Source organism: Lissotriton vulgaris, chromosome 1_1 (assembly GCF_964263255.1).
Source record: "Lissotriton vulgaris chromosome 1_1, aLisVul1.2, whole genome shotgun sequence".
NCBI lineage: Eukaryota > Metazoa > Chordata > Amphibia > Caudata > Salamandridae > Lissotriton > Lissotriton vulgaris.
Window position 1 is genome coordinate 962524043 of NC_141685.1, and position 1153433 is coordinate 963677475.

The window sequence follows — 1153433 nt, forward strand, 5'->3', positions numbered from 1 at the left end:
CTGAACGCATAACGAAAATTTCAGTTTTGTCCTGGAATGTGAGGAGATTAAATGATGCCAGAAAGGGCAGGAAGGTTGTGGCTTATCTGGAGCAGCATAATGTACAAATCGCATTACTGCAGGAAACGCATCTGAGCCCGCGCTCTACTTATGCATTTGCTAGCAGGTGGGCAGCGGTCAGAAGTTTCTCTTCATACTCCGCATATGCCAGGGGCACTGCAATATTGATTAGAAAAACTGTGCCTTTTATGAAACTTGGTTAGCATCTGGATAAAGAGGGGAGATTTGTCGTATTGTGGGGCAGGCTTGGTACTGATACAGTCTCAATAGTAAATTGTTATGGGCCTAACGTAGATTCGCCCGACTTCTTCACGCAGCTATGGGGTAAAATACTAGACACTGGTTCAATGCATATTCTTTGGGGAGGAGATTTTAATGTTGAGATGGCCCCTGGGTTAGACAGGTCTGATGGAAGCCCTCAATATAACAGATGCACCAGGGATGCATTAGAGGGTATAATGAGTGAAGGAGGACTTATAGATAGCTGGACGTTTGTGCATGCTGGGCTTCGAGAGGGAACACACTTTACCACACACGCCAACACATGGGCTAGACTGGACTACTGTCTTATGTCTCGAAGATTGGTAGTTAATTTGGGCAGAGTAACTCACTTACCTAGGTCCTACTCGGACCATTGCCCGGTTCTGGTGCAGATATCGATCCCGGGATATGATAGGGCTGCACCAACGTGGCGTATGCAACCCACAGCACCTCTAGATGCACAGTTTAAAAAGGAGTTGGGGGAGGAAATTGCAGACTTTTTTCCTCACAATCATGGATCGGTGGATAGCGTAGAAACCATCTTGGAGGCATTTAAGGTGACAGTAAGAGGCTATTACATATCAAAGAGCTTTGGGGTATTGAGGGACATTCGAAGAACGCTTGAGAAACTTGAAAAAGAATTGAAGGCGTTGGAATCGAGGATGACTCGGGAACCAATGGGCTCCATACATAAGGAATTTAGAGATAGACTCACGCAGTACGAGGAAGAAGCAGATAGAGAAGCTAAGTTCAGAGGCAAACATTGGCAGGCACGGCGATACTGTGAGGGAGAAAGGCCGGTCGAGCACCGGCAGAAGTCACTAGACAACCACGATGCAACACACACGTACTGGAAATACGCACACCGGAGGGTGGAATGTGCCGGGATTCGAAGGGTATTCTAGGCCTCTTCACAGCTAACTATGAGGAGTTATACGCCACGCAACAGGATGGGGAGGTCCAATTTGGGAGCTTCCTGGACTATGTAGCATTATGTTGGCTGAGTGACACAGATAGGCAGTTCCTTGGGGCCCCATTCGAGCTTGATGAAATACTTGATGCAATTATGTCCTTTAATAATGGCAAGGCGACTGGATCGGATGGACTGCCGGCGAATTTTATAAATGTTATATTGATATAATGGCCCCGGTCTTAAGAGAGGTCCTTGAGGAGTCCTTGGACGTAGGCATATTGCCGAGATCGATGAGGGAGGTGGTAATCACTTCTCTATTGAAGCAAAGTAAAGAGCCCGCTGAATGCGACTCGTATAGACCACTTTCTTTAATAAAACTGTGACGCCAAGATACTGGCGAAAGTGCTGGCAACTGTGCTCTCCTTGCTTATGACCAGGATAGTTCTTCCGGATCAGGCTGGGTTTGTCCCAGGAAGATCCACGGCTTGTAACTTGCGTACTCTTTTTTCTCTGGTCCAAACGATAGCATCAGACCTCCCTGCAGCTGCCATATTTCTTGATGCGACAAAAGCATTTGATTCGGTTGAATGGAGCTACCTTTTTGCCGTTTTAAAAGGATGGGGTTCCCTAAAATATTTGTGGCATGGATCAAACTACTTTATACGGATCCAAAGGCAAGAGTGCTCATTAATGGTGAGCTTTCAGGCCCGATCACCCTCACCAGAGGCACCAGACAGGGGTGTCCGTTGTCCCCGCTACTATTCGCGATCGCGATTGAACCCTTAACATGTCGTATCCGACAGCTGCACAAACAAAGCACTTTTAAGTGTTTCCAACGACAAATAGATGTATCATTCTATGCTGACGATTTAACGCTATATGTGGTAGTTCCACAGACTAACCTCAACCCATTGCTTAGGGAATTTTTGGTATTCGGTCGACTGTCTGGCATACAAATAAACTGGAGGAAGTCACAGTTTTTTCCCCTGACCCCTGCAGTGGCCCGGTTCGCATTGGATTATCCACTGGAATGGTGTGACTCTGACCTACGTTATTTAGGGATTCAGATATCGACTGTAAAGGAGGAGACGTTGCGACTAAATTATGGCACTGCCATCACTAAACTGACGGAGGATGTTACACGGTGGATATCTTTACCTTTCACCATGGCTGGTAGGGCTTTAGTAATTAAAATGGTGGTTTTACCTCGATTTCTATACTTGTTTCAGAATATCCCGTATTATCCAGGAACATTTATTTTTTAAAACACTATGTTCTGAACTGTTGCGACTGTTCTTGGCTGGCAAGCATCCGAGGTTGGCATGGTCGATCATCACCCGGCCTTCTATCAGCGGGGGGTTTGATGTCCCTGATTTTCTGGTCTACTACCTGAGCGCTCAAGCACATTTTGCCTACCATTGGTTTACACCTACACCATTCATGCCGCAGCTGGCTGTGGAGGAATGGATAGCCCGACCTCTCCCATTGAATGGCATTATTCATGGCCCAGTAAGTATAATTGAGACACCGGCTACCACGGTGACATGCACGGTTGATGCGTGGCGACGAATACTATACCAGCTACCAGTTACTTTCCTGTATGCCCCGGCTATGCCACTGGTCTATCATCCAGGTTTATCACAATTGCAGGAAAGGGGATTCTAAGCGATGTGTACAAAGTTGAAAATTTTCACCTGGGGCAACTTGTTTGAGAATGGGCAGTTCAAAACACGTGAACAATTGCTTCACGGCTGCCAGCCTACACCGCTGGAAATATTCTACTATGTCCGGCTGCGGCAGGGACTAAGAACTGTTATACCGCATTTCCCGAAGGAACCTGACACGGTATTTCCATTGCAAGTTCTGCTTCCATCTGCGGATGGAAGGCATCTGGTTTCTTACCTATACCGTAGCATCCGAGGGCAATGTGAGAGAGGAGAGTGTAGAGCGCTCAGGCACTGGAGTACTGATATCGGCAGGGATATCACTGAGGCACAGTGGACATATTGCTGTGATCTCACTTCCAAGATATCGGCCAGCTGCAGACTGCGGATTATCCATCATAAGTTTTTGCAGAGAATGTACTATACGCCCGAAAAGAAGATGAGGTTCAACCTATCGGATAATGACAGATGTGAGAGGTGCAACTCGTAGGGCGCAGGCTTCCTACACTTGGCATGGGCATGTCCAGGGGTATTTGACTACTGGACTCAGGTTCACACAGCACTACAGGCTATGGTGGGTGATACGATTGAGAGATCCCCTTACTATGCTACTGGGATATACTATGCAGATACCCAAATCGAACAGGAAGTTTGTAAACGTTGCGCTTTTGTTAGCAAAACGGAGGCTTGCATGTAGGTGGGGAAGGGGCCGCGCCCCGAAATTTAAGGAATGGCTGACTGATTTATTATACTGTCAGGAGCAGAACACGGTATATGCTGATACACAACCACTGAGCAGCAGGGCCAGGGACATATGGGATCCACTGAGAGAGTACTTGATAGCCACTACAAATTCATCTGATGATGGGAGTCAGGGAGGAGCGGATACAGCATTGGATATGGGAGAGACGAATGCTTAGTAGGGATTTACGAGGGTTTGACTTGTTAATGAGTTCGTAAGGAAGGGTTTACAGTACTTTTGCTAAGATGCTTCTCCATGTTGGTTTCTTATGGCTATGGATGTGTTGAAGATTTCAGGCAGTAGAAGGGCCTAACTGCACAGGGTAGGTCTGTCATAGGGACTATGAATAAGTGTAGACCTTCTAGAAAGGTCCCAGCGTGCAACATGGATGCTGGACCAAGCAATTTAGGGTTGAGTTCTGGAGTGCTCTTGTGCTTGAGTTTCCCCTGGATCTGTCGTCCTTATTGATATAACGTTGCTAGGACAGGTCAGACGAAGATCTGTTCTGTTCGAGGGAGCTGCTATTTCAATGGCCCTTATATGTATGTAATTACATTTATATAAATGGCAAGATTACATCAACCCCATACTTCTGTTTAGCATGCTTATTGTGGGAAAATCATACCCCAAGTTTACGCTCATCGTTACTACGAAAAAAACAAAACACTTCATGGACCTTGGCCTAAAGTGTACCACGCTACAGTGGATAGAAGAATCGGCTATTGAATTCTGCTGCAGAGCCTCTGGGTTTTCTGCACATTGGCTGTGTATATATACAAGAGAAACTGATATGTTTCAATGAAAGTCGCCGGCCCGTGAGGTTGTAGGCATTGCGCTGTGGAAATTTGTGTTGGTACAATAAAGGTCTTTGAAATAAAAAATAAAAAAGTATTTCTTGAACAGTCTTCTGTCTCATGTAGTAGAAAGGAACTGCTACAATCGTAATACTGGTTGCAAAGTACAATGCGTACAGTACGAAGAGTATTATAAAATAATACTGTAAAAGCATGGTATGATTTCTAAGCTATATAAAATAACATAGAATACATACATTAATAAATAATGACTAAAAGTTCTCAAGTGGTGCTTCTAAAATACGCCTACCCCGGTGTACCTAACCTAGGTTTAGTACGAGGGAAGAAATAAGTGAGGTGTAGCTTAAGTTTAGTATTCTTTTGCCAAGAATCTATTCCAAGAATTCTCTTTGGGTCTAATCAACTCCGTACCTTGGTTTAGAATGAAGGAGGTCTTGTATCTCTCTCTCAGGACTCTATTTATCAGCAACCTGCAAGGGTAGCCTGGAAATACTGAAGCTGGATTTCTCGGCAAGAGAAAAGACATCGTCTGTCTCTCAGTGCGTCAGCTGGAGGGTCTGCTTCCTTCGGCACTTGCTGTAGCAGGGATTCAGCAAAGGAGATAGTCGAACTGCTCCAAACCACCGTGTGTTTGCCTGGGCAAATGTGGGCATATTTATACCTTGAAGGTGCAGAGTTTGACGTAAGATTGAACATAATAACGTCATCAAAGACTCAGTTCTTTGGAAACTCGAGTTCTTGGATGAATCAATATTCAAGCAAGGGGAAGTCCCTGACTGCTGAAGGCGGGTTTTTCCAAGAAATCGTTGTGGATTCTCAGAACTAGTGGAAGTAGCCATGCCATATTTGGACTGCATAGGCTAAGTATTGTTATGATTTCCATGCCTATATAAGGATAGGGTGATTTATACCTATATATGGGCATGAATCGGGAAAATTACACTAGGGTCCTAGATTCATATACAACACACACTCCACTTTAATATGTTCAACTTTACTAAATTATAGGCATCTAAACATATCTAAAGCATGTGTTTACAATCCCAACCAAAATACATGAAAAATGCATATGTCTATAATACGCATTTAAAGGAAATTATGTCATTCTAAGCATAAAGTATGATATCGGTAATGCAAACTGAATGAATCATAAAATTACATTTATGAAAAACGGCTCTTGAATACAGAAGAAAAAGTAGAGACCATTCCATAGCAGAATATATAAAACTGTTTTGGTGTCGAGGACAAGGCCAAATATTGTCTCTAGGAAGTGTTTAAAAGAATTCCTGTTCTCTAAGAATAGTTCTACTTTAAGCAGATTATTCTGTGCGATAATTAGTTCTAATGTGGAAAAAGTTCAAATTGAATCGTAGAAAAATAGAGTTCCCAATTTAGAATGTTTGTTTTGAAAAAGCGAAGGTCGGATTTCAGAGTTCATGGAATGCTGTGTAGAAGATTCAAAAATGATTCTTGTTGTCAGGAGAAAACATCAGATCGTGTAGGCTGGCAAAGAAACCGTCTACCATAGTAGGCGAAAGTGGAACTACTTCATCAAGTAGATCAAATGTGCACAGATGAGAAACATCGCCGTCAGCGCCAGGTGCCGCGTTAGCAATGTTCATATCATATTGTACATGTGTGCCTGTTGTTCCTCGTATCTCAGCATCAGTTAGACCTGCTGGCGAGGCCTCAATGAATGCAGTCATCAAGATTGGTAGCCGTTGGGGGCAACACGATGCAGGAGTCGTTACCGGACCTAGCAAGGCGTCAACATCCGATGGCAGTACTGACGTAAGTGTAAGACAGATGTCCAACACACATTCTTCTCCGCAAAACAGGCATCGTAGAACAGGTAAGATGCAATCTTGCCAGATTGGTCTGAATGAAATAAACCAAGTGGTATTCAGATCTCTTAAACGAGCCAAGCCAAGAATCTCTGTAATCCTTTCACGATACCGCATGGCTAGGAAGGCTTATTTCATGGTAGTCTGGGTATCGTCGGTGACTGGACTTGCCATATCGGAGCAGAAGGAATAAAAATAGAATTCCTGCTACGAGTCCCAAAATGAGAGGCAGGCCGCCGAACACAAAGTGCATGAAATTTGGAAAAATGCAGAGGACTGCTGCAAATGGTGCTAACAGTCCCGAAAAATCGTCTTAAATGCATGTGCAATGCCGCTGGTATCAGACATGTTTAAAATTTGACCTAAAATTTCTGCGAAATGTACTGGGCAGTTTGTTGATAATAATGCATGTATCTCTGCAGAAGTCCTTGCAACTTGTAGATCATACGTTTCTCTAGACTAGGTCAGTGGCACAGTTTTTTGCAAAAGAATGGCTTTCATTCTGATTAAAGTATCAATTCATATAGAAGAGATATTCGGTGAAGGCCATAACGCCGACTCCCTGTCTGTCTTGCTTTTTGGATACAATACTTGCATACAAATGAACCTGGCTGACACCAACTAGATTCCTGGCAACACGCCACAACAGCTGTGATCATTGAGCATAAGGTAGCTGCCATTGGAGAGCTGCCTGAAAATTGGTTCTATCACTGCTGCTGTGAACCGTGCTGGTGGCAAGAGAGGTTATTTGAAGAACCTTCGCAGGCTCCGTGTAAATTCATACCTTGACACAAAAGTGTACCGCTTAGTGAGTCCTTACAATTTTTACCCAACCTTTCATACAGGCCCACTGGTATGTGTCTTAAGCAATACTGAAACTGGAAAATCGTCACTGGTATCGTGAGGGTGCCATGTATTATCCATTCTACGACTGGTTTCTCAGAAACAGTTAATGGTAATCTTTCTAGTTTTTCAATGCTCAGCACCGTATAGTCTGCTCCTTTTTGTGCCAAAGAGATTTGTTTATCTGTAAGGTTAAATACAGAAAACAATGACATGGTGTTGATTATACGCCAAGGCACATAGCCTGAATGCAGATTTTGTAACGTCCAGCATAGCAGCATTATAGAACGTGACTAAGACTGGCCATGTTGTAACATTAGCAAGTCCTGCTCTATTAAGTCGATGGCAGAGGATACAATGCTGTCCAAAGAATAAATTCTGGAGGACAGAGTTGTTAACCCATTGTCCACTACAGAAAGAGCTTTCTCCAAATGAATACGATCAATTTCTCCTATTTTTTCAGCAGTTTCCATTTGCATGAATTTCCATGCTTCATTATAAAGAAGTCTCGTAAATCAACACCTTCTTCAAGTAAAGGTAAGTGTTGTTTAATTTCTGGAAGTGTGGATTTCTGTAGCCACTCAAGGTATAGCTTTCCTACACTATAAGTTGTTACTATCGCTGAATGTTGTCTCTGGGAATATCTTGGATCTGGCCTATTCACTGTGAACCCTTGTGTTTTGTTCCGGAATCTATCTTTGACAGTTATTCGTGTCTGTGGGCCAGATTAACCATTTTCTCTATTCAGGATTAGTTCTGTTCTGTTGTAAAATCTGTTTTACGTCTACCTCCTCATCTGCAGTGCTATTACTGTCAAGTGTGGGCTTAGGTATGGACGGTTTGTTTAAATTCTTTATCTTAGCTAAGCCAAGACCTGCTGTTTGTTGAACAGTGTCATTTAAAAACATTATTTGTTCTGGGATAATGCAGGCTCTATATAAGGCTTTTAAACCTTGCACCTGCCAATCTTTTGTGCCCCAGACAGTTTTTGTCTCAATGTTGTCTTTCCAAAAGTAAAAATCTACTGTAGACAGCAGAGCAAAAAAGTTCGCAGAATAAATTTGTTTAGTATTAGTCAACATGTTTTCATTCCTGTCTTAGTTATATTTTTTAAATGAAACGTTTCTGGATGTGTGACATTAAAACCTGGGAAGTATGGAAACTTTTCATAAAATGTTTTTGAGCTGCCCTTTGGCGGCGTCGGACAATGTTCCTATTGGTTGTAAGTAAAAACATTTCTAGAGTTGTCAGATTTATGCAAATAATGGTGACCATAATGATTAAAACAATACATTTGTGCATAATCTGATGAACCTTCTAAGTATTCATGTTCTGTAAATTTAGCTGACATTTCTAAATCTGTCATCATATTATTAACAGTTTCAAAGTACCACTCATCTGAAAATGTGCTGGGTGAGACAAAGTCACTCAAAGAAACCTTAAACTGGAGTAGAATCTTCAACAGTTCCACCAGGCCATAAATGTCATAATCAGTTGTGTCCCATGCTATATCACCAGGTATAGGAACTGCTGTGATGTTCACTGATGAGAGGTCTCTTCGTTCACGATGAGATGATTTGTGAAGTTTCAGGAGCAAGCTCGTGCTCTTACTTGCCATGTCCATTGTACTATATTTTCCATCTATCAACTTTCCCAGACTTGAAACAAGAATGAGCCAAAGTAGGAGAAAAAGTACACCTAACACAATCCAAAATTCCACCCATGGTAAAACCAGATATGTATTCTCAAGTTGATGAAAGAGTTCCGTAATTTTTTCTTTGAAAGTTTTATTTACTGGCGTATTTTCAGGTTCACTGGCATCCTCAGAAAATGTATCAAAGTTGATGAAATAGCCAGAGGCAGTTCTGTCAATTTTTGTTATTGCATCAGGATTGTTTGGAATCGCTGTGGCTGCTTCTTCCTTTTTCATATTGGTATAGTCCGAGGCTATATCATTGTAGACAGGAGTTTCTTGACAAACTTATTTGGGTTTCAAAAGGCACAAGTTCCATGGCTTTGTTGCATAGTCCTCCTTTTCTTACTGCAGGCTTATCAAAGGTGATGAGTCTTTCAGTTTGAACCTCTTGGATTGTAGCAAGATTTGGTCGTCTGCTACATCTTGGGAGATCGCTGGGCCTACTACTTATTATCGGCCTCATAATGTGGTTCTACCAGGTCGATGGACACGACTCGGTTCTCCTTTTTACCAGCAAGGGGCGGTAGTAACACAGATCTTGTTCCGTGATAGCTAAGACAGGTACCACTTTTCTGTAAGAAGGCCCAAATTCCTTCTTTACCGCAATCTTTTCCCTGACCAGATCCCCAATCTCTGGAATCCAGACAGGTCTTGCTGGGACAGTGGTTTTTCTTCAGTGGTTGTTGGCTTTTGCGTTGTGTTACTCACACTTCTTCTTGTTTCATTTAAGTCCTGTAAAACAGCCAAACGATCTTTGATATCAAAGGGTTTCTGTTCTACCACTGAAGTTTGACAATCGAGATCTTCGATAATCATTCTAGTACCAAACAGTAATTCATATGGAGTGATTCCACCCAGAGAATTTCTTGGCAGATTGTTAAGACTACGTTGGACACTTATTAGATGTTTGACCCACCCATCACCTGAACCTAATACCCTAGCTGTTATAGATTGCTTTATGTCACAATTTTTTCTTTCCACTACCGCATTTCCCTCAGGATGGAATGGACTCGAGTACCGCAATGCAACGCCCAAACTGGCCATGGCCTCCTTGTAAGCCCGAGAGCTAAACCCAGGACCCTGGTCAGAATGTAGCTTGCCGATTGCGTATGTGCCGATAAAGACTGGCAAATCTTTTATAACAGTTCGAGCATCAGCCGAGCTCTGGGGCCACATCCAAATGAATCTTGTACAGGAATACACTGTGACCATGATATATTTATAGTTGCCATCCCTTTGTAAGGGACCACAGTAGTTCAGGTATCACATGCTAATGGTTTATCGGAAATCAGAAGGGGCGTTTGTGCAGGACGTTTCACTGTTGAAACTTTCATTTTTTGGCAGATTTCACATTCTAGAACATAGTTTCTAGTTTGTTTCCTCATGCGTGGCCACCAATATCTCTGTTTAAATAATGATACTGTGGCGGAAATTCCTGCGTGTGCAGAGGCTAGCCCTTCATGTGCTGCTAAGATCAGTCCTAACCTATGTTCCATGTTTGGAATTGCCCTATCCCCCACTCCAGGGATTCGAGCAAAAGGAACATTATTTGCATCAGTTATATACGAGTACTTTACTGGAAAACCTTTTGGGAGTGTTTTACCACTGTTTTTTACTGAAGCGGTGACAGCCTGCATCATTTCGCTGTCTATTTTCGTTTTTGAACGAGTGATTGCAGTTACGGAAGACGTTTCCACAGCTGCCTTCATCAGCCAATGAATTCCCTGCAACGTGAACGCTATCACGCTGATGACTCAGTGTATGAATCACGTGAGTCTATTGTAGTTCTTTCTGTAATAGAACTACTTGTTCCCAAAGCGTTTTATGCTTGATTGTGCCACCTTTTGCGTCTTTGAAACCGTTTTGAACCCAGTTCTGCAGATATTCATTGTAAGATTGGAAGCAGTAATACGAATCGCACACTAGGAGTGTGAGGAATTCGCGATCGGTATTTTCAAGCGCCATCTTAAAAGCCTGAAGTTCAGGTCACTGAGCTGTACAGTCTCCGAGTGATTGTGATTGTGTTTTAGTGACCATAGGTCTGAATTTACCTTCGTGCCAGCGACCTTTAACAATCGTGCACGTAGCACTATAGGCTTGTTCACCCCCAATTGCGGGCTGTGCTGAACCGTCTGTATAGATCAGGGGTCTCCAAACCGGTCCAGGAGGGCCAGATCCATGCCAGATTTTTTAATGAACTACATGTATCTCAATGGAGATATCCAAAAAATCTGGCATGGATCCGGCCATCCCGGACCGGTTTGGGGACCCCTGGTATAGATTATACAGCTGTAATGTTCTAGAGGCAGAATCTCAATCGGCAGAGGACATTCGTGTTTGTATTGTAGAAATTCTTGTGTTTTCAAGTAGGGGTCAAAAACGTATTCAACGTCTGTTGCAGCAAGAGAATTAACCCATTGTATCCATCTCAGATGTAGGGCTTTTACATTTGGAATGCTCGCTTTTGTCACTGCCTCTAAGGCAGGTACAGGTGTAACGATCATTATGCGTGTTCCCTGCGCGAGGGCTCTCTTTTGCTACTGCAGTTTGAACCGCTGTCAGAATCTTTTCAGTAGAAGTGAATTTCATTTCAGCTTATGTGTACAAGTGTGATTTGTACCCTATTGGTACCTTTTCACCTTCATTAAAGATTAGGTATGTGAATCTGTTGTGTTCTATCTAGGACCCCGATCAATATTGTGACCTTATACCCCTATACGGCTATAATCAATAGATATCCCTATAATGGCATAAATGATCAGAGCCATATTTCAGCAACTCGTCTCTGCAGCTCATTACAGTACATGACACAGCAGAAGCCACTTCCGTAGATTCCTAGATAACACACCGAGTTCTTTCGACAGCTCAAACCCCCCAGCAACCTGGGAAAGTCCTGCTTGCTTTGTTTTGATTTGTAATAGAACTCCTAACGAGCACTGTAAGAACGACCAGTTCTTAGTGACATCTTTATTGACGTCTTATGTCCAAAAACGTACGTCAAACTCCGCACCTTTCAGGTATAAATAATACCAACGTTGCCTTAAACAAACGCGATGGTGGTGGTGAATACAGGAGCAGAACAGCTGTCCCTTGCAGAGCCCAGCAGATGCGAGAAGCCCACGGACGCTGCCCCTCCTCCTCCTTGACGCGCTGAGAAAGACGCTGTCTTTCTCCTGCCGAGAAAATCCAGCTCCGGCGTTTCCAGCCTACCCTTGCGGGTGACTGTAATATCGAGTCCTGAGAGGAGATACCAGACCTCTAACATTCTATTTCAGAGGTACGGTGCTGACTAAACCCTTAGAGAGAATTATTGAAGCAAACCCTTGGCAAAACCAACTTAACATAAATTGCTACTTACTTACTCCCTCCCAAGTATTAGGCTTAGGTCAGGTACACCGGGGTAGGCGTAGTTAGAAGCACCAGTTGAGGACTGTAGCCAAATGTATATATGAATGTATATATTTTACTCATTTTATGGCTAAGAAACCATATCAATGCTTTTACAGTATTATTTCGCAATACTCCTTTTACTGTACGCACTTTTTATAATAACAAGTCTTGCAATTGTGGCAATTCATTTCTCTTGCATGAGAAGGAAGACTTTTCAATAAATATTACCTTTTATTGAAAACGCCCGTCTCTCTATTCTCTGCATCCAGGTGAAAGTAATTCTGCACAACTGACTGAGTGAAATAGCGGTCTATTGTTTCACACGACTCTAGAGATTGACTCTTATTCTGAGGAGCAAAGTTGTCATGTTAATGCGGTTGTTGGAAAACTGAATCCCTTCTTGTCTGAGCCATGGAAGCTGATCACTTCCTATTCAGTCAAGAAAGTTTCCAGTGACCTCTGAGCTAGCTGGTACAAACCCAATTAAGTCTAACAGTCAGTAGAGACCGAGAAGACCGCACTTCTACGTCTACACTGCTGTTTATGTTATTCCAATGCGCAGGGCCTATAGGGAAAATAGGAACTACACTACATGGCGCCCAACGTTTGGTAAGGAGATAAAACTAACGCAAGACATTCGAGTAACTCAGTCGTGCTTTTTCACACAGACCCTTTCTCCCGTAAATACTCCAATAGACGTCTGGAGTGGGTGAAAGGTTAAAATCCGCCCGAACTTAGTAAGAAGAGATTCCTATGTAGAGTTTCTGGTTTATTCAACGTTGAAGGATACAGTGTTCCAAAATATTGTGCACCTAATCTTTGTCTCCTTGGAGACCTGCTCTGCAAAACTTTCATTTATACAATGTCAGTAGAAGACAACGGAACCGCTGAAGCCGCAGTAAATGAGACTCAGCAGGGTCCCGATGTTACAGGGATTAATGAACCGGGTGCAATAATCATCCCGGTCAACATAAGAAAAACTATAACTTTAAAACTTATAGAAAACGGACTGACCACACAAGGTGGCACAGTCGTCTTCGTGGTAGAGGCACATGAATATCGGCAGACAGAGGTATTCTTTCTTGGATAACATTTCCAGCGGCAAACGCTACAACACACGAGTTCCACTATTACAAAATAGAGGATCCACCGGATGAGTACGCTCCTTTCGAGGAGATTGAAATCCCATTAAAATACCAAGAGCACCTGCTCTGGTTTAAAGGCGCCCTAAAACACAATGATCATATTACCAGGCTCGGTCTACTAGGTAGACCAGGAGCAACGTGGCCGGTTCTAGCCAGCTACACACCACATCCTGACATTGAAAAAATGTCTCGTGAAGAGCTGTTAGCACAGCTAAAAACATTAATTAAAATACATAGACAGTTAGTGCAATATGTAATGCGGACTGCAACAGTCCAAACAGCTGTTAATGTTCCACAGCTGACCCCTCATCAGGGGAACACAAATAAAATTACACCACCGAACATACAATCATGTCTTGGTAAAACACCCATAAAATGGGAACAAATTCCTTTCTGGTTAGCGCAGAAAATTACTCAAATAGAGGCAGTATTTCTGAATACTACCACTATTGAGAAACACAGAATTCTGACCATCTGCCTTCCAATGGGGGTGGCACCACAACTCGGACATAACGGAAGTCCTCATCCTGGGGTCCTCACCCTCCGCCTGGGACGACTCCTGGTGGCCCCCCGCCCTAGGCAGCGCACCCAAACCAACAGACCACGCACGCAACCTGGGCTTCATCCTGGACTCCTCCCTCTCCATGACCAGACAAGTCAACGCCGTCTCCTCGTCGTGCTTCAATATCCTGCGCATGCTACGTAAGATCTTCCGGTGGATCCCCACCGAGACCAGGAAGACGGTCACCCAGGCCCTCGTCACCAGCCGTCTGGACTACGGCAACACCCTCTACGCCGGAACCACCGCCAAACTCCAGAAGAGACTCCAGCGGATCCAGAACGCCTCAGCACGACTCATCCTGGACATCCCCCGTCGCAGCCACATCTCCGGACACCTGAGAGATCTGCATTGGCTCCCGGTCAACAAGAGAATCACCTTCCGTCTCCTCACCCACGCACACAAAGCCCTACACAGCCAAGGCCCAGGATACCTCAACGGCCGCCTCAACTTCTACGCTCCCAAACGCCAGCTCCGTTCAACCAGCCACGCCCTCGCCGCCGTCCCCCGCATCCGCAGAGCCACCACAGGGGGACGGTCCTTCTCCTACCTCGCCGCCAAGACATGGAACTCCCTCCCCACCCACCTCCGCCTGACCCAGGACCACCTCGCCTTCAGGAGGCAACTCAAGACCTGGCTGTTCGAGCAGTAGCGGACCCCCCCCCAGCGCCTTGAGACCCTCTGGGTAAGTAGCGCGCTATATAAATACGATGATTGATTGATTGGAGGACTGTGACACTTGGGTTACAGTTTTTGCTTCCATTTACACAAAAACACATGGTGTTCCGTCAATGGCGGTAATACCAGATGTGCTAAAACAGATTCAGAATGAATACGGTCCAGAACCTGCTTTAACTCTTGGTATGAAATTACTGAAAGACTTCAAGCAGGTCTCAGCTATATTACTAGCCAATATAAAAGGAGAAGCAGCATCTGTGGCGATCCGCCAGAAATTGAAGGAAACAGATATAACAGATCAACCAATTGAGCTTGCCAGAATTATAGGAAAATGCTATGAATAATTAGGTAGAGACAGCTTGGGTGGGAAACCAGTAAAACCCCAACTACTCAAAAATACTGAAAAATTATTTATTAAAAATAATCTAAACACTCCTAAAAAGAGCTGGGATGGAAATAAACAATCCACTCCCAAGGAAAAAGTTTTCCAGTCCAGAGGAAGGTCTCCTCGACGGAGGGAAAGAACTCCGACTCGAGAACACCAGTCTCCCCAGAGGGAGCACTCTGAGAAAAGATATAACCTTAGAAATAGGGATAACTTGAAAAAGCCTGATAGATATCAAAGTATTGATACACGTCCCTCTTGATCTTTTTCGCAGAAATCGGAAAGAAGAGGACGGTCAGACCCAGGAAAGCACACCAAGTCCAAAGACAAGGAACCTGCTCAAAGTAAAAAATTACAATTTCCAAGAAAGAAGGTAGCCAGTATTAGAGTAATCGAACATGCCGAGAATACTGAGGACACAGCTGAAAAACGGGGAGTGGGCACAGACAATGCTAGACAGTGCAGCAGAAATCACCATAGCTCGCAAGATCCTGATGAGTCATCTGGAGACAGTGGACACGAATGAATACATTCAAGTAGAAACTGCCGACACCAGAGTTAGCGAACCTCATAAGATATACGAAATACCACAGCGTATAGAGGGAGATAAGACTAGGAAAATAAGGGGTCTATTTTGGGATAACCTCTTAAAAGGCTATGACATCCTGTTAGCTGAGAAAGATTGGCCCCCAGAGTTTGGCAGGGAGTGCCCTCATGGCGAAGAAATGATTATGCCTACCTTCTCGAATCACATTCAGATTCACACTAAATATATATATGCAAGGAAATGGGCAGTAGCCTGTAGTGTAGTTCCTAGTTTCCCACTAGGCCCTGCGCATTGGAATAACATAAACAGTAGTATCGACGTGGAACTGCGGATATTCCAGGCCTCCACTGACTATGCTAAACTTAATTGGGTTGTGTTACCAACTAGCTCAGAGGTCACTGGAAACTTTCTTCTCTGCATAGGAAGTGATCAGCTTCCTTGGCACAGACAAGAAGGGATTCAGCTTTCCAACAACCGTGCAACATGACAACTTTGCTCCTCAGATCAAGAGTCAATCTCTAGGGTCGTGTGAAACAATAGACATGTATTTCACTCAGTCAGTCTAGTCCAGTTTACTTTCACGAGGTGTAGAGAATAGAGAGACGGGCGTTTGTCAATAAAGGGTTAACATTTATTGAACAGTCTTTCTTCTCGTACAAGAGAAATGTATTGCCACAATTGCAATAATTGTTATTATAAAAAGTACGTACAGTAAGATAAGTATTGCGAAATAGAACTGTAAAAGCATTGATATGGTTTCTTAGCCATACAATGGTTTAAAAGTAATAAAACATATATACAGTCATATATACATTAGGCTAACATACTCAACTGGTGCTTCTAACTAAGCCTACCCCAGTGTGCCTGACCTAAGCCTAACACGTGAAAGGGGAGTAAGTAAGTAGCTTTAAGTTAAGTTGGTTTTGCCAAGGTTTGTTTCAAGAATTCTCGTCTAAGGGTTTAGTCAACACCATACCTCTGAATAGAATGATGGAGGATTGGTATCTCCTTCAGGGGTCTCTCTCGATATCCCAGTCACCCGCGAGGGTAGACCGGAAACGCCGGAGCTGGATTTCTCTGCACGAGAAAGGCAGCGGGTCTCTTCAGCGCGTCGAGGAAGGAGGGGGGACAGCGTCCGCGGGCAGCTGGAATCTGCTGGATGTCTTCGCAGATGACGGCTGTTCAGCTCCTTAAGCGTACTGCACCATAGTTCGCGCTTTAGCAGCGATAATGGTATCAGCAGCTTCACCACCACAGGGACAGCAGGCTGCAGCGACAGAGTGCTAGATTTACCAACACGGGGTCTTGCAGGCAGCTGGCATCAGCAACAGTAGCTCGCATTGCTTAAGGCAACGTTGGTAATATTTATACCTGACAGGTGCCGGGTTTGACGCAAGTTTGCTGGACATAAGACGTCAATTAAAGATGTCACTAGGAAGTGATAGTTATCAGTTGCTCATTAGAGTTCCATTACTAATCAAAACATAGCAAGCGGGGATTTCCAGGTTTGCTGAGTTTTCATCTTGTTGAAGAACTCGGAGTGTTATCTAGGAATATCAGATAGTGACTACTGCTCTGTCATTGCACTAATTGGTCGCAAAGGAAGTGGCAGAGAGAACTATGCTGGAATGTGGCTCTGTTCGTGTGAGGCCAGAGATGACTTTTCAGAAAATCGCACTTGAACGGTTATGCCAATATAGGGAATAAATGGATTTATAGCCGAATAGGGGCATAAGGTCACAGTATCGATCAGGAACACGCAACACCCACTCCACGGGTTAATGTCCATCAAAATTACGAAAACTAAAGCAATTAGATGCATGTGTAACATTGCCCACCCCAAAATACATAAATGCATTCGAAATAGGCGTACTTGTAATACATGAATTTAGGTACTGTACGTTTTTTGAAGCATAGAAATCATTCAAAAAATTATTGCATATGAAATCATTGAACGATTATGCAAAAGGAATTACACATGAAGTATCTCTGACAGAAGAAAGGCGAGATAAATCATCACATAAAAATGCATTGTAATAACATGTGTGCTAGAGGCTGGTGTAATGTTGTTATGTCTCTAGATGTGTTTAGAAATAGAAGTGTGAAGCTTCTGTTCTCTAAGAATAGTTTTTACGTTAAGCAAAGAATTGTTCGTGCCAAAAAAGGCCAATATTAGAAAAATTGTCCAATTCAAAGAAAATAGATTTCCAAAGCTCTTGGCAGTTTTTGTTGATCAAAACTGAAGGCCGAATTCAGAGTTCATGGGAACGCTGTGTGTCGGAAAGCTTCTAAAAGTTATTGTTTCTGTACGGGTGAGAACATCGTATCAGACAGGCTCTCAAAGAATTGGTCTACAAATTCAGGTGATAGTTCAACCAAATTAGATAGCGCTGTAACTTGGCAGGTGTGAGAATGATTGCTGTCATCGAAGGCAGGACCAGCAATGCTCACAGAACGTTGTACCTGGATGATGTTGCTTTTGTCACTCGCTCCACTGTTACCACTTGGTTGTAGTACAGGAGTCTCCATGAATGCCGTCATCAGGATTGGTAGCCGCTGGGGACAACACAATGCGTGAGCCGTTATTGGACTGAGCAAAGTATCGACGTCCATTGGTACTGCTGATGGAAGTGAAAGACAGATGTCCAACACGCATTCATCGCCGCAAAGCATACACCGTAGCACAGGTAAAATGCAATTTTGCCATATCGGTCTGAATGAAAGGAACCAGGTCATGTTTAGATCTCTTAGCCTGGCCAATCCAAGGACGTTAGTTATCCTGTCCCGGTAGCGCATTGCTAGGATTGTCTCTTCCATTCCCATGGGAGCTATGTTTGAGCCGAGGCTTGCCATAACGTAGCAGGAGGGTCAAAAATAGAATCCCTGCGACGAGTCCCAAAAATAATGGTATGCCGCCAAAAATGGAGTGCACAAAATTAGGAAAGATTCCCAAAATTGCCTGGAAGGGTGTTAGCAGTCCCGTAAAGACTGTCTTAAATATGCCTGGGATGCTTGTTGCACTAGACATGTTAAGGAGTTGGCTGAACATTTCTACGAAATGCACGGGGCAATTTGTTGATAAAAGGTCATGAACTTCAGTAGCTGTCCTTGCAACTAGAAGATCATACGTCTCTTTAGATGACGTTATAGGCACTGTTGTCTGTAAAAGTACAGATTTCATTTTGCTTAATGTATCAATTCGTATAGAATAGAGATTCAGACAAGGCCAGATGGGAGTCACTATGTCTGGAGGCCCACTCGGAAACAATGCTTGCATACAGCATTTGACCATGGATGTTACTTCTACTAGATAACTTTTCCCTGGCACGAGGCCACAACATCTGTGATCCGTTCTAAGAATGTAACTCCCGTTCGAAAGTTGCATAAAGAAGGGCTCTATCTGAGTTGCAGGTGTGACTAGCTGGTGGCATGAAAGGTTGTTTGAATTTCCATCACATGCTCCGTGTAAATTAATACCCTGACACAAAAGTATACCGCTTAGTGAATGTTTACAATTTTCACCACTAAGAAATACATTTTTGTCACTGTCACTATAGCAAGAATGAGTGTATGGTAATTTCCATTCGGATTTTACATATCCTTTACCCAATTGTTCATACTGGCCAGCAGGTATGTATTCAAGGCACTTTTTAAATCGGAAAGTTGTTATCGGAATTGTGATAATTCCGTGTATTATCCATTCAATGACAGGACTCTCTGACATTGTCAATGGTAATCTCTCGAGGTTTTCGATGCTCAGGATTGTATAGTCTGCTCCTTTCTGTGCCAAACTGATCTGTTTATCAGTAAGGTTAAAACTGGAAAATAATGACGTCGTGTTGATTAAACGCCAAGGCACATAGCCTGAACGAAGATTTTGCAGCGTCCAGCCTAGTTCTATAATAGAGCGTAATTGAGACTGGCCATGTTGTAACATTAGCAAATCTCTGTCTATCACATCAAAGGCAGAGGATACAATATTGTCCAACGAATATATTCTGGAAGACAGAGTCATTAACCCATTGTCTACCACAGAAAGTGATTTCTCCAAATTAATACGATCAATTTCTCGTATTTTTTCAGCAGTTTCAATTTGCTTTACTTTCCAAGCCTCGTTGTAAGCAGCATAGATACTGGTCGCTATGAAACGCTTTTGACGCTGTTTGCGTGGTCCAAGAATGAAATCGCGCAAATCAGCACCATCTTTTAGCAAAGACAAGTGTTGCTTAATTTCAGCCAGTGTGGACGTAGTTAGCCATTCAAGGCAGAGTTTCCCTACACTGTATGTTGTTATAATCCCTGGATGTTGTCTCTGGGAGTATCTAGGGTCTAATCTGGTCATTTTTAACCCCTGTGTTTTATTCAGGAATCTATCTTGACAGCTATTTGTGTCTGTAGGCCAGATTAACCACTTTTTCCAATCAGGATGTGTTCTGTTGTAATTCAAAATGTTTGACACGTCTAACTTAATATCTGTGGTTGTATTCTCAGGTATTGGCTTCGGAATAGACGGTGTTTTAAGGTCTTTGATCTTAGCTAGGCCAAGACAAGATGTTTGGTGTATTGTGTCATTTAAAAATAACATTTGTTCAGGTATCATGCAGGTTCTAAATAGTGCTTCAATGCCTTGCACCTGCCAATCTTTTGTACCCCAAATTGTTTTCGTTTCAATATTATTTTCCCAATAATCAAAACCAAATGTCATCATTTTGTCATAAAATGCTTCTGAATATATCAATTTAGAATTTGTCAGCATTGTTTTCATTCCTGTTTTATCTAACAGTTTGTAATAAAACGTTTCTGCATCACTGGTGTTAAACCCTGAGAAGTATTTGAATTTCTCAAAACATGCTTTAGAACTGCTTTTAGGTGGTGTAGAACAATGTTCCCATTGATTATACATAAAAACATTTCTAGGCTGTGCAGATTTATGCAAGTAATGATCCCCATAGTGGGTGTAACAGAATAACTGCTCATAACTAGATGAACCTTGTAAATAATCATGATCTGTGAATCTAGCTGACATTACTAAATCAGACATCATGTCATTAATACTGTTAAAGTCCCAATCACCAGAGAATGTACTTGGTGTCACAAAGTCACTTAAGGAAACCTTTAGTTGATGAGGATACTTCAGGATTTCGACCGGACCATAGATCTCATAGTCTGTTTTCTCCCATACTACCCCACCAGGTATTGGAATTGCTATGACATTTACTGTTGACAGTTCTCTTTTCTTCACGTGGGATGATCTGTGTGGTTTCAGGACTAAGTTGATGTTCTGACTTGCTGTGTCCATTCAATTGTAATAAACATTCCTAAAATTAAAACTAAAATTAGGCATAGTAGGAGTATGAATACCCCTGAGATAATCCAATGCTCAATCACCGGTGAATCCAGATATAGTTCTTTGATTTGTTGAAGGAGTCCTGTTGTATTTTCTTTAGAATACTTTTTTGTTTCTGGCATCACTTCGGGGTCGTTTTGATCTTCAGAGAAGTTGTCGAAGTTGATGAAATAACCAGAGGCAGTTCTGTCAATTGATGGGATTGTTCTTTCAATCTGTCTCTCCGTAGCACTTTCTGATGCCACATTAGTGTAGACTGGTGTTGTTTCTTGACGAACTGTTTCAATCTGTGTTTCAAGAGGCACAAGTTCCATGGCATTATTGCATAGTCCTTCATTGTGCACTGCAGGCTGATCGAATGTGATTAATCCTTTCAGTTTGAACCTCTTGGATTGTTGCAAGTTTGGGTATTCTGTTGTTTCTTGGGAGTCCACTGGGCCTACTGTTGATTATAGGCCACATGCTTGTAGTTTTACCAGATCGATAGACGCGACTCTGTTCTCCTTTTTACCAGCAAGGGGCAGTAGCACAACTGATCTTGTTCCGGTGACTGCTAAGACAGGTACTGCTTTTCTGTAAGAAGGCCCAAATTCCTTCTTAACCGCGATCTTTTCTCGGACTAGATCCCCAATCTTTGGAATCCAGACAGGCCTTGCTGGGGCTGTTGCGGGTGGTGCCTCGTCAGTGGTACTTGGCTGTTGCTTTAACTTTATGTTGCTTAATGATTTTCTTGTTTCATTCAGTTCCTGTAAAACAGCCAAACGATCTTTTACATCAAAGTGCGTTGTTTTTTCTTGTACCACTGACATCTGACTATCGAGGTCCTGAACTCGCATTCTAATTCCGAACAATAGTTCGTATGGGCTGAAACCTTTTAGAGAATTTCTTGGCATGTTGTTAAGACTAGTCTGGACACTTATTAAATGTTTGACCCACCCAGCGCCTGAACCTAATACCTTCGCTGTTATAGATTGCTTTATGTCACGGTTTTTTCTTTCTACCACACTATTCCCTTCGGGGTGCGACGGACAAGAATACCGCAACCCAATTCCCATGCTGGCCATGGCCTCCTTATAGGCTCGAGAGCTGAAAGCAGGACCCTGGTCAGAATGGAACGTGGTAATTGCGTATGTGCCGATAAAGACTCGCAAATCTTTTATAACCGTTCTAGCGTCAGCCGAGCGCTGGGGCCACATCCATATGAACCTCGTACAGGAATCCACTGCTACCATGATATATCTATAGTTACCGTCCCTTTGTAGGGGACCACAGTGGTCCAGGTAAACGCATGCAAATGGTTTATCCGAGATGAGAAGGGGTGTCTGCGCTGGTCGTTTTACTGTTGATACTTTTATCCTTTGGCATATGTCGCATTCTAATACATACTTTTTAGTTTGTATTCTCAAGCGAGGCCACCAATATCTCTGTTTTAATAGTGATATTGTTGCGGAAACGCCAGCATGTGCAGAAGCAATCCCTTCGTGTGCCGCTTTGATTAGTCCTAGTCTGTGTTCCCTGTTTGGAATTACTCTATCCCCCACTCCAGGGATTCGAGCAAAAGGAACATTATTTGTATCCGTTAAGTACAAGTACTTTTCAGGAAAGCCTTTTGGGAGTGTTTTCTTATTATTTACTGACGCACTGACAGCTTGTAGAATATCGCTGTCTATTTTTGTTTGTGACCGAGTTATCGCAGCTACGGAAGCCGTTTGCACAGCTGCCTTCGCGGCTTCATCAGCCAATGAATTCCCTGCAACGTGAACGCCATCACGTTGATGACTCAGTGTATGTATCACGTGAGTCTTTTGTAGTTCTTTCTGTAAAAGAACTACCTGTTCCCAAAGCATTTTATGCTTTATTGTGCCACCTTTTGCATCTTTGAAACCATTTTCCACCCAATTCTGCAAGTATTCATTATAAGACTGTACGCAATAAAAAGAATCGCACACTATTAGTGTGGGGAATTCGCGATCGGTATTTTCTAGCGCCATCTTAAATGCTACTAATTCAGCTCGTTGAGCCGAGCAATCTCCTAGAGATTGAGTTTTAGTGACCAGTGGCCTGAATTTTCCTTTGTGCCAGCGACCTTTTACAATCGCGCAGGCAGCACTGTAAGCTTGCTTACCCCCAACTGCGGGTTGTGCTGATCCGTCAGTATATATAATACTTCCGTATTCTTCGAGAGGCAGGATTTCAATTGGCAGAGGACATTCATATTCATATTGTAAAAATTCCTGTGTTTTTAAGTTAGGATCACATTCGTAAACTACGTCTGTTGCAGCAAGAGAATTAACCCACTGAATCCATCTCGGATGCAAAGCTTTAGCATTAGGAATGCTTGCTTTAGTTACCGCTTCTAAAGCCGGTATAGGAGTTACGATTATTATTCGTTTACCTTGTGCTAGGGGCCTTTCTTTCGCTACAGCAGTCTGAACCGCAGTTAGAATTTTCTCAGTTGAACTGAATTTTATTTCAGCCTTTGTGTACAAATGTGATTTGTAAGCTATTGGTACCTTTTCTCCCTCATTAGAGGTTAGGTATGTGAATCCGCATCTTCCTGGGATGACTCGGATTACAAGATCACGTGTGTTGTCACGTGTATCTAATTTAGTTTTTGCTAACATGTCTGTTTGCAGTGATCTCAAAATTTCTGTGTGTTTTTGAGTCCAATTGATTTGTTTAAAATCAGGTTTAATTAGTTCGTAGAGAGGTTTAACCCTCTCTGCGTACTTTAGTATGTAAGTTCTTCCGAAATTCAGAAAACCTAGAATGGATTGTAAATTCTTCAGCGTTTTTGGAGCTTGGAGTACAGCGCACTTCTCTAAGAAGTTGTCCGCTAGGCTTTTCCCTTCACTTGATAATTCGTACCCTAAAAATAGTACTGTCAGATGGGCAATTCGGGACTTTTTAAAGTTGAATTTGTAACCCTCTGCTGCGAACCCAAGTATAATGGTGTTCACTCTTTTCAAGTGAGTATCCAAGTCGTCGTCTGTGAGATAAATATCATCTACGTAAGACAATGCTTCATCATCATAGATTTGTAGTAACTCTGTTACCCTAGCTGAGAATAGTCCTGGGCTGTTCTTGAACCCCTGTGGGAGTCGACAGAATTTTTTCTGTGACCCAAATGCGGAGAAAGCGGTCAAATATCTGCTTTCTGGTGCAATGTTTTGACAAAAGAAACCATTAGAAATGTCTAATGTCGTTTTATATTTTTTCCTAACTATGTTATTCATTAGGGCTGCACTATGCGAGTTTTGTACTGCAAAAGTTTTGCAACATGTATTAAGATGTCTGTAGTCCAAAACTAGACGATATGAATTGTCTGGCTTGGAGACAGGAAACAAAGGATTGTTCATTTGAGAGGTGCATGTTTCAATCACCCCCTGGGGTACTCAAGTTGATCTAAGATCTCCCTGACTTGTTTTTTAGCTTCTTGCTTTATGGGATACTGCCGTTGGGCAGTTGGTTCACTTTTTAGTTGGATTTTGTGAGGAGGTGAATCCTCATCCCATCCTACATGATTTTTATATAATGCAGGTGCCTGGGCTACTGCCCATTTCCTTGCATATGTATATTTTTTGTGAATCGGTATGTGATTCGAGAAGGCAGGCATAATCACTTCTTCGCCACGAGGGCACTCCCTGACAAACTCTGGGGGCCAATCTTTTTCAGCTAACAGAATATCATAGCCTTTTGAGAGCTTATCCCAAAATAGACCCTTAATTTTCCTAGTCTTATCACCCTCTATACGCAATGTTATTTCGTATATTCTATGGGGCTCGCTAAGTCTGGCGTCGGCAGTTTCAACCTGAATGTATTCATTCGTGTCCACTGTCTCCAGATGACTCATCAAGATCTTGCGCGCTATACTGATTTCTGCTGCACTGTCCAACATTATCAATGCCCACTCCCCGTTTTTCAACTGTGTCCTCAGTATTCTCGGCATGTTCGATTACTCTAATACTGGCTACTTTCTTTTTCTGAAATTGAGATTTTTTACTCTGAGCAGGTTCCTTGTCTTTGGACTTGGTGTGCTCTCCTGGGTCTGACAGTCCTCTTCTTTCCGAATTCTGTGGAGAAGATCGAGAGGGACGTGTATCAATACTTTGATATCTATCAGGTTTTTTCAGATTATCCCTATTTCTAAGGTTATATCTTTTCTCAGAGGGCTCCCTCTGGGGAGACTGGCGTTCTCGAGTCGGAGTTCTTTCCCTCCGTCGAGGAGACCTTCCTCTGGACTGGAAAAATTTTCCTTGGGAGTGGATTGTTTATTTCCATCCCAGCTCTTTTTAGGAGTGTTTGAATTATTTTTAATAAATAATTTTTCAGGATTTTCGAGCAGTAGGGGCTTTACTGGTTTCTCACCCAAGCTGTCTCTACCTAATTCTTCATGGCATTTTTCTATGATTTTTGCAAGCTCAACATGATCTTTTATATCTGTTTCCTTCAACTTCTGGCGGATCGCCACAGATGCTGCTTCTCCTTTAATGTTGGCTAATAATATAGCCGTGACCTGCTTGAAGTCTTTCAGTAATTTCATACCTAGATTTAAAGCGGGCTCTGGACCGAATTCATTTTGAATCTGTTTTAGCACTTCTGGTATTACCGCCATAGACGGAACACCGTGTGTTTTTGTGTAAATGGAAGCAAAGACTGTACCCCAAGTGTCGCAGTCCTCCACGTGTGGTGCGATTCCCATAGGAAGGCAGATGGTCAAGATTCTGTGTTTCTCAATGGGGGTAGTATCAGGAAATACTGCCTCTATTTGAGTGATTTTCTGTGCTAACCAGAAAGGAATTTGTTCCCGTTTTACGGGTGTTTTACCAAGACATGACTGTATGTTCTGTGGTGTAATTTTATTTGTGTTCCCCTGATGAGGGGTCAGCTGTGGTGTATTAACAGCTGGTTGGACTGTTGCAGTCCGCATTACATATTGGACTAATTGCCTATGTATTTTTATTTATGTGTTTAGCTGTACTAACAGCTCTTCTCTAGACATTTTTACAATGTCAGGATGTGGTGTGTAGCTGGCTAGAACCAGCCACGTGGCTCCTGGTCTACCTAGTGGACCGAGCCTAGTTATGTGATCAGTATGTTTTAGGGCGCCATTAAACCAGAGCAGGTGCTCTTGAAATTTAAGTGGAATTTCAATCTCCTCGAAAGGAGCGTACTCTTCCGGAGGTTTCTCTATTTTGTAATAGTGAAACTCTTTTGTTCTAGCGTTTACCGCTTGAAAGTTTATCCATGAATAGAATACCTCTGTCTGCCGATACTCGTGAGCCTCAATCACGAAAATTACTGTACCACCTTGTGGTGTCAGTCCGTTATCTATAAGTTTTAACGTTATAGATCTTCTTAAGTCGAACGGGATGATAATAGCATCCGGGTCTGTGTATTCGGGACCTTGCTGAGTCGCATCTGCTGCGGCCCCAGGGGTTCCGTTTTCTTCTGGCATTGTAAAAATGCGAGGTTTGCAGAGTAGGTCTCCAAGGAGACAAAGATTAGGTGCACAATATTTTGGAACACTGTATCCTTCAACGTTGAATAAACCAGAGCTTTACATAGGAATCTCTTCCTACTGAGTTCGGGCGGATTTTAACCTTTCACCCACTCCAGACGTCTATTGGAGTATTTACGGGAGAAAGGGGTGTGAAATATGCACGACTGAGTTACTCTAAAAGTCTTGCGTTAGTTTATCGCCTTACCAAACGTTTGGGCGCCATGTAGTGTAGTTCCTAGTTTCCCACTAGGCCCTGCGCATTGGAATAACATAAACAGTAGTATCGACGTGGAACTGCGGATATTCCAGGCCTCCACTGACTATGCTAAACTTAATTGGGTTGTGTTACCAACTAGCTCAGAGGTCACTGGAAACTTTCTTCTCTGCATAGGAAGTGATCAGCTTCCTTGGCACAGACAAGAATGGATTCAGCTTTCCAACAACCGTGCAACATGGCAACTTTGCTCCTCAGATCAAGAGTCAATCTCTAGGGTCGTGTGAAACAATAGACATGTATTTCACTCAGTCAGTCTAGTGCAGTTTACTTTCACGAGGTGTAGAGAATAGAGAGACGGGCGTTTGTCAATAAAGGGTTAACATTTATTGAACAGTCTTTCTTCTCGTACAAGAGAAATGTATTGCCACAATTGCAATAATTGTTATTATAAAAAGTACGTACAGTAAGATAAGTATTGCGAAATAGAACTGTAAAAGCATTGATATGGTTTCTTAGCCATACAATGGTTTAAAAGTAATAAAACATATATACAGTCATATATACATTAGGCTAACATACTCAACTGGTGCTTCTAACTAAGCATACCCCAGTGTGCCTGACCTAAGCCTAACACGTGAAAGGGGAGTAAGTAAGTAGCTTTAAGTTAAGTTGGTTTTGCCAAGGTTTGTTTCAAGAATTCTCGTCTAAGGGTTTAGTCAACACCATACCTCTGAATAGAATGATGGAGGATTGGTATCTCCTTCAGGGGTCTCTCTCGATATCCCAGTCACCCGCGAGGGTAGACCGGAAACGCCGGAGCTGGATTTCTCTGCACGAGAAAGGCAGCGGGTCTCTTCAGCGCGTCGAGGAAGGAGGGGGGACAGCGTCCGCGGGCAGCTGGAATCTGCTGGATGTCTTCGCAGAGGACGGCTGTTCAGCTCCTTAAGCGTACTGCACCATAGTTCGCGCTTTAGCAGCGATAATGGTATCAGCAGCTTCACCACCACAGGGACAGCAGGCTGCAGCGACAGAGTGCTAGATTTACCAACACGGGGTCTTGCAGGCAGCTGGCATCAGCAACAGTAGCTTGCATTGCTTAAGGCAACGTTGGTAATATTTATACCTGACAGGTGCCGGGTTTGACGCAAGTTTGCTGGACATAAGACGTCAATTAAAGATGTCACTAGGAAGTGATAGTTATCAGTTGCTCATTAGAGTTCCATTACTAATCAAAACATAGCAAGCGGGGATTTCCAGGTTTGCTGAGTTTTTATCTTGTTGAAGAACTCGGAGTGTTATCTAGGAATATCAGATAGTGACTACTGCTCTGTCATTGCACTAATTGGTCGCAAAGGAAGTGGCAGAGAGAACTATGCTGGAATGTGGCTCTGTTCGTGTGAGGCCAGAGATGACTTTTCAGAAAATCGCACTTGAACGGTTATGCCAATATAGGGAATAAATGGATTTATAGCCGAATAGGGGCATAAGGTCACAGTATCGATCAGGAACCTAGATAAACACGCAACAAGCCCAGGCACCAGCATTTTATAAAAATCATGTAGGATGGGATGAGGACTCTCCTCCTCACAAAATCCAGTTAAAATGTCAACCGACTGCACAAAGGCAGTACCCAGTTAAGCAAGAAGCTAAAAAACAGGTCAGGGAGATTTTAGATCAACTTGAATACCAGGGGGTGATTGAAACATGCACCTCTCAAATGAACAATCCTTTGTTTCCTGTCTCCAAACCGGACAATTCATATCGTCTAGTCTTGGACTACAGACACCTTAACTCATGTTGCAAAACATTTGCAGTACAAAATTTGCATAGTGCTGCACTAATGATACATAACATAGTTCCCAAAAATTATAAAACGACATTAGACATATTGTGCTGCATTTGCCATTTTACACGTGCTAAATCATATGTTGACCTCGATTCCATGCAATGCTCTGATCTTCCATTTTGTTGCATCGCACTTCCATTTTGAGCTGCCTTGACCTGGAGTTACACTTCAGCAGTAACATAAACATGTTATTCACGTAAACCAGTACAAGCAGGTGCGAGGCATCTCATGAGGATGCCTCGTGAGGTTATGTTGTACCTTCAGAGTGTTTTCATGCATTCCATACTTATCGCTAGGACAGAGGGAGGATGGCCGTGCCAGTCTCCAAGGCCAGAGATTGGGAAAGGAATGTCTTTTGCCTCGACACCGCCTAAACAGAATCTGGCCAGGTCTGTCTGGGTGGGTCTGATGCAGAGATGGGGGCCAGCACTTGTGAATAGATGGGCGAGAGCGCCTGCTAGAGGCTTCTCGAACAGGTTGATTTAAGCTATAAAAAGCGGTGTCTGTGGGGTGGAGCTCAGGAACTCAGTCTTGGAGTGGACGCACTCGCTGGACAACTTTGGTGCCGAAGATAGTACTCCCTGAGCCCCGGTCTGCAGGGTTCCCGACTTGGTGCTCAGTGCTTGGCCCAGGGATGTTGAAGTCTCCGGTGCTGCAAATGAATCTGGTGAGGTGCTTTGTACATTAACTGTTTATATACCTGTATGCACAGTTTCATATTTATGTATATAGTGTGGTGTATTCATTGTTTATTGCCTTTCACTCGGTGCCTAAGACTTTCTTAGTTGCAGTGACTTATTGCCTTTGCCTACGATATTAATAAAGCTCATTTTTACCTCCAGTGGAGTGTTGGAGTTTCTCTGTGAGTAAGTGGTGTGCGTAAGTTCAGATTACGCAAGTGGGCAAAGCAATACATTTTGGCGTAGTCGGTTGCAGGATATGAACGTTGATTTAAAAGGGGAAAATATTGTTTTTTTTAGTAATTGAAAGCAGACTCTCAGATATCAGTTGATTTATTTGCATGGGGGTAGCCCATATGGTGTTCTGGCTCATGAGTGAGCTAATTGTGTTTGGTTGAACGAGAATTGCTTTGTGTTTAAATGTGTTTTGTATAAAGGGCTTGTGAATAGTTTTTTTACGTTAGGCAGAAAGGGCTGGATCCCTTTAAAAGTGTTCAGTAAAAGATGCATTTAAAATGTGCGCAGCTGCAACGCGAATGTAACATCTCAGAATATAATCCTGAACGGTGGGATGACATTTCAGATAGAGATAGTGGGGTTATTCTTAATGTGTTGTTTAATATGCATCCACAATTGTGTGAGGATATACCTTTGCAAACAGAATTAAACGTGCATGATTTACATGTGAAAAATGTTTCAGATTGCCAATTGCACAGGCTGTTTTAATTAATTCTTCCGAAGAGGGTTTTCAGTCAGAAAGGAAAGATAAGAAGACCCGTGTTTTAGAATTAACGACAACCAGTGGTGGAAATAAATCAGACCCAACAGTGTATGATGAACTGTGCTTTAAAGGAGAAATGTACCCATATGTTTTTGAAAGTGTACAACAGCAGAGTGTGTATGACTGGTTAATTAAAAGGTTTAAACATTTATTTTGTGATATTACCCAAAAGCAATGTGCCCATTGTAGCTAAAGTGAAGTGCAGGGACTTTTCAATTTAGATGCAGAACAAATGCCCATGAATCTGTACTTGTGCACACTAAAAGATACTGGACAGAACAGTATGAGAGAAAATGTGATTTGCTTATGCGAGATTGCATTGGTTATAAAATGGCCCATTTAGACAGGGAAGGTTGTCTGTGCAGATCAGAATTAAACAGAAACAGATATGGTAACATCAATCACAAGAATAAAATGTTTTCGTAAATGTGAGAATTCCTAGATTATGACAATAAACTGATGCTGCCCCAGATATTGTTACAGAAGTACCATGAGACTTTGTATGTGACTTTTTATTATTGCCAATGCTTTGCTTTTTACTCACCAATAGTCTCATAGATAAATGACAGTTTAAAATTTGCTTGAATTAGTTAGAAGTGTGGAGCTTTAAAAACAGAATGCAGGGTGTTGCTGGAGGTCAGGAGATGTTAAAGCTGTTTTTGTCTGCAACAAGAGAAGAGTTTTTAAACTGTGTAACAATTCTTCCTTAAAAGAAAAGGTGCATGCATTTAAACTTGAGCTGCTGAGTAGGCTGTTTTGATGTATTCCATCTAAGAACGGAAAGTTCCACAGTGTTGAGCTGTGAGCATTTAATTGGGAAGGATATACACGTTAGGAAAAGAATATTGCATGCGAACTAGTGTGTTTGGGCCTTGAGGAGATAACATGCATTCCACAGAGCCTCCTCTTCCCTGGAGCTCTTTGTAAGGGAGGGGGGACCGCAGGAGCAGTCTCCTCTCTGCTTGTTTATAGTTGGCAATCAACCAGTTTTGTGCCCAGTGGATTTGGGTAAGGGAGGGGTAATTCCACTCCTCAGGCTACAAAGCTTCCATCCATTGGAAGCATAGGGAGGCTTGCAGAGGTGCTACCTCCTTATGAGGAGAGAGAGACAGGGCGGACAGAAATTGGCAGGCGCTTCGCTCTTGGAATGTGAGCTCCTCGAAGGGAGGGGTGCGAGGCAGAGAGCAGGCTCGGTTAGGGTTGAAATTGAGCCAGCCCTGGGACGCGGACATCTCCAAAGGGAGGGGGTCTGCTAGCTAGGAGTGCAAAGGGATTGAAGCTGAATTCCCCAGCCCCTCTGGCTATGAAAGAAAAATCAGATTTTGCCCAAATGAATTTAGAGGATATAGTGCAGGTAGTATTCTTGAACTATTCCCCAGATCTAGAGGAGAGCTTTGCAGACAGAAATAAAATATGGGACCTTGAGAGATGTAAAAAGAACATTATGTGTTTTTGCATTGAAGTTTTTTGCAAGACATGTGATACTTGTTTATCGTTTCAGATTGCGGTGCCGGGGTGCAAGTGATGCCCTCCCTGTATGCATGGGCCCTCACCCCCCCCCCTTTTTATTATTTTATTTTATTATTTTAGTTTGTTATTTTTTGGAGAGTGGACTTCCAAACCCCCCCAAGCCTGGAGCCAGACTAGACGGTGGTGATGTCCTGGGGCTGATGGCAGACGGGAGCTGATGATCTATGGAGAACCAGATCAGATGGGGTTCTTCCTTGTCAAGGGGATACTGATGAAGATGGATGCCAGAGAGCTGTCATCTACATAGATGGACTGCTTCTTTCTAAGCGAAGAAGGGATCAGCAGAGTGTGCTACAATTGGAACTGTCCCCTTCAAGTGAGGCTGACTTTGAAAGCATGAGAGCTGTGTGTCTTTCGCACAGGAGAACTGCTTGTGCACCCTGACAAGAGACAGCGGTGTTTTGTGGTTTTATATTTTCGGAGTTACAGTTGGCTGCCTTGGCAGTATAATTTGCAGTTTCATTATTAGAGGTTCAAATGACACAAGCTGCATTATTTTTAGATATTTCACCTGAGTTCTTGTTTTAAGTAATACAGTAAGTTTAAAAAGAACAAAAAGAGAAAACCAGTTCATTATGATCTGCTTTGAATTCAATGTTTTTGAGTAGTCACTTTAACACGAGAGTTATTGATTATGTTTTTGATTCTGTAATGCAGTTTTTCCTCTTTCAAATATGGCCTACAGTCTTGAATCCTTCACTCTGACAATTTAGTTTTTAAGGTTTTGCCTTTAAATGAGACATGCAATGTTTTAATGACAATAAGATCTTCAGTTAGATTTTATTTAGTTGCTGGTTATTATGCATTGATACTGCTTTTACAGTTACCAGATACAGTGCCCCAATGATAGTTTTGTTTTTAAATCATGATATTCAGTTGCTAGTTACTTTGCAATAATTCCAATTTTGCAGTTAAAAGATGCGGTCATAGCTGTGCCTTTAGTTCAGTGATTTTATTTTTGATATATGTGAATGGTGATGTTCAAGGGTCAATCATATGTTGACCTCGATTCCATGCAATGCTCTGATCTTCCATTTTGTTGCATCGCACTTCCATTTTGAGCTGCCTTGACCTGGACTTACACTTCAGCAGTAACAAACATGTTATTCACGTAAACCAGTACAAGCAGGTGCGAGGAATGTCGTGAGGATGCCTCGTGAGGTTATGTTGTACCTTCAGAGTGTTTTCATGCATTCCATACTTATCGCTAGGACAGAGGGAGGATGGCCGTGCCAGTCTCCAAGGCCGGAGATTGGGAAAGGAATGTCTTTTGCCTCAACACCGCCTAAACAGAATCTGGCCAGGTCTGTCTGGGTGGGTCTGATGCAGAGATGGGGGCCAGCACTTGTGAATAGATGGGCGAGAGCGCCTGCTAGAGGCTTCTCGAACAGGTTGATTTAAGCTATAAAAAGCGGTGTCTGTGGGGTGGAGCTCAGGAACTCAGTCTTGGAGTGGACGCACTCGCGGGACAACTTTGGTGCCGAAGATAGTACTCCCTGAGCCCCGGTCTGCAGGGTTCCCGACTTGGCGTTCAGTGCTTGGCCCAGGGATGTTGAAGTCTCCGGTGCTGCAAATGAATCTGGTGAGGTGCTTTGTACATTAACTGTTTATATACCTGTATGCACAGTTTCATATTTATGTATATAGTGTGGTGTATTCATTGTTTATTGGCTTTCACTCGGTGCCTAAGACTTTCTTAGTTGCAGTGACTTATTGCCTTTGCCTACAATATTAATAAAGCTCATTTTTACCTCCAGTGGAGTGTTGGGCTTTCTCTGTGAGTAAGTGGAGTGCGTAAGTTCAGATTACGCAAGTGGGCAAAGCAATACACATATCTAATGGATTCTTTTGTCAAAATATTGCACCAGAAAGCAGGTACTTGACCGCTTTCTCAATAATGGGGTCACAGAAAAATTTCTGTAGGCTCCCACAGGGATTCAAGAACAGCCCAGGACTATTCTCAGGCAGAGTAACAGAGTTACTACAAATATATGATGATGAGGCATTATCTTATGTCGATGACATCTAACAGACGACGACTTGGATACTCACTTGAAAAGGGTGAACACCATAATACTTGGGTTCGCTGCAGAGGGTTACAAATTCAACTTTAAAAAGTCAAGAATTGCCCATCAGACAGTATTATTTTTAGGATACGAATTATCAAGTGAAGGAAAAAGCCTAGCGGACAACTTCTTAGAGAAGTGTGCTGTACTCCAAGCACCAAAAACGCTGAAGAACTTACAATCGATTCTAGGCTTCCTGAATTTCGGAAGAACTTACATTCTAAATTATGCGGAGAGGGTTAAACCTCTCTACGACTTAATTAAACCTGATTTTAAACCAATCAACTGGACTCAAAAACACACAGAAATTTTGAGATCACTGCAAACAGACATGTTAGCAAAAACAAAATTAGAAACACGCGAAAATACACGCAACCTTGTAATCCGAGTCATCCCAGGAAGATGCGGATTCACGTACCTGACCTCTAATGAGGGAGAAACGGTACCAATAGCTTACAAATTTCACTTGTACACACAGGCAGAAAAAATATTCAGTCTCACAGAAAATACTGTGAAGGCAGTGCAAACTGCTATAGCTAAAGAACGAGAACTAGCACAAGGCAATAGGATCACTGTTCTCACAGCAGAATCCGCCTTCGAGGCACTATTCAGCCCAGTAAACCTGCCTACAGTGTCACTGGATCCGAAATGGATACAGTGGGAAAATTCTCTTACTGCAGAAGACGTGAAATACTATTTCGCCCCGCACATGAAAAAACTGAATGATTTAAATTATGAAAAAGAATATCCTCTGCCAATCGAAATCCTTCCTCTATAACAATACTCCTGTATAATCTATACAGACAGATTTGTACAGCATTACAACGTAGAAAATATATCCTACGATGCAGCCTGTGCGATTGTTAAAGGTCGCTGGCTCTGCGGTAAATTCAGACCGAAAATAACAAAAACTGAATCACTGAGAAAATGTTCGGCTCAGCGGGCTGAAATTAGATCTTTAAAGATGGCGCTTGAAAATGCCGAACGTGAATTCCCGACACTAATTGTGTGCGATTCGCATTTTTGCGTCAACTCCTACAATAATGATTTGCAGAGCTGGATTCAAAATGATTACAAAGATGACACAGGTGCCACAATCAAGCATAAAATGCTTTGGAAGCAAGTAGTTCTTTAAAGAAAGAACTACAAAAGACTCACGTGATACACACTCTGAGTCATCAACGTGATGGCGTTCACGTTGCAGGGAATTCATGGGCTAAAACAGCCATAGCGGAAGCAAATAAACCGGCTTCCGTAGCCACAAAAAAGCGTTCAGAAAAATATATAGACGGGGAAACCATGCTGGCAGCAAAAACGTCCTTAAAAGGCGACTGTGCAGCACTACCCGTGAACTATCCACTCAATTATGCATACGTAATTGATGCAAACTCCGTTCCTTTTGCTCGAATCCCTGGAGTGGGGGATAGGGTAATTCCAAACATGAACCGGAGAAAGTTACTAATAGCAGACGCACACTTGGGTGAAGGTCCAAGGCACAAACAGATGAAGGAATCTCTGACCGAATTACAATCAGTATACTGGTGGCCGGAGATGAGCCTGCACCACTATAAATATGTAAAGAACTGTCCCGACTGCGACAGAGATCGCAGCAGCGAATCAAGGAGAGTAATGCCATGGCCTTGTATGTAGGTAGCGTAATAATAATAATAATACAGATGCTTGTAGAGCGCGAACAGCTACCTCAGGTGAGGTGTCCCGGCGCTAGCGAGTCCTGCAGCAAAGAGCGAATAGTCAGGAGGAAGATCAGGATTATTGCATAAAGAGCCAAGTTTTTAGGAGCTTCCTAAAGCTAGCTTCTGTCGTTGCAGATTGGATGGCAGGGGGCAAGGTATTCCAAAGTTTCGCCGTGCCGGCCGAGAAGGACCTGCCTCCAAGTCTAGCTTTCCTCACGCGCGGAATAGTTAGCTTGAGCAATGAGTTTGAGCGCAGCTCTCGATTTTGGTTGTAGCGGGGAAGTCGAAGTTTTAGATAATTGGGACACGTGCCTTTTAGCGCTCTGAAAGCCAAGGTAAGCACCTTGAACTTGATTCTGCTTGCTACTGGCAACCAATGCAGCTCGTGCAGATGCGGAGAGATATGCTGCCTGAAAGGGACATGTTTTATCAATCTCGCAGCCGCATTCTGCACGATCTGTAAGCGTTGCACCGCATATTTGGGCAGACCAAGAAAGAGGCCATTTGAATAGTCAAGTCGAGATGTGATTGTTGCGTGAACAACCTTTTTTCGACACTCGACTGGTAGCAGGGGCAGAAATTTACGCACATTTCTGAGTTTGTGCAGGCAGCCAGCGGTAAGCTGTTGTATATGCGGCAAGAAGGACAGATTCTCATCCCATCTTACTCCTAGATTTTTTGCATGGGTTCCGGGAGATGGGGCAGGGCCCATTTCCGTTGGCCACCACAGGTCCGGAGGGGGGTGTTTGAGTTTTCCAAAGAATAACACCTCTGTTTTGCTCGCATTCATTTTGAGTTTATTAGTGTTCATCCATTTGGCCACGTCTCGAAGACAGCCCCTGATTTTACTAAAAGCTGCCTCTGACGTGTCTGTATAGGGGAAGACCAATTGAGTGTCATCCGCATATGATATTGCCTTGACCCCCCATTTAGCAATCAAGGTGAAAATCGGGGCCAGCTATACATTGAACAGCAGAGGGCTGAGTGACGACCCCTGTGGGACACCACACCAGAGGCCTTTAGGTCCAGAAGAGAAGGGGCCCAGGGCCACTTTCTGGGACCGATCTGTGAGGTAGTATAGCCAGTTAAGTGCTTTGTCTCCAAGGCTGATGTCCTTGAGCCGAATCAGCAGTCTGCTATGATCTACCGTATCAAAAGCAGCGGATAGATCCAGGAGCACCAGCATAGCTGATGCCCCTGAATCTAAGGACCACCTGATTGACTCGGCAACCTCAATGAGGGCCGTCTCGGTGCTAAAGCCGGCCCTAAAGCCAGACTGAGTTTCATGTAGGGCACCGCTTTCTTCAATAAAGCTGTTATGCTGCTGTTGGATCAGTTTTTCGAGCATTTTGCCAGGGGCAGCTAGAAGGGAGATGGGTCGGAGATTGCTCAGATCATCCGGCGCGCCTTGGGGTTTTTTTTTCAGCGGGAGAAGAGTGGCCTGTTTCCAGCAGTCCGGAAACGTGCCTGTTGTAATGGACGTGTTCCATATGTGTAAGAGGGGGACTGCGATTGCGTCAGACATTAATTTCCACAGCTTAGGTGGGCATGGATCATCAGGTGCCCCAGATTTACATTTTTGTATTTCTTTCAATGCCTCAGAGAGGGTGATGGGCTGAAATTGATTTAAGGAGGAAGCGGGTGGCTCAAAAACTCCCAACTCATCCATAAGTGTCGGCTCGGGGTCCGTAAAAGTATCATACACTTTTAATATTTTGGTGTCAAAGAAATCTGAGATGGTTTCACAGAGTCTTGCGGATGGGATGATATCCGTCTCGATGGCTCTAGGTTTGAAGAAAGATTGAACAATCTTAAAAACTTCTTTACTTGATTGTTCCGCCTGCTGGATGGAGGTCGCAAAGAAGATTTTTTTGGCTTTTTTATGGACAAATGTAAGGCATGGAGGGCTTTTTTATAGCTGGTTTTGGCTGATTCGCGATAATTTGCTCGCCAAAGGCGCTCCAGCTTTTTGCATTTACTTTTTTCGGCCATCAGCTCAGGGGAGAACCACGGAGCAGAGGGAGATTCTCTGCGCGATGTAGCGATTCTGGCCGGAGCGATAGAGTCCACAACATTGCCAATCCACAAGTTCAGTGATATGGCATCGGAGTTTACATCCGAGGTAGGGGGTTTGCTCGAAGTGCCGGGCATAAAGTGTCCGCTGTTAAATTATCCCATTTTCTCCGTACATAGGAGCATTTCCCTGTGATCTGAGACTGGGAGGAGATTGAGATGGACATAGTGATTAGGTAGTGATCCGTCCAGAGCAGTGGTAACGGAGAATTGGCTTTTGTGTTCAATATGTTGGAAAAGAAAAGATCCAGCATGTGCCCCGCCCGATGCGTGGGGCCTGCAATAGCTTGAGTTAGATTGGCCGATTGCAGGGTTGAGATGAGGTGAGTAGCCTGTGGACAATCAGGATTGTCGGCGTGAAGATTAAAATCACCGGCTACGATATAATGCGGGTGGGCTAAAGAGTTTAGGACTATAAAGTCCATAAGCTCATTCAAAGATGATGCCGGGCAGTCCGGGGGTCTGTAAATAACTAGGCCTGTAAGAGACAGTTGGGGGGTAATTTGGAGGCAAAAGTGTAACCCCTCTGTACCTGGGAATGCAGTAGGAGTGGAGGACTAATGCTGTCTATATGCAATCCAGTGTCCTAATAATTGATTAAGACTACATTCACTTTAAAAATGTGGCCCCCGCGCTCGACTGACGCCAAAACTGTTATAAAAGATCTGCGAGTCTTTATCGGCACATACGCAATTGCCATGTTTCTTTCTGACCAGGGTCCTGCTTTCAGCTCTCGAGCTTATAAGGAGGCCATGGCCAGTATGGGCATTGGGTTGCGATTCTCTTGTCCATTTCACCCGGAGGGAAACAGTGTAGTGGAAAGAAAAAACCGAGACAAAGCAATCTATAACAGCGAAGGTATTAGGTTCGGGTGATCGTCAAACATTTAATAAGTGTCCAACGAAGTCTTAATAATTTGCCAAGAAATTCTCTAAAAGGTTTCAGCCTGTACGAACTATTGTTCGGAACTAGAATGCATGTTCAGGATCTTGATAGATGTAAATGTATGTAAATGTATAGGCATTTATATAGCGCACTACTTACCCGTAGGGTCCCAAGGCGCTTCGACCGCTGCAAAACCTTCCTGGCTTCCCTGAGAGATGGTCCCTTAATGGGTATCTCCAAGGTGAGAACAGGCATCCCCGGCGGTCTGGTGGGGCCGTTAGTGAAGATGAGGCAAGCTAATGCCCAGAGTTGCCGAGTGTGATCGCTGATCAGAGTGGGCACCGAGGCGAGAGAATTATCGAGTCCGCTGACCCTGGTCCAGAAACCTGCCGCGCCGGGAATCGAACCCTGGCCCCGGGCCGTCCTCTGCTCTCTGGTCTGCCGCCTCTAACCAGTGAGCCACACTACTTCACTGTAGTGGTAAAAGATAAGAATAAAGACTTTGACATCAAAGATTGTTTGGCTGTTTTACAGGACTTGAATGAAACAAGAAAATCCTTAAGCAACATAAAAATAAAGCAACAGCCAACTACCACTGAAGACACACCACCTGTCCCAGCAAGACCTGTCTGGATTCCAAAGATTGGGGATCTGGTCAGAGAAAAAATAGCGGTGAAGAAGGAATTTGGGCATTCTTACAGAAAAGCAGTACCTGTCTTAGCAATCAACGGAACAAGATCAGTAGTACTACCGCCCCTTGCTTGTAAAAAGGAGAACCGAGTTGTATCAATCGACCTGGTAAAACCACAAGCATGTGGCCTATAATCAACAGTAGGCCATGTGGACTCCCACGAAATAACAGAATACCCAAATTTGCAACAATCCAAGAGGTTCAAACTGAAAGACTAATCACATTTGATAAACCTGCAGTGCACAGAGAAGGACTGTGCAATAATGCCATGGAACTTGTGCCTCTTGAAACACAGATTGAAACAGTTCGTCAAGAAACAACACCAGTCTACCCTAATGTGGCATCAGAAAGTGCTAATGAAAAGCAAATGGAGAAAACAATTCCAAAAATTGACAGAACTGCCTCTGGTTATTTCATCAATTTCAATAACTTTTCTGAAGATCAAAGCGACCCTGAAGTGACGCCAGAAAGAAAGACTTTTAAAGAAAGAGCAACAGAACTCTTTCATCAACTCAAGGAAACTTACCTTATTTCTCCATGGTTAGAGTTTTGGTTTGGGCTAGGTGTATTTTTCCTCCTGCTTTGGCTCATCATGGTACTTTGTTTGGGAAAATTCATTGAAGGAAAATACAGTTCAATGGACACAGCAAGTCAGAACATCAACTTAGTTCTAAAACCTCACAAATCATCCCACGTCAAGAAAAAAGGACTATCATCAGTAAATGTCACAGCCATTCCAATACCCGGCAGGGTAGTGTGGGACAAGACTGACCATGAAGTATATGGCCCGATCGAGATCTTGAAATATCCTCACCAGTTCAAGGTTTCATTAAGTGACTTTGTAAAACCAAGTACATTCTCTGATGATTGGGATTTTGAAAGTATAAATAATATGATGTCGGATTTAGTGTTGTCAGCAAAATTTACAGAACATGATTATTTACAAGGTTCATCTAATTATGAACAGATGTACTGTTTTTCACATTACGCAAACCACTATTTACATAAATCTGCTCAACCTAGAAATGTTTTTAAATATAACCAATGGGAACATTGTGCTACTCCACCTAAAAGCAGTTCAAAAACATTCTATGAGAAATTCCAATACTTCTCAGGGTTTAACACGCGTAATGCAGAAACATTTTATTATAAACTGTTGGATAAAACAGGGACGAAAACAATACTGACAAATACTAAATTGATATATTCAGAAGCATTTTATGAAAAAATGATGACATTTGGTTTTGATTTCTGGAAAAACAACATTGAAAGAAAAACCATCTGGGGTACAAAAGATTGGCAGGTACAAGGCCTAGAAGCATTATTTCGAGCCTGCATGATCCCAGAACAAATAATGTTCTTAAATGACACAATTCACCAAAGAACCTCAAGAAGCATTCCTGTCTAGTTAACCTCTATAATACACTACCTGTCGTCCTATAGCCGGCAAAGCGCGGAGATACCCTTACGGGATTGAGTCCTGCGCTATAGAAGAAATTAAAATAAAAATAAATAAAAGTGGCCTAGCTAAGATTAAAGACCTTAACAAACCGTCTATTCCAAAGCCAATACCTGATAATGCAACCACAGATATTGAAAGACGTATCAAAAATTTTACATCTAAACAGAACACATCCTGATTGGAAAAAGTGGTTAATCTGGCCTACTGACACGAATAACTGTCAAGATAGATTCCTGAACAAAACACAGGGGTTAAAAATGACCACACCAGACCCTAGATACTCCCAGAGACAACATCCAGGGATAGTAACAACATACAGTGTAGGGAAACTGTGCCTTGAATGGCTAGAATCATCCACACTGGCAGAAATTAAGCAACACTTATCTTTACTTAAAGATGGTGCTGATTTGCGCGATTTCATTATGGGGCCACGCAAACAGCGTCAGAAACGTTTCATAGCGGCAAGTGTATATGCGGCATACAACGAGGCATGGAAAGTAACACAAATTGAAACAGCAGAAAAAATACGAGAAATTGATCGTATTAATTTGGAAAAATCACTTTCTGTTGTGGACAATGGGTTAATGACTCTGTCCTCCAGAATATATTCACTGGACAGTATTGTATCATCTGCCATCGATATAATAGATAAAGACTTGCTAATGTTACAACATAGCCAGTCGCAATTACGTTCTATTGTACAGTTAGGCTGGACGCTGCAAAATCTTCGTTCAGGCTATGTGCCATGGCGTTTAATCAACATAACGTCATTGTTTTCCATCTTTAACCTTACTGATAAACAAATCAGTTTGGCACAGAAAGGAGCAGACTATACAATTCTGAGCATCGAAAAACTTGAGAGATTACCATTGACAATGTCAGAAAGACCTGTCATTGAATGGATAATACACTGGATTATCACAATTCCGATAACTTTCCGATTTAAAAATTGCCTTGAGTATATACCGACTGGCCAGTATGAACGATTAGGTAAAGGGTACATTAAGTCATCATGGAAATTACCATATACACACACAAATGCTACAGTGACAACAACAAATGTATTTCTTAGTGGTGAAAATTGCAAACATTCACTAGGCAGTATACTTTTCTGCCAGGGTATTAATTTACATGGGGCCTGTGAAGGGACTTCAAACAACCTTTCATGCCACCAGCACGTCACACCTGCAACACAGATAGAGCCCTTCTTTAGGCAACTTTCTAACGGGAGTTACATTCTAATAACGGATCACAGCTGTTGTGGCTTGGTGCCAGGGAAAGCATATCTCGTAAGCGTGACTTCCATGGTCACTTGCTGTATGCAAGCATTGTTTCCAAACGGCCCTGGAGATTCCGAGACGCCGATTTGGCCTCCTTTGAATGTCTCTTCTATACGAATTGATACTTTAAGCAGAATGAAGTCTGTGCTTTTACAGACAACAGTACCCATCACGTCATCAAAAGAGACGTATGATCTCCAAGTTGCAAGGACAGCATCGGAGATACATGACCATTTATCAACAAATTGCCCCGTGCATTTCACAGAAATGCTAAGCCAAATCCTAAATATGTCGGATGCCATTGGTATCTCAAACGTATTTAAGACGATTTTTTTGGGACTGTTAACACCATTCAAAGCAATTCTGGGCATTATTCCCAATTTTGTCCATTCAGTCTTTGGCGGCATACCCCTAATTTTGGGACTTGTAGCAGGCATTTTATTTTTGACCCTCCTGCTCCGATATGGCAAGCCAAAACACAGACATGACTCCGGCAAGGATGGAAGAAACGATCCTAGCAGTACGCTACCGGGACCGCATAACTCGAGTCCTTGGATTGGCCCGGCTGAGAGATCTGAACATGACCTGGTTTCTTTCATTCAGACCTATATGGCAGACCTGCATCTTACCTGTGCTTCGATGTATGCTATGCGGATAAGAATGCGTGTTAGACACCTGTCTTGCACTACCATCAGCAGTACCAATGGATATCGATACTTTGCTAAGTCCTATAACGGCTCATGCATCGTGTTGTCCCCAGCGGCTACCAATCCTGATGACGGCATTTGTTGAAACTCCTGCGCTACGACTAGGTGGCGGCAGTGAAGCAGTAAATGAAAGCAACATCACCCAGTTATGGCCTTCTGTGAGCATTGCTGATCCAAACATCGATGATAGCAATCATTCTCACAACTGCCAGGTTACTGCACTATCGAACCTGGTAGAACTGTCACTTGAATATGTAGACCTATTCTTTAAGAGCCTGTCTGATATGATGTTCTCCCCTGAACAGCAACAATGATTTTTTGGAAAAAACATTCCGGCGCACAGCGTTCCCATTAACTCTGAATATGGCCTTCAGTTTTGATCAACAAAAACTACTGAAAAGCGTTTGGAACTCTATTCCCCCGTTCACCATGAAAATTTTTTTGTTTTTTGAATCAGACAATTTTTCTAAATATTTACCTTTTTCTGGCACAAATACTTTTGCTTAAAGTAGAACTATTCATAAAGAACAGAACTTCTATTTTTAGTAAATCTAGAGACAATATATTACCACGGCCTCTAGCACATTTTACAGCAATTGTATTTATATGTGATGAAATAGTCTCGCCCTTCTTTTCTGTATTAAGAGACATTTCATGTGTAATTTTTTCGCAATATCGTTCAACTGATTACATATGCAATAATTTTTTGAATGATTACTATGCTTAAAGACGTACAGTACCTATATTTTCATGTATTTCAAATACGCCATTTCGAATGCAATATGTATTTTGGGGTGGGTAGGAATACACGCGCATCTTATTGCTTTAGTTTTTAGTAATTTGATGGACATAAATTCGTGGAGTGGGTGTTGTGTTCTATCTAGGACCCCGATCAATATTGTGACCTTATGCCCCTATACGGCTATAATCAATAGATATCCCTATAATGGCATAAACGATCAGAGCCATATTTCAGCAACTCGTCTCTGCAGCTCATTACAGTACATGACACAGCAGAAGCCACTTCCTTAGATTCCTAGATAACACATCGAGTTCTTTCGACAGCTCAAACCCCCCAGCAACCTGGGAAAGTCCTGCTTGCTTTGTTTTGATTTGTAATAGAACTCCTAACGAGCACTGTAAGAACGACCAGTTCTTAGTGACATCTTTATTGACGTCTTATGTCCAAAAACTTACGTCAAACTCGGCACCTTTCAGGTATAAATAATAACAACGTTGCCTTAAGCAAACGCGATGGTGGTGGTGATTACAGGAGCAGAACAGCTGTCCCTTGCAGAGCCCAGCAGATGCGAGAAGCCCACGGACGCTGCCCCTCCTCCTCCTTGACGCGCTGAGAAAAACGCTGTCTTTTCTCCTGCTGAGAAAATCCAGTTCCGGCGTTTCCAGCCTACCCTTGCGGGTGACTGGAATATCGAGTCCTGAGAGGAGATACCAGACCTCCAACATTCTATTTCAGAGGTACGGTGCTGACTAAAACCTTAGAGAGAATTCTTGAAGCAACAAGACCAGCAACAGACAGCGGAGCACAGCGCAAAGACCGTGAGCACTACCTGTGGAGACGCCATACCACCGCCCAGGATGAAACAGCACCGAAGACCGCGAGCACCAGGCACGCCACCGCCGCCTCGGGACTACAGGTCCCGGCAGCCTTTGCGGTGGAGGCGCGTTCCCTGACGCCGATCCAAGGCGTCAGGAGGGGCTACATAAACATCCAGCCCTCGGTGAAGCGGGGGGAGCTCTATCGAGCAACAGACAGCGGAGCACAGCGCAAAGACCGCGAGCACTACCTGTGGAGACGCCATACCACCGCCCAGGAGGAAACAGCACCGAAGACCGCGAGCACCAGGCACGCCACCGCCGCCTCGGGACTACAGGTCCCGGCAGCCTTTGCGGCGGAGGCGCGTTCCCTGACGCCGATCCAAGGCGTCAGGAGGGGCTACATAAACATCCAGCCCTCGGTGAAGCGGGGGGAGCTCTATCGAGCAACAGACAGCGGAGCACAGCGCAAAGACCGCGAGCACTACCTGTGGAGACGCCATACCACCGCCCAGGAGGAAACAGCACAGTAGACCGCGAGCACCAGGCACGCCACCGCCGCCTCGGGACTACAGGTCCCGGCAGCCTTTGCGGCGGAGGCGCGTTCCCTGACGCCGATCCAAGGCGTCAGGAGGGGCTACATAAACATCCAGCCCTCAGCTCAGCGGGACGCCCGGGGCTAAGCCCGGGCAAAGGGCGGGCCCTCTGTGGCCCTCAGAGGCACGAAAAGGCCAGGCTAAGCCATTCCCCTGAAAACCATCGGCTGATCATTAAGGTACTCCTCCCAATTTGATACTTTGGTCAACATACTGCATTGTCAATATTTGTCCGCAACTGTATTGTCACTGACTGCCAGTTACATCACCGTTTGCAGTGCATCTCTATCTAAATCCATCAGACCTGAGTTGTTTTGTAGGTCGCCTACAGTTACAGTCCCAACAATGGGGAAAAAACGGGTTCCTGTCTCGGATGAGTCTGTGAACACTTTAGACTCATATCTCGTGCAAGTAGTCAATGACATCAACAACAAGCGAAGGCAATCTCTAGGGTTGAGCCAATCACCCATCTTGCCTTCAGTAAGTCCCTCGACAAGCACTTTAAGTACTGAGACATTAGAATCACCGCCAGAAAACCCTCCAGTAACCCCAGTAAATTTGAACTCTCAAGACTTGGGATCTGTGGACGAAGTTGATTCTGACCCTCGATTAGACAGACAAGATCTAATAGACCTATCAGATAATACCATCAATGATCCAAACCAACAGATAGCTGCTACGGACGTAGCCTCAAAATCCCCGCAGCCCGTTACACGGGCTGTTAGAGCTTGTCGAAAATCTGCAGCAAAACGGGGGGGAAAACATCTAGGTAGGAAAAAGGCCACTTCCCCACCCCCTAGTCGGGTAAGGAAACACGTTGATCCCGACATTGATACTGAGTCAAGAAGCACCATTGATGAGGACCTTTTTAACAGGATCCAAGATATGATTGATATCAAAATAAGGACTATAATTAAACCCATGATAGGGAAATTGGACAAGCTAACATCTGAGGTAAAAAAGTTGGGTGCGGCACATAGCAAGTTGGCAGACGAGGTTGAAAATTTATCTTCCCTCGTTACTAATCTAATACCCACAAACGTGGAGGTTACTCCGAATGAGAGTAACTCGCAACCCACCCAGCAAGGGTCGCCACCCCCGCTTCCACCACCATCATTACCTGTAGTGGGTCAGGATGTAGACGCTGTAGACCCCCGCATCAGTACATCCGCTGCTATAGCGGGAACACATCAAGAGGATGTTTCAGCTCAATTTATCTTGGAAGCCTCACCGGTAGTTCTGGTGTTGGCAAACGTCCCTGCTCTAACACAAGACAAAGTAGAGTCCAACCAGGATCTAAAAGACAAAGCGTTACATTGGCTCACTAATAACATGCATATGACGGAACAAGGATTTGACAAGCTGGCAGGGGATATCGTTATGTCAAGGAGGGTACCATGGATCGGCAGCAAGCCCAAAAAGTTCCAAGGGGACTGCGTTATTCTTAACTTTGCTAATGCTGAGGTTCTTCCAGACATTTTAAATAACATTTTTCCACCCCAACGTCGCAGTGGCTCCATAATCCCTCTCACCCTCAAGTTCTTCTTTGATGAAAATAGGTTCACCATCTTACCTAAATTCCCCAGTTACAAAAGATATACCAATACTAGTAGATGGGGAGGGGGCCCCAGATTTCGACATCATAATGACTGGTCTCAGCCCATAGCATATCGGGAGCCAGGAAGACTTCATCGCCCAAATGAGTTAAACATCAGACCAGCCTTGGCACAAGAGCCAAGAGGAAATGTTTGGGGTTCTGGCTTACGGGCTTATGATTATAGCACCCGGGGCGTTAGGCCAACACAATGGTTGAGAAACGATCAGTTCCTGGCACACCCAATAACCCCACAACCCATGTGGAACTTAGCGCCATATGGTCAGGGCCAGGTAGCCACTCCCTTTGAGTGGGGATTTGGTACTGGCAACAGATTTGCTCCCTTGTCTGATCTAAATACCTGCGACTGACTTGATCCAGGAGTAGTTCAAGAACGGGAGGAGTTGAACGATACATCACCAATAAGCGGTGGCCCGGCATCGCAACCAACAGTTGAAGGAGTAGTTGAGGGTGTAAATGATGAAATAAGGCCACCCACTGACTCCTGCAAGATTATAAGTTGGAACGTGGCGGGTCTAAACGCCAAACGTCAGGACCAAGCATGGCTAAGCTTCATTTCTAAATACCATATCATCGCCCTGCAAGAAACCTGGGACACATCTAACAACCTCTGGTGGGACGGGTTCAACAGTTTTACGAAACCTGCAGTCCCTAGCAGAGCGGGCAGAGCTAAAGGGGGCTTGGTGACTTTGTTTTCATTGGCTCTAAAAGGCAGCTATAGGCAGATCAGTTCTGATTCCGATAATATCTTAATGGTCGAAAGGGTGATCAGCAAAGACTGCAGGACACTATATGTCAATTTTTATAATTCTGGGAATAGCGAATACAATGGCCGTAATATCGCTAGTCTAGATAACATTTTAAACACAGTATCACAGGATATCAACTCAGTTTTTGAGCTGATCTTATTAGGCGATTTTAATATTCATTTATGCGAATTAGCTTGCAAGGGTAGTGATGTAAATGAGGCCGACGACGTAGCCCTACAGGGACCTCACTTCGAACATTCTGCAGAGGGGCAGGAGCTTGAGGAACTCCTGGCCAACTTTGATTTAAATGAACCTGATTGCGGCCTGAGAAACCCAACTTTTACTGGCGCCCAACATGGTACAGTGATCGACTACATTTTTGTCTCATTAGGCATTCTAAGCCGGTTTATGGCCTATCGCACTGTATCAACACACTTCAGTGACCATAATCCAGTACTTCTTGAAGTGGCCTGGGGAGCCTATATGGGGGCACCACCAGCAATCGAAAAAGTGGCACATCCCCTGAGGACCTCTGATCAAGATAGACGAGTAAAGTGGGCTAAAGTGATCCCGGAAAACTTCTATAAAAAATGCTTCCCTAAAATCGAAGCTCAAGTTGAGCTTTGTAGAAACCCGGGCACTCAAGGGCACACTATAGTAGCTGCTTATGAGGCAATATGCGATCAGGTCTCCAAGGATCTCCTGGCCAAACCCACCCTGGGAGCCCAAGGTTATAAGCGTTGGTTTGACCCGGCATGCTCGAAAGCACACAGAGAACTGCTGGCGGCACTAAAATCTGTTCCTAGGGCTAAAGTTGACATTTCAAGAAAAAGGAAGATTTATAAAGCGGCCATAAAAAAACGCAAAGACACCATTAAACGCGAAACATGGGACAATCTCCTTTCAGCGGCAGTACTGAAGGACAGTAGGAGATTTTGGGAGATTATCAAACAGCCCCTATTCTCGGAAGATAGTAATGCACCCTTGGATTGTGTGATTACCGACGATACATGGCTGTCTTTTTTCAAAAACGTATATGGGGGCGCCGATGATGAAGGTTCTAATAGGGGTCAATTGCCCAACAATCACGTACATCCTATTATCTTTAATTCGCAAGAAGTGGAAAAAGCACTCCTGGCAACCACTAAACACAAGGCACCTGGTCCGGACGGAGTCCCCGCTGACTTTATGTTTTCACCTAAACTATGGGCCGAGGTTATGTCAAATGTGTTTAATGCAGTCAACGGCAATTCAGCCCCCGCCTCATGGGCCATATCCACGATCGTCCCCATTTTTAAAAATAAAGGACGGCGGGACGATCCCGCATTTTATAGGCCCATATCCCTCCTGGACTCGACCATAAAAATATTGGGCAGAGTTCTCTTATCCAGACTGAGGGAGAACATTGAGGGTTGTGGTGGGCTATCTGACCTGCAATATGGTTTTAGAGAGAGAAAAGGAACTATTGAACAATGTATTAATCTGCACTTACTCATCTCTAAGTATACGGTGGCCAAGGAGGGTTCTGTGTTTCTTGCATTTATGGACCTTTCATCGGCGTTCGACCTTGTTAATAGGTCAAAACTGTGGGCGATCCTGCTGGAGCTGGGCATCGATGAGGCCTTGGTCACGTTTATGGCCACTATGCATCAGGAGCTGTTTGCAGCCGTACGAGTGTCAAACAATGGTAGATGCACTCCACTGTTTAAATCCCTAAAGGGGGTACGGCAAGGCTGCATCTTAGCCCCCTCGCTTTTTACCATCTATATTAACGGCCTGGGGGCACACCTGCGTGGCCAGGACGCGGACGTTCCACGCGCAGGAGATGTACAAATTCCGGCACTCCTGTACGCGGATGACGCCGTGTTGATCGCCCGCACTGGTGTTGGTCTTCAGATTCTTTTGGATGCCTTTGGCACTTTTATGGATAATTTAGATTTGAAGGTAAATGTTTCCAAATCTCACACGATGGTAATGGGGCGTGAGTGTACCAAAAAAAGGCATAAATCATTCTTCTGCAGAGGGGTCCCTGTCTCAAAGGTAACCACATTCCCCTATTTGGGTGTTCTGTTTGACCAAAAGGGAACATGGGGGCCACAGATAAGAGCTAAAAAGTTGGCGGTAACTAGATCTTCTTCAGCGATCTTGGGTTTTGCAGGAAAGCTGGGAGCTAGGCCCATGGAAGCCCTTCTAAAGATCTATAAGTGCAAGCCAGTGGCCATTGCACTATATGGTTCACCTCTGTGGGGCTATGTTAACCTTGACCCTATCCAGAGAGCAGAAAATAGATTTATTAGATCTCTTCTCTCTGTACCACAGTCAACCCCAACCTATTCGATCCATCAAGAGGTGGGTTTACCGTATTTGTCAGATTTATTGAGCTTAGCGCCCCTGATCCTATGGCTGAAAATGTGGTTGAATGAAGACCTCCCACTGAATCACAAAATACTGAAAGATGTTCTATCTTTAGATAAATATAGCAGTATTCCATGGATGGCCTATCTAATCAAATCATTCACTGACTTGGGTCGCCCTGAACTCTTTTCATGCCCAGATAAAATCAGGGCTTTGGACATAGGTTACATAAAAAAGGCATTTAGGGAAAGTAAGGAAGCGCGACGAGAGGATGTTGAACTACTGAAGCCATCAGTTAGGTCACATAACCTTTTGGTTAGTGCCCCCTCCCTCGCACCTTATCTTAGCTTTGTTACTTTCCCTTATCATAGGTTCCTATTAACCAAGTTTAGGTTTAACCTGATACATTACCACTTAGGCTCATTCAAGGGTTGGCAGAGGCCAGACCAAGCCCCACCTTGTAGTTGTGATGACTTTTCGGTGCAGGACACAATGCACTTCGTCATGTTTTGCAGCTTCTTTCATGAGCAGAGGAAAAAATACTTGCTCCCTATCCTAAAAGAAGCGGGTTTTACACAGGTACGTCCAGCATTGCTTCATTTACAGCTTCTGATAAATCCTCGCACAACCTTCTGCATTGCTAATTTTTTAGTGGCTGCAGCTAGGGTGAAAGCTGCTGGTCAAATTTCGCCTTAGCAATTTTTAAGGGTTATCATGGTTTTTCTGAAATGAATTGTATTTGTATCGTCTTAATTTTGTATATAGTACTTTTTAAATGCGTATGCAGTTTGATGTTTTTAGGATAACGCTGGGTTATGTATGTATCCTACGTCATGTTTTATTGTCTTTTTGTTTCTTTGTATGACTTGTAATAAGTCGAATAAAGATATCCTGACTGACTGTCCTGCTTGCTTTGTTTTGATTTGTAATAGAACTCCTAACGAGCACTGTAAGAACGACCAGTTCTTAGTGACATCTTTATTGACGTCTTATGTCCAAAAACTTACGTCAAACTCGGCACCTTTCAGGTATAAATAATAACAACGTTGCCTTAAGCAAACGCGATGGTGGTGGTGAATACAGGAGCAGAACAGCTGTCCCTTGCAGAGCCCAACAGATGCGAGAAGCCCACGGACGCTGCCCCTCCTCCTCCTTGACGCGCTGAGAAAAACGCTGTCTTTTCTCCTGCTGAGAAAATCCAGTTCCGGCGTTTTCAGCCTACCCTTGCGGGTGACTGGAATATCGAGTCCTGAGAGGAGATACCAGACCTCCAACATTCTATTTCAGAGGTACGGTGCTGACTAAAACCTTAGAGAGAATTCTTGAAGCAAACCCTTGGCAAAACCAACTTAACTTAAACTGCTACTTACTTACTCCCTCCCAAGTATTAGGCTTAGGTCAGGTACACCGGGGTAGGCGTAGTTAGAAGCACCAGTTGAGGACGTTAGCCAAATGTATATATGAAGGTATATATTTTACTCATTTTAACTATCATATGGCTAAGAAACCATATCAATGCTTTTACAGTATTATTTCGCAATACTCCTTTTACTGTACGCACTTTTTAGAATAACAAGTCTTGCAATTGTGGCAATTCATTTCTCTTGCATGAGAAGGAAGACTGTTCAATAAATAATACCTTTTATTGAAAACGCCCGTCTCTCTATTATCTGCATCCAGGTGAAAGTAATTCTGCACAACTGACTGAGTGAAATAGCGGTCTATTGTTTCACACGACTCTAGAGATTGACTCTTATTCTGAGGAGCAAAGTTGTCATGTTAATGCGGTTGTTGGAAAACTGAATCCCTTCTTGTCTGAGCCAGGGAAGCTGATCACTTCCTATTCAGTCAAGAAAGTTTCCAGTGACCTCTGAGCTAGCTGGTACAAACCCAATTAAGTCTAACATAGTCAGTAGAGACCGAGAAGACCGCACTTCTACGTCTACACTGCTGTTTATGTTATTCCAATGCGCAGGGCCTATAGGGAAAATAGGAACTACACTACAAATCCACATCTTCCTGGAATGATTCGGATCACAAGATTGCGCACGTTGTCGCGTGTCTGTAATTGGGTTTTTGCTAACATGTCTGTTTGCACTGAACGCAAAATTTGTGTGTTTTTGAGTCCAATTTGTTGGTTTGAAATCAGGTTTGATTAGTTCGTAGAGAGATTTAACCCTTTGTGCATAATTCAGAACATAAGTTGTGCTTCAGTCCACAGAAACCATCCGCAGACAGGGTGATGAAGAACAGACGGTGGCACTGATTCTGTTGGACCTCAGCGCCGCATTCGACAACGTTGCCCATCCCATACTCTTACTGCGCCATAAGGAAGGAGGACTGACCAATCGGCCCTGAAACGGTTAAGGTCTTTCCTAAGGACAGGAGTTTTCAAATATCTCACGGGCAGCAGTACTCCAAGAACATGAGGTTAGATCAAGGGGTTCCCCAGGGCTCTATAATGAGCCCCACACTTTTTAATCAGTATATGGCCCCTCTGCCAAACATCATTGAAAAATATGGCATTAGTTTTGTGTCATATGCGGATGACACGCAACTAGTGGTATCTTTGTCCCAATCTCAGGAAGAAGCAGCCACTATTTTCTCCACATTCCTAAAAGAGGGGGCAGTCTGCATGTCTAACAACTGCTTAAAGTTGAACGGCGGCAAGACCGAGGTCCTTACTGTGGGTAAGGCTCCCTCGATATGGTCACCAAAGTGGTGGCCGCAGACTCTGGGGACCACCCTCACTCCTAATGAACAGGTAAAGAACCTGGGGATGAGGCTAGACTCAAAGCTCTCTTTTGACCACCACACCAGGACTGTGGCTGGGAAGTGCTTTGGAATAATGAAAGGCCTTCAGACGACCCTAGACATGCTCCCGGTAGCTGGCAGCAAAACCTTAGTCCACGCACATGTCACCTCCCGCTTGGACTACGGTAATGCGCTCTACATAGGCACCAGTAGCAAGAGCGTTTAAAGACTGCAATACAGTCACAGCGTGACCGCCCGCCTAGTCCTGATGCTCCCTTTGAAGAGCCTCGTCAAAAAATGCCCGAGCTACTTTACATTGGCTCCAGGTAAAGGAAAGAGTTTTTTTAAAGCCCTATGCATTAGTCAACGGATCCTGATGGGTAAAGGTCAGAACTACCTACACAACCTACTGTCCCCCTACACTCCTACCAGGCCCTTAGGATCCTGGGGCTCGGGACAGGTTCAAATCCCAGTATTAAAAAGAATGAGAATGGAGGGGGTCGATCCTTTTGCTACCTTGCCGCTAAACAGTGGAACGCTCCTCCACAGGATCTTCGGAGGGAATAATCTGAAATCATTTTCCGGAAACAATTGAAGACATGGCTCTTCCAGATATAGAACCATTTATTTTTCGGCCTGTTTCTTAGCACTTCCTTTAGCATCGTTGTCCGCAGCACAGGGAATCACTGGCTAGTGTAACCAGGTGCTTTACAAGCTCTTTATTATTATTACTTATATGAAGATGTGCAATATCTGGGGTATGGAAACTTTAGACTAATATTTGTAGCTGTAAATTTTGGAAAGGCTTGGAAAACTATGACCAAGATGCCCTAGATATATTTTCATTGTGCATACTGCTACAGTCCCAATAAGAAGAGGAGGTTATTGCACCTTTTATGGCGTGGGCAGCACAGGGAAAACCAGATTCATAATAGAGATGAGCTGCTTCAGGAAGGAGGCCTGGATCTAGATTATTACCTGTGTGAGATCAGAATACGTTAGGCCATCCTTCCGCTAATTGCCTGAGGGCTGGTACCGGGAACACCAGGGACATCACGAAGCACGCTTCTGAGGGTTGGAATCATACAGGGGTATGATTACAACATGCTTGACACCAATTACAATAGGGTTTGTTTCAGCCATTTTAGACTTGGTCATCATGCAGTCGCGTAATACCCCTCTATATATTGTATATGGATGTTTCACCGACAACCCGGGAGAATGGACTCCGTAAGCTGCAGGGGTGTTCTGCTTGTGCAGGGGCACCCTCTCACTTCGGGCCAGATGTAGGAGACCAAATACAGGTCGGTAACGGCCGATTTCGGCCATTACCGACCGGTATTTGGGTTTTGACATGTAGGGGGCCTTAAAGTTACAGAATTGGTAAATTTACCGATTCGGTAAATTTACCGAATCGGTAAAATACCGATTCTGTAAATCCAGATGTAGGTGGCACTTAAAACAGTGCCACAGGCACTTTAGAATTCGTTATTTACCACCTAATACTATTGGTGGTAAATAACGAATTCCTGTGTACATGCACATATGTGCATGTACACCTGTGCCATGTGGCACACAAGCTAGAAACAGGGGTGCAACAGGGTGTCAAAGTGACACCCTGTCCCCCTTGGCAATTCGGTAATTTTAGCGATTCCGTAATTACAGAATCGGTATTTGCCATTGATTCCTATGGGCTTCAAGGCCCATAGGAATACATGGCAAATACCGATTCGGTAATTACCGAATCGGTAAATACCGAATCCTACCGATTCAGTATTTTTTACCAAATAATTACCTACATCAGATTTACCGATTCATAAATACCGAATCGGTAAAATTCGGTTTATGAATCGGTAAATCTATTTTACCTACATCTAGCCCCTAGTGTGGTATAGTTCCTATATTCCCAATAGGCTCTGCGCATTGGAATAACATATACTATAGTTTAGACGTAGAAACTTTCTCAAATAAACAAGAAGGGATTAGTTTCTGACAAACGCATAAACATGACAACTTTGTTTCCCAAGAATAAGAAATGTATCTCTAGAGTCGCGGAAACAATAGACAACTATTTCACTCAGTCAATCGTGCATGCTTCGTTTCACCAGAGGTGCAGAGAAATAGAGACGGGCGTTTTCAATAAAAATTATTTCTTGAACAGTCTTCTGTCTCATGTAGGGGAAATGAACTGCTACAATCGTGATACTGGTTGCAAAGTACAATGCGTACAGTACGAAGAGTATTATAAAATAATACTGTAAAAGCATGGTATGGTTTCTGAGCCATATAAAATAACATAGAATACATACATTAATAAATAATGACTAAAAGTACTCAACAGGTGCTTCTAAAATACGCCTACCCCGGTGTACCTAACCTAGGTCTAGTAAGAGGGAAGAAGTAAGTGAGGTGTAGCTTAAGTTTAGTATTCTTTTGCCAAGAATCTACTCCAAGAATTCTCTAAGGGTCTAATCAACTCCGTTCCTTGCTTTAGAATGAAGGCGGTCTTGTATCTCTCTCTCAGGACTCGATTTCCCAGCAATCTGCAAGGGTAGCCTGGAAACACTGGAGCTGGATTTCTCGGCAAGAGAAAAGACATCGTCTCACTCAGTGCGTCAGCTGGAGGGTCGGCTTCCTTCGGTACTTGCTGTAGCAGGGCGTCGGGCAAGTAGATAGTCGAACTGCTCCAAACCACCGTGTGTTTGCCTGGGCAAATGTGGGCATATTTATACCTTGAAGGTGCTGAGTTTGACATAAGGTTGAACATAATAACGTCATCAAAGACTCAGTTCTTTGAAAACTCGAGTTCTTGGATAAATCAATATTCAAGCAAGGGGAAGTCCCTGACTGCTGAAAGCGGGGTTTTCAAAGAAATCGTTGTGGATTCTCAGAACTAGTGGAAGTAGCCATGCCGTATTTGGACTGCATAGGCTAAGTATGGTTATGATTTCTATGCCTATATAAGGATAGGGTGATTTATTCCTATATATGGGCATGAATCGGGAAAATTACACTAGGGTCCTAGATTCATATACAACACACACACTCCACTTTAATATGTTCAACTTTACTAAATTATAAGCATCTAAACATATCTAAAGCATGTGTTTACAATCCCAACCAAAATACATGAATAATGTTTATAGTACGCATTTAAAGGAAATTATGTCATTCTAAGCATAAAGTATGATATCGGTAATGCAAACAGAATGAATCATAACATTACATTTATGAAAAACGGCTCTTGAATACAGAAGAAAAAGTAGAGACCATTCCATAGCAGAATATATAAAACTGTTTTGGTGTTGAGGACAAGGCCAAATATTGTCTCTAGGAAGTGTTTAAAAGAATTCCTGTTCTCTAAGAATAGTTCTACTTTAAGCAGATTATTCTGTGCCATAATTAGTTCTAATGTGGAAAAAGTTCAAATTGAATCGTAGAAAAATAGAGTTCCCAATTTAGAATGTTTGTTTTGAAAAAGCGAAGGTCGGATTTCAGAGTTCATGGAATGCTGTGTAGAAGATTCAAAAATGATTCTTGTTGTCAGGAGAAAACATCAGATCGTCTAGGCTGGCAAAGAAACCGTCTACCATAGTAGGCGGAAGTGGAACTACTTCATCAAGTAGATCAAATGTGCACAGATGAGAAACATCGCCGTCAGCGCTAGGTGCCGCGTTAGCAATGTTCATATCAGATGGTACATGTGTGCCTGTTCCTCGTATCTCACCATCAGTTAGATTTGCTGGTGAGACCTCAATGAATGCAGCCATCAAGATTGGTAGCCGTTGGGGGCAACACGATGCAGGAGCCGTTACCGGACCTAGCAAGGCAACAACATCCGATGGCGGTACTGATGTAAATGTAAGACAGATGTCCAACACGCATTCTTCTCCGCAAAGCAGGCATCGTAGAACAGGTAAGACACAATCTTGCCAGATTAGTCTGAATGAAAGAAACCAAGTAGTATTCATATCTCTTAAACGAGCCAAGCCAAGAATCTATGTAATCCTTTCACGATACCGCATGGCTAGGAGAGCTTGTTTCATGGTAGTCTGGGTATAGTCGGTGACTGGACTTGCCATATCGGAGCAGAAGGAATAAAAATAGAATTCCTGCTACGAGTCCCAAAATGAGAGGCAGGCCGCCGAACACAGAGTGCATAACTGAGAGGCCTAGGTTAATGAATGTTACGTAATTATAGTTGTTTAATTTTGCAAAGGGCTAAAATTTTAATAATAGAATGTTATTAGATAATAGTATTTATACAGTATTTTTTGTAGGCCAAAATAGGTGAAAATGATAGTTTTGTATTATATATTACGAAAAGTGATAAAATGAACTGTTTATATTTTTATACAAGGAGCAAGAACATAAAGGAAAAATTATGGAAAGAGAACAGCCTCATACTCTTTCGGATATTACTTTGAGTATAATTGAAGAACTAATCGTATCTGTCACAGGCAATTAGAGTGAAGAAGGAGAAATTAGTGCTGCAGACATGAATTGTGATTTTGAAAACGAAAGCTTTGATGGAGATTTTCTGGAAGTTTTAAATTATGTTGACATTTTAGTACAAATTAAATCAGAAACTGCTGACGAGGAAATTGATCTGAATGACATATCTGATGAAGTTGCATTGGAATGTCTGTTAAATTATGAGATGTTACAAGAATACATTTATTGTTGAAAAATAATAAAGGTTTGAGCACTATCTACTAATGTATTTATTGTACTAAAATTGAAGCAGTTATAGATTCAGTTAAATATTCTTAAAATGTTTGTATTGATTTAAAATGTGCAAAGTGGGTTTGAGGGTATCGATTGCTTAAAATCCATATTGAGTATACATGCAGTCTTGTATGCAGCTGCAAACTTGTGTTTTATGCTTTCAATTGCCCAGTCTGTATCCTTAGACGTCCTGCAAACACTGTGACACTGCTGTTTTAGTATTGCTGTGAGCCAGTCAGCAGTATGTTCTTTTTCACTGTACCGTGGTAAAACTGAAGCTGTAATAAATTTAATGAGGAACTTTTTTTGCAGAAGTGTAATGATCCAGTCAGTATTTAGATACTCATGGATTAAAAGAGGTCTTAGTGCATAGGCTGTTTCAAACCTTTATAGACTGTGCATGCACTGTTCTATACACCAGCAAACTTATGTTTTATACATTCAATTCCTCAATGTGTATCCTAATACTTCTAGCAAACATTCTCACACTACTGTTTCAATATTGTAGTGAGCCATTCAGCAGTATGTGTTTATCTGTATACTGTGGTACAACTGAGGCTGTTATAAATTCAATCAGGTTCTTTCCCTGCAGTCTTGTAATCATCCACTCACTATCTAAGTACTCATGCATTAAAATAGGCCTTAGGGCATAGACTGCTTCAAAACCCTTACAGACGATGTATGCAGTATTCTATGTACTTGCAAATTTGTGTTTTATACGTTCAATTTACTAGTTTGTATCGTTACACTTCCAGCAAACACTCTGTCACTGTTGTTTTAGTTTTGTAGTCACTCATTCATCCGTATGTAGTAAGCCTATCACTACATACTACATGTAGGAAAGTCTTCTTCTGGTACAGGGATTTACAATGTGTTGCACCTTCGAGATAGGTCACATTTTAAATACCACATACCATGGCGCATCTTTTGCACCACAGCTTCATCAGAAAAGTGATGCAACGGCGGTGTAAAAGAGGAACAAGGGTGTTGTAAATCTGCCTCTAACAAACACTTACAAATTCACCCAGGCAGTTTCACTAGCAGTGTATTCTGTTTGAATTTACTTTTGTTATTATTTTACATTAAAAATATGAAATGTAACTTTAAAAATAAAATACATATAAGTATTTATAATAAAAATGTAGGAAATTACTATAAAAAGAAAGAAATATAATAACTAGTACATTTTAAAATTATCATTTAAAAAACCTTAGAAATTCACTGAAAAAACCATAGGTTTCACCCATGTTCTAGTTAGTAGGACATTTCTCTCATACAAAACCATTGAAATTCCTCTGTTCTAGTTAGTTCAGCTATGGTCAATGGTTTTGTATGAGAGAAATGTCCAGCTAACTATAACATGGGCGAAACCTATGGCTTTTTCAGTGAATATATATATATAAAATTCACTTTTAATATAGAGGTTAGAATTCCTGGACACGTTTTTATAGAATGCCTGAAGGTGGTTTGGACCTGTTACTGCCACCGAAAAGCGTTGCCTTTAGTCGTCTTTTGTATCAGATTGATGTATATTTCTCTGTGATGCTATTTGAAGAAATATTTTTTATGCATACAATATGTGAATTAAATAGTAATGTCGACTGATTAAATTGTGCAAATTTTGATACACTAACTTGCTTAATGTGCATTGTGGAACAATTTTTTAAATGTTAGATTTTATTTTTACTTATGATTTTGTATTAATCCTTGTTTTGTGCATCTAATCGATTTATTAAAAAACAAAAGTTTAACGTTTTGCATTCACCTGGTGAATAAAGCATTTATATTCTGTCCTTTGGCGATTGCAATAGTTTCTATATGAATGAGGTGTGATTGAGAACCGACTGTCCGGGTATGCAATTGTGCGGTCCCACAGGGAGTTTTTTCTGACTTACTGGGTACATGTGTACTATATACTAGGGACTGACAAGTGTACCCAGTATCCAATCTGGAGTGTACCTAGGCACATAACAGTTTAGGGAGAGAGCAGTTCGACTGGGGTCCTGATTAGCAGGATCCCAGTCAAACTAGTCAAAAACAATGTTACATCAAGCAAAAAGTGTGGGTACTTTCCTACATCCTGCCTATGGATTGTCTACATAAATGATTCCCTTTGTTTGGAAAAAAATAAGCCGTAAAGAGCTGGACCGTTTAATAGAAGTATTTGTCTTTTTTGTAACTAGTATTATAAGATTATAGATAAGCACATTTTGACTTTAAAGAATTTTAAGCATGGTTCCTTACAAGAAAGTGCTTGCATTTCACTTACTCTCCTTATTGAGGTGAAAATTAATTTAAAAAAACAAAAACATTTTCCATAAGAGATATAGTATGGACGCCCAACGAATTGGCCCAAATGGGGTTCTATAAACAGCCTTGCTGAAAACAGGTATGCTTACCTTGTCCCTAAGGTATCCTGAGATGCTGCCACCAGGAGGACCTTTACTGAAGTAGATGCAAGACTTGATTTTGCCAATGGTAGCAGATCTGGTTTGCATTACATCAATCAAAGAGGAAAGGGGTTAGGTCCCTATTGCATTGACATCAAAACATGGTACAGGCTTTCCATTTACACACACATTACAAAGCATTACCACTTTTGGTTTGAACTCAGGGATATTTAGTTTTAGCTCTCATCTCTGACTAACACTTTATGCTAGACCTTTTACACTTTTAAGTTGTTTCTACTGCACAATCACGTTTCCATTTTTTCTCCTGTTTCCCTCCGCACTGACGAAACAAGTGTGCTAAAAGGCGTGCTGATTGGTTGGGACTCGTCCACTCAGCAGGGAGCTGAGCGGATCCGGTTAGAGGTTCGGACCTCAAATGTGTTGGGCAGAGCGGCTGTGCTATCATTTGGTTCGAACTCAGGGATTTGGTTTTAGCTCTCAACTGTGACTAACATTTTATGCTGGATCTTTTAAACTTTTGATTTGTTTCTACTGCACGAGCACTTTTACATTTTTGCGCCCGTTTCCCACTGCACTGCTGAAACAAACTTGCTATTGGTTGGGGCTTCTCCAATCAGCATTGAGCCGGGCGAAGCCTGTAAGAGCTTCAGAGACCAAATGTGTTTGGCTGAGCAGCTGCCCAGACATGGGGTTGCTGCCCATATTTACCTGAGAGGCCTCGATTGTACCACTCCTGAAACCTGACTAACCGGCTAATGACAAAAGGGTCTACCGCCCATTGTCGATGCTGAACATGGAGTATGATAGGAAGCATATTAGCGCCCCGCCTATTGCAACACATGCCATCACTTCTACATAAGCATCAGGCAGGGTTTATTCAGGGCCGCAAACACAGCCCTGACTACTCAGATTTCTCCAATTGCAGGAGGCACATACATATGACAAAGAGGTCTTGATTTTTGTAGTTGATTTCAAGAAGGTGCTTGATATCCTAGAATGGGCCTTCCTCCATCAGGTGATGAACTTTGGGCTTGTTCAGGAGCTGGTGGCCTGGACCTGCCTATTGTACACAGATCCATTGGCCAGGGTCAAAACGGGCAGTCGCATTTTGGCCAGTTACCACGTAAAATGCGGCACACAGCAAGGGCCCCCTTTTTCTTATGGTAGTGCCACCCTCTGCGGGCTACCGAGATACAGATTAGCCACCCTCAGAGAATCTCTGAATGTGGCGGCTAGGCTTATCACTGGCTCCAAGAAATCTGACCGCATTTCTCCTGATCTGAAATCGCTCAACTGGCTTACGTTTGAGGCAAGGATTCAATTAAAAATTGCATGTATGACTCATAAAGCACAACATTTCAACACCCTTTGTACCTGGCAAATAAGCTCGAACTTTCGGGTGGTGCCCATTTCTCAAGGAGCTCCAGCACCTTGCTTCTCAAGCCGAAGAAATATAAAAAGAATTGCCCCGAGGATCTGGAACTCCTTTTCCCCAGAAACTAGACTGATTCCTTCTACTCTCGCCTTCAAAAGGAAAGTGAAAACTTTACTGATGAACACCGCACTGAGCTAGAAACTCTTGCCCTTTCGTCTCCATTCATGTAACACTGATCATGGCCTACTTGGCAATCGTAGTACCCCATTGCCTGCCTCTTTTTTGTCTTTTTGTTGTCCTTTTTACCGGCTGTTATGGTTTTTATCTTTGCCTTATATCATTATATTGTTTGTTATTGCTTTATATCATTGCCTTTTGGGTTTCTCAACTCTTATGTAAAGTGCTCCGTTACCCACTGGGGTCATGTTCGCACTATATAAAACTTGGAAAATAAATAAATACATTTTCTTCTTCCCCTGGGTATGCTGCTACCGCTAGACCGCCAGGGAGCCATTTGGGAAGGAGACGTGGGGATCCCCATTACAGAGATCGGGAGCAGATTGTTGCCCACATGCCCAAAGTATCAAGGAATGTGAGATTTAAGATTATTTATTTCTGTGTGTGCTCCATAGAGTGTACCCCACTCCAGGGAGGATTAATAGGTATTTTGCGATACACTACCCAAAATGTCCCAATGTGGGGAGGTTGGAGCCGAGTTTTTTGCACCAAGCCGCACCGGGACACACCCATGGACTCTTCACTTGCCACTCCTGCAAATTCGACTGCATCAAGACCCACACCAAATCCACAAACACCACACAGAGATCCGACACTAACCACCTAAAATGCATCCTTCTCAACACCCGCTCAGTTCACAAACACGCCATCGACCTTTGGAATCTACTCGACACCATTTCTCCGGACGTCGCCTTCCTAACAGAAACCTGGATGAATGCCTCATCAGCTCCAGACATCACCATAGCCATCCCGGAAGGCTACAAGATCATCCGAAAAGACCGCACCAACCAAACAGGAGGAGGCATCGCCATCGTCCATAAGAACTCCATCCGCATCTCAACCAGCTCAGACGTCAACCTCGCTATCGCCGAACACCTTCACTTCCAGATCCACACCGACCCCAAGACCACACTCAGAGGCACACTTCTCTACAGGCCACCAAGACCCCGTACACAACTCAGTGAAGACATCACTGACTTCATCACCCCACACGCCCTCCCCTTCGAGGAATACATTCTCCTGGGAGACCTCAATTTCCACCTGGAAAAGAGCAACAACATTAACACCACCACCCTTCTGGACAATCTCGCCAATCTCGGACTCAAACAACTTGTAAACACCCCCACCCACTACGCACGACACACACTCGACCCTATCTTCACCTCCAGCAAGCACATCTCCTTCAATCACACCACAGCTCTCCATTGGACGGACCACAGCTGCGTCCACTTCTACTACAAAAAGACCATGATCCACAACCACCCTCAACCAACCCTGCGAAGAAACTAAAACAAAATCACCATCGACCAGATCTCCACATCGCTTCTGCAAAACCCTCCTGCATATTTGTCGAACCCTAACCAAGCAGCCATCAACCTCACACAATGGCTTACCCACAGTGCCGACAACCTAGCACCCCTGAAAAAACATCAAATCAAGCTAGGCAGCAAAAACGCCCCCTAGTTCAACGATGACCTTAAGAAATCCAAGAAACTCTGTCGTTCCCTTGAGAAAGCCTGGAAAAAAGACCCACACTATCACCAGAGACGCCTTCAAAAACGCCACCCGTAAACACCACCAACTTATCCGGACAACCAAGAAATCAGCTTTCAAAGACCGAAAAGACAACGCCCACAACAGCAAGGAACTATTTAACATCGTCAAAGAGTTCACCAACCCCACCGCCAACACCAACGACATCACTCCCTCTCAAGTCCTTTGCGACTCCCTAGCTTCATTCTTCCACGACAAAATCACCGACATCCATAACAGCTTCACAACCAACCCGGAGACCAACCCACCCAATCCACCGCCGAACCTAAACCCCCCTCGAACATCCTTTATGACTGGAACCCAATCACCACTGATGACACCATTCGCCTGATGAACTCCATCCACTCAGGATCCCCAACAGACCCATGTCCCCACCACATCTTCAACAAAGCAGACTCCATCATCGCACTCCACCTCCGAGACGTCATCAACTGTTCCCTCAACTCCGCCACCTTCCCGGAAAGCTGGAAACACGCCGAACTCAGCGCCCTTCTGAAAAAACCCACAGCAGACCCCACCGAACTCAAAAACTACCGCCCCATCTCGCTCCTCCCATTCCCGGCCAAAGTCATTGAGAAAGCCGTCAACAATCATCTCGCCGCCTTCCTCGAAACCAACAAATCCCTCGACTCCTCACAGTCCGGCTTCCGAGCCAAACACAGCACTGAAACCGCCCTCATCGCAGCAACAGACAACATTTGAACACTGCTGGACAACGGAGACACAGTCGCCCTCATCCTCCTTGACCTCTCTGCAGCCTTCGACTGAGTCTGTCATAACACCCTTATACAACGCCTCAACAACATCGGAATTCAAGGAAAAGCACTGGATTGGATCATCTCGTTCCTTGCCGGAAGAACCCAGAGAGTCCGCCTCCCACCTTTTAAGTCTGAGGCCACCGAAGACATCTGCGGCGTGCCACAAGGATCTTCTCTCAGCCCTACCCTCTTCAACGTATACATGAGCCCCCTCGCAACCATCGCACGTCAACACAACCTCAACATCATCTCCTACGCTGATGACACTCAACTGATCCTCTCACTCACCAAAGACCCAAACACCGCCAAAACCAACCTACACGAAGGGATGAAAGAAGTAGCCGAATGGATGAAGCACAGCCGTCTTAAACTGAACTCAGACAAAACGGAAGTTCTCATCCTAGGTACTTCCCCTTCCGCCTGGGACGACTCTTGGTGGCCAGCGGCCCTAGGAAAAGCACCCATACCGACGGACCACGCACGGAACCTGGGCGTCATCCTAGACTCCTCACTCTCGATGACCAGACAAGTCAACGCCGTTTCATCATCATGCTTCAACATCCTACGCATGCTCCAAAAAACATTTCGCTGGATCCCCACCGAAACTAGAAAAACGGTCACCCACGCACTGATCACAAGCCGAATGGACTACGGAAACACCCTGTACGCCGGTACCACCGCAAAACTTCAGAAAAAACTCCAACGCATCCAAAACGCTTCAGCCAGACTCATACTAGACATCCCTCGCAAAGACCACATTTCCGGTCACCTGAAAGACCTCCACTGGCTCCCCGTCAATAAGAGGATAACGTTCCGTCTCTTCACCCACGCACACAAAGCCCTCTACGAACTTGGAACCGAATGCCTCAACACGCGTCTATCCTTCTACACCCCCACCCGCCAGCTGCGTTCGTCCAATCAAGCCCTTGCCGCTGTTCCGCGCATCCACAAAACCACCATGGGGGGTAGATCCTTCTACTTAGCGGCAAAAACCTGGAACTCCCTTCCCATCCACCTCCGCCTTACTCAAAACCACCTAGCCTTCAGAAAACAGCTTAAAACCTGGATTTTCGATAAGTAATTCTCCCCCCTTCCTCAAGCGCCTTGAGACCCTCTGGGTATGTAGTGCGCTATATAAATATCTACTTGACTTGACTTGAGTTTCTCCACATGTTCTGGGGATGCCCAAAGATGGTGGATTACCAGGAGACTATTGCACGGTTGTCACACACAGCCAACACTAAGACCACAAGCAAGTATCAAGATCTAGGCCTGGTTCTAGCGAAAAGAGAGATGGCTAGGAATTGGAAGACCCCAGAGGCCAGGGGAAACAGTTTGGAGGAAAGAACTGGTAAGGTGGGCTCGGTATGAAGGGGCAGTGCGCCTCCGGGAGGCCAGGAGAAGACAGGGCTCACTAGATGTAGCCAGAGGCTGGGAATCCTTAGTAGAAGCAGTACAGCACCCAGGCTCTACGTCACCAGACGAGATACCGAGGACCCCCTGAACAAGCAGAATACTGCAGCTGTGATAAGGGCGGCACCTACACTCAGATATGTAAGGGAAAGGGGAGGGGGGTTAGTAACTAGCCATCTTGAGGCCAGAGATAACATGCGGACTGCTCTTACGATATAAGCACAACAATGATGCAGCACACCACACACCCAACTACACGCTTAAACGAGGCACCGCACAGGGAGGGGGATGGGATATCAGGGGTAAAGAAGAAATGTTTGAGTTGGGGGATGCTTGCAATCCATACCCATTGAGAGCACTGTCCCGATTACACCACAAGTGCATTATGCTCTGTTCTTTATTAGTAAATATGTGTATGTATGTTCACATGTGAATACTATATGTGTATGCTAACCATGATCATTAACATAACAATGAAATGCCACGTTTTAAGAAATGCATATGGCTGTATGGAATGTTTTGAATATGCAATAAAAATCTGTTTATACAAAAAAAAAGTGAGCGTTGCAATGTGCTGGGCCCGTGGCTGGCAGTGTGAATGGTCTTGTGTGTGTCATATATGAAAGGTGTATGAATGACCTGTAAAGCAGTTGGTGCCTTGTCACCGCTTTACAGCTCACAAACTGTCTCATTGGTTCAGTTTATTGACCTTTAAATTATTAACCATGCATTTAATTTTTGTGAAATCTCTTGATAATAAAATATAAATTTTGAACCTTTTACTTACCAGTGTACTAAATCCAACCAGTATGTGTGTGTACTTAAAGAATAGATGGCTGTGCAGTAATATTAGTCATTTCTGTCTTTCTCTGCCAGGGTGTACACGGTCTCTAGGTTAAATTTACCAACTCTAGATATTTTCTTAAACTCGACACCTAGTGGAGTACAGGGTGGTGTGCCTCTCGTGGATCCCAACAAGTTTTCTATTCCATAATCACACATTTTCTTTGCATTACTGTGCCATATTCTTCCAGAATCAGAAAGAAACCACAAATTTCCTACCACCCAGCGCTCCCCCAGGTCTCCCAATAAACATGCTGCCTCACTTGTGTGGGTGGACCAAGTGCCCGCGACAGGGAATGCAAATGCTACTTACCAGTATGCATCTGTTCTTGGCATGTAGGGCTGCTGACATTCATATCTGTGCATAGTCCGCCACCTAGTGTTGGGTCCGGATGATTGCACATTGTTGTCCTGGAAGAGTCTTCGAAGTATCACGAGATAGGTGGCTCCTCCCCTGGACTACAGTGCGCATGGGCATCGCCTCCATCCCCAGATTGTTTTTAGCCATTGGCAGAGATGGAGTGAAGAAGTGAGTGATGACCATGCTATGAGCATATGTGTGTATATGAATACATACTGCAGCTGCTACAGGCGCCGGGGAGGAGGGTGGGCGATATGAATGTCAGCAGCCCTACATGCCAAGAACAGATGCATACTGGTAAGTAGCATTTGCAGTTCGAGGCATGTGGGCTGCTGAATTCATATCTGTGCATAGAATACATAGCAGTCCCTCCATTAGCGGCGGCCGCCCGTGCCAGCTGCAGCAGTCTGAAAAAGTGTTTTTAGAACAGCCTGACCAACAGCTGCCTGTTGTTTTGAATGCACGTCTACACAGTAGTGCTTAGTGAAAGTATGAGTGGTAGACCATGTGGCTGCTCTACAGATGTCTTCTAAGGGAATGTTACCTAAGAAAGCCATAGAGGCCCCCAACTTCCTAGTGGAGTGGGCCCTTGGTGGGATAGTGAGAGTGCGCTTAGCTTTAGCGTAGCAGATCTGAATGCACTTTACTATCCATCTAGCGATTCCTGCTTTGGAGATTGCATTTCCCTTGTGTTGTGTGGCAAAAGCAACAAAAAGTTGTTTGGTTTTGCGGAAATCCCTTGTCCTGTCTACATAGTACATTAAGGCCCTCTTCACATCGAGGGTGTGGAGCATGCGCTCCGCCAGCGTCTCTGGGTTTTGGAAAAACACCGGCAATTCAATTGTCTGGTTTATGTGAAACTGTGAGACCACTTTGGGTAAGAACTTAGGGTTAGTGCGGAGCACCACCCTGTTAGCATGTACCTGGAAGAAAGGTTCTTGGAAGGTGAGCGCCTGCAGTTCGCTAACCCTCCGTAGCGATGTGATTGCTACTAAGAACGCAACCTTCCAAGTTAAAAACTGGAGCTCACAAGAGTGCAGTGGCTCAAAGGGAGGCCCCATCAGCCTTGTAAGAACCACATTGAGGTTCCATTCTGGAGCTGGTGGAGTCCTTGGTGGAATGACCCTTTTGAGTCCTTCCAGAAAAGCCTTGATAGCAGGGACCTTAAAGAGTGACAGGTGCTGCCTATTCTGGAGGTATGCTGCCATAGCCGACAGGTGAATGCGGATAGAAGAGTAAGCTAGATTACAACGATACAGGTGAAAGAGGTAACATATGATGTTTTGGATGGAAGCGTCTAGCGGGTCAATGCTGTGCTCCACGCAGTAGACGACAAACCTCTTCCATTTAGCCGCATAACACGCTCTAGTAGTGGGCTTTCTTGCCTCCCGAATGATGTCCATGCAATCGGGAGGGAGATTGAGGTAGCCAAACTCTAGGACTTCAGGAGCCAGATCGCCAGGTTGAGCTGTTGCGGATCTGGGTGCTGAATGTCGCCATGGCTCTGCGTCAGAAGGCTGGGAGTGAGATGAAGCCTTTGATGCGGTACCACGGAGAGTTCCAGAAACGTGGTGTACCATGGTTGGCGAGCCCACGTTGGAGCAACCAGGATGAGCGTCATCGAGTGTTGCCTGAGCTTGCGTGCCACCAGCGGTATCAGAGGTGCTGGGGGAAAAGCGTACGCAAATCTGCCTGACCAGTTCATCCACATCGCATTGCCCTGTGATTGGGGGTGTGGGAATCTGGCGGCGAAGCTTTGGCATTTTGCGTTCTCCTTTGTGGCGAACAGGTCTATCTCTGGATGACCCCACTTTTGGAAGTACGGTTGGAGTACTGATGGATGTATCTCCCACTCGTGCATCTGATGGCTGTGTCTGCTGAGCAGATCCGCCATTTGATTGTCCTTGCCCGGGAGATGCTCCGCCATGAGGAAGATGTTCCTCTGAATGGCCCACTTCCACATGCTCTGAGCCAGATGAGACAGCTGTGGAGAGTGTGTACCTCCCTGCTTCTGGATGTAGTACATTGCCGTCATGTTGTCCGTCCGGATCAACACGACCTTGTTGCACAGATGTACTTTGAACGCCTTTAAGGCCATGAAGATTGCCATCAGTTCCAACACATTGATGTGCAACTTCCTTTGCTGAAGTGTCCATAGTCCCTGCACAGTGTAGTGGAGTACATGCGCTCCCCATCCCTGGAGAGAGGCGTCCGTTGTCAGGATGATCTGTGGGACAGGCTCTTGGAATGGTCGGCCCTTGCAAAGGTTTTGTGGATTCCACCAATGCAGAGAGTTGTATGCCCGACCGCTCACCAACACTAGGTCTGTCAGTTGCCCATGAGCCTGAGTCCACTGACGTGCCAGGCACTCCTGAAGCGGACGCATATGTAGTCTCGCGTGCGGGACAATGGAGATGCAGGAGGCCATCATGCCTATCAACTGCATGAACACCTTCGCTGGAAGCGATTGTTGGGGTCTGAATCTTTGGATCAGCGCTTGGATACTGGCGATTCTCACTGAACTCGGCTGCGCTGTGGCTGCCAGAGTGTCGATTGTCGCGCCCAGATACTGTCGCACGTGGGCGGGCTGGAGATGGGATTTTGGGTAGTTCAGAGAGAATCCCAGATCGTGCAGGAGGTGAATGGTGCGTGACACGTGGTCTACGCACTGCTGTTCCGTTTTTGCCTGAATAAGCCAGTCGTCTAGGTATGGAAAGACATGGACGTGCTGGCGACGGAGATGCGCCGCCACAGTCGCTAGGCATTTGGTAAAAACTCTCGGTGCCGTGGTGACCCCGAACGGCAGGACTCTGAACTGGTAATGCTGGTCTAAGATCGTGAATCTGAGATACTTTCTGTGGGAAGGATGCAGGGGAATATGGAAATAGGCATCCTTCAGATCCAGCGTTGCTAGGAAGTCCCCCTGTTGAAGCAGGGGAAGCACCTGCTGCAATGTGAGCATATGGAAGTGCTCCGAGTTGATGTACCAGTTCAGGGGCCTGAGGTCCAGGACCGGCCTGAGTGATCCGTCCTTTTTGGGGATCAGAAAATACAGGGAGTAAACCCCCGTTCCCCGTTCTTGCAATGGAACGAGCTCTATCGCCCCTTTTTGCAGCATGACCAGTACTTCTTGCTGCAACAAGGTCAAGTGCTCGTCGGACATAGCACGGCTTCTTGGCGGTATGTCCGGTGGAATGGACGTAAGTTCTAGACAGTACCCGTACTGGATAAGAGACCTCACCCACCTGTCCGTGGTGATGGACCTCCACGCCGGCAGGAACTGCTGGAGTCTCCCCCCGACAGGTGTCGTGTGATCGGGGGGAAGTGACAAGACGTCACTGCTTGTTGGAGGTGGTGGACCTGGAGGCATTGTTTCCACGTCCCCTGCCTTTTATATTATTGCCTCTGTAGCCACCCCTGCCCTTGTTGTTGTTATACGAGGACTGGGTGTTACCCTTGTAGTATTGCGTGGACTGGGATGCCTGGCCTCTTGAGGTGCCTCTCGAATTGGAGCGGCGAAAGGAACCACCCCGAAACTGCTGACTTTGTAAAGCCCCCATAGACTTGGCAGTTTCGGTATCTTTTTTCATCTTTTCTAGGGAGGCATCCACCTCAGGTCCGAACAGATGGTCTGGATTCACTGTTTGACCCAATATCGTGGTTTGTATATCGGGTTTGAACCCCGAAATGCGAAGCCAGGCATGGCGTCTAAGTAACACACTTGTATTGATAGCCCTGGAGGCAGTGTCTGCTACATCTAGGGCACACTTGATGGATGCATTTGTAATGAGTTTACCCTCCTGAATGAGCATCTCCCCCGCCTCCTTGTATTGGTCAGGCAAGTGTTGCAGGATGGCCTCTAATGTGTCGTAATGGGCCCTATCATAACGTGCAAGCAGGGCTTGAGTGTTAGAGATCCTCCAGATGTTCGCTGCCTGTGCAGCAATGCGTTTGCCTGATACCTCAAAGATCTTGGACTCTTTGTCCGGGGGAGGAGCGTCACCAGTAGTCTGCGAATTCGCCCTCTTTCGAGCGTTGGAAACCACCAGGGAGTCCAATGGCAAGTGTCCCTTAATATACGTGGGATCCGTGGGCGCCGCTTTATATTTCCTATCGATGCGAGGATTGACCACCCGCGCCCGGGTGGGTTCCTTGAACACCTCTTGTGCATGCTTCAGCACCCCTTTCAGCATCGGTAGTGTCTTGACTTGTTTTTCGGCTACCGAGAAGGTGTCGACCAAGAAGTCTGCATCCACGGGGTCTGAGTGCAGTTCGACGTCATGGTTCGCTGCAGCTCTCTCTATTAATGCGTTGAATGCCGCCGAGTCCTCTGTCGGGGACGTCTTTGCGGCGAAAAGTTGAGTGTCCTGCCCCGACTGCGGGTCGTCTGTGTCGCCTCCTGCTGTCCAGGGCACCTGCTCCTCCTCCGGATCCGAGTACGCAGGATAGGTGTACTCGGCCTCTTCCTCGTCCACATCAGGCACGGGGGAATGGGCCGGCGAGTGTTCCAGGGCTTGTGGAGACAGAGGTTCCATCAGAGCCGAAGAGTCCGCAGAGTATCTTTTGTTCTTGAGTGGAATCCTAAAAGGTTCCAATGCCGGCTCCGATGTAATTTTTCGTTTGAGGAGCGACAATTTTCCGGTGTTGGCGTCGATCACCTCACGACGTTCCTCCACCGCAAGCGGCTGGAGCCGAAGCTTCGACACCACCAAGGCAGCCTTCGGCGTCAATACTTCCTGAGAGTGTCCGCTCTGCTTAGGCGCGAAGGCCTTCGGCGCTGACTTGGGAGGAAGGGTAAAACGAACGGGCGTTTGTTCCTTGGCAGGCTTCGGCGTGGGCCTAGGCACAACAGTGTCCTGGCTGGGAACCACAGTGGACTGTTGGATCCGCTTTAAGGATTCTCCCACCTTCTTTGTAAGGGATGCTGAGGGCTGAACCGTCTCGAGCGACTCTTCGTCTCCGAGAGCCCGGTCGCCGGCAGGCCTCTTCTTCGGTGCCGACGCCCCATGGCCTGGCGCACCGCCGGCGTGACGCTTCTTCGAAGCCGTCTTCGGGTCCGCGACCCCTTTCGGTGCCGACGCAGCCGCGTCGGATGCCTTCACCTTCGGCGCCGACCCAGAGGGCTTCGGGTCGGCCATTTTGGCGCGGCTCTTCTGGTCGGCCATTTTGGCGTGGCTCTTCAAGTCGGCCATTTTGGGTTTCGTGGAAGTTGACGCCTCCAGAACCTTCTTCACCAACGCCACTTTCGGTTTCGGTTTCGCATCCGAGGGTGCGAGACCAGTTGGCTTCACTTTCGGTTTTTTGTTAGAAATGTCCGTGACCGGGCCCGGAGGCGGGGACGTAGGACTCATAGTTAGATCTTGGGTAAGGCCCGAAGGCGATCCCTCGACCTGGGCCGTATGACGGGGAGTAACCCCGGAGTCTGGTTGGGGATGCTCTTCCTCTGAGCTATCTCCCATTGTGGCACAAGCCAGTTCGTCGTCCCCTACCTCGCCGGAGACTTCGTCGTAGGCCTCCTCATCCGCGTCGTAGGTTTCTTCCTCGGACGCGGGGCCAGAGTCCGACCCTTGTACGTCGTCTTCTTCCTCGACAGATTCCTGGAAGATGTCATCAGGTGGGGGTGCCGAAGCCGACAATTGAGCCTGGAGCCGATTAGCCCGGCGAATCTTCAAAGTTTTCTTACTTCTAAATTTTGAACACGCCATGCAGGTGTCTTCACGGTGATCCGGTGACAAGCATGTATTGCACACGGGGTGCACATCGAGGTGCGAATATTTAGAGTGACACAGCGGACACTTCTTGAATGGAGTCCGCTCCATAGCAAAGGGTGTAGTGTAGGCCCGTCCGCGCCGAAAGCACGTGGAAGGGCAGTAGGAGATCGGAGCTGAGAGTCAGTAAGAAAACCGAACGCAACTATACCGACGCCCAGCCTAAAGACCTTTTGGTCTCGAGTAAAAGTAGAACAACTATCGGTTCCGATAGAGAGAACCGAAAACACATCCGAACCCGATGGCGGAAAAAAACAATCTGGGGATGGAGGCGATGCCCATGCGCACTGTAGTCCAGGGGAGGAGCCACCTATCTCGTGATACTTCGAAGACTCTTCCAGGACAACAATGTGCAATCATCCGGACCCAACACTAGGTGGCGGACTATGCACAGATATGAATTCAGCAGCCCACATGCCTCGAACTGGCCAAAACATATTGTGGAGGCATCAAAATTATCTATCACAAAACAACCTGGTTTTACAAGGGGTCACCTGCCTTTTTGGTCCCAAGCTTGGCATTCATCTAGGGAAAACTATCAAACCAGGACATTTCTGAAAACAAGACACTTGGGGGGGGGAGTCCAGGGATGTGTTGTTTGCGTTGATTCCTCAATGTTTTCTTACCCAGAATCCCCTGAAAAACCTCAAATGTAGCTAAACAAATCACATTCTCCTCACATTTCTGTGTGAGATCACCTCAACAGAATAAGCTTCCTACCACCCAGGGTTCCCCTTGGTCTGCCCATAAAAATGATACCTCATTTTGGTGCGTACCCAAAGCAGAGTAAACCTAAAGCATATAAAACAAATTTCACTTATAAACACTCTGTGATACCTCCTCAATCTCTACACATTTTTGGCTCTTCTCAGTCGCAGGCACTAGGCCCAACCAGAAAACGGAGGCCTCCTGTTTCTCGTGAGACCATGGTGAACGCTGGGTGGCAAGTTATGGAACTCTCTCCCTCTCCATCTTAGGCAATCAAAGACAGAGGCTCTGTACCGGAAACATCTGAAAGCATGGCTTTTAAAACAGGCTGTCGGCCTTGTTGGGCTTTCTGTAAACCTTCCTTGGGAGTTCTGATCACTCAGGACACTTCTTTTGAAGTAACTATTGCGCTTTACAAGTTCCATTATTGTTATCTGGGCATAAGGTTTCACAGTAGATGGGAATTTTATAGCTCTAGAATTTGTCTGTCCAGTTTTCAGGACATCTGGGTGACCGAACCGGATGTCCTGATGATCCAAGACATCAAATTATCCGACTGCAGGCTGTGTTGAAGTATTTGTCCTGGGATTCAGCTTGAATGGAGATTGTGTTTTGACTGAAATGTCACATAATTGTGTATACTAATGCAGACGTATTCATGCCAGAGCAATACATCTGCAACCTTTTTTCTGATCACATGTAGTTCCCTGGGCATGAGGGGGAATTGGCTGAAATGCATAGAGGAACTTTGCAAACCAGCTCATTTCAAGGATTCTCTCTGGGATCTCAGCCAGGGCCACTTGCTCACAAGTATACATTTAGTGTTTTTTTTTTTTAACATGTTGGTTTTGAGACAGGAACACTGCCAATAAAACACAAATTTAAACAAAATGCAAATCCCAGCACGTAGACCTCTCCTCGCCACCCCACAGCGATCTGCACGTGTGACAACTGTAGGAGAGTAGGGTCTGCAATCCTATGATCACTCAGATTTTTTGCTTTTGTTTCACTGGTTTACGACTTTCTCTGGCTGTGGGCCTGCTAATCAGACCCACAGCCTTGCTGTTCTCTCACTAAATTGACACGTGTACCTTAGGTGCATTATCCAATTGGTACTGGGCCACCTTATCAGACCCTGTAACTCAGGGCATAGGTGTACCCAGGGCCTACCAGGGGCTGAAGCATGTATTATGCCACCCCTGGATGGCCATCTAAATCTGACACAACTGGCTGCACGACAGCTGGGGCAAGGTGGTGTAATCACCCTTTGCTTTAGATATAGTATACCTATATCTAACCCTAAAATGGACACACAGATTCCTATCAGTCACTCCTATGGCAGGCCTTGACAATACTGAAGGCAGAGTGCTTGGAAACGTGTGAGATGGTGCTCTGGCATGAGCTGAGCCCGTTCGCAGCTTGCGGAACCAAGTCCTAATAGCTGTTCCATGATAACGCATACCATATACTCTTAAGTGCATTATAATCCTCGCGGTTAAATGCTATCTTTGGTATCGCTTTATAAAAACATGTCGAGTAAGGTGTCATACGAATTGGAATACTAACCCCTCGCCAATTCTGGCGACGGGGTTAGCATTCCACCCTTCTAGAGGGACACGAGATGTATGTAACTGTGAACCCCGGTTAAAGTTAACTCGAGCCTCAGCATCACAAAATGGATGCCGCCACCACAGACACAAGTCTGACCCCCTGCAGCTGGGAGTCCTTCCAGCGAGGGGAGCTTGGACAAAGGGTTTCCAGTCAGGGGTGGTGCTAGCACCCTCCCAGACAGGGTTTTGTGTATCCTGGGTAGGCAGGGCTTTACAGGAAGGTGACTGCAATTGGCACCCCGGTGCTCACTACGCATCTGCCGGCTAGAACCAGTTCCAGGGGCAACCAAGCCCCTGAGCTGGGGAAAGTCCGGCATGGGAGAGGGGTGTAACCACCCCCCTTCCTGGACCCACCCCTAGGGCAGGACCTAGTCGCGTACCCACCCCTTTCTTTAGGATAAAGGCAGGAGCGGGGACCCTTCCAAATTAGATCATCTTTGAATCAAGATACTACTTTCTACGAAAGGAACTCTCGACTTCTTCTCAAGATTTCTCCCTTGTGGCTAGGGAGTAGTCACCCTGCACCCGCAGGCACCATCAAGAACACTGCGGTTTGCTGCACGTCCTTCCTCCGGAATCCGACTGACCAGCTCGACGAGACCCGGCTTCCCTGGCACCTCTGACCTCTACCTGCCTCTACAGCTAAGCTGAGAACCGTAGGTGCGACGAGACCTCGAGGGACCGGCCATCATCAGAACTGCACGACTTCTTTCCAGCACGACCGCCGAGGGATCCTCTGGTGAGTGCTTTTGGGTACGAGAAGCCCCGACCCTGAGCAGCTCCAGCACCGAAGTCCAGCCCCCCAGCATCCACGAGATCTGCGTGGGGCCCTTCTGCTTTTTGGCTGCTCACAGCGTTGTCTGGGTACTAGCCCGTTGGCTTGTGGCCTTCCCGACGACGACCGACGACATCACCACTGCTAGTCTGGTTGCTCCAGACTGGCCCTTGCTCCCTTCCAAAAGAGGAGCACCCCGGACCCTCCTGGTCCACTCCAGACGCCATTTTAGGTCCACCGCGTGGGCTTGAATTAGCCAAGACTTGTTGCCCCAATCCTGGGTCCAGCGACGTCGACAGCATCAACCATCGCGGGACAGCTCGCACCTCCATCCTGGTCGCCGACAACGCCTCCTGGTCCGTGAGACTGCAGAGCCCAGCGTCGCCCACTCACCTGGTCGAGGTGACTCCATCCGGTGCCATCCTGGTGCCCATCTGATCACTGGCTAGTGATAAAGGACTTGGTCCCCTCTGCTTACAGGTGTCATCCATCTTCGATCCAGGCTTGGGTCCATCGAACAATCTTCACTGGTCGCCTGCCAGCAACTCCTTCTTTCAGGCTCCTGGTTCGTCAACGAAGGCTCCCAACGTCTTTTCAGACCTATGCAGCCGCAGCCCCTGGGCTAGGTAACTTCGGCATTTCGGTGCCCCAGCATAGCCTCACTATCCAAGGGTCCAAATCCACTCTCGTTTTCAGCCTACCTTATCGGGTTCGCCCGAGAACACTAACTTTGCTTTTACTAGCCTCCATAGACTTTGTTCCGCATCCCGCGTGAGAGTGCACACTCTGCACCCGAGTCCCCTAGGCCTCCTACTAGTAATCTGAAGGTTCAGTAATGTAGTCCTAGCGATTCCAAAGCCTATTAGTCCAGTACTTACCTGCTAGTAATTTCGCATTCCACTTCCATAGTATATGGTTTTCCGTGCCCCTCGGGCATTTGTGTAAATTGTGCAACTTAAAGTATTTTCGTAAGAGTTTTGTTGTGTGCTTAGTACCCTGTCCTCATAAAGAGTACAGGGCTGTTGTGATCTAAATAAATACACTGTTTATTTTCATAACACTTGTGTGGTGTCCTTTCACTTGGTGTTCAAGGGGTATATGTGATGGTATAACAGCTGGCTTAACACGCCCTCTAGAGTTTAGCCCGAAGACTGCTCGTATCCATGCTACTAGGATAGCTGGTCTATAAGGTTGACTTACAACCAATCATCAATAAGGGTTGTTTGGACTGATACAAAGTGCTCACTAGAATAGTGAACATTATATATCAGGCCAACTTCTCACAACAACAATGAAACCAGCCACAATCACCTTAACCCATCCCATATACATCAACCCATGAAGGTTTGAATTTCGTGTCCAGTGTTTGTTGCATAGGACGGGCAGACTCAAACACAATATCCTGGTATTCCACCCACACCTCATCATGCTTCTGCAGGAAGACATTTAGTCTTTTGATGTGTTGTAAATATGTCTTATGGTGGTTCCCCCATCTTTTAAATACTAACTTCCATTGGGGGGAGCTAGGTGTCGCGCGACCAAGATCGCCGCACACCAGTAAGGCTCCTGCCGCGCAGGGTGAAAAAATATCTGATACACCCATCCTGATGTGAAATTAGGTCCTAAAGTTACATAAACCGCTGCCGGAACTTCTGCTGATCCTAGCGGTGAGGTCGTATTGCAGCTGGAGCCGAGAATCGAGCAGTGGTAGACTGCGTGACCCTGCGCCTGCTGCTGAGTCTGGAGCCCGGTGCAGGAAGACGGCGACGAGAGGCAGGCAAGGCCGCAGTCGGGTGTGAGACCGTGGGCCTGAACCTTGAGACAGCCGTGAGATGGAGTGCCGCTGGCGGAGCTGCCGCAGTCAGATGACCTGCGAAGGCGCGTCACCACACACCTGAGGTGAGCCATTGCGGAGGGGGGGGGCGCGGCGAGCACTACCTATCCGTGCTGGTGTTGGGGATGGCCTGCAGGGGGGCCTCTGAGTCGGGCTGAGACGTTCAGCAGCCGGGAGGCGCTGCCTATTGAGGCCCGGCTACCGGCTGACAACGAGGCAAAGGCTGGAGGAGAGCTCGCCGTTCTGGGAGCTGACAGCCTGAAGTAAAGGGACAACATACAGCCACATAGCGTCCAGAAGCCCAATGACGCTCAACCTTGCACACTACTGCAGCCAGTACAACGGAGTGGCGGGGGCACCATTTTCCCAGGCTAGCCACACCAGCAACATTTATAAGGCCTGGGAGGGATGACGGAAGCCTGGTAAACCACCCTCTCATGACTGTACCTCTGGGTTGAGCGACACAACTACCACCTCTGGTGCAGAAATCAAGATTCGCTACAGGGCCCTTGTTGAACATCACGGAGGGATCGCGTGGGTGACGCCAGTGACAGCCATTTTACAACACATCGGGGAGGAACAAAATTGATGACATACCCTTCTCAGAAGAACCCTGCATACAGTTAGTTGACATAATGGGGCGTACTAATGCAAAGCAGACAAAAATATCTTTTGAATTGTGCAAGGTGCTCAAAACTGGATCCTTAGGGCAGGCAGACTCTGACACCTCGGACAACCAGGAGGAGTACTGGCAGACGCTGCTGCTCAGCATGAAACATAGCCTGACGTCTATAGACACGAAATGGATACCATGAATGCCAGATTGGACTCTGGTACACAAACTAAACCAACATGATCAAAGAGACGGAAACAAGAATCGTGGACCTGGAGGATGGAGCCACGGCGAATAAGGAGCACGTCTCACAAATAGATAAACTACTTAAGATTATAGTAGATAAAAATGAGCATTTGGAAGCCCGCTCAAGAAGGAACAACGTCCGCATTCTTGGCCCGTCTGAGACGACCAACACGGGCCGCATAGTTGAGCGGCTCATTATTGACTTGTTTGGGAGAGACTCCTTTTCTACTCGCCTGAAAGGGTGCATAGATCCCTAGTCATGCGCCCGCCTCCTGGAGCGCCATCGCGCCCGGTGATAGTTCGCGTCCTCAACTATTGGGATTGGGATACTGTCCTACGCCTAACCCGGGAGAAGAAGCGGGCCCCTATGAAAAAAACACTTTAGCATTTTTCCCGGACTTCACACAAACAGTGCAAGAGGCGAGACGCAAGTATGCAGCCGTCAAGTAAAAGCTCCAAGCTCAAGAGATCCCATACGCAATGATGTACCCATCGAAACTACGCATCATGCATCGAGGCAGGCAGCACCTTTTCCAAAATCCACAGCAAGCAGAAGAGTATTTCAAGCATTGCCACTGGACATCCTCCGCGAGGTCCCGACAGCGTTCTAGGTCCCAATCACCGACGTCAAATCCGGACTGACGAATGTGGCTCCAACCTGTATCGTCATGACTGCTCCTAACTGACCTTCTACCGCAAACTGTTGAAAAACTGTTAAGTATTGCATTTTACATAACACTGATTGCTGGTCCGCCCGGACACTCTCCTCCATCCCACACATGCTGCTAGTCTGCTGAAGGCTTGGTGGCGAGTGGGTGAAAAGGAGGAGGGGAGAGGGCAAGTCGTGGCCTCCTAGTGACTTTCCCAGAGAGGGCGAAACCCCATATCTTTTCTATGGAGATTTATTGTTAATTTGACCTGTGGTTAGTTTGTCTGGGAGGGTAATGATGCTCGACGAATTGGGGATGTCGGAGTGGGAGGCAGGAGGTTGTTCTAGCCCGGAAATGTTTTATTTATTTCAGCACACCAGCGAATGCGACTTACACTTCAATCTACTTCATATGAGATGGGGAAATGACAGACACTACAAACAATAATAACAAACCACACATATTATAATGAAATGTCCAAGGCCTGAATAACCCGGGGAAGAAACGGCAGGTAATAGGGTACTTAGAAAGACAACACATCAACATAGCCCTATTGCGGGAAACTCATCTGGAGCCAATGACCAAACCCCAATTCGCTACACGATGGGCATTGCATCACTACTTTCCGTCATACTCTGGATATTCTAGGGGAGTGGCCATACTCATTAGGCGCAATGTGGCCTTGGTGCTTGGGGGGTCAAAAACCGATTCACAGGGGAAGTATTGCCTAATCTGGGGGCGACTGGCCTCACATGATGTTATGATTGCTAATTACTATGGCCCAAACGTTGATGATCCACAAACCCTTCACATGTTGTGGCGCAAGATCCAGACACTTGGTACCACTAACTTAATCTGGGGAGGGGACTTTAATACGGCAATGTGCCTACAGATGGATAGATCCTGGGCCACCCCTCTACACTACATGAACACACAAAGACTATTAACAGGCCTAGTAAACACCAATTACTTTCTTTGACACATGGCACTACAAACGCCCTACACCGAGAGATGGTACACATTACTCTGCCGTCCACTTAACATGGTCCAGGCTAGACTACTTGTTCGTATCTGTGGGAATGGCGCACTGGATGGAAACAGTGACACACCTGGCCTGCACATATTCGGACCATTCTCCAGTTTTATTAGTTATGCAAGCCCTGGTGGACGAGGCCCCCTATGCCGGGTGGCATCTCAACCCCACGCACCTCCATGACACAGTCTTTAGGACTGAGATTGAGCAAGAAATCCAAGATTTCTTTGCGCGCAACGTTGGGTCGGTATCTAGTCTCACAACTGTATGGGAGGCTTTCAAAGTCACAGCTAGCGTATGGTGTATTTCCAAAGGCTGGGGTATACTCAGGGACATTCGGAGGGACCTACACAGACTGGAACACGACAATAAATCTCTTGAGAGAGACCTCGCCTCTGAAGGGGAGGGGGGAGAGACCAGGGCCAAATTACGAGAAAAGATGACAGAGTATAGGGACACCGCAGAACGAGAATGCAAATATCGAGGGAAGTATCACACAGCGAGAGTATATGGGGAAGGAGACCGCCCGGGGAATGTCTTGGCAAATCTGGTGCGTCCACCCAAGTTCTCCAATTACATAGCTGAGATCCAAGACTCACATGGCGAGACCTATAGAAACCTTCCAGAACAGTTGCAGACCTTTGTGGACTATTATAACACACTATATACTTCCAAAGGGGCCTCCCATTTGACCTCCCACAGTACTTTGACACAGCCCTGGCCTGGCTTGGAGACACTCAGCGCAAATTTCTGAGTGCGGACTTAGAGGTGGATGAAATTACTGAGGCAATAATGCAAATGAAATCCGGACACACGCGGGGTCGGATGGAATCCCCATAGAATTTTATAAGACCTATGTACAGTAGTTGGCCCCTATACTGAAAGAGGTATTTTAAGAGGTGAAAGACGAGGATTGCCTTCCGAGAACCATGAGAGAGGCAGATAGTTGCCCTATTGAAACCTGACAAATCCCTGCTTCACTGCGACTCTTATAGACCCCTCTCATTGTTAAATTGTGACACTAAGACCCTCGCTAAGGTCCTATCTAATCGCCTCAGCCTCCTGATGGAGCGATTGGTCCTACCGGATCAAGCAGGGGTCATCCCAAACCGTGCTACATCACATAATCTCAGAACTTTTTGGCAGTCATGCAGGACACAGACCCTAATAGTTCAGCGTTGGCAGTGTTCCTCTATGCCACTAAGGCATTTGATTCGGTAAAGTGGGACTATCTGATGGGTACCTTGGGATACATGGGGATGCCCCCCGTTTTTCTAAGCTGGGTGCAACTGCTGTACAGGCAGCCGATAGCCACTGAATTGCTGAATGGAGCCAGATCCAACAACTTTGCTATCTGTAGAGGTACAAGGAAGGGCTGCCCCCTGTCCCCAATTTCGTTTGCTTTAGCAATTGAGCCCTTGGCTGCAAAGATATGGCAACATCATAAAGACAGAACATTAGTATACCCATCCCGGCAGTTGATCATTTCACTATATGCAGATGATATTATATTATACATTAAAAAGCCCCAAGAAAATCTTAATCCGGTTTTACGGGAAATAACTAAATTTAAGCCACCTCCAGGATACAAATAAATTGGGTTAAGTCCGCAATCTTTCCCTTAACGGACAAGACTATACCACACCATCTTGACTACCCCTTGGTCTAGAAGACTGACAAAGTTAAATATCTGGGTATACGTATAACCAGGGACAAGGAGGCACTAATGCGCACTAATTACGGGACCGCAATCGACAAAGTGACGGACAACATTTCTCGGTGGGTAAATTTACCTCTCTCGATGGCTGGGAGGGTCCCACTTATTAAGATGGTCCTTTTACCGAAAATGTTATACCCGTTTATAAATATTTCTTATAATCCTGGGAGGTTCTGCTTTAAAATGCTCAAAACACAATTAACGCAACTCATTTGGGGAAGGAGACAGGCATGAAAAAGACTTGCAATACTAAGGGGGAGGGGATTTTGTTAAGGTTTCCTTGTAATATGCGTTACTTTTCTGGGACAGAACTGGATGTTGTAACTCGATAACTCATTATTGCTGAATGATCCTGCTATGATGTAACATGCAGACATACAATAAAGGTTTTCGAAACATAAAAAAAAAATACTAACTTCAATTGTCTGCTTAGTCCCATTAGGGATTGTCAGAGTTCTCCTTGATGGGAATATCCACCAAGTTCTTCCGCATCCCATGTACATATTCTGCTGAAAACGGTACATTGTTTTGGTTAGCCCACAACTAACGTTTCTGAGCCTCCTAAGTTAATAGGAGAGATGAACAAGTTACTTCCCGTCGGTAAAGATGTATCTGTAAGAGCCATTAGTAGTTATAGATATCTTACCTTAGAATGACCCCCAAGCGTCAGACTAGATCCGGAGAAATGTTTTCTTAACAGTTCCCCGGCACGTCGGTAGGTGGCATTGGTCGACTCCGCTTTCGTCGTCTGCATCACGGGCATCGGGATGGCGTTGCGGTGTCTACTTAGACGCCACCCCTGCGCGATGACATCAGTTCTGACACGACCGTCCACGGCAGAAGCGCAGAGCCATGCAAGACACGGACCATTGGTGCACATAACTTGAGCCCTGTAAGGGAGTCCCTATCCCCAGAAGTCAGTTTGCATAACGGGGAGGTTAGGTGGGGTAGTTAGGAATCTTTAACTACTGATGTCTCTTACAGATACATCGTTACTGAAGGTAAGTAACTTGTTCATCGGAAAGAGCCAAAGTTCTAGATAACTTACCTTAGAATAGATACTGCAGCAATGCCAACTCCGGAGGAGGGTCTGGGAACTAAGTTCACACCAGGAAGTCCTGGAGAACAGAACGGCTGAAAAACCAGTCTCTCTGAACTTGACTGTCCAAGCAGTAATGCTTGGTGAATATTTGCAAAGATGCCTGGCAGATGTCAAGTAAGGGAACTCAGAGTCGCAAAGCAGTAGTGGCTGCCATCGCCCTGGTAGAGTGGGCACACAGTCCCACTGAAGGTTCCTTTATAGCCAAAGAATAACAGATTTTGATACATAGGCCAACCCACCGAGAGATGGTATGTTTGTGCATTGCCATCTTTCTTACCATCCACATAACCCAAGAAGAGTTGATAGTCCACCTGGAAGTCTTTTGTACTGTCAAGGTAGAAAGACAGCGCACGCTTTGGGTACAGACGGTGGAGTCTCTCCTCCTCTTTGGAAGGGTGTGGAGGAAATGAATTAGTCTGACCTATGTGGAAGGAAATAACCACTTTGGGCAGAAAAGAGGGCCTAGTATGGAGTACCACTTTGCTTGGATAGACAGCAAGAAAGGGATGTTTAGAAAATAAAGCCTGAAGCTCACTCACCCTGCAAGCAGAGGTGATGGCAAGCAAGAAAGCAGTCTTCAAAGTGAGGAGACTAAGAGGACAATTATGTAGTGGCTCAAAGTAAGCACACATAAGATAAGTGAGCACAAGGTTCAAGTCCCACTGGGGCATTACGATAGAGAAGGAGGAAAGAAATTAGCAGTGCCCTTCAGGAATATGTTAATCGGGGTCTTAATAAGAGACGGCTGATCAGGAGGGTGTAGAAAGGCCGAAATGACCAAAAAATAGCCTTTAAGAGTGCCCAGAGGAGAGCCCTGCTGGGCCAAGGAAAGAATGATGAGAAGAACCTCTGAAAGAGGGGCAGAAAGGTGATCCACAGCCTTTGCTGTGCACCATGCCACAAATTTGTTCCATCTACAGGCGTATACCGTTTTGGTGAAGGGATGGCTGGCTGCCAAGATAACATTACAGACTTTGGGAGGGAAGCCGAAAACTGTCAACTGACGCCGTTCAATCTCCAAGCATGGAGGTGGAGGCTGGACAGGTTCGGTAGAGGACCAGCCCTGCTGCGGCACAGAAGATACTCCCGCAGAGGCAGTCTGCTCGGAGAATCGAAGGCTATGCTTAAGAGCTCGGGGTACTAGACTCTTCATGCCCAGTCCGGAGCCACAAGAATGACTTGGGCCCAGTCACGCTTGAACTTCTTCAGGAGTCTGGGCAGAAGGGCTACAGGCAGAAAGGCGTACAGGAGGCCTCAATTCCACTGATGACTAAAGGCTCAGCCGAGCAAGTGCTGCCTTGGAAACCCCAACACGCAGAACTGCTGACATTGCACGTTCTCTTCGGTGGCGAACAGATCTAATCAAAGCTCTCCCCACTGCTGAAAGAGACCTTGCACCACCTCTGAGTGAAGACGCATTCGTAATGCATCATGCACCCGCGGCTGAGCTCGTCCGCCCTGGCGTTCAGGGAACCTGCCAGGTGTTGAACCACCAGGGATATGCCCTGATGTTCCAGCCATTTCCAAAGGCGAAGAGCCTCTTGGCATAGGGTCCACAACCCCACCCTGCCCTGATTGTTGCAGTACCACATGGCGGTGGTGTTGTCCATGAACACCTGCATTACTCTTCCTTTGACCGAGGGAAGGAATACCTTCAGTGCAAGATGAATCACTCCAGAAGGTTGATGTGGTGCTTGGACTCCACTGGAGACCAGAGGCCTCTGTCTCTACTCTCTCTCTCTCCCATGTGGCCCCCACCCCAATCTCAGAAAAGACGCATCTTTCACTACTGTGAACTCTGGTTGGGCATCTGCTGCCTACTCAAGCCTGGTTTGTGAGCCACTACTGCAACTGACTTGGTCTCCTCCGAGATCTGGACGACATCAGAAAGATTCCCCTGATGCTGGGCCCACTGGAACGTCAGGTCCCACTACAGAGCCTGCATATTCCATCTGTCATGATCTACCAGCAGGATGCAGGAGGCCATGAAGCCCAGCACCCTCAGGGTCATTCTCACAGAAATCCGGGATAGAAGCTAAAACATCGGAGACCCGAAACTGTGCTGTCTCCAAAACCGCTCCGATAAAAAGGACCTTCTGAGAGGGAATCCGGTACGACTTTAGCACGTTCATAGTGAACCCCAGCAAATGCAGGAGATCTGCCGTAGTCTGGAGGTGGGAAACGACAGCCTGGGGCGAGCCTGCCTTCAACAGCCAGTCCTCGAGATAAGGGAAGACTGGAACCCCTGATCTGTGCAGATGAGCTGTGGCCACTGCCATCACTTTCAAGAACACCCGAGGAGCGCTAGTAAGGCCAAAAGGGAGCACGGTGAACTGAAAATGCTTGTGGCCTACTGTGGACCGTTGGTAACGCCGATGAGCAGGCAAGACTGGGATGTGAAAGTAAGCGTCCTGCAAGTCCAACGCTACCATCCAGTGTCAAGGGCAGACAAGACCTGAGCCAAAGTTAACATCTTTAACTTCTCCTTCCGGAGGAAGCGGTTGACGTCCCCGAGGTCAAATATAGGACTTTGTCCTTCCTGGGCACCAGGTAGTAATGGAAGTAGAAACCACAACCTACTAATGGCACAGGGACACGTTCTAAAGCTCCAGTGGCCAAGAGAGCTGTAACTTCCTGGCGGAGAAGGACCAAATGATCCTCCGAAATGCGATGGAGTGTAGGTGGCATGGAGAGAGGGGTAGTCTTGAAGGGGAGGGAGTAGCCCCTTCGGACTATCAGCAAAACCCACTTGTCTGACGTGATGTTGCGCCAGTGGAGGAGGTGATGGCGGATCCTGCCACCCACTGGCAAGTGGTGGCCCTGAAAAGTCAGACTAGGAAGGGTTGGATGCTGCTGCAGGTGGGGGGCATTGGTTGACTGGCCCACCTACTGGCCCCCAGACACACGTCCCCAGCCACGCAGAGACTGGGTAGCTTGTGCAGTCTTGTGGCTCTGGGTGGATCGGTGAGGTACCCCTTCCATAGCCAGGGAAGAGGGGAACGGCAGACTGCATGGGGGCGAGTGGTGGCAGCTAGGCCGAAGGATCTGGCCGTAGCCCTAGAGTACTTGAAAGGCTAGAGTGTGTTGTCTGCCTTTTCGCCTGTTAGACTTGGCATCTTTTGGAGTATTTCCCCTGAGTTTTTCCTCTCTTACCTCCCGTTTTTTTAATCTTTTTTTTTCTGGCGTAGTGTTTCTGCGCACTTTTCTCACTGCTCACCAGTGGTAAAGTGCAAGTGCTCCTGTGGTAAAATGTGTTATGGATTGGTGCTTCCGTGATTGGTCTGTTTGATTTATGTCAGTCCCTAGTAACGTGCACCGAGTGTGCCAGGGCCTGTGAATCAAACGCTGTTAGTGGGCTGCAGAGCTGGATTGTGCCACCCACACAAACAGCCCGTAAAGTGCAACTCTGGCCTGCCATTGCTGAGGCTGTGTGCAGTAAGCGACTGCCATGTTGACTTGGTAAGTGCACCCACTTGTCAGTCCCTAAACCCACCCTTTTCTACATGTTAGTCACCCCTAAGGTAGGCCCAAGGTACCTCTGTGGGTAGGGTGCATTGTATGTGAAAGGTAGGACATGCACTGGTGTGTGTGTGGCATGTCTTGATAGTGAATTACAGACAATTTCGTTTTTCACTATTGCAAGGCTACCTGTTCCCATAGGCCAGAATGGGCAGTTTGCTTATAACATCTTATAATCCTAACTGACCCAGGGAACAAGATTGAGATTGGTATGCCTGAACTCAGAATGTTAAAATATATCTTTTAGTGAAGGTGATTTTTACATTCTGTGTTTGAAAATACTCCTTGTAGAGAGTAGGTATTTTCTTGCCTAACCATCCAGTTATCTTTGCTACATTTGTGTATTCTATGTCTGGTTTGTGAGTGACAGGGGGCTGGAGATGGCCTTGGCTCCAGCTGTATGATGGGTCAGGCCTGGGCTGAATAGGGCCAGCATTGAATGGAGAGTAGGGGGGGAAGATTTCCTTTCACTGATCTGAGAACTCATAAAATAAGGAGTAGGGGGAGGAGATTTTCTTTCAGCAACCTGGGCCCGGTCAGCTCTCAAACAATGCTGTCTCCCACCTCCGGCCAGGATACTGCACCCTAGGACGACAGAGCTGGTGTTAACTAGGTACAGACACTCTCTGACTTCAGAGAACAAAGGTTTGGTGGTATAAATATTGGCGGCCAAACCCCAGAACTTTAGAACTCTTTTGGGCCAAGAAGACTGCCAAGAAGAAGAGCTGGAGAAGCTGTGAGGAGGAACTACCACTTTACTGTGTGCTTTGGTGTGCATGCCTGCACTGGCTGCTTCTGTCTTGGGCAGTGAAAGGACTGGACTGAACTTTCTGCAATCTACTTTTGTGAGTTTCTCCAAGGGCTTGAGGTAGAGTTTGCCCCTGTTCAATAGGTCTCAGGAACAGCAAAGACTTCAAGTTCTTCTGCCCTCAGCAAGGGGGACTGTGTGTTTTGTGCTGCAAAGAAGAAAAAGCAACCACAACGCCCCTGCAGACTCTGTGTCTTCACGGCACCACAGAGGGCACCGCCGCAATGCCGCACCCCGACCCTGGTCTGAGCGTCGACGCCTGCTGACGCCACCACCGAGCCGCTGCTCGCATCGTGACTTGTGGGAACCACACTCTGCACCGCTTCAAGATGACGCCTTGGTATCCCGGACGACGACGCTCCACGGCAGAGTCGGTGCTGCTGCTTGCACCGTGGTTTGAGGGTACCGCTTGTAAAGTTACATGATGCATCGCCCACATCCTGCACCGCAGCCTTGGCCTACCGACACCAGCATCATCGACTCCAGTTTGTCAGCCGACGACAGCGCTTCAGCAACGACGATCCTGCTGCTCGCACCGCGACCTTGGTCTCACCGCCACTGAGCCGCTGCTCGCACCGCGAGCTGAGTGCACTGCATGCCGCACTGCATGTCGCACCGCTGCACTTCACACCGCAGCACCAGACACCTGCCAACGCCAGCGCTACTGACTTCAACAGAGGAGTTCGATCTGCAACGCGTGTGACTAAGAGGGCCCCGACGATTCCTGCACCTCCCTCCGGAACTGGTGCCTGCGGATGCAGTGCTCTCGGAAGCTCAACTAACAGGTCACCAACGCCCTGCATTTCTAAAAGGTACTGTTTGCGGGTCTTCCAGACACCGTAGCTGGCCTGCGACACCGCGGTCAGTCAGAACTGTTTGGATTTGTTTGCTCATGACGCTGTGATAGCCCCGGACGGAGATATTGACATCAAGGAACTGTTTTTCAAGCAGATATTGATAACTGAAGAATTTTGAGTACTGTATTGTGGATTTTTATCGTTTTTGGTCTTGTCTTAAGTATATAGAAATATTGGATTTTTTTCTAAACTGGTGTGGTGTCCTTTTGTAGTGCTTAAACTGTATTACTGTTGGTTATGTGCAAATGCTTCACACACTGCCTCTAAGATAAGCGTGACTGCTCGTGCCAAGCTACCAAGGGGGTGAGCAGGGGTTATTTTAGGAGTGTTACTCTCTTATCCCGACTAGGAAGAAGGGTCCCTATTTGGACAAAGGTGCAAACCCTTGCCAACTAGAGACCCCCATTTCTAACATCGCCAAACAGGCGATGGCCATCAAATGGCATGTCCAAAAGGGTCGATTGAACATCCCCAGAGAAGCCAGTGGACCTCAGCCAGGCGTAGCGCCTCAGGGCTACAGACGTTAAAATCGTTCTACCCAGCGAGTCAGCGGTATCCAGCCCACAAGGGATGGCAAACTTTGCTGCATCTCTACCCTCTGCAACAGAGCAGGTGGGGCCTCCGCCGGGCACTCCGGCAGCAGTTGCTCAACCGTGTCCCAAACAGAGTGTGAGTAATGGCCCAAAAGACATGCGATGTTGACCGACCGCAGTCCTAAGCTGGTGGAAGAAAACATCTTCTTCCCAAGATGGTCCAGCTTCTTGGATTCCCTTTCTGGGGGAGCAGTGGGGAATGCGCCTTTTGTTGTTGCAGCTTGAACCACCAACCTCTCTGGGTAGGGTGTTAGGAGAGGAAAAGTGGGTTGCTCGGGCCAGGCGGTGGCCTCGGGCAATCACCCTACCCACAGGAGCCGCTATGCTGTGCTTGGACCAAGTGCCCAGAAGGATGTCAGTGAGGGCCTCATTAAAAGGCAGTAGGGGCTCCGAAGAGGCCACTGCCGGCTGAAGCACCTCAGTCAGGAAGTTAATCCTGAATGGCACCAACGGAAGCTCAAGGCCCATGTCACAGCCGCCCTAAGCAACACCAGAGTGTAGGAGGCCCCCTTCTCCGTAGACATGGTAGGGGGAGAAAGCATACCAAGGTCTGGTGAAGTATCTAGATCACTACCCTCACCCTACCCCTCTCGCCAGTCCAGCTCCTCAAGTTGGTCTGCTAGAGGGTCACTAGACCCCTCCCAGTGCTCCTCACCCTCCTCTGGCTGCCAGTCAGGGCAGTAGGGAAAGCCAGGAAAGAACAGTGGTACAAAGGTACCGGTCGGTGCCGGTACTGACGTCTGTCAGCGCCGGTATGGCTCCGTGGCCGGGGTTGGCGCTGGTTGGGGCACAGCCGGCATCGCCACTGGAATTTGCGCCTGGAAAGGTACTGTGAGGTCGACCGGCAACGATCCTGATCCAGGTCTGGATCCTCCGGTGCTGGCGCAGAAGCTGCCGGCCTTGAAGGGTCACGCCCCCAGCCAAGTCCACGGGGCCTGAAGGTGTGCCCGCGGAGTCGGGCTGCTAATGATACTATGCATGGCTTTGTAGAAATTTCGAACGTGGGTAGGGGACACTCCAGCCCGCGGAGGGGATCCAGCCTCCGGAGGGAGGGAAGCGTGGAGTCGTCCCAGAAGCAGACTTCGAAGGCAGAGCCGGAGAGCGACGACGCTCCGGTTCCTGCGTCGGCCGACTGACGGGGAGAAGGCAAAGAGCGACAATGCTTCTTCACCTTCTTCTTGTGCTTCGACTTACCCGAGGAGTGCAAAGACTTCGATGAAGAGTGGTGATGGCTCCGAGACATTCCTTTCAACCAGGACCTCGAGTGGCACGGAGCCGACTGCCGGATCTCCAGAAGCTTTCGGTACCACTCACACAAAAACTTCAAGTTCATGACCAAACAGTTGGAGCACAACTTTGGGTCGTGGTCGCGCTCCAGGCACCAGGAGCACATGAGGTGCAGAACCGTGACAGACATCAGCTTGTGACAGGAGTCACAAGGCTTGAAGCCGGTCAGACGATGGGACAACCCTACAGGCACCAGGAGACTAAGGACTCAAAAAAGATGTTGACAGAAGTCAAAAAAGCTTTAGTCAATAAGTGACCAAGGGGCACGCTCTCTCCGGATCTGCGCTGGCTGGCACGGAAAAAGAAATAACTGACATCAGCGCGCAGGAGCGGCGTGTAAGTAAACACCGCGACGTCATCCCGGCAACCACGACGCCTACCACTGAGTCGTCCGACACCACCTGACGCGCAGGGGTACTGCTATGAATAACAAGCATTGGCATAGCCAATAGTTCTTGCTTTTGGGACATTTTAATTATTTAGTTTTGCAGCACAATATCCTTGGTGCAACAACATTAAGTGTTGCAGGGCTAAACTCTTACAAGGTACAAGGTTTAGCCATGCAACAGCTGATGTTGTTGCACCAAGAACATAGTGCTGCAAAACTAAATACTTATAAGGTCCCAAAAGCAAGACTTATTGGCTATGCCAATGCTTGTTAAAAATGTTGTCTTTTACACATGTTTTGCTCATTGTCCACCTACTTTCCACTCCTTTGTATGCAAAACTATTTAAGTGAAGGTGAGTGAAGAAAGGAATGGGCAAGGCTACGAAAGATGTGGTGAGGTGGTAAAGGAGGAGACCAGGAATGAGGGAGGCGAAGTATCATGGTGAGGTTGGGGCGAGTAGTGAAAGGAGGGCATGAATGCACAAGGGAAGGAGCGTATGAGGGGCGTGGAAGTGAGTTGGAGACCCACTGAGGGCTGTGGAGGCAAGATAGGAAAGAATTTTGGTGTCGGAGACAAATGAGTACGGGAGGGCAGCGAAAGGGGGTGTGGGAGGGAAGATATGGAAGAGGGTTAGAATACATTTTAAGGGAGCGGTTTCAGGGAAGTTAAGGATTGTTAAGTGAGCGAGGAAAGAATCTATGGCTGTGGGGGTGAGAGAGACCATAGCGGTTGTAGGAAAGCAGAGATGGGTCAATAAAGTAAAGACAGGGCTGAGGTAGGAATTTGTGGGCGGAAGAGAAGACTAAGTTAACATGAGTGGGGAGGAGTGAGGGTGCGTGGAAGGCGTATGGGGGCATTAATTAAAGATGTAAAGGGAAATCAAACCGAGAAAAAAGGTGCAAGTGAGAGAATAAGGATGTGAAACTGCTGGAGAAGGTTTGCGAGAAAGGAACAGAGAGAATGTAGGCAAAGTTGGAAGTGCGACAAGAGGAAACCGGACAGGTGTAGGCTGTAAAAAAGGAGGAGCATGATGGGGCGTAAGGGGTGTTGGTGTGAAGAGCAGGGCACACAGGCGGAGAAGGCTAGAGAGCGAGAAAGAAATAAAGTGGGATAAACACAGAGGAGGTGGTTTCAGAATGGGTGGTGGAGGGAGAGCCACAGAGCTAAAGAATAGAGGGGGGTATAGAGGAGGGTACAGCAATATAGAAAAGAGCTGCGACTCTGAGTGAGGAAGCAAAATAATGTGGGTGGGGGAACTCAAGGATAGACGCAAATAAAGGCATAGATTGAGGAGGGAATGGTACAAAATGTGGAGGAGTGAGAGGGGAAGGTACAACAGGAGATGAAGGAAGTGGGGACGGTAAGGGGTCGGAGGAGTGAGTTAAGAGACAATGGAGACAATATTGAAAGAGGGGAAGAATGGTAAAAATCGAGAAGAGAAGAAAAGTGAGAGGAGCCAAGGAACAGATAACAAAAGACAGGTGCATGTAAAGAAATCAGGAGGGCGCTAAATTGGTGAAGGAGACAGATGGGAGGGAGAGAAAAAGGGAAGAATGAAAATAAAATGGGACCGAAAATATCTGTGGAATCCACCCCCGAATGTGAGTGTCCAAAAGAGAGGGCTGAAGATATGGAGTGGAGGAGGTAATGACAGGTGTCAAAGAGGCTAGGGGTAAAGAGGGCCACAGGGGTCTGGTGGAGGAGACCAGGGGAGACTACTGGCAAAGCGATGAAAATGAACACCTGGGTATAGAGTGAAGGGGCATGAAGGTAAGGGCATGTTGAGGTGGGCGGAGTTAGTGAATAGATGGTTCTACCACGGGGAACGTGACGGAGGCTAGGGGGAGGGGGCACATGAGAGAGCAGGTGGAGGGCAGGAGGCCCTAATGAACTTTGTGAAGGAGAGCGGTTTGAGGCGAGAGATAAAGATGGGTACTGACACGGTCTCGTCAGGAGGGTTGCTAGGGTGAGCCACAAAGGGGAGAGTGCACAAGAGGTGGGGTGGAGGTTAAAGTAGACGGCTGGGGAGGGGGAGATACGGGGTGGTCTGGGTTGGTGCAAAAGGAGGGATCCGGGAAGAGGCTACTGAAGAAAACCAGTGGACAAGGTAACTGGAAAAGGAGCAGCTAGTGAGGGAGAGCAGTGGGAGAAAAGAGTACGACATGGGAGAGAATGGTGTGAGCGGGGTGGTTGCATAGGAGGAGGCTACCGAGACGCGGGGGAGTGAGCGCTGGGGAAAGGAGGAGGCTGGTAGAGAGGACACTGCGGGGCAAAGACTTGTGACAGAGCATTGGGACGGAGAGGAGGCATTTCAAGCAGCTACAGAGAGTGCGGGGTAGAGGGCACAGGAGGAGGCAGGTGAGGGAGAGCTCTTGAGGGCAGAGGAAGGCGGAGGCTGGCAAGAGAAGAAAGGGGCAAATAAGGAGGCTTTGGGGAGAGAAGAGATCAAAGCACAAGAGGGGGCTGACTAGGGAGGGTACATGAGTGGGTGGTGTTGAAGAGCAACATGGGAGGGTGCAAACGAGGTGGCACTGAGGGACAGCAAGAAGATTAAGGTACAGGAGCGAGCTTGGGACAGACGGCAGAGAGGAGAGCACATGAGGCGGCTGGTGTGAAAGAGCAGCAGAGAAGGGGGCGGAGAGGAGGCTCTGAGGGACAGCGACGGCTAAATGGAGATCAGCGCACAAGAGGGGGCTGATGAGGGAGGGCACGTGAGTGGGTGGTGTGGAAGAGCAACATGGGAGGGTGCAAACAAGGTGGCACTGAGGGACAGCAAGAAGATTAAGGTACAGGAGTGAGCTTGGGACGGAGGGCAGAGCACGTGAGGTGGCTGGTGTGAAAGAGCAGCAGGGGAGGGGGCGGAGAGGAGGCTATGAAGGAGAGTGACGGCTAAAGGCCGAGAGAAAAGCCAGAGCCATGACGAGAGTTAATGAGCCAAGACGAGGAAAGCCAGATTGCACATGATGCTTAATGAGGAAGAGATAGGAAAGGCGGCTGTGCGTGTGCCCGCGCCCGTAACCGCAAGCTTTAGGCCACAAGTAGATTTCTAAAGCCCCCTCACTAAATGTCTCGCCAGGCCAGCGCATGCGCTGGCTCAGGCGAGACCTACAAATTCCCTGGATCCAGTCTGACGCCTGTGGGTAATTTTAAGGTACGGAATCTATAACTACAGTCTCTTTACGATACAAATGCTCCGTGACTGCCTCTACAATAATTAGCATTGGCATGGTCTTCTCTTCCGGAAGGAAGGCTTTTAGAGCAAGCCAGACTGCTTTAATCTTTAGTAAGCGGATTTGACACAATTACTCTTCCTATGACCACAGACCATTGTCAAGCATTGTTTTTGAGATGTGCTTAACATCCCGATGGAGAGGTGTCTGTGGTGATGAACAGTTGCGGAGTGCTTTGACACAAGCTGTTTCACATAAATGGGGCGATATCACGCCGCAACTGGTGAGTGCACCACGCTACAACAGCAGATACATTAACTGTGTTCGCTGCCAAAACACTGACATGTTTCCACAGAGACCTCACTTTTAAGAGAAGTAAAGGGGGCAGAGGCATTCATGGACCTGTGTGGGCGGATGTTGATAGTACTGAATATATTTTTACTTGATTTAGCAAACACAAAGATGGACGGAGCGCTGAAACTTTTCAGACACTCACTCCCAGTCACAGATCTGGGTTAAATCCATCATCCTTCTTTAGCTCACTTCGCCACCTCAGTTCAGACACAGCCATATGCAAATCAGTCTTGACCCTGTGCCTCCTGGGAAAAGTCTGTCCCGAACTGCCAAGCCAGGTCTCCCTGAACTGGAAACAAAGCATCCTGGGACCGGTTTCAGGGTAACATCCCTCATCAACCAGGCTAGCTTGAATCAAGTAGCAAAGTGATCAAGGGACCCACGTCTGGGAATACCCTGCCAACTTATGATGAACAAAGCAAACAGTAAGAGATGATGGACGGAGTGCTGAAACTTTTCAGACACTCATCCCCAGTCACAGATCTGGGTTGAATCCATCATAGTTCTTTAGCTCACTTTCGTCAACGTTAAGCCTCCCTCCCAGATTTGGTCCACAACTCTAATTGCTCAATCTTAACTATGTGCCTCTTCTTTACAGATGAACAGAAAACACACCTCTTCTGCAGTAAAAACAGGAAGGCTAAATCGTGGTTTAAAAAAAATATATCAAACCAACAAGTGAATTTTCCCCATGTCTTCTGGGGAACACCTGGGCACCGGCTCTGAGCTCACATCATTTGACGTAATAAAATGATCTAATTCAGAATCCAAGTTAATGAGTGCACACTCCAAATTGTTGAAATTTGTATCATTACTGTGAACGTCATCTTCCTCATCATTATCTTTCATCAGTGCGGTATCCAGATTGGCACTTCATTGATTTGATCTTAATCATAGTCTCCATTATTCACCCACCTGTTGGGGGGAGCAAGAGCTGGAATTGGGGGCTAAATTATAGGCTCCAAAAATGAGCAGGTATGCAGGATGTTCCCAAGTTTAAGAAACAGGATGCAGAATGGGATGATTCAGAGTGGTCATCTCGGTCTGTGCTTTGATAATTATTTATTTATTATTTATTTTTATTGTTTTCTATAGCTCGAATTGACCTTGCACAGGGTATCAGAGCGCTTTACAGAAGAATATAAAACATCATTTTTTACATATTACTAGCCAGTGGTGAATGAGATATAAGCAATTCCGTAATGGCAGCACCATTAAAAGTTCACAGAAAGATAACCCATCCGAAAGTTCACAGATAGATTTCCATAGTCTCTTTAGAACTTAACTGAGATAAAAACTAGTGTAACATTCCAAACTTAGTACCATGGCTGCTTGTGTGAAAATTCTGCCCGCCCTGTATAATGAAATACTTGAAGTACAGTTGTAAGGATTAAGGGAGAAATTTCCTCATATAAAAAGATTTTGCTTCCTTTTTAAATTTTGCGATGGTTGGAATTCTTCTCAAGTTTGGGGGGAGGGCGTTCCAAATTCTCGGTGCAGCTCCTGAGAATGCTCGGTCATACGTTCTTTTCTTACAGAAGCGCGCCGGTTTCAATAGTAGTTCCGCATTGCTCCTAGAGGAACGTGACCCTCCCGACAGCGTAAGTTTCTTGGCGAGGTTTACTGGAGATTTATTATGTATTGCTTTGTGGGTGATGCATGCCAGCTTGAACTGGATACGTGCTTCAAACGGTAGCCAGTTGAGAGCTTTCAAGTGTGGAGAGATATGGTCAACTTTTCTGGATCCCGCTATGAGTCTTGTGGCTGCATTAAGATATGCTTTCAATGGTGCTGTTGAGATTTTTGGCAGCCCAGCTAGGGTTGTGCAACCGTATTCAATCCTTGAGATGACCAGTGCCTGAATGTTAGGGATATGTGGTCAGTCCTGTTTCTGTGACCATGGGCCACCATCACATGACCTGGGGCTGGGTATATATTGGTGTCCTTTTTCCATGCTCATTGCTTGATATCGCCAACGTTGTGGCCTTGTATCCAGCTTGAGGTTCTGCAGTATAGGTGTTCTGTTGCTTTTACTCCATTTAGTTTCCCACGGGCTCGTGGGGACTTCCAGTTCGCTTTTGTGATTCCCTTTTTTTCATCCTGTGTTTTTGCTGTTCCTGAAACCCTCGTCCTTGAATAGATAGTAAGTTAGTTCCTCCCCCTCCCCCTTTCTTCGTTTCATCCCGTTTTTTCCTCTACTCGGTTTTCTAGTCCTTACCCCTTTAGTCTTTTTTGTTTTTGGTTCCTTCCTTCCTGTGCCGGTATAATTTTTATTGTCACATTCCCAGAAGCGGGGGCTCCCGTTTTATGTTTCCGGCGATATTGCGCGCTGTTTACCTTTCATTCTGCAGCTGCGCAGGAAGACGTCTAGGCTTAGGCGTCTGTCCACATCGTTGTGTTCCCGGGAAGTGACGTTTTGGGTTATTCCGTTGTACACAGGACGCTGTGTAAACACGGAACGCGGGCGCTCGGAAGGAAGAGCATTTAGGCATTCCCTTGGACCCGTTTTTAAACTGAAAACTCATAGAAGGGGTTTTTTGTAGCTGGCATTTTGTACCCTGTCCCCAGCTTTCTTTTTCCCCTTTATTTAGCACGGTGCTGTGTAGGCGCCTTCAGTGCTTGCAGGACATCTTTTGTTTTGTTGCCCCTGACTGGGTTTATATCTCCCTGGAGCATTGTATTAGAGGAGAACCCAGTGCCTGCACGAAGCTAAACCTGCACTTACCACTGGTAAGGAGAAAACAGGGGGTTGGTGTATGATGTTTTGGTGGATCATGGCCATGATAGAATAGACTGTATTATACTGTTCTTGAGAGACATTCTCTCCCTTTACCACAGGTGCAGAAGCGTGGAGGAGGGAGCCGTGTCCTGTATATTACAGGGTGGGAGACTTGGTGTCTCAAACCAAACCACCCTCTTTTCGGGTTCACTGGAGGGCTCACTGTGTATTCTAATCAGTGGGCTTCCTGTGGATACGGGAAGGGGACTGGTGCATGCTTCGCTCCTGCAGTGCTCGGGCGGGCTGAGTCGGGCCCAACAGAATATCAAGCCCACGTATTTTAGCACTGCCTGAGCGAACATGGATGTGGATGGGAACGCGGTGGGTGAGGGCCCAGGAGGCCCCTCATTACAAGACATTATGGGGGCCTTGCAGACTTTGCAGTCGCAGGTCCAGGATCTGCAGCAGGAAAATGCGGGATTAAAACAGGAATTAGTGGCCGTTAGGGCGAGGGAGCAGTTACATCAGAGGGGAACCTCTTCCTTTATTCACCCAGCGACCTTTCAGTATGGCGGGGGGGCTAGCCAGGGGGTAACGGGAGGTAGCAGTTCCAGCAACCCCATTAACGTTACAGTGTCTTCCCCGGTCGCCGTGCCACTAGCTGCTCCCGAGAGATTTACGGGAGATAGTGAGAAATTTGGGATGTTTATGACCCAGTGCCAGCTACATTTCATGTGTAGACCAAGTGCCTTCCCTGATGATTCCGCAAAAGTGGCCTTTACAATCTCCTACTTGGCTGGCAATGCTGCACAATGGGCTATACCCCTGGTAGATAACGATGATCGGGTATTATATAATTATGACGCATTTAAGGAACTAATGCGGGCACTGTTTGCCAAGCATGCGTTCATGCAGGCAAGTGATGCAGAATTGATGAAGCTTCGGCAGGGCAGACAGGATTTGTTGTCCTATATTGCATCCTTTAACAGACTGATTTCTGAGACTCATTGGCCCACTGAAAAGAGAACATCAATATTCTACCAAGGTCTCTGTGAAGAACTAAAGGACATTGTGTCACAAGTGGTGGATCCACCGGAGGATTGTTCAGCATTTATCGATCTGGTGGTTAAATTGAACCATAGGGTCTCTGAGAGGCGGGGTGAGAGGAGCAGGTTTCAGGCGATCAGAGGTAGTTACGCAAAGGCCGAGGTAAAGAGTACAGGGGACCACAAGGTGGCTCCGGAACCTATGGAATTGGGTGGGGTACGGGGTCCTTTGGCGCCTGAAGAGAAGAAGAGAAGGAGGGAGAATAACCTGTGCTTGTATTGTGGACAAGGGGGCCATTTCGCCAGGGAATGTCCGGTGAAGCCCTCTGGTGTGGGATTCGGCAAGAAGGTGGCTTGTGTTCAGATAGACCATAGGACACTTGAAAGTGGTGGTCAACAGTATGAGGTGGTCGGATCGGTAGATCAAGCACCTAGACATTTCGTTATTAATGCTCAATTACTGTTGAGGACTCAGGAATGTGTTGCAGTGTCGGTGTTGTTGGATTCAGGTGCCACTGGCAATTTTATGGACATCACTATGGCAGATAAGTTGGGGGTTCCCTGGCAGTTGAAAGAACGACCTGAGCCAGTAAGGGCTATTGATGGAACCGAGCTGACATCAGGGTGTATCACTCGCCGGACTGCACCTTTGGGTCTGTCATGTGAGAATGGGCATTCTGAGATGGTGGTTTTCGACTTAATTGATGCCCCTTCTTTTGGTCTGGTGTTGGGTGTGCCATGGCTGCAGAAGCACAATCCTAGGATAGATTGGGTGAGGAGGTTGGTAACGCTAGATTCAGTACACTGTTTGAAGCATTGTTATGCTGTAGCAGGGGCTCAGATCGATCCATTGGTTTGTGCGGTAATGGATGTGGGAACTGTCCCTCCCCAGTACTCGGAGTTTAAAGATGTTTTCGATAAAACTAATGCTCAGGAACTTCCCCCGAACAGGGCTTATGATTGTAAGATCGATTTGGTACCGGGGGTCTCCTTGCCTTGTAGCCGGGTGTACGCGTTGTCGGAGCCCGAGGAGGAACATTTGAAGGAATACATCGATGAGATGTTGAGACTTGGGTTTATTCGTCCTTCTTCATCCCCTTGTTCCTCGGCTATTTTCTTCATTCCTAAGAAGGAAGGGACCCTCAGGGCGTGTGTAGATTATAGGATCTTGAATGCTGCCACAGTGAAGAATAGGTACCCTCTTCCGCTCATCTCCGTGTTGTTAGACCAGCTCCGCAAGGCTACCGTGTTCACTAAGCTGGACCTGCGGGGAGCCTATCATTTGATAAGGATGAGACCCGGAGATGAGTGGAAGACGGCTTTTAGGACCAAGTATGGTCTTTATGAATATACTGTAATGCCGTTCGGCCTGTGCAATGCGCCGGCGGCATTCCAGTTCTTCATTAATGAGGTGCTCAGTGAATTCCTGGATCGCACGGTTATCGTCTATTTGGATGATATATTGGTGTTTTCGGAGACGAGAGCTGAGCATTCAGAACATGTTATTCAGGTGTTGCGGACCCTTCGGGAGCACCATCTATACGCCAAGCTCGAGAAGTGCCAGTTTGACACTCATGAGGTAGAGTTCCTTGGGTTTATCATTTCGGCGCAGGGAATACGAATGGATCCTGGGAAGATAAAGGCCATTATGACCTGGCCTGTGCCTACCTCTGTGAAACAGATCCAGGTACTCCTGGGTTTCGCCAATTTCTATCGGCGTTTCATTTCGCACTTCTCTGAGGTGGTATCACCAATGACTCGCCTGTTACGGAAGGGTGTTCCTTTTGAGTGGACCACTGAGACGCAGACTGCTTTTCGCTCATTATTGGAGCATTTTACATCAGCCCCCGTGTTAGTACATCCCGATCCTGCCCTGCCGTTCTTCGTGGAGACCGATGCATCCATGTGTGCAGTGGGTGGGGTGTTGTCTCAGCGCGACGAATCCACCGGTCATATGCACCCAATAGCTTTCTTTTCAAAGACCTTGTTGCCAGCTGAAAGGAACTATACAGTGGCCGAACGAGAACTGCTAGCGGTCAAGTTGGCTTTCGAGGAATGGCGACACTATTTGTGGGGGGCCAGACATGTCATTACCATCTATACAGATCACAAAAACCTCGAATTCTTTCGTTCCGCTAGGGCACTGACACCTCGCCAGATGCGGTGGGTACTATTCTTCAATGAGTACGACTTTGTCATCACCTATAGACCAGCGGCCCAGCAGGTGAAGTCTGACGCTCTTTCCCGAATACATAATGACCCAAGAGGGGAAGAACCTGTGACAGAGAATAGAGCTATGATAGACGGTACACGCATTGTAGGGGCCACAGAGATGGATGAATTTCCTCGTTTGGTAGGGGAGCGACTGAAGCTTCTTGATCTAAGCTCCTTGCGGTCTGTGCCCGGGATAACAGAGAAGGAAGGGTTGTTATATCATGGAGACAGAATGGTAATCCCTCCCTCCTTAAAGGATGAGGTTTTGGAATGGTGCCATTCATCGGCCCTGGTGGCTCACCCTGGGATGAGAAAGACGAGAGAGCTGTGTGAACGGTGGTTTTGGTGGGACTCCATGATAAAGGACATCCAGGGATATGTGACATCTTGCCCTGTATGTGCTATTAATAAGCCATCGCACTGTAAGCCTTTTGGGCTCTTGTGTCCTTTGGAGGTACCGCCATCCCCCTGGCATACCATAAGTATGGATTTTGTAACGGAATTACCATTGACATCAGGATATACAGCCATATTGGTAGTAGTGGATTTATTTACCAAAATGGCACATTTCATACCGCTGCGCAAGATTCCAACGGCGAAGGAAATGTCAATAGTCTTTATGACCTCTGTAGTACGTTTACATGGATTGCCGGAGGTGATAATATCAGACCGAGGGGCGCAATTCATATCTCATTTCTGGTCCGAATTATGTCTGGTTTTGAAAACAGAAATACGCTTGTCATCGGCATACCATCCTCAGTCCGATGGACAGACTGAGAGAACTAACCAGACGATGGAACAGTACTTGAGATGTTTGATTACCTCTTTATCATGTGACTGGGTGACAGCTCTGCCCATCGCTGAGTTTGCATATAATAACAGCTTACACTCGGCTTTGGGCATGACCCCGTTCTATTGTTCACTTGGGTATCACCCTAGGGCAGTGGCCATTCAACCTACGGGACGCATGCCAGCTATAGATGGGATTTGTAAGCAATTGAGTGACATTTGGGGTTTGGCCCGGGAGAGTCTGGTGGAGGCCAAGGCTACCATGAAGGCACAAGCGGATAAACATCGAGTCCCCGCGCCCCCATATCAGGTGGGTGATTTGGTTTGGTTGGCATCCCGTAATCTGAGGCTGCAAGGGTCCCGTAAATTACAGCCTAGATACGTAGGTCCCTTTCCAATAATCCAGGTCATCAACCCGGTAGCAATGAAGTTAGAGTTACCACAAGATTATGGGGTCCATCCAGTGTTCCATGCCTCCTTGTTGAAACCATATACACCTTCCACGCAGGAGCTGCCCCCCCCTCCTCCTTTGACAATCAATGGTCAGGAGGAATTTGAGGTAAATGCCATCTGCGACTCCAAGCGAGTTAAAGGACGTCTGTATTATTTGATTGACTGGAAGGGATATAAACAGGAAGACAGGACCTGGGAGCCAGCTGGAGGTGTTCATGCCCCTCGATTGGTCCGGTTGTTCCATAGACAGCACCCCTTGAAGCCCCGTCCCGTGGGAAGGGTTGTAAAGGGGGGGTACTGTTAGGGATATGTGGTCAGTCCTGTTTCTGTGACCATGGGCCACCATCACATGACCTGGGGCTGGGTATATATTGGTGTCCTTTTTCCATGCTCATTGCTTGATATCGCCAACGTTGTGGCCTTGTATCCAGCTTGAGGTTCTGCAGTATAGGTGTTCTGTTGCTTTTACTCCATTTAGTTTCCCACGGGCTCGTGGGGACTTCCAGTTCGCTTTTGTGATTCCCTTTTTTTCATCCTGTGTTTTTGCTGTTCCTGAAACCCTCGTCCTTGAATAGATAGTAAGTTAGTTCCTCCCCCTCCCCCTTTCTTCGTTTCATCCCGTTTTTTCCTCTACTCGGTTTTCTAGTCCTTACCCCTTTAGTCTTTTTTGTTTTTGGTTCCTTCCTTCCTGTGCCGGTATAATTTTTATTGTCACATTCCCAGAAGCGGGGGCTCCCGTTTTATGTTTCCGGCGATATTGCGCGCTGTTTACCTTTCATTCTGCAGCTGCGCAGGAAGACGTCTAGGCTTAGGCGTCTGTCCACATCGTTGTGTTCCCGGGAAGTGACGTTTTGGGTTATTCCGTTGTACACAGGACGCTGTGTAAACACGGAACGCGGGCGCTCGGAAGGAAGAGCATTTAGGCATTCCCTTGGACCCGTTTTTAAACTGAAAACTCATAGAAGGGGTTTTTTGTAGCTGGCATTTTGTACCCTGTCCCCAGCTTTCTTTTTCCCCTTTATTTAGCACGGTGCTGTGTAGGCGCCTTCAGTGCTTGCAGGACATCTTTTGTTTTGTTGCCCCTGACTGGGTTTATATCTCCCTGGAGCATTGTATTAGAGGAGAACCCAGTGCCTGCACGAAGCTAAACCTGCACTTACCACTGGTAAGGAGAAAACAGGGGGTTGGTGTATGATGTTTTGGTGGATCATGGCCATGATAGAATAGACTGTATTATACTGTTCTTGAGAGACATTCTCTCCCTTTACCACAGGTGCAGAAGCGTGGAGGAGGGAGCCGTGTCCTGTATATTACAGGGTGGGAGACTTGGTGTCTCAAACCAAACCACCCTCTTTTCGGGTTCACTGGAGGGCTCACTGTGTATTCTAATCAGTGGGCTTCCTGTGGATACGGGAAGGGGACTGGTGCATGCTTCGCTCCTGCAGTGCTCGGGCGGGCTGAGTCGGGCCCAACACTGAACTGCTGTTTTGAGGTCTGCTTTGTTTAGGAAAGGTTTTAGTTTTCGTAAGTAGCTTAAGTGGAACCTGGCGTTTTTTGCCATTGTGTTGATATGTGCAGACATATTAAGGTTTTTGTCCAGAGTTATACTCAGAGATTTAGTTGATTCAACAATCTTTGGAGTGCACTTTAGTGCAGTGATGAGGTTGGACCATTCAGCAATCAATGTTTTGCTTTTTTTGGAGTAATCAGGAGGAATTCAGTTTTCTGAGAATCTAGTTTTAGGTGGTTCTTGGCTAGCCATAAAAGTGTTCTTGTTAGAGCAAGATTCATTGTCTTTAAATCATCAGTCGACGCCACCTTAATGTACAGCTGAGTGTCATCAGCATACATATGATAAGCAATGTTGGCTTTTTGGAGTATTTTCGTAAGAGGTTCTACGTATAGATTGAAGAGTGATGGAGATAGCGTGGATCCTTGAGGCACTTCTATAGTATTGTCAGTTGCGTTTGAGAGGGTTTGGTTGACCATTACTTTTTGCGATCTATTCTCCAGAAAGGAGCTGAACCAGGATAGCACTGTACCCTCCAATCCCATCCTGTTCTTCAGTCGATCAAGTATATAGGCATGGTTCACCGTGTCAAAAGCTGACGACAGGTCCAATAAGATTAGGAGGCATGTTTCATTCTGGTCCAGGGCCAGTAACACATCATCTACTATGTGCAGAATCGCAGTTTCTGTACTGTGATTTGGGCGGAACCCGGATTGGCAGTCGTTTAGGAGCTTGAATTCCGAGATGTGTAGGCTCAATTGATGAAACTGGAGGAAACTGGAGGATTACTCAAATCCTTTCAAATTTGTCGAAACTGTTTCTTTAAGATGAAACGGATAGAGCTCTCTAGAGGAATGGGCAGAAGAAAACCTGGCAGCTGAAAGCTTCTGCCGTGGCTAGAGCGCTAGATTCCTGTCAGCTAATTGGTCAAAGATCAGATCACACAAGAAAACAGCTAGTTAGCAGTAACTTCACCACTGTCTTCACAGGTCACCTTGCTCGAATTATTTCTCATTCAGAAGCTGAAAATTCCCCAATACTTTTAGAAGAGCAATAAACATTGTTAAAATGGCCATAGCCACCATAATTGCTTGTTAAGCAAATCATCGACTTAGTTTGGAACAACCCAAACTTAAGCCAATGACATGGAAGTGCTGAGCTCCATACTCTTCTAAAGGCCCCCATAGTTCAGATTTCATAGACAATGTGAAGGACAATTAGTGAGCCTCTGACTGTGAGGAGGAAAGGTCACATATGAATCTCTGAAAGATACCAAGGCTGGAGAACTGGATTTAGAGGCAAATAACACATTGCTTCATAAACAGTGGATGATTGATAGGTTTGAATTTGAACAGCAAGTGGTATCAGAAGCAACCAATAAGCATGAAGTAGGCTCATCCTCTAATGAAACAAGTTCCAAATTACTCTTTGGCACAATGAATAATCTGCTGCGGTATAGGTAGCATTGGTGGAACCTGCACATGATTTTCCACGTAACAGCTCTGGTAAATCCCAGAAATAGAACGTGTGTGCAGTGCAGTTGTCGTCAACAGGATTCTGTTGGAATGTGCCATCCCAGTACTCCACACTGGACACTTGGATTTCCTGTGAGTGTGAGGTGAGTAAGCAATACCTTGTTTAGACAGAGGTCAACCCTGTTTGGGTATCCAAACAAAACAAAACAAACAGCTTGATGTTCTTGAATATGGATGTCAAGCAAGTGTAGTGTTCTCCTAGCCAATGCTGAAGAATTTAACGGAAGAAACAGAGAATCACAGGTTTGTTTAGGTGGAAATCTGGGTGTCCTGTCAGTTGATGTGCAAGGTAACTGTCTTTTGTGAAGTGCATGAGTGGCTTCTTACAGTGAAAGCCTGAAGTTCGCCAACTCTTCTTGCATAAGTTAATGCAAGAAGTGTGGTTTTCCACAATAGATATTTCAGGTCCGTCCTATTGATGGGCTCAAAGAGTAGAAGCATTTAGCTAAGTGATGTGTTCAGATCCAGGGACCGGTTGTTTATTCAGAGAAAGGCCCTGAATAATGGCAGCACATGCAAAGGCTGAAGAGATGGTACTCAGACCAGCAACTGCATACCATGCAGAAAAATTATTTCAATTATGTTGTAAGTTGTTAGGTCTTGCCTGAAACAGCACATGCGGTGCTCTGCAAGACATTTAGTGAGTGGGCTTTCAAAAGTCCGACCACAGCTTTTGGGGTGAAATAGAGCGTGCGGTTACACGCACAATGACGAGCAGATACTCCAAGGAGAGAAGAGGTAGCTTTGCAAGTTCCTGGGGTTATCTTGGCCAATATCGCAGCGATCGCGATCGGACGTGCTGCTCGCTTTGATCTACTAGGGGTTGACCTATTGGCTGCCCTCCAGGCTGTGATAATTCCACCTGCTCCGCCTGTTCCCAATACCTTCCCCTGTCTTGATAAAGACCCGCCGCGACCACCAACTGAGGCGCCTTAGGGTCGAAACGTCGACGCTCAATATTGGCCAAGATAACTCCAGGAACTTGCAAAGCTACCTCTTGTCTCCTTGGAGTATTTACTCAACACTCTGGCCTTTCTTAATTCCCCTTGTATAATTTGTATATATGTGTCACTGAATTCAAAGCACTGATCACTTTGTTCACCAACAGTCACGCTTATCACGTTTTCGTAACAATCTACCATCTATTGAAACTTGTATAATCACGGAATGAAGTAATTCCTGTGTATCGAAATTGTTTTTACTGATATAAAAACTTGAATTTCAGTTGTTTTCAGAGAGGTTTATTTCAATGTGTAATGAGCTGCTATAGCCTTCTTTAAAGCAATTTTTCGTTACCCAACAGAACCACTTTGTTCTTAACCACGCTTACCCAGGTTCTGAGGGACACAAAGTTACCCCATTTATGTTAAACAGTCACCAAAACCTGGTCAACGGTTGCCACTCCACCTCGAGCTCCTGTTGAGGTGGTCTAATCTGTGGTCATAAAAAAGGAATTATTCCCATGCAGGATGATGATGAGGCCTAGTAGTGACTTGTAAAATCTGACCGGGCCCGACTTTCGCTGTCCGTGATTAGCTGCCTATGTTTGAAAGATTATCACTGACTCTGCCAATGGAAATGTCATGTCAAGTTGGAAATTTAGGATTGCCCCTAGAAAGTGAATCTATGTAGACAGAGAAGTGTAGGACGTTTGGGCATCGAAGACCAGGTCCAGATGAAAAAGATAAGATACATGTTCTTGTGGAGGTCTATGCTTTTTCTTCCTAGGGTGCCTTCACCAGCCAGATGCCCAAGTATGGCAATATCTGGTGACTATTTTCAGAGAAAACCAGCCACAGGGGCCTGATGTTTTGTCAATACCCAGGTTATATTTCAATCCAGAAATGAGGTCCTTGAAGTGTTAATGATGCCCAGCCACAGAACCAAAGTTAACTTGTGATTAGCTAGTAAGAGGACATGGAAGTAAGTGTCCTATAAATTTAGTGAGGTTAGTAAGGTTCCTATCTGCAACAGAAGCACCTCTTGCAAAGTGATGACTGCATCTTTATGAACTTCAGTTCTCAGAGGTCCAAGATTGGCTTTAATTTACCCACTGTCTTACTCAATAGAAAGACTCTTGAGTAAATGACTGGGTTTTGTTGGGTCCTTGTGAACTTCACAGTTGCTCCCTTGACCAGAAGAAAAAAAATGCTGCTGGAGTCCCCTGAGACTTTTGTGGTGTAACCCTTCTGAGTAGGTAAAAGGGTGGCTTTATAGGAATTTCAGAGTATGCCTGGACTGCACAAACTGAAGTACAATCAGTGGTGACATTGCCCAGTTTGGAGGAAAGACATGCACCCCTACCCCACCCTCCACAAATTAAATGCAGGTGTTAGAGAGCAGGGAAGCATTGGGAATTTAAGTTTGTTTTATAACTTGGGAGTGCAAACGGAAGGAGCCAAGATGGTGGACTGTTGCCGACAGCGAAGGCAGCGGTGTTGAGAGGCTCTCGACTCCTCTGATTTTCCAATGTGGAGAAGGAGCCTTTTCGGGATTTCGAAAGCTGAAATCGTGTACTGAGAGACTGTTGAGCTGAGCCGTGGATTACGGAGGGTTGACAAGTAGAGCCGATGAGCTGACCTGATATCGCGTGGACATCCCGGACGCAACCCTGCCCTCGACCCGAGATATCGGGTAGCCTGGTGGTGCGGTGCGGGGACTTGTCCGGGTGGCAGGTGCTATCTACCACGGATACTTAATATCATCTAATATCTTACCAGTGGATCGTGCATACGCCCAAGACGCTGACAAATGATGCGACTGTTGGATCTCCGCTGGAGGGGGCAGACGCTACCTGCTTGGAGGCTCGCCCTGAACCGGCTGGCTGCGGGACGCTGGGCTAGGTGGGCGGTTCTAGCGTTACTCACAGGTAGCGAGGAGCGGAAGCAGAACGAAGAGGCAGGAGCCGGGTTCACGAACAAGGAAATAGCCCCTAAGAATGCCCGTTCTACCCAACATCAGCCCTAAAGGTAACAGCGGGGGTTATGTCTGGTGTAAGCTCTGAGCAGAAAACAACGGGAGCATCAACAGGGGCTCTACCAATTGTGAAATCTACTCTTAAACAACTAATCAGACCTCCGGTATTTGTTACAGAAGAAAAAGGGAATAACATGCACGAAAGCAACAATGTATCAAGGGGGCAAGGGGATGCAGGGCTTATTGACGTCGAGATTTCCCTAGCAGACCAGATCAACGTGCAAAAGAGCGGGCAAGATATAGCCTCATTAGCAGTAGCAGTAAAAGTGGCAAATTCCAGCAAAGAAAGTGAATATTTCTTACCGGCTTCTCCAGGCTCCTCTAGCTCTGCGGTGGAAAATAATGAGGGGGACAAAACAACTGGGGTGAGCCTGCAACTGGAAGGAAATCTGAAAATATATCGCAACAACCGGCGGAGGCTGATGTAGGGGAAGCTGAATGTGCAGAAAGTGCAGTTAATAACTTGCCCAATGACGGGAAAAATAAGCACTCTGAAGCGGCAGGAGATATGTTAAGGGACTGTTCCTCGAGTTCAGCCGAACAGAGTGAGAACTCTCCCGGCACGCGAGAAGACATTCCAATCGCATATCCAATAGTAGATCTAAATACTATGGATAACATTATAATAGGAGGTGAAATTATCGAGACACCTGAAAATGAAGGTGCAACTGTGATAGATCTAGAGACGGCTGAAGAGGGACCAAATTTGGAGTATAAAGAAATCCCTGACGAAGAGGAGAAAGGAACCGGTGATAACCGGATAAAAGTATCTACAGCACCAGAGCTAAAAAGGCGAAAATGCAAGCCAAGACTAAATTGAAGAAAATTATTGGCAGCCCTTTGGCTAGAGATTTATCTGCAAATTGTGTAGGAGGGAGAAAAATGACCAGGGATGAGAGCCCCTTAAGAAAGTGGATGCAGGCGAAGGGAGGAGTCAAGAGCATGGCTCTGAGACTTTCAGGGGCAAGCCCTGAAGATGATTTAAATTTGAGGACTGGTGTGAATATTTCCATACGTTCTTACGATTTAAGCTCTCCTGTGTCGGGGGTAAACGCAATCCTCTTGGATATTCCTGATACTGTAGCTAGTGAATTAATTACTGAGACAATAATTACAAGTACAAGTACAAGGCCTATCAGCAGTACTAATGCTTTGGATACTACCCATCGTGGGGATGCCACCCAGGTACAGACTTTTAAATCAACCACTCAATTGTCTGCAGTAAAGGACTTTGGATGTAAGAACGACTAATGGGACATCTGAAATACCTGGAGGATTCAACACCACCTGTATTGGTACTGCTAAGAGCACTGTCGGGGGTCTCCCGTCGCCCTTTCTGGACTCAGACACAGAATTCAACGCACCTACTGAGCAACCCGGGGGAACGAGCGAATGTTCATATAATGAAGAAAATATGGGGGCCGGTAATTTGAACACTTCTTCTATGGATCTGATTATGCGGCCACTTATGGCTCAGCGACAAGAGGGGCAGTTACACTTTTTACAACTATGAGAGGATAATACCAAACTCCAGACTTTTATGTTAGAAGTATCCAGCAAGTTAGGTGGTGTCACAGGATATAGAGGAACTGAAACAAAGAGTTGTGGGGGGTGGAAGAAGGGGCTGCTAGATCCGAATCTTTACCGCAATCACACAATGGAAGAATTGCCAAGCTAGAGGCAAAGGTTGAGGATCTGGAGAAAAGGGCGGGAAGACACAACCTTAGATTATTTGGGGTACCCAAAGGGGCAGAAGGGGCTGATCCCCGGACCTTTGTTGTGAAACTTTTTCAGAAAGCCTTCCTCGACCTGTCAGATTGGGACTGGGATTCCTAACTACAACGAGTCCACCGGTTGCAACTATTCCAAAGAAATAAGGTCAACAAACACCCAAGACCGCTATTGATTAATTTTGGGAATTTTTTGTTACAGTGGATAATCTTACTTTTTTTGTCCGATCGGATTTAAGTAAAGAAAAGATGGACAGGCGATGGCAACTACGTAAGATGATTGACCCATTCAAAGCAATTCGATGCACGGTATACCTATAGGAGCCGGCCAGGCTCAAGGTTATTAAAAATGGTCAGGTGCACTTCTTCACTGAAGAGAAGGAGGCTGAGCAATTACTGATTAAACTAAGCACCTAAAATCAGCAAGAGAATTTGATACGGGTTATTTAATAATGGACTAGTAAATATATGGACATGTTACTGCCCATCTGAATTATTTTTGGTGTTAGATCTTTGTCCTTCTTATCCCCTTTCTTTTTGTTTTACTCATGGGCTGGATGGAAACATTAGATTACTTGTCAAACACATATACAGCAGCCACAATCTATACGGGAGGGGAGAGCAGGGGTAAGGGAAACAATTTAGTTAGATTTTGGCATGTGTTTCTTTAAGAGCGTATTTTGGCTCTTTCTTTTCTCCTATAAGGAAATGTTTGAAGTCTTCATTCAGAGGTAGTTGATTGTAGTCTCTCCACGCTACTTCGTGATGCTGCCACTCCATCAGCAGCAAGGTATAGAGGGGAGCCCTCCCTTTGGGCACTTCTGGGTGGGTTGGGTCTGGGGTGGGTTCAAAAGGGGAAAAATCTTATTGCAAGAAAGAAAGATTAACAGCTATAGAGTTAAAGTTTTTGTGTTTCTTTTTCTAAACAATATATAATACAGAGGAGATCGAAAAGTATAGTTACAAGATATGCTTTTTCTTAGATGTTTGGTATGGAGTGTCGCTGGTCTCAATAGTAAATATAAGAGGAGTCTGGTACAAGAAGAAATGAATATGTATAAACCTCATATAGCATGTATTTCGGAAACTCATATTGGGTTTCAAGACCGCAAACATTTGTCTCAAATGGGATATGATCTTGTTGTCTGTTCAACGTTAGGGGCATCAATCCGGGGGGTAGCTATTTTGAAACAGAAGCACATAAGGATGAATATTCTTAAAACTGCAACCGATGTCAGGGGGAGGTGGGCCATTGCATTGGTGCAATTTGATAAAAAATGCTATGTATTCTGTCTGGTATACAGTCCTAACGATGATGAACCTAAACTTTATGAACAACTAAATATAGAGCTACTCGAGTGGGAGGGCTAATTGCTGATAATGGGGGATTTCAATTGTGTTATGAATTACAAAATCGATTCCACAAGTAAAGCACTACAACTAGGATGCGCAAAGTTAGGGCAGCCATAGGTGAACTCGGTAGGATACATAACTTGAAAGATGCTTGGCGTACTAAACACCCTATCATAGCAGGGTTCACGTACTATTTGGCCCCTCAAAGCTTGCTCCCGAATCGATATGGTATGGGCATCGGACAATATTCTGGAGAACTGTAATATAGAACTCTGCCGTAGAATTACATCTGACCATAATCCTATATTGTTAGAATTTAAAATCCTTGATAAAGAACAAACCCCCAGACAGTTTACATACCCTAGATATTTATTTATGGATTCTGTATTTATTTCAGGTATTAAGGCACATATAAAAGAATTTATAACATTTAATATTAATTCTACAACAGCCAATTTTGCATGGGATGCGTGCAAATGCAGCATAAGAGGCTTTGCTCAACAATATATTCTAAGGAAGAATGCTGAAAACCGGAGAGTAGCTAAGCTGACTACATCTAGTATTTTATTAACTGAACATCATTTGGTAGAGGCTCTCACACAGGGCAAATCTAACATTGAAGAATTAAGAATGGGACTAGTGTCACTAAGATCGGCACTGAAAAATACTCAGGGAAAAATACAGTTCTAAAATCCACAAATATAATCTTGCACAATATGAAGGGGGTGACAGAATTGGCAAAGTACTGGCCTACAAGGTAGCAGATAAAAAAACTAAAACTACTATCAAATTAATAAAAGGTCCAGACTCTATTGAATACAAAAAACCGGATCAAATCTTAGATCAGTTTGCTAAATATTACTGTCATTTATATACTCCAGAAAATGTACCCCCCCCCCCCCAAGAGAAAATGATGCATTATTTAGAGAAATATTTGTCCGTGCGACCAGATAATGAAGCAATCCAGCATCTTAGCTCTAAAGTTACAACCACTGAAATAGAAATAGCCATACAAGCACTACCCTCAGGCAAGGCTGCGGGAGAGGACTGCTTACCTATAGAGCTTTACAAGATTTGCGATAAGGAACTTCTTCTGCTTTTCCAAATTGTAATAGACTCTATGGGGCAAACAGGAAGTGCCCCTCTATCTTGGAAAACTGCAAAAATAGTGTTTTTTAAAAAAAAGATAAACCGCCAGAAGATCGTGGGTCATATAGGCCCATTTAATTAATTAATACAGACACGAAAGTGTTCGCTAAAATCCTGGCTAATCGCCTAGCTCCCATCATGCTGGATCTGGTGAACAATCAACAACATGGGTTTGTGGTGGGGAGAGACACCACTACCCACATAAATACGGCCGTGACCGCATTCGATGTAGCTTCAACTACTCTCACCCCACTCGGAATGGTTATGTTAGATGCAGAAAAAGCATTTGACTGAGTGGGGTGGGAGTATCTGTGGGCGGTACTGAGGGCATTCGGTATACAGGGCCAATATCTTGGATGGGATCGGTCTCTATACGATAATCCAACGGCAATAGTAAGCTATGCAGGAGCCAATTCGGCTAACTTTCCAATCAAAAGGGGAACTAGGCAGGGTTACCCTCTATCTCCTTTGCTCTCTGCCCTATCTTTGGAGCCATTCTTAAACGCGCTGACGGCTCAAGATAATATTATACCAGTGCAACATGGAGGAAAGAGTTTAAAAATAACCGATTTCGCGGATGATATAGCTATATTCACCACTGACTTAGTTTTGGCTATCCCTGAGATATTGGACGAAGCAAGTAAATTTGGAGAGATATCAGGATATAAATTAAATGGGAGTAAAACTCAATTGCTAATTACAAACCTGCTCAACCGATACCAGGACTTTGTCCGAACGCTCTTTATTTAGGAATTAGGCTTGCCGCCGAGGTAGAGAAAATCATAGCCTTGGATTATGAGCCACTGTTTAAGGAGATAACTGCATCTTTAAAAAACTGGCACAAAATACCACTTAGTTTGGTAGGACGAATACATTTAATAAAAATGAAGATCGTACCAAAGCTTTTGTATCTATTTAGATCTATCCCACTGCAATTTAACAATCTATATTTGTAAAAACTGGAGGGCATTTGTATTAGCTACATCTGGGGCTATAAAAAAGCCCGCAGATCAATTGCGATCTTGAAACTATCTATTGAAAAAAAGGAGGTTTAAACTTCCCGGATTTTAAAATATATTTCTTTGCAACCTTTTTTCGGCGCATACGCAGTCTCTTGATAAATGAAAACTCCCTATTTTACCATCAATGTATGTTGGGATCAGATAGCAACCAATTTTTGTTCCGTGTGCATGACCCTAATTATTTCAAGAGAGTCAAATTTAAGACTGCGAGACATATTAAAAAAAATTGGGATCAAATTATGATCTCAGATAAGATCCCTTTAATGCTGAATTGCAAATCTGGGGGAACCCAGGAATACCAGGTATATTTTTTGATGGCGCTGGGGCTCAGTGGACAGGGCATGGCATAACCACTCTAGGGGACTTATATGGCCCGGATGGTTTCCTAAGTTTCAACACATTAAAATTACTATATAAAATTAGCGATGGTATGTATTTTAAATACCTTCAGATTAAAGATTACTTGGTTAATAAAATGAAAATCGAGAGAGTTGAACATTCAGATACTTTAAAATGCCTTTATTCAGGGCGAACTAAATCGCTTATTAGCGAGAACTATGCCTGTCTAAATTGTAGCAGGATAGGAGACTGAGAAAATGGCGGACAAATGATCCAATAGATTAGGAGCTAATATTAGCCCCAACAAGATTACAGGGTCACTCAGACAAATAAATCAAGTAGTTCAATCTTCTAATCTAAGGCTGCAATTCTATAGAACGGTGAGTCAAATCTATTATACACCTCAGAGAATTGCTCGATGGGTATCTGGAAATGTCTCTAGTGAGCAAACTAAATGTCCGAAATGCAATCTGGAAGCCGCAGGTATTGAACATATGCTTTATCAGTGCCCGGAACTTGGTCTGTTCTGGAAAGGAATAACAGCGGTTTTAAACAGTAGGTAAATAATATCTCCACCACTCTCGGCTCATTTAATATTGCTTGACATACAGGATATCATTAGTTGCCATAAAGATTTGTTAACTATAGTTTTCGCTTGCGCCAGGCTAGTTATAGCTAGGACTTGGATATCTAAGGAACCTCCATGTGTTATGGAGTGGTGGAGCCTTATTAATGAAATTCATACAATGGAGCTAGCTTTGGCAAAACTTAGGGATCCCAAGGCACTGAAAGGGAGGGAAAAAATGTGGGGATCATTTGTTTGATATGTTTTGTAACTACTCAAGGGGATCAGCTCACTTTATATCGGCATCGCTGTGATGACTTAAACATTTTTGAATGTTTGTATTGTATTCCTCTGCTCGAATTCAAAGGTGAAAACCTATGTTTTGTTGTTTTTGCTTTCTGTATATATATATATATATATATATATATATATGCAAAGTAACGCCGTTTTCTTGAAATAAATAAAAATATTTAAAAAAAAAAAAGGGAGTGCAAACAAGTTGTGTCCCTCAGCCATGGTTGTTGATCAAGGAAGAACCCAGTCATATCCTAAATGTCAGAATGGCTAGCACTAATGACCTTGTCCTCCATATTGGTAGCAGGTGCATCAGTGGGTAAAGTCCTTTAGGACGAAGCCGGAATCACGCTGTGCTTTCACAGTTCCTGAAATATAAGAACGCGTCTTTAGTACGCATTCCTTCAGCATGCAGGCTGGCTTTAGAGGTGTGTGGGAGTGAGGGGGGTGCATTGGTGGAATGGTGTTGGATTCAAAGTCCAACACCTTCCCTTCTGTTGCGCAGACTGGAGTTGGAATAGTAAATTAAACTATTCCAAAATCCAGTGTCACCCTAAGGCAAGTGTGCGATAAAGACTTGTTCATTCTAATGGCGGCATACCAAATGCATACGTGCTAAACTCATGCGGAATACCGTCATACATTCACCTCAGTGTGCCTAGGATTGCCTTCAACGACAAAAGGAAGTTGCACTGGAGGGAGTCTGTGGAGGATGGCATATCCTTGTCCGTTTTAATATGCTGTAAAACATCACCACAAGCTTTCCAAATAGCATTTGTCAATCAAAGTGCAAGGCTCTTTAACTTCAGGATGGAAAGAGCTGGAATTAAACCAGCCTCGCCCCCACCCCCCTCCAAGCAGCGCAACAACTGCAAGTTGCAGAAAGCATGCCCTCGAGACGCCAATGGCAGTGTTTCTAATAGCTACAGATGTGCTGCCATCCTCTCTTGGCCAAGGCTCCTCTCACATATCCTCCAGGATAAAGTCAAGAAGTGTTGTAACGCCACATTTGACAGTTGACAGTCATACCATCTGAGGGGGGCCATGGCATTTGTTGCTTTTACTGAGGTCAATGACATGGACCCAGATTGTCGATTAATCTTCTATCATTATGAGGAGAAGCAGATCTAGGTCTAAATGGCTGATAGAGTCCAGATTGGGGTGACATGTCAAACAGGATGGTGTTGACTCAGGTGCCCTTTGTTTTCCCTTGAAATGTGGCCAGGCATGGTCAGATTTAGCCCTTCTTTATACACCTGGTTGGGGGGGGCGCTCAACATAAGTCTCTCTCAATTGTTCGTTCAAAGGAAGCAAAGCTGTTCTCCTGTGACCATCAGCAATCATGGCACAGCTGTGCTCTCCATTAAGCAGGGGGTACTGGGGGGTGACGGCAGGTAAAGAATTTGATTGTGGTGGTGGTTTAGCTCCCTTCTTGGGTATTACTATATCTTTCAAACCCTCTGTGTTAATGTTGGTCGTCTTGAACATAGCCATCTTTCTCCTCGGATCACTATCCCGATTGTTATACTGGTGGTCAACATTCCCCATGTCCGCAGGAGTAGGAAAGACAGTACACAATGCCTCAGGTGGCTCTTAAGGAGGCAGCAGCGGAGGTTGTTGCTGAGACGGTGGCAAGGGGCACCCTGCAGAATGTGGGAAGGGTGTGCAACTAATTTCTGAAAAGTATATTATCTGTTGCAGTGTATTCAGAAGGGCATCAGAGGCCGGAATACAATGCAGCTATGATGATACCTAGGTTCATAGAGGTGATCTGGTCTTCCATATTCTTCCTTGCCACACTCCAGAACGTAGGGTACATCCATTTAGGTTGGGATGCAAATGTATTCTTGGTCACTGAAGTAAGCTTTGTCTTCTTAATCCAGGATGTGGATCGGTGGGTGTATTGACACCTTCAGTGGTGACTGTGCTTAGGACACTGTGGGTACCAATAGCAATAGAAACACACCCATGACCTCAGGTGTCTGAAGGGATAGTCAACGGACCTTTCCTGGCACTGTGTATAATGGTTATCATCTACGAGGTACTGAGCATCTGTGGGTTACTGAACAGGTTCTCCTTGCTAGACTACAGGATGGCCACCACCGATGTATCTGTGTACTGTAAATGTTTCTGCAAGAATGTTTAAATAATAAATAAAATGGTTTAGATATGGGATTCACTAACCTTTTCTCAGCTTACTCCTTGGGTAAGACTACTATACCACAAATATGTGCATATCTTGAAGCATACCAGAGTAATCATTGAGTACATCAATACTGGGAATATCCCACAAGAAGAGATGACCACACACAATGTTGTCATTCGCACTTGATCCATGTGTTCGTAGGTATTCAGGAAGATTTTCTGTATTCACCAAAGCAGTTATGCCCTTGATTTAGGGGTCCCAGTGATTACTTTTTATAATTTTACTTCACTTATGGGCAAGATGGATGAATCATGGTAGACGGGTTTCAGTTCAACCAGTGGTAAATAGGAAGTCGTTACAAGACGCACAAACTCAGTGATGAAACAAAACAAATTGTTACAAAATGAGATCTTTTTATTAAAAATGTACACCAGTTTACACGTTTTTTGCAATATACAAATAAGAAATATTGTGCATCATGTATTTTGAGAGGGCTTCATTTCTCCTGACCGAAAAAGGCACTTTCTGAACGAAAGTCAATACTTTAATATTAAAAGAAATAACATTGTGTCACCAATGCTGGGTACACGCTCAAGAAACAATAAAGCAAAGCTGCACGCTTTCTTTACAGGACATTTATTGCACAATGAGATTGCACGTTGGGGACCAAAAGCTAAATTCCGAAGGAATCAACTTACTTCAGTGCAAAAACTTTAACAGTCAAACAAGAAACACTGGTTGATCGGTTTTAATTCATAGTGTAGAAAGGTACGCTGTTCTTCTTGGATATGGCTTTGTTACTTTCAATTGAATGGACAAAAGAAGCCAAGAAAATGGTGCACAGCAACCACTACCTTCTGGTAGAGAGACAATGGGCACAGTACTGGATTTACATGACAACAAAAAATATCATTAAAAAACATTTTACAAATCAAATTACATTTTGTTTCATATTCTGAGGAACTTTGCATGACCGAAGCTATCACTAGATTTAAAACTATCCACTGGGGGATCCTGGCATCGTGAAATCTTAATTCCCCAAGGTCCTATATTGCTTTACTTTGCACAGCATGAAGCATGTACCCGATCACTGTGCACGAAAAACAATTTCGGCTGAATGTCTAATGTCAGTGCACATATGTAGTACTTCAGGGAACACATGTTATTAGTATTAGCATTAGGATGCATTCAAACTCCAATTTAGATCAACATTATAGATACTTTAGAAAGTAATACAAACAATACAGTGCAGGGTAGCAGTTATACATACACAGCTCATTAATCCAGCCTGAATCTCTTAAAAACCAGCACAAGTCACTATTTACATAAAAATAATATGTTTATTTCGGCTGCATTGTCTCAACAAGCATGGACAGCAGCCTGGGCTACCTATCAATTCAATCAAGTGCTGTGTAAAAATCAAGGTATCTGAAAGGAATGAATACAAAAGTAACACTAATACACGAGATTCAGAAAGAGACTAATTCAGTGTCAGACAAACCCACCCTAACTCCTTTGATGCTGCGGACGGCCCCCGGCTGTCCCTTGTAACGCTGGACGTGTGCAGAGGACGGCCAGGGGCCATCCGAACCCCGCCCACTAATTAGAATGCCAGCACCTCGGCGGAATTCGTGTTGCGGTAAGGTGTTAAGCACCCTGCAGAAGCTGTATACCCCTGAAAAGTATGATGCTGAATATAAGATGGCACTGTATTGATATTATAGTGGTTTAGTAAAGTAGTAGAACAAAGGTTGATACTATTACCATTGATCTCCCAACCCTAATTGCATTACAAACATGACCACAATGGGTCTCGACCTTCATATGCTTTCTCTTCTTCAACCTAACCCCAAAACATGCATCACACAGAAGAACATATATTTCAGGACATTACCTTGGTAGGACATTACACCCTCAGGGAATAACTTATTTCTAGCCCTTAACTTTGGAAGAAGGTTCTTGAAAACAAGGAATACTGGTGTAAACAGAAGACTCCAGCTTGGAAAGTGGAGGTTTTATTTCACAGCGCCTCCTAGGTAATGGCAGCTATGTTCTCTAAGCCAACTTTGAATTCAGTTATGTGGGCTCAGTAACACAAACTCTCCTGAAATTAACACGGATCACGGAATTAGTTGTCACACTCTAATCTCAAAGACTCATTTTTGACACCTTGAAAATGCTAACCAAGGCTTGTTTTCACAGAGAAAGCTCATCCTAAACAAACTGTGTGGGTGAAAAACAACCAGCCAATTCAAAGTCAGTGTGATTCTGTAGAATGTGGTTTGTTAACGGATTTCCTTTAACCCCTTCCCCGCGGGGCTAATCGCTGCTGTGCTGGGGGGCGCGCGCAGCCCCGCGGTGCTCGTGAATAGCTCAGTTCGTCACGCAGCACGGTGGCGCTGTGCTCATGACGAGCTGAGCTCGTCATGAGCACGGAAGGGGTTAAAACCAGTTTGTTTACAAATGAGACTGTGGCTGCACACTCATCCACCCACTCTGTGGACAATTCAAACTCTGATAATTCTCTTCAGTCTAATCCTGCTATCATGACAACCTACTGCATGCAGCTATGAAGATTGTTGCTAGGCAGTTCTTGCTCCTACTGTAGAGAAATATGTAAGGGCCCCTTAATTGAGATTTGGTGAAAAGGGGCAGTGAATCAATATATATTATTTGCTGAAAGTAACATCCTGGAAGCCATATTTACATGCACCGGTTGTCTATGAGGGATTGTGTAAATAAAGTTGCATGCCGAAGTACTTATAATATTGATTACAGATTGTCTTGGCTTAGGATATCAATACTCCATACAGATTTCAGTTTAAGGCTTCTAAGCAGCTTCATGGTTTAAAAATAAATACTATACGGGCAGTGCAGGAACTGCGCTTATAAAAAGAGAAAGCTGGCCTACTCCAAACAGTAATAGGAACGCACAATAGAAATGATGAAAGATCATGGTCAGAGGCAATTCATTTGTGCAACAAAATGCCACATTGGAGGAAATCACCATTACTACTAGATTCAAACAAAACCATAAATCCAATCAGCAAATACCATTAAAATAAAAAAAAGCCTAGTCGGACTTAATAGGACTTCCATTCAGCATTTCCTTGTGCCACAACACTAAAACATAAAATGCTCCAACGTAGCATCATACCCTTTTATTATTTTTTTTTAACTCCAGGGATCCAAGGACCAGAAGAAGAAGTAACTTAAAAAAAAAACTCTGCCTGAAGGGTGTTGCACTGAATGAGTAAGAGTAGATGAGGAATGGACAATAGCTCATTTGTGGCTGCAACACCTTTGCATCAAATATAGCTTAAGAGAAACAAAGGTAGTACAGGGCATGCAAGCCCTAATACAACATTGTATGAATAAGTTACAGTTGATCCTATCCTTAAATCAATCATATTCTTCCACATGTGTTCTTATACTGGGATCTCTAAATTTTTATTCACAGAATCTATTTAGACGTTGTTCCGGATCGTTAAGCAAGCCTAAGACGTGGTAGGTGTTGCTAAATTAGGTCTGACTTCAGATAGGGTTGATAATCAATACAAGGTATACCAAAGCTTAATGGTCACCAAAAGCAATTTTGAAAACTTTTTTTTTTTTAAAACACACCCAACACTGTCCTGCTTGTTCACAGTTTACAAAAAAAATCCCTAAAAAGTGCTCGAGGAACAGATTTTCAACTAAACGACAGGACTTCATTTAAAAAACACAGCAGTTATCTGTTTAAGCAATGCTTGCTACCAATATAGGTGAAAGTATTTTAGCCAAATCACTGAAAAAATGCAGTGTGCTATACCTCCATACAAACATTCAGAATTTATGATATGCATGCACTTAGCAGCTATATTCGGAGTACCCATATTCTACTGCAGCAGCCAGATACAAATAAATCGAGGTCAGGAAGTTGTTGCACCGTTCATATTTTTTGTGCAGCAATATAGATCACAGAGGTTGACCAGAACGGTGTTAAAAGATGGTCTGTCCTAGCTGGTTAAACGACATTTAAGACTGATGCCCGGCAAAAATGAATACTAATTTTCCAGATGGAAGATGGTTGGTAATTAGTAAAAGATTAACAGATGTGCCCTACAATCTCAATGCAGCGAGTGAACTTTGAATTTTGCTTAGGATGAAAAGGATAACGTTTATGTTAAGTGATACTGATGAGTGCAGATATGACCAATGAACACAATTTCGGATCCAGGTGGACATTGCCCAGGCTGAAAGGCCAGAAGTATACTATAATCTGGCATGTAACCTTTAGGACACTTTCCAGCATGTTTGTTTATTATTAACAGCTTGCACAGTTATATAGCGCCATAAAAAGCAACAAGTTCCCATTTCGATGAAAGGATGGATGTGTTCAAGATCCAAGGTCAAATAAGTAACGAGGCAGATTCAGCCTTTGTATCACTCCCTGACTGAATTCTGTGGACGGACCTTCCAATAGTTCCGCAAGATAATGTCGAATCAAAGGCATGAAAAGCATGTCACTAAATGTGAAACACAGGTTGTCTCGGAACTTCAATTACAATGCAGAGGATGTTTTAGAATTGGGAAGTGGCTACGTGTAATCACGCTGTCTGTCAATGACATGAGGAGTCCCAAAGAAATACAGCCTAAATTAAGCAAATTCACAGCCTGCAATTATTTGCCACTCCCACTTTTGGGAAGCCACAATTCAAATAGTGTATAGCTGCCAGCCACGTGAGACCTAAAAATGGGAAATCCCAAATACTGACGCATGATAAGTTTTAGATGAAAAATATTGCAGCTCACTGAAATAAACTAAACAATTCGAGTGTCATCAGAATGCCAAATGTTCTTGTATAACCTCCTTTGTGGTAGGCGAGACTTTATTCTGTCGCATAATTTCCGATCTTCATAACTCCTACACTAACTGCTACAATACAATTGGATGAGTCCATATCCAACCCCACTAAACTCCTCACAATCATAGTAAAAAACGAGGTTAAATATCTTACAGTTTCTAACAGCTTTGAATTCCTGAGCCTTTCCTGCTCTTCCTTTGGTCCATGGTCTAACAAATACAAAACAAAGTTAAGATGTTAAGGTCACTTAGTATTGATTTTATCCACTCATCCCAGAGGGCAGGTGCTTGGGCAGGATTTACATTTTACTTTTCTCAGCCCAGCCTACTGAGATTACACTTTTCAAAAGATTGCACAGGGTTTTACGAAAATAAATGTGCAACGGCTTAATATCAGTCACTATCCTCTGTTAAACTGAATTAACAGATGACACAACAACCCTCAGCGATCGTCGTTACTGGTAACTCAGACGCTAGGGTGGGGTACACATTTTTAACACCTGTTCCCACCCACAGCCCTCCCACCCACCCCCTCCTGCTAACACATTCTGTCTGCAGTCATTTCATTTCTAAAAAGTGCCCTTACATAACACCTGGTTTAGATTATGTATCACAACAGAGGTCTTCAGATAGAAGGATGTAATGCACGAAAAGGTGAAACCAAAGAGTTTTAAAAGAACAGCTTGGGGCGATTCTTAATCAGCATACTCCATCATCACCTCTGGAAAAAAGTTGCTAATCAATTACAACTAGAAATGTCCACTTCGTGCCAGTGTAAACAAGAAATGTTATGTGGAAGAACCCAATGAAGATGTGAGCCAATAATCTAAGAATTTTGTGAGCAACAAGGAAAAATCCAAAATGCGTGTTAGGTTGGGCTAAAGTGAGGTAGGGCTCGAAACAAATATTTATGGCCCCGAAAGGGAGCACGTAATTTACTCACAAACCTCAGCCAACAGCTAAAGATAAAACAGTAAGCGACGTGGCTCCAGCCTTCTATTGTACACTAACAGCATCTTGAGAAGGCAACCGTGCCACTCTTACTCGAGTACGTCAGCATACCAAAAGGCAATACATAAAGCAGGCCGGTCAAAGATGCTCTAAACCAAACTGCGGGGAACCAATTTGTTTTCTTGAGAGAAATTATAATGAAACATGATTTTCATATGTACACGATAGGCTCAAGTTTTCCTCATCATCGTTTTCACTTTCTCCAAAAAGTTGATCTTCGATGAAGGTCCCTCCTAGGCCATATTCCTGCTCGTGGAAAGATACTTCATTTGGAGTAAGGTGGGACGCGCCTTCCACAAAGTCAGCAAACCTGGGGTGAAAGAACACCATAATTTTGAAAGCTCTGAAGACACAGTGCACGCTCAGGTATTAGACTGTAATTCTTGCAACCATGATTTTTTCTCGCAGGGTCCGTATTTGAGACGGCAACAAATCTAGGTTATCTGAGAGGAGAGTTAGTTACTTTACACTGACTGCACTCCTCCACTCAATGAGTGTTCTCTTTTAGATGAACAAGTTACTTACCTTCGATAACGCTGGTAGAGCCAATATTTAGCTGCAGATTCCTTACCTTTGAAATACCCAAGTCAGGCTGGATCCAAAAACTTGTGTGTGAGCAGTACCCCTGCGTGCACTTGGGTGGCTCAGTGCGAAGTCTTCATTAGCATCAGTTATGACGTCATGGGGCCCTATAAAGGCGCTACCCAGGCACCGGGACATCATTTCCTTTTCACTTTTTTCGAGCCAGAAGCACAGAGCAAGAAGTGAACTGACTTACTTGTGTCAGAAGTAGAGACCTAAACAGGGAGCAACCCTAGCTCACAAAGAGTTGGTCGTCCAGCGGATTTCTTTTGTGCGGTCAAGGTAGAATGACAACACTCTTGTTGGGTTCAGATAGCAGAGACGCTCCTCCTCCTTAGAGGCACGTGGGGAGCAAAACAGATGGGCAGCGTGACCGATTGACCCAGGTGGAACGGGGTCACCACATGTGGTAGGAATGAGGTAAAGGTGAGAAGCACCAACGTATCCAAAACGGTCATCATGTAGGGAGGCTTTCATGACAAAACCTGCAATTCACTCACCCTCCGGGCAGATGTTATCACCACTAGGAAGACTGTCTTTATTGTAAGCAGCTGGAGGGCAGAATTGTGCAACGGCTCAAAGGGAGCACAAATAAGGTACGTGTGAACTAAATTAAGGTCCCACTGCAGCATGATAAAAGGGCATAGGTGGAAACATTTACAAACTGCCCATCTAAGAATCTATTTACAATAGGGGATTTGAACAAGGAGGGTTGATCCGACCGCCGCAAGAATGCAGAGCGGAAAGATAACTTTTAAGAGTACCCAAAGCAGAGCCCAGCTGGGCAAGTGTAAGAATAAAGAGAAGAATATTAGATAGAGAAGTAAAAAAAAGGGTCAATAGACAATTTGGTGCAACATTTTACACATTTATGCCAACGGACGGCATATAGGCATAGATTCATCAAGCGAAATAGTGATCGCAATAGCTGCGAATCAGCGTTTGCGATTGCGATTTCCGCTCCCGCAATTCATCAACTACAAATTCAGTAAATAGCGAATTCGCAAAACAAATAATCGCAAATCCATTAGTCAACCCATATTGCAATTCCTTAACAACGATTACCCACATGTTCTGCGAAGATTATTGCGAACTCACAAATATATTGCGAACTCGCAAATATATCGCGAACTCGCAAATGCATTGCAAATCCGCAAATCAAATCGCAAATCAAATTCATCAAAAATCGTAATTTGTGAAAATACCCAAATTCGCAAAACAGAGTCAATTTAAGAAGCAAAATCAGGTGGCAACCATGAAGTTCTATTAAGAAAAAAAAAATTACAAACAAGGCACAGATGTAGGCTAAACCAAACACACTTAAGGTGACTCAGTAAGAGCATGAGGAAAGTCACAATGCCATGTCTCTACATCGTGGCAAGGCGGCTGAGGCTCCAGGCTGCAGCCCAGAACCGATGCAGGATCCAGGAGCGCATCTTCCGGCTGCGAATTACACTCCTGGGCCAGACTGAAGAGGAGATCTACTCCAAATACAGGCTCAATGGGGCTATGATAAAGATGCTCGTCAGAGACCTTGATCCCCTGATGCAGCACCCAACAAGGAGGACCAATGCCGTGCCCAACCATGTCCAGGTCCTGTGCTGCCTGCACCTCCTGGCCTCCGGCAGCTTCCAGGGAATAGTCGCAGTTGCAGGGGGCATATCACAGAGTACCCTGTCACGTTGCCTACAGAGTTTCCTGGACGCCATGCTGAGCCGGATCCATCACTACATCACCTTCCCAACAACCCAACAGGACTTAACACAAACTAAACTGGACTTCTATCACATCGCCCCTTTCCCCCATGTAATTGGCTGCATTGACTGCACCCACATTCACATCTGTCCACCTGCTGAGACGGAATACATGTACCGGAACCGCAAGTCATACCACTCCCTCAACATCCGGATGGTCTGCAATGCGAAGACCATCATTACAGACATTGTGGCACAATACCCAGGGAGCACGCATGATTCCTTTACCTTCCGGCACAGCGGCATACACACCCGCTTGGCCAGGGGTGACTTTGGCGAAGGACATCTCCTTGGTAAGTACACATGCCCACATACAGTATGTCAGGACCATGTAGCTGCGCATAACAGGCACTGACCCTCCGCTCCTATCCTTCAGGTGACAGCGCCTACGGCCTCCGTGAATACCTCCTCACCCCATACCTCAACCCTGCTACACCACATGAAAGGTGGTAAAATGCTGCGCACATACACAAGAAATGTAATTGAGCGGACATTTGGCATGTTAAAGAGTCGATTCCGCATCCTCCACAAGACTGGCGGGCCCTCAAATACCAGCCTGAGGTCTGCTGCCGCATCGTGGCCGTGTGTGCCATACTCCACAATATTGCCACCAAGCAGAGGATACCTGTGGAGGTGTCTGGTAGTACGTCGGAGGGGGACGACCTGCCACCTGCACATGTGCATCATGCACGCTGGGAGAATCCTGCTGAAGGACACAGGTGCTGTAAGAACATCACACTGAAGAACAATTGTTACTTACCTGTAAACAGGTGGTTCTCCAGTATTGGTGTCTTTCATAGATTCACATGCTTGAATATTCCCCGTCGTCGAAGTGGGAGTCCCACAGTACATAAAATAGCAATAATGCTAATATATAAATATATGTAATAACATAATACATAATAAAACAGAGATAATATACACTGAGAAACCTCAACAATGGTTCCTCCATAGGAATGCATTATAGAAAGAAAACTCATTTGCAACATATCAGTGTCATTATGTTAGTCCAAACTGCAGCCAATCAGGCTCAAGCACCCTCTAGAACCTTCTCCTCAGAAGCTCAAGCCCTCAGATTTTCGTAGCACAAGTAATAAGAGCGTATGAGGAGAAAAGAGCCTGAGGGGAGGAGGGAGAGTCGCATGTGAATCTATGAAAGACACCAATACTGGAGAACCACCTGTTTACAGGTAAGTAACAATTGTTCTTCTCCAGTATTAGGGGTGTCTTTCATAGATTCACATGCTTGAATAGATTAGATAGCAGTAACCTCCTTAGAAGCTGAGATTGCAATACATTCTCAAAACTTGAAAACATATAGCTTAAAAGCATATAGCAATCTCAAAAAGAAATGGAGGGAACAGAGGCTCACCTTATTTGAAAAGACGACTAAGCACTGCTTGCCCCACTGCGGTATCCGCTTCGTAGATGGCTTCCAAACAGTAATGTCTGGTAAAGGTGTGCCTGCTGGACCATGTCGCTGCCCGACAAATCTGGTGTAGAGGCACCCCAGCAAACAAAGCGGTGGATGACGCCATCGCTCTCGTTGAATGTGCCTTCACTGGACGTTGTAAAGGCTTGCCAGCTTGCTGGTGACAAAAGGATATGGCTGCTTAGAGCCATCTTGCAACTGTCTGTTTTGTCACTGAATGTCCCTTCCGCATCCGTCCATATGCTACAAACAGTATATCGGATTTACGGAAAGGGGTGGTCCTTGAAATGTAAAGTTTCAGACAACGTTTGATGTCTAAAGAATGTAGTCGTTGTTCTGCCGGAGATTTTGGATCCGGGAAAAAAGTCTTTAAGAAGACAGGTTCGTTCAAATGGAAATCAGTAGGTACTTTCGGCAAAAAAGAAGGATTGGTACGAAGTGACACTCCATCGGGCTTAAATTGTAAATACGGAGGCTTGATCGTGAAAGCGTGAAGATCACTTACACGACGAGACGATGTTAAGGCCAAAAGTAAAGCAACCTTCCAGGTAAGATACTTGATGTCTGCTCTGTGGATCGGTTCAAATGGAGGCTTCATAAGCTGTGACAATACCACGTTGAGGTGCCATGCCGGAGGAGGGCGCCTAATCGGAGGAAACTTCCTGAAGAGACCTTTAAAGAATTGTCGGATGATTCTGGATGAACAGAGAGACGTTGAGCCATCGTGCCGAAAGCGTGAAATAGCCGCTAGAAAAACTCTCAAGGTGGCATGAGAGAGACCAGACTGAGCGAGGCTCAGAAAGAAAGGCAAAAGCTGCTCCGGAGTTGAGTTGATTGGGTGGACATTGGATGCAGCACACCAATGACAGAAACGCTTATATGTCTTGATGGTTGATGGAGCTCTAGCAGACGCTAGAATGTCTCTGCATTCTTGGGGCATATTTAAGGTCGCAAATTCAACGTATTCAGGTTCCATGCCGATAATTGAAGCGTGGATGGGTCTGGATGGCAAATATGACCGTCGTCCATTGTCAGGAGGTCTGGACGTGGATGCAGATGAATGGGTGTGCATTGTGATAGCAGAAGCAGTTCCGAGAACCAGGCCTGTCTGGGCCAACGCGGGGCGATCCGTATTAAGTGGCAGGGTTGCCTGCGCATCTTCCACAGCGCCCTCGGCACCAACGGGATCGGTGGAAATGCATAAGCAAACAGTCCGCTCCAATCCATGAGAAGGGCATTTCCGCTGGACTCTGGATGGGGATGCCAACTTGCGAAAGATTGGCACTTCCGATTCACTGGGGTTGCAAAGAGGTCTATGATGTGACGACCCCAACGGCGGAACACCAGGTCTAGAGTCGGTTGATGTATCTCCCACTCGTGAGTGGATGACGCGGACCTGCTCAGGGAATCCGCAAGGCTGTTGGATACCCCCGGCAAATGGACAGCCGTCAAAGAAATTTGGTGATGAAGAGCCCAATCCCAAATCCTTTGAGCTAGACGAGACAGTGGCTGAGATCTTGTGCCGCCCTGTTTGTTCATGTAATGCATGCTGGTGGTGTTGTCTGTCTGAACCAACACCGACTCCCCCTGCACTACGGGCAAGAATGATTTGAGCGCTAGGAAGATTGCCATCAACTCCAGCCGATTGATATGCCAGGTTCGTTGTGTCGCCGTCCATTTGCCTTTGATGGAAAGGTCCAGGAGATGAGCGCCCCAACCCTCCATGGACGCATCTGTAGTCAACGTCCGATCCGGAGACTGGGACAGGAAAGAAATCCCTTCGTCTAGATTGGCTGGTTGTTCCCACCAGAGCAAACTGTTCTTCATGCGGGATGTGACCGTCACCTGATCGTTGAACGACCCCGACGCTTCACGCCATTGCAGGTCCAATTCCTCCTGTATAGGACGTGTGCGTAACCTGCAATTTGGGATCAGTGCGATACAAGATGATGCCATCCCCAGAAACGACTTTAACGTTCGCACAGAAACTGACTGCTTTGACCTGATGAGTGAGACCAGACAAATTATCTTCTGATGTCGTTCGAGAGAGATGAAGGCTTTTGACAGGTTTGTGTCTAGAATTGCTCCCAGGAAGTTTCTTCTTCGCAGCGGTGTAAAGTGTGACTTCTCCACATTGATGGTTAACCCTAGAGCCTTGAACATTTGTTGGCATAGACGTGTGTCGTGAGACAGCTGTTGAGGAGATTGGGATTTTAGAAGACAATCGTCCAGATAAGGAAAGATCTGAACTCCCTGAAGACGCAGATGAGCCATGACCGGAGCCAGAACTTTCGTGAAAACACGAGGTGCCGATCGAAGGCCAAAAGGCAGGACTCTGAACTGATAGTGATCGTGACCCACCTTGAACCTCAAGTATTGCCAATGTCGATGGATAATTGGCACATGAAAATAGCCGTCTTGCAGGTCTATTGTTGTTAAGAAATCTCCGCTGCAGAGAAATCGTAAGACTTCCGATAACGTCAGCATGCGGAAAGATTGTTGTTTGAAGAACAGATTGAGAGCTCTCAAGTCCATAATGGGTCGCCACTCCCCCTTCTTTTTGAGAATGAGGAAAAACCTTGAGTAGAAACCTTTCCCTCGCTGAGATACAGGAACCACTTCGACTGCACCCTTTTCTATCAGAAGATGAACCTGATGTTGTTGTTCCTCTAGATGGGGAGGTGGCGGGCCTGAAGGTGGAGAATGTGGAGGAATCTCTGAACTCGAAGGCATGACCCTTGTGCACAATGTCTAAAACCCATTAGTCCGATGTTATCAAAGACCACTGGGAGTAAAACTGCGAGATTCGCCCTCCAACTCTCTGCTGAACTTGAAAGTCATTGACGTTTGTTGTTGGAGCCTCTATAGTTAGATTTTCCTCTATAGGGCTTGGACTGCTGCTGACGAGTCGATTGTTGGTTGGAGTAACGCTGGTTCCCTTGATTGTACTGGCGGTACTGGGACTGCCCTCCTCGAGAAATGCCGGACGAGGTGCCTCGTCCACGCGCACCACGAAAAGGCTGTTTCTTGAATTGCAAGGAACCAAGCGACTTTGCCGTATCTGTATCTTTCTTTATTGATTGCAACGCCTCATCGATGTGAGAGCCAAAAAGAGACTCTCCGTCATACGGCATGTCGAGAATCTTTGACTGGATCTCTTGTCGGAACGATGTGGATTTCAGCCAACCTGGCGCCGGAGAGCTGCAGCACTGGCAAGGATACGGAAAGCAGTACCCGCAACGTCCACAGCATAGTCAATTATTTCTTCTGAAGCCCTCTTGCCATCTTGAAGAATCTGGTGTGCTTCCGCTCTGGATGTTTCCGGAATCAACTAAACCAGCGCAGAAATGTCTGACCACATTTGTCGGTCGAAACGACCTAGAATGGCCAAAGCATTAGCGGCACGGACTGAAGTAGATGCCATGGTTGAAATTTTTTTCCCAATCGCATCCAAACGTCGACCCTCTCTATCAGGAGGAGAAGTGATAGGAGTTGCAGGGTTACGCGCCCGACGTTGTGCTGCCTGGGTCACCACGGAATCTGGCTTAGGATGCGAGAGCAAGCAAGCAGGCGAGCCAGTCTGGGCCTTGTATTTCTTTTCCAATCGAGGGAGTTGAGCAGGTAAGGAGTTAGGAGCCTGCATGATCTTCATTCCCTCTTTCCACACAAATTCGATAATTGGTATGGTGTGGACCTGTTTATAAGGCTGGTTTTTAGAGTCAGAGAAAGCAGTCTTCCTCTCGCTGCACTCTTGGCAATTTGAAGCAGTCTGCCGCCTTATCCATCAAATTATGGAAGCCAACGATGTCAACCAGAGGTGAATCACCGGAATCGCCCTGTTGTGGAGAGGGCGTTTGTATTCGATAGTCATCGAATGCTGCCATATCCGGGTCTTGGTCATCATCTGTTTCCTGAGGAACTTCTCCTTCCTCTCTTTCCGGCTCTGACTCATCTTCCACATCTCGTTGAGAATTAGTGGGGATAGCCGGACGTGGCCCTTCTGATGGAGCAGTCTGCCTCGGAGGAGTTTGCTGAGGTTGAGTAGGCTCTGTGGTCTCAGAGGTAGTATGGCCCAGGGTACCATGAGGCGTAGGAGGAAATCTCCTATTGTAATCATCCAGCATATGTTGGAGGTTGGAAAACAGTGATACCGGCAAAGTCGCCATAGGAACCTGTACATATTGTTCCTCCTGTTGGTCTTCAACCTCCTCCTCGTCATCTTCGGAACTAGTGTCCTGACACTTGATAATCAAATCCGATGGACTGTGAGCATCACCAAAAACATTGTCGTCTGCAATGGATTCCGTTTCATGGTCAGTTACCAACAATGGTGAAGGTGGCTGAAGAGTAGGAGGCGGCAACTGGAGTGCAGAGTCCTGGATATTGCTCAAAGAAGTCTCCGTAACGATTGTAGGAGCTGAAGTGTCCAAAGGCACTAAGGGCATATTGGCGAAAGACAGTGATCCTGAAGTGGATGCTGCGTCTTCTTGCTGTGTTCCAGAAGGTAAAGGCAAAGCTGTCGTCGACGCAGCCGTCGACGTAGATGTTTGAACTGGAGCAACCGTCGACGACGATGATTTAGAGACAGCTGTCGGAGACGGTGATGACTTGGATGTATTCGTCGACGACGAGTGCTTTGACACAGCCGTCGACGGAGTCTTCGTTGACGGGAACGTCGTCAAATCCTTGGATGTTATCTTCGTCGTCGACGAAGCCTTCGTCGACGGGATATAAGTCGTCGACTAGCTGGTCGACGGGATCTTCGCCGTCGACGGGATCTTCGCCGTCGACGGGATCTTCGCAGTTGACGGGATCTTCGCCGTTGACGGGATCTTCGCCGTCGACGGGATCTTCGCCGTCGACGATGACTTCTTAGTCGACAGAAGCTTTTTCGTCGACGATAAAATCGGAATCGTCGACGAGACTGAGGTAGAGGCTTTCGTAGTCGTGAAAGCCGTAGACGAACCCCTCGATGACGACGAAGCCGTTGTCGTCGTCACAGTAATTGTCGACGAAGCCACAGCAGCCAATTTCGTCGATGGAATGGTCGTCGACGAGCCCGTCGATGACCGCGCTGACTGAAGTGTAAAAACACTTGTAGAGGCTGGAAAAGACACCTGAGAGCCAGGTCTCGTGGGCGTAGTCACAGAAGTGACAGTAGCAGTAGGTTTCACTGGGGCTACTGTTAAGGCCAGCTTTTTCTTCTTCAGGAAAGGAGAAGGCAACTCCTGAACACTGCCTCGCTTTGAAGGGGCAGTTGAAGGACCTGACTGGAAACTCTCTGCATCAGACAAGACTCCTTCCTTGTCCTGAAGGCGCTTCAACCACAAAAGAAGACGACCTTCCCTGTCCCTGAGAGTCTAAGCAGGAAAAGTTCTACAGAACTTGCAGTCAGCCACCTTATGTTCAGGATAAAGGCAGTAAATACAGTTTTGGTGGGGGTCCTTCTCAAACAGACGCAGTTTCTCACAGGAAGAGCAAGGCCTAAACAAAGACTTCTTACTTGACATCCATAGAACTACAGAAGTAGAAGACAAGAATGAAGAAAACTGAGCAGAGCTCAGGGAGACTCCCTTCACACAACGTGCGGTAGAAAATCTGAGGGCTTGAGCTTCTGAGGAGAAGGTTCTAGAGGGTGCTTGAGCCGGATTGGCTGCAGTTTGGACTAACATAATGACACTGATATGTTGCAAATGAGTTTTCTTTCTATAATGCATTCCTATGGAGGAACCATTGTTGAGGTTTCTCCGTGTATATTATCTCGGTTTTATTATGTATTATGTTATTACATATATTTATATATTAGCATTATTTCGATTTTATGTACCGTGGGACTCCCACTTCGACGACGGGGAATATTCAAGCATGTGAATCTATGAAAGACACCCCTAATACTGGAGAACTATTTCTAGTGCACCCATACCCCTCACACAACACTGCACTCATGCATGCCACATGAATTAATGACATGAGGAAGATTTGTGTTCAAAATAAAATCTTATTTTTATGTTCAACAAGCTCTAGATGTGCTTTAAATGATCAAAAAATATTACAAATGTATTGTGTCATACAGGCTCTTGTATTCAAAGCAGGCGTGCGTGGATCCATCACCATGGTACTGCTGGTAATGTTCAGTCAGTCACTGGCGCTCCAGCTAGACGCACCCTGTCTCCTCTCCAACTCCACGTCAAGAGTGTCTGGCCGCGATGCAGCACTGGGCCTGGCACTGCGGCGCCTTTCTGGTAGCACCGGCACAGACAGGCTGTTCAGGCTCCAAGTGCCTTCATTGGCATCATCACCCCCCACCCTTGCATGGCCATGGCCGCACACCTGTTTATTTTCAATTGCAGTGGTAACCTGCTCCAAGGCCCTTGCTACATCTTGGCAGCATTGCACCATTTGTAGCTGCATGGCCAATGACCTGCGCGACAGTTGTGATGTTGCATTCCCAATCAGGTGGTTCGACCAGGTATATGCAGATAGCCGGGTCAGCAGGTGGCGTCGGCAGGTGATGTCCAGCTGCGCCACCATCAGTTGGTTGTTTTTCTTCACTGCAGCGTTAGCTCCTGCCCACTTTCTGTCAGCTGGTTGATATTGCGTGCAGTTTTGTGCAGCTGCATGGCTGCCATGTGCTGTGCCTGCTTGCGATGCACAGCTAGCTTCCGGGCTTCAATTCACAGGCCTAGATTTTGGGCCTGTTGCTCCCTGTCTGGTCGTGTGGCCAAGGTGCGCTGCTGCCTCAACCGGCCGCTTGCCTGGGACCGCACAGTGGCTGTGTGGCATGTCTGCCTCCTGGGTGGTGGTGGGGTCTGATCCACTGCCATGCGAGACACCTGGGGTGGCTTCACTCCTCCTGTGGCTGCAGAGGTGGCCCTGTGCTTTTGGGATGGTGCTGGTACTGGTGCAGGTGCATGTGACCGTCCTGGTGCTGGGGCAAGATGGCTCTCTCCCTCCGTCTCATCCAGAGTCTCCGCCATATGGAGTGCCTCGCTATCTAAGGTCTCAGCATCTGCAGCACCTGTGATGTGAATAAGTGCACAATTAATTATATGATTCTGGCACCTGGGATGTAGCAACATGCATGCAGGCTTGCATTCCCTGACTGGCTTTAGGGGTATGTTTCACTTGACTGTTCTGGCTGTGTGTGGCTATCAGGGCACATTGTCAGACTACAGGTCCCACAATGCAATTGGGAGTTTATTACTGGGGTCACCAAATGGCTAGCTCTGGGGGCATGGGCATTGATAGGGGACGGGGTTACAGTTGCATGGCTCTTACCTTGTGATTGGTCTGTGGCTCGGGAGGTGTCCAGCTGAGTGACCCCCACGCAGGCTGCAGGGTTGATGGTGTCCTCAACCAAGTCCTCCAGTGGTGTGTTTGCGGGAACTGTGGAGTCTCCTCCTCCCGTGGCCATTCTCTCCCCCAGCCTCTCCGCGATGCGCTCCTTGGCACGGCCTCGGAGGTCGTACCACCCCTTCTTGAGGTCATCGATTGACCGCTGTGTCACTCCTACGGCGTTGACCTTTGCCCTTATGCGCTGCTAGATGCGCCTTTTGTCAGCCTCAGGCACCTTCCTGGAAAGCTTTCCAAAAAGCTTGTCATGGTCTCTGCTGACTCCCTCAATCAAGTACTCCAGGTTCAGAGAACTTGATTTTCCTCTTCCTGCCAGTTTCACTGGATCCTGCTGCATCCTGGGACATTGTGGTTTCAATGCGTGTACTGTCTTGGGAATGCAGGATGTGTCTCCTGGAGCTCAGTGTTGTGCCTCCTCCTCTATCCAGCTCTGTGTTCCAAACGAGTCATGGAGCTGCCTACTTCCTGGTTTGATGTCATCATTGTGTTCAAAATGCGACATCCCGTTTTTGCGATCTCGCAATCTGCAAGATCGCTATTTGCGATTTCGGTATTTGCGAAATCGCAATTTGGGGTTGGGAAACAGCAGATTCTGCGATTTAATTGCGATTTTGGGGAATTCACAAACGGCGATTGCGGGCGATTCGCACATTATTAGAGATTTCGATGATGCATCCCATTCTGTGAATTCTAGTTAGCGATTCGGTATTTTTCGCTATTTAGAATTCGCAGAGTGGGTGCTTGATGCATCTGGGGGATAGTGTCTTAGTGAGGGCTGCCGGTTTGACAAAATAACATTACATACTTTGGGAGGAAGGTTGAAAGCTATTAAGTGTCACAGCTCAATCTCCATGGAAGGAGCCAGAGAGTTGACAGGTTCGGGTGGAGGACCCTCCCTGCTGCTGCGACAGAAGATCCTCCGTGAGGAGCAGACTGATCAGAGGATTGATGCTCATTCGAAGAAACTCTGAATACCAGGCACTCCACAAGAATGACTTGGGCCCGGTCATTCGTGATAACTCTGGGCAGAAGTGGTATGGGCGGAAAGGCATGCTCTTCGGAGGCAAACAGAACTAACCAAGACTCTTTCCACTGCTGAAAGAGACCTTGGGCCACCCCAACTAGAGACACCATTCGTGATCCGCTAGACAGCAATCGTCCAACCTGGCAATCAGAGAATCTACCAGGTGTTGAACCACCAGGGTTACGCACTGCTGTTCAAGCCAGTTTAGAGACGCAGGGCCTCCTGACAAAGAGTTCACAACCCCACCACACCTGTTGCCGAACCATATAGCGGTGGTGTTATCCATTAACACTTGCACCAACTTTCCCTTGATAGAGGGAAGAAAAGCTTTCAATGGCAAGCGAATCGCTCGATGCACCAACAAATTGATGTGGAGCCTAGACTCTGCCGGAGACCAGTGACTCCTGATCGCCACCTTTCCCAGATGGCCACCCCAGCCCAGGATTTACACATCTGTCACTAATGTGAGATCTGGTTGGGGAAGGGAAAGGAGACGGACTCTGACCCAATCACGGTTTGTTACCACCACTGCAGGTCCTTTGTAGTTTCCTCTGAGATCTGGACCATGTCAGAGAGATTTCCCTGATGCTGCGCCCTCTGGAACTTCGGGTCCTACTACAGAGTCTGGAGACATTATCTAGCATGATTTACCAACAGGATGCAGGAAGCCACGAATCCCAGCTGCCTCAGTCATTCTTACTGAAATCCAGGATAAAGGCTGGAATATCGATATCATAGCCTGAATAACCCAGGTTCGCGGCTCGGGAGGATAGGCCCGAAACTACACTATGTCCAGAACAGTTCTGATGAAACAGAGTATCTAAGGAGTCAGGTGTGACTTTGGCACATTTATAGAGAACCCCAGCGAAGCAGGAGATCCGTCGTAGTCTGAAGTTGAAGGAGACTTCGCCCGAGGCAGTAGTCTCCCAACAGCCAGTTAATGAGATAGGGGAACACTGACATCCAAGGGGCGCTGGTAAGACCAAATGAAAGCACAGTGAATTGAAAGTGCTCGTGGTCTACCTTGAACAATAGTTAACTCCTGTAAGCAGGTAGGTTGGACATGTGAAAATACGCATCCTGCAAGTCCAATGCTACCAGCCAGTCCCCTTGGTCAGAACCAAAGTGAGCATCTTGAATGTCTCCTTTTTGAGGAAGAGAGGATTGTCCGAAGGTCCAAAATGGTCCACAACCATTTGTTCTTTTTCGGTATCAGAAAATAGCAGGAGTAGCAACGACTGCCTACTTCTGAAATCGGAACCTTTTCTATAGCTCCCTTGCCCAGGAGAGCTGGAACTTGATCTCGGCGTAATACTAGATGATACTCCGCCAGCCAGTTTTGGGTTAGCAGTAAAGGAGGAGGAAATAAAGAAAGGGAAGAGAATAGCCTTTCTGAATGATCTGCCAGACCCATTTGTCCGATGTTATGGACCTCCAGCAGAGGAGATGGTGTTGAATTCTCCTTCCAAGTTGGGTAAGATTGCCTTGCAGAACCAAACTAGGAATGCTTGGAGGCCGTAGCTGCCGGGGGCTGGGTGGCAGACTACTCCTGGCTACCATCCCCAAGAGGTCGAAATGAACTGCGTCCTCGTCCTTGCACAACTTGGGGAGTTGGCGCAAGGCAGAGCCTGGGATATGGCGGACACAGTTGAAAACCTCTTCCATTGCCATGAAAGGGGCAAAAGCTAGACTGGCCACGAGGTGTAACCGAGAGGCCAGAGGATCTGGCGGTAGCACGAGATTCCTTAAAGCGCTACCCAGCTAGACAGTCCGATCTAAACCACACATGATGGTAAATTTTGCTGCATCTCTCCCATCCTTCACTGCCTGGGAGAGCACTGCCTGGTACTCCTCCAGGACCTTTGGCAGCAATTGCACAACCGTTTACCAAAGGGTGTTCGAGAAACAGCAGAAAAAGCATGCTATATTCACCAACTGCAATGCCAGGCTGGTAGAAAAAAAACAACTTCACAAGTGCGTCCAGCATCTTGGATTTCCTATCCAGGGGAGTGGAAGGGAATATGCCAGTGGACGTTGAAGCCTGAACCACCAAGCTCTCAGGGGGGAGGTGTTGACTGAGGAACCTTGGATTGACCGTTGCTGGGCAATGGCAGCGTGCAAATATCCTGTTCACAGGAGCCCCTGTGCTAGGCTTGGACCACATGCCTAGAAGGACATCTGTCAGTGCTTCATCAAAGGGCAAAAGGGGCTCAGACGAGAAAACCCCAAGCTTAAGCACCTTGGTCAAGTGATCAGCCCTGACCTGCACCAAGAGCAGCTCAAGACCAATGACCCCTGCTGCCCTCGTCCCCACCATGGCATAAGTTGCCCCCTCCTCCATAGCCGCACTAGATGCTGGTTTGCTCTTTCTACCTAGAGATGTGTCCAGTTCACTGGCTTCTCCAAGAACCTCATCCAAGTCCAATTGTTCGACAGGAACATCTAGCTGTTGTTCCAAAGGGTTTATGGACCCCTTCCAATCCTCACCCATGCCTGAAACCTCGTCAAAATACTAGAAAACAATAAGAGAGAGAGGGCAAGAGACACTCTGTCCCCCAGGTTAAATGTATCAAACAATACCCCACTGTAAGTGGAAAATTCCATCATAATTTATGGTAGTTCTCCCACACATATCTTTTAACCAGGTCTAACTGACCAGTGAATGCATTTTTTGTTTGGTACAGTTTCAGACATTTTTAAATCACACTTTTTCTTTTTCACATCATTGTCACACAACCCAGCTCCGCAGTAATCTGGCGTTGTAGCACACCAGGGAGGCATTCGGCTTCTCCTGGTGGGCCCGATGATGAAGCATGTCACCAACCAGGTTGGCGAGTGAGGGCTTCCCAAAAATCCCTAAAAGATTTCCAGTTTGTTGTTGGCAGGGAGTTTTTTACAGTCTTTGCCTCGGTGCTCACGCACAGATCCTTTTGTGCATGACACTCTCCTGTTTGTTTGATACACCTCGTCAAAGTATACATGCAACAATGTAGAACCTCTGGGCTTCGTCGGTGCTTGAGTCAACGTCGATCTGACTCCTAGTCATCGGGTATAAGAATGGGGCTGGCGCTGCCAGAGGCAACGACTTCGGGACGGACGCACAGGTAGGATGAGTTGGCACGACTGGTGTCAACCTTGATCCAGATTCTGATCCATGAGACACCGCTGGAGTCACTGGTGTAGAACCTGGTGGGTCCTCTTGCAACCCTGTGAGGCCTGAAGGCTCACTGGAGAGGTCAGCCCACTCAGAATTCCTTAACTTGAGCTGGGGTCGCTCCGGCTTCCGGAAATTGGAGGGAGTGCTGAATCGAATCTGGCTTGGACGCCGCGGAACTGTGCCTAGAGCTTTGATGCTCCTTACCGGTCTTGTCAATGGACAACCGACTAGGTGAAGCCGAAGTCTGTTTGGAATTTTATTAATGGCTCTTTTGAGTGTCCAGAGGACCTTGAGTGTGAAGAAGACTTGTGGCCCCTGGAGGGTCCCGCGACCTTCTCTTCCTCGGATGGGAGCAGAATCTTCGAGGACTTGCGCTCAACTACGTTAACTGCCGGGCGCAAGAAGCTTCAAAGATCGCACCCACAAGGCCTTCAGTGCCATTGCCTGGCAATCCGAGCATGACTGTCATAGTCGCGCTCAAGGCACCCCAAGCTGACGAGATGGAGGGCAGTTACTGACATGAAGCAGTGACAGGGGCCACCTGGCTTGAACCCTGCATGCCTAGAAGACATCTTCGAAACAAGAAAAAGTTTGTCGACAAAATGTTGAAAGTAATTTGACAAATAGAGTAAGAGGGGTGGCTCTTCTCCAGATCAACGCTTAACTGGCGCAGAAAGAAAAGAACTGATGCTCGTGCACCTAGGTGGCGTCTATATAGGTGACCTCAACGTCCTAACCGGCGCGGAGGCAGACATCACAAGGAGCTGAACGGAGCCCCCCACATGCGTGCATCGATACTGCTTTTCCAAAAGTTTCCAGATCACCTGGGAAATTTAAAGGTAAGGGATCTGCAGTTGGAAGTTTATCAGATGCATACAGATGCAGAACTTACTTGGAAAGAGATAGACTGCTGGTGTCAGAAGCTCTGCTCAGAAGACAGTTGCCGGTGAAATTAAAAGTGGGCACACAGAATACCAAGACTGAGTACTCTTAAATCCACCTCATTCCTGGAATCCACTACCATACACTCCCTGCCCCTGTAGCTCACTATTGGTGGTTCCTGCTTGTGAGAAGTTGGCCTGATATGTAGTGCTCACTATTCTAGTGATCACTGTGTATCATTCCAAACGACCCTTATTGATGATTGGTTGTAAGTCAACCGTTAGACCAGCTATCCTAGTAGCATGGACAAGAGCAGTCTTTTGGATAAACTCTAGAGGGCGTGTTAAGCCAGCTGTTATACCATCACATATACCCCTTGAACACCAAGTGAAAGGACACCACACAAGTTGTTATGAAAATAAAGTATATTTATTTAGAACACAACAGCCCTGGACTCTTTATGAGGACAGGGCGCTAAGCACAATACAAAGCTCTTAAAGAAATACTGAAAGTCGCACAATTTACACAAATGCCCGAGGGGCACGAAAAACCATATACTCTAAAAGTGGAATGCGAAATTACTAGCAGGTAACTACTACTCTAATAGGCTTAAGGATCGCTAGGACTGGACTACTGAACCTTCAGATTACTAGCAGGAGGCCTAGGGAGATCGGGTGCAGAGTGTGCACTCTCACGCGGGATGCGGGACAAAGTCTATGGATGCTAGATTTCATAAAGTTAGTGTTATCGGACGAATCCGACTAGATAGAGCTGAAACGAAAAAGGATCTGGACCTTTGGATAGTTAAGCTATGCTGGAGCACCGAAATGCTGAGTTTACCTAGCCCAGGGGCTGCGGATGCCTAGGTCTGAAAAGACGTCGGGAATCCTCGTTGCAGTCTATGGAGCCTGAAAGAAGAAGTTGCTGGCAGGTGACCAGTGATTAAGTGCGAAGTGATCCAAGCCTGGATCGAAGATGGAAGACACCTGTAAGCAGAGGGGACCAAGTTCTGAATCACTAGCCAGTGATTAAGTGGGCACCAGGATGGCACCGGACGAAGTCACCTCGACCAGGTGAGTGGGCGACGCTGGGCTCTGCAGTCTCACGGACCTGGAGGCGTTGTCGGTGACCAGGATGGAGGTGCGAGCTGTCCCACGATGGTATCTGCTGTCGACGTTGCTGGACCCAGGATTGGGGCAACAAGTCTTGGCAAATGCAAGCCCACGCGGTGGACTCAAAATGGCGTCTGGAGTGGACCAGGAGGGTCCGGGGTGCTCCTCTGTTGGAGGGGAGCAAGGGCCAGTCTGGAGCAACCAGACCAGCGGTGTTGTCGTCGTGGTGCGTCGACAAGAGGGCTACAAGCCAGCAGGCAAGTAGCCGGACAACGCGGTGAGCAGCAAAGAGCAGAAGGGCCCCACACAGATCTGGTGGATGCTGGGGGGCTAGACTTCGGTGCTGGAGCTGCTCAGGGTTAGGGCTTCTCAAACCCCAAAGCACTCACTCGAGGGTCCCTCGGTGGTCGTGCTGGATAAGAGCCGTGCAGTTCTGAAGATGGCCGGTCCCTCGAGGTCTCGTCACACCCACGGATCTCAGCTGAGCTGACGATGTAGGTAGAGGTCAGAGATGCCAGGGAAGCCGGGTCTCGTCGCGCTGGTCGGTCGGATTCCTGAGGAAGGACGTGCAGCAAACCGCAGTGTTCTTAGTTGGTGCCCGCAGATGCAGGGTGACTACTCCTTAGTCACAAAGGAGAAATCTTGAGAAGAAGTCTTGAGTTCCTTTCGTAGAAAGTAGTTTCAGGATTCAAAGATGATCTAATTTGGAAGTGTCCCCGCTCCCACCTTTATACTAAAGAAAGGGGCTGGTACGGGACTAGGTCCTGCCCATGGGTGGGACCAGGAAGGGGGGTGGTTACACCCCTCTCCCGTGCCGGACTTTCCCCAGCTCAGGGGCTGGTGTGCCCCTGGAACCGGTTCAAACTGGCAGATGCACAGTGAGCACCGGGGTGCCACTTGCAGTCACCTTCCTATTCAGCCCTGCCTACCTAGGATACACAAAACCCTGTCTGGGTCAGTGCTAGCACCGCCCCCGACAGGAAACCCTTTGTCCAAGCTCCCCTCGCTAGAAGGACTCCCAGCTGCAGAGGGTCAGACTTGTGTCTGTGGTAGCAGCATCCATTTTGTGATGCTGAGGCTCGAGTTAACTTTAACCGGGGTTCACAGTTACATACATGTCGTGTCCCTCTAGAAGGGTGGAATGCTAACCCCGTCGCCAGAATTGGCGAGAGGTTAGTATTCCAATTCGTATGACACCTTACTCGACATCTTTTGATAAAGCGATACCAAAGATAGCAAATAACCGCGAGGATTATAATGCACTTAAGAGTATATGGTACGCTTTATCATAGAACAGCTATTAGGACTTGGTTCCGCAAGCTGCAGACGGGCTCAGCTCATGCCAGAGCACCATCTCAGATGATTCCATGCACTCTGCCTTCAGGATTGTTAAGGCCTGCCATAGGAGTGACTGATAGGAATCCATGTGTCCATTTTAGGGTTAGATATAGGTATACTATATCTACAGCAAAGGGTGATTACACCACTTTGCCCCAGCTGTCGTGCAGCCAGTTGTGTCAGATTTAGATGGCCAGCCAGGGGTGGCATAATACATGCTGCAGCCCCTGGTAGGCCCTGGGTACACCTATGCCCTGAGTTACAGGGTCTGATAAGGTGGCCCAGTACCAATTGGTAAATGCACCTAAGGTACACGTGTCAATTTAGTGAGAGAACAGCAAGGCTGTGGGTCTGATTAGCAGGCCCACAGCCAGAGAAGTCGTAAACCAGTGAAGCAAAAAGCAAAAATCTGGGGTGATCATAGGATTGCAGACCCTACTCTCCTACACTGCTTTCTCAGTTTGTGGCAGTTTTTCTGTCCTTCAGCTTTGCATGTTTTCCCCTCTCTTGCTCCAGGAAATATCTGATGCGGAAAAATAAGTGCTGGTCCCCAACCCTAACTGTAGGTCCCCAAATATAAGTGCCAGTGGTCCCCACCGGCTCAAATTAAGCACTGTATGGATGGCACGCAGTTCATAGTCAGCTTCTCTACCATTCAATAATTTTAACGGGCCAGGCTTGCCTAAGAACTCTGTTTCGTGCTCTTACCACGTCTACCCTTATATATCCGCATAAAAGTTAAAATGCAATAGGTCTAAAACTGAGCTTCTCTTTTCAAAAACAATAGATGAGTAAAGGAAATCCTTACAGTTGGGCACAATTGATGGGAACTTCTCCAACCCCTTTCAAGGCGGCACACAATCAGAGTATACCACTATTGAAGAATGTCCTCCTCTAACATCGACACAGTTCACAATGCTCGTTGGCTTTAGTACAATCTGGCCTTGATTACAGTAATTCCTGTTACTTGGCTCACTCAGATAGACTAATCAGCAGATAACGGGTATAAAAAAAAAACAGCAGCACGTCACAATATAAGCACTCATCGACAAGACCATATCGAAACCTTTTCTTACCATTTCAACTGGCTGCCCATCAATGAAAGATCTTTTTCAAAGCTTTAGTAATTGTGCCCCATGCCATTCACTGCAACGCCCCCTATTTTGTTACCTCTAAATTCCATTTCCATTACCCTCAATGTTCCTTTCATTGAACAGGCCAGTTTGTTAGCTATTTCCATAACCTGGTCAGTACAGTTTGGGGATAGAGAATTCTCTGTAGTCAATGCCAGGGAATGGAATAACCCCCCAATCTCTTTGCATTCCATTCCCTTATTACATTTTTCGTAAAAAACAAAACCCTCTTTTTTACTAAATTTTTTTAACCTGTGATTATTTTAGGCACCTCATATCCCACTACAGCACCAAGAAACAAACTCTACAAATAGCGCAAGTTTTAACAAGGGTACTTCATGGTAGAGGTGACAAGAATAACAGTGTCCAAAATGACCTCCTCATAAGTCTTCCTCACCACATGAATAACAAAGTGAGCTTCAGCTCCACACCAGAACCCTCCAAAGCAAAAAAAAGTTAGCCTCCCACCCCTTCTCAAAATGGCCCACCCATAACACCCTTGCACTCTATAAGAGGCATGGTGGCACAACCCGTCAGCCTCCGTTTTGGTTCTGGGCGCTTGAACTCTCCAGTTGCGCTTCTCAGGTGAGTGGTTCCTGCTGTAGCAGGAGCGTGGGTCAAGGGTTAGTGGTCCTGCTCTAGCGGACCCGTGGGACCTTCATTCCCCTGGTGTCCTGCAGGCCGGTTAGGCTTTGCCTTAGTGGGACAAGGGTTTACAGGGGGGCGGCAGGGGCTCTGCCTGGTGGCTCCTTCTGACCTCTGTCCATGTGGCCCCTGGTTTTGGTTTAGCCTGCACTCTATGGGCAGGGGTAGGGGCATTGGGGGTGTGTGACCAGACGGGAGTAGTGCCTGTGATTGTGGAGGGCCGGCTTCGATGTTGTGGTAGTGGGTTTATGTCTCAGCTGGATGCTCATCTCCCAGTGTTGGTGGGCACATCTATTCGTCTCCCATTCCTTTTGTGGGCTACTGGTGCTCGTTCTCCCTCCCTGGGGTAGTGCTCTGTTCCCTTCATGGTTGGGACCGTGCTATCGGCATTGGGGTTGGGTGGGGGTCCCGGCAGACCTTTATCCAGTCTGCGGCCGCGCCCCCGGTTTTCTGTTGTGTTGCTTCGGGTCCGGCCTCCTCAGTGCTCATTGGCTTACCTTTTGGTTCCCAGCCTGGCGCTGGCTTGTTCCTCAGACCTCTGCTGCAAAAGTGTCTCCAGTGGCAGTTTTCCTGGTCTGGCATCCGTGGGGTTGGGGTCCCGCGCAGCTGCTTCTCTCCCCATCTCGGGGTTGGCGGCCGCCTCGCTCGGTCCTCGAGTTGAGGCTCTACCTCGGCAGTTCTTCCTGCAGCCGTGTGGTGCATTTCAGAGGTCGGGTCTTGGGTCAAATTCACAGGATCATGCTGTTTTTCGTCCGTGGGTGTACAGCTTGTAAATTGCACTTTGTCTGTTGTGAGATGCCATGCCTTCTGGGTTTTTTCTTTCTGTGGCCTTTAGTAGGAACGTGTTGGTGTGCTGTCCCCTTACATACGCGTGGCTTTTTTGTGGTTTCCTTTGGCCTGGGTGCTATAGCTCCTTGGTGGGTCTCGTGCCCCTGGGGCGCAGGCTCGCGCTGGCCTAGGGTTCAGCTCCTGTGAATGATAGGTCTTGCGCAAGCACTTGGTTGTGCTGGTTTACAGCTGGCTGTGCTGTGTGCATGTTCTGTTGGACTGTCAGGGTAGTTGAGTGGTCTACTGCGCCGGACTCAGGGGGACTTGCTCTTCATTATACCTCCCTGTGGAGGCGTTGGTTCTGTCCCCTCTTCTGCTGGGTTTCCGTCGCATGTTGCGGCGGTAAGTCAGGTTTTGTCTAGCGGCTGTCTTGGGGTCCTGGGTGTCGCTGTGGCTTGGTGGTTCCGGTCTCTGCCTCTTACTCCAATGGGAAGGTGTACACATCCTGGTGTTTCAGGGGTTGTGCTTTCTCAGTCGTTCAGGGACGCGTCCTTCCTGTCAAGTGCAGATAGGTCTTTGCTTTCCCCCAGCTAGAGCTGGTTTTGTCGCCCTACTTCGGTGCATGGTATGACTGTTTGGTGCCCAGTTCTGTGCTCTTCGTGGCACAGCATTGGTCCCTTTCGGGTCGTTCGTTCTTCTTTGGTTGCCTTTAGCGGGTTCTGTTGGGTTGACATTCGATCTTCGAGCGATGGCTGTGTGTTTTGCTATTCAGGTCCGTCCTGTTGGTAGCACGTATGTTAACCATTTGCCCTTTGAGTTGGAGGTGTCTCGCGGGGCCGAGGCTTCGGGTTGTTTTGTCGTGTTGTCCCCGACTCCTCCTCCCCTTCCAGGATTGCGGTCCTTCCGTCCTGTCTCCTCCTGTTCCCGCCTGCTCTCTGTTTTTGTGCGGGGGCTGGCCTGGTTGGTCCCTGGTGAGGCGTCCGCCTGGGGACTCCGGGGCCTGTTGTCTGCTGCGGGTCTGGGTGGCGCCTGTTCGTCCTCCTCTGGGCTGCTTCAGTGGTCGCCGTGTGGGCTTTTTGCTTTGGCTTCTGGGGGCTTGCTTTTTCCGGTCCAGGGCAACGGTCTTGGCGCCCCCTCCTCTGGCTCCGTGTGCTGCTCCTACACCGCCTTCCTGGTTGTGCTTCTCCTCGCTTCCTTGGGGGTCTCTACTCTTGCCCCGGTGGCTTCCTCCCGCCCTGTTTTTCGGTGGTCTTCTAAGGTGCTGGGGTTCGCCCCTTTGGCTTTTTGGCGCGGTTGAGTTTTCCTGGCCGGAGTCGCTTTTGTTCTGGTTTCGGTCTGTGTCCCCGGTGTTGGCTCGGACTCCATTCTTGTCTGGATTCCCAGCTTGGCGCTTTCTCTGGTCCTTTTTCCTTATGTGGGTTAGGGGCTGTAGGAGAGTAGGGTCTGCAATCCTATGATCACCCTAGATTTTTGCTTTTGCTTCACTGGTTTACGACTTCTCTGGCTGTGGGCCTGCTAATCAGACCCACAGCCTTGCTGTTCTCTCACTAAATTGACACGTGTACCTTAGGTGCATTAACCAATTCGTACTGAGCCAACTTATCAGACCCTGTAACTCAGGGCATAGGTGTACTCAGGGCCTACCAGGGGCTGCAGCATGTATTATGCCACCCCTGGCTGGCCATCTAAATCTGACACAACTGGCTGCACGACAGCTGGGGCAAAGTGGTGTAATCACCTTTTGCTGTAGATATAGTATACCTATATCTAACCCTAAAATAGACACATATATTCCTATCACTCCTTAGCAATCCTGAAGGCAGAGTGCTTGGAATTATGTGAGATGGTGCTCTGGCATGAGCTGAGCCCGTCTGCAGCTTGCGGAACCAAGTCCTAATAGCTGTTCTATGATAACGCGTACCATATACTCTTAAGTGCATTATAATCCTCGCGGTTATTTGCTATCTTTGGTATCGCTTTATCAAAACATGTCGAGTAAGGTGTCATACGAATTGGAATACTAACCCCTCGCCAATTCTGGCGACGGGGTTAGCATTCCATCCTTCTAGAGGGACACGACATGTATGTAACTGTGAACCCCGGTTAAAGTTAACTCGAGCCTCAGCATCACAATATGGATGCTGCCACCACAGACAAGTCTGACCCCCTGCAGCTGGGAGTCCTTCCAGCGAGGGGAGCTTGGACAAAGGGTTTCCTGTCAGGGGCGGTGCTAGCACCATCCCAGACAGGGTTTTGTGTATCCTAGGTAGGCAGGGCTGAATAGGAAGGTGATTGCAAGTGGCACCCCGGTGCTCACTGTGTATCTGCCAGTTTGAACCAGTTCCAGGGGCACACCAGCGTTGTCCGGCTACTTGCCTGCAGGCTTGTAGCCCTCTTGACGACGAACTACGACATTTCCACCGCTGGTCTGGTTGCTCCAGACTGGCCCTTGCTCCCCTCCCACAGAGGAGCACCCCGGACTCTCCTGGTCCACTCCAGACGCCATTTTGAGTCCACCGCGTGGGCTTGCATTTGCCAAGAGTTTTTGCCCCAATCCTGGGTCCAGCGACGTCGACAGCAGATACCATCGTGGGACAGCTCGCACCTCCATCCTGGTCGCCGACAACGCCTCCTGGTCCAAGAGACTGCAGAGCCCAGCGTCGCCCACTCACTTGGTCGAGGTGACTTCGTCCGGTGCCATCCTTATGCCCATCTAATCACTGGCTAGTGATTCAGAACTTGGTCCCCTCTGCTTACAGGTATCCATCATCACCGATCCAGGCTTGGATCACATCGAACTTCATCACTGGTCGCCTGCCAGCAACTTCTTCTTTCAGGCTCCATAGACTGCAACTAGGATTCCCGACGTCTTTTCAGCCCTATGCAGCCGCAGCCCCTGGGCTAGGTAACCTGAGCATTTCGGTGCTCCAGCATAGCTTAACTATCTAAGTGTCCAGATCCTTTTTCGTTTCAGCTCTACCTAGTCGGATTCGTCCGATAACACTAAATTCTTTGTCCCGCATCCCGCGTGAGAGTGCACACTCTGCACCCGATCTCCCTAGGCCTCCTGCTCGTAATCTGAAGGTTCAGTAGTCCAGTCCTAGCGATCCTAAAGCCTTTGAGACTAGTTACGTACCTGCTAGTATTTCGCATTCCACTTTTGTAGTATATGGTTTTCCGTGCCCCTCGGGCATTTGTGTAAATTGTGCGACTTTCAGAAATTCTTTAAGAGCTTTGTATTGTGCTTAGCGCCCTGTCCTCATAAAGAGTCCAGGGCTGTTGTGTTCTAAATAAATATACTTTTATTTTCATAACAACTTGTGTGGTGTCCTTTCACTTGGTGTTCAAGGGGTATATGTGATGGTATAACAGCTTGATTAACACACCCTCTAGAGTTTAGGCTAAAGACTGCTCTTGTCCATGCTACTAGGATAGCTGGTCTAAAAGGTTGACTTACAACCAATCATCAATAAGGGTCGTTTGGACTGATACATAGTGATCACTAGAATAGTGAGCACTGCATATCAGGCCAACTTCTCACAGGGGCTTGTTGGCCAGGCCGGGCCTTTTTGCCTTGTTGGTGGTGCTCGTCTGGGTGCTTCTGCCTTGGTTTCTGCTATGGCAGTTTTTGGTCCTTGGAGCGGTTGCTCTTTAGGTCCTTTTTGTGCTTTGGGGGCACGGGCTCGAGCATGGCAAGGGTTTGTGCCCTGCTGCTTTCTGCTTTTTCCGGGGTGGTATTGGTTCGTTTGGGACTTTTCTTTGTCCAGGGGTGCCGGACTGCCCCGGTTCTCCATCCCCAGGCTGGACTCTGCGCTTCCTATGGGAATTTTATGTCCTCTTCTTCGTCCCTGGTTTTCGGGTGCTGAGGCCTGCTGGCTCAGCTTTGTCCCCTGGAGGTCTGGACAGTGCTCGGGCTCGTTTCGCCCAGCTCTTCTATCTTTCACGCCTTGGGAATGTTCTGCCTGTGGCCTTACCTACTTGTGCGCTCTTGTTCCTGTCGGCTCTGTTGTTCGGCTGGGTTGGGCCTGTTCGTTGGTTGTATAAATGCCCTTCTGGGTGTTTGCTTCGGCAGCTCCTTTGCTGCTTGTGGTCCCTTGTGGGGCCGGTGTACATGGCCACTGCGCGGAGCGGTCTCGCTCGTTCAGGGTGCGTTCCCCTTCCTTCCGGGTTCTTTGGGCATTCTTCTGCGTGGTGGCCCCTGGTGGGTGTTCACATTCCTATCTGGACATGGCCTCGCGCCTGGTCCCTTCTGTTCTTCGGCCTCCGTGGGATGCCTTGTGTATTTCCGCTTTTCCCTGTTGGCCAGTTAGGTTCCCTTGGTGGCCAGGTCGCTTCGGTGTCGTTTGTGACCTCATGATCCCGTTTTGCCTTGTGCCTGTCTGGGTTCTCTCTGTGGTTTTGCGGTCCCTTCCGGGGGGTCCTTGGTGCGGCTGGGGTCCTTGTCCCGCTTGTTTCTCTCCTTTCTGGTGGGGTTTTGGTGGTCTACTTTTCATTGTTCAGTTGGAGTTACCCCTGACCGTTCTTGCGGCTGTGCCATGTTCCTTTGCTGGGGTACCTGCTGTGTGGTGTCCGGGAGGGGTCCCGGGGTCTTCTCGCTGCGGCGGTTCCTGCCGGTCTGGTTCCTCTGCTTCTTCCCTCCATTGCTGCCGGCCTGGAGGGTTTTGTCTCCTTCTTCCCCTCTGGTCGTTGATTTTAGGGTGGTTCAGCTCTCTCGCGGTTGGTGGTCCACAACGTTCTCCATCTCTTTGTTGCTGTGGCCTCTTTTTTTATGTCACTGTGGTGGGGGTGCTCTTTGTTCTTCGGGTTCAGAGTCTGGGCTTTTTTGCTTCCATCTTGCTTTGGTATGTCCGTTGGTCGTTCTTGCTGTCTTGGTCTGGCTTCCTGCTTCTGTTCTGAGGACTCTTTGCTGTTGCTTTGGCTCAGTGTGGTTTCAGCCTGCTCCTTCTCTGTCCACATTCGGCTGTTATTTTGGGTTTGCTCTGGCCGGCCTACGAGTCTCGGAGCTTCAGGTTTCGGCCCTTCTGGTGTTTCTCTGTCCCGGGCTGGTTCTTCCTGCTCGTGGTTGCCTCTCTTGAGTGGTTCCTCCACTGATCTGTGTTTCGGGGTTTGCCCTGCTTCGTTGGCATCCCCTCATGGTCCGTTAGTTTCTTGTGTGTTTCCATGAATCCGATGGCTTGGGTATGTGCTCACTTTGCTATTCATGTGGCAAGGAAGACTTACAAGGAGGTAATGCCCCGATTATTTACAGGTAATCTTCATAACTCCAAGTATAGACTTCCTCGCCACAAGAGTTCCCATCCCTCCCTCCCTGTCCGGCTATCGGCTTCATGTTTCTGCTTGGTAGTTTCAGGCTGATGGGTTGGGCAAGCCCGCCTCCCTTAGAGGTCAAGGATGTTATGGGTCGGCCATATTGGGAAGGGATGGGAGACTAACTTTTTTTGCTTTGGAGGGTTCTGGTGTGGAGCTGAAACTCAATCGTGGTAATGAAGTTTACCTGTAAGTAATCAAGCCATTTTTAGACTTCTGAAAAATATTTACGTGAACCTTTACGATTCCAGTGTTAAGAAGGTGGACGAGGCCATAAAGCTTTACTTTAATGCACAATCTAATTCCTTTGTTCGAAAACCCATGAGATTTCCTGACCTAGCACACTGCTATCTTAAACAAGCCACTAAGCGGTTATAATTTTGAATTTATCGGGCTTATGCAGTGCGTGCAGATTTTACTGTAGCTTTCCCCCCACATTTTTATTGCAGACTTCCAACGAAAAGTCCCCAAAAAACACACAAACCCCAAAAAACAGCCCCTCTCCGCAAAGCTTTCCCATTTCGTCCCTAAATACATAGCAATATGTGACCTTCCCGTGTACACTGTAGTGCATGTTTAGTCACAATGTGAGTCATGAAACCACCAAACACACGAAAGGGTACCCCGTGATATTCAGGGCTGCCATATCTTATACCACTTTTTTGAGACTTAATACTGTATCCTAATCATTGTTTTGTACTTGGTGTATTTTAAATGGGGCACTAAATTGTTTTATTTTTTTTTTAGCTTAAATTATTGTAATCACTGATTAATACAATAAAACTTATTTGAAAAAGAAAAAATCTGTGATCTTACAACAGTACAGCTCCTAAATGAGAGCTGGATGTCTGACTGGACTGAGCATTCTTTTTAGGACATTCAGCTATAAACAAATTATACCGCAAAGAAATTAAAAAAGACCTGGCAAAGGCACCTTTAGAACTTCCTGCTATTTTGATGGAAAATCTAAAATGAATAATTGTTGCAAAAGGAAAAAAAGTTGACTACTTGTAATCCTAGTTCTCCGTCAAGGGTAATCTCTCTAAATCCAGAAACAGTTTGAATATCCTTGTACATGTGTGGAATCCTTGGAATAACAGTGACAATCAATTAAAGCCAGCATTTTTTACTACAGCTCATTTTTCAGGTTAACCGCTTCGCCGCGGAGCACATTTCCCCCGGGGAGCGGGCGAATTCCACACGTGTGCAGATTGGACGGCCCCTGGACGTAAATGTAAATTTACAGGAATTTATATATCGCAAATCACCAACCGGTCTCTAAGCGCTTGCTTAGGGAATCCGTCCTGGTATTCCCCTGTGAGATAACCCCAGCAGGGTATCCGCAAGGTGAAAGCCAGGCCTCCCGCCGCGAGGGGCTGTTGTGGAGATTAAGCAAGCTATTGCCCAGAGTCGCAGTGTGAACCCGTGAATTGAGTAGGCACCGGAGCGAGAATTGTCGAGTCCATGGACATTTTAGGACTCAAGACCCCGCCGAGCCGGGAATTGAACCCTGGTCCCGGGCTAACCTCTGCTTCCAGGTCTGCCTCCTCTAACCAGTGAGCCACACTTCTCCACGAAGTCCGACGCTTACGCCCTCCGTGACGTCGGGCCGGCCGGGGGCCGTCCTACGCATGGAAGAGGTTAAAGAGTAGACCCAAGTTGCCAATGCTAACGCATTCTACATTTCGCTGAAAACACTAATTAGCTACCCCTTTTTTAAGCCCCTAAACTATGGAAAAAGAACTTTCAACTAGGCTGAGCACATACAGTGACAAATTAAGACAATGTACATTTAATATTCCAGAGCTACGGAATCATCACATCATGCAGTTATTACCATTTTTCATATCAGACCACTAATAATGGCCAATACATTTAACAACAATACACAGGTAGTAGTGATCCCTTAAAGGGAAAATAAATGCACCTTCAATATACACAAAGTAGTAAATGATTAATTTTGTGTGAAAAGTCAAAAAAACATATGTTTTCCATACACGGGTGCTAGCTCAACCTCAAACATCAACCACCTAAATGTGTTATTAGCACAAACCAATGTGCACCAAGTTGTACGAAAAACTGAGGCTCTGTCAGCACTCCAATAAGTCAAATATTGATCCCTGAGCAGTAGAGATCAAACTTCTGAGAATCTTCAATTATGATCCCTATGCTAAGGGCGAACAAGGCACAAAAACATTGATCAAAATCAGATATCCAGACAGAACATTACTCTTGCTGTTCAGCAGTCTTTCTTCATATTGTGAAAAAAGTTTCTTTAAAACATTCCCAGCACACGGTAGCAGACACGTGTTTCCTCTTTTGCTAAGACTTTTTCAAGGCATAAGCATCAGAATCAATCCGGCAAGTGCCGAAAGCAGTGAGTGTCCGATCTTGCGTACCAAAATATGTAAAAGAGCCTAAGTCCGGAGATAAATATAACCAGCTCGATTCCCAGTATCCAAAAAAGAAGTCTTCAGCACGATCCTACTATCCGGAAGTGGATCTGGTGGGTCACAATGTTTCTTAGAGCTGCATGTATGCACCTCTCGGGCCCATAGAAAGGATCACCATTGTGTCTCTAAGTCCTGAAAGCACAGCCTGTTCCCATAAAACCACTCTTCCACATCCGACTTCCCACATTAGCCTGGTTCAAACAAATTGGTGAACCATCAGTCACGAAGAAAACCAGTTACTTACCTGTAACTTTGGTTCCCCGGTATTGGTAACTTTCATAGATTCCCATGCTTTGTATCATTCCCCGTCGTCGGAATGGGAGCCACGGTAAATAAAAAATACCATAGTAGTAAGCACAAAGTGAAACAAGCACTGGCATTGCCAATAGGTTTCGCATTTGGAAAGTTGGAGCTATTGGTTTTGTAAATGACATTTTATATTGATATATCGTTATTGGCATTGTCAATAACAATATATAAATATAAAATGTCATTTACAAAACCAATAGCTCCAACTTTCCAAATGCGAAACCTATTGGCAACGCCAGTGCTTGTTTAGGAGAGTTGAGCTTTTAAGAGACAAACTGTTATGTGAATCTGATGTCTCTATTTTATGTACTTTACGTTGTTAATGGGTAGATTACATTAATACAATATTTTCTCTATAGGGTCTTTAATGTTATGTTATGTTATGTTAGTGCTATTTGTATTGCGCACGGCTGCTCCAGCTTAATGTGACGTTTTCATTTCTCTGAGTTGATTAATTTTTTTCTATCTTTCAGAAACAATAATTAAAAAATCTTGATTGAAATTTCCTTTCAAAAGCAAATCAATATTATTTTGATCCGTTGTCACAGGGCCCCTAAAAGGATTGGGGCCCATAGACCGTGCCTACTTTGCATATTTGCTAGTTCTGCACTGTCGGCAAGCCCTGACTCAGCAGACCGTCCATTGATGGCGACGTGCCACTGACGGTTGCTGTGGCCGACTCAGGGCAGCGTCCCAAAGAACACCCGACCCGAGGAGCTACAGATTCAAGAGATTTTTTTTTAAATGCAGTAACTTGTCGAGAAATAACTTCCTGGGGTTTCAACCTTTCTTTTATAAATTGTAGCTAGTCAGTGCCATGGCACTACGGTTTTCCTGGATGACAGGCGACCTGCACTTCTCTCAGCGTGAACAATTTCTAATTCCACTGTTGCCCAACGCGCTGCGCTCTGACGCTGTTTGTCGAGGGCTCCTATTGAATTAACGGCCCTGGAGCGAGGCCCTGTGGCCACAGCCAGTCAGCGATGCGGTGTTCGGTGTACGCCAATTCTCTAAGATGCCCGCAACGTAGGAGAAGTAGACCTACTTCCATACATTATTCGCGGATCTATAATGTAGAGCGGAACCATGCTATGTCTAAGATCACTAACCACAGACATTATTACCGAAGAATAATTGTAAACGCGGTATTGACCTCGAAAGGATAAGCAGCCGAGTAGTCCCCTCCAGGCAGAGAGGTTGCCTAAACGGATTGTGAGAACGGGTGGCGGGAAATGGGGTCAGTGCCTGGCAGAGATGTACCGCACCAGGCGCTATACCCGTCCTTGGGCTTGTAAACGATGAACAGCTGGCAGAAAGGCAGCACTGAAGGTCGAGAGGGCACAAGAGAGCTATGTCCACGAAGCCAACTGGTTATCCAATCACAATGCAAAGATCTGCATAAAATACTCATATCGTGCAGTAACAAAATTGTGGTCACTAACACAGCAGACATAATACGTTTCATGTGCAAGAATACAAAGTACAAAACGTGTGTCCTGCTGACATTGGTGTATACTGCACACTTGATGACACGCCGAGGCCATGCTCTTTGCACCAGTTAGGGGCAGGGGTGCAGTCACATACAGCGCCTCGAAAGGAGAGGGAGTGGCGACATGCTGCGCATAAAGCGCCTCGAAAGGAAGGGGGCACAAAAAAGACCTGCTGACACATGCAGCGCCTCAGAAGGAAGGCGAGAGCAGGAGAGAGAGGGGTGAAAGGAAGGAGAGAGGAAGAGGAAGAGAGGGGCAGTCACATACAGTGCCTCGAAAGGAGAGGGAGCAGCGACATGCTGCGCATAAAGCGCCTCGAAAGGAAGGGGGCACAAGAAAGTGACCTGCTGACACATGCAGCGCCTCAGAAGGAAGGCGAGAGCAGGAGAGAGAGGGGTGGAAAGAAAGCTGGTGACCACAGACAGAAAGTGGTGTAAGAGTGCTGTACGGGTCAGCACAACGGACTGTAGGGGGTGTTTGAATTCTCCACTGGTTAGCACAGGCTGCACAAACTGCGGGGCTACCACCGAGGCTGATGAACGCCGGCTAAAAGGGTGAAGCACAGTAAACTCTGTGTGCATCACGTACTGTAGTGTTTGTAAGAGTGTTGATATGCTAGCAAATGGCCGGAGGGAAGCCGGATGGGGGCGGGGGAGCCTGGTGGGGGGTGGGCGGGAATGCGAGGGAGGGGAGGAGAATTGTGGCAGGCGGATTAGGGAGATGCGCGTGCTTGTGTGGTCACGTGACCCGCTTTTGTGGTCACGTGACTCACATGCACTGTGAAAAAACCGCATTGGTTTGACGAGTCGATGGAGCACTTGAATTCTCGCCTATTACATTCGCAAGTGAATGATAATAGGCGAAACCTAAAAATAGGCCTAGGCCTCATCTCATTTTGTAGCTTATCCACCTCTTTTTGTAAAAGAGACCAAATTACTGCAATAGCCAATCAGAGCAGCCTCACCCCATAGAACCTTCCTGAGAGAGATTTTCGTAGCCGTTGTGAACAGCAACATCATTGAACAATAAGGCTGAGCTTTCCCAGGGGAGGAGGGTGGGCGCATGGGAATCTATGAAAGTTACCAATACTGGGGAACCAAAGTTACAGGTATTGGAACTTTCATAGATTCCCATGCTTTGTATCAGAATAGCTAGCAGTAAAGAGAAAGCATATTTTGTCATTTGTATATCTGTAAATGTCATACATAATCCTGATAAGAAAAACAGATACACATTGGCATTACAAAGCAGAACAAACACAAGTAATACAAAATATGCAATACAGGAAGGCGGGATCGAAAGGAAAGGTCACCGACTTATTGAAAAAGATTCCTCAAGACCGCTTGGCCCACTGCCGCATCCTCTTGCACAGAAGAATCCAAGCAGTAGTGGCGAGTGAAGGTGTGGACACTGCTCCACGTCGCCGCTCTACATATGTCCTTGATCGGGACACCAGAGAATAGAGCCACCGATGAAGCCATTGACCTCGTAGAATAAGCACAAACTGCTAGCTGAAGTGGCTTGCCCGCTTCTCGATGGCAAAACTGGATTGCACTTGATATCCAGCGGGAAATGCAGGGTTTAGAAATTGGACAACCCTTTCGCGGAGCACTGTATGAAACAAAAAGCTGGGAAGACTTCCTGAACAGTTTCGTCCGCTCCAAGTAGAATTTGAGACATCTATGAATGTCCAAAGAATGTAACGCCCTCTCTGCTGGCGTGGAGGGCCGCAGGAAGAAAGACTTTAAGATCACCGGCTCATTCAGATGAAATTCTGAGGGGACCTTTGGAATAAATTTAGGATTTGTCCGCAGGATGAGAACATCATTCTTGAATTGTAGAAAGGGTTCCTCAATTGTGAATGCCTGGAGCTCACTAACTCTTCTTGCCGATGTCAGGGCTAAGAGAAGAGCCAGTTTCCATGATACAAACTTCATATCGGCCCTGTGAATAGGCTCAAACGGAGCCTTCATCAGATGTGACAGGACAAAATTAAGATGCCAGGCTGGTGGTGGAGGCCGGACTGGAGGAAAAACCCTGAATAAGCCCTTCAGGAACTGTTCAACAATCCTCGCCGACCAAAGGGAAGGACCTGATGATGATCGTCTAAATCTAGAAATGGCCGCCAGATGTACCTTCACAGAAGAATGAGCCAATCCAGATTTTGCAGGAGAAAGGATGCAAGGCAAGAGTTGGTGCGGTGCAGAAGTATATGGATGTAGACCTTGTCTCTACCACCAAAGGCAGAACCTCTTCCACTTCGCCCGATAGGTTTTATTCGTACTCGGCGCTCGGGCCTGGGCTAAAATGTCTCTACATTCTCCTGGAAGATTCAAACCCTGGAACTCTCTGAACTCAGGAGCCATGCTGTCAATTGGAGTGACTTCAGATCCGGATGCAGAACCTGCCCGTGAGCCATTGTTAATAGTGATGGAACAGGCCCCAGAAGAATTGGTTGATCTTGAGAGAGAAGAAGAAGTTCTGTGTACCAAAACTGCCTGGTCCATTTTGGTGCAATCAAAATCATTCTGCACGGCTCCGCCTTGAGCTTGCGGATCAATCTCGGGATCAGCGGAATTGGTGGAAAGGCGTAAACAAATGCGCTGTACCAGGATATCGATAGCGCATTCCCCAAGGATCCCTGATGGTGATCCCTGCTTGCGTAGCACTGGCATTTGGCGTTCTGACGAGTTGCAAACAGATCGATGGTTGGGGACCCCCCAACGTGAAAACAGTTCCTCCAGAACGGTCTGATCCAATTCCCATTCGTGGCTGATCGTCTTTTGGCGACTCAGATTGTCCGCTGTGGCATTGAGTGTGCCTGCAAGATGTTCCCCTGAAAGAGTGATATTGTGTTGGATCGCCCAATTCCAAAGTCTCTGTTGGATCGCCCAATTCCAAAGTCTCTGTGCTTCCTTCGAAAGGGTGCAGGATCTCGTCCCGCCCTGCTTGTTTATGTAGTGCATGGCCGTGGTGTTGTCTGTACGAACCAGCACTGAACGGTTGCAGATCCTTGGAAGGAAAGCCTGTAAGGCTAGACGGATGGCCATAAGTTCCAGCAGATTGATGTGGAACTTGCCTTGGACTGTGCTCCAATGACCACTGACTTTCAGTTCTTGGAGGACCGCTCCCCACCCCTCCATGGAAGCATCTGTTGTCAACACCATGGGAGATGGTGGAAGTTGGAATGGCAAACCTCCTGAAAGATTCTCTTTTAGCAACCACCAGCTGCTTGCTTTTCGCATTCCCCGTGTGATCATGATCTTGTCGAAGGACGCTGTCACCTGACGCCATTGCTTGTCCAGCTGTTCCTGCAGTGAACGAATTCGAATCCTGCAGTGCGGTATCAATGGTATGCAGGAAGATATCAATCCGAGAAGCGATTTGTATTGACGGACTGACAGACTTACTGTTTGCAGGAGGCGAGCTGAGAGAATCAGTTTGGTCTGGCGCTCTTCCGAAGGGAAAGCCATGCAGCAATCCGTGTACAGGATAATACCCAAAAACTTTGCTGTTTTGGAGGGGCACAAAATCGATTTCTCCTTGTTGAGCCGAAGGCCCAGCTGCTCGAACAGTGGACTGCAGCTCGTGACTGCCCTGGACGCTTCTTGGAACGAAGGAGCCTTTACCAGCCAATCGTCCAGATATGGGAAGACTTCGAAAGACTGTTTCTTGAGAAAAGCTGCCACAGGAGCCAGTACCTTTGTAAAGATCCTCGGTGCGGACCGGAGAACAAAAGGTAGTACCCAAGAAAGAGCCACCTGGCCGCTATTGTCTCTTAGAATCGTCTCTCCTCTGTTGACCCTGACGTCCTTTCGGCGGCTGGCGAGAGAAAGACCCAACAGATTCTGCCTCTGCGAATATTGGGGTTTGTATGACTGACCAGGTTGAGAGTAAGAAGAGTAGCGTTGCGGATTGCCGCCTCTGTAGGATGAGAAACCTCTTCCTCTTGCCCCCTTAAAAGGAACTTTGCGGTATTATAATGTTCCCAAGGATTTAGCCGTGTCCGTATCTTTCTTTATGCCCTGTAGGGCGTCATCCACGTGTTTCCCGAATAACATCTCTTCGTCATAAGGTAGGTCCAGAATTTTGTTCTGTACTTCTTGTCTAAACAACGTGGCTCGCAGCCAACCCTGGCGTCTTAAAACAGCCGAGCCTGCTAGCACTCAGAAGGCCATAGTTGTTATATCCATAGCGCAGTCGATTACCTCCGAAGAGGCGCGCTCCCCTTCCATCAAGATTTTCCTGACCTCCTCCTTAGACCCATCTTGAAGTTCTTCCACAAACGGAGAGAGGTCACACCACATCTGGCGATCATATCTCCCCAGAATTGCCAGAGCATTAGCCGCTCTAACGAGGAGACTGGCCATTGCGGAGAATCTTTTTCCTACATTGTCCAGACGCCTCCCCTCAGGTGGTGTCGTTAGCGGTGTAGATGGATTCTTGGATCTACTCTGTGCGGCCTGGGAGATAACAGAGTCTTGTTTTGGTTGACCTGTAAGGCATGCGGGGCTGCCCTCCGGCGCCTTATATTTTTTCTCCAGTCTGGGAAGCACTGGGAGGACCTGGCTGGATTTTGCATAGACTTTATTCCCTCTGACCAAACATGCTCAATGATGGGGATTGAACGAACTGACTTCCGGAATGGTTCTTTGAAGTCGTATAAAAAACAGATTGAACTGTAGTAATATGAAGACCAAATCTCTTGGACGCTCGTTCCATTAGGTTGTGAAAACCTCCAATATCTGCTGGAGGAGAGGTTGGGGTATCAGGCCCTGTTAAATCTGGATCCTGAAGGCCATCCTGATTCCAGTCCACATTCTGATCTTGGTCAGGATCCCCCTGCTGATCCACATCTGATGAGGCATCATCATCATCATCATCCCGAGTGGCAACCACCTCCTGAGGATGTTCTACGGGCTCTGGGTCATGCACCCTTAAGGGCAAAGAGGCGTCTGCCACTGTTTGCTGTACTAGAGGCAGAGGTGTGGGAGGACGTATTTGTTGAACCTCCTGTTGAGCAGGAAACCGCCTCCGATAGTCCTGTAACATTAATTGCAGGTCTGAGATGAGTGAGGACGGCATCGCTACCATCTCCTGTTGAGACCCTCGTGGAGATCTCTGCGAATGATCATGCATGCAAGGCCTCTCTCTTGCTGGTCATAACAGTCTTGCGGAGCATAGTGGTGTTGCTCCGTCTCGCCTTCTTCAGAACTGACCTCCTGTAATTTGACTTGCAAGTCAGATGGGCTATAAGCTGGCCCATAATTGCTATCATTTTCCTCCTCAGAGTCGTCATCAAGTAATAAGGAAGGAGGCAACAGCGTAAACCGTTGTGGAGATGTCATTTCTGGAGTTATACGCCTCTTCGTTTGAGAAATGCATAAGCGCCGACGAAGAGACTGTGCTCGTCGTCGAAGGCTGAGTCGTCGACGGTGAGATGGCTTTCGTCGACAATGGTTGGATCGTTGACGGAGTCGACGACGAGCTCGTCGTCACAATCATGGTAGCAGTCGTCGTCGTCGTCATCGCCGTCGACGCTACTCTCGTTGTCATCGTCGTTGACGTAGAAAATGTCAGCTTCGTCGACGACTAACAGGAATCAGGCGTCTTAAACTTCGACGACGGTGCAGATGCAGTCGACGTAGCCATCGTCGACGAACCCGTCGACGAGGCCATTTTCAAAGACAAGTCTTTTTTGACAGGAATCGTCGACGTACCTGTAGTTTTCACCGTCGACGGACGCGGTTTCTTGTCAGAAGCAATGTCCTGAGGCGAAGATGAAGGCTTTTTCACCCCTCTTTCTATCTCTGAAGTTGGTGAAGTCACAGAGATGATTTTCTTAGCCTTCTTTGTAGGTTGCAACTCCTCAGGCTGTCCCTGCCTCTCCTTTTCACCGTGGTGAGGAGATTTTAGGGAAGCAGGCCTATCAGACATATCAGAGGTCCCAGGCAAGGCCTTCACATGGGGCTCATTAGATGTTGAAGGGGAAGGCCTACCCCTCTTCTTTGATCTTCTTGATGACACAGCAGAAGAGTCCTCACTGTCCGAAGACAGAACTTCCTTGCGATCCTTCATCTTTTGCAACCAAGTCAGCAGGCGGCCTTCTCTGTCCCTCAAGGTCTTAGTGGAGAAGGGCCTGCAAATCTTGCAGTCAGTGGCCTTATGGTCTGGGTATAAGCAGTATAAGCAGTCTTCGTGTTTGTCTTCAACAAACAGCCTCTTTTTTGAGCAGGTAGCACAGGCTCTAAAAAGTGCTTTCTTCTCCTTGTCAGACATGACGAAAAAACAGGCAAAAAGTAGTAGATAAGTACTCAGAAGTGAAGAAAAATGAGCAGAGCTCAATGGAGACTCCCTTGCACAACGTGCGGTAGAAAATCTGAGGCTCTCTCAGGAAGGTTCTATGGGGTGAGGCTGCTCTGATTGGCTATTGCAGGAATTTGGTCTCTTTAAATAAATTTAAAAAAAAGGTGGATAAGCTACAAAATGAGATGAGGCCTAGGCCTATTTTTTCACTTTGTGCTTACTACTATGGTATTTTTTATTTACCGAGGCTCCCATTCAGACGACGGGGAATGATACAAAGCATGGGAATCTATGAAAGTTCAAATACTGGGGCAATCTCCTATAAGTGATCCGTCACCTCATATACACTCAACTCTTTTACTGTCCTTTCTTGAGCTTTCCATCTATCACGGTCGTCGATAAGCAACCATAATACGTTGCACCCATACGAGTTGAGGTGTAACCGCCGATCCGCGTGTTCTCATTACCACTAATAATGGCCACATCGGTTGCAACATATGTTCTTGTTTAGTGAGAAGACTTCTATAATGATTTGGCTAAACTTTGCCCCAGTTTGCTAAAGAAAGGCAACTCCTCCATCCTGTAGTGGCTAATTTCTTATTTTGAATTTGAGGCAAAGTTGTATTCCACAACAGCCATCAATGGCAATGGAGTGGACTTAATGGTGGTACAAGCTATGGAAATGGGGCATTCTATCACTCTTGCTGAGAGCTATTTAAATTCTTCATACTGATACATGGGCGCAAATAAATTTAGGTCTGAACTCTGGTCTCATCAATCAATTTATCAGGGTAATTATAAGCGCAATACTTACCCGGGAGGCACTCAAGGAGCAGGGAGGGAGTGGGTGCGGGGGGAGCAGCTCCGGTCAGTCAAAGAGCCAGGTCTTGAGGGTCTTCCTGAAAATGTGTAGGGTGAGGGTGCATCTGATGTTGGTCGGCAGCCCGTTCCAGGTCTAGGCTGCGTTGTAAGAGAAGGTTCTTCCACCAATTCTTGCTTTACGGATGCGTGGGGGTTCAGCAAGGTCTGGGGATCGGAGGTTCCTCTTGGGTACGTGAAAGAAGATTCGGTCGTTGAGGTATTGGGGTCCAGTGTTGTGGAGGCATTTGTAGGTGTGGGTGAGTATCTTGAAAGGTACTCTTTTCTCAATGGGAAACCAGTGGAGGTTACGCAGGTGCTGGGTGATGGGCTTGTATCGAGGGATGTCGAGACGAGTCTGGCTGCAGTGTTTTGTATGGTTTGGAGTTTGCTGAGAAGAGACTAGTTGATCCTGGCGTAGAGGGAGTTTCCGTAGTCCAGTCTGCTGATTATGAGTGTGTGGGTGATGGTCTTCCTTGATTCAGGGGGGTTCCATTTGAAGGTCTTTTGGAGGATGCAGAGGGTGTTGAAGCAGGGGGAGGTGACTGTGTTGACCTCTTGGGTCATGGAGAGAGTGGAGTCTAGTACGATGCAGAGGTTTTGGGTGTGGTCCTTTTGCCTTCAATTCAAACGATCGCTAACTCCTATGTTCATGTGTTACACCAGTCTTTTTAGGGCAACATCTTAGATAGGGAGATACGTGAGCCAATGTCTCAAGATTGAATCCCGCAAAGCTTCCTTCTCCCGGCCAAAGTCCTGACTGGCTTCACATCAAAGGAACCATCACGCGATATGGAAGGAAGCTTTGCTTTCGTAATTCCGGATATATTTTTAAATATTTGACACTTGACAAAAAAACCTCTAACTGTAGTAAGAGAAAGAAAAATAAACCATTTTCCAAGCAGCCATTAGTAAAAAGACAAAGGGCATTTGTCCTCTATCTTTGAACAGGAAGCAAATGTGTCAAGAAAAGACAAGATTTAAAGCCATCTTTATTGCTCCTTCACTTTCTGAATGAACAGAACACCTGTTCCTTTCCAGGTTATATGCACTGGCCAGAATGGACCATTGGGTGCTAAAAATAGCTCAACCTTATAAAATCTGGCTCTCCATTGCGAGTAGATCGTCGAGGCCTGTGAAAGAGCAGGTGGAGGACTCAAACTACACAGGTCAAACTCAAGGTGGCAGTGGTAGAAGCAGACTCGCGTATTAAGGCCCTGCAGGAGGAAGTTGAAGATCAAGCATTTCGCTCTCGCCTCAATAAAGGGAGGATCATGGGCTTACCGGAACACACAGATGGGCCTGGTACGGAGCTCTTCCTCAAGGAGTGGCTCGCACAGGCTGCGTGGGGAGGTTAGCCATCTTTCTTCAGGACCAGTGGCTGCACAAGGGTGTGCACTTGCTACTGTGCACCCATCCCTGTGTCAAATCAACTGCAAACATATGGTTAAACTCTCAGCGTTATCGGAGGATACCGGGAACATACCAGGTGCCAGAAGCAGGCGTTCGGTCTTGGCATAAGTGTGACTACAGACTAGGATCCATGGGGGTAGGAACTAACTACTTCCCATAATATAAATGTGTTTTCTTCCAGACAACGATGAGAGTTTAACCGTAAGTTTACGGTTGATTTGACACAGGGATGGGTGCACATTAGCGAGTGCACACCCTTGTGCCACCACTGATCCTGAAGAAAGCCTCACAATTTTGCACGCAGAGGCTGAAACATGTAGACCTGCCCTTGTCACTTAATACACTTGTGAATGTCAATGGCCAATTAAACCAGACAGGACATCCCCTCTTGTTTTTAATCTTGCCTTACTATTCCAGCATAAAATGTTCAGGACTAGTAAAGGCAATTTAATATCACTGTCCCACTGATGACTCACCCTGGACCTCAAAAAAACCCTTTTGCTGTAATCAGGTGTTGCAGCACACCCGAGAGGCATTCGCCCTCTTGGGTGGGGACCCTATGATAAAGCATGCCACCAACTAGGTTGGTGAATGAGGGTTTTTAAAAAAAACTGTTACTCCTCCTTCAATGCAGTAACTTGGAATTACTCCTTTTGTTGTTGAGATTCATACTTTAAGGGGACCGGGAGTGGTTCCGTTAGACCCTTTCTCTCTTTGTGTTTAATTAGGATTGGGCAAAGACATTAGGCACCGACACCCGGGTCGCCGCTCTAGATATAGAGAAGGCGTTTGATACACTGGAGTGGAATTACCTCATTGAGGTCCTTAACAGACTTGGAGTGGGACCCATGTTTTTTAAATAGATAACCCTGCTATATAATACGCCACTGGCATGGGCAAAGATGGGTTACGTTATCACTGACCCGCTCCACACAGAGGTGTGGCAGGCAACAGGGTTGTCCCCTATCCCAGATTATTTTCACTCTGGCCATGGAACCCCTTACATGAGCGCTCCATGCGAAAATGCTGGACTGGAGCAACTATGGGAAGAAGAGGAGAACACTTATGGAACTACTACGCCGAATCACACATGCCTCCGGGCCCGAAGGTAAACTTGGACAAGTCTGGTCTTTTTTCCTCATCACAGCTCATGGGTGAACAAAGGCGAAGGCTCCGAAGTGTTCCTCTCCCCTGTAGCTGCAAACATCATCCCCTACAAGAAGCTGGGTGTAGCTCTCTCTGCATTGAACACGGTTACATACTGCAAAATGAAGCCACACATAAAGGTGTTGTGTAGTCTAGATCCCTTGAAAGACCCCAACAAAACAATATTCCCCTCAAGTAACCCTAACATTTGAACAATTTACCTCTTTGGAGACTTAATCCGTGAAACTGCTTTCCAAACCGAGAACTCTGGACTGCTGCAGTAGCCCCGAAGATCTTCTAGGGCCCTTCTCGTCTCAATTTCTCCTTGCTTCCGATATTCCTCTTCTGTAAGGAGCCGAGGGGGGCTTGGTTTTGCTGTAACTTTCTTTACTGCCCTGGAACACCCCCAACATTTTTGCACAGTGTAAAGGTAAATTGTTTTGAACTAAAGCAATGCAATTCCAAAATAAGCCTTTAATCTCAAACACAAATTTGTAAACACCCTTGCTTACATCCAAGACAAAATAAAAAGTTTACCAGACTTTACTTTCTATTTCAGAATAATTCTAAATGAAACCAGTGCTATACACATACAGACCAATCCCTACTTTTAGCAGCGTACCATTAACAGATTAAAATGTTATTATACCTTCAATGGCCTAGTGTGCTAACCACCTAATGCCATCCAATAAACTTAATTTGTCACTGATTATAAGCTCAGATATGCATTTGTCATTCTGACAAGAGATTCTGTCAAAGAAACCAATTCGCATGTTACAAGTCTTTTATAGTCATTATATACTGGAGTCAAGACACATCACAGATGTAGTCTTCATGTAAAAAACGAAATCGCATTAATTAATGAACTGTAAGGATCTTTTTAGTGATAGACTAATTGTCATGTGACTCCTACACCTTGTAGTCCTTTGTCTTATGTATCATTTCCTATACAGAGATTTACACACATAAGAATAATTGTCTCTGTGTAATGATTGTGATGTAAAGTGTTCTGACACCCTACACTGTTATCAGTGGTGCTGTAAATAAAGTTAAATTTATTGGAGCGAGAGTATTGTTATGGAGACTGGAGGGGCACTGTTAAAGGGTGGTAGTGTGGGAATCAGTGGCGGAAGGAGTCATTGGGGGGGGGGCACCACAAACATTGTCGCACAGGGATCCACCAGCGCTAAAGCCGGCCCTGCCCTTGAGGCCAGGCTGCCTCACCCATTGGTCCCTCCGTTGGCCTTATTTCAGCAGTAGTAGCTGTAACTCACCAGGGGTCAGAAATGCAGGATTTGCACGCACACCAAATTAAGTTCACAAACCTTACAGTCTCTACTTCATGCACAAGCACTTTTAACATGTGCTGCCTGCTTTGGGGGCACTGGAATTATGCAGCAATAGAGGAAAAATTATACCACAGTGTTGCCTAATTATGCAGCAAAAAGAAGGCTGCAGCGTAATGCAGTATATTTTCTGATACTTTAATATTTTTACAGATGGTAACAGTCTCTGGGAAAATGTTGCCTTATTAGTACTATGTACAGGCATGTCAATTCTAGATGCGCAAAGATGTTGAGAATTTGTTGTATTGATTGTTGAATTCAAACATTTTGTTGCCCCCATCATTATTGTACAGCAATCCAAACTTAAAAGTTCTTTTTTAAGTGCTGGTCCCATATTTTCTTGTCAGTGGAAAAGGCCAAAAAATTTCTGCTTTCAGTCAAGGAGGGAGAGGCAGCAATCTTTCAAGATAAGCCTTTCCGGTACATGATATTATTTGTTGTATTAAGCAAAAGTTGGCCAAATTAAATTTTCTAGAATTCAAAGGGTACAGTTTTGTATACAGGGTAAAATAGGTTTTTGTAATGTTTCAAGGCTGTTGTGCTGTACCTCCCAGGAAAGAGTTCAGCGAGTACCATACCAAGGTACTCACCTAGGGGAAAGGGGGAGTAGCCCGGATGGAGGGACAGGGTGAGAGTGGGGTGTGAGCTTGAGACAGGGACAGCTCCGGGTGTAGGGGAAGAGGGCTCCGGGTGTTGGGGGAGGTAGGGTTGGGGAGCACGAGGTGTAGATGGGTCATAGAGGAAAAAACAAATCACAGGAAGAATTATGGTTTCTTGAGATACAAGTTTGCACATGTGTTGAGACTTAGCCTGAAATCATGTGTGTAAAGGTTGACTGGCTTGCAAAGTTTGAAAAAAAGGGCAGCTATGGAGAAGGAGCAATTCGAAGTCTGATGACAGAAAACCAAGTTGTTTGAATAGCTTCTTGTAATAACAACGGGGTCAAGAACCAAAATACGCTCAAATCCACACTCCAGTGGCTCATGTCAGCCCAAGTACAAATAATTCTGTCATAATAGAGCGCAGCTGTGGGGTGATTGTGCGCCTCTGTTAACGTTTTAATCTTAATAACAGCGCCCTTCATGGGCTGCAATTAAAATGAAAACTTTAAAAAAGGCACTCTATCAACCCGCAGCCCAGCTCTATTTAGATAAGAAATGCAGCAAGCTTAAAAACACAGCGTGTGCTTTTAAGTGATTCTAAAAGCACAAGCTGTGTTTGGTGCTGCATTTCTTTTGTTTTCTAGAGTGTGGCTGCGAGCAGATTTGTGCTTTTGTTTAAAGCAGTGTTAATCGCAGCTTGTGACGGGCTCTGCAAATAACAAATATGTAAACAAAAGCACACAACGAACCCCACAGCTGCACTCTAGAAAACAAAAGACATTTAGCAAGAGTGAGCACTTGCTAAATGCAGCGGCGGCGCGAATGCTCTCGGGGATGTGTGCGCACCACAGACAGCATTACGCGCTTTGGGGCATGGAGGTGCGCAGGCACGCGGCTTCAAGGGAACACTGGTCACAAGTACCTATATTAACCTTCATTAGTTCATGGCGACACGGGGAATACGCTTGCATATTTCATGTTTTCTTACAGTTATGTGGTGTTTTTAACGAGAAATACATAAAAGAATTTTGTTTCCCACATTGACTAGTGATGTGCGTAGTTACACGAAGAGGGGCTTCACGGGATGTGACTGACACTGGTGTCTGTGAAATGGGTGGTGTCACAATAAATTCAGACTTACGAGACAGAGAAAGCAGGCTGGCGTCATCCAAAACGAATGATGATTGGGGTGTGACTGGGCTGCTGTTCACGGCAAGCCCCCTCCAGACCTTACGTCGTCACCCAGAGCAGAAAATTTTCAAAGATGCACCTGAGCACTCCAGCTAGAAGTGATGCAGAGTAGACATAATTGTTCCTCACCCAAAAACGGGATCTCTCTCTTCACATATTGACTATTGCTGCTTTATTTCGGGGCACAAGAGCCGCAGCCGGCAGAGTCGGAGAAGTGCTACGCATTAGGTGCATTAGCATACAAATGCATTGTGCATGCTCCATCTTCATACAATGTGTGATCATTTCAAATTCATTAAAAACCATTATGAACAAGACGGATGGCCGCGAGACGCGCTCTGTGGTGGGGAGATGGAGGAGCGTTGAAGCGCGAGCAAGCAAGACGGAGAAGCAGAGTGAGGAGCACGCGCTTGTGCGCGTAACCGCACGCTCTATGCCTCAGAAAAAGCTGTGGTCGGCTTTTTTGAAGCCCACTAACTAAAAGTCTTGCCACAGCAACGCATGCGCTGGCTCAGGCGAGACCTAAAAAGGGCATCAGACTGCAATAAATGATTGAGAACCTGTAAGAAAAAAAAAACCAAGCATTTACAATGCAATGGTCTCGGCATTAATAAAGGTAGAGCTATTGGCATTACTCATGACTTTTTTTTTAAACATAAATAAATGGTATTGTGATTTACAATGGCAATAGGTGAGCATTAGAGAGTAGTAGAGAGTATTCACGAACACAGAGCCACACACACACAGAGCCCCCCCCACACACACACAGAGCCCCCCCACACACACACAGAGCCCCCCCACACACACACACACAGAGCTCCCCCCCCCACACACACACAGAGCTCCCCCCACACACACACAGAGCCCCTCCCCACACACAGAGCCCCTCCCCACACACACACAGAACCCCCCCACACACACAGCCCCACACACACACACATACAGAGCCCCCCCACACACACAGACCCCCCCCCCACAGACCCCCACACGGAGCCCCCCACACACACACAGCCCCCCACACACACAGAGCCCCGCACACACACAGAGCCCCCCCCACACACACAGAGCCCCCCCCCCACACACACAGAGCCCCACACACACAGAGCCCCACACACACAGAGCCCCCCCCCCACACACACACACAGACAGAGCCCCCCCACACACACACACAGACAGAGCCACACACACACACACACAGACACACAGCAAGCCCCCCCACACACACAGCGAGCCCCACACACACACACAACGAGCCCCCCCACACACACACAGCGAGCCCCACACACACACACACACACACACACACACACAGCGAGCCCCACACACACACAGCGAGCCCCACACACACACAGCGAGCCCCACACACACACACACACAGCGAGCCCCACACACACAGCGAGCCCCACACACACACACAGCGAGCCCCACACACACACACACAGCGAGCCACACACACACAGCGAGCCCCCCACACACACACACAGCGAGCCCCCCACACACACACACAGCGAGCCCCACACACACACACAGCGAGCCCCCCACACACACACAGCGAGCCCCGCACACACACACAGCGAGCCCCGCACACACACACAGCGAGCCCCACACACACACACAGCGAGCCACACACACACAGCGAGCCCCCCCCCACACACACAGCGAGCCACCCCCCACACACACAGCGAGCCCCGCACACACACACAGCGAGCTCCCCACACACACACACAGCGAGCCCCCCCCCCCACACACACACAGCGAGCCCCCCACACACACACAGCGAGCCCCACACACACACACACACAGAGCCCCCCCACACACACAGAGCCCCCCACACACACAGAGCCCCCCCACACACACACAGAGCCCTCCACACACACAGCGAGCCCCCCCCCACACACACACACACAGCGAGCCCCCCCCACACACACACACAGTGAGACACACACACACAGCGAGCCACACACACACAGAGCCCCCCACACACACACAGAGCCCCCCACACACACAGAGCCCCCCACACACACAGAGCCCCACACAAACACACAGCAAGCCCCCCCACACACACAGCGAGCCCCCCCCACACACACAGCGAGCCCCACACACACACACACAGCGAGCCCCACACACACACACAGCGAGCCCCACACACACACAGCGAGCCCCCCCCCACACACACACACACAGCGAGCCACACACACACACACACAGCGAGCCCCCCACACACACACAGAGCCCCCCCCACACACACACAGAGCCCCCCACACACACACACAGAGCCCCCCCACACACACAGAGCCCCTCCATACACACACACACACAGAGCCCCCCCCCACACACACACACACACACAGAGCCCTCCACACACACAGCGAGCCCCCCCATACACACACACAGCGAGACCCCCACACACACACACACAGCGAGCCCCCCACACACACACACAGAGAACCCCCCCACACGGAGCCCCCCACACACACACACACAGAGCCCCACACGGAGCCCCCCACACACACAGAGCCCCCCACACACACACACACAAAGCCCCCCCCACACACAGACCCCCACACAGAGCCCCCCACACACACAGAGCCCCCCCACACACACAGCCCCACACACACACACAGAGCCCCACACACACAGAGCCCCACACACACACACACAGACAGAGCCCCCCCACACACACAGAGCCCCACACACACACACAGAGAGCCCCACACAAACACACAGCAAGCCGCCCCCACACACACAGCGAGCCCCACACACAGACACAGCGAGCCCCACACACAGACACAGCGAGCCACACACACACACACACACACACAGCGAGCCACACACACACACACACACACACACACACACAGCGAGCCACACACACACACACACACACAGCGAGCCACACACACACACACACACAGCGAGCCCCACACACAGCGAGCCCCACACACACACACACAGCGAGACACACACACACACACAGCGAGCCCCACACACACACACACAGCGAGCCCCACACACACACACACAGCGAGCCCCACACACACACACAGCGAGCCCCGCACACACACAGCGAGCCCCGCACACACACACACAGCGAGCCCCGCACACACAGCGAGCCCCCTCCCACACACACACAGCGAGTCCCGCACACACACACAGCGAGTCCCTCACACACACACAGCGAGCTCCCCCACACACACCCACACAGCGAGCCCCCCCACACACACCCACACAGCGAGCCCCCCACACACCCACACAGCGAGCCCCCCACACACACAGAGCCCCCCACACACACAGAGCCCCCCACACACACAGAGCCCCACACACACACACAGCGAGCCCCACACACACACACACACACACACACACACAGCGAGCCACACACACACACACAGCGAGCCCCACACACACACACACAGCGAGCCACACACACACACACAGCGAGCCACACACACACACACACACAGCGAGCCACACACACACACACACACAGCGAGCCCCACACACACACACACACAGCGAGCCCCACACACACACACACAGCGAGCCCCACACACACACACACAGCGAGCCCCACACACACACACACAGCGAGCCCCACACACACACACAGAGCCCCACACACACAGAGTCCTCCCCACACACACACACAGAGCCCCACACACACAGAGCCCCCCCCACACACACAGCGAGCCCCCCCACACACACACAGCGAGCCCCCCACACACACACACAGCGAGCCCCACACACACACACACAGCGAGCCCCACACACACACACACACAGCGAGCCCCACACACACACACACAGCGAGCCCCACACACACACACACAGCGAGCCCCACACACACACACAGCGAGCCCCACACACACACACAGCGAGCCCCACACACACACACAGCGAGCCCCACACACACACACAGCGAGCCCCACACACACACACACACAGAGCGAGCCCCACACACACACACAGCGAGCCCCACACACACACACAGCGAGCCCCACACACACACACACAGCGAGCCCCACACACACACACACACAGCGAGCCCCACACACACACACAGCGAGCCCCACACACACAGTGAGCCCCCCCCCCACACACACACACAGCGAGCCCCCCACACACACACAGCGAGCCCCCCACACACACACACAGCCCCCCACACACACACACAGCCCCCCCCACACACACACAGCCCCCCCCCACACATACAGAGCCCCCCACACACACATACAGAGCCCCCCACACACACATACAGAGCCCCCCACACACACACACAGCGAGACCCCCACACACACACAGCGAGACCCACACACACACAGCGAGACCCACACACACACACACACAGCGAGACCCACACACACAGAGCCCCACACACACAGAGCGCCACACACACACAGAGCCCCACACACACAGAGCCCCACACACACACAGAGCCCCACACACACACACAGAGCCCCACACACACAGAGCCACACACACACACACACACACAGCAAGCCCCATACACACACAGCAAGCCCCACACACAGCGAGCCCCACACACACAGCGAGCCCCCCACACACAGCCCCCCCCCACACACACAGCCCCCCCCACAAACACAGAGCCCCACACACACACAGAGCCCCACACACACACAGAGCCCCACACACACACAAATCCCACACACACACAGAGCCCCACACACACACACACAGAGCCCCACACACACACACAGAGCCCCCCACACACACACAGAGCCCCACACACACACAGAGCCCCACACACACACAGAGCCCCACACACACACAGAGCCCCACACCGAGCCCCCCACACACACAGAGCCCCACACCGAGCCCCCCACAGAGCCACACACACACACACACACCGAGCCCCACACAGAGCCCCCCACACACACAGAGCCCCCCACACACACAGCGAGCCCCACACACACACACACAGTGAGCCCCACACACACACACACAGCGAGCCCCCCACACACACACACACACAGAGCCACACACACACACACAGAGCCCCACACACACACACACACAGAGCCACACACACACACACAGAGCCACACACACACACACACACAGAGCCCCACACACAAACACAGAGCCACACACACACACACAGAGCCACACACACACACACACACAGAGCCACACACACAGAGCCCCACACATACACACAGAGCCACACACACAGAGCCCCACACACAGCGAGCCACACACACACACACCGAGCCCCACACACACACACACACCGAGCCCCACACACACACACACACACCGAGCCCCACACACACACACACACCGAGCCCCACACACACACACCGAGCCCCCCACACACACACACACACCGAGCCCCACACACACACACCGAGCCCCACACACACACACCGAGCCCCACACACACACACACACCGAGCCCCACACACACACACACACACCGAGCCACACACACACACACACACACCGAGCCCCACACACACACACACACCGAGCCCCACACACACACACACAGAGCGAGCCCCACACACACACACAGCGAGCCCCACACACACACACAGCGAGCCCCACACACACACACAGCGAGCCCCACACACACACACACAGCGAGCCCCACACACACACACAGCGAGCCCCACACACACAGTGAGCCCCCCCCCCCACACACACACACAGCGAGCCCCCCACACACACACAGCGAGCCCCCCCACACACACACACAGCCCCCCACACACACACCGAGCCCCCCACACACACCGAGCCCCCCACACACACACCGAGCCCCACACACACACACCGAGCCCCACACACACACACACACCGAGCCCCCCACACACACACACCGAGCCCCCCACACACACACCGAGCCCCCCACACACACACCGAGCCCCACACACACACACCGAGCCCCACACACACCGAGCCCCACACACACACACACAGCGAGCCCCACACACACAGTGAGCCCCCCCCCCCACACACACACACAGCGAGCCCCCCACACACACACAGCGAGCCCCCCACACACACACACAGCCCCCCACACACACACCGAGCCCCCCACACACACACCGAGCCCCCCACACACACACCGAGCCCCACACACACACACCGAGCCCCACACACACACACACACCGAGCCCCCCACACACACACACCGAGCCCCCCACACACACACCGAGCCCCCCACACACACACCGAGCCCCCCACACACACACCGAGCCCCACACACACCGAGCCCCACACACACACATCGAGCCCCACACACACACACACCGAGCCCCACACACACACAGCGCCCCACACACACACACACAGCGCCCCACACACACACACCGAGCCCCCCACACACACACACCGAGCCCCCCACACACACACACACCGAGCCCCCCACACACACACACCGAGCCCCCCACACACACACCGAGCCCCACACACACACACCGAGCCCCACACACACATACCGAGCCCCACACACACACCGAGCCCCCCACACACACACCGAGCCCCCCACACACACACCGAGCCCCCCACACACACACCGAGCCCCCCACACACACACCGAGCCCCACACACACACACCGAGCCCCACACACACACCGAGCCCCCCACACACACACACACCGAGCCCCACACACACACACACCGAGCCCCACACACACACACACCGAGCCCCACACACACACACCGAGCCACACACACACACACACACACACACACACACACACCGAGCCCCCCACACACACACACCGAGCCCCACACACACACACACAGCGAGCCCCACACACACACACACACAGCGAGCCCCACACACACACACACAGCGAGCCCCACACACACACACACAGCGAGCCCCACACACACACACACAGCGAGCCCCACACACACACACACACAGCGAGCCCACACACACACACACACAGCGAGCCCCACACACACACACACACAGCGAGCCCCACACACACACAGCGAGCCCCACACACACACAGCGAGCCCCCCACACACACACACACACACCGAGCCCCCCACACACACACACACACCGAGCCCCCCACACACACACACCGAGCCCCACACACACACACACCGAGCCCCCCACACACACACCGAGCCCCACACACACACACACACACACCGAGCCCCACACACACACACACCGAGCCCCACACACACACACACCGAGCCCCCCACACACACACACACCAAGCCCCCACACACACCAAGCCCCCAACACACACACCGAGCCCCCCACACACACACCGAGCCCCCACACACACACACCGAGCCCCACACACACCGAGCCCCACACACACAGAGCCCCACACACACAGAGCCCCACACACACAGAGCCCCCCACACACACACACAGAGCCCCCCACACACACACACAGAGCCCCCCACACACACACACAGAGCCCCCCACACACACACACAGAGCCCCCCACACACACACACAGAGCCCCCCACACACACACACAGAGCCCCACACACACACACACACAGCGAGCCCCACACACACACACACACAGCGAGCCCCACACACACACACACACAGCGAGCCCCACACACACACACACACAGCGAGCCCCACACACACACACACACAGCGAGCCCCACACACACACACACACAGCGAGCCCCACACACACACACACACAGCGAGCCCCACACACACACACAGCGAGCCCCCCACACACACAGCGAGCCCCCCACACACACAGCGAGCCCCCCACACACACAGCGAGCCCCCCACACACACAGCGAGCCCCCCACACACACAGCGAGCCCCCCACACACACAGCGAGCCCCCCACACACAGCGAGCCCCACACACACACAGCGAGCCCCACACACACACACACACAGCGAGCCCCACACACACACACACAGCGAGCCCCACACACACACACAGCGAGCCCCACACACACACACACAGCGAGCCTCCCACACACACAGCGAGCCCCCCACACACACAGCGAGCCCCCCACACACACAGCGAGCCCCACACACACACAGCGAGCCCCACACACACACACACAGCGAGCCCCACACACACACACACACACAGCGAGCCCCACACACACACACACACAGCGAGCCCCACACACACACACACAGCGAGCCCCACACACACACACACAGCGAGCCCCACACACACACACACAGCGAGCCCCACACACACACACACAGCGAGCCCCACGCACACAGAGCCCCACGCACACACAGAGCCCCACGCACACACAGAGCCCCACGCACACACAGAGCCCCACGCACACACAGAGCCCCACGCACACACAGAGCCCCACGCACACACAGAGCCCCACGCACACACAGAGCCCCACGCACACACAGAGCCCCACGCACACACAGAGCCCCACGCACACACAGAGCCCCACGCACACAGAGCCCCACGCACACAGAGCCCCACACACACACACAGCCCCACACACACAGCCCCACACACACACACAGCCCCACACACACACACAGCCCCACACACACACACAGAGCCCCACACACACACACAGAGCCCCACACACAGAGAGCCCCACACACACACACACACACACACAGCAAGCCCCACACACACACACAGCAAGCCCCACACACACACACAGCAAGCCCCACACACACACACAGCAAGCCCCACACACACACACAGCGAGCCCCACACACACACACAGCGAGCCCCACACACACACATAGCGAGCCCCACACACACACATAGCGAGCCCCACACACACACAGCGAGCCCCACACACACACAGCGAGCCCCACATACACACCGCGAGCCCCACACACACACAGCGAGCCCCACACACACACACAGCGAGCCTCCCACACACACACAGAGCCCCCCACACACACACAGAGCCCCCCCACACACACACAGAGCCCCCCCCACACACACAGAGCCCCCCCACACACACAGAGCCCCCCCACACACAGAGCCCCCCACACACAGAGCCCCCCCCCATACACACACAGCCCCACACACACACACAGCCCCACACACACACACAGAGCCCCCCCCCACACACACACACAGAGCCACACACACGCAGAGCCACACATACGCACACAGAAACCCACACAGAGAGCACCACACATACACACACGTTTCTTCAGCCATAACGGCTTCCTAGGAGCTGCTTGTCGAGAAAAAAAAAGTATATTTTGGTGAGATCAAAAGCCCGTTTTGCCACCATTACGTATTGGACTAGATTAAAAATAAAAGAGGGGCTCCAAGCCCGGGCCCTCGGCAGCTACAAGGGTGTCTTTACAAGTTCAAAACTGCCCATTTTGTAAACATGGGTCACATTTGTACCTAATTCACTAACATTTGGGACATAGACGTTTTTCTGTTCCACTCCGACTCTGCAAAAGTGGCAACATTAATTCCACCCTGAATGACTGACATTGGCTTCCACATCATTTATTCCATCCGAATGAGTGACACGGAGTGCCACAAAAACTTCAAAAGCTTCTGTGTCACAAACAAATCAGTTATGACCACTCGCCCCATCCCCGCCTGGCAGAAAAATGCTTCACCTCCGAAATTACAAACTACCTCCAAAGCATCAATTGATACAGAGTTGACAAAAAGGAAAAACCTCTAAAAAGCTACCTATATTTTACAGCCTAGAAAACAGAGCAACAAACAGTCAGCCATAAACATGGACCCTGCTTAACGTTCAATTACTGTGTATAGCAGTACACAGACAGCGTGTGGGACGCGCTGCTCTTTAGGCGTTTACGGTGCATAAGTTCATGACTTTGCCAGGTTCCAGGTGGGGCGCGGGAACTGGTCTAAAAAGTCAGCCAGACTTGGAAAGTGCATGAAGTGGTGGAGCTCGGGTGGTGAGGGTAATGGAGCAGCATCTTTCCCTGCACCTCGAGTAACAACACCCCTCGAAGCTGGGCATGGGGTGCAAGGGCAGCAAAAGGAGAGGCGACCTGCGACCCGGGAGGAAGGTAACGGGCAGGAAATCTGCATCTTTTTTGTTTGTTTTTAGTTTCCTTTTTAAAAGTTTGGAACAAGTTGAGGAAGTGGCTGTGAATGGGGGCGGCTACGGAGGTGAGGAAATATAAATTTTATGGTCAAATTGTGTTCCCTAGCGCGTACCCCACCATCTCCATGTACTAGCTTAAAGTGCATGTAACTTCCCTCCTGTGCCAGCTATGAAGACGCAAATACATTTGCGTCCAACGTTAACATGTCCTCTTTCAGACCCACCCTGAATGGGTTGAATAGTCCGTTCCTAAGTATGCTATGCCAACGTCTTTTTGTAGTACACTTTACACGTTTTTCCAGCTCTGGCAAAGTAGGCCCTGAATTTCTGCCATTGAGCCTTTTTTCTGGCTTCTGACTCTGAAATCCTCAGCCCAGGCTGCCTCTGTACCCGTGAACTCTGACTTACTCCCAGCGCGGCCCACCGCGTTTACCTCAGCCTGCTGCCTGCCAAGACTGACTACAACCTTCGAATTATCTGTTCCGCTCCTCGAAAATACATTCCTGCCTACTAGTTCAAGTAAACATTCCCCAGCTGCAGAGCCAAAGGGCCGGCCTGTCTCCATGCAAGTAATTCATAGCCTCTGTTACCATGCTCCCCTGGAAGGCCCATGCCCCCACGCTTCTCATGCAGACACTCAGGCGCTTATACACGCATTCATAGTCAGTATAGAATAGCTTCTGCCCCAGAGACCTTTTCCGTTCAGATAATATGGTTCTCAAACATCAGATATCAGATATGATAGAAGTACAAGTTGATCTGACATGCCAGACTTCTGTCTCTTTCCGTCAGTGTAAATGTCAAGCCCCTGCACCCTCCAGTTTCACGTCAATCACACGTCATGCAGCTGCGCGCGCATCCAAGCTTCCGATTTCTGCTGACATTGCAACATTTCTGTTTAGTGCCACCCCTTTGTGACACCTACCGGTGACGTTTCTAGCACACACCTCTAGTTCACGCCTAGTCCACGCCTTCTGATTACGTACTAGTAACACGTGGATACTGTTATCTTGTCTTCTCTCAGCTGTTACGCCTACTATATTGCTTTCTATGGTGTAAATTAAGTATATAAGCTATGTATTGTCAATAAAATATTGCTCTATCCCTTCTTCCACCCCTGTGGTGGGAAGAACATGATATCCAGGTCTTGACCATTCCTTTTTAAGGAATAAAACCCCTAAGAACTCTAACACCACGGACTCTGTTTTTTTCTTTCCGATTTGAGTTATTATTGATTAAGTACTTACCTGCATAGAAATTAAGACGGTAAATTATATATTTACAACATTTTGGCGCCCGAACAGGGACCCCTCCCCCACCTCACGCGCCGGTTGGTGCGTTGCAAGCTCTGTCCCCTGCCATCAGTTAGAAGGAAACTACGCGTACCGGCAGGATTTCCTGCATCTCCCTCTGGCCCACGGAGGTGACGAAGACTGCGATCAGTACCCAGACGAGGCGGTGAGGAGTGCGGAGGATCCCGACCAGAGCCTAGCCGAAAGAAGCAAGGTCCGAGGTGTCAAGAGGCCCACCAGTTTTCCGAAGTTTTCCGAAGTATCCACGTGTCGAGTCGAGTCCAGTCCAGTCGAGTTTTCCGAGGCCTTCTGTTTCCGTGCTTCCCGGTGAGTACCATTGCTGGGACGTATCTAGACGGGTTTGGGTACACAAGTCCGGTCTGCACTGTTTTTAGACAGTGTATCTGTGCTGTTTAGCAGTACATCCGTTATTTCAAGTTTCTGCACTGTTTTAGCAGTGTATCTGTGCTGTTTAGCAGTAATTCCGGTATAGAGGGTAGTCATATATGTCTCAAATGTCTTCTTCATGTGATTAATGTCGTGGTATGAGTGTGACTGTTTTTAATGTGCATTATTGTGTTCTTGTATAACTAGCTGTATCCAGTATTAAATAGCAAGGATTGATCATTCAGTATTAAGTAAACAAGATGCCGTTTTTCAACAAGTTAAAGCAGATAGGAACTAGGAAAGGGATGCTAGAGGAAGAAATTCCTATCCCCCCTAGGGACACTCCAGGAAACTTTATGTACCACAAGCATGGCATAGATGCCATATTATATCTAGATTTATGGGCCGAGTATACTAAACATCTAGACGAAAGACACAGATGGCCCGTTACCGGAACATGGGATGCCGAGTGCATCATGAAGGTAGAGGAAGCACTATGGAAAAAGAAAGCCAGACAATCTCAGAAAGACGCCATAGAGTTTTGGCGTAAGGAATCACATAAGCGTGCTGAAAAAGAATTACGTAGAGAAGATAGACTTAGAGAATCCGATAAGGCCCAAGAAAATGAATTAATTACTGAGGGGATCCGAGTAAAATCAGAGCAAGTAGACCGCGCACGAAACAATCTCGTGAACGGTATGTATCTCGCGGCTGAGGGTTCACCTGAGGCCATTTCAGAAATACCGAAAAATCTGCCGCCACCATTGGTTCCAACTAAAGTAACTCATAGGACCACTAAAGACATATTCCTGAATTCCTATCTAGAGGATGTAGCACCCGCTTACACCAATCTGCCTGTCCGCGCCCTGCCTAACGACAGGGACGGGGGTGGTAACCCGCCCCAAGATCATATTCCGCCAGTACCACAACAGAATCCTCCTGTTCCACCACCTCCACCACTTCCCGTACCTAAAGTTGATTTACCGAAACCACGTCTACCTGACCCTACTAAAAGACAAATTCAAGTTCAGATACAGACTCCACAGAGAGATAATGTTCAAGCTTCCGCCTCAGGGGGTGCGACCGGGGGTCTACACACCCCGCCATTAACGCGCAGGTTACAGCTCGGGGACTTGCAGAGTCCTTTCACGTTCAAGTCACCCAGCCTTGACATACTCAAAGAAAACCTTTCAGTTTGCCGATATGATCCAGTGCCCGGCAAAGACAATAGAATGATGATGGCATCACTACGGTTAAGATCTGCTACTGATTTTCTGCTGTACTATGCAGGAATGAAGGAGCGCCTAGATAGAATATATGAGTTTGTTCAGACTGGGAAAGACCCTGACAGTATTAAGGATGCCATGGAGCATCAGAAAGTTGACGTTCAAGCACAGATACTACGTTTTTTCATAAATTGCCTAATAAGAGAACGAGACTGGCCTGGGACAGATCAGAGTGAATTAGATGCACTAAACAAGTGGGGTCAAAATATATCTGAAGGAAAACACGACAAGGGGACTTGCATAGCCAGTATGTACAAGAAAATTAGAAAGACAGTGATAGAAATACACGAAAAAGAGAAAGAAAAGGCTTCCTCCGAGGAGGAAGAAGGACCTGAAGAATCAGAAAAGACTACAGACACTATAGCGTATGTAGGTAAGGGAACTTACCTTAGGAAAGGCACTCGTCCAGAAAGCAAGAGAGTATTCCTCTCTGCCTTAACAAACCCGAATTCTTCTGAACATCAGTTCCAGGAGACTGATAAAAGACTCCGAGAGAGAATGGGGTACCATGTACTAAATTCTATGGACGAACAAGAACTAGCCCGGTCAGCCATATTATGGACTGAAAATCCGGATATATATAATGATGACACCGTAGCGCAGACATTCCTGAACCTTTCCCCGGACGAGCAGAAATTAGCAGGTGTATACATGATTCAGCACCTCCTCACGAAATACAGAAACCAACATTCTGATCCAGGTCCCTTACATGAAACATTAGAAGCACTACTCATGGATAGATGGAGAGGTCTCAGTACCAAGTTAATACAAATAATTCTAGAACAACGACATAGATATAACACTTTTTTAAGCTCTGAATATGTTCCCGCTCCGCACCCAGAAAGAAAAATGTATCATATGGAACGCCTGAGTGGCATTGAAAGTCAGAACCCCTTACGAGAAGTACACCCAGTTATGGGTGAGGATCGTACCTTGAAACGTGTGTATGTACACACGCCTCTGACTAAGTTGGAACTGTTAGAAATGAAGAAACTAGTCCCGTGTCATGATAAAGACCCTGCAGGTTTTCACAGAGAACTTAAAGACATGTTACTGATGGGGGATTACACATATGAAGATATCATGAAAATGTTAAAGGTACTGTTGCCCACGGGCATCTACGAGAAATTAAAGGAAAAAGAATGGGAGGTGGGAGACAAAAAGATTGCATGGGCAGAAATAGAAGACGAAGAGAACAAACGTGTCCCAGGGCTAGGCCTTGGGGAGAAAACTAAAGCATTACCAGGTTTGATAGTACAGGTTCTGCCAAGATTATTGACAACTAGAAAAGAAGACTGGGATGCAATCTCAGCATGTAAACAGAAACCCGACGAAGATACTAGTGACTTTTATTCAAGATTCGAGAAATGTTTTATTATTAATAGTGGTCTTAAACCAAGTAGCGAGTCGTACCCGCATCTTTTTGTATCCAAGTTAGTTGAGAATTCCCTGTTAGCAGTCAAGAATCGTGTATACAAGGTTGAGAGTACATGGCAAGCAAATACGCCATCACAGATGTTACAAATGTTACAATACCATCAGAACAGAATTAGAGAAGAACAGGATCAGGAACAGAAACGTATGAAAGACACGAAAATGAAAATGTTAGTAGCCCAGTCGGTCCATACCGACGGAAATAGAAAGGGTACGACCCAGACAGGTCACACCGCAGCTCCCGTTAAAGGGACATGCAATTATTGCAAGCAGCCAGGTCACTACGTACATGAATGTCCAGTTCTGAAACATAACATATCAACAGGTAAAACTAAAGAGAGACCGCATCCACCAAGACAAGATCAGGTCCAGCAACAGACCTCACAGAATGTACAGCCCATGCAGAACACACAGCCTATGCATGTTTCACCTCATACAGCACAGACAGTAGCGGTATCACAGCCACAGCCCATTGCCGCGACCCAACAAGTTTCTCAGCAGATGTACCAGTATGCCCAAGGTACTTACCCCGATTACCAACGATACGCATGAAACAGCCTAGAGAGGGAGATGGGTTTGCCTCTTATTGAAATTCCTGTAGATCAAGAAGGTCCTTATGTACACAGTCAAGTATTGGGAAAAGACAGAAAGTTTTTAATTGACACAGGGGCAAGCCGCACCACTATAAGCCATGACGAAGTCCCAGGGGCACCCCTCTCAGGCTCACAGAATGTTTCCCTTGGTTTTTCAGGACAGCCCATTGTAAATGAAGTATCAGAACCAGTCCCCCTGGCTGTGGGTCCATTATCACGAGTTACAGACTTGTTACTTACGAAATCATGCCCAGAAAATCTGTTAGGAATAAAAACATTGAAGGCTCTAGGAGCCATAATCTGCTGTTCCCCGGAGGGAGTTAGACTCTTTCTGCGGGATTTCAAGGGTCATTATGTGTTGCGAGAATTCGATGTCAGATTGAAAAATGTACCAGATCACTTGTGGGCAAAAGGCCCAACTGATGTAGGTTGTATGCATATCACACCATACCGTGTTACACTCAAGACAGGAGTTGTTCTACCACGAATCAGACAATACAAGTTACCACCCGATGCTGTAGTGGCTTTACTGGAAATCATTGAAGAGCTCACTGCCCAAGGAGTGGTCGTAGAGACAGACTCCAATATCTGTAATTTACCCATCATTCCAATTCTTAAACGTACTGATCCCAATGCACCGCCAGTATATCGGTTGGTGATTGATCTGCGAGAGCTGAATAAATGCATTGTACCACAGTACCCTGTGGTCCCTGATATCTCTTCCCTATTGACTGCTATTGATTCAGAAGCAACGTTCTTTACTGTAATTGATCTCAAGAACGCTTTCTTCAGTGTACCTATTGATCCAGAGAGCCAATATCTCTTCGGATTCAGTTTAAATGGACGAAGCTTCAAATTTTCCCGCGCACCTCAAGGATTCACAGAAAGCCCCAGCATCTATAGTCAAGCACTGAAAAGACAACTAGATTGTATTCAAATGCCAGTTAACACCTCTTTACTGCAATACGTCGATGATCTGCTGATCACCGCACGAAGTGAGCCCGAATGTGAACAAGCATCACTGACAGTTTTGCATTTCCTGGCAGACAAGGGACACAAGGTGTCTCCTTCGAAGCTACAATTCTGTGTTCAGCAAGTTGTGTACTTGGGTCACTTGCTGTCCAAAGTGGGGAGACCGCTCACCCCCGATCGCATTCAGTTAATTGTAAATATGCCACAACCCCAGACACAAAAGGAAGTACAGGCCTTTATAGGCCTCACCTCGTACTGCAGACAATGGATTCCTCAATATGCATTTCTAGCTAAACCACTCATCCAGTTAACGACACAGGAGGCAGCGACTTCGACTGTCCTCCCTTGGACTCAGGAACACACACAAGCCTTTGAGGAATTAAAGAAAGCATTATGTCAAGCACCAGTTTTAGCGACACCATGTTACAGCAAACCGTTTACACTTTTTGTTACAGAACGTGATGGTACAGCATTGTCTGTCCTCACTCAAGACCAAGCAGGTTCACATAAGCCTTGCGCTTATTTTTCAAGTACATTGGATTCAGTAGCCCAGGCACTCCCTGCGTGCTTAAAGTCAGTAGCAGCAACAGCACTAGCAATTAGACAGAGCGATTCAATTGTTTTAGGCCATCAGTTAACAGTACAAGTTCCACATTCTGTAGAGGTTCTTTTAAACAGAACCCAGACTCAGCACTGGACCATAGCACGACTGACAGGTTACGAATTAACGCTATTCCAGCCACACATAGAAATCAGACGCTGCAGCATTCTGAACCCAGCAACACTGTTACCTTCAATTAGGACAGATCCAGCCCCGCATGATTGTATAGAAATCATTAATGCAGTAACAAAGCCTCGACGAGACTTAACAGATGTTCCACTGACAAATCCAGACCTGACACTTTATGTGGATGGTTCATGTATGCGAACAAGTACAGGAGAATTAGTGGCCGCATATGCAGTGACCACTGAAACCGAAGTAAAAGAAACACATCGTATTGACACACTGTCTGCTCAAGCGGCAGAGCTTATTGCTCTGACCCGAGCCTGTATTCTAGCCAAGAACAGAAATGTCAACATATACACTGATTCCCGTTATGCGTTCGGAGTTGTACACGACTTCGGCATGTTATGGCAAGAACGAGGTTTTCTGACCTCTCATGGTGCCAAGATCCAACACGGCCCCCTCATTCAAGCACTGTTAGAAGCAATACATCTGCCTTCAGGCATATCCGTCATGAAGTGTAAAGCACATACTAAAGTTACAGATTCTGTTTCCCAGGGTAACGACCTGGCAGACCAGACAGCAAAACATACAGCATTGACTCACACTCAGACAACTGACATGACAAAGACAATAGGACCGACAAATTGTATGACAGTCAGGGATCCCACACTAGATGTTATCGATATTCAGACACATGCTACCCCAGATGAAATAAAGAAATGGATTGAACTAGGAGGGATCCAGACAGATCAAGGTTGGATGACGAAGGGAAAATCTACATGGTTTCTCCCTGATTCTATGGTTCAAGTCATGATCAATACAGCACATAGTCCAGCACATCTAGGAGAAAAAGCGATGTTAGACAGTTTACAAAATCTTTGGAGCAATAAACACTTACGAGCAGCAGCAAAACAGAAAGTGCGTACTTGCATGATCTGTTGTCAGTTCAATCCAGGTAAAAGCGTCCCTGTAGAGCAAGGTGGATTTCATCCTCCCGATCACCCTTTTGAGGTCCTCCAGATGGATTATATCCAGATGGACCGTTGTCGAGGATTCAAATATGTCCTCGTAATTGTTTGTGCACTGTCCCGTTGGACCGAAGCATACCCAGTCCCAGATTACACTGCTCCGACCACTGCCAGGCAGTTGGCTCGTGAATTCTTCCCACGGTACGGCATGCCTCGTGTCGTGTACTCAGATAACGGTCAGCCATTCTCATCCGAATTAATGAAGCAGGTTTCCTTGCTGCTAGGATATCAATGGAAATTCCATTGTGTCCGACATCCCGAAGCCGCAGGCCTTGTAGAGAGGCATAATCAGACATTAAAGACCCGCCTTGGAAAAATATGTCAAGAGAAAGGGGTCGACTGGATAGTCGCTCTGCCAGTGGCACTGTTCTATATGAGAATGGTGGCCCATTCAAGATCAGGACTATCCCCGTACGAAGTGGTCTTTGGTAGACCACCGAATATGTGGGGGACGCCCATTCCTAAGAAAATTACTGATGTTGATTGCAATATGTTGACAGATTACCTTGCCTCCTTGATGTCTGCACTCCAATCATGTCGTTCACAGGTTGCCGCAGCCTTCCCTGACAACACTGATGTAAAGCCGCATGATGTCCGTCCAGGCGACCTGATTCTAATAAGGAACTTTGACAGGAAAAGTCCGCTGGAGCCCCGCTGGAAAGAGCCGAAGACCGTTCTACTTACTACGAGGACAGCGGTGAAAGTGGAGGGCCGAAAGGGGTGGATCCACACGAGCCATGTTAAACTATGCAATGAACTGAAATCCGACCCAGGCTCGTCCACCCCTTCCAAAGACTGTATCGAGCCCAGTGACTTTAAAGTTTCCGAACGAGAGAAAACTACACAAGAAGAATACAGATCAAAGCTCCGATCTAGCAAGTCAGACAGTTTAATTGTTTAAGTCCTCCCCTAGGTGAATCGGTTAAATAGTTTCTGACATGTATCCCCTAGATCGAGATAGAGAGAGAGAGAGAGACAATTCAAGAAACGTACATACTGCAAATCACTGCGTAGTCACTGTATAGTGACATTGTTAATAATGTTTTTTCTGAGTCTTCTGATTATTGTTGCCAGTATACTCCTTCCTATCGTCCTATTTTCAAGCGTGAACAATCTGCTTACAATGTTTCTGCCGAACATACTTTCAGCGAGTTACCTCCACATGAACTATCTTACAGACTTGCGCTGCGCAACAACACTTTCATTAGTATGCTTCATCATTCCCATCAGACTAATAATGCTACCAACTGCTGGATATGTGGCCGACTCCCTCCCTACCAGAATTACAAGGGAGCTCTGCCCCTCTTTCCGTATCCGTTCACTCACAACGGCTCCTGTGGTGCATGGTTTAAAATAATTAATTCCTTAGATCCTGATATTGCTGTTCTCGACGGGAGCTGGGTTTGGGGAAACCTGAACTTGGTCCTGCTCGACGTCTGTTACCCTGATAAGGAGGGACTCCCCATTAGAATAGGAACTGATCTAGAAAATGAAGTATATGGATTAAGCAATTACACAATTAACCTTATGATTCTTACTGTTGAATCCGAAACTGCACCCGTTCTGCCCGCTATGTCAGTATTACCCGTCACTGGTGAATTATGTGTCAGGAAGAAAGGTTCAGTACACTTGGGTCATAGTAAATGTACTACTGTGGTCGAATTCAGTGATCATGGTAAATCGTCCTTCAAAGCTATCCGTCATTCCTATTTTGTTTGTGGTCATACCGCATACATACGCTTACCTCCAGATTGGGATGGTACCTGTTATATTGCATTCCTTCTGCCACCTGTCTTTCTAGCCCCTCCTGATTATCACAGAAATACAAATCTAGTAAAGAATAGATTCAGAAGAGATATCCCACTTGTCGACTACACAGAAACGGCATGGGAACAGTACACCGATTTTAATAAAGGATTCTTTTTCTTTTTAGGCCCTGTCCAAAATAGTAAACTAATACGCAGATTAACTAGAACACTTGAAGCAGTAGTGAATGAAACTGCCTCCGCCTTAGGTAACTTAACAGAAGAGCAGTCCGCCATGCGGGTTGTTGTCCTTCAGAATCGTCTTGTTATTGACGTCATCTTGGCAGATAGAGGTGGAGCCTGTAAGGTCATCGGGTCAAGTTGCTGTGTTTTCATTCCAGAAAACGCGCCGTCTGTATACAAAGCTATTACACGTCTTCATAAAATTGCTAATCTGATACATCAGAATCCAGGCACCTGGACTTGGTCCGGTTGGTTCTGGACAACGTTAACCGCTTGGGGATGGAAGATCCTATCCTTCCTAGGCATTGGCCTAGTCCTAGTATTCAGTTGCTGCCTGTGCTTACAGTGTGGGCCAGCGATTTGTGGACTGTGTGCCACTTCATGCATTGAACATTCCAGTTTCCTTTCAAGACGTAAAAGAAAGAAAGAAGAGCAAATGATGTTACAAGAACAAACTGATCGATTCATGAGGATCGATATATCATGAAGGGTCCGTAGGGAACAAGGAGGGAATGAGGAAATATAAATTTTATGGTCAAATTGTGTTCCCTAGCGCGTACCCCACCGTCTCCATGTACTAGCTTAAAGTGCATGTAACTTCCCTCCTGTGCCAGCTATGAAGACGCAAATACATTTGCGTCCAACGTTAACATGTCCTCTTTCAGACCCACCCTGAATGGGTTGAATAGTCCGTTCCTAAGTATGCTATGCCAACGTCTTTTTGTAGTACACTTTACACGTTTTTCCAGCTCTGGCAAAGTAGGCCCTGAATTTCTGCCATCGAGCCTTTTTTCTGGCTTCTGACTCTGAAATCCTCAGCCCAGGCTGCCTCTGTACCCGTGAACTCTGACTTACTCCCAGCGCGGCCCACCGCGTTTACCTCAGCCTGCTGCCTGCCAAGACTGACTACAACCTTCAAATTATCTGTTCCGCTCCTCGAAAATACATTCCTGCCTACTAGTTCAAGTAAACATTCCCCAGCTGCAGAGCCAAAGGGCCGGCCTGTCTCCATGCAAGTAATTCATAGCCTCTGTTACCATGCTCCCCTGGAAGGCCCATGCCCCCACGCTTCTCATGCAGACACTCAGGCGCTTATACACGCATTCATAGTCAGTATAGAATAGCTTCTGCCCCAGAGACCTTTTCCGTTCAGATAATATGGTTCCCAAACATCAGATATCAGATATGATAGAAGTACAAGTTGATCTGACATGCCAGACTTCTGTCTCTTTCCGTCAGTGTAAATGTCAAGCCCCTGCACCCTCCAGTTTCACGTCAATCACACGTCATGCAGCTGCGCGCGCATCCAAGCTTCCGATTTCTGCTGACATTGCAACATTTCTGTTTAGTGCCACCCCTTTGTGACACCTACCGGTGACGTTTCTAGCACACACCTCTAGTTCACGCCTAGTCCACGCCTTCTGATTACGTACTAGTAACACGTGGATACTGTTATCTTGTCTTCTCTCAGCTGTTACGCCTACTATATTGCTTTCTATGGTGTAAATTAAGTATATAAGCTATGTATTGTCAATAAAATATTGCTCTATCCCTTCTTCCACCCCTGTGGTGGGAAGAACATGATATCCAGGTCTTGACCATTCCTTTTTAAGGAATAAAACCCCTAAGAACTCTAACACCACGGACTCTGTTTTTTTCTTTCCGATTTGAGTTATTATTGATTAAGTACTTACCTGCATAGAAATTAAGACGGTAAATTATATATTTACAACAGAGGGGGCAACGGTAGCTCCACGGAGGTAGTGGGGGGGCAAAGGACCGGGGAGAGGAGAGTAGGGCGCGGAGCCGTGCTTGTGGGGAAGGGGTATCTAGTGGAGAGGTTTCAGTTATGCAGAGTAGGGGGTCGACGAATAGGGGCTCAGCAAAGATCCGATGTTAGACAGCAGAATGGACTTTTCGTGTAGTTTATTTGTCTCCCATAAAAAGACATTTTACTCGATTAATTTAACGGGAGAAGTTTGAATCGGTGCCTCTTCCAAAACACACGATCCTCCCCCACACTCTGCTGCAGTGCGAGGGCACGCACTGGCGTGGTTTCTGATAACCCTGCCTCCTCCACGCCCCCAAATCCTATCTCCTGTCCATGATGTCAGGATCTGTCAAGCCTCCCTTTCTGTCTCCCATCCTTAAAATAGCCTGAGGGGTCCTTTCTTCCGTCAAGCGCGCAGCTTTCTTCAGAACATCACAGCGACCGAGGGGGGGACGAAGACTTTCCCCTTAAAAGCACAACAATAGGCACGGACCTCATGTCTTGTTTCTGGCCCAGAGAGGCAACATTTTTAATATTTACTGCATCAAAACAATAGCTGGAGGCCCCCAGACTTCTCCTGGGAGTGTTGCAATAACACCCGGGTAGTGCATAACTGTAGTGCCTGTAGTATGTGAACACAACAGCACGTGAAGGGGGACTTTTCAGTAATGTAGACAACAGTTGCTGAGGGCCCCTACCATTTAGTATAAGTCAGCAGTATCTGTAATATCCATTTTTTGGTGTCTTCAGTGGATGATATAAGACTCCCACGGTGAAGGCCTGCTTGCATCCAAAAACAAGCGGATGGATGCAAGGGCCGGATGCGGTCGGGCAGAAATGGCTGCCGCAAAGCTCCGACATTTTCGGAATCAGGGGCGTGTTTTTTGCTGAGTGACGGATGACGTCACGGTGAGAAAACGCAAAAAACACGCCCGAATCCGGAAAAGACGGGCTTGAATCGTGTGACGCCCCTCTCCTCCAATGGCTGGCCTCCGTTTAGGAAGCCAGCCAATGGAGAAGAGGGGCGGGTTCAAGCCCCCTAACTAAGAAACATAAAATCTCGGAGCTCTGCCCAAACTGCTACGCAGTGCGACGGAGTCCTCGACCTAAAAAAGAAAGGTGCCTTCATTATTCCCAATGTCAATGTATAATGGCATCTTTAATGTTAAGGTTGAGGGCCTCCGCAGGGGGCGGAAGGTACTCCGCGACATCATCAGTCCTCATCGTAGACACACTCTAGGTCAGTCTCGCCCTCAAGATATCATTGCCATTCTCCTTCAATGAAGAAATCTGCAGCAACCAGAATATCCCTTTCAACAGTGCCTTGTCCACCAATGTTCAAGCTGTCTGGTTCAATGGCAAGCCAACACCTGAAAGACACCGTTTAGCAATAACTACTCCACTAGTGCCGTTAAACAGGCAAACTACATCACTATGTCCTCCTAATACCACCACAGTTTGGTTCATATCACTGTCCTCCACGATTTAGAATATCAGCACTCAAATTCTCCTGGTAGACAATTCACTTCAAGAGAAAGTGAGAGAGAGGATACTATTATTCCTCACCATTCCATAACAGCTACATCTCCAGACATGAATCATTTGCCTTATCGCCCTCTTCAAACAACCCTACCATTAGAGGATCCAGTCTCAACTCCTTTAACACATTAAAATGTTATCCTCCAAGAGAGTAATCTAAAGCAACATTCATCACCCCATTAAGGAAATTGGGACCTCCTCCACAAGAATCTCTAAAAAAACAAATCAAAAACTCATCCAAGTACTCTGGCTACAAGCAAAAGATTTTGCATCAAATCTCGACACCCTGACATGGACTCGGATGTTACTCACCCTAAGGTGTGGCAGGGTATACTCAGACATGAGTCCCTTTCTCACTGCACCATCAGGATTCAAGCAAGCCGGGCTGAAGATGGCTGAAATGCCAGAAACCGGTCCCCAGTAGCTTGTCTCCTTTCTGGTGAACCCCTGTTCCCATGATGCACTGGGCCAGGGACAGACTGATTTGCATATAGCCAGGTTCTGAGCTGGGATGGTGCAGTGAGATAAATAACGGTGATGGATCAAGCCCTGATCTTTGGACTGGGTAAGAGTGGTCTGCTTAATTCAGACACTCTGTTCATCACCACCCCCTTTTCTGAATCGCACCCTAATTATACAGCAGCAACTTCTCCCCCTCAGTACCAGAGTAGAGCATTTCCAGTGGATGACACATTAACATTTCAAGAAGTGCTTGTAAGAGGGGCTGCTAAACAAAATGTTCCATTAGAGACCCATCAGTCTCTAATTCTTGAGACTAACACCAAGAGCAACCCAAAACCACTTATACCTCTTGTGCCAGGCCTCCTTGAAATAGCGGAGGAGAAATTCCTCACACATGACTCCACAACGGGACCCCGAATTTGTAATGACTGACTCATCATTGCAACAGCAGTCCAGAGAAAGCATCCTTCAGCACCAGAAACGTCAGCTCCTCCTGAAAGTGAGCAAACAAACAGATGCTACAAGGGAAAAAGATGGTAAGCATGCCATCAGCTCAGCTAAAAAAATGCTACTGCTGTTGCACTTCTTGGAAGAGACTATTGCGAAGTAGGGGATGGCATGCAGACATTCCTATTATATATTCCCAAACACCAGCAACAAGACTATATTGAGATGATAAAGTAAGGCTCCTTAAGTGCAGCAGTGGACTTTGCAGAACTGGCAGCCACAGGATTCTGTCACGGGATCACAGTTAAAAGAACCTTATGCCTGGAACTTTCTTCCTTTAAGCCAGATGTATAACAGATGGTAGCAAATCTTCCTTTTTTCTGGACCTACTCTTTTTGGCCAACATACCCAACAGAAAATGTTGTGCATGAAATAGGAGGCAGAGACACTAGACATTGGAAGAACAAACTAAAGTATTTAACCAACAATTAGGGCTAAGCGATAATCAATAATTCGATCAGAGGGTTCAATCACAGAGATGGTCGTACCAATCCCAAAGGTACAAAAAATATGGTCAAACACAGCCTTAACAAAAAAAACCCAAGACCACGCATCCTAAAACAAATTCCGGAGGAAGTAACTTATTCTGAAATCGGCTGTGGAAATCTGCCGCCCCTCTTACAGTTACCCAATTCTGCTGGAGGAGCGGTGATGTCTCATGGGGAAGAGTGGAAATTGATCACAACAAACAAATGGGTGATAAATATTGTATCATAGGTATACTGGATACACTCCATTACACATCCACCTCGCATCCCTCTCATACCTTCACTATCTCACCAACAGTCAATATAAAAGGAGGAAACATGTATCCTATTATCAACATGTGCAGTAAAAAAGGTTGTACTACATGTACAAAGCCGAGGAGTTAACTCCAGGTTCTTTGCCATACTAAGGTAAAACAAACCTCAACAATTTAGACTTATCCTTGCTTTGAGGAATGTTAAACCGATTTGCCCCGGAGGAAAAATTGAGAATGCCATCACATCAACCCTTTCCTTGTATTAAAAAAGAAATGTGCACTTCCACAATCCAAACACTTGTCACTAAACAGCATTTCTAAAATGCTTAGTGGGAGACAATCATTACCAATATACGGTCTTTCCCTTTGGTCGGAAACCTGCTCCGCTCTCCTTCTCCAAGTGCATAGCATTGGTTGAAGCTCATTTATGAAAGAGCAAAACATTAATTTACTCATATCTCAACACAAAAAAAGACCAATTAAAAGCAAAACAAGACTTCCAAGAAACCGTATATCTCCTATAAAAACTGGAGTTTCAGATAAACATGAACAAATATATTATGCACCCGGTACAAAGAATAATACATTTGGCAGTCAAAGTAGATACATGAATCAAAAGGGAACTGAAGGAGCGTTTGTCACCTATCTATTCAACAGAAGTGCCATCTGTTGAAGACCTACCAAAGTCAGTCTGCACTCCAGATTGCACCCTTTAAGATCTATTGCATTCTGTATCTACATAGTTCTAAATGCCTGTCTTTTATGAGACCCTTGCAACAGAAGACTAAAGGTCTCAGCTGATGGACAATTGGGAGAACGCTTTTTGAAAATTAAAGTCAATAGGCAATGCCCTTTTTATGTAATGGTTAGGTCCATTTGTTTAACGATATTTCTCTAACACCTCCAATATCAACGGTACTTTTCAGGCTACGCAATTCACATATGAAGATGATTCAAATAGCACACGACTGGCCAAGACAAGTGTGGTATCCAGATGATCAAGAATACTCGCTCACTCAAAGCAGATTGCCATGCAGACTGAACACCTGACCAGATTTCAGGGCCAGATCCAACATCCAACCTTTTAATCTTTGAATTTGGCTGCATGGCTCCGGGAAGCAGACAATCTGGACATATGAATCTCCCGCCAGAATGTATGGAAATTCTAAAGAAACCGAAACATTCCTCAACAAGATCTTGCTATTCTTTGAAATGGAAAATATTCTGTATGAGTATGCTTCCATAAAGATAACTATACCAATTGTAACACAGAAGCACTTGATTAAGTGCCCTTGCGACCTTATGTCCGTGGGCATGACGACCCGTAGGTCAAAACCAGAATGATTGGTGTTGGATTAATTCTGCTTAATGGAACTCCTGTGTTCAAACTAACACACCATTTTCTGGATGTAAGACACATAGGATATCAGATGCATGGTCCTAGACAAGCCACACTACCACATGGCCATGGGCCCCTTAGACAAAATACTGTTTCATAGAGAGCAGCAATGGTTGTTCAGACTAGGTAGCCATCGCACTGGTCTGAACGGTGATATACCGTGGTGTACTATCTAACTTTTTGTCGCCTTAGGTAGCGTCTATCTTGGTCTGTCCACTGCTAAAACACCATATCTTGTGGATCATTGTTAGTTTAGGCCAATATATCGTACTTGCTGATTCAGTACATTAATATATGCAAGCTTTGATCACATATTGAGGTCTCCTTATCACATACCGACTAATATGTCCCTTCAGTTAGTAATGATGATGCTATAAAGCCTTACATGTTAGCTAATTTCTCTACCTGGTAGGCACATCCATGACATTCAAATTAATTGAGTAGCTATTTTTAGCGTTATACACATTAGCTGTTTACTATCTACAGAGCGGCTGACTATCAACATGTTAGACATATCCATAAGACCACAACCTCCTTAGTACTATTCTTATTGCTAGCCAAGTTGCAATATCGTCCCTTACTTTGGAGTGTTTACGCCTTATGACGCTTCCGTTGGTTGCCATAGGAATCACGACAGGGGCAACTGCTAATGCGCACGTTATTGCCCGCACGTCAGCTCGTTGCAGTATGGTCTATCACATATGCTGTAGATGCACATGCGCGGTGTTCAGCTGCCCAGCGTACACGATACGCGAAGGCGTGTCTTCTCATCAGTGCTTTATAAGGCAGTAGATCCTAGTACCACTTACTCCCACCAGGGTCACGGACGGTGCAGGCCCGCTGCACGTAAGGTGAGACAGTAGCGCTAGGTTTGCTTGTATCGCTGCTTGTACTTCCGTTTCTTTGCTTGGTATGCTCGAGTCTTGATTGGTGGACTGAAGTAGCAGTCTGTTACTGTGACTACGTTCACATGCACTTTCTTTACATGAACTGTAAGGCATGGATTCATCGATCTACATGACACGGATTTAACTTTAACTTTCTGATACTAAACACTGAGGCTCTGTTAACATGACTGCCTGCACTTGGTGTGAGTTTGTTATGACCGATATACGCTCAGAGGTTGAAAGTGTCCAACTCAGTTTTTTTTACTTTTGGGCTTCCTTCCCCATACGGCAGACCCTGCATTTTTATGCTGTTCTTGGGCCAATGTATAGGCGACATTGTTGGTGGTCGTTAGTAACAAAAATCTCACAGAAGCAGTCTGATATTGGATATATCTGCTAGCCATAACTGTTCTAGACAACAAACGCTGGGATTAAAAAGCCATTCCTTCAGTATCTCGATGTTGGCACAGTTCAGGTCTCTCTGGAGGTATGTGCATCTCCTCTTTTACCAAATACACAGAATGACCCTACATTGCTTTCCATATACATCAAACATTAGCACTTTCTGCTACAGCAATATGGATGCCATGTGCGTTGAGATGCATTCCATTTGCCCTTGACTGACAGTCCGTTGAGGTGTGCCCCCCCCAACCCTCCAAGTAAGCATCCGTTATGAGGGTAAGCGTAGGGGTTGTTTCCCGGAAGGGCTGACCTGCGGTGATATTTGGAAGGTGAGCCCACCAGTCCAAAGCTGTTTGAATGCGGGGTGTTCAGGCAGAGTTTGTCGTTGAACGACCCCGAGACTTGCTTCCATTGTTTGTCCACCTCCTTCTGTATGACTCATGTGGAGTCTGCAGTGCGAAATCAGATGAATGCACGAGGAGGCCATGCCCAGAAAAGATTTCACGATCCGGACAGAAACTGACTTTTTTGATTTTAGCAAAGCGACCATCTTGAGAATGCGGAGTTGTTGCTCCTGTGATACAAACACCTGTGCCAGACGAGAATCGACTAAGGCTCCTAGAAAAATTCTCTGTTGTGAGGGGCGAAGATGAGACTTTTCCTGATTGACAGAAAGGCCCAAGGTGCGGAAAAGCGACAGGCAAGTTTGTGTATGCTGTATTGCTGTTTGATGGGACTGTGTTTTTATTAGACAATCGTCCAAATAAGGGTAAAATTGAATGCCTTGCAGGCGAAGGAAAGCTGCGACCGGAGCCATGATTTTTGTGAAGACTCTCGGCGCTGATCGATAGGCCGAAAGGCAGTACCTTGAACTGGAAGTGCTTCGATCCAACAGTGAAGCGAAGATATTTCCTGTGTTTGTGATGTATTGGCACGTGACAATATTCGTCTTGGAGGTCGATAGTGGAGAGGAACTCTCCGGGATTGAGGTATTGTAAAATTTCCAGTAGAGTCAACATTCGGAAAGTTTGTGATTTGATGAATTTGTTGAGGGCTTTTAAGTCCAGAATGGGGCGCCACTCTCCCGATTTTTTCTTGATTAAAAAGAAGCGGGAATAAAAGCCCCTGCCCTGTTGTGCTCGAGGAACCACTTCGACAGCCCCTTTTTGTATCATGATCTTGACTTGAGCCAACAGATCCTTGAAATGTGGTGGAGGGGACCGGAAGGTGGACGGGTGGGCGGAAATTTTGCAAACTCGAGAACATGTCCCTTCGAGATGACGTCTAGGACCAATGATCCGAGGTGATATGAGACCAATTTAAGAAGTTGTGGGAGATTCGACCTTCAATCTTCAGAGTCTGAGAACACTTGTTGCTGGGAAAGTCACTGCTTTTTGGAGGTGTTTCTCCCCCTGTAACTATTTTTTCTCCGATAGGGTCTTGAATCGGTTTGACGATTTTGGGATTGGTAGCTGTACCTTTGCTTATTGTCGGCATAGGAGCGATCTTGGGAGGAGCCACGAAAATTGGAAGAATTGCCTCTGCCACGTGCTCCTCGAAAATGCCGCTTCCTGTACTGAAGGTTCCCTAAGGCACGAGCAGTATCTGTGTCCTTTTAAATGGCTTCCAGAGCCTCGTCGACATGCTTGCCAAACAGAGAATCACCATCATATGGCAAGTCAAGAATTCTCGCCTGCACCTCAGGGCGAAAAGCTGTAGATTTGAGCCAGCCCTGGCGTCGTAAAACAGCAGCTCCAGCAAGCTGCCTGAACCCTATCGAAGAGATGTCAACAGCGCAGTCAATAATCTCAGAAGAGATTTTCTGTCCTTCTTGAACTATGGTTTGGGCCTCGGTGCGGACGGAATCCGGGAGCTGGTCAATCAGGGCTGAGATTTCAGACCACATTTGGCGGTCATATCTCCCAAGGATGGCCAGGGAGTTGGCCGCTCTGACTGTTGTGGCAGCCATGGTGGTGAATTTTTTGCCAATAGAGTCCAATCGGCGCCCTTCCTGGTCCGGAGGAGAGGTTAGTGGAGTGGCTGGATTTTTCGAACGTTTCTGGGCAGGGTGTAAGAAACAAGGCATGCTGGAGAGTCTGCAGGCGCTTTGTATTTTTTGTCCACACGTGGCAAGACAGCAGGGATGGAATTTGGTCGTGCCATAAGTTTGAGACCTTCTTCCCAAATAAAATCAATAATGAGGATGGTATGGGTTTGCTTAAGGGGTTGATCTTTGAAATCATAGAGGAAGCAATCCGTTTGCTGCATCTCCAAGGTTAAATGGAAACGTTCGGCAGCACGCACCATTAAGTTATGAAAGCTACCAATGTCCACCGGCGGGGAAGGCAAAGGCGATGTCGGTGGCGTAGTTGGTGTTTGTGCTCTATAATCACCCCAATCTGTGAGGACGTTATCTACGTCCTGATCAGTGTCCTGGTTCACATCCGCATCATCATCAGTATCCTGCTGTGGACGGACCGGCGAACGCGGTGTCTCTGTATGGACGGATGCTGGCGGTACAGGTTGAGCAGTTGGAGAAATTGGCGCAGATGGAGGAAATCTGCAATTATAATCGTCCAACATATGCTGTAAGTTGGACACCAAAGAAGACGGTATCTGAATCATTTGTTCCTCAGAAGGAGCAGTATAGCGAGCCTCATGAACAGGAAAGAGAGCACACCCCTCCTCCTCATAGTCGTCATCATCTTCTTGGCACTTTATATTGAGTTCGGATGGACTCGACGCCTGACGAAAGACGTCATTCACATAGGAACCGTCATCAGAATCATCTCCTGCCGATTCAAATAATTGTGTCGGAAGAGTAGAAGCATCAGTAATAGGGCTCAGTGGAACTGGGCGTTTGACCACTGAAGCTGTGACCACTATTAAAGTAGTTGCGGTAGCAAGTGAATGGTGTGCCGTCGACGAGGCGGTAGAGTCCTTCGATTTCAACGACGTAGTCTTGCGTGCCGTCGATGGAGCCATCGACGAGAAGGAAGACGTCGACACGGATTTCGCCGTCGACGAAGCTTGAATCGTCAGCGTATACGGCACCGTTAACGAGGATGTAGCCTTCGAAGGGCTGGTAACCGTTGACGAGAATGCAGCCGTCGACGAAGATCTGGTCGTCGACGAAGTCTTGGCCGCCACCGACGAGGTCTTGGCCGCCGACGAGGTCTTGGCCGCCGACGAGGTCTTGGCCGCCGACGAGGTCTTGGCCGTAGACGAGGTCTTGGCCGTCGACGGACGCGTCGACGAGGCCTTCGGAGACGAAAGCTTCTGAGCCACAGGCGTCGACGAGGCCGGTTTAACGGCCGTCAAAGAAATCTTGAGAATGGAAGAAATAGGCCTCACCTCTGGAAGCGTAGACGCCGAGGTAGACGTCGTCGAAGTCCCCGTTGACAATGAACACTTTGTCGTCAACGATGGAACAGCGTCGACGGATCTCGTGGTCGTCGACGGACGCGTCGACGGTCCAGTCGATGAGCTGGCGCCCGTTTTAGATGACTAGGGAACCAGGTCCCGTAGGCGTGGAGGCAGGCAAATCCCTTGGGGAGACAGATTTAGAAGCATAGACGAGCTTCTTCTTTTCAGGAAAGGTGAAGGCACCTCAGTCTCTGACCCACGCTTAAGAGAGGCTTTAGAGTGGAAAGAAGACACGCTTTCCATGTCAGAAACAGGATCTTCGGAAGTCTTCAACTTCTTTAGCCACAGAAGGAGACGGGCCTCTCTATCTTTTAAAGTCTTTGAAGAGAAGGTACTGCAAAACTTGCAGTATTTTACTTCATGGTCAGGGTAAAGACAGTAAATACACTTACTGTGAGGATCTTCATGAAAAAGGCGAAGCTTTCCACAGGATGAGCAAGGTCTAAACAATGATTTTTTAGTAGAAGACATCTTACAGAGTAAAAGAGCAAAAGAGTTGAAGAAACAATGCAGAGCTCAGGGAGACTCCCTTCACACGACGTGCAATAAAAAATCTGAAGGCTTGAGATTCTGAGGAGAAGGTTCTAGAGGGTGCTGTTGCCTGATTGGCTGAAATGTGGACTATTATAATGACTATATGTTACTAAAGTGAATTCTCCCTTTAAGGCCTCTATGGGCCTTATTTCAGTTCTATGGTACTTTTAACTTTCCGTATATATTTTATATGTATTACATTTCTTATGTATATGTAAAATTATATAATTTGATATATATATATATGAAGAAATCGCCTCCTCTCAATGAAAGAAGCAGAAGCCTCGAAGGGGATTTGCAAGACAATACCTTTTATTCTTTAAAAACGGCGAATGCATTTCGGCCGGATTGGCCTTCGTCAGCGCCTGCGGTGAGTGTGTAGGAAGTCCCAAATGTCCTGCAGAGGAAATACACCCAACCGCACTCTGATAGGTGCAAAATGTTAGCTCCGCCCCTCACAGGTGAAGTTTCAGCCGGTCCGAGAAAGTCAGCGGACTTCGTGACCCAGGATGCACTGGTTGCTCCCAGGTAAGTGTGGCTGAGGGACGTTGATGAAAATGCAGGAAAATAGCGGGGGTTGGGGTCAATGCAGGACATAACCAGCAAAAGAAGTTGAAGGTGCTGCCTCGAGTCCCCACCTCACAAACCGAGAGTCCAAGTAGCAAAGTCGCAGGGGCGGGAGAACAATGCAACCCGCCCGGCCGAGGCAAATGTCTCAATTAGCCGCTCCAAATCGCTGGGACTGCCGGCGAGCTCGGAGATATTCACAAAAATGAAGAAACAGGCATAGCCGAGGCTAGGTCCAGATTCTCCAAGCCACAGGTAGTGAGTGAGCTCCTGAACGCGCTTCTGGCACACGCGTGGAATTAATGAAGAAATCGCCTCCTCTCAATGAAAGAAGCAGAAGCCTCGAAGGGGATTTGCAAGACAACACCCTTTATTCTTTAAAAATGGCGAATGCATTTCGGCCAGATTGGCCTTCGTCAGCGCCTGCGGTGAGTGTGTAGGAAGTCCCAAATGTCCTGCAGAGGAAATACACCCAACCGCACTCTGATAGGTGCAAAATGTTAGCTCCGCCCCTCACAGGTGAAGTTTCAGCCGGTCCGAGAAAGTCAGCGGACTTCGTGACCCAGGATGCACTGGTTGCTCCCAGGTAAGTGTGGCTGAGGGACGTTGATGAAAATGCAGGAAAATAGCGGGGGTTGGGGTCAATGCAGGACATGACCCGCAAAAGAAGTTGAAGGTGCTGCCTCAAGTCCCCACCTCACAAACCGAGAGTCCAAGTAGCAAAGTCGCAGGGGCGGGAGAACATATATTGTACCGTGGGGCTCCCACTTCGACGACGGGGAACATTCAAGCATGTGAATCTATGAAAGACACCCCTAATACTGGAGTAACACTTTTCCGATGAAAAGACAACTGCGTGAACAAGGCATAGACTACGCAATGCTCTACCCAGCAAAATTGAAAGTTAACAGAGACGGTTACACGCACATTTTCACCGAGCCCAAGGCATTGCAGAAGGCGCTAAAAAATTGGGCTAAAGAATGGAGAAGAGCACGGGAGCAAGATCTGCAGGACGAGGCATCAGGAGGCGGGTTGGAGGACCAGGACTGATGCTTGACACATTATGTGCTCTTTCAGGATGACAACAATGTTCGAGGGACACATAGCTGTCAACTGGCGAGGCAGGGATGAGAGTCGGACACAGTGTTTGCATTTGACTTTTTTTAATGGTTCGCAGCCACCTCCGCCCACATGTGGTAACACCTTGCTTGTTGTTGTTTTCTTTATTTATTTGGGGTGGGTGGAGGGAAGGTCCAAAAGTCAATTGCTCCGCGACCTAGTTGGGGGAGGTCCGCTGTGGGTGGAAGGGGCGGGCAAAAGGGGGTTGGGTAGTTTATGGTTTATTGCCAAGAGGTGTGGTCCACCATATTTTGTACATCTGATACCATGCAACTGTTTACTGTGTGCAGAATAGCGATTTGCTCGGCTAGCTATGAGTGATATGCCTGATGAGACGGTTAGGAAGAATGATATGGGTGGTCTGAATGCTTTGACGTGGAATGTACGCGGCCTGAATGATCACCGAAAGCTACGAAAGGTTTTGAACTATCTGACTAGAAACCATGCTGATCTGGCCTTGATCCAAGGGACATTTACCTGAGAACTGCCCTAGGTTACAGGCCAGGGGGCTACAAGGACAGATTAATGCGGCTGGTTTTACGTTCCATGCGCGGGGGTGCTCACTTGGGTTAGCCCAAAATCGGACTATTCCCGGAGTAAGATGATACTTATTAGTGAAGACCTGGCAGATGTTTGACGAACCCTGCACCGAGCACGAGGAGGGTACACTCATTACTCGGCCTTTCATAATATACATACACGTATTGATTATTGGCTAGTATCGTCAGGACTGCTCTTACAGGTCAAGTGTCAGGTACTGCCCTGTACTCTTTCAGACCACTCCCCTATATTGTTGGCTTTTTCGTTGCCACGGAGGGTCCTTCCCCATTTACATGGAGATTTCCGCCGTACTCACTGCTTGACCCTATTTTCAGGGAAAAACTGCATGGAGCGATAGAGACATACTTTGAAACAAATATAGGTTCGGTGGAGAGTCTGGGAGGCGTTTAAAGTTTATGTTAGGGGCGTGGCCATGAGTAAACATTCAGGCATACTTCGCTCGATCCGCCAAAGGCTGTCACTGCTTGAGCAACGTCTGGCGGACTGCGAGGACCGTTTTTTGACGGGGGAAGCTGAAGCCACCCGCGAGGAAATGAAGGGGCTACTGGCAGAATATCAGGAGGAGGAGGAGGCGGATGTCAGGCACTTGGGTAAGTACGCTATAGCTAGAACATATGGGGAACAGGACAGGGGGTCTTTCCTGAGAGCTGTGCTCGCGAGACTTGCGCTAGGTCCAATGTTCCTGCAGATGGTGTCGGTACTTTACAATGCCCTGACTGCACGTATTAAACTCGGTAGCAACAGCACCGAACCCATCAAGATCCAAAGGGCACCCTGCAGGGTTGTCCTTTGTCTCCTACGCTGTATGCTTTGGTTGCAGAGCCACTGGCATGTTCTATGCATGAATACCACTCTCACGGGGACTTAATTTCCCCACTTACCAACTGGTCTTAACTACGTATGCAGATGACACCCTGCTGTATGTTAGGGAGCCTGAGCTGAACCTAGCACCGCTCCTGCAGGAAGTGGTGCGGTTTGGCGCACTCTCGGGATTAACGGTGAATTGAGACAAGTCAATTGCGTTCCCCCTCACTGCAGCTACAGAACAATTTGAGATGGAATACCCATTGAGGTGGACCACTGATCCCGTACGGTACTTAGGGATACGCCTACACACAGACTCTGAGACGGTATTCCGTGAGAACCATGGTAGGGCTATGGACCCATTGGAAGATCGCGTTGAAATTTGGATCGGGTTGCCTCTCTCCCTGCTAGGAAGGATCTCGATAATGAAGATGGTGATCTTACCTAGACTGCTGTATTTGTTCACAAATGTCCCGATGGTGCTTCCAAAGTGCTTCTTTACGCGGCTCACGTCGCTGATGATTAAACTGGCTTGGGCCGGCAAACAAGCACGAGTGCAGTGGAAAATTCTGGTCCTCCCGTATCAGTTGGGCGGCCTAGGAGCCCCCGATTTCGAATTATACTATCGTGTTGCGCAGGGAGCACACTTGCACAAGTGGATACATGATAGGGAGAATGTGCCATTCGTCAAGCTTGAAAGACGTTTTGCTGCCCCACTACCACTTCCGGCAGTTGTCTTTGACACAGACGCAAAGGCTTGCTTGACTCTTTAAATGCGCCTAGACATGCCTGGCACGCGCTCTTGCAGTACCACGCTGGAGCGACTTTATACGCTCCGCTTATGCCCATTGAGTGGATAACCTGGTTGGCCCCGTGTAGGGACAAAGGCGTGATTACGGCTTTGAAGGCCCAAGGTATACATACGGCTGGAGACACGTTTAAAGACGGGACTCTTAAAAAACTGACCGATATAGCAACACAGGAGGTGCGACCTTCCGGGTTGCAGCGTTTTCAATTTCATAGAATCAGAGAGGCTTGGCGGGAACAGTTGGGGGACGATTTTCAGGAACCCCCAGAGCTCATGGAACTCTTGTAGGTTATTAAAACGGAAGAGTCGAGAGCACTGGTCTCAACTCTGTATAAGATGACCATCGCTGAATGAGTGACTGGGTACAACAAGGCACGCCTAGCCTGGTAACGCGACTTGGATACAATTATTGCGGATGACATGTCCGTCTCCCTGAATGGCAGACATAGGTTAGTGCATTTCAAGTATATTAACAGTTTATCACACCCCGGAAAGGCTACATCGGTTTGGGTTGCACGAATGTGCGGCATGTGATAGATTTAATTTGCTAGACGCAGGGTTCATGCACTTGGCTTGGGAGTGTCCGGGGGTGCGACACTATTGGGGAGCGGTGTTTCAGGAACTGAGTAATATCCTCCAGGTGGAGATAGCCCCGTCCCCGGTGCTTGCGCTGCTGGGTTATTCCAGGTCACTGCCTAAGGCGCAGCGTAAGATTGTAGATATGGGTTTGCTGATGGCGAAAAGGAGGCTAGCGATGTGTTGGATGAGAGGCCCCCTCCCCAAGACTGAGCGGTGGATTAGTGACCTTTCATACTGTTGCACACAATCAGAGAACTACAGTGATCTCATGCCCCCCAAAAGCAGACCCAAGTACTTCTGGGGATTATACTTTGACTACATGAGGAGACAAGATGCGGAGTCTGCGGGTGGAGAGGTGATCGGGTCTGAGAGCGCCCCAGGAGGGGGGGGGGTTGCGGATGGGGACGCATTGGGTGGTTGAGATGGTATTCCTCTTCGTATGCTCTATGCTCTGAAGCACCACAAGTCTGGGTGGGTTGGACCTGCCCTTGGCTAGCTGGGTTCTATAAGACTTGTTATAAGTTATGAACCACAGGGAAGCAAGGTTGTAGTTGATGGGTTGGCACCTCTGGTATGTTAACGTTCTTTTCATAAAAAGTGGTATTTCAATACTGGTTGATGTATGATGCAAGCCTTCGCACTGTGTGATCGATGGAGTCCATTAGTTGAACGCCGCCCGACCCTCGGGTTGTGGGCTGAACGGCTGTGTATAGCTACTTGGGATATGGACTTATTCTCCTGACTATGCTTGCTTGAATACATTTTCTCCTGAATGTATTGTTGTTCTCACCGCTATAAATAAATAATAATAAAAAAACAAAAAAATAAAAAAAGATGTGGATGACTGAGCAGTAAGGAGCTCGTGGTTCAGTCACTATGTTTACTATGATTGTACTCAAGTGTGTCGAGGGGTGCTTGAAGTTGCACTTTGCGCTGGAAGGACCTATTGTGTGAATTTGTGTTGAGTAGGCCCAGTGGGTTCGGGAGTGGTGCGTCCAGTGTTTGTTGAGGATGGCGCCTGCTGTGCCATGTAAGTGTAAGAACGCCAGACATATGTGGATGACATTGCTGGGTAGCGAATTATTACGTGTGGAGAGCCGGGGTGTTGTTATAATGTACTGTACCCCAACATGTTTCTCAGGTGGGCACAGGCTTTCCATCTTATGTCCTATAATATGCCTTTCCATATGTGACTGAAGAGTTAGCTTTTGGTAGTGTGGCACGTTGATACATCGGTGGCCCCCTCCCTACTAGATCTGGGAGCGGATTTCGCCGCTATGACCCCCAATGGGTATTCCCCACCCGATACATGGTTTCCTGCTTTTTTCGTTGGGTTGGGAGTTACATGAGGGTCAAGCCTTTGACAAATTGGGGCTGCTGAAGTGGGTGGGGGGGGGGTGAGAGGGACTGTTTTAAACCGACGGTACTATGATTGGGGCCACAATGACAACTATGATTTATGTGGATATGTGTACATGTGCTCTGGAATGGTAAGCTATACCCACTGTTCTGCCGCTATAAATGAAAGGAGAGATGCTTAAATGTATAATTTGGAATGTCCGTGGTTTAAATACACCTAAGAAGACCAGGCAAGTGTTAGCACCGCTTGATAGACATAATGTGAAAATTGGGCTGATCGGATTACGGATTGCGGTGAAGGTGTAGGCTCTGCGGACAAACCCTACTACAGGACGATTTACTACGATCGACCTACTGGCTATCAGTGCCTACATCCCTGCTCTAGTGGTTTACAAAATTGGACATCCCGAGGACATTAGAAACCGAGACAGATTACCCTGATTATTTATCAACTCCATCCCAATTCGTGGCAGAGCTTACATACAACCACATGACACCCGTATCAATTACAGTTTGCATCAATACCAGACATAGAAAAGTCTTGTTAGAGGATTCAGTCCAGTTCTCATCATTTAAGATTTATCAATATTGTGAAAGGAGCCGTACGGAATTTCTCCTTTGAGGATTAACTTGGAAGCATTCTCTTCCAATTTACAAGCCCTGAAGAAGTCCCATTGGGACGAAACGCGTCGGCTGTATGGTGTTAATGATTGAAAATAAAGAACTTTGAAAAACAAGAAAACATTATCTTTTCGCAACTCATTATATTAACAATATTGTTGCTTGAAGAACTTTGTGGTGCACCTTTGCGGTTGTTTACTTGAATTTAGTTCCCTAGGGAATAGGCACAGTAACGGTGGGGGCCAGTCAGTGTGCACACAAACCCCAATTGTAATTTGAGGGAAAGATACATTTTTACGGGGAGAAGGGAGGTCAGGTGCTGTTAGTAGGAAGCGTCCATCGTCAGGCTTTCGTTTTCAATAATGTGAAAATTGCTCTGCTGCAAGGGACCCACCTGAGTAAACCTACAGAAGGAATAGTGGCATGCAGATGGACGGCCTACCGGCTAGCCTAGTCGTACTCCACTTATGCAAGGGAGGTTCTTATTCTCATTATAAAGGGTGTGCCGTTCAAGGTTGTACAGACTTGCGTGGACACGGAGGGCTGCTGGGCTATGGTGCAGGGCAAAATGGGGATGGTGCTGGTAACAATTGTAAATATGTACGGCCCTGTGGTGGACGATACGTTGTCATTTTTGCATATGCTGAACGTATTACACACTTGGCCACAAGCTGCAATCATATGAGGAGGTGATTTTAACACCCATCTCAATCCATTGGGGGATAAATCCAACCCAGCGGGAGCACGCACAATTAAAGTTGCACAGTACATAAGGGATGTCATGTTGGAGATGGGCTTAGTGGATGCCTGGCGCCTGCGGAATGCCGGACTTTCCCCAGCTCAGGGGCTGGTGTGCCCCTGGAACTGGTTCAAAACGGCAGATGCACAGTGAGCACCGGGGTGCCACTTGCAGTCACCTTCCTCTAAAGCCCTGCCTACCCAGGATACACAAAACCCTGTCTGGGATGGTGCTAGCACCGCCCCTGACAGGAAACCCTTTGTCCAAGCCTCCCTCTCTGGAAGGACTCCCAGCAGCAGGAGGTCAGACTTGTGTCTGTGGTGGCAGCATCCATTTTGTGATGCTGAGGCTCGAGTTAACTTTAACCGGGGTTCACAGTTACATACATGTCGTGTCCCTCTAGAAGGGTGGAATGCTAACCCCGTCGCCAGAATTGGCGAGGGGTTAGTATTCCAATTCATATGACACCTTACTCGACATGTTTTGATAAAGCGATACCAGAGTTGGCATATAACTGCGAGGATTATAATGCATTTAAGAGTATATGGTATGCGTTATCATGGAACAGCTATTAGGACTTGGTTACGTAAGCTGCAAACGGGCTCAGCTCATGCCAGAGCACCATCTCACATAATTCCAAGCACTCTGCCTTCAGGATTGTTAAGGCCTGCCATAGGAGTGACTGATAGGAATACATGTGTCCATTTTAGGGTTAGATATAGGTATACTACATCTACAGCAAAGGGATGCTGCCACCACAGACACAAGTATGACCCCCTGCAGCTGGGAGTCCTTCCAGCGAGGGGAGCTTGGACAAAGGGTTTCCTGTCAGGGGCGGTGCTAGCACCATCCCAGACAGGGTTTTGTGTATCCTAGGTAGGCAGGGCTGAATAGGAAGGTGACTGCAAGTGGCACCCCGGTGCTCACTGTGCATCTGCCGGCTAGAACCAGTTCCAGGGGCACACCAGCCCCTGAGCTGGGGAAAGTCAGGCATTGGAGAGTGGTGTAACCACCCCCTTCCTGGTCCCACCCATGGGCAGGACCTAGTCGCGTGCCAGCCCCTTTTCCTAGTATAAAGATAGGAGCGGGCCCCCTTCCAAATTAGATCTTTGAATCCTGAAACTACTTTCTACGAAAGGAACTCAAGACTTCTTCTCAAGATTTCTCCCTTGTGACTAAGGAGTAGTCACCCTGCATCCGCACGCACCATCTAAGAACACTGCGGTTTGCTGCACGTCCTTCCTCCGGAATACGACCGACCAGCACGACGAGACCCGGCTTCCCTGGCACCTCTGACCTCTACCTACATCGTCAGCTCAGCTGAGATCCGTGGGTGTGACGAGACCTCGAGGGACCGGCCATCTTCAGAACTGCACGACGCTTATCCAGCACGACCGCCGAGGGATCCTCGAGTGAGTGCTTCGAGGTTCGAGAAGCCCTAACCCTGAGCAGCTCCAGCACCGAAGTCCAGCCCCCCAGCATCCTCCAGATCTGCGTGGGGCCCTTCTGCTCTTTGCTGCTCACCGCGTTGTCCGGTTACTTGCCTGCTGGCTTGTGGCCCTCTTGACGACGCACCACGACGACAACACCGCTGGTCTGGTTGCTCCAGACTGGCCCTTGCTCCCCTCCAACAGAGGAGCACCCCGGACCCTCCTGGTCCACTCCAGATGCCATTTTAAGTCCACCGCGTGGGCTTGCATTTGCCAAGACTTGTTGCCCCAATCCTGGGTCCAGCGACGTCGACAGCAGATACCTTCGTGGGACAGCTCGCACCTCCATCCTGGTCGCCGACAACGCCTCATGGTCCGTGAGACTGCAGAGCCCAGCGTCGCCCACTCACCTGGTCGAGGTAACTCCATCCGGTGCCATCCTGGTGCCCATCTAATCACTGGCTAGTGATTCAGAACTTGGTCCTCTCTGCTTACAGGTATCCTCCATCACCGATCCAGGCTTGGATCCCTCCGAATCTCTTCACTGGTCGCCTGCCAACAACTTCTTCTTTCAGGCTCCATAGACTGCAACGAGGATTACCGACGTCTTTCCAGACCTATGCAGCCGCAGCCCCTGGGCTAGGTAACCTCAGCATTTCGGTGCTCCAGCATAGCCTCACTATCCAAGGGTCCAGATACTTTTTCGTTTCAGCTCTACCTAGTCTGATTCATCCGATAACACTAACTTTACGAAATCTAGCATCCATAGACTTTGTCCCGCGTGAGAGTGCACACTCTGCACCCGATCCCCCTAGGCCTCCTGCTAGTAATCTGAAGGTTCAGTAGTCAAGTCCTAGCGATCCTAAAGTCTATTAGAGTAGTACTTACCTGCTAGTAATTTCGCATTCCACTTTTAGAGTATATGGTTTTTCGTGCCCCTCGGGCATTTGTGTAAATTGTGCGACTTTGAGTATTTTCCTAAGAGCTTTGTATTGTGCTTAGCATCCTGTCCTCATAAAGAGTCCAGGGCTGTTGTGTTCTAAATAAATATACTTATATTTTCATAACAACTTGTGTGGTGTCCTTTCACTTGGTGTTCAAGGGGTATATGTGATGGTATAACAGCTGGCTTAACACGCCCTCTAGAGTCTAGCCTAAAGACTGCTCTTGTCCATGCTACTAGGATAGCTGGTCTACGGTTGACTTACAACCAATCATCAATAAGGGTTGTTTGGACTGATACATAGTGATCACTAGAATAGTGAGCACTGCATATCAGGCCAACTTCTCACACTGGGCTTGCTGTAAAGCTTGACCTCTAGAGGCTCCTCTATTACTGGAGCGACGAAAGGAACTGCCCCTAAACTGCTGTGACTGCAGAGCCCCCATGGATTTTGCCGTCTCAGTGTCTTTTTTAATTTTTTCAAGGGTCAACTGGCTGGTTGAGCAAAGTTGTTTGAATCTCCGGTTTAAAACCAGAGATACGGAGCCAGGCGTGACGTTGTAGCATTACACTAGTGTTAATGGCCCTAGTTGCCGTGTCTGCTGCATCCAGTGCACACTTCATTGATGCATTTGAAATTAACTTTTCTTCCTGTATTATCATTTCTGCTCCCTCTTTGTAAACATCAGGCAGGTGTTGCATTTGCTGTTCTAATGTGTCGTAGTGAGCCCTATCGTATCTAGCTAATAGGGCCTGTGTATTGGAGATCCTCCAAATATTAGCTGCCTGAGCTGCCACACGCTTTCCCGAAGCCTCCAAGATTTTTGATTCTTTGTCCGGAGGAGGAGCATCACCACTAGTTTGCTAGTTCGCCCTTTTGCGAGCATTAGCCACTACTAGGGACTCCAATGGGAGTTGGCCCTTGATGTAGGTAGGGTCCACAGGCGCAGGCCTATATTTTTTTTCAATCCGTGGGTTTACAACCCTTGCCCTTGTGGGCTTTTTGGAAATGTCCGTAGCATGTTCGAGGACTCCTTTCAGCATAGGCAATGTTTTTGCCGATTTTTCAGAGGTGGAGAAAGTATTGAATAGGAAATCTTTTTCCACTGGTTCTGCGTGCATTTCAACAGCATGGTTGAGGGCTGCCCTTTCTATTAAAGCGTTAAACGCCGCCGTGTCTTCAGTAGGCGTAGTTTTGACATTGTAAGACTGAACGTCTGGCGCAGCATGTGGATCATCAGGGTCAACAGCGTCAGTCCATTGCTGATGTTCCTCTTGGTCAGTGTCAGCATGATAAATGAAGCCCATATGACTGTAATCATCAGCCACATCCTCCTCGCTGCGTGTTGGAGAATATGCAACTTGCTGTGGATAACTCTCAACATGTTCAAATAGAACTGGTGAGGTGGCTGAGTCCTTCCTTTTAAGAGGGATTTTGTATGCCTCTAAGGGATGTTCTGGTGCGATTTTCCGTTTATGGACGGTGAGTTTGCCAGATTCCGAGTCGATGAAGAGCTTCGACTGGTTTTCATACGAGGGTGCTGGGAACATTACCCCCTCCGGAATGGACTGAGACTTTGGAGGTGCGGACACTTTTTTGGATGTGTCGGCGCTCCTCTGCGGCTCGATATATTTGGATCGAGCGGTCGGTGGCAGACCATACTTAATTGGTGGAGGTGGCCCAGCAGACGAACCGACTTTTTTAGAACTTGCAGTAGTCTTCGATCCGAGTTGCTTCGGTGGCTCACCAGCATGCTTGCCTCCTTGCGTCGACTCAAGCTCATGGTGCGTAGCGTGTACGCCCTTGGGTGTCGACGCGATATGCTGTTTCGGGTCGGGTTTGGTCTTCGACTCGAGAGCCTTGCTTAATAGCGGCTTAAATGCTGCAATTGTTTCGACAGTCTTTTTAGCTTGGAGACTCTTGGTCTTGTCGCCATGCTTGGACGTCGACGTCGACTGCGTCGGAGTGACGTGTTTGACTGTAGAGACTGGCGGCTTCGGCGCCCCGCTTTTTGAGGCGGCGCCACCTTGTGACCCCGAAGGGTCGACGACACTCTTCGACTTGACTGGCGTTGAGGAGTCTGATGGCGTCGATCCGATGACTGTCTTCAGCAGTTTCGGTTTTGATAGATCGACCGATGGCTCCTTTGAAGTATTCTTAGCCGGGCCTGGACGCGGGGCTATAGAATGTGGAGTAAGATCTTGGCTAAGGCCTTCCGGCGATGTCTCGACCTGAGCCTTAGAGAGCATAGTGTCAACAGTAGGCCCCGCGACTGCGGTTGGGCCTGGCTCATCGCTCGAGTCATCATAGACGGCTCCGATGGCCTTTGCGTAGTTTCCTACCTAGACAACGTCTTCTTCATGGACGTAGTCTTCTTCTTCGTCCACATCGAAGTTGGAGTCATGCTCCGACGCTGGGCTCGACTGTTGGTCCGGATCCTCTTCGTCGGCGCCTTCGTCACCGGCCTCGAAGATGTTGTCCGGCTCGGGTGCCGATTTTTGCGCTGACTGTCTTGCTGCGCGTCGAACTCGAAGCGTCTTCTTCAACCGGAACTTGGAGCAGGCCATACAGCTGGCCTCGTCGTGGTCCGGGGATAAACATTTATTGTACGCTGGGTGCACATCAATGTGAGGGTATTTAGAGTTGCAGACGGGGCATCTTTTGAACGGGCTCCGTTCCATTTTCGTCGTAGTTTGGGCCTTTGGTGTCGAAAGTCAAAAAGGCTTTCGATTACTGCTCGAAGAACTGGAAGAAAGATAGGCACCGAACGAGACAATACCGACGCCCTGAAGGCCTTTTGGCCTTGCGCAAAGAGTATTATATTGATTCCGAACTTGAGACGAGAAAGTACATCCGAACCCAATGGCGGAAAAAAACAATCTGGGGATGGAGAGGCTGCCCATGCGCTCTGTAGTCCAGGGGAGGAGCCACCTATCTCGTGATACTTCGAAGACTCTTCCAGGACAACAATGTGCAATCATCCGGACCCAACACTAGGCGGCGATCTATGCACAGATATGAATTCAGCAGCCCACATGCCTCAAACGTAACTTATCCTTCTCTTCCAGGGGATCCTCATCAATAGTCATAAGCACTGAATAGAAAAGCAAGCCCATCACCCACCTGCAGGCAAATGAGAGTAAAATTACCAAGCATAAGAACCGCCGCAATCAGCTGTTGAACAGATTCCTCAAGGAGGCCTGGCCTACTTGGGTGTCTGTTCTGGTGTCTAAATCCAGACAGTAGTACCTTGTAAATGTATGGAAAGACCTCCAAGTTGCCGCCTTTGAGACTTCAGACATGAGCACGTTATGGAGAAAAGCCGTAGTAACCGCTTTTCCTCTGGGAGAGTGCACCTTGGGAGTAAACCCAAGGGGCCTCTGCGCTAATTGATAGGCAAGTTTGATGCATGAAACTATCCATCTAGAGATAGACCGCTTTAAAGCTGCAAAACCAGTTCTGATCGACCCATAGTTAACATAGTTGATCAGATTTTCTCATGGACCTGGACCTATCCAGATAGAATTTTAAAACTATTTCAGGTCCAGAGAGTTTAAAGCCCTCTCAGCTGGAGCGGAAAGATTGGGAAAAGGAAAATGCTACTTACCAGTATGCATCTGTTCTTGGCATGTAGAGCTGCAGATTATTACACTGTGCATTAGATCGCTCTGATGATTGCATGTTGTCGTCGTCTTGGAAAAGGTCTTTGTAGTCACGAGATAGGCAATTCCTCCCTTGGACGATAGTGCGCATGGGCATCAGCTCCATCCTTAGATTGTTTTTTTGCCATGATGGGAAATGATGGAGTTAGTAGAAAAAAGGAAGGATGTCCATGCGTGTGTATCTAATTAAGATAGAACTGAACAGATACAGGCCCCGGGGATGCGTGTAAGAATCTGCAGCTCTCCATGCCAAGAACAAATGCATACTGGTAATTAGCATTTTCCGTTCGAGGTATATGAGCTGCAGATCTTACACTGTGCATCGATTGTACAGCAGTGTCTCCTCTTAGAGGTGGTCACCTCTATCTGTTGCAGTAGTTTGAAAGAGGGTTTTGAGGACAACTTGGCCTACTGCAGCTTGCTGCTTTGCTTGCACATCAACACAATAGTGTTTAGTGAAGGTGTGTGTTGTAGACCATGTTGCTGCCTTGCAGAGGTCTTCTAGGGGAATGTTCCCTAAGAAAGCCATGGAGGCTCCTAGTTTGCGTGTGGAGTGCGCCCTAGGAGGAACTGTTAATGTACGTTTTGCTTTTTGATAACCTATTTGTATACATTTTACAATCCACCTTGCAATTCCCGCTTTAGAAATGGGGTTGCCCTTATGTGGTGGAGAGAAAGCTACAAACAAGCATTTGCAATGCAATAGGTCTCGCATTAATTAAGTTTGAGCTATTGGCATTGCTAAATATAGCAACACCAATTGCAACAAAAGTCTATAAATTGTAGGCCAAAAAAATGTATTTATTTTTGTAGCAATGGTGGCATGCTGTGCTTTAAATGAATATGTTTAAAAGTAAAGTGAGCCATACTGCGATTGCTACAATAGTTAATTGTGTATGTGTTAACAATTGATGTGTGCACTGATGGCTGGTGGTGTGTGTGCCTGTAGAAATTGTGCACTGATGGCTGCTGAGGTGTGTGCCTGGTAAAAGTTTGCACTGACGGCTGGTGGTGTGTGCCTGATGAAAGCGTGCACTGACGGCCGGTGGTGTGTGTGCCTGGTAAAAGCGTGCACTGACGTCTGGTGGTGTGTGCCTGGTGGAAGTGTGCACTGACAGCTGGTGTTTGTGCCCGGTGAAAGCGTGCACTGACGACTGATGGTTTCTGTGCCTGGTGAAAGTGTGCACTGACGGTGCGGTTGTGTGTTGTTGTGTGTTTTTGTGTGTGTGGTTGTGTGTGTGGCTGGTTGTGTGTGTGTGGTTGTGTGTGTGGTTGTGTGTGTGTGTGTGTGTGTGCGTGTGTGTGCGTGTGTGTGTGTGTGTGTGTGTGTGTGTGTGTGTGTGTGTGTGTGTGGGTGTATGTTTGTGTTAATTCTGTGCTGAGGTTGCTTTGGAGTCAAGTTAAAATGGAGACTCCGCCCTCCTACTTGAAAGAACAGAATATTACGATGCATTTCTCATAACATGTATCCCAGAGTTCTGCTTCGTCGACATGAACCTGCCAGGCAGTTAAAGAAAAAAATATTTCAGCAGTTACACCGGACACCAGGGTTGGGGGAGATTCACTTCTATTAAAAGGAGCTAGGATCACCTAGACAGTATTTGTTTCTTCCTGTGACCCTCTGTTTACAAACAAAGGTCCGTGCTGCAGTGAGAACACAGGGCAGCACATAGTGTTATACCTAGGCGATGTACACTTTAGAACGTCACATTAGATGACGCCAGGCCTTTAAATTCATACCAGTTTCTGTATATATTGCCCAGCAAGTAAGGCAAGAAAATGCCCAAATATGGGAATTTTGAAAGGCTGGTTTGATTAAAAATGCATAACGTTTAAGTAATACTCTGAAAACAAGGATGGAACTTGGAAATATGGAAAAAACGCATGTCAACCATGAAAAAAAACGAATGCACAAGTTGAAATAGTTTTATCATCTAAGACTGGCCAAAGGACAGTCATCCGACAGATCTCCAGAGATATCTGCTTTAGGATGCCGCAAACACAGCACAGGAGCGAGGTGTAAAAATGTGCAAGTTGACTGTGAGACTCTGTTCCTCAAGTCTCGTCCCTTGTGACTCTGCCCCTTTTCTGCGGTCACTGTTTGGCAAGGGTTGTTTCATTTTTTTTTAATGCAAAATTACATTTCCTAGCTAAATGTGCTTTAGCATATTTTGTGTAACATTTATTACCCATGCGCATGCGACAGAAAAACAAGATGCTTATTCCATCAAGGGTAGCAGTACATCTGTATCCAAAGTGAGAATCGGTAGGAAACCTTCCCAAATTGGTGAGGGTGTAGTGGATGCGATTCTCCATGGAAATGGTGATCCTATCTATATAATAGAGGAGAGCTCTTTTAACGTCTAGTGTGTGTAGAGCTCTTTCTGCTACAGAGTCTGCGTTTTGGAAAAACACTGGTAACTCTGATTGGTTTAAACGAAACGAAGTAATGACTTTTGGAAGGAATTTAGGATTTGTCCTGAGAACCACTTTATTACGGTGTAATTGTAAAAATGGTTCTTGTATAGTCAAAGCTTGGATCTCACTCTCCTAAGAGATGTAATAGCTACTAGAAAAGCTGTTTTCCATGTGAGGAATTGCAGTTCACATTTGTGTAAGGGTTCAAAAGGTGGTCCCATGAGCCTTGTTAGAACAATGTTTAGGTTCCACACTGGAGAGGGTGGTAACCTGGGAGGAATGATTCTTTTTAATCCTTCCATAAATGCTTTAATAGCAGGCACTCTAAATAGAGACAGATGCAAATCTTTTCAATTTAGCAGCATAGCAAGCTCTAGTAGTAGGTCTTCTGGCTTCTTTAATGATATTCATACAGTCTGGTGGTAGGTTAAGATAACCAAACTCTAAGACCTCAGGAGCCACATCGTGGACTTGGGTCTGGATGTCTGATGTCTCCATTGTTCTGCGTTAGCAGGGATGGTGTCAGGCGTAGCTTTTGGTGTGGAACTAGGGATAGTTCTAGCAGAGTTGGCGTGCCCATGTGGGAGCTACTAAAATCAGTTTGAGCGACTTTTGTCGTAGCTTGCTCACTATTAGTGGTATTAGTGGTAGTGGCGGAAAAGCGTAAGCAAATCTGCCTGACCAGTTCATCCATATCGCATTCCCACTGGACATCGGGTGTGGAAGCCTGGCGGCAAAGGTTGGGCATTTTGCGTTTTTGTGTGGATGACCCCACTTGGGAAAGAATGGTTGAAGAACTTGCGGATGTAGTTCCCATTTGTGAATTTGTTGTATCCGTCGACTCAACAGATCTGCTATCTGATTGTGAACTCCTGGAACGTGTTCTGCTAACAGATCCATGTTTTGTGGAATGGCCCATCTCCAAATGTTCTCTGCAAGCTGGGACATCTGTAGAGAGTGTGTGTCCCCTGTTTTTGTATATGGTACATTGCTGTCATGTTGCCCGTTAAGACAGCTTTGTTTTGTACTTTTACTTGGAATGTTTTGAGTGCTAAGAATATTGCTAGCAGCTCTAGGTGATTGATATGGATCGATCTTTGTTGAATGGTCCATTGCCCTTGAGTTGTATGATGTTGTAGGAGATGGGCTCCCCATCCCATGAGTCTGCTGTAAGTACTATTTGTAGAACAGATTTGAGGAACGGCCGCCCTTTTGTCAAGTTTTGGGTGTTCCACCACTGCAGAGAGCGAGATGTGCGGCTGTCTACCAACACCAGGTCTGTTAGTTGCCCTTGAGCCTCATTCCACTGTCGTGCTAGACATTCCTGTAACTGACACATTTGCAGTCTTGCATATGGCACAATGAAGATGCAAGATGTCATAATGCCTATTAGTCTCATGAACACTATGGCTGGGAGAGAGTGTTGATGTTGGAACTTTGTGACTAAGGCTTGAATGCTCTGTATCCTTGCTGGACTGAGATACTCTAGAGCTGTAGACGGGTTTATTGTAGGCCCTAAATATTGATGTACATGAGAGGGCTGTAGGTGTGACTTGGTGTAGTTGATCATGAACCCTAAGTCGTGCAATGTTTGAATTGTCTGATGTGTGTGTTGGATACACTGATTGAATGACTTGGCTTTTATGAGCCAATCGTCTAGATAGGGGAAGATCTGTATCTGTTGTCTTCTGAGATGTGCTGCTACTAATGCTAGGCACTTTGTGAACACTCTTGGTGCAGTTTTTACCACAAATGGAAGAACATTGAATAGATAATGCTGTCCTTCCAGTATAAACCTTAGATACTTCCTGTAAAAAGAATGTATAGGAATGTGGAAGTACCGTAGGCGTCCTTTAGATCTAATGTTGTAAGGAAGTCGCCCTGTTGCAGCAATGGGAGCACTTGTTGTAAAGTGATCATATAAAAATGATCTGAGTGTATATAGTGATTGAGGGGCCTGAGGTCGAGAATTGGTCTTAGTGTCCCATCCTTTTCGGGTATTAGAAAATACAGCGAGTAAACCCCTGTCCCTGGATGTTGTAAAGGAACTATTTCTCTTGCGTCCTTTTGAAGAAGTGATAGGACTTCTTGTTTGAGCAGCGTAAGGTGTTCCGCAGACATTGGACGCTGCCTGGGTGGTATGTGAGGAGGGGTAGCTGTAAGTTATAGCAGTAGCCATACTGGATAATTTGTCTTACCCACCTGTCTGTTGTGATGGAATTCCAGACAGGAAGGAACTGTGTTAATCTGCCCCCCACAGGAGTGGAATGCTGTTGGGGGAGCAGAGGGAAGTCACTGTTTTGTGCTGGAAAAGGTTAGATTATTGTTGTTACCGCGACCTCTTCTCTTGTTGTTGTTAACTCTGCATCCTCCTCTAAAATATCCTTTACTGGAGGATGTCTGTGTATTGGACTTGAAGGAAGCTGTATTGTCTGCTCCAGTTTGTTTGGAGACTCCTCTATAGAAGGAACGTTGAAAGGAGCCTCTAGCATGTGTGGATTGCAAAGCTCCCATAGGTTTGGCTGTATCTGTATCTTTTTTCATTTTCTCAAGTGCTGTGTCTACCTCTGGTCCAAACAATTGATGGAGGTTGAAAGGCTGATTTAAGATGGTAGTTTGCACTTCCTGCTTAAATTCTGAAATGCGTAGCCACGCATGACGTCTAAGTAGGACACTAGTGTTTACAGCTCTAGATGCAGTGTCTGCTACATCACGTGCGCACTTGATTGAGGCATTAGAATAACTTGCCTTCTTGTATAAGGTTGTTTGCCTGCACCTTACATTGGTCAGGTAGATGTGGTAGTAATGTCTCTAACTGATCATAATGAGCCCTATCGTATCTTGCAAGGAGGGCTTGTGTATTAGCTATATGCCATGTATTGCTTGTGCAGCTTTTCTGTTGCCTGAAGCATCTATCACCTTAGATTATTTATCAGAGGGTGGTGCTTCACCTGATGTCTGTGAGTTTGCCCTTTTCTAGCATTTGAGACAACTAGTGAATCTAAGGGTAGCTGTCCTTTAATGTAGGCTGGATCCCCAGGTGCAGGCCTGTACTTTTTCTCAATTCTAGGGTTTAGGATCCTAGCACGTACAGGATCTTTAAATACTTCTGGAGCATGTTTGATGACCCCTTTAATCATAGGAAGAATTTGAACAGACCTTTGCGATTGTTCAAATGTATCTGTATATAATAAAAAATCTTCCTCTGCCTCATCTCAATGCATGGTGACCCCATGGTAAATGGCAGCCCTATTCAGCAAGTGCCCAAAACTAATATCTTCTGGGGCAGAAGGTTTTGATGGATAGGACTGTGGGTCAGGAATATCGGGCACATCTTGTGGGTTTGGGTACTCCCAATCTGGATCATCAATAGGGTGTGGAAAATGCTCATCTGCGTCTAATCCTCCCCCTATGCTATACTCATCATTTTGAGGGTTATGTGAAGAATGAGGAGGAGAGTGTTCAGGAGAATTTTGAGGTGAATTGTTAGGAGGAACAGGAGATGAAGGAGTAGGAAGTATAGGAGAAGAAGGGGTGCATAGGAGATGTGGCAGAGTACTTCTTGACAGGCACTGCAGATGTAGGTGCTGTGTCTAATTTCCTCTTCATGTGTGGTGTAGTGGATACAGCACCTGTTTTTGGGTCAATGTAGATCTTTTGTAGAGGATCAGGTTGCAAATGTTCTTCTGATTGCGGAACCATTGCCGGCGCCGATTTTATCGGTTCCGGGCGTGGTTGCTGCTTGTCTTTAGCCTTAGGAGTTGTTACTGTGTCCTTTGGCGTAGATTTCGGCACCGAAGGTGTTGCTTTCGGAGTCGTAGGCTGTTTCGAGGGCTTGAGCGCATCGGAATCAGGCCTTGTGGGTTTCGGTACCGAAGATGTTGGCTTCGGAGTGGAAGCTGGTCTCGTCGGCCTCGAGGCATCAGACGCTGGCTTCATAGTTTTGTCTTTAGAAGTCGATGGTTTCGGAGTCGGGACTTGTTTCGGTGCCGAGGGAGGTAGTGGGATCGGCACATGCGGCTTGCTCGGTAAGGAGCTACCGGAAGGCTTGAGTATTTTTTTCGGAGCAGGGTTCGATGGCGGGGCTGTCGAAGTGTTTTTTACGGTCACGACTGAGCCCCATAGGCGGAGTGTTGCCCTTTGCCTTCGATTTGGGTGGTGGGTACGGGGCCGGGGCAGTAGTACTCACGCGCTGACCCGATGGTATGGAGTCATCTGAATGGTATCGAGTCATCTGAGTGGTCTGCCTCTGATACGATTTGGAGATCGTTTGAATCTTCTTCGGGAACAAGCGGAACTTCTTCATCGAAGATATCCACCGGTTCCGGGGCCGATCTCTGCATGTCGTGTCGACAGGCCCTCCGATCTCGAATGGTTTTCTTGGATTGAAAGGACGCACAGGCTGTGCAGCTGGATTTGTCGTGTTCTGGCAATAAGCACAGGTTACACACCTCGTGATGGTCACTGTGTGGGAACTTTGCTCCACACTTGGGGCATCTTTTGAATGGCGTCCTTTCCATGAGGTGTAGGCCTCACAGTGTGGACAGGCCCAACGACCCGCGTCGACGACCGGAATCGAGCTGATGGAGTCGAGACTATGTCTGTCGAAATCGAAAGTAGTTGGTGAAGTTTGAATACGTTTTTTACGCGTCGAAGTACTTGAATAGTAGATTTCGAACCGGAGCGGAAAAGTTTCATCCGAACCCAGTGGCGGAAAAAAACTATCTAAGGATGGAGCCGATGCCCATGCGCACTTTCGTCCAAGGGAGGAGTCACCTATCTCGTGACTACAAAGACTTCTTCCAAGACGACAACAACATGCAATCATATGAGCGATCTAATACACAGTGTAAGATCTGCAGCTCATATGCCTCGAACAAGGTGGTTAGAGAGATGGTCTGATTCACAAGAAAATCTGACACCACCTTCGGGAGGAAAGAGGAACGAGTCCTCAACACAAACCTGTTGAGATGGAAATGTATAGGGTTGTTTAGAGCAGAGGGCCTGTATTTCGCTCACTCTGCGAGCTGACGTGATCGCTACCAAGAAAGCCGCCTTCCAAGAAAGATGTTGTAAGGTTGCTTTGTGTATGGGTTCAAAAGACGGACCCATCAATTTTGATAGCATTAGGTTTAGCTCCCAGGGTGGTAAAGGAGGCCAGACAGGAGTAGACCTACTTTAAACCCTGCAAAAAGTCCTTAAAGGGCTGTAACTGAAAGAAGGAAGGTTGAGAAGGTGAACGTCTATATGCAATTATAGCTGCTAAGTGCACCTTAATGCAAGGGAATTCAATCCTGCATTCGCAGAATAAAGCAGGTAAGGAAGGAAGACCTCTTCAAGTCCTTTGGTTGGGTTACAATTATTTTGCACACACCACATATAAAACCACTTCCACTTGCACGCATACGAATGCCTCGTGGACGTTTTTCTTGCTTCTTTCAAGATGGACATGCAGACCTGTGGTAGTCCTAGGTGGCCATACTGGAGGACCTCAGGGGCTATGCTGCCAAGTTCAGTGAGGGAAGGTAGGGGTGATGAATACTCCCGTTCATCTTGGACAGCAGGTCCGGTCTGCACAGCAGCTTCCTGTGAGGGCATTCAGATAGATGCAGAAGGTGCGGGTACCACCATTGTCTTGGCCTGTCCGGGGCAATCAGTATAATTCTCGCGTACGAATGAGACAGCTTGGTCACCACTTTCGGGCTTAGCGGCAGGGGTGGAAAGGCATACACAAATGCCCCTGACCAGTTTATCAAAAGGGCATTCCCTTTTTTATCCTGGTCGGTAAAACATTGAGGCGAAGTCTCGGCATTTTGATTTTCATCATCCACGAAGAGGTCGATGGTGGGACGCCCCATGACTGGAAGATGTCTTCGACGACCTTGTTATTGAGAACCCAGTCTTCTCTGTCCGGCTGAGGGCATCCGCTCTCACGTTCTGTTCTGCCGGCAGGTGGACTGCTGTGACTGACATTCTGCGCCAGGAGCCAATGCCAGAGGTTTTGAGCTTCCAGTGAAAGTGTGCGTGAGTGAATTCCCCCCCGTTTGTTCAGGTAGTACATGTTGATGGTATAGTCTGTCTGTACTAATATTGAACTTGCCTGAATAGAGGGGAGGAAAGCTTTGAGGGCTAGGTGAACTGTTCTCCGCTCTAGCATATTTATGTGGTAGGATCGCTCTTTTGGAGACCATAGACCTAGAGTCTGGAGAGTTCACATGTGGGCTCCCCAGCCATGCAGTGAGGCATCCGTGATCAGTGTTTGATCAGGCGGAGTTTGATGAAAAGGAACTCCGACTTGCATATTTACCATTTTCATCCACTATGGGATGGATGCTTGTGCTGCATTTGATAGGCTTATTTTGTCCTCCCATCGAGCTGTCTGTTGGTCCCACTTGTCCTCCAGATCCTGCTGAAGAGGACGCATTCATAGTCTGGCATCGGGAACCAGGAAGATGCATGATGCCATCGACCCTAACAGGGGGTTAATACGACGCAAAGGCAGTTTTCTGTTGTGCAGAACCAGCAGGCATTTCTGTATTATGGCATTTTCCTATCTCGGAGTCTAGCAGAGCCCCTAAGAAATGTATTCTCTGTGTTGGTTGTGTAGTCGATTTGACGAAATTCACATGCAGGACCAGCCGGTGACACAGATCGAGACAGTCCAGAAAATGACTCCTCAAACATTTAAAATCAGCTTTTGACCTAGTGCCACGTCATAAGTTATGGACCTCACTAAAGGAGGCTGGGATGTCGCCTGAAATCGTAGGTTTTATTAACAAACTGCATGAGGTGAATTACGCCCAGGTAAGGTGGGGACAGCAGGGCGAACTAACTGATCGTTTCCCGGTTAACAAGAGAGTGTGGCAAGGGTGTGTCCTTGCCCCTACCCTATTCTGCCTGTTCATAAACAAGGTAGTCAGTTATTACACTAATTTTCCAACCGATGCACAATCTCTAGCCAGTTCAATGTTTGCAGCACTTTAATCTCATCTAAAACTCAATCAGGTCTGCAATGTGCGCTAGACAGATTTAATGATTTTTGCAACGACCACGACCTAATAGTAAATGTTGACAAAACAAAGTTCATGGTGTTGCATAAACATAAATCTGTTAAAGGTAGAGTAGTATTGAACAAAGCACCTTTGGAACAAACTGATACCTGTACATACTTAGGTGTGACTATGGGTAGGAGGATGAACTGGTCACCACAGTTGGACGTTCTAGTTTTAAAGCATAACCAGTTAGCAGGTGCCCTATTAAAAGAAAACAGACTTTCAACTACTAAACCAGTGGGGCCAGCTATATCAATTTTTAATGGGAAAATCAGAGCTTCTACAATATATGGTGCCAAACTCTAGGGGTTTGAAAATGTATCACCCCTAGTTTGGGCACACAATAAGTTTCTGAGATCATTGACCGCCCTCCCACAATCCACCCCTATAAAAACTCTGCTATTAGATTTAGGCTGTACTTCTTTTGATGAGGTGGCGGAATTCAGACCCCTAGCTTACTGGAGGAGGCTATGGCCCACACCAGAATTGGTAACTTATGCACAGGCTCTAATGCACATTAGGAAGGCTGATTTGTCTTCAAAAATTAAATGGCTCCAGATGCTTAAGTGTAATTTGCATGACATGGGGCTTAGACATCTGTGGGATGACCCTATAGGGAATTCATTTCCCAGTAAAAATGATTACAAAGCACTTTATTGGGATATGATCTCTAAGCAGACCCGGTCAGTGGTGGACAGTAACACGCTCACAGATATCTTTATGGAACATAAGTTTGTAGTAGAAGCAGAGGCCTATTGGAATCGGATTACGAAAATTGGTGACAGGAAACTATATCACCAATTCAGAGTGGGCACCCTTCCGCTAAGATCGTTTATGGCAAACTGGAACAATGCTCCAGACACTAACTGTCCCCTGTGTTTATCACAGGAAGAGTTGATTAGTCATGTATTGTTTTTGTGTCCGGCCTACAGTAGTCCCAGTCACAAGTGGCTCAAGCCGCTTTGCTCCAACCTAGGTACGAGATCGGGTACAGTAGCATTGCGTATCTTGGCAACAAATACCCGACCCGACATTGTATAGCCATTGCGAAATTTCTTAGCTGGGCATGGGCACTGAGAAGGGAAAATCTCCCCCCTCCAGGAACTATTACATTAAAATAAGATTGGACAGCGGTTCCTCTCTTGTAGCTTTCTGATGAAATATACTTAGTTATTTTATGAAACATTCTTAGGGTCTTTCGATAATCTATCTTTTACATTATGTAAGTTTGTATGTTTTTACGGTGTTCATATCGTGTCTTTCATGATTGAAAAATGATCGAATAAAGACTGTTTGATTGATTGATTGACTCCTCACACTGTATGGGGAATGACCTTTCAACAGCCAGGACTCCAAGTACGGGTACAGGAAGATGCCCCTGCAAAGAAGTGCGGCTGCCACCAACACCATGCACTTCGTGAACACTTGCGGGGCTGACTTCAACCCGAAGGGCAGTACTTTTAACTGGTAATGAGAGGATTCCACCAGGAATCATATGTATTGTCTGTGATGCTGATTGATCGGGACGTGAAAGTATGCATCTTGCAGATCCAGCGAACACATCCAATCTCCCTGTCCGAGACGTGGATATATTTGATGGAGAGCCAACATGCGAAACTTCTCCTTTCTGATTGATTGGTTGAGTGTCTGCAGGTCCAGAATGGGTCTGTATTCTGCCTTTTGGACCTTTTTCTATACCAAGAAGTATCTTGAGTAAACCTCTTTCCCTCTTTGAGATACTGGCACCTTCTCAATGGCTGACTTTTTGAGAAGGGTGTCAACTTCTCTCTGCAAGAGCTTGAACTGGTTACACGAAGATGGAACTGGAGGGATTGAGAGGGGACAGTGTCGAAAACATAGAAAGTACCCATTCTGCAGCGTAGCTAGCAACCGTCGATCCTTTGTAATAGCACGCCACTCTTCAAGATGATTTGCGATACTTCCCCCCCACTGGAGTGGTGAACGGCCACGGGGGAAGTGAGTACTCATTGCTTTGTCTGCGTCTTGGCTAAGCGGTTACCTTGATGCTGATTTCCTCCTCCTCTGGAGGAACATCTGCCCCGATACGGAGACCTTTGCTAATCCTGATTTTTCTGCCAATGAGGGGTTTGGACCCTCTGTTGGGAGGATCCCCGATTGTAAGGTCGGAATCTCTTGCGGAATTCCTCCTTTTCAAGGCCCACTGCCTTCAGCGTGTCCAATTCTGTTTTCATCCGGGACATCTCTTCATCCGTGTGAGTACCGAACAGAGAAGAGCCGGAGAAAGGAAGATTTAGGATGCGTGACTGCGCTTCTGGATTGAGCGCTGTAAGTCAGAGCCAAGATGTTCTTCATGCACAAACCCCATGTGCATACGCATGAGCGGAAAGGGTAGCCCCATCCGCCGCAGCGCTGATAACCTGGTTAGACACTAGACTGCCCTCAAGATTTCCTCAAAATGTTGCGATCTTCCTGCGGCAACTTTTCAGTGAATCTCTGTAGCGAGTCTCACAGAGACCTGTTGTAGGGCCCAGGAGAGCCGATGCGTTGGAGGCCGAAGTGTCACAAAACTTCCTACCGCATGAATCCTGTGTTTTACTCTCCTTATCTGGTGGAACAGTAGAGGAGGATGTGACAGCATAGGTTTTCTTTGCCGCAACAATTAGGACAGAATCCGTGGGAGGATCAGCTCTAAGGAAGAGTGGATCGTCCTCTGGTGAACGGTACTTTGTTAAGATTCTCGCTGGAGCGGTATTAACACTCGCCGGTGTAAGAAAGATGTCCATCACTGGCTCTATGAGGCCTGGTACCAATGTGAACAGAGGTTTAGATGCTGCTCTTTGGTGTAGTCTCTCAAAAATCACAAAGGACTTTCTTTGACTAGTCGGCATAGGGATACCTAGCTTCGTCCCCTCTACCAAGAATGTCCTGAAAAGTGTAGACATCGTTCATCGGACAGACCCTCGACAGCGGACTGTTGGCCAAGTAGGCGAGTAGTCTCTATGGAACGTACAAGTGGAAGAAGAGGACAGAGTTGGGGATCTGTGAGCTCTTCTCCTGCTTCTTGATCTAGATCACCTTCTGTGCGTGTGCTCAGGGGTGCGGCTGCGAGCTCCGGCCCTTGAAAGAGAACATTCTCTATCCACCGCCTGTACTAGACGAGCTAACAGATCTGTTGAGAGGGCTCGAGTAATGCTGCTCCGCTGGGACAGAGGCATGGACCAGTGATGCAAAGGCCTGTTCCATCACGGTGACAGATGGATGGAAGGCGACCTGTTCCTCTCTCGCCCCTCTGTAGATTGTGCAGGGGGGGAGGGAGGGGGAGGGGGAGGAGTTCACCTCTTCATGTGCAGGCCTGGTTGGGGAATCTTGGTGTCCCCGGACGCTGGACTGCTGGACGTAGAGATCACCACCTCCGGAGATCTTGACGTTGATCCCCGGTGAGAACTGGGGGAACCTGTCCCAGACGTCGGTGACTGTGACGATGACAGGCTTACTGGAGGTGACGCTTCTTCGGAAGGGTGCCTAAATGCTGATCTGGAGCATCTGCTCACAGCCTGTCGTCTCAACGGAGAGGATTGCCTCGATGTTGACTTTCTCTCTTGTAAGGTGGACTTGACCTTGTAGCAGGACGTCGAACGTCTACCAGAAGCCGACGGAGTGTCATGTTTCAAAGTCCGTTGCCCCCTCGCAGAAGACTGGTGCCTAGACGTCGACCGGCATTGGGCTGCCGGCGATGGAGATCTGTCGGAACACCAAAGATCTCTGCACTGATCTCGGAGTTTTCTGTTTCGACGTCGATGATGGAGTGTGCAGAATTGACGTCGAAGAGCCTTGCCCTGACTTCGACTGAGACTTCTGCCTCAACGCCAAAGGAGGTGTCCTGTGCCTCAACGTCGAAGATCCTTGGACTGATCTAGAAGGAGACCTGTGCCTCGACGTCGATGAGGTGATGACTGAGTGATGTGCCTAGACATCGATCGCAGATGCGATGACTAAGTGATGTGCCTCGAATTTGTCGACAAATATCTTTCTCTCAACGCTGAGTTCCGCCTGGTTGATGCCAACAGAGGACTTGTTATCTTAGTCGACGATGATTTCACTGTCGATCGATGATGCGCCAGCATCACCGAAGTCTTCAACGCCGATTTGTTCGTCGTCGGCAGCTTTGACGTCGATCCCGACGGAGAACAGGTTGGGACTTTTCCTCTCGATGTCGACCGGGTTCTCTTCTTCTGCTGCCTCACAGGAGACCTACCTCTTTCAGAGAGGCCATTAAGTTGAATCCTCTCCCTGATGGTCCTTTTCGACAACTTCTTACAATGATGGCAATTGCTAGAAGAGTGAGACTCAGGGAGTGCGAGAATACACAATCTGATCTGGCCTTCTTGCCACAGGAAGGGCAAGGTTCAATAAAAGAAGGCATTTCTAAAGAAAATAAACCTTTTTTGGAATAAAAAAAAGGTGTCACTTGCACTCTAAGACAAAAAGGCGTAGAGTGAAAGCAGAAAAACTAGAATTTTATAAGATATTTTTGACAGAAAGTCAAAAAAGGAAGAGCTGAAAGTCCAGGGTCCTGACTGAAGGAGCCGGAAAGAACAACTGACCTGTAACCCCCCGAGGCATGATGGGAAGCTAGGGATCATGGCTGCCTTAAAGGCACAGTGCCAGTTTATTTCTATGTTGCTATGAGTTAGCTTGTCAGTTTTTCTATGATATGTTTCTACAATGCAGCCTGCGAGCTGTCAATGCTTTCAGTCCTTTTGCAGGATTGCACTAAGTGCTAAGCATTAAAACAGTGTTTCAAACATACTTTGCTGTTTGTTTTTTCCCTGTTTTTAATGTATTGTTTGTGATGTACAAGCTCTTAGTGTTTGGAAGGCTGCATTTAGGTTTTATTATATATGTATATATATGTGTGTATATATATATATATATATATATATATATATATATATATATATATATATATATATATATATCAAACTCTTCTTCACTAGGAAAGGAATTGGATCGCACAACAAAACCTTCTTGTGTTGCAATATTAACGTTTATTCCAGATTAAGCTCCCAAACGCTTCAAACACCAACGCGTTTCGATCTCCCACTGAGATCTTGTTCACGGTGTCGACCTTCACAAACTCCATAGGTTATAAAGCATATGTTTGTCATAATGCCCTCCCCCTTCCCTCCAGGCAAGGCATTCAGGTCATTGTGGTGCTTTTAACAAAAAGAGTGAGTATTTACAAAACGTGAATTATTTAACCTGGTTTGCATTAAAAACCAAAATGATATACTATTGTGAAACATTAATTGTAAAAATGTCAGTTTATGCTCTAATGTTGATTTCACATTAATTTAAACAAGATTTAGCTGACTTAGCTCAAAAGTAATTAGCAAGTTACATTTCCTTAATGCCTCCAGTGGCAAAAGAACGTATTCAGCTCTTAATAAAAATATAGTTTTCTTGTGTGCTTATAGCCATGTTTCTTGTTATCTATTTGAACTCCAAACACTTTAGTTATTAATTAGAAACATTACTTTGGCCTATTTATCACCAACTTGCTTTGATGAGTTACACATGTAAAGTGCTTTGTAATATCTCTCTTCTATTTATGTCCATGCATAAACTGATAGTGCACCCCAACTGAAAAATTAAAACTAAACATTGAAAAAACTGTTTACGAAGATGCAGCGATCTAGACCTGATAGATAATAATCTTCCAGGTTATTGTGAGTTCAATCCAGATGTATGTACATCTCCTCACTCTGGTTCAGACCAAACGGACTCATGGTTTCCCTGTTTTTAATGTATTGTTTGTGATGTACAAGCTCTTAGTGTTTGGAAGGCTGCATTTAGGTTTTATTATATATATATATATATATATATATATATATATATATATATATATATATATATATATATATATATATATATATATATATATATATATATATATATATATATATATATCCGACACGTTCAAACCCAGCGCAATCCTTCCTTAGGTATCAGACAAGGAATCACACAGGAGCCGTGGCCTCTATTCAAGTGCAGGTTTATTCCAGACACAACGTCCATATATATATATAGAGAGAGAGATGCTATTGGTTTACAACGCAGCCTGTAGGTTAACAAGATCTACTTTATTTGCAGTTTTTACTCTTCATGAGTGCTTTACTCATTAAAAATCAGAGTTCCAGTGCTACTTGACCTCTTGTGTTTTTATATATTGGCAAATACAGTCTATGCGTGTAATTACATTGTTTAGCCTCCTATTGGGAGCCGCATTGGTATGAGAAAAAATTATATATATATATATATATATATATATACACACACACACACACACACACACACATACTAGCAGCCTGCCCCGGCGTTGCCCGGGGCAGAAGGGGGCTGGGGGCAGCATTTCAGGCTTGCGTGCACTCCCACCCCGGCCCCCGCCCGCCACGACATTGTCTAATTGTCTAAGTCACGGACAATGTCGTGGCGGGAGGGGGCCGGGGCGGGAGTGCACGCAAGCCTGAAATGCTGCCCCCAGACCCTGAGCCTTACCGCAGTTGTTCCGCGCCAACCTCCCGCACCGGCTCCCTCCCGTCCTGTGTCCCAGAGCCTTACCTGAGCCGCCGCTCCTCCCCAAGCTCCTCACTTCACCGCCGCTCCTCCTCGCAAGCCTGAAATGCTGCCCCCAGACCCTGAGCCTTACCGCAGTTGTTCCGGGCCAACCTCCCGCACCGGCTCCCTTCCGTCCCGCGTCCCAGAGCCTTACCTGAGCCGCCGCTCCTCCCCGAGCTCCTCACTTCACCGGCGCTCCTCCTCGTCATCACGTACGTTGCGGCCAGCGCTACGTCGTTGCCGTCAGCGTCACGGCCAGCGCTACTTTCAGGGCACTACTTTTTTTTTAAATTATATATTTTTTTAAATTTTCTATAGCCTATGTCCATCTGCACACCCTGAGGATTACAACAATGTATTGGGTGTGTGAAATGGCGCTTTGGTTCCCGAGTTTACCTTGCCCAAAGGTTTGTGTTCTCTCTTTATATATATATATATATATATATATATATATATATATATATATATATATATATATATATATATATATATAATGTTTATATTATTTCCGGGGTCCCCGCACATGGGCGGGAATATTCAGTACTTATGACTATTGATGAGGATCCCCTGTAAGAGAATCTATGGTTATTTTTTACTTCTAGTATTTGTATTGGAATACTGCTGTGGTAACATTCACGGAGTCCTTGGTAGGAAGGGGGCTAGGAGATGACAATTTAAGCATGTGAATCTATGAATTATCCAGTGCTAGAGAAGACCAGCAAAAAGGGAAAAGAGGAACTCTGAGTGCTTTGCTGAAAGCCCAGAAATAATCCATGGTGTGGAAGGAGACAGGAAGCGCATTCCAATGTTGGGAGTCCAACGCTTCGATAGACCCATTACTTCTGTGAACCCTTCTAAAAAGAGGCCTCCATACAGGGAGGAGATGTCGGTCGTAAAGGGTGTGCAGGCACATGTGGCTCAATTAAGTATAAAAGAAATTTGGGGCACAACACTGATGGCCTGTTGTGTAAGGCATACCAATTTGTAACACACTCACTCCTTGATGGGGAGTTAATAAATGGCTCTGTGAGCCTCACAGATGTGCCAACTTTGAGGACACCCATAATCCGATGTACAGTTGTGTTCTGAATAGGCCGAAGTTTTTTTTCTCTGCTGGTTTTTGGTTAAACCATGATATACGGTGTTCACGTAGCCCAGTTCTCTGCTGCACTGGCTTCTCAGAAACACAATGGAATACAAGCCAAGCAAAGGTTATGCACTAAGGATGTGCCTCTGCCTAGTACACAGCCATTGCTGGACTTTTATTGCTGAAAATCTATCAAAAGATGATAATGTCAGACATGTTTCCTAAATATTTCCTAACTCGTCGAGCTGTAGAGGTGCATGGCTAGCCTCTAATGGTGGTTTCCTGCTTAAGAATGAACCATGGGAAGGAATCTCTGAAGCAGGAGATTGTGGCTGCATGCAATCAACCCTTCCTGTGATCTCTCAGAAAGAACCAAGGCAGGGGGTGGTGGGAGGGAAAATGCTGAGAGATGTCAAATAGGGTAGTCACGGGGTAGCAAGAATTTGCAGGGAAGGGTGGTGACTAATCAAGATGAACAAAAGTTACTTACTGTAAACTGTGGTTCTCCAGTATTAGTGTCTTTCATAGATTCACATGCTTGAATATTCCCCGTTGTCGAAGTGGGAGTCCCACGGTAAATAACATAGCAATGTAGCCATAACACAGGCCTATATACATAGAGAAAGCAAAAACCATAAGAGTTTTTCCTAGATAGACAACATATCACTTCTATGATATGTCTTAGTCATTATGTTTTGGTCCAAATTCCGGCCAATCAGGTGCCAGCACCCTCTTAGAATGATCTCCCCAGAGGCTCAGGCCCTCAGATTTTCCAGGCACCGAGTAATATAGAGCCGGTAGATAAAGAGAGCCTCTGAGAGGAGGAGGGTGGGTTACATGTGATTCTATGAAAGACACCAATACTGGAGAACCACAGTATACAGGTAAGTAACTTTTCTTCTTCTCTAGTATTGGGGTGTCTTTCATAGATTCACATGCTTGAATAAGAGTAGTGAGCAGTAGAATTAGAATAATACAAGGTACTGATCAATCATCTTGATAATAATAATATAATAATAACCACAATCATGCACAGTACCAAAGACTAAAGTACATAACAAAGAAAAAGAAAGTACCTTGTATATAGGAGGAGGGAAGCAACAGAGGCTCACCTTATTTAAAGAGATTTCGAAGTACTGCTTGTCCCACAGCTGAATCAGCGTTGTCCGCAGCATCTAGACAGTAGTGCTTCGTAAAGGTGTGCCTGCTGGGCCATGTTGCAGCTCTGCAAATGTGATAAAGCGGCAAACCAGCAAACAGCGCCCTAGAAGTGGAAACTTTTCTAGTAGAATGCGCTCTGACCGATGCAGGAAGTGGTTTTCCCTCTTGTTGATGGTAAAAGGTAATAGCAGAAGATATCCAGCGTGCAATTGTTTGGTGACTGGATGTCCTTTCCGAATCATCCCATAGGCCACAAAAAGCTGGTCAGACTTATGTATAGTTGTTGTCTTTTGAAGATAGAATTTTAGACACCTTTTAATAACCAAAGAATGAGGTGCTCTCTCTGCTGGTGTCTGAGGATTAGGGAAAAATGACTTTAAAAACAACTGGTTCATTGAGGTGGAAGTCAGACGGCACCTTAGGGATGAAAACTGGATTGGTGCATAGTAAGACTGAGTCCTTAGTAAACTGAAGAAAAGGCGGTTTAGTAGTAAACGCCTGAATGTCACTGACTCGACGTGAGGAAGTGAGAGCCAGAAGCAGAGAAGTCTTCCAGGTAATGTATTTAAGATCAGCTGTATGAATCGGCTCAAAAGGGTGTCTCATTAGTTGCGCCAAGACAATGTTTAAATGCCAAGGAGGAGGTGGTCTACGAATTGGTGGGAACATCCGGAAAAGACCTTTCAAAAATTGTTGGATGATTCTGGAAGAGGAAAGAGAGCTAGAGCCATCCTGAAGGAAACGTGAGATTGCTGGTAGAAAAACTTTTAAGGAGGCAAACAAGAGGCCTGATTGGGCCAATTCCAAAAAGAAAGGCAAAAGTTGCTCAGGAGTGGAATGTATAGGGTGCACTTGGACACCACTGCACCATAGACAGAATCTTTTCCATTTAAGTTTGTATGTTTTTACAGTTGAAGGTGCTCTTGCCTTTGCTAGGACCTCCCTAAAATCCTTAGGAATGTCTAAATTCTAAAATTTATAGTGCTCAGGTTCCAAGCCGCTAAGCATAGAGATGCTGGGTCGGGATGGCAAACATGGCCCTGATCCATGGTCCGGAGATTTGGAAAAGGGCGAAGGATGATCGGGTCGCACAGGGACAGAAGCAGGAGTTCCGTGAACCATATCTGTCTCGGCCATCTGGGAGCAATTAGAATAATGTGGCAGGGTTCTTTCCTCATTTTCCAAAGAACTCTGGGAACCAGAGGTATTGGTGGAAAAGCATAGGCATTTATTGTTGACCAATTCATCAAAAAGGCATTTCCGCATGACTCTGGTTGGGGAAGCCAACTTGCGTAGGACAGGCATTTGCGGTTCAGATGTGCTGCAAAAAGATCTAGATTCAGGTGACCCCATACCCGAAAAATGTGATCCAGAGTGGGTTGATGCAACTCCCATTCGTGATTCATTGTAGAAGACCTGCTCAGAGAATCCGCAAGATCGTTTGATGCTCCCGGAACATGCACTGCTGAAAGGGCGACCTGATGCTGAATAGCCCACTCCCAAATCTGTTGAGCCGGACGGGATAGTTGGATGGATCTTCTGCTCCCCTGCTTGTTTATGTAGTGCATGCACGTTGTGTTGTCCGTTCGAACCAACACCGATGCTCCCTGAATGATAGGACGGAAAGCCTTTAGTGCTAAATAGATGGCCAGTCACTCCAATTGATTGATGTGCCAGGTCTTTAGCTGAAAATTACACTTTCCTTTTACTCTTAATCCTTGAAGGTGGGTACCCCAGCCCTCTAGAGATGCGACTGTTGTGAGAGTGAAGCTCGGAGCGTCCACCAGGAATGAACGGCCTGACAAGACGTTCCTTTCGAGAGTCCACCACTTGAGACCTTCTTTCATTTGAGAGGTGATGTTGACTAGATCGTTGAAGGTTCCCGAAACGTAAGCCAATTTTTTGGTCCAACTCTTCCTGAATGGATCTCATCTTTAACCGGCAGTGAGGGACAAGAGGGATGCAAGAGGATAACATCCCTAGGAAGGATTTCAACTGTCGGACAGAAGCTGACCTTTTTAACAGGAGGGAGGATGCTAATTTGTGGAGACGCAAACGTCTTTCTTGCGACACAAAAACCTTTGCTTGCTTGGTGTCCAGAATGGCTCCCAAGAATATTCTGTTTGAGCAGGGAGAAATTTAGATGTTTCCATGTTGAATGTGAGGCCCAGGGACTGAAAGAGGGACTTGCAGATTTGAGTGTGTTCGTAAGTCTGCTTGAATGATCGTGCCTTTAGCAGACAGTCGTCTAGGTACGGAAAAATGTGTACTCCTTGCAGGCGAAGGTAAGCTGCCACCGGTGCGAGAACCTTTATGAACACACAGGGAGAAGAACGAAGCCCGAAAGGGAGAACTTTTAATTGAAAGTCTTTCTCGGCTACCCTGAATCTGAGAAATTTCCTGTGCCTTTGAAGAATGGGAAGATGAAAATAGGCATCTTGGAGATCTAATGTGGTCATATATTCTCCTTGGGCGAGTAACAGGAGTACTTCCTGAAGGGACAACATGCAAAACGTCTGTTTTTTGATGTATTTGTTTAGGGCACGCAGGTCTAGAATAGACGCCAACCTAACGATTTTTTCTGAATGAGGAAAAACCTTGAATAAAAACCCTGCCTCTTTGGAGTTTCGGTACCATTTCGATCGCACCTTTTCTTAATAGAACTGAGAGCTTGTTTAAAAGTTCCTTGAGATGCGCAGGAGGAGGACATCTTGGTGGAGAGTTGGGAGGAATCTTTAGGAATTCTAATGCATGCCCTTTTCGTACAATATCCAAGACCCACTGGTCTGTAGTTATTTGTGACCATTTTGAATAAAAGTGTGAGATTCGACCTCCAACCCGTGGACACCAGGATGGGGTGATAAAGGGTTGAAGATAAAAGTCATGTTTTCTTGGAGGAATCCTTTCCTCTGTACTGCCTGTATGATGAAGAGTGCTGCCTGTACGATTGTTGAGTCTGGGAGGAGTATCGTTGCTGACCTTGCTTATATTGATTGGACGAGCCTCGAAAAGAGGACGAGGAACCACAACTTCTGGCGCCTCCAAAAGTTTGCCTTTTAAATTGTAGAGTCCCAAGAGCACGAGCAGTGTCTGTGTCTTTTTTAGGTTTCGCCTGGCCGAAGGCTGCGCACTGCGCAGCTTTTCGGCGCAGGCGAAATCTTATGTTAGAACAGAGTGGGCTTGGGATTACGCCCTCTGTTCCATTGGCTAGCTCCATAAATGGAGGCTAGCCATTGGAACAGAGATCTGTCCGTCATGGCCGGACGCCCCCCTCCCGCTGTCCGTCTCGGTTTCCGCCCTCCTCCCGCTGATTAAGTCGGCCGTTGTATTCTTTCCCTGCCGTGGTCTTTTTCCCGCCCCCCTCCCGCTGTCCGTGTTTGTTCCCGCCCTCCTCCCGCTGATTAGGTCGGCCGCTGTGCTGTTGTATTCTTTTCCCCACCCCCCTCCCGCTGTCCGTCTTTCTTCCCGCCCCCCTCCAGCTAAATAAATCATTCAGTGGTGATAGTAAGTTTGCAATCTTGCGGAACTGCGAGCTAAAGGAATTAATATGACAACGAGGTACTGATGAAAAGCATGGTCAGATTCAGGTTATGCTTCCTCAAGAAATTCAGCTGAGAAGCAAAACATTACTTCACTTTCTCGTACTGTATGTGTTTATTGTTTTTCTTTTATTTGAAAAACTGAGACCGCGGGACACTGCTTCAATTCCTCTGTGTCCCTTTATTCATATACAAGCTCTAGCTGAACCACAGCCATATATCTACCCCCCCACACTATAGTTTCAATCTTCAGATTATGGGGTGTGAAAAGAGGTGAAGTCAGCTGTATTGGGCGCCATGTTTTTCTTTATTTGGAATTGGCTTTTGCAGGAGTCGGCTGGAGCGCCGGAGGAAGTCCAGGTGAGTGCTTGCTGTTTAGAGCTCTGCCCTGCCGATCCTACACCCACCCGAGCTCTGCCCTGCCGATCCTACACCCACCCCGAGCTCTGCCCTGCCGATCCTACAACCACCCCGAGCTCTGCCCTGCCGATCCTACACCCATCGCTGAGTTCTGTTCACTAATGAGCCATCGCTAAGTTATATTAGAGGCAGACTGTACTAGTGAGAACAGCCTCGCTGCACTGCTCAACCACTTGAGTTAACAAAGCACGTTCTAGACCCACTGACTCACCCAGAGCCCCAAACTACCCGATAATCCCTGCACGGATGAATCTTCGGCGTTCGCTGGAGCATTTCGGAAGTACCAAGCCCAGCTGCACGGTGAGCCCCAGATAACATGAAACGTCCACCGCTCAAAGTAGAGCCGTGCTGCACTAGTGCATACCCGAGTGAGACAGGTGACACTTTACTAGTGATCACTGTAGTGAGACACCCGGCCACTACAAACATCAGACCTACTCAGCTACACCGATCGGCCACCAGCCGAGGCACAGTAATGCTGCAATAGCGCACCAGCAATTACCTTAAGGCACTGCGCTACCGAGCACCGGCTGACTTGGGCGCCCGCAACTCTAATTTGCCCCAGATAAACGCGCAGTTTCAGCATTACTGTGCTGTTGTATTCTTTTTCCCATCCCCTCCCACTGTCCGTCTTTCTTCCCGCCCCCCTCCCGCTAAATAAATCATTCAGTGGTGATAGTAAGTTTGCAATCTTGCGGAACTGCAAGCTATTTTTTCCGGTGATGGCGCCTCCCCCTCCCGCTGTCCGTCTCAGTTTCCGCCCTCCACCCGCTCATTAAGTCGCCCGTTGTATTCTTTCCCTGCCGTTGTCTTTTTCCCGCCCCCCCTTCCGCTGTCCGTGTTTGTTCCCACCCTTCTCCCGCTGATTAGGTCGGCCGCTGTGCTGTTGTATTCTTTTTCCCACCCCCCTCCCGCTGTCCGTCTTTCTTCCCGCCCCCCTCCCGCTAAAAAAATCATTCAGTGGTCATAGTAAGTTTGCAATCTTGCGGAACTGCGAGCTAAAGGAATTAATATGACAACAAGGTACTGATGAAAAGCATGGTCAGATTCAGGTTACGCTTCCTCAAAAATTCAGCTGAGAAGCAAAACATTACTTCACTTTCTCGTACTGTATGTGATTATTGTTTTTCTTTCATTTGAAAAACGGAGAGGGTGGGACACTGCTTCAATTCCTCTGTGTCCCTTTATTCATATACAAGCTCTAGCTGAACCACAGCCATATATCTGCCCCCCCCCACACTATAGTTTCAATCTTCAGATTATGGGGTGTGAAAAGTGGTGAAGTCAGCTGTATTGTCACATATGTCACTTGGACACTGGCGATCAATATGACACCACAGATGCACTGTGTAAATGCTGTTGCAGTCTCTTGTACGCCAGACATTGAGGAAATGATGTTATAGCTGGGACTTCGGACTTGTTCCTGAGGCAGGCCATCACAACAGTAAGGATAGGAGGTGACTCCACAACAGCCAGTGGTGCAGGCAAAGCGTCCCAAACAACATAATTAAGAGGCACCACAACAGTCACAGCAGACGGTAGGACACCAAGGGGCGTCAGAGCAATCACAGGAACAGGATTTGACTGTCGCAGTGGCACAAAATTTCGCAGCGTTCACCCAGACTAGAAACGACTTTACAGTTGTTAGTGTGCAGGCTGTAGTCAGTCAGAAGATTAATGCGACCACAGTCGGTCAGTTTAGCAAAAGGCATGTGATAGCACGCTACGGGGCAGGGGATGGTGCGACACACCGTGAGCATACATACCAACCCTCGCCATTGAGGCCTTACCTAACGCCACCTGACAGCAGATTGTAAACATTCAGTCAGCAACCCCCGTGCCAAGCCAGGGAGAAAACTACAGTGATGGACAGGCTAAGGGGCGGTACGAGGAAAGGCTCACAACCTTACAAGCCCTGCGATTGGTTACAAGAACAACCCACCCGGAAAAGACTTCCCGTGTGTGCGTGGCTCTGTCTGTGTGTGTGTGTGTGTGTGTGTGTCTGTCTGTGTGTGTGTGGCTGTGTGTGTGTGTGTGTGTGTGTGTCTGTGTGTCTCTGTGTGTGTGTGTCTCTGTGTGTGTGTGTGTCTCTCTGTGTGGCTGTGTGTGCGAGGCTCTGTCTGTGCGTGGCTCTGTCTCTGCCTGTGCGTGGCTTTGTCTGCGTGTGTGTGTGTGGCTCTGTCTGTGTGTGTGTGTGTGTGTGTGGCTCTGTCTGTGTGTGAGTGTGTGTGTGGCTCTGTCTGTGTGTGAGTGTGTGTGTGGCTCTGTCTGTGTGTGTGTGTGTGTGTGTGTGTGTGTGTGTGCGTGGCTCTGTGTGTGTGTGCGTGCGTGGCTCTGTGTGTGTGTGCGTGGCTCTGTGTGTGTGTGCGTGGCTCTGTGTGTGTGCGTGGCTCTGTGTGTGTGTGCGTGGCTCTGTGTGTGTGTGCGTGGCTCTGTGTGTGTGTGCGTGGCTCTGTCTGTGTGTGTCCATGGCTCTGTGTGTGTGTGCGTAGCTCTGTGTGTGTGTGGCTCTGTCTGTGTGTGTCCGTGGCTCTGTCTGTGTGTGTCCGTTGCTCTGTGTGTGTGTGCGTGGCTCTGTCTGTGTGTTTGTGTGTGTGGCTCTGTGTGTGTGTGTCTCTGTCTGTGTGTGTGTGCGCGGCTGTGTGTGTGTGTGTGTGTGTGTGTGTGCGCGCGGCTCTGTCTGTGTGTGTGCGCGGCTGTGTGTGTGTGTGTGCGCGGCTGTGTGTGTGTGTGTGTGCGCGGCTGTGTGTGTGTGTGCGGCTCTGTGTGTGTGTGTGCGGCTCTGTGTGTGTGTGTGCGTGCGTGGCTCTGTCTGTGTGTGCGTGGCTCTGTCCGTGTGTGCGTGGCTCTGTCCGTGTGTGCGTGGCTCTGTCCGTGTGTGCGTGGCTCTGTCCTTGTGTGCGTGGCTCTGTCCGTGTGTGCGTGGCTGTGTGTGTGCGTGGCTCTGTCTGTGTGTGTGTGTGCGCGGCTGTGTGTGTGTGTGCGCAGCTCTGTGTGTGTGTGTGCGCGGCTCTGTCTGTGTGTGTGTGTGTGTGTGTGTGCGCGTCTCTGTGTGTGTGCGCGGCTCTGTGTGTGTGCGCGGCTCTGTGTGTGTGCGCTGCTCTGTGTGTGTGTGTGTGTGCGCAGCTCTGCCTGTGTGTGTGGGTGGCTTTGTGTGTGTGACTGTGTGTGGGTGCTAATGCAATAGGTCTTGCATATGCAATCGATTAAGCTATTGGCAATGTAAATGACAATGCCATTTATTTATGATTAAAAAAAAAAATAAGAAGCAATGCCAGTAGCTCTACCTTTAATAATGCCAAGACCATTGCATTGTAAATGCTTGTTTTCCTTGCCTTCCCGCCCCCCTCCCGCTGTCCGTGTGCCTGCCCGCCCCCCTTCCGCTGTCAGTGTGCCTGCTCGCCCCCCTCCCGCTGTCCCTGTGCCTGCCCGCCCTCCTTGCCGTTTCCTCCCCCCTCCCGCTGTCCGTGTGCCTGCCCGCCCCCCTTCCGCTGTCAGTGTGCCTGCTGGCCCCCCTCCCGCTGTCCGTGTGCCTGCCCGCCCCCCTTCCGCTGTCAGTGTGCCTGCTCGCCCCCCTCCAGCTGTCCGTGTGCCTGCCCGCCCCCCTCCCGCTGTCCATGTGCCTGCCCGCCCCCTCCCGCTGTCCATGTGCCTTTCCCGCCCCCCCTCCCACTTTGTGCATTTTGCATAAGGTACTGCAGTGCATTTTGTATCTTGTGATGCCGGAAGTTGAGTGTATGTTATGCCTTGTGAAGTGGGTGACTGCTGTGTATCTGTGTGCCTTGTAAGACAGGCATTGTGAGACTTCAACCTTCATTGAGGTTGGCAATGTAAATAACAATGCGATTTATTTATAAGTAAAAAAAAAAAAAGTCATGAGCAATGCCAATAGCTCTAACTTTTCCAAAGGCGAAACCATTGCATTGTAAATGCTTGTTTATTGTTTGGAGGGCATCATCTATATGTTGACCAAACAAAGATTCCCAGTCATAAGGCATATCTAATATCTTTGCTTGAACTTACTGAGGGAAAGATGTCGCTTTGAGCCAGCCCTGCCTTCTGAGAACTGCAGCACCAGCCATAAGGCGGAAACCAGTAAAAGAGATATCGATGCAACAGTCAATCATCTCAGAAGAAATATTTTCTCCCTCATGCAGGATCTTTAATGCCTCTGGTTTTGAAGACTCCGGTATCAATTGCACTAGAGCAGAAATGTCCGACCACATTTGTCGATCGTACCTGGCAAGTATGGCCATTGAATTGGCTGCACGGACTGTTGTTGCAGCCATTGTTGAGAATTTTTTGCATATGGCATCGAGACGTCTACCTTCACGGTCAGGTGGTGAAGATATTGGAGACGAAGGGTTTCTTGATCGCCGTTGTGCCGCCTGAGTAACTATGGAATCAGGCTTTGTTTGAGAAATCAAACATGCAGCTGTATTTGTTGGAGCCTTATACTTCTTGTCCAGTCTCGGTAAAACGGCTGGAATAGAATTAGGATTTTGCATAATTTTGAATCCTTCAATGATTGGAATAGAGCGAACTTGCTTTTGGGGCTGCTCTTTAAAATCATATAAGAAGCACTCTTCTTCAGTTACTGTCATGGGAAGTTGAAATCTTTTACTGCTCTTTCCATGAGCGCATGAAAAGTGCCTATGTCAACTGGTGGGGAATCTACAGGAGCTGGAGGAGGGGATGGCGTTTGAATTTGATAGTTGTCCCATTCTGAAAGTATGGATCATCCAGCTCCACTTCCTCCTGCCCACTGTCATCATCATTATTGTCATCATCGTTATGTTCAATTACCACTTTAGGGGTCTGCTGTTGTGACCTTGTCACAGAATCCGAAGGTAACACTACTGGGTCCTTAGCGACTTGACTAGGTGGTTGAGGTGCTGGAGAGGCTTGTACCGATCTTGGAAACCGGCGATTATAGTCATCTAGCATACATTGTAGATTGGAGTCAGGGGAATTTGTGTCATGAGAGGTTCAGGCTGTGTCCCACAAGTAGAGTAATCTTCGTTTTCTTCCTCTTCTTCCTTCTCTAGGTCCTCTTCATCTGAGTCATGACATTTTATCAGTAATTCGGAAGAACTTCGAGCCGCTCTGAATCGCTCGTCATCATCAGAATCTTCATCATCTGAAGAAAATAATACTGCTGGAGGTTGAGAAGATGTTTGAATCGGCAGTAAATCTTCTAAAGAAGAATGGCGCAGTTGAAGCAGAGAACTTGATGACTTCAGGGGAACTAAAGCCACCACCGACGCAGCCACCGCCGACGGAGCCGAGGCCGCCGTCGACGAGGCCGCCGTCGATGAGGCCGCCGACGAAGCTCCGACAAGGCCACCACCGTCGTCGAAGCCATCGCCGACGAGGTCGCCGTTGATGACTAGGTAAGCGTCGACGAAGCCTTTTTTCTTCTGCTTGGATGGTATCGTTGACGATGTCAAAGGTATCGTCGACGAGATAGGTCTCACCTTTACTGATACCACCGTCAACGGCGTACATACAGACGACAGGATCATAGCCGTCCTCATAGATGATGATGTCATCGATGTAAACTCGACGACGGCCGCTCTCGTCGGCGGGGGAAGAGATAATGGAATCATCGACCAGGATAGCAGTTTCTGAGGTAAAAAGTGCGTAGATGGAGTGTTAGACGCCCGAGAGTCAGATCTTGAGGGCGTAACAAGAGTAGTAAGACGCAGAGAGGGAGAACTCACCCCTCGAAGTAGAAGGATGGTCTTTGTGATGTTTCTTCACCACTTTAAGCTTAGGAGATGTCTTCTGATGTTCCCTGCTTCTCTTCAGAGATGAAGTTTTGATGGAAGACACACTCTCCACATTAGAGACAGGGTTCTCTGAAGTCTTCAACTTCTGTAGCCACAGAAGGAGACGGCCTTCTCTATCTTTCAAGGTCTTCTGTGAGAAGGTCCTATATATCTGGCAATCCTTGACTTGATGTTCTTGATACAGAAAATAAATACATTTTTATGAGGGTCTTCAATATGAAGTCTCTGCTTTCCACAGCTACCACAAGGCCTGAAATAGGACTTCTTGGCGGTAGACATTTCAAAACGAGGTTCCTGAGAGATTTGAGAAGAAAGAAACTGAGCAGAGCTCAGGGAGACTCCCTTCACACGACATGCGGTAGAAAATCTGAGGGCCTGAGCCTCTGGGGAGAACATTCTAAGAAGGTGCTGTCGCCTGATTGGCCGGAATTTGGACCGTAACATAATGACTAAGACATATCATATAAGTGATATGTTGTCTATCTAGGAAAAACTCTATGGTTTTTGCTTTCTCTATGCAGGCCTGTGTTATGGCTATATTGCTATGTTATTTACCGTGGGACTCCCACTTCGACGACGGGGAATATTCAAGCAAGTGAATCTATGAAAACACCTGAATACTGGAGATCAGACAACTTTGTTGACAAGGGATCTTACGAAGTAGAGAAGGAAAAGGCTACAAAAGAGGCAGCAGTACACCTATTGCCATGAAACGCCCATAAGGGGTGATGCAATGGTTATCTATGGTCCCATGACTACACCCCAGCTCTGCTTTTTTTTATTATAAGTTATTTTGTGAAGCTTGCTAAATTAAAAAAAAATCCATGAAACTGTACTATTTGACTATGCCCTTTCACAAACCTTCAACATCAATCTTTTTCCTTCAGTAGATGCAACTCCACAAAAGAAAATACCATTTTAAAACGAAGAAAAGAAGGAGAACACCTTTCTGACTGACAACTATGCAGAATGCTGTGAAAGGTAGCCATCCAGTGTCTCCGGATTTGTAGGGCGCTTGGTTGGGGGCGGCAAGGAGAGAAGGACTTACTTTATAATAGCATCTGCCAGAAAAAAAAGAAGTAGCTAAAGAATCACATCAGAAAAATAATTCATTGGAGGAAAAAACAAAAAAAAAGGGCAATGCAGCTCAGAGTTCAGCGATTATACTCTAAGTGGATGATCAACTCAGGGACCAACTGCCATGGTTCTGCTTTTTTTTTTTTTAAATGGGAAAAATATCATCATAGAATTAATGACATGTATAACTATCACATACTGAATATGTAATCAAGAGTGTATTTGTTCGACTAGCTCTATGTATCAATATGCTTGACCCTCTTACAAATGGGAAATGTACCACTTGAAATCATTTTGTATTTTATTTTCATTGTTAAAATGCTTAATAAAAATTATTTGAAATAAAAAAAAATGGGAAAATGGCAAGGATTCATTTGCTTAGTGTTACTTCTCCAGAACCTTTCCCCTTATTTGTTTTGCAAAACATAAGTATAAAAAAATATATACTGATTACAATACAAATTTAAAAACATTTACTTCTTAATCAACATCAAAGTGTACTGCTGCAAGTATGTTTGTTGATTTAATGTTAATGATCTTAATAACGATACACATGATGGATAATGTTGCATGTAAGTAACTACACATCATACATCAATTATCTAAAAATGGTTACCTGAATGTGGTTAGCACCCACTGGACTGGATACTCCAAATGCTTTGTGCAGAATGCAATGATCATTAAGGTAAGTGCAACATGTCGGACCTGTATGCCCAAGAACATCATCAGCATGCCGATTAGCTGCAGTGTCCAGCTGAGAAGGTTGATGCTGCGCTCATTCTCTAGTGGACCATACTTATAGCAGATGGCAAAGCTGATGAACCCAACCAAGATCATGTAACCTGACAAAGAAGCAGAGGGGATAATCTAAGGAACAGTGTTCATGTAAAAACAATGTATTTTAAGTAATACAGATGAACTACTTTACATTAAATAATACATGAAAGGAGCTCAAGAGGTAGCAGAATGAGATTTAAAGGGTTGGTGGTCATGTAAACAAACCACCCCGATATAGGCGCCAGCTCTGGACACTTGAAAAAACACAAGACTTATTAACTTGTCTAACCACTAAAAACACACACTTTCACGTTTTGGAAAGGGGAATTCCTGCCAGGACAATTTAACAAAAAATAAAAAAAACACACTCATGGGTGATTCTACCAATACAAAAAAGAACCACCCTTCTCAACGTGGAATAGTTACTTACCTATATACATAGTTTACCATTATAGGTATCATCTTTCTCTGCATTCCTGGGGGAGGTTCATGATTGTTTAAACAGTAAACCACAGGTATTCTTCCTTGTGCAAACTTTGAGACAAACTGAAAGCTAACAACCACACCTTCGACCTCTTCCACAAACTGGGGAAAAAAGGGTATTTAAAGACGATTGCATTCTTTTCCTACGCGAATCTCTATAGCCAACAAGCCTATTTGCACAGTTTTCTTTCCTAATAACTTTTTTTCCTAAAAAAAAAGTAAAGTTAGAATATTGAGGTTTTCCTGCCAACACTTGTCAACTTTGAACATTTTTGTTAAAGATGTCCTATTAAAACTCAAAGATCAGGCAGGTATATTTAAAACATTTAAAAAAAGATTGCCTTGGAGCATGGATTTTGGGGAGTGCAGACTGGCGGGGCGGGGTGTGTTTGTGGGATTTGGGGGTGAACAATATCTGGATCCCACCCATAGGAGGTATTCAATGCTTGGACTTTTAGTTACTATCACTTAAAGCAGAAATCCGTCTTCCATTAAAAGAAAGAGCAAGTTACTTACATTCTGTAACATTCTTTCTAACCACAGATTCCTGACCTTTAGAATATCCCCAGGTGCCAAACTGAATGCAGAAGATTTTTCAGGATAGCATAGACGCAGCTCTGCACCGAAGTGATGTCTGGTGCGGCTTAGAAGCACAGCCAAAGCGTGATGACGTCAGTTATTTCTGGCCACTGTCCCCACCATCTGACACGGAGCACAAAGAACCAATTAATTGTGCCTGCATGCAGATCTCTCGAGTTTGGGCTTTTTAGATGATAAAGAGTCTATTTTACAAAATGGGGAGACGGGAGGGTACTGAGGAATCTGTAGGTGGTGTTAATGTGGAATGACTTGCATCAAAAAGTCCTGCAGGATCTAACAGCCAAAATGCCATTCTGTGTGGACCTGGCTGTCACAGCAGTAATGCTTCCTGAATATCTGCATTGATGCCCAAGTAACAGCTGCATACTTGGACGTCACCTGAACAGCATGTGGATCTCACCCATATGTGGCACCGGAACACCATGCTAGTTCCGATCCCTCTCATTCAGTCGATCATATCCAGGCTTGACCAAATTGCACAGGTGGTTGTGTCCTAGCCATCCGGAACAGTACACACCAAGTTGGCAGGGAATTCCTGTGGGGCTGCTGGGATGATCCCTGTGACAATATCCCACACTGCATGGGAGTACCTACCCAGCAAAGAGTTGCCGTTTACTTATGTCAGCTGAAGAGAACATCTTTTTTACGTAATGCTTTAGTTCTTTTTTACTCTGACTGGGGGAAGGGGGCATAGAAAAATAATGGGATTAAACCTGCTAGTGGATGCCTTAACTACTGGCCGCTAAGCAGTACGATGTTGCATAAGGAAGGCACGGTCACCTGGAGGGAATCTGTGGCGTCTTGCCACATGTCTGTTCTAAGGAGGACCGGAGCAGGGTTTAGCCAGATACCCATGAAGGGGTCAGTCAGGGCTTCATTGATCATCAGCAATATTCTGATATTGTCTGTTCGGGTTGAAAGACCACTGTGAGGACGTTGGTTTTCCCCTCAGGATTGCTGCAAGTCCAGAACTTCAGTCGGTCAACTGATGTCTGTGGCGAACACAGTTGACTTTTCTGTGGAAAGGTCCGGGGGAGAATAGCTCCTTGCCTAGGGAAGTGTCCAATCCCATGGCATCTTGTAGAACCAAATAACAATTTATCTTCTTCATATTGTGGAGGAAATTTAAAACCATCCCCAAAAGCTGGTTGCCTCTGGTCAGAGGCCACAAAACGCTGGAGCCTGGAGAATGGCTCCTATGCAAAAGCAATGTTCTATCAGTTAAAAGGTACTAGGGCCTGGCAACTCAAAACTATTTCAGAGTGATATTTCGGCAGAGGTTGAGATAAATTTGTTTCGGATTTGGATAGAATGATGGGATCGGCGTCCTACATCAGCGTAAAGACCGGCAACAATGAGGAAGGAAACAGTATTTGGAGTTTACTCCAGGGTTTGAAGCTCTACCTAAAAACAGGTTCAGAAGACAGACCGTACAGAGGCTTGACTCACTGGCGGGAACCAGACTGGAGGCCTCTGCAATTAGTGGAGCTCAAAGACACACCAGAAGAGCCAGTAGGGTGTCAAAGATGTGAATCCTGGCTTACTCAAATGCCTAAATCTGTTGTGGCATCGTTGATGGTCCCAGGAATTCAGTCTGCACCAAGATCAGCTGCAAAATGTTTTTCTCAGTAGGGAATCTAGGGTGACACTGAGGGTAACATTGGCATCATTGCGACTTCGCAGAAAGTGAGTGCAAGCCTGGGATGAAGCCAGTTTCGATTTAAATTTTGTCTTCGATTTCAACCCACCCATAGATTTGAACCATAACAACAATCTATCTCAGGAGCTGCTAGCTGGTTGACATCATCGACTTAGAGTGGGAGCTGGTCTTTCGAGTCTTCTGGCAATGCTTGGCGACGTACAGAATGTCTTTGCACTCAAGGATCACCTTCAGGTAAATCTGGGCACTCTCCTGGCATTACTTGAGTCATGGCCCCAATAAAAGACACCTCGTGGGGATCAGTCACATACATTTGTCTCTGCCAAAGTCCCGACATGCATTAAACAATGTAGTTTTAAGAGGGAATATGTTCCTTTGCTTACAGAGACATTTTGTGAGAAACTCGTCAGCCAATGAGACAAATTTAGGAGGTAGCTCCTGTTACCCTCACAGAGACACAGAAAGACACAAAGACTTCAGCACATTAATTTCAGGGGCTGAGAATAATCGACGCAAAGTTGCAGAATGCAAACTACTGGCATGCAGAGGATATACATAGAAAATCCTCTAGATCTAGTCAGGCACCTGGGGACATTCTAAAAGGGGATTTCTTCAGGTATACGAGGTGTAAATGAGGTATAAAAGAAGCATATACTATAAATAGGAGTCAAAGACATAAAAAAATATATATATATATTCACTAAAAAGAACGAAAGGTTGCAAGGAGGATATAGTTTGGCTCAGATTTCACTTGTGCAAAACCACAGAAATTCAGCAGTTCTAGTTACCAGAGCTAACTATAACCTGTGCCCCCCACAGTGCACGTATTCTGACCTTACATATTACATCACTCATGACATCACCCAGCATGAGTGTTTCTTAAATATTTGAAACTTAAAGATATATACTAAGCTACAGCATAAGTTATATTACTATTCTTTCTGTACTAGTATTTAGTCATACTATTTCTAGCAGCGGTGGGCGTGTGTGTGCAAGTGACTGAATGGGTGTGCTAGTGGTTATGTGAGTAGCTGTATGGGTAAGTGAGTTGCTGTGTGAGTCGCTGTATTGCAGAGTGAGGGGGTGTGTGAGTAGCCTGGTGGGTGAGCGAGTGGGCGTAGGAGTGGCTGTATGGGTGAGTGAGTAGCCGTGAGTGTGTGTATAGGTATGTGAGTGGGTCTGAGTGGCAGCATTGGAGAGGGAATGTCTGTGTGAATGGCTGTAACAATGAGTGAGTGGTTGTATGGATGTGTGAATTGTTATGCAAGTGGTTTTCTGGGTGTATGAGTGGTTGTATGGGTGAGTGAGAGGTGGCTGTGTTAGTGGCTCTATGGGTAGGTGAGTGGGTGTGTGAATGGCTGTCAAAGTTAATAAGTGGATGTGTGAGTAGCTGTATTGATGTGTGAGTGGCTGCATGCAGGAGCATGTGGGTGTAAGAGTACTTGTATGGGTAAGTGACTGACTGAAGTAGGTTCTCTGTGTCTGCATGACTGGATGTGTGAGTGGCTGTATTATCAAGTGAGTGGGTGCACGAGTGGCTGCATGGTTGAATTAGTGGGTGTGAGTTAGTGGGTGTATGAGTGGATCTATGAATGAGTGATTGGTTGTGAGTACAGGTATGGGTCTGAACGAGTGTGATGGGTTGTGTGGGAGTGGGTGCATGAGAAGTTCTATGGAGGTGGGTCTGTGCAGGTCAGTAATGTGATCGGTGTTATCAGTGAGGTCACGGACCATGTGGAGCCCCGGCAGCTAAGATGGCGATGGAGACTAGGACCTCAGTAGGGATATTCTCTCACCTACTGGACACCCTTACTGACTGTTGTTGTGCCCGGAGAATCTAGCGGAGCTCTGGTCTTTGCTGCTGTTTGTTTGCAGTACCGCAGCACCTCACCGCACCCGCTTCGCGGGTGCCGCTTCGCGGGATTAAGAAGGCGCTATCTGATCCAGGCGCAGGAGGGGAAAAGCCAAAGGAATCAGGTGCGGAGCGTCCCAGGGACTCTGAAGACCAAGAGTCCCTGCGTGACCGTACAAACTGGTCAACGCCCCCTGACAGCCACGCCCCCCCTGCCGACATTCGCCCTATTTTATCAGTGTGTAACACCGCTACGCAGGACGCTGGGCGAAGCCCGGGCAAAGGGCGGGCCGTCTGTGGCCGTCCGAGGCCGATTGAAGCGGGGCTGGGCCCACTCTCTTGCATCTAATTCTGAACCCCTTCTGAAACGACATGTCTGCTGCTGCTGCTACAGGTATGAGTCGAGAAAAGACTACAACTGACAAAGTGGAAGGTTTACCACTCAGGGGCACCCTTGACAATTACTTTACTAAAGTTCTTAATGACTTAGAAAAGGAGACCATGCTAGCAGAACGGAGGGCGGAGCGTCGTCGCTCGGTCGAAAACTTGAAACATAAAACAGTCATAGATCCTACGCAGAATGGAACTGAAGACCTCACCCTGCCAGAGAGCGTTCCGCTCTTGCTGCGAGACTATACCCCTACACCGTGTGTCTCTTCAGGGCAGCCCCTGAGTCCTATTCCCCCTACTAGTCCTACTAGCCAATCAAAGGATCCAGTTATAACAAATCTTACATCAGACAAAATAAAACGTAGTAAGAAAAAAAAAAAAAGATCTATCATGCCTTTAGTCCAAGGTCCACCCCCCAGACAAACGAAGACAAAAAGAAGGTGTAAAGCAAAAACCCAGGATTAGCCATTCAGATTTTGGTAAATCTCATAAACCAGGAATCTTAGTCGGGCAGGCCCCAGTAGCTGTAGAAGACTGCCCAATAAATCTGGTAACCCAGCAATCACCTTTACATACTGGAATGGACATTAATAGTGCACCCAACAATGCTCCCACAGAATCCATATTGAAACCAGCCTACACTAGTGTTTCACTAGATAGTATGGAACATTTAATTAGATCGTTCATTTTACCTATTATAAAAAGACTAAAAATAGTGGAGAAGCGTCTAGAAGAGATGGAGTTGGGAGCTATGGGGAAGGTTAGCTCATCTGTAGTTTCAGTGAGTGAGGTAGTGCCGCCTTCTGTCCCGGCTACACTAGCTATGTCTAATGCCCCCAAAGTTTCGTCTAAATCCACCAGTGCTAAACCTAATCCTTCCAAAACAATAAGTTCTAGTCAAAATAAGTTAACTCCCCCAAAACAGACAAAAAAAAAAAAATCGGTCACTATTCCTACGAGTAACATCATGAGAGTTCAGGAAAAGGTCTCCGAAGGGAAAACTCACGAAGAAAGGAGAGGTATTAGACATTTAGGTGGTTCAATGAACAGGGGTCCACCAGCATAGCTCCCCCCAGAAGCTGTGCCATATGTGGTTGTCTTAACAGGGGTTCCTACACTGGCTGATAATAAAAGGGAAGGATATGCCCAGCTTAAGAACAAAATCATGCACTGGTTAAGACTGTACAGACCAATTACAAGTAACATCAATGGTGAAATAGTCCATGTTCGCTGATTATCATGGCTGGGCAGCTGAAGTAAGGATACTGAAGGAGATGTAGTTGTAGTCAACTTCAGAGACTCACGTGTGGTTGACTACATACTAAACTGGCCAGCAGGGAGAGGTAATAATAGTATTATAATTCGCCCCCCTGACTTACTTCTACCCCAGATCCTTAGTGTTTGCCCCGAATCATATAAGCAGACAAACAAATATCCATACACTCATCCCAACTCCATTTAATACTGGGTACATGTCACATACACAACATCAAATGCCGGTCCCAGATCCCTATGGGTGGAATACTGTACCATTTAAACGCCAATACAAATTTTAGTAGACGCATGGACCATTTGAGGCCTTTTACTCCCCCTGGAGACATACAACAGATTTGATGTCTTCAATGGAATGGACGAATGCGATTGAAAGTTACAGACCAGGATGGGCATGGGCGGCCAATCCTGTGTTACTAATTCAGTTAACGTAGCCATTGGGGTCTCAGAAGATACCATCTTGTATCCTACATCAAATCTGCTCATGGGGCAGGGAAATGCAGCTAGTGGCACCCAGTCAGTGGAGGTAGATAGAGAGTTAAAGGACAGTTTACAAAGTAACATCCCCAATGAAACCAGTAACATAATACGGAATCTAAACTCTGGAAGTGATGTTGAAGCACAGCCTGACCTGGCTTTCAGAGACTTGGGAAATGACCAGGTCGGTCATTATTTAGTGTCCTGGAATATAGCAGGCCTTAGGAATAAGATAAATTCTCAAGATTGGCTAGATTTTATTGACAATTATGTCATAATAATTATGCAGGAAACCTGGGCAATGGAATCTTACCACCTCTTGGGCTATCTAAACTTCTCTATATCCGCAACTCAAACGAAGAGGGGAAGGCCTATGGGGGGTCTGAACACTTGGGTTAAACAGGATGCCAGGTATACTACGGTGTACGTAGACTCCAATTCGAAGGATATACTAATTGTGAAGCTCCATTCGCCTGAGTTTGGAGACCTATTAATTTTCAATGTATATGCAAGGGGTAATCCGTGAAGTAAACCCTCTGAGACAGTTAAACAATTGGGACAGTGCCTAAAACAATACAGAGGAAAAGCGATGTAATAATAGGAGGAGACTTTAATTGCTCTTTGGAGCCGCTGGATCACTTTGATATTGACCTTACAGAGGCAGAGGATGATAGCTGGCAAATCCCTTCGTTAAATATACCACCCATTAAGAAGTGGACCCAATCAGCTATCCAGCTCAAAACCTTTAGCCTAGAACATGGGTTAAGAGCAGTTAATGGTAGAACCAAAGGGGATAGGGATGGAAGTCCAACTTTTAATAATGGCATACGCTCAAGTAGGATTGACTACATTTTTGTCAATCTGGAATTTTGGGCAGCTATCCGGGATATGACTATTATTAATAGAATCGAGAGCGACCATAACCCTCTTAGTTTAGAGTTCCATTTTCTTACAAAAATGGGAGTCCCTGACACAGATACATCCAACGATAGTCCTTGCAAAGGATACTAGAAGGATAAAATGGACGGAATGCTAGGATAACTGCCAAAGCATTCCAGAAATGGAAGAAATGGTCTCAAGCGTAACTAGTGAGTTACAATGTTGCATGCTTAGTAACGATTTTGAGACTGGGTTGGTCTCTATTCACACAACCTTATTTTTAAATCTTAGCAAATTTTTTATAAAGGAAAAAAGTAACCGTCCACGTAAAGGTAGAAAGAAACAGGAATCTTGGTATGACAAAAGCCGTAGAACCGCATATAAATCTCTAGCAATGGCTGTGAGATCAAAGGATAGGCTCTCTATACGTGATGCGAGGCGTCACTATAAAGCGACCCAGCAGGAAGCAAAAAAAAGCTGTGATAACAAATACTGGGAAGAGTTATATGACGCATGTAAGGCTAGAAACATGATAGGATTCTGGAACCTAGTGAAATGGCGCAAAGGATCTAGTAGGACACAGCCCGAAAACTCAGTTCCACCCGAAAGATGGGTATCACACTTTAAATCCCAGTTTGCAAATACCGAACGGGTGAGCTGGGAATGCATGGATCCTATAACAAACAGTGTAGCAACTACCCCGTTAGTATTCAGTCGCAGCGAAGTGGAGCATGCCCTAAACACTATTCCGAGAGGAAAAGCCCCGGGTCCGGACAAAATTCCGGCACATCTTTTTCTCCATTGTAGAGAGGTATGGGTGCCATACATAGAGCTGTTGGCAAACGCAATCTCCAGGGGCTCCCCGATTCCAGATGTCTGGAGGGGGGCTGAAATTATCCCAATTTTTAAAAAAGGGGATCGCGTAGACCCTGCAAACTACAGGCCAATTAGCCTAATTGCATGCATCCAGAAGGTGGTGGCAAGGCTGGTTCTGCACAGGATCCAGAATTGTGTTGACGATTCCGGGGTTATGTCAGCCCTACAGGCCGGCTTTCGTCCCTTTACCAGCACCGTGGACCAAGTTTTTAGATTTTCTAACATATATTGGAAGTGGGTTATCCTAGATGGGGGCACTCTTTACGCAGCATTTGTCGATTTGAAATCGGCCTTCGATTTAGTCCCACGCTCAAGGTTGTGGCAAGTGCTTTACGATCAAGGTATGCCACAAGAACTTCTCACTCTCCTAATTAAATTCCACCACAATAATTACGCACAGGTTAGGTGGGATAACCAGACCCAGGTCACTGATAAATTCAACACTGAAAGGGGTGTCAGACAAGGGTGCGTTTTAGCACCAACTCTGTTTACATTATATATAAATAGGGTTATTGAATACTTTAAGGATGCCCACACAGATGCACCCAAACAAAATGGCATCCCAATACCCCTGCTAATGTTTGCAGACGACACCCTTTTAATCTCCAAAACACAGGAAGGGCTACAAAAAGCAATTGGCTGTTTTGAGGGCTTTTGCATAGACCACAGGTTAATCATAAATGTGTCTAAAACTAAATTTATGGTAATGCACAGACACAAGAAAGTGAGGGGTACAGTTTTTATGAATGGTGAGCTTTTAGAACAGATAGTTTCAGTTACCTGGGCATTACATTGGGATCTAGGTTGGAATGGAAGCCACATATGATCTACCTGAAAGCAAAACATGCACAGTTAGCAGGTGTCCTTTTGAGAGAATTGAGATCATCAGTCACCCAACCATTAGCCCCAGCTTTAAAAATATATGACACGAAAGTAAGGGCTTCGATGTTATATGGGGCAGAACTATGGGGGGTCACTGATGTTTCTGCTTTGACTAATGCCCAAAACAAATTTTTGCGGTGCATAACAAAACTTCCCAAATCAACTCCATTACTACCGTTGTACATGGATTTGGGATGTCAGAAAATCAAGGACATAGCGAGTTTTCGACCAATGGCATACTGGAGGAGGCTTCGGGTTACGCCTGTATTAACACATTATGCTTTGGCACTCCTTGAAACCAGAAATATGGACACAGGGGGGAAAATACCATGGTTTAAATAGGTCAGGTTGCAATACAAAGCCCTGGGAATGTAGCAACTGTGGGACAACCCAGCCGAAAACATCTTCCCATCACGAAAGGCTCCTAAAGAGATGTATTGGACCAATATTACCCAAAGGGAATTTCAAACTCACACGGATGCATCACTAACCAGGGCTTTTCTGGATCTTAAACATATCCCTGAATATGAGCGATATTGGGACCTCATTACCATCCCCAATGATAGAAAGCTATTTCACCAATATAGGGTAGGAACTCTCCCCATTAATACATTTACAAGTAAATGGTCAAGTAGTAAAGATCAATATCAGTGTCCGTTCTGTCCAGCCCAATCAGAAACCTTAGCACATGTTTTGTTCATATGTCCAGTTTATAGAGCTCCACGTCATAAATGGATTAAACCTATATGTTTACAAAAAGGCATCCATAGCGGTACTGAGGCACTCAGGATTGTTAGAACGGACTGCTCCGATAGTATGGTTATTGCACTTGCTAAGTTTTTAAAATGGATGTTGACTATACGATGAGACAAACTGAAGCAAAAATAGACTGTAGTGTCCTAACCCGTCCTTTTTAATTGAAAGCATCAGCTTTTTAATTTTCTTAACTTCATAATAATTTTTAAATGGTTTATTTAACCTTTTTAAGATATATTATATTTATATTTTTTAAGAAAACTGTGTCTAGACCACCCTGTTTAAAGCATGATCAAATAGCTAACCCATGTTTTATTACTGATCCTAAGGACATCTGGATCTAATGAGTATGAAGTGTTCTATATTTTAATTGATTGTTATTTTATTGTATTGTCTTTTATGACTTCGGTCGCAATAAAGACTTATTGACTGACTGACTGACTGACTAGGACCTCACCCTGAGAGAAGGGGGAGTGGAGCAGCCTGCATTCCTAGGACATATGCGCTAGGGGCTGGTGCCCCCCCGATCTGAGAAATAGTTCTGTGCTGCCCCCCGTGGCAGAGGTGAGGACGTGTGAAAGCCTGGGGGGGGTGCAGGAGCGGGGTTAGAGACCTCAGGGGTCTCTGCTGAGGACTCTGGCTTAAGAGTTGGGGCCGGATATGGACCTAGCGCAAACAGGTACGTACTGAACAGGGCGGGCAGGGAAAGGACCGAATCATGCTAGAAGAGCCAGGGGTGCTCCTGACTGGCGGTCTCTCAGTGTGGGACTGAGATACCATGATGTGCTGCGTGGACTTTGCCTCCCTCACATTTGTAGTACACAAGTGGAGCCCTGCAACTGGTGGGCATTGCCTCTCTGCATAGACTCTGGGTGATTTGTGCTGGCCTGCAGGGGAAGGCACCCACCGCCATATGAGGTGCGAACAGGGGTGGAGAAGTAACGCTTGGCTAGGACTGTAGAGTGGCTCATTCTGCAGTCTAACCTCGGCAGAGGGACCAACTGCAAGGTATACTGAGAGCAGAATAGGAGGACTACCTGCTTTAGACTCCTCTTCCGAGCACAGAGGTCTTTACTGAGCCCATTACTGCAATGGGGAAACCAAAGGAGAGGCCCCGGGTACCAAGTTAGAGTAGGGGGCGGGGGGGGGGAGGGAGTGTTAGCCCAGCCGCCAAGGCAGAGGAGTTGAAACCCACGATGCACCCTATACAGCTCCAATTTGATAGGATCCTCAACGCTATTGCGGACATCAAGTCTACTCTTCAAAGATACATCAGTACTGGTTCTGTTGGTCTGGGGCTCCTGTGGGCTGACCATCACAAGGTGAAGGGTGTGGAGACCGTGTTGGGAGAGCTGCAACCGTGAGAGTGCCAATGACAGAGCTGTCCATTAAGGTGTGCATTCTGCAACCCCATGCCGAAGACTATGAAGGGAGCAACCGTCAGAACAGTATACACATTGTGGGCATCCCCGAGGGGACTGAGAGAGTAGACATGGTGTTGGACCTAGATGTACTGGCTTTACATCGGAATATGCCCACAGGGTACCGGCACGACTGCTGGCACAGGGACACCCTGCCTGGCGACTGGTGGTTAAATTACTTCATTACAGGGACAGAGATGTAATATTGCAAAAAGCTCAGTCGGGAGACCTATTCACTCTGGGAAATGGCAAAATATCACTGTTCCAGATTTCACTGCCGCTGTGCAGGCCAAGAGGGCCTCCTTAGCCGTGAAGAGACCACTCCAAAAGGAGGGACTGCAAAACTTGCTAAAGTTTACAGCCAAACTGAAAATCATGCTTGATGGCTCTACACACTTATGTGCAGACCTGCACGTGGGAATGGTTTGAGGCATCTAGATCGTCATCCAACTCCGACTCAGAGACATGTGTCCCGTCAGGCTGCCGTTTGGTGCTATTGAGGGCTCGGTGGTGGATAGTGGTGATCACCTGACTGTAGCCCATAGACTACAGAGGATTTAATGTAGAGGGGAGAAGCCCGGCAAAGTTTATTTTACAAGGGAGGGGGGCGTGGCTTGGCCGGCTTCAGGATGGCCGCACTCTCAGTGGGCTCTGCCGGCCAAGCTTCAGAATCCGCCATTATCCTGTTGACATCTTCATCCTACCTGCACTTTGATTTCTTTTTCCGGCTCCCCGTTGCTAGAGGCGCAGATTGATTCCGCCGCTGCACCCGTGTGCTGCTGCCGAGAAACACCAACTGCTGAAGGCGCCGGGCCAGCGCATAGGGCGCTGTGGGGGCTGGCCCTTCTCCCTCCGGGGCCGCGCTGGGCTCCTGGTGCTTCCCACTGCCTGGAGGTTATACGAGGATGACGTACTCCGGGATCCGATGAGTACGCGTCGCCTCTGTGGTGTTTTCTGGATGGTAGGGGGTCTGTGATCTGCACCACTTGGCCCGGTGCACTACTTGGCCCGGTGCACCGCGGCTTGGGCACCATTGTCTTCTCCCTTGGGGTCGCATCCCACGGCGGCCGCAGGAGCCTGGTGACGGGAGCGGCGGACCCCCCGTGTCACCCTGCTGGTGTGGCCCCAGCTTGGCGCGTGCCCCCCGCCTTCCTTCTTGCTCCGCTGAGTGGGCAACCTCCGCCGCTACACAGCCTTGTACTCTGCTCCCCTTGAGGCCTGTTGTGCCCGGACCTCACCGCGTTCGATTTTGGACCCCCTGCATGTTGTATAGCAGGAGCTGGACCCTGGGCCCACACCGGTGCCGCCTGCTACACAGCTTGGCGGGTGCTTGCTATTGAAGATCAGTGCTGCGGCTTCGCGGGCCGACTCTTACACTGGAACTGTGTCCTGCCCCTCATTGCCCTTCCGGATCAATTGGGCTTTATTCCTGGCAGAGCCACCTTGCACAAACTCCGAACCATATTTTCAGTTCTACACCATATCAACCTCCGCCTCCCCGCAGTGGCTGCTCTCTTGGAAGCCACGAAGGCGTTCGACATGCTGGAATGGCCCTTCTTATTCTTTCTTCTACCGCGCAATATATTTATACGCAAGATATCGCTCCTCTACACTAGCCCTTCGTCTCGTCTCCGAATTAATGGACAGACCTCTGATCCCATCAGTATTGAACGCGATACTTGGCAAGGGTGCCCTCTATCACATTTGCTTTTCGCCATTGCGATCGAACCTCTTGTGGCCAGACTTCGGCAGAACCACACTCAGAGGAGTATAGGTTTCTCAACTCGTTACCTCCTTGTCTCCATGTATGCGGACGACACAACCTTGTATGTACGCCACCCCCAAGAAAATCTTAGCCCTCTTGTACGCGAGATCATACGATTCGGCGGACTGTCTGACATACAGGTGAATTGGAGCAAGTCTGTGCTATTTCCTCTCACTGATGCCCACATGCCATTCACGCCTGACTTTCCCTTTGTATGGGCCTCCAGTCCCACCCGCTACCTGGGCATCTTGCAGAGTAGGGACTTAGACGAACTCTGGATATCCAACTTCGGGCATGCAGTGGATTGGCTGGAATCCAAGATTCCGAATTGGTGTCAGCTTCAGTTATCTCTTGCCGGCCGGATTGCCTTTGCTAAGTGGAGAAGTGTGGCTCAGGGGTTAGAGGCGGCAGACCTGGAAGCTGAGATCGGCCCTGGACCAGGGTTCAATTCCCCGCCTCGGCGGGTCTTGGGCTAAAAAATTCCACAGACTCGATAATTCTCGCTCCGGTGCCTTCTCGACTCACGGGTTCACACTCTGCGACTCTGGGCAATAGCTTGCTTAATCTCCACAACGGCCCCTCGCGGCGGGATGCCTGGCTTTTACCTTGTGGATACCCTGCCGGGGTGATCTCACAGGGGAATACCAGGACGGGTTCCCTAAGCAAGCGCCGGGAAACCCACTGCGGGTAGCTGTGCGCTATAGAAGCTCAAATACAAGATGGTGGTTCTGCTGAAATTCCTTTATCTGTTTTTGAACATCCCTATCCTCCTCACTGATCATTTTTTCCACAAACTGCGTTCCTTAATCATTTCACTCGTCTGGGCCGGTAAACAACCAAGAGTCGCGTAGAATATCCTCATTCTCCCTATGTCGGTCGGCGGTATGGGCGCTCCTAACTTCAAGCTTTACGCCTTATGCGCTTAAGCCAGCTTTCTGCATTTCTGGATCCATCCCTCTCCCCATCAACCACACGTAGCTGTGGGCCCTGATATTGCATCTCCCTGGCCGTTGGCCACGGCATTATTTGCTCTGTCAAGGCACCCGCGTGCAGAGGTGGACATGGTTGAGACATTGCGTTGGGCCTGGACTGGTCTGCGCCGACTCTCCAATTTCTTGATGCTCTCGGCTAACACCAAGCCAATTGCGAGTCATCCTGCTTCTCCCCCCTCCAGCCATCCGGCATGTCCAAACAAGCATCACGCCTGGGCCTGCTGACAGTGGCAGACTTATATCCAGGGAACACGTTTTATTCTCTTCCCGCTTCTTCTGGCCCATTGGCCACACTCTTGTTTCATCAGTTGCGTGCTATCTGCCGGGAGCTGCATCCTACATTCCCCAGCCCCCGTCTACGATGTCTGCTCTTGATTTTATATACACATCCCCAACCCCAGATTGTCACTAAATTATATGCCATTACGTTGTTGTCCACTTCCATCTCTACAGATCGGGGGCGCGTGGAGTGGGGCACGGACCTGGGCATGGACATCGCGCAGGCTGACTGGCTCTACTGTTGCAATCAGACGAATAAACTGTTACCCAACTACCGGCTTCGTCTTAAACACTTCAAGTATCTGCACAGTCTATACCGCACTCCTGTCTAGCTCTACAAACTAGGACTCATACCCAGGGCCATTTGCATGCGCTGCGCTGCGCTGCGCTGCCCCTGCCGCAGACTTTGCTCATCTAGCATGGCTATGCCCCAAGGTGTCAGAATTTTGGCAGGCAGTATGCATCGCCATCTCTGAAATTACCTCAGCGAAGGTGCCGCCTGACCCTTCACTGTGTCTGCTAGGCTTTGTAAAATTCTGTCCAGATGCCCCTCCCCGCTCAGTTGCAATGCTGCTAGTCCTTGCCAGGCGTAGGGTAGCCATGAGCTGTGGTTGCAGACCGGCGCCTAAATTTGATCACTGGCTGGAGGACGCCTCGAGGTGCCAGACTTTGCTGTCGGAATTTTGGGACCTGTTACGCGCACGGTCTCGTCCTATAGACATATGGGGCCCCTTAGTGGCATATCTTCACTCCCAAGCTCCTTCAAGCTGCAAGCCTCTCCAACGCTCCACGCTGGCACCCTGCCCGCCGCGGCCACCGGTGAGTAACTGCTTCCCTTTATCCCTTTGCCTCCCTAGTCCGCTGCACTGATCACCATCGCTGTAGCTGTGTACACACCTCCCTTTGGGGAGGGACAAACTGGGTAACTTTGCTCTCATAACAGTATCACAGAGAATTTGTTTTGTGCAGGTGGGAATGTCTTTTCAATTTTGACGCTTGACTTGGAACTTACTGTGTCTCTTTTACAAGGGCTGTGGGCTTGTCTACTTCCCCGGCAGTTGGCGGGGCATTGATGCCTCCATCCTAACTATCATCCGATTTCTGACCGCATCTGTCACAGGCCTAAGTGGGTCTCCGTGGCACAGGGGCAGAGAGTTCTCCCTGGGGGCCCCTGAGCAGCTGTGCATGACCTTGTTTATTTCGGAGCTGCACTATATACCAGGGCTAGTGCCAAACTGGATGAGACTGCTCGCATTTTCCTGCCCCTAAAAACTTGGAGGAGCAATGCCCAGGACACTATACAACGTGGGAGAAACGAGGAAGGCTTAGTTCTTAATGGAGCAAGAAAGTTGTGTGCCAATTCATACAAAGGGTTGACTTGTGTTGTGGGGGATGCAAAGTTAGAGTGGGTGGCAAAACTGTAATTTGATTATAATGTGGGTTGGGTGCTACTGAATAATGTACATCAAATAGGGCAGGTAGTTCGCAAGTTACACCCAGTGAAAATACATCAGGTTTCATGGTGCTGTATAGAGGTGGGCAGTATTACAAGTGTAAGGGAATTCATATATTGATAACTTTAGCATTGTATGAAAAATCTGCACACTATTTGACAGAGACTTAGCATGATTTAGCCTTCTCTTTGTATTTTCACAATCATATAGATCTATTGGAAGGGAGAACTAAGACAAAAACTTGGCAAAAGCATGAAATAATTGATTTTATTTGTAGATCAAGTTTTGTGCCAATCTGACAAGGTGGGCGAAGTTAAAATGGGGTGGGGGTTGGGAGGGCAGAAGGCTATGCACTTGAGATAAAACACATGAAAGTCATGGGGAAAAAAGCACAAGAAAAAGACTAGTCATGATTCAGCAAACAAAACCCAAAACCCCCTGAAATTCACCAGCGATGCTAAGCAAACCACAGTGCACACCAGAACTCTCACCCACTGTCATCTTCAGTGAACACTGTAGAAGTTGGCATGGAAAACAAAATATTCTGCAAAGAGCAACACATGAAGTTGTGAGTTATAGTGATTAATTTCAGGACACTTTTGGTTTTGTGTTTGCAGAAACGAATCTTTAACTATGTATTTTTCACTGAATACATACATATTTACATGCATACACACACACCTATTATATATATATATATATATATATATATATATATATATATATACACATACAAATATATACATACATACACACACACACACATTTTTTCATTGAAGGGATGTTATAGTTAGGTGAGAAGGTCAGTTAAAACATACCATTTAAATGAACAAATGACTGAAATTCATCAGTTGTAGGGATCATCCACTCTCCACTCCAATTTACCCTCATCCACTCTCCGCCCCCATCTACTCTCCATTCCTGTGCGATGGAAGTTTAATAGAAACCTGAATGTGTAGAATGGAAGTGGAAGTGACAAACAAAAAAATGAAAAAATAAGTACCATGAATCGCAGGACTAATCAAATAAAATTAATCAGTGCTTGGTCCATGCTCTAGAGAAATAAAGGAAGAGAAGGGAGGAATATGGTGGCCAGTTGGGAGGCAGCTTAAAAGAATTACATCATCGACAAATGATAAGTAATGGGTGGGCTTCAAGCCCTTAACTGTACACAATATTTCTCACATCTAGACCTTACACGTAAAAACCTTAGAAATTCTCCGGTAAAAAAGACAAAGGGAAAAGTTTTGTTGTATTTGGGTGAAAAGGTCAGTTAAAACATGCTGTTTTAAATTACCAAAACAGAAATTCACAGGTTCCAGTTATCTCATGTAAATATTACTCATAACCTAAAGCCATTATAAGCCACTCCCTTGCCATGTGCGGTTACATTCCTCCCATATTTTATGACTGGTTTTATGATATCATTGATGACAACACTGTGCATGGTGGGGGTCAGGAGTAAGTTACCTTATATGAGATTACTACAACTGGTGAATTTCAGTCGCTTGTTCGTTTAAACTCTCATTTTAACCTAGCTATAATATCCCTTTAACATTGATTTCTTCAGTGAAAATATATATATATATATAAAATCTGTGTGTGGATATGTGTATGTACGTGTGTGTGTCTAGCTGTGTGTGTGTGTCCTGAAATTAATCACCATAACTCACAACTTCATGTTTTGCTCTTTGCAGATTTTGTTTTGCATGCCAACTGCTACAGTGTATACTGAAGAGGGCAGTGGGTGAGAGTTATGGTGTGCATTGTTTTTTGCTTAGCATCACTGGTGAATTTTAGGGGGTTTGGGGTTTTGTTTGGTGAATCATGGCTAACCTTTTACCTGTGCTTTTTTTCAATGATTTTCATGTTTTTTATTTCACGAGCATAGCCTTCTGCCCTTCCAACCCCTCCCCCTTTTAACTGCGCCTACCTTGTCAGATTTGCACAAAAGTACGAGTTACTTACCTTCGGTAACAATGTTTCTGGTAGAGACGATTCTAGACGCAGATTCCTTAACCTAGAATTATCCCCAGGCGTGAGACCAGATTTTTTTTTGCACTGCATTCCTGCGTGCCGGGGGGACAGCACCAGGTGGCTCCGCCCAGGCGGCATCTGCGTACGTGACATCACATAAGTCCCAACCCGGCACGCCTACGTAAGTTTTCTTCAGATAACTTTTCCGCGACACAATGCGGAGGAATCAGACAAAACTGTGGGATTATGGGAACAGTGTGCGAAAAAGATGAAAAAATGGAAAAAGAATGGTGACACCACCACCATAAGAAGCAGTGTCAACACTGCAGCAGCCAAAGACAGGGAAAGAAAGAGAACAGAGTACAGCCACCCTGCCAGGATGTAGATAGCCCCCTCTGGAGACAAGGAACACATGCAAAATCGTCACGACAACATACAGCAGGACTACAACCCCAACCAGGAAAAACAAAGGGAAAACTGGTCTCAAGACAAACAGGAACAACAAATCTCCAGGGGAACCCCAGCACCGAGTGCAACAATGCCGAACCCAGAAGGTAGCAGAGGGACCAGAAACCTTAGGAACCAAGGAAGAGGGAGGGGAGGGAATAAGGGAAGACAAGCCCCTAACCTGGACCAGAGCAGAGGGACTCAGGTGAACATAGAACTCCATCCTCCAAAGAGTCAAGAGGAGAAAGAAACAAGAACAGAACAAATCATCCTGTTAATAGAGCGTAAAAAATGCACACTCAGAAGAAACAGCCACCACCGGAAGGCGAGTGCAGAAGACCAAGCCAAAGGCCCTCACAGAACGGGGAGGAAGGGCGGGCCGTGAAGGAATCTGCGGCTAGAATTGTCTCTACCAAATATGGTAGAGACTCTTACAGAAGGTAAGTAACTCGTACATCTGATGGAGACTACTAGCCGCAGATTCCTTAATGTAGAATAGATACCCTAGCCATACCCACGGGGAAGGAGGTTCTGCGAAAGGGCCCCCTGGCATGGACAACAGAGGGCACCACAGGGAACCATGCCAACGAACAAGGCGAGGAGCCTCGCCCCTGCAGGCAAGGGGAATTCCCATGCAGCACGCCACTGATCCCAAGGGGGCGGGGGGGGGGGGGGGGGGGGGAGAAGAAAAGGAGATAAAAGGAGAAAAAATGAAGCCCATTCCACTCAACAGAGGAAACAAGGCAAGGAGAGGCTGAAGCGCCCCACATCCTTACAGGGCTACAGAATCGCCATCCAAGGCCTAGGCAAGGAAGAGGAAGAAGAACAATCCAGAGGCTCCAAGGAGACAGGGAGAAAGAAGGAAGAGCAACCTGGGCATCCCGGAAGATCAGCAGGCTGCGCCCCAAAAGAGAGAGGAACACAAGAACCTTCCCAACCCTCAGGCCAGCGAACAGGAAGGCGAAGGCGGCCCGGACACACCACAGAGAGGGGTACGCACACATGACCCAAAAGGAGCAGAACCAGAGTCCCGACACCAGGCTGCAGACAGTAGGTCAGACCTGACAAACAGTGCAGCAACCCCGGAGAAGGACACCTTGGGGTGCCACCCAGGCATTCTCATTCAACACAAGGAAATTGCACCTGCAAGTACATAAGTGCCACGGAGGGCAGAGGCCCGAAGGGGACCACAACTCCCCAGCACATAACGAGCTATACAACAGCTACCAGTACCCCACATAGAGTATGTTAGTCCCAAACATGGGAATCCTCCTAAGAAAAAACTTCTGCAGCAGAGGACAACTGAAAGAGCTACGGGAAAAAACCCTCACAGAAGTCTTGTCAAGCAGTCAAGATAAGAACAGGAGGCCTAGACTCCGTGCCAACCTGGTGTGAGCAACCGTCAATAAAACACTTACATAAGAAGGGCCGGCCAGCAGCCAACAAAGCCACAGTCCCAACTCGTCCCAACCAAGGGAGGGAGGAGGGAGGGAGGGAGGGAGGGAGGGGAGGGAGGGAGGGAGGGAGGGAGGGAGGAGGCGGCTGCAAACTAAGATGGCCGTCCCCCAGACCAAGCGGAGAAGGAAAGGGCCAGGCCTGAAAAGGAGAAAGAAGTGCCTAAGAGTGATAGTGATGTGGTTCCTCCGGGGAAAACTGCGGCTGCGGCAAAGAGCAGTCTTTCGATGATGTCGGGGAGAAAGCTACGACGCGGCGGCCTGTCTCCGGCCAGGACGACACCAGCAGGCACCCAACCTCTGGGAAAGAGGAGACATCCGAGGATTAATCCACTACCTGACGCCTGTCCGGTGTGGTAGAGTCTGCAACCTGGAGCAGGGCGTCATCGTCATCCAACATCACAGAAGACGCCGGACAGGCCTTTGTCCCGTCACACGGCGCCGGGGATCGGGGCTGGAGCCGAGGTGGTTAGGGGGCGGCGCCGGAACGACGCCAGCTCGACATCAGATGGGGCAACCGCCTGTGAGGAGGAACGAGAAGCACCTGGAAAGCGACAAGGAGTTCCCCGCCAGCCCCGACCCATGGGGGGACGAGAGAGGTCTGCCGAACCCCACGACGGCGCCAAAGCTGACTCGACCGCCGGCGAGGCAGCCGCCTGCACGGAGGGACGAGAGGGACCCAGGGACTGACAAGGAGCCATCCGCTAACCTCGACCCATAAGGGGACGAGAGGGGCTCGCCGAACCCTGGGGAGCCGCCAAGGCTGACTCGACCTCCGACAAGGCAGCCGCCTGCGTGGAGGGACGAGAAGGGCCCAGGGAGGGATGAGGGGTTCCCTTCCAGTCACGACCCATGACGGGACGAGAGGGGCCCGCCGACCACTGTGGCGCCGCCCGGGCCAGCAGCTGCTGGTGCCGTAGTGGCATCACCTCGCCCTCAGACAGAATAGCCACCTGTCGACAAGGCAGAGTGGGGCTCGGGGATGCGACCAGAGCCCCGGCAACCTCCCGCGACACCACAGGGACTCTCGCAGGAGTTTGCGGCGAGGCAGAGGCGAACAGCACCACATCCTCCAAACCTGGAGCAGAACCAGTCGGCGCCGGGGTCGAAGCCGCCAGCAACGCCGCAGAGGGCCACGCATGGCGCAAGGGATCCGCCGACGTCTCAGGAGGCGAAGGAGAAGCCAGCGAGGCCTGCAAAGCCACCACATAGGTCTCCATCAGGGCTGTCAACGCCCCCTCACTGGGGAACGGTGGACGATGCACGGGCCGCATCACCCGCGGAGAGCCCACGCATCCAACAGGCCGGACATCAGCCCTCGGGGACAAACTGCGACGCTTCCCCACAGGGGAGCGACGCACTTGCAGCACAGGAGATGGAGGAGGACGACTGACTAGGACGGCAGCTCCGAAAACTCTCCGCAGAAGCTGAGCGAGGAGACAAAGCCGATCTGGACATGCGAGCTGAGAGAAGTTTCATGTGGCGTTCCCGCCGCGACTTCCGCTTCAACCGCTGACATGCCTGGCAGTCAGTGAAGCCGTGATCCTCCCCAAAGCACCACATGCAAATGAGGTGAGGGTCCGTCGCCGACATCAAGCGCCCACAAGACGAACACATCTTGAAGCCCCAAGGCATCCGCGCACTGTTCCCACAACACACGAAAGATCGAAGGAAAAGGCCTAAACATGCTCAGAGCAAGAACCGGATCCGTGTGGCACGCGGAAAAGGAAAAAACTGATGTAGGCGCGCGAGGGATGGGACTTGTGTGACCTCGCTGACGTCACGTACGAGGACGACGTCTGGGCGGAGGCGCGTGATACCTTTCCCCCGTTGAACAGGAATCCTGGGCAAAATTTTTTTTTTCCGGATACAGTCTCACGCCTGGGGGTAATTTTACGTTAAGGAATCTGCGGCTAGTAGTCTCTATCAGATCTTGATATACAAATAAAATCAATCATTTGGCCAATTTTTGTCTTAGTTCTCTCTTCCGATAGATCTATATGATAGTGAAAATACAAAGAGTAGTCTAAAACATGGCAAGTCTCTGTCAAATAGTGCGCATATTTTTCATACAATTTTAAAATTTTCGATAAATTAACCACATTCCCTTCCACTTGTAATACTCCCCCCCCCCCCCTCCATACAGCAATATTAAACCTGATGTACTTGCACTGGGTGTAACTTGCTAAATGCTTGCCATATTTGATGTACGTTACTCAAATAGCACCCAACTCACATTTTAAACAAATTACAGTTTTGGCACCCACTCTAAATTTGCCCCCTTTCCCATAGACACAACTCAACCCATTGCATGAATTGATACATAACTTGACGCTCCATTAGAGAACTAAGCCTTCCTCGTTTCTCCCACATTGTGTGAAGATTCATTGTACAATCACAAAGTTATTGGTAAATCAACATCTTTTACCCCCCCCCCCCCCCCCCCCCCTTCTCCCCCCTTTTAGGTCTCGCCTTTTCCATTCCGAAGGAATGGGAAATGGAGAGAATTCAAGTGCTCAAAATACTCGTGAAACAAAGGGTTTTTTGGTGCGGTTTTCTTCGAGTTCACTTGATTCATGTGACCAAACAAGCACGCGCATCAGCATCCCTCCTAATTGCATTTTTTCACGGCCGCCACCACATCAAAGGGCTTCTCTCAGCGTGTCCTCTGCGGCTTCTCCTCCCCTAATTATTCGTGGCTGGCCGGCCGTACTTTCAGTTTCCCGGCCGCTCTTGTTATGTTAAGTCACTCCCACACTGGGTCACCTTTCAAGTTACGTGACTAGCACGATTTGCACAACCACTCATTGTCTTCATTTCAACAGGTACACCAGAATTAACGACGTCACCGTAGCCCATTCAATGGTGTCATGTTTGTATCTAACCCAATGCGAGTCTTTACTTTATGCCGATATTTGCACCAACTAGGTAGGAGCTTACCAAGGACTCCCTACAGACTTTTTAAACTGTTTACTTATTCTTGTTGCTTTTTAGCAAGCACTCTACAAGAGCATGTGTTCAAGCTGTCTTCTCCCCTTCTGCCATACCTGCCTAATTTATTTTATTATTTGTTTCCTGTGAGAAGTTGGCCGGATATGTAGTGCTCACTATTCTAGTGATCACTGTGTATCATTCCAAACGACCCTTATTGATGATTGGTTGCAAGTCAACCGTTAGACCAGCTATCCTAGTAGCATGGACAAGAGCAGTCTTTAGGCTAAACTCTAGAGGGTGTGTTAAGCCAGCTGTTATACCATCACATATACCCCTTGAACACCAAGTGAAAGGACACCACACAAGTTGTTATGAAAATAAAGTATATTTATTTGGAACACAACAGCCCTGGACTCTTTATGAGGACAGGGAGCTAAGCACAATACAAAGGTCTTAAGAAAATACTGAAAGTCGCACAATTTACACAAATGCCCGAGGGGCACGGAAAACCATATACTACTAAAGTGGAATGCGAAATTACTAGCAGGTAAGTACTACTCTAATAGGCTTTAGGATCGCTAGGACTGGACTACTGAACCTTCAGATTACTAGCAGGAGGCCTAGGGAGATCGGGTGCAGAGTGTGCACTCTCACGCGGGATGCGGGACAAAGTCTATGGTTGCTAGATTTCGTAAAGTTAGTGTTATCGGACAAATCTGACTAGGTAGAGCTGAAACGAAAAAGGATCTGGACACTTGGATAGTTAAGCTATGCTGGAGCACCGAAATGCTCAGGTTACCTAGCCCAGGGGCTGCAGATGCATAGGTCTGGAAAGACGTCGGGAATCCTCATTGCAGTCTATGGAGCCTGAAAGAAGAAGTTGCTGGCAGGCGACCAGTGATTAAGTTCGAAGTGATCCAAGCCTGGATCGAAGATGGAAGACACCTGTAAGCAGAGGGGACCAAGTTCTGAATCACTAGCCAGTGATTAGGTGGGCACCAGGATGGCACCGGACAAAGTCACCTCGACCAGGTGAGTGGGCGACGCTGGGCTCTGCAGTCTCACGGACCAGGAGGCGTTGTCGGCGACAAGGATGTGTTAAAATCTAGTTTGCAGTGTCAACATTATCGGCGCCATCTTGCCCCCTTTTTGGGCCCATTTGTGCGCGGCAGCCATTTTAAATGCCATGACCTCTCTGCCCATCGCCGATAGCCAGCGCGTCTGTCTGTCTGTCTGTCTCTGTGTCTGTGTCTGTGTCTGTGTCTGTGTCTGTGTCACCTGTTGTGACCGGGGTGGGGACTCCTACTGTAAATGTTTGTGGGAACGGGCTTGAAGCGGGGATTCCGAGGATGCCTTTCCGTACTTCAAAGTATTTGCAAGAATGTGCCACATGCAATAAACTGTAATAAAGATCATAAACCTGTGTATAAGAGGCCAGGCCTCAGAGATGAGATTAGAGCACCTCGTGAAGATACCCAGTTGTCTGAATTGATGTGTTCTGCTCCGTCGGAATAAAACTTCTGTTTCCTGCCTTCCAGTCTCCAGCGCCTGCCTCTTTGTTTGGTAACTTGAGTGGTATTAGAGGCGGTTAGCGCCGGGCAACTCTGAAAAAGGTCATCGGCCCGTACCTTTTTCCACAATTGGCGTCCCAATTGTAGGGCCCATCAGCGACTCGTGGATCCAGTGGGAGAGGTCCTGACGACAGAGTGAACGACTGCAACGATCGGGAGAGCTCCTGTCCGATAGACCCTCGTCTGACAGCCGATCATCCGAACTTCACTGGTTCCGAACAGACCTCTCTCGAGTGATCTACGGTCCTGACTGGGAACCATCAGGAGTGCTGCGACAGTCACGAAGAATAGAGGACGATCGGGCGCTGGATTCGGAAGACAAGAAACTGTCCATGCGGTCCGGGTAAGGTCGTGTAACACGACAGATTGCGAAATGATTGCTTGATTGTTTAGAAAATACTAGTATTACTCTTTGAAATGTTGGTTCTTTTTGGAGATTCGCTGTCTGCAAACGGAGAAGTACAGGTTCTCTCTTTGCAGGTAGTGAAGGATAGGTAACGCAGACTTTTGTCCCCGTTGTAACCCGTCGTGCCTACTTATTCTCCCCATTGATGGTTTGATTGACCGAACATTGACTGTTCGATATTGGTTCTTTTGAGGTATTCACTGCCTGCAAATAACGAAGAATAGAAATATCCTGTCTAGTCTTTGCACGCAGTGATAAGATAGGTAGTGCAGACTTTTGTCCCCGTTGTAATCCGTCATGCCTATCTTCTCCCCACTGATTGGTAGCCTGTTTAGCCCGGACCGCTTATTAGAGATGAACCACCCGGCTCCACTGGAAGGCACCCCTAATAAGGACATGTTTATGAAGCATGGATTGATCGCCATAGCCTATAGCAAGCTGTGGCATAAATATACGAAGAAGGATCAGAGAAGTCAGTGGCCACTGATAGGATCCTTCGATGAGGATAAAATAAGCGCGCTAGAAACAGCCCTTGGGAACCACAAGACAACACCCACTATGCTTGATAGTCTCGGCATGTGGCGCAAAGAAACAGAACGTAAAAAGAGAAATGAAATTAGGTTGGAGAAAGAGCTGCGGAAGGCAGCCCACCTAGCTGCTAGGAAATTAGAAGAAGAGATTAAGGAGAGAGAAGAAGCCAAACAGAAACAAGAGTTAGCGACATCAAGTCAGTGTCCGGTTAGAACACCCTCTACGCTCTACCCTGAATTACCCTCGAAACAGCATGCCAACGATGATCTCTTGTTAGGTCCTCCGATCATCTACATGCCCCCTCCATATGCCCCTTCCCAACCCTTAGCACAGCACCCACTACCCCCAAACACAGGCAAGAGTAGTACCAGAGCTTCGGTCCCCATGGCCTCTGCGCCGGCCGAACCCCTTGTACTAGATACAGCACAAGCGACTGTGTTAGATGACCCAGAGGCCCGAAAGACAGATTCCACAAGAACGAACAGGCTAAGCAAAGATGAGCGAGCAGGGATCGACAAGATAGTGAGGACACTGGTAGAAAGAAAGGAGAGTGAGGAGCACATCACAGATATGTTCAACTCATATGCAGGGAGCCACAGACAGCAATTTGCCGTACAATTGCGTTATCATGCCCTGAATGCGTATGAGGACCGATATCGAGACAAAGGTCCCGAAAGCCTAACGACTCTGTATAGAAAGGTCGATATCGGGGATGAGGGCGAGTGTGACGTGATGGACCTCCTTATGTGTACGCTTGAGGTTTTCCGCCACCTCACTGAACAAGAATCGGAAGCTAAACCTACAACACCCGTAGCGACCGAATAACGAACTGAGCAACCTAGCACCATGATGCCAATAAGAGAGGCTGCCCCCTACTGGGTTCCCCCACGAGGTCTGGGAACACACGATGACGTTAACCACCAAGATGCAAGAGGGAGGGTAGTGTACAACTGGGACTACCAACCATGGGATCGGCAAGATATTCGGACGTTCCGGAAGTCTCTGCCCGATTTACGTAAAAACCCCACTGCCTTCTACACTGAATTAGGTACAGCCCTAGGTTCAACGATTATGACCCTGGCTGACATACTTATTTTTCGGGTTATGTCTGCCAGCTGATGTGTGGAAGCAAATCCGGAAAGTCAACCACATTGAGCTGTTTGGACATACCTGGTCACAACTCGATGGCATAGATAAGCAACGAGAACCTGGACAGAAGCCTTTGAAATCCATTTTAGAACTCCCAGACAAAATTGTACAGAAATTGAAAACCCTGATCCCAGAAAAGAAAGTGGACTGGTCGATAGTAACGGCCTGCCGTCAGAAACCCCAGGAAGACGTATCGGAATACTTCTCCCGATTTGAAACGGTGTTCTCCGATTACAGCGGCCAGGACATGACCACTGCAACCGGACACCATCTGTTTGTCCAGAATTATGTAAAAAGTTTGTCGCAGGAGGTCTCTCAGAAACTGCAGGCCAGCGAGAGTAGTTGGGCAGACTCCAAACCCGCGGCTATCCTCCAGATATCCCAATACTACGAGCACCAGAAAAATGAAAACGATAGAGTGACAGAGAAAAAGAAGAAAGACTTAAAGGAAAGGGTGATGATTGCTCAGTTGCAAGCGGCGACTATAGGACGAGAGCAATACAAAGGGAACTTTCAGACAAATGTCCCTAGGAACGCACCCCCTAAAGACCGTACCCCAACACCCCATGTTGGACGTAGAGACATTAGCGGGGACCAGTGTGCATTCTGCAAGGGATTCGGCCACTGGAAATACCAGTGTCCGGTTCTGTTGGAGATAAACAGAAATAGGGACCCCAAAGACGTAGCGGGTGGACCGAGAAATAGAGGACAGCAACGGGGGTCCACGAATGACACGAATAACGATAGATCAAACAGACCGAATACATTTGACCGTCCCCGACAAAACCAGTACTAGCAGTCTGACTGCGACGATGCCCGCGACTTCGCATAGGACTGCCTAGGGCAAGGGAGGGATCCAGTCGAGCTCTATGTTGACCAACAAGGTCCTTATGTCACCGCTAAGGTCCTAGGTACGAAGTCCCCATTTCTGGTAGACACTTGCGCGACACGTAGTGCGTTATCTAAATGACTGATTCCAAGGGCACCCTTGTCTGGCTCGCTTGTAACATCGATAGGTTTCGATGGAACGCCCTCCAATAACCCTTTGTCCACACCGATCTCCTTCGACTTAGAGAACACCACTGACACGACGTTTTTGCTTTCCTCCAATACTCCTGACGCCATTATGGGACTTGACTTACTGAAACATTTCCGAGCTACTATTAGATGTTCACAAGACGGAGTTCGAGTTTTTCTGTTCGACAACCCAACTCTGCTCAGACAGTGCCCTTCCCGACGCATGTTTTCTATCACGGACACTGACTCGTCCCTACTTGACACTCTGCCTCCGTATCTGTGGGCCAAGACAGATTCGGACGTAGGCAGTTGACACCCTCCTGAACCAAACTAAGACGCAACACCTGACGAGTGCACGACTGTCTGGATACGAACTGACTCTGCTTGCACCCCACATCACCCTGAAAAGATGCACCACACTGAACCCGGCAACCTTGTTGCCCCTACCGGAAAACAATCCCAATGTGCCCCCTGTACATGACTGTGTGACCCTCACGACGAACAGACTAGGAGTAGGGTTGACCTCAGGGACACGTCTTTTCCTGACCCTGATGGAGAACTGTGGGTGGACGGCTCTTGCATCAAACTCCCTGATGGCACCACCTCAGCTGCTTATGCGGTCACCACAGCCCGGACTGTAGTAGAGACAGCCCGCATCACACAACGATCTGCACAGGCAGCAGAACTGATTGCCCTGACACGAGCATGCATCCTAGCAGCAGGAACCACAGCAAACATTTACACCGACAGCCAGTATGCCTTCGGGGTGGTTCACCATTTTGGACTCCTTTGGAAGGAGGGGATTCTTGACCTCACACGGCACCCCCATCTTACACGGAGATCTAGTCTCCGCCTTGATCGAAGCCATCCTCCTCCCCAAACGACTTGCAGTCATCAAATGCCAGGCACACAAGAAAGTGACAGACATTATTGGACAGGGAAATGCACTAGCCGACATCACTGCTCGGACCACAGCGGAGAATAGGACGACGACACGCATGTACGTGACCAGGTCACAAGCAGAGAAATGGACAGACGCCAGGGACACTATTAGGGACATTCAAATGGCTAGCTCGCAACACGAATTGACTGAATGGGCACGGGTGGGACTGAAAGACGATGAAGGCTGCTGGCGAACAAAAGACACGAACAAATGGTTGCTACCGGACTCCTACCCGATTCCCATATTGACTATGGCACACTCCCCTGCACACATAGGATCAGCCCCATGATCGAACTTGTCTCCAGAGTTTGGCACAACGACAAAATCACAGACTGCGCCAAACGTCTGGTCCAACAATGCTTGATATGTTTGCAACATAACCCTGGGAAAGGAACTGTAGTACCCCGGGGAGGGTTTGGGGTTCCCAATCACCCATTTGAAGTCCTGCAGATGGACTACATCCAACTAGAAAGATGCCAAGGCCTGAAATACGCACTTGTTGTGGTGTGTGCATTTAGCAAATGGGTGGAAGCCTATCCAACCCGCGACAACACTGCTATGGCCACTGCAAAGGTACTATTAAAGAAATTGTTCCCTCGCTACGGCCTTTGCCGAATTTTATGGAGCGACAATGGCCCCCACTTCGTAGCCGAAGTTATCCAGCTCATCTTGAAGGGGCTGGGAGTTAAACAGAAGTTCCACGCAGTCTTCCACCCCCAATCTGCTGGACTTGTTGAGCGACAATGCCGCACTAAAACTAAAACTAGCTAAGATAGTGGCTACCACAGGACTTAAGTGGCCAGACGCTCTCCCACTGGCATTGCTATCGATGCGTTCCACCCCCACCAAACACCACTTGACGCCTTACGAGGTCGTTTTCGGCCGGCCCATGAGCTTCTGGTCTGCACCAAAACCAACTTCCATTCATGACGTCCCGGACGTCCTAATGTCTGATTACTTGTATAAATTGACTGAAACCCTGTCTGTTATTCACCAACAGGTGCTGCATGCCATCCCTGACGTTTCCAGGGGTCCCGGACACAACCTGCAACCCGGGGACTATGTGTTAATAAAAAACTTCCAGCGTGCCAAGTGTCCGGAACCCCGGTGGACGGGCCCCTGGCAAGTCCTCCTCACCACCCGAACAGCTCTTCGAGTGGAGGGAAAACGCAACTGGGTGCATGCGCACCACTGTAAACGGATCTCCTCGGCTCTGATGACGACCGAAAGCGTGACCACCCAGGAAGAGCTCCTGAACAAAGACCGACCATCACTGAACTGCTATCCGAACACAAAGACACTCGAACTGGCAAAGATTCCTGACCCCACTGTGCCATCCAGAGAAGGGTATAACCTGCGACGAAAGGAGGGAGTTTCGGCTAAGCAGACCATTAACTAAGTCATAATTCTCAGATCGGTGGCCTAAATACTACAAAGGCTGTCAGGAGAGAAAGCCAGACGAAGTTTTTTGGTTCTGCCCGCTACCGAGCTCCCTTGAAGGTGATGGAAGCGCCCGATAAGAAGATGATGGAAGCAACCGGACATCCGAAGATTCACTACAAAAACGCAAAGACTGACAAAATCCACAGTTCAATCAATCAAAGACATTTATAGAGCGCACTACTTACCCGTAGGGTCTCAAGGCGCTGGGGGGAGGGGAGGTGCCGTTACTGCTCGAACAGCCAGGTCTTCAGCTTCTTCCTGAAGGAGAGGTGGTCTTGGGTCAGGCGCAGGTCGGTCGGGAGGGAGTTCCAGGTCTTGGCGGCCAGGTAGGAGAAGGACCTTCCTCCTGTTGTCGCTCTTCGAATGCGGGGGACGGCGGCGAGGGCGTGGTTGGCTGATCGGAGGTGGCGTTTGGGAGCGTAGAAGTTGATTCGGTTGTTGAGGTAGCTCGGGCCTTGGTCGTGTAGGGCTTTGTGTGCGTGGGTGAGGAGGCGGAAGGTGATTCTTTTGTTGACGGGGAGCCAATGCAGGTCTCTGAGATGTCCGGAGATGTGGCTGGTTAAGGAGATGATCCATTCCAGAGCCTTCTCCTGGATTCCAACGTTGCTGAGGCGCTGTACTAGGGTACGGTGGCAGACAGTGTCGAATGCCGCGGAGAGGTCTTGGAGGATGAGGGCCGCTGTTTCTCCGTTGTCCATCAGGGCTCGGATGTCATCGGTGGCGGCGATGAGGGCGGTCTCGGTGCTGTGGTTGGCTCAGAAGCCAGACTGTGAGGGGTCGAGGGATCCATTAGTCTCAAGGAAGGCGGCCAGCTGCTTGTTGACGGTCTTCTCGATGACTTTGGCTGGAAAAGGGAGGAGCGAGATGGGGCGGTAATTCTTGAGTTCGGTGGGGTCCGCTGTGGGTTTCTTGAGTAGAGCGCTGAGTTCGGCGTGCTTCCAGCTCTCAGGGAAGGTGGCGGTGTTAAAGGAGGTGTTGATGATGTCTCGCAGGTGGGGTGCGATGACAGCGTCGGCCTTGTTGAAGACGTGGTGGGGGCAGGGGTCGGTCGGAGATCCTGAGTGGATGGAGTTCATCGTGCGGACGGTGTCTTCGGTGCTGATCGGGGTCCAGGCGCGGAGGGTGGTGGTGGGGGCTGGTGGTTCGGTCGTGGTGTGCGTTGGTTGGTTGTTGAAGCTGTTGTGTATGTCCGCGATCTTGTTGTGGAAGTATGAGGCGAGGGAGTTGCAGAGGTCTTGTGATGGGGTGATGTCGTTGTTTCCTGCGCTGGGGTTGGAAAGCTCTTTCACGATGTTGAAGAGTTCCTTGCAGTTGTGTGCGTTGTTGTCCAGCCGGTCCTTGAATGCAGTTTTCTTGGCGGCGCGGATCAGCTGGTGGTGCTTCCGGGTGGCAAGCTTGAAGGTGGTCCTGTTGTCCGGTGTTGGTTCCCTTCTCTAGACTTTCTCGAGGGCTCTGCAGTTCTTCTTGGAGCTCTTGAGTTCGTCGGTGAACCATGGGGATTTCTTGCTGCCGGGTCTGCTGGGCGGGGTCCTCAGCGGGGCGAGTTCGTCCGCGCAGTTGCTGATCCACTTCGTGAGGTTGTCGGCGGCCTGGCTGGGGTTCGCTGAGCTGGCAGGAGGGTGCTGGCTCAAGGAGGTGGCGAGCTGGTCGGCTGTGATCTTGTTCCAGCTTCTGCGGGCAACCTGTTGCTGGTGGTGGTGGGTCGTCGTTCTTTTGAAGGTGAAGTGGACACAGCTGTGGTCCGTCCAATGAAGCTCTGTGGAGTGGCTGAAGGCGATGTCTGTGCTGGATGAGAAGACTGCGTCGAGTGTGTGTCCGGCGAGGTGGGTGGGGGTGGACACCAGCTGCTTGAGTCCAAGATTGGCGAGGTTGTCGAGCAGGGTGCTGGTGTTGCGGTCGTTGTTGTTCTCCAGGTGGAAGTTGAGGTCCCCCAGGAGGATGTAGTCAGTGGAGGGGAGGGCGTGCGGGCTGACGAAGTCGGCGATGTCCTCGCTGAATTGGGTGCGTGGTCCCGGAGGTCGGTAGATCAGGGTGCCTCTGAGGGTGGTCTTCGGGTCGGTGTGGATCTGGAAATGCAGGTGTTCGGCGGTGGTAAGGGTGTTGTCGGTGCTGGTCGTGATGCGTATGGTGTTCCTGTGGATGATGGCGATGCCTCCTCCCATCTGGTTGGCGGTGCGATCCCTCCGGGTGATCTTGTAGCCCTCTGGGATGGCGATGGCGATGTCGGGTGCTGAAGAGGCGTTCATCCAGGTCTCCGTGAGGAAGGCAACGTCAGGGGCTGTGGTGTCGAGGAGGTTCCAGAGTTCGATGGCGTGTCTGTGGACGGAGCGGGTGTTGAGCAGGATGCACTTGAGGTGGGTGCTGCTGGTGTTCGACTTGGCGGGTGCTGGTGCGAGGCAGGTCCGGATGCAGGTGAACTTGCAGGCGTGGCAGCTGAAGGGTCCGTGGGAGCGTCGTGGTGTGGCTTGGTAGCATCCTGGGAGTCGACCGGTGTTGAGTGCGTTGAGGTTGGCGGCGGTGTACGTCAGGCGGGTCGGCCGGGGTCTTCGAGAGCCAGGGGTCCTGGCACTGGGCGCGGTCCAGGTGCAGACAGGCTTACCTTTGGCGCGCCTTCGGCGCACAATCGGCGCGCCCGCTGCGCGTGACCGCTGCGCGTTCGCACGGTCGCCATATATGGCGAAGTGCGCGGGGGGGCGGAGCAGCTGGGAGGCGGGAGCGGGGAGGGTACAGAGTTCAAAGACAATTGCACTCTTTATTGCGATCCTCTTTTGCCTCCTCCTCATGACCACCCTCTGGATTGTGGAAGAAAGCACACCCGCTCATGAGACATTCCTGACCACTGCACAGCCTACCACCATGAAGGAACATTATCTGATTTCTCTTTCACCCCAACTCAGAGAAAGGCGAAAGGAGTTTTGGAACAACTCCTTTGTGCAACTGCTGCACCAGCACAATCTTGCTACCAATGCCACCAACTGCTGGATCTGTGGGTTGCTACCCCACGCCACTGGACATTCAATACCCTTCATCCCTTCCCCCTTCTCAGTTCACGGCTCCTGCCTTGCTGGCTGATCCTCTTGCAAGAGAGCTATAGGGATAATGCCACCTCCAGCAAAACTATGACGCATTTCTTTCATGAGGTCTCGCGAAACAAAACGAAGACACACTTCTGCCCGCAGACCTGCAACGACTCCATCCACATGGACATCCCTGTCAAAGAACGAATCGAAATGCAGGCGTTTAACAATCCGACCAGACCCACCTTCTCCTACCTCCGGAAACGAACAGCTGCCACCCTGACTGTGGCCCTATCTGTCATCAACGTCACAGGCCTTATGTGCATAGAAGGGCTTGGGACACAGCTGGTGGGCCGCAGTGCCTGCCGCATCACCAGAACTTTGGACTCCACCGATCCACCTTCCTTTGTATCCTCTCCAAACATGTACTTTGTTTGCGGCACAAAAGCCTACACCTGGCTCCCCAAAGGCTGGGGGGGCACCTGTTTCATCTCCTTCATCCTTCCTCCGACCTATGTGGCTCCAGCGAATCACCATAGACAAAAACGAGCCAAGGACATTGAACAAGCCGACTCCACAGGAGCACAGTTCCTCGATGCAATGAAGGGACTTGTTCCACTCTGGGGCCCGATGGCGAACAACTAGCCATCCGACATTTGACTCAGGCAGTCGAGACAACAATGAACATCACAGCTGGCATCCTTGCAAACAATACAGCCGAGCTTCAAGCGGTCCGCCTGGTGGCTCTCCAGAACCGCCTTGTTCTAGATGTGGTTCTAGCGGATCATGGTGGAGCATGCCGCATTATTGGGTCCAGCTGCTGTACATATATACCGGACAATTCACCCTCGGTGTACAAAGCCATCGAACATCTCCACAGACTCTCCTCAGAAGTTCACCAGGAGCAAGAAGAATGGTCGCTTGGTGGATGGTTCTGGAGTACTGTTAAGAACTGGGGCTGGAGACTGTTTACTATTATCCAAATTCCTGTGTTTGTAATATGTGGGTTCTGCTTAGGAATTCAATGCCTGCCGCCTCTGTGTTCACTATGTGCAAATTGTATCTGCCCTAAGACTGTGGACTTTGAAAAAGAACGCATGAGAGCACTGTATGATGTCGAGGTTAGGAATCTGATGCAGATCGACATAGAGTAGACAAGCTGGCTAGATAGTTTGCAGTGTCAACATTAACTGCGCCATCTTGCCCCCTTTTTGGGCCCATTCGTGCGCGTAAGCCGCAGCCATTTTAAATGCCATGACCTCTCTGCCCATCGCCGATAGCCAGCCCGTCTCTCTCTCTCTCCTGACCTCGCAGGCATCCCCCGCGTGCTGACAGCCCCCGCTCTCACATGCTTGGGCCATAAACCCCTCTTCAGCGCAACCCTGCCTCGGAACCCCATCCTGTTCCCAGCTCAACACCTCCCTCCATTCCTTTCATGATCCCGGGTCCTTTGATAAAACCCCCTTTCCTCTGTGCCCGATTGTCCTGCTCGTTCCCAGGCCGCCACCTGGCCCTGCGGATGCTGTTTATTGCCCCCCCATACAGTAGGAAGCTTCTCCCATCAAAGGATCCATGAGTTGATCAAAAGCCCCCACCCCATGAGATCCGATCGACCACATGCATTCCGTGAACCGGCGGAATGTCCAGCTGCGCGACAATCGTCACCTGTTGTGACCGGGGTGGGGACTCCTACTGTAAATGTTTGTGGGAACGGGCTTGAAGCGGGGATTCCGAGGATGCCTTTCCGTACTTCAAAGTATTTGCAAGAATGTGCCACATGCAATAAACTGTAATAAAGATCATAAACCTGTGTATAAGAGGCCAGGCCTCAGAGATGAGATTAGAGCACCTCGTGAAGATACCCTGTTGTCTGAATTGATGTGTTCTGCTCCGTCGGAATAAAACTTCTGTTTCCTGCCTTCCAGTCTCCAGCGCCTGCCTCTTTGTTTGGTAACTTGAGTGGTATTAGAGGCGGTTAGCGCCGGGCAACTCTAAAAAAGGTCATCGGCCCGTACCTTTTTCCACAGATGGAGGTGCGAGCTGTCCCACAATGGTATCTGCGGTCGACGTCGCTGGACCCAGGATTGGGGCAACAAGTCTTGGCAAATGCAAGTCCACGCGGTGGACTTAAAATGGCGTCTGGAGTGGACCAGGAGAGTACCGGGTTCTCCTCTGTTGGAGAGGAGCAAGGGCCAGTCTGGAGCAACCAGACCAGCGGTGTTGTCGTCGTGGTGCGTCGTCAGAAGGGCCACGGGCCAGCAGGCAAGTAGCCGGACAACGCGGTGAGCAGCAAAGAGCAGAAGGGCCCCACGCAGATCTCGTGGATGCTGGGGGGCTGGACTTCGGTGCTGGAGCTGCTCAGGGATAGGGCTTCTCACACCCCAAAGCACTCACTCGAGGATCCCTCGGCGGTCGTGCTGCATAAGCATCGTGCAGTTCTGAAGATGGCCGGTCCCTCGAGGTCTCGTCACACCCACGGATCTCAGCTGAGCTGACGATGTAGGTAGAGGTCAGAGGTGTCAGGGAAGCCGGGTCTTGTTGTGCTGGTCGGTCGGATTCCTGAGGAAGGAGGTGCAGCAAACCGCAGTGTTCTTAGTTGGTGCCCGCAGATGCAGGGTGACTAGTCCTTAGTCACAAGGGAGAAATCTTAGGAAGAAGTCTTGAGTTCCTTTCGTAGAAAGTAGTTTCAGGATTCAAAGATGATCTAACTTGGAAGGGTCCCCGCTTCCACCTTTATACTAAAGAAAGGGGCTGGTACGGGACTAGGTCCTGCCCATTGGTGGGACCAGGAAGGGGGGTGGTTACACCACTCTCCCATGCCGGACTTTCCCCAGCTCAGGGGCTGGTGTGCCCCTGGAACTGGTTCAAACTGGCAGATGCACAGTGAGCACCGGGGTGCCACTTGCAGTCACCTTCCTATTCAGCCCTGCCTACCTAGGATACACAAAACCCTGTCTGGGTCGGTGCTAGCACCGCCCCCAAAAGGAAACCCTTTGTCCAAGCTCTCCTCGCTGGAAGGACTCCCAGCAGCAGGAGGTCAGACTTGTGTCTGTGGTGGCAGCATCCATTTTGTGATGCTGAGGCTCGAGTTAACTTTAACCGGGGTTCACAGTTACATACATGTCGTGTCCCTCTAGAAGGGTGGAATGCTAAACCCGGCGCCAGAATTGGCGAGGGGTTAGTATTCCAATTCGTATGACACCTTACTCGACATGTTTTGATAAAGCGATACCAGAGTTTGCATATAACCGCGAGGATTAGAATGCACTTAAGAGTATATGGTATGCGTTATCATGGAACAGCTATTAGGACTTGGTTCCGCAAGCTGCAAACGGGCTCAGCTCATGCCAGAACACCATCTCACACGATTCCAAGCACTCTGCCTTCAGGATTGTCAAGGCCTGCCATAGGAGTGACTGATAGGAATAAGAGTCTCCATTTTAGGGTTGGATATAGGTATACTATATCTACAGCAAAGGGTGATTACACCACTTTGCCCCAGCTGTCGTGCAGCCAGTTGTGTCAGATTTAGATGGCCAGCCAGGGGTGGCATAATACATGCTGCAGCCCCTGGTAGGCCCTCGGTACAGCTATGCCCTGAGTTACAGGGTCTGATAAGGTGGCCCAGTACCAATTGGTAAATGCACCTAAGGTACACGTGTCAATTTAGTGAGAGAACAGCAAGGCTGTGGGTCTGATTAGCAGGCCCACAGCCAGAGAAGTCTTAAACCAGTGAAGCAAAAGCAAAAATCTGGGGTGATCATAGGATTGCAGACCCTACTCTCCTACATTTCCTGCAAAAGGTTTTCAGTGTTGGTGTCCGTCACCGCTTGCAGTCCACTTAATCACCCGTGCCGTGTCGACCCACCCCCACCTCCCACCCATGGCTGGTTGTTGTTATGTGTTTCCTGCTTGTGTTTTCGGTGCGCCCCTTTCACCGTCTGTGCTTCCTGTGCAGCCTGTTGAAAGCAGGACCGGAGCGCCCAGCCCCCCTACGCACGTGTGCATTGTTAGGTCTTAGTTTGTCTCCAGTCACTTTTAAATGCCACTTCGGACCGTTGTGGCTTTGCCAATAGAGGACGTGGGTTTTGCAACAAGGACTCAGGCGTAGTCTATATTTGGTGCTTTGCTGAGAAACATGAGCGCGTGGCCCGGTTAACTTCCCTCCTCCCCAGACAGACCAGAGTGCAGCTTTCTGTAGACAACTTCAGTCGTACTAGATGGTTCGAATATATCGTTCAACGACTTCATTTAAAACTGTTTTTTTTCTCTCCTAACATTGCAGAAAGGTTTCTATTTTAACACGTTCACATGTGTTAACGCGCACATTACATGTACTGGCAGACATTTGAATTCAGTTCTGACAACGTACTTTGCTTTATTGGTGTCGGCAGCGGTCCTTACGTTGTTAGGAAAAGCCAGTTACTTGCTGAGAGGGGCGCTCATTGCACTTCCTTCAAAATGCTGTGTGTGCGCGGGCTGCCAATGGCGTCGTCTTGGTGGGCACTCATCTGCAGACTTGGCGGCCAGATTGAAACCGGGCGTTGAAGTACTTGCGCATTGTACTGAAAACAGTACGGTAAGTTCCTTGTGTACAAGTCGCGATTACGGTAAAGGGTTATTATACCAATATGTACGTTTATAACGCTTGCCCCAGCCGTAGTTACTTGTGTGTGGGCTTTACCTACTCAGAAGAAAGAACGGGCGGTGTTCCTGTTATTTCTATTGCTTGTGAAGTGAACAGATGCAACTCCCCTTTGGCTGTGATTATGAAATGAGGCACGCGCGATGTGTAGGGGGCAGCCGAATTAAATGGCGAATGGGATTGTTACTTAGAATGCGTACTAAGTTGGATTTTGACGTGTTTTTGTAAGATGTAAGTTTATCACCACGGGCAATTTGAATTGTTTATGTTTTGTAATTACTTTAAGTAGATCCGCCTCTATTTAGTGTTTTTTTTATGTTTTCCCCGTCCTCGGTAGACTGGTGCACCATTTTAAGATGGCTGCCGACGCGGGCATCGCTTTTCCTTACGAGTTATCCCCAACATTGTGGATGTGCAGCGCTGTATTAGACGCAGCTCCATCTGGTGGCGGCTGTTCCGCCAGCCGGACTCAAAATGGAGGCGGTGCCGTCACTGTGAAGTGAATCTGGCTGACAGGCAGCAGCTCTCAGCACAGAGAAGGGTTCCAGCATTTCACTGCACCGTGCGGTCATGACAGCTGTCAAAAGAAAAGGGTGCGACTTAAAAAACAACCCAAAAAAGTCATAGGTTATTTCATAGCATTCTTGCTTACTTCTCTCACAATATTTCTTGATTCTGTGTAAGTCACTGGGCGCCGCAGTTCTCCCGCCTTTCATTAGTAAATGCCTTTCTTCAGTATTAACAAAGAATTCTTGCGTCTAACATTAAATTACAAAAGATAGTAGTTACCGTAAAAAAAAAATACTTGACCAACGAGCGGACGCGTCATCGGCTTACTTTATAGTTATGATTCCAGAGATCATCTTGTTTCAGTCCTCAACGTTTCCTGGAAAAAATATGCACATAACGTGAGCTTCAGGCTTTGGCACTTAATTGGCTGCCTGGATTAGAAAATATCCTGGGTATTTTTTAAGCAGTACTACCAAGGGAGCCTTCTTTCCAGCTATATATTCTACAGACCCTTTCCCATCTTATATTCCACACACTGAATATATGACAATATTTACTGTGGCAGCTCTACGTGAATCGACTCCAGATCGTTTCCATAAAGTAAAGATTTTTTTTCTCCTAGAAACGTGTGCTCCGCTGCCCTCACCACCCCATTTCTTATTTCCCACTGACCATTAATCAAGGCGAGAAATAAGATCAACCATGCTAGCCAAACAGTAAAAGGAAACAAGGTGATGGTTGGGATGCTTATACTTTTCTCAACCACTAGCGACCGTGGCCGCATCCAGTGCCCACCCATACCACTCAGTGCCACATAATTACACGCCACACAATTACACTCTACTGAATACAACATGCACTCCACACAATGCCACTCAGTGCCAAATAATTATATGCAACAAAAGGACACTGCGCTCAACGCAACATACACTCCAAATACCACTCAGTGCCACATAATTATATGCTACATATTTACACTGTGCTCAACGCAACATACACTCCAAATGCCACTCTGGGCCACATAATTACACTGCGCTCAACGCAACATACACTCCAAATACCACTCAGTGCCACATATTTACACGCCTCATAATTACACTGCACTCAATGCAACATACACTCCAAATACAACTTAGTGCCACATAATTACACGGCACATAATTACACTCTACTGAATGCAACACACACTCCACACAATACCACATAATTATATGCTACATAATTACATACACTCAATGCAACATACACTCCAAACAATACCACTCAGTGCCTCATAATTATATGCTACATAATTACACTGCGCTCAACGCAACATACACTCCAAATACCACTCAGTGCCACATAATTACACTGCACTCAATGCAACATACACTCCAAATACCACTCAGTGCCACTTAGTTACATGCCACATAATTACACTATTGCATCACCACAGCATCACTCAGCGCCACCACAGCATCTGTGCAACCATTCAACAACAACTGGTTCAAATATGTTCTCTCAATGTTTCAAGCTTTATTACAAATGTCACATAAAGATGTTAATATTTCACTTCTGTTCTTGGATTTTTGTCACAATAAAATACACAACATAATCTTCACAAAAGTGATTTACAAAAGTTTAATCTATTGCCATTATAAATTACAATAACTTTTATTAATTAAAAAAATTAAAATCAATGGTTATTCGTAATATCAATACATCCAAGTCACGTAAATACAACACATATTGCATTACAAATGCTATAGGTGTCCCATTTGCGAAACTGAAAAGTATTGTCTTTGTAAATGACAAAGCTATTAATTTTGCTATTTTCAAAACCAACACATAAATAAAAAATGTCATTTACAATACCAATAGCTCAAACTTTCCTAATGCGAGACCTATTGGCAACGCCAGTGCTTGTTTTTTTACTGTCCTTACTTGATGGATTTGCCGATTTTCAAAATCTTGAATAACCTTTATATGTGTGCTAAATTTCATGTATATTTGACAAATGGTGCAAAAGTTGTAAACAAATTATTTTCCCCATTTTAAATGGTAAACGTACCAAAATCAAATTGGTATATCCTCATTCCCAACCCCGTAATAACTTTCATACAAGTACATCTTGACAATGTTTTGGCAGATTGGTAATTGCAGTACATACATAAATGCAGGGCCTATGCAGGACCTATGCAGGAGGGTATGCTAAGAGGCCGATCCCTGAACCCACTTCGCCACTCCGCAGATCTCACTTGGCTATACCACTGTCCTGTATGGAACAGGCTACAGGGTTCTTTCATGAATATGTGGCCCGGTCCCCACCCCATTTCTCAATTCTAGCTCCATACGGATCCAACTATTGAAGACGTCCTTCCACACCCTTCGCTCGTTATCGAATATGCTACTTACCAGTATGCATCTGTTCTTGGCATGTAGGGCTGCTGACATTCATATTTGTGCATAGATCGCCGCCTAGTGTTGGGTCCGGATGATTGCAAATTGTTGTCCTGGAAGAGTCTTCGAAGTATCACGAGATAGGTGGCTCCTCCCCTGGACTACAGAGCGCATGGGCATCGACTCCTTCCTCAGATTGTTTTTAGCCACTGTGGCCAAGATGGAGTGAAACTAAGTGAAAGATGACCATGCTAGAAGTATATGTGAATTCTGCAGCTGCTACAGGCGCCGGGGAGGAGGGTGGGCGATATGAATGTCAGCAGCCCTACATGCCAAGAACAGATGCATACTGGTAAGTAGCATATTCGGTTCGAGGCATGTGGGCTGCTGAATTCATATCTGTGCATAGAATACATAGCAGTCCCTCCATTAACGGCGGCCGCCTGTGCCAGCTGCAGCAGTTTGGAACAGTGTTTTTAGAACAGCCTGCCCTACAGCTGCCTGCTGTTTGGAGTGCACATCAACACAATAATGCTTTGTAAATGTGTGTGTGGTAGACCATGTGGTTGCTCTACATAGGTCTTCCAAAGGAATATTTCCAAGGAAAGCCATGGAGGCCCCCAACTTTCTGGTGGAGTGGGCCCTCGGTGGAATGGTGAGAGTACGCTTGGCTTTCAGATAGCAGATCGGAATACATTTAACGATCCACCTAGCTATACCAGCTTTGGAAATGGGGTTACCTTTGTGTTGTGGCGCAAAGGCAACAAAGAGTGGTTTAGTTTTCCTAAAATCCTTGGTCCTATCGATGTAATACATTAGGGCCCTCTTGACGTCAAGGGTGTGGAGCATTCTCTCCGCCAATGACTCAGGATTTTGGAAGAAAACAGGCAATTCAATAGTTTGGTTAATATGGAATTGAGACACTACCTTAGGAAGGAATTTAGGGTTAGTGCGAAGCACCACCCTGTTAGAATGAATTTGAATAAATGGCTCTTGGATAGTTAGTGCTTGGAGCTCACTAACTCGTCGCATCGATGTAATCGCTATGAGGAAAGCCACTTTCCATGTCAAGAATTGAATCTCGCAGGAATGCAGTAGTTCAAAGGGAGGAGCCACCTATCTCGTGATACTTCGAAGACTCTTCCAGGACAACAATGTGCAATCATACGGACCCAACACTAGGCGGCGATCTATGCACAGATATGAATTCAGCAGCCCACATGCCTCGAACTGATCAGACTGGCAGGGGCTGGCAAACAATCCCAAGACCAATGGGCCACATTGGTAAAGCCCTATTCTGCAGGCGGACTAAATGCCCTAGACTTCAAAGCATACTACAGCACAGCAAATCCATGCATATTATTTGGTACACGGCCGGAAGGAACTACCTCATTTGTATTTGGAGAGAGACTAGGTGAGCCCTCTTCCTCTACTGCGTCCCTACTAAGTCAATCACAATGGCGATTTTGCAATATTGAGCCTACCGGGGTTACTAAGCAACTAAGACTACCGATACACAGAAGCTCACACTTGTATACGCCCCAAAATTACCAATCGAGTGAAGCAGCTGGTTCCCCCTGGAGGAGGACAGGGCAGTTATTGAGGCACTTCGCAAACTATACATAAGATACATGTGTGACTTATTCACGGAAGGGGCAGCTAATTCCTGGGAACAGTTACAAATACAAAATCCAGAGGTATCATGGCTTACTAAATATCACAATCACCTAGGGAGGCAATTGTTGCGCGCACTGCTGGGAGAAGAGATGCTGGAACCACAGGAGCTACCATTACTGACATACTTATTACAGGTGCACCCCCCACAATAGGAAATTCTTGGCGTAAAGAGCTGTAGAGTCATATGCTTTTGCATAGATCGCCATCTAGTGCTGGGTCCGGATGTTTGCACTTTGTTTTTCTTCGAAGAAGTCTTTCCAGTCACGAGGTAGATCAGCCAGACTGGGTGCTCAACAACGAAGTGGTGGCCGACATTTTTCGTCAATAGGGTCATCCTTCAATAGACTTGTTTGCAGACGACTAAACCAAAAATGCCACGCCTTCGCATCCAGGTATTACCGTCCAGGGACGAGGGGGAATGCTCTTTTGGCCCACAGAAGGTCTCCCACCCAACCTTCATTTTTTCAACTTCAAGTGGTCAAGGATTTCCTACAGGGGTGGAAGAAGGTGTATCCCCCTGTACACCTTCCTTCTCCTCCTTGAGAGTTGAATTTAGTCCTTTCCAGATTAATGGGCCCTCCCTTTGAGCCCATTCATAAGGCCACGCTACAGCATTTAACATAGAAGAATGCTTTTCTAGTGGCAATAACCTCAGCGCGCAGAGTAAGTGAGATCCAAGTGCTCTGTGCCAAGGAACCATATGCTGTGTTTCATCACAATAGTGTAGTGTTGAGACATGTCCTCCTTTTTTGCCAAAGGTTGTGTCTGATTTTCATGTTATCCAGACAATTTCTCTCCCTTTGTTCTTTCCCAATCCTGCTTCTCCAGCAGAAAGGTCACTCCACTCCTTAGACCTTAAGAGGGTGCTCAAATTCTATTTAGAGGTAACGAAGACCATAAGGAAATCAGACTAATTGTTTTGAAACTATGGTGCCCTTAGGACGAGCTTTACAGCGTCCAAACTATTCATTTCAAGATGGATAGTGTATTAGATTGGCATATCAATTGGCAAACAAACCCCTTTTGTTGTCTCCTAAAACTCATTCCACTAGGGGGAAAGTAGCTTCAGTAGCTTTCTTGCATGTTGGTCCTATGGTTGAGATTTGCAAGGCAGCAACCTGGAGATCGGTGCACACATTCACAAGGCATTACTGTCTCGACTCCGATTCCAGAGCGGATACCCAAGTAGGCCAAGCCTCCTTGAGGAATCTGTTCCAATGATAAGATATCTTGGTTTTTCAAGTTTTCTATCTGCTTTTCATTGATAGTTCCTTTCCCTTTTGCCTGCAGGTGAGGGGATGAGGCTTGCTATTCTATTCATGCTTGTGACTATTGATGAGGATTCCCTGGAAGAGAAGGATTACTTACTTACCTACCTGTAATCCTAGTTCTCTTCCAGGGGTATCCTCATCAAAGTCATAAGCAACCCACCCACCTCCCCGGGCAAAGGAACTTTTTGGGATGTCAAGTCTTTGTGCCCTGGCCTTTGGGTCTCCGCAAAGAACAACTGACCTAACTGTCACCCCTGAGGCATGATGGGAAGCTAGGGGTCATGGCTGCCTTACAGACACGGTGCCAGTTTATTTCTATGTTGCTATGGGTTAGCTTTTTAGCTTTTCTATGACCTGTTTCTACAATACAGCCTGCGAGCTGTCAATGCTTTCAGTCCTTTTGCTGGATTGCACTAAGTGCTAAGCATTAAAACAGTGTTTCAAACATACTTTGCTGTTTGTTTTTCCCTGTTTTTAACGTATTGTTTGTGATGTACAAGGAAAGTCCTTACAGCATTATTCAGCTCTTAGTGTTTGGAAGGCTGCATTTACGTTTTATTGTATATATATATTTATTTTTTTATGGAGATGCATATAGGTTTTCCACATATATGATTGTGTTTCCGGGGTCCCTTGCATGGGCGGGAATATTCAATTGCTTATGACTATTGATGAGGATCCCCTGGAAGAGAACCTATGGTTACTGAACGGATTACAAATGTACAAAAGGATAAATAAAGGTAAAAAGAAATAAAATGTGTATAGTAGGCCCTTGTCTACATAAGGAGGCTTAGGTATGAGGAGGGAGTGAGGTCTCTGAAGTGCTGCAAATAAAGCACATCCTCCGGATAGTAGTGGCTTGCCAACTTAAAGGCTTTGGTTTCAGGTGAGAGTGGGACTTAAGCATAGTTTATGAATGGAGCTTGCCCACAAGGGGTTTGGGTCTCTACCTGGGTATACATGTTGCTTGCACACATAATATGGCTTAGGTCTCTGAAGGGAGTGGGCTTAATGCAAAGTCTGCAAACTCATATCTGACTGTGCGTAGTAGAGGATTACCCACCGAATAGTGCAGGCGTGTCTGTCGGGAGTGGGTTATATGCACACACTGCGGAAGAGCAGACTGTGCATGGTAGAAGCTGGGAATCACTCTTGTACATTGATTAGGGGATCAGGGTAACCTTGCATTGCCCCCACTATGAGCTCTTTTTTTTTTAGGACGCAGGGACATTCAAAGGCAGGCACAACATTTCTGAAGCTGTTGAAACCAGCCAATCATAGTGCGGACCCCAACAGAAACAGTCTTACTCAAGCAGGAGTGAAATGGGAGAAAAGGCCCTATAAATTTTAACCCTTTATTTTTCAAAAACTACTGAATAGTTTTACCCCAAATAACACGCTTTCTAGGTTAAGATCTAACATCGTCAAATTTTGGTGTAATTGCATTTGGTAGTGCGAGGAAAATAAGTTACTTACCTGTAACTTTGGTTCTCCAGTATTGGTAACTTTCATAGATTCCCATAGCTTGCATTATTCCCAGTCGTCGGAATGTGAGTCTCGGTAAACAAAATAACACAGCAGTAGGTACAAAAGAGAAATAAAAAGGCCTAGGCCTCAATCCCTTTTGTAGCATATCCACCTCTTTTTGTAAAAGAGACCAAAGTAAAGCAACAACCAATCAGATAAGCCTCACCCCATAGAACCATCCTGAGAGAACTTCAGAGCCTTAGATTTTCGTAGCCTTTGTGTAACAGTATAACCAAAAACCTACTGAGGGCTGAGCTTTCCCAGGGGAGGAGGGTGGGCGCATGAGAATCTATGAAAGTTACCAATACTGGAGAACCAAAGTTACAGGTAATTAACTTGTTTTCTTATTCCAGTATTGGAACTTTCATAGATTCCCATAGCTTGTATCAGAGTAGCTAGCAGTGAGAAGCACATTTTGCTCCCTCATTGACATCATAAAACATTAATCAACAGTGCAATCACAAAAAGAATACATAGCAAAATGCACAAATAACAATAAGAAAAGAAGGAGGGAAGAAAGGAAAGCTCACCACTCAATGGAAGAGGTTCATCAGGACTGCCTGGTCTACAGCTGTGTCTTGTGCGGAGGTCACCAGGCAGTAATGTCTTGTGAAGGTGTGCGTGCTGCTCCAAGTTGCAGCCCTGCAGATATCCTTAATCTATACTCCCGCAAAGAGAGCCGAATAGGAAGCCATAGACCTTGTCGAATGTGCTCTAACTCTGCCCTTTAGAGGCTTGCCCGCTGCAGAATGACAGAACTGTGTAGCACTGGAGATCCATCGAGGGATAGCCTGCTTGGACAGGGGTAAGCCCTTGTGGGGAGCACTAAATGCGATGAACAATTGAGAAGATTTCCAAAATTCTTTAGTACGTTCCAGATAAAATGTCAAGCACTGCTGCACGTCCAGCAAATGAAGTGTCATTTCCGCCGACGTAGAAGGCTGAGGAAAGAAAGCCTTGAGAATCACCGGCTCGTTTAGATGAAAGTCCAAAGGCAACTTTGGTATGAACTTTGGATTAGTCCTTAGAATCGCTGTATTTCTTTTGAATTGGAGGAAAGGTTCCTGGATTGTTAGAGCCTGTAATTCTCCAATACGTCTTGCCGAAGTGAGAGCAAGAAAGAGCGCCAATTTCCACAAGAGGAATTTCATATCTGCCCAATGAACCGGTTCAAAGGGATGCTTCATCAGCTGAGTGAGAACCAAGTTCAAATGCCAAGTGGGAGGCGGAGGCCTCACTGTAGGAAAAACTCTAAATAACCTATGATAAATTGTTTGACAATTCTCAGAAGGTCCAGATGCAGTGCGTCTGTAGCGAGAAACTGCAGCCAAATTAACTTTTATGGATGAATGAGCGAGCCCTGCCTTAACCAAGGCTAGGAAATAAGGAAGAACCTGGTGAGGTTGAGACGAGAAAGCGTCAATCCCTTTCTGCTGGCACCAGATACAAAATAGTTTCCATTTTAAACGGTAAGTCTTGTTAGTAGAAGGAGCTCTGGCATGAGAGAACAGCTCTTATTTTTTCCGAGAGATGAAGATCTAGGAACTCTCGCTGCTAAGGAGTCATGCTGACAGGTGTAAGGAATGAGGATCCGGATGCCAGATCTGGCCCTGGGACATAGTGAGAAGATCCAGGATCGCCCGTAGAGGACATGTAGGGGTCAGAGAAAGGAGGTGAAGCTCCATGAACCAAAACTGCCTTGGCCAAGCTGGAGCTATTAGGATCATCTTGCACGGTTCCGTTTTGATCTTCCTGAGTTTTCTCTGTATTAACGGAATGGGGGGAAAGACGTATACAAATGCTCCTGACCAAGCTATCGAATGCGCATTCCCCAGCGATCCGCGATGGTGTAGTTTTCTTGCGTAAAACTGGCATTTTCTGTGCACTGGGGTGGCAAAGAGATCTATCGAGGGTTTGCCCCATCGGTGGAAAATCTCCAAGACCTTCTGGTTTAGTTCCCATTCGTGGCTGACTGACGAAAGCCTATTGAGCCTGTCCGCCTTTCCGTTCAGCACTCCTGGTAGGTGTTCTGCTTATAGTGATATTCCGTGTAGGATCGCCCACTCCCAAATCTTCTGGGCCTCCTGTGACAACGGAAGAGATCTGGTACCCCCTTCCTTGTTTATGTAGTGCATGGCCGTGGTGTGCAGACGTGAACCGCTGAACCCTGCAATTGTGGAAGAAATGCTTGCAGTGCCAGACTAATCGCTCTGAGCTCCAGGAGGTTGATGTGAAGAAGGCGGTGCTAAGGCAACCAATGCCCGCTTACATGCAATTCTTGAAGCACCGCACCTCAGCTTTCCAGTGAGGCATCTGTAGTCACAACCATCGTTCCCTCTGGGGCGCGAGCACACTGCTCCTGACCTCAGCGCGCACCACCTCTCGTGGAGCCCGCACACAGTCAGTTGGTTGTACTCATGATAACTATACCTCCGCCCTTGTCGGCCGGTTTTATAATGATTTCGTTGCTTTCTTTCAACGTTTTCGGGGATAGTTCCTCAGTGAGCGGGAGGTTATATGGAATACACTGTGATTGATTTTTAAGGTCCATCACGTCTTTGAGTCGCTCAAAGGCCAAGATTTCAGGTGGCATGGCATGTGAGAAAGGGTCGAAGGTAGATGGCGGTCTGAAGGGTGGGGCGGAGGTATAGTTATCATGAGTACAACCAAATACGACTCAGAAATCAAAAGACAACTGGCAAATCAAGAACACTACCGACCCCTTCCAAAAGATCCCCTCGAAGACATCCGGAACAAAATACTATCTGTCACCATGGATGCCAAAGACAAAGACATCATTACCAAAATGGAATTAGAGTTCAACAATGCCAACCCTCACACCCCAGTACTCTACGTCCTGCCCAAAATACATAAAGACAGTCTAAACCCTCCTGGCAGACCCATTGTTTCTGGGTGCGGTTCAATCCTGGAACCACTTGGTAAACATATAGACTCTGTTATCAAACCCTTTGTCCCTGAAACTGATACCTACATCAGAGACACGATGGACCTCATCAATACCATCGAGGACCTACCCTTTGACACCAACTTACAAATGAAGGCAGGATTAGACATCAAATCCCTTTACACCAACATTCCCCACGATGAAGGCTTACAAGTTATTCACAACTTACTCATTTCAAGACCACAACCCACACGTATCCCTACAGAATTCATCATGGATCTTCTGCGAATAGCATTGAAAAACAACTACTTCCTCTACCAAGATACATTCTTTCTACAAATAAAAGGAGTTTCCATGGGCGCATGTTTCGCCCCGAATTTTGCCATCCTGTTTGTCCATCATCTGGAAAAGACATTGATTCTGACATCCATGAATCCATTCTTTAACATCAATCTGTGGCGCAGGTATATAGACTACGTTCTGTTACTGTGGACCGGCACGGCTGACACACTGCGACCCTTCATTGACTGGCTCAACCATTGCCAAGAACACCTCAAATTCACTAGTGACTGCAAACAAAATGATCTGCCATCCCTAGACGTGACCATCCATGCGGAAGAAGGACTTCTGGGCACCACCCTATACCGAAAGCCAACCGAAAAAAATACGCTTTAGCTTTATTCCAGCTACCACCCACACGGATTACGGGATGGTCTACCATATGGACAATTCCTCCGAATCCGTTGCAATTGCAAATGGAAAAAAGACTATTTCAGGGAAGAAGATGTCCTCACTAAGAAACGTATACATCGTGGATACCCCAAACGGTTGGTTACCAGAGCAAAGAAAAGAGCGTGGTTCTGCCACAGAGATCACCTTCTCACTATTCAACCCAAGAAACCAATGTCAAGGATCCCTTTTGTTTCAAAATTCAGTCCTCACAGCAACAAAATAAACAAAATCATCAGAAAAAATTGGCCTCTGTTGCGCTCACATGAACAATTCATGGATGAACCCCTTTTCTCATATCAACGTGGCAATAATCTAGCCAACCATCTGGTACATGCTATCACCTGGCCACAAACCAAACACGAAAGGAACACCATTACAGCCTCTTGGGGCCTTGACCCTATAGTAGGAAACTATAAATGCCAGAACTGTAGCGTTTGCAGCCTCACCAACAACACGAAAGAATTTGTCACCAATGGCCGTTCAAACAAACTGAAACAAGCATTTGCAATGCAATAGGTCTCGCATTTATGCAGTTTGAGCTATTGGCATTGTAAATGACAATGCCCTTTATTTATGTGTTTGTTTTCAAAACATATATATAATCCATTGTCATTTACAATGCCAACAGCTTAAACCTGCGTAAATGCGAGATCTATTGCATTGCAAATGCTTGTGTTGACAGTGCCCGGGCCAAATTGTGATCCCAATCCGATCCTGCCTGGCTCCTGAGAGGCAACAACAGGATCAGCAGCCTGGGTCCAGGGCAGGGGAGCCACCCCTCTGATCAGACCATTGCCTGATCTGCCAGCTGCTCCAACGCCTTCCGGCTGCCGCTTATCGTGCCCTCCCATCCAAGGTGCTGGGTTCTTAATGCCAGGGGAACAGAATGTTAGAACGTTTACGAATTAGAAACGTGGTATTTGGATGTTTCTTTTGGAAAGGTGGCATTTATTGATCCCTGACGGGGCTACTGGCCGCTCTTTGATACTCGTTAAAGACTTCCACAGATTTCCTTTGGAGTTGCCTCTTTTTACAAGTGCACAGACAGTGCATGAATGCCTTATTTGCATGACTAGGGTTGTTTGACTTATGCAGCCCCACATTGTGCTGCAGCACCCAATGTGTCGTTTCTCCTGACACTTCTATAATATTCACTTTGACAATATCATGTTTAGTGCAGTTCTGCGCTTGCTAGATACAGCCACTCTAGAGTCTAGACGTTGACCTGGCAGTGGGCAAGGTAGCAAAGCGCAGTGCAGGGGAAAAACAGGGCTGGTGGCAGTGCACAGCGGAAGCAGGCACTGGGCTGACTTCCGGTCGGGCACTCTGTGGGGCTGGTACCATGTATAGATAACATGCAGAGCACAGGGCTGGCTGTGCAAAGTTGGTGCACAGTGCAAGCCTGGTAGTATGCAGAAGTGAGGAGTGCCAGGTGGGCGGCAGAGCACAGCATGGCGGGCTGAGCAATGGGCTACTTTGTGCTTGCCAGTATTCAGGGTTGGCAGTAGACCGAACTGGCAGTGCTTACACCTACAGAACGGAGGAGATTCAGGCCTTGGTGCGCAGCATGCTGCACTCTGATGCTGGAGTAGGACAAAGCATGTGACCGATTCCCAAAAAGCATCTAAAAGTACAGGTAGTCCTCGTTTACATACTCTGACAGGTCTTTGTAAATCAACACGAAATCCTCATTAGTAAAAATGCAAAGAAGGCACAGTCTTTTCTGTTTGTACTAATTGTTTTACTATTCCGTGAATATTTGTATATTATTTATTTGACAGATATTTTGAGGCCAAGTCAGAGATTTATGTAAAAGATGATAACACTTACTTATAATGCCTTTGTGAATAAGCCCCATGTTTTGTTCTTCGGGCCTTGAGTAGCCAGGAATTGTATTACAAGAAGCTGAAATATGAAAACGCTATACCTTTTAAGGATTGGAGGATAGTGGTTGAGAGATAACTGAGCGCATGGGCCTAGATATAATTGAAATACGGTGTTCTTTTCAATGCAACAGGAGCCCGAGGCAGCACATGCATGCGTGAGGCGACAAAGTCTGCCTTTTGACAAGTAACACCTTCTGTTACACTTGTTTTAAAGAGGTAGGAAGTTCCCAAAAGGCTTGCAGCTCCACACAGCAAAAAAACAAAAACAAATTAACAACACTTCCTCTATGAGTCAGCACCTCTTCTGTAACACAATGGCAGATAAATGAATGCCTGCTTACGAAAGCAATGTCTGTAGCGCTGCTTTCTAAAAACCTGATGCAGGATACGCAGCGCATGCAGACACACTGGTGTGCCCTCCATTTTGAAGACTGGTCTGCAGTGCCCATCTGTGGGGGGAACATGCAGAGGATGACCAACCGAAGGATTTGACGTTCTCAAAATGCTTCACAACAAGATATCTACAAAGTGCAAAACAGAAACATTCCTGCAAATAATCAAACAACCCTTTCGCATCTATTACCTCCATAGATCGGCCGAATCCAAATGAGGTCTATGTAGGAGCTTCGAATATAGTATCTAGGTGCGCGCTGTGCCTGTGCGCTTTGGAATGGGAAGAGGTGTTTGAGGACTTGGGGATTGCCAAAACCATTGCAGTCCTCCGTTACCTCAGAGTCAAGTGACGCCTGCGAGACTAGACAAGCAGCGGCTGACAGACGGCCCTGCAGGACCCGGCCGAGGGAGAGAAAATAAACTGGGAGAGCCGCAGCCTGCCGTGCTTCCAACCGCAAAAACACTAGTGGATTTGACAAGCAGGCCAACCACCGCACACATCGCCAATAATTTCCGGTATACGGCCGATGCTAGAATCTTTGAAAGAGGCCAGGGAGACCGCAAGACATCCAACGTGGTGGATGTGCAGCTGGACACAGCCACTGAAGCTATAGGACACAGAGATGTAATATGCCTCGAGGCAGCAAACAAAAAACGAGACCTGAAACGCAAATCGGATTTCCGGCCGGGAGAAAGGAGAGGCGTGACACGCACGAAGGAAGGAAGGAGCGGAGAAACAACGGAGCGGACTGCCGAGTCTGGACACAGGGAGGAACAGGACGAGAGGAGTATAACAGACCCGGTGAGGGGGGGGGGCGTCTGGGCACATTGACGGTGCCCGCCCCCCCCCAGTGATGAAAGCCCTGCGTGTGCCCGGTGAGTGGGGTTGGGAGGGTGTGTGTGCGCGCGTTTGTGTGATTGTAAATCCTGCTTGTAGGGGTGGGTGCGGGGGTGGGGGGCGAGTGTGTGCGCGTGGGAATGTGTGTGCGCATGCGTGACTTTGCCTGCGTGTGTGATTGCGAGAGCATGAGAATGGCAGGCAGGGGATGTGCACGGCGACGTGCGGTCCCTCGAGGAGGAATCTGAGACAGCGAGGCGCGTGGGCGATCGCTGTCTCACATTCCCCGGAACACACCAACAATAGGTCCATCGCTACGCTCGACCTAAAAACATACGAACTGTAGACCATAAAATGTAATCTATGCCATAAAATGTCCGTGCAACTTGATCTACATCGGACAGACAACACAAATGATCAAACAACGCATCATCCAGCACAAGAGCCGCATCAATTGCAAAACCATGTCAGCCCCATTGGTATCACATTACCTACAACACGATCATCTTGATATGGACATACATTGGCAAGTGATAGAAAAACCTACGTTGCCCATCCGAGGGGGGGATATCAGAACTCTCCTCAACAAGGTAGAATGCAAATGGATGACAATCTGTGACTCCATCAATAAAGGACTAAACACCATTGATGAATGGAATGGCACTGTTACTACTTGACTTCATTCCTACTCTATCCTGAACTACCATAGAACTGCGCCTTCCGTTTGAACCCTTTCACTTTCCGGCCACCGGCCCCTGTACCGGTTCTTTTTAATCACCTGTGTCAGTCACAGAGCTCCTTTCCTCTCAACCTTGCCACCACCCCAGAAACATCACTAACTGAACCAACACCAGCCAAGACTTGCTTAACTTGTACTCACGTTGCATATTATTCAGATACCCACCTCCAAAACACCAACCCTTGACTGAACATATACCATCCTAGCCATGAGTTAATGATATGCAGCTCCTTTTGTGATTAGGCTGATCCCTTTAAATTGTGATTAGGCTGTCTATAACCTTGGTTATGTTCCTTCCACAGGGGTTGATTGTATGTCTCAACAGTTTGTTACCCCCTCACTGTCTATAAGCGCCGAATGTTTACATCCTTTTGTACTATGTTTCAATCAATCGCTGTTTTCCCTTGTCGAATGACCTTCTCATCCACTCCCTTGCCACCCCGCCCCCCCCCTCTCACTCGCCCTTTCCTTCATTTTAAATTCGCACTCCAAGGGCTATGACGCTTCCCGCGTATATTATTTCGCCTGGCTTCCAAAGGGACGCGTTACCATAGAAACTAACGCAGCTCCACCTCCCTAGCTCAATGCCCTATCCCTGCTGATGACATCACTACTGATGTCATTTCCCCGCCCCCTACCCTTGGTCCAGTCCCCTCCCTAACGCGGAAGTAAATATCATTCCCCGTTCAGCGCCCGTCTCAGAACTGCCTTCTCCGATGTCCGGATAGACGCGCTGATCAATTCAGGTAACTTTGGGCACCTTCCTCACCTAGTTCCCTTAACCATGTCTCCTTAACTAACTCATACAGGAGCACATAAATTGATATTTTCCTAGACTTCCTCCCCAGCGCACATACAGCACGGCTGATTGACACGGCCGGGTAGAACGCTGAGTTCCCCAGCATCTACATACCGATTACGGCTTATTCACAGGGCCGTCACGAGCGCTGAAGTTTCCAGCGAGGTATGTGATTGTCACTCTCTACCCACCGTGGCGCTACCCTCTCTAGCACCACCAAATTGTTTGTCTACGCTCCTACCACCCAGCAAATCATCCCCTCTCCTCGTCCCTCCCCAGCTCTTCCAAGCAGGCCAGACTCCAAACATTCGGTGACCCACCAGGCTGCCTTAAATCCCCTTCTTGTTGGTTACAAGGATTCCATTCCTCGAGGATCCTCCTAGGTAACCATTAACTTTTCTCCAGTGCTTTTTACTCTGGCACATCTCCCCCCGCCCCCTAATATCTCCTTCCTTCCTCCACAGCACTTCCTAATTCAGACAAGTCCTGATGATGATCCGAAATGCTCTCGATCGAAACCCCGTCGACCCAACAGCCTGATCAATAGGCACTTCTCCCTAGTGGCTTTAGACGCGAATCAAATCAATTGTGCCCACTGTGATATCACAATGTCGCATGCGCCTTTTTAGCCACTCACTGTAAATAGCCTGCACCTTATGCACAGTGCGCCAACTACGCTGTTCTCCTTTCACTTGCGTTGCCACCTGCACTATTTATTCACGTTTGCTGCACCAAGTTCCATGTGGTTGTCATTACATTCTATGCAGTGCTGTTCTTAACTGTGTATATCCGACCTTGAAATGAATGTTACCACATAAAGATGAATAATTACCTTTTAACTTAAAAAATGAGTAATCTCCTTCTTGCTCACCCAAGTAATGCTATGTGCATGCTATCTATATTTGCCTACTGACTTTCACCTTTCAGGACATTGTGTTCTAGTTGTATCTTACCTACCCAGTCCTGACTTGGTCTATGGGTTATACTCCTGTCTTGTCTATAACAGAAGGCAGAAGGGCACAAAAAAGAAGGGGAAAACAAGTGAAACAGAGGGCAGAAGGGCACAAAAAAACGAGTGGAACAGAGGGCAGAAGGGCACAAAAAAGAAGGGGGAAACCGAGTGAAACCGAGGACAGAAGGGCACAAAAAAAGGGGAAAACGAATGAAACAGAGCGCAGAAGGGCACAAAAAAGGGGGAAAGGAGTGAAACAGAGGGCAGAAGGGCACAAAAAAAGGGGAATACAAGGGAAGTAGGGCACAAAAAAGAAGGGGAAAACGAGTGGAACAGAGGGCAGAAGGGCACAAAAAAACGAGTGGAACAGAGGTCTTAAGGGCACAAAAAGGGAAAACGAGTGAAACAGAGGGCAGAAGGGCACAAAAAAAGGGAAAACGAATGAAACAGCGCAGAAGGGCTCCAAAAAAAGGGGAAAACGAGTGAAACAGAGGGCAGAAGGGCACAAAGAAGAAGGGGAAAACGAGTGAAAGGACAGAAGGGCAAAAAAAGAGTGGAACAGAGGGCAGAAGGGCACAAAAAAGAAGGGGAAAACGAGTGAAACAGGGCAGAAGGGCACATAAAAGGGAAAACAAGTGAAACAAGGGCAAAAGGGCACAAAAAAGGGCAAACGAGTGAAAGAGGGCAGAAAGGCACAAAAACAAGTAGAACAGAGGGCAGAAGGGCACAAAAAACGAGTGGAACAGAGAGCAGAAGAGCACAAAAAACAAGGGAAAAACAAGTGGAACAGAGGGCAGAAAGGCACAAAAACTATTGGAAAAGAGGACAGAAGGGCACAAAAACGAGGGAAAAACGAATGAAACAGCGCAGAAGGGCACAAAAAAGGGGGAAACGAGTGGAACAGAGGGCAGAAAGGCACAAAAAAATATTGGAAAAGAGGACAGAAAGGCACAAAAAACGAGGGGAAAACGAGTGGAACAGAGCTCTTAAGGGCACAAAAAAGGGAAAAACTAGTGAAACAGAGCTCAGAAGGGCACACAAAAAGGGGGAAATGAGTGAAACAGGGCAGAAGGGGAAAACGAGTGAAACAGAGGGCAGAAGGGCACAAAAAAGGGGAAAAAACAAGTGAAACAGGGCAGAAGGGCACAAAAACGAGTGGAACAGAGGGCAGAAGGGCACAAAAAAAGGGGGAAACAAATGAAACTGAGCGCAGAAGGGCACAAAAAAAGGGGAAAACTAGTGAAACAGAGGGCAGAAGGGTACAAAAAAGAAGGGGAATACAAGTGAAAAAGGGCAGAAGGGCACCAAAAAGAAGGGCAAAACGAGTGGAACAAAGGGCAGAAGGGCACAAAAAAAGGGGAAACGAATGAAAGAGTGCAGAAGGGAACAAAAAAAGAGAAAAACGAGTGAAACAGAGGGCAGAAGGGCACAAAAAAGAAGGGGAATACAAGTGAACAAGCATTTACAATGCAATGGTCTCGGCATTATTAAAGGTAGAGCTATTGGCATTGCTCATGACATTTTTTTTTTAATCTTAAATAAATGGCCTTGTCATTAACATTGCCAATAGCTTAATCGTTAAAAAAAATGTCATTGTGGGGGGGGCGTGGCTTGGCGGGCGAAGATGGCGGTCGCAGCCTTGTAGAGCTCCCGCCGGCCCGGACTTAATTCGATCATTTATCCTGACCCCCGAGCCCACTGTTGGTGCCCAGTGATTGCTTTCGATCTGGTGAAGTCTCCTGTCTACTCTGGTGTGCTGATCCTGCAATTCCTCCCTTCCTGTGATCGAAGGGAGGCGGCGGCGGAGCGCGGCCTGGTGGCCGGCCGGAGACCGGGGTCCTCGAGTTTCGCGACGCCTGGTGGCAGCTGTGACCTGGCGGGTGCGGGTGGCATCCGCTACGCCGCCCTTGGCTCATCTCTTCGATCGCGATCGCCTGGAGGTCGGGACGGTGCCAACAGCTCCTACCCATCGGCTCACCCCCTGAACGACCAACGAGCGGTGGCGGTGAGGCGTGGCCCCGCGACAGTCTGGAGACGGGGTTCCTTGTGCCCGGAGGCGGCCGGGGATGGACTAGTGGCCGGTAGGGACATCCGATCCGCCTCCCCTGGCTCGGCCCGCTGGATACGGCTGCCCACAGACTGCGGACCCGCAGATTCTTCCTGTTATACCCTGGACGGCTGCTTGTGGGGACGAGTGTGGGTGCGGCCTGTTCTGCCGGGGTGACGCCGGGACCTCAATTTTCGCGACATCCGATCGCGGCGGCCGGCCCGCATCCCTCCCTGGGGCCTCATCTGGGCCGCCCCGCTCAGGATTTGTGACAGTGCCCGAAGGTCCGAAGGTGGTGTCCGCCCTGCCCAGCGCTTGCCATGACCAGGGACAGAGGAGGTGGCCCGCCTAAACATGGCCCCATCGATAAATTCACCGGGCCGAGTGGTGGCGCCGGGGCGGCCGGTGGCAGCGGCGGCCCCGGGCCAGACAATGCAGCTATCCTAGCGGCCATCACCCAATCCCGAGACATGCTCGATGCCAAGATTGGAGCGGTTGGGGCGGATGTCACGCTCCTGCGCCAGGACCTTCGCAACGCGGTGGAGCGGATCGCTGGGGCCGAGACCCGTATCACGGAGACTGAGGCGGACATTAGTGGCCTGAAGAAGCGCCTAGCGGAGGTGGAGAGCGTCCAAAAGACACTGGCGGCCCGCGTGGAGGATGCAGAAGGGCGCGCGCGGCGCAACAACCTCCGCTTCATTGGATTTCCAGAGCGGTGCGAGAAGGACAACATGGAGCGGTTCCTGACCGGGTGGCTGGAGAGCTGGCTCCCCGAAGGGGCACTGTCTACGTGCTTCGTGATTGAGAGGGGGCAGGCAGCGATTGACGCCATGACCGGGATGTTATCCTGCGGGAGGCGAGGAACAAGGGCTCCCTCACCTTCGAGAATCATACCATCATGATTTTCCCGGACTACACGAAGATGGTGCAACAGCAGAGGCAATCCTTCACGGACGCTAAGGCTAAGCTTCGGGGCCTCAAGCTCCAATACTCGCTCCTGTATCCGGCTCGCCTGCGAGTAATATATCAGTCTCGGACCCATTTCTTCGACTCGCCTGAGGAGGTGTTCCGCTGGACCGATGAGGCGGTGCGACTCCGGCCCCATGCCCAGCCGGGGCTGGACCCGGGCAGGTCTCAGGGATCGTCGCCGGAGCGGACGGATCGCCAGACCAAGAAGGGCCGCCATCTCGCTCCAAGAAAAGATCGGCTTCCGCCTGTGCATCGCAATCGGGTGGTGCCAGGGACTCTGAACACTCCGATGCGGGCAGCTGAACATGGTTGGACCTACACGCACTTTGTATGCTGCATACTGACTTGCTCTGCTTTGGCTGGTGAGACTGTTTCATTTTGTCCTTGATGTGCCAGCCGGTTCTCATGTGAAGACTTCAGTTATTGCCATGGGGACGCAGTGTGGCTCGGAGGGTACCATATGTGGGCCTCAGACCCTCACGGATGTGAGTGTTGTTGGGGGGTGGTGAGTGTGTGTCATGGTGGGGTTGTGGGGATCCATTGGTATGGCGGGCCCTGAGTCCTCTGTTTTGGGCCCGGGTCTCTCCATGCCGCGACAGGTACTTCAATGTTTTGAGGTATTGGGGTGGTGGGTGTGGGGTGTGGGGGGGCGTTTTGGTGTTGCACTTGTTGGGGGGGTTCTGGGTTGGGAAGGGGGCGCTGAGTTTGCGGGCTGGAGGGGTGGGTCCACACATGTCGGGGGCTGTGATTCTTGTCGATTTGCGGGTTGCACCTGGGTGGGAGGGTGGTCCAGATTTCGGACTATATATTGACAATGGCTGATGCTGCGATTGTGTCTCCTTCGAAGACCCTGCGGGTGGTGACATGGAATGTGCGGGGTATCCTGGATAAGATCAAGCGTGGGGCTGTGCTGCGATGGGGGAAGAGGGAGATGGTGGATGTCCTCCTGCTTCAGGAAACGCACATGCTGGGCTCCAAGGCCCTTAGCCTCCAGAGGTTCGGTTATCACCAGGTCTATCATGCTGGCTTTACGAGGGGATCACGGGGGGTGGCCATATTGATACATCGTAGGGTGGCCTATGTTCATGAGAAGCAATGGATCGACCCACAGGGCAGGTTTGTCTTTGTTAAGGGCCTACTGGGTTCCGAGCCGGTGGTCTTTGGAAGTGTTTACGCCCCCCCCCCCCTGCAATGGGCACTGTCTGAGCGGCTGTTTGCGTTGTGGGACGAAATCCCCGAGGTCCTGACTGTGGTGGGGGGTGATTGGAATGAAGTCATGGATGTGGGCCTGGACCGCCAGCGGCGAGCGCGTGTGGTGTCTGACCCCCCCCCCCCCGCGGCTGCCCCCACCCGGTTGTGTGCAACGGTGCGCAGTCTGGGCTGGATCGATGTGTGGCGGCATTTTCATCCCGCAGTGCAGGCCTTCACGTATGTATCGGCGGTGCATGGGTCATTCTCGAGGCTCGATTATTTGTTTGTACCGGGTGCCTGTTTGAACCGTGTCAGGGACGCCACGATACTCCCTAGGGGCCTCTCAGATCATTCCCCTGTCCTAGCCACCTTGACCCTCCCCTCTAAACGACAACCCTTTCGCTGGCGTATGTCCGCCTGGCAGTTGCAGCGGCCGGAGTATGTGGCGCACCTACGCGAAGAAATCGATCACTTCTGGCGCGAGAACTTGGTGGGGGGTGTCGATGCCATTGTTGTGTGGGAGGCGCTGAAGCCCACGATCTGGGGCATTGACATAGCTTGGTGTGCGGCCGCTCGGCGGGAGCGTCGGGAGGCCATTGTGACTGCCGCGGCCCGCGTGGAGGAGCTGGAGCAGCGTGGTCGACTTGGGGGTGACAAGGGCGTCGTGCGACAGCTCCTGCAGGCCCAGCAGACTTATTCTTCGGTCCTGTACGAGGAGGCCCGGCAGGCGTGGCTCGCCACGCGCAGCAGGGTGTATCAGTGGGGCGATAAGTCCTGCACCATGCTACATAGGCTTTGCCAGGCGACTTTCCAGCCCCTTGAGCTACCCGGCCTTACGGCGGTGGATGGCTCAGTTATGACCGACCCGGATCGGTTGGCGGCTAGCTTTGCCCGCTACTACGAGGCACAATACGCTCCTCGTGACCCACTGGTGGAGGGCGAGATTGCCTCATACTTGGATGACCTACTCCCGCAGGCAGTCCCGGAGGAGACTAAGACGGCCTTAGAGGCCCCGCTTACGTCCGAGGAACTTGGGGAGGCCCTTGGCCAATTGAATACTGGGAAGGCGCCCGGCCCTAGCGGTTATCCTGCCGAATTTTATAAAAAGTTTCATGTCCAGCTGGGACCCCACTTTCGCAATGCCCTAGAGGCAGCGCGGTCTAGAGGCGAGCTGCCACCTGACTGGCGTCATGCTGAGATTGTGGTCTTTTTGAAGCCTGGCAGGGCGCCGGACCGCCACGACTTACAGGCCAATCTCCCTCCTCAATATCGAGGCCAAGATCTTGGCGAAAGCCCTGGCGAACCGCCTTCTGCCCCACATCGCCGACCTGGTCCACCCTGACCAGGCCGGGTTCATGCCGCACAGGGCCACCCGACATAATATCCGGCGGGCGCAGGCAGCGATTGACGCCATGGGTGCTAGGGATGAACAGGCCGCACTCCTCCTCGCGGACATGGACCAGGCCTTTGACTCGGTGAGTTGGGCATATCTGTTCACCTTGTTGGCCCGCCTCAATCTAGGGCCTGTTTTCTTGTCCTATGTCCGTCTCCTATATACCAATGTTACGGCGTCGGTCCGTGTAGCCGGTGCGGTCTCGGGGCGCTTCCAAATCGGCCGTGGTACTCGGCAGGGCTGCCCGCTGTCCCCCTATCTGTTTGCCCTGGCCATGGAGCCCCTGGCGTCGCGGATACGACTAGATGCCCATCTGCGTGGCTTTGTCTGGAACGATACCCTTACGGATAGAATTGCACTTTATGCAGACGACGTCCTCCTGTTCCTTACCGACCTGCGGCGCTCGGGCCCTCGAGTTTTGGAGATCATGCGGGGGTTTGGCGAAGTCTCAGGGCTCCGCCTTAACTTGTCTAAGTCGACCCTGTGGGTTTTACGTGGCGGAGTGGTTGCCGACCCTTGGGCCGCCGACCTGCGCGTGGCGACGGACGGCCTGAAATATTTGGGTGTTTTCCTCTCGACTTCGCGAGCCGTGGCCTGGACACGCAGTGTCTTGCCGGTGTGGGAACGGGTCCAGGCTGATGTTAAAACGTGGTCCAGAATGCCACTTACAATCTTTGGGAGGTCGGCCATCTTTAAGATGGTGGCGCTGCCGAGACTGTTGTACCAACTTCAACATTTCCCGCACCCTATTGGCATGGAGTGGTTCCGTCAGGTGAACTCTGTGCTGAGCCGCTTCCTGTGGGATGGCGGAGCAGCCAGGGTGGCCCTGAGGACGTGCTTTCTGTCCACCTACTGTGGTGGTTTGGCCACATCCAACCTCCTCTCCTATTACCAGGCGTCACATCTTCTTGTCCTCAATGAATGGTGGTACGGGGACAGGAGTGACCCGGCCTATGCCCTGGAAAGACATCTCATGGGTGACCGTACGCTCCATACCGTTCTCTACTCGGCCCGTATACGCCGTGGGTTGCCGTCGGTGACAAAAGTGGTCTTTGCAGTGTGGCGGCAGTCTTTGCGCCGCATGGGTTGGTGGGGCAAATTAACGGCTGAAACGCCGCTGTGGCACAACGGTTTGCTCCCAGAACTGGCGGCCCTGGCCGGGTTCGAGGGTTGGGAGGCAATTGGAATTACACAACTGGGCCAAGTCATGTCAGGCGCAACCCTCAAGTCCTTTGAGGAACTCCGAGTGGAGTTCCAGATGCCTCAGTCCCAGTTCTTCCGTTACTTACAGCTGAGACATGCCCTCGCCCCAAGCATTGCCGGCCTCGACTCCCTGCCGGAGTTCAGCCCAATTGAGGCGAAAGTGTTTATGGGAGACTTGGGAGACAAGAAGGTCTCTAGGATTTATCAGTCTCTTGTTACTCACTGCTCATCCACTCTCAGCTCCCTTCGGGAAGCCTGGGAGGTAGACCTGGGCGCCTTGGATGAGGACGACTGGAGGGAGGCACTGGAGTCCCCGCGCGGCACGGCTATCGCGGTTCGGTTCCGCCTGATACAATTCAAATACCTGCATCGTGCCTATTACACACGTGAACGACTGTGGAAGGCTGGTTTGATTGCGTCATCGGAATGCCTGCGCTGTGGGGAAGTGCCTGGCTCCCTGTTGCATACAGTGTGGTCGTGTGGTCGCCTGGCTGGATTCTGGAGGGGCGTATGGAATTGCCTGGCTGAGGTCCTGGGCTGGGATCTTCCTCGAACCCACCGGCTAGGCCTGCTGCACATCATGGAAGGGGTTGGGGGCAACATATATAAACGTCATCTGTTGCTCCTGGGCCTGGTGGTTGCTAAGCGTGACTTGGCTCGGGCCTGGAAATCTGTGAGGGCCCCCCCCCTGTCTGCGTGGAAGGCTGGGCTGGACTACTTTATGGGTCTTGAGAAACCGGTCTTTGAGGCGCGGGGCTGCCCACGCAAACACTTCAAGATCTGGAAGCGGTGGGCCGACTACCGTGGCCTGTCCTTGGAACCCCCGGCGGAGCAGGAGGAGGACATTTGATCGCAGTGACTTTTCTGGCCCCAATGGCAAAACCCAGGTTGCACTATACCTGCTTCCTATATGTGAATCGTCTTTGTGTTGCTTCTGTACATGTGTGGCGGGGGGGGGGGGTGGTGGGTACGGGTGGGGGTGTAGTTGGGGTTGGGATGGGTTGTTAGGGCATTTTTAAAGCTGAGCTTCATTGATATTTGCTTCGTGAATACTATGTATGTCATCATTGCATTGATACTGATGTGGTGATCTTGGTGTGTGAAGATGCCACATTCTTGATACTCTTTTGCTCAATAAAATTGGTTGTGAAAAAAAAAAAAAATGTCATTGTCATTTACAATGCCAATAGGTTAATCGCTCGCAAATGCATGACCTATTGCATTTACATCCACACAGAGCCACCCACACAAAGCCACCCACACACACATACAGAGCCACCCACAGAGCCCCCCACACACCCACAGAGCCCCCCACACACACACCTGCAGAGCCCCACACACACACACACCCGCAGAGCCCCACACACACACACACCCGCAGAGCCCCACACACACACCCCCGCAGAGCCCCACACACCCACAGAGTCCCACACACCCACAGAGTCCCACACACCCACAGAGCCCCACACACCCATTCCGCCCCCCCCACACACACCCCCACAGAGCCCCCCACACACTCACCCACAGAGCCCCCCACACACCCACAGAGCCCCCCCACACACCCACAGAGCCCCCCCACCCACACCCGCAGAGCCCCACACACAGAGCCCCACACACACACACCCACAGAGCCCCACACACACACCCACAGAGCCCCACACACACACACCCAGAGCCCCACACACACACACCCAGAGCCCCACACACAAACACCCACAGAGCCCCACACACCCAGAGCCCCACACACCCACAGAGCCCCACACACCCACAGAGCCCCACACACCCACAGAGCCCCACACACCCACAGAGCCCCACACACCCACAGAGCCCCACACACCCACAGAGACCCCCCCACACACACCCCCCCACACACACGCCCACAGAGCCCCCCACACACGCCCACAGAGCCCCCCCCACACACACCCCCACCACACACAGAGCCACACACACAGAGCCACACACACAGAGCCACATATACACACAGGAGAGCAAGCACAGCGAGGGGGCAGGAAAGCAAGCAAAGCCAGGGGAACAAGCACAGCCAGGGGAGCAAGCACAGCCAGGGGAGCAAGCACAGCCAGGGGAGCAAGCACAGCCAGGGGGCAGGGGAGCAAGCACAGCCAGGGGAGCAGGGGAGCAAGCACAGCCAGGGGAGCAGGGGAGCAAGCACAGCCAGGGGAGCAGGGAAGCAAGCACAGCCAGGGGGCAGGGAAGCAAGCACAGCCAGGGGGCAGGGAAGCAAGCACAGCCAGGGGGCAGGGAAGCAAGCACAGCCAGGGGGCAGGGAAGCAAGCACAGCCAGGGGGCAGGGAAGCAAGCACAGCCAGGGGGCAGGGAAGCAAGCACAGCCAGGGGGAAGGGAATCGGAGGGGGAGAGAAGGAAAAATGTATGTGAATATTTCTGTGAATTACCTAAAACTTCTAACTCAAAGTTCTTCTATTCGTCCTCCACTTTCTCTGCACCTCAACACTACTGCACCCCGCTTTACTCGCTTTACAGGATATGGGGAGACTCCTAGATAACACCACACATATTCAACGCCGCGGGAGCCCAGGCCCAGCAAGAAGGTGAGCTCCGCCTAACTGTAAAAACACGTCAGGCTGGCGGGAAAGACCTAATCAGAACCCCATGTGGAGGCAAGGCCTGGCCACATCCGCAGTCATTTCATTCTGACAACGGCACATGTGGTACAAACAGAACATTAATTTTTATGTTAATCTTGAAAGAAGTGAAGGATTGCATTGCCCTGGACACGCACACACCCACAAGCACACACACTCACGCACAAATGCTTTTACATACACAGGCTAACACACACACAGAGGCAAACACACATACACAGTTGCGCACACACACAGAGATGCGCACACACACAGTTGCGCACACACACAGATGCGCGCACACACACACGATCAGGCACGCGCACCCACAGATGCGCGCGCACCCACAGATGCGCGCACACACACACACACACACACACACACACACACACACACACACACACACACACACACACACACACACACACTTCCGTCTGTGAGGCTGGGAGATGGAGTTAATTCCAAACTCCCTGAGTGTTCACATCTATGGATCTTATGGCCATCATTTACATGCATAATATCGCCCCATAGACCCAGCACATTCATGAACGTCCCGCCACACTGGGCTCCATTAATATCCCCAACAGACCAACATGGCCCGTTACGGAGGTAAATATGACATAGTATTCCTCGGATTAAAAGGTCTATTCAATGCTCTGAGAATTGCCTCATTCATACATTTGCCTCTGGATTTGGTCTGAGGTTGCATTTTGGTACCCATTGGCACTCATATTTGAAGACAGGGACTTATTTTTCCTCAACAGACGAAGATAATAGCAAGAGAAAGAAAAATAAACGGGGGAAGAAGAGAATGCTTGGAAAACAGTGACAAAGATGGAAGGCAGGGGTCAAAAAAAACATTCAAGAGTGAGATAAAGAGGCGGGAGTGCCTGGTTAAGAAAGAGGGTTGAGGTGAATTCAAGACTTAAAAGCCTTGGTTCTGGCACCCAGACATTCAATGACGCCAGCCGAGGGCTCTGTGAGCACAGCTTTGGGCCCTGCGTACTCTTGTACAAGAGAAGCACTGGAGAGATGTACAGGATGTGACCCGTGGCATCAGTGATAAACTCCGCGAATGATGGAGGTCTGTGACGCACATGCTGTGTGTGGGGCAGGAAGATGCCGGGTGCAAGGGCATGTACAGGCTGCGGATTGGTGAGATCTGAAATGTACGTGGAGTGATTGATGGGGTCTTAGTGAGGGAGATGTACAATGTGAGACCAATGGAGCTCTGAGAAGTGTGTTTCGTTTTCTCCCGCTCCACTCTCAACCATAGTTCTCCCTTCGTGGCGCTATACAGTCCTGTCCTTTCTGCCTCTCATGTTGTTTCTTTCTATGCCTTTTGCACCCTTCTCCGAGTCCCATTCGGTTTCTCTCGCTCCCTGTTGTTTTTCCCGTCTCTTTAATCGTATTTCTCTCTCCCTTACCCTCTCCGCCGAGACCTTCTTTTACTAAAATAGGCAAAAGTTCTTGAGCATGAATGTGAGGCCTGGTGCGGTGAGCTGGCCCGGCCCTCCGCAGTATATTCCGTCACAGGAGGAGGACCGGGCCCCCTGTCCTGTGGCCCCAAGCACAGAGTACGGGTGGGCGCCAGCCTCGCAGGGACGGCCACAGGGGCCCAACGCCCAGGCACACATGGAGTTTCAGGGCCCCATGCTCTGATAACCAGTGCCCCACGGCCAGGCTTGCAGAAAGGATTCAGGGCACCATGTTAAGTAGTTTTTCGGGGTTGGATTTCACCGGCTGCAGAGAACAGGCAGCAAAAGGCAGCCCTCTGCTCACAAACCCTCCGAATACCCCAGTGCCAGGATCGTAGCTTAATATTGCTTGATTTTTCGGAGTCTCCTGTTTCTTCTGCAGTTCTAACCCGGAGGGCTTGGCGCGCTCCCTTGACGGGCCCCTGCGTCTGTCGCTTTCCTCTCCTCAGCACTTCTCGCTTTCAACCATTTCTCAATCTCCCCTCTCCCATTTCTTCCTTCCGCTATTTTCATCCCCCTTAGCTCCACTTGCTCCATCCCGCCCTCCTTCCTCTGCACTTCGTGCTCGCCTTCGTCCTTCCCTTTCCTGGCTGTCGCCTTTTCTCTTTTTTCTCCGTGTATCTCTCTGTCACACTCACTTCTCTTCCTATCCCTCTCACTCCCTTCTCCTTCTCGTTTCTTTTTCTTTTCTACTCTGCCCCCGCTCGCAGTCTCACTCCCCCCACACCTCTGTGTCTTAATACCCTGCGGTAAGAGAGGCAGGTCACAAGCTTCCAGGCTCCGCTTTCATCCTAGTCTGTTAATTATTCGGTGGTCACTGATGAAAAGCCAATACTTTTTTTTGGTGCTATATATTTGTGGTGAGGGGTGGATGTTAGATGCCTTCCCTCTCACATCGCCTGCTCGCTGCTTCGGTGAGCACCGCATTGGACGCTTTTCAGATTCTATGCGCCCGTAACCCCCGATATCCCTGCACACAGTAAATTGCCCGCCCTAACCCCCCCTCCCTGTTTTCGGCTGTGGTGGAGTGCAGCCTTCTAGGCGCTATTCCTAGACAGCGGAGCTCCGAGGATCTCTCCACTAACAACGCCGCGCCCCGCCTGCTCTCCCCCATGCTCGGGGCTGTGGGTGTGCGGGGCTCGCTCTGAGACCACGGGTAGGCACGGACTCTGGCACACGTACCGTGGACAGGCTGCTGTCTCGGCAGTCGCCCACTCCTGCTCTGTGAGATCAGATGGCAGAGGCCCATGTTCGCCACTTAGGAGGTTAATCCCGGCGCACTCAGCTCGCCATCACTTGTACACAGGGGATCAGGTCCGCTGCCGGCTGCAGCCCCAGGAGACCCGTCTGTACTAGGAGGGCACCGGCAGATGTGTGCGTGCCCCGTCTTCACCAACAGGGCCCTGTAGATTGCTGCACCAGACACAAAGAGCTGCTTGAAGCTGCGTGACTCACCTGCAACCTGCAGCCTTCAGCCAGTACCGCGTCCGTGCCTCGTGCTTCGGTGAGAGAGGAGCGCTCCAAATGACCACGTTTCTCCGAGGCAGGCAAAGCAGAAATGCCTCGGAGAAACACACGGCCATTTTCGGATTCGGGGGCGTGTTTTGCTGTCCTGAGTGACGGACAACGTCACGAGCTAAAGAACAGCAAAATGTACGCCCCCGAATCCGAAAGACGGGGCTAAATCAGAGTGATGGCTCTCTCCTCCAATGGCTGGCCTCTGTTTAGGAAGCCAGCCAATGAAGGAGAGAGGAGGGTTAAACGACCCTACTAAGAAACATAAGATCTCCTCCAGGAAGCTGGCAAGCCAGCATTTCCGGTCCGAGACCTAAAAAGGGCAGAAGGGCACAAAAAAGAAGGGGAAAACGAGTGGAACAGAGGGCAGAAGGGCACAAAAAAGAAGGGGAAAACGAGTGGAACAGAGGGCAGAAGGGCACAAAAAAGGGGAAAACGAATGAAACAGCTCAGAAGGGCACAAAACAAGCATTTACAATGCAATGGTCTCGGCATTATTAAAGGTAGAGCTATTGGCATTGCTCATGATTTTTTTTTTTTTAATCATAAAAAAATGGCATTGTCATTTATATTGCCAATAGCTTAATCGTTAAATAAATGGCATTGTCATTTACAATGCCAATAGCTTAATCGCTCGCAAATGCATGACCTATTGCATTTACGCCCAGAGTCACACACACACAGAGCCACACACACAAGGAGCCACCCACACACAGAGCCACCCACACACAGAGCCACCCACACACAGAGCCACCCACACACAGAGCCACCCACACACAGAGCCACCCACACACAGAGCCACCCAGTCATTCACATAGAGCCACCTACACAGAGCCATTCGCACACAGAGTCACCCACACATGGAGCCACCTACAAAAAAAGCTATCCACAGAGCGCTACACACACACACACAGAGCGCTACACAGACACACACACACACACAGAGAGTGCCACACACACACACACACACACACACACACAGAGCGCCACGCAGACTACACACACACAGACAGACTTCACACACACACAGACTTCACACACACACACAGACAGACTACACACACACACACACACACACACACACAAACACACACACACACACACACACACACACAGAGCGCCACACACACACACAGGCAGAGCGCCACACACACACACAGGCAGAGCGCCACACACACACACACACACATTTACAATGCAATGGTCTCGGCATTATTAAAGGTATGTTTTTCCTCCATAGGATAACATTGCCGCATTGACTTTTGAAACCTTAAAGTATTTCTATCTCGAAACATACTTACCTGATTTTGATGATCTTGGTGCCAAAACTTAGATAAATATAAGAGTTTATTTTATTAATTAGTGCAAATCTCCTTATTGAGTCGTGTGCATCATTTATTGCCTGTGTATTTGCAGATGTCTAACACTCCTCTCTAATTATTGTAAGGCTGCTCGACTACACTTCCTCCTAGAAGAGCATATTGGGATTGCTAAAGCAAGCCCCTGTCTACTTATAAGGGAATACTGTAGGAAGCTGGGTTTATGTTGCAGTAACCACCCCACCCACTTTTTGCCCGATTTCTGATGCATTTTGACTTAATGTGCCCTGGGTCCCTACCAATCAGGTTCCAAGGGCCTGTCTTCTTTCCCAAAAATGTACCTTTGTACCCCCAATTGGCACCTCTGTGGTCACATGCAAGTCCCTTGTAAAAGGCACCACAGGTACCAAGGGCACTGTGACCAGGGACGGCCTCGAAGGGCTGCAGCACATGTTGTGCGACCCTTAGAGGTCCAGTACCTTAATACACGGATGTATGTCGTTACAATGCATACTTTTACAACGCCTGCCTTTACAACGTATTTTTTACACAGCAACATCCATTACAACGCATTCCATTACAACGCATGCCATTACAACGAATTCTTTGAAACTACCTTTACAACGCATTCCACTTCAACGCATACTACATTTACAACGCATACCATTACAACGCATACCATTACATAGCATGTATGGTAAGTATTGGATAGTGTAGGGGTAAAAATGACTATTCTAACTCCAGGGGGTGCAACAGTAGGGTAAGTGGTGGATATTGTAGGGGTAAAAATTACTATTCTAACTCCAGGGGGTGCAACAGTAGGGTAAGTGTTGGATAGTGTAGGTATGCGTTGTAATGGTATGCGTTGTAATGACTGCGTTGTAATGACATGCATTGTAGTGGTATGCGTTGTAGTGTCTTGAGATGTAATGGCATGCGTTGTAATGGATGTTGCATTGTAAAAGCTTCGTTATAAAAGGTGCGTTGTAAGTGTTGTTTCCCTTAATACACACACACTGCCATAGCAGGCCATGTATTGAGGTGCAGAAAAAAGTGGAGTCGACATGACACACATTCTTGTGTGCCATGCCTACAACCTACTGCCTATGACATAGGTCAGCCACACCTCTAGCTGCGTGCAATATGCCACTAGTGAGGGTACAGTTGCATGAGCACTGTACACCTACAGTATCGAAGTCCATTCTTAGACATTGTAAGTGCAGTAAAGCCATAAAGAGTATATGATCTGGGAGTTAGTCATTACGAACTCCACAGCACCATAATGGCTTTACTGAATTCTGGGAAGTTTGGTAGCAAACATCTCAGCCTAATAAACCCACACTGATGCCAGTGTGGGATTTATTATACAATGCACTCAGAGGGCATCTTCAAGATTCCCCCTGGAAAACAACCAGCTTCTAGTGGGTTCCCTGAGAACAGATCCTGTGCACACGCACGTTCGGTTGCTAATCCCAGTGTCGTGCCTGGGTTTCTTTACTCATAAAGGGTGAAATACTCTGAAAAAGGAAGCGAGGAATGTCAATGATTAATGTGAATAAAGTTTTTATAAGTCAAACAATGGACAGTACAGTAAGGAGGTAGCCAGCCGACACGCGTTTCGTCACACCGTGAAGGAGGTGTAACTCATCAGGGCTGTAGGGCTACGCGGTGGGATGAAATCTTGTAGATGAGATGGGGTGGAGAAACAACTCTGACCGCAAATGCGCAGGCGGTGAAACCGCCAAGGAGAGGTAGCTTGGGTCGGCAAGGGTTACAGGGCCGGTGGCGTCCTGGGAACCGACTCTGAGCTTGGAGGGGAGCGCATGCAATAAGTGCGAATGGCAGGGTGTGTCCTGGACCACCAACCCGGAGGGCCCCTATCCCCCCATTGGATAACATTGGGCCTCACCACTCAGGCCGCTCTAGTGCCACTGAGGGTGCATCCTCGGCCCTGGGGATCCCTGGTTCTTACCCCAGAATACCAACTTCGAAACCTAAGTACTTACTGATAAAACAATAACACTGTTTTCTCCCGTAGGACTGCTTTACTATGAAAGGAATATGCTACTTACCAGTATGCATCTGTTCTTGGCATGTAGGGCTGCTGACATTCATATCTGTGCATAGATCGCCGCCTAGTGTTGGGTCCAGATGATTACACATTGTTGTCCTGGAAGAGTCTTCGAAGTATCACGAGATAGGTGGCACCTCCACTGGACTACAGTGCGCATGGGCATCCTCTCCATCCTCAGATTGTTTTTCGCCATTGTGGCAGAGATGGAGTATGATACAGTAAGTGATGTCCGTGCTTGAGATTAATTCTGAGTGCTACAGCTGCGACAGGCACCGGGGAGGAGGGCGGACGATATGAATGTCAGGAGCCCTACATGCCAAGAACAACTGCATACTGGTGAGTAGCATATTCGGTTCGAGGCATGTGGGCTGCTGAATTCATATCTGTGCATAGAATAAATAGCAGTCCCCCTTTTAGCGGTGGTTGCCCGTGCCAGCTGCAGCAGTCTGAAAAAGAGTCCTGAGAACAGCCTGTCCTACAGCAGCTTGCTGTTTGGAGTGTACATCCACGCAGTAGTGTTTGGTAAATGTATGTATGGTGGACCATGTGGCTGCTCTACATATATCCTCTAGAGGAATGTTACCTAGGAAAGCCATGGATGCCCCTAACTTGCGTGTTGAATGCGCTCTTGGGGGAACTGTTAATGTGCGTTTAGCTTTTTGATAACAAATTTGTATGCACTTAACAATCCATCTGGCTATACCGGATTTGGAAATGGGGTTGCCTTTGTGCTGTGGTGAAAAGGCAACAAACAGTTGCTTCGTCTTTCTGAAATCCTTTGTCCTGTCTATGTAATACAGGAGAGCTCTTTTAACATCTAGAGTGTGCAGAGCTCTGTCTGCCACTGAATCTGGATTTGGGAAGAATACTGGCAGTTCTATCGTTTGATTAATGTGGAACTGTGATACCACCTTAGGCATAAATTTAGGGTTGGTACGTAGCACTACCCTATTAGCATGAATCTGTATGAAAGGCTCTTGAATAGTTAGGGCTTGAAGCTCACTTACTCTCCTTAGCGGCGTGATTGCTACTAGAAAGGCCACTTTCCATGCTAGGAATTGTATCTCACAAGAGTGTAGAGGTTCAAAATGTGGTCCAATTAGTCTGGTCAGAACTACGTTCAGATTCCAGACAGGTGAAGGCGGGTGTCTAGGAGGAATCACTCGTTTGAGTCCCTCCATAAAAGCTTTAATGGCTGGCACTCTGAAAAGGGAAAGGTGCTGCCTGTTTTGAAGATAAGCTGCTATTGCAGCTAAATGTATCCGTATGGAACTATATGCCAGATTGCATCTGTATAGATGTAACAAATAACATATAATGTTTTGAGTTGATGCATCTAGCGGATTTATGTCATTATTGTTACAATACATGACGAAGCGCTTCCACTTTGCCGCATAGCATGCCCTGGTTGTAGGTCTTCTTGCCTCCTTGATAATATTCATAGTCAGGGGGCAGGTTCAGGTAGCCAAACTCTATGACCTCAGGACCCATATTGCAAGGCTCAACTGTTGCGGATCAGGGTGCTGAATGTCTCCATGGCTCTGAGTGAGGAGACTGGGTGTGAGTCGCAGTCGCTGATGAGGCACCACGGAAAGTTCTAGGAACGTGGTGTACCATGCCTGCCTTGCCTATGTTGGAGCAACTAGGATGAGTGTCATTGAGTGCTGTTGCAGTTTATGTGCCACCAGCGGTATGAGCAGTGCCGGGGAAAAAGCGTACGCAAATCTGCCTGACCAGTTCATCCACATCGCATTGCCCTGAGACTGCGGGAACCTGGCGGTGAAGGTTTGGCATTTTGCGTTTTCCTTTGTGGCGAACATTTCTATCTCTGGATGACCCCACTGCTGGAAATACAGTTGTAGCATTGAGGGATGTATCTCTCACTCGTGCATCTGGGGGCTGTGCCTGCTAAGCAGATCCGCCATCTGGTTGTCTTTTCCTGGGAGGTGTTCTGCCATGAGGAACACGTTTCTTTGAATGGCCCACTTCCACATGCTTTGCGCTAGGTGTGACAACTGTGGAGAGTGTGTCCCTCCCTGCTTCTGGATGAAGTACATGGCAGTCATGTTGTCTGTCCGGATCAGCACGCCTTTGTTGCACAAATGCACTTCGAACGCCTTCATTGCCATGAAGATTGCAATCAGTTCCAGCAGGTTGATGTGCATCCTCTTTTGCTGCGTCGTCCATAGTCCCTGCACTGTGTAATGGAGGACATGCACTCCCCAGCCCTGGAGAGATGCGTCCGTCGTCAGCACTATTTGTGGTACAGGCTCCTGGAACAGTCAGCCCCTGCAAAGGTTTTGTGGGTTCCACCAATGCAAAGAGTTGTATGCACGACCGGTCACCAACACTAGGTCTTTCAACTGTCCTTGAGCCTGGTTCCACTGCCGTGCTAAGCACTCCTGAAGCAAACGCATGTGTAGTCTTGCGTGAGGGACTATGAAGATGCAGGAGGCAATTATGCCTATCAACAGCATAAACACCTGTGCTGGGAGCGAGTGTTGGGGTCTGAATTTCTGAATCAACAATTGCATGCTGTCGATTCTGACTGAGTTTGGCTTTGCTTTTGCTGCCAGAGTGTCTATTGTCGCTCCTAGATACTGTTGTACATGTGCAGGTTGAAGAGGAGACTTTGGATAATTCAGTGAAAAACCTAGACTGTGTAGGAGGTGAATTGTGCGGGATATGTGGCTGGCACATAGCTGGGCTGACTTTGCTTGGATAAGTCAGTCGTCCAGATAAGAATAGACATGAATGTGTCGTCTCCGGAGGTGCGCAGCTACTGTCGCCAAGCACTTGGTAAATACTCTGGGGGCTGTTGTGACCCCGAAAGGCAGGACTTTGAACTGGTAATGCTGGTTTTGTATGGTGAAGGAGTAGTTTCTGTCCTGTAACTCCAGTTCTGTAGTAGGGATATCTCTGTTATAGTCATAATCTAGTGAATAGTCCCGCCCAAGTGCGTGGACCCCGGCAATCAAAAATAATCTCTTAAGTTGTCAAAATAATGCAGAAACTGCAAAGACACTTAAGAGAGAATTTAAAGACAAATAATGCAGCCTATATCCACAGGCTACACTGTCCAGTATTTCAACTAGAAATTCCACCAAAAAACACTACACATAATACAGCCTGCCAGTTTCTACCATAGAGAAACTTGCCTCCCCCAGTAAAAGACTCTGGAATGATAGAGAGGAAGGTAGGGACGGACAAGCCCCATAGACTGCCATTATGTGGCTTAAATAGGATACTGTGCCTTTAAGAGAACTTTCCAGAACTTCTCCCAGTATCCCAAAATGCATAGCAGGTCCCTCTACTTTCAGTTCTTTTTGAAGGCGAAGCACGCCAGACCTGTCGCATTCCTTACATGATGAAATATCTCCACCGGGGAGGAGGGCGGGCGCTTATGACTATAACAGAGATACCCCTACTACAGAACTGGAGTTACAGGACAGAAACTACTCCTTCTGTAGTAGGGGATCTCTGTGTATAGTCATAATCTAGTGAATAGAATGGCAAGCCCATCCCCACACCAAAGCGGCGGTGGAGAATAAATACATAACGCCACTACTGTGCGAACAAATTCCGCAGCGAAGCCTGCCCAACCTGAGCTTCTGCCCTGGGGTCAGTGTCCAGGCAGTAATGCTTAGCAAAGGTATGAACCGACTTCCAAGTGGCTGCCTTGCAGATTTCAGCAATCGGCACGTTACGGAGCAGAGCCGTCGTGGCAGCTTTGCCCCTGGTGGAATGAGCCTTAGGCTTACCTCCTAAGGTCTTATTAGCCTTTTGGTAACATAATTGTATGCAGGACACAATCCACCTAGAGATGGACTGCTTAGAGGTCGCAAGACCCGTCCTGACCGATCCATAATTGATGAACAACTGGTCAGACCTACGAATATCTTTGGTTTTATCCAGATAAAATTTCAACACCCTCCTAACATCCAGGGAATGGAGAGACCTCTCCGCTGGGGATGAAGGGTTCTGAAAAAACGTAGGCAAAGTTATGGTCTGGTTGACATGAAAATCAGAAATAACCTTGGGAAGAAATTTAGGGTGAGTACGCATAACAACCTTAGCAGCATGAAACACAGTATAAGGTTCAGTACAACACAACGCCTGAATTTCACTCACCCTGCGGGCCGATGTAATGGCCACGAGGAACGCCGCCCTCCAGGACAGGTGCTGCAACGAAGCCTTATGAATAGGTTCAAAAGGCTCCTTCATCAATCTGGACAGCACCACATTCAATTCCCATGAAGGCGAAGGAAGCCTGACAGGAGGGAATACTTTCTTCAATCCTTCCAGAAATTCTTTGATCACAGGGATCTGGAAAAAGAAAGTCTGTGAAGGGCATTTCCTGTAGGCAGTCAATGCAGCAAGATGAACCTTAATGGAATGAACATTAAGGCCAGACTGCGCCAAATGTAAAAGGTAAGGAAGGATGACATCTTCCTTACAGGTCGTAGGGTCATGGTTCTTAGACTGGCACCAGATACAAAACCTCTTCCACTTGTAAGCATATGAAGTCCGAGTGGAAGGTCTCTTAGACTCCTTCAGTATGTCCATGCAATCCTCGGGCAGATTCAGATGGCCATATTGCACTCTCAGGAGCCATGCCGCCAAACACAAAGACGAGAGGTTGGGATGTAACATCCGTCCTCCGAACTTCGTGAGAAGGTCCGGCCTGCACGGCAACCGAATGTGAGGAAGGAGAGACCGGTGAAGCAGGTCTGTGAACCACCACTGCCTGGGCCACTCCGGGGCAATGAGTATCATCCGAGCCGTGGACCGGGCCAGCTTGATGAGCACCGCCGGAATCAGGGGAATGGGAGGAAAGGCGTACAGAAAGCTGTTCGTCCAGTCGATCAATAACGCATTCCCCAGCGTCCCTTGCTGGAAGTACCTGGAGGCGAAGTTTCTGCACTTGCTGTTTTCGGCGGTGGCGAACAAATCTACATCTGGAGTTCCCCACCTTGCGAAGACTTCTAGTACTTCGTCGTTTATGACCCATTCGTGGTTTTCCTGAACCAGCCTGCTCAGTGAGTCTGCCTGAACATTCTGCACACCTGGCAGATGGGTAACCGTTATCGTCAATCCTCTGGCTAGGAGCCAGTGCCAGATCGCCTGCGCCTCCTGTGACAGAGGGCGTGATCTCGAGCCCCCCTGCTTGTTGAGGTAGTACATCGTGGTAGTATTGTCCATCTGTACAAGCAGAGAGTTGGGCTGGAAGGACGGAAGAAAGGCCTTCAGTGCCAAGTGAACAGCTCTGAGTCCCAGGAAATTGATGTGATACGTGGCCTCCAACGGTGACCACGTCCCTTGAATCTGTAGAGACCCGGAGTGCGCTCCCCATCCCAGGAGAGAAGCATCCGTCACGACAGTCTGCGTGGGAATGTTCTTGTGAAAGGGAACCCCTCTGAGGAGATTCTCTGCTGAACACCACCACTTCAGAGACTGAAGAGCATGCAGCGACAGTCGAATCTTGTCGTCCCAAGATCCATTCCTCTGATCCCACTGGTCCTCCAAGCACTCCTGCAGCGGTCTCATGTGCAGCCGTGCGTGTGGCGTCAGGAAGATACAAGAGGCCATCGATCCCAGTAGAGAAGACACCGTCCTCACTGTTGTAGATGGTGTGATCATAAGAGCCTGAGCCTTCCGAAGGAGAGATAATCGTCGCTCTTCCAAAGGAGACACGCTTGCTGACAGCGTATTGATTGAGGCTCCCAAGTACTGCATGCATTGGACCGGAGTCGGGACAGACTTGGCCATGTTGATGTGCAGCCCCAGCTTGTTCAAGAGAACGCACATCTTCTGGAAGTGTGCTCGCGCTTCCGAGAAGGAGGATGCCTTGATCAACCAATCGTCCAGGTACGGGTAGACGAACACCTTGTTCTTCCTCAGGTGTGCCGCTACCACCGCCATGCACTTCGAGAATGTTCTCGGCGCAGACTTCAGTCCGAATGGGAGTACTGTGTATTGATAATGATTGGTGCCGACTTGGAACCGCAGGAACTTCCTGTGTTTGTGTGCAATGGGCACATGGAAGTAAGCATCCTGTAGGTCTATAGCACATAGCCAGTCTCCCTGTTGCAACTGAGGATAAATCTGATGCAACGACAGCATGCGAAACTTTTCCCTGCGAATCCATTTGTTCGCCTGTCACAAGTCCAGAATGGGCCTGAACTCGTTCTTGTCCTTCTTGCCAACCAGAAAGAACCGGGAGTACAGACCTCTTCCTCTCTGAGACAGAGGTACGTCTTCTATCGCCCTTTTCCTCAACAGGATATCCGCTTCCGCCTGAAGCTCGCGCAGCTGAAACTGCGAGCTGACCGGTGGAATTGCTGGAGGAGGGCTGGTGAACCGAAGACTGTATCCATTGCAAACAATATTCAGCACCCACTTGTCCTGAGTAATTTTTCTCCACTCTGCCAGAAAAAATTGAATGCTTCCCCTACCGGAGTGGGTAACAGATCCGGGGGAAGTAGGTTCCCAGGGCCTAGACCCAGCCTGGCCCTTGGGCGCCGGAGCAGACTGCTGTCCTCCTCTGCCCTTCTGGCGCTTCTGGAACGGTTTACGGAACTGTTGTTTATGTTGCGATTGTCCCGAAGCCTGGCCACGTCCTCGGCCTTGCCCACCGAACCGCCGTTGGAAAGGGCGGTACGTCTTCTTCGTCTCTTTAGGCTTCTCGAGGCCCACAGCCGTGAGCGTCTCGGCCTCTGCCTTCATGCGGGCCATCTCATCGTCCGCATGCTTCCCGAAGAGGGTCTCGCCGGAGAATGGCAGGTTGGCTACCCTCTGCTGTGCGCAGTTTCAGGGACGTAAGCCGGAGCCATGCGTGACGTCGTTGGTTGACTCCATGGAAAAACCCATGAGCAGCCAACAGGGAAGAGTCCGCTGCAGCACTGATAATCTGGTTCGCCACCAGCATCCCTTCATTCAGCACTTCCTGGAAGTCCTCACGTTTCTCGCAAGGTAAGTGCTCTGCAAATCGCTCGAGGGAGTCCCAGAGGGCGCGGTCGTATCGGCCCAACAGCGCCGTGGCACTCGCAGCTTTCATGGAGGTAGCGGAAGTTCACAGACTTTCCTCCCTGCTGAATCCATCCATCTGGACTCCTTATCCGGGGAAACCGTGGATGACGGGGTGGTGGCATGTTGTTTGCGGGCCGCCGTCACAATTACAGAGTCCGGAGGGGGTTCCGTCCTCCGAAAGGCCGGATCCGAATCGGGAGCCCGGTACTTTTTCAGCAACCTCGATGGAGACGCCTTCGTCACCGCAGGGGTGAGAAAAAGGGCCATAGCCGGTTCCTCCAGGCCCGGCACCAGAGGCAGGAGAGGACGAGACAGGTGTTTTTGATGCAATGTCTCAAAAATGACTGAAGTTTTAGGAGTAGGCACCGTCAAGGATATGCCCAACTTCGCAGCGCCCCTTAAAAGGACATCATGGAACGCCACCAGGTCATCAATCGGGGACACCCTCGTGTCCGGTGACTCCGACAAGGTAGGAGAATAGTCCCTGGTACCAGAGGACCTTGTGTGGGAGCGAGATTCGCGCCTCCTATGGCAGCGTCTCAACCTCGTGGACGATCTGTGTCGCGATCTCTCCCTTCTCCCAGAGCGAGAGCGAGACCTGCCAGCCCGTGGCCGCTCCACCGGTTTCCGTGGCGGGGTCTTCCTTGGCTCCTCTCGGGGTTTCGGTTTTGGGGTCCCCTTAGGAGGTACAGGCAAAGACGGCAGCGAAGTGGACCTCGGCGGAGGAACCTTCGGCTGCGGGGCGGGCCCATGCGGAGGGATAGGAGGTGGTGATGGGTCGCCTGAAGGAAGTGGAGGTTTGGGTGGAGGATCCTCTTTAGAAACAGGAGGAGGAGTTGGCGACCGAGGCCGAGATGGCGTGTACACCTCTGAGTACACCGAGCCCGTTGACCCCTTAGGCGAAGGGGGCTGAGATCCAGCCTCTTCAGCAGGTGATCGCTTCCTCTTGCGCCCTCAACTAGAAGCAGCCTGACTTCTGGGACTAGAATCCCTCTTGCGCCGTTGGAGAGGCTGAACGACTCCCAGACGCCGACCTCTTTCTTCTCGACGCTGAGCGTCGCTTTTCTGGCGTCGAACGCCGCCTCCGTGGCTCCGGCGTCGAACGCCGCCTCCGCGACATCGACCTTCTCTTCCTCGATGTCGAACGCCGACCCCTCGACGTCGACCTCTTCCTCCGTGATGTCGTACGCCGCCTCCGCGACGTCGAGCGTTCCTTCTTCAACGACGAGCGTCGACGTCTCAGTCTTGATGCTCTCGACGTCGAGGAGCCCCTCGACGTCGACCGGTGCCTCGACGGCGATCGACGGTGTCGCCTCGACGGCGAGCGTCGATGCTTGTCACTTCGCCTTCGACGTCGATAGGAAGACCTTGACGTCGACGAAGACGATGACGTCGACGGTGGCTTCGACGGCGACTTCTCCATGATCTTCGACGTTGAGCCGTCACGTCGTCTCGACCCGGAGCCCCGGGGAGAAGGGGAGCACACCGCCGTCATCCCTCTCAACGTCATCGTCGATGCAATCGACGTTGACGGAGACCGGGACCGTTTGCTGGACTTCCTGCCTCTGGGGAGCCCCCCAGAGGCCTCAGCAGGGGCAGAGGGAACCTTCCCAGCCTGCCCAGACCCACCTGCAGCCTGCAGACGCCTCTCCTCAAGGCCAGAAAGCCTAATCTTCATCCTGTCCCTCAGAGTCCGAGCAGTAAACTGCTGGCAGATGACAGTCCTCAGGGACATGATCTTCAGGGAGGCAGATGATGCAGACATCATGGGGATCACTCTTGGCCTTCTTCCTCCCACATGCTGGACACTTATCAAAAAGGCCAGGCATTTTAGAGCCCTAAAACAGCACACAAAAGAGAAAGAGAACACCAAGAAGTAAACTGAAACACTTTTAAAACACAAAAGTGCCAAAATATCCAATAAACCCTTGAAACAAGGGAGAGCTCAATGCCAGGATCCTGTAAGCAGGAGCCGGAAAAAAGAACTGAAAGTAGAGGGACCTGCTATACATTCTGGGATACTGGGAGAAGTTCTGGAAAGTTCTCTTAAAGGCACAGTATCCTATTTAAGCCACATAATGGCAGCCTATGGGGCTTGTCTGTCCCTACCTTCCTCTCTATCATTCCAGAGTCTTTTACTGGGGAAAGCAAGTTTCTCTATGGTAGAAACTGGCAGGCTGTATTATGTGTAGTGTTTTTTGGTGGAATTTCTAGTTGAAGTACTGGACAGTGTAGCCTGTGGATATAGGCTGCATTATTTGTCTTTAAATTCTCTCTTAAGTGTCTTTGCAGTTTCTGCATTATTTTGACAACTCAAGAGATTATTTTTGATTGCCGGGGTCCATGCACATGGGCGGGACTATTCACTAGATTATGACTATACACAGAGATCCCCTACTACAGAACCTGAGATATTTCCTGTGTCCCGGGTGTATCGTAATGTGGAAATATGCGTCCTTCAGGTCTAGTGTTGCTAGGAAATCTCCCTGACTGAGCAATGGTAGAATTTGCTACAAAGTGAGCATGTGAAAATGTTCTGACAAGATGTATTGGTTTAGGGGTCTGAGGTCCAGTATGGGCCTGAGAGACCCGTCCTTTTTTGGAATCAAGAAGTACAGCGAGTACACCCCTGTACCCTGGTGTTCTAAAGGTACGAGTTTTATGGCCCCTTTTTGCAGCATGCTGATGACCTCTTGCTGCAATAAGTGTATGTGCTCTGCGGACATAGGACGGTGTCTTGGGGGTATGTTGGGTGGAGTGGAGGTTAGTTCTAGACAATAGCCGTATTGGATAAGTTGTCTCACCCACGTGTCTGTGGTAATGCCTTCCCAGACTGGCAGGAACTGCTGAAGTCTTCCCCCGACCGGTGTTAAATGGTCTGGGGGCAGTGACAAGACGTCACGGTTTAGTATTGGCGGAGGATCTGGCGTTATTATTTTCTCGTCCTCTGCCTTTGGTGCTGTTGCCACGGTATCCACCCCTATTGTTCTTGTTATAGGTGGTCTGTGTGCATCCTTTGTTGTATTGGGCTTGCTGGGATGCTTGACCTCTAGAGGTTCCCCTGTTACCGGAGCGACGAAAGGAACCTCTCCTGAACTATTGTGACTGCATAGCTGTTACGATGTTAACTTTCCTTCATTTCCCTCGCCCCCCTCCCCTACCGTCCCCTTGCTATTATGTCCCTCTTCTGCTTCCGTCCCCATCCTGTCCTTCATTTGCATAAATTACGTCAAAGGCTGGATCCGGCTTCTGACAGTTGTAGGAACGGTTGACAGTTGCATCTGTCATTGATTGAGCTGGTGATCGGGCCCTCCACCCGGTGTGTCGTGTAACTTATAATAAAGAGACATCTTTAAGAAGTACCTGGTGTCATCTTTACAAATTTGGCGACGAGGACGGCACGCCGGCGAACCCACCACATGAGAATTGATAAGAATTAATCTTTATGGTGCTGAGGTCTCTCACATGAAGAATACCAGTGAGGAAAAGGAGGAGCCTTCGTAATTCCAGCAAAACTGATATTGAGTGAGTTGATTGTGAAATCCCTTGAACATTGAGCTATTTGAATTAAACCAGGAAAGTACAGTATCGACTTTGGGCGTTCTCGCTATTTGAAATTTGAAGAAAAGTAAGACCCAAGTGAACTGGACTGGAACCTAATTGAGCTCAATAGGTGAATTTGAGGATATGAAATTGAGTGAGTAAATTGTGAAATCCCTTGGACACTAAGCTATTTGAGTAAACCAGGGAAGAACAGTATCAACCTTGGGCGTTCTCGTTATTTGCAATTTGAAGAAAAGTAAGACCCAGGTGGACTGGACTGGAACCTAATAGAGTTCAAGAGGTGAATTTGAGAATATGTGAGCGGAGCAGCGGACGAGGGTACCTGGTTCTGCATTTATAAGTTGATATGAATCGGCGATCTGTAAAAGTTTCGGATAGTGTAATTCTCTTCAGATCCCTTTGAGCTTTATGTAAGCGTTATAACGCACTGCCATCTAGTGGCCTTGGTTAATGATTACACCCCTCGTAAGTCATCTGTCATTGAGGGAAGACCTTCGACAATCGAATGAAATAAATTGGAAACGGAGGTGCGAGTGTAACACGGTGTTAAAAGAATAAGCAATACAGGAAAAGAAAAGTTCAAGATAAATAAGTGACTTTATATTCTGAGTTGCTATCTGTAGGCATTAACCGGAGTGCTGTCGTTTAGGTTGAAGTCCTTGGCGCATTGAACTGAAAAATTTTTTTAAGAACTAAGCAGGAAGCAAGTAGCTTCACATGGATAACTAATGGCATATGAGTAAAACATCGTGATTGTAAACAAAGAAAAAAATAAATAAACAAAGATAAAAGAATATAAGGCTTTAAACTCACTTCGATTTTTATCGTGTGAGGAAATCTTGAAGGGAGCCTTGTGAGGAGGAGGAGAACTGCGCATCGGCGCGAGTGACGACATCGCGCTGGGTGCCATCTTAAGTGAATTCAAGGAAAATTTAAAGAAACACGCACTTAATCCATTGCGTGCAACGCTAGTTGTGGAGAACATCGGGAAAGTGTCAAGGAAAATAAACCAATATTTTTTAAGAGAAGACACGGAAATCGATGTATAGTGAGTGAACTTTATCGATTGGAAGGAAAAGGAACACGCACAGAATCTAAAGCGGTCAACGTGTTGACAGTGGAATTTACTGTGAAGAGAAATCTGTATCCTTTAATAAGTTAACGCCAAGAACTGCTTGTTGTGTGTGAATTCAAAGAGATAAGGGATAAGGGAAGCGACATTATCCTTTAATAAGTTTGCGCCTAGAACTGCTTGTGTGTGTGAATTCAAAATTTGATAAGAGAAGCGACATCATTTGTTTTGTTGCGCATCCTAAAACAAACAGATCAGTAATATATACGTGCGTCCTAGTTTTATCCTGCACAGGATATCGTAGTTGCTCTGACTTTATTGGAAATCCTTGTTTAGGAATATTGGAAATTCTAACTGTAAGAAACGGAGATACTGGGGCAAATAAAGGCGAAATTATTGGAATAAATATAAATGGATGTAAAAGATATGTACAATTTACCACCACCAGAGTTGTTCATGGAGGAGGAAGGTGCAAGTAAAGTAGGGTGGAGTGAATGGAAAGAGTATTTTGAAAATTATATATCCCTTGTTGAAGAAGTGAGAAGACCATTGAGTCCCGAGGAAAAAGCGGAAATATTACTGTTCAGTTTAGGTGCTGGTGGACGTGAAATGTATCATAAAATCGGAAAGGGAATCTACAAAGGAACTGACCGAAACATATTGGAAAACATCATGCATGTACTTGATGAACGTTTTAAGCAGGTGGCATCGGGGGAAGTGCAAAAGTATGAGAAGTACATAGGTGTAAAGGTTCGCAAAGGAAAAAACTTTAAGTGTGAAATGAACCCAAAGTGTGCCATCATAGTAGGAGGAATAAAAATTAAAATCATCGCAGATTCAGGGTCACACTACACGGTTATCAGCGCGAGCATGTGGAGTAAGAAATTTGCAAAAATACATGGGTTCGATTTGGAGGTGGCAAATGTATCCCTGAAATCGTTCACGGGGGAAGACATTATATTGATAGGGTACAAAGTGATGGATTTATGTTACAAAGAGAGGAGCACTAGGAGTGCTATATACATTTCAGATAACCAACTCTCCATGCTTGGGTGGAATGATCAGAGGAAATTGAGAATATCTCTTGATCAAAAATGGAATGAACACCAAAATGATCTGGCGCTTTGCAAAAGCATACAATTGACAAAGTGCGAAATGGAGAATGAAAGAACGCCACCATTTATGAGCCTAGTTGAGTTGAGTTCAAGCAAGTGGTATGAAAGAATAGACAGTGAAGGGAATTTTGGGAAAAATGGTAATTGCGAGAAATCAGGAAAACAAAATGTTAAACAATCCAAAAATGGACAATCAGAAAGAAAATATGAGAGTAACCCTTTCAATTTCCGGGCAGTGCGGCAAAGTGCTGCATTCGCAGGACTCAAGTCAAACACAGGAGATGTGTATGGGGGTTGTATGACTAAGGATAGGGAAGATGGTTTGAGTTTCGAATACTTGAAGACTAGACACAAAGCAAATTATTCTAAATGGTTAAATCGTGGTATGCTGAAGGGTAAGAGCAGGGAAGCACAAGATCTCTTCCAATGTCCTCCAAATAAAGTTGCATCAGGGAGGAGGGATGTGCTCGATGAGTACCTAAAGAAACATGAGTCATCCAGTCCAGTAGACCCAACGGAGTTTTTCCACGGAAGTCATTTGAGGGAACTGGAGGATGGACTGTTCACAGTTGAGGCTAGTACTAATGTAGCAGAACGGCCTGAAGTGAAAAGTGATAGTGGCTTTGATAACGTCCAAAACCAAGGAAATGAAGCAAGAAGTTGGTCAAATCCAAATACAGAAGATGACATTGAAAAGGTGACCGGCCGCATTAAAGGACATAGACGCAATGTAGTGGATACTGAAGTAGCCCACATTTCAATGCTATTCGTACCACGTGACGACCCCCAAGGTGCTCAAGGGGTGCTTGATGTCGTTACAGGAGAAGATGTGTCCCGGAAATCTAAGGTCTCAGCAACATCCACTAATGAATGTCGTTCATCCAAGTGGGAGGTTGGACCGGTCACTGCTTTGACCCTTGCAGAACGTATGAACCTCTTGTTCTACAATGTCACCAGAGATTCCAGTGCTGATAATAACTAGGAGTTATTTAGGCTATTCTGAATGTGACTCTTGAATAAGAATACACTCTTATATGTACATGGCCTTACCATGGTTGGATTGAGTTGTCATTATTGGTCTATAAGATTATACTGTTGTTGTTCCTTCTTTGTTTTCTTCTTCCCATAGGAAGGAGATGTGTTACGATGTTAACTTTCCTTCATTTCCCTCGCCCCCCTCCCCTACCGTCCCCTTGCTATTATGTCCCTCTTCTGCTTCCGTCCCCATCCTGTCCTTCATTTGCATAAATTACGTCAAAGGCTGGATCCGGCTTCTGACAGTTGTAGGAACGGTTGACAGTTGCATCTGTCATTGATTGAGCTGGTGATCGGGCCCTCCACCCGGTGTGTCGTGTAACTTATAATAAAGAGACATCTTTAAGAAGTACCTGGTGTCATCTTTACAATAGCCCCCATGGATTTGGCTGTCTGTGTCCTTTTTTATTTTCTCTAGGATTGTGTCCACATCAGGACCAAATAAATAATCAGGGTTAACAGGCTGATTTAGTAATGTTGTTTGAATCTAGAGATGCGTAACCAGGCATGCCTTCTGAGCATCACACTTGTATTGATGGCCCTAGCTGCTGTGTCTGCTGCATCTAGCGCACATTTAATGGAAGCATTTGATATCCGTTTCCCCTCCTGTATCAGCATTTCTGCTCGCTCCTTATACGCATCAGGCAAGTGTTGTAGTAGTTCTAATGTGTCGTAATGAGCCCTATCAGATCTGGCTAATAGGGCCTGTGTATTTGAAATCTTCCAAATATTTGCTGCTTGAGCCGCTACTAGTTTTCCAGAAGCTTCCAAGATTTTGGATTCTTTGTCCGGAGGAGGAGCATCACCACTTGTTTGAGAGTTCGCTCTCTTACGAGAATTTGACACTACTAAGGAGTCCAATGGCAGCTGTCCCTTGATATACGTAGGGTCTACAGGCGCAGGCCGGTATTTCCTGTCAATTCTTGGATTCGCAACCCTTGCGGTTTCCTTGAAAATGTCACCAGTGTGTTTAAGGACACCCTTCAGCATTGGCAATGTTTTTACTGATCTCTCTGAAGTTGAGAAAGTGTCAAACTAAAAGTCTTCCTCTATTGGGTCAGCATGCATTTCTACATCATGATTATGTGCTGCCCTTTCAATTAACACGTTAAACGCAGCTGTATCTTCAGTTGGCGATGTTTTGACCGTGTAGGATTGAGTGTCAGGCGTGGTGTGTGGCTCACCCGGGTCAACAGGGTCAGTCCAGGGTTGAGACTCCTCTTGATCTGTGCCAATAGGATAATTAAATTCCGCCTCATTGTAGCCTTCCCCTACATCCTCATTAGTACGTGTGGGTGAATATGTATATTCTTGTCCATAGGACTCCAAAGGCTCAAAAAGAACAGGTGAGGTGGAAGAGTCCTTTTTAGGTTTTGGCTGGCGATGCGCTTTGCGCATGCGTCAAAAAACCTCTTGAGTTGTGTGTGTGGGTCGGGTATACGCCCCCTCCTCCAATTGGCTAGCTCCATAAATGGAGGCTAGCCATTGGGAGAGGGCTCCCTCCGTCAATCTCGGACCAGATTCGGGGGCGTTCCCGAGAATATTTGGCTTTTGGCTACGTCACGCGACGTCAGCCAAAAGCCGAGAACGCCCCCGAATCTGTTCCGGCATTGAGCCTGCACCTGCCTTCCTGCTTGCGTGAGTGCTTTTTGCCTGTTCCCAGTGGAGCCCTGTTCCTTGTGAGCATTTTGTTTTATAAATGTGTTTTCACGTTCAGCCCCCCTCCCCGTGTGCCCGTTCCCGCCCCCCCTCCCCTTTCACTCTCCGTCTGCCTCGCTTTTGTGGACATGAAGAACCGCCCTCCGATAGCACGTTTTTTTTTTGTTTGACCGAGCATCTCAGCCCCTTCCGGTACGGACGGAACACTTTATTTAGCACAGGAAGGGGCTCAATGCTTTCTTCCGTTGGTTTTAGGACGGGTGGGTATTATGTGAATAGTAGGTTTGAAAATGATTATGGTCGAGAAATTCGCGTTTTAATCGAGTTAGGGATGCCGCCATCATTGTGCGCGTCGCCCTCTCCAAGAATAGTTTATGGCCGGTGGAGCCTTTTAATCGTAGGCGCTGGAGACGGTAAATGCTGGCACGCATCTTGTGGCGAGTTAGACAGTAATTAAGTTCGCAGTTAGCTCCTGCGAGATGCCCTTAATAGTGGAGCACAGCTGCCCGCCCCACATGTGTGCGTGAGTGTGTGTTTGGGAGGTGCCGTTTCTCACAGCTCTGATCTAATTCAGACGAAACTGATTGCAATGTCCGTCTGTCTGTGTGCCTGCAGTGATCGGCTGTCTGCCTGCCTGCAGTGTCCGTGGTCCGTCTGTCTGTGTGTGTGCCTGCAGTGTCCGTCTGTCTGTGTGCGTGCAGTGTCAGCCTGTCTGTGTGTCTGCAGTGTCCGAGGTCCGTTTGTCTGTCTGTGTGCCTCCAGTGTCCGTCTATCTGTGTGCCTGCAGTCTCTGTCTGTGTGCCTGCAGTGTCTAAGGTCCGTCTTTCTGTGTGCGTGCTGCAATGTCAGCCTGTCTGTTCGTTCCCCCAGCAAAAAAAGTGAGCACCTACTGTCAAGACAACCACAGTGTCATGGAGCAGCCCCTCTCCTATCTGTTCCTTCCTTCAACAAATCTCGCACAGGGTGAAACGCCGAAGATGCGCCACTCCGTGCCAGCAGGAATAAGAAACAACCCTTGTGTCTAGGTTTACAATGTCAACCGGCCAGGATACGGTGCCTGTCTGTGTGCCTGTAGTGTCCCGCTGTCTGTGCGCCCGCAGTGTCCATCTGTCCGATTGCAATGTCCGTCTATCTGTGTGCCTGCGGTGATCGGCTGTCTGCCTGCCTGCAGTGTCCGTCTGTCTGTGTGTGTGCCGGAAAGACCCCCCACCCCCCCACTCAAAGCAGGAGGTGGCGCAGCTGTGTGTGTGTGTTGTTAAAGTGTTTGAAGAATTGAAGGTGTGAGCTCTTGACGCTTCAGCTGAACACTGGTTTGGGGTGTAGTGTCTAAGTCCAGTGATGGCAGCGCCGAAATGTATTATAAGCGCTACCTTAAAGCACATCATCTCCAGGGCAAAGGTCACTTGGCACTAGGGGGGCGAACGGGGAAAGCATCGGAGGGTAACTCGATGGAAACTCAGACGCACCCTTTTGTGATCCGCAGGAGAAAGGGTGCTGCTTAAAAACAGCGCCTAGAGAACACCACGTTCACATTACAGCACTATACCTTCCTCTCCCCAATGAAGCGAAGAGGCGCTCGTAGCTACTTAACTGTAAAACAAGGAGACTTCGGCGCTAACCCCTGCTCCCTCACTTGACCGAAAGCGTGTGATCTTGGGCAGAGTCCTTTGTCTTTCACCCAATTCCCTTCTTACCAAAATGCCGCCTGCTTCTAAATAGAGTGAACCCTGCTCCATAAAACACTCGCTGGAAAGCTTTGTGAGCTTACATAAATTATTTCATGTTCTGTTAAAAGTTTAATTCTGTCATGAAGTGCATTTGGGTGGACTTTTAAAATGTGACTGTCATAACTCTAAACTTTAATTTGCGGTTTGAACTTGATCGGCAAAGATATGCAGAGGAGTGACGGGAGGCAGATTAGAAATTCATTAAATATGAAATAAGTTTGCAATGAATGCTCAAAGGAAATTTTTTTGCATTTTCATGCTTTAAATTTTCACAACAATTTGGACCGTTGACCACCTGCTCAGAATAATTGGCATGAATCGCCTCTCTCTGATTTGCTCCACGGAAGGTCATCAAAAGAAACGGACTGTTAGGATAGTAACGTGGCAGCAGGCCGAGTTGCTTGTAATATGTTTTTACAGACCCATTTATAAACTCGATTTTACCGAGAAGAATATGGAGGTTCTTACTGTTTCGTACAACAACTGTGAAAGATGATTTTATCATAATTGACGATATAGATATTAAAGTCGAGAGGTCTTTTTCACAAATGACTGTGCGTTTAAAGGCTTTAATTCTGATGAGACGTACTCGATTTTGCAGAGTGCAGATTCAGAGTGCAGATTCAGAGTGCAGATTCAGAGTGCAGATTCAGAGTGCAGATTCAGAGTGCAGATTCAGAGTGCAGATTCAGAGTGCAGATTCAGAGTGCAGATTCAGAGTGCAGATTCTGTGGGTGACTGTGTGTGTGGGTGGCTTTACGTGTGTGGCTCTGTGTGGGTGTAAAATGCAATAGGTCATGCATTTGCGAGCGATTAAGCTATTGGCATTGTAAATGACAAGGCCATTTATTTATGATTTTTTTTTAAAACACCCCCAAAAAAATGTCATGAGCAATGCCAATAGCTCTACCTTTAATATTGCCGAGACCATTATATTGTAAATGCTTGTTTACACTGTCACCCTGCCTCGGAGACACACATTTCTCAGTCAGTCCCTTCAACGCTCAGTTGGAAGTTGCCATAACCCATTTTTTAACTTTAGACACGCAAATATCCGGTTGTATATTATTAGATATGTTGAGTAGCCCATCGAGTCTGTTTGTGTTTTTCCTTTTGCTTTTCATGTTAAAAATGCGAACTCGAGCAGCGGAAAACCCAGAAAAAACGTGAGCAGGCGGACTACTCGCTTGTAAAAAGCTTTCTGAACTTCCTAGTCAACTGCTATTAAACGCGTAAAGTGTATACATGTTGTATGTGGTCGTTTTTAGGGTGTGCAGGCAAAAATGGGGGAAAAATTGGGGTCTGCAGTGCTACACGGTGAGCTCTCCTAGATATCAAGTGTGTATGTTACTGTTTTAAACACATTTTTGGTCTGGCAATAATTGTTAGTATGGAACTAATTAAGTTCTATCAAGCCCTGTGTGTGGTGAGGAGGGCCCCTCCGTGTTATACATGCTTTTACGGAGGTTTAGGGACCTTGTTGCTTCACTGCTGATTGGGCTCTGAGACGACCATTCTGCCTAGTTGCCTGTTGTGAATGGGTATAAACAATAAACATCTGATTATGGTGCCGGTTGGACCTATCCCCCCTCAAGAACACAAAGAACCTACTGACATTTTCTACCTGAAATAGACCATCTAATTTGGAAAGACCACCCTGTGTCCTTCCTGATTTTATTTTCACCCAGTCACTAATCTCAAACTTATACTCCTTTCTCTCCATGCTCACATTTGTCCCCTTGCCTCCTACACCATTTCAACCTTTCAGCCATGCAGGGACCAATTTAGTACCAGGTAAGCATCACACATCTATTGAAATGGGGGTCGCAGTGTGTGAGGGGGCTCGCAGTGTGTAGGGCTTGCAGTGTGTGGGGGGGGGGGGGGTCGCAGTGTGTGGGGGGCTGTGTGTGGGGTGGCTTTGTGTGGCTGTGTGTGTGGGGGGCTCTGTGTGGGGGGCTCTGTGTGTGTGGGGGGCTCTCTGGGTGTTTGTGGGTGTCATTTGCGAGAGATAAAGCTAGTTGCATTGTAAATGACAATGCCATTTATTTATGTTTTTTAAAAAAAACAAATAAAAATAATGTCAAGAGCAATGCCAATAGCTCTAACTTTAACAAAGGCAAAACCATTGCATTGTAAATGCTTGTTCTTTTTGAGTGGGATTTTGTATGACTCCATAGGATTTTCTGGAATGATCTTTCTTTTATAAATAGTGAGTCTGCCAGAATCTGAGTCGATGAACAGTTTTGACTGGTTATCATAGGAGTGCGTTTGGAACACAATGTCCTCTTCTATGGGCTGAGTCCTTTTAACTATTGACACCTTTTTGGTTGTTTCAATGCTTTGTTTTGGCTCGAACACCTTAGGTCGTGCGGTCGGGGGCAGTCCGAATATAATCGGTGGCGTAGGCATTGGAGACGGACTGACCTTCGAGGGTGGCGCCGTCTTCGATCCGACCGACTTAATTTCGTCACCAGTTTGTTTCTGGCCTAGCGTCGACTCGAGCTGTGGGTGCGCAGGAGGCACGCTCTTTTGCTTCGACTTGATGTGCTCTTTCGAGCCGATCTTGGTCTTCGACTCGAGGGTCTTGACTACCAGTGGTTTGGAGGCTGGAAGCTTGGTATCGAGAGTCTTCTGAGACTTGAGTCTTTTGTTTATGTCGACGCCCTTTGACGTCGACGGCGTCAGTCCGACATGCTTGACCGTAGTCACAGGCTTTGGCGCCCCGATTTTTGGGCCGACACCCTTTTGTGACCCCGAAGGGTTGATGACACTTCATTTTTATTGGATCCGATGAATCCGAAGTCGTCGATCTGAGGACTGTCTTTAACAGTTTCGGTTTTGATTGTGATTCTGTTGGTTTTGGTTTCGATTTCACCATTGACTGTGGTTGATCGACCGATGGCTCCTTAGATATATTGTTAGCCGGGCCTTGATGCGGGGCTATAGAATGTTGTTGAAGATCTTGGCTAAGGCCTTCCGGCGATGCCCCGACCTGAGCCTTTGAAAGTGCAGTGTCATCATCAGCCCCCGCAACTACGGTTGGGCCTTGCTCATCACTCGAGTCGTCATCGACGGCTCCGATGGCCTGTGCGTCGTCCCCTACCTCAACGACGTCTTCATCATTGACGTAGTCTTCTTCTAAGTCTTCATCATAGTTAGAGTTCTGCTCTGAAGCAGGATCAGACTGTTGTTCAGGATCCTCCTCATCGACGCCCTCGTCGTCTTCAGCCTCGAAGATGTTCTCTGGGTCGGGCGCTGTTCTCTGCGCCGACTGTCTCGCGGCGCGTCGAAGCCTAAGCGTCTTCTTTGACCTGAACCGAGAACAGGCCATGCAGCTGGCCTCGCCGTGATCAGGAGATAGGCATTTATTGCACACCGGGTGCACATCGATGTGAGGGTATTTAGAGTTGCAAACGGGGCATCGTTTGAACGGGCTCCGTTCCATTGTCGATCGTTGATGGGACCTCTGGTGTCGAAAAAGCCACGCGGCCTTCGACGTCCAGCTCGAAGAACTGGAACAAGTACGCGGCACCAAACGAAAGCCAATACCAACGCCCCGAAGGCCTTTTGGCCATGTGAAAAAGTTTTTATCGATTCCGAACTTGAGTTAAGAAAGTACATCCGAACCCAATGGCGGAAAAAAACAATACGAGGATGGAGAGGATGCCCATGCGCACTGTAGTCCAGGGTGAGGGGGGGGGGGAGGGGGGGGGGGGGGACCACCTATCTCGTGATACTTCGAAGACTCTTGCAGGACAACAATGTGCAATCATCCGGACCCAACACTAGGCGGCGATCTATGCCCAGATATGAATTCAGCAGCCCACATGTCTCGAACATAATCTTTTAAGTTGGATTGTATGAAACTGCAATTGTACAAAAACTGAATTACTTTCTTTTTCTCTACAAAATGTCCCAGTGCGATATCCAGACAAATCATACTGAGTAGAAAAAGTCACTTAAAAAGTAATCTGAAAAGTAATGTACAAAGTAATCTAAAAAGTAACTAAAGTAATTTTTAACTGTTGACTTACCGGTAAACAAACCAATTGCATCCAACTGCATTTCAATTGCATTTCATCTGCAATATACCTGCAAAGTATTCTCACTAACCAGCACCTAGCCTGGCTCTAGAAATAAAATAACTAAATAATATTTTTATACAAACATATTGGTCCGAGTTTAGCCTTTGAGAGTGTGACAGCATTTCTTGCCCGAGTGTGTACAATAAATGCTTAACGCTACCCTCTGATAAAGCCTTATTGCTCACCCACACTACCACAAATAGAGAGTAAGGCATTATAGCACAAGTTACTACGTGTGTAAAGAAATATCTGTATGAGACATCAGTTAGTGATAGATTCCTTACTTTAGAATATCCCTAGGCGTCAGACTGGATTCGGAAAGTTTTGCTTAGCAGTACCCCTGCGCGTCAGTAGGTGGCGTCCTGCGGCTTCACGTCATTCGCTGGCGTCGTATGCGCCGAGATGACGTCACGGAGACTACTTAGGAGCCACCCATGCGCGCTGACGTCAGTTCTGTACACGACTTTCCACGCCGAAACGCAGAGCCATGCAAGAAACTGACCATTGGTGCATAAAACTAGGGCCCTAAAAGGGGATCACCTTAACCCCAGTAATCAGTTCGCAGAATGGGGAGGAGGGGTGAGGCGGTAAGGAATCTATCACTAACTAATGTCTCTTACAGATATATTGTTACACAAGTCGTAACTTGTGCATCTGAAAGACATGTTAGTGATAGATTCCTACCTTAGAATAGGTACCCCACCAATACCAACCCCAGTGGTGGGTCTGCGAACAAGATTACACCAGAAAGTCACAGAGCAAAGAACGACTAAAGAAGCAGTCTCTCCAGACCGGACTGTCAAGGCAATAGTGCTTGGTAAACGTATGCAGCGAGGCCCACGTAGCTGCCTGACAAATGTCCTGCAAGGGAACGCCACGTCCCAAGGCTATAGTGGCTGCAGTTGCCCTGGTCGAATGGGCACGCAGCACCTCAGGAGGCTCATTCTTGGCCAAGGAGTAACATGCTTTGATGCACCGGGAGATGGTCCGTTTTTGCACAGCCCGAGCTTTTTTGGCGCCCACGTAGCCAACAAAATGCTGATCATCCACCCGGAACTGCTGTGTACGCTGCAGATAGAATGTGAACGCACGTTTTGGGTCCAGACAGTGGAGCCTTTCCTCTTCCTGTAAAGAATGCGGAGGGGGAAAGAAGGTGGGCAAAGTGATGGTCTGCCCGATGTGGAAGGGCATGGCAACCTTTGGCAGAAAAGAAGGACGGGTCCTTAAAACCACCTTGTCTGGGTGAACAGAAAGGAAAGGATGTGTGGAAGAGAGGGCCTAGAGCTCACTCACTCTTCTGGCAGATGTGATCGCTACCAGGAAAGCAGTTTTCAAGGTGAGAAGACATAAATGACAGTTATGAAGGGGCTCAAAATGAGCACACATCAGAAAAGTCAAGACAAGATTCAAATCCCACTGAGGCATTATGAAGGGCACAGGCGGGAACGTATGCGTAATGCCTTTAAAGAAAAGGTGAACAACCGGGGACTTAAAAAGAGAAGGCTGATCTGGAAGCTGTAGAAAGGCAGAGATGGCCGAAAGATAATCTTTGATAGTGCCCAGAGCAGAGCCCTGCTGGGCCAAAGAGAGAAGGAACAGAAGAACCTCAGACAGAGGGGCAGAAAGGGGATCCACAGCCTTTGCTGTGCACCATGCCACAAATCTGTTTCATCTGCAGGTGTATACCGTTATGGTGGAGGGACGCCTGGCTGCCAGCATGACATCACAGACTTCGGAAGGAAGATCGAAAGGTGTCAACTGTCGCCACTCAATCTCCATGCATGGAGGTGGAGGCTGGAGAGGTTTGGGTGAAGGATCGTGGAGGACCGTCCCCTGCTGCTGCGACAGAAGATCTTCCAGAAGAGGCAGATGGATCGGGGGATCGATGCTCATAGGGAGTAGCTTGGGATACCATACTCTTCAAGTCCAGTCCAGAGCCACAAGAATGACTTGCGCCCGGTCGCGCCTGATCTTCAGCACTCCGGGCAGAAGTGGTATAGGCGGAAAGGCGAACAATAGACCGCAGCTCCACTCGTGACGATAAGGGTCTCCGAGTGAGTGAGTGAAATTCCAGCACGCAGAACTGACAACATTGCGCGTTCTCTTCGGTGGCGAATAGATCTAACCAAGGCTCTCCCCACTGCAGTTCAGATGCCATTCGTGATCAACCATGCACCAGCAGCTGAGTGAGTCTGCCCTGGAGTTGAGAGAACCTGCCAGGAGTTGAACCACCAAGGTAATGCTGTGATGTTCCAGCCACGTCCAGAGGCGCAGAGCCTGCGGACATAGGGTCCACGACCCCACCCCGCCCGGGTTGCTGCAATACCACACGGCAGTGGTGTTTTCGGTAAACACCTGTACTACACTTCGAGGACAGAGGGAAGGAATGCCTTCAGTGCAAGCCGGATCGCCCACAGCTCCAGAAGGTTGATATGGAGCCGGGACAACGCCGGAGACCAGAGGCCTCTGACCTCCGCCTCTCCTATGTGGCCTCCCCATCCCAGGAGGGACGCATTAATCACCACTGTGTGCTCCCGTTTGGGAAGAGAGAGGGATCTGTTACTGACCCAATCGCGATTCGTGAGCCACCACTGCAACTGTCGTGCAGCACCCTCCGAGATCTGGACATGATTGGACAGGTTGTCCTGATGCTGTGGCCCACTGGAACTTCAGGTCCCACTACAGAGCCCACATATGCCATCTGGCATGCGTCACCAGCAGGATGCAGGAGGCCATCAGGCCCAGAAACCGGAGAGTTATCCTGACTGAAACCCGGGATAGAGGCTGAAAGAGCGGAATCATAGCCTGAATATCCCGGACTCGCTGCTCGGGAGGATAAACCCGAAACCGCGTCGAATCCAGAACCGCTCCGATGAAAGGGAGCTTCTGAGAGGGACTCCGGTTAGACTTTGGCACATTGATGGAGAACCCCAGCAAATGCAGGAGGTCGGCTGTAGTCTGGAGGTGGGTGACGACTGCCTGGGGCGAGCCCTCCTTCAACAGCCAGTCGTCGAGGTAGGGAAAGACTGACATCCCTGACCTGCGCAGATGAGCTGAGACCACCGCCATCACCTTCGTGAACACCCGAGGGGCACTGGTAAGGCCGAAGGGGAGCACGGCAAACTGAAAATGCTCCCAGACCACCGTGAACCGCAGGTATCGCCGATGGGCCGGCAGGACTGGATGGCTGGAGGGGAGGACAGAAAGGGGAGCGAGTAACCTTGGCGGATTATCTGCAGCACACACTTGTACAATGTAATTTTGCGCCAGTGGTGGAGGTGGTGGCGGCGGACCCTGCCCCCCATCGGCGTGGGGTGCTCCCTGAAGCTCGGATTAAGAAGGCTTAGAGGCGGACGTAGAGGTGGACTGGCCAATGTGCTGGTTACCAGACTCACCCCTGTGGAATCTACGGCCGCTCTTAGGATATTTCTGCACAGGCTTGGTGGAGGAGCGCGCTTGGGAGCCCTTGCCCTGGCCACAAAAGGAACGAAAACCAGGCGTGGCAGGGTTCTTTGTGGAAAGACTTAAAGCTTTGGCTGTGGCCCGAGAGTCTTTAAAGCGCTCCAGGGCATTGTCGGCCTTATCTCCGAAAAGGCGGGAGCCATCAAAGGGCATGTCCATGAGCGAGCCCTGGACATCGGGTAAGAACCCAGTATAACGTAACCAGGTGTGGCTGCGCAACGCCACAGTCGTGGAAATCGCCCTGCCCAACGAATCAGCGGTGTCCAAACCACAGCTGATGGCAAACTTTGCCGCATCCTTGCCTCTGTAATCGCTTGGGAAAGGACAGCCTGGACCTCCTCAAAATACGGAGGCAAGACCTCAGCTACCAAATCCTACACTGCGTGGGAGTAACGGCCCAATATGCAGGCGTGTTAACCGACCGCAACCCCAAGCTGGCTGAGAAGAACAACCTTTTGCCAAATTGGTCTAGCCTTTTGGAGTCCTTATCCGCCGGGGTCATGTGAAAGGCACTCTGCGATGTCGAGGCCTATATGACTAGGCTCTCAGGCGTGGGATGAGTGGTCAAGAAGGCAGGATCACCAGGAGCCAGCCCATGACGCCTAGCGACGTTTTTATCCACCGGTGTCCCCCGAGGCCTGTACCAACCAAGTGCACAGGAGGACTTCGGGGAGAGCCTCATTGAAAGGGAGCAGCGGCTCAAACGACACACACCGTCTGGAGCACCTCCGTAAGAAGGTTGGTCTTAAGGGCCACCGTATGGAGGTAGAGATGGAGAGCCTCCGCAGCCCGATGCAGCACCACGGTGTAGGAAGCGCCCTCCTCCATAGAAGGTGGAGAAGAGGACAACCCCTGGTCAGAAGACACATCAAGCTCGCCCGCATCTTGAAGGTCGTCCACCCAATCCTTCTCTGAGTCACACTGCCGGGCAAGGGGGTCCTCAGAGTTGTCCCAGTCCTCGACCGGCTCCAGAGTAGAGGGAGCCGGCTGCGCGGCAGGGCTGGAGCCAGAGAGGGGGCAAGCGGCGTTGGGAATGGCGCCGAAAACAGCACCGGTCGAAGCCGAGCCGGCGCCGTATCCCAATGCCGATCCCAGGCTGGAACAAAATGGTCTAAGAACTGGGGCAGTGGTGGGATAAACGGCACCCAGTGCGGCACCTGCGGCGGAGCCAGTGGCGGCGCCATGGCCAGAGGCGCCGCCGGGCCAGAGGCAAGGGCGACGCCGGGGCCAGAGGCAAGGGCGGCGCCGGGGCCAGAGGCAAGGGAGGCGCCGGGGCCAGAGGCAAGGGAGGCGCCGGGGCCAGAGGCAAGGGAGGCGCCGGGGCCAGAGGCAAGGGAGGCGCCGGGGCTGGAGGCAAGGGCGGTGCCGGGGCCAGAGGCAAGGGCGGCGCCGGGGCCAGAGGCAAGGGCGGCACCGGGGCCGGAGCCAGCGGCGCTGCACCTTGTGGCGCTGGGGCCGGAGGTGCAGAATCCTGTGACACCGGGGCTGGCACCAGTGGCGGTACCGCCGGGCCAACAGGATCTGGACACGGAAACGTGGGGCCTGAAGGCGCGCCGGCAGGAGCCCGGGGCCTAAAAAGACAGTCCCTGGCAGCAAAAAACTCTTGCATCTGTTCGGGAGTCACCGACGGCCCCGGGTATAGCGGGTAGACCGCAGGACTCCCCGGCTCCAGAGGAACAGCAGGGTTGGAGCACCTGTCGCCCTCGTCCACCCCCGGGAGTAATGGGGGGGGGGGACGTCGAAGAGCGAACCCGCTTCTTCAACTTCTAGACCCGGAGCAGCGGTGAGAGGAGTGCTGGACCTCCAGCAACTTACGGCGCAGCTCCTGCAAGGCCTTCGGGCCATGGCTCGACAGTCTTGTTAATCATGGTCGGTCTCCAAGCAGTACAGGCACACATCATGGGTGTCAACCACCGACATGTTACGGCTGCACGAACCACAAGACTTAAATCCAGGCATCCCTACGTGCACCAGGAGACAAGAGGAAGAGACAAAAGTAAAAAACGTAGTTAAAAATTGACTCAGGTACGTGCTCAATCCGGATCTGCACTTTCGGCACGGAAAAAGAAAGAACTGACATCAGCGCGCATGGGTCGTGCCTAAGTAGTTCCGTGACGTCATCTTGGCACATAGGACACCAGCGATAGACTCGAAGCCGCACAACGCCACACACTGAAGCGCAGGGGTACTGCTAAGCAAAACTTTCCGGATCCAGTCTGACGCCTGGCGATATTCTAAGGTACGGAATCTATCACTAACGTGTCTCTTTCAGATTCTACTTTTACCTCTGCCTACCCTAGGGGTTTCACTGGACTCTGTGCATACTATACCTTACTTTGGTATAGTATATACTTAGCCAGCTTCCTACAAATACCTAGACTCTTTGCACAGTATGCCTCTTTTCGGTAAACAATATAAAGAGCCAGCTTTCTACAGCTTGTTGGTCCGGTTGCAGCAAATTATAAATTATAGCTTTGCCATTATTGGGACCGGACGATTCCTGTATCCAAGTTTGCATTAAGCATAATATGTCAGGCTTATAATTGTCAAATAATTCAGATTTTCATCTTGCTTTTGGGTAAAGTTCTCACATTTATAAGAAATCTAGATACAGGGGGCAGACTAACTTATGGACAACAGCATGTTATGTTGTGGTGTGGCCAATGGAAAAAAAAGAAACCTGAATGTATGAAATAAAATATTTAGGCCACATATGTCGAACAAATCAGTGCTAGATGAGCACAAATCAGGAAGGCTGCATTGCGAGTGTAACTGAGCCAACATCTGTTGACTGAGAAGAATCTGCAGTATAGTTGTTGTGCCACAGATTTGGCTGGTGAGGAGAACCATTTTTAGAGTTCAGAGGGGTCTAGGGTGGAATGGCTTGCCTTTGTGCGAAATGCGTCAATGTTATGAAGATAAAGAACAAATTACTTACCTTCGGTAACACTTTTTCTGGTGGATTCAGGATCTGCCTATGGATTCCCAATGTTTTGAATTACCCCTGCGCCAGCATTCCACAAAAATTCTTTTTCTAGCTCTCACACGTCGACGAGGACGTCATAATGGCACGGCTTTGCTTGCGACACCGGAGCCATAAGAAGACCGCATAGGATGGTGGACGTCATTTCCACCCATTTTTTTCATGCCTTCGAGGCGAATCGACAACATAACACAAGTGTACCCAGTATACATAATATATATATACACAAATACATACAGTATATACAGAAGTAGAAATGAAAAACCAATAAACAAAGTATTTCCTAAAAAACAAATTGTATGGCATGAAAATGACATAGAAAATTTCAGAACTTTTTCGGTATATGCAGGAGGACATCGGGGTGGCAGGTGGGTCAGTGAGGAATCCACAGGCAGATACTGTATCCACTAAAAAAGCATTACCAAAGGAAAGCAACTTGTTCTTCTGATAGATAAATCTGCATGTAGATTCCTCAACTTTTGAACTGATTCTTCAAGTTGTCCCTCTCCCGGAGGAGGGTGTCCACCTGCCTTTACCAAACATCTTGCAGTACAGGGCGTGCAAAATGGCCGTCCCTCCTAACATCCCAATCCAAGCAGTAATAATTTGCAAAGGTGTGGAGGGAGGCTCAAGTTGCTGCCTTACAGAGGTCTACAACAGGAATACCCCTAGCCAAAGCAGAAGAAGACAACTTGGCTATGGTGGAATGAGCTCTAATACTTTCAGGCGACTCCTTATTGGCCAAGACGCAGCAGATCTTGATGCACCAGATGGTCCACCTTGAGAGTGTTCGTTTGTGGACAGCTTTGATTGTCATTCGTCCAATGTAACCCACAAAGAGCTGATAATCCAGCCTTAGGTCCCAGGTTCTGTCCAGGTAGAAGCGGACAGCCCTCTTAGGATCCAAGCAATGAAGTCTCTCCTCCTCCTTGGGAGGATGAGGGGAAGGATAAAAAGGTAGGTAAGGTAATAGACTGCCCTAGATGGAAAGGAGTGACCACCTTAGGCAGGAAAGAAGCTCTGGTCACGAGAACCATCTTTTCTGCATGAATGGTTAAAAACAGAGGTTTAGAACTAAGAGCCTGAAGCTCACTTACCCTCCTGGCTGAGGTAATAGCGATCAGAAAGACCGTCTTGAAAGAAAGAAGCCTCAACAGGCAACTATGAAGAGGCTCAAAAGGAGAACCCATCAGGAAAGTAAGAACTAGATTCCAATCCCACTGAGGCATAACAAAAGGAGTGGGAGGAAACCTATTGGTGAGGCCATTAACCCCTTCCATGCTCATGACGGAACGGTTGAGTCATGAGCGTCGGTTGGCCAGTGCTTATGACGGAACCGTTCCGTCATGGTTCCATAGGTCCAATGGAACGTTCAGCACCGCAGCAAAATTCGCGCAGCACAGAAGGGGTTAATGAACCTCATAACAATGGGAGACTTAAATAAAGACGGCTGCTCTGGCATACAGAGGAAAGCAGACAAGGCCGACAAATAATTCTTTACCATAGCCACAGCACAACCCTAATGGGTCACAAAAAGTGAAAAACCAAGAATGTCAGATAAATGGGCCTTCAAAGGATCAATGGACCTCTCTCCACACCATTTGACAAACTTGGACCAACTAGAGGAATAAATAGATTTGGTAGAGTGTCTTGCGGATGATAAAATAACATCTACCAAATCCGGTGGGAGAGAGAAAGAACTCAGATTGCCCCATTCAATCTCCAGGCATGAAGGTGCAAGCTCAGGAGATGGGAGTGTAGAACTTGCCCTGGCGAGAGGAGGTGTGCCCGGAAAGTGAGACGGAGTGGAGAGTGCGATGAGAGAGGAAGTAGATCTGTGTACCACACACTTCTTGGCCAATTCGGAGCAATCAGTATGACTTGGGCCCGGTCTTGGAGAACCTTCCTCAGAACTTGAGGAATCAAAAGTATGTGAGAAAACGTGCAATGGCGTTGCGAACTCCAATCCAACAGAAACGCCTCTCCCAACGCTCTGCACCAGATACTGAATACTGCAGAACGACGGGCCGTGTGCGTTCTCCTGGTGGCAAAAAGGTCCACCTGAGGTAACCCCCACATCCAGAGGATGTCGATGGCCCACCTCCGGATGAAGCAGACACTCGTGATCAGCCGAAAATTGCCGACAGACTGTCCGCAATCAAATTTAGCACTTCTGCCAGATGATTTGCAATCACACAAATCTGATGGCCTGAGCCCAGGACCAGAGCCTCTCTGCGGAGACAATACGACCCTACCCCTCCCTGTTTATGTACCACATCGCAGTAGTGTGTCAGTCAGGATTTGAACCGACAGACCGCAAAGGGAGGGAAGGAAGGCATTGAGAGCCAAACGTATTGCCCGCAATTCCAGAAGGTTGATGTGAAGCAACCTTTCCTACGGAGACAAAAGACCCTGGATCTCCAGATCCCCCAGATGAGCACCCCATCCTAGAGTGGAAGCATCTGTGATCACTGTGGCCTCCGGTGGAGGAGGTTGAAAGGGCTTTCCTTGAGACAGGTTGTCCGGCACACTCCACCAAGACAGCTATGCTGTAGTCTCTCTGGAGATTCTGACCTTCTCCCAGAGATCTCCATTGTTCTGATACCACTGCCGGTGGAGGCACCACTGGAGTGCCCTCATGTGCCAGCGTGCATGTTTGACTAACAGTATGCAGGAACCAAACAGACCGAACAGGCGTAGGACCTTCAGGACATGAATAACCGCTGCATTGAGAAATACAGGAATCATCTCCTAAATGTCGACAATCCTCTATGGAGGCGGGAAAGCTTGACATAGTCGTGTACAGTACCACCCCTATGAACAGGCTGCACTGAGAGAGCACCAGGTCAGATTTGGGTACATTTAACGAGAAACCCAAGTTGAAAAACAGTCACGTTGTTACTTGCAAGTGATGCAACACCATCTCTGGCGACTTTGCTTTGAGCAGCCAGTCATCCAGATAGGGGAAAACCGGAATCTCAACTTTATGAGATGTGCTGCCACCATCACCTTTGTGAAGACCTGTGGTGCGGAAGTGAGAACGAACAGGTGGACCACAAATGGGTATTGTTGAGACCCTACCGTGAACTGGATATACTTCTGATGCAACTTCATAATAGGAATGTGGAAATACGCATACTGCAAGTCGATCGGCACCATCCAGTGATCCTGCTGCAGCGCCAGAAGAACCTGAGCTAAGGTCAACATTTTGAACTTAAAACCCTGAGGTCCAAGATCCGTCTTAGCCTGCCGTCCTTCTTGGGAATCAGGAAATACCAGGAGTAACATCCCTGACCCCTTTCCTGCTCCGGGCCACCTTTATCGCAACTTTCTGTAGTAAGGCAAGAACCTCCTGCTGCAGAAGCAGCAAGTGGTCTTGTGAACGCCAGCCCAGACAAGGAGGGTAAGGAGGTGGAATTTCTTGGAAAGGTGGGGCTTACCCATTTTCCACAAGATTCAAAACCCAACAGTCTGAAGTAACCGATTTCCAATCTTGCAGAAAATGGGATACCCGGCCCTCTACAGGACCAACATGCTCCAAAATGGGGGATCTAGAGCTGCTTTCCGTGGTACCAGTGGTGGGGCAGGAGGAGGAGGAAGACTGTTGTCGATAAGCTCCCCGCAGACAGCCTCTACCTTTTCCTTTGTATGACCTGTACAGAGGGTTCTGCTGTTGCTGCGGCAGCTGACTGCCTCAAAAGGAAGTCACCTTCCCAAAGCCTCAATACCTTTTGTATCCATAGCCCCTGGGCTGGGACTGCAGGCCCAAGGATCTTGCAGCACCCCTACTGTCCATTAAGCACTGCAGCGCAGAATCCGCCTTTGTTCCAATCAATCTTGACCCATCGAAAGGTAGATCTAGCAAAGTAGCCTTTACATCCGGCGAGAAACCTGAAGACCCAAGCCAGGCATGCCTTCTATTTGCAATCGAGGAACCCATTACCATGGCAACCGAATCTGCTGTGTCCAGACCCGACTGGATGACCTTATGGCTGCTACTGGAGAATCTGAAAGCGCCTCCAGAAAATGAACATGGTCATCTTCAGGAAGTTTAGGAGCTACTTGCTTGACAGAGTCCATCAGAACATGAATGTGCATTCCTAGCAAACATGTGGCATTTGTTTACTTCAGAGCCATGCTTTCTGAGGAAAAGACCTTTTTGCAGACTGCTCCAACTTAGAGTTCATTCCCCGGGGTGGTGGGGAAGGATCCAGTCGACTGCTTGGAACAAGAAGCCTGAACCACCAAGCTTTCTGGAGATGGATGGGCAGAATGGAAAAGCTGGATCACGAGGGGAAGGCCTATACCTCTCCTTGCCATTGATCTAGAAACTGCAGGGGAAGACAAAGGCTTCTGCCACACCTCCATAACTGGTTCCGTCAACACCTCATTGAAAGGCAGCAGAGGTTCAAAGGAAGAGAAAGGAGAATTTAAGACCTCAGTTAGAATATTTGACTTCACCTTAGCTTAAGGCAACTGAAGGTCCAAAAATTAATCAGCATTCCTGATGACTAAGTGATAAGGAGCAACATCCTGTGAAGGTAAAGCCTTCGGATAAGACTGCTCCCACTCCGGGGAAGTATCCAGGCCACTGGCCTCATGTAGACCTTCAAATTCACCACGGAGTCGAGGATCTCCCCCTTTCTCCGGTTCCTGCTGGTACTCCTCCAGAAGTCTTTGCGCTTTCCTCCTGGAATGCTGCTTTGGAATCGGCATTTGAGGCACCAGCCATGGCGCTAAAGGAGGACTCTATAAAGTGGGCAACGGCGCCAATCGAATCCGGGATGATGTTCGCCCAAACACCAGCGGCGCCAGTGAATGAGGTATCGGAGTAAAAAACCTTTTCCGGAAACTGCCAAGATGGAGTCGTCAGCATGAAAGGTACGTAAGGTGCCTTGGTATACTGCTGGGGGATGCCCAAATTAAAGGCAAGCAGACCCACAGGGCCAGAGTGCGCATCAGTAGGGTAGGATGCCCTAGCAAACATGCCAAACATCGCATTAAGAAAATGCGATGGATCCGATCCCAGCTCTGGGAAAGGAGGATAAGGATCTGAAAATCCCCTGGTCTGGATCCATCCGAGGCTGTGAAGGGGGCCAGAGACATCGGCGCTGGCACAGATGAAGCCACAGGAAAAGGAGAAGACTCCCTGGGAGCCGGAGAATCCCTGGGCGTCGGAGAAGGAGCCGGAGTCGCTTGCGGAGAAGGCGACCGTGAGATGAAATCTTTCACAATGCCGCTGTACGGAAGGGGCTGACCTCAATGCCCTGCCCTTCGAAGATAGACGTTGTGACCCAGGTCTTCTTTTCTTCTTCGACTTTCGAAGTATGCAAAGTCGATGACTTGGATCTCTTACAACCCCTCTTCTTTTTCGCCCATGCCATGAAGAACTTCGTCTCACCTTCTTTCAGCACCTTCAGGTTCATCTTCCAACAGAACGAACACCCTTCAATATCGTGGTTCGAAGAAAGACACCTGAGACAGTCATCATGGGGGTCCATGATGGACATATGGCCCCCACACTCCTTGCAGGGCTTAAAACCAGACTTCTTCGAAGTAGCCATCCTCACTGCAACACGAAGAAGAGGAAGAAACAAAAGTAAATCACAAGTAAAATGGAGAGTCCCAGAAAAAACCTTACACGTTGACGCTGTGGAAAAAACGGAGCAGACGTCAGCACGCCGACGACGAGATCTTTTTATGTCTCCGGTGACATCATATGGTGTCAGAAGGGGAGCCCCGCTGTCCTCGTCGACAAGTGAGAGTTAGAAAAAGAATTTGTGAAATGCAGGCGCAGGGGTAATTCAAAAGGTGAGGAATCAACAGGCAGATGTATCCATCAGAAAACCACCATACCTGCGGGGTATAAATTGGGTTATGACACGCTGACATATGATGTGATCTCTCTGAAACACTGTTAATTTAGTCATATTTGAAAAAGCAATGCTAATGAATATTTGAATAGAGCAGAACTGCTGAGAAGCAGACGATCACTGCAATGTGCCCAAATTAAAGGGAGAAGTTCCTTCAACTAGATTCTAAAATAATCTATCTTCAGAAAGTCAGAACTCAAAGGGCAGAATGAAAATGTACGAACTCTTACCTAGAAGGTACTGCCAATATTCCTTACAAATGTCTTGCAGGTTTCTCAAAAACAGCTGAATGACATACAGTGAGATAGACCAACCACTCAGCAGCAGTGCATAAAAAGCATTTTTCTATAAGAGTCAAGATAGGAAGTACTATTAGTAAAACATACATGTATCTCCATGCATAGCTTCTTTGATATTACAGAAACAACATTTACTTTAATTGAGAAAAAACTTTAAAAAATAAATTTAAAAAAAAGATACAATAAAATGGATAAAATTAGATTTGTCCACTTAATGAGCAAATACATTTAGTTTTTTGCTTTTAACCCGAATCTTTGTGGCAGAGCTTTATTAACCGGATATTAAAATGCATATACAATCCACAAAGAAAACTACTTACTTGTAATTTAGTCCTTCAACATATCTTTCATATATTCAGTCTATGACAAAGCTCCTGGTATTCTGTACTCTTGGCAAATGAGGTGGACGAAGTACATACAATCCAAGGTGGTATATGAGCATGGTTTATATATATTTGTGTCATGGACCTGGATGAATGAGTTATCCTGGTTCCTGTTTTTACACAGAGATGATCTAATCGTATGACAAAAATACTAGCTTAAAATAGATGCTTCCATTATGTTGACTTCTTACCTACATTTTTGTAAAGACTATTTCCAAGTGCTAAATGAACGAGTTACTTACCTTAGGTAACGATGTATCTGGTAGAGACATATTCTAGCTGCAGATTCCTTAACTTAGAATATCCCCAGGCATCACACTGGATTCGGAAAACTTTTTTCCCAGCAGTACCTTTGCTCGCCAGGGGACGGCGTCGTCCGACCTAGTCATGACGTTGTCCTCAGAAGGGACGTCAATGGAGCCACATAAGTACCCCCGGCGCACTGACGTCAGTTTTCTACTGTGAAACTTTTAGTGCCACAACGCAGAGCCACTACACAAACTGAGAGTATGGGAACAGCGTGTCAAAAAGAGCAAACAGCTTGGAAAGAACAATGACAAGAAATCAGAGAATGATGAGAAAACCTCACCATGTTGACAAAATGAATGGCCTGTCCATGAAAGACAGTGTGCGACCACAGGATGTAACTGTAAAGGATAATACTAGAATAACATGACTTGAGGCAAGTGACCACCAGTATGCAACAGAGAATGTGCACCACATCCCCCCACAACGACCTATGAACTGTAGCATAGTCAAAGAGAATCTCAACTCAATCGACTACAGCATAAACAGAGACCCCAAAGTAAGGGGGAGAAAAACACGAGGGCGGAGGGAGGGAAAAAGAACATGCGAATCTCTACGCGGTAAGAACCCGGGTGGATGAGCACTGAATGGCATATAACCTAACCACCCCAGAACTAGAAAGGGTGGAGAAACAATGTGTGAAAACAGAAAGACACATCCTGCCCCGGAGGTAGGCGAATTAGAACACCCCTCAGGAAGACCAAGGCCATCTGCAAGGAGGCCAACCTGGAAAGGTCCTCGTAGAACGGGGAGGATGGGCAGGCGTTAAGGCATCTGCGGCTAGACTGTGCCTCTACCAGATACATTGTTACCGAAGGTAAGTAACTCGTTCATCTGATAGACATCTAGTCGCAGATTCCTTAATTTACAATAGATACCAAAGCTATAGCTATACCCCATCGGAGGAGGGTCTGCGACCGAAAACCACCAAGTTCTCAAGGGAAGTAGTCCGTAAAGAACATTGACTGAAACAAAGTGGGGGCAGCAATACCAGTGTGCCTGACACCTGACCCATAAAGCTCAGCAATGCCAGCGTAGCGGACACCAGACCATGAAGTTCAGGGTGGAGAATGGGCAAGGGAAGCAAGGAACCGTAATCCACCAGAGCACGGTACAAGTCCACTGTTGGCCAGACAGGGAGGAAACAAAATCACAGAACCAGAAAAGGCAGTGCACAATAGCAGAATGCCATAAACATCTACAAAAGGAAGGGAAAACTGAGTATAGGATTCCAGGATCCGCTAGAGACTAACAGCTAGATTCATCAAGCGAAATGCGCTCGCAAAAGGGCCAGATTCTGAGAATCTGGCCCTTTGCAAGTGCAATTTTTGCATTTGGGCTTCATCATCCCAAATGCAAAAATCGCTAATAAAGAATTCGCAAATTTGCGAGGATTAGCATTTAAGGAATCTCTATTAGAGATTCCTTAAATGCTATTCATGAAACATTTAAAAATTGCGAATTCGCAATTTAGGGCCGCTATTTACCACGAAGTCAAACCTCGTGGTAAATAGCGAAAACTTACATGAATCCCGTTTTAAAGTCCTTAATAGCGATTCCTTAATAATCGCTATTAAGGACACGCAAAACGGGACAATGATGAATAATCTGGCTGTAAGTCCCAGCGAACTGACTTAAACAGTATGACAGAGCCAGAACACACAATGTGAGTGGCCAACAGCTGGTGCCAAAAAATGAGATGTCAGGGGCAGAGGTCACCAGCCCGAGACATACAAACTACGACTACAAGGAGATACATAGATGTGGATTACAAGAATACATGGAGCATACATTGTGTACCGTGAAAACCACACCACACAATGCACAAGCTAAATGAAATGTAACAACAACAGCATGTGCGCTTTGACAGAGAAGACAGGCGCATCATCAGGTAGTCAACCAGGCAACTGCACCCACAGGATCAACGACCAATGGTCACCGGCAAGCCTGACGCATCAAAGCTTGGGAGAGATAAATAGAGAGAGAAAACAGAGTGGAAACCTGGGACAATCCCAAGAAACAACAGCAGGGAAACCCTGCATGCTTGCCCTCTCATGTACGAATTGCAGCACAGAGAAATATATGAAAAAAGTCAAGAAAGTGACAACCAAGGGCAAACCAGAAGAGTCACCCTAGAGAATAGGTAGTCGCCCAAGAGGTACCAACAGCACAGATGTGAATCGTAGTGGGACACAAGTCTATCCACTAAAGGGGGAAACACCAACGCCCCCCGACCGGGGAAGGAAAGACGGAGCCACCGCGATACAGGCGGTGAAACTGACCACCACATTAACGAAGAAGGGGTCGGAGATATATATTAGTATGCTCTCGCTTGTTACCTTCACACGAGAGTCACTCGAACAGAGAGCGTGACCAACAAGAATAGGTCACTTCATCCTGAACTGCCCAATCAGGGCGCGCCATTATGTTTATATTGAAAGCGAAGACCGGATGTGCATTTCTTCACCAAACAGCCTTTGATAAAGAAGAAATTTGTTTGAAACGCGTCAGGCAGCTGGTGTCAAGACAGTGAAAGACGGCAAGCAGCATTCCTTTGTACCTAATCAATTGACCTATGCTCGTGGGTCACGCTCTCTGTTAGAGTGACTCTCGTGTGAAGGTAACAAGCAAGAGCATAATATATATATATATATATATATATATATATATATATATATATTCACTGAAAAAACCATAGGTTTTAGGCCATATATAGTTAGGGATTAGCATTTACAAAACCTTAATTTACTCGCACAAAACCATTGAAATTCGCATATATAGTTAGATGCAATAACTATATATCGCGCACCCGCAATCCACTGCTGATGATGTCACATATTACATCATTCATGACATGGTCAGTGACATCACTGATGACATCATCCAGTGACTGTATGTTTCTGTAAAGTTAAAATATGTCTTACATATTGAAGAATGAGTGGATGTATAAGTGTCTGGATGAAGGATTTAGTAGGTGCATGACTGACTGTATGAGAGAGTGATTAAATGTGTCTCACTGAGTGCATGTGTTAGTGACTAAACTGTCTTAATTTGTGCATCATTATATCTGTTGTTCTATGAACTGCTGCATGTGTTGATCAGTAGCTATATGAGTAACTATATGGGTTATTGATTGGTTGCCCAAGTATTTGTATGGGAGAGTGAGTGTGTGTGTGGGTGGCTGGGAGGTGTGTGACTCTGTGCATACATGTGTGAACAGTTGATTCACTAGATCTATGGGTTAAAAACTGCATGTGGAAACAGCTGTATGGGTGGTTGACTGTGTACGAGTGTATTGGTGAGTGAATGGATATCTCAGTGCTACATGTCAAAGTAAGTACATATGTAAAACACAGTACATGTGAGAGTTCACATATATAAATTACTGTGTATAAGAGCCAGTGAATGTGTTAGTGGCTGAATGGATCATTGAAAACTTGTATCAGGAATTGTATAAGAGAGTAAATATGTGTTAGTATATGTTTGAATAAGTAAGTTGTGTATAACTGTATAGTTGATGAAATGGAGGTGTGATTGATTCAGTGCATGACTGACTAGGTGTGTGAGTAACTCCATGGATGAGTGACAGTCTGTGAGTGTCTGTTTACTCTGAGTGTATCTAAGGTTATATTAGAGTCTGAAGAGGTTGATCGTATTATCACATGATTGATGTCATCAGTGATGTTGTCAGTGATGTCATTTGAGTTGTCATCAGTGATGTCATTTGAGTTGTCATCAGTGATGTCATCAGTGATGTCATGAATGATGTAATATGTGACATCATCAGCAGTGGATTGCGGGTGCGCGATATATAGTTATTGCATCTAACTATATATGCGAATTTCAATGGTTATGTGCGAGTAAATTAAGGTTTTGTAAATGCTAATCCCTAACTATATATGGCCTAAAACCTATGGTTTTTTCAGTGAATTTTCAATGGTTTTTTAATAGCAAATATCTATAGCTGTAACATATATTCTTATTCTAATTCACAAATATATTTTATATATTTTTTTTAAGCAAAGGACCCAGATGCATTTACAGTTTATCACTAACAATGTTCCAGGCTAATGTATTTTCACGGGAAATTAACAACTGTCCTGCAAGTAAAATATTCCTATTTCGTGAAAAAGGGCGTTTCTTCGTCCCTATTGGGAGCCGTTGAGCAAAAGAGACTCGGCCTGCTGTCTTAGTCGCTGATAGGCCTGATTATCGGATTTTTATCGATCACTTTATGTTGCAACAGTGGAAAACAAAACAGCCCTTGCCCATTTATTTTTACAGCATTCCTGCGTATTATACCCTACCCCCAAACAGTATTTTGCCTGTTACCATAGTAGTAGTTTATGGAACACTTACGTCAGCACATAGGTTAAAATTTCACCACAATATGTTGCTAATAAGTGAGCTTCAGCATTATACTTCAAATTATAAATATAATTTCAATTGAGGACTGCTACCCCCACAAAAAAACAGACGTATGTACTTTTTTAATTAACTTTTATTAAAACAATAACTGGAACTATAACTAAAAGATAACACTACAATAAATAACGAACTATAAGTAACAAAACAATATAATAAACAAAATATAATATGGAGTCCAAAATAAGTATTGTAGTTAATCTGCAAAACAAAAAGAAAATTAGTGTTTAAAATTAGATTGAAGTGACTAAATGAGATCAAACATCACAAGTCAAAGTAAAACTTGACAATATTTATATTTTTTTAAATCTTCGCAGTGTGCCTGAAACGCTTCCACTGGCACTGTACATGCAGACTTTGGTCCACCCTTTTTATCAATTTTTGCAGTTTGAGATATAACGTCCTACATGTGTTATTCATCTCCTACTTTCTCCTTTTCAAATTCTCTTGTAAAGACCTTAACAACAAATAAAGGGAACATTTTCTGCATATTTTTAATAAAGCATTTGACACAATGCATAGTAACACCGTATTTATTGAATGTTTTGAAATTAATTTTCACAAGTCTTAAAAAAGGTGAATGCAAGAAAAGTTACTTGCCGCATATGCAAGACTGCTTTCAAGAGGAGACCCCAATAAAAAGGACTTGTGTGGAACTGCAAGTATGCTGAAGCAGTTGCAGACTAAGAATCCGGTCAACTTTGCAAGGGAAGAGTTAAGGAGATTGAAAGCGGCTCCTTCTGCTTCATGAGAAGGCCCGAGTACCAGTGGAGCAACACCGTCAACCTCTAGAGCACAGCCTAATATTTGTCCCCAATTTGAAACCCTTTAAGAGAAAAAGTAAGAAGGTTGGGAGCTTTGTATGCCATCCTAATATCTAATTATCCATAGTTATACAGAGATCCGCCCTGTATCAGACTCATATGTACAAGTGTATATTGTAGATTATCTGCCACCGAAAACCTCTCAAGTACCTATATCCGTTACTTTTTAACTTCGTTGAGTAGTCATATTGTGAGTATTTACCTTAAAGTTGTTAATTTTTAATTGATTATTGCTCTTTGAGATATTCCCTATCTACAAACAGAGAAAAATAGGAATATTCTGTCTCCCTTTTCAGATAGTGAAGGATAGGTAATGCGGACTTTTGTCCCCCTTTGTAATCCGTCATGCCTGTTTTTCTCCCCACTGATTGATTGATTGGCTGGACATTTATTGTTCAAGGAATAGTTCTTTCGAGGTATTCTCTATTTGCAAATAACGTGGAATAGAAATATTCTGTCTAGTCTTTGCAAGTAGTGAAGGATGGGTAATGCGGACCTTTGTCCCCCGTTGTAATCTGTCATGCCCATCTACTCCCCACTGATTGATAAACTAGTTCCACCCGGACCATTTATTAGAGGTACATCATCTGGCTCAACCGGAGGGTACCCCTAATAAAAAAGACATATGTAAAATACTAAGTAATCACTGTATCCTGTTAAACAGAAACTTTAGCATGAAACACTTGAAAAGGAAGGGAAAGAAATCGAACAAAATCAGTAGGCCACTGATGAATTTTTGACTTCGCTAAAAATAAGAAACATGAAAGTGGTGAGAGAAGCCAAGCTTGACGTTACGGCAACCACGAGGTAGCTAGGCTCCGCCACCCCCCACTGCTCCAAGCATGTCTGTCCCACCGCCCGCCACTCCCAATAACGGTAACATGAAATAGATACAAATCAGCAGATACCTACCCCCATTCCGGAAACTCCCGAAGTGCAACAGGTCCACGGTTACGCCCATCCGGAAGATGAGGCCTCGACACGTGCAGGGCGGGGCCCGACTAGCCGCCATCAGCCGGAGAAGTCGTGGGATGGTCGGCCCGGAATCCCACGATTTACTGGTCCTCCCTTTCTATTCTGGCGCCCTGCAGGCCACGGGGGGATGTCTCGCCTCTGCCTCCGACCCCTCCCCCTCTTCTTTCTTCAATAATGGCTGCGACAACAGGGGGGGGGGATGTCTTGCACATGCCACCGACCCCCCCGCCACCCCCCCTCCCCTCGTATCTCCTGGTCTGGCCCCGGCTTGGTATGAGCTCCCCGTTCGGCCCTGAAGCGGCGCCAAGCGGCGCCCTGCAGGCCACGGAGGGGGGGGGGGGGGATGTCTTGCCTCTGCCTCTGACCCCCCCCCCCCCTCTTCTTCTTGCTTCCCTAATGGCTGCGACAACAGACACTTCTACATCCACTCATTCTTTAATATGTAAGACATATTTTAACTTTACAGAAAAATACAGTCACTGGGTGTTGTCATCAGTGATGTCATCAGTGATGTCATTTGAGATGTCATCAGTGATGTCACTGACCATGTCATGAATGATGTAATATGTGACATCATCAGCAGTGGATTGCGGGTGCGCGATATATAGTTAGTGCAACTAACTATATATGCGAATTTCAATGGTTTTGAGCGACTAAAATAAGGTTTTGTAAATGCTAATCCCCAACTATATATGGTCTATAACCTATGGTTTTTTCAGTGAAATATATATATATATATATATATATATATCCAACGTAACAGGAAAGCACAATTGAGAAAGGCCTCTGGAAGCTTCAATAAAAAGTTCATTTATTTGCATTCGAAAACTTGCCAGCAATCCAAACAAAGGTACAGGCTTCTCCGTGTAAAAAGTTATGCCAGACGCGTTTCAGTAAAACATTCCTTTCATCAGTGGCAGGGACGGTAGTGAAGGCGTCGCTTTCAGCTTTCCAATTAATAACACCTGCCCATGTGGGCGTGACACTCCAAATGCCTCATGGTGTTTGTAGTTCATTTTTATCCAAGTGGATGCGATGCTCAGTCACACATATTTATGGGGCTTGGCATGCCTAACGAGGAAGGCTCACTGTTCTCATCCAGGTCTGTTCAAGCTGGAATCACGAGCTTGAAATTATCGGAAGGAAGCATTGTGGGCTGCAATTCAGGACTGGAGCCTGCAAAGAGTTCGCTTTTGAAAACTGTAAAGCAGGGCAGCCCAAGCATGGAATACAGCGCATCTACCCACTGGGGGTGAACAATTGTATTTTAATATGTGTGACTGAGCATCGCATCCACTTGGATAAAAATGAACTACAAACACCATGAGGCATTTGGAGTGTCACGCCCACATGGTCAGGTGTTATTAATTGGAAAGCTGAAAGCGACGCCTTCACTACCGTCCCTGCCACTGATGAAAGGAATGTTTTCCTGAAACGCGTCTGGCATAACTTTTTACACGGAGAAGCCTGTACCTTTGTTTGGATTGCTGGCAAGTTTTCGAATGCAAATAAATGAACTTTTTATTGAAGCTTCCAGAGGCCTTTCTCAATTGTGCTTTCCTGTTACGTTGGATTTATGGGGCTTGGCATGCCTAACGAGGAAGGCTCACTGTTCTCATGCAGGTCTGTTCAAGCTGGAATCACGAGCTTGAAATTATCGGAAGGAAGCATTGTGGGCTGCAATTCAGGACTGGAGCCTGCAAAGAGTTCGCTTTTGAAAACTGTAAAGCAGGGCAGCCCAAGCATGGAATACAGCGCATCTACCCACTGGGGGTGAACAATTGTATTTTAATATGTGCGACTGAGCATCGCATCCACTTGGATAAAAATTAACTACAAACACCATGAGGCATTTGGAGTGTCACGCCCACATGGGCAGGTGTTATTAATTGGAAAGCTGAAAGCGACGCCTTCACTACCGTCCCTGCCACTGATGAAAGGAATGTTTTCCTGAAACGCGTCTGGCATAACTTTTTACACGGAGAAGCCTGTACCTTTGTTTGGATTGCTGGCAAGTTTTCGAATGCAAATAAATGAACTTTTTATTGAAGCTTCCAGAGGCCTTTCTCAATTGTGCTTTCCTGTTACGTTGGATATATATATATATATATATAATATTGACCACAAAAAATCAAGGTGGTGGTCGAGTGAAAAAAGGTGTCGCCACTGAAGGGAAGTTCCGATTGATTACCCCGTATTCGTCAGGTGCCAACGACCTGAGAGCAATGCTTAACAAGAACTGGCATATATTACAAACGAACAGCATACTAAAGGAGGATTTACCTGCCCACCCTTTGCTAACCTTTAGTAGAGCAAGATCATTGGGGGACATACTAGTCTCCAGTCACTTGGAGAAACCCATACCGAAAACCAATACCTTAAAATAGATGAAAGGTTTTTTTCCCCTGCGGGCGCTGTAAGGCCTGTGTCGGCAGCAGAAGAGTGCTGTCGTATACCATACCCAACACAGGGAGAACACTTCCCATCAAGAAATTCATAACCAGCAGTTCTCAGTTTGTAGTGTACTATTTGCTCTGCTCATGTGGCTTCTGCTACATCGGCAGTACAATCAAGGAACTCAAACTGAGAATATTGGAACATCTACGTGCAATCGAAAAGGCGGATCCCGCCTACCCAGTTGCACGGCATTTTGATGAAGAACATGGCAAAGATCGCAATAAACTCCAATTCTTTGGGCTGGACATTGTCCCACCCAATGTTAGAGGAGGCGATCGTTTGAGGAGACTGCGCAGGTTAGAATCAAGGTATATTATAGACCTTTCTACCAAACATCCAAGAGGACTCAACAGTGGAGAAGAAATGGCATTCCATCTAGGAAAGTAACATCATACTACTAGCCTACCCTGTGGAACTAGCCTCCTTTAGAGACAGAATAGGGGACTCCCCACCAGTACGCCATTCTTTGACTCGTAACAACTGTAGTCTCAGAGTTTTGCTTGGGAAAGGAATAGGATGGGAACCGTTACAGTTACATATATACATACAGACAGAATAGAGATAGTGATTTTTTTCTCTTGACTCTGTTTTAATTTAATATTCCTTCACTCTGCTGCCCTTTAAGAATTTTATTCTGTCTTGCTGCTCTGTACTTTTGGTTTTCACTGGAATCTACCCTGCATCTATTTACCATCTATGTAGGTATGGCAGGGCCAGAAGTAAACCATTGAAAAACCAAGTTACTGTCATTTGAACTGAACTTTGTGCAAATTAACATAAAAACATCCTTCAATTGAGGAAATCGAGTAAACAGGACTTTCCTAGCTGCACATATAGAACTCATTGATTGAATGAATGTCAGCATATTCAATAATATATTTTGCACATTTAGTATCTTGAATTGATGAAGATTGATTTCGATGAACTGTGATGTTATTATTCTTTGATGAATTGCGGTGTTGATTTATTTATTTTTCAGTATATAGAAAATGCTTTAATCATGACGAGACAACTTACACATAGGACATTAGCCGATCCACGGCTTTATTTTAGTCAAATTCATTAGGACACCAATATATGTAATATACCCTCTTTATATGCATACGAAGAAACCTAGCATATGTCAATCTGCTTCTCTTATGTAGAAGAATATTAGATACAACAACATTCCAAGACGGCGTCCATAGTGATGTTTGAGGGTTTAGTCCTATGTTGTTGTCAATGATTGTAAAGAAACTTTATTAACATGCTGTTTCTAAGTCACGATTGATACACTGACGAAGGCTTACGCCGAAACGCGTCGGTGCGTTTTTCCCCCACAATAAACCCTTCTATGACTCGTAACCCCTCCTTGAGTGCTGTATCTTTTCTCTGAGCCTTGAAAAGTTAGAGCGCAATATATATATATATATATATATATATATATATATATATATATATATATATATATATACACCACGTGACTCCTCTGGATTTCTCGGTGTTTCCCGCGCCTGCTCAGCACATTCAGCACACCAGCAAACAGAAAGGAGACGGACCGCGTCACATCAGCATATCGTTGTTTATTCGGTACACAGAAAGCAGCTATGCGTTTCTGGCAAGGTATGCCCTTGTTCACGCTGCAACATGTACATAAGACTCAATGCTTTTTAAATGCAATTTCAAACAGTGACCACCCCTTCACAGTGACGTAGTGGGTCATGTGACTTAATAAATATAGAAAACATACTGCCACAGTAAGTGTGAGTACATCTGATGGTAATATACCAAAAAGATACATCACTGGTTAAATCCTTATTCAGACACTAATAGACCACAATAAATGACTGGTTAAATCCATGAATGTAAATGTACATTTTGAGGCATGTCAATCTATTGCTAGCATTTTTACATCATGTCATATCTAAATATGACCCCACTTAATTTCTTTAAGTGAATAATGACCAGCTGTGAATGCCAGGAAACTCTCTCATCAACAAATGTACAATTAGTGTGTCCAATTACATAACCATGGCAGTTATAATAAAGTGCTAAGTGAAGGTTAAAAATAAAGTGCAAGGTTTTGAAAAAGTGCGCAGGAAGAGAAAGCTATACGAGATAAAGTGCAATACCATTCATTGTCTCAAGTACGAAAAGAATATATCTAAGCACACTACAATCTCATATGGGTTCAGATTACCTCAACATTCTATGTGCATATTTCGTACCTTAATAATAATAAATAGTATAAATAGTTAAAAGCTCCGCGAACATCAATAAATACACCTAGATTTGTGATAATCAATTGATGATATATATACACACCAGTTCAAATAGCATATACATACATCTATATTACATATTTACAACCCACAACAATTTATGTATGGTGTTTTCATGTTCATATCTGAGATATTTGTCATCTTATCAAGTAATAAACAATGTAAAAAGTAGAAAAGTAGAAAATATATATATATATATATATATATATACCTACCTACCTACCTACCTACCTACTGGCTGGCTATCGCCAGTAGGATATAGTTAGGATTTTTTTCCTATGGGACTTTTGAAAATTCTATGTCTAATAACTTTGGCGTTTGTGGACGGAATCGGCTGAAATTTTCAGGAAAATGGCACATTTCGTTTCTGAGCAGCCCTTGAAAATTTGGGGGGGTTTCGTCAAGGGGGGGCCGAGAAAAAAGGGGGGTCCCAAAACGCGTTTTTCCCATGTTAATTTCCATAGGGCGTTTGGCCTCACTTTTAGCTCGAACGGCTGAATGGATTTGCACGAAACTTGGCAAAATTGTAGGGACTGTTAGCCCGATGTGCCTTTGCTGGGTCTCAATATATGTGCTCCAGTGGATTTTGAGAAATTAACGTTTTAAAAAATTTATATATCTGTGACAGCGTCCCGGGTAGCGCTCCAGATCGCGTACTTTTCGCGTCACGGAGCTTTGCGAAGCGATGCTGATTGGCTCTCCGGTGTCTGTCAACATTCTAAACAGTCCGGAGCGGCCGCCATCTTGTCCCTCGGTGGGATCGAGAGACAAGAAGAGGTGAAAAACGAAGGGGGAATTTAATGAAAGGGGGCAAGGTAGACCCCTCTTGATCCCCTAGGAATGATGTTGGGGTTATTAAAGGGTTCCGTGGGGAAAATAAAAAAAATTTGATTTTTCACGGTAGAAGCGGTTCTCGAATCGGGTCGCAAACTAACGGCTGAATGGATTTGCACGAAACTTGGCAAAATTATAGGGACTGTTAGTCCGATGTGCCTTTGCTGGGTCTCAATATATGTGCTCCAGTGGATTTTGAGAAATTAACGTTTTAAAAAACAGATATATCTGTGGCAGCGTCCCAGATAGCGCTCCAGATCGCGTACTTTTCGCGTAACGGAGCTTTGCGTAGCGAAGCTGATTGGCTGTCCGGTGTCTGTCAACATTCTAAACAGTCCGGTGCGGCCGCCATCTTGTCTGCCGGTAGGATCGAGAGACAAGAGGAGGAGAAAAACGAAGGGGGAATTTAATGAAAGGGGGCTAGGTAGACCCCTCTTGACCCCCTAGGAATGATGTTGGGGTTATTAAAGGGTACCGTGGGGCAAATAAAAAAAATTGATTTTTCGCGGTAGAAGTGCTTCTCGGTTCGCAAACTGGTAGCGAAACGTGAATTCGCCATTTTGTGTTTCGATTTCATTAAATTACTAGGTATAAGGGGGTACGGGAGACGTATCCTGACCCCTTTTGTTTTCTGAGGGTGGCTGAGGAGGCTCATATATGTTGATACATGTCTTCCAGCGGCTGTGCGTGAGCGTTTTTTTTTTTGCTGCGTGACGTCTGTTAACGTTCGATTCAATGGAAATCAGGAAGTGTTGACCGCCATTTTGTCACTGCGAGTAAATATTTTATTTGTTATAAATAAATCATTATTGATAAACATTGTCTGCGCCATCTTGCCTTTTTTGCAATGCCACACTTTTGTCGAGCACAGCAGCCATTTTAGATGCCTTGACCAGACCCACTGTCTGCACCCTCGCAAGCATCTCCCCCACGCACTGGTCACTCCCGCTCTTTCTCATGTATGGGCTAGAAACCTCCTCCCATCTGCGCTGTTCTTCTCTGACAATGGCACTCTGTGCCCGCCCGACACCTGCCTTTCACCCTGTTCACTACCGCACCCTCTGACACTCCTCTTCCTCTGTGTCCGGTTGTCCAGGCCCGTCCCAGGCTATCACCTAGCCCTGCAGATGTAGTTTATGGCCTCAACTGTAAAGAATCACCCCTCTTCAAAGGAGTTACAGTAGATCAAGGCCCCCACCCGATGAGATCCGTCACACTACATGCGTTCCTACAATCTGATAACCATCCTGTATTGTGATTGGGGAGGGGATTCTCACTGTGAGGGTGTGTGGGACCGAGCCGGAAGCGGAAGATTCCAGGGATGCCTTTTTGTACATCAAAGTCTTCACAATTATGTGTCACATTAAAAATATATAGCACTCACAAAAAAGTAGAAGGAAAATAACACTTTAATAACTTATAAATATATACATCGCAACAAAAACAGTAAACACCTTAAAACATTTTTTAATAAAACAGAAGCAACAATGGTCAGTAGCGGTCTGTTGTGCGAATAGTCCCAAGGCAGCATATTTACCTAGAGTGGTGCTGTGTAGGACATTCTGAATGGAAATTAACCAGAACTATAACCATCTACTTCCAATAATATAACTTTTATGCCCAAATTACGCAAAGATTTAGCTAATCTGCTAAAGGGGGGAGTCGCCATTTCTTTACAATAATCAATAATGAAAAATCAACATCAATAGGGTTGTTCGTATTCCCGATGCAGCACTATAGTGCAACATACACAGCACCTGGGGTGTCAAGAGTGAACAGGTCCTAGCTGCTTAACCAATGACTGACAAATGCTATATTAAACACTTACTATGTATAATACTTGCGTTCACAATAGTTTTACTTTACAAAACAGAACAAAAGATGTCCCCTGTAAGTAAACCCATATTAGCTGTTTCAGTTATTGAACATCCTAAGGTTTTATGACATGGGGAACAGTAGTGATATCCTGGGCGGGTGATGGAACTGGGTTTGTTAATGGAAAAACATCTACAGAGAAAACTATTGGTAAATTATACTTCTCCGGAAATTTAAAACTCACAAATGTTTCATTTGTGTAATCGTTTTATGAACATGTACATTAAAAAACTAAAAGAAATGCCAAGAACGTCCCATGTGAAAGTGAATTTTATCTGGCAATTTTTTTCTTTTCCTTCTCATGAAAAGAAAGTTAAAGCCAGGTTCGTTACCTGCCTCATCTGCAAAAAAAAAAAAAAACTCTCGAGAGGGACCGAAAAAAAATATTGCTATGGTAATCATACCATGCATCGGCACATGGAGAGGTGGCACCCTTTTAATTATTCTAAAGCACAACTTCGAGATTTGGGGGATAACCCCCGACCGGCAAAAACATCCACCAATGACTTAGCAATAAGTGAGTCAGAGGCAAGGGAAACGGTCCCAAATCTGCAAAAGAACTTTGGGCAGATGAGATTGACTTGTGTAGCATGTTGAAAATTAATTTCATGCGGAGAGATCAGTATTACTTCAATAAATACAGTAATCAATGATGCATTAGAACTTAATATCAATTCATTTTCCGAACGTGTAATCAGTACCTGTCCCATGTCAATTCATTGTTCGAACGTATAATCAATACCCATCCCGGATCAATTCATTGTCCGAACATATAATCAGTAAAAAGTGCGACAAAATCATATCGATAATTCATTGTGAGCAAGTACCAAAAGTGTTGACAATTCTAACCTTCAATAAATACAGTAATCAATGATGCATCAGAACTTAATATCAATTCATTGTCCGAATGTGTAATCAGTACAAGTTCCATCCCCGATCAATTCATTGTCCGAACATATAATCAGTCTTATCCCATATCAATTCATGTGCTAAAAACTGCATACATATCTCATGATATCAAGGCTGAGCAATCGGGGCACAATAGTTTCATTTGTACCGGCGCCATTTTGGGTGAGGTCTGGAAGGTCCAAGTATAGTCAAAATGTCTCCACCAACTCGTGGTTGGACCGGGACCTCTTTCGGCAGTCTAAAAGTTTTCGTTGAAGGGTAGCAGAGGGGACTGGTGAAATGAACCATCAGTGAAAGTGGGGTGGGAGGAAACAATCTCTCCTACCGGGTCATACTGGTGTCCCACCGGAATTGATCAAGTTGGTAGTCTTGCAGGATTTTGATCATTTCAAGACTGAGGCCGGCATGAAAGCTATTGGTGAATTATACTTATATATATTATATTTCTCCGGAAATTTAAAACTCACAAATGTTTTATTTGTGTAATCGTTTCAGGTCAAACGGATTGTGGGACAATGTTCACAATGGAAGAGTCACCAAAAGGCATTTGGATCGATGTTGCAGCAGGCTGCCAGGTATATAGTTATTTAATAACATGTTTTACCCTGTTACTTTGCTGGTGTGTTGTATGTATTTATAATATTTGCATAGGGTTTGTCGTTATTTTGGGTGGGGTGGGCGGCGGAGTCTAGCTGTTTTGCAGCCATCATGGTGTGGAGCTAAGTTCATCTCACTAGTTTCGTATTTCTCATGAGGGGTTGTTCTTAATGTTTCTATTTTAGCGAGGTCAAAAACAGATCCCATTAGTGGCCTACTGATTTTGCTCGATTCCTTTTGTTTTTTTAAACTATTTTTCACTATCTGCAAAGACTAAACAGAGTATTGCGACTCTGTGCTTGTTTGTAAATACAGAATGAACCAAAGAGAACTAATTCTAAAACAGTAAATGCTTGGATAGCAATCAATCAAATGGAGAGAGAAGCAGGCACAACGGATTACAACGGGGGCAAAGGCCTGCGTTAACTACCCTTCACTATCTGCAAAGAGAGAGTACTGCTAAGAGAAAAGAGGGGGGGGGGGGGCAGCGTTCAAAGCACATCAGCGTGCATAAACACGAAAATGTTTTTACCTATCATGCACTTGACATTTGACAGCATTTGATATTTGGTATTAAAAAACCATTGAAATTCACAGAAAAAAACCATAGTGCTTCTAATAAAATCCTGCATTTCTTTATGCAGTTGAAAAATGTCTGGTTTATTGGTGGGGACATATCCCAAACCTTTGTCGAGTACCGTTCTCTGCAAATCAGTGAGGGGCCAAGGGGTTATATTAATAACTAGGTCCCCCTGTTGCTCGTTGAAGTCTGATTCACTGTCATGCTCCTCGTCAACACCCGTGGGTCTGCCTCCTCTGTGGGATGCCAATTGACGTTGTTGCCCTTCTTGTTCCTCCCCCTGCGGGATCCCTGGCCCCAGGATAAAAAAAGGCTGTGCATTCTGGGGTGCATTGGTTTGATCTGGAACCCATTGAGGGTACATTTGTCCCATTTGTGGTGGGACAAACTGGTACTGTGGGAATTGGAAAGGGGGCTGATAAGGGCTGAATTGAGGTCCTTGAAAACCCCGCCAGCAAGAACGAGAGACATGCTCGTTCACACAAGACCACTCCCTACAAAAAGTGACCAGCCAAGACTGCAGGGCATACATGGCCACCATCCATGTGGCAACTGTAACAATTGCCATCTCACCAAAAAAAGCTGGACTCTGACTTTTTCAAATGGGACACAGTGGGAGCAACGTGTGTTCACTAATTGCAACAGCAAGAATGTTGTATACTTGATCACGTGTCCCTGTGGAAAAGAATATGTGGGAATGACTACAAGACCAGTAAAAGTGAGACTCAATGAGCACAAAAGTAACATCAGGTGCAAAAAACTTACAACAAAAATGTCAGCCCACTTTATTGAACACCAGCACTGTGTCAACGAGTTACAGTGGACAGTACTAGAACTGCGCTCAGAAATGGGCCTTCTGGAAAAAGAACAACGGTGGGTGTTCCGGCTTGGAACCGACACCACTGGGCTTAAGGATTCCATTCCTTGGAACCTCTTGAGATAAACTGTATTCGGTCATTCCATTCGACATCCTGCATGTTATGGGTCGCATCTTAAACCATTACCTTGTGGTTTATCAGGTCGTATTGCCTCCATAGAGTCAGTCCTACTGTTCTTTTCTTTCTGTCAGTACCCATGCAAATAGTTAACTTAGCTAACAGGGGCCTTTTTCAACAATATCCTGGGTTCCTTATGAGACAAAGCTCACTTAGTGAGTCTCTCTCCATTACTATAGCCACTGCCTCCCCATTTTCTTTATATACAGTGAGCTGTTTTATGAATCATTTCCTGAGCTTTTATTAAGCCATGCCGTTTCTTTAACGCGCACGTGTGTCTATTTCCATCATCAGGCCCAGCTTCCCGAGCTTTTAATAAGCCAGGTCGCCCCCTTTTATATTTTAGCACGCACGCATGCCTTTTTCCATCATCAGCCACAGCGCCCATGCTCGCTATACACCCTCGCATGCGATCTGTTAAAAGCGGCGTAGTGTGCCTCTTTTCACGCAGGCGCGGTCGCTTCTTGTGCCGCGCATGCGCTTTAAAACACTGGTTTGAGCTGGTATGCGCATGCGCGGTAGAGAGTGGAAGCCGATCGCGCAACACCGGATTCCCATACCTTACGATCTCCGTATTTGGGCATCCCCCGGGCCTCATTTCAATTTACCATCACTAATTACCTCTTGGTAGAGTATATAAAGGGAATTGACGCGATTCAAGCTCACTTCATCGGAGCCGCGTTGAGGGAAGGCAGGCGACTAGCCATTGCAGTAACCGTGAGTTTGGGTCATAGAAAGGAGCAGTAATCTGTCGCTTTGGTGTATCTGGTACCCACTACCAACTGAATCCCATATATTAATGTTTTATAGGTCATTTTCTGAGCAGACAGGAAGGATCCCCCAATAACACGCATAGGCTCATGAGGTCTTATATTTGAGAACTTTAAGTAAGCTTTATCTCACCTACTTTCTGCTCTCTTTCCATCTGAGCAGAGAGTAATTCTGTGTTTTGTATATATGTCTGTAAGTGCTGTGCTATGTCCATTTGTGTTTTTATTCCTTACAGGGTTCCATTATTTTTGGGTTGACCTTGTTGTATTCAGAGCTTTTTTCTTCTCCACTGGTCTGTACATCATAGATCATTGTGTTTATCTGTGCTTTCTTTCCACAGGTTTTCTATCGCCAACTGGGCGCAACTACACTCACTAACATATATAACATAGTTAGGAACATTACACATTGCTGTAATTATTTTTTATACACTTTTACATTTACATGTGAGTAAGGGGAGGGTAAGTGCTTATCCTTGTCCTGAAGAAGGAGCCCCTGAGCTCCGAAACATGTTGACACTTTGTATAGTGGTTGCGATACCCCAATCTGTATTCATACAACCACGTCTTGCACTTCTTTTAATAATACCAGCCGGGGATTTAATAAAATTATTTTTCTCCCACTTGCCAGGTATTTTTTAATCATTCACTTTTTCACCTCACCCCACTCACACTTTAGTAACACACTCCCTCACATAGTTCACTTTCAAGTGCTCCTGCGCATCCGCGAGTCGTAGCACGCCGCATCCCGTAGAGGGGTGCGAAGGCCCCGATGATGAAGCATGACACCAAGGGGCCTGTTGGTGTGTGAGGGGCATTTAAACAACACTGTGTGTTCCCCATCACTTTAGGGATCACCACCACTCTGAGTGGATTTTACTTTGTTTATTCATATAACTAGGGAGACTGAATCCACTGACTCTCTCTCTCTCCCCCCTTTTGTTAAAGTCTTATGTCATCTATATACCTCAGATAACAAACAACATGTTCCCTCATGGTGACGGAATGTAAAGCGGTGAGGACCTGCTCCTCCCACCAGCCTACGTGTAAACACGCATAGCTGGGGGAGAAACAGGCCCCCATCGCCACCCCTCTCATTTGTCTGTAAATGTCTTTGCCAAATGTGAAAAAGTTATTATGTAGACACCAATTAATTAGTCCCAATATGACCTTGTTGTGCTCATAAAAGGCCATGGGTTTCTTGTCCAAGAAATATTTAATTGCATTTATGCCTTGTTCGTGGTTGATACTCGTGTATAACGATTCAACGTCCAACGATATCAGCCACATGTTCTCTTCCCAATCAATACAGGCAATTTTGTCCAAGAAATCACTGGTGTCACGGACATAGCTATCAAGGTTTTTTACAACGTCCTGGAGAAAGAAGTCAATATACTGGCCAACGTTTTCGCCCATGCTTTTAATGGCAGAAACAATTGGCCTACCAGGCACTGGTGTGACTCCTTTGTGCACCTTCGGAATCAAATACAAAGATGGCATTATGGGAAATTCTGTGTTCATAAATTTGCATTCCTCGGTAGAAATCAGTCCTTCTCTCTTCCATTGAGATAGCAACCGTTGTAGTTCACTTTTGGCATAGAGGTATTCTTTCTGGTTGGAGACTTTGTAACACAAGGGATCTGAAAGTTGTCGTTTGGCCTCTAAAATGTAGTCTTGTTTGGGCCAAATCACTAGGTTACCACCCTTGTCAGATTTTTTTATTACTATTTCATGATTTTCCCCAAGTTTCTTTATTAGTTTGCCATATTCTCTTCTCATAAATGTAGCTTTCCTTTTTGATTTAGAATTAGTTTGTTTGTACAATTTCTTGATGTCACTTATTACACAGTCATGGAAGACGTTGATATATATATATATATATATATCTCTATATCTATCTATCAACCACAACTTTCAGCACCTCCCGAACGGCGAGCTGAAGGTAAAACGAACCACCAGGTTCTTTTCAATCACAGATTTTATTTTATTAGTTCCTCATTTCCAATACCCGTTTCGGTCATCGGGTGCCATTGATCACATAAAGCAGTACGCCATTACATGTTATACTTTTTTTTCTTCTTTTTCAAATTGCACACCACGTGACCAGTGAAAAGTGAAGAAACACATCGGTATTTACAAATCAGAAAAACACCATAAGAGGAAAGACTTATTCAGGACTAAATATTTCGTTACTCTGCAGTTCATTGTACTGATGCGATCATTATTTAAATGCTTCTTGATCTATTTAGAATGCATATTTATGACCGCATGTGTGCAAATATCTGTGATTTAAATATATAAACAAATAAATAAAAATACATATATATAATTATTTGATATATAAAATCACGTATATAATATAAATACAATGTGCAAAATACCGCCATGTAATGTGCAAAATACTGCTATGTAACGTATTTCAGCATGAATGCTGTAACAATGTCATAATAAATGCTTTTGATACCTGCATAAGACAGTTACTTACTATATATATATATATATATATATATATATATATATATATATATATATATATATATATATATATATATATATACACACACACACATATGTGTATATGTTTCTGAGTTGGAAATATTGGTAGCGCTTTGGGTTGGGGAGATCATAGAACTGTGAGATCAAGAATTGAAGAAAACCATTGAGGTCGAATAAGTGGCCTGCAGATTTGCACGCCGAGTTGCGCCATGGGGAGAATGCAGGTCTGTCCATCCCGGGTTCAAATTCCGGGTTGTCGAGCAATGGCGTCAGCGGGGAGGGGAACGAGGTGAGCCCCCTACTGCTCGCGACCGCGTCCCATACTCTCATAGTCGTGCGCGTTATGGGAGATCTATTAAGATACTTCAACCTATCTGTTCGCTTCAGGAAGGGTATCTTCCATAGAGCAGTCTGAGCCCTCGCCCGGTCCTGAAAGAGCCATCTCTTCTCCAATTCAGGCCGGCTCTACTCCACCAAATACTGGAGTTGGGCTGCCTGATAGTATTGTAGGACATTCTGGATCCCTAGCCCCCCTCGTATAAAGCCGATGAGACAAATCCCTGCGCATCCGTGGCCTCTTCCCTGCCCATATGAAATGTTGGATGGAGTCTTGTAGCCTACGGAGTGATCCCAGGGGTGGTCCGACAGGTATGGTTTGGAAAATGTATAGTATTTTAGGTAATATGGACATCTTTATTGCCGCGATGCGGCCAAGAAGTGACAGCGGGTGTTGTTGCCGTCGTCTCAGGTCTCCCTGGATTTGAGAGGTGAGTGTCATGTAATTCAAGGAGACTGCCTGCTCTGTGGACGGGGTTATAGTAATTTCCAGGTATGGGATCGAAGGGTGTGCACTAAGATCCCCATATTCTGGAGGTAAAGTTGTCGGCATAGGGTCGTTGCTCCCCAGGGGGAGAAGCATTGATTTCCCTGTATTCATTTTAAAGCCCGACACTGCGTGAAGGTTTCTAACTCGCGCAGGAAATCAGGCACTGACTTTTTAGGTGCATCTAAAGCCGCCAGTATGTCCTCTGCATATAGACTGACAGTGTGGTGCTCCCCACCAAAGGAAACCCCCACTATGATCCTCTGGGCGAGGGGTTTTATGTATAGCACGAAGAGGAGTGGCGATAGTGGGCACCCCTGCCTCGTGCCCCGCTAGATGTCGAATGGGCGAGAATTTGTACCGTTCACTCGGATCTATGCCCTTGGCTTGTCATAGCAGCTCGCGACAGGCCCTGAAGCGTTCCCCGATGCCAAAATGTTCCAACGGTTTGTCGAAGAATCCCCAGTCCACCTTGTTGAACGCCTTATCAGCATCCATCGACAGTAGCATGGCGTCCACCTGATTGTAATGCGCTTTGTCAATTAGATGCATGAGGCGTTTAGTGTTGTCGCTGTATTGGCGGGTCGGAATAAAGCCGGATTGATCAGGCTCTATGATGCCAGGCAGCCGTGGACCCAGTCTGGAAGCAAGGACCCCCGTGAAGAGTTTTAGATCTAAGTTGAGTAGGGAGATAGGTCTGTATGCGGAGCATTGAGTGGAGTCTTGCCCCAGTTTGGGTAGCACAATTATGTCTGCCTCCAACATATCTGGTGGTATAGAGCCCGGTCCCTTGAAAGAGTTGAAGAGTCTTGTTAAAATCAGTGCTAGAAGCGGGCAGAAGGCTTTGTAGAAACCCGTAGAGAAGCCGTCTGGCCCCGGGGATTTCAAGGGTTCGAGACGGGAGATCGCTCCGATCACCTCCTCGATTCTTATGGGTGCGTCTAGAGCTGCTGCTCCCGAGACGTTGAGGGCCGTGGTCGCCGCCAGACTGAGGTAGGCTTCGCCGGCAGTGTCAATGGTCAGGTCTCCACTATAAAGAGAGGCATAGAAGTCCCTGAATTTCTCTGCTACCTGGTCGTCGTTCACTACTGACTCGCCATGTGCATCGCTGATGGCAGTAATCGGAGTTTGTTGAATACGAGCTGTGAGTTTGCTCACAAGGAGGCGCCCGGTTTTGTTTCCACTGTCGTAGTGTGTATGAGCCGTAGGGCCGCATACTCTGCTTGGTCCAGGTCCAAGCCTGCGAGCTGTGCCCTGGCCACATTCAATTGCCGCCAGATCCTGGGGGATCCCGTGCGGCTGTGCACTCGTTCAAGCTCAGTAACATTGGCCGCAAGCATTTCCCTTTTTTCTTTTCGCTCCCTGGTTTCCATTGCAGAGAGCGCTATCAATTCCCCTCTCACTACAGCTTTGAGGGCCCCCCACAGCGCCGGGAGAGGTGTGTCGGACTAGTCGTTGGTCAAGAGATAGTCGGTGATACATTTATGGAGCTGCTGACACCCCCTTCCTATATAATAGGGATTCCCGTTGCCTCCACTTTCTTTTAGGTTTATGGGTGCGAGGGACTGTGAGAGAGACTGACACTGCATCATGGTCGGAGAGCGCGGCGACCTCACCGACTAGTGCATTAAGTTCTGAGGACCAAATGAAGTGATCCAACCTGGCATGTGTGTGATGCACGTGCGAGTAGAATGAGTAGTGCGTGCTCTTGGGGTGGGTCTCCCTACAGACATCCAGATGCCCTCTCTGCCTCAGGCAGTTCCTCCCCTCAGTGAAATAGTCCCTGTCGAGCCAGAACAGTGGCCCGATCTATCCAGATCGGAGTTCATAACGAGGTTGAGGTCCCCACCTACGAGAACAAACTGATCCTGGGATTGTAAGACTTCAGACAATGCGCCCTGGAGAAAGGCTTCCTGACCCATATTAGGAACATAGAGAGACCCTATCACCAGAGCCATGTCGCCCACCCTCACTGTGTGCCAGGAATCTGCCCTTAATCTCCACCAACTTATCACCCACAACCCCCTGAAAGAGTCTAGCAACCAGTTTGGCGACCCCAGCCTTTTTATCCGCATTGGAGGAGTAGTATTGCTGGAGAAACGCACTGGAATGCATTCTATGCCAGTCTCTAGACAGTAAGTGTGTTTCCTGTAGGAGACATATGGAGGCCCGGAGTTCTCCAAATATGACAGGATGGCTTACGCTTGATGGGGTTAAGCAGCCCCTTGACATTGAGGGTAATAGCCTTCAAAATTGGTCTCGACATAGTGTCAGGGTGGAGTAAAGCCACTTCGAAATGCCTTGCTGGGGCCCCCCCTGGTGACACACCGGTTCCTCCCCTCCATTCCCCCCCTCCCCACCATCCCTGCCTCACCCGTCCCCCCTTTTGCCCCCCCCACCCGAACCCCTCCAACCACCTGCCCTAACCCCAACAAAACAGACCTAAAAAACAACCATTGTCCAGTGTCCGCCGTTCAAAGGTGCCGGCACTTGGGAAGAGTCAAGAAAGTAGAGTCCACGTGCAGCCTGGTCGACCTCTGCTCCCCCCCTCCCCCTCCCTTCCCGGGACTCTGTGCTATGAGATCCCCATTTGCATCGGCACAATCACACCAGAGTTGAAGTGTTTCGCTTCACTGCTTCCAGGGCCGAAGCTCTTTCCTGTGATAACGCTTCTGGGTCCGGCTTTGTTCTGGGTTTGGGTGAGCGTCTGCGTCCCACTGTCTGCCAACCGTTTCCCGATGGCTGCTGCGATGACGTAGGGGAGGACTACGGACTGTGGCCCGCTAAGCCCCAAATTTTACAGGTTTCTTGGATTGATCTCAGCTGTTGTAGCTTACCGTTCCATCAAAAGATTAGGCGAAAGGGGATGGCCCCCTAAGTACAACACCCCTTTATCTTTTAGGTAGGATGTCACTTTCTTGAAGGCTTTTCTCTTTTGCAATGTTATGGAGGCATGATCTTGGTACAGGGCTACGGGATGATTGTGATACTTGATAGGTTGTTTCTTCCGGGCCTCCCGCAGGATGCGTTCTTTCTACACAAAGTCCGGTAGAAAGGCTAGGATGTACGGGGGTGAGGCCGGTGCCCGCATCCCAATCCCCACTCTGTGTGAACGATCTATACAAATTTCAAAGTCCGAGGCCTCACCAAGGATGTCTCTGAAGAGGACCTGGAGGTAGCCACCCCTCCTCCTGCAATGGAACCCCTCTGACAAGGATGTTATTGCGTCGAGACCTATTCTCCAGGTCCTCAGCATGCACTTTTAGGACTACTTGTTGGTCCTTGAGGTGGATGATTTCTTGTTGCATGGCCTCAATTTCTTCGCTCTTGGAGCGTTCGTCATCCTCGATAGCTGCAACCCGTTCCCCCAGATCATCAACATCTCTGTGGATTTCTCGGACCTCGCCGGCCACCTCCTGATTTAGGGACTGAAAATCGTCGCAGAGCATGTTGAACAGCGTTTCCAGAAAGTCTCTGGTGATAGGAGTGTCTTTAGATGACCGGTCCGGGTGGAGTTGGGAAGCCGGCTGGGTCGGGCCCTCTTTGTCCGCTGATGTAGGGTATTTAGTGAGCATTTCTTTGAGGGTTCTCTCCCCTTTCCTCCGCATGTCAGCCATCTTGTTCCGCCACAAGAGCCCTATTGAGCGACTATTACTCTCGACGCAAGGGTCTCTTGTCTGACCACCTCACCTCAGAAGGGCCGTCTGTTGGTTTCAGCTGTCCCTTCGTGCAGCGGGGATGTGCTGACCCCTCGTCCAGGCACCCATGTGCCCCTCCTTTCGAATGCTGCTTGAGTGGGTTTGGGTCGATATATGGACCCAGCCACCGAACCAGGCTCCCCCGGCTGTTGTAGTGCTGGGCCCAGTGTGCTTTTCGGGCTCAGACCGCAGGTGTGCTGGCGTCAGGGCCTACCCACGAGGGCCACCTTCCGGTTGGATATATGTGGTCTTCTGTCGCCATGCCCGCTTGCTCTCTGACCACCAGGACCGATCAACTGTACCCCCAACCACTATTACAAGGGCCACAGATCCACCTTTTTCTTGCTCCTGGAGTAAGTGGGGGTGCTCGCTCACCTCTGTGTGGGCACCAGTTATGTGATTTGATCCTGTGCCCACTCAGCCGACATCCATGTGTTGGGCCTACCTTGCGCGCTGCCCTGTTGGGAGTGTCAGTGCCGGTGCTTCACTTCTACTCTTAGCAGCGCCTAATGGGGCCCAGGTGTGCCCAGTGCCAAGTGCGTATGCGGGGGAAGGTGAAGACCCTGCTGCCAGCCCGCACTTTGACATCACTCCCCCAGGGGCCTCACTGCTGTGCCTTGAAGTGATGGGCAATGGGCCTCCCTCTCTCCGCTTCTCAAGTTCCCTCGAAGGAATGGCACCCAGCTGCCCGCGTTATAACACGTCTGCCCAGAGTCAGAGTCCTCTTCCCGCTCTGAGTTCTGCGGGGGGTCGTGCTCCAATGTCTCCCTGCCACTTGCTCCCGCACCCCTCTCTGCTGCAGATGCGTGGCAGTACCTGCTTTCTACTCCGCTTGAGGGCCGGTCCACCTCCGCGTTGCTTCAGCTCCAGGATGTTCCCCGGGGGACCGGTGCCGGACCCTTCAAAGCGCCAGGGAGGGCAGCATCCGGTCGCGGCCCTGTAGGCCCAGGAGCCCCGGCCTCAAATTTGCGCTCCAGTCGAGGAGCTATGCACCTTTCAGAGCTGCTGATGCTCCGCTTGGCCCTCGGTCTCGCCGCCGTACCGCCACCACTGCACCCCCGCAGCACTTCGTGGTCAGGGGGCGTGATCAGCGGGGCACAGTTGATGCCCCGCTGCCCCTAGAGAGGGGTTCAGTATGAAGAGCCTCGAGGTCCTGCATCCTCTTAGGTCGCCATCTTGGCCACGCCCCCCCCCCACATAATTTTTAAAGTTAAAAAAAAGGGTAATAGGAGTTCCAAACAATTGTTTAAAGAAATTAGAAAAAATATAGGTTTTACAAATATTAAAATATGAAATTAACATTTAAAAAACCTCCCAAATTCACTGAAAAAAACATTAGTTTTACAGACGTTATAGGTAGGAATTAGCATTTTAAAAACCGTAGAAATTCATTGAAAAAACCAGGTTTCTGGAACGTTGTAGTTAGTTGGACATTTCACTCATACAAAACAATAGAAATTCCCCTATTATAGTTAGTAGAGCTAACTATAACTCGCGCCCCCGCAATGCACTGCTGATGACGTCACATATTACATCATTCATGACAGTCCGTGACATCACTGATGACATCTCAAATGACATCACTGATGACATCATCCATGTGACAATCTGATGCACCTCATCAGACCCCAATATAACACTTGATACACCCACTCTAAAATACAGACTATAATTTTTAAAACCATGAACACACCAATACCAGTTAGTACATATCCACTAATTCCTAGGTCTACACACACAGACATCAATTCATTCACCCATACAGTCACTCATACATACAGTAAGCCATCAATACAGCATTATCATATCCAGTTACAAATCTATACAGACACTCAGACACCGCCTCTCATTCATAGTTATTCACAAACCTAGTCAGTAATGGAAATAATGAAATCACACTTTTGTTTACTCAACTGTACACTTATACACATGCCACCTCACTTATTTAAACATATACTAACACATACTTTCACTCTAATACAATAACTAATACAAACACACACTGATCCATACATGCACTCACAAATCACTCACTATTACATATATCATTTATACAGTCCAACACTCACATATACTGCCTTTCGCATATGCAGTTACTCACACATGTACCAGTGAGACATCCATTCACTCACCAAGATAGCCATACACAAACTCACCCAGCCATACAGACCTTCACAGATACAGACTTGAACACACATATGCAGTGAATTAGCCACTCACACATTTGTGCAGAGTCACACCCCTCACCCACCCACACACACACTCAGGCACCCATACAGATACTCAGACAATGAATGAATAGCCCATATATAGATCCTCATTTAGCTGCTAACCAAACCATGCAACCGCTTACACACCATCTTACAACCTAAACTGGGTGAATGTCTGTATCAGTCACTAACATATGCATTGAGTAAGACACAATTAATCACTTACTTATACAGTCAGTCACACATCTACTTAATTATACACCCATTCATTCTTCAATACACCTTGGCATATATATATCTATACTACTATTATATAGCAAAAACTTTGAACCTTTGAAGCGGGTAAACTCGGGAACCACAGCACAAATCCACACACCCGATACATCATTGTAATGGTCAGGGTGTGCAGGTGGACATAGGCTATATAAACTATAAAAATATGCGTTATTTAAAAAATGTACCTTAAAAAAAAAAAAGTCCCTTCTAAGTAGCGCCGGCCGCGACCTGCGTGCTGACGTCAGAAGCGCGGGGAGGAGCGGCGTCCAGGAGCGCGAGGAGGAGCGGCGGACATGGCGCAGGGGAGGAGCGGTGACGAGCGGCGGACAGGCGGTGAGGACCGACGGACAGGCGGGAGGAGCGGTGACGAGCGGCGAACTGAGGAGCGTGCCGTGAGGAGCGGCGGCTGAGGTAAGGCTCCGGGGGACCCACGGACAATGTCGGGGCGGGCGGGGTTCGGGGCAGGCGGGGGTCAGGGCAGGCGGGGGTCAGGGCATGTGGGGGTCAGGGCAGGCAGGGGTCCAGGCTGCTGGACAATGTCGGGGCGGGCGGGGTCCCGGGCTGCTGGACAATGTCGGGGCGAGCAGGGGTCGGGGAAGCCCGATTGCTCCCGGACAAGGTCGGGACGGGCTGCTAGTATATAACATTTACATTTTATAGAAACACAGTCACTGGATGCCATCAGTGAGGTCATCAGTGATGTAAATATGTGACATCAGCCGTGCATTTCGGGGGTGCAAGTTATAGTTAGCTCAACTAACTATAACAGGGGAATTTCTATCGTTTTGTAGGAGTGAAATGTCCAGCTAACTTGGACGTTCCTGAAACCTATGGTTTTTTCACTAATATATATATATATATATATATATATATATATATATATATATATATATATATATATATATATATATACATATACACACACACACACACGTGTTAGAGTCTATATTAGGCATAGTAAATTCGAAACAACTTTATTCGGAAAGCCTACATCAGGGAATGCAAAGCTCCACGCCAGTAGTGCTCACCCCAAGCACCTGATAGCTTGCATGCCCTATGGGGAAATCTTAAGGCTGAAACGCATTTGTAGTGCAGAATCTGACTTCACAGAGTGCCTGCATGACATGATGAACAGACTGAAAGCTAGCGGATACAGTGACAACATTCTAAATGAAGCCGTGAGAAAGGCTAGCATAAGGCCTAGAAACAGTCTATTTAAGAGTGGTAACAATGCCCTACATAATCCTGGCAATGATTTGGTACCTCTGCACAGTAAAAATGACACTCCTAGATTATTCACCATCTACAGTAAGTAATGAGGGAAGAAAAATTAAAGCCATAATCAAAAAGAACTGGCCCATCGTCCCGACTGATGGTGTGTTGCGCAACAGAATAGCTGAAATTCCTTTGATCACGTTTAGGAGAGCAAAATCGATGGGCTCCATTCTTGATAAGAATTGCCCTGAGATATGAAAAACAACCAATTGGTTAAGGCCAGCCCAGGGCTTCAGGAAATGCTAGTCTTGTAGGGCCTACAAATTCGGATGTAAAAAGACCCACTACTTGACTCCATTCAGTGACACACCAATTGCCATTACTGGTAGCAACGACTGCAGAAATGAGTATGCAGTCTATGTTCTGACATGCACCTGTGGCCTTAACTACATCGGTAGTACCAAGCAAGGTGCATGCCAGAATTTTACAACACCTATGAGCTATCTTACACAGTGATCCCGCATATCCAGTAGCGAGGCACTTTTTAAAGAATACTCAGCAATGATGTAAAATGTCTTACCTACTAGGTCATCAATACCATCTCCAAACAACGGCAGGGGGTGGGTGGGCAATAGGGTTCGCCAACGGAGACTTATGGAGACTAAAATTATCTTGGAATTCAATAGCAAGTGGCCTAATGGGTTGAATAACACTGAAGATATGCATAATTTTCTTTGAAAACACTAACAGTATTGGGCATGACGTTAACCGACATAACAGCTTGTGGAGTCTTTGAAACACTCCCATTTATTCGTAACATTCCAGATACTCTCATTTATAACATTTGTAATATGATGGTAGATATTTTTGGACCGTGAAGTAATGGTTCTTTTTAATTATCTTACCTACTGCATCATAGAATTTCTAGAGAGACATTTTAGTATAATGGTTTTGAGCAATATATTTATATGATTTTAACGGTATTTACGATCAATAGGTTTTTACTGTTATTAATATATATGAAATTTGCATTAATTATACTTAGCACTTTTGCAGAACTTTTTGCACTTCACACATTAGAACTTTTGGCACTATTTTGCACGTCATGTTTTTTGCTGCTAAGCATTTATGCACTTTAATTTTGTGTCCCATACACTTTAGCAAATTGATTTCAACAATAACAGCATTATAGACAGATGAACACAAGTTACTTACCTGTAAACTGTGGTTCTCCAATATTGGTGTCTTTCATAGATTCACATGCTTGAATATTCCCCGTCGAAGTGGGAGTCCCAGGGTACATAAAATAGCAGTAATATATGCATATATAGATTAACAAATTACATAATCATACATATATACATATAGAGCAATTAGATATAAAGATATCATAAAGTTAAGAAAGTACCATAGAACAGAATAGGCCCATAGCAGCCTAAGGGAGAATTCACTTTAGTAACATATCAGTGTCATTTTAATGGTCCACATTCCAGCCAATCAGGCTGCAGCACCCTCTAGAGCCTTCTCCTCAGAAGCTCAAGTCCTCAGATTTTCGTAGCACAAAGTGACCAAGAGTGCATGAGGAGACGAGAGCCTCTGAGGGGAGGAAGGGTGGGTGTGAATCTATGAAAGACACCAATACTGGAGAACCACAGTTTACAGGTAAGTAACTTATGTTCCTCTCCAGTATTAGGGGTGTCTTTCATAGATTCACATGCTTGAATAAGAATAGAAAGCAGTAAAGCACAACATGAGTCATAAAGGTAGCATAAAACAATATATTAACATGACTCTACCATGTACGTCTTGTCTTTGTCCTATGTGTTATCTGTAGTCAAGCTTGAGGGAATCCCCTCTAACAGTTACAGCGCCTTAGCGTGCGCCACACATAGTCAAAGAACTACACAAACACTTAATATAAGTTTAATATTTGATTTAATTTGCACCTTCTCACTTAAATAAATGGTCCTGAGGAAAGCCAGCTTAAACAAAGGCACTGGCTGAAACATGTAGACCACACTAGACTTTGGGGGTCATAATCCATACTCCAAAATTACGTCTACCTGCCTTTTATTCGCTAACAGAGGCCCAGTTTATTAAAAGTAAGTAACCCTCGGGTGCTGGGATCTTCTGTATAGCTTTTAACCTTTCACCTTCTCACCCTTTTCACTGCACACTCAGCAACATACCAGCTCCGCAGTCTCCTGGCGTTGAAGCACACCCGGGGCACATTCTGTGCCGTTGTGGTGGGCCCGATGATGAAGCATGCCACCGACTAGGTCGGTGGGTGAGGGCTTTATAAGGAAAACAATGCTTTTCCCTACACATTGACGTACCTACCCGAGTCTTCTTAATTCTTTCTCTAGCTAGTCCTTATTGATATTAGCATAAAACAAAGTACATAACACAATTCAACGTAAAACTGTGCATACTGTGATTCAAGAGAAAATACCGGTTTGACTGGAGGCGGGAAGCAACAGAGGCTCACCTTATTGGAAAAGATTCCGTAGCACCGCTTGTCCCACAGCGGCGTCTGCTGATCCGAGACAGTAGTGCTTCGTAAACATGTGTCTGCTCGACCACGTGGCAGCTCTGCAGATGTGGCGTAGAGGCACTCCAGCAAAGAGGGCTGTGGAAGTTGACAACGCCATTGTGGAGTGAGCTCGTATAGGAGTAGAGAGGTGCTTTCCAGCCCATTGGTGGCAAAAAGCAAAGGCAGAGGAAATCCACCTAGTGATGGATTGTTTGGTAACTGGCTGTCCTTTGCAGATTGGGCCATAGGCCACGAAGAGCTGATCTGATTTTCGAAAAGGCACAGTGCGTTGAATGTAGAATTTCAAACAACGGTTTAAGTCCAAAGAATGCAGGGAACGTTCTGCAGGAGACTGAGGATTAGGGAAAAATGTCTTAAGGATGACGGGTTAATTAAGGTGGAAATCGCTGGAACCTTAGGAATAAATTTTGGATTGGTGTGTAGTGTAACCGCTTCTTTAGAAAACTGCAGAAAAGGATGTTGGATCGTAAATGCTTGAATGTCACTTACTCGCCTGGAGGATGTTAGTGCAAGTAGAAAAGCAACTTTCTACGTGAGGAATTTTAAGCCCGCTGAATGGATGGGCTCGAAACGAGGTAGGAGGAGCTGAGACAGGACCAAATTTAAGCGCCAAGCAGGCGGAGGGCGACGAATGGGCGGAAACATCCGAAAGAGGCCCTTGAAAAACTGTTGGATAATTCGAGAGGAATATAGTGACGTGGAACCATCATGACGGAAGCAGGAGAGTGCTGCCAAGAAGACTTTAAGAGTGGAATGAAAAAGTCCTGATTTTGCAAGGGACAGGAAAAAAGGCAGAATCTGTTCAGGCTTGGCGGTCATTGGATCCAAGGCTTTAGTGTGACACCAGACACAGAAACGCTTCCACTTCAGTCGATAGGTTTTAATGGTGGATGGAGCGCGAGCGTGAGCCAGCACTTCTCTGCAATCTGCGTCGATGTTCAGACGTGCAAACTCATTGTGTTCAGGTTCCAGGCATGTAGCTGGAGATACGCCGGATTTGGATGGCAGATTTGCCCCTGCTTCATTGTCAGGAGGTGAGGCAGAGGATGAAGCGGAATTGGATCGCTCTGAGAAAACAGGAGGAGATCCGTGAACCATGGGCGCCGTGGCCACCTGGGTGCTATTAGGATGACATGACCGGTTTGAGGCCTCATCCTGTGTAACAGGCGCGGAACTAGAGGGAGCGAAGGGAAAGCGTAGATGAATTTGTTCGACCAATTAATCGAAAATGCATTCCCGCTCGACTCTCTGTGGGGATGAGGACTTGCAAAGCGTTGGCATTTCCTGTTGGTGGCAGTCGCAAAAAGATCCATCTGTGGCTGGCCCCAATGACGGAAGATGAACTCTAGAGTTGGTTGATTGAGTTCCCACTCATGATTGTCTTGAGAGACCTGTTGAGTGAGTCCGCTAGGACATTGGAGACACCCGGCACATGGATCGCTGAGAGATGGACTTAATGGTGAATCGCCCAGTCCCATATTTCTTGTGCTTGTCTGAAGAGCAGAAGAGACCTCGTGCCGCCCTGTTTGTTGAGGTAGTGCATGCTGGTGGTGTTGTCTGTCCGCACCAGCAGCGATTGGCCCTGCACTACCCTCTGGGAAGATTTTAGGGCAAGGAAAATTGCCAGCAGTTCTAGGCGATTTATGCGTCACGTGCATTGGAGCGCAGTCCACTTTCCTTTGACGGACATTCCTTCGAGGTGTGCTCCCCAACCCTCGATTGACGCGTCTGTCGTGAGCGTCAGTGTCTGAGTCGTCTCTTGAAAAGGTCGTCCCATGGAGATGTTTGGAGGGTGAGCCCACCACTCCAGTGCAGATTGAATGGGGGTCGCGAGGTGAATCTTGTCGTTGAACGACCCAGAGATCTGTTTCCACTGCTTGTCTAGTTCCTCTTGTATGACTCCTATGTAGTCTGCAATGTGGAATCAGATGTATGCAAGAGGAAGCCATGCCCAGGAATGATTTTAACATCCGGACAGAAACGTACTGTTTTGACTGCAGGGAAAGTACCATCTTGAGTATGCGGTCCTGTCGTTCCTGGGAGACAAACACCTTTGCCAGTTGAGAATCTAGCAAGGCTCCTAGAAAATCTTGCTTCTGTGATGGGCGAAAGTGTGACTTTTGACGATTGACTGAAAGGCCCAAGGTGCAAAAAAGCGAGATGCAGACCCGAATGTGCTGATTCGCCACCTGGTATGACGGAGCCTTTATAAGACAGTCGTCTAGGTAAGGGTAAAATTGGATGCCTTGCAGGCTCAGAAAAGCAGCTACCGGAGCCATGATCTTTGTAAAGACCCTCGGTGCTGAGCGAAGGCCGAATGGCAGGACTTTGAACTGGAAGTGCAGGTGTCAGACTGTAAAACGAAGATATCTTCCGTGTTTGTGGTGAATCAGCACATGAAAATATGCGTCCTGGAGGTCGATAGTGGAGAATAATTCTCCGGGATTGAGGTAATTTAAAATTTGAAGTAGTGTTAACATTTGAAATGTTTTTGCTGTGATGAATTTGTTTAGCCCGCAAGTCCAAAATAGGGCGCCACTCTCCCGAATTTTTCTTGATTAAAAAGAAGCGGGAGTAAAAGCCCTTGCCCTGCGGTACCACTTAGACAGCCCCTTTTTTGATCATCAATTTGACTTGAGCCAATAGTTCTCTGTAATGAGGTGGGGGCGGACCAGTAGGTGGGCGGTTGGGAGGAAATTTTATAAATTCTAGAGTATGTCCCTTTGAGATCACATCCAGGACCCAATGATCAGAGGTGAGGTTTGACCAATTTAAGATAGACTTGGAGATCCGACCTCCAATTTTCACAGACGGTGTGTACTCTACGCTGGGGTTGTCACTGTTTTTTAGCATTGGAACCACCTCTGTACGTGGATTTTCTCTGGTATAGTTTTGAATTGGTCTGGCGATTTTGAGACTGGTATTTATTTTGTTTGCTATTGTCTTTATAGGAACGATATTTGTTGGAGCCACGAAAAGTGGAAGAGCTGCCGCCTCTACCACGAGCTCCTCGAAACGGCCGTTTCTTATATTGGAGGGTTGCTAATGCCCGGGCCGTATCCGTATCCTTTTTAATGGATTACAGAGCGCAATCGACATGTTTGCCGAAGAGCGAATCGCCATCATAGGGTTGATCAAGCACTCGTGCTTGAATCTCTGGACGAAATGCAGTTGACTTTAGCCATCCTTGGCGTCACAACACAGCGGCCCCAGCCAATTGCCTGAATCCCGTAGATGAGATGTTGATGGCACAGTCTATGATCTCTGAAGAGATCTTCTCTCCCTCCTGTACAATGGCTTGCGCTTCCACGCGGATGGCATCCAGAAATTGTGGAATTAATGCTGCAATTTCGGACCACATCTGGCGGTCATACCGTCCAAGAATTGCTAGGGAATTAGCCGCCCTAACTTGTGGCCGCCATAGTGGTAAACTTTTTCCCGATGGAATCCAATTTGTCCCCCGATGAGGGCCTGACCCAAGTCCCCAGAAGGACATCATGCAATGACCCGCCTAAAGGCAACAAGGGCTCCACGTCTACTGTGCCTTGGTGGAAATGATACAACAAAGGATCCGAAGGCAGGGAGACAGAGCGGCTGCATCTGCAAGATATCCGCAGCCCTGCGAACCGCCCTTGCAAACGCTGCGCTAGCCTGGATGGCCATCTGAGGTGGTGACAGGAGGTCCGTTGGGGATGGCTGCAGGCAAATCCATCCACCCAACGACAGAGGCACCACAGAATGATGAGCCGGTCAGTGGCCCATGGGCCCCTGCTCTATAGAGCAGAGAAAAAACCCTGGGGGTGGAGAACCCACTGGGTTCACGTCCTCTACCAGCAGAGGAACAGCCGGGAATGGAACCAGCGTGGAGAGGCCATCGGATCGACGCAGACGACCCACGAAGAGGACTCCACCAACCAGCGTCGACTCGACCTCCACCAAGTTAGGAACCTGCGGAAAGGAACAACATAACTAGGAGTCGAGCTCCACGCTGCATCCGCATCCAGCGAGGATGCAGGGAGCCCCGCCGGGCTGTCTGAAGATACTGCAGGAGGGTTAGACGTCTGAGTGGGATGCCCTTCCGGGCCGTGTCTCGATGTCGCAGTGACCCCAGAACTGGATTCAGGGCACTCAGTCGGTGCCAAGGGTGAACCCGCCGGCGAACCCCCGACCTGAATCCCTACCCCCATTATGGGGCCCGAAGGCACACCTGGGAGAGGGCAGGACCCAAAGATGGCTTGCAGAGACCTAGAATAGGCCTCCATCTGGGTCTGAGTCGCCCCATCACCAGGAAACGGTGGGTAGGCGGGGCTGACTCCTGATGGTCAGCGTCTGGTGAAGACCGGGAGCAAGATCCATCTTGTGGTATAAAAAACAAAACATACAATGCAGTTTCTTCCATGTGCTTCTTACTAAACTGACAGGAGCATTTTCTTCTGTCCTGTGAGGTTCCCCATTTGCTCCCTAGACGCAAATGAACGAAAAAGGTATAAACACGGTTAGTAAAAGGAGTGGAGTAAGCAGACCGAAAAGTTGCTGAAGAGAGTTTTTCAGGTTTAAGGCCTACAGGTACAGAGGTATATTAAAAGAGGGGTTTAGGGTAGGAGTGGGATGTACAACTATGAAATATTAGATTAATACATTATGCCGTACTCCTGGTAAACAATACAGGTATGGGATTTTACTAATAGGATACGGATGTGTGAGGAATAATGTTTGGTCTGTATGTTTTCGTCTGCCTCAGTTCACTTTGGATTGCTGAAACGTTTATCATTAGAATTGTTATTTATCTCATTTATATACAACTACCACAAAATACATTTTAATACATCTTAAAATATAAATATATGCTCCTGCAGATGTAAAATAACCTCTTGCAGGCCTGACTCGTTCTTAACTTTGCTACCTCACAAAAGCATACATCGAAAGGGTTGAGAAACGCCTGCCAGTCATATTTTCTGCAAAAAGGTTATATTTTTGTTATGTGGCTTGGCAAATCTATTGGGTGGGATTTCTATAAATCTGGGGGAAATAAAGCACCACAACATTTCTGAGTGTATATTTATAGTTCTACATAAACATGGACTACCAAGGACTCCTAGTACAAGGTTTTGAGCATATAAGATTGTGAATTCACAAAAGTTACATCGCAAGATAATAGCAGAACATACCTGCTAAAACAAGTGTTTACTCCTTATATCATTTGAAACGGTTGTATGACAGAGGCACGCATTGCTAACCCACCTATGTCTCTAACACGCAGCCCAAACACATTCCTTACCACACAATTTTGTGGTAAAGGTATGTGTAGTGAAGATCACATCCTAGCCCCTCTGCCCCGGGCCCTAAAACCCTGGCTTCTGCCCTTTTAACAACCAGATACAGCCCCCCCCCCCCGAGCCCTAAAAACAATCTGCACCCCTAAAACCACCCCAACACCCAGCCCTAAAAACGACCCCATCCCTATAATTTAATACTACCCTGACCCCCCCACCCTGACCCCTAAAACCCATCCACCGCACTATAAATAATCGACCCCCCACCCTAAAACTACCCACACCTCCAACACTACCCCCCCCCCCAAACCTGGGCCCCAGCCCCTCATACCTGTCCGTGTCGAGATTTCTGTCAAGATGCTTCCTGTTCCTGTTCTTGACCATCTAGACTGCAGACCGCGCAATGCCTTAACAACGAATATGCATGGTTGAGGGATATGTGTGGTTAAAGCATATGAATCGGTTAAGGCAAGTGTGGCTGCGCTTGCAGGGAAATGCATGTGTGGCTCTGCCCATGCTGTAAAGGCTGTTTCCTATTTGAAACATCTATGAAAAACCATTCAGCAGCCTAAATTCTAATATCTTGTGAAAAACATTATCACAGAAAATGTTTTAGAGTATATTTTAACTGCTGATAAGTCATCTTCTTTAGTGCATATGCTCCCTCTAATCAATAGCTGATAGTCTGTTGGTGATCTCATCTTGATCGGTATCTGTTAAGATATTACACAACCGTACAAAAACAGACAATTTTTAAGCTCCAAAACTAAATAACCACACCCTTCACCAGAACCTCCTAATAACTGATTAAAACATTAAGGAGAGACAAACAGAAACCGGATGTAGGGAATCACGTTAACCATTACATTCCTAATGTGCTAGAAACTTCATCACATTTAGTCCACAGAACACCTTTGTAATGCAACTTTTTAGCAGTATATCATGAGGCATGGTGCCAGTCACTGCTGCACATGATAATCTCCATGGTCATTCTGCTTGACCCACTATAACCTCCCAAGACAAACGACCACCTCCTGCCTCCAACGTCAGGCAAGGTGGTTAGAAAAATTAATAATTTAAATTGCTAACACTTGTGCTCAGTATTTTAAATGGGCGTCACAACATTCACTAACATCCTCTTGATATCAAAAGATAGCAACACTATCATTATTATTATAGGGTATGGAGTCTACAGTGCTTATGCGGCCTCTTATCTACTATGCAAACCATTTTCTATCAAATAGATACATCACTTTGCATGAGCTCATACAAACTTACACAGGACCCATGTAGCTTCTTTAAGTGTCTGTACATCTTCTGCTACATAAATTAGGACTATAAACGTTGTGTTAATGGGATCAGAGATGAAAACATCTGGCAAGTTGGTGAAGCTGCCCATGGTTTGGTGTTGGAGGATGGCAGATGGGCAGTATCAAGTTATACAAAAAGAATAAATGGAGTCCAACAGGGCGTATATAATGTTTTCCTGAAGGGTTTTGGATGAGCATGCTTAGATGGCTGGTGCAGAAACAATGCGTGTGAGATAATAGCCTGTTAAGGCACTTGTTTTTTTCTTTAATCCATATAATTAATGTCTCAAAAAGTCCGATAGGCCAGAGAGGCCAGTTGTATAGGGCAGGCAAGGCCAGCCAGAGCAGCTCCCCAGCCCGCCACCCAACAACAGCGGCTCTCCCGGCCGGCTCTGAAGCTGAGCCGGGGCTCCCCTTGCCCCCGGGGGCCAGAGCAGCGCTGGAGGCTCCTCTCAAGACCAGGGATTTATGGTTCTCCCGGACCTGTAGGATCACCATGCAGCCCCCGCCGAAAAAGGTGAGCCCTGGCCGCGCTCCCCGGCCGCCCCACGTCTGCAGCAGCCCCTGCAATTCTGGGGCAGTAGAGAGGGCCCGTGCAGAGCTGCCCTTGGGGCACACACCCCTCCGCAAAACAAAGCAGCGGGCCGTGAAAACACCAGATGCAGGCAGCAGCCCTGCAGCCACATTCGAAGGAAAGAAACTACGTCATGGACTCTCCTGGATTTCTTTACTTTTTCTTTTGTCCTGGCCGCCATTTTGCTGCTGCTCTCGGCCGCTTTTCTCTAGACCCTGACCCGCCATCTTGCCCATTCCCTCGTCCTTTAACCCTTTTCCCTCGTTTCCCCCTTGACTATCCTCAAATGTTTCTTCCCTTTTCTGATTTGCCTTTATATCATACCCGTGTATCCCTCCCACCCTCCCTTGGTGCTGTGACTGCATCCCCCCCCTCCGACCCCACTTAATGGAACTCTGCTTTTCTGCATATAGAGATAACTCTAATCACTAGTATATGCAGTAGACTTTTGTAATCTCTACCATTCCTATGTGACTCAGAGTATATCCATTCGTATCTCTTCCTTGAGTGACTTTACTATTTGTACATTTGCAATTTTTCTTTCTGTGTGTATCTCTTCCTTGTGTGACTTTACATCTTGCACATTTGCATTTTTTTCTGTTTGTATCTTTTATGTAACGCATGTAATCCATAGTCCTTATGTTTTGCAACTGGTTCTTATGTAAAACGTAAAGTTTGCGCTATATAAAATCGCATTGAATAAATAAATAAATAAATAAATACAACTAAATAGGTTCATACAGACTAGTGACTGTGGTGGCTTTGGTCAGTGGCCCAAGGGCGACATTGGGAATGAGAGACGTTAAGGTGAGAGCTGCCCAGGGACAATCAAAAAGTAAGGCTGGACAGAGCAGGTTGTTCCAGGGGATCTTAAGAAGCAAAAGCTGTGTTAACTAGTTGCCTTGTAACTTCTTGATTTGTAGAATTTCGGATACATAATTATTTACTTAAAATCTTTATTCGATCACTTATTAGAGATCATAAAAGCACAAGTTCATTACAAACATATTATATATAAAATACGAACAGTGTTATGCAACAAATAGAAAACCTTACGGACATAATAAAAACGGAGATATTAAGATATGCCTAATGTGCCTCATTTACACATAGTAAAATCAAAATTACAGAGAACTAATAACTTCTCAAGCTGCCATAAACAGGATTGAGGCTATAGAAAAACAGACAAAAGGATCTGAGAGGGACTTTAGAAAGTACAATGCCACCCAACAGTAATTAAAATTATTAGGCGTAAAAAAAAATGTTAAACATACTTCATTGGATACCACAACGGAAGTGCAATGTAACATATTTAGGACGTATGGCATTTTATCTTTTGTTGCTTCCCTCAACATATACACGGTATTACTACACACATGAAATACTGTTTCAGTTCCAAATATTTCTTACTAAATATCCGCCTCGGCGGTCATGTAATGATTTTGTGTTAATTCATGAACTACAGTACTTCTGCCAAGCATCTGCTCTTAGTATGTTGAAAAATAACAGAACTTAACTTTTAGAACCTCAAGCCCAACCGCCCCCCCCCCTTTCAAACCTCTCTTTCTCTAGGGTAAAGTTTACAAAACACTACCAGGTGAAGGTCTGACTGGGGGGACTGATTGTCACAAGGGCATGGTGTCAGATATGCATGTTTGTATTGGTTCTCTGGGAAATCTAGCATCAAAGGAATTATGCCTGTTTTTTTCACGGTGGAAGAAATTTGCCCTCTTCATATACAGAACAATTATTTTCTGCCTAGATGCTCTTCTGCAAGATGCCGGTTCCCTAAATAAATCACTCTGTCCGTTTGCACTCAGGCCAGCCTCCACATATTTGAGCCAACCACTCCTGTTATGGTGCTCCAGTTTCATACAATCGCTGATTATACTCTGTGTTAAATCAACGGTCGTCCTGCGCCAGATTGAGATCCATAGCAGGATTGGGGCCAGTCTAATTGAATCTACTATATAGGGTAAACCCAGTTCGTTATGTAATATATAGTTGAAAAAGAGAGGAAGAAACACCCTGTTTTTGAAAAATGCATCTTCTATTGTCTGTAGTTTCCCAATCGGAGCCATGCCTCATACTCCCGACACATATGTTGCTGTGATGGGATCCAATGGGCTAGCACCCAACTTCTTAGCAAAGCCTTTAAAGGCTTGGAGGCTTCTTTCCAGACCTATGGCTCTTGCGGTCACCAAATTCGACCAGGAGTGATTTTTATGGAATAATACTCCCAGGTATGGAAAGGATTCCATTATCTCGATTTTCTTTGTTCCCAGATGGAAATGAGGGGATTTAAAGCTTTTACCTGCTCCTGCAATAATGATGAAGGATTCAGATTCACTCACCCTTAAGTCTAATTTAGCCATAAATGAAGCGTACAATGTTATCAAGCCCTGCAAACCTACCCCCGTCCTAGAAATTAGACAGCATCGTCAGAATATACCAATACTGGAAGGGGGGATCTTCAAAGATTGGCATGTCCCTGGCGGAGTCAGTCAGGGCTGCCCGTAACCCATTTGTATAGACAGAAAAAAGAAACGGACGAGGACACAACGCTGTCTTACTCCCCTCTCAATCTTAAATGAGTGTGTACATTCCCCATTGGAACCATACCGGACACAGGTAGTTGCATTGGGATAAAGCTGTTGGATTAAATTAATTATTTTTGGATCGATCCCCATCCCCACCCTCATCATCTGCGACAGCCTCTGATGGGATACACAGTCAAAGGCAGTCAACAGGTCCATAAAAGCCATGTAGATCTTCCCGCCTTTGACTTTAGTGCATTTATAAATGCAGAGTGAAAGATTAAGGCATTGGTCAACAGTCCCTTACCCCCCTCTGGTAACCATATTGGGCCTGCATCAAGATACTATGTTTCTGGGCCCAATCCTTCAGTCTGGCTAATAGGATCTGTTGGACCCGGCCTTGTGCCGTGGTCCTCGCGGATCTCCGCCGCTCCAGAAATTCCCGTCCACCCAGAACTGTACAGGACACTCTTACTCCGGACCTGAGACGATCTCCAGACCGCGTGCCTGCACCCGTGCACGTGACCATCAGACTCCATGTTTGGCCACCCCAGCTGGCCGGCCGGCCGCCTTCTTTCCTTTCGGCAGCTCCTGGCTACAGCTAAGCCTGGGCGTCCGGCGCGCCCAGCTCCACCCGGGGGGTGAACGACTCACCAAGTACCCGAAACCAAGACTTCCATCACACCTCCGGCCCCCTCCCGAGGAACTGGTTCCCCTCACACCTCGGAACTATCCCTGAGGGCTGGTTTCGATCGCACCTTGGGCCTCTTAGTGAGCTGGCTCCAGGTCCTGATGGGCGTCTGGGATTCCCTGGACGCATGGTCCAAAGCATCAAAGAACCAACCGCCCAGACAATCAGGCGCCTGGCCCTCGGACCTCCGGCCTCCTGCCTATGAGGGTCCGGACATCAAAGAGCTCCAGGACATCAAAGAGCTCCAGGACTATAAGACAGCCTGCCTTCCCTCCAGTCGGCAGTTGTATCTTGGACAAGAAAGCCCTGCTGATCTGATCGCGGCTGACCTTGAGGAGAACAGACTCTGACCCACTGAGCCCTGCTGACGTCGTCGCGGCTCATTTTTGAATCTACAAGACCTGAACCACCGGAGCCCTGCTGACGCGGTCGCGGCCCCCTTTTGAAGCACAAGACCTAAAACCATCGGAACCCTGCTGACGCTGTCGCGGCTCCCTTCCGAAGCGCAAGATCTGAACCATCGGAGCCCTGCTGACGCGGTCGCGGCTCCCTCTCGAGAGCAAGACCTGAACCATCGGAGCCCTGCTGACGCTGTCGCGGCTCCACCTGCTTACGAGTACGACGGAGTACTCCTGACCAAGCCCTGCTGACCTCGTCGCGGCTTGACGAACTCTCTGGTCCGGCTGGACCATCGACGCTACCCTCGCGATCATCTTGAACAGAAGTGAGTAGGACGGCAAGTCCCATCGCCAGCCCCCGTACCCCCCAGTTCGAGGATTGAGAACTGTGCGCTGGGTGCGGGTGTACCAGCTGGCCTCCTAAGACTGCCCCCTTCCCCGAGCCCTCGTTACGAGACTTTCGCGATCCCTCGATCGCTGTGTAATGCTCCCTACTTTATATCTTGATAAAGTCTTTTCTGATAAAGAATCACGGTGTGGTGTCCGTTCATAAGTGTGGTGTGTCGACAGTGTGTACGATCAGTCCTCCCCGGCGAGGACTCCCCCTCGATAAGACTCGGCAGTAGTTGTGGGAGAGGAGGTTCCAGGCGGTTAGGAGAGACCTCTTGGCCCCTGGGGTCACCGCCTTCCAACATTGGCGGCAGCGACGCAATACGAACCTACGTCTAAAAAGATCGTACCACTGACACACTACCTGAACCCACACGCAGCAAACGCACAAGAAAAGAAGAGCAACAATGACGACTACAGAATCTGGTGTAAAGACAAAGACCTCCTGGAAGACTACACCCATAGAGAGCTGAAACAGTTCTGCAAAGAAATGAGTATCTCGAGTACCGGACTAAGCACCAAGGATGATTTCCAGAAAGCGCTAAACGCTTGGGTCGAGTCCAGAGCACCTCTTCCCCCGATCGAAGACGAGGGAGGGAGACCACAGACCGAACCCGGTACACCAACCGGTGAGAGAGTCCAGCAACCGTCCCGGAGCCCAGCAACCGGGAGAGAGCGGTCATCGGAGGAGATGGACGATCGAGAACGTGACCGAAGCCATGAGCTCGAACTGGCGCGCCTCAAATTGGAGGGCGAACTCAAACTCGCAGAAAAGAAGTTGGCAGTGGAGCAGTTGCGGCTCCAAGGAGAACTAGAGGAGAAGAAGCTCCAGAGGGAGCATGAAGGACGGAAACTTCAGCTCGAGCACGAGCGCAGCCTCAAAGAGCTCGAATTAAAAGCAAGAAAAGACGCAACCGGATCACCGGGCCTTGGGGAGCAGGTGGTCCCCAAAGAAACGAAGGTGCATATCCCCAAGGACGTTGTAAAGGAATTTTACAAAGGGGACGACATCCAGCAGTGGTTCAAAGCCTACGAAGTGGCCATGTCCGCTCACCGGGTCCCCGAGAAGGATTGGGGGGCCGGCCTGTGGAGCCGCTTCCTCAGCGAGGGGAGAGACACCCTGCTGGACCTACCGACGGCACACATGAACGCCTACCCCCACATGAAAGACGCCCTCCTATTCTGCTACGGCCTCACACCGGAAATGTACCGCAAGCGGTTTAGGGAGTGCTAAAAGATTCCTGGCACCACCTGGGTAGACTATGTGAACTACTACACCCGGGCCCTAGACGGGTGGAACAAGGGCAGCAATGTGACCACCTTCGAAGGCCTAGTCGACTTAGTGGCTTACGAGCACCTGTCCGCCAATTGCTTTGTGGAACTAAGACAGCATCTCCTAGACAGCAAGCTCGCCAACCCACGGAAACTGGCTGTGGAAGCCGATCGATGGGTGGCCACCCGAGTCCAGAAGGGGCCCGGGGGAGACACTCAGCGGAACGACCAAGGATCTTCACGCCAGCGGGGTGGGGGGAGGTCGGGGCAAGCAACAAGGTTCCCAGTCAGGGCCCCAGCGCAGTCCTCCCAGAAACCAGACCCCACGCTCTCCTCCCTCGACGAGAGCCGTCCCGAGTGCAGGACCCCAGGGGCTCCGCCCCCAACTCCACGTGCTTCAAGTGTCAGCAACCCGGGCATTATGCCTGCGACCCCCGATGTCCCCTGACCCCGAAATCCACTCCCACTGGGCCCTCCACTAGACAGACATCCTCAGTAGCCTTAGAAGAGGAAGAAATAGAAGAACAGGGGAAGTGGGAACCCGCAGCCATGGTCCTAGCCTCCCTGGGGAATAGTGAGATGATCCCCGGAGATTATCTGCCCGACAACACCAAAAAGTACCGCCAGACAGTAAAGGTTAACGGGCGCAGCATAGGAGCCCTTCGGGACACAGGAGCCAGCATCACGTCTGTTAGGTACACGCTAGTTCCTGAGTCCATGATCATCCCCCACACCTCCTGTCGGGTGATAGCAGCCGATAATTCCGTCCGCACCTGCAGGATAGCCCAGGTCCCGTTTGAGTGGGAGGGGGTCTCGGGCGATCTGCGGGTCGCGGTCCGCACGGACATGCCTGTAGACTGCCTCCTGGGGAATGACTTAGAGAGTTCCCAGTGGAAAGAGGTAGAGAGAAGGACCCATTTAGCAAGGTTAGGACTGCCCCAATGGGCCTGTGTGAGCACCCGGGCCATGACCGCCAGAATTTCCAACCCCAGGAACGAAGAGCCTGAGTTCCCCAGTTCAGCCCCTGATGTCCCAGACGGCGGCGACCACCCCACGGTCCTAGGCCAGCCCTCCCTCGAAGAAAACGCATCCGACGAAGGTCCCCTCGGACCCGCTGTCGAACCAGTCCCGACCCTAGCAGATCTCCCCGAGTTGGCCCAGTGGCACCAAGAGGGAGGACTGTCCCGAGAGGAGTTCAGCCAAGAGCAGACCTCCTGCCCTGCCCTAGAGGGGCTCCGCCGACAGGCCGCAGCCCAGGCCGCTGGAGACCAGTCCGGCTCCCATTACCTTTACTGGGAAAACGGCCTACTGTACAGTGAACAGAAGACCGCAGAACTAGGGTCAGCCCGTGTGCTGGTGGTACCCCTACGTTTCCGCGGACTCCTCCTCAACCTGGCCCACGATGTGCCCCTGGCAGGACATCTGGGCCAAGATAAGACCTTCCAACGACTAGTGACCCATTTCTACTGGCCCCACAAGCGGGCTGATGTGGAACACCACTGCAAATCCTGCCCCACGTGTCAGGCTAGCGGCAAAAGCGGAGGCAAGCGCAAGGCTCCCCTCCAGCCCTTTCCAGTTGTCAGTACCCCCTTTGAGAGGGTGGGGATCGACATCGTCGAACCTCTGGACCCCCGGACCTCCTTAGGCCACCGGTTCATTCTGGTTCTGGTCGATCACTCCACCCGATACCCCGAAGCCATCCCCCTCCGGACCGTGACGGCCCCGGTCGTGGGCCGGGCCCTCATGGGGATATTCTCACAGGTGGGATTCCCCGAGAAGTGGTAAGCGACAGAGGCACAAACTTTATATCCCGGTACATGAAGTCCCTCTGGTAACAGTGTGGGGTGTCATACCGGTTCACCACCCCCTACCATCCCCAGGGCAACGGCCTGGTTGAGTGGTTCAACCGCACCCTGAAAGGGATGATCATGGGTCTCGAGGAACCGTTGCGACGCAAGTGGGACGTCCTCCTACCCTGTCTCCTGTTCGCCTACCGAGAGGTACCCCAGAAATCCTTGGGGTTTAGCCCTTTTGCTCTTCTCTATGGACACCCCGTCCGGGGCCCCCTCAGCCTGGGAGACAGCCCCCCCCGAGCACCCCCCCCCGACGTATTCTCCTACGTCCTGGCCCTCCGGAACCAGACGCGGAAGTTTCGCGAACTGGCCGAGGCCAACCTGGAAGCCAGCCAAGAGGAGATGAAACGCTGGTACGACCAGAATGCCACTCTGGTCGAGTTTCAACCAGGCCAACAGGTTTGGGTCATGTCCCCAGTGGAACCTTGTGCTTTGCAGGAGAAGTGGACTGGACCCTTTAAGGTGATAGAGCGCAAGAGTCAGGTCACCTACCTCGTTGATACGAAATCAGCCAGGAACGCCCTGAAAGTGTTACACGAAAACCGGCTCAAACCCCATTTTGTGCGGTCTGAGTTGGGGTTACTCCTTGCCACCGACGACTGAGAGGAAGAGGAGACGGACCCTCTACCCGATCTCCTGTGTGCAAAGGATCAAGATGGCTCCGTAGAGGGAGTGAGTCTCTCCTCCTCCCTCACCCCCTTAAAGCGTGAAGAATGTCGCCACTTGCTGGGACAATTCTCGGACCTCTTCTCCCTCACTCCCGGCGTCACCAGCTGGTGCGTCCATGACGTGGACAGCCCTCCGGTACAGCAAAGAGCCTACCGAGTCCGAGCCTGCATCAAGGCTGAAGTCGACAAAATGTTGGACTTAGGAGTGGTGGAAGCCTCCGACAGCCCATGGGCTAGTCCCGTGGTCCTGGTTCCGAAGGCAGCCGCCCCCGGCACCGTTCCTGAGCTGAGGTTCTGCGTAGACTACCGCGGACTCAACGCAGTCACCCGAACCGATGCACACCCCATCCCCCGAGCCGACGAACTGATTGACCGCCTAGGGTCGGCTCAGTACCTTAGTACCTTCGATCTCACCAGTGGCTACTGGCAGATCGGCCTCACGGAGAGGGCCCAAGAAAGGTCTGCTTTCTCCACTCCGGATGGCCATTTCCACTTCCGAGTCATGCCCTTCGGCATGAAAAACGCCCCCGCCACCTTCCAGCGACTGGTCAACCAGGTCCTGGCCGGGTTAGAAGGTTTCAGTGCGGCCTACCTAGACGACATTGCGGTGTTCAGTGCTCACTGGCCCGAGCACCTGCACCACCTTTGGGAGGTGTTGGACGCCCTGCGTCGAGCCGGGCTCACCATTAAGGCTAGTAAGTGCCAAATCGTACAAAGCTCAGTGGTCTACCTAGGACACCAGGTCGGCAGCGGCCTCGTGGCCCCCCTCCAACCCAAGATAGACGCGATCACTGCCTGGGAGACCCCCAAGACCCAGACCGAGGTGCGGGCTTTCCTAGGGTTCACAGGGTACTACCGTAGATTCATCAAGGGGTACGGGAGTATTGTAGGCCCCCTCACAGAGTTAACAGCCAAGGCCAACCCCAAGAAGGTTATCTGGACCACCGCCTGTCAGAAGGCTTTCGAAGAATTGAAACAGGCCATGTGCACCGCTCCAGTACTACAGGCCCCTGACTACTCCCGAGAGTTCGTGGTCCAGACCGACGCCTCCGAGCATGGCATCGGAGCCGTGCTCTCCCAAGTGGACGACAAGGGGATTGATCATCCGGTAGCCTTTATCAGCCGGAGGCTACTACCCCGAGAGCAGAGATGGAGCACCATTGAGCGAGAAGCCTTCGCAGTAGTCTGGGCTTCGAAGAAACTGAGGCCCTACCTGTTCGGGACCAACTTCCGGGTCCAAACCGACCACCGTCCTCTCCGGTGGCTCATGCAGATGAGGGGAGAGAACCCTAAACTGCTACGCTGGTCCATCTCCCTCCAAGGGATGGATTTTACTGTAGAACACAGGCCTGGTGCCGACCACGCCAACGCTGACGGCCTGTCCCGCTTCTTCCGCCTCAGCGAAGAGAATCCCCAAGAGGATGGGTAGTTCTCCTCGTCCTTCAGCTGGAGGGGACGCATGTTGGACCCGGCCTTGTGGCGTGGTCCTTGCGGATCTCCGCCGCTCCAGAACTATGGGTGGAACTGATTCCCGTCCACCCAGAACTGTACAGGACACTCTTACTCCGGACCGGAGACGATCTCCAGACCGCGTGCCTGCACCCGTGCACGTGACCATCAGACTCCATGTTTGGCCACCCCGGCTGGCCGGCCGCCTTCTTTCCTTTCGGCAGCTCCTGGCCTCTCCTGGCTACAGCTAAGCCTGGGCGTCCAGCGCGCCCAGCTCCACCCGGGGGGTGAACGACTCACCAAGTACCCGAAACCAAGACTTCCATCACACCTCCGGCCCCCTCCCAAGGAACTGGTTCCCCTCACACCTCGGAACGATCCCTGAGGGCTGGTTTCGATCGCACCTTGGGCCTCCTAGTGAGCTGGCTCCAGGTCCTGATGGGCGTCTGGGATTCCTTGGACGCATGGTCCAAAGCATCAAAGAACCAACCGCCCAGACAATCAGGCGCCTGGCCCTCGGACCTCCGGCCTCCTGCCTATGAGGGTCCGGACATCAAAGAGCTCCAGGACTATAAGACAGCCTGCCTTCCCTCCAGTCGGCAGTTGTATCTTGGACAAGAAAGCCCTGCTGATATGATCGCGGCTGACCTTGAGGAGAACAGACTCTGACCCACTGAGCCCTGCTGACGTCGTCGCGGCTCATTCTCGAATCTACAAGACCTGAACCATCGGAGCCCTGCTGACGCGGTCGCGGCCCCCTCTTGAAGCACAAGACCTAAACCATCGGAGCCCTGCTGACGCTGACGCGGCTCCCTCTCGAAGCGCAAGATCTGAACCATCGGAGCCCTGCTGACGCGGTCGCGGCTCCCTCTCGAGAGCAAGACCTGAACGATCGGAGCCCTGCTGACGCTGTCGCGGCTCCACCTGCTTACGAGTACGAGGGAGTACTCCTGACCAAGCCCTGCTGACCTCGTCGCGGCTTGACGAACTCTCTGGTCCGGCTGGACCATCGACGCTACCCTCACGATCATCTTGAATAGAAGTGAGTAGGACGGCAAGTCCCATCGCCAGCCCCCGTAACCCCCAGTTCGAGGATTGAGAACTGTGCGCTGGGTGCGTGGTGTACCAGCTGGCCTCCTAAGACTGTCCCGCTTCCCCGAGCCCTCGTTATGAGACTTTCGCGATCCCTCGATCGCTGTGTAATGCTCCCTACTTTATATCTTGATAAAGTCTTTTCTGATAAAGAATCACGGTGTGGTGTCCGTTCATAAGTGTGGTGTGTCGACAGTGTGTACGATCAGTCCTCCCCGGCGAGGACTCCCCCTCGATAAGACTCGGCAGTAGTTGTGGGAGAGGAGGTTCCAGGTGGTTAGGAGAGACCTCTTGACCCCTGGGGTCACCGCCTTCCAACAGGATCCTGCCCAGAAGCTTGGCCGTGGTATCTAGTAGGGAGATGAATCTGTAATTCTTAGGACTGCTTCTATCTCCATTCTTATCAATCTGGACTAATATGGAATATGCTACTTACCAGTATGCATCTGTTCTTGGCATGAAGGGCTGCTGACATTCATATCTGTGCATAGATCGCCGCCTAGTGTTGGGTCCAGATGATTACACATTGTTGTCCTGGAAGAGTCTTCAAAGTATCACGAGATAGGTGGCTCCTCCCCTGGACTACAGTGCGCATGGGCATCCTCTCCATCCCCAGATTGTTTTTCGCCATTGTGGCAGAGACGGAGTGTAATACTGAAAGTGATGACCATGCCTGAAAATGCTTCTGAGAGCTGCAGCTGCGACAGGCACCGGGGAGGAGGGCGGGCGATATGAATGTCAGCAGCCCTTCATGCCAAGAACAGATGCATACTGGTAAGTAGCATATTCCGTTCGAGGCATGAGGGCTGCTGAATTCATATCTGTGCATAGAATAAAAAGCAGTTTCCTCCTTACTTGCGGGTGCCCGTGCCAGCTGCAGCAGTCTGAAAGAGTCCTGAGAACAGCCTGACCTACAGCAGCTTGCTGTTTGGAGTGTACATCTACGCAGTAGTGTTTAGTAAATGTATGTATAGTGGTCCATGTGGCTGCTCTACATATGTCCTCTAGAGGAATATTACCCAGGAAAGCCATGGAGGCCCCCAATTTGCGTGTGGAATGCGCTCTAGGGGGAACTGTTAGTGTGCGTTTAGCTTTCTGATAACAGATCTGGATACATTTAACAATCCACCTGGCTATACCCGACTTGGAGATAGGGTTGCGTTTATGTTGTGGAGAGAATGCAACGAATAGCTGTTTAGTCTTTCGAAAGTCTTTTGTCCTGTCGATGTAATACAGGAGAGCTCTTTTTACATCTAAGGTGTGCAGTGCTCTGTCTGCCACCGAATCTGGGTTAGGAAAGAAAACGGGCAGTTCTATATTTTGATTGATGTGGAACTGCGAAACCACTTTTGGCACGAATTTAGGGTTGGTGCGAAGCACCACTCTATTGGCATGGATTTGCAGGTAGGGTTCCTGAATTGTGAGGGCTTGCAGCTCACTGACCCTCCGCAGGGATGTAATAGCTATGAGGAAGGCCACCTTCCAGGTGAGGAACTGTATGTCCTAGGAATGGAGTGGCTCAAAGGGTGGCCCCATGAGTCTGGTGAGAACGATATAAGTTCCAGACTGGTGAAGGGGGGTGTCTGGGAGGGATCCCTCTTAAGCCCTTCCAAAAAGGCTTTAATGGCAGGTACCCTAAAAACGGAACGATGTTGCCTGTTTTGAAGGTAAGCGGCTATGGCCGCTAGATGGATCCTGATGGAACTGTACGCCAGGTTGCATCGGTATAGATGCAACAGGTAACATATGATGTTTTGCGTAGATGCGTCCAACGGGTTAACGTTATTGCTGGAGCAGTAAATAACAAACCGCTTCCATTTGGCCGCATAGCAGGCCCTGGTAGTTGGTCGCCTTGCCTCCTTGATGAGGTCCATACACTCAGGAGGCAAGTTCAGGTATCCAAACTCTATGACCTCAGGAGCCAAATCGCAAGGTTCAACTGATGTGGATCTGGGTGCTGAATGTTGCCATGGCTCTGCGTGAGGAGGCTGGGAGTGAGGTGCAGCCGCTGGTGAGGCACCACTGAAAGTTCCAGGAACGTGGTGTACCAAGCTTGCCGTGCCCACGTTGGAGCAACCAGGATGAGTGTCATGGAGTGCTGTCGCAGTTTGCGCGCCACCAGAGGTATGAGGGGGGGCTGTCGGAAAAGCGTACGCAAATCTGCCTGACCAGTTCATCCATATCGCATTGCCCTGAGACTGCGGGTGTGGGAACCTGGCGGCGAAGTTTGGGCATTTTGCGTTCTCGCTCGTGGCGAACAGGTCGATGTCTGGATGACCCCACTGCTGGAAGTACGGTTGGAGAACCGATGGGTGGATCTCCCACTCGTGCATCTGATCACTGTGCCTGCTGAGCAGGTCTGCCATCTGGTTGTCCACACCTGGGAGATGCTTCGCCATGAGGAAGATGTTCCTTTGAATGGCCCACTTCCATATGCTCTGGGCTAGGTGAGACAGCTGCGGGGAGTATGTGCCCCCCCTGCTTCTGGATGTAATACATGGCGGTCATGTTGTCCGTCAGGACTAACACGACTTTGTTGCACAGGTGCAACTTGAATGCTTTCAGTGCCATGAAGATCGCCATGAGTTCCAACACATTGATATGCATCCTCTGCTGTTGCGCAGTCCATAGGCCCTGCACAGTGTAGTGGAGGACATGCGCCCCCCAACCCTGGAGAGATGCGTCCGTCGTTAGCACCATTTGTGTGACAGGCTCTTGGAACGGTCGTCTCCTGCGTGCGGGACTATGAATATGCAGGATGCCATCATGCCGATCAGTTGCATGAAAACCTGTGCTGGGAGGGATTGCTGAGGTCGGAACCTCCGGATGAGCCCTTGCATGCTGTTGACCCGAGCTGCGGCCATCTGCGCCGTGGCCGACTGGGTGTTTATTGACGCCCCCAGGTACTGTTGCACATGGGCTGGCTGCAGGTGAGACTTTGCGTAGTTGAGAGAGAACCCTAGACTGTGAAGGAGGTGAATGGTCTGCGACATGTCGTGGCCGCACTGTATGGCAGACCGTGCCTGGACGAGCCAGTCGTCCAGGTAGGGATACACGTGAATACCTTCCCTGCGCAAGTGCGCTGCCACAGTTGCCAAGCACTTGGTGAAAACCCTTGGAGCTGTAGTGACCCCAAATGGCAGGACTTTGAATTGGTAACGCTGACCATTGACTGTGAACCTGAGATATTTCTTGTGACTTGGGTGAATGGGAATGTGGAAATACGCATCCTTGAGGTCCAGGGTGGCTAGGAAGTCGCCCTGACGGAGCAGCGGCAGGACTTGTTGTAAAGTTAGCATGTGAAAGTGCTCCGAGAGGATGTATTGGTTGAGGGGTCTGAGGTCTAGAATGGGCCTTAGGGACCCGTCCTTTTTTGGAATCAAGAAGTACAGGGAGTATACCCCTGCACCCCTTTCTTCGGCAGGCACTAGTTCTATGGCCCCTTTTTGCAGCATGGAGAGAACTTCTTGCTGCAAAGAGTGCTCTGCGGACATAGGACGGTTTCTTGGGGGTATGTTGAGGGGGTGGAGGTCAGTTCTAGACAATAGCCGTAACGGAGAAGTTGTCTCACCCACCTGTCTGTTGTGATGTTTTCCCAGAGCGGCAGGAACTGCTGAAGTCTCCCCCCGACAGGTGTTAGATGGTCGGGGGGCAGTGACAAGAAGTCACTGTTTGTTGGGAGTGGATGACCTGGCGTTGTTATTGCCGCGGCCCCTCCCTTTGGAGCTGTTCCCACGGTATCCGCCTCTGGTGTTCTTAGTGTATGCAGACTGCGTGTTGCCTTTGGCGTACTGGGAGTGCTGTAGAGCTTGTCCTCTTGTTGCTCCCCTGTTACCGGAGCGACGAAAGGAACCGCTCCGAAACTGCTGTGACTGGAGAGCCCCCATGGACTTTGCTGTCTCAGTGTCTTTTTTCATTTTTCGAGTGTTGTGTCAACATCGGGTCCAAACAGGAAGTCCGGATTAACCGGCTGATTGAGAAGTGTAGTTTGGATTTCGGGTTTAAACCCAGAGATGCGGAGCCATGCGTGGCGTTGCAGCATCACGCTAGTATTGATTGCCCTTGCTGCAGTGTCCGCTGCGTCCAGTGCGCATTTGATGGACGCATTGGAGATAAGTTTACCCTCTTGGATAACCATTTCCGCAGCCTCTCTGTACATATCAGGCATGTGCTGCATTAATTGTTCTAGGGTGTCATAGTGCGCCCTGTCGTACCTAGCCAACAGGGCCTGTGTATTGGCTATTCTCCAAGTGTTAGCGGCCTGCGCTGCCACCCGCTTCCCAGACGCCTCAAAGATTTTGGACTCTTTGTCCGGAGGGGGAGCATCTCCTGTTGATTGAGAGTTAGCCCTTTTGCGTGCGTTAGCCACCACAAGCGAGTCCAAGGGGAGCTGGCCTTTGATGTAGGTGGGATCCACTGAAGCAGGCCTGTATTTTTTGTCGATCCGTGGTTTGATAACCCTGGCTTTCGTAGGCTCCTTGAAGATGGCTGTGGCATGTTTGAGTACCCCCTTAAGCATGGGCAGTGTCTTGGTGGAGCGTTCAGATGTGGAGAAGGTGTTGAACAAGAAATCCTCATTCACTGGCTCAGCATGCATTTCAACGTCATGATTGAGGGCTGCGCGCTCTATCAATGGATTGAACGCTGCAGTGTCCTCAGTTGGAGATTGTTTGACATTGTAGGACAGAGTCTGGGGTAGTATGGGGGTCATCAGGGTCATCGCCATGATCCGCTGCCCCTGACCATTGATTTGATACATCCTGATCAGTGTCAGTATTGTAAGAGAAGCCCATATGGCTATAGTCCGCAGTTAAGTCCTCCTCACTTTGTGTTGGAGAATGAACGGAATGGTGCGAGTAGTCCTGTAGTGGTTCAACAAGAACCGGAGAGGTGCTAGAAGCCATCTTCTTTTTGAGGGGAATTTTGTATCCCTCCAAAGGATGCTCAGGCGCGATCTTCCGCTTGTGGACGGTAAGCCTGCCCGACTCCGAGTCAATAAACAGTTTAGTTTGGTTGTCGTAAGAAGGTTCATGATAGACGACCTGTGCCTGTGAGGACACCTTCGCCACCTTGGAAGCCTCTTGAGTCTTTGGACGTGCAGTAGGCGGAAGGCCAAACTTAAGTGGCGTCGATTCAGCCTGCTTCGAACCGGAAGCGCCGGCTTCGTGTTTCTTCGACACCTGAGTAGGCCGCCCGCTCGAGCGCGTGGAATCGACCTCCTTGCGCGGTGTGCCTCCGTCTTTGGGCGTCGACGATAATTTCGGGGCGTCCTTGGACGTGGCTTCGACCCTCTTTGCCAGCCCAGCCTCGAGTCCCGAGAGGGGTGGCTGGAGACCTTTCCAGAACGGAAGACCCATGCCCTTCTCGCTATGTTTGGTAGCGGACGCAGGCACCGGCGCCGAGGCTTCGAGGCGACTGTCTTGGCGGCAGAGCCCTGCTTCGGAGTCCCAGTCTTGCCGCCGAGGGGTATCTTCGGCGTCGAAGAATCGATGACAGCCTTCGAGGCGGGCATTGACGTCGAACCGACCACCATTTTGAGGAGTTTCGGTTTCGATTTCGTCTCCGTCTGTTTCGGTTTCGATTTCACGGAATCGACCGAGGGCTCCTTTGAGAGGGTCTTAGCCTGGCTATGTCGCGGGGCTGTAGACCGAAAGGATGGATGTTGGCTAAGGCCTTTCGGCGATGCCTCGACCGGAGCCGGAGCGGGCTGAATGTCAATGATAGGCCCTGGAAGTGCGGGCGGACTCGGTTCACCACCGGAGTCGTCATCAACGGCCGCAAGGGCCTGATCGTCGTCCCCTACCTCGACGACATCCTGGTCGTGGCCGAACTCCTCGTCTGGCTCGTCCACTTCGTAATTTGAGTCTTGTTCCGACGCCGGTTCCGACATTTCTTCGGGAACGTCATCTTCCGCCTCACCCTCATCGTGGATGAGTTCCTCGTCCCCGTCATCGAAGATGTTCGCAGGAGCTGGAGCCGACTGTTGGGCCGACTGCCTCGCGTCGAAGTTTAATAGTCTTCTTCGATCGGAACCTCGAGCAGGCGAGACATTTTGACTCGTCGAAGTCGGGGACAAACAGGTGTTGCACACTGGGTGCACATCTAAGTTCGAATATTTTGACTTACACACAGGACACCGCTTAAACGGGGTCCGTTCCATCGTCGATGTAGTCTGGGCCCGAGTCGTCGAGAGAAACTTTTTTCGACGTCGATTGAAGAACCGAAAGGGCCAGGCACCGAACGATACAATACCGACGCTAAGAAGGCCTTTTGGCCTTAGGAATAGAAAGAGTACAAGTTAAGTAACTGGAGTAAGAGATTAGACATCCGAACCCAATGGCGGAAAAAAACAATCTGGGGATGGAGAGGATGCCCATGCGCACTGTAGTCCAGGGGAGGAGCCACCTATCTCGTGATACTTCGAAGACTCTTCCAGGACAACCATGTGCAATCATCCGAACCCAACACTAGGCGGCGATCTATGCACAGATATGAATTCAGCAGCCCTCATGCCTCGAACACTAGCATTCCAGGACGGGGGCCCCTCTATCACTATGCTGTTAAATACATTGGTTAGTAAGGGGGCCCATAGATCATAATTATCTTGGAAAAAATCAATTGGAACCCCAAGTGGACCTGGTGCCTTCCCTGGAATACAAGCCTCCAGCCCCTTTGTGACTTCACCAACTGAACATTTTAAAAAGGCTTTGTACGGGGTAAGTTGCATTAGACTGCCAAGATGCAGAGTAGGCATCGGAGCCAAATATCTCTTCAAAATATCTGACCCATGCATCCTCACTTAATTGAACATCCAGGGGTGGGTCTTTAGGCTCTTTAAAATAAGGTGCATGTATAACTTTCTAGAACTCGCTACAACTGCCCAAGTCGGTGGCCTTGCAGAGGTCATTCCAAGTTTTTTCCCTGATGTCCTTCTCTCTTTCCTTTATTAAGGTTTTATAATCTGTACGTAACCTTTTATCTACCCAGGGGCTCTCGGTTTGGACGACAAGGGCTCTTTTGGCTTTCGAAAAGGCTGGGTCAAACCAGCCTCTTGACCTTGGTCCATTTCCACGCTTAAGGAGAGTTATTGCATCCATTAACTTCTCAGTCAGGACTGTGAACTGGGAAACTAGGAGTGCTGGGGATGGCTCCAAGGACAGGCATAATAAAATATCATTCCTTGCTTGTACTAAGGGATATATGGGCCATATTCTGTTTAACTACTTGGATACACTTCAACGGATACCCATGTTTCCTGGCTAAGGAAATATTTATCGGGGGTATGTAAGTGGGTAAATAAAATAGCATGGTCACTATAACAGGTAAAAATAGTATCTGTGTGAGTGACTTTGCCACTAAATGTGGCATTTGCTAGGGTAAAATCAATAGTGGAATCATAATTATTCCTCCTTAATTTTTTCCCCTGGATACCATCTTTTGTGTTATTTAGTATCCCCAGGTTTTTATGTAAAGGAGTTTGTTGAGACTATCCCCGTAGTCATTATGGAAGAAATGAAGAAGGGAATTACCTTGATGGTCTGTGAGCCAACACACTATATCATCTTTATACTTAGAGGTTGGCATTGAAATCCCCTACCCAAATAATATTTAGGGGGCCCTTTTTCGTGAAACAATCCATTTTGTCCAACTCTCTATTTAAAACCTCTACCACTATCTTTCTACAAATCCCCACTTTATTATTATAAAAGTTAATTATTAGAAGCCATGGTCTTTCCTCTATGCCTTCTATTAATAACAAATGGAAATGGCTGTTCTGCGGCCCAACTATCCTTACTTGAAAAGGGAAAGCAATAGATATCAAAATCAACAACCCGCCCCTCGCTCCTGACACTGAGGCAACCGCTGGTGTATGGAAGGAAGGATATCCCGAGGTAAAGACAGGTTCTGTGGCCCAAGTTTCTTGGAAGCAAATAGCCTCCAAGGGGTGCCAGATTTTATGCAATTGCTCATCTCCTAGTTTACAAGTGATTTCAGCCACATTCCAAGAGGCTAGCCTGATCTTGCGAATACTAACCGAACTCGGTATGTGAATGCTCTATGCACATCCCTGGGTCACGGGGGCATGAGTGTCTAAGGGGATAATGCTTTTGGTGGGAGAATGAGTGGCTGAAGGTAGTCAGTCAGAAGTCTCCAGGTCCGAAAGCACAGTAAATCTATTGTGAAGCCCCATACTATAGGCTACCCCCTGGGATAATTGTTAACCTTGTTTTTTCCTTGGTCTCAATGGCTCTGTTAAGCCCCGCTTGTAGAAGTATTCGAGAGATAAGGGTATAATCTGAGTACTTCCATTTGCCATCCCATGACAGTTGCTCAAAAGGGCTTCAGCCACTGGTGAGTTATTATCCTTAATTACGACAGTCACCATTAATAGATTTTATAGAACTGCCCACCCAGTCCACTCTCCTAGCCATGATAATCTCACGGAACAGGGGATGGTTTCTCATTCCTGTAGTCATTAGATGGTTTGTCAACCAGTGCAAAGATTTGTCCATTAGCTGTAGAGTAGATGCAGGCTGATTCTCAAGGAATGGTGGTACGTTGGCCAAAACTAAGGTAGACCCTACATTTTGCAGTTTGTGTACATGTCTGTTCGTGCTTGCCCATGGCCTAGATGATTGTTGAGTTGTCTAAGGGGCGCCACCAGTAACCCCCGAGACTCTGGGGGCCGGATGTGCAAAACATGTATTGCCCAGAGTCAGTGGAATTTGACTTTTCCTAGGTATATTGTAGCAAGCTATGTCCATGGGAGGCGGCCCACCAGGAAGTGTAGCAGTAGATGGTAGAGAGTGCGGCAAAGTCAGCACCGGCGCGCCTGAATGACTGTGAACCTGATAAGAAGACTTAGCCATAGTGACAGTTGCCAACTCCATGGGATGAGGGGCCAAGGGACAGAGCAGCAAAGCATTTTGAGCCTCCAACCCTCGGCGCGCCTGAATTACTGTGAACCTGATAAGAAGACTTAGCCATAGTGACAGTTGCCAACTCCATGGGATGAGGGGCCAAGGGACAGAGCAGCAAAATATTTTGAGCCTCCAACCCTGATAGACGCTCTCCAATAGCTGACAGTTGGATAAAATAGGTTCCAGCAAGGTAGTCTGAAAATTGCCTACTCCGGTCCAGAATGCTTCATCCAACCTTACGGATTGAGGTGCTATGCTTACGCAGGATAGGAATGCCGAGGTCTCAGTAGGCATCTTAGGATCTGCTAGCTTAGTTTTCTGGGCTCAGGTTAGCGTTGTTGGCTTGGGCCTAAGCTTCGTGGTACCTCTACCCCTGCGTCGTTTGGCTGGTGGGTCTTTGGGGAGGTCTGTCTGAGGTGAATGTGCAGTCCCCCTGCTAGACTCAATGTGCACAGTCAGTGGGGTTGTCTGAGTTTCCACTCCTGTGTTTGGCTGATTAGGAGGTGACAATAGTTGTAGAGCCTGGGTATAGGGCACCTCCTCCTCCTCCCAAGGGCTCAATATGGATAACCTTGATGGAGGGGGGGAAGGGCTCTAGAGATAGACACCTCTGGATCAATTCTATTTCATGGCTTAGTACCCTTGCTGCTCTAGATAGAAAAGCATCCAATGTGGCCACCAGCCCTCCACCCGCCTTCTCAGTAGGGCCCTTCCTCTTCCCCATATTATGATAGGGTTTCCAAAGCACAAAGAACAGTACCTTCGTTTGAGTGCTGGACGTTAGCGGGTTGACCCAGCTCAGGCTCGGACGGGCCTGCCCTTGGCCCGAGCTTCACCATGGTGCGTCCCGCACAGCGGGACTCGCGGTGCGCTTATGAGCAGTGCTGCAACGTCAGCATCAGCAGGAGATCCCCGGGGCAGCTGGATTCTGATTTTCCAAAGCAGGCAGAGCAGGCTGTGTCTACACGTCCGTGGGACTCACGGTGCGATTATGAGCTCGGATGCGGCATCAGCAGGAGACATCTGGGGGCAGCTGGGATTCTGAGTCGGCAAAGAAGGCAGAGCAGGCTGTGGATTCATACAGTTTGATACTAGGTGTTCAGAACATGTTTTGTTTTCCCCTCTTTTATTCTCTATCCATTTTGTTGTGGTTCTGCGGAGTGGTCTTCTTGACCATGCTTCTTTACCATGCTGCTGCTCTGAAAGTACTGATGCTGCAAGTCCAGCTACTGCTCCAAGTATATGAACTAAATAGACCTTAGAGTCTCTAGAATGTGCCCAAGAAAAAAGCATTCAGTCTGGTCATTCCCTGGTCACACCATCTCAAAAGAAATAACAAAAAAATCTATTGTCAGATCTAGCATAAAATGTAGAAGTGTCACGAAACACCAATGTAAGCCAATTGCATTAGAAAGAGGGCACTCATGAAAATGCAATAGGAAAATAGCATTAGGAAAGCCATGCCCTTACTTGGAGTGTCCACCATGCCATTACTTTACACTTCAACCGACCAGTGTCATTGGGGATGGTACAACTTCAGGTTAAATTCCTTGGTTGGGCGACTGTACAAAGCAGGTAAAGACATGGTATGCATTTACCATGCGTTTTTCTTTTTACCACGAACATGCTTTTACAATGCATGCCATTACGACGTATTGTTTTTATATATCAGAACAATGTATTTGTGAGGATGGAGACCACCCTCTCCCCCCAACTTATCATATATGCATGGTAAAGGCATACGTTGTAAAGGCAAGTACGTGGTAAAAATATGCGTGCTAACAAATGCGTGGTAAAGGCACAACAAGGTAAAAGCCTCGTAAAGGTGGTTTCCCAAATTCTACCATTGACGCACATCCAGCAAAGCATTGCCATGCAGCTTGTAAACCAACACAAGACAGGGTGATTCTCAAAGGCAGTAAAGGCAGTAAAAGTTGAAAGCAGTTTCCTGGAAAGAATCTGAAAAAGCAGTACAAGATTGGCCAGCTCTGCTTCCAATAACACTTCAGAATATACAACACCGCCATCAAGAAAGTGAAGAGGCAGCACTTGACAACATGCATCACAAAAGAAAAATGCTAAGCACTTCACAAAATGTTCCAAATATTTCTTAACCCAATATGCTACATTTTCACAAGCCTCCTTCCATAGGTTTTAACTTATGACTTCATTGTGTGAATTTCATGTTAAGTGCATGTACTGAAACAGGTACTCCATCTGAAAGGCAGAATCATGATTTACTGCTGGGTGTCTTGCTCAATCTTATTTGAGGGCTTTCTTTTTCATATACAAGAACCAAGGGTGTAAGAGTGCTTTGCAGAGTGATAGCACATAAAATACATAATCAAATGGCACGATAAACAGTTCCAAACAAGTAGCAGGGATATTTTTCCAGTTTGGAACACCTCAGTCGAAGGAGCCCCACACATTTCATTCAAAATGGCCAACAGTGAGGTTGCTCTATCTTACGAGCCTGAGCCATGATGACTTAAGCCTGGCGATATCAGAGTATTCATAAGGAAATAAGGCTGTAAAGTTAGCAGGGATGCTTACTGACCTATTAACAAGAATGTCCTGGTTAACCACCTCCAGATCATACCTTTTGTGGGTTACAGGGCCTTAGGAAGGTCTTAGAAAACATCTGTGCTGTCTTCCAGAGAAGTCATTTTTTCCAGTAATGCTCTAGTGTTTGCTTCTGTCACAGTTGAAGCTTACTATTACCTCCTACCTAGTGTATGCATTTTGCAGTCCTCCTTGTCCAGCGGTATTAAGAATATAGAGGCCAGGCACTGCTTCCTTGCCATCAAAACTATGGCTAAAGTGGAGGTGGACCTGCGCTAGGGTACACTGAACGTTGGTCTGGTCGAACGTGACGGATATTACCAAGATGTCCATTGTAGCTCAAGGACGGTCACTAATGAAACTAAGGGTCCTGATGGTGCCCTGTGCCATAGCATCTCTAATCACTAACACTCAAACTAAAGGAACCTCAAAAGTGAAGTTTTGTATTTTCGCTCCCCTTTCAGGTATCCTTTCAGGTATCTCTTTAAAATTCTGGGAATTATGGACAGGCAACATTCTTGATGGACCTTGTGGGCGATTTAAGATAAATATACTTAGGCTGTGGGGTTTTAGGTTTAAACCTATAATAACTGATAAAACCCCACTGAAAGAAAAATACTCCTCACCGGTGAAAACATATAAACACTGAAAAAACACCTGCACAACCACAAACTAAATGCCATTCAAAGAAAGGAAAAAGAAAGTGAAAGAGTCATTTTGTTATTACTGAAGGGGTCAATAAAATGTAACTTTGTTATACAAGCTAGCAGTAAGAAAGACTGGCTAACATTATTCTGCTTGAGTTTTGTTCTTTAGGGATGTCACTAAAATATTGTTTCGTCTTCCTTTTACTTTTTTCAGTTTTATGGCCTTTGGTCTAAAGATGCAGGGTTTAGTTTCATGTTTTAGGTCTAGTTTAATTATTTTATAAACTGTAGAGAATCAGGACATATCAAACTCATATTTGATACTTTGGCTGCATTTGATTATTTCATTGATAGGTAAAATGGCAAGTTTCATAAAAATCTTTCCTAATATGAGTCATCACATTTACTCACAGAGAATGGGTAAAAACCCTTAATACATCAGACCATGGTTTCTGGTGGGTCAGTACTGATAGTAGGTGAACTGCCAACACCTCGGGCTTTAAACATTAAATGCAAGGTATAGTGACAAGTATATATATCACCAAGCATCTGGGATAGTGGTGAAAACGTGACACAAGACTTTTGGAAAACATGGAACGGAGTGTCACTTGTTATGCTCTGCAAAAATGGTTCTTTCCAAGTTCAACAAAGATTGGAGTGATATTGTTTGTATTTGCAGTGATTCAGCTACGTATATAAAAAAATTGTGTGATGACCTGTCAAAATTGATAACCGAGCTGAAGTGATTCCCTGTAGGAGATCCTTGCAACTTGTTAGATAGTATGCTGAAAGCCTCTTTACAATCTTCAGAGTTAATGAGGGATGCTATTGACTTTTTAGTCCAATCTGGTGCACTGTTTTCTTATGCCCAGGAAATAAAACGCAAATATTTATCATTTCGTGCTTTATGTGGCATCAAAGAAAGAGTCATCCCAACTGTGTCCCTTAGCTGACGGTTCTCAGCACAAGAGGCTATGAATGCTGAGAGGGCCTTTTCACAGATGTTTACATGGGAAGGAAAGCGCAAGCGCACATGACCAAAGACTCACTGAAGAAGTATTGCATGGTGTGCTACAATAAGATTTGCAAAAATCTCTTTGGATCTCCTATACACTATACGTACCCACTCTATATACCATGTTCTTTCAGTGCAGAAAGCAAGCAATGATAAAAGCAAAACGTTCCATAAACACCGGAAAAAAATTTTCTGTGGTTTTTAGTGGCATGAAAATGTGTAACCACTGATAACAACTGTTTTTTTAGATATTGAAAACACTGAAAAAACCCCACCAGAATTTACCAAAAATAGAAACTGAAAACAGGACAGCCTAAATATACTCCATGACAACTCAAATATGGTGCGTCTCCCATTGGTGTGCAGTTTCTATAAATGGGAGCAGGCCCCTCTAAAAGTTTTAGGACAATGCATTAGAGTACGTTTTTTTTTCTTTGGGGCTTACTTGTGAGGTTGTAGCAATTTTATCTGGTTATTCCCAGTGTAGGTGTCAAACCACTTTACTCCTCTCCAAGTATCGCCTAGAGAGACTAAGAATAAATGTCTGTTTAGGCAATGAGGAGAAGACTAACGCAATGCCAATTTAAAGGATGGGTCCCTCAAAAACGATGGCCTTGACATCATGTTTCTCTGCCGCAACAGCCTTAATAGCCTATAGTTTGGTGGTTATTGTCTTGATGTCAAGCAACATGGTGGTCTTTTCCTTCAATCTTAACAGTGAATACTTGTATACCTGCTTCTACATTAACAACTCTGCGGTAATCCCACTCAAATTTGAATGAGACTGGAAGGAGTGGCAACTAAAAGTTCCCTTTGCCGATTTCTAGATGTTTTATGAAAAAGCATTCTTAGAAAGGGCCAGGGATGGGGCAGCACTTAAACTAGGCTTAAAATGTAAATTACTTGAAATGAAAAACAAGAAATACAGCTGTGCCACAAAATGATGTGTGATAAGTTATGGAGGAGAATTAAGGGGTCTGATAGTGGCGAGGGCAAATCCATAGATTCCCAATGCGTAGACTACTGCAGTCGAGATAGGGTGTATGGAGGGACATTCCAGCAAAATAGGGGCAATATCACAGTGCGCATGATCACAATGCCAATACAGGCAAAATGAGGGAGTAAGCCTGCAGCAGAGCCCGGGTCCGGAGCAAGCGCTGAAGGATCTTAAAAAGGCTGAGTTTCATCTATGCCTCATGAACTCCTCATTCTAAAGAAGGGGTTGTTGGAAAGTGGGTTATTGGTAGGGGCAAAAGTAGGTCTGCCACTGGCAATAAGGCCACTAACACATGATAGGACCCAGCATAGGTCTTAGAAAATTATTCCTATGCTCAACCCTTGGTAACGTGGCTGCGAGCAGACAGCCTTAACTTCAAAGACAGATATGTAAAGCATTTAAAAACACAATTTCAGTAAATAATTAAGACATAACACGAAATAAAAATCCAACACCAATTTATGAAAATGGGTAATATTTGTATCTTTTAAATGACACCAAAACGAACAAAATCCACTGTAGGGAACCAGAGATATGCATTTTTAAAGATGTCACGGTCTCTGACAGGGACACACCTTTAAAAATGGTTCAGGAGAATTTCTCACAACTCTTTTGCAGCCTTCTCCAGCAGGCTGGGTCCAGTTAGAACCCCTTCCTGAAGTTCTGCTTGCAGGTCCCAAAGTATCCAACTCCAAGAGGGTCCTTGAATGTGTGAAACTTCAATTCCACAATCGACTTGAACAAAACCCTGACAAATCCACTGGTTGTTCCAGGCTGGTTATTCCTTGTGGGGCTGTCCAGGTGAGCTATGTTAACCTGTAGCTTGCAGGGAGTCAACAGAGTCCTTTTGCAGCTAGGTAATCCACAGGGCTGCAGTTTCACTTGGTGCAGTCTTCAGAGGTCAGGTCGTAGAAATCTTTGCACAGCAAAACGTTTCAGCAGGGTACTCCTTACTTCAGTAAGTTTCAAGCAGCAGATCTGGAGGGCTCTGTCCTTCTCAGATAGTTATTTAAAATCCTCTGGGTCAAGCACCAGGTCACTTCTGACCAATGAGAGCAGGGCAACTTTTCATAGTTATGACCACATCCTGTAGAGTGTGGAATTATTTTGTCCCAGAGTGCACCATTCTTCCAAACCCATAATGGCTGATTTTCCAGCAAGGAGATAAGAGCTGGCCAAACACATCCCCTGGGATGGCTTATTTCCATGGCCTCTCCCCCTACCATCTGCACATACCTTCCTTAAGCCTAGCCCTGACTCTGGGGCAAGAGTGTAAGAGTGAAACTGAAACCCAGACCTCCCCTCTAGCTTTGAGAAGGATGGTTTACGACTCCACCCCCTGGGCCTGGCATTCTTATAGACCAGCACACTGCACTCCCAGCAGAGTTGTTAATCCTAGGGGTTCCGTATCACCTCTTTAGCAGCCTGGCTAATCCACTGAACTCTGACAAGTCAGGGCAGACCACCGGAAGGCTGAATTTGGACTTACAAACAAGAAAGTCTTATAACTTCTTGCATGTACATTTTAGGAGAAATTCAACAATATGATATTGTTGTATTTAGCACTGCTATTCTGATAAGTCTTTGAATGGGGGCTCTAGGTCCTTCCTATCAGGAGTTATTATTTAATAACTTCCTGCAATGTATCCTATGGGCCATGGAGGTTGCAATGGGGAAAATTACTTAGGCAAGTTTTCTAGCATCAGGGCTTATAAAAACATATTTTATACGTATTTCCCTAATTTCTACAGGACACCCACCACCTGTGTAACTAGGGGAGACTTCAGCAGTTCTGAATCTGCAGAAATATTGCAGATCCCCCTTACCCAGTGTCCCAGCATCAAAGTCGATTTTGAGCAGCACTTTAAAACAATGTGGGGAGTGAAATGTGAAATTTCACTTTACCCAGGCATATAAAAACTAATTTTATAAGGGTGTACCTTATAGATAACTGATCCCCCACTCCTCGGATACTTAGGGGAGACTCAGGGGGTCCTTAATATGCCACAAAATTGTATGTTTTTTTTTAATTACCCCTACCACCAAAGTCGAGTTTGAGCACAATTTATTGTTTAAAAGCAGTCCTAGCAACCAGTGCTGCTTTTAAACTGACCTCAGGCTTCAGCACTGCACACATGCTAGTGCAGAAAATCTGCTGGCCACCAAACTGCCATGCCCCAGGATACTGCAGACTTCTAAGTAGTTTAAATCCCCTGCCCTATTATATACTAGGGGCCTCTGGGGTAGGTCATGACAATTACAGGGGTACCCCACCATACCATAGTGTACCCTATTGTATGTTGGGTGTCTTAACTGTATTCTAATGTGTTCCTTTCAGCCTGGACCTGGTTAAACAGAGCCCAGGGTGAGTAAGTCAGTTACCACCAGTTCCAGTCAGCAAAAAGTTGGGGGGGGGGGGGGGGGGGGGGGTGCCCAGGGCACAGGATGACTTTGAAGCAGTGCTCTTCAAAAAATTTTATGCCGTGTCAGCCCCACCCCAGTATGAAAAAATAATAAAATTAACTCATTGGAGCCCCAGAAATTTTCACAATTATTCAATTAAAGTTGCAATGTTTAAAAAGGTCTAGACTAATTTAAACATTACAGTTATGTCAAAAATTTTAAAAATGCAATCAAATACATGAATGCCTAACATACTATTCTGGTTAACTAGGCCTACTAACCTGCAAAGGTATCCACAGTGTGATTATCCGAAATGTGGTAGGGAAGGTTGGAAGAATATTTGGAGTCCCTTCCCTTTTGAAACATACTCGAAGCCAGATATAAATTCCAAAAGAGGTAATTAATGTACTGTAGGTTAATGTAATGTTAGTAATGGTCCGCAAAGCCTTCGGCGCCATGGCCCGGCAGTTGGGGCACGACTTGGTGTAGTGGTCGCGCACCAGGCAGTAGAGACACACGCGGTGCGGGTCAGTCACCGACATCATCCGATGACAGTCCCCGCAAGACTTGAAACCGAGCATCCCTATGGCACCAAGAGTCTATTGACTCAAAAAACAAGACAAAAAGCCTCTAAAACACAGTCAAAAAATGACTTTGGGTACCACTCTTTCCAGTCCTGCGCTTGATGGCAAGGAAAAAGAAAGAACTGATGTCAGTGCACGACGGCGGCGTCTAAGTAGCTACTGCATCATCATCTTGGCAACCACGATGCCAACGATGTGAACGGAGCCGCATGACGCCACCTTCTGACGCGCAGGGGTACTGCTGATGAAAACTTTCCGGATCCAGTCTGACGCCTGGGGGTAATTCGAAGGTAAGAAATCGATCACAATGAGTTTCTTTCAGATACAAACCACTACCATCAAAATGATACTTTTTTACCAGAGCATGGCACCCCCCTCTCCTCCCCCACCCCCTCCTCAAAAAGCCTATGGGTCTGCATTCAGACAGCGCAGCGCACATGACTTTCAGCATGGGATTGGGGGAACAGGGAGTCGGGGGGGGGGGGTGGGGGTGAGTGGGCAGGAGGAGGTGGCCAGTTCTCCAGGAAGATAGAGGGCCATGTAATCCCAATAATGTCTCCTGGAGTCTGCGTTCAATCAAAATCCACAACAGAAGGTAGTAGGGCTAAAGTACGAGTTACTTACCTTTGGTAATGATGCATCTAGTGGAGACCCGGAAACAGGGAAGGGGAGCCAGCCCCACGACAGACAGGAACAACAACACTCCACAGGGTTCGTAAAATCATTAAAAAAAAGTGCACAAGACCTGCAGGTCTAGTAAGCTACAAAATCTCCACGACCTAACAAATGCACTTGACCTGACTCTGAAAGCTGAGCTAATGTGACAAATTAACAAGATTATTGCTCATTTACTTTGGGATCAATAAAGATGCCTTTAAATCTTGCTTTCTTGTCACATTTCTTCTGCTTTCAGAGGCAGAGATCAAGTGTCAGTTTGCAATCCTTGTCACCAGAGAGGGCGAGTAGGACCTAAAAATAGCTAGTCCTGAATTAATCGGACTCTCAAATGCGAACAGTCGAGTGAATTTTTCAAGCCCGGCTCCAAGCCAGCACAGAGGGCAACCATCCCCCAAAGAACAAGGGCAAGGCATGGTCAAATGACCGCAACACAGAGGACAGAAGAGGGGAATGGACCCCTAGCAGCAAGAGAAAGGAAGTGGAGGGCAGAGATTGAACTCAAAGCCCCCACTCCCCCCAACCCTGGAGCAGCCAGAGTAGCGGGTCACAGGAGCACTATAACCCCATCCTCCAGAGAACCAAAGAGGAGGATGGAACAGCAACAAGACGGAGCAACCCGTCAAGAGCAAAAGAATGCACTCACAGGAGACACAGCCCCCCACCGGGAGGCGAGTGCCAAGACCAACCCAAGGGTCCTCGCAGAACTGGGAGGAAGGGCGGGCGGGAAAGGAATCTGTGGCTAGAATCGTCTCTGCCAGATACATCGTTACCAAAAGGTAAGTAACTCGCACATCTGATAGAGACTACTAGCCACAGAGTCCTTCACGTAGAATAGATACCCTACCAATACCCACGGGGAAGGAGGGTCTGCGAAAGGACCCCGCCAGCCAGGACAGGACAGAGGGTCCCACAGGGGACCAGACAAATAACCTGGTCCCTCCCTGGCAAGAGGAGCCCCCCACAAGCAGAATACTACCGACCCCAAGAGGAATGAAGGAAGAAGAAGAAGAAGAAGAAGAAGAAGAAAGGAAGAAGAAAGAAGAAGCCCTCACACTCACAACAGAGGAACCCTGGGCAAGGCCAGAGAGGCCGAAGTACCCCACATCCCTCCAAGGCAACAAAGCTTCCATCCAAAGCGCAGCAGAGAAGCTCAGAGGGCCCAAGGAAACAAGGGAAAAGAAGACAAGCCTACACCAGATGGAAGGCAACAGGCCAGCCAGAGCGGCGCCAACAGACAGAAGCCGCCAGAAGCAAGAAAAAACAGCTTTGGCCCCAGGAAGACCGGGCAGGCGACGCCTGACCAGGGAAGGCAGAAAATCATCCAGCCCGCAGGACAGGAGCAGGAAGGTGAGGAAATGGCCGGACACACCCCGAGGGGCCGCGCACACTACCTCAAGAAGCAAAGCAACATACATAAACGCCATGGAGAACAGGCACCCAAAGGCTACCAGAACTCACCAGCCGAGCGCAAGCTATATAACAGCTACCACTATCCCACATAGGGTACGTTAAGTCCCAAGACATGGGAACCCTCTTTGGAAGAATTTTCGGAGCAGAGGTAAAAAAAAAACTAAAGAATCCACGGGGAAAAAACCCCCGCGGAAAGCTGGTCAGGCAGCCTAAGAGAAAAACAGAAGGCCTAATCTCAGGGCCAAATCTATGCAGATAACGGCAACAAAAAACACACACAATGAACAAAGGGCTGTCCAGCAGGCAACAACGCCAAAGTCCCAGCAAGGAGGACTCGAATGGCCAGAAAACACACCCCACAGAAAGGGCAACCGGCCCAAAGAAGTTCCAGAACCAGCTCAACTCAGCAGTCACGGAGGAGGGGAAGGAGGAGGAGGAGGATAAGGCAGAGGAGGAGGATGGAGCCCTGCCAGGAACCTTTGGATGGCAGAGTCCGCTGGGGCATGGAATAACAACCTGCCATCAAACGGAAGATCAATCAGCCGCTCCCAAATATTTTCAGGGAACACGCCGTCCCGAAGCCAAACATGGCAACGGAGGGCGACTGAGGAGGCCATGGTCCGGGGCGACTGAGGAGGCCATGGTCCGGCCCAGCACCTCAGAGATGTCCAGAGCGGAGAGGAGAATAAACGCCGCTAGCGCCCAGCCATCCAACGCATGATGCCGTAAGTCCACCTGAACAGTCTCCTGGGACGCTGAGGATTCAGACGAGTCCCACAAACAAAAGGAGGTCCTAGCCAACACACATAAGGTGTTAAGGGCCCGCAGGGCAGCGCTGGTCGAGGCGAACATGTTGCGCCCCCAAGAGTCCAGCCAGTGGGCCTACCGGGATGGGGGAGTAAACAGTGGCGGCAAGGAAGGAAATGCAGTCCGCAAAAGTAGACTTGAGGCAGAGGGGTGGAGGGAAAGACATGCCGGGTCACTCGGCGCCGGAAGGTGCTGGTGCAGAAGGTGTTGGGACACCGGATCCCCTGAGGCGGGGCGCCTCCAAGCCCCCATCAGGGAGGAAAGGAGCGAACCCTCAAAGGGAAGCAATAGCTCCCTCCCACCAGAGCCCTGGTGGAAAACCTCCAAGAGATGGTCCGCCGGGAAATGAGCAAACGGGTCACCCATGCGCAGGATACCCATGGCAGTGGACACTGCGTGAGCGAAGGCAGCCTCCGCGGTGGAGAAAGCAGCTCCTCTGTAGGCGACTGCTGCAAACTAAGGCGGTTATCCCCGAAGCCAAGCGGGGCGGGCAAAGGCCAGACCTGGAAGTCAGAAGGAACCGAAGAATGGGGAACCTTCCACTCCTCCGGTTAACACCTCGGAAATGGTAGGGAGCCGCCCTTCGATTACGCCGTCGAAAAAGACACCACGCGTCAGCCTGTCTCTGGGGAGGAAAACACCAGTAGGCACCCAACCTCTGGAGAAGAGGGGGCGTCTGAAGACTAATCCGCAGCACGACCTCTGTGTGGAGCCGTAGAGTCCGCCGCCTGAGGCAGGACGTCAACACCATCCGGAGCAGAGGGAGACGCCGGATAGGGCTCCTACAAATCACACCACGCCGGGGACCAGAGTGGAGTCGGAGCCAAAGTGGCGGCGCTGGAACGACACCTACTCTACCTCCGCCGAGGCACCCGCCTGCGGGGAGGAACAAGAGGGACCGGGGGAGTGACACAAAGCCCTCCGCCAGCCTCGGCCCAGGAGGTTACAGAGGTGGCCTGGCGACCCCTGCAGCGGCGCCATGGACGATTCAACCTCTGACTCGCTCTCCGACGAGGCAGTTGCAGGGAGAGACAAGCGAGAGGGGCTCGGAGGAGGGTCCACCGACCCCTGTGGCGCCGCCCCGACCAACAGGTGCCGGCGTCGTGGAGGGGTCAGCTCAGACGTGGACAAGGCCTCCGCCTGCCCAGAGGGCCAAGCAGGGCTCGGGGATGCAACCTGAGCCCCGGCGACCTCACGTGTTGCCACAGGTACTCCCGCAGGCGTTTGCGGCGAGACAGAGGCGCCTTGGTCCAAAAGAGGGACCCCCTGAGGAGCCGCACCCCAACAACACCACATCCTCCAAGCCTGGACCCAAACCAGTCGGCTCCGGAGCTGCCGGTGGCGCGGAGGGCCCAGCGCAAGGCAAGCGACCCGCTGACGCCCCAGGAAGGGAAGACGGAGGAGGAGGAGGAGACGCCAGCGAGGCCTGCAAAGCCGCCGCGTATTTCTCCATCTGGACTCTCGACACCCCCTCACCGGGAAACGGTGGATAGGACGACACGCGGGGCTGCATTACCCGCGGAGGGCCCACGCTCCCGGCAGGCCGAACACCGGCCCCCAGGGACAAACTGCAACACTTACCCACCGGGGAGCGACGCTCCCGCAACATCGAAGAAGGGACGAGGACAACAGCTATTTCTAAAGCCGTCTGCCGAGGCTGATCGAGGGGATGTAGCTGAGCTTCAGAGACGCGCTGGGAGTAGTTTCATCCGGCGCTCCCGCCGCGATTTCGGCTTCAACTGTTGGCACGCCTCACAATTCGTGGTGCCGTTATCTTCCCCTAAACACCACATACAAATGAGGTGAGGGTCTGTCGCCGACATAAGACGCCCACACGACGTGCAAGTCTTTAAGCCCGAAGTCATTAGCACACTGTTCCACCAAGAATAGTCACAATGATGGAAGAAAATAGGACCCAAAACAGGTCCGAGCAAAAAACGGATCCGCCTTGCACGTGAAAAGGAAAAAACTGACGTAAGCGCGGCAGGGTGGGGCTTATGTGACCTTGCTGACGTCACGTACGCGGACGCCTGGGCGGAGTCGCGTGGTGTCGCCCCGGCGCGCTGGGAATGCTGTGACAAAGAGTTTACGGATCCAGTCTCACGCCTGGGGATAACTCTACGTGAAGGAATCTGTGGCTAGTAGTCTATCAGCTCAGTAATGTTCCACGGCGGGCAGGCCTAATCCCCTTGCTTACCTTTGGGCAATAAGCTTCCCAACTGCCAGACAAGGTCTTCCTGAACCCCAGATGAAGGCCTTAATGGTCTTATCTATCAGCCGGAGGGTCGAGAGGAGTATTAATTGGGGAAGCATGCCTAACACGTACGTGATACAGGGAAGGGTAACCATTTTCACTGCTGGAGTCTGTCCCCAGAGAGAGATTTAGGTAGGACCATTTAGCCATGTCAAGTCGCATTTGCTCCATTAATGGGTCCAATTCATTCGCCACCATGCGTTCCAGGCCCCTATTTAATAAAATGCCCAGATACTTAAGGCAGCAATTCTACCACTGAAATGTGTGATCAGCTATGACAGCGCCAGTGGTGATCCGCAACAACGGCAAGGCCTTGCTCTTGCGCCAGTTCACTCAGTAGCCGGATACTGACGCAAAGGCATCAATAGTCTCCAAAACCATAGGGCTGGAGAAGGGTAAGGCCGATCGGTAAGTAGAATGTTATCTGTGGATAGATGCAATGTTGAGGGAACTCAGGGAGTTAGAATACCTATTATCACACTAGATTGGCGCATGGACCCCGCTAGACGTTCCATAGCAAGGAGACAGAACAGAGAGTAGGAAACCTTGACTGGTATCCCTACAGACCGGGAAGGGGTCAGAAAGAAAGTCCTCCACAATTGGCCTGCACTGAGGAGGAATCATAGAGCCATCTCTCTCTGGAGATGAAGTCCTCACAAAGGCCACGTTTCTGGCAATCAAATAGTCACATTCTATCCTATCACAGGCCTTTTCTGCATCCGAAAGTGCCAGGGTTTAATCTGGAAGGTCCGTTGCTAGCCAGACCGCATAAGCCAACATGCAGAGATGATTGCGCGATGAGCAGCCCCACTTGCGAATGGTGAATAAGAGAGGGAAGGACTGGTTTATGGCGGGTTGCTAGAATGTTGGCCTGTATTTCGACGCCTTCATAGAGCAAGGAAATGGGGCGGTCCACTAAGAAAAGGATCTTTTCCTGGCTTGGGTAGGACTGAAATCAGCACCGGTTGGACAGTTTACCCAAAAAGCATGAGCGATCAGACTCAGCAAAGGCCTCAGAGAAGATACTACCGCATATGTGGTCCATTTATAGAACTCTAACGAGAAACCATCCTCACCCTGGGCTTTGTAATAAGGCAGTTCTGAGATGCCTGTTCTATCTCCTGTTTGGGGAATCTCACCCTGAAGCAGCTGCCTGCTATACTCTGAAAGGCAAGGTAAATGAATACTTCCAGGAAGGTGTTGATCTGATCTGCTTCTTCAACAATTTCTGGGGAGTAGAGTCCTGTAGTAGGATGCAAAAGCATCTGCAACTTCCTGCAGCTTGATGACCAGCGCCGCAGAGTCAGAGATGATAGGAGAAATGGCCATCCTGCCACCGTCTGCTTGAGCTGCGCCACCATAAGACATCCCACCTTCTCTTCCTGTTCCTAGTGCCAGTATTTAAACTTCTGTAGTGCATACTCCGCTTTAGAGTTGAAGGAGGTATTGAAGTAGACACATGCCTTTCCAAGGCTGCACCTGGTGATAGTGGAAGGGTGGATGGTGTATACATGTGCATGAGGTGGGCTATATCTGCTTCTAGTTGTTTCTGACACTCCTCCTTCGGCTTGTTGAATATGGCTAAATCCCTCATCGGGTGTCCCAAATGGACACCTTTGCCGCAGCCCACAATGTCAAGGCAGAGTCGGCTGAACCATCATTGTTCTCCCGGTAAGTATGCACATGGGCTTTCAGCTGCGTCTTGCCTACAGTGTGGTTGTATACGGATAAGTTGAGACACCAGGGATTGTGTATTGGCCACAACAGACCCAAATCAGTGTCCAGGGTAATAGGTGAGTAGTCTGAAAATGCGCCGTCTAATATTGAGGTCTCCTAGTGAACAGAAGTAAATGGTGGGTCATCAGGATTAAATCCAACAGTGATTGCATACCATGGACCAGGAACAAATAGGTGTATGCCCAGTCCATCAATTGCAAAAGACGCCATATGTCTCGGAGGCCATGATCAGCCACAAGATCTCCTAGAAGGGCTCGGTCCACATTATTTAGTACATCAATTTGACCAATGCAGTCGAAGAACGCATCCAAGGCCAAGTTCCAATCCCTCCCTATCTCGGTCAATACTCATATGTGTTGAAGAAGGCAGGCACACTTCCAACCCATGGGCACATACACTGAGCCCAAGCATAGAACCTTACCGTTAATCTTTAATTTGGCGAATACATTGTGACCCTCCACATCAACTCACCTCTTAAGCACTATATAGAATAATGTTTCCAGAATGAGGTTTGATGCAATACTTTTCCGTGGGGTTGCACGACATCCGCTGCTCTTAGAGGACAACAACTGTAAATCGCCTCGTCCACCCAATCCCGCCGAAGCTTCCCCACTTTTTTGTCGGCGTGTTTGGAGTAGAGATAAGAGACCACTTCAAGCGTGATGTTATGTGCAAGACCACTGACATTCCAGGAAAGAATGCACAAGGGTGTGTTCATGGTTTTGGAGATCACAAGATTCAAACAGGGAGTCAGAGGGTCATAAGAGCACAGGAATGTTAGCCAGTTCCTGTTGGCAGTCTAAAGGTTAGTGTTTGAAGTGTAGACCAGAACAAACTGGGAGGGAGGTAAGCAAAGAAAATGCCCAAAAGAAAGGAAGGGAAAAGGGGGTTTAACCAAAAACAAAAGAGACGAAGGAGAAGGAAGGATGGAATTGGGGTGGTGAGAGAAAAGAAAAATACACAAATAACCACAATACTTTGTGGGCTAGCAATCAATTCTACAATCAGTATAACTGCTGCGTCCTATTAACTGTAGTTGGCAGCTCTACACCTAAATGGCCATCGAATCTGAAGCTCCCAAGGTTCAGTGAGCTAGAAGAAAAGTAAAGTGATGAGAGGATAGACACTGCAAAGTGTTCAGGACGCTGGTAATGACAAAGATCAGGCAGGAGACGAGTAATGACATGGAAGACAAAGGAAGCAAAACTTGTTCTTATGTCTAGGAGCTGAGTGGAAAGGCAATTGATGGGAAATGTGACATACTGTATCTCGGCATTAGGCGATACAATGCACCATACTCCATAGAGTGTACGCTAAGGGGTAAAAGGCGACGTGCGTGCGGTTTTTCATATTTTAATTAGTGGAAAGTGCAACCGTGGAGCATGACTTAGCATGTTTTTCTATGGGAGGGAATGTAAAAGGAAAGTGAATGCTATTGCTGGACCACCAATGGGTAGAATCGGATAGGAAACATTTAAGAATTAACTACAATAAACAATGTGTCAAAGAAAGATCAGGAGGGAGTTGATCCCCACCAGTGACAAACATGCATTCTACTATACTCAGTCTGCAGGCTGGGAAAATTCTGCTGGACCAGTATTATGTCTAATACATCAGCCATCAGACTACAGGCGGATTTGGCTTAAGTGGTGAATAGCAATTGCCTTGCGCACTGTCCTGTGTGTGTTCTGTCACCGCCTTTAGTATCTTCTACTTATCATGATGAATTCAATGATTTTTGTCTTGGTTTCGGGACCCCCTTGCTTGTGTTTCAGAATTCCTCTGGACAAGAGGGTTCACCTCCGCAGCCGAGAAACCGGGAGGGCTTTGTGAAGTGTCCATGGCTACATCATGTAGTCCATTAAAGGCCTGTCAGTTCAACTGGATCAAGAAGATTCTCGACTTTTCATCCACTCAACATGCATGCCGGTTCGAATAGTTCAAATTTGATGTCCCATTTACAAAGGAGTGGTCACCAGGAGAGAAAAGCCTTTCTACGATCACTTGTCTCCTTAGAAAAGCCTGTTGTCACCTTATCTTGGTTTCATCAAAATCATAGGGTAAGTGAGCTCTTGCTGCTGTCAAGATCAGTCGAGCCTGCTCGAGCCAGAAGAAGCAGGCAATAATAGGCGTTGGTCCAGGTGAGGCAGAGGCTCACCTCTGTCTTATTCTAAACATTCTTTGCATCACCAACAGTGGTAAAAAGTCAATCCCCAGGAGGATTGGCTAACAGTCACTAAGAAAGCCTCTAACATCTGTGCCTTTTGCAGTTTCAGGGATCCCAAAGAAGCATACATTATCCCTACAGGTTCAGTCTTCAAGGTCCACAACTTTGTTGTGCAATGTGCACATTTCCAGGTCCCTATCTAGTAGGAGCTGGACCGTGGATTCAAGAGAGGACATGTGGAAATCCAACTTTGCCACCTTGTCATTGAAACTGGAGATCTCAGCATAAATTGACTTTGCCTCACTGGTGATGTCAGTAATTTTCACATCCATCGTCCCCAGTCTATAACACACCTAAGTTCTCTTCGAGGATCAGGTCCATTGTGGCCTTCGAAGATCCTTGCAGAGGGGAAAAAGGTTTGGGAGACCACCTCTGTGATTAGCAGCTGCCTCCTCAATTTCCTGGATGCCATCCTGGGCCAGAGAGCAATTGATTCTTGACACCAGATAATAACCAAATGTTAACAGTTTGTATCCCCTCTACTCGAAGGAGGACATTAGGGGATGTCAATTTAGTGCAAGTCTCTCTGGAGGAGCCTACCCATGCCAGAAAGGGTGCAGACTTGCGATGGACCAGGATACCATGGCTTTTTGGAAATACCATGGGCCTTCTAGAAAGGAGCAGATTATGCAGCATTATGAGCGAGAGGAAGGCTGCATCCAGCTGCAAGCACTCAATTCCAAAACGTTGCCTCAGGTATGAACTGCTGTTGATATGGTAGTCCTTTCAGAGACCTACATGTTAAAGTGGTGGACTAGTTGTGCCAGGCAGCCCAAGTTGCCTATTACACGTAGGGAGAATATAACAAGCATTTGCAATGCAATGGTCTCGGCATCATTAAAGGTAGAGCTATTGGCATTGCTCATGACATTTCTTTTTTTTTCTTTAAATCAAAAATAAATGGCCATTGTCATTAACATTGCCAATACACAGCACTCTGCACTCAACAGCGCACTCTGCACTCTGCACTCTGCACTCTGCACTCACCACTCTGCACTCACCACTCTGCACTCACCACTCTGCACTCACCACTCTGCACTCACCACTCTGCACTCTGCACTCACCACTCTGCACTCACCACCACCAAGCATTGACAAACCCAATACCTTATGTAGACGAGACCTATTGGCTTTTCCAATGCTTGTTTTTAACTCTGTGGTCGCGTCCTTCTGAATATGTTAAAATATAAACGTTCACATTCTATCGCACGTTGGCTTGAGGGCTGTTGGAATTCACTGTATGCTTTAATCCAAAATGTTGATGCGGGTTAAGCATTGACAAACCCAATACCTTATGTAGACGAGACCTATTGGCTTTTCCAATGCTTGTTTTTAACTCTGTGGTCGCGTCCTTCTGAATATGTTAAAATATAAACGTTCACATTCTATCGCACGTTGGCTTGAGGGCTGTTGGAATTCACTGTATGCTTTAATCCAAAATGTTGATGCGGGTTCAACGAGAGAGAGACAGAATTTGGCAGTACGGCAAGCGATTTTCTTGCATGAGTTCAATCAATGGGTGATGTAAACAAAGCGTCTTTCATCATTGAACTCGCGGCCGCCCCGGAAGTCAGGCACGGTCGCCTGTGACGGGGGCGGGGCCACGTTCACACCGGAAGAGGAGGCAGGCGGAGTCGTAGCGTCTCGCGGCCCGGGGCTCCTGTGAGCGGTGTAGAGCCCCGGGGCCGCGCCAGCAGGAGGTTGGGCGCCGCGTGCTGAGGTAAGGTAAGTTCTGGAGCGCGATTGGTGCACTTGTGTGTGTGTATGCTCGTGTGTGTGTGTGTATGTATGTGCGCGACGGTGACGGCGGGGGAGGGGGGTCTGGAGCGCGATTGGTGCACTTGTGTGTGTGTATGGTCGTGTGTGTGTGTGTATGTATGTGCGTGACGGCGGGGGAGGGGGAGGTGGGGCCTCGGTGCACTTGTGTGTGTGCGCGCGCGTGAGTATGAGTCAGGGGTGGTGTCTCTGTATGTATGTATGTGCGTGCGTGCATGGGCGCGTGTGTGTGTGTATGCGCATGCGTGTGTGTGTTGTGCTTGCGCCTCCCAGGAGACAGCGCCTGGCCACAGCGCGCGTTCCAGTTACAAAAGGATGCGCGTGACCTGGACTGTCTCCTGGGACTGCTACTCGCTGACATAAGATCTCGGCGGAGACGCGCTTACGCGCGTCTTTTAGCCGAGACCTAAAAATGGACACGTCTGGCCTCTAGTGTGCTGAAAGTTGCAATCTGTCCTCTGGTTCTGAGTTCTCACTCAGTTGGGGACCAGCTACACAAGACAAGGGTGATGTGTGGGCGCGATTGGTTCCTTTGTGCGCTCACCTGCTCAGCTATTACAGATTCTAGCTCATTGAGGAGAGGCTTTGAAGCAATAAGTTGTTGAATAGTATGATTGACTCTCTCTTTCTAGCTCTTGGGGACAGCAATTTACTGCTACTACTGGCTTCTTCATTGCAACTTCGAGATGAAGAAAAAGTTCTCTGCAGGTTTCCTCTCAAAACTCTGGGCTATGGATATTCAAAGATGCAACAGTTCCATCAATGTCAGGGCCCTCCACAGAAATTGCACTGCACCACTCATGGGCCAACTGACAGCCCGTCAGGATAGCCTGTAGAGGTGAGGCGATTCCTGGGGCTGAAAGCAACTGTTAACATCAGGAGGACATAAATATATAGACGTTTTTGCAACCACAGTTGTCCAGCTGGTTTGTTAATAAAGGAGAAATATATATATTTTGGCTCCCCCTAATGGTTAATTAAAATATTTACACTGCTATCTAAGGTGCTAAAACGCTGCTGCTCCTGGACATCAGCTGTAAAATGACCTGAAACGTGAAGTAGGCATAATTTCCATCATTATAACTGTCATGCTCCCCCAGCTCTTCTGGTTTGCTTGATTTTTTTTTTTTTTTTTTTTTTTTTTTTAAGACGTTTATTAATGTTCAAAGGTGCAGTACAAATAGCAAAGCCTACAACCCTGCGGGCCGGCTGCAAATGAACGGTGAATCGTGAGGTTGTAGGTCAGCATAAGTGGGCGTGTCATTGCGCCCCTTGTGTCCCCGGTGCACTAGGACGTAGATAAGATAGTCACATTACCATAAGACAAGAAAGGAAAAGTCCTTAAATGACGTCTTATTTTTCATTTTTTCTAGAGCTGAGCCTTGAAATCGGCACACTAAACAAAACAATTCGTATCAGTATGTCTCAATGTACCTATCGCGGCTTCACCACTTGAAGTCCGTCCCATTTGCACGGTGTTAGTAGGAGCCACCTCTAAGCGGTGTGTTGTTTGCCGATGCTGTTACAGTACAACTGATGGTCAGAGGTGTGTACGCGCAAGTGTGCTCGAACTGAGAGTGGGACAGACCCTGTGGGCCGTGGTGTTTCGCCGGTCGCCGGCCTTGTTAGTGGAGCATGTGGCAGTCAGGTGGTGTAGCCTCGCGGTCGGTGTAGCAATCGGCGTCTATGCCTGCAGTCACCGTCTGGAGCGCCACCGGCGGCTTCTACCCACCTCAACATGGGGGGTTGGAGAGGCCACCGTCCGTGAGCAGGGGTCCGATACTGTAAACATATAAACCTATACGTGTAAGTGGGTGGGGGGGGAGGGGGGGGTGGAGTGTGCTTGTGGGGGCGATGCCGGTAACTCTGTGCTTGGGGCGCGCTGCTGGGCAATGGCCGCTGGTGGGCACCCGTGTGGGCGTCGGGTTGTGTCTGAGGCCTACGCGCTGGTTGATTCTTGTCTGTGCCGGGGGGGGGGGGGGGGGGGGGGGGGGGGCCCGCATGCGGTGACCCCTGCGATAGAGCATTAGCCTCTGTGACCCACCTCCGGTGTCGCTTATTCTACGTGAGTCCTCTGATAGTGCCCTCCCCCTGCAGGGACCCCAGGATACCATCCCAGAGCTGTGCTATCGGGAACTGCCGCAGGCCCGCTATTTCTTCCCGGTGGAGCGCCGTGCCTTCCGCCCTGGCCCAGTTTGTAAAGAATGTAAACCAGTGTTTCGGGGTAGGCGGTTCCCGCCGTTTCCAGTGCCGTGTAAGCAGTCGTTTGGCCGTGATGAGGCCCAGATCCCAGAATCGTGCCTGTGTTTTGTTCATCTTGGTTCTTTTATAGAGTCCGAGAATGCACGCCTCCCACGTGTCCGGCAGACCCGGGCCCGTGCTGTGGTTCAGGAGTGAGATCACCTCCCCCCAGTACGCGGTCAGGGTTGGGCAGTGCCAAAGCATGTGCAGGATATCTGCGCCCAGCAGGTCACATCTGGGACAAACGGCCGTGTCAATCGCGAAGTATCTGTTTATCCTATCCGGCGTTAGGTATGCCTGGTGCAATATGTACAGTTGGATGATACGGAAGCGGGAATTGCGGGGGACGTTCACGGGGCTAGCTAGTACTAGGTTCCACTCCTTATCCGTCCAATCCCTCCCTCGGTGCGCCGCCCATTTTGCCCTAATCTGCTGTGTGGGTTGTTGCGTGTGGATGAGAAGCGCCTGTGCTAACCAATGCGTGATGTGCGAGCCTCTGCCCATTACATGCAGATATTGGATCAGGTGGTGCATTGGCGGCTCATCCTGGATGTCACCCCAGGAGTCAGTGTATGCCCGCAGTACCGACCCATGGAGTAGGAACTGCCCGGCCGGGAGTCCCGTAGTGTCAGATAATTCCGCAAACGGGAGCAGGGCCCCGTCGGCATACAGGTCACCCATGGTCTCTACTCCAGCCGTGATCCAGTGGTCCAGATTCCGCGGCGTAACCATCCCGCTCCTCCTGGGGGTGCCCAACAGTGGGAGAGCGGGAGCATATGGTCTGGTAGTGTGTGTCAGCTTCAGGCTGCGGAGGAAACATTTGCGGGCCACGGCCATATGCAGGGGCAGAGGACGGGGTCCCTTGGTCAATGGGTGAAACAGGGCGCAGGTCTGGGGGTGAGTCCACTGGTAGTCCGCAGTGGCCGTATCATCCAGATGCGTGTCGCTGAGCCAGTACGTCACCCATTGGAGCTGCGCGGCCAGGTAGTACAACTCCATGTTGGGGACGGCCAATCCTCCCTCCGCAGTCGGGGAGTACAGTTTAGCCAGCGCCACTCGAGGTCGTCCCGCGTTCCAGATCAAACCGCGAAGCATTGATTCCAGGTCGCGGAATATCCGCGCGGGGACATACGTGGGGATATTCGCGAAGTGATATAGCAGCCTAGGGAGCACTATCATTTTAGAAAGCTATTCGGCTGGGCACGTTCAGTGGCAGGGTTTTCCAGAAGGACATCTGGGCTCGCAGAGAGGAAATGGCGCGCACCAGGTTGCCCTCTAGTACGTCCTGTGGGTCTCTATAGATGTGAAGCCCTAGGTATTTAAACGTAGTCGGGTACCAAGCGAGCCTGGCCCCTCCAAGATGCACATCGCATTCCTCCTGATCGCGGCTGAACGAGTATACCCCGGACTTGGCCCAGTTGACCCTGAGGCCCGAGACCTCTGCGAAGGTCTGAAAGATGTCCGATAGCTCGGCAGGCACCGCGGTGAGGTCCCGCACATAAAGCAGCAGGTCGTCTGCGTAGAGTGAGATTATGTGCGTTCCGTCAGCCAGTGGGATCCCCCACTCCGCTCCTTTGTCCCGTAGCAGAGCCGCCAGCGGTTCAATGGCTAGGGAGAAGAGGAGGGGCGACAAGGGGCAGCCATGCCTGGTGCCCCTGCGCACCCCGATCTTCTCCGACAGCAGCCCACCAGTCCTCACCCGGACACTGGGTCTCTGGTAGATCAGTCCGACCATGTCAGCAAATGCATCTCCCACTTCAAGCCTGTCCAGCACTGCTCCCAGGTATGGCCATTCTACTGAATCGAAGGCCTTCTCCAGGTCCAAGACCAGGCACCCCGATCTAGGCCAATTTGTCAGAGCCGCTTCCTGAACCCGGAAGAGGCGGCGTAGGTTACGAGACGTGCTCCGCGCCGGCATGAAGCCGTTTTGATCGGCATGTACCAAAGTTGGTGCCTCTAGGGCCAGGCGGCGGGCCAGGAGAGAGGTGAAGATTTTGTAATCAGTATTCAGCATGGCCAACGGCCTATAGGACCCCACGAGTGCGCCATCCCTGCCCGGCTTCAGCAGCGAGACCAGGTTTGCCTCGTTAAGCGAGTCTGGGAGTGCTGATTCCTCCATGGCAGTGTTGTACAATTTGAGCAACTCCGGAACTAGCGTGTCTGAACACGCCTTAAAGAATTCGGCGGGTAGTCCATCCGGGCCAGGGGATTTGCCGTTGGACAGAGCGAAAATGGCCTCGCGTATTTCTTCCGGGGAGAATGGCGCCCCCAGGGCGTCTTGCTGCGAGCCTATGAGGGAGGGCAGCGGGATGTCCGCCAGGTATTCTGCTATGTGGGCCGCGGGTACTCTCAGTTGCGATTTGTATAGGGCCCGATAGTGGCCCACAAACGCTTGGTGTATCCTGATTTGGGTGTACACTAGCTCTCCCTCAGCCGTGCGGATGGCGGAGATGGGCTCCGTTTGCTCCTCCTGCCGGACTAACCAGGCCAATAGTCTACCGGGCTTGTCACTGTGTTGGTGCACTCGCGCCGAATGTGCCGCGAAGTTGACGTGCCGCAGCCGTTCCAGTAGCGCTTCGTGCTCCGCCCGGGTCGCCTGCAGCTGGTCACCTGCACCTCCCACCGCCTCTTGCTCCCCGCCGAGCAGGTCCGCTTCCACCCTGCGCAAGTCCTCCTCCAGCTTCCACCGTATGCTCCCCTGAGTGCTCAAACAATGCCCCCGTACCACCACCTTGAATGCGTCCCACTCTATTCTCGGGGAGGATGCTGTATCTGAATTGTCAGCAAAGTATTGCGCTACGCAGGCCTGCAGGGAGTCTCTAAAGGGGCCATCCAGCAGTAATGCAGGTTGCAATCGCCACGTGGGAATTGGTGGGCGCGGGTGTTCCCAGGCCATGTGCAGTGTATGGGGGTTGTGATCCGAATGTGTCCTACCCAGGTATTGAGAGTCAGTGATATGGGGCAACAGTTCCGTTGATACCATGTATCTGTCGAGGCGAACGTGTAACGTATGTGCTCCCGAGAAATATGAGTACACCCTAGTGTCCGGATTGTGCGCACGCCATGCATCTTTCAGATCCCACTGTGCCGCCCACTGTGTAAGTGCCCTCGTGGCCCCCTGGGATGACGCCTCTGGCCTTGGCGGGGCCGAGCGGTCCAGCACTGGGTCTAGTACTGTGTTGTAGTCGCCTCCCAGGATCCATGGGACGCCGTGCCAGGGTGCTATTTTCTCTGAGATGCGCGCCAGGAAGGTGCCCTGGTTTGCTTGATAATGTCAGATTGCAGAGGCTGAGAGCGGGCTATCGATGCACCTGCACCGAGTGGTCTGACAGTTAATGTTAGTTACAATATAAGTCTGACTTCCTGCCACGACGACGGAAGACCTAGCCAGTTATATTTTCTTATGAAGCCCTACTTATTCCTTCCATTGGGATATGTAACCTGGCAATCACAGAGACCAAAGTATGGCAGTATCTGTGTTTTTCTCCCCAGGGTCTTCCGGAACAACTGAGCTCCATCTCGGGCAGCCATCATTGGCAGTGGCCAGCGCGCGCCCCACCATGTGATCGTTCCAATGCCTTCCAAAAGCCAGGTCAAGTTCAAATGTAAGCTCATGAAACCTGAGATTCCATTGCAATGTAGGGTTAGCCTACTCTATTTCCACAATGAACACTCAAAATGTGTTCTGATCAAAAGCCCTACGGTTTCCCACAATCATTTCCGCTCTGAATATATCATAAGAAGAAAATGACACTTTGCTACGCAAGCAATTTAAGTCAAATTCTGGAATCATCACACTGTCCGCCTTGAAAGTGAAATCATTAAAACATGACTCTTCCCAGAACAGGAAAACTCTCAGAACCTACCATCCACCAACTGCAAGGCAGCACACAGCCACCAAATGTCTTGTGTGTCTCCATGCAAAATAATAGTATTGATAGAACTTCAATTTTCACAAGCAACCAAACAAGCACAAATCACCTTGAGGGAACAGAGTTTGTCAAATACACAATTAGAGAAAGAAATTAGACATTCAAAACGTGAGACTTTTCAAAGTCTGAGAGTGCTCTGGGCTTTGAGGAATCTCAGTCTATTCTGATTTCTGTAATGTTTAGCACAGTCAATACATCAGTGTACATTAATTTTAGATACAAAAAAACATTATGTGCCAATTCCACTATTTCAACTAAGACTTCAATTCTAAACTAGAGCACAGTTTAGCATTTGCACAATCTTACCTTGGGCATCAGCTTTGATAGCATGAAGATTAAGATAAGCAAGGAAGCCACCATTCCAACACTCATCCCTGTGGAGTAGTAGAACAGCTGACTCCTGCAAAGAATCAGCAAAATGTTATGTATAATCCGACTTTTCATTTTTTACTGGAAATAGCTGAAATCCCAGTCAATGAAAATCCCTTTCTATTTACCGGTTTCAGAGCAACATGTCATTTTGCTACAAACTAAGATTGTTGTCTTTGCTCACTCGTTATTAAAAACAGGCATTTAGCACAACAAGTTTAAAACTTTACAAAAGTTATTTTTACGTTTATGTTGCTTTAAGGTTTGACTGGCCTATACAATGCAGAAAACAAATGTGCCTTGCATATTACTCATACAACAGTTACATCTCTACATGTCCAAAAGGTTGTTCCTTAGTCAATTGAATTGTGACAAGATACACAATATAAATTAACCACACTGACTGGTCATGTTAGTGTGTTGAAAAACACTGAGAACGGGACTTTAATACATTGTTGTGTTTCCAAAAAAGTGTGGCTCGATATGTTGTGTTGGACAGGCCACATGAGGGGCCGCTCTCCCCCGGCCCAACCAGGCCTGAGTCCAGTCACGCACGTACCACACACTACCATTGCACGTCCTCCGTCCCCTCAGGGACCCCTGTCCTCGAGCATAGTGACCTCGTGGGTCCGATCCACTGCCGGCCCACGCGCCCAGCCTGGGGCGCCATCTTGGACACTCCACCACGAGGCCGCCTGGCCCCCGATCGACCTCAACCCTGGGCCTGGCCGGCCTCAGACATTCCGGCACCACCCTCCACCCAGGAGGTAAGCGGGCTACTTGGCAAGTCAATAGGAGAAAGAGGTGCCGATGGCTCTCCCCCGCCAAGTGCCGCTCGCCCATCGCCTCCCCAGGCGCTGGCTCCACCCCCCTGCTGGGTGTCTGGACTCCCTCATCCCAGACCTCCCGACCTCCAAGTGCGAGGGTCCGGACATCAAAACTCGCCAGCCCTATAACAGGGGCAGCTCCAGAGCAGGAAGGCAGTTGTATCTTGGAGTCGAGAGACGTAAAGAGGAACTCATCCTTGACGGACTACTGGCGCTGCCGTAGCTCTGTCTTGTGCACCATCGTCCTGCCTGTTGGCGCTGCCACAGCCTTCGCAACCTTCACATCCTTCGTCGTCGTCGGGACCTGCTGGCGTGGCCGCGGACCGTTGTAATCGTCATCTTCACCGGGACCTGCAGGCTCCGCCGCGGACCGTCGTCTTCCTTCGTCCATCTCGGGACCTGCCTGGCTCCGCCGCGGCCCGATCATCTAAGAACGCCGAGCTCGAGGATTGAGAGCTATTTTCCACTCATTGGTAACAAAGACTGTCCCGCTACCCCTTTCCCAAGCCAGAGACTAGAACCGAGGGGACCCCTGAGTCCAGACCTCCTTGTATCATATCATCGTAACCTAAGAATTGCCTATAAAGTCTCGTTAACCTTCAATCTTGTGTGGTGTCCGTCTGTGGGGGGGAAGTTACTTGTCTGTACAGTCGTTGGAGACGGCTCTCCCCGGAGACCTCTCCCCTTATCCTCGGCCGACCCTCCCGGTCCGTCTAACATTGGTGGCCAGCGGCGCGATTCGAATCACCGCATAACGTACAGAGAGTAGCTCACCCCACGACGAAATCACAATGACAACTAAAGAAAGCGGATCAACCGAGAAATTCCAAATGGAGAAACTGGAAGAGTACAGCCATCGTGAACTAAAACAATTCTGCATCGAACTGGGTATCGCTACCACCGGACTAAGCACCAAAGACGATTTCAAGCATGCCCTAGAATCTTGGGCAGAGACCGGGGCTGCCGGAACCCCCGATCAAAGCACCGCAGAAAAAACCACCACGGCCCCTGAAGGGCAAAGAACGGGTCTCTCGCAAGACGAGATCCAGGAAAGAGAAAGAACCCGACTACACGAGCTAGAAATGGCCCGACTCAAGATGGACATTGAACTCAAGCTGGCCGAACAAAAAATCAACTTAGAGCACCTGCGTCTCCGAGAAGAAAGAGGAGAAACAGAGACAAAGGGAGCTCGAGGAAAAGAAACTGGCGTACGAACACGAACGAAACCTAGCCGAGATCAACCTGCGCAAGCAGAATAAAGAAGCAGGGGTGCCCGAGCGACCCCACACCTCAGGGGCCCCAGAGAAAAAGGTACACATCCCCAAGGATGTTGTCCGAGAATATTTCCGAGAGGACGACATCCAGCAATGGTTTAAGGCCTATGAAATCGCGATGACTGCACACCGGATCGATAGAAGCGATTGGGGAGCCGGTCTATGGGGGAGATTCCTCAATGAAGGCCGCGACACCCTGCTACAGCTCCCGGACCACCAGATGACCTCCTATGACCATATGAAAGCGGCACTCCTCACCCGCTATGGCCTCACACCCGAGATGTACCGTCAGAGGTTCCGAGACTGCACCCGCATCCCGGGTACAACTTGGGTGGACTATGTAACCTACTTCAGCCGAGCTTTCGAGGGCTGGATCAGAGGAAGCAACGTCACGACCTACGAACAACTGTTCAATCTGATGGTATGGGAGCATCTGTCGAACAATTGCTTCATTGAACTCCGCCAGCACCTCCTCGACAGCAAGTTAACAGATCCCCGGCAGCTCGCAGCAGAAGCTGACCGGTGGGAGATCACCAGAGTAGGCCGGAATGGGTTCTACGAACAGAACCGGAACAACAATGGTCAGCACCGACCCAGAGGAGGAGGAGGGGGCCAAGGGCGAGGAAAAGACAACGCTCCGACCGCCCCCGCAACCAGCACCACCCCCCCGGCCAACCGGGGCAGCACCCCGGCGCGACCGGGGTACAGAGCCAATGTCACGTGTCACCGATGCCAACGAGTCGGCCACTACGCAAACGACCCAAACTGCCCGCAGTACCAGAGCCCAAGACCCCGCCAAGTGGCCGCCGCGGCCCTAGGAGAAGAACAGATCTCCGAGGAGCAGGAAGAATACGAACAAGAGCATCAGGAGTGGGAGCCAGCCGCCATGGCCCTAGCATGCTTAGGGGGAAAAGACATGGTCCCGCGGGTCCCCCTACCCGCTAACACCCAGAAGTACAGCCAATGGGTGAACATCAATGGACGCCGGGCCGAAGCCCTTCGTGACACCGGGGCCAGTGTAACAGCAGTCCGCTGTCACCTGGTGACCCCAGAACAGTATCTACCGAACATTCTCTGCCCTGTACGATCAGCCGATAACTCGGAAAGTTTGTGTCGGATGGCCTGCGTCCCTTTCGAATGGGGAGGGGTCTCCGGCATGTTGAAAGTAACAGTCCGAGACGACGCCCCCGTAGACTGCCTCCTTGGAAATGACCTGGAAAGCTCTCCGTGGGCAGCCGTGGAGCGAAGAGAACACCTGGGGATGTTAGGCGTCCCAGACTGGGCGTGCGTCACCACCCGGTCCATGGCCGCCCGTGGCAACCACCGCCCAGAAGAACCCGAATGGCCGGCGCCACCGCCTCCGGTCGCCCCAGCCGAAACCACCGACCATGACATCCCCCTCGAACCCGCTCAATCCCCCGACCTCGCTAACCTCGACCAGTGGCCTCAAGAGGGAGGGCCCACGCAAGAACAATTTCGCCAAGAACAGAAGACCTGTCCCTCCCTCGAGGGACTCCGCCAGCAAGCGCTCGCCCAAAGCGCAGGGGATACCCCCGGAACTCATTGGGTCTACTGGGACAATGATCTGCTGTACAGCGAGCAAAGAATCGCCGAGCTGGGGGCCAACAGAGTATTAGTGGTGCCCCTCCGTTTTAGAGACTTTCTGCTAAACCTGGCCCACGATGTCCCCCTGGCAGGGCACCTGGGACAGGATAAAACCTACAGTCGCCTAGTGACCCACTTCTTCTGGCCGAAAATGAGGAACGATGTGCACCAGCATTGCCGATCTTGCCCCACGTGCCAAGCCAGTGGAAAGAGCGGCCGCAAACTAAAGGCCCCCCTGCAACCTTTCCCTGTGGTCACTACCCCATTTGAGAGGGTCGGAATAGACATTGTGGGGCCCCTGGACCCGCGCACAAAACAAGGCCATCGATTCATCTTGGTGCTAGTAGACCACGCCACCCGCTACCCTGAGGCTGTTCCTCTGCGAACTGTGACAGCCCCGGTAGTCGGCCGGGCTCTGATGGGGATCTTCTCCCGTGTGGGCTTCCCCCGAGAAGTCGTCAGCGACAGAGGCACGAACTTTATCTCTAAATACATGAAATCCCTCTGGCAACAGTGCGGGGTCACCTACCGATTCACGACCCCCTATCACCCCCAAGGGAACGGACTTGTTGAGCGGTTCAACCGCACGCTAAAGGGGATGATCGGGGGGTTGGAAGAGCCCCTCCGTCGCCAGTGGGATGTGCTACTGCCGTGCCTCCTCTTCGCCTACCGAGAGGTCCCTCAGAAATCCCTGGGCTTCAGCCCATTTGAACTGCTATATGGACACCCAGTGCGGGGACCGCTCAGCCTAGTCAAAGAGGGCTGGGAGATGCCTCCGTTAAAAAACCCTCCAGATGTCTTCCGGTACCTCCTCACCCTCCGCAACCAGACCCGGCGGTTCAGAGAACTAGCGAGAGCCAACCTAGAGGCCAGTCAAGAGGACATGAAAAAATGGTATGACCAGAATGCCTCATCCATTGAATTCGAACCTGGCCAACAGGTATGGGTAATGTCCCCCACTGAGCCATGCGCCCTACAAGACAAATGGACGGGGCCCTTCAAAGTAATCGAGCGCAAGGGTCCTGCCACCTATCTCATCGACATGGAATCCTCCCGGAACCCCCTCCGGGTTCTCCACGCTAACAGACTAAAGCCCCACTTTGTGCGAACGGAGCTTAGCCTCCTGATGGCCACAGACAATGGGGTTGAAGAAGACTCCGAGCCTCTCCCTGACCTCCTCCGGACTCAAGAGCAAGACGGCTCCGTGGATGGGGTCCGGCTCTCGGAGGCCCTCACCAGAGAACAACGCCAAGAGTGTCAAGCCCTCCTGTCACAGTTCGCCAGCCTGTTCTCCCTCACCCCAGGGGTCACTTCCTGGTGTGTACACGATGTGGACACCGGGGACAGCCCCCCTATCCGCCACCGGGCCTACCGCGTACCAGATCGGGTACGGGCCTGCATCCAGGAGGAAGTAGCCAAGATGCTCACGCTCGGGGTCATCGAGCCCTCAGACAGTCCCTGGGCCAGCCCTGTCGTACTGGTCCCCAAAGCAGCTGCCCCCGGCACCACACCAGAACTCCGGTTCTGCGTCGACTACCGGGGCTTGAATGCAGTCACCCGAACAGACGCACATCCCATCCCCCGGGCAGATGAGCTAGTCGACCGAATGGGAGCTGCCCGCTACCTCAGCATCTTCGACCTGACAGCAGGCTATTGGCAGATCGGCCTCACACCCCGAGCGCAAGAACGGTCTGCCTTCTCCACCCCCGATGGCCATTACCATTTCACGGTCATGCCCTTCGGCATGAAGAATGCCCCAGCAACATTCCAACGACTCGTCAATCAGGTCCTGGCGGGGCTCGAAGGATTCAGCGCCGCCTACCTAGACGACATCGCTGTATACAGCCACCATTGGACCGAGCACCTCCACCACCTCCGAGCAGTGCTGCAAGCCCTTCAGCAAGCTGGCCTCACGATCAAGGCCAGCAAGTGCCAAATTGGGCAAGGGTCTGTAACCTACCTCGGACACCAGGTGGGAAGCGGCCTAGTGGCCCCTCTGCAGCTGAAAATTGCCGCCATCCAGGCCTGGCAGCCCCCCATCACCCAAACCGAGGTACGAGCCTTCCTGGGCCTCACGGGCTATTACCGAAGGTTCGTGAAAGACTATGGTACCATAGTGGGGCCCCTCACGGAACTCACGTCAAAGAATCAGCCCAAGAAAGTCAACTGGACCCCAGAGTGCCAAACTGCATTTGAACAATTGAAGGCCGCCATGTGCTCCGCCCCTGTGCTCCAGGCCCCAGACTACAGCCGGGAGTTCGTCGTCCAAACGGACGCCTCCGACCAGGGCATTGGGGCAGTCCTGTCTCAAATGAACACCGAAGGCGTTGATCAACCGGTGGCCTTCCTCAGCCGGAGACTCCTGCCACGGGAGCAACGCTGGAGCACCATAGAGAGGGAAGCCTTCGCTGTGGTATGGGCCCTCAAGAAGCTCCGGCCCTACCTTTTTGGCACCCACTTTCGGGTGCAGACCGACCACCGACCCCTGCAGTGGCTGATGCATATGCGGGGGGAAAACCCAAAGTTGCTACGCTGGTCCATCTCCTTGCAAGGCATGGACTTCACAGTCGAACACCGGCCTGGGCCAGATCACGCCAACGCGGATGGCCTGTCCCGGTTTTTCCGCCTCGACGAGTAGAGTCCCCAAGAGGATGGGTAACTCTCCCCGCCTTCAGCTGGGGGGGACGCATGTTGGACAGGCCACATGAGGGGCCGCTCTCCCCCGGCCCAACCAGGCCTGAGTCCAGTCACGCACGTACCACACACTACCATTGCACGTCCTCCGTCCCCTCAGGGACCCCTGTCCTCGAGCATAGTGACCTCGTGGGTCCGATCCACTGCCGGCCCACGCGCCCAGCCTGGGGCGCCATCTTGGACACTCCACCACGAGGCCGCCTGGCCCCCGATCGACCTCAACCCTGGGCCTGGCCGGCCTCAGACATTCCGGCACCACCCTCCACCCAGGAGGTAAGCGGGCTACTTGGCAAGTCAATAGGAGAAAGAGGTGCCGATGGCTCTCCCCCGCCAAGTGCCGCTCGCCCATCGCCTCCCCAGGCGCTGGCTCCACCCCCCTGCTGGGTGTCTGGACTCCCTCATCCCGGACCTCCCGACCTCCAAGTGCGAGGGTCCGGACATCAAAGCTCGCCAGCCCTATAACTGGGGCAGCTCCAGAGCAGGAAGGCAGTTGTATCTTGGAGTCGAGAGACGTAAAGAGGAACTCATCCTTGACGGACTACTGGCGCTGCCGTAGCTCTGTCTTGTGCACCATCGTCCTGCCTGTTGGCGCTGCCACAGCCTTCGCAACCTTCACATCCTTCGTCGTCGTCGGGACCTGCTGGCGTGGCCGCGGACCGTTGTAATCGTCATCTTCACCGGGACCTGCAGGCTCCGCCGCGGACCGTCGTCTTCCTTCGTCCATCTCGGGACCTGCCTGGCTCCGCCGCGGCCCGATCATCTAAGAACGCCGAGCTCGAGGATTGAGAGCTATTTTCCACTCATTGGTAACAAAGACTGTCCCGCTACCCCTTTCCCAAGCCAGAGACTAGAACCGAGGGGACCCCTGAGTCCAGACCTCCTTGTATCATATCATCGTAACCTAAGAATTGCCTATAAAGTCTCGTTAACCTTCAATCTTGTGTGGTGTCCGTCTGTGGGGGGGAAGTTACTTGTCTGTACAGTCGTTGGAGACGGCTCTCCCCGGAGACCTCTCCCCTTATCCTCGGCCGACCCTCCCGGTCCGTCTAACATGTTGATATTAAAAATGATGGCTTTATCTGAGTTTTAAAACAACTCCCTCTTTTTTTTATATAATTTTTCTAGCACGTTTTCGTACAAACGCTTCCTCTCTTTTGTGTAACTTCAGATACAACTTCACAAATACCCTTACCTATCCAACACCATTCAGAAAGATTTTTTTTCCCAGTCGCTGAAATATGGAAATTACAGCGTACAATAAAAAAAAGTAAAACTGCATGAATTTTATTTTATCTTTAGGATATTAAGACTATGTATACACTCCAGGCTGTAGGGCAATCACAATTGGGAGAATTATGCCGCTTTATTATAAAACCACACATGTTCACCTTATTAGGCCTCGCGTTGCGTACTGCGCACATGCGCAGTCGAGCTCGGAAGATTTTATGCTTTAGAATGTACTTCACTAGCAAGGGTTAAGACCCACCCCTCTTCTCTATCGGCTGGCCTCCTAAACGGTGGCCAGCCAGTGGAGAAGAGGTCGTAGTGACATTCTTTCTCTTTACGCCTAGTCCTTTTCAGACAAGGTTCCTTGACTTACTACTGAAGTAAAATGTTTCTTATCTTTTTTATGGGTCCAGATGGCCCCATAAAGAAGATAAGGAACCTTTTACCCCAGCAGGAAGTTGGGCCACCCAGGCTGCAAGGGACAGGGCTGAAAGAGAAATTCTCTCATCCTACTGGCCAAACATCTCAAAACAGCTTGCAAGGTTTATTTTGTCTTGCAAAGTGAAGTCTGGTTACTGACATGTATAATTATAACGTATAATATAGAAACGTGGTTGTTATACACTTGCGGGATACATAATTTTAATTAATTATATTATTTAGAATAGAACTATTAGATAGTTTTTATCATACCGTTTCAAATTAAAATTAGTTTGTTTTTCCTTAAATGTATTTTCCCTGTGCTATACAGAAAAGACCACCATTCAAATATGGCCATCATGTTTCCCATACACGGAATACAGTAGCCTTGCCCTCTTCCTGGTTTCGTTATTCCACAGTTGAGTCAGTATGCTACAGGACTCCATGACGTCTCTTTGTGACGTTGGATGCATGTTTGTGACGCACCTGCCTAGTGTAATTGGTTCTCGTTTGGCCCGGTTGCTTCAGAGGTGTTTACAGTCCCCTCTCCGGTGCCTGGAGTATGATGGCGGAAGGCGGTGGGCAGCAGTGGCCGGAATCCCTGGCATTTCATATGTTGTTTGCGGGACGAGGCCGGGAACCGGCAGCCCAGCAGACACCTGATTAGAAACTTGCTGCTCACTTTGGGAGGCGATCTGTGCGTGTGGGACGGAGAGCGCGGCGGGCTGCGTTGCTTGAGCTTGAAGAGGCTCACTGGGGAAGAGCCCGAGCTCTGTCGCTACCAGGTGAGGGCCCGCATCCGCATGTGAATGTTTCCACTGTCTCTACTGACATACGCCCAGAAGGTCTCAAAATATCCTAGTTTCAGTCTTCATTTTGGTAACAGGGACACTTTAATCTGCACTTTGCTTAAATATTCTTCAGTGCAAGCTGATTTCAACTGGAAGGTGAATTTGGAAAAGCATCTGTGTGCCATTAGTAAGATGCGCGGCTTACAAATCTGACAAGTTTACAGCATTCTTTGTCCAGGTAACCTGCAAATCATACATAGAGGCGGAGAAGCCGGAAAATTCGCAGAAAGAGGCGTGTCAGAGCAGAGTTAAAAGGTTGACTTCGCTCAGAGAGCTAAGCATGAGCCGGACCAACATACAGTCCGTGTGGCTCTGTGTGTAGGTGTGGCTCTGTGTGTAGGTGTGGCTGTGTGTGGGGGCGGCTGTGTGTGTGGGGAGGGTGGCTCTGTGTGTGTGTGGGGAGGGTGGCTCTGTGTGTGTGTGGGGAGGGTGGCTCTGTGTGTGTGTGGGGAGGGTGGCTCTGTGTGTGTGTGGGGAGGGTGGCTCTGTGTGTGTGTGTGTGGGGAGGGTGGCTCTGTGTGTGTGTGTGGGGAGGGTGGCTCTGTGTGTGTGTGTGGGGAGGGTGGCTCTGTGTGTGTGTGTGGGGAGGGTGGCTCTGTGTGTGTGTGTGGGGAGGGTGGCTCTGTGTGTGTGTGTGGGGAGGGTGGCTCTGTGTGTGTGTGTGGGGTGGGTGGCTCTGCGTCTGTGGGTGGCTCTGCGTCTGTGGGTGGCTCTGCGTCTGTGGGTGGCTCTGCGTCTGTGGGTGGCTCTGCGTCTGTGGGTGGCTCTGCGTCTGTGGGTGGCTCTGCGTCTGTGGGTGGCTCTGCGTCTGTGGGTGGCTCTGCGTCTGTGGGTGGCTCTGCGTCTGTGGGTGGCTCTGCGTCTGTGGGTGGCTCTGCGTCTGTGGGTGGCTCTGCGTCTGTGGGTGGCTCTGCGTCTGTGGGTGGCTCTGCGTCTGTGGGTGGCTCTGCGTCTGTGGGTGGCTCTGCGTCTGTGGGTGGCTCTGCGTGTGTGGGTGGCTCTGCGTGTGTGGGTGGCTCAGTGTGTGTGGGTGGCTCAGTGTGTGTGGGTGGCTCAGTGTGTGTGGGTGGCTCAGTGTGTGGGTGGCTCAGTGTGTGGGTGGCTCAGTGTGTGGGTGGCTCTGTGTGTGGGTGGCTCTGTGTGTGTGTGTGGGTGGCTCTGTGTGTGTGGGTGGGGGGCTCCCTCTGTGGGGGGCTGTGTGTGTGTGTGGGTGGCTCAGTGTGTGGGTGGCTCTGTGTGTGGGTGGCTCTGTGTGTGTGTGTGGGTGGCTCTGTGTGTGTGGGTGGGGGGCTCCCTCTGTGGGGGGCTGTGTGTGTGTGGGGGTGGCTCAATGTGTGTGTGTGTGTGTGGGGGTGGCTCAATGTGTGTGTGTGTGTGGGGGGGGTGGCTCAATGTGTGTGTGTGTGGGGGGGGGGTGGCTCTATGTGTGTGGGGGGGGTGGCTCTATGTGTGTGGGGGGGTGGCTCTATGTGTGTGGGGGGGTGGCTCTGTGTGGGTGGCTCTGTGTGGGTGGCTCTGTGAGTGTGTGGGGGGGTGGCTGTGTGTGTGGGGGGGGGGTGGCTCTGTCTGTGGGTGGCTATGCGTGTGGGTGGCTCTGTCTGTGGGTGGCTATGCGTGTGGGTGGCTCTGTGTGTGTGGGTGGGTGGGTGGCTCTGTGTGTGTGGGTGGGTGGCTCTGTGTGTGTGGGTGGGTGGCTCTGTGTGTGTGGGTGGGTGGCTCTGTGTGGGTGGGTGGCTCTGTGTTTGGCTCTGTGTGGGTGGGTGGCTCAGTCTGTGGGTGGCTCAGTCTGGGGGTGGCTCAGTCTGGGGGTGGCTCTGTGTGTGGGGGTGGCTCTGTGTGTGGGGGTGGCTCTGTGTGTGGGGGTGGCTCTGTGTGTGGGGGTGGCTCTGTGTGTGGGGGTGGCTCCGTGTGTGGGGGTGGCTCCGTGTGTGGGGGTGGCTCCGTGTGTGGGGGTGGCTCCGTGTGTGGGGGTGGCTCCGTGTGTGGGGGTGGCTCCGTGTGTGGGGGTGGCTCCGTGTGTGGGGGTGGCTCCGTGTGTGGGGGTGGCTCCGTGTGTGGGGGTGGCTCCGTGTGTGGGGGTGGCTCCGTGTGTGGGGGTGGCTCCGTGTGTGGGGGTGGCTCCGTGTGTGGGGGGGGGTGGCTCTATGTGTGTGTGGGGGGGGGGGGCTCTATGTGTGTGTGGGGGGGGGTGGCTCTATGTGTGTGGGGGGGTGGCTCTATGTGTGTGGGGGGGTGGCTCTGTGTGGGTGGCTCTGTGAGTGTGTGGGGGGGTGGCTGTGTGTGTAGAGGGGTGGCTGTGTGTGTGGGGGGGTGGCTCTGTCTGTGGGTGGCTATGCGTGTGGGTGGCTCTGTGTGTGTGGGTGGGTGGCTCTGTGTGTGTGGGTGGGTGGCTCTGTGTGGGTGGGTGGCTCTGTGTTTGGCTCTGTGTGGGTGGGAGGCTCAGTCTGTGGGTGGCTCAGTCTGGGGGTGGCTCAGTCTGGGGGTGGCTCAGTCTGGGGGTGGCTCAGTCTGGGGGTGGCTCAGTCTGGGGGTGGCTCAGTCTGGGGGTGGCTCAGTCTGGGGGTGGCTCAGTCTGGGGGTGGCTCAGTCTGGGGGTGGCTCAGTCTGGGGGTGGCTGTGTGTGGGTGGGTGGCTGTGTGTGGGTGGGTGGCTGTGTGTGGGTGGGTGGCTGTGTGTGGGTGGGTGGCTGTGTGTGGGTGGGTGGCTGTGTGTGGGTGGGTGGCTCTGTGTGTGGGTGGGTGGCTGTGTGTGTGGGTGGGTGGCTGTGTGTGGGTGGGTGGCTCTGTGTGTGGGTGGGTGGCTCTGTGTGTGGGTGGGTGGCTCTGTGTGTGGGTGGGTGGGTGGCTCTGTGTGTGTGTGGGTGGCTCTGTGTGTGTGGGTGGCTCTGTGTGTGTGGGTGGCTCTGTGTGTGTGTGGGGGGTGGCTCAATGTGTGTGTGTGGGGGGTGGCTCAATGTGTGTGTGTGGGGGGTGGCTCAATGTGTGTGTGGGGGGGTGGCTCAATGTGTGTGGGGGGGTGGCTCAATGTGTGTGGGGGGGGTGGCTCTATGTGTGTGGGGGGGGTGGCTCTATGTGTGTGGGGGGGTGGCTCTATGTGTGTGGGGGGGTGGCTCTATGTGTGTGGGGGGGTGGCTCTATGTGTGTGGGGGGGTGGCTCTATGTGTGTGGGGGGGTGGCTCTATGTGTGTGGGGGGGTGGCTCTATGTGTGTGGGGGGGTGGCTCTATGTGTGTGGGGGGGTGGCTCTATGTGTGTGGGGGGGTGGCTCTGTGTGTGGGGGGGTGGCTCTATGTGTGTGGGGGGGTGGCTCTATGTGTGTGGGGGGGTGGCTGTGTGTGTAGGGGGGTGGCTGTGTGTGTGGGGGGTGGCTCTGTCTGTGGGTGGCTATGCGTGTGGGTGGCTATGTGGGTGGGCGGCTCTGTGTGTGGGTGGGCGGCTGTGTGTGGGTGGGCGGCTGTGTGTGGGTGGGTGGCTGTGTGTGGGTGGGTGGCTGTGTGTGGGTGGGTGGGTGGCTGTGTGTGGGTGGGTGGGTGGCTGTGTGTGGGTGGGTGGCTGTGTGTGGGTGGGTGGCTGTGTGTGGGTGGGCGGCTGTGTGTGGGTGGGTGGCTGTGTGTGGGTGGGCGGCTGTGTGTGGGTGGGCGGCTGTGTGTGGGTGGGCGGCTGTGTGTGGGTGGGTGGCTGTGTGTGGGTGGGTGGCTGTGTGTGGGTGGGTGGCTGTGTGTGGGTGGGTGGCTGTGTGTGTGGGTTGGTGGCTGTGTGTGTGGGTTGGTGGCTGTGTGTGTGGGTTGGTGGCTGTGTGTGTGGGTTGGTGGCTGTGTGTGTGGGTTGGTGGCTGTGTGTGTGGGTTGGTGGCTGTGTGTGTGGGTTGGTGGCTGTGTGTGTGGGTTGGTGGCTGTGTGTGTGGGTTGGTGGCTGTGTGTGTGGGTTGGTGGCTGTGTGTGTGGGTTGGTGGCTGTGTGTGTGGGTTGGTGGCTGTGTGTGTGGGTTGGTGGCTCTGTGTGTGGGTTGGTGGCTCTGTGTGTGTGGGTGGCTCTGTGTGTGTGTGGGTTGCTCTGTTTGTGTGGGGGGTGGCTCTGTGTGTGTGGGGGGTGGCTCTGTGTGTGTGGGGGGTGGCTCTGTGTGTGTGGGGGGTGGCTCTGTGTGTGTGGGGGGTGGCTCTGTGTGTGTGGGGGGTGGCTCTGTGTGTGTGGGGGGTGGCTCTGTGTGTGTGGGGGGTGGCTCTGTGTGTGTGGGGGGTGGCTCTGTGTGTGTGGGGGGTGGCTCTGTGTGTGTGGGGGGTGGCTCTGTGTGTGTGGGGGGTGGCTCTGTGTGTGTGGGGGGTGGCTCTGTATGTGTGTGGGGGTGGCTCTATGTGTGTGGGGGTGGCTCTATGTGTGTGGGGGTGGCTCTATGTGTGTGTGGGGGGTGGCTCTATGTGTGTGTGGGGGGTGGCTCTATGTGTGTGTGGGGGGTGGCTCTATGTGTGTGTGGGGGGTGGCTCTATGTGTGTGTGGGGGGTGGCTCTATGTGTGTGTGGGGGGTGGCTCTGTGTGTGGGGGGTGGCTCTATGTGTGTGGGGGGTGGCTCTATGTGTGTTGGGGGTGGCTCTATGTGTGTGGGGGGTGGCTCTATGTGTGCGGGGGGGTGGTTCTGTGTGCGGGGGGGTGGTTCTGTGTGCGGGGGGGTGGCTCTGTGTGCGGGGGGGTGGCTCTGTGTGTGGGGGGGGTGGCTCTGTGTGTGGGGGGGTGGCTCTGTGTGTGGGGGGGTGGCTGTGTGTGTGGGGGGGGTGGCTGTGTGTGTGGGGGGTGGCTGTGTGTGTGGGGGGGTGGCTGTGTGTGGGGGGGGTGGCTGTGTGTGGGGGGGGTGGCTGTGTGTGGGGGGGTGGCTGTGTGTGGGGGGGGGTGGCTGTGTGTGTGGGGGGTGGCTGTGTGTGTGGGGGGGTGGCTGTGTGTGGGGGGTGGCTGTGTGTGGGGGGGGGTGGCTGTGTGTGTGGGGGGGGCTGTGTGTGTGGGTGGGTGGCTGTGTGTGGGGGGGTGGCTGTGTGTGGGGGGGTGGCTGTGTGTGGGTGGGCGGCTGTGTGTGGGTGGGTGGCTGTGTGTGGGTGGGTGGCTGTGTGTGGGTGGGTGGGTGGCTGTGTGTGGGTGGGTGGGTGGCTGTGTGTGGGTGGGTGGCTGTGTGTGGGTGGGTGGCTGTGTGTGGGTGGGTGGCTGTGTGTGTGGGTTGGTGGCTGTGTGTGTGGGTTGGTGGCTGTGTGTGTGGGTTGGTGGCTGTGTGTGTGGGTTGGTGGCTGTGTGTGTGGGTTGGTGGCTGTGTGTGTGGGTTGGTGGCTGTGTGTGTGGGTTGGTGGCTGTGTGTGTGGGTTGGTGGCTGTGTGTGTGGGTTGGTGGCTGTGTGTGTGGGTTGGTGGCTGTGTGTGTGGGTTGGTGGCTCTGTGTGTGTGGGTGGCTCTGTGTGTGTGTGGGTTGCTCTGTGTGTGTGGGGGGTGGCTCTGTTTGTGTGGGGGGTGGCTCTGTGTGTGTGGGGGGTGGCTCTGTGTGTGTGGGGGGTGGCTCTGTGTGTGTGGGGGGTGGCTCTGTGTGTGTGGGGGGTGGCTCTGTATGTGTGTGGGGGTGGCTCTATGTGTGTGGGGGTGGCTCTATGTGTGTGGGGGTGGCTCTATGTGTGTGTGGGGGGTGGCTCTATGTGTGTGTGGGGGGTGGCTCTATGTGTGTGTGGGGGGTGGCTCTATGTGTGTGTGGGGGGTGGCTCTATGTGTGTGTGGGGGGTGGCTCTATGTGTGTGTGGGGGGTGGCTCTATGTGTGTGTGGGGGGTGGCTCTATGTGTGTGGGGGGGGTGGCTCTGTGTGTGGGGGGTGGCTCTATGTGTGTGGGGGGTGGCTCTATGTGTGTTGGGGGTGGCTCTATGTGTGTGTGGGGGGTGGCTCTATGTGTGTGTGGGGGGTGGCTCTATGTGTGTGGGGGGGGTGGCTCTGTGTGTGGGGGGTGGCTCTATGTGTGTGGGGGGTGGCTCTATGTGTGTTGGGGGTGGCTCTATGTGTGTGGGGGGTGGCTCTATGTGTGCGGGGGGGTGGTTCTGTGTGCGGGGGGGTGGCTCTGTGTGCGGGGGGGTGGCTCTGTGTGCGGGGGGGTGGCTCTGTGTGTGGGGGGGGTGGCTCTGTGTGTGGGGGGGTGGCTGTGTGTGTGGGGGGGGTGGCTGTGTGTGTGGGGGGTGGCTGTGTGTGTGGGGGGGTGGCTGTGTGTGGGGGGGTGGCTGTGTGTGGGGGGGTGGCTGTGTGTGGGGGGGGGTGGCTGTGTGTGTGGGGGGTGGCTGTGTGTGTGGGGGGGTGGCTGTGTGTGGGGGGTGGCTGTGTGTGGGGGGGGGTGGCTGTGTGTGTGGGGGGGGCTGTGTGTGTGGGGGGGTGGCTGTGTGTGTGGGGGGGTGGCTGTGTGTGTGGGGGGGTGGCTGTGTGGGTGGGGGGGTGGCTGTGTCTGTGGGGGGGTGGCTGTGTCTGTGGGTGGCTCTGCGTGTGGGTGGCTCTGTGTGTGGCTCTGTGTGGGTGGGTGGCTCTGTGTGTGGGTGGCTCTGTGTGTGTGGGTGGCTGGCTGGTTCTGTGTGTGGGTGGGTGGCTGGCTCTGTGGGTGGGTGGCTCTGTGTGTGGGTGGGTGGCTGTGTGTGTGGCTCGGTGTTTGGCTCTGTGTGTGGGTGGGTGGCTCAGTCTGTGGGTGGCTCTGTGTGTGTGGGTGGCTGTGTGTGTGGGTGGCTGTGTGTGGGTGGGTGGCTCTGTGGGTGGGTGGCTCTGTGTGTGTGTGGGTGGCTCTGTGTGGGTGGCTCTGTGTGTGTGGGTGGCTCTGTGTGTGTGGGTGGCTCTGTGTGTGTGGGTGGCTCTGTGTGTGGGTGGGTGGCTCTGTGTGTGGGTGGGTGGCTCTGTGTGTGGGTGGGTGGCTCTGTGTGTGGGTGGGTGGCTCTGTGTGTGGGTGGGTGGCTCTGTGTGTGGGTGGGTGGCTGTGTGTGTGGGTGGGTGGCTCTGTGTGTGTGTGGGTGGCTCTGTGTGTGGGTGGGTGGCTCTGTGTGTGGGTGGGTGGGTGGCTCTGTGTGTGGGTGGGTGGGTGGCTCTGTGTGTGGGTGGTTGGGTGGCTCTGTGTGTGGTTGGGTGGCTCTGTGTGTGGTTGGGTGGCTCTGTGTGTGGGTGGGTGGCTCTGTGTGTGGGTGGCTCTGTGTGTGGGTGGGTGGCTCTGTGTGTGGGTGGGTGGCTGTGTGTGTGTGTGGGTGGGTGGCTGTGTGTGTGGGTGGGTGGGTGGCTGTGTGTGTGGGTGGGTGGCTGTGTGTGTGGGTGGGTGGCTGTGTGTCTGTGGGTGGCTGTGTGTCTGTGGGTGGCTGTGTGTCTGTGGGTGGCTGTGTGTCTGTGGGTGGCTGTGTGTCTGTGGGTGGCTGTGTGTCTGTGGGTGGCTGTGTGTCTGTGGGTGGCTGTGTGTCTGTGGGTGGCTGTGTGTCTGTGGGTGGCTGTGTGTCTGTGGGTGGCTGTGTGTCTGTGGGTGGCTGTGTGTCTGTGGGTGGCTGTGTGTCTGTGGGTGGCTGTGTGTCTGTGGGTGGCTGTTAGAAGGGGCGGCGCCAGAGGTCGGGTTATGTCTACCCAACTCCTCCGTGACCCACCTATCCCACCAATAATGCCGAGCCTTGCGAGGGATCTCCACCGGGGGAAGACCTCAAGTAGCGAATCGTACACACGAGGACCACACCACACTTATGAACAGACACAACAACACCGAAGGAACAGTTCTCAACTTCTTTATATTCACGAAGAAAGGCAATATCACACTTCTGTACAACGATCGAGGGATCGCAGAGAGACTCAAGTTTTTGGGGAGAGGGTAGCGGGACAGTCTTAATCTCGTAGGCAGTACGTAGCGTACCCTGCGCACAGCTCTCAATGCTCGAGCCGGGGGGATACGGTAACGCACTGGTGATCCTACTCACTTGAGGAGGGCCTCCTCAGGATGGAGACTTAGATAGTCCAGCCGGACTAGAATGTTCCTTGAGCCGCAACAGCGTCAGCAGGGCTCGCTCTGTAGATGGTTCAGGAGGAGCCGCGACCACGTCAGCAGGGCTCAGAGAGTTCCCTAGATGTCTTCAAGGTTCAAGCTCGAGCCGCGACGAGGTCAGCAGGGCTCCGATGGTTCAGTTCCAAGAACGAGCCGCGACAGCGTCAGCAGGGCTCAAAGAGTTCACAAGGTTCAGTTCAGCCGCGATCAGCAGGGCTTCCTGGTCCAAGATACAACTGCCCGCTAGTTCAGGGGCGCCTCTTGATATAGTTCAGTGACCCTTTGATGTCCGGACCCTGGTAGGCGGGGGTCCGAGGCTGTGGGGGCGGTCCGGGGGTGAGGTCCGGCGGTTGGTCCTTTGAAGATGCGTCCGGGAATTCCCAGACGCCCAGCAGGTCTGGAGCCAGCACTCAGGGAGGCCAGAGGTGACATTGAAACCGGCCCTCAGGGGGGAGACCAGAGGTGTGAGCGAAACGGGTCTCTCAGGGGAGGCCGGAGGTGCCATCGAAACTCCTCGCCTTCTCTCACTAGGGTAGCCCTCATCCTCCCAACGGGGGCTGGCACGTCTGGAGCCTACGTTGCGCTGGGGCGGAGGTCATGCTAGGCCCACGGCATCAGGAATCACAGGAAGGGAAAATGGCTGCCGAGGGGCCTATGGGGCCTTGCGGGTCTGGGGCGTGCGGGCTGGAAGGATGGCCGGGGACAGGCCGATGTGGACAAGGGGCATTGGGGAGGACATTGGTAGGGCAGATAGGGAGTCTCTATGTACAGAGTTGGCTGACGGGGAGCTGATCCGTGAGGGGGGGGGAACCACGCCACGAGGCCGGGTCCAACACGCGTCCCCCCCAGCTGAAAGGCAGAGAGAACTACCCATCCCCTTAGGGGTTCTCTTCATTGAGGCGGAAGAAACGGGACAGGCCGTCAGCGTTGGCGTGGTCAACACCTGGCCGGTGCTCCACAGTGAAGTCCATCCCTTGGAGGGAGATGGACCATTGCAGCAACTTGGGATTCTCCCCTCTCATTTGCATTAGCCACCGGAGGGGTCGGTGGTCGGTTTGGACTCGGAAGTGAGTATCGAACAGCTAAGGCCTCAACTTCTTCAGAGCCCAAACCACCGCGAAGGCCTCCCGCTCGATGGCGTTCCACCTTTGCTCTCGAGGGAGTAACCTCCGGCTAATGAAGGCCACTGGCTGGTCCAGGCCTTTCTCATTCAACTGGGACAGGACGGCCCCAATGCCATGCTCGGAGGCGTCCGTTTGGACCACAAACTCTTTGGAGTAGTCTGGGGCCTGCAACACAGGGGCAGTGCACATGGCGTGCTTCAGGGTTTCAAACTCTTCTTGGCAGGCGGGGGTCCAGTTAACCTTCTTCGGCTGGTTCTTCGAGGTCAATTCTGTGAGGGGCACTACGATGCTACCGTATCCCTTTATGAACCTGCGGTAGTACCCCGTGAGCCCGAGGAAGGCTCGCACCTCCTTTTGGGTGGAGGGGGCTTCCCAGGCCACGATCACATCGATCTTGGGTTGGAGACGTGCCACGAGGCGGCTGCCGACCCGGTGCCCCAGGTAGACCACGGACCCTTGTCTGATTTGACACTTACTGGCCTTGATGGTGAGACCAGACCTCTGCAGGGCTAACAAGACCTCCCAGAGATGGAGGAGATGTTCAGGCAAGTGGGAGCTGAACACCGCAATATCGTCCAGATACACGGCGCTGAATTCTTCCAATCCTGCCAGTACCGGGTTCACCAGTCTCTGGAAGGTGGCGAAGGCATTTTTCATGCCGAAGGGCATCACCAGGAAATGGTAGTGGCCATCCGGGGTGGAAAAGGCGGACCCTCTCCTGGGCCCCTTCAGTCAGGGCAATCTGCCAGTAGCCACAGGTCAGATCGAAGGTACTGAGGTATCGAGCAGACCCTAGACGGTCAATGAGCTCGTCTGCTCGGGGGATAGGGTGAGCGTCGGTTCGGGTGACGGCATTAAGCCCACGGTAGTCTACGCAGAACCTTAGCTCGGGAACAGCGCCGGGGGCGACCGCCTTCGGAACCAGAACCATGGGGGTTGGCCCATGGGCTGTCCCCGGTGTCCACATCGTGGACGCACCAGCTGGGGACTCCGGGGACAAGGGAGAATAGGTCAGGGAACTGCCCCAACAACTGGCGAAAGTCTTCGCGCTGCTCGGGGTGAGGGAGGGGGCAAGTCTCACTCCCTCTACAGAGCCATCTTTTTCCTTTACGCACAAGAGATCGGGAGGGGATCCGTCTTGTCTTCGGCTCCGTCGTCAGTGGCGAGGAGTAAACTCAACTCGGAGCGCACGAAGTGGGGTTTCAGGCGGTTCACATGGAGAACCCGCAAGGGGTTTCGCGGGGACTGGACATCCACAAGGTAGGTAACCTGACTCTTCCGCTCCAGCACCTTGAAGGGACCCGTCCACTTGTCCTGCAAGGCACATGGTTCCACAGGGGCCACCACCCAGACCTGCTGTCCGGGTTGGAACTCGACCAGAGTGGCATTCTGGTCATACCACCATTTCATTTCTTCTTGACTGGCTTCGAGGTTTGCTTCAGCCAGTTCTCTGAACTTCCGAGTCTGATTCCGAAGAGCCAGAATGTATCGAAACACATCGGGGGTGGCTCTAAGGACGTCGTCTCCCACCCCTCCTTGACCAGGTTGAGCGGTCCTCGGACGGGGTGCCCGTAGAGCAGGTCGAAAGGGCTGAACCCCAGGGACTTCTGGGGGACTTCGCGGTATGCGAACAGGAGGCAGGGGAGGAGGACGTCCCACTTGCGTCTCAGGGGTTCCTCAAGACCCATGATCATCCCCTTGAGGGTGCGGTTGAACCGCTCGACCAGGCCATTCCCATGGGGATGGTACGGGGTGGTGAACTTGTACGTCACCCCGCACTGTTGCCAGAGAGACTTCATGTACCAGGAGATGAAGTTCGTTCCTCTGTCGCTCACTACTTCTCGGGGGAATCCCACCCGGGAGAAGATCCCCATGAGGGCCCGCCCCACCACGGGGGCTGTCACAGTTCGGAGGGGGGTGGCTTCGGGATAACGGGTGGCGTGGTCCACCAGGACCAGAATGAACCGGTGTCCTAGGGACGTTTGGGGGTCAAGGGGCCCCACGATATCGATTCCCACCCTTTCAAAGGGGTACTGACCACGGGGAAAGGTTGGAGGGGAGCCTTGAGTCGCCCTCCGCTTTTTCTGCTGGCTTGACACGTGGGGCAGGACCTGCAGTGGGCCTCCACATCGGAGCCCATATGGGGCCAGTAGAAATGGGTGACCAACCGGTGGTAGGTTTGGTCTTGACCCAGGTGTCCCGCCAGGCGTACATCGTGGGCCAGGTTCAGGAGGAATCCGCGGAAACGTATGGGTACCACCAGCACTCGGGCTGACCCTAGTTCTGCGGTTTTCTGTTGGCTATATAGCAGGCCATTTTCCCAATATATGTGGTGGGAGCCGGACTGGTCTCCGGCGGCCTGGGCGGCGGCCTGCTCCCGCGGCCCCAATAGAGAGGGGCACGAGGTCTGCTCCAGGCAGAACTCCTCTCGGGAGGGCCCTCCCTCTTGGCGCCACTGGGCCAACTCGGGGAGATCGTCCGTGCTCGAGGCTGGTTCATCAGCTTGGTCCAAGTGGCCAGAGTCGGGCCGCTGCTTTCACTGGGGAAGAGATCCAGGTCCTCAGTCTGCCCACGACCCTCTGGTTCAGCGGGAACGGGGGGGAGGTAATTCAGTAGTCACCTCCTCGGGGGTGGCCACCCGGGCCGCCATGGATCGGGTGGTCACGCAGGCCCACTCGGGTAGGCCCACCATCTCGAGGTGAGTTTTGCGCTCTACTTGCTTCCAGGGAGAGCTCTCCAGATCATTACCGAGGAGACAGTCCACGGGCATGTCGGTGCGGACGGCAACTTGTAATTCTCCGGAGGCGCCCTCCCACTCGAATGGGACCTGAGCTATCTTACAGGTGCGGACAGAATTGTCTGCGGAGATCACTCTGCAGGAGGCACGGGGTACTATTTGGTCTGGGGTGACAAGATGCTCTTTCACAGTCGTGATACTGGCCCCGGTATCTCGGAGAGCTCCTATGCGGAACCCATTGACAGTCACCTGCTGTCGGTACTTCTCTGTGTTATCAGGGAAGAAGGTTCCGGGGACCATTTCTCTATCCCCCAGGGACACTAGGGTCATGGCTGCTGGTTCCCAACCCTCGGGGTCCTCCATCTCTTCTTCTTCTTCTAGGGCTATGTTGGCGAGGTGGCGAGCAGGGGGACCCGCAGCAGGGGTCTTCTTGAGCAGGGGGCAGTTGGGGTCATTGGCATAGTGCCCTGTTTGGTTACATCTGTAGCAGGCTGTGGCTATTCTGGGTCCTGATCTAACAGGAGGAAATCCGGCCTTGACGTCTGGCGGGGGGGTCCCTGGCTGGTTTCTAGGGAGACTGCGGGGAGGCCCTGCCTGGGGAGCCCTCTGCCTATTCTGATTCCCCCCTCCCCTCTGCCGTGGCTTATCTTGCTCGTTTCGGTTGGAGTCTCCTACTGGATTTCGTGGGACTCTGGTGTTCACCCATCGATCAGCCTCGACAGCCAGCTTCCTGGGGTCGGCCCTCTTGCTATCAAGAAGGTGCTGTCTCAGCTCTACAAAGCAGATATCTGATAGATGTTCATAGGCGATGAGGTCCACCAGACCTTCGAAGGTGGTCTCTTTGCTGCCCTTGATCCACCCGTCCAAAGCTCTGCTATAGAAATTCACATATTCCACCCATGTGGTGCCGGGTATCTTCTTGCAGTCCCGAAATCTCTGCCTGTACATTTCGGGGGTTAGTCCATAGCGAGTCATGAGGGCGTCCTTCATGTGGGTGTAAGAGTTCACGACGGCGGAGGGCAGATCCAGCAGGGTGTCTCTTCCCTTCGCTGAGGAAGCGGCCCCATAATCCGGCCCCCCAATCCTTCTCTGGTACTCGGTGGGCGGTCATTGCGACCTTGTATGCTTTGAACCACTGCTGGATATAGTCGTTCTTGTAGTATTCCCTTACCACATCCTTGGGGATGTGTACCTTCGGTTCGACCGGTGGAGCAGGGTGTTCCCCGGGGGTCGGGACTCTTCGTTCCGCGCCTTGATCTCGAGCTCCTTCAGGCTGCGCTCGTGCTCGAGCTGGAGCTTCTTCCCCTTGTGCTGCCGCTGGAGCTTCTTTTCTTCCAGCTCCCGCTGGAGCTTTTTGTCTTCCAATTCCCCTTGCAGCCGTAACTGTTCGATGGCCAGTTTTTGTTCTGCCAGTTTGATTTCACCTTCGATTTTAAGTCGGGCCAGTTCCAGCTCGTGGTTCCGGTTGCGTTCCCGGTGTGCCAGTTCTTCCACCGACAGACCTCTCTCCGTGTGGGTAGCTTGTGGTAGGGAGTCGGCTCCCTCTTCTCTCGGGCAGTCAGTTTCGGTCGGCGGCTCTTCCTCTCCACTGTTTCCTTCAGTCGTGGGGAGAGGTGCCCCGGCTTCTACCCAGGCCGTCAGGGCCTTCTGGAAGTCATCTTTTGTGCCCAATCCAGTGGTAGCAATGCGGACATCTTTACAGAATTGTTTCAATTCTTTGTGGGTGTACTCTTCCAGCTTTTTCTTCTGAAATGCGTTTTTTTCGTTGGATCCGAAGAGACTCATGGTTGGTCTTGTTCGGGTGGTGTGTCAGTCGCTTTACTGTACGATTCTAGGCGTAGGCTCTTATCCCGTCGCTTGCCACCAATTTTAGAAGGGGCGGCCCCAGAGGTCGGGTTATGTCTACCCAACTCCTCCGTGACCCACCTCTCCCACCAATAATGCCGAGCCTTGTGAGGGATCTCCACCGGGGAAGACCTCAAGTAGCGAATCGTACACACGAGGACCACACCACACTTATGAACAGACACAACACCGAAGGATCAGTTATCAACTTCTTTATATTCACGAAGAAAGGCAATACCACACTTATGTACAACGATCGAGGGATCGCAAAGAGTCTCAAGTCTTTGGGGAGAGGGTAGCGGGACAGTCTTAATCTCGTAGGCCAGTACGTAGCGTACCCTGCGCACAGCTATCAATCCTCGAGCCGGGGGGATACGGTAGATGGCAAATGCACTGGTGATCCTACTCACTTGAGAGCCTCCTCAGGATGGTGACTTCGATAGTCCAGCCGGACTAGAATGTTCCTTGGGCCGGGTCAGCGTCAGCAGGGCTCGCTCTGTAGAAGGTTCAGGAGGAGCCGCGACCACCTCAGCAGGGCTCAGAGAGTTCCGTAGATGTATTCAAGGTTCAAGCTCGAGCCGCGACGAGGTCAGCAGGGCTCCGATGGTTCAGTTCCAAGAACGAGCCGCGACAGCGTCAGCAGGGCTCAAAGAGTTCACAAGGTTCAGTTCAGCCGCAATCAGATCAGCAGGGCTTCCTGGTCCAAGATACAACTGCCCGCTAGTTCAGGGGCGCCTCTTGATATAGTTCAGTGACCCTTTGATGTCCGGACCCTGGTAGGGGGGGGGGGTCAGAGGCTGTGGGGGCGGTCCGGGGGTGAGGTCCGGCGGTTGGTCCTTTGATCCCTTTGAAGATGCGTCCGGGAATTCCCAGACGCCCAGCAGGTCTGGAGCCAGCACTCAGGGAGGCCAGAGGTGACATTGAAACTGGCCCTCAGGGGGGAGACCAGAGGTGTGAGCGAAACCGGTCTCTCAGGGGAGGCCGGAGGTGCCATCGAAACTCCTCGCCTTCTCCCACTAGGGTAGCCCTCATCCTCCCAACGGGGGCTGGCGCGTCTGGAGCCTACGCTGCGCTGGGGCGGAGGTCATGCTAGGCCAACGGCATCAGGGATCAAGGGAAGGGAAAATGGCTGCCGAGGGGCCTATGGGGCCTTGAGGGTCTGGGGCGTGCGGGCTGGAAGGATTGCCGGGGACAGGCCAATGTGGACAAGGGGCATTGAGTAAGACATTGGTAGGGCAGCTAGGGAGTCCCTATGTACAGAGTTGGTTGACGGGGAGCTGAACCGTAAGGAGGGGAACCACGCCACGAGGCCGGGTCCAACATTTATTCTCTTTAGTTAGCGGGCCAAGTATTTCGGATTGCACGTAGTGGTCGAGGAGACCCACGATAAAATAGACATGACACAGAGTTCTAGTAAAAATATAGACTTCTTTATATAACTCTCTCAGTAGGTGAATAACCATACAATCTACACAGTACCTCCTATGAGGCTGTGATTCTAGTCTCAGGGTTCGTGGCGCACCAGCGCTGCGGGCAGGAGTAGGCTTCGTACTCCTGGTTCTGTCCTCATAGTTCGTGGCGCACCAGCAGTGCAGGCAGGAGTACACTGGGTACTCGACGTGGAGTTCTCACAGTTCGTGACACCCTCAGCAGTGCGGGCAGGAGTGCGGGAAGCACCCTATGTTGCTGCTGATCAGTACAGGTGGAAGACAGGCGTGAGCCGCAACACTGTCCGTCGGACTCAGGGGATGGAAATAGCTTGGAGCCGCAACAGCGTCCGCAGGCTCGGTGGTGGGGCAAGCTGAGAGCCGCGACAGCGTCAGCAGGGCTCAGGTGATGGCGAAGGCTTGGGGCCGCGACAGCATCAGCAGGGCCCTTGTGGATAGCGAAGACTTGGAGCCGCGACAGCGTCAGCAGGGCTCTTGTGGATAGCGAGGTCTTTGAGCCGCGACAGCGTCAGCAGGGCTCTTGGTGATAGCGAAGACTTGGAGCCGCGTCAGCAGGGCTCTTGTGGATAGCGAGGTCTTGGAGCCGCTACAGCGTCAGCAGGGCTCTTGGTGATAGCGAAGACTTGGAGCCGCGACAGCGTCAGCAGGGCTCATGTGATGGCGAAGGCTTAGAGCGGCGACAGGTCCGGAAAGGGCCCTTGTGGATAGCGAAGATTTGGAGCCGCGACATCAGGGCTCTTGGCGATGGGCACACTCGTCAAGCCTCAGGAGGGCTCCCGGGGGTACCTCTTCGGAGGTTCTCCTAGAAGATCTGATTCTCTAGTTCCAGTGTCCTTCTTTTATCCCTCAAAATGTCTTTGATCTCCTTTCATGTAGGCCGGGGGTTTCCCTCCCTTAGGCCCGGTTGGGGGTGGCTCCCGTCATGGGCCACCTCATCCTTTGAAGCAGGAAGGCAGGGTCGTCAGCCGCCCAGCAGGAAGCGGCGCCAGCATTGTGGGGGCCAGGACGCAGCCCCGAAACTACTCCTCCCCTCTAATCTAAAGGGCAGACAGCAGATACCAGATGGCGTAGTTTCCACAGGCCCTGTCACTGTCTCCAGACAGGGAATACACATCCTAGCAGTATCGTCCAGCTAGATTGCCTGGAAGATAGTCCCAGTCAAGAAGTCCTATTTCTAGACCTAGGAGGTGGAGAGCACTCTTCCTAAAGAGTGTATCACGTAATTCTGAATTTAGGGGTGTCCATCTCATATTTCCTCTATGTTCCCCGGGTCAGATAAATAATAAGGGGAATGGATAGAAAAGCTACTAAAACAAGATGGCTGCCAACTACTACGAGGTCATACCACCCGCACCTGAGCAGGCCAGGTCCAACATCCATGCTGACCGCCTGCAGCTACTTCTACTCCCTCCCTCAACCCCAGCCGGAAGAAAATGGCACTCGAGGGCTGTGTGGTTACTACAACTTGTGAATCTACTAATCTACAGACATAAGTAATTGTTGGGACTACCTCTCCCTGCCAGACTCACTCTCACAAGAGACACGAAACTGGCACTTTCGAGAGAGGCCACGAACTGAATGAGCATATTCCCATCAGACTGAAAAAGGGGTGATATGCACTGGTGGGCAGTGTGAGGAGGCTTGCACTGTCATGGAAGAAGCAGAAAAGGAAGCACACAATATCTCTCCCTGCCAGACTCACTCTCACAAGAGACACGAAACTGACACTTGCGAGAGAGGCCACAAACTGAATGAGCACATTCCCATCAGACTGAACAAGGAAAGGCAGGTGTGATCCTAGGAGCGTATTGTTTAATAGAAAATCCACAGGATACAAAGAATAGAGAGATCGAGTGAGGAAAGCAGTAGAGTTTAGAGAATGACTGCATTTGGACGTTGGAGTTAGTTAGAAGAATTAGGAGACACGGTATCCTTGGCATTAAAAAAGGATCAGAGCATCGAGTTTGCCAGGGGGTACGAGGTCCTGAATATACGCAGATCTAATCAGGAGCCGGGAAGTCCACAGAAGCCACTCGAGGGTGTCAGCTGGCAGGTCGGGGAAGGGGGATTCAGGAATTATGAGGGTTATCCTGACGGGAGCCCATGCTGGGATCAGCAGTGTTGAAAAAGTCATGTATAAGGTGGCCAATCATGGCAAGTATGTTTTTGGTGAAAAAAAGCTGGAAACAGGGAGTCTAGGAGGGGGTCGAGGAAGGCGCAAGGGATCTTGGAGTGGGCCAGGCAAGGTGAACACTGTCCGTGCGGAGGTCAAGACAGGGCAGAACGGTTTTTGGAGGTCAGAAATCGAAGATATTTTGTGGGAAATTTGGACTGGTTCTGAAATAAAACCATGGAGGGCACATTGTGGGTACGGGGCTTTGAAGAAAAGAAATGCGTTACTTACCTGTAACTGCAGTTATCCAGTATTAGTGTCTTTCATAGATTCACATGCCTGAATCATTCCCCGTCGTCGAGACGGGAGCCTCCGGTACATAAAAAAGTAATGTCCTAAGACATACATAAAGAGAATAGGTCTAAGGGTCTAACCTTAGTAACCTATCTAGGTCCTTATGCAGGAAGGACCAAATAGAGTAGGCTCCAGGGTCCCACCTTGGTAGCCTATCTGTGTCCTTTTGTAAAAAAAGGACCAAAACAAAAGGAACAACCAATCAGCTACTACCTCCCTCTAGAACCTTCCTGTGAGGAGCCTCAGTCTCTCAGATTTTCGTACGCACCAAGTTGGATAGGTGTAAACCTGTAGAGAGAGGTGAGTCCTTCCAGGGGAGGCGGGAGGGTGCATGTGAATCTATGAAAGACACTAATACTGGATAACTGCAGTTACAGGTAAGTAACGCATTTCTTATCCAGTATTTGGGTGTCTTTCATAGATTCACATGCCTGAATCAGAGTAGCAAGCAATACAATATGCACATTCTGTGAAGATACAGACAGTATATTACTGCAAGAAATGAACATTTGTGACTGTAGGAAAAAAACAACAGCATACAATGTCATGCAGAATCTAGTAACAAAGAAATGTGCATACCAGTCAAGGATGGTGGGAAGTAGGAGGGCTCACCTCACTGGAATAGATGGCGAAGCACTGCTCTGCCCACTGCTGCGTCTTTCGTCAGCTCAGCGTCCAAGCAGTAGTGCCTGGTGAAGGTATGCGGGGACTTCCAGGTCGCCGCTCTACATATGTCTAGGAGTGGCACTCCAGCAAATAGTGCCGCAGACGTAGACATGGCTCTGGTGGAGTGGGCTTTGGCCCGTGAGTCCAGAGGTCTTCCTGCCTTCTCGTGGCAGAGAGTTATGGCTGAGGAGATCCCTCGTGATATGCTCTGTTTAGTTAAGGGCATGCCTTTCCTAGGCCTGCTGAATGCGACAAAGAGTTGGGATGACTTCCTGAATTGTCTTGTTCTGTCAAGATAGAATTTTAGGCATCTTTGAAGGTCTAAAGAGTGCAGTGATCTCTCAGCCGGGGTAGATGGGTTCGGAAAGAATGATTTAAGAACCACCGGCTCATTAAGATGGAAGTCCGAAGGGACTTTGGGTATGAAACGTGGGTTGGTACGCAGGATGACTCTGTCCTCCTTGAATTGAAGGAATGGGTCCTGGACGGAAAGGGCCTGTAGCTCGCCTACTCTTCTGGCCGAGGTCAGAGCAAGTAGGAGGGCTGTCTTCCACGACAGGAATTTTATGTCAGACTTGTGGATAGGTTCGAAGGGATGTTTCATCAGCTGGTGAAGAACTATGTTGAGCTGCCACGTTGGAGGGACAGGTTTTGGTCTAGGGAAGGACCTAAAGAGGCCTTTCAGAAATTGCTTAATGAGTCTGTCCGCCCACAGAGAGGGGCCCCTAGAAGTTCGAGTGAACCTAGAAATCGCTGCCAAGTGGACCTTGATGGACGCATGGGCCAGGCCTGAGTGCGCCAGGTGTAGAAGGTATGGCAGGAGTTGTTGGGGAGTGACCCGGAAGGGGTGTAGACCCTCCTTTTCACACCAGATGCAGAAGCGTTTCCACTTGAGAGTATAGGTCTTTTTGTGTTGTTAGCTCTGGCGTTGGACAGGACATCTTTGCACTCTTGTGGGATGTTTAGATGGCTGAACTCACGGTAGTCAGGAGCCAGGCTGACAATTTCAGAGGGCCCAGGTTCGGGTGGAGAACCTGCCCGTGAGACATCGTGAGCAGGGTTGGGTGACTGTGAAGACGAAGAGGTGGGTGGACGGATAGACGGTGGAGCTCCGTGTACCAGTGCTGCCTCGGCCAGGATGGGGCGATGAGGATTAGAGTGCAGGGCTCCGATTTCATTTTCCTGATTACTCTGGGTATCAGTGGGAATGGCGGAAAGGCGTAAGCAAACACGTTCTGCCAAGCTATTGAAAATGCATTCCCTAGAGTTCCTGGTTGGGGAAGCCTGCTTGCGAAGCTTGGGCATCTGGCGTTCTCCCTGGTGGCGAAGAGGTCTATCTGTGGTGTCCCCCACTTCGTGAAGATGTGGTTCAATGCACTCTCGTCTAACTCCCATTCGTGGGATAGGGACTGTTCTCTGCTGAGGGCGTCCGCCAGGACATTGTCCTTGCCTGGAACGTATTCGGCTTTGAGGGTGATGCCATGTTGTAGAAGCCAGTTCCAAACTCTCTGAGATTCTCGAGAGAGAGATAGCGAGCGCGTCCCACCCTGTTTGTTCAGGTAGTGCATAGTCGTGGTGTTGTCCGTCCTGACTAGCACTGGGGAGTTTCTGATGCGCGGGAGGAACGATTGGAGCGCCAGGAAGACCGCCCGTAGCTCTAGAATGTTGATGTGGAGCTTGGACTCCTGTGGCGACCATTTTCCGTTGGTCTGCAGTTCTTGTAGGACTGCACCCCAGCCCTCCAAGGATGCATCCGTGGTGATGATATGTGGTTGCGCCGGAAGCAGGAACGGTAGTCCTTGCGACAGGTGTTTGTCTGAAGTCCACCATTGTAGACTGTTGATTAGATGTTGAGTGACTCGTAAGCGGTCCTCGAAGGATCCCTTCGCTTGTGTCCATTGTTTTGACAGTTCTTCCTGAAGGGGGCGCATTTTTAGGCGGCAGTGAGGGATGAGAAGGATACATGACGACATCATGCCAAGGAGCGATTTGAAGAGGCGGACGGTCAGAGACTGTTTGGATGCCACTGACTTGGCCAAGGAGATGAGTTTCGACTTTCTCTCCTGTGATGGAAAGGCCTTCGTGCAATCCGTGTCCAGGGTAGCTCCTAGGAAGGTGATGACTCGAGCTGGTGTCAGGGATGACTTTTCCCTGTTGAGGGTCAGTCCAAGGCGGCGGAAAAGATGCAGACAGGCGCTGGAAGATGCAGCTGCGGCTGCTCTCGACGGAGCTTTTACCAGCCAGTCGTCCAGGTAAGGGAAGACCTGGTGTCCCTGCTGGCGGAGATAGGCTGCGACCGGAGAAAGGCATTTCGTAAAGATCCTTGGAGCAGATTTGAGGCCGAAGGGGAGTACGCGGAATTGGTAGTGTATCCCTGCGACTGCAAACCTTAGGAACTTTCTGTGACCCTTGAGGATAGGGATGTGGTAATAGGCGTCCTGTAGGTCGAGTGATGTCATGTAATCGCCTTTTTCCAGGAGTCCCAGGATCTCCTGTAGCGTGACCATTCGAAACGATTGCTTCTTGAGAAACACGTTGAGGGCTCTTAAGTCGAGAATTGGACGCCATTTCTTCCCCTTCTTGTGGATGAGGAAGAAGTGGGAATAGAAGCCCTCCCCCATCTGGGCGTGTGGAACTTTTTCTATCGCGCCTTTCTGGAGCATGGATGTTAGTTCTTGCCGAAGCAGCCGCAGGTGTCTGTGAGGACGCTTGACAGGTGGTGTCTGAGGAGGGTTTGAGAGGAATTCTAGAGAGTGGCCGAATTGAAGGAGTTGTAGAACCCACCGGTCTGTCGTTATTTGCCGCCAGTTTTGAAGGTAAAAGGAAAGCTTCCCTCCAAGTCGCAAGGGAAGCGATGGTGGAGGGGCTGGCCAATTGGAAAAGTCATTGTCGATTGCCTGCTGGTCTCTTCTGTTCTTTCCCTCTGTAGGACGATTTATTGAAGGAGGACTGACGTCCCGACTGGTTTTGGCGCTGTTGAAATTGCGTTTTACCCTGAGAGTAAGAGTAAGAGGACTTGTTTTGATAAGATCCTCTATAGGAGGATTGTCCCCTCCCCCTGTTGGCACGAAAGGACTGAGTGCGAGATTGCAGAGTGCCCAGGGCTCTGGCTGTGTCAGTGTCCTTTTTAATTGCAGTGAGGGCTTCGTCAATCTTCTCGCCGAATAGGTGATCGCCATCATAGGGCATATCTAAGATCTTGGTCTGGACCTCCTGTCTGAAAGAGGTGGCTTTAAGCCAGCCTTGGCGTCGCAGGACAGCGGCTCCCGCCAGCTGTCTGAATCCAGTCATGGCCACGTCAATGGCGCAGTCTATCAGTTCTGAGGCCGATGTTTGGCCCTCAAGGAGGAGCGAGTGTGCCTCCGCTTTAGCATCTTCCGGCAGGTCGGCAATGTAGGGCGCGATGTCCGCCCAGAGTTGGCGGTTGTAACGCCCAAGAAGGGCGATGGAATTGGCAATTTTCACCGTTGTCGCAGAGGTAGTGGAAAAGCGTTTCCCAACTGCATCTAACTTCCTGCCTTCTTTATCTGGTGGTGTCGATAAAGGTGATGCAGGGTTACGCGAGTTCTTCTGCGCCGCCTGGGTGACCACAGAGTCCGCCTTGGGGTGACCCGTGAGGCATGCTGGAGCTGAAGACGTAGCTCTGTACTTTTTATCCAGTTTGGGTACGATTACCTGTAGGGAAGCTGGAGATTGCATGAGCTGCTTGCCCTGTTTGAGTAGATAATCAATGATCGGAATCGATCTAGTAGTTTTCTTAGTTGGTTCTTTAAAGTCATAGAGGAAACATTCAGTTTCCTGAGATTCCATTGACATATGGAACCTTTTGGCAGCCCTTTCCATGAGGTTATGGAAACCTCCAATATCAGCAGGTGGAGACTCAGAAGATTGTGGCTCCGGAGAGGCTGGAGAGTGAGTAACATAGTCCTGGTCCGCATCCACGTCCGTATCATCATCTCGGACTTCCCCTTCTTCATGTTCTCTGTCCTCTTCCTCGGACGAGATAGGGTCTTGAGCAGGGTCCTGTGTCCTAGGAAGGACCAGTGGAGGGGGCCTAGGTCTTGTCCCTTGTGCAGGAACGGGCACAGATGGCTGCGGGGTTGGTGGGACAGTAGGGGTGGCTTTCTGCGGAAACCGCAGTTTGTAGTCTTGGACGAGAAAGCTCAAGTCTGCAACCAATGAGGCCGGCAAGCACACCATTGGGGTCACCTGGGTGTGGACTTGGGTAGGCACTACTGGAGGGGTCGATTCCTCAACCTCCTGCTCTTCGTCCGTACTCTGGCACTTGACAATTAGGTCGGAAGGACTAGTGGCTTGGGTAAACTCCTCCTCCTCCTCCGGCTCCTGGTCCTGTAAGAAGCAGGATGGTGTCAGCTGTTGGACCTTACTAGGTGAGGTCATCTCCGGAGTGATCTGCCTTTTGGTGATCCTAATGGAGACATGGGAAGTCTGAGCGTCCATTGCGTGTGACAAGAGCTCGGATTCTTTCCAGGTACCAGTAGCCGTCGGTATAGTCTTCGTCGACGGTGCATCCGTCGACGACCCTCTCGTCGACGGAGCTTTAAGCAGCGTTTCCTTCGTCGACTGCTTCGTCGTCGGCGCCGCCGTCGACGGAGCGCCCTTCGTCGACGGAGTGTCCCTCGTCGACGGCTTCGTCGACGGTGTGACTTTCGTCGACGGTGTCGTCGTCGACGTCTTCGTCGACGGTGCTGTCGTCGACGCCCTCGTCGACGGTGCCGTCGTCGATGTCCTCGTCGACGGTCTTGTCGTCGACGGTGCGGAGGATGAAATCGGTCGTCCTGCTGACGACGAGTAGGTTAGAGTCGTCGATGAGGAGGACGCCGACGATGCCATCGTCGTCGATACCGTCGTCGTCGATGTTGAGACGGTTTTAGGCGATGAGGTGGTCGCCGATTGCGCCGTCGTCACCGTAAGCAGTGGTTGCTTCCTAGGGACAGGAAGGTCCTTGCTAGATACGGCAGGCTTGCCCTCTGAAGCCTTTTTAGACCTCTTAGGAGGGGTCGCTGAGTGGCCAGGCGAGGAAGCCCTAGGCCTCTTCAGGGAAAGTTGTGAGGCGACCGACATGCTCCCACCCTCGGAAATGAGGTCGGTCGGTTTGTCTTTGAGCCTGTTCAGCCAGATAAGAAGTCTCCCTTCCCGGTCTTTCTGGGTTTTGACGGAGAACTTACGGCAAATCTTGCAGTCGATGGTCTTGTGGTGAGGGTAGAGGCAATACAGGCATTCCTCATGTTCGTCGTCCACGTGGAGCCTTAGTTTACCACAGGAGGCACAGGGACGGAAAAGTGCTCTTTTCTTGACGTCAGCCATAGTAGAAAGTCGAAAAAACTGTGAAGTTTGGAGAAAATACGATATTCCTGAGGAGAACTCAGGTGGAGACTCCCTAGCACAACGTGCGGTAGAAAATCTGAGAGACTGAGGCTCCTCACAGGAAGGTTCTAGAGGGAGGTAGTAGCTGATTGGTTGTTCCTTTTGTTTTGGTCCTTTTTTTACAAAAGGACACAGATAGGCTACCAAGGTGGGACCCTGGAGCCTACTCTATTTGGTCCTTCCTGCATAAGGACCTAGATAGGTTACTAAGGTTAGACCCTTAGACCTATTCTCTTTATGTATGTCTTAGGACATTACTTTTTTATGTACCGGAGGCTCCCGTCTCGACGACGGGGAATGATTCAGGCATGTGAATCTATGAAAGACACCCAAATACTGGATAATGAGAAGGATGTATCTTACGGTCAGAGTAAGCTTCCGTTATTTCTAAAGTGCGGGAAGGGGACAGAGTGTTAGCAGTCTAACTACGGAAGGGGATAGGCAGAAGCAGCACACTGTATTGAGGACCCGTTAAGGGGAAGTTATGTCGAGGAGTGCGGGGGGTCTACTGGAGGACGACCGCTGTGGTGGCTGTCAGTAGGAAGCTGACGCTGGAGCGAGGATGCCACTGCAGCAGTCGAATGCACTATCCGATGCTGCCTCTCGTCTGCCAAAGGTGGCTGTGCCTGTTCCCAAAGGGCCGGTCCTCCATTGTTCTGCGTCCTCTCAGTCGCCGGCGCTGTGGCGCCCACGTGGGCACTGAGTACAGGCTCTCGAGGTCCCAGGGTGTCGGGGCGCCCTCACTGCATCAGCTCAGAATGCCAGCTCCGCTAACACTTTGCCTCTACTTGCAGCTCCGCGCGGACAGCGCATGTGTGCGCATGCGTGATGACCAGCCTCTGCTTTCGCCTATATGGTTCCGCCTCCACTTCACTCGCTTTCGCACAGCTAAAGCAGCAGTGACATCAGCGACGCGGATACAGACACAAGGCTGGCGGAGCCCGGACAAAGCTAAAACTACCGTATAGTATAACTGATAGCAGGAAATCATTGACACCGTGGACCCAGCGAAACGCTGATAGTGGAGCCCTGACACCAGGGAATCACGAACGGCAACTCCGAATGTAAACACAATAACGTAATCATAACTGAAAGGCAACAACAGTTCTGCCGCCAACGTAGCGAAGGCACAGGAACAGAGTTACAGCAAACTCCTCTCCTACAGCAAAAGAGCTGTCCTCGCTTTTACTCTCTAAATAACAGCAGCGTGCATCAGTTTGCTTGTGTCGGTGATGCTTTCCCCGAGCATAAATGGACTAACCCTGAAGATAAACACGTATTTAAACAAGTTTCCTGGTGTCTGTGCGAGTAGCTGCGGGAGGGGGTGCAGGAACGGAGACACGGACAACGGGAGGGGAGGCGGGAACGGAGACACGGACAGCGGGAGGGGGCAGGATACAACCACACAGGACCGGGACGCGGGGTCTTCAGAGGGGACCGGGAGCAGCAACACTACGTCCATCCCGCCAACAGAGACGTTAGCAATGACGAAAAAAATCCCTGTAAAAAATTTTTTTTTTAAAAGTAAACGCCCACAATGGCCCACCTCTGAATGACGAAAAAGGGGCGGGGCTTAAAAAAGCAAGAAACGCCCACGAATCTGCTCAAGCCGGGGACAGAACTGAGTGACACACATCTCTTCCAATGGCTAGTCTTCATTTATGAAGCTAGCCAATGGAAGAGAAGGCGGGTTCAAGCCCCAGTACTGGGAAAACATAAGATCTCGGCTGCGCGACACTGCTGCGCAGGGTATGCTAGGCCGAGCCCTAAAAATTAACTCACTATCCGTATGACCGAGATAACTTTGCCATCTGCTTGAAAGCGTAGTCATACTGCACAAATGTGTTCGGATCTGGTCTGATTGCAACTGCCTGCAGCTTCCAGCACAAAACAATGGGTAGGCAGAAAATGAAAGCATAGCATGCTCTTGAGAAATAAACTTTGGCAAAGTCAATAGGTTTCACTTTGTTGACCTTGCCAATGCTTTTTCTTAAAAATGTTATTGAGTGCAGTAGTCACACAAAAAAAGCGCACAATGGGAGCACATAGGCATCATGAAGCAGCTAGAGGCCAAATCATTCTGTAGGCACGCACAGGCATCACCATGAATGTGCATGCTTATGGAGTGACAGGCACGATTTTATTTTTAAATTTTACTGTACTAAAGCACTTTAAAATATTTTTTTAAAGGAAACCAGACACTCAGGAGCATATGGCAGGTGCTGTGTCCTCTGAAAAGCATAGAGATAAACTATTTAATTTGTAGGACCAAGGAGGTGTGGGGAAGCAATAGAGAAGTGGGTAGGGAGAGCCGATGGAATGAAGCAATGGCAGAGTGGGTTAGTGAGAAATAAAAAAAGTGTTTAAAACGACATGGAGGTGTGGGGGTGGGTCTCAGAGAGCAGCATGTAGTGCAGGGGTGAGGTTTTTAAAAGGATAAACAGCACACTATGGAGAGAGCAGGCTTGAGAACGAGGAACCAACACGGTGTGGGCAGGGGGAAGAGTTATTTGGGGAAGGAGCCGCACATCAGAGTGCAAGAAAACACACACTCGAGTGATGAAAGAAAAAAAAGGTAGCTCCCTGTATGTGAACATAGGAAATATCTAATTAAAAGGACGGTGGAGAAGCTATGCGCTCCAGTAAAGGGACAAGCACATGAAGAGGAAGGAAAAACATGAAATAATAAGCATGCAAATGAGGGTGACAAGAAAGACAACCAACAGCTAGAAATAGGGATGGTCAAAAACAGGCCTTTCGCAAACAGACAGGAAATGTGCGCAGTCTGTAGATGGCAGCTAAAAAGGAATTAGCACCTCAGTAAACATCAAAAGCAATTACTGTTAAGACCACTGGGGAAATGAATATGCTACTTACCAGTATGCATCTGTTCTTGGCATGTAGGGCTGCTAACATTCATATCTTAGCATTAGATCGCCGCCTAGTGTTGGGTCCGGATGATCGCACATTGTTGTCCTGGAAGAGTCTTCGAAGTATCCTGAGATAGGTGGCTCCTCCCCTGGACTACAGTGCGCATGGGCATCGGCTCCATCCCCAGATTGTTTTTCGCCATTGTGGCAGAAGATGGAGTGAAAAGTGTAAAGGATGTCCATGCTAATGATTGAATACAATAGTATATCTGCAGCTGCGACAGGCACCGGGGAGGAGGGTGGGCGATATGAATGTTAGCAGCCCTACATGCCAAGAACAGATGCATACTGGTAAGTAGCATATTCAGTTCGAGGCATGTGGGCTGCTAAATTCATATCTTAGCATAGAATATATAGCAGTCCCTCCATCAGCGGCGGTTGCCCGTGCCAGCTGCAGAAACCTGAAAAAGTGTCTTGAGAACAGCCTGTCCTACAGCCGCTTGCTGCTTGGAATGCACATCAACACAGTAGTGTTTTGTAAAGGTATGTGGTGTAACCCACGTGGCTGCTCTGCAAATGTCCTCTAAAGGAATGTTCCCTAGGAAAGCCATGGATGCCCCCAATTTGCGTGTGGAGTGCGCCCTTGGGGGTACTGTTAAAGTGCGCTTGGCCTTTTGATAACAGATTTGAATGCACTTAACAATCCATCTGGCTATTCCTGCTTTGGAAATCGGGTTGCCTTTGTGTTGTGGTGAGAAGGCAACAAAAAGTTGTTTTGTTTTCCTAAAGTGTTGTGTCCTGTCTATGTAGTACATCAACGCCCTCCGTACGTCTAACGTATGGAGCATTCTTTCCGCCACTGTTTGTGGGTAAGTCGATAGTTTGGTTGAGATGAAATTGTGACACCACCTTCGGAAGGAATTTGGGGTTAGTACGTAGCACTACCCTATTTGGATGAATCTGAATGAATGGCTCTTGGATTGTGAGCGCCTGTAGCTCACTAACACGCCTTAGTGACGTAATAGCAATTAGGAAAGCTACTTTCCACATTAGGAATTGTAGTTCACACGAGTGCAGTGGCTCAAATGGTGGTCCCATCAGTCTGGTGAGGACCACATTGAGGTTCCACACCGGAGCTGGCGGTGTTCTTGGGGGAATGACTAGTTTCAGACCTTCAAGGAAAGCTTTAATGGCAGGCACCCTGAAGACAGAGAGATGCTGCCTGTTTTGAAGGTAAGCTGCGATGGCGGATAGATGTATCCGAATAGAAGTGAACGCTAGCTTGCACTTGTAAAGATGTAACAGATAGCAAATGATGTTAGGGATAGATGCATCTAGCGGGTTTATGTCATTGGCTGCACAGTAAATGACAAAACGCTTCCATTTTGCGGCATAGCATGCTCTGGTTGTTGGTTTCCTCGCCTCCTTGATGATGTTCATGCATTCAGGAGGTAGGTTGAGGTATCCAAACTCTAAGACTTCAGGAGCCAGATCGCTAGGTTGAGCTGTTGCGGATCTGGATGCTGAATTTCTCCATGGTTCTGCGTCAAAAGCCTGGGCGTGAGGCGCAGTCTTTGATGCGGTACCACAGAGAATTCGAGGAACGTGGTGTACCAGGTCTGGCGCGCCCACGTTGGAGCAACTAGGATGAGTGTCATCGAGTGTTGCCTTATTTTTCTCGCCACCAGTGGTATCAGAGGTGTCGGCGGAAAAGCGTACGCAAATTTGCCTGACCAGTTCATCCATATCACATTGCCCTGTGATTGCGGGTGTGGGAACCTGGCGGCGAAGCTTTGGCATTTTGCGTTCTCCCTTGTGGCGAACAGGTCTATCTCTGGACGACCCCACTTTTGGAAGTACGGCTGGAGTACTGATGGATGTATCTCCCACTCGTGCATTTGATGGCTGTATCTGCTGAGCAGATCCGCCATCTGATTGTCCTTCCCTGGGAGGTGTTCTGCCATGAGGAAGATGTTCCTCTGAATGGCCCACTTCCACATGCTCTGAGCCAGATGAGACAGCTGCGGTGAGTGGGTGCCCCCCTGCTTTTGGATGTAGTACATCGCGGTCATGTTGTCCGTCCGGACTAACACGACTTTGTTGCACAGATGTACAATGAAGGACTTGAGCGCCATGAAGATCGCCATCAGTTCTAGATAGATGATGTGCATCTTCTGTTGCTGCGTCGACCATAGTCCCTGCACCGTGTAAGTGAGCAGATGAGCTCCCCATCCCTGGAGAGATGCGTCCGTTGTCAGGATAACCTGTGGCACTGGCTCCTGGAACAGTCGGCCCTTGCAAAGGTTGTGTGGAGTCCACCAATGCAGAGTCGTATGCCCGACTGGTAACCAACACTAGGTCTGTTAATTGTCCCTGAGCCTGTGTCCACTGATTTGCTAAGCACTCCTGGAGCAGGCGCATATGCAGTCGTGCGTGAGGGACTATGAAGATGCAGGAGGCCATCATGCCTATCAACTGCATGAACACTCTCGCTGGAAGTGAGTGTTTTGGTTTGAACTTTTGGATTAGAGACTGCATGCTGTCTATCCTGACTTGGTTTGGTTGAGCTTTGGCCGTCAGGGTGTTGATCGTCGCACCCAGAAACTGCCGGACATGTGCCGGCTGAAGATGCGACTTTGGGTAATTCAACGAGAAACCCAGGTCGTGAAGGAGGTGAATGGTAGTTGACATGTCCGCGGCGCACTGTTGTTCCGACTTGGCTTGAACGAGCCAGTCGTCCAGGTAGGGGTAGACATGGATGTTCTGCCTCCTGAGGTGCGCTGCTACTGTCGCCAGACACTTGGTAAACACCCTTGGGGCTGTGGTGACTCCGAAGGGTAGGACCTTGAACTGATAATGCTTGCCTTGGATAGTGAACCTGAGGTATTTTCTGTGGGACGGGTGTAGTGGAACGTGGAAATAAGCATCCTTGAGGTCTAAGGTTGCTAAGAAGTCTCCTTGGTTTAACAAGGGAAGAATCTGTTGCAGTGTAAGCATATGGAAATGTTCTGACAGTATATACAGATTGAGGGGACGGAGATCCAGAATTGGTCTGAGAGATCCGTCCTTCTTTGGAATAAGGAAGTACAGGGAATATACCCCTGTGCCTTCCTCCCCCACTGGCACGAGCTCGATTGCTCCTTTTTGCAGCATCACCACCACTTCCTGCTGCAATAAGTGCAAGTGCTCTGCGGACATAGGTCTTTGCCTTGGTGGAATGTTGGGTGGAGTGGATTTTAACTCTAGACAATAACCGTACTGGATAAGTTGTCGCACCCACCTGTCTGTGGTGATGTTGATCCAGACGGGCAGGAACTGCTGTAGTCTCCCCCCGACAGGTGTTAAGTGGTCGGGGGGCAGTGACCGAGAGTCACTGTTTGCTTGGGGTAGAGGAGCGTGAGTTGTTGTTTCCTCTGCCGCGTCCTCTGGTGCCGTTTCCCCTGTAGCCCCCCTTGTTCTGTTTGGGGTACGAGGGTTGTGCTCCACCTCTAGAGAATTGTGATTGCTGACCCATCTGTCCTCTGGTGACTCCACGGGCACCTGAGCGACGAAAATTATTGCCACGAAACTGTTGTGATTGTAGGGCCCCCATAGACTTAGCAGTTTCGGTGTCTTTTTTAATTTTTTCTAGGGTGGTGTCAACATCTGGACCAAACAGTCTATCAGGATTGACTGGTTGATTAAGTATGGTTGTTTGAATGTCAGGTTTAAACCCCGATATGCGGAGCCACGCCTGTCGTCTCAGCATGACGCTAGTGTTAATGGTCCTAGCGGCTGTGTCCGCGGCATCAAGTGCACACTTTATGGCCGCGTTGGAGATCAGTTGCCCTTCCTGTATAATCATTTTGGTGCCCTCTTGAAACTGCGGAGGCAGGTGTTGCACAATTTGCTCTAGGGTGTCGTAATGCGACCTATCATAACGTGGCAATAGTGCCTGTGTATTTGCAATACGCCAGAAATTGGCAGCCTGCGCAGCTACACGTTTGCCTCCTGCCTCTAGCACTTTGGACTCCTTATCCGGGGGAGGAGCTTCACCCGTTGTTTGGGAGTTGGCCCTTTTTCGGGCATTTGCGACCACCAGGGAGTCAAGCGGCAACTGTCCCCGAATTTATGCAGGATCTGCAGGTGCTGGTCTGTATTTCTTTTCAATACGTGGATTGACCACCCTCGCCCTGGTAGGCTCTTTAAAGATGTCCGCAGCATGCTTGAGGACTCCTTTGAGCATAGGCAGTGTCTTTACAGTTCTGTCTGAAACTGAAAAAGTGTCGAATAGAAAGTCTTCTTCAACTGGGTCAGCATGCATGTCCACATCATGATTAGCAGCTGCCCTCTCAATGAGTGCATGGAAACCTGCAGAATCCTCTGTTGGGGATGCACGTGTACTGAAAGGCTGTGGGTCCTGCCCCACATTTTGGGTGTCTTGGTCCCCAATGTCGTCATATGAATCCTGTTGTGAATCTGGTTCATTGACTGGGAAAGTGTACTGGCCATCTTCATCATAACCCTCACTTTCAGAGTGGTCGGGAGACGGAGTTGGGCTCCGTCTTGGAGGAGGCTGGATAGGTTCCATGAGGCCTGAGGCGTCTTGGGCAAACTTTTTCTTCTTTAGGGGTATGACATAGTCCACCGGCTGTGAAGTGATCCTCCTCTTGTAAAGGGTGAATTTGCCAGTGTCTGCATCAATAAAGCACTCAGAATCCTCTTCTGAGTTGAGTCCTCGACCTGAAAGTGCCCCTGCCGTCGAAGAATCCGACTTCTTTGGCGTCGATTTTGTTGAAAAGGCCTTCGGCGCCTCTTTAGGCGGCAGGAGGAAGAGGAGTTTACTCGCAGGCTTGACCGGAATGTCTATCGCCTTCTGCGGCGATGGCGCGGCGCCAACGAAGCAGAGGCCATCTCCCTAATTCTTTGTATTGAAGAAGCGATGGGGGACGCGTCACCGACAGTGGCCTTTGGCACCGACGAGGAGGCCTTGCCTTCGGATCCGACGTCGTGTTGGCCCTTCTGAGTTTTGGACGATGATGCCGCGTCCGCCGACCCAGAGTCCTTGGACCGATGCGCAGATGTGCCAGCCTTCGATCCGTGTGACTTTGACGGCACTGCTTCTACCACGCGTCCGACAACCGAAGTCCCAGTCGGAGCTGGAGCCGTGTCGCTGGCTTTGGCGGGCTTAGCCGGCGTCGCAGCGCTTGACCTGTGCGTGCCACCCTTCTTAGAGGATCCCTCCTCTGGCGCCGATTTCGACACTGTGGGATCGACAGATTTCTTCGACTTCTGTGGACCGGAGGTCGACGGAGTCGATGAAGCAGCGGGCTTAGTCGTTTTCGCTGGTACGGCCGCCATCTTAGGGACGCTCGAGTCTTTAAGTTTCGGTTTCGGTTTTGGCTCGGCCATTTTAGGTGTAGTCGATACCGTAGGTTTCAGTTTCGGTTTCGATACCCTATGCGCAGCAAGTATGTCCGTGGCCGGGCCTGAAGGCGGGGCCGTGGCTTGCGCTACGGGGTCTTGGGTAAGGCCGACAGGCGATCCCGTGACCCGCTCTTTATGTCCGTAAACTTCGGGGCATAGCTCGTCCCCTGAGCTATCTTCCGCGGCCCCATAAACCTCTTCGACGTCCCCTACCTCGTCGACGTATTCAAGGCCTTGACCCACGACTCCGTCGTCGTCTTCCGGATCTGCCTCGACCTCCGTCTCGGGCGGGGAGATTTGAAGATGATGGCTCTGGTCCTCCTCTTCTCGGTCGTCGAAGATGTTTTCTGGATCCGGGGCCGCTTGTTTGGCCACAAGGCGCACCGCGCGCCGAATCTTGAGTGTCTTCTTTGACCTGAAACTCGCACAGGCCATGCAGTTGTTTTCGTTATGGTCTGGTGAAAGGCATTTGTTACAGACCGGGTGTACGTCTATATGTGGGTATTTGGACCCACAGAGCGGACAGAGTTTAAACGGACTCCGCTCCATGCTGGAAAGTCGTTGTCGAGTCGCGATGAGAAGGCCTCGATGTCCGAAGAGTGCAAATACTCCGCTGATTCCGGCTCCGAGAGACGGAAGAACTCGAGACCGCACGCAAACAATACCGACGTAAAGAATACAAGGCCTTTTGGCCGTTTAAAGTTATGTTTTCTCGGTTCCGACAGAGACGTCGAGACCGCATCCGAACCCAATGGCGGAAAAAAACAATCTGGGGATGGAGCCGATGCCCATGCGCACTGTAGTCCAGGGGAGGAGCCACCTATCTCAGGATACTTCGAAGACTCTTCCAGGACAACAATGTGCGATCATCCGGACCCAACACTAGGCGGCGATCTAATGCTAAGATATGAATTTAGCAGCCCACATGCCTCGAACAAAGCATCATATAATACAACCATGCCATCACTTCACTCCATCCCCATCAGTTAGCAAATTGTGATACACTCACGAATAAGATAAGAAGATCATTGGGGGCAAAGAAAAAATACTTAACCACTTATTTTAGGGCAATCAATACATACCGGCTCAGAGATTCACCATAAAAAAATAGCAACAGTCCCACGAGAAACACCAAGAAGAGGTATGGGTCGCTCTCTGTTGGGAAATACAATAATGTTGCTTTTTATAACAAATTAATCATGATCAATCGAGCTGTATTCGAAAACACATCGTGCATCATAAAAGCTACATAGAATTACATCACTAAGTTAAAAACACATCGTTAAAAAAAGAGAAACAGGTCACTAAAATGAGAAGAATAGGAACACCGTGAATATAAGGAAAATGCTACTTACCAGTATGCATCTGTTCTTAGCATGTAGGGCTGTTGACATTCATATCTTAGCATAGATCACCGCCTAGTGTTGGGTCCGGATGTTTGCACTTTGTTGTCCTGGAAGAGTCTTCGAAGTATCACGAGATAGGTGAATCCTCCCCTGGACTACAGTGCGCATGGGCATCTTCTCCATCTTCAGATTGTTTTTCGCCAGTGTGGCAAAGATGGAGTATAGAAAGGTAAGAGATGACCATGTAAATGTATGTAGAAAGAATTACTGCAGCTGTGACAGGCACCGGGGAGGAGGGTGGGTTTATGAATGCCAGCAGCCCTACATGCAAAGAACAGATGCATACTGGTAAGTAGCATTTTCCGTTCAAGGCATGTGGGCTGCTGAATTCATATCTTAGCATAGACTGTATAGCAGTATCTCCTCTAGCGGTGGTCACCTGTACCAGCTGCATCAGTTTGAAAGAGAGTTTTTAGGACAGCCTGGCCTACAGCAGCTTGCTGCTTTGCTTGCAGGTCTACACAGTAGTGTTGAGTGAAAGTGTGTATGGGAGACCATGTAGCTGCTCTACATATGTCTACTAGTGGAATATTTCCTAGGAAAGCCATGGATGGCCCCATTTTGCGAGTTGAGTGGGCTTTTGGGGGAACTGTTAGAGTGCGCTTGGCCTTTTGATAGCATATTTGAATGCACTTAACTATCCATCCGGGTATTCCTGATTTTGAAATAGGGTTACCCTTATGCTGTGGAGCAAAAGCAACAAAATAGTTGTTTTGTCTTTCTGAAAGCTTTAGTTCTGTCAACGTAATGTAATAGAGCTCTTTTTACATCTAGTGTATGTAGAGCTCTTTCAGCCACTGACTGTGGGTTTTGGAAGAAAACTGGCATATCTATTGACTGATTGAGATGAAATGTTGATATAACTTTTGGCATGAACTTAGGGTTAGTACGGAGCACTACCTTATTCTGATGTATTTGCATGAAAGGTTCTTGAATCGTTAGTGCCTGTAGCTCGCTCACTCGCCTGAGTGAGGTAATGGCCCCTAAAAATGCCACTTTCCATGTTAGGAATTGTTATTCGCACGAATGGAGTGGTTCGAAAGGTGGCCCCATAAGTCTGGTAAGTACTACGTTTAAGTTCCAGACTGGCGAAGGTGGATGTCTTGGAGGGATAATTATTTTAAGTCCCTCCATAAAAGCTTTGATAGGTGGTATTCTGAACAGGGACAGGTGTTGCCATTCTGGAGATATGCCGCTATAGCAGCAAGGTGGAGTCTTATGGAAGAGTATGCTAGATTGCATCTTTGAAGATGTAATAAGTAACATTATGTTTTGTATGGAGGCATCTAATGGATTGATTTGGTTATTATTGCAGTAAATTACAAATCTTTTCCATTTAGCTGCATAGCATGCTCTAGTAGTTGGGGGTCTTGCTTCATTGATAATGTTCATACAGTCTGGAGGCAAGTTAAGATATCCGAACTCTAAGACCTCAGGAGCCAGATCGCTAGGTTCATCTGTTTGGGATCTGGGTGCCAGATTTCTCCACGGTTCTGCGTTAACAGCTGTGGCGATAGGCGCAGCCTTTGGTGTGGGGCTACTGAGAGTTCTAGGAGTGTCGTGTACCATGGCTGTCTTGCCCATGTGGGAGCAACTAGGATCATTGTGAGGGACTGTTGATTTAGTTTACGTGCCACTAATTGAATCAGTGGTGTTGGCGGAAAAGCGTACGCAAATCTGCCTGACCAGTTCATCCATATCGCATTGCCCTGTGACAATGGGTGTGGGAACCTGGCGGCAAAGGACTGGCATTTTGAGTTTTATTTTGTGGCAAACCGATCTATCTCTGGATTCCCCCACTTTTTGAAGAATGGTTGGAGGACTTGAGGGTGAATCTCCCATTCGTGTATCTTTTGGCTGTGTCTGCTTAGTAGATCTGCGATCTAGTTGTCTATTCCTGGGAGGTGTTCTGCAAAGAGAAAGATGTTTTTTGGAATTGCCCACCTCCATATGCTCTGTGCTAGGTGAGACAGCTACGGAGTGTGTCCCCCTCCCTGTTTCTGTATGTAGTACATGGTTGTCGTGTTGTCCGTCCGGATTAATACAAGTATTTCTGTAAGGCTTTCATCGCTAGAAATACTGCTAGCAACTCTAAGTGGTTTATGTGCAGTGTCTTCTGCTTGACTGTGCAGAGCCCTTGGACTGTGTATTGAAGTAGGTGGGCTCCCCAACCTGTCAGTGATGTGTCCGCTGTTAGCACAACCTGTGGAACCGGCTCTTGGAACAGGCGCCCCTTGGAACGGTTATGTGCGTTCCACCACTGCAGAGAGTTGTGAGTGCGATTGTCTACCAACACTAGGTCTTTTAGTTGTCCTTGAGCTTGGTTCCACTGCCATGCTAGGCATTCTTGCAATAGACGCATTTGAAGTCGGGCATGAGGGACAATGAATATGCAGGGGGCCATCATGCCTATAAGCTGCATGAACACTCGAGCTAGCAAGGAGTGTTGTGGGTGAAATCTTTGAATTAAAGACTGCATGTTGGCTATCCTGACTGGATTTGGATATGCTTTTGCCACTGAGGTGTCTATTGTTGCTCCCAGATATTGTTGTATGTGGGAGGGCTGCAGATGTGATTTTGTGTAATTTATGGAAAAAAAACAGACTGTGCAGAAGCTGAATTGTCTAGAATGTGTGGTTTGCACACTGTGCGTATGAGTTGGCTTTTATGAGCCAATCGTCCAGGTAGGGGAACACATGGATGTGTTGCCTTCTTAGGTGTGCTGCTACTACTGCTAGGCATTTTGTGAAAACCCTTGGTGCTGTAGTTATCCCCGAGGGGAGAACTTTGAATTGATAGTGTTGACCTATCGTGAACCTGAGGTATTTCCTGTGAGCTGGATGTATATCAATCAATCAATCAATCAGAGCATTTATATAGCGCGCTACTCACCCGGAGGGTCTCAAGGCGCTTGGGGAGGGGGGTCCGCTACTGCTCGAACAGCCAGGTCTTGAGCTGCTTCCTGAAGGTGAGGTGGTCCTGGGTCAGGCGGAGGTGGGTCGGGAGGGAGTTCCAGGTCTTGGCGGCGAGGTAGGAGAAGGACCTTCCACCTGTGGTAGCTCTTCGTATGCGGGGGACGGCGGCGAGGGCGTGGCCGGTCGATCAGAGCTGGCGTTTGGGAGCGTAGAAGTTGAGGCGGCTGTTGAGGTATCCTGGTCCTTGGTTGTGCAGGGCTTTGTGTGCGTGGGTGAGGAGACGGAAGGTGATTCTCTTGTTGACCGGGAGCCAGTGCAGGTCTCGCAGGTGTCCGGAGATGTGGCTGCGACGGCGGATGTCCAGGATGAGTCTTGCTGAGGCGTTCTGGATCCGCTGGAGTCTCTTCTGGAGTTTGGCGGTGATTCCGGCGTAGAGGGAGTTGCCGTAGTCCAGTTGGCTGGTGACTAGAGCCTGGGTGACAGTCTTCCTGGTCTCGGTGGGGATCCACCGGAAGATCTTGCGTATCATGCGTAGGATGTTGAAGCACGACGAGGAGACGGCGTTGACTTGTCTGGTCATGGAGAGGGAGGAGTCCAGGATGAAGCCCAGGTTGCGTGCGTGGTCTGTTAGTTTGGGTGCGCTGCCTAGGGCGGGTGGCCACCAGGAGTCGTCCCAGGCAGAGGGTGAGGATCCCAGGATGAGGACTTCCGTCTTGTCCGAGTTCAGTTTCAGGCGGCTGTTCTTCATCCATTCGGCTACTTCCTTCATCCCTTCGTGTAGGTTGGCTCTGGCGGTGGCGGGGTCGTTGGTGAGGGAGAGGATCAGCTGGGTGTCGTCGGCGTAGGAGATGATGTTGAGGTTGTGCTGTCGTGCGATGGCTGCGAGGGGACTCATGTAGACGTTGAAGAGGGTTGGGCTGAGCGAGGAGCCTTGAGGAACGCCGCAGATGACTTCGGTGGCTTCTGATCTGAACGGGGGGAGGCGGACTCTGAGTCCTTCCGGCGAGGAAGGAGATGGTCCATTCCAGTGCCTTCTCCTGGATTCCGATGTTGCTGAGGCGCTGTACTAGGGTACGGTGGCAGACGGTGTCGAAGGCCGCGGAGAGGTCTAGGAGGGTGAGGGCCGCTGTTTCTCCGTTGTCACGCAGAGCTCGGATGTCATCGGTGGCTAAGATCAGGGCGGTCTCGGTGCTGTGGTTGGCCCTGAAGCCAGACTGCGAGAGGTCGAGGGATCAGTTTGTCTCGAGGAAGGCGGCCAGCTGCTTGTTGACGGTCTTCTCGATGACTTTTGCAGGGAATGGGAGCAGAGAGATGGGTCGGTAGTTCTTGAGGTCGGAGGGGTCGGCTGATGGCTTCTTTAGTAGGGCGCGGAGTTCGGCGTGCTTCCAGCTCTCCGGGAAGGTGGCGGTGTTGAAGGAGGTGTTGATGATGTCCCGCAGGTGGGGTGGGGTGTGATGACAGCGTCGGCCTTGTTGAAGACGTGGTGAGGGCAAGGGTCAGTCGGAGATCCGGAGTGGATGGAGTTCATCATGCGGATGGTGTCTTCGGTGCTGATCGGGGTCCAGGCGCGGAGGGTGGTGGTGGGGGGCGGTGGTTCGGTCATGGCGTGCGTCGGTTGAGTGCTTAAGCTGTTGTGTATGTCTGCGATCTTGTTGTGGAAGTAGGAGGCGAGGGAGTTGCAGAGGTCTTGCGAAGGGGTGATGTTGTTTCCGGGGTTGGAGAGCACTTTAACAATGTTGAAGAGTTCCTTGCTGTTGTGTGCGTTGTTGTACAGTCGTTCCTTGAATGCGGTTTTCTTGGTGGTGTGGATCAGTTGGTGGTGTATTCGGGTGGCAAGCTTGAGGGCAGTCATGTTGTCCGGTGTTGGGTCTCTGCGCCAGGCTCTCAAGGGCTCTGCAGTTCTTCTTCGAGTTCTTGAGTTCGTCGGTGAACCATGGGGCTTTCTTGCTGCCGGGTCTGCTAGGCGGGGTCCTCAGAGGGGCGAGGTCGTCTGCGCAGTCGCTGATCCACTTCGTGAGGTTAGTGGCCGCTTGGCTGGGGTTCGTTGCGCTGGTGGGTGGGTTCTTGCTCAGGGAGGTTGCGAGCTGGTCGGCTGCGATCTTGTTCCAGCTTCTGCGTGCAACCTGTTGCTGGTGGTGGTGGATCGTGGTCCTTTTGAAGCTTAAGTGGACGCAGCTGTCCACTGCAACGTCCAGTGGAGTCCGGTGGCGTGGCTGAAGGTGATGTCCTTGCTGGAGGAGAAGACTGGGTCGAGAGTGTGTCCGGCGTAGTGGTGGTCACCAGTTGCTTGAGTCAGAGTTGGCGAGGTTGTCCAGCAGGGTGGTGGTGTTGCGGTCGTTGTTGTTCTCCAGGTGGAAGTTGAAGTCCCCGAGGAGGATGTAGTCAGCGGAGGGTAGGGCATGCGGGCTGACTAAGTCGGCGATGTCCTCGCTGAATTCTGTGCGTGGTCCTGGGGGTCTGTAGATGAGGGTGCCTCTGAGGGTGGTCCTGGGGTTGATGTGGATCTGGAAGTGCAGGTGCTCGGCGGGTGCGAGGGTGTCGTCGGTGTTGTTCGTGATGCGGATGGAGTTCCTGTGGATGATGGCGATGCCTCCTCCTGTCTGATTGATGCGGTCCCTCCGGATGATCTTGTAGCCGTCCGGGATGGCGATGGCGATGTCGGGCGCTGAGGAGGCGTTCATCCAGGTTTCCGTGAGGAAGGCGACGTCCGGTGATGTTGTGTCGAGCAGGTTCCAGAGCTCGACGGCGTGTCTGTGGACTGAGCGAGTGTTGAGCAGGATGCACTTCAGGTGGCTGCTGATGATGCTCGTCGAGGTCTTGGGCCCTGCTGGAGTGGTGCAGGTCCAGATGCAGGTGAACTTGCAGGCGTTGCAGCAGAAGGGTCCGTGGGTGCGTCTCGGGGTGGCTCGGTAGCAGCCCGGGAGTCTGCCGGCATTGAGTGCGTAGAGGTCAGTGGCGGCGTAGGTCCGGCGGGAGGGCTGGTGTCTGCGGGGGCCAGGGGTCCTGGCGCTGGGCACGGTCCAGGCGCGGACGGGCACAGACGGGCTTACCTTTGGCGCACCTTCGGCGCTCATTCGGCGCTCATTCGGTGCTCCCGCTGCGCGAGTCCGCTGCGCGGTCGCTCTGGGGGCGTCATAAGAAGGGAGCCGGTAGGGAGGTTCTGCGGTGAGGCAGGAGCGAGTTAGCCAATCGGCTGGCGGGGGGCGGGGCCGCGGGAAAATCTATTGCGGGCTTGTCGGACGGCCCTGCGGTGGCTGTGGCGCCGGAGGAGGGAGGAGGGAGCAGGCGGCGTCGGCGGCAGGCACAGGCGGTGGGCACAGGCAGCAGGTAGGCACAGGAGTGGGAGATAGGAGGAGCGTGGGGGCGACCAGGCCAGTAGAGGCTCTGTGGTCGCTCTATAGGTATGTGAAAGTATGCATCCTTGAGGTCTAATGTAGCGAGGAAGAGCCCTGTTGGAGTACTTGTTGAAGAGTGATCATATGGAAATGGTCTGAGAGTACGTATTGGTTCAGAGGTCTGAGGTCCAATATTGGTCTGAGGGACCCGTCTTTTTTGGGAATAAGGAAGTATAGGGAGTATACTCCTGTCCCTTGGTGTTGAAAAGGGACTGGCTCTATGGCTCTCTTTTCTAGCATGGATGTTACCTCTTGTTGTAACAGCGTGACGTGTTCTTTGGACATATGACGGTGTTTGGGTGGTATGTTGGGTGGAGTAGAAGTGAGTTCCAGTCAATAACCATACTGGATAATTTGTCTCACCCACCTGTCTGGTAATTGCGTTCCAGACTGGTAGGAATTATGTTAGTCTGCCTCCGACCGGTGTTGAGTGGTCTGGAGGGAGTGTGAGCAAGTCACTGTTTGGTGGCGGTGGAGGCTCTGGTGTTGTTGCCACCACGTCCTCTGCCCTTGGTATTATTGCCTCTATAACCTCCTCTGTTGGAGCCTTTATTAAAGGTGCTCTGGGTATTAATTTTGAATGTAGAGGAGGTTTGTGATGTGTTGCCTCTCCCTGAGCCTCGAAAGGAGGAGCGACGAAAGCAACTTCTGGATTGTTGGAACTGAAGTGCGACCATTGACTTAGCAGTATCAGTATCATTTTTCATCTTCTCCAAAATGGTATCTACTGCAGGGCCAAACAGAAAGTCTTGGTGAACTGGCTGGTTGAGGATGGTGGACTGCACCTAATTTTTAAATCCGGAAATGCGTAGCCACGCATGCCGGCGAACTAATACGCTAGTGTTAATAGACCTAGCTGCTGTGTCAGCTGCGTCAAGTGCACATTTAATGGAAGCATTTGTTATAAATTTGCCTTCATGTATTAGGTCATTGGCTTTGAATGGTTCTGGGAGGTGTTGTAGTAAACCTTCCAGCTGGTCATAATGTGCTCTATCGTATTGTGCTAATAGAGCCTGTGTGTTTGCAATTCTCCAAGTGTTTGCTGCTTGGGATGCCACTCTTTTGCCTGAGGCTTCCAGTATCTTTGACTCCTTGTCAGGAGGGGGGAGCATCTCCTGTTTGTGAATTAGCTTGCTTTCGAGTGTTTGTTACCACTAATAAGTCTAAAGGCAACTGTGATTTAATATTAGAAGGGTCTGTAGGGGCTGCCTTATACTTTTTCTCAATTCTGGGATTGAGGACACGCGCTCTGGCTGGATCTTTAAATGTGTCTGGCGCGTGTTTTAGTACCCCTTTTAAACAAAGGAAGTGTACGAACGCTTTTTTCTGAAGTAGGAAAAGTGTTGAATAGGAAATCCTCTTCTATTGGGTCAGTGTGCATATCTACATTATGATATTTAGCTGCCCTGTCCACTAATTGGTTAAAGACAATGGTTTCAGTAGGCGACGGCTTTGTAGGATATGTAGAGGTGTCAGGGATGGGTTGTAGGTTGTACGTATCATAAGGGTCATTTTGGTCATCCCATGTGTTATCCTGTGCATCCTAATCCTCAGGGTCTACAAAGCTATCTTGAGGATCGTCCCCTAAGTTTTCTGTCTCATCATAATGTGAGGGAGAGTAAGGTACATAAGGCATGTCAGAAAAGAAAGGAGGAGGAGTGAAAGGCCTTGAGGGAGATGTTGCAAAGTCTTTCTTCTTTGGAGGAAAAGGGGAAGTGTCAGTGTCCAGAGGTCTCTTCTTCCTGTGGTAAACTGTTACCCGTGCTGTTTTAGGGCCTATGTACAGTTTAGGTTGTTCTTCCTCTATTTGATCAGGGTGGAAAAGTTCCTCCTCAACTGTCCGTGGTTTTGGCGCCGATGATTTTGGCTTAGTCACTTGTTTATGAGTCTTTGGCTCGAGGGCCTTCGGCTGTGGAGCTTCTTTTGGCTCGACTGCTGTTTTCGGCTCGGTGACCTTTTTCAGGTCGGAGACTTTCTTTTGTTCGGCGCGTTTCGTCTTTATCGTCTTTTTTGGTTTGGTGACCTTTGGTTCAACGACTTTTTTCGGGTCGACCGTTTTTTTCGTCGACTCAGCTGCCTTTTTCGGGTCACCAGGAATTTTAGTGTGACCTGTTTTTGGGAGGTCGACACTCTTTTTCGGCTCGACTGCCTTTTTCGGTCGACTTTTCTCTTGGGATAGACGACCTTTTTTGTTTCGCCGATTTTCTTTGGCTCGACAACCTTTTTCGGTTCAGCTGCCTTTTTGGGAGGAGTGTAGCTCGTTCCCGGGGTCTCCGAAAGCTTGGGTTTGGTCTTCCGAGCCGGAAGGAGTTTGTCGATCTCGGCTAAGGCCTTTAGGTGATGCTTCTACGGGAGCCTCGTCTTGAGATGGAAGCGGGGTAGGGGGCTTGGTACTCACGGTTTGCTCCGGTGTGATCTGGTATCGGAGTCAGACTGGTCTTCTACGGTGACAATTTCGAAGTCAGAGTCCACCGCTTCTGGGAGGTCGTGTTAGTCATCGAAAATGTTCTCCGGTTCCGGTGCCTGACGCTGCATCTCTTGTCTAGCGGCCCTTCGGTTCCGGATAGTTTTCTTCGACCGGAACTGAGCACAAGCTGGACAGTCTTACTCGTTGTGCTCGGGAGAGAGGCACTTGTTGCATACTGTATGTTTGTCAGTATGTAGGAACTTGAGTGACATTGTGAGCACCTTTTAAACGGGGTCCTTTCCATCGGCAGCAGGCCCACGTGGCGTCGAAAAGGCCCAACAGCCCGCGTCGACGACTGGATCGAGATGGAAAGTGTTATCGAGTAAACGTTTACCGAACAAGAACAATACCATCGAGGTAGAAGGCCTTTTGGCCTTAGAAAGTTGAAAAGTTTCGGTTCCGAAGATGGAGTTGAGGAATAGCATCCGAACCCAATGGCGGAAAAAAACAATCTGAAGACGGAGAAGATGCCCATGCGCACTGTAGTCGAGGGGAGGAGTCACCTATTGCTTGATACTTCGAAGACTCTTCCAGGACAACAAAATGCAAACATCCGGACCCAACACTAGGCGGCGATCTATGCTAATATATGAATTCAACAGCCCACATGCCTCGAACACAGGCATAGTCCTCCCTAGTGGACAATAACATTTCTACAGCTGCTTCCTACGTCTTAGAACAGCCAATAAATATTGTGACAACCCAACACATATGTACAGGCTCGGTAGAGTTTGAAAATAGATAAAAGCTGGGCTACATTGCACAAATCCAAGTTGTTTTAGCAGCGGCTTAGTAAAACATTTTCTCAACTCTGTGTAATACAACCAAAAAACAGGGCATGAATAGTGCTCTGCATAGAAACATTGTCACATGGACATAACGGGGGATCAGAAGCTCAATTATTAATATTTGTGATAGTTATTAGATGGTGGAAAATGTCCAGCCGAAACCTAGTCAAGACGAATCTGTACCAATGGTTGTTTACTTTAGCTAGGTAAGGATGCACATCATGGCTGGTCAGAATTAGCTGGTACTTCCGCACCAAGCGTTACAGAATCTCAGTGGATAGCCTCAGATCCTCTAGTAGGGAAAAGCATTTTAATTTAAGAGCTTTTCTTTGAATACTGCTAGTCAGCTCCGGATGGTCAAAAAACTCGGGAGTGGCCAATGTCGACCAAGAAGTCACGTACAAATCTGAGCCAAGGGATTTTTAAAGCTGATGTAGATCTAAGACAGTCCACTATAAATGAGCGATTAATCATATCTGTAAGGTATGGGACTCTCAATTCATGGTCAAATTACTATCAGACATAAAATTAGAACAGCATTGGTACACAGAGGACATTAGAAAGCAAGGAGTGCTACTTTCCAATTCCCGTATTACAGAGGATCAGTCAAGCAGTCACAAGTTTTATTTTAGAGTTTAGAGACTGTTGGTAATTGGTGAATTATAACCGAAAGCGCTTTCATGTGATGTGTTGGAAACAGTTCGAGACAAATGCCCAAATATAATAAATTGAAAATTCCAATGTCCAAAGTGTTTAGGCAAGACTATTACGAGACACACAGCCAGCTGTTCTGTAAATACCATCAAGAGGAAAAAAGCATGCAACTAATTTCAGTACATTGTTAAATTCCAATGGAGACCACTATTGCCACAATAGAAGAATCATTTTTACTTATGGGAAAAAAGACATGTTTGTGCAGGAGGAGGGAATCAACTAGGGCATTTAGAGGGGACATTGTACTAACTGCACTGCCTGAGAGGATATGGACAGGGATGCATCGCCAAGACAGTGTTGTTGCAACTTTCTCCCCCCCAAACAAATATATATATTTTTAGAGGCACTGGTTATGTCCAGGTACTTTTAATTTCAGCTGGTCATTGATCCAGACTGTCCTTCAAAGTAAATATGACCTCACTCTTGGTTGGTATTGTAAAATAAATTTCGTCACCCAGTAGATAACGTGATTCAGGCATGTTGTAGTGCTATTCAGGGGAGGGAGGCTGAATGACCTGCCCAATGAACGAGGCAGGTTGCTTTTTTTACCCTCATCCAGTGGCTAAAAACATAGAAATCGTAGTCTGCAATGAACAGCAGACCACCATTTGTACTCCCAAAGAGTATTTTTTTTGTAAAGAAGCCTGGAATTGTTGGTGCTTTATTTAATGTAAAAAAAATTGAAAAACCTTCAGTTTGGGAAGACGTTGGGGGTGGGGAGGAGACAGTGGTCACTGTTCCACTGACAACAACCATCCTGCCCCAGTCCACCCGACAACTGCCTAATAGGAAACTCTCCAACATGGACATCATCCCGTTTGCAAATAGGTTCCCACTTCCTTTCAGGAGTCTGTACTTTATTATGGTTTGCGAGCACAAATGTGATTCATAATGATTCAGTAGGCCCATTTTGCCATTCAGCAAGAGTTTACTGAATCACAAAATGAGTTTAGCACTCATTGAAAACCCTTTTTGCAGTTGTAAGCACTAACTTAGTGAATAGCAAGGTTTGCATATTCAAAATCATTTAGTAAACTGGGCCCACCGACTTTCAAGTAACAATTTATAAATGGGTAGATTTCTGTGTGCACTTAAAATAAGAACATAACAATTTTAAGAGCTTAAAGCACAAGTTACTACTTGTGTAACGATATATCTGTAAGAGACATTAGTTAGTGATAGATTCCTTACCTTAGAATATCCCCAGGTGTCAGACTGGATCCGGAAATTTTTGCGTAGCAGTACCCTTGCGCGTCGGTAGGCGTCGGCGGCGGCTCCGTACCCGTAGTCGGCGTTGTGGGCGCCGCGATGACGTCGTCGGAGTACTTAGACGCCGCCACCGCGTGCGGACGTCAGTTGTTAGACAGCTTTTCCACGCCAGAAACGCAGAGCCATGCTAAAAACCATCACTGGTGCCAATGAAACTAGGGCCCTGAAAGGGGATGACCTTAACCCTAGATATCGGTTCGCAGAACGGGGAGGATGGGTGGGTCGGTAAGGAATCTATCACTAACTAATGTCTCTTACAGATATATCGTTACACAAGTAGTAACTTGTGCATCTGAAGGAGACGCGTTAGTGATAGATTCCTTACCTTAGAATAGATACCCCAGCAATACCAACCCCGGTGGTGGGTCTTCGAACCAATAATCACACCAGAAAGTCCTGGAGGACGGAACGGCCAAAGAAGCCATCCCTCCGGACTTGGCTGTCCAGGCAGTAGTGTCTTGCGAACGTGTGCAGCGAGGCCCACGTAGCTACTTGACAAATGTCCTGCAAGAGCACTCCTCGGCCCAGGGCAGTTGTAGTCGCCGTGGCCAGAGTGGAATGAGCCCTTAGTCCGACAGGGGATTCCTTCTTAGCCAAGGAGTAACACGCCTGGATACACAAGATGATCCACCGCGAGATGGTCCGCTTGTGCACTGCCTTTCCCTTCTTAGCGCCCACGTAACCAACAAAGAGTTGGTCATCCACCCGGAACTGGCGTGTGCGATCCAGATAGTAAGAGAGCGCACGTTTTGGGTCCAGACGGTGGAGCCGCTCTTCCTCTGAGGGATGCGGAGGCGGAAAGAAGGTGGGCAAGGTGATGGACTGCCCGATGTGGAAGGCCGTGACAACCTTGGGCAGAAAGGAGGGTCTTGTCCGCAACACAACCTTGTCCAGATGAACAGAAAGGAAAGGAGGTTAAGAGGATAAGGCATGGAGCTCACTCACTCTCCTGGCAGAGGTGATGGCAACCAGGAAAGTAGTCTTCAGAGTAAGAAGGCGGAGAGGACAGTTGTGAAGTGGCTCAAAGGGAGCGCACATCAGAAAAGTTAGAACCAGGTTCAAGTCCCACTGAGGCATCACAAAGGGAACAGGTGGAAACGAGTGTGTGATGCCTTTCAGAAATCGATTTACAATAGGCGACTTGAACAAAGATGGCTGGTCAGGCAGCCTTAGTAAGGCTGAAAGGGCAGAAAGGTAGCCCTTGATAGTGCACAGAGCAGAGCCCTGCTGGGCAAGAGAAAGAAGGAAGAGGAGAACCTCAGAAGGAGGGGCAGAGAGAGGATCCACAGCCTTTGCTGTGCACCATGCCACAAATCTGTTCCACCTGCAGGCATATACAGACTTTGTGGAGGGACGCCTGGCTGCCAGAATGATGTTACAGACTTCAGGAGGCAAGTCAAATGGCCTCAACTGTCGCCGCTCAATCTCCAAGCATGGAAGTGGAGACTGGACAGGTTCGGGTGGAGGACCATCCCCTGTTGCTGCGACAGAAGGTCCTCCCGAAGAGGCAGACGAACCAGGGGATCGACTGACATACTGAGTAGCTCAGGATACCAGTACCTTCGTGCCCAGTCCGGAGCCAAGAGGATGACTTGTGCCCGGTCGCGCTTGATCTTCTTCAGCACTCTGGGCAGAAGTGGTATAGGCGGAAAGGTGTACAACAGACCGCAACTCCACTCGCGACGAAAAGCGTCTCCGAGCGAGTGCCGCCTTGGAAATTCCAACGCGCAGAACTGATGACATTGCGCGTTCTCTTCGGTGGCGAATAGATCTAACCAAGGCTCTCCCCACTGCAAAAAGAGACCTTGAGCCACGTCAGAGTTCAGACGCCATTCGTGATCTATCATGCACCGGTGGCTGAGTTCGTCCGCCCTGGCGTTCAGAGAACCTGCCAGGTGTTGAACCACCAGGGTCACGCCCTGATGTTCCAGCCATTGCCAGAGGCACAGAGCCTCTTGGCAGGGGGTCCACGACCCCACCCCGCCCTGTTTGTTGCAGTACCACATGGCGGTGGTGTTGGTGTTGTCCGTGAACACCTGCACTACACTCCCCCGGACAGAGGGGAGGAATGTCTTCAGTGCTAGACTAATCGTCCGCAGCTCCAAAAGGTTGATATGGAGCCGGGACTCCACCGGAGACCAGGTGCCTCTGATCTCCGCCTCTCCCATGTGGCCTCCCCAGCCCTGGAGCGTCGCGTCAGTCACAACTACGTGCACCGGTTGGGGAAGGGAGACGGTTCTGCCGCTGACCCAATCACGGTCCGTGAGCCACCACTGCAGCTTTCTCGCAGTGCCCTCCGAGATCAGGACATGGTCGGACAGGTTGCCCGGATGCTGGGCCCACAAACTTCAGGTCCCACTGCAGAGCCCGCATCCGCCAACGGGCGTGATGCACCAGAAGGATGCAGGAAGCCATCAGCCCCAGAAGCCGCAGTGTCAACCTGACCGAAACTTGGGATAAAGGCTGAAAGAGTGGAATCAGAGCCTGTATATCCCGAACCCGCTGTTCGGGTGGATAAACCCGAAACTGCGCCGAATCGAGAACCGCTCCGATGAAAAGGAGCTTCTGAGAGGGACACAGGTGTGACTTCGGCACATTGATGGAGAACCCCAGCTGGTGCAAGAGGTCTGCCGTCGTCTGGAGGGGGCTGACGAATGTCTGGGGCGAGCCCGCCTTCAACAACCAGTCGTCGAGGTAGGGGAAGACTGAAACCCCTAACCTGCGCAGATGAGCTGCGACCACCGCCTTCACTTTCGTAAACAGCCGTGGGGCGCTGGTAAGGCCGAAGGGGAGCACGGTAAACTGAAAGTGCTCGTGACCTACCGTGAAACGCAGGTAGCGCCGGTGGGCCGGCAGGACGGGGATGTGAAAATAAGCGTCCTGCAAGTCCAACGCTTCCATCCAGTCTCCTGGGTCCAGGGAAGCTAAGACCTGAACCAGAGTCAGCATTTTGAACTTCTCCTTCCGGAGGAAGCCGTTGACGTTCCGTAGGTCCGTAGGGCCCCCTTTGCCCTTCTTGGGTACCCGAAAGTAGTGGGAGTAGCAACCACACCCTACTTCCGGCCCAGGAACGCGCTCGATGGCTGCCTTGGCCAAGAGGGCCGAAACTTCCTCCTGCAGAAGTCGCAAATTATCCCCCGATATGCGGAGGTGTTGCGGTGGCATGGCTTGAGGGGTCGTCTCGAAGGCGAGGAGTAGCCCCTTCGGACGATTTGCAGCACCCACCTGTCCGAAGTGACGGTGCGCCAGTGGGAGTGGTGATGGCGAACCCTGCCCCCCACTGGCATCACATGGGCCTGAAAGCACGGACTAGGAAGGTTTTGAGGCGGATGCTGCAGGGGTAGGTGTGGACTGGCCTCGCCGTGGACTCCGACCACCGCCACGGCGGTTTCCAAGTCCGCCACCGCGCTGGATGTTAGTCTGTGGCGCGGGGCTGGCAGCACGTGTGGGGGCGCCCCTTCCTTGGCCACGAAAGGAGCGAAAGGCACCCAGTTGCTGGCGCGGGCCGAGAGGCCCAAGGACTTAGCCGTAGCCCTGGAGTCCTTAAAGCGCTCAAGCGCATGGTCTGCCTTGTCGCTAAAGAGGCGACGGCCATCGAACGGCATGTCCATAAGTGTGTTTTGGACATCGGCCGAAAAATTGGCGGACCTCAACCAGGCATGACGACGAATCGCCACCGCCGTGGACATCGCTCTGCCCAGAGAGTCGCTAGTGTCCAGCCCACACCGGATGGAATACCGTGCTGCATCCCAGCCCCCCACCAGGGCTTGGCCGAGTCTAGCCCGTACCTCCAACGGGCAGTGTGGCAGCACGTCCGCGACCGTGTCCCACAGAGAGTGGGTGTAGCGGCCTAAGAGGCACGCGGTATTAACGGACCGCAATCCCAAACTTAGGGAGAATATCTTTTTTCCGTAATTCTCGTACCTCTTAGATTCCCTTCGGGGGGAGCCGACAGGAATGCGGTCTGGGAATTGGAGGCCTGGATAACCAGGCTCTCAGGGGTGGGATGGGTAGACAGAAAGCAAGGGTCACCCGGAGCCGGGCGGTGGCGTCTGGCCACGTTCCTATTCACAGGCTGTCCTGTGGCAGGCCTGGACCAATTGCCCAAAAGAACGTCTGACAAGGCCTCATTAAACGGCAGCAGAGGCTCTGCCAAGCTTGACTGCGGTTTAAGGACCTCAGTGAGGAGGTTGTTACGGCCGCGATGGGGAGCTCAAGGCCCAGGGCCTTGGCCGCCCTCATCAGCACCACGCTATAAGCAGGCCCCTCCTCTGTAGCCACGCCAGGAGGGGAGACAAAGCCAGTGTCAGGCAAAGTGTCCAGCCCACTGGCCTCCCCAAGCTCTCCTGTCCAGTCCACAGAAGACTGACACTCACGTGCCAGAGCGTCCTCAGACCCCTCCCAATCGTCCTCATCACCCACAGCCTGGTACTCCGGCTCAAAAAAATGGGGCCGGGTCATCGAAATAAAAATCTCCCAGCGGCGTCTAGAGAGGCGCCGCTCCAACGCCGGACCCGAAACGAGGACAGGACCAGGGACAACGTCGTCCAGGGACGGCGCCAGGGGCGACACCCTAGGGGCCGGTGTCGGCGAGGTTGTTAAGTCGACCGGCGACGACCCGGATCCGGACCCAGTGGGACCCTGCGGCGTCGGGACCGGTGCCTCTTCGACTTCTTGTACCTCTTACCTGAGGACTTCGAGCCCGCAGACGACTCCCGGAACTGTGGGAGCTCCGGCCCCGCGTCCAGTCCCTCGACCTCCTTTCGGACCAGGACCTAGAGCGACGCGTGGCAGACTGCCGAAGCTCGAGTCGCTTACGGGACCGCTCCAGTCTAGCCTTAGACGTCAGGGCCCGGCAGTCGGAGCAGGACTGGTCGTCGTGGTCCAGGCCCAAACAGTGCAGGCACCGGCGATGGGGGTCGGTAACCGACATCAGTCGGCGCAGGGCTTGAACCCAGGCATCCCTACCGGCACCGTCGGAGTCGATAGACTTCGAAAAATGGATCAAAAAGAATCTCAAAAGGTCAGTCAAAAAGTGACTTGGGTACAACTTTTTCCAGATCTGCGCTAGCTGGCGCGGAAAAAAGAAGAACTGACGTCAGCACGCGGAGGCGGGGTCTAAGTACTCAGACGACATCATCACAGCGCCCACGACGCCGACAACGGACGCAGAGCCGCAGAAGACGCCTACCGACGCGCAAGGGTACTGCTACGCAAAAATTTCCGGATCCAGTCTGACGCCTGGGGATATTCTAAGGTAAGGAATCTATCACTAACGTGTCTCTTTCAGATATACCCATGTCTGCACTTTACATTCAGAAGTACTTAAAGATGAGGTGTGAGATCCATTGCCAATACTGCCACATCACACAGCATGTAGGTCGGGCTTGAAAGTACAAGAGTCTGAAGACATGGTTATGAACGGTTTAAATCTAAATGGAATTTGGCTCAGCTCAAGGGAGTATCTCCTTCACCTTATGATATTAGACGTTTAATGTATAATTTCACCTTCTAAACAGTATTTGCACTGTAAGGCATGAGGGACTAGTTAACATCTCAAAATCACAGTGAACCATCTCACATTGCATAATGAAATATTTCCTAGCTATTGTAACGGAAAGTTTAAATTCTATTAAGGACATTGAGGTGAGGATTAGGATTTCCCTTCTTCACTTTTGTTCACAGCAGCCTTTCTTTTAAAAACACTATGGTAATAAAATAGAACTATATTTCCCATGGTAAATAGGGAAAACCAAAGAGAAAACAGTCTATCCAATCAGGATGCTCTTGCGTTCATAACTGTTCCACCTTCCTCTTTTTTTTCCTGCGAACACAGCATATCCACTTGAAGATTACTTATGTTTATTGGACTGCGATCCTGGATAGATGCATAAAGAGAAGTTTGAGATACTCTCTCATATGTTTGACAGTACAATTACAGGACATCATGATCACTGCTAGAAAGATTCAATAATCTTAATGCAGACATTATCAGGATGAACAAAGTCAAATGACATGTAACTATTCTTGTCAAGTTATAACCTTGAGTTCCAACTCTTAATGCGGGTGGGTGCCGGTCTGGCTGAACGGGTGGGCTAATCCTCACTTCCGTGTCCTTAATAGAATTGAATTTTTTACTCTATGGCAGAGCCCAGAGACGATGATTACGCTATTTTAAAGCTGGTTCAACACTACATTTGTCAGGGATGATATAGGTGTGAAGTAAAACCATTTAAAGATGGAATTGGATGACCAATCCGCTGCATTGAGGATATCTTCTAGTCGTGCTCCCACGTACAAAGCCTTATAAGCCATGACTCCTCTGAGTGGGCGCCAAAATTAGTGGTATTAATCCCCGCTCGATGCATTACCCATTTTATCCATCTGGCAATCGTAGGGAAGGAAACTGTTCTGAGGTTTGGTCAAAGCGATCAAACAGTGGTCTTTCGCCCGTGGGGACGAAGCTTTTCTGTCACTGCTTCGTGCATTTTAAGGGCCCGGACCGCACATCATTTTGGTACTCCCTGAAATTCTGGATAAGACACCAACCTGGAGTTGCATTTTGTTCTGCGAGAAATATGGAAAGTTACACCTTATGGAGTAAAAACTCTACATGTAATGTCCATAGCCCGCACGTCAGAGATCATGCGACCGGATAGGAGGCAAAGCAACATCGCCAATTTCGCTGACAATTGTTTTCTATACAAATACCTATTGGAAGGGCAAGATGTGAATAGATTTAGGACCTTATTCACATCCCATAGAACAGAGTATCTGTTCTGGAGGAAGAGATATCCTAATACCCCTTAGGAGTTGGCATACTAGCAGGTGTTCCCCTACTGGATGGCCCTCCATGGGACGGTGTCCTGCCGAGACTGCTTACCTGAAGGGGTTAATGGATCTGTAGGCTAAGCCAAGTGAGGCCATGTTCGCCAAAACATTCAGGATGTGTATAACTTCCGCCTCCAGGAGATCAGTTTGGTGTTGGAGACACCAGCATACCAGTCGGGACCAAGCCGATCTGTATCTTCTGGGGGTGATATCCGTCCAAGCTTTGGTCGTATGTCGGCATATGCTGAAATTCCCGGGACTTTCCATAGTATCCGGTAATCCTCCATGCCATTAGCTGGAGGGAACTCGCCAGTATCAAAGGATGGGGATTGCCCTGGGGAAATCGCTCAGGAGATCTGGGCCTAGGGGTAGAGGGTTTGGAAAATCTCAGGAAAGTTCCATCAACACTGCTAACCAGGCTTGCGACCTCCAGACTGGAGTGATCACAACCAGATCCGCCACCTGCCTACGCACCTGAGCAGACAATTGCGTGATCGCAGATGGAGGGAATGCATATGCCTGCTCCAAGCTCCAGTCCTGTAGAAGGCGTCCGTTGCCACTGCCAGGGTATCTGGTCTCCAGCTGCAGTACCTCTCCACCTCAGAGTCGAGGCAAGAGGCAAAGAGATACATTGAAAATGGGCCACAGCGTTCCTGAAGCAGATTGAAGATCAAGGGATTCAATTTCCACAGGCTGACATCTCTCCAGTGACAAGAGTGCTAATCCACTCTCTGATTATCTTGGCCCGGGAGGCGTTCCGCCATCAGGGATAGGTGATTGTTTAAGCAATACTCCCAGAGTCCGGGCAAGGTCCAAAAGGGTCTTTGACAGAGTGCCCCAGAGATGATTGACGGAACGGACTGCCACTACTTTGTCCATCTTCAGGAAGACGGTGCATTGAACTTGGTCCTTCGTCCAGCACCTGAGGGCGAAAGAGCCAGCCATCTGCTCCAGGCAGTTGATATGAAGGGCCTGTCGTCGGAAGATCATTTTCCTCCGGTGGAGAACTTGCCGCAGCGAGCTCCCGAGACACAGGCATCAGATTCGATCACTAGGTCACGTTGAGAGCCGAATAGCACCCTGCCATTCCATGCCTTCATATGGGAGATACACCATTGGATTTCGTCTTTCGTCTCCACTGAGAGCGGGACTCGTAATAGGAGAGATCTTTCCGGAGATGCATTATTGTTAAGCCTTGTAATGTCCTGCAGTGGAGGGGTCCCAGAAAGATCGCTTGAATGGAAGCAGAGAGTAGCCCCACTTTGCAGGCCAGATGCTGTAGAGTGATTTGAGGTTTGGCAAGGGTTCTCTGTAGTTTGTGTCTGATCTTGGACAATTTTTGGGGAGGGACACCGAGGGTCCCTAGAAACTGAATGGACTGGGACGGTGTCAGGGTGGACTTCTGCGTGTTGATCACAAAGCCCAGCAGGCTCCAATAGATCTATGGTCATCTGCAGTTAGAGAGATAGAGCTCAATGGCACAGATTCATGAGGAGAATATTGTCAAGATAGACTATCAGATGCACGCCTCATGCCGGCAGGAACTCTGCCACTGGTCTCATCAACTTGTTGGGAGGTGAACTTGAACACCTGAGATTTCCACTGGAACTGCAAAAAGCGTCTGTGCGGTAGGAAAATGGGCACAGCCAGATAGGCATCCTTCAAATCTAAACGGACCATCCAGTCCAATCTCCGCAGGAGATCCCTGAGGAGGTGAATGGCTTCCACTTTGAAAGGATGATGGAGGAGCCAGTAGTGTAACCTCCTCCTTTTCCATATATTCTTCCCCCTCAAAGCTTTACATCCTGTTAAGCAGTTGTCACTGCTATTCACTGTGCTATACTTTGAGGCAGATTGGGCAATCTTACAAGGTGAAGCACCTAACTTACTGTCCCTATGAGAGGGTTTACTTTCCTCCCCCTTAAGGGCAGGTGTATGGGGGATGTATATGTGGGACTTGCTCCCTGTTATTTGATAGGGAAGGTGATGTACTGCCTGGGACTGTCCCACTAATCGATCTAATCTTTATCAGTTTTCGGCGGTCTGTCTTCAGACAGACGCTCACTAAGCGTTTGAAACGCTAATCGTGAATTGACTCGCTAATCCTCCCGCTTGTCAATTACCTCCGCCGGCCGCACTACACTGAACACAGTGAAAGATGTGCGCCGGGGAGCTGGGGGGTAGAGACGTGCTGGGCACGCAATCACTAAAGCGCGGGCCCCCTGCTCATGCAAACAAGACCAGATGGTGACCGTGTAGGAGCATGGAGGCTCCCGCGGTCAAAGCTGAAAAGGAAAAAACGTTAATAAGGGCAATAAAAGTCTTTAATGAACACAAATACATAGGAGAAAAAAAAAGCGCGATCGATCTGCGAGGCCTGAAATACTCTCAAACATAACAAACAGCTGCATAAGCATTGATAATAAAAAATAGAGGAGAATTATCTGAATGCTGCTGGAGCAGCGGAGAAAGAGGGAGATTGAGCATCTGCAGGAGCATTGTGATTGGATAGACTATTTTCTCTTTGGTTTTCCCTATGTACCATGTGAAATGTAGTTTTGTTTTAATACCATAAAGTTTTGAAAGAAAGGCTGCTGTGAATAAAAGTGAAGAAGGAAAGTCCTAATCCTCGCCTCGATTTGTTTCCCCCCCTACTGTAGCTGGCTTTGTTTTAAAGTTTTAGTTAGGAATTGTCACACACTGTCACAGACACATGGCATATTAAAGTCTTTGCCAATGCTTGGTTTTTCCAGTATCCGCAAAGAAATTTGCCCGGAACTCGAGCAGTCGCGCCTCTTCTTTCTTTCGAACACACAGCTGTATTACACGGAGACCATGCATGCCAACTGCTCACTCCTGCTTGGTAGGTGTGGTAGTAGGTGGGCCTCCTCACTCAAAATCATCCCGCCACCCCTTTTCTACTATTCTGAAATGGTAAATGAATGGTTGGTTGTTTCTAAAAATAGTGAAGTGATGACTATTTTTCCATTCTTTCAGAAATTGTGTTTTAAAAAGCGTTTTAAACCAGAGCCGCAAATTCCATAGGGACACAATGTTGTAGAATTCATGCTTTCCATAGGCTACATGTGTTCTTTTCAATCACAATTTAAAGTTCAAACCGTAGACCTGTTACCCCCAGCCATTTCTTGAATGCCAGACAAATCTTACTTCGAAAGAGGAGAACACTGTAAGTGCCTTCCATGTCGTCCAGGTGGACAGCAATACAGGTTTCATTGCTGTATAGGTCTACGTTAATATATGTGTCATTTAGCTGCTCCTTCAAGAATGAATACATAAAGATCCAAACATTGAATTCCTCCAGCTCTTTTAGCTTCTGCTCACTGTCCACCAGAGTCACTCGGATCATCCGGCTGCTGTTTACTCGGATCTGCAAAGCAAAAAAGAAAATACACGAACTGTAATTAAACATGGAAAGTATGTTCCAAGACCCAGATGGATTTTAAATGAAAAAAAAAATAAAAGTAACATTCTATGACAAGTCAGTATTTGGTAGGGTTAGAGTACTGTGGCCTTGTGCAATTATTTTTGCTTTTTGGGCCGAACAGTTTTCTTCCCAAATGTTCCACACACATTGCACTGCCTCCAAAACATCAGTGATAAATCTCCAGTATCTCAATCTGTCCATCTCTCTCCCCTCTTTCGTTACCTCTTCTTTTAGCACTCCACCTGCCTGTTAATTTCTTTTTCTTGGACTCTTCTTTCTGCCTCCATCTCTCTTTTGTGGCGTCTCCCTCACTAAGTCCCTCCTTGTCTTTATCGCGGTTTGTCAGGTTTGCTCTTTCTTTTCAGTGGTTCAACTTCGTTGCTTATCGCTTTACTTTGGGTAGACAGATTTTCAGTCAAAATTAGATCATGGCCCAAACTCCCAAAGAAAAATAATTCAAGCTTAACTGTGTAAGTCACCCAATACCAAACCTTGCTGGAATTGATGATGTGCCAGCCAAAAGATCAAGGACACTGCACTCAAACTAATGTACGAACCAAGATCAAGCCTTACCTGATGGTCGGTAGGCCGGCCATGAAAGTGTAGAATTCTAGGAAGAGGGAGCAAGTAGAAGGGAATGCGCAGAGGAGGGGGCGGGTATTCGCAGTATTCCAGGACTTATGCCCGGATATAATCTTCCAGCATACAAACTTTGATACTCAGTTCTAGTTAGTTTTACTGTGATAACACGAATCATGCGTTTGTTTTGAACTTATGCGTGCTTACAGTGTGTCAGGGAACTTGGAAGCAGTTGTAAGAAAGAACATCAGCATTACAATTATGATAGTAAAACAAATTAAAAAAAACAAAAAACCTTTTTTTTTAAAACTTACTTTTGCTTTGCCTGAATAGTTCCAGCATCTCAAAAGAATAGACTGATTAAGCCAGTGGCATATTTAAGATTGCTTTATTGGACTATATAAAATAAACAATATACTATATGTTGATTGCTAACCACAGCCAAGACTGAAAAACACACACACACACACATCCTACATTCAAGCACTCCACTCGCAATAATGACCAACAATGTGGGCTCATGGGATAAAAAAAATTTCAAAAAGCATAGCCACGTCAAATGCTGTTTGGCAGACAACTGTAAAACAAACATCTATGTAGTTTAAAGCCTGGGGTGAACATCACAAGCATGTACCCACATTGCTACACTTTTTTTTATTGATAGTATACGATTGAGCAAAATACAAGACCGGAAAAGGAGGAGTGAGACATACATTGTAACAAAATCCGGAGTACTTAGGAAAGCTTCAGATCACAACGATGATATGGGTACAAAATGTACGGCTGGCAGTCAGTAAAGAACAAGAAGATCACATACCCTCATTAAAATATTTTCACCATTGGCTCCATTTTGTAGCATATTTCTTCGGTGTCCCATGAGCTTTATAAACAAGTCCTTCTGTTGTAGCACAGTCCATGCCCCTAGCCCATTCCTCCATAGTTCCTAAAACCATCACCCTACGGGCTAAGACACAACTTGCTCCTCACCATATATTCCAGTGTAACGCTTACCTAACGTTAGCATTCTGTTGGGGGCAGTGCCTCATCATGAGGTAGTACATCCTAAGAGAAGAGTTGAACCTCTCACATAACCGGCAGAGATGGCAAATAGTTGCGGTGCAATCTTCACTTCCACCCAATTGTCATCATCTAGTGTAGCTATATAGATTTCCCATAACTATCCTTCTCAATTTGTAATTAGGGTGAGGGGGGGCCATCGTAAGGGGATGGTCTACACCGAAGGGAACTTACGGGGATGCAACTTCCTATTAAAAGCCCCTAACATTGTAAATCTTTTAAATGGTCAACGAGAGTAGAAATGGGTAATTTTATGGAGTATGAAGGAAGCATGGTAGGGAGATTTTAAACAAAGCATTCAGTCTTAACAGAATGAGGGAGAGAATGTGAGAGAGAGAGAGAGAGATATAAGGCCAGGATGTTTCTCCAGCTTCAATTTGTCTAGAATGGGGACCTTCTACAATTTGCATCATCTGTGCTGGTATCACAATTTCGATGCCCAAATACCAGTAAATGGTCTGCATCTATCTGGAGAGGTATGGATGCAAGCAGAGGTGACAGGCTACCACCAATAGGGGTGTGTATGGAGTTCCCCTAATTGACTTTCAGGCCAAAGGTATTGCTGTACATTCGTAGATTGTCCATAAGGCATAGAATGGAAGTTCTCGAACACTGAACTTAACCCTATCCCCTCTGCTTGTGCGTCTAAGAAAATACATGCAGCCAATGGCTCTACAACTAGCTAGAGCATCCAACAGTGGGAAGAGGAAACAAACCTGAAAGGTGCCCCTCTCCACACCAAAGGGTGCGGAGCGTCCCATTCACACAAACCTGTGTCCATTATTCAGTGTATAGGATTTCCACAAACCTGTGAAAGTGTTACCCAAAGGTCATTTTCTCCAACACCTGATGGAGGAATGGCCAATGTATCAAATAAAATGTTTTCTCCATATCCAACAATAGCAGCGCACAGTCAGCCGAGGCCTTGTACTCTGGTGAGACGCAGCAAGCAGGGTCTGATACTGCGGCTAGCGCTGAACCAATTTTGGTTTTGATGTACCAAAGAGCTCACCAAGTCAGCAAATTGTCTTGCTATTATTTTTGACTCGCTATTGATTAGAGAGATGGGACGGTAGAAGGAGAAGCTGCTTGAATATTTGTTGGGCTTGAGAATGACTGCCATTGTGCCCCCGCGAAAGTAGCATGGTAGAGAGCAGGTCTCAAATATTCTTGCAAACAGGTTGCAGAGGTGAGGCGAAGTACATATTTTGAAAGTACACATCCAAGGAAACCTAGCAAAAGATATTGATGCATAAACACTGAAGAGGTCCAGCAAAGCATGAAAGTTAGAGTATATTTGAGATTGTAGATGATCGGAAAAAAGCAGGATGAGGTTAACGTTAGGATTTCCCTACCACAGCAAACTCAAGAGGCAGAAACACTCAAAACAGAGTTTGAGTAACAAGGACGCAACAGAACCGTCAAAACAAGTTGCCCACAAAGCATGAAATAACTGCATTTAATATATAGGTAGGCTTTTCCTGTTTTCAGTTTCTATTTTTTGTGAATTCTGGAGTGTTTTTTGTCAGTGTTTTCCAGTGACTTCAATACCTTTATAAAAAAGGGGTTATCAGTGGTTACACATTTTCATGCAATTTAAAACCACAGAAACAGTGTTTTTCTGGTGTTTATGGAACGTTTTGCTTTTATTATGGCTTGCTTTCTGCACGGATAGTGCATGTCATATACACAGTGTATGTACAGTGTTTAAGCAGTCCAAATACATTTAAAAAAAAAAATCAAACTTATTGTATTAGACCATACAAGACTTCATCAGTGAGTCTATGGTCATGTGCATGTGCATGCTGGTGCACATTTGCGAAACAAATTCCCAATTGGCCGATCGGCATGGTGTAAACTGGTTCCAGATTGCACTAGGGCATGTCTGTTTGTTCACTGGAATCTGAAAGCATAGAGAGCTGGGGATACAACATTAAGCATACTATCCAGTTTAAAAACTAGTGTGGGTGTAGAACTGTCTGTGCAGAAAATGGGCCAGTTATTGGGGTCAAAATGTCTCAAAATGCGAGCAGCAATGCCAACCCATTACCAAGTATGGAAGCAAAAACTCAGTAATGCTGCAGATGCGATAATGATGGACAGTCGGCATTATGTAAAACAGAAGTGTCCACCATAGGTGGAGAAGGCCATAATCACAGTCAGATGTTCAGAACATCGACATAAAGTTACATAAAATAAATTAAATGTATTAACCTACTGCATAGTAGTCCTGAAAATGTGCTATGGACGTAGTTGTTGGGAACTCTTGTGCTAAGAAATGCTCTTCTAGCAATGCTCTAAGGAAAGATAAGTTTTGCTTTTGTTAAAACAAAGACAGCATGTAGGGACATTCTAGGAAGAATAAGATTTTGATTTGGAAATACTGACAATATATGTGGCTTATTTCCACATTCCACTACATTGAGAAGTTAAAAACCAAGGGATCAAAGTTAAAACAACAGGTAACAACCTAAAAATAATCACCTTCATTTCTTGTCAATATTTAAGAACGCATGTTCATCATAAAATTTGGATGACCGAAATAATCGTGGATACCAAAATGAAAGGAAGAGCTGTCTTATACGAATCCAATAAAAGCCTTGCGATTGTCAGGCTAAACATCTCATGCAAACTGACAAAAAATAAAAGAAACCCACTGGGTTGCACAAGAAAGTGCCTCGAAAGAGAACTTGTATTATCTGACATTGTGGGGTATAGCCTGAGGAGGTGGGGGCCAGGATTTGAAAATCAGAAGAAGCAGTCTCTATGCTAATATACTGTAGATTATTTTTGCATCAGGTGAAATAACATGCTCGTTAAATTTCAGGTTTATACGGGACTAGCAGCCCGCCCCAGCATTGCCTGGGGCAGAAAGGGGCTGGGGCAGTACACCCACTCCCGCCCCATCCCACTCCCGCACCGACTCCCTCCTGCCCCAACTCACTCGCGCCCCCCTCCCGCCCCGACTCACTCGCGCCCCCTCCCGCCCCGACTCACTCGCGTCCCCCTCCAGCCCCGACTCACTCAGGCTCCGACATTTTCCTTTACTGCTGCCTCCTTCCTGCCTCCCCCTGCATCACACAGTCTTGCACTTAACTTTCCCTTTCCTTACCTGTGCCGCCGCTCCTCACTGCACAGCCGCTCGTCACTGCACCGCCGCTCCTTCTTAGTCGTCCTCACGCACGTCGCGGTCATCACGCACGTCGCGTCACGGCCAGCGCTAGGTCCCGGCCAGCGCTACTTTCAGGAGACTACTTGGTTTACAAACGTAATTTTTTAAATTTACTTTTTTTTTTCAAATTTATATAGCCTATGTCCATCTACACACCCTGACATTTTCATAGATGTATCGGGTGTGTAGATTGGCGCTGTGGTTCCCGAGTTTACCTGGCCAAAAGGTGCAAGTTCTCTCTTTATAATAGTAGTATAGATTACGTCTCCAGTAACCGACTACAACACAATGTGACAGGTGCCCATTCTGTTATGAATGATTTTCAATATCCCCTCGACCCAGTTGTAACTGGAAAACTGTTACTGAGCGATGGTGTGGCAAGTCTTTCCCACCGGTTTTGATGCACATTTCAATAATCCCCTCGCTCCACAGTGACGGATACCCTACACCTCCCCATGGGCTTCCAAGAAATGTCCCCTGGTGTTATAGGTCACATTCAATTACCAACGAGGTCTTTCGCAGCGTCAACCCCCAGGTCACCGATGTGACTCTGGTGCAACAAGTCCTGCATAGTTTAAAGTTAAAAATGTGCATTTTGGTCAGAATGAGGGCTGCTTCTTATTTTCCGTTAAAAAACACAAAACTGGTTACACTGGCATTAGGAATATGAAAGAAAAATGCACTTGTGGGCTGCTGTGGGGATAGCAATTAGGGAGGAATTCACCAAAAGGGTGTTGGGAATCGCTCCAGGCGAAGAGTCCGAGAGTAGCTCTTCTCCCAAGATAGACCCTCGAGAGCTCAACATGCAAGCAGCTCTCGGAGCACCAGACTGAGTTCCAGCACACAAACAGAGAACATGTGTGCACCCCAGCCGAGGCTGCACTGTTTATCGAGCAGTTTACCCTGGGACTGAAATAGGGATTAGCAAAGTGATATCGATTCCTAAGTGAACTCGAAGACAAAAAGAGACTCCCAGTGCACAAGGCATTGAAAGGAAACTTTCAGAATGATGAAGAAAGGATCGCTTAAAACACTTTAAGCCAATGTTAATCCATCTGCTATCAAAAGAAATCACAACGTTTACAGTGCGAAGTGTTGCGAAACTGAGGCGGGGGTGGGTGGGATTGGCAGGGAGAGTACAACAGCATCCAGGCTGGGCAGATGATGTGTCTGTTGGGACAGCTTTCTCTCAACCACACCCTCCTCCCACATGAGCCAGGCTGGGGGCAGGTGTTGCTGTGGCCCTTGAGCCATTCACACCTTGCCCATCTACCCCCCCCCCCCCCCATGTGTCAGACAGGCCCATCAGCAGTTTCCCCCCCTGACCCCTCCCAGTCAAGCCACCACATTAATTCAGGCCATATTTAGTGAGGAGGAAGAAATATGCATTGACCTCGCTGGGGGCCAGGTACGGTCACCTCGGTCCTGGTGTCATTTACGCCTTGGTGGAATTGGTGTGCCTTTGCTTAGTCCCTGCTGTGATGCCACTTTTCTTAGTAACAATACTTCTTTACTTTGGCATTGCAGGTAAACTTTTACGTGGTGCGGTTTAGGTGTAAGCCACAGCATCATTAGGCCCACCCTGTTAGCTTAGATAGAGCCCCCTCCCTAGACCAGATTAGGACAAAGGCAGGCAGGGCATAGCTAGCGAGATACATCAGGCACCCTGACCCAGGTTTCATTAAACAAGACTGGTCACCAACACCCCAACGAAATACCTTGTCTGTGCACTTCATTGTTCATTCTACTATAGTGCCTTTCTTCATAAGCGCAATAAACACATTTAAGATCACAACTCCGCCAGAAGTGCTAGGATTTACAAGTTTTCTTTGCATTTTACTTCAATCCAGAGCATCCCCCAACAAAGTTAAATGCACTCCATATTCCATTATTTTCAAAAGGTGTAGCCCTCGCTAGATTTACCTTTCTGTGTGTCGGATTACGGTCTCTTCTCTGGTTTCAAACCTTGTCCTCTCTCCTGGAGTACGCATTTCACTGCTCGCTCGAGCTTCCTTTGTAGAGACGGATTACTTGGTCAGTTCTTTTGGATGAAGTAACAAGTACCCAAGACACTGGGTTAGCAGTAGTAGATGACGGTACCCCTTCCCTTCCCCCGATAATTTTCTATACCCCGCTGACCAGGGGCGCAACTAGAGCCAAATTTCGGGAGAGGCTAAGAAAAAATTTCGAGGGGGGCTGAATCTTTGAGCAACATGCTGAGTGGAGCTGCAGGGGCTCTTAAAAAGGGGTGAAACAACAGGAAGGCCTCATTAACATTCAAATGGTCTTTAAAAGACCTGTGAAGTGCTCGGGTGCGGCTGTGTCTGTGCCTGGGAAGTGTTTCATCCCGGGCTGCCACACACGACGCGGGTGGGGGGAGGCGGGGGGGGGGGGTGGGGGGCGGGGGGGGGCGGGGGTTCGGGGCTGAAGCCCTTTCAGTCCAATGGGTGTTGCGCGCCTGTCGCTGACTGTCTCAGAGAAGAGGCGCCCCTGGCATATCACCGCCAGTTGGACGCAGGAGCCCTGGAGTAGCTCATTGAAGTTTACATCTCTCCTCTGAGTGCATAGTCATTGTTCCGAGTGGAAGCTGACCTGACCTCCTCCCCCCCCCTCCCCCCCCCCCAAGGTGGCTCCATTTTTGGTACAACCTGCGTGTGTTCTGAACACAACTGAGCTCTTGTGACAAGTGCTGACCTCTGAAAAGGATAACTGCACAGGTTGATGTGCTTGCAGCATGTATTCTTGGATGGGAACAGCTACACCTACGGCTCAAAATCAGGATTCGTGCTATGTCCCAACTTTTGCGATATTGGCCTGGCAAACACTAGCAGGCAAAAATAAACTGTAAAGCGTTATGGGTCCCAGAGTTATTGTTTTCCAGTTCCAGCTAGTGTTGCAACCAGTTCGACTTTCTACCGGCATGAGTCCCAGCGGTGCCTCAGCATCGTGTGATTCTGGGCAGCTCACATAATCTCCTAAAGCCTTAAATAAAAAATAGATTTCATCTTGTGTAATGTAATCGGCACATATGTAAATCGCTCCCAATGCCTTAGGGCCCAGATCACGCTGTATAAAACTACACAAAATATCTGCCGTTTAGCCATTCTAGGCCCTCCCTAATGTCGATTATACAGCTGGCTCACTATCTGGCAGCCTGCTGGGCCGCTCTGCATATTTGTGAGCAGAGGGGATGCGCAGAAGCAGAGGGTAAAAAGTGTGATTAAATAGCTCCCTTGCAGAGCTTACCTGCTGCGTTTTGGAGCACAGGTGGGCGTCGTCTCGTAATGACATCTTCTGCATTGTGATGAGGTGTGAAGAGGCCATAGTCTGGAAAGCAATTTAAATAAATGATCCCGCCATTTAAATAAATGATCCCGCCCACCAACCTTGCTAAACCAATTTGTCGCCCCTAGTTTAATGGGGGTGACTTACAACATTGCCTTTAGATTCTAAAGTGCAGTTTTCAGTAAAGAACCAGTATGTTTGTACTGCTCTGGCTCCCTCAAATGGCCAAGCGGTGCAACAAATTTCAACAAGCATTTACAATGCAATGATCTCAGCATTGTTAAAGTTAGAGCTATTGGCATTGCTCATGACATGTTTTTGTTTTTAAAAACATAAATAAAAGGCATTGCCATTTAAAATGCCAATAGCTTAAATTGCTCGCAAATGTGAGACCTATTGCATTTGCACCTAAACAGAGCCACCCCCACACAGCGCCACACACACACACACACACACACACACACACAGAGCGCCACACACAGAGCGCCACACACAGAGCGCCACACACACACACACAGAGCGCCACACACACACACGCACAGAGCGCCACACACACACACACACAGAGCGCCACACACACACACAGAGCGCCACACACACACACAGAGCGCCACACACACACACACAGAGCGCCACACACACACAGAGCGCCACACACACACACACAGAGCGCCACACACACACAGAGCGCCACACACACACAGAGCGCCACACACACACACACAGAGCGCCACACACACACACACACACACACACACACACAGAGCGCCACACACACACACACACACACAGAGCGCCACACACACACACACACACACACACACAGAGCGCCACACACACACACAGAGCGCCACACACACACACAGAGCGCCACACACACACACAGAGCGCCACACACACACACAGAGCGCCACACACACACACAGAGCGCCACACACACACACAGAGCGCCACACACACACACACAGAGCGCCACACACACACACAGAGCGCCACACACACACACAGAGCGCCACACACACACACAGAGCCACACACACACACAGAGCCACACACACACACAGAGCCACACACACAGAGAGCGCCACACACACACACACACAGAGAGCGCCACACACACACAGAGCGCCACACACACACACACAGAGCGCCACACACACACACACAGAGCGCCACACACACACACAGAGCCACACACACACACAGAGCCACACACACAGAGCCACACAGAGAGCGCCACACACACACACAGAGAGCGCCACACACATACACACACACAGAGCGCCACACACACACACAGAGCGCCACACACACACAGAGCGCCACACACACACAGAGCGCCACACACACACAGAGCGCCACACACACACAGAGCGCCACACACACACAGAGCGCCACACACACACAGAGCGCCACACACACACACAGAGCGCCACACACAGAGCGCCACACACACACACAGAGCGCCACACACAGAGCGCCACACACACAGAGCGCCACACACACAGAGCGCCACACACACAGAGCGCCACACACACAGAGCGCCACACACACAGAGCGCCACACACACAGAGCGCCACACACACAGAGCGCCACACACACAGAGCGCCACACACACAGAGCGCCACACACACAGAGCGCCACACACACAGAGCGCCACACACACAGAGCGCCACACACACACAGAGCGCCACACACACACAGAGCGCCACACACACACAGAGCGCCACACACACACAGAGCGCCACACACACACACAGAGCGCCACACACACACACACACACACACACACAGAGCGCCACACATACACACACACACAGAGCGCCACACACACACACACACACAGAGCGCCACACACACACACACAGAGCGCCACACACACACACACACACACACAGCGCCACACACACACAGCGCCACACACACACACAGAGCGCCACACACACACAGAGCGCCACACACACACACACAGAGCGCCACACACACACACACACAGAGCGCCACACACACACACACACACAGAGCGCCACACACACACACACACACACAGAGCGCCACACACACACACAGCGCCACACACACACACACACAGCGCCACACACACACACACAGAGCGCCACACACACACACAGAGCGCCACACACACACACACACACAGAGCGCCACACACACACACAGAGCGCCACACACACAGAGCGCCACACACACACAGAGCGCCACACACACACAGAGCGCCACACACACACAGAGCGCCACACACACACACACAGAGCGACACACACACACACACACACACACACACACACACAGAGCGCCACACACACAAGCTTGTTTCCTTCCCAGTATAAGAATTGGCTTGGTAGTTTGGTTTGCCCTGTTCCCATGATGCACTGGGACAGGGACAGACTAATTTGCATGTAGCCAGGTTCTGAGCTGGGATGGTGCAGTGAGCTAAAAAACGGTGATGGATCAAGCCCTGATCTGTTGACTGGGTAAGAGTATTCGGCTTTATTCAGAAACTCTGTCCATCACCACCCCCTTTTCTGAATCACACACACACACACACACGCACCCACAGAGCGCCACACACACACACACACACACAGAGCGCCACACACACACACACACAGAGCGCCACACACACACACACACACAGAGCGCCACACACACACACACAGAGCGCCACACACACACACACACACAGAGCGCCACACACACACACACACACACAGAGCGCCACACACACACACACACACACACACAGAGCGCCACACACACACACACACAGAGCGCACACACACACACACACACACACACACACAGAGCGCCACACACACACACACACACACACACAGAGCGCCACACACACACACACACAGAGCGCCACACACACACACACACACACAGAGCGCCACACACACACACACAGAGCGCCACACACACACAGAGCGCCACACACACACAGAGCGCCACACACACACACACACACACAGAGCGCCACACACACAGAGCGCCACACACACACACACACACACAGAGCCACACACACACACACAGAGCCACACACACACAGAGCGCCACACACATACAGAGCGCCACACACATACAGAGCGCCACACACACACACACACACACAGAGCGCCACACACACACACACACAGAGCGCCACACACACACACACACACACACACAGAGCGCCACACACACACACACACACACACACAGAGCGCCACACACACACAGAGCGCCACACACACACAGAGCGCCACACACACAGAGCGCCACACACACAGAGCGCCACACACACAGAGCGCCACACACACAGAGCGCCACACACACACACAGAGCGCCACACACACACACAGAGCGCCACACACACACACAGAGCCACACACACACACAGAGCCACACACACACACAGAGCGCCACACACACACACAGAGCGCCACACACACACACAGCGCCACACACACACACACACAGAGCGCCACACACACACAGAGCGCCACACACAGAGCGCCATACACACACACACACACACACAGAGCGCCATACACACACACACAGAGCGCCACACACACACACACACACATACATGTTTATATCACTCTATGAAGACCAGTGAAAAAAACCTACATTATGAGGGCCACCCTTTCTGATCATCAGAGAATCAAAATGATCATACATTTTATGTTTATACTATAATGACAGTATGAAAGTTATATCAGATTTTCAAAAAACGATTATGGGAATAGTTTTGAGACTTTCTGACATAACCCCCTTATGAGGACCGCATATGTCCCGTATCCAAGAGTTATGAAGACCATTTTTACACACTAAATAAAGACAGCAAACAGCTTTACGAGGACCGGTGTGTGTTTTTATACAAGGCTGTTTATGAGGACCAGATTATATTTTACATATAGTGTCTTCCTATTTGGTACAGTATATATTTGTCAAAAAAACAGCCTTTATTTGGATCCCTTTCGTATGTGACTGACAATTTATTACAGAATACATATGCATTTAGCAAACACTGCTTTCTTATTTCATCCAGCGTATATTTAACTGACCATACTGGATTTCAAATAGTGTATTATTTAGACAATACCTTTAAAAAATAGTTCCTAACTGCTAAAATATCCATCTTTTCACTGTGTTTCCCTTTGAATTTGTGTAGTTCTGCATCCTCAATTCAGTTGGTATTTTGAACATTTGCGAAGTGAAGAGCTGTTTTTCAGTTTCCAGCCACATGTGCTATATTCTTAAAGTGGTAAAAAATGTAGGGCCCGGATTAGGCATTGTAGCCCTTGTAAAACTGCAGACGGGATCTCCATCTCGTTTGTGAAGGTGTATCCCATTCATCCAACTCTAATTATGGCATCTGACAATTTGTAAGTAAATTCTGTCCATAAATTGTGAAAAGCTGGTTAAACGTCAACTTCAACATAAGAACTTGAGGTCGCTCAGATAAGACCTGGAAGGCAAGAGTAGAGCTGAACCTATTTTGATCTTTAAAATGGGGATACATAGGTGTTTGTCTTTCTGTAGCTATGAGTTTTACACATGTTTAGGTGCCTGATATGTCTGTGCTTCTATTGCCATCATATGGATCATATCTTAGTGTGTGTCAAAAAAGTGTGATCTGTTATCCATCACAACGAGGACCATATGATATTGTGTGTTAAACATCTGACCCTATTCTCATAGCAATTACCTCACCATTAGGTCTGATGCAAATTTGTGCTGTTATCAAAGCTACTGTTATCAAGCATGAATTTCTTTTCTATTCAATAAGGACTATATCACCTAGTATATTACAATTGCATGTGGTTTTACCATTCACACTGAGAAACAGATAATATGGCATGCTACAAGATTTTGTTCTTTGATACATCACATTGAGGGCCACATCATGGTGTTTGTTAGTAATATGAGCGGGTGCCTTTTCATCACAGAGGACATTTTCATACTGTGTATTGCAGGGTTGTGCATGCTTTAAACATCACCAGGAGAAAAATATTATGGAGTGTGTTACAAGTCAATGCTTTTTAGACCAGTCAGCCTTAGGGTGGTCGTCCCCAAAGCTGATTGCCTTCACCCCCACTATATTTCTGAATTTGCTTTTGTTGGCCTTAGGACTGCTAACCAGTGCTAAACTGCTTGTTCACATTCCCTAAAACATGATAAAATTGGGCTACAGACCCCATTGTCACATTTAATTTATTTGCAAGTACCTAGTAAAGTAATATTGCATGTACACCCACGGCCTGTAAATTAAATGCTATTAGTGTCCCTACAGCACTTTTTGAGCCACCCACTTAAGTAGACTTTTTTTAACCTGTCCCTGGTCTGCCAGTGCAGCTTGTGGGTGCAATTTTAAACTGCCATTTCCACCTGTCAATCTAAACCTTTTACCAAGCGTAAACCATTATGTTGAGTACATATAAGTCACCTATAGGGTAGGCCCTCAAAAGCACATAGGGCAAGGTGCAGTTTACTTAAAAAAGTTGGACATGTAGTTTTTAATCTGACCTGCCCTGGTAGTCACTATTGCAAGGCCTGCCTCTTTCATAGCATACCATTGGGTACCTTATTACATTTAATAAGTGTTAATTTTTTATTGGGAGCAGGTAGGAAAGTCATGAATGGTATCAGAGTAATTTAAAACCATCTTGAATGGTAAATTTATATTTCAATCCTCAATTTTAAAAATGCCACTTTTTAGAAAGTTGGAAACAAGAAAAAGGTCTGGACGTACGTTTTTGAATAAATACATTCATAAATAACCACCTTAGATTCTCAAGTAGTTATATTGTTTTCCTTACACTTGTTGTTTGTTCATTTATTTGTGGAACAAACAAGATGGGTATTTCTTTCATGTCTTAAAGAAGAACAATTAGTACCAACATATATCAACAACACAATGGTGACAGTACTTTGGACATATAACAAATACTTAGGAAATGACCAAACATGACAAAACAATAGACCAGTCCTTATTTTAACATAAAGAACAATGGCGGTACAATTCAGTTATGTGTTTCACTACATACGCCTGCCATAACCAGCGAAGCAGTTAAACAGTTACACCAGGCCTAAATGTCCTGTTTGTACTCGGTATGGGTCGGTTGATTGGTGGTGATTATTGCTGGCTGGGTGGGGTTGACACATTTCAGAACCCTATTTGATTTCAGGGTTCTCCTCAGGACCAGGACTTGGTCATTCACATTTGAGGTGAGGTAATTCTCACGGGGGATGATGCCTTATGAACTCAAGGGGTGTGGTCCTTTTTCTCTTGTTGTGTCCAGAAATGACTGCGGCGGTTGCTGGTGCTTCAATATGATATTCATGCTTCAAAATAATTAGATGATGACAGGGGGGACTTGTTAATGGCTTTCAAGCTGTAGCTTTGTGAATGGTTCTCATGGGGGCCCCACATGGTTCCTCTCCTCATGTACGATGTACATCCTATGTACTCTGTCCCTGTTGTAAATCACAGATACCCCTTTATCTAAATCCTCCCCCCACCACCAAGTATAAATCACCCAAATCTTTTTCACTTGCCCTTATTAATGTCCGCTCGCTCGGGAAACACCGACAGGACGTAGCCGACCTGATGGAGGACAATAGTTTAGACTTACTATTTATGACAGAAACTTGGATGGATAGTTCGTCCGATCCAGATATAGTGATTGCAGCTCCAAAAGGCATTTCCATCCATAGACTGGACAGACAACGCAAGAAAGGTGGTGGGATTGCCGTCATTTTACGTGACACTTTTATCGCCAGAACCAACATGATCTCACTACCATCCTGTGAAGCTCTGCAATTTTCTATCAAACTGACTCCCTCCCATAACTTTAATGGGATCCTTTTGTATCGTCCACCAGGATCAAGGACCGGATTCATTTCCAACCTCAGGTCCATTCTGGAATATTCAGCCCTTGATAGTTCCCTCACTGTCCTCAGTGATTTTAACTTTCATTTTGACAAAACAGAGGACAAAGATACTGCTGCGCTTCTAGGAGATATGACCACCTTTGGTCTCCCATTGTTGGTCAAATCATCCACACATGACGGGGGCCATATATTGGATGGCATTTTTACCAACTCCCAGGATTTACAAGTCTCTCAAATCCTTCCAGTTACTTGGTCAGACCACCATGCCATCATGGCGTCACTAACCATTCAAGACATTGGAGCCTCCACACTACCATCCAACTCTCAACAGTCCTTCCAGGCGTGGAATGACATTGATAGTTCCAGCCTGAAAACTCTCTTAACCAAATCCACTCCCCCTCTATCAACCGACCCTAACACCGCCACCTCCCAATTCTATGAGTGGGTGGGCTCGGCGGCATCCTCCCTGGCCCCGGTTAAACAACGGTCTCGCAATAGATCTACCCCGTCGGCCCCCTGGTATTCGGAGGCCTTAAGAGAACAAAAACAACAGTGTAGGAATAAGGAGAGGCACTGGAGGAAAGACTACTCTGTAGAAGCCAAAATTAAGTATAAAGAAACGGTAGCCAAATATAAAACTATGATTAATGAGGCCAAGAAAAAATTCTTTAGCGTTAGAATCGAAATGGCCAAAAACTCCAATAAAGCTCTGTACGAAACTACTAAGCAGCTAGCAGGATACTCCACAAACCTGACTCCACCTTCCTCACAACCCCTCTGTGACGCCATAGCCAGCTTCTTCTTTAGTAAAGTCAACGATATCTATTCTGCCTTTGCTAATAACACCAAACTCCCTCCCAACTTGTCGACCGCCGCCCATACTGGACCCATCCACTCTCAGTTCGCAGAAATTTTTAGTTCCCAGATTGCTGATATTATATCCACCATTAGATCAGGTTCTGCTCTTGACCCCTGTCCATTTAAAGTACTGCTACCTGTTATTGAAACGGTTCTTTCTGCCATCACCTCTATCTGCAACGCAGTGTTTAGTACAGGCACTTACCCTGATATTCTAAAAAAAAACCTCATTAAACCACTCTTAAAGAAGCCACATCTCGACATGGAAGAACCTAAGAGCTATCGACCTATTGCCAGCCTACCAGTACTGGCTAAAAAAGCTGAAAAAGCTCTGAATCAACAACTCTCCGCGTTCTTAGAGCAACATAATTTACTTGATGAATCCCAGTTTGGCTTCCGCCAATTCCATGGGACGGAGACGGCTCTGATCAAAGCGGTGGATGATATTAGATCCATCCGCGATGCTGGGGGTACAGCAGTCTTGATACTGCTTGATTTATCGGCAGCCTTCGACACGGTCGATCATGCTACGTTGATCGACTGTGTCGAAAACATGGGTGTCCAGGAAAATGCCAGTAAACTTCTGGCCTCTTTTCTGGCCAATAGAACCCAGGTGGTCACAATGGGACCCTTTCACTCTTCCACCTTGTCCCTGCCATGTGGAGTACCTCAAGGCTCATCCCTAAGTCCGACACTTTTCAACATCTATGTGTCGGACTTAGCCAATGTTATTCGTGCACATGGGATGAGCCTTACTACCTATGCAGATGACACACAGTTGGTCCTTGCCATTAAGAACAACGGCCATAAAATAGCGGAAGATCTTAAATCAGGCATGGTAGCAATTGGGAGCTGGATGGCTTCCAATTGCCTAAAATTAAATTCCGACAAGACAGAAGTAGTCATCTTCGGACCGCTGACTCCGGAATGGTCATCCAATTGGTGGCCATCCTCATTAGGCTCGCCTCCCGAGCCTGTCAGTAAGGTGAGAAACCTGGGAGTCATTTTTGATAACCGCCTCACTTTCCATCCACACGCTAACCAGATCACCTCCTCAGCCTTCCACAAACTAAGACTCATCAAAAAAATCCTCCCCTTTCTTCCTGATACAGATGGTAAAACCCTAGTTACTTCCCTTGTATTGTCCACCTTGGATTACTGCAACGCTTTATTCCTCAATGCACAAGAAGGAGTTTTAAACAAAATGCAAATTATACAAAACTCAGCTGCCAGGCTACTGGGAAAAATTCCCAAATATCAATCCGCCTCGGACACAATCAGAGAGTTACACTGGTTACCCATCAGAAACAGAATAAAATTCAAAACTCTCTGTATTGTGTACAAGGCCTTGCATAATATGGGACCAGCATATCTTGTCCAAAATCTGATTCCCTATTGTCCGTCCAGAACACTACGTTCTTCAAGTCTAATTGATCTTGTGGTTCCTCGGACCAAAACTGTTTCTGGGGTGACAGAAGATTCCTGGTGTCAGCTCCAAAATTGTGGAACACGCTGCCCCATTTGATTAAAGCCAGTCCTTCCCTCTGGTCCTTTCATAAGCAACTTAAGACCTGGCTCTTTAATCACTAGACTCAGCTCCCCCCTCTCAGGTTAAATATTACAGATATCTTAGCGCCGAGACGCCCATGGGCCTTTGTTCACGCTTTAGAAATATCATTAATAATAATAATAATAATAATATGTGAAGCAAATGATTTCTGGCAGAAACCGTGATGCATTGACATTTTTGTGCAGTGTAATGCCAGTGGCGGGGAACACAAGTATTTCAATGACTTCCGCATTGTTGGCATACCTGGGAGAGATGATGCAGCAGAGGAGGAACTCGATCGGGAACTTATACATAATTGAAGGAGCTGAGCCCTTCATTGAAAGACTCGCAATCCCCACCGCCGGCATTACACTGCACAAAAATTTCATAAGGCTGCCTTAAGATGCTTGATAGAGGCAGAACTGTATCCAATTCTGAGTGCACTCCTGACAGAGATTGTTCCTCTTAGGTGCTGATAAGCAGGAATTGTTTTTGATAGTTTAGTCCATTAAAATGATTATATCACATTTCATATTGCAACATTGTGCGCTATTAAATCCTTTATTGAAAAAGCATCATGAATCACAGCAGGGTCATGGTTGCGGGGCGGCGTGGCGGCTGCGCATGGTGTGCCGGGATGACAGGCATTGGATTTGTTATTTTCGGGTGGCGTTTCTCAATGTACCCGTGTCGAGTATGTGCTTTTCATTAATTATGCAAGTTTAGAAACTTAGTAGAACTTAAATGTTTATCTGTTATTAAGATAAATATTTATACATATTTTTGATGACCCTATATATTTTGTGATCATGTGAAAGGCTAAGGTAAATCATGCACTTGTGTTAATTTATTTACGCTGCCTAGACCTATTAATGCCAGGCTTTCTTCCAAAGGTTCTAGGCATCGTACAAGGTCCAACAAAGTCTTTTCACTATGTTTACTCATATGTGAGCTTGGTGTTTATAGGTGATATGGTATAATCACCAAGTATGTATTGGCTTTGAGAAAGACCAGTTTGGTTGAAACGCGTCAGCCGAATAAAACTTTCTTTGAAAACCTTAAAAAAAAAAAAGAACCAGCAGGGTCACAATCACAATCTTGCCAGTGGTTTTCTCCTGCTCTGTAAAATGACCATAGCTTTGATTTTTACAGGTGTGTTGGTATGTTATATATGTGAGCTACTATTATCATACTTTGGATCAAGTCATGGTGTGCATCCCAGCAGTTTGATTTTATCCATCATAATGAGGACCACATGATGTTGTGTGTTACACAACTGAGCTTTTTCCTATCACTGTGATGGCCACCCCACTAGGTCTGTTGCAAAAGTGTGCTAGTACCTAAAGTACTGTTACCAAGAATTAACTTCTTTCCATAACAAATAGGAATATATCTCATTGTATGTAACAAATTAATTTGGGTTTATCAAGTGCAATGAGCACTAGATGCCATGACATGTTTCAAGATCGCTTGTTTTGATACATCACATTAAGGAGCACATCATGCTATTTGTTACAACATGAGAGATTGTCTATTTATCATAGAAGGTAATTTCACATAGTTTTACATGGATGTGCATGTTTTAAATATCACCAGGAGGGCAATATCATGCAGTGCACTACAGCTGCATGTTGGTTTATTTCTTCATTTGTAATTAATCGCAGAGACTTTGTGATGTGCTGGCATACAATAACAAGGCTACCGTAGCATTCTTAATAGACATAGACCAATTCCTCATTACAACTGTATTCATGTGAGATTGGTCCGTCCTATCTGGTGTCACTAAATATGATTTGTTTAAGACTTTTAGTCCATCAAACTCATAACGACATCACAGTGCATGATTTAACTCTCTGTTATATTACACCACACTCTGATGAAAAAAAACTCTTGCGTGTTTTTATCCATCAAAATGAGGACTACATTGTGGTATGCAATTCAGATGACCATGTGTGTAAATTGTGAGGTTTTATACATTGCAAAAAGGAGCATAGCAAAGCACATGTTACAGTTTTCTTTTGTGTTTCTAACATGTAGTAGACACTGCCACAACTTTACATGTGTATCAAGCATATGAACCTTTCTTCTGGACACTGAAAACCATTTCATATTTTGTGTATCACAAGAAGGTGCTCTTTTATGCTTTACAATTGCTCCTATATAAAGGTGGCTTATGCTCCTATGTGCACTTATAGGTCACACTGAGGACCATGTTAAATTGTGTGAGACAGGTTTGTGTACCTTTATCTGCCACAAGTAATATTGTGGTGCCTATTACAGAGGTTGGCGTTTTTATCTATCACAATGAAGACTGTATCAAGATGTGTGTCATAATTGTGTGTTTTTATCCAACACAATGAGGACCACACTTTGGTTCATTTTAGACATGTGTGCTTCTGCTATCACAGAGACACACCATGTGATATTGAACAAGTTCATGTTAATGTAGCTTAATTAGAAGTACTACATTATTGTGATTTAGTTTTATTGCACATTCCTTTAACAGTAAGCTCCATTAACAGTAAGCTTCTTTAACATTATGTTGGGTATTAGTAAAGCGTTTTTATCCATCACAATGAGGACTGTATCAAGATGTGTATAACAACTGTGTGTTTTTATCCAACACAATGAGGACACATTTTTGTGCAGTTTAGACAAGTGGGCTTCTTCTATCACACAGTCGCATCATGTTGAATTGAACAAGTTCATGTTAATTTAGCCATCATTAAAAGTACGACATTAATGTGAATTAGTGTTATCACATATTCCTTTAACAGAAAACTCCTATGACATTATGCTGTGTATTAGTAATGTGTATGATCTTAAGTAACTAAAAGAATCTATATTGTATTGTATCTTGGAAATGTGTGCACTCATCCATCACAATGAGGGCTCTATACAGGCCTGGTCCCTAGGACATGCACCATCCAGCCAATCGACCATCATAAAAAAGCACAGGTGCTAATGTGCACCGGTATACATTTACACTTGCAAAAGATGACTAGTGAATGTGAGTAAATACTTCTGTGTGTGGGGTTAGTGAATTTCAGAGGGCCTTGTTGTTCTGCAAAGTATTTGTGTGCCTGCAAATGTGCTACTTTGTAACTGTCCACAAACATTTCTTCAGCCCATTCCAACCCAGGGAACAATCTGATATTCACTCCTAACACGTGCCAGATTAAATCTGTTTCCAGGGTTGGAAGTGGAAGCAATCAGACTAAAAATTGGAAATAGCATAGATGAGGAGATTATTCCATAGGGGAAAATGTTTTTAAAATGTTATTACTTCTACTTGCTTCAGAATATTTCCCAAAATCTAAGCATGCAAACTTGTTCAAGGGAAAATGGAATTCTCAAAAGAAAATGAAGACTACCCCTTGAAATACATCCTCTGTAGCTGTATGCTAACTGTCCCCGAGGCAACCTTTGTGAATTAAAAAGCAGCTTGCTCATGTAATCCAAAATTATAATAAATGTAGCACTTGGTGTAGTGAATTGAGTAAATGTAAATGTATAGTATTTATATAGCACACTCCTACCCAGAGGCCTCATAGCGCTGTATTCATACCGCTGTGGAACCCATCCCGGCATTCCTGTGAAATGTCTACTCCTGGGCACCCCCAAGGTGAAGCCAGGCATCCAAGCGCTGCTGGGGCCGTTGTGGAGATTAAGCAAGCTATTGCCCAGAGTCACAGAGTGGGACCCATGATTAGACTAGGCACCGAGGCAAGAATTATCAGGTCCGAGGAAATGGAGTCCAAGAACCGCCGAGGCAGGAATTGAACCCTGGTGCCGGGCCAGACCTCTGCATCAGGGTCTGCCGCTCTAACCATTGAGCCACGCTTCTCCAGTAAATGATAAAGGAGTATAAAAGGTGTTTGTCTATATGAATCACAGCAGGGTCACAATCACAGTCTTTCCAGTGGTTTGCTCATACCCTGCACAATGACCATAGCTTGGAGTGTTATAGGTGTTTTGGGGTTTTATATAAGTGAGCTACTATTATACTTTGAATTGAGTCTTGGTGTGCATCACAAAAGTTTGTTTGTATCCATCACAACGAGGACTATATGATGTGTGTTTTATATCTGAGCTTTTGTATATCACTGTGAGGACCACCCCACTAGGTCTGTTGAAAAGTTGTGCTATTATCTAAGCTATTGTTACCAAGAATGAAATTATTTCCATCACAAATAGAATTATACTACATTGTATGTTATAAATTAATTTGGGTTTATTAAGTGCAATGATCACTAGATGCCTTGAAGTGTTACACGATTGTTTGCCTTGATACATCACATTAAGGAGCACATCATGCTGTCTGTTAGTAATATGAGACAATATCTATGTATAACAAAAGACAATCTCATACAGAGTTTTACAAAGATGTGCATGCTTAACCATCACCAGTGGGGCAATAGCATGCAGTGCACTAAAACTGCATGTTGATTTACCTCTTCATTTGTAATTCATTGCAGAGAATATGTGATGTGCTTGCCTAGCATCATAAGGCTGCCTTAAGATACTTCATAGAAACAGACCTGTTCCTCATTAAGACTGCATTCCAGTGAGAGACTGGTCCTCCCTAGTGTCAATAAATATGAATTGTTTAAGAACTGTAGTCCATCAAACTCATTACAGCATCACACTGCATGTTTTTAACTCGGTGTGCTATTACACTGCCCTCCAAAACAAAAACACAACAGTGTTGTTATCCATCAGAATGACGACTATATTGTGGTAGGCAATTCATGTGACCATGTGTATAGCGTGTAAGCTTTTATGTAATGCAAAAAAGGGCACATCATGGCGCATGTTACAGAATTGTGTTGAGATTTTTAACATATTATAGACCCTGCCACAACTTTATAAGTGTATCAATCATATGAACATCTGTTCAGGACACTAAAAACAACTTCATATTGTGTGTCACAACATTGTGCTCCTTTCCTTCGCCGGAAGCGCGCCGAAGTCGAGCCAAAGTCCAGCCCGTCTGCGCCCGTCTGCGACATGACGGGGCGCGGGGCCAAGGACTCTGGTCTCTTTTCTTCCTCCACGCTACGCTATGATAGAGAGGAGCTGCTCGCTCTTTGTCCTGAGGTCCCTCTGAACTGCGTACACTCCATGGAGGTGCTATTATTACATGCTTGTCCTCTATGCTCATTTAAGCCCCCCAATCCAGCCTGGTTGGCTCCCGCAAATAAGCAGGCCAAGGCAGGACTGATTAACTGCCGCTCTCTCGGTAAACACAGTATTCAAATCTATCATCTTCTCGAGGACGAGGAATTTGATATGCTTTTTTTTACCGAGACGTGGTTGGGAGAACTCTCTGATCCTGACATCATAGAGGCCATGCCCCCTGGCTACTCCCTTGCTAGATTAGACAGGAAGGATGGCAGGGGAGGGGGTATTGCTATTGCTACAAAAACTTCTATGCAATGCACCCTACTGCCTTTGAATATTGATCACTGTGAAGCCGGTGTTTTTAGTATAAACATGGGACCGCAAACCTCCCTTTCAGGCATCCTTGTGTACAGACCACCGGGCAGGATGTATGACTTTATTGCTAACCTGTTGGAGGTCACCGCTCACCATGCGATTAGGAAAAAGAGCTTTCTTGTGCTCGGCGATATGAATGCCCATTTTGATGACCCCTTGGATAGGGAGGCAAGCGACATTAGGTCCGAACTCCACTCCTTACAGCTTGATCTCATAAATCAGGACCCCACTCACAGACTTGGGCACCTCCTGGATCCCATCTTTGGAAATCACTGCAGAGTACAATCCTCCATCCCGCTTCCGGTCCCCTGGTCCGATCATTTTGTCATTCCTTTTTGCATTCAGTCATCCGAGGATGACTCAAAAAAAGTTTCTGAGCAGCGGTACCCGCGGCGGAAATGGAAATCCTTTTCTCAGGCTACCTTCAATGAACTTCTCACAACAGGAGGTCCGATAGGAGGCATGGACTGTGAAACTGCGTACAGTCACCTACAGACCCGCATTTTAGGAGCCCTTGATAAAACCGCTCCTATTCGTAATGGGAGTAACCCCAAAAACACGAGGAAAACTACTTCGTGGTATACTCCTGAACTTCAAACGCTCAAATCTGGCTGCAAAAAGCTGGAACGTGAATGGCATGTTAATTTTTGCCCAATGATTAAGGTACAATATAAAAAAATGCATAGGGAGTATTACAGAGAAGTTCGCATCTCCAAAGCCGCCCATTATAAAAATCGGATTGATGAGGCAGAGAACTCTTCTAAGGAGCTTTTTAAAATCTATAAGGAGATCTCTGTACTCTCAAATGATAATAGGTCCTCTAGCGACTCAGTGGAAACCTGCAATAGTATCGCGAAATATTTCTCTGGAAAAATCTCGGACATCTATGCAAATTTCTCTGGAAGCCTGACCGCTAGCCATGATCTCAGGGTAGACAGAGGTCAGTCCCACGGAGTCAGGTTTACATAGCTGTGTGGTCCCGCCACCTGATGTATTGGTAAATGTATGCAAAGGTGTTAAATCGGGCTCCCCTCGAGATCCGGCCCCTCCTAAAGTACTGACTGCTAGTTTAGAAGTACTGGAGCCCTATTTTAGACACATCATCCAACTATTGTTTTCTTCGGCCTCCCTTCCGGGAGACTGGAAGAAGGCTATAGTGCTGCCAATAAAAAAGAAACCTAATGTAAGCCAGGACCTTCTAGAGAACTTAAGACCGATTTCCCTCCTACCTTTCCTTGCTAAAGTGACTGAAAAAATAGCCAATACACAGCTCATGGATCACTTAGAAGCTAATAAAGCATTGCACAGCTCCCAATCTGGCTTTCGGAAGAACTACTCGACCGAGACGGCCCTCTTGCGAGCGACCGAGACTCTGCGGATTGGAGCGGATGAAGGTCATACTATGGCTCTCATTATGCTGGACCTCAGCGCTGCGTTCGACACTGTGGCCCATTCCATCTTGCTACAGTGTCTGAGCAGTGCTGGGGTCACCAAGGCGGCACTGGGTTGGCTTAAAGCCTTCCTATCTGACCGCAGCTTCCAGGTTCAGAGAGGCATGTTTCTTTCAGATAGCATAGCCTTAGAACAGGGGGTGCCCCAGGGCTCTGCCCTGAGCCCCACCCTGTTCAACCTGTATATGGCCCCATTGGCAGATGTGGTCCAATCATACGGCATAGAATTAGTATCGTATGCCGATGATACTCAACTGCTCATCTCCCTATCACAGACACCCACTTTAGCAGCGGCCAATTTCAAAGCCTGCATGCAGGAGCTTGCAGGCTGGATGAACCAACACTGCCTGAAGCTCAACGGCTCAAAAACTGAGGTTCTAGTGATAGGGGGAAAGGATACCAGTTGGACTCAGGAATGGTGGCCTCCTTGCCTTGGCCCTACACCTATCCCTGGCAGGGAGGCAAAAAACCTGGGGGTCTGGGTGGATCCCAAACTCTCTTTTGGGAACCACGTTAACAAAGTTGCAGGGAAATGCTTTGGGATAATGAAGACCTTAAACCGTACGCTGGACCTTCTGCCCCTGGAGGCTAGACGCACCATGACCCAAGCATTAGTCACCTCCCGCATAGATTATGCTAACGTATTGCTACTAGGGACTACTGAGAAGAACCTAAGGCGGCTCCAGGTGTTACAAAATACGGCAGCACGACTGGTTCTCAGACTCCCCAAAAGAACGGCATCTAAACCCACTCTATCTGCCCTTCATTGGCTTCCTATAAAAAAAAGGATCCTGTTTAAAGCACTTTTAATTTGCTATAGGATAACCGTTTTGAAAGCCCCTGAATATCTGATGGACCTAGCCATCCCTTATCAGCCCAACAGAGCACTTTGCTCCATGGGCATGGGTCTTTTGAAAGTACCTTGTATAAAGAAGGCCAGAATGGGAGGACGCTCCTTCCGAGTGTTAGCAGCCAACCAATGGAACACTCTTCCTTCTGCAATTAGACTGGCCAAGACTGAAACTATATTTAGGAAGCTTCTAAAAACACATTTGTTCACCCAGTAGACCGGTCATTGCCTTTCTGCCTCTCTCTTCATAGCGCGGGGACACGCCGGGATGGCGTCACCAAGCGCTTTATAAGCCCCTTTATTTTTATTATTATTATTATTATTATTATTATTATTATTATTATTTATGCTTTGCAATTGCTCCTATATATATGGGGATTATGCTCCTATGTGCACTTTATAGGTTAAACTGAGGATCATATTACATTGTGTGAGACAGGTTTGTGTGCATTTGTCTGCCACAGGAAATATTATGCTGCCTATTGGAGAGGTTAGTGCTTTTATCCATTGCAATGAGGACCATATCAAGATGTGTGTCACAACTGTGTATTTTTATCAAACACAATGAGGACACATTTTGGTGCATTTTAGACACGTGTGCTTCTTCCATCACGGAGTAACATCAAATTGTATTGAACAAGTTCATGTTAATTTAGCCATCATTGAAAGTACCACATTAATGTGAATTATTGTTATCACTTATTCCTTTAACAGAAAGCATCTATAATATTATGCTGTGTATTAATAAAGTGTATGACTTGAGTAACTAAAAAAAAGTATATTGTATTGTACCTTGGAAATGCGTGCACTTATCACTCACAATGACGGCCCTATACAGCCTGGTCCATAGGACATGCATCATCCATCGAACAATCAATCACTAAAAAGCACAGAGGCTAATGTGCACAAGTACATATGTACACTTGGAAAAAGATGACTATTGAATGTGAGCAAACATTTTTTGTGTGTGGATAGTGATCTTCATAGGGCTTTGTTGCTCTGTAAAGAATTTGTGTGCCTCCAAATGTGTTCCTTTGTAACTGTCCACAAACAATTCTTGAGCCTATTCCCACCCAGGGAACAATCTGAGATTCACTTCTAACAAGTGCCGGATTAAATCTGTTTCCACGATGGAAAGTGAAAGGAATCAGACTAAAAATTGGAGATGGCATAGGTGAAGGGATTACTTGACAGGGGAAAATGTTTTTCAAATGTTATTACTTCTACTTGCTTTGTAATATTTCCAGAAATGTAAGCATGTAAACGTGTTCAAAGGAAAATGGAATTCTCAAAAGAAAATGAAGGCTACTCCTTGAAATACATCCTCCTTAGCTATAAGCTAACAGTCAACAAGACAACCTTTGTGAATTAAAAAGCAGCGTGCTCTGTATCCAAAATGATGATAATAAACAAAGCACTTGGTGTTGGGATCAGAGCCAATGATTAAAGGGTATGAAGCTGTTTGTCGACATGAATCACAGCAGGGTCACAATTACAATCTTTCCAGTGCTTTGCTCATACCCTGCACAATGACCATAGCTTGGAATGTTACGGGTGTTTTGGGGTGTTATATAAGTGAGCTACTATTATACTTTGAATCAAGTGTTGGTGTGCATCACAATTGCTTGTTTTTATCCATCGCAACGAGGACCGTATGATACTGTGTGTTACATATCTGAGCTTTTTCCTAGCACTGCGAGGACGACACCACTAGGCCTGTTGCAGAGTTGTGCTATTATCTAAACTATTGTTACCAAGAATGAAATTATTTCCATCAAAAATAGAATTATACTACATTGTATGTTATAAATTAATTTAGGTTTATTAAGTGCAATGATCACTAGATGCCTTGAAGTGTTACACGATTGTTTGCCTTAATACATCACATTAAGGAGCACATCATGCTGTCTGTTAGTAATATGAGACAATATCTATGTATAACAAAAGACAATCTCATACAGTGTTTTACAAAGATGTGCATGCTTAACTATCACCAGTGGGGCAATATCATGCAGTGCACTAAAACTGCATGTTGATTTGCCTCTTCATTTGTAATTCATTGCAGAGAATATGTGATGTGCTTGCCTAGCATCATAAGGCTGCCTTAAGATACTTCATAGAAACAGACCTGTTCCTCATTAAGACTGCATTCCAGTGAGAGACTGGTCCTCCCTGGTGTCAATAAATATGAATTGTTTAAGAACTGTAGTTCATCAAACTCATTTCAGCTTCACACTGCATGTTTTTAACTCGGTGTGCTATTACACTGCACTCTAAAACAAAAACACAACAGTGTTGTTATCCATCAGAATGACGACTACATTGTGGTAGGCAATTCATGTGACCATATGTATAGCGTGTAAGCTTTTATGTAATGCAAAAAAGGGCACATCATGGCGCATGTTACAGAATTGTATTGAGATTTTTAACATATTATAGACCCTGCCACAACTTTATAAGTGTATCAATCATATGAACATCTGTTCAGGACACTAAAAACAACTTCATATTGTGTGTCACAACATTGTGCTCCTTTATGCTTTGCAATTGCTCCTATATATATGGGGATTATGCTCCTATGTGCACTTTATAGGTTAAACTGAGGATCATATTACATTGTGTGAGACAGGTTTGTGTGCATTTGTCTGCCAGAGGAAATATGCTGCCTATTGGAGAGGTTGTGTTTTTATCCATCACAATGAGGACCATATCAAGATGTGTGTCACAATTGTATGTTTTTATCCAACGCAATGAGGACCATATTTTGGGGCATTTTAGGCATGTGTGCTTCTTGTATCACAGAGGAATATCATGTTGCATTGAGCAAGTTCATGATAATGTAGCTATCATTAAAAATACAACATTAATGTGATTTTGTGTTTTCGCATATTCCTTTAACAGAAAGCTCCTTTAACAGTAAGATGGTTTAACAATATGCTAATTAGTTGCAGTGTGTATGATCTTAGGTAACTCAAAAAACTATATTGTATTTCATCTTGGAAATGAATGCACTTTTCCATCACACTGACGGCTCTATGCAGACCTGGTTCATAGGACATGAATTTATCTACATCACAAAAAATCCCAAGGGTTAATGTTGTGTGCCTTTATCTGCCACAGGAAATATTATGCTGCCTATTACAGAGGTTAGTACTTTTATCCATTGCAATGAGGACCATATCAAGATGTGTGTCACAACTGTGTATTTTTATCAAACACAATGAGGACACATTTTGGTGCATTTTAGACACGTGTGCTTCTTCCATCACAGAGTAACATCATAATAAATTGAACAAGTTCATGTTAATTTAGCCATCATTGAAAGTACCACATTAATGTGAATTATTGTTATCACTTATTCCTTTAACAGAAAACATCTATAATATTATGCTGTGTATTAATAAAGTGTATGACTTGAGTAACTAAAAAAAAGTATATTGTATTGTACTTTGGAAATGCGTGCACTTATCACTCACAATGATGGCCCTATACAGCCTGGTCCATAGGACATGCATCATCCATCGAACAATCAATCACAAAAAAGCACAGAGGCTAATGTGCACAAGTACATATGTACACTTGGAAAAAGATGACTATTGAATGTGAGCAAACATTTTTTGTGTGTGGATAGTGATCTCCATAGGGCTTTGTTGCTCTGTAAAGTATTTGTGTGCCTCCAAATGTGTTCCTTTGTAACTGTCCACAAACAATTCTTGAGCCTATTCCCACCCAGGGAACAATCTCAGATTCACTTCTAACAAGTGCCGGATTAAATCTGTTTCCAGGATGGAAAGTGAAAGGAATCAGACTAAAAATTGGAGATGGCATAGGTGAAGGGATTACTTGACAGGGGAAAATGTGTTTCAAATGTTATTACTTCTACTTGCTTTGTAATATTTCCAGAAATGTAAGCATGTAAACGTGTTCAAAGGAAAATGGAATTCTCAAAAGAAAATGAAGGCTACTCCTTGAAATACATCCTCCTTAGCTATAAGCTAACAGTCAACAAGACAACTTTTGTGAATTAAAAAGCAGCTTGCTCTGTATCCAAAATGATGATAATAAACGAAGCACTTGGTGTTGTGAATAGAGCCAATGATTAAAGGGTATGAAGCGGTTTGACTACATGAGTCACAGCAGGGTCACAATCACAATCTTTCCAGTGCTTTGCTCATACCCTGCACAATGACCATAGCTTGGAATGTTACAGGTGTTTTGGGGTGTTATATGAGTAAGCTACTATTATACTTTGAATCAAGTGTTGGTGTGCATCACAATTGCTTGTTTTTATCCATCGCAACAAGGACCGTATGATACTGTGTGTTACATATCTGAGCTTTTTCCTAGCACTGCGAGGACGACACCACTAGGCCTGTTGCAGAGTTGTGCTATTATCTAAACTACTGTTACCAAGAATGAACTTCTTTCCATCACATATAGGATTATATTACATTGTATATTACAAATTAATGTGGGTTTATTAAGTACAATGATCACTAGATGCCTTTAAGTGTTACAAGATTGTTTGCCTTGATACATCACATTAAGTAGCACATCATGAATTCTGTTAGTAATATGAGACAGTATCTATGTATAACAGAGGACAATCTCATGCACTGTTTTACAAAGATGTGCCTGCTTTAACCCCTTCGATGCGGCCGCGATTCCCCTGGTGTGCTGTAAACAGCACGAACAGGGGCGGGCCGTGACGAACCCCAGCCGTCATCAGCACACGAGCACCGTAGTGCGTGACGGCTGGGGTTCGTCATGAGCATGGAAGGGGTTAACCATCACCAAGAGGGCAATATCATGAGGTGCACTAAAACTGCCTGATGGTTTACCTCTTCATTTGTAATTCATTGCAGAGAATTTGTGATGTGCTTGCAAACGATCATAAGGCTGCCTTAAGATACTTCATAGACACAGACCTGTTCCTCATTAAGACTGCATTCCAGTGAGAGACTGTTCCCCTCTGGTGTCAGTAAATATGAATTGTTTATGAAGAGTAGTCCATCAAACTCATAACAGCATCACACTGCATGTTTTAACTCTGTGTGCTATTACACTGCACTCTGAAAGAAAAAAATCACATGCATGTTTTTATGCATCAGAATGAGGACTATATCGTGGTAGGCGAATATTCATGGGACCATGTGTATAGCATATGAGTTTTTATGTATTGCAAAAAAGGGCACATCATGACGCATGTTACAGAATTGTGTTGAGATATTGAGATTATGCTCCTATGTGCACCATAAGGGTTAAACTGAGGACCATATTAAATTGTGTGAGACAGGTTTGAATGTCTTTATCTGCCAGAGGAAATATGCTGCCTATTAGAGAGGTTGGTGTTTTTATCCTTCACAATGAGGACCTTATCAAGATGTGTCACAATTGCATGTTTTTATCCAATGCAATGAGGACCATATTTTGGGGCATTTTAGCCATGTGTGCTTCTATCACAGAGAAATATCATGTTGCATTGCGCAAATTCATGATAATGTAGCTATCATTAAAAATACCACATTAATGTGATTCAGTGTTTTCGCATATTCCTTTAACAGAAAGCTCCTTTAACAGTAAGATGCTTTAACAATATGCTGTTTAGTTGTCATGTGTATGATCTTAGGTAACTCAGAAAACTATATTGTATTTTATCTTGGAAATTAATGCATTTTACCATCACACTGACTGCTCTATGCAGGCCTGGTCCGTAGGACATGAATTTATCACCATCACAAAAAATCCCAAGGGCTAATGTTGTGTGCCTTTATCTGCCACAGGAAATAATATGCTGCCTATTACAGAGGTTAGTGTTTTTATCCATCACAATGAGGACCGTATCAAGATGTGTGTCACAACTGTGTGTTTTTATCCAACACAATGAGGACACATTTTGGTGCATTTTAGACAAGTGTGCTTCTTCCATCACAGAGTGACATCATATTGTATTGAAAAAGTTCATGGTAATTTAGCCATCATTAAAAGTACCACATTAATGTGAATTAGTGTTATCACCTATTCCTTTAACAGAAAGCATGTATAACATTATGCTGTGTATTAGTAAAGTGTATGACCTTGAGTAACAAAAAAAACTATATTGTATTGTACTTTGGAAATGCATGCACTTATCCATCACAATGACGGCTCTATACAGCCTGGTCCATAGGACATGCATCATCCATCGAACGATCCATCACAAAAAAGCACAGAGGCTAATGTGAACAAGCATATATGTACACTTGGAAAAAGATGACTATTGAATGTGAGCAAACATTTTTGTGTGTGTGGAAAGTGATCTTCACAGGGCTTTGTTGCTCTGCAAACTAGTTGTGTGCCTCCAAATGTGTTACTTTGTAACTGTCCCCAAACAATTCTTCAGCCCATTCCCACCCAGGGAACAATCTGAGATTCACTTCTACAAGTGCCGGATTAAATCTGTTTCCAGGATGGAAAGTGAAAGGAATCAGACTAAAAATTGTAGATGGCATAGCTGAAGGGATTACTTGACAGGGGAAAATGTTTTTCAAATGTTATTACTTCTACTTGCTTTGTAATATTTTCAGAAATGTAAGCATGTAAACTTGTTCAAGGGAAAATGGAATTCTCAAATGAAAATGAAGCCTACTCCTTGAAATATATCCTCTGTAGCTATAAGATAATAGTCAACAAGACAACCTTTGTGAATTAAAAAGCAGCTTGCTCTGTAATCCAAAATGATGATACTAAACAAAGCACTTGGTTTTGGGAATTGAGCCAATGATGAAGGGGTATAAAGGTGTTTGTCTACATGAATCACAGCAGGGTCACAATCACAATCTTTCCAGTGGATTGCTCATACCCTGCACAATGACCATAGCTTGGAATGTTACAGGTGTTTTGGGGAGTTATATAAGTGAGCTACTATTATACTTTGAATCAAGTCTTGGTGTGCATCACAATTGTTTGTTTTTATCCATCGCAACGAGGATTGTATGTTGTTGTGTGTTACATATCAGAGCTTTTTCCTAGCACTGCAAGGACGACACCACTAGGCCTGTTGCAGAGATGTGCTATTATCTAAACTACTGTTGCCAAGAATAAACTTCTTTCAATCACAAATAGGATTATATTACATTATATTTTTGTCACCGGGTCGTCAAGGAAGGGGTTAAGCCCCGGAAGGAATCAACGTGCGACTTTATTCTTTTATCCCTTTTATTAGGTATGGTTTGAATATGTTTTTATTTTTCACGTCCGAGTTCGTCTGTTTACACAGCTAGTAGAGGTTAGGTATGAATACTGCTTCCGTTCTTCCTCTTATGAGGCCACCAGGTCAGTCATGGACTCGTATGTTCCTCGGTCAGAAAACCACTGGTGAACGTCGGAACATCGACAATATGTAGAAGTGTAGAGGGCCAGTACAGGGAGTATCACCACACTCAAAGAAGCCACCACCACCAAGTGTAGTCCGGTTAACCCACCGGTTTAGCAGAGGTGTGTCCTCTACTTACTTTGGTGCCTTCCAGCCCAGTGCCCGTGAGCAGCCCGCAGCCGGACTGTACCTTGTTCAGCCACATTCCTCCTAGAGCGTGGCAGAGCGAAGCGTGAAACGGTTGGCCTCCTGGCGACTCCTCCTCTGCAGGGGTTACCTCCCCACTTGTTGCAGGCGATGAGGTCCCATTTCTCCATCACGCGCTCTGGTTCACCTGGCTCTCTCCGCGTTCTTTAGGTCTCACTTCTTCCTCAGCATCCGTTCCAACATCCATTTCCGCTTTCATCAGCGGGGCTCTCTCTCCCCATTGGTCAGGGGGCAGAGACGTCTTCCGGACTTGCTGACCACCTTCTTCTTGGGTTTCAGAGTCCTGTTCCTTAAAGGGACAGACCAGAGAAAAATCCTGCACACAGAGGAAGAGTGCCTCATTCACCATAGTCACCGGGGAGTATGGAATCTCCTCCAATATGTCATCCTCTACCTTGTGACACAGTTACAAATTCATTTGAGTTCATCATGTGCATCGAGCACCTGATGTCTTAAGATACCTAATAGAAACAAACCTGTTCCTCATTGCATGTGTATTCCTGTGAGAGACTGGTCCCCTCTGTTGTCAATGAATATGAATTACATCACAGTGCGTGTTTTAATTCTGCGCTATAACACCTCACTCTGAAAACAATATCTCACACATATTTTTATCCATCACAATGAAGACTGCATTGTGTTATGCAATTCATGTGACCACGTGTATAGCATGTGAGCTTTTATCCATTGCAAAAAGGAGCACATCATGACGCATGTTACAGTTTTGTGTTGCCATTTTAAACATGTAATACACACTGCCACAACTTTATATGTTTCAAGCATATGAACGTTTGTTCTGGACACTGAAAACCATTTCATACTGTGTGTCACAAGATTGTGCTCTTTGGTGCTTTACAATAGCTCCTATTTAAATGTGACCTACGGTCCTATAGGCAGTGGTGTAACTAAGAACCATATTAAATTGTGTACAACAGGTTTGTATGCCTTTATCTGTCACAAGAAATATTATGCTGCCTATTACAGAGATTGGTGTTTTTCCCATCACAATGAGGATTGTATAAAGATGTGTGTCACAATTGTGTGTTTTTATCCAACACAATGAGGACCACATTTTGGTGTATTTTGGACATGTGCGCTTCTTCTATCACAGAGTCACATCAATCAATCAATCAATCAATCAATCAATCATTTGTAAAGCGCACTACATACCTGTGAGGGTCTGAAGGCGCTGGGGGGGCGCTACTGATCAAACAGCCAGGTCTTGAGTACCCTCCTGAAGGTCAGCAGGTCTTGCGTCTGTCGTAGGTTCGGTGGGAGGGTATTCCATGTCTTGGCGGCGAGGTGGGAGAAGGATCTCTCACCGGTGGTTGTTCTTTGGAGGTGCGGGACAGTGGCGAGTGAGAGGTCGGCAGAGCGGAGCTGGTGGTTAAGGAAGTAGAAGGAGAGCTGTCTGTTGAGGTAGGCTGGGCCGGTCTTGTGGAGTGCCTTGTGTGTGTGGATGAGGAGCTTGAAGGATATCCTCTTGTTGACCGGGAGCCAGTGCAGGTTTCTCAGGTGGGGGGTGATGTGACCGTGGCGTGGTACATCAAGGATCATTCGTGCCGAAGCATTTTGAATACATCGTAGTCGTTTGTTGAGCTTGGTCGGGGCTCACGTGTAGAGTGCGTTTCTTTAGTCGAGTCTGCTGCTGACGAGGGCCTGGGTGACTGTCTTTCTTGCATCTGTCGGGATCCATCCGTAGATCTTGCGGAGCATGCAGAGAATGTTGAAGCAGGAGGAGGAGACAGCGTTGACTTGCTTAGTCATAGAGAGCGTTGAGTCGAGGATGATTCCCAGCTTGCGTGCGTGGTCGGTGGGTGTCGGGGCTGCCCCCAGTGCCGTCAACCACCAGGAGTCGTCCCAGGCTGAAGAGTTGGAGCTGAGGAGGAGGACCTCCGTCTTGTCCGAGTTCAGCTTCAGATGGCTGGTCTTCATCCAGTCGGCGACGGCCTTCATTCCTTCGTGGAGGTTGGCTTTGGCGGTGATGGGGTCCTTGGTGAGGGAGAGGATCAGCTGAGTGTCATCGGCGTAGGAGATTATGTTGAGGTTGTGCTGTCGGGCTACGTGTGCGAGCGGGACCATGTAAATGTTGAACAGCGTCGGGCTGAGGGAGGATCCCTGGGGTACACTGCAGATGATCTCGGAGGCTTTGTAACGGAATGGGGGGAGGGGGACGCTCTGGGTTCTGCCGGAGAGGAAGGAGGTGATCCAATCCAGAGCCTTGTCTCGGACCCCTGCGGCGTCGAGGCGTGCGCGTAGTGTGCGATGGCAGATGGTGTCAAAGCGGCAGAAAGGTCTAGGAGGATGAGTGCTGCGGTCTCGCCATTGTCCAGCAGGGTCCTAATGTCGTCGGTGGCGGCGATGAGGGCAGTCTCTGTGCTGTGGTTGCTGCAGAACACTTACTGGGAAGGGTGGGGATTCTGTTTTCTTCGAGGTATCGGGTTAGCTGCCTGTTGACGGCTTTCTCGATGACCTTGGCTGGGAAGGGGAGCAGAGAAATGGGCCGGAAGTTCTTGAGGTCTCTTGGGTCTGCCTTAGGTTTTTAGGTCTCGCCTGCCAATGCGCTTGTGCATTGCTGGCGAGAATTATAGTAAGTGGAAAAGAAAAGTCTACCAAAATGGCTGCGGATCCCATACAGTTCATGTGAGACAGGCGCGTGCACACCAGCCACATAACACACCACCATTTGTCTGTGCCTCGGCATCAGACATCAAAGGCTGCCGCTCCCCGCCCCCCTCGTGCACATCGCGCACCACCATTTGTCTGTGCCTAGGCATCAGACTTCAAAGACTGCAGCTCCCCCGCCCACCCCGCCACAGCACGCACACAGGGCACTCTCATTCCCTCCCGCACGTACTCTTAAATACATTTTCACTCAAATCTTTGCTTACCCATATCAATTCAGCTTTTTAAGGCTCTCAACATCTGTCACAAGGCTCCCTCCTACACTCACCATTAGGAATCACTACCTTCCTTTTATTTATTTATTTTATGTGTTTTTATATAGCGCAGACTTCACCCGAAGATGTCAGAGCGCTTATTACTGCACGTCTCTTTCTCTTCGCTGTTGGCCGCTTCCCTTGCACCCGTCTGGCATTCCTCCCCTCGTCCCCTTGTCATTTCCACTGTTTCCTCACCCGTTGCTGCCATTAGTCAATGCCCTCCACCTCCCCTTCATCTCTTAACTCGCCAGTCACTGGAAGTTGGGAGGGGAACAGCGTGACAGTGCTTCTCTTTGTCGGCAAAGCCAACCGTTTACCTTTAATGTGCTATTATTGCACGCACTCATTATTTCTGTATGTTTGTCTGTATATGCGCTAGGACACCTAGGGCCAGATGTAGGAGCCCTAATACCGGTCGGAAGCGGCAGATTTCGTCCGTTTCCGACCGGTATTAGGGTTTTCAGATGTAGGGGGCTGAAAATTACAGAATCGCTATATTTACCGTTTCTGTAACATTACCGATTCGGTAAATTACCGAATCGGTAAATATACCGATTCTGTAATTACAAATGTCGGTGGCACAGTTTACAGTGCCACAGGCCCTTAAGAGTCGGTATTTTACCACCCAATCCCATTGGGTGGTAAAATACCGAATTCAGGTGTGTATGCACATCTGTGCATGCACACCTGTGCAATATGACACACAGATATGCCCTTAGGGCATGTATGTGTGCCACATGTCACACAAGCCTGTACTTGGGGTACTAGAGGGTGTCAAAGTGACACCCCCTGCACCCTTGCAGGATTCGGTATTTACCGATTCTGTAAATACAGAATCAGTATTTCCCATTGACTCCTATGGGCTTCAAAGCCCATAGGAATCAATGGGAAATAACGATCCAGTATTTACACAATCGGTAAATACCGAATTCTACAGATTGGGTAATTCAGATTTTAAAATTACCTACATCTGCCCCCTTCCCATTTACAGACTCTTAAATACCGAATCAGTAAAATTCGGTATTTAAGAGTCTGTAAATGGGAATTACCTACATCTAGCCCTTAATGTCATACCTGCTTTTTTCATTTATAGGGCGGACGAATGGTACGGACCGTGCAAATCAGCTCATACGAACGTAAAGTGTTTAAAACAAGTGCAAGCAGCTTGAAAGGGACGAGCAGCATCCCTATTCATGCAGTAGTTACAGGCGGTGCAAATCTGGAAAGCATCCAGGACAACTTGCTTCAAATGATGGAGCAGGGACGCCCAATGGGTCAGAATCTAGCTCAGTGTTAAGAGCTCACTACTGAAATCAGTGTGCAACCTGCACGTCTTGGGTTCATATGTATCCTCCCTACTCTTGCTCTGCCTTTCCTCTCCCTCTAGCCTATAAAAGAAGTACCATTATTTTGGGCAACAGTGACCGCTACTACTAGTAGCGTTATGAGAGCAAGCACTACACGCATTATTATTGTTAATGGTTAGGTGTGCAAACTGAACACGGGACATATTACACACTTGTCAGTTTTCCTTATCTTGATTTAAATATAAATTGACACCAGTGATACGTGCTATTTTTATCGCTTTTATAAGGATGTCTGCTTCTATCCTTTGAATACCCCGCCCCCCCATGACCCACTGTTAGCAACCTTCTTAGTGTGTCATTGACCCCCAGGGCCCACCGTTAGCAACCTTCTTAGTGTCACATTGACCCACAGGACCCACTGAATGAGATTTGTGCCCTTGTGTCTGCTCCATAACCTTTGAATGCCCCCCTCCCCCTGACCCACCGTTAGCACCCTTCTTAGTGTCAAATTGACCCCCAGGGGCACAGCTCTCTACAACCCTCTCTCTACACCCCTCTCTTTACACCCTCTCTCTTTACACCCCTCTCTCTTTCAACACCCCTCTCTCTCTCTACACCCCTCTCTCTCTACCCCTCTCTCTCTACACCCCTTTCTCTCTACACCCCCTCTCTCTCTACCCCCTCACTCTGCCCCCTCTCTCTACACCCCTTTCTCTCTACACCCCTCTCTCTCTACACCCCTCTCTCTCTCTACACCCCTCTCTCTCTAGAACCCTCTCTCTCTACACCCCTCTCTCTCTACACCCCTCTCTCTCTACACCCCTCTCTCTCTACACCCCTCTCTCTCTACACCCCTCTCTCTACACCCCTCTCTCTGCACCCCTCTCTCTGCACCCCTCTCTCTACACCCCTCTCTCTACAGCCCTCTCTCTGCACCCCACTCTATCTGCACCCCACTCTCTCTGCACCCCACTCTCTCTGCACCCCACTCTCTCTGCACCCCACTCTCTCTGCACCCCACTCTTTCTACACCCCTCTCTCTACACCCCTCTCTCTACACCCCACTCTCTCTACACCCCTCTCTCTCTACACCCCACTCTCTCTCTACACCCCTCTCTCTACATCCCCCTCTATCTATCTATCTATCTATCTGTCTATTTCCCTCACTCTATCGCCCTCACTCTATCTATCTATCTCCTTCACTCTATCGCCCTCACTCTATCTATCTATCTATCAATCACCCTCACTCTATCTATCACCTCACTCTATCTATCACCCTCACTCTATCTATTGCCCTCACTATCTATCTGTTGCCCTCACTCTATCTATCTATCGCCTTCACTCTATCTATCTATCGACATCACTCTATCTATCGCCCTCACTCTATCTATCTATCTATCTATCTATCTATCTATCTATCTATCGCCCTCACTCTATCTATCTGTCTATCTATCTATCGCCCTCACTCTCTCTATCAATCGCCCTCACTCTATATATCACCCTCACTCTATCCATCGCCCAGTTTGCGCTATATAAAACATCTATCTATCACCCTCACTCTATCTATCGCCCTCACTCCATCTATCACCCTCACTCTATCCATCGCCCAGTTCGAGCTATATAAAACATCTATCTATCGCCCTCACTCTATCTATCTGCCTATCTATCTATCTATCGCTCTCACTCTATCTATCGCCCTCCCTCACTCTATCTATCACCCTTCCTCTATCTATCTATCTATCGCCCTCCCTCTATCGCCCTCCCTTCTTCTATCTATTGCCCTCCCTCCCTTTATCTATTGCCCTCCCTCTATCTATCTATCGCCCTCACTCTATCTATCTTTCCTCCTCCCTCTAGCTATCTATCACCCTCACTCTAACTATCTATCGCACAACAACAGCATCACTCCAGGGCACCACTGCATCACTCAGGGGCACCACAACATCACTATGCGCTACCACAGCATCACTGAACGCCACAGCATCACTTGTCGCCACCACAACATCACTCAGCGCCACCACAGCATCAATCTGTGCAACCATTCAACAACAACTGGTTCAAATATGTTCTCTCAATGTTTTAAGCTTTATTACAAATGTTACAAATGTCACAAACATATTCTTCACAAAAGTTATTTACAAAAGTTTAAGCTATTGCCATTATACATTACAATAACTTTTATTTAAGTATTAATTATTAAAAAAAATGCCTTTGTTATTTGTAATTTCAATACATCTAAGTCACGTAAATACAACACATATTGCATTACAAATGCTATAGGTGTCACATTTGCGAAAGCTAAAACTATTGGCATTGTAAATGACAAAGCTATTAATTTAGCTATTTTCAAAACCAACACATAAATACAAAATTTGTCATTTACAATACCAATAGCTCAAACTTTCCTAATGCGAGACCTATTGCATTGCAAATGCTTGTTTGATTAGGTCGTTGATCCTGGCGTGTTTCCAGATCTCTGGGAAGGTCGCGGTCTCGAGGGAGAGATTGATGACGTTGCGCAGGTGGGGTTCAATGGAGCTGCTTGCTCTGTTGAAGACGTGGTGCGGGAATGGGTCTGACGGAGAGCCTGAGTGGATTGTGCGCATGGTCTTGATGGGCAAATTTTGCGAATTCGCGATCCGCGGATTTGCGAATTTGCGATCCGCAAAATTCACGAATTTGCGTTTTTTTTTATTTTTGCATGTTCGCGAGGCGCTTGGCGTGTTCGCGGGGCGCTTTGCGTGTTCGCTGGGGTTTTTTTTGTGCGAGACCGCGATGCGCCCTTCTGCCCTCTGCCCCACTCGTTCTTGTGCCATTCTGCCCTCCGCCCCACTCGTTGTTGTGCCCTTCTGCCCTCTGCCCCACTTGTTGTTGTGCCCTGCTGCCCTCTGCCCCACTTGTTGCTGTGCCCTTCTGCCCTCTGCCCCACTCTGTGACCTTCTGCCCTCTGCCCCACTCCTGTTTTGTTTTAGAATGGCGCCAGCAAGCTGCCAGCGCCATTCTAAAATAGTTACTAAGTTAGCTTCATCAGGAAGCACTATTAGATAAAATAAAGCACGTGCTCGAGCACCTGCATTTTATCTATTAGTGCTTCCTGTTGAAGCTAACTTAGTAACTATTTTAGAATGGTGCTGGCAGCTTGCCGGCGCCGTTCTAAAATAGTTACAAGCTTGAAGCTTGAACTTTTGCCCCCCGGATCCGTTCCGCTCGCGGATTTTCGGCAAATTCAAGGGAATACGCGGATCGCGAATTTGCCGAAAAACCGCGAGCGGAACAGATTTTGCGCCCATGCTTAGTCTTGATGGTGTTATCGATGCTCACGTCATGTTGTATTGAAAAAGTTCATGTTAATTTATCCATAATTAAGAGTACCATATTATCATTATTTCTTTAACAGTAAGCGTCTATCAGATTAAGCACTATATTACAAATGTGTAACTCAAAGAGAACTACATTGTATTTTATCTTGGAAATATGTGCACCTATCCATCACAATTATGGCTATGTAATGGCCTGGTCTATATGGCATACATTTATCTCAATTCAAAGAAAGACAAAGTGCTAATGCGCACAAAGTACATGTGTACACTTGGAAAAAGATTAAAAAACATGCAGATATCTATCAGCCTGATTCATCAAGCATAATTGCGCTCGCAAAGGGCCAGATTCTGAGAATCTGGCCCTTTGCAAGTGCAATTTTTGCTTTTGGGATTCATCATCCCAAAAGCAAAAGTCTCTATTTAAGAAATTGCATGTTTTCGAGGAATTGGATTTAAGGAATCTCTAATAGAGATTCCTTAAATCCAATTCATCAACCAATTTGAAAATGCAAAATAGCAATATTTGGTCGCAATTTACCACCAAGTCTGACTTGGTGGTAAATTGCGAAAAAAGAGTAAAAAGCACTTTAGTGCATTTTTTTCTTTTGCATGTTACACACACACATGTCCTTTGGACATGTGTGTGCGCAACACCTGTTCAAATGTGCATTTAAGGGGTGCTACAGGGTGTCCTTTGGACACCCCTGGCACCCTTCAAATCGCTATCTTATTAGAGATTAGCAAATTGCTAATCGCAAATAAGGAATACTCCCCATTCATTCCTATGGGCCTTTTGGCCCATAGGAATGAATGGGGAGTTTTTCCTTATTTGCGATTAGCAATTTGCTAATCTCAAATAAGGAATTTGTAGGAATCGCATTTTCTTTTGCGATTCCTACATGAATACCGTTTTGCGAGTCTCTAATAGAGATTCCTTATGATTCTCTATTAGAGACTCGCAAAACGGTTTGATGATGAATCAGGCGGTATGTGAATAAATATTTTTATGTGGGTATGAAGAGACATTTTAAGGGCTTTATTGCCTTACAAAGTATATGTGTGCCAGCAAACTTGTGAGTTTGTAACTGTCCACAAACACTTTCTCTGCCAATTTCCACCCGGGGAACAATTTAAGATTCACTTCTCACAAGAGGTGGAGTAAATTTGTTTCCAGAGTGGGAATAGGAAGGAATTTCGGAGATGGCATAGATGAAGAGATTACTCAACAGTGAAACATGTTTTTCAAATGTTACTTCTCCCACTTGCTACACAATATTTCCAAGCATTTAAACATGTTCAAGGAAAAAAGGGATTCTCAAAAGAAAATGAAGAGTAAGGAAACCCTAGTGCTACTGTGCATAAAGTATATGTGTAGACTTAGAAAAGATTGACTAGCATATAGATTTCTATGTGAGTATATTTACTGGACTTTAGAGCCCACGCTGCTTTGCCTGATTACCGCGCCAAGAGGCGCTGCCGCCATTCTCTCACACCCGGAGGTGCATAAAGGTGCTCGCAGCTCCCGCTTCGCGGGAACCTCTTTACTGGACTTCAGAGCCAGAACTTGGCTATATGCAAATTAGTCTGACCCTGGCCCAGTGCATCATGGGAACAGGGTAGACCAAACTACCAAGCCAATTCTTATACTGGGAAGGAAACAAGCTACCGGGGACCGGTTTCTGGCATTTCAGCTGTCTTCGGCCCGGCTTGCTTGAATCCTGATGGTGCAATGAGCTAGGGACTCACATCTGAGTATACCCTTCCACGCTTATGGTGAACACTATAGGTGTGGCAGGGTATACTCAGACATGAATCCCTTTCTCACTGCACCATCAGGACCCCCGGTAGCTTGTCTCCTTTCTGGTGAAGAATTGGCTTGGTAGTTTAGTCTGCCCTGTTCCCATGATGCACTGGGCCAGGGACAGACTGATTTGCATATAGCCAGGTTCTGAGCTGGGATGGTGCAGTGAGATAAATAATGGTGATGGATCAAGCCCTGATCTTTGGACTGGGTAAGAGTGGTCTGCTTAATTCAGACACTCTGTTCATCACCACCCCCTTTTCTGTATCGTTTTTGGACACAATAGGTGTGGCAGGGTATACTCAGACATGAGTCCCTTTCTCACTGCACCATCAGGATTCAAGCAAGCCGGGCCGAAGACGGCTGAAATGCCAGAAACCGGTCCCCGGTAGCTGGTCTCCTTTCTGGTGAAGAATTGGCTTGGTAGTTTAGTCTGCCCTGTTCCCATGATGCACTGGGCCAGGGACAGACTGATTTGCATATAGACCGGTTCTGAGCTGGGATGGTGCAGTGGACTGGGTAAGAGTGGTCTGCTTAATTCAGACACTCTGTTCATCACCACCCCCTTTTCTGTATCAATATCTTTGCTTGGCTCTTCTTCTAAAGTAATGGCAAGAATGCTGTTGGCCAGGCTAGAGCAATGGGTAGAAGAAAAGAACATCTTATCTGTAGCTCAGTATGGCTTCAGACGAGGTGTTGGGGTGGTCGAACAGTTTCTGAGCTTAGAACTAATAGGGGAACTTTACCTGTTGCTTGTACTTGCTCCTGAGGGCCGGGCATTGCTCTGCTTCATCATCTTGGCCGGGCTTGGCTCCGCCGAGCCCCGCATTCCTGTGGCAGCACCTGTGGGTAGGGGCTTTGCTCCACTCACTCCTCCGGCCGGGCTGGCTCCGCCGGGCCCCTTCCGGGAGCGCGCCGGGAGAAGTCCGGGACAAGGGCGGGGCCATCTGCGGCTGTCCTAGGCAGACCGAGGCAGGGCAGGGCCCCGCCCCTTACATGTGAGAACTTGAACCACCCATATAAAAAAAAAAGGTACTGTGCTTGTTCGTCAAGTTGACTGCTCCCTGATACACAAGATAGTGTTGGGCCACCTTCGAGTTGTTGGATATTATCCCATTTACCAGGGAAAGTTGTAGCTAGCAATGGGTAAAAGGAAGGTAACGGAGGGGGGGGGAGCACTTGCCATTACAACTAAAAAAAGGAAGAAGTCAAAAAAGTCGCTACATGCTGCCGCTAATTGTGTTATGTCAAGCATCGAATCTATTGTTGAAGACTTTGAGGACATTCTATTGACGGCCCCATCCTTAAGAAATGTGGATAACCCTGATCCCCTGGTCGACGGTTTACTGCAGATAAAGAGCAAAGTGATCCCAGCTATTTTTTCTAAAAGACCAACATCCAAGTGCTCAGTAGATGATATGCATTCTAACCCTGCTTGCCCCATTGAGGTAAATGTTACAGAGGCATTAAGAGGGGCAAACATGAGTGCTAATGCCGAACTTCCAGCTATATCAACTGGGAATATAGACAGGTCCTCGCAGGTGATAGCATGTGAAATTGGCATCACTTGTACTAATCGCTTTTCAGTGTTGGAAGGGGAATCCAGGGAATTAAGTGAGGTCTTATCGCAAGGGCTGGGGGGACTGTGGAGGCTGTGAATAGTCCAGGTGAATGCTCCAGATGTTTGAATTTTAATAATTTAATCATGATGAAAATGGAAAGCCTGGAAAGGGATATAGCTATTATTAAGAAATTCATGATGGACTTTACAAAACGGGAGGAACTACACATAACAAACACTCTACACCCAGTGTTAGTGTACAACCTGGTAAAAGCCCCTATCTTGCGATCGGCCCCACCAAACCAAACAGCAGGAGCGGCCCTATCTAAACCCAATACACTAACAGCTCCATTATGTGTCTCCAAAACTGTAGTAGAGTTACGACCCAAAATCCCAGCTCGTAACCCCCGGGCTAAAATGCCCACCAGGCAAAACACCTCGGGCTCATATGCCGAAGTAGCAAAATTGAGGGGGTCAATATCACAATGCAGGGTCCTGCAGGGGGATAATAAATATTATAGTGACATGGTTGAAACAACTAATTGGAGTAACAAACAGATAAACACACCATACAGATCCCCTTGTGGTATTGTCTACATGACCGGGGTCACCAAGCTTGGAGCTGCTAACACTTATGAGAACAGTGAATCCATACGCAATAAAGCCATTCACGGGCTTCGCCACGTGAGAGGGTGCAGATCAGTCATTAGGGAGGATATGATTAATGTTAAAAGAATTTCCTTGCCTAGTTCATCAACAGACTGTATTGAGATACAGTTTGGTAACATAGCAATTGCAGAGAACCTAGTAGGACATGCCCCCCTAGGAATTGTAACATACAAATCAGACATGCACCTCTATGGTCTAAATCTAGGCTCGAGGACGCATTGGGTCTAAACAACATAGACTGACCATTAAAGGATAACTATCTGAATAGTGTAAGACAAACACACAATATGTGCAAGCCCGAGGGTCAGACCAATTCCACCACAAGCCTTATAGATATGGAGGCTATGAAGATTAATGATGAGGTTGTTCCTCGGGGGAAGAAAGGTCTAATGAAGTGGTCAACGCTCAATATCCCCTAACAGCAGTTGTAAGACTAGCTTCAGAAGTAGTTCACACAGAGAGGGTTACAAACACAAACATGATTAAATTGTTTTCCTGGAACATAGCGGGGCTTCAAAAAAATATGGCAAATCCAGAATGGAACCAATTCATAGATACGTTCGACATCTGTATGTTCAAGGAAACATGGAGCATGTCTCCCCTATATAAATGCGGATATTCCACCCACTTTATTCCGGCAATTAGTTCAGGGAGAGGTCGCCAATCGGGAGGACTGCACGTATGGTTTAGTGTGGCTTTGAATTGGGCACTTACTGCGCATACTTTACCATCGTAGGACATACTACAAATCTCCACTAAGGGCTCCCATATTGGAAGCTCAATGCAGCTGTTTAATATTTATGCTAGAGGTTGCCCAGGAGGTCAAACTTCACCCACTATAGCCTTACTCGAGGTGGTGCTAGCAGGTATCCCCCCATTTTCTAGCATTATTGTAGGGGGAGATTTTGGAAAGGGGCGACCATTCGGTCCCCCCGAACGTATGGCGGAGTACCACGATCCCCCCGGGAAGCCATCTTGGGCGGGAGGCGAGCCTCGGCTGGTATGCCCGAAGCGGCGTAGCCGGGGCGCGCCTTTTTCCCGCCCTGGAGTGGGCTGTCCTAGACACTGACGCGGCCGGGCCACGCCCTCGGGGCAGGCCGGGGCGGGTTTACGCCCGCCCTGAAGACGGATAAAAGGAGCAACAAGCCAAGGAAGCATCCTCTTGTTCCTGTGCTCTGAAGCTGCACCACCTCGCTGCACGTGAGCTCGAGACGGAACGAAGAGCCAATTTTGAGCGTTGTAATTTTCTCGTTTGTTTTTCAGATACTCTGTCGTGAGAATGCCTAAGAAGGCGGGAAAGCGAATGACTACCGACCAGATGCTGCGTGTTCTCATGAAGGAGGTGACCGACTTAAAGAAGCGAATGGCGGAGAAAGACGGGGAAGGGGGGCCGAAACGTCCCCTGGCAGGAGCAGCTCCAGGAGGAAAAGGCAAGAGGCCCAGAAGGGCTGTACCTGGGGGAGACAACCCAGTTCCCTGTACCCCACTCGAAGCTCCCACTCCTGTGCCAGAGGAAGGGAACCTGATTCCCGTAGTGGTCACTCCCGTGTCCGGGGAAGATATGCCGCCCGAGCTGGCAGCTCAATTAGCAGCGTGGTTGGGTAAAGGTAGCAAGGGCGCCACGGCTGACCACGCGCAGGTGTTGATGAAGCAGCTGCGGGAAACGAGGGAAGCGACGACGGCACCATCGCCATCAGTTTCAGTCGCAGATACAGCTTCCGGTTCAGGTAAGCGGCCATTGCCGATTGCGAGGGATGAATCGGCACCCTCTCGGCGGGAAAAATTGGGTCAACATGTCCCTCTGGCTATTAAAGAAAAAATATGGGCAGGGGAATATATAAACATCTTCTCGTTGCTTACCGACCATTATGAAATGGAACATGTTAAGAGCCAGAAAGAGCTCATGCATCCAAGTGTTTGGCGCGCAAAAATGGCCGCCTTTAAGGTAAATGAAAACATTGGTAATTGGGGCAAGGCATGGGGGGTTTTTACATCCATCTTGGGTGAACGTAGGCCCGAATTGCTGCACGAATTGCCGATTTATCAGTCACGGATCATGGGGTACTCTGTATCTCACGAGGGCAATCATTGGTTTTGTTACGACAATGTTTTCAGAAAAGCGAAAGAGCATGATAAAAACTTAACCTGGGATTGTTATGATTCTGTGTCCTGGTCCAAAATGGAGGATTCTGGTATGTTGAAGGTGCCATTGATAGGAAGTAACGTTGGTGAATCCTCCCGTCAATATGCGGGGACGCCCTTTCGATCAGTTACGAGTAACGACAATCACTCGAGGCCAGCCGGCAACGCACATAAAAGGGGGGTTTGTTGGAACTTTAACAGAGGGAAATGTACTAGGCCCCAGGGGTCATGCAAATTTAGGCACGAATGTGGGGGGTGTGGGCAATCATCCCATCCTGAGTCCATGTGCAGAGCCAAAACGGGTGATAACGGGGGTAGAGGAGGCGCCAAACAGGTCTGACATAGTCCGAGGGGCGCCTTTACCTACCCCGATTGATACCATGGCGATGAATCCCTGGCTCAGCGAATACCCGGATCACGCTTCCGCTGGGGTGTTGCGTAACGGATTTTCATATGGTTTCCGCATTCCAGTGGGGGAGTTTCAGGGTAGGCCACTTTGTAAAAACCAGATATCGGTCTTACAGCATACGACCGTGGTACAAGAAAAGATCGGGAAGGAGGTGGCTCGAGGTCGAGTCGCCGGTCCATTTAATGTGCCACCAGTGGCTAACTTTGTTTGTTCCCCGTTAGGGGTGGTCCCCAAGAAGGACCCAGGGGAGTTTCGGCTGATACATAACTTATCAGCCCCACGTGGTCTTTCAGTGAACGATGCGATAGACCCGGAAGTGTGTTCGGTGCGGTACGCATCCTTCGATGAGGCCGTAGCCATTTTGAATCGCCTGGGGCCCGGTGCGCTGATGGCTAAATCTGATATCGAGTCAGCGTTCCGGTTGCTCCCGGTACACCCAGACGACCAGCGTCTTCTTGGTTTCATGTTCCAGGGTCACTATTACATGGATAGGTGTATGCCAATGGGGTGCTCTATATCTTGTGCCTATTTTGAAAAGTTCAGTTGTTTCTTGCAATGGGTCTTCACGAAGAAGACGGGGTTTCAACATGTTATGCATTATCTCGATGACTTTTTGTTTCTGGGGGCAGCCGAGGATCCGGAATGTGGACAGGCTTTGACCGAATTTTGTGTCTTGATGAATCAGTTTGGTGTGCCATTGGCACCAGGTAAGACAGTGGGTCCCTCGACTTGTCTCGAGTTTCTGGGGATCGAGCTCGACTCGGAAGAAGGTTGTTTTCGTCTACCAGGGGACAAAGTGTTAAGATTCAGGGCATCCCTGCAAATGTGTATAAGTGAATCTAAGGTTAGGCTGCATCAACTACAGCAATTGGTGGGACAGTTGAATTTTGCCCTAAGAGTTATACCGATGGCCCGCCCCTTTTCTCGCTCGATCGCTCAAGCCATGGTCGGCCTGAAGGAGGGTCATCATCGCACAAGGCTCTCGGCAGAGGTTCGCCAGGACATGCGCATTTGGTTGGCATTTCTGGCGGATTTCAATGGCCGAATTGTCTGGAACAAACCGGCCGTGTCCTCCGAGGAGCTGGGGCTGTGGACGGATTCAGCAGGGAGCATTGGTTTTGGCGCCATATTCGGCACTCAGTGGTCGGCACAAAAATGGCCATCATGGTGGCATGAGAGTGGTCTGACAAGTAACATTGCTTTCCTTGAACTTTTTCCCATTCTGGTGGCCCTGAGAACTTGGCCCGAAGGTTTCAGAGATCACTCTGTGGTATTCTGGTCTGATAACATGACCGTGGTTGAGTGTATCAATAGCCAGGCAGCACGATGCAAGTGGATTCTGAGATTGCTCAAGGAAATTGTGTTATTATGTATGCAATTGAATGTAGTATTTAAGGCAAGATATGTCCCGGGGGTGATGAACCAGGCGGCTGATGCGCTTTCTCGTTTTCGTATGCAGGCCTTCTGGGGTTTTCTGCCCACAGCGGACCCGGTGGCAGCTCCCTTTCCCGAAGCTCTCTGGTCTCTCGGTGCCCCGAACTACAGAACCTCGTGGGAGAGAGTTTAGCACCCAGGACAAGGAAGGCATATGAAGGGGCGTTCCGTTCCTATTGGGCCTTTTTGGGGGCAGCTAGAGGGGAGCTTTGGGGCCAGGAGGAGTTGGTAGTGAAATTCCTGCTGTCTTTACGTCATGCAGGCAAATCAGTGGCTACGGCCCAGAGGCATCGGGCCGCCATTTCCTTCATGGCTAGGGCTCATGGGATCCAGGACCCGACAGCGTCTTTCGTTGTGCAGAAAGCGCTACGTGGGTGGCAACGCCTTGAGGGTCGCAGGGTAGATGATAGGCGCCCGATAGGTCTGGATAGGTTGGCTTTGTTGTTAGCTGTGCTTCCTGCAACATGTTCATCCCAGTATGAAGCAGTATTATTCCGGGCCGCTTTTGTGCTAGCATTCCATGGGGCTATGCGGGTGAGCGAATTAGTGGCAAGGAACAAGCAGGATACCAGGGGGGGACTGTGCCGAGAGCATGTCCAAGTCAGGGGGGAGACAATGACTGTCTCGTTTGTCAAGTCCAAGACCGACCAGGGTTCAATGGGGGACTGCATAATGATACGAAGGATCCCCGGGTCCTCCATGTGCCCGGTGAGTTGTGTAGAGGAGTATTTAGCACAGCGGGTGGCATCATGGGGGGGGACCTTGTTGAGACACGCTGACGCCACCCCACTGACGAGGTTTCAGTTTCAGCGGGTGCTTGCGATGTCAATTACGGCTGCGGGTTTGAACCCGAGCGAGTTTGGGACCCATTCCTTTCGGATAGGGGCTGCTACAGAGGCTACAGCCAGGGGTCTGAATGTTGAACAAATTAAACGTGTGGGGCGTTGGTCCTCTAATTGTTATAAGAGGTATGTGCGGTTGCACATGTTGTGAAGCTGTAACGATGTACTCACGCTTCTTGTTTTTGTTTGGTTTCAGTTGCGCAAGCTTACGAGGCGGGGCGGACTATCCAGTCGACCCAACACCGGGCCAGCGGTCATACTTCACCGGCTGTGAAAAAGGAGGTGTGGGTCGTGGGCCACTCATACGTGAGGCGAGCCGCGGACGTATTCAAGGCAGGTGACATGAATCACGTGGCTGGGGAATACGGGTACAGTGTGTCCTTCTACGGAAGGGGCGGACTCTGTATTGACCAGTTTCAATCATTTTTTGAGGGTTTGCTAGGGCGGACGAGGTCACCGCCGTCTATATCACGACAAATATCTTACTGGGGGGTCTAAGGGATAATTTTATAGACCAGCAGGGTGAATATCCCCTGTTAACATGTATACTCAATACAGAACACCCTGGGTCTTATAAAAAAAGAGTTAGAGAGGAGTGAGTCAACCAGACGAAGCACACACTAGAGTACCAGTCTTCCGAGTGGGAGCGAGACGTCCTTCTACCAAGACCCATCAATCACCAAATGTGATGTCTCATCATCTGGGTTTAGGTATCATCCCATCAAGGAAAACCGATCTGTAATTTGATCGGAAAAAACCTTGACAAAGAGGAAGACTATGGGTTGACTGGTCACCCTACATAGTATTCGCTCACATCCAGAGACTCACTTACGGAGGTGAGAGGATCAGGAATGTATAGGTAGAGAATGTGAAAATGTGCAGCGCAAAAATAGGTCATTACTCCTTACGGCCCGGGGTACCGACGGATAGAGCGGGGCCCCCTTCCCTGAGTAGTGTGCCAGGTTGAGGTGGGGGCGACACCCAATTGTTATGGGTTCCGGTTAATGTATCCCTAACCACTTAATTTGGACATTACCGGTGGAGTATTTGAATATTATTTTGCACTATTATATTGTTCACTTTTTTTGTAGCAGCAGCTGTACTTGTTTATAGCTTGGTCCTGAAGAATGCCCCGATACAGGTAGATCTTAGCGAGGGCAGAAACATGTCGACCGTTTACACTGTTTGACGTCTTGGAAACAACAAGCGTCAGCATTCTGCTTTTTAATAATGGCAAGGGGGCTTGATGAATAAAATAGTTATAAGTACTCCTTAGTCATTTTTAGAACACCACTTGTTTACTTTATTTTTGCGCTGCACATTTTCACATTCTCTACCTATACCTTCCTGATCCTCTCACCTCCGTAAGTGAGTCTCTGGATGTGAGCGAATACTATGTAGGGTGACCAGTCAACCCATAGTCTTCCTCTTTGTCAAGGTTTTTTCCGATCAAATTACAGATCGGTTTTCCTTGATGGGATGATACCTAAACCCAGATGATGAGACATCACATTTGGTGATTGATGGGTCTTGGTAGAAGGACGTCTCGCTCCCACTCGGAAGACTGGTACTCTAGTGTGTGCTTCGTCTGGTTGACTCACTCCTCTCTCACTCTTTTTTTATAAGACCCAGGGTGTTCTGTATTGAGTATGCACCGCGTCTATAGTCATAGTACATCTTGGGGGTAATGATTTGGTCACCACTGGTAGACGACTTCTTCTTGAGGCGATGCTTTCCACTGTAAGTTGGTTGGCGAGGAGAGTTCCAGGGTGCACGATTGCATGGTCACATATGATCCCACGTAAAGTATGGCGGGGGGCTGTTTCTGTTTCTGCTTTAAACCATTCGGTGAGAAAAATTAATAACAAAGTGAGTAGATTATTCCGTTCCAATACACTGCATTCTATTTCGCATGGTTGTATTACGGGTGACTGTATGTATTTGGGGGATGGTGTTCATTTGTCCCGGGTGGGGAACGAGTTACTCATAGGAGACTGTATAGCTTGGCTAAAGACTTTAAGACATGACCTTTAGGTAGGAGTGTTGTGGGGGGTCCGGATAGCCGGTCAACTATCCGGCCTGTGGCGGTAAGGTCATGATCGGTGAGCACTAATTGGTAGATCCCTATGAGTGGGCGTCACCCAGTACGGATGGGAGCGCTCGAAGGAGGTGGCCATTGGCCCCTCAACGGGGAAGGCGGTCCCTTCTAAGGATGGGATGCCGAAAGGAAAGGAAAGGCGGTCAAGGCCCCTTCCTGGGTAGGGGGGGCTACAGCCCCCTCCCGGAGAATTTCCCGGGGCCAGGACATCTGCGACGGCAGATGTGGTAAATTGTGTGGGGTTTGGGGGGGGGGGTCTACGCTACCTTCTAGATTCCTCACACGAGTCCTCGGACGACCTTTAAGTGGCGTCGAGTTTATTGGGGCCCCCGTCAAGTCAAGGGAAATTGGTAGTTGCACTCGAGGTACACCTCTGTGCGGTCGCCCCTCACAAGTGAGGGGGATATTTCTGGTTAGGGATCTTGACACCGGTTACGACCTTGCCGTTGGCCCTTAAACGTTAGGATGTACAATTTCAAAAGTTCAAGTTAGATGTTTTGTAGGATGTTAGTTCGGCTAGGAGAACCTTTGTATTAGTGAATATGTTAAGGTTAGCCAAACATCGCAATGTGGAAATGAAATTGTACATAATATGAAACTGTTATTTTAATGTTTTAATTTTGTTTCATATTTTAATAAATACGGCCGGGAGGGTCACTCCCTCCCGTCTTCCAAAGTTCAGAACTGTTTCCGGTTTCCCATCCTTGGGGATTGTGTTGAGAGGGGGTGGCGGGTATCTCGGCCATATGGAAAGGGGCGACCATTCGGTCCCCCCGAACGTATGGCGGAGTACCACGATCCCCCCGGGAAGCCATCTTGGGCGGGAGGCGAGCCTCGGCTGGTATGCCCGAAGCGGCGTAGCCGGGGCGCGCCTTTTTCCCGCCCTGGAGTGGGCTGTCCTAGACACTGACGCGGCCGGGCCACGCCCTCGGGGCAGGCCGGGGCGGGTTTACGCCCGCCCTGAAGACGGATAAAAGGAGCAACAAGCCAAGGAAGCATCCTCTTGTTCCTGTGCTCTGAAGCTGCACCACCTCGCTGCACGTGAGCTCGAGACGGAACGAAGAGCCAATTTTGACCCACCCACCAGCCCCTGAAGTCAGCAAGTGGTTTTGAATAAAGTTTGTTGTGGTAACTGTTTTTTTTACAGGTCGGATTATTGTCGTGATAACCTTGAATATGCAATAAAGAAATGGTCAATTTGTGGTATGTTTTGCAAATAAAGTAAGCTGGCTCTAGTGTTGGTCAGTAGCATGTTTTAATAAAATTGTTGCTTAACTGTCTTTGAATAATTTAGTCATTTAGTTTAGATTCATTTAGTTTAGAACTGTCGTATTTATTTTGGTCGGGCGGTAAGGTCATGATCGGTGAGCACTAATTGGTAGATCCCTATGAGTGGGCGTCACCCAGTACGGATGGGAGCACTCGAAGGAGGTGGCCATTGGCCCCTCAACGGGGAAGGCGGTCCCTTCTAAGGATGGGACGCCGAAAGGAAAGGAAAGGCGGTCAAGGCCCCTTCCTGGGTAGGGGGGGCTACAGCCCCCTCCCGGAGAATTTCCCGGGGCCAGGACATCTGCGACGGCAGATGTGGTAAATTGTGTGGGGTTTGGGGGGGGGGTCTACGCTACCTTCTAGATTCCTCACACGAGTCCTCGGACGACCTTTAAGTGGCGTTGAGTTTATTGGGGCCCCCGTCAAGTCAAGGGAAATTGGTAGTTGCACTCGAGGTACACCTCTGTGCGGTCGCCCCTCACAAGTGAGGGGGATATTTCTGGTTAGGGATCTTGACACCGGTTACGACCTTGCCGTTGGCCCTTAAACGTTAGGATGTACAATTTCAAAAGTTCAAGTTAGATGTTTTGTAGGATGTTAGTTCGGCTAGGAGAACCTTTGTATTAGTGAATATGTTAAGGTTAGCCAAACATCGCAATGTGGAAATGAAATTGTACATAATATGAAACTGTTATTTTAATGTTTAATTTTGTTTCATATTTTAATAAATACGGCCGGGAGGGTCACTCCCTCCCGTCTTCCAAAGTTCAGAACTGTTTCCGGTTTCCCATCCTTGGGGATTGTGTTGAGAGGGGGTGGCGGGTATCTCGGCCATATAACTGTACATATGAACCCCTAAGCAAAGAAGATCTCCTGGGACTTAATGAAGAGGATTCTAGACAGTCCATCCCGCCTCTAACCATAGCGCCAATCAGAAAATGGACGCCAAGAGCGATCCAAATAAATGTCCTAACACTAGAATATAACCTACGTGCCCTGAATGGTAGGACAACCTCAGACCCAAATGGTATGATGACCTATAACAGATTTAGTTGTCCATCCCGTATTGATTACATTCTGCTCCATACCGGTTCCTGGAACAGACTAGTTGACATGGAAGTCAGACAGTCACAGGATAGCGATCATAATCCACTTTGCATGGAAATAAGATGGGGTAATGAGAGGGAAGCATTAAATGCCCCACTTATGATAAAAAAAGAAGTAGTTCCATCTAATTGCAAACACAGATTAAAGTGGAACAGGGTGATGTGCCAAGAAGATAGTTTGATCCGTATTAAAGAACTAGTAGAGGCAGAAACTAGGGAACTCCTATCCCATACCTCCGCCCAGTCAACCAAACAAAGCCTGAATTTTATAGACTCCTACAAGAGTCTAATAGAGAAAATTGGTTCATTCTTCACTATAAGAGATACTAGTGGACCAAGGAAGAAGAATCCACCAAAAAGTGGCACCCTATGGTATACAACAGGTTGTAGGGAAAAGAGAAGGGCTATAGCAAACGCCATTAGGAGAAAGGACGCTATAGCAGTTAGGACGGCTAGAAGGGAATATAGCGATTGCATCAAAAGTGCAAAGAAGGACTGGGAGGAAGAATATTGGCAACAACTTAAGATCGCTGCCAGTTCGAAGAACTCTACCCTGTTTTGGAACTTGATAAACAAACTTGACAGGAGAGAAGTAGAGCCCCTCCCTAACCATATAACTGAGCAACCATGGCATTCCCATTTTTCAAATCTGTATTGTGGTGAAGATGATTTAGTTCAATCATGGAGGGTACAAAATAACTTTATTAATGAGGAACTTACACCTGTAGAACCCTTTATAGCCCGAGAAGTTTCTGATGCTATCAGGAGCATAACACCCTCTAAAGCGGCAGGCCCGGATGGGTTACCGGGCGATCTATATATACATGACCCTAAGCTGTGGTCTGATTTTATTGCTCCTCTAATGAATAGAATCCTTCATGGATACCCTGTCCCTGACTCGTGGAGGGGTGCTGAAGTTGTTACTATCCATAAGAAAGGCGATAGGGAGGACCCTGCTAACTACAGGTCGATTAGTTTAATCGACGCTGCTCAGAAAATAGTTGGCAGGGTCATTATAAATAGAGTAAGTATGTGGCTAGAGGAGGGGAATATACTGTCCCACTTCCAGGCGGGTTTCCGCCAGAATGTGGGTACTATGGACCATGTTTTCAGGTTTTGGGCAATATACTGGAAATCAGTAACCATTATGAAGGGGAATTTATATCTGACCTTCATAGACCTCAAAAGCGCCTTTGATTTGGTGCCTCGTGATAAACTCTGGAGGGTGCTGCTGGAAATGGGGTTCCCACGTTACCTCCTGGAGTTTATAGTTAAACTTCACAAAGATAATTATGCTAGAATTAGATGGGGAATGAGGGACAGCTAACAGGTGAATAGGGGGGTATGTCAGGGCTGTGTGATGGCCCGACATTGTTCTCCCTCTTTATCAATGGGGTGGTAGACCATTTGAGGGAGGACAATGCCGATGCTCCGGTCCTGGCGGGGGAGAAAACACCAACCCTCCTCTTTGCAGATGACACCCTCCTGTTGTCCAAAACCCCCTCAGGGCTGGAGAACCTACTGGACAGATTCAGTCTATTTTACGATGAACGCGGGCTGACCATTAATACATCCAAAACCAAGTTAATGGTGCTGCCCCTTCAAAAAAAGCAAAGAAAATTAATTTCACCCTTAATGGGTCGCCTCTTGAGGTGGAGGAGGATTTTGACTACCTGGGAATCAGGATTAACAATAGAATGAAATGGGACTCCCATGTTGCCAAGATGCTGCTAAACCTCAAGAGAGTCTCGGGAGCCATTCTGAGGAGTCAGCGTATGTCAGTCAGCAGGCCTATAGCCCCGGCTCTAGCTGTATATGAAGGGAAGGTGCTGTCCTCTGCAGTCTATGGGTCGGAACGGTGGGGCTGCGAAAATGTCACCGATCTGGTTAGAGCCGAGAATAAGTTTATAAGGGACTTAGTTGCCGTTACTATCTCAACCCCATTGAAGCCCCTTTTTCATGATATGGGCAAACGCTCGATTTAAGACATAGTACGCCTTCGCCCTGTGCTGTTCTGGGTGCACCTGAGAAGGACCTCAGAACTAGCAAATTACGCCCTGGTGATGGACGAACTGCTATCCTTGAATAGTGTGAATGAGATCCAGTGGCTAAACAAATTGAGGCAAATGGTCATGAAGCTGGGATTGGCTGAATCCTGGACCTCACAGTCCCCTCCTCCAAAGCAAGTTGTTAAGAAAATGCACTGGGAGTGGGTACACACTGAGGAACAGAAGAGTACAAAATGGGGAGCTCTAACCACACAATTTTTGGAGCATAAGCCCACTAGGAGGTTTGAACCATTATTAGATTTCATCCAAATACTAAAAGACAGATCAATTCTTTTTTAAATGAGGTATGGGACACTACCCCTTAACAAATTTATTAGGGGATGGAAAGGAACGCGGGTCTCAAATGGCACCTGCCCAAGCTGTCCATGTGAGACCGAATCCCTACCACACTTTCTGTTTGGTTGCAAAGCATACAAGAGGGCGAGATCAAGATGGTTGAAGCCAGTATGCAGGGAGTTGGGTGTTAGAGATTTTAGGGTCGCCCTCCGCATTCTCTTAACCGATACAACATCTTTATTTGTTGTATGCGGAGTTGCAAAGTACCTATCAAGTGCCTGGCTTACTCGCACCAGATTGCTAAATACTAATAAAGTATAGATCCTGCATGTACAGAAAGCCCACATGTATATTACCGTTGTTGCACTTTAGTACCGCTATCAGAGTTGTTTTTAAAGTGTAAATAGTATTTTTGTTTTTTATCTTATGAATTGTACATTTTTATCATATATGCCATTTTTTATTAACTTGAATGTTTGTACTTTTATGATATGATTATATCGAATAAAGTATTACAACAACAATAATAGGAAAATACACCTTCGCTAGGGAAGGATCCTTGCACCTTTGCTTTGTAGATTTGTCAAGTGCATTTTATGGGAGACGTTGGGAGGGATGGGAGCCCCGGAGGATATTATTAGTTTCTTATCTCAAATCTATGCTCGTCTGTCCGCAAATATACGTTATGGAATACATGGGGAATGCACAAAGCACTTTAATATTACACATGGAATAAGACAAGGCTGCACACTTGCACCTCTTCTGTTTTCACTTCATATAAATGGCATTGATATTTTACGACAGAATTTGGGGGTAGATGTCTCAATGATCGGTAAGCGGGCAACACCCCTATTATTGTATGTCGATGATGCTGTCCTAATTTCAAGGACAGCGAACGGATTACAGACCCTGATGGACAATTTTACTAGTTTTATGACGGAAAACATTTAAAAAGTAACCTGAGTAAGACTTTGGTTATGTCCTAAGGTAAAAAGAATATTAAAACAAAATCACATTATATTAACGAGACATTAATAGAGAGAATGTTTACATTTTCTTACTTAGGGATTCTTTTTAACAGTAAAGGTACTTGGAATACACATATAACTCTATGCAAGTTGAAATTTGTGAAATTGGTGGAGGCTATTTTTAGATTCTCCCAAACAATTGGTAAAAAATCCGTACGGGAGATTCTCAAGCTATACGGAGCAAAGTGCATCACCGGGAGTTGTTAGGGGGGAGCACTATGGGGCCAGACGGATACTTTGCCATTACAAATTCTTGAAAACAACTTTTTAAGACGTTTGTTAGCCGTACCGGCCTTCACCCCTTTCATTATCTTGCATAGAGAAACCGGAACACCTTTCATTTACTTGCATAGAGAAACCGGAACACCTTTCATTATCTTGCATAGAGAAACCGGAACACCATATATACACGATTTGATTAGCATAGCCGCCTTAAATTTGTGGCACCGTATCTGGACTAGGGAAGAAACTCGCTTTACGAGGGATATTATTTTAGACTGTTTGTCCCAAGACCGATGCAAGAAAATACCTTGGTTGAGTTATATTAGTGGTCTCTTAGAAGAATGTATCTTGCCCCTGAATGGAAATCAACCTGAAGACATACAACACATCAGTAAGGTTGATTTGAAAAGGAGTCTCCTGAATGTTAGGACAGCCTTAAGAGATGAGGTTTCAGGTTCTAAGAAAATTGCTATATCTTATCTTAGGGGACCAATCGCCATGGGTCTGCAGCCATACCTCGTTTTTATAACTAAGGTACAGCATAGATTCTACCTAACCAGACTACGGATGAATACATTACACTATCTTTTTGCTTTTCCTAAAAGGGGCAAGTGGTGTGCTAATCTTCTAAACTGCCCGTGTGATGGTAGATCCAAACAAAGCAACCTTCAATTTTTACTCTTTTGAAAGTTTTATATAGAAATTAGAAAAATGTATCTCCGTCCAATTTTTAAAGATAATTGGCTGTAATCCTATAAAACTTCTTTTAATTATTAACGGAATTTGGAAAAAATACCAGTCTGCAATGCAGTAATTTGTTAAATAATGTCAGCAAAAAAACAAAGGAATGAACTTGTTCACTTAGAAAAATTGAACTAAGAATTACTATAGGTATACATGTATAATGATTGTGCTTATTTTAATTATGTTAAGATGTTGTTTCTTTTGCATATTCTTGGTTATAAATGGATTTTATTGTATTTCATAGAATGCTTTTATGGACATTTTTTATGATCCGAATAAAGCTTGATTTGATTGATTGATTGAGTACATATTTCTGTGTGTGTGGATAGAGAGCTTTCCAGGGCGTATTTGCTCTTCTTGCAGATTCCTCACCTTTTGAATAAATTCCCCCAACAGTCACAAGACAAGGTGTGGGTGCATGGCTGTTTTTACCAAGAACTTCTCAAGGAACCAGCGAGCGAAACGACTTTCCATTCTCCCTTCTGAGTTCAAATGGTAATGCTACGCAAAAGTGTAGAGGGACACCCAACTCACCACTTTGCAGATGTGTGCTATCGGAACTCCTGTTGCCATTGCAGAAGTACAAAACTTGCTCTGGTGGAATGAGCTTGAATACTTTCTGATGGCTCTTTGTTAGCCAGAGCACTGCACATCGTAATTCATAGGATTATCCATCTCGATAATGTCCTCTTATGCACTTTCTTGCCTTTCACCTTCCCCATATAGCCCACAAACAGCTGATCATCTAGCCTTAACTCGCATGTTCTGTCCACGTAGAAGCTAACTGCTCTCTTATGATCAAGACGATGCAGTCTCTGTTCTTACTTGGTTGCCTGTGGATGAGTGAAGAAGGTTGGGAGTCTGCATGGCAGTAAGGCAGCCTTGGTTCTTAACACCAATCTGTTAGGACTGAAAGAAATGAATATATGTTTGACACTAAAAGCTTGCAATTTGCTAACACGTCTAGCTGATGTGTTAGTGATCAGGAAGACTGCCTTAAATGTGAGTAATGTAAAGGACAACTATGTAATAGTTCAAAAGGGGAAAATAAAAGAAACATGAGAACCAAGTTGTAGCGCCATTGAGGCATCCTAAAAGGGATTGGTGGAAACTTGTTAATTGTCCCTTTAGGAACCTCATAACTATGGATGGTTCGAAAAGGGACAGCTGGTCAGGTAAACAAAGAAAAGCCGAAAAGTCTGATAAGTGAGCTTTAGCATTACCCACTGCGCCCCACTGCTGAGCTAGTGAAAGGACAAACCTAAGATGTTAGACAGATGAACCTGAAGAGGGTCTACTAAGCTGTCTACATATCAATTGGTAAATGAATTCCATCTGCCTCAGAACACTATCTTGGTGACATGACTGTGGGCACATAAATTAATATCCACACCTTCAGAAGGTAAAGAAAGAGATCTCATGTTGCCCGTTAAATCTCTAGAAAGACAGGTGGAGCCTTTAGCAGTTGGGATGGAGAACCCGCCATGTGACTGCAACGAGAGGTCTACTCTGTGAGGGAGACAGAGCGGAGGGCACAGGGAGAAGCGAATAAGGTCTATATTTTACACCCTTTGTGGCAAATCTGGGGGCAATGAGGATTACTTGGGCCTGGTCAAGAAAACATTTCCTCAGAATTTGAGCAATCAAGGGAATGGAAGGAAACACATAATGGAGCGAAAAGTTCAACTTCAACTGAAACATGTCCCCCAATGCTCCCTGCATCGGAAACTAGAGGTCACAGAATTTCAGGAATTGAGCGTTCTCGTGAGTGGCACATAGGTCAATATCAGGAGTCCTCCAGGCTGGAATATGTCCTGGATTACTTCCGATTCCAGATGCCACTTGTGGTTGGCAAGATGATTCTTACTGAAACTATCCACTAGCACATTGAGCACACCTGCAGGGTGATGTGCCACCAGGCAAATCTAATGTTCCTGAACCCAAGACTAGAGTCTCAGAGCTTCTTGGTAGAGAGGTATGACCCTACCCACCCCTGCTTGATGATATACTACATAGTTTATTGTCCATCAAGATCTGAAAACACTGATCACTGAGGGAATGGAGGAAGACCTTGAGTGCCAAAATTATGACCTGTAATTCCTAGAGGTTAATGAGCAATCTCCGTTCATCTAGGGACCAGGGACTTCTGAGCTCACATTCTTCCAGATATATTACCCACTCTAGAGTGGAGGCATCAGTGATAACTGTTGCCACCGGAGGGATAGAGTGAAATGGACTTACTTGGGATAGATTGCTGTCCATCCTCTACCACTGTAAGGCCACTAAAGTGTTTCCAAGGTGCTTGAACCACTGTCTGCAAAGACATCATTGGAGTGCCCTCATGTGTCAGCATGCATAGGTGATCAGAAGGATGAAGGAGGATTGCAGATCGAAGCGGCATAAGACCATCAGGACTGGAACAATCGCTCCATTTTGAAACATCACAATCATAGCCTGGATGTTGTGAACCTTCTGAGAAGAAGGGAAGGCTCAATTTGCAATGGTATACCATCCCAACCCTTCCAATTTATCACGTCTTCAAGCAAAGCATTGCTGCAAGATACCTTGCTGCTCTGCACAAAAGGGAGAGAGAAGGAATGTGCCATATTTAACATTATTTGGCATATTCCTGTCCTCTGTTTGTGATGGCGCAACATGCACTGCTTGCACCAGAGCAGGCACCCTTGCACAGGGGTGCAGTATTGTTTTTGTGCAGGAAGGGGCATCTTCCTGCACAAACACAACGCTGAAAGACACTTCCCTCAACTAAGTGTGTTGCAGAATGCCGAACACTTAGAAAGCGGAAACAATAAGAATATATAGACATATTTCTCCTCGCTGTACCTCCCCTGGGAAGGTGTAGAATGTTGACACATTCCCAGATTTATTCGGGGAATGCACCAAAATCAATGGATGGATGCATAGAAACATCCAAGCTTCACCCATGGAATGCCTTGTCAGGGCAGAGTAGAGCAAGGCAATGACTTGCGCAGCCTTTTGTTAATCTAGCCAGGCTTGGTAAATCTCATTCTAGTTTTGTGTAGCCCTGCACTGCCTTGCGCGGTGAAAGGGCAATGCAAAACTTTGATAAATATGCCTCCGGATGCACTGTAAGGGACCTAGGGGAGACATAGGATTGTTGATGGAAAAGTTCATATTGACCGACAACTTGTCAGTTGTGTGCAAATGGTAGGACACATCCCTGGTGAGTTGGCTTTTAGGAGCCAGTTATCCCGGTAAAGGAATTCTGGAATTAATTGCCACCTGTGAAGGTCTGAATCTACCACCACCACTTTTGTGAAGACTGGAGGAGCGAAGTGAGGTCAAATGGGAGAACAGCAAACTAATAGTGTTCAGATCGGACCATGAAGCATAGAAAATTCCTGTGTATCCGCAGGATAGGAAGGTGGAAGTAGATATCTTGCAGGTCAACAGACACAATCTAGACTTCCATTTCCAGTGCTAGAAGAACCAGAGCTAGGGACAGGATCACTAGCCCCTCTCCTGCTCTGGAACACACTCCACAGTACCCATTACTAGTAAGGTCAGAACCTCTTGCTGAAGGACAGTCAGATGGTCTGGCAGGAGTACTGGTAACTGGAAGAGATGGTTGGGGGTTCAGCTGGAAGGATAGGCCATACTCCTTTCCACAATCTACAAGACCCAAAGGTCTGGAATCCTCAAAACTTGTGAAAGGTCTGAGGGGTCCAAACGTGTGAAAATGGGATGTCTGTCCTCAAAATGACGGTGTGTGTTCGGACAAGGGTAACTATGGCTGTTTCCCTGTAGTGGTTGGGGAAGAAGAGGAGGAGGGAGAAAGGGGTAGAGCATCTGTTCTTCACTTGCTTTGTCCTCTCTACTATTTGTAGAGGGAAGATCCCCTGTTGTTGGTGCTGCTGTTGGGTGTATTGCTGATGGCCCCAAAAGTAAATCCCCTGCTGAAACCTCAGATTATATTGTGGGAAAGGCATCAGGTGTTACCTTGCTTTGTCCTCTCTACTATTTGTAGAGGGAAGATCCCCTGTTGTTGGTGCTGCTGTTGGGTGTATTGCTGATGGTCCCAAAAGTAAATCCCCTGCTAAAACCTCAGATTATGTTGTGGGAAAGGCACCAGGAGTTAGCTTGGAAAAATAACAAGTTTGCACTACTAGGCTCTCAAGGGATGGGTGAGACGAGAGGAAGGTGGGACCTCCTGGAAATGGCTTATAGTGTCAGGCATCGGTTCCTGAAATCTCAGTAGAAGTTATTGTTTTTTTCAAATAGCTAGACTATGTTCTGTTAGGGCCTTATTGAAAGGAAGTAACAATTCTACTGTATGAGGGGTTAAATGTACAACCTCAATAAGGGGGTCTGATCTTTGTTTCTATGGACGGCACTTGGAGGTATTAGCGACCCTCCTAATGACCGAGTGGTATGAATGAACCTCTGGTAGGGGCAAACCCGTTAGAGAGAGAAGCTCCCTCTCTGGTGAAGTGTCAATACCACTTGCATCTTTCAGGCCTGTAAAGTCCAGGTCCAGTGTATACTAACCATCCTAATCATCTGCATTTAGATCTGAGCCCCAAAGAAGAAACTGCCTTCTTCTATTAACCTTTGGCCTCTCCTGGAGCGATAAAGTTGATGGTTAATAAATGGAAGAGAGTCTGTTCGAGTGGTCAGCTGAACTGGTGGAGTCAGAAGAGGTGGAAGAATCAATAGTAGCAGCACCAGGGTATTGTCAGTGGCGTTAGTGGAATTAGAGACGTCATCTGTGGCACCAGAGAGGTGTTTTGGTCTGGCGCTGAAGGAGAGTAAGAAGGGCTGTTCAGTGGAGGTGGTAGCCGCGGCGCTGATCCCGAATGCTGTGGTGGCACTGAGTCTGTGTTGCTGGCCATGATAATGCGGGCTAGGGAAAAAAGGGTGAAAAGGGCGTTGAGTGGAATGACGCTGGTAGCCTTCCAGTGCTCGACAAGAGCAAGTCATTGGGCCTGTGGGACCAGCGAGCACTCTAGAAGGGACCACAGATCTGCTTAAAATGCTTATCATGTCACTCAGGGATGCTGAAGGGTCCTCCAACCAACAAATCGGAAAATATGGGCAAAGCTGACTGGCCATGGGCCTTCGGATCGATGATGCAGAAAAATTGACTCCGAAGCCAGCTGCAGGTCTGAAGAAACCACATGCGCCATAGACTCCATGGGGACTACCATTGGTTCCTTGTCCGACATTGAATGTGGCAAAGTCTGGGTTGTGGAGACTTACTTCTTGAAGTATGTCGGAGAGACTCATGCCTCTTCTATACATTTTTCTTTTTTCTTCGGTGACTTTGATGAAGATGGCTACTGCAGCAACTTCAATCACTGTCTCGATTTTGTCGTCCCCAATGCTTGTCTTGTGCTAGGCCATAAACATCTTTGCCTCTTGTTCTTTATTCACCTTTGGATGCATACACTGACATAATTTGCAGGCCTGTGGGTCGTGGTCAAATCCCAGGCACCAGAGGCACATGTTGCAGGATTTCTGATGGAGATTTGGCCATTACAATCTCTGTATGGTTTAAAGCCATACCGCTCGGCTGGTATCATCGTGAGGTAACTGTAACCAAACTTTTTATATTTTTTAAGAAATCACCCATGACATCAACACTCCTGAGAAGAGTTTGGAGTGCTCCAGAATGTACAGGTGTAGCACAAAGAAGGAAACTGATGTCAGCACTCCTAAAGGTGAATTTTATGGCTCTAGTGACTTCGCAGTGATGCCACTTATGGCAATGAAGTGGAGCCAGCACATCATATTTGCATAGGAGAGCTATTGAAGAGTTTCCGGATCCTGATTGGCACTGGGGATATTCAAAAAGATGAGGAATTTGCAGGTAGAAGTGTCCATCAGAAAGTAAAAAGATCTGTGAGATGTTGTCAGAGTTAAGAGCATGAGAGACACAGAGGAGTAAGTTTAGAGTGAGTAGAGAAGATAATGAGGAAGAATGAGTGAAGAAATGTATAAACTAACAAGGATTAAATGAGGTGAGTGAGGAAAGTGACATAATGAGCAATCAGTAAGTTATAGTTAGTAAATAACTGTTTAAGTGAGGAGTTTGTTACAAAATGGCCCCAGGCTATTTGTCACTGACAAACACCTCTATTTCATAACCAGCAGCACTTTGAAGTTTGAGTGAAGTCAACAACCATACAAGTATCAGAATCCAGACAAAATGGACTCATGCTATACATATTAGGCCTTTGGCTCTAATCCGTCCCCAAATGGCCATTATAATACCACTTTCAGTCATTTTGTTTCTGGTGCACTCAATATAGGCAATAGTTTATGACTGAAAGGATTTTAGCTCTGGGAATGGTCAATGTACATTAGAAGCATAACAAGATAGAAGTATTCACAGATCTTCAATAGCACTGGACAGCATATTATCAGCAACAGAGCAGCAAAGGGGAAACAGCATTCTTGATCCTCTGAGGAAGAGCAACCCAAACATACTATTCATTGCTGATGAAAAACAACATGAAATGTATAAGGGGTGACAAATTTTGATTAAATGCTCATAAGACAGCACATGCCATACTTAAATTCAAGGTTTATGGACCTAAAGGATCAATATCTGATAAGGTACTTTAGAGGGCGGATTCAGGTGCTAGGTAGGAAGCTATTTGTAGAAAAGCTAATTTGGGGCTTTCACTCTACCATTTTTGATTATTTCTCATAAAGCAAGCCCACCATTGTTTTAGGTGTAAACAAAATTGTGGAGACAACCACAGACCTATAATTACCAGCATCTTGAATTGCAATGATCAGTACTCAGTTCTTAGTGCTCCCAGGGAAAGTGTAAAAATCACCTTATGATTATTAATTAGACCTCTCACAATTTTTGGCAGGCAAAGACAACATTCTACCCTGGAAAAAATATACCTGAAAGAAAAAGTTAGCTCCTTCGCTCTGATTGTTATATTTCTTTTAAGTCAAAACAGTCTATGATCTGTGATGAGATAGTGGCACGAAGGAGATGTGATCTTGGTGTGATGAACACCTAGTCAAACTGTTTGAATTTATATCCGGAGAAACTTGTGTTGGCAACTATTAAGTACAAATTACCTAGAAATAGAGGGTGTATTAAGTGACTGCAGCAACCTGATAACTGAAAGACCTCATTATAGGTGATTAGTAAAGTATGTAGAAAATGGACAAATTGCTAAGAAGTATAAAAAACAAGAAAGCTGCAGAGGGCACTATGTGATGCTCAGGATTTAAGTTAATATGAGTATTAGTACTATTTAAAATTTTACACCCTAAAGAAGAGGTTATAATAACACACAAGAAACTAAATTAAAAATTAGCTGTTACTACTATAACTTTCATATAAATACAATGTTGAAAATATTCATTTAATAACAATAGTGTTATGGTTATTTATACTCCCCTTCAGAATTATGCATTTCAAGTTTTGGATCCTATTATGAAAAACCCCTCTGTTAATCAGTTAACATCCCATTTGAAAAATTGGTGAGATTTTAATCATTTGTGGCCACAATTACTATCACACGTGATTAATTCATAACAATCAGTCAATCAGAAATATAAGGCTTCAAAGGGAAGGACCATCTGCTCTGAGATGTTTGTATTTAAATGAAATCTTTACTCAGACATTATCAGATCTTCCCCAAGTTAGGATGATGTGTTAATTCGTTTGATATCTACATCAACCTCAAGACACAGGCCGTAGGCGTCAGGTGCAGTGGTTGTTCCAGGCGTCAGGTTTCTTTGTCCTCAGCAGGCTCTGAGTATTTCTTTAGTGATTCTTTTGAACAGAGCTGCTGGAGATCCGGTCTTTGTTGTAGGGAGTCAGTCCTCACAGGAGTTCTGGAGATTGCTGGCTGCAGGACAAGGCCATCTTTGGCGCAGAATCTCAGGAAACTGCAGGCGGGCCAGTAGGGCTGAGGCCAAGCCAGTTCTTCTCTGCATTCTCCTCTGCTGGCTGTCTTCTTTCATCCTTCTTCTTCGTAGGTATCAGGAATCTGCATCCTGGGTTCAGGACTGCCCCCTAAATACTGCATTTAGGGGGCATTTTATGGGTCTCTGCGTCAGGTAGCAATAAAATTCTGACCTATGGGTGACTACACCCTTGGTGTGCTCACCCTATGTGGGAGAGGGGGCACAATCCCTAACACTGATTGGAGAGTGCCTGCCATCTGCAAGATGGTGGGCACTGAAGGGTGAGCTTCACCTTGCCTCTCCCACCTGAGGGATGGGGTTGGCATAGGTGGGCACACCTTTTGGGTTGTTCTAATTTTTCCTGCCTGGCCTCCCACCGAAAAGGGGGAGAGTCAGGAAGAGGGCCAGCTCCTGATAGCAGGAGAGGCTCGGGTCATGTTACAAAGGTGGAAGGCCTTTGAAGCTCCCCTACCACAGATAACCTGGGGGAGGTGTGACCACCTCCGCCCAGGAAAGGCTTAGTTTTTGGGCTGAGGAAGCAAAGGCTCCCATCCCATTGGTCCAGAAACATGTCTTGTGATGGCAGGCTGGTGGTTACCAGTTAGGGAACCCACCAGAGGCTGTTCTCTTTTTCAGGGTGCATCTCTAAGATGCCCTCTGAGTGCATGGTATAACAAATCCCAACACTGCCATCAGTGTGGGTTTATTATGCTGAGAAGTTTGATACCTAACTTCCCAGAATGTAGTAAAGCCATTATGGTGCTGTGGAGTTCGTAATGACAAACTCCCAGACTATATAATCTATATGGCTTCACTTCACTTAAAATGTCTAAGAATGGACTTAACACTGTAGGGGTACAGTGCTCATGTAACTGTACTCTCACCAGTGGTATAGTGCACCCAGCTAGAGGGGTGGCTGACCTGTACCATAGGCAGTGGGATGCATGCATGGCATACAGGTGTGCCATGTCGACTCTTCACTTTTCTCTGCACCAAAACGCACAGCCTGCAATGGCAGTGTGTGTGTGTTAAGGTATAGGGCCTTTAAGGGTGGCACAATATGTGCTGCAGACCATAGAGGTACAAAAGGTGGAGGAGATGGACGGAGCATCTGAACCAATCAAACACTCACTCCCAGTCAACAGATCTGGGTTTGATCCATCACCGTTCTTTAACCCCCCCCCCTCTGCCACCCAAGTTTAGACACGGCCATATGCAAATCAGTCTGACCCTGTGCCTCATGGGAACAGTCCAGCCCGAACTGCCAAGCCATGCCTTCCCTGGACCGGAAACAAGCGTCCTAGGACCGGTTTCTGGCATTACAGCCGTCTTCAGCCAGCCTTGCTTGAATCCAGTGGCAAAGTGAGCAAGGGACTCACAACTGAGCATACCCTGTCAACTTATGGCGACAAAGCGGTACAAAAAGGGGTGGTGATGGTCGGAGCATCTGAACCAATCAAACACTCACACCCAGCCAACAGATCTGGGTTTGATCCATCACCGTTCTTTAGCCCACTCTGCCACCCCAGTTTAGACATGGCCATATGCAAATCAGTCTGACCCTGTGCCTCATGGGAACAGTCCAGCCCGAACTGCCAAGACATACCTTCCCTGGACCGGAATCAAGCGTCCTAGGACCGGTTTCTGGCATTACAGCCATCTTCAGACAGGCTTTCTTGAATCCAGTGGCAAAGTGAGCAAGGGACTCACGTCTGACATACCCTGCCAACTTATGGCGACAAAGCGGTACAAAAGGGGATGGCCATGTCTGAACTGGGGTGGTGTGGAGTGCAAAAAAACAATGGATTTAGGCCCAGATCTCTGTACTGGGGTGAATGTATGACATTGTTCTGCATTCTGTCCATCAATTGTTGTTGTTTTTGCATTTGTCACCCCGAGTGGGATGGGTATGCTCAGACGTGAGTCCCATGCTCTCCACACCACTGGAGTCAAGCTATCCTGGCTGAAGACGGCTGATAGCCAGAATTCGGTCCTAGGATGCTTGATTCCGGTCCAGGAAAGACATGGCTTGGCAGTTCGGGCTGGACTGTTCCCATGAGGCACAGGGGCAAGGCTGATTTGCATATGGCCATGTCTGAACTGGGGTGGTGTGGAGTGCAAAAAAAACATGGATTTAGGCCCAGATCTCTGTACTGGGGTGAATGTATGACATTGTTCTGCATTCTGTCCATCAATTGTTGTTTTTGCATTGGTCACCCCTAGTGGGATGGGTATGCTCAGACGTGAGTCCCATGCTCTCCACACCACTGGAGTCAAGCTATCCTGGCTGAAGACGGCTGATAGCCAGAATTCGGTCCTAGGATGCTTGATTCCGGTCCAGGAAAGACATGGCTTGGCAGTTCGGGCTGGACTATTCCCATGAGGCACAGGGTAAAGACTGATTTGCATATGGCCATGTCTGAACTGGGGTGGTGTGGAGTGCAAAAAAACGATGGATTTAAGCCCAGATCTCTGTACTGGGGTGAATGTATGACATTGTTCTGCATTCTGTCCATCAATTGTTGTTTTTGCATTTGTCACTCCGAGTGGGACGGGTATGCTCAGACGTCAGTCCCATGCTCTCCACACCACTGGAGTCAAGCTATTCTGGCTGAAGACGGCTGACAACCAGAAACCGGTCCTAGGATGCTTGATTCCGGTCCAGGAAAGACATGGCTTGGCAGTTCAGGCTGGACTGTTCCCATGAGGCACAGGGTCAAGGCTGATTTGCATATGGCCATGTCTGAACTGGGGTGGTGTGGAGTGCAAAAAAAAACATGGATTTAGGCCCAGATCTCTGTACTGGGGTGAATGTATGACATTGTTCTGCATTCTGTCCATCAGTTGTTGTTTTTGCATTTTTCACCCCGAGTGGGATGGGTATGCTCAGACGTGAGTCCCATGCTCTCCCAACCACTGGAGTCAAGCTATCCTGGCTGAAGATGGCTGATAGCCAGAAACCGGCCCTAGGATGCTTGATTCCGGTCCAGGAACGACATGGCTTGGCAGTTCGGGCTGGACTGTTCCCATGAGGCACAGGGTCAAGGCTGATTTGCATATGGCCATGTCTGAACTGGGGTGATGTGGAGTGCAAAAAGACGATGGATTTAGGCCCAGATCTCTGTACTGGGGTGAATGTATGACATTGTTCTGCATTCTGTCCATCAATTGTTGTTTTTGCATTGGTCACCCCTAGTGGGATGGGTATGCTCAGACGTGAGTCCCATGCTCTCCACACCACTGGAGTCAAGCTATCATGGCTGAAGACGGCTGAAAGCCAGAAACCGGTACTAGGATGCTTGATTCCAGGCCAGGAAATACATGGCTTGGCAGTTTGGGCTGGACTGTTCCCATGAGGCACAGGGTCAAGACTGATTTGCATTTGGCCATGTCTGAACTGGGGTGGTGTGGAGTGCAAAAAAACGATGGATTTAGACCCAGATCTCTGTACTGGGGTGAATGTATGACATTGTTCTGCATTCTGTCCATCAATTGTTGTTTTTGCATTTTTCACCCCGAGTGGGATGGTATGCTCAGACGTGAGTCCCATGCTCTCCACACCACTGGAGTCAAGTTATCCTGGCTGAAGACAGCTGATAGCCAGAAACCGGTCCTAGGATGCTTGATTCCGGTCCAGGAAAGACATGGCTTGGCAGTTCGGGCTGGACTGTTCCCATGAGGCACAGGGTCAAGGCTGATTTGCATATGGCCATGTCTGAACTGGGGTGGTGTGGAGTGCAAAAAAACGATGGATTTAAGCCCAGATCTCTGTACTGGGGTGAATGTATGACATTGTTCTGCATTCTGTCCATCAATTGTTGTTTTTGCATTTGTCACCCCGAGTGGGACGGGTATGCTCAGACGTCAGTCCCATGCTCTCCACACCACTGGAGTCAAGCTATTCTGGCTGAAGACGGCTGATAACCAGAAACCGGTCCTAGGATGCTTGATTCCAGTCCAGGAAAGACATGGCTTGGCAGTTCAGGCTGGACTGTTCCCATGAGGCACAGGGTCAAGGCTGATTTGCATAAGGCCATGTCTGAACTGGGGTGGTGTGGAGTGCAAAAAAACCATGGATTTAGGCCCAGATCTCTGTACTGGGGTGAATGTATGACATTGTTCTGCATTCTGTCCATCAATTGTTGTTTTCGCATTGGTCACCCCTAGTGGGATGGGTATGCTCAGACGTGAGTCCCATGCTCTCCCAACCACTGGAGTCAAGCTATCCTGGCTGAAGACGGCTGATAGCCAGAAACCGGCCCCAGGATGCTTGATTCCGGTCCAGGAAAGACATGGCTTGGCAGTTCGGGCTGGACTGTTCCCATGAGGCACAGGGTCAAGGCTGATTTGCATATGGCCATGTCTGAACTGGGGTGGTGTGGAGTGCAAAAAAACGATGGATTTAGGCCCAGATCTCTGTACTGGGGTGAATGTATGACATTGTTCTGCATTTTGTCCATCAATTGTTGTTTTTGCATTTTTCACCCCGAGTGGGATGGGTATGCTCAGACGTGAGTCCCATGCTCTCCACACCACTAGAGTCAAGCTATCCTGGCTGAAGACGGCTGATAGCGAGAAACCGGTCCTAGGATGCTTGATTCCGGTCCAGGAAAGACATGGCTTGGCAGTTCAGGCTGGACTGTTCCCATGAGGCACAGGGTCAAGGCTGATTTGCATATGGCCATGTCTGAACTGGGGTGGTGTGGAGTGCAAAAAAACAATGGATTTAGGCCCAGATCTCTGTACTGGGGTGAATGTATGACATTGTACTGCATTCTGTCCATCAATTGTTGTTTTCGCATTGGTCACCCCTAGTGGGATGGGTATGCTCAGACGTGAGTCCCATGCTCTCCCCACCACTGGAGTCAAGCTATTCTGGCTGAAGACGGCTGATAGCCAGAAACCGGTCCTAGGATGCTTGATTCCGGTCCAGGAAAGACATGGTTCGGCAGTTCGGGCTGGACTGTTCCCATGAGGCACAGGGTCAAGGCTGATTTGCATATGGCCATGTCTGAACTGGGGTGGTGTGGAGTGCAAAAAAACCATGGATTTAAGCCCAGATCTTTGTACTGGGGTGAATGTATGACATTGCTCTGCATTCTGTCCATCAATTGTTGTTTTTGCATTTGTCACCCCGAGTGGGATGGGTATGCTCAGACCGGAGTCCCATGCTCTCCACACCACTGGAGTCAAGCTATCCCGCCTGTTGACGGCTGATAGCCAGAAACCGGTCCTAGGATGCTTGATTCCGGTCCAGGAAAGACATGGCTTGGCAGTTCGGGCTGGACTGTACCCATGAGGCACAGGGTCAAGGCTGATTTGCATATAGCCATGTCTGAACTGGGGTGGTGTGGAGTGCAAAAAAACGATGGATTTAGGCCCAGATCTCTGTACTGGGGTGAATGTATGACATTGTTCTGCATTCTGTCCATCAATTGTTGGTTTTGCATGTGTCACCCCGAGTGGGATGGGTATGCTCAGATGTGAGTCCCATGCTCTCCACACCACTGGAGTCAAGCTATCATGGCTGAAGACGGCTGATAGCCAGAAACCGGTCCTAGGATGCTTAATTCTGGTCCAGGAAAGACGTGGCTTGGCAGTTCGGTCTGGACTGTTCCCATGAGGCACAGGGTCAAGGCTGATTTGCATATGGCCATGTCTGAACTGGGGTGTTGTGGAGTGCAAAAAAACGATGGATTTAGGCCCAGATCTCTGTACTGGGGTGAATGTATGAAATTGTTCTGCATTCTGTCCATCAATTGTTGTTTTTGCAGACCATAGAGGGCTTCCCTGGGCACAGTGTCCTTGGTACCCATTATACTTTTTCCAAGGGACTTAAATGTGGCCAGAGAGGTGACAATCGGGCGCAAAAGGGTACCATTTTGGGAGAGAGCATAGTGCCCTGGAAACCTGATTGGCAGGGACACAGGACACATCAAGTCAAAGTGCATCAGAAACCTGGCAAATAGTGTGTAGGTGGGTTACTGCAACCAGAAACCCACTTTCCTACAAGAGAGTGTTCCTAATAGCCTGAAGTGAAGTGGGCACGGTTTCTCACACTATTCACCTCTGCTTACCGCAACATGCTGCTGTGCACACAGTGATAAAAAGGTGCATACAAATATTGCGATCCTACATACAGAGGAAAACTAGCACAGGAAACATTACTTATGAGTGTCTCTATACTTGAGGGAGCGAGCAATGAATACGAAGTGAGGACAGATGAGTGGACAGCTAATAATGAAAGGCAAGTGAGCAAATTAATGACGTAGGTATGTATTGATGCCACCTGGCCACTTTTATAGCAGCATGACAGGTACAAAAATATGAAAAAAATCACCTAAAGACTGTATTTATTCCCTCTTTCAATACATACTTAAAACAGTAAATGTAGGATGAAAACAATTTAAATGTGCTCTATTGCTGCCCTAATGACCCCTGACAGGTAACTAAAGTAAACAAAGACAGAAAAGTAATGTTAAAAAAAGAATACAGATATTTTCATTTTAGGTTCTACTTAAGAAACGTGTCCTGATGCAATATAAGGCAAGTAATGGGGATTTTCTTGTTTTAGGGTGGGTATGGGTTTTGGGGTACATGGGGATAGTATTTTTATCCCTACCCTATCCAACACTTACCCCACTGTTGCACTCACTAGAGTGGGAATAGAAACGTGTACCCCTACACTATCCAACACTTACCCTACGGTTGCACTCACTGGAGTGGGAATAGTAATTTTTACCCCTACGCTATCCAACACTTACACTACTCTTGCCCTAAAAGTATTGCGCGTTGTAATGGAATGCGTTGTAAATGTAGTTACTAAAAATGCGTTGTGATGCCATGGGTTGTAAAATCATGCATTGTAATGGATGCTGCGATGTAAAAACCGCGTTGTAAAGGCATGCGTTGTAATTGTTTGCGTTGTAACATCATATATTCAGTTTAGCCTCATTCAGACATGTCAACATTTTAAAAGTAGATATTTAGAAAGCAAATTAGGGGGAATGTATTTTGCCAATTGAAATACATTAAAGAAGAAGCAATTTCAGGTCAGAATTCTACAGTCTTCAACTAGTTCAGCCGGGGAAACAACCTTTACATAGAAGTCATTACAACGCACTACCTTCACAACGCAGTCATTATAACGCAGCTGCCCTCACATCACATACCATTCCAACGCATGCCATTACAATGCATGTCCCTACAACGCATGCCATTACAATGAATATCATTACAACGCATGCCATTACAACGCATTATAAGGTAAGTAATGGGGATTTTTTAGTTTTAGGGTGGGTATGGGTTCTGGGGTACATGGGGATAGTATTTTTATCCCTATACTATCCAACACTATCCAACTTACCCTAGTGTTGCACTCACTGGAGTGGGAATAGAAATTTTTACCCCTTCACTATCCAACACTTACCCTAATGTTGCACTCCCTTGAATGGGAATAGACATTTTTACCCCTACACTATCCAACACTTACCCTACTGTTGCACTCACAGGAGTGGAAATAGCAATTTTTACCCCTACGCTATCCAACACTTACACTACTCTTGCCCTAAAAGTATTGCGTGTTGTAATGGAATGCATTGTAAATGTAGTTTCTAAAAGTGCGTTGTGATGGCATGCGTTGTAAAATCATGCATTGTAATGGATGCTGCGATGTAAAAACCGCGTTGTAAAGGCATGCGTTGTATTTGTTTGCGTTGTGACATTATATATTCAGTTCAGCCTCATTCAGACATGTCAACATTTTAAAAGTAGATATTTTGAAAGCAAATTAGGGGGAATGTATTTTGCCAATTGAAATACATTAAAGAAGAAGCAATTTCAGGTCAGAATTCTACAGTCTTCAACTAGTTCAGCCGGGAAAAAGCCTTTACATAGCAGTCATTACAACGCACTACATTCACAACGCAGTCATTACAACGCAGCTGCCCTTACATCACATACAGTTACAACGCATGCCATTACAACGCATGTCACTACAACGCATGCCATTACAATGAATATCATTACAACACATGCCATTACAATGCATTATATGGTAAGTAACGGAGATTTTTTAGTTTTAGGGAGGGTATGGGTGCTGGGGTACATGGGCATAGTTTTTTTATCCCTACACTATCCACACTTACCCTACTGTTGCACTCACTGGATTGGGAATAGAAATGTTTACCCCTACACTATCCAACACTTACCCTACTGTTGCACTCACTGGAGTGGGAATAGTAATTTTTACCCCTACACTATCCAACACTTACCGTACTGTTCACTCACTGGAGTGGGAATAGTAATTTTTACCCCTACGCTATCCAACACTTACACTACTCTTGCCCTAAAAGTATTGCGCGTTGTAATGGTATGCGTTGTAATTGTATGCGTTGTAATGGAATGCATTGCATATGTAGTTTCTAAAAAAGGGTGGTGATGGCATGCGTTATAAAATCATGCATTGTAATGGATGCTGCAATGTAAAAACCGCGTTGTAAAGGCATGCATTGTAATTGTTTGCGTTGTAACATCATATATTCAGTTCAGCCTCATTCAGACATGTCAACATTTTAAAAGTAGATATTTTGAAAACAAATTAGGGGGAAGGTATTTTGCCAATTGAAATACATTAAAGAAGAAGCAATTTCAGGTCAGAAACAGAAAAAAACATTTTGGCTTAAACATTGGTAGTCTCAAGCTTGAATCAGGTATGCTGGCATGTATGCTCATTGAAGAGAGTTTAAGTGTTCACATTTATAGGTGGGCAGCTATTGTCACAAAAGCCTTTTACCCTACTCCCCTGAACCATAATAAAGCCAAAAGTGGACTCCCATTGTCTCAATACAGGGTAGGCAAACAATAGCTGTATGTTGTATGAAGTCATTTATTAAATAGGAAAGGCCAAGTAAAACAAAGCTGGCCAGGTGATCAATGCAACAGTTCAGTACAGTGAGAGAACCACAGTCCAATAAAGTGTATCTTATATAACCAAAGGAACACATTTTTTCTGACTGGATTTGTAAATGAAAAGCATGTTTACAACTATACATTTAGTTTTTTGCCTGTGTGAGAACCACAAAAACTGCCTGCTATGCTGAGGATAAAAGGTGTGATGCCACAGCAATACCTAAAAGAATATGAATGAAAATTAATGTTTTTATGAAAATCATGTTATGTATTTGATGGCAACAAACATATTGTTAAAAAAGCAAATGTTTAGTGAGGGAAATGTGAATCAGCTGTGCTATCATTTGTGAAAGATAAAAGTGTGTTTTCACTGACAACACTATTCTTTGTTTACGATTCTTTAGCCTAAAATTAAAGAATTGAAGCTCACAACTGTTTGTAATTTTGGATATGGGTGCACTGGAGAACAACCTCCATTTTGTGTGAACTGATACTTAATGCAGTCAGAGGCAGTCTAAGATGGCCGCCGTTTTGAGGGAAATCTCACTGAGGCCACTCTCTTTCTCTCACAGAGAACCAGCATAGGAAATAAATGTGCAAGGCAAATGAATGCAACAAGGGGTTTGTGGATAGTAAACAATTTAGGAATAAATAGAAAAGGGAACAATACCGGGTGTATGTAATGAATATGAAGTGAGTGAAGTGAGGGACAGGGATAACCTGGAGAGTGTTGGGAAAGGTTGTTGTAAGGTTCAATCATTTGGCCAAAGCAAGAGTGACATGAGCCAGAACCGATCTCTGTATCTAAAGCTTCTGTCACTTTTCATGTTCCTCTCTGAGAAGGGTGCTTGAAGTGGGGGCTGGGCAGGGAAGCTTTAGAATGTTGGCACAGAATACTGACACAGGGCATTCTTCTCTCAGAATGTCCCAGCCAGCCTCTGCCCTGGTGGCAGAAGAGGTCAAAAGTTCAACTCAGCTGATAGAGATACCACTCAAAGTGTGTGCCCTCTTTCAGCCAGACTGCTGGATAAACTGCATATTACATTTTGGCAATAACTGGGCCCTCCTAACAAGCAAAATACTTCTACAGTCTTTAACTAGTCCAGCCGGGAAACAACCTTTACATAGCAGTCATTACATTGCACTACCTACACAACGCAGTCATTACAACGCAGCTGCCCTTACATCACATACCATTACAACGCATGTCACTACAACGCATGCCATTACAATAAATATCATTACAACGCATGCCATTACAACGCATTATAAGGTAAGTAATGGGGATTTTCTTGTTTTAGGGTGGGTATGGGTTCTGGGGTACATGGGGATAGTATTTTTATCCCTACACTATCCAACACTTACCCTACTGTTGCACTCACTGGAGTGGGAATAGAAATGTTTACCCCTACACTATCCAACACTTACCCTACTGTTGCACTCACTGGAGTGGGAATAGTAATTTTTACCCCTACACTATCCAACACTTACAATACTCTTGCCCTAAAAGTATTGCGCGTTGTAATGGCATGCGTTGTAATGGTATGCGTTGTAACGGAATGCGTTGTAAATGTAGTTACTAAAAATGCGTTGTGATGGCATGTGTTGTAAAATCATGCATTGTAATGGATACTGCGATGTAAAAACTGCGTTGTAAAGGCATCCGTGTTAATTGTTTGCGTTGTAACATAATATATTCAGTTTAGCCTCATTCAGACATGTCTACATTTTAAAAGTAGATATTTTGAAAGTAAATTAGGGAGAATGTATTTTGCCAATAGAAATACATTAAAGAAGAAGCAATTTCAGGTCAGAAATCTACAGTCTTCAACTAGTTCAGCCGGGGAAACAACCTTCACATAGCAGTCATTACAACGCACTACCTTCACAACGCAGTCATTATAACGCAGCTGCCCTTACATCACATACCATTACAACGCATGCCATTACAACCCATGTCACTACAACGTATGCCATTACAATGAATATCATTACAACGCATGCCATTACAACGCATTATAAGGTAAGTAAAGGGAATCTTTTAGTTTTAGGGTGGGTATGGGTTCTGGGGTACATGGTGATAGTATTTTTATCCCTACACTATCCAACACTATCCAACTTACCCTACTGTTGCACTCACTGGAGTGGGAATAGAAATTTTTATCCCTACACTATCCAACACTTACCCTACTGTCGCACTCACTGGAGTGGGAATAGAAATATTTTCCACTACACTATCCAGCACTTACACTACTCTTGCCCTGAAAGTATTGCGCGTTGTAATGGTATGCGTTGTAATGGAATGCGTTGTAATGGAATGCGTTGTAATGGAATGCGTTGTAATGGAATGCGTTGTAAATGTAGTTACTAAAAATGCGTTGTGATGGCATGCGTTGTAAAATCATGCATTGTAATGGATACTGCGATGTAAAAACTGCGTTGTAAAGGCATCCGTGTTAATTGTTTGCGTTGTAACATAATATATTCAGTTTAGCCTCATTCAGACATGTCTACATTTTAAAAGTAGATATTTTGAAAGTAAATTAGGGAGAATGTATTTTGCCAATAGAAATACATTAAAGAAGAAGCAATTTCAGGTCAGAAATCTACAGTCTTCAACTAGTTCAGCCGGGGAAACAACCTTCACATAGCAGTCATTACAACGCACTACCTTCACAACGCAGTCATTATAACGCAGCTGCCCTTACATCACATACCATTACAACGCATGCCATTACAACCCATGTCACTACAACGTATGCCATTACAATGAATATCATTACAACGCATGCCATTACAACGCATTATAAGGTAAGTAAAGGGAATCTTTTAGTTTTAGGGTGGGTATGGGTTCTGGGGTACATGGTGATAGTATTTTTATCCCTACACTATCCAACACTATCCAACTTACCCTACTGTTGCACTCACTGGAGTGGGAATAGAAATTTTTATCCCTACACTATCCAACACTTACCCTACTGTCGCACTCACTGGAGTGGGAATAGAAATATTTTCCACTACACTATCCAGCACTTACACTACTCTTGCCCTGAAAGTATTGCGCGTTGTAATGGTATGCGTTGTAATGGAATGCGTTGTAATGGAATGCGTTGTAATGGAATGCGTTGTAATGGAATGCGTTGTAAATGTAGTTTCTAAAAATGCATTGTGATGGCAGCCGTTGTAAAATCATGCATTGTAATGGATTCTGCGATGTAAAAACCGTGTTGTAAAGGCATGCGTTGTAATTGTTTGAGTTGTAACATCATATATTCAGTTCAGCCTCATTCAGACATGTCAACATTTTAAAAGTAGATATTTTGAAAACAAATTAGGGGGAATGTATTTTGCCAATTGAAATACATTAAAGAAGAAGCAATTTCAGGTCAGAATTCTACAGTCTTTAACTAGTTCAGCCGGGTAACAATCTTTACATAGTAGTCATTACAACGCACTACCTTCACAACGCAGTCATTACAACACAGCTGCCCTTATATCACATACCATTACAACGCACGCCATTACAACGCATGTCACTACAACGCATGCCATTACAATGAATATCATTACAACGCATGCCATTACAACGCATTATAAGGTAAGTAATGGGGATTTTTTAGTTTTAGGGTGGGTATGGGTTCTGGGGTACATGGGCAGAGTATTTTTATCCCTACCCTATCCAACTTACCCTACTGTTGCACTCACTGGAGTGGGAATCGACATTTTTACCCCTACACTATCCAACACTTACCCTACTGTTGTACTCACTGGAGTGGGAATAGAAATTTTTACCCCTACACTATCCAATACTTACCCCACTGTTGCACTCACTGGAGTGGGAATAGCAATTTTTACCCCTACGCTATCCAACACTTACACTACTTTTGCCCTAAAAGTATTGCGCGTTGTAATGGCATGTGTTGTAATGGTATGTGTTGTAATGGAATGCGCTGTAAATGTAGTTACTAAAAATGCGTTGTGATGGCATGCGTTGTAAAATCATGCATTGTAATGGATGCTGCGATGTAAAAACCGCGTTGTAAAGGCATGCGTTGTAATTGTTTGCGTTGTAACATCATATATTCAGTTCAGCCTCATTCAGACATGTCAACATTTTAAAAGAAGATATTTTGAAAGCAAACTAGGGGGAATGTATTTTGCCAATAGAAATACATTAAAGAAGAAGCAATTTCAGGTCAGAAATCTACAGTCTTCAACTAGTTCAGCCGGGAAACAACCTTCACATAGCAGTCATTACAACGCACTACCTTCACAACGCAGTCATTATAACGCAGCTGCCCTTACATCACATACCATTACAACGCATGCCATTACAACGCATGTCACTACAACGTATGCCATTACAATGAATATCATTACAACGCATGCCATTACAACGCATTATAAGGTAAGTAAAGGGAATCTTTTAGTTTTAGGGTGGGTATGGGTTCTGGGGTACATGGTGATAGTATTTTTATCCCTACACTATCCAACACTATCCAACTTACCCTACTGTTGCACTCACTGGAGTGGGAATAGAAATTTTTATCCCTACACTATCCAACACTTACCCTACTGTCGCACTCACTGGAGTGGGAATAGAAATATTTTCCACTACACTATCCAGCACTTACACTACTCTTGCCCTGAAAGTATTGCGCGTTGTAATGGTATGCGTTGTAATGGAATGCGTTGTAATGGAATGCGTTGTAATGGAATGCGTTGTAAATGTAGTTTCTAAAAATACATTGTGATGGCAGCCGTTGTAAAATCATGCATTGTAATGGATTCTGCGATGTAAAAACCGTGTTGTAAAGGCATGCGTTGTAATTGTTTGAGTTGTAACATCATATATTCAGTTCAGCCTCATTCAGACATGTCAACATTTTAAAAGTAGATATTTTGAAAACAAATTAGGGGGAATGTATTTTGCCAATTGAAATACATTAAAGAAGAAGCAATTTCAGGTCAGAATTCTACAGTCTTTAACTAGTTCAGCCGGGAAACAATCTTTACATAGCAGTCATTACAACGCACTACCTTCACAACGCAGTCATTACAACACAGCTGCCCTTATATCACATACCATTACAACGCACGCCATTACAATGCATGTCACTACAATGCATGCCATTACAATGAATATCATTACAACGCATGCCATTACAACGCATTATAAGGTAAGTAATTGGGATTTTTTAGTTTTAGGGTGGGTATGGGTTCTGGGGTACATGGGGATAGTATTTATATCCCTACACTATCCAACACTATCCAACTTACCCTACTGTTGCACTCACTGGAGTGGGAATCGACATTTTTACCCCTACACTATCCAACACTTACCCTACTGTTGTACTCACTGGAGTGGGAATAGAAATTTTTACCCCTACACTATCCAATACTTACCCCACTGTTGCACTCACTGGAGTGGGAATAGCAATTTTTACCCCTACGCTATCCAACACTTACACTACTTTTGCCCTAAAAGTATTGCGCGTTGTAATGGCATGTGTTGTAATGGTATGTGTTGTAATGGAATGCGCTGTAAATGTAGTTACTAAAAATGCGTTGTGATGGCATGCGTTGTAAAATCATGCATTGTAATGGATGCTGCGATGTAAAAACCGCGTTGTAAAGGCATGCGTTGTAATTGTTTGCGTTGTAACATCATATATTCAGTTCAGCCTCATTCAGACATGTCAACATTTTAAAAGAAGATATTTTGAAAGCAAATTAGGGGGAATGCATTTTGCCAATTGAAATACATTAAAGAAGAAGCAATTTCAGGTCAGAATTCTACAGTCTTCAACTAGTTCAGCCGGGAAACAACCTTTACATAGCAGTCATTACAACGCACTACCTTCACAACACAGTCATTATAACGCAGCTGCCCTTACATCACATACCATTACAACGCATGCCATTACAACGCATGTCACTACAAAGCATGCCATGACAACGAATATCATTACAACACATGCCATTACAATGCATTATAAGGTAAGTAATGGGGATTTTTTAGTTTTAGGGTGGGTATGGGTTCTGGGGTACATGGGCAGAGTATTTTTATCCCTACCCTATCCAACACTTACCCTACTGTAGCACTCACTGGAGTGGGAATAGAAATGTTTACCCCTACACTATCCAACACTTACCCTACTGTTGCACTCACTGGAGTGGGAATAGTAATTTTTACCCCTACACTATCCAACACTTATCGTACTGTTGCACTCACTGGAGTGGGAATAGTAATTTTTACCCCTCCGCTATCCAACACTTACACTACTCTTGCCCTAAAAGTATTGCGCGTTGTAATGGCATGCGTTGTAATTGTATGCGTTGTAATGGAATGCGTTGTATATGTAGTTTCTAAAAATGGGTGGTGATGGCATGCGTTGTAAAATCATGCATTGTAATGGATGCTGCAATGTAAAAACCACGTTGTAAAGGCATGCATTGTAATTGTTTGCGTTGTAACATCATATATTCAGTTCAGCCTCATTCAGACATGTCAACATTTTAAAAGTAGATATTTTGAAAACAAATTAGGGGGAAGGTATTTTGCCAATTGAAATACATTAAAGAAGAAGCAATTTCAGGTCAGAATTCTACAGTCTTCAAATAGTTCAGCCAGGAAACAACCTTTACATAGCAGTCATTACAACGCACTACCTTCACAATGCAGTCATTACAACGCAGCTGCCCTTACATCACATACCATTACAATGCACGCCATTACACCGCATGTCACTACAACGCATGCCATTACAATGAATATCATTACAACGCATGCGATTACAACGCATTATAAGGTAAGTAATGGGGATTTTTTAGTTTTAGGGTGGGTATGGGTTCTGGGGTACATGGGGATAGTATTTCTATCCCTACACTATCCAACACTATCCAACTTACCCTACTGTTGCACTCACTGGAGTGGGAATTGACATTTTTACCCCTACACTGTCCAACACTTACCCTACTGTTGCACTCACTGGAGTGGGAATAGAAATTTTTACCCCTACACTATCCAACACTTACCCCACTGTTGTACTCACTGGAGTGGGAATAGCAATTTTTAGCCCTACGCTATCCAACACTTACACTACTCTTGCCCTAAAAGTATTGCGTGTTGTAATGGCAATGCGTTGTAAAGGCATGCGTTGTAATGGAATGCGTTTTAAATGTAGTTTCTAAAGATGCGTTGTGATGGCATGCGTTGTAAAATCATGTGTTGTAATGGATGCTGCGATGTAAAAAACGCGTTGTAAAGGTATGTGTTGTAATTGTTTGCGTTGTAACATCATATATTCGGTTCAGCCTCATTCAGACATGTCAACATTTTAAAAGTAGATATTTTGAAAACAAATTAGGGGGAATGTATTTTGCCAATTGAAATACATCAAATAAGAAGAAATTTCAGGTCAGAAACAAAAAAAACATTTTGGTTTAAACATTGGTAGTCTCAAGCTTGAATCAGGTATGCTGGCATGTATGCTCATTGAAGAGAGTTTAAGTGTTCACATTTATAGGTGGGCACCTATTGTCACAAAAGCCTTTTACCCTACTCCCCTGAACCATAATAAAGCCAAAAGTGGACTCCCATTGTCTCAATACAGGGTAGGCAAACAATAGCTGTATGTTGTATGAAGTCATTTATTAAATAGGAAAGGCCAAGTAAAACAAAGCTGGCCAGGTGATCAATGCAAAAGTGCAGTACAGTGAGAGAACCACAGTCCAATAAATTGTATCTTATATAACCAAAGGAACACATTTTTTCTGACTAGATTTGAAAATGAAAAGCATGTTTACAACTATACATTTAGTTTTTTGCCTGTGTGAGAACCACAAAAACTGCCTGCTATGCTGAGGATAAAAGGTGTGATGCCACAGCAATACCTAAAAGAATATGAATGAAAATTAATGTTTTTATGAAAATCATGTTATGTATTTGATGGCAACAAACATATTGTTAAAAAAGCAAATGTTTAGTGAGGGAAATGTGAATCAGCTGTGCTATCATTTGTGAAAGATAAAAGTGTGTTTTCACTGACAACACTATTCTTTGTTTACGATTCTTTAGCCTAAAATTAAAGAATTGAAGCTCACAACTGTTTGTAATTTTGGATATGGGTGCACTGGAGAACAACCTCCATTTTGTGTGAACTGAGACTTAATGCAGTCAGAGGCAGTCCAAGATGGCCGCCGTGTTGAGGGAAATCTCACTGAGGCCACTCTCTTACTCTCACAGAGAACCAGCATAGGAAATAAATGTGCAAGGCAAATGAATGCAACAAGGGGTTTGTGGATAGTAAACAATTTAGGAATAAATAGAAAAGGGAACAATACCGGGTGCATGTAATGAATATGAAGTGAGTGAAGTGAGGGACAGGGATAACCTGGAGAGTGTTGGGAAAGGTTGTTGTAAGGTTCAATCATTTGGCCAAAGCAAGAGTGACATGAGCCAGAACCGATCTCTGTATCTAAAGCTTCTGTCACTTTTCATGTTCCTCTCTGAGAAGGGTGCTTGAAGTGGGGGCTGGGCAGGGAAGCTTTAGAATGTTGGCACAGAATACTGACACAGGGCATTCTTCTCTCAGAATGTCCCAGCCAGCCTCTGCCCTGGTGGCAGAAGAGGTCAAAAGTTCAACCCAGCTGATAGAGATACCACTCAAAGTGTGTGCCCTCTTTCAGCCAGACTGCTGGATAAACTGCATATTACATTTTGGCAATAACTGGGCCCTCCTAACAAGCAAAATACTTCTACAGTCTTTAACTACTCCAGCCGGGAAACAACCTTTACATAGCAGTCATTACATTGCACAACCTACACAACGCAGTCGTTACAACGCAGCTGCCCTTACATCACATACCATTACAACGCATGCCATTACAACGCATGTCACTACAACGCATGCCATTACAATAAATATCATTACAACGCATGCCATTACAACGCATTATAAGGTAAGTAATGGGGATTTTCTTGTTTTAGGGTGGGTATGGGTTCTGGGGTACATGGGGATAGTATTTTTATCCCTACACTATCCAACACTTACCCTACTGTTGCACTCACTGGAGTGGGAATAGTAATTTTTACCCCTACACTATCCAACACTTACAATACTCTTGCCCTAAAAGTATTGCGCGTTGTAATGGCATGCGTTGTAATGGAATGCGTTGTAAATGTAGTTACTAAAAATGTGTTGTGATGGCATGCGTTGTAAAATCATGCATTGTAATGGATACTGCGATGTAAAAACTGCGTTGTAAAGGCATCCATTGTAATTGTTTGCGTTGTAACATAATATATTCAGTTTAGCCTCATTCAGACATGTCTACATTTTAAAAGTAGATATTTTGAAAGTAAATTAGGGAGAATGTATTTTGCCAATTGAAATACATTAAAGAAGAAGCAATTTCAGGTCAGAAATCTACACTCTTCAACTAGTTCAACCGGGAAACAACCTTCACACAGCAGTCATTACAACGCACTACCTTCACAACGCAGTCATTATTACGCAGCTGCCCTTACATCACATACCATTACAACGCATGCCATTACAACGCATGTCACTACAACGTATGCCATTACAATGAATATCATTACAACGCATGCCATTACAACGCATTATAAGGTAAGTAAAGGGAATCTTTTAGTTTTAGGGTGGGTATGGGTTCTGGGGTACATGGTGATAGTATTTGTATCCCTACACTATCCAACACTATCCAACTTACCCTACTGTTGCACTCACTGGAGTGGGAATAGAAATTTTTATCCCTACACTATCCAACACTTACCCTACTGTCGCACTCACTGGAGTGGGAATAGAAATATTTTCCCCTACACTATCCAGCACTTACACTACTCTTGCCCTAAAAGTATTGCGTGTTGTAATGGTATGCGTTGTAAGGGAATGCGTTGTAATGGAATGCGTTGTAAATGTAGTTTCTAAAAATGCGTTGTGATGGCATGCGTTGTAAAATCATGCATTGTAATGGATGCTGTGATGTAAAAACCGTGTTGTAAAGGCATGCGTTGTAATTGTTTGCGTTGTAACATCATATATTCAGTTCAGCCTCATTCAGACATGTCAACATTTTAAAAGTAGATATTTTGAAAACAAATTAGGGGGAATGTATTTTGCCAATTGAAATACATTAAAGAAGAAGCAATTTCAGGTCAGAATTCTACAGTCTTTAACTAGTTCAGCCGGGAAACAATCTTTACATAGCAGTCATTACAACGCACTACCTTCACAACGCAGTCATTACAACGCAGCTGCCCTTACATCACATACCATTACAACGCACGCCATTACAACGCATGTCACTGCAACGTATGCCATTACAATGAATATCATTACAACGCATGCCATTACAACGCATTATAAGGTAAGTAATGGGGATTTTTTAGTTTTAGGGTGGGTATGGGTTCTGGGGTACATGGGGATAGTATTTTTATCCCTAAACTATCCAACACTATCCAACTTACCCTACTGTTGCACTCACTGGAGTGGGAATAGAATTTCTTACCCCTACACTATCCAACACTTACCCTATTGTTGCACTCACTGGAGTGGGAATAGACATTTTTACCCCTACACTATCCAACACTTACCCTACTGTTGCACTCACAGGAGTGGGAATAGCAATTTTTACCCCTACGCTATCCAATACTTACACTACTCTTGTCCTAAAAGTATTGCGTGTTGTAATGGCATGCGTTGTAAAGGTATGCGTTGTAATGGAATGCGTTGTAAATGTAGTTCCTAAAAGTGCGTTGTGATGGCATGCGTTGTAAAATCATGCATTATAATGGATGCTGCAATGTAAAAACCGCGTTGTAAAGGCATGCGTTGTAATTGTTTGCGTTGTACCATCATATATTCAGTTCAGCCTCATTCAGACATGTCAACATTTTAAAAGTAGATATTTTGAAAGCAAATTAGGGGGAATGTATTTTGCCAATTGAAATACATTGAAGAAGAAGCAATGTCAGGTCAGAATTCTACAGTCTTCAACTAGTTCAGCCGGGAAACAGCCTTTACATAGGAGTCATTACAACGCACTACATTCACAACGCAGTCATTACAACGCAGCTGCCCTTACATCACATACCATTACAACGCATGCCATTACAACGCATGTCACTACAACGCATGCCATTACAATGAATATCATTACAACACATGCCATTAGAATGCATTATAAGGTAAGTAATGGAGATTTTTTACTTTTAGGGAGGGTATGGGTTCTGGGGTACATGGGCATAGTATTTTTATCCCTATACTATCCAACACTATCCAACTTACCCTACTGTTGCACTCACTGGAGTTGGAATAGAATGTTTTACCCCTACACTATCCAACACTTACCCTACTGTTGCACTCACTGGAGTGGGAATAGAAATGTTTACCCCTACACTATCCAACACCTACCCTGTTGTTGCACTCACTGGAGTGGGAATAGTAATTTTTACCCTTGCACTATCCAACACTTACAATACTCTTGCCCTAAAAGTATTGCGCGTTGTAATGGCATGCGTTGTAATGGCATGAGTTGTAATGGAATGCGTTGTAAATGTAGTTTCTAAAAATGTGTTGTGCTGGCATGCGTTGTAAAATCATGCGCTGTAATGGATGCTGCGATGTAAAAACCGTGTTGTAAAGGCATGCGTTGTAATTGTTAGCGTTGTAACATCATATATTCAGTTCAGCCTCATTCAGACATGTCAACATTTTAAAAGTAGATCTTTTGAAAACAAATTAAGGGGAATGTATTTTGCCAATTAAAATACATTAAAGAAGAAGAAATTTCAGGTCAGATACAGAAAAAAACATTTTGGCTTAAACATTGGTAGTCTCAAGCTTGAATCAGGTATGCTGGCATGTATGATCTTTGAAGAGAGTTTAAATGTTCAGATTTATAGGTGGGCACCTATTGTCACAAAAGCCTTTTACCCTACTCCATAATAAAGCCAAAAGTGGACTCCCATTGTCTCAATACAGGGTAGGCAAACAATAGCTGTATGTTGTATGAAGTCATTTATTAAATAGGAAGGGCCAAGTAAAACAAAGTTGGCCAGGTGATCAATGCAACAGTTCAGTACAGTGAGAGAACCACAGTCCAATAAAGTGTATCTAATATAACCAAAGGAACACATTTTTTCTGACTGGATTTGTAAATGAAAAGCATGTTTACAACTATACATTTTGTTTTTTGCCTGTGTGAAAACCACATAAACTGCCTGCTACGCTGAGGATAAAAGGTGTGATGCCACAGCAATACCTAAAAGAATATGAATGAAAATGTATGTTTTTATGAAAATCATGTTATGTATTTGATGGCAACAAACATATTGTTAAAAAAGCAAATGTTTAGTGAGGGAAATGTGAATCAGCTGTGCTATCATTTGTGAAAGATAAAAGTATGTTTTCACTGAAAACACTATCCTTTGTTTATGATTCTTTAGCCTAAAATTAAAGAATTGAAGCACACAACTGTTTGTGAATTTGTATATGGGTGCACTAAAGAATAACCTCCATTTTGTGTGAACTGAGACTTAATGCAGTCAGAGGCAGTCTAAGATGGCCGCCGCGCTGAGGGAAATCTCACTGAGGCCACTCTCTTTCTCTCACAGAGAACCGGCATAGGAAATAAATGAGCAAGGCAAATGAATGCAACAAGGGGGTGTGGATAGTAAACAATTTAGGAATGAATAGAAAAGGGAACAATACCAGGTGTATGTAATGAATATGAAGTGAGTGAAGTGAGGGACAGGGATAACCTGGAGAGTGTTGGGTAAGGTGGTTGTAAGGTTCAATCATTTGGCCAAAGCAAGAGTGACATGAGCCAGAACTGATCTCTGTATCTAAAGCTTCTGTCACTTTTTGTGTTCCTCTCTGAGAAGGGTGCTTGACGTGGGGGCTGGGCAGGGAAGCTTTAGAATGTTGGCACAGAATACTGACACAGGGCATTCTTCTCTCAGAATGTCCCAGCCAGCCTCTGCCCTGGTGGCAGAAGAGGTCAAAAGTTCAACCCAGCTGATAGAGATACCACTCAAAGTGTGTGCCCTCTTTCAGCCAGACTGCTGGATAAACTGCATATTAATTTTTGGCAATAACTGGGCCCTCCTAACAAGCAAAATACTTCTACAGTCTTTAACTAGTCCAGCCTGGAAACAACCTTTACATAGCAGTCATTACAACGCACTACCTTCACAACGCAGTCATTACAACACAGCTGCCCTTACATAACATACCATTACAACGCATGCCATTACAACGCATGTCACTACAACGCATGCCATTACAATGAATATCAATACAACGCATGCCATTGCAACGCATTATAAGGTAAGTAATGGGGATTTTTTTAGTTTTAGGGTGGGTATGGGTTTTGGGGTTCATGGGAATAGAAATGTTTACCCCTACACTATCCGATACTTACCCTACTAGTGCACTCACTGGAGTGGGAATAGTAATTTTTATCCCTACGCTATCTAACACTTACACTACTCCTGCCCTAAAAGTATTGTGCGTTGTAATGTCATGCGTTGTAATGGTATGCGTTGTAATGGAATGCGTTGTAAATTTAGTTTCTAAAAATGCGTTGTGAGGGCATGCGTTGTAAAATCATGCGTTGTAATGGATGCTGCGATGTAAAAGCCAGGTTGTAAAGGCATGCGTTGTAACTGTTTGCGTTGTAACATCATATATTCGGTTCAGCCTCATTCAGACATGTCAACATTTTAAAAGTAGATATTTTCGAAACAAATTAGGGGGAATGTATTTTGCCAATTGATATACATTAAAGAAGAAGCAATTTCAGGCCCTAGTTAGACCCTCTTGTATGACCTGTAACTGGATGCTTTTCTAGGTCACGATATTGGCTTCAATGCACTGCTTTTAGATCTACTCCTGCAGCAACTATGATTGAAGGACAACTAGACTGATGCCAGCTTGTAGAGGCCAACCAGTTGTGCCTATGTTACATGTAGTCAGCGGCAAACTGAGTTCTAAAGTTGTATTTGGGTATCTGGCTCTGTATGGTTATACAAAGTGCCTCTGTAACTCTGTCTCCTGAGTCACTGTGATTTTAGACCAGCCCATTGTAAGTGTGAGCACAATGTTCATGGGTCAGATCAAGCCGAGGAATCACAAGCATGAGTGTAGCTGTATCACAAGGTAGACAAGAGCCACCTCAACCCGATTGTGAAGCTCGAAGGAGGACGTCTGAAGCAGGGCCCCTAGCTCAGAAGGGGAAATCCTCACATATCCACGGGGTAGGAGGGGATAATGTGTAATGCTGCTTACAGCTCACAGGCTCTGTTAAAAAATCAAGCCTTAACCCTTCAGACCTGGGAAACTATCGCCCTATCTCGTTGCTCCCTGGAGTTAGTAAAATTATTGAAAAATATTTTAATTTAATACTATCAGCGCACTTGGAGACTCATAATCTTCTCCATCGGACTCAAACCGGTTTCCGCCCATTACAGGGAACAGAGACGGCCCTTCTCTCTGTGGTGGAAGAGTTAAGAAGGATAGTCGACGCCGGTGGCACCGCGGTGGTCCTCCTTTTGGACCTCAGCACGGCCTTTGATACTGTAAACCATCAGATTTTGATCCATAGGCTCCATAAATCAGGTATCACTGGTATTGCCCTGGCCTGGCTAAAATCTTTTCTGAACAGCAGATCCTTCCATGTTTTTGACAAGGAAGTCACGTCCAAACGGACACCCCTTCGTTGTGGAGTGCCGCAGGGATCTTCTTTAAGTCCCACTTTGTTTAATGTTTATACCTGCACTCTTGCGGAGGCAGTTTTACCCTTTGGAGTCCACATAGTCTCCTATGCGGATGATACACAACTGGTGATTGGGCTCAATAAAGCGGAAAGCTCTCCTTCCAGTCTTCGTCCTTGCATGGAAGAAATTGCAAGATGGATGAGCAACTCCTTCCTAAAATTTAATGGGGAAAAGAGTGAAATCATGATTTTGGGTAACCACTCCCCCCTTGATTTGACTGAAACTCTGGCCTAGATCCATGGGCTCCTACCCCACTCCTAAAACCAGTTAAAGAGTCTGGGCGTTTGGATGAACCATAAACTTACATTTAAATCTCAGGCCCGGAAGACATCTGCCTCTTGCTACTGGATCCTTAAAATGATCCGGAAAAACCTCCCCCTCCTCCCCTTCCAGGCAAGAAAAATAATGGTCCAAGGGCTGGTGTTATCCAGATTGGATTTTGCTAATGCCCTTTACTTGGGTTCCCCTGCTGCTACTATCTCCAAATTACAGACAACTCAAAATTGGGCTGCACAACTTCTTTTGGGCATCCCCAACCATCACTCTGCTAAACCTGCCCTTAAATCACTCCATTGGCTGCCAGTCCAGGAGAGAGTTAAGTTCAAAGCCTTGTGTATTGCTCATAAGTCTATGTTTAAAACCGGACCCTCTATTCTCCAGGGCATTATTCAGCCTTATGAGCCCAAGAGATCCCTTCGCTCCGAAACCCAGAACTTGGCCATTATTCCTAGAATTAGGAAGGCAAGAAGCGGAGGTCGATCTTTCTCATTTAACGCTGCTGGACTCTGGAACTCCCTTCCTCTTGACCTCCGCATAGAATCCAACCACTTTTCCTTTCGTAGATCCCTGAAAACATTCCTCTTTCCAAACTGAGTAACATCCCCCTGTTTTAACACCTTGGCTGCTGAGGCAATTCTTCCCGGGTGCTGAAATTTTTGAATTGCCATTCTTCATGACGAGCTCAGCTCGTCATAAGCACAGCTCAACTGTGCATCATGACGAGCTCAGCTCGTCATGAGCATCGAAAGGGTTAAACTGTAAGCGCTGGGATGCCTCCGGGCAGCCATGCGCTATATAAATGCTTTTTACAATTACAATTACAGAAAACATGGGCAGCAGAAGTCACCAATTGATTCATTAAGGAGAAAATGCCTGAAGCTGCTAGTTCTGCTAGGTCCTAGCCAGAAAACAGCCTGTGTTTTTATTGGGGGTTGTCCATTGGATTGACCCAGCCAGAAACCACTTCCCCCTAGGACAGAAGTGCAAATCTAGCAGGCCTTGTCCTAATCTGGAGATTGTGCGCTGAAGGGAGGATCACAGAAATGCACAACAGCTCGAGCCACCATGATGAGGACGAGGAAGTTCCCATGGAGGGTCCCACAAACTTTGAGGGAAGCCTAAAGGCGAATGTGATCTTGACAGTCAGCCTGTTAATGTTACAGTAAAGGAGGCTCATCTAACTCACCTACATGACAGAATAGGATGCACTGTATCATAACTTTGAGAGCCGGTATAAGATGTGAAATAATAGTCAAAACTACGACATCAGATATACTAAAGTAATGTGTGAGGAGGGTAGCTCAGTTGGTAAGGACACATCTTATGATTTACCATCAAAACACCAACAAATAGGCAAAGTTGTTGATTTGACTTAAGTAAAACAGTACTTTAATGCAAGCTATTGCCAAAGATCATTGGCACTATAGATAATTAAGAACAAATGTGGCATGAGCAGTCTATCATTTAGTGTGCCCTAAAGTCTGTCTCAAGCAAAAGGGAAGGAAAGCACGAAGAATAGTGTTTTCATGTCACCAATGCCTGCAGGTGTAGCCTTAGTGTAGGGCTTTGCTGTAGCCTTAGGTGTAGGGCTTCGGTGTAGCCCTACTCCCCGGGAAACACAGTGAAGGTAATGGTCATCAACCGGAGACACTCAAGCTAGAGGAGGAGGGAAAACACAGCTGCACTTTGATTAGAAATGATACGCTTTGGTAAAGAAATAAACATGGAAACGCTGGAACTTAATGTTTATAATGAATCCAAAGGGCTGACTTGCTTTCTTTTTTAGAGATGGAAATTCATCGAAATCCCCAAAACATGCAACTCAGATGGGTCCTTCAGAAAAGGCGTGTTTTGCCTAAGGTGAAATTTCACCTGATTTTCATCTCACCTGAACCGGTTAGGATATCTATCACTCCTACCTTTTCTTCTCTCTCTAATAGTATATATATTTATAAATATATACATATATATGTATATATATATATCATGTTCCCTGGTAATCTCTCTCTCTCTCTCTTTCTCTCTCTCTCGTTATTCTTTCTCACTCTCATTCACATCTTCTCTCCCTCTCTCTCACTTAGTCACCCCAGGACAGCCTACCAACCATGACAATGATTGTCAGGTCATTTATATTGTATAGTGAAACTTTGCTAAGGCTGGGGTGGGACTACGTTGCTTAGCAACCAACCCATGAAGAGCTCAGGATCATACATTCTTAAGCCCACAGCAACTCAGAAGAGACTGGGTCTTTCGTACTTCATCATAGTCTGAAAGAAGAAGTGCTAGGCCACTGTACTTGGCACCACCTTTACAGAGGAACCCAACCTAACTCAACCAAATTCCTGCTAGAGGCCTGAGTAGTATATATCATCGGGAGTAAAAGCCAGCAGAGGGGACCCTGACTCACACCTTTACCACTACCCTAATTCCATAGATCGTATGCTCGAAAGGGAAAAAGGGGTAGTGAGCACCAAGATCACCCTCTCAGAAAGGAGAATGTTGTTAAATCTAGGCTCTCCAACTCTGGCCTCACAACCCCTACAGACCTTCCAGCCTCTCAAAAGAGGCTCATACAGATCTTGACCTACCTGCCACCCCATTCCAGGGTCTAATTCCCAGTTCCACATCGAAACCACAATCCCTGGCCTTGGTGGAAGCCACCAGTGTGGAGAATGACAACCATTCCCCTGACCATACCACTTCCTTGCCCCCCGCAAATCCAAAAGGGTAACAAGCCCAAAACAAACAAGCAAGGGAGCTAAGGCCACAAACCCCGCTTCCTCTAACAAATCAAGTTGCTTACCAGATAAAGCTTTGCAGTGCGACCTGCATCCTCAGTCCCTCCTGACCGCGAAAAACGAGGGTCCTCAAGAACCCCCATCCCAGTACATGTCCATGCTAGTTGTAAGCTGTACAAACAGATTAATAGATTATTCTAAGGGCAGAGCTTGTTCCCTTAGTAGCTCGCCTCGATGCTCTGGACATCAAAATAGATGCCCTTAGGAGTCCTCCTCCCCCTGCGGTAGGAATTAGTGAGGGACTGGAACCACTGGCAGGACCTTCATGATGCCCTAAAAGTTAGGGACTCCCGGAAATTCTGGGCCCTTGTAAACAATGGGATAGGGGAACTTAAAAAAGCAATTGAACCCAACATTGCCCCCGTGGTTTGGGAGGCCCACTTTGGGGTACTTTACCAAGACACTAACTCCTGCCCTGATACAGCCCTGCTAGCGCCCTTAGGCTCTCAGGACTCTGTCATGGAACTATCCCTGGGGGAAGTGGAGGCGGCCCTGAAGCATTTATCGTTGGGGAAGGCGCCAGGTCTGGATAGGTTACCCGGGGATCTTTTCAGACATCACCCGGACATCTGGGGTCCATACCTTCTCATCCTTTTCAATGCCATTCTAGGAGGCATGGCAATCCCCGGGTCCTGGCTGGGGGCAGAGATTGTTCCGATCCACAAGAAGGGATCCACTCTGCTCCCCGCCAACTACAGGCCTATTAGCCTAATAGATGTACCCCAAAAGCTTTTTGCGCGCCTTATCCTCAACCATCTCCTGGACTGGGTGGAGGACAATGACATCATGAGCCCCCTCCAGGCTGGCTTCAGAAAGAACACGTCGACCATGGACCAGATCTTCCGCCTCCTTCTCCTATATTGGAAGACGGTAACGTTAGAGGGAGGAAGACTGTACATGGTCTTCGTGGATCTGAGGTCAGCCTTTGACCTAGTCCCTAGAGGGAAACTATGGGAGGTTTTGCAAAAGCTAGGAGTACCCCCCCACCTCCTTAGTATTATCATCAGGTTGCATGAGAACAACTATGCACAAGTGAGGTGTGGGAGGGATGGTAAGCTCTCGGGCAAATTCCTGGTCCGTCGAGGAGTCAGACAGGGCTGTGTCCTGGCGCCGACCCTGTTCTGTCTTTTCATTAACAGCGTCATTCAACATCTTGACACTGTTAAGGACAATGATGCCCCGCTTTTGGCAGGCAGGAGGGTCCCGGCAATAATGTTTGCTGACGGTACCCTCCTGCTTTCCAAATCCCCCATGGGGATTCAGAGGATTGTGAATGGTTTTGGCCTCTTCTGTCGCCAACATGGGCTGGAGGTGAACACGGAAAAAACTAAGTTCATGATCTTCAACCCCCCTGCCAAAACTAGACCCAATCCTAAACTGGGGGAAGTTAGTCTTGAGAGGGTCTCGACCTTTATATATTTGGGGGTAACACTCCAAGAAAACTTATCATGGGACTGCCAGATAGCGAGATCCAGGCTGAAACTATCCCAGCTATCGGGCGCACTCCTGAAGGTGGCTAATAAGTCCACCTTTAAGCCTGTAAGCCCTGCCCTGGAAACATACAGGTCCCAAGCGAAGGCAGCAGCCATGTACGGTAGTGAGTTGTGGGGACACAAAGCAGGGAAGGTTCTGGCAGGTGTGGAAAATAGTTTTCTGAGACGCTTACTTGCTCTCCCGCAAGGTACGCCACTCCTCCCCTTAAGACTAGACTTGGGCCTTCCCTCTATTGCTGAAGATCTCCTGTCGAAACCCGTGAAGTTTTGGCATCGGATATGGACCACCGAGGAACTGTATCATTATAGACAGGACCTTATTCATGTATTGAGGCTGAATGCTAGCAGCAAAATTCCCTGGCTGGCTTTTATCAAGTCGGAACTGTTTAGCTTGAACTTGCCAGACTTATGGGATGATCCGATTTAGAAAAGGGGGTGGTGATGAACAGAGTGTCTGAGTTAAACAGACCACTCTTACCCAGTCCAAAGATCAGGGCTTGATCCATCACTGTTATTTATCTCACTGCCCCATCCCAGCTCAGAACCTGGCTATATGCAAATCAGTCTGTCCCTGGCCCAGTGCATCATGGGAACAGGGCAGACTAAACTACCAAGCCAATTCTTCACCAGAAAGGAGACAAGCTACCGGGGACCGGTTTCTGGCATTTCAGCCTTCTTCGGCCCGGCTTGCTTGAATCCTGATGGAGCAGTGAGAAAGGGACTCATGTCTGAGTATACCCTGCCACACCTATAGTGGCCAAAAACGATTTAGAAAAGGGGGTGGTGATGAACAGAGTGTCTGAGTTAAACAGACCACTCTTACCCAGTCCAAAGATCAGGGCTTGATCCATCACCGTTATTTATCTCACTGCCCCATCCCAGCTCAGAACCTGGCTATATGCAAATCAGTCTGTCCCTGGCCCAGTGCATCATGGGAACAGGGCAGACTAAACTACCAAGCCAATTCTTCACCAGAAAGGAGACAAGCTACCGGGGACCGGTTTCTGGCATTTCAGCCTTCTTCGGCCCGGCTTGCTTGAATCCTGATGGAGCAGTGAGAAAGGGACTCATGTCTGAGTATACCCTGCCACACCTATAGTGGCCAAAAACGATTTAGAAAAGGGGGTGGTGATGAACAGAGTGTCTGAGTTAAACAGACCACTCTTACCCAGTCCAAAGATCAGGGCTTGATCCATCACCGTTATTTATCTCACTGCCCCATCCCAGCTCAGAACCTGGCTATATGCAAATCAGTCTGTCCCTGGCCCAGTGCATCATGGGAACAGGGCAGACTAAACTACCAAGCCAATTCTTCACCAGAAAGGAGACAAGCTACCGGGGACCGGTTTCTGGCATTTCAGCCTTCTTCGGCCCGGCTTGCTTGAATCCTGATGGAGCAGTGAGAAAGGGACTCATGTCTGAGTATACCCTGCCACACCTATAGTGGCCAAAAACGATTTAGAAAAGGGGGTGGTGATGAACAGAGTGTCTGAGTTAAACAGACCACTCTTACCCAGTCCAAAGATCAGGGCTTGATCCATCACCGTTATTTATCTCACTGCCCCATCCCAGCTCAGAACCTGGCTATATGCAAATCAGTCTGTCCCTGGCCCAGTGCATCATGGGAACAGGGCAGACTAAACTACCAAGCCAATTCTTCACTCTGAATTCAGAGACTCTGTCCCTCACCACCCCTTGTTGTAAATATTTTTGTCCACCCTAAGCGTGGAAGGGTATTCTCAGATGTGAGACCCTTGCTCATTGCACCATCAGGATTCAAGCAAACCGGGCCGAAGACGGCTGTAATGCCAGAAACCGGTCCCCGGGAGCTTGTTTCCTTCCCAGTGTAAGAATTGGCTTTTGTAGTTTGGTTTGCCCTGTTCCCATCATGCACTGGGACAGGAACAGACTAATTTGCATACAGCCAGGTTCTGAAACTGGGATGGTGCAGTGAGCTAAAAAACGGTGTTGGATCTAGCCCTGATCTCTTGACTGGGTGAGAGCTTTCTGCTTAATTCAGAGACTCTGTCCCTCACCACCCCTTGTTGTAAATATTATGGGATGATCCAGCTCAGGGCTGTCAAAGGATTACGCGTAAAACTCTTGCCCAGCTGTACAAAAACAAAAATCTCGCCGATATGGATAACGCTCATAATAGTGGCACCTTGACGGGACGTTTTATGGAATCCAAAAATTCTTATGTTTTTGAACCTTTTATGGATTTTATTTTTCCTCTCTTGGCGAGGAAATTGTTCCTGCAATGGAGGTTTGGTACACTCCCCACCAAAGTATTCACTTACAAATGGTCCATAGGGGGTGACAAACTTTGCCCATGCTGTAAAACCCAGGATGAAGATGACCTACACATAATGTTTGTTTGCCACGCTTACCAGAGTCCCAGGAAGCGTTGGATAGCACCGTTGTGTCGGAACCTGGGCTTCAGGAAGTACTTACAGGCCTACAGGGTCATGAAAACTAACACTCTGGGCCATATTGTCTTTGCTGTTTCAAAATTTTTAATGGCAGCATGGATAATAAGGAAGAAAATGTCCCCCTGAACTTGTACTACCTTGCATTCCCTACCCCATGCGGGCCCAGTAGAACCTTTTATATGTAAATACTGTGTTTTAAATATATGTATTGTATTTATTGCATCTTTTATGGCCTATGTGGCCGAAATAAAGAATTTTTGGAATTGGAATTGGTAGGAATTACATCTCCCCCCACTATTGTGCTGTTACATCAAGCTGAGCAAGTAAGGCCCAACCCTTTCCCTTTATTGTAAACGCCCTGTCTGCTTGAATGTAAAACTTGAGAGGGCGCAGCAGGCTTAGTGGGTAATCCAGAGGGATGAGCCTGGAGTAACAAAAATGCAGTGGGTGGAAAGAAAAGGCATGTCCAGCACAAATGGCCATTTAGGAAGAGCAAAACGAAAAGATAATGGGCGGAATGTTTAACAATGCAAACATTCACCCCAGTCACATGTCTGGGTTGAATCCATTGTTTTTTGCTCACCACATCATCCCAGTCTGTACCCAGCCATGGTGAATGTTTGACAATGTTCACATTCTGTCCATCATCTTTCTGTGTTGCTATAGTCACTCTAAGTGCAAAAGGTATGCCCAGGAGTGGGTCCCAGGTTCACTATGCCACTGGATTCAATCTAGCCTGGCTGATGTGGGGTGATACCAGGGAACTGGTCCCAGGATGCTACTTTCTGGTCCAGGGAGGGCGTGGCCTGGCAATTTGGGTTGGATTATTCCATGGGAGACAGGGTCAAGACTGATTTGCAAATGACTGGGTACCAACTGGTATGGAGTGGTGAGCAAAACATAAAATATGGATCAAACCCAGATCTTTGATCGGGGACGAATGTTTGACCCCCACCCCCATTGTCCCCAAAGTGCACGCCCTACCTGATTGTCCTCCAGAATGTTTCTGGGATACCCCCTGGTGCGCAAATGTGTAGGAAGAGTCCCTTGTTTAGACAAACATCCGAATGACTGTTCTGGGGACAGAGTATTAGTTAACTTCAAGCCTCCGTTATTGGTAGAATTGCTTCTACTGCAATTTAGCTCAATGACTTCTCCTCTAGACCAAATTAAAATGCTTCCAGAAATGTATTTCGAAAGACCAGTTGCTGCGCTCACCTCTAATTGGGATACACCCATCAGCAACCATGGCCAACTCATTTTCAAAATAGTCACAAAAAAAACTTTTGAACCCCTTTCACTTTTGAATGCCCAATATTGACGATGTGTGAAAATGTTACTCGGGGCATCAACACATCCCCTACAGGGGGGAACTACCAGAATAACCTGGATTCGCAAGTACATTAAATCTAGTACCATCAAAGGGGGCTCATTTCCTTCCAGTGGATTCCCCTTCCTCCATGATTTGCGCTATAGATGCATCTTGTTCCTGATTCTGATTCTGACCCTGTTAATGCCATAACAACTACTGCCAATTTGACACCAACAAAGGGCACACACAACGATTTTGCACCTCTGTCCTCTCCAATAAGTGTATCCCATAGACTGGCATCTCTGTTCTCTAATTCTCCTCACCCTAGCCAAAGCTCCAACTCAGCAGGGACAATCAGAATTCTCTTGTGGAACGTTGCTAGTATTAAGTCCAAAGAGCCGCACCAGACTGTAGAGAATATATAGACCAATTCAATGTATGTAAGCTCCAAGAGATGTGGGCAATTGAACCCCAGTTTAAATTTGGCTACACCACATATCATGTCAAAGCACTGACATCAGTTCGAGGCAGGGCATCAGGGGGCCATTGGACTTGGGTCAAATTGATTTAAACCGACGAATCAAAACATTGACTCGTCAGATATTTTGGGGCTAAAAATGTATTCCCCAGTGAAGACTTGTAGGTATTTGTTTATTGTCTACTGTAGACCCAGAAGCAGAAGTGTGGAATTGTCTACTGTAAACATCTTGCAACATTCTGTTAGACAGATCAACTCCAAGGATATGGTCATTATAGGTAGAGATTTTAATATAGACTTTGAAACCATATATGGCTGTGATTTAGTGGTGGGGTATCCCTTCCCTTCCCTCAGCTCAAGATCCTATATCTTAAGCTCAGTGGTTGCCATGCAGGTTGTCCACTTCATTACACTAAATGGGCTGAGGGCATGTAATGGAGATCTGTATCTGACAAGCGGGGGCATTTGCATTTAAGAAAGGTTCTATAAGATCAAAAATTGATTGCATCATGACCAGGGTTGTCATGTGGGAAAGATTGGCGGACTCTGAAGTTGATAAGAGAGGAGAGTAGCCACTACCCCTTACACCTAAACATCCTGGGTTGTAGCTCCAACTACCCACCCCTACAGCACCACAAATAATGCCAATAATGGGAAACAACCATAGGTCCACCAGGTTGCTCTCAATTGTGGGGAATGCAGAGACCATGACAGAGATATATGACATATTTGTGAGCGTTCTGTCTCACCTAAATAGCCTGGAAAATCCAAGGATTTTTATCACTTATATACACACAAAGCTGGTAGCATCTTTAATACTGATCTTGACCCAACCACCAAAAAAAGAAGCCCCCTACCAGGGCGCGTAATGTAGATAGTAATCTATGGTACTCAAAGGATTGTAGATTGGCAAAACAAATACTGGGGAATGCTCTTAAAAATCTACCTGAGGTCCGCATAGCCAGGGACTTATACAAGAAGACAGTAAGAAGTGCAAGGGCCAAGTGGAGTGGATGCCAGCTGAAGCGATCTGGTAATGGCTGCAAGGTCTAGCGTTAATTGTCATTTTGGAAAAAAGTTGCCCATGGGAGCAGGAGTTCCAAATTACAAGTAGACTGTCATCTGAATCCTGAGGCTTAGGTAGATCACTTCACTAAGTTATACAATCATGCCGCAATCGACCTTTTCGCATCAACTTGCCTCCTTTAGACCTTCACTTCACACTAGAAGAAACCATGATAGCTATCAGTGCAATTTAATTGGGCAAGGCCCCAGGAGCAGACAAAATCCCATGTTAGTCTGCGCCTCTTATGTTAACTGCCTGAGCAATGCAATAGCTGCAGGGGCTCCAATCCAAGATACATGGAAGGGGCGAAGATTAGTCTCATTTACAAAAAGGGGGATCGGTGTAGTCCTGCTAATTATAGGCCAATAAGCCTTTTTGACATTCTCCAAAAGGTTTAAGCGAGACAGTTGCTAAACAAATTAAATGAGTGGATTGAGGGTGCAGATATCCTAACCCCCTAACAAGCTGGATTCAGACCTAAAGTCAGCACGACAGACCAAGTACTGATTCTGCTCCTTATAATTTAGAAGTATGAAAGGCTCAAAGAAGGCCATTTGTACATAGCCTTTGTTGACCTCAAAGCATCCTTTCACTAAGTCCCCCAGGAGCTCCTATGGATGTCACTAAAAACCCTCGAGGTATCTGGATGCCCTGCTTGGTCAACTAGTAAAACTTCATCAAGATAATTATGCCCAAGTGCGATGGGGTCCTCTGGGATACCTAACAGACCAGATCCCAATACGCAGATGGGTTAGACAATGGTGTGTGCTGTCCTCCACCCTCTTTTCCTTATTCGTCAATGATGATATTGAGGCCCTCCAAAAAGGAAATATAGACACCCCCAAGTTTGAAGAGGATAGCATGCCTGCTTTACTTTTCACCGACGACACTCTCCTAATCTTACACACAGCTATGGGATAACAGCAATTTTCAGACAATTTTAATTCTTCCTATGTGGCTATGGCTCTTGAGATTAACATTTAAAAAAAACAATTTATGGTAGTCAGACCGAACAGATCATTTAAAAACACCATAGTCTTAGGTAAGGCAGGTTTTTAGATTCAAATATTTGAGCATTATGCTAGATAGTAGGGTTTCATGGTCTTCTCACATCCAGAAGAGAAGGGCGGTGCTCCGACATCAGGCATCAATTATCTTTAAAAAAAACATATCATGGGACAAAGTCAAGGGCCCTACTCCCGGCAATGGAGTTATACAGACTAAAAGTCTATTCAGCTGCCTTATATGGCACCAAACATTGAGGCCACATGAATACAGACTCTCTTACTCTTATGAAAATAAATTCCTGTGAATGCTCCTTCATCTCCCCAAGAATAATCTCTTAATACCTATGTTTCTTGACGTGGCTCCCAAACAGGTGGGAGATATTGCCAACCCAGGCTCCTTATGTACTGGGTAAGGATCTGGACTGCAGAGGGGCTTAAGCTATACCATAACACATTAAAGGAACAGCTGTCAATCCAATACATGTCTAACTTTCCCATGGTTTAGGCATGTTCAATCCTGGTATGAAAAACTGAGCCTTGGATCTTTTTGGTCGGATCCTACATCGATGACTCATGCCTCAAAGAAACAGCAAAAAGTCTGCTATTGGCCAATATCCATGCTAATCTCTTCATTTCTTCCAGCCAAGGGAAAAAAGGTACAGTGTAGGGACCAGCAAGGTCCAAGTGACTTGCCACAAGATGAAAAGTCAGAGTAGGCCCAGGCAAACAGGGGAGCCCACTGGAATCAAAGAAGACCCTCAAGAGGACCCGCAGGTTGGGAGGCACTGGACTGGAGTCGTAAGAGGACCTCAAGCAGCTCACCAAAGATGCAGGCCAACGGTGCAAGAGATGTGGTGAGGACAAAGATCTTAGTCACAGCCGATGCTTGTGGTTGATGACTACTTGGAGCCTGAAGATCTCTGAGGAAGAGAGCTAACAAGCCTTTGCAACGACAAGTCAACCCGGTGCACAGGGGTTTGGTTCCTGCAGTTCCGACGAGGGATACTGGCCTCAAACTCGTGGAGAAGACAGGGCAGGCCTCAAGGGAGTTGTAGAACCACCACCTGTGTTGCTGAGCCTTCTGGAGTCCATGGGAGCCCAGGAGCAGCAGACCGGTTAGATTAGTTGTGGTGCTTGCAGATGCAGGGAAGTGACTCTTTCACTTCAATGGATAATCCTTCAGGTGTCTTGGATGTCCACAGGCCTTGGAAGGTTCCTGTATGGAGCACAGGCACAGACATTACAGTGGATGAGCAGGACAACGCGACCAGGAGCAGCAGAAGTCTTCCCAGCTGCAGTCTCGATGTCCAGAGCAAACGTCCATCAAAGTACAGAGTGCCCAGACGGTTAAAGATGAAGTGGTGTCTGATCTGAATCTTGTCCCACAATGAATCTAGGGACCCACCCATAGGTAAGCCCTTAAGTACCCTAAGGAAAGGGTTGGGACGATTCCGGGGTCCCTCCCAGAGGAGTGGCTGCACAATGGAGAGGATACTCCCATATCCTTTGTCCGGTTTCGCACCAGAGTGGCAACCAACGGCTCCTGAACTGGTTTGAAGTGGACTATGCAAAGAGGGCACCAAGTGTGCCCTTCACGTAGTCTTAGTGGCACTGGCAAGCGCCCCTACCCTGCCCCAATATACTAAGCCCTGTCTGGGAGGAGGTCACACCTCCCTGTGACAAGATATCTATTGTTCTGCCTTCCCCTGCTTGAGCTTGGCTCAACAGCATGAGGGCAGAAACATGTCTCTGGTCGGCAGCAGCCCTAGCATGCTGTCCGGTTCTGAAAGACTGGTACAGGGAGCACTGAGGGCCACCCGGAGGAGATTCACAGTACATGGAGTCATATCTCTCACACAAACAGTGTGGGGGTATGATTCCAACATGTTTGATACCAAACACAGCATGGTTTGTTCTGGCTAATTTAGAGACGGTCATTGTGTAATGACGCATGGCCATTGTATATATCATAATGGCTGATGCACTTACAACCCGGGTGAATGGACTCAAAAGGTTGTAGGGGTGTCCTGCTCATGCAGGGGTACCCTCACCCTTAGAACCAAGTACCCTGCCTTCGGGATTGAAAGGCCTGCCTAAGGGGGTGACTTATAGGTTTCACGTGCAGTGACAGATATAGAGAAACACAGGCTGCAATGGCAGGTCTACAGTCACACTTTGAGTGTTCTCTCATGAGTGGCATAATACATGCTTCAGCCCATGGGAGGCCCCTAGTGTGCCTATTCCTTGGGTACCTCAGTGCCATATATTTGGGACTTACAAGTGTACACCAGTAGCCAATCTGGGATGTATCCAAGTCCTCACCATATCCAATTCAGGGGAAAAAGCACAGAGACTGGGGTCTTGATTAGCAGGTCCCAGTTAGACTTGTCAGAAACAGCATAACACCAAGCGAAAAGTGGGGGTAAGCATAAACCCAGATCCTACTTTCCTACAAGTATGAGTGGGAATAGCTGTGAATGAGTAAGAAGTTAGCAAAAGAGGATATCTAATGGAAGAAATAAGTGAGACAGAGGTGTGTGCTGTATGTGTGAAGAGCAAATACATTATCTGTGACTTTTGAGTGACTAAGGACTGATTCATGAGGCTTTGAGTATTAAGTAAGGATAAGTATAGATTGTCACTGTGGAGTGAGCTAATGGATATGTGAAGGGCAGAATTACCAATAAGCGCAATGTTATCAGTTACCTAACGACACTTGAGATGTTCTATACAATACCATTTTGATATATAGTTCTTGTCCTATATATATCATAATTTGGGAAAGCAACAGCAAAGGTAGTAGAATCCAAACTCCTGTTAGCTAAAAAGGAAGGACTTGCCAGAAAAGAATGGTGATGTGGAGCTAATTGACAACTCTGGTGCAATGTGTGCATGTTAAAGGAGTGAGTAAGGAGAAATGAGCGAGTGAGTATTTATTGAAGATTAAGAGATGGAGTTTATGTTAGTAAGCAGAGAAACTTGCGAGTATGTCAGTACATGAGTGGACGAGCAAGGAATAAGAAATGAGAGCAGACAAGTGAACAGTGAGCTTATAGTGAAAAGTAAATGAGTGGGTGAATGACGAGGGCATGGGTTAGTGTATTGAACAGGGGTTGAGCTTGTATATAGCGCTTATGAGGCACTACTCCCTTACTTCTGGGGAAGGGCAGAGCCAGCACAGAGCCACACAGTTCCACATAGCAGCCTGCAGGAGCACTGCTGAAAACATTTCTGGATGCAGTCTGGTGCTTTCAAAAGGGAGGAATCTACACTTAGAAGTATCCATCAGAAATATACATTTTTTATTTTGTACTTCTTAACTCTCTCCTTGGTCATCATATCTGCCTCTTAGGACAGCCCCTCTCTCCATTAGGAGAAGGTTGATAAGGGTGCACATTATCCTCAGGGAAGGACCTCTAATTCTTAAAAAAGTGTCTTTCCCAAGCTTAGAACTCTCTGCACACTGTAAAGGATATATTCAAAGGTAAAATACTTCTGCCTCTTATATCAAGCACTATCTCTTTCTATGGTTTCCTGCCCCTTACATCAGAAACCAGCACCTACTTTCTCTACCCTACAAAAAGGTAAACTCTGTCTTTCATTTTAAGATCTGCCCGTATAGGTTCCCTGTTAAGAGATCTCTTCCCAGATTAAGCCCCTATTCATGTCACATCAGGATCTCACTGTGTTTTAGATGTTTCTTTCCATTATTCTAGGTTCCGCCTTCAGGTTTGGTGGCCTATATATTAAGATCAGCTTCCAGGTTAGAGTTATCTGACTCACGTATCGTGATCTATTCTAATCTCCCTGTGGCACCTGCAGTCCTTGGTTCTGGTCCTCTCCCTATTATTTCAGGTTCTTTCTCAGGTTATAGCTCTCACTACCATTTATGTTATATACACTCTGCTCCTAGGTGATGACTCTATGCATCTGGCATGAGTGTCTGACCTAAGGTTAGGTGTTTCCAGGAAACCCCAATATTCTCCACAGATTGGGGTTTTCTGTCCTTCATTTTAGGATCAGCTTGATGTTAGAGATCTCTGACTTTATATTAGAATCTGACTTTGTGCCCTTGGTCTTTACATCAGAATCTGCCTGCAGATTAGGGCTCTCTGGCCCTTATACAGGGTTATTTTACTACACTAGGGCAATCTGATCTTAAACGAGATTTTGCCCTCAAGGTATGCCTTTCTATAAAGGTTTACATAAATAACCTTATGATTATTGTTATAGTGGTAACCTCATCCTCTATTGCTGCAGAATAAGATGTGAAATACTGAAGGATGTGGTAGGAATCGGATACTAATATCTGTAATCTAATGCATACACATGTAATCTCATTTGTGAGATGAAAAGTGTACAGCCCTATTCAAACCAAGGCCATTTGAATTATGTGAGTCAGAAGCTCCAGCATCTTCTGCATAGTTATGGATTCGTAGCATTTGTACATAATCCTTTATCTGCTGCATGTTTGCAGATTTTAACAAAAAATATTAGTGTGGAAACGCGCGCATCTGCGCATTGAAATGCAAGTTGCAAAGACTGGTCACCATTCAGTTGGTAACTGCTGATTCTCAGTATTAAATTGGTAGTTCTGAGATGAAAACTTCTGTAAGACACTGTTAAAATGTATTAAATATTACAAAAGTCAAAATAAAACTGCCTTACAATGTGCCATACTATGCCACATAATTTGTATCTTCTTGCCACATAATTTAGCCAACCATGCCAGATAATTTGGCCCCTCCCTGCCACAGAATTTCAGTGCCCTGATGAAACACATACCAGAGGTTGACAAATTACTCATTTTAAGCACTTTGTATTTTAATGGTCTTGATTATTCCTTTCATTATAGTTTTACCTCAAAGTTTAAATAATGACATCCAAATTATCTTTCTGTAAAGGGAGGTTTAGGTTCGATATATCATTTGACTGTGGGCTAAGGAATGGGTTATGTCTGTGACAGCTAAACAGTAGCATCAACACAGAATGTTCCATCTGCTGTGATTGGCTGAGGAACACTGCCAAGTCCTAGCGACAGAGCTCTGACAAACGCACAGAAGAGCACCATCCAAGCAACGGTGATCAATGCTGAGGTAAGAGTGCTCACAGATTTCTAGCATGAAAGAGGAGCAGGAGAGAAATACACAATTTAAATAAAACACACTTCAGACAAATGATGACGGATCTATTTTATGGTAGACATTTACTTATGCGCTTTGAGTTTTAGTTTACAAGTCTATTTTCACATGAATAAAAAGATAAGCCCACTAGCGGCAAAAATATGTTTTGTAAAAGCAGGTCAAGAACTTGGCAGCCCAGAGAATCTGGAATGATTCCTTAAATTATTTTATTAATATTAACTTATTTTAAAAAGGTTGAGGCTTGTCGGGTTTGCATGGCATAATATGGAGGTCTTTTGTAAAGTACCCTGCACAAAAGATACAACCAGAGATTGCAATATAATTTACCTATCATATGTTTGAATCAAAATAGCACTGCTTTGTAGTCACTTTGAGAAGAAAAACTGCATGTCACTTTAGTTTGAGACATCTGCACCCATGGCTGAATTGTAAGTTCCAAAATATTTGACTACTTTGAAAATGAATTACACTCTAGTACTGCAACATGGTCCCTGCAACCATAAACTGCAACCATCAACTTGCACCTTGAAATCATGCTATGAGTGTGCCTCAACAGCTGTGCTGCAGTCTCTAAATTGCAGCACTTGCTATACAAATCAACACAACTGCTTCCTCAAAACTTAAAGCACAGGCTAGAATCACTACTGAAACCTGCACTCAAATCTGAACCCATAGCAAAACTCACAATCCTGCACTCTGTATCAAAAGCTAGGTATTCTTCAAATATATATAAAGATTTCTATCTGAGGACGATTAAATAAAAAATGAAACATGCACCCACCGTACAATGGAGCTTAAATCCAGGTTGTGCCTCAACAGCAGTGCTGCAGTCTCTACATTCCAGCACTTGCAATACAAATCAATACAACTGCTTCCTCAAAACTTAAAGCACATGCTAGATTCACTACTGAAACCTGCACTCAAATCTGAACCCACAGCAAAATTCACTATCCTGCACTCTGCATCAAAAGCTCAGCTAGGTGTTCTTCAAAATTAAGATTTCTATCTTTGAGGACAAATAAATAAAAATGAAACATGCACTCACTGTACAATGGAGATGTAACAACTGTAGAATCTCTCACAAGTCAGTACAACAACTGAATGTCTTCTGCTTCTGGAAAATTCTACAACATCAGTAAATAGGGAAAGGACTACCAAATGGCTCCCATTGCTGGACAAAAGGGGCGGCCATCTTGAAATCAACCACTAGATGTTTCCAAAAACCTAATGTGACAACAGAATATTATTTTGCTTTTGAATTTTCAGTCCCAATCCGTAAACTGTAAAGTGTTTTTTAACATAACATACGTAAGGCTACACGTTTATACCTTTTTTTTTACAGCTAATGTTGTATTGCTTCTCTTAAAAAAGGGCAAAAGCATAATGAATCTTTGTTTTTTAGAGCACACCTACACAAAGATGGCTTAAAAGTGTGTATCTGCTTAGACTGGAAGTGTTTTATGTAGCCAAAAAGCAGTGAGGTACCGCCTGTGCAAGTGGCTAAGTTAAACTATTTTAAATGTGGCATTCATCTACACCTGCTTTGCATGTTTGCCCCATTTTTGATCAGTAATATAATAAGGCCGCAGAAGAAAAATATTGCTCTTTTATTTATGTTGCCGGATTCTAATAAGGCATGGAGCTGATAATTAAATATGATTTTCTGTTAATTTGTTAGCTTGGCAACGCTGAGAGTGCGCTGGTAATAATTTAGGAATAGATAGCTCTAAAATTCTTTTGAAGTGTATTCTTCATGTATTTGTTTTTGATATGTACAGTGAATTGGGAAAAATATCTGTTTTGTTGATTTTCTCATTATTCTCAACAACCTCAGAATAAATAAAAGGCAGCTACATCAGTAATATGCTCGGAAGATGGAAACTGCATTTGTGCTTCCTTACGTCTAGTATTTATTTTCCCAGTACTTGATAAGTAGGATGTCCTGGATTTGCCAGGACAGTCCCGATTTCCGCCCCCTGTCACAGCAGATTTTAGTAAATTTAGCACACGCCCCAAATCGGGTCAACTGAAAAGAAGGAAGTGAAGTTTTCACGTCATGCTTATCAGAAAGCAATTCAATTAATGCACATGGTACTGGATTTAAAAGTTGCATTTAATTTATTCCCTTAGGGGGACATGCATCAAGCCTTTTCCCATTCGCAAACTGGCCGATTCGCAGAATTGGCCCGTTTGCAAATGGAAAAAGGCCTTTTCCAATGCAGGTACCTTTTGTCATTTGCAATTTAGGTCATCAGATTTATCTAAATTGCGAATGCATTTAGGGAATCGCAATTTGCGATTCCGTAATGCCAAGGCGTTTATGCCTTTCCTAAATACAAACTGTGCAATTAGGAAACACTAATTACCATAAACTTCAAGTTGATGGCAATTTGTGCATGCTTCGAAAAATGCACAAAAATGCATTTTTCGAAGCATGCCATGTAGCGCACTTTGCTTCACATGCGCACACTTACTTTTTTTGGGGGATGCTTCAGGGGGGCCTTAAGCCCCCGGCACCCTTGGATTTCCATTTGTAATTTACGATTACCAATTTGGTAATTGCACTTTGCAAATGCATTACCATTCATTCCTATGGGCCTGCAGGCCCATAGGAAAGAAAGGAGTCACGTTAGCTAATAGCGATTGGCAACTTCCGAATCGCTATTAGCCAATGTTAAGGAATGACAAATTTGATTCCAATTCCTACATGCATAGGCATTTGCACAGGACCAGCATTAGGAGGACCAGGACAAAGGAGACCAGGAATATCACTATGAAGCCCAGGAGGAGCAGGCTCAGGAAGTCTCACACCAAGGCAAAGAGAACCAGATGACCAGGGGAACCAGAACAAAGATGACATGAACATCCGAGATCGGAAAAGCACAAAAGGTGATGAAAATAATGTTCTGTCTAATCACTTTTGCCCACAATGCCATCCCAGTTTGGACCCAGCCATTTGCAACCCAAGACCGGTATCACCATGTTTGGGGCTCTTCAGTCAGGTTTAGCTTGACTCCAGTGCACCATGAGAGAGGACCCATGACTGAGCATACATATAGCCACTTGGACCATTACAACAAACTCACAAAAGGTGATGAGAGGATGCTTGCAATATATCTAACCACTGGCAAGTTTTCTGGATAGCTTTCCAACCCATTGTTCTTTTGCTCACCATGCCACCTGTTTGGACCAAGCCAAATGCAAATCAATCTTGACCCTGCTTCAATAGGAACAGCACAATAGGCACTTATTGCTTCCTTACCTTTTCTAGTTATACACCCCAGAGGAGGTGCACAACATTTTTCGGCAACTATCACTAGTGAAAGAGTAGGTGATCCTGCCTATAATGACTGAATCTGTAATGTTACCTTAAATGTGCAAGATTTTAAAACCCTAGTGCAAGTTTGCACTGGCATGATATGATGATGCTTTCCTGCCTGCAAGATTGCTTATGGTGTCTGGTTTGCCAAATGACCATGGCCTATATTCTGAGTTGCCTAATTTCTGCTGTGCCATGATAAAAAAAAAGCTTAATGAGGATTGCAGTCAGCCTATTTTACTGATGTTGTCATTGCACCAGTGTGAGACTCATATTGTAGGTTTCCTGGAGTCTGCTGACCAGGACAAGGGATATAAAAACAGCATACCATTTTAGAGTTCAAAGTAATGTCCTTTAATCCTGACGCGTTTCAGAGCACTACGGCTCCTTCATCAGAGGAAAATGGTGTTCAACAGCTTAAACGGCTTGAAAGTATTTATGCGCATGCACTCATTTCATGGCACACAGGTGTGCCGTTCTCCCGGCATGCTGATACTTGTAGTCACTGATAGCAAGTCACGTATTTCCCAATGGGCACCGTTGACAAACGGAGGAAAAGACAAAAAGTGGAAAGGGTCTGAGGGGGGTACGAGATTAAAGACCTAACAACACCCTACCCCTAATGGACTAATGGAAAACACAAGGGGTGCTAAGGTCGGTACCGACCTTAGCGCACCGTTGACAAACACCATCTGTTCAAAACATAACATTCATACCCATGTGGCCCTCCGGGCCGGAATGCTGATTCTAATCAAGTCCTGTCCACTGTACCCTATTGCAAACACAAAACTTTTCATGTCAAAGGCCCCGCTCCTGCTATGTCATCTTCCCTGCGGAAGGGCATACGTGACATACATGTGCATTGCCCGCATGTGTGGGGGGTGCTGTGCGTGTAAGCGTCCGTAGAATACTGCTATGATACGATTGAACTTTAAAATGTGGATGTCTAATGCGTTTCCATACGTACACGTTCGTGGTCTTTGGACCGTGATTTACAAGTTGTGTGGATATCTAGGTGTGTACATACATGTGCGTGTCTATGTACAAATACACGTCTCTATGTGTGCTAGTGCCCTGTGCAGTGTTCATGCATGCGGTCTGCATTTACATACGGATGATGCAGTTTGTACCAGTGTGCATACATTCGCACAGCTCTGTACAAAGCTCTTCTGCACCTAAACAGAAGTAGAGAGCGCTATCCAATGTGACAGCAGCGTACATGCGGGCTGGGCACACTGTGCATGGATAGGTTTGTGTCTGTCTGTCAGCGCGTCTACTTTGTGTGCCTGCACAGAGTGTGCTACGCTGCTGCTGTGGGTCCCTGCGAAGGGCGCCTGCGGTTCATTTGTAGTTTTGTAACTGCAGCGACAATTTCAGAGCGAGGAAGGCTGAAAATCTGCTAAGTGTTGCTAACCCCGTGCACACAACTCCTCAAAGTGTCTGCCTTCTCTGATGCGCACTTTACCTCACCCGGGCACCCAGACATTAGAGGCCGAGTAGGCACAGAGATCTCAGAGGACTGGGCAGGCAGAGCGCAAGCTGATGAGCAAGGTGGCTGAAGCAGGCAGCAGAGAAGGAGCAGGCAGAGTGCTGAGCAGGCAGGGAGCCCACGCGGAAGAGTAGGGTTGATGGATCAGGCAGCAGGGAGGACAGAAGCCTGAACAGGCAGAGTCCAATTTCATGGTTTTGTTTATTTTATATAAAAACACCCTGTATGAATGTTGTAACATCATACTTTGTCAATTAGCCAGGATATAGAGTCATGCAGGGATGTTTATAGTATGAGCTGGGGTTTCGTTTCCTGATGTATAGGAATTTCAGTGCAAATAGTTTTTGTCCTAAGAGGTAGGAGGTTCCTCAATTTATGTTTAAGCCAGTGGTGAGCACATTTCAAGGGAGAATTTTTAAGCAAGAAAAACTGGTTTATGATATCAATGAATCTTATATTGCCTAGTGGCCCCAAGAAGCATGGACTGCCATTACCAATGATGGATAGTGTGTCTGTCATTACCAATAATGGGTAGTCTGTTTACCATTACCAATGGTTGATAGCGTGTCTTCCATTGTCACTGTTTAATAGCGCGTCTGCCATTGCCAGCGGTGGTTAGTGTGTCTGCCATTATCGTTGGTTGATAGTGTGTCTGCCATTACCACTGGTTGACAGCGTGTCTGCCATTACCTTTGGTTGATAGAGTGTTTGCCATTACCGTTGGTTGACAGCGTGTCTGCCATTACTGTTGGTTGACAGCGTGTCTACCATTACCTTTGGTTGATAGCATATCTGCCATTACCGTTGGTTGACAGCATGTCTGCCATTACCGTTGGTTGACACCGTGTCTGCCATTACCGTTGGTTGACAGCGTGTCTGCCATTACCGTTGGTTGACAGCGTGTCTGCCATTACCGTTGGTTGACAGCGTGTCTGCCATTACCTTTGTTTGATAGCGTGTTTGCCATTACCGTTGGTTGACAGCGTGTCTGCCATTACCGTTGGTTGAGAGCGTGTCTGCCATTACCTTTGGTTGATAGCGTGTCTGCCATTACCGTTGGTTGATAGCGTGTCTGCCATTTCCAACAGTGGGCGGTGTTCCTGCTATAAGCAATGATATCTAGTGTGTCTGCTGACAGTGTGGTGGAAGTCTATTTACCACAGTAGCAGGGAGACCCCGATTCCTAGGGTTGGAGCTGGGCCTGAAGACGAAGTTGCTGTCTGGAAGATTTCCAGCGACTGTCATGTTTGAGATTTCCGCTGGAAGGGAAGGTGTTTGATGATGCTGTCATGGGAAGCTCATTTGGGTAAAGTGTTTTTTTTTGTGAAAATCTTTTTATTGATTTTTAGAAAACAGCCATAAACGTGGTACACATGTTGTCATACACATACAGCTATTTCAATGTGTCATAAACATACATTTAGTGTTCGTCTTGCAAATCAATTATTTCCCGTTACATTGTTCAACGTTGTTATATCAGAGCAAACCAGTCAGATAAATTACACACCCATTACAAAAGAAATGAAACAATAGAAACCCAGGGACTAGAACAGGTCATATTGAGGAAAGGGTAGGCGGGCAAGGGGGCACCTCCACCACAACCCAACAGGTCAACCACTAGTGAGGCAGCTAGCACCCAAACCCTCCCTCAGGTCTAATCCAGCTGGTGTGATAGCATAGATCGCCTGCTGTTCCTGACAATATATTAGCTCATGAAGCCACTGCTTAAACTTGGGTGCTCTCCCTCTTCCCCAGCGGCATGCCACTCTCCTTTTAGCTAGAAGCAACGTCAAGGCCACACATTTACGATGTTCCGCCCTTAGCTGCTCCACATACCCCAATAAAGCCTTCAGTGGGGACATGTCAATCCGGGCATTAATCATAGTGGACAGAGCCTGAAAAATCTGCGCCCAATACTTATATATCTCGGGACAGCCTCATGCCAGGTGCAGGAAGTCAGCGCCTTCAGCATGACACCTATCACACGAGTCGGTATCCCTCAATTTGTATCTATACATTCTGGCTGGGGTATAATACAGTCTATGTAGGAATTTATAGTGGATAATCCTGAGCCTACTGCTAGCTGAAATTCGCTCAGTCTGCAGCGAGCAGAATTCCCACTGTTTATCCGTCAGAGTTATACCCAGTTCGAGGTCCTACCTTTCCCTTGCCTTTGCAGGTTGCTCAATCTTCTGTGTGTGTACTGCTTTGTATAGTATTGACACCAGCCGTTTAGCCATCTCGTTCTGAAGTGTCAGCTGTAGCGGTGGAAAGGTCGGTGGCTCCGAAGGGAAATCAGGAGTAATTGAGCTAATTCCCTGCCGCACGCGAATGTATAGGAAGGTTTCTAGGGGTGTCTGTGTTATATTCTGGAACACGTGCGCCACTGTGCGGAATGACCCTTCTTGATACATGTCCCCCCAGTTGTGTATCCTAGTGTGATCTTCAAACTTGTGGAAAAGTGTCTCCTGAAGAAGAGGCATGGCGGGATGATATACCAGCGGTAACAATGGCGAGTAAATCATAGGCGCATCCAACATCTTACTCACATGTGCCCAGGCCGCCACCGTGCAACTCACCGTGGTCGGCGTCTTATCCCGCATGAGGGGCGGAATGTACACCGCCGCCTCAATGGGGACGGGAAGAGTGAGCCAATGCTCCGCCGCCACCAGGGGCATATAACGTGGTTGATGCACCCAAAAATGGGCATAACGCGCCTGTGGGCTGTAATAGTTTAATTCAAAATTAGGTACACCAAATTAACCCTGAGAATAAGGCCTCGTCAATACATCCCACCGTAATCTCGCGGTTTTACCCCCCCCACACTAATCGCGTTAGTTCTGACCGCAACTGTTTGAAAAAAAATGACCCCGGGTGAAAGGGTATATTAAGAAACATATACAATAGTTGAAATAATATAACCATCTTTATCAAAGAGACACGCCCGCCATGGAGAGATGGAGGGTAATCCATTTTGATATATTATCCACAATTCGAACCATAGCGGTCCCGTAATTAAGACACATCAATTCATCTCTATCCCTCGTCACACGGATGCCTAAATATTTCAGTTCATCCTCGCACCATGCCATCGGATAGTCCAAGGGAAAGCGACTCATTGTATCAGTAAGGGGAAAGATGCTCTACTTACCCCAGTTTATCTGGACCCCTCAAAGCAATCCAAACACTATAAATTCTCGAAGGATAATATTTAAGTTCTGTTGGGGGTTTCGTATGCAGAGTGTAATGTCGTCCGCATAGAGGGAAACCAATATCTGCCTCATGTTGCATTGCAATGCTCTGTCACGGTGGTGCTGACGCAATTTAGCCGCCAGTGGTTCCACCGCGATCGCGAACAACAGGGGGGACAGGGGGCAACCCTGCCTCGAACCTCTCGTTATTGAAAAACCCTCAGAAGTTTTGCCATTAATCACTATTCTAGCTGTAGGTGAGCAATACAACAAACATATCCAGGAAAGGAAAAGGGGAGGAACGCCATTCGGGACATCAAACCAAACAAATAGTCCTACTCAATGGAGTCAAAAGCCTTTGTGGCATCCAGGAAAACTGCTGCCAAAGGTAACTCCGAAGAAACGTTATTCAATATTGTGAATATGGTCCGCAAGTTATGGGATGTTGCACGTCCGGGCACAAATCCCGACTGGTCAGGCAGTATTAAATGTTCCATGAGTAGACTGAGACGATTAGCTATGAGCTTAGCTAATATTTTAACATCACAATTGAGCAGTGACAGGGGCCTATACGAATCACAGTGGCGCGGTGTTTTCCCTGGTTTTAATAGGGAGACGATGATCGCCTCTCTCATGGAAGGGGGGAGACGCCCTACCTCCAGTGCATCCTCATAGACCTCACGCAGTATGGGAGCCTGTGAGAAGTTGGCCTGATATTCAGTGTTCACTATTCTAGTGATCACTATGTATCAGTCCAAACAACCCTTATGGTGATTGGTTGTAAGTCAACCGATAGACCAGCTATCCTAGTAGCATGGACAAGAGCAGTCTTCGGGCTAAACTCTAGAGGGCGTGTTAAGCCAGCTGTTATACCATCACATATACCCCTTGAACACCAAGTGAAAGGACACCACACAAGTGTTATGAAAATAAACAGTGTATTTATTTAGATCACAACAGCCCTGTACTCTTTATGAGGACAGGGTACTAAGCACACAACAAAACTCTTACGAAAATACTTTAAGTTGCACAATTTACACAAATGCCCGAGGGGCACGAAAAACCATATACTATGAAAGTGGAATGTGAAATTACTAGCAGGTAAGTACTGGACTAATAGGCTTTGGAATTGCTAGGACAACATTACTGAACCTTCAGATTACTAGTAGGAGGCCTAGGGGACTCGGGTGCAGAGTGTGCACTCTCACGCGGGATGCGGGACAAAGTCTATGGGAGTTAGTACAAGCAAAGTTAGTGTTCTCGGGCGAACCCGATAAGGTAGGTCGAAAACGACAGTGACTCTGGACCCTTGGATAGTGAGGCTATGCTGGGGCACCAAAATGCCGAAGTTACCTAGCCCAGGGGCTGCGGCTGCATAGGTCTGTACAGACGTCGGGAATCCTCATTGACGAACCAGGAGCCTGAAGAAAGAGTTGCTGGCAGGCGACCAGTGAAGATTGTTCGAAGTGATCCAAGCCTGGATCGAAGATGGATGACACCTGAAAGCAGAGGGGACCAAGTTCTTAACCACTAGCCAGTGATCAGATGGCACCAGGAGGGCACCGGATGGTAGTCACCTCGACCAGGTGAGTGGGCGACGCTGGGCTCTGCAGTCTCACGGACCAGGAGGTGTTGTCGGCGACCAGGATGGAGGTGCGAGCTGTCCCACGATGGTTGATGATGTCGACGTCGCTGGACCCAGGATTGGGGCAACAAGTCTTGGCAAATTCAAGCCCACGCGGTGGACCTAAAATGGCGTCTTGAGTGGACCAGGAGGGTCCGGGGTGCTCCTCTTTTGGAAGGGAGCAAGGGCCAGTCTGGAGCAACCAGACCAGCAGTGTTGTTGTCGTCGGGCATCGTCGGGAAGGCCACAAGCCAGCGGGCTAGTAGCCAGACAATGCGGTGAGCAGCCAAAAAGCAGAAGGGCCCCACGCAGATCTCGTGGATGCTGGGGGGCTGGACTTCGGGGCTGGAGGTGCTCAGGGTCGGGGCTTCTCGGACCCCAAAGCACTCACCAGAGGATCCCTCGGCGGTCGTGCTGGATAGAAGTCGTGCAGTTCTGATGATGGCCGGTCCCTCGAGGTCTTGTCGCACCTACGGTTCTCAGCTTAGCTGTAGAGGTAGCTAGAGGTCAGAGGTGCCAGGGAAGCCGGGTCTCGTCGAGCTGGTCAGTCGGATTCCGGAGGAAGGACGTGCAGCAAACCGCAGAGTTCTTAGATGGTGCCTGCGGATGCAGGGTGACTACTCCTTAGTCACAAGGGAGAAATCTTGAGAAGAGTCGAGAGTTCCTTTCGTGGAAAGTAGTTTCTTGATTCAAAGATGATCTAATTTGGAAGGGTCCCCGCTCCTGCCTTTATCCTAAAGAAAGGGGTGGGTACGCGACTAGGTCCTGCCCTAGGGGTGGGACCAGGAAGGGGGGCTGTTACACCCCTCTCCCATGCCGGACTTTCCACAGGCCAGGAGCTGGTGTGCCCCTGGAACTGGTTCTAGCCGGCAGATGCGTAGTGAGCACCGGGGTACCACTTGCAGTCACCTTCCTGAAAAGCCCTGCCTACCCAAGATACACAAAACCCTGTCTGGGATGGTGCGAGCACCACCCCTGACAGGAAACCCTTTGTCCAAGCTCCCCTCGCTGGAAGGACTCCCAGCTGTAGGGGGTCAGACTCGTGTCTGTGGTGGCAGCATCCATTTTGTGATGCTGAGGCTCGAGTTAACTTTAACCGGGGTTCAGAGTTACATACATGTCGTGTCCCTCTAGAAGGGTGGAATGCTAACCCCGTCGCCAGAATTGGCGAGGGGTTAGTATTCCAATTCGTATGACACCTTACTCGACATGTTTTGATAAAGCAATACCAAAGATAGCATTTAACCGCGAGGATTATAATGCACTTAAGAGTATATGGTACGCGTTATCATGGAACAGCTATTAGGACTTGGTTCCGCAAGCTGCAAACGGGCTCAGCTCATGCCAGGGCACCATCTCACACGATTCCAAGCACTATGCTTTCAGGATTGTCAAGGCCTGCCATAGGAGTGACTGATAGGAATCTGTGTGTCCATTTTTAGGGTTAGATATAGGTATACTATATCTAAAGCAAAGGGTGATTACACCAACTTGCCCCAGCTGTCGTGCAGCCAGTTGTGTCAGATTTAGATGGCCAGCCAGGGGTGGCATAATACATGCTTCAGCCCTTGGTAGGCCCTGGGTACACCTATGCCCTGAGTTACAGGGTCTGATAAGGTGGCCCAGTACCAATTGGTAAATGCACCTAAAGTACACGTTGTAATTTAGTGAGAGAACAGCTAGGCTGTGGGTCTGATTAGCAGGCCCACAGCCAGAGAAAGTCGTAAACCAGTGAAACAAAAGCAAAAAATCTGGGTGATCATAGGATTGCAGACCCTGCTCTCCTACATGACCCCCCCCCCAAACTTTGGGACAATAAACTAACCTTGACCAGGTGAGTTTTCTTGCTCTAAGTGGAAATACCTGGAGAGCCCATCTGCATTGCCATGAACAGTGCAAGGTCTATGCTCCACTGTAAAATCCATCCCCTGTAGGGAAATTGACCACCTAAGCAGTTTGGGGTTTTCACCCTTCATCTGATTTAGCCATAAGAGGGGCTTATGGTCGGTCTGAATCTTGAAATGAGTGCCAAACAAGTATGGCCTCAGTTTCTTCAGGGCCCAAACCACAGCAAAGGCCTCCCTCTCAATAGCTGACCAATTTTTCTCTCTTGGGGTCAGCCTTCTGCTTATAAAAGCAATGGGCTGGTCATTACCATCAAAATTCAGTTGAGATAGAACAGCTCCCACACCCAACTCAGAAGCATCTGTTTGGACAATGAATGGTTTGGAGTAGTCTGGACTCTTGAGGATAGGTGCTGTGCACATGGCCTGCTTTAGGTCATCGAATGCTTTTTGGCAGCTCGCTGTCCACTGAACTTTCTTTGGCATTTTCTTACTTGTCAGTTCATTAAGTGGAGTCACAATTGATCCATAATTCCTGACAAACTTTCTGTAGTAACCAGTCAGGCCCAAGAAAGCTTGAACCTGAGTCTGGGTGGTTGGAGGAGCCCAGTCCCTGATTGACTGTATCTTGCTCTCCAGTGGCTGAACTTGGCCTCCACCTACAAGGTGGCCCAGGTATACAACCTGTGTCTGCCCTATCTGGCACTTTGTGGCCTTGATAGTGAGACCTGCTGCTTGCAGTGCCTCTAACACTTTCCTCAGGTGGACCAGGTGATCCTCCCAGGTGGAGCTAAAGACAGCTATATCATCAAGATACGCTGCACAGAAGTCATCCAGCCCAGTGAGAACATGATTCACCAGCCTTTGGAAGGTGGCAGGTGCAGTTTTTCAGACCACAAATTGATAATGTCCACCAGGGGTTGAAAATGCTGTCTTGGCATCCTCAGCTAACCTAATTTGCCAATACCCAGCTGTCAGGTCAAATGTACTTAAGTAGTTGGCAGAAGCCAATCTATCTATAAGTTCATCTGCCCTTGGTATTGGGTGGGCATCAGTCTTAGTGACTGCATTGAGACCTCTGTAGTCTATGCAAAACCTCATCTCTTTCTTACCACCCTGGGTGTGAGGCTTTGGCACTAGAACTACGGGACTAGCCCAAGGGCTATCTGAGGGTTCAATGACTCCCAACTCCAACATTTTCTGCACTTCTGTTTTGATGCAGTCTCTAACATGATCAGGCTGCCTGTAGATTTTACTCTTAACTGGCAAGCTTTCACCAGTGTCAACCTCATGGGTACACCAATTGGTCTGACTGAGTGTTAGAGAGAACATATGCCTGAAGGATTGAAGAACTTGTTTGCAATCCTTCTGTTGATGTTCAGAGAGGCTGCCACAAAAGACAACACCATCTACTGATCCATCATCAGGATTCTGAGTGAGCAAGTCTGGGAGAGGATCACTCTCTTCCTCCTGTCCCTCATCTATGGCCATGAGCAAGCTCATGTCCTTCCTGTCGACATATGCTTTGAGCCTGTTCACATGAAGCACCCTGCGGGGGCTTCTGGGAGTTCCAAGGTCCACCAGGTAGGTGACCTCTCCCTTTTGCTCAAGAATTGTGTGGGGCCCAGACCATTTGTCTTTGAGTGCTGCTAGGGCCACTGGCTCCAACACCCACACCTTCTGTCCAGGCTGATAGACAGTCAGGACAGCCTTTTGGTCATGCCAAGCTTTTTGGAGTTCTTGGCTGGCCTTAAGGTTTTCAGATGCCTTTTCCATGTACTCAGCCATCCGGGAGCGGAGACCAAGTGCATAGTCCACTATGCTGGTTGCAGGCTTTTTGAGAGGTCTCTCCCATCCTTCCTTTACCAAACACAGAGGTCCTCTTACAGGATGTTCATACAAAAGTTCAAAAGGGTTGTAGCCAACCCCCTTCTGTGGGACCTCTCTATAAGTGAATAAAAGGCAGGGTATCAGGACATCCCATCTACGCCTGAAATTTTCAGGTAGTCCATGAATCATCCCTTTTAGGGTCCTGTTGAACCTTTCAACAAGCCCATTGCATTGTGGGTGATAGGGTGTGGTGAACTTGTAGTTGACACCACATTCCTTCTACATAGCAGTTAAGTAGCTTGACATGAAGTTTGCACCTCTGTCAGAGACAACCTCCTTAGGGAAGCCCACTCTGGAGAACACTCCAACTAGGGCTCTTGCCACAACAGGTGCAGTAGTGGTCCTAAGGGGAATAGCTTCAGGATACCTGGTGGCATGGTCCACCACCACCAGTATAAACGTGTGCCCTGATGCTATTTGGGGTTCCATTGGTCCAACAATGTCAATCCCCACCCTTTCAAAGGGCACCCCCACCACAGGCATTGGTATAAGGGGGGCCTTTGTGGTGCCACCTGACTTACCACTGGCTTGGCAAGTGACACAGGAGCGACAAAACTCCTTGGTATCTTCATTCATGTGAGGCCAGTGAAAGTGTGAGACAATTCTGTCCCAAGTCTTGTTCTGGCCTAAGTGACCTGCAAGGGGAATCTCGTGGGCCAAGGTGAGAAGGAAACCTCTCAGAGACAAGGGGATGACCAGCCTCCTGGTTGCACCAGGCTTGGGGTCTCTTGCCTCAGAATATAGGAGTCCATCTTCCCAGTATACCTTGTGGGCACCTGTGACGTTCCCTGCAGCCTCAGCAGCAGCCTGCTGTCTGAGGGGTTCAAGAGAAGGGCAGGCTAACTGTTCCTTCCCCAGGTCTGCTCTGGAGGGTCCCCCTGAGCCCAGAAATTCAACTTGATCAAGTTCAAATTCCTTAGGCTCAGTTTCCCTCAGTTCCTGTAGGTCAGCCTCCTCTGAGACTTGATCCTCAACCTGGGGCAAGGGGGAAGGCAATGCCTTAACCCTCCTGCTCTTCTTCTTGGAAAGTGTCTGGTCCATTGTTCCAGGATCCAGCACCTGTTCAGTGGGGCATCTTCTGGCCTGTGACCTAGTCACAGCAAGCACATGTGCTGGCAAGCCTAACATCTCCATGTGAGTCCTCTGCTCCACTTCTGACCACTGTGATGACTCCAAATCATTGCCCAACAAACATTCCACTGGGAGGTCTGAACTAACTACAACCTTCTTTTGGCCATTTACCCCTCCCCAGGAGAAATCAACAATCGCCATACTATGACTGGTAGTGACGTTGCTGGCATTGGTCACCAGGAAATCTGTACCTGGCATGATCTGTCCAGGGTCCACAAAGTTAGGTGTCACCATGGTGACACTGGCACAAGTGTCCCTATAGGCCTGAGCCATTTTGCCATTTATCAAAGGTGTCTGTCTGTATTTGCCCAAAGTATTGGGACTGACATCAGGGGATATATCCACACCCCCTGTACAGACAAGGACAGCCTGAGTGAGTGTGACAACTAAGTTGTCATACACCTCAGAACCCAAGGTTAACCCAACTAATCCCTTGGGAGGTGCACTACCACTGCTGGCTGTACTAGGGGGTGCAGTTGCCTTAGGGGCTGCAGTGGCAGGAGTTTGCCCTCCTTTCTTGGTGCACTCACTAAACCAGTGAGTTATACTTTTACAGTATTGGCACCACCTTTTAGACTGGCCTTCTTGATTCTTCTTCTTCTGGGAAGCCTGACCCCCACCCTCTTTGGATTGTTGGGGACCTGTCGAAGACTTCTGGTCATTTTGTTCGCCTTTGGTATCTTTACCCTTCTGGTCTACTTTCTTCTGACCACCCTGGTTCTGGCCCTGGTTCTGCTTAACCCTTGTTCTGACCCATCTGTCTGCCTTCTTTCCCAATTCTTGGGGAGAGGTCAGATCCGAGTCAACAAGGTGCTGATGCAACAACTGGTTCTGACAATTGTTTAAAATCTGTTCCCTCATGATCAGATTGTACAATCCTGTATAATCAGTAACCTTACTGCCCGGCAACCAGCCCTCCAAAGCCTTAGTGGCACAATCTACAAAGTCAGACCAATCCTGAGACTGAGTTTTCTGGGTATCCCTGAACAGCAACCTGTACTGCTCAGTGGTTAGGCCAAACCCATCTATCAGTGTATTTTTCAGGACTTGGTAATCATTAGCATCCTCAGCTCTAGTAGTGAGGAGCTCGTCTCTACCTTTACCTTCAAAGGAGAGCCACAAGATAGCTGCCCACTGACTCTGGGGGACACACTGTACAGTGCAAGCCCTCTCCAAAGCAGTTATCCATTTGTGGATATCATCCCCTTGTTTAAAGGGGGCACTATATTACTCAGGTGTCTAGTGTCTAAACTCCTGTTCTCTCTTGGGAGAATGCTGCCACCAGCGGAATCTAGTCCACTTAACTTTTGCTCTCTAGCAAAGGCAAGCCTCTCTTTGGCCAGGGCAAGTTCTTCCCTTTCAATCCTCAGATTGGCTTCCCTCATCTTAACTTCGTGCTCCCTTCTCTTAGGGGAGGACATCCCTCTATGAGAAGAGGCCTGAGAGCCATTGGTTCGAATGGATCTATTAGAACCTCTTGATAGAGATCTAACTCATCCATTCCCAATGTTAAGTCTGCCTGAGAGTGGCCCTGGGGGTCCCCCAATCCATTCTAGTGCCTACTTAAGTTGGTCCTAGTGAGTCTGCTGACTTCTACCTGACCTGTTTCTGCCTCATCCCCAGATAACTCATCTTCCGCTCCCTCCTCAGCACTGTCTGCTGCCTGGAGGTGTCGGTCAGGGTCACCCTGGGTTCCCTCTAGGGGAGGCATGTTCCCATCTGGATGAGAAGGTTCTGTGTTAGCAGCCCTCCTAGCATCATAAGTCTCTAAGAGACCAATCAGAAAAGGAATGGTAGGGTTTGAACCCTGTTTTAGTTTCCTGGAGGTACACACTTGTCTCATCTCCTGGAAACTAAGAGTAGCATATCTGGAAGGGACCTGTGGAGGGTCCACAACCACAAGAGGGGTCTCTGAAGACTCTCTGTGGTTAGACATGCTTCTAGTGTGGTGTGAGTGATGCACCTACCTACACTATTTGTTTGCCTACTGATCCCTTGCTAAGAGTTGTAGTCAAGGTGTGCTAAGCTTTGTTAAACTACAACAGCTTGTTCAGTAGAACTCAGAGTATTCTAAGCTAAGTTATATGTACCTTAACCTATGTGATCTTTCACAAAGATATTCTTAGGATACGTGTGGTAAAACAACAGCAAGCTCAAATCCCAACCGCTGCTCACCAATGTGAGAAGTTGGCCTGATATTCAGTGTTCACTATTCTAGTGATCACTATGTATCAGTCCAAACAACCCTTATGGTGATTGGTTGTAAGTCAACCGATAGACCAGCTATCCTAGTAGCATGGACAAGAGCAGTCTTCGGGCTAAACTCTAGAGGGCGTGTTAAGCCAGCTGTTATACCATCACATATACCCCTTGAACACCAAGTGAAAGGACACCACACAAGTGTTATGAAAATAAACAGTGTATTTATTTAGATCACAACAGCCCTGTACTCTTTATGAGGACAGGGTACTAAGCACACAACAAAACTCTTACGAAAATACTTTAAGTTGCACAATTTACACAAATGCCCGAGGGGCACGAAAAACCATATACTATGAAAGTGGAATGTGAAATTACTAGCAGGTAAGTACTGGACTAATAGGCTTTGGAATCGCTAGGACAACGTTACTGAACCTTCAGATTACTAGTAGGAGGCCTAGGGGACTCGGGTGCAGAGTGTGCACTCTCACGCGGGATGCGGGACAAAGTCTATGGGAGTTAGTAAAAGCAAAGTTAGTGTTCTCGGGCGAACCCGATAAGGTAGGTCGAAAACGACAGTGACTCTGGACCCTTGGATAGTGAGGCTATGCTGGGGCACCGAAATGCCGAAGTTACCTAGCCCAGGGGCTGCGGCTGCATGGGTATGTACAGACGTCGGGAATCCTCGTTGACGAACCAGGAGCCTGAAGAAAGAGTTGCTGGCAGGCGACCAGTGAAGATTGTTCGAAGTGATCCAAGCCTGGATCGAAGATGGATGACACCTGAAAGCAGAGGGGACCAAGTTCTTAACCACTAGCCAGTGATCAGATGGCACCAGGAGGGCACCGGATGGTAGTCACCTCGACCAGGTGAGTGGGCGACGCTGGGCTCTGCAGACTCACGGACCAGGAGGCGTTGTCGGTGACCAGGATGGAGGTGCGAGCTGTCCCACGATGGTTGATGCTGTCGACGTCGCTGGACCCGGGATTGGGGCAACAAGTCTTGGCAAATTCAAGCCCACGCGGTGGACCTAAAATGGCATCTTGAGTGGACCAGGAGGGTCCGGGGTGCTCCTCTTTTGGAAGGGAGCAAGGGCCAGTCTGGAGCAACCAGACCAGCAGCGTTGTTGTCGTCGGGCGTCGTCGGGAAGGCCACAAGCCAGCGGGCTAGTAGCCAGACAACGCAGTGAGCAGCCAAAAAGCAGAAGGGCCCCACGCAGATCTCTTGGATGCTGGGGGGCTGGACTTCGGGGCTGGAGCTGCTCAGGGTCGGGGCTTCTCAGACCCCAAAGCACTCACCGAAGTATCCCTCGGCGGTCGTGCTGGATAGAAGTCGTGCAGTTCTGATGATGGCCGGTCCCTCGAGGTCTCGTCGCACCTACGGTTCTCAGCTTAGCTGTAGAGGTAGGTAGAGGTCAGAGGTGCCAGGGAAGCCGGGTCTCGTCGAGCTGGTCAGTCGGATTCCGGAGGAAGGACGTGCAGCAAAACCGCAGAGTTCTTAGATGGTGCCTGCGGATGCAGGGTGACTACTCCTTAGTCACAAGGGAGAAATCTTGAGAAGAGTCGAGAGTTCCTTTCGTGGAGTTTCTTTATTCAAAGATGATCTAATTTGGAAGGGTCCCCGCTCCTGCCTTTATCCTAAAGAAATGGGTGGGTATGCGACTAGGTCCTGCCCTAGGGGTGGGACCAGGAAGGGGGGTGGTTACACCCCTCTCCCATGCCGGACTTTCCCCAGGCCAGGGGCTGGTGTGCCCCTGGAACTGGTTCTAGCCGGCAGATGCGTAGTGAGCACCGGGGTGCCACTTGCAGTCACCTTCCTGAAAAGCCCTGCCTACCCAGGATACACAAAACCCTGTCTGGGATGGTGCGAGCACCACCCCTGACAGGAAACCCTTTGTCCAAGCTCCCCTCGCTGGAAGGACTCCCAGCTGTAGGGGATCAGACTCGTGTCTGTGGTGGCAGCATCCATTTTGTGATGCTGAGGCTAAAGTTAACTTTAACCGGGGTTCACAGTTACATACATGTTGTAACCCTCTAGAACGGTGGAATGCAAACCCCATCGCCAGAATTGGCGTGGGGTTAGTATTCCAATTCGTATGACACCTTACTCGAAATGTTTTGATAAAGCGATACCAAAGATAGCATTTAACCGCGAGGATTATAATGCACTTAAGAGTATATGGTACGCGTTATCATGGAACAGCTATTAGGACTTGGTTCCGCAAGCTGCAAACGGGCTCAGCTCATGCCAGAGCACCATCTCACACGATTCAAAGCACTCTGCCTTCAGGATTGTCAAGGCCTGCCATAGGAGTGACTGATAGGAATCTGTGTGTCCATTTTTAGGGTTAGATATAGGTATACTATATCTAAAGCAAAGGGTGATTACACCACCTTGCCCCAGCTGTCATGCAGCCAGTTGTGTCAGATTTAGATGGCCAGCCAGGGGTGGCATAATACATGCTTCAGCCCCTGGTAGGCCCTGGGTACACCTATGCCCTGAGTTGCAGGGTCTGATAAGGTGGCCCAGTACCAATTGGTAAATGCACCTAAGGTACACGTTGTAATTTAGTGAGAGAACAGCTAGGCTGTGGGTCTGATTAGCAGGCCCACAGCCAGAGAAAGTCGTAAACCAGTGAAACAAAAGCAAAAAATCTGGGTGATCATAGGATTGCAGACCCTACTCTCCTACAGAGCCATCATATCAATATAGGTTTTATAAAACTCGACTGGGATACCATCCGACCCCGTGGGCTTACCCGACTGCATATGCATGATGGCTTTCCTGACCTCGTCAAGCTCAAACGGGGCACACACAAATGTTCACTGTGTATCGTTCAACCACCCCAGCGATATATCGTCCAAATATGCGTCTAGGTTCAATTTTCCCGTCCTAGTGGTTGTATACAAAGCCGTGTAGTGCTCAGTGAAGGCATTAAGTATGGTCGCAGTGTCCCTATATACAATGCCGTCCAACCCTTCCAATTCTAGGATTACATTAGAGCCTCATGACCTCCGAATCGTCTCTGCCAGCGCCTTCCCAGGCCTCTCCCCCTGGCCATAGCGGCGGGCCGTCCAATACTTCCCTCGAAATCTCGCCTCTCTGCGAGCCTCATCCATGTAGGCTGTGAGTTTCGATCTAAACTGAGATTGTTTTTGGATATGCCATCCGGCCTAGTAGCTAATCTGCTCTCCAATGACTTAAGTTTGGTCTCAAGTGTACTTAACGTGTTCAAAATATCTTTAAGCATCCCAGCACCCTTTGCTATGCAAAAACCTTGTAACGTCACTTTGAAAGCTTCCCAGATAATTTCTACGCTATCTACCGAATCCTTATTACGTATGAAAAAATCTTTGATCTCCTCTCTGAGCTCCTCCTGAAACACAGTGTCTAGTAGTATGGTAGGTTGCAACCTCCAGCTGCTTCTGGGAGGACCATAATCTGTGGAGGACAATGTAAGCCATACCGGTGCATGATCCGAGTAAGTCCTGGCTAAGTGTTGTACTTGTAAAATCGCTGGACATAGCCCGACACTCAAGAAAATATAGTCCAGTCTCGCCCCAGTAGCCGCATGCGCAGTAAAGTGGGTTCCCTCTAGGTCGTTAGGGTGCAAGTGTCTCCACGCATCTATCAGATTGTGGTCCGTGAGTGTGGAATGCAGCATGGCACGGGCTTTTGTGTAATGATGGGGAGCTGGGTGGGACCTATCAATATCCGGACTCCGCGCAATGTTAGTCACCTCCCCACACAATATGGTTGGACCCAATGTCCACAATCATAGTTCTGTAATGAACTGGGGGTCGTCCACATTAGGACCATAACAGCAGGCCAGGGTAACAGAATCAGACCCCAACCTCCCCCAAGTCAGGCAATATCTCCCCTGGGCATCCCACGTGGCTCCCGTTAGTGTGAACGGAGTGCCCCTCTTAACCAGAATCGCCACACCTCTCGCATAGGAAGAGAAAGAAGAAAAGATCCTGTGTGCTGCCCATTTACAAGCACATGTGATGTTACGTCTTGGGTTGAAGTGTGTCTCCTGCAGCATTGCTACGTGTACCTGGTGTCTGTCAAGATAGGATAGTATTTGACGTCTCTTACGCGGGTCACACAGCCCCCGTACGTTCCATGTAATTATGTTTAGTTTAGTTCTGTCAATGGGGGTCATGAGCTAGGCCTTGTACATCTCTACAGTGCTCCATCGGATAGCATCGCCTCTGTTCCAGATCCACCACCTTTAGTCACTCAACAACTGCGGCTCCAGTACAACAACGACATTTCAAAGTAATATTAATCTTTGTGTACGACCATACAGTAAATCCCTTGGATGTGCTTATTGACAACCACATGTACCAAATAACCCCCTCGAACAAACCCCCCACAGACCTACGTCTAATCAACAAGAACTGCAAATTCCCTCCCCCCACCCACTGAAGCAACCCAATCTTGCCAGAATCCCACATCCACCCTACCTCCAAATTGGAACCCCACTTCCGTTACCCTCCCTTCATAGTTCAGAACTTGTACTTCCATGGGGTAATACCCGTTGGGGGACCTTCTAGACAGCTATGCAGTCTCCTCACTCCCCTTAAGTTCTCCTCCGAAGGCGCTGCCGGCCCTATCATGAGGAGGGGGGAGCAGGCCTGGAACCACAATAACATGTAAACAATTGAGCCATACTGGAAGGATCTCATCTCGCATCAGATAGATTGTCCGACCAAGCCTACCAATCCGTAATAGTTTCCTTGGATGTGTGCAGATTACTTTGCTGGAGTCAGTCATTCCAGATCCTCATTTTCATTCATGTCACCATTCCACTGCGAGGCCTCCAGTCGCTCTCCACCCCGGTTTGCTCATTTCAATGTTCGGAGGAAGTCTTCGACTTGCTGGGGAGACGTGAAGAATCGCTGCTTCCCTTGGCTGGATAGAGGAGTGCGTAATCAATTTGCTCCGATCGCAACTTCCGCTTGACTTCCACAAACACTGCGGCAATCTTCTTATCTTCTTGCATGATAGGTGTGAAGTCTGGATATATGGAAAAGGTGTTATCATCATATGTCAACTTCTGCTTGTTTCTCGCAGCTCTGAGGGCTACATCCCGGTCTCTATAATGAAGTAATCGTGCAATTATAGGTTGTGGGGGGCTTCCCGGCACCGGACGTGGACCGAGGGTTCTGTGCGTCCTTTCCACTATGAACTGCGAGGAAAAGGCGTCTTTGCCTATGGACCTCAGCAGTAGTTTTTCTATATAGTCCTCCATTCTACCAGTATTTGTCGATTCTGGTAAGCCTATGACGCGTATGTTGTTGCGCCGACTGCGCGCTTCCAAGTCCTCATTTTTTGCGGCTATGATGGGTAGCAGTTTATCCATTCTCATAAGTTGCACTGTACGGGTTGCAGTGACGGCATCTGATTCTGATATGTGTCTTTCCGCCTCCTTAATACAGTCTTCCTGGCCATCTAGCTTATGTGCAATGGCATTCATCCTAGAGGACATCCGGTCCACCTTGTCCACCACTGTTGCAAATCCTTGCCGCATCTCTTGTAGTATATTGGCCATGTCCGAGGCCTGTGAATTGGCTCCCCCTCCAGCGCACTCAGCCAAGTCCTGCTCCTGGTCGTCAGCAGTAGACTTGCTTCCCTTCTTTGCAGCTTCAAAATTTAGTTTCGGTTGACGAGTGTCGGTCTTCCCCATATTTCAGCAAGAGTGCGACGCCTTCTGCGTATGTATCAGGAGTAATCAAGGCAACCACCAGTCTAGGGTGAAGTGTGAGGGCCAGCCCGAGTCACCACATGGCCCTTTCGTCGTCAACAGCTGATCCTGCCCCGCACTCTTGTCGCGTCAGCTTGCTCTGTCCAGCGCTTCTCAGCAGCTCTCACCTCACTGGGTCAGCTACTTGCCCAAGACTGTGTCCCGCTGAAGCATCACCTCATAATCACCAGCTGCCTTCTCCACCAATGTATGGCGATTCACGGAGCTACTTGAGCCCCTTCTAAAGCCCTGTAGGGCACAACGGCAGCAGGTTGCTAAGTCCGCAAAACCGCAGCAGCCTGTGACATCCAGCACCCACAATATGGGGTTGGAGTACTCGTGGCGGCCCGGCAGTCACAGTCCCTGTCAAACCACCACCCAATGCTCCGCCGCTCCAAGGGGGTTGATCGCACCTGTCGCAGGTCGCTTCAGGCGCTCCGCACCGGCCAGTAAGGGTCTCACTCCTCTTGCACTCTCGTCTCAGCAGGCTATCCACGCACTGCCACTGCCCATCTCCCCTCTCACCACGGGCATCACACAGACTGTTCCATACCGTAACCGAGGCGTGTAGGGGAAGAACACTGCTCAGTATCTTCGCGAAGCCTGTCCCCACACCTCAGAACGACTCTCCTGCCAAAGGCGCTTTCCCCGCAGCCGCCATTGTATGTCCGGCCTCCTCAGTATATTTATTATCCTGCCCCGGTGTTCACTAGATCTTCACAGCGGGGGGGGGGGGGGGGAACACGCGCCAATCCTCCACCGCTGCGCTATGTGGGCTCCCCACAAATTCACCTACACAGTCCTCCCCGCCTCCGTCAGTATGTCCGCATCCATCAATCAAATCGCAACACCATTATGGCTCTCGGCAAAGTCTCTTGCGCAGTGGCCTCATGGAAAACTGCGCCGCCACCCCCAGCAGTACAATCTCCACAAATGCCTCCTTGGCGTCCTGTTGCACCGGCAGTCCGCCTCTGCGCCGTGACTCGGTTGTTAGCGATAACGCTGATTCACTGTGTCGTTGCCGGACGCCCGGCCTGGTTGCCTCGTGGTAATCCCCGGCCTTTCCCAGTCACTGCAGCCGAGTCAAAGCTCCATGCAGGTCAGGCGGGCGGCGCGGCTCAGATTTCAGGCGCCCGCCGCTCCGATTGTCCGCCGCCGATCCTTCCGCAATTCACTCCACTTGTAGCCGCGGGGTAGCGCCACCGATCTCTCGACAATTTACCCCAATTAGCGGCCAATTGTTCAGGATAAGTGAAGGATATCAGTTCCAGGAAGCAGGAGCCTCACATCAGTGCAGCCATGCTGCTTGCGCGCTCTCTAGCGCCCCCCTCAATGGGGTAAAGTGTGGATTTTTTTGTTTTGCTAAGAAAATGTAAGTGATGTCCAAGATGGTTGTTGTGGCCTCAGGGTGCATTAATGGTGTATTTTCTACTGAGGCCATTGTCAATGCTGCTTAACATCTGAAGGATGAAAGGCTTAGATGGCCATGCAGGGATTCCAGGGCGATCTTCTGATTCCAGCTATCAGCAGTGAGGGCTTAACTTATTTCCCTTTTGTAAAAATCATTGTTATCTGCAGCCTCTGTTTTGACTTAAAGAGCACGCTTTAGTGCCCTGACTTCAGAATCCGTTAGAGTCTTTGAACTACCAGCCACCAAGAACCCTTTTTGCATGCGTGTAGTTGACTTAGAAACCTGTGAAGGTGGGCATAAAATAGTAACTATGAAACACTATTGTCCGGAAAGCACGGCCAACAGGGTGGCTACTGATGTGGCGCTTTCTGTACTGGATGGATGCAGTTGCTGCTTGTTCCAGCAGTCTCCCTCATCTCACCTGGTGGTACCACACGTCCTCCTCATGTTTGAAAGCCCTTGAGTAGCAAACACACCATGGACCATCTGTTTCTATTGGACACACACCATTGAGTGGTGATGCGCTAGCAACTTTTTGGTTGGTACAAACTATCACTTTGTCTGCTTTATCTTCCTTGCAGTTTTCACAGTCATTAGGCTGGTGGACAGACGGAAAACTGTCACTTTTGAAAAGTTCATTATTATGGAAATGTTCATGTGAATGTTTGTTTAATTTCCAGCTGTTGTTTGGGATTGGTCTGTGTGGAATCCTTGTACACACATTAGTCTGGTCCTCCTATGACTACTGCCTCCATAGTGTATGATCTTCAGCCTGTTTTTGGTTTCTGCGCCATTGTTCAATTAGGTAGACTAGTATTCTTGGAGCATCCCATATTCACGAGAACATCAGAATACATCAGCTCGGTATGCAGCCATTGGACCTCGATAGATCGAGTCGATGAGACGAGGTCCATGTGCCATCACGGGCTCAGCCTAGACTTGTCCAATTGAGATCCATGGTTCAGTGCGTAAACTGGGCTTTTGGCTTCTTCTCACAGATTGACCCCACCATTTGATCCAACTCACAGTAGGGCTGTGGTTCTCATGCCCTGGATGATCGTCCTCCTCCAAGCCTCACAGACGCCTTTAATCCCACCTGTCTGCTCGCCATTGCACTACTGCAGCGTGAAGGAGAGGGCTGTCTAGATATGTGCATTTTACCTGTCTCCAGAAAAAGATGTATTTAGCAATTTTACCACTCTCTCCTTTTCTCGTGAAGGCAGAATATTCCAGTAGAGTTGCAGTCACTTCAGCAGGGTCTCCTATCTGGCAGTCGAGTGCTCGTAAAATTCCTGTGGCACATGATTGGAAAGTCCCTATCTCTATCTTCACGTCACTGGCTCAGATCTGGCAGGAGTCATCACTTTGCACGGGCCAATTTTCTTCTTCTTACTTTCATTTTTATGTTGAGCCTGCAGCAGCGCACATGCGCTGCAATGGCGAGACTTTTAGTAAGGGGCTTTGAAAAGCTCACCACAGGCTCGTGCGTGTGTGGCCTATTGCTTGCCGTTACCCACACATGCGCCATATGTTTTGAATTATGGTGCCCAGACAGAGATGCGATAATTCAAAACATATGGTCTGGTGCTCGCTCTTGCGCGCGCGCCACTCACTCCATCATCATGGCTGATTAAGCGCATGGCTTGCGGGCACTCTTATAGCGCGCGCACATGGGCCAAGCGCCACTGCTCCCGCTAGTTTATAAGAATAAAAAGAGTGACCCGTTCAGTTTCTGTGTGGTTGGACCGAAGTCTGTGCTCTTTACATGCGGTTTTCATTTAGCATCTCCTAACCTTCATGCTTCCGTCCTCCTCAATCATTTTCTGTCCACTCGCCATGTTGGGAAAGATGGCTCCATTTCATTTTTACCTCCGCCACTGCGACCTTCACATATGTTTTGGAATTGTTAATGAAGCAGCCTAAATATGCAAAGGGAACCCATGGTAATTAATTAATGTCTCAATAAAATAGTTTCCCTCGAATACAGCAGTCTTTCAGCACAAAAAATCCATGTTCTATACTCGAACAATGGTGAAAGCTGCAGCGCTGGAAGACTTAATGGCCTGCTTTTCTTGTACGATTTAAGTGCAGAACTTTTCATTTACATTTTGAGGATGGTATGGTGAGTGACTAGAATGCCTTGCCAAAACACCTGCATAGACACTGCTCATAAATGGATAAACATATTCTAGAAACAGTCTCCTCAAGTGTCCCTTCTGTCGCTCTTCTCCATTGAGGAGCAGAACATGTGGTGCATTTGGATCAGTCAACGCCTGTGCTGTGTTTACTTCCTTATTGCCTTTTTTAGAAAACTTCTGAATGTGGGTTGAATGGGAGTATTTTTCTGTTTTTTCACTTATTTGTCCTACAGACACCACCCCAGACATTAGCTCAGAAATCTGAATAGCAAGTGTAGCATTTGGGATTTTCCTTTTTAAATATTCAGTTTTTTTTAATCATATATTAAAGATGCATGCAAGGGCAAAAGAAAAGAAATAGCTCACCTAGCACATGTCAAACATAAAATTCGTTACAAGTCCTCATAAGAACAAGCCTTCCTCGTCCATTTCTAATGTGAGATTCATCACCTTCATACTCTTCAGGCGCCAGACTGGATAATCTCTCTCTCTCTCTTTCTCTCTCTCTCTAAATCTCTCTAAATCTCTCTCTCTTTAAATCTATTTTTTCTCTCTCTCTAAATCTCTGTCTCTCTCTCTCTCTCTCTCTCTAAATCAATCTCTAAATCTCTCTCTCTCTCTCTCTGAGAGTTTGCCGTTTGCGGCCGAGGGCCATGCCCCCTACATCTCGGCCACAAAAGACCAGGCATTATAGCATGGAAGCTCTCCTCAGCATAAGGCCGTTAGGAACGAACTGTGGCCTGCATTTACATCATACTACAGAGCTCCCAGAGATCTGTCCAAAATGTAAACTATCGCTCAAACCTAAGCAGGTCCTAGATGCGAAACAGGATTACTGTATGCTCTTATTAAACTGCAGATCCCTGCCCAAACATAGGGTGGAAATTGCCCTTTTGTTAGAGGAACGCATGCCATACGCAGTGTTTCTCACTGAAACATGGCTCACGTCGGACTCCGACCCTGCATTAGTGACCGCCCTCCCTCCAGGCTTCCAAATTATCCAACAGGACCGCCCTGATGGGAGAGGAGGAGGCCTAGCCATCATCTATAAAGAACAATACCACTGTCGAGTAATCTCTGAAGCAATTCCAGACTGTGAGAGCTTAGCATTTATCCTAGAACTCTCCCCTAGAAACTGCTTTTCAGGAACATTAATATATCGACCCCCGGGCCCCCCCAAACAGTTTCACAATCTCCTCCCATTGATTGTGGCTGACCGTGTTAGCACTGCCTCTAATTATACTCTGCTAGGGGATCTCAATTTTCATTTTGATACTGCCCTGGACCATACAGCTACAGCACTTACAGACGACCTAGCTACACTACAATGAGTGAAGGCACCGACTCACGCTAAGGGCCACTTACTGGACCCTGTGTTCAGTAACTGTGCAGACCTTGTGGTTGGGCTACCAATCTCCCTCCCATGGACTGATCATCTACTAGTGCCTTTCACCTGGACCACATTTAAGCCACCCCCCGTGAGACCCACGGTAAGGCATGCCAGATCCTGGGCGCGGCTACCAGTCGATGACTGGACTAGCAGACTCGCGATTGACAAACCCTCTTACAATGAGGACCCATGCCTGGCCAACCTGGATCACGTTGACTGGATCACAAAAGCGCTTGAAACCATTCTCCCCCTGAGTAAAATAACGATGAAACACTCCCACAAAACGGCCCCCTGGTATTCAGAGGCTCTCAGGGAAAAGAAATGCGAATGCAGAAAAATAGAAAGACGATGGCGTCTAGACTACTCTAAGGAGGAAAAAACCCGTTACCCAGAGGCAATCAAACTCTACAAAGGCGAGGTCAAATCTGCCCAATCTGTATATTTCTCGGACAAAATCATACTAGCAAAATCCAAACCTAAGGACATTTTTCAAATTCTGAAAAAACTCATAAACCTCCATCTTCTAACCTGCACGAGGAAAAAACAACAGACCACTGTAATGACTTGGCAGAATTTTTCCACCAAACAGTCAATAAAATCTACTCATCCTTCCCCTCTACAGGTACTGTCCCCATAGCCCAGGATCAAACAAATCTGGGAACCACTTTATCAGAACCCCGTCCTACACTGGACCACTTCCCCCCCTAGACCTTGAATCCTTGGACTCCATTGACCGCAAGGTAAAATCTGGGTCCCCATGCGACCCAGCATCTCCACAAGACATGATGCTGGCACCCCAGGTCACTTTACCAACCATTGTGGACCTCCTGAATGCCTCCATTACCTCTGGTACTGTCCCTCCCGCTTGGAAGCGGGCCATGGTCCGAGCTCTGCTGAAAAAACCCAATCTAGATCCCTCTGACTTTAGCAACTACCGGCCGATTTCTCTGCTCCCCTGGGTGAGCAAAATCCTTGAGAGGTACATCAATCTCCAGCTGGTGAATTTCCTTGAAAATAACCAGCTGTTAGATGCCACCCAGGCGGGTTTTAGACCCAAACACGGAACAGAGACCGCCCTTCTAACAGTCAATGAGGAAACCAGAAAAATCCTAGATCGGGGGGGTCAGTGGCAGTGATCCTCCTTGACCTAAGCGCGGCATTCGATACTGTCAGCCATGACACCCTGCTGAGCCGCCTCTCGAGTGTCGGAATAGTAGATAGTGATTGGCTATGGCTCAAATCCTTCTTGAGCGACAGATCATTCCAATTCTTTGATGGAGAAACAGTGTCCATGAGTAGGCCGTTGAGGTGCGGAGTCCCACAAGGCTCCTCTTTAAGCCCTGCGCTTTTCAACATCTATATGAGACCACTGGCTGAGGTCGTTCGTCCATTTGGGGTTAAGATCATTTCTTATGCGGACGACACCCAGCTGGTGGTCTCCTTGGCGCAGGAGGCCGACCTGCCGTCGTCAGGTGGGCTAATGAAGTGCTTACAGGAGGTAAAGGGCTGGATGACCGCCTCATCTCTCAAGCTCAGTGGGGACAAAACAGAGCTGATGCTCCTGGGCCCTGCAAACCCCACCTTTTACAATTCCTTGTGGCCTTCTTGTCTAGGTACCCCCCCAGTACCCAAGGATAATATCAAGAGCCTTGGGGTGTGGCTGGACAAGACCCTCTCATTTAACATCCAGGCTACAAAACTCTCGGCTACCTGCTTCGGAATTCTTAGGATGGTAAAGAAAGTCCTCCCTCTTCTACCCGTGGAGGCAAAGCAGGTGGCCATCCAAGGTCTTATACAGTCCCGCCTCGACTTCAATAATGTTCTCTACCTTGGCGCCCCGGAGTACACCTTGCGCAGACTACAGATAGTGCAGAACTGTGCAGCCCGCACACTGTTACAGCTGCCACGCAGACAATCAGCCAAACCTGGTCTGATCAGCCTGCACTGGCTGCCAGTGCGACAGAGAATCATCTTTAAGGCCATGTGTATTGCCCATCAGGCCTTTTGGGACACAGGACCTAGGATTACCCGGGACCTAGTAAAATAGTACCACCCCAGCAGAAACCTTCGATTTAGCCAGGCCTTTATGGCGATAGTTCCGAGAATAAAAAAGGCAAGGGCGGGTGGCAGGACATTCACCCATAATGCCTCCAAGATCTGGAACTCACTTCCTCTTCATCTTAGATCCAACCCTAATCTCCCCTCATTCCGAAAACAGCCGAAGACTTTTTTGTTTAACTCCCCTCAGTAATATCAACAAGTTACCTCTTCAAGCAATTTCTATTCTGGTCTCTAGCGCTTGGACGCCTCTGGGCAGCAACCGCGCTCTATAAATCTACTTTTCATTTCATTCATTTCATTTCTGAACCTCTGTAAAACTCTCTCTCTAAATCTCTCTCTCTCTCTAAATCTCTCTCTAAATCTCTCTCGCTCTAAATCTCTCTATCTCTCTCTCTCTCTAAATCTCTCTCTCTCTCTAAATCTCTCTCTAAATCTCTCTCTCTAAATCTCTCGTTCTCTATAAATCTATTTCCCTAAATCTCTCTCTAAATCTCTCTCTCTATATATATATCTCTCCCTCTAAAACTCTCACTCTCAAAATCTCTCTCTAAATCTCTCTCTCTCTTCCCCCCCCCCCCCTCAGCTTCCCCCTCTTCTCAATTTTTCCTCCCCCTGTCGGCATTTTCTTGCTTTCAAACTCATCCAGAATCTTTCATTATTTTCCAACTAGCTCTTTGAAACCCACAAGTCCTCTCCCAATCTCTCTCTCTCTCTCTCTCTAAATCTCTCAATCTTTCTCAATCTCTCTCTCTCTAAATCTCTCCTCTAAATCTCTCTCTCTAAATCTCTTGCTCTCTCTCTCTAAATCGCTCTCTAAATCTCTCTCTCTAAATCTCTCTAAATCTCTCTAAATCTCTTGCTCTCTCTCTCTAAATATCTCACTCTCTAAATGTCTCACTCTCTAAATCTCTCTCTCTCTCTAAATCTCTCTCCAGACTCTCCTTCGGCTACAGAAGTTTATTTTCAGTTTTGGCATAGAATGAATAGCCACATTTGTAATGAGTGTACAGTGGGGGTTTAGCTTCCCTTGGCATAGCCATTAGATCTCGCCTTTGGGACCTTATAAGTGTTTAGTTATCCAGCACAATATCCTTGGTGCAACAACATCAACTGTTGCATGGCTAAACACTTATAAGGTCCCAAAGACGAGACCTATTGGCTATGCCAATGCTGGTTTTCGCTTAGTTACAGCATTAATATGTGGGGAAAATGCATAGGGACAATTTTCTCCCTGCGTCTAGGCCTCCTCAAAATCATTGCATATCCGGACTCTGCTTCTGTCTGAGTTTTCTGATTCTTGATTAAAATGTTTACTGAGACTTGGAATTAGCCTGATTTGTAATTGAAAGTAAAAGTTCGCAGGTCGAGCACTTTGGTGATAGAGATGAATTTGGAAAGAAAGATTTCAAACTGAAACATTCCCCTCACTGTTTATTGCGCCGTTTACTGCTACCTGGCTCACTGTCATCAGTACTTAGTCCAGTTGATGATGATACACATAACTATTACAAATGGGTGATGGACGTGTAATGAGTGCAAAGTGATATCTGATACCCTAGGGCAAGTTTGCATTGAATGATATGATGATGCTTTCCTGCCTGCAAGATTGCTTATGGTATCTGGTTTGCCAAATAGCTATGGGTTATATATAAGCTGAGTTGCTTATTTTCTGCTGTGACATGATAAAAAAAACCTTACTGAGGATTGCAGTTGGCATATTTTATTGATGTTGTCATTGCACCATTGTGAGACTCATATTGTAAGTTTCCTGGACTCTGCTGACCAGGACAAAAGATATATATATTGTAGTATATAGTGTATGTCCCACACGTACAGGTAGCATACAAGACTGGACCATCCCCGTACAAGTTATCACCAGATCCACTGGGGGGTGGCGGGGGGTGTAGTTTTTATATTGCATATGGTTTGGAATAATGGCTACACCTCAAATGTCAGCCTATTACAACATGGAGGTCTACTGTATGTCCATGGACTGAATGTCTATGTGGTGTGTGAGCCAGAGTCTCAGTTGCCACTTCTTACACTAATCATTGTCATGTACATCCTTCCTACTGTCTTCTGTGCTCCTCATCCTTAAACTGTTATAATTCTGACAGCTCTCTTCTACCTCTGACAGATCATCCCAGTCTCTGACAGATCATCCCAGATCTATCCTCCATTCCAAGCACTTTCAGATCACGCTAAGCTCTAGTACTTTCCTCTCTTGCTACAGCTGCGCAGAGGTGAGCACCGCTATGGTAAGGAGATGAAAGAATGTGAGCACTGGCCGGCCAGAATTCATCCTTGGAACTGAATAGAAAAACAGTGAAACCACTGAGACATTTCCACATCACATTGTTGTGTGCAGAATCGAGCCTGTGCTTTTAATGATCACATTTTCGTTTTTGACACTCCAAAACCTTTGGCAGGTGCTTTCCAGTGAGAAAATAGCACTTCGATTGAAATTCTGAAGCGTGTACACCTTCAGCTATCTCACTGTAGGAGGGACATTCCCAGTCCCAATTTTGAGAAGTTGAAATGACTATTTATAAAACATATCTTTTTTTTATGGTTGGCCCTATGTTAGTACTTTTCATTAAAAACACACATCATTGGAGTCTTCAAAACCCCTTCTTCTTCCGAGCCTATGTCACACAAAAAAAAAACCTTTTTAAACTCTGGCTGTTAGGATTTATAATGTTTAGAGCTGGGTTTCCAGCTATAAAATTTTTTTTTTTTTGCAAAAATGATAAATTAAAATACACTTTCTGAAGGTTAGAAGGATATACTCAAACTCTCCTAGACTTCTACTGACGGTATGGGAACCTGCAGCATCACACACACTTTAAGACTTCTATTGATAATATGAGGACCAGGAAGACACACCCCTGAAATCTGATTGGTTGCTTTCTGTCCTTAGCAACCGCACTGTCTGTGTGTGTAGAGAGAGGATATTTTTGTGTGTATAGGAGGGTATTCATCACACACACTGTCTGAAAAATAGGAATTATGAAGTCCTCTTCAAAATTTCACTCAGACAGCTGAGAGAGCTTCCCTCAGTATGTAAGCACTGTAAACGTTATGAGGACCGGCTTTCCGGTCCTCATAGCGCACTGGTCCTCATAGCGTTGGTGTGCAAACATGTTCTGGTCCTCATAAATATAGATATACAAACACAGAGCGCCACACACACACACACACAGAGCGCCACACACACACACACACACACACAGAGCGCCACACACACACACAGAGCGCCACACACACAGAGCGCCACACACACACACACACAGAGCGCCACACACACACACACAGAGCGCCACACACACACACACAGAGCGCCACACACACACACACAGAGCGCCACACACACACACACACAGAGCGCCACACACACACACACACACACAGAGCGCCACACACACACACACACACAGAGCGCCACACACACACACACACACAGGGCGCCACACACACACACAGAGCGCCACACACACACACAGAGCGCCACACACACACACAGACCGCCACACACACAGCGCCACACACACACAGAGCGCCACACACACACACAGAGCGCCACACACACACACAGAGCCACACACACACACAGAGCCACACACACACACACAGAGCCACACACACACACAGAGCCACACACACACACAGAGCCACACACACACACAGAGCCACACACACACACAGAGCCACACACACACACAGAGCGCCACACACACACAGAGCGCCACACACACACAGAGCCACACACACAGAGCCACACACACAGAGCCACACACACACACACACAGAGCCCCCCACACACACACACACACAGAGCGCCACACACACACAGAGCCGCCCCACACACACAGAGCCCCACACACACACAGAGCCCCACACACACACAGAGCCCCACACACACAGAGCCCCACACACACAGAGCCCCACACACACAGAGCCCCACACACACAGAGCCCCACACACAGAGAGCCCCCCCACACACACACACAGAGCCACACACACACACACACAGAGCCACACACACAGAGCCACACACACACACACACAGAGCCACACACACACACAGCCACACACACAGCCACACACACAGCCACACACACAGCCACACACACAGCCACACACACACACACACAGCCACACACACACACACACACACAGCCACACACACACACAAAGCCACACACAAAGCCACACACAAAGCCACACACACACACAAAGCCACATACAAAGCCACACACACACACACAAAGCCACACACACACACACAGAGCCACACACACACACACACACAGAGCCACACACACAGAGCCCCCCACACACACAGACAGACAGAGCCCCCCCACACACACAGAGCCCCCCCCACACACACACACAGAGCCCCCCCCCCACACACACACAGAGCCACACACACACACACACACAGAGCCCCCCCCACACACACACACAGAGCCACACACACACAGAGCCACACACACACACAGAGCCACACACACACACAGAGCCACACACACACACAGAGCCACACACACACACAGAGCCACACACACACACAGAGCCACACACACACACAGGACAGGGGCGCAAGTACAGCCAGGGGGCAGGGGCGCAAGCACAGCCAGGGGGCAAGGGCGCAAGCACAGCCAGGGGGCAAGGGCGCAAGCACAGCCAGGGGGCAAGGGCGCAAGCACAGCCAGGGGGCAAGGGCGCAAGCACAGCCAGGGGGCAAGGGCGCAAGCACAGCCAGGGGGCAAGGGCGCAAGCACAGCCAGGGGGCAAGGGCGCAAGCACAGCCAGGGGGCAGGGGCGCAAGCACAGGCAGGGGTGCAAGCACAGCCAGGGGGCAGGGGCGCAAGCACAGCCAGGGGAGCAAGCACAGACAGGGGAGCAAGCACAGACAGGGGGCAGGGGAGCAAGCACAGCCAGGGGGCAGGGGAGCAAGCACAGCCAGGGGGCAGGGGAGCAAGCACAGCCAGGGGGCAGGATACTGGGGCCGGAGCCCCCTTGGCCGGCCATGACAGGAGGGCGGTGTCTCTCAGCTGCAGCTTCAACACCCAATGGGGGCTAACGCTCTCTGCCCATGTGCGAGAAACCCAGCTACCAAGTCGCTTGCGGGGGTTCACCGATTACACTAAAACACATCTTGAAAAGTCAGTCTTCCCTTCTAGATCACGACCTCAGCTGGCTGGCGCACAGGCAAAATTCACATTCCCGACAATATTAGTATTAGCGTCATGGCACCATCCATCCAGTGTTAGAATTTCCAATTCAATATATAGATAAGATTTGTATTGCTTATCGTGCGCAACACATAGGCAGCCTTTCCTCTCGTTATTGACCAAAGGGTGGGTTCTGATTGCTGCGGCTCGTTGAACGCACACACCATTCTGAGCCAGTTCTCAGGTGACCACATCCTTGGAACTAGGCGTAAGTGCGTCACCAAAGTCCAAGGCATGCAAAGCCTGGGGCTCGAGAGGAAAAGAACTGAGCGCTCCCTGCATGCGCAGCGCAATCGGTAACGGAGGTACCACAATCTAGCAGTGTTCTGCGCCCGGCCTTGCAAGTCTCTCAAGGGTAGGAATTCGCCTCCCGGGTACAAGAACCCCATATTTAGCAGGCCCATCCATCGTAGCAGTCTTTGTGCAAGCTTGTCTCCAGCAGGTTCAGCAAAGACACGACTATGTTTCTCCGAGGCGAGGCAGGAATGCCTCGGAGACACGTGCCCCCATTTTGCGACCGGGGCGTGTTTTTCTTTCTCTCCTCTTCCCATTGGCTGGAATGTAAAATTCCGGCCAATGGGAAGAGGAGAGAAAGAACCTAAAAAAACACACCTCCGAATCCGGTTTTGGACGGAGTGACACCCCTCTCCTCTAATGGCTGGCCTCCGTTTAGGAAGCCAGCCAATGGATAAGAGGGGCGAGTTCAAGCCCCCATACTGAAAGACAACATTTCTCGCCAGCGAGACTGCGCAAGCACAGCCTACACAGGCCGAGACCTAAAAATCAGTAACACTCTGTTCAAACCGGGTTCGCTGATTTTCAGTCGGTAGGGTACTATCGGGCACAATCTGATTAAACCGAATTCCGGACAGCCTATTTATAGGTTGTACTTTTAAAGACAAATCCAAATATAAACAGTTTTGATCAGCTTCTCAGGTTGAGTGGTCGCTAAAGAAAAAGCAAATGTTGCTGTTTGCGGGATGAAATGGCAACCAACAAAAATGTAACTCTTCCTTATGAATACTGTGACAGTGAGCTCAGTTATGGCGATATAAATTTCTGAAAACAGGGCATTCTATATTTTCTGCAAAGTCCCTAAAAGACACAGTTTGCATCAAGACTTTGGATTTTGCAGTTTAGAACTGAAGCGTAAAATGGGCATGTAATTGTAGGTGAAAACCAGAGAGAGTGCCTGCAGGATCCTAGAAAGGGTCCACATTCATGGCGAAATATGTTAAGAGGGAACGGGTGTGGACACACTAGGAAAATGAGTTTTTGCAAAGCCAATAGTTCTGGATTGGTAGCCAACTTTTGGCTTTGCTAAGGTTTGTGCAAGATTTCTGTAAAATACTACGTAGAGAAAACTTTTTGAGTGCAAGTGTATACATTGTGCAGGTGCAGAATGTTGTCACTTAGGGTTAAGCTAATGGCTGAAAAAGCCTGACCTGGTGCCACATGCGATATGCCATTCTGGAAGAAACAAAAAATGTGAATGGCCCAGGTCCCCAATCGGCCAAGGGAGTGGGGCCATGCGGCCCCGCCTCAAGGACAACAAACGCATTTTTTATTGTTAACTGGCCAAGCCCCGGGGGATGGGATCCCCACGGGCCAAAAATGCAGGCTCACTCCCTGAATGCAATTTTTTAAAAAATATTGGCCGGTCCCCGGGCTGAAACCGGCTGGAGGAGGGGGGGTCTGCGCCCCCTCCCTTTGTATGTTTAAAAAATAAAAAAATTAAAAGTGGGTCTGGCCCAGGAGAATGGGGTCCCCGGGGCACAAAAGGGTCAGGGGAAGGGCATCCACATGGCCCCCATCCTAAAATCCTAAAATAAAAATATTTAAAAATTGAGGAAACCCCTCCACTCGAGAAGGCCCTGACGCGCGGCCTTTCACTACTACTCTGCAAACGCATCTCATTGCGCATTCTATGTTGGGGGATGAAGTCCAATTTCCTACTGATGGCCCTTAGAGGTCATCTAGCCCACCTCTGACCTCCAGTAAGCCCCACACAGTGAGATTGATGAGAGGTGGTCCGAGGCCACGCCCCTTTATACACCACTCTGCAAACACGCCTCTTGGAGCACTGCTGTTGGGCCGAGGAGGTCCTCTTGTGTCCCAAGGACCTCAGGACTAAAGTGGACTTCATCCCCCTAGTAGCAGTGCACCAGGAGGCACGTTTGCTGAGTGGTGTAAAAAGGGTGCGTGGCCTCTGACCACTCAGCAATCCAGCTGTGTGGGGCTTTCTATAGATAACAGGAGGGCTAGTTGGCCCCCAGGGACCCTCACGAAGCAAGGGGACCCCCAACCAAGAGCACCAGGAGGCGCGTTTGCAGAGTGGTGGAGAAGGGGACGTGGCCTGTTTTCCACCTCTCAGCAATCCCACTATCTGGGGCTTACTGGAGTCATCAGGTAGGCTAGATGGCCCCTAACAACCCCCAGGAGAGAAGGGGACTTTAATCCCCATCCAAGAGCGCGCCAGGGAGCGTGTTTGTTGACTGGTGGCCTGCTTTGAGAACTTACCAATGCAGCTGTGTGGGACTTACTGGAGGCAATAGAAGGGGTAGTTGGTCCCCAAGGTTGTCCTTGGGGGCCAACTACCACTCATGTTACTTCCACTAAGTCCAGTGGTTCCCAAACAGTGCGCCGCGGCACCCTGGTGCGCCGTTAGGAGTAGCCAGGGGTGCCGCGCACGATGTGTGAAAGATAGCCTGTGGTTGTGCAGAGGAAGCTTCTACTGGAGTTGTGAGGATGTGCACAATTAACAAATGATGTGTCTTTTGACGCCCTACCCGTCAGCGGTCAGCTTGAAGGCAGCAAGTGAATCTTATTTAAATTACAGCCAACCGCGGCGCAACACAGGAGATTAACTAATGCCACCTGTGTAATCTGGAATCATGGTTTGGCCCAAGAGCGCAAGGCCACCATATGCGCTTACGCCGTGCTTTCACGTAGCCTCCGCTTACGCACAGCAGAGTGTTGAGCGTTATTGCTGCCAGCGTTCTGCTGCTGCGCCTCGGAGGACCCTTCACAATTTACACAGGTTGGCTGCACACTAGAATACTCCTTTCTTACTACAAAAAAGGGGGACATGACAAATTCCTGACCGGCCAAATCCCTGTAATTATGCTGGCTGCTGTTCCTTCACTTTGTTTGTGTCCACGTCAATTTAAAAGACAGAAATTCCAGTGGGCAAACTCGCTGCGGCTGTGGAAATAGGCCTCATTGCAGCCCAGATTAGTTTCCCGGCCTCAGTCTGACCCTCAGCCAAGGCCAGGCACGAAGCATATCCTTATTATTGTAATAAATAACGTAACAGTTTTTTTCTCAGCCTCAGTGAAAGCAGTTCCCCCTTCATCCCTCCGTATATTTCTTTTAGTTAGTAACAAGAGTAAGGCATCCCAAATAAAATGAGTATTTTCAAACCTTATCAACGATCACACACTTAGGCGCTGTCAGGAAGAGTATTTTTTTGTTACAACAAATATCTAGATGGGCCTTATTTAGAGGAAAAAGGAATATATGGAATATACCTTATTTAGAATTCCTTCTTCGATTTATATTCACGCTTAAAGACTCATGGTACTTTTATTAATGGCTGTCACTTCCGATTTAGCTATTAATTAGCCCTGCAAAGCAAAAGGAAATGCTAAAAAAGTTGTTGAATTGAAACGATGAGGAACAGCCCGCTTGTTAGACGGGGACCCGGAGGGTCGGCCGAGCAAGGGGGAGAGGCCTCCTGGCGAGGGCCCTCTCCTTAGATCGTACGGACGAGCAACTACCCCCCACAGATGGACGCCACACAAAGATAGGTTCTGTACACTTTTATAGGTATTCTTAGGCAGGTTAAACTTGACGATACAGCAGGACCAGGATACGATGATCCCTTCAATTCTAGTCTCTGGGGAAACGGGGTAGCGGGACAGTCTCAGTACCGGGCCGGTACAGGGGTAGCGGGTGTATAGCTCTCAATCCTCGAGCTGGAGGGTTCTCAAGTAGGGGCCGCGGCAGCGCCAGCAGGCCTTCGAAGATGGTTCACGAAGATGAGCCGCGGCAGCGCCAGCAGGCCTTCAAAGACGGTTCACGAAGATGAGCCGCGGCAGCGCCAGCAGGCCTTCAAAGATGGTTCACGAAGAGGAGCCGCGGCAGCGCCAGCAGGCCTTCAAAGATGGTTCACGAAGATGAGCTGCGGCAGCGCCAGCAGGCCTTCAAAGATGGTTCACGAGGATGAGATGCGGCAGCGCCAGCAGGCCTTCAAGGATAGTTCACAAAGAGGGGCCGCGGCAGCGCCAGCAGGCCTCCAAGGATGAATTCGTCTCGGTGTCTCTCGACTCCAGGATACAACTGCCTTCCTGCTCTGGAGCTACCCCAGTTATAGGTCTGGCGCCCTTTGATGTCCGGACCCTCGCACTTGGAGGTCGGGGGGTCCGGGATGAGGGAGTCCAGACACCCAGCAGGGGGGTGGAGCCAGCGCCCAGGGAGGCTGGGGGCGATCGAAACCAGGCGGAGGGGAGCCATCGACACTCCTTCTTCCATTGACTCGCCAAGTGGTCTCTTTAACCCCTGGGCGGACGGTGGTGCCTCGATGTCAGAGCTTGGCTGGGCCGGAGGTTGAGGTCGACCCGCGGCCACAAAGCCTAGTCGTGGCGGGTCCAAGATGGCGGCTGGGCCGGGGACGGTGGTTCGGGAAGGAACCCGGGCCAGCCGAGAATGTGGTGGTTATGAGCCGGAGCCCGTCGGGGAAGAGCTGGGGGTTGACCCGGCGGCTGCAGGTGTGGTTCTTGTCCGGGGAACAGGGGTAGCAGGGATCCGAGACCCGCCATGCGGGGAGGGGCCGGGCCTACCACGAGGCCTGTCCAACACCGCTCCTAAAGAGCGCATAGAAAAACATTTCCTTAATGAGGATCAGAGATTGAGTTTAGATGCTAAACTCAAACCTTTCCTTGAGCAAGGGGATTTCAGTGTTACTAGAGTCCCAGATAGTGAGCGAGGGTGGGGTTAACAGTAGGAGCATGTCTCACATAAAACAGAATATACTAATTTAAGCAAAGATTTAGTAGCTGTTTGACTTTGAAGGAGCCCTGGCAAGGAGTGATTTTCATTTCACCTGAATACTTTGCTCCTCCTGTTACCCAGTATTTAGAAACACAAAAGAAATACAAAAGTTCTTTACACAGAACATGGGAATGCCCTCCAACTTCAGGGTAGACTAGAGCGAGAAGCTTTTTAGGTCGCAAATGGAGGGATATGCATCAAAGCCACCTATAGAGTCAGGAAAATATTAATGTGATGAGTTGCAAATTGAGGATGAAATGCAAAATGTTGGTAAAGTAGACCGCTTGAGGTAATTACTAGAGAGGGGCCGTTTTTTTACACTACAGAGCATATATGACTAGAGTGCATGATGAAGGGGGACATACCTGGTAGAAGATACATATCTTCATAAAACCTCTTAACTTATCAAAGCACTCCTACTGTGTGCGTTTAGGTGGCGCTACACTAAACAAGATTGAGAAAATTCCATGATCAACTTGTGATAAAAGTGACAGACAGCCTGGCTTAAGGGAAACAATTGTGGTGCTTCTGTCCTAACTGCAGAACCAGTAACTGCTGCCCCTTGTGTAAGAGGTGTGCAAAAACTGGGTAATTAGCTTTTATGTAATTACATACATTTTCAAGAAAGGTACTCAAAATCATTCAAATGCATAGTTGTGTGCTATTGTTGAAGCCATTTGAGCGACATTACCTTGATATTTTATTTACAGACCCCGGCCACAGCAGTCCAAACAATTATTAAAAACGCACCTGGTCCTCTGGCAATCCAGGTACATAGACTTTGATTGAAACTCATTAATATCAACACCGCCTTTCACTCTCCAGTCCTGGTGGCTCACTCTCATTCAAGTGTAGTAAAAACACACCATTACTCAAAAGCAGCAGTCACACAGCTGTGCCTCTTCTCGATGTCCTGACCCTGCGTTTTCTTAATTGTTCAAGGTCTGGATGCCAAGACTTTGTGGACTGTTCTCGCTACCCCATACTCTGCAGTCTCCTGACTGTTCCTGTTGGGTGCCCATCTATTGTGATTCCCAGACTGCTCCAGTTCTGGATGCTCAGACTGCCGTTTCCTGACTGTTTTAGTCTTCACTCACATGACTGACCCAGCTCTTGATGTCTGGACTAGTCATTATCCTGTCTGTTCTAGTTATGAATGCCCACAGTCTAAACTATCCTGACTATTCCAGTTCTGGATGCACAGTCTGCAGTTCCAGACTGCTTTAGATTTAGTGACCAGATTCTGCAGTTCCTGACTGCTCTCATTCAGTGACTAGAATCTTCATTCCAAATAATTTCAGGGAGAAAATTGGAAGTTCTCCCGAGGTAGGGCTTACATCCTACCACAAGTAAAAACATTTTTTTTTTTAAAAAGTGACATGATGGGGTGCTACGGCCAACTGCCAATTAGGTCAAGGGAGCCACAGGTCGAAAAAGTTTGGGAACCACTGACTAAGTCCCACACAGCGGAATTGCTAAGAGGGACTTTGGGGGCCAAGAAGCCTTACTGGTACTTCCTTTAAGTCCTACGCAGCGGAATTCCTGAGTGCTGGGTGGAGGCCCAGCCCCCTTTCTGCACTACTCTGCAAACGCGACTACTACATTATAGTTTGTAATCAGCATTTAATAAAACCTTAGAAATTCACTGGAAAAAAAAACAGGTTTCAGGAACGTTATAATTAGAAATTAGCATTTAAAAAACCTTTGAAGTTTGAACATTATAGTTAGGCTGACATTTCACTCCTACAAAAGCAGAGAAATTCAACTGTTATAGTTAGCTGGACTAACTACAACTCGCGCCCCCGCAATGCACAGCTGATGATGTCACATATTACATCGCTCATGACATGGCCAGTGACATCACTGATGACATCTCAAATGACATCACTGATGACATTATACACTTTAATATTTGACCCACCTCCTCACACCCTAATATAAACGCTTACACCCACTCTTAAAATACAGACCACCATTTATGAAACCATAGACACACCAATACCAGTTAGTACATACCCACTCACCGATTCATAGGTCTACACACACATCCACTCACTCACCCATACAGTCACTCATCAATACAGACACTGATATATACATCCATACACACACACACACACACACACACACACATACACACACACACACCTCTACTCATCAAAAGTTACTCATACACCTACTCAGTCCCCCAAAGAATCAAACTGCCATTTGCTCACCTATACACTTATACACACACCACCTCACTTATTCATACAGCTACTAACACATACTGACTCATCTACAATCACTGACACAGGCACACACTCATCCTTATAGCCACTCTCACACTCACACATACAGTCACATATATACTCCAACACTCACATATACTGCTTTTCACATAAATAGTTACTCACACATATACCACAGAGACATCCATTCACTAACCAACACAGCCATACGCACACTCACTCACCCATACAGCCCCTCTCAGACGCCCTCATGAAACCAGACACCCAGGGATTCACCCACTTATACGTCCATGCATGGAGTCCCACAGCCCCTCACCTACCACACAGAGACTAGGGTACCTATACAGGTAGTCAGACAAGAAATGAATAACCCATATAAGAACACTCATGTACCTACTAACCAACCCATGCAGCCACTTAAGCAACAAGCGACAGACTGATAAACACACTTACACAAAGTAATTACTCACTCATACATTCACTAAGACACGTTTAATCATTCACTCAGTCAGTGACGCACCTAACAAGTCATCCATACAAACATTCATACACCCAATTCTAATACAGCTTGGCATTTAGATATACACACAATCGTAAACTTTTTACAAACACCCACACTCAGTGATGTCATCAGTGGTGTCACTGAACAGGTTATGAGTGATGTAATATTTGACGTCATCAGCAGTGCGTTGCGGGGGTGAGAGTTATAGTTAGTCCATCTAACTAGAACGGCTGAATTTCTCTGCGATTGTAAAAGTGAAATGTCAGCCTATCTATAACATCCCTGAAACCTGTTTTTATATATATATATATATATATATATATATATATATTACCTACTGGCGGTCGCCAGTAGGTATATATAGTTAGGATTTTTTTCTCTATGGAACTTTTGAAAATTCTATGTCTAATAACTTTGGCGTTGGTGGACGGAATCGGCTGAAATTTTCAGGAAAATGGCACATTTTGTTTCTGAGCAGCCCCTGAAAATTTGGGGGGGTTCCGTCAAGGGGGGGCCGAGAAAAAAGGGGGGTCCCAAAACGCGTTTTTCCCATTCATTTTTCCATAGGGCCTTTGGCCTCACTTTTAGCTCGAACGGCTGAATGGATTTACACGAAACTTGGCAAAATTATAGGGACTGTTAGCCCGATGTGCCTTTGCTGGGTCTCAATATATGTGCTCCAGTGGATTTTGAGAAATTAACGTTTAAAAAAACAGATATATCTGTGACAGCGTCCCAGATAGCGCTCCAGATCGCGTACTTTTCGCGTAACGGAGCTTTGCGTAGCGAAGCTGATTGGCTCTCCGGTGTCTGTCAACATTCTAAACAGTCCGGTGCGGCCGCCATCTTGTCTCTCGGTAGGATCGAGAGACAAGAGGAGGAGAAAAACGAAGGGAGAATTTAATGAAAGGGGGCAAGGTAGACCCCTCTTGACCCCCTAGGAATGATGTTGGGGTTATTGAAGGGTCCCGTGGGGCAAATAATAAAAATTTGATTTTTCGCGGTAGAAGCACTTCTCGGTTCGCGAACCGGGGCGCAAACTGGTAGCGAAACGTGAATTCGCCATTTTGTGTTTCGATTTAATTAAATTACTAGGTATAAGGGGGTACGGGAGACATATCCTGACCCCTTATGTTTTCTGAGGGTGGCTGAGGAGGCTCATATATGTTGATACAGGTCTTCCAGCGGCTGTGCGTGAGCGTTTTTTTTTTTTGCTGCGTGACGTCTGTTAACGTTCGATTCGATGGAAATCAGGAACTGTTGACCGCCATTTTGTCACTGCGAGTAAATATTTTGTTAAAAATAATTGTTATAAATTAATCCTTATTGATAAACATTGTCTGCGCCATCTTGCCTTTTTTGCAATGCCACACTTTTGTTGAGCACGGCAGCCATTTTAGATGCCTAGAGGCACAGTGTAGCAAAAGCGGGCGGAATGGCAACTGAAACGGTAAAGGGGCGCCCCACTACAGCGTGTCTTCAGGTCAAACGGATTGTGGGACAAGGTCCAGAATGGAAGAGTCATCAAAAGGCAAAAAGTTCCGCCGGACCCCGGGAGCCGGCCGCCTATGTCGGGGGCGATCTTAGGCCCCACCAGGACAACACCACTTGGGGAGGGGGCAGGAGCCAAGCGCCCCCTCCCAGTCCGCACCACCACACCGTATGTTGAAAATCTGAAGCCATCGTTCTACAAACTCTCAACCAGCCTTGGATGGAAAAATCTTGAAGAATGTACAAACTGAAAACCAGTTTTTGTCTGCATAGCATCAGCAGCAACGCTTGCTATCAGAGTGCATGAGTTTCATGCTCGATCGATTGAGCTAGCCAGATAAGGCAACAAAAAGTATAAAATAGTTATGTAAATAGTTATTTAATAAAATGTTTTACCCTGTTACTTTGCTGGTGTGTTGTATACATTTATAATATTTGCATAGAGTTTATCGATATTTTGGGCGGGGTGGGTGGCGGAGCCGAGCTGTCTTGCAGCCATCATGGTGTGGAGCTCAGTTCATCTCACTAGTTTCGTATTTCTCATGAAGGGTTGTTCCTAATGTTTCTATTTTAGCGAGGTCAAAAAGAGATCCCATTAGTGGCCTACTGATTTTGCTCGATTACTTTTGTTTTTTTACACGATTTTTCACTATCTGCAAAGACTTAACAGAGTATTGCGACTCTGTGCTTGTTTGTAAATAGAGAATGAACCAAAGAGAATCAATTCTAAAACAGTAAATGCTTGGATAACAATCAAATGGAGAGACAAGCAGGCACGACGGATTACAACAGGGGCAAAGGCCTGCGTTAACTACCCTTCACTATCTATAAAGAGAGAGTACTACTAAGAGAAAAGAGGGGGGGGGGGGCAGCGTTCAAAGCACATCAGCGTGCATAAACACGAAAATGTTTTTACCTATCACGTACTTGACATTTGACAGTTCTTGATATTTACTATTAAAAAAGCATTGAAATTCACTGAAAAAACCATAGGTTTTAGCCCATATATAGTTAGGGATTAGCATTTACAAAACCTTCATTTACTCGCACAAAACCATAGAAATTCGCATATATAGTTAGATGCAATAACTATATATCGCGCACCCGCAACCCACTGCTGATGATGTCACATATTACATCATTCATGACATGGTCAGTGACATCACTGATGACATCTCAAATGACATCACTGATGACATCTCAAATGACATCACTGATAAAATCACTGATAAAATCTCATTTGTCATTACTGATCACATCACTGATGATATCATTCATGTGATAATACGATCAACCTCTTCAGACTCTTATATAACCTTAGATACAATCAGTGTAAACAGACTTTCACAGACTGTCACTCATCCATGGAGTTACTCACACACCTAGTCAGTCATGCAAAGACTCAATCACACCTCCATTTCCTCAACTATACAGTTATACACACCTTACTTAATCAAACATATACTAACACATTTTTACTCTCTTATACAAGCACTGATACAAGTTCACAATGATCCATACAGCCACTCACACATTCACTGGCTCTTATGCACAGTTATTTATATATGTCAACTTTTACATGTACTGTGTTTTTCATATGTACTTACTTTGACATGTAGCACTGAGAAATCCAATCACTCACCAATACACTCATGCAGACAGTCAACCGCCCATACAGCTGTTTCAACATGCACTTTTGAACCCATACATCTAGTGAATGAACTGCTCACACATCTATGGACAGAGTTACACACCTCCCAGCCACCCCCACACACACACTCAGTCTCCCATACAAATATTTGGGCAACCAATCAATAACCCATATAGTTACTCATATAGCTACTGATCAACACATGCAGCAGTTTACAGAACTACAGAAATAATGATGCACAAATTAAGACAGTTTAGTCACTAACCCATGCACTCAGTGAGACACATTTAATCATTCCCTCATACAGTCAGTCATGCACCTACTAAATCCTTCATCCGAACACTTATACATCCACTCATTCTTCAATATGTAAGACATATTTTAACTTTACAGAAACATACAGTCACTGGATGTTGTCATTTGAGATGTCATCAGTGATGTCATTTGAGATGTCATCAGTGATGTCACTGACCATGTCATGAATGATGTAATATGTGACATCAGCAGTGCCTGTATTCCCCGTCCACGTTCTCGTGTTCGAATGAATAAAAACGAGCAAATGATGCTATATGAACAGATAGATGGTCTCATGAATATAGATGTATCCTGAAGGGCACAGTAGGGGACAAGGAGGGAATGAGGAAACAGAAAATTTTATGTGGCCAGTGTGTCCCCCACTCGCACCCTATCCATGTACCTATGCCCCATGTAGGTCCATGTTACCATGTAATTCCCATCTCGTGCCTGTAATAATAATGCCCCTGCATTTCCGTCTAATGTTAGCATGTCAGTTATTAGGCCTTCCATGAATGAAACGTTAATTCTGCACTGAGGCCTACGTTGCCAATGCATTTACATGGTACACGTTTTGAAGTCGAGAAGCACACGTTTTTGTGGCCCAGCCGAGCCAGGCCCTGAATTCAGGCTCCGAGCCTCTTCTGACTCTGAAAGCTGCAGTTTAGGTATGCATCCCTGACCTCTCCCTTACTCCCTGCTCAGCCGAGAGGTGCCCGGCCTGGCCTGCCAAGACGGTATTTTGCCTACAGTTATCTGCTCAGCTCTGCAAAAACACATTCCAGTCTAGTGAAAGGGGTAAACATATTCCGCCTGCAGAGCATAGGGCCTAGCCTTCCTGTCTCCATGCAAGTGATTTACTGAACCCGTTGCCATAGAAGGCCCATGGCCCCCACGCAATGCACGAAGAAATATATGCACACACTAGCATTTAGTGATGAACAGCTTTTGCTCGAGAGACCTTTACTTCAGACAAATACATCCTCCAAACACAAGATATCAGATGTGCCAAAGGTGCAGGTCGTTCTGACATCCCAGACTCCTCTACTAGTGCTAAAGTCAGCTCCCCCCAGCTCTCCCCACTTACACGTCAATTTCACGTCATGACCAGTTTTGCGCGCACAAGTAGGGTAAAGGTTTCTGCTGACCCTGCAGACCTCCTCTATGCATCCACCCACCTATGACACCTATGACTCATCAAGTGAACACCCACGTGTACGCCTCTTTACACGCCCATGTGTTCTTATCTTTCTCTTTTACTTGCTCCGCCTGGAGCGTTCCGCCTTCTCTATTCATTGCAATTGTATGGCTTTACTATATATAATGTGTTATGTGAATAAAACGTCAGATGACGACCCTTCCTGAACCTTAGTGGTGATGGAACCCGATTCTCCATTGACTCGAGTCATTGTATTAAAGCCCTTTTGACTCTGACACCACGGACTGCCTCTCATTTTTATGAGCTAACCTTATTCCTTATTAATGTATAGAAATTATGACAGGGTAATGTTTTATTTACCACATTAATCTGGCGCCCGAATAGGGACCAGTCCCCTTCCCCACGCGCCGGCGATGTAAGCGCAGCCCCCTGACCCCTTCTATAGCCGTGACGGACTTAGAGTGTACACGTCAGCTGGATTTCCTGCCAACTCCCTCAGGCCCACGGAGGAGACGGAGACTGCGACCAGGCATCCACACGAGGCGGTGAGAATTGCGGACCATCCCGACCAGAGCCCAAGCCGAGAGAGCAAGGTCCGAGGTATCCAGAGGCCCACCTGTTCCAAGGCGCATGCGCAGCAAGCAGCAGTAGCAGTACCAGAAGCCGTAGCAGTCCAGTCCAGTATCGAGTTTCCGAGGCCTTCAGTTTTGCTTCCCGGTGAGTACCGTTGTTGGGAACGCATAGAGACGGGTTCATTTATTTGAGCCCGGTCAAGACTGGTCTGGGTACACAGATCCGGTAAAGACGTGTCCATTTAGATGGACGCGGTAAAGACGTGTCTCTTTATGAGACCGGTATGACTGTACTGTTCTAGCAGTGCATACAGTAAACTAGGTTTATTTAGGATTGTGTTTTTCCATATACTAATTAGTATCTGTTTCTAATGTTTTAATGTCGTGGTATGAATGATTGTTTTCAGTCTATTATTGTGCTTATTGCGTTTTCGTTCAAGTTAGTTCAAACATGCCGCTGTTTCCGAAATTACGTCAGATAGGGACCAGGAAAGGGATACTCGAAGAGGCAGTTCCCGTCCCGCCCAGGGACACTCCTGGTCATTTTATGTACCAGAAGCATGGGCTAGATGCCATACTATATTTAGATTTATGGGTAGATTACACGAAGGATCTGGAAGAGAAATATAGATGGCCTGTCTCAGGGACATGGGATGCTGATTGCATCATGAGAGTAGAGGAAGCACTGTGGAAAAAGAAAGCTAGACAATCACAGAAAGATGCCATAGAGTTGTGGCGTAAAGAAGCGCATAGAAGAACAGAGAAAGAAATCCATAAAGCAGAGAGAAGTAGAGAAGCATCAGAAAAAACCAAGGAAAAAGAGCTAAAGGAAGAAGGTGAACGGGTTAAGGCAGAACAAGTAGAAAGACAAAGAAATGCCCTTATTAAAGGCATGTATCCCATCCTCGCCGAGGGCCTACCTAAAGTAACCCCGGAAGTACCTAGTAACTTACCGCCACCACTGATCCCGACTAAACTCCATAGTCATAAACAGACAGCAGCGGATATTTTTCTTTCCTCCTATTTAGACGACGCTGCTCCGGAGTATGTAAATACAGATTTACGTCCTCCTCCTCCTCCTGTCAACAACCCTACCAATCCTTTTCGCCGACCATCCGTACCACAAGATCAACCCGCACCAGTAGTGTCACTAACAGTGAAAGACGACTCAAGCCAAGGGGACTCAAGCCAAGGGGCATCGGGAGGGGGGCCCACTGGAGACATACCACACACACCGCACACCCCACCACCACTAACACGAACACTACGAGAATTAGCACTACAACGCACTCCAAAAACGACAATGACAACAGCATCTCTTAGACAAACTCTTTCCAGTTGTATATATGATCCAGTACCAGGTGTGGGCTCAATGCTCACATTCTCAATACGTCTAAGACGCGTTGCAGACTATTTGGTCACTTTGCCAGACATGAAGGAACATTTAGACCGAATATACCACTTCGTTAGAACGGGGGGAGGAACCAGAAAGTATACATGAGGCCATGGCAAATAGAAAGGTGGAGCTTCAAAGCATGCTTTTATGATTTTTGATTAATTGTTTGATCAGGGAACAAGACCAGCCAGACAAAGAAGTAACTAATGGTATGATTACTTGGAGTGACAACATAGCTATCGGTAAACATGATACACAGAACAAAATAGAATGCATGTATAGGAAAATTCGTAAAGAAATTCTGAATATACACAAGAAAGAACAAGCCGAAAAAGGGGACGACGAAGTCTCAGATGAGGAAGATACAGAAACGGAGGAAATAAATAAAATGAATTACGTAGGCAGGGCAAGACTGTTTGACAGACCTAAAGGCCTACATTACAGTAAACATACCCTCCTTCCCATACCAGAAAGATATTCCCTCGAACACCTATTCCAGGCTACTGAACAAGCACTGAAAAAACGAGTAGGGAACAGTGAACTTTGTACTATGCATGAACAGGAACTAGCCCGGTCAGCAGTTCAATGGGCTTGTAATTCTAACATATATAAGGATGACATAGTAGCGCAAACCTTTTTGAGTCTTCCTCCGGAAGAACAGCGTTTAGCTGGTATTTACATGGTTCAACATCTCATCACCTTGTATGAGAGTCAGCATTCTGATCCAGGTCCCTTGTATAAATTACTGGACGATTTACTCCTAGCGAGATGGAGAGGCCTAGGTGCCGAATTAATTAATGTCATTCTAGATCAACGACATAAGTACTTGACTTTTCTGACCCCGCACTTGATTCCTGCCCCACATCGAGAAAGAAAGACCTTCCACATAGATAGACAGAATCCCCTACGAGAGGTTCATCCCGTTAAAACTGCAGGGGGTGCGCTTCAACGAGTATACGTCTACACACCCTTGACGAAAATGGAATTACTGGAAATGAAAAAATGACTGCCCTGTCATGATAAAGATCCAGGGGGGTTCCACTGTGAATTAAAAGACATGCTCCGCATGGGGGATTACACATATGATGATACCATTAAATTGTTGAAAGTACTGTTACCAGCGGGCATTTATGAAAAGCTTAAAGAAAAAGATTGGGAGGTGGGAGAGAAAAAGATCAGCTGGACAGAATTAGAAGACGAAGATAAACTCCGAGGCCCTGGTGTTGGTCTTGGGGACAAAGCTAAAGAACTACCCGAGCTATTAATACAGGTTTTGCCGAGATTATGACTACTAAAAAGGAAGATTGGGATGCTATTTCAGCCTGCAAACAGAAACAAGATGAAGACACTAGTGATTTTTATTCTAGATTCGAAAAATGTTTTATTATTAACAGTGGCCTGAAGACAAGTAGTGAATCGTACCCCCATCTTTTTGTGAGCAAATTAGTAGAGAATTCCTTACCCTCGATCAAAAATAGAGTACTGAAGGTTGAGAGTACCTGGCAAGGAAATAGCCCTTCCCAAATGTTACAAATGTTACAGTATCACCAGAACCGAATTAGAGAAGAACAGGAACACGAAAAGAGACTCATGAAAGATACGAAAAATGAAAGTACTAGTTGCTCAATCAGTTCCAGCTGATGGCCATAAAAAGGGCGCGGCACCTGTCAAAGGGAACTGTAATTACTGCAAACAGCCAGGTCACTATATAAATGAATGTGCTGTCCTGAAACACAATATAGCTACAGGCAAGACGAAAGAAAGACCGCGTCCTCCTAGACAGGATAACATCCCGCCGAACACGCAAACGCCACAGAACACGCAACAGACCGTAGCTACACCCCAACCAGTAGCTGCCACACAACATGTCACGCAACAAATGTACCAGTATGCCCAGTCAGACTACCCAGATTATCAACAGTACTCATGAAACAGCCTAGAGAGGGAGGTTGGTTTGCCCCTTATTGAGGTTCCTGTAGATCAAGAGGGTCCCTATGTACATAGTCGTGTATTGGGAAAAGACAGAAAATTTCTGATTGATACAGGGGCGAGCAGAACTACCATCAGTCATGACGAGGTTCCAGGGGCACCCCTCTCAGGCTCACAGAATATTTCCCTGGGATTTTCAGGAAAGCCTATTGTTAACAAAGTATCAAAGCCAGTTTCCCTAGGAGTTGGTCCATTGTCCCGCACTACAGACTTGTTGCTCACTAAATCATGTCCAGAAAACTTGCTTGGTATAAAGACATTGAAAGAACTAGGAGCAGTGATTTGTTGTTCTCCGGAAGGAGTGAGATTGTTTTTACGTGATTTTAAAGGACATTATGTGTTGAGAGATTTTGACCCCAGACTCCAGAATGTACCACAGCATTTATGGGCTCAAGGTCCGACTGATGTAGGTTACATGCAAATTACACCACACCGCGTCACACTCAAACAAGGGGTAGTACTGCCACGAACCCGACAATACAAGTTACCACCTGATGCCGTAGTAGCATTACTGAAAATTGTTGATGAACTTATTGCTCAGGGAGTGGTTGTAGAAACTGACTCCAATGAATGTAATTCTCCTATCATTCCGATTCTTAAACGAACTGACCCAAATGCACCGCCAGTCTACAGACTAGTGATTGACCTCCGAGTATTGAACAAATGCATAATACCACAGTACCCAGTGGTCCCAGACATCTCTTCACTATTAACTGCAATTGATTCCGAAGCGACGTTCTTCACTGTCATAGATCTCAAGAATGCCTTCTTTAGTGTTCCAATCCATCCAGAGAGCCAATACCTTTTCGGATTCTGTTTAAATGGACGAAGCTTCAAATTTACGTGGGCTCCTCAAGGGTTCACAGAAAGTCCTAGTATTTACAGTCAAGCATTGAAAAGACAACTAGACAGTATTCACATGCCTACTGACACTGCATTACTCCAATATGTTGACGATCTTTTGATCACAGCACGAACAAAACGAGACTGTGAACGTGCATCACTGACAGTCTTATACTTCCTGGCAGTAAAGGGGCACAAAGTGCCCCCTTCGAAGTTACAATTCTGTGCTCAGCAAGTGTTGTACCTTGGACACTTGCTGTCCAAGAGGGGTAGACAGCTGACACCTGACCGCATTCAGTTAATTGCACATTTTCCACAACCCAAGACACAAAAGGAAGTACGGGCCTTCATAGGCCTCACTTCTTACTGCAGACAATGGATTCCCCAGTATGCATATCTAGCCAAACCACTCATACAGTTGACAACACAGGAGGCAGCGACTTCGGCTGTCCTCCCTTGGACTCCGGAACATACACTTGCATTTGATGAATTGAAGAAAGCCCTATGTCAAGCACCAGTTTTGGCGACTCCATGTTACAGCAAACCTTTTACACTTTTTGTCACTGAACGCGAAGGCACAGCATTATCTGTCCATACACAGGATCAAGCAGGAAAATACAAGCCTTGTGCTTACTTATCTAGTACATTGGATCCAGTGGCCCAGGCTCTGCCTGCGTGCCTAAGATCAGTTGCAGCAACAGCTCTGGCAATCAGACAAAGCGTGTTAGGACATCCCCTGACAGTACAGGTTCCACACTCAGTGGAAGTTCTCTTGAACAGGACACAGACACAACACCTGACTATAGCACGACTGACAGGATATGAACTGACATTGTTCCAGCCACACATAGAGATCAGACGATGCAATACTCTGAACCCTGCTACACTTTTACCCTCAAGCACAGCAGACCCTGCACCGCATGACTGTGTGGAAGTAATTAATACAGTGACGAAGCCAAGACAAGACTTGACAGACATTGCACTACCAGACCCAGACCTGACACTTTATGTGGATGGTTCATGCAGGAGAACAAGCACAGGAGAGTTAGTGGCCGCATATGCAGTGACCACTGATACTGAGATCATAGAGACACATCGAATTGACAACCTTTCAGCCCAAGCAGCAGAGCTCATCGCTCTGACCCAAGCCTGTATACGAGCCAAGAACTTAAAAGTAAACATATATACAGATTCACAGTATGCCTTCGGAGTCGTACACGACTTTGGAGTCCTGTGGCAGGAGAGAGGTTTTCTGACCTCTCATGGGGCCAAGATTCAGCACGGTCCCCTCATTCAGGCTCTGTTAGATGCAATACACTTACCTACAGCCATAGCTATCATGAAGTGCAAAGCACATACGAAAATAACTGACACTATTTCCCAGGGTAATGACCTGGCAGATTGAACAGCTAAACTTACAGCTCAGACTCAAGCAGACATACTAACTGACACGACAAAGACTGAAGTACCATCACTGACGAATTGCATGACAGTCAGGGATCCCTCACAAGATGTACTCGACATACAGACACATGCCACTCCAGACGAAATCAAGAAATGGACAGAACAAGGAGGGGTCCAGACAGATCAGGGATGGATGACAAAAGGCAAAGCCACATGGTTTCTCCCTGACTCCATGGTTCAAGCTATCATTAATACAGCACATAGTCCAGCACACTTAGGAGAAAAGGCCATGTTAGACAGCTTACAGAACATCTGGTTCAACAAGCATTTACGTGCAGCAGCGAAACAGAAAGTGCGTACCTGCATGATCTGTTGTCAGTTCAATCCAGGCAAAGGCATTCCCGTGGAACAAGGTGGATTTCATCCTCCTGACCACCCTTTTGAGGTCCTCCAGATGGATTATATTCAGATGGACAGATGTAGAGGATTCAACTATGTCCTTGTAGTTGTATGTGCCCTATCTAGATGGACAGAAGCGTACCCAGTCCCAGATTACACTGCTGTGACCACTGCCAAGCAGTTGGTCCGAGAATTCTTTCCGCGATATGGCTTGCCCCGTGTCGTGTACTCAGATAATGGACAGCCATTCTCTTCTGAATTGATGAAACAAGTATCTCTTCTGTTAGGGTACCAGTGGAAATTCCATTGCGTACGACACCCAGAGGCAGCAGGTCTCGTAGAGAGACACAACCAGACTCTCAAAACCAAGTTAGCGAAGGTCTGTGCAGAAAAAGGCGTGGATTGGATGGTAGCCTTGCCGGTTGCCCTCTTTTACATGCGTATGGTAGCTCATTCCAGAACCGGACTATCCCCGTACGAGGTGGTTTTTGGTAGACCGCCGAATATGTGGGGTACGCCTATGCCGAGAAAAAGTACTGATGTTGACAGTACTATGCTGACAGATTACCTGGCTTCCTTGATGTCTGCACTCCTTTCTTGTCGTTCACAGGTTGCAGCTGCCTTCCCCGACATACCCAGGTGAAGAATCATTCAATTGTTCCGGGAGACCTGGTGTTTGTCCGCAATTTCGACCGTTCCAGTCCGCTCGAGCCCGCTGGCGCGCACCCAAGTTGGTCCTGTTAACAACGAGGACCGCCGTCAAGGTCGAGGGGAGGAAGGGCTGGCTCCATGCCCATCACGTGAAACGCTTCCATGGACTTGGTTCAGTAAAAGACTCTAAGGACTGCCCCGAAAACATTGACTCTAAACTCCCTTTGCTAGAAAAGACTCCGCAACAAGAGTATAGACAGAAACTACGGTCTAGTAAGTCAGACAGCGTTTAATTGTTTAAGACCCCCTCGGGTGAAGCGGTTAGACAGGTTCCTGACATGCATAAGATCGTAGACCCAAATAGCCAGAGAGATAAGCAGAAAGAGATGAAAAAGAAGTACTGCAAAACCTTACGCAGTAGATGCATAGTAACTCGGATCATTATGTTTTTTCTAAGTAGTTCGATTATATGTATAAGCTTGACGCTACATGTTTTCTTTCCTCCTCTTGGTTCACATATACATTCTTCCTTCAATAACACTGTAGAGCACACATTCAGTGATCTGCCACCCCATGAATTGTCATATCGACTAGCACTGCGCAACAACACTTTTATTCGTATGTTACACCATTCTCACCAGACCAGCAATGTAACAAATTGCTGGGTATGTGGCCGACTCCCACATTATCAGAAAATGAAGGGAGTTCTGCCCCTCTTTCCTTATCCGTTTTCGTACAATGGTTCGTGCGGAGCATGGTTTGCTTTAATGTCATCAACACAAGACAGACAGTTCACAAATTCTCGGAGTGCATGGATTTGGGGGGACCTGAATATAGTAATGAATAATGCATGTTTTCCCGATAAAGATGGTTTTCCCCAAAGGAAAGGAACAGATCTAGAAAATGAAGTGTACGAATTAGGGAATGTTTCCCTTAGCCTCATGATTCTGAATGTCCAGTCCAAGACCAATACAGGTTCACCTTTTATAACAGTCTTACCAGTAAAAGGTGAATTATGTGTTAGAAAGAATGGTTCAGTGCACCTAGAACACAGTGATTGTAATACTGTGGTCGAATTCAATGATAAAGGAAAGTCTACTTTCAAAGCTTCCCGCCATTCCTATTTCATTTGTGGTCAGACAGCCTATGTACGTCTGCCCTTAGACTGGGGTGGAACGTGTTATATTGCGTTCCTACTGCCACCTGTTTTTCTAGCCCCATCCCATTATCATCGAGACTCCCGACTCGTACATGTAAGACACAAGAGGGAGACCGAGTCCCCGGTTGTCGATCAGACTGAGACAGCGTGGGAGCAATATACAGATTTCAATAAAGGATTCTTTTTCTTCATAGGTCCCGTCCAAAACAGTAAATTAATACGCAAACTAACCAGAACTTTGGAAGCAGTAGTGAATGAGACTACTTCTGCCTTAGGAAACTTAACCGAAGAGCAGTCTGCTATGAGACTTGTTGTTCTTCAGAACCGCCTTGTTCTTGACGTCATTCTGGCAGATAGGGGCGGGGCTTGTAGAGTGATCGGCTCCAGTTGTTGTGTGTTTATTCCAAATAACGCACCATCAGTGTATGCAGCAATAACAAGGCTCCATAAGATAGCTCATGAGATACACCAGAATCCAGGCACCTGGACTTGGTCCGGTTGGCTCTGGAGTGTGATATCAGCTTGGGGATGGAAAGTATTGTCATTCCTAGGAATAATACTGCTCATAGTATTCAGTTGCTGTCTCTGTCTGCAATGTGGCCCAGCGATTTGCGGCTTGTGTGCCACTGCCTGTATTCCCAGTCCACGTTCTCGTTCCGGTGCACGAATGAAAAAGGACGAGCAAACGATGCTATATGAACAAATAGATGGTCTCATGAATATAGATGTATCCTGAAGGGCACAGTAGGGGACAAGGAGGGAATGAGGAAACAGAAAATTTTATGTGGCCAGTGTGTCCCCCACTCGCACCCTATCCATGTACCTATGCCCCATGTATGTCCATGTTACCATGTAATTCCCATCTCGTGCCTGTAATAATAATGCCCCTGCATTTCCGTCTAATGTTAGCATGTCAGTTATTAGGCCTTCCATGAATGAAACGTTAATTCTGCACAGAGGCCTACGTTGCCAATGCATTTACATGGTACACGTTTTAAAGTCGAGAAGCACACGTTTTTGTGGCCCAGCCGAGCCAGTCCCTGAATTCAGGCTCCGAGCCTCTTCTGACTCTGAAAGCTGCAGTTTAGGTATGCATCCCTGACCTCTCCCTTACTCCCTGCTCAGCCGAGAGGTGCCCGGCCTGGCCTGCCAAGACGGTATTTTGCCTACAGTTATCTGCTCAGCTCTGCAAAAACACATTCCAGTCTAGTGAAAGGGGTAAACATATTCCGCCTGCAGAGCATAGGGCCTAGCCTTCCTGTCTCCATGCAAGTGATTTACTGAACCCGTTGCCATAGAAGGCCCATGGCCCCCACGCAATGCACGAAGAAATATATGCACACACTAGCATTTAGTCATGAACAGTTTTTGCTCGAGAGACCTTTACTTCAGACAATACATCCTCCAAACACAAGATATCAGATGTGCCAAAGGTGCAGGTCGTTCTGACATCCCAGACTCCTCTACTAGTGCTAAAGTCAGCTCCCCCCAGCTCTCCCCAGTTACACGTCAATTTCACGTCATGGCCAGTTTTGCGCGCACAAGTAGGGTAAAGGTTTCTGCTGACCCTGCAGACCTCCTCTATGCATCCACCCACCTATGACACACCTATGACTCATCAAGTGAACACCCACGTGTACGCCTCCTTACACGCCTTCATTCACGCCCATGTGTTCTTATCTTTCTCTTTTACTTGCTCCGCCTGGAGCGTTCCGCCTGCTCTATTCATTGCAATTGTATGGCTTTACTATATATAATGTGTTATGTGAATAAAACGTCAGATGACGACCCTTCCTGAACCTTAGTGGTGATGGAACCCGATTCTCCATTGACTCGAGTCATTGTATTAAAGCCCTTTTGACTCAGACACCACGGACTCTGCCTCTCATTTTTATGAGCTAACCTTATTCCTTATTCATGTATAGAAATTATGACAGGGTAATGTTTTATTTACCACAGAACAGGAGGTGCTCTGTTGAATATTTTTAAAGCGGCAGGCAAAGGACTGATTCTATGCCCAGTAAGAACATTGTCGAATGGATTCATGGCAGCATGTGACCCACTTGGGTATAATTGATACTACTAATCCCATCATGCATTATTGTTGTTCATTGGAACGTGCATTGGCGAAAAGCGATGGAAATAAAAGAAGGACCGCATTAGTAGTTAACACAGTTGCTGTCATGTTATTCTAGGTCCATGAGGAAGGGCGAATGCTTGAAACGCGTCGGACCACATGAACTGTGGGGAATTATCCTCGGGTTGCCGTTGGATTATCTGAAGCGTAACCTACCTGAGTGTGCCAGCCTTGGGGTAACTTTTGGTGAATATATATATATATATATATACACACACACATACATATATACACATACATGTATATATATATATATATATATATACACACAATATATACACACACACACACACACACACTACTATTATAAAGGAACCACAGCGCCAATCCACACACCCGATACATCGTTGTATTCGTGAGGGTGTGCAGATGGACATAGGCTATATAAACGTAATAAATATACGTTATTTAAAAAATTTACCGGAAAAAAAAAAGTTGTCCCTTGGAAGAAGCGCCGGCCGCGACGTGCGTGCTGACGTAAGGAGCGCGGGGAGGAACGGCGTCCAGGAGCGCCAGGAGGACCGGCGGACATGGCGCAGGGAGGAGCGGTGGATGAGGTAGGTTATTTTTTTTTATTTAGGAGCGGTGGAAAAATGAAGCCAAAATGACAATCATGAGCAAGAGGAAGCAAACGGAGCATTACAAAAGTGAGCCAAACGGTGCATTACAGGAGGAAAACGTTCCGTGTGCATGTTATAAAAGCGTACAAAGTAAACAGAAGTATAATACTGCATTACAGGAGGAAAAAGTGATGTGTGCAGGTTACAAAAGCGTACAAAGTAAACATAGAGGTATAATACTGCAATATATGGAGGAAGGCTTCGGAGGACCCACGGACAACGTCGGGCTGGCGGGGGCCCTGAAGCCTAATTGCTCCCGGACAACGTCTGGACGGGCTGCTAATTATATATATATATATATATATATATATATATATATATATATATATATATATATATATATATATATGTGATCAAGGCCGGGGCAACCCGGTTGAAACGCGTCATGTTGTGAGAGGCTGAATAAAAAGCACTGTAATTTTCGAAAACCTGTGTGGTGGTCCGTTCCTGGTGGAGGAGTTCGCTTTTTCTGTTCCAGGAGTTGTTTTCTATATATATATATATATATATATATATATATTCACTGAAAAAACCATAGGTTTCACACCAGTTATAGTTAGGTGGAAATTTTATGTCATGAGTGATGTCACTGACCATGTCATGAGTGACGTAATATGTGACGTCATCAGCAGTGCATTGCACGCGCAAGTTATAGTGAGTCCAACTAACTGTAACGTGGGAATTTCAATGGTTTTATGCAAGTAAAATTTCCACCCAACTATAACTGGTGTGAAACCTATGGTTTTTTCAGTGAATATATATATATATATATATATATATATATATATATAATTTCTATGGCAAAATGAAACCCCTCATTCTGTTCCTTTTCAAATTAAAATGTATTCAGTGTTACCACTTTATTCCAAACAAGATGACTTCAGGTGTGCCATACTTTTGTCATAAGTAAGACGGTTAGCGTTCTAGTTGTTCTTTAGAACACTCTGGGACATTCTGTCATTGGGCTATAGTTGGGCTACATCTGGCTGATATTTGGGCTACATTTGGGCTCTTTTGTCTCTGGTGGCCATCTTGGGAGACTGCATATCAGAATTTTTTTAATGAAATGTAAGAGGATTTGAGAAGTCACTCAAAATGTGCCCTAATTTTTCTTTCAGCACTAATCCTAATTTCTATGGCAAAATGAACCCCCTCATGTTGTTCCTTTGCAAATTAAATGTTTTAAGTGTTAACACTTTATTCCAATCAAGATGACTTCAGGTGTGCCATACTTTTGTCATAGGTAAGACTTAGCGCTCTAGTTGTTCTTTAGAACACTCTGGGACATTCTGTCATTGGGCTATAATTGGGTTACATCTGGCTGATATTTGGGCTACATTTGTTTTTTTTGTCTCTGGTGGCCATCTTTGGGCTATATTGGGCTACATTTGGGTTTTAACATATATATAGCCCAATGTAGCCCAATATATATTTTTTCAAAGTTAATTTTCGTAAAAACCACTGGAGCACATATCTTGAGACATAGCAAAGGCACATCGGGCTACCAGTCCCTACAATTTTGCCAAGTTTGGTGGAAATCCATTCAGCCGTTCGGGCTAAAAGCGAGGTCGACGCCCTATGGAAATTAACATGGGGAAAACACGTTTTGGGACCCCCCTTTTATCTCTGCCCCCGCTTGACGAATCCCCCCCCCGAACTTTCAGGGAAGGAACGGAGCTCCGCGAGGCAAATTAGAGGAAATTTTCAGGCAGATTCGTCAACCGGCACCAAAGTTATTCACAATAGAATTTTGAGATTTTGCATTGAAAAAAATAAACTACCTACTGGCGTCCGCCAGTAGGAAATTATATATATATATATATATATATATATATATATATATACACACACACACACACACACACATACACATACACATACACACACATATACATATTACCTAATAGGCAGTTACGAAATAATCCCAAAAAAGTGCCCCGGTGATACTACTTGTTTCGGGGTGACCTGTCAAGAGGGGTGTCAAAGTGTTTCCCATGCTAATTCTCATAGACTCTGTAGGCACACCTGTAGCCAAACGGCTGAACAGAATTCAACCAAATTTGACAGAAAGCTAGCTTTTGGTCCCCAGATTGTGCTTTTTAGGTCTCGTAGAGAGACCCAATACCGTCCATCCACAAAGCTGACTTTTACGATCCGGATTTGGCCTCAGGCATTCACCCCAGCGCGACTTCTCCTCACCCCCCAATTACATCCCTGCTGTTTACTGTCTTGCCTGAGTCTTTCAGCAGCATTTCTCCTCCCCTTACCATTTGCTCCTGCCTCCGAGAGCTTCAAAGGGATCTGCTTCACACTTTACGGCCGCCGTGACTCACATTTCTCCTTCCTTCGTGCCCAGCCCCCCTCCCAGCGCTGCCTTGTTTCAAAGGGTGACTGGTCACCTTTTAGTTGGTTATTACTAGAATATGTAGGTAAACAGGTAAGAATGAGGTGAAACATCTTCCCAGATATTGTTAACGTGTACAAACAACTAAATAATTAAGTGACATTACCACAAATTATGCGGTATTATCCACGCATTTTCTTGCCGCATAATATATTCAACTCTGCTGCACAACTTGGTCCCTTCCTTCCGTATAACTCAAGTGGCCCAGCACTAGTTTCAGAGTTTAACACATAAATCTGCACGAGACTAGCTGACAGATGATCCGCATTTGTAGATTTAAGACTGCACACTGAGGGGGGGGGGGGGGGGGGGGGGGATGAAAAAGTGACCCATTTTCTCGGTATGTGCCTGCTCTTACTAAATGTATATTAGTGGAGTTTTCTTGCAGTGTGCAGAATTCACAAGCCTAGGGTCAGGATACTGTGCATATGTGCACTTCAGTGTCCTACCTTTCTGCACAGCAGTTATGTCTGTGTCATTCTAGAATCACAAGTATAGAAAATGTAGGCAAGGCCAGTAAACTGTTTGCAAACCCGCACAGTGTAAGAAGATGGTGGGTGTTTTGGTTGCACGCACTGTTCACGAGCCTGGCACCCACAGTCCACAATTACAAACGAGGAATCCTTTGCATTCTTGACTTGTATTTCTGCTAGTGTGAATCTATTGCAGGCTTTAGACAATTTGATTGATTGTTAAAAAATACAGAAGTGCATTCCTTTTCAACGCGTTTCGGCGTGAGCCTTCTTCAGGAAGTCTGTATTCATGCACCAATATCTGCTGGCGAATAAAGCCCAAGCGGATGAGAATGTACTGTCGTTTGATAAAAGAATCAGTCCACCTGCTGTTATGTAGTTGTCTTGAAAGTGTTCTGACGATGGTCTATAGATGCATGAACGAACGGGGCTTCTATCTTCACTGATTATATCGGTCGGTTTGCGCGGTGTTCGCTCCAATATATTAACTATATGAAGGTGTATGGTACCATTGATCGGAAGACACTAGTTTAATGCAGGTAACGAGTTCACCCTCATGGATCCAGGGAGGACTCCATCTAAAATAATGAGGATCCGTTCATAGCCCGATCGTCCGTCAGCAGGGTCCAACTATTTTTAACAATCAATCAAATTGTCTAGTCTCACACCATTTGCACATATTTTGTCTTTTTTACCTATAACAATTTGCACGTATAATGAATTAAATAAATAATTGCTAAGAAAAAAAGATGTTACAAAAATAAAATATCATAAGAAATCAACACTAGAGTGTTTTCGGTCATTAGTTATTCAGTTTTCCTCCCCTTTCTTTAACAGGCACATAACCCGGTGCACTTTTGTTCTGACTTTACCCCCTTATGCTGTTTCCTTGCCAGGGTTCATTCGATTAGGCAGGGGCCCCCTATTTTTCCAAGATGGGACATTCAAAGATAGCATGCTTTACATCTATTAATCCTCCGGACGATTGTGAAGGCCATGCATTGCGCCTCGTCCCTTTGGTGAGCAGAAACCCTTTTCATCTTTCAGTCCATGAGTGCGGATTGTAATTTAAAAACCGTCCCCACCCACGTACGGGTTAATCACCACATGTGTCTTGCTTCTTCTGAGGTGGAAATCGGGTTGCCATCTCCACGGCATGTTTTTTTCAGTGCCAGTAATAAAAAACCCACACGTTTTCCCCATAAAAGAAGGGGAGAAGCGGATATACGGTTATCTTGGGTGCACTGATTATACTAGAGCGATGGGTTATGTTACGCGAAGGTGTCAGAGCGCTTCACAATAGGAACAGTAATGATACATGAGAACAGTACAAGTGAACACATTACAAAAGCAAACGTTACATTACAGGAGGCAAAAGTGACACGACCACGTTTCTCCAAAGCAAGGCAGAAATGCCTCGGAGAAAGCAGGGTCACTTTTAGGTTGAGCGATTACATTCCGCAGGGATAAATAGCTCGAACATATAGTAGTTGAAACAAACTCTTGACCAAGCGAGAATTGTCCCCAATGCATGTGAGGTAATCAAGCGTGAGGCTTCGCCAGCGCACGCTTGGCCTCACACTCACACCCCCTCCTTCACTCCCCCTCGCTCGATCCCCTGCTCCCCTGCCCCCCCCGACTTATGTCTTTATCTACTCCAGATATGCTCGTTCCCTCCCCTCCTCCCCCCCGGCTCTTTTATCTACTTGTTTGTATGGCATGCCAACTATGCTAGCCTGCCCTCTTCAAGGCTGCACCCTAGAAGATTATGTGACGCTCGAGCAATCTGCTGAGAAACAGCATCAAGATTTTTTTTTGCTCTTTTATCTACTTGTTTTAAACGTCTTCTCGTCTATGAAAAATTACAGAATGACCCTTATCTATGTATGTTGATGAATTCTAGCATTTGAATTATCGAGTATTAATCAGTTTACCTTATGTGGGGGCTCATGATTTACTTCTGGTTTTTGTGGAAGTTTTGTCTCGTCGCATTATCTGATTATCGTTGTCACAGACAAGTAACACAGAGAAGCATTCCAATGACAGAAACGTTCCTTGTTACATAAGCCAGCTGCAGTACTGCAAGGTCCCGTTCTGAAACCAGAGCAGTCTCAGTAAAGACACAACACAATGTTCAGCAGGCCAGTAGCCGTACAGAAATAACCCCCTGGTATGTCGTACAACGGTACTAAAATATCCCTTTCAGTACAGACACAACACATTGTTACTTACAGCAGATCCGCAGCAGTACAGGAACATTCCATTCTAACTGAAAACCAGCCATAACGCGGCCACATCACATTGTTATATTATACGAACACACTAATCAAAATACTGAACCTTTCCATTGTTACATCAGACCAGTAAACGCACAGAAACACCCCATTCAGACAGTACACCAGTCACAGTAAATGCCTTCTTCCCGCTGCTGCTATTTTCTTTCCGATGCTGGTAGAATTGCATCGGCTTTGGTAAAACCGGTAGCGGTGGGTGGCCATTTCTTATTTCATTCTGGGTACTTCGAAAATGGCAAACTTGTTGTGTGTAGACTCAAAAAGGGAGCCAACTTGTAAAGGTATAACAGTAGGTATGCAAAATAAGTTTGTTATACCATTGCCAAAATGCAACCACTTTGTATCTAGATGCAACATGGCAGCCATCTTGACATGTTACTTTGTATACTTATTTTTATACCATTCCAAGTGGTGAGTCTTATTGTGTTTACTGTATAGATGCAGTGTGGTGACCTTGTTGAAAGTATATCAAATAGCATTTTCAAGATGGCCATACAGCACAATTGGCTTTGTTAGTGTTTGCTTCATAATTCTACAAGAGTTGGTAAAGCCAGTATCAAAAAAAAGCAAGTAATCTGAATGTATGCCTGATTGGCTTTGCCAATGCTTGTTCTTCTCATTTTGGTCCCTCAAAGGAGAACAGCTTCTGTAACATTCTTTAGATTGGGTTACCTTATCCTACCTGTGCTTACGTTTAGAAAATTGTATTTTAGGTCTCTCCTGAGACGGCGCATTTGAGTTGCTTATGAGACATTTTGTTAGCATACATGGGTCTTACAGCCCGCCCATTCCTCACTAATGGTTGACTGCATCATCACTCATTTCCACAATCACTACAAACACCACCACTACCACCATGTTCACCACCACCACGTCCACCACCGCGTCCACCACCACCACAGCGTCCACCACCACCACCGCGTCCACCACCCACCACCGCGTCCACCACCCACCACCGCGTCCACCACCCACCACCGCGTCCACCACCCACCACCGCGTCCACCACCCACCACCACGTCCACCACCACGTCCACCACCACCACCACCACCACCACCACCACATCCACATCCACCACCACCACCACATCCACCACCACCACATCCACCACCACTACAACGTCCACCACCACCAAATCCACCACCACTACAACGTCCACCACCACCACGTCCACCACCACCAAGTCCACCACCACCACGTCCACCACCACCAAGTCCACCACCACCACGTCCACCACCACCACGTCCACCACCGCCAAATCTACCACCACCACCACGTCCACCACCCACCACCACGTCCACCACCCACCACCGCGTCCACCACCCACCACCGCGTCCACCACCGCGTCCACCACCCACCACCACGTCCACCACCACGTCCACCACCACCACCACCACCACATCCACATCCACCACCACCACCACATCCACCACCACCACATCCACCACCACCACATCCACCACCACTACAACGTCCACCACCACCACGTCCACCACCACCACGTCCACCACCACCACGTCCACCACCACCACGTCCACCACCACCACCACGTCCACCACCACCACCACGTCCACCACCACCACCACGTCCACCACCACCACCACGTCCACCACCACCACCACGTCCACCACCACCACCACGTCCACCACCGCCAAATCTACCACCACCACCACGTCCACCACCACCACCACGTCCACCACCACCACCACGTCCACCACCACCACCACGTCCACCACCACCACCACGTCCACCACCACCACCACGTCCACCACCACCACCACCACGTCCACCACCACCACCACCACGTCCACCACCACCACCACGTCCACCACCACCACCACGTCCACCACCACCACCACGTCCACCACCACCACCACGTCCACCACCACCACCACGTCCACCACCACGTCCACCACGTCCACCACCACGTCCACCACCACCACCACCACGTCCACCACCACCACCACGTCCACCACCACCACCACGTCCACCACCACCACCACGTCCACCACCACGTCCACCACGTCCACCACCACGTCCACCACCACGTCCACCACCACCACCACGTCCACCACCACCACCACGTCCACCACCACGTCCACCACCACCACCACCACGTCCACCACGTCCACCACCACGTCCACCACCACCACCACCACGTCCACCACGTCCACCACGTCCACCACCACCACCACGTCCACCACCACCACCACGTCCACCACCACCACGTCCACCACGTCCACCACCACCACGTCCACCACCACCACGTCCACCACCACGTCCACCACCACCACGTCCACCACCACCACGTCCACCACCACCACGTCCACCACCACCACGTCCACCACCACCACGTCCACCACCACCGCATCCACCTCCACCACCACATCCACCACCACCACGTCCACCACCACGTCCACCACGTCCACCACCACCACCACCACGTCCACCACGTCCACCACCACCACCTCCACCACCACATCCACCACCACCACATCCACCTCCACCACGTCCACCTCCACCACGTCCACCTCCACCACGTCCACCTCCACCACGTCCACCTCCACCACGTCCACCTCCACCACGTCCACCTCCACCACGTCCACCTCCACCACGTCCACCTCCACCTCCACCACGTCCACCTCCACCACGTCCACCTCCACCACGTCCACCTCCACCACGTCCACCTCCACCACGTCCACCTCCACCACGTCCACCTCCACCACGTCCACCTCCACCACGTCCACCTCCACCACGTCCACCTCCACCACGTCCACCTCCACCACGTCCACCTCCACCACGTCCACCTCCACCACGTCCACCTCCACCACGTCCACCTCCACCACGTCCACCTCCACCACGTCCACCTCCACCACGTCCACCTCCACCACGTCCACCTCCACCACGTCCACCTCCACCACGTCCACCTCCACCACGTCCACCTCCACCACCTCCACCACCTCCACCACCTCCACCACCTCCACCACCTCCACCACCTCCTCCACATCCACCACCACATCCATGTCCACCACCACCACCAAGACGTCCACCAAGACGTCCACCACCACCAAGACGTCAACCACCACCAAGACGTCCACCACCACCACCAAGACGTCCACCACCACCACCAAGACGTCCACCACCACCACCAAGACGTCCACCACCACCACCAAGACGTCCACCACCACCACCAAGACGTCCACCACCACCACCAAGACGTCCACCACCACCAAGACGTCCACCACCACCGCGTCCACCAACATGTCCACCTCCACATCCACCTCCACCACCACATCCACCTCCACCACCACATCCTCCTCCACCACATCCACCTCCTCCACCACATCCACCTCCTCCACCTCCACCACCACCGCGTCCACCACCACCGCGTCCACCAACATGTCCACCTCCACATCCACCTCCACCACCACATCCACCTCCACCACCACATCCTCCTCCACCACATCCACCTCCTCCACCACCACATCCTCCTCCACCACATCCACCTCCTCCACCACATCCACCTCCACCTCCACCACCAAGACGTCCACCACCAAGACGTCCACCACCACCGCGTCCACCACCACCGCGTCCACCAACATGTCCACCTCCACATCCACCTCCTCCACCACATCCACCTCCTCCACCACATCCACCTCCTCCACCACATCCACCTCCTCCACCACATCCACCTCCTCCACCACCACATCCACCTCCTCCACCACCACATCTACCTCCTCCACCACCACATCCACCTCCTCCACCACCACATCCACCTCCTCCACCACCACATCCACCTCCTCCACCACATCCACCTCCTCCACCACATCCACCTCCTCCACCACATCCACCTCCTCCACCACATCCACCTCCTCCACCACATCCACCTCCTCCACCACATCCACCTCCTCCACCACATCCACCTCCTCCACCACATCCACCTCCTCCACCACATCCACCTCCTCCACCACATCCACCTCCACCACCACATCCACCTCCACCACCACATCCACCTCCACCACCACATCCACCTCCACCACCACATCCACCTCCACCACCACATCCACCTCCACCACCACATCCACCTCCACCACCACATCCACCACATCCACCTCCACCACATCCACCTCCTCCACATCCACCTCCTCCACATCCACCTCCACCATATCCACCTCCACCATATCCACCTCCACCTCCACCACTGCGCCCACCACCATGTCCACCTCCACCACGTCCACCTCCACCACCGCGTCCACCTCCACCACCGCGTCCACCTCCACCACGTCCACCACCACCACCACGTCCACCACTACCACGTCCACCACCACCAAGTCCACCACCACCAAGTCCACCACCACCAAGTCCACCACCACCAAGTCCACCACCACGTCCACCACCACCACCACGTCCACCACCACCACCAAGTCCACCACCACCACCAAGTCCACCACCACCACCAAGTCCACCACCACCACCAAGTCCACCACCAAGTCCACCACCACCACCAAGTCCACCACCAAGTCCACCACCACCACCAAGTCCACCACCACCACCAAGTCCACCACCACCACCAAGTCCACCACCACCACCAAGTCCACCACCACCACCAAGTCCACCACGTCAACCACCAAGTCCACCACGTCAACCACCAAGTCCACCACGTCAACCACCAAGTCCACCACGTCAACCACCAAGTCCACCACGTCAACCACCAAGTCCACCACGTCAACCACCATGTCCTCTACCACCACCACGTCCACCATGAGGCCACCTCACTCTATCTATCCGTCGCCCTCACTCGGTCGGTCGCCCTCACTCGGTCGGTCGCCCTCATTCTATCCATCTATCTAATCTATCTATCTAATCTATCTATCTATCTATTCTATCTAATCTATCCATCTAATCTATCCATCTAATCTATCCATCTAATCTATCGCCCTCCCTCTATCTATCTATCGCCCTCCCTCTATCTATCTATCGCCCTCCCTCTATCTATCTATCGCCCTCCCTCTATCTATCTATCGCCCTCCCTCTATCTATCTATCGCCCTCCCTCTATCTATCTATCGCCCTCCCTCTATCTATCTATCGCCCTCCCTCTATCTATCTATCTATCGCCCTCCCTCTATCTATCTATCTATCGCCCTCCCTCTATCTATCTATCGCCCTCCCTCTATCTATCTATCGCCCTCCCTCTATCTATCTATCGCCCTCCCTCTATCTATCTATCGCCCTCCCTCTATCTATCTATCGCCCTCCCTCTATCTATCTATCGCCCTCCATCTATCTATCTATCTATCGCCCTCCCTCTATCTATCTATCTATCGCCCTCCCTCTATCTATCTATCGCCCTCCATCTATCTATCTATCGCCCTCCATCTATCTATCTATCGCCCTCCCTCTATCTATCTATCGCCCTCCCTCTATCTATCTATCTATCTATCTATCGCCCTCCCTCTATCTATCTATCGCCCTCCCTCTATCTATCTATCGCCCTCCCTCTATCTATCTATCCATCGCCCTCCCTCTATCTATCTATCCATCGCCCTCCCTCTATCTATCCATCGCCCTCCCTCTATCTATCGCCCTCCCTCTATCTATCTATCGCCCTCCATCTATCTATCTATCTATCGCCCTCCCTCTATCTATCTATCGCCCTCCCTCTATCTATCTATCGCCCTCCCTCTATCTATCTATCTATCGCCCTCCCTCTATCTATTTATCTATCGCCCTCCCTCTATCTATCTATCTATCTATCGCCCTCCCTCTATCTATCTATCTATCGCCCTCCCTCTATCTATCTATCTATCGCCCTCCATCTATCTATCTATCTATCGCCCTCCCTCTATCTATCTATCTATCGCCCTCCCTCTATCTATCTATCTATCGCTCGCCCTCTATCTATCTATCGCCCTCCCTCTATCTATCTATCTATCGCCCTCCCTCTATCTATCTATCTATCGCCCTCCCTCTATCTATCTATCCATCGCCCTCCCTCTATCTATCTATCCATCGCCCTCCCTCTATCTATCTATCCATCGCCCTCCCTCTATCTATCCATCGCCCTCCCTCTATCTATCCATCGCCCTCCCTCTATCTATCTATCCATCGCCCTCCATCTATCGCCCTCCCTCTATCTATCGATCGCCCTCCCTCTATCTATCTATCGCCCTCCATCTATCTATCTATCTATCGCCCTCCCTCTATCTATCTATCTATCTATCGCCCTCCCTCTATCTATCTATCGCCCTCCATCTATCTATCTATCGCCCTCCCTCTATCTATCCATCGCCCTCCCTCTATCTATCTATCCATCGCCCTCCCTCTATCTATCGCCCTCCCTCTATCTATCTATCGCCCTCCATCTATCTATCTATCTATCGCCCTCCCTCTATCTATCTATCGCCCTCCCTCTATCTATCTATCGCCCTCCCTCTATCTATCTATCTATCGCCCTCCCTCTATCTATTTATCTATCGCCCTCCCTCTATCTATCTATCTATCGCCCTCCCTCTATCTATCTATCTATCGCCCTCCATCTATCTATCTATCTATCGCCCTCCCTCTATCTATCTATCTATCGCCCTCCCTCTATCTATCTATCGCCCTCCCTCTATCTATCTATCGCCCTCCCTCTATCTATCTATCGCCCTCCCTCTATCTATCTATCTATCGCCCTCCCTCTATCTATCTATCTATCGCCCTCCCTCTATCTATCTATCCATCGCCCCCCCTCTATCTATCTATCTATCCATCGCCCTCCCTCTATCTATCTATCCATCGCCCTCCCTCTATCTATCCATCGCCCTCCCTCTATCTATCCATCGCCCTCCCTCTATCTATCTATCCATCGCCCTCCATCTATCGATCGCCCTCCCTCTATCTATCGATCGCCCTCCCTCTATCTATCGATCGCCCTCCCTCTATCTATCGATCGATCGCCCTCCCTCTATCTATCGATCGATCGCCCTCCCTCTATCTATCGATCGATCGCCCTCCATCTATCGATCGATCGCCCTCCCTCTATCTATCGATCGCCCTCCCTCTATCTATCGATCGCCCTCCCTCTATCGATCGCCCTCCCTCTATCGATCGCCCTCCCTCTATCGATCGCCCTCCCTCTATCGATCGCCCTCCCTCTATCTATCGATCGCCCTCCCTCTATCTATCGATCGCCCTCCCTCTATCTATCGATCGCCCTCCCTCTATCTATCTATCTATCTATCTATCGCCCTCCCTCTATCTATCTATCGCCCTCCATCTATCTATCTATCTATCGCCCTCCCTCTATCTATCTATCCATCGCCCTCCCTCTATCTATCGCCCTCCCTCTATCTATCTATCGCCCTCCCTCTATCTATCTATCCATCGCCCCCCTCTATCTATCTATCCATCGCCCTCCCTCTATCTATCTATCCATCGCCCTCCCTCTATCTATCCATCGCCCTCCCTCTATCTATCCATCGCCCTCCCTCTATCTATCCATCGCCCTCCCTCTATCTATCCATCGCCCTCCCTCTATCTATCCATCGCCCTCCATCTATCGATCGCCCTCCCTCTATCTATCGATCGCCCTCCCTCTATCTATCGATCGCCCTCCCTCTATCTATCGATCGATCGCCCTCCCTCTATCTATCGATCGATCGCCCTCCCTCTATCTATTTATCTATCGCCCTCCCTCTATCTATCTATCTATCGCCCTCCCTCTATCTATCTATCGCCCTCCATCTATCTATCTATCTATCGCCCTCCCTCTATCTATCTATCTATCGCCCTCCCTCTATCTATCTATCGCCCTCCCTCTATCTATCTATCGCCCTCCCTCTATCTATCTATCGCCCTCCCTCTATCTATCTATCGCCCTCCCTCTATCTATCTATCTATCGCCCTCCCTCTATCTATCTATCTATCGCCCTCCCTCTATCTATCTATCCATCGCCCCCCCTCTATCTATCTATCCATCGCCCCCCCTCTATCTATCTATCCATCGCCCCCCTCTATCTATCTATCCATCGCCCTCCCTCTATCTATCTATCCATCGCCCTCCCTCTATCTATCCATCGCCCTCCCTCTATCTATCCATCGCCCTCCCTCTATCTATCCATCGCCCTCCCTCTATCTATCCATCGCCCTCCCTCTATCTATCCATCGCCCTCCCTCTATCTATCTATCCATCGCCCTCCATCTATCGATCGCCCTCCCTCTATCTATCGATCGCCCTCCCTCTATCTATCGATCGCCCTCCCTCTATCTATCGATCGATCGCCCTCCCTCTATCTATCGATCGATCGCCCTCCCTCTATCTATTTATCTATCGCCCTCCCTCTATCTATCTATCTATCGCCCTCCCTCTATCTATCTATCGCCCTCCATCTATCTATCTATCTATCGCCCTCCCTCTATCTATCTATCTATCGCCCTCCCTCTATCTATCTATCGCCCTCCCTCTATCTATCTATCGCCCTCCCTCTATCTATCTATCGCCCTCCCTCTATCTATCTATCGCCCTCCCTCTATCTATCTATCTATCGCCCTCCCTCTATCTATCTATCTATCGCCCTCCCTCTATCTATCTATCCATCGCCCCCCCTCTATCTATCTATCCATCGCCCTCCCTCTATCTATCTATCCATCGCCCTCCCTCTATCTATCCATCGCCCTCCCTCTATCTATCCATCGCCCTCCCTCTATCTATCCATCGCCCTCCCTCTATCTATCCATCGCCCTCCCTCTATCTATCTATCCATCGCCCTCCATCTATCTATCCATCGCCCTCCCTCTATCTATCCATCGCCCTCCCTCTATCTATCCATCGCCCTCCCTCTATCTATCCATCGCCCTCCCTCTATCTATCTATCCATCGCCCTCCATCTATCGATCGCCCTCCCTTTATCTATCGATCGCCCTCCCTCTATCTATCGATCGCCCTCCCTCTATCTATCGATCGATCGCCCTCCCTCTATCTATCGATCGATCGCCCTCCCTCTATCTATCTATCTATCGCCCTCCCTCTATCTATCTATCGCCCTCCATCTATCTATCTATCTATCGCCCTCCCTCTATCTATCTATCTATCTATCGCCCTCCCTCTATCTATCTATCGCCCTCCCTCTATCTATCTATCGCCCTCCCTCTATCTATCTATCGCCCTCCCTCTATCTATCTATCTATCGCCCTCCCTCTATCTATCTATCTATCGCCCTCCCTCTATCTATCTATCCATCGCCCCCCCTCTATCTATCTATCCATCGCCCTCCCTCTATCTATCTATCCATCGCCCTCCCTCTATCTATCCATCGCCCTCCCTCTATCTATCCATCGCCCTCCCTCTATCTATCCATCGCCCTCCCTCTATCTATCTATCCATCGCCCTCCATCTATCGATCGCCCTCCCTCTATCTATCGATCGCCCTCCCTCTATCTATCGATCGCCCTCCCTCTATCTATCGATCGCCCTCCCTCTATCTATCGATCGCCCTCCCTCTATCTATCGATCGATCGCCCTCCCTCTATCTATCGATCGATCGCCCTCCCTCTATCTATCGATCGATCACCCTCCCTCTATCTATCGATCGCCCTCCCTCTATCTATCGATCGCCCTCCCTCTATCGATCGCCCTCCCTCTATCTATCGATCGCCCTCCCTCTATCTATCGATCGCCCTCCCTCTATCTATCGATCGCCCTCCCTCTATCGATCGCCCTCCCTCTATCGATCGCCCTCCCTCTATCTATCGATCGCCCTCCCTCTATCTATCGATCGCCCTCCCTCTATCTATCGATCGCCCTCCCTCTATCTATCGATCGCCCTCCCTCTATCTATCGATCGCCCTCCCTCTATCTATCGATCGCCCTCCCTCTATCGATCGCCCTCCCTCTATCGATCGCCCTCCCTCTATCTATCGATCGCCCTCCCTCTATCTATCGATCGCCCTCCCTCTATCTATCGATCGCCCTCCCTCTATCTATCGATCGCCCTCCCTCTATCTATCGATCGCCCTCCCTCTATCTATCGATCGCCCTCCCTCTATCTATCTATCGCCCTCCCTCTATCTATCTATCGCCCTCCCTCTATCTATCGCCCTCCCTCTATCTATCGCCCTCCCTCTATCTATCTATCGCCCTCCCTCTATCTATCTATCGCCCTCCCTCTATCTATCTATCGCCCTCCCTTTATCTATCTGTCGCCCTCCCTTTATCTATCTGTCGCCCTCCCTTTATCTATCTGTCGCCCTTCCTTTATATATCTATCGCCCTTCCTTTATATATCTATCGCCCTCCCTTTATCTATCTATCGCCCTCCCTTTATCTATCTATCGCCCTCCCTTTATCTATCTATCGCCCTCCCTTTATCTATCCATCGCCCTCCCTCTATCTATCGATCGCCCTCCCTCTATCTATCGATCGCCCTCCCTCTATCTATCGATCGCCCTCCCTCTATCGATCGCCCTCCCTCTATCGATCGCCCTCCCTCTATCTATCGATCGCCCTCCCTCTATCTATCTATCTATCGCCCTCCCTCTATCTATCTATCCATCGCCCCCCCTCTATCTATCTATCCATCGCCCTCCCTCTATCTATCTATCCATCGCCCTCCCTCTATCTATCCATCGCCCTCCCTCTATCTATCCATCGCCCTCCCTCTATCTATCCATCGCCCTCCCTCTATCTATCTATCCATCGCCCTCCATCTATCGATCGCCCTCCCTCTATCTATCGATCGCCCTCCCTCTATCTATCGATCGCCCTCCCTCTATCTATCGATCGCCCTCCCTCTATCTATCGATCGCCCTCCCTCTATCTATCGATCGATCGCCCTCCCTCTATCTATCGATCGATCGCCCTCCCTCTATCTATCGATCGATCACCCTCCCTCTATCTATCGATCGCCCTCCCTCTATCTATCGATCGCCCTCCCTCTATCGATCGCCCTCCCTCTATCTATCGATCGCCCTCCCTCTATCTATCGATCGCCCTCCCTCTATCTATCGATCGCCCTCCCTCTATCGATCGCCCTCCCTCTATCGATCGCCCTCCCTCTATCTATCGATCGCCCTCCCTCTATCTATCGATCGCCCTCCCTCTATCTATCGATCGCCCTCCCTCTATCTATCGATCGCCCTCCCTCTATCTATCGATCGCCCTCCCTCTATCTATCGATCGCCCTCCCTCTATCGATCGCCCTCCCTCTATCGATCGCCCTCCCTCTATCTATCGATCGCCCTCCCTCTATCTATCGATCGCCCTCCCTCTATCTATCGATCGCCCTCCCTCTATCTATCGATCGCCCTCCCTCTATCTATCGATCGCCCTCCCTCTATCTATCGATCGCCCTCCCTCTATCTATCTATCGCCCTCCCTCTATCTATCTATCGCCCTCCCTCTATCTATCGCCCTCCCTCTATCTATCGCCCTCCCTCTATCTATCTATCGCCCTCCCTCTATCTATCTATCGCCCTCCCTCTATCTATCTATCGCCCTCCCTTTATCTATCTGTCGCCCTCCCTTTATCTATCTGTCGCCCTCCCTTTATCTATCTGTCGCCCTTCCTTTATATATCTATCGCCCTTCCTTTATATATCTATCGCCCTCCCTTTATCTATCTATCGCCCTCCCTTTATCTATCTATCGCCCTCCCTTTATCTATCTATCGCCCTCCCTTTATCTATCCATCGCCCTCCCTTTATCTATCCATCGCCCTCCCTCTATCTATCTATCTATCGCCCTCCCTCTATCTATCTATCTATCGCCCTCCCTCTATCTATCTATCTATCGCCCTCCCTCTATCTATCTATCTATCGCCCTCCCTCTATCTATCTATCTATCGCCCTCCCTCTATCTATCTATCTATCGCCCTCCCTCTATCTATCTATCTATCGCCCTCCCTCTATCTATCTATCTATCGCCCTCCCTCTATCTATCTATCGCCCTCCCTCTATCTATCTATCGCCCTCCCTCTATCTATCTATCGCCCTCCCTCTATCTATCTATCGCCCTCCCTCTATCTATCGCCCTCCCTCTATCTATCGCCCTCCCTCTATCTATCGCCCTCCCTCTATCTATCGCCCTCCCTCTATCTATCGCCCTCCCTCTATCTATCGCCCTCCCTCTATCTATCGCCCTCCCTCTATCTATCGCCCTCCCTCTATCTATCGCCCTCCCTCTATCTATCGCCCTCCCTCTATCTATCGCCCTCCCTCTATCTATCGCCCTCCCTCTATCTATCGCCCTCCCTCTATCTATTGCCCGCCCTCCCTCTATCTATTGCCCGCCCTCCCTCTATCTATTGCCCTCCCTCCCTCTATCTATTGCCCTCCCTCCCTCTATCTATTGCCCTCCCTCCCTCTATTGCCCTCCCTCCCTCTATCTATTGCCCTCCCTCCCTCTATCTCCCTCCCTCCCTCTATCGCCCTCACTCTATCTATCTATCTATCTATCGCATCACCACAGCATCACTCAGGGACACCACAGCATCACTCGTCGCCACCACAACATCACTCAGCACCTCCAAAGCATCAATCTGTGCAACCGTTCAACAACAACTGGTTCAAATATGTTCTCTCAACGTTTCAAGCTTTATTACAAATGTCACAAAAAGATGTTCATATTTCACTTCTGTTCTTGGATTTTCGTCACAATTAAATACACTGAACATAATTTTCACAAAAGTTATTTTCAAAAGTTTAACCTATTGCCATTATAAATTACAATAGCTTTCATTTAAGTATTCATTAAAAAATGTTTAAAGCCATTGTTATTTGTAATATCAATACATCTAAGTCACGTAAATACAACACATATTGCATTACAAATGCTATAGGAGTCACATTTGCGAAAGTTAAAACTATTGGCATTGTAAATGACAAATCTAGTAATTTCACTATTTTCAAAACCAACACAAATAAAAAATTGGTCATTTATAATACCAATAGCTCAGTGGTTCCCAAACTTTTTTGACCTGTGGCTCCCCTGACCTAATCGGCAGTTGGCCGTGGCTCCCCACCATTTTTTTTACCAGTGGGTGGGTGGGTGGTGTGTACCTCCTGTTATCTTTCTTAAAGTATTTGGGACGCAATGAAGGTATTACATTGGTTGGAATGCTTGAATTATTAATCTCATCCACTGGCAATCACTTTGGCTGCATCCCAATCCATAGTTTTTTCCCCCAACAGAGTACCTGGTCCCAATCCCTTATTTATGTCAGCTGCTGCTTTCAGTACCTTTTGGTACTGAGACCCGCTCTGAGAAAATGGAACATTGAGTTTGATCTGTCGTAATCAGTATCCCCAGCCTTATTTTTACATTAAAAAGGTCTGTCCTTCCATCTGTGTGCCCATCTATATCCAAACATATTCAACCATTTGCACACCTATCCACCATATATCCTTCAGTCCATCATTTCACTCATCCATCCCTCCATCCACCCACCCTTTCACTCATCCATCCATTATTCATCTACCCACCCTTTCACCTCATCCATCTGTACAATCATCCATGCATCCACTCTTCCACCCAGCCATCCATTCACTTACTCATCCATCCACCCATTCACTTACTCATCCATTCACCCATTCATTTAACCTTCCACCCATTCATCCTTTCAGTCATTCATCCTCCCTTTCTCTCTCCACCCCCCTTTCACTTATCCATCCATCTACCCACCCATTTACTCATCCATTCATGAATCCATCCATTGATCCTATTACTCATCCATTCTTTCACTCATCCAACCATCCGTTCACTCATCCAGCCATCCGTTCACTCATCCATCCACCCTTTCACTTCACTCATCTAGCCATCCTTTTGTCCATCTACCCCCTTTCACTAACTCATCAATCCTTACATCCACCCTTTCACTCATCCATCCATTCACCATTTCACTTATCAATTCATCCATCCACCCATTCACTTGCCTGTCATCTACCCTTTCATTCATCCACCCATCCATCCTTTCACACACCCATCCACCAATTCACTCACCCATCAGCTGCCCTTTCACTCATCCATCCATCTTTTCACACACCTATCCACACTTTACCCATCCATCTACCCTTCCACCCATACATCTACCCTTCTACCCATACGGAACTGAAAGGATGATGGACCCTTACTAGGCTAAGCACCTGACTAATTATCCCCTAGATGGTATGTACACCCCTCAATTCAAGCAAGGGGACTGTGTGCACACTGCATGGCACCCATCAACACTGTGCCTTTTCCCTAGGGAATTTTTTACAGTACAAACAACCGCAAAGGTGCACCACATAAGTTGTTACAGTTGTAATGGAAATGATATATCTTGGAGATGTGGTTGTTCTTCTTCAAAATCTTTATTTTCAAAAAGTATTCAGTCAAACATAAACAGCCGACGCGTTTCGTCCCAACCTGGGACTTCTTCAGGGCTTTAGGTTGTTCAGACGTCGCATGCGTGGGAGAAGTGCCGTGGCGTGGTCTTGGGTTCTCCTGGCCAGCTATAATAAGTCTTAATGTGACGGTACTTCCCGCTGTTAGTGATTTTATTCTCAAAATACTGGCGAGAAACAACAAGGCCGATACACGCAATACAGCATACGTACAGAATTAATCCATATAGCAAGCTGGTATCCATCCAGGACTTATTGGAAGAATATACTAAGATATCGGCCTTGTTGTTTCTCGCCAGTATTTTGAGAATAAAATCACTAACAGCGGGAAGTACCGTCACATTAAGACTTATTATAGCTGGCCAGGAGAACCCAAGACCACGCCACGGCACTTCTCCCACGCATGCGACGTCTGAACAACCTAAAGCCCTGAAGAAGTCCCAGGTTGGGACGAAACGCGTCGGCTGTTTATGTTTGACTGAATACTTTTTGAAAATAAAGATTTTGAAGAAGAACAACCACATCTCCAAGATATATCATTTCCATTACAACTGTAACAACTTATGTGGTGCACCTTTGCGGTTGTTTGTGCCTTCTACCCATACATCCATCTATTTACCTTTACTCTCATCCATACTTCCATTCATTCACTCATCCATCCATCCTTTCTTTCATTATCTATTCATTCCCCCTTTCATTCATGCATTCATCCTTTCAGTAATCCATCCAGCCATTCAGACATTCAGACATTCCTTCACTTATTTACTCACCCACCTTTTCACATTATGAGCTGAGCCTTTGTTTGCAGAGTGGCAGGCAGAAGAGTCCCATCAAGAATGAACTAAAGCAAGGGGTGGGCTGGCGGAGAGTTCACTATGCCCCTGCACATAGGCAGACTGAAAACGTAGAAGTCATGCATGATGCACAGTGCCAGGATGTGAGGTTACTGTAACATGGTGTTGTTTCCAGGGCTTTAAGCGGTGTAAAAAAACTGGGGGGTCTCTTCAAAGGGGGTGTTTGACGTACTTAAGAGCGCAGCTTAAAACACCTAGGCTAAAAATCTGCGCTTAGCATAGTGTTCTGCCTCACTGGTATTATGTGGTCTCTGTCATTGCATCCAGATATATAATACAGCAAGTATCATTACACCCCAACAAGCCAGGACTATTGGCTTTGTCAATGGTTGCTAGTTCCTTAAAAACCAAAAAAAGAGCAACCATGGCTTTGTTGAATACAATATTGAAAATACTTCGGTTCTAAAATGACAGGACAGTGAGAGAACTATAACCTGTTCTTTCAAACTTATTTTACAGGCTTCTTTGAATGAAGTGTTTTCTAACGTTGCAGCGTAGGCGTTTTACTTTTTATCGTACAGAATGCCCTTCTGTACACTGAGGCAGGAGGAGGCCGCCACATGGTGTCACACCCCCAGACTGCCCCATTGTCATTCAGTAAGTGGCAATCAGCGGCTTACTGAATGACAATGGGCGGGAGGGGCTACCCTTGTGCTCCTTGAGGAGTGCGAGGCGCCTCCAGCAGCAGGGGTGAGGCCTCTCACAGGGGAGCAGTGCTGCTCCCTGTGATGGCCAAAATTACAGATAAAAGGCCCAGACGGTTGGTCACCCTAGTGTGCGCCTCATTACGGCGCACCGGGGCGCCGCGGCACACAGTTTGGGAACCACAGCAATAGCTCAAACTTTCATAATGCGAGACCTATTGCATTGCAAATGCTTGTTATTTGGTGTAAATCCATTTAATAGTTTGTAGATATACAACTTTAAATTTCCTTTAATATCTTGCAATCACAAATTCTTCATGAATAATGACTATGGCTCCCTGTTTTCAGTTTTTACTGATTTTTTTCCAGATAAATACAAACAGAAAACCATTTATTATGAATGAATGAATGACTGAATATGGAACTTATAAAGTGCATACTGTCACTCTGAAAGGAGCATCCTGGGGCTATCCAGTTAAGGTCAAGCATGCCGAAGGAGGAGCCTATATAAGACCTTTGTCTGGTATACCAAACATCCAGGTCTTTAAAGCCTTACTGAACTGATTTTCTGTTTCGAGGCATCTCAATTTGTCAGGCATAAGGTTCAAAGCTCTGGTTCTTAAGAATGCAACTGATTTTCCTCCCCTGGTTTTGCATCTATATCAGGGGGTTTTAAGTAGATGCGCTGAGGAAGATCTGAGGGTTCTAGTTGTGGTATAAGGGGTGAATCTTGCGGACCGGTAAGTTGGACCCGGTTTGTGTGCTGCTCTAAATGTAATTAAGAGCATTTTGAATACAATTATTTTGTTTAAAGGGAGCCAATGGAGAGCTTTTAAATCTGCCAATGCAGAGGCCCTATGCGGAAGTTTCAGGACCAGACGAGCTGCAGTGTGCTGGACCACCTGTAATCTCTTCAGTGTTGATTTACTGATCCCTGCCAGAAGGCTGTTACAATAGTCTAAGCATGAAAGAATCAACGCCACGGCCACTGTTTTCCTAGCTGTTAGGGAGATCAAATCAAAGATTTTTTTTGCGTTTTGATTAGACCAAAACAGGTTCCTGCCACTTTTAGTACATGAGGTTTAAGAGAAAGGGGAGTATCAAATAATACTCAGATTTTTTGCAACATCAACCGTAGCCGGGGGAGCTAGGACATCATCCGGCCATCAGGTCCTGGGTTGAAAGAGGTTATCTTTCCCCATCAGGAGAATTTCTGTCTTATCCGTATTGCACCGGAGAAGATTATCTTTTATCCACTGGATGACTGCAGAGAAGCAGAGCTTGAAGTATGCTTCTGCCGATGTAGAATCTTTATCCAGTGGTAGAATCAGCTGGGTATTGTCGGCATAAGATGTAACTTCAATCCCAAATGACGAAATGAGCGAGATAAAAGGGGACATGTATACATTGAATAGGAGCGGGCTGAGGGAATAGCCCTGGGGTACTCCTGTTGTGATGGACCATTTAGAGGAAAGGAAGGTTCCCAAGGAGACCGCTTGCCTGCGGTTGGTTAGGAAGAACTTGATCCAGGTCAGCACAGTATTTGAAATGCCACTGGATTTTATTCGAGCCAGAAGTATCTCATGGGAAATGGTATCAAATGCCGCAGACAAATCAAGCAGGATCAGTACTGCTTTCCTGTCTTGGTTTGCGATACATTTCAGTGTGTCGGATATTTCTAATAGAGTAGACTCTGTGGAATGGTTTGGGCGAAATCCTGATGGAATAACAGGTTTCGAAGAATTTTGAAAGCTCTTCATTGACAAATCTTTCTGCAATCTTCCCCAAGATTGGTAGCAAAGATATTGGATGGAGATCGATAGGTTAGAGAGGTCTACAGTCTGCTTTATCTTTAAGGGTTTCACTCCAGAAAGTTTCCTTTCGTCAGGAACTGTAAATGTAAAGAGGCTTTTATATAGCGCATACTATCACTCCAGGGAGCATCTTGGTGCTGTTGGTCACCCCAGGATAGAAAAGGGTGAGTAGGCTGGAGCAACTAAGAGATTAAGCATTACACCAAGTCCTTACAGGCCGCGTCGGAGAGCGTAAAAACCCAGGTTTTTAGGGCTTTCCTAAACAGAGATTCTGTTGAAATTTGACGAAGTGCGGGAGGAAGTTTATTCCAGGCCCTAGAGCCTAAGACTGCAATGGATTTTCCACCTTTGGTCGCTAGTTTGAATTTTGGGACCACTAGTAAGTTGAGGTGGGAAGATCTCAGGTTTCGGGATGGCCGATGTCGTTTAAAGATGTTGGACAGATATCTAGGTCCTTTTGCGTGATAGGCTCTAAGGTAATAGTCAAGATCTTAAACAACACGCGCTTATGGATGGGCAGCCAGTGGAGGGTACGAAGTGCTGCAGAGGCCGATGATTTCCTGGGCCAGCCCAGGACAAGACGGGCAGCGGCATGCTGGACCATCTGCAACTTGTGGAGCACGGTCTTGTTAGCTCCAGCATATAGACTGTTGCAGTAGTCCAGTCTTGAAGTAGGTGTGAGGAATTATGTATTTGCCATGTGGTTAATCACTGGATTGACAATGTGTACCATTTGGTGTAAAATCATTGGAGGGCAATCATACAATGGTGACCCCGACTTACAGGCTGCGGTTGCTGACCATGTGTCCTCTAATGAGACTGGTTGGAAAACATGGATGCTGGGCCTACTGTTCACAGGGTCCAGGTCCTGATCGATGTTGGATTCTGGTATCATAAATGTTCCAAAATCCTTTTGAATGGTCTTTATCTTGTCATCAAAATTATTTGCGATTTCATTGCATATGGTCTGGGAGGAGGGGAATTTCTTTATGCAACACTTTAGGATCAATAAAGCATTTTACAATCCCAAAAATTAATTTTTTTGGCCTCCGCTATTTTGTTCTGAAAGTGATTTCTTTTTGCAATTTTGACGGATTTCTGGCATAGTTTCCGACTTATTTTGAAAGCTTGCCAGTCTAGTGGGTCATAAGCCCTTCTCCATCTACGTTCTGACTGCTTGCATTGGAGACGTTAAATAGCTAGATCAGGAGTGAAGCAGGGATCTTTGAATAATTTGGCTTTGTTGATCTTCCTGGAAGGTTTAAGAGGCATTCATCACTTATTGACGTCATCCAGGTGTGAAAGCGATGGGAGTCCTCTGTACACTCCCCAGTGAGGACTGGGATACGGTCTTGTGCAATTGCAATTTTGGCCAACATAGGGTTGGAGGCCAATTGAGGCAACTTACGCCTGGGCTGTTTCACAACCGCCTTCTTAGCTATATAGGTGGTATTATGATTTTCAAAGGAATTAAATCATGGTCTGACCATATCAGGGGTATAGGAGGGTCAGTTGAGAGGAGGGGAAAATTCGTACAGACCCTATCAAGTGTATGCCCTGCCCGATGTGTTGACAATCCTACTAGTAGGCATAATCAAAATGGTTTGATTATTTCCCTGAAGGTAGACACCCCCTGGTCAGCTACAATTTTCCAAATGAAGATTAGTCTCCAAGAACGGTGAAATTACTGTATCTGAGCTGGTAGTGGCTAAGCGTTTCCCCTAGAGTTTCTAGAAAAGTGGGACTAGAACCAGGTGGGCGGTAGACCAGTGCTCCGGAAGTTGCACTGATCATTTAGTCCGGTCTCAGTTATACACATATAATCTAATTCATTTTCTGCGCTTAACTCTCTAATATCCAGTGCGCGTTTAACCATGGAACGGGCACTAATAAGTCCCTCTTTTATTGCAAGATTGCCAGCAGTGGAATGTTTTTACTTTTCAGTCATCATGTGCTCCGAGTCAAAATATTTTTGTCTTTATTTATGTTTGTGGATTAAAAAGGAAATTGGGTGCTTTACTGGCGATTCTAAATAAACTTTGCCATGACCGCCAGGCCAATAAACTCTGTGGATTGATAGGTAAAGTGGTTAAAAAAAGTAATTTTAGTAAAGAGGCCTAAACAGCAGTAGATATGCACAAAGCGGATACTGGAATGTGCATATTTTCATATAAGTGCATTGTTTTATCTTCTGCAGGTGTTCATATCACTGAAACCCAGCAGGCATTCAAGCATGACTGCATATTTATGGGCTAAATAAATGTGGAAATATACCAGTTTCAGCGTATTTTTTTTTCAACAAAACCCATAATAAATATGTATAAATATAGACGGAAATGTCAAAAAAATAAACACCATAAAACCGGGAGCCCTAATAATGACGAGCTTGTGCAGAGAGCTGCAGGGCTCTGATTAGCTGTCAAAACTAACCGGGAAGTGTTGGCAGCCAACTTGGGACTCTGCTTCAGCTGATTCCCACCCAAAAAAATGTGCGGTCTCCTACATTTGTTTCAATTGTAGCCCCTGGGTGGGCGAGGCTCGGAGGCATGCAGGCTTCAATTTTAAATGGAGGGGGCGCACAATAGCCTCCCTCCCGGGCCTAAAAAATGCCCCGGGGACCACCACCTACCTGGGGCTAATTTTAATAATAGGAGGGGCGGCATCGCGGACCCCCACCTCCCCAGGGCTACATATTAGTAGGATATCTCCCGGTCCCCTCCCCGACCTCCCCCTGACCACCATCTCCTGGAGCGGAAAAAAGATGGCCATGTACAGCCCGGAGACCATCACCCCCAGGGCCGGCTCCTGCTATGTCCCGGGTGTCCACATCCAGGACATAGCAGACGGCTACCACCAAGAAAAAGCAAACACTCTGGTTCCAGCGGTGGGAGCTGTCAAAGTGTTTTCGACCGCTGGAAGCAGAGGTTTCATATTTTGCCTGCCCGCAAACATGCAGGCAGGAAAAGAGATGAACTTATTGGTCCTACATGCAGGGAGCTGTATTTCCAGGAGCTGGCTGGGATTGCGGGGCCATAAGACTCCCCTGAGCTCCCAATCCTGCACACTGCGTGCCCTGGACAGGCTCCACAGCACCCAGGGATACATGGCCGGGCCCCAAGTGACAGAGTCCCCAGGGCTGTAATCGGCCGGGGCGGGTCTTTGCGAGTGTGTGGTAGCGGTGTTGTGGGTCTGTGAGTGGCTGTATGGTTGTGAGTGGCTGCGTGGGTGTGCAAATAGATTTGTGGGTCTGTGAGTGGGTGTGTGAGGGACTGTGTAGGTCTGCGAGTGGCTGTGCTTGTGGCTGCCCGAGTGACTGTTTTTAGGTCGACTGTAGGCTGCGCTTGCGCAGTCTCGGTCAGAGATTTAATGTTACTTAGTATGGGGGCTTTAACCCGCCCCTCTTCTCGATTGGTTTGCCTCTTAAATGCTGGCCAGCCATTGGAGGAGAGGGGCATCACTCCCTTTAAGACCCGTCTTTTCCAGATTCTGGGGCGTTTTTTTTCTCTTCTTTCTCTCCCCGACGTCATCGGCAGAGAGCACGCCCCTCATCACGCTGCCTGCACACTCAAGTCAGCTCTCCGAATGGTCTTTTTTATTAACCAATCAGAGGGCCGACTGGTGCGTGCAGGCAGCGTGAGCAGACTCTGCTACCAGACCCTTGGCTCAGCTCGTCCAAGTCTACTTTTGATGAGGAGCCTTGACTGCAGCAGGGCAAAGCAGGAACCCATACGGTAAGAAGCGCCCATTGTGCAGTCGTGACTCTCGGACATGCTGCACGCGGCACTGATTGCATGTTTCTCCCACATCTTCGTGTCTTTCAGCCTTTTAAACCATCCGCCGCTAGCTGGACATCAAATGGTACAATCGTCTCGTAACCCTTCATTGCCTCGTGCTGGCTATAGTTGTAAACACTTTTCCCGTTCCAAATTTACCATCTCGTGTTTTCAAGCCTTCAATAGCTTTCGTGTTAAATTGGACGGTAGCCGTTCACCCACTTTTCTATTTGTCAGATCAAGTTCATGTTCGAAAAAAATGCACCATGTGTCCTGCCCCCTCGTTGCTCGTGCTTGCTCCCCTGCCCCCCCTTGTTGCTTGTGCTTGCTGGCCTGCCCCCTCTTGTTGCTTGCTGTCCTGCCCCCCTCGTTGCTTGTGCTTGCTCCCCTGCCCCCCTCGTTGCTCGTGCATGCTGTCCTGCCCCCCCCTCGTTGCTTGTGCTCGCTGTCCTGTCCCCCTTGCTGTCCTGCCCCCCTCATTGCTTGTGCTTGCTGTCCTCCCTCCTCGGTGCTTGTGCTTGCTTCCCTGCCCCCCTTGCTGTCCTGCCGTTGCTTGTGCAGGCTCCCCTGCCCCCGTTGCTCGTGCTTGCTGTCCTGCCCCCCCTCGTTGCTCGTGTTTGCTGTCCTCCCCCCATTGCTTGTGCTTGCTCCCCTGCCCCCTGTTGCTTGTGCTTGCGGTCCTGCCCCCCCTCGTTGCTTGTGCTCGCTGTCTTGCCCCCCCCTTGCTGTCCTGCCGTAGCTTGTGCTTGCTCCCCTGCCCCCCGTTGCTTGCGCTTGCTGTCCTGCCCCCCCCCGTTGATCATGCTGGATGTCCTCCCCCCCTCATTGCTTGTGCTTGCTCCCCTGCCCCCCCATTGCTTGGGCTTGCCGTCCTGCCCCCCCCTTGTTGCTTGTGCTTGCTCCCCTGCCCCCCCATTGCTTGTGCTCGCTGTCCTGCCCCCCTCTCGTTGCTCGTGCTTTGTCCTCCCCCTTTCTTGTGCTTGCTCCCCTGCCCCCTGTTGCTTGTGCTCGCTGTCCTGTCCCCCCTGCTGTCCTGCCCCCTCGTTGCTTGTGCATGCTGTCCTGCCCCCTCGTTGGTTGTGCTTGCTCCCCTGTCCCCCCTTGCTCGTGCTTGCTGTCCTGCCCCCCCCCCCTAGTTGGTTGTGCTTGCTCCCCTGCCCCCCTCGTTGGTTGTGCTCGCTCCCCTGCCCCCCTCGTTGGTTGTGCTCTCTCCCCTGCCCCCTTCGTTGCTCGTGCTTGCCGTCCTGCCCCCCGTTGCTCGTGCCTGCTGTCCTGCCCCCCCTCGTTGCTCGTGCTTGCTGTCCTCCCCCCCTCGCTGCTTGTGCTTGCTCCCCTGCCCCCCATTGCTTGTGCTCGCTGTCCTGCCCCTCATTGCTGTCCTGCCCCCCTCGTTGCTCGTACTTGCTGTCCTCCCCCCCCCCTCATTGCTTGTGCTTGCTCCCCTGCCCCCGTTGCTTGTGCTCGCTGTCCTGCCCCCCGTTGCTCGTGCTTGCTGTCCTGCCCCCCCTCGTTGCTCGTGCTTGCTTGCTGTCCAGCCCCCCTCATTGCTGTCCTGCCCCCCTCGTTGCTCGTGCTTGCTGTCCTCCCCCCCCCCCCTCATTGCTTGTGCTTGCTCCCCTGCCCCCGTTGCTTGTGCTCGCTGTCCTGCCCCCCGTTGCTCGTGCTTGCGGTCCTGCCCCCCCTCGTTGCTCGTGCTTGCTTGCTGTCCTCCCCCCTCGTTACTTGTGCTTGCTCCCCTGCCCCCTCGTTGCTTGAACTTGCTCTCCTGCCCCCTCGTTGCTTGTGCTTGCTCTCCTGCCCCCTCGTTGCTTGTGCTTGCTCTCCTGCCCCCTCGTTGCTTGTGCTTGCTCTCCTGCCCCCTCGTTGCTTGTGTTTCCAGTCCTGCCCCCTCGTTGCTTGTGCTTGCAGTCCTGCCCCCTCGTTGCTTGTGCTTGCTCCCCTGCCCCCATTGCTTGTGCTCGCCGTCCTGCCCCTCCATTGCTGTCCTGCCTCCCCCTCGTGCTTGCTGTCCTCCTCACCTCGTTACTTGTGCTTGCTCCCCTGCCCTCTCGTTGCTTGTGCTTGCAGTCCTGCCCCCTCGTTGCTTGTGCTTGCAGTCCTGCCCCCTCGTTGCTTGTGCTTGCAGTCCTGCCCCCTCGTTGCTTGTGCTTGCAGTCCTGCCCCCTCGTTGCTTGTGCTTGCTCCCCTACCCCCTTCATTGCTCGGGCTTGCTGTCCTCCCCCCCCCCCCTTGTTGCTTGTGCTTGGTCCCCCACCCCATGTTGCTCCTGCTTGCTGTTCTGCCCCCATCGTTGCTTGTGCTTGCTGTGCTGCCCACCCTCGTTGCTTGTGCTTGCTGTCCTCCCCACCTCGTTGCTTGTGCTTGCTGTCCTCCCCACCTCGTTGCTTGTGCTTGATCCCCTGCCCCCGTTGCTCGTGCTTGCTGCCCTGCCCCCCCTCGTTGCTTGTGCTTGCTGTCCTGCCCACTCATTGCTTGTGCTTGCTCCCCTGCCCCTCCCCTCGTTGCTTGTGCTTGCTGTCCTCCCCCCCCACCTCGTAGTTTGTGCTTGCTGTCCTGCCCCCTCGTTGCTTGTGCTTGCTCTCCTGCCCTGCTATTGGCATTGTAAATGACAAAGCCATTTATTTATGTTTAAAAAAACAAACAAATAAAAATAACATCATGAGCAATGCCAATAGCTCTAACTTTAAAAATGCCGAGACCATTGCATTGTAAATGGTTGTTTTAACTGGGGTCTGGATCCACCTCGGATTTACATGTGAGCCACTGCGGATCCTCTGGCATGCAAAAAAATTAAAAAATAAACATTATACAACAATCCTCCCAGATCCCTTCAATCAGTCCCATGGAGTCAATATAACTCTATCCTGACCCCTTATAACTAACTATCTTATTTATACTTTATCCCACACTCCTCCATGGAACTGTGTCCCGATTCACAAAATGGTGGCTGCAAGTTTTCGCTCTGGTTGCGGTCAGCCAACGCAGCATTGCTGTTGGCGCATGGATCCAGGAATCCATTGCAGTGGATGAGAGTCTCTAGATATGCATAAGTATTTTCTTTAGTAATACCAAACTATATAAAATTACAAAAAGCACTCTTTCTGGACCAAGATCGGTCTTTCTGCCAAATTTGGGGCATTTCCGTTTAGTGATTCAGGTTGTAGTTGTGTCTAAAATCACTTAGAAGATGCATGAAGAAAATGCATTTTGGGACACCCTCACCCCTTTTTCTCAGCCCTCGCTTGACGAATCACTACGAAGCTTTCCAGACAGCAACTGAAGTGACTAGCTCACAAGTTGTGAACCTTTTGTGAAGATTCGTCAAACGGCACCAAAGCTATTAGCAAAACAAAAAATACTTTTCGTATGGAAACTAGGTCCCAACTATAACTACCTACTGCCAACCACCAGGAGATAGACAGACATTAAAATTCCATTAAAATGAAAGCATCTTAGCGGATGCCTGATCTAAACAGTTGGGAGCACAGCAAAACCCAGTGCTCTCCCAGCCTGGGACATACTTAATAAAGACATGATCTATTGCATCCTCACATCCTGTGCTCTGTGACGTGATTAGGTCAGCGCAACAAGAAAAAGCAACATACACCATTAGAGACTCCACTGCTGTTCCAACATAATTTGCTAAAAAGCGATAGTGGCTCCCAAAGATGCCCAAAAGTGACATTTTCCCCAAAAGAAGAGTAGTTTCCTAATAATTTCCAAATGTAATGTAGACTTTACATGCAATGTTATTAAAGAAGAAACAATAGTCAAAATTACTCTAAAAAATGCTTTCTGGGGGTTATTTGTATCCCTTAGATTCGTTCATGGTATAACATCAATGGTAAAGTTCATACTGGTTAGAGAACAACAAAGTGAACTTTCACTCACATTTACCTTACCTGCATCTTGGTCCATATGTCATTCCACTTTGGTAGAAATGTCTTCTTGTAACAAAAATATTGCGATTCATTCCTACTATATATTCGGCCTTCACGCAACTGTATCACTTTATTCTGACTTTCTATAAATAAAAGAATGGATTAGACAAAGTTATAATCATGTCCTCTAATGCAATCATCAATTCACTATAAATTTGTAGTTGAAACTTTGAATTAGTTACTTTTTTGTTAACTCTAACTTCACAATGCTTTTACTTGGGCACCTAAAAGCGAACGTTATGTATCTCGGTGCAAAAGAAAACAAGTGCAACCAGAGAACTCCAGAAATGGTATGCAAGGTTATGTTAAGTCGATTTCAATAGGGCTTTAAACACCCTTACACTGAATCTGAGCGATGTGCACTCAGTTGGAGTAACAGAGTAGAATCACAATCAGAAGCCGATGGACTTTAGGAAAATGGCACCCGTAAGACCAACAGGGTGTTAGAAGGCAGACTTTACTTTGCTTATTTATATAGTGCCTTATTCCACCAAATGTCCCCCACACCCCCCCCCCCCAAAAAAAAGTATCGCAGGAGGCAGAAAAACAATTGCTCTGAAAGGATTGTAAAACTAAAAGGAGTACGGTATTATTACACCAACCTCTGCTACACAGTCTTGATTGGATGGCCTTGATAAATGGAGTCTGCTCGGAACTAGAGATGCTAAGTACTTTTGCACCAAACTCTATTCTAGTTATGTGCACACAACTAGAGTCCTGGCCAAAAAGCCGACAGCCTCGCCTACACATGGAAGAACGTCCTAGCGAAACACACCAACATAATTATGGGTGTGAACTCTAGTGGAAAGTGTGCAACAGATTATAAGAGCACTAATAATCTAAAAAAGCATAGTTATCAAATTCTCTGAACTAACTAAACGCCGTTGACTTGTTAATCACGGTTTATCACTTGAGTGTTTCACTCCAAAGAGAGCACCGAGCAGGTTTATTTTGTACCAATATTCATGGCGCAGTCATGGGTCTTGAGATTGTTTTTCATAAACTCCTTTAAATAAATGTTATTCATCACTTGGTTCTTTGCATCCAAAGTACTGTTACTAGGGACCATTCTGTTTTTGTTGTAGATATTACCCCAGGTTCCAATTCTATTTCAGGACAGGAGGCTCCGATTATGCTTAGTCTCATTTCTTTACTGACACATAGCAGCCAATCACATTACAGTAAAGAAAAAACAGAGAAATACGTCATGTTTGAACCTAGGGCAACCATAGAGTACACCCATAGTATATAAACAGTCTCAGAGGTAACCACTTCCTCTTTCTTTGCTGCTCCGCAGCCAGTTAAGTGCATATTTGTTATTCTCTTACTGTTTACCTTGTATTATTGGTTTCATTAATTACCGCTTTGTGCGCGCTGTTTAATATTGCTTTGGCGCTTATTTTCGCGCTCTTACTGCCGTCTTGGTCGTCGTTCCATCACTCGGCCGGCGCGTCGGTGGGAGCGTGTGTCACCTCCCGGGGTCGGGCACTTGCTGCCGTTTGTCCCGTTAATTAGTGGAGGGAGTTGGGGACTGTCCTGCTTCGCGCGCGTTCAGCGCGAGCCGGTTCCTTGGCTGTCAGGCGAGCCGTGTGTCTGCGCATGCGCGACCTTTGTCCCTAAGGGCTTTTCCTCGCGCAGCTGTGTTTTCTGTCAACACAGCGCCGGCTCTTAAACGCGTCTGTTGACGTTTGCGCCCACTGCCTGTCAGCTTGTCCCTTTCGACGCCGGAGCTTGGAAAAAGGTCCCGGTTGTGATTTGCATAGGCTTTGCCTAGAGTGGTGATTTTTTGGTCGGCAAGCCTCCCTCCACGCTCTAAATTTGGTGTTCTAAGCAGTTTTTTCCTGCTTTTCTTGCTGACTGTGAGGTTTTTCACTCCCTCAGACTGTGTCACTGACATACCGGATTCCTTGTCACCTAGTGGGCTGATTTATTACACTCCCAGTGTACCATGAGTGGCTCCTATCATTTTGAGGAGGAAGGTGACTTTGAGGAGGAGGGGTCTGACTTTTTTGAGCAGGACCTGGTGGAGGCACTCGACAAAGGGGTGCAACTCTCTATGAATAGGGCAATGGCTCGCGCCATTACACCCCTGAAGCGCCATTTGACGCAATATGCGCAACAGCAAGGTTGGCTTCCCTCAAGAAAGTCCTCATCTCCAGGTAACCCCCATTCTTCAGACTTTCGGAAGTTGGCTCGATCATTGTCCTCTAAATCCAAGGCTGTCCCTGTACTGGTGGAGAGTGACGACCATGATGCTTCCTCCTCCTCGTCGGAGGTTTTGCCTCCTCCTCCCAAAAAACGAAAATGCAAAGAACATTTTGTGGACGCCTCCTCTCGGCCTCCTGTTTTAACTTTTGAGCCCGAGGATATTGTGCACCCGAATTCTTCCGCCTGGCTTCCTTCCCCGGCTGTGGCTGAGTATGTTCAGCAGTATATCAGGCACCCTTTTGATAAAGATGTACGGGCGCGTCTTCGCTCAGAGTGTCCGCGGCCAGATTTGGCGGACAACCTGGCGGACACGCCGGAGGTCGATCCTACCATTCTTACGTACATGACCAAGTTTTCCAAGGACCCCAAAAAAGGTCTAGACCGTTCCTGGCGCGCTTGTCAGGATAAGGTTTTGGACCTCTTAGGTCCTATCACTAAAATGTTAGATCTGGGCTTCCGGGCCAAAGAAGCCTCCTCCACTGTCGACCCTGACGAGCTCATTCAGTGGGCACAGCGTGCCGTCTGTTTTTTAGGGAACGCCAACTGTGCCCTGTCAAGTGAACGCCGGCGTTCTATTCTTTTGAAATTGGACCCGAAACTGTCTGAACTTTCTTCATCTGAGGCAGGTGCTGCTGCTTAGGGTCTTCTTTTTGGTCAATCCTTTTTGAAAGAGCTCACCCATTTTGTCAGCACTTTTAGTAGTATTGACAAGGCGCAGGCCACTTTAAAACGGGCCATGCGTCCGGTTTTTAACAAGGCCGGACGAAACTGGGGACGTTCGTCCGGCCGTGGTCAATACCACTCCACTCAACGTGGGAACCAGTCCCAAAAGGGAGGCCATCAGGATTCCGGTTATGCCCAGCGGTCTCACTTCTACCCTTCCAAAAAAGGACGTGGGCAGTTCAAGAAAGGAGGTTCAGGTGGCTACTCCGGCGGACGTCAAGATTCCGCCGCTTCAGGTGAGGCTTCTTCCTGCATGCAGTGTTGTTCTGGGGGGCAGGATCCGCCATTTTCTAGCCAATTGGCGCGCAATCTCAGGCGATGCTTGGGTGCTGGAGACAGTTCAGGGATTCAAAATCGAATTCTATCATCCCATTCACCAATCTCGTCCTCCCTTCCCTCTTCACTTCTCAAAGGAAAGTCAGGAGTTCATCACAGAGGAACTCAAGTCTCTGGTGTTGAAGGGGGCCATCGTGCCGACTGTCCGTCATCCGCAGGGCTTTGCCAGCTCGATCTTTCTGGTGGACAAGAAGGGAGGAGGTTCTCGGTTGGTCCTCAATCTGAAGGACTTCAATGCGGGGGTAGTTTACAGACACTTCAAGATGGAGGGTATCCATCTGTTGAGAGACCTCTTGAGGGAACGGGATTGGATGGTTCGTTTGGACCTCAAAGATGCTTATCTTTCGGTCCTGATCTTCCGTCCACATCGCCGTTTTCTGCAGTTTCAGTGGCAGGGGACTTGGTATCAATACCAAGTCCTTCCCTTCGGCCTTTCGTCGGCACCGTGGTGCTTCACGAAGCTGTTACGTCCTGTAGTGGAATCGCTCCGCAGTCGTGGGGTTCGTTTGATCATTTATTTGGACGACATCCTCCTTCTGGCGGATTGTCCGATCCGACTAATGACTCATCTGGACTGGACCATAGACCTTCTCCAGTCCCTCGGTTTTCTGGTGAATGTTCCCAAATCTGTGCTTCATCCTTCTCAGGTCATCGATTTCTTGGGGTTCAGAGTCAACTCCATCACTTGTCAGCTGCTGCTGCCCCAGCAGAAGATTCGCTATATCAAGAAAGAATTGAATTCCATTATCTCGAGTCCGACTGTGTCATTGAGGTTGTTAGCACGAGTAGTCGGGCTTCTGGCGTCTTCTCTGCAAGCAATATTTCCAGCGCCGCTGCATTATCGGGCCCTTCAGCGCCTGAAGATCCAGCATCTGCAGCGGGGCCTCCGGTATTCCGATTTGATACCTCTCTCGGAGGAGGCCAAGCTGGAGATGCAATGGTGGTTGGATCACATGGAGGCCTGGAACGGCAGAGCCCTCTTCGGCTCCTCCCCGGAGATTGTGATCGAATCGGATGCCAGTCGTTGGGGCTGGGGAGCCCGTTGCGGTCCGGTCTCGACGGGGGGTCGGTGGTCTCCGCGGGAACTTTCGCTCCACATCAACTGTTTGGAGTTGCTGGCGGGGTCGTTTGCGATCAAATGTCTGTCGCCTCTTCAATCCCACTGTTGCATCCTTCTCCGGATGGACAATGTCTCCGCAGTGCGTTACATCAACAAGCTGGGGGGTACTCGGTCGCGATTGTTGGCAGAGATTGCCAAGGAGTTCTGGCATTATTGCCTCCAACACAAGATCACTGTTATTGCAGAGTACCTTCCCGGGTCTCGCAATATAGTGGCGGACTGGAACTCCAGATATCTGAGGGACTTCAGCGACTGGAGACTCCACCCCAGGGTGTTTCGCCAACTGCTTCGCAACTGGGGTCCGTGTCTGATCGACCTCTTTGCGTCCCGGCTCAACGCCCAACTTCCCCAGTTCTTCAGCTGGCGACCGGATCCGGAGGCTCTTGCCACCGATGCTTTCCTTCAGACGTGGCCGACATCCCTTTGTTATGCGTTTCCCCCATTTATGATGCTCCCGAGGGTTCTAGCCTACGTGACGCGCTTTCAGGCGGAATTGATTCTGATTGCCCCTCTCTGGAGGGCTCAGCCGTGGTTCCCTGTTCTTCTAGAGATGGCATGCGACCTGCCCTTTCTTCTTCCTCAGAGAGCGAATCTCCTTCTAGATCCATTGCAGAATCCGCATCCCCTGGTTCAGTCAGGCTCCCTCCTTCTCCTGGCGTGGCGAATTTCGGGGAACGTTGGACGGTGCCAGGCCTTTCTGAGGACGCTGCCAGATTCCTCAGCAATGCCTGGGCCCCTAACACTCACAAGCGTTACAGAAGTTCCTGGAAGCGTTGGAGTGATTGGTGTGCTCAACGGCAAGTTGATCCCACATCGGCTGATATCTCTTTGATATGCAATTTTTTGTCCTCTCTGTCCTCCTCTTCGGGTTTGGCTTATTACACAGTCAACAATTTCCGTTCCGCCATCTCGGCGGGTCATCTTCCTGTCGATGGCAAGCCAGTTGGGGAACATCCTCTCGTAGCCCAACTTCTGAAGGGTATTCGTATGGCTACTCCTCCTAAACCCAAATATGTTTCCCTCTGGGATGTTTCTGTGGTACTACGTTTTCTAGAAGCTTGGCCGATTAATTCCTTATTATCTCGTAAGCAACTTTCAGCCAAGCTTACTATGTTGCTGTGTTTGCTTTCCTGCAAACGCATTTCTGACGTCCGCGCTATAGATCTAGCGGGTCGTAGCTTCACGCCTGAGGGTGTTTCCTTTCGCCTTTCCCGGCGCACAAAAACTAACACGGAGGTCATTTCGTATCCTTCTTTTCCGGCTCGACCCAACCTTTGTGTGGTTCAGTGCCTTAAGGAGTATGAGGTGAGTACTTCTCTTCATCGATCTGATATGCAGGGTCAATTGTTGATTGCTTTGCAAAAACCCTTTCGTCCCGTTGCTCCAGCCACTTTGGCCCGTTGGGTAAGATGGCTTATGGAGGAAGCGGGCATTGATGTTTCTGTTTTTGGTGCTCACTCGGCTCGGGGAGCCATGGCCTCTAAGGCTTTTTCATTGGGGGTCTCTTTATGTGACATTATGAAAGCGGCTGATTGGTCCTCAGATTCGGTGTTTAAACATTCTATTTCAAGCCTGTTCCTACTGTTGCTTCTGTTGTGGTGGATGAGCTTTGAACAAGCATAATCGGAGCCTCCTGTCCTGAAATAGAATTCAAAATTTGCTAACATTCGTGCCAAGAATTTTCAATTCTATTAAGGACAAGGAGGCGAGGATTATCCCACCCGTTGTACATGCATTATATTGTTACTATGCAATGTTTCATAGATCTTTCCTGATGAAATGTAATGAATGCTTTGATTTTGTTCTGCCCACCCTTTATTTGCTCATGATTACACAGGATGTGTATTACGGCTTTGTGTCTCTTTTCAGGTTCTGATCCCAAGTGAAGTTGCTCCGGCTCCGCCTTTGTGGAAGTTCTGCTGCGAGTTTCTACTTCTCGTTGGACTGCTTCTATTCTTGTGGCTTCTGGAAGTTCCTCCTCCTCCTCGTTCGGATTTTGGCCCTTTCGGATGATGTTCTCCGTGGTTTTCTGATGTTCAATTGGTTCTTCCTACTGGATTTGGACAAAGAAAGAGGAAGTGGTTACCTCTGAGACTGTTTATATACTATGGGTGTACTCTATGGTTGCCCTAGGTTCATACATGACGTATTTCTCTGTTTTTTCTTTACTGTAATGTGATTGGCTGCTATGTGTCAGTAAAGAAATGAGACTAAGCATAATCCTCGCCTCCTTGTCCTTAATAGAATTGAAAATTCTTGGCACGAATGTTAGCAAATTTTGAAGTGATCCTTGGGTCTCCCTTATTGCAATATTATAAGCAATATTCTTTAGCATCGGCAGGTTACCTCGTAACCGCTAAGTGTTGTACGGACGCGACATTGGTTTACACTTACACACTCACACACGTCAGTTTCTTTCTGTACTCCATCCGTGCCAACAGAGGTGGAGACTTAAGAAAGCCTCATTAAAAACTTTGTGTGTGCAGACTTTTAGCATTGGATTCTTATTACCTACTGATTTTATGAGACCACATCAAAGAACAAGAAAGTAGGAGGGCAGATGAGGAATCTGCGGTTTGATGGCCTCCATTAGAAAAGGAGTTACTGAAGATAAGTAACTTCTGATACAGACTTCTAACTGCAGAATCCTCACCTTTTGACTAGATACCAAAGCAGTACCTTCCAGGTGTTAGGACTGTGGAATGGCTCAAACCAGGAAGTATTACAGGACATGTCGGTCTGAGTGCCCGTTACACTGGACCAGGTGTCCAGGTAATAGTGCTTGGTGAACATGTGGAAAGAGCCCATGTAGCAGCCTGACAAATAATCCAAGACTGGCACACCACACAATAGCGCAGTAGTAGCAGCCTTTGCTCTAGTAGAGCAAGCACAAACAGATCTTGATACATCATACAATCAATCTAGTGATGGTTCTCTTTTGAACTGCTTTACCTGTTTTTCACTCCAGAAAAACGGATAAAAAGTTCACCTTGTCGGAATTTCCTGGTTCTCTAGGTAAAAGCTGAGAGTTCTTTTAGGATAAAGGCAATGTAGTCACTCTTCCTCCTTTGAGGGGTGAGGCGGTTCAGAAGAAGTTGACAAAGTGATGGGCTGCCCTAAATAAAAGGGCGTATCTACCTACATCAGAGAGGAATGATACCCTCGTTCTATAGACCAATTACTCAGGAAAGAAGGAATCATAAGGAGCCACCGATGACAAAGTCTGAAGGTCACTCACTTGCCATGCCAACGTAATCCATGACAATGTTATGCAAAAAGGGGTTGAGGCAATGAACTACCGCACCTACCACTATAGGGAGGAAAATTATAAAATCACTTCGAATGGCGCGTAGGAGGTTCTCCTTATTTCAGATCGGAGGGGCAAGGGCATATAAGCACTGGCTTCATGAATAATCAGAGTTATTGAGATAAACTTCCTCACCTTAGAGCCCAGAGAACCTCCATTGATATCTCAGTCACATCCGTCATGCTAAGGCCATATTGTCTACATCAGCACTGGCTATATAAATACACAGAGTTATTTAGATTTGCTTCTTACCCTTAGAGTCCATATAACCTCAAATGAAATTTCTGTCACATCCATCATACTGAGAACAATGGTCAAATGTGTGATAAACATATAACAAACAATAGTAAATGGATTGATAAAAAGTATATCAAGAGGGCGGACTATGTGCCTGTCATTTGTGAAGTTGAATTTTAAGTCCTGCAGATTTATGTAGACCAAGCTAGATGCTATTGTGAACGTGTGTGAATTCACAATGCTCTAATCACAAATTATGTCATGGCGCTCAAATACTGTCTCGATGGCAGCAAGTATATGCAGTGATCATTAAAAATCTAATATTGTTCAAAGGGTAAAAATATATCATCACGTTCCTTTATGGATCCCATATACCATCATCTGTTCACAGATGGCTCTTACTAAACATCTGTTATCTTTGAGAATGGTTTTTAAACGACATGGAGAGGGAGCGTATAGAATCTTTGATACATACATCGTGTCTGTGATACTGACAATTAGATTTGCGCTGTAAAGGTTGACAGTAATGAGGCATGTGATTTTATAAGTGCATATGGAATATGGCAAACAGATGCACAAAAGGCATTTTAAGAGGGTGGACTCCACTTCTCTTTTTACCTGGACAGAGTTAGATGCCTTTAACCATGATCGAATCATGTCTCAATTATCAATATGTCATGATATTCTAATAATACCCTGATTACATCGAGGACATGTAATGAACAATATAGATTTGATATTATTTTGAAGATTCACATATAGATTTAGTGTGCCAACATCCATTCAAAGATGGGGGCCACGTCCCTCCAGACACTCTTGGCCTTAGAACTAATGATTTACCATTCACCTCCCAGTAAGCTTATCACTAGACGATACAACTCTATGCAACATACATCCCCAGTGGCCCTGGAGGATTGGAATTCTAAATTAGAGGAACCTATGTCAGATGATCAATGGCAGTTCTGCTGTAGCCATCTAGAGATGCTTTAACCAAACTACAAATTGTGCCAATACACTTTAAGTACTTAAAATCACATTTATAGGACTCCCATGCAGCATAAACACATGGGACTCCGCCCTGATAGAGACTGTTGGAGATGCAAGGCCCCTCAGGCTTCGTTCCTACACATGGCCTGGAGTTGACAATTAATGGCAAAATTCTGGAGGAGGAGGAGGAGCTTCGCGGGCAAGCAAGATGGCCACGTAAGCTCGGAGCTCCGCAGACCCTCCGGCCCTCCGCAATAATCCTGCTCGAAATCCTGTTCCACGTAGGTGGATTTTCAATGCTGACGGGTCACTGATGCGGGAACTGCCTCCCGCGTTCAAATCGGAGATTCCTACGCTGAGCTACGCCGTGTGATGCCCCTTGCCAAGGAAGCGCCATTGTCTCCTCGGTCTCCGCCACTCCGCAGGCTTGGGATGCGTAGTGCTGGGTGGTGATCCCCACTTGCGGAGTTTCTTATACCACTGTGCCATCTACCACTGGACTTTGCTACACCTCTGCTCTACATCCTCGGCTCGGCGCACCTTGGGCTCGGAGCTGCGAGTGGTGGCCCCACGGTCTCATCGGACCCAACATGGCGGGCAAGGGCGACCCGGACAAGACAGCGAACAAAGGAGTTCGAGGCAAGTCCCAGGTGCAGCAGAATAGGATTGACAGATATGCTCAACTCCGCATATCGCCTGCGCCGGGAGCCTCTGCTAAGGACATCCCCGCATCGGGCTCGCCGGATGGGTCCGAACCCACCCTAAGTGATGTAATGGGGGCCATCTCGGGCATCCGAGAAGAAATGCAGAAACAGCATGAGGTCCTGACCCACAAGGTGGACACGCTGGCAGTGGATCTCACCCTCATCAGAGCCGATCTGGGCAAAACCAACGATGGCGTGAAATCACTGGACTTGAAAGCCTCGAGCCTTACCACCGACGTCTCGGACCTGCAAACCGAGGTCCGTACCCTACGACTCGCCTCGGACCAAGCCTTCAGGAGACTGGATGACTATGAAGGTCGTGCCAGGCGGCAGAATGTCCGCATTATTGGCGTTCCGGAAGGGTCGGAGGCTGCATCGGCGGACCTGTTTGTTGAGGACCTGATTCAGAACCATCTTACTCCCCCCGGGTTGGGCAAATTCTTCTCGGTGGAGCGAGCACATCGGGTGCCAGGTGGCCCGCCAAAGACGGGAGCGGCACCTCGGCCCATCATTGCTAGGTTCCTCAACTTCAGGGACCGGGACGCAATTCTACAGGCGTCCAGGAGGCATGGACCGCTACAGTACCAGAACTCGGAGGTGAATTTCTACCCTGACTTTACCAGGGCGGTGCAGAGACAGCGCCAGAGCTATGGAGGAGTGAAACGGAGACTGAGGGACATGGGATTTAAGTACTCGATGTTCCCGGCCAAGTTGCGGGTCGAGCACGACGGCCGTGCGATGTTTTTTGACTTTCCGGACAACGTAAGTGAATGGCTCGACACCCTACCACAGCGAAGCGACGACTGGGAGAACGGCGAAGGGGGCGCGGCTGGTGGCGCAGATTTGTGAGAACTGGCTCTACCAAGTGGACATTGGCGGTTGGTGGTCCTGCTATATGTGACATTCGTCTCCTTTTTCAGTGTAATAGCAATTTGATCTCTTGTCGTTTCATGGGGGGCGGCGGGGGGGTGTCCGCGGGGAATCCTTACTCCTCTTGGGGCTTTCTGTAGACTAGTTAATGGGGCGACAGGCACACTGCTGGTTGGGGGGGCTTTTTAGTCTGCTGCAGGGGTGCAGGGTGGGGGGTGTTTTGGGACAAGTTCGAATGTCTCTTGGAGTGTTTTTGTTTTCTTTCTTTCGGCAATGGGTGATGTATATTGTTGTACCTTTAATTCTGCAGGGGTTTCACGGGTCGGGTAGGGGAGGGTGCCACGATGATGGGGGGTAAGAAATTGAAAGTTATCAGTTGGAATGTCAACGGGTTGGGTGACCGAATCAAACGGGGAATTGTGCTTCAAATGCTCAAGCGTCACATGCCTGATGTGGTTTTTCTGCAGGAAACTAATTTGATTGGGAACTCATGTAAAGCGCTCAATCGCAAGGGGTACAAGATGGTGGCACACTCGGGGTTCACTTCAGGCTCTCGAGGGGCGGGCGTTCTTGTCTGGGCTCCCCTGCCGCTGGAGATTGACGTCACTACGATAGATGATAGAGGACGCTACGCAGCGGTGGGAGGGGAGGACCCTCATCCTACTTTCAGTTTACGTCCCGCCTGGTTTACAGACCAGCACGTTCCAGGACCTTGGTGGCGCCATTTTAGCTCTGCCCGATGGCTTACTCATTGTTGGGGGTGACTTTAATTCCGTCTGTTCTGGCACTTTGGACCGACAACCATCTAGAGATCTTCGCCACTCACAACTGTGGCTGCCCTCATTTATAGACTCAATGGGCCTTGTGGATAGTTGGTGACTCCTACACCCTACGCTTCGTCACTACTCCTTTCTGTCCGGCGCACATGGTAGCTTGTCCCGTATAGATTACGTCCTTACCCTGGCGGCTCACGCTGCGGCCGTGTCTGAGGCTCGTTTTCTGGCGCGTGGAGTTTCTGACCACTCACCGCTCCTGGTCTCCTTTGATTTCGGTGTTGCTTTGTCGGTGCGACCGGCAACGGTCAACCCCTGGTACTTTCGTAACCCAAAGACCCGTGCCCTACTAGCCAAGGCAATAGACCTGTACTTCTCCGAGAACGAGGGTTCGGTCGGGTCGGCCGCGACCCTGTGGGAGGCCTTCAAGACCGTCCTGAGAGGCGAGGCGTTTGCTTTGATAGCGGAGGCCCGTCGAAACAGAGATGCCGATCTCCTCTGTATCGAGGAAGAGATCTTGGCCCTCGACGCCCAACTGGACCCTGACCCTAACCCTAACCCAGACATCCTCCATGCTCTTTCCCTAAAGCAACTGGAGTACCGTGATCTCGCTACGAATGCCGCCCAGACCCTGGCTAGGGAACAGCAGGGCCGTATCTATGACGTGGGTGACAAGGCTAGCAAACTGTTGGCCTGGTTGGACAGGAAGGAGCTGGCCAGTCGGGTTGTACCTGAGATCATGGGCGCGGATGGCACCCCTGTCACCGACCCCTCCGCCATTGCCGAGTCGTTTGCCGATTATTTCAGGGGTGTTTACACCTCCTCCTCTGACTGCACAGAGACCGACTCGGCGGCACTTCTCTCGACCGTGGATCTTCCCTGTCTCACAGAGGAGGACCGCGATGATTTGGACAGGGACATCACTTCTGACGAGATCGCCCTTGCGATCCGCTCCCTGAGATCTGGCAAGGCACCGGGTCCCAATGGAATCCCGGCTGAGCTCTATAAGATACGGCCCGATGTGGTCTCCCCGCGTCTCCGTGCTATGTTCCTAGAGGCGAGGGACGCCGGCGTCCTCCCCCTTGATCAGAGGGTGGCCACTATTGTGGTCATCCACAAAGACGGTAAACCAAGGGACGTGTGTCGTTCATATCGGCCTATCTCCCTACTGAACACCGAACCAAAGGTCCTCGCCAAATTGCTAGCTAACCGACTGGTTGGGGTTATTGGCGACCTGGTGCATCCGGACCAGTCGGGCTTTATCCCGCACCGTAACACTGCCCTCAATTTGAGACGGCTTCATGGCGCCCTGGCTAGGGCACATACTCTTACGGAGCCGGCCGTGCTGGCGTCTCTCGATGCCACCATGGCGTTTGACTCCATCGAGTGGAATTATCTCTGGGCGGTGTTAGCTAAGTTCGGTTTTGGCCCGGTCTTCCTCAGCTGGGTGAAACTCCTTTATGCCAGCCCAATGGCTAATGTATCTGTGAATGCTCGCTTGTCGACGTCTTTTGTCCTCTACAGGGGTACCAGGCAGGGCTGTCCCTTGTCGCCTCTACTCTTTGCCCTGGCTCTCGAGCCCTTGGCGGCCACTCTGCGCTTCCACCCCGACCTCCACGGTATCACCTGGGCACCGGACTTCGAGGACCGTATCTCTCTCTACGCGGACGACATCCTCCTATATCTGACGTCCCCATACCAGTCCCTCATCATCGCCTGCGACGTGCTCGAACACTTTGGGAGATACTCTGGCCTGATTATTAATTGGGCCAAGTCCTCCCTGTACGTGTTGAAAAAGGACACGCCGCGCCTCCCTAGAGGCTGCAACATCCAGGTGGCCACACAGGGCTTCAAGTACCTAGGGATCTACATCTCTGGGAACCCGAAGGTTCGATACGACCAGAACTTGCTCCCCCCACTGCAGCGCCTCCGACGCGACGTGGAGGGTTGGCGTAAGCTCCCGCTCTCCCTGCTTGGCCGAGCGGCCCTGTTTAAAATGATGTCCTTACCCAGATTCCTGTATGCCCTACAAAACACCCAAGACCCGGTGCCGGCACGATACTTCCGGGAGGTTGAGAGTCTTCAGCGGGCCCTGCTCTGGGATGGCCGCCCTCGGGTGGCGATCACGAAGCTTACGCTCCCGTGGTATGACGGGGGCATAGCACTGCCGGATGTACGTAGATACTATTGGGCCTCCCAGCTTGCAGCACTCAATCATGGGTTTTATGGGCCGGTAAATAGCCCCGGTTACGCTATGGACAGGTGGCTCATGAACGGAAGTAATTATTACCGAGCCCTTTACTCCAGATCTCTGGATCGGCGTATGTCCGGTCCCACCAAGACGGCAGTCTCTATCTGGCGTTCGATCACCAGGGTGCAGGGATGGCAGGGCAGACTGACCGGTTTCACTCCCCTGTATGAATCTGATATGTTGGGCAGGCTATGGCACACCAAGGGCTTTGACAAGTGGGACCTTATTGGCATCACCAGGGTGGAGGACGTGATTTCCAAGGGGACTATTAAGACCTTTCCCCAGCTACAGACTGAGTACCAGCTGGGTGATTCAGAGTTCTTTCGATATGCACAGCTGAGGCACGCCCTGATCTCCGTTATGACCCCTGGGGAAGACATCCCGGAAAGCTCACCGCTAGAGGACAGAGTGCTGGACGGCCATATGCCCGATAGCGCAATCTCGTTGTCCTACAAGAAACTAATTAATGTTCGCACTGACCTACTCCTGGGGCTACGAGACCAGTGGGTGGCGGATGGCCTGGAGATCGACGAGGAGGACTGGCAGAGTGCAGTGTCCTCCCCTAAGGAGGTTGCCATCTCATCCCGGCTACGCCTGGTCCAATTTAAAATCCTGCACAGGGTATATGTTACTGGCCCCCGCCTAATACACATGGGCTACTCGCCCGACGGCCTATGTCGTCGAGGCTGTGGTGCCCTAGCTACTTTCTTACACATCCTGTGGGAATGTCCGGCCATAGCGTCCTACTGGAGGAGGATTCACAGGGTCATGAGCGAAGTGTCGGGTGTGGGGATTGCGGCGGAAGCCCGTAGGTGCCTCCTCAATATTTGGGAGCCGACAGATCACAACACAGCCCAAACTCAGTGGGTGACCCTAGGCAATATGGTGGCCAAGAGAGACATCGCTCAAAAGTGGGGGGCCAATACGGCACCCTTGGTGGTACAGTGGAAGGCCAACATGGACTGGTGTATGCTCCGGGAGAAGACGGTTTACGTTGCCCGGGGTAAACCCAACAAATGGAACAGGGTGTGGGGCGCCTGGAACTCCTACCAGGGTGATGTGTGTCTACCGCCCGAGCCTGCCACATTGGATGAGCACCTGTCACTGTGACCTATGACACCGACTGTATAAGATACCTGGGAAATCCTGTTTCTCCCCTCCCCCCTCTTACCGTCCTCTATTCTTCTGTACTTCTGAAATGCTGGTTTCTTTCTCCTCCTGGCCCTATATTCCTTGCTGTATTCTTTTCCCATTGCCACTCTTCGGCGCCGGTTGGCGTTTTCTTCATTGTTATAAAATATAAAATAAACCTGTAATTTCCTGCTGTACCTGATCTGCACTATTATGCTCGGTTTACTATGCTGCCTTGCCTCCGGGATGTCAGGCTGAATAGCTGTGTGCACTCGAGAAATAAAGGTTTTCAAAAATTTGAAAAAAAAAAAAATCTGAAGGAGGCGTTTTGAGAGATACGTAAAATATTGGAAGTCAATATATCGCCATCATCCAAAGTTGGAATCTTGGGATATGTCAGGGAGGCCCCAGTCGGGTGCCGCAAGGTACTGGCCATGCTTCTACTACTAGCGAAACGCAGAGTCGCAATGCACTGGGGGAAACAAACCCCTGCCGCCATTACGGCATGGATTTTAGACGTTACATTTTGGCAGTAAATACTGAATACATATTGGGAATGGCTGCCGCTGGCATGTAGACCCAGAGATATTAAACATGTGATCAAGCTTCCTTTTGTTATGGTTGATGCGATTTAATCAATGGCTGTAATATGATACACGGCATCATATTATATATATTACCTACTGGCGGTCGCCAGTAGGTAGTTATAGTTAGGATTGTTTTCTATAGGAAATCCGCAACATTCTATTGGGAATAACTTTGGCGCCGGTTGAGGAATCTGCCTGTAGTTTTCCTTAATTTTGCCTCGCTGCGCTCCGCTCCTTCCCTGAAAGTTTGGGGGGGATTCGTCAAGCGGGGGCTGAGATAAAAGGGGGGTCCCAAAACGTGTTTTCCCCATGTTAATTTCCATAGGGTGGTTGGACTCACTTTTAGCCCGAATGGCTGAATGGATTTCCACAAAACGTGGCAAAATTGTAGGGACTGGTACCCCGATGTGCCTTTGCTATGTCTCAAGATATGTGCTCCAGTGGATTTGGAGTAATTTAGGTTCAAAAAAAATATATATCTGGGCGGAGCCTAACCACACATCTGATCTGATTGGCTGTCAGCACCTCATCCAAGAAGTGTTGGCAGCCATCTTGGGACCAATATACATGATAGCACCTCATTACATTATAAATCATTTGTTGATGGTACCATACTCATTTTAGGAATTGTGGTGTGTTCTAAGGTGATTTTACCATGTGAAAAAGCCTTCTGCTGTGATATCATGAATCATGTTTGAAAGAAAACTAATATCTCATGATTTTCCACAGTGGTTTAGAAGGGGATCTAAAAGCTAAACTGAAAGCATATTTTCTGTAAATTCAAATTATCTTTCTCAGTCATGTGAGAACGAAGTCTGACATTCTCAGTAAAACATGTACATCCAACAAGGACAGAGACTGTCAGTTGATTCCTTTGTGTTCTAATGCAGCCTCCTAGAGTGTTCTAAAGAACAACTAGAGCGCTAACAGTCCTACTTATTACAAAAGGTATAGCACACCTGAAGCCATCGTGATGGGAATAAAGTGGTAACTCTTAAAACATTTAATTTAAAAAGGAACAAAATGAGGGGGTATATTATGCAATAGAAGGTATTATTAGTGCTGCAGAAAGAAAAATTAGGGCACATTTTGAGTGACTTCTCAAATCCTCTTCTATTTCATTAAAAAATTCTGACATGCAGTGTCCCAAGATGGCCACCAGAGACAAAAGAGCCCAAATGTAGCCCAAATATCACCCAGATGTAGCCCAAGTATAGCCCAATGACAGAATGCCCCAGAGTGTTCTAAAGAACAACTAGAGCGCTAACAGTCCTACTTATTACAAAGGTATGGCACACCTGAAGCCATCTTGATTGGAATAAAGTGGTAACTCTTAAAACATTTAATTTAAAAAGGAACAAAATGAGGGGGGTATATTTTGCCATAGAAAGTATGATTAGTGCTTCAGAAAGAAAAATTAGGGATCATTTTGAGTGACTTCTCAAATCCTCTTCTATTTCATTAAAAAAATTCTGACATGCAGACTGAAACATGCACTTTGAATACCAGCAGCAGACTTCCCTGGTGAGCAGTAGCTTTACTACAGTGATCTAATGAGCAACTAGAGTGCTAACATTCAGAATTTATGGCAAATGTGTGACACATCTGAATGCCTTCTTGATGGAACCAAAGTAAACAAGCATTGAAAATGCAATAGATCTTGCCCTCGTTTAAGTTCAAGCCATTCTGTTTGTAATGAGGTGGCTTTTTAGCTTTGCTTTTATTAGTGTTTTTTAAACTTTCATGTAAATAACATGCATCTGTATGTATATATATATATATATATATATATATATATATATATATACATATACACACACACATACATATACACACATACATATGCACACATACATATATATAAATGCATATGCATATATATATGCATATATATATGTGTGTATGTGTGCGTGTAGAGAGGTAGAGGTGTAGAGGTAGCGGTAGAGACTAGTAGGTAGAGAGTAGAGAGCAGAGAGAGTAGCAGTGAATAGTAGAGTGAGTAGTAGAGTAGTAGAGAGTGAGTAGTAGAGAGAGAATAGTAGAGAGTGAGTAGTAGAGAGAGAATAGTAGAGAGTGAGTAGTAGAGAGTGAATAGTAGAGAGAATAGTAGAGAGTGAGTAGTAGAGACTAGTAGAGAGTGAGTAGTAGAGAGAGTAGTAGAGAGAGTAGTAGAGAGAGTAGTAGAGAGAGTAGTAGAGAGAGTAGTAGAGAGTAGTAGAGAGTGAGTAGTAGAGAGTGAGTAGTAGAGAGTGAGTAGTAGAGAGTGAGTAGTAGAGAGTGAGTAGTAGAGAGTGAGTAGTAGAGAGTGAGTAGTAGAGAGTGAGTAGTAGAGAGTAGTAGAGAGTAGTAGAGAGTAGTAGAGAGTAGTAGAGAGTAGTAGAGAGTAGTAGAGAGTAGTAGAGTGTGAGTAGTAGAGAGTGAGTAGTAGAGAGTGAGTAGTAGAGAGTGAGTAGTAGAGAGTGAGTAGTAGAGAGTGAGTAGTAGAGAGTGAGTAGTAGAGAGTGAGTAGTAGAGAGTGAGTAGTAGATAGTAGTAGAGAGTAGTAGAGAGTAGTAGAGTGTGAGTAGTAGAGAGAGAATAGTAGAGAGAATAGTAGAGAGAGAATGAGTAGTAGAGAGAATAGTAGAGAGAGAATGAGTAGTAGAGAGAATAGTAGATAGAGAGTGAGTAGTAGAGAGTAGTAGAGAGTGAGTAGAGAGTAGTAGAGTGTGAGTAGTAGAGAGTGAGTAGTAGAGAGAGAATAGTAGAGAGAGAATAGTAGAGAGAGAATAGTAGAGAGAGAATAGTAGAGAGAGAATAGTAGAGAGAGAATGAGTAGTAGAGAGAGTAGTAGAGAGTGAGTAGTAGAGTGAGTAGTAGAGTGAGTAGTAGAGAGTAGTAGAGTGTGAGTAGTAGAGAGTGAGTAGAGAGTAGTAGAGTGTGAGTAGTAGAGAGTGAGTAGTAGAGAGAGAATAGTAGATAGAGAGCGAGTAGTAGAGAGTAGTAGAGAGAGAATAGTAGATAGAGAGCGAGTAGTAGAGAGTAGTAGAGAGTGAGTAGAGAGTAGTAGAGTGTGAGTAGTAGAGAGTGAGTAGTAGAGAGAGAATAGTAGAGAGAGAATAGTAGAGAGAGAATAGTAGAGAGAGAATAGTAGAGAGAGAATAGTAGAGAGAGAATAGTAGAGAGAGAATAGTAGAGAGAATGAGTAGTAGAGAGAGTAGTAGAGAGTGAGTAGTAGAGAGAGTAGTAGAGTGTAGTAGAGAGTAGTAGAGAGTAGTAGAGAGTAGTAGAGAGTAGTAGAGAGTAGTAGAGAGTAGTAGAGAGTAGTAGAGAGTAGTAGAGAGTAGTAGAGAGTAGTAGAGTGAGTAGTAGAGAGAGAATAGTAGAGAGAGAATAGTAGAGTGAGTAGTAGAGACTAGTAGAGAGTGAGTAGTAGAGACTAGTAGAGAGTGAGTAGTAGAGAGTGAGTAGTAGAGAGTGAGTAGTAGAGAGTGAGTAGTAGAGAGTGAGTAGTAGAGAGTGAGTAGTAGAGAGTGAGTAGAGTGTGAGTAGTAGAGAGTGAGTAGTAGAGAGAGAGAGAGAATAGTAGAGAGTGAGTAGTAGAGTGAGTAGTAGAGACTAGTAGAGAGAGACTAGTAGAGAGAGTAGAAGAGAGTAGTAGAGAGTAGTAGAGTGAGTAGTAGAGAGTGAGTAGTAGAGAGTGAGTAGTAGAGAGTGAGTAGTAGAGAGTGAGTAGTAGAGAGTGAGTAGAGTGTGAGTAGTAGAGAGAGAATAGTAGAGAGTAGTAGTAGAGAGTGAGTAGTAGAGTGAGTAGTAGAGAGTGAGTAGTAGAGAGTGAGTAGTAGAGAGTGAGTAGTAGAGTGAGTAGTAGAGAGTGAGTAGTAGAGAGTGAGTAGTAGAGAGTTAGTAGTAGAGAGTTAGTAGTAGAGAGTTAGTAGTAGAGAGTTAGTAGTAGAGAGTAGTAGAGAGTAGTAGAGTGAGTAGTAGAGTTAGTAGAGAGAGAGAATAGTAGAGAGTAGTAGAGAGTGAGTAGTAGAGACTAGTAGAGACAGACTAGCAGAGAGTGAGTAGAGTGAGTAGTAGAGCGTGAGTAGTAGAGCGTGAGTAGTAGAGCGTGAGTAGTAGAGCGTGAGTAGTAGAGCGTGAGTAGTAGAGCGTGAGTAGTAGAGAGACTAGTAGAGAGTGAGTAGTAGAGAGAGTAGAGAGTGAGTAGTAGAGAGTGAGTACTAGAGAGAGTAGAGAGTGAGTAGTAGAGTGAGTAGTTGAGAGAGAGTAGTAGAGAGAGAGTAGTAGAGAGAGAGTAGTAGAGAGTGAGTAGTAGAGAGTGAGTAGTAGAGAGTGAGTAGTAGAGAGAGAGTAGTGGAGAGTGAGTAGTAGAGAGAGAGTAGTAGAGAGAGAGTAGTAGAGTATGAGTAGTAGAGTATGAGTAGTAGAGTGAGTATTTGAGAGTAGTGGAGTAGGAGAGAGTAAGTAGTAGAGAGTAGTGGAGAATATTCCAAAGTTTGGCACAGCACCACTTGCACAATAAGTCCAATCAAATCATATCACTTAGAGTACTTATTGAAGCGCTGAATCTTGGTGTATGTTCAAATGCTTTTATTTTCCTTAAGTTTATGTACCACAGCCAGCCGAAACGTTTTGTTCTGTACAACAGAACTTCTTCAGGGCATTCTTATTTCCTTCAAGTTATGTCAGTATCCTGTTGTCATATAACTAGATATTTTTTCCAAATGTTAGACGAGACGTAAGTAAATTCTTATTCAAAGTGACTAGGTATCAATTTTACCCACACAATTTGGGCAGACTTGAGTAATTTATAGCATCCTCAAAGTCAGTCTTTCAAAAATTCCAAAGTATAGGACTTGATAATCCAAATCCGAATCCGAATGTTTCTCAAGCAAAGTCATTTTCAATCGTTCGGAATATCAGTGTTTGGGCAGATAAGTGGCCTGCGTTGCAGAGAGGTGTAAAAGGGGGCGTGGTTAATCAGTTTAATACTTTGCTCTCCATAGCAAATTGTTCTTCCACAAAATTTGCAAACAATTTTGAAATCTCCAAACTGGGTTTGGATGTTTGGGACCATCTAACTTGTCTCCTGACCCGAGGGATTGGGTTGCTTACTTTGGGAGGTGCTGGGTGAAGATTGGGGAGGGTTTCTGGTCAGTTCTCTGACGCAGCATAGTTGTTTGGGTGCCGCCGTTGCATGTGGCAAATCATAGTGTTGTTGCTAAAAGAATACTTTTTGGCAGGGTTCCCCCTTGAAAGTACAGTGCCACAGATCAGACAAGTAACCTTTGGCGCATTAACTTTCTTGAGGCCCCTTGGGATTTTGAAGAACCCTCCCTCCCCCTCCTCCCTCCTCCCTCCCTCCTCCCTCCTCCCTCCTCCCTCCATTGCCTCCGCCTCCATCTCCATTGCCGCCCCCTCCTGCCTCCTCCCTCCCTCCTCACTCCTCCCTCTCCATTGCCTCCGCCTCCATCTCCATTGCCGCCGCCTCCTCCTCCCTCCTCCCTCCTCCGCCTCCATTGCCTCCGCCTCCATTGCCTCCGCCTCCATTGCCTCCGCCTCCTCCTCCTCCATTGCCTCCGCCTCCATTGCCATTGCCTCCTCCTCCATTGCCTCCTCCTCCATTGCCGCCTCCTCCTCCATTGCCTCCTCCTCCTCCTCCTCCATTGCCTCCTCCTCCTCCTCCATTGCCTCCTCCTCCTCCTCCTCCATTGCCTCCTCCTCCATTGCCTCCTCCTCCATTGAACATCCATTTATTTGCATATACAACTATACACACACTACCACCTTACTTCTAAGGAAACTTGCACATACTTACTCTCTTAAACAATCACTTATAGAAAAACATACTTATTTAAACAGGAACTCTTACAATCTCTCACTCTCACATATGCTCACTTATATACATCAATACTCACATATACTAGATTAAAACATGTCGTTACTGATAAAGACACTAGTGAGACAGTCATTCACTCACTAACACACACATATATACACACTCATCCACCCATACAGTCCTGCACATATGCTGCCTTCAAAACACATAGTGAGTCAGTCATTGATGCATCTATGTGCTAAGTAATACCCCACCAAACCATACAGACACTCATACTGATACTAAAAAAACCATCTAATAACCAATGTTCCCTCTAATTATTTTCCTCGGTGTGCGGCAGAGTAAGGTCTGTGTGCGCTGCAGCCATGGCTATGTGCGCCAAGAACCTGACCGCGTGTGTAGACCAGGGCTTTGAGTGGGATGAAAATACTCGGTGACCTTTCAAAGGGGCGTAACCAATGCAATTTAGGGTGTGGCTTAAAGGCAATTACACTAAAAACATGTGCATCACATAGTGTGCCACCCTACTGATATTTTGCTGCTTCTGTGATTGCAACCAGATATATAATACAAGTAACATTACACCTACAAGAAGCCAAGACTATTGGCTTTGTCAATGGTTTTTTTTTTGCATCAAGTTGTTTATAATATTGAAAATGCTTCCGCTCTTGTGGTTGGGGTTGTGGCTAATGTTCAAGCTATCGATTTAGGAGATGGGTTTTTAGTCCTGTGACTCTGGGTAAATCAATTAATCTCCCCATGCATACAAAAAAAGATATAATAATAAATCATGTAAAAGTGCTCCAATACTTTTGGGTTGAGATCGCACTATCTAAAAACTTGCTGCATTTCTTTTCTAAATGTGGGGTAGAAACCATAACAGATGGAGAAAGAATGGGGAAAATAGAGGTAAAGAGAAAGGGAGGGCAGAAAGGAAGAATGAAATATAGGAAATATGAAAAGAAGGAAGAAACTGCGACAAGGAGAGGTCAATAAAAGGATGGATACTAAGGTGAAAGGTTTGAGAGATGGAAGAGTAAAGTTATATTTGCATGGGTGGGTGCACGTAAGAATGGATTGAGGGTGATTGTTTGGATAGATGGATGGAAACCTGGATAGAAGGGTGAAAGGCTGGGTGATTGATAAAAGGTGGGTAAAATGATGGATGGATGGATGGAATGAATGGTAAAGGAAGGATAGATGAATTAGATGAAAAGACAGACGGATGGGAGCATGAATAGACAGGTGAAATGGACGCTGGATGAAAGGCTTAAAGGGTGGAGAGATTAATAGATAGGAGGGATGAAAGACCTCTTCTAGGGAGGACAGACCTTACTAGCTTTACTCTCCTGATGGCATTTGAGGTACCGATTAAATTGGTGGGGGTGGTATTTCAGTTTGCTTTTTGCCTACCCCAGTGTCCACAATACATCTTCAACAACAGCTAAAGGCTGTCTATAGGCGAGACCTGAAAAGGCCTGGCTAGCGAAAGGTTTTAAGTTAATGGCCCCTAAGCCCAAGGGCATGAGGGGCCCACAGCCATCTCTCTATTACTACTAGATGACGGTTTTGGGAGTAAATCTTTTAAATGTAAGGGGGTATTGGTTCCAATCTTGTGGAATGATTACTTCTGGCTTTTTCTCATGCATCATATGGCAATAAAAGCACTAACTTATTTATGACTTTTGAACTTTTAACCCCATGCATGCTGCCGCGATTCTGCGCCTGTGCGGCACATTACGATCGCGGGTGCGGTCATGACGGCCGGGAGCCGTCATCAGCACACGAGCACTGTGTGCCGTGACGGCTCCCGGCCGTCATCAGCATGCAAGGGGTTAAACAAAACAACCGAGGGGATGAAGGAAAGGCAATGTCTTTCGGATGTACAACACATGGAGCTTTTAGAGAAATGCATAGCTGACAATTTACGCAGCTCTCCGATTCTTCTACATGCGCCGCTGTAACATGGTGTTTACTCCTACGTGTCATACTGGAACTATTTGACAAAGCTTCATTTCACACATTACCCTCCGCTTCCTCTTATCTTGAATGTAGGTGCTCTAACTATCTGGCTCTGTGAATTGAATGACGTTAATTCACTTCTGAGTTTGATGAAGTGAGTATATAGTGCTTTTTGAAGAAATTGGTTTTGAGCTTTTTCTGCATTCAGTATTGGTCATCTGGATTTACATGCAGGCCTTCCAAGTATCACACATCAGGCATTAGACGAACGCATTTCAATGTGGTGGTCCGCATCACCGCACTTAAATGCAAAGTCACGCCTAAGTATAGGGGCCTGTTGGCTCTAAAATCCTAGCGCTGGCTGCTACTCATGCACTAATAATTCGGACTGGAACTAAAGCTGGAGTGGAGCTTGACATGCGCGCTGCTCCATGAGCGCTGCTCCTGCCAGGCTTGGGGGCTGGTTGAGCTGCTTTTCAGGTCTAGCTGGTACAATGTAACAATAAGATTGCAGAGTGCCGCATTAAATGATGACTGACATCACATTCAGAGAGAACGGCGGTGCGAGCAAGTGGCTGCAGTTCTGGGGAATAAGTTGTGGGAGGCTGCAGCCAGTGGCACCTCAGTAAATTTTACATGAAAAATTACCCAACCCATTGATCTCGGCGGCCCAGAGCACACCATTGTGCAGCTGCTGCTGAGTCCAAGAGTCTTAATCGGGAAACATCCTTTACAACGCAACTTTTACCACGCAGTGCCTTTACAACGCAACTTTTACAACGCAAACCATTACAACGCATTGCACTGGGGGGCGCTCTAGGATAGGGAATAAGTTTAATTTACTTTCCAACACCTTCCCTAGTGTCTACGGGGACTGGAGTTGGAATAGTAAATTAAATTATTCGCTATCCAGCACCACAAAGCGCTATGCGTTGTAAAGGTTTTCGTTGTAAATACCGCGTTGTAAAGGCATGCGTGGTAAAAGCATGCGTTGTAATGTCATACATCCGTCTTAATCGCGCCCGGCGTTTCTTAAGTAAGTAAAGTGAGTCAGTCACTGCAGTGAGCTAGCTCTCACTCTGCTACCACTAATAATGAAAATTGACTTTGGTAAATTATAAAATCACTTAACACGCGCTCGTCAGCTACCTCTAATGCAGCTGAAGTTCTGCAGTCAGTCTTTGCGCCTTTTCAGCAACTAACAAGTTGCGCTACAGATTTACTAGTCGCAGTACTAATCTCGCTTTGGGCCACTCAGATCATGACTGAGACTGTGATGCTGGTCCAACAAATTACTTTTAACAGTGACACAGCGGCGTTACAGTCAACAGAGCCTGATGTAGCTCTGTGACAGCCTGCTTGTGTGATCTGTGCCACTGGCTGCGTAGGTGCCGGAGCGCCAACCGGGGTGGACTGCTGGAGACATGTTTTGAAATAATACAGTGTCCTGGCTAGCTTTGACCTATGTGGGTTGGCTGGGGAATTTTCAGACCTGACAGTTTTCTTTTTTATGTCTGTTTATTCCTAGAGTGTATGAAACATGCTGCAGTCGTTAAGTGTGTGACACAAAAAAATGAAGACTGTCAGAGAATTGTATATTTTAGTATTCAGCCTCTCACAACTGAGCTCGCTGTTCGGTGGTAATGTACCCACCTGCTTTTGAGCATTTACTGGCCTTGGTGAAGGGACACTAACCTCATGTCATCCTATTTGTCTTGCACATTCCAATGACATTGTTTAGAGAAAACAAGAACAGAAGTTACAGGCACGTGCTCTCAAAGTGCCACAAGACATTAGTTTGGGTCTGTCCAGTTCCTGTTCCAGCTCACGGGCCTTTTGGAAACCTGCTTCGACACACGAGGGCCTAAGCACTATTTATAGCCCCTAGGCCTGGAACTCCCAGGCTTTTATTAGAAAAAAACTTACCAAAGTTTCCCTAGGCTGGTGACAACTAGCCTCAACCCACCCTTCACCGTAAAGAACTGAAATAAAGAACTGAAATAAAAATAAGAGACCGGTTTGCCAATGTGCAGAGCGTACTGCAAGCTCACTCGAGGTACTTCTGATAGAATTACTAGTACATATCCATCCAAAAAGTGAACATGAAGCCCCAGGCAGGCATTGCAAAAGATATGTTATTTTAGCTCAGTTTCCTGCCCGCCCATACCCCAAGAGTTCATTGCCATTTGCGCCCCTGTGCAGAATTAAATAAACAGGAGGAGCCAGTGTTTGACCAGTCACCTCCTGACCTTGACACTTGCTGCCTGCCCAGCCCCAGTCGCGGGGGTCCCCATGGGCTGTGTCCGGTCGGTGTGAGTTTGAGAGGAGGTGCCGAGTGTCTTTAAAAGGCACAAGTAGGGTTCTTGGGACTTAGCAGCCCCTCTCACCGTCGTCACTACATGAGAAAGTATCCCAATTCCCAGCTGCTGTCTGCAGCCAAGGAGGGCGATGGACACTAAGAGACAGCGAAGGCCAATGTCTCCATATTCCCAGCTGCAGCACTGGGACTGAGAGATTTGGGAAGTGTAAAAAAATAAACATTAGGAATGTTCCTGCTAAGGTCGAAAGTCAAGTTTTAATATCATTGTTAGACATTTCTTTTACAGGTTGATAGGGTTACAGCGGTTTCTAGATCTTAAGGAGTTTCTTGTTGCGCACACGAGTGTAATTTCTGATATTCATAGGTTTCCCTGCTCATCATTGCTTGATTCTGCTTGCAAAAAAAGTGTCAATCATTGTCGTTGAAATGTCACTGAAATACCCTAAAATTAGGAAATTGTCACACACAGCAATCGGACACCATGGCAGCTATGGCTACATGGACATTACATTGCATGTGAATTATGTGGGCATTTGTGAAAGTATTCGTGTTAATCACAGCGCCCGTCATGCGCTGCAATCAACAGGAATACTTTCACAAATACCCACTATCATCCCGCAGCCTCTCGCCATTGTGAAAAGACTTGTAGCAAGTCCAATAGCATGACTGTGCTTTACACGTTGTGATTTCAGACGCACTTCATTTCTTTTCTAAATAGAGCGCAGCTGGGTGCTGATAGTGGGTCATTGTGATAATATTCCTGTTAATTGCAGCGCCTGATGGGCGCTGTGATTAACAGGAATACTTTCACAATGGTGCACCATCAGCACCCAGCTGCGCTCTATTTAGAAAAGAAATGAAGTGCGTCTGAAATCACAACGTGTAAAGCACAGTCGTGCTATTGGACTTGCTACAAGTCTTTTCACAATGGCGAGAGGCTGCGGGATGATAGTGGGTATTTGTGAAAGTATTCCTGTTTATTGCAGCGCATGACGGGCGCTGTGATTAACACGAATACTTTCACAAAGGCCTCAGATTACCAGTAAATTGCCGTTTTTCGCCGCCCGCGTTTTAAAAGCGGGCGGCGGCAAGAACGTGTGCGCGCTTCACAGGGGACACTGCGCGCTCAGTGCCTTCAAGGTGCGCGGGTGCCCTGCCGCTCAGGTTAGAGGGAACACTGCTAATAACCCATATACACACACACATGTAGCTACTCACCAACCCATGCAGCCACTTCTACACAAAGTGAAACACTGATACATATATTTAAATATTTAAACATTACTCGCTAATATATGTATTCACTAAGATACACTTAATAAGCCAGTTAACCAATCAAATTTTTTTTTTTAAACATCCTTTTAGACGCTTATTTAAACATTTATTCTTCCATCGACCTTTACATATACATATATAAAACATATTTATTTTTCAGAAAGACACACAGTCACTGGATGGTGTCATCAGTGATGTCATGAGTGATGTCGCTGACCAGGTCATGAGTGATGTAATATGTGTCGTCATCAGCAGTGCATTGCAGGCGCGCAAGTTATAGTGAGTCCAACTAACTATAACGTGGGAATTTCAATGGTTTTATGTCAGTAAAAATTCCAGCCAACTATAACTGGTGTCAAACCTATGGTTTTTTCAGTGAATATACCTATATATATATATATATATAAAAATAACTCATCCAAGTTGCCTAAATGCCAAAGTAAAAAAAAAAAACTTCCATATAACATAATTTCTGTCACAGGCTGCTCATGAATTCACATCAGGTGTGTGAATGCGAGCGAGCTATTTAAACTGAATAATTACTGTCACTCCGGTTCGATCTCACCCCGTGTGGACAGATTCCCACCCTTCAGCGAACAAACGTAAGGCACTTGAATAAGAACTCCAATTCTTTGGGATTTATTTAGAGCGGTCCTGTTTGAATATTCTATGAATCTACATTGTGGCTCACAAGGATGAAACGCTTTAGCATTTTGGGCTTATGTAACTTAGAAAATGGGTGCATTTCGCCAACAGAAATGTTGAGAAATTTTCAATAAGCATATGGACATGGAACAACTGGCTCCTGTGATAGTCATGTGAGCTTCATTTGGGTCCCCTCATAATCAGATTGAACAAGTACCAAGTGTGGTTTTGTTTGAAGAGTGCTATAGTGAGTGAGAGAGATAGCATGAACGGTAACAATTTCTCCCCAGAAGTATAAACTGGGTCCATTTACAATGGACCCAATAAATATTTAGTGCAGTTTTGCTTGAAAGGTACCAGTGTGAGGCATGAGAATCGCACGGCATATCAGAATATTGCTTTTTCTTAAAACGTGATCTAACAACTGTGAGCTTAAATGCTTTTAATTTAAGTTATTTAGATCTCCTCCGGTGTTCTGATTCGGTTCATTTTAAACTGCTTCAAGAAGCATACTTTGGGTTTTGCTACATAGCGGGGCATAGTGAGGCTGCATATTCACAGAAATGTAACTATGCTGACTCTTACGTGACAAAATTACTAGTTCATAACAAATCTGTCACCCACAAGTCCAAGAGGTGTTGCATGGTGTTGTTTAGTTTTTTCTGTTGTTTAACATGTACACATTAATTGGATTTACTAGTAATGATTTTTGTTAATCAGATTCAGGTAACTTATATCAGCAAGTTCAGAAAAATTCTGAACAATCTTTCCATTAACCACTTCGGTGCGCATGACGGTTCCAGGCCGTCACAGTAGTCGTGTGCTTGTGAAGCCTGGAGCCGTCAGAACGTTGCTGCTACGCCCACGCGCAATTAATTTGCCCGCACATGCTGGGAATTAATCATTGGGCGGAGTTCTGACAGCTCCAGGCCTTCATGAGCGCCTCGCCTCCGCACCGCGGCGAAGGAGTTAAAGAAAATTGGAATCCTCCACACTGCACTGATTGATGTGCTTGAGTCGAACCTTAGAGGTTTGGCCATTCTGAAATTTCCATTGTGCCTTTCTTTTTGAGAATTAAACATAAATCCGGATCTCTAAAAAATTCAATACAAGATATTTTTTTAAAACCTTTTTTGTAGGAATTAATAAGTAAAGAAATCAGTAAGAATCTGGTGGACACCCCGGAGCTTAGTGTGGTGTGCGGCGGCCGCCGGGAGCAGCCCAGCTTCCGGGCGACCGAGGCCTGGCCTCCTGGATCTGGGGACCCATATCCAAACCCACCGGAGCAGGCCTGCGGCCAAGTGCGGATCGCCGAGCCTCAACTGCCACTGTCGGGCAGTGGCTCAGAGAGCGGTGCTCTCCTCTGTCTGCCTCTGGTGCTGCTTTCCCTCTGGGGTTGCACTGGTTGGGCTGTCTGGCAAGCCGGTGAAGGGGAGGCCTTCTCTGGCTGCCGTCTGCGGCCTGGGCGCCATCATCACTGCAACTCGCGGGGTGAGGCCCTTGAGCCCCCCCCTCCCCCCTGGAGGCATGTCAGGGCTGAGAACATCCTCCTTCCAGCCTTCTCCTATCTCCACCTGCCACGCTGGATCAGCGGAGGCGCCCGAACCTCGTGGGTGACTGCAGGCCAGTGGGGCCGGGGATCGACCACTGTGCCGGGTGGACATCGGCACTCCCGCACCCGCCCTCTTCCCCCCGCACCACCACATTTTTTCTCTGGGGGTGCTCTCTGTGTAGGTTGACCGGTGGGGTACACTGGTCTTGCCTGGCTTCTTCTACACCAGCTGTCTCGCCCTATCTCCCCTGCTGCATCGGATCAGCGTTGGGGTAGCGACCACATCTTCGCTGCGGGGCCTCTGGGGGCACTGTGTCCTTGGTGGTGGCCTCTAGCCTTGGACGGGAGGGGGGCAGGGGTTTGGCCACTGTGTCTGGTGGAGTCGCTGATCCAGTTCCCACCACCCCCCCGTGCCACACTTCACCTCTGGGGGTGCCTCCAGTGACTGCAGGCCTTGGACCGCCAGTGAGTGGGGCCGGGGATCGGCAACTGTGTCAGGTGGTGTGGGGACATCGGCACCCCTGCACCCAATTTCTTCTCTGGGGTGCCCCTGTTGGTTGACCGGTGGGGTGCACTGGACCTGCCTGACCTCTACCTTATCCGGCTCACTTCATCCCCCCTGATCGCTGTGGACTGGCACGAGGGCGGTGGTCTCCTCTTGCTGCTGGGCCGGCCGGCCGGCCGGCCCGCCCTCGGGCGTCTGAACTCCCTGGTGGCCTTGGACTCTTGACTGCCGGTGCGTGGGGCTGGGGTTCGGCCATCGTATCGGGTGGCAGGCGGTGTAGTGGTAGCGACACCTCCACCCCCCTCCCTCTTGCAGTCCCTCCCTCCTCCCAGCACCACTGTTTCTTTTGGAGGTGCTTTTCTGCATTTGCTAGCTTGTGGGGTGTGTTGGCCCTCTTGGCCTCTCCGACCCCGGCGGCCTATGTCCAGAGTCAGAGACCTCCCTGTCCTCTGGCATCTCCCCACTCTCCTGGCTGTCCCGTACTGCGGCCCTGGACGGGGGGGGGCTGGTCTGGGCCTTACCCCAGGGGCGCCCGGACCAGAGTATCGTCGGTCCGGGTGCTTGCCTCCTCTTGCCGCTGGATGCTTGGCCGAGCCTCATCTCCTGGTCCGCTCCGTCGAATCTCTCCACCGGTGAAGAAAGGTAGAGTCCGCACCATGCAGGCGGCCGCCCTGTCAACCCAGACCATGATGGACCACTACACCATGAGTGAATGGGACTCTGGTGGGGGGGCAGCTGCGTCCCCAACTCTCGCTGGAGGAGACCTGTCCACCATCCGGCAGGCCATTGGAGCCTCCCAGGCCTCAGTTGAAAGCAAGATTGTTGAGGTGCGGGTAGACGTGGCCCTCATTCGTCAGGACTGCCGTAACTCCACAGCCCGTATTACGGAGGCGGAGTCGCACATTTCCAAAGCGGAGGCCGATATAAGCCAACTCAAGACCCAGGTGGCTCAGCTCCAGAACCGGACTACCGAACTCCATCGCCGGTCTGAAGACGCCGAAAACAGGAACAACCTGCGCCTTGTCGGATTTCCTGAAGTGGCCGTACAGACACATTCATGAAGACCTGGATGCCCAAGGAGCTCCTCTCCCCTTGGTTTGCGGTTGAATGTGCCCACCACTCCCTAACTCCCCAGCCTGCACTCGGGGTCCCGCCGCGACCCATCATCATGTGAATCTTAAATTTTCGTGACAGAGACACGATCCTCAAGGCAGCGAGGTTGCAGGGTCCACTGACTTTTGAAAACAACAACATTATGGTGTTCCCGCGACAGGGAGGTGCAGGCCCACCTACAATGATGTTAAACAGAAACTTTGTGGCCTGGGTCTCCGGTATGGCCTCCTCTTCCCGGCCCGCCTCCGGATCGTCTTCCAGGACAACACCCTTTTCATGTTTCTGCAAGTTTATTATTTTCGGACGCCTACGGGCCGCTATCTCTTGTTCTTCATAACACCTCCCGAGCACCCGGGATTCCGGAGAGGGCATGGGCCTTGCCATGCAGTATGGATAGCCTCCCCACATTCCAGCCAGGGATCGCTATCTCCCTACCTCCCGGCACGCTGCTCAGGCCGCTCGCCTTGCACAGCTGGAGGCCCATGCTGCACTGTTGGAGGCGGCCCAGGCCACTGCGGATAGTCCTGACTCCACCCGGCAACTTGCTTTACTCAGTGAGGAAATTTGTCATGTTTCCTTGGACTAAAATGCTTTGGCGTTCCTCGGTGGCACGCATGTATGGCGGAGGTGATAAAAACAGCAAAAGTTCCATAACATAATCTTGTACCCCAAGGCGGACCGCGTCATTCCGGAAGTTTGTGATGCAGCCGGCTGTCACCATTCCACCTCGCGGGCTATTGCCCAAGCCTTGGCCGGGTGCTATGCTAATCTGTACGCCGCCAGGTCTCCCGCGGATTCTTTGGCTGTGGTGCTGTCGAAGACCGGGACCCAGCAGCCCTGCCTCCCCCGTGAAGTTTCAGAGACCCTAGATCTCCCCCTTTCCCCGGAAGAGATACAAGGGGCCATTTAGCTCCTACACTCGGGCAGGATGCCTGAGCCGGATGGCTAACCTCAAGAATACTATGCAACCTACCGCAAACTACTTGTCCCGCACCTGGTGGGACTGTTCCAACACGTGGTGGACACGAAGTCTTTTCCTCCCGAAACGGACGTGGCCACCATTGTGGTCTCCCCAAAGACACACCACCCTCCCTTGCCTGTGCGGACTACCGCCCCATTTCCCTCATCAACACAGAGATGAAAATCTTTGCTACTGTACTGGCCCAGCGGATCTGCCCCCACTTACACATCCTGGTCCACCCTGAACCAGAGCAGTTTTATGCCTGCCTGAGGCACTCTGCACTGCATACATCGCCTCCATCTGGCCCACCAACACTGCCTCCCCCCCCATACCTGGCCTTGCTTCTCATCGATTTTGAGATAGAGTTTGACATGGTTGCTTGGGGTTACTTGGAGGATGTGTTGAACCGGATGGGGTTCGGCCTCCCGTTCGGCGCCTCATCCGTGTCCTTTACACCAGTCCTTCAGCCAGATGTTGTCTTGGAGCAATGTAATGATTTATTGGAGGACAAGGCCCTGGCTTTGCCCAGGTGGGCATTAAAAAAATATCAGTTTCAATAAAAGGTAATAAAGGCTCTTATGAAGCCCTAGTCATGTCCATAATCTGTCAAAGTAGTCTTTACCTCTTTGTGTGGGCATAATAAAATCAAGAGTCTCAGCTGCCCTATGCAGGACTGTTGAAAATATGCTGCCTCTTCAGTGCCTATAGGAGGAGTAGGAGAAGATAAACCTACATCTGAAGAGGTATACGGTCCATTTGCATCTTCTAAGATAGCATCATGAGCATATTCCGCATTAAAAAGATATTCCTTTCTGGTTAGATCTAGTTCAGACTAAGCATAAGCCATGGTAGATTGTGCATTGGCCTCAGTACCCAAAAGAACAATCCGATCTGCAACTGGCATCCTTAACCAGGTGCTTCAGTAGAGTAAGCAGTGGCGTCAGATACGACGCAAAAGGTGTTAAAGATGTTAGCAGGTCCGCGTAAGACAGACACGAAGCCAGAGTGGGTAGCAACCTTGAGATTAGGCTTAGAGGCACAGCTGGCATCAAGGATGGATCCGTCTGAACAGATGAAGTCCCCCCCCCCCCCCCGCCCCCACACCTCCTCGGATAACAATGGTGTACCAGACGGATCAGGAACAGCAACAAAGGTCGAGTTCATAGCTATTTTCAGAGGCTGGAGTTGTTCTAGCGTTGCATGCTCATCTGTTGGAAGTCAGAACAGAAATGACATCGAAGGATGTCCTGAAATTGGGGAACGGCTCAGTCTAGATGCATGTGATCCTGAATGGTGAGAGTGTTGTGACAAAGGAGAGCAGTGTTTCGGTTTCTTTTGCCTCTTTTTAGACTTGTTCGACTTATTCTTTCTTGAAAGATCCCTAGGAAAGTGAGACCTCATTCTTGACCGGGATAGTTTTGCCTACATCGATCAACAACGAGTCTTTGGATTCCTCATCTATGCTGGTACGCGTTTAATTTCATAGCTTATCTTTACGCATGACAGACACGACTTTGAATAGTGGCCGGAGCCAAGACACAATAAACAGATATTATGTGGCTCTAACCGGCATTTGTTGGTTACAAGTTACATGGTTTAAAACCCAGTGGCTTTGCATTAAAAAAAAAAATAATAATAATTGGATAAATCGTCAAATGACAAGATGCTCCGAACATAGGTGTGTTGGTGCAGAAAGAAAGGAACTGACCCCAGAGCATGCAGGTGAATTATACATAAAGCTGATCAGACGTCACGTCTGCACATGAAGCGATACAAGGTAACAAGTCACCCCACGACAACACCTGCTGATGCTGGAAGATTTTACTATGCAAATGTTTCTAGATCAAGTATTATGCCTGGAGACATTCAAAAAAGGTAAATAATCTTCAATTAGAAGTCTGTATCTGAACTTTTTTTTTTAATAGAACAGAATACACTTCTGCAGAGCGCATGAAAGTTAAACAAGCAAGCACTTTGAACAAATATATCAAATACTGATGCATTAATTTCAATCTACATGAGGGCAAAAAGAGCAAACCGAAACAAATGTCCTCTTGAACCTAATGAGCACCCATTCAAAGCAATATGTATGTATGTATGTATGTATTATGCACTTATATAGCGCGAATCTGCCACCCAGAGGGTATCCTGGCGCTTTTGACTTTACTGGACCAGCTACACAGTCACATTGTTATGCTGTTCTAGGGAAAAGATGGGTTATTAAACTTTTATTGAAGGATGGGAAGTCCTTCATGCTTCTCAAGGACAGAGGGAGGGAGTTCCAGAGCTTGGCAGCTGCGTGTCCAAAGGACCGGCCCCCCATCCGTAGCCTATGGATCCTCGGAACCACCACAAGATATGCTGAAGAGGAGCGCAAAGGTCTCGCTGCGTGGTACCAGGAAAAGAGCTTGTGTAGCAAGACTGGACCTTGGTCATGTAGAGCTTTGAAGACCAGGCAGGATGATTTAAAAAGAATTCGCTGCTGGACTGGCAGCCAATGGAGGTCTTTAAGTGCAAGGGAAGAGGAGGCAGCGCGCGGCCTAGAGAGCCAACTTCGCAGCCATATTTTGAATGCGCTGCAGCTTGTTGATCAAAGTGCCAGGTGCCCCCAGAAGCAGTGCATTGCAGTAATCTATCCTGCTAAGGATAATGCCATGCACCACCTCTGGCTTAGCCTGGGTCGGAAGCAAGGGAAGGATTTTCTGAAAAGTGCGGAGTAGAAGCATACAAGTTGAGGTGGTTTTGTTCACAAAGCCGTCCAGCTGAAGGTTAGAGTCAAACATGACTCCGAGGTTGCGAGCGGAGTCCGCCGCCACCACATTGCCCAAGGATGAAGGCCAAAGGTCAGTCGGTAGAGGACGTGGAACGCGGTCCGATGAGCAGTGGAGTACCTCGGTCTTCGAGCTTTTAAACTGGAGAGAGTTGTTTTTCAACCAGTCAGCAGTGGCATTCAGACAGCGGTGGAAGGTCTCTATAGACACAGCATCTTCTCCTTCAAGGGAGAAAATGAGCTGGGTGTTGTCGGCATAGTTGATCACTGAAATGCCGAAGGATTTGATCAGATCGATCAAGGGGCAGAGGTACAGGTTGAACAAGATGGGGCTGATCGCTGAACCCTGAGGGACACCCTGTCCTACTCTCCTAATATCTGAACGGAAAGGGGGTAAAGCCACCACCTGGTGTCTGTTCTGTAGATAGGAGATCAGCCAATCTCGTGCCAAACCTGCAACCCCGGCCTCCACCAGCCTGTTGATAAGAATGGAGTGGCTGACCGTGTCGAACGCGGCAGACATGTCGAGCAGCACTAAAAAGGCTGCTCGACCATTGTCGACCCGTGATCGAAGGGTGTCCAACACTACCACCAGCACCGACTCCGTACTGTGAGCCGGCCGGAAGCCGAACTGGGCCATATCCAGACAGGTGTTACTTTCCAAGAAGCTGGATAGAGACCGGGTCACAAGCTTTTCCATGATCTTGACTGGAAAAGGAAGCAACGAGATTGGCCGATAGTTAGACAGAGAGGTGGGGTCAAGAGTGGGTTTCTTTAGGAGAGGGGAGACCACTGCAAGCTTCCAACAGTCTGGGACCATGGCAGTGCTAAAAGACTGATGGCAGATTGAGTATAAAGGCTGGAAGAGTTCCTCCTGGAATGATTTCCAATGTTTGTGAGGGAGTGGATCAAGAGGGGAGCCAGAAGACACCCCACTTGCTAATGCACAAAACTTATCAAACGGGGGAGAGAAAAGCTCTCCAGCCGCCGGTGAGCTGCCTGTTCTTCCAACTCGACTGAAGTGTGGGATAATGCAGGGATGGCCAAGGGCTGAGGGCAAGGAGTGCCTGGAGTAGAGAGACCACTCAGAATATTAGCAATTTTATCCTCAAATGCTTTTGCTAGAGAATCGCAGAGAGATTGTGAGGCTGGGATGTTGTTAGCCGCGCAAGCCGGCCTAGAGAGGTCGTTTACTATTTTAAACAAAGTCTGTGATTTGTTAGTTGCCTGCGTCAGTGTAACCTCAAAGTATTTAGCTTTGGCGCATTTAATCTGGGCTTTGTATTCCAGCAGTGCTAGTTTGTATAGAGATTTAGCAGTCTCAGAATAGGACTTCCTCAAGACCCTTTCTGCCTGTTTGCACCGGTGTTTCAATTGGAGAAGGTTGTTCGAGTACCATGGCATGGCAAGCCTTCGCCTGGCTCTAGGTTTTCGGAGAGGGACCAGCGTGTCCAGCGAGTTGATAATTTGCTGACACGGGCTAGAATAGCTCGCCTCGACACTCTCCTTCAATTTAAAACCTCCGGGGAGCAAAGAAGGAAGATTAGGGTTGTGCAGAAGTTTGGACCACTGCCTATTGGCCTTGATGGAGGCCAAACCATTCCTTCTGAGAGATTCCACGGGAAGGTAAAGGGAGAAGTGAACTAATGCATGGTCCGTCCAGCATTGAAAGGCTATTTCCCTGATCACCACCTGGAAGGGTTCTGAGAAGACCAGGTCTAGGGCACGACCCTTCGAATGGGTCTGAGATAGTACCAACTGTTGCAACTGGAGGTTGCTGCAGGCTAGGCACAGTTCCCAGTATCTAGAGGCCCATTAGGCCATAGATTGAAGTCCCCCAAAATAAGTAATCTGGCATGTGAGTTTGAAAGATCGTAAATTAAATCTACCAGTTCTGGTATCTTGGATAATGCAGAGCCCAGCGGTCTATACCAGAGCAGTCCGGTTTGCAGAACACCTTTGTGTCCTTTGAGCGAGAAGCCCGTGAGTTCGAACCCTTGGACCGTTTTGACCTCAAATAGGGAAAAGGCCAAGTAGTCTCTAAACATGAGTCCTATTCCTCCACCTCTATTTCCCAGCCTCGGGCAGTGCAAGATTTTATAACCCGGAGGACAGGCCAATCAGAGTTCTACATCGCTGTCCGCTCGGGTCCACGTCTCAGTTAGAAAAAGCACATCCAACCCATAAGAGTGAATGAATGAATGAAATAGGTTTTAGCTTGCGCAAACTTTGCCCAATGGGCGTCAAGGCACCTAATTCAAAAGTACAGCTCGCAGATCAAACCAGCGTTCTCTTATTGGTAGGCTTTGGTAAAGCACCACGTCTTAAGGGCCTTTTTAAACAGATCAATTGAGGGTAGGGTTTTAACCTCAATTGGGAGAGAGTTCCAGAGCTTAGGAGCGGCGACAGAAAAAGCTCACGCTCCCCATCTGGCTAACCTTGTGCGGGGCACTACCAGTTGATATAACCCAGCAGATCGAAGAGATCTGTTTGGGATATAGCGGGTAAGCAGGGACCCAAGTGCATCGTCCGTGCCGGCCGCAAGAGCTCTGTATGTAAGGCATAGAATCTTAAAAAAGACTCTATGCTGAACAGGGAGCCAATGTAGATCTCTCCTGGCAATCGTGGCTGAAGATGCCAAAGGGAGGGCCAGAACAAAACGTGCTGCAGCATTCTGCACGATTTTCAGTCGATGGATAAGGCCCTTGTTGGACTCCACATACAGGGAGTTGCAATAATCAAGCCTAGAGCCAACAAGAGCAACTGCAATCTGCTTCCAAGCCTGGAGAGAAAGATAGTTACGGATCCTATTTAGAATCCTGATAACACCCCAGCAAGTGGCCACGGTCCTATTTACTTGGAGCGTCATAAAGAGTGAGGTGTCAAAAAACCACGCCGAGATTTCTGGCTGATTGGGAGGGAGTGGGGCAGGTGCCAAGAGATGAAGTCCACCACTCGCTCGACCAAACATCTTGGTTTTTCCCAAAGACCAAGACCTCTGTCTTGTCGCCATTTAGCTTTAGGGAATTGCTGATCATCCAATCTGCCACATGCTGCATGCATGACCTAAAGCTAATGGCGGATGTATGGACAGAGGAATGAGCCAGTGACACCATGATCTGGGTGTCGTCGGCGTAGGACACCACCTCCATCCCCTGCGATCTCACTAGTCTAGCAAGGGGGGCCACATAGATGTTAAACAGGGTCGGGCTAAGGGCCGACCCCTGTGGCACCCCACATTGCAATGACTTAGCAGGGGAGAGGAAATTTCCAAGCTTTACTCTCTGTTCTCTACCAAGGAGAAAGGAGTTAAGGAGATTCAAGGCCGGCCCAGTGACCCCTGCCTCCCTAAGCCGAGATGTTAAAATGGTGGGAGACAGGGTATCGAACGCGGCTGTGAGATCTAGTAGGACCAGTATTGTAGTTTGGCCACTATCCACTTTGCGTCGGATGTTGTCTACTACAACAGTGAGTGCGGATTCAGTACTGTGGTACTTTCTGAATCCGTGCTGTGTGTTATCAAGATACTCACTGGTCTCAAGAAAAGTGGAGAGGTGAGAATTGAGGTGTGCCTCCAATATTTTTGCAGGAGCCGGAAGCAGAGAGAGTGGCCTAAAGTTTTTAAGAAGGCCAGGATCCAAAGACGGTTTCTTAAGGAGAGGCTTCACAATAGCCTTCTTCCACACTGGTGGAAAGGAACCCTGGACAATTGCCCTATTCATCACTTCCAACATAGGCGGAAGAACGCTGTTTCTACACTCCTTAAGTATTTTTAGCGGTAAGGGATCCATAGGGGAGGAAGATTTAGTCCCATCAAGTAGGAGGTTCAGTCCTTCCAAAGACAAGGGAAATTGCATGAATAGTTTGGAAGGGCCTTCACCCAAAGAGTCCAAACTGGCTATAGCAGCAGGGATATCCTTATCCAAGGAGTGGCATTGGGCTTCTAAAGCGATGTGAATGTCCAAGATTTTACTGTGAAAGAAGTCGGAGATGTTATTGCATAGATCCTGAGAACTGACTACAGGATCAGGGAGTTGGAGAGAGCATAGTGAATCAGCAATTTTAAAGAGTTCCCTAGATGAAGTTAGGGAACTATGAGGAGTGCGATATCAACATGATGTTCACAAAGCGAGCCGGCATTAAGCAGACCACAGGACAGCACCTCCGACTTAGCGGAGTTGGTACTCAACGCCTGGCTTGCCTGGGAGAGTTGACGTATCCCTCTTCTATTCTTACCTGCCTTCTCAAAACTGGTAAGATATCCGCTAAGTTGGACAATATTCTGTGCCAGAGGAAAAACAATGATATTAAGCAATAGTTCTCACCTTTGCGCCCCATTGGCTTTGGCAATGCACAATGTTGATACTGATGCTGTGTCGTCATTCTGTAAGCAAAAGCATGCTTCACGGCCACAAAATCCGACAAATTTATCAAGCATTAATCACCCTCAACCATACTACACTAAACACACTACACACGGCATGGGAGGCAGATGTCCTAGATCTCACTAACGATGACTGGACAGTAGCCCTAGCTAGCCCCCAAGGTGCCACTATTGCAACACAATACCGCTTGATTCAATTTAAGATATGCACCAGTCATATTATACACAGTCTCGCCTTTGGTTTGGGTGTTATTCCATCCTCCACCTGTCTCAGATGTAGCGATGAGGAGGGCACCTTCTTACACACAGTATGAAGCTGCAGGCCACTTAAGCCAAGGTGTGTGGAATTTAGTAAAATATCTACTTGTCCATGGGACAGGTTGCTTCATGAATCTACTTGTCCTGTAACAAAATGCACTGGTCTCCTTTGTGTCATGCAATGCAGCAACAAATTATGACAGAAATCTCATTATATAAGAGCTCTGAAATATACTCTCCGATTATGCCAGGGCTCCTACCATAGTAGGGTTTGAATACTAGCAATTCCCTTATGTGGTCACGTTACTGGGCTGAAATAATGGTAAGCAACAATTCCAGGTTCGGAATGCCCATTTGAGTCTGTGCAAATCTACTAACTTGCATGTTTTGAGGGTTTTCACCAACTCTTCTCTAATTTTTTCCAAAACTAAGAAGGTTGGAAATTTACCCCTGACAATGGCAGACATAAAACTTCTTAGACGGTAGGAAAAAAAGTGGTTGGAGGGAAAGTCAACTGGGAAAGTGAACTTGCAAAGACTCAGATTATCGCATGAGCAAATCTACACCTGAATATTTGCTCATGCTAAAATGCAGTTCGCAAATATTTTCTAGGAGTTCTATTTCTTAGCCTAAGTCTGTAAAGTCTTGTGAATTCATGAAAGCCGCATATCTGCACTTAATGCAAGGGCATGGGTGCACTTTTGAGACTTATGCACATGAAAACATGTTGCCCTTGACCCCAAACAATGACCCGGGCATCAGGCTATAGGAATTACACATCCCTGTCAGCCATTCTGGCGTAAGGTATCCTCCTGTTTGGAACGGGATCTATATTGGCGGCTCGCCTTTGAGACTAAGCTATTTCTATTACATAGTACAGAGGGGATAGGTAGGAAGCGCTATAAGGAATATCTCCCGTTTGAGGCTTACACAGGCCAAGCTGGACACTGCACAACTTTGGAAGGGGACTCCTCTGCCGTCATTAGGCGGGTGGCTACGAGTCATGGACAGGTGCTTGGGGATGGAAATAGTAGTGTTTGAGGCATGAAGCGGTCCACAGACACACAAAAAGATTTGGTCCCTCTAGGCAACATATAGGGGTATAGACCTACCCTCCTCAAAATCCCTCGACCATCCATAGAACAGGTAATACATTCTTTTGACTACGAACACCTCCACGATTGGCAGACCCGGCCATATAAACAAACTCTATGGACACGCTCTACGGAGGGGGAGCAGACCTTGCAACCTGTGCCAATGTTGTTTTGTTAGTCTATGTTTTACAGACTCCTGTTGATTTGCTGATATTCTGGTACTATTCTGTAACATATTTCTACCTGATACTATTTAATCAGGCCCAGCGTTCCACAAAAATTTCAATAAGCTTTCCTTGAAAAGACACACAAAAAAAGCATGCTTCACCGTGCATGTGTAAGCTTACAAAAATTTGCAGGAACTAACTGTTTTAGCACAAAAGTTAAAAAATAATAAAAACAGGACCATGAGGTAGTTTATGGAGGGGAGAAGCAGCGTGCAAGAGCTGGGTGGGATAAGCACACAAGGGAGAGAGCCTGAACACATACATTCTCATGGAGGGATTAACCAAAAAGAACAAGCAGTGGCATAGCCAAAAGGTCTCGCATTTGGGACCTTATAAGTGATTAGCCATGCCACATTTGTTGTTGCACCAAAGATATTCTGCTGCATAACTAAATACTTATAGGGTCCAAAAAGCGAGACCTATTGGCTATGCCAATGCTTGTTTGTTTTTTGTTGCTGTTTTGTTTAAGTTGCCAGATCTACAATAGCTGGACATGGTTTTTGTTAACAGTTCTTTGCATTAAATGAACTTGTTTACATTGCTCTGAATGTGGTTTCCATTCTAGTTGTAGGAAGCAGTCATTCCCGGGGAGTGGGGGCTGCCTAGCTGTGCGCATGCGCCGAACTTTGCAAATGAGAAAAAGCCTGGTGCAAGCGCAATTTACAAGTGTGGAATGAGTGAGCCCCAGGCAGTATGACTCACTCACAATGGAGTTCAGCACTGCACCTGCATACTCAGCATGGTTTAAGGAAACTCGACCCACTCTCTCCCAGGCATCGGACACATATTTACTAAGAAACTCTGAGAAGAGCCTGCCTGCTGCACTGATGGCTGATGGTGTATGTGCCTGGTGAAAGCGTGCCCTGAAGGCTGGTGGTGTGTGTGCACGGCGAAAGCGTGCCCTGACGGCTGGTGGTGTGTGTGTGTGTGTGTGCACGGCGAAAGCGTGCACTGACGGCTGGTGGTGTGTGTGTGTGTGTGCACGGCGAAAGCGTACACTGACGGCTGGTGGTGTGTGTGCCTGGTGGAAGCGTGCACTGACTGCTGGTATCCGCGAATACTCGCAATGAGAAATATCGCCGCAAGGTGGATTTTCCTCGCTCGCCAACTTGTCGTTGATAAAAACGAGCGATAGAAAAAAAAAATCTGCTTTTCAGAAGTCAGCGTAACGCGGAGTGCTGAAAACTGAGCGAGCAGAGCAGGAGTTCACAGTACACTCCATGCTCACACACACAAAAAAAATTAAAGGTGGCATATTACCACACCCATCTACTTGCAGACGGTATTTAGTTTCGTAAAGGTTTGAATCTGGACTACCAAATAGCACTGCAGTGCCATACCAAGGGCAGAATGTGCATTAAACAAGTGCCAATTAATTATAATCCCATAAGCACACACCCTGGCAGAGTGCCTAATCAGAGCTTCATGTGGTTCATGTGTTCTCTACAGGACATGCCCTCATTAAAAAGGGTGTCAAATCTTACATTCTTCCTTGCACAGGTCACTCATTTGGTCAAGATTGGTTTTCTTTCTTTTCCTTTTTACATAGTGCTGCTTCTAAGCACTGTAAATAACATTACTACCAGGTGTAGACAACTGGGAAGGATGAAAAGCAGAGTGATCCTTACCAGGATTCTATCTTGAGGCCCGCGGACCACATCAGATGTCAGCAGCAAGCACTGAACTCACTGAATTCTCTTGCTGGTTTACTGACAAGCAGACAGACTTGAGGAGCACATTTTCTGGACTCACTTTCAAACATATATTGTAAGGCCAACAAATGCGTGTATTGTTTTTTGGTATTTGGTGGTGTGATGTTAGTAATTTGGTGCAATGTCTATTTTAGAACTATTTTTTGTAGATTAGTGTGAAGCTACTTTGCATGTCTTTTTGGAGATGCCTATGTTTTCTTATAGTGGACAGTCAGCTGTTCAACGCACAACTGGGTAAAAATAGTCTCCACCTATGCATAAAAATATTTAAGGCGGGGCACAAAGTTTTTTATTATTAGGACAAAATATGAAGGGTAGAAGTCATACATTCCGAATGAGTTACTAGTCAAGTTTGGTATTTTGTGAAGTACTATCTTTAAATAGTGCTGTTTCTATCAAAATAAACAGACCACCTCCTGTGCATTTGGATTGCACAAGGGCCTTTAAAGAACCATCTTCAACTAGCCTGCTTAACCAGCTAACAACATCAGATCTGATGAACCATATGTAAGAAAGCACCCTCTTTTTTCACTTTTTGCTAAACTGTTGATGCACTTGAGTGTGCCCTGGGTTCCTGCCAACCAGGTACGAGGGGCCTATGTTCTTTCCCCAAAACTGCCTTAATACAAAACCAAATTGCCACCCTTCTTTATTTATCACATTTGTAGAGCGCTCTGTTACCCGGGGGTGTCATGGCACTCGCATAATTGAACTAGTGTGAGTGGGTAGCAAGGGATTAATGGGTGAAGTGCCAGGTCTTAAGCTCTCTCCTAAAGGCCATCAGGTCCTGGGATTGTCTGAGCGAGAGTGGCAGTTTGTTCTAGGCCTCTGTCGCCCCGAGAAGCTCCTGCCTCCCCAGCGAGCTCTTTTAACTCTGGGGACCGTAACCAGAGTCAATTCCCCCGATCTCAGGGTTCGTGCTGGTTTACACGCTCTGTACCTTTACAAATACACACTGCCATCGCAAGCTTCTTGTTTTGGAACAGAACAAAGTGAGAAGTGAACATGGGAGGGCATCTTCAATATGCCCCCTGAAAAACAACCTAACTCTAGTGTCCTGGCTGAGTGGCTGCAACCACCAGACATGTTTCTGGACCCCTGGGTCGAGAGAGCCTGCTGCCCTCGGGGGCCTGAAACAATGCACATCCTGGTACGAGGTGCCAAGCCTCCTCCCCCAGAATGAGCAGGGTCCATGAAGGGGAAGCTTCAAATGGATTGCCGCTTTTGTATCCTACCCCAGCCATTTTCTGCTTTCAGCAACTGTCCCCCACCTGTTAGGACCCCCACTTTGGACATGAGAATCAGCAGGAACACAAAGCGAGAAAGGGAGGTACGCCCATATTTGCCAACCCTAGGTAGGCATGATGAAGATCAACTCTTAGTCCCTGCCATCTTGCAGATGGGGGAGACAGAGCCAATCAGAGAGGTATATGCCCCTTCCCACTGGAGAGTGATATATTAGGGGGTGTACTGACCCCAAGGAAGGGACTCCTTGTTCCGACCTCTACTTACCTGTAACGCCCCTAAATCTAGTAATCAGGGGCAACCCTGAACCTGGTCTTCTCAGATAAGAACCGACCGTGACCGGAGCTGGTAAGAAAACCTGACGCCTAAAGACACTGCTGTACCGGATGTGCCACGGCCTTGAGTGGCCCAACCGACAGTGTCCTAGCATCCCAACTAACTTATCCAACCGGTGGCCACCTCCACAAGATCTTCATCTCCGAGCCTGAAGTTGTTGTTGCAACCTGAGAATCCCCATTGAAATCAACAGGGCGCCAGACGCTAAAACAGCACCTTGCACCCAGCCCCTCTTGTGTCGCTGCGTGTGTACTTTGTGTGCTTACTCTGATCCCCCTTTGCCCTGAGCCGAACACCAGGAGCTTTGCTCCCACAACCTTGTGGCCTGTTCGTGAGCAGCCACTAAACATAGTTCCCATATCCCAGCACTCTGCTCCCGGTCGCCCTAATGCCACGGAGGGTGCTTTGAGAGTGCATCCTTGACCCTGGAGGAACCTTGATTCTAAGCCCAGAAAATTAACTCCTAAACCTAAGTACTTACTTGAAACCGATAACCTAATTTCCTTCCATAGGATTGCACAGACTACTTTCTTGTGAGAATTGTTTTAAGTGTGGAGTTGGTTTTGTATGAAGGCTTGAAAAACTGCAAATATACAAAAACTGCTTTACTTACCTTTCCTCTAGTAAATGTCCCAGTGTGATATCTAGACATATCACAGAGAAGAAAAGGTAACCCATAAAGTAATCTAACAGTAATTTAAACTCTATTCAAAGTATTTACAAACATGTAACAACGTCATTATCACCCAGCGTACTTTTATAGTTCAACCTACTTTGAAAATTACCATTTACACATACCAGCACCAGGCCTGGCTTGGTTCTAAAAAATAAATATAACAAAATAATATTTGTATACAAACAAATTGGTCAGAGTGCAGTGTGTGACATCATTTCTTGCCCGAGTGTGTTCAATAAATGCTTAGCACTACCCTTTGAAAAAGCCTTACTGCTCACCAACACTACCACAAATAGAGAATAAGGTATAATCTACTTTTACCTCTGCCAACCTTTGGTGTTCTACTGGACTCTGTGCACACTATACCTTACTATGGTATAGTATATACAGAGCCAGCTTCCTACATTGGTGGGTTAGCGGTGGGATATACAACTTTGTATTTGTTGGACTGAGTTGGTCAACCAATGATCACACAATAAAACTCTTAAATGGCCTTTAGAATTCAGAATTTTTTTAATTGACCACCTTTTCCAAATTACTAAAAGTCTTGTTAGGGAGTTTTAGAAAAATAAAAGCTCACTTCAGTTGGGCGTAAGAGGGGTTAGAATTTTTGTTAGAATGTCTCTTAACAAGAACCCAGCTGTTAGTGAAGATAACAAGAACCCAGCTGTTAGGGAAGATAACAACAATGACACAGAACCATGTTGAGGAGCTAGACCTGACCCCTTATCTCCACGTAGACTTTAGGGGTTAAGGTCTTTATGTAAACTTGAAAATATTAACATGGGACCGATCGCTCCAAACAAAAGCTCCCGGAGCTGTTGGCAGTGTATGCTAAGGGCCATCCATCTGAGAATGGTGAAGACCTCTCAGAGAAAGAAGAAGATGGGGGGGGGGGAGGAGGGTAACTTCCAACCCCCCCGCCACCCTCCCAGTGCCCCTTAATCCAATTGACAACTCACAACACCTAGATCCCACACTGGTGGGTCAGGTGCTTCTGAGACCACCGAGGACCGCCTCAATGAGGAGACCAACCTTTTAGTCAGGTTGACCAAAAGATTAGATTTAGAGACCAGACTCCTGGCACTAGAAAAAGAGAGGAGAGATGGGCTTAGCACCCATGATTGGTGGCAGCAACTTAATAAACAAGGACAGAGAGCAATCCTATGATCCTAAAGTACCCAAAGCGATTGTCCCAAATATGAGGAGGGGTGTACCTCAACAAATGGTTCACAGCTTTTGAGAGAGCTTGTGAAATGAGAAAAGTGAAGAAGTCGCAATATGGGGCGCTCCTTTGGGAACTGTTCACTGGTAATTGCAGGGACAGACTCATGACCATTACAGGGGCAGATGCTGGGTCTTATGTCCTTATGAAGAAATCTCTGATTGAGGGCTTGGGACTCACAACTGAGAAATGTAGAATTAGATTCAGGGGGCTCACAAAACAGAAAATCAGACCTGGAATTACTTTGTGGACTACACAGTTAATACTGGATGGATGGTTAACTGGTACTAGCGTGCATGATTTCAATGGAATTTACAATCTTTATATGAAAGAACATATTTTGAGTAATTTCACGGATGAAAAGTTAAATCAACATTTGGTAGACCTAGGTTTAATTTCTCCCCTAGAATTGAGATAGAGGTCAAGACTATGGTAATAAAAACGGCCACTGTGGGGTGACCTAACGAAAGGGGTGGCCAAACCTCCCCAGGGAAACGGGGTGAGAACCCCAAAAACAAGAAGACAGATTCTTCGAAAGGGCCCCAAAAACCAGCTCAGGGGGTGGGTCCCAAAACTCTTCCAAGTCCAATGGTAGGTACAAAGGGAAGAATGTTGATCACCTAAAGGCCTGGTGTTTTGACGGTAAGAAGTTAGGACACTTAACTGGAGATGCTACTTGTCCTAGCAAGAAGCCGCCTAGTCCTTCTCCAGTTACTACTGGTATAGACAATCTCTAGATGGGATCAACAGTGTGTCCCCGTAGCAAACCAGGGTTGACACTGAAGCAGTTCTAGTCACTGTGGGTGAAGCGGAGTTTGCCACTTCAGCGGTGTGGCCACCCAACTTAAAGACATATTTGTGATACCACTCGATCAATGGGCTAGAGTAGAATCCCTGAGGGATACAGGTGCCAGTGTCACTATGATGAGACACACTGGTTTCCCCAGAGCAATACCAGATAGGGAAATCTTACCCAGTCACCAACGCTGACAGTGTTACTACTAACTATGCCATAGCTATGGGGTCATTAGACTCGGGAGTGGTGTGGGGAGTTACTGGCCCAAAACAGGTAGTGATCTCTCCAAAGCTTCCAGCTGCCTGTCGGCTTGGAAATGACCTGGAGACCTCATCATGGGCTGAGGTAGAATAGAAAAGCCCTGCAGCAATGCTGGACATTCCCGAGGTTGTGTATGTCAAGACAAGAGCACAAAGCCAAAGCAGGGTAAAAAAAAGAAGTGCTGAAGCCTGAAAGAACAGTGCAACCTTCCAAGAGGAAAGGTATGAAGACTGGCAAACCAGCTTCTGAACAGCCAAAAACCCAGGACCCCCTCTCCTCAGGGAGAAGACTTGGAAGCCCCAGATGGAACATGCTTAGAGACAATTGTTTGCAATGTGTATGGTCCAATAAATATAGGACCCTTATAAAAATGTTTAGTTCAGTGCACTGCAAAGCAAAATTAATTTTTGAACCACATTTCAATGATAATATACCCTGACTGCAGCTTTGAAAGGTTGCTGTGTTCAGTGGTATGTAAATTTATAAAATATATACCCTCGTTAGTTTTGTAAGGTTCAACAGGGCCAGAGCACTAATTGCCATTTTAGGTACAGGTTTAAACTGGACATCTTTTCTAAACTGTGTCTTTCTATAGGCTTTCCACATACATAATATACTTGGAATCTGCAGGCAGTACATTTTTTAGTAGGCACTTTTTCAGGTTGCCCAGTACATTCCTTCCAAAGCTAGGAACATGGGGCACGAAACCCTTGTTTTGGTTGTCCGGATGGAGACAGCTCTGAGTCACAAAACAAACACATCAGCACTGCATCTCTGACGTAGTGCAATTGCAACAGTAGTTTTATTATACAAACCACCTCTGAGCTATATGCGCCTTTTGGGGTGTATAGAGACTCACATGTTGAAGGGTATTCACCAGTTTCTCGCCTATATTCCCCAACACTAGAGAAAGTTTGAAAACATTGCAAAATTTTCATGAGTACATTTCCAAGTGTGAAAAGGCAGCGTAGGGAAAAGTGAATCCCCTGTATTACATGATATTGTTTCTAGGATTAATGTTGCTATTCCTATTGTCAATGATAAAGTTACCCCTAATTAATTATTGGTGAGTTTTACCGGTATTACTTGCCCTATTAAGTCCCTACTGACCCGTACTTGTAATCCAATACACAGAAAATTTAGAGGCTGGTTCGATCATGCATGTACTAATGCCTCCCAGCAATTGAAACTGGCCCTTCACTGTCAACCCAGAGATTATGAGTTGATTAAGACCCTTCAATTTCTCTTTACAAACAGGCCCTTTCTGCCCATAAAAAAAGAGCTTCAAGTGAAAGCTTGGCTTACATTGCCTCAGGATGCAGAAACCTCAGATAATAAACTTTTCTGGGATACAGTTAATTCACAAATTCCTAAAGAGCAACTTGATTCTAGAGGTTATCTCCCTTGTTCCTTGTGATGCCTTGGTGGTCCAATTTTCAGACAGCCTAATTTGGTGAGTAGACGTAAACACAGTAAGGTGCCATGTTGCTGGGCTCCTCTTCCATTGAATATAACCATCAATGAGGTTTTGTTAGTCCTGAAAGAAAGTTCAGGGGGCAAAGCACCAGGCCTTGATGTGGTCCCAGGGGACGTTTTTAAAACAGCCATTGACTTGTGGGGGCCCAATTCTTAGCAGGGTATTTAACACAGCTGCAACCGATGCAATTCGATCAACATGGGTTTCCTCCACCATTCTACTTACTTTCAAACAGGGTCGTAAATCAGAACAGAAAAACTATCGCTCGATATCGATTTTAGATTCCTGTGTGAAAGTGATGAGCATGGTATTGCTAAAAAGATTAGAGGAATGGTCATCTAAACAATCGATCCTTTCACAGGCACAGTTTGGTTTCAGACAAGGGGTGGGGACTCTAGAGCAATGCGGGAACTTGGATCTGCTAATAGGTAAATAGTCTTGTGTTAAAGGTGGTATATTGTACCTTTGCTTTGCAGATCTAAGCAGTTCATTTGACTTCGATGATTCCATCATTTGGCCGACTTTCCTTACCCTTGGTGCTCCTAGATCAATCATTTTTAGGTCCATGCTCTTTTTGTAAGCACATACTCGTGCTTGTGGCGGCATACACCTTGCGGGAGCGCGCCACAAGCACGAGTATGTGCTTCCAAAAAGAGCAGACTGCGCACGCACGCAGCACTCCCGCATACATATGAACACTCCTTCAGTACCCAGAGGACAAAAGGTTTGTATTTATATAGCAATCCACAAAATATGTTCTAGACCATTGCCCCTCTACCCCTCCTTGCATCATCTCATACCTCCTTTACAATTCAGATCTCCCCAAAAAAGCCTTTCCCTCCGACTCTTCCCCCTCCACTTCCCTTTTACTCATCCGAAACCTCCTCCTACTGCTATGAGCTCGGGTTGTGGGACACACACACACACACTTTCTAGGCCCTTACCTCCACTATCCTTTTCAATACAACTAACAGATTTACAAGTCCACCACTCAAATTAATTTCATATTTCCCTATACTAGTTCCCCACTAATCCGGTTAGGGTTCTGGAGTACCCTATATAAATGCAAACACTCCCTCTTATCTCTCCACTATCCAAATAAACGCACTGTCCACCGCTCAAATTATTGTAATATCTCCCTATACTAATTACAAGACAATTAGGTATCTGCACTTTTACTTTTCGTGTAAAATGCAAGTCACAGAATGCTTAATGGAAATCAAAACTTAGACGCCGTCCTACACCCATATTGCAAAATAACCACTCGCATCACACATATACCTGAAAAAATCGCGGGTTGCATGAAACCTCTGCAGCATGCTTGACTCAACAAGTGTCTACCTCTAATCTTTACAATTAAGTATTCCTTTGAATCAACTGTTTCCACTGGAGTCCTAATGACGAATAATCAATGTTATCCTTTCATATTTTATAATCCAATCTCCAGTTTTAATGCAGTTCAAATCTCAATGAAGTAATTAGTGTCAACCGCACAAAACAATTGACAAAACACGCCATGACATGTAGCTGCAGTTTTTCCTGTGCTAAGGCAGCGCCTCCCAGAGGAAGACAGTTCTACAGAGAAGGGTAGCACCAAGAATGATTCGTAAACCAACAGATTGCACCACGCCCCTCACTTCACCTGCGCTGCACCAACCGCAGAAACCCAGCAACATAAGAAGCAAGGAAAGTGCCCGAAGTCCCATCCGTGGCATCTCCCTGCGCCGACGATAGGCCAAAGCCTCGGTCTCCATTTTCATGGGTCCCGCCATAGCCTCCGCGACTTCAGCACAGCTAGTATTGGTCCTCCTTTTCTACGGACTTCCGATTCCACCAATCGGAAAATAAACTCAATAGTACCATCTGGGCCCGCCCCAGTTGCCGACAGACGGAAGGTGTCGCCAGTTCGAAAAAGACAGGTTTTTTTTGGTATGACGCATTTCGGTTGATGCAGTTGTGGAAATAGACAAAGGACAAACAGGAACACCTAATTGCGCCATCTTTCAGTTGAGAGACCTTATTGAAACCAATATTGGAAAACATAGAGTTGCAACTAAATGCAAGTTATGTTATTTGTACTTTACTTTATAATGAGAAATACTTCCAGATTTGGGATATGTTCATTATGGGACGCTACTTTCACCACTTTACATACGTTATTTAGATAGTTGAATTGTCAGTATTCACAGGACAATCGTGTTTAAATAGATATGAGTAATTCACATTGATTAAAAATGCATTATGTGTGATTACTTCGACCGTCAAAAGTTCTCAAAGGGCGCCATGATGCTTTTATAAAGATGCGAAGCGGTATTCTCCGTCGGCCTGTGATGGATAGGATGAATACAAAGACGGAAGTAGCCAATTAAAAGTTGATTGCTGCACGAGGCAAGACCACGTGCTAATTTGTGGTTTCTGACTTCAAAGACAAATGAGGGTCGCAGTCGAGTATGTGGCGGAGATTACTTGGATTTATGCGTTGCCATCACTTCGTCCACGTTTTGAGGAATAATCAACACTGTGGTCGAGGGGGTGGGGGATTTGGGGGGTACTTTTTACATTTTAGAGACCAGTTCCCCTCATTTTTTGTGTGTAAAGGAAACCGTCCTAGGACTATTAATTCCGACATTTGGAATGTCACCGCGGAAGTGCTCGTGAGCTGTGATACCGAGGGAGGGGCAGACAGCTAAATGAGCGTTTTTGCCAGGGTGCCAGCTTCCCTGAAAGAAATGTAAATGTGGAAACTGGTCAATATGCCAATTTAAAGGGCGCCTGCAAACGGGTATAGACTTTAATTTATGGAATCACTTTAAGCTTCCTTATTACACACATTTATCTTTTTTGAGAGGTATTGTAAGGGAGCTAAGCTGAAAAGTATGTGTTTTTAATAAAAAATGCACTGTACAGTCTAGTTATTACTTAAATCCATGTTTTAGAAGCACTTTATCTTAAAAATAATTGTGCATTTTGTAGCAGCCTATTTTATCCGGTGTGTTATGCAAGTGTAAACTAGGCTTACATGTTCACAGTGCTTTCTCTCTCAGACTTGGACCTTGTAGTTCTCAGAGGTATAACTACAATAGTGCCCTACAATATTAGTTTTTTGTGAGTATACTTCGTCTTGGTTCTGATGACTACCTTAGACCGCCCAGCTCAAAAGGAAGGTCAGAAACATGTTGGCAAGTTCATTCAGTAGCACGTAATGGTCATATTAACCATATATGGCCTCTGATAACACCTTATGGTTTTTAAATAAGCCTAGGATACCACCGCAATAAAGGAGAATTTATTGTTTATCCTAATGCTTTTTTCTCTGTTGAAATGGATCCACATTTTTAAACGGGAAAAAAAGAAATATTTTCTAAGAACCTCCTCAGGCCTGCTCCACTCAGAGGTTGAGTCCGCCCCGGTAGGTACGCCTTACCGGAGTAGGATGTGGTGGAAAAGGAAGCATGTCACATTAGATGTGGTGGAAAAGGAAGCATGTCACATTACATGAGTAAGCCTACCATGTCCAATTCTGTGAATTGCCTTGTTTTACCTATAAGGAGTGTAGCAGTAGGTGGTGAGACTGACAGATCTAGTTGTGGCAAGAAAACTGTCCCATGCACTAGTGTCACAGCAATTTTTGTGTTTTGACCTTGTAGCACTAATCATACACCGGGCAATATTCTCCACTGCACCAACCAGGATTAACATATGCGGCTCTTTAGTTACACACACATACCTCTGCAGTGCAATATCTTATAGAGGTCTTATAATGTACGAGAGTGCATTTCCCTCTGTTTAACTTAACTTGTGTTGAGTTTTTATTTAAGCTGCATGTTATTTTATATGTAGTTACCTAAAGTTTAAAGACCAAAAAAGTTGCATGATATTTAAGTTTTTTGACCAAGCTCCACACATTCACCCTGACCCATTGTGCACAGCTTCACAGTTCCCATACTTTTTAATGCACTTTGACCTCTGAGCATACAACATATTTTCTTAATGTTGAGTTTATGAAGTGTTTAAACTTCCAAGCCCTAGTTGGGCTAATAGTATAATTACAACTTTTCTTCCAACATTCTCAACTGTTTGGCAGGAATTCATGAGAGTTCCCCCTTTTCCTCTAACACTAATAATGAAGATTATGATTAATTTTTTTTCTCCAATTGCACAAATACCTTTTTTGTGAATCTCTATGACAGACTTGAATGCTATTTTATACTGCTAAGCTGCTTGCATTCCCGGACCTGGGGGCCATTATTTTTGACACTCTCTCCTCCTTTGCGGCTCCTAGCTGCCATCGTCATCGGTTAGCGCTAGGAGGCGCTACAAAAGCGGCCACAGCACGGGACCTGCTCTCAACTGCTGGCTGCTTGCATTCCTGGACCAGGGGGCATAATTTCTAGCACTCTCTCCTCCTTTGAGTCGCGTAGCTGCTATAGTCATCGGGTAGTGCCTGCGGGCTCTCACAGCGCGGGACCCGCTCTCAACTGCTGGCTGCTTGCATTCCCGGACCGGGTGGCCATCATTTCTGGCACTCTCTCCTTTGCGGCGTGTAGCCGCCATCGTCATCGGGTAGCGCCAGGAGGCACTACAAAAATGGTTGCGGGCTCCCACAGCGCGGGACGCGCTCGGTCTAAGGGCGGGCCCGTCTGTGCCCTTCAGCCACAGGAGGAGGCGGGGTGGGCCCGGTCTCTTGGTTCCTGGTTTTGGAAACCCACACGCCTGTACTACTGGTTGTCCAACAAGGGGTGTCAGGAACATACTTTTCCTGCTCCTCCTGCTCAAGTAAGCCCGCTTTATACATGTAATTATTTCCATTGGAATGGCGAGATAATTGAAATCTATGGGGGGGGGAGGCGGTCACACCAAAGCCCTGACAAACTCCACACTTGATTGCTTTCTCCTTCGGACAGCAAAGGCCATCGATAAGGAGATCCAGGTAGCGGAATGTCGTCTGTCGGTGGGAGGGGGCCCAGTTGGTCACATTACTGATCCAATTGTTGTAGCTGATGTACAAACTGCCCAAACGAGTGACACTGGTCAAAATTATCGTGTATCTACCAGAAGTACACCAGTTTCACCTCCTGTCCAGCACCATTGTTTATCACCCCCAGTATCACCAGTGTGCGAAACCGCAGCAAAAAGGAAAGAAAAAGGTAAAACATCTGGAGCCTCCACGGTGCGCGAAATCGCAGCAAAAAGGAAAAAAAGCTAAAACATCTGGAACCTCCACGGTGCACACAAACTAGATCCAGGAAAAAGATCCAGGGCCTAACCCCAGAAGCCCCTGCTAAAACACTACAAAGATCACCCCCCATAAACGGCTCGAATACAATTTTGTCTCCCCACCCTGAGGAACTATCCACGCAAATCTTTGTGGCACTAACATTGTGTATAGAAGAAACTATTGCCAAAAACTTTTTACCTATCCTTGCTAGACTTGATAAACTGGAGTCAACTATGGAATCAATTTATACTTTGGTTGCTGATTTATCATCAGTGGCAGGGGCTATAAGAAAAGGGTTGGATGAGGGGCAGGACAACGGGGGGGGTACAAACTCTCAGCAATAGATGTAGACCCATTAACTTGTATTGCGAACAATGGTCCGCCTAGAATTGTCACTAGTGTGGTATCACAAAGGCACCCAGGGCCCTCGTGCCCTAGACACCTGAGGAATGTAAGCTGGCCCCTAGTTTCATCAGGCCTAGTTCCTCATATGCAACTTCTACTGGGAACATGGCAGGCTGCATCCGACAAGCACCCCTGAAACGCTCTACCAAAATGGACTGATTGATCGAGATAAGGCGACTCTTCATCTTCCCCCCAAGTGTTGTCCTTACATGGCAATTCTTACTAATGTCCCATCGCTGCAGGAAAAAAAAAAAAAATCACAGAACCAGTTGAAGAATAAAGTTTGCCACTAGTTATTTCAGTACACAAATTATTCAAACACCAACTAGCATGATATTTTGTTCCTAAGGCGGGTAAGCTGGGTTGGCATGCTATTTAAGTCTTTTGCTGGGGATTGTATTATCATAAATTGTAGATCTCCAATCTTAGCAAGCCAGTTGCTTGGTTGGGGATCATACTTAACAAATCAGAGGTTAGGCCTAGGGATTGATATCGTACCTCTTGGGTTCTTTTATAGGCACCTTGAACGCAGAGGGTGGAACACTCTTGTTACTAAGCCACCCATCAAGAAGACCCTTATGCGTCAAGAGGCCCCCCCCCCCGAATTAAGAAATAGATATCAACTACTGACTGACCTAGATTCTCAAGACTAACTACTTACAGTAGCTACAACCCCACGAATTACTATTGAGGAACCACCCGCCATGCAGTAGGAAGAATCCCCTGAGATCTATATTAATAATGATATTGCCCCAAGCAGCTCAATAATTAAGAATTGTCACCATTACCAACAACTAGAGCCTGAGGGAGAAATAAACATCATAGGACGCACCCAGGAACCTCTGTTAGAACCCCAGGACTTGAAAATGTTATCCTGGAACATTGCAGGCATAAAGTCCAAGCTAATTAATCCTGATTGTTGTAAGCTAGTGGATGACTTCCAACTATGCCTATTTCAAGAAACCTGGGTGGTAGGGTGGGGTTTGCTACGTACAGCATTGAAGCTAAGCAGTCTATAGTCGGCCGCCCAGCTGGTGGTCTTCTAATTTGGGTTATAAAAAAGCTAGCCTGTAAAATAAAGGTTTTAGGCCTTGGTTCAGAGGAAATACTTGGGCTGTAATTGTCCTCTTTGAAAGGGAATATCCAAGTTAGGTTATTTAACATCTATAATCGTTTCAGTTGTCCCCACAAGTTATCTGGCAAAATAACAAAGCTAACTAATTATCTTAATACAGCTAAGGGTGTCTTCAATATAACATTTGAACCTGTTGATTACATACAGGAGCTAATATTAGATGGCGATAAAGCCAGAGGGATTGCGAAGCTCCAGACTCCACAGATCAAGAAATGTACGAGGGCAGGGCAACAGGTCTTATCATTCTCTATTACTTATGGGGCCCGAGCCTGCAACGGTCGGACACGTTCTGATAGAGAAGCATGCCATACGTTCAAGAGGGAGGGAACTAAGACCAGGAATGACAATATTCTGGTCGATCTTGAACTCTGGTCAAGCGTTAAATATATGGTTGTACTAATCTGGGAAGATAGCGACCATAATGCCCTGGCACTCACACTTTCTGGCCCAGCACTATTATATAGACAGCCCTGGCTCAAGAGCGCCCCAGTAATCACTAGTAATAATAATAATAGAGTTAAATGGCAACTGATACTGGCTAATCCTACTGTTCTCCCCAAAATATACTCTTAGGTTGAGCAGATTCTCCCCGACTTGAGTAATACCGCTACCAGCATAGATGACATCATGGCCATATTCCTGCAACTGACCATCACAATACGACCATTCTTTAATAAACAGTGTAATAAAGATCTTCTCACATGGAGAACTGCTCCATGGTTCAATAAGGTCTATAAACAATCATTTGCAATGCAATAGATCTCGCATTTGCGAGAGTTTGAGCTATTGGCATTGTAAATGACAATGCCTTTTATTTATGTGTTTTGAAAACCTGCAAGCGGTGCATAAACACTCACTTCATACTGATAGGCGTTGCTTATGAGAAGCAAGGCTGGCAGTTTACTGCCAGCCTTGCTTCTAGTAAGCAAGGACTATAAGTACAAAGTAACTTGTTTGCGCACCGCTTTTAGGTTTTCAAAGCACATAATTAAAAGGCATTGTCATTTACAATGCCAGTAGCTCAAACCTTCGCAAATGCGAGACCTATTGCATTGCCAAATGCTTGTTCCTCATCTAAACGACTCTGGGCATAATCCTGTTTGCACACTTAATTTGCCCAGGCGTACAGTTCTGGGATTTGTACACTGAATCCGTGTGGGCACACACGTTTTTCTGTATATTGGTTTATTAGTCCACACATATCCTTTGCTGGTATGAATATACTGTGCAAACGTTAATGTTAATGTTAATGTTAATGTTATAACAATTTATTATGCGCACAGCGACTCCAGCGAAGGAGCATCCTGGCGCAGAGACAAGGAGCAAACATAACACAGCAAGGCGAAAAGCAACAGAAAAGTGCAGAACCAAGGGGACTAAAATAGAAAAGTTTTTATAGCTCTACGAAACGACAGCAAGTCTTCTAACTGCCGAATTTCAACAGGGAGGGTGTTCCAGATTGACGCAGCTCTCACCCTGAAAGAACGGCCGCCCATCCTGCTGAGCCTAAATCTGGGGACAACAGCAAGGGCCTGACCTTGCGATCGAAGGTTGCGGGTAGGGACATAGAAGGAGATAGAGTTGGCCAAGATCTCAGGGCCTATGCCTCTAAGAATTTTAAAGGTCAAACACAGTACCTTAAAAAGTATACGCTTCCTGACCGGGAGCCAGTGCAGGGAGCGGATAACATGAGACACCGGGGAGAACTTAGGGAGACCAACAATAGCTCTCGCCGCGGCGTTCTGCACCCGCTGCAGGCGAGTAAGCTCAGCCTGATTAGCCCCAGCCAGCAAAGAGCTGGCGTAGTCCAGACGTGAGATGATAGTTGCCTGGACCACAAGCTGTCTGGTCGGGGCGTCGAAAAACTTAAGCACCGGCCTAAGCCCTCTTAGGAGACCAAAGCAACAGGCTGCGATTTTTTTGGTGTGCCCTATAAAAGTGAGACCAGCGTCTAGCCAGACCCCGAGATTCTTCACCTCCGGCACTGGGATCGGAGTGGGGCCAAGCTCCGAGGGCCACCACTGATCGCCCCAAAGCTCCACTCCCTTCCCGACAACCATCACCTCAGTTTTTGTGGCATTAAGCTGGAGACAGTTACCTGTCAGCCAGCTGGCCACCGCCTTCAGGCCGGACTGAAACCTGGGGGCATCCTGTTCCGCATCCCCGCTGAGAGTAACCGCCAGCTGTGTGTCGTCGGCATATGAGACCATGGTTAGGCCCCACTGCCTAGCGACATCAGCCAGCGGTCTCACGTAAAGATTGAACAACGTGGGACTCAGCGAGGATCCCTGCGGAACCCCCATGGCCAGAGGCTGGAACCCGGACTTGAAGGGAGGGATGGCAACACAGAAGGAGCGGTTGTCTAGGAAGGAGCGGAACCATTGTAGCGCCTGGCCGCCGATACCAATCTCCTCGAGCCGCCCAAGGAGGATGCTGTGCGACACAGTATCGAATGCGGCGCTGAGATCTAACAGGATCAGCGCCGACGTCTGTCCAGCATCCAACCTTGCGCGAAGGTGTTCCACCATCACCAGAAGGGCTGTCTCCGTGCTGTGCCCAGCACGGAAGCCATTCTGTGTGGGATCGAGAGCATTGGACCGGGCTAAGTGTTCAGACAGGGCCAGGTTGACATGGGCCTCTGTCAATTTAGCTGGCCAGGGCAGCAGCGAGATGGGACGGTAGCTTTCCGGCTTAGACGGGTCAAGAGATGGCTTTTTAATAATCGGAGACACCACCGCCTGCTTCCAACTGATGGGAACAACCCCGGTCTCTAGGGAGAGGTTGACAAGAGAGCGTATAGCCACACGCCCCACAAAGGTCTGATCTCGAAAGAGCGCAGGCCTCACAGGATCAGATGGAGACCCAGATTTAACTTGCGTGGCAAGTTTGTCAAACCCTTCCAGAGTGAGAGGGGGAAGAGTGAGGAGAGCGGGCTGGTAGGGTGTCTCCTTAGGGCTACCCAACGCTGTCCCCGTACTCGGGAAAGTCCGATATATAGACTGGACTTTACCCAGAAAATAGGAAGCGAGGGACTCACAGTGTGCGACAGAGCTCTCAGCCGACGATATAGACCGCTTAGACATAAGATCTTTTACCGCCTTGAAGATGGCCTTCGACGGGTTGGTGCTATTCCGGAACTCCTCGGCATAGAACGCCGCTCGGGCACGACAAATAGCCCGGTGATAGAGCTTGACGGACGCGACATAAGTAGCTTTTAGCTCAGCCCCATATGTCTTCCGCCAGGCCCTCTCCGCCCTTCTACAGGCTCCCTTCAGAGCGCGCAAAGCGTCATCATACCAGGGGCTTGACACTCGAGGATTGATCTTCATGGTTGCAACAGGTATCAGAACATCCAGAGCCCTGGTGAGCCAAGCGCAGAAGAGATCATACCCCTCCTCTACATTGTTACAACGACATGGTGATGTCATAGACATAGAGCACCATTGACCTACGCTGCTACAAATAGTTAACAAATCAAAAGGATACCTATACCTATATACTGCATAGTTATAATTGGTAATATGTCTAGTGCTATGTTTAAAAAATATTGATATATAGCACTTCATTTGGTAGCAGAATTCATTGACACAGCAGGAAAAAATGGGACACTCCTCTCCAGCTTAGATAGTAAAACACGAAAAAATTGCAGTGGAAACTTTATAACCCTTTGCCCCGGTACCGCAGAGCCTGCTGCACACATGATAGATACGCCTGTGGTAGAAGTGCCTGTGGAATATTATGTTGCTTTGGCTAGCAATCCGACTTCTTCTTTTGTACAGGATGGAGCCAGCATGAACATTGCCTTTTGGCAAATATGTAGTATGAAATCAAGTTGAAGACCGCATCTAGTTTTACATGCATAATGCACTAAACGGCACAAAAAGGCAGTGCAGACGTTAAAGTTGTGCTATACAAAAAACAGCATTTCAGAAGACAAGATATCAGAATCAAACATGTCCAGCGTCTCCAGTTAATGGTTGCGAGTGATTGAGGTGGCCCCTCTGCTCATTGCACCCTGCTCACCGCCAAATGTAACAAATTGGGGAAAAAAATGAGCAGTGCCTTAAGCTTTAAAATGGCAGCTGTGCTTTTGTTTTACACATCTGGCCAAAAACAACTTTTACTCCACTCCATGCTAGAGTGGAGTAAAAGTTGTTTTTGATAAGCCGCGTAGAACAAAACAAAAGCACAACCGCTATTTTAATGCTGAAGGCGTTGTGCCCAAAACTAACCCGATTTCGTCTGCTCAAAAACAGCAAATGGAGAGGCAATAATAATAATCATTAAATATGAGAAATCAATTTTGACAGATTGAGACACATATCCTTCGTCAATACAAAACAGATCAAATTTTAATCAAATGAGTCTTGACACAGTGATGTCAGTCAAGGATTCAAAACATGATAAGAACAGCACAATACAGAAGATAAGTTGATCAATGTAACAGCATGGAGAGACAGCCAACGCGTTTCATCCGATTGGGGCTTCCTCAGGGCAGAAAATATTCAGAAAAACTGCAATTACGTTGAGTAGAAACAAATTTGAGCAGTTGATTTGATAAGTCAACCGTTAAGCTCTTTACAATACTGTAAATCCACAGTATTCATACAAAGATCATACTGGAAGACGACGCGAGGCGGCGAATGAAGACAACGCATTGACCCGTCATTTACCAAGTGCGGTGCCTATCAGAGTGCCCCTTGTTCTACTCTTTATGCGCGTGACAGAAAACGAACCTGTCCCAGACAATTTGTTTATATTTGATTACTTTTATCATCACGCCGCCTCGCATCGATCCGCAGTTTGGGTAGACTTTTGAAAGCCTTAATATAATCTTGACAAACAAGCATAGGCTAAAGCAATGCTGTAGTCGAGACCTAAAAAGCCAAGGATGATCTAATGTTGGCGGTAAAGTCAAAATCACCTACAAATATTAAAAACAGCAGGAAGCTGTATAAATTAGCACAAGACAAGGCTTAAAGGGACTGGGAGTCAGGAAATTGGCGCTTACAGGTAGATGCATCGAAGCAGAAGAATAGCCACTTGTTCTGGCATCTTCTTTTGAAAGGGTCACCTACATTGAAAACAGAAACTGACTTCCATACACAGCCCCATGTGTGGAGTATTTCAAGCATTTATAGGCAGGTCAATGGGCAGCCCATGATACAGGCCCACAAATGAGATCTCCAGAATTTGCATTAACTGAGGAGACTGCTATTACCTTAGATGAAACTACCTCAGCTATAAAATCCTTACTGAATGGGAAGCCCCTGGTTTAGATAAGCTCCCAGGAGATATGTATAAGTCTGAGCCCATAATATGAGGACCTCTGCTCCAAGTGGTTTTTAATGGCATTTTGTGTGGTGGTGAAATTCCGGCGCCGAGGAGGGGCGCCAAAATCATCCCTATCTACAACAAGCATTGGAAATGCAATAGGTCTCGCATTAGAAAAGTGTGAGTTATTGGTTTTGTAAATGTAATTTTTAATGCATTAATTTTGTTGTTATAAATTGAATTTTTTTTAGAAATTGAAAATGTGACACCTATAGCATTATTAAATATACATGTTTAGTATTTACCTAACGTACATGTATTGATATGACAAATTGTAATGGGTTTTATTTTTTATAAATAATGAATAATTACATAATAATTTCACTAATGCATAATGGCACTAGCTTAATTTTTTTGTGAGAATGTGTAGCGTATTATAATATTTGTAAAAATGAAGATTAAAAGCGTAATAAACATTTTTTTGTTTCTACTTTTTGTAATAAAGCTTTAAACATTGATACATCTTATTATTGCTGAGAACTGGGACTTAAAGAAGGAAGTGCTGGAATAGATTTTCAGATTATGACGGGTGAAGAGAGGTAAGCATGTAATTATAGAAGGTGTTAGAGTGAGTGAGTGTCATCACATGCCCACACTTTGCCACGTATTTCACCAAATACACAAGTCACAGTCATGAGCCACATACTCTACCATATTCAAATAAAAGCACAATTTAAAATGCACATGTGACCAAGATGTACATCATTACATGCACAAGTCACGGCAGAACATAGCATAACACACACAAAATACTGCCACAAATGTCATTTCGAACATGTCACACTGCCATGTAACAACTACATGCACGCGTTACCACAATAACAATATCACATGCACAAATCACACCATAAGGAAAAAAAATATGTTGCACTGCTGTAACCCAGGCAAAGTAAGCTGTGGCATTTTATGGGTTCTTAAGAGAGAAAAGGGAGGAGATAGTGGGAGAGAGAGGAAGAGTGAAGTGGATGGGCGGGGAGACAGTATAGGGGAAGGTAGACGGGAAAGAGAGGTAAGAGTAACAAGAGAGAACAAGGGAGAGTGAGGGTGAAAGAGGAAGTGGAGGAGCAAGATCGAGCGGCCGAAACTATTTGAAAACGTGCTGGGAGGAGAGATGGGGGGTCTGGAGGCCTCGGAGCACGAGTGTGCGGGCTGGGCGAGGGGGAGCGCAGGGAGAGGGGAGGAAACATGCTGTGGGAGCGTAATCTTTACTGTGGTCGGTTGTTTAACAAGAATAAAGAAAGTAGGAAAAAACAATGACTCGTCTTTTACCAAGAGCCGGGCGGCCTTACCACGCAGCTCCAGGGTTTGATCGCCCTAACCAAAAACACACGTTCAGGAGCTTCGGATTAGACACAGAGCTGGGAGCGCTAGCTAAGCTGCTGGCTCTACTCAATGGAGTGCGTGGAGAGTTGTGACGTGCAAGTTATAGAAACTGGCCGCGCAATTTGTTTCTTTCCATTGACTTCAAAAGTCGTATTTGTTCGACGGAGATGTTATTTTTGGACGTCTGGGGGTGATAGGAAACAAGCAGCGCTTTAGCTAAGTAACTCCTCGCTGAGTAACATCTGATTGGAACATTGACCAAACAACCTGGGCCTATGATTTCTTTTTTCGAAAAATACACAAAATTAAAAATGTTTACATGCCTGCAAGTAGTTTGCTGAGGAGTGGGTGGGAGGGGGGTAATGCAACATGGGAATGGAGCATAGGGGAATAGCATCACACACACACACACACACGAGAGAACAAGGGAGTGCGAGCAAACCAGCAAGAGTCACAGCAATCTTAAAAGATCAAGAGAGTAAAGAAGTACACACACGAGAGAACAAGGGAGTGCGAGCAATCCAGCAAGAGTCACAGCAATATTTAAACAAGCATTGGCAATATGAAATAATAAAAACAAGTGCTGGAAATGCACAACGAGAGACAGAGTTAAAAACGCAGAGGCACCGAGAGACAGTTGGAGGCGCGAGACAGAGAGTTGTGTGGAGAGAGACAATGAGAGACAGAGTTACAAAGGGAGTGGTTTTGAGAGACAGAGTTGGGAGGAGCGAGAGACGGGTGAGATGAGAGAGCTTGCGAGGGGAAAACAGAGCATGGAGGCAAGGGAGACAGATCAAGAGAGTAAAGAAGTACCAACAAAAGAGTTAGAAAAACTGAATTGAAGGGGCAGCGTGGGGCCAGAGAGAGAGGCGGAAAGAGGAGACTGGGGAAGCCTTAGAGAGAATCAGATAACAGTAGTTAAAACGAGACACAGCCTGGCGGCCGTGAAAGTGAAAGTACGGCCGGCCAGGGAGACAGATCAAGAGAGTAAAGAAGTACCGACAAAAGAGTTAGAAAAACTGAATTGAAGGGGCAGCGTGGGGCCAAAGAGAGAGGCGGGAAGAGGAGACTGGGGAAGCCTTCGAGAGAATCAGACAACAGTAGTTAAAACGAGACACGGCCTGGCGGCCGTGAAAGTGAAAAAACGGGCGGCCGTGAATAATTAGGGGAGGAGAAATGCCTGAGGCAGAGCGCACGCTGGGGGAAGCTGTGGGAGGGAAGCAGATGGCTTTGATGTGCACGCGCTTTTCACGGGCACTGCATGAAATCGCCAGTTTGGTTAAGCTCTGGATAAGCCCCTATATTTGTCGCCAGCAATGCGCAAGCGCATTAGCACGCGAGACCTAAAAAGGGAGACAAAGGGTCTCCCGAAAACCACAGGCATATCAGCCTTATAGATGTCTCCCAAAACATTTTCTGTAAAATTATTCTAACCAGGATCCAAAACTGGATCGAGGTAAATAATGTTTTGTCAAATCTGCAGGCAGGATTTAGGGCCTCTACAAGCATCACAGACCAAGTTTTTAGATTTCTTCTGTTAATATGAGAGGAAGTTACCATTAGAGGAGGCCACCTGTATGTCGTGTTTGGGGACCTAAACACGGCCTTCGATTCTATAGATCACAACCAACTTTGACTAGCTTTAAGAGAACTAGGACTCCCATCATATCTACTTAATATTTTGATCCATCTGCACCATGATACTTAAGCAAAGGTCAGGTGGTACTCTGATGGTAGTCTTTCCAAAGAAATGCCCCATCATTTTTCACCCTCTACATTAATGGGTTAATAGGATAGCTGTATAATTGCGGTTACGACCCCCCAAAATTAGCAGGCAGTGTAGTGCCCTGTCTGTTTTTCGCAGATGACACGTTTTCATTGCCAGGACACCCAATGGCAATCAGAATATTTTGAATAAGTTTGACAAAGCATGTAAGGACAGGGGGCTAGAAATAAACTGTTCCAGAACAAAGTACATGACATTTAACCCTTATAAATTCCACAAGGGTAAACTAATGCTGGGCACGCAAATCTTGGTGCAGGTCAAGGCATTTGATTATTTGCGACTACGCATTAGCAACAGGTTGGTCTGGACAACAGAAACTAACAAGCATTGGAAATGCAATAGGTCTCGCATTTGTTGGATTTGGAGCTATTAGCATTGTAAATGGCAATGTTTTCTACTTATGTTATGGAGTGAATGTATGTGGTGTATTGTGGAATTATGTGGGCTGGATTGGATTCGTTAGTTGTGCAATTGTGTGGAGTGGAACTGTATGCTGTGTAGTGGATTTATGTATTGGAATTATGTGGATACTAATTATCTGGAATTTAATGTATTGTAATTATGTGGAGTGGGATTCTGTGTTTGAGTGTAATTATGTGGAATGGTATTTTGTGTTGTGGAGTGGTATGTAGTGGAGTTTAATGATGTGGTGCGCGGTTAATGGTTGCCTTCAATAGTACAGAGACGCCTAAAAAAATATTGATAAAATTACATAATACATGATATAAACAGCTGAAAATTATTGCACTTAGTAAGGATATGCCCTTTCTGCCTTTATAAAACAAAGAAATGTGTTGTTTGTCTTTTTTTGTAGAACTTTGCACAGAATGCTTATTACTTAGCGAGTCACGTAGGCCAGCTGGAAAGGAAGTCTCCTGTATCAGCTCAGCACTTTAAAAACAATGTTTTGTAGCGTAACGCCATACTCAGCACCAACGTTCTGCACTTTGAGATCTTACATGTGCCTCCAGTGAACTGCAGTTAGACGTGTTATAGGTGCCATCGTGCACTGCACTCTGATATGTCATATGAACAACCAGTGCACTGCAGTCAGATGTTATGGGCACCACTATGCAGAATTGCTCTGCTTTTATAAATGCAAAAAAAAACTAAAGAGTGACTGGTCGGTGCTGTGGTCAGAAATATAAAACCAAAGTCACCAGAAGAACAAACTCACACCGTCAGTGACGAGGCGATACCCAAAACAAAGGCAGAAAATGAGTGAAACACATATAAGAATAGAAGAGAAAAATAACTTATTTTTAAGAAGAACCCTCACTCACCCTAGTGGTGACATGCTTCATCATGGGGTTCCCACTGGAGGAACCGAATGTCCCTCCAGTGTGCTTCAACGCCTGATTTACAGCGGAGCAGGTTGTTGTGAAAAAAGTTATTTTCAGTTTGTGTTGCGTGAAAGTGATAGTGAGGTTAAAAAATATCAGCTGTACCAGAACCAACTTTATTCAGTGGTCAGCTAATATCGTTAAAAACAGTGTATTGGATACTCTTAGAGGTAATACTATTAACCACTTGTGTCCTTTAAGAATTAGGTCGACATGTTTCAGCTGTCCAAAATTATTAATGCAGCTTTCTTCAGGACCAAAACAGTGAATATCCCCGGTGGTCCACGCTCGCTAAGGCGTGTCCATTCCAGGTAGATATAAAGTGTGAAAAAATATTGTTAAAAGCTACCGGAATTTTCCGTGTCAGCACACCTAGTATTTCCAGGGGCCAAAATCTGTGAAATAAGAAAACACAACATTAATTAAACACATTTGTGTATTTTGATATCTCTCTACCAGTCATACAAAATGGAACAGTTATATTCTCATGCATGTATCCCACTCTGTTCCCGCACCTAGATTCACTTCTTAGTGATATGGTACTTAAAAACCACCCTTAGGGTAAACAGAGGGTGCAACTCTAATTGCCCCTCCTCATTTTGCGAATATAACATCTCTTAATTCGCATTAATAATGCTTTTTATAATCTTATCTGGTCAATGTTGTCAGCCGATAATGACTTAATTCCAGTACACGCGGCTAGTCTGTTCCTAACCCTTTAGTGCATACGTAACCCAACTCACAAGTAAATAAATTAAAAGTGAGCCCCAAACATTGCCCTGCATGTAAGGGAAAATGAAACGGGACTCAATTAAAAAATGGAAAACCTTGGCTTGTTCACTTACACCACGATACTATGGTGCTGTCGTCATGGGCTTAGCGGTGGGGGCACTCTTCATGCTACGACATCTGTGCAATACAAATAATAGCGTTATTCTAAGTTTCAATCCCTACCCGCCATAACTCTGGTTCTTCAAAAACTGTCAGATATTCATGCAGCACTTACTTTGCACGCAGCGACTCGCCGCCACAAACCTACTCAATTCACTGCCGCCGCCCAGATAGTGAAACTCCCCTGGCGACACGTCAATACAAAAGGAAGGAGGTCAGGGGTGAGTCACGTGCTCGGCGTGCATTGTGCGTGCCCTGATTCTTAAAGGCGCACAACCGGAAATATTTTGGTTTGTCAAACAAACCGCTTGAGAACCTACAGTTCAGTTAGAATTAATAACGTAGCTCATGTCAATGCAATTTTGTCCATGCGATTTATAAACTCATTGGGGCCCTTGAATAAACCCTCATGGTAAAACGCTGGGACACGCCGTTGTAAATCAGAGCCATACACCTATAGTCTTTTTTCTTTTTTCTTTCAAAAAAACTTTATTTAGACATCACTAAATTAGACTCTAACCCCGTTTTTAGTTAACCTACGGGGGTAATTTATTGCCAGACGTCCTATAGATTCATGGGCAGCAAAGTGTGGTTTTTAAGTACCATATCACTTAGGAGTGAATCTAGGTGCGGGAACCGAGTGGGATAGATGCATGAGAATATAACAGTTCCATTTTGTATGACTGGTAGAGAGATATCAAAATACATGAATGTGTTTAATTAATGTTGTGTTTTATTATTTCACAGATTTTGGCCCCTGGAAATACTAGGTGTGCTGACACGGAAAATTCCGGTAGCTTTTAACAATATTTGTTCACACTTTATATCCACCTGGTATGGACACGCCTTAGCGAGCGTGGACCACCGAGGATATTCACTGTTTTGGTCCTGAAGAAAGCTGTATTAATAATTTTGGACAGCTGAAACATGTCGACCTAATTCTTAAAGGATACAAGTGGTTAATAATATTACCTCTAAGAGTATCCACTACACTGTTTTTAACGATATTAGCTGACCACTGAATAAAGTTGGTTCTGGTACAGCTGATATTTTTTAACCTCACTATCACTTTCACACAACACAAGCTGAAAATAACTTTTTTCATAACAACCTGCTCCGCTGTAAATCAGGCGTTGAATCACACTGGAGGGACATTCGGTTCCTCCAGTGGGAACCCCATGATGAAGCATGTCACCACTAGGGTGAGTGAGGGTCCTTCTTAAAAATAAGTTATTTTTCTCTTCTATTCTTATATGTGTTTCACTAATTTTCTGCCTTTGTTTTGGGTATCGCCTCGTCACTGACGGTGTGAGTTTGTTCTTCTGGTGACTTTGTTTTTTTATTTCTGACCACAGCACCGACCAGTCACTCTTTAGTTGTTTTTTGCATAAATTACTAGGGATATAGGAGTGACCTTTTGAATATCCTTACTCTCTTGTTGTTAGTATCTGCTTTTATAAATGTCACACGTACAAACAACCTGCCATAATGTGATTGTTGCTCTTAGATGCCGGTGTTCCTGTGCGCACCGATGTTGTCCAGTGTGCGACCCGGACCCCCCCGCTCCCACATTAGGCCAAGAAAGGACACCGTTTGGGACAGCTCTGCTTACCCCCTTAGTAGCTGGACACGAGCAGCCAGCATGTGCAACCACGCCCACAGCAATCCCAATGATGTCACCACAAATGGACTCCACACGAGTTTGTATAAAATGAGTATGCTTTATATAGAAAGATATACGAAATGACCACACAATACAACTTCCACACATATACAATGGGTAATATTGTTTCTGGTTGGTTGGGCGGTTCTAATCCCTAACCACCGCTTCTAACCAGCAGTTACGCTGACTTTTAACCATTCTCGACAGGTTAGGTACATTGTATCACTAGAATCACACACGTTGCAAAATAAAAGAAATTCTGCACTACTTAACAATGGGTTCCTGTACTGTGCCACAGTGATACAATCAATGCGTAGCATCACGATCATGTACTGAATCAACACAAGATAATGTAACTCTGTTTGTTACCAGTATGCCCTGTTCAAGGAAGAAATACAGTAATGCATCACGCTGCAATTATATACAGTGCGTTAGGAAGACAATGCAATGCATATCGCCACCAGCATGCCCTGTGCAAGTAAGGAATAAGGTAATGCGTCACAGTGCAATTCAGTACAGTGCAGTAAACAACCAATGTAGTGCACTATGCTAGGATACTGTATCCTGCAAGAGAAACTTAGTACGTAGCGCACTAACAACTGAGTTCGTTAAGTACCACTAGTGTCAGACGTTGTTCGATAGTTCGTTAGCATCACATATGCAGAGTGTTATGCAACTGTTTTTAGAAGTTATGCGACCGGTTGCCACCAACTCAGATCAACAATGACACCCAAGTTCCACTCCGGGCCCTGGCCCTTGTACTGCCCCATCCGGGATCTGCACCGGCCAAGATCTAGGCCAAAGCAACAGGCGCACACAGCTTCCAGCAGCCAGAGACTGAGAGAGTGTCCCTCTGAGCCCGTACCCCTGCCCAGGCGATGATCAACTTTACCTGGGGGGTGGGGCGCGACCCCACTCTCCTCTCCTGCAGCAGCAGATTGGCCTCACTCCAGAACCTTATCACTATGGGCAAAGCACGCTTGGGCCAGTAGTTCAGCTCAAACTCCTTCCACTGAGCCTTCCACACAACCCTTGTGCCACCCCACGTTGCCTTCGAGGCCCCAATCACTTGGCCTCACTCTCCGGCTCTGTTAGGACTTCTTCGCTCCTCAGTGCTCGCCGCTCTCTGGTACTTCTCCCCAGCACCTCCGGTGGCAACTTCGACACGCACCCCTGGTGCGTCAGAGACACGCCCGTCTCCGGGTGCACACGATCTTCAGGCACTCTCCTCTAGTGCCGCAACTGCCGCAACTGCACCCTCACACGCACCCTGCGTGCTGGAGACCCACCTCGTTTCTTGGTGCACACGATGATCCAGGCACTCACCACTAACGCCCTGGCTGCCCCACCACACGCCGACCCGCCTGCCGGAGACTCACTCCTTTTTAGTGCCCACGATGTCCCGGCACTCTACACTAGTGCCTACACTGCACTGCGACACGCACCCCCTTCACGTCCCGAATCTCAGCTCTCTTCCACGATACCCACAATCCACAGGCGTTCCAACACTTGTAGCCGCACCAAGACTCGTACCCTGCCCGTCAGAGTCTTGATTCGCTCTGGGTGCCCACGATCACCTTAGGCACCCCATCAGAGGTCTCAGGATGCAACGACACAATCCCACCACAGCGCCACTTGAGACTTCCTGGAAACTTTTATGTTCATGTGTTTCCGAACAGGGAGCCAGCTCACCTTGGGCCCTTGGGGTACAGGAGGCCGCACACAGCATAGTCCTGTCCAGGAAGAAGGGGGGACACGACCCACTGCAGCACCCCTTCAGTCTCTCCTCAGTCAAGAGCTACAAACTGCCCACAAACCCCAGATCACGAAGGAAGGGTCAAGTGTCTCCCGCAGCCTATTCAGCAACTCTTCCTGAGGCAGAGGTTTTCTTCCAGATAGCGGACAGGTCAAAGCCGCCAGAGACTCGACCAGTCCACGGCGTCTTCAAAGCGCTCCCAGCACTTCTCTGAACGAGACCGTTCTTGACGACATCATCAACATAACCCAAGTCTTGGGGTTACAGTTCTTTCAGTTATACCCCTTATTGTCTTTGAAGTTTCCTTTGTGCTCAGGGGTCCGACCCCTCCCTAAATCAGTCTTGTGTATCTCCTCCCCCAGTGTCACCGTCCTCTCTTTGATACTGGGGGCCTGGATCTTTAATCACTCAGAGGGAGATGGGTCTATTGTTTTATGGCTCTGACCCAGGCCTCTTCACCTCGCAAAGCCTCTCCTTCTCCACTCTCCAGGTGCAGGGCAGCCTGGCGCCGTCTCCACTCCTTCCCTCAGGCACGACCTCCCTCATTCTTTCTCACCTCTCCCAGATCCAGGCAGGCAATTCACATTCTGCTGAGACACACAAAAAGGTCTAAAGCACAAACTCGGCTATTGTCTCAAATAGCAGTTTCTGGACACACAGCGACAAAACCATCTACCCAAAAAGATGCGTTATGACTCGGAGTTCAGACAAACCAAACTTCACTGGTCCATTCCCAGTTCTTGGGAAACTAGGCTAATAATACTACACCCAGCCTCCCTATTCTGTCCTATGGGCAGCATGGCCTTTCACCAGGGAAAATGAAATGGGAGTATTTTCCACTGTCAGGGCCTAGCACCCACACTGGCACCGATCCTGCCTTTTACCTACACTGCACCCTGCCTGGAAGTTACCCAGGACATCCTGCAGGGGTACCCCATGTGTAGGCAAAAAGGAAAGTCAGGCCTGACAAGTGGTAGCACTTGTCAGGACAACATGCTAATTTAGCATATTGCGCACAGGCCCTTCACTGAAGACCTATGTTCCCTATCTGCACATTTTTATAGTACTAGCCCTGGCATACACAGTGCACATCACTTAGGGATCATGCTAGTAAGCAAACATACCAACGAGAGGAATGTCTGACAAAATATCGATAACAAAAATATCGATATACAAAAATATCGGAACAAAAATATCGAAGTCAAAAATATAGGAATCCTATCCCTAACAAGGTAAGTACAAATATATCGAAAATAAAATATAGAATGACAAAAATATCGTTTTTTGTAAAATATCGTTTTTTTTAAATATAATAAAAATGTAATATTAACAAAATAATACTTATAAATGTAATAAACATATTTAAAAATGTACTATAATATTTAAAATTAATACATAATGTAATACAAATTAATATTAATAAATATATACAACATAATATATTTTTCATTAATAATAACTCTAAATTAATTATTTTCATAACTTATAAACAAATAAAAATGTAATAAATTACTAATACATTTATTTACATAAAATATTCACATAAATAACAATTAATAATAACATAATACTAATAAAAAAGCAAAATACATTTTAGATAGCGTATGAGTAAAAATTACTATTCCCACTCCAGAGAGTGCGACAGTAGGGAAAGTGTTGGATAGTGTAGCGGTAACAATTACTATTCCCACTCCAGAGAGTGCAACAGTAGGGAAAGTGTTGGATAGCGTAGGGTTAAAAATTACTATTCCAACTCCAGAGAGTGCAACAGTAGGGAAAGTGTTGGATAGCGTAGGGATAACAATTACTATTCCAACTCCATAGAGTGCAACAGTAGGGAAAGTGTTGGATAGCGTAGGGGTAACAATTACTATTCCAACTCCAGAGAGTGCGACAGTAGGGAAAGCGTTGGATAGCGTAGGGGTAACAATTACTATTCCAACTCCAGAGAGTGCGACAGTAGGGAAAGCGTTGGATAGCGTAGGGGTAACAATTACTATTCCAACTCCAGAGAGTGCAGCAGTAGGGAAAGTGTTGGATAGCATAGGGATAACAATTACTATTCCAACTCCAGAGAGTGCAACAGTAGGGAAAGCGTTGGATAGCGTAGGGGTAAAAATTACTATTCCAACTCCAGAGAGTGCAACAGTAGGGAAAGTGTTGGATAGCGTAGGGGTAACAATTACTATTCCAACTCCAGAGAGTGCAGCAGTAGGGAAAGTGTTGGATAGCGTAGGGGTAACAATTACTATTCCCACTCCAGAGAGTGCAACAGTAGGGAAAGTGTTGGATAGCGTAGGGGTTTAAATTACATACTTATAATTATTTTTTTCTTTTTAATAATACAAATATGATCTATTAAATAAATATAAAACATTTACAATACATATACATAATTATTAAAAACATGATTAGCAAAATATATATAACCCAAAAAATCATGAAATACATACCATTTTATAATATTTAATTACCAATTAATACATAATTAACAATTATGAAATTAACTTAACAATTATTTTTAATTCATTATTACTTAATGACATTAAAATTAGTTCCCGCCATATTCCCCTATAAACCCACAACCCACAACAGAACACATCTATCAATTAATTAAATATTTAAAATTAATTACCAATTAATTACATTTATTTACCAATTAATAAAAATTAATGTATGCTTCCTACTAACTAATCATTAATTCTACATAATGAAAGTACTTCCCACCCTATTCCCCTATAAACCCATAACCCGCTACAGAACATATTTATCAATTAATCAATTATTTAAATTAATAAAAAATAATTCTCAATTAATTAGTTAATAATTCCTACTAATTAATAATTAATTTAAAATAATTAAATTACTTCCCACCCTATTCCCCTATAAACACATAACCCGCTACAGAACATATTTATCAATTATTCAATTAATTAAAATTATTTAAAAATTATTCTCAATTAATTAATTAATAACTCCTACTAATTAATAATTAATTTAACATAATTAAATTACTTCCCACCCTATTCCCCTATAAACCCACAACCCGCTACAGTACTAAAAGACAATATTTAATTAAATTACATTAAAAATAAATAATAAAACATAATAAATACAATATAATATACACAAAATTTATTTTAAAATCGATATTAGTAACATCGAAATTATTTACTTCGATATTACTGACATCGATATTTAAAACTTCGATATTACTAATATAGATATTAAGACTGTCGATATTACTTACCTTCTATATTATGTCCCATCGATATTTAAACTTCGATATAATTGTATATCGAAATTTAAAACTCGATATTTTGTCTGTGTACCCAACGAGAGACAACCAATCACCACTACAATTTATACAGGGAACATCTGTACTTGCACACTGATTAGCAGTGGCAAGTACCTACATCATCTAACTTCACAACTCTGTCAGGAAAACGGTCTAGGGGAAAAGCAAAAAGTGGAAGTGAACTTTACCCACAAGGTCAAGTCCAACAGCTGCCCTAATTTTAGTTAATGTGACCCACTCTTACTGCCCTACAGTGGTCCTACCGAGATTCAAACTTGTGACCTACAGTTCACAAGCAGGTTTCAGTCCACACTGCTTAAATCACTGAGCCAACTTGCTGAAAAAAAGCAAACGCCTGTTTAATCGGTGAAAAAATATCATAAAAAATAGCAAACAAACAGGAGAGATGTACAGACAGAAGGGGAAATATAATCTACAACAAAACTAGCACCATTGGGAAATGACTAAAGAAACTTAAAGGAGAAAGAACTAAGACTAGAACAGTATTATGTGTTGCCATTTTAAAGAGAGTATTGGCGGGATTTACATGTGCCCTAGTTACATATTAAGTGATTTGCCCAGAATCACAGTGTGAGAAGTTGGCCTGATATATGATGTTTCCAATTCTGGAACCACCTTGTATCAGTCCAAACAACCCTTATGGTGTCTGGTTGTAAGTCAACCTTATTAGACAAGCTATCTTAATGGTAGCATAGACTAAGCAGCCATAAAGGCTTAACTCAAGAGGTCGTGTTAAGCGAGCTGTTTTACCAATCACAGTCCTGTAATATCAAATGAAAGGACACCACACAAGTATATATTATAAAAATATATGTATTTATTTCTAAAATAATCCCCAGTACTCTTTATGAGCAAAGGGGCACAAGCGTTAAATCAAAAGCACAGTATAACATACAAAGTTGCACAATTATGGATGAGGGCGGGTGGCCACTCAAACCATATATTAAAAAAGTGGTATAAGAGATACCAATCGAACAGTGGTTAGGCCTAGGGCCTGGGGAATCGCTGGGAGCAGTCGGGACAAGCAATGCTGAAGTCTGGAAAATCCTGCGGGATTCGGGTGCAGCGCTTAAGGCGCGGCTTGCACCAATGCAATGTCAATGGTGCGTAAAAGTTACACAAATAGAGTTTAAGGATACTTCCGCTGAACCTAGAAGGACCAAACTTTAGACACGGACCCTAGAGGTGTGTACCAGTGTGGGAACTCTGGCGTTGCAATGTTACCCCACCACAGGAAGCGGGTGCATAGGGTCGAAGTGGCGTCGGGTTTTGTCACGCAGGTTCTTGGTGCTTGAAGCTGAAGATGCTGCAGGCGATGTGAAGGAGAAGTGTCCGGTGTGATCCAAGGGTGGATCAGAGTAGAAAAGTACCTGAAAGCAGAGGGGACAGAGTCTGGGTCACTCAGCAGTGACCAGGGTGGAACCAGGACGGAACCAGGCAATGTCGGGCGCAATCAGGTGGTTGTTGAGGAGCTTCTCTCCGCTGCCACGTGGGCTCTGGGGCATCTGCGACGTCCAGGAGCAGATCACGAGCTGTCCCACGCAGGTTCTCACCGTCGGCGCTGTCGGCTTCAAGATCGGAGTCAACAACACTTGGCAAAAGCAATCCACGCGGGATTGGGAGATCGCTTCTCACTCGGACCAGGAGGGTCAGAGTGGGGACTCCTTTTCAGAGGAGCTGGTGCAAGTCTGGAGCAACCAAAATCGCAAGTCGGTGTTAGGTTTTTGTCGGCACAGGGGCCACAAGCCAGCTGGCAAGTGACCGGGCCAAAGCGTTGAGCCAAAGAAAGCAGAAGGGCCCCACGCAGCACTCGTCAAGTGTAGAGGGGTGAGCTTCAGTGCAAGAGTGGCTCAAGGTTGGGGCTTCTCAAACCCCGGTGTACAGCTTCGAGGGTCACTCGTGGGCTGCACTGTCAGCGTCTTGTGGTCTTTTCAAGATGGCGTGCCCCACGCTTCCGGTCGCCTCCACGGGTCTCAGCTCTGCAGGGACTGTGGATCGGGCTGTAAGAAGGCAGGCAAGCTTGATCTCGTTGATCTCTGTCGCTCGAATTTTGGCGGGAACTGCAACAAAGCAGATGTTGAGGTGCGGGATGGTGCCTGTTTGCACAGGGTGGTCACTCCTTGACCACAAGGGAGATTCTTCAGTCTTCTACGTTGAGTTGGATGTCGAAGGGTCCAGAGTTTTGTTTCAAATGTTTCATCAGGATAATCTGAGTGCGTTGGCACTGCTCCCATTCTTATACCAATCTAGGGGGCTGGATTACCTGCTAGGTCCCCTCCTATGGGTGGGACCCAGGAAGGGGGTGGAAACACCCCTTTCCTTTGATCCAGGCTGCGCTGGGACAGGGGCTGGTGTGCCCCAGAACTGGTTTGGCTGGATTATGCAAGGGGCAGCCTTGTGCTCCCCAGGCAGTGTCTGGTTTCTTTCAAACCTCCCTGCTACAATCCACTATCTCCTGTCTGGGGTGGTGTAACACCGCCCTGCGACAGGAAACCCTTTGTCCAGGCCTCCTCTGCTGAGTTTCGGTCAGCAGCAGGAGGTCAGACTTGTGTCTGTGGCAGAAGCATCCATTTTGTGGATCTGAGGCTCTTTTAAAAATCAACCGCGTTTCAGTAAAGTAACATGTCTTCTCCCTCTAGAGGGCTGGAATGCTATCCCCGTCGACAGAACTGTCGAGGGGATAGTATTCCAAATCGTATGACACCTTACACGACATTTTTTGATAAAGCCAAACCCAAGTTGCTATATAACCGCGAGGATTATAATGCACTTAATAGTTAATGGTATGGCATTATCCCGGAACAGCTTAGGGAATTGGTCCCGACAGCTGCAGACAGGCTCAGCTCATGCTAGAGCACCATCTCACATAAAACCAAGCACTCTGCCTCCAGGATTGTTAAGGCCTGCCATAGGAGTGACTGATAGGTATATATGTGTCCAGTTAGGTTTAGATATAGGCATACTATATCTAAGCAAGGGGTGATTACACCACCTTGCCCCAGCTGAGTGATCAGCCAGTTGTGTCAATTTTAGATAGCCAGCAAGGGGTGGCAAAAGGTATGCTGCAGCCCCTGGTAGGCCTTGGATGCACCTATGCCCTTGGCACCTATAGTGCTCTGTACAGGGGCTGATAAGGTGACCCAAGCCAATCTAGTTATGCACCTAGGGTACATGGAATCCATTTTACAGAGAGAGCAGATAGCCTGGGGCCCTGATTAGCAGGGAGCCAGGCCAACTAAGTCGAAAACCAGCTAAACACAAGGCAAAAAATCTGGGGTAACCATAGTCAGGTAGCCACCTTCCTACATACAGGATGCTGCTCCGACGCCGGGACTTGGAGCTAGTTTCCCAGGTGAAAAGTCTTCAACTCTGGCTGAAACCCACATCCTCTCCTCTGATAACAAATGCTGAGGTAAGACAAGAGAGAAGGTTGGGGGTGGATGCATGCCGAGAGAATGGCGAAAGGGGCTACGGAGGTGAGAGAGAAAATATAGCCAGGAAGGAGATACAGAGGGGGCAAAACAAGGGAGAGGAAAGTGTTGCTATGGGTAACTGATAAAGAGAAGGGGAAGTGAGGCATGGAGAGGAAAAGGCAGAGTTGGAGAGAAGAAAAAAGGAGGCAGAGAAAAATCTGGAGATTAGTAAAGTACAGAGAAGAGAGAATAGTAGACCTGAGAAGAAGAGAGATGTGGAAGGAAAGAGGACAGACAGTTGTTAGAGAGAGATGCAATTTAGAGCGAGAGGGAGTAAAAGAGAGAAAACAGAAGGTAGGGAGAGTGAATAGAGAACGTAGAGATGAAGAAAAGAGGAGAAATGTGTAGGAGAGCGAGGCACGATGGAGTGAGACAAAGAAAGAGGGAGTTGAGAAGAAAAAAGAAAGTTTAATAAAGCTGGCGAATGCGGAGCTGGGAGAAGCCCCCAACTACGTCCTGCATCACTTGGCTATGCGGATCGAGTTGACAGCCCCTTTCCCCCATCCCTATGCCGAGGAACCATCACCTGAGTCCGCCGCTCCTGTTTCCGGTGAAGCCCTCTCTTTCCCCGCTTAGGGAACTAGGTCTCCTCAGCACCCCCCTCACTCACCGGCTCAGCCACACGTCTTCTCTCCGCCGAGATACCCTCTTCCCCGGGCCGTTAATGGGCACTTAGTCACCTGTAAGGTCCGCGCCCTCGGTAGCGCCACGCGGCGCTGCTGGCATGTGGGAGCGCTGCACCTGTCCCGTCGGCCCCTCCTCCAGGGCACACAAATGGAATAATAATAATAAATAATAAAAGTACACTCAAGGTCAAATCAAAACCATGCATCGGTGCTCAACGAAATCCTGAACAAATAAAGTTAATTCTGTTAGTGTCAGGGACGAGTCTCTCCGGAAGGTGGGGCATGACAGCGGAGTATGGCACCCAGAAAGGAGTTTACTCTCTGTGCATTGCAGGCCACCACCTCCTCAGCACTGTGGAGGCCACAGGCTGGGCACAGCGAGCCACAGAGATGGCAATTGAAAGCCCAGGGGAGGCAGGTGCATGGGGATGGCGCCGACATGGTAGGGGCGGGCAGAGCAAAAATAAATCTGTAAAACAGACCTGCTCCGAAGATAAATTGCCAATGAGCAGGATCTTACGTTGTGGGTCTGATGCAACAATCTTTCAGTAGACAGCTTGTCGAAAGCACAGGAAGGTATTTCGTGAACCCGTCTGAAAGCGTTTGAAGTGAAAATCCTTCTTGACGGCTTTCCAAGATCAGCTGGGGAGGAAATCTTCGAAGTACACGGAAGGCGAGGCAGGGATCGAGGCAGGGATACCTCTTTCTTCTTACCCCACTCCTGGTACCAAATTATGTACTGGAGGAAAGAATTGGTAGAAGTCTGATGCTCTCAATTTAAGTAAGACTTTATTGGGTCTTTTAGAGATAGAGAGATAACGGACCCACAACAGAGCAACTGCTCGTTAAGAAGACCAAGGACAGACTGAATCCAGCCTGGATTCTAGAATAGAAGAGAACAAGAAGAAAGATAGAAATAGAATAAGGCAAAGAAGAAATGAAAACAGGAACATTACACATGCGAACGTCCCCCTTTCATACTGCCCCTCAAACTTTAGGAATTCGTCATCTTCCCCAGCTCTCACGGACAAGCTGTCACCAATGCGCAAATGCAGCCGCTTGTTTATTTTTGCATTGTGCTTTCACTTTACAGGTAAAGTGAAAGCTCAATCCAAAAATAAACACACGGCTACCGTTGCCAATGCCGAATGAAAATAATTAACAAGTTATGTGTGCTCCGAGGCAGGGGGACTGAAGCGAGAAGAGGCTCCCTGAGAGGATGTGTGCTCCAAGGCAGGGGGCCAAAGCCAATGAAAGTAATTATCAAGTTACGTGTGCTCCAAGGCGAGGTTGGGGGGCTGAAGCGAGGAGAGGCAAAACAAGACTTCAGAAACATGACCCGTCGCTACACGCCTCCTATAGATAAGAAATATCATCACAATAGCCATCAAGCAAACAATCCAGTCTGGATGGGCCGTCCCGAAAGGAGACAGAGCAGTAACAAACAAGCCTTATTTTCAATCAGAGGCCACCTTTTAGCATAAATAATGACGCCAGCCCATTAAAATAATGGGCGGGGCGTCAAGTCCCCTTCTAAAATATCCTCTACCACACTATGTCTCGCAGAGCGACAGCGCATGCTTGCTGCAACAATAGGCAAGACCTAAAAAGAGTACTCAGACCTTTCAACATGCCTATTGTGCAATAGTCCAGAGGGTTAGGGCTTCCCCATATCGGCCACTCTCACCCATTCTGGAACGTCACAGGGCCAAATGTCTAGGAGCAGCCCTATATGGGGTTGAGCTATGGGGGCTGGATAACCTGAAGGATCTAGCCCTTGCTCAAAATAAATTCATTAGGGCGATCCTGAACCTACCTGTGAATACTCCCCTCCTGCCCCTTAGACTTGATCTTGGTCTTAAACCTATCAACCACTTTGCCATTCTCAGGGCTCTTCTGTTTTGGATAAGGCTATGGACTAGTAAAACACATGTCCCGGTGAAGGAAGCCCTGGAAGAGCTAATGACTCTACAAAAAGAAAAAGGTTGTATTAAGTGGTTTAACGTGATCAAGGATTGGTTTTTAAAACTAGGGTTGGGGTGTATCTGGGAGGAGCCAGGATCGATAACAAAAATCACTGGTTCCCCTCCTCAAAAAAAGGTTTTTGGAGTATATGGACTTATATACTTAGAAAGTATTGAAGGCAATGCACATGGCACTTTAACCTCAAGTTTTTTAAACATTAAAGGATGGTTTAGTTTCGAAATGTATCTGGATGACATCGAACCGGCCCAGGCAAGAGCTCTGTATATCCTATTTAGATATGGAGTTCTCCTCTTAAATTCAAGATGAAGTACCTTGGAAAATGTATCTGTAACACCACTGTGCCCCACCTGTCATACTTCACCTGAGACCCTTGATCACTTTCTTTTCTTCTGCCCCTCTTACGTTGACCTTCGGAAAACCAGAATAATTTCTGCCTCCCGTTTATTATCTTTTACACGCCCTAGTGAAGCTCTACGTATATTTAGGTCAGATACCACAAGGTAGCTAGTATTTGCAATCTCGAGATTTCTGCTCTTTGCCTGGTGGAAGAGGTCAAAAATAATAAAAAAATGTTTCTGAGAATTTGATATGAAAATCCAAACCAATTTGATCTTAGGGAATAGAACCATGAATTTTATTAACAAACTTACTCAGGAACATGGAAATAAGTGCAACCCAACAAACCCTGCAAGAGCTGGACTCAATGCAACATTTTAATACTGCTAGACGCTGTGATAACTTGTTTAAAATAAAATCTTTTATGATGTATTGCAATGTAAAATGTTAACTTTTTTTATGCTTACGAATTTTCATTTCATGATGTAAATGATCATATTTTTGATCAAATAAAATAATATATATACTCCTAATCATTATGAAATGTAATGTATTTCAGCTGTATTTGCGCATAATTTTTCCTTCATTTCACAGTATAATAATATTGCGATGACACCACCTTTGAAAATCAAAAAACTAAACCAAAGATTTGTAAAAGGTACCTCAGAGATATCAATACAGCTGACCTAGCTACCCGCTGTAATCGGGCCCTCTCTCCCCAATTGGATATACTTGAAGTTCATGCTCTCACAGACTTCTACAACTCTTCTATTTCCAACTTCATGGACTCTTTGGCCCCACTACAACAAAAAAAGGCACCTGCAAAAATTTCTAAACCTTGGTTCAATGGCAACCTAAATTCGGAACATCACAATTTGAGGGCCATAGAGCGTTCCTGGAGAACCACTCCATCTGCGGACCATCTAAAAAACCTTAGAGCAGCAAGAAGTGCATATAACAAACAAATCAAGTCAGCTAAGCGGAGTATTTCAGATCCCAACTTAACCAAGCGGCAAATCGACCCAAGAAACTGTTTGAATTGGTTAAACAACAATCAATGGTGGCCCTAACCGATCAGCCTCGGAAGTCAGAACTCCCTCATGTGATGATCTGGCTGCCTTTTTCACTGAGAAAACAAGACTTATTAACATTGATCTGGAAGCCAGGAGGACTCTATTGCTACCTAATGAACCTGCACCCCCACTGGCCGTACTAGACAAGACAGCACCAGTTAGCTGGGGTATCAAGAACAACGCTTCCTGGGACACCTTTACCCCCCTCAATGAAAATGATATCAAAAAGGTCCTTCGGAGTATCAACCCATCTAATCACTTCAGTGACGCGTTGCCACCTACCATCTTCAAAGTAATTAAGGATGAAATCTCCCCCTTCTAGACAAAGATAGTCAATGCGTCTCTGTCACAAGGCACGATCCCAGAATGCCTAAAAGAAGCTCAGGTTACACCTATATTAAAAAAAACACAGCCGACAGTACAGACCTTAACAACTTCCGACCTACCTCCAGCATCCCCACTCTAGCCAAACTCCTTGAAAAATGCGTCGTCACAACTATGTGCACATCTAAATTTTCCATCTCCTGGACCAACACCAATCTGGCTTTCGTACTGGGCACATCACTCAATCGGCTCTCACCCACGTGATGGATGACATCCTAATAATGCTTGATCGAAATTAATCCTGCCTCCTTATCCTACTTGACCTTCCCTCCACATTTGACACTGTCAATCATGACAACCTCCTATTCATTCTGGAGCATAGGATGGGCCTTTCTGGTCAGGTACTGCATTGGTTCTCGTCCTTTTTGCAGCACAGAACCCAAAGAGTTAAAGCAAACCACTGGCTCTCCCAGCCATCCCCAGTCAGCATTGGGGTTCCCCAAGGGTCCTCCTTATCTCCCATTCTCTTCAATTTGTTCCTGGAACCATTAGTTAATGTTCTAAAATCCTTGGACATTCGCTTCCATATGTATGCAGACGACACCCAACTCTATCTGAAAATCTCCTCCCGGATGATATCACTTCACTCAACTCCACTCTACTGCCTACCCAAAACTGGTTAACTGTAAACCACCTCCTGCTAAACATCTCCAAAACAGAATTCCTCCTCATTTCTCCCCGAAACATACTCCTAACATCGACCTATGGATGAACCAAATTACAGCCTTCAACTGCTCCCCCCGCATTATCGACTCAGCTAAATCTCTAGGAATTACCCTGGACAAGCATCTGAATATGAAGACTCACATTAGCAATGTGTGCAAGGGAGCTAACCACCTTTTTATAAACAATCAGGAATCTCAAACCTTTCCTACCGTAAGCATATTTCAAGCAAGTGGTCCAAGCGCTTGTTCTGCCGCGACTTGACTATGGCAGTGCTACACTATGTGGCCTCCCCAAAAACACCTTATCCCCCCTAAAGGCTTCTCTGAATGCTGCGGCCAGATTGGTCACGGGCACCAAGCGAAATGCACACATCTCCCCAGTTTTAAAATCGCTAAACTGGCTACCCTACGAAGCTAGAATTCAACTGAAGATTGCCTGCCTATCACACAAAGCCCCCCACTTCAAACGCCCCATCTACGTTGCACAAAAACTAGAACTATCCGGGGGGAGGTAGACTGTCCATGAGTGCTAATTCTCTCCTCTTGAATCTACAGATCTTCCGCAAAAAGAGAACATGCCATCGAGCCTTTTCAGGCGCCGCTCCTAAAATTTGGAACTCTCTTCCACCGGCAATTCGGAGGATCTCTGCCAAGACTGCTTTCAAACTGAAAGCAAAAAAATTCCTCATGAACAAGTTCTTACCTTAACATGAGGGGCAATTTTTAGCTCTTGGCACATAGGACATACTATAGTATTGGTTATTATTCTTGTATATGAGCATTATTTTTGTTTTGGTTATTATTCCTGCACATGATTATTGAATTTACTCCCCTTAAGTCATTATGCTCCATCGTCTAGCACATTCTTTGTTCACCCAGGTGTATAAATGATCTGTTAGATGTTCAACATTTGATTCAATGCCTTTTAGACTCCCCATTTGACTCCTGTTTTGATTATTGTTTTGGGTACTGGTTATTATTCCTGTATATGATTATCGTACGTACTCCCCTTATCTCTCTGTGCTCCATCGCATAGCCCATTCCTACTCGTGCACTCAGCTTATATTGAGCTGTTATGTTTGTACTAGTTGATTCAATGCTTATTTGATTCCCCATGTTAGACTCATGTTTTGATTTGTTACCTTTGCCTTAAATTGTAAATCGCTCTGATATCCTTCGGGATCAAGTTCGCACTATATAAAACTTTATAAATAAATAAATAAATACATTTAAACAACTTAATCTTTTATTACCACACTTTCTGCAGTTCTGAAAAGTTACATTACTCAGAAAATAGTACAGATTTTACAATTAAAATTATCGGAAGAAAATTAGGACTTTTGCAGCACTCTACACATGACACAAATCACACTGTTAGCATCAGCCAAAATCTTGACCTCAGGCCACTTTGTGTAGAATTTTATCAAGACAACAGTGAAACAGCACAGTGAAGAAAACAGATTAAAAGGCCCCAACAAATCAATTCCTACTTTCGCTCAAAGGCCTCGTAGCAGCTCAATAGTTTATAGAGGAGGTGTGCCTACTCCCAAGTTTATCTCTCAGCCAGCACACACAGTACTTTTCACCACATCCTCCACTTCCTTATCCAGCAGAAGGCGGCACAACCCTTTTGTTTACTGAGAGTGCACCCCATGTGTCTTTACTGCCCATTGTCCATCACCACCAGATATATCCTGGAGGGGAACAAAAGTAAAGATTGCATTACCCAACCTTTGGGCTTTGCCAAAGCTTTTTGCTGATGATATTCCGCATCAGCAACGAGTAAAAATATTTTTATTTGCTGATGCAAAAGCCAAAAAAAAAAACACAACCGTAAGCTTGTTTGTGAATTTTAAAATGAGCAAATCAAATTGTTGTGTGCCTTTTATTTACAATAATGGCCCTCAAAATTATTAGATGATACAGAGCACAGAAAATTGAGTTCATATCCCAATTTCCTTTTAGTTTGCACACTGTGATATTGTGTAATTGGGATTATATCTCTGAGCTTCATTTCTAGTATCTTCTAAGAATGGGGAACTCTGAAAAACAGAAAAACACACCAATTAAGAAAAAGTATATTGAAACTGGATATTTACTTTTTTATTTAGACTATATCAAAGTGCCAACCCTTCCCCCTAAGGGTTGGCACCCAGTTTTGAAGGGAATAACTCCTTGTGGAGAAATTAGACATTTTCGTACATATGTCTGTTGTCAATTGGCACAGCCAACTTGCTACCCCCGAAAAAAACAATTTTGAAACGTGTTGATAACTTCACAGGTCAGCATTTGCCCCCTTCAAGTCCCAATTGCAAATCAATTGTGTCTCTTTGTGTCACCATATCCTCGGAGAAAGCACTGACGTGGACAGAAAAACAGTGCTATTATGATACGTTTGTACTGTTTTCAGAATATCTTATTCTTCAGTTGTGTAATTGGGTTTCAAAGACAGAGCAACTACCCAGGAAGGGCAAATACTATCTCTGTTTAGAAAGGCTACTTGGAACCATTTGCTTCCCTCCCACAGACGGCTAGTACTGGGAATCCCTCCAACACATTCATCTGGTTGGCCCCTGTGGGCATCACTGAACCTGCAGCATAATTCTTCTTCTGGGACCTACCAATGAAAGTTTTTATTTCCATCATTTTGTTTTACATTACAGTACAGCCACTGCATTACAATCTTTTTTTAAATGAAGTTAAATTATTAAAATGCGAGTTTACAATGTGAAGAATTTGAAAATAGAGGAAAATGAATAGATGAGCCAGCTGCAATGACGGAAAGTCATTGGCCATGAAAGGTCAGTTACAAAGAGGTGGCATAAACAAAGATGTTCTTGATTATAATTATTGTTATTTTGTGCCACCAGGCAACATTTTGTTTTATTAGGAGATGTGCAGCTAATCTTTGATGTATTCCACTGGAGGTCTTGTGTGCTTAACTAAATATCTCAGGACTATGGCTTTCATCCAGCAGGCGAGAGCTGACTGGCATTGTGGGCCACAGCAATGTAGAAGTCTAATCAAGGAATTGTTTGTTGGGGGTTGGGGAGGCAGTGGTGGACTGTAGAGAGAGTGCAGAGCAGAGGCTGACGAGGGGGTTTGGGGGCAAGATATTTCAATGAGCAAGCAGCACATGAGGCAGAGAGGAAAAACACATGCACTCCCTTGGAGTGCTAAAGGAGAAGTAGTTCCCTAAAACTGAGAAAGGATAGAAGCCAGCCAGTCAGAGAGATGGTAATGCTTCAGGGAGGTATGACCACAAAATGGACAAGCAGGGGACAAGGAAAGCTGCTTTGGGAGTTTGCTTTTGAAAAATAAAATACATTGGAAAATTGCAATGGCTGACACACCTTTTAGGTCTGGCATACGCAGCGCTGCTTGGAATCACTCCGGACTTTGTTGGAAACTCGTGAATGTTCTGCACTGATTTCCAATGAGCACTCGTGCATGTACAGCTGTAAACTTGCTGGAGCGAGCAGCGGCACCATCTGTTTGCAGTTATCGCGTTCGCCCTTTGGAAATAGATGGCGCCGCTGCTTGTTCCCGGAAGGTAAACGCTGTACCTGTATCGAGCCTCAAAGCCGCACCCGTGCAACTTTCAAAATCGGCAGGCATCAAGCAGTTAATGAAGTAATCCCTTATTAAGCTTTTCTTACTTACTGATTTACTTCCATCATCCACTAGGTGTCACTGTTTCCACACTTGTTTCTAATGAGCTTTCACTTGCACTACTCCCGAGCAGTTCCACGAGCACGCTGGTTTCCCTTTAATTTTTAGGTCTTGCGTGGCATGGCAGCGCATGCGCTGCTCGCCTTGCGAGATTTATTGTTTATATGGACTTTCAGTAGAGGGCTTTAAGCCCGCCCCTCATTTCCATTGTCTGGCCTCCCCGTTTATGCTAAACAGTGGCCTGCCATTGGAAATGAGGGTTTTATGTAGACGTCCTTTCGCAAAGCACTGTCTTATCTTTATGGGGCCATGTGTTTTAAGTGATCGATGCTTGTTCTCTCTGCCGCTGTGATCCCTGGTTGAGGTCGTCTTGGTCAGGGACAGCCCCCAGACCCCCACCACCCCGCCAACCAGCCTCAACAGTCCCGGAGCAAGTCACCACCATGAGTAATCAGGCCGTATCGATGCATTTGTCTGTCTCGCCTGACAAGGTCAAGGAAATTTGCCTTCAATAATACTTGGTTTATCAGCTGGATTGTGGGCTGTGGTTTGTATTAGAGTTTTTCTTATCGCGTCATGCTTTATGCACCCAGGGATGCTTGCTTTGCAGTGTGCTTTTACAAGAAGCTGGTCGCGCTAAAGGCACAGCCGTAACACTTGTAAAGCTCGCTCCTGTCCCAAGAGCAGGATCTTGGACTTCCATAAAGTTTGAGTCAACAGTTCTGCTCTCCGTCCCACTGAGGCCGGTGGATATCAAAGTGCTCTCCCTTGAGTGTGTTAAGCATAAAGCCTTGCGGTGGGTTTTCCGTCCTCCCTGCCAAGCGGGACTATCTGCAACTCCCAGAACCTTCCGGGGCTCTCTGGGTGTTAACCGTCACAAACACCACCCAGCTCTGTTATCCGACATCCCTTCCCCTCGAGGCAGCACCCAGCTCTCACTACCACAGTATAAGGAACGCATGTCTAGCCTTCACTTTTACTCCAGTTTACAGGGCAGGGCTGCCTGTGTGCGTTCGCTTTGAAGCCGGACAGATGTGCCAAGTTCTACGTGTGCTCAGCGCTGCGCCTGAGGGCTGCTCGCGGACTGCCTGCGCACTGATATTTCGCAGGGCTGTCTCCTGGAGTGAATGTCTGCATTGCTTCTGCGCAGGGTGTCTTTGTATCAGACTGCCTGTGGTGCTGCCTGCCTGTCTCTGTACTGGTGCCTGTGCGCAGAGCTCTGTTGCCTCTCTGTCTGTACCAGAGGATTTAAGTACCAAACTTATTTGCCGGCTTCCTGTCTCTATACTGGAGTCTCTGTGCTGGGTGTCAAAGTGCTCATGTCCCTGAACTACAGTTGTTTCCATGATTCTCTGAAGCATATATAAAAAAGCACGGTTTAAAGGGCACTGGAAGCAAGAGCAAACTAGGAGAGAGCCTCGCCTTTGATAGAACTGAGTTTTACTGCATGTAAATGAGCTGCAGCTTTGAGAAAGCTGAGCGTGCTCTGGGTAGAGTACTGCCTCTAAGCGCTGACAGTGCTCTCTGCACTATTATGAAAAGAGGGAATGCTATCCGATCCTTTTCACTAATTGGATCGGAGAGTTTCCCCATACTCTGCCGAGTGAGGGGGAAGAATATATTTTCTCCTACATACATGAATGAATGCGCTATGTATAGGTCTGGAGCTGCCATGAGATACAATAAACTATTGACTTTATTGAGACCAATTTGTGTACATAGTTTTGGTGTACTGAGGCCCCCAAATGATCTTTTCAAATATAGGAGACCATCACATGTGTATGCAGGAAGGTGTAGAAAGTGTTTGACATACTTTTTTATTGTTTGATCCCGAACATTCAACGTTTTTGCTTCTGTTCCTGTCATTTCTAATTTGAATGATAGTTTAGGTACCAAGTCCTGGCATAACATTTCAATTTTCTGAGTGGGCTTAAGTGGTAGATTATTAAAGTTTTTGAGCCCAATTGACAAGAACCTCATTGATTTTCTTGTTGCTTGTATGACCAGTGTGTGGATCAAAGTTCAATCCGAGGTATCTCTCACTTTCTCCTGGATGAATATTTTCAATATTTTCTTTTTCAAATTGCCATGGTTTACAGTTGTTAATCAATATTTTATCTTTATGGTGACTGATATAAAATCCATCTGTCTTTTTCACATTCAGTTTTAATCCTGTAGCTTTACTGAACTTTTCAATGATCTTCAGATTTGTTCTCATTCCTTCCCAGGTACTGCTGAGTACTGCGATGTCATCGGCAAAGGCGAGAGCGGTGATTTGCTCAATAAGACCATCTGATCCAAATGTGAAGCCCTTGCCATTTTTCTGAAGCTCACAGATCAGAGGATCCATGGCAATGTGAAATAGTAGTGGGGATAAAGAGTCACCTTGTTAGACCCCAGATTTCATTGTTATTTCAGGAGTTGCTTCGTTGTTCTTTCCCTTGAAAGATGTTGTTGATTCAGTGCATAAATCTTTTATTATTTCTCTGATGTTTGATGGGACTCTTTGCCTTGCGAGACTCTGTATAATGTGACCATGGCTGACAGAGTCGAAGGCTTTTGATATATCAATGAACACAACTGCTAATGAGTGACTGTTTTTTCGTGCCCCTTTTATGATATTTTGCAGGAGAGTCAGATGCTCTAGACAGCCTCTCACCTTCATGAATCCTTTTTGTCTCATATTCAGTTCAATAAAAAATGAGAGTCTTTTAGTTAATATTTTTGTGAATAACTTCATGAATGCAGTACCGATGGTAATTACAGTTACTGATTTTTGTAAGTTCACTAATCGGTACATTCGCGGGTATCAAAATTGATCGGTTCTTTTTGATAATTTCTGGTACTCTTCTCATCAACAACCAAGACGATAGAACTCTGGGCAGCAGTCTTGGTTGCCTGCTGTGCACTTTATATAAGTCATTCAGACCTATCTTATCAGGACCCACTGCTTTCTTTAGATTAGAGCTCTCAAAGGCATGAGTTATTTCGAGCAGTGTTATTTCTTTGCAAACATGTCTAATTTTAAAGTCCTCTGGTATCCGATCAATCGGCATGAATTTAGGGTTCTTCTTGTTTTCTTTTTCAATTATGCTTTTGTAGTATTGAAAGATTTCATCAGCACCGATTTGGCAAGTGGAATCTTCCTCCCCATCAGTAATAATCCTGGCAATTTTCTTTTTGTCTTTTTTAAACATTGCCTGGAATTCTTTATAGCTGCCCTTTGCTTTTGCATAATTTTTCTTGTGCGTCCGATTAAGCCTTTTGTTTTTCTTGTCTTTTTTTATTATCTTGTTTCCTACTGAGGCATTCTGGTGCTCCTCTTGAGCAGAGTTCATAGGCTCATTATTGATTTCACTTGTTGGTTCATTTGTTGGTACACCTGCTAGAGCAGGACTTATATCAGTGGTGTTTTCTGCGATATAAGTCACTACTTCATCCATGAGATCCATGGCAGCATCGTGCTGCTCTACGTTTTGAGTGTACGTCTCGATTTCTGATATTCTGTCTTCCAGTTCATCAAAGTTCTTGATTTTTTGCGCACGTTTTCGATTGATAAAGTCTCTGTGCTTTTCTGTTGTTACTTCCACTGTAACCTCTGGTTCATCGCATGAGTAATTTTCAGAAACATTGGATGCTTGCAGTACATCTTTTGCAGATTTTTTGCTTTTATCTCTTCTATCCTTTCTTTTTTCTGCAATTTGTTTTCTGTTCTTGTTGTCAAAATGTGGAACCATCAGCGCATTAATATTCCTCTTATTTTCATATACTTTTTCCAATTCTGCTAGTAGCAGTATTTCTTTCTGTGACCATAATTTTGACGGTTTGCTGCTTGCTAGAGCTGCTAGTCTAGCCTCATTTTGCGCTCTTGGATGAGCATGCCGAGCATGTTGAGAAACACCAATTTTTGTTCCAAATCTGAGGTCACAGAAGCTGCATACGAATGGCAGCTTTCCTTTTTGAGGTTTTCCTTTACATTTGGCATAATGGCATGCAATATTGTGGTATTCGGCTTCTTTGTCACATTTTGAACAGTACGTTTTGAGATAGAAGCCTTTGTGCTTGTTGGAGCCATGTTTACTCAGTTCTTTAAAAGTTCCCATTATGTCTCCACACAAGTCACATTTATATTTTTCGTTTGGGTATTTCCAATAAGTGACTTTTTTAGTGTAATCCCTTTTCTTTGTTACTACATCTTTGCTGACCTCGTACACATCGAGAAGATTTTAAAATTTTGCTGTACCATTGTCATTCTTGGCTGAGGTGGCTACAAACTCGATGGGTTTGCTGAGGTCTACTGTTGGGGGTCCCATAGAGCCCATCCCGGGCACTCGGCCGTGCCTTTGGCCCTGGAGGAGGGAGCCCCGGATGCCCGGGGGCGGTGCTGCCCAGGCATAGCCCATCTGGTCCCCGGCGGAGAAACGCCAGCCTGGGAGGAGTGTCCGGGCATACCCTGCCCCTAGTAATCCGGAGGAAGGCTACCCCTCTTTCTTGGAACCCGTGCGCACAGAGTGACGGAGGGGACCCAGGATGCAGAGACGCCCGACCTCCTGGAGCCCTCGCTGGGATCTGGGAGGCAAATAGACCCTCATCGGGACTTCCAGGGAAGCCCAGCCATCTGATCACCCCATAGGAAAGCATTGGGTGCGACCAGGTGACCGAGGGGATAGGTGCGACCAGATGGCCGGGACCAAAAGGACTCCCAGCTGCCCACCCGAGCCTTCGCGGTAGGGCTCCCGCCTGCCCACGCAGGGCAGGGCTCAGGGGCTCTTGGGCCTGGACACCCAGGGGAGGACTGCCCGGGACCCATGGAGCCCGTCCCGGGCACTCGGCCGTGCCGTTAGCCCTGGAGGAGGGAGCCCTGGCCACCCGTGGGAGACCTGCCCGGGACCCATGGAACCCGTCCCGGGCACTCAGCCATGCCGTTGGCCCTGGAGGAGGGAGCCCCGGAGGCCCAGGGAGGTGCTGCCCAGGCATAGCCCATCTGGTCCCCGGCAGAGAAGCGCCAGCCTGGGAGGGGTGTCCGGGCATACCCTGCCCCTAGTAATCCGGAGGAAGGCTACCCCTCTTTCTTGGAACCCGTGCGCACAGAGTTACGGAGGGGACCCAGGATGCAGAGACGCCCGACCTCCTGGAGCCCTCGCTGGGATCTGGGAGGCAAATGGACCCTCATCGGGACTTCCAGGGAAGCCCGGCCATCTGGTCGCCCCATAGGAAAGCATTGGGTGCGACCAGATGGCCAAGGGGATCGGTGCAACCAGATGGCCGAGACCGAAAGGACTCCCAGCTGCCCACCCCGAGCCTTACAGGGATCTGGGGCTGCAGGGCTCGGGGCTGCAGGGCCCGGGGGTTGCAGGGCTCCGGGGGCTGCAGGGCTCCGGGGCTGCAGGGTTTCAGGGTTGCAAGGCTCAGGGGGGCCCCGAAACCCCACGCTGGTCCTCAGACATGGGGAGGCCCGCAAGCGCTCCTGGGGCCCAGCCGCGTGGGGGAAGACTGCCCGGGAGCCTTGCAGGTCTCCGGGGCTCTGCACCAGGGACCCTTGTCCGGGCAGATGGACTCTTGGCAGGTAGTGGGACGGGGGCTCCCAAACCAAGGCCCCGGGGCCGGACCCTGCTTTCCAACCCAACCAGGCCGGGGAGATCAGGGAGTCTGCCCAGGCATGAGGGACCCCTGTCCCGGGCACACGGACCCTCAGGATGTGCCCTCGTTTTCATCAATTTATTTCCAAAATTCTGCGTAGTGTGCGTAGTGGCGCTACGCAAACTGCGCCCAACCCTAATACGGATACATTTGTGCTCCTTTCTTGTAATTCAATTTACTTTTTACATCATATGTTTTCCTCCACTTCCTTTCCATCCATCCTTTTTCTTTCTTTCTTGAGCTCCAGGAGAGAAGTATTGAACCAGGGGACCCGACCCTCCAATTGGCCCTTTTTATGATGCCTAAGAGGTATAAGCTTTCCAGTGAAGACTTGAACTAGTCAATGAAGATTGGAATGACCTCTGATATTTCACCCTTTACTACAGGTATAGAATTTAAAAATATACTTTCCCAGGTGGTAGGGTCTAGTTTTGACCAACAGTGACCCAATCTCTGAAGTCAGGAAGGGCGAATTCCTCCTCTCTTGGCTAGCAAGTAGTAAGGGAACAATATGGTCATCCGACCAAAGAATCCAAAAAGGAGTTTTAGCTCTGGGTCAAGAAGAGGACCCTTTTTATGAGTTGGGCCCTCCACCAAGTATACAAGTTGAATAGCTGATAAGTCCTGAAGTAAATTCCTTGCAAGAACTGAGTGACCTGGTAAGGAGGACAATAAGTCACTACCCCTGAGAAGGTAAAAGTAGGGATAACATTGGTGGAAAAGGAGAGATTAACAGTCTGGAATGCACACTACTCGAAATTACCTTATAAATTATAGCAATTCTGCCACCCATTTTGTCTGGCCAGTCACATCTCGCTATAGTGCATCACTTTGGAAGAGCCTGCACTACATCTGGCATGGTCTCTTCACAAAGTCCAGTTTCAGTAAGAAACAAGGCATTCAACTGACATTCATCAAGGAGCTCATGCAGGGCAAATGTCTTGGCAGTGGTCTGAATGATCTGAATGAATGGAGTTGTTTCAAGGAGTACGTTAGACAATTTGATGAAGAACAACTAGGGGTTGTGTCCCCTGCCCCCGGCTGGACCCAGATTGATGCAAATGGTCTTGTTTATGGCACACCAGCGGTGCTTCCTCGCCTCAGGGTTCATTTCTTTTTATAACAAATTTTATTGACTTTTCATTGTACAGTCTGGGCAGCAGCCCTGCATAGACATATTGGAAACAGAAATTATTTGAATGTACCAAGCTTATGTACATTATTAACTGTGAAACTTGCATATATAACAACAAAACCTTTTCACAGACAGTTCCAATACCTGTGCATTTTAGGAAATATAGTTGAGTACCCATATAGGCAATGATGAAGTATAATTTGTGATATGTTGTGGTCAAGGGAGTGCGGAGAGAATCTCCCATCAGGGGGTCTAAGAGGGAAGGGGAGGTAAATTGATACCCTGATACGTTTCCCATCAGGGCCATATTTTCCTGTTTTCTGGGGGCAGCCTCGTACCTAGAATACCGAAATCTCTGCACCCATGCATCTGTCTAGGTCTTTTCGCCATTTCCCCAATGTCAGAGGGAGGCCCTTTCCATAACTGGGCGATGTCGCGCTTAGCAATAGTGAGGGCCAGGAAGAGCAGGTGCTGTTTATTCCAATTCCCCCCTATCCTGTCAGTGCTGTGCAGTAAGAATAGTTCTGAGTCATATGGGAGATCCCAGGATGATACCCTGCCCAGACAGGTTGAGACTTTACGCCTGAAGGGCTGTTCAGCTGTGCAGCTCCAGACCGTATGTATGAAAGTTCCCTCTTATCTTTCACAGCGTAAACACTGGGTGAATTGGATGACCCCCATCCTCCAGAGACAGAGTTGTGTATAGTATACACGGTGTACGTATTTAAATTGGATGAGGTGATATCGAGAAGGGACAGCCACGCCCCAGGGGATAGCTATGGCTTCGGCCCAGTTGTCGTCTGTTAAGTCTGGTATGTCGTCCTGCCCCGCCCTTCTAGTCTTGTGCAATGGTGTTCTGGTGTGTGTCGTTAAGGTCTGATAGATCTGTCGGATTTTATGTGCACCCAGGCCTCCCATGAGGAGGCAGCCTTCAAGAGGGTGAAACCCTGGCAGGGTGTCCAGGGAGAGAAGCATGGGAGTAAGAGCTTGGCGCAATTGAAGGTATTTTGTAAAATTGTGTCTTGTGAAACTGAAATTCTACCTGTAACTGTTGGAAGGACTTTAGAGTAGTACCTTTCATAACATACCCCAGTGTGGATATACCCACTAGGTCCCATTTGCGTAATCCTGGGGTAGATGGGTGCAGTGCCACAGGGAAGTCACCTGGGTCAGGCGACCGCCCCACCCCATCTGCCCAACCGTATATCTCCAGAGCCGAACAACTGTTCTGCTGGCATGTAGTAGGGAATCTAGGCTCTGTGCACTGTATAACAGCAGGAGGGGGGACACCCTCTTTCACCGCATGCTCCAGAGCAAACGCCGGGTCCATTGGTGAGCAATACCACCATTCATTTATGATTAGTAAATGGGATGCTGCATAGTTGTATGTATGTGTCTTGTAAAGCGCACTGCTGCCCTGAGGTGTCGTGGCGCTGTAGACCGCTGGGGAACCCGTCCTGGCTATCCCTGTGAGATGGTCCCTACTGGGTATCTCCAAGGTGAAACCAGGCACCCCCGGCGAATGTGGGGGGCCGTTGTAGAGATGAGGCAAGCTAATGCCCAGAGTTGCCGAGTGTGATCCCTCGTTAGAGTAGGCACCGAGGCGAGAATTATCGAGTCCGCTGACCCTGGTCCACGACCCTGCCGCGTCGGGAATTGAACCCTGGTCCCGGGCCGTTCTCTGCTTCCGGGTCTGCCGCCTCTAACCAGTGAGCCACACCACTCCACAAGCATATGTCTGGTGCTGCAATGCCGCTGCAATAGGTAGATTGGGCGCAAGTTTGTAGTGCCACCCGAACTACCCCACCATTCCATAGGAATTTATTATGGATGGCATTATTTGCCCAAACCAGGATCAGGGTATGTGATATGGGACGTTCTGTAGCCGATAATGTACTCTAGGTAAAGAGACCATTTTAAAAATCGCTGAGCGCCAGTGGCGTACGTCCATTGGGGGCGTTGGGGCGTTGCCCCACTAGCCATGGACGACCATGCACTGTCTGCCACACATTTTAAAAAATGCATCTCACTCACTCTGATAATTAAAAATCACCTGAGCGCACTGTGCGCTACCTGCCGGGAAAAGCCCGACAGAATCGGGCATTGTATAGGAAGTGGGCCGTGGGGGCGGGCTGCGGGAGAGAGTGACAGGCAGCGCACAGGCAGATCAGTCGGAGACTCCGAATAGACAGCGCAACAATGCGCATGTAGAATCCAGGAGTAGGACAAATTTAGACGTGCTCGCGCATGCGCATACTGGGTTAGACCTTCCCTCCTCCCCCCTCTATAGCACTCGAGACACAGTCTGCCAGGCAGGGACCAGGGGGCCCCGGTCTCCTAATGGGCAGATAGTATCCTGCTCGTAGGCCAACCCCTGGCGCAGTGTTGCTGGTAACGCTGCGCCAGGATTGGCTGCTGCAAAAGGATGGTGCCGCGCGTGGGTGTTCAGCCATTTCACCAGTTCTGTCTCCGGTACTTCAGACTGCATGGATTTTGGAGCCGAGGCCAGGGCCTGAGGCAGTCAATCCGATTCAGATTCAACGTTACATTACTGAGGTGGCAGCAGCAGCTGGGCTAGTCCTGGTTGCTTGCAGCTGCGAGCAGCACTGTACTGCTGCAGGTTGCTGTAAGGAGTAGTACTAACAGTGCAATATGACTACTTTGAACACAGCGGGCGTCAGGCAGTTCACAAGGTAAGGCTGAGGCGGGCATTTTTTAATTTATGTAGTCCCGTTTAGCCTTAGGGCCTTGTCACAAGGATTGATGTTCGGGTGGGGAGGGGGGCAGCCACTGAACATTGTTGAACTCAGAACTGAACTAAAATATTTGACAATCTCATATGTCATATCTATCCTTTGGCATCCATAAAGGGAACAACATGTTTATTCAAACGCTGTAAGTATTATTTCTGTGCATTGCAAGAAATCTTTCACTGACTCTAATCAAACAATGGCGAATGTATGCAGAATGTTTCTCTGCAAGTTTTTCTTTTCCAACATAGAGTCGTTCTAAAAGTCGTAATTTTACATACAATGTGTGGGAAATGTAAAGGTTTGCAAATTTTTCACGTTTCGAAGTTTGGCATAGAAATGTATTAAGCATGCAAGAAAAAAGCTTTGCCCCCCCCCCCCATAAGACTGTGGTTGGTCAGCCATGATATTATAACAAGAGATGTGTAAATCAGAGACTTGCTTCGTTCTGTGCTAACTAGATTATTAGCTCTCAAAATGTGAGTTGCACCATCTATGGAAAGAAACAACAAGGAATCTACGGCGGGATAAAATTAGCTAAAGAGAGTTCTTGTGGTCAGCTAATGGTTAAACAAATATGGATGTATCACTTCCCAAAGGAAACTGTGCAGAATACTATTACCTGTAGTACAATTTGACTCTTTCCTATGATTTCTTGAAACAGTTAGGTTTTTCTGCTCTGGAGGCAGAATAAGATTTTTTTTACCCGAGCCCACTCTGTTAACTGAATAAGAATTGGCAAAGCTAACTGGTCTTGGCTTTGTCAAAGGTAGTTTTTTTTTTAATGGTTTATGTAACATTTTATTATTGAAGGGGCTGCCTGGCCCTCACCAATATTAAATAAAGCATTGCTGACAGCTGTTTTATAAGTAAACATTTTATACTTTTAATTTTAATCAAATTAAAAGGTCTTGAAAAAATCCAGACCTGAAAAGTCTTATACTGTAATTTCAGACAACTTCTTGGTAGCGCCAAAAACTGCTTCCTTTCCTCATCTTGTGGAATTTCTTACCCTTCATACGATTTATCATTGACTGAAAAATGGAGAATTCAAAGATTATACAACAGACTTCATTATGCAAAGGCATTGTAAAGTTATTGCTTTCCCCCCCTCTTATGGCAGGAAGGCTTAGTTCGTCTAACCAAGATTTGAGCTTGAAACCTGCTGATAATACAAGATGTCAGTAACAATCATGATCAGTATACCAGCAGGACTATCCTGCTGGTATACTGTTGTACAGCAGTACACTGCACTATTACTAAATGTGCATTCTCTACAGTGACACATGTGAGACACAAAACCATGAAATGGAATGCTACACAGAGGAATTTCCAGTGGTGTGTAAACTTTGACAGTGTACAAGATACAGACTGGTACTCTAGTCGACAACGTAGCACGTTTTGCATTGCATTGTGTATTTCTAGTGTGGTTTCTTACCTCTTGCAAAGGTATCAAAGTGCTTTGCAGAGTATCCATGATACTGATTTTGAAGTACATGGAGGGTGTTGCCAGCAGTGCCATCTGTTAATACTGAGTACTGCCGCCATACATGATGCCCAGAGACTGTGAGCCAGAATTAAAACAGTGAAGGGGGTCAGGCTTGTCTAACAAGCCAGGCCTATGTTCTATTCATTAAAAATAAAATTGGGCTGAAAAATGCAGCTTTTTTATCCCATTTCTGCTGAATAGGATTTGCACAGGAGATGGCGACTAACTAACCGAAAACAATTATCCCCTGCCCAGGCCCAAGCCTAGCCTCACCACTCACAAACCTCACCAGCCGCCACTGACAGGGTATTAGTATTTTCATTTAAAACATGGGTCAGTGACCAACTCTCCTGTGCGCGTTCTTCTGCAGGGCCCTTGGAGCAGGAGAGCTCTGCACGTGGGCCTGGCAGTGGCGGTCCGTCCATTGGGGGCGTTGGGGCGTTGCCCCACTAGCCATGGACGACCACGCACTGTCTGCCACACATTTTAAAAAATGCATCTCACTCGCTCTGATAATTAAAAATCACCTGAGCACACTGCGCGCTACCTGCCGGGAAAAGCCCGACAGAATCGGGCATTGTATAGGAAGTGGGCCGTGGGGGGCGGGGCTGCGGGAGAGAGTGACAGGCAGCGCACAGGCAGATCAGTCGGAGACTCCGGAATAGACAGCGCAACAATGCGCATGTGGAATCCAGGAGTAGCACAAATTTAGACGTGCTCGGGCATGCGCATACTGGGTTAGACCTTCCCTCCTCCCCCCTCTATAGCACTCGAGACACAGTCTGCCAGGCAGGGACCTGGGGCCCCGGTCTCCTAATGGACAGATAGTATCCTGCTCGTAGGCCAATCCTGGCGCAGTGTTGCTGGTAACGCTGCGCCAGGATTGGCTGCTGCAAAAGGATGGTGCCGCGTGTGGGTGTTGGCTGCTCTTCTATGGGGCCGCACTGTATGGCCAATCACCATATGGCTATTCCCGCCATGTCGAGGTGATTGGCCATTTCTAACGCTGTCTGTCACGTCACCATGCGTGGTGCACTGCTGCACAACAACAAGTAGTAAAAATAAAGTGAAAGTACAAACAAAGTAGAACAACAAAGCAGCACTGATTAAAAGCAGACAGAGTCTGGAGATAAATCACCAACGAAGACAAGACCAGTGAGTGACCAGTTCCAGTTCGTCGTCGTTGGTTGTGCGCTGACTGCTGATGCTGAGTGTCGTGAGCTGGTCTAGAGAGTCTGACTGTGTGTGCCACAGTGTGCCTGCGGCCTGCCTGCCTACTACGGACGGTCGGGTCCGGACCGCCTGGTGCTTAAGTTTCGCGCCGTCCACCACCACGTAAGTTTTTTAGGTCGAGCGACCTATCTCAATGCCCATGGGCATTGAACGGGAGCTCGATATATGGCGTCTTAAACAGACTTTACCTAACTGGGCGATTTGGTGCTGTGCCCGTGGCTTTTAGGTCAATGCGCAAGCGCATTGACCTAAAATGCGCGTGCACATCACCAAATCGCCCTCTGTTCACTCAGCCGCACTCCTCCCACACCCCTGCTGTTTTCACACCCTCTCCCGGCTCCGCCCCCTCCCCTGACCGCCGTATCGCATTTCTCCCCCCCCCCTTCTCTGCTTTCCCTCCGTCGCTCGGCCCCCTCCCTGCCTGCTGTGTCGCATCACCAATTAGTCATTTAAGTAACGAGGTAGCTCTGCTGACCAAGAATTATCCCATTCCTGAAACTGTGGTACAGGGTCCTCCTGGAAATGCTCACACCACTTCAGTAAAACCGCCAACAAACGGCAACAACCGGACTTGCCCCTCTGCCCGCCGTGTCGCATTTCTCCCCCCCCCCCTTCTCTGCTTTCCCTCCGTCGCTTGGCCCCCTCCCTGCATGCCGTGTCGCATCACCAATTAGTCATTTAAGTAACGAGGTAGCTCTGCTGACCAAGAATTATGCCATTCCTGAAACTGTGGTACAGGGTCCTCCTGGAAATGCTCACACCACTTCAGTAAAACCGCCAACAAACGGCAAGAACCGGACTTGCCCCCCTGCCCGCCGTGTCGCATTTCTCCCTCCCCCCCCCTTCTCTGCCTTCCCTCCGTTGCTCGGCCCCCTCCGCTGCCTGCCGTGTCGCATCACCAATTAGTCATTTAAGTAACGAGGTAGCTCTGCTGACCAAGAATTATGCCATTCCTGAAACTGTGGTACAGGGTCCTCCTGGAAATGCTCACACCACTTCAGTAAAACCGCCAACAAATGGCACAAACCGGACTTGCCCCCCTGCCCGCTGTGTCGCATTTCTCCCCCCCCCCCCTTCTCTGCCTTCCCTCCGTTGCTCGGCCCCCTCCCCTGCCTGCCGTGTCGCATCACCAATTAGTCATTTAAGTAACGAGGTAGCTCTGCTGACCAAGAATTATGCCATTCCTGAAACTGTGGAACAGGGTCCTCCTGGAAATGCTCACACCACTTCAGTAAAACCGCCAACAAACGGCACAAACCGGACTTGCCCCCCTGCATATTAACACATAAATAGGAGAGAAGGATAATGTATTTCTTAGCCCAATTTACCTGCATTAGCAGGCTGCGCTCAGCCGAGGAGAGCAACACACTCTGCATATTTCACACACACACCATACTGAAGCCCTTTTAAATCATCATTGAGACCTCTCTGGACTCAGCCCACCAAGCAAAAAGGTACATGAATATAATGAATACAAATCCAACAACCTAACTTACCTAATGCTCATCGAATGCCACCAACATCAAGTACCCAAGGAGACTTGGTATGGTCATGGAAAGATTCAAAACCAATGTCCTGCATTCAAACTCTGAAAGACCAGCTGTTGATGCCTGCTACTTCCTTATAAGAGGAAACAAGTACTGCTCTTCTGTTCCACACTGCAGGCGTGGGCGCCCATCCTTAAATTGCCAGGCTCTACCGCCACTCCAAGTATATTGGCAACAGGACCCAACTTTTTTTTACTTTTTTTTTTTTTTAAAATCAAAGATGCCAAGCACCTGTGTGAATACATGAAGGCATTGGGGAACTACTTCGACACAGTAAAAAGCATCAACTGTGGACGGGAAAGATGGAGGGAGGATAAACAGGGAGGAAAAGCAGACAAAACGTATCATAGTTGAAAATCTTTGGAAGGTGACAGTCATGCCCATCACACACAGCACTTCGAATTGTACAGTATTTGAATCACAGAGGATAACAGGTCTTCCGGTCAAATGGGAATGCATCACACGACGCAAATCCTGTTGCGCCAGGTGTTCAAACAAAACATCAATTGCACACCCTTATTCAAGGTGATATTCTAAGAGTCTGACAGCTGCAATCTATCCATTTATTTCCCTTCGAACTGTGCCGTTGTTTTCGAACTACAACATACACGTTTCTCCCCCCCAGACTACTGATTTTTTAAGTTTTTGTAAAGGCTTGTACGTAAGTGATGCACGATAAGTATTTTTTTTAATGTCTATTTAAATCTTGTGGTTGATAAATGAACATTCAAGTTCAGGCCTCCAACTACCTCTCCAGTGTACATGAATGTGAATGGTCAATGTCTCCCAACACTCTGCGTCTAGTAATCCCGACAGCGGTCCTTCAAAATGAAAGCTCACGTGCTCCATATGTGCTATTCTAAAATACATTAAATGTATATCGCCATTCAAGGAGATTAGCACATAGACTTAACAGCAATTTTATGTATTTATTTGCTAAGTTGTTGCATGTACTTCATGCACACTGGTTATTCGCATGCCCGCACCAAGACCTATTCAAGTAGCTCTCCAGTCAGTGCTTTCAATTAACAGGTACCGTCAGGAACAGAGTCCCTGCACTTTTTTTTTTTTAAAGGGAGAGCACCAGCACTTCTCAATAGACATGAAACGCTTTTAATGGGAGTATACGGTCGCTCCTTAGAAGCAAAAAGGGTACTTCGGGATAGTGAGTGCTAGTCCTTCTGGTATTCCTAGTTTTTTGCCCTGAGCTGCGCCCTCAGGGCAGCACTTTATGCTGTTAAAAATTACTACTTTTCAACCATTCCTAAAAATACTTGGGGAATTTATAACTTTCAGACTATTGTGACAACTTCACCTATACGGCACTACCCTACATTGTGAAATATAAACCATAAATAATCTGTTTTCCCCATATGTTGAGTATTTTTTGGTTCTTATACAAGTCAAGACTATTTCCTTAAGGTGAGGTGACCACTACCTCCTGGAAATTGAAATGATGTCCCTAATAGCTCACTGGCCTAAAAGTGCCACCTTACATCTCTTCCACAGCTGATGATCCCACTGTATCTTCAAACAGTCTGCAGAAGCTGATGCCCTATCTTGAGCTGTCCATCAAGCTGCAAAAGTCATTAGCTGAACTTATTCTCCTCACCCCCAAAAATATAATTGGTTCTTGATAGCGGGATTAACCGTAGCCGGTGTTAACCATTAGACCAAACGATAAATCAGACCCAACCCCAAGTACTAGCTAGCCTTCACATGCATCTCTCTGAACATCAGGTGGCTCCACAAGACGCGACCCCCCCCCCCCCCATCCTTGAGGCAGAGCCCAAGTTCAGCACTCTGCTCTTCTTAGTTACAATGTGGTCAGCTAGGTCCGTCCATTACTAGGAAACCAGCTGGAGAACGCCCAGAACTAGACAAAGAAACACACCAGTACCAACTGGTCTCAAAAATCTGTGCTATTCAACTCGTTTCATCCCACAGTGGGCAGGGAGCGTGGCATTTGCTACCACCCGAGTAAAGAACTGATTGAGTGAGTAAAGAAACATTACCACCCTCATATTTTACAAATTACTTGATGAGTTGCCACGTTACAAACTTGAACACAGCGAAGTACACGGTTTCTGTACAACACAGCGGGTAACAGGCTGGAAGTTGATCAGATGTGTGTAGAGGATTTTCAACTATTAAATTCAGAGCAGCCAATGAATGAAAATTTCTAGTTCGCTCCGTCATCACAAGCACACCAAACACGTGCACAGCATCAAAGCCACCAGCCTCCCTCCACAAGCTTACCCCAGCGTGTGCTCTGGCATTTCTCCTCCCCTAATTATTCACTGCCCACGGCCGGCCGGCACATCAAAGGCTGCTGCTCCCCGTGCGTCTCGTCACCCTTACTCTCCCCAATTCTTCCCTTCTTGCCTCTCCCCGCGCCCCCCCCTCCCCACCACAGCAATGCCGAAGGCCTGTTTAATGTGGACTTTTGCTACTGTAGGGTCTCCGAGTGGTACGTTCAGCCGATCCTGTACATAGTTAGGTTTTGGTAATTTAGTTGAATTCCGTTTAAAATCACCTTTTCAAACCTTTTTTTATATAGTAGAGAACCGGCAGGGACTCAAACCCTGTTCCCCATTTCCTAAGTTGGCAGCTCTGTATATTATGCCACATCCTTTCTCTAATAAGGACTCAATGACAGTGCATTTTGTTACTGCGCTAAATTCCATGGTGACAAGCCCTTGTTTTTGATGTCCTTTAAGCAGGGCAGTTAATCTTGGCTGGGGGGGGGGTGGGGGGGGGTGGGAGAGTGACTACCTCTTCTGAGCCTGCTTACGAGCCCCAGCTCAGCCGCACTCAGGACTCAACTTCTTACCCCTCCTTTCTCAGCTCTGACTCCAGTCCGTGTCTCACGCTCCGCTTTCATTTGTTTTTTATTGTCCCAAATCCTATGCAGCCAACACCGATGCACTCACCACACAGTTCCACCGATGCACCCACCACACAGCTCCACCGATGCACCCACCACACAGCTCCACCGAGGCACCCACCACACAGCTCCACCGAGGCACCCACCACACAGCTCCACCAATGCACCCACCACACAGCTCCACTGATGCACCCACCACACAGCTCCACTGATGCACCCACCACACAGCTCCACCGAGGCACCCACCATACAGCTCCACCAAGGCACCCACCACACAGCTCCACCGATGCACCCACCACACTGCTCCACCGAGGCACCCACTACACAGCTCCACAGATACACCCACCACACAGCTCCACAGATGCACCCACCACACAGCTCCACAGAAGCACCCACTACACAGCTCCACAGAAGCACCCACCACACAGCTCCACAGAAGCACCCACCACACAGCTCCACCGATGCACCCACCACACAGCTCCGCCGAGGCACCCACCACACAGCTCCGCCGAGGCACCCACCACACAGCTCCGCCGAGGCACCCACCACACAGCTCCGCCGAGGCACCCACCACACAGCTCCGCCGAGGCACCCACCACACAGCTCCGCTGAGGCACCCACCACACAGCTCCACCAATGCACCCACCACACAGCTCCACCGATGCACCCACCACACAGCTCCACCGATGCACCCACCCCACAGCTCCACCCACCACCCAGCTCCACCGATGCACCCACCACACAGCTCCACCTACACAGCTCCACCGAGGCACCCACCACCCAGCTCCACCGAGGCACCCACCACACAGCTCCGCCGATGCACCCACCACACAGCTCCGCCGAGGCACCCACCACACAGCTCCACCGATGCACCCACCATACAGTTCCACCGATGCTCCAACTAAGCTCCACCAATGCACCAACTCAGCTCCACTGATGCACCCACCACACAGCTCCACCAATGCACCCACTAAGCTCCACCGATGCACCCACCACACAACTCCACCGATGCACCCACCACACAGCTCCACCCAGCTCCACCGATGCACCCACCACACAGCTCCACCTACACAGCTCCACCGAGGCACCCACCACCCAGCTCCACCGAGGCACCCACCACACAGCTCCGCCGATGCACCCACCACACAGCTCCGCCGAGGCACCCACCACACAGCTCCACCGATGCACCCACCATACAGCTCCACCGATGCTCCAACTAAGCTCCACCAATGCACCCACCACACAGCTCCACCAATGCACCCACTAAGCTCCACCAATGCACCCACTAAGCTCCACCAATGCACCCACCAAACAGCTCCACCAATGCACCCACTAAGCTCAACCAATGCACACACCACTCAGCGCAACCACAGCATCACTCAGCGCAACCACAGCATCACTCAGCGCAACCACAGCATCACTCAGCGTAACCACAGCATCACTCAGCGTAACCACAGCATCACTCAGCGCAACTACAGCATCACTCAGCGCAACCACAGCATCACTGGTTGAAATATGTTCTTTCAATGTTTCAAGCTGTTTTCAAGCTTTCATGCTTTATTACAAATCACAAAAAAGATGTTAATATTTCACTTCTGTTCTTGGATTTTCGTCACAATAAAAAACACTGAACATAATCTTCACAAAAGTTATTTACAAAAGTTTAAGCTATTGCCATTACAAATTAAATACATTATTTAAGTATTAATTATTTAAAAAAATTAAAAGCCATTGTTATTTGTAATATCAATATATCTAAGTCACGTAAATACAAAACATGTTGCATTACAAATGCTATAGGTGTCACATTTGCGAAAGTTATAACTATTGGCATTGTAAATGACAAAGCTTTTAATTTAGCTATTTAAAAAAAAAACACATAAATAAAAAAATTCATTTATAAGACCAATAGCTCAAACTTTCCTAATGCGAGCCCTATTGCATTTCCACCATGACATCCACTGCCACATCCACCACCACCGCATCCACCACCACCACCACACCCACCACCACTACATCCACCACCACATACACTACAACCACCACACCATCCACCACTACCACCACCACCGCATCCACCACCACCATCGCATCCACCATCACCACATCCACCGCATCCACCACCACCACATCCACCGCATCCACCACCACATCCACCATCACCACCACATCCACCATCCCCACCACATCCACCACCACATTCACCATCACCTCCACATCCACTTCCACCGCCACATCCACCACCGCCACATCCACCACCACCACATCCACCACCGCCACATCCACCACCACATCCACCACCACTTCCACCACCACCGCATCCACCACCACCAAATCCACCACCACCACCACATCCACCACCACATCCACCACCACATCCACCACTTCCACCACCACCTCATCCACCACCACCACCACATCTACCACCGCATCCACCACCACCACATCCACCACCACATCCACCACCTCATCCACCACCACCACCACCACATCCCCCACCACATCCACCACCTCATCCACCACCGCCTCCACCACCACCACATCCACCACCACATCCACCACCGCATCCACCACCACCACATCCACCACCACCACCGCATCCACCACCGCATCCACCACCACATCCACCACCACATCCACCACCACATCCACCACCGCATCCACCACCACATCCACCACCACATCCACCACCACATCCACCACTTCCACCACCACCTCATCCACCACCACCACCACATCTACCACCGCATCCACCACCACCACATCCACCACCACATCCACCACCACATCCACCACCTCATCCACCACCGCATCCACCACCACCACATCCACCACCACATCCACCACCACTTTCACCACATCCACAACCACCACATCCACCACATCACCACCACATCCACCACCACCACCACCACCACATCCACCACCACCACCACCACATCCACCCCCTCAACCACCACCATCACCACCACATCCACCACCACATCCACCATCACCACCACCACCACATCCACCACCACATCCACCACCACCATATCCCCCAGATCCACCACTACCACATCTATATGTGTGTGTGTGTGTGTGGCTCTGTGTGTGTGTAGGTGCAAATGCAATGCTCTTGGATTTTCGTCACAATAAAATACACTGAACATAATCTTCACAAAAGTTATTTACAAACGTTTAAGCTATTGCCATTATAAATTACAATAACTTTTATTTAAGCATTGATTATTTACAAAATTAAAAACCATTGTTATTTGTAATATCAAGACATCTAAGTCACGTAAATACAACACACATTGCATTACAAATGCTATAGGTGTCACATTTGCAAAAGTTAAAACTATTGACATTGTAACTGACAAAGCTATTAATTTTGCTACTTTCAAAACCAACACATAAATAAAAAAAAGTGTCATTTACAATACCAATAGCTCAAACTTTCCTAATGCGAGACCTATTGCATTTCCAATGCTTGTTTCCTATGCCGCCAGCCCGCCAGCACTGATAACGAAGCCATGGGGACGACACGCAGTTCAATCTGTTGTGGTCCACTCCAACGTCCAAATACATTGAGACAGACTCATCTGCCTGCCTTGATCTGCTTCGGGGTCTGCTCGTGCAGTGCTAGTCAGGCTGGCAATTTGGCAACCAACCAACTGAGCCGTGAAGCGCAACACCGCCCGCAAAGTCATGTGAAAAAAACTAATTATCCTCCGGTCCGGGCATATCTGTAGGAAGAAGACGTGTTCCGAATATTATCATAATGATAATATTCAATATTCGGAACACGTCTTCCTGACAGATATGCCCGGGTCGGAGGATACTTAGTTTTTCACATGACTGACCCCGGTGACCCGCGCCCGCCTAGGCTACTAGTAGTACTAAACAACTCTTAAGGAGTCGTCTTTCACCCATTCATTCCTTTCACCGCACAAATCTCCCACATCGACCACATCCACACACACCTCTTTCTAACACCAAGATAGAACACGCAAGATAGCCAGCCACAGCTCATAAACAAGGACTGCTTTTGTCACATCGACACGGACTTTCAGACATCTTCACACTGCACGCATACTTTTTACATACACCACTTTCAAATGCACACGACCGCCGCCCATTACACGTAGCTAATACTTCTTTAAAAAATCCACATACTTTAAACGCAAACATGTTTCATGCTCCTACCACTCACACCAAAATACTTAACTCACATCTATTCCAGAAAATCATGCTTGTCCGCTACACCTTTTTCACATATTTAAACACCTAGCGCACACTTTTTACACATCTTGCTCGCGCCTGTTCACCCATGCACCCTACGAACAGTTTTTTTCATAATCTCACATTCATACCGAGTCAAGTCTTGCTATGTAGTAACAATTACAAATGGCCAGGATAGGACAGGCTCACAGCGCACGTCACTACCTAAAGGTACCAGCTGGTGTTTATTGCACAGTACACTGCTCCATGACAATGGCGGAAAACTGGTGGCTTCTGGTCTGATTCTCCATCGTGGTGAAAGAACTTTCTAATTTTCAGACATCAGACTTCTAAATTTACCAGCTCTCACCATCATTTTTATTATTAGTGTAATAAGCCTCATTTGAGCACGCGTAGCCATGTGGTGCTGTTGAGTTCCACAGGCAAAACCACTGCTCTATTGGCTCAGGTGCGTGCTTGTTAGGGCATGGTTTGAAGGGCCGCACAGATTTGAGTCATGGATGAGGCTGCGGCTGCCTTTCATCCTTTCAAGGTCGATGGCGTAAGTACCTGTGGCGTGTGTTACCGACGTCCCTGTCGACAGTTCATTTTTTAGGGTGTGGATGCCATACAAACAGTGCAGTGTATACATGTTATTTTGCTTATCCCAAGGAACCCATAAGCCATGATGAAAATGAATACAGGGCGTAACATTAACTGAATCTGGTGAAAATAATTCTCACTCTATGGCCTAACATACTAACAATAATGGCCTTCTGTAGCAGTCACCCCAGTGCAAAGGGCCGCTGGAAGATTTTTGGGTCTTAAACTAGTACAAGCAAGGTCCTAAATTTGCTCTGACATTTCTAATTTGCTTTACAATAGCAAACTATTGCTGGCATGATTTGTGCCACAGTTCTCCGCATAATTTGACTTTTCTTGCCGGACAATTTTGTCACCCTTCCATTGTGGCATAATTCCAGTGGCTCAATTTGGAATTGTCAATATGCAAGCCATTATTTCAAAACGGTATTGCACACAGTCTGAGATTGGCTGTCGCAAAAGGCACAGAGATTTAGTGTTTAATATTAAATAGCTCATTTTCATATATACATAATACACAAAAGTAATTGAATATTAAATAACATCTGTTGAAACTTTACAATATGAAATCTCAGTTAGTTTATTAAATCACCGTAGGGGCCTGTGTATTGAATGTGCATGCATGTATATAGAGACAGATTTGAATCCTGGTTGGTGAAGTAGGGTATCATGTAGTAGTAGTGCTACAAGGCCCCTAAATGCAACAAAAAGCACTGTGAATATGCAAGTCATTATTTTAAAAGAGGGAGATGGTCATTGCCTTTATCGTTCATGTTTTATAGCGGTTTCAAGAGCTGCTCATTGCTCAAAAGCGTGTAATTTCTGATATGTGTCTTTTTCCGTAGACTTTATTGCTTGGGTTTACTCACGAGAAAGTGTCACAGATTTGGGAGCTGAATGTCACTCATAAGTACACGGAAACCTAAACAAATGACACATAAGCAATCTTAAAAGGTGGCAGCTGTGTTCTTTTCAAATGAAAGAAGTGCACATACTAAGGCTGACAGTACCTGCCAAGCCTATTTACGTATCTGTAGATTCTGTAATAATATTATAATTAATTTGGGGATTTGTAACGGCCGTGGCGTGAACTGATAACACCCCTGTCTAAAGTTCGTCTGTGTTCACATGTACCATGGAAATTCTGGCAGTATGTACTTTTGCTCATATCCACACCTTGCCTGCTGCTTAGCTCCAAGTGGTTCTTGTAGTGTTCTCGGCTTGTACTTTGTTTTTTACTATGTGAAACTTAGGGAAGACCTATGCCCCCCTTAATAGCACGAATTGAGCCATGTACCGCCTCCTCATAACAGGCACTTCGAAGTTACGATGATTTCGTGCGCTCGTGGTCCTCAGCGGGCGCCTCTCATGTTTTACATAAACAATGAGGATGTCAGACGCTCGGCGCTTGGAGGCAAACAGTTGTTCCGGCAACTGGCAAGAAGTCAGACAGTCTCTTCATTCGACGCCTGCCGTAGTGTGTATCTGTACAGTCTCTGGTCAAACTCCACGTGTGTGGTTTTAATATAAAGCACATTTTTAAAATAATGTTTAATCCGCATCAGTGCATTGCATTTAAGTATACGGGGAAAGGGTGGTGGGTCTATCAAGGCGTCAAACGAGCTGAGCTGAGGCACAAAGCTGTAGGCTAGGGATAATAACAAGACTGACGGCAACTGGTATAAGTAATTGCATAATGCGTAGCACTTGAAATCCACATAAACATGACGCATCCATTCCTGACACCCAATTACCCCTTAAAATAGTAGCATCTATGTATTGTTTGTAATGTCCTATTAAAAAGAGCAGCGTTGTGCCTTATTCTTCCGGATGTACTGTTAAATAGCGCATATTCTGCACTATGTGTCCGGAAAGTCGGCTAAATATTAGTGTATTCTTCCAATACCCTCTGAAATTGTGTAGGTTCAAAATTAGCTGTCTGCGTCATGTTAAATACCACACATGCAATGGGTTGTTTTTTATCTGGCCTGTCTGTGAAATACATTCCATAAAGCATTATTTAGCCGAATGGATGGCTTAACAGCAGGTTGTGCCCTAGTGATCAGGGTGTTCTGTTAATCAGCTCAAATTCATCCCTGATATTTGTGGCGCTATGTTAAATAACTGATTCTGCCTGATTTATCCGCGTAATAGTGTGCTTTAATTTATCACACTTCTGTCTTTTCACACTGTAAATAACATGTTTTACTACCCAATGTAACAGTATTCAATTCAAGGCGTCCTGTTGAAGGGCACTGACCCTTCAGCCTGACCGTGTCCATGAAGCTAAACCAGCAGTGTCAGGGGGACGGACGTATTTTTATAAAGAAATGCTGCAGCCGCTCAGGTCGAAATAGCATTACCGTATGTCTCTGATCACACTTCAATTATGATTGGCTTATATTTTCTATTGACGTCAAACACGTAATTTCTATAGGACTGAAAAATACTAAGTATTGCCAGTGTGAACAACAGAACAAGCATTGACATAGCCTACAGGTCGCGCCTTTGGGACCTATTAATGTTTAGCCATGCAACACTTGTTGCACCAAGGATATTGTTAATGTTTTTCCTAGAGAGAGATCAGAGTTTTGTCTAATGGAAGTGCAATAAATTTGGGCAATAACGGTTGTTAAAGGCACTATCTATCCTTGCCTTGTTAAAGGCCCTCAAACAGTGTCTGTTTCAGTGCCACTATGGCACACAGAGGAAGCAGGCCGTCAGGCTGTATTTTTTACCTATCCTGTTGTCCAAAGGGGAGCGTTATGTAGGAGAGTAGGGTCTGCTTTCCTATGGTCACCCCATTTTTTTGCTTTTTGCTTTACTGGTTTACGACTTAGAAAGGCTGTGGGCCTGCTAATCAGACCCACAGCCCAGCTGTTCTCTCTCTAAATTCACACAATGTACTTTAGGTGCATTACCAATTGGGTATTGGGTCACTCTTGTGAGTCCCTGTATAGTGTACCATAGGTACCCAGGGCATAGGTGCACCCAAGGCCTACCAGGGGCTGCATTATGTATTATGCCACCCTGGCTGGCCATTCAAATGAGCTGTTGGAGCTATATATCTGTCATGCACAAGATATATGTATTTGTACTGAAATTTGATATTATTGCACCAAATCGTATACGTTGTACTTTGACTATTGACAGGCTTCTTTCATATTGGTACGGACAGCATCGGCAAGATGAATACGGTACAACAATTAATTACACGGTCATTCCATGCACGCCCACTAGAAGATAAACTGCAGTTAAGAGGTTAGGACCTGTTCGGCCTGACCTTCAACTCCAACAAGTTACCAAGGACAGAGGAAAATCTTACAATCGTACATTCTCAAACACCTGGTACACAAAAGCTGATTGGCTTACAGGGTGCCCTTCAAAAAACAGACTGTTCTGCTTCCCCTGCTTGCTGTTTAATGGTGACTTTCCTTGGACAAGAGAAGGAGTGTTAGACTTGAAGCATCTGTCTGAAAAAATAAAGAAGCATGCACACACAAGAAAGCATATGGAAAACGTGACGAGACTGGGAATGTTGGGAGATGCACCGATTGAGCAGCACATCAACGATGCATATCGCTAAACAATACAGAAACACAATGAAACAGTTGATAGGAATAGACACATACTATCAAAAATAATTGATTGCATTTGTTTCTGTGGTGCTTTCGAACTGGCATTGCGAGGCCATGATGAATCGGAAGGTTCCACCAATCCTGGAATATTCATGGGTCTTGTAGATTTAGTAGCAAGCATAGACAAGGAAATGGAAGCACATTTAGTAAGTGCTAGTCTATAAGGGCACCTCTAAAATGATACAAAATGAACTCCTGGAGTGTATGCTAGAAATTATGAGAAGTCAGATTGTCCAAGAGTTGCAAAACACAGACTTTGTGGCTATTCAGGCTGATGACACCACTGATGTGGCCACACAAACGCAGTTTGTATTAGTCTTTCGGTACCTGGACAATGGCTATAATGTTGTGGAGAGGTTCTATGGTTTCACTCATTTAAAAAACTCCACTGCAGAAACCATTACTGCAGCTATACTGCATCAACTCAACTTCATTTTTCCAGAGGTGCATCAAACAAAAAATCTTATTGCACAAAGCTATGATGGTGCGTCCGTAATGAGTGGAAGCCATGGTGGTGTACAGAAAAGAATTAGAGATGTCTACCTGTATGCTCATTATGTGCACTGTCACGCCCACCAACTTAATCTTATCATGCAACAGGCAGTATCAAAGATCTCCGAGACACGAATTTTCTTTCAGGATGTAGGAGGCATGGCAGCATTCTTCTCACGTTCCCCAGAAAGAATGGAAGCACTTCAGGAGATTGTGGACAAAAGGGTTCCGAGGGGAGCCTCAACTCGTTGGAACTATAACATATGTACAGTCCAACTAATATTTCAATATAGGGAGGACCTTGTGAAATGTTTTGAAGCCATAGAAGCCAATGACACCATTGATTTCAAAAGTCACAGTGAAGCCCGTGGCTTTGCTAGAACACTAAAAGATACAGAGTTTCAGTTCTTTCTGTTTTTATTTGAAAAGATAATGTCAAATGTCGAGACTTTATACAATCAGTTACAAGGACGAGACATAGATACTGTCTCTGTGAAAAGATATACCACTGACTTTGTCGCAAGCATAAACAAAGTGAGAGATGAGGTTGACAATTTAGACAGCCAACTGCCAGCTGCTTCAACTTTTTCAAACCACAGGAAAAGCATCACCACTCTGTTCCGAAGTGCAAAAGAGATATGTGACATTGTAATTGTGCATGCACAAGAGCGTTTTGCTTTCACAAAACATTTGGAGAGTGCCGCCTTATTGGAAAGTAAATACTTTGCAAAATATAATGAATCCTTCCCTGAGCATGCTCTGCATGAGACTGTGCAAGCTTATCCGATGCTCAACCAAGAGGACCTGAAAAGTGAGTTGACAGTAATGTACTCAATGCATGTGTACCAGAAGGCCAAATATGCCAGGTCTTTGCTGTCTTTAATTCATGAACTTAATATGGAAAAGACATTTACAGAGACAGTAGCTTTACTAAAAATAGTAATTACCACTCCTATGACAACCTCAGAAGCAGAACGATCTTTTTAATCCTTACAGAGGATTAAGACATTCCTGAGGAACACCATGCTTCAGGAAAGACTCAATGCGTTGGCAATGCTCTCTATAGAGAGCAAGCTTGTTCAAAATATTGCTGACTTTAACGTTCAAGTAATTGAAAAATTTGCTGCGCTTAAAGACAGACGTGCTGAATTTAGATACAAAAAGTAAATATGTTGAATGGTGATAGTTTGTGACCTGTTTAGTTGGTTTTTTTGTTGTTTGCAGTTTAAATCAAAAAAGTTGTTTGTTTTGTTGTTTGCAGTTTAAATAAAAACAATCTGTGAGGTTCTCAGCATTGTATCTCCAAGTCTGTTATAAAGCTCTGTGGTTATACTGAATAAGCAGCTACCTATGTTATATGACAGCTATTTAATAATGTAATACCTGCACTTTCACAATTGCTTTATTAACCTTCCTGCTTTCTCAAATTTGCTTGAAAATGCACCATTTTTCCACTATTTTTTCAAAATTTTCTCGGGGGGCAATTCCCCCCGAACCCTCCTTAGGGGGTTCAGGCTCGCTCGCTACGGTGCAATATGATTATCAGTTTCCGCCCCACCACTTTCAAATGTCACCAGCCGCCACTGCTGAGCGCCCATACAGCGAAAGCGGTAGAGGGGACCTTATTGTTGTCTCATCTTGGAGACTGGCTAGAAGTGGATTTATATTGTGTCCCCTTGAAATCCTTGGGCAAGATGACATGAAAATACCCAGGTATTTAAAGCCCTCCGTCCCATGAGTAAATTGGGCAGCCCAGATGCCTCTTCCCTGGTCACCGGGAACAGCACGGATTTAGAGGGGTTAGTATATAGCCCAGTGGTCTGACCGAAACTTCAGAGGATGTGCAGTATTCGTGGTCCCAAAATTTATGGGTCAGTCATAAAGAAAAGGACATCGTCCGCATATATCGCAATGCGGTCGGATCGCAACTGTGGCCACTCAAAACCCCGGAGCACTGGGTCCTTGCGTACCCACGCCACCAGAGGTTCCACTGCCAGGGCGAAAAGGAGTGGGGACAGGGTGCAGCCCTGTTGTGTGCCACAACGGGTAGGGAAGGGTGCCGAGTGGTGACCTGCTATGCGTACTGAGGCATTGAGTTTTGTATAGAGCAAATGAACATATGCTAAAAAACGTGGGCCGAAATTTACAGCTTCCAGGAGTTGGAAAAGGTACTCCCATCTAAGGGAGTTGAATGCCTTGTCTATATTAAGCATGGGCGGAAAATCCGTTTCGCTCGCGGATTTTGCGGATTTTCAGTAAATTCGCAATCCGCGAGATTCGCGAATCTCCCGCAAAATCCGCAAATCCGCGAGTAGGGGATTTTGCTCGCACTGTTCGCGTGAGTTCGCGGCTTCCCAGTACAACTTCGCGCCCCGCGAATAAGCGCTAAATTGCAGAAATACGATCTTAGCAAAACTGAAACTACTTACCAGGTTCAAAAGTTCAGGCTCATCATTAGTAGCCATTTCCTGTAGTGCTTCCTGAGGGGCCCCTCCAGAGTTCAGTTGCCAGTTGCAACTATTATGTGACCCTGCTCTGAACCTCAGAATAGTTACACATATGCCACAAAGGTCCTGAATTTCAGCTAAGGGAGACAAGCAGGAGCCAGGCTGGAAGTTCAAATCCATTAATCAGCCCCTAATTCATTATTGTCAGTTGGGGCAGGGCAGGTGTTGTAACTAATTTTGCAACAATGAAAGCACTTAGCAAGTGCAAAAGATCACTAATCAGGAAGCACTAAGGAAGCAGGTGCCAGCTAAAAAAATATTCTGTGACACATTAATCAGCCCCAAATTAATTCAGGTCACTTGAGGCAGGGAAGGTGTGCTTTGCTTTGCCACAATAATGTACACTGACTGGACAACCAGAGGGTGCTGTGATGAAACAGAGGGTGGCATGGGTGGGCCAGAGGGTGGCATGAGTAGTCAGAGAGTGGCAGTGGTGACAGAGAGTGGCAGTGATGAAGAAGAGTGTCCCAAACAGGCTGGACACGTAGAAACAACAAGTTCGCAAAACTTGCGACCCGACAGGTAAGTTCGCGTTTGCGAAATTGTACAAAACCCTCGCGAACTGGCAGAAACCCGCGCGAACACACAAAAAAAAAATCCGCAAATTCGCGAGAATTCGCGGATTTTGCGGATTGCGAGTTCGCAAATCCGCAAAATTCGCGAACGCGAGATTCGCAAAATTCGCCCATGCTTAGTCTATATCAGCTAGTAGCATGGCCTTGGGGCACCCCAGCTCTGGGGCCACAGCCATGGCGGGTGGCCCAGTGTGGCATAAAGCCAGATTGAACTGCATAAATCAGATCCTGTACACAAGCCCTCAGGCGATCGGCTAGGACCTTGCCCAAGAGTTTGAGCTCATAGTTAATGAGGGAGATGAGATGATATGAAGATGGATCTTACGGTAGGCGGCCTGGCTTGAGGATGAGGACGATCTCGGCATGCAGTCAATCCCGGGGAAACAAGCATTGTTCAAGGGCGTCTTGCATTTCCTCTATACATGAGGGCCTAATGTGGGCATGTGTAACCAAAGAAATTCCATGGGAATCCATTGGGGCCAGGAGCCCGCCCTGTGAGCATTGCCACTAGTGCCACACTTAATTAGTCGTTCGTGATGGGGGCGTCTAGTTGGTCTTGTATCTGGTCGGTAAGTTTCCGGGGTAGGAGCAAGTATCAGAGAAACTCTGATAGCTGCTCCTGCCGCGCGTATATTGTAAAGAAGTAACATGCAGATTCCGCGGTGACCGCCCCGGGAGACGAATGTAAAATACCCCCTCAGATAATTGAGACTGCGGCTGGGGACCTCCACACCAGACACAGCCTATGAAGCATTTTGCTTGATTTGTTCCCCCAATTGGTAAATTTGGTGTTGCGACGCCAGCTAGATTACTGTTGCCTCGTCCATGAGATGTTGTTTTATGTTGTTGTGTTTGGAGTAAACTACGTAGGAGGGGGGCTGGGTTCATGAATATATTGTGCCTCTAGGGATGTATGATGGGCTTCTAGTTTGGCCCGTTGAGCGGAGTGCTTGCGTTTCTCATTCACTCGATAGCTAATGTTGTCCCCTCAAATTTTGGGCTTTAGAGCTTCCCATAGGGTAACCTTGGATGGGGCTGAAGCAACATTCATGTCAAGATATTCCTGGATTGCCCCAGTGAGTGTCTCCTGGTACTCGGAGTTCCGGAGGTGCCAAGGGAACATTCGCCACCTTAAAGGAATGTTTTTGGGAGTGTGTATGGAGTTTAACAGTAACCGGGGAGTGATCTGACAACCCCCTAGGGAGGTGGGAGATTTTGGAGAACCTATGAATGTAGCTGCGTGGCGTGAACATGTAGTTCAACCGGGATAGCGAACCATGGACGGTGGACATATAAGTATAGCTCAGCTCGGCGGGGTGGTATATCTGACCATCCCAGTGTGTTGGCAAGAAAGCACAATTTAGATGCATCAGTTGAGGGGCCTGGGTCGGACCCATGCCTTCTGTCTAGTGGTGACATAACGTCATTCCAGTCTCCTCCCAAAAGGGTTTGTCCGTCTGTGAGGTCACTCCATAGATGGGAGACTTTATCAACAGAAGTATTCCCCAAGGGGAGGGGGTGCATAGATACCACCAATGTTGATGTGCTTTCCGTATATAGTGCCTGATAATAGGATGTATCTTCCCCCGGGCCTACCCAGTGCTTCGTGTGAATAAAAGGAACACGACGGTGAATAAGAATAGCTGTACCCCCGATCCCCTATTGAACCCTGCATGATATATAAAATTGTATCCAAACCCGGCCAAGCAAGGAGCCTTGGTGCCCAATAAATGAGTCTCCTGTGGGAGAAGGATATCTGCATCATATCCATTAACCTGGTGAAGAATGGCACAGCTTGATTTCGTTGAGTAACCCCCTGACGTTCCAAGATACCAGTGTCAGGTCCCCTAGTGGGGGGACACAAGCCTATACAGTCATCTAGTGTCTATGTGAGCACCCGGAGTACCTAGCGTAGCCGGATTTGAGTTGTGTGTCTGCGCTTGTGTAAGTACTGAAACCATCATAACCAAGAACCTCATCAACCCCCACACCCGCCTCCTCCCGATTCTGCCCTAAGCAAGGAGCTTCTGTCGCAGTGAAGCGCACCCCAGGCCCCCAACAGGGGAGCCTAGAGCCCCTCCTTCTATGGTTCCCAACCTTTCCATAGAACTTCAACAGGGGGTATGAATGTCTGGGGCTGGGCGGCCTCGTGGCCTGTTGTCCACGCTGATTCAGTGCTTAGTATAGACAGGATATTCCAAAAGTCGAACAATCAGTAGGAGCTGGAACCAGGGAGCCCTAACAGTCGGTTTCGTTCAAGATGCCCGCTCAGGACTGGAGGAGCGGCGGTCAGAGAAAGATCTGTGTCATCAGTTTGATTTCGTCCTTTTAGATCTTCTTCGCTGCAAGCCTCAGGAGGAATCAGACTCAAGCAGCGGCAGAGAATGAGGCTTCAGGTGAGTTTGTTCGTCTGTCCAAGCGAAAACAGCCTCTGGCGTGTCAAAGAAATGGGACTTGAAATTGTAAATAAAGCGCAGTCTTGCAGGATACAGAAGCATATATTGGATGTTAAGGTCCCGCAGCCATCGCTTTTCCGCCATAAAGGATTGGCTAAGTGGGTGTTGTCCGGAAAAATCATTATAGACCGGGAATCGAAGAATAGTTTGTCCTTGTGTGACCTGGTGAAATGCAATACTGCATCCTGGTTAGCATAGTTGAACAGTTGAACAGTTTAGTGATGACTGGCTGTGGACTTTCCCAGGGAGCGGTTTCTTCGTCAACGCCCGATGGGCTCTCTACCACGAAGCAGGTGGATAGCATGTCCTGCCGTAGGAGATTTCTGAGGCACTGGGTGAAGTAACAGTTCATGGAGGTGCCTTCACAACCCTCCTGGAAGCCAACAAAATGAATGTTGTTGCGCCTGGCGCGGCCCTCTGCATCCTCCACCTGAGATGCCAGCTCCTGCGAAATCACTGTCAGCTTGTTAACTTTCTTCTGTAGGGTAGTCACAGTGTCCTCGATGGATGAGACCCACACCTCCACCTCCGTAATGCGATCTACCGCCTGTCTGAGATCCTGGCGCAGGAAGGAGACCTCTGATCCTACTGCACTAATTTTGGAATCAAGCGTGTCCCTGGCCTCTGTGATAGCTGCCAAGAGTGCTGTGTTTTCCGGTACTTCTCCACTTGTGGACCACCCCACTTGGGGTCATGGTGTTCTGATCGAGGGTGCCTTGCTTTGCACCTACCTCACCCGGCTTATCTTTACCCATAATTTTGCGCCGTGGAAGGACCCCGGGGAGTCCGCAGCCTGGGGCTTTGCTGTTCGGTAAGAAGTATTGACACAGGTCGTAGGGCGTTGTGGATCTATCACGCCGGCAGACCCACAGGGGCGCCACAGGTTGGTCCTCACGGAATCTAGCCCGTCCCAGGCCACATGCTGTACCGAGCTTAGCTCAGATGTCTCCGAAGCCTGTGACGGCAACCCGAGTTGCCCTCCTTACTGGGACCAGACTCGCTGGACCACTAACCCGCCACGCACCCCCTACCTAGCCATCCAGTGTTGGCCCAATCACTTAATCCTGGTCGCGATGTGTGGTACTCCCGCCACCTCTAACAAAAGTGCAGGCCCAGCGATGATGCTCCACACACCCGGCTCTAAGGCTCCAGCTAGGCCCCCCAATTGCTCACAATTATATAGGGTGCAGAGTTAATGGTCCTTCAGGGGGGAGCGCGACCGCGACCAGCACTGACTCCAGTGCAACAGTCATCAAGGCGCACCCTGAGGCCCCATCAGGCGCAGATTGGAAGAGTGGAGGGCCTAGAGAACTCAGGATCTTGATCCAGGCGAGTTCCGCCACTGGGGGGGGGGATCAATTTAGGCCAGGAGGCCCACATGCCGTTAAGGCCACAGCCAGGAGTCCGGCGGCGGCCACTGCCACTGCGTGCCTGCAGCGAGACCCGGGGATTGGGCGTTCCTGGCGGGCCCACCGCCGTATCTTCCTACATCGGATGCCTCCACCTCACCTCAGGGGCCCGATCCAACCCCACAAACCGCAGCGGTGCTTTGTGTTAGGTACCAAAAGGAAGACGGGGGACGTCAGGCCCAGGCCCAAACCACACCCCAAGAGGCTCTAGCAGGTGACACCCGGTCGATGGCCGCCGCTCCGCTCCTTCAGACCGCAAATGCTATTCCGGGCGTTGATTCAATCCTTTTGATGTCCGATGTGGGGCACTGAGTAGTATTACGGCGGATTTAGCAGGATTAATTAGCATGGACAAGCGGAGCCCAATCAGGCTGCATCCGCCATGTTGGCTGTTCATGACACGCCCCCCCTCAGGGTTTATTTGTAATGCGTGACAAGAAAACAGCTAGAGTGCTCACCAAGATGGCATCTCTAGTTTGCCACAACAATGGACACTGGCGCTAAACACAGCGAAGTGCCAAATTCTATGTCAGGATGCTCGAATTATGCTACGCTTTCTCAGCTTTATTTTACAGCAGCCATTCAAAGTAAAGAACAATCAACTACAATTCCTATGAAGCCTTGGGAATGTAGTAAAGAAAAAAAATGGATAGTCCAATCAGAAGTCCATCCTGGGCTCCAGCCAATGAGAGGGAAGCCACGGTCTTCATAGCCCATCATCTCTATTCACCATGCCTCTTTCTTCACTGCTCGCAGCCAAGATTGTTTAACAGGAATTTACATGTGTTTATGTGCTTTTATTCATTGGCTTACAAGTTGCTTGTGTTTTCTCACTTTGCGAGTGTCTTCTGTACTCCTCACAGCTGCGGGAACATTCTCGCTCCTTTGCGGCCGTTTGTTGTTGTGGTGTGGCTCTGAGGTGCAGTCCTGCCGCGTCTTTGTGGCGCCTGAGTGCGTCGTTCAGCCGCGATACTCAATCCGAATTCCTGTAATTCTCGAGGAATCCGAGCTGCGCACCACCGGTCTGAGCCTTACCCCCTGGAGAGAGACGCACCCCCTGGGGTCTGTACCTGTTGCGAGGACGTGTTTCGCTTAGTTTTTTGTGAACGCGGGGTCAGAACTGTGTCATTTTAATGCCCCCCCCCCACAACGGGAGGGGTCCGTATTGCATATTGCAAGCCTAAGACCTGGAGGGACACACTCCCAGGAGGGCCTCCCTTTTTGATTGTGCACCAGGGTGTATGTAGGTGTTCCCGGGCATAACCTGTGACTGTAAGGCTTGCCCCACAATACATTAGGCTGTCACCCAGCCCCCCTTAAATTTACAGCCCCAGTGCTGTGCTAAGCCAGGATCAGCACTCTCAGTTAAAGTGCTTGGTACCCACGTTGTCTGTCGCCTGCCCAGGGCTCTGGGAGGGATCCAGCTAGGCCATTTGAGTGTGTTCCTTTACAATGGAGCCCTATGATGAGGACCAAGGATAGGGGGGCTCCCTGGCTGACCTTCCTTGGGATCATAGTTTTTATGAAGCAAAGGATGCTTCATTATATAGGGTAGTTTCTGAGGCCATGTCGCCCTTAGAAGAACGCCTCCCTCAGCAAATCGCACAGGCCTGTGCAAAAAGTGCAGCCCTTGCATCAGGACCGGGGGTTCCTCAAACGCCCAGCGAGGGTACCCCCACTCCCCCCCTTGATCACTATGGGGCTCTGTCAAAAAGCCCTTGCGAGGCTTGTGTGGACCACAATGCTTTTGCCAGGCTCAAACAGGCCTTTCTAGTGAGCAATGGCCCAGCACCCACGCCCCCTCCATCTTGGGATCCCTCTGGGTTTTTTAACGAACCAACTCCCCCACCCCTAGTACTCCGACTGAGGAATACCACAGGAACACCGATGACGAGGGTCCCTTCTGACCTTGGTTACCTTCTTCCAACCCTCCCATCCCTGCCCCAGAGGATCAGGGGTCAGGCTCAGATATGTTGGACCCTGATGACATCCTTCACTCGAGGTATTCCGAATGGGCCCCTGCAGAGAAGGTAGCAACTATGTGGTGGGGGCATTCGGAAGCCTTTGGAGAACGAGGCACGTACCTACCAGGGCCGGACTGGGAACCAAAACTGGCCCCGGCAAAGTGCTCGGCCGGCCCCCTGGGGGGTGCGACCGAGCTCTTTACCAGGGCCGGTTTTCGGCCGATTTTGTTACAAGGTCGATTTTGCAGCTATGCTGCATAAACGGCCCTGTAACAAAAACGGCCCCCAGGGGCCCAAAACCGCCCTCACCCGTGCGGCGCACCGGGGGATTACCCGGTGCCCGCAATGGTCAGTCAGGGCCTGCTACCTACCTTAGAGTGGAATGTCCCTTCCTAGAAGTGAAGGTGTCCAAGACCCTCGAAATTGACCCACAAATGGCCACCTTCCTGAAGAAGTTTGTGAAAGATCTTAAAAATGGGAACAATAGGTCCTGGCGGGCATGCCAGGACAAGCTTCTGGACTCCCTAGGTCCCCCTACAAACATTTTGGATATGGCGGAGGAGGCCAAGCCATCAGGTTCAGTGATTTCACCTGACACACTGTTGGCCTGGGCACAGAGGGTGGTCGTCTTTTTGGGAAACGCAAACTGCACTATCGATGGAGCGTCGCCGCTCCCTTTTGATTAAGGTCGATACCAAACTGCGTGATTGAGCTGACTCTGAGGCGGGGCCTATTGCGCAAGGGGGACTCTTCGGGGAACCCTTTATAAAGGAATTAGGGAAGTTTATATATACATTACCTCCCTAGACAAGGTGCAAATTCCCATGAAGAGTTTTCCGAAGGTCCTAAGGCCTGTTGTGGAATGCCTGCGAGTGCATGGACTCTTGAGGGTGCCCAGGAGTGGACGCCTCACAGGGAAAGCCAGGATGGGTTCCACAGCGGTATTCGTACAAGCGCCTTGAGACCCTTGCGGATGAGTAGTGCGCTATACAAGTATCAATTTACATTTACTCCGGTTGATGGTCTCTCTTGATGACATCCTCATCATGGCGCAATGTTCCCACAAGCTTGTGCTCCAGTAAGAGATGACAATGGACCTCCTACAGAGATTGATATTCAAGGTCAACAAGACCAAGTCCCTCCTGGTTCCTTCTCAGAAGGTGATTTTGCTAGGTTTCTTGATAGACTCTGTTAAAGCTACTCTCAGCCTCCCTTCTCGGAAGGTGACAAAGATCCGACTACGAGCTGTAGAGAACCTTGACCAGACAGCAGGTCTCACTGCAACATCAATCCCGGGTGGTAGGCCTCCTATCCTCTTTGATTCAGGCCATTTTTTCTGGTCCTCTACATTATCGAGCTCTGCAACGATGGAAAGCCATGCACTTGCGCAGGGGCCTGTCAGACTCTCCGATGGTAACCCTGTCGGGAAAGGTGTGTGCTGAGATCGACTGGTGGTTGACCAACATGGAGGCTAGGAATGGTCGGGCAATTTTCGGGCCAGCTCCGGACATCGTCATAGAATCAAACGCCAGCAGGTCAGGGTGGGACGCCAGATGTGGCTATTTCTCCACTGGAGAATAGTGGTCTCTTCACAAACAACAGTTACATATAAATTGTCTCGAACTGTTGGCAGGGTCCTTTGCGGTGAGAGGCTGGACCAAGAACTTGGGTGAGGCATGTGTCCTTCTCAAGATGGACAACGTATCAGCAGTGCGATACATAAACCACTTGCGGGGGGAACTCCCTCCAAAGCCCTCTCTGATCTCACCATCAGCTTCTGGCAATATTGCCTGGACCATCGGATTTCAGTCACGACAGAGTACTTGCCGGGCCAAGCCAACCAGGTGGCGGACTTCCAGTCTCGCAATTACTGGGATTCGAGTCTGTGGAAACTCCACCCAACGTTGTTTTCTTCTCTTTGGGAGAAGTGGGAGCCATTCACTGTCGACCTCTTTACGTCCAGACTGGACCATCAGACGCCCAATTTTTCAGTTGGAAGCCGGATTCCCTGGCGGATGCCACGGACGTGTTCCTGCAGGACTGGTCACCAGAGAGGGTCTATGCGCCCCCCCGTTTGCAATGATTAAGAGGGCCTCAGCACAGATCAGGCATCAGAGGGCAGAGGTGGTGATGGTCACCCCACTGTGGAGATCTCAAGTTTGGTTTTGAGTTCTTCTGGAACTTTCTTGGGATTTTCCAATCCTTCTCCCCCTATTTCCAGAGCTTCTGCTTAATCCGGATCATCGGATGTCAACGTGGTCCTCAACCTCTTCCTATCCTGGCAACTGAATTGCTTCTTGTCCAGGAAAGAGCTATCGGCCAAGCTGGCCCAATATTCTGTCAGAGAGTCTCTGACGTGCGTGCCCTGGATATTGCAGGCACACTTTCTCACCTTCTCCTGTTACCTTCACAATCCGTAGACGGACAAAATGTGGAACTAGGTCAGTGTCCTACCCAGCTTTTTTGGACTCCCCTATGTTGTGTATCGTGGGTTGTGCCAAGGTGTATGAGGAGATGTCCACAGAATTCCGACCTCCTGGGGAACGACAGATCCTAATCACGTTGAGGAAACCTCACAGGGCCGTCTCCTCACCCACGATTGCTCATTGGGTCAGATGGGTGATGCAACAGGCTTGCATTAATCTGCGCACGTTTGGAGCACATTCGGCTCATGGTGCTGTTATATATACACAACGTACAATTGAGTGTTGTTTTCACGAGCACTCTCATCCGTGTGCTCGTGGAAGTCACGCTCTATGCTTGTTTATACTTTGTCATGTTGAACGCATTCTCATGCCCCTATGTTATGTTTTCAATTGTGTAGTATTCTGGTGGGCGGTTAGAGAACTGTTGTTGAGGATTATGTACTGGGCTATGAACTAATGAAGACTGGATTAAACGATCTCCTGCATCCAATGTATTTCTCTTTATTGAATGGATGATTGAGACTTTCCTACAGGTGCGATGGCTTCCAAGGCCTTTGCCTGCAGGCCCAATTGGAGCATATCCTCAATGCAGCGGATTGGTCCTCGGTTCAACCTTTAAGAGGTTCTATTTCAAGCCAGTTCTGGATAGAGCTAGTTTAATGGTAAGTAAGCTTTGAATTAGCATATACCGAGCCTCGGGTCCTGACATAGATTGAAAAATGTCCTAGCTATCATAACAGAAAGTTTCAATTCTATTAAGGACTCGGAGGCGAGGATTATCCGGAATGGAATAGTCCCCCGTGACTAGTAAGTACTGAGTGATTATATTCTCAAGGCTGTATTGAACATGCTGTTAACTGTTGTTGTCAATTTGAGGTTGAGATCATTGCAATGTTTGGTTCACAGGATAAACCTAAGCCAGGTGCTGGGTGTAATATGTGCCTTTCGTTGTAGGAGGCAATGCGAATAAACAAGACTTGTGAAAAAGAGGAAGTGGCTCTCGCACATCGAAAGAGATGGTGAATAGAGATGATAGACTATTAAGACCGTGGCTTCCCTCTTATTGGCTGGAGACCGGGATGGACTTCTGATTGGACTATTGTTTTTTTTCTTTACCACATTCCCAAGGCTTCATGGGAATTGTAGTTGATTGTTGTTTACTTTGAATGGCTTCTGTAAAATAAAGCGGAGAAAGCGTAGCATAATCCTTGCCTCCGAGTCCTTAAAAGAATTTAAACTTTCCATTATGATAGCTTGGAAATTGTTAATTCTAATAAACCTCTGTTGAACTAATGATAAAAAATCTCTGATCAGTCGAATCTGCTGGCTTGCTGTATTCTAATTTAAATTCCCCAAGAGGAGTCAAAAAAAGAAAAAAATACGGACTGTACAGATAAAGTGCGAGTGCAGTGAATAGCTGTTCCTAATTCATGAACTGTAGCAACAAAGTAGAAACTCCCCCCTTAACATAACTCCTCCAAAAAACTCGATAAAAACACAGTGACTGTGTCTGAATTAATAGAAATATGACCCTGGTATAATGTCCATCTGCGTCCTGGTGTTCATTTTATGGCGTGACAGGAAAACAACTAGAGCACCCACCAAGCATCTCTAGTGTGGCACTGTAATGTAGCACAGCCAAGCGTCAAATTCTTATAAACGTCTGTTCAACTAATCATAAAAACTATTCAATCAGTCGAATCTGCTGACTTCCCAGATTATAATGTAAACTTCGCAAGAGTAGTAAAAAATAAGAAAATAAATATGGACTCACCTGATAAAGTGCGAATGCAGTGAATAACTTTTCCTAATCCATGAGCTGTAGCAACAATATAGCAACTCTCCTCTTAACATAACTCCTCTATTACACACTATAAAATCAGATTGACTTTTATTTAATTTTATGTTTATAAAAACCCTAGAAATTCACTGAAAAAAACAAAGGTGAGAGTAATATTTTATAGTTAGATGAAAATGTAAGTTAAAATATACTAAAATAAACTAAAACAAAAACAGTGAAATTCACCAGTTATAGTTTACCAGCTGTGACTTTCGCCCCTGCAAGGCTCTGCTCATGACCTCACATATTATATCATACAATACATGCTAAATTAAGTAATTAATGACACATCAAATCACATCATTGATGACATACTGATTACATCATCCACCATACTGCTGCTCAATTTTTTTTTTACAAATCAGTACAGCCTTGTGTATGTGTAGTAATTGCTAAATGGTACAGAATCATGTAAAGCATAAACTAAATAAATATATGATTATATAAAATAATTAGACATCAGCCCACTGCATCTAGACACACAAGCCCCATGAAGTAGCCAAACCCTTACACAGACACCTTCACTGTGTGCACAAATCTTCACCGTGGCCACTGCCTCCAGACACACAAATCCCATTAGGTTCCAAAACCTTTACTTCACACAGCCTTCACTCTTTGCAAAACTCTTTAGGGAAAGCCCACTCCCTCCACTTATCCAAGCTCTTTCACGTGGCCAAGCCTCTACTACGCACAGCCTTCACCCTTTGCACTTCTGTTCACAGAGAGCTTACTACTTTGAGACACCCAAACCTCATTAGGTGGACAAGCCCCTTCTACGCACAGCCTTCACCGTGTGAACAACTCTTTGCAGAGACGACACTCCCTGCAGACACTCAAAACCTATTAAGTCACCATGGTTCTACTATGCACAGCCATCACCCCGTGCACAATTTTTCAAAGAGAGACGGAAACCTATAGACTCTCAAACCTGTTAGGTGGTGAAGCGCCTAAAACGCACAACCATTATCCTGTGGACAGCTCTTCACTAAGAGCCCACACCTTCCACATTCAAGCCTCCTTAGGATGCCAATGTTGTAAAAGCTTACACTCAGAAGTAGCAGTACAGAAGCTATAGAAAATTGTCTTTAAATGTAGCTCACTAAATACCATTTAGGTTTAGAAGTGTTTAGCAAACGGTCACCCTCTTTGTATGATGTCTTCAGTGATATCATCAATGATGTTGTTCGAGATGTCATCAGTGATGTAATCAATGATGCCATTGAACATGTCACGAGTGACTTAATATGTGAGGTCATAAGCAGTGTATGGCAGAGGCGCAAGTAAAAGTTAACTCAGGAAACAAAAACTGGTGAATATCAGTGTTTTTTTTATTTTAAATTTGTATTTTTTTTTTATTTTAAATTTGTATTTTTGACTGACATTTTCACCTAACTATAACTTTACTTTTACCTTTGTCTTTTGCAATGAATTCTATATGCATACATAAGGTAATGGTTTCATACAAAAAAATCCTCCCATGGTGTTCAAAACCACACTCCGTCCACTCCTATGAGTAGATAGGTATAATTGATCCGCATGAAACATGAATAGGAAAGATATAGTAGCAAGTGTGAACTGGGGCCCCCATGGTAGCGTAAGAATGTAATAGTTGCTGCATGAAAGAAGTTGTCAAAACACTAAACGAACTTGCAGAAAATACAATTTTTCAGGTGATGCTAAAAGCTAACTAGATAAAGAATCCCAGGTGGAAAAGCACAGCATTTGCTTAAGAACTTAGGCATAGATTCATCAAGGTAAAATCCGCTCGAAAAGGGGCAGATTCTCAGAATCTGCCACTTTGCGACCGGTATTTTTGCATTTGGGATGCATCATCCCAAATGCAAAAATCGCAAATTAAGAAATCGCAAAACTGCGATTACTTGCATTTAAGGAATCTCAAATTGAGATTCCTTAAATGCAATGCATTAAAGTTTAAAAAATAGCGATTTCGCTAATAGGGCTCGCAAATTACCATGAAGTTGAACTTCATGATAATTTGCAAAAACCTTAAAAAATGCACTAAAGTGCATTTTTCAAACTTTCATATTGCGCACACACATGCCCTAAGGGCATGTGTGTGCCCAACATATGTGCATAGATCAATTTCAGGGGTGCAACAGGGTGTCCTCTGGACACCCCTGCACCCTTGAAATCGCATTCTCAATTTGCGATTCGCTAATTGCGATTCGCAAATTGAGAATGTCTTCCCATTCATTCCTATGGGCCTGTAGGCCCATAGGAATGAATGGGGAGGTGTTCCTTAATTGCGACTCGCAATTTGCGAGTTGCAATTAAGGAATTTTAAGAAATAGCTATTTTTTTGTGATTTCTTCATGCATTGGATTTTGCTATTCCTTAATAGCGAATCGTTATTATTCGCTATTAAGGAATAGCAAAATGGGTTCTTGATGCATCTGGGGGTTAATAAAGTAAAACCCATTTTGTTTCAAGGAGTGCAGTAGGATGAGAAATCTAGGGAAGAATTGCAAAGACTTGCCAGTGCTTTGTGAATGCATGGCACGTTTATGACTACTTCCTACAAACAGGCCATTGACTAAAGGATTACAGCATGAACCAGTACTGAGAAACACAGGTTAAATGTTATAGATAAAACAAAACGTATTCATGGTATCCTGTCAGTAGTGCCTAGTAGTTCTGTTTAACGTGCATACTACGCCAATGTTTCAGTAGATGACTATAGCTTTTAATCTCAAAGTAAAATAGGCCATGAACTACGACAACCTGTCTCTTAACCTGTAATGACAGCATTACACCAAAGTCAAATGACAAACTTCGACGTTCCTATCGTGCAACTTCACCTGAAATGGCATAAACCCTATATCATGGTGAACAGCCATTGGTGCTGTCGGTTTCTACTTATTCTGCACCTCATTGACATGTGGTTGAGTTTTCTTGTTTTCGTTTTAATTGTTATTAATCCTTCTGTTGTTTTCAAGGATATCTCTTATGAAATGTTGGGCTATAATTTCTGTTCCAGATGCTTTCACCTGACATTATTCATGGATCAGCCCTCATGAAGCCTATAGTGTGTTGGTAAGTTCCACAAAATGTTTGTGGTGTTTTGGAATATTCCACGACCATTCTCCTTGCTCCATAGGTTCAATTAAGTAATTGAATGCCCCCAAAAGCAATACTGGATAGGGAGGCAACACTTATAGTGGCCTCCATGAAGAGTAAATCCAGATATCACTGTAGAGGAAGGACCAGGAGTCCCTCTCACTCCAGGACCAGTTCGCCTTCTCAAAGTTTTAAGCAGCATAAAAAGCAGCATCACAGATCTTCTTCTAGAAATGGGAGAAACACAAAAGGTGGAAGGAAGAGACTTCTTCCTCTTCTGAGCCAGAACCTGTCTTAAAGTTCTTATCTAAGCCACACTGTTTACTGCCAGTTCTTCTGCAGAACAAGTTTTATCTTTAATGTTGGACATTTTGAATTTTTCGAGAAAGGCCACTCGGACCTGTTCAGGCTATTTTGTCTTGTCTAAATTCTTTATTGAGTTTTCCAGAACAAGAGTGGTACACTAAAAAATATACAGTCAAATCGCCATGGAGGGCGAGGAAACCAACAATGTAAAATGCAAACCGATAATACACCTGTAGACCATATTGCAGATGTCTGGGGACCTTGCCATCATGGATGCTCTGCTAAACAATTAGGAGAAATACCAAGAACAGCTCAGTATACATCTCCAAGAATAAGTACAAGAAGTGGGCAAGTAGGCAACAAATACTACTTAATAACTTAAACGGGGGAAAAAGAAGAAGGACACATCCATCAAAAGGGATAAGGAAACATACAGTCAGGGGGAGTTGGGGGGCAGAGGAGAAGAGGGGAACACGTGCATGGGAGGAGATAAAATGAGATAGCCTTCTTTCCCCCTACGCCTTTGAGGCCAAGTCACACTGACCCGTCCCTACAGCATGGAAACCAAGGGAATCCCATTACCGAAAGCAAACAACAGTAGGGATTGAAGTCTGGGGAAATTCAGGAGGAAAGTGCCTGGGAGCAAAACATAGAGGTCTGTTTGGAGCACAAAGCAGGACGAGGTGCATAGTAGACACCTTAAGTGTATCATGTGTTTGGCTCTTTAATCTTTAAGAAAAGAGCCCCAAACCTCTTCAGCTATATGCAATTTGTCATTTAACTTAGAAATAAGGCACTCAAAGCATGCCATGACATACATGATGTACAACCAGGCCTATAATGTAGGAATTCGTGCCAATTCCCAGAGGTGCAAAATTGCCATTTTAGCCAACCTTAGGTCAGTGGAGAGCCATCTATTAACATGCTGAGTCACAGAGGGGAGGGCAGAAGTGTGCAGGACCCCTAGCTGGGCAGTCAAAGGCCTGTCTACCCAGGATCTTTCCTTATATGGTCCCACACCTGATAACCAGAAGGCTGTCAGCTGGTCACATTCCCATAAAATATGGACTATATCACAGTCTGTTAGGCCATACCTCTATCACCGTGAATCCACGCTAAGACAGGCATTGTGTAACCTTGCTGGCAACCAGTACCAGTGGTGAGGGTCGTTAAAAAGCTATACTTGAGGCATTCATCCCTTAGTCCTTTATTATAGTCCACTGGTAGGGTATCCCATTCATCATCCTAAAATTGCATGTTAAGACAAGTTTCCCATCAGGCGCGCAGCACTGTGTATATGGGGATGGAGAAACAGGAGTCCAGCAATGTTGCATACAGTCCCACAATAGTACCCCCAAAGCTTTTCCAAGTGTGGATATATTGATTATTGGGCGAGCCAGGGAGATCAATATGTATCTTGCCCAGTGAATATGATAAAAGTGGGACAATTGAAGGTATCTCCATAGTTGGGAAGATGGAATCACAAATTCTTGTTTCAAGTCGGGGAATGATTTGATGGAGCCGTTAGAGACAAGGTCTTCAATGTGGTGAATACCATGAGTAATCCAAATGGACCAGTCAATTTCCTCCCCACTTACTGCGATGGCCACATTGCACCAAATTGGGGCTTTAAAGTGAGCACAGCTCAGTCTGTGCACCAGCCTATGAGCCCTATGTCGCGTGTACTGGGAAGAATGAATGATCGGGTTAAGGAGTGGAGTAACAGATGGGTTTGAAGTGGAATAAATGGCAAGGTCCCCAGACATCTGCAATATGTGACTCTCAAGTAACACCCATAAGGGTATGGACCTGGAAGTAGGCAACCAGTACACAGAGTGGGCCAGCTGCTTTTCCAACCAATATGCCTCCAGATGTGGGAGCTGTAAGCCGCCCTTCTCTGATGAGGAGTGGAGATAACCACCTTTATCCTCAGCCTAGCCGAACCCCAAATAAATCAGGAGATGTAGCGCTGGATTCTCTGCAGGTGGGAGAAAAATATAAGGATGGGCAGCATTCCAAAGATGCAATTAAATTTGGGGAGGACGTTCATCTTGATAATCTGAACCCTACCTCCACAGTGACAGATTCAGGGCAAACAATCTTTTAAATTTGTGCTCCATATGCTCCACATTGCGTTGCACTTTGTCCAGAACCATGTCTTCCAGACCTAAATTGATATGCACCCTAGGTATCATAAACTGGACTGAAGCCACTTGAATAGTAGGCTGCCCATAGCGGCTCTCTTAGTGAATGGTGTTAAGAGCAGGGCTTCGCATTTCGCCCCGTTTATCTTATGAACCAACAACTGGGGAAAAGAGCCCAGTTGAGAAATCAGAGCAGCTACTGAGGCCAAAGTATTTGATAACGTCAAGAGAGTGTCATCCATCTAGTAAAAGCCCTAACCTCACCCGTTGTAGCATGAATACCCTTAATGTTGTAATTAGATAGAATTTCAATCCCCAAAGGCTCTGCAGTCAACAGGACCAACACGAAGGACAAGTGACACCCCTGCCCGGTGCCTGTCAAAATACGGCGAGGAGAAACCCCCACATGTGACAAATCGAGTGGGATCAGAGTACATGTCACGCTTGAAATCTTTCTTACCAATTTTGGTGTGCTGGGATGGTTCCTGACTTCAGTTCTTGAAGGTTCTGGTCTGTCCGAGGTATGGGCAACCCTTTCTGGAAGCCACGGTGCTGCCAATAATGTCAAGCCAGAGGAGATTGTGCCTTCCAGAAGGAGTCCCAAGAGGAAAAAACCCCATAGGGCAAAACCTCTGTTTCAGGCTGTGACTCCAGGCAAAGAGAGGAGACTTGCAGAAAATACTTCCAGACAAGAGCAGATTGCTTCAAGAAAACCAAAGTGGAACCGAAGGCGTCAACAGGAAACAAAAATGCACCAACAGGTAGAAAAAGTACACCAAAATAGGATTAAAGTCACCAACAGGAGCAAGGACACACCAACAGGAGCAAGGAGTGTTGCAATGCAAGGAAATGAAGGATTCAGCCCCTTAAATATTCATAGACAAGAAGTGACGTAACAGGAAGTAAGCAGTTGCCATCTTGGAATGGCAGAACAAAAACCTTCCCAAGGCACTCTGGAAACGAGGACTGCAGAATCATGGGAAGAAGAAGTTAACAAGATGTCCCCAAAGGAGAAACAGAACTCAGGAATTAAACGTGCCAAGCAAAAAGGTAAGTGAAATAAGCCCCAAGAGAACAATACTAGAAGCCGCAGTTCCAAAACTGGAGCTGCAGCAGCATTCCTATTGCCGGCAACAATGAAGCATCAAAACATAGCTTGCGGTGCAACAGTACATGCCCCGGTTAGTATGGGGAATTTGTGACCTCTGCTCATCCTCTCCATGGTCCGAAAGAGGTAAGCCCAATCAACACGATCAAAAGCCTTTTCAGCACCCAAGGAGAGGAAGTCCTTCTCTTCCACCTCGTTGCTCACCTGCCAAATAATATGCAAGAGAGTGCACAAATGATTGGTCGACGAACATGTGGGGACAAAGCCCACTTGAGAGGAGTGAATAAGAATTTTGCTAACTTTATTTAAACGCGTCAACAAAATAAAACCTTGCCAAAATCTTAACATCCACATTTATCAGAGAAATTGGGGGATAGCTAGAGCATTCCAGGTGGTCCTTCTCCAGTTTAGGGCGCACGGAGATTCATGCCCCGAGGAACTCAGCAGAGATATTACCAATGTCTAGGACCTCTTGATAAACTAAGACTAAGATGTGGATGGTCTGGGCTTTGGTAGCTTTGTAAAATTCCGCCTGAAAGCCATCCTTACAAAGCGCCTTCCCGGTGCAGTTTGGGCTGGACTGTTCCCATTGGGTGCACAGTCAATACTGATTTGCATATGGCTGGGTCCAAACTGGAATGGCATAGTGAGCAAAACAACAATGGATTTAGGCTCAGATCTCTGCACTGGAGTGAATGTATGATATTGTTCTGCATTCTGTCCATCAATTGTTCTTTTTGCATTTGTCACCCTGAGTGGGACGGGTATGCTCAGACGTGGGTCCCGTGCTCTCCATACCACTGGAGTCAAGCTATCCTGCTGATGAGGGCTGAAAGCCCAAAACCGGTCCTAGGATGCTTGTTTCCAGTCCAGGGAGAACCTGTCCTGGCAGTTCGGGCTGGACTTTTCACATTGGGTCCAGGGTCAAGACTGATTTGCATATGGCTGGGTCCAAACTGGAATGGCAAGGTGAGCAAAAAAAGATGGATTTAGACCCAGATCTCTGTACTGGGGTGAATGTATGACATTGTTCTGCATTCTGTCCATCAATTGTTCTTTTTGCGTATGTCACCACGAGTGGGACGGGTATGTACAGACGTGGGTCCCATGCCCTCCATGCCACTGGAGTCAATCTACCTTGGCTTATGAGGACTGAAAGCCCAAAACCGGTCCTAGGATGCTTGTTTCCAGTCCGGGGAGGACCTGGCCCGGCAGTTTGGGCTGGACTGTTCCCATTGGGCGCAGGGTCAAGACTGATTTGCATATGGCTGAGTCCAAACTAGAATGGCACGGTGAGCAAAAAAACAATGGATTTAGGCCCAGATCTCTGTACTGGGGTGAATGTACGACATTGTTCTGCATTCTGTCCATCAATTGTTCTTTTCTGCATTTGTCCCCCCGAGTGGGACCGGTATGCTCAGGCGTGGGTCCTGTGCTCTCCATGCCACTGGAGTCAAGCTATCCTGGCTGATGAGGGCCGAAAGCCCAAAACCGGTGCTAGGATGCTTGTTTCCATTTCAGGGAGGACCTGTCCTGGCAGTTCGGGCTGGACTGCTCACATTGGGCGCAGGGTCAAGACTGATTTGCATATGGCTGGGTCCAAACTGGAATGGCAAGGTGAGCAAACAAATTATGGATTTAGACCCAGATCTCTGTACTGGGGTGAATGTATGACATTGTTCTGCATTCTGTCCATCAATTGTTCTTTTTGCATATGTCACCATGAGTGGGACGGGTATGTACAGACGTGGGTCCCATGCTCTCCATGCCACTGGAGTCAAGCTATCCTGGCTGATGAGGGCTGAAAGCCGAAACCGGTCCTAGGATGCTTCTTTCCGGTCCAGGGAGGACCTGTCCTGGCAGTTTGGGCTGGACTGTTCCCATTGGGCGCAGGGTCAAGACTGATTTGCATATGGCTGGGTCCAAACTGAAATGGCAGGGTGAGCAAAAAAACGATGGATTTAGGCTCAGATCTCTGTACTGGGGTGAATGTATGACATTGTTCTGCATTCTGTCCATCAATTGTTCTTTTTACGTTTGTCACCCACAGTGGGACGGGTATGCTCAGACGTGGGTTCCGTGTTTTCCATGCCACTGGAGTCAAGCTGCCTTGGCTTATGAGGGCTGAAAACCCAAAACCGGTCCTAGGATGCTTGTTTCCAGTCCAGGGAGGACCTGGCCCGGCAGTTTGGGCTGGACTGTTCCCATTGGGCGCAGGGTCAAGACTGATTTGCATATGGCTGAGTCCAAACTAGAATGGCATGGTGAGTAAAAAAACAATGGATTTAGGCCCAGATCTCTGTACTGGGGTGAATGTATGACATTGTTCTGCATTCTGTCCATCAATTGTTCTTTTCTGCATTTGTCCCCCCGAGTGGGACCGGTATGCTCAGACGTGGGTCCTGTGCTCTCTATGCCACTGGAGTCAAGATATCCTGTTTGATGAGGGCTGAAAGACCGAAACCGGTCCTAGGATGCTTGTTTCCAGTCCAGGAAGGACCTGGCCTGGCAGTTCGGGCTGGACTGTTCCTATTGGGCGCAGGGTAAAGACTGATTTGCATATGGCTGGGTTCAAACTGGAATGGCATGGTGAGCAAAAAAACAATGGATTTAGGCCAAGATCTCTGTGCTGGGGTGAATGTATGACATTGATCTGCATTCTGTCCATCCAATGTTCTTTTTGCATTTGTCACCCCGAGTGGGACGGGTATGCTCAAACGTGGGCCCCGTGCTCTCCATGCCACTGGAGTCAAGCTATCCTGGCTGATGAGGGCTGAAAACCCAAAAAGGGTCCTAGGATGCTTGTTTACAGTCCAGGGAGACCTGGCCTGGCAGTTCGGGCTGGACTGTTCCCATTGGGTGCAGGGTCGAGACTGATTTGAATATGGGCACAGCATAGGAAGAACATGACAGCCAGTGTGTAGCCGGTCGTGGGAGCACCCTTGAAGCGGCGTGAAAATAAGCGACGACCATCTGAATGAATTCGTTTTTAAACCTGACGATAAACCTAAAGCTGGAATGATTTAGTAATCTTTTTTTTTAAACTTTATTTGTCAATTTTTACAAACAATAACATCCCCCCAATTGGCATCAAAACAGCATATACACACATCGACTGAGTCATTAAGGCACTGTTTGTGGACCTGAGGCCACACCGAGACACATAGCTACCCAGAAGATATTGCAGAATAACATACAAAAGCTAGCATCCTGCGAGTACTGGACCAGTCCCCACACTACACCCCACCTCCGCTGTGCCTCAGGGGGCGTCCCCGGCTTTCTCCTCAGTACCCAAACCCAACGGCGAGAATAACTCTCCCTTCGTACCTTCTGATTCACTATGCGAAGTGTGTCCCTGGGCCCCTATCGTAACACACATGGCTCGCCAGGCCAGCAGGTCCTCTTGTAGTTTCTCGTCCCTCCTACAGCTCTGCATATGTGTCTCCTCCGCTAGGGCTATGTAGGTATCAAGGACCCCCTGGTTAGGATATAGCTCCTGGGTCAGGGAAAACGATGTTTGTGCAAAGGTATATGCCCAGGCAGATTTACAAAACAAGAACTGGCTTTTTTTTAATAAAAACACATTATACAAACATAAATCGTGACGTCGGGATACCCTTCTAAACTCTCAAAAGCAAAAATCTGACCCCAAATTGGTGTGTGTAACCAAACACTCAACCATGGACTCTACAGTCAGACAAATAATTAATGTACTTGATAACCAACAAAAGTTACCAAAACCAATGTTCGCCCATAGGCGAAATAAAAACCTAAAAGATCAAATAGTTCGTTCCCGTTATAAAGGTAACACAAGAAATATTCCTTTTATTCAAAAATCCATTGAGGGAACCAATGCGATTAAAGGCACTTCACGTTGTGGATCTTGCCAGTCTTGTGACACCATTATAACTGGTGAAAATATGCAATTCAATAATGTAACGATTCAGGCAAAGGAGTTATGGACTTGCAACACCAAGAATGTAATCTATTTGATTACATGCCCTTGTAATCTAGGGTATGTGGGAGAGACGTCCCGCATGGTAAAGACCAGGCTGACTGAACACAGGTCAGCCATTAAAACACAGAAGGTATCTGCTCCACTTGTGAACCATTTTATGGAATACAAGCATACACCAGAAGAGCTTAAATGGCGTATTCTGGAAAAAATCCATTTACAGAAAAACCAAGGAGGAGATGAAATACGTAAAAAAAGAGAGGTCTTTTGGATTTTCACCCTTGGAACATTTAACCATGGTTTAAACCAGGATTTACCTTGGGAGAATGCAATAATATAGCGATCAAATCTAATTAGTCCTAACAAATTACTCCTCGATAAGGCTGTATCAGTAACTACATAATGATAATTTATATAACGTAATATTTTATGACAGCTTGCCAAAAACTGGTTACCAATTTGTTGAAACCAGAATAATTTTTTGAATAAATCGAATTAAAAATGCAGACCTAAAATAATCATACATGAAATAGGGTTCTGCTTCTAGATCATCATACCTCTTTAAATAGAGGCGGGACCTAATCTGGATGAGTAGTACACCACCGGATATAAATAGTAGTAGAAAAGGGACTTTGTTAAATCCTCCTTTTCTGCACTGACCGCTGACGGAAGCACACGCGTTTGAGTGACAAAGCAGTAAAACGATAAGAGCTCGATAACTTTGTAGTAACGAGGCGGATCTTCGCGAAGCCACACAATATCTGTTTGGCGCCTAATTCTGAACGTAGTTTCTCTCTGTTCTTCTTAGATTTAGCGGGTCTTGTATCTTTAACGAACATCAATCCCGCTGAGTGTAAAACATTTGAATCGCCGAGTGGGGAGAAGGAAGAAAAAAGAAAAAAACGTAAAAGATTCGTAGCCATCCTAACTTTAACCTGTAAGCGACGTCAAGGTAAAAATATAAATCGTAAAGAGCTGAACTTTAAGGAATGCCACGATTTATATATAAAAAAGTTACTGATAATATCGCCTATCTTTTTGTTTTAAGGTCTGGCTACAAATTACACTTATGACGGAGGCAGGCTCCCGAATAACTTCATTTGTCTGCTATACTGATGCAATTGACCAGTCTACATATTAACAGCTACACAAGATCGTTTTCTATTTGCGTTGGGGAAACTACCGCTTAGCAATGTTGCAACCGAGTTGTTCAAGTGTGTTTATAACAAAAAGTATTTTAGGTAAGACCTAGTTAAGAAAACAATAACAAATAAATAACGAACATCAATAAGGTAAAAAAGGTTATTTGTGGTAAATCCTGATAAAAACAAACTTCCAACCACTGATCCTTGAACCTAGTCTGGATATTTGATGTTAAATTCTGGTAAATGAAGTTGACTATGAACAGAATAATCCTTGTTTTTCTTAGGATATATAAAATCCTGTGTTACTTAGGCCATATGCTATAGATAACCTAGCATGCACTAGAAAGTCAAATAGGGAATACATTTAGAAAAACGTTTGACAATACTAAAATATAGTTACCGTTATAGGCACCTCTTAATGTTACATAGTAATATGTTACGCCGATATCTAGATGACAGCATTTGATGTGTGTTTTACCGTTCAAATTGTTCTTATACGTTTTAGAATTATCATGAACTATCAAAAGAACCTTGTACTATAGACAAGATGAGAAATAAATGTTTTCCAACCTCTTTCGTTAACAGCTCGCTCAATAATACAAGTCTGGCTATAAAGATTTTTATCAAACAAATGATATTTTGACTAGAATCATTTGATGTATAAAATTAACAAAGATGCAATGCACTGTAATTTTGATGTCAACTAAAACATTGTTTTATTTTATTTAGAAAAGTGGCTGAATACTCATTTGTCCTGATGAAGACAAAAGATATTGTCGAAACGCGTTGACAGATACAGCCCAGTCCTCCATAATCAGGGATAATTTTTATTGCTAATTGTGATGAATTCTTGTGATTTTCTAAAGAAGGATTACATTAAGAATCATTAGCTTTTATTGTGTATATCATGTATACAGATCTATATGTATTTATTCATTTTTTTATATCAGAATAAAAAATTGTTTTTTGATATCATTACAGTCCATTGCGCTAATTTCACGATTTATGTTTGTATAATGTGTTTTTATAAAAAAAAAAGCCAGTTCTTGTCTCCTCCGCTAGGGACCATTCCCGCACATCCCTAAGCCACGTGGGAATCTCCGGGGCCCTCTGGCCCATCCAAGTGATAGCCACCTTACGTCTGGCCATCACCAGCATCAATTGCATCAATCTGTAGGACAATTTACGTTTCTTTAGCCTAGGTACCAGCGCCAACAGGCAGTGCAAAGGTGTCAATGTAATACGGAGCCCGTTGTGGCAAGTATATGTTCCACTACACCCCCTCAAAAGCACTGGATTAGTGGGCAGTCGCAGGCCAAGTGCAGGAACCCTGCCCCCCGCGCCACATCTGGGACAATCATCTCTCCTGTCTGGGGAGTATTGCTTCAGTAAGATCGGAGTGAGATAGGTGCGGTGCAGGTAATTGAAATGTATCAGTTTAAAGCACGCATTACAAGAAACCTTCTTTGTAAGGGCCCCTATTCGATTGCGCTGTCTCTGGTCCAGTGGGCGCCCAAATCCACTTCCCAGGCCGCCCACGCCGGTGGCATCGGCGGAGCAGAGTCCCTACGCATGGCCTCATACAGCAGGGAAATAAGTCTAGTTGTCTGTCACAAGACAGTAAAATATCCAAGGTATGAGTCATTGGGGGAACCTCTGGATACTGCGCCCAAAGTGACGGCACCACATCCCGCAGCCCCTGGTAATGCAGGTACTGTCCTCTACAGAGGCCAAAACCCTCCTCCGGTTGTTCATATGTCAAAAAGGTCTTGGCAGGATATAGGTCAGCCAGGGACTCACAGCCCCCCTCCCGCCAGGCCCGAAAGGACACATGTTGTTCCATCGTCACCATGGGCGCCAGGATCCAAAGCGGCAGGTCCCTGTGGAAGGGCTCCATCCGCAGCACCCTCTCAACAAAGCAGTGCCAAACACTCGCAGTATGTCTCACGATGTAGGGCAAAGTCTCGCTTGCCCCCCTACCCCGCATCAACGCCACTCAAAGCTCCTGTACCGTTGCTCTGCCCGCCAATAGCTGCGTTTCCCAAACATCCGCATCCGTGAACCATCTGGCCGCCGGTAGCAGCTGCGCAGCATAATAGTACAGGTCAAAGCGTGGGGCCTCCAGGCCTCCCTCTTCGTAGGATCGCACCACTGTGTGAAGGGCAACTCTACTACACTGGTCCGCCCAGATTAGGGACGTAAGGAGCGTGTTCAGAGTCCAAAAGACCCTAGGGGGAAGGGGACATAGCGTATTTTGCAGTATATAAAGTGTCCTAGGCAGCATCACCATCTTAGCAACGGCTAGCCGGCCCATAAGAGACAACGGGAGGGTGTTCCAAAAGGACACAGAGCGCTGCAGAGACTTAAGCACCCTATCAATATTGCAGGCCAGGGAACGCGCCTCCGTCGGCGCCAGCTGAATCCCTAAATAGCGAAAACTATCCGTCTCCCATCGAAGCCCGAGCTCCGGCAGATCCTCCCGGGGCACCATCCCCAGTCCTGACAACGGATAAATCAGGGACTTGCGTCTGTTGAGTCTCAGTCCCGACGCATCCCCAAACCGATTCAACTGATGGAGCAACACAGGAAGCGCCTCCCTCGGGCCTTCAGATAAAACAAGGCATCATCTATATACAAGGAGACAATATTACATGTGACTCCCACTTGTATTCCCCACTGCAACATCTCCAGTCGGATCCGGAGGCTAAAGGTTCAATTGCTAGAGCAAAGAGTAGTGGCGAGAGGGGACACCCCTGTCGTGTACTCCGCCCCAAAAGCCACTCCTTCGATCGGGCCGTTCCCAGTTTCACCCGAGCCCGGGGGGAGTTATTTAAAATACGGATCCAACGGCAAAAGTTAGGGCCCAGACCCACCACCCGGAGAACTTCCTGCAAATAACCCCAGTCTACTGTATCGAACGCCTTGGCAAGGTCAACCGACACGAGCACCATCTGATCATCCAACCCCTGGATCTCATGTATAATGTGATTCAAGCGCCTTAGGTTCAGCCCTGGAATAAAGCTGCATTGGTCCGGATGGATCAACTGCGCCATATGCGGGGCCAACCGGGTGGCCAATAACTTAGTCAAAATGTTCACGTCTGTATTAATCATGGTGATTGGGCGATACGCGGAAGGGTCGAGCTTGTCCCCTCCCGGTTTAAGGATCATGCAAATTTCCCCACTGGACATGCTCAGCGGGAGAGACCCGGTCTCAAAGACTTCGGCACAGACCTGTACCAGGAGACGCAATATCGTGTCTCCGAACTCGTGATAAAACTCCGGCGGGAATCCGTCACTACCCGGTGACTTTGCACGCGGCAGGCGGGCCAGGGCTGTCCGCACCTCGCCCACCGTTAGTGCCACATCCAATTCCTTCTGGTCCACTGCGGAGATGGATGGGAGGGTCAGCCCCTGCAAATAAGGGGAATAAGAAGCCTCGGAGATGCCTGGGGCCGCAGTGTATACCTGCTGGAGGTGGGATCTAAGATTCTCAAGAATCGCGCGTTCCGAGTGGACCACAGCCCCATGGGCGTCCCGTAGAGCCACAATACATTCCGGGGTTTGCTCCTTACGAAGGATCCAGGCCAACAGCCGCTCCGATTTGTCTCCTTCTCTATGGAGACGCTGCCTATACTGGCCTAGGGTATACTTGTCAAGTCAGTCCAGAATATCATGGACCTTCCCAAGGGCCGCTTGCTCTTCCGCCCGCTGTAGGTCGTCGGGAGACTCAGCAGTCTGGACATTTAAGAACACCTCCTCTGCTGCCTGCAAGTCCTGGAGAAGCTGCTTCCGGACTCCATATGTAAGTCCCATACAGGCTCCCCTCACCACCGCCTTTAGAGCCTCCCATTTAGTGGCCAGCGACAGGTCTCTATTTAGTCATCTTTACAACATAAATTCAAAACGTACGTGCGGTACAGAGTGGTAGAGTCGAGCAGAGTAGCAGTGGCTGGTGTGCGGGGATCGGAGCCGGGAGACAACGGGAAATCCGAGTGCGGCTGTAGTAGAGGTAACTATGGAGTGGCCGTGGAGAAGGGCGGCCCTGGAGCTACGCAGGGGTAGAGGAGCAGCAACCAGGATCTCCTTCCGGGGGAGAGGTGGACGCGGCAGTAGCGGGCTTGGGTGCGGAACTGAGAGAGGCCAGGGCGGGGCAATACAGCCGGACGCCAGTGTTGGATCTGAATTCATCTGGCGGTAAGGAGCAACATATTCAAATAAAAGTTAACCAGGGTAATAAGACAACAGTAGAAGGAGTGCTGCCCCCACTCTATGCTTTAAGGAAGTTAAGGCAAGGTACGGGAGAAGGGCAAAGGGGTGTAACAAGCTCTGCTATAAGCTTACAAGGCTCTGAAGTGGAGGATGACGATGAATTAGCCAGAAATAAGACAAATAAAGCAAGTGGGAAAAAGAAACCGGCATGAAAGCGAACAGCAGGTCAGAAGACGAAGGTGACTCACTCTTTAAAAGCATATTTCCAAGTTTTGCCCCAAATAATAACATTGGCGGATAGTAGAATGGAGGCAGTTACTACTATAGGGACAGAGTTGTGTATAGAGCAGGCCAAAACTTCTGCAGAATTAGGTTCAGAGGATGCTATAGACTGGAATAAAGATGCATCCCCAAATATATATCAAGTACTTGCTATGTCAGCCATGGAAGAATGCATGAGTAACCAGCCTCTGGTTGAGAAGACACATGAGAAGCCAATGCCAATGCCAGTGCCAGCAACCACGAGGCAAAGTCCAGTGTAGCTAGGGAGTGAGGATCCTGCTTTGGGTGTGCTGTTAAGGGCTCTGATGGCAGAGATTAAAACTAGGTTTGAAACCTCAGGAGGGAATCGGAAGGAAATAGGGCAGGCCTGTGATACTCTAGAGAAAAAGATGTATGACCTCTGTAACAGAAAAAATATGCTGGAGGGCGAAGTGAAAGAGCTTAGAGAGAAGGTAGTTACAAACTCAATCAAGATAACAACATTTTAATCTGCAGAAAGAGAATATCTCTACAGAGTTGAAAAATTGGAAAACTTCAAGAGAAGGAATAACATAAAAATGTTGAAGGTGCCAGAAGAGAGGGAAGGAGATGTTATAAAAACCTTTGTAGTGCGACTGATAAAAAAGAGTTACAGGTTGAAGAATCCAAAGATGAAATAGGGAGAGATATTCAACGTGTACATAGGGATCCATACAGGCTAAATACGAACAGGACAAAGCCCAGGAAGATTTTGATTTACTTTCTAACCTTCTCCTTAAAAGAAAAGATATTATCAAAAGCTCTCATTCTGAAAAAGATAGAGGTTGACAGGGCCAAATATGATTTCAGATCAGATGTTTCAACCACTACCGCTAATAGGCAATGGGAGTTGGGGAAGAGGATGGATCAGCTGAAAAGTTTAGGAGCAGTAGTCCAGCTTCGATTCCCAGCTTTTTTGAAAGTTATGCTTGATAAAATGCATATTTTTCACTCCTGCGAAAAGGTGGATGAATTCATAAATGACCTTTAAACAAGTGGTTTGTAATTTCTACCCTACCCAACTTGCTAACTTGAAATTAACTGAAAATGTAGAGATGGACAGGCAAGTAGGATGGGATGCGTAGGGAAAAGGAGAGGGATGGAAGGAAATAAAGAAAAAAGAAAAACGTGTAAAATTCTTAGAGAGAAATTAAACAACTGAATACTAACAGTAGTTAATAAAACAAAGATAGGGGGGGGGGTAAATAAATAAATAAATAAATAAAATGAAATACACAACAATATAAAAAAAAAAATAACATTCACCTAGCTCTGTTTTGTTTTCCCTGCTTGCTTAAGACAGGCGTACTCAGATGGTGAATACTATAGGAAATTGTCCGCTCCGAGGAGGAACCCACATGGCCTTTGGCCTTGCAGAATTATGGAGGGTTTTTCCATGGGAGGGGGCGTGTAGGGTGCACAGGGTGGGGAGCAGTGGGAAAAAAGAAAAAAAAATAGTTCCTCTGAAGTCTCTTTTAATGTCTCAGAAGCAGATTATTCCCTGGGTGGACACCGATGATGGGTGAGAGGAAAGATGGTATTATTAAAATGTTATGTTGGAATTTAAATGGTCTTAGGGTTAGGGGAAGGAGGGGGGAAATACTCCAGTATCTTAATGAATGCCCAGCCCAAATTATAATTGCTCCACAGACACACCTAACAGAAAAGGAAGCAACAGATCTGTTTAGGTCAACAAAATGGATTGCCCATATGACATGTACAGCTCAATCAGCTGTGACAAAAGTGGTCGCAATTTTAACCAAATGAGGGCTACAAGTGAATCTAGACTCCTTTGTATCAGATAAAGCTGGAAGATAGATAGTAGCTAAAGTAAAAATCTGAGTTCAACCCTATACGGTGGCCGTCTACTACGGTCCAAACCATGATGAACTGCAACCTTTAGGTGAACTGATGGCCAAACTTTTAAACTCTTCAGATCCAATGATTTTGGCCGGGGATTTTAATGTAGTGTTAAATTCCGCTTTAGACAAGTCTTCAAACAGTAGAGCACAAGTCAATCCTAAAATGTTTGGATTAATAAAACAAATGATGGAACAACTAGGCCTGCACGATGTATAGCGACAAAAAGACAGGTCACAAAAAGGATTTACGTACTACAACAAGAAGTATAAACATCAGTCCAGAATAGAGAACTTCCTCACAGACTGCAAGTTAAAAGATGATGTGCAGCAGATAGATCACATAGGAGTTCATCTGTCCGACCATTCGGCAGTGATGCTTAAATTGAAGATCAGGAAGGTGGGGACTCAATCTAGATGGACTCTTGATCACACGATATTGCAGGACGAGGGAGTTATTCAGTTACTCAGAAAAGAGACAGAATAATTTTTTTAGTACAGTTGGGGGTCCACTCTCCCTGGAGTGACGTGGGATGCCTATAAGGCTTTTCTAAGGGACAGACTTGGGACTTTAGCTGCAGAGAAGAGGAGAAGTTATTACAAGGAGCTCGCAATGCCGGAGGAAAAGGTTCACTCTCTAGAGGATAAACTAACTAATCCAAGGTCAGGAGAGGCGGCTAGGACAGTGTGGTTGCAGGAAGTGTCACAGGGTAAGTCAAGTTTAGAAATTCTACTACAAGCCAGGGTAAGGAAAAGATAGGAGGCCAGCCAGAAGGCTCATTTTGAGTATAGTGAAGGCTGCAGCAAACTACTGGCCTGGAAGGCCAAAAAAGAGCAAGTAAGAAATAGAATCGAGGAGGTGATTTGCGAACAAACGGGGACCCTGATTGACAATAGTAGCGGGGTTGAGCAAACGTTCCACAGCTTCTTTAGTAAAGTCTATCGTGAAGAGCTCAATCCATCTGAAAATAATCTAAAAATATGACTAGGTCAGGACGCAGGAAACCCACTGATACCAGAAAAATCTGACCATTTAAATAGATTTATAGATATGTCTGAGGTAGAAAAGATAATTAGACAGCTCAAGAAAGGGAAAGCACCAGGGCCGGATGGCATTCCCCAAGAAGTTTATAAAGTCTGGCAAGCACTTTAACCCCAATTTTAGTGAAACTTTTTAACAATTTTTTTGTTAATGGGTTTGATCTGCCAGCCTCTTGGAAGGAAGCTACAATCTCTTCAATTTTGAAGCCCAGTAAATTCCCTAACAAATGTGACTCCTATCAGCCAATTTCTTTATTAAATAGTGATTATAAGCTATACGCAAAGATCTTGGCAGATAGGTTGAATAGTCTAAGGGTTGAGCTGATAAATGAGGATCAGAAATTCCTCCTCCTGAAGGAGCTGACCTTTACACTAGTTGGCACAATAGACTTGGTGACCTCTTATAGCGTTCCTTTGGCCGTGGGGGCCTTAGATGCCACCAAGGCCTTTGATCGAGTGAACTTTTGATATATACCACAAATTTACGGAAAACGTTGCCACGTCTGATGGCTATAACGACAGATTTCGGGAAGGTGTCGGGTTACGAGATCAATAGTGATAAAACTGAAATCAAGACCTGGAATATCGAAGGGACAACCGGGATAGACTAAATCAGAGACCTGGGAGTCATGATAGCTCATGATATTAATAAAATAACAAAACTTAATTTTGATAAAGCCCGGAAAGAGATCATGAAACTTCTGAAAACCTGGTCCCATCTCCAGCTATCACTCTTCGGACGGAGTAACTTAGTTAAAATGATAATCCTCCCTAAACTCACTTTTTTATTTGACTCCCTCCTCTTGCCTTTCAAGAAGGAATGGATAAAGAAGCTACAAAGCGAGCTCTGATCTTTTATCTGGGTAAGTAAAGGGCCAAGAATAGCTTGAAAAAAGCTGAGAAGGAGGGTTGAGAAAGGGGGCGTAGCCCTGCAGGACTTTTCTACTCTTGGGCTTTTTTCTTAAAAAATTGGAAGTGCCTTTTTAATATACCTAGTCGAACCATGACAGGGGGCTTGTGGTTGACAATTGCAAGTTTGGAACCAGGAGGCAATGAGGGATTTCTTTTCAAATATGCTGATCCAAAATATTTAAAAAAGGTCAGGCTAAAGATACTGAGAGGGCTTGCAGAGACATGGAACAAGGTTAGAAAAATCCTAAAAACTCCATACTATAGTTTATTGGTCCCCATCTGGGATGGACCCGGATCTCCGGTGTGGACAAAAGATGCTCTCGCTAAACCCTTGTACGAGGGAGGCCTCATACGCTGGGAACAGTTAACAGTAGATGGCAAGCTTATTTCTGGGGAAGAATGTAACCAACAAGCAAATTTCAGCCTATCTAGATTTAAATACCTTCAAATGCGAAGTTGGTTTCAAGATCTAGAAACAAAGATAGGTGATCAGAATGACTTAGAACCTCGACTAAAGCAAGAGTCAAACCATAAAAAAGGAGTTAGCGACTATCTGCTAGTTAATGGTTGAAATCGAGGATGGAGATTTTACGCTGCCTGCAGAGGTGTGGGGAAAATACATGCCGGAACCATCGCTGGAAAATAGCTGGCAAGTATCTATGTCTATGCTATTTAAAATAGTCAAGCCTGCAAAGCTGAGGAGAAATCATCTCTTTTCTATTCACAGAGCGTATTGGTCTCCTCTGAAATTGTCAAAGTTTGGTAGAGGAGGTGATATCCCCTGTCCAAAGTGTGGTAATACGAGAGAGGACGATGTCCACATGTTTGTTAAAAGCCCGGAATTGCAAACCTTCTGGAGCGAAGTGTGTAGGGCACTGTATGAAATGTTGGAGCTTAATGTTAAGGTAGGCGTTATGCTTATTATCTTTGGGCTGATGGAACCAGAAGTTATATCTACTAAAAATAAGACAAGGTTTATCTTTTACGCTGTTTTATTGGTACGGAGGGAGATATGTAAGTTGTGGGTGGCTACTCTCCCCCTACCCTTGAAAACTGGTTGTGTTCCATTAAACATATAGCCACTTTAGATAGGAAAAGCTCTAGAAATGTCAATTTTTGGTGCCCGTTTTTTGAATGGTGTGATGTTTTAAATACTAACAGGAGTGGTTCAATGGTCCTATGATTAAGCCTTATCAGCCTCAGCAGGTTTTGGGTGTAGGTTCTTGTTGTCTGGTCTCCCGGTTGGATAGTCAGATGGTTGAGAGATACAAAAAAGAAAATAGGGTACACTGAGATCATGCCCGGGGGTCATACAGAACTAGGGTCTCCGTTTGTTTCCATAGCCTTTGTTACCTGACCTGTTAAACAGCACATGAGTTCAGGTTCCGATTGCCCATTAACATGTGCAAGTGGAAGAACAACATTGTTTTTTCTTTCCATTTAAGAGGCTAATAAGGACAACAACAAAAAAAAGACTGATTTGCATATGGCTGGGTCCAAACTGGAATGGCATGGTGAGCAAAACAAACAATGGATTTAGGCCCAGATCTTTGTACTGGGGTGAATGTATGACATTGTTCTGCATTCTATCCATCGATTGTTCTTTTTGCATTTCCCGGGGGGCATGGCATCGACAGTCGAAGTGATTTCCTTTGACATGATCACTTCCTCCAGATGTGCAAATTTGGTGGGAGTCATCTTTGTTTGTTGTTGGGTGTCAAAAAAGTTGGATTCTACGTCTGAGACGGGGATATTCCAGCCGTATATTAAAGTTCATAATACTTCTGTGATACCGCTACTTTTGCTGTCGAATGGGTGACGAGGTGAGCTTCCGGGTCTTGGATGGCAGGGATAGTCATAGAAGAATCTTGTTGGTGGAGATGGAAAGCTAATAGCCTACCCGCTATTTCACCACTTTCATAATGTCCCTGTCGTTTGTAAGCGGAAGAGGCATTTCTCCGCTTTTCTGGTACAGAGTGTGCTCAAGTGGTGTTTAGCCAGTAGAAGCTCCCAGAGAAGGACGGTGTAGGGCATTGACTGTCTAATGAACAGTAAATGAGCGTAAGAAGTTTCTTATCACTATTTTTATTTCATAGTGAAGCGATACATGAAGGGTTGAAAGTATATTTTTGTCTTTTCTTCTCCCTGTTTTCTCTTTAGTGTCTTCCTGGAAATGCCTCCTTTTATCTTCTATCTGGTGGGACGAGTACCTCAAAAGAAATGGAAACCTGGTAAGTGTTTTGTTCTAGTATTCACAGGTTTATGGGATACGGTGGTGAGAAGGGAAATTACCACCTTAAGTAAATCCTCAACCAGTGTGTTGACTCTACTGACTTTGTAATGTACTGTTTATCTCTATACATTCATTGCGTCTTCTCTGCCCTCCTCCCTACCATCCCCTGCAACGGAAGACATATCTGGGTGAGCCAAGCTCCTCCAGGAACGCGGCTGGACAACTCGTCCCCACACTGGCGTGCTTCGAACTTTTCATCATGTGAGTCGGGTTCCTGTGTCTTCTCCGTCCTCTGTTTAGGCGGAGGAGACTCGCGTGTGCAGGGAGTCTTTGCCTGGTTCCTCACAGCCTGTGAGCTGTCAGATGGACCTCTTCAGGTGGGAGGGAGACCACGGCTCAGGTCACGCCATGGTCTTGGGTATGTAACTTTGGGTCCAGCAGCTCCGGTCACATTGCAGTTGGTTCAGGCTTTGTGGCTCAGGTAATGCCACGGTTGGGTACTTCACAAGCTTTGGCAAAGTCCATGCCATATTTTCACAATTCTGGCCAGGAATCACAGAGGAGAGACTGGAGCTCATTGACACCAGGGCGCACAGAGCACACTCCATAGTCCTCTATACCCGCAGACCCACAGCATTGGCTTCATTCTGCACCTTGCTTCTCTGGGACAATCCCTCTCATGCAGGGTTGGCAGGCTGTTTTCCTCTCCCAGCAGGCATTTGTATGTGCTTCAGGACAGGGAATTAACAGTACAGGGTAGATTCAAGTGATGTCCCCTTAACTCTTGGAAGTGGCCTGTTAAACAGGCTGCATTTTAAGTGCTGCAAGACAGGTAATCAGCTCTTGCAGCAGAGAGTAGACTCAACAGATATTCCTTTTAGCTACCAGCTCTGGTTGCATAGGCATCCTATGGATACAATGTGAGCACTACCTTCTTTGGTCAAAGAAAACTTGGACCTGCAACAAGTGGGCCCGCTTGTATACAGTCAAAGCAGACAGGTGGTGTAAATCTACTGTCTGCACTTTCAGGACTGTTGTAGGCTCATTCTCAGGTGTCCTCTCCAGTCTGCTCTCCAGAGAAAGCCTTTGTGTAGAGGGATGCTGCTCACAGCAAGGTAGTCTCCAGCCTGGAGCACTCACAACAGAGGCACAAACAGTTGTGAGCTTTCTGCACCTGTCTGTCATTAGCCGCAATGAACAGTCATCAGGGATTCACAAAACCAGATTGTCTGCCACCGACACTATATGTGCTAATCTCATGACAAGGACAGTAGCCCACTGTCCATACTATGAGGGCACGATTGGTGACCTCACTTTGGTCAAGAGACAGGCCTAGACCTCTCTGCACACACTAGATTAGTGTATGGCTAGTGTCAAACATTAAAACCAAGATACCAGGTACACACAGTCTGCATTTAGAGCAGTGGGCTACGACTATACACCATATAGGTAACATTCTGTCCCAAGGGTAACAAATATTGTTAACTGAAATGACAGCTACCAATCCTAGAGGAGGCAGATCGACCAGACTGAGCTTGGTTTGGTGACCAAAGCAGAGGAAAAAAGAAAAAGTAACCTTCTAGGTGACTTATTGTCTGTAAATCCTCATTATGCTTGTGTTCGGAATGTTCATATAGGGCAAGTCACACCATAGACGAAGAGCCAATGTGCACTGGTGTCCCAATGTATGCAGGACAGGGATTCTGGAAGCCAATAGTCACATGCAGGGACCATGCACAAGCACAGCAGTGCTGGGCTTCTTTCTAAAACAAAACACATATTATGGTCTGCAATGGTGCTCTATTTCCACAGCTTGTTGCTGAATAACCCGTTTAGAGGTTGCTCTCAAAATGCGCATTGATGTCGTGAAGACAGGGATAAGAGGGGAGAATGTTAGCAATGATCAATCATTTTTAGGTCGAGGACTGCGTTGCACTGCGTAGCGGTGTGGGCCGAGCTCCGAGATTTAATGTTTCTTAGAGGGGGCTTGAACCCGCCCCTCTTCCCCATTGGCTGGCTTCGTAAATGCTAGCCAGCCATTGGAGGAGAGGGGGTCACTACCTTTAAGCCCCGTCTTTTTCAGATTCGGGGGCGTGTTTTTTGCGTTCTTTCTCACCGTGACGTCATCCGTCACTCAGCAAAAAACACGCCCCCCAGTCTGAAAAGGACAGGGCTCTTCATGACGGCCTCCGCTCTCCTCCCCTTCCCTCTGCGTCAATGGCTCAGCTGTCAAGCCATGTTGACGGCTCTCAGGGCCGGTTGACCCCGTTGGCCTGTCTTCAGTGGTGTGCAGTACTTTGCTTCCCATCGCGTGGTGCCCTGAAGTACAGCTCGGACTGCTACGGCTGAAGGCGAACAACCTGATATCCGCGGCCCACCGAGCAGCGCTAAAATGGAGCTCTGTCCGGAGATATCCCTGCGCCGCTCGTTTCCCACGGCAGGCTTCGCGAAGGGAGACAAGGTCATCAAGTGCATGTATTTTTGCTTCCGCGCCACTCCAGAGGCAGGGCGCACTTTGGTTAATGTTTTTATTTTTGGTATGTGTATGATGCGCATTATTCCATTGGTCTGGCGTGGCAGCGGTTTTGGTAAAGTCTGGGGACTACTTTTCGAAAACGATTCCTATTGTAACCATAGAGACCAGGCTGTGCCCGATTCGGTCTGTGGAGAAATGTCTCTGCCAGGTCTCCACAGACCTGAGAAAAGTGGAGATGTTGGTGCCGGCACATTGTCCAAACCAGAGTGCAACTCTACGGAGCCACCCTTCCACTACAGCCTTGAATGTAATGTAATGTATCTCTGGTCCTTTTGTAAAGCGCTCTGACAACTTCGGGTACAGTTTGCGCTATATAAAAAAGCATTAAATAAATAAATGTCACTTGTCAAGGGGCCCGGGGGAGGAGGCGCGAGCAGCTGTACCTTCCAGTCAGGGTGAGGCGTGGTCTTGCTTCCTCTGCCTCCCCCGGGTCTGTGGAGACCTTTTGAGGGTGGGGAGACCTGTCACTCTGACAAAGGTGCTGACGGTCGATGCTTTCTCTAAAAATAGGAGGAGCTAGCTAGTTGAGAGGAAGTGAGACCTGTGACTGAGATTGGGGTTGGTGAAAAGTAAGCAGGTATAGTATGCGGCTGTGTAAGAGACACCGAGGGGGAAGGGTGTGACTGGACAGAGACCAGGCTTTCTTGCGAATGTCGTTTTTGAGGGGTGAGGTGAGAAGGTGATGCTAGGGTACACTGAATGGTGCTTTGTAAGGTGAGGGGCGATAGGGCAAGTATGCTAATTCATGGCTCTCACGTGACACCTCTGGTCACCCTTTATGCTCATCAAATAGGATGCTAAAAGGCCAGAGTGGACCTGCAAATGCCACTGTGAGTGACCTGTATAATTCATGGGGGTGTCTCTCTGATTGACGTAAACTGTTCGTGCTTCACTTTTGTGGCCTTTGATGTGAATCGGGATGTCAGTGTGGTAACAACCTCTTTGTTGGCATTTGCTCATTCGTAATTCTATGTTTGACGTCCAGTTACCCCTCCCCCATCCCTCCTAGTTATCGCCCCCAACCCCCGTCTGCCTTTTTCTCTGGCAGAACGGCTTTCACTAGAACACAGACCTACATCAGATGGCAGCTTTCAGCACCACAGCTCTGCCACCTTGAGCCTTTTATTAGCACAGGCCTCGCGGCCAGATGCCCGTTTTTGCAGGGCAGGGCTATCTATCTATCTATCTATCTATCTATCTATCTATCTATCTATCTATCTATCTATCTATCTATCTATCTATCTTTACATAAACCAGAAATCTGCAAAAACGTACAATAAAACATATACTTGCAAACAAGTTTGGTCCTGAAATGTTTTTTTGCTGATTGGCCAAGGGGAAAAGGGGTATGTTAAAATTGCGAATCCTAGTCGAGTTCCCATAAAACATGCTGCTATGCCATACATTTAAATATTAGAAATGCCACAAATCAAGAAAGGAGACAAAAGTTGTGATTGCAAAGTACCTTTACCTATTTAGGGGTGAATCAGGTAAATGGTTTTAGTGAATAAAAAAAAAGATAGATATCTTGCCAGTTTAGCTGGTGTACCAGCACACAAATCGAAATTTACGTTTGCAATCTAATTGTCTGAAAGGAGCTAAAACATGGGGACTGAGTGGGTAAAGGGAGAATTTAGATGGTTCTCACAGGGTGGGAAACACAATTCTTTCCAGAGTAGACAAATCTGTTAACTGTGTCTATAAACTAAACATAAACCAATTTGAAGTCTTCTTTTCAGACCAGATGATGGCTAAGATGGCAATGAGATCAGTTTCCCCTAGACTCGTATGACTGACCCGGATTACAACTCTACGCTGTTATTAGCATGCACTGTAAGCCAAGGTCTATACATTGTCCCTTGTGCTAGTTAGTGATGGTACATATCGGCATTGTAGGGCTGGGCCCCTCAGTTACTATTATGTGGGAATGGCAACAAACTATTTCCAGCAAGGGACTGGGGATAGTTGACATGCCTGTCTATCACATCAGTTATTAGCCTTCATCCTGCTGGACCTCACCGCACCTTGGGTGTGGTCTCTCATCACCTTCTGCACACCAGGCTTAAGGAATTGGGCATAGAAAAGTTGGCCTTAAAGTGGGTCTGCTCCTTTCTTAGTAACAGAAGCCAAGTAGTTACCCCACTCCTTTTCTGGCTTCAGAATCGTCCTCACAGTACAGGGTGCCACAGGACTCCTCTCGAAGCCCAGCATTTTTTAAACCTCTATATGGCCTCTCGGACAGAGTTGGTAAGATCTCATGGTTTCTGTATCACTTCCTATGCCAATGGCACCCAGATCATTGTTTCACCACCAAAGATCTTGCCTCTACACGGTCCAACTTCAACAATTGTATGACCTAATTTTCTACCAGGATGTGCCATAACCTTCTCAAACTAAATGATAAGACTGAGATTCTCATTTTTAGGTCAAGGACTGCGTCGCACTGCGTAGCAGTGTGGGCAGAGCTCTGAGATTTAATGTTTCTTAGAGGGGGCTTGAACCCACCCCTCTTCTCCATTGGCTGGCCTCGTAAATGCTGGCCAGCCATTGGAGGAGAGGGGCGTCACTCTCTTTGAGCCCCGTCTTTTTCGGATTCGGGCGTGTTTTTTGCGTTCTTTCTCACCGTGATGTCATCTATCACTCAACAAAAAACACGCCCCCCAGTCTGAAAAGGACTGGGCTCTATCACGATCCCTCCCCTGGTGTCCTCCTCCTGCCCCGTCTCTTCCCACCTCTTTTCTTTCCCTCTGGTGCCTCCCCCTTCCTTCCTCCCTCCCCTCCTCGGAGCCTGCCGCACACAGAAACATCATGTGCTTCAGTGACAGAGCGCACTGGGTAATTTCTGGGCCGTGTTCGGATGTGTACATTTATATGTCGGTAGATTTACATAGCGTCGACCAAGTAAAATGCATCGAAGCGCTGTACACAGCTGCGGGTAGAGATTATCACGAGTCACCTGTGAGAGTTACACGATAAAACATTGTCCTATGCTTATTATACCTAATGAAAAAGTGTGAACTTCTATGCCAGAAGAACTTCCTGAACTACTACAACTTAAGGCGCTACTTTCAACCAGAGCCGGACTGGCCGTAGCGGGCACCGAGCACCGGGCAAAAACTATGTCTTTTGTGACTGAAAAGTATTACAAATACACAGTCTGTGTGGCGCTGTCCCTCTCCTCTGCCCAACGAAGAGCTGAAAGTACACACTGCCGAGACGCGGCACCCAGGAATATATGTACAAGGGATTTGAAGAATAGTTTTGTACTGCCGGTGCTCGGTAAATAAATGAACTCTTATTTTGTCGGAATGGATGGCCCGGGGAAGAGACTGCTTCCCTTTTAAGGTCTCTGAACTGTTTGCTGACCTCACGGTTCTGCATTTGTGGTGTTCCCTGTGAGGTGGGGAGCGTTGTGGAATTACACATTTCCTGTGAGGTCGTATGACTGTGTGTGGGGCCCATGGTCAGTAATCCGTGAAATAAAATGCATTAGCGTGACATGTCATATGTTGGCCTGGGTTGGAAGTAAGCTTCCGTTCTGTGACAGCTAGCTCCCAGAAGCCAGGATGCGTGCACATAGCTGGTGTCTGCGGCTCAAGAGCGCCACGATGTGAGAAGTTGGCCCGATATGCAACGTTCGCTATTCTAGCGACCGCTATGTATCGTTCCAACGACCCTTATGGTGTTTGGTTGTAAGTCAACCTATAGACCAGCTATCCTAGTAGCGTGGATACGAGCAGTCTAAGGCTAAAGACTCGAGAGGGCGTGTTAAGCCAGCTGTTTACCACACATGTACCCCTTGAACACCCAGTGAAAGGACACCACACAAGTGTTATGAAAATAAACAGTATATTTATTAAGAATCACAACAGCCCTGTACTCTTTATGAGGACAGGGTACTAAGCACAAACCAAATCTCTTTAGCAAATACTTCAAGTGCACAGTTTAAAACAAGTGTCCGAGGACACGGAAAGGTTTAAGGCAAGTCGGAAGCGAGGGACTCGGGACCCTAGAGTAAGGAGGCTATGCAGGCACTGAAATGCCGAGTTACCTAGCCACGAGGGCTGCGGCTGCAAGTCTTACAGGCGTCGGGGTCTTCGCTGACGAGCCAGGAGCCGGAAGAAAAGGAGTTGCTGGCCGGCGACCAGTGATGAATAGTTCGTAGGGATCCAAGCCTGGATCGGAGATTGATGAAAACCTGAAAGCAGAGGGGACCAAGTTCGTACTACTAGCCAGTAGTCAGAGGGTACCAGGAAGGCACCAGTTGGCCGTCACCTCGACCAGGTGAGTGGGCGACGCTAGGCTCTGCAGTCTCACGGACCAGGAGGCGTTGTCGGCGACCACGGTGGAGGTGCGAGCTGTCCCACGACGGATGTCGCTGTCGGCGTCTTGAGTGGACCAGGAGGGTCCGGGGTGCTTCTCAAAAAGATGGAAGCAAGGGCCAGTCTGGAGCAACCAGACCGGCAGTGTTGATTCTCGGATGTCGTCGCAGAAGGACACAAGCCAGCGGCTAGTGACCAGACAACGTGCTGAGCAGCGAGCAGAAGGGCCCCACGCAGATCGTGGAGATGCTGGGAGACTGCACTTCGGTGCTGGAGCGGCTCAGGGTCGGGGCTTCTCGGACCCCAGAGCACTCACCAGAGAGTTACCTCGATGGTCGTGCTGGTTTTTAAGAGCGTGCAGGTTCTGATGATGGCCGGTCCCTCGAGGTCTCGTCGCACCCACAGATCACAGCTGAGCTGATGACGTGGGTAGAGGTCAGAGGTGCCAGGGAAGCCGGTTTCTCGTCGAGCTGGGCCGTCGGATTCCTTGAGGAAGGACTTACAGCAAACCGCAGAGTTCTTAGATGGTGCCCGCTGATGCAGGGTGACTACTCCTTAGTCACAAGGGAGAAATCTTAAGAAGAGTCTTGAAGTCCTTTCGTAGAAAGTATTCTTGATTCAAAGATGATCTCATTTGGAAGGGTCCCCGCTCCGGCCTTTATCCTAAAGAAAGGGGTGGGTACATGACTAGGTCCTGCCCTAAGGGTGGGACCAGGAAGGGGGGTAGTTACACCCCTCTCCCCTGCCGGACTTTCCCCAGGCCAGGGCTGTCGCCCCTGGAACTGGTTCTAACCGGCAGATGCGTAGTGAGCACCGGGGTGCCACTCCGCAGTCACCTTCTTGCAAAAGCCCTACCTACCCAGAATACACAAACCCTGTCTGGGACGGTGCGAACACCGCCCTTGACAGGAAACCCTTTGTCCAAGTGCTCCTCGCTGGAAGGACTCCCAGCAGCAGGAGGTCAGACTCGTGTCTGTGGTGGCAGCATCCATTTTGTGGAGCTGAGGCTTTCGTTAACTTTAACCGGGGTTCACAGTTACGTACATGTCGTGTCCCTCTAGAAGGGCGGAATGCTAACCTCGTCGCCAGAGTTGGTGAGAGGGCAGCATCCCGATTCGTATGACACCTTACTCGACATGTCTTGATAACGCGACACCGAGGTTACCGATATGGCACGCGTTATCATGGAACAGCCATTGGGTCTTGATTCCGCAAGCTGCAACCGGGCTCGGCTCGGGCCAGAGCTTAGTTCACACGAGCCCATGCACTCTGCCTTCAGGATTGTCAAGGCCTGCCATAGGAGTGACTGATAGGAACTCGGGTGTCCATTGGAGGGTTAGATATAGGGCTACTATATCTAAAGCAAAGGGTGATTACACGACTTTGCCCCAGCTGTCATGCAGCCAGTTGTGTCAGATTTAGGAGGCCAGCCAGGGGTGGCATAATACATGCTGCAGCCCCTGGCGGCCCTGGGTACACCTATGCCCTGAGTTACAGGGTCTGATAAGGTGGCCCAGTACCAATTGGAAATGTACCTAGGGTACATGGAATCCATTTTAAGGAGAGAGCAGTAGGCCTGGGGTCCTGATTGGCAGGGTCCCAGGTCGACTATGTCCAAAACCAGCTAAAACACAGGGCAAAAAGTTGGGGGCAACCATAGTCAGGATGTACCTTCCTACACACGAGACAAGCAGCGGTGGGCGCTGGGAAGTGCACTCTCGCTCACAAGGGTCATACACATACACGGAAGCAGAGACGCGGGCACAATTATACACTTATATAGGGAAACACGCACACCCACACACAGACACACACTGATGCAGAGAATCATAAACACACAGGCCAACACACTGGCAAACTTATAAAGAGGAGTAAATGCACACACGGGTTAGGTACAGGCGGCATATATACACAGACACACATAATGGTACACGGAAGCACGCGCACGTACATAGTGATACAGTTAAGCCTACCCGTGCACAATTTACAGAGAAGTGCACACACATAAATTATATATATACTAGCAGCCCATCCCGACCTTGTCCGGGAGCATTCAGGCTTCCCCTACCCCCGCCTGCCCCGACATTGCCCAGCAGCCTGTGCCCCTGCCCGCCCCGTCCCCCGCCCGCCCCGACCCCCGTCTGCCCCAGTGTACGGTGCGTTCACCTGTCTTCATGGTGGATCTTGTGAACTCAGCCGATCCCCGTCCCCCACCTGGCCCGACACTTGCCTGCCCCGACATTGTCCCTGGAGGCTTACCTGATCCGCCGCTCCTCAGTTTACCGCTCCTCGCCTCTCTGCTCCTCACCGCAGCCCGACACCCGCCTGCCCCGACATTGTCCCAGGAGGCTTACCTGATCAGCCGCTCCTCAGTTTACCTCTCCTCTCCTCTCTGCTCCTCACCGCCTGTCCGCCGCCGCTCCTCCCCGCACCATGTCCGCCTCTCCGCTGCTCCCACCGCCGCTGGCCTCACATCACCGCTCCTCCCCCGCGACATGTCCACCGCTCCTCGGACGCCTCTCCTCCCCGTGGTGACGTGAGCATGCACGTCGCGGCCGGCGCTACTTTGGGGGGGACTACTTTTTAAAAAAATATAAATATTGTAAATAACATTTTATTTTGACATTTATAAAGCCTATAACCATCTACACACCCTGACGATTTCAACGGTGTATCGGGTGTGTAGATTGGCGCAGTGGTTCCCGAGTTTACCCGCCTCAAAGCCTGAAAGTTCTTACTTTATTATAGTAGTATAGATACACACTGATAAAAGGAAGTACAAAAACACACACAGGTACAGTTAGGCACACTCACAGATACAGGGAAGCACAATCAATAACACACAATTTACACTTACGTATACAAAGAAGCACATGGAAATGCACATGGTCAGGGCCAGAAGTAAATACTCGTACACAAAAGCACACATGCATAAAACACACACAAAACGAACGCACACAGTACACACATACGGAACACACCCAGGGGAAGCACACATTACTGTGATATAAAAAACACGGACCAGTTCATTACAAATATGAAAAGTACATTGCGTTCTCCTAGTATCAAAAGGACATATGACCCTCAAAATTACTGGGTTCTAATGAACTTTTTATTTCTAATTCGTTTACAATAATATTTGTGTTTTTTTAATTCCTCCATTACACAATTATTGTTACGGAATGTTTTTTTCAAAACGTTTCGGTTGCATTAGGAGAATATATTGTGAGTTAAAAGGGAAATTTTGATGTTGCAGGGAATTCATGCATTCTCGTAATTTTAAAACAGTTCACACAAAAAGTTTAACAAGCATTTACAATGCAATGGTCTCGGCATTATTAAAGGTAGAGCTATTGGCATTGCTCATGACATTTTTTTTTCGTTTTCTTTTTTTTTAAACATAAATAAATGGTATTGTCATTTACAATGGCAATAGGTGAGCATTAGACAGTAGTAGAGAGTATTCCCGGATACAGAGCTACACACACACACACACACAGACAGAGCCATGCACACACACACACACACAGACGGCTCTGTCTGTGTGTGTGTGCGCGTGGCTCTGTCTGTGTGTGTATGCGTAGCTCTGTCTATGTGTGTGTGCGTGGCTCTGTCTGTGTGTGTGTGCGCGGCTCTGTCTGTGTGTGTGTGCGCTGCTCTGTCTGTGTGTGTGTGCGTGGCTCTGTCTGTGTGTGTGTGCGCGGCTCTGTCTGTGTGTGTGGCTCTGTGTCCGCGAATACTCTCTACTACTCTCTAATGCTCACCTATTGCCATTGTAAATGACAATACCATTTATTTATGTTTAAAAAATGTCATGAGCAATGTCAATAGCTCTACCTTTAATAATGCAGAGACCATTGCATTGTAAATGCTTGTTTGTATAGCCTCCTCTATGAAATTCTCGGGACAATGCTGAAACTGAAAAGTGCGGCGATTAGGTAGTTCCAAATGCTTACTTTACTCAAAAGGTTATGTTGGCCTCATCAGAAATGCTTAATACAACCTCAGGGGTGTGGAGTTCCTCTAGCCCACCTGCCCAGGACATATTGTTTGGAGTCAAGGACAACAGGATTTCAGGTTTAAATTGTGCACTGTACAATCAGACCCAATTCTCTGAAGCACAAACCATTTAGCTGCCAGTTTACAGAAATAGGTATGGATCACGCAAGATGCAAGATTTGAATCCTTGCGTATAAATTGTTCAAACGTTTATATAGGCTTCTTCAATTCTAACGTCTTTACTGTTAGTCCTGGCACTTCAAGTAAATACAGCAAGCTCAGCTGTGAGCTCAGCCTGCATTACTGACAGGGGTTACAGTATTCAAATGTGTATCTGTTTTTGCAAAATACAATAATTTAAAGCTTTTAAGCCCTCGAAGTGGGCATTTGGGTCCTTTTAAGTCAATTTTACCCTTGCGCCAATTCTTGAGTTTTGGCTCCCTAGAAGCATGAAAATGACTATAAAGATGCTCATTTTAGCACCAAAAGTGATGATCCACATCTGAAAGTCAAAATTAGTTGAAAGATGGAAATTTTTTGAACGGACCATTTTGGTCATCTCGGAGCAATTTCATCAGGTCGCGGGTCATCGATCGTTTAGCATGAAAAATCGAACGTTCTCGCATTAACATTAATTTACTCTAAATGTTGTTTATATCTCTTCCCGCAGTGAATAAACCCGTTTTAAGCCCTCGAAGTGGGCATTTGGGTCCTTTTAAGTCACTTTTACCCTTCCGCCAATTCTTGAGTTTTGGCTCCCTAGAAGCCTGAAAATGACTATAAAGATGCTCATTTTAGCTCCCAAATTGATGATCCACATCTGAAAGTCAAAATTAGTTCAAAGATGGAAATTTTTCAAACGGACCATTTTGGTCATCTCGGAGCAATTTCATCAGGTCGCGGGTCATCGATCGTTTAGCATGAAAAATCGAACGTTCTTGCATGGACATTAATTTACTGTAAATGTTGTTTATATCTCTTCCCGCAGTGAATAAACCTGTTTTAAGCCCTCGAAGTGGGCATTTGGGTCCTTTTAAGTCACTTTTACTCTTCTGCCAATTCTTGAGTTTTGGCTCCCTAGAAGCCTGAAAATGACTATAAAGATGCTCATTTTAGCTCCAAAAGTGATGATCCACATCTGAAAGTCAAAATTAGTTGAAAGATGGAAATTTTTTGAACGGACCATTTTGGTCATCTCGGAGCAATTTCATCAGGTCGCGGGTCATCGATCGTTTAGCATGAAAAATCGAACGTTCTCGCATGAACATTAATTTACTCTAAATGTTGTTTATATCTCTTCCCGCAGTGAATAAACCCGTTTTAAGCCCTCGAAGTGGGCATTTGGGTCCTTTTAAGTCACTTTTACCCTTCCGCCAATTCTTGAGTTTTGGCTCCCTAGAAGCATGAAAATGACTATAAAGATGCTCATTTTAGCTCCAAAAGTGATGATCCACATCTGAAAGTCAAAATTAGTTGAAAGATGGAAATTTTTTTAACGGACCATTTTGGTCATCTCGGAGCAATTTCATCAGGTCGCGGGTCATCGATCGTTTAGCATGAAAAATCGAACGTTCTCGCATGAACATTAATTTACTATAAATGTTGTTTATATCTCTTCCCGCAGTGAATAAACCCGTTTTAAGCCCTCGAAGTGGGCATTTGGGTCCTTTTAAGTCAATTTTACCCTTGTGCCAATTCTTGAGTTTTGGCTCCCTAGAAGCCTGAAATTGACTATAAAGATGCTCATTTTAGCTCCAAAAGTGATGATCCACATCTGAAAGTCAAAATTAGTTGAAAGATGGAAATTTTTTAAACGGACCATTTTGGTCATCTCGGAGCAATTTCATCAGGTCGCGGGTCATCGATCGTTTAGCATGAAAAATCGAACGTTCTCGCATGAACATTAATTTACTCTAAATGTTGTTTATATCTCTTCCAGCAGTGAATAAACCCGTTTTAAGCTCTCGAAGTGGGCATTTGGGTCCTTTTAAGTCACTTTTACCCTTCCGCCAATTCTTGAGTTTTGGCTCCCTAGAAGCCTGAAAATGACTATAAAGATGCTCATTTTAGCTCCAAAAGTGATGATCCACATCTGAAAGTCAAAATTAGTTGAAAGATGGACATTTTTTGAACTGACCATTTTGGTCATCTCAGAGCAATTTCATCAGGTCGCGGGTCATCGATCGTTTAGCATGAAAAATCGAACGTTCTCGCATGAACATTAATTTACTCTAAATGTTGTTTATATCTCTTCCCGCAGTGAATAAACCCGTTTTAAGCCCTCAAAGTGGGCATTTGGGTCCTTTTAAGTGACTTTTACCCTTCCGCCAATTCTTGAGTTTTGGCTCCCTAGAAGCCTGAAAATGACTGTAAAGATGCTCATTTTAGCTCCAAAAGTGATGATCCACATCTGAAAGTCAAAATTAGTTGAAAGATGGACATTTTTTGAACGGACCATTTTGGTCATCTCGGAGCAATTTCATCAGGTCGCGGGTCATCGATCGTTTAGCATGAAAAATCGAACCTTCTCGCATGAACATTAATTTACTCTAAATGTTGTTTATATCTCTTCCCGCAGTGAATAAACCCGTTTTAAGCACTCGAAGTGGGCATTTGGGTCCTTTTAAGTCACTTTTACTCTTCTGCCAATTCTTGAGTTTTGGCTCCCTAGAAGCCTGAAAATGACTATGAAGATGCTCATTTTAGCTCCAAAAGTGATGATCCACATCTGAAAGTCAAAATTAGTTGAAAGATGGAAATTTTTTGAACGGACCATTTTGGTCATCTCGGAGCAATTTCATCAGGTCGCGGGTCATCGATCGTTTAGCATGAAAAATCGAACGTTCTTGCATGGACATTAATTTACTGTAAATGTTGTTTATATCCCTTCCCGCAGTGAATAAACCCGTTTTAAGCCCTCGAAGTGGGCATTTGGGTCCTTTTAAGTCACTTTTACCCTTCCGCCAATTCTTGAGTTTTGGCTCCCTAGAAGCATGAAAATGACTATAAAGATGCTGATTTTAGCTCCAAAAGTGATGATCCACATCTGAAAGTCAAAATTAGTTGAAAGATGGAAACTTTTTTGAACGGACCATTTTGGTCATCTCGGAGCAATTTCATCAGGTCGCGGGTCATCGATCGTTTAGCATGAAAAATCGAACGTTCTCGCATGAACATTAATTTACTCTAAATGTTGTTTATATCTCTTCCCGCAGTGAATATACCCGTTTTAAGCCCTCGAAGTGGGCTTTTGGGTCCTTTTAAGTCACTTTTACCCTTCCGCCAATTCTTGAGTTTTGGCTCCCTAGAAGCCTGAAAATTACTGTAAAGATGCTCATTTTAGCTCTAAAAGTGATGATCCACATCTGAAAGTCAAAATTAGTTGAAAGATGGAAATTTTTTGAACGGACCATTTTGGTCATCTCGGAGCAATTTCATCAGGCCGCGGGTCATCGATCGTTTAGCATGAAAAATCGAACGTTCTCGCATGAACATTAATTTACTCTAAATGTTGTTTATATCTCTTCCAGCAGTGAATAAACCCGTTTTAAGCTCTCGAAGTGGGCATTTGGGTCCTTTTAAGTCACTTTTACCCTTCGGCCAATTCTTGAGTTTTGGCTCCCTAGAAGCATGAAAATGACTATAAAGATGCTCATTTTAGCACCAAAAGTGATGATCCACATCTGAAAGTCAAAATTAGTTGAAAGATGGACATTTTTTGAACGGACCATTTTGGTCATCTCAGAGCAATTTCATCAGGTCGCGGGTCATCGATCGTTTAGCATGAAAAATCGAACGTTCTCGCATGAACATTAATTTACTCTAAATGTTGTTTATATCTCTTCCCGCAGTGAATAAACCCGTTTTAAGCCCTCGAAGTGGGCATTTGGGTCCTTTTAAGTCACTTTTACCCTTCCGCCAATTCTTGAGTTTTGGCTCCCTAGAAGCCTGAAAATGACTATAAAGATGCTCATTTTAGCTCCAAAAGTGATGATCCACATCTGAAAGTCAAAATTAGTTGAAAGATGGACATTTTTTGAACGGACCATTTTGGTCATCTCAGAGCAATTTCATCAGGTCGCGGGTCATCGATCGTTTAGCATGAAAAATCGAACGTTCTCGCATGAACATTAATTTACTCTAAATGTTGTTTATATCTCTTCCCGCAGTGAATAAACCCGTTTTAAGCCCTCAAAGTGGGCATTTGGGTCCTTTTAAGTGACTTTTACCCTTCCGCCAATTCTTGAGTTTTGGCTCCCTAGAAGCCTGAAAATGACTGTAAAGATGCTCATTTTAGCTCCAAAAGTGATGATCCACATCTGAAAGTCAAAATTAGTTGAAAGATGGACATTTTTTGAACGGACCATTTTGGTCATCTCGGAGCAATTTCATCAGGTCGCGGGTCATCGATCGTTTAGCATGAAAAATCGAACCTTCTCGCATGAACATTAATTTACTCTAAATGTTGTTTATATCTCTTCCCGCAGTGAATAAACCCGTTTTAAGCCCTCAAAGTGGGCATTTGGGTCCTTTTAAGTGACTTTTACCCTTCCGCCAATTCTTGAGTTTTGGCTCCCTAGAAGCCTGAAAATGACTGTAAAGATGCTCATTTTAGCTCCAAAAGTGATGATCCACATCTGAAAGTCAAAATTAGTTGAAAGATGGAAATTTTTTGAACGGACCATTTTGGTCATCTCGGAGCAATTTCATCAGGTCGCGGGTCATCGATCGTTTAGCATGAAAAATCGAACGTTCTCGCATGAACATTAATTTACTCTAAATGTTGTTTATATCTCTTCCAGCAGTGAATAAACCCGTTTTAAGCTCTCGAAGTGGGCATTTGGGTCCTTTTAAGTCACTTTTACCCTTCGGCCAATTCTTGAGTTTTGGCTCCCTAGAAGCATGAAAATGACTATAAAGATGCTCATTTTAGCACCAAAAGTGATGATCCACATCTGAAAGTCAAAATTAGTTGAAAGATGGACATTTTTTGAACGGACCATTTTGGTCATCTCAGAGCAATTTCATCAGGTCGCGGGTCATCGATCGTTTAGCATGAAAAATTGAACGTTCTCGCATGAACATTAATTTACTGTAAATGTTGTTTATATCTCTTCCCGCAGTGAATAAACCCGTTTTAAGGCCTCGAAGTGGGCATTTGGGTCCTTTTAAGTCACTTTTACTCTTCTGCCAATTCTTGAGTTTTGGCTCCCTAGAAGCCTGAAAATGACTATAAAGATGCTCATTTTAGCTCCCAAAGTGATGATCCACATCTGAAAGTCAAAATGAGTTCAAAGATGGAAATTTTTCAAACGGACCATTTTGGTCATCTCGGAGCAATTTCATCAGGTCGCGGGTCATCGATCGTTTAGCATGAAAAATCGAACGTTCTCTCATGAACATTAATTTACTCTAAATGTTGTTAATATCTCTTCCCACAGTGAATGAACCCGTTTTAAGCCCTCGAAGTGGGCATTTGGGTCCTTTTAAGTCACTTTTACCCTTCGGCCAATTCTCGAGTTTTGGCTCCCTAGAAGCCTGAAAATGACTGTAAAGATGCTCATTTTAGCTCCAAAAGTGATGGTCCACATTTGAAAGTCAAAATTAGTTGAAAGATGGAAATTTTTTGAACGGACCATTTTGGTCATCTCGGAGCAATTTCATCAGGTCGCGGGTCATCGATCGTTTAGCATAAAAAATCGAACGTTCTCGCATGAACATTAATTTACTCTAAATGTTGTTTATATCTCTTCCAGCAGTAAATAAACCTGTTTTAAGCTCTCGAAGTGGGCATTTGGGTCCTTTTAAGTCACTTTTACCCTTCGGCCAATTCTTGAGTTTTGGCTCCCTAGAAGCATGAAAATGACTATAAAGATGCTCATTTTAGCACCAAAAGTGATGATCCACATCTGAAAGTCAAAATTAGTTGAAAGATGGACATTTTTTGAACGGATCATTTTGGTCATCTCAGAGCAATTTCATCAGGTCGCGGGTCATCGATCGTTTAGCATGAAAAATCGAACATTCTCGCATGAACATTAATTTACTCTAAATGTTGTTTATATCTCTTCCCGCAGTGAATAAACCCGTTTTAAGCCCTCGAAGTGGGCATTTGGGTCCTTTTAAGTCACTTTTACCCTTCCGCCAATTCTTGAGTTTTGGCTCCCTAGAAGCCTGAAAATGACTATAAAGATGCTCATTTTAGCTCCCAAAGTGATGATCCACATCTGAAAGTCAAAATTAGTTCAAAGATGGAAATTTTTCAAACGGACCATTTTGGTCATCTCGGAGCAATTTCATCAGGTCGCGGGTCATCGATCGTTTAGCATGAAAAATCGAACGTTCTCGCATGAACATTAATTTACTGTAAATGTTGTTTATATCTCTTCCCGCAGTGAATAAACCCGTTTTAAGCCCTCGAAGTGGGCATTTGGGTCCTTTTAAGTCACTTTTACTCTTCTGCCAATTCTTGAGTTTTGGCTCCCTAGAAGCCTGAAAATGACTATAAAGATGCTCATTTTAGCTCCAAAAGTGATGATCCACATCTGAAAGTCAAAATTAGTTGAAAGATGGAAATTTTTTGAACGGACCATTTTGGTCATCTCGGAGCAATTTCATCAGGTCGCGGGTCATCGATCGTTTTGCATGAAAAATCGAACGTTCTCGCATGAACATTAATTTACTCTAAATGTTGTTTATATCTCTTCCCGCAGTGAATAAACCCGTTTTAAGCCCTCGAAGTGGGCATTTGGGTCCTTTTAAGTCACTTTTACCCTTCCGCCAATTCTTGAGTTTTGGCTCCCTAGAAGTATGAAAATGACTATAAAGATGCTCATTTTAGCTCCAAAAGTGATGATCCACATCTGAAAGTCAAAATTAGTTGAAAGATGGAAATTTTTTAAACGGACCATTTTGGTAATCTCAGAGAAATTTCATCAGGTCGCGGGTCATCGATCGTTTAGCATGAAAAATCGAACGTTCTCGCATGAACATTAATTTACTCTAAATGTTGTTTATATCTCTTCCCGCAGTGAATAAACCCGTTTTAAGCCCTCGAAGTGGGCATTTGGGTCCTTTTAAGTCACTTTTACCCTTCCGCCAATTCTTGAGTTTTGGCTCCCTAGAAGCCTGAAAATGACTATAAAGATGCTCATTTTAGCTCCAAAAGTGATGATCCACATCTGAAAGTCAAAATTAGTTGAAAGATGGAAATTTTTGGAACGGACCATTTTGGTCATCTCGGAGCAATTTCATCAGGTCGCGGGTCATCGATCGTTTAGCATGAAAAATCGAATGTTCTCGCATGAACATTAATTTACTCTAAATGTTGTTTATATCTCTTCCCGCAGTGAATAAACCCGTTTTAAGCCCTCGAAGTGGGCATTTGGGTCCGTTTAAGTCACTTTTACCCTTCCGCCAATTCTTCAGTTTTAGCTCCCTAGAAGCATGAAAATGACTATAAAGATGCTCATTTTAGCTCCAAAAGTGATGATCCACATCTGAAAGTCAAAATTAGTTGAAAGATGGAAATTTTTTTAACTGACCATTTTGGTCATTTCGGAGCAATTTCATCAGGTCGCGGGTCATCGATCGTTTAGCATGAAAAATCGAACGTTCTCGCATGAACATTAATTTACTGTAAATGTTGTTTATATCTCTTCCCGCAGTGAATAAACCCGTTTTAAGCCCTCGAAGTGGGCATTTGGGTCCTTTTAAGTCAATTTTACCCTTGCGCCAATTCTTGAGTTTTGGCTCCCTAGAAGCCTGAAATTGACTATAAAGATGCTCATTTTAGCTCCAAAAGTGATGATCCACATCTGAAAGTCAAAATTAGTTGAAAGATGGAAATTTTTTAAACGGACCATTTTGGTCATCTCGGAGCAATTTCATCAGGTCGCGGGTCATCGATCCTTTAGCATGAAAAATCGAACGTTCTCTCATGAACATTAATTTACTCTAAATGTTGTTAATATCTCTTCCCACAGTGAATGAACCCGTTTTAAGCCCTCGAAGTGGGCATTTGGGTCCTTTTAAGTCACTTTTACCCTTCGGCCAATTCTTGAGTTTTGGCTCCCTAGAAGTCTGAAAATGACTGTAAAGATGCTCATTTTAGCTCCAAAAGTGATGATCCACATCTGAAAGTCAAAATTAGTTGAAAGATGGAAATTTTTTGAACGGACCATTTTGGTCATCTCGGAGCAATTTCATCAGGTCGCGGGTCATCGATCGTTTAGCATGAAAAATCGAACGTTCTTGCATGGACATTAATTTACTGTAAATGTTGTTTATATCTCTTCCCGTAGTGAATAAACCTGTTTTAAGCCCTCGAAGTGGGCATTTGGGTCCTTTTAAGTCACTTTTACTCTTCTGCCAATTCTTGAGTTTTGGCTCCCTAGAAGCCTGAAAATTACTATAAAGATGCTCATTTTAGCTCCAAAAGTGATGATCCACATCTGAAAGTCAAAATTAGTTGAAAGATGGAAATTTTTTGAATGGACCATTTTGGTCATCTCGGAGCAATTTTATCAGGTCGCGGGTCATCGATCGTTTAGCATAAAAAATCGAACGTTCTCGCATGAACATTAATTTACTCTAAATGTTGTTTATATCTCTTCCCGCAGTGAATAAACCCGTTTTAAGCTCTCGAAGTGGGCATTTGGGTCCTTTTAAGTCACTTTTACTCTTCTGCCAATTCTTGAGTTTTGGCTCCCTAGAAGCCTGAAAATGACTATAAAGATGCTCATTTTTGCTCCAAAAGTGATGATCCACATCTGAAAGTCAAAATTAGTTGAAAGATGGAAATTTTTTGAACGGACCATTTTGGTCATCTCGGAGCAATTTCATCAGGTCGCGGGTCATCGATCGTTTAGCATGAAAAATCGAACGTTCTTGCATGGACATTAATTTACTGTAAATGTTGTTTATATCCCTTCCCGCAGTGAATAAACCCGTTTTAAGCCCTCGAAGTGGGCATTTGGGTCCTTTTAAGTCACTTTTACCCTTCCGCCAATTCTTGAGTTTTGGCTCCCTAGAAGCATGAAAATGACTATAAAGATGCTGATTTTAGCTCCAAAAGTGATGATCCACATCTGAAAGTCAAAATTAGTTGAAAGATGGAAACTTTTTTGAACGGACCATTTTGGTCATCTCGGAGCAATTTCATCAGGTCGCGGGTCATCGATCGTTTAGCATGAAAAATCGAACGTTCTCGCATGAACATTAATTTACTCTAAATGTTGTTTATATCTCTTCCCGCAGTGAATATACCCGTTTTAAGCCCTCGAAGTGGGCTTTTGGGTCCTTTTAAGTCACTTTTACCCTTCCGCCAATTCTTGAGTTTTGGCTCCCTAGAAGCCTGAAAATTACTGTAAAGATGCTCATTTTAGCTCCAAAAGTGATGATCCACATCTGAAAGTCAAAATTAGTTGAAAGATAGAAATTTTTTGAACGGACCATTTTGGTCATCTCGGAGCAATTTCATCAGGTCGCGGGTCATCGATCGTTTAGCATGAAAAATCGAACCTTCTCGCATGAACATTAATTTACTCTAAATGTTGTTTATATCTCTTCCCGCAGTGAATAAACCCGTTATAAGCCCTCGAAGTGGGCATTTGGGTCCTTTTAAGTCACTTTTACCCTTCCGCCAATTCTTGAGTTTTGGCTCCCTAGAAGCCTGAAAATGACTGTAAAGATGCTCATTTTAGCTCCAAAAGTGATGATCCACATCTGAAAGTCAAAATTAGTTGAAAGATGGAAATTTTTTGAACGGACCATTTTGGTCATCTCGGAGCAATTTCATCAGGTCGCGGGTCATCGATCGTTTAGCATGAAAAATCGAACGTTCTCGCATGAACATTAATTTACTCTAAATGTTGTTTATATCTCTTCCCGCAGTGAATAAACCCGTTTTAAGCCCTCAAAGTGGGCATTTGGGTCCTTTTAAGTGACTTTTACCCTTCTGCCAATTCTTGAGTTTTGGCTCCCTAGAAGCCTGAAAATGACTGTAAAGATGCTCATTTTAGCTCCAAAAGTGATGATCCACATCTGAAAGTCAAAATTAGTTGAAAGATGGAAATTTTTTGAACGGACCATTTTGGTCATCTCGGAGCAATTTCATCAGGTCGCGGGTCATCGATCGTTTAGCATGAAAAATCGAACGTTCTCGCATGAACATTAATTTACTCTAAATGTTGTTTATATCTCTTCCAGCAGTGAATAAACCCGTTTTAAGCTCTCGAAGTGGGCATTTGGGTCCTTTTAAGTCACTTTTACCCTTCGGCCAATTCTTGAGTTTTGGCTCCCTAGAAGCATGAAAATGACTATAAAGATGCTCATTTTAGCTCCAAAAGTGATGATCCACATCTGAAAGTCAAAATTAGTTGAAAGATGGACATTTTTTGAACGGACCATTTTGGTCATCTCAGAGCAATTTCATCAGGTCGCGGGTCATCGATCATTTAGCATGAAAAATCGAACGTTCTCGCATGAACATTAATTTACTGTAAATGTTGTTTATATCTCTTCCCGCAGTGAATAAACCCGTTTTAAGCCCTCGAAGTGGGCATTTGGGTCCTTTTAAGTCAATTTTACCCTTGCGCCAATTCTTGAGTTTTGGCTCCCTAGAAGCCTGAAAATGACTATAAAGATGCTCATTTTAGCTCCAAAAGTTATGATCCACATCTGAAAGTCAAAATTAGTTGAAAGATGGAAATTTTTTAAACGGACCATTTTGGTCATCTCGGAGCAATTTCATCAGGTCGCGGGTCATCGATCGTTTAGCATGAAAAATCGAACGTTCTCTCATGAACATTAATTTACTCTAAATGTTGTTAATATCTCTTCCCACAGTGAATGAACCCGTTTTAAGCCCTCGAAGTGGGCATTTGGGTCCTTTTAAGTCACTTTTACCCTTCGGCCAATTCTTGAGTTTTGGCTCCCTAGAAGCCTGAAAATGACTGTAAAGATGCTCATTTTAGCTCCAAAAGTGATGGTCCACATTTGAAAGTCAAAATTAGTTGAAAGATGGAAATTTTTTGAACGGACCATTTTGGTCATCTCGGAGCAATTTCATCAGGTCGCGGGTCATCGATCGTTTAGCATGAAAAATCGAACGTTCTCGCATGAACATTAATTTACTCTAAATGTTGTTTATATCTCTTCCCGCAGTGAATAAACCCGTTTTAAGCCCTCGAAGTGGGCATTTGGGTCCTTTTAAGTCACTTTTACTCTTCTGCCAATTCTTGAGTTTTGGCTCCCTAGAAGCCTGAAAATGACTATAAAGATGCTCATTTTAGCTCCAAAAGTGATGATCCACATCTGAAAGTCAAAATTAGTTGAAAGATGGACATTTTTTGAACGGACCATTTTGGTCATCTCAGAGCAATTTCATCAGGTCGCGGGTCATCGATCGTTTAGCATGAAAAATTGAACGTTCTCGCATGAACATTAATTTACTGTAAATGTTGTTTATATCTCTTCCCGCAGTGAATAAACCCGTTTTAAGGCCTCGAAGTGGGCATTTGGGTCCTTTTAAGTCACTTTTACTCTTCTGCCAATTCTTGAGTTTTGGCTCCCTAGAAGCCTGAAAATGACTATAAAGATGCTCATTTTAGCTCCCAAAGTGATGATCCACATCTGAAAGTCAAAATGAGTTCAAAGATGGAAATTTTTCAAACGGACCATTTTGGTCATCTCGGAGCAATTTCATCAGGTCGCGGGTCATCGATCATTTAGCATGAAAAATCGAACGTTCTCGCATGAACATTAATTTACTGTAAATGTTGTTTATATCTCTTCCCGCAGTGAATAAACCCGTTTTAAGCCCTCGAAGTGGGCATTTGGGTCCTTTTAAGTCAATTTTACCCTTGCGCCAATTCTTGAGTTTTGGCTCCCTAGAAGCCTGAAAATGACTATAAAGATGCTCATTTTAGCTCCAAAAGTGATGATCCACATCTGAAAGTCAAAATTAGTTGAAAGATGGAAATTTTTTAAACGGACCATTTTGGTCATCTCGGAGCAATTTCATCAGGTCGCGGGTCATCGATCGTTTAGCATGAAAAATCGAACGTTCTCTCATGAACATTAATTTACTCTAAATGTTGTTAATATCTCTTCCCACAGTGAATGAACCCGTTTTAAGCCCTCGAAGTGGGCATTTGGGTCCTTTTAAGTCACTTTTACCCTTCGGCCAATTCTCGAGTTTTGGCTCCCTAGAAGCCTGAAAATGACTGTAAAGATGCTCATTTTAGCTCCAAAAGTGATGGTCCACATTTGAAAGTCAAAATTAGTTGAAAGATGGAAATTTTTTGAACGGACCATTTTGGTCATCTCGGAGCAATTTCATCAGGTCGCGGGTCATCGATCGTTTAGCATAAAAAATCGAACGTTCTCGCATGAACATTAATTTACTCTAAATGTTGTTTATATCTCTTCCAGCAGTAAATAAACCTGTTTTAAGCTCTCGAAGTGGGCATTTGGGTCCTTTTAAGTCACTTTTACCCTTCGGCCAATTCTTGAGTTTTGGCTCCCTAGAAGCATGAAAATGACTATAAAGATGCTCATTTTAGCACCAAAAGTGATGATCCACATCTGAAAGTCAAAATTAGTTGAAAGATGGACATTTTTTGAACGGATCATTTTGGTCATCTCAGAGCAATTTCATCAGGTCGCGGGTCATCGATCGTTTAGCATGAAAAATCGAACATTCTCGCATGAACATTAATTTACTCTAAATGTTGTTTATATCTCTTCCCGCAGTGAATAAACCCGTTTTAAGCCCTCGAAGTGGGCATTTGGGTCCTTTTAAGTCACTTTTACCCTTCCGCCAATTCTTGAGTTTTGGCTCCCTAGAAGCCTGAAAATGACTATAAAGATGCTCATTTTAGCTCCCAAAGTGATGATCCACATCTGAAAGTCAAAATTAGTTCAAAGATGGAAATTTTTCAAACGGACCATTTTGGTCATCTCGGAGCAATTTCATCAGGTCGCGGGTCATCGATCGTTTAGCATGAAAAATCGAACGTTCTCGCATGAACATTAATTTACTGTAAATGTTGTTTATATCTCTTCCCGCAGTGAATAAACCCGTTTTAAGCCCTCGAAGTGGGCATTTGGGTCCTTTTAAGTCACTTTTACTCTTCTGCCAATTCTTGAGTTTTGGCTCCCTAGAAGCCTGAAAATGACTATAAAGATGCTCATTTTAGCTCCAAAAGTGATGATCCACATCTGAAAGTCAAAATTAGTTGAAAGATGGAAATTTTTTGAACGGACCATTTTGGTCATCTCGGAGCAATTTCATCAGGTCGCGGGTCATCGATCGTTTTGCATGAAAAATCGAACGTTCTCGCATGAACATTAATTTACTCTAAATGTTGTTTATATCTCTTCCCGCAGTGAATAAACCCGTTTTAAGCCCTCGAAGTGGGCATTTGGGTCCTTTTAAGTCACTTTTACCCTTCCGCCAATTCTTGAGTTTTGGCTCCCTAGAAGTATGAAAATGACTATAAAGATGCTCATTTTAGCTCCAAAAGTGATGATCCACATCTGAAAGTCAAAATTAGTTGAAAGATGGAAATTTTTTAAACGGACCATTTTGGTAATCTCAGAGAAATTTCATCAGGTCGCGGGTCATCGATCGTTTAGCATGAAAAATCGAACGTTCTCGCATGAACATTAATTTACTCTAAATGTTGTTTATATCTCTTCCCGCAGTGAATAAACCCGTTTTAAGCCCTCGAAGTGGGCATTTGGGTCCTTTTAAGTCACTTTTACCCTTCCGCCAATTCTTGAGTTTTGGCTCCCTAGAAGCCTGAAAATGACTATAAAGATGCTCATTTTAGCTCCAAAAGTGATGATCCACATCTGAAAGTCAAAATTAGTTGAAAGATGGAAATTTTTGGAACGGACCATTTTGGTCATCTCGGAGCAATTTCATCAGGTCGCGGGTCATCGATCGTTTAGCATGAAAAATCGAATGTTCTCGCATGAACATTAATTTACTCTAAATGTTGTTTATATCTCTTCCCGCAGTGAATAAACCCGTTTTAAGCCCTCGAAGTGGGCATTTGGGTCCGTTTAAGTCACTTTTACCCTTCCGCCAATTCTTCAGTTTTAGCTCCCTAGAAGCATGAAAATGACTATAAAGATGCTCATTTTAGCTCCAAAAGTGATGATCCACATCTGAAAGTCAAAATTAGTTGAAAGATGGAAATTTTTTTAACTGACCATTTTGGTCATTTCGGAGCAATTTCATCAGGTCGCGGGTCATCGATCGTTTAGCATGAAAAATCGAACGTTCTCGCATGAACATTAATTTACTGTAAATGTTGTTTATATCTCTTCCCGCAGTGAATAAACCCGTTTTAAGCCCTCGAAGTGGGCATTTGGGTCCTTTTAAGTCAATTTTACCCTTGCGCCAATTCTTGAGTTTTGGCTCCCTAGAAGCCTGAAATTGACTATAAAGATGCTCATTTTAGCTCCAAAAGTGATGATCCACATCTGAAAGTCAAAATTAGTTGAAAGATGGAAATTTTTTAAACGGACCATTTTGGTCATCTCGGAGCAATTTCATCAGGTCGCGGGTCATCGATCCTTTAGCATGAAAAATCGAACGTTCTCTCATGAACATTAATTTACTCTAAATGTTGTTAATATCTCTTCCCACAGTGAATGAACCCGTTTTAAGCCCTCGAAGTGGGCATTTGGGTCCTTTTAAGTCACTTTTACCCTTCGGCCAATTCTTGAGTTTTGGCTCCCTAGAAGTCTGAAAATGACTGTAAAGATGCTCATTTTAGCTCCAAAAGTGATGATCCACATCTGAAAGTCAAAATTAGTTGAAAGATGGAAATTTTTTGAACGGACCATTTTGGTCATCTCGGAGCAATTTCATCAGGTCGCGGGTCATCGATCGTTTAGCATGAAAAATCGAACGTTCTTGCATGGACATTAATTTACTGTAAATGTTGTTTATATCTCTTCCCGTAGTGAATAAACCCGTTTTAAGCCCTCGAAGTGGGCATTTGGGTCCTTTTAAGTCACTTTTACTCTTCTGCCAATTCTTGAGTTTTGGCTCCCTAGAAGCCTGAAAATTACTATAAAGATGCTCATTTTAGCTCCAAAAGTGATGATCCACATCTGAAAGTCAAAATTAGTTGAAAGATGGAAATTTTTTGAATGGACCATTTTGGTCATCTCGGAGCAATTTTATCAGGTCGCGGGTCATCGATCGTTTAGCATAAAAAATCGAACGTTCTCGCATGAACATTAATTTACTCTAAATGTTGTTTATATCTCTTCCCGCAGTGAATAAACCCGTTTTAAGCTCTCGAAGTGGGCATTTGGGTCCTTTTAAGTCACTTTTACTCTTCTGCCAATTCTTGAGTTTTGGCTCCCTAGAAGCCTGAAAATGACTATAAAGATGCTCATTTTTGCTCCAAAAGTGATGATCCACATCTGAAAGTCAAAATTAGTTGAAAGATGGAAATTTTTTGAACGGACCATTTTGGTCATCTCGGAGCAATTTCATCAGGTCGCGGGTCATCGATCGTTTAGCATGAAAAATCGAACGTTCTTGCATGGACATTAATTTACTGTAAATGTTGTTTATATCCCTTCCCGCAGTGAATAAACCCGTTTTAAGCCCTCGAAGTGGGCATTTGGGTCCTTTTAAGTCACTTTTACCCTTCCGCCAATTCTTGAGTTTTGGCTCCCTAGAAGCATGAAAATGACTATAAAGATGCTGATTTTAGCTCCAAAAGTGATGATCCACATCTGAAAGTCAAAATTAGTTGAAAGATGGAAACTTTTTTGAACGGACCATTTTGGTCATCTCGGAGCAATTTCATCAGGTCGCGGGTCATCGATCGTTTAGCATGAAAAATCGAACGTTCTCGCATGAACATTAATTTACTCTAAATGTTGTTTATATCTCTTCCCGCAGTGAATATACCCGTTTTAAGCCCTCGAAGTGGGCTTTTGGGTCCTTTTAAGTCACTTTTACCCTTCCGCCAATTCTTGAGTTTTGGCTCCCTAGAAGCCTGAAAATTACTGTAAAGATGCTCATTTTAGCTCCAAAAGTGATGATCCACATCTGAAAGTCAAAATTAGTTGAAAGATAGAAATTTTTTGAACGGACCATTTTGGTCATCTCGGAGCAATTTCATCAGGTCGCGGGTCATCGATCGTTTAGCATGAAAAATCGAACCTTCTCGCATGAACATTAATTTACTCTAAATGTTGTTTATATCTCTTCCCGCAGTGAATAAACCCGTTATAAGCCCTCGAAGTGGGCATTTGGGTCCTTTTAAGTCACTTTTACCCTTCCGCCAATTCTTGAGTTTTGGCTCCCTAGAAGCCTGAAAATGACTGTAAAGATGCTCATTTTAGCTCCAAAAGTGATGATCCACATCTGAAAGTCAAAATTAGTTGAAAGATGGAAATTTTTTGAACGGACCATTTTGGTCATCTCGGAGCAATTTCATCAGGTCGCGGGTCATCGATCGTTTAGCATGAAAAATCGAACGTTCTCGCATGAACATTAATTTACTCTAAATGTTGTTTATATCTCTTCCCGCAGTGAATAAACCCGTTTTAAGCCCTCAAAGTGGGCATTTGGGTCCTTTTAAGTGACTTTTACCCTTCTGCCAATTCTTGAGTTTTGGCTCCCTAGAAGCCTGAAAATGACTGTAAAGATGCTCATTTTAGCTCCAAAAGTGATGATCCACATCTGAAAGTCAAAATTAGTTGAAAGATGGAAATTTTTTGAACGGACCATTTTGGTCATCTCGGAGCAATTTCATCAGGTCGCGGGTCATCGATCGTTTAGCATGAAAAATCGAACGTTCTCGCATGAACATTAATTTACTCTAAATGTTGTTTATATCTCTTCCAGCAGTGAATAAACCCGTTTTAAGCTCTCGAAGTGGGCATTTGGGTCCTTTTAAGTCACTTTTACCCTTCGGCCAATTCTTGAGTTTTGGCTCCCTAGAAGCATGAAAATGACTATAAAGATGCTCATTTTAGCTCCAAAAGTGATGATCCACATCTGAAAGTCAAAATTAGTTGAAAGATGGACATTTTTTGAACGGACCATTTTGGTCATCTCAGAGCAATTTCATCAGGTCGCGGGTCATCGATCATTTAGCATGAAAAATCGAACGTTCTCGCATGAACATTAATTTACTGTAAATGTTGTTTATATCTCTTCCCGCAGTGAATAAACCCGTTTTAAGCCCTCGAAGTGGGCATTTGGGTCCTTTTAAGTCAATTTTACCCTTGCGCCAATTCTTGAGTTTTGGCTCCCTAGAAGCCTGAAAATGACTATAAAGATGCTCATTTTAGCTCCAAAAGTTATGATCCACATCTGAAAGTCAAAATTAGTTGAAAGATGGAAATTTTTTAAACGGACCATTTTGGTCATCTCGGAGCAATTTCATCAGGTCGCGGGTCATCGATCGTTTAGCATGAAAAATCGAACGTTCTCTCATGAACATTAATTTACTCTAAATGTTGTTAATATCTCTTCCCACAGTGAATGAACCCGTTTTAAGCCCTCGAAGTGGGCATTTGGGTCCTTTTAAGTCACTTTTACCCTTCGGCCAATTCTTGAGTTTTGGCTCCCTAGAAGCCTGAAAATGACTGTAAAGATGCTCATTTTAGCTCCAAAAGTGATGGTCCACATTTGAAAGTCAAAATTAGTTGAAAGATGGAAATTTTTTGAACGGACCATTTTGGTCATCTCGGAGCAATTTCATCAGGTCGCGGGTCATCGATCGTTTAGCATGAAAAATCGAACGTTCTCGCATGAACATTAATTTACTCTAAATGTTGTTTATATCTCTTCCCGCAGTGAATAAACCCGTTTTAAGCCCTCGAAGTGGGCATTTGGGTCCTTTTAAGTCACTTTTACTCTTCTGCCAATTCTTGAGTTTTGGCTCCCTAGAAGCCTGAAAATGACTATAAAGATGCTCATTTTAGCTCCAAAAGTGATGATCCACATCTGAAAGTCAAAATTAGTTGAAAGATGGAAATTTTTTGAACGGACCATTTTGGTCATCTCGGAGCAATTTCATCAGGTCGCGGGTCATCAATCGTTTAGCATGAAAAATCGAACGTTCTCGCATGAACATTAATTTACTCTAAATGTTGTTTATATCTCTTCCCGCAGTGAATAAACCCGTTTTAAGCCCTCGAAGTGGGCATTTGGGTCCTTTTAAGTCACTTTTACCCTTCCGCCAATTCTTGAGTTTTGGCTCCCTAGAAGTATGAAAATGACTATAAAGATGCTCATTTTAGCTCCAAAAGTGATGATCCACATCTGAAAGTCAAAATTAGTTGAAAGATGGAAATTTTTTAAACGGACCATTTTGGTAATCTCGGAGAAATTTCATCAGGTCGCGGGTCATCGATCGTTTAGCATGAAAAATCGAACGTTCTCGCATGAACATTAATTTACTCTAAATGTTGTTTATATCTCTTCCCGCAGTGAATAAACCCGTTTTAAGCCCTCGAAGTGGGCATTTGGGTCCTTTTAAGTCACTTTTACCCTTCCGCCAATTCTTGAGTTTTGGCTCCCTAGAAGCATGAAAATGACTATAAAGATGCTAATTTTAGCTCCAAAAGTGATGATCCACATCTGAAAGTCAAAATTAGTTGAAAGATGGAAATTTTTTTAACGGACCATTTTGGTCATCTTGGAGCAATTTCATCAGGTCGCGGGTCATCGATCGTTTAGCATGAAAAATCGAACGTTCTCGCATGAACATTAATTTACTGTAAATGTTGTTTATATCTCTTCCCGCAGTGAATAAACCCGTTTTAAGCCCTCGAAGTGGGCATTTGGGTCCTTTTAAGTCAATTTTACCCTTGCGCCAATTCTTGAGTTTTGGCTCCCTAGAAGCCTGAAAATGACTATAAAGATGCTCATTTTAGCTCCAAAAGTGATGATCCACATCTGAAAGTCAAAATTAGTTGAAAGATGGAAATTTTTTAAACGGACCATTTTGGTCATCTCGGAGCAATTTCATCAGGTCGCGGGTCATCGATTGTTTAGCATGAAAAATCGAACGTTCTCTCATGAACATTAATTTACTCTAAATGTTGTTAATATCTCTTCCCACAGTGAATGAACCCGTTTTAAGCCCTCGAAGTGGGCATTTGGGTCCTTTTAAGTCACTTTTACCCTTCGGCCAATTCTTGAGTTTTGGCTCCCTAGAAGCCTGAAAATGACTGTAAAGATGCTCATTTTAGCTCCAAAAGTGATGGTCCACATCTGAAAGTCAAAATTAGTTGAAAGATGGAAATTTTTTGAACGGACCATATTGGTCATCTCAGAGCAATTTCATCAGGTCGCGGGTCATCGATCGTTTAGCATGAAAAATCGAACGTTCTCGCATGAACATTAATTTACTCTAAATGTTGTTTATATCTCTTCCAGCAGTGAATAAACCCGTTTTAAGCTCTCGAAGTGGGCATTTGGGTCCTTTTAAGTCACTTTTACCCTTCGGCCAATTCTTGAGTTTTGGCTCCCTAGAAGCATGAAAATGACTAAAAAGATGCTCATTTTAGCACCAAAAGTGATGATCCACATCTGAAAGTCAAAATTAGTTGAAAGATGGACATTTTTTGAACGGACCATTTTGGTCATCTCAGAGCAATTTCATCAGGTCGCGGGTCATCGATCGTTTAGCATGAAAAATCGAACGTTCTCGCATGAACATTAATTTACTCTAAATGTTGTTTATATCTCTTCCCGCAGTGAATAAACCCGTTTTAAGCCCTCGAAGTGGGCATTTGGGTCCTTTTAAGTCACTTTTACCCTTCCGCCAATTCTTGAGTTTTGGCTCCCTAGAAGCCTGAAAATGACTATAAAGATGCTCATTTTAGCTCCCAAAGTGATGATCCACATCTGAAAGTCAAAATTAGTTCAAAGATGGAAATTTTTCAAACGGACCATTTTGGTCATCGCGGAGCAATTTCATCAGGTCGCGGGTCATCGATCGTTTAGCATGAAAAATCGAACGTTCTTGCATGGACATTAATTTACTGTAAATGTTGTTTATATCTCTTCCCGCAGTGAATAAACCTGTTTTAAGCCCTCGAAGTGGGCATTTGGGTCCTTTTAAGTCACTTTTACTCTTCTGCCAATTCTTGAGTTTTGGCTCCCTAGAAGCCTGAAAATGACTATAAAGATGCTCATTTTAGCTCCAAAAAAGATGATCCACATCTGAAAGTCAAAATTAGTTGAAAGATGGAAATTTTTTGAACGGACCATTTTGGTCATCTCGGAGCAATTTCATCAGGTCGCGGGTCATCGATCGTTTAGCATGAAAAATCGAACGTTCTCTCATGAACATTAATTTACTCTAAATGTTGTTAATATCTCTTCCCACAGTGAATGAACCCGTTTTAAGCCCTCGAAGTGGGCATTTGGGTCCTTTTAAGTCACTTTTACCCTTCGGCCAATTCTTGAGTTTTGGCTCCCTAGAAGCCTGAAAATGACTGTAAAGATGCTAATTTTAGCTCCAAAAGTGATGGTCCACATCTGAAAGTCAAAATTAGTTGAAAGATGGAAATTTTTTGAACAGACCATTTTGGTCATCTCGGAGCAATTTCATCAGGTCGCGGGTCATCGATCGTTTAGCATAAAAAATCGAACGTTCTCGCATGAACATTAATTTACTCTAAATGTTGTTTATATCCCTTCCCGCAGTGAATAAACCTGTTTTAAGCCATCGAAGTGGGCATTTGGGTCCTTTTAAGTCACTTTTACCCTTCCGTCAATTCTTGAGTTTTGGCTCCCTAGAAGCATGAAAATGACTATAAAGATGCTGATTTTAGCTCCAAAAGTGATGATCCACATCTGAAAGTCAAAATTAGTTGAAAGATGGAAATTTTTTGAACGGACCATTTTGGTCATCTCCGAGCAATTTCATCAGGTCGCGGGTCATCGATCGTTTAGCATGAAAAATCGAACGTTCTTGCATGGACATTAATTTACTGTAAATGTTGTTTATATCTCTTCCCGTAGTGAATAAACCCGTTTTAAGCCCTCGAAGTGGGCATTTGGGTCCTTTTAAGTCACTTTTACTCTTCTGCCAATTCTTGAGTTTTGGCTCCCTAGAAGCCTGAAAATTACTATAAAGATGCTCATTTTAGCTCCAAAAGTGATGATCCACATCTGAAAGTCAAAATTAGTTGAAAGATGGAAATTTTTTGAATGGACCATTTTGGTCATCTCGGAGCAATTTTATCAGGTCGCGGGTCATCGATCGTTTAGCATGAAAAATCGAACGTTCTCGCATGAACATTAATTTACTCTAAATGTTGTTTATATCTCTTCCAGCAGTGAATAAACCCGTTTTAAGCTCTCGAAGTGGGCATTTGGGTCCTTTTAAGTCACTTTTACCCTTCGGCCAATTCTTGAGTTTTGGCTCCCTAGAAGCATGAAAATGACTATAAAGATGCTCATTTTAGCACCAAAAGTGATGATCCACATCTGAAAGTCAAAATTAGTTGAAAGATGGACATTTTTTGAACGGACCATTTTGGTCATCTCAGAGCAATTTCATCAGGTCGCGGGTCATCGATCGTTTAGCATGAAAAATCGAACGTTCTCGCATGAACATTAATTTACTCTAAATGTTGTTTATATCTCTTCCCGCAGTGAATAAACCCGTTTTAAGCCCTCGAAGTGGGCATTTGGGTCCTTTTAAGTCACTTTTACCCTTCCGCCAATTCTTGAGTTTTGGCTCCCTAGAAGCCTGAAAATGACTATAAAGATGCTCATTTTAGCTCCCAAAGTGATGATCCACATCTGAAAGTCAAAATTAGTTCAAAGATGGAAATTTTTCAAACGGACCATTTTGGTCATCTCGGAGCAATTTCATCAGGTCGCGGGTCATCGATCGTTTAGCATGAAAAATCGAACGTTCTTGCATGGACATTAATTTACTGTAAATGTTGTTTATATCTCTTCCCGCAGTGAATAAACCCGTTTTAAGCCCTCGAAGTGGGCATTTGGGTCCTTTTAAGTCACTTTTACTCTTCTGCCAATTCTTGAGTTTTGGCTCCCTAGAAGCCTGAAAATGACTATAAAGATGCTCATTTTTAGCTCCAAAAGTGATGATCCACATCTGAAAGTCAAAATTAGTTGAAAGATGGACATTTTTTGAACGGACCATTTTGGTCATCTCGGAGCAATTTCATCAGGCTGCGGGTCATCGATCGTTTAGCATGAAAAATCGAACGTTCTCGCATGAACATTAATTTACTCTAAATGTTGTTTATATCTCTTCCCGCAGTGAATAAACCCGTTTTAAGCCCTCGAAGTGGGCATTTGGGTCCGTTTAAGTCACTTTTACCCTTCCGCCAATTCTTGAGTTTTGGCTCCCTAGAAGTATGAAAATGACTATAAAGATGCTCATTTTAGCTCCAAAAGTTATGATCCACATCTGAAAGTCAAAATTAGTTGAAAGATGGAAATTTTTTAAACGGACCATTTTGGTAATCTCGGAGAAATTTCATCAGGTCGCGGGTCATCGATCGTTTATCATGAAAAATCGAACGTTCTCGCATGAACATTAATTTACTGTAAATGTTGTTTATATCTCTTCCCGCAGTGAATAAACCCGTTTTAAGCCCTCGAAGTGGGCATTTGGGTCCTTTTAAGTCACTTTTACTCTTCTGCCAATTCTTGAGTTTTGGCTCCCTAGAAGCCTGAAAATGACTATAAAGATGCTCATTTTAGCTCCAAAAGTGATGATCCACATCTGAAAGTCAAAATTAGTTGAAAGATGGAAATTTTTTGAACGGACCATTTTGGTCATCTCGGAGCAATTTCATCAGGTCGCGGGTCATCGATCGTTTAGCATGAAAAATCGAACGTTCTCGCATGAACATTAATTTACTCTAAATGTTGTTTATATCTCTTCCCGCAGTGAATAAACCCGTTTTAAGCCCTCGAAGTGGGCATTTGGGTCCTTTTAAGTCACTTTTACCCTTCCGCCAATTCTTGAGTTTTGGCTCCCTAGAAGTATGAAAATGACTATAAAGATGCTCATTTTAGCTCCAAAAGTGATGATCCACATCTGAAAGTCAAAATTAGTTGAAAGATGGAAATTTTTTAAACGGACCATTTTGGTAATCTCGGAGAAATTTCATCAGGTCGCGGGTCATCGATCGTTTAGCATGAAAAATCGAACGTTCTCGCATGAACATTAATTTACTCTAAATGTTGTTTATATCTCTTCCCGCAGTGAATAAACCCGTTTTAAGCCCTCGAAGTGGGCATTTGGGTCCTTTTAAGTCACTTTTACCCTTCCGCCAATTCTTGAGTTTTGGCTCCCTAGAAGCATGAAAATGACTTTAAAGATGCTCATTTTAGCTCCAAAAGTGATGATCCACATCTGAAAGTCAAAATTAGTTGAAAGATGGAAATTTTTTTAACGGACCATTTTGGTCATCTTGGAGCAATTTCATCAGGTCGCGGGTCATCGATCGTTTAGCATGAAAAATCGAACGTTCTCGCATGAACATTAATTTACTGTAAATGTTGTTTATATCTCTTCCCGCAGTGAATAAACCCGTTTTAAGCCCTCGAAGTGGGCATTTGGGTCCTTTTAAGTCAATTTTACCCTTGCGCCAATTCTTGAGTTTTGGCTCCCTAGAAGCCTGAAAATGACTATAAAGATGCTCATTTTAGCTCCAAAAGTGATGATCCACACGGGTGGTAATGGCGCCTGCATATCGGAATGGAAACATTGTGGCTCCCCTGTTTTCCACTTCTGCCGCCCTGCCTGTCCCAGAGTTCGAGGCTGTTCTGAGGGCGCCACTGTGCAGCGCTGCTCGGCCAGTGCTGCGACGGGACCTGACTTATGGCGACATCCTGATGGCCCTCACGGATTTGAGGGCGGCATGGCTAGGGAACGCCCGAGAACTGGAGTGGAAGATCGATAATGCTACTTCTGGCGTGGAACAACTACGGCTGGCTGATCCCCTGCTGCCCCTCATTGCTCCCGGGGTGGATACAGTGTTGCAGCGTGAGGATCCGGAGGGCTGCTCTATCCCTGGCTACAGTGTTGAGTGTTTACTACTTGACGATGCTACTGTTACAGAGTCTCCCTCCACTCCGACAACTGAGACTTTGCCTGTACAATTGCTGTCATCGTCCTTTTTACATCATCGGAGTGTATCCCATCCTGGGACAAAAGGAGAATCCGTCACTTTGGACGCTGCACTGGTGGGAGCCCGGGGACACTCCCCTCTTCTTCCCCTGCTTCTCTTATGTCGAGAGCGGCCATCTTGCTCCTTTGTCCGGTCTGAAGTGCGCTTACAGCAGCGGCGGTGCCTGGTGAGATTTCGACGTTCAGGACAGGGCTGATGACTCTTCTCTCGCTGGTTCTGATTGATTGCCTGGTTGTGACATCGGACTGCCACACTTGTATTGATCACGTATTATACGCAATTGTCACCCATTTCGAATTGTGATTCCTGTTCTGCGTGTTGGCCTCCTCTCTATTTCAAGCCGCGATTATTGTGCTAGCTTATTTCTGTTTCTTTTGTATGGGGTGACTGTTTATGCGGGCTGGTGGTTCAGGAGCGAATGTTATGATTGATGGTTATGGACCTTGTACCTGTTCAGTTGAGGGGATCCGGACTGGAACGCTAATTTGATAAGTATAAGATTTCTCCTTGTGATATCCCTCCTCGTTGGTGGCTGCTCGCTGGCGCTGTTGCTATTTGTCTTGCCCGTGGATCACATGTGGGGTGAGACTTTCCTCGATTATTTTACCCAAGGTAGGGCGACATGAGGGGCAGCGCTCTGGATCGCTATCGTTACATTTGACTGGTGGTGTTCATTTTGTGTTCTGGGACCTTCTGTTATTTTCCTTTGATGTGCGGCCATGTTGGTTCTTTGTCCTGGTGGGGGCGGGCCTTCTTCATGTGCTTCTTTTCTGGGTCTGTCTGAGGTCGGGTCGGGGCTAGGTTCTCCTTGGATTGTCGGTTGTTGGGCGGGTGGGACCGGGATTGGAAGTTGTACATTCTTGTTTAAGTCGCTCAAGTTATAATGTCTTTCCCTAGCGCTTTTGTACTAATAATTGGTTTTCAATGACTGTAAATTGTATGGGGACTGTGTTTCTGACTGGGGTATTGGGAATGGCTCGGTTGGCTCCTCCTCCCGCTTCACTCGTGGGGTTTTTTGAGGGTTGTAGATTAGGATGGCCTTTTCTCACTCTCTATATTTCATGGTAACGTTTTTATTATTTTTCTTCTTTTTTCTTTCTTCTTCCTTTGCTTGAACTATATTTCGGGTTCTTTATGGGGCGACAGGCACATTGTCGGGGGGGGTAGGCCGTAGCCTCCGCGTTGGTGCAGGGTGGGGGGGTAGATTTTAATTTCTGTATTTGGTTTCTATGGGCCTTTTCTCTTCTTTTCCTGCGCTTTCTTATACTGTTTTCCTTTCTGGGTCTGTGATAGAGGATGGTTGGGAGTGGGTGGCACCGGGAGCGGCACGAATTTGGCTTCTGCTGTCCGCTTTGTTTTTCCTATTGTCCTGTCGCTTTGACGAAGAGCTCTACGTAACTGATATTATTTCTATTGTTGCCTACTTATGTGGACTTAATGTACGGACTCGGATATCCTTTATACCTATCCTTTATTGCCTTTATTTCATTTAAAATTTTAAAATTCGACCTCACTGATCCTTCTTCCTGGCGGCTTGCCCTTTCCAGTGTAACTGTTATTAATAGTTGTTGTATCACTTGATGCCGTCGGAAGGCTGTAATGTTGACACCTGTGCTCATAAGTGTTGTGGCCGGCCGGATGGTTGTAGGCCCGTATTTGTTATTCTGCAACATGCACAATAAAGGTCTTCAAAAATATAAAAAAAAAAAAAAAAGTGATGATCCACATCTGAAAGTCAAAATTAGTTGAAAGATGGAAATTTTTTAAACGGACCATTTTGGTCATCTCGGAGCAATTTCATCAGGTCGCGGGTCATCGATTGTTTAGCATGAAAAATCGAACGTTCTCTCATGAACATTAATTTACTCTAAATGTTGTTAATATCTCTTCCCACAGTGAATTAACCCGTTTTAAGCCCTCGAAGTGGGCATTTGGGTCCTTTTAAGTCACTTTTACCCTTCGGCCAATTCTTGAGTTTTGGCTCCCTAGAAGCCTGAAAATGACTGTAAAGATGCTCATTTTAGCTCCAAAAGTGATGGTCCACATCTGAAAGTCAAAATTAGTTGAAAGATGGAAATTTTTTGAACGGACCATTTTGGTCATCTCAGAGCAATTTCATCAGGTCGCGGGTCATCGATCGTTTAGCATGAAAAATCGAACGTTCTCGCATGAACATTAATTTACTCTAAATGTTGTTTATATCTCTTCCAGCAGTGAATAAACCCGTTTCAAGCTCTCAAAGTGGGCATTTGGGTCCTTTTAAGTCACTTTTACCCTTCGGCCAATTCTTGAGTTTTGGCTCCCTAGAAGCATGAAAATGACTAAAAAGATGCTCATTTTAGCACCAAAAGTGATGATCCACATCTGAAAGTCAAAATTAGTTGAAAGATGGACATTTTTTGAACGGACCATTTTGGTCATCTCAGAGCAATTTCATCAGGTCGCGGGTCATCGATCGTTTAGCATGAAAAATCGAACGTTCTCGCATGAACATTAATTTACTCTAAATGTTGTTTATATCTCTTCCCGCAGTGAATAAACCCATTTTAAGCCCTCGAAGTGGGCATTTGGGTCCTTTTAAGTCACTTTTACCCTTCCGCCAATTCTTGAGTTTTGGCTCCCTAGAAGCCTGAAAATGACTATAAAGATGCTCATTTTAGCTCCCAAAGTGATGATCCACATCTGAAAGTCAAAATTAGTTCAAAGATGGAAATTTTTCAAACGGACCATTTTGGTCATCTCGGAGCAATTTCATCAGGTCGCGGGTCATCGATCGTTTAGCATGAAAAATCGAACGTTCTTGCATGGACATTAATTTACTGTAAATGTTGTTTATATCTCTTCCCGCAGTGAATAAACCTGTTTTAAGCCCTCGAAGTGGGCATTTGGGTCCTTTTAAGTCACTTTTACTCTTCTGCCAATTCTTGAGTTTTGGCTCCCTAGAAGCCTGAAAATGACTATAAAGATGCTCATTTTAGCTCCAAAAAAGATGATCCACATCTGAAAGTCAAAATTAGTTGAAAGATGGAAATTTTTTGAACGGACCATTTTGGTCATCTCGGAGCAATTTCATCAGGTCGCGGGTCATCGATCGTTTAGCATGAAAAATCGAACGTTCTCGCATGAACATTAATTTACTCTAAATGTTGTTTATATCTCTTCCCGCAGTGAATAAACCCGTTTTAAGCCCTCGAAGTGGGCATTTGGGTCCGTTTAAGTCACTTTTACCCTTCCGCCAATTCTTGAGTTTTGGCTCCCTAGAAGCATGAAAATGACTATAAAGATGCTCATTTTAGCTCCAAAAGTGATGATCCACATCTGAAAGTCAAAATTAGTTGAAAGATGGAAATTTTTTTAACTGACCATTTTGGTCATTTCGGATCAATTTCATCAGGTCGCGGGTCATCGATCGTTTAGCATGAAAAATCGAACGTTCTCGCATGAACATTAATTTACTGTAAATGTTGTTTATATCTCTTCCCGCAGTGAATAAACCCGTTTTAAGCCCTCGAAGTGGGCATTTGGGTCCTTTTAAGTCAATTTTACCCTTGCGCCAATTCTTGAGTTTTGGCTCCCTAGAAGCCTGAAATTGACTATAAAGATGCTCATTTTAGCTCCAAAAGTGATGATCCACATCTGAAAGTCAAAATTAGTTGAAAGATGGAAATTTTTTAAACGGACCATTTTGGTCATCTCGGAGCAATTTCATCAGGTCGCGGGTCATCGATCGTTTAGCATGAAAAATCGAACGTTCTCTCATGAACATTAATTTACTCTAAATGTTGTTAATATCTCTTCCCACAGTGAATGAACCCGTTTTAAGCCCTCGAAGTGGGCATTTGGGTCCTTTTAAGTCACTTTTACCCTTCGGCCAATTCTTGAGTTTTGGCTCCCTAGAAGCCTGAAAATGACTGTAAAGATGCTCATTTTAGCTCCAAAAGTGATGGTCCACATCTGAAAGTCAAAATTAGTTGAAAGATGGAAATTTTTTGAACAGACCATTTTGGTCATCTCGGAGCAATTTCATCAGGTCGCGGTTCATCGATCGTTTAGCATAAAAAATCGAACGTTCTCGCATGAACATTAATTTACTCTAAATGTTGTTTATATCCCTTCCCGCAGTGAATAAACCTGTTTTAAGCCATCGAAGTGGGCATTTGGGTCCTTTTAAGTCACTTTTACCCTTCCGCCAATTCTTGAGTTTTGGCTCCCTAGAAGCATGAAAATGACTATAAAGATGCTGATTTTAACTCCAAAAGTGATGATCCACATCTGAAAGTCAAAATTAGTTGAAAGATGGAAATTTTTTGAACGGACCATTTTGGTCATCTCGGAGCAATTTCATCAGGTCGCGGGTCATCGATCGTTTAGCATGAAAAATCGAACGTTCTTGCATGGACATTAATTTACTGTAAATGTTGTTTATATCTCTTCCCGTAGTGAATAAACCCGTTTTAAGCCCTCGAAGTGGGCATTTGGGTCCTTTTAAGTCACTTTTACTCTTCTGCCAATTCTTGAGTTTTGGCTCCCTAGAAGCCTGAAAATTACTATAAAGATGCTCATTTTAGCTCCAAAAGTGATGATCCACATCTGAAAGTCAAAATTAGTTGAAAGATGGAAATTTTTTGAATGGACCATTTTGGTCATCTCGGAGCAATTTTATCAGGTCGCGGGTCATCGATCGTTTAGCATAAAAAATCGAACGTTCTCGCATGAACATTAATTTACTCTAAATGTTGTTTATATCTCTTCCCGCAGTGAATAAACCCGTTTTAAGCTCTCGAAGTGGGCATTTGGGTCCTTTTAAGTCACTTTTACTCTTCTGCCAATTCTTGAGTTTTGGCTCCCTAGAAGCCTGAAAATGACTATAAAGATGCTCATTTTAGCTCCAAAAGTGATGATCCACATCTGAAAGTCAAAATTAGTTGAAAGATGGAAATTTTTTGAACGGACCATTTTGGTCATCTCGGAGCAATTTCATCAGGTCGCGGGTCATCGATCGTTTAGCATGAAAAATCGAACGTTCTTGCATGGACATTAATTTACTGTAAATGTTGTTTATATCCCTTCCCGCAGTGAATAAACCCGTTTTAAGCCCTCGAAGTGGGCATGTGGGTCCTTTTAAGTCACTTTTACCCTTCCGCCAATTCTTGAGTTTTGGCTCCCTAGAAGCATGAAAATGACTATAAAGATGCTGATTTTAGCTCCAAAAGTGATGATCCACATCTGAAAGTCAAAATTAGTTGAAAGATGGAAACTTTTTTGAACGGACCATTTTGGTCATCTCGGAGCAATTTCATCAGGTCGCGGGTCATCGATCGTTTAGCATGAAAAATCGAACGTTCTCGCATGAACATTAATTTACTCTAAATGTTGTTTATATCTCTTCCCGCAGTGAATAAACCCGTTTTAAGCCCTCAAAGTGGGCATTTGGGTCCTTTTAAGTGACTTTTACCCTTCTGCCAATTCTTGAGTTTTGGCTCCCTAGAAGCCTGAAAATGACTGTAAAGATGCTCATTTTAGCTCCAAAAGTGATGATCCACATCTGAAAGTCAAAATTAGTTGAAAGATGGAAATTTTTTGAACGGACCATTCTGGTCATCTCGGAGCAATTTCATCAGGTCGCGGGTCATCGATCGTTTAGCATGGAAAATCGAACGTTCTCGCATGAACATTAATTTACTGTAAATGTTGTTTATATCTCTTCCCGCAGTGAATAAACCCGTTTTAAGCCCTCAAAGTGGGCATTTGGGTCCTTTTAAGTCACTTTTACCCTTCCGCCAATTCTTGAGTTTTGGCTCCCTAGAAGCCTGAAAATGACTTGAAAGATGCTCATTTTAGCTCCAAAAGTGATGATCCACATCTGAAAGTCAAAATTAGTTGAAAGATGGACAGTTTTTTAAACGGACCATTTTGGTCATCTCGGAGCAATTTCATCAGGTCGCGGGTCATCGATCGTTTAGCATGAAAAATCGAACGTTCTCTCATGAACATTAATTTACTCTAAATGTTGTTAATATCTCTTCCCACAGTGAATGAACCCGTTTTAAGCCCTCGAAGTGGGCATTTGGGTCCTTTTAAGTCACTTTTACCCTTCGGCCAATTCTTGAGTTTTGGCTCCCTAGAAGCCTGAAAATGACTGTAAAGATGCTCATTTTAGCTCCAAAAGTGATGGTCCACATTTGAAAGTCAAAATTAGTTGAAAGATGGAAATTTTTTGAACGGACCATTTTGGTCATCTCGGAGCAATTTCATCAGGTCGCGGGTCATCGATCGTTTAGCATGAAAAATCGAACGTTCTCGCATGAACATTAATTTACTCTAAATGTTGTTTATATCTCTTCCAGCAGTGAATAAACCCGTTTTAAGCTCTCGAAGTGGGCATTTGGGTCCTTTTAAGTCACTTTTACCCTTCGGCCAATTCTTGAGTTTTGGCTCCCTAGAAGCATGAAAATGACTATAAAGATGCTCATTTTAGCTCCAAAAGTGATGATCCACATCTGAAAGTCAAAATTAGTTGAAAGATGGACATTTTTTGAACGGACCATTTTGGTCATCTCAGAGCAATTTCATCAGGTCGCGGGTCATCGATCATTTAGCATGAAAAATCGAACGTTCTCGCATGAACATTAATTTACTGTAAATGTTGTTTATATCTCTTCCCGCAGTGAATAAACCCGTTTTAAGCCCTCGAAGTGGGCATTTGGGTCCTTTTAAGTCAATTTTACCCTTGCGCCAATTCTTGAGTTTTGGCTCCCTAGAAGCCTGAAAATGACTATAAAGATGCTCATTTTAGCTCCAAAAGTTATGATCCACATCTGAAAGTCAAAATTAGTTGAAAGATGGAAATTTTTTAAACGGACCATTTTGGTCATCTCGGAGCAATTTCATCAGGTCGCGGGTCATCGATCGTTTAGCATGAAAAATCGAACGTTCTCTCATGAACATTAATTTACTCTAAATGTTGTTAATATCTCTTCCCACAGTGAATGAACCCGTTTTAAGCCCTCGAAGTGGGCATTTGGGTCCTTTTAAGTCACTTTTACCCTTCGGCCAATTCTTGAGTTTTGGCTCCCTAGAAGCCTGAAAATGACTGTAAAGATGCTCATTTTAGCTCCAAAAGTGATGGTCCACATTTGAAAGTCAAAATTAGTTGAAAGATGGAAATTTTTTGAACGGACCATTTTGGTCATCTCGGAGCAATTTCATCAGGTCGCGGGTCATCGATCGTTTAGCATGAAAAATCGAACGTTCTCGCATGAACATTAATTTACTCTAAATGTTGTTTATATCTCTTCCAGCAGTGAATAAACCCGTTTTAAGCTCTCGAAGTGGGCATTTGGGTCCTTTTAAGTCACTTTTACCCTTCGGCCAATTCTTGAGTTTTGGCTCCCTAGAAGCATGAAAATGACTATAAAGATGCTCATTTTAGCACCAAAAGTGATGATCCACATCTGAAAGTCAAAATTAGTTGAAAGATGGACATTTTTTGAACGGACCATTTTGGTCATCTCAGAGCAATTTCATCAGGTCGCGGGTCATCGATCGTTTAGCATGAAAAATCGAACGTTCTCGCATGAACATTAATTTACTCTAAATGTTGTTTATATCTCTTCCCGCAGTGAATAAACCCGTTTTAAGCCCTCGAAGTGGGCATTTGGGTCCTTTTAAGTCACTTTTACCCTTCCGCCAATTCTTGAGTTTTGGCTCCCTAGAAGCCTGAAAATGACTATAAAGATGCTCATTTTAGCTCCCAAAGTGATGATCCACATCTGAAAGTCAAAATTAGTTCAAAGATGGAAATTTTTCAAACGGACCATTTTGGTCATCTCGGAGCAATTTCATCAGGTCGCGGGTCATCGATCGTTTAGCATGAAAAATCGAACGTTCTTGCATGGACATTAATTTACTGTAAATGTTGTTTATATCTCTTCCCGCAGTGAATAAACCCGTTTTAAGCCCTCGAAGTGGGCATTTGGGTCCTTTTAAGTCACTTTTACTCTTCTGCCAATTCTTGAGTTTTGGCTCCCTAGAAGCCTGAAAATGACTATAAAGATGCTCATTTTAGCTCCAAAAGTGATGATCCACATCTGAAAGTCAAAATTAGTTGAAAGATGGAAATTTTTTGAACGGACCATTTTGGTCATCTCGGAGCAATTTCATCAGGTCGCGGGTCATCGATCGTTTAGCATGAAAAATCGAACGTTCTCGCATGAACATTAATTTACTCTAAATGTTGTTTATATCTCTTCCCGCAGTGAATAAACCCGTTTTAAGCCCTCGAAGTGGGCATTTGGGTCCGTTTAAGTCACTTTTACCCTTCCGCCAATTCTTGAGTTTTGGCTCCCTAGAAGTATGAAAATGACTATAAAGATGCTCATTTTAGCTCCAAAAGTTATGATCCACATCTGAAAGTCAAAATTAGTTGAAAGATGGAAATTTTTTAAACGGACCATTTTGGTAATCTCGGAGAAATTTCATCAGGTCGCGGGTCATCGATCGTTTATCATGAAAAATCGAACGTTCTCGCATGAACATTAATTTACTGTAAATGTTGTTTATATCTCTTCCCGCAGTGAATAAACCCGTTTTAAGCCCTCGAAGTGGGCATTTGGGTCCTTTTAAGTCACTTTTACTCTTCTGCCAATTCTTGAGTTTTGGCTCCCTAGAAGCCTGAAAATGACTATAAAGATGCTCATTTTAGCTCCAAAAGTGATGATCCACATCTGAAAGTCAAAATTAGTTGAAAGATGGAAATTTTTTGAACGGACCATTTTGGTCATCTCGGAGCAATTTCATCAGGTCGCGGGTCATCGATCGTTTAGCATGAAAAATCGAACGTTCTCGCATGAACATTAATTTACTCTAAATGTTGTTTATATCTCTTCCCGCAGTGAATAAACCCGTTTTAAGCCCTCGAAGTGGGCATTTGGGTCCTTTTAAGTCACTTTTACCCTTCCGCCAATTCTTGAGTTTTGGCTCCCTAGAAGTATGAAAATGACTATAAAGATGCTCATTTTAGCTCCAAAAGTGATGATCCACATCTGAAAGTCAAAATTAGTTGAAAGATGGAAATTTTTTAAACGGACCATTTTGGTAATCTCGGAGAAATTTCATCAGGTCGCGGGTCATCGATCGTTTAGCATGAAAAATCGAACGTTCTCGCATGAACATTAATTTACTCTAAATGTTGTTTATATCTCTTCCCGCAGTGAATAAACCCGTTTTAAGCCCTCGAAGTGGGCATTTGGGTCCTTTTAAGTCACTTTTACCCTTCCGCCAATTCTTGAGTTTTGGCTCCCTAGAAGCATGAAAATGACTATAAAGATGCTCATTTTAGCTCCAAAAGTGATGATCCACATCTGAAAGTCAAAATTAGTTGAAAGATGGAAATTTTTTTAACGGACCATTTTGGTCATCTTGGAGCAATTTCATCAGGTCGCGGGTCATCGATCGTTTAGCATGAAAAATCGAACGTTCTCGCATGAACATTAATTTACTGTAAATGTTGTTTATATCTCTTCCCGCAGTGAATAAACCCGTTTTAAGCCCTCGAAGTGGGCATTTGGGTCCTTTTAAGTCAATTTTACCCTTGCGCCAATTCTTGAGTTTTGGCTCCCTAGAAGCCTGAAAATGACTATAAAGATGCTCATTTTAGCTCCAAAAGTGATGATCCACATCTGAAAGTCAAAATTAGTTGAAAGATGGAAATTTTTTAAACGGACCATTTTGGTCATCTCGGAGCAATTTCATCAGGTCGCGGGTCATCGATTGTTTAGCATGAAAAATCGAACGTTCTCTCATGAACATTAATTTACTCTAAATGTTGTTAATATCTCTTCCCACAGTGAATGAACCCGTTTTAAGCCCTCGAAGTGGGCATTTGGGTCCTTTTAAGTCACTTTTACCCTTCGGCCAATTCTTGAGTTTTGGCTCCCTAGAAGCCTGAAAATGACTGTAAAGATGCTCATTTTAGCTCCAAAAGTGATGGTCCATATCTGAAAGTCAAAATTAGTTGAAAGATGGAAATTTTTTGAACGGACCATTTTGGTCATCTCGGAGCAATTTCATCAGGTCGCGGGTCATCGATCGTTTAGCATGAAAAATCGAACGTTCTCGCATGAACATTAATTTACTCTAAATGTTGTTTATATCTCTTCCCGCAGTGAATAAACCCGTTTTAAGCCCTCGAAGTGGGCATTTGGGTCCTTTTAAGTCACTTTTACCCTTCCGCCAATTCTTGAGTTTTGGCTCCCTAGAAGCCTGAAAATGACTATAAAGATGCTCATTTTAGCTCCCAAAGTGATGATCCACATCTGAAAGTCAAAATTAGTTCAAAGATGGAAATTTTTCAAACGGACCATTTTGGTCATCTCGGAGCAATTTCATCAGGTCGCGGGTCATCGATCGTTTAGCATGAAAAATCGAACGTTCTTGCATGGACATTAATTTACTGTAAATGTTGTTTATATCTCTTCCCGCAGTGAATAAACCTGTTTTAAGCCCTCGAAGTGGGCATTTGGGTCCTTTTAAGTCACTTTTACTCTTCTGCCAATTCTTGAGTTTTGGCTCCCTAGAAGCCTGAAAATGACTATAAAGATGCTCATTTTAGCTCCAAAAAAGATGATCCACATCTGAAAGTCAAAATTAGTTGAAAGATGGAAATTTTTTGAACGGACCATTTTGGTCATCTCGGAGCAATTTCATCAGGTCGCGGGTCATCGATCGTTTAGCATGAAAAATCGAACGTTCTCGCATGAACATTAATTTACTCTAAATGTTGTTTATATCTCTTCCCGCAGTGAATAAACCCGTTTTAAGCCCTCGAAGTGGGCATTTGGGTCCGTTTAAGTCACTTTTACCCTTCCGCCAATTCTTGAGTTTTGGCTCCCTAGAAGCATGAAAATGACTATAAAGATGCTCATTTTAGCTCCAAAAGTGATGATCCACATCTGAAAGTCAAAATTAGTTGAAAGATGGAAATTTTTTTAACTGACCATTTTGGTCATTTCGGAGCAATTTCATCAGGTCGCGGGTCATCGATCGTTTAGCATGAAAAATCGAACGTTCTCGCATGAACATTAATTTACTGTAAATGTTGTTTATATCTCTTCCCGCAGTGAATAAACCCGTTTTAAGCCCTCGAAGTGGGCATTTGGGTCCTTTTAAGTCAATTTTACCCTTGCGCCAATTCTTGAGTTTTGGCTCCCTAGAAGCCTGAAATTGACTATAAAGATGCTCATTTTAGCTCCAAAAGTGATGATCCACATCTGAAAGTCAAAATTAGTTGAAAGATGGAAATTTTTTAAACGGACCATTTTGGTCATCTCGGAGCAATTTCATCAGGTCGCGGGTCATCGATCCTTTAGCATGAAAAATCGAACGTTCTCTCATGAACATTAATTTACTCTAAATGTTGTTAATATCTCTTCCCACAGTGAATGAACCCGTTTTAAGCCCTCGAAGTGGGCATTTGGGTCCTTTTAAGTCACTTTTACCCTTCGGCCAATTCTTGAGTTTTGGCTCCCTAGAAGTCTGAAAATGACTGTAAAGATGCTCATTTTAGCTCCAAAAGTGATGATCCACATCTGAAAGTCAAAATTAGTTGAAAGATGGAAATTTTTTGAACGGACCATTTTGGTCATCTCGGAGCAATTTCATCAGGTCGCGGGTCATCGATCGTTTAGCATGAAAAATCGAACGTTCTTGCATGGACATTAATTTACTGTAAATGTTGTTTATATCTCTTCCCGTAGTGAATAAACCCGTTTTAAGCCCTCGAAGTGGGCATTTGGGTCCTTTTAAGTCACTTTTACCCTTCGGCCAATTCTTGAGTTTTGGCTCCCTAGAAGCCTGAAAATGACTGTAAAGATGCTCATTTTAGCTCCAAAAGTGATGGTCCACATCTGAAAGTCAAAATTAGTTGAAAGATGGAAATTTTTTGAACAGACCATTTTGGTCATCTCGGAGCAATTTCATCAGGTCGCGGGTCATCGATCGTTTAGCATAAAAAATCGAACGTTCTCGCATGAACATTAATTTACTCTAAATGTTGTTTATATCCCTTCCCGCAGTGAATAAACCTGTTTTAAGCCATCGAAGTGGGCATTTGGGTCCTTTTAAGTCACTTTTACCCTTCCGCCAATTCTTGAGTTTTGGCTCCCTAGAAGCATGAAAATGACTATAAAGATGCTGATTTTAGCTCCAAAAGTGATGATCCACATCTGAAAGTCAAAATTAGTTGAAAGATGGAAATTTTTTGAACGGACCATTTTGGTCATCTCGGAGCAATTTCATCAGGTCGCGGGTCATCGATCGTTTAGCATGAAAAATCGAACGTTCTTGCATGGACATTAATTTACTGTAAATGTTGTTTATATCTCTTCCCGTAGTGAATAAACCCGTTTTAAGCCCTCGAAGTGGGCATTTGGTTCCTTTTAAGTCACTTTTACTCTTCTGCCAATTCTTGAGTTTTGGCTCCCTAGAAGCCTGAAAATTACTATAAAGATGCTCATTTTAGCTCCAAAAGTGATGATCCACATCTGAAAGTCAAAATTAGTTGAAAGATGGAAATTTTTTGAATGGACCATTTTGGTCATCTCGGAGCAATTTTATCAGGTCGCGGGTCATCGATCGTTTAGCATAAAAAATCGAACGTTCTCGCATGAACATTAATTTACTCTAAATGTTGTTTATATCCCTTCCCGCAGTGAATAAACCTGTTTTAAGCCATCGAAGTGGGCATTTGGGTCCTTTTAAGTCACTTTTACCCTTCGGCCAATTCTTGAGTTTTGGCTCCCTAGAAGCATGAAAATGACTAAAAAGATGCTCATTTTAGCACCAAAAGTGATGATCCACATCTGAAAGTCAAAATTAGTTGAAAGATGGACATTTTTTGAACGGACCATTTTGGTCATCTCAGAGCAATTTCATCAGGTCGCGGGTCATCGATCGTTTAGCATGAAAAATCGAACGTTCTCGCATGAACATTAATTTACTCTAAATGTTGTTTATATCTCTTCCCGCAGTGAATAAACCCATTTTAAGCCCTCGAAGTGGGCATTTGGGTCCTTTTAAGTCACTTTTACCCTTCCGCCAATTCTTGAGTTTTGGCTCCCTAGAAGCCTGAAAATGACTATAAAGATGCTCATTTTAGCTCCCAAAGTGATGATCCACATCTGAAAGTCAAAATTAGTTCAAAGATGGAAATTTTTCAAACGGACCATTTTGGTCATCTCGGAGCAATTTCATCAGGTCGCGGGTCATCGATCGTTTAGCATGAAAAATCGAACGTTCTTGCATGGACATTAATTTACTGTAAATGTTGTTTATATCTCTTCCCGCAGTGAATAAACCTGTTTTAAGCCCTCGAAGTGGGCATTTGGGTCCTTTTAAGTCACTTTTACTCTTCTGCCAATTCTTGAGTTTTGGCTCCCTAGAAGCCTGAAAATGACTATAAAGATGCTCATTTTAGCTCCAAAAAAGATGATCCACATCTGAAAGTCAAAATTAGTTGAAAGATGGAAATTTTTTGAACGGACCATTTTGGTCATCTCGGAGCAATTTCATCAGGTCGCGGGTCATCGATCGTTTAGCATGAAAAATCGAACGTTCTCGCATGAACATTAATTTACTCTAAATGTTGTTTATATCTCTTCCCGCAGTGAATAAACCCGTTTTAAGCCCTCGAAGTGGGCATTTGGGTCCGTTTAAGTCACTTTTACCCTTCCGCCAATTCTTGAGTTTTGGCTCCCTAGAAGCATGAAAATGACTATAAAGATGCTCATTTTAGCTCCAAAAGTGATGATCCACATCTGAAAGTCAAAATTAGTTGAAAGATGGAAATTTTTTTAACTGACCATTTTGGTCATTTCGGATCAATTTCATCAGGTCGCGGGTCATCGATCGTTTAGCATGAAAAATCGAACGTTCTCGCATGAACATTAATTTACTGTAAATGTTGTTTATATCTCTTCCCGCAGTGAATAAACCCGTTTTAAGCCCTCGAAGTGGGCATTTGGGTCCTTTTAAGTCAATTTTACCCTTGCGCCAATTCTTGAGTTTTGGCTCCCTAGAAGCCTGAAATTGACTATAAAGATGCTCATTTTAGCTCCAAAAGTGATGATCCACATCTGAAAGTCAAAATTAGTTGAAAGATGGAAATTTTTTAAACGGACCATTTTGGTCATCTCGGAGCAATTTCATCAGGTCGCGGGTCATCGATCGTTTAGCATGAAAAATCGAACGTTCTCTCATGAACATTAATTTACTCTAAATGTTGTTAATATCTCTTCCCACAGTGAATGAACCCGTTTTAAGCCCTCGAAGTGGGCATTTGGGTCCTTTTAAGTCACTTTTACCCTTCGGCCAATTCTTGAGTTTTGGCTCCCTAGAAGCCTGAAAATGACTGTAAAGATGCTCATTTTAGCTCCAAAAGTGATGGTCCACATCTGAAAGTCAAAATTAGTTGAAAGATGGAAATTTTTTGAACAGACCATTTTGGTCATCTCGGAGCAATTTCATCAGGTCGCGGTTCATCGATCGTTTAGCATAAAAAATCGAACGTTCTCGCATGAACATTAATTTACTCTAAATGTTGTTTATATCCCTTCCCGCAGTGAATAAACCTGTTTTAAGCCATCGAAGTGGGCATTTGGGTCCTTTTAAGTCACTTTTACCCTTCCGCCAATTCTTGAGTTTTGGCTCCCTAGAAGCATGAAAATGACTATAAAGATGCTGATTTTAACTCCAAAAGTGATGATCCACATCTGAAAGTCAAAATTAGTTGAAAGATGGAAATTTTTTGAACGGACCATTTTGGTCATCTCGGAGCAATTTCATCAGGTCGCGGGTCATCGATCGTTTAGCATGAAAAATCGAACGTTCTTGCATGGACATTAATTTACTGTAAATGTTGTTTATATCTCTTCCCGTAGTGAATAAACCCGTTTTAAGCCCTCGAAGTGGGCATTTGGGTCCTTTTAAGTCACTTTTACTCTTCTGCCAATTCTTGAGTTTTGGCTCCCTAGAAGCCTGAAAATTACTATAAAGATGCTCATTTTAGCTCCAAAAGTGATGATCCACATCTGAAAGTCAAAATTAGTTGAAAGATGGAAATTTTTTGAATGGACCATTTTGGTCATCTCGGAGCAATTTTATCAGGTCGCGGGTCATCGATCGTTTAGCATAAAAAATCGAACGTTCTCGCATGAACATTAATTTACTCTAAATGTTGTTTATATCTCTTCCCGCAGTGAATAAACCCGTTTTAAGCTCTCGAAGTGGGCATTTGGGTCCTTTTAAGTCACTTTTACTCTTCTTCCAATTCTTGAGTTTTGGCTCCCTAGAAGCCTGAAAATGACTATAAAGATGCTCATTTTAGCTCCAAAAGTGATGATCCACATCTGAAAGTCAAAATTAGTTGAAAGATGGAAATTTTTTGAACGGACCATTTTGGTCATCTCGGAGCAATTTCATCAGGTCGCGGGTCATCGATCGTTTAGCATGAAAAATCGAACGTTCTTGCATGGACATTAATTTACTGTAAATGTTGTTTATATCCCTTCCCGCAGTGAATAAACCCGTTTTAAGCCCTCGAAGTGGGCATGTGGGTCCTTTTAAGTCACTTTTACCCTTCCGCCAATTCTTGAGTTTTGGCTCCCTAGAAGCCTGAAAATGACTGTAAAGATGCTCATTTTAGCTCCAAAAGTGATGATCCACATCTGAAAGTCAAAATTAGTTGAAAGATGGAAATTTTTTGAACGGACCATTCTGGTCATCTCGGAGCAATTTCATCAGGTCGCGGGTCATCGATCGTTTAGCATGGAAAATCGAACGTTCTCGCATGAACATTAATTTACTGTAAATGTTGTTTATATCTCTTCCCGCAGTGAATAAACCCGTTTTAAGCCCTCAAAGTGGGCATTTGGGTCCTTTTAAGTCACTTTTACCCTTCCGCCAATTCTTGAGTTTTGGCTCCCTAGAAGCCTGAAAATGACTTGAAAGATGCTCATTTTAGCTCCAAAAGTGATGATCCACATCTGAAAGTCAAAATTAGTTGAAAGATGGACATTTTTTAAACGGACCATTTTGGTCATCTCGGAGCAATTTCATCAGGTCGCGGGTCATCGATCGTTTAGCATGAAAAATCGAACGTTCTCTCATGAACATTAATTTACTCTAAATGTTGTTAATATCTCTTCCCACAGTGAATGAACCCGTTTTAAGCCCTCGAAGTGGGCATTTGGGTCCTTTTAAGTCACTTTTACCCTTCGGCCAATTCTTGAGTTTTGGCTCCCTAGAAGCCTGAAAATGACTGTAAAGATGCTCATTTTAGCTCCAAAAGTGATGGTCCACATTTGAAAGTCAAAATTAGTTGAAAGATGGAAATTTTTTGAACGGACCATTTTGGTCATCTCGGAGCAATTTCATCAGGTCGCGGGTCATCGATCGTTTAGCATGAAAAATCGAACGTTCTCGCATGAACATTAATTTACTCTAAATGTTGTTTATATCTCTTCCAGCAGTGAATAAACCCGTTTTAAGCTCTCGAAGTGGGCATTTGGGTCCTTTTAAGTCACTTTTACCCTTCGGCCAATTCTTGAGTTTTGGCTCCCTAGAAGCATGAAAATGACTATAAAGATGCTCATTTTAGCTCCAAAAGTGATGATCCACATCTGAAAGTCAAAATTAGTTGAAAGATGGACATTTTTTGAACGGACCATTTTGGTCATCTCAGAGCAATTTCATCAGGTCGCGGGTCATCGATCATTTAGCATGAAAAATCGAACGTTCTCGCATGAACATTAATTTACTGTAAATGTTGTTTATATCTCTTCCCGCAGTGAATAAACCCGTTTTAAGCCCTCGAAGTGGGCATTTGGGTCCTTTTAAGTCAATTTTACCCTTGCGCCAATTCTTGAGTTTTGGCTCCCTAGAAGCCTGAAAATGACTATAAAGATGCTCATTTTAGCTCCAAAAGTTATGATCCACATCTGAAAGTCAAAATTAGTTGAAAGATGGAAATTTTTTAAACGGACCATTTTGGTCATCTCGGAGCAATTTCATCAGGTCGCGGGTCATCGATCGTTTAGCATGAAAAATCGAACGTTCTCTCATGAACATTAATTTACTCTAAATGTTGTTAATATCTCTTCCCACAGTGAATGAACCCGTTTTAAGCCCTCGAAGTGGGCATTTGGGTCCTTTTAAGTCACTTTTACCCTTCGGCCAATTCTTGAGTTTTGGCTCCCTAGAAGCCTGAAAATGACTGTAAAGATGCTCATTTTAGCTCCAAAAGTGATGGTCCACATTTGAAAGTCAAAATTAGTTGAAAGATGGAAATTTTTTGAACGGACCATTTTGGTCATCTCGGAGCAATTTCATCAGGTCGCGGGTCATCGATCGTTTAGCATGAAAAATCGAACGTTCTCGCATGAACATTAATTTACTCTAAATGTTGTTTATATCTCTTCCAGCAGTGAATAAACCCGTTTTAAGCTCTCGAAGTGGGCATTTGGGTCCTTTTAAGTCACTTTTACCCTTCGGCCAATTCTTGAGTTTTGGCTCCCTAGAAGCATGAAAATGACTATAAAGATGCTCATTTTAGCACCAAAAGTGATGATCCACATCTGAAAGTCAAAATTAGTTGAAAGATGGACATTTTTTGAACGGACCATTTTGGTCATCTCAGAGCAATTTCATCAGGTCGCGGGTCATCGATCGTTTAGCATGAAAAATCGAACGTTCTCGCATGAACATTAATTTACTCTAAATGTTGTTTATATCTCTTCCCGCAGTGAATAAACCCGTTTTAAGCCCTCGAAGTGGGCATTTGGGTCCTTTTAAGTCACTTTTACCCTTCCGCCAATTCTTGAGTTTTGGCTCCCTAGAAGCCTGAAAATGACTATAAAGATGCTCATTTTAGCTCCCAAAGTGATGATCCACATCTGAAAGTCAAAATTAGTTCAAAGATGGAAATTTTTCAAACGGACCATTTTGGTCATCTCGGAGCAATTTCATCAGGTCGCGGGTCATCGATCGTTTAGCATGAAAAATCGAACGTTCTTGCATGGACATTAATTTACTGTAAATGTTGTTTATATCTCTTCCCGCAGTGAATAAACCCGTTTTAAGCCCTCGAAGTGGGCATTTGGGTCCTTTTAAGTCACTTTTACTCTTCTGCCAATTCTTGAGTTTTGGCTCCCTAGAAGCCTGAAAATGACTATAAAGATGCTCATTTTAGCTCCAAAAGTGATGATCCACATCTGAAAGTCAAAATTAGTTGAAAGATGGAAATTTTTTGAACGGACCATTTTGGTCATCTCGGAGCAATTTCATCAGGTCGCGGGTCATCGATCGTTTAGCATGAAAAATCGAACGTTCTCGCATGAACATTAATTTACTCTAAATGTTGTTTATATCTCTTCCCGCAGTGAATAAACCCGTTTTAAGCCCTCGAAGTGGGCATTTGGGTCCGTTTAAGTCACTTTTACCCTTCCGCCAATTCTTGAGTTTTGGCTCCCTAGAAGTATGAAAATGACTATAAAGATGCTCATTTTAGCTCCAAAAGTTATGATCCACATCTGAAAGTCAAAATTAGTTGAAAGATGGAAATTTTTTAAACGGACCATTTTGGTAATCTCGGAGAAATTTCATCAGGTCGCGGGTCATCGATCGTTTATCATGAAAAATCGAACGTTCTCGCATGAACATTAATTTACTGTAAATGTTGTTTATATCTCTTCCCGCAGTGAATAAACCCGTTTTAAGCCCTCGAAGTGGGCATTTGGGTCCTTTTAAGTCACTTTTACTCTTCTGCCAATTCTTGAGTTTTGGCTCCCTAGAAGCCTGAAAATGACTATAAAGATGCTCATTTTAGCTCCAAAAGTGATGATCCACATCTGAAAGTCAAAATTAGTTGAAAGATGGAAATTTTTTGAACGGACCATTTTGGTCATCTCGGAGCAATTTCATCAGGTCGCGGGTCATCGATCGTTTAGCATGAAAAATCGAACGTTCTCGCATGAACATTAATTTACTCTAAATGTTGTTTATATCTCTTCCCGCAGTGAATAAACCCGTTTTAAGCCCTCGAAGTGGGCATTTGGGTCCTTTTAAGTCACTTTTACCCTTCCGCCAATTCTTGAGTTTTGGCTCCCTAGAAGTATGAAAATGACTATAAAGATGCTCATTTTAGCTCCAAAAGTGATGATCCACATCTGAAAGTCAAAATTAGTTGAAAGATGGAAATTTTTTAAACGGACCATTTTGGTAATCTCGGAGAAATTTCATCAGGTCGCGGGTCATCGATCGTTTAGCATGAAAAATCGAACGTTCTCGCATGAACATTAATTTACTCTAAATGTTGTTTATATCTCTTCCCGCAGTGAATAAACCCGTTTTAAGCCCTCGAAGTGGGCATTTGGGTCCTTTTAAGTCACTTTTACCCTTCCGCCAATTCTTGAGTTTTGGCTCCCTAGAAGCATGAAAATGACTATAAAGATGCTCATTTTAGCTCCAAAAGTGATGATCCACATCTGAAAGTCAAAATTAGTTGAAAGATGGAAATTTTTTTAACGGACCATTTTGGTCATCTTGGAGCAATTTCATCAGGTCGCGGGTCATCGATCGTTTAGCATGAAAAATCGAACGTTCTCGCATGAACATTAATTTACTGTAAATGTTGTTTATATCTCTTCCCGCAGTGAATAAACCCGTTTTAAGCCCTCGAAGTGGGCATTTGGGTCCTTTTAAGTCAATTTTACCCTTGCGCCAATTCTTGAGTTTTGGCTCCCTAGAAGCCTGAAAATGACTATAAAGATGCTCATTTTAGCTCCAAAAGTGATGATCCACATCTGAAAGTCAAAATTAGTTGAAAGATGGAAATTTTTTAAACGGACCATTTTGGTCATCTCGGAGCAATTTCATCAGGTCGCGGGTCATCGATTGTTTAGCATGAAAAATCGAACGTTCTCTCATGAACATTAATTTACTCTAAATGTTGTTAATATCTCTTCCCACAGTGAATGAACCCGTTTTAAGCCCTCGAAGTGGGCATTTGGGTCCTTTTAAGTCACTTTTACCCTTCGGCCAATTCTTGAGTTTTGGCTCCCTAGAAGCCTGAAAATGACTGTAAAGATGCTCATTTTAGCTCCAAAAGTGATGGTCCATATCTGAAAGTCAAAATTAGTTGAAAGATGGAAATTTTTTGAACGGACCATTTTGGTCATCTCGGAGCAATTTCATCAGGTCGCGGGTCATCGATCGTTTAGCATGAAAAATCGAACGTTCTCGCATGAACATTAATTTACTCTAAATGTTGTTTATATCTCTTCCCGCAGTGAATAAACCCGTTTTAAGCCCTCGAAGTGGGCATTTGGGTCCTTTTAAGTCACTTTTACCCTTCCGCCAATTCTTGAGTTTTGGCTCCCTAGAAGCCTGAAAATGACTATAAAGATGCTCATTTTAGCTCCCAAAGTGATGATCCACATCTGAAAGTCAAAATTAGTTCAAAGATGGAAATTTTTCAAACGGACCATTTTGGTCATCTCGGAGCAATTTCATCAGGTCGCGGGTCATCGATCGTTTAGCATGAAAAATCGAACGTTCTTGCATGGACATTAATTTACTGTAAATGTTGTTTATATCTCTTCCCGCAGTGAATAAACCTGTTTTAAGCCCTCGAAGTGGGCATTTGGGTCCTTTTAAGTCACTTTTACTCTTCTGCCAATTCTTGAGTTTTGGCTCCCTAGAAGCCTGAAAATGACTATAAAGATGCTCATTTTAGCTCCAAAAAAGATGATCCACATCTGAAAGTCAAAATTAGTTGAAAGATGGAAATTTTTTGAACGGACCATTTTGGTCATCTCGGAGCAATTTCATCAGGTCGCGGGTCATCGATCGTTTAGCATGAAAAATCGAACGTTCTCGCATGAACATTAATTTACTCTAAATGTTGTTTATATCTCTTCCCGCAGTGAATAAACCCGTTTTAAGCCCTCGAAGTGGGCATTTGGGTCCGTTTAAGTCACTTTTACCCTTCCGCCAATTCTTGAGTTTTGGCTCCCTAGAAGCATGAAAATGACTATAAAGATGCTCATTTTAGCTCCAAAAGTGATGATCCACATCTGAAAGTCAAAATTAGTTGAAAGATGGAAATTTTTTTAACTGACCATTTTGGTCATTTCGGAGCAATTTCATCAGGTCGCGGGTCATCGATCGTTTAGCATGAAAAATCGAACGTTCTCGCATGAACATTAATTTACTGTAAATGTTGTTTATATCTCTTCCCGCAGTGAATAAACCCGTTTTAAGCCCTCGAAGTGGGCATTTGGGTCCTTTTAAGTCAATTTTACCTTTGCGCCAATTCTTGAGTTTTGGCTCCCTAGAAGCCTGAAATTGACTATAAAGATGCTCATTTTAGCTCCAAAAGTGATGATCCACATCTGAAAGTCAAAATTAGTTGAAAGATGGAAATTTTTTAAACGGACCATTTTGGTCATCTCGGAGCAATTTCATCAGGTCGCGGGTCATCGATCCTTTAGCATGAAAAATCGAACGTTCTCTCATGAACATTAATTTACTCTAAATGTTGTTAATATCTCTTCCCACAGTGAATGAACCCGTTTTAAGCCCTCGAAGTGGGCATTTGGGTCCTTTTAAGTCACTTTTACCCTTCGGCCAATTCTTGAGTTTTGGCTCCCTAGAAGTCTGAAAATGACTGTAAAGATGCTCATTTTAGCTCCAAAAGTGATGATCCACATCTGAAAGTCAAAATTAGTTGAAAGATGGAAATTTTTTGAACGGACCATTTTGGTCATCTCGGAGCAATTTCATCAGGTCGCGGGTCATCGATCGTTTAGCATGAAAAATCGAACGTTCTTGCATGGACATTAATTTACTGTAAATGTTGTTTATATCTCTTCCCGTAGTGAATAAACCCGTTTTAAGCCCTCGAAGTGGGCATTTGGGTCCTTTTAAGTCACTTTTACCCTTCGGCCAATTCTTGAGTTTTGGCTCCCTAGAAGCCTGAAAATGACTGTAAAGATGCTCATTTTAGCTCCAAAAGTGATGGTCCACATCTGAAAGTCAAAATTAGTTGAAAGATGGAAATTTTTTGAACAGACCATTTTGGTCATCTCGGAGCAATTTCATCAGGTCGCGGGTCATCGATCGTTTAGCATAAAAAATCGAACGTTCTCGCATGAACATTAATTTACTCTAAATGTTGTTTATATCCCTTCCCGCAGTGAATAAACCTGTTTTAAGCCATCGAAGTGGGCATTTGGGTCCTTTTAAGTCACTTTTACCCTTCCGCCAATTCTTGAGTTTTGGCTCCCTAGAAGCATGAAAATGACTATAAAGATGCTGATTTTAGCTCCAAAAGTGATGATCCACATCTGAAAGTCAAAATTAGTTGAAAGATGGAAATTTTTTGAACGGACCATTTTGGTCATCTCGGAGCAATTTCATCAGGTCGCGGGTCATCGATCGTTTAGCATGAAAAATCGAACGTTCTTGCATGGACATTAATTTACTGTAAATGTTGTTTATATCTCTTCCCGTAGTGAATAAACCCGTTTTAAGCCCTCGAAGTGGGCATTTGGTTCCTTTTAAGTCACTTTTACTCTTCTGCCAATTCTTGAGTTTTGGCTCCCTAGAAGCCTGAAAATTACTATAAAGATGCTCATTTTAGCTCCAAAAGTGATGATCCACATCTGAAAGTCAAAATTAGTTGAAAGATGGAAATTTTTTGAATGGACCATTTTGGTCATCTCGGAGCAATTTTATCAGGTCGCGGGTCATCGATCGTTTAGCATAAAAAATCGAACGTTCTCGCATGAACATTAATTTACTCTAAATGTTGTTTATATCTCTTCCCGCAGTGAATAAACCCGTTTTAAGCTCTCGAAGTGGGCATTTGGGTCCTTTTAAGTCACTTTTACTCTTCTGCCAATTCTTGAGTTTTGGCTCCCTAGAAGCCTGAAAATGACTATAAAGATGCTCATTTTAGCTCCAAAAGTGATGATCCACATCTGAAAGTCAAAATTAGTTGAAAGATGGATATTTTTTGAACGGACCATTTTGGTCATCTCGGAGCAATTTCATCAGGTCGCGGGTCATCGATCGTTTAGCATGAAAAATCGAACGTTCTTGCATGGACATTAATTTACTGTAAATGTTGTTTATATCCCTTCCCGCGGTGAATAAACCCGTTTTAAGCCCTCAAAGTGGGCATTTGGGTCCTTTTAAGTCACTTTTACCCTTCCGCCAATTCTTGAGTTTTGGCTCCCTAGAAGCATGAAAATGACTATAAAGATGCTGATTTTAGCTCCAAAAGTGATGATCCACATCTGAAAGTCAAAATTAGTTGAAAGATGGAAACTTTTTTGAACGGACCATTTTGGTCATCTCGGAGCAATTTCATCAGGTCGCGGGTCATCGATCGTTTAGCATGAAAAATCGAACGTTCTCGCATGAACATTAATTTACTCTAAATGTTGTTTATATCTCTTCCCGCAGTGAATATACCCGTTTTAAGCCCTCGAAGTGGGCTTTTGGGTCCTTTTAAGTCACTTTTACCCTTCCGCCAATTCTTGAGTTTTGGCTCCCTAGAAGCCTGAAAATTACTGTAAAGATGCTCATTTTAGCTCCAAAAGTGATGATCCACATCTGAAAGTCAAAATTAGTTGAAAGATGGAAATTTTTTGAACGGACCATTTTGGTCATCTCGGAGCAATTTCATCAGGTCGCGGGTCATCGATCGTTTAGCATGAAAAATCGAACCTTCTCGCATGAACATTAATTTACTCTAAATGTTGTTTATATCTCTTCCCGCAGTGAATAAACCCGTTATAAGCCCTCGAAGTGGGCATTTGGGTCCTTTTAAGTCACTTTTACCCTTCGGCCAATTCTTGAGTTTTGGCTCCCTAGAAGCCTGAAAATGACTGTAAAGATGCTCATTTTAGCTCCAAAAGTGATGATCCACATCTGAAAGTCAAAATTAGTTGAAAGATGGAAATTTTTTGAACGGACCATTTTGGTCATCTCGGAGCAATTTCATCAGGTCGCGGGTCATCGATCGTTTAGCATAAAAAATCGAACGTTCTCGCATGAACATTAATTTACTCTAAATGTTGTTTATATCTCTTCCCGCAGTGAATAAACCCGTTTTAAGCTCTCGAAGTGGGCATTTGGGTCCTTTTAAGTCACTTTTACTCTTCTGCCAATTCTTGAGTTTTGGCTCCCTAGAAGCCTGAAAATGACTATAAAGATGCTCATTTTAGCTCCAAAAGTGATGATCCACATCTGAAAGTCAAAATTAGTTGAAAGATGGATATTTTTTGAACGGACCATTTTGGTCATCTCGGAGCAATTTCATCAGGTCGCGGGTCATCGATCGTTTAGCATGAAAAATCGAACGTTCTTGCATGGACATTAATTTACTGTAAATGTTGTTTATATCCCTTCCCGCAGTGAATAAACCCGTTTTAAGCCCTCAAAGTGGGCATTTGGGTCCTTTTAAGTCACTTTTACCCTTCCGCCAATTCTTGAGTTTTGGCTCCCTAGAAGCATGAAAATGACTATAAAGATGCTGATTTTAGCTCCAAAAGTGATGATCCACATCTGAAAGTCAAAATTAGTTGAAAGATGGAAACTTTTTTGAACGGACCATTTTGGTCATCTCGGAGCAATTTCATCAGGTCGCGGGTCATCGATCGTTTAGCATGAAAAATCGAACGTTCTCGCATGAACATTAATTTACTGTAAATGTTGTTTATATCTCTTCCCGTAGTGAATAAACCCGTTTTAAGCCCTCGAAGTGGGCATTTGGTTCCTTTTAAGTCACTTTTACTCTTCTGCCAATTCTTGAGTTTTGGCTCCCTAGAAGCCTGAAAATTACTATAAAGATGCTCATTTTAGCTCCAAAAGTGATGATCCACATCTGAAAGTCAAAATTAGTTGAAAGATGGAAATTTTTTGAATGGACCATTTTGGTCATCTCGGAGCAATTTTATCAGGTCGCGGGTCATCGATCGTTTAGCATAAAAAATCGAACGTTCTCGCATGAACATTAATTTACTCTAAATGTTGTTTATATCTCTTCCCGCAGTGAATAAACCCGTTTTAAGCTCTCGAAGTGGGCATTTGGGTCCTTTTAAGTCACTTTTACTCTTCTGCCAATTCTTGAGTTTTGGCTCCCTAGAAGCCTGAAAATGACTATAAAGATGCTCATTTTAGCTCCAAAAGTGATGATCCACATCTGAAAGTCAAAATTAGTTGAAAGATGGATATTTTTTGAACGGACCATTTTGGTCATCTCGGAGCAATTTCATCAGGTCGCGGGTCATCGATCGTTTAGCATGAAAAATCGAACGTTCTTGCATGGACATTAATTTACTGTAAATGTTGTTTATATCCCTTCCCGCGGTGAATAAACCCGTTTTAAGCCCTCAAAGTGGGCATTTGGGTCCTTTTAAGTCACTTTTACCCTTCCGCCAATTCTTGAGTTTTGGCTCCCTAGAAGCATGAAAATGACTATAAAGATGCTGATTTTAGCTCCAAAAGTGATGATCCACATCTGAAAGTCAAAATTAGTTGAAAGATGGAAACTTTTTTGAACGGACCATTTTGGTCATCTCGGAGCAATTTCATCAGGTCGCGGGTCATCGATCGTTTAGCATGAAAAATCGAACGTTCTCGCATGAACATTAATTTACTCTAAATGTTGTTTATATCTCTTCCCGCAGTGAATATACCCGTTTTAAGCCCTCGAAGTGGGCTTTTGGGTCCTTTTAAGTCACTTTTACCCTTCCGCCAATTCTTGAGTTTTGGCTCCCTAGAAGCCTGAAAATGACTGTAAAGATGCTCATTTTAGCTCCAAAAGTGATGATCCACATCTGAAAGTCAAAATTAGTTGAAAGATGGAAATTTTTTGAACGGACCATTTTGGTCATCTCGGAGCAATTTCATCAGGTCGCGGGTCATCGATCGTTTAGCATGAAAAATCGAACCTTCTCGCATGAACATTAATTTACTCTAAATGTTGTTTATATCTCTTCCCGCAGTGAATAAACCCGTTATAAGCCCTCGAAGTGGGCATTTGGGTCCTTTTAAGTCACTTTTACCCTTCGGCCAATTCTTGAGTTTTGGCTCCCTAGAAGCCTGAAAATGACTGTAAAGATGCTCATTTTAGCTCCAAAAGTGATGATCCACATCTGAAAGTCAAAATTAGTTGAAAGATGGAAATTTTTTGAACGGACCATTTTGGTCATCTCGGAGCAATTTCATCAGGTCGCGGGTCATCGATCGTTTAGCATAAAAAATCGAACGTTCTCGCATGAACATTAATTTACTCTAAATGTTGTTTATATCTCTTCCCGCAGTGAATAAACCCGTTTTAAGCTCTCGAAGTGGGCATTTGGGTCCTTTTAAGTCACTTTTACTCTTCTGCCAATTCTTGAGTTTTGGCTCCCTAGAAGCCTGAAAATGACTATAAAGATGCTCATTTTAGCTCCAAAAGTGATGATCCACATCTGAAAGTCAAAATTAGTTGAAAGATGGATATTTTTTGAACGGACCATTTTGGTCATCTCGGAGCAATTTCATCAGGTCGCGGGTCATCGATCGTTTAGCATGAAAAATCGAACGTTCTTGCATGGACATTAATTTACTGTAAATGTTGTTTATATCCCTTCCCGCAGTGAATAAACCCGTTTTAAGCCCTCAAAGTGGGCATTTGGGTCCTTTTAAGTCACTTTTACCCTTCCGCCAATTCTTGAGTTTTGGCTCCCTAGAAGCATGAAAATGACTATAAAGATGCTGATTTTAGCTCCAAAAGTGATGATCCACATCTGAAAGTCAAAATTAGTTGAAAGATGGAAACTTTTTTGAACGGACCATTTTGGTCATCTCGGAGCAATTTCATCAGGTCGCGGGTCATCGATCGTTTAGCATGAAAAATCGAACGTTCTCGCATGAACATTAATTTACTCTAAATGTTGTTTATATCTCTTCCCGCAGTGAATATACCCGTTTTAAGCCCTCGAAGTGGGCTTTTGGGTCCTTTTAAGTCACTTTTACCCTTCCGCCAATTCTTGAGTTTTGGCTCCCTAGAAGCCTGAAAATTACTGTAAAGATGCTCATTTTAGCTCCAAAAGTGATGATCCACATCTGAAAGTCAAAATTAGTTGAAAGATGGAAATTTTTTGAACGGACCATTTTGGTCATCTCGGAGCAATTTCATCAGGTCGCGGGTCATCGATCGTTTAGCATGAAAAATCGAACCTTCTCGCATGAACATTAATTTACTCTAAATGTTGTTTATATCTCTTCCCGCAGTGAATAAACCCGTTATAAGCCCTCGAAGTGGGCATTTGGGTCCTTTTAAGTCACTTTTACCCTTCCGCCAATTCTTGAGTTTTGGCTCCCTAGAAGCCTGAAAATGACTGTAAAGATGCTCATTTTAGCTCCAAAAGTGATGATCCACATCTGAAAGTCAAAATTAGTTGAAAGATGGAAATTTTTTGAACGGACCATTTTGGTCATCTCGGAGCAATTTCATCAGGTCGCGGGTCATCGATCGTTTAGCATGAAAAATCGAACGTTCTCGCATGAACATTAATTTACTCTAAATGTTGTTTATATCTCTTCCCGCAGTGAATAAACCCGTTTTAAGCCCTTAAAGTGGGCATTTGGGTCCTTTTAAGTGACTTTTACCCTTCCGCCAATTCTTGAGTTTTGGCTCCCTAGAAGCCTGAAAATGACTGTAAAGATGCTCATTTTAGCTCCAAAAGTGATGATCCACATCTGAAAGTCAAAATTAGTTGAAAGATGGAAATTTTTTGAACGGACCATTTTGGTCATCTCGGAGCAATTTCATCAGGTCGTGGGTCATCGATCGTTTAGCATGGAAAATCGAACGTTCTCGCATGAACATTAATTTACTGTAAATGTTGTTTATATCTCTTCCCGCAGTGAATAAACCCGTTTTAAGCCCTCAAAGTGGGCATTTGGGTCCTTTTAAGTCACTTTTACCCTTCCGCCAATTCTTGAGTTTTGGCTCCCTAGAAGCCTGAAAATGACTTGAAAGATGCTCATTTTAGCTCCAAAAGTGATGATCCACATCTGAAAGTCAAAATTAGTTGAAAGATGGAAATTTTTTGAACGGACCATTTTGGTCATCTCGGAGCAATTTCATCAGGTCGCGGGTCATCGATCGTTTAGCATGAAAAATCGAACGTTCTCGCATGAACATTAATTTACTCTAAATGTTGTTTATATCTCTTCCAGCAGTGAATAAACCCGTTTTAAGCTCTCGAAGTGGGCATTTGGGTCCTTTTAAGTCACTTTTACCCTTCGGCCAATTCTTGAGTTTTGGCTCCCTAGAAGCATGAAAATGACTATAAAGATGCTCATTTTAGCACCAAAAGTGATGATCCACATCTGAAAGTCAAAATTAGTTGAAAGATGGAAATTTTTTGAATGGACCATTTTGGTCATCTCGGAGCAATTTTATCAGGTCGCGGGTCATCGATCGTTTAGCATAAAAAATCGAACGTTCTCGCATGAACATTAATTTACTCTAAATGTTGTTTATATCTCTTCCCGCAGTGAATAAACCCGTTTTAAGCTCTCGAAGTGGGCATTTGGGTCCTTTTAAGTCACTTTTACTCTTCTGCCAATTCTTGAGTTTTGGCTCCCTAGAAGCCTGAAAATGACTATAAAGATGCTCATTTTAGCTCCAAAAGTGATGATCCACATCTGAAAGTCAAAATTAGTTGAAAGATGGATATTTTTTGAACGGACCATTTTGGTCATCTCGGAGCAATTTCATCAGGTCGCGGGTCATCGATCGTTTAGCATGAAAAATCGAACGTTCTTGCATGGACATTAATTTACTGTAAATGTTGTTTATATCCCTTCCCGCGGTGAATAAACCCGTTTTAAGCCCTCAAAGTGGGCATTTGGGTCCTTTTAAGTCACTTTTACCCTTCCGCCAATTCTTGAGTTTTGGCTCCCTAGAAGCATGAAAATGACTATAAAGATGCTGATTTTAGCTCCAAAAGTGATGATCCACATCTGAAAGTCAAAATTAGTTGAAAGATGGAAACTTTTTTGAACGGACCATTTTGGTCATCTCGGAGCAATTTCATCAGGTCGCGGGTCATCGATCGTTTAGCATGAAAAATCGAACGTTCTCGCATGAACATTAATTTACTCTAAATGTTGTTTATATCTCTTCCCGCAGTGAATATACCCGTTTTAAGCCCTCGAAGTGGGCTTTTGGGTCCTTTTAAGTCACTTTTACCCTTCCGCCAATTCTTGAGTTTTGGCTCCCTAGAAGCCTGAAAATTACTGTAAAGATGCTCATTTTAGCTCCAAAAGTGATGATCCACATCTGAAAGTCAAAATTAGTTGAAAGATGGAAATTTTTTGAACGGACCATTTTGGTCATCTCGGAGCAATTTCATCAGGTCGCGGGTCATCGATCGTTTAGCATGAAAAATCGAACCTTCTCGCATGAACATTAATTTACTCTAAATGTTGTTTATATCTCTTCCCGCAGTGAATAAACCCGTTATAAGCCCTCGAAGTGGGCATTTGGGTCCTTTTAAGTCACTTTTACCCTTCGGCCAATTCTTGAGTTTTGGCTCCCTAGAAGCCTGAAAATGACTGTAAAGATGCTCATTTTAGCTCCAAAAGTGATGATCCACATCTGAAAGTCAAAATTAGTTGAAAGATGGAAATTTTTTGAACGGACCATTTTGGTCATCTCGGAGCAATTTCATCAGGTCGCGGGTCATCGATCGTTTAGCATAAAAAATCGAACGTTCTCGCATGAACATTAATTTACTCTAAATGTTGTTTATATCTCTTCCCGCAGTGAATAAACCCGTTTTAAGCTCTCGAAGTGGGCATTTGGGTCCTTTTAAGTCACTTTTACTCTTCTGCCAATTCTTGAGTTTTGGCTCCCTAGAAGCCTGAAAATGACTATAAAGATGCTCATTTTAGCTCCAAAAGTGATGATCCACATCTGAAAGTCAAAATTAGTTGAAAGATGGATATTTTTTGAACGGACCATTTTGGTCATCTCGGAGCAATTTCATCAGGTCGCGGGTCATCGATCGTTTAGCATGAAAAATCGAACGTTCTTGCATGGACATTAATTTACTGTAAATGTTGTTTATATCCCTTCCCGCGGTGAATAAACCCGTTTTAAGCCCTCAAAGTGGGCATTTGGGTCCTTTTAAGTCACTTTTACCCTTCCGCCAATTCTTGAGTTTTGGCTCCCTAGAAGCATGAAAATGACTATAAAGATGCTGATTTTAGCTCCAAAAGTGATGATCCACATCTGAAAGTCAAAATTAGTTGAAAGATGGAAACTTTTTTGAACGGACCATTTTGGTCATCTCGGAGCAATTTCATCAGGTCGCGGGTCATCGATCGTTTAGCATGAAAAATCGAACGTTCTCGCATGAACATTAATTTACTCTAAATGTTGTTTATATATCTTCCCGCAGTGAATATACCCGTTTTAAGCCCTCGAAGTGGGCTTTTGGGTCCTTTTAAGTCACTTTTACCCTTCCGCCAATTCTTGAGTTTTGGCTCCCTAGAAGCCTGAAAATTACTGTAAAGATGCTCATTTTAGCTCCAAAAGTGATGATCCACATCTGAAAGTCAAAATTAGTTGAAAGATGGAAATTTTTTGAACGGACCATTTTGGTCATCTCGGAGCAATTTCATCAGGTCGCGGGTCATCGATCGTTTAGCATGAAAAATCGAACCTTCTCGCATGAACATTAATTTACTCTAAATGTTGTTTATATCTCTTCCCGCAGTGAATAAACCCGTTATAAGCCCTCGAAGTGGGCATTTGGGTCCTTTTAAGTCACTTTTACCCTTCGGCCAATTCTTGAGTTTTGGCTCCCTAGAAGCCTGAAAATGACTGTAAAGATGCTCATTTTAGCTCCAAAAGTGATGATCCACATCTGAAAGTCAAAATTAGTTGAAAGATGGAAATTTTTTGAACGGACCATTTTGGTCATCTCGGAGCAATTTCATCAGGTCGCGGGTCATCGATCGTTTAGCATGAAAAATCGAACGTTCTCGCATGAACATTAATTTACTCTAAATGTTGTTTATATCTCTTCCCGCAGTGAATATACCCGTTTTAAGCCCTCGAAGTGGGCTTTTGGGTCCTTTTAAGTCACTTTTACCCTTCCGCCAATTCTTGAGTTTTGGCTCCCTAGAAGCCTGAAAATTACTGTAAAGATGCTCATTTTAGCTCCAAAAGTGATGATCCACATCTGAAAGTCAAAATTAGTTGAAAGATGGAAATTTTTTGAACGGACCATTTTGGTCATCTCGGAGCAATTTCATCAGGTCGCGGGTCATCGATCGTTTAGCATGAAAAATCGAACCTTCTCGCATGAACATTAATTTACTCTAAATGTTGTTTATATCTCTTCCCGCAGTGAATAAACCCGTTATAAGCCCTCGAAGTGGGCATTTGGGTCCTTTTAAGTCACTTTTACCCTTCGGCCAATTCTTGAGTTTTGGCTCCCTAGAAGCCTGAAAATGACTGTAAAGATGCTCATTTTAGCTCCAAAAGTGATGATCCACATCTGAAAGTCAAAATTAGTTGAAAGATGGAAATTTTTTGAACGGACCATTTTGGTCATCTCGGAGCAATTTCATCAGGTCGCGGGTCATCGATCGTTTAGCATAAAAAATCGAACGTTCTCGCATGAACATTAATTTACTCTAAATGTTGTTTATATCTCTTCCCGCAGTGAATAAACCCGTTTTAAGCTCTCGAAGTGGGCATTTGGGTCCTTTTAAGTCACTTTTACTCTTCTGCCAATTCTTGAGTTTTGGCTCCCTAGAAGCCTGAAAATGACTATAAAGATGCTCATTTTAGCTCCAAAAGTGATGATCCACATCTGAAAGTCAAAATTAGTTGAAAGATGGATATTTTTTGAACGGACCATTTTGGTCATCTCGGAGCAATTTCATCAGGTCGCGGGTCATCGATCGTTTAGCATGAAAAATCGAACGTTCTTGCATGGACATTAATTTACTGTAAATGTTGTTTATATCCCTTCCCGCAGTGAATAAACCCGTTTTAAGCCCTCAAAGTGGGCATTTGGGTCCTTTTAAGTCACTTTTACCCTTCCGCCAATTCTTGAGTTTTGGCTCCCTAGAAGCATGAAAATGACTATAAAGATGCTGATTTTAGCTCCAAAAGTGATGATCCACATCTGAAAGTCAAAATTAGTTGAAAGATGGAAACTTTTTTGAACGGACCATTTTGGTCATCTCGGAGCAATTTCATCAGGTCGCGGGTCATCGATCGTTTAGCATGAAAAATCGAACGTTCTCGCATGAACATTAATTTACTCTAAATGTTGTTTATATCTCTTCCCGCAGTGAATATACCCGTTTTAAGCCCTCGAAGTGGGCTTTTGGGTCCTTTTAAGTCACTTTTACCCTTCCGCCAATTCTTGAGTTTTGGCTCCCTAGAAGCCTGAAAATTACTGTAAAGATGCTCATTTTAGCTCCAAAAGTGATGATCCACATCTGAAAGTCAAAATTAGTTGAAAGATGGAAATTTTTTGAACGGACCATTTTGGTCATCTCGGAGCAATTTCATCAGGTCGCGGGTCATCGATCGTTTAGCATGAAAAATCGAACCTTCTCGCATGAACATTAATTTACTCTAAATGTTGTTTATATCTCTTCCCGCAGTGAATAAACCCGTTATAAGCCCTCGAAGTGGGCATTTGGGTCCTTTTAAGTCACTTTTACCCTTCCGCCAATTCTTGAGTTTTGGCTCCCTAGAAGCCTGAAAATGACTGTAAAGATGCTCATTTTAGCTCCAAAAGTGATGATCCACATCTGAAAGTCAAAATTAGTTGAAAGATGGAAATTTTTTGAACGGACCATTTTGGTCATCTCGGAGCAATTTCATCAGGTCGCGGGTCATCGATCGTTTAGCATGAAAAATCGAACGTTCTCGCATGAACATTAATTTACTCTAAATGTTGTTTATATCTCTTCCCGCAGTGAATAAACCCGTTTTAAGCCCTTAAAGTGGGCATTTGGGTCCTTTTAAGTGACTTTTACCCTTCCGCCAATTCTTGAGTTTTGGCTCCCTAGAAGCCTGAAAATGACTGTAAAGATGCTCATTTTAGCTCCAAAAGTGATGATCCACATCTGAAAGTCAAAATTAGTTGAAAGATGGAAATTTTTTGAACGGACCATTTTGGTCATCTCGGAGCAATTTCATCAGGTCGTGGGTCATCGATCGTTTAGCATGGAAAATCGAACGTTCTCGCATGAACATTAATTTACTGTAAATGTTGTTTATATCTCTTCCCGCAGTGAATAAACCCGTTTTAAGCCCTCAAAGTGGGCATTTGGGTCCTTTTAAGTCACTTTTACCCTTCCGCCAATTCTTGAGTTTTGGCTCCCTAGAAGCCTGAAAATGACTTGAAAGATGCTCATTTTAGCTCCAAAAGTGATGATCCACATCTGAAAGTCAAAATTAGTTGAAAGATGGAAATTTTTTGAACGGACCATTTTGGTCATCTCGGAGCAATTTCATCAGGTCGCGGGTCATCGATCGTTTAGCATGAAAAATCGAACGTTCTCGCATGAACATTAATTTACTCTAAATGTTGTTTATATCTCTTCCAGCAGTGAATAAACCCGTTTTAAGCTCTCGAAGTGGGCATTTGGGTCCTTTTAAGTCACTTTTACCCTTCGGCCAATTCTTGAGTTTTGGCTCCCTAGAAGCATGAAAATGACTATAAAGATGCTCATTTTAGCACCAAAAGTGATGATCCACAACTGAAAGTCAAAATTAGTTGAAAGATGGACATTTTTTGAACGGACCATTTTGGTCATCTCAGAGCAATTTCATCAGGTCGGGTCATCGATCGTTTAGCATGAAAAATCGAACGTTCTCGCATGAACATTAATTTACTCTAAATGTTGTTTATATCTCTTCCCGCAGTGAATAAACCCGTTTTAAGCCCTCGAAGTGGGCATTTGGGTCCTTTTAAGTCACTTTTACCCTTCCGCCAATTCTTGAGTTTTGGCTCCCTAGAAGCCTGAAAATGACTATAAAGATGCTCATTTTAGCTCCCAAAGTGATGATCCACATCTGAAAGTCAAAATTAGTTCAAAGATGGAAATTTTTCAAACGGACCATTTTGGTCATCTCGGAGCAATTTCATCAGGTCGCGGGTCATCGATCGTTTAGCATGAAAAATCGAACGTTCTTGCATGGACATTAATTTACTGTAAATGTTGTTTATATCTCTTCCCGCAGTGAATAAACCCGTTTTAAGCCCTCGAAGTGGGCATTTGGGTCCTTTTAAGTCACTTTTACTCTTCTGCCAATTCTTGAGTTTTGGCTCCCTAGAAGCCTGAAAATGACTATAAAGATGCTCATTTTAGCTCCAAAAGTGATGATCCACATCTGAAAGTCAAAATTAGTTGAAAGATGGAAATTTTTTGAACGGACCATTTTGGTCATCTCGGAGCAATTTCATCAGGTCGCGGGTCATCGATCGTTTAGCATGAAAAATCGAACGTTCTCGCATGAACATTAATTTACTCTAAATGTTGTTTATATCTCTTCCCGCAGTGAATAAACCCGTTTTAAGCCCTCGAAGTGGGCATTTGGGTCCGTTTAAGTCACTTTTACCCTTCCGCCAATTCTTGAGTTTTGGCTCCCTAGAAGTATGAAAATGACTATAAAGATGCTCATTTTAGCTCCAAAAGTTATGATCCACATCTGAAAGTCAAAATTAGTTGAAAGATGGAAATTTTTTAAACGGACCATTTTGGTAATCTCGGAGAAATTTCATCAGGTCGCGGGTCATCGATCGTTTATCATGAAAAATCGAACGTTCTCGCATGAACATTAATTTACTGTAAATGTTGTTTATATCTCTTCCCGCAGTGAATAAACCCGTTTTAAGCCCTCGAAGTGGGCATTTGGGTCCTTTTAAGTCACTTTTACTCTTCTGCCAATTCTTGAGTTTTGGCTCCCTAGAAGCCTGAAAATGACTATAAAGATGCTCATTTTAGCTCCAAAAGTGATGATCCACATCTGAAAGTCAAAATTAGTTGAAAGATGGAAATTTTTTGAACGGACCATTTTGGTCATCTCGGAGCAATTTCATCAGGTCGCGGGTCATCGATCGTTTAGCATGAAAAATCGAACGTTCTCGCATGAACATTAATTTACTCTAAATGTTGTTTATATCTCTTCCTGCAGTGAATAAACCCGTTTTAAGCCCTCGAAGTGGGCATTTGGGTCCTTTTAAGTCACTTTTACCCTTCCGCCAATTCTTGAGTTTTGGCTCCCTAGAAGTATGAAAATGACTATAAAGATGCTCATTTTAGCTCCAAAAGTGATGATCCACATCTGAAAGTCAAAATTAGTTGAAAGATGGAAATTTTTTAAACGGACCATTTTGGTAATCTCTGGGAAATTTCATCAGGTCGCGGGTCATCGATCGTTTAGCATGAAAAATCGAACGTTCTCGCATGAACATTAATTTACTCTAAATGTTGTTTATATCTCTTCCCGCAGTGAATAAACCCGTTTTAAGCCCTCGAAGTGGGCATTTGGGTCCTTTTAAGTCACTTTTACCCTTCCGCCAATTCTTGAGTTTTGGCTCCCTAGAAGCATGAAAATGACTATAAAGATGCTCATTTTAGCTCCAAAAGTGATGATCCACATCTGAAAGTCAAAATTAGTTGAAAGATGGAAATTTTTTTAACGGACCATTTTGGTCATCTTGGAGCAATTTCATCAGGTCGCGGGTCATCGATCGTTTAGCATGAAAAATCGAACGTTCTCGCATGAACATTAATTTACTGTAAATGTTGTTTATATCTCTTCCCGCAGTGAATAAACCCGTTTTAAGCCCTCGAAGTGGGCATTTGGGTCCTTTTAAGTCAATTTTACCCTTGCGCCAATTCTTGAGTTTTGGCTCCCTAGAAGCCTGAAAATGACTATAAAGATGCTCATTTTAGCTCCAAAAGTGATGATCCACATCTGAAAGTCAAAATTAGTTGAAAGATGGAAATTTTTTAAACGGACCATTTTGGTCATCTCGGAGCAATTTCATCAGGTCGCGGGTCATCGATTGTTTAGCATGAAAAATCGAACGTTCTCTCATGAACATTAATTTACTCTAAATGTTGTTAATATCTCTTCCCACAGTGAATGAACCCGTTTTAAGCCCTCGAAGTGGGCATTTGGGTCCTTTTAAGTCACTTTTACCCTTCGGCCAATTCTTGAGTTTTGGCTCCCTAGAAGCCTGAAAATGACTGTAAAGATGCTCATTTTAGCTCCAAAAGTGGTGGTCCACATCTGAAAGTCAAAATTAGTTGAAAGATGGAAATTTTTTGAACGGACCATTTTGGTCATCTCGGAGCAATTTCATCAGGTCGCGGGTCATCGATCGTTTAGCATGAAAAATCGAACGTTCTCGCATGAACATTAATTTACTCTAAATGTTGTTTATATCTCTTCCAGCAGTGAATAAACCCGTTTTAAGCTCTCGAAGTGGGCATTTGGGTCCTTTTAAGTCACTTTTACCCTTCGGCCAATTCTTGAGTTTTGGCTCCCTAGAAGCATGAAAATGACTGAAAAGATGCTCATTTTAGCACCAAAAGTGATGATCCACATCTGAAAGTCAAAATTAGTTGAAAGATGGACATTTTTTGAACGGACCATTTTGGTCATCTCAGAGCAATTTCATCAGGTCGCGGGTCATCGATCGTTTAGCATGAAAAATCGAACGTTCTCGCATGAACATTAATTTACTCTAAATGTTGTTTATATCTCTTCCCGCAGTGAATAAACCCGTTTTAAGCCCTCGAAGTGGGCATTTGGGTCCTTTTAAGTCACTTTTACTCTTCTGCCAATTCTTGAGTTTTGGCTCCCTAGAAGCCTGAAAATGACTATAAAGATGCTCATTTTAGCTCCAAAAGTGATGATCCACATCTGAAAGTCAAAATTAGTTGAAAGATGGAAATTTTTTGAACGGACCATTTTGGTTATCTCGGAGCAATTTCATCAGGTCGCGGGTCATCGATCGTTTAGCATGAAAAATCGAACGTTCTCGCATGAACATTAATTTACTCTAAATGTTGTTTATATCTCTTCCCGCAGTGAATAAACCCGTTTTAAGCCCTCGAAGTGGGCATTTGGGTCCGTTTAAGTCACTTTTACCCTTCCGCCAATTCTTGAGTTTTGGCTCCCTAGAAGCATGAAAATGACTATAAAGATGCTCATTTTAGCTCCAAAAGTGATGATCCACATCTGAAAGTCAAAATTAGTTGAAAGATGGAAATTTTTTTAACTGACCATTTTGGTCATTTCGGAGCAATTTCATCAGGTCGCGGGTCATCGATCGTTTAGCATGAAAAATCGAACGTTCTCGCATGAACATTAATTTACTGTAAATGTTGTTTATATCTCTTCCCGCAGTGAATAAACCCGTTTTAAGCCCTCGAAGTGGGCATTTGGGTCCTTTTAAGTCAATTTTACCCTTGCGCCAATTCTTGAGTTTTGGCTCCCTAGAAGCCTGAAATTGACTATAAAGATGCTCATTTTAGCTCCAAAAGTATATGATCCACATCTGAAAGTCAAAATTAGTTGAAAGATGGAAATTTTTTAAACGGACCATTTTGGTCATCTCGGAGCAATTTCATCAGGTCGCGGGTCATCGATCGTTTAGCATGAAAAATCGAACGTTCTCTCATGAACATTAATTTACTCGAAATGTTGTTAATATCTCTTCCCACAGTGAATGAACCCGTTTTAAGCCCTCGAAGTGGGCATTTGGGTCCTTTTAAGTCACTTTTACCCTTCGGCCAATTCTTGAGTTTTGGCTCCCTAGAAGCCTGAAAATTACTATAAAGATGCTCATTTTAGCTCCAAAAGTGATGATCCACATCTGAAAGTCAAAATTAGTTGAAAGATGGAAATTTTTTGAATGGACCATTTTGGTCATCTCGGAGCAATTTTATCAGGTCGCGGGTCATCGATCGTTTAGCATAAAAAATCGAACGTTCTCGCATGAACATTAATTTACTCTAAATGTTGTTTATATCTCTTCCCGCAGTGAATAAACCCGTTTTAAGCCCTCGAAGTGGGCATTTGGGTCCTTTTAAGTCACTTTTACTCTTCTGCCAATTCTTGAGTTTTGGCTCCCTAGAAGCCTGAAAATGACTATAAAGATGCTCATTTTAGCTCCAAAAGTTATGATCCACATCTGAAAGTCAAAATTAGTTGAAAGATGGAAATTTTTTAAACGGACCATTTTGGTAATCTCGGAGAAATTTCATCAGGTCGCGGGTCATCGATCGTTTATCATGAAAAATCGAACGTTCTCGCATGAACATTAATTTACTGTAAATGTTGTTTATATCTCTTCCCGCAGTGAATAAACCCGTTTTAAGCCCTCGAAGTGGGCATTTGGGTCCTTTTAAGTCACTTTTACTCTTCTGCCAATTCTTGAGTTTTGGCTCCCTAGAAGCCTGAAAATGACTATAAAGATGCTCATTTTAGCTCCAAAAGTGATGATCCACATCTGAAAGTCAAAATTAGTTGAAAGATGGAAATTTTTTGAACGGACCATTTTGGTCATCTCGGAGCAATTTCATCAGGTCGCGGGTCATCGATCGTTTAGCATGAAAAATCGAACGTTCTCGCATGAACATTAATTTACTCTAAATGTTGTTTATATCTCTTCCTGCAGTGAATAAACCCGTTTTAAGCCCTCGAAGTGGGCATTTGGGTCCTTTTAAGTCACTTTTACCCTTCCGCCAATTCTTGAGTTTTGGCTCCCTAGAAGTATGAAAATGACTATAAAGATGCTCATTTTAGCTCCAAAAGTGATGATCCACATCTGAAAGTCAAAATTAGTTGAAAGATGGAAATTTTTTAAACGGACCATTTTGGTAATCTCTGGGAAATTTCATCAGGTCGCGGGTCATCGATCGTTTAGCATGAAAAATCGAACGTTCTCGCATGAACATTAATTTACTCTAAATGTTGTTTATATCTCTTCCCGCAGTGAATAAACCCGTTTTAAGCCCTCGAAGTGGGCATTTGGGTCCTTTTAAGTCACTTTTACCCTTCCGCCAATTCTTGAGTTTTGGCTCCCTAGAAGCATGAAAATGACTATAAAGATGCTCATTTTAGCTCCAAAAGTGATGATCCACATCTGAAAGTCAAAATTAGTTGAAAGATGGAAATTTTTTTAACGGACCATTTTGGTCATCTTGGAGCAATTTCATCAGGTCGCGGGTCATCGATCGTTTAGCATGAAAAATCGAACGTTCTCGCATGAACATTAATTTACTGTAAATGTTGTTTATATCTCTTCCCGCAGTGAATAAACCCGTTTTAAGCCCTCGAAGTGGGCATTTGGGTCCTTTTAAGTCAATTTTACCCTTGCGCCAATTCTTGAGTTTTGGCTCCCTAGAAGCCTGAAAATGACTATAAAGATGCTCATTTTAGCTCCAAAAGTGATGATCCACATCTGAAAGTCAAAATTAGTTGAAAGATGGAAATTTTTTAAACGGACCATTTTGGTCATCTCGGAGCAATTTCATCAGGTCGCGGGTCATCGATTGTTTAGCATGAAAAATCGAACGTTCTCTCATGAACATTAATTTACTCTAAATGTTGTTAATATCTCTTCCCACAGTGAATGAACCCGTTTTAAGCCCTCGAAGTGGGCATTTGGGTCCTTTTAAGTCACTTTTACCCTTCGGCCAATTCTTGAGTTTTGGCTCCCTAGAAGCCTGAAAATGACTGTAAAGATGCTCATTTTAGCTCCAAAAGTGGTGGTCCACATCTGAAAGTCAAAATTAGTTGAAAGATGGAAATTTTTTGAACGGACCATTTTGGTCATCTCGGAGCAATTTCATCAGGTCGCGGGTCATCGATCGTTTAGCATGAAAAATCGAACGTTCTCGCATGAACATTAATTTACTCTAAATGTTGTTTATATCTCTTCCAGCAGTGAATAAACCCGTTTTAAGCTCTCGAAGTGGGCATTTGGGTCCTTTTAAGTCACTTTTACCCTTCGGCCAATTCTTGAGTTTTGGCTCCCTAGAAGCATGAAAATGACTGAAAAGATGCTCATTTTAGCACCAAAAGTGATGATCCACATCTGAAAGTCAAAATTAGTTGAAAGATGGACATTTTTTGAACGGACCATTTTGGTCATCTCAGAGCAATTTCATCAGGTCGCGGGTCATCGATCGTTTAGCATGAAAAATCGAACGTTCTCGCATGAACATTAATTTACTCTAAATGTTGTTTATATCTCTTCCCGCAGTGAATAAACCCGTTTTAAGCCCTCGAAGTGGGCATTTGGGTCCTTTTAAGTCACTTTTACTCTTCTGCCAATTCTTGAGTTTTGGCTCCCTAGAAGCCTGAAAATGACTATAAAGATGCTCATTTTAGCTCCAAAAGTGATGATCCACATCTGAAAGTCAAAATTAGTTGAAAGATGGAAATTTTTTGAACGGACCATTTTGGTTATCTCGGAGCAATTTCATCAGGTCGCGGGTCATCGATCGTTTAGCATGAAAAATCGAACGTTCTCGCATGAACATTAATTTACTCTAAATGTTGTTTATATCTCTTCCCGCAGTGAATAAACCCGTTTTAAGCCCTCGAAGTGGGCATTTGGGTCCGTTTAAGTCACTTTTACCCTTCCGCCAATTCTTGAGTTTTGGCTCCCTAGAAGCATGAAAATGACTATAAAGATGCTCATTTTAGCTCCAAAAGTGATGATCCACATCTGAAAGTCAAAATTAGTTGAAAGATGGAAATTTTTTTAACTGACCATTTTGGTCATTTCGGAGCAATTTCATCAGGTCGCGGGTCATCGATCGTTTAGCATGAAAAATCGAACGTTCTCGCATGAACATTAATTTACTGTAAATGTTGTTTATATCTCTTCCCGCAGTGAATAAACCCGTTTTAAGCCCTCGAAGTGGGCATTTGGGTCCTTTTAAGTCAATTTTACCCTTGCGCCAATTCTTGAGTTTTGGCTCCCTAGAAGCCTGAAATTGACTATAAAGATGCTCATTTTAGCTCCAAAAGTATATGATCCACATCTGAAAGTCAAAATTAGTTGAAAGATGGAAATTTTTTAAACGGACCATTTTGGTCATCTCGGAGCAATTTCATCAGGTCGCGGGTCATCGATCGTTTAGCATGAAAAATCGAACGTTCTCTCATGAACATTAATTTACTCGAAATGTTGTTAATATCTCTTCCCACAGTGAATGAACCCGTTTTAAGCCCTCGAAGTGGGCATTTGGGTCCTTTTAAGTCACTTTTACCCTTCGGCCAATTCTTGAGTTTTGGCTCCCTAGAAGCCTGAAAATTACTATAAAGATGCTCATTTTAGCTCCAAAAGTGATGATCCACATCTGAAAGTCAAAATTAGTTGAAAGATGGAAATTTTTTGAATGGACCATTTTGGTCATCTCGGAGCAATTTTATCAGGTCGCGGGTCATCGATCGTTTAGCATAAAAAATCGAACGTTCTCGCATGAACATTAATTTACTCTAAATGTTGTTTATATCTCTTCCCGCAGTGAATAAACCCGTTTTAAGCCCTCGAAGTGGGCATTTGGGTCCTTTTAAGTCACTTTTACTCTTCTGCCAATTCTTGAGTTTTGGCTCCCTAGAAGCCTGAAAATGACTATAAAGATGCTCATTTTAGCTCCAAAAGTGATGATCCACATCTGAAAGTCAAAATTAGTTGAAAGATGGAAATTTTTTGAACGGACCATTTTGGTCATCTCGGAGCAATTTCATCAGGTCGCGGGTCATCGATCGTTTAGCATGAAAAATCGAACGTTCTTGCATGGACATTAATTTACTGTAAATGTTGTTTATATCCCTTCCCGCAGTGAATAAACCCGTTTTAAGCCCTCGAAGTGGGCATTTGGGTCCTTTTAAGTCACTTTTACCCTTCCGCCAATTCTTGAGTTTTGGCTCCCTAGAAGCATGAAAATGACTATAAAGATGCTGATTTTAGCTCCAAAAGTGATGATCCACATCTGAAAGTCAAAATTAGTTGAAAGATGGAAACTTTTTTGAACGGACCATTTTGGTCATCTCGGAGCAATTTCATCAGGTCGCGGGTCATCGATCGTTTAGCATGAAAAATCGAACGTTCTCGCATGAACATTAATTTACTCTAAATGTTGTTTATATCTCTTCCCGCAGTGAATATACCCGTTTTAAGCCCTCGAAGTGGGCTTTTGGGTCCTTCTAAGTCACTTTTACCCTTCCGCCAATTCTTGAGTTTTGGCTCCCTAGAAGCCTGAAAATTACTGTAAAGATGCTCATTTTAGCTCCAAAAGTGATGATCCACATCTGAAAGTCAAAATTAGTTGAAAGATGGAAATTTTTTGAACGGACCATTTTGGTCATCTCGAAGCAATTTCATCAGGTCGCGGGTCATCGATCAATTAGCATGAAAAATCGAACGTTCTCGCATGAACATTAATTTACTCTAAATGTTGTTTATATCTCTTCCCGCAGTGAATAAACCTGTTTTAAGCCCTCAAAGTGGGCATTTGGGTCCTTTTAAGTCACTTTTACCCTCCCGCCAATTCTTGAGTTTTGGCTCCCTAGAAGCATGAAAATGACTATAAAGATGCTCATTTTAGCTCCAAAAGTGATGATCCACATCTGCAAGTCAAAATTAGTTGAAAGATGGAAACTTTTTGAACGGACAATTTTGGTCATCTCGGAGCAATTTCATCAGGTCGCGGGTCATCAATCGTTTAGCATGAAAAATCGAACGTTCTCGTATGAACATTAATTTACTCTAAATGTTGTTTATATCTCTTCCTGCAGTGAATAAACCCGTTTTAAGCCCTCGAAGTGGGCATTTGGGTCCTTTTAAGTCACTTTTACCCTTCCGCCAATTCTTGAGTTTTGGCTCCCTAGAAGCCTGAAAATGACTGTAAAGATGCTCATTTCAGCTCCAAAAGTGATGATCCACGTCTGAAAGTTAAAATTAGCTGAAAGATGGAAATTTTTTGAACGGACCGTTTTGGTCATCTCGGAGCAATTTCATCAGGTCGCGGGTCATCGATCGTTTAGCATGAAAAATCGAACGTTCTCGCATGAACATTAATTTACTGTAAATGTTGTTTATATCTCTTCCCGCAGTGAATAAACCCGTTTTAAGCCCTCAAAGTGGGCATTTGGGTGCTTTTAAGTGACTTTTACCCTTCCGCCAATTCTTGAGTTTTGGCTCCCTAGAAGCCTGAAAATGACTGTAAAGATGCTCATTTTAGCTCCAAAAGTGATGATCCACATCTGAAAGTCAAAATTAGTTGAAAGATGGAAATTTTTTGAACGGACCATTTTGGTCATCTCGGAGCAATTTCATCAGGTTGCGGGTCATCGATCGTTTAGCATGAAAAATCGAACGTTCTCGCATGAACATTAATTTACTCTAAATGTTGTTTATATCTCCTCCCGCAGTGAATAAACCCGTTTTAAGCCCTCAAAGTGGGCATTTGGGTCCTTTTAAGTCACTTTCACCCTTCCGCCAATTCTTGAGTTTTGGCTCCCTAGAAGCATGAAAATGACTATAAAGATGCTCATTTTAGCTCCAAAAGTGATGATCCACATCTGAAAGTCAAAATTAGTTGAAAGATGGACATTTTTTGAACGGACCATTTTGGTCATCTCGGAGCAATTTCATCAGGTCGCGGGTCATCGATCAATTAGCATGAAAAATCGAACGTTCTCGCATGAACATTAATTTACTCTAAATGTTGTTTATATCTCTTCCAGCAGTGAATAAACCCGTTTTAAGCTCTCGAAGTGGGCATTTGGGTCCTTTTAAGTCACTTTTACCCTTCGGCCAATTCTTGAGTTTTGGCTCCCTAGAAGCATGAAAATGACTATAAAGATGCTCATTTTAGCTCCAAAAGTGATGATCCACATCTGAAAGTCAAAATTACTTGAAAGATGGACATTTTTTGAACGGACCATTTTGGTCATCTCAGAGCAATTTCATCAGGTCGCGGGTCATCGATCGTTTAGCATGAAAAATCGAACGTTCTCGCATGAACATTAATTTACTCTAAATGTTGTTTATATCTCTTCCCGCAGTGAATAAACCCGTTTTAAGCCCTCAAAGTGGGCATTTGGGTCCTTTTAAGTGACTTTTACCCTTCCGCCAATTCTTGAGTTTTGGCTCCCTAGAAGCATGAAAATGACTATAAAGATGCTCATTTTAGCTCCAAAAGTGATGATCCACATCTGAAAGTCAAAATTAGTTGAAAGATGGACATTTTTTGAACGGACTATTTTGGTCATCTCGGAGCAATTTCATCAGGTCGCGGGTCATCGATCGTTTAGCATGAAAAATCGAACGTTCTCGCATGAACATTAATTTACTCTAAATGTTGTTTATATCTCTTCCCGCAGTGAATAAACCTGTTTTAAGCCCTCAAAGTGGGCATTTGGGTCCTTTTAAGTCACTTTTACCCTTCCGCCAATTCTTGAGTTTTGGCTCCCTAGAAGCATGAAAATGACTATAAAGATGCTCATTTTAGCTCCAAAAGTGATGATCCACATCTGCAAGTCAAAATTAGTTGAAAGATGGAAACTTTTTGAACGGACCATTTTGGTCATCTCGGAGCAATTTCATCAGGTCGCGGGTCATCGATCGTTTAGCATGAAAAATCGAACGTTCTCGTATGAACATTAATTTACTCTAAATGTTGTTTATATCTCTTCCTGCAGTGAATAAACCCGTTTTAAGCCCTCGAAGTGGGCATTTGGGTTCTTTTAAGTCACTTTTACCCTTCCCCCAATTCTTGAGTTTTGGCTCCCTAGAAGCCTGAAAATAACTGTAAAGATGCTCATTTCAGCTCCAAAAGTGATGATCCACGTCTGAAAGTCAAAATTAGTTGAAAGATGGAAATTTTTTGAACGGACCGTTTTGGTCATCTCGGAGCAATTTCATCAGGTCGCGGGTCATCGATCGTTTAGCATGAAAAATCGAACGTTCTCGCATGAACATTAATTTACTGTAAATGTTGTTTATATCTCTTACCGCAGTGAATAAACCCGTTTTAAGCCCTCAAAGTGGGCATTTGGGTGCTTTTAAGTGACTTTTACCCTTCCGCCAATTCTTGAGTTTTGGCTCCCTAGAAGCCTGAAAATGACTGTAAAGATGCTCATTTTAGCTCCAAAAGTGATGATCCACATCTGAAAGTCAAAATTAGTTGAAAGATGGAAATTTTTTGAACGGACCATTTTGGTCATCTCGGAGCAATTTCATCAGGTTGCGGGTCATCGATCGTTTAGCATGAAAAATCGAACGTTCTCGCATGAACATTAATTTACTCTAAATGTTGTTTATATCTCCTCCCGCAGTGAATAAACCCGTTTTAAGCCCTCAAAGTGGGCATTTGGGTCCTTTTAAGTCACTTTCACCCTTCCGCCAATTCTTGAGTTTTGGCTCCCTAGAAGCATGAAAATGACTATAAAGATGCTCATTTTAGCTCCAAAAGTGATGATCCACATCTGAAAGTCAAAATTAGTTGAAAGATGGACATTTTTTGAACGGACCATTTTGGTCATCTCGGAGCAATTTCATCAGGTCGCGGGTCATCGATCAATTAGCATGAAAAATCGAACGTTCTCGCATGAACATTAATTTACTCTAAATGTTGTTTATATCTCTTCCAGCAGTGAATAAACCCGTTTTAAGCTCTCGAAGTGGGCATTTGGGTCCTTTTAAGTCACTTTTACCCTTCGGCCAATTCTTGAGTTTTGGCTCCCTAGAAGCATGAAAATGACTATAAAGATGCTCATTTTAGCTCCAAAAGTGATGATCCACATCTGAAAGTCAAAATTACTTGAAAGATGGACATTTTTTGAACGGACCATTTTGGTCATCTCAGAGCAATTTCATCAGGTCGCGGGTCATCGATCGTTTAGCATGAAAAATCGAACGTTCTCGCATGAACATTAATTTACTCTAAATGTTGTTTATATCTCTTCCCGCAGTGAATAAACCCGTTTTAAGCCCTCAAAGTGGGCATTTGGGTCCTTTTAAGTGACTTTTACCCTTCCGCCAATTCTTGAGTTTTGGCTCCCTAGAAGCATGAAAATGACTATAAAGATGCTCATTTTAGCTCCAAAAGTGATGATCCACATCTGAAAGTCAAAATTAGTTGAAAGATGGACATTTTTTGAACGGACTATTTTGGTCATCTCGGAGCAATTTCATCAGGTCGCGGGTCATCGATCGTTTAGCATGAAAAATCAAACGTTCTCGCATGAACATTAATTTACTCTAAATGTTGTTTATATCTCTTCCCGCAGTGAATAAACCCGTTTTAAGCCCTCGAAGTGGGCATTTGGGTCCTTTTAAGTCACTTTTACCCTTCTGCCAATTCTTGAGTTTTGGCTCCCTAGAAGCCTGAAAATGACTGTAAAGATGCTCATTTTATCTCCAAAAGTGATGATCCACATCTGAAAGTCAAAATTAGTTGAAAGATGGAAAATTTTTGAACGGACCATTTTGGTCATCTGGGAGCAATTTCATCAGGTCGCGGGTCATCGATCGTTTAGCATGAAAAATCGAACGTTCTTGCATGAACATTAATTTACTGTAAATGTTGTTTATATCTCTTCCCGCAGTGAATAAACCCGTTTTAAGCCCTCAAAGTGGGCATTTGGGTCCTTTTAAGTGACTTTTACCCTTCCGCCAATTCTTGAGTTTTGGCTCCCTAGAAGCCTGAAAATGACTGTAAAGATGCTCATTTTAGCTCCAAAAGTGATGATCCACATCTGAAAGTCAAAATTAGTTGAAAGATGGAAATTTTTTGAACGGACCATTTTGGTCATCTCGGAGCAATTTCATCAGGTCGCGGGTCATCGATCGTTTAGCATGAAAAATCGAACGTTCTCGCATGAACATTAATTTACTCTAAATGTTGTTTATATCTCTTCCCGCAGTGAATAAACCTGTTTTAAGCCCCCGAAGTGGGCATTTGGGTCCTTTTAAGTCACTTTTACCCTTCCGCCAATTCTTGAGTTTTGGCTCCCTAGAAGCATGAAAATGACTGTAAAGATGCTCATTTTAGCTCCAAAAGTGATGATCCACATCTGCAAGTCAAAATTAGTTGAAAGATGGAAATTTTTTGAACGGACCATTTTGGTCATCTCGGAGCAATTTCATCAGGTCGCGGGTCATTGATCGTTTAGCATGAAAAATCGAACGTTCTCGCATGAACATTTATTTACTCTAAATGTTGTTTATATCTCTTCCTGCAGTGAATAAACCCGTTTTAAGCCCTCGAAGGGGGCATTTGGGTCCTTTTAAGTCACTTTTACCCTTCCGCCAATTCTTGAGTTTTGGCTCCCTAGAAGCCTGAAAATGACTGTAAAGATGCTCATTTTAGCTCCAAAAGTGATGATCCACATCTGAAAGTCAAAATTAGTTGAAAGATGGAAATTTTTTGAACGGACCATTTTGGTCATCTCGGAGCAATTTCATCAGGTCGCGGGTCATCGATCGTTTAGCATGAAAAATCGAACGTGCTCGCATGAACATTAATTTACTGTAAATGTTGTTTATATCTCTTCCCGCAGTGAATAAACCCGTTTTAAGCCCTCGAAGTGGGCATTTGGGTCCTTTTAAGTCACTTTTACCCTTCTGCCAATTCTTGAGTTTTGGCTCCCTAGAAGCCTGAAAATGACTGTAAAGATGCTCATTTTAGCTCCAAAAGTGATGATCCACATCTGAAAGTCAAAATTAGTTAAAAGATGGAAAATTTTTGAACGGACCATTTTGGTCATCTCGGAGCAATTTCATCAGGTCGCGGGTCATCGATCGTTTAGCATGAAAAATCGAACGTTCTTGCATGAACATTAATTTACTCTAAATGTTGTTTATATCTCTTCCCGCAGTGAATAAACCCGTTTTAAGCCCTCGAAGTGGGCATTTGGGTCCTTTTAAGTCACTTTTACCCTTCGGCCAATTCTTGAGTTTTGGCTCCCTAGAAGCATGAAAATGACTATAAAGATGCTCATTTTAGCTCCAAAAGTGATGATCCACATCTGCAAGTCAAAATTAGTTGAAAGATGGAAATTTTTTGAACGGACCATTTTGGTCATCTCGGAGCAATTCATCTCGGAGCAATTTCATCAGGTCGCGGGTCATCGATCGTTTAGCATGAAAAATCGAACGTTCTCGCATGAACATTAATTTACTCTAACTGTTGTTTATATCTCTTCCTGCAGTGAATAAACCCGTTTTAAGCCCTCGAAGTGGGCATTTGGGTCCTTTTAAGTCACTTTTACCCTTCCGCCAATTCTTGAGTTTTGGCTCCCTAGAAGCCTGAAAATGACTGTAAAGATGCTCATTTTAGCTCCAAAAGTGATGATCCACATCTGAAAGTCAAAATTAGTTGAAAGATGGAAATTTTTTGAACGGACCATTTTGGTCATCTCGGAGCAATTTCATCAGGTTGCGGGTCATCGATCGTTTAGCATGAAAAATCGAACGTGCTCGCATGAACATTAATTTACTGTAAATGTTGTTTATATCTCTTCCCGCAGTGAATAAACCCGTTTTAAGCCCTCAAAGTGGGCATTTGGGTCCTTTTAAGTGACTTTTACCCTTCCGCCAATTCTTGAGTTTTGGCTCCCTAGAAGCCTGAAAATGACTGTAAAGATGCTCATTTCAGCTCCAAAAGTGATGATCCACATCTGAAAGTCAAAATTAGTTGAAAGATGGAAATTTTTTGAACGGACCATTTTGGTCATCTCGGAGCAATTTCATCAGGTCGTGGGTCATCGATCGTTTAGCATGAAAAATCAAACGTTCTCGCATGAACATTAATTTACTCTAAATGTTGTTTATATCTCTTCCCGCAGTGAATAAACCCGTTTTAAGCCCTCGAAGTGGGCATTTGGGTCCTTTTAAGTCACTTTTACCCTTCGGCCAATTCTTGAGTTTTGGCTCCCTAGAAGCATGAAAATGACTATAAAGATTTTTTCTATTATGTTTTTTTTTTTTCTTTTGTCTTCATATTTGCCCTTGGAAACCAAACAATAACGATCAGTTAGAGGGGATAACTAAGACACTGACCCAGATTAACTGAGGGGGACTTTCATGGATCCTACCGGGGTATCCCGCAGTGCCAAGCATCAACACCTCAATGATCGTCGAATGGTACCAACTGGACTAGCGTACTGCTCAATACAACCCAGATTGTAACCGATGTCGCCCTAGTTGGGTATGTATAAAAGGCGAGGATCGAATAAACGACCCAACAGGCAGCAAAATCATAGGACATGGGGGAAAAAAAAAAAAAAACATTACCAATTCAAAAGTAGCCAAAATCTTCTCTTGTGTTGGTTACCTTCTCTAGCCATGTCTAATTTAGACATCTGTAGCATTGCTGCACGCCAATCGGTAAAAAGAGGGGGTGTCTTATCTTTCCACCATCTGCATATTTCTCTTCTAGCTAGCAAACAACTATAGAAGACCAATTTTTTACACATGCCGTCAAGCTCTGGTATAATACCAAAGAAAATTAACATGGGACTAGGGTTAACTTGCGAGCCTATTGCTAAAGAGAGAGAAGCACAGATTTCATTCCAAAATATTGATATAAACGGACACTCAAAAAACATATGGGTATCCGATGCTGCTACCAAGCCACATCTAGGGCATGCCACCTGATCATTATTGGGGAACTTTGATAGACGCAATGGAGAGTAATACACCCTATGCAGAGTAAACAAGTGGTTGCGACGGAGCCAAGATGGTTTAACAATCTCACCCAAAATCCTAACTGATTTTAGCCACAGGCCTTCCACATCGGTGTCAGTGATAAAGGTTTTCCAAAGCGAGAGGGGTAACAGAAACTCACCATCAGTCTCATCCAGAATAAGATTGTACCAAAATGTAATCTCTTTTTTGAAGGGTGGCTTATCCATCAGGTGAGTTACTAAATTACTATCGATACCTATTTTAAACCTACCCCTTCCTTGGCTATAGGCCTGTGACCAACTCTGAATTTGGAGATATTTAAATCGTCAAAAACGAGTTCCTATAGTTAAGCTCAGCGTCTCCCATGTGAGTAAAGTTCCTTCAACAAATAGTTCCCCCCATGATGTAAGTCCGGCTTCTCTAATTGGGAGAGCTAAGCTATCTAAATACGGTGCTCCTGGGGAATCCCAAAGTGGGGCCCTACTAGAATAGTAATCCAATTTGAGTGTTCGTCTTAGACTAGCCCATGTTCTAGCCAGGTCTCTTAAAACCTTTAGTTTGACCTTCTTGAAATACTTAGGGTCGCCAAATTTTAATAAAAATTTTGTCGGCCCGATTTTTTCCCCCCTTAGAAGTGCTGAAAATAGTTTCCCACAGCCAGCATTATTAGGGGCCTTTAAGAGCATCCTGATATGTGAGAGTTGGAAGGCCCATCCATAAAATTGCAAGTCTGGTGCTGCAAGGCCGCCTTTTTCTCGACGACGTCTAATCTTCTTCCAAGATAGTCTAGGCGTATGACTGTTCCATATGAATCTATTTATTTCGGTTTGAAGTTTGGCAATCAAGGATGGGATTGTATTGAATAGGTATGTGATCTTGGGCAAAATGGTCATTTTGACCAGGTTAGACCTGCCTATTAGGGAAATAGGGAGAGCAGACCATGATCTCATCGATCTTCGAGCCACCTTAGCTGCTTCAGCAAAGTTTAAGGGGACAATCTTATTGATGTCAGTATAGATGTTTAACCCGAGATATCTGAGGGTAGAGCTGGGCTGTACCCCTACAGTCGGTACAGGATGATTCCAAACCATGATATCAGTTTTGGATGCATTCACTTCATATCCGGATTTAGCCCCGAATTCTTCCGCAATAGATATAACGGTAGGAAAGGACGAGCTCAGCTCGGATGAAAAAATAAGAACATCATCCGCATACAATGCTACTTTCTTCTCCCATCCTTCAAAAATAAAAGGTTTTATATTAGAGTTATCCCGAATTAACTGAGCAAAAGGTTCAATATATAAATCAAACAAAAGTGGTGAGAGAGGACACCCCTGACGAGTTCCTCGCGTGATGTTAAATGGCTCAGTAAGTTCACCGTTAACCAGTAGTGAGGCAGAAGGACTTTTATATAGTAATTTAATAGCTCGCCTAAAGTTATCACCTGAGTTAAACTTTCTCAACACTTCCTCTAGATAAACCCAGTTTACCCTATCGAAAGCTTTTGTAGCATCAAGGGTAAAAACTGCTAAGGGTAGAGATGCTAATGTGGCCATGTCTATTGCTCCGATAAGGTCGTAAGTCAATTCATAGAGTTGCCTTCCTTTTACAAATCCCTTTTGGTCCACATGCAAAATGTTGTTTGCAACTTCCCCCAATCTGTTTGCAAGGACCGATGTAAAGAGTTTATAATCTGTACTAAGAATTGAGATCGGCCTGTATGACCCACAGCTAGTTGTAGGTTTACCCGGTTTTAAAATCAAGGTTATAGAGGCCCTATCCCAGGATGCAGGAGGTAAGGCACCATCGACTAGGATACTGCTAAACAGGTCTGTTAGATGGGCAAGAATTATGGGGCACAAAATTTTATATATTTCGGAGGGTAGCCCATCGGGACCTGCAGCTTTATTTTTTTTACTTTTAGAGATGGCAAGGTTTACTTCCTCCTATGTAAAAGGGCGATTTAAGGCAATCCTTTGTTCTAAATTTAAGGTCGGAAGAGATATACCAGTTAGTCAGTCCCTTGCTTGACTAGATTGTACCCTCATCCTCTTGATATATATCCGTGAAGAAACTTTTAAAAGCTCCACTGATTTCCTCATCTGTAGAGTATAGAACTCCATCCTTACAAATGGAACTAACATTGTTTCGGACCCTATCTGTCTTAGCCTTCCTGGCCAGTAGCTTCCCGGCACCTTCCCCATATTCAAAGTGGGCCAACTTACTAGCCTCCCATCTCTCTAAGACCCGAGCATTTAGAACTGAGGAGAGATCTCCTTTCAAGACCTTTAATCTATCTTGCAACTCCGCTAAGGGGGACCCTAGGTTTAGATCAATCTCTTCTTGAAGGCCTGCGATCCCTACTTCAAGCGAGGCTACTGCATCCCTGTAGGTCTTATTTTTATGTGAGGATAAGTTGGTTAAATAACCCCTTAGTGTGTCTTTAAAAGCATCCCAGGTGATCCCGGGTAAGGCAGTCCCCTGATTAATCTCCCAAAAGGACTTGGTTTCCTGTATTAATGCTTCTATAATATTGGATGAAGCTAGAATTGATCTATCAAAAGACCAATTTCTCAGAGAGGGCCTAGGAGCAGCGTCAAGCTCAAGAAGGATGGCTGTGTGGTCAGAAAGATGAAAAGGTAAATGAGAGATTGATTTTACCTGTTTAACTAAGATATGGCTAATCAATATAAAATCTATCCGAGACTGGTAATGACATTTAAAATTCTTAAATGTCACCCCCCTTTGAGACCCATGGAGTTTCCTCCAAATATCAATGTAGTTCAATGCTTTCATGTTATTTAGTAAATACATCCTAGTTTTGGATAAAGTTTTAGCCCTATTAGAGGGTGACTTATCCAATACTGGGTCCAATACTATGTTGTAATCGCCTGCCAAGATAACAGGCTCTGGGAATAGGTACAATTGCGAAAAAAGTGTGGTTAGAACAGATGGATCGTCCTGGTTAAGGCCGTAATACCCTACTATCGTGAACGCTGAGCCCAAAGCAATAACAGAAGCTATTGCCCATCTACCGTAAGGATCTACCTGTTTAGAAATTAGCCTTGCCTTGATAGATTTTTTAAAAAGAATGGCCACCCCCCAATGTGTGAAGTTTGTGAAGTAATGACCCCAAAGTCTATCCATTTGTTCTTACACAGCAGATTTTGCATTTCATTCTCTGCCAAGTGTGTCTCCTGGAGCACTAGTACTTGTGCAACAGAATCTCGTAAGTATTGCATGATAATGTTCCTTCTTGGGGTAGTGCGGAGACCATTAGTGTTCCAGGATAAAATGCGTATATTATGCATTATACTGAAACTGAATTACCAGAACCAAGGACCAATACTGCCAATCTATGGATAATGAATTGTACATATTCATAACTTTCCCCTCCAAGAACTGTTTTAAAGGAAATTTAAGAGGACAAATTTGACTTTTTCCCCGCCCCCTAACCCCCCTCCCCCCAGACCCCCCACCCATGGGAAACCCCTACTCTATCTATCTGGATTAACCAGAGAGATAGCACCCCGCTATGGACCCCCGCCACCACCGACAAAGTGCCAAAATTTAGAGGAAAGACCTAAAGAGAATCAAAAGTGGAAAAGTGGATCGTGAGTAAATATAATATTATTACCCAGTTTAACAAAAATATATTGACAGGTGATAAAGTGTTCTCTTTTTTTTTTTTTTTCCTTTACCCTTCCTCTTTCTTCCCCCTTTCCATCCCTTTTTTTTTTTTTTCTGCACATAAGCATTTCACTGTGTACTATATACCTCCCATACTATTGTATTATTGTATTTATTATTGTATTTAGAATATTTAGTCTCTTTATCTCAATACAAGGAGTAGAATCTTAAACCCTTTATGAGATAATTTAAGCAAGCCTCAAAAACTCTTCCGAGATCAGACAAGGGAAATAGAAAAGTAACTAGTATAAACACAGAGGCAGATAGTATAGAAAGTAGACCGGAACTACTTAGGAGACTCCGACCTTCTACCCATACTTAAGAGGAATTCATCTGTGGCCTGCATTGCTCTTATGTTGTGCATTGTGTTCTTATACATCACTCTTAGTGCCGCAGGGAAGACCAACTGGGCTACGGCCGCCTGACTCCTGAACGCTTCCAACCTCTTACCAAGCTCCCACTGTCTATCAAGCGTTATCCTAGACAGGTCTGATCTGATCTGGAAGTTGAACCCCTTAGCATTTACCACCTTCTGTTTCAATGCTATATTCAGAATGGTTTCTTTAAGGGAGTAGGTAAGAAAGTTGACCAAAACTTTTCTGGGTATAGTTCTCTGAGGGTTCTTTCTAAAAGGCTCTCTGTGAATGTGCTGGATGTCCAAAGCTATTTCTTGCTCAGACATGTCCAATCTTAACGCTTCCTTTAACAGGGAGACCACAAATTGTTTAATGTCTGAGCCCTCTTTCTCCTCCGGAATATTCAAAATTCGCAAATTGTTCCTCCGTGCATGATTTCCAAAGTCTCCATCCTATCGGACAAGCTCTGATTTTCTTGTCTGAGGTTTGTTAGTTCAGTTTTTGTGGCACTCAGGTTAATATTCACTTCCGTGACAGAATCTTCAAGCGTTTCCTTTCTAGTAGTAAGATCACCTAGCTTACTGTCAAGCGATTGACAGTAACAGCGAATATCAGCTTGATTGGATGCGGAAGCCTCAAACCCCTTTTTAATATCTGCCGCCAAAGATGTAAACATTGTCTGGAAAGAGGCCTGCAGTGTGGACACCAGATCACTATTCAAGGCTTGGGTGGTATCCTGGAAAGAGCTAGGATCTTCCTGATTCCTAGTAGAAGCTATAGAGCCTGCTTCTTGAAGGATTGACTCCAGGCTTAGCCCTGCTGCTATGCTCGGAGGAGCAAGAGGTAGTGGTGGGGCTAAGGGGTTGAACAGAACCAGTGAAGACACAGAAGGCACAGCCTGCTCCAAATTAATAGGGGTCTGACAATCGACTAGCCCCACTTGACTAACCTCTCCTAATGTAGGGGAGAACAATTGATCATTATTAGCTTCCATGCCCTTATCACTGTTATTATGGATCACCATATTACTAATTTCACTGGGCATAGTGGTTGCGGTTTCGTTTTGTAGTTCCAATCCTTCTGGGCCATCTGGAGCAATAGTAAGGGCGTTTGTAAGGGCGTTTGTACTCTCTGCACCCTCCATATCCTCAATAGGGGAACCTAACACCACTTTAGCAGCCTTCCGGGTTTCAAGAACAGTATCACCTTCCTTCCGGCCCCGCAAGGGGGAGGGGGGCTATTACCTAACCGCAGCACTTGGGGGACCACTTTAAAGTAGGAGCGCAATGAGGGAGTTATTTTTGAGGTAGAGACCAAGGTCTTTGATTTAGTTTTGGCTGTTTTAGGGGTATATGAACCCTTTGCCTTAACCTGACCTGTTAAGTAAGTTGCTAGTTTTTTATTCTCTATTCCAGCGGCTGTGTTAGTGGCAGAAATAGTAACAGTGTCAGCGTCAATATCAGCGTCAATATCAGCATTTAGTCCCTTTAACCCTGGACCCCTCACTCCATTAATTGTGCAGTCCAGCTCCCCAAAATCAGTAATAGTAGTAGCTTCAGAGGCAGGGGGAGTATCTTTTGATTCCGGTTTTTGGGAAATGGGTGATTTACTTACTTCTTTAGTAATAGTGGAAGCACATTTCTTCCTCAAACCTCCTTTCACCTTCCCTTTCCCCCTCCCTTTGCCCCCTCTGCCCCCCTGGTGGTTTCCCTCGTGTTGGCTGATGCCCCTTCAAAAATCAAAGTAGCTGAATTGCACCCACTGGCTCCTTCCCCACTGTTACCGCAGATACCTCTGACACATTTTTTGCACTGCCGGCTGTATTGCATGAGCTGTGGACTCTATTTGACTTGGTGCAATTCCCCCTCCAGAATCTCCCCTTCGCGTCGGTCAGCCTGCTCCAAAGACGCTACCGTAGAGACATGTCGCCCCGGCAGAGCGTCGCGTACTCGACGACCTCTCCTAAGCTCCAGGGCGGCTCGAAACCAAATCAAACCCCCCGCTGGCAAATGCGGGGTCCCTGCACCGGCTGCCCAGAGTCACCTGCCGGGATCGAAATCGCCGCTGCTGCGGAGCGTCTGACACCGGTGAGCTCCGCTGTTGCTGCTAGAGAAGCCGCTGCGATAGTCTCCTCCCCCAGACACGTAGGAGGCAGTGGAATGGCGGAGAGACACCGCTGTTTGTAAACCCGAGGCAAACCTGCAAAAAAGATCGGCCGACTCACACAAACGCCAGCTCATCTAAGATGTGTTGTGGGCATAGTCAGTTCGGCAGCTCGGCTTCAGAGGTAGGGTCTAACCCTCCGATTCACCACATACGACGGGAGTCCAAGAGCAGAGTGCTGCCGCGGCTCAACCTGCCGCCGCCATGTTCCCCACCATGTTTATTCAATAATTAGTTGATCATTATTATTATCAATTAATTGATATTTAATTAGGGTATTTGTTTATATTTTTTGTGTGTAGGTTTTACTATTATAGGGGTAAACAGAGGGGAGGAGAAAATTAATTGTACTTATTCTATAATTAGTTGTTTAATACTATTACATTTTAAATTGAAAATACGTTTTAATTTTGTAATTAATTTATTAACAGCTTAATTTTAGATGTGCATTGTGGTAATTATAGTGATAAAGTGTGGGAAATTAATTAATTTTTATGAGTTTTAATTTATTTTTTAATTAATAATATTTCTTCAATTGGGAATTAATTATGTTAATTATGGAAGTCATTTATTTTTGTAATTTAGATGTGGTTTGTGAATTGTATTGAGTTATAGAGTAGGAACTAAAAAAGTAAATGTATGTAATGATTAATGTTTTTGTCTCTAAATAATTTGTAATTAACAATATTTATTTGTTTAAAAATATTTTTTTATTTTATTTAATATAATATTTGTAGGTACCTGTCATATGTATTTAACATTATAATTAGTTTTAAAGTTTTTTTAAAATATTAAATACATAGTTTTATTTTCATTTTTAACATATTTCTTTTTTTAAATATTGTTGTTAATATTTTTTTGTTTTTAATTTTTAACTGACTATAGTGAGAATATTAATTGTTACCCCTCCGCAGTCCAACACTTTTCCGGCTTTTACAATTTCCTTACTGTTCCACTGACTGGAGTGGGAATATAAAGTTTTTACCCCTCCGCTATCCAACAATTTCCCTGCTGTTGCACTCACTGGCGTGGGAATAGTAATTTTTACCCCTCCGCTATCCAACACTTTCCCTACTTTTACAATTATTGGAGTGGAAATAGTCATTTCCCCCCCTCCTCAATCCAACAATTTGCCTACTGTTGCACTGACTGGAGTGGGAATATACATTTTTCACCCCTCCGCTATCCAACACTTTCCCTACTGTTGCACTAATTGGAGTTGGAATAGTAGTTTTTACCCCTCAGCTATCCAACACTTTCTCTACTGTTGCACTCATTGAAGTGGGAATAGTAATGTTTACCTCTACTCCATCCAACACTGACTGGAGTGGGAAATTTAATTTTAACGGTTTTTAAATAGTTTAATGTTTTAATTTATAATACAATTTTAATTAGATTTTAAGTTATTGGTATATACATATATATATATAGATTTGTAATTTTTTATATAAAATGATAAAATAAATTTAATTTAATAGTTTATTAATTGGTTTAAAGTAAACATATATATTAATTAATATGTATGTGTGTTTAACTTTTTTAAATTAAGTTTATTTGTTATATTTGTTCAAATGTATATTAAATCTACTTTTTTATATTCATTTTATTATTTAACATATTTAATACTCATTATTTTATTTTTTATTTTATAAATATATAAAAATCGATATTTTGTACAACTCTGGGGCTGATTAGCATGGCAGGCAGCCCCGGGAAATGGAACCGTGCGCAATGCATGCGGCGGTCCCGCAGTTACAATTAGGATGTGCCCGCCACACTTGCGGGCGCATCCAGCATTTTTAACATTGTGGCGGGCGGTGCCAGCAGCACCCACTGCAAGGTTAAAAATGCAAGTTGTGCATTTGAATGCACAACGTGACCGGCACCGCGCGCGGTGCCGGCCACGTTGTACATGCAAATGCAGGGGGGTATCATAGGTATCCCCCATGTGCACCCCTCATCCCCACAAAATACCGCTACGGGCCCCCAATGTCTAGGACCACATGCGTTGCCGCCACAGAAAGGCAGAACCCTGCATGTATCTTAATATGGATGGTGGTGTCTACCAAACACCGCCACCATATTAAAAGCTTTTCCACCCAGTCGACTCATCGACCGGGTGGAAAACCGTCAGACGGTCTTTCCGTCCGCCGGGGTCCCCCCGACATAGTAATATGCCCTCTGTCATAGTAATATGACGGGACAATTGGGTGGCGGACGGTGGTTTGTGGCGGGCGGATCGCCACCACCATGCGGGTGGTGGCGATCCGCCCGCCATTGTAATCACCCCTATATGTTTTTCATTTATATTTTTATTTCAATATTTTTGTGCTTACCACTTTAAATATAGGATGTCGATTATTTTGGCATCGATATTTAAAACTCAATATTGTGGTATGGGGATATTTTAAGTGTTGATAATCTGTCAGTGATCCACCCTAGCCTAAGTGGTCCCTTCTCAATGTAGGGGATGCAACGGATCTTGGCCGCAAAGAGCAAATCTGGGTAACAGTGAGGAAGACAGTTGGTCGATAAGTGTAACATAGCCCGGAGATGGGGAGCATCCACAGTACCAACATTAATCGAATGGATGAAAGACACGGACTGGTGCATGGTGGCAGAGAAAGTTGTCTATGAAGGCAGAGGATGCCCTAAGAAATGGGAACAGATCTGGGGAAAATGGAACACTTTCAGAGGAAATATAGGCATCCCCCGTCCACCAATCTGGGTGGAGTTGTCCCATGACTGTTTCCCTGTAGTCACCGAGGAGGTGAGCCAACTAATCTTGACATCCACGTCTTTGTCTAGACAGCATATCCAATACTCTTCCGCAGGTGCACAAAGTGTTCTGAGGAGATCCTGTGGGGTGCCACATTTATGTCTGACAACAGCTAGTGGATGGGATGATTCCAGGGCACTTCCTAACTATTGGAGCAAAAGTTCACTGGGGCAACCCTACACAAATTTTTATCACTTACTGTTTGTCCTACTGCAAACAATCCCACACTGTCAAAATCCAAGATGGAGACCCCTTCTTCCCTTATGCGGAGCCTGTATGCTTAGCCAGAACTGTGGCTATGGTAATGAGCAGTCCCCTTATTTTTGGTCACTCAAAACTTGTTATGGGTGTAGCTCTCTTCCCAATGAATATGGTGCCAGCTTGGCTAGGAGGACACAAGCTCAGCCCCTTCCAGGTGGTAACTAACATTTACTTGTGACAGGGCAGGCCCCTTTTATGAAAATGAGGTCCTGGACCCACCCTAACTGGTCTTCCTGCCAGGGAATGAAAGCACCTCTCCCCACTCCCAAGCGATTATTGGGTTGCAACCACCAGACAACGCAACTGTCTCGTTTGCTAAAAACATCTTGGGGACATTCAGAAAGTTGACCTAGGAATGCATTCTGCCTGTTGCTTACAAATAGCTTTGTCGTTTGTAAGTCACATTTTCTGGTTCTCTGTTTGCTGGTTTTATTTGCTTTAAGCTGTCCAGTACAAGATCGTCCCTCCCGTTGCCCAAACTTTGTTTACTGTATTCTTCCACGAACTCGCTTTCTGTAAACAGGCCTTTAAATCTTGTTCTTTTATAGTCACATTTGCTGTGCATTCAAAGACAGAGGTCAAATGTAAGGCTGTGTCTTCCAGGGGGCTTGGTGTTTATTTTTCTTTCTCTGACTTCAAAGTGAGAGGGTTTATGTACCAATCATGCTGGCTAGTGCGGGCCTGCTTGAGGAAGGCTGGACAGACCTTATTTTTTTCTCCAGAACACAACAACATTTAAATGTCTGTAAATGAACTGTGCTGCCGAACAAATCAATACTTTGTGTGATGACATTTCCAAACATTTGGGTGCAGTATACATTTATCAGTAAAACTGTATGTGAGTGCAAATATAAGGGTCATTTCAACTGAAGATGTGTTGTCTGTAATGACAGTATGCTACCACACCATGCATACTCCACCTTACCCCACTGCACTCTACTCTGTACCACTCCACACCATGCTACTTCACTCTACACTGCATCACTGCACGCTTCTCTGACTCTTCACCACTTCACTCTACACCACTCTATGCCACCCTACTATGCAACACTGCACTCTATGCCACTGCACTCTGTCAATGCATGCTACACCACTTTACTCAAAGCCAATGCACTCTACACCAATCTGCTCTGCACCAAATCACTCTACGCCATTCTACTCTGTACCACAGTACTCTACGCCACTGCTCTCTACACCACTCTACTCTGCGCCACTGCACCCTACATCACTCTACTCAGCGCCACTGCTCTCTATGACAGTGCACTCCATGCCACTCTACTATACACCACTGCACTCTACAACAGTATACTCTCCAACACCGCACTCTCTGCCACTCTACTTTATGCCACTCTAACCACTGAACACTAGGACAATCCACTCTAGGACACTTTAAGCTACTCTTCACCAATGCACTTTAAGACACAGTACTCTGTACCACTGCACTCTACGCCACCTCTCTGTAACAATATTCTCTGCCACTACAGTCTACGCCACTCTATTGCACTCTACTTCACTCCACACCACGCTATTGCACTCTATGCCACTGCACTCGCCGTCAATGCACTCTACATCATTTTACTCAAAACCAATACACTCTATGCCAATCTACTCTGTACCACTGCACTGTACACCTCTATACTATACTCTATGTCACTGCACTATATGCTACTCCACTCTACACCATTTCACTTTACTTCACTTTACTGCGCACCACAGTAATCAACATAAATGCCCTCTACACCACTGCACTCACACTCTGTAATGCTCTACTCTGCAGCACTGCACTCCCTGCCACTGAACTCTATGCAACTCTACTCTGTGCCACTCTACTCTATGCTACTGTTCTCTATTCTGCACCACTCCACATCACTCTTCTGCACTTTACGGGACTCTAATTTACTGTGCACCACTGCACTCTGACACTACACTCTATGCCTCCCTACTCTGCACCACTATACATAATGTCAGTGCACTCTCCCCAACTCAACAGTGCACCACTGTACTCTTTGCCACTGCACTCTACAGCACTCCACAACACTGCACTCAGCCTCACTACACTCTACGCCACTACTCTGTAGCACTCTGCTTTACCCTGCACCACTCCACGCGACCTCTGTCTACTCTGAAACAATCTACTCTATGCCACTCAAATCTACGCCACTCCACTCTACGCCGCTTCACTTTATGCCACTCCACTCTACGCTGTGGCACTCTATGCCACTGCACTCTACGCTACATCTCTCTACTCTAAACAACTGCACTCTGCATCAATTCAGTCTACACCACTTTACTCAAAATCAATGCACCCTATGCTACTGTACCTATGCCAACTACTTTGCACCTCTGCAATTTACACCACTATAATCTACAACATTCTACTCTATGCCACTGCACTCTTCGTCACTGCATGTTCCATCACTTTACACCATTGTGCTCTATGTCACTGCAAGCTTCACCACTCTATTCTACGCCACTGTACTCTACGTCACTACTTTCTGCACCACTGTACTCTGCACTCTACAAAACTCTACTCTGCATGACTACACTCTACCCCACTGCACTCTATGCCATTCTATTGCACTCTACATCTCTGCACTCTACTGCGCTCTACACCGCTGCACCAATCTACTCTATGCCTATGCACTCTACATCACTCTACTCTGCATCACTCCACTCTTATTTCACTGCACTCTACCCTGCACCAATCCACTCTGCACCCCTCCACTCTATGCCACTTCACCCTGCGTCACTCTACTCTGCAACACTGCTCTCTCTACCACTCTACTCTGCATCGCTCCACTCTATGCCTCTGTAGTCTAAGCCACTCTATTCTACTCTGCACCCCTGCACTCTCTGACACTCCACTCTACGCTTCTTCACTCTACTCTGAAACTATCTATTCTATGCCACTGCAGTCTATGCCGCTCTATTCTACTCTACGGATCTCCACACTACGCCCATCAATTTTATGCCAATGCACTCTATACAACTGCTCTCTACACCAATGCTCTCTATGCCACTCTACTAAAAACCAATATACTCTATGCCACTGTACTCTATACCAATCTACACTGCACCACTGCACTGTACGCCACTCTACTCTACTCTACGACACTGCACTCGACGCCACTCTACACCATTGCACTTTCACTTTACTCTGCACCAATCTACGCCACTGCATTCTACACTAATGCACTGTAGGCCACTCTACTCTAAACCACTGCACTCTACAATACTCTACTTTGTAGCACTGTACGCTCTGCCCCTGAACTCTACCCCCTTGACTCTATGCCACTCTACTATAGGCCACTTTATCTAATCTGCACCACCTCTCTACTGCACTCTACGCCAATGCACACCACACCACTCTAATCTACTGTGCACCACTGCACTCTACAGAACTCCAATCTAGGCCACTCCACTTTGCATCATTCCAATCCACTCTGCAACACTGAACTCTATGCAAATGCACTCTTTCTCACTATTCTATACCACTCCACTCTACCCTGCCCCACTTCACACTACCCTGCACCACTCCATTCTACACCACTTCACTCTACTCTGAAACAATCTACTCTACGCCACTACACTCTACTCCACTCTGCACCACTCCACTCTAAGCCACTGCAATCAATGCTGTGCCACTCTAATCTACACCACTTTACTCTATGCCACTGCGCTCTACCCTGCACCACAATACTCTACCCTTCACCACTCCACCTTACTCCACTGTACTGTACACCAATGCACTTTACTTCACTTTACTCAAAACCAATGAACCCCTACGCCAACTACTTTGCACCACTGTACTTTATGCCACTAGACTCCACAAAATTCTACTCTATGCCACTGCACGCTATGTCACTCTACACCACTGCACTCTACGTCACTGCTCTCTATGCTACTCTATTCTACTCTGCACCACTGTATTCTTATGTCACTGCTCTCTGCACTACTCTACTCTGCAACACTCTACTTTGGACCACAGCACTTTTCACCACTATACTCTACAACATTCTACTCTATGCCACTGCACGCTTCTTCACTTTACATCACTGCACTTTACATCACTGCTGTATATGCCACTCTATTCTACTCAGAATCTCTGTACTCTTATGCCACTGCTCTCTGCACTATTCTACTCTGCAACACTCTATGACACTGCAATCAACGACCCTGCACGCTGACATTCTAATCTGCATGATTGCACTCTATGCGACTGCAGTCTACTCTGGGCCACTCAACTTTACGCCACTCTACTGTACTTTACACAACTGCACTCTACACCACTCTACTCACTCTGCGCCACTCTAATTCTCTCTGCACCATTCTAACCCACTCTGCGCCTCACCACTTCATGCCATTGCACTCTACGCCACTGCAATCTACTCTTCACCACTCTATTATATGCAACTGCACTCTACGCTACTCCACATCACTGCACTATACGCCAATGCACTCTACACCACTTTACTCAAAACCAGTGCACTCTAACCAATCTATTCTGCACCACTGTACTTTACATCACTTCACTCTAGGTCACTCTACTTCACTCTGCTACACTCCACGACACTTCACTCGACGATACCCCACTGTATGATACTCTAATCCATTAAACTCTGCTCCACTGACACTCTACTTCTCTCTATGCCACTCCACTATAGAGCGCTCTACTCCACTCTATGCCATTCTGCAACACTACTCCATTCTACGCCTCTCTATGCAACTCCATCTATGCCACTCCATGCCACTTTACTCCATTCTATCCTATGACACAGTACTCCACTCCAGTGTATATCATTCCACTCTATAACAATAGCCCTCACTCTATATTACAACACCCTACTCCACTCTATGCAACGCCCTCTACGCCAGTCCACTCTGCTCTACACCACTTCACTCTACGACACTCTAGGCTATTCCCTTCCATTCTACGACACTTTACTCCCCCCATGACACACCACAACTCTGTACCCTACTCCATGACATTGCACTTCTTACCTCTCCACTCAACCCTACTCTATGCCACTCCACGCTACTCTATGCCATTCCATAACACTCTACTCTACTCCACTTACGACACTCCACGCCACTCTCCTTTACCCTACTACATTTTACTCATGACAAACAGCACCCACTCTGGTGTACAAGATTGCTAAAACATATTGTCAAAGCCAATAGCTCTTGCACAGGTGAGCCCTATTGGCTTGGCTCTGGAAATAGTTTTCACTCATCTTTCAATCTTATTCATACTACGTTTAGGCTGCACAGTCGCTGGAGAGCTAATGCAAATTAGCCCTCAGCAGCTTCAGACAGGTTAAATGTAACTTTCTAAAAGTTACATTTCCAATACATTTAATATAAATACAATGTCACCATTAGATTGAATTTAGCTGGTACGGGTCAAACGTTAAGTATATAAACTGTACTTTGACATTTCCTATGTACCAGTTACAGCTTGACCAGTGACAATGTCGTTTTGGGCCTAGACACTGCGGGAACATGTCATTTCTATTGTCATACATGTCAACTCCTCAATATTATGCACCCCACCTTGTAGATAGCAAGGTGTGCTTAGGGGTGTTTAGTCAGGTTTCTCTAGTGTCGAAGGGTGAATTAGACAGGTCTACGCAGCAGGGTTCAAGGTGCTGCCATCAGGCTACACAGCATAGGCCTAAAGCTTTTCACTGCCACTGTAGTGAATGGCACAATAGGTACTGCAGCCCACTTGTGGCATTTAACTTACTGTGCTATTGGTATTTCTGCACCACATACTATGATCTTATAGGAAAGTTAAAAGTGCCAATCCGGTTTTACGCCAATTTTGACTTGTTTTGTGGATCAGAACACTTGACCCGTTTGCACCCCGGCAACTTCCTGCAACTTCCTGCCACCTATACCTCCCTGCCTTCTTGTCACATTGTGCCTCTTTGCCCCCTCAACTCCCCCTTGCCCCTTGCCTTCTCATTCACGTCTTCACTTTTTGTCTACACGACCTTAGGCTTCACTGCCTGTGCCTTATTACCTGAGCCCGCTTACACCGCCTCCCTTGTACAAGCCTTTTGCTCCTCCTTGCCCACGATCCCCATGTGCCTATACAGAAAATTAAATAATAGGCTCTGGTAATGCTTGTTTGAAGTGAGGTCCCCTCTTTAACAAATGATGCTTCTGTTTTTCTCATTTTATGTTACATTTACCTTACTAACATACCCTTCAATTGGGTGTCCTGAGTCCTCCCTTTAGCCCCGATAGACTAATCAGCGCCTAATTTATGAAGAAAGATGTGCCAGGATTCTTGTCAGGCAGCCACTGCAACTTTCACCATCCATTGCCCCCACCAGCGCTGCCAGTGACAGTACCAACACAACTACTAACCATTACCCTTTTGCAAGAGTGACAGTTCATACTATTCCAAGCCCTCAAAGCTATAAGAATGGCGAGGATGGCAGGTATTAGTCACTGTTAATGTATATCCAATTAATAAACAGCTGTTGTTATGCTCTTCCCTACCATAGGCAAACAGCGCCACCATGTGGGGGACTCATAAGCCAGTGCTGACAATCAAGTGCCGGTGCCGAGCACTGGAAACCACAGCCTCACCTGGATTTCGCTATTTGCAATTCGGAATTCCTGTCCAATCTGGTCACCTTCTCCATCCTGCCAAGACTTGAGAGCGACCACAGGCCACTGGTCGTTTCTTTTGCCACAAATTTAGTGCTCCATAAAAAGGCACCATTTACATACAAAGGAATACATTCCGATAACCTAAAACGCCTGAAATGGAGTGAGTCTAACGGTCAGTGCATCCTAAAAACAAGCAAGGATTTTATCATGTGCGCTCTCGACCAAATGGCCTCTCCAACAGCAATATGGTCGCAGCTATGTACATATTTGATCAGACTATATCCAGCGACAAGGCAGGGCCCAATCCGCACATCACCAGTAGGAGCAATGGTACTCCCCATGATAAAAACATTAAAGAGAATGAGAAACAATGCACTGAGGTTGTTTTTAAAATCACCAGAGAACAGCAGCCTCCTCGACACATATCGTCAAGCCCAAAAGGCATTTAGGAGGGCAGTCACCCAAGAGAGAAAGGATCAGGAAGCTCGATTCTGGGTTAAACTGGTATGGGAAAGCAAACAACAAAATTCAAAGTCATTTTGGTCACTCATTAACAACATCGATCGGAATACAACATCTTTCGGATCAGCGAACATCCAGGAAGCAGACTGGATCTTGTACCTAACAGAACATTTCCAGGCACAAGACAATCCTGACTGCCCTGGATTAACACGGGTCTCCAACACTGGCACAGGCACAACACCGAATCTCCCACCTGCTCAAATGCAGGGGCTTTCCTCACTCGAGGTACTGTCAGAAGAAAGAGTAGTCAAAGCTCTGACCAAAGGGAGACAAGATGGAGCACCAGGCCCGAATGGCCTGCCACAGAGGCTATTCAAGTCCGATGTCCCTGTTTGGTCCAACGTGCTATTAAATCTTTTCAATTACACCCTGACCCATTATACCATCCCGGATTCTTGGAGAGGTGCTATTATCCATCCCATCTATAAAGCCGGTCCACGAGGCAACCCAAACAACTATAGATTAATCGCCTTGTTGGACATAGAGGCAAAACATTTTGCAGGCCTCATCTTGGAGGACCTTAGACAATGGGCAAAGGAAACAAATCTGATTCCTTTCAATCAGACAGGGTTTGTTGCCAAATCAGGAACAATGACAAACTTATTGGCAACCTCCACCATCATCGATAAAGCCCTCACAAATTCCAGGTCGATTTTCTGCTGCTTTGTCGACTTCAAAGCAGCATTTGACAGGGTGCCTAGGGCAGCGCTGTGGCAAAAACTGAAGCAGTGGGGAATCCCAGACAACATCCTGAACCCCATTATCCAGCTGTATTCCAACACATGGGTACGAGTGAAGCTAGGGTCTGGCGCGCACCTCTCCCGGAAAATCTGGACCTCTCGTGGTGTCAAACAGGGATGCGTGCTGGCTCCCCTTCTCTTCAATCTATTCATCGCGGACCTATCAAGCACGCTAGAGGAAGTAATTAGTCACCCACCAAAGGTAGGAGGCACGGCATTATGCAATCTCTTATATGCCGACGACTTGGCACTGTTCAGTCTCACCAGAGTGGGACTACAGAGACTTCTGGACACCTTAATGCAATACACGGTCAACAACCAATTAGAAATAAACATGAAAAAAACTATGGTTGTCCCGTTTGGCAAAAAACGCTACACCGGTGGAGGCTGGACAATAAATAAAGAAAGCATCTCAATAGGCCAATCGTACACATACTTAGGGGTCCATTTGGACTCCAGGGGCAGTTTCACCAAACAGAGCACTGTGATTGCAGCCAAGGCAACAGTGTTAATGATATCCCTGGCCAAGCTATCGAGGAGACTCTCAGGTCCCACGGTTTTGCCCTTACTGGAAGTGCTTAGAGCAAAGATTGGGCCCACACTTTCGTATGGAATAGGGATCTTCAAGGGAAAAATGAATAAGTCTCTAAACAAACTGACAACCAAACTCTATAAGAAACGGCTTCACCTGCCAAGTTCCTCCTCGCCAGCACAGGTCAGATTGGAGCTGGGCTTAACTAACTATGAATCCTCTAATGTTGGCTCATATCTTAATCTGATCCATAAACTAAGGAAGGCAGAAGCCGGTACCTTGGAATTCCTGGTCTGGAATGAAATTAGTGTGAGCAATCCGGGAGGAACATATGGCTGCCTCCTAAATGATTACATCCAACAAACGTCTGCTGCGGATCTCTGGGCCCTCAACCCAAGCCAGACTGCCTTCAAAAACACAATTAAAAAAGCTATAAAACTGAAATCCCTGACCATGGACAAAGCTCTCCTTGCGAAACGTAGCCATGCTTGGGCAGTAGCCAACTCCTATAAACGACTTTATCCGGCAAATTATCTTTCGATAACATTCTCTTTTCATCTAAAGCGATGCCTGATCGCCCTAAGACTTGGAGACTGGCGCTTTCTACAAAATCTCCCTGTATGGCGTCAAAAAAGGGCTGATCAAACGTGCAGAGGGTGCGGGTCAGCTAATGAAACCTTTTTGCACGTGCTTTGTATATGCCCCTTCTTCATGTCCCAACGCAGAGGCCTACTCAGGCCAGAATGGAACAGGCTGGGAGTTCGGACCTGCAGACATGCCATTACTGCTGCTCTGTCCTTAGAGAATACTGTCTTAAATATAAAACTGGCCAAATTCGTTCAGCATGCCTACAAGCTTTTAGAAAAATTGGACCACTGTGCAGAATAAAGTGTACCTAACCTCACGGGCATTGTCTGGAAGTGCTAATCTCTAAACTGACTTGTTGCAGCAAGCACCGATAAGAAAGCTACATTGCACTCTGTTTTTATTCTTTTTTCATCTTTTAATCTCTTTTAAGCTGTAAGATTGTATTAATGTGCTGGAAGAAACTTTTAAAGATATGTTTTTATATATCTAAATAAAGATGTTATAAAACACAGCCTCAAGTTGAGCACAGGACTCCAATTCTCATCCTCTGCCTCAAGCGTCTCTTCCATAGAGACACGCCCAGAGGCAATCAAGTTCGTAGTGAGTATGAAACAAGCAGGTGCCTTTAGGTTGTTAGTGGAGAAGTGTGGCTCAGGGGTTAGAGGTGGCAGACCCAGAAGCTGAGATCAGTCCTGGACCAGGGTTCAATTCCCTGCCTCGGCGGGTCTTGGGCTCAAAAATTCCACGGACTCGATAATTCTCGTTCCGGTGCCTACTCAACTCACGGGTTCACACTCTGCGACTCTGGGCAATAGCTTGCTTAATCTCCATTACAGCCCCTCGCGGCGGGATGCCTGGCTTTCACCTTGTGGATACTCTGCTGGGGTTATCTCACAGGGGAATACCAGGACAGGTTCCCAAGGCAAGCGCCTTGATGCCTTTGGGTGATACGTGCGCTATATAAATCGCAATACATTTACATTATCTGATACAGTTTTAGTACAATGCATTGTTTGCCAGTTCTTGCCTCTTTAGGGCCAGATGTAGGTAAATTCAATTTTGCGAGTCCTTAATAGCGATTTTTACCGAATTGCTATTACGGATTCGCAAAATGGAATGTAGGTAGGAATCACAAAAATACTTGCGATTCCTTAATATTTCTTGATTGTGAATCGCAAATTGAGATTGGCAATCAAGGAATACCATCCCATTTCTCGGCCCATAGGAATGAATAGGATTTGCGCCCGCAATTTGCGAGTAACCAAGAGGCACTTCCAAATTGCGGGCACAATTTCAAGGGTGCAAGGGTTCCAAAAGGGTACCCTGTTGCACCACTGAAATGTGCATGTGTGCACATGTGGCGCACATACATGCCCTAAAAAGCCAAAAAGTGCTTTTGAAATTAAATCGCAAAATACCACCAACTTGAAGTTGGTGGTAATTTGCGATTCCTTAAGACAAAATCGCAATTTGCGATGCCTACCAGCATAGCATTTAGGGAATCGCAAATTGCTATTATCTAAATGCTTGTGCAAAATAAGGAATCACAATTTTAGCGATTCCTTATTTTGCGTGCGGGTATTTGTCTACCTACATTGCTCACAGCCAAATTGCAATCGCAAACTCTGGAATTCTGCGAATTCCTGCATTTGCAATCGCAATTTGGCTTCCTACATCTGGCTCCTAGTTTTGTAGTCAGACTTCTGTTTGTGTTTGTCAGTTTGTCTGAAGGTGAGTTTCCAGGAGGTGAGAGATAACCTTTCCTGCCCAACGCAAATGTGGGTGAAGTGATTTGTGATAGGTTCGCCTCGGAGGTGGGAGGATCCCTGGGACCTACCAACCTAATCCTTACGTTAACTGTGTCGTTTGCTACACTTGGTGGTAGCTCTAGTGGGAGGCAGGCAGGCTTGCAGCTCTCACCGAGTGGTAGTTGTCTAGGAGAAGCTTCTCTTTTGCAACAATTTTTAAAGATGTAACAACAAAATAGTAAAAAAATATTTGTTAAAATATTAGCGATAGAGGCAATGAAGGGACACACCATCCATATATTAAAAATTAAGTTGTAATGTTGTCTTAATTATTTGTAAAGCAGTTTTCATCAACTTAAGTTCGCCCTAAAAACCTGCTGTGGGTCAAGCGAGATGGAAAAGAGGGTGCAGGAGAAGGTATGTGACCTGCCTTTCTCTTTCTTGGCCACGGGAAGCGCTCAGTCAGCTCTGGTGGACATATTTGAAGGAGATCATGGTTAGAGGGAGCAGGGGTTTCTGACTAATAGCGACGACCATAGCGGCTTGCGAGAGTAAAGCCTGACATGTACTGTGCGTGGGCTGCTTGTGGAAAAAGTCTTGCCAGATCCTTCTAATTTAATGAACAAGCGTTATGCTACATATTTTTTTTTAATTAATGAATCGTCAAGGTCCTCCTACACGCTGCCCACTCGTAGCTAATTTTCGTTTGTGTTTGTTTTGCTTCTTGTGCGCGGGAAAGTCTTTTCTGCAAGCCCGCTGTGAGTGGGAATGGCTACTATGGGAACAGGTTCATATTTTAATGGCAGCCTCTTCCTACGCCATTCTATCTCTTACGTCATCCATCACATGTGGGACAATCCATCCTATTTTCATCAAGGGTTACCACCCAGAAAACAAGGTTGTGTTCTTCAGCTGTACATGCTCGTCCATAACATTATTTATCTCCCACGTCCCCATCACTTGAGAAAAGTGGAAGTCAGAGCACCGATGAGCGCCTGTTTCTATTATTGTGCAAAAAGTAGATAGATTAAAGCTGAGTTTAAATAGTATTTCCAAATAATGTATTTGTATGGGAAGGTATTGGTGTTTTGTGAAAATCTCCTACTTTGAAGACCTGATTAGTTGTTTTAAAGGTATGGTCGTGATGTGTTATCACATCTTAAACATCCTATAGGGTGTTTAGACATATTTATGTTGCAACATTTCGATTCCATCCATGTGTAATACTTTCTGGTGTAATTCCTGATGTTGTGTAATGTGGCATTGTACTTGTGAAAACATGTTTGACTTTGGTGAGAATGCACAGCGGGGCAAGGGTTTAAGGTGAAGTTACTCAGGCCAGAGTTGACATTAAGCTAGTACCATAACCCCTTGACTATCCTATGGACATATGTCATTAAAGGTGCATGCAGAAAGTCCTATGACGCACAGATATTCTGACTCTCAAATGTTTACACAAGCAGTGCTCGAAATGGAAAAATGTACTCTAGGAACCCATAATTTGGGGGTCTAGGGATGGTAGTGCAAAGGGTGGTGGAGTCACGAGGGACAGAGTCATGAAAAGAAGAGTCTGACAGTATATATATATATATATATATTCACTGAAAAAACCATAGGTTATAGACCATATATAGTTAGGGATTAGCATTTACAAAACCTTGAAAATTCACTGAAAAAACCATAGGTTATAGACCATATATAGTTAGGGATTAGCATTTACAAAACCTTAATTTACTCGCACAAAACCATTGAAATTCGCATATATAGTTAGTTGCACTAACTATATATCGCGCACCCGCAATCCACTGCTGATGATGTCACATATTACATCATTCATGACATGGTCAGTGACATCACTGATTTACAAAAATTAAGGTTTTGTAAATGCTAATCCCTAACTATATATGGTCTATAACCTATGGTATTTTCAGTGAATTTTCAAGGTTTTGTAAATGCTAATCCCTAACTATATATGGTCTATAACCTATGGTTTTTTCAGTGAATTTCAATGGTTTTTTAATAGCGAATATCAAAAGCTGTAAAATGTATTCTTATTCTAATTCAAAAATATATTTTATATATTTTTGTATTATATTTTTTTAATTTAATTTATATTATAATTAAAATTATTTTTTATTGTTTCGCTGCCGGTACACGAACCGGTAAACGTTCCGTTAGTGCAAGTACCGCATTAGAAAGCCACATCGTGACGCGTCGCGTAATCGCAACGTATCGCGTTACTACCTAATGCGTCATATGACGCGCCGCGTTAGCGCACCCGGAAGTGCTCCGGTGAGCGAGGCGCAGCTTCCCGGAAATGATCCAGAGCGCGGCGCGCAGCGCGTAACGTAAGCATAACAGGTCATGTGACTTGTTAATAAAACTTTTCATTGGTTCATTTTACTTTTGTTATTCTAATGATGAAAGGCTTGGTCATATGACCTAAAAATAACGCTTTTCATTGCTTTCGAACATTTTTTTTTTCCCAAATGATGAAAGCCCCACCTTTTTTTTTCTCACTCTGACTTGTAAAGCAAAGGACCCAGATGCATTTACAGTTTATCACTAACAATGTTCCAGGCTAATGTATTTTCCCGGGAAATTTACAACTGTCCTGCAAGTAAAATATTCCTTTTTCGAGAAAAAGGGCGTTTCTTCGTCCCATGAGGGAGCGGTTGAGCAAAAGAGGCTCGGCCTGCTGTCTTAGTCGCTGATAGGCATGAATATCGGATTCTTATCGATCACTTTATGTTGCAGGAGTGGAAAACACAACAGCCCTTGACCATTTATCTTTACTGCGTTCCTGCGTATTATACCTTTCAACCGTCATGTAATCGGGCTGCTTTATTTCACTTGCCTTTTACTGATTCGAAAACAGTGGCTATTATTCAAAACTTTACCAAAAAAGGTACTACTACCATGTTTTGTTTTAAAAACCACTATTGTGAAAATGTCAGTATACAAATACGGGCCTATAACCACGTGGGCCGGCCACGGAGCAAACTGGAATCGTATATGATGAGGGGACATTTACACTGTAGAAGAACGTAACGGGTGGGCCATTAGGTTGCAAGAAGTAAGGTGTCTACAGTTGCGGAATCGATGGACGTACATTTTATAATTAAAGTACGACAGGGCCAGGTACAATAAAATTATCTAGATATACATTTGCGGGCAAGTACCATGGGTGATGTTAATTCGAACTTTCAATAGTACAGTAATCAATAACACATCAGAACTTAATATCAATAGGGATGTTCAAATGTTCAATCAGTACTCGTCCCCGCCCGCCATGTGCTTCAAAACTGCATATGTATCTCGTGATATCAAGGTTGGGCAACCAGTACACAACAAGGAGTTACGAGTCCCATTTATACCGGCGCCATTTTGGGCGAAGCCGGGCAGGTCCAGGATATAGTCAAAATGTCTCCACCAACCAGCGGTCGGACCAGAACCCCTTTCGGCAGTCCAAAAAGGTTCCGTTAAATGACAACAGAAGAGATAAGCAACAAGAACAATCAGTCAAAAGAGGGGACGCTTTCGTGAATGGGGCCCATGCCCTAGCAGGCAAGCGTCCGAGTTCCAAGGTGTCCCAGGGCCATTTTAGTGGACCAGGCCCAAATCCAAAGAGCCGGCCGCCATTTTGAAAGTCTTGTTGCAGCCGCCTTTCGCTGCACCGCAAAAGTAAACGCAACTCAGCTGGATGGGGGGTGAGGCACTGTGCCGCAAGAGCGGGCGGAACTCAGCTGGAAGGCGAGTGAGACGCTAAGAGGTGCCCCACTGCAGATGAGGTGCCTCCACCTGGGGAGGCGGGAGAGGGCCTTTTGCGCCGCCTTCCCCCCCCCCGGGCACCCCACGCCGTCTTTTGGCGCAGCATTGTAGGATAGCCACACCAGTGCGGCAACTTGCTGGACACCACCTCGGTGCCATCCGGCTCTCGGCGCGTTCGAGTCGCTGTACCGCAAGAGTGACCGAAACTCAGCTGGATGGCGGGTGAGTCGCTGTACCGCAAGAGTGGGAGGAAAACAGCTGGATGGCGGGTGAGTCACTGTACCGGAAGTGCGGCCGCAACTCTGCTGAACGGCGAGTGAAACTGCAAAGGGCGCCGCACTGCACATGAGGTGCCTCCACCTGGGGAGGCGGGAGAGGGCCGTTTGCGCTGCCTCCCCCCCCCCACCCCCCCGGGCACCCCACGTCGTATTTCGGCGCAGCATTGTAGGATAGGCACACCAGTGCGGCAACTTGCTGGACACCACCTCGGTGCCATCCGGATCTCGACGCGTTCTGCTGCCTTCGGCCTATTCGCACATCGGTCCGCTACTGACGCCGCCTCACAGGCCAAAGGATTTTGTAGGCTTTTTATAGCCCAAAGCCGCATAACAGGTCATGTGACTTGTTTATAAAACTTTTCATTGGTTCATTTTACTTTTGGTTTCCTAATGATGAAATGCTTGATCATATGACCTAAAAATAACAATTTTCATTGGCTTGAAACATTTTTTTTTCCCAAACGATGAAAGCCCCGCCTTTTTTTTTCTCACTCGGCAATCCAAAAAGGTTCCGTTAGATGACAACAGAGGGGACAGGCAACAAGAACCATCAGTCAAAAGAGGGGAGGGCAAGTTCTTCCCTACCGGGTCACGTTGAGGCTCCACCGGAAGTCATCGAATTGATAGTCTACAGTGTTTCTGGATGTTTCAGACTGAAGCTGGCGTCAGCATGAGAGCACCACCATCTCGTAGCTCCGTCGTGGCCATTTAAAAAAAAACCAAAGAACCTGTGTGGGGGGGCTCGAGCCCCCCCTGACACGCCCCAGGGACCGCCACCTCCCCGAGGCACTAAGTATGTAAATGCGGGGGTCAGTAACGGACCACCGAGCCCCAAGGACCACCACCTCCCCGGGGCTGTGCACACATTGGGATGGGGGCCTTGATGGCCCTGGGGACCGCCACCCCCCAGGGCCGGCTCCTGCAGTGTCCCGGGGTGCCCACCCCGGGACACTATTGTCTGCAATGACAAAGCGTGAGCCGTGCGGCTCCCGCCCTGTCATTGCAAACTGCTTTGCTTCATTGAAGCGAGAGCAAGGAAATCTGCTCTCACTTCAATGAGGTAAAGCAGAATTGCTTTTCCACAAGGGGAGCTGCATATCACCAGCTCCCCATGTGGAAAAGCAATGTTGGCTCCTAGAGGATGTGGGGAGCCGGCGAGACTGTGGTGGCATTGGAGAACCCCTCCCCCCCCAAAAGAAATAAATAAAGGCCAGCCCCAGGGGGTTGGGTCCCCTGGGCCAATAGAGGCCTCAGGAGGGGGGCCACGGAGCCCCTCTCCATAAAACAAATATATATGTGGCCATTCCCCGGGGGAAGGGGTTCCCGGGGATGGAATTGGCCACGGGAGGGGGGCCCATGCGGCCTCCTTCCCGTTCATATATATATATATATATATATATATATATTTTTTTTTTAAAAGGGGTCAGGCCTTGGGGGATGGGGTTTCCAGGACCTGAAAAAAGGAAAAAGAATGGGGGCCACACAGCCCCCTTCTAAAAACATTTATTAAAAAAAGACCACGATCCTGCCGGATGCTCCTCACCCTCTCAGCAACGCTCCCTGTGGCACGTTTTAAATTGGGGAATTAATTCCATACTGGTGGTCCCTGGGGGCCAACTAGCCCACCAGGTTCCTCCAGTAAGCGCCACAGGGCTGCGTTGCAGAGAGGTGGTCCAGGCCAAGCCCCTTTTTACACCTCTCTGCAATGCAGCTCTGTGGCGCTTACCGAAGGTACCTAGTGGGCTAGTTGGACCCCAGGGACCCTCAGGATTCAAGAGGACTTAATCCCCCAACTTAAAACATGCCTTGGGGCACGTTTGCTCAGTGGTGAAGGGAGGGGGCGGGGCCTGAGGTGACATGTGTGCAAACACACCCTGTGACACGTTTTAAGTTGGGGAATTAATTTCTCTTCAATCCTGAGGGTCCCTGGGGGCCAACTAGCCCACCAGGTAACTCCAGTAAGCTCCACTGCTCTGCGTTGCAGAGAGGTGGTCCAGGCCATGCCCCTTTTTACACCTCTCTGCAATGCAGCTCTGTGGCGCTTACTAGAGGTACCTAGTGGGCTAGTTGGACCCCAGGGACCCTCAGGATTCAAGGGGACTTAATCCCCCTACTTACAACGTGCCAGGGGGCGTGTTTGTAGAGTGGTGGAGAAAGGGGGCATGGCTTTTGTCTACCTCTTACCAATCCCACTGCGTTGGGCTTACTGGAGGTAAAAGGTAGGCTAGTTGGCCCCTAAAGGACCCCCAGCAGTGAAGGGGACTTCAATTCCCATCCAAGAGCGTGCCAATGCTGCTGTGTGACACTGACTGGAGGTAATAGTTTGGGAAGTTGGCCCCGAGCAAGTTGACCAGCCCCGGGGATGGGTCCCCTGGGCCAATAGAGGCCTCAGGAGGGGGGCCACGCAGCCCTTCTCCATAAAACAAATATATATGTGGCCATGCCCCGGGGGATGGGACCCCGGGGGATGGAATTGGCCACGGGAGGGGGGCCCATGCGGTCCACTTCCCGTTCATATATATATATATATTTTTTTTTAACAGGGGTCAGGCCCTGGGGGATGGGGTCCCCAGGACACGAAAAAAGGAAAAAGAAGGGGGGCTGTGTGGTTTCGTTGCCCTGGCATACCCTTTGTGTCAACTTAACCATCATGGTCGCATATAGAGCCTGTAACAGTCTGAGTCCTACCTGCCCAGCTTCCTGATGCCATCGGATGGTAACCCCACCTTGTAGGCTGTGGTGGCTGCCCCTATCTGAAAGGAATACAAAGAGTAACTCTTGCCTGTGTTCCCCGAAAGCTCCGAAAATGACTTCATCGCCTTCCCAAGCTGGTATCTGGTGAGGGGAGGAGTGGTCCACATGCACTAGCAGGTAGCCCTCAACCCTGGGACCTAACACGAGGTAAGCTGTGACCAGTGCAACAAGGCAGTAGGTTTTGCTGACCAGGGGGTTCAGTGCTATGGATTTCCCAAGGCCCTTGTGATCGGTTTTGGAACTTTGCAACATTATGTTTAAAGTGCCCTCATGCACACTGAGGTCCTGTATGCCTAGTGTGTTGTTTGTTTAATCTTTCCCATAGTTGGCTACCCACTCACCAGCTCGGAAGGCCCAAAAAATGCCAAACTAAATGGTGCTGAGAATAGGGTTGCCTCATGGTCGGAATATGTGGCCCTGTCAACCCAATATATCATCCCATGTAGAATGTGGAACTCAGTGGGTGACATGTTATCTCGGGACCTCTTCTCATCTCTGGCCCAGTCCTTAAGTGCTGCCTTTATGGGGAATGCCCTGGTGGGGTCCTGGAGGCCTCCCGGCTTTGCATGGTGGCTTGCTGCTGCTAAATACCCAGTGACCCACAAATGGCTCTTGTTCTGGTCCCTAGCCTGTTAAAAAGTGATGCACCTTATTCTCAAGGGTGCTGCACCGCAGCCCCCTCCCCACCCCAGGCCCCAGACACCCGGCAGAAAGTGTAAATGCAGTTCTTGTACCACCTTCTAGTCCCACGGGCGAGCAATAGCTCACCCAGTTTTATTAGGCATTAGAACCCTGTCAGGTGCCAAAGTTGTGGAGGGAAAGGTGTCATTTCCACCCTCGTGACCAAGCCTTCAAAGAAATGAAGCCACAGTTGACTGTCCCTGGTGCTGGGATAGCTCCTGAGCAGTGGAAGGAGGGAGCGGAGGATGATTGGGGATGCGCCCTTTTTGTGTTTCCCAGGAGTTTGGTGAATGTGCTGCTGCTAGAGGTTGATGGAGGGGGGTGTGGTTGAGGATGCGGCCATGCCACTGGGTGTTCAGCTATCTTGTTTCTTGTTGGGAGGAGAAGATTGCGATTTTTGAGTTGTGCTGCAAGAGGCCTCAGAGTCAGGGTGCCACACCTGGAGCAGCTGTGAATTTACATGAGTAGCCCCAAGATCATGACCCAGAGTTGAACTGTCTGCATGTCCTTGAGGAGGCCTTCTGATCCCCTTCCTTCGGCCCACTACGCCCATTGAACCCCGAAAAGGCAGTTTGAAGAAGAGTTTTCCTGTCTGACTCTGTGCCATAAAGGTTGTTTGCACATTTACATTTCTATTGTAGGGATCTTTCAGGGAGGGTAAATTTGCCCATATGCTCCATCCAGAGCTATACCTCCTTCTGATCCCAGCTGAGGGCACATTGTCAACATTTTCCTGAACTCTCTGTCATAAATATACCATCCTATGCCCCCTGTTTTGATGGCCTTGTGCGAAAAACTGAAATAGGGCCTGACCCTATTCGGATATTTCTCCATTATAACCGCAGATAGGATGGAGAATTCCTCCAGCCAGTTTTCGATTGTTTTATCAGGCCAAGCCTGATATCTCCCTTTCTTGTCTTCTTCCTTACCACCCATGCGCCGAGTATCTGCCCCATCTTTACCGTGCATCAAAAGTGTGAGGATGTCAACAAATTCTCTCCGCCATATCCCTTCCTTCATTGCCAACAGTACTTGCCATGCCAGTGAGCAGCGGCTGGATAAGAGAGGGGCAATTGTGACCAAAAGAAAGGGGCAGTTGTTACCAGGTGTGGTGTGGTCCCACGCGAAGGAGCCTCCATGGTAGCCTGGTTCAGGTTGGGGGGTGGAGTCGCTGTGCTCATGTTATCCAGATTGTCAGTGCGACCTACCACCAAACCCTGCATCTTGCACATTCCCACAACCCCATGGGGAGGAGGGGTTGTGCCCTCTAATGTGACAAGCAGGGTGGTCAAAGACGTGGACCTACTGCTAGCGCCGGCATTGGGCGTAGACTGGTCCGCATTACACAAGATGGTCAGTGGCGGTTGTAGAACACCCGGCAAGGAAGGTGTGACTGCGCTGGGTAATTGTTTGTTACTTCCCTCATTTCCTTTCTATTGTGAGTGCACCCTCTCCCAAGGTGGTTGTGATCCCCTGAAGTTGCTGTGAGCCTGGGGGAGCGACCAAGGACATGACATCAACCATAACATTCACCATCATGTCCATCAGCTTATCCATTCTTTCCAAGCACTCCTGGGTTGCTGATGCTGTAATGCTAGACTTTGGTGGTGTTACCACCATTATGGTCCTGCGCCGCTGTGCAGAGGGCAGTGCCTATCTCTCTGGGGCCTGGTTTTGGGTTTTGTTAGTGGGAGGCCTCATGGACCTTTGTTCCGCTGTTGCGAGCTGTTGCCCGCTGGGTCGGTCTTGCTCGACACCTGAATCCTCAGGCTCTTGAACCTTCAGGATACCCTTTGCCCATTCTAGACCTTTTACCCTGGCCATGTCTATAAACACCACTCAGTATGCCTCTTGTGACGTGCCGGGCTGGGACTCCTTCACAGTTCTCATCCGGGAAAGAAGGGGGCCGAGCCCTGGCTATCCATGACCTTAATGCTGTAATCTAGCCTCGAACTAGAAGTGGTGGTCCTGCAGGGGATAAAGAAATGGGTGTGAAATTAACACTTGCCGCCTCAGTGTCCCTTGCCTGCCCCTTATTACACTGCTTTGCACCATACTCTCGGGAACATGCTCCCAGAATCAATTGTAGTGTAGTTCCTATTTTCCCAATAGGCTCTGCGCATTTGAATAACATAAACAGCAGTGTAGACGTAGGACTGAGGTCATCTAGGTCTCTACTGACTATGTTAAACTTAATTTAGGTTTGCCAGCTAGCTCAGAGGTCACTAGAATCTTTCTCGAATGAACAGGGAGGAGTGAACTTCCCTGATTAGACAAGAAGGGATTCAGTTTCTGACAACCGCAAAAACATGACAACTTTGCTCCCTCAGAATAAAGAGTGTATCTCTAGAGTCGTGTGAAAACAATAGGCAGCTATTTCACTCAGTCAACCGTGCATACTTAGTTTCACCAGAGTGCAGAGAAATAGAGAGAAGGGCGTTTTCAATAAAAGGTGTTATTTATTGAGCAGTCTTCTTTCTCATGCAAGAGGAATGAATTGCCACAATTGCAATACTTATCATAAAGTAAAGTGCGTACAGTAAAAGTAGTATTATGAAATAATACTGTAAAAGCATTGAAATGGTTTCTTAGCCATATGGTACTTTAAAATGGATAAAATATATACATACATAAAAACATTGACTAACGTACTCAACTGGTGCTTCTAACTAAGCCTACCCCGGTGTACCTGACCTAAGCCTAATACTTGGAAAGGAGTAAGTAAGTAGAAGTTTAAGTTAAGTTGGTTAAGATTGTTTTGCCAAGAATCTGCATCAAGAATTCTCTCGAAGGGTTTAGTCAGCTCCGTACCTTGGTAATAGAATGTGGGAGGTCTGGTATCTCTTTCTTCAGGACTCGATCCCCCAGCAACCCTCAAGGGTGGCTGGAAACACCGGAGCTGGATTTCCTCGGCTGGGGAAAAAGACAGCGTCTCTCTCAGTGCGTCAAAATGGGAGGGACGGCTTCCGTGGGCTCTCGCATCAGCTGGGCTCTCAGGCAAGTAGATAGCCGCTCTGCTCCGAACCACCGTGTGTTTGCTTAAGGCAACTGTTGGTATATTTATACGTGAAAGGTGCCGAGTTTGACATAAGGTTGGACATAAGACGTCATTAGGAACTAACAGTTCTTTCTGGACTTCAGGAGTTCTTGTTCAAATCAAAACAAAAGCAGGGGGGGAACTCCCGGGCTGCTGGAGGCTTGGTTTGTTTAAAGAACGCGTTGTGCTTTCTAGGAGTCGATGGGAGTAGCCGGTGCTGTGCTTTGGACTGCATGGGCTATCGCTGAATATGGATATGATTCTTATGCCTTTATGAGGATATTATTGATTATAACCACAAAAGGGCATGAATCGGGAATATCGAATTAGGGTCCTAGATAGAAACATAACACCCACTCCACGGATTAATGTCCATCATTACTAAAAAACTAAGCAATAGTAATCATATAACGATGCATGTGTGTTTTCCAACCTACCCCAAAATACATTATTTCTTAGTTGAAACGGTATATGGTAAATAAACGAAAATGAATGTTGGTACTGTACGCTTTTCAAGCAGTGTCATCATTCAGTTAAATGCATATATATATATATCAGCTGAATGAATTGTGAAAATTACACATGAAATGGCTCTGAATACAGAAAAGAAGGTCGAGACCATTCCATCACATATTTATACAAAATGCTGTATATGTGCTATAGGCTGAGGTAAAATATTGTCTCTAGTGTATCTAAAAAAATAGAAGCTCTGTTCTCTAAGAATAGTTCTACTTTAAGCAGAGTACCATGTGCCAAAAAAAAAAAAAAAAATAATTATAAGATTCCTGCGAAGATGGCGGCGGAGTAGGACGCGTTTCCGAGCCGCTCTGGCGTCGATCCGACATAGCTTCTTACAGCACGGTCCCGAGGGAGCGGATTAGCTTTAAAAGTGCTGCAGAAGTCCCCCTGGCACAGCGGAGTGGTATGGTGCTATCGGCGGAGCGGAGAGGCGTCAGGGACGACCACGAGACCGACTGAGCTCTGAGGCCTGCGCGACCCCGGCCTCGCTTGGTCCCTGGCGCCCGCTATTGGCAGAGGGCAGGCCTCCTGAGATCCCGCCCAGGACCGCCAGCGCTGAGTGCAAGTGGAGGAACGCTCCGTGCCCCAGAAGCGGACGATCTAGCTTCCGGTGCGACTTGGGGTGTTCGGCGTTTCTGACCTGTGGCATGGGGCGGGCCCACGAGGCGTCGAGGCAGAGGTTCGACGATGCCCAGCAGTGATCATCGAGGGGAGGCCCGGTGAAGCCCGGGTGCCGGCGGGGCTGTGCACGCCGAGGGCGCCTATGGAAAATCGGCAACAGGTGGGGCCCCGAGCCTGACTGGTGGTGGAGAGTGGTGCCGGACCAGCGGTGGTGACCGGTGGGCCCAGGCGAGAGCGGATTTGCATGTGGTGAAGACGCGGCCTACATGATGGCAGCGGCATTCCTGCCTGGCCGCCACGGGACCTCAGGCCATCAGTAACCTTGTGCACCGGCCGTTGGCGCCTGTGAAGCCTAGAAGCACATGCAGAACGGAGGCCTGGGCCGCTGTATGGGTCGTGTGAGTGATTCGGAAGCACTACAGCCTATAGCTTGAGGCCTGGACATTGGGACCGCGGGCCCTGGCTCTGGACTGGAGGTGAAGCGTGCGGCCGGACCCGCCATTTTGTTTGGTCTCTTGGCGCCCGGGTGGAGTGCTGCCCGCCGCAATGTCCAACGCGCTGCGCAATGGGCGCCCGGGGAAGGATGGCGCTTCGAAGTCCTCCCAACAACCGGCATCCCCAGGGGCTAGTGGCTCGTCGAAGCAGTCGGACGATGAGGCGCCGGTGACGAAGGCTTTTATGTCCGAACTTTTTGCCTCCATTAAGGAAGACATCTCCGAGCTCCGCGCACAATTGGCGTCCGATCTGCGGGACGTACGGAGGGACGTGGATGGTATAGGCGAGAGGGTCGCGACCCTGGAGGACCATGATTTAAGTGTGGCCAATGACGTACACCTGTTGCAGCAGGATATCATCCGCCTCACCGAACAGAACCTGGACCTGCAAATGCACACGGAGGACCTGGAAAATCGTTCACGCAGGAACAACATTCGCATTCGAGCTGTCCCATGGGATGGTGAGGCGGGCGACCTGCGTGGCTATGTTCAGGAATTGTTCCTACAGATATTGGATGAGGAGGATGTGCGGGAAATTCAGATGGATAGAGTACATAGAGTGGGGTTGCCTAGACGAGGGGGGGGGCCCTCCTGACATTCTCGTCTGTGTCCATGATTTCTAGGTGAAAGAGCGCATCCTCCGCAAGGCTAGGGCCCTCACATCGTTGCAGTTCAGGGACCACCGCCCTCAGCTTTATCAGGACTTGGCGGCCTCTATGCTGCGGAAACGGAGGGAATTCCGTCCAGTGACTGCTTTTTTGAGGGAACGTAACATCGCCTACTCCTGGGGTCATCCCTTTAGGACCATCTTCCGGTGGCAGAACCGGCTCGCACAAATTCGCTCACTCCAAGTGGCGAAGGACCTCTTGGGCCTGGAGGATGTGCCACCTTCCCAGGGAGCGCCCGCTTCCCCGTCTCGGAGGCGCCACCGCTCTTCTTCCTGGCACAGAGTGGGCGCTTCCCCTGACCGGCGGCGGCCGGATCGCACTACCAGTCTGCAGGAACGGGGCAACGCGGTGGCATCGGTGGCCTCGGCTACCCTGGCTGATACACAGCAAAGTTACGGAGCAGCGTGACCTCTGCTTTGATGATGGATCGGCGCCGGAGGGGCTTCGGCCTTCTGGCCTGGGAGTATGGATGTACTTTTGGAGGAGACACCCCTGGCCGTGGCCGAGGGGGCTACCATGTTGGTTCCCCTAACCCACTTCCGGAACGGAAGGCCCCTCGCAAACTTTGGACTTCTGGACACAATGAGTAATTTCTTCGAATTCACAGTTTTGACTCTGTTCTTTCTATTGTTTTTTTCTATGTGGGGGGGGTTGGGAGTTTGGGGGCTTGGGGTGTTGGGTGGGGGGGGTCCCATGACGATGGGAAGGGGGGCTGCTGCATGAATGTTTGCTGCTGTGTGTGAGAGCTTCAGATCGGTATGGGCGGGCTGGAGCTGTGGATAGGCTTGCTGTGGGTGTGTGGGGAACTTCGGGCTATAATGGGGGGAGAGTAGCTGACCCTCTGAAGTTGCCTAGGTTCGGAGGGCACCTGAGTACGGGGTGGGGACCCTTGGGGTGGCAGTGGAGTGTTTTGGGGTCTATTTCTAATATGCCGATTAGCATAGGAACTTGGAACGTTAAGGGTATGAATTCACCACAGAAGAGGCAGAAGGTGTGGAAATATGTGGTAGATCACCAACTTGATATAGTGGGGTTACAGGAAACCCATCTGGCAAGGAAGGATGAGTTGCGGCTGCGGCACAGGACATATCCAATTATCTATAGGTCTTCCGCTGCCACGAAGCATAGGGGGGTAGCTCTCCTTTTCCGAGCTGCGCTTCACTTCCAACCTGTAGAAGTGCGTACCGATAAGGACGGTCGTTGGTTGATGGTCAAAGGTCTCATTCAGGGTCGGCTGTGCACCTTTGTGGTGGTGTATCTACCCAACGCTGGTCAGAATAAGTTCTTACAAGATTTGTTGCTGAAGGTTGGGGATTTTGCGGAGGGACACCTGTTTTTGTTGGGGGATTTTAACCTGGTGTGGGATAGGGAGATGGATAGCTCAGGGGGGCATAGGGCGGGTACGGGTGTGTTTTCTGCATCAACGCAGTGGGAGGTGGGGGAGTTGGGGTGGGTTGATGGTTGGCGTTTTTTCCACCCTACTACAAAAGACTACACGTTCTTCTCCCACGTACATCACTCCTATTCCCGTTTAGACTTCATATTTCTTGGCCAATCACTGCGCGGGGACATAGTAGATGCCGCCATTCTTCCGATATCCGTTTCGGACCATAGTCTGCTGGTGCTTAGCCTTCGCTGGTCGTCGACCGGTGCAGCACACCGGAAGTGGTACTTCCCGGCCTCGGTGATCAGGGACGATACGTCCAATAAAGCATTGCGGCTTGCCATGAGAGAATTTTTTGATCTTAACCCCCCGTCGTCTACCTCGCTCTCGAACACGTGGGACGCCTTTAAGGCCTCGATCAGGGGCACGTGTCTAGGCCTCAACTCGCAGCTCAACGCCTTGTGGAGGAAGGAACGTGAGGCCCTGGAGGCTGAGGTAGTCGAGCTCGAACGAGCTCACAAACTTAACCCTTCGAGGGTGACCCTCCGTCCACTGACAGCAGTGAGGGGTAAATTAAAGGCGCACTACGCCAATAGGGCCGAGCTCACGCTCTTGCGACTGGGGCGTCAATCCTATTCATGTGGGAACAAGGTGGGTAGGCACTTGGCGCGGCAGCTGCGGGATAGGAGAGAGCGGGAATACATAGGAGGCATCAGAGACGCTGCGGGTGTGCTGCAACATCAGGACGAAATAAAGGCGGACATTTTTGGACACTTTTATGCCGAGTTGTACAAGGGAGATAACCTGGGAGCGGAAGCCCAAAAGGAGTTTCTGCAACGTTTGCCACTACCTCGAATATCTAAAGAATGGAACGAATTATTGGAGGCGCCAATCTCTAGAGAGGAGGTTCTCTCCGCCATCAAAAATTTGAAGTTACACAAGGCCCCGGGTCCGGATGGTTACAACGCGGTTTTTTACAAAACATATGCTACTGAACTGTGTGATTTTCTAGTGTCTCTCTTTAACGATATGGCGTCCTCAGGAGCCTCTACAGGAACTCTGGCTGAGGCGGTGATCACGGTCCTGCAGAAACCAGGGAAGGATCCGGCGCAATGTGCTTCCTTCCGCCCCATAGCCTTACTTAACATCGACGCAAAATTATATTCAGCGATCCTGGCGTGCCGCCTACAGGATTTGATGCCAGCGATCATTCATCCAGACCAGTCTGGCTTTATTAAAGGATGCCAGACCCATGATAATACTCGTAGAGTGGTTCACCTAATCGAAAAGGCGGACAGGTTCCGTATTCCGGCTGTGCTTGTGGGCCTGGACGCGGAGAAGGCCTTTGACCGAGTAGATTGGGGCTTTTTATTTAATACACTGACGGCTTTTGGCTTTTCTGATAAATTCATCACTATGGTAAGGGCTAACTTTTTCAATCCACGTTCGAGAGTGGCAGTGAATGGACAGCTGTCGGCCTTCTTCTCACACTCGAGGGGCACCAGACAGGGATGTCCCCTCTCTCCCCTGCTGTTCGCGCTCAGCATTGAGCCCCTGGCGGTGGCGGTGAGGGAACATGAAGGCGTGAGAGGCATACCGTTCACAGGAGAGCAACATAAGATCTCGCTCTTTGCGGACAACATCCTGTTTTCGGTGGCGGACCCGGCAGGTTCCTTGCCTTGCATTAGGGAGATTCTACTTGAATTTGAGGAAGTGGCGGGATTTAAAGTAAATTATGGCAAATCATATATCCTGAATTTGACTCTCTCACAAGCTGACGTGGCTCATGTGCGGACGTTGACACCACTGGCATGGGCAACTGGATCGATTGTTTATCTGGGAGTTCACCTGACTCCGACGGTGGGCAAACTATTTGCGGCCAACTTCCCACCCCTCTTGACAAAGACCCGGGCCGAATTGGAGAGGTGGAAACCTAAATTCCTGTCCTGGCTAGGTAGGATACACGCGCTTAAGATGGTCCTCCTCCCCAAATATTTATACCTGTTCCAGGCCCTGCCTATACCACTGGATAGCGCCTACTTCCGGCAGCTTAAAACGCAGATACTGCAATTTGTCTGGCAAGGGGGCCGAGCCCGATTGTCTTTCACAGTCTGACGCCGGCCTAGATCGGAGGGCGGAGTGGGTCTGCCGGACCTGCATCTCTATTATAAGGCTGCCCAATTGAGGGTAATGGTGGAATGGTCGCAGCAGTTTTCAGAAAAACATTGGCTGCATATGGACCGGAGTGTGGCTGGCCGGTCCATTTGGGATCTGGCCTGGAAACCGAAGAAGGATCGCCCCTTGAACGCTTATATTAGTACCCCCACGGGTACTACACTGAAGGTCTGGGATACCCTGGCTGCTGATGAGCGGTGGACGACTTTTCCATCTCCGTTCACGCCCTTGCATTTCAATCCGGCCTTTCCACCGGCGCTTAATGAGGGGCCTTTTGACGCATGGAGGGAGGGTGGATGTAGGGCACTAACCCACCTGTTTCATGGCCCTGACCCTTTGACCTTCGCTAACTGTATACGGGACTATCAAGTACCACAATCTGATAGGTATCGGCATGTCCATTTGCTACATTGGGCCACGTCTCCAGGGGTGCTGGAGGCAGCTACGAGACCCCCCTCGACGTTCGAGGCCTTTTTGCTGTGGACGTCCACCATGAAGGTAGTCATCTCCTTCCTCTACCAACTACTGCTTAAATCCGAATTGTCACCTAGACCACGTTATATGGAGCAGTGGGAGGAGATGGTGGGGAGGGATATTACCGACAATGAATGGTCAGCGCTCTGGAGGGATATGGCCCAATTTAACCACTCGATACATCTTAGGGAGGCTCACTTGAAGACTCTCATGCAATGCTATTTGTGCCCGACCAGGCTCCACCGTATCTACCCGGCTACCTCGGATAAATGCTGGAGGGGATGTGGACTTCTAGGGGACTTCCGCCATATTTGGTGGGACTGCCCGGTGATTAGGCCCTACTGGGATGAGATTCTTTCACATATCAAGGATATCCTTCAATACCCTATAGAGGACTCTGTGGCCTCTGTACTGTTGGGTCTACGAGACCCCGGTCTTGAACACCAGACGCGATCTGATAAAAAGATTCTGTGGCTGTGCCTGGGGGCGGCCAAGCTCACGTTGGTGGCGGCGTGGAAGCGAAAGGAGGCACCGGCGATATCTCTTTGGCACGCACGGCTTTGGAAGCTTTTAAGCTTAAAGAGAATGGCGGACATCTTCCTCGGTAATTACAAGAACTTCACACATGTATGGGGACCCTTGGTTGCCTTCCTGTCTAAAGGCCTGCCATCGGCTGTTTGCCCAGCATCCTTGAGATCCCTGCACCTTTTCCAAATTTAGAGCGGCTTTCTGCATGAGTGTGGTAAGTGTGTGTCACCGTCATGGGAGGGGGGGGGGAGGGGAAGGGGAGTTGCATTTTCTTTCCTTTTTTCCTTTCCCCTTTGACACCGAGGTGCTCGTTCTCGCCGATTGGTGCATTTGAATGGTTTGCAATAGCCTAAAGACCTGCTTGCTTTGGGACATTCTGACTCCATAATACTCAGCATCGATGGTTGCTTGTTTGCCTATTGCTCTTATTCCTGCAGGTACCTAGACTGAATGGCATGGATATCTCTTTGCGATGTGCCACCACCCTCATTTTGATTTGGTTATTCCCCCTGCGTGGGGACATGTGCGGCACCTCGGTGCTTCTTTTCTGTGTTTCCCTTTGTTATATGCAAAATAAAAAAAATTTCAAAAAAAACAAAATTATAAATATTTTGGAAAATGGCCAAAAATAATTTCGCTTTCAGGGGAAAAAATAGTTCCAAGTATTTTTGGTAGTTTTGTTTTATCAAAATTGAAGGCCGAATTCAGAGTTCAGGGAACGCTGTGTGCTTGTTAAAAAAAATGTTTTCATTCTCGTTGCTCAGGGGAGAACATCATTTCAGACAGACTCGCAAAGAATTGGTCTACCACATCAGGTGAAAGTTCGACCAAGTTTGAAAATACCGCAACTGTGCAGTTTTCTGCGTGATTGCTATTATCGATGTTAGGATCAGCAATGCTCACAGAGGTTGTACCTGTTCGGTGCTGCTTTCCTCTCGTACCGAACCGCCACCTACTCGTAGTGGTGAAGTCTCAACGAATGCCGTCATCAGAATGGGTAGCCGCTGGGGACAACACGATGCATGAGTCGTTACAGGACCTAGCAAAGTATCGCTATCCATTGGTCTTGCTGATGGTAGTGTAAGACAGACATCCAACACGCATTCTTCTCCGCATAGCAGGCATCGAAGCACAGGTAAGATGCAATCCTGCCAGATCGGTCTGAATGAAAGAACTCAGGTTGTACTCAGATCTCGTAGCCGGGCCAATCCGAGGACCTTAGTGATACGGTCTCTGTATCGTTTTGCTAGGATCGTTTCTTCCATCGTTGCTGGAGTCTTGTCTGTGTATTGGCTTGCCATATCGGAGCAGAAGGAACAAAAATAAAATTCCTGCCACGAGTCCCAAGATCAAGGGTAGGCCGCCAAAGACAGAATGGACAAAATTCAGGAAGATGCCCAGAACTGTTTCAAAGGGTGCTAACAGTCCCGAAAAAACTGTCTTAAATACATGTGCGATGCCACTGGTATCAGACATGTTTAAGATTTGGCTTAAAATTTCTACAAAATGCACAGGGCAATTTGTCGATAAAAGGGAATGTATCTCTGCCGATGTCCTTGCCATTTGCAGAACATACGTTTCTTTTGATGAAGTTAAAGGCACAGTTGTCTGTAAAAGAATAGACTTCATTCTGCTTAAAGTATCAATTTGAATAGAAGAGATATTCAAGGAAGGCCATAACGCAGCTTCCATGTCTGGATTGCTGTGTGGATACAATACTTACATACAGTAAACGACCCTGGAAGTTACGGACAAGAGATAGACTTTTTCTGGCACCATGCCACAATAGCTGTGGTCACTTATTAAAAAGTAACTGCCGTTAGCAAGTTGTCTAAAAAATGGCTCTATCTGTTTTGCAGGCGTGCCATGCAGGTGACATGAAAGGTTATTTGAAGACCCTTCGCAGGCTCCATGCAAATTAATACCTTGACACAGAAGTGTAACGCTTAGTGATTTTTTAGGGCTCGGCCTACGTCACCACTGTGTCAGCAGTGGGGCGGAGCTCCGAGCCGTATTGTTAAGGGGCTCAGAATAGTGTAGCAAAAATTCCTCAGTACGCGAGATTTTAAGTAGTTATTTTTGCCATCTGCATGGTAATTGGTCCTCGCGGTGCCGTGTTTGTAGTAGCCTTGACGCAATAGGCCATATATATTTGATGTTCGGCACTTCCTGCATTTCTGTGCGGTTATGCGCACGGGAGTCCATAAATTTCAATTAGGAGCTGTCAGGGTGCCGCGGTAATGGAATCCAGATGGTCGGGGCACGTTCACCATTCTGCAGTGAGTTTGGCCTGATGCGCGCATGCTGACTCCCTGCCAAAGCTTGTGGGCCCCTGGTAATTGAAGGCAGATGCCGGCTCGCAGAGGCCTCTGACATCGCCTCTCCCAGTCTGCTCCTCACTGCAGCCCCCACCACTGGAAACGACAGGCTGGGAGCTCACAGAAGCCTCTGACATCGCCTCTCCCCGCCTGCTCGTCCTTTCAGCCCCCACCGCTGGAAACGACAGGCTGGGAGCTCACAGAAGCCTCTGACATCGCCTCCCCCAGCCTGCTCCTCACTGCAGCCCCCACCACTGGAAACGACCGGCTGGGAGCTCACAGAAGCCTCTGACATCGCCTCTCCCAGCCTGCTCGTCTTTTCAGCCCCCACCGCTGGAATTCATATTAAAAGCATGCTTTGATATTGTAGCGATTACCCAGAGCTGGAGAGCTAGTGTAAAGAAATACCGATGCAGCACTACATCTCCCAGAAAGCCCTGGGGTCTGACAACGCAGTCCATGCTCTCTGATAGGGTATAAAAGCACTTCCGTCCCATTATAGGTTGCTTGTCAATCCTTCCGGTTTCTTGATCGTGTATGGACCTAGCCTTCCGAGAGTTGAGAGTGCGCGGACGCTTGCCTTCCCACTGAGGACGCCGAGAGTAGAGGGTGCGCGGACGCTTGCCTTCCCGCTGAGGACGCTGAGAGCAGAGGGTGCGCGGACGCTTGCCTTCCCGCTGAGGACGCCGAGAGTAGAGGGTGCGCGGACGCTTGCCTTCCCGCTGAGGACGCCTAGATACTTTGAGTATTTCTAGTAAGTAGAAATCTGATATATTCAATATTAGCACGGCCGCGCTATCCGAGAGTAGGTATCTGTTTCTAGCGGATATTTCCCAGTGGATCTTACGAACCTAACTCTTACAAACAAAACCTCTTTCCCTCCCGATAGTGATTAGAACTACTCGAGGAGAAAGTTAACCTGAATTTTCCTTCTTGTGAATCAAGCTGTGCCTTAACAGCCCCCCTCCCGCTTGAACTAGAGTCTCCACCTTTTTCCAGACTTCAGGCCGATTCAAGCGGTGATTATTCGTAAGTGACCACTTGTTTATATGTGTATATATTTCTCTTGTAAGCTTTGCCTCATAGCAGTACTAAACAAGTGTTCTTGTATTTACAAACATTGTTGTGACTTGAAGTCATCCGAAGCCTTAGACCAGACCTTGAGGGGTGTCTTCACAACAACCTTCCCCGAGCAACTACCCTTCCCTTTACCTGGAGGACTACCTGTCTCCGGGGTGTACCTCACCCGGAGAGGGTCAGTGTTATCGGGTATAGGGAAGACTATCTTCTCTCCGTGGTCCGTGGTCCCCGCTGGCTAGACACCTAAGGTTAGTGGCTTGTGTATTCTTCTCTTGGGTTACTTGTCTGCTACTAACCTTGACAGATTGACAAGCCCAAGGAAAAAGACCAGCCTGGGCCATGGATACGAGTGCGACCTTGACCTCGTTACTTGAGGGATTTAGCTTACTACAACAAGAAGTTCATGCTTCCCGAGTTGAGAACCAAGAGCTTAGAAAAGGTATGAACACCATGCGTAGAGAAGTCGCTGGTATGTCACGAAGAAATCCCGGGGGTGGGTCTTATATTAGAGAAGCCACGCTTCCTCCTCCCGGACAATCCATATCCCAGCCCGCGACCCCAATGGCAACAGGGGGTGGGTTCTTTAACCCCACAGCCGTACCTTCATCCTCCACAGACCACACTCCGACAGTGCACGTCACTCAGAACACTGGAATACCTTTGGCCGCCCCGGAGAGGTTCTACGGAGATCCCAAGAAGTTTGAGACTTTCTTAAACCAGTGCCGTCTCCACTTCTTATGTAAACCTACCGTGTTTCAGGATGATGCCGCAAAGACCGCATTCATGATGTCATATATGGGAGGAAACGCTGCGAGCTGGACTATCCCTTTGATGGAAAAGAATGATCCCGTTCTACACCGATTCCCAGACTTCTGTACTGCCTTAAGGAAACTTTTCGATCGCAAGACTTACATGTTATCCTTAGATAAAGAACTCCTGACATTGCGACAAGGGTCACAGGATTTACTAGCGTACATCACCTCTTTTAATCGGCTCTTAGCCGAGACTGATTGGCCACAAGAAAAGAGGACCTCGTTGTTCTATCAAGGCCTGCGGAGCGAATTGAAGGACGTCTTGTCTCAGGTAGTCCAATTACCTGCGACTTGCGAAGAACTCATCGAACTCACCATACAATTGGATCATAGACTGTTGGAGAGAAGAGGAGATCGGAGCAGGGGTGATGGCCGTGGATGGTATCCCAAATTCAAACTCCCACCGGGAGACAGCACCAAGAGTTCTGATGGTACGGAGCCCATGCAGATTGGGGGTATTCGAGGTCCTCTGACGTCGGAGGAACAATAGGGACGGAGAAAAATGAAACTCTGCATGTATTGTGGAAAAGGGGGGCACTTTATACGAGAGTGCAGAGCAAGAACCCCACAAACGGAGAAGACCACCGTACCAAGAAAGACTGCTGCTCTTGGATCACGAGAGACGTCGGAAAACTAGAACGTCCAAACCAGATTGAGATCTCTGGGATGGACCGGCAACCAACAATGATCTCCACCTTACTTGCCAATACGATGATGCCTGCTGTGGCACACATGAATTTGCCAATATCCCTGTGGACAACCCGGGATAACTACACGCAGATGGATACGTTGTTAGATTCAGGAGCCACGGGAAATTACATGGATATTGACTACGCAGACTCCCTTGGGATATCGTGGGAACAGAAGAAAGAACCTGAACAGGTAAAGGCCGTGGATGGATCCGTTTTGTCGTCTGGGCCTGTTGTTAAACATACGATCCCTTTGCGAATGCAGCATGGAGAACACTCCGAGTATATACAATTTGATTTGATTGCTGCTCCTCAGTTTCGTCTGATCTTAGGCATGCCATGGCTCACGTTACATGATCCAGTAGTGAGTTGGTCAGCTCGCACCGTCGCCTTAACCTCGCCCTATTGCATGGAACATTGTTACAACCTCTTCTCCGTGTCCGAAGAAGACAATGAAGAACGTCCTAGTATTCGTCACCTGGCTGTGGCTTGCTCAGAAAAACACCTATGCAGTACTTCATCTCTGCCTGAAATATATAACGAATATCGTTCCCTGTTCGACAAACAGAAGGCCACCGGTTTGCCCCCACACAGGGTCTATGATTGTTGCATCGAACTCCTCCCGGGTGCAACTATTCCGTGTAGTCGTGTGTATGCCCTGACTGAACATGAGAACCTCTATTTACAAAACTACATTGAGGAGAATCTTGCTACGGGATTCATCAGCCACTCCACGTCACCTGCTTCTTCGCCCCTATTCTTCATCCCGAAGAAGGACTGTGCAGAATTAAGACCCTGCATAGACTACAGAGCCTTGAACAACATCACGGTGAAGAATAGATACCCCCTTCCATTGATTCCAGTCATGATGGACCAGATAAAGGGCGCACGTTACTTCACCAAGTTAGATCTCAGGGGGGCTTATCATCTGGTCAGAGTGAAAAAAGGCGATGAATGGAAAACCGCGTTCCGTACAAAGTTCGGCCTATTCGAGTATAATGTTATGCCCTTTGGTTTATGCAACGCCCCTGCGGCATTCCAATTCTTTATGGACGAAGTGCTCAGGGGCCTTCTGGATACCATATGTATGGTATATATTGACAATATCCTTGTATACTCCAGTACTCTCCAGGAACACGAACAACATGTCAAGGAAGTACTGAGTCGTCTGCAACAACACCAGCTGTTCGCCAAACTGGAAAAGTGCCTCTTCCACGCAACAGAAGTCTCCTTTCTGGGATATGTGATCAACGCCAACGGCTTTCAGATGGAAAGTGGCAAAGTGGAGGCCATCACACAGTGGAAAACCCCTCAAGACGTGAAATCGGTGCAAAGCTTCCTCGGCTTTGCGAACTATTACCGACGTTTTATCAAAGACTTCTCTAAAATCATCCACCCCATATCCAATCTATTACGAAAGAATGTTCCTTTCAAGTGGGGAGAGGAGGCAGAACAATCTTTCCGCATTCTGAAAGACAGATTCACCAAGGCCCCTATCTTGCGGCATCCTGATGCCCAACTTCCATTCATTTTAGAAACCGACGCCTCACAGTATGCCTTGGGAGGGGTGCTCTCACAACGCCACCCAGAAACAGGACAAATCCAACCCAGTGGCCTTCTGCTCAAAGAAGCTCAGTTCCAGCGAAGTCAGTTATTCGATCACGGACAAGGAGTTGCTGGCCATCAAGAGAGGTTGTGAGGAATGGAGACATTACCTGCTGGGGGCACGACATACCATTGAGATCTATACGGACCATCGGAACTTGCTGTTCTTAAAAACTGCCAAGGCTCTCACCCCCAGGCAGTTGAGATGGACTCTCTTTTTCTCTGATTACAATTTTGTCATCAAGTATCGACCAGGCTCTCAAAACGGAAAAGCCGATGCCCTCTCGAGGAATCAAGACACTCATGAAACCCATTCCGAAATTCCTGTAGAACCATCATCCATCCTTCCTGAAAAATCCTTCCCTGAAACCACTATTGCCTTACTCACCTCCAGTGATTTCCTCGAAGATACAAGAGTGGCGTCAACAGATATCGATGTCCAGGCTTGGCTACATGAAGAACCCCAATGGAGGACACAAAAAGACGAACTCCTGTACTACCGCCAGGCCTTGTATGTGCCGGACCCTGGGTTGCAAATGCAGGTACTCAATTGGGCACATGACTCCGTGTTAGGCGGACATTGGGGAGTGTATAAAACTATAGCTACCATTGAGCGTTCATTTTGGTGGCCGACTTTACGAAATGATGTCAAAAAATACGTACAGAACTGTTCAGTGTGCACCCAAGGAAAAGCAAAACACACCAAACCCTCGGGTCTGCTACGCTCAATTCCTACCCTCCTGCACCATGGCATACGGTCTCGATGGATTTCATAGTGGAGATGCCTTTATGTCAAGGAAAAACTACGGTACTGGTGATAGTAGATCACTTGACGAAAATGGGACATTTTTGCCTTTGGAAGGCCTACCTACTTCCGCCGAACTGGCCATGATTATTTTGCCGTCTAAGATGTGGATCTAAAGATACTCTAGAACCATCCCTTCATAGGCACTCAAAATATTGTCTGCTTGTCAAAAGTAGACTTCCACTCTGTAATTCAATTCATATAATGTTCATTTTATTTTTCTTGTTTTTCTTTTTTCATTTACATGATTATTGGCATTTTCATCATTATGTCAAACATTGCCATCTCAATATATCCAATGCATTTCGGGCATATGAAAATCTGCCCTTCATCAGGGACAACGACACTGTCAAAAAATAATAGCTTTAGTCAAAAATAAGATATTGTTCTATACATATAAACAGTCGCATTGTGATCACACTGTGGTCAAACAAAGTTTAGAAAAGCATTTGAGTGAAACGTGATGGTCTGGGTGAAATGTGACGGTGTGGACTACATGCATTAGGTCTGAACGGTAAAAGTGGGTAATAAGGATTAAAGCAGACTCACATGTCAAGGGTTTCCAATGTTACGAAAACCTACGAAAAATAAAGTAAAAGAACAAAGTTCTAGCATCTGTGTAACATGGTCGTATTAAAACACAGATTCGCGCTGCAAGAGACGGACGTCTCTGTAACTAACCTTTAGCTCGGTGGGAATGCCGGTTCCACGCGGGTCCTCTCGTTCGAACGAGCTGGTACAAGGATCAGCTGTGTTCGTATTATTTTAAATCAAAGTTCCGGTCATGTGACCAATGACACGGCATGTGCATCGAGAAAAGACTATAAACTGACAGCTTCGCGATAACGTGTAACCTTAGTGTGCACGTTATTATTGTGTTCTGGCCAGAACAAAAATAATAAAAATTGTCACTAAATGTAAAGTAATATTGTGAGCATCACGTAAAATAAAATTATTCCACAAAATAGATCGGAAAAAGTCGGGATTCGAACCCTAAAGGTTCGCATTGCTGTTATGGGGATTAGTGTTATGAGCCATGGGGAAAGTTAATGGGAAGACGGATGTATTTGAGTATGAGTGTCTGATAGATGTATGAACAACACACAGTATACACAAGATACAGTCTGATGTGAGCAATTAATATGATTTTATAGATAACATGAAAATTCTATTCTGTCATTTAACCCCATCGGTTTCTGGGTGGACAATTTCTGTATCCAATAATTCTCTCTCATCAATAAATGTTTATTGTTGTTTCTCCCTTCAATTTTTTGAATTGTTTCCAGGATTATGAATTTGATTTGCGAAACGTTATGACTTTCTTCTGAAAAATGGAGCAATAATGCTGATTTAGTGTTTTTTAATCGTATGTTGGATCTGTGTTCCGTTAATCGCACTTTGATGCGTTTCTCGGTTTTTCCCACATAAAACTTGCCACAAGGGCATCTGATTCCATAAATCAAATTGCTTGATTCGCAGGTCGCGTTCACTCTCAGCTTTATTGGGTATCCTTTTGAAGGGTGGTTGATTGTATTGCCTCGAATCACACTGTTGCAATTCCCGCAGTTTAAACAGGGTTTAGTTCCTGTAAATGATGTACTGTCCAAAGTTTTCTGTTGTAGAATTTCTCCTAAGTTCTTGGATCTAGTAAATGCAAAGATCGGAGGTTCTCTAAAGGATTGATTAAAATCAGGTTCCATGTTGAGTATTGGCCAGTGTTTCATTATCGCCTGTTTGTATTTCTTGCTTGCTGTAGAGTATTTGGATACTACAACTGTTCTTGTCTGTTCTGGTTTGTTTTTGTTAGTTAACAAATGTTTTCTTCCAATTTGATCGATCCTCTTTTTGGATTCCTTTATGAGAGATTGTGGATAGCCTCTAGATGTGAATATGTTTGCCATTTCATCCAATCTAATGTTGAGTGTGTTTGTGTCAGAAGTAATCCTTTTAACTCTGGCCATCTGTGAGAATGGTAGGTTTTTAATTAGGTTAGGTTGATGAAAACTTGAAAATAACAACATGTTGTTTCGGTCTGTTGGTTTGACATATAAATCGGTCACAAATCCCTCGTTGGTTATGGTTACCTTGACATCTAGAAAATTAACAGACGTATCTGACATGACCCATGTTAGTTGTATTCTTTGATCATGTTGGTTGAATTTGGTTAATTCCATCTGTAATTTTTCTTGTGTATTTGTCCATACGATAAAGTAGTCGTCAATGTATCTGATCAGTAGTTTCAGGTTATTCATCCATTCATTGTTAGAGAGTATATGGCGGTTTTCATACCACTGCATAAAAATGTTCGCATATACAGGGGCTGCTGAATTACCCATAGCCATTCCTGACAATTGTTGATACCATGACTCTTCAACTTTAAAATAACTATGGTATAAAGTGAAATACATCAGTTCCATCAAGAAAGTTTGAAAATCATGTTCTAATTCTGAATTCAAAAGAGCAGCTTCCATCGCTTCAATCCCCATGTCATGGGGGATGCTGGTGTATAAGCTACAAACATCGGCTGTACATAGTATAACTTTTTCTGTAGGATCCAATTTAAGTTGTTCAAGAATTTGTAGAAATTGGGAAGTATCTTTGACATAAGTACGCATTGACTGTACTATGGGTTGAAGATATCGGTCAATCAGTTGACCAACTGGTTCATGCAAGCTTCCTCTCGTGGATACAATTGGGCGCATTGGCGGGTCATTGATATTTTTGTGTATTTTAGGTTGCATTCGCAATGTTGGACTTTTTGGATCAGAAGCAAGTAAGAAGTTTTTTGTTCTTTCGAGAATGATACCCTGTTGTAATGATCCTTCTATGATATTTCTTAGAGTTTTTGCGTATTCCAATGTTGGATTTCTGTCCAATTTGCAGTATGTCTTGTCATCTTGGATATGCTCTTTAACCTTTTGATTGTACATATCTGTATTCATTATGACGATAGCGCCACCCTTATCAGCTTTGGTATATGTTATTTTGTCATTGCTGGCCAATTTCTGTAAGGTATCAAGATCCTTCTGTGTGATATTCCTGTTTTTCGGTTTTGCATGTTTGATTTTCTTTATGTCTTGTTTCACCAAATTCTCAAATAGGTCTAGTGTCTTGTGGCTAGTTGGAGCTTGGAAGGTACTGTGAGGTCTTAACCCTGCTAGTTGGTCTTTCTCTTGTGGTGGTCTCTCTGGTACTATATTGTCAAAGAAATGTCGCAACTTGAGTTTTCGCATTAGTTTAAAAAAACTTACTTCAAGTTCCAAATTATCAGTTGTAGTGGTCGGTATAAATGATGTTCCTTTTTGCAATAAGTCCAATTCGTAAGGGCTAAAGTGATGGTCACTGATGTTAATGACTAAGTGTTTATTGGTTGATTCTTTTTGGGTTTCCTCTCTTTCTCCTTCTCTTTGGAGGTCATGGTTGTACTTCTTGTGTTCGGCGGATCCCTTTCTTTGTCCTTTGCCGGACCCTCTCCTGGGTCTCCTTTTTGTGCTTGGCCTTGATCTAAAAAAGGACTAGTTTCGGTAACTTTGCTGGTGGTTGGTTCTTCTGCAGTCGGTTTATCTTGAGTAGTAGGTGTGGGTTGTGTCTTACGTGCTCTTTGGCTAGTATCGCTATCTGATGAGGACGTTTCAGTGTTAGAATGTTAAGGACGACTCCTGCGTTTTTGCGCATATACTTCTGCCCACGTATATACTTCACCTAGACGATAATCTAGAGTATCTCTTCTAAATTTGCGAATTTTCCGCTCATTTATTTCTTTGTGATGTCTATCTATTTGACTCTTGATATCATTTAGGGTAGTTGTTAGTTCATCTTCTGTCATCATCTTAGATAACTCAATTTTGGTTTCCTCAATTTCTGCAGTCAGTTCCTCTAAAATGGTGGATAGTTCTTGTATTATTAGGAGAATTAGGTCCAAGGAACATTTGTTTAGAATTTCGTACCAGCGTTCCTGAAACTTTTTAGAGTGTTTACACAGGGATGGTTTTAGTGCAATTCTGAGTCCACGTGGTATGCGCAAGTTCCGGTGGTATCTGATGAGAGTGCTAGCATGCAATTGTTGGTTTGTTCTCCTTTTGGATAAATATAATAATTGTTTAATATTTTGCTCTTTCGACCGTCCTGTGGTTTCCTGGGTGAGTTCGGCATTACCTTCTAGAGCACCAACGAAATTAAGGAACCTAGAGAGCCAAATATAATAAATAGTAGCAGTGCATTCATCCCATCCAAATCAATCTACATGATTATTTTGCAGCATCTCATCAGAGCCCATGGCATCCCCCGAGTATTCATTACAGACAGAGGGACTCAATTTACATCCCGTTTTTGGAAAGCCCTTTGCGATTCATTAGCTATTGATGCTAGACTCTCTACGAGCTACCACCCGCAGACAGATGGAAAAACAGAGAGGCTCAACCAAACTATCGAACAATATCTGCGTTGCTTCACATTGCAAAACTCGACGGATTGGGTCACCCTATTATGGCTAGCAGAATTCACGTATAATAACTCTGACCACTCCACCCTGGGGTGTTCCCCCTTCTTTTGCCTCCTTGGGTACCATCCGAACATTCTTCCCTTCGAGTGGCCTGTAACGACCAACCTGCCCAGTATTCAGGAACATCATGCTCATTTACAGGCTGTACAAATAGACGCGAAACGTCACTTGGCGGAAGCTCAGGCATCACAGAAACGCTACGCCGACAAGAAACGCACTCCTGAACCGGTCTACCAGGTGGGGGATAAGGTATGGCTTTCCACTAAAAACATTCATCTCCGGGGTATCAACAAACTCAAACCTAGATACATAGGTCCCTATAGCGTTGAGGAAGTCATCAACCCTGTGGCCTTAAAAGTATCCATTCCCCAGAACTGGAGAATTCATCCTGTTTTTCACGTCTCTCTGCTCCTACCTTGTCACGTAGACACTAGATTGCCCGTTCATCCTGCACCAGTGTTGGTAGAAGGACTGGAGGAATTTGAGGCAGAAGAGTTGTTGGATTCACGGATCCATCGGGGCAGAGTGCAGTATTTGGTTCGTTGGAAGGGATTTGGGGTCGAGGAGAGAACTTGGGAACCGGAGCAGAATCTCCACTGTTGGTTACACAATTTCATCAGCAGTATCCAGGGAAGCCTGGTCGACCGCCGGGTCGGCGATCCTCGAAAGGGGGTTCTGTAGCGATTACCCAGAGCTGGAGAGCTAGTGTAAAGAAATACCGATGCAGCACTACATCTCCCAGAAAGCCCTGGGGCCTGACGACGCAGTCCATGCCCTCTGATAGGGTATAAAAGCACTTCCGTCCCATTGTAGGTTGCTTGTCAATCCTTCCGGTTTCTTGATCGTGTATGGACCTAGCCTTCCGAGAGTTGAGAGTGCGCGGACGCTTGCCTTCCCGCTGAGGACGCCGAGAGTAGAGGGTGCGCGGACGCTTGCCTTCCCGCTGAGGACGCTGAGAGCAGAGGGTGCGCGGACGCTTGCCTTCCCGCTGAGGATGCCGAGAGTAGAGGGTGCGCGGACGCTTGCCTTCCCGCTGAGGACGCCTAGATACTTTGAGTATTTCTAGTAAGTAGAAATCTGATATATTCAATATTAGCACGGCCGTGCTATCCGAGAGTAGGTATCTGTTTCTAGCGGATATTTCCCAGTGGATCTTACGAACCTAACTCTTACAAACAAAACCTCTTTCCCTCCCGATAGTGATTAGAACTACTCGAGGAGAAAGTTAACCTGAATTTTCCTTCTTGTGAATCAAGCTGGGGCTTAACAGCCCCCCTCCCGCTTGAACTAGAGTCTCCACCTTTTTCCAGACTTCAGGCCGATTCAAGCGGTGATTATTCGTAAGTGACCACTTGTTTATATGTGTATATATTTCCCTTGTAAGCTTTGCCTCATAGCAGTACTAAACAAGTGTTCTTGTATTTACAGACATTGTTGTGACTTGAAGTCATCCGAAGCCTTAGACCAGACCTTGAGGGGTGTCTTCACAACAACCTTCCCCGAGCAACTACCTTTCCCTTTACCTGGAGGACTACCTGTCTCCGGGGTGTACCTCACCCGGAGAGGGTCAGTGTTATCGGGTATAGGGAAGACTATCTTCTCTCCGTGGTCCGTGGTCCCCGCTGGCTAGACACCTAAGGTTAGTGGCTTGTGTATTCTTCTCTTGGGTTACTTGTCTGCTGCTAACCTTGACAGATATACATAGATATGCTCACACATCAATGACCATTATTGTGAAGAGGCGTACCTAATAAACCCGTCCAGCCAGCAGAGCCTCACTAGGTGGTGGCCATCTTGCACCTAGTGACAAGATACCCCCAGCCCCCCCACCTCCGTCAATGACACCCTTAATGACATCACTAATGACATATCAAGTGAGTGCAGAGTGCAGAGTTCAGAGTGCGGAGTGCAGATTGTGAGTGCAGATTGTGAGTGCGGAGTGCAGATTGAGAGTGCAGAGTGCAGATTGAGAGTGCAGAGTGCAGATTGAGAGTGCAGAGTGCAGAGTCAGAGTGCAGATTCAGATTGCAGATTCAGAGTGCAGATTCAGAGTGCAGATTCAGAGTGCAGATTCAGAGTACAGATTCAGAGTGCAGAATGCAGATTGTGAGTGCAGATTCAGAGTGCAGAGTGCAGATTGTGAGTGCAGAGTACAGATTGTGCGTGCAGAGTGCAGATTGAGAGTGCAGAGTGCAGATTGAGAGTGCAGAGTGCAGATTGAGAGTGCAGAGTGCAGATTGAGAGTGCAGAGTGCAGATTGAGAATGCAGAGTGCAGATTCAGAGTGCAGATTCAGAGTGCAGAGTGCAGATTGTGAGTGCAGAGTGCATATTGTGAGTGCAGAGTGCAGATTGTGAGTGCAGAGTGCATATTGTGAGTGCAGAGTGCAGATTATGAGTGCAGAGTGCAGATTGTGAGTGCAGATTGTGAGTGCAGATTGTGAGTGCAGATTCAGAGTGTAGAGTGCAGATTCAGAGTGCAGAGTGCAGATTCAGAGTGCAGAGTGCAGATTGTGAGTGCAGATTCAGAGTGCAGAGTGCAGATTGGTAGTGCAGAGTGCAGATTGTGAGTGCAGAGTGCAGATTGTGAGTGCAGAGTGCAGATTGTGAGTGCAGAGTGCAGATTGTGAGTGCTGTTTGTGAGTTCAGAGTGCAGATTCAGAGTGCAGATTCAGAGTGCAGATTCAGAGTGCAGAGCGTAAGTGCAGCATGCAGATTCAGAGTGCAGAGTGTGAGTGAAGAGTGCATTTGTGAGTGCAGAGTGCAGATTCAGAGTGCAGAGTGTGAGTGAAGAGTGCATTTGTGAGTGCAGAGTGCAGATTCAGAGTGCAGAGTGTGAGTGCAGAGTTCAGAGTGCAGGGTGCTGGTTCAGAGTGCAGATTCAGAGTGACTGAGTGCAGAGTGAGTGTAAAGTGACAGTGAGTGCAGAGTGACTGCAGAGACAGTGTGTAAGGGTGCAGGGTGCACATTGTGTTAGTGTGCAGAATGAGTGTGCAGGATAAACAGTGTGTGACTATGCAGGGTGACATTGGGAGTGTGCGGGTGAGCAGTGTGTGAATGTGTAGGGGCAGTGTGTGAGTGTGCAGAAAACACCACATACACCACACACACATACCCCACACACACACCATATACACACCACACACACATACACCACACAGAAATTAAAAACACACACAAACCACACACCTCACTCTCTCAACACCACACACTCGTCACCACTCACCACAACACACTCACCACCACACACTCACCCCCCCAGGCTCACCCCCACAGACTCACCACCACACACTAACCACTACACAGAAAACAACACACACAACAACACACCCCAAGCCGTCAATGAAATGCTTTCCCCAGGCACAAACACCGACAACCATCAATGTACGCTTTCACCAAAAACAAACACGACCATGCATCAGTGCCGCTAAACACTCACGCACACAACAAACAATGTCAGTGCAACTTTCACTAAACACACACACACACCAACAGCTGACAGTGCACCAGCCACTCTTTCAATTGGCACAATCATCAACAGCTGTCAGTGCACCCTTTCACCAACCACACGCATTACCATCCAGCTCTGTACGCTTGACAGCCACACTCACTAACAGCTCTTACTGCACGCTACCACCAGTCGTACACACCTCAAGCCACCACTACACCCTTCCACCAAACACACACACCAGCAGCCATCACTGCACAATTCCTACAGGCACACACATCCACCACACATCAATGCACACACCAATTGATAACGCATCCACCAATTAATAGTGTACCTATCGCACTATGCTGCACTTTACCTTTTAAAGATATTGCGTTAAAGTGCAGCATGCCACCATTGATAACATTCCAATCCAACACACATATCTCCAACACACACCACATGTTTCCACTCCAAAACACATGCCTAAAACACATTGCCATTTACAATGCCATTATCTCTAACTCAAACAAACCCGAGCCCTAATGCATTCCTAATGCTTGTTACAATTGTTACCACTAAGGAATACCTCCTTTTTCCCTTCACTATAACATCTGTGTGTGTAAGGTAAATCCCAGGTAGATTTGATGTATTCTTTACGCAACCTTTCATACTGGCCTGCTGGTATATATTCTTGGCAATATTTAAACTGGAAAGTTGTTATTGGAATTGGAATTGTTCCATGTATTATCCATTCAATTACAGGTCTCTCTGACATTGTCAATGGTAATCTCTCATGTTTTTCAATGCTCAGAATCGTATAATCTGCTCCTTTTTGTGCCAAACTGATTTGTTTATCAGTAAGGTTAAAGATACGGAATAATGACGTTGTGTTGATTAAACGCCATGGTACAAAGCCTGAACGCAGATTTTGCAACGTCCAACCAAGCTGTACAATAGAATGTAATTGAGACTGGACATGTTGTAACATTAGCAAGTCTTGCTCTTTTCTATCAAAAGCAGATGATACAATACTGTCCAGTGAATATATTCTGGAAGACCGAGTCGTTAACCCATTGCCCACAACAGAAAGTGATTTTTCCAAATTTATACAATAATTTCTCGTATTTTCTCTTCTGTTTCAATTTGCATTACTTTCCAAGCTTCGTTGTACGCAGCATATAAACCGGCCGCTGTGAAACGTTTTTGACGCTGTTTGCGTGGTCCCAATATGAAATCACGCAAGTCAGCACCGTCTTTAAGTAAAGTCAAGTGTTGCTTAATTTCGGCCAGTGTGGATTTCCCTAGCCACTCAAGGCATAGTTTCCCTACACTGTATGTTGTAACTATCCCTGGATGTTGTCTCTGGGAGTATCTTGGGTCTGGCCTGGTCATTTTGAACCCCTGTGTTTGTTCAAGAATCTTTCTTGACAGTTGTTTGTGTCTGTTGGCCAGATCAACCACTGTTTCCAATCAGGATGCGTTCTGTTTTGGTGTAAAATACGGGATACGTCTATCTCCACATCTGTAGTGATGTCACTATTAGTTATGGGTTTTCGAATAGACGGTGTATTTAAGTCATTTATCTTAGCTAGGCCAAAACAAGTAGTTTGATGAATTGTGTCATTCAAAAATATCATTTGTTTTGGGATCATGCAGGCCCTAAAAAATGCTTCTAGGCCTTGTACTTGCCAATCTTTGGTACCCCAGATCGTTTTTGTTTCAATGGTGTTTTTCCAAAATTCGAAACCAAATGTAGACATTTTGTCATAAAATTTTGCAGAATAAATGAAATTTAGTATTTGTCAACATTGTTTTCATTCCTGTCCTACTTAACATTTTAAAGTAAAATGTGTCTAGATCACTGTTATTAAACCCTGAGAAGTACTGGAATTTATCATAATATGTTTTCGAGCTGCCTTTTGGCGGAGTTGGACAGTGTTCCCATTGGTTATAAGATAAAACATTTCTAGGCTGAGCAGTTTTATGCAAATAGTGATCACCAAAATGATTATAACAGTATAACTCTTCATAGTTCGATGAACCCTGTAAGTAATCATGTTCTGTAAATTTGGCTGACATTACTAAATCTGATATCATATTATTAATATTTTCAAAGTCCCAATCATCAGAGAAGGTACTTGGTGTCACAAAGTCACTTAATGAAACCTTGAACTGGTGTGGATATTTCAAGAGTTCCACCGGGCCAAAAATGTCATAATCAGTTCTGTCCCATGCTATCCCACCGGGTATTGGATTTACAGAGATGTTCACTGATGACAATTCTCTTTTCACGATGTGGGAGGATGTGTGAGGCTTTAGGACCAAGTTGATGTTCTGACTTGCTGTGTCCATTGTACTATACTTTCCCTCTATGAAATTTCCCAAACATAGAACCATGATGAGCCAAAGCAGGAGAGTAAGTACCCCTAACACAATCCAAAATTCAATCCATGGTGAAATCAGATATGTTTCTTTTAGTTGGTGAAAAAGTTCAATTACTTTGTCTTTGTCTTTGAAAGTTTTTGTTGCAGGCGTTTCTTCATGTTCGCTTGGATCTTCAGAAAAGTCGTTGAAGTTGATGAAGTAGCCAGACGCAGTTCTGTCAATTGTTGGAATTATTTCCGGATTTTCATTTGCTTTTGCATTTTTATTTGTTTCATCAGCATATGGGCTACATCATTGTAGACTGGTGTTTCTTGACGAACTGTTGTAATTTGGGTTTCAAGTGGCACAAGTTCCATGGCATTATTGCATAGTCCTTTGTAATTCACTGCAGGTTTCTCAAATGTGATTAGTCTCTCAGTATGAGCCTCTTGGATTGTAGCAAATGTTGATATTCTGCTATTTCTTGGGAGTCCACTGGGCCTACTACTTATTATTGGCCACATGTTTGTGGTTTTACCAGGTTGATGGATACAACTCTGTTCTCCCTTTTACCAGCAAGGGGCGGTAGTACAACTGATCTTTTTCCGTTGACAGCTAAGACAGGTATTGCTTTCCTGTAAGAAGGCCCAAATTCCTTCTTCACCGCGATCTTCTCTCTGACCAGATCCCTAATCTTTGGAATCCAGACAGGTCTTGCTGGGACAGGTGGTTTTTCTTCAGTGGCTGTCGGCTGTTGTTTCAACTTTATATTACTCAGGTTGTTTCTTGTTTCATTTAAATCCTGTAAAACAGCCAAACGGTGTTTGATATCAAAGGATTTTTCTTCTACCACTGAAGTGTTACAATCAAGATCCTGAATGTGCATTTTAGTCCCGAACAATAGTTTGTATGGAGTGAGACCTTTTAGAGAATTTCTTGGCAGATTATTAAGACTACATTGGACACTTGTTAAATGTTTGACCCACCCAACACCCGAACCTAATACCCTCGCCGTTATAGATTGCTTTATGTCCCGTTTTTTTCTTTCCACTTCCGCATTTCCCTCAGGATGGAAGGGAGAAGAATACCGCAATGCAAGGCCCATGCTGTGCATGGCCTCTTTGTAAGCTCGAGAGCTAAAAACAGGACCATGATCAGAATGTAGCATGCCAATTGCATATGTGCCGATAAAGACTCGCAAATCTTTTATAACAGTTCTGGCGTCAGTCGAGCGCTGGTGTCTACATTTTTAAGTGAATCAAGTCTTAATAATTACTGGCACGCATTTCTCCGGCTGGATTCCTGCGCTATAGATAGCCTGATGCTCTCTAATAGTGGTATCTGGGCTGTTGCCTGGTCCGGTTCACAACTGCGATCTCTGTTGCAGTCCTCACAATTTTTTGCAAAACTGTAAATGTCTACGCCCACCAGTATTGTGATTGTAATTCTATCAGAGATTTCAATATCTCTTGGTGCCTCAGACCCAATCCCAAGTGTGCGTCTTCAATCAAGAAGACTGTCCGGTTCGTGTTTGGAATTACTCTATCTCCCACTCCAGTGATTCGAGCAAACAGAACAGAGTTTATGTATGTATTACTGAGTGGATAGTTGAGAGGTAATGCTGCAAAATCGCCTTTTAATGACGCTTTTACCACCAGCATGCTTTCTCCATCTATGTGTTTTTCTGAACGCTTTTTTGTGGCTACGGAAGCCGGTTGAACCGCTGCCGCTGTGGCTGTGTTAGCCAATGAATTCCCTGCAACGTGAACGCCATCACGTTGATGACTCAGTGTGTGTATCACATTTCTTTTGTAGTTCTTTCTTTAAAAGAACTACCTGTTCCCAAAGCGTTTTATGCTTTATTGTGGCACCTGTGTCATCTTTGTAACCGTTTCTACTCCATGTCTGCATGTCACTGTTGTATGACTTGATGCAAAAATACGAATCACACACTATTAGTGTGGGGAATTCGTGGTCAGCATTTTCAAGCGCCATCTTTAAAGATCTTATTTCAGCTCGCTGAGCTAAACAGTTTCTGAGTGATTCAGTTTTGGTAATCATCGGTTTGAATTTACCAGAGCGCCAGCGACCTTTAACAATCGCGCACGCTGCATTGTAGGATTCTTTATCTACATCGTAGTGTTGTGCGAATCTGTCCATATAGATTACGCAGGTATATTGTTCCAGAGGCAGAATTTCGATTGGCAGACGATATTTTTTTCATACTCTAGATCATCTAGTTTTTTCAGTTTCGGGTCAAAATAGTATTTCACGTCTTCTGTAGCAAAATAATTTTCCCATTGTATCCATTTTGGATCTAATGCCACTGTGTTCACATTGCGTGGACTGGTTAATGCTTCAAGGGCTGATTCCGCTGTAAAAACAGATATTCTCTTGCCTTGGGCTAGGGCTAGGGCTCTTTCTTTTGCTACAGCAGTTTGAACCGCTGTCAGAATTTTTTCTGTAGAGCTGAATTTCATTTCAGCTTGAGTGTACAAATGTGATTTGTAAGCTATAGGTACCGTTTCTCCCTCATTAGAGGTCAGGTATGTGAATCCGCATTTTCCTGGAATGACTCGGATTACAAGGTTGCATACATTGTTGCGAGTTTGCAATTTTGTTTCAGTTAACATGTCTGTTTGCAATGATCTCAAAATCTCTGTGTGTTTTTGAGTCCAATTGATTGGTTTGAAATCCGGTTTTATCAAATAATAGAGAGGTTTATCCCTCTCTGCATAATTTAGAATGTTTGTTCTTCCGAAATTCAGGAAACCTAGTATTGATTGTAAATTCTTCAGCGTTTTTGGTGCTTGGAGTACAGCACATTTCTCTAAGAAATTGTCTGCCAGGCTTTTGCCTTCACTTGATAATTCATATCCTAAAAATAGGACTGTTAGATGGGCAATTCTTGACTTTTTAAAGTTGAATTTGTAACCCTCTGATGCAAACCCAAAAATTATGGTGTTCACTCTTTTTAAGTGAGTCTCCAGGTCATCATTTGTGAGATAGATGTCATCGACATATGATAATGTCTCATCGTCATATATTTGTAGTAACTCTGTTACCCTTGCTGAGAACAATCCTGGGCTATTCTTGAATCCCTGTCGGAGTCGGCAAAATTATTTTTTGCGATCTCATTATTGAGAAAGCGGTCAAATACCTGCTTTCAGGTGCAATGTTTTGACAGAAGAATCCATTAGTGATGTCTAATGTCGTTTTATATTTTTTGCGCACAATGTTATTCATTAGTGCTGCACTATGTGAGTTTTGTACTGCAAATGTTTTACAACAGGAGTTAAGGTGTCTGTTGTCCAAAACTAGATGATATGAATCGTCTGGTTTGGAGACAGGAAACAAAGGATTGTTCATTTGTGAGGTGCATGTTTCAATCACCCCTTGATATTCAAGTTGATCTAAGATCTCCCTGACTTGCTTTTTAGCTTCTTGTTTGACTGGGTATTGCCTTTGTGCAGAGGGCTGATTTTTTAACTGGATTTTGTGGCGAGGAGAGTCCTCATCCCATCCTACATGATTTTTGTATAAAGCAGGAGCTTGGGCCACTGCCCATTTTCTTGCAAGTGTGTATTTTTTATGAATCGGAATATGATTGGTTTGAAATCCGGTTTTATCAAATCATAGAGAGGTTTATCCCTCTCTGCATAATTTAGAATGTTTGTTCTTCCGAAATTCAGGAAACCTGCTCAATAAAGTCTCAGTAGGAGTAGTATCTGGAAATACTGGTATACACCTGTTACAGCGCATTTTTTACTCCGCACTACCATTACAACGCAACTTTTACAACGCATACCATTACAACGCATTGCGCTGGGGGGCGCACTAGGATAGGGAATAAGTATAATTTACTATCCAACACCTTCCCTAGGGTCCACGGGGACTGGAGTTAGAATAGTAAATTATACTTACCACTATCCAGCACCTCAAAGCGCTATGCGTTGTAATGGTATGCGTTGTAATGGTCGCGTTGTAACAGTAGGTAGTTGTAACGGTATGCGTTGTAACATGGTACATCCAATGTGGTTAGCACAAAAAATTACTCAAATAGAGTAATTTTTTGTGCTAACCAGAATGGAATTTGTTCCCGTTTTGAGGGTATTTTACCAAGACATGATTGTATGTTCTGTGGTGTAAATTTATTTATGTTCCCCTGATGAGGGGTCAGCTGAGGAATTTGAATTGTGGGTTGGACTGTTGAAGTCCACATGACATACTGGACCAATTGTCTTTGTATTTTAATTAAGAGTTTTAGTTGAGCTAAAAGTTCCCTGTTCGACATTTTTTCAATGTCTGGGTGTGGTGTGTAGCTGGCTAGAACCGGCCACGTGGCTCCTGGTCTACCAAGTGGACCGTGCCTGGTGAAGTGATTTTGATGTTTTAGGGCGCCTTTAAACCAGAGCAGGTGCTCTTGGTAATTTAGAGGGATTTCAACGTCCTCGAAAGGAGTGTATACATCCGGAGGTTCCTCTATTTTGTAATAGTGGAAATCTTTTGTCACAGCGTGTGCTGCTGGAAAATGTATCCAGGTATAGAATACCTCTGTCTGCCGAAATTCATGTGCCTCTACTACGAATATGACTGTACCACCTCGTGATGTCAGTCCATTTTCTATAAGTTTAAGAGTTATAGCTCTTCTTACGTTGACAGGAATGAGTATAGCATTCGGGTCACTTTCTTGGAGACTTGTGTCTTCCTCTATTAGTTGAGCTGTTAAACTAGCCCTTTCCCTTTCGTCTTCACTTTCGGACATTTTTATTGACTGAAAGTTTTTTGTTGCAGATCGAGTTTCCAAGGCAACAAAGATTAGGTGCCCAATATTTTTGGAACACTGTATCCTTCAACGTTGACTAAACCAAAAACTAATACATAGGATTCTCATCCTACTAAGTTCCGTTGGATATTAACCTTTCACCCACTCCAGACGTCAATTGGAGTTTTTACGGGGGAAAGGGGCTATGTGAAAAAGCACCCACTGAGTTACTCTAGTGTCTTGCGTTAGATTATCGCCTTACCAAATGTTGGGCGCCATGTAGTGTAGTTCCTATTTTCCCAATAGGCTCTGCGCATTGGAATAACATAAACAGCAGTGTAGACGTAGGACTGAGGTCATCTAGGTCTCTACTGACTGTGTTAAACTTAATTTAGGTTTGCCAGCTAGCTCAGAGGTCACTAGAAACTTTCTCGAATGAACAGGGAGGAGTGAACTTCCCTGATTAGACAAGAAGGGATTCAGTTTTTGACAATCGCAAAAACATGACAACTTTGCTCCCTCAGAATAAAGAGTGTATCTCTAGAGTCGTGTGAAAACAATAGGCAGCTATTTCACTCAGTCAACCGTGCATACTTAGTTTCACCAGAGTGCAGAGAAATAGAGAGACGGGCGTTTTCAATAAAAGGTGTTATTTATTGAGCAGTCTTCTTTCTCATGCAAGAAAAATGAATTGCCACAATTGCAATACTTATCATAAAGTAAAGTGCGTATAGTAAAAGTAGTATTATGAAATAATACTGTAAAAGCATTGATATGGTTTCTTAGCCATATGGTACTTTAAAATGGATAAAATATATACATACATAAAAACATTGACAAACGTACTCAACTGGTGCTTCTAACCTGGTGTACCTGACCTAAGCCTAATACTTGAGAAGGAGTAAGTAAGTAGCAGTTTAAGTTAAGTTGGTTAAGATTGTGTAGTATATAGTAAATAACACAGAGTTGAAGCTTGTAGTCTTGAGTTTATTCAGCTTAGGAGAAGCACAGCGACAGGAGGCAGAAACAACAGTCAACTGCCAGATAGGAACATTCTCACCACAAAGCATGGAACCATGAGGAACAAAGGTTCTACCTACAGGTGCCCGGGAGGCACAACATAGAGAATACTACATTATCCTCTTTCCTATAAAACAAAAGACAAAACGAAGATGGAAAGAAAATAGAAGAGAAAAGAAAAGGAAAGAAAAGAAAAGAAAGCAAAACGAGGAAAAGAAAGAGTAGGAAAGGAAAGTAGCAAGACGAATAAGGAAAAGAAAGAAAGAAAACATCTGCTACCAAACAAGAGAACTATCTGAGCCTGGCAGGAATCCTACAAACTCTTAGACTCCTGCGAAGCTCAGGCACAAAAGTTGCATCACTACCATTTCCATTATATTTTACAGAACTGGAACAACCGTTGCTTGTTTCCGAACAAGAACTGGACAAAGGATCATTAGAGGAAACATCATCACTACCCACCTTAACAATTTTACAAATGTTCCACCAATACTTGTTATTCACACGCACCGCATTCCCACAAACCTTATCAACCACTAGAGGCTCGGAGAACTTGCTCCTTCCCTTGGTAACATGAACAGGATTTTTAATGCGAACAACATCACCAATACAAATATTAAGAGGAACAGATCTTTTCCTTTCATCGAAATAAACCTTTTGTTTCTTTTGAGCTGCTGAAACATTGTCCCTAACAAAACCATCAATGCCATCCATCACATTCATCTTCACCCATTTGGACATCCAACCCGGACAAATTTTAGTGGAAGGTTTCCTACCTTTTAAAAGTTCGAAAGGAGAAACTCCAGTAGAGGAATGCGCAGTAGTACGGTAGAACCATAACATGGAACGCACAGCATTCTCCACTACACACTTGCTGGCAATGGCCCACTGCACACAGTTATTGAGCACATCATTCATCCTCTCAACAAGGCCATTGGCCTGGGGGTGATAGAAAGAGCTCTTCTTATGAGTAACGCCACCCTGTACAAGAAAACACTCGAAATCAGAACTAACAAACTGCACACCATTGTCCGTCATGACAACTGAAGGAAAACCCTCCCTCAAGAAAATGTCCTTCAGAGAGGGACATTAGCAGAAGAAGGTTCACTAATGAAACGAATCTCAGGCCATTTGGAGTAATAGTCGATGGCAACAATGGCATAACGGGAAGAAGAAGGTAGAAGATAGAAAGGGCCAACCAAATCAACACCAATCCTCTCCCACGCTCTCTCCGGCAACTGAATAGGCTCCAAAGGAGGAGTCCTTACTTTGTGACTTTTGTCAGAAGACTTACAGATAACACAATTGTCAATTAAAGTGTCAACACAAACATCCATTTGTGGCCACCAAAACACATCTCTCAACCTACGCTTCGTGAAAGTCTTCCCTAAGTGACCTTCATGTGCTCCATCAACAAGACGTTTCCTCAAAAGCACAGGGGGAATGAGCCTTCCACACTGCAAAAGAATGCCGTCCTCAACAGTGAGCTCATCAGCAACCTTAACAAAGGTCTGGAAATGTCCAGAAACATTCTTCTCTTTAGGCCAACCAGATTTCAAGTAATCAACAACTTGAACAAGAACCTCATCCTTTAACAACTCCTCTTTCCACTCAACCTCACTAATGGCACACATACCCTCAAGATCGAACGCTGCAACAAAACATTCTTCTAGGTCATCCTCTTTTTCAAAATCACAATCATTCCCAGTTATGGGAAAACGTGAAAAATAATCTGCCCTGACATTCTTCGAACCAGGGAGATACACGATGTCAAAATCATACTGCAGTAATTTTGTAGACAATCTAGCAATTCTTGGTGTATGCTCCTTAATCTTTTCCCCAGACAAAATCGAAACTAAAGGATTATGGTCTGTTCGGATCACAAAATGACTACCCCAAAGGAAAGGGTTGAACTTCCTGACTGTCCACCAACAAGCCAAAAGCTCTTTCTCAATGACAGAGAAATTCACCTCTGCCCCACGCAAAACCCTTGAAGCATAAGCAATGGTATTATCAATTTGGCCATTCTTCTGAGTAAGGACAGGTCCGAGGCCAAAACCACTCGCATCCACAGTCACAACACATTCCTTATTGGGATCAAAAGTTTTGAGCACACTGTCACCCACCAACTGTAATTTTATCCATTGAAAAATTTCTTGACAGTTCTTATCCCAAACAAATGGCACGTTTTTTTTAAACATGTTTGTGAGAGGTTGAACTTTAGATGCATAATCCTTGATAAATCTGGAGTAAAATTCACTAAGCCCAATGAAAGATTTCAAACCAGATTTATAGACAGGTGGTGAGGCATCTACAATGGCTTTCACCAACCAGGACGTGGCTCCACTCCATCATGTGAAACCACATGGCCCAGAAATTAAATTTTTTCCTTTAGGAAAACACATTTTTCACTTTTGAGTACAACACCTTTATCCTGCATGATCTCTAAGACTTGATTCAATGAAAAATCATGATCCTCTTTGTTCTCGCCAAAAATCAAGACATCATCCTGGAACACAATCACTCCAGGAGTATCTTTAAACATTTGACTCATTAGCCTTTGGAAAACTGCAGCCGCCGACGCAAGGCCGAAAGGCATCCTGCAGTATTGAAAACTCCCAAAAGGAGAAACAAAGGCCGTCAAATGTCTAGAGGATTGACTTAACACCACCTGGTGGTAAGCGGAGGCTAAGTCTAACTTGGTGAACCACCTTGCACCCTGTAACAACCGGGTTCTCGAACCAGATAGGATGAGCTCCTCAGAGCACCTCCAACCCAGCCGGAACGTAACCACCTCCCTCCTCAGGACCCATCTATCCAGGCACCTGGGTACCTACCTGAGGATGGGGAACTCGCAATATACAAGCTCATATCATTAGAAACACCACTAAATCTATAGGGATTACTAGGAATACTCACTGATTACTAAGGACGTCCATGCCCTACACCACACTCATACCTCATAGTCTCGCGACCACATGGGTCCAGACTAATCTACCCTAGGGCAGTTCTGATTAGTTACCATTACACACTGATCACCATCAGTGCTCACTCGACACGCAATCCGGCGTGCCTATACACTAGGCTGCAGCCTAGTGCTCTCTTCCTCACAATCTGGCGGACCTAAGCACTGGTGTCCCCCCCAGTGTTCTCTAACTCACAGCCCGATCCGCAATCCGGCGGACCTAAGCACTGGTGTCCCCCCCAGTGTTCTCTAACTCACAGCCCGATCCGCAATCCGGCGGATCTACACACCAGTGTCCCCCCTGGTGTTCTCATTAACGCCGCTTACCAACGACGATCACTTTCCTATGAATACCTTCAGCTCTCTCTCTCTCTATGTTGGGAAGTTTCTCTCACTATTCACTAAAGGTTCACTACTACAATAATATTATGGAATGGCCGAATCACTTAGTGTATGAATGTTTCCCTAGCTCAAGGGCTCCTCTCTCTCCCTAATTATTCAGTGGCTACTTACCGGATCAGGGGCAGCATCTGTTCTGGCTGTAACACCTGACTAGAAGGAAAGGTTACCTGCGCTTTAAGAACAAGAGACACACACTGTATGCAAGAGTTGTTCCCTGATTTAAACGCTCTCTATCATAAGAACAACACATGCACACTGGTTCACTAAGAACTGGGGTATCTTTATTACAATAACAATAAAATGGGAATAGACACATACACAGATCTGCGGGGTCTCTGTAACTAACAGGAACTGTAACACACCACTGAAAGAAAAAGGATTAGACATACAGTATAAGGACAAGTTTAATGTTTCGAAATACAGAAGGATATCACCTGAGGGGTATGAGGTCTTGCTCTAGCTGTCATCTGGGCTCCTCTCTTGTCTGTGCCTTAGCTCGTCTTAGATCCTCTCCTGCACTCTTGGACACACATCTGCGCTGATCACTCTGCACTGGATTCCTCTCCCCCACGAACTCTCTCCACCTTCCAACTTCAGTCTAATGGTTTCTGCCGCTCTGATAACCGTTTGCTCCACTAGCTTCTTCACTCTATTTGATTGTCTCTGTGCTAATGTCCAATTCACTCCAGCTGCTCCCACAGATTAATCCACGATATAACTTCAGTCTCTTCTAAAAGGCATTACTTCAGACTCCAGCTATTCACAACTCCTCCTGATAAGTAACTGCTTCTGACTGCTTCCTTCAGTTCCAGCTCACTGACTGTCTGTCTGTCTTCTCTCTGTTCCAAGCATCTTTTGTCTCTTCTCCTCCTGCAACTGCACTCCTCTCCTCTGCTCCAATTCAACATAAACTCTTTCTGATTCTCCACTCCTTCTGCAACTCCACTCCTCTCCTCTGCTTCAATCCAACTCAACTGCTTCCTGCTCAACTCTTTCCAGCTCGAACTCTTTCTGCTCCTCCAACACAACTCAACTGCAACTCCAGCTCAACTCACTGCAACTCCAGCTCAACTCTTTCTGCAACTCCAGCTCAACTCTTTCTGCAACTCTAGCTCAACTAACTAACTCCGCCTCTGCACTTCACTAATATGGAATGCTGTTTCCTCATGGAAAGTTCCAGCCATCAGCCCGCCGCCCATCAGATCTCTGCACCACTCCGCGCCAAGGACACACACCCAGCCGGCCGGCCTTTTGTGGTGTCTTCCACACAGAGAATAATACAGCCTACCGATAAGGGCTGGCCCAGACCGGTTCTCTCCAAGTGGACAACAGCTTTAACTATAAACATTACCTTTACCCTGCAAGCATCTCAGCTCTGCAGGGATAGAAAGCAAAATGGAGTCTCTCTAGTTCTGGGCCTTGTAGGCCTGAGAAGGATGAAATAACCCTTTGCTCTGTCAGAGTACCTACACAAACCATACCAATATGCAATATAAAGTCAGGACCACAGGATCCACCCTCTACTATAGGCAGGATAATGAAAGGACACATAATTATGTCAAAGCCAATAGGCAATAGATGGATTAGAGGCAAGAATAAGGGATCTATCATCATATAAAGCAGCTATCCTCTTCTAGGTCTGGAAGAAAGGGCTTAAAAGGGCCAACGCAAGGTAAGAATACAGATTATAGATGTTAGCAAGCTTAAAGTCTTCATCACTCCGAAATAGAGCCAAAAACCATGTCAGAACATTCCACCCTAGACTTTATCTTGCAAACATCTATGAACAACAACAAACAAATAAACAAACATCAACATAATCTATCAACAAAACCAAAAAACCAAAAGACTCTCTAAAATAAATGACAACTTAAGGAAATTCCACCTAAAACTTGATGTAGGAAATACAAATCTAACAACCAACTGAAAACAAATCAAAGCACCCTCGACCTGAATGCTGAAATGTAACTAAGATTGATCTGATAACAACAGAAACTAACCAAAGCACCCTTGAACTAAATGTGCCTCAACTTCTAATGATAATTGATGAAATCTATTGATGTAGGGACATGTTTGTGGAATGAAAACAACAAAGGGCCTAAATGGGGCCTACCTACTTCGGTCAACTTAAGAACTAAATGTGCTTCAACTCCTAGTGATAACTCATAACATCTATTGGTGAAGGGCCATGTTTGTGAAATGAAAATAACAATAGGCCTAAATGAGGCCTACCAACTTTGGTCAACTTAAGAAAGGATTTAATAAAATCTGACAAATAAACATAACAAAGGGTCCTCAAGGTCTGGGCAAACATTACTAATAGATGTAGGACATAACCTGACTAAAAGACACACCTCCCAGGACAACTTAAAGTCTAGGGTGACCACCCTTGGAACTAATCCCACAGTTCTAAATAAGAGTTGATGAATCAAAGTGAAAGTGTAATAACAGGAAAATAAGGATAACCCCATTCCTACAAAATAGCTGGTGTAGCACTATGCATATCAAGCAATAAATCAAAGAAAGTTATCTAAATGTGGTGTATACATTTTTCTAAAAGATCATAGACTTAAATTGGAACCATGCCAAAGGCAATAGGTAAAGGTCACAAATCATCTAAATCAGGAAACAGTTTGCACCTAGTCCCTCTCTGTATCATGCTGTGGAACACATGTGTGCACCATCATTTAAAACACTGCTTTCTCTTCCATTGGCAAGACTGTTTTGCAGAAAACAGGAAAACTATGAAATAGGTGAAAGATAAACAAGTGTGTCAATAATGAAATAGCATAGCATACTAAAAACAAAATATATATGAATCTTGAATGAATGTGGCACTGCATAAACATCAAAACCATGAACAGGACTGTGAGACCCTTTTTTTTTTTCAAGTGGGGCCCGTATATGGTTACTGCAAAAGTGGCATAATGTCCATCTGAAATAGAAACATGGGAAAAGATGCAAGGCTCAAGAATGCAGGCCAAGGAATTACATTGCAGACTCCTTTTGTGGGAATCAAATAAAAATGAGTTCTTTTAGAATACATTTTTTTTAAAAATAGGACTATTGTTTTGTCAAGAAAAAGTTCATTTGTAAAGGCCATGACTCTCCATCTTCATCTGTATCCGGTGCCAAGGACGCACACCCTCCAGTCTGGTCAGCAGGGTACGTCTGCTTCTAATCCTGGATTCAGCCTGGTACGTCTGCTTCTAATCCTGGATTCAGCCTCGGGGGTTTTGGGGGTTGGGGACAATCATTCCGAAAACAATAAACAAAAACAAAAAAAACACAGCACTCCAAAATAAGAAAATGACACTCATCCAGGGCCCCCACACGATAAAGCCATCTGAAACAAGAAACACGCATCATCAATCTTGCAAAAATACATTTTCCATTTAAAAAGCAACCCAAGTGCTTTTTATTTTCGAAAGAAACCTCCTAATTCATGAAAAGAATTCTTCTAAATCCAAGGAATGATTTAAACATTCTATATAAATCATATTCTTTAAATTTGTTTGGGCAAAATCTAATTTTGTCATACACAGCCAGAAGGGCTGGGGCCTAGCTACTCCTTACTCATCTGAGAAACAGCCCCTCCCTCCAGAAAGATGTTCGCGCTTAGAGTTTTGAATCAGCTCCAACCATAATAAGCAGGAGCCGGGCTACACTGCGATGTAATTTTTGAATCACTGCCAAATGCTGATCTCATTGCAGAAGCAAAGCTACTGCCAACCATTCTGTTTAAGCATCTCTAATCTCTAGTCAGGGAAGCTCACTGGGCCTACTTTATTTATCTAACTCCAAGGGCCAAGCGTCTGCCAATTATTCTGTATGAGCAAGCATCCCTTATCTGAAGTCAATGAAGCTGTCTGCGCCGACAGCAAGGAAGAGCGACTTGACCCCCCCTTATATAAACATTTCTCCGCTGAAAGAAATTATAACATAGCCAAGAATAACAAGCTGGCTTTCTCTGCTCTCAGGGACCCTCCACCCTTTCAAAACTTGAGCCGCGAACAGATGCCGGGCTCATATCAGCCAAGGTCAAAACAAATGCCTTCAAACTGAAAACATACAGCCGTTCCCAGGCCAGAATCACTGACCATTATTTTCTAACTAACTGAAGCAGATTTAAACGTGGTAAAAAGCATATTTGTCTGTAACACAGTCACATGCTAGCATTTTAAAATGATTCTATCATAAAGTACTGCTACTTGCTGAAAGGGAAAAAATATTAGAACAACATTGCATGCAGACACATTTCATTTTTTATATGAAAATAACATGTAAAACATCATCAAATTAAACAAGGGGCAACATGTAATTTTGCATTGCATAACCAAGAATTCATAATTTAGTGTGCAAGCTTTTCTATTCTACCTATTAAAAGGGCCAGATTCATCATTTTTTTTTCAAATAGCCATTTTTTCTAACTGAGTGAGTTAACTCACACACGCTGTTCTAAAGGGCAGCTTGCATTGGAAAAAAAATAATCATGTATATTTTCTAGAACACATTTTTTTAAAAGCACACGGTTGCATTTCACTAATTAAAAGCACATTCTATGATGGGTCTGTTTTACATTTTCTTCTCTTCACAACCGTTAAAGCACCCTCCGTGCAAACCCTTATGTCAATACGACTGGTTGATTTATAACTTTCCGACCTCCGAGTCAGACACATTAAATCATGTGTTCCAAGGCAAACCCACACAAATTCGTGGACGCATTTCAAATAGAATGTTAAATGAACACAGCTTTTTTCTCTCCATGCAAGATGTTACCATTCTGTCAGCAAGCTGACAAAGCACATAGGCAGACCCAGCAACCAATGAAAAAGTCAAATCAAACCATCATACATCTAAACAATCACTGACTTTTAGTGTCAGCTCACATAACCATGCATGTTAAACAGCATGTTAAAATAAATACTGCTGTCTCAATTCAAGATATTAACCCTTTGGCAGCTCAAACACAATCATTCCCCAATGTCTGCAGTACATGGGAAATTCAAGAACGTATCTCTCCACGTTTTCAAATAACACGCGCGCACATCTACAAAACAATTTCCCCAAGCATTTGAAAGAGATCCAGCTCTCTCCTGCCTAACGGAACAATAGCATGCTCTATACAAGCCATATCCACATGGCTCTATTCACAAGCCATATTTACAAGAAAGTCAACAAGTCCAAAAAATGACATGCTCTTCACAAGGCATATATACAAGGCGCAATTCACAAGGAACACAGCAAGTCAAAATGAGAACATGCTCCTCACCAGCCATATTTACATGGTGCTATTTACAAGCCATATTTACAAGAAAGTCAACAAGTCATATTACATTGAATACATTTCACATTGCACAGCATAAGCAAATGCAGCAAGCAAGTTAATGGGCAATTTAAAAGCATTTTTCACACACATATGTACAATTGCATCATCAACAAGATGGAATTGGCTCCCTCATGTAATGTCACCCTTCAAGCCTGACAGTTCAAACACCAAGAGGAAAAGCATTTCTTTCACCCTGCATAAGTCAAATGCCATGATGTACTGCAATCTCCTTACACTCCAACTGTTCAAGCCCATAGGTCAGGCACTACACCTCACCATGCAAGTCACAGACTGTTCCCAGATGTCAAATTTAAAGGGTTTCAAGTCCAAATACATGACCAGGGCTCCCACCTCTGCGCAACATGTGCGAAGCTGCCGACTACGCCAGATGTAACGACGGGTTCTCGAACCAGATAGGATGAGCTCCTCAGAGCACCTCCAACCTAGCCGGAACGTAACCACCTCCCTCCTCAGGACCCATCTATCCAGGCACCTGGGTACCTACCTGAGGATGGGGAACTCGCAATATACAAGCTCATATCATTAGAAACACCACTAAATCTATAGGGATTACTAGGAATACTCACTGTTTACTAAGCACGTCCATGCCCTACACCACACTCATACCTCATTGTCTCGCGACCACATGGGTCCAGACTAATCTACCCTAGGGCAGTTCTGATTAGTTACCATTACACACTGATCACCATCAGTGCTCACTCGACACGCAATCCGGCGTGCCTATACACTAGGCTGCAGCCCTAGTGCTCTCTTCCTCACAATCCGGTCCACAATCTGGCGGACCTAAGCACTGGTGTCCCCCCCAGTGTTCTCTAACTCACAGCCCGATCCGCAATCCGGCGGACCTAAGCACTGGTGTCCCCCCCAGTGTTCTCTAACTCACAGCCCGATCCGCAATCCGGCGGATCTACACACCAGTGTCCCCCCTGGTGTTCTCATTAACGCCGCTTACCAACGACAATCACTTTCCTATGAATACCTTCAGCTCTCTCTCTCTCTATGTTGGGAAGTTTCTCTCACTATTCACTAAAGGTTCACTACTACAATAATATTATGGAATGGCCGAATCACTTAGTGTATGAATGTTTCCCTAGCTCAAGGGCTCCTCTCTCCCTAATTATTCAGTGGCTACTTACCGGATAAGGGGCAGCATCTGTTCTGGCTGTAACACCTGACTAGAAGGAAAGGTTACCTGCGCTTTAAGAACAAGAGACACACACTGTATGCAAGAGTTATTCCCTGACTTAAACGCTCTCTATCATAAGAACAACACATGCACACTGGTTCACTAAGAAATGGGGTATCTTTATTACAATAACAATAAAATGGGAATAGACACATACACAGATCTGCGGGGTCTCTGTAACTAACAGGAACTGTAACACACCACTGAAAGAAAAAGGATTAGACATACAGTATAAGGACAAGGTTAATGTTTAGAAATGCAGAAGGATATCACCTGAGGGGTATGAGGTCTTGCTCTAGCTGTCATCTGGGCTCCTCTCTCGTCTGTGCCTTAGCTCGTCTTAGATCCTCTCCTGCACTCTTGGACACATGTGCTAATGTCCAATTCACTCCAGCTGCTCCCACAGATTAATCCACGATATAACTTCAGTCTCTTCTAAAAGGCATTACTCCTCCTGATAAGTAACTGCTTCTGACTGCTTCCTTCAGTTCCAGCTCACTGACTGTCTGTCTGTCTTCTGTCTGTTCCAAGCATCTTCTGTCTCTTCTCCTCCTGCAACTGCACTCCTCTCCTATGCTCCAATTCAACATAAACTCTTTCTGATTCTCCACTCCTTCTGCAACTCCACTCCTCTCCTCTGCTTCAATCCAACTCAACTGCTTCCAGCTCAAACTCTTTCCAGCTCTAACTCTTTCTGCTCCTCCAACTCTACTCAACTGCAACTCCAGCTCAACTCACTGCAACTCCAGCTCAACTCTTTCTGCAACTCCAGCTCAACTCTTTCTGCAACTCCAGCTCAACTAACTGACTCCGCCTCTGCACTTCACTAATATGGAATGCTGTTTCCTCATGGAAAGTTCCAGCCATCAGCCCGCCGCCCATCAGATCTCTGCACCACTCCGCGCTAAGGAAACACACCCAGCCGGCCGGCCTTTTGTGGTGTCTTCCACACAGAGAATAATACAGCCTACCGATAAGGGCTGGCCCAGACCGGTTCTCTCCAAGTGGACAACAGCTTTAACTATAAACATTACCTTTACCCTGCAAGCATCTCAGCTCTGCAGGGATAGAAAGCAAAATGGAGTCTCTCTAGTTCTGGGCCTTGTAGGCCTGAGAAGGATGAAATAACCCTTAGCTCTGTCAGAGTACCTACACAAACCATACCAATATGTAATATAAAGTCAGGACCACAGGATCCACCCTCCACTATAGGCAGGATAATGAAAGGACACATAATTATGTCAAAGCCAATAGGCAATAGATGGATTAGAGTCAAGAATAAGGGATCTATCATCATATAAAGCAGCTATCCTCTTCTAGGTCTGGAAGAAAGGGCTTAAAAGGGCCAACACCAGGTAAGAATACAGATTATAGATGTTAGCAAGCTTAAAGTCTTCATCACTCCGAAATAGAGCCAAAAACCATGTCAGAACACACCCCTAGTGAGAGACAACAAATCAGTAATTTTGGGTAAGGGGTGTGAGTCAATCCAGATGTTTTTATTAAGACTGCGCAAATCCACACAGACGCGCAAATCACCATTCCTCTTCCTGGCGACAACAAGAGGAGACAACCACAAGGACGACTCTATGGGTTCTATGACCCCTTTCTTACACAATCCACTCAATGCCTTCTCCAAACCATCTCTAACACTGAAAGGAACACTCCTAACCTTATGCTTTACAGGGATAGCCCCATCTTTCACTTTTATCTCGTGGTTGAAACCTTTAATCATACCGAGGCTGTCTCCGAAAACAGTAGGAAACTTGAGAATCAGCTTCTCAATGTATTCATTTGATTCTACAACAGCTAACTTTATAAAATGGTCACAGAATTCATCGATACTGATCTGTTCTTTAGTACCTGGTCTAAGGATCATTCGGAACAACCCTTGGTGAAACCATCCCAAGATGTTCAAACCTTTTATAGAAACATATATTTTCCCAAAAATCTTTCTTCCCCTGAACTGAATGATATCCTCAAAAAACCCAAGGAGAGTGATCCTGCGTCCTTCATAAGAAACAGGAGCTCTATCTGGTGGTAAGAGTTTCCTTTCAGGCCAAGTTTCATCAAACAATTCTTGAGTGATCATAGTTACTTTTGCACCTTAATCTACCAACAAGGAAATGACTTTGTCACCCACACCGAAATCTTCATAAGGGTCAACACATTCTGAAGGGTCCCCAGTGATAACACCACCATCCCGTACAACCACAACCATGTCCCTAAGATCGTCTTGTATACTATTTATAGGATCTGAGTCCCTCCCTGCACTACCATAAAACTCTGTGACATTTCCAACCACATTTACATTGGTCTGTCCCTGAAGTTTGTTATTGAAAGTAGAGTTTCCTTGTTTTGAAACTTGACAAATTTTCGCAAAATGTCCAAACTTCCCACAATTTCGACATGTAGAGTTCCTTGCAGGACGAAATCTATTGTTCTTGTTATGTGAAGGATTGCCACATCTATAACAAATGTCATTCCTAGAAAAGGCATTTCTCTCAAAACGTTGAGAACTGGGAAAACTGTTCTTCTCAAAACGTTGTGGACCCAAAACAGCGTTATTATCTTTGTACTCCTTAGTCCTAACTATGGAAACTGCTTCTTCACATTTCTTCTCAAGTTCCTTCACTTCTTTTTTTGACAATTCTATAATATTGGCCATTCAAATAGTTTCTTCAAGAGTTGGGTTGCCCAACGTCAGTAGTTTCTGTTGAATTGACTTGTCGGAACATTTACACACATACTGGTCTCTGATTAATTGTTCTCTAAAACCCTCAAATTCACATTCTGCGCTCAGTTGCCTTAAGCTAGAGACATATGTCTCAACATCCTCCCCTGGTAGCTGTTCCCTTTTGAAGAATTTGTGTCTTATTACAACAAGACTAGGTTTAACATCAAACCTTAACTCCAGTCTCATTCTAGTCTCGATATATTCGTCTACATCCTCTTCTGCGTTGTTTCTAACCAAGGGGGGTAGGTGCTTATAGATCTCTCTCCCCTCAAAACCTAAGGAATGTAGTAATAGACACTTCTTCCTTTCCGCGCGATATCTTGACGCACCTATTGCACCCAAATAAGTCTCAAAAGCATCAAACCATTTCTTCCAAACAATGGGTGGATTGCCTGGGGTTTCCAGAAAAGGGGTGGGGAGGTGAAACTGACTGCATGCTGAGCGAAATTGCGTATTTCCCTTGACCTACACTGTCGCTGTCCAAATAGATTGAGCATGCAAAAGGAGAGTTTTCCTTTAAGCTAGTTCATAGCCAAAGACAGTGTTAATGTTTTATTCTCCCCTAGATGGCACCAGCGTGTAAAAACTAACAACAGACAAAATTTGTTTTGTTCTGCCTTGTCAACAAGTGTGTTGCTTTCCTTTGAAATCCTTTACGCTCACTGTTGACAACAAACGTCGTAGGCACAAACGTTGTCAAATTCCTTCTCGCCCTCTATAGATACAAACGCTGTGGAGGTAACACCAGCATAACTCCCAAATGCGTGAGCAACAGCAGGGTGGTTGAAGAGATACGTCGATGCGCCCAGCACAAACAGGCTCAGCTTTGCCGTGCACTAGTTGCCAGGGTAACGCGTGTGTTTTGACAAACACGCATCAAAGAAACAAAGCGTGGTAGCGTTGGCAACCAAACGCTCGCGCTGAGGATGATGACGTGACGTGCTGAAGCCTTGTCGGGGAAAATATGCTTAAAGCCTTCTTTTAATATATTCGCGCTGAGAGTAAGGCGAAAACACTTATCTCGCCAATTGTAGACATCCGCTTGTCAAAAGGATTTGGAAACAGCTGGTCTTCGTGATCACTCGGTCTACGGTACACTCGGCACTGAAACACGAGGAGAGTCGAGGTAAGACGGGTTCTTTACCTTCTCCTAAGCATCGTCGCCAACAATTTTGTAGTATATAGGAAATAACACAGAGTTGAAGCTTGTAGTCTTGAGTTTATTCAGCTTAGGAGAAGCACAGCGACAGGAGGCAGAAACAACAGTCAACTGCCAGATAGGAACATTCTCACCACAAAACATGGAATCATGAGGAACAAAGGTTCTACCTACAGGTGCCCGGGAGGCACAACATAGAGAATACTACAGATTGTTTTGCCAAGAATCTGCATCAAGAATTCTCTCTAAGGGTTTAGTCAGCTCCGTACCTTGGTAATAGAATGTGGGAGGTCTGGTATCTCTTTCTTCAGGACTCGATCCCCCAGCAACCCTCAAGGGTGGCTGGAAACACCGGAGCTGGATTTCCTCGGCTGGAGAAAAAGACAGCGTCTCTCTCAGTGCGTCAAAATGGGAGGGGCAGCTTCCGTGGGCTCTCGCATCAGCTGGGCTCTCGGGCAAGTACATAGCCGCTCTGCTCCGAACCACTGTGTGTTTGCTTAAGGCAACTGTTGGTATGTTTATACCTAAAAGGTGCCAAGTTTGACGTAAGGTTGGACATAAGACGTCATTAGGAACAGTTCTTTCTGGACTTCAGGAGTTCTTGTTCAAATCAAAACAAAAGCAGGGGAGGATTTCCCGGACTGCTGGTGGCTTGGTTTGTTTAAAGAACGCGTTGTGCTTTCTAGGAGTCGATGGGAGTAGCCGGGGCAGTGCTTTGGACTGCATGGGCTATCGCTGAATATGGATATGATTCTTATGCCTTTATGAGGATATTATTGATTATAACCACATAAGGGCATGAATCGGGAATATCGAATTAGGGTCCTAGATAGAAACATAACACAAGGTTCCCAAACGCTTGCTGATGCTTTGTCCCACGACTTTTAGGACATGCCCCCCCAGTTCTCGGAATCAATGTTCCATAATGCGTACTGCTGCTGAAGCTCAGCGTGGGGTGCTTTGCCTGGTCCTATCTCATACTCACTTCACCAATGCGTGACCACAATGAACACTCAACGCGATAATGCGCAAAAGGATTCCTGTAGCTGTGCTATAGATTCGACATAGCGTATGTCGCTGGAACTGCGCTAACTTTGGGAATAAGGGAAGAAAGAAGCCAGGTTAATAACCGCAATCAATCTACTCATCCGGCTCACCCACCGACCTCGGCTCTACCTGGCAAGTAAAGTTCTCCCCGACACACTATGATCTTGTCTGGCGTGTTAATGTCAACCTCCCTCCACTTGACTCCTGTCCTTATGACTTATGCTTTGAATCCTATTACTCAACTGTGGGTGCAAGGGTGGTGTGGTGTCCTTGAAGGCTCTCTACCTAGTTCAATGCAATGCCTTAAAATGTCAATGGAACAATTAAATGTTTGTCAAATGCACATGACACCAAACTAAAATTTCCTTTGCGTCCCCCTGCTTGCTCGCTCTACCTGTGCCTGAAAACCCCATTTGGCACCTCATCCCATCATATGAAACCTTGAATTAATCGCACGGCACCGGTCACTTAAACATGCACATTTTTAGGTCCAGCGAACTGTTGTCTGCCCTTGTGCACCTTATGTTTGAACATAAACAGTGGAACAGTGCTGCCTAGTGTACTAGCCACCTCATAGCCCCACTGCCACACGAAATAGGTGCAATTAAAAATGAAATTACTAATGGATGTTGCTTTGAGGGTTGAACACAACTTTGTCTTCTAAATCCCTGTCAGCTTCCATATCTCACCCACCTTCAAACTGACTAAGACAAAAAACAATATGCAAAACCAGCTTGTGTGGCCTTCACCCCATGCACTGATTGGCCGGTTGCTTTGAGGGTTGAACACAACTTTGTCTTCTAAATCCCTGTCAGCTTCCATATGTCACCCACCTTGAAACTGACTAAGACAAGAAACAATATGCAAAACCAGCTTGTGTGGCCTTCACCCCATGCACTGATTGGCCTGTTGAACTGCAAGGCCACAGTCATGTGTCTACACCCGCAGCCATAACCCATGGCTGACTGCCTTAATTCATTTTAACTGTGCACAAAGAACCATTGAAACACTGGGAATTGAACCTTTAACCTACAAGTAAGAGCCTTTCAACACTAGGCTACAGTGCCTCTTAAATGTATCAAGTGCATTTAGAGACCGGGGTGAGAAAATGCATTAACTAGTGGAAACGACTGTTGAAAGCAAAACCGTGGGGCAGTGGCCTTAATAATTCCTATCACCGAGCAGGAGCCCGCACGTGTTCGTCTATCGCACCTCCTTCTTTCACGTTTGCATATTGCTGTGCACTTACACTTTAAAACAACTGCGTAACGTATTCACGCACATTGTATTAATCAGATTGATTTACCAACAATACATCACATGAACAAGACTCAGCATTAAGGAGATTCAAATCAAAATCTCCACGTGATCTGCCCCACCCCTCGCATGCGTATGCTCCTTGAGTCAAAGTTCACCGGTCTGCCGCCCTCACTCCATGCTTCAAATCTCCCTCTTTGGGGCCCGCTACCAGGAAAATGGCCTGTATGGGTAGGGCTACGATCCCCTCAAAAGTTCCTCCACCCTGGCATTAATATAACATCAACATTACACAGTATTGCAGTTAAAACATTTTCCTCCAATATCACTCCGTTCCCTACCTGCCTTCCTGCAACTGTAACTAACAAAAGTCTATGCTGAAACTTAGACTACTTGCCTACTCTTTTCCTGCCCCTGCTCACAAACTTCCAATACTTAACCAAAAACCTGTGCCAACCCTGGCCAACTTTTCAAAACCCAGGAAAAAGGGGGTGAAGGCCACAACTGCCTAGCCCCCTTTTTTCTGCCCCCGTCCTATAGGCCTCTTACTTTCTAGGGTGGCTCTGAATATTTAACGCTCTGGCTAACACCTCCCTAATTTGCAACAAATAAATGTCCATCCCCAGTTTTGACTAGTGGACCCTGTCTCCTCCCAAAAATTCCACTGAATCAAAACTAATGTGCCTCTGCATAATTCTACCAAAATTCAATTCCCTGCAAAAAAAGACATCTCCGTATTAAGCGTCCGCCTGGTCCTGGGTTAACTGCCCCCGCCAGATCCGGCGGGGTACAAACTCAGTCCATACCACTAAACATCATGACCACTGTTGTTTAATAAGTGCTAATCCCTCTTCATGCTTCTCCTCAGGACTTTCCACCCCAACGTACGACCAAAATGTCCGGACACCTACTCCCACCTAGCAGAGCGTTAAGGCACAGAATCAGCTCCTTCCATAACATGCCCCATTTTCCTTTCCATAACACTTTAAACAGTTTATCATCAAAACCAAGAATCTGTCCAAAATAACTTTCCCGGGCTTGTACGTGTGCCCACTTCACGAAGGAGTATCCCACAACCCAGATTGACATTTCCAACGAAAGGGGGCCAGCCACCAAACCTGAACGAGAAATATTGTGTGAACCTATGCATTGTTAACAACTGCGCTAAATTACTTATCCCTGCTGCGCAAGTATCGCTTATAACAATCTGAGGACCACCTCCCCAAGCACATCATATCACCCTGTCCCCACCCTCTATTGCTTGCCTCAGCTGCTGCCCCAATACAGAAAGATTGTGTCCCAAAACCTGCACCGTGAATGCCCTATCCCTTTAATGCCTTCCTCAGCACTGCCAGCAGGTGGAAGGCTGTAACTCCTTTCGCATGCGCATGCACAAAAACTGACTCCCTGATATCCTTGGACTGCTCGTCAGTGAAGCCCCCATCTATAAGGGCAAGTAAGCTTTGGCAATGGAGCATATAACAACACCTATTTTCCCTTGCCCTTCTGATCCGTTGTGGCTTTTTTTTTACCCGTATATGTAGACCCGCCTCGCGCAAGACCACATCTTCCCACTCGATCCCCCCACCCCTTCTGTACCCTAACAACTCAGACACTCCAAATGCACCAAGAAACATCCGCCATCAATGTGGAAAACAGGCATGACTCGAAGGCGTCCGTGTAAACTCTAGGCAAAATCTGTATTACGCTGCTCAGCCACTGCCACGAAAAGGGTCTCCTGACCCGATTCAGCTGGTCACGCTCCCTGGCCCACCCTTCCAGTATCCTTGCGCCCAATTTAGCCACTGAAGGCGTGTAACCCCAGAGCAATTTACCCATGAATGCAATTCCTGCTAATTTCCTTTCAATTGACACCATGGATAAGCCTATTCCAATTATATCCAGGATAAACTGAATCACATCGTCCCTTCGCTGTAACTTATTTGAGTACCACTGGGGGCCTGACAGCAAAAACGTCTTACATGCTAGATTATAGGCTATCCTAGTAGATTTAGCCAGTGATCCTACCCCCAGTTGTAGCATCTGGTGTTGCCTACATACCACAACTGCTGCTGCATGGGCGTCGGGGAGCTGTTGGCATCCATGGCCAACCCACGGAATCTCCCGTACTGCGAACGAGACAAAGCATTCGCTATGTCATTGTCCACACCTGGGACGTGCAGTGTTCCAAGCACTATATCATGACGCAAACAACCTAGGACAAAAACCCTCAGCAACTTTAACACTTGTTCGTCCCTTGCCGACTGACGTTCACAATCTCTACAACTGCCATATTGTCAACTCTAAAAGTCACCTTCTTATGTGCAAGCTGACTACCCCATAGTGTCACAGCCACAACTAAGAGGAAGAACTCAAGAAATGCGATGGCCCTTCCTTCCTTTCTTGCGGCCACTACTTGGCACACCACTTCCCCTGCCAGTAGAGGCCAAAACCTTTGCTGCCTGCGGCATCTGAAAATATCTGCACATCTCAAATAATATCCCCCTCCTGTGCCAGTGGAATAGCATTGAAAGTTTACAGAAAAAAATTCTCAAATCTTCTTTCACCCATGCAGAGAGACGCCCATGATAATGAGGCAATCTGTTCCCTGACAATGCCCTCACGGTTGTATGACATTACAACGCATGCTTTTACTACGCATGCCTTTACATCGCAGGTTTTACAACGCATGCTGTTACAACGCATAGTGTTGAGGGGTGCTGGATAGTGAATAGTTTAATTTACTATTCCAACTCCAGTCCCCGTGGATAGTAGGGAAGATGATGGATAGTAAATTAAATCTATTCCCTATCCTAGAGCGCCCCCCCCAGCGTTATGCGTTGTAATGACATGCGTTGTAAAACTTGTGATGTAAAGGCATGCGTCGTAAAAGTTGCGTTGAAAAGGATGTTCCCCTGCCCTCACTACCCTCCTGCAAAAGGTTCTCCCTACTCTCACTACCCTACATGCAACATTGAGATGCCCTAGCAAGGCCTGTATCTCTTTGATCCTTACTTTTTCCTTTGCCAGCATGGCGTTAAACAATTCCAGCATTTCATCCCTTTTATCATTGGGCAACCGGACTGGCATTTTTCTGGAGTCAATCTCAATTCCAAGAAAGGACCCTATAGTTCTGGGCCCATCGTCTTTTCGGGCACCAATGGCACTCCCAACCCCTCCATCAGCTCTTTGAAGTTTTCCAGCGTCTCCTGGCACTACGTGGAGCCGGAAGTTCCAACAAAGAAAATGTATCCAAGTAATGAGTCACTAACATGTGCCCCATCCTTTGCGTTAAGCAATTCCAGCATTTTATCCCTTTTATCATTCGACAACCAGGCTTTCATTTTTCTGGAGTCAATCTCAATTCCAAGAAAAAACAGAGATGTGCTGGGCCCATCGTCTTTTTGGGCGGCAATGGCACTCCCAATCCCAACGTCAGCTCTTTGAAGTTTTCCAGGGCCTCCTGGAGCTCCCTGGAGCCGGAGGTTCCAACAAAGAATTTTTTTCCAAGTAATGGGCCCAAATCCTCCGTCAGCTCTTTGAAGTTTTACAGGGCCTCCTGGAACTCAGTGGAGCCAGAGGTTCAATGGGCCCAAATGCTCCGTAAGCTCTTTGAAGTTTTCCAGGGCCTCCTGGCACTCTGTGGAGCCAGAGGCTCAGCAAAGAAAAATCATCCATGTAATGGGTCACTAACATGTGCCCCGTTCTTTTTTAAAACAACCACTGCAGAAAGTCTCTAAAACACTCAAACAATGCGCATGACATAGAACTGAGGTTCTGTATTTCACGACTTTGTTCGTGTTCGTCTGCCATTTTGCGACTTGCCTCCATTTTGTGTTGCCCTCACTCAGGCAGCACAGCCACCAGGTGTTTCTTTGTCATTTCCCTGCATTCACACACTAAGTAACCTTTTTGCCTCTATTTACAGATCTAGTGTCAGGGTCTGACGAGCACGACAATCCATGTCTTATTAACTAATCCCCGTCTAGTGTCAGGGTCTGACCGAGCACAACAATCCATGTCTTATTAACTAATCCCCGTCCAGACTATCTGTAGGTTCACACCATTCTTTCCTGAGGCTATCTTATCTGCTGTCCTTCGCCATTCCCTTTATGGACTCTCTGATTCCACAAACTGTCCTTCTTAAACATACAAATGTGTTTCTTCGCCTGCGAGTTGGAGTGTGTGGGTTCATCTGCGAATAGCTTAAAGGGTTGGGTAACAAATACAGCCGACAACCAAGTTTGTTTGAAGTTACGTAATACTTTGCTTTCCGAACCCTTCGCATTTGTCTGATTGTATGTCTTGGGATTGTTCATTGTGTATCGCAAACGTATATAAACCCATGTGCCACAGAGTTGGGGAGCAGTCTCCTTTGAACATACTTTCTGTACTTCAGGGACAACTGTGCTGGCTGCAGCTAATAAAATAGATCTTCTACGCCAACGGAGTGTCTGGTGTCTCTGTTCGACCAGGCAGGAGAACTCGAAGATTTAGGCGTACCCTGCGACGCCGGGCCCTTCAGAACAGCCCCAGTTCTTCAGAACAGCCCATCGGTAATGCCTTGTCCACGTACCATTTACCCTTGAAATGGGTACCCAGACGATCCCTATCATCTGGATGGACTGGAAGCAAACGGAGAGCCGATTTAATGTCGCATTGTGCCATTTCTGCCGTTGCCCCCGCCATGTCCACTGACGAGTAAGAAACAATAGCTTCCTTTTCATCGATAAAATCATTCACTGAGCACCCTTCTGTCCATGAAAAATGCTGAATAAGCCTGAATTATCCAGGTTCGTTCTTGGGCACCACCTCAATTGGTGACACAATCAAGTTATCCGGAGGCCAATCTTAGAAAGAGCCCGCCATTCTCCCGTACCTTACCTCTTTTTCTAATTTCTCTAGCACAATGTGAATGTTCTTTGCTGACTTCAAATTTTCTGACTGATGCCTGTGCCTAGGCCCTGCATAACCCAAATGAAAACCCCACTTTGAAACCATCCCTTAGTAATTCTGCAGCCTTCTGGTCGTCATAACTCTGTAAGGCTGCCTTTAATTTGTCTGCCTTAACTGGAGTATGAGCCTTTTGTCCCAGACCCCTGAACACCCTTAGCTCCCTTTAACCCCAAAAAATGCTGCTGCTGCTGTCCCCGTGTGTTGCCCCCCCCCCCCCCCCCGCTGCCACCGCTGCCACTGCTGACCCCTTGCTGAAAACCGCTCTTCCCAAAAACAGTTCCCCGCATTTTGAGCATTCATGGCGAAATCTGCCAAAATTTGCATGTGCACAGCCTTTTATAGAAATCCCAGCAGTAAACACTAGCATAAATCAAGAAAGCTGTTGTCCAGTTTTCTATAGTCAGAGGAACCCTTGGCCACTTAGCCAGCTCACATTACTCCACTTTAGACCCTTCTTTAGCGCCCACTTCCCTGTGCAATAATTTCATCATTTTAACATATTCACCTTTCCATATGCGCTCTTTAGTCGCCAGCATCAAATGTGCCCCCAATGGCTTAGTCGCTCCCATAGAAGGGAGTCTCTTAATCTACAACTCTTTACTTTCAAGCTTATCTTTATTATCTCCACTGGTTTCTTTCCTTATCTCAGATTTCTCTGTTCCTTTGCTAATCACTGGCTTGGCCGGAGCCTTCTTACCTTCTTTCTCGGTACCGACCCCTATGTCTAAAAAGATACTTGCCCTTGAGCAACCTACCCTCTTCCCAGAAACCCCCTCTCCTCCCGTCCCCATGGAGACCATTACCAGCCCCTCCCTCTTTCCATGTGTTACCTGGCTCTAAAGAGGGTGCCCGTGTTGCTGCAGTCTGCCTTGCCAGTGGCCCATGGTCTATCCCGACTTGGTTGGCCTTGCCGAAGGCTCTGACTCCCTTCTGGAACCTGAAAAACCCTCGGAGAGACATTACTCTTATACACCCACCCCATCTAAATCATCTCTCAGCTCGCCTTCCTTAAGGCTCTCCTCATCGAAATCTAACTCCGCGCCTTTGCACGATCCCATATGGTGGCCCCTCATGGGCCCATAACTCAGCCCCTCCAGGGGCACTGATTGTACTCTCCAGTACACAGCTGAGTCCTTTGACTGTGTTCTCCTGCTGGTTTTCCATCCTGACGACTGCTGAGGTCCATCAGGTGTTAGGGCCAGTGAGACCGCTCGGGCCTACATGTGCTGGCCGCGCCAGGATCGCCTGATTGTAAAGGGTACGCCATGCGAGGCTTTACCCTCCCCTCTCCTTGGCGCCAGTAAGCCGCACCCAGCTCTGCCAAGTCCGCACCCGGAAGTGAGTCCTCCCCCTGCAAGGTAAATGATTGGTCTGGTGTGCCGGGCCTCTGATACTCATCCCCTGTCTCCCTTCTCCTTTCCCATTTAAGCCCAAAGTCGTCTCTGCCCACTGACGCCCTAACTGAAACAAATCACCTACTTCTCTGTAACTCAAACACCCTCCTCCCCTCACTCCATTCCAGCCTAGCAGTGCCTAATCCTGGCTGGTCCTGGTCCAGACCTGTCCCCCAAGCCTCCCACCAAGCTTTCTTCTGCCCCCGCCATCGCTCCCCTTGCCCCCTCTTTTCAAATTTAAACCTTTGCCCTCCAAACTAGCTTACCCTTCTCGTGCAAAAAAAGCATCCACTTGACCCACTGTACTAAAGCCCCTCACCTCCTCATTCCATGAGGTGAAAATATCTATCCCTTCCCAGGCATAGCTACCCCCAGCCATCTCCCAATCCCCCAGCATCCGCTCCTCCTCCCCCCAAAATCCATTTGATCCCGGGCCTTGCCCAAAACCCCCTCTATCTTCCTCCCCGCTCCACTCCCTAAAACCAAGTTCCGCTCCTTAATCCTTCAGGCTCTCAGCCTGCCTAACCCAACCTGGGTATGCCCCCTCTACCTCTCAAACACCAAAACTGCCCTGGCTTCCCGCCACCTCGCGACCCAGAGAGTCTCTGGGTTCATGTTCTTTGGGCAGCCCCATCACCCCACTCCCTCCCAAAAGGCTTCTGTCCCTTCATATACCCCCTTCAGCTTCCCTCATGCGGCCCCCCGCCCAAACAGGATAGACCTCATTCGAGGCGCTAGCGAAGTGAACGACAGCCCACAGGCCCCCCACCTCGCACCCTTCTCCGGAGCCTTCGATAGCGCACAAGGGTATAGTGCGTCTGGGGACAAAGGGGCCACTCTTCAGGTATAAGAGCAGCCCTCAAGACTCACTGCTTTTCCTCTCTCCCACTTAGTGGACGTGCAGGCTGCGATGGCGGATGCCCCCCCCCCTAGAGAAGCGCGCAAAGGAGGGGGCGCGAAAGCTCCAAAGCTGAAGGGATCAATAAATCAAGGCGGCCTGCCTCGGTCAGCAGCCGCACAGCCTCCATGACCTTATAGACCTGCATAACTATGTCTAACTCACTAAACACAGCTAATTAAACGGCTAAGAAAACTATTACCAGCTACCCTGCTGCCAGCCACCAGGTCACCAAAACCTAAAATGGTGTCTGGCAATCCTCTCATAGGATTATATGAGCATTGGGCTTCTTGGGCTATAATTGGGCTAGCCCTAAAAAAGCCCAAAACCACAAAATGCCCGATCCGGCCAGCCCAAACCCCTCCCAAACTGCCTGGGGGCAGACCTCACTACGTTCGTCTACCCCCCCCAAACCCCCCCTGTGGTTACCATCACATTAGAGGTCGAATATCAATAATAACCACATTGGCAAATGCCATTTTTTTGCAATTTAAATTTTGCACAAAATGAATTAGTCTTTTTACTATTCCCTTAGCAGTTTGGCTCCTGAAATCTGTTTTCCAAATTGTGATACATAAATACATTGGCGATATTATTGCATAATTCTGATGCATTTACACTAGTAGCGTCTAACAGTTATCTCAGAAAGCATCATGTTGAAACACCTATTTTATAACTTATTTGATTAAGAAAGCATACCCTTTCTCCAACTGGAAAGCCCACTCAGTTCAGCTCAATTGTTACCCATTCACAGACTGTTGTACTGTCATCCTCAGTTCATGTTGTCATTGCAGTTTCACCAATTGTACCATTTTACAAATTTGCCAAACAAAAAAGCGGTGGCTAACAGAGGCAGGCAACCGTCTAACTAAAATGTATTTCAAACCGAGTGCCCGTGGAACTTGAGGACAAAGAGTGGGGACGTCTCTAAGCTGTGCACTTATTGCAGACATGTGATGCCCATCCCCGATGAGGACACGAACAGGGGCCGGCACAAATGGAGGAACGAGCGCCACGGGAGGCAAGAACAACGGGCCCTACAGGGAGAGGGGTCAAACAGTGGTGGCTGGTGACATTTGAAAGTGGTGGGCGCAAACTTTTTGTTGGAGAGCACCGTGGCCAACGAGCGCAGCGAATGAGCACGAACATCTTAAGGGTGGCTTGGGGGGGTTCTCCCCTCAGAACATTTTGAAAAAAGAGTGGGTAAATGGTGCATTTTCAAGCAAATTTGAGAAGCAAGAAGGTTAATAAAGCAATTGTGACAGTGCAGTTATTACATTAATAAAGGGATGCCATATAACAACATGTAGATACTGCAACAAAGTTGGTTTTATAAAAATGCGTCTAATTGGTGAAAATGATAGCACAATTAATCAAATACATTGGCTTGAAGCCATACAATGTTCAGTCAGGTCTATGGGGACTAACTCAAGAGGCTAACAACTAAGTTATATATACATAGCCAGATTAGAACATAGCCCAATCTGAAATATTTCCATAAATACAATTGTAACGCTCGTTGAAGCTCAAAATTCTACATATCACGGAATTATGACTTGACGTTTGCTGATATGACAATTGGAGGAGGAATTCCAAGTTAAGCAATCATAAATATTTCCTACTATATCAAATTTGGTTGAGTTAAAGAGGTTTGACATATCCTGAACTTGTGAGGATAACAATTCTATTTGCGGCTACAAATTGGTTTCTATAGCTTTTACTTGTCAAATTAGTTTTAGTTGTAGTTGCGGCTCTAAATACTCGAGGAAGGGGGAGGAGGGGGGTCGCGCAGGGGAGGGGATGTAAAAATTGATATGAAAACTTACCTGACCAGGTTGGCGCCGCCTCAGCTCCTGGGCCAGGTCCCGCGCCGCCTCTGCCGCTCCTCAGGAACAGGGATGCTGCTCCCTCCCCTCCTGTAAGCCAATCACAACGCTGTAATGGCAGCGTTGTGATTGGTGGGGAGTCCCGGACATCGCCCAGCCGGGCACCTGTAGGGAGGCAATTTTCTCTATGTAGGCTGCATGCAGCCTACTTAAAGAAAATGTAGAGTACGCATGACTGCTTTGGTCGGCCCCAGAGCCGACCCAAAAGTCAGGGCACTCAGAGCAGTGGCGTAACAAAAGTTGAGGGGGCCCCCCTGCAAGGTACATGGAGGGGGCCCCCACTCCAGATTTATTCCAGAACTCTCAGGCCAGTGTACTGGGCTGAGAGTGTCCCCTGCTGCTCAGGTGCCCCCCTGCACCACAGGGGCTGCGGGGGCCTGTGTTACGCGCCGGCAATGGTGTAGTACGTAGAGCAGTGGTGACAGCTTAGCATGGTTATTGGTTTGATAGTTAAATATATGACCAGAGCTTTTTATCTGAGTCACTGAGTGGAGGCCTCATCTACTTGTGTAAAGCTCTGCTTTTATGCACCCAGTCCTTTGCGATAGTATCCCGCATGGTGTGTCAGTGAGCCAGAGTAATGAAGGCCAGTTTGATCCGTTTTGGGTGTCCTTGGCCAGGCCCTTCCCAAAATGAAAAAGAGGACTCTGTTCCTAAACAGTGAATGTATAGTGCTCACTATCCTGTAGGTGGAGAGTGGAGCCCTAGATATTGAAGGTCGGGGGTAGAAGACAGGGCTCCTTTTGGTGTTCTTTTAGGCCTTTTGGTTAGCCAGGAGCTGCAAGGAGTAGTCTTTCTGAATACTTCCATTTGGTGAATGTTAGCAATGAGGCGTGCAACTGCAGACTCTATTGTGAAGGGGAGAAACCTTTAAGTAAGGGTTGTCCATTAGTCTTTCCCTGATTTCTCCTTGATTTGGACTGATGATGAAAGCCAGGTACAGAAACCTCACACCTCTTTGTGCGTCAATTTTTGGTGATCCACATTAGAGAGTACCCTACTGTAAGAGGCCTCATTCTACACAAAGGCTGCACATGGAGAACAGCCTGGAAAAGACACTTGAAAGGAAAACCATCCGAACTGCTTCTAGTGTCAGCAGTAGATTTACGACCCGTGACTGCTAGTTGTTTATAAAAAAATGTGGGGCCTCACTTGTTCCAGTTCAAAGTTCTCTATGGCCAAGGAAGGGCATGATTTTCAGAGTATGCAGATAGGTGCTGTGCAACTAGTGCTGGTGTTTGCCTGACAGCTACTCTCCCAGAGATAAGGGGACATCACCTCGTCTCGATCTCTTGCTGGAGAAGCTGTGCACTCGTCCTGAAATACCTGTAAGCCTGCCTGCCAGCTGAGAGAGGAAAGGAGCCTGCTTACATTGCAGGAGGGGAGACTGTCTAAAAAGGAGGAGGTGCAGTGCATCCCCCAATAGCTATGGGCATCCAGAAAAACAGCTTGCTGGAGAGTGCTCCGGAAGGAACCATGCATCGAAGGGCCTCAAAGACTCTCCCAACATATCCAAGCGTGAACCGCAACTCTGAGAAAACACAATCTGCCAAGTTATTTGCCATGTGGGTTTGAAACTGCAGAAGTTGTGTACTGCCACATTTCTGATCAGCCCATGTGACGGCTTTAACCCCTGAGTGTCAGAAGGCCTATTTGCGGTGTACTTTCAAGGTCACCCGTTAGTGATGTGGGCCAATCGGCAATTCACAAGGCTCCAGACGCTTGCCATCACTCTACTTGGGTCCAAGCTAAACCTGGACTGCTCTTTCTCTGAACATGGCCCAGTGCTTAAGGCAGAGAAGACCTGAGTATTGCCTCCCGGTGTGCTGCCACTCTTTGGAGCGGGCAGACCTGCCCGTAGGTGCTGGGATGGTCCAGCAAGCCCTGAACACATCAAACGGAGAAACTCCAGTGAGCCGGTAAGACCTGAAAGACTTATCATACATACTGTTTGGGGTTTGTAATCTGCACTTGTGCCTAATTCACACCTCACCTGTTTTTTCACTTACAACTAGAGGGGAGAGCCTTGCAGAATGTAATAAACAGAGAGAGCTGATGAAAGAGGACATGCAAACATGGAAAATTTACAAATAAAAAAGAACTTTAAAAAAGTAAAATTATGAAATCAGTTTTAGTTCTAAAATACGGTTATATTGACTGGTGCTTATTTAAACATTTTCTCGATTAGATATGTTTCAACCAGTTGGTTTATATTTCATAATTTTTTCAATGCTATGTTTGAATCGAGTTAAAGATACATTAATTTATTTTAATGTAGCGTTTGCCACAAAAACAGTTCTAATGAGATTCATTGCTGTAAAAAACAAATAGATTCATGATTCACACATAGGAAGCATTCAGAGCAGAAGGCATAGATTGCTTTACTTTCCTTCATTACATATGTATCAATGAGCTCGAGAAAAGATCATCAACATGCAACTACAGTTGAAGGCAATATAGAGGCGAGCGGTTCTCTACAGTGATCAGCAGTAAAAATGACATTGAGATTGAAATGGAGCGTTTTAAGCAGAATAGGACAGGCGTATTCCAGCATGGAGGAGGTCTGGTAGTAAGTACATTCTTTCACAGCACCTATATTGGTGTCCTTTCTTTTGCCATTCCAGCAAGTGATGGGTTGTGAAAGGAATCGGCTTTCAGATGTGCTGCTCCCCTGCACTTTTTGTTTTCCTGAGTGGGGCGGGTGCTGCAGGAGGGTGAGACCAACATAATAATCTGTGGATCTGCAGTTCCAACTTCATTTGTGTGTGTGTGTGTAAACTCGAAGTGTTGCTTATCTTGTTGTGTAGATTGCAGTAGTCCATTTTTTATCTGTCCGAACTGTAGTCTTATTCCTTTTCACAATCATTTTATTGTACGAAGCATGACTTTTTTACTTGCTCAACTGTGTTCAAATTGTTAATGTTTCATGACTGCATTTGATGCTTGACCCAGGGTCACCAAGTACTAAGAGACGAAGCAAGACAGTGGGGACTGGAGACATGTGGGAAGATAACGGGAAATTGAATTCAATTCACAGACATACACACACTGTATTTTTCTCGGTGCCCTATTAACATATTGTTGACCTCTGCTTCTCAGTTTCATTCGGATCCTGGTACGAGCACGTGAAGCCGCTCCAGACTTAACCCAGAGCTGTCAGGCCTCAGTACTGTGCTGAGAGGGCCCCCTGCAACTCAGGGGCCCCCAGCACTGCGGGGGCTGAGGGGGCCTATGTTACGCCCCTAACTCAGAGTGGTGCAAGCTGCTCCTCCCCGACCCGCCCACCTGCCCTCCCGCTCCCAACCAGACATACCCGCACACAACCAGGCATACCCCTGCCTCTGCTTTCTCGCAGCGCGAGAACCAAAAAATAAAATGGTATTTAAAATACATTTTATTTTCTGCTTCTCGCACTGTGAGAAAGCAGTGGAGTGGCGCCCCAATGGCCTAATGGAGCGGCCGCCACTGGGTTTGACCACACTCACTGCTATGAACAACAAAAACTGTTCCTACACCAAGAGCGACAGGACAGTGTGTCGACAGGGAACAAAGAAGGCAGAAAATGCGTGGGGCAGGAATAAGTATCTGGCCCCATCGCTCCAGGTGCCGGACATGATGCTGGTGAGGCAGGAAGTGAGGGGCTCTCCAAGGGGGTCCTAAAAAATAGCCTAATAGTGTGTGTGCCAGAATTAGGCACTAATTGGCCGCCCTCTTAGGAGGGTGACTGCGTGTGCTGTGGGCAGCCGCAGAATGAACGGGAATACATTTTTGTCCCACCCTCCGCCCCCAGTAAAAAAATTATGTATGGATGTGGAGTTAGCACTAGACTCGAAAAAAGAACATTCTCTTCTGCTCTGGGGAACAGTATAGGTTAAAAAAGAAATCCCATGTGGACAAAATGATTACAGACACTGACCTAAAACCATTAAATCTCTACAACTTAAGTTCTCTGCTACAACACATCCCACATCGCAAAATTAAGACAAATTAGGCATTTTAGAGTATGGGCTGCCCCCTTGACCAATCAGCTCCTGAAGAACAGTGGGTGAATTCAAAATTTGCAAACATTCGTGACAAGAATTTTCAATTCTATTAAGGACTAGGAGGCGAGGATTATGCTTTCTCATTTCTTTAATGAAATGCTCAGCAGCCAATACAAAACAAAACTACATTTCCCATGAACACTAGGGAATCACCATAGAGATTATGCTATAAAAGGTCCAAACATTAGTCCTTCTTCCTCTTTCTTTGTGGAAACAGTTCAACATCGAAAAACAATCCCAGGTAGAGCAACAAAAACCGTTCCAAGCACGCTGCCGAAATCCAAAGGATCCTGTAGCAGAGGATGGAGGAATCCTGGGTCCGAGAACTAGGAAACATAGGAGACTCTCGAAGAAGATCAACAACATAATTTCTGGTCTGAACCTGAAAAAAGATACAGAGCCGTAATATCCAAATAATGGAGAAAAAATCAAAGCAAGTCAGGGGGGGAAAAACAAGGAGATATAGACCTGCAACAATATGCAATTATTATACAGTACATAGCAATGCAACAGAGTCATAATAAAGGGTGGGATAATCCTCGCCTCCTAGTCCTTAATAGAATTGAAAATTCTTGTCACGAATGTTTGCAAATTTTGAATTCTATGTTAGGACAGGAGGCTCCGATTATGCTTGTTCAAAGCTTATCCACCACAACCGAAGCAACACTAACAATAGGTTTATAATAAAACTTCTTGAAAACAGAGTCTGAAGACCAATCTGCAGCTTTCATAATGTCAAACAGAGTAACACCCATGGAAAAAGCCTTAGAGGCCATTGCCCCTCTTTCAGAATGTGCCCCAAACACAGAAACATCAATGCCCGCCTCAGACATGAGCCAGCGCACCCAGCGAGCCAGAGTAGCCGGTGCAACAGGGCGAAAAGGCTTCTGTAAGGCAATCAACAATTGACCTTGCATGTCCGTACGCAAAGAAGCGGTACTCACCTCATAATCCTTCAAACACTGGACAACACAAAGATTGGGATGATCAGGAAAAGAAGGATATGTAATGGAGGAAGTGTTGGATTTAGTCCTCCTAGAGAGAGTGAACGTAACACCCTCAGGGGTGAAACTGCGACCCGCAAGGTCTAAAGCGCGGATATCAGAAACGCGTTTGCAAGATACCAGACACAGTAACATGGTCAATTTTGCAGACAACTGTTTACGAGACAATAAAAGATTAGAAGGCCAAGCCTCCAAAAACCTCAGGACAACAGAAACATCCCACAAAGAAACATATTTAGGAGTGGGAGGTTTCGCAAGAGGAATCCCTTTAAGCAGTTTGGAAAGCAAATGATGTTTACCAACAGGCTTACCATCAATCTGGACGTGGCCAGCAGAAATAGCAGAACGAAAACTATTAACGGTCCGGTAGGCCAAACTGGAAGTGGCCAAGGAAGTCAAAAAATTAATGATTAGACTGGCATCCGCTGAAATGGGATCAACTTCCCGTTGAACACACCAATCACACCAGCGTTTCCAAGCTCCTCGATGTCGCTTATGGGTATTGGGAGACCAGGCGTTACTAATGAACTTGGCAGCGTCGTTAGAAATGCCCGGGATCGACCAACGATCCCCGAGATTCGCCACGCCAGCAACTGGAGAGTGCCGGACAGAATGAGGGGATGCGGATCTCCGAGAGGATCCTGCAACAGATTCCACTTCAGGGGAAGAAGGAGTGGAGGTTCGCAACACATCTCCAGGAGAACCGGGAACCACGCCTGAGCCCTCCACAAAGGAGCAATCAGAATCAGCTCCGCTCGAAACCGCTTGGTGTAAGCTAGCACTCTGGGAAGCATCATGAATGGGGGAAACGCATAACAAAGAGTCGATGGCCACTGTTGAAGAAAAGCATCCGTGGCCAGAGCTAAGGGATCCGGTCTCCAACTGTAAAACCGGGGAAGTTGCGCGTTGAGGCGAGAGGCAAACAGATCCAGGTGACACTGGCCCCACTGCCGAAGAATGGCACGGAAGACTCGAGGATGAAGTCTCCAGTCGCTGAAATCCCGAAGATGTCTGGAATGCCAATCCGCAACCTGATTGTTGCGGCCCGGAAGATATTCTGCAATAACCGTGATCTTCCGTTGCAGACAAAAATGCCAGAAATCCTTGGCTATCTCCGCCAAAACCTTGGACCGAGTCCCGCCCAGCTTGTTTACATAGCGGACTGCGGACACATTGTCCGTTCGGAGAAGAATGCAACAACTCGTCTGAAGGGGAGAAAAACACTTTATCGCAAAGGAACCCGCTAGAAGTTCCAGACAATTTATGTGGAGAGACAACTCCTGGGGTGACCAACGACCTCCTGTCGAGACAGACCCGCAACGGGCTCCCCAACCCCACTGACTGGCATCGGATTCGATCACCAGTTCCGGAGATGAACCGAACAGGGCTCGACCGTTCCAGGCCTCCATGTGGTCCAGCCACCACTGCATCTCCCCCCGCACCTCCTCCGAAAGAGGAATCTGATCCGAATAGAGGAGGCCTTTCCGGAGATGCTGAATCTTTAGGCGTTGCATCGCCCTGTAATGTAGAGGACCCGAATGATCGCCTGAATGGAGGACGCCAGAAGACCTACCACACGTGCCAACGACCTCAACGACACAGTCTGTTTGGAAATAACAGACGTCAATTCCCTCCTGATGTAGCGCAGCTTCTGATTGGGCAACAGAAGTTGGCAAGTCACCGAGTCTATCTGAAAACCCAGAAAATCGATAGATTGAGTGGGGACCAAAACCGATTTCGGAACATTGACCAGAAAACCTAGAGACTGCAAGAGTGTGATGGACCACTCCAGATGCTGTAGAAGCTTGAGAGGACAATCCGCCATAAAAAGAATGTCGTCCAGATATATGATCAGTCTGACTCCCCTGGAACGAAGATGTTCTACAACTGGTCTCAGTAATTTCGTGAAGCACCATGGTGCCGACGAAAGGCCGAATGGGAGAACCTGATACTCGTACCAACGCCCCAGCCATTGGAACTGGAGAAATCGACGATGGGGCCTGTAAATCGGGATTGACAGATATGCATCCTTCAGGTCCAGACGGACCATCCAATCTCCCTCCTGAAGGAGATCCCGCAAAAGATGGATGCCCTCCATCTTGAAGTGTCTGTAAACTACCCCGCTGTTGAAGTCTTTCAGGTTGAGAACCAGGCGAGACCCGCCTCCTTTCGTCTCGACCAGAAAGACTGAGCTGACAAAGCCCTTCGGATGGCATTCGGTAGGAACAATCGCTCCTTTTTTGAGGAGAACCTCGATTTCTTCTGATAGACAAACCTGAGAGTGACGGGAAAAAAGCATAGGAGGGGGAAGACGGGTCTGATGCATTGGGTGATAGAACTCTATCTTGAAACCCTGAACGGTTTCTAGCACCCAAGCATCGGTGGAGATCATACACCAATTGTCTAGGAAAAATTGCACTCTGCCCCCCAACATCACATCGCATGCTTGAATTAGTCTCACCTGCAGTGCCGAAATCTTGGTAATGGCCTTGGTGTCCACCAGATCGTCCTTTGCTGTATTGACCCTTTCCTTTGCGGGACGGGTAGAAATTGGCACGAGTGGAGTATCCAGCGTCATACTGCCCACCACGCTGCTGCAAGTCTCCTCTCTGGGACTGCTGCTGCGACCCACGGCCGAACGAGCGTCCCCGTTGTCGTCCGGCCTTGGTAAAAACCGGACGCATGGCCCGGCGCAAGTATGCCTGTGCTTTATCAATTCCGCTGAAGGCGGACACAAATCTCTTCAGTTCCTTTAAGAATGGTTGACCAAATAAAAGGCCCTGCGCCTCCGGACCAGCCTCTGAAGTCGCCAATTCCGCCAATTTGGGATCCAACTTGAGGAGAATGGACCTACGCCGTTCCGCAGAAATTGCGCAATTAACATTCCCCAGCTGGCAGACAGCTCTCTGCGCCCATTCGATGAGCTCATCTGGGTTCACAGTTGCTGAAGCTTCCTTAGCTTTGAAGCCTAGATCTAGGATTTTGGAAAGGGGGCCAAGCATGTCCAGTAACTTATCCTGGCAAGACCTCCAGGATTGGTCCAGGCCCTACTTAGGATCTTTTGAATACTTTTTGAGGTAAGTAACCATCATCGGGTCCACCTCCGGAGTCTCTGCTAGGTGGTCCGCAAGGTCCGGTCTCGGGCACTCGGAACGTAGCCTAGCCCGGACTGACGCTTCAAATGGCTGGCGAACATGCGCCTCAATATAAGCGGCCACTGCCGGAGCGGGTAACCACGATGTCGAGTTTGGATGGACAATGTCCTCTGGCTCAAAATTTAGAAGGGAAGGACGCTCAGGGGCGTCAACAAAATGCTCCTTGCGGAGACGCTTTTTGGGAGGGGGAGAATCCTGACCTGAAGAGGCATGAGCATGGTCTGACTCCTCCGTGTAGTGTGACGCAGAAGATTTGGGCGTCTCAGAAGCCAAAGTCTTCGCCAGTCTCTGAAAATCCGACTTATGTGGATTATGAGGCGACTTGGTGGACTTCTGGGATGGAGGCAACCAGCCCTGTTGAACCGCATACTGATTCAAATGGCGTTTCAGGGGATTTATAGCCCTAACAAGCGCCTTATTTACTGAAAGTTGCACACCCTTATCCAATTCCTCCACCAGATTGTATTCAAGAGAGTCATCCTCTTCCTCATTATAAAAACAGTCATCATCTGCGTCATAGTAATCCGCCATTGCACCAGAGTGCAGATATTCAGAGCCCACAAGATGACTGGTACAGATATGGAGTATCAAAGATACAATTAAGGGGGAGTGACCACCCCAAAGCAGGCTAATTTGAGGTTGAAAGAACCAACCTCAAGGCAAAACAATTCAAATGTGGAGTGGAGGGAGACAAGCCTGCCAACAAAATCACTCTAGGCAGAGCCTATGCACATAAACAAATCAACCAAAGCACTTTCCTGTGCTCCGGCGTCGAAAGTTCAGGGCTGTGGGCGTGAGCACTGGTGAAAGCGTTCCTTCACTGAACCGGCGTGAGGAGAAACAGCCTGAAGCCGGAAATAATGCAGCGCGCATGCGCGACGCTGCTGCCACTGATACACCGGCTCGAGAGCGCTCGCGCTCTCCGAGGGAGCCGACGACCCCTGCTCCCGCTCCACTACCGCAACCGGGCACAAGCGGCCAGGCGCAGGGAGGCGAACACACGCTCCCAAGAAGACACGCCGCAAACGGACGTCCAAAAACACCGGCACACACGAAAAGCGGAGCCGAGTGCCCAAACTATACACAAGCCCCGCGCACAAGATAAACAAAGAGGCGGAATACAAGGCAAGTGCATAAACAATAGTCAACAACAGCAATATCAGCAAATGCAGTATAATAAATGTAAAGAGACTTAACTGGCTGCGGAGCAGCAAAGAAAGAGGAAGAAGGACTAATGTTTGGACCTTTTATAGCATAATCTCTATGGTCATTCCCTAGTGTTCATGGTAAATGTAGTTTTGTTTTTTATTGGCTGCTGAGCATTTCATTAAAGAAATGAGAAAGCATAATCGGAGCCTCCTGTCCTGACATAGAATAACATGCTTCTTTGCTGGGTCCTGGGGATATTAAGCAGAATCCAGTCAGCCTTAGTTTCATTTTTAGGTCTCGCCTGACCCAGGGCATGCGCTGTCCTGACTTTTAAGGGTTTCAAAAAATGCTACCATTGACGGCCTACAGCTTGCGTGCTTGTGCACAGGTGCGCGCTTACGAGCAGAGGCGCCATATGGCTTTCCTCCTCATGCTCATTAAGCGCATCGCTTACCGCGCTTGATCTCGATCACTTTCACGGGCGATTTGATGATGCCCTGTGATGTCACCAGCCCTCGCGCTGAGAGGAGTCCCTTTCACGACTGCCCGACTCATTATGTTGTTGTCCGCAGCTGACGGGGAAATACATCTGCTCGAGGCACTCCAAAGCGTGCAGGTCAAATAACGCCCTTTCTTTCCCTGATTACAGTAATTTGCCTGTGTCTAAACTGACCGTACCAAAACTAGAACCTGTTTTCGGCAAAGGGAAACACATTTCCAAAAAGAAGCTGTTTTTAAAAAATAAAGGGAGGTCTGCTTTTCATAGCAAGCCGTGTGTACGTAGGTGCGGGACTTTAGATTAGCCACATAAAGACAGCCATTCCACCCGTATAACTCTCATGTGCGCTGGTTTCAGTCTGGGAAACACCATGAGAAAACTAGGTATACCTTGGCAATGGACCGTAAGACACTGTTGTTTGTGTTTTTCATTCAGCTCGGTACTTAAAATATTCTCATAAACATGATTCAGGTTTTACCCTGTTTACTAAACAAAAAGAGGCACCCAGTTTTAACCATTTCAGATGGACGTGCTTCTTGCATCAGCTGAATTCTTAATTTTCTTTTTTTATTAAAAAACAAATCAAATACCGTCTTTCAAGGTACGTTTTACCTGAGTAATAACAAACGTGGAGGGAACATTTCGAATTATGCGTTTCAAGATCAATTCCCGTTGTCATAATAAAAGGTTTGCACAAATCGTGCATTATACTCCCCTCCCATCCCTAAATTAAAATCCTGGCTGATTTATGGTATGTAGAAGCCTTGGCTAATAATTATTGGTAGGTGCAGCTGTTGGATAAGGCATTCATTGCCCTAATCTTGTCTAATGCATTCTCAGAAATGGGTGGAAAATGCGCGATTTTGGGTTCCTCATCTGACATCAGCAGAGAAAGTAAATATACGCCAGAGCGTTGAGTATTGTTGCATGTAGGTGTAGCAGGAGCATTCACGGTACTTCCATGGACTAATGCATTCACTACAAAGATCTGCTTATAAACTGGGTGCCATGTGTTTGGACACTTGAGGGTGCACTTGCTATGCTACCCTTTTGAGGTTTACAAATGTAGTACCGTTTAAGAGTATCCATAATCTAGCCTGTTTTCAACCAATAAAGAACATGTAGTGCTTTGAGTGTGCCATCAAAGCATTCAGTTAGGCAAAAGTTCTTTTTAGATATTTTAAACCTACTGATGACATCACATCCTTTGTTAAAATATAAAAATGTGAAAGTGACCACTGTTGCTTGCCTCCCCTTTGTTTCAAACAAAGGATTGCAGCAAAAGCTCTGTTGAGTCTGATTATCAAAATGTAGTATTATCACAAAACTGCCATTCCTACTACACATGGCTGGTGATTCACCGCCTTGGCTTGGCTTAAAGTAAAAAAAACGAACCCTAAAAAAACACCATGACGAGACCAGTTGACAGAGTTATTGCGTTTTTTCTTTACTTAAGCCATGGTGCACTGCAGCCTGCACTGCTGTGCACCATGTTTAAAAGACATTGAAAAAGCTAAATAGCATTAGGCTATTGTCGTCAGAAGCTGGCAAGCCGGTTGAACTCTTCTCATCTAATGTGGCCATCTGGGTTCAGTCCATCATCAATCAACAGCCATGGTGCTTCTGCACAGGTGCGAGCCTGGCTGCCCATCTGACCAGTTAGAATGGATATAGCCCCGCTTGGGCTATTGGCAGACGCTGAAGCAGGTAGGGGCTCGGCCAGCACCATCACAGGAGCAGTTGAGGCCCCAACCGGCAATCATCAAGGCAGTAGCCCAGACTGAGCTGACAAGTTCACCACAGCAGTTGTAGCCCTGACGGGGCTGTTATGTTCACATAGGCTTATTGCACCACACCAGAGGAACTTTCTGAGAACCCAGGGGACTATCTGCATCGTGGGCTGCTCCTGGCTCTGCTTTCTGGTGTTGGGTTTCTTTGGGTGCCCCTCGATCCATGCACATGCTGGGCTTCTCCTCCCTGCCAGTCTCCCCTCATGCAGGGTGAGCCAGAATCTTTTTTCTTTCAGCAGGCAGATCTCCAGGTATTATTCCAAGAGGTCTGTCCACTCCTGCCTCAGCCCACCAGCAGAAAGTGCAGACTTCAGGTGATATTCCCACTCCTGTGAGAGACTGGCTGGCAGATAGACCCCAGTACTGGTCGCACAGCAGTCCTTAAGTATTCTGCAGAGCAGTGCCTTACTTGGAACTGGAACAAAGTGCAATGGGTTGGGACCCTCTTTTGAACACATTTTTTTAGACGGGGGTGTGGGGTTCACTGTCGCAACATTCCGAACTGGTTTGGGGAGGTTCTTTTTCCAAGTCTACTTCTGAGGCTGGTCTTCAGACTCAACCTTTGTGTAGAGTGATTCTTCCAACAGCAAGTTGTTGATGAAAAGAATGTTGGCTGCCCAGGGCAAATTCAAAATACACAGTGGGTGCTGTAACCCAATGCCAATAGATAAGAAAACCTTAATTTGTCACATGCGTATAATTTAATTGTTCACATGAGAAATATTTTTTAGGTCTCGCTGAGCCAGCGCATGCGCTGCTCTGTGAGACATTTAGTAAGTGGCTTTTAAAGTGCTGCCACACTCTTTTTCTGGCCTAGTGCTTGCGACGACACGCGCGAGCACGTGCGCAGCCGCCAGCTTGCAGCGCCCCTGACTTTCCTTTATGGCTTTCCTATGCCGCGCGCACCACTCGCAGGCTCACCTCCTGCTCCCCTCTCACGCTGGTTCTCTTATCACAAGCTTCCTGCGTCGCGCCCCTCCTTCGCTCGTCTTCCTTCTTTAACTTTACTTTTGGGCCGCATGCTTCAGTAAATTCAACAAAGCAACAAGCCGGACATGTCCCGAGGAGCTTTGGAACCCGGCGACGGGGCTCTAATCCAGGGTCCTACACTCAAGCACTACAAACCGTGCAATTCTGTGCAAACATGCTTTCACCCTGGGGATGCGCCAAATCAAATAACAGTCCAAGTACAAAGGCGCTGCGTGGACTCTATAACCGGTACGTTACCAGGCCCAACACACCCTGCTCTTCCGTGCTCCTGTTCCAGTCAAAATGCTCCCAGAAAGGGGCTGCGCTGCTGACAGGAGCTACATAAAGCCTATATCAAATAAAAGCATATTAAGCACAGAGCAGCCTCGCCATTTACTGGGACTTTCCTGTTGTAAGAAGGGGGCTTGCGATTGTTTATCCTAAGCAGATACTTTTCATCTTTTACTTGTTGTTGCTCCTAAAATATTTCTCATGCCGATGAAAGTGACTGGGTCAATGCAACGCTGCAGGTCTGTCTTTCCAAAATCTCACATGTCCAAAATCTCACGTGTCCTCCCCCCCTCCCAGTACCCTGCCCGGGTTCCTCTCCGATACAACCGCAGTGGCTTTTCAGAGGTCGCCGCCACCTTAAACATGCACAGATGTGTCCTTCTAGTGCCAATCAGACTCAAGAGACACAAGCACACAATTATAACACACAATGTATACAAGTATCATTCCGATATGTGTTGAGTGATATTTTTGATGGGCGTGCGCACACACACGCACGAGGAAATAAACAACTGACGCCACCAGCGAGTTCCGAGATACGCATAGATACAGACTTACATTTCCTTCCCTCTAGTGAGTGATGACACTTTCTGGTGAGGCAACGTCTCTTCACCAGTCATCCTGGATGGGAAGTGACATTACCGTTTGGAGGATGGGCACCGTAAAAGTAAGGAAGTACTTGTTTTATAGAATAAGCTGAAAGAAAAGCATTCGATAGGAAGTCTGCCGCACTGTCACAATGGTATGCATAACATTTCCTAAAGGAAACTAGAAAAGAAAATGTGATAAATATTTCTTATTGACCTAGTTTTGTAACATACATGCGTTTTTTTAAAATTCATTCAGTAAAGTTCCGTCCACCTGCAGAGAACGTTTTAAAGCTGGTTCTTCTAGCATAATGTAGTTTTTTTTACTTATTTCTCACTCTGGATAATATGCAGTTGTGTGATCTTTTGTAGTGCCCTTTTCTGTGTACTGAAATGCATGTAATAACAATATATTTAGCTCTTCACCATATACACCCTATACAGTGTTACATTTCCACGGATTGTCGTTTTAGCTGAATAATGGTGTTTTGCACAGGGTTCTTAAAGCCAAAATCTGGGTACCCCTTTCGCCTCAAAATAGTGTTAGTTGCATAATATCTCTGGACCGTTCCTATTGCAGCAGGACCAAGTCTTATTTGCATATAGCTGGGTCTAATTTGATGTGTCATGGTGTGCCACAAACAGTGTATTGGGATGTGACTCTAGTAAATTGCTAGTGGCTGAGAATGATTCAAGCACTCATGCCTTTTTTTTTTTGCAGTTTATATTGTGATGCCCTTAGTGTGTGTTTGATTTCTTCTGCATTCCGTGCATCATCTGTTCCTTCTGCATCTGTCCCTCAAAATGGGAAGGGGATGCCCAGGTGTGGGTCCCATGCCAAACAATGTGGTAAAAACCCTACTGAACTGTTGACATGTAGGAGACTGTAATGATTGCCTACATTTTCTAAATGAATCCCAGTGTAATCAAGGTTCTGTGTAGATGAACCCTCTTCTTGTGTTCACATGCCATCCCTCACACCTGATCTCCAAGTGCATGTCTTGTGCCCAAATGGCCTTTACTTTATCTCTAGCAAAACGAACAAGCATTGGCATAGCCAATAAGTCTCGCCTTTGGGACCTTATTAGTGTTTAGCCATGCAACAGTTGATGTTGTTGCACCAAGTATATTGTGCTGCATAACTAAATACTTATAAGGTCAAGAAGCGAGACCTATTAGCTATTTTTCTTTGTAACCATGACAGCCTTGTGCAGTGTTGGCTGTGATTTCGACTGGCAGCTTCTTTCAATAACTTAGGTGGATAGTCATTCCTTCCCATATCCCCGTCTGATGGTACCTGCACTGTGTTCTTCTAAGAAGAACCTGTCACTGTGTTTTGTCTCTCACTATCTCAAGGCTAAGCGATCGACCCCATATAGATCTTGACAGTTGGTCCCCAAGTTCTATGAAATGGTGGGTTTGCGTCAAGGTTATCTGCCATTACCTTTCTGGGCTTGTCACAGAAGGATGACACAAACGAGGCAGGTAACCAGACCTCCTACAATTCTGCAGGGCTAGAAATGGTCTGTTGGAGGAAAATAAAATCTGTTCTCGGGTGTGTGCCCTTAAGGAAAGCAAGAAACACATCTGTGTCTTTAAACTCTATTTGCTGACAGTGAAACACTCTCTCGTCGATATCTGTAGCCGTTACAGGATCTTCTACGTGTTGAAAGTTGTACTGCTGCATTTCAGCTACTTTTAAGGGCTCGGAGGATAGGCTTGTAAGAGGCAAATGAAGTGAGATCACCTGATGTGATCTGCTCCTGATGAGTGCGCCATTCAGACCAGCAGGCCACACCTTTCTTGCTGGCATGTCACCCTCACACTAAACCTAGGACTTTGTAAACCTACACCCATGCTGCCAGTCCAGATCATGGAGGATCAGCACTTGGCACCTGCTTCCAGGGTTCCGAGGAATGTCTGAAAGCGATAGTGGTTCATTTTAAGTCTGGGGGGTCATTTAGCTGCTTGTGGACAGCTGTAAAGTTTATGATAAGAAAGGGATTCCAATGCTAGTCCGCCTCTATCCCCCTTAAGGTCCTTCAGCCTTACTATTAGTGTGTTTGCCAACATCTGAAGGGGAAAAGGGGAGAGAAAGAAACCCAGTGTCTGGTGGGTCCATTACTGAATTCCATCAGGTATCTTACAACTTCCAAAACAAGAGAGGAGTACCATCAGAAGTAGCTTAGTTAAAGCGCTCTGAATGGAATGAATGGGATGAAAAAGAAGAGAGTCCTTCCTTTCTAAGAAACCCCTCACTCACCGACCTGGTCGGTGACATGCTTCATCATCGGGGTCCACCCTGACAGCCGAATGCCATCAGGGTGTGCTGCGACACCTGGACTACAGTGGAGCGGGTATTTTGTGTGTGAAGTGAAAAAAATGTTAAAAATTGTCCTGGTATACTTGTGTAGAGAGTTTTTATTATCAAGAACTGGACAATATTAAAATATGTGTGTGGATACGTTTAGGTGTTATGACCGTGTGTATCTCTTATGTGTGAGGTCTACATGTTTCAACCTGTACGTTGGAAAAGTTCCGGGTTTTCGTCAGGACCAAAAAGGAAAATGGGTGGTCAGGACACACTAACGCCCTGCCGGTCCCTATTTCCCTGTGCACAACTGACAAAATTAGGTCAGAGTGAAAAGCTCATAAACAACAATGGTTGAGCTGAAAAGCAAAAAGACCTGTAGGAGAAGAAACGTAAAAGGTCATAAATATAATTAATACAAGCCTGTTACGAAGTGCCATGCTGGTTCTCACGTGTCTTCTGCTGTGTCGTACATTCCATTCAAGGATATTTGTGATCGGTAGTGATTTGCTATCACTAACGCTAGCACACTCTTCCATTGGTGATGTGCTCGGTGATCACTAAATACTCACTATAGGCATTCAGTCAAATTAAGCACTGAATCGTGCGTGGAAACACAAACTCACAGTGCTATTAGCGTGAGAGAACAACGCAGTGAAATCTACGTGTTACACCTATGACTCATACTTGCACACTCTGGTGATGTAGGTGCGCTAAGTGGTTAGGTGGTTGATTAATAAATTATCATTCAAAATGAGTAGCACTCAGCACTTCCGAATGCTTGACATGTTTGCTCACGTACAAGTTAGAGTGAGCACTGATTATCGTAGTGAATTTGCCCCAACAAACAAACACTCACATTCAGCAGTCACACAAACAACTCACAAACACGGGCGCACAAAGGGGAAGTAAGGCTTACTCCTATTTAGGATCTTTTAGGCATCACGGGGTGGAGGGAAGGTAAAACCATGCTGCCATATTCTGCGAGGGGATTAAAGGAGATATCTGTTACGGATAGGGTCTCAGGATACTGAATCAAAGTTGTCAGTATCGGGCTTGGAGTATTACTTACAGTTCAGCTGGTCACAAAGTTCTAGGTACCTACTCGCCTCTCCGTGCCTCCCCGTAATGATACAGGCGCCGCCGGGATTGTTATAGCGGCTACTGTGCTTCCGGGTAGGGCGTGGCCACGTGCATGCGTGATGACGTCATGGTATCTCAAGAGTGGAAAGAGAGGACGGGGCGAGTACGTTCCGGGCGTTGCTAGGCAATGCCAGGCAGGATTGTTTACATGAGCGTTAAAAACGATCCTGTAGCGGGGGGAATATTTGCAAGGAACAGAGGCTGTGAGTGCACCCAATTTAGGCAAAAAACACAAATCTCGGGGTTAGATTACATAGCTGCCGGAGTGAGAACTTTGCGAGAGGAATGGGGGAGTCCCTGGCAGTGCTGTTAATTACCTAGGTGGGGGGTAATGGATGGTTCAAGAAAAGGTTGTCAAATGGCAGACCTTGGAGGTATTGGGAAGCTCACTGTCTATGGTGGTTTTAGTTAATGTTGGCCCAAGGAATATTATCATTCAGTCCTGTGACATGAGTGGATAATCTATATATCCATCTTTGCTCTTTTTCGAACAGCCGTTTTTGCATGTTAGGTCCAGCTTTGATTTGTTCAATCACAGTCCACCACATGTCATTGGGTGTGTGGTTATGTTCAAGAAAGTGGTCTGTCAGTTTAGTGGCATTCTTTCTGCAGCGAATGGTGCTGCGATGCTCGCATATTCTTTGCTTGATTTTCCTTGTAGTCATTCCCACATAGCGTTTGTTGCATGTGCATATAATCAAATAAACTACATTGCAGCTATTACAGTTGGTGTGGGAAAGCTGTCGCTAAGTTTTTCCAGTTTCAATGTTCAAAGATTTGGTGTTGCTTGTTAAGTGACAAACACAACAGTCTCCACAGCGAAAATGACCAATCACATCAGGTAAGCCCCAAGTCCTTGTGATAGATTGGTTGTCAAGTACTTCTTTTGCTTTAGGTCTAGTGTTGACCAGTGTGTCTTTCAGACTTGCTGATTTTTTGTAAGAAAACAGAGGTTTTTCCCAGCGAAGACTTCCAGTGCTGAGAATGGACCAATGTTTTTTGATACTCTTTGATACCTGGTTGGAAACACTATTGAAAGTAGTAACACAGGTGAGTGGTATCTCGTTATCTGTTGCTGTCTTTGGTTCAAGGAGAGCCTCCCTTGGCTGAATTCTGGCTCTTTTTTGGCAAGTGGTTATGATTTTGGTTGGGTACCTACGTACTCGAAGTTTTTCAGTAAGGTCAGAGGCTTGCTTTTTGTACTCAGTTAGCTTGCTACAGTTGCGTCTGAGTCTCAAAAATTGACCATAGGGCAGGTTCTCTTTGAGAGGACGCGGGTGAAAACTCTCAAACTTGAGTAAGTTATTTTTGGCAGTGGGTTTGTAGAACGTTCTGGTTACTAGCCGGTCGTTCTCCTTGGTGATCACTACATCAAGAAAGACTATTTCTTTTTCGCTGAAACAGTGGGTGAATTTCAGGTTCTGGTCGCATGTATTGATCCAAGTAATGAACTCGGCCAGTTGGTCCGGTGGTCCTTGCCAAATAGCAAGGACGTCATCAATATAGCGTTTCCAGAATTTCAGGTTGTCTCTAAAGGGGTTATGATTACTAAGAATGAACTTGAGTTCAAAATCATAGACATAGAGCCCGGCCACACTGGGGGCAAAAACACTGCCCATAGAGGTACCCCCAGTTTGGAGGAATAGGGTCCCCTCGAATTCGAAATAATTACGTTTCAGTGCTAGCCTGGCACACTCAATGATGAAGGCCCTTGGTGTATTATACTCCCAGTTTATGTTACCTAGTGTTTTCTCCAATACTCTCAGGGTGTCATCTTGCGGTATGCTTGTGTACCGCAAGATGACACCCTGAGAGTATTGGAGAAAACACTAGGTAACATAAACTGGGAGTATAATACACCAAGGGCCTTCATCATTGAGTTCATTCTTAGTAATCATAACCCCTTTAGAGACAACCTGAAATTCTGGAAACGCTATATTGATGACGTCCTTGCTATTTGGCAAGGACCACCGGACCAACTGGCCGAGTTCATTACTTGGATCAATAAATGCGACCAGAACCTGAAATTCACCCACTGTTTCAGCGAAAAAGAAATAGTCTTTCTTGATGTAGTGATCACCAAGGAGAACGACCGGCTAGTAACCAGAACGTTCTACAAACCCACTGCCAAAAATAACTTACTCAAGTTTGAGAGTTTTCACCCGCGTCCTCTCAAAGAGAACCTGCCCTATGGTCAATTTTTGAGACTCAGACGCAACTGTAGCAAGCTAACTGAGTACAAAAAGCAAGCCTCTGACCTTACTGAAAAACTTCGAGTACGTGGGTACCCAACCAAAATCATAAACACTTGCCAAAAAAGAGCCAGAAATCAGCCAAGGGAGGCTCTCCTTGAACCAAAGACAGCAACAGATAACGAGATACCACTCACCTGTGTTACTACTTTCAATAGTGTTTCCAACCAGGTATCAAAGAGTATCAAAAAACATTGGTCCATTCTCAGCACTGGAAGTCTTCGCTGGGAAAAACCTCTGTTTTCTTACAAAAAATCAGCAAGTCTGAAAGACACACTGGTCAACACTAGACCTAAAGCAAAAGAAGTACTTGACAACCAATCTATCACAAGGACTTGGGGCTTACCTGATGTGATTGGTCATTTTCGCTGTGGAGACTGTTGTGTTTGTCACTTAACAAGCAACACCAAATCTTTGAACATTGAAACTGGAAAAACTTGGCGACAGCTTTCCCACACCAACTGTAATAGCTGCAATGTAGTTTATTTGATTATATGCACATGCAACAAACGCTATGTGGGAATGACTACAAGGAAAATCAAGCAAAGAATATGCGAGCATCGCAGCACCATTCGCTGCAGAAAGAATGCCACTAAACTGACAGACCACTTTCTTGAACATAACCACACACCCAATGACATGTGGTGGACTGTGATTGAACAAATCAAAGCTGGACCTAACATGCAAAAACGGCTGTTCGAAAAAGAGCAAAGATGGATATATAGATTATCCACTCATGTCACAGGACTGAATGATAATATTCCTTGGGCCAACATTAACTAAAACCACCATAGACAGTGAGCTTCCCAATACCTCCAAGGTCTGCCATTTGACAACCTTTTCTTGAACCATCCATTACCCCCCACCTAGGTAATTAACAGCACTGCCAGGGACTCCCCCATTCCTCTCGCAAAGTTCTCACTCCGGCAGCTATGTAATCTAACCCTGAGATTTGTGTTTTTTGCCTAAATTGGGTGCACTCACAGCCTCTGTTCCTTGCAAATATTCCCCCCGCTACAGGATCGTTTTTAACGCTCATGTAAACAATCCTGCCTGGCATTGCCTAGCAACGCCCGGAACGTACTCGCCCCGTCCTCTCTTTCCACTCTTGAGATACCATGACGTCATCACGCATGCACGTGGCCACGCCCTACCCGGAAGCACAGTAGCCGCTATAACAATCCCGGCGGCGCCTGTATCATTACGGGGAGGCACGGAGAGGCGAGTAGGTACCTAGAACTTTGTGACCAGCTGAACTGTAAGTAATACTCCAAGCCCGATACTGACAACTTTGATTCAGTATCCTGAGACCCTATCCGTAACAGATATCTCCTTTAATCCCCTCGCAGAATATGGCAGCATGGTTTTACCTTCCCTCCACCCCGTGATGCCTAAAAGATCCTAAATAGGAGTAAGCCTTACTTCCCCTTTGTGCGCCCGTGTTTGTGAGTTGTTTGTGTGACTGCTGAATGTGAGTGTTTGTTTGTTGGGGCAAATTCACTACGATAATCAGTGCTCACTCTAACTTGTACGTGAGCAAACATGTCAAGCATTCGGAAGTGCTGAGTGCTACTCATTTTGAATGATAATTTATTAATCAACCACCTAACCACTTAGCGCACCTACATCACCAGAGTGTGCAAGTATGAGTCATAGGTGTAACACGTAGATTTCACTGCGTTGTTCTCTCACGCTAATAGCACTGTGAGTTTGTGTTTCCACGCACGATTCAGTGCTTAATTTGACTGAATGCCTATAGTGAGTATTTAGTGATCACCGAGCACATCACCAATGGAAGAGTGTGCTAGCGTTAGTGATAGCAAATCACTACCGATCACAAATATCCTTGAATGGAATGTACGACACAGCAGAAGACACGTGAGAACCAGCATGGCACTTCGTAACAGGCTTGTATTAATTATATTTATGACCTTTTACGTTTCTTCTCCTACAGGTCTTTTTGCTTTTCAGCTCAACCATTGTTGTTTATGAGCTTTTCACTCTGACCTAATTTTGTCAGTTGTGCACAGGGAAATAGGGACCGGCAGGGCGTTAGTGTGTCCTGACCACCCATTTTCCTTTTTGGTCCTGACGAAAACCCGGAACTTTTCCAACGTACGGGTTGAAACATGTAGACCTCACACATAAGAGATACACACGGTCATAACACCTAAACGTATCCACACACATATTTTAATATTGTCCAGTTCTTGATAATAAAAACTCTCTACACAAGTATACCAGGACAATTTTTAACATTTTTTTCACTTCACACACAAAATACCCGCTCCACTGTAGTCCAGGTGTCGCAGCACACCCTGATGGCATTCGGCTGTCAGGGTGGACCCCGATGATGAAGCATGTCACCGACCAGGTCGGTGAGTGAGGGGTTTCTTAGAAAGGAAGGACTCTCTTCTTTTTCATCCCATTCATTCCATTCAGAGCGCTTTAACTAAGCTACTTCTGATGGTACTCCTCTCTTGTTTTGTTTATTATTGATACCTAGGGGATCAGGAGTACTCTCCGTTCACCTTTGTGAACAAATTCCCTCACTCTCTCCTTTGGTTTATTGTATCTTACAACTTCCTTCAGGCAAGTGAAGGGTAGAAAAACTATGCCTTTTGGATCCCACCCTAGAGAAAGGATATATATATATTACATCGGTAAAGAAACACCACCTTTATGGCGAGCAGATAATGTAAGACCCACAATATATTCAACTTACAGGCGTTTCAATGTACAAGGCTCTATACATTCCTCAGGCATAACCGGGTACCTGCTCAAAAGCTGAAGAAGCTCTGGCAGTTAGTCAAGGGATAGACAGCTTTACTAAGAACTGCTGCGAGAGGAAAAACCCAAACAGACAATCGCCTAAGGAAGAGAAAATGCACCTGAAAGACCAAAATAAGTGAAATAAGCATTAGCAATGCAATAGGTCTCGTATTCCGAAAGTTTGAGCTATTGGTTTTGTAAATGACAATTTTTTTATTTATGTGTTGTTTTTGAAGATAGCTAAATTAATAGCTTTGTCATTTACAATGCCAATAGTTATAACTTTCGCAAATGTGACACCTATAGCATTTGTAACGCAACATGTTTTGTTTTGAAGTGACTTAGATGTATTGATATTACAAATAACAATGGCTTTTAATTTTTTAAAATAATTAATACTTAAATAAAAGTGATTGTAATTTATAATGGCAATACCTTAAACTTTTGTAAATAACTTTTGTGAAGATTATGTTCAGTGACGAAAATTCAAGAACAGAAGTGAAATATTAACATCTTTTTGTGACATTTGTAATAAAGCTTGAAACATTGAGAGAACATATTTGAACCAGTGATGCTGTGGTGGGGCTGAGTGATGCTGTGGTTGCGCTGAGTGATGCTGTGGTTGCGCTGAGTGATGCTGTGGTTGTGCTGAGTGATGCTGTGGTTGCGCTGAGTGATGGTGTGGTTGAGCTGAGTGGTGCTGTGGTGCTGCCGAGTGGTGCTGTGGTGCTGCTGAGTGGTGTTGTGGTGGTGCTGTGTGGTGCTGTGGTGGTGCTGAGTGGTGCTGTGGTAGTGCTGAGGGATGCTGTGGTGGTGCTGAGTGGTGCTGTGGTGGTGCTGAGTGATGCTGTGGTGGTGCTGAGTGATGCTGCGGGGGTGCTGAGTGATGTTATGGTGGTGCTGAGTGGTGCTGTGGTGGTGCTGAGTGATAATGTGGTGGTGCTGAGTGATAATGTGGTGGTGCTGAGTGGTGCTGTGGTGGTGCTGAGTGGTGCTGTGGTGGTGCTGAATGATGCTGTGGTGGTGCAGAGTGGTGCTGTGGTGGTGCTGAGTGATAATGTGGTGGTGCTGAGTAATAATGTGGTGGTGCTGAGTGATAATGTGTTGGTGCTGTAGTGGTGATGTTGTGGTGGTGCTGAGTGATGTTGTGGTGGTACTGAGTTGTGCTGTGGTGGTGCTGAGTGGTGCTGTGGTGGTGCTGAGTGATAATGTGGTGGTGCTGAGTGATAATGTGGTGGTGCTGAGTGATGCTGGGGTAGCGCTGAGTGATGATGTGGTGATACAGAGGGCAGAAAGTCACAACAAACGAGTCTAACAGAGGGCAGAAGGGCAGAAAAACAAGGGAAAAATGAGTCTAACAGACTTAGATGTATTGATATTACAAATAACAATGGCTTTTAAATTTTTTAAATAATTAATACTTAAATAATTTATTTAATTTGTAATGGCAATAGCTTAAACGTTTATAAATAACTTTTGTGAAGATTATGTTCAATGTTTTTTATTGTGACGAAAATCCAAAAACAGAAGTGAAATATTAACATCTTTTTGTGATTTGTAATGAAGTTTGAAAGCTTGAAAATAGCTTGAAACATTGAAAGAACATATTTGAACCAGTGATGCGGTGGTGCTGCTTAGTGATGCTGTGGTTGCGCTGAGTGATGCTGTGGTTGCGCTGAGAGGAGAGTGGTGAGTGGGGAGAGTGGTGAGAGGGGAGAGTGGTGAGAGGGGAGGGTGAGGAGAGAGAGGAGAGGGGAGCGGGACGAGAGGAGAGAGGTAAGAGGGTGGAGAGTAGATAGGAGAAGAGAGGTGAGAGAGAATAAGAGAGGGGAGAGAGGAGAGTAAGGAGAGGGGAGAGTGAGGAGAGGGTTGATGAAGGAGAGGGGAGAGTGAGGAGAGGGGAGATGGAGAGGAGAGAGGGGAGTGAGGAGAGAGGGGAGTGAAGAGACAGGGTAGTGAGGAGAGAGGGGAGTGGGGCGAGAGGGGAAAGAGAGGGAGGGGAGAGAGGGATTGGAGAGTGAGGAGAGGGGAGAGTGAGGAGAGGGGAGAGGGGAGTGAGGGGGAGAGATGGGAGAGTGGTGAGAGGAGAGTGGTGAGAGGGGAGAGTGGGGATAGTGAGGATAGTGAGGAGAGGGGAGATTGAGGTGAGAGGGAGGTGAGAGAGGGAGTGGAGAGGGGTGAGAGTAAGGACAGCTATTCAGAGAAAAGGTTTTAGGCAAATTACTTCTACCGCAAAGTATATTTTTGCAATCTACTAGAAACATAAATTAGTTGATTCGCTTGTACATTGACAAACCTTATATCGGGTTAAATAGAGACCCGGGTGAGAGGGCGGAGCAGGCATTAACATTTTTGCAAAGTCCTCCTCCCAAGTGCTTACTCTGCTGGTTTATGATAATAGCTGGGATGAATTAAGGAACCTATTTTATTCAACCTGCTGCCACAAAACGCATATCTCATTAAACCACATTAGTGGGAAGCCGGGAATGTTGTGTGCTTTATTTAAAGCCCTTGTACCTATGGATTTCTCAGGTTGAATTAGTATGAAAAGTTCACTGCCAGTCTTTCACCGCAAGAGGGCGGCAGAGACTGGACTAAATATCAAATGAAATGTTCACCAAATGAAACTAACTCCATGTTTAAACATTTTAAGCCCCATTGGTGAAACATTGCACTAATGCACATGTGTGTAAGGCGTGTGTGAGGTAGCAGAGATACACAAAGCGAAAAACATCTAAATGCTGTATGGGTAAGTCATGCAAAATTAGTAGAACCTTACTGGTAGGTGACATCAGGTGAGTTCGTGCCATGGGTATGATTGCATGTACATATTATACAAGTGCCCAGTAAAAGTTCAAAGGGCAATGTCATAAGAGTGAAACTGAGCTCACACACAGTTGTAACTTTGTGGCTTTTATGCATTTCTCACACTTATTAGTGCATACAAGACTTTGAAATATCCACTGTAAGAAGACATCGACTTCCATAATATTGACAAATTAAACAGAAGAGGAGCAGGAATATCAGCACTCCCCTGTGACGTATGCCTTGTCGGGAAGAGGGGCCATGTCATTAAAAGAAATATAGGAAAGGGGGGCGTGGGTAATAATATTGACACAAGTTTAAAAAGTGAATCATGAGGATTACATACGCCTGTGTTAAGAAGCGGGCAGAGGTCAGACATGCTGAGCAAAATCCGGGCCTTCAAGAGGTATATACTTACTAAGGATTGCATGGGTGCTGGCGGGTGCTTTAGTAAATATACCCCTAGGTGCAAACTGCGAGGCACCGGCTGTAGTGTCTAGCTGGAGAGACAAAAACATGAACACAGCGTGGTGTTGAGTACAACAGAGTGGGGAGTTGATCTGTTACTAGGAAATATGACTGAGAGGGAAGAAAGGGGGAAAGACAGAAATAAAGCTTGATAGGAAGAAGTGTGAATGGCTGAGAAGAGGAAAAGAAGGCAGAAGGCTAATGGGAGGAAAGAAGAGAGAAGGACCGAGGAAGAAAACTGAAGGAGACAGAGGGAAGGAAACGAGTAAATTCTGAACTAGGAACAGAGCATAAGAAAAATAAAGCAGCAAAAAAAAACAAGAACGAAAGACAGGCCAAAGCAGGGTGAAGGATTGGAGCATGAAACAAAAGGCGAGTGTGTTATGCAGCGCTTTTTGAAGGTAAGGATGAAGGGTGGGGAAAGCCTTCAAGGCAGCGCTGGGAGGGGGGCTGGGCACGAACGAAGGAGAAATGCGAGTCACGGCCTAGTGGACATGAAGTGTGAAGCAGTGGGCAGGGAAGCAGTTCCCTTTGAAGCTCTCGGAGGCAGGAGCAAATGGTAAGGGGAGGAGAAATGCTGTTGGAAGGCTCGGGCAAGCTCGTGCACAAGGACGTGCCCTTCTAGAAATCCACTGGTTTAGCTTTTTGGTTTCACCCCAATAGGTCTCTCTACGAGACCTAAAAACAACAATCACGGGGAATGCCAATAGCTGGTGCCAGCCAGGATGTGAACAAAGGAGTTTTAGACACTAAGATGGCTTGACTTGAAAATATAACATTTGTGCAGTTATTGTGGCTCTAATGTGGCTAGTGCAGTATGATTTGTTCTGTGTGACCCAGGCAAGTATTTTTCTTAATGTAATCTACATAGTCTTTTTGTTCTTATCAGTAACTTCCAATGTCACATGTGACATTTTTCCAATCCCTTAGTCTATGATTGGATTCCAAGTGTTCTTCATCGAAAATGTGAGTCTCTTGTCTTGTTCTTTAATCCAGAAATTTTGTTTTCACCTCGGGTCCTGACAGTTGTCTTCCACACAGCAGAAACCACAGCGTCCAGTGCCCTGCAGAGGACCGCACACCAAATTTAAACACCCCCACACTCCTGATACAACTAAGAATAGCACCATACATCCTCTCCTTCTGGAAAAGACTCAAAACTTTCCTCTTACTAGTATACCTTATGGTGGGACACTTCAACACACTTCAAATCCTCCTCAGGAACCACTACTATTTGGACTTTCCACTTCTCTGTACCCATTCCCACCAATCCCAACCCTGACTCTTGATCTCCTCAGACTGATTGATTTTACAAATCACAACGCTTTCTTTGTTCGCCTCATTCTGCATTGTCCTCTCCACTCCTCATCGTTCCGTGCCTCCTCCCTCCTAACCAAGCCCCTTGTTAAATTCTCTACATTGTTTTATTTTTCTTTGTAAACATAACTAGCATAAATAATTGTAGGGCCTCTATGCACTTTAACAGGGCGGACTGGACTTCTGCTGGTTTTTAGTGGATGTCACACATTCGCCAAACTCCCAAAGTAGGAGTTTGTATGTGTTTTTTTTAAACCAAAACATGAATGGCACTGATGAATAGGGCAGTGATTTCATTGCCCTGGACCACCATGCCTCAGGGAGAAAGTGACGGTCCCCTGTGCTAACTAGAACAGGACTACCACTACAATGACCTAAAGGCCATGTGGCAGATGGGCCATCAGGTCAGACGTTTACTCCAGCTCACTCTCCACTGGTGTCAGCTCAGCACTTCCGGTGGTTTTAAATTGAGCGGGGGAACCGCAAGTTTGGTGGGACGAGCACCACCGTAATTTTTTCCAGTGATGCAGCTATTCCAAACTCTAAATACCTCTCGTAAGTGACTCAAAATTCTTCCCTACTTTTCTCCTTCTCTAAGACATGGTGGACTACTGTGATTTTGTACTGCATGCAAAGTATCTTTGAGGAGTGCACTGGTCATACCAATAGGTTCCAAGCACACTACATGTAACCACTACCACACAAGAAGAGGTTTATTTATTTATTTTTATTTATTTAAAGAGTTTTATATAGCGCAGGCTGGACCCGAAGGTATCAGAGCGCTTTACATGAGCCGAGCTCCGCCGCGAGGCCACGCCCCCTGCCTTCTTGCAGCGTGGTCCGTGACCTGCCCCCGTCGTTTTGCAGTGTTTGCTGTCTTTTGTTATTGTGCCTGTCTCCCTGTAAATTTGGTGTTTTTTTCCTTCTGTATTGCCTGCTGCGCTAGCCCCTTCGTCCCCCTTCCCTGCTCCCCGCTTCCCGCCACCGCCGCCGCTAACCCCGCCCCTTTTGCCTTCTGTACCCTCCCCGCTCCCGCCTCCCAGCTGCTCCGCCCCCCGTGCACTTCGCCATATATGGTGACCGTGCGAACGCGCAGCGGTCACGCGCAGCGGGCGCGCCGATTGTGCGCCGAAGGCGCGCCAAAGGTAAGCCCGTCTACGCCCGTCCGTGCCTGGACCGCGCCCAGTGCCAGGACCCCTGGCCCTCGAGGACCCCGGCCGACCCGCCTGACGTACACCGCCGCCAACCTCAGCGCACTCAACGCCGGTCGACTCCCAGGATGCTACCAAGCCACACCACGACGCACCCACGGACCCTTCAGCTGCCACGCCTGCAAGTTCACCTGCATCCGGACCTGCCTCGCACCAGCACCCGCCAAGTTGAACACCAGCAGCACCCACCTCAAGTGCATCCTGCTCAACACCCGCTCCGTCCACAGACACGCCATCGAACTCTGGAACCTCCTCGACACCACAGCCCCTGACGTTGCCTTCCTCACGGAGACCTGGATGAACGCCTCTTCAGCACCCGACATCGCCATCGCCATCCCAGAGGGCTACAAGATCACCCGGAGGGACCGCACCGCCAACAAGATGGGAGGAGGCATCGCCATCATCCACAGAAACACCATCCGCATCACGACCAGCACCGACAACACCCTTACCACCACCGAACACCTGCATTTCCAGATCCACACCGACCCGAAGACCACCCTCAGAGGCACCCTGATCTACCGACCTCCGGGACCACGCACCCAATTCAGCGAGGACATCGCCGACTTCGTCAGCCCGCATGCCCTCCCCTCCGCTGACTACATCCTCCTGGGGGACCTCAACTTCCACCTGGAGAACAACAACGACCGCAACACCAGCACCCTGCTCGACAACCTCGCCAATCTTGGACTCAAGCAGCTGGTATCCACCCCCACCCACCTCGCCGGACACACACTCGACGCAGTCTTCTCATCCAGCACAGACATCGCCTTCAGCCACGCCACAGAGCTCCAATGGACGGACCACAGCTGTGTCCACTTCACCTTCAAAAGAACGACGACCCACCACCACCAGCAACAGGCTGCCCGCAGAAGCTGGAACAAGATCACAGCCGACCAGCTCGCCACCTCCTTGAGCCAGCACCCCCCTGCCAGCTCAGCGAACCCCAGCCAGGCCGCAGACAACCTCACGAAGTGGATCAGCAACTGCGCGGACGAGCTCGCCCCACTGAGGACCCCGCCCAGCAGACCCGGCAGCAAAAAAGCCCCATGGTTCACCGACGAACTCAAGAGCTCCAAGAAGAACTGCAGAGCCCTCGAGAAAGTCTGGAGAAGGGAACCAACACCGGACAACAGGACAACCTTCAAGCTTGCCACCCGGAAGCACTACCAGCTAATCCGCACCGCCAAGAAAACTGCATTCAAGGACCGGCTGGACAACAATGCACACAACTGCAAGGAACTCTTCAACATCGTGAAAGAGCTTTCCAACCCCAGCGCAGGAAACAACGACATCACCCCATCGCAAGACCTCTGCAACTCCCTCGCCTCATACTTCCACAACAAGATCGCGGACATACACAACAGCTTCAACAACCAACCAACGCACACCACGACCGAACCACCACCCCCCACCACCACCCTCCATGCCTGGACTCCGATCAGCACCGATGACACCGTCCGCACGATGAACTCCATCCACTCAGGATCTCCGACCGACCCTTGCCCCCACCACGTCTTCAACAAGGCCGACGCTGTCATCGCACCCCACCTGCGAGACATCATCAACACATCCTTCGACGCCGACACCTTCCCCGAGAGCTGGAAGCACGCCGAACTCAGCGCTCTACTCAAGAAACCCACAGCGGACCCCACCGAACTCAAGAATTACCGCCCCATCTCGCTCCTCCCGTTTCCAGCCAAAGTCATCGAGAAGACCGTCAACAAGCAGCTGGCCGCCTTCCTGGAGACGAATGGATCCCTCGACCCCTCACAGTCTGGCTTCCGAGCCAACCACAGCACCAAGACCGCCCTCATCGCCGCCACCGATGACATCCGAGCCCTGATGGACAACGGAGAAACAGCGGCCCTCATCCTCCTAGACCTCTCCGCGGCATTCGACACTGTCTGCCACCGCACCCTAGTATAGCGCCTCAGCAACGTCGGAATCCAGGAGAAGGCCCTGGATTGGATCATCTCCTTCCTCGACGGAAGAACACAGAGAGTCCGCCTACCACCGTACAAGTCAGAGGCCACCGAAGTCATCTGCGGCGTCCCTCAAGGATCCTCGCTGAGCCCCACCCTCTTCAACGTCTACATGAGCCCCCTCGCGGCCATAGCACGCCAACACAACCTCAACATAATCTCCTACGCCGACGACACCCAGCTGATCCTCTCCCTGACCAACGACCCCGCCGCCGCAAGAGCCAACATGCACGAAGGGATGAAAGAGGTAGCCGAGTGGATGACGACCAGCCGCCTGAAACTGAACTCAGACAAGACGGAGGTCCTCATCCTAGGCTCTTCGCCCTCCGCCTGGGACAACTCCTGGTGGCCTCCCCCCCTGGGCACCGCACCCAAACCGACAGACCACGCACGCAACCTGGGCTTTATCCTGGAATCGTCCCTCGCCATGACCAGGCAAGTCAACACCGTCTCCTCGGCGTGCTTCAACATCCTATGCATGCTACGGAAGATCTTCTGGTGGATCCCCACCGAGACCAGGAAGACCGTCACCCAGGCCCTCGTCACCAGTCGACTGGACTACGGCAACGCCCTCTACGCCGGTACCACCGCCAAGCTCCAGAAGAGACTCCAGCGGATCCAGAACGCCTCAGCCAGACTCATCCTCGACATCCCACGAACCAGCCACATCTCCGGACATCTCAGAGACCTGCATTGGCTCCCCGTCAACAAAAGAATCACCTTCCGCCTCCTCACCCACGCACACAAAGCCCTACACAACCAAGGCCCGAGCTACCTCAACAACCGAATCAACTTCTACGCTCCCAAACGCCACCTCCGCTCAGCCAACCACGCCCTCGCCGCCGTCCCCCGCATCCGAAGAGCGACAACAGGAGGAAGGTCCTTCTCCTACCTGGCCGCCAAGACCTGGAACTCCCTCCCGACCGACCTGCGCCTGACCCAAGACCACCTCTCCTTCAGGAAGAAGCTGAAGACCTGGCTGTTCGAGCAGTAACGGCACCCCCCCACCCCCCAGCGCCTTGAGACCCTACGGGTAGGTAGTGCGCTCTATAAATGTCTTTGATTGATTGATTGAGAATCAACAATGTTACAGAAAAAGATCAACAATTACACAATGCATCACAAAATAGTCAATACAATTAGGAAAGGAGAGACAAAAGTAGTGGAGGGGCAGGGGAGGTGAGAAAGGGAGGATAAGGGAAGAGACAAACAAGGAGAGACTAAAAGGAAGTCTGTCTAAAGACCGACTGGGTAGGTGACGACCAAGGCGGTAATCCACGGTCCATCTCACCTATAGCTGAACCAGGTAGCTCCATCGGGCATCAGACAAAATAGTTCAGTCTCAATACATTGAGAGAGGAGAGAAGGAGAGACATAAATAGAGGGAGGATGCTGGAAGAGACGACAGGAGAGACGAAAGGAAGACTATCTAAAGACCGACTGGGTAGGTGACGTCCAAGGAGGGAATCCCCGGCCTGTTTCCCCTATAGCTAAACCAGGTAGCTCCATCGGGCATCAGACAAAATAGCTAGATCTCAAATGACGCAGGAAAATTCACCGATAAACAGGGTGGGGACTAAGGGCCAGGAAAGGTAAGGGCAAAGGTCAGTAGCAGGAAAGTGGAGTAGAGTGGAGAGAGGTAGGGGGGAGGGGGAGGAGGGAGAAAAGGTCAGGAGAGAAGCAGGAGGGTTTGTTGCAGCCGTCATTTTAGGCAGGTACAAGCAGTATTTCAGGAGCAATCACAGTGTGGGGTGACAACATCGCAGCTTTGTTGTCTCTCTTGTCCCTGGAGGCTCTGAAAACATTTCTGCATACCACAGTTTTTTGGGCTTGGCCATGCTTCTTTTGGCCTCTCCGCATGTTGGTTGCTTTTGTGCGCCAGGGTATCGATGTACGTGTTCATGGCATCCATTTTGGTTTCAACAGAGGTGAGGCTGGACTGTATTACGAGCAGGAGGGTGCCATATTCACTGCCAGGCAAGGACGAAGCACAGAAAGCTTGCCGAGGACAGAGACAGTTTTGCACACAGGTTGAGCCAATCCCACTCTGAGACCCTTCTGTGTGATTCTTCTGATGTCGTGTAGGAAGGGAAGGTCGAGCTCATGAGGTTTTTAACAAGTGAATTAATCAGGAGCGGTTGGGGAGAGTAGCTTGAAAGACCCCTAAGATAGCGGTCGGTTCATTCCCTCAGTGAGACTGTAGGATGTGGCATCGCCCCTCTCGAAAGGACCATGTGTCGCTGCCAGAATAAGATGAGAGCCCCCATGTATGCAGAAGATTCAACAGTTCCAGGTCCCACATGGAGGTAGATGAAAGCAGGGACCTCAGGATTGGCTGGTACACAATGCCCGGAGTCACAAAGTGGCCACCATTTTAAGGTCAGGCGGCAGCGTGGAGAAGCACAGTCCTAGTCCAATCAGGGCCGACCACCCTCTTCTCAAGAGTAGCAGCTACACCGAGTCAGGGGATGCCATTGGGCCAATAATCTGCTGAGCGGGGTCACAAATAAGTGATCAGTTATTTATGAGCCTCTTCCATCAGTACATCTGCAGACATAAGCTCATAAATAACAATGTGTGTGTTAGAACCAGCTGTCTCTAGTTGGCAGAGGTATGCACTTCTGACAAATAGGGACACACCTTTTCTAGTCAGGGCAAGGGGATCACCCTTTGATAACCCCTGCTCACCCCCTTGGTAGCTTGGCAGAGCAGACAGGCTTATCTCAGAGGCTGTGTGTTAAGCATTTATGACCACATACAGTAATCAAGTGAATACACTACAAATGGACACGACACAGTAGTATTATAAAAATAAGGATTTTTATATAAGGCTTAGCACAAGACCAAATAACGACAAAAATACACACAATCTTAATAAATACTTTTGGAATGGAAAATAATAGTTCAAAGGTAGTTTCTTCTTTAGCACAAAGTCTTTTCGTATCAAAGCAACTCTTCTCCTGGAAACACAGTTCTTAGCAACAATGTAACCCACACGGGAGCTACACGACGTCGAGGCAAAGTTAATCCAAAGGTTCGGCGTCAACCGTGAGGAGCGCTACGTCGAGCCCGGAGTCACACGGACCCCCAACAACACAGTACCTTGGGAAATGAAGCACACGATGATCAGCGGCGTCGAGCAATCCGGTGTCGCGTCTTCGGTGTCGATCAGGCCTCAGCAGTCGTTGATGATGATGATGATGTTGCAAAGAGTGAGCAGCGCTCATGGCGTCGAGAGGGCACGAGGGCGATGCGATCAGCAGCGGTGCAGACACGAGGTCCCTTGGAGCTGGAACTCCCTACTCACTGGCGTTGCTGCTGGCGTCGATCGGGCCCGGCGGCCGGCGTCGAGGAAGCGGGACACTTGAGCCATCACTCACGGTGTCGAGCTGGATTCGGCGACGTCCGTCGGCGTCGAGATTGCTGGTTCTTTCAGAGGTGCTGGATTCACAGGTTCCAGCGAATAGCACTTAAAGCAGATGAAGTCCTTTAGCCCTGTGACTTCAGCAGGAGACTGGCACTCTTCCAGACCTTGGAGATTTTCTTAGCAAGCGTGAGAGTACACAGTTCCTCTCTCCTGGTTCCTTGGCAAAAATAAAGAAGCACTGCAGGATTCCCCCCAGCAAACAGCACACTGGCAGAAGGGATAGGCAAGTCCTTTAGATCAACAGGCTTCTTGTCCTTGGTTTCAGGGTTCCTTGTCAGAAGTGATCTGATCTCTTGGTTCAGGGGTCCTTCTCTTATACCCCTTTTCGGCTTTGATCCCTTTGTCCATGCAGGGGGATTTCCCAACATCCTGGGTCTGTTGTGGGCGGAGCCAGGCAGAAGCACCTGGCCTATTCACTGAGCAGGGCTGGGTCCTCAGACGCCCAGCAGGAGGTGGAGCCAGCATTGTCACGGGCAGGAGCAGGGCTATCGGCCTCCTGGCAGGAGGTGGGGCTAGGATCGTCCATGGCAGGCACAGAGCCATCAGCCGCTTGGCAGGAGGTGGAGCCAGCATTGTATCAGGCAGGGCAGGCTATCAGCAACTACTCTCTCCCTACGCTCAACGTAAATGTCCCACTCATCCCACACTGACTCACTCAGACGTCTGGAGCCACCCAGCTCCTGTCACACACACGCAAGACCAGCAGAAACCAGAAATGGTTAGACAAGAAAATAGACACTTTCTAAAAGTGCTATTTTCAAACCCAGAGTCCAAAAACCATCCACACCAACGGATGCGTAATTAAACCCTGAGTTCAGGGATACCAAACTCGACATTGCACCATGCTCCCCGAGCCAGCTAGGATCATAGCATTAATAATCCTGGCGGCCCATTCTAACTAACGGAGAGCATGGTACCTTGCAATAGTGAAGAACGAAGATGGCTCTAATTCACTATTAGGACATGCCAACTTAGTCAGGCGTGTCCTACCTTACTTACAACGCACCCTGCCCGTGGGCCTACCATAGGGGTGACTAACATGAAGTTAAGGGAAGGTTGGAGGGACTGGCAAGTAGGTATACTCGCGCAGCCCGCGTGACAGTACCAGACTGCACGTAGGTCTCGCAATGACCGACCCGTAGACATTCTTTTACAAGGCCGCTCTTGTGGGTGGCACAACGCGTGCTGCAAGCCCACGAGCGGCATTTGGATTTACAAGCCCCGGCACTCCTGGTGCACTAGACTAGGGACTGACAGTAAACCAAATACGCCAAACATGGAATACAATCGATACATCAATTTAACATAGGGAGCACTTGCGCTGCGGCACTGATCAGCAGTGGCACAGCGCCCAAAGCATATACCAGCAAAACATCGTAAAACAGTGGAGGCAAACAGAAAAAATGGAGGTGAGACTCAAGCCAATGATGTCAGGTCTAACAGTGTGGATAACCATGACAGGGCTGAGAGGTGCGGAGTCAAGCACTGTTAGGCTGCAGTGCTGCATGAACAGAAAACTCCCTGTTCATCAGTGCTAGTGTAGTGGTTACATGTCGTGTGCTTGGAGCCTATTGATATGACCAGTGCCCTCCTCAAATATACTTTGCATGCAGTACAAAATTGTGGGCCTCTACATTGTGTTAAAGCCATACTAACTTATGTATTCTTGAAGGATTTTCTGATGCTATACCTGTAGGTAGCTGGTTCTGTGTATATACTATACCAAAGTAAGGTATAGTGTGCACAGTTAAGAAACTCCACAAAGGCTTACAGAGATTCAAGTAGATAATACTAAAAGCTCTATTTGTGGTATTGTAGTATAGAGGTTAGGCTTATCAGAGGGTAGTGTTAAGCATTTACAGTACACACTCAGGCAAGAAATTATTGCACACACTCAAAGACTGAATCCAGACCAATTGTTATATTTAAAAAGTTATTATTTGGTTATTTTATTTCAAGAACCAAGAAATGCTCAGTTGCAGGTTAGTAAAAGTCTTCACAGCAGTAATACTTTCAAACATGCATTATTAAGTGTTTTGCAAAGCAAAAGAAATGCTTTACAATTTTAGAAATGCTTTTGTATTTGTCAATCAGAATGAGTAGCACTTAGCAATGCGAAAGTTATGCATTAGCAGGTAAGTATCAATTTACAATCCCAGTCTCCAGAAGTTTTGACCAACACTGGGCAAGGTTCAGTTTAAGGTAGGTACTGCACCACCAGCGGCACTGGGGCGGCCAGGTGCAGAGGTCACTGGGCCCAATGTAAATCAATGGAGACCTTGAAGAGGCACGGTTTGCAGGTAAGTACCTGTGGTTTCAGGGCACAGGCTCCGGGTGTTAAGCTCAGCACAGGGGAGGGCCACAAGGCAACTCCAAAGCTACACCACCAGTGGCACAGGGGCAGCCGGGTGCAGGGTGCAAAATCAGCATTGGGCGCCCAATGTTTTTCAATGGGGAATCTCGGTCAGACAAAGTGGCTGCAGGCTCAGACCAGGAGGCTAGCTGTAGGTGACAAAAAGCTGGGCAGGTAAGCTGGAGGGCTGGGGGAGGTCGAGGCACCATTGGTTGGGCTACCCAAGTCTGGAGACCTGAGGATGCAGGGGTACCTCTTGGTGTCGGGGCTTCTTGGTCGGAGCCGGTCACGGTCAGGGGGACCCTTCATGTAGAGGCTGCATGCGTCCTCATGGGGTCCAGGAGAGGTCAGCCACCAATGGAAACATGGTCAGGATCACTGGGGAGAATTCACAGGACAGGGGAGCCACTCAAACTCGAGCCAAGGGTGTTGGTTGCAGAGTGGGCAGGGGTCGCGGATCCACCTGTATCCAGAATCCTTGGTGTAGTTTCTTTTGAACAGGGTCTATCCTCTGGAGATCAAGTCTTGGCAGAAGAGTGTCATTCTTCCTGGGGTTCTTGGAAGTCGCTGGCAACAGGACAAGTGTTGTCTTCTTTGTTGGGTCTTTGAGCAAGAGACAGGCTGGTAGGTCTGGGGCCAAATCAGTAGCTGTCTTCCAGACTTGGCTGCACAGTGTCTTCTTCGTCCTTTTCTTCTTGGGTCACAGGAATCTGAGGAACATGGTTCAGGGGTTCCCCTAAATACTGAAATGTAGGGGTGTTACTGGCCGATGGTGGCAACCACCTAACCTGATTGGGTCGAATCCTTCCATTCAGGATGGAGGATTTCCTAAGGATAGGGTCACCTCTGTCCACGGCACCTTAGTGGTGGTCCTGGCAGAGAGGGGACACACCTCTCCTGACTACTAATTTTCCGTCCGACCTTGCTGCCATAAGTGGGGCCTGGTCATGAGGGCGGGCATCTCCACTATCTGGATAGGCCGTGGCTGGCATATAAAAGAGCAGGAAACATTTCAGGCTCTCCATCATTAATGCTGTTCCTGCTTGGGGAAGGTATGAAGCACCTCCACCCCAAGCAGGCTTTAATCCTGACCCACGAGAGCAGAAGGACTCCCACCTCAGGGGTCAGAAACATGTCAGTGTGTGACAGGCTGGTGCAGATCAATCAGCTGGACACAAGGGAGTTGGTCGTTTTTCAGGGGGCATCTCTAAGATACCCTCTGAGCGCATTTATAAATAAATCCAGCACTGGCACCTGTGTGGATTTATTATGCTTAGAAGTTTGATACCAAACTGGCTAGTCCTCCTTCAGGTCGGTGAGGACGGTCCTTTCTCTGGATCTTGTAGCCGTCTGGGACGGCGGTTGCGAGTTCGGGACCGGAGGTGGCATTGGTCCAGGTCTCCGCGAAGAAGGCGACGTTGAGCGAGAGGGTGTCGAGCAGGTCCGAGACTTCTTTGGCGTGTTGGTGCAGGGAGCGCACATTGAGCAGGATGCAGGACAGAGTTTTGGTGGGGTGTGTGTCGGGAGTTCCTTCGGTGTTCGCTGGGACTCTGTTGATGATGAAGGTTTTGCCGCAGGGCCTGCATGAGAATCGTCCATGGGTGGTGATCGGCGAGGCTCTTGCGCAGTCGGCATGTTTTCCCGGGATGAGTGCGTGGAGGGCGGCTGAGTCATAGCGCTGAGACCGTGGAGAGCCAGGGGTCCTGGCGCAGGTCGGGTCATGGACGAGCGCAGACGGGCTTGCCTTAAGCACGCCTTCGGCGCGGCTGCCATTTTGTAGGGGAGGGGGAGGGAGCAAGTAGCTGGGAGGCGGGAGGGGGGGTCAGGGGGAGGGGTTACGGGTGGACGAGGCAGCATGAGCGGGTGAAAAACGATGGGAAGAATGACAAGGACACTCGGCGTATAACAGCGCAAAAACAAGGAATACCAGACAGGAAATAAAATACAGTTAGGGAACAGCGAACAGGGAAAATAAAGCACAATTCAGGCACCAATGTGGAAAAACGAGAAGCAGTGGCAGGAGGACTCGAACTCTGCAAGTAGGGGCTGGCAGGCGGCACACAGCACAGTGGAGATGTATGGGACAGTGCGATCCTGGGACTGAAGTCAGAGGTCTCGCTTGAGCTCCCCGCAGCGGCCACCTTTTGTAAGGGAGGGGGGAGGGAGCGAGTAGCTGGGAGGCTGGAGCGGGGGGTCAAGGGGAGGGGTTACGGGTGGATGAGGCAGCGGGAGCGGGGAAAAAAACAGCGGGAAAAACGACAAGCACACTCTGAGAATAACAGTGCAAAAACAAGGAATACCAGACAGGAAATAAAATACAGTTAGGGAACAGTGCACAGGGAAAATAAAGCACAATTCAGGTAGCAATGTGGAAAAAACGAGAAGCAGTGGCAGGGAGGACTCAAACCCTGCACGGAGAGGTTGGCAGGCAGCTCATAGCAACGCAGAGTTGCTGGGGAGAGTGCGATCCTGGGACCGAAGTCAGAGGTCTCACTCCATTTAAAGCCCTGCATAATATCAATCGTTTAATTTATATCTTAAACTCTATGTCTCCTTCAATAGCATGCTGAGTTACTTCAAGTGTCTGGAAATGCACCCTTCATTCAGACAACTCACTCCTCATTCTCGCCCTTCACTTTCATGCTCACCCTGCCCTCACAGCGATCACAATGCACTCATACTGATCACCATCCACTTACACCATTCACCCACTCACCCTGCACTCACAGCTATCACTTTGCACTCACAATGCACTTGCACTGTTCACCCTGTACCTCACCCTGTAGTCACACAAACATACTACTCACTCACATTCATGTGACAATTTACCCAGCTGTCCCCCTTACTGCTCCATCTGCCATCTCACTCAAACAAGCCCATCACTAACCATGCATTCATTCATCCCACTCTGCACTTACATCTGCAGTATATGGTCACCTCACTCATGTGCTGCCTGCCGTCACTCCCCTTACCCTACTCTCCCACTGTTGCATCGCTCACCGAGCACTCACATGGGTACTCCTGCCATCCACACTGTGCAGAGGATTAATGTGCCTGCTACAAAGAGCGTGTACCATGCAGATCACAGAAGTGAGTGTACTATGAGTAGCGCTATTAAACAAAATGAAATGTTTGTCAGAAAGGTGCTATAGAGAGATGAGGTGCATTGTTGGTGAGAGGTACTGAGGGAATTAATGGAAAAGGAGGAAATGGGGCGCAAATGTTGCACCGTATGCGACCAGTGCTAGGGCCAGCCCTGGCTGGGAGTGTTAGCCCCGCCCCTCCCGAAGGGCAGGTCTAGTTGCGCCCCTTGTGGAGACATATAATGGCTACATCTCCAGTGGACTGACCGCGTGCCAGTACCATACAGTGACGGGCTGCTTGACTTTAGGAGCAGCAGCACTGTGCGGGGGCGAGGTTTTTGATCGCTATCTTATCACCCTAGATCTAAACCCCGTTCTGGTCGACTGAATCTTTATTGCCTGTCATTGAGGAAAGAAAGTGCATCGCTTACCAAGTTATTTCAATCAATAAAGGACTCCGCTCGGAAGGACCACAAACAACTTCTAGCTTTCAAAGATTTATTATAAGGTTAGGGTAAGTTGCAAGTACAGACATCTCAAAATGAGATTCAAAAGATATACGGGTACAACTACATACATGTGCTCTCTGAAAGCCCTCAGACGAGCAAAGAAAACTACCAGGACTAATTCCAAAATTAGAAGAGCTGCAAGCATAGACACGTATTGTGATCTCTCAGTCATTTACAGCCGGAATAAAGGTTTCAGGTTAGGCTGTCCCTACCCTGCTCTGGATGGTATCCCTACTTAACAGAACCTCAACCTAACAATAGGTGTCAGTGGTGGATGACTTCCAAGGAAGATCACCCACTCTTAGTCTCTAGGTGAAAACCTATGATCTCCAGTCATGACCCCTCTCTGCCTACCCATCCGCTCTCTAAAGGGTCCTCAGGCATCTGCTCTAACTCCACCCAGGGGTGCTGTCCCTAATACCAAACATACAACAACATTTGGGACGCCCCTCGTGAGACGCCCCTCACGTGGTGTTGCTTCTGGCTTTTTCCATGCTGCTCTTCTTTTGGGCCTCGTGCGTTAGAGTTGACCTTGCTTCTCAGACTCTTCTCCGGCCCGCCGATACCCCTTAAAACATTCCTGAACCCTCCTCCGTGTCTGTGCCAGTCTCCTGAACAACCCTCTATTCATTCCATGTATAATTGGATCCCCCCTCTCACTTGCAGACAGACATCTGCAGCTAGGATCCCAATTCTCATAAACTTCTAACGAAAGTTTGCAACATTATTCCTTGGCACAGACTAATACGTGTAAATCAGAGTCTATTAAACATTTCAGGCCTACAACATTTCTCATAATGATCATATTCTTCAAATCCTTCATTACTCAATATCATGTTAATACTCTGCTTTATGATTATGTAAACACATCTATAAAATATAAACTTATTAAAACATGACTACTAAATGACATTAGTGCAATCCATATTGATGTAAGTAGACCCCTTTCCCAAACTCTTCCAGCTCTGGCCATGAGGCCTATTCCGTTCTGTACTTGACATTCCTCCTTTAGCAGCTACATAATATGGATCAGGATTAATCACGCCTAATAAGGTTACACGTTTTCACACATTTCTGCATTAGTTCCACTTCTATATAAAATCCCTAGATTAACTACATATTTCAGAATACAGGTGAATATAATATCAGCACTCATGGCATTTCTCTTCATGACTTGTGCGTACTACGTGTAAGTGTGGTGTACTTATACATTTTGGTCAGTTTGCGCTCTCTCAGTTCCCCCCTTTGATGACCTCTCGGGGTCATCACTAACATTCAAACTGACGTGATTGCTAGTGTTCCTCGTTTCTGCGTTTCTAGAGCCCTCAGACTCCTGTACTGATTGTCTTGTATGGCAGCTAATCTCTGTAGCTGTTCTCTCTGGGCCCTCTCCAATCTCCTTGATCTATACCATTTGTATGCCCTCACCAATCCCCACAACATGATCACACAGATCAATATTATGATGATAGGTTTCAGCACATACCACACGAAGCTCTTTCCTAAGGTGGCGAACCACCCTCCAACTTCACCCATTCCATGGCCCACTTTTTCCCAAACATTTTCTCTACTCAAGTCTTCGATCTCCTTGTGGATATTAGTTATGTTCATGCTAACTTTCTCCAGGGGCTTGGAATTGTCTGGAATGTAAGTACAACATTCCTGGACCTTCAAAGCCTTACAGACTCCGCCCTCTTTTGCTAATAGGACGTCTAATGCAAGACGGTTCTGAAGCACCATGGCCCTTATCGATTGCATCTCTCCTTCCACCAGCATTAAGGACCTAGCAGTGCTGGCAGACAACCTGTCAACGACTGTTGCCAGTCGTCTAATTTTGACATCATTGAGGATCAGTCCCAAAAGAGGAAAAACAGCTCCAAATACATCTCCTACCATTTCTGAATCTCCTAGGTCTCTTCTCCCCCTCGCTGAAGCCTTGCCCTCGATGATCTCTAAGTCTTGGGCATGGTATATTTTGGGGAAGATAATTGCCAAGGAACATGATCCATACCAGTTATCAGGTAGTCTCACATAGGCATTTCTCCCACATACAAAATATACATTTGGAATCACTTGCATTCCTTTCAGGAAATCCTTTGTGTAATATTCTAAATTGAAAGCATGTTCACAACTGACCTCTCCTACGTATATATTTTCGTAATACGTTTTGGCTCTGTGAAGGCATAACTTTCCTCTCTGCGTTTTATCCAAAGCTATTGGACCACTACTACCCTTTCTCTTATGTGCCTTCTCTTCCTCGGTCCAATCTGTTTTCCATTGTCCTGATTTTTTCAAAATCTTTTGCCTCCTGTATCGATCATCCACCTGCCCTATAAACTTCTTCTCGACTTCTGACACCTTGCATGTCAGGTTATTTCTGCGGGCATGTGAAGTATCTAAGGTAATCCAAGGAATGAAGAACTTGGCCAGTCTGTCTTCACTCTTCCAGTAGTCCCATTTGTTCATCTGCTTATAATTTGGGACTTCTGGCAACACTGAATCATAATTGGAGAAATAGTATTCAAAACTATCTCTCCCATAAAATATACTAAGCAATAAGCTACATGTAATGCCATATGTCAGCGGGAGGTGATGATATCTAATGCCTTCATCTACAGACGCCGGCAACTGCATGCAGACATAGCAGTCCTTAACCTCCATGGCATCCACGTATTCATACAAAAGTTTAGCATAAGCGTTTGACCTAAAGTCACCTTGGGACTCATCCATATGTAACCTACGGGCTTCTGCTGCTAACAACGCTTTCTCCTGCATGTTTTCCCCTTTCTTTCCAGCAACAGTGGGTTTTGGTGTCACTACAGACTTCTCGTCTGATGCCCTTGCCTCACTCTCATGTCCCTTTACATATGAAACTGTAACTACTAAAGCTATTAGAAGTATCACTCCTACTATTAGTGTGCCTATTATACATTTGGCTCTACGATTCGGGGTGCCGGCCTCCATTTCGTCAGACAGTAAGATTCTCTCTTTTAATTCAACACAAAGTTCTTTTCTTCTCGTTCCTTTACAGTCCTTTTTGCTCCTTCAGTCTTTAGAACCACACAACTGGAAGCTGACAACCTCCTTTGCAAAAGTCTTTTTAAAGCTTAAACACAGACAACCCTAGCCCTTCTCCGTCAACTTATAGGAATGTCCCTAAGATTCTCTGCTTCCTAGGCGCTAGGTAATCTTCTTTTTCTTGCTTATTTACAAAGTCTCTAAGCATCCACAATCAGGCTTGAGCCTGCGGCTTGGACAGCATAGTTCAATATTTCCAAACGAAGAACGTGCTCTTCATGGCTTGTTATCTTTGTTCCAAAGTCGGGGAATTGCAATTCTGTGAAAAACATGTGCTTTAACTTGCTGAGGCGGGGAGGGTTGGGGAGTGTGAACGTCAGTGACCCTTCTGCTTCGACTCCGGGCACTAACAGCTGTACTTCTACTGTGATGATGGGTTCAGAGCTGGACACCAGCACCGCTCTGATCCTCCCTGTCGCTCGTTCCCAAGACATTTGTCGCCAGATATGTCCACTCAGGGGTGGCGTATCTTCTGCTAGGCACACGCACTCTTCTTGACCTTCTTAGATCTGGTGCTTCAGCGCCCTGAGCACCTTCTTCCAGGTCTGAATCTTCGGATATCGGAGGAAGGGTTCTCTCTGGAGTCGACCTCAGGCTTGAACTCCTTCTTTGAGGCCAGCTGGCTTCTCCACGTCTTACCCTTCTGCTCCTTGTCCTTCTGGCTTGCTCTCGCTCTCTTTCAGCCTGGTCAGTGTCTGATTCGTATTCCCAGCTACTTTCTCCTTCAGTAGCGTCGTCCGTTTCGCTGTTGTACTGACCGTCCTCAAGCTGGTCAGACTCGTTCCCTGCTTCTTCTGGCACCTCTACAGCTTGGCTGGCCCCCTCTATGGCTTCTCGGTCCACAGCTGGACTTCCATCCGAGAGAGGAGCTGTTTCTTCCAGAGGTGCTGGGACCCTCCGCGTATGCGACGCGTGGATCCAATTGGGCAGGCCTCCCACCTTTACTGCAGTGTTCGTGATCAGGATGATCTGGTAGGGCCCACGCCAACGAACATCCAGGCAGCTTCTTCTTACGTGCTTTCGCACAAGCACCCAATCACCAGGGCACAGGTCATGGCACGGGTCCTGGCACGACAGAACTTCGGCAGCCTGCACCTGAAGGGACACAGAATGAATGGCGTCAGACAGCCCCTTACAATAGTCCAGGATCATATCATCTGTGATGTTTAACAGTGCAGCAGTTGGTACAGATGGCAACCTCATTGCTCTCCCCATTAACACCTCGTGAGGTGATAGTCCCGTTCTTCTGTCTGGGGTACTACGGAGGCTCATAAGGACCAATGGCAGAGCATCAGGCCAACTCAGGGACGTTGATGAACACATCTTTGCAATTCGAGCCTTTATAGTACTATTTATCTGCTCCACGATTCCTGATGCTTCTGGTCGGTAACTACAATGCAATTTCTGGTCTATGTTCAGGGCCGCACAAATCATCTTCACAAGCTCGCTGTTGAAATGCGTTCCCCTATCTGATTCCAAAGAGGCCGGCACCCCGAATCTAGGGATGAGTTCCCTAAGCAGTAACTTGGCTACTGTGAGGGTGTCACACCTACGTGTAGGGTATGCCTCGACCCATCTGGAAAATACGCAAACAACCACCAAGACATAACGGAGGCGGTTGCACCTTGGCATTTCAATAAAGTCTAACTGCATCCGATTGAATGGACCTCCAGACCTCCCTATGTGGCTCAGTGCAACTGGTGTTCTCTTTCCTACATTCAACTGCTGACAGGTCACACAACGCTGGCACACTGCTTCGGCTGCTACTCTAAACTTAGGGTTATACCAGGTTTGTCTGAATACTCTCAGCATAGCATCTCTCCCTAAGTGTACTGGACCATGGATTTGTCTAGCCATTGGGCTCACCATCTCATTGGGTAACACTGCTCTTCCATCTGCCGAAACCCAGAAATGAGCTTCACCCACCACACATCCTGCCTTTTCCCATGTTTGCTTTTCAAAATCTGGTGCGTTTTCTTGCATGCATTTCAGCTCATCCCAAGAGTCGACAGTTTCCAATATCATGGCTAATTCAGTTCTCACATTTATTCCGCCCACTTCCACCTCTGTGAAAGAGTACCCTTGTTCTGCGCAGTACCTCGCGACTTCGTCGGCATATCTATTGCCTTGTGACACGAAGTCCATATTCCTAGTGTGAGCGGTACATTTTACTACTGCGATACCTGCTGGACATTGCAAAGCCTCTAACAGCAGACGCACAAACTCTCCATTGCGAATAGGAGAGCCTGAAGATGTCATGTAACCTCTTTGAGACCACAACTGCCCGTAATCATGAACTACCCCGTAACCATACTGGCTGTCGGTGTATATGGTGACTCGAATTTGGTTGCTTGCCAGGCAGGCACACGTCAATGCAATAATTTCGGCTACCTGAGCGGAGTGTACTCCTTCTAGGCATCCGGCTTCCACAACTCCAGTAATTGTACAAACAGCGTACGCTGCTCTCAACTGCCCAACTTCGTCTCTTACGCATGAGCCATCGACAAAGAAAATTTCATCGGGGTCAGTCAGTGGCTCATCCACGATGTCAGGTCTCGGTTTGGTGCATAGTTCAGTCACATCGAGGCAATCATGGTCTGTACATTCGTCATCATCGATATCACTTGGGAGAGGCATCAAGGTAGCAGGATTCAAAACAGAGCATCTCTTGAGGGTCACGTTCTCTGCAGCAAGAATGACTTGCTCATAGCGCGTGAGCCTGCTATTGGTCAGATGCTGTGTTTTGGTCCTGGTCATCAATAGTTCAACAGAATGGGGCACGTATACCTCTAACGGGTGCCCCATCACGATGTTCTCGCAACGCTCGATACTGACACCTGTTGCAGCAACGGATTTCAGACATCCGGGCAACGCTGCGGCTACTGGGTCTAAAGTAGCCGAGAAATAGGCAACTGGTCTACGGGCATTCCCATGAATTTGGACCAACACAGACAACGCGCAACCCTCTCTCTCACAACAGTAAAGCAAGAATGGTTTATCGTAATCAGGCATTCCCAGAGCAGGAGCACGACACAGGTCCTCTCTCAGCTGCAGGAACGCCATCAAACAGTCTTTGTCCCATGGTACCGGATCACTCACCTCCTTGTGCGTCAGTTTTTGCAAGGGTTTTGCTTTCAGTGAAAAGTTCGCGATCCACTGTCGGCAATAACCCACCATCCCTAGGAACATCCTGACTTCTCTCTGTGTTTTAGGCGCATTCATTTTCATGATCGCCTCTATCCTGTCTGGTGACACTTTTCGTTTGCCTTTCTCAATTCTGTGCCCCAAGTACTGCACTTCTGTCAGGCAGTACTGCAATTTTCCCGGGGACACCTTGTGCCCATTTACAGCTAGGTGATTTAGCAAAGCAATGGAGTCCTCCCTGCAAGCCTCTTCTGTTTCTGACGCCACAAGCAGGTCGTCTATGTACTGGACCAGAACTGACTTCTGGGGCAGCACTAGACTTTCAAGATTTTTCTTCAGAAGCTGGTTGAAGATCGATGGGCTCTCTGTATACCCCTGGGGGATACGACACCATGTTAGTACGCGACCTTCCAGCTTAAATGCGAAAAGAAAATGGCTCTCTTCGTCCAGAGGGATCGAAAAGAAAGCCTGACAAAGATCTATCACAGTGAACCATTCGGCTTGAAACGGTATCTGAAACAGTATCACTGATGGATTCGGTACCACTGGACAACATGAGACAACTATGTTATTAATCTTTCGGAGGTCCTGCACTATCCGAAATTTCCCATTTGGTTTCTGCAAACCCATAATCGGGGAGTTGCATGGACTACCCACGATTTCTTTCAGTATTCCCTGCTTAATCATGGACTCGATCACGGGCTTTATACCTGCAATCGTTTCTGGAGTCAATTTATATTGGGGTGTTCTCGGGAACTCAGCATGCGGTTTCACTATTATTTTCACTGGGTCCACTCCCTTGACCAGTCCAATCTCTTCCCCAGTGAAATCCCACACTTCTGGTGCCACTGTCTCTCTCAGATTCCAGGGGAGCTCGTCCACGGTCAAAGTGGGATACAGCTCCACACATATTCTTGAATTTGCGACTTTGAAGTCAGCATCATCGTCATTGGTCAATACCTCCACTCCCTGTGGTGTGCAGTATATTGTACAATTTAATTTGCACAAAAGGTCTCTTCCTAACAGACATACAGGACTAGAATCGCAAACTACAAACTGATGCTCATCGCTGTACTTCCCTATTTTCACCTGCACTGGTTCTGTCAATGGGCTGGTTATTCTCCTGTTTGCGACCCCCACCACTTGAATGGTCTCTCCAGACATGGGCAGGCCTGGAACTGCGGCTGTTCTTATCGTGGATCGAGTGGCTCCTGTGTCCACTAGGAATGTCGTGGGGCACCCTGCCACTTCGGCCTCAAAGTAGGGTCCCCTTTGATCCACTTCTAAGGCTGCCCCGAGGGTACAGTCTTCTCTTTCCACTCTCTGTCCTGTTAATGGGTCAACATAATAGCACTCCTCTCCTCCTACAAACAGAGGCATCTGTCTATATGTCTTACCCATAGTCCCTACTCTGGGTGGTTGAGGGAACTGGGCTCGTGGAGGAGGGGTCCCCCCTTTGAGCACCTTTCCTTGGTATGGCGTTACCCCTCTCGCAGGCGTACTCTGGACCTCTTCCTCCTCTATCTCCTGTTCCCCGATTTCAACGTTATAGGGACACTCGCGTTTCCAATGCCCCACCTCGTTACACTGGTGGCACCAAGTCGTTTTCTTCAAAGCGGCTATGTCTACCCTAGGTCTAAAGGTGGAATTCTCCTCATTGCCCTTGTTCTGACTATACTGTTTCTTTCCCCCAGTTCCTGTTCCCTGTTGCTGTTGTTGTTGCCCACCTTTACCAGCTGACTGCATCTGCACCACCATTAATTTCTCCTTTAGCTTCTTTGCCTTTGAGTCTATTTCATCACAGCAGTATCTAGCATATCTCAGGATTTCGTCCAAAGGTTTATTTTGCCAACAAATCAAGTGTTGCTGAATCATTAAACTAATATCCGGTCTCAGACCCAAAACGAACTTAGACACAAATTGCCCTATGTCCTTAGGATCCATTACATCCAGTCCGCTATACTGTTTAAACGCCTTCAGCAATCTCTCATAATATTCGTGAACTGTCTCTTTGGGTTCCTGTCTAGTTCGATCTATTTTGACCCAATCTATGTCCTGCATTGGCACCTTTTCTTTCAGCCAAGTCATCACTCTCTCAAATTTTGCCATTACTATCTCGGACGGTCCATTAGTCCGTGCATCCCTCTCTGGTTCTGCTGTGGGCCACTCAGCACTAACCTTACATGCTGTCCACAAGTCTCCTGGTACCACAATGTCAAACAGCGTGTTCAGATCTATCCATAGAACCTTGGAGATTTTTACAAACCTCTCAACTTGCTTATACCACTCGACTGGGTTCTCCCTCAATTTGGGGAAAGAAGTAGTAAAAGCTGCTAAATCTCCCCTACTCCATGGCACATGCACATAGTTCCCGTTTGCAACCTCACGCAAAGGGTATGCCTCTATTCTCTGCAGTCCTTCTGGTGTCATACCAAGCATGCTTCTCCTGACGGTCCCTTTCTTGGACCACCTTTCTTCCCATTTATCTAGTGCCCTCCACGTCCTTATTCCAGTGATCAGTTCCCTTATGTGTGTTTTCAATCCTATTGTTCTCCTCTCATCTAGGTCTCGATCTGAATAATGTAGCCTGTGGTTACCCTGTAATGCTTTGGTCCTTGACAGGTCCACCATATATTTGCCTGCTAGTTCAACTAACTTCTCATGGATTGTTCTCGCCTTTCGAGTGATGTCCTTTGCCATGAACAGTATTTCATCCTGCTCATACATTTCCATTCTTTCTAGTGGCAAGGTACCATCCACCATGTCATCCAGATCTGACTTTAAGCTGGCGACATCGAGTCTCTTGGCTTTTATCTCGGCTCGCAGTATGTCTTTCGAGGGGGGTTCACTGGCCTCTCTACCATCCCAACTCCGAGCCCTACGCTTGGGCTCAGGAGAGTTAAGGAGAGTTCTCCCTTGCTCCCATCTCTCTAGGTCCCATGCTCGGCCATCCGATCTTGGAAGGTGATGGAACACGGGCCTGTTACCCCCAATCTTATTTTGTCCACTCTCTCTTTCTTCTCTCTCTCCACGGTAGGATTCTCTGCTATTCTCCCTCCGGTCGCCATTCTCTCTCTGTCTAGTATCACTCAATATCTGGTAAGATCCTTCTCGGTTCCCCATATCCCCTGGACTGCGTTCTTGTCCGTAATCACAGGGGCTATGGCGAGGCCTCTCGCAACTCCCATTCTGTTCACCGTTGCCAGGCACACAGTGGGTACACTTAAAGCTGTCTCGGTACTCCTGCGTTCTCCTGTCTCCTTCACCGTGTATTGGGCGAGACACCCCCCCACACTCGGGGCCCCTGTTTTCCAGGTCTGATCTACCTCCACTCCTGGCCCAATGGGTGTCTCCCCTACTGTCTTTCTCCCTCCCGTCCCACTCCGGACTGCTTTCATCAGCCCCGCAGTGAGTCCGGGTCCTGCTATCCTGGCTCTCCCTTCCAGCTTCCGCAGCTATGAGGCTCTTGTGAGCCTCTACTGCCTCGTCCCATTTCTTCATGTACTCGCTTAACTCCTGGAAGGATTTCCGTCCTGATCCCCTCATATCCACTGGCCATCTATGGCCCCCCGGATCCCCTACTGGATCCTCTGCTGTGTGTACCGGGGTGCTCCACTCCCTTGGTCTTGGCAACTGACTTGGGGAATTTATCGTATCGTTCCTTCTTGCCATCTCTGCTCTTTCTCTGTCCCTCCGTACCTGTTCCTCCCCTCTAGCTCTTTCTGGATCATAAATCGATACTATAGGGCCTATAGTAACAGGTACTTGCAGGGCATCTGGCAGTGCGTAGGATGTGGCACACTCCGTTTCTGGCACCCTTTGTACCACAAACCTCCCGACCACCTGCTGCACCGGACTAGGCTGGGACAGTTCTTTCTTTGCAGTGGGATCCCAATCGGAAATGGGAAGCGGCCCATGCTCTCCTATGTTGCCCCCCCCCCTTTCGCTATGCTCGACATCTCCTGTCTCTTTGTTATACGGGGGTGGCCTATCTGTCAATAGCCTATTTATCAGGCTGTCTTCTGTCTCGCTCTCATCATCTTCTTCTAGTGGGCTTTTGTTTCCGGGCGCTTCTAACACTGGGTACAATTTATTTACTTCAATGTTCTGCACTCTCCATCTTTTAGCATCCGCATCCCATTTGGCATCCTGCACTGCTCTTACCGATCGTTTCACCCTCTCTTGCCGTCTATTCAGGTTCCTCTCGTGCGCTGCCCTAATCCAGGCATTGAGAGCTTCAAACTGGGTCGGTCTAGGCATAGGTCTCATTGAGGTCATAACCGCTTTTAATCGGTGTAGTACCTCTAATCTGAACGTCCCGTATTTCGGAAACGTCAGTTCCTCATTTCCTTCTGTAATCTTACTCCACTCTGAGATCCACATGATTGTATACAGCCCAACATTTGCCGCCATATAATAAGCCGGCGTACCCTCTGGCGGGGCTTCTTCCCCTTCATAAGATCTCCGCCTCTCTTTTTTAAAAGCCGCTCTTAACCATTTAAAACACTTCATGATTATACGCACAATTTCCAGCCTCACTACTCTGTTTACTTCCTGATGACAATCTACCAATCCTAGCGCGGCTTTGCTAGCTGGCCTATCACAGCGCGGTCTCGCTTCCGGCCAGCCAATCCCAGCACGGCACTTTCTGACGTCACTCGTCTCCGCTTCGCAGCAGCACCCCTCCTTTCTCAGCTCGTCTCCCGGTCATGCATGCGTCCCATTCATACACTGAAAAATGACTACTTCCGACCAAGCGGTCACTTCTCTCGACTGTACGTCCACAGTCTATCTGTAATTGTCACCACAACTGACGAATTGTCTATCGTCTCTCTGATAGGTTGCTTACACACACAGTAACTTCCGACCAGCGTCCGTTACTCACGCACTCACTCTTACGTTCCCCCTATCTCGGTCCTGCGGGCGATCAATGGTACCTCATGACCCCTTTCACTCTGGTTGACAATTACTCTGGATGTCCGATACACCCGAACCACTTAAGCTCTCCCTGAACTTAAGATTTTCACCGGTTGCGCGCGCTCACAACCTGTTCCACAGTCACTCTACAGGCATTCAACTCCGCCAGACATTACAACATAGATACAATACAAAAACACCGCAATCTAACACGCATGACCCTTTATACTCACTCTCGACCGATACTGCTGCTTTTCTGTCTCACGTCATCCGGACCTTCTTCGGCGGGCGGTTCTTCCGATCATCGATCTCTAGGGGCCTTGGGGTAATCTAACCTGGCCTAGATCACCTTCCTCAAGAAGGCAACCATCCTCTATAGCTACCAACTGCGGGGGCGAGGTTTTTGATCGCTATCTTATCACCCTAGATCTAAACCCCGTTCTGGTCGACTGAATCTTTATTGCCTGTCATTGAGGAAAGAAAGTGCATCGCTTACCAGGTTATTTCAATCAATAAAGGACTCCGCTCGGAAGGACCACAAACAACTTCTAGCTTTCAAAGATTTATTATAAGGTTAGGGTAAGTTGCAAGTACAGACATCTCAAAATGAGATTCAAAAGATATACGGGTACAACTACATACATGTGCTCTCTGAAAGCCCTCAGACGAGCAAAGAAAACTACCAGGACTAATTCCAAAATTAGAAGAGCTGCAAGCATAGACACGTATTGTGATCTCTCAGTCATTTACAGCCGGAATAAAGGTTTCAGGTTAGGCTGTCCCTACCCTGCTCTGGATGGTATCCCTACTTAACAGAACCTCAACCTAACAAAAGGTGTCAGTGGTGGATGACTTCCAAGGAAGATCACCCACTCTTAGTCTCTAGGTGAAAACCTATGATCTCCAGTCATGACCCCTCTCTGCCTACCCATCCGCTCTCTAAAGGGTCCTCAGGCATCTGCTCTAACTCCACCCAGGGGTGCTGTCCCTAATACCAAACATACAACAACATTTGAGACGCCCCTCGTGAGACGCCCCTCACGTGGTGTTGCTTCTGGCTTTTTCCGTGCTGCTCTTCTTTTGGGCCTCGTGCGTTAGAGTTGACCTTGCTTCTCAGACTCTTCTCCGGCCCGCCGATACCCCTTAAAACATTCCTGAACCCTCCTCCGTGTCTGTGCCAGTCTCCTGAACAACCCTCTATTCATTCCATGTATAATTGGATCCCCCCTCTCACTTGCAGACAGACATCTGCAGCTAGGATCCCAATTCTCATAAACTTCTAACGAAAGTTTGCAACATTATTCCTTGGCACAGACTAATACGTGTAAATCAGAGTCTATTAAACATTTCAGGCCTACAACATTTCTCATAATGATCATATTCTTCAAATCCTTCATTACTCAATATCATGTTAATACTCTGCTTTATGATTATGTAAACACATCTATAAAATATAAACTTATTAAAACATGACTACTAAATGACATTAGTGCAATCCATATTGATGTAAGTAGACCCCTTTCCCAAACTCTTCCAGCTCTGGCCATGAGGCCTATTCCGTTCTGTACTTGACATTCCTCCTTTAGCAGCTACATAATATGGATCAGGATTAATCACGCCTAATAAGGTTACACGTTTTCACACATTTCTGCATTAGTTCCACTTCTATATAAAATCCCTAGATTAACTACATATTTCAGAATACAGGTGAATATAATATCAGCACTCATGGCATTTCTCTTCATGACTTGTGCGTACTACGTGTAAGTGTTGTGTACTTATACATTTTGGTCAGTTTGCGCTCTCTCAACTGCAACTTGAATTTACCGTTCTCGTGTGTGGTGTGTATTAGCACAGAGTGGGTGGAGATTAGTGATATTTATGGCCAGTTCCTATACTTCTCTCTGGGCGCTACATCCAGTGATAGAAGTGGGCGGGGACGGAAGGGCACGGCGTGCCCCTACTTCTAAAAATTCTTTCAGTCCGTTCCCCTACTTCTTACTATCCACAAGCATCCCGGAACGGCAAGAATAAACCTAAATAAAAAAAATAAAAACAAGAACTTTTTTTTTTCATCCCGATTCCAGGGGCTGCTCGCACTTCTCTGTGACTCCAGAGGCTGCAGCAGCCCCTCCCTGAGCGCTCTCAGCCTGAGGGCAGGCCCATTGTCATTCTGATTGAGGTTGATTAGCTCCTTTCGAATGACAATGCGCCTGCCCTTTGCCTTTAGCACAGGGGTTCCCAATCTGTGTCGCACCCTGGTGTGCCTTTAAAACTAAACAGGGGCGTCGCGAACAGATGCTATAATTATTAATTATGTACGCCCTCTAAGTCAAAGTCTCGAGTAAATTTTTAGCTCAAATTTCACTTCTCATCAGCCCGGGCGTGCTGAGATGCCAACAAATGCATCAGTGTGAAAGGCTGTTTGAACTCTGAGGCAGAAGCTACAGCACATTCGGAAGGAGTATTTCACTGCAAAATATACGTTATGTTTTTTACCACGCAATATGAAACCAATTGCCTTGAATAGACACCAATAGAAAGTAGGTTGCATCACTTACACGCATAGATTACTGATGCTGTTTGTTAGTCATTTTAACTCCAGCTGCACTCAAATTCCTGATTTTTGTTGATGGCTGAGTAAAAGTGTTTCTGTCTGAAGTCAGTAGAGGGCTGTGTCTTACAGGAGCCAATCGGGCTACTAAATGTTGAATGCAGGCCTCGTGGGCCAAGGGAGGCGTGTGGAGGGCTGGGGTGGGGGTGGGGGTGGATGGGAGATTCCAGCAAACGTCTCAGCATGTATCACTAATTTGGGATGTTATGCACGTACCACCAGAGATGGTATCAATGTTTAATTTGGTAGCTGTGTATGTTGAGGGGGATTTGGGTATGATAAACTGCACAAAAGAACATACACTTCCCTGCTAAGCTCCTAATTGTCCCAAGGATTGTATATGAACAGCAGGGTCTGGAGCTGTGTAGTGGACTGGACAGACGGCTGTTTGCCAAAACGAATTTCAGCTGGTGTGAAATTTAACAGAATTGGGCCAGCGAGCCTAAAGGTACAGCTCTTGAGGTGGATGTTAGTAACTCTGAGTGAGCAGTCTGTACAGCAGTCTCACAGAACTGAGTTACTTCTTGGCACTATGTGAACTTTGCAGGAAAGAAGAGGTGACTAGGCAGGAGAGGCGACTGGGCAGGGGAGGTGATGGGGCAGGAAAGGTGACGGGGCAGGAGAAGTGACGAAGCATTAGAAGTAATGGGGCAGGAGCAATGATTAGGCTTGAGCAGGAATGGTAACCGGGCAGGAGCAGTGAACTGTCCCTTTCTCTTCTGAGCCGGCAGGAGCAGTGAACGGGGCAGGAGCAGTGAACGGGGCAGGAGCGGGGAACGGACAGGAGCAGTGAACAGGGCAGGAGCAGTGAGCGGGGCAGGAGCAGTGAACGGGGCAGGAGCGGGAAACGGGGCAGGAGCAGTGAACAGGGCAGGAGCAGTGAACAGGGCAGGAGCAGTGAACAGGGCAGGAGCAGTAAATAGGGCAGGAGCAGTGACAGGACAGGAGAAGGGAGGGGGCAGGGGAATTGACGAAGCCGCAGTGTTGATCGAGCAGGAGTACTGACTGGACAGGAGCAGTGAAAGGACAGGAGCAGGCGTTTCCCAGGGCGACTGGAAGGGTAGGAGGCCAGTTTAGTTTGGGGGGACCCGTCTTGTATAAGTGCAGGAGTTTTAAAAACACTGCAAATTTGTTTGTATATTCAGCAGGTTTTAGTCAACAATACAAGTGCCAAGATAACTTTGGTGATCAATGTACCTGCTGGAGAGAGATGGGAGCATGTTTTGTCTGGTGGCTGTTTGCCTCATCTAAGGTAGTGCAGAGGGATAATTTGCCTCCTGCAAAGAACATGTACCATGTATATCAAAGAGCAATATGTTATGTGCATAGTTCAGGGGTTACTGCTTTGTTTTCACTTCCCAAATGAAAGGACACTTGAATACATATGGCCTGGCAGTTCGGGCTGGACTGTTCACATTGGGCCCAGGATCAAGACTGATTTGCATATGGCTGGGCTCAAACTGGAATGGCATGGTGAGCAAAAAATGATGGATTGAAGCCCAGATCTCTGAACTGGGGTGAATGTATGACATTGTTCTGCATTCTGTACATCAATTGTTCTTTTGCATTTGTCACCCCGAGTGGGACAGGTATGGTCAGACATGAGTCCCGTGCTCTCCATGCCACTAGAATCAAGCTATCCTGGCTGATGAGGGCTGAAAGCCCGAAACCGGTCCTAGGATGCTTGTTTCCAGTCCAGGGAGGACCCTGTTCCCATTGGGTGCAGGATCAAGACTGATTTGCATATGGCTGAGTCCAAACTGGAATGGCATGGTGAGCAAAGAAACAATGGATTTAGGCCCGATCTCTGTACTGGGGTGAATGTATGATATTTTTTTTGCTATATTATGATTGAGCAGCTAGCTGGCTGACATGAATACGAAGGAGCCTTTGTGGGTTTCCTTGAATCTAGATTCTCCTGAAGAGTCCATTTCTCTTCTGAGCCCTGCTTAACACATGTGTACAGGAGGAGCCCTGTATTCATGACCTCAATGTTTGAGACAAAAAATAATCATGGATTTCTGAACAATGAGAGTAAAAGCATTAAGGTAACATGTTGTTCCGGCTTATATTTCACACGCTTTACATAAACTTGTATTCCTTATGAGTGTTTGCTTTTTCCTGAATTAAACCTCAAATAAACATGTTTATCGATTGTTTTAATTAAATAACGTTATAAGCTGTAACTGGTCAGTGAAATGCTAAACGTACTAAAAATGTGTATGTTTTGCTATTTCTAGCCACACCCCTGACTCCGCCCACTGATTCAATCTTCGGTTATTCCCGCCCCCTGATTCTCCACCCACAGTTCCCCTACTTTTTTTCCCACTTCGACCACTGGCTACATCACTGAGTTCTCTCCACCTACACCCAGAACTTCTGAGTAGCTTGACACTTAGGTGGCATGGCCCCAAACTGGACACTGTGCACGTGAGTGGTATCTAGTCTCACACTGAGACTCACAGCCCGTACTGAGAGGCAGAGAGACCCGAAGGGTTGTCGAGGATAAATTCCCCCATCGATGCACATGTTGTTCTCAGGGGCTTTCCATGTAGGCACTAAAAAACTGTTTGGGGGTGGTATCTCTGCTCCGAAAGTGTTGTGACTTTCCGATGCCATGTAAAAACCTATGCTGTTTTTAAGATGTAACTCTCCTTGAACATTTTTCCTTACTGCACGTAGTATCGGAGTCCTAATCCGTCTTTAACTCCTACATAAGCCTTAAAAAGCGTGTCAATACTACAATTTAGACTTTCAAAACACATATAAGGGCACTTGCTATCCAGTGAGAAGTTAGCAGTAGTACCCAAGGCCGTGGCACATTAGCACGCCAACGGAAAAGGACGGAAATATATAACCACAAGTGAAACATGTTATCACGGTGCACTGCTGCGTTTTCAGCGTGTACTCTTGACGTAGTATTCGGCTCGGGACCGTCTCATCTCTGTGTATGCAGCCTCCACCTGCTCTTCCGCCCCCTCCTCCCCAGCATACGCTTGAGCCGGAACCCTCTTGTTGTCTATTCTGGGGACTCCCGTTGCCAGGTTGGGCATGCGGCGCTCTGAGTGGGCTGGCGGAGTGAGCCACTCTGAGCGCGTGGGTGTGAGGATGTGCGTCAATGAGAGTGGGCAGGCGGACTGGCGGAAATGAGATGAAAAGCAGCTTTCCCAAAATAACCGTGGGAGGCGGAGGAAAAAGATAGTGCGGGGAGAAGGAGGGGGTGACGTTACAGGGGAACGCGTAAAGGAGAGGAGGACAACAGTGTCCGAAACAAAAGAGAGCTCCATAATGAGGGGTGCATTGCACATTTATTTTATTTATTTTATTTTATGCGTTTTTATAAAGCGCGGACGTTACCCGAAGGTGTCAGAGCACTGTACAATAGAACCAGTTACGTTACATGAGAGAACTGTTACAAAAATGAAACAAATACAAATAGCAGGCCATAAAATCAAAACAACACAAACACGCATTAGAAATGCAACAGGTCTCGCATTTTTTTGAGTTAGAGCTTTTGGAGCTTTTGGCGTTTTAAATGGCTTTGTTTTTAATCCGTATGTGATCACTTAACTGCCAACAAAAACACAACAGTGAACAAGCACCATCCACCAATGTCCACTGAAACAGCGCAGGGCTTTAAGTGGGCCGGGTCTCAAGGGGTCTGAGCACCGGCAGTTTTTTAAAGGGGGCCTCGAAACGGGTCTCTATCGGGCTCTTTTGAGCCCTGGCACAGGCGCTCCGTTTTTTTTCCTGACTGTAGTGACAGCAGTTTGCTGTCAGTGCAGGCCAGAAAAAAGTGCCAGGGCTCAAAACAGAGCCTGATAGAGACCCGTTTCAAGACAGCAGGCACATCGTGTGTACCAGGGCTTTAAGTGGGCCGGGTCTCAAGGGGTTTGAGCACCGGCAGTTTTTTAAAGGGGGCTTCGAAATGGGTCTCTATCGGGCTCTGTTTTGGCACAGGTGGTCTGTTTTTTTTCCGGACTGCAGTGACAGTAGTTTGCTGTCACTGCAGGCCAGAAAAAAATTGCCAGGGCGCAAAACAGCCTGATAGAGACCAGTTTCGAGACAACAAGCACATTGATGTGCGCTGCTCACACTGCTCACTTCTCACTAGTGGAGAAGTTATGGCATGACGTCATGCCAGGTGAGCGTTGTAGGGGAAGGGAAATCCTTTAAAGAGTCATTTTCTTTTTTGATTTCCCTTCTCTTTCTGAAACGTAAGAGCAGCAACATTGTGGTAGGGTCAATATTATATGTAACAAGCCATAGTTGCTGCTTTTTTATCTTATGTAACTACAACGATTGACAATGCCAATAGTCCTGACTTGTTGTAGGTATGATGTTACTTGTTATCTCACATATCTGGAGCAGTGACAGAAACAGCAAAATACAAGTCGGCAGCATACTATGCTAAACACAGATTTTTAGCGTAAGTCTTTTAAAGCCACGCCCCTAATTACTCTGGCGACGCCCCTTTGAGAGACCCCCCAGTTTTTTCATCCCACTTACAGCCCTGGAAACAGGAGTGGGAAAACAAAAGTGGGTGCGGGTGTACGTCCCTGCTTTAGCTCTGAACGCACTTGCACCGAAGTGGATGCTAACAAATCACCTACTTATTGAAAGAAAAGCGCACAGGCCCATCCTACTACATAAGTATTGTAGAAGGAGTGCTTTTTAAAATTGAACTCCCCCTAAAAAGTCCCCAATAAATATTAGAACGCCTGACTGAATTAAACTTGCGCAGCTGGAAGAAGATGCGCTTCAATTGGAAGTGCATCAACAGATAAACCTTACATGTATGGTATGTGTAAAGTGCATTCACAGTTTGAGGTGCACGTCCGCCACACGACATTCTTTTCACGATCTGTGAAGGTGCAGAAAGCTTAACGTGTTGATACTAGGTGCTATAAAAAAAAAAGCCGCCGCTTACATTATGTTCGGGGGTTAAATCTCGAAATCGAGAGCGAGGCTTCTTTCTCACCAAACAATTACATTTAAACAGAGATTGGACTGCCCTGCCAGGACATCACAATACTGAAAATATTCAAACCAAAATACTACATATGTCTGGTGCTATTAAAACATATTACCAGGTCCCTTTTAATTCAGATGAGGCAGTAACAGAAGCTACAGACCGAAAGACAATTAAAAATTTGCTAACATTCGTGCCAAGAATTTTCAATTCTATTAAGGACAGGAGGCGAGGATTATGCTTTCTCTATTTCTTTACTGAAAAAAGACAGCAGCCAATCAGCACACAGTAAAGAAAAAATGCAACTACAATACCCATGAAACCTGGGCAACCATAGAGTGCATAACACTATATAAGGGATCATAGAGGTCACAACTTCCTCTTTCTTTGTCTATAACAGTCAATTTAGGTAAAAGTCAAAGTCGGCAAAACCAAAGAATCCACGAAGGACGTCACAAGGAAAGGTCATCAACAGGCCGAAGTGAGGAGGTAACATCCAAAGTCCTCAGGAACGAACCATAGACCATCCAACTGGAGAAGACTGAGCCATACATCATTTAAGGTCTGAGCCTGAAAGAAGTAAAACAGAGCCGTAATACCCATACCCATAATGGAGTAAAACTCAAAAACCATAATAGGGCGGGAACATTGCATAGAACCGTTAAAAACATTGCATATCACAACTGCATAGAAATAAATGCAATCAACAGTTAGAAAACAAGGGTGGGTTAATCCTCGCCTCCTGTCCTTAATAGAATTGAAAATTCTTGGCACGAATGTTAGCAAATTTTTAATTCTATGGCAGGACGGAGGCTCCGATTATGCTTGTTCAAAGCTTAGCCACCACCACCGAAGCAACATCCACAATTGGTTTATAATAGAAGGTCTTAAACACAGATTCAGAAGACCAATCATTGGCCTTCATGATATCATGAAGACTGACACCCATGGAAAAAGCTTTGGAAGCCATAGCCCCCTGTGTTGAATGGGCACCAAAGAGGGAAACATCAATGCCAGCCTCCAGCATGAGCCAACGCAACCAACGTGCTAGCGTAGCTGGAGTGACGGGCTTGAAAGGTTTTTGCAAAGCAATCAGTAATTGACCTTGTAAATTGTGCCAAAAAGGTGCAGTGCTTACCTCGTAATCCTTGATGCATCGGACCACACACAGTTGAGGGTTGTGAGGAAAAGAAGGATAAGTGATGGAAGACGTATTACACTTAGTCCGTCTCGAGACAAAAAAAGTGATGCCTTCTGGGGAGAAAGTATGAGCTGCAAGGTCCAAGGCCTGAAGATCTGAAACCCGTTTGCAGGAAATCAAACACAATAACATTGTCAGCTTAGCTGACAGTTGTTTGCGGGACAATAATGAGTTCGAAGGCCAGGAATCTAAGAAGCGCAAAACAACAGACACATCCCACAAGGCAACATATTTAGGAAAAGGAGGTTTCACCATCCGGATGCCTCTCAGTAATTTAGATATCAAGGGATGTTCCCCAGCGGGTTTGCCGTAAATAGATACATGACCTGCGGAGATAGCAGAAGGAAAATTGTTAACCGTTCGATAAGCTAGCCCAGACGAGGCCATGGAGGCCAGGAAATTGATAATTAAAGCGAGATCTGCTGTAGCGGGATCCACCGACCGCTGTGAGCAATAATCACACCATTGTTTCCAAGCTGACGCATAACACTTGTGTGTGTTGGGGGCCCAAGCTTCACTGATAAATCGGGCAGCGTCTCCAGATAAACCCGAGACTTTCCAGCGTCCCCCAAAATCCTCCACGCCACCAGACGAAGCTGACCCGACAGAACCAGGGGGTGTGGTTCGCGAAGAGGGTCCAGCAACAGGTTCCATTTGTGGGCAAGAAGGAGCGGCGTCGAGCAGCTCATCTCCAGAAGAACTGGAAACCAAGCCTGAGCCCCCCAAAGAGGAGTGATCAGAATGAGCTCCGAGAAAAACTGTTTCGCGCGGGCTAGAACCCGGTGAATCATCACGAACAGTGGAAATGCATAGCACAGGAGAGGAGGCCAAGACTGGAGAAACGCATCCGTGGCCAGGGCCTCCGGATCCGGACGCCATCTGTAAAACTGGGGAACTTGCGCCTTGAGGCGAGAGGCAAACAAGTCGAGGTGACAACGCCCCCAAATCCGGGACAACATCCGAAAAACTCGAGGATGAAGCCTCCAATCACTCTAATCTCTCAGATGACGAGAGTTCCAATCTACAATCCGATTGTCGCGGCCCGGCAAGTACTCTGCAATAACTATGATCTGACGTTGCAGACAAAGATGCCAGAAGTCTTTTGCAATCTCCGCCAGAAGTTTGGACCTCGTACCCCCCAGTTTGTTGACATAACGCACCGCTGAGATATTGTCCATGCGGAGGAGAACGCAACAATTTGTCCGCTGAGGGGATAGACAACGAATCGCGAAGGAGCCCGCCAGAAGCTCCAAGCAATTGATGTGAAGGGACAACTCCTCCCGGGACCATCGGCCCCCCGTTGCTACCGGACCGCACCGGGCTCCCCAGCCCCAAAGGCTGGCATCGGATTCGATCACCACGTCCGGTGTCTTCCCGAACAGCGCATGGCCGTTCCAAGATTCCATGTGGTCCAACCACCACAACATCTCCACACGGGCATCCTCCGTCAGAGGAACGTGATCTGAATACTGAAGACCCTTCTGTAGGTGCCTGATTTTTAGACGCTGAAGCGCACGGTAATGCAACGGACCTGGAAAGATCACTTGAATCGAAGAGAACAGAAGACCTACTATTCGAGCCACCGATCTCAAGGAGACGGTCTGACGAGACAAGACCAACCTCAAGTCCCTCTTGATGGACCTGATTTTCTGTCCGGGCAAGAGGAGTTGACAGGAGACCGAGTCTATCCGAAAGCCAAGGAAGTCCATCAACTGAGACGGAACGAAGTCGGACTTCTGAGGGTTCACAAGAAAACCCAGAGATTGTAATAGATCTATGGACCAACGTAAATGAGTCTGTAAAAGAAGTGGGCACTGCACCAGGATGAGAACATTGTCCAGATAAACTATCAGGTGAACCCCGTGCGACCGCAAAGACTCCATTACTGGACGAAGGAGCTTCGTGAAGCACCACGGAGCTGATGAGAGGCCGAATGGAAGGACCTTGTACTCGTACCAGGTCCCGAGCCACTGAAACTGTAGGTAGCAACGATGAGGGCCGTACATCGGTACCGATAAATAGGCATCCTTCAGATCCAGGCGGACCATCCAGTCTCCTTCCTGAAGCAGGTCTCTCAGAAGATGGATGCCCTCCATCTTGAAATGACGATACACCACTCCGCCATTGAACTCTTTTAGGTTGAGGACCAAACATGCACCTCCTCCCTTTTTCTCTACGAGAAACACATTGCTGATGAATCCTTGCGGATGAGGTGTTGTGGAAACGATGGCCCCTTTGGCCAGAAGAGAAGCGACCTCCGTGGAAATGAATTCCCGATCTTGTTGGGAAAAAACAAGTGGAAGAGGCCGATGATGTTGGTGAGGGTGACTGTAAAATTCTATTTTGTAACCCTGCACCTTCTCCAACACCCAGGCATCGTTTGAGATTAATCGCCAATTGGGGAGAAAAAACTGCAGCCTGTCCCCCAGAACCACATCTGAGGCGAGAATCAAGCTCACCCGAGGCTGAGGAATCCTGACGTCCTTCCTGGTTTCCGTTGTAACCGCCTTTCTTGTACTGGCCTCTGCCTTTCTGCAAGGGATAGAAATTGGATTTGTTGGTGTTGTAATCTTGGCCACCCTTTTGGAACTTGAAACCTCGTTGAGATTGTTGATCTGAACCATGACTAACTCATCCGGGTCAATGATGGCGCCGGACTCTTTGGCCCGATAGCCCATGTCAAGAATTTTAGCCAGGGGACCCAGGAGGTCCAAGATCTTGTCCTGGCATGACCACAAGGAGCTGTCTAAACCCTTCTTGGGGTCCTTAGAGTATTTCTTCAGATAAGTGACCATGGTGGGGTCCACGTCAGGGGTCTCAGCAAGTTTGTCAGCGAGGTCCGGACGCGGACACTCTGAGCTCAAACGTGCTCGCACATCTTTTTCAAAGGGCTGGCGTATGTGACATTGAATATAGTCTGCCACCTCAGGAGAGGGCAACCAGGATGAAGAATTGGGATGAACAATATCGGTTGGGTCAAAAGTTAACAACTGGGGTGTGGAAGGAGCATCTACAAAATGTTCCTTACGTGCCTTTTTGGAAGGAGGAGGCTTTGCTGGTTCAGAGGAGGACGAAGAAGATGAAGAGTCATCATCAGAAGCAGAAATGGGGGAAGAGCGGCCAGACTTATCGGTTTTCCTGGAAGGAGGCGCAGAAGAAAGAGTCTTTGCCAGTTTTGCAAAATCAGAATGATGTGGATTGTTGGGAGACTGCTTAGTGCGCCCAGAAGATTGAGGCAACCAGCCTTGCTGCGCAGCGTAGTCAGACAAATGACGTTTCAAAGGGGCAATGGCCCGAAACAAAGCTTGACCCATCAATTCATCCACAGAGCCAGAGGGCTCTTCATCCTCATAGTAGTAACCTTCCTCATCATAATAGTCTCCCATGGCGACAAAAGTCTGCCAATAAAATGCCCACTTGAGGAAGAAAGGTAATATCAATAGCCAAGGCCAATTCAGGGGGAGTGAAAACCCCAAAGCAAGCCAAACAATAATGCAGAAAGCCTGACTACAGAAATACAATTCAAGAGTGGAGGGAGGGCTTGCTTTTCAAAATAAAGCCACTCTAGGCAATGCCTATGCACAATTTTACAACCCCCAACTATCCTGTCAGAGGGTGTTGAAGGAGACCAGTCGACAGGCAAGTGGGCCCACGCTGTGAAACAGCCGTCAAAATCGCACTCTGAGGGAAGGCGCCGGCAATGGAATGAGCCGGGCCGTCATAGCAAGAATGTAAATAAAGCCTTCGCGCATGCGCAAACAGCCGCCTGCCGAAAGGAGAGACGCGCGAGCTTCGTGCGCGTCTTCAGGCCTCCAGACTCCCACTCCACAAAGCTGAACAGGTGCGGACAACGCGCGCCTGCCCTGGGGAGGTGCCACACGCTCCCAGAAGAGTCGCCGGCACGAGAACCGGCAAGGAACAAAGAACATGGAAAATAGTGCAACAGTTGACCCGCTACAACGCGGAAAGGGGCAATAACAGCAATAACGAGCCGACAAAGCTGCGAAATAACAAGTTAGAGCAGCGCAAAGGCAATACAGGCATGCACAGCATAAACAAGTAACAACGAGAAAAATGCACTTAACTGGCTGCGAAGCAGCAAAGAAAGAAGAAGTTGTGACCTCTATGATCCCTTATATAGTGTTATGTACTCTATGGTTGCCCAGGTTTCATGGGTATTGTAGTTGCATTTTTTCTTTACTGTGTGCTGATTGGCTGCTGTCTTTTTTCAGTAAAGAAATAGAGAAAGCATAATCGGAGCTTCCGTCCTGCCATAGAATTAGGAGATGTGATGGGCAATTCTGGATCGGGTTTGTTTCACCCAGAGATGTTAGTTTCCAAAAGCAGCTGATAGTTCTGAAAAGCAGCTGAAATCTCTGTGGGAAACTACAGGGGGATTCAGAATTGCCAATTCCCATGGTAACTTAATTTTTTTGTGTAAGATCAGGTGTTGTTAACCTGTGACCCTGTTAACTCTGTGACAGTAGTAACCCTGTTATCCGCAATTCACATCACTTGGGGAGGGGCTGAACAGAATTAGCTGCAGGATTACCAGGGCACTGATTATAATTTGGCTCTATACATGTGGTATCTGTATAGCGCAAACCCGGCTTTGGGGTGCTGTAAAGAGGCACCAGGTAAAGACACTGTTAGTGACTGGAGGGACAGACAGCAGTGTTTTGAGAGTGGAAGTGGAGTGCTGCTGCGCCTTGATAGAGTGTTTGACTGCGCTGTGATATAGTGTTCTTTAACAGGGCTCTAAGAAGTATGCATCCTGTTTTCCATCAGGTTTAAAAAAAAACGGTCTCCATAATGAAAAACAGAAGTGATTGTGAAAGCAGCAGTAACCCTTTAATAGACTAACCACAGAAAGATGAAAAGACGGCCCACTTCCTGTCACTGCCCTCGCTTTAGAGTTCGTAAAATGCTCACCCAGGTGGTGATTACCTCCCCTTCCCTCACACCCTTCAATTCCTGCTAGTGACAAAATTGGCAACACACCCCACCCACACAAACACATAGCATGCATGGTAAATAAATAAATACACAACACATCTTTTGTTTGGGTAAAAATTGCTGCTGGTTTATTCCATATAACAGTATGCAATATGGTGGGTTATCTTACGGGCGATCCAAGGGCAAGCGGATGTAACCAACTGTGCTGCCCTCCCACCTGATGAGCACTGGGGAGAACCCAATCAGTGCTACACCTGATGGGGTGATCCTCTTTCCGGACCACGTGACACATTGGTCCCTTTTTACTCACGCCCCTTTCAGGGCGGAGCGTAGCACGGTAAGCCCCCGGTTGTTCAGGCCCATAACCGCCTGAAGGGCTAACGGGGCGCTGAAGCGGTTTTCCTGGAACCTCCCATGAGGCTCCTGGGATTTGGCTCTGGCACCCCTATTGTGCCCTGCAGAGGTACCCTTCTCTACCCATTTGCTTCCAGATCGCCCTATAACTCCGCCAACGCTTTGGAGGCGACCTCCGTCGCTGCCGGAGCCCCCCCACCAAAACAGCTATATTCTCATCTGCAACCTCTCATCTCTAGAGCCTCCTGTAAATCTAGAAGGACGAGATCCATCCCTACAGGTGATAGATGAACCCCATTTATATCACAATAGCTCTTGACGTTAGCCTGGATCAGTTAGTGTCTGATGAAACCAAAGGCCCTTTTGGCCTGTGACTTGTGCCAAGAACTATTCACCCTCCTGCGGGAAAGTTCCACTGCCTCACAAGACTCAGCTCTGTGCCAACTCTGGGCGGGGCGATTTCAGACACCATGGCTCACATTGGCCCATCTATCTGCTGATCTCACTTAGCTGCCGTCCTTCTAGCACTGTGTGTCCTGAACACCTGTGTCTCCCATCTAAGGGACAGCAGCCCACTTGTTAGGTGACCGCTCCCACACCTGCCTGCCTACCTTTGGCTATTAGGGTGAAAAGGATTATACTTTAACATTTTCACAGTCCCTTTGCTTTCTAAATCAAGACGCACAGGAATATCCATAACTAGAAGTATGTGACAATGAGCCAGGGTGTCCTCCTGCCCTTTGCCATACATCCCTTATTCCTTATGGCAATTTTGCCAGCTCAGTTCCCTCTGTGGTGAAACCCCCTAGGCATACCAGCTTAGAGAATCTGTCTGATTTAATACAGTGCACACGGTCTGTAATGTGGTGCCTAACATTAAAGATTGACTAAGTCCTACTTTGCCCCATCCTAGAATATTCCCGGATTTCACAACCCACAGACGGTATGAATGGCGGGGAAGGCCTATATACCTTCCCCCAATCCTCGGCGCGCAGGAAGTGACGCGCCTAGTGCGCCACAGGCAAGGATGGGGGGACTCCTCCCTGAGTCCCAGCCTTAGAGAGAGGGGTGGATTGGTTCCCAGATGGCGCTAGAAGGCCGCCCTCTTGAGTGGCCCCCTGCGTGGGCCACGGGCAGCCACATTTTGCCGCTTCTTCTGTGAATTTCCAGACTTTGTATTCACAGATGCAGATTGCTTGACGTATTTTTGCAGATGGGGACAGTGATCAACTTAAGCACATGGCCCTTCTCCTGAAAGGGTCTCTTACACTGCAAGATTGTCGGGAAATGCTTTCCATCTCATGTACGTACAGGAGTGATGTGCTCAAAACCGGATCACTGGACAAGCTTATACCAAAGTTCACTACAGCTTGGTGCGCAGTATTTACACACGTAAGTGGTGCATAACCTACATCTTCAGACACCGGGGCAGGCTGAACTTATACATAGAGATGTAAAAGCAGACGGACAAGAGATAGCAACAGGGAGCAGGCGGGGAGAGAAGCACAGGAGGGACACATCTGGGAAACATGCACACCCTCTTGGATTGCTTACAGATTTGCAAGAGTTACAGCTATCGGGATGTTAAACATAAAAGCGGGAGCCACAATGAAACATAAGGCGCGGTGCCTGTCTATATAAAAGTTATGGACATGGCAGGCGATAAAGCAGGCGCCATAGAGATAAAAAAATAAACATGAAAGCAGGTGCGTACTATAACACGAAGCACGACGTCCATGTATAAAAAAAAGTTATACGCGCTGCGCCCACATTACTAGGAAATAAAAAATATACTTTTGAGAATGCAAGCATGGCATCCGTGAAGCGGGTGCCTGATGATAAACAAGCCCCAGTCAGCTCTAAAGAAAAAATAATGCAGGAAGGAGCATACATTATAAAACGTGAGGGACCAGATATAGCAGGGGTAGGCAGCTGGGAGGGTCGATCAAAACACGAAAAGGCAGGACTTGTTAAGCATGCTAACCAATCAAAAGCATGCATGTGTAACGGGCACAAACAGTAACAAATGGAGAAGATGGGAGGTGCTCCAAACAACAGTTTAGATTACAACATGCCTCACAGAGCAGCGCATGCGCTGCCCAGGCTCAACCTAAAAAGCATTAAAGAAACACCCTTGCTTTGCAGTGACTAGGTCAACAAACACTGACCTAAGGTATAACCCACCGTCATTATACCAGAGGGACCCAACACGATAAAGAGCCCATAGCTACCATGACTTTAAAACTGCCTACCAGGAGTGAACAATTTTGACTTTGGTGATAGGAATCCCAGGAGCCCCTTGTATATTTTACAGGCCCCATAATTTTATTCATCAGCGTCACACATGGTGGTGTAGTGAGCATTATATAAATGTTACTATGCAATTATGTATTTAACAAATAGCTCTAGTGTGACTGTGAGAAAGCGAATGACAGAGACATGGTAGTGTGTGAAGGAGCCACAAGCTCAACCCAACTAAAATAACATTTATTTTGATATCACATCCAAAAGCCAAACCTCCAATACAAGAATGGATGGCCCACTTTTCCGCACTGGATAGCTGCTCACCATTGTCCAGAGTTCCAGATCCCTCAACATCACCCTTGATAAATGTTTAAATCGCCACAGCCACATAGCAGTCATGGCCAACAGCGCACAACACTAACTTAGGCAGCTTTGGGGAATCAGACAAATGATTCCAGAACAAGACCTCAAAACAGTGTTTCAGTCCCTCATTCTCTCTAGACTAGACTATGGAATTGTCCTTCCTTCAAGCATTTCCACAGTTCACCTAGGCCCACTGGGAGCAACACTACATGCTGCAGCACGCTTCATCTTAGGTCCCAAGAAATTTCACCACATTTCCCCTGTCCTGCTAACCCTCCAGTGGCTCCCCATTGAAGCATGTGCCGAACTCAAAATTTGCTTTCATTACCTACAGAGCACTACACTACTTCTCACCCTCCTATCTAAACGAGACGCTGAAAATCTATGGAGAAAATAGGGTTCTAGAAATGCCCAATCCTTGCTCCTGGAACCCCCCCCCCCTTCAGTCGAGAACGATAAATGAACCAGTATTTCTCCAGTAGTGCCACTAGAATCTGAAACTCTCTGCCTCCCTTACTCCGTCTAACCACCTGCCTAGCAATCTTCAAAAAGGACCTCAAGCTCCTCTATTTAAAAGACATCCTGGTTAATTCCTTCTCAATCAGACTTAAGTCCTCTCTCCAATGCACCCTGATCTGCTTTCGTGATATGATCCAACCATCTACATCAATGCTTTAACTGTGTATGTCCTCTGCCCAGTTTTGGTAACTGTCTCTTGTGGTGACTGCTGTGCACATCCCCCAATGTAAACGTCCAAGTTTAACTACTATTACTGTATATCCCCCTGTAACCCTGTATCCTGTGTGTTGTAAAGCACTCTGATGCCCTCATGCCATGTCTGCGCTATATAAAATTGCAAAACTAAATACATAAATAAACAGGACTAGAATTCTAAGGGATCCATGACTACACCCCCTGGTAAGGTGGGGCCCTACATTTCTGTTCTTTGCCGGCTGAAGAAAAAAAGAGACATATGCCAGCTGTGACATGTCAGGCAACGTCACAGGAATCCTCTTTTGTACCATAGGAACGAAGTAGCACAATAGATTTATTTTATTTATTTATTTTATTACTGATTTATAGAGCGCATGGCTGCTCGTGAGCGTCCCAGCGCTAATAGATAACAGTTAAATACCGTGTTGACTACCAATTGTGGCCATTCTTTGTCAAGTAAGGCTTTAGTTATGATTTTTCGAGCACAGAATTATATTTCACATGTATTAGGTGGCACTCTTAGTTGCATAGGCATATCTCTTGTGGACGTTTCTTAATACACTCTTAAGCCACATCTTTTAGAGCTCTCCACTTTTTAATCCCACTAAAAGCACTTATGCCGCAAAGGAGAACCAAATGACGGAAAATTGTTAACTACAGTTTGCAGGAGAAAAATGCAAGCTACGCATCATGAAACAGCACGGTCTGCAGCAGTATCATTTCACAATTTTTTTTATTCTTATGCCCAGTAATACTGTGTCCGCAAAATGTTCACCTCATTAGTACCAGTTCTAGGCCTGGCTGCATAAACCAGTCACTGAAAAGGGGGCCAGTTAACATTTGCAAAGGGTCTGGTGCAGAACGCCACTATGTTTTTTCTTTTTTTAAAGAACTTTTTATCTCTTTGAGGTACACATTTTTTTGTTAAAATTTGCAAATTATGCAGATGATGGTAGAATGTATTTCAAATGCAGGAAATCTAGAACTATGCGGAAAATGGCAGCAGGTTTGCATAATTCCAGTGGCCCTAGCCATAACAAAGAACTGTAAAATGGCTTCACATGTTACTTGTACATTTATTACCACTTATTTGTATTTCAACACCCATAACTATTACTGTTGTATCATCAACTGTATCACAATTCATTGTTACATAAACTGCCCTGATGGCTTCCAGCGTCATAGAAAAAATGTAAAATAATTAAGTTAATAATACTCATATTTGTCAGATAGTGGGCAGTTTCCAAAGAAAGGGTGTGGTTCGGGCAGACAAGTAGGTGTCTTCAGATATTACCCTGTATTAATTCATATTTTCCTAGTACAGACAGTCTTGCAGGGATACAGAGTTTCAAAGATGAATGTATGACAGACATGCATTCATTTTGTGGTGTATCTGAAGGATGCCTTACACCTCAGAAAAGAGCTCGACTCTTAAAACCGGACCTAAACCCTTGACAATCTAGGCCAAATCTTGAGAGTGCACAGGAATGAAGAGAATAGGCCTTTTGGGGGGGGGGGGGGGGGGGGGGGGTTCAGCCGACCAACGGAAAGCCTGCCTCCCCCGAGGGGTTTTGGGCCGTGGATGCAGCCAGAGCCCAATTGGGCTTGTTGGGCTACACTTGGGTTGGTGACACGACAGCCGGTTGGGGCACAGGCAGGGCAAGACAAGACAATGTTGTCAGGCAGGGCCAGAGGATTTGGTGTGGGAATTCTAGTCTAGGGATTCTGTCCCGGTGGTCTGGTGCAAGTCGGCGCATAGCGGGATTCGCGGTCATCCTGTGGGGTTTTTCTTGAGCTGTGTGCGGCTTGAGGATGGCGGAGGACCCGTGGGTGACTGAGGCGTTATGCCTCCTGGACACCAGCCGGTCTTGTAAATGTAAATGTCTTCTCCCCTGTTAGTTGAGAGCCGCTGGAAGGGGGAGCTGGAACGGCTGGGGGAGGGTCCAGGGGTTGATGGGGGGCCCGGGAGGGTGAAGTTTAGGGTTCCGGGAGGACGTGGGGGTCCCGGGGGTAACCTTGGGGTTGCGGAGGGGAGCGGAGGGGAAGAAACGCAAGTGGGACCCCACGACAGGTCGGGAAGCAGGGAGGGGACGAGGGAGGGCCCGGTCGGGTCTCGCAGTGGCTGAGAGGGGGCCGCAGTGGGGGCCTATGCCCAGTGGTCGAAGTGGGGAAAAAAAAGTAGGGGAACTGTGGGTGGAGAATCAGGGGGCGGGAATAACCGAAGATTGAATCATTGGGCGGAGTCAGGGGCATGGCTAGAAATAGCAAAACATACCAAATTTTTGTATGTTTAGCATTTCACTGACCAGTTACAGCTTATAACGTTATTTAATTAAAACAATGGATAAACATGTTTGAGGTTTAACTCCGGAAAAAGCAAACATTCATTGGGAATACAGGTTTATGTAAAGCGTGTGAAATATAAGCAGGAACAACATGTTACCTTAATGCTTTTACTCAATCTTCAGAAATCCATGATTATTTTTTGTCTCAAACATTGAGGTAATGAATACAGGGCTCCTCCTGTACACATGTGTTAAGCAGGGCTCAGAAGAGAAAGGGACCCTTCAGGAGAATCTAGACTCACGGAAACCCACAAAGGCTCCTTCATATTCATGTCGCCAGCTAGCTGCTCAATCATAATATAGCAAAAAGAACAACTGAATGCAGAACAATATCATACATTCACCCCAGTACAGAGATCTGGGCCTAAATCCATTGTTTCTTTGCTCACCATGCCATTCCAGTTTGGATCCAGCCATATGCAAATCAGTCTAGATTCTGCACCCAATGGGAACAGTCCTGCCCCCTCCCTTCTCCTGCCCCTGTCACCGCTCCTGCCCCCGTCGCTTCTCCTGCCCCCGTCACTTCTCCTGCCCCCGTCACTTCTCCTGCCACGTCACTTCTCCTGTGCCTTCACTTCTCCTGTCCCTTCACTTCTCCTGTCCCGTCACTTCTCCTGTCCCAGTCACTTCTCCTGACCCTGTCAGTTCTCCTGTCCCCTTCACTTCTCCTTCTCCTGTCCCTTCACTTCTCCTGTCCCTTCACTTCTCCTGCCCCATCACTTCTCCTGCCACGTCACTTCTCCTTCTCCTGTCCCGTCACTTCTCCTTCTCCTGTCCCGTCACTTCTCCTGTCCTGTCACTTCTCCTGTCCCGTCACTTCTCCGTCTCCTGTCCCGTCACTTCTCCTTCTCCTGTCCCTTCACTTTTACTGTCGCTTCACTTCTCCTGTCCCTTCACTTCTTCCCCGTTCACTGCTCCTGCCCCGTCACTTCTCCTTCTCCTGTCTCTGTCACTTCTCCTTCTCCTGTCCCCTCACTTCACTTTCTCCTGTCCCTTCACTTCATTTCTCCTTCTCCTGTCCCTTCACTTCACTTCTCCTTCTCCTGTCCCGTCACTTCTTCAAGTGGAGGATGGGCACATTTACTTATTTTGCTTGGTGTGCATCAGAGGTTTACTGCAAAATGGGGGGCATTCTAATTTTCTGACTACTCCCTTGGTTGGATGGAGCAGTGAAGGCCGCTCTTTTAGGAAGTGCAAAGCACACTCTCATCACGTGCTGTTCAAAGTTCGGGGCATTTTGATTTTCTGGCTTCTCCCCTGAGCAGAGCCTCACACCTTAAAGGCCAGTTAAAGGGGTCTGGCAGTTTAAAGGAAAACCCCGTTCTCTTTATCAAGACCTGTATTTCGAACAATCCCCAACAATAGGCATCCCACGATGTTCCCTTGTTCATTTACGTCTGCTGGGTGTTGAGACTAATGTAATATTCACCGGATTTCCCCTTTAATACATCACGTACCGAGCAGCAAAACACACTTATAAAAATACAGCTTAGAGCACTCAACAAAATATATATTCCATAAAACGCATTAGAAGAAGCAAGCACCCTCGGGCACGCCTTTGACAGCCACAAGTGGTTTTACAAGTATACTGTCTATAAAAATAGCTTGATCGAATGTAATGCTTTTCCTCGCCTCCTCCGCGTCGTCGATGTCAGGGTTGTGTTTTCCAAACAGCAGATTACACTGCCCACAGCGCACCTCTCACGCCCCAGCGGGATTGTTTTAAAGTTTTGACTACACATTTGCGGACCCATCTCGTATATTTGTTGCACAACGAGCCATGGCCTGCACCCAGATACCAGAGACACCTCATGCAGATCTCACTGGCATATGCTAAAGGCAGGCAGCGGGGTGGGCGCATTGTCATTCCAAAGGGGATAATCAGCCTCAATCAGCCTCATTCGGAATGACAATGGGCCTGCCGCAGTCTGTGCTAGCTCAGGGAGGGGCCGCTGCAGCCTCTGGAGTTCAACAGAGAATGCGAGCAGCCCCTGGAAGCTGAAAAAAAAGTTATCATTTTTAGTAGGAGTATTGTCTCTGTCCCGGGATGCTTTTTTCAAAGAAAGAAGTAGGGGAACGGGCTGAAATTATTTTTAGAAGTAGGGGCACGCCGTGCCCTTCCGTCCCCGACCACTTCTACCGCTGCCTATGCCGTCCCTGGAGCTGGGGGGCTGGCTGGAGAGGGCCCCGGAGGGGACCAGACTGCAGTGTTTGGCAACGGGGGGAGGGGTTGGCGAAGGGGATAGCCCTGGAGGCAGGGAAGAGGGCAGGAGGGGGGGAGCGTACCACCCGTCAGCCGGACTTGGGAAGGCCGTGTGGGCAAGAGAGTGGTGGACTTGTTGGAGTGGAGTGACAGGGAGGGGGAGGGCGTGGGGGGTCTGGGGGAAGGGGGCTGGAACGTTCCTGTTGAGGGGGGCTGGTCTGGTGGTCAGGGGGGGCACTCTGGTGTGACAGGGGGACACTCATCAGGTGCCTCGGGCCTGGGGCGGGTAGCGGGTGAACTTGGGCAGTGGTATGCAGGGGTGTTAGGGTCAGAGGTAAGGACTAACCCCGGCATGTCGGACTCCACTTTTCTTTGGCAGGGGCGGCAGGTGAGGTACTCGGGTGAGTTGCATGCGGCTCCACCCTACCGAGAGGATGGGCCGGCTATACCTCATGCGGGCAACCAGGTTCCAAGGAGGGACTTGGAGGACGTGGTACGCAGAAGGGGGAACGAACAGTCTCAAGTGACACAACCACAGTGGGTTGATGCGGCCTCTGGGGCGCAGGCACAGGGTTCATGGATAACGAAGCTGGACTCAAAGGACAGGGGAGCAGGGCGGCAGGGAGAGAGCGTTGATATAGGAGAACTACTATGCACTTGCAGAGAGCGAGCGGGATTGAGCAGGCTGGAGTCCACGGAGGGCGGCCCATTGCCAATCCGCACAGGCGGGGAGCGAACAAGTTTGTGCAGGCTGGAGTCCGTGGAGGACGGCCCATTGATATTAGATTATGACGAAGAGAGCGTGGAGGAGGGGGAAATAATAGAAGAAGAGGGAGGGCAGGCTGAAAAGAGGGGGGATGTCAATAATCAAGTGTTCAGAGTATTACAGAAAGGTCGGGACAGATGGCACAAAGTGGATAGCGTGGCAGCCCTACCTTCACAACTGGTTAGGCGGCGGGATCTGGTCAGGACACCGACTTTGATGCCAGGTAAGGCACAGGAGCACACACAGGGGGTGGAGGCTGGCGGGCACAGCGAAAAAGAGGGTAGAGGGGGGACACCAGGTATTGAGCCGCGAAGCAGGGTGTCGGTGGGTACGGATGCATGGGGGGAAGGGGAGGTGCGCTTGAGGGAGGGTGCGTATGTAAAAAACACAGGGGTGGGGACAGAGTCACAAAGACGAAGGGACTGCGATACCCAGCCCCCCAGAGGGAGGCTGGGTATCGCAGAGCTTTTGCAGCGGGGTTTTCAGGAGGTTGTCAGGCTGGGCTATGAGGGTCCGAGGGGCTGCTAGGTGGGCTGAGAATTTGAAATCCGCAAAGACACACGGTCCTGTAGTGCGGGCAAAAGAGTTAAAGGAAGTGCAGGAAGGGCTTATGGCAGGTCCGTTCATGAGTAGCCCCATTCAGGACCTGATTATTACCCCAATTGCCGTGGTACCAAAGAAGGAACCGGGGAAATACCAGTTGATACAACACCTTATAGTGTAGTTCCTATATTCCCAATAGGCTCTGTGCATTGGAATAATATATAGCTAGCTCAGAGGTCACTAGAAACTTTCTTGAATACAGAAGAAGGGATTAGTTTCTGACAACTGCATAAACATGGCAACTTTGTTTCCTCAAGAAAAAGAACATATCTCTCAGAGTCATGGAAACAATAGATAACTATTTTACTCAGTCAATCGTGCATGCTTTGTTCCTACATAGTTGCATAGAAATAGTGAGATGGGCGTTTTCAATAAAAGATTTATTTAACAGTCTTCTTTCTCATGTAAGAGAGGTGAACTGCTACAATCGTTAGACAAAATGCAAAGTATAATGCGTGCAGCGGGAATAGTATTATAAAATAATACTGTAATAGCATTGTATGGTTTCTATGCCATATCAGAATACATACATAAATACCCTAGACTAAAATACTCAACTGGTGCTTCTAAAATATACCTACCCCAATGTACCTAAGCTAGGTCTAGTACGTGGGAAGAAGTAAGTATGGTCTTTAGCATAAGTTTAGTTTTTGCCAAGAATCGACCAAAGGTTTCTCTAGGTCAGAGGTCTTAAAACTTTTGTTGGCTGAGCGCCCCCATCTAACCCTTTTTACACATCGAGCCCCCCCACCACCTTCTGAAAAAAATGTTCTGGAAGCTGGTACTCTGCATCATCGATGGCCATTCCCTGCTGCAGAGCCCAAGTCATATAGGGCAAATAATATTAAATAAAGTAAGAGTGTTTAGTAAACTAAAGTTTTTGTAGTGCTTGTGCATAATATAAAGTTCAAGCTAAAAAATCTCCAAGAAAAAATTTGCACAAAAAAATTACATTGGTGCTATATTTTTTTACATAAAACACAACATTTAGGATAGATTAGTAAAAACACTCCCAAAACACAGGTGAGGAGTGTGCCTGTTTTTCTTCACCAAGACGGACAATGTGTGGATGTATTCTTGCTTTTGCCTTCCTCAGGTTGTGCTCCACTTCCAGCCTTGAACAGTACCTGGAAACGGGAGTGCTCACAACATTTTGTAATGTATTTTCTTCAGTTTTATATAGAGCAACATGACCCAAAGGTATTGGAGTGCTTTACAGGAGCATATTTTACATTACACAGATACACACTCATTTTTTGTAAACACAGGGAGATTAAGTGATTTGCCCAGAATCACAGGATGTTGAGCAAACAACAAGAATTGGTTCCCCAGCTCCACGTTCATCCGCTCTGGCTGTTGCACCACATCCTTGCCCCTTGACAAGATATCAGAAAAAGGGGTTCCACAAAACATGCTTTCAGACACAATTGAAAAATCTGTGATCTTGGCCAGGTGTTGCCATGCCAGTAGGAGTCCAGCCATAGTTTTCCAAGTAGGCCTAGGAGACATTTACATACACATGTGATATAAGTGATTCAAGAGGATACATACAGCTGTATTCTCCATCAGCATCAAGAGTCAATTTGTTAGCATAGTGGCTTATAAAGAAGATTGCCTTACAAACCTTCAGAAATAGTTACCCAATAAAGCATTTAAATTTGGTCTACGAAGGAAGTGAGGACAGATGATAGGCATAATTCACAATATTTGTTATATTAGGCTTGTGGACTCTGCTCGTGGACTCAGCTCTAGGGATTGGAACATGTTAAACAAGCACTAGTGACTTTAATCAAGGTCAAATTCATTTTTTGTAAGTCACTGGTAAATTAAGTGATTTTGTCCAGGATCACATGATGTTGAGCCAATGCCAGGACTCAGAACCAGGTCCCCAGAACCAAAGTCAGCACCTATGGCAACTGTAAAGTAACTGTGATGTAAATACCAAGAATAATAATAAATGTGACAGTACTTATATTAGCAAGACTGGATTTACTGATTCTAAGAAAGTAATATATTTAAGAAGTACAACAATCAGAAACATAGAAGAAAGTCTACAGTGGCACATACAAACAGCAACTTTTAAGAAGGGCACACAGACCCAGCAACGTAAAAGAAGTAGAATAAAGGGGGATAGCACAAGTGATATAGATGGACAGCAGTGGCACGTTCAACCGGCAACATTGAGGAAAGACCACAATGACACATACTGTCAGGGACATAGAAGAAGCACTATAATGGCACTTATAGACTTTGTTAGGGGCATGCCAATGAAACAAAGTCACACAATTCAGTTTGAGGAATTAAGTGGGAGCCTAAGAGAAGTAATGACACAGCTGATCAAGTGTGTGTGTGTGAGCGCTAGATAATGTCTCTGATATTTTTTTTATGTGTGCCTTTTCCACACCAAAAAACATTGGGCCTCATTTATGAGGCCCCTTGCGCCATCGGAATGTCACTTTTTGTGATGTTCCGTGGCGGAGAAGCCTGCGTGATATTTATCAGGCAGCACTAAGCCACTTTTTTGGGCTTAATGATGCCTGATAAATATCAGTCCCTTTAACGTAGTGTTCTGCGTTAAAGGGGCGTGCAATGGGTGTTGCTAGGGGCGTTCCCAGCAACATCCATGGCCTTTTGACACTTCCCCAGATTTACGAGAAATCGTAAATCTGAGGCAGTGCCAAAAGCTTATGCCTCCCCAGGGCAGGCGTAAGGGAGGCGCAACGGGGAGAAATATCTTTATTTCTCCTTGTTTTAACCTTTTTCTATGTGTGCTGCATTCTGCAGCACACATAGAAAGAGGAAAAGCCTCTTGTGATTATTTTTGTACAGAGAGGTTTCCCTTCCTGTACAAAAATAATCATCCCACAAGGGAGGCACCCTTGCACCATGGTGCAAAGGTGCCTCCGTTGGCGCAGGCAGCCCATTGTGCGCCAGCGCAGAGGAAAAGGACAGGAATGCACCGTATCTTATATATACGCGCATTCCTGCCCTTTTCTTTTGCCGTAGGGAAGCGCAGCAGAAAGGCCTGCTGCGCTTCCCTACGGCAAAACCTCATAAATGAGGCCCATTGTCTTTTAAAAAAACATGTGACCAATAATATTGAGCATTTACATATTTAACATTTGCTCAGAATGCAAAACATGTTGCTCTTAGAGAGGAAAGCCTGATTTCCAAGATGGCACCTAGCTAAACCAAAGAGTCCTTACCATGTGCTGAAAACAATGCATCTAATGCACTACTTTGGATGTGCTGTCTAGTAGGCTAAACGATACACTAAACTGTCACTAGAATGAGGAGTGACATGTTTGCTGGGGAACGTTAATTAAATGTTTTATAACAGTGGTGAAAAAAGCTCTGCTCGACAGGTCTGCTCAGAATCCAGAGATAAAGAGTTCCTAGATTGAGGGGAACCCAGTGAAATTTTTGATGTCTCCTTGTAAGATTCTCCCTTTAAGAGAATCAAATGGTGCAGATGATAAAACACCAAGAAGGAAAGACTAAAGTTTCTTGAATAGTTTGCAAGATTCCAGCCCCACTGGTCTGAATCCTGCCTTTGATCGCCTTCCTGGTACAGTTTCTTGCTAGGAATGTTTCCTCCCTGGAAAACATGTATTTCCACACTCTCTAATACTTTCATTCTCAGGCCCCCTCTTGGAAGTTCGCTCCTCATTGTAAAATGTTTTATTTTATCCTGTATATTCCTCTCTCCTGCATGTTTTATCGGAATTTGTGTCTATGTAACCTTCATTTTTAGTCTTCTGTTTTTCTTTGCAATGTTTTTTTGTGTTCCACCGTTCTTTTGTAATGTAACGGTCTCTATTGTACAGCGCTCTGACACACCGGGAAATGTCTGCGCTTTATAACAATGCACATATAAATCAATAAATTTGTGAGTGCTGTGGAAATCCAGCCAGGCAGGCACAGCCTAGGCATGCTGGAGATAAGACTCCAGACACTGCCCTGCCGAGCCCCCAGCTGCTCGAGCTGAGATACACGACAGCGGGGGGGCTAAGCACTTTGATCCTTACAAAGCGTTACGCGCTCAAAGCAACAATGGAAGAGGAGTGGTGGGGTGGAGTCCGTGTCTCCCCTGAGGGGATGCTGCGATCCCCTAGGGGGGCGCGCCCCACAGTTTGAAGACCTGTGCTCTAGGTTCTAATCAGCTCTATACCTTTACAATGAAGGAGGTCTGGTATCTCTGTTTCGGGACTCGATTTCCCAATACCACGCAAGGGGAGTCAGAAACACTGGAGCTGGATTTCTCAGCAGAGGAGGGCAGCTTTCTTATCAGTGGGTCAGCTGGAGAGTCGGCTTCCTTCGGCACTTGCTGTAGCGAGCTGCATCGGGCAAGTAGGTCATCGAACTGCTCTGAACCACTGTGCCTTGCTATAGCAAGTGAAGTTATATTTATACCTTGAAGATGTTTATGAATGCCATGTTTGACGTAAATTCGGGCATATGAACATCATGAATGAACCCCTAAGGAATCAGATGTTCATTGTAAAACTAACTGAGTTCTTGGAGCAATCAATATTCAAGCAAGGGGAAGTTCCTCACGGCTTAAGCTGGTTTTCCAAGAAATCGTTGTGAACGGATGGAAGCAGCCATGCCTGTATTTGGGTAGCATGGGCTATGCCTAAATAAGGGCTTGATTTCTATGCCTATATAAAGGCAACGTGAATTGTACCTACATAAGGGCATGAATCTGGGAAATCCATTCGGAATATAAAACGCCATGCAACACCCACTCCACTTTCTTATGTACGACATTACTAAGTTCTAAACACGTTAAACATATCTAAACATGATGTGTTAAAAACCCACCCAAAACACATAAAAATGCAATGGTACTGGTTGTACACAAAAGCGCATTGGTGCTGTACGCATTCAATGCAATGTTTCATTCTAAGCATATAGGTGACATATTCAAAATGCTATCTGAATGAATCATGAAAGTACATTTCTGAAATGGCTCGTAAATACAGAAGAAAAATGTGCCGAAGCCATTTCATATCATATTACATATAACTTTTGGTATGAGGACAAGGTCAAATATTGTCTCTGGAATTTTTTTCAAAGAATTCTAGTTCTCTATGAATAGTTCTACTTTAAGCAGATTATATTGTGCCAAAACATGAAAAATACAAATTTGTAAAAAAAGAAAAAGCTAATCATAGAAAAAAAAGAGTCCCAAAGTTAGAACTATGTTTTGAAAAATGAAGGTCGAATTCAGAGTCTCTCAGAACACTGTGTGCCAAATCAAAAGCCAGTGTTATTGTTTGGAGAAAACATAAAATCTTCTAAGTCTATAAAGAATTTGTCTACCATTGTAGGTGAAAGTTGGATTACCTCGTTAAGAAGATCAACCGCACATAGATGTGAAGCATCGCCGTCAGCATTGGTCGCACTAGCAATGTTCATATTGGATGATACCTGTGTGCCTGTTTCCTCTCGTACCTCACCGTCAGCATTTTGCGTCTGTGAGATCTCAATGAATGCCGTCATCAGAATTGGTAGCCGCTGGGGACAACACAGCACATGGGCCACTACTGGTTCAAGCAAAGTATCAACATCCGTTGGCATGACTGATGGGAGTGTCAGACATGTGTCTAGCACGCATTCTTCTCTGCATAGCAGGCAGCGTAGAACAGGTAAGATGCAGTCTTGCCAAATTAGAGTTGTCTCCACAGTGAACTGGTTGTCGCTCGTGTATTGGCTTGCCATATCGAAGCAGTAGGAGCAAAAATAGTATCCCTGCAGCGAGTCCCAAAATGAAAGGCAATCCGCCAAACACAGAGTGCGCGAAGTTTGGAAATATTCCTAGGACTGCTTCAAAAGGGGCTAACAGTCCAGAAAATACTGTCTTAAATACATGTACAATACCACTCGTATCAGACATGTTTAAGATATGACTTAACATTTCTGAGAAATGTATGGGCAATTTGTAGGTAAGAATTAAGAGGGCATGTATCTCTGCAGAAGTTTGTGCGACTTGCAGATCATAGATCTCTTTGGCCGAGGTCAGTGGCACAGTTTTCTGTCAAAGAAAGCTTTCATTCTACTTAAAGTATCAATTCGTATAGAAGAGATGTTCAGTGAAGGCCATAACGGCGATTCCTGGTCTGTCTTGGTTTTTGGAAACAATACTTGCATACAGCAAGTGTCCCTGGCTGACACAGTTACTAGATAGGGTAAACCTGGCAACATGCCACAGCAGCTGTGATCTTTCAACATGAGGTAACTTCCATTAGAAAGCTGTCTAAAAATTGGATCAATCACTGCAGCTGGTGAACCTTGCAGGTGGCAGGATAAGTTGTTAGAGGAACCATCGCAGGCCCGTGTAAATTAATACCCTGACAAAGGAGAGAACCGCTCAGTGCGTTTTCACAATTTTTACTACTAAGAAACACTTCTTTTCCCCCACTCCAACATCTGTGTGTGTGTTGTAATTCACAGGATGTCTTGATGTATTCTTTACCCAACCTTTTATATTTGCCTGCTGGTATGTGGTTAAGGCAATAATGAAAAAGGAAAATTGTAACAGGCAGAGTGATTGTTCCGTGTATAATCCATTCTGTGGCTGGCTTTTCAGCGACAGTAAATGGCAATCTTTCCAGTTTTTCAATGCTCAGCACCGTATAGTCTGCTCCCCTCCGTGCCAGTTTGATCTGTTTATCAGTGAGATTGAATTCTGAAAACAGTGACATAGTATTGATTAAACGCCAAGGTACATAGCCTGAACAAAGGTTTTGTAACATCCAGCCTAATAGCATGATAGAACGTAATTGCACTGACCATGTTGCAACTTGACCAAGTCTTGTTCAATGATGTCTATGGCAGAGGATACTATGCGGTTCAAAGGTCATATCCTAGACGACAGGGTCGTTAAGCCATTGTCAACTACAGAGAGAGTTTTCTCTAAGTTAATACGATCAATATCCCATATTCTTTCTGCAGTCTCTGCTTGCGTAATCTTCCATGCTTCATTATAAGCAGCATAGATACCGGCATATATGAAACGTTTATGGCGCGGTTTTCCTGGTCCTAGCAAGAATTCCCTAAAATCAGCTCCATCCTTAAGTAAAGATAAGTGTTGCTTTACATCCTTTAGTGTAGATCTATGTAGCCATTCAAGGCCCAGCTTCCCTACACTGTGTGTTGTTACTATTCCTGGATGCTGTCTCTGAACATATCTTGGATCTGGCCTAGTGAATGTGAACCACCGTGTTTTATTCAGGAATCTATCTTGACCGGTGTTTGTGTCTGTAGGTCAGATTAACCATTTTTTCAAATCTTGTTCGGTTCTGTTGTGATGCAAAATAGTATGTACGTCAACCTCCCCCTCTGAAGTGTTATTGCTATCAGGTGTAGGTGTAGGTATGGACAGATTGTTTAGGTCTTTTATCTTGGCTAACCTAAGACAAGATGTCTGTTGGACAGTGTTATTCAAAAACATAATTTGCTCTGGGATGATGTAGGCTCTAACTAAAGCTTCTATCCCCTGCATTTGCCAATCTTGTGTGCCCCTGACAGTTTTTGTCTCAATGTTGTCTTTCCAAAAGTCGAAACCAAAGTCGAAACCTAGTGAAGAAAACTGAACACAAAAGGCTTCAGAATAAATTTGCTTGGTATTTGTCAACATACTTTTCATTCCTGTCTTATTAACATTTTTGAAGTAAAATGATTTTGGATTAGAAACATTAAAACCTGAAAAGTATGGAAATTTTCCCAAAAATGTTTTTGAGTTACCCTTTGGTGGCGTAGGACAATGTTCCCATTGGTTACACATCAGTACATTTCTAGGGTTTGCAGATTTGTGCAAGAAATGATGACAATAGTGATTATAACAATACATTTGTTTATAATCTGATGAACCTTCTAAGTATTCATGATTTGTAAATACAGCAGACATTTCTAAGTCTGACATCATATTATTAACAGTCTCGAAGTCCCAATCATCAGAAAAGGTACTAGATGAAACAAAGTCATTCAAGGAAGTCTTGAACTGGTGTAGAATCTTCAACAGCTCCGACGGGCCAAAAATGTCATAGTCAGTTCTGTCCCAAGCTTTACCACCAGATATAGGAAAGACTGTGATGTTCTCTGATGACAAGTCTCTTTGTTCACGATGAGATGATTTGTGTGGCTTGAGTAGTAAGTTGATGTTCTTACTTGCTGTGTCCTTTTTAACAAATCTTCCATTTATCAGCAGTCCCAAAGTTATTACCAGAGTCAACCAAAGTAGAAGAAAAAGTACACCCACCACAATCCAAAGTTCAATCCATGGTGAAACCAGATAAGTCTTTTCCAAGTGATGAAAAAGGTCTGTTGCTTGTTATTACAAAGTTATTTTTACTGGCGATGTTTCAGGCTCACTGGCATCCTCAGAAAATGTATCAATGTTAATGAAATAGCCAGAGGCAGTTCTATCAATTGTTGGGATTGCATCAGGATTAGTTGAAATCGCTGGAACCTCATGATCACTTGTTACTTCATTGTAGACAGGTGTTTCATGACAAACTTTTATTTGGGTTTCAAGAGGTACAAGTTCCATAGCTTTATTGCATAGTCCTTCTTTTTGCACTGCATATTCTTCAAAGGTGATGAGTCTCTCAGTTTGAACCTCTTGGATAGTAGCCAGATTAGGGCATCTACTGCTTTGGCGGAGTCCACTTGGCCTACTGCTTATGATCGGCCACATGATGTGGTTTGACCAGGTCGATGGGCACACACCTGTTCTCCTTTTTACCAACAAGGGGCGGCATTAATACTGTTCTTGATCCGTGGATTGCTAGGACAGTTACTGGTTGTCTGTAAGAAGGCCCAAATTCCTTCTTGTCCGCGATCTTCTCTCTGACTCGATTCCTAAGCTTAGGAATCCAGACAGGCCTTGCTGGGACGGTCGTTTTTTCTTCAGTGGTTGTTGGCTACAGGAACACGTTACTTTGTTTCGTTCTTATTTCATTTAAGTCCTGTAAAACAGACAAATGGTCTTTGATATCAAATGGTTTCTGGTCTACCACTGAAGTCTGACAATCGAGATCCGATATTAACTTTCTGGTCCCAAAAAGGACTTTATATCGAGTGATACCCTCTAGAGAACTTCTTGGCAGATTGTTGAGACTACGTTGGACACTTATTAGATGTTTGACCCACCCGTCACCCGAGCCTAATACCCTAGCTGTTATAGATTGCTTTATGTCCCGTTTTTTTCTCTCCACTACCAAATTTCCCTCAGGATGGAATGGACTAGAGTACTACAATGTAAAGCCCAATTTGGCCATGGCCTCCTTGTAAACCCGAGAGCTAAACGGAGGACCCTGGTCAGAATGTAGCGTGCCAACTGCGTATGTGCCAATAAAGTCTCGCAAATCTTTTATAACAGTTCGAGCGTCAGCCGAGTGCTGAGGCCACATCCAAATGAACCTTGTCTTAATATTTGTGGGACCGCATTTGTCCACAGGGACATCTGCATGTAGAAAGTCTAATGCTGTCTAACATTGGTGTCTGTACTGGGCTGGCTATGCTATAGTCAGGTATCTGATGCCGTTCTGTCCTACAGAAGCCGTTTGCACAGCTGCTTCATCAGCCAATGAATTCCCTTCAATGTGAACGCCATCACGTTGATGACTCAGCGTATGTATCACATGAGTGTTTTGTAGTTCCTGTTGTAACTGAACTACTTGTTCCCAAAGCAATTTATGCTTATTTGTGCCACCTTTTGCATCTTTGTAACCGTTTTGAATCCAGTTCTGCAAGTATTCATTGTAAGATTGAACACAATAATACGAATCGCACACTATGAGTGTGGGGAATTCGCGGTCCGTATTCTCAAGCGCCATCTTGAATACTTGTAGTTCAGCTCGCTGAGCTGTACAATCTCCTAGAGATTGTGTTTTAGTGACAATTGGACGGAATTTGCCATCGCGCCTACGACCTTTAACGATCGCTGATGCCGCACTATAGGCTTGTTTATCCCCCGTAGCGGGTTGAGCTGATCCGTCAGTATAAATTATACATTCATACTGCTCTAGAGGCAGAATTTCAGTAGGCAGAGGAGATTCTTGTTTGTATTATAGAAATGCTTGTGTTTTCAAATATGGGTCAAAAACGTATTCAACGTCTGTTGCAGTAAGAGAATTAACCCATTGTATCCATCTCAGATGTAAAGCTTTAGCATTTGGAATGCTAGCTTTTGTCACTGCCTCTAAGGCAGGTATAGGTGTAACGACCATGATGCGCTTACCCTGTGTGAGGGCTCTCTCTTTTGCTACTGTAGTTTGAACCGCTGTCAGAATTTTTTCTGTTGAAGTGAATTTCATTTCTGCTTGTGTGTACAAATATGATTTGTAAGCTATTGATACTTTTTCACCTTCGTTAAAAGTTAACTACGTGAATCCGCATTGTCCTGGAATGATTCAGATCACCAAGTTGCGTACGTTTACGCGTGTTTGCGAATGTTTTTTGCTAACATGTCTGTTTGTAATGAACACAAAATTTCTGTTTGTTTACCTGTCCAATTAACTGTTTTAAAATCAGGTTAGATTAATTCATAGAGAGGTTTACCCATTTCTGCGTAATTTAGAATGTATGTTCTTCCGAAATTTAGGAAACCTAGAATTGACTGTAAGTTTTTCAGTGTTTTTGGAGGTTGGAGCAGCGCACATTTCTCTAGAAAGTTGGCTGGCAGGTTTTTGCCTTCACTTGAAATTTCATATCCCAGGAAAAGGACGTTTAAATGGGCAATTCTAGATTTTTTAAAATTGAATTTGTAACCCTCAGAGGTGAATCCAAGTATAATTGTATTCACCCTATTCAAGTGCCTATCCAAGTCATCATCTGTTAGATAGATGTCATCCACATATGATAATGCTTCATCATTATAAGTTTGTAGTAACTCTGTTACTCTCGCTGAAAATAACTAAGCACTATTCTTGAATCCCTGTGGGAGATGAAAGAAGTGATGCTGTGTCCCCATAATTGAGAAAGCGGTCAAATATCTACTTTCTGGTGCAATGTTTTGACAGAAGAAACCGTTAGAAATATCTAATTGGGTTTTATATTTTTTACGCACAATGTTATTCATTAATACTGCACTGTGTGCATTTTGCACTGCAAAAGTTTTGCAACAAGAGTTTAGATGTCTGTAATCCAATACTAGACGATACGTATTGTCCGGTTTGGAGACAGGAAACAAAGGATTGTTCATTGACGAGGTGCATGTTTCAATCACCCCTTGGTATTCAAGTTGATCTAATATCTCCCTGACCTGTTTTTGAGCTTCTTGCTTAACTGGATACTGCCTTTGTGCAGTTGTTTGATTTTTCAACTCAATTTTATGGTGAGGAGAGTCCTCATCCCATTCTACATGATTTTTATATAATGCAGGAGCATGGGCTACTGCCCATTTCCTGGCATAGGTATATTTTAAATGAATTGGAGTGTGGTTGGAGAAGGCTGGCTTAATGATGTCTTCGTCATGTGGGCACTCCGTGACAAATTCTGGTGGCCAGTCTTGTTCAGCGCGAAGAATGTCATAGCCCATAGAAAGTCGCTTGCAAAAGAATGCTCTCAATTTTTTTGGTATGTCCCCCTCCACCCTGGTATCTGCAGTTTCAACTTGAATGAATTCATTCAAGTCCACTGTCTCCAGATGATCCTTCAAGTTCTTGCAAGCTATGGTGACTTCTGCTGCGCTGTCCAACATTGTCTGAGCCCATTCCCCCATTCTTGAGTTGTGTCCTCAAGATCCTCGGCATGTCTGATTTTTAGACCTGCTACCTTTTTGGTGAATTGAGGTTTCTTGTTTTTCTGAACGTGTTGATCGTCTTTGGACTTCAGGCGTTCTTCCTTGTTTTCTGATCGCCCTCTTCTTTCGGATTTCTGTGACGAAGTCTGAAAGGTATGAGAGGAACATACATACATCAGTATCTTGATATCTATCAGGTTTTCTCAAATTATCCCTATTCCTGAGGTTATACCTCCTTTCAGAGGGCTCCTTTTGAGGAGACCTACCTCTGGATTGAGAACGCTTCTCTTTAGAAGTTTGTTTAGTGTTTTCCTCCTTCTTTTTAATAGGAGTAGGAGTGTTTTTTAGTAAAGACCTTTTCAGGAATTTCTGACAGTTGGGGTTTAACAGGTTTCCCACCCAAGCTGTCTCTGCTTAATTCTTCATAGGATTTTTCAATTATTCTAGCCAGTTCTTGTGGTTGCTCAGTTACATCAAATTCCCTTAACTTTTGGCGGATTGCCACAGATGCTGCTTCACCCTTAATATTAGCTAATATTATTGTTGAGACCTGTTTGAAATCTTTCAGTAATTTCATGCCTAGATTTAAAGCAGGCTCTGCCCCGTATTCATTTTGAATCTGTTTCCAGACATCTGTTATTACCGCCATATACGGAACACCGTGTGGTTTAGTGTAAATAGCAGCAAAGACTGTACCTTGGTGTCATCCTTAGCTGTCCTGGCCATTGGGTCGGCTGTTGGTTCGGTTGGGGGTTTCTCTCCTTCCCTGTTTCGGAGTCTTCCTCAGTGTCCAGTGGCTTTTTCTTCCCCAGTCCTGTGTTTCTCCCCTGTGGTCAACCCCGAGTTTCTGGTTGGGGGTTTCACCCTTGGTGGAAGTTGTTTGTGGCCACTTCTTCCCTGTTCGCCATTTGGTCTTTTGGTTCCCCTGGTCTCTGTGGCCTTGGGGGTTTCACCTCTCCCCGCTCTTGGTTTTGTGCCCTGGTCTGATTCAGAGTCTTGCATTCCTTGCATTTTTTGTTTTGTGCCCTGGTCTGATTCAGAGTCTTGCATTCCTTGGGCGGGATCCTGTTGACTTCGTTTTGGTGGGCGGTGTTGTGCTTCTGGCTTCTCCTTTGTCTTCGTTCCTGCAGGGTGCCGGATTTTAGGTCTCGGTGTCCCATGCTTTCCGGGTGGTTGCCTTGGTCCTGGCCAGTTGGTCTGCCCTGTGCCTGGTTCCTTCTCTGGGTTTCATTTAATTTTGGGCTGTTGTCCGGTGTCTCCACTGGTGGTTGGTCCTGGGCATTCCTGCCCCATGGCCTAGCCCGCCTCTGCTGGTTTTTGTGGCAGTGTCCTCTGGGCTTTCTGATGGCCGGGCTGTCAGGTTGGAGGGGCTTGCTCTTCGTCGCTGGTCCTTCTCTTCCTGGTTTGCTCTATGTGGACCTGCCCTGGGTTGGTCGCCTCGGTCAGTGTCCTTCGGCAGTCCTTGTGCTCTTTTGCCTGGGCTTGTCTGCAGGGGACCTTCCTCAATGTGTTGGGGTTGGTCCCAAGGTAGATCATGTGAATCTTTTGTCTCCTGCTTTGGGTCAGGCCTGTTGGGTCTCTCATCCCTTGGCTTTCTGGTGGCGTTGTTGTGGGTTCTCTTTGGCGGGATGGGGCGTTGTTCACTTGTCTGCAGGGGATCACTCTCTGTCATTTCTGCTGCTGGTTCTGGGCAATGTGTGGTGTTCCTGACCATAGCGGCCTTCTCCAGGGTCAGGTGCCCTTCCGTTTATTTTGCTCAGTGGGCACTTCTGCTTCTTCTGGGCCCCCTTCTGTTGGTTGTTTTGGGGGGGGGGTCCTGGTTGCTTCAGCCCTTCAGGGAGTTCCCTTTGGGCTGGGTCTCTGTGCTTTACCTCCTTTTGGCCTTGGTTGGGGGTCTGTTGGTGTGCCCTGGCTTCTGGCGGTGACGGGTTGTCTTGGGTCTCTAATCCCTTGGCTTTCTGGTGGCGTCGTTGTGGGTTCTCTTTGGCGGGATGGGGCGTTGTTCACTTGTCTGCAGGGAATCACTCTCTGTAATTTCTGCTGCTGGTTCTGGGCAATGTGTGGTGTTCCTGACCATAGCGGCCTTCTCCCGGGTCGGGTGCCCTTCCGTTTATTTTGCTCAGTGGGCGCTTCTGCTTCTTCTGGGCCCCCTTCTTTTGGTTGTTTTGGGGGGGTCCTGGTTGCTTCAGCCCTTCAGTGGGTTCCCTTTGGGCTGGGTCTCTGTGCTTTACCTCCTTTTGGCCTTGGTTGGGGGTCTGTTGGTGTGCCCTGGCTTCTGGCGGTGTCGGGTTGCCTTGGGTCTTCTTCTGTGAGTGGCCTCGTCGCTGTACTTCTGGTGGGGCCGGTCTCTGGTCCTTTATTGTTGGGCTCTCTTTCCTCTGTGGTTGGTTTGGAGGTGTTCCCGATGTGGTTTGTCTGCCCTTTGGATGGCGGCTCAGTGGTTTGGGTCCTTGTTTTTCTCTTCTTGGTCGTCTCTTGCTGGTTTTGGGGGATTCTGGCCTGTTTATGGTTAGAGGCATTTCGGATTGAGAGCTCCTGCCTGTGTTTTTTTCCTGTGGCTCTCCCACTTGCTTCTTTTGGGATGCTGATTTTGGTGTGGCGTCCCTAGTATTTGTGGGAGTTTGGAAGGCTGGGTTTCTGGCTTTGGTATGCTCCACTTTGTAAAGAATAGAATGAGGGCTGGAGGGACCAGGAGGTAATGCCCTATTACTTACCGATAATCTTCATTACTCCTGGTCCCATTGTCCTCGTCCTATTCCTTATGCCCCTCCCTTCGGCCTTCCTGTTGGTGGCTTGGTAATTCAGGCAGAATGATGGGTAAGTACAGCTTACGTACTCCCAGTGGGAGGGTGTGGGTTTAGGTGTCCCAGCTGTAGGAAGGTGGAAATCTGACTATATGGTTACCGCCACTTTTTGCCTGGTGTTTTGCTGGTTTTCGACTTAGTTGGACTGGGACTCTGCTATCCAGGGCCCCAGTCTATCTGCTTTCTCTATAAAATGGACACCATGTACTTTAGGTACATACCAGATTGGTTACTGGATCACCCTTGTGAGCCCCTTTATATGGTACTCTAGGTACCCAGGGCATAGGTGCACCCTAGGCCTACCAGGGGCTGCAGCATGTATTGTGCCACCCCTGGTTAGCCTTCCAAACTGACACCACAGGTCTGTTCGTACAGCCTGGGTAAGGTGGTGTAATCATCCCTTACCTAGATATTGTATATCTATATCTACCTTATATATAGACACATAGTAAACTATAAGTCACTCCTATGGCAGGCCTTGACAATCCTGGAGGCAGAGTGCTTGGTTTTGTGTGAGAGGGTGCCCTAGCATGAGCTGAGCCCCTCAGCAGCTTTCAGAACCATCTCCTTATAGCTGTTCTATGATATAGCTATACCATATACTCTTAAGTGCATTATAATCCTCGCGGTTAATGCTAACTTTGGTTTGGCTTTATCAAACCATGTTGAGTAAGGTGTCAAACACTTTGGAATACTACCCCCCCCCCCACCAATTCTGGCGGCGTGGGGTAGCATTCCACCCTTCTAGAGGGAGAAGATATGTAGTTACTGTTAAACCCGGTAAAAGTTAAACAGAGCCCCAGCATCACAAAATGGATGCTGCTGTCACAGACACGAGTATGTCCTCCTGCTGCTGGACAAAACTCCGGCAGGGAAGGCCTGGACAATAGGTTTCCTGTCCAGGGAGGTGCTGGCACGTTCCCCAGACAGGCTTTAGTGCATTGGGGCAGTGAGGGCTGCATTCAGTGAATGCTTTCCAGATACTGCCTGGGGCACACAAGGTGCTCCATGCATTTCCCAGTTCAAATCGGTTGCTGGGGCACTCAGCCCCAGCTCTGGCACGAAACTGGACAAAGGGGAAGGGGTGTAACCACACGCTCCCCAGGTCCACCCATAGGAGGGACCTTAGAGTTAGTCCAACCCCTAAACTTACTATAAGTATAGAACCCCAGTCCCTAGGACTTTAGATTACCGTGGACGAAACTCTGCAATATATATCTTGGACCTTCGACATTCCATATCGACTGGAAGATGGAAGAAATCTCCCTTGTGGTCAAGGATTGACCACCCTGTTCAAACAGGCACCAGCTGCATCTTTGCGGGTCTGCATTTTCGAGGCTCCCGTCAGATCCCGAAGAATCTGCGATACAGGACATGGACTTCCAGACATCGCTGACGCTGACCTGCGCTCCCAGCACAGCTGAGACCTTTGACTGACACAAGAGACTTGGGATCGGAACTCCTGGATATCCTGCATTTTGCAACCTGCACCTACTTCCCAAGGTATCCCAAAGTTGTGCGATGGGGTGATTCAAGCCCCAACCCCGAGCACCTTTTGCACTGAAGCTCAGAGGCCCACACTTCAGGAGTGTCCCGTGGGCCTGCTTTGTGCATTTCCGCTCGACATGTCTTTGCGGTTTCTAGTCCGTTGGCTAGTGAGCCCCCAAGAAGACCAATACTTGATTTACTTTGCTTTCCTGGTTGCTCCAGGATTGCTCCAACTTCTCCCCAAAAGAGAAGTTCCTCAGACCTTGCTGGTCTGACCCAAAGCCCATCTTGCCATCTTGCGTGGATTGCGTTTGCCAAGGCTCGTTGGGCCCATTCCGGATACCAACACCGCAGTCAACTAGATCCTTCGTGGGACAGCTCGGATCCAGCTCCTGGTCGTCGTCAACGCCCCGTGGTCCTCGTGGCTGAAGAGACAAGCTTCACCTTTTCACTTGCCTGAAATCACCCGACATTGGCTTGCATCTTCCTTTTTTTTGTTTTTATTGGGGTGTCAGAACACAGAAAAAAAACAAGCATAATTCCATAAACAACAACCAAAATATACAACTGTGGCTGATACCCCAAGTTGTTTTTCCGATATTCCCCCCCACCACCCACCCACCCAGGTGGCTCCGTCTTCCTGCAAAACCAAAATCAGAGAACCCAAGAGAAAGGAATTACTAGAAAAATATACATAGATATATCACAACAGCAGAAATATTTCATACCACGTTATTAAGCCAATTAGTCAGAGACAGCCAGAGTGTCTCTCCTTTCTCTCTTGCCCATCTTCCCTTCCTCCTCACCACCGCTATCTCCCAATCATATATAGATAGAAATTTTATTAAACCAAGCATATTCTGTCGGCGGAACTGCATCAAGCCATGCCCTGGCCAAGCTTAAACGATAAACCGCCATAGCGATAAACATCAATTTTCTATCATTTTCATCCATAGCTTGGTTAGAAATTCCCAGCATTATGGCCTGCGGGGTAAGTGTCACCATATAACCCAAAATAGTCCCCAGCCTTTGTTCAATTTTAAATAATATTTGAGAGAGGCCCGGACATGTAGCGAACATATGTGTACTATCCGCGGCCACCACCCCACAACGAGGGCAGTGTATCCCGGTAGTACCGCCCCATTTGTGTATGCGAGCGGGAGTCACATACAAATTACACCATGTCTTGAAGCATTGTACTTGCAAATTTGTAGATATGCAAGATGTTTGACTGAAGAGCAGGTAGTCCTCACAGTCCCCCTGCCCAGCCTGTAGCACTGTTTGCCATCAATCGAAATGCTTAGTAAGATCATCCCCCATTTTTTCCATAATAGCTTTATAGATGGCAGCGGTTTGCGGTGGATTACCTTTAAGCAAATCGAAAAGCGGGATTCGGTTCCAGTTCTGGCATTTTTTCTCAAAGAAATTACGAATTTGTAGGAGTTTAAAAAAATCATTATTCCCTATGCCAAATCTAACTTTGAGAGCATCAAAAGAGAGTTGATTATCACCAGAAAGAAGATCCCCTATACAATAATTCCCTCTATCCCACCATCTTCTAAAATAAGCATAATTGAAGATTTCCACGCCAATGGCATTATTGTTGGCTAAAGCGGAATACCGATGCAACCGGCCAATCCCAAACCTTTTCCTAACTGCGGTCCAGACTTTATAGATTTCTATCAGAAACTGAAACTCAACACTCTAATAGTAAGCAACGTCAATCTGCCGCAGTAAAAGCCCATGGCTTCTCCCCCGCAGATGAGTTGGAAGATAGAGATTTCAGGATTGTCTAGATTATATCCATTTATCAGCTCGCTTGAATACTTAAAGGTGGTGGCCCAGTAGTAGGTTTGGAAATTGGGGACAGTCCAGCCGCCCCGGATCTCTAGGTAGCGTCATAAACCTTAATGCCCGTCTTGGGTGCTGCCCCGCCCATAGAAACCACGAAACTGCCTGATCAAATTTCCGAAACCATAGCTTCCAATGGGATGGCTCTAAAATAATATAATATCTTGGGCAAAAAAATCATTTAAATAGCATTGCTTCTACCCATAAGCGTCAGATATATATTACTCATCCTCTTAGTATCAGATTTCATTTTAGCTAATAATGGCGCAAGATTTAAATCTACTATAACAATAGGGATGGAGCTTATCTCGACCACTTGCATTTGCCACAATCCGTTGATCAACGAGATCCACTTTTTTATTAATGACTATTTGGGTTTTACTTTCATTCATGTGATAGCCAGAGACTTTACCAAATCGAGATGTTAACGCACCTAACTCCTCCAAGGCCTGCTGTGGTGCCGACGTAACTATAGCTAAATCGTCAGCATAGCCTAAGATTTTTATTTCTCCTCCTCGAGCAGAAACTGGTAATATTGCCTGGCTCTCTTGTATTAATCTAATTAACGGGTCAATATAGATTGCAAATAACAAGGGAGAGCAGGGGCACCCTTGTCTATTGCCCCGCCCTATATTGATCTCCCCCGACTGTGTTCTCATCAGCGCTAGCTTAGCAATTGGATCTTGATACATACTTTTAATGGCCCGAATAAAGCCTTCCCCAATTCCATAATGCTTCATGGCCGCCCATAAAAAGGGCCAGGAGACCCTATCAAAAGCCTTTTCGGCATCCAATAAAATTAAGGCCATAGGGTCCCCTGTCACCTTGGTGTAATTAAATAGGGTTATGACTCTGTGAATAGGATCTATGCTTTCCCGCCGGTGAACAAGGGAATCCTTCCTGAAACGCGAACGGCGATTAAGGCTGATGAAATCGCTGTGTGGAAATGGATATAAATGCGCTGCTGCCAACTGAAATAAAGAATGGTTTGAGAGCAACGTTGGGAGTGGTTCTCCATTTGTGTGAGAAAATTCGTCTGGAATATATGTGGCCTGCTCTGGCCACGAAGATACCCCACCGCATGAAGAGCGGGTCCGAGTGTTCTTCATTCACGGAACACACATTAGGAACAACGTACCTGTTTCAGTGGTGGAAGCAAGCAGCGGATCGATCCCATTCTTGACACAGCGCCCAAACTGGAATTTTAATGTTGGAGGAAAAAGGGATGGCAGCTGGCACTATGGCTGTAATACGGACTACGGTAACCATAATGCTGTCTGGTCAAGACACGCCCACTGGGCGGTATCAAGGACTTCAAAACACCTGAACATTGTGCAGAGCTGCTCCTTTCCCCAAGCCCTGCCGGTGAACAAGGGAATCCTTCCTGAAACGCGTACGGCGATTAAGGCTGATGAAATTGCTGTGTAAATGGATATAAGGGCGCTGCTGCCAACTGAAATAAAGAATGGTTTGAGAGCAACGTTGGGAGTGGTTCTCCATTTGTATGAGCAAATTCGTCTGGAATATATATATATATATATATATATATATATATATATATATATATATATATATATATATATATATATATATATATAATTGTGTGTCTGTACTCCAATGGCCCAAAAGCTTAAAGAACGCACTCCCAGCAGTTTCACATCATCACTGCGGCGCGAATTCCACCGCAGTGCTGAACATTCAGATCGCGGGCGTGGTCATGACGGTTCCCGGCTGTCATCAGCACATGCCCACAGTGACTCATTACGGCCGGGAGCCGTCATGAGCATCGAAGTGGTTAACCAACCTGCTTTATTGTTCAAGGAGAACCGGCATCTTCATTTCAGGTAAGATTTTCCGCCGACGCGTTTCTAGGACACAGCCTCTTCCTCATGGGCAGCTCAGGTTCATACAGATGATTCCAATTGTCGCTTTTAAATACATGCAGAGACCCCGAGTGGGTCAGGAGCTGTGCATATGTATGGTACATTGCATGTTGGGACATCGAGTCCCCAATTAGAAAATAGTTATCCTCATAGTGAGTTCTGTGCGATCCTTAATTCAAAAGCATTTCTCATCCTCCAGTGGACCCTCAAATGTCCTGCCGGTTATTTATCTCCAAACTGCTGGACTGGTCGCAGCTTCGGCAAAGTTCCAATGCACCGCGCAGCCTCTCTTTAACTGTTGAGATGGTGCATCCTTTCCCGGCAGGGCTGCCGTGTTATTTATGTTCATATATTTAGCGAAAGAAAAGTGCTGAAGCCAAGTTTTGAAATCCAAAGCTTTTATTCCAATATTCAAAGTGGCAGCGTGCATGTCAACCATAAATACCACAGAGAGAGAAAGGGTCATAGGGATATTTAGAGACCTGCCCAGGTTCACATCCCCTTGTACTATAATGTAATGAACAGAAGGAATCAGGAGTCTAAAAGCCAACAATATAGCCGGCTGGCTTAAACTCCTCACAGAGTGAGTCGGTACACAAGTCACATAAAAGCCCACAAAGATAGAAAAAGCAAGAAAAAAGAGAGCAAAAGTCAAGTGATATCCAAAAGCAACAGAATGGATTCCCATCAATATATTGCAGTGATTAATCTTCTCATTTGTCTATCCATCTATCGGGATGGTACGTCTCTTGATCATTCCAACAATAATTGGCTGAATTGGATCAGACCCACAATCACTTTAGGCAGAGAATATGTTACTAGATAGCAGATCACAAGGGAATTCAGTGCAGTGCAAAACACACAAAAAAATGTGGTGATTAAAATAGGGTAATGAGTCGGAAAACGAGAAACATTTTATTAGAATACCGACTCACCCCCTAATTGATGGGAATCCATTAAGTTGCTTTTGGATCTCACTAGTAATCACTTGACTTTTAGACCCCCGGTTCTTTCCGTTCATTACAGCGTGCATGTCAAGCCAAAGTCCGTACGCGTTTCAGCTCAATCGCGGGCCTTGATTACAGCATGCAACTGCTTTCTTTTGGTTTGGGATCCAATTGCTTTACTAAAGACTATGTTTTATGTAGCACAGTGTGCATTGAACGGATTTGAATTTATGCATTCAGTCACTTTATTTTTATATTACCAGCATTAAACATGAAAGATTTTATACTTGTGGTATTAAGGATGGCATTTAACCTGGACTTTAAAGGCACTGCAAGTATTGTGATATTGATTTTCTATTTAGGGTCATGCTGGTCTTTGTAGTGACACAGTGCATCTTGTATTTTAATCACGTGCTTACCTAACAATTGTAACCTGCCTCACCTGTGATCAAGGCTCAGGACTGAGCTGAAACACTTACCGACTATGGCTTGACATGCACGCTGCCACTTTGAATATTGGAATAAAAACTTTGGATTTCAAAACTTGGCTTCAACATTTTATTTTAGGTGCTCCATTCCCAGAAAGTTGAAATCGCCCTGTACGGGCCTGAGACTCTGACAATGGGTTAATTTGTATGATCGTTTTTCATTAGCCAAATAACCTTGGCGCTGTTTATCGAATCTTCATGAAATTTTCAAAACTGGTATGACTCTCACTTCAGCCAATGTCTTGAATGTTTCAGGATGGTCCGTCAAGCGGGGACCGAGAACCAGGGGATGCTTAAAAGCACGTTTTCCCCATGGTAATTCCTGTAGGACCTTTAGACACGGCTACTGCCCGAACTAGTGAACAGAATTACACCAAATTCGGCAGGAAGGTAGATGTTAGTCCAAGAAAGTGTCATTTTGTAATTTGGTGTAAATCCATTCAGTAATTGTGGAGAAATGTAAAGAAATTTCTAGTTGTATATATAGGGATGCATTGGATAAGCGACCCCTCCTGATCTCATGCTGAGATCTGATTGGCTGCCAACACTTCAAACCAGGAAGTGCTGGCAGCCCTCTTGTGACTTGGTTGAACCAAGTCACAGAAAAAACATTACAAAAAAACAGAAAGGGTTACAGGGTAGAAACACCCTGACCCACTAGGACTCTTGAAGGGGTCCCTCAGGGCCAAAAAACGCATTTTTATAAAAAAAGAAACACAATAGTCTGTTGTGGACCCCCAGCCCCAGGAACCACCAACTCCCTGGGGTAAGTTTGAACAAAGGAGGGGGGCCTCGCAAAGCCCTCATGGAACCCTAGATGAACCTGGGGACCACCATCACCCAGGGCTGGCTCTAGCAAGGTCCCGCAGTGCCCACCCCTGGGACATTGCAGTTTGCTATGGCATGGCAAGACATTGCAATCAGTGCTCCACTTTAAGCAAGCAAGAGCATTTTGCTTTTACACACAGGGAGGTGCATGTTAGCAGCTGCCTATATGTTAAAGCAATGCCAGCTCCCGGAGCCGGCAGGGACCGCGGTCCCCCTCAAAGGCAGTGGGTGCCCTGGGTGGGACCAGGGCACCCACACTACAGAATGGGCCCTGGAGGATGGGGTCCCCATGGCCGAAATTGGTGCAGGAGGAAGACCAAGGGACCACCTCTCCCATTTTGGGCCCTGGGCGATGTGGACCCCGTGGCCAAAATAGGCCCAAGAGGACCTGGCCCTGGAGGATGGGACTCTATGGCCAAATATGGCCCAGGGAAAGGGGGTGACGCAGCCCCCTTCACTTAAAAATAGAAAATTTTAAAAGATAAAAAAAAACTCAGGCAAGTTGCCGGAGGCATGCACCCTTCACCACCACTCTGCAAACGCGCCTCCTGGTGCAGTGGTGGTTGAGGGATGAACTGCACTTGGATGCTGATGGTCCTTGGGGTACAGGAACCCATTCTGTTACTACCAGTGTGTCCCAGACAGCAGCATTGCTGAGAAGACTTGGAGGTAATGCCCCCTTTCTCCACCACTCTATAAACGCGCCTCATGGCACTCTGCTAGTTGGGGCATGAATTTCACTTTACTCCTGAGGGCTTCAGGACAAAAGTGGACTTATTCACCTAACGAGTACTGCGCTAGGAGGTGCGTTTGCAGAGTGGCGGAGAAAGGGGGGCGGCCTCTGATGACCTCTCAGCAATCTTGTGTAGGTCTTACTGGAGTTAACAGGAGGGGTAGTTGGCCCCCAAGGACCCTCAAGAGCCAAGGGGACTTTAACCCTCAACTAGTAGTGCACCAGGAGGTGTGTTTCCAGACAGGTGGACAAAGTAGGCATAGACACCAAAACCCTATTAGCAAATCCACTGTGTGGGACTTACTGGAAGTAACAGGAGGGGTAGTTGGCCCCCAAGGTCCCTCAAGTGGACTTCACCCTCCTGCTAGTAGTGCACCAGGAGGCACAATTGCAGAGTGGTGGAGACAGGGGGCATGGCCTCCAACAACCTTCAGTAAGTCCCACATAGCGTGATTGCTAAGAGGTCTTCAGAGGCCATGGCACCTTGCTCAACCACTCTGCAAATGCAGCTCCTGGTGCCGTACTGGTTGGGGGACGAAGTGCACTTTACTCCTGAGGGACCTTGGAGCCATGAGCCTTCCTGGTAGCTCCTGTAAATCCTACACAGCAGGATTCCTCAGAGCTGCTCGGAGACCCTGCCCCCTTTGTCCACCACTCTGCAAACGCGACTACTACTTTAAAAAAACCATAGAAATTCACTGAAAAAAACAAAGGTTACAGGGACATTATAGTTGGGAATTAGCATCCAAAAGACCTTAGAAATTCACTGAAAAGCCAAAGGTTACAAAGACATTATAGTTAGGAAATGGAATTTAAAAAACCTTAGAAATTCACTGAAAAAAACAAAATGCTACAGAGACTTTATAGTTAGGTTCAGGTTTCACTCTTACAAAACCAAGGAAATTCAGCAGTTATAGTTAGCTGAGCTAACTATAACTAGCTCCCTCACAATGTACTGCTTATGACGTCACATATTACATCACTCATGACATGGTCAGTGACATCACTGATGGCATCTCAAATGACATCACTGATTATATCATCCACAGAATCACTAACGCACCCACTCACATCCCCATAGCACCTTTCCTACAACGACTCCCACATAGCCATTAACAAATCCATTCACAGACCCATACCAGTACCCACGCACCCACTCACTGATTCATGAAACTACACACACATCAACTCACTCACCCATACAGCCACTCTTACACCCACTCACTCACCCACACGCCCACTCATACACCCACACAGCCACTGACATACCCACTCATACACCCAAACAGCCACTCACACACTGAGTCAGGCACCCAAAGAGTTACTCACACACCTATTCACTCACTCATATAGCCAATCACACAGCCACTTACACATAGAGTCTTTACACACTTCAAGAGTGGACCACTATACAATAACATCAAGTAATATTAGATCATCGATCATCATGTCTATTGGACGAAGTTAATCACTGAAAGTCATCATGTATGTTTGCCCACTTGGGCATAACTAAAACTGAGAAGCCATGTAGATTAATGAATTTTTGATGTATTAACAATCATGAGATATATGCATGGCTTTGTGGTAAACAGTAAATGGAAATTAAGGTCTTTCTTGCATAAACTGAACAACTGCAAAAACCTATATGAAATTCATGATGTATTGCGGATTAATTGTTAAGTACTAGATTGCATTTTATGAATTATTTCAATTATCTGCATTTGAGTGTCCAAATGAATGTAGTTCACTTGTAATCAGGTATTTCGTTAAGAAAAACGAAACTTTGTTAAAATGACCGACGCTTTTCTCTCGCTTTTTTCTCTGAGATTACACTAGGATGAGAGGTGGAGTCCGGTGTCACTTTTTGAATTTAATTTAAAGCGGAAACTTGTGTTGCATAACTTATGACAGTGAGCAAGGCGTAATCCTGAAACGCATCTTTTTGTCATTAAATTGATTATTCAGCATGGAGGAGAGTCTGAGTACTTCTTACTGATTTGGAGAAGAATTTTGTGCATATATATATATATATATATATATATATATATATATATATATATATATATATATATATTACCTACTGGCTATCGCCAGTAGGTATATATAGTTAGGATTAATTCCCTATGGGATTTTTGAAAATTCTATGTCTAATAACTTTGGCGTTTGTGGATGGAATCAGCTGAAATTTTCAGGAAAATGGCACATTTGGTTTCTGAGCAGCCCCTGAAAATTTGGTGGGGTTTCGTCAAGGGGGGGCTGAGAAAAAAGGGGGGTCCCAAAACGCGTTTTTCCCATTCATTTTTCCATAGGGCGGTTGGACTCACTTTTAGCTCGAACGGCTGAATGGATTTGCACGAAACTTGGCAAAATTGTAGGGACTGTTAGCCCGATGTGCCTTTGCTAGGTCTCAATATATGTGCTCCAGTAGTTTTTGAGAAATTAACGTTCAAAACAAGATATATATCTGTAACAGTGCTCCGGGCTGCGGTCCGGTTCGCTTACTTTTCGCGAAACGGAACTTTGCGCGCAGAAAGCTGATTGGCTCTCCGGTGTCTGTCAACATTCTAAACAGTCCGGAGCGGCCGCCATCTTATCTCTCGGTAGGATCGAGAGAGAAGAAGAGGTGAAAAACGAAGGGGGAATTTATTGAAAGGGGGCAAGGTATACCCCTCTTGACCCCCTAGGAATGTTGTTGGGGTTATTAAAGGGTCCCGTGGGGAAAATAAAAAAAAATGATTTTTCACGGTAGAAGCGCTTCACGGGCCGCGAACTCGGCCGCAAACTGGTAGCGAAACGGGAATTCGCCATTTTGTGCTTCGTTTTAATTGTTTAGAGACAAAAATTATCGCCGCACATCGGCCACAATGCATGAATATCGCTGAAAAGTCAGCGATATTCATGCATTATCCAGCAAATGCTCTTAGCCATGTTATCCACCTTCCATTGGATAACATGGCTAAAAACTGCTCTGTGCGTGAGCTTTTTTTTTTTTTTTTGCTGCGTGACGTTTGTTAACGTTCGATTCGATGGAAATCAGGAAGTGTTGACCACCATTTTGTCACTGCGAGTAAATATTTTGTTATAAATGAATCCTTATTGATAAACATTGTCTGCGCCATCTTGCGTTTTTGTCCAATGCCACAATTTTGTCGTGCACGGCAGCCATTTTAGATGCCTTGACCAGGGCCACTCTCTGCACGCCGCCGATCCTCAGCATGGCTCCCCACCCTCGCAAGCATCTCCCCCACGCACTGGTCACCCCCGCTCTCTCTCTCATGCATGGGCCATATACTTCCCCCCATCTGCGCTGCTCTTCTCTGAGAATCACACCCTGTGCCCGCCCGACACCTCCCTTTCACCCTATTCACTACCGCACCCTCTGACACTCCTCTTCCTCTGTGTCCGATTGTCCAGGCCGGACCTAGGCTATCACCTAGCCCTGCGGATGTAGTTTATGGCCCCAGCTGTAGAGTATCCAGACATGCCAACCCTCCCGATTCAGGCGTGAGACTACTGATTTCAGTGCTAGTCTTTCGCTTCCCGATTCCTGCAAGGAAAAACCCGAGGGCATATTACCAACAACTAGCGATAATTTTTGTCTCTAACTTGTTTAGAGACAAAAATTATCGCCGCACATCGGCGAATTTTATCGCACATAAACCTTGCTATTAGCAAGGTTTATCGCAAATGCGATAAAAAACGGCCGCAATGCATGAATATCGTTGAAAAGTCAGCGATATTCATGCATTATCCAGCAAATGCTCTTAGCCATGTTATCCACTTCCCATTGGATAACATGGCTAAAACTGCTCAGGGCAGGTGTTAGGTTTTGGAGATATTCGCGCTTAGCGCGAATATCTCCAAAAGTTGGTAATAGGAGATAGCGATGGTTAGGGACTGTTTCCAGTCGCTAAAATCTTGGCACGCCCACTTTGCATGTCATTAGTGATAAATATCACTGATATGCAAAGCGGGGCCCAAGATGGTCGCTATCTCCTTTTAGCTGTCACTAACTGGTGTTAGCGACAGCTTGGTAGTTAGCTGAGCTAACTATAACTAGCTCCCTCACAATGTACTGCTTATGACGTCACATATTACATCACTCATGACATGGTCAGTGACATCACTGATGGCATCTCAAATGACATCACTGATTATATCATCCACAGAATCACTAACGCACCCACTCACATCCCCATAGCACCTTTCCTACAACGACTCCCACATAGCCATTAACAAATCCATTCACAGACCCATACCAGTACCCACGCACCCACTCACTGATTCATGAAACTACACACACATCAACTCACTCACCCATACAGCCACTCTTACACCCACTCACTCACCCACACGCCCACTCATACACCCACACAGCCATTGACATACCCACTCATACACCCAAACAGCCACTGACATACCCACTCATACACCCAAACAGCCACTCACACACTGAGTCAGGCACCCAAAGAGTTACTCACACACCTATTCACTCACTCATATAGCCAATCACACAGCCACTTACACATAGAGTCTTTACACACTTCAAGAGTGGACCACTGTACAATAACATCAAGTAATATTAGATCATCGATCATCATGTCTATTGGATGAAGTTAATCACTGAAAGTCATCATGTATGTTTGCCCACTTGGGCATAACTAAAACTGAGAAGCCATGTAGATTAATGAATTTTTGATGTATTAACAATCATGAGATATATGCATGGCTTTGTGGTATACAGTAAATGGAAATTAAGGTCTTTCTTGCATAAACTGAACAACTGCAAAAACCTATATGAAATTCATGATGTATTGCGGATTAATTGTTAAGTACTAGATTGCATTTTATGAATTATTTCAATTATCTGCATTTGAGTGTCCAAATGAATGTAGTTCACTTGTAATCAGGTATTTCGTTAAGGAAAACGAAACTTTGTTAAAATGACCGACGCTTTTCTCTCGCTTTTTTCTCTGAGATTACACTAGGATGAGAGGTGGAGTCCGTTGTCACTTTTTGAATTTAATTTAAAGCGGAAACTTGTGTTGCATAACTTATGACAGTGAGCAAGGCGTAATCCTGAAACGCATCTTTTTGTCATTAAATTGATTATTCAGCATGGAGGAGAGTCTGAGTACTTCTTACTGATTTGGAGAAGAATTTTGTGCATATATATATATATATATATATATATATATATATATATATATATATATATTACCTACTGGCTATCGCCAGTAGGTATATATAGTTAGGATTAATTCCCTATGGGATTTTTGAAAATTCTATGTCTAATAACTTTGGCGTTTGTGGATGGAATCAGCTGAAATTTTCAGGAAAATGGCACATTTGGTTTCTGAGCAGCCCCTGAAAATTTGGTGGGGTTTCGTCAAGGGGGGGCTGAGAAAAAAGGGGGGTCCCAAAACGCGTTTTTCCCATTCATTTTTCCATAGGGCGGTTGGACTCACTTTTAGCTCGAACGGCTGAATGGATTTGCACGAAACTTGGCAAAATTGTAGGGACTGTTAGCCCGATGTGCCTTTGCTAGGTCTCAATATATGTGCTCCAGTAGTTTTTGAGAAATTAACGTTCAAAACAAGATATATATCTGTAACAGTGCTCCGGGCTGCGGTCCGGTTCGCTTACTTTTCGCGAAACGGAACTTTGCGCGCAGAAAGCTGATTGGCTCTCCGGTGTCTGTCAACATTCTAAACAGTCCGGAGCGGCCGCCATCTTATCTCTCGGTAGGATCGAGAGAGAAGAAGAGGTGAAAAACGAAGGGGGAATTTATTGAAAGGGGGCAAGGTATACCCCTCTTGACCCCCTAGGAATGTTGTTGGGGTTATTAAAGGGTCCCGTGGGGAAAATAAAAAAAAATGATTTTTCACGGTAGAAGCGCTTCACGGGCCGCGAACTCGGCCGCAAACTGGTAGCGAAACGGGAATTCGCCATTTTGTGCTTCGTTTTAATTGTTTAGAGACAAAAATTATCGCCGCACATCGGCCACAATGCATGAATATCGCTGAAAAGTCAGCGATATTCATGCATTATCCAGCAAATGCTCTTAGCCATGTTATCCACCTTCCATTGGATAACATGGCTAAAAACTGCTCTGTGCGTGAGCTTTTTTTTTTTTTTTTGCTGCGTGACGTTTGTTAACGTTCGATTCGATGGAAATCAGGAAGTGTTGACCACCATTTTGTCACTGCGAGTAAATATTTTGTTATAAATGAATCCTTATTGATAAACATTGTCTGCGCCATCTTGCGTTTTTGTCCAATGCCACAATTTTGTCGTGCACGGCAGCCATTTTAGATGCCTTGACCAGGGCCACTCTCTGCACGCCGCCGATCCTCAGCATGGCTCCCCACCCTCGCAAGCATCTCCCCCACGCACTGGTCACCCCCGCTCTCTCTCTCATGCATGGGCCATATACTTCCCCCCATCTGCGCTGCTCTTCTCTGAGAATCACACCCTGTGCCCGCCCGACACCTCCCTTTCACCCTATTCACTACCGCACCCTCTGACACTCCTCTTCCTCTGTGTCCGATTGTCCAGGCCGGACCTAGGCTATCACCTAGCCCTGCGGATGTAGTTTATGGCCCCAGCTGTAGAGTATCCAGACATGCCAACCCTCCCGATTCAGGCGTGAGACTACTGATTTCAGTGCTAGTCTTTCGCTTCCCGATTCCTGCAAGGAAAAACCCGAGGGCATATTACCAACAACTAGCGATAATTTTTGTCTCTAACTTGTTTAGAGACAAAAATTATCGCCGCACATCGGCGAATTTTATCGCACATAAACCTTGCTATTAGCAAGGTTTATCGCAAATGCGATAAAAAACGGCCGCAATGCATGAATATCGTTGAAAAGTCAGCGATATTCATGCATTATCCAGCAAATGCTCTTAGCCATGTTATCCACTTCCCATTGGATAACATGGCTAAAACTGCTCAGGGCAGGTGTTAGGTTTTGGAGATATTCGCGCTTAGCGCGAATATCTCCAAAAGTTGGTAATAGGAGATAGCGATGGTTAGGGACTGTTTCCAGTCGCTAAAATCTTGGCACGCCCACTTTGCATGTCATTAGTGATAAATATCACTGATATGCAAAGCGGGGCCCAAGATGGTCGCTATCTCCTTTTAGCTGTCACTAACTGGTGTTAGCGACAGCTTGGTAGTTAGCTGAGCTAACTATAACTAGCTCCCTCACAATGTACTGCTTATGACGTCACATATTACATCACTCATGACATGGTCAGTGACATCACTGATGGCATCTCAAATGACATCACTGATTATATCATCCACAGAATCACTAACGCACCCACTCACATCCCCATAGCACCTTTCCTACAACGACTCCCACATAGCCATTAACAAATCCATTCACAGACCCATACCAGTACCCACGCACCCACTCACTGATTCATGAAACTACACACACATCAACTCACTCACCCATACAGCCACTCTTACACCCACTCACTCACCCACACGCCCACTCATACACCCACACAGCCATTGACATACCCACTCATACACCCAAACAGCCACTGACATACCCACTCATACACCCAAACAGCCACTCACACACTGAGTCAGGCACCCAAAGAGTTACTCACACACCTATTCACTCACTCATATAGCCAATCACACAGCCACTTACACATAGAGTCTTTACACACTTCAAGAGTGGACCACTGTACAATAACATCAAGTAATATTAGATCATCGATCATCATGTCTATTGGATGAAGTTAATCACTGAAAGTCATCATGTATGTTTGCCCACTTGGGCATAACTAAAACTGAGAAGCCATGTAGATTAATGAATTTTTGATGTATTAACAATCATGAGATATATGCATGGCTTTGTGGTATACAGTAAATGGAAATTAAGGTCTTTCTTGCATAAACTGAACAACTGCAAAAACCTATATGAAATTCATGATGTATTGCGGATTAATTGTTAAGTACTAGATTGCATTTTATGAATTATTTCAATTATCTGCATTTGAGTGTCCAAATGAATGTAGTTCACTTGTAATCAGGTATTTCGTTAAGGAAAACGAAACTTTGTTAAAATGACCGACGCTTTTCTCTCGCTTTTTTCTCTGAGATTACACTAGGATGAGAGGTGGAGTCCGTTGTCACTTTTTGAATTTAATTTAAAGCGGAAACTTGTGTTGCATAACTTATGACAGTGAGCAAGGCGTAATCCTGAAACGCATCTTTTTGTCATTAAATTGATTATTCAGCATGGAGGAGAGTCTGAGTACTTCTTACTGATTTGGAGAAGAATTTTGTGCATATATATATATATATATATATATATATATATATATATATATATATATATATATATATATATATATATATATTACCTACTGGCTATCGCCAGTAGGTATATATGGTTAGGATTAATTCCCTATGGGATTTTTGAAAATTCTATGTCTAATAACTAGGGCGTTTGTGGACGGAATCGGCTGAAATTTTCAGGAAAATGGCACATTTTGTTTCTGAGCAGCCCCTGAAAATTTGGCGGGGTTTCGTCAAGGGGGGGCTGAGAAAAAAGGGGGGTCCCAAAACGCGTTTTTCCCATTCATTTTTCCATAGGGCGGTTGGACTCACTTTTAGCTCGAACGGCTGAATGGATTTGCACGAAACTTGGCAAAATTGTAGGGACTGTTAGCCCGATGTGCCTTTGCTAGGTCTCAATATATGTGCTCCAGTAGTTTTTGAGAAATTAACGTTCAAAACAAGATATATATCTGTAACAGCGCTCCGGGCTGCGGTCCGGTTCGTTTACTTTTCGCGAAACGGAACTTTGCGCGCAGAAAGCTGATTGGCTATCCGGTGTCTGTCAACATTCTAAACAGTCCGGAGCGGCCGCCATCTTATCTCTCGGTAGGATCGAGAGAGAAGAAGAGGTGAAAAACGAAGGGGGAATTTATTGAAAGGGGGCAAGGTATACCCCTCTTGACCCCCTAGGAATGTTGTTGGGGTTATTAAAGGGTCCCGTGGGGAAAATAAAAAAAAAATGATTTTTCACGGTAGAAGCGCTTCACGGGCCGCGAACTCGGCCGCAAACTGGTAGCGAAACGGGAATTCGCCATTTTGTGCTTCGTTTTAATTGTTTAGAGACAAAAATTATCGCCGCACATCGGCCACAATGCATGAATATCGCTGAAAAGTCAGCGATATTCATGCATTATCCAGCAAATGCTCTTAGCCATGTTATCCACCTTCCATTGGATAACATGGCTAAAAACTGCTCTGTGCGTGAGCTTTTTTTTTTTTTTTGCTGCGTGACGTTTGTTAACGTTCGATTCGATGGAAATCAGGAAGTGTTGACCACCATTTTGTCACTGCGAGTAAATATTTTGTTATAAATGAATCCTTATTGATAAACATTGTCTGCGCCATCTTGCGTTTTTGTCCAATGCCACAATTTTGTCGTGCACGGCAGCCATTTTAGATGCCTTGACCAGGGCCACTCTCTGCACGCCGCCGATCCTCAGCATGGCTCCCCACCCTCGCAAGCATCTCCCCCACGCACTGGTCACCCCCGCTCTCTCTCTCATGCATGGGCCATATACTTCCCCCCATCTGCGCTGCTCTTCTCTGAGAATCACACCCTGTGCCCGCCCGACACCTCCCTTTCACCCTATTCACTACCGCACCCTCTGACACTCCTCTTCCTCTGTGTCCGATTGTCCAGGCCGGACCTAGGCTATCACCTAGCCCTGCGGATGTAGTTTATGGCCCCAGCTGTAGAGTATCCAGACATGCCAACCCTCCCGATTCAGGCGTGAGACTACTGATTTCAGTGCTAGTCTTTCGCTTCCCGATTCCTGCAAGGAAAAACCCGAGGGCATATTACCAACAACTAGCGATAATTTTTGTCTCTAACTTGTTTAGAGACAAAAATTATCGCCGCACATCGGCGAATTTTATCGCACATAAACCTTGCTATTAGCAAGGTTTATCGCAAATGCGATAAAAAACGGCCGCAATGCATGAATATCGTTGAAAAGTCAGCGATATTCATGCATTATCCAGCAAATGCTCTTAGCCATGTTATCCACTTCCCATTGGATAACATGGCTAAAACTGCTCAGGGCAGGTGTTAGGTTTTGGAGATATTCGCGCTTAGCGCGAATATCTCCAAAAGTTGGTAATAGGAGATAGCGATGGTTAGGGACTGTTTCCAGTCGCTAAAATCTTGGCACGCCCACTTTGCATGTCATTAGTGATAAATATCACTGATATGCAAAGCGGGGCCCAAGATGGTCGCTATCTCCTTTTAGCTGTCACTAACTGGTGTTAGCGACAGCTTGGTAATAGGGAGATAATTTTATCTCTTTTTTTTTTGGCTTTTAAAGCCAAAAAAGCGGAAATAAACCCCCTTGATAATATGCCCCATGATTTCTCGGGGGTTTCAGCTGACAGGGCTTGGTATTGTGTTACGTGCTAATTCTTCCAGGAAACGTCAGAGGGTCGATGCAGGGGTTCTAGAAGGGGTGATAAACCATTTAAGCCTCATGAACAAGCGCATGGTCTTTTAAAGATTTGTGAAGTACTCGGGCGGCGGTGTGTGTGTGTGCCCTCTTTCAGGAGCGGGCGGGGGGGCACTGCCAGCAACTTGCCAGGCCAGGCAGTGTTCAACACGTGCATCACCCTTTCTCTGCCTGCTATTGCGCTCCATGCTTCGGAAAGGTAAGAAAAAGAACGTGCATTTGAGTTTGAAATGTCCGATCTTGTAGCAGTACACTTGCAAAGCCCACACAAGACAATAACCCGATTCAAGGCCCCATTCACCCGATTTTTTAAACATATATAGCACTCCAACAAAGTTAGATTTTAAAACTTTATTAACTTTTAAATATAACGAACGCAACAAAAACTGTAAATATATTTAACCATTTTTTGAAATTAACCAGAACTATAACGATAACAACAACAACAACAATAATATAACTTTTATGCCTAAATTACGCAAACATTTAGCTAATCTGCTAAAGGGGGGAGTCGCCATTTCTTTACAATAATCAATAATGAAAAATCCACATCAATAGGGTTGTCGGTTTTCTCGATGCAGCACTATAGTGCAACATACACAGCACCTGGGGTGTCAAGAGTGAACAGGTCTTTCTTTGTTCCTTAAGATGTTATCTGTGTCAACCTCTTCCGAGAATGCTGATGCGTTAGGATTTCCTTGTGTTTCTTAATAGCATTGGTGTCTGTACACTTCTTTGTCAATTCTGTGAAGATGATAACTGCTTCATAAACAGACGATATCTTTGTTTAGTCATTAGTGTTAAGTGTGTCTGAAACTACAGTGCCCTTCTGTTTTTTTTTCTTCAGGCTCTACAGAGTTTTGTGTGTTGTTCTTTTGAGCGACAATTATTCCAGAGGTTTCAGGTTTACTTGTTTTGTCCTGCAGTGAGTTAACAGCTTTAGAGAGTTCATGTTTATTTGCTATGTCCTGCTGTTCGTCAACTGCTTCAGAGACGTCAGCCTCATTTGTTATGTTTCAGTAGATCCTGGACCTGCCCGGCCGCGCCCAAAATGGCGCCGGTGTAAATGGGACTCGTAACTGCTTGTTGTGTACTGGTTGCCCAACCTTGATATCACGAGATACATATGCAGTTTTGAAGCACATGGCGGAGGCTTGTCTGCTGTAGTGGGGCGCCCCTTTATCGTTTCAGTCGCCATTCCGCCCGCTTTTGCTACACTGTGCCTTTTCCGCCATTCAGCTGTTTAGCGCCCGCTCTTACGGCTACAGCGTCTCGCTCACCATGTAGTTGAGTTGCTCCCACTCTTGCGGTGCAGCGATAGGCGGCTTCCACAGGACTCTTAAAATGGCGGCCGGCTCTTCGGATTTGGGCCTGGTCCAGTAAAATGGCCCTGGGACACCTTGGAACTCGGACGCTTGTCTGCCAGGGCTTGGGTTCCATTCTCGAAAGCGTCCCCTCAGCCTTGAAGATTGTACAAAAGTCTTGGGGGCCGTCGACTCCCGCAGGCTTCCGGTGGGGAGCGGCTGCCATGATTGCTTGCGGAATGGCCACGACGGAGCTACGAGATGGTGGTGCTCTCATGGTGACGCCAGCTTCAGTCTGAAACATCCAGAAACAAGGTGGGGCTTTCATCGTTTGGGAAAAAAATGTTTTAATCCAATGAAAAGTGTTATTTTTAGGTCACATGACCTAGTCTTACATCATTAGGAAAAGAAAAGTAAAATGAACCAATGAAAAGTTTTATTAACAAGTCACATGACCTGTTATGCTTACGTTACGCGCTGCGCGGCGTGCTCTGGATCGTTTCCGGGAAGCTGCGCCTTGCGCACCGGAGCACTTCCGGGTGCGCTAACGCGTCGCGTCATATGACGCATTACGCGACAATGCAGGTCCAGAATATAGTCAAAATGTCTCCACCATCCAGCGGTCGGAATACAACCGCTTTCAGCAGTCCAAAAAGTTCGGTTAAATCTTAAGAGCGGGAGCAACTCAACTACATGGTGAGCAAGACGTTGTAGTCGCAAGAGCGGGCGGTAAACAGCTGAATGGCGGAAGAGGCACAGAGTACCAAAAGCGGGCGGAATGGCAACTAAAACGGTAAAGGGGCGCCCCACGACAGCGTGTCTTCAGGTCAAACGGATTGTGGGACAAGGTCCAGAATGGAAGATTCTTCAAAAGGGAAAAAATTCCGCTGGACCCCGGGAGCCGGCCGCCTATGCCGGGGGCGATCTCAGGCCTCACCAGGGCAACACGACTTGGGGAGGGGGCAGGAGCCAAGCGCCCCCTCTCAGTCCGCGCCATCTCACCGCCCCTCGGGGGCCTCCGTCAAGCGGTTTAGGGAGGCACCGTATCACATTGTTTTCCAATGCAGTCAGGTCCACAAATGGACCCCACTTACTTTGAATAGTGAAGCTGCAGCAGGTGCAAATAAGGTTTAAACAGTGTTACAAGAGCTGCTTAGAACTCTGAAGTATGGCACTCAACAACCAGGACTTATGCCATTTGTGTAAGGCAGTGACATGGAAGCAACTCAGGGACAAAAAGCATGAACGAACATTCACGTATGAAAATCTTATTTGGGGAAGGGGTAGAATCCAAACGCCCCCTGCCAGTTCGCGCCACTACACCGTATGTGGAAAATCTGAAGCCATCGTTCTACAAACTCTCAACGCTTGCTATCAGTGCATGAGTTTCATGCTCGATCGATTGAGCTAGCCGGATCGGACAATAAAAAGTATAAAATAGTTATGTAAATAGTTATTTAATAAAATGTTTTACTCTGTTTCTTTGCTGGTGTGTTGTGTATATTTATAATATTTGCATAGGGTTTGTCGTTATTTTGGGCGGTGTGGGTGGCGGAGTCGAGCTGTCTTGCAGCCCTCATGGTGTGGAGCTCAGTTCATTTCACTATTTTCGTATTTCTCATGAAGGGTTGTTCCTAATGTTTGTATTTTACCGAGGTCAAAAAGAGATCGAATTAGTGGTCTACTGATTTTGCTCGATTACTTTTATTTTTTTACACGATTTTTCACTATCTGCAAAGACTAAACAGAGTATTGCGACTTTGTGCTTGTTTGTAAATAGAGAATGATCCAAAGAGAACCAATTGTAAAACAGTAAATGCTTGGATAATAATCAATCAAATGGAGAGACAAGCAGGTACGACGGATTACAACAGGGGTAAAGGTCTGCGTTAACTACCGTTCACTATCTGCAAAGAGAGAGTACTACTAAGAGAAAAGAGGGGAGTGGGGGGGGGCAGCGTTCAAAGCACATCAGCGTGCATAAACACAAAAACGTTTTTACCTATCACGTACTTGACATTTGACAGCTTTTGATATTTGCTATTAAAAAACCATTGAAATTCACAGAAAAAACATAGGTTATAGTCGATATATAGTTAGGAATTTGCATTTACAAAACCTTGAAAATTCAATGAAAAAACCATTGGTTTTAGGCCATATATAGTTAGGGATTTGCATTTAGAAAACCTTATTTTACTCGCATAAAACCATTGAAATTCCATATATAGTTAGAAGCGCTAACTATATATCGCGCACCCGCAATCCACTGCTGATGATGTCACATATTACATCATTCATGACATGGTTAGTGACATCACTATATATATATATATATATATATATATATATATATATTACCTACTGGCGGTCGCCAGTAGGTATATATAGTTAGGATTTTTTCTCTATGGGACTTTTGAAAATTCTATGTCTAATAACTTTGGCGTTTGTGGACGGAAACGGCTGGGGGGGGGGGCGAGAAAAAAGGGGGTCCCAAAACGCGTTTTTAACATTGAGTTTTCCATAGGGCGTTTGGCCTCACTTTTAGCTCGAACGGCTGAATGGATTTGCACAAAACTTGGCAAAATTGTAGGGACTGTTAGCCCGATGTGCCTTTGCTGGGTCTCAATATATGTGCTCCAGTGGATTTTGAGAAATTAACGTTTAAAAAAACAGATATATCTGTGACAGCGTCCCGGGTAGCGCTCCGGTTCGCGAACTTTTCGCGTAACGGAGCTTTGCGAAGCGAAGCTGATTGGCTCTCCGGTGTCTGTCAACATTCTAAACAGTCCGGAGCGGCCGCCATCTTGTCTCTCGGTAGGATCGAGAGACAAGAAGAGGAGAAAAACGAAGGGGGGATTTAATGAAAGGGGGCAAGGTAGACCCTTCTTGACCCCCTAGGAATGATGTTGGGGTTATTAAAGGGTCCCATGGGGCAAATAAAAAAATTTATTTTTTTGCGGTAGAAGCGCTTTCCGGTTCGCGAACCGGGTAGCGAATCGGGACGCGAAACGGGAATTCGCCATTTTGTGTTTCGTTTTAATTAAATTACAAGATGGAGGAAAAACAATGTGAGAAATGGGTATAAGGGGGTACGGGAGACGTATCCTGACCCCCTATGTTTTCTGAGGGTGGCTGAGGATGCTCATATATGTTGATACTTGTCTTCCAGCGGCTGCGCGTGAGCGTTTTTTTTTTTTTTCTTGCTGCGTGACGTCTGTTAACGTTTGATTCGAAGGAAATCAGGAAGTGTTGACCGCCATTTTGACACTGCGAGTAAATATATTGTTAAAAATAATTGTTATAAATTAATCCGTATTGATAAACATTGTCTGCGCCATCTTGCTTTTTTTCCAATGCCACACTTTTGTCGTGCACGGCAGCCATTTTAGATGCCTTGACCAGACCCACTCTCTGCACGCCGCCGATCCTCAGCATGGCTCCCCACCCTCGCAAGCATCTCCCCCACGCACTGGTCACCCCCGCTCTCTGTCTTATGCATGGGCCATAAACCTCCCCCCATCTGCGCTGCTCTTCCCTGGGAATCACACCCTGTGCCCGCGCCGACACCTCCCTTTCACCCTATTCACTACTGCACCCTCTGACACTCCTCTTCCTTTGTGTCTGATTGTCCAGGCCGGTCCCAGGCTATCACCTAGCCCTGCGGATGTAGTTTATGGCCTCAACAGTAAAGAATCACACCTCTTCAAAGGAGTTACAGTAGATCAAGGCCCCCACCTTATGAGATCCATCACACCACACGCGTTCCTACTATCTGATAACGATCCTGTATTGTGATTGGGGAGGGGATTCTCACTGTGAGGGTGTGTGGGACCGAGCCTGAAGCGGAAGATTCCAGGGATGCCTTTTTCTACATCAAAGTCTTCACAATTATGTGTCACATTAAAAATATATAGCACTCCAACAAAGTAGTAGGATTATAACACTTTAATAACTTATAAATATATACAACGCATCAAAAACAGTAAACACGTTAGAACATTTTTTTTTAAACAAAAGCAACAATGGTCAGTAGCGGTCTGTTGTGCGAATAGTCCGAAGGCAGCACAACACGCCGAGATCTGGACGGCACCCAGGTGATGTCCTTTACTTGCCGCACTAGTCTTGGCATCCTACAATGCTGCACCGAAAAACGGCGTGGGGCGCCCCGAGGGGGGGGGGGGGGAGGCGGCGTGAACGGGCCTCCCTAGGTGGAGGCTCGTCTGCTGTAGTGGGGCGCCCCTTTAGCGTTTCACTTGCCATTCAGCGGTTTTCCGCCCGCTTTTGCTGCACTGTGCCTCGTCAGTAGCGGTCTGTTGTGCGAATAGTCCGAAGGCAGCACAACGCGCCGAGATTTGGATGGCACCCAGGTGATGTCCTTTACTTGCCGCACTGGTCTTGGCATCCTACAATGCTGCACCGAAAAATGGCGTGGGGCGCCCCGGGGGGGGGGGGGGGAGGCGGCGTGAACGGGCCTCCCTAGGTGGAGGCTCGTCTGCTGTAGTGGGGCGCCCTTTTACCGTTTCAGTCACCAATCAGCAGTTTTCCGCCCGCTTTTGCTGCACTGTGCCTCATCCGCCATTCAGCTGTTTACCGCCCGCTCTTGCGGCTACAGCGTCTCATCCACCATCCAGTAGAATTGCGCCCACTCTTGCTGGCTGCTACAGGACTCTTAAAATGGCGGCCGGCTCTTCGGATTTGGGCCTGGTCCACTAAAATGGCCCTGGGACACATTTGAACTCGGACATTTGCCTGCTAGGGCTTGGGCCCCATTCTCGAAAGCGTCCCCTCAGCCTTGAAGATTCTACAAAAGTCATCGGGCCCCTGACTCCCGCAGGCTTCCGGTGGAGAGCGGCTGCCATGATTGCTTGCGGAATGGCCACGACGGAGCTACGAGATGGTGGTGCTCTCATGCTGACGCCAGCTTCAGTCTGAAACGTCCATAAACACTGTAGACTATCAATTCGATGACTTCCGGTGGAGCCCCAACGTGACCCGGTAGGGAAGAACTTGCCCTCCCCTTTTTTGAGTGATGGTTCTTGTTGCCTGTCCCCTCTGTTGTCATCTAATGGAACCTTTTTGGATTGCCGAGTGAGAAAAAAAAAGGTGGGGCTTTCATCGTTTGGGAAAAAAAAATGTTTCAAACCAATGAAAAGTGTTATTTTTAGGTCATATGATCAAGCATTTCATCATTAGGAAACCAAAAGTAAAATGAACCAATGAAAAGTTTTATAAACAAGTCACATGACCCGTTATGCGGCTTTGGGCTATAAAAAGCCTAAAAAATCCGTTGGCCTGTGAGGCTGCGTCAGTAGCGGACCGATGATGCGAATAGGCCGAAGGCAGCACAACGCGTCGATATCCGGATGGCACCAGCAAGTTGCCGCACTGGTGTGGCTATCCTACAATGCTGCGCCAAAAGACGTGTGGGGTGCCCGGGGGAGGGGGGGGGGGAGGCGGCGCAAATGGGCCTCTCCCCCCTCCCTAGGTGGAGGCACCTCATGTGCAGTGCGGCGCCCTTTGCCGTTTCACTCGCCGTTCAGCAGAGTTGCGCCCGCTCTTGCGGTACAGCGACTGACCCGCCATCCAGCTGAGTTTCTCCCACTCTTGCGGTACAGTGACTCGCCCGCCATCCAGCTGAGTTCCGCCCGCTCTTGCGGTACAGCGACTCACCCGCCATCCAGCTGAGTTTCTCCAACTCTTGCGGTACAGCGACTCACCCGCCATCCAGCTGAGTTCCGCCCGCTCTTGCGGTACAGCGACTCACCCACCATCAAGCTGAGTTTCGGTTACTCTTGCGGTACAGTGACTCGAACGCGCCGAGATCCGGATGGCACCGAGGTGGTGTCCAGCAAGTTTCACTGGTGTGGCCATCCTACAACGCTGCGCCGAAAGACGGCGTGGGGTGCCCGGGAGGGGGGGGGGTAGGCGGCGCAAACGGGCCTCTCTCGCCTCCCCAGATGGAGGCACCTCATCTGCAGTGGGGCGCCCCTTAGCTTTTCACTCGCCTTCCAGCTGCATTGCACCCGCTCTTGCGGCACAGTGCCTCACCCCCCATCCAGCTGAGTTGCGCCCACTCTTGCGGTGCAGCGAAAGGCGGCTGCAACAAGACTTTCAAAATGGCGGCCGGCTCTTTGGATTTGGGCCTGGTCCACTAAAATGGCCCTGGGACACCTTGGAACTCGGACGCTTGCCTGCTAGGGCATGGGCCCCATTCACGAAAGCGTCCCCTCTTTTGACTGATTGTTCTTGTTGCCTATCTCTTCTGTTGTCATTTAACGGAACCTTTTTCGAACTGCCGAAAGGGGTTCTGGTCCGACCGCTTGTTGGTGGAGACATTTTGACTATATCCTGGACCTGCCCGGCCTTGCCCAAAATGGCGCCGGTATAAATGGGACTCGTAACTCCTTGTTGTGTACTGGTTGCCCAACCTTGATATCACGAGATACGTATGCAGTTTTGAAGCACATTGCGGGCGGGGACGAGTACTGATTGAACATTTGGACATCCCTATTGATATTAATTTCTGATGTGCTATTGATTACTGTACTATTGAAAGATCGAATTAACGTCACCCATGGTACTTGCCCGCAAATGTATATGTAGATAATTTTATTGTAACTGGCCCTGTCGTACTTTAATTATAAAATGTACGTCCACCGATTCCGCAACTGTTAGACACCTTAGTTCTTGCAACCTAATGGCCCGCCCGTTACGTTCTTCTACAGTGTAAATGTCCCCTCATCATATACGATTCCAGTTTGCTCCGTGGCCGGCCCACGTGGTTATAGGCCCGTATTTGTATACTGACATTTTCACAATAAAGGTTTTTAAAACAAAACATGGTAGTAGTACCTTTTTTGGTAAAGTTTTGAATAATAGCTACTGTTTTCGAATCAGTAAAAGGCAAGTGAAATAAAGCAGCCCGATTACATGACGGTTAAAAGGTATAATACGCAGGAAAGCAGTAAAGATAAATGGTCAAGGGCTGTTGTGTTTTCCACTCCTGCAACATAAAGTGATCGATAAGAATCCGATATTCATGCCTATCAGCGACTAAGACAGCAGGCCGAGCCTCTTTTGGTCAACGGCTCCCTCATGGGACGAAGAAACGCCCTTTTTCTCGAAAAGGGAATATTTTACTTGCAGGACAGTTGTAAATTTCCCGGGAAAATACATTAGCCTGGAACATTGTTAGTGATAAACTGTAAATGCATCTGGGTCCTTTGCTTTACAAGTCAGAGTGAGAAAAAAAAGGTGGGGCTTTCATCATTTGGGCAAAAAAAATGTTCGAAAGCAATGAAAAATGTTATTTTTAGGTCATATGACCAAGCCTTTCATCATTAGAATAACAAAAGTAAAATGAACCAATGAAAAGTTTTATTAACAAGTCACATGATCTGTTATGGTTACGTTACGCGCTGCGCGCCGTGCTCTGGATCGTTTCCGGGAAGCTGCGCCTCGCGCACCGGAGCACTTCCGGGTGCGCTAACGCGGCGCATCATATGACGCATTACGCGACAACGCAGGTCCAGAATATAGTCAAAATGTCTCCACCAACCAGCGGTCGGAACACAACCCCTTGCAGCAGTCCAAAAAGTTCTGTTAAATGACAAGAGAAGGGACAGGCAACAAGAACCATCAGTCAAAGAGGGGAGGGCAAGTTCTTCTCTACCAGGTCACGTTGGGGCTCCACCGGAACTGATCAAATTGGTAGTCTACAGTGTTTCTGGATGTTTCAGACTGAAGCTGGCGTCAGCATGAGAGCACCACCATCTCGTAGATACGTCGTGGCCATTCCGCGAGTAATCATGGTAGTCGCTCCCCACCGGAAGTCTACGGGAGTCGGGGGTCTCGGTGACTGTTGTAGAATCTTCAAGGCTGAAGGGAACTCTTTTGGGAATGGAGCCCATGCCCTAGCAGTCAAGCGTCCGAGTTCCACGGTTGCCCAGAGCCATCTTTGCAGGCCAGGTTCAAGTCTGTGGAGCCGACCGCCATTTCGTGAGCTCCGTAGCAGCCGCCTGTCGCTGTACCGCAAGATTGGGTGCAATTCCGTTGGATGGCGGGTGAGACGTTGTAATAGCAAGAGCAGGCGCAATTCAGCTGGCCGAGCGAGGCACTGTGTCGGAAGAGCGGGAGCAAGTCAGCTGGTCGAGTGAAGCGCTGGGGTGTAGCTGAGAAACCTCCACCTGGGGAGGTGCGGGAGGCTCATTCGCGCCGCCTCTCCCTTCTACTGCACCCCACGCCGTCTCCTGGTGCAGGTATATGTGATGGTCGGACCAGGGCACCGCAGGACGTGTCTTTAGGTCAAACGGATTGTGGGACAAGGTGTGGAGCAGGCGCAATTATCTCGGGGGCCTCCGTCAAGCGGTTCAGGGAGGCACCGCATCACATTGTTTTCCAATGCAGTCAGGTCCACAAACAGCCCCCACTTACTTTGAGAATAGTGAAGCTGCAGCAGGTGCAAATAAGCTTCAGACAGTGTTACAAGCGCTGCTCCGAACCCTCAACTATGGCACTCAACATCCAGGACTTATGCCATTTGTGCAAGGCAGTGACATCGAAGCATCTCAGGGACCAAGCAACATACCATATCCAGAGTCCTTCCCACAACCTCTGCCTTCCTTCTTACCTAGTTATTGTTCTTTCACTGCCACTCCAGGCTTTTAGTCTGTGGATGGAAAACCATGAACCTACACTCACCTATGAAAATCCTTAATATTGATGCTTGACTGAGGCCGAGGAGATCAGAGTGCATGAGTCTCATGCTCGATCGATTGAGCTAGCCGGATCAGGCAATAAGAAGGTGGTGGTGGGGGTGGCGGCATCAGCAAGGCATCCCCCCATACAACTTGTCGGACATCACCTCTGGATGTACTGGGGACGAGCCTAGGCGCATGGTGTCGTCCCCGGGCAATTTGCACAACGGTCCTCCACCCCTAGGCCGCCAGCTATGCTACCTCGACAGGAACAGTGATGGATGTTGCAGCAGGCTGCCATGTAAATAGTTATTTAATAAAACGTTTTACCCTGTTACTTTGCTGGTGTGTTGTATATATTTATAATATTTGCATAGGGTTTGTCGTTGTTTTGGGCGGGGTGGGCGGCAGAGCCGAGCTGTCTTGCAGCCATCATGGTGTCGAGCTCAGTTCCTCTCACTAGTTTCGTATTTCTCATGAGGGGTTGTTCCTAATGTTTCTATTTTAGCGAGGTCAAAAAGAGATCCCATTACTGGCCTACTGATTTTGCTTGATTCCTTTTGTTTACTCCTTCACTATCTGCAAAGAGAGAATACTCCTAAAAGAAAAGAGGAGGGGGGGGGGAGGGGGGGCAGCGTTCAAAGCACATCAGCGTGCATAAATACGAAAATGTTTTTACCTACCACGTACTTTACATTTTACAGCTTTTGATATTTGCTATTAAAAAACCATTGAAATTCACTGAAAAAACCATAGGTTATAGACCATATATAGTTAGGAATTAGCATTTACAAAACCTTGAAAATTCACTGAAAAAACCATAGGTTATAGACCATATATAGTTAGGGATTAGCATTTACAAAACCTTAATTTACTCGCACAAAACCATTGAAATTCGCATATATAGTTAGTTGCACTAACTATATATCGCGCACCCGCAATCCACTGCTGATGATGTCACATATTACATCATTCATGACATGGTCAGTGACATCACTGATGACATCACTGATGACATCTCAAATGACATCACTGATGACATCACTGATGACAACATCCAGTGACTGTATGTTTCTGTAAAGTTAAAATATGTCTTACATATTGAAGAATGAGTGGATGTATAAGTGTCTGGATGAAGGATTTAGTAGGTGCATGACTGACTGTATGAGTGAGTGATTAAATGTGTCTCACTGAGTGCATGGGTTAGTGACTAAACTGTCTTAATTTGTGCATCATTATGTCTGTTGTTCTGTAAACTGCTGCATGTGTTGATCAGTAGCTATATGAGTAACTATATGGGTTATTGATTGGTTGCTCAAGTATTTGTATGGGAGACTGAGTGTGTGTGTGGGTGGCTGGGAGGTGTGTGACTCTGTGCATAGATGTGTGAGCAGTTGATTCACTAGATGTATGGGTTTAAAAGTGCATGTGGAAACAGCTGTATGGGCGGTTGACTGTGTGCATGAGTGTATTGGTGAGTGAATGGATATCTCAGTGCTACTTGTCAAAGTAAGTACATATGTAAAACACAGTACCCGTGAGAGTTGACATATATAAATAACTGTGCATAAGAGCCAGTGAATGTGTGAGTGACTGTATGGATCATTGTGAGCTTGTATCAGGGATTGTATAAGAGAGTAAATATGTGTTAGTATATGTTTGAATAAGTAAGGTGTGTATAACTGTATAGTTGAGGAAATGGAGGTGTGAGTGATTCTTTGCATGACTGACTAGGTTTGTGAGTAACTCCATGGATGAGTGACAGTCTGTGAGTGTCTGTTTACACTGAGTGTATCTAAGGTTATATTAGAGTCTGAAGAGGTTCATCGTATAATCACATGAATGATGTCATCAGTGATGTGATCAGTAATGTCAAATGAGATGTCATCAGTGATGTCATCAGTGATGTCATTTGAGATGTCATCAGTGATGTCATCAGTGATGTCATTTGAGATGTCATCACTGATGTCATCAGTGATGTCATTTGAGATGTCATCAGTGATGTCATCAGTGATGTCACTGACCATGTCATGAATGATGTAATATGTGACATCATCAGCAGTGGATTGCGGGTGCGCGATATATAGTTAGTGCAACTAACTATATATGCGAATTTCAATGGTTTTGTGCGAGTAAATTAAGGTTTTGTAAATGCTAATCCCTAACTATATATGGTTTATAACCTATGGTTTTTTCAGTGAATTTTCAAGGTTTTGTAAATGCTAATTCCTAACTATATATGGTCTATAACCTATGGTTTTTTCAGTGAATATATATATATACATTTATTTTTTTGAAAAATGCCCATATAGGGCGAAATTAATTAGCGCATGCAGAAGTGCAATGGGGAATGTAATACCAAAGAGGAGGAGGATGGTGACACGTAATGCTGTTCATGAACAAACAAAATATGGACATGATGTATTTGAATAATGAACAGCGTGAGATTGGCTATTACGAAATCGTTCTTTACATAAAACAGGGTTTTGCAATATGCACATGGAAACAGCAAGAGGAAAAATGTGAATAACTGTATTTAATTACTTACCTCCTGCCTCTTTTTTACCCATGAATGAATTGCACTCATGCGCTACAATGAAATATGAATGAGATAATGTTGGGTAATACCATGTTGTTTTTAAATTTGCACGAGCACTTTATTGTCTTTATTTTCCCTGCTTACTGAGTGCTTTTAATGTCTTTATATGGAGTATAATATTGTACATTATAAGATGGCCGCCGAGAGACTTATGGCGAGGTTAGTCCTCTCTCTATGCTTAGGGAGGGGTGGGGATATAATGGTGGCTTACACGTAATTGTGGTTGACACTGACGAAGCCTAAACGGTGAAACGCGTCTGTCGGGGGGGCAGGGGGGTCTGCCAATAAATCTTTTGTTGTGAACATTGACTTGGAGTACCGTCTAATTTCACTTGGAGATCACGAGTGTGTGGCAATCATTGAACGAGGCTCACCACCGAGATAGAGCACCCGGGAAGAAGGAGGAGCGACGGCGGTGGCGGTGCTGCTCGAAAAGTTAATTTGGCCATCGCCCCGAGGTTCGATGAGGAATTGAAACTGGCATCCAGATCGTGGAAGTGCTAAAGAGAGAAATATGGAGGAAACCTGCTCGCGCTACACCGGGGCTGTGAGGACGCGGTAAGCCGGCTGGCCGCTGCTGAACTCCGGCACAGGGTAAGCGCTGCATGCACTAGTACCCGCAATACTAAACGTGTGATTTCCGAACTTCTGTCCCGTATTTCAAGTCACCTTTGGCGAACCCCCCGCAAACTGTAGTTGTGCCCCACTAGACTCAAAGCAACAGCGCAAAAGTGAGTGTGCATTCCTCGAATCTGTTAGTATGTCTGTGGCAGCGGAGAGAGAACGGGAGGCGGATGACATCTTTAGAAGCCTAAATACAATCACGATTAGAACGGAAGGTGCAACAACCTCGCAGGCATCAGCGAGTAACTTGCAAACTCTTTTCTAGCAACTTGAGAGGATGCAAGAACGAGAAGTTCGTAAATGGTGGGAGGCCACATCGCTACAGCGCTATGTTGACTGCAACAGGGTTCCAAGAGGGTTGCGGATTTTCACAATACCCTCTTATGGGAACCGGGACCCGCAACTCTTGAAAGACTGGACAATATACACTGCTGAATCAAGTAAAGGGATGCTGTTAATGCTGATAAAATATGCCTGGAGTGATAGGGAAAAAGCCCTCACAGAAATCCAGAGACTGGAGGATCTAATCAGCAAGGATAAAGATATTAAATCTGCTGAGGATTTGCGGAACCAAATGCAAAAAAGATTGAAAGACTATGAGAATGGAATAAAGAAAAGAAAACAAACTAAGTTCCAGAGGGATGAACAAGACTACCTGACTGGCAGAATACTCACTTTTGCGAAAAAGTTTGACGCAACAAAGAAGAGGCTTGTTCAAGGAGTTCAAATCTCCTCAGAGATGGTAACATCGGAATCGGATGCGTCTATCTCAGAGGATGAATCTGTAAAAAGCAGCAAGGGCAAGCAGAAGGCCAGTGACAGCGGAACTGCAGTCCCTCCCCCTTTTTTAGACGAGTAACAGGTGATGAAGGAAACAAGACAACAATCCCAACCCCAGGTGCCACAAAAACCATTGCCAAAAAGAGGAGGAAAACCAGGCGGGGCAGGAGGGGGCGCTCAGGTGGCGCCACCAATGGTAACTCGCAGCAAAGGCAGGAGGGGAAGATGGTAGAAGATGAGCGTACCATAGTCAACCTCTCTGAGCGAAAACTTACAACAAATGAAGAATCAATTTTGAAAAAAGGGATGACGTTCTGCCCGGCAGCCAAGTTCGATCCGGTGCAAACCAGAATAGACATTTTTAAGTTTGTACGGAAGCTGAAGTTACAGAAAACATTTGCCTTAAAAGGGCAATCAGGAACTAGAACGAATCCGGTAGAAATAGCAGAAACCGGACACACTCTCATGGATAGCGATCTGACACTCCTCACAACCGCACATGATTTAGTGGGCCTGGATGGTATTTCCAGTTCCATGGAGGTGTTAAGGAGGGAGGAGATTGTACAAACAAGGGATCCGAGGAATCTAAAACGCAAATCGAGATTTTTGCAACACGTCACGCATGACGCGATAGATGTCTTTAATGACGCTGTCCTCCAAGACCTGGAGAAAATGACATCAATAAATGTAGAACTGACAAGAAAGAACTCGAACATCTCACGGTTGGAATGGGAGGCAGTCAAATCTCTGAAGGAGGATACCTCCATTGAGATTAAACCCTCAGACAAGGGGGGGGAACATTGTGATCTTCAGCAAAAGCAAATATAAGAAGGAGGCCCTAAGACAATTGCAGGATAGAGACTGCTATAAGATCATTGACAGAAGGGATTTTGTAAAATGCACAACTGACTATCACACACTATTGGAGGGGTGGAGGGATGAAGGGATGCTCAATAAAAACGAGTTTGATTATCTGCATTGCGAACACCCGATTATTCCCACATTCTACCACCTCCCCAAGGTGCACAAAGATATCAGGAATCCCCCGGGGAGGCCCATAGTATCCACCATAGGAAGCCTCCTGGAGAACACATCAAAATTTATTGACACCTACCTGGCCTCATTTGTTAGAGACTTGCCTTCCTATGTCAGGGATACCAAAGATTTTATAAGACAAATTGAGGGCATCAAGTGGGAAACGGACATGCTTCTTATTACCCTTGATGCCGCTAGTTTATATAACTGTATAGGACATCAAGAGGGTATCTCTGCAGTGAAATGGTTTCTGGGAAAGAAAAGCATGAAATACCACCAACACAATTGCATGCTACTGGGGATGACGGAGTTCTGCCTCCACAACAATATTTTCCTGTTTGCAGGCAGCATGTATCGCCAGATAAGAGGGACCGCCATGGGCACGTGCTTCGCCCCCAGCTACGCAAACTTGTTCGTTGGCTGGTGGGAGAAGCACGTGGCCTGGGGGGGACCAACGAAAAATGGCTGGATCACATCATGATTTGGGCAAGATGTATCGATGATCTGTTTGGCATTTGGCGTGGTGACAGATTCTCGGCTGCGGAATATGTCGCGACGCTAAATGACAACAATCTCAATCTGAGATTCACTAGTACCATCAGTGAGACATCGGTATACTATCTTGACTTAGAGGTCTTTGTAACAGGAAGCTCCTTACAAACTAGACTCTATCGCAAGCCCACGGCGGGCAATACCATATTACATGCGGCAAGCCCCCATCCCAAGAGTATGATAAAAAACATCCCATTTGGGGAATTACTACGCCTGAAGAGAAACTGTTCAGATCCTAAAGATTTCTCACAGGCACTGGAGGAAGCGCTAGTGAGGTTTCAGGATAGAGGGTACTCCAGGTCACTACTAACAAGTGCAGTGAGTAAGGCGGAGCTAACAGATAGAAAGGATCTCATCAAGATTAAAGTCAGGGAGGCCGAGCCTGAGGGTATAGCGAGAATGATCACCAGCTATAGTATGAGATCCAGCGAGTTGGTATAAATATTCAACAAAAACTGGCATATCTTAGGGACGGATACAATTATGAAAAATAAACTACGGCCGAAGCCGTCTGTAACTTACAGACGCTGCCAGTCTCTTAGCGACCATCTGACCAGCAGCCACTTTGAGGACTCCCCTAGAACATCGAAATCCAAATCCACTCAAGGCTTTTTTCCGTGCATGGCAAGTACAGCAAAAAGCGGACCAAATACGAAGGGAGACCCAATGACCCACGACCCGTCAGAGAGATTACAAAATTCCTGAATTGCAACTCGGAATTTGTAGTCTACTGCCTGGAATGTCCGTGCTCAAATAGATACATATGGAGTACAATCTGTAGGAGAGTAGGGTCTGCAATCCTACGATCACCCCAGATTTTTGCTTTTTGCTTCACTGGTTTACGACTTCCCTGGCTGTGGGCCTGCTAATCAGACCCACAGCCTAGCTGTTCTCTCACTAAATTGACACGTGTACCTTAGGTGCATTTACTAATTGGTACTGGGCCACCTTATCAGACCCTGTAACTCAGGGCATAGGTGTACCCAGGGCCTACTAGGGGCTGCAGCATGTATTATGCCACCCCTGGCTGGCCATCTAAATCTGACACAACTGGCTGCATGACAGCTGGGGCAAAGTGGTGTAATCACCCTTTGCTGTAGATATAGTATACCTATATCTAACCCTAAAATAGACACATGCATTCCTATCAGTCACTCCTATGGCAGGCCTTAACAATCCTGAAGGCAGAGTGCTTGGAATTATGTGAGATGGTGCTCTGGCATGAGCTGAGCCCGTCTGCAGCTTGCGGAACCAAGTCCTAATAGCTGTTCTATGATAACACGTACCATATACTCTTAAGTGCATTATAATCCTTGCGGATATTTGCTATCTTTGGTATCGCTTTATCAAAACATGTCGAGTAAGGTGTCATACGAACTGGAATACTAACCCCTCGCCAATTCTGGCGACGGGGTTAGCATTCCACCCTTCTAGAGGGACACGACATGTATGTAACTGTGAACCCCGGTTAAAGTTAACTCGAGCCTCAGCATCACAAAATGGATGCTGCCACCACAGACACAAGTCTGACCCCCTGCAGCTGGGAGTCCTTCCAGCAAGGGGAGCTTGGACAAAGGGTTTCCTGTCAGGGGCGGTGCTAGCACCATCCCAGACAGGGTTTTGTGTATCCTAGGTAGGCAGGGCTGAATAGGAAGGTGACTGCAAGTGGCACCCCGGTGCTCACTGTGCATCTGCCAGTTTGAACCAGTTCCAGGGGCACACCAGCCTCTGAGCTGGGGAAAGTCCGGCATGGGAGAGGGGTGTAACCACCCCCCTTCCTGGTCCCACCCATGGGCAGGACCTAGTCCCGTACCAGCCCCTTTCTTTAGAATAAAGGTGGGAGCGGGGACCCTTCCAAATTAGATCATCTTTGAATCCTGAAACTACTTTCTGCGAAAGGAACTCAAGACTTCTTCCTAAGATTTCTCCCTTGTGACTAAGGAGTAGTCACCCTGCAGCAGCAGGCACCAACTAAGTATCTGCGGTTTGCTAAGACGTCCTTCCTCCGGAACCAGACCGATCAGCATGACGAGACCCGGACTCCCTGCCCTCTCTGACCTCTACCTGCCTCTACAGCACAGCTGAGAACCGTGGGTGCGACGAGACCAGTGGACCCGGCGACCATCAGAACCAGCACGACACTGACCCAGCATGACCGCCGAGGGACCCTCAAGTGGGTGCATTGGGGTAAGAGAAGCCCCAACCCCAAGCAGCACGAGCACCGAAGACCAGCCCCCCAGCATCCACCAGATCTGCGTGGGGCCCTTTTGCTTCTGTGTCGCTTGCCATGTTGTCTGGTCACTTGCCCGTTGGCTAGTGACCCTCTCGACAACGTCCTACGTTTTCTTCCCCGCTGGTCTAGCTCCTCTAGACTGGCCCTAGGCTCCTCCTGAAGGAGACCTTCCTCGGACCCTCCTGGACCACCCAAGACGCCATTTTGTGTCGCCACGTGGGCTTGCCGTAGCCAAGGCTTGTTGCCTCCTTCACCGGATCCAGCATCGCCAGCAGCAGACATCCGACGCGGGACAGCTCGCAGACCTCCAGCCTGGTCGACATCAGCGCCCTGGTCCGTGCAGCAGCAGAATCCAGTGTCACCTCTTCGCCTGGCTGAGTGACCTCGTCCGGTGCCATCCTGGTGCCCACCTAATCACTGGCTAGTGATTCAGAACTTGGTCCCCTCTGCTTACAGGTACTCTTCTTCAGCTGACCCAGTCCTTGGATCAGCCCGGAACATCTTCACTGGTCGCCTGCCAGGAACTTCCACTTCAGGCTCCTGGTTCATCAACGAAGATTCCTGGCGACACTTGAACCCTATGCAGCCGCAGCCCCTGGGCTAGGTCAACCGAGTACCACGGTGCTCCAGCGTAGAACAACTCTCTAAGTGTCTAGATCCACTTTCGTTTTTGACCTACCTAGTCGGGTTCGCCCGAGAACACTAACTTTTGCATTTACTAGTATCCATAGACTTTGTCCCGCATTACGCGTGAGAGTTCCCACTTTGCACACGGCATTCCTAGACCTCCTGCTTCTAATCCAAGGGTTCAGCATTGTAGGCCTAGTGATGCCAAAGTCTCTGAGAGTAGTACTTACCTGCTAGTAATTTCTCATTCCACTTTTGTAGTATATGGTTTTCCGTGCCCCTCGGGCATTTGCGTAACTTGTGCAACTTGCAGTATTTCTTTAAGAGTTTTGTATTGTGCTTAGCGCCCTGTCCTCATAAAGAGTCCAGGGCTGTTGTGTTATAAATAAATATCCTTTTATTTTCATAACATTTTGTGTGGTGTCCTTTCACTTGGTGTTCAAGGGGTATATGTGATGGTATAACAGCTGGCTTAACACGCCCTCTAGAGTTTAGCCTAAAGACTGCTCTTGTCCATGCTACTAGGATAGCTGGTCTATAAGGTTGACTTACAACCAATCATCAATAAGGGTAGTTTGGACTGATACATAGTGATCACTAGAATAGTGAGCACTGCATATCAGGCCAACTTCTCACATTGGTGAGCAGCGGTTGGGATTTGAGCTTGCTGTTGTTTTACCACACGTATCCTAAGAATATAATTTGGAAGATCACATAAGTACCAAGGTACATATAACTTAGCTTAGAATACTCTGAGTTCTACTGAACCAGCTGTTGTAGTTCAACAGGGCCTAGCACACCCTGACTACAACTCTTAGCAAGGGATCAGTAGGCAAACAAATAGTGTAGGTAAGTGCACCACTTACACCTCACTAGAAAAGCATGTCAGACAAAGGAGGGAACTCAGAGGCCCCCCTTGTGTCAGTGGACCCTCCACAGGTCACTTCAAGACATGCAGCTCTTAGCTTCCAGGAGATGAGACAGATATGTACCTCCAGGAAGCTAAAACAGGGTTCTAACCCTACAATCCCATTCTTGATTGGTCTCTTAGAGACTTATGATGCCAGGAGGGCTTCTAATACAGGCCCTTCTAATCCAGATGGGAACATGCCCCCCTTAGAGGGAACCCTTGGGGACCCTGACCTCCATCTCAATGGAACAGTTAATAATAATAATAATAATAATAATAAGGCCATTTCTTAAGCGCCTGGTTACACCAGTGACGGTGTGTCCCCGCGCTGAAAGACTGCTGCTACCAACTGAAGCTAAAAACCAAGGTACAGGAAATTCCCGAAGTGTCAGAATACACTTACTCTGGAAAAAGATGAGTTTTTAGATTCTGTCTAAATCTTGTTTCGGAGGGCTCCATCCGAAGGTTCAGGGGGAGGCCATTCCAGTGCTTGCTAGCCAAGAAGCGGAATGAGCTGCCTCCCATTCTGGACTTATAGACACGGGGGAGTTTGAATAGCATCGCTCCAGCGGATCTAAGATTACGAGAAGGGCGATGGGTGATAAGGAGTCTTTGCAGGTATTTAGGGCCTTTTCCGTGGGCAATGCGGTGAGCCATACAAAGTGCCTTAAATTTAATACGCTCTACAATGGGGAGCCAGTGGAGTTTGCGTAATGCCGTTGTGCCAGATGCCCTACGTGGAAGGTTTAATACTAAACGGGCGGCGGCATTTTGGACACATTGAAGTTGTTGAATGCCTTTTTTGCTCAGGCCAAGGAGAAGGGCATTGCCGTAGTCCAGATGCGGCGTGACTAGGGCGTGGATAAGTTTCTTCCTGACACCAAAGGGAAGCAGGTCGAGAACTTTGCGGAGGGTTTTGAGAATTCCAAAGCATTTTCCAGTGATTTTATTAATTTGTTGCTTGAAGGACAACTCCGCATCAATCATGATTCCCAGGTTTCTTACAGCCTCTGCTGGGCGGGGGATGGGCCCTAGTTCCGTTGGCCACCAGGCCTGAGACCAGGTAGATGACGATTTGCCGATCACTAGTAGCTCAGTTTTTTCGCCATTAAGGCGAAGGCAGTTGTTGTTCATCCACCCAGCAACTGCCCGCATACAGTTGGAAAAATTAATGGCTTCCTCAGGTTGGTTATTAGCAAGTTGAATTATTAGTTGGGTATCGTCAGCGTATGTGACGATATCCACACCATAGGATTCCACAATATGTGCCAAAGGCTCCATATAAATATTGAACAGCGTGGGGCTCAAACTTGAGCCCTGTGGAACCCCATGCCTTAACTTGCGGGGGGATGACTTATAGGGAGGGCAATGTACCTGGAAACTCCTGTTTTCCAGGAAGGATCTTACCCATTCCAAGGCTGGACCCTCAATTCCCATATCTGATAGACGTGACAGCAGCGTTGAGTGCAGCACGGTGTCAAATGCTGCACTGAGATCTAATAACACCAACGCTGCTGTCTGCCCTCCGTCGGCGTCAACAAGCTGTCTTAAGCGTTCTGTAGAAAACAGAACCGCAGATTCGGTTGAATATCCTGCTCTAAAACCTGACTGGGTTGAGTGGAGGCAGGAGTTCTCTTCAATGAATTGCATAAGTTGTTTATTCACAACCTTCTCCACAACTTTCCCACAATAGGGGAGAAGAGATATTGGTCGGAGGTTTTGCAGTTGAGAGATCTGTATATTTGCTTTCTTTTTCAGGGGTATAACCTGAGCGGTTTTCCAGGCATCCAGCACATGGCACTCCTGGAAAGAGAGAGCAATAAGCTGTTCAATCTGCTCGGCCATGCCATCGAGGACTCCCGTACATCGCTTAGGGGAGATCACATCCAGGGGGGATCCAGATTGTATTCCCCTCATAATCGAGAGCAGGTAAGATCTCTTAGGGACTATAAAGGTTGTCAGCTGGGGCTTGGTGTCGGAAACCTTTGTCACGGTTGAGTGATGGTCAAGGGGGCTGTTTGAGAAAGTATCGTGTATTAAATCTACCTTTTTCACAAAAAAATCTGCAATCTCCTCACATAACTCGTTAGAGTATGTGTCTCGAGCCTCAAGTCTGGTGGGGACCGTGAGCTCTTTGTATATTGAAAACAGTTCCTTAGTGGGATTTTTAGCATTTTCAATACGTTCTTTAAAATACACACCTTTGGCTGCTCTAATAAGTTTGTGATATATTTTTAATTCATTTTTATATTTTAGTTTGTCCTCTACATCGTAGTTTTTCCTCCATCCTCGTTCGATGTTCTTACATTTGGCTTTCGCTTCCTTGAGTTCTTTGGAGAACCATGGGGCCGTTTGAGTCTTTCTAACAGAGGGTTTGGAAGTCCACGGTGCTACTATGTCCAGAGCACTGGACATCCATTTTTCATATTCTTCCCATGCCGTGAGTAGGGAGTCGCTGGAGGGGGGAGGTTCCCTCCCAAGGGCAGATTTAAACTTTTCTTCTGAAAAGCTCTTCCAGTCTCTACGATTCATGGGATTAGAGTTGGGCACATTAGAGTTAATCGTGCTATAATCCTCAAGAACATTTTGTACCTCAAAGGGGATGACAAAATGATCAGACCATGTAATCTGTAGTGGGATATTCATTTTGAGACCTTCCCAGCTAGCAAATACAGGGTCTAGAAGATGGCCAAGTTGATGGGATGGGGATAGTGATTGCAGTGTGAGTGATAGACAGTTCAGGGCTTCTATCACGGCCTGTGCCTCTCTACATTTCAAATCTTCAAAATGAAAATTAAGGTCTCCCAGGATGAGGAATTTCTTATGCCGAAGTGCATGTGGCGTTATTAATTCAGTCAACTGAGTGATAAAATCAGAGGATTTACCCGGAGGCCTATATATTAAAAGTCCATTAATGCTATTTTTAGGACTGGTCTTTATCGAGAAGAACCCACTCTCGCTATTTGATAGAGTAACTTTCTCTAAAGTACAGTGTAGGTCGCTCTTGTGTACTATAGCTAGTCCCCCTCCTATCTGCTTTACTCTGTCGATTCTGAGCAGGCTATATCCTACCGGGACCGCCTCTAAGGTTTCTGGAGTCGAGGTGGTGTCCAGCCAAGTCTCTGTTAAAAAAAGTACATCGAGATCCCCATCTGACACCATGTCATGTATCTCTGATCTATGTTTTTTGAGGGATCTACAATTAAGTAGTGCCATTTTCAGAATATTCCCTATTGGCTTACCATTTTTTCCAGTTTTTATAGCGAAATGGCAGGACGCGCAATGCATAGTGGGAGGGTCTACGGACATAGTGTGGCGGCAGCTCTCATTAATCTTGGGGCGTATGGCAAGCAGATCATTGGCAGTGTACCTAATATGTGTCCTGTTAGTAATGGTAGTCTGGGTAGAATGGGCAGGGGTTCTAGCCCCGTGCCCCGGACTGCCGCGGACGGGCGCAGACGGGCTTGCCTTCGGCGCGCCGCCGGCGCGCCCGCTGCGCCCGTCCGCTGCGCGGACGGGAAGTTGTCATCTTTATATCCAGTTGGTGGAGGAGTATGAGCGTCCTAACAACTGGACCGCTACCTCTTCCCTCCTTCCTCCCCAAGATGGCGCCCGTTGTAACCTGCCGGCGTCAGCCCGAAAATCGGCTGTACCGGTCAGGGAAAGTCCTCGGGGGGCCTCGGGTCAATGTAGATCTTGCCACGAGGAGATCTTGTGTGTAGGCAGCTAAAAGCGAACTGTCTAAAATATTTACACAATTTTAAAATAAATGCTGCAAACAATTTCTATAACCTTAATTCGTTCTTAGAAAATAAAGGGATAGTGAGAAGAGCCCCCGGCTATTTCGCCTCAAGGGTGAGCAGAAGTAAATCTGATTTTGGGCGGGAGGGCGAGGTTAAATACCTAATGCATTGGGTAGCGTCCAACAACTGGACCGCTACCTCTTCCCTCCTTCCTCCCCAAGATGGCGCCCGTTGTAACCTGCCGGCGTCAGCCCGAAAATCGGCTGTACCGGTCAGGGAAAGTCCTCGGGGGGCCTCGGGTCAATGTAGATCTTGCCACGAGGAGATCTTGTGTGTAGGCAGCTAAAAGCGAACTGTCTAAAATATTTACACAATTTTAAAATAAATGCTGCAAACAATTTCTATAACCTTAATTCGTTCTTAGAAAATAAAGGGATAGTGAGAAGAGCCCCCGGCTATTTCGCCTCAAGGGTGAGCAGAAGTAAATCTGATTTTGGGCGGGAGGGCGAGGTTAAATACCTAATGCATTGGGTAGCGTCCAACAACTGGACCGCTACCTCTTCCCTCCTTCCTCCCCAAGATGGCGCCCGTTGTAACCTGCCGGCGTCAGCCCGAAAATCGGCTGTACCGGTCAGGGAAAGTCCTCGGGGGGCCTCGGGTCAATGTAGATCTTGCCACGAGGAGATCTTGTGTGTAGGCAGCTAAAAGCGAACTGTCTAAAATATTTACACAATTTTAAAATAAATGCTGCAAACAATTTCTATAACCTTAATTCGTTCTTAGAAAATAAAGGGATAGTGAGAAGAGCCCCCGGCTATTTCGCCTCAAGGGTGAGCAGAAGTAAATCTGATTTTGGGCGGGAGGGCGAGGTTAAATACCTAATGCATTGGGTAGCGCCCAACAACTGGACCGCTACCTAGTTAGTGAAGGAGAGGAGGAGGATCAGGAAGTGTCAGGGGATGAGGCAGACAAGGGTCAGGTAGAAGTCAGTAGACTCACCAGGACAAACTTAAGCAGGCATGAGAATGGATTTGGGGGACCCCCAGGCCCACTCTCAGGCAGGCTTAACATTGGGAGTGGACAAGTTATGTCTCTATCCAGAGGCTCTAACAGATCCATTCCAACCAATGGCTCTCAGACCTCTTCTCACAGAGGGATGACAACCCCTCAGAGAAGAGAGCATGAAGCTAAGATGAGGGAAGTCAATCTGAGGATTGAAAGGGAAGAACTTGCCCTGGCCAAAGAGAGACTTGCCTTTGCTAGAGAGCAGAAATTGAGTGGGGTAGACCCCACTGGTGGCAGCATTTTACCTAGAGAAAAGGACAGGAGTTTAGGCACTAGACACCTGAGTAAGATAGTGCCCCCCTTTAAACAAGGGGATGATATCCACAAATGGATAACTGCTTTGGAGAGGGCCTGCACTGTCCAGTGCGTCCCCCAGAGTCAGTGGGCAGCTGTCTTGTGGCTCTCCTTTGAAGGCAAAGGTAGAGATAAGCTCCTCACTACTAGAGCTGAGGATGCTAACAATTACCAACTCCTGAAAAACACACTGATAGATGGGTTTGGCCTAACCACTGACCAGTACAGGTTGCTGTTCAGGGATACCCAGAAAACTCAGTCTCAGGATTGGCCTGACTTTGTGGATTGTGCCACTAAGGCTTTGGAGGGCTGGTTGCTGGGCAGTAAGGTTACTGATTACACAGGATTGTACAATCTGATCATGAGGGAACAGATTTTAAATAATTGTCAGAACCAGTTGTTGCATCAGCACCTTGTTGACTCAGATCTGACCTCTCCCCAAGAATTGGGAAAGAAGGCAGACAGATGGGTCAGAACAAGGGTCAAGCAGAACCAGGGCCAGAACCAGGGTGGTCAGAAGAAAGCAGACCAAAAGGGTAGTAACAAGAATGAACAAAATGACCAGAAGTCTTCGACAGGCCCCCAACAAACCAAAGAGGGTGGGGGTCAGGCTTCACAGCAGAAAAAGAAGACTCAAGAAGGCCAGTCTAAAAGGTGGTGCCAATACTGTAGGAGTAAAACTCACTGGTTTAGTGAGTGCACCAAGAAAGGAGGGCAAACTCCTACCACTGCAGCCCCTAAGGCACCTGCACCCCCTAGTACAGTCAGCAGTGGTAGTGCACCTCCCAAGGGATTAGTTGGGTTAACCTTGGGATCTGAGGGGTATGACAACTTAGTTGGCACACTCACTCAGGCTGTCCTTGTCTGTACAGGGGATGTGGATATATCCCCTGATGCAAGTCCCAATACTTTGGGCAAATACAGACAGACACCTTTTATAAATGGAAAGATGACTCAGGCCTATAGGGATACTTGTGCCAGTGTCACAATGGTGACACCTAACTTTGTGGACCCTGGACAGATCATACTAGGTACAGACTACCTAGTGACCAATGCCAGCAATGTCACTACCCACCATAGTATGGCAATTGTTGATCTCTCCTGGGGAGGGGTAAGTGGCCAAAAGAAAGTTGTGGTTAGTTCAGACCTCCCAGTTGAATGTTTGTTGGGCAATGATTTGGAGTCATCCCTATGGTCAGAAGTGGAGCAGAGGACTCACATGGAAATGTTAGGCTTGCCAGCACATGTGCTTGCTGTGACTAGGTCACAGGCCAGAAGATGCCCCACTGAACAGGTGCTGGATCCTGGAACAATGGACCAGACACCTTCCAAGAAGAAGAGCAGTAGGGTTAAGGCATTGCCTTCCCCCTTGCCCCAGGTTGTGGATCAAGTCTCAGAGGAGGCTGACCTCAAAGAGCTGAGGGAAACTGAGCCTAAAGAACTTGAACCTGATCAGGTTGAGTTTCTGGGTTCAGGGGGACCCTCCAGAGAAGACCTGGGGAAGGCACAGTTAGACTGCCCTTCCCTTGAATCCCTCAGACAGCAGGCTGCTGCTGAGGCTGCAGGGAACGCCACAGGTACCCACAAGGTATACTGGGATGATGGACTCCTGTACTCTGAAGCAAGAGACCCCAAACCTGGTGCAACCAGGAGGCTGCTCATCCCCTTGTCACAGAGAGGTTTCCTTCTTACCTTGGCCCATGAGATTCCCCTTGCAGGACACTTAGGCCAGAATAAGACTTGGGACAGACTTGTCTCACACTTTCACTGGCCTCACATGAATGAAGATACCAGGGAGTTTTGTCGCTCCTGTGTCACTTGCCAAGCCAGTGGTAAGTCAGGTGGCACAACAAAGGCCCCCCTTATACCACTACCTGTGGTGGGGGTACCCTTTGAAAGAGTGGGGATTGACATTGCTGGTCCAATGGAACCCCAGACAGCATCAGGGCACAAGTTTATACTGGTGGTGGTGGACCATGCCACCAGGTATCCTGAAACTATTCCCCTTAGGACCACTACAGCACCTGTTGTGGCAAGAGCCCTATTTGGAGTGTTCTCCAGAGTGGGCTTCCCTAAGGAGGTTGTCTCTGACAGAGGTGCAAACTTCATGTCAGGATATCTGACTGCTATGTGGAAGGAATGTGGTATCAACTACAAGTTCACCACACCCTATCATCCACAATGCAATGGGCTTGTTGAAAGGTTCAACAGGACCCTAAAAGGGATGATTCATGGACTACCTGAAAAGCTCAGGCGTAGATGGGATGTCCTGATAACCTGCCTTTTGTTTGCTTATAAAGAAGTCCCACAGAAGGGGGTTGGCTACAGCCCTTTTGAACTTTTGTATGGACATCCTGTAAGAGGACCCCTGTGTTTGGTGAAGGAAGGATGGAAGAGACCTCTCAAAAAGCCTGCAACCAACATAGTGGACTATGTACTTGGTCTCCGCTCCAGGATGGCTGAGTATATGGAAAAGGCTTCTAAAAACCTTGAGGCAAGCCAAGAACTCCAAAAAGCTTGGCATGACCAAAAGGCTATCCTGACTGTGTACAAGCCTGGACAGAAGGTGTGGGTGTTGGAGCCAGTGGCCCCAGCAGCACTCAAAGACAAATGGTCTGGGCCCCACACAATCATTGAGCAAAAGGGAGAGGTCACCTACCTGGTGGACCATGGAACTCCCAGGAGCCCCCTCAGGGTGCTCCATTTGAATAGGCTCAAGGCATATGTCGACAGGAAGGACATGAGCTTGCTCATGGCCACAGATGAGGGACAGGAGGAGGAGAGGGACCCTCTCCCAGACCTGCTCACTCAGAACCCTGATGATGGGTCAGTGGATGGTGTTGTCTTTTGTGGCAGCCTCTCTGAACATCAGCAAAAGGATTGCAAACAAGTTCTTCAATCCTTTAGACATATGTTCTCTCTGACACCCAGTCAAACCAATTGGTGTACCCATGAGGTTGACACTGGTGACAGTCTGCCAGTCAAGAGTAAAATCTACAGACAGCCTGATCATGTCAGAGACTGCATTAAATCAGAGGTGCAGAAAATGTTGGAGCTGGGAGTCATTGAGCCCTCAGATAGCCCTTGGGCTAGTCCAGTAGTTCTAGTGCCAAAGCCTCACACCCAGGGTGGTAAGAAAGAGATGAGGTTTTGCGTAGACTACCGAGGCCTCAATGCAGTCACTAAGACTGATGCCCACCCAATACCAAGGGCAGATGAACTTATAGATAGATTGGCTTCTGCCAACTACTTAAGCACATTTGACCTGACAGCTGGGTATTGGCAAATCAGGTTAGCTGAGGAAGCCAAGCCCAAGACAGCATTTTCTACCCCTGGTGGGCATTATCAATTTGTGGTAATGCCCTTTGGTTTGAAAAATGCACCTGCCACCTTCCAAAGGCTGGTGAATCAAGTTCTCATTGGGCTGGATGACTTCTGTGGCGCATATCATGATGATATACCTGTCTTTAGTCCCACCTGGGAGGATCACCTGGTCCACCTGAGGAAAGTGTTAGAGGCACTGCAAGCAGCAGGTCTCACTATCAAGGGCACAAAGTGCCAGATAGGGCAGACACAGGTTGTATACCTGGGCCATCTTGTAGGTGGAGGCCAGGTTCAGCCACTGGAGAGCAAGATACAATCCATCAAGGATTGGGCCCCTCCAACAACCCAGACTCAGGTTCGAGCTTTCTTGGGCCTGACTGGTTATTACAGGAAATTTGTCAGAAATTATGGATCAATTGTGACTCCACTTAATGACCTGACAAGTAAAAAGATGCCAAAGAAAGTTCAGTCTACAGCAGGCTGTCAAAAAGCATTCGATGACCTAAAGCAGGCCATATGCACATCACCTATCCTAAAGAGTCCAGACTACTCCAAACCATTCATTGTCCAAACAGATGCTTCTGAGTTGGGTGTGGGAGCTGTTCTATCTCAGCTGAATTTTGATGGTCATGACCAGCCCATTGCTTTTATTAGCAGAAGGCTGACCCCCAGAGAGAAAAATTGGTCAGCTATTGAGAGGGAGGCCTTTGCTGTGGTTTGGGCCCTAAAGAAACTGAGGCCATACTTGTTTGGCACTCATTTCAAGATTCAAACCGACCATAAGCCCCTCTTGTGGCTAAATCAGATGAAGGGTGAAAAACCCAAACTGCTTAGGTGGTCCTTTTCCCTACAGGGGATGGATTTTACAGTGGAGCATAGACCTGGCACTGATCATGGCAATGCAGATGGGCTCTCCAGGTATTTCCACTTAGAGCAAGAAGACTCATCTGGTCAAGGTTAGTTTATTGTCCCAAAGTTTGGGGGGGGGGGGGGGTCATGTAGGAGAGTAGGGTCTGCAATCCTATTATCACCCCAGATTTTTGCTTTTTGCTTCACTGGTTTACGACTTCCCTGGCTGTGGGCCTGCTAATCAGACCCACAGCCTAGCTGTTCTCTCACTAAATTGACACGTGTACCTTAGGTGCATTTACTAATTGACTAATTGACTTATCAGACCCTGTAACTCAGGGCATAGGTGTACCCAGGGCCTACCAGGGGCTGCAGCATGTATTATGCCACCGCTGGCTGGCCATCTAAATCTGACACAACTGGCTGCACGACAGCTGGGGCAAAGTGGTGTAATCATCCTTTGCTGTAGATATAGTATACCTATATCTAACCCTAAAATAGACACATGTATTCCTATCAGTCACTCCTATGGCAGGCCTTAACAATCCTGAAGGCAGAGTGCTTGGAATTATGTGAGATGGTGCTCTGGCATGAGCTGAGCCCGTCTGCAGCTTGCGGAACCAAGTCCTAATAGCTGTTCTATGATAACGCGTACCATATACTCTTAAGTGCATTATAATTAGGGCTCCCGGTTTTCCGTTTAAACGGATTTTTACATATAAATACAGACGGAAAACTGTTTTTCCTTTGCCCGTATTTATATGTAAAAACAGCAAAATACTAGAAAATTGCAGCGCTGCCTTGCTGGAATCCAGAGCTATCTGCCTCCCTTCCCCTCCTGTCGTGTGTGGCAGGCCGGGATGAGTCAGCTTCTAGGGCACACACACAGCCGCACCCGAGGTCTTTAAAAGACCATTTGTATGTTAATGAAGCTTTGTTTACCTCTTAGCCCCCTGCAGCCCCACTCTGACTGTTGTTTGAAGATTCAGCCACCCCCCACTCCCCGAATTTTTTTTACCCATGCCATCTCTCACAGTGGCAGTGCTGCTGGGCGCCAGCTTTTTGTAGTGGTGGTACAGTTGCTTGCCACTGACTCTCACTGGTAGGGCTTCGTGTTACCTGGAGCACTTTGCATACTACTCACTTCATGGCTCAGTAATATGCTGTCTGGTTGTATGCCACCCGCTTCATCAAGTCTCAGCAGCAGTGAGTGTTGTTTGCAATCAGGTCCACTTATCAGTCATTGTATTGTTTTTATCAGCTGTGTGTCATTATTTCTTTGGTTTTTTAGCTGATTGGAGCCGTAGTTTTAATCCGTTTATAGTGCCTGGTGCGTTTTCCAATGATAAGATTTGTTGTAGTTACAGGTGCTCGGTGTGAGCTGCTAGCACGCATATTTACGTGCTCCGATTTACAGCACTTATTCCTTGTAATCCCCTCTAGAAGTGTCCTGGCCTTTTTGACTCAGTTCTGGCAATTTAAATCACGAGCAGTTTGGGTCCGTATGCTGTTATATTGTATTTACACAGGCGTTCCTCGCATTGTGATGCTGTTGGCTTGCAGACAAGAGCTTGCATAGTGTTGCTGGGGAATCAGGAGGATCGATCCTCTGTGGCAGGAGGGCTTTAGTCCTCTTGTAGTGAGTTTAGCAATGAAGCCAAGTGAGACAGTTTTGTGGGTAGGTTCAATGAAACGGACTGCACATTTCATACTTGCCCTGGTCTTGAATGGCATCACTTTAGTTGTTGCGTGTAAAAGCTCTTTGCCGCTGGCAATTTTCACCACAAACATTAGTTCAGCCTGTTAAATATTACACAGAAGTCAACGAAGGAGGCATAGCAACTCCCTTACTCATGGACAGGTGCTTTCACACAGTCACACCTGGGACTGCAGTGTTTCTTTCCAATTTCAGTTTGGCAAACAGGTATTGTGTCAACTATAATAGTAAATTAATTTTTTCACAGAATGTGAGTATGGTGAGAGATACAATTAAAAGGCAATCTAGCTTGCTTAACTCCCCCCTCTCCCCTAAATGCAGCCTCTTCCAGTGTGTCTCATCTATATTTTATAATTTTTCTCATTGTGTCCCCATCACCCAGATGACAAATAATAAGCATTTGCAATGCAATAGGTCTCACATTTGCGAGAGTTTGAGCTATTGTCATTGTAGATGACATGCCCTTTATTTGTGTTTTTCAAAACAGATAAATATAACGCTTTGCCATTTACAATGCCTATAACTTAAACTCTTGCAAATGCAAGACCTATTGCTTTGCAAATACTTGTTTGTGTAGTGCTTGCTGACAAATTCTTATGGATTCATAGCACTGCAAATGGGATAATGTGCTGAGATTTGGAAGGGTTAAAAACCGAGACTGCACAGAGATTGAACGTGGTGCCTGTATCTTGCCCAATGGTTAATACCATGCGCGCAAAGCCCAGTGGGCTCAAAGGGCTTCAGCTGCTCAGAAGCCAGTACTGTCTTGTTCTATTCTCTATATGAAGAGAACAATATTTGGGGTCTGGAACGCACAGAAAAAAATACAGCGATTCTTCACAACATTTAAATGTACACTCCCATATTTCAATGCACACTCCACAATCTTTACATACACAACGCATGGCTAATTCCAGTCTTTGCCAACTGATAGCAAAAGGCTGGTGGCAGAGAAGCAGAGGAGAATGCTAAAATGAGGAATAAAATAAATGAGCATTGTTAGAGCAAATAACTCCCCTTGTTAACTGCCGCAAAGTCATGTTTATACATTTTGGCACGCCTGCATGAAGTACCCGAACCATACTGTACATATGTACACATGGACCCTTCTCATATAATCTTGGCTAACGCTCCTGTTTTTTAAACCTGAAGAATTGCCTAACGTGTACACATTGATTGGAAAATAAAGGCATCCCATTCCATTTAGGAGAACCATATTTTCAGTAAGTACAACGTTATTAAACAAAGACAGTTCCAGTTCCCCACATATTCTGAAACACATTTAGAATCTGTGTACAGGTAGGAGCATTTGTTGCTGCCTCTGCCCTTCGGAGAATTCACCATCTCCAAGGCTCTGCCTCACAAGTGACCTCTGCACCAGCCCTCCGCCATTTCAACTCGAAAGGTAGGTGTATTTCCCCTATGTAAAAAGTAAATATCCGAGACTCCAAAAGAACCAGGGCACACCACCACCCACTCATCGGGCCCCGGCAGATCGGTACTTACTCTCCAGTACTACCCTATTACGGTAACTAGTCCCCACAATTCGCACTCCCACATCGGTGCTGTCTGGGCTCTCACCTGCCCCTTCTCCACCCAGGGGCGCCTACATCATGCCGTAGCCTCGCCCAATGCCCCTGACTCCACTGCACTGCTAAGGCCACAACAAATCGCTAGTTTAAGTGAGTGCATGTGTGCATTGTCAATATAAAAAATGTGGAAAAATACTAGCTGTAGCTTCATCTTTTGCTTGTGGCAAAATTAAATGTGGATTAATACAGAAAAAAGGCCCAAAAAATAAATATGGATAAATACAGACGGAAATGACAAAAAAATAAATACCATAAAACCGGGAGCCCTAACTATAATCCTCGCGGTTATTTGCTATCTTTGGTATCGCTTTATCAAAACATGTCGAGTAAGGTGTCATATGAATTGGAATACTAACCCCTCGCCAATTCTGGCAACGGGGTTAGCATTCCACCCTTCTAGAGGGATATGACATGTATGTAACTGTGAACCCCGGTTAAAGTTAACTCGAGCCTCAGCATCACAAAATGGATGCTGCCACCACAGACACAAGTCTGACCCCCTGCAGCTGGGAGTCCTTCCAGCGAGGGGAGCTTGGACAAAGGGTTTCCTGTCAGGGGCGGTGCTAGCACCATCCCAGACAGGGTTTTGTGTATCCTAGGTAGGCAGGGCTGAATAGGAAGGTGACTGCAAGTGGCACCCCGGTGCTCACTGTGCATCTGCCAGTTTGAACCAGTTCCAGGGGCACACCAGCCCCTGAGCTGGGGAAAGTCCGGCATGGGAGAGGGGTGTAACCACCCCCCTTCCTGGTCCCACCCATGGGCAGGACCTAGTCCCGTACCAGCCCCTTTCTTTAGAATAAAGGTGGGAGCGGGGACCCTTCCAAATTAGATCATCTTTGAATCCTGAAACTACTTTCTGCGAAAGGAACTCAAGACTTCTTCCTAAGATTTCTCCCTTGTGACTAAGGAGTAGTCACCCTGCAGCAGCAGGCAACAACTAAGTATCTGCGGTTTGCTAAGACGTCCTTCCTCCGGAACCAGACTGACCAGCATGACGAGACCCAGACTCCCTGCCCTCTCTGACCTCTACCTGCCTCTACAGCACAGCTGAGAACCGTGGGTGCGACGAGACCAGTGGACCCGGCGACCATCAGAACCAGCACGACACTGACCCAGCATGACCGCCGAGGGACCCTCGAGTGGGTGCATTGGGGTAAGAGAAGCCCCAACCCCAAGCAGCACGAGCACCGAAGACCAGCCCCCCAGCATCCACCAGATCTGCGTGGGGCCCTTTTGCTTCTGTGTCGCTTGCCACGTTGTCCGGTCACTTGCCCGTTGGCTAGTGACCCTCTTGACGACGTCCTACGTTTTCTACACCGCTGGTCTAGCTCCTCTAGACTGGCCCTAGGCTCCTCCTGAAGGAGACCTTCCTCGGACCCTCCTGGTCCACCCAAGACGCCATTTTGTGTCGCCACGTGGGCTTGCCGTAGCCAAGGCTTGTTGCCTCCTTCACCGGATCCAGCATCGCCAGCAGCAGACATCCGACGTGGGACAGCTCGCAGACCTCCAGCCTGGTCGACATCAGCGCCCCTGGTCCGTGCAGCAGCAGAATCCAGTGTCACCTCTTCGCCTGGCTGAGTGACCTCGTCCGGTGCCATCCAGGTGCCCACCTAATCACTGGTTAGTGATTCAGAACTTGGTCCCCTCTGCTTACAGGTACTCTTCTTCAGCTGACCCAGTCCTTGGATCAGCCCGGAACATCTTCACTTTTCGCCTGCCAGCAACTTCTACTTCAGGCTCCTGGTTCGTCAACGAAGATTCCCGACGACACTTGAACCCTATGCAGCCGCAGCCCCTGGGCTAGGTAAACCAAGTACCACAGTGCTCCAGCGTAGAACAACTCTCTAAGTGTCTAGATCCACTTTTGTTTTTGACCTACCTAGTCGGGTTCGCCCGAGAACACTAACTTTTGCATTTACTAGTATCCATAGACTTTGTCCCGCATTACGCGTGAGAGTTCCCACTCTGCACACGGCGTTCCTAGACCTCCTGCTTCTAATCCAAGGGTTCAGCATTGTAGGCCTAGCGATTTCAAAGTCTCTGAGAGTAGTACTTACCTGCTAGTAATTTCGCATTCCACTTTTGTAGTATATGGTTTCCGTGCCCCTCGGGCATTTGCGTAACTTGTGCGACTTGCAGTATTTCTTTAAGAGTTTTGTATTGTGCTTAGCGCCCTGTCCTCATAAAGAGTCCAGGGCTGTTGTGTTATAAATAAATATCCTTTTATTTTCATAACAACTTGTGTGATGTCCTTTCACTTGGTGTTCAAGGGGTATATGTGATGGTATAACAGCTGGCTTAACACGCCCTCTAGAGTTTAGCCTAAAGACTGCTCTTGTCCATGCTACTAGGCTAGCTGGTCTATAAGGTTGACTTACAACCAATTATCAATAAGGGTCGTTTGGACTGATACATAGTGATCACTAGAATAGTGAGCACTGCATATCAGGCCAACTTCTCACACAATCAACCCGGCAAAAAAGCGCATCTTGGAGCACATGCGTGCCATTACGAATAGGGATAAAAGCTACCTGGTGGCACGCCACTTTGAGACCCACCATAAAAGCAATTGGGATTAGAGGCCTGATGTAGGAGCCCAAATACCGGTCGTAACAGCCGAATTCGGCCATTACCGACCAGTATTTGGTGATTGGGATGTAGGGGCATCATTTTCCAGATTCAGTAAATTTACCGAATCGGTAAATTTACCGATTCTGTAAAATACTGAATTGGTAATTTTACCGATTCGGTAAAACCCTGATGTAGGTGGGACTCTTCTGAGTCCCAAAGGCCTTACAGATTCGGTATTTTACCACCCAATCCAATTGGGTGGTAAAATACCGAATTCAGGTGTGCATGCACATCTGTGCATGCACACCTTTGCAATGTGACACACAGACATGCCCTTAGGGCATGTCTGTGTGCCACATGGCACACAAGTCCGGAATTGGGGTGCCAGATGGTGTCAAAGTGACACCCCCTGCACCCTTGCAGGATTCGGTATTTACGGATTCGGTAAATACCGAATCGGTATTGCCCATTGATTCCTATGGGCTTCATGGCCCACAGGAATCAATGGGCAATACCGATTCGGTTCGGTATTTACCGAATCGGTGAATACCGAATCCTACCGATTCGGTAATTCTCAATTTGGAATTACCTACATCTCCCCCCTTCATATATATCGACTCTTAAATACCGAATCGGTAAAATTCGGTATTTAAGAGTCGGTAAATATGAATTACCTACATCTGGCCTCTATTGTCCTTCTACCTTATTGATCAACTGGGAAGAAAAGAACGAGGTGGAGATAAGATAAGGTCATTAAGAGCATTAGAATCCAGGTATTTTATTGACCTCCAGAGTATGCAACCTAGAGGATTGAATAATGACGAGGAACTTTGGGTTCATTTGGAATAGTCCGGTCCAGTAAAAAAGGTGGTGCTACAAGATGTAGCGATATGTCTGCAATCGGAAACTTCCTACAGAGCAAGATATGCTGGGGAGATACTGAGCTAGGAAATCTAAGTTGAGTTTGTATTATCTTACTCCTCCTTTCATACTTTTTCTCTCTGTCCCAACCGGTTTTCCGGGACAAAGATGACTGCACTGTATTATAGGCCCGTACAGGGCGAGACAACAGGATGAGGGATCAGACAACAGTTGAATATGCCCATATAGGGCGAAATTAATTAGCACATGCAGAAGTGCAATGGGGAATGTAATACCAAAGAGGAGGAGGATGGTGACACGTAATGCTGTTCATGAACAAACCAAATATGGACATGATGTATTTGAATAATGAACAGCGTGAGATCGGCTATTACGAAATCGTTCTTTACATAAAACAGGGTTTTGCAATATGCACATGCGAACACCAAGAGGAAAAATGTGAATAACTGTATTTAATTGCTTACCTCCTGTTTCTTTTTTACCCATGAATGAATTGGACACATGCGCTACAATGAAATATGAATGAGATAATGTTGGGTAATACCATGTTGTTTTTAAATTTGCACAAGCACTTTATTGTCACCATTTCCCCTGCTTACTGAGTGTTTTTAATGTCTTTATATGGAGTATAATATTGTACATTATAAGAAGGCCGCCAAGAGACTTTCGGCGAGGTTAGTCCTCTCTCTATGCTTAGGGAGGGGTGGGGATATTATGGTGGCTTACACGTAATTGTGGTTGACACTGACGAAGCCTAAATGGTGAAACGCGTCTGTCGAGGGGGCAGGGGGATCTGCCGATAAATCTTTTGTTGTGAACATTGACTTGGAGTGCCGTCTAATTTCACTTGGAGATTACGAGTGTGTGGCAATCATATATATATATATATATATATATATGACGAATCAATCCCTCAAAAGAAGAACTCAGAGGCCGAGGATATTTCAGGGCAAACAGCACGCTTTATTCCGATGGTCTCAGTGGCGTCATATGCATTTCGGCACTCCAGCCTTCCTCAGCGCCCAACACTGTAGCATGTCCATAACCTATTGGCTCCATCCTGTGTAAAGTACCTGCTAGCACCTGGCGCTCCTCCCCCTGATGCGGTCAGCACACCCTTTCCATTACAGAACAGCATGTCCCAGAAAGCACTGTGTCGGCCAAACTGGGAAGGTGGCGTGGGAGAGTGAGGCAAAACAGTAGGTCCGTGCTAGCACTTCAGGTAAGTAGTGAGGGGAGCCTCAGATCACTGGAAAGTTCACGGCTGCTACCCTTTGTCCCCTCGTACTGCTACAGCCAATTTTCAAAAGAACACAGCTGGTCCGGGGCAGTCAAATGGAGACTCCACGCCCCATGCAGGTAAAATACCTCAGTCTTCCCAACCTTGTCTGTGGTTCCTGGCGGTCCCGGAAATATCGATTCCTCGATCACGAAAAATGCTGAAATCAGCGTGGTGCCAGTGTGCTTCCGGGACGCTTGAAGTAGCAGGGCCTGCTGTACTGCTCCCCTTGGCAAGCGCAGAAAATATGATGAAACAATCCCTCAAAAGAAGCACTCCGAGGCCGAGGGGATTTCAGGGCAAACAGCACGCTTTATTCCGATGGTCTCAGTGGCGGCGTATGCATTTCGGCACTCCAGCCTACCTCAGCGCCCAACACTGTAGCATGTCCATAACCTATTGGCTCCATCCTGTGTAAAGTACCCGCTAGCACCTGGCGCTCCTCCCCCTGAGGCGGTCGGCACACCTTTAGTAGTTCGTATTCCATTACAGAACAGCATGTCCCAGAAAGCACTGTGTCGGACAAACTGGGAAGGTGGTGTGGGAGAGTGAGACAAAACAGTAGGTCCGTGCTAGCACTTCAGGTAAGTAGTGAGGGGAGCCTCAGATCACTGGAAAGTTCACGGCTGCTACCCTTTGTCCCCTTGTACTGCTACAGCCAATTTTCACAAGAATACAGCTCGGCCGGGGCTGTCAAATGGAGACTCCACGCCCCATGCAGGTAAAATACCTCATTCTTCCCAACCTTGTCTGTGGTTCCTGGCTGTCCCGGAAATATTGATTCCTCGATCACGAAGAACGCTGAAATCAGCGTGGTGCCAATGTGCTTGAAGTAACAGGGCCTGCTGTACTGCGCCCCTTGACAAGCGCAGAAAATATGACGAAACAATCCCTCAAGAGAAGAACTCAGAGGCCGAGGGGATTTCAGGGCAAACAGCACGCTTTATTCCGATGGTCTCAGTGGCGGGTATATATCGAGTCAAAAACTCCTGATTTGCATGCTGCAAACAACAGAGAAACGGACGCTTGTTTTCTTCTTCTTGAAGCAGGTATTTTATTTCAAGTTTTTTCAAGTGAACTGCAAAGTGCTGTAATCCAGACGCGTTTTGGCGAACGCAGTCGCCTTGCTCACTGGAAATAAGTGATTAGTGACCCAACAGGTTTTAAAACACCATCTACCAATCCTGTGCATGGAGGTCACATGGCTATTAGATAAACATGGAAAACAGACTTTTGAAATCCCCGCTACATCCAACTTAGACACTGGTAAGGACCTAATGCAAATTATAAAAGCAATATTGTATCCAGAAATTTAAGACTGGGTAATAGAAATGTTACAATTATTTACAATTTCACCAAAAATATCTGTACAAATACAAAAGGACAATTATATTTAAAAAAAATTGTCTTGATGGCAACATATGAGCATATGTGTATGTAACGGGGACGGGCCGCCTCCCCCTCAACATCAGAACTCTATACCCCCGTGTGGGGATTCATCATATGACCCCCCCTCTTGTCTTTCTCAGCCTCAGCCCTGGACTTGTGCCGAAGAACAGTATGACTATCGGGAAGAAGAGGACAAAGACTGCGATCCCTTTAAGTGGCCGCTTCTGAGTGAATGGGAGGAGCCAAGACCAAGAACAAGTACGACAGGTGAGAGCACTCAGGTGTGCTTGTTCACCGGAGGAGCAGAAGGCGAGTGCAGAGGAGAGGAGTCAAACGAGGAGAAAGAAGCAGGAGAAGAGAGGAGAGGAGCCGGCGTTACATCTACAGAGACAGAGGGGGAGAGAAGAGACCCGTCAGCGGCGCGGGAGCCAGGAGGCCAACAGCAAAACGAGCCGCCCAGCCGCACGTCTGGAGGTGTGTGGCTATCAGAGGTACGAAATCGTATGGCGGGTTGGGTTGGGAAGAGGGGTGGGTCAGTGCCGTGACCACATACCCTCATATTGTTCACCGGTTTACCCTTCCAGCACTCCCCCGTCCTCACACTCCGCTGTAGATATTCACCGCCGGTGTTCTCTCACTCCCTTTTCCTGATTACAAGTGTTCTATTCGAACTTGGGACTGATACCGTCCTCTCTTGTCTTTCTCCCTACTTGGGGCGTTACCATCACCACGGAGACGGAAGACGTCGATCCCCGGAGGAGCCGCAGCCGCAACCGGAGGCAGGAGGAAGGCGCAAGGAGAAAAAGACGCGAGGAGAGAAGCAGATCACCCAGGAGGACCCATTTAAGAAAGACCTGTACCGACTATCTGTTTCAACAAATAAAACCAGCCCGAACTAAAACTCGTCTCTTGCCCATTACTCCCAAACCCGCTACAGTGTAGAAATCACACTAATATTAAAAATAGTCCCAAGAACAGAGCACATTGACGGCAACATAAATTGATAACTGCATAATACGAGATTTGAATTTATGATTGTTCTTGAAGAATATGATGCTCCATTCCTTTCTCAATGGCATTCATATTACTATGCTCAGAATATCCATATATTCGAATTATACCAAAAGAGTCCTTACCCTATCTGAACCATGATCTCCAAAAGTGCTAGTGCTAAAGTGAGATAAAAAGTGACTGTACTAGTGATCTTTTACATGTAAAAATCACTGAATCTTCAACCCCAAACAGATGCCATATCTGTAGAAATACCTTAACGATTTTACCCAGCCGGGTACAATTTCAATGGTTTGAACGGTTGGGGCGGTATCAGGACTGAACGAGGAAAAATATTTGAAAACAGCAAATAATCGATCAAAAATGAATCCCAAATTTGGTCAAAATTAATCAGAACTGGGAACTGTGGACAGACTAATTAAATTATACTTTAGGTATACAGTACAGCAAAGTATAATAGAAACAGCAATCAGAAATTGGCCAAGCATAGTCTTCTTAAGGCTAAATTGAGTTTAAGTCATTTCAGAGACAGTAAACAATCAGTGCCAGTGTGCCAATAAATACCATTAAACCAATCATTCATAAAACTAATCTCATAAATTCATGGTAAAATGCATACAAATTGACCACAAGACCGATATAAAAACCATCAATTAAAAATGACCTAAAACCAATAACAATACATATTAACTATCATAGTTAAAATCTGAAAACCTCAGAGTCTAAAGAAACCAAAAATTCAAAAAATCAAAAAATCATCAGGTTCATCAAATTCATATATATACACTAGCCTAGATGGTAAAGGGAAACCCAAAATTCAAAGTTCAATGTTCTAAAATTGCCCTATAAGTAGTGATGTAGATCCTCACAGATGTTAAGACCCCTCGGACTCTTGGAATCCATTTCAATGATATATTTTGTTTCTAACTGTCTGAGGGATATTTCCCTGTTGCCTCCCCTCTTGTTCTGTGGGACACTGTCAATCACAAAGTATTGCAGAACATTCAGATTATTGTTGTGTTCTGTTCTGACATGTCGGGCAACAGGGTATGTAGGATCTGCATTGACTGTTGCTCTCAAATGCTGTAGAATGTGTGCATGTACCTGAAGCTTGGTACTTCCTATGTACTCTAAGCCGTAAATGCATTTTAAAACATAAACGGCATACTCGGTTCTACAAGTATAATGTCCTCTTATCTTATTGGGAACTTCTGAGAAAGCATTTACATAGGAGTTGGTATTAATTCCAAACTTACATGCCCTGCATGTACTCCATTAAAAAAAAACCTTCTTTGGAGACAGCCAATTACTTTTATTATATAATTCTGGGCTAGTTTTGACAAGGTCACTTCGCATGGAGTGTGCCTTGTGGTAAGTAAAATTGGGTTTACCCAGTAAAACTCCCTGAAGAACAGCATCAGTCAACACTATCGGCAACTGGTTATTTATGATTTGTTTGATAGAGTGCGACTGCCTACTATATGTAGTAATGAATCTGCACAAATTCACAGAGTAGAATTTTCCCTAGAACTGGGGTGAACTGGACCATCCATTGTGTCCAAAGACTCAGGTACTACCTTAATCAACTTAGACCGATCTTTTTGGTTTGCCTTTTTCATGGCCATGTCCAATTTGCGCGAGTTATAGCCCCGTTCTAGTAGTCTATTCTTAGTCGCTGTTTGTGCCGCTGTTAAGGCAGCCTAAGTGCTGCATGCCCTACGATTTCTCAAAAATTCTCCATAGGGCAAACTGGCTATCGTATGGTGAGGGTGGAAACTAGAGGCATGTAAAAGTGTGTTGCCAGTAGTAGGCTTCCTGTACAAACTAGTTTGAATACTGCTGTCAAAAATTTCTACCTTGATGCCTATAAAGGTGGTTGACACAGAATCAATTTGGGATGTGAACTTGAGATTAAGGTCATTTGAGTTGATGACATCCACAAAAGCCTTTGCCTCAGCCTCATTTCCTCTCCACATTATAAAAACACCATCTATATACCTCCACATATGTATGACGTGCTATTCAAAAAGTGCCTTGTGCTGTCTTTTGAGGACATGCTCCTCCCACCAGCCAACATGTAAACATGCATAGCTGGGGGAGAAGCATGCCCCCATTGCCACACCCTGTTTCTGTTTGTACACCTTGCCATCAAACATGAACATGTTGTTATAAAGACACCACTGTATCATTCCTAGCAACATTTTGTTATGTTGATACAAGTCTATGTTCTTGTGTTTGAGATAAAAATCAACAGCACGGAACCCATCATCATGCCTGATGCAGGTGTATAATGAGACTATGTCCAAAGTTAAAAATAAATACTCATTGGCCCACTGTACATTGTGTAATTTAAATAAGAAGTCCCTGGAATCCTGTAAAAAAGTAGGCAACGCTGTTACATGTTCTTGGAGGAAAAAGTCCACATATCTGGATGTGCATTCAAATGTACTGTTAATTGCCGAAATGATGGGTCTTCCTTGCAATGGGTCTAGACCTTTATGCACCTTGGGGATTAAGTAAAACGTTGGGAGGGTAGGGTATTCTTTGTGTAGGAACTTAAATTCATCTTTACTAATGAGACCCTCTCGCTGCCATTTTGACAGTTTGGTTTTATAGTCCCGTTGATCCTTTTCACTGCGACTCCATTGCTAAGCTCATAGCATTGTCCGTCATTAAGGTGTCTGAATGCCTCACTCCTATATGATTCCTTATTCCACAGAACAATATTGCCACCTTTATCTGCATTGTTAATTACAACCGAATCATTGTTGTTAAGCTTGGCCATTAGCTGAAAGTATTCTTTGTTTCTACCATGATTTTTGGAATTGCTTTATTTTTTGTATAACAATTTTAATTCATCCGTGATACGGTCATGGAAAATATCTATAGCGTCCCGGGGCATGATTGGGACAAAAGTAGTAGGGGCTTTGAATGGACTATTGCCCGGTGAGGAGATATTAAGATTTGCTTGTTGTGCTGCTGTCTGTATACTGCACACAGTTTCCTCTCCTTGTAATGCATGTAGTGTGGTTAAAAGCGGAATTTCTCCTGCCGTAAGTATTGTCCCCAGTGGGTGTGGCTGCTTGCACGGCCTTCTGGAATCAGCAGGTCGGCGCAATTAGACTACAGTGAGCTGGCACGGGACCGAGTTCATCATTAAAAGTGTTTTCCACAGTGGGTTGCGTTACCATGTTGTCTTCTGGGCTGCTGTATTTCACCGAAACCGCCTCCGAACACCTGGCCCTTAATGCTCACGTTTTGTCACGTTGCAGGGGTCCGTGTTGATACAGCGGGTTTTCTCCACGGCTAGGCACAGCCATTTTACATCCATCAAAGAAGTTGCCTTCAAACAGAAGAAACCGCACACAAGTACGTATTTGTTCCAATCTTTAATCACGGTTGCTACAGCAGGCAGAATTCAATCAGGGAAGCAGCAGTTTTGTAAAAGCCTGACGCGTTTCATGATAACATCACTTCTTCAGAGGCTTACTTAACTATCATCACGCTGCCACAGGTGCTACAACTGAAATATCCGATAGCCAGTCCCCAGTGGGTGTGGCCGCTCGCACAGCCTTCTGGAATCAGCAGTTTGGCGCAATTAGACTACAGTGAGCTGGCGCGGGATACAACTTTTAATGATGAACTATATCCCACGCCAGCTGACTTCAGTGGCAGCGGAACGGAACGGAGTGAGGCAGACTCTCTGGGTTATTCCGGCGAGGAACGAGATGATCCACTTCAAGGCCGTTCCTTGGATTCCGGTGTTGCTGAGGCGCTGTATCAGGGTGCGGTGGCATACTGTGTCGAAGGCTGCTGATAGGTCCAGGAGGATGAGGGCGGTTGTTTCCCCGTTGTTGAGCATGGACCTGATGTCGTCGGTTGCTGCGATGAGGGCGGGCTCGGTGCTATGGTTTGCTCGGAAACCGGACTGCGACGGGTCGAGGGATCCGTTTGACTCAAGGAAGGCGGAGAGTTGTTTGTTGACAGTCTTCTCGATGACTTTGGCAAGGAAAGGGAGGAGCGAGATGGGGCGGAAGTTCTTGAGGTCCTTGGGGTCCGCGGTGGGTTTCTCCAGGAGGGCTCTGAGCTCGGCATGTTTCCAGCTCTCCGGGAAGGTGACGGATGCGAAGGAGCTGTTGATGATGTCCCGGAGTTGGGGAGCGATGATGGAGTCAGCTTTGTTGAAGATGTGGTGTGGGCATGGGTCGGTAGGGGAGCCGGAGTGGATGGTGCTCATCGTGCGGGCGGTGTCTCCGGAGCTGACCGCGGTCCAGGGTGGTGGTTGGGTGCACTGGTTCGGTGGTTGGGCGGGTGGTTTGTGCGCAGAAGCTGTTGTGTATGTCGGCGATCTTGCGGTGGAAGAACGAGGCGAGTGAGTCGCAGAGGTCTTGCGAGGGTGTAATGTCGTTGTTGCCGGCGCTGGGGTTGGGGAGCTCTTTAACGATGCTGAAGAGTTCCTTGCTTTTGTGGGTGTTGTTGTTCAGTCGTTCTTTGAATGTAGTCCTTTTGGTGGTGTGGATCAGTTGGTGGTGTTTGCGAGTGGCGTTCTTGAGGGCTGTCATGTTTTCTGTTGTCTGGTCATGGCGCCAGGCTTTCTCGAGGGTGCAGCAGGTTTTCTTGGAGTTTTTGAGGTTATCAGTGAACCACGAGGCTTTCTTGCTGCAGGGTCTGCTGGGTGGTTTCTTCAGTGGTGCGAGTTCGTCGGGCAGTTGGTGAGCCACTGTGTGAGGTTGCGGACTGCTTCGTTGGGGTCCGTCGTGTTGGTGGGAGGGTTCTGGCTGAGGGAGGTAGTGAGCTGGTCGGCGGTGATCTTGCTCCAGCTTCTGCGGGGAACCTGTTGCGGGTGGCGGTGGGTCGTGGTTCTCTTGAAGGAGAAGTGGACGCAGCTGTGGTCTGTCCAGTGTAGTCCGGTGGAGGGGCTGAAGGAGATGTGCTTGCTGGAGGAGAAGATGGGGTCAAGCGTGTGGCCGGCGTAGTGGGTGGGGGTGTTCACCAGTTGCTTGAGTCCGAGGTTGGCGAGGTTGTCCAGCAGGGTGGTGGTGTTGCTGTCAATGTTGTTCTCCAGGTGGAAGTTGAGGTCCCCTAGGAGGATGTAGTCTGGGGAGGTAAGGGAGCGGGCTGATGAAGTCTGCGATGGCTTCGCTGAATTGTGTGCGTGGTTCCGGGGGTCTGTAGATGAGAGTGCCTCTGAGGGTAGTCCTTGGGTCGGTGTGTATCTGGAAGTGAAGGTGTTCGGCAGCAGTGAGGGTGTCGTCGGAGTTGGTCGTGATGCGGATGGAGTTTCTGTGGACGATGGCGATGCCTCCTCCGGTCTGGTTGGTGCGGTCCCTCAGGGTGATCTTGTAGCCATCAGGGATGGCTATGGCGATGTCGGGGGCTGAGAAGGCGTTCAATCAGGTTTCAGTGAGGAAGGCGACGTCTGGTGCTGTTGTGTCCAGGAGGTTCCAGAGTTCGACTGCGTGCCTGTGGACGGAGCGGGTGTTGAGCAGGATGCACTTGAGGTGGCTGTTGCTGGTGGTAGGCTTGGCGGGTGCCGGCCCGGGTCGGAGGCAGGTGAATTTGCAATCTTGGCAGGTGAAGGGTCCGTGGGTGCGTTTCGGGGTGGCTCAGTAGCAGGCGGGGTTCCGACCAGCATTGAGTGCGTGGAGGGTGGCGGCGGCGTAAGTCCGTCTGGTGCGTTGGCATCGTCGGGAGCCATGGTTCCTGGCGCTGGGCGCAGTCTAGGCGCGGACGTCCGCAGACGGACTTGCCTTAGGCGCACCAGCGGCGCGCCTGCTGCGCGCGTCCGCTGCGCGGGCACTGCACGGCCTCCATAAGAGTGGGAGAGAGAGGGAGGTGCAGCTAGGAGGCGGCCAAAGGGGAGCGAGGGGGCGGGGCCACAGGGAGCGAGCGGAGGGAAAGGGACATGAAGGCAAGAGGGTGCAGGGGGGGATGGGTACGGCAGCACAGAGAGGAGGTAATGCACGAAACACGGGGGACAAGAATCTGACAACCGAACTCAACGAGAGCAGCACGGGGTACAGAAGAAAAAAGGGGGCAGTCAAGGCACAGACAACTGTCACTCAAGACAAGTGCAACCACGGGATACAAAATAAAGAAGGGGGTAGACAGACAACACAGTCACTGAAGCGAGCGCAGACCTGACTGCAGGGCAGCAGGCCACAGGGGGGGCAGCGACGACGCACAAGGGGGTCTGCGCAGTGGCAGAGGGAGCGACCTACCTTGTCACAGGGTCAAGGGTTGCAGAACAATGTCATACATTCACCCCAGTACAGAGATCTGGGCCTAAATCCATCGTTTTTTTGCACTCCACACCACCCCAGTTCAGACATGGCCATATGCAAATCAGCCTTGACCCTGTGCCTCATGGGAACAGTCCAGCCTGAACTGCCAAGCCATGTCTTTCCTGGACCGGAATCAAGCATCCTAGGACCGGTTTCTGGCTATCAGCCGGCTTCAGCCAGGATAGCTTGACTCCAGTGGTGTGGAGAGCATGGGACTCACGTCTGAGCATACCCATCCCACTCGGGTGACAAATGCAAAAACAACAATTGAAGGACAGAATGCAGAACAATGTCATACATTCACCCCAGTACAGAGATCTGGGCCTAAATCCATTGGTTTTTTGCACCCCACACCACCCTAGTTCAGACATGGCCATATGCAAATCAGCCTTGACCCTGTGCCTCATGGGAACAGTCCAGCCCGAACTGCCAAGCCATGCCTTTCCTGGACTGGAATCAAGCATCCTAGGACCGGTTTCTGGCTATCAGCCGTCTTCAGCCAGGACAGCTTGACTCCAGTGGTGAGGAGAGCATGGGACTCACGTCTGAGCATACCCATCCCACTCAGGGGGACAAAAGATAATAGCACTGAAGGAATGACTGTCTAAATGAAA

At 46.8% G+C, this 1153433-nt stretch overlaps 1 protein-coding gene and 1 pseudogene across 1 annotated transcript; both read right to left on the reverse strand.

The window, feature by feature from the left end:
* Positions 1–120216: 120216 nt before the first annotated feature.
* On the reverse strand, positions 120217–734147 carry NEMP1 (nuclear envelope integral membrane protein 1). The gene is made up of 9 exons (XM_086959963.1): positions 733857–734147; positions 684324–684445; positions 489643–489862; positions 467772–467844; positions 425782–425875; positions 342247–342361; positions 238282–238507; positions 161024–161197; positions 120217–120650 (listed from the first exon to the last, which is right to left on the reverse strand). The coding sequence occupies exons 1-9, from the start codon at positions 733984–733986 to the stop codon at positions 120473–120475; spliced, it is 1332 nt and encodes a 443-aa protein (XP_086816089.1). The 5' UTR covers positions 733987–734147; the 3' UTR covers positions 120217–120472.
* On the reverse strand, positions 464526–467238 carry LOC147748298 (uncharacterized; annotated as a pseudogene).
* Positions 734148–1153433: the final 419286 nt, after the last annotated feature.

What these genes read in the sequence shown, in the direction of transcription:
- NEMP1 (XM_086959963.1), bottom strand. Translation starts at nt 733,986, where the DNA reads ATGGCGGGACCCATGAAAATGGAGACCGAGGCTTTGGCCTATCGTCGG. An exon ending in TATGGTGAATCTCTGAGCCG is followed by an intron (nt 425,876 to 467,771) that starts GTATGTATTGAT and finishes GATTCTTTGCAG; the next exon opens with GAGTCAGCTGTTCTACTACT. An exon ending in CGGATTAAGTCTCCAAAGAG is followed by an intron (nt 120,651 to 161,023) that starts GTAAATTGTTCA and finishes CTTTCACCCCAG; the next exon opens with GTTTGCTGACTTTGTGGAAG.